At 40.2% G+C, this 1,153,433-nt stretch overlaps 3 protein-coding genes, 6 long non-coding RNA genes and 1 pseudogene across 16 annotated transcripts in view; 4 read left to right on the top strand and 6 right to left on the bottom strand.

Annotated features, from left to right (window-relative positions):
* LOC309643925 (small ribosomal subunit protein uS5 pseudogene) overlaps positions 1-5,434 on the bottom strand; it is a 6,465-nt pseudogene extending 1,031 nt beyond the window's left edge. Inside the window, exons 1-2 of the transcript in view lie at positions 5,414-5,434; positions 1-306 (exon numbers count right to left, since the gene is read on the bottom strand). The exon at positions 1-306 is cut by the window's left edge and continues 1,031 nt beyond it. The product of the transcript in view is annotated as a small ribosomal subunit protein uS5 pseudogene (transcript). The remainder of the gene's footprint in view (positions 307-5,413) is intronic.
* Positions 5,435-44,248: 38,814 nt separating this feature from the next.
* Positions 44,249-81,943, top strand: LOC309643635. The gene is made up of 2 exons (XR_014253918.1): positions 44,249-49,115; positions 49,485-81,943. It is a non-coding gene; the product is annotated as an uncharacterized lncRNA (long non-coding RNA).
* A 145,482-nt stretch (positions 81,944-227,425) lies between these two features.
* RDH14 (retinol dehydrogenase 14) lies at positions 227,426-232,514 on the bottom strand. Of its 2 annotated transcripts, none has more exons than XM_082426442.1 (2): positions 232,002-232,514; positions 227,426-228,662 (listed from the first exon to the last, which is right to left on the bottom strand). In XM_082426442.1, exons 1-2 carry the CDS (start codon positions 232,383-232,385, stop codon positions 228,045-228,047), a joined length of 1,002 nt encoding a protein of 333 aa, XP_082282568.1. In that variant the 5' UTR covers positions 232,386-232,514; the 3' UTR covers positions 227,426-228,044. The 2 variants fall into 2 exon arrangements, with proteins under 2 accessions (XP_082282568.1, XP_082282567.1); XM_082426441.1 differs by having other exon boundaries at positions 231,993-232,513.
* Positions 232,515-232,633: 119 nt separating this feature from the next.
* Positions 232,634-269,979, bottom strand: LOC309643624 (cytosolic 5'-nucleotidase 1B-like). Its single transcript, XM_082426458.1, is given in 10 exon segments — positions 232,634-235,731; positions 246,481-246,665; positions 247,073-247,195; positions 249,156-249,285; positions 250,416-250,583; positions 250,855-251,334; positions 252,654-252,791; positions 253,401-253,583; positions 253,897-253,902; positions 253,905-269,979. Coding segments are annotated over 10 exon segments (1,881 nt in total). The 5' UTR covers positions 254,040-269,979; the 3' UTR covers positions 232,634-235,398.
* Positions 235,511-633,328, top strand: LOC309643626. 2 transcript variants are annotated; one of them, XR_014253908.1, is made up of 3 exons: positions 235,511-235,638; positions 472,736-472,838; positions 627,314-633,328. It is a non-coding gene; the product is annotated as an uncharacterized lncRNA (long non-coding RNA). The 2 variants fall into 2 exon arrangements; XR_014253909.1 differs by lacking the exon at positions 235,511-235,638 and having other exon boundaries at positions 468,949-472,838.
* Positions 587,584-941,478, bottom strand: LOC309643628. The gene is made up of 4 exons (XR_014253911.1): positions 940,296-941,478; positions 930,402-930,562; positions 891,161-891,267; positions 587,584-605,585 (listed from the first exon to the last, which is right to left on the bottom strand). It is a non-coding gene; the product is annotated as an uncharacterized lncRNA (long non-coding RNA).
* LOC309643631 lies at positions 746,299-768,157 on the top strand. The gene is made up of 2 exons (XR_014253914.1): positions 746,299-754,850; positions 755,169-768,157. It is a non-coding gene; the product is annotated as an uncharacterized lncRNA (long non-coding RNA).
* Positions 800,387-806,181, bottom strand: LOC309643913. The gene is made up of 2 exons (XR_014254153.1): positions 805,293-806,181; positions 800,387-804,954 (listed from the first exon to the last, which is right to left on the bottom strand). It is a non-coding gene; the product is annotated as an uncharacterized lncRNA (long non-coding RNA).
* Positions 941,479-941,503: 25 nt separating the features above from the next.
* LOC309643625 lies at positions 941,504-945,202 on the top strand. Of its 2 annotated transcripts, XR_014253906.1 has the most exons (4): positions 941,504-942,016; positions 942,586-943,805; positions 944,456-944,538; positions 944,788-945,202. It is a non-coding gene; the product is annotated as an uncharacterized lncRNA (long non-coding RNA). The 2 variants fall into 2 exon arrangements; XR_014253907.1 differs by having other exon boundaries at positions 941,504-943,805.
* OSR1 (odd-skipped related transcription factor 1) lies at positions 944,744-956,773 on the bottom strand. Of its 4 annotated transcripts, none has more exons than XM_082426452.1 (4): positions 956,172-956,769; positions 951,650-951,883; positions 946,435-947,134; positions 944,744-945,683 (listed from the first exon to the last, which is right to left on the bottom strand). In XM_082426452.1, the coding sequence occupies exons 3-4, from the start codon at positions 947,100-947,102 to the stop codon at positions 945,548-945,550; spliced, it is 804 nt and encodes a 267-aa protein (XP_082282578.1). In that variant the 5' UTR covers positions 947,103-947,134; positions 951,650-951,883; positions 956,172-956,769; the 3' UTR covers positions 944,744-945,547. The 4 variants fall into 4 exon arrangements, with proteins under 4 accessions (XP_082282578.1, XP_082282577.1, XP_082282579.1 ...); XM_082426451.1 differs by lacking the exon at positions 956,172-956,769 and adding an exon at positions 952,095-952,238; XM_082426453.1 differs by lacking the exon at positions 956,172-956,769 and adding an exon at positions 951,174-951,306 and having other exon boundaries at positions 951,650-951,937.
* Positions 956,774-1,153,433: the final 196,660 nt, after the last annotated feature.

Here is a 1,153,433-nt window from a genome sequence, read left to right as displayed (position 1 = left end):
CTGGAGCACTTGACACCCAAATGATGTCCACTGTAATTCTCAATGGCGACAAATGCCTAGAACCTGGTCCTGCTGGCCAGCACGGGTCTGATTTTGCCCAGGCATTATCTTCAAAACCTTGTCCTTGAGGGATGCTCCCAGCAAAAAGTCGATGATCTCAGATTCCTTGATGGGCAGAGAGAAGAGATAGATCTCCTCCAGGGACTTGATCTTCATGTCCTTGACCAGGCTGCCCAGCTTGGTGACAGGGAGCCACTCCTTGTCCTCGGCCCCAGCCCCGGGATGCTGCGGAAGCCTCCACGGAAACTACCTCAGCCTCCTATCTGGGGGCCCCCTCGGCCTCCGGGCCCTCCAGCAGCACCTGTATCATCCGCAATTTGGTGTTTTTATGGAGAAGAATCTTATTTCCCCACTTTAATCTTCTTGTTTCTTACCTGTCTTTCCAGATCATTATCTCTATTCAGTATCAGATCACAATGGGACTCTAAGTTATATGTATTTATTTAGTATTTACTGTTTATTCAGTATTTATTTGCTATTTCTTGGAATAAAGATTTATCTTTTTCTAACTGAAAGAAAGTCATTTAATGTATTAAAATTAATATATGTAATTTAAAATATTCTATACAATCTAATTAAATATTTAATATATTTAAGTACCAAAGTTAAATATATTTATGTAGGGAAGATAATATAACTTTTTATTCATCTCCAGCTCATGATTAATTTTGCTTTTCTTGTGGATTAAAGGCTGTTAATACGGAAAAAAATCCTCATCCCTCTTGTAAACATGGGTCTCTGATGTCTTTTATTAAGTTAGTGCTAAAGCCACAAACAGTGAATGTGACAAGCAGGTCTGATGACAGCAATGTTGATTAATCTCCATAAGCTGGCGCATCTGGTTTTAGGAAACTGAACAGGAAACACACAGCCCTAGCTCAGCATCTAGAGTATTCATTGGCTGGTGAGTATTGACTATGCATATTAGTCAGTCAGAATTGTCCAAAAGGAAGAGCACACCATGGCCAGTGATCTAGCTGAGCTGACAGATCTATTCTTTGGTTAAAGAATGATTCTTTATTCAGCTCATTCTCCAGACCTCAATTCTGCCCCAGTCAATTCTGCTCTGCTATAGAGCTGGCCCCAGTAGAAAAGAAAGAGGGAGGTAGCAGTCCCTGTGTCTCTGCCTGAGGGATGGCAGGAAGCATGGCTACACTCATACTTCCTGGCCACTAGCTCTGCAGCTCGAGCTGATCTCTTTTGCTATATGTCTTCTCTAAGCCTTTCCTCCCCTCTGCTCACCTATCCCAAGCGGTGCTTAGTGCTCTGTTCTCCATCTCTACATCATAGGCTCAGCAGAAGAATTTTTTTTCTTATTGTGAATCAATACAGTAATCTCTCCTGGTGGAGGATTTTCAACCTTGAACCTTGGCTCTCATTGCGAATGAACATTGGAAATGAACCTGTTCCCTGGGGTCCTGAAATGCTCAAGGCTCTCAATTTCTGCTCCCACCTCCACTCCCATGTCCTTGATAATATGTGCCCAGGACCCACAAACATTTAATTGGAGAGCTTAGTTGAGTGTTTTTCTCCTCCTTAGATTACCCTATAAATATTGAAATTGAACAAGATCTTTCAAAGTACTAAGTGACATTTTGTTGGTATACACATGGGATGAATACATTTACATCTATTAGATAATTATTTATCAAGCTAATTGGCCCCAAACTATCAACTTATTTTTGTTTTTATTTTTTTAGATAAAGCCTAACGCTTGCAGGGAAGATGTATTTTTTTCATACTTGGGTTCTCCTGGGACATCTTGCTGGATTCACAGACTGCAAAAACTGGATTCACAGACTGCAAATGTGCTTCGCGTGCTTTCGCAGTGAAGCAGAGAAAACTGAGATCTCTAGCATTAAACAACCATTTTATTCCACAAAACCTGTGTGTGAATTATTGACATTCCATTCCCCCATTTACTCAATTAATGAAACCAATTAGTGCACATTGTGCTTTGTAGTAGCATCAGCAGGAACTAAATGAGCCTTTTGGGATGTTTATGGATTTAGTTGATTTCAGGAAAAAGAGCTGACTGATAGAAGCAGCTGCTAGTGGGAAACAGCTTGTACCCAAATAGAAATGAACCATAAGATTGAGCAGATGTTGTTCTGTCTTCTTAGTGCCTGGGTTATGGTGCAATGTTATCAATTAATTTCCTACCAGGAAAGTCTAAAATATAGTCAAAGGAAACAGTCAGAGGCCTGCCACAGCATTCTACAGCAGCAGGGCAGTGTTTATTCTCCAGGAGGTTTGTAGTCATTGGCTTCCCAGTTGTCTCACTAATCAGTTAAAAAAACAAACAATAAAATGACCAACAATTTTAAAAAATCGACTTGGAAATAATATATAAACTTAGAGAATGAGTTGAAATCCCTTTGAATACATTTTATAATATTCCAGTTAATTTTGGTAATGATGGTTAATTTTATGCATCAACTTGACTGAGCTAAGGGATACCCAGATGGCTGGTAAACAGTTTTTCTGGATGTGTCTTTCAGGGTGCTTCTGGAAGAAATTATCAGTTGAATCAATAGACTGAGTAAAGCAGATGACCCTTACCAATGCAGGTGGGCATTGTCCAATTTATTGAGGACCTGAATAGAACAGAAAGGTGGAGGAAGGACAAATTTGCTCTCTTTGCTTGAACTGGGATGTCTATCTCTCCTGCTCTCAGACATCAGCACTCTTGGTTCCCAGACCTTTGGACCTGGACAGAATTATACCACAGATTTTCCTGGGTCTCTAGTTTGTGGATGGCATCATGGGACTTCTCAGCCTCCATCATTGTGTGAGTCAGTTCCTATAATTTATCTCCTCTTTATCTATCTATCTATCGATCTATCTATCTATCTATCTATCTATCATCTCCTATTTCTCTGGAGAACTGTGACTTATACATGAGGAAAACAAAGAAAAGGGGTAGAGAACAGGACCTCTTATTTCCAGAGGGTAGACTTCCCAGCTGCAGTCTTTCTGGAAGAAATCTATTCTATAGCTGTCTCCACATTATAATGCAGGAGATCTGCAACAGGTGTCAGACAAAAGTAGCTTTCCATCAGGTATGCCCCCACATAGGTTGTATGACCTTGGGTAATTTACCAGTACCTTGTGTGAGTTATCAATACCTTGGGTAAGTTACTAAAGCATGGTATATCTTGGTTTCTCCTCTATAAAATGAAGATACATATACTTGCTTCACAGGGTTAAATAAAATAACATATGTGATAATTTTTGTGGTAATGCACATTTTCTATATTAGGTCTCATAGATTATATATACAATCAATTTATTAATTTGCAAGGAGATGAAGGAAGTGAAAGAAGGACTTTAAATGAATAGGTTGGCTGTAAAGATGCTTTCTGATTTTAGGAACATGTTAATGTGAAAAAGAAAGAAACTTGCACCCTGGGTTTAAGAAAATATCATAGTATATGCTAAAGAAATATTTACTTTTCTTCTCCTCATGTATTAAGAAAGCAGATATCAGAGAGCAGCTCACCAAACATTCAGGGAGACTGGAACTTCTTGATATCTATTTATAAGATACTTTATTTCTAGTATGAGTATATAAAATCCAATGTACAAGAATCAAAGAATCCTAGTTTGAGACATGTGAACATCTCATGTGGCCTTTATTTCTTATGTTAAGCTCACAAATAAAACAAGATGGCTTCTGTTTCATAATCCACACTTAATTAGTCCTGTTTTTTGGTGGGACCAATAAAGAGGGGGGTGCAAAGATTGTATTTGTTTGACTACTGAAAGAGCATTTCTAACACAATGAATAAAGCACAAACCCAAGACGCTTTACTCTGTATAATTATTGTGAAGCCTAGTTTTGTTTTCACCGAAGTGAGGCATGAGGTTTTGTATGTGCTTGTGTTGTTTTTAATTTTGGCAGGAGATGGGGCAGTAGAGAAAGCTGTGAGGGAAAAGTGTTGCTGTCTTGTAAAATTATTTTTACATAGTTGTGCTAATTTATTTCACTCATACCCATTGATTGCAGACAAAGAAATCAGCCAGATCAGAGACCGGACTTGGAAACATTGGAGACAGATAGAAATATTGGATTTTTTGAAGATAGAGAAAGGGGAAATTATATATTTATGTACTAATAAATATTTGATAGAATATATATAATATATATCAATATATTTATATATTAGTATAATATATATAATAGTATATGTCATGTGTGTATATATTTACACACATACTGAAGGACAGAAGAGATACAACTGATAGACAATACAAAAATATTCCCTTTGGGGAGCCTAAAAACTTGACCCTGCAGGGGGTTATTCTTCCCCCCTTCTCTTCCTCTACCTGTGTGTCTCTATGAATCAAGGTTCAGGGGTGCTTGACATGCTGCTTGAATCGGAGCCACATGGAACCACTTGCCTCATGCGCGTCCATCCATAATAGGGCTGGTGCTGCTTTTGTGTCCCTCTTTTGTAATCCAGGTCTTCTGTCTTCAATTTCAGAGTTCCTGGTCAATTTAAAGTATCTCTTCTTTCCAAATGGTTAGAAAAGTCTCTGCCACAACTTTTTAAAACAAGATTTTAATTCTCTGTATCATCAACATATAAGTGTAAGTGCTGAAACCTGCCATTTTATTGAATACTTGCTATGTTCTAGGCAGTCACCTTAGTTAATTACCGAATTTAGTTCTCACCCCAGTCTTATGAGACAGATATTGTTATGGTCATTTCAGTTGAGCACACTGAGATTAACTGAATAATGTAAGAGCTAAGATGGTCAGTCAATGAACATTATTTTTGCTTGGTGAAGCCTGAGGGAGCCGGTAGAGAGAGAGATCATTAGGGATGGTTTAATTCATTGTTCATTTTACAGAGCAGGAAAAATGAGTCTCAGAGGCAGAAAGTGATTGACCAAGGTCTCACTGGGGTGTATACCAGAGCTGAGAACCAAGCTCAGGACTTCCGACTTCAGCAGCCCATCTTTTCTGTGGAGCCAGGCTGCTTCATGGAACAGAATGACAACAGGCTGATTGAAGCGTGGCCGGTTGTGGGTCCCCAAACTGCTGACGTTGTGCCAGTGTTAACGAGGCTCCCTGCAATCTGGACCAAGAAGAGGAGAGCGGATTTGGGGAGCCCCTCATCTTCTTTCCGGATTACAAATCCTTGTCACTCAGGCCCCATCACCCCCTTTGGCCCCTCCGTCCGAGAGATGCCTGACGATACTTCCCAGAGTAAGACGTGATTAGTTTAGCTAGAGGCTAAGAAATAGGATCGTTGTAAAAGCACATTAAAGGAAGGAGCTAGAAAGAGGAAGCCCTTGAGGAGAACAGGGACATAGTCTCCTCTTCAGCTCCAATCACACCTCTTACCTTCCACAGCCCAACAGCCATCCCTTTTGCCTACCTTAACTTTAAACACCAAATGAGAAGATGCAAAGGCTGGATGCTGGATACCATGACCCCACCCACTTCCCAGGAGCTCAGAACTCTACTCTGTGAGGCCTCCTTTAACAGGGGCAAGAGGGTCTGCTCTCTGTTCCCTTGCTCAGCTTGGGCATCCACACTGACTCACAATCCCTTCCAGAACCTTCTAGTTGATGGAGCATGTGTGACAAGCAGAGGAGAGACTTTGATCTCTTCAGTGTTCAAGGATTAGATGTGAGTTTAGGAGGGACAAAGGTAAGAGCTCTGGATGTGGTAAGGTAGAGGGGCGAGGTGAGAGCTGCCACACAAGATGAGGAGAATCAAGCAGCACAGACATGCCTAAGTAGAACTAGAGAAGATTCTGCACTTTAATCATTTCCTCTTTGTGCCTCCATGCCCAGTTTGGATGGATTTATTAGTTCTCTTTCAATTCACTAACCCTATCTTTGTGTTTAGTCTATAGTTTATCCCATTTCCTGAGTTTAATTTACACACATATTTTTCATTTTCACACTTTCTATTTGGTTATTTATCCACATGTTCTTGTTTTATTTCTGTCTGTTTTTCTTTTATACATTTTGTTCTATTTAAGAGAACATTCTACGTACTTGTTTCATAGTATTATTTAGATTGTTCTATAAAGTTTACTACCTCTGGAGTAAACTAATGTTCCAATTGTTGACGTTGTTGGCTATCTTTCTTATATTTAAACTTCACTTGTTTTAGAATTTTGATTTATGAGCTGATTTTGAGAAGGATTATTTTTTCCCCCTCTCTTCCTCCATGCTCATCACTCACCTTGCAATTTATGTTTGCTTCTCCTGAGTCCCTGGGCCTTTGTCCAGAGCTAACTCTTTTAATGCCATGTTGGTGACACTGAGAATATCAGAGGCTAAGAAAAGCTGGGTTCATTCCTGGTCACCGGGCAGCTTGCATAGGGTATAGCCTCACCTTTGTTTGGCAGCAGTTTTTCTTACTCACTCAGTTCCTGGTTTCAAGCAGTGAGACTAGCTCAGGTCCCACATCTTGAGTGGACCACTTAAGGACATTGATATCATTGGTTCTGAACCCACACCAGCCTTTGTGGCCAGGTCTATCTCCCAGGTTATGTAAAGGCTACAATTTTACCTCTTGTTATGTAAAATGAAAATAGTATCTACTTTTTAGAGTCAGGGAGTCATGATTAGAATAATTCTGCAGGGTTTCTCTAGTTTCCATGATTTTTACTTTTTTATTCTAAACAGTGCTGCCTAATACTGTCACGTGATTATGTCAACAGAGAATTTTTTAAAAATAAAATTAGACACAAATCCTGAATTTATTATATATTTATTTACTAATATGAATATGTAATATATCTGCACACAAGTGTACACATACTATTCCTTTATTTTTTTAATAGAATGAATCTTTGAGAATTATATACATGAATAATACTTTTCCAAAATCCTTATAATTGGAATCGCCTAAAGAAGTTTACATTTAAATATTCAATATGTTAGAATCATTTTGCAACATTTTTTATGCTAAAGTTGTAATTTCAGTAACTTCCCATTACTGTGAAACCTTTGCTTACTGTCCCTTTAAAATGACTATCACAGAAAGTAATGTTATGGTTTTTGAGAGAAATTTGCCTAAAGTAAGATTTTTTCCATAAATAATTTTGTTGAGCAGGAGATTTCTTTGCAGGAGTGTAACAATTCTCCTTAGGGGGGGAATGTCTCTTTAATATACCATTTGGGATATGATAGTCCTTGGATTTATTTAACAATTATTATAAACACATTTGCAAAATACAGGTGCTCAGAAAGATCACTTATTAATTTCTACCATATTCCACTGAGCACAGAGATTTACATACAATTATATTGCATTTCCTATTTCAATAATATTCTTTTTGAGTCTCTTAAAAAGTATAGTCTGTGCTGGGATAAATGATCTGTCTAAGGATTTCTAGTCTAACATACAATCAATGCCAAATAAACTACTTGCTTTTGTAGAGATCCAAATGTGTTGTCTTAAAAGACCTTGATGGTTGGGTTGCTGGACTCAAAGATAGAGACTGTACTCGTGAGGATTTGGGTCATAAAACCCTAGAGAGGTTGCTGGTGGGGGCAGCAGCCATTGTTGCCTTTTCCCATGGGGGTGGGCAGTGTCAAAGCTTTAACATAAAGAAGATGTTAAAGAAAAAATTACTTATGACACTTGTTAGAACAGTAAAGCAGATTTTATTCAAGACTACTGCAATAGGTATAGGGACTCCTGTGATGGGGTTTTGCAGTAGGGGAGAGAGATTAGGCTCAACTCTGAATAGAAAAAGGAAAAGTGGAAACTTATAACGAAGGAGCAGAGAGGGGGCCTGTGGATGGAAAACTACTAGTGGGAAACATCAGGGGTAAGGGAAAGATTCTGGCTAAACTGACTTAATAGGATTCTTTCTGAAGGCAGGTCAGTGTTATCAGATACTGAGGGTGGGGTATTCTGGCTAAAGCGACTTGACAGGATTCTGGCTAAAATTGAGTAACGCAAAGAAGGACATGGAAGTCCAAAAGTTGAGGTCTAGTTGGGAAGAGGATTCAGAGAAGTCTGACTTAAGTGTGGGCAAGAAGAGACTCTTTGTCAGGGACATGCCAAGAATACTGCAATCAGAAATTATGAGAGTTAAAGAGAAAAGGGGGTGTTTCAGATTATCAGGCAGTGGTGTTGGAAGCTGGGATGTCACCCCTCCCTCTCTGTGAGCTGGTCTTGTCCCAACATGCCAGGTTTAAGTTGAAGCTTTCTGTCAAGTTCACTGACTGAGTGGCTACACATAATCCCCTCCTCCTGTTTTCAGAAACCCAGTGAAGGCAGGCACCCACCGGAGAGTTCTGGAGGGGCCAGACCAAAAGCAGTTGTGGTTTGTAATGTTCCTATAGCTTATGAAGTTCAACATGCTGTGCCCCATGTTCCTCCTCACTGGCTCCCAAAATGAAAATTTAATCTTTTCTACAAGGGTGATGAGTTCAGCTTTGAGAATCACCACATGGCACTGCTGATCTCTAGGAAGCCCTTATGCAGTTTGTGTGTAGGAGTTTTAATTTTCTCTTGAGTCAGTAGGAAGACATTTTCCTTGCTATTTTCTATTTCTTTCATCACACTACATATCTTGGCTTAGTGGCTTTATCTGTACCTCATGATGGTTCCTCTTGGATCTGGGGGAGGAAAATATGTCATTTATATGTTTTCATAATTGAGAGAGGAAGAGAGAGAGAAGGAGAGAGAGAGAGACCCATCTGCTGCATATACTGACCTTTTCTGCCTTGATCCTTTGCCTTGTTACACTGTTTCTGGGACCCTTCCTCATTGTGGCCACTCCACAACTGGCCCATTTCCTCTCAATACACAGCTCTTGCTCAACTTGATTCCCTTTCAACCAACTGACCTTACGGGTGTATTTAATTTTGCAGATGGACACATATCGAATAACTCTTGTCAGTAGTTGCTGAATGTATATTCAACATTTTCTCCTTTTATAGATTATATTATTTGCGTTCTCAAATCCTTTGTATGGCATATAAGGAATCGCAAGTGTCATGGGAGAGAAGAAATAGCTCAGGTTTCATATCTTTTTGGATTTTCTTCACTTGAAACTGGTAGATTTATAAGAACAAATATCAGTTATCAAATAAATAAAAATATGTAATTACTAGTAAAACAGACAGCAGATGGGCTTTACAATGCATTCGCTTTACTTTGCAGTTCTACAGAACATGTGGTGCTTTCATGGGCACTGATTCTTATCAAGGAGTTAGGATCTGACCACTGTGAAGCAGTACATGATTCTTATTAGGAGTTGTCACAGCCTTGCCAGTGATGGAAGGTCAGTAATCACCAGTTATAGAAAAGCCACTAATGTGTAAGCACTTATGCGAGAGTCAATTATCATAAAGGGAACTAGAGGAATAGGCTGGAGAGATGCAGGAAGATTTTTCAGGTTGGCTCCTGGAGTTCATATTTCTTCCAGTTAACTGTAAATAATCTCACCACTGAGGATCTCACTTAAGTGATGCAATTTTTTTCTTTTAGGAAAGATGTATTATTATAATTAACATACCCTCATAGAAACCTAGATGAGTACACTTAAAATGGGTCACTTATTCTGACTTTCTTGATTTAATGTCATTTCTCATTTTAAAAAAAAGAATGTGCACACTAATTTGCTATTTCCCTTCACCATCTGTTACCACAAGCTCATAGACAAATATAGCTATAAATCATAGTTACTAAAATTTTACTCTTCTTGTCTCATGGGATGTATTCATTCATAGGGTGTGTATATGTTTGTGTTTATAAATTCACATTATCTTTACTTTCTGTGTGTTTCCTCTAGATAGGAGTAATCTCTGCGGACATTAATTGCAAGATCAAACCTTAGAGGACAGTGACTTTGAACTTCTAAGATAGTTAACAATCTTTAACCATCACCAGTCATTTTTTAAGCAACTTCTCTGTGGGTTGAATAAAAGTGGATTCATTTATCTGACTTTGCTTTCCTCTTTTTGGTGGCAGATTAGTCATTACAGGTCGGTCTTTGAATAGAGTCCAAATTGGTACATCTGGATCTGTTTAGTGACTCTACAGAGGAGCTCAGGCATCAGCTGATTTGTCTTGTTAGCACGTAAATGTCTTTGTTATCAGTCTCTCCATAATGCTTCTGACCACGTGTTTGCATTACATGGTATAATGCAAAAACAAAACAAATGAACAAAATAGAAAAAATTGTGTCCAGACCATTCTCTCAAGGAAAATAACTAAGTTTTACTCTCTAAGATATCACATAGATGGAGCATCAAAGAAATAAACTTTGTAAACATATCATAATGACCTGAACCCAAGCCAATAACTTAAACATTAAAGCAGGATAGATAATTCAAATCATTTGTTCCAGAATGATTTATACCGTGCTAATTATCTTTAGTCTCTCTTTCTAGTTTGGCTATCAGCAACAGTACTGTGTGCTAGATTTGGAGAACCATATAATTCAGCATGGATAATAACTTTATTTTACTTGCTGAAGAGGAGTGATAAGCCCTCTCAATTTGCCACAGAGCTGTTTGCTCACTTTCTTTCTAAATTCTGCATGGTCAAAGGAATTTTTTTTTTCTCACACCTGTAACATTCCACTATCACCTTGGCCGTGTTGTAGTATTAACAAATTTAAATACCTCTGGTGAATAGCCAACTGTGCCCTTTCTTTTTATGGAAGATGTATTCTACTTCAATTTTACATGGGCTGCTGCAGTCTCCAGTGCAAATAAGTGCCTGTCTTCTAAAATGTCACCAATAAACTCCCTGTCATTTGGTGTTTGAGAAAGATGTCACACAAGAAATCACTTTCATGTTTCCACAAAAATCATCAAATGAAAAACTAGATCAAATTAACTAATTTATTTTATTACATTCCTATATTAAAGTAAAATGCATATGTGTGTGATGAATTAAACTGCTGAGTCCAGAGCCATTTTGTTTTTTCACTTTGGGAAGATGGCTATTACACTAATCTTTGTTTTTCTGCATACAGACAAGACTAAGAAAGGTAGATATTAAGCCAGAAAATTAGGCCTTATAGTGTAAATAAAGAAGTCCTATATTGGAGTCCAGAGATCTAGGTTTTAGCCCTATCCCGGCCTTTTGTTACCTGTATGACCTTGAACAAATCACCCTTTCTGAGCCCTTATTTACTTGTCTATAACTTAGAGATATCAATACCTGCTCTATTTCCTTGTTTTTTCATGTGAGGTAATGTTATTAGAATCTGTGAACTACTGCACAAATGTGAGGTGAAATTATTTTAAAGTTGAACTAGAGTATTTTTGATCAAAGGCTGAGCCAATAATGAAATCACTGTTTGTACCAAAATATCCCTTTGTCAATGGGCTCTACCATCTATTTGTATTTTTATTAACCATGCCACTTTAAGAATAAAAACAGCAGATAAGGATTATTTGAGGCACACATTTTGCTGACTCTGAGGTTGGTTGCTGGCAGCAAATAAAAATAAGGGCTCCTAATCACTGTCTCGTAAGTGTCAAGCATTGTCCCTGGGGCTTCACACACATTATTTGTTTTTCACCAAATCTCTGCAAGCAACTCCTACTATGCAGTTAACAGATATGCAGATAAGTCAATGAAGGCTCAGAGATGATGTCTTGCTCAGGTCATAGAGTTGGCACCAAGCAGAGTCAGAATTCATACCTGGACAGGACAGCACTCCCGTTAATGTTTCAAGCATTCAACAACAACCGTAACAACAGAATTCTGCTGCTAAACTACCAAAAATTGCTAGGTCCTAGGAGAGATCTACCAACAGGCCACCATCTTGAGGGTGAGGAAAGGTGTCTTTTTCTAGGAGAATTGCTGTTGGCAGCTGTGAGAAATGATAATTTTCCTTCATGTTTTCTTAACTTTTATTTGAGCTTTGTTTCTCAAGAGTCGATATCATCTAGACATTTCCCTTTTGGGCCCATGCCTCCACTTACATTTCAGTTTTAGGGAAATTGATCCCATTATGTATTCAAAAGAGAAATTCATATTTCTATGAAAACTAATTATTTTGCACAAAGTTGTCTATTTAGACTCAGTTCTTAGCAATTCATTGCCACAAGTAATGATAGAAGTGGACTGCACATAAAGGCAAACTTGCTGTCAGCATAATGCATATTGGGTATGATTTCTAACTCACATATTATTAGAATTGTAAGGTGACTTGAGCACCATCTAGGCAACTTCCTTTTTTGTTTGTTTGTTTGTTAGTTTGTTTTAGGTTTGGAGAAAGAGGCCCAAAGAAAGTGACCTGCCTATGGTCACATCACCCAGTCTATTATAAACTTTCCAGAGGTACTAAGATTTTTAAACAAATTATCTTTTGCACGTTCTCATGCTCTTATTTCCTTTGCTTTAACAGAAACTTCCAGCATAGAGCAGCTGTTCTACTTACTACATAGTGAATAATAACTTAACTTCAATCCCCATCTACCATTGCTTATAAACTGGGGAGCCTATACTAGTGCCTCTCACAACACATAGGCGTTTTTAATTCCTAGAGGACCACCAAAGGCTCCTCCATGGACTTCTTGTGCTCATGATAAAGACTTCATATATTAGTTTAAGCTGATTTTTCCCCCACACATCTACCCACTATAGTTTAAGGCTAATTGGTGCTGCTTTTGAAAAGTGTGCTTCTGTGAGACTCATGAAACCTTGAGATGACAGAGCAAGTCTATAGACAACAGAATTTGATTTACCCAAAACATTTTAGGACCCTCAGATATATTAAACACTGTACTTTCTTCAAAATATTTTGTCTTCCACATCAATCTTAAGTTCAGCTTTTCCTCAATATTCTATTTTACAAACTATTGTGTGTAGAATGAGAATGACATACAGGAGCAGAATTTGTGTATAATTTAATAAATTGATTATTAATATATGGAATAAAAAAATAAGAATGCATGTAATTTTGTCCTGTTTTCTTATCTGCCTCATCAGAATGACTGTCCCCTGATGTATACACAGTCTTTTAAAGCTATGGTATTGGAAGTAAGGATAGCTGTCTATGTGACACACAAGGAAATTTTGCAATTAGAAGTAATCAACTCATAAATGTAAGCAGAGTGCCATGCTAGGAAGAGAAAGAAGGAAACAATTTTAATATGAGCATCCTGGTCTTTCTAAAATATAATTTATTGCTCAAATGTACCATTTTCCATTAAAAATGGAATTATTATAATTTTCCCTTTGTTTCTATTATTGTTTCTCTTTCCTTGAGTGACTCATTATAATTCTTTTTCACTTCTATTTATCTCTTCATGAATAAAATAGTAAGACATTTGAAATGTATTAATATATTAGGATATTTTTCTTTTCATTCTATTTAGTGTTTGAAGTTTGGATATACATGTATATATACATATGCCTGTATATGTATATCCATACACATATTGGAGATTATCTATCTATCATCTGTCTATCTATCTATCTATCTCTCTATCTACCTGTCTATCCTTCAGTGTGTTAGAAGTAAAAAGCAAACAGAGACTTCTTGGCAAATACAGAGAGATTTTGTGACAAATATTCAAGGAAGAAAAAAATATATTCAGCCCAGATATCAGTTAAGAACTAGACACCCATTCAACACTGACACTGAAAACCTGGAAAGGCATAGAACTCATGGGAAAACTTAAAAACACTTTGAAGCATTTAAGAGAAACAAAATTATGTTGTATGGGCAAATTTAATCAAATCCCGGGAGGAGAAAAGAAATATGCAAGTCCTGGTCTTTCTGCAATAGAATTTGTTGCTTAATTGTGCATTTTTCCATTTTATAAAGTGATATCATTATAATATTTCTTTTGTTGTAGAAGTTTCAATTAATGGCATGGCTTAGACCCAAGAAATTTATTGAGGAATTTGGATAGAAACATTTAATGATTATATTTGTGTCCAGTCCTGCACATGTTAGAATCAAAAGGGCCAGAGAGGACATGCATCCAATCTCCCTCTTTAGATGTGAATCCTTCTCTGGCATTCCTAGCCTGTGGAATATATATGATGATGGATAGGCTTCTCCTTGTCTATACTGAAAATTCTTTCTCTGGAACTCTAATTCATTCATTCAGCCAACACTGAGTCCCTACTATATGCCAGGCATGTTGGTACACTGGAACATATACAACAGAAAAAGTAAGACAACACCTCTGTCCTGGAGACGATCACAGTCTAGTGAAAGGGAGAGAAATATAAATAGCTTATTAGAATATCAGGTAATAAGCACATGGTAGGAAAATCTTAAAAATTCGGAAGGAAATCAGAAGAGAGAGTGATAGACACTAGACTAAAGAATTAACATATGAAAATTGTTTTGATTCATTACAAATTTCTATTAAGTTCCCTATTCTCTGTCTCTGTCTGTCGCTCTTTCTCTCTCACACATATGGTAAAATTATGTAGCCCTTTTTAAATCTTCACAGTCATAATTTCATGTCTCATTTTTCTGCATCTGCCTTTCTTGTGTTCTTATCAATAAACCTAGTAATGAATTTTACCAAAAACATGTTCAGATGACCTAATGAAGCATGAATTGAGTTTGTGTGCCTCCAAAGGACACAATAATGACTTCTGGGTAAGATTATAGGGCTCAGTGAAAAGAAATATTTCTAATAATCAGAGCTCTTCATCAATGTAATGGGCTGCTGTGGTGACTAGTAAGTTCTCAAGTCTCAGAACTTAAGTAATTGTATATTTCTATTGATGCGGAATCTTATTCTATTGACTTTTGAGTTGACAAAGTTACAGAATTGTGAGTTGGGTTCATAAGAAAACCTTTAAATATGTACATTTAATGATCTTAATTTTCTGTTCTCTCTTTAGATACAATTCTACAATTCCTGTTATTGATGATAATGTTTGAAATTCAGGACCAAGGACAGCAATTTCCATCCAGGATAACAGGGATGATGGTTTGATACTAAATAGCAACAATAACAAAAATCTTACTAGTAACGATATTATATAATATATCCATTTGATCAATAAATGTAATTTCTGAGTTGAAAAGGAGGAAAATTAACAGTTATTGGGCAAACCACCATATTACCTCTTTTAATCCTCCCAAAAAATGTGTGTGATAAATATTGTTATTCATAGATATTTATGTGCGTATGTATAAGTATGTATAAACACATATATGTATAATATGTTTACAAGCTGTCAAGATATGTTCATGAATGAGGGAAGTGAAGGCTTAAAACAACTTTCTTAAGGTTACATTATTAGTAAGAGATTCAGTCCCATTTATGATTTCAAATCTCATTGCCTTTCTACCCATAGGAGAGGAAATATGCAAAAAAGGGGAAATTTGCATCTGCATAGCCAAAAATAATCATGCAATTTGACCAAATTCAAAGAGAAGGAAAGTGCATTTTTTATAGAGAATGGAGGAGAGACATTACTGAGGAAAGTAGGTTATTACCAGCTATATTTAGGTGTTTAAAACACTTTGCTTTATAACATGTATATTTGCATGTATATTAAACATTTTATTTTCTCAAGATGACCCTGATCCAGTTTAGATACACTGCTTCAGCGTGCTCTTCCCCCAGATTTCTTTGCCTGTGGAAAACCCCACTCATCCTTCAAAGTCTCAGACACAGCTTTGTGTGGTTGGCAATCAAGGATTATTACTGATTTAAATAGAATAATTAAAAATTAAAATTTTATAGCATTCTAGTGCTATTGATGAAGACTCAGCTTTTGGATTATCCAATTTTATAAATTACAACAGGTCTCTTCAATATTAACAAAAAGTAGCCATCTTTAAAAGATATACTGAGTACTAACTCTGTGTGGAGTAGTGGAAAGAGCACTAGCCTAGCAGTTAGGAGATACGGGTCCTTCCTGTGACTCATCACTGACACCGTGCCCCTTGTGGTTAAGTGTGTTACCTTTCTGAGTCACACAATAGAAATTTAGTTAATTAGTTACTATACAATACACTTAGTTACTTGTCTTTCCAACTAAACTCTTGTTGCAGGCATCATTGTGCTTGTTTTACATCCAGCAGTGTACCCAGAAGGTACTAAGATATCTTATTTTAATTGATTTAAATGAATTGAATTTAATTTTTCCTCATGTGTGGAGCATGAATAACAATCCTTTCTCTGCATACTGCACACTTTGTCCTGTGGTGAATCATTGCATATGAAGGTTTTTTAGGGAAAAACTCCCATAAAGCATTATGCAAATAGAGAGGGTTAGATCAGTTTATCTCCAAAGAAGCAGATCTGACTTACATGGCCTAAATGTGACTTCAAGAAACAGAGGGAAAATAAATCCATTGTAAGTTGAATCACATAACCAGAATACCTATTCCAGAATCTGAATGTTGAAACCTCACATGTGACAAGAATTTCCCTGAAACAATATTAGAGAAGGACGTTCCCGTCTATTTCTCTATTAATCAACAAGTGACTACAGTTGATTTGTAAATATGGAAAATAGATGCCCTCATTTAGAATCAAGACTGTCATCTTTCTAAGTCATACAGTGATGTATCACAGGGCCTCAATACTTTCACCCACATTGTTGTTCGAGCTTCACAAAAGGTTAGAGATTCAAGCAAGAACGCGTCCCACTTTTTTGGAAGACTGAGACCCAGTAAGATGAATTGACATGTCAGTATCAAAGAGCTTCTTGGTATCAGCCAAGATAAAAAATCAGGTGGCTTAATTCTTAGCCTCCATCATGATTCCTTCCCCCTGTAGTGCCAGGGACATGAGAGGATACTGAAAGGTCTGGCTCAAGTCACATAGACCCTCAAGATCAATCAGAGCCCATCTCTGGTATCCATGTTTGACTTCACTTCACTGACCTATGGCTAAAGATGTATAATCAAGTTCTCTGTCTCCTGAGTTTCTGTTTGGTGTCTTAGTTTAGTTCCAGAAAAGCACACAAAATAGATAATCAGCCAATAAGGGAATATGTTCTTCCAACCCCAGGGGCAGCTGTTCAATGTGAAGTTAAACTGTCTTTCAGCAAGGTCACTGGCATATGATTATCACGCTAAAAGCTTTTAAAGATCTTTATTCTCAGGACCATTCTTAACTGGAATGTTTGGTATTCTGCATCTTTGAGAAATGTAGGCTTATTTTATGTGGGTTGGGTTGGGATATTTAAGAAAGCCATTTCGAAAATATTTTCCTATGGAGTTCTCTAGCCATTATAGTCTCCATTCTGACATTTTTTCATCTTTCCATAAAGTCTTAAAGTGATTATGCTAGTATCAGCAATAAAGTTCCTTCCCCATCCCTTCCCACAAAATAGCAGATGGTGAATAAATATTTTAAATACTTTTACATTCTGTGACTCATTTTCAGGCTAAGTATAGCTTTACCCAGATGTTCACAACTCTGATCTAGAATAAAGGGCAAGTGGCATTTATCAAGCCATTCACTGCCATTCTAACCACCAGTTCTTGCATAGGACCATGGCATGAATAAAAACTATTAAATAAATTAAAATATACAAAATAGTTTATTTGCATGCATTCATTGCAGGTATTGGTTGATGTGTGATCTAGATGTAAAAAATGATATCTTGCATAACACTGGTTTATCAGTATTTTAAAAAACAGATATTTTTAATAAACCTATTCAGAAATATACTTATAAAACTCAGAGAATGTATGAAACAAAAGCCATCTGCTTTGTAGAAGTTAAGATTGTATCACTTTTGTGAGAATCAATAAATAAATTTATTGAGGTATGGCTATGATTTTTCTTACTCCTTCCTATTTCTTAGTAGTGTCATATGCACAAAGGAATTCTGATGTTTCATAATGTTTTTTAATAAATAAATATGTAATACCAAATATAAGTAAAGGGGTATTCTAGGTTCCTCATAAGCAGGTATCAATAGTATAGAATGTATTTAATTTTATAAATAATTCAATATGCAGATGTCATTATGCGCAATGTTTATGATGTGTTATGTGATTCAGTTACTGCCATTTTACTTTAACTACAAAATCGTAACGAATTATGTGTTAGAAGCTGAGTGCTCATTGGTATTCTATGTTCCAGGACCAGCACAAGTAGAATAAGATTCAGTGCTTACTTTTGAGGTACTTATCATTTCTATGGGGTGATTAGACAAAGAACAGATCAATGCCCTTTGGCATTTCAGGCCTCATACCAAACGGAGCACTATGCAAGGGGGCTTTCACCTTCTAAGCCTCCAGGATCCTGCTCCTGGCCCAGGGAAGCCTCTTTATCATCAGCCAACATAGAGGGAAGGTTGAGGGAGAGCAGCCTTGCTCCTGAGTTGGGTCGGCTAACAGGAAAACCAACAATCTGTCCTGGACTATTTGGCCACCAGACTTCATTGACCCTCTTGGAAGGCCATGATGACTGACTGGATAATATTATCCAGTCTGATTATCTAGACTGGATAATAGAAGTCTGAAAGTTGGGGTGAGGGAAGGGGAGCATGGTAGTTGCCTTCAAATAATGGCAGAGCCGTCTTGGACAAAAGGGTTGCTCTCAGTGGCACAAAGGACCTGAACTAGGGCCAGTGATTAAAAAGAGCTGGGAAATTTTGTTTCTGCTTCATGTAACGAAGAACTTTCTGATAATCAGAGCTGCTGACTTTGGAATTGACTCTAGCACGATGTGGTGAGCTTCATCTCTGGAAGAGGGATGATCACTTATTGGGACAATGTGAAGGGCATATGGGTGTCAACGGAGCCCCAAGACATTCTTAACCTGCTTGGGCTGTGTGTTCTACAACTTTTTTGGCTTGTATTTTCAGAACTACAGGGCCTGAGTGGTAAACTACTGAACCTCATATCTAATTTCTCACCTATTATTCGTAGCCAATTTTATTCACCTTAAAGTCTACCTTTTGAAAGCGGCACTTTCATTAAGCAATGTAAAAACATTTCTGGAAATGAGTTTTCTTCTTAAACCTATTTGTCCAGTCTCCCTTTGGTGAACAACCTTGTTTCTTCTGGCTTTTCAATATTCAGCCTTTGTTTTGACTCAGTGTATTTTACAACGTTCTAATCATTATTTCTTTGCTACTTTTAAATCACCCCCAAATCCCAAGACTTTGCTAGATAGAACAGATTGAAAAATATTTTTTATTGAAAAGCTATATTCTCTAAACTTCAATGACTTTGTAAAGCAGATTTCATCAGAAGTGGGACTTAAAAATTTTTAGTAAATATGAATGCTCACTCCTTCTCACTGCTGCTTAGAATTTTACTGATTACACTTTGGAAATGCATAATTGTGTAATTAATCTTGAGGATGTCAGAATGCGTATTTTTAAAAGTAATTTTCTTAGGGAAATAATACATATCTCATTTTTTTTTTTTACTGTAACTGGTATTCATGGTCTCTTCATTTATAGGTATAAACCCTGCCAGAGATGGTCAATATCAGTGCCATATATTATTAAAGTGAATTAATTTTTCAAACACATCTTCCATTCAATTTCTCATTAAACGAGGTATTGTAAATTCTGCTGTCAAGGAATACAAATAACATGATTATACAATACTTGCATTATACAGAGTCCTCTTGGCTAGGATGGTTATCTACCATAAACACTGATTCATTCTTTATGGAAAAGAACTTTAAAACACAGTTGTTAAAACTGACAGAGAGCCAGGTGCAATCCAAACCTTTGATGCTCTTATAGCTTTTACCAGTAAAGAGTTTGTAATCATTGCATACCGGGAGGAACCCGAAGATAGATACATATTTACTTAACCTATAGCTTTTGAAAAAATGTACAATTTATTCAAGGACCACCAACCTTGGCATTACACAAATGTAAGCAAATAAATGGATGAATTAATGTATCAGAATGAGTAAGAGGGGCTTCCCTGGTAGCACAGTGGTTAAGAATCCGCCTGCCAATGCAGGGGACACGGGTTCGAGCCCTGGTCCGGGAAGATCCCACGTGCCGCGGAGCAACGTGAAGCCCTTGCACCACAACTACTGAGCCTGCGCTCTAGAGCCCGCGTGCCACAACTACTGAAGCCTGCAAGCCTAGAGCCCATGGTCCGCAACAAGAGAAGCCACCACAATGAGAAGCCCACACACTGCAACCAAGAGCAGCCCCAGCTCCATGCAACTAGAAAAAGTCCACGCAAGCCACGAAGACACAATGCAGCCAAGAATAAAAACAAATTAAATAAATAAATTAAAAAAAAAAAAAGAATGAGTAAGGGAAGAGTGATATATACCAGCACTGACATGGGTAAACTGCAAGAAAAAGATGCATGTAGACATGGGATTGTTATGCTACTCATGTACTCACACCACATAGACAATGGTCTGCCGTCTATACTTAAGGATACTGCTGTGTATGAAGGCATTCAGATTCTCAATGATAAAAAAGGTTTAAAGGAAATCGTGAGGTATTAGCCCTAAATAAATGCCAGGCATTTGTCTATGTAAAGTTGAGTAAGACAGGATCTTGCTGTTAAGGAGCTCAGGATCTTATGATAGGCACATAACTGAACATAATAATTTCAGTACAATGTTCTTGCAAGTGCCAGCAAAATGCTTTATCCAGCTAAGGAATACATCACCTCACTCTGCAGAGTATGATAGGTTAGAAGGGGAAGATTCCCAGAGGAAGGGAGATATGAGCTTTGGCTTGACACATAGAGAGGGCTGTGTCAGTAGGAGGAGGGAAAGGCACTCGGACTGAGAGACCAGTAGGTTCAGAAGCATGAGGTTGGAATGGGCCTGGCATTTGCAAGGATTAGTATTAAGCTTCATAAGTCTGGAACAAAGGGTTGGTGGGCATCAAGGACCTACCCTGGACCCCGTTCTGTAAGCAGTGGAATATGCGTAGAGATTATGATGTGGGGAGGAGCTTAATGAGACTGCTTTTTGGAAGCCCTCTCTGGAGGCAAAGTGGAGGGCAGATGGGAGGATGAAAGGGCTAGAGGAAAGAATCCCTTTAGTATATTGCCAGGAAAATGGAAGTAAGGGGGCTGATTTGAAAGAGGTATACAAAATTGAATTCAATAGAATATTGGGACTAATAGATTTGAGGGATAAAGGAGGAAAAGTGAAAAGCTAATTTTGGACTTTAGATAGATTATTAGGTCATTAATAAAATCCAGAAATGTAGAGGGAGCAAGACCGGTGAGTGGTGGTGTTTTAGATGATACCTTTAGTTTGGGGCATGTTGCAGTTGAATATCTTATGACATTCAGGCAGAGATATTGAGCTGAAATTACAGAGTTCCCATATATCCCAGCCCCACACGTGCCCAGCCTCCCCATTATCAACATCACCCACTAGAGTGGTACATTTGCTATGACTGAAGAACCTACATTGATACATTATCACAAAACACTTTACATAAGGGTTCACTCTTGGTGTTTTACAGTCTGTAGATTTTGAAAAACCTGTAAAGACATGTATTCACCATTAGTCTCACACAGAATAGATTCACTGCCCTGAAAATCCTCTGTGCTCTGCCTATTCATCCCTCCCTTCCCCAACCCTGGCAACCACTGATCTTTAGGGTTTTTCCCTTTCTGGAATGCCATATAGTTGGAATCATACAGTATGTAGCCTTTATAGATTGGCTTCTTTCACTTAGTAATATGCACTTAAGATTCTTCCTTGTCTTTTCATGTCTTAATAGCTCATTTCTTTTTAGCACTGGGTAATATTCCATTGTATGGATGTACCATAGTTTATCTATCCATTCACTAACTGAGTAATGTGTTGGTCGCTACCAACTTTTAGTAATTATGAATAAAGCTGCTGTAAACATCTGTATGCAGGTTTTTATGTAGACATAAGTTTTCAACTCATTTGGATAAATATAAAGGAGCATGACTTCTGGATCATGTGGTAAGAGTATGTTTTTGTAAGTTTTGTAACTTCAAAATGGCCAGACCGTCTTCCAAAGTGGTTATAACATTTAGCATTCCCACCAGCAATGAATGAAAGTTCCTTTTGCTCCACATCTTTGTTAACTTTTGGTGTTGTCAGAATTTTGGATTTGGGCCATTCTAATATGTGTGCTGTTGTATCTCATTGTTTTAACTTGCAATTCTCTAATGATATACGACGTTGAGCATCTTCTCATACACTTATTTGTCGTCCATGTATCTTTTTTGGTGAGGTTTCTGTTCGGATCTTTCATCCATTGTTTTAACTGGATTGTTCATTTTCTTATTGTTGAGGTTTATGAGTTCTTTTTATATTTGGGGTACTAGTCCTTTATCAGATATATTTTTTAAATATTTCCTCTCAGTCTGTGTCTTATCTTCTTATTTTCTTTAACAAGGAGTTTTCCTATATCTGATAAAATGGGTAAAATATTCTCAATTACCTACCACAACATAGTTAAACTTTTAATTTTGAAATAATTTTAGGTTTAGAGAAAAGTTAGTGCAGAGAGTAGTTCAGAGATACCATGTGTACCCTTTACCTAGCTTCACTTAATGTTACCATCATATATAAGCAAGATGCATTCATAAAATCTAAGAAATTAATATTGGCACAATGATGTTAACTAAACTACAGACTTCATCAGATGCCTTTTCTTTTAGGAACCAAGGATTCCATGTTGCATATGATCACCACGTCTCCACATTCTCCACCAATTCAACAGTTTCTTGGCCTTATTTTTCATGATCTTGGCACTTTTGAAGAGTACTCAGCAGGTATTTTGTAGAATGTCTTTCAATTGTGTTTGTCTGATATTTACTCCTGATTTTACTGGAGTTGTGATTTTAGGGAAGAATAGTACAGTGGTGAGGTGCCCTTCTCATCATACTATATCACATCAGCAAGTACATGATATCAGCATAACTTATCACCGGTGATGGTAACTGATTACTCGCTTAAGATGGGACATGGCAGGTTTCACAGTAACTGTAACTACAGTAACTGTAAATTTGTTACTTTTCCCTTTTTATACTCTATTCATTAGGCACAAGCCACTAAGTCCTGCCCCCATCAAGGGAGAAAAATTAAGCCCCACTCACCATGATTTTTTGAAGCTCTAAATACTAAAGTTTAGTACAGTTGTTAATAATAATACTAACAATAAGTACAATGATTCTACTTATTGTTTTTATTATTACTATTACTTCTTTTCAGTGAAGATCTAGCAGAAGTTATTGGTCACTTAGAAGGCACTGTAGAGAAGAAACATCTTAAAGAATTGAGGAACTCAGACCAAGATATACTCTTCTGCCAGTTGCTTGAAGCTTCCTAGAAAGAACCTTTCCTTGGACATTTGTCGGTATTTTGTAGACTACATCAATTATGGGATATTCTACAAAAGATGATTTTATATTCAGTTATGTGAACTCAATCCAAAGCTAGACATTTTGGCTGTGTTGACTACTTTTTAAAATCGCCAGTCAGAAGTCAAAATGTTTGCTGAAGGGTTATCCTAGATTACATACCTGGAGCAGCACATTAACTGGGAGATGCCAAAACCTAGTAATAAATGAATGCAAACAAATAAAACCAACTCTCTGGTGAGGATTGCTTACATTAACTGGATTCTGTTTCGAATGTTTATTCACTTCCACAAGGTTACTATATATTCATAGAATAAATATTTTATGATCCGTGGCATATGTTCAGACCAAGAATTAGAGTAATAAAAACTTAATTTCAAGCTGGATGTAAATACAACTATGCACAAGTTTCTAAAAAGAATAAACATCCATATGGCTTTTAGGCACTATATATGATTTATAATGTTAAATATCTGAAATGTCCTGTATTTATAGGTTCTGGCTTTTTTTCCCCTAGTCTCTCCTTCCCTTCCTTCCTTAACAATATTTACCATAGTGTGATGTGCTGGAATTCCTTCTAAATAAACCTGAACATGCTGTGTTTGGTGGAAAGGGACAAATTTCACCTATGACTCATGACTCCTCTACTCACAAGGATCAATGGGAGAAGCAGTAGGAAAGATGCTGTGGGAAAGCCTATGGAGCTGGGACAGCACTCAGCTACTTTTTTTTTTTTAAGACTTTTTATTTTTAATTAATTAATTCATTCATTTATTTTTGGCTGTGTTGGGTCTTCGTTGCTGCGCACGGGCTTTCTTTAGTTTTGGCGAGCAGGGGCTACTCTTCATTGTGGTACGTGGGCTTCTCATTGTGGTGGCTTCTCTCGTTGCAGAGCACGGGCTCTAGACGCGCAGGCTTCAGTAGTTGTGGCACACGGGCTCAGTAGTTGTGGCACACGGGCTCAGTAGTTGTGGCACACGGGCTTAGTCGCTCTGCAGGATGTGGGATCTTCCTGGGCCAGGGATCCAACCCATGTCCCCTGCATTGGCAGGCAGATTGTTAACCACTGTGCCACCAGGGAATTCCCTCAGCTACTTTTTCTACGTCCTGCTTTGCTCACGAAGCCACATCCTCTATGACCAAGAATAAGGAGTGATCTTGTCAGAGAGTCACATGCCCAGGGAAGAAGTTGGTTGAGCCATCAATCCTTCTCTCCCAGAGCGTCTATGGTGGCCAGCAGCTCCTCATATAAAAACACAATCCAATCTGAGTTGAAAAGCCACAATTCAAAGGCAACCCCCCCTCAGCTTGCTTTCTCTTATCCACAACCACCTAACGTAGAACAGGCAGTTCCTCTTACCTCACTTTGCTGATTACACCTTTTGCTAAATAGTAATAAATGTTTCTCTCTAAACACAAGAATTCAGTCATAAGTATGGCATCCACTAATCTGATCAACTTTAAAAAAATAAATACTTCTTTAGAAAAAGATGTATTTCTTTTCTGAAGTGAAGTTCTTTAATTGAATTTCTTTACTAAGATGCACGTTTTACTATCAAAGTCATTGCTCAGAAATCACTGTGGAATTGTACCAAAAATACAGGATTTTGAAATTCAATAACCTTGGCTGAGTAGTGGCTTCTCAATTTGCAAACTGCATGAAGATTTAAAATGAAACAAAATAAGAGGTGGTCCTGGACTTAGAAGGATAAGCTGGGTTACCAGCTGGGGAAGGAACAGAACATGCAAAGGTATGAGGTATGAAAATACTGGCAAGTGCCTGTAGAGGGAAATGGTAAGAGATAAATAAAAAATAAGGTTATTGCCAGGTTTGGAAGAATGCTACGTGCCATGTTAGCTACAGGGCATGGGAGGTCATTAGGGGTTTCTGAGTAGACTAAGGTCTGATCACATTTCTGTTTTAGGACGGTCATCTTGGGGAAACGTGAGGCTAGATCAGAAGAGGCAAGACTCAAGGCAAGGAGACCTGTCTGAAGGCTGTTTCAATAGTCCTATGAGGGAGGGTGCACAGAGGGAATGGAAAGGACATTTGTGAGGTCAAATCAACAGACCTTCCCATTGCTTCCTGGATGTAGTAGAGTGACAGTAGGTTGCAGAGTTATGGGAAACAAGAGAGACAATGAAGGGGAAGAATAATTAAAGCTGATGATGAAGACAATGTGAGGTAGAAGAAGAAGGAAGGTTCTAAGACCTCCTGGTCTCCGACTGGAGCAACAGGAGTGTGAGTTTGAGTGGAAAGTGTGAGTGGAAAATAGGAAAATTTGTCAGTTTGGAGAGAAAGAGGAAAAAACAAAAATCAGTTGCAAATGAAGTGTTTAAATTTTTGCCATTTATAAGAAGGTTTGGAAGGGTTTTTGCTCTTTCCTCATTCATCTGTGGGAGGAAGAGGCTGGTCCAGATCGTCTCTTAGGACCTTTCTGGTTTTAGTATTCAAATCCCATGTTTTACAGAGAGGTTCTCTGAACTCACATTGTTCTCTGAGGCACTCGGGGACTGCAAGAACCTTCTGTTCCTGTTAGGTGATTTCAACCTCAGTTACAAGCTCCCGCAAGTGTTTGTTGAGGCCAGAGATTTTCGTGCATTGGAAAAAAAAAATGCTACACGAGGGGAAAACAACCTCTCACTTTGGAAAATGTAATGAGAAAAATTGAACATTTCCAGCTAACAGCTTTTTATGGGCTATGAATAAGTAAACACAGGGTGAAATGGGAGAGAAAAAGCATGCTCTTCACTGGAGAAATACTTGTTTATTGAGCCAGTCGGTACTGCCCCAATTTAGCCTTCAGAAGGGCAAAGATGCGTGAGTTCACCTCTAGACTCAAGTCTGACACAGACCTGCTGTGATCCAGATTACATCTCAGGATCGTTCATTCATTTCCGTGTTCACATATCAACATTTATTGAATATCTACATTATGCTGGACTCACTGCTGGGTCCTAGGACACAGATATGCACAGCTTATAACTTTTAAAAATTCCCAGTTTAGTGGGTCAAATAGGCTTCTATGCAATTAATTAAAGTGTCATTTTGTAGGTCTGATATTGGAGACACCAGTGTTTACTTCATTTCCTCAGCTCTTGCTTCCCGACGTTATCATATATATGAGTAAGCACTTCTGTTTCGTGGGCATTTTCCTGGGCTAGAGAACAATACAAATATCTGAAATATTTTGTACACCCACAATGCGTTTGTCTTTGCGATTCTGCAACTAATCCTTTTTCAGCTGAGTGACTGAGACAGAGATAGGCAAGATGACTTTCCTCAGATCACAATGGTAAGTTGAAAAACCTTGGTATGACTTTGGTGTCTGACTCCGAAGGCCAAGTATTTTTCTCCTTTGCTGCATGGCTTGAAGATGTGCTCTGGGAATCCTGCTCTACCCAGCCCAGGGAGCAGGTGTGGGTTCAGGGCTCCAACATGGATGAAGAGCTGCACAGACATCTGTTTATCCCTTGGCTTCAACCGTGCCTTTTCTTGTCCACTGGTAAACTAGTCATCCATAGTCACAATAATGCCACTCCATGCAAAGTAATCCTAACTGGGCAGTGTGTGTGTCAGGACTGTTTCACTGGATGACTTGGCTCCCTGAAGACTTTTTCAGGATCAGGGACCTAAGAAAATTCAACCTGAAGGGATCACCAAGCCAAAGAAGACACTCAAGAGCAGCTTCCCTGCTTTTTCTAACCGTTCCTGTCAATCTGGGTACCTTGTGATAGAGCAGGACATGTCTCTGTGCCCTAACTGGAGATGCTTCATTGGCACAGGCTCATAAAGGAACCGCTGGGAATGGGGAGAGCCTGGATGTAGAGTACTTCCACAGTAACACTGGGAACTCAATATAATTTTGATTCAAAATCCCAACTCCTGTGTCAGAGTCTTCTCCCTCCACTGCCAGTACCCCACTCCATCTGCCACTGCTTCCTATGGGTCAGTGGCTTTGTGTTCTCTTTTCCTCTTGTCTCAAAACTCTTCACAGAAGCTTCTGCATAGTATCTTGTGGCATGGTTCAATGGAAAGAGCATGGCCTTTGGGTGGGCAGGCCTGCACTTGTAGTGTGACTTAAGCAGGGAGGTGAATCTCTCTGAGCCTCATTTCCTCGCCTGTTAAAATGGGGTCAGGATCTCTATCTTGAGGAATAGGGTGTTATTTAATAAGACTAGGTTGGTAAGTCACCTGGCACAGTCCTGTGATATTATTGTTTGGTCTATAGATGGCAATTCTTCCAGCAAATATTGCTACTTACTATAAATTTGTAAGCAATTGCATTGCTTCTCACATTATATATTCAAATTTACTTTTCATCTTTGTAAAGAATGTTTTATTCTCAGTAAGGACAATTTTAATCATCATGAAAAGGCCCAAGAACAGTCACTGTGGACCAGGTGTCCCTTCCTCTTGTTCCTGAAATACACAGATACTCAAGGAAGTCCTTGGTTTTTCCCAGACCAGTACCCCTCCAGTGAAATACCTGCAGCTCATCTCCTGAGTAGCCTAAGAACAATACTGGACTCTTAAGCTATTTCTTTTTCTACTCTTCACCTCTACTTCCCCTCAGTAGCAAGATTATTTCTTGTTGTCTCGTTCTCTCTCTTTTTTAAATTGAAGTAGTTGATTTATAATATTATATTAGTTTCAGGTGTACAGCATAGTGATTCAATGTTTTTATAGATTGTACTCCGTTTAAAGTTATTACAAATTAATGCTCTTTTTCCCTGTGCTGTACAATATATCCTTGTAGCTTTTGTATTTCATACATAATAGTTTGTGTATCTTAATTCCATAGCCCTATCTTGACCCTCCTCCCTTCCCTCTCCTCACTTGTAACAACTATTTTGTTCTCTATACCTGTGAGTCTCTTTCTGTTTTGTTATATACATTTGTTTGCTTTTTTTGTTTTTTTTAGATTCCACAAATAAGTGAGGATGCAGAGAAAAGGGGACATTTGTACACTGTTGGTGAGAATGTAAATTGGTGCAGCCACTATGGAAAACAGTAAGGAAGATTCTAAGAAAATAAAAATAGAACTACTATATGATCTAGCAATTCCACCTCTGGGTAGACATCCAAAGAAAACAAAAACATTAATTTGAAAATATACGTGCACCCTAATGTTCATAGCAGCATTATTTACAATAGCCAAGATATGGAGGCAACCTAAATGTCCATCAGCAGATGAATAAAGATGCAGATAAAGAAGATGCGAGATCTATATGTATATATCTACACACACATGTGCACGCACACACACACACACGCAGGAATATTACTCAGCCATAAAAAATGAAATTCTGCCATTTGCAACAATGTGGATGGACCTACAGAGTATTATATTTAGTGAAATAAGTCAGACAGAGAGAGACAAATACTCTATGCCTGGTTCTATTCTGATGGGCAGCCCTCTAGTGGGCATAGGTGGAGAGTGGGGACGCTGAGAAAAGTTCCCTTTAAAAACTTCATCACAACCATGTGATATTAAAGATGGTGTGGTTTCTGGAGTATTGAGTGATTTGAAGGGAGACATACAAAAACCATCATCTTCATTCATACAATAAGCACTTCTTGGGAATCTTTTAGTGCCAGGCACTAAGCCAGGAACTGGGATAGAGAAGCAAGTCAAATATGGTCCTGCCCCTGAGAAGCTCATAGTCTTTTGCAGGCAGTAGATAAGTAAAAGGACATTTGCAATACACTGTAGTAAATGTTAGGATAAAGTCATGCATAGCGTGTCTGAATGTTCAGAAGATGACATTCTATTCGACTCCCCCCAAAGAGGCAAGACCTATGCCAAGTCAGGTGGGCGTTAGCCAGGCTGTCACAAGGGCATTCCAGGAAGAAGAATAGCACTGAAAAACGTATGAAGGCAAGATGTGTGTCTGGGGCTCAAGGTCCATGTTGATGCGTGACAAGAACTGATGCTAGAGGCAAGCAAAGCTAGTTTTCACAGAATCATGTTAGTCATGATGAGCAGTTTGGATTTTATTCTGAATATTATAGGATGCTATTGAAGGATTTTAATTCATTTATGTATTCCCTACTTCATTCCTTCATTTAGCAATATCTTTTGAGCACCTACTATGTAGAATAGGCAGAGTAGAAGTTAATAGCAAGAACTCTGGATTCAAACTGCTTGGGTTCAAATCCTGTTTCTGCTAGTTGCATGTGCTCTGGCAACCTCTCATTGCCTACTTTCCTCATTAATAAATTGGGGATAATAACAGCATCCACTTGACAGGATTATTGCAAAGATTAATTTAAGGTAACAAATGTAAAACATTTAGAACAATTCCAGACTCATGGTAAACATTCACTAACTGTTAGGTATAATTACATGTCTGATAGGTTCTAGTGAAAGCACAGAGAAAGATATCATCCCTGCTCTCCACGAGCCTAGAATCCATGGAAAATGGAGACACAGCTGGGAGAGTAGATCTAACCGATTTATGTGCCATGATTGGAGTGCCATGATAAAGAAGCACACGGGAGAGGGCTTAGACTTGGGGTGACCAGAAGAGGCTTTTGAAATAAGTATGTTTCAGTTGGACCCAAGAATGAGTAGCATTTAACTGGACAAGAAGAGCAGAAAAAACTCCCAGAGAAAGTCATGGTCGGATATGTTTTTGGAATGTTTTTTCTGGCGGCAAGTGTGAGCTAGACCAGAAGGGGAGGAATCCACAGTCAAGGAGGACCATACAGAGGTTCTCCTTTGGGGGTTGCCTACAGCTCACGGAATAGTAAGGCCAGCGGTTGTTATCCCCTTTCACAAATGAAAAAGACAAACTCCAGTGGCGTTGCGTGGTGCCCAGTAAGAAACTGAACCAGGTTAGATGCTCCCTCTCCTCATTACTTTCCCACTGGTTCTCAAGTCCCCCAAAGAGATTTTACTCCCACATGTCTTACAGTAGAATCCCACAGACTTACACAATCAGGAGGGCATTGATAACTGTGCACAGAAAGACCCCGATGCTTGAATTATTCTCCTTCACATGCCACGTGCATGTGATCATGCTTTACATAACACCTCAAGCAAGCATACATTATGTGCGTTTAAGTTCTAAAATCTCACAGCCCAAAACAGCAGAATGAAACCCATTGTTGGCCAAAGGACTATAGCATTTTAGAAATAGAGACTTACTCTTTCCCTTAATTATGCCTTTGAAGATTTCTCTTCTCCCTAGACAAAAAGTTTTCTGCTTGGACTTCCATAAAGTCATGTTTGACATTATGACCTTGATAGTTAGGTAAAGGCTGAGGCTAACATAAGTGTCCAATAAAAGCCAAGAAGGTCAGTGAGCTACATTGCAAACATGCCCCTGGAGTTAGCAAGTTAATGTAAATCAAAGCCACAATGTCTGCATGTTTATAAAGGTCTCTATAGAAATAGTCTAGACTCAGTCTTAGGACTCCTAGTCTGCTGTCCTTTCTGCCATAATATTCTTCTGCCTTAATCTACAAACTATCACACAAGGCTATCTGCACCGTCAGCCCAATGAGGGGTGGACATGCCATTTTTGTGTCTCTCCTATTGTCAAGCACAGTTGATATTCAGAACTTTCTTGGTTAACTTGTTTAAAAACATAGAAACTGCCTTTTGGCAACAAAGATGAAGAAAACACATTTGTTTTGACTCATCAGGAAATGTTAATTTTCTCATATTTATAATGTTTCCCTTAAAGGTATGAGCTACTCAAGAGTAAAGTGATTAAATTTGAATTTACGTTCCAATGTCTGGAAATATTTCATGGACTCTCCCAGAAACCATAAAATAATTTAATTTTTCTCAATTCTGGCTAGTTTGGTTAGAATTTATAAATTAGTAATGCTCCTAAGAAACCAATAACCTCCCAAAGGAAATAGAAGTTAGACTTTAAAATGTCATCATTAAAAAATAATAATTTTCCTCCTGACATCTGGACTATAGCCCAGGGAAGTTGGTGAGTTACTTGCCCTGCCAGTTTCACAGTGTGAAAGTTGTAGAAGAATAAGGTGAATAAAATCCCCTCAAGACAGCCCAAACTGTTGTGCTTTGTGTCATGGCTCTCACATAAGCCAATATGCCATTGGACAGGTCTATTAGCAAAGTGGTCAATAATAATTGCTCACATGCCCAGCTTGTTTTGGTCTGTAAAGTTATCAAGTATAAGTGGGGAGGGAAAAGGAGTTGGCTAAGAGTACAGACCTTCCAGTTAAGCAGCCTAGGATCAAAGTACAACCCAGCCACTCACTTAGCCAGGAAAACATAGGTAAGTAATGTGTTTTCTCTCAGCCTCAGTTTACTTATCTGTGAAATGATGATGATAATGGCTGTTATATGGATTAACTGAGATACATTTAACTATTTAGTTTCTGGAACATAGGATGCACTCAACAAATGCTAGCTATTATATAAATACAATCTTAAATTGTGTGAGTATGAGAGCTATTGTAGCTTAGGTCTCCCATTTCACAGATGAGGAAATTGAGGCATAGGAAAGGGAAGCAACTTATTTAATGTAACAGAATAAATTGATGTTCAGTGGCAACTCTGCTGACTGATTCTTATTATAGAACTATTTTTACTTTGTGAGATTTCCCTCCACTTATTCAGAATAGGAATACAGAGTAAAGGAAAAACAAGTTAATATAAGAGTCTTTGATCTTTAGATTTTGGGAACATTTTTTGAAAAATGAATTTCATTGTTTTTTAAAATTACCATCTCTTATTCCAGATAGGTGAGTTAAAAAATTAAATGAATTGTCAAGCTTATTGCTTTGGAACTCACCAAAAGTGTATTTCAATTAATCTTGTTCTATTTAAGGCCCTGGAGCAACAAGCTTTTTGTGCTGTTTCTGTTGAACCATCTGCCAGCTTGAAAACTGATCCTGTTCTGTGTAGGGACCTTTGCTCCTGCAGGTGAAGCGCCCTTCTGAGGGGTGAAATGTAAACTGTGCCATACTTGGGCAGGGGCGGCAGTGCTGCCTGGTGAGTGGCTCCAGCTAACAGTTCCTTTGTCAGCAATCCATCAGTGCCAGTCTGTCTTTGGGGTCTGAATAGCATCTGTGCTGAGGACTGGCTTCCTCACAGAGCAGAAATCAGCATGTGGAAGCTCTGGCTTAGGGTAAGAAAATTCAGGCTTTTGAAATTTTCTATCTATATTGTATATTCCTCTCTGCATACAAATTCCCTGGTGTTTATATAGTTTAAGCTTTCGGAAACTCCTCTAGTTTCTGTCTTGTCAAGCTGTTCATCTTTCAGATGGATGTAGGTATTTATCTTAGAAATCGTCCCAATTTGGTGGAGGCGAAAGAACCACATGGTAGAGGAAAAAACACTGGAATTCAAGAGATAAACCTGAATTTCCATCTTTGATTAGTGAGATAATTTAATAAACATTTATCAAACACCTGAGATGAGCCAAGCAACTCTCTGTAAAAGGAGATACAAAAATGAAAGTAAAACAGTCCTTGACCTCAGGAAGTTCACAACTTAGTGACAGCAACAGGCATATAAATAGTGATAAAGACAAAAGCAGTGATGGAGCCCGTGGTCCTCTGGGAACCTGAGGTGGAATGTCTGACTCAGAGTGGATGAGAAGCAAAGGGAAGGATTCCTGGGGGAAGTGGTGCCTGAGTTGGCTTCTGAAGGGTGAGTAGAAGTTTCCTTGACAAACCAAAGATGGGGAGGCACAGCGTAAAAGAGCAAGAGAAAATAGAACAAAAACAGAAAAATCGGAAAAGCCGTTCAATATTTCTGAAGCCCAGAGTATATGCAGTGTGGGGAAAGAGGAAGTTAGAGAATGAGGACCTTGTTTGTCACATCAGGAAGCTTGGGCTTTATCTAGAAGGTAATTGAGATCCTCCAATCAATAGTGAACAGAGGAGTGTCATGATCATATTTATATTTTAGAAAGATTCCTAGTATCAGTGTGGGGAATTGATTATAGAGTGAGCATGGTGGTAGGAAGAATATTTAGGATATTATTATCTTCAGGGCCTGAAGTTAAGCAGAACAATAGTGATAAAAGTAAGTAAAGGAACTTCCCTGGTGGCCCAGTGGTTGAGAATCCGCCTGCAAATGCAGGGGACACAGGTTCGAGCCCTGGTCTGGGAAGATCCCACATGCCGCAGAGCAACTAAGCCCGTGGGCTACAACTACTGAGCCTGTGCTCTAGAGCCTGCAAGCCACGACTACTGAAGCCTGCACACCTAGAGCCGGTGCTCCACAACAAGAGAAGTCACCACGATGAGAAGCCCACGCACCGCAACGAAGAGTAGTCCCCACTCACCACAACTAGAGAAAGCCCACGTGCAGCAACGAAGACCCAACACAGCCAAAAATAAAATAAATAAATAAAAATTTTTAAAAAGTAAGCATAATAATTCAAAGGTATTTAGTTGATAGAATCATTGGTGTTAGATTACCTATTGCTTAAAGAGAGTGAGAGAGAGGAAAAAGACAGGGAAGCCTTCAGGGGCCTGATATACAACAAGGTGGATGGTAGTTCTGGGTCCTGAATGGGAAACATAGATAAGGAGGAGAAGGAGGAGGCAGGGGAGGGGGAAGACTTGAAGGTGATGAAGGAAGAGGAGGAGGAGGCATGAGTTTGGGGAAAAACAATGAGCTCAATTTTAGACGTGATGAATTTGATAAGTGTGAGGTGATATCTAGTAGGCATTTGGGGTATGAGAGGCCTTGGGGGGAGATAACTATTTGAGAGTCATTGACATGGAAGTGATGAATAAGAAGGAAGTCACGCAGAGAGAGTAGAGGGAGAGGGAAGAAATGCTGACAAGCCTGGGCTGTTTACAGTTGGGTGTCAAGGATGATGAAGGCCCTGGAAACTATTTAGCACAAAGAAATTTTGAAATAAGTGAGGTTTCCATTTAAGAAAAGAAGAATCAGGATGATTATAAAAATATCCAAATAATTATTTTTAAAAACATCTGAATGCTTTCACAGAATGAGGTAGAGGCTTTCTTCATGGATCTGAAACCAGGCTGCTGAGGAAAAATTGCAAAATTTGGTCCTATATATGGAAACACTTTTTTAACAGCTTTATTGAGATATAATTGATATACAAAGAACTACACATATTTAATGTATACAATTTGGTGAGTATGAATGTATGCAATCACTTGTGATAGTATCACCAAGATTAAGGTAAGAGACAGTTCCAATACCTCCCGAAGTTCCCTTGTGTCTCTTTGCTTTTGTTCTTGTGGTAAGAATACTGAACATGAGGTCTATTCTTTTAATAAATGTTGAGGTGCACAACACCGTCAAGTTAGCTGTAGGTACTCTGTTGTACAGCAGCTCTCTAAAAGTTACTCATCTAACGTAGCTGGAGCCTTATACCCAGCGAACAACAGCTCCCATTTCCTTCACCTCCCTGCCCCTGGCAGTCACCATGGTTTTCTCTGCCTCTCTCAGTTTGCTGGGATAGATACCTCATATAAGTGGAGTCATGTAGCCCTGTCCTTCTGTGACTGGCTTGTTTCACACTCTTTGATGAATCCAAAGTGGTCCAACAAAACTACCTTGTGCAGTAATGAACTTTCCACTAATAGAATCATTTGCACAGAGAAGGATGACTGTCTACCATGGAAGAGGTAGAGCAGTGAATCCTTTACTTTCCCACTTCCAAACCATTTCAGGATATTCAATAAAAAGCACAAATTCCCAAAGCACCACTCTACAGCTACTGGACCAGAAACCTTCATGTATGTACTTTTTTAATAATTTTCCCTGGTGGCATTTATATTCCCAGATTACCACCAATTCATGGAACAGTAAATCACTATTGTAAATTACTATTTGAAGACATTCTTGCATTTTGGGTGTGTATTTGTGAATTTGTATGTGTGCACATGTGAGTGAATCATGAAAAAAAACAATTCCAAATTGTCTTCTAACCCTTCCAAAGAAAAACAATATTTTATCCTGAGTTTTAAACTTGCTTTCTTTGTATTCTCACACAGTGAATAAACAGTTTTTTTAAGTTAAGCAATGGCATACCCTGACTACACCAAAGTGGGTACACCATGCTGCTAAGGCCTATTTTGGGGTAAGATTCCTAAGATGGATACCCTCACGTCTCTGGAGATGCTGTCACTCTGCATCCTGTGATTTATAGATAATTAAACACCTGTTTCCATGTTAACTGTCCCTACCCAGGGAGACCATGGGACTCAAATTCCTCTTCTGAAGTCTTCACCTTTCTCCATGTGGCTTCTCTAGCCAAGATTCTCTTACATCACAGCATCTTCTCCAAAAAGATCATTTCATATTGAAGTCCCTTTTCTGGGCTTCTAAAGTCGTGTTTACTATAGCACAGGGCTCATACCTTAACTTGCGTCTTCTCTTGTCATCTAAAGCACAACCTCCTGAAGGAAATAAAGACTCTCATCCATCTTTTTCTGCAGTACTCACAACTTCTGACATGGAACCAAATTCAGAGTAACCGACAGGAATTACTTATTAACTGATTCCCAAGACTAGTATACCAGCAAATAACATATTGAAGCAGGTTTCTTTCTCTTCTAAAATTGATAGAACATACTATTACTCCTTGATCTTGCAAACTTAAGGATGTTTGCCTGCATTTCCAATGGGAGATTGGGCCCGACAAAATAAATTGGAAATCACATATAAAAATGAATCATCTATTTTTTATTGAATACACATTTTCATGTTAAACATCTTTAATACTTTACATGCATCCATGTTAGCTTTAGAAATCAAACATGGTTTATGTATTCAATTTAAAATCTTTCACTGAAAAGAAATCTATTTTTAATTTTCCTTTTAATCATTTAAATATTTAAAGATGTTGCCTTTGTTCTCCAAACTTCTTTTTATCATATTGGGTACGTCTACATAGGGAGTTTTGAGACAATGGGTATTTTTATTAACAGGTTATTCCAAAACAGATGCATTTTTCAACCTGGCAAATGGATTTTCTGACCTCTAGTTTTGCTTTTGAATTCCGTCAAGTGTGTAAGCAAGTCCTGTGTTAATATGTGCATGAGGAATCCCTGTTATTACTACAATAGATAGTGATTCAAAATTGACTTAATATTTAACATTCTGTAATATGAGTGGGGCTTCTATGTCAGATGCTTGCTTTTGCTCAACCTACCTCCATTGTCTGGCATTCACCACTCTAATAAGTGATTAAATTAATGTGTAAGAATTCCCTATATGTATATTGGGCTCTGGAGGTCTATCAATGGAGTCTATCAAGTAGCTTCACTTCTGATGAGGAGTCTAAGTTGGCTTGGCATGGACTTCAAACGGACTTGGGTTCTAAATTCATCTCTTTCATTTATTAGTTTTGTGACTTGAGCAGTTTATTTCTTTGAGATTCAATTTCCTCATCTAAAATAATGTTTATTCTGCAGGGTTGATGTGCAGATCAGGGATAATATATGCCTGGCTCATAGAGGGTCCTTGGTAAATGGTCACTCTTGGAAATGTCGATTTCCCATGAGAATGAGAACCCTGAAGTAAAGAGATGCTGTGTGGACACCAAGAGGAACCTCATGTTATCCTTCATCTATCTCCTTTTCTTGTTTTTAAGCATAAGTGCCTATCTTGTACCCAAGGGAACAGCTCTGTGGCCCCCTGTGTGCCTAAAGCATATATTGGTATTCTGAAAGCAAAGGATGCTGATTTACCTGTGAACAATGAGTGAGAAAACCACACTCTGTTTTACTAATGTGGATTCACTTTTGCTTCCAACAAAGAAGATCCTGTGCAAAGACACATCCTGGGCTGTGGATGTTGCTGTGGCCTCTTTCCAGCCCATGGATGGACCAGATACAGCCTGTACTGTTTCTACAGCCTGATCAGCTTTCTGTTTGGGGATGAGGTGGAGATGAGACATATAGGCAGATGGTGATTTCAAGGGTGCTGGGAAAGGTCCTCTGTCACATTTAAAACTACTCTATATCCTCTTCCATTACTTGAAATAGGGAGACCATGCCTTTCCTTTCCTGGTTAGAGGGATGCAAATGGTTCCATCCAATAGGGAATTTAGCTCTACCACGTCTTGTTCCTGTTATGCTCATTGTTCTTCTAAGGAGCAAAATCATTATTTAGAAGACATTTCTTCCACCACCTTCGGCAGCATTCCTCCTGGTGCAAATCATCTACAATAGTCTCTTATTTTGTAAATTGACCCCATTCACCGAAGGAACATTTATTAAATGTCCACTATACCTGCATTACATACCTGATCTTATTCATTCCCCACCACAATTCTCTTGGATGAGGGGCATGAGCTTTATTTTTACACATGAGAAAATGTTCTCTCTAAGGTTCACTATGAGGTTTTGAGAAACATTGCCCACACTATACAATGAGAGAAGGACAAAGCTGTGATTTAAAACCAAGTTTGTGATTTCAAAGTCCATGTTCTTTACATTACATAATGATGCTCTTTGCTTTAAGAAAAAATGAGATTCTCTGCATGTTCACCCCTCTGACCCAACTTTATAATGATTTGCACTATTGAAATTTAGCTAAGTGATCAGAATATCTCAAAATATAATCTTTATTCATTGTATACCTTTTAAGCTGAAGCATTGGAATTATTAATTTTGACCATATGCCCAGCTTATATTTTTTATTTATCAATATCCACAGAAAGTTTGGAAATACAGCATTAAGAAAGAGATCTCAGAAACATAGTGCAGTGGAAAGAGTTAAGACTTTGGAATTAAATATGCATCCATTCCAGTCTTTAGCTGTTTGACCATAATCAGAATTCTTGATCCATCTAAGGCTCAGGTTCTTCATATACAAAATGGGGTCAGTGGTAAATATCTCACATGGTTATTAAAAGAATTAAGCAAGGTATGAAACATAATGTCACAGGATCTGACACATTGAGACATGCATTAAATGATAAACCTTATTAAGGTCATTGCCATCCTGTTATCAATATAGTAGCTTAAACATGTGTAATGTTTATAGATAAATAATATTCAAATACTGTCCAAAATTTCCCTAATTCTCACTATGCTGTGTCTTGTCTACCACTATATTCTTAGCCCTTAGCACAGTACCCAGGATATAGTAAATACTGAACAAATATCAGTTATATTCAGTTGAGGATAAGGCAGTAATTTAAGAGATCTAAATTTATGACCTAGGATTTTATGAGGCTGTCATCAATTTCAAATGTGTGAAAGAAAAATTAGGGACTAGAAAATCTGTAAGGTCCTTACAAATGGTAAAACCAGTTCTTCTTCCTTTGATCAACTTACCTAATGGCAAGGGAAACATGATGACTTTTCAAGAGTGAATTTAAGGTCACCAACTCTGTTAATATAAAAAACCTACCATCTGATGGATGTATAGTGAAATATGGATAATGTATGCTGCTGAAACAGTCATCCAAGATGCTGAAGAATGTTCTGATTCATTAACCATCTCCAGTGACATGTGGAGAGAATGAGCTCGTTGGTGACACAGCTGAACAGAGTGCAGACCATGCTTGCCGGACAGGTCTGAACTGGGGTTTTGGTGACTCAAGAATGAATAAAGATCTATGGTATTTTCATATTTATTGTCCTCCAGTTATATTTTGTGCTCCAGGATTTTATCCTTGATTATACTTTGTAATGGACCTACGTGTACATACCATCTTTTCCTTAGTATATTGTATGTTCTTTGAGATAAGCAATTTTATATATTCCTCACACTTTTAGTGGAGTTATATAATGAGACCGAAAACTTTAAAACAGGTATAATCTTTCCTATCTTATAGAATTTTTCTGAGGTCTGAATAAGCCTGAAATGTAAAACAGCCCAATGTCTGGCAGTTCATCAAATCAACAGTGTTGTTATTATTATTATTGCAATTATGAGTGTGCTAGCTAGATATTGAAGGTTTGACCCCTTCACTAAGTCATCCTTATTAAAGATCTTAACAGAAGAGCAGAAATTAGGGAGGCATAAAATGAGGGTAATCATAAAGCGTTATCTCCACTAATGATGTTCTCATATTTTCTGTACTCCCAAAGGAATTTTTTCCTTTCTGATTTGAATCACTGAAATAGTTGATAAGGAGGATGTTTTCTAGTAAATGAAGGCTCTGTTAAAGCAGAAGGGTAATTGCCACTCTCTCATCTTACTCGAATCCCTCATGTGCATGAAATGTGACTGAAATGACTACCTTCTGATCAGGAGATGTTCCCTGGAATCTAAGCTTCCTGGATTGTCTTACCTGTGCATATTTGAGACTTAGGTATGTACCAAAAGAACTTTGCCATGGAAAGCAATATATTTAGTATCAGCATGCTTGTAACTCACTTTAATTAAAATTTAACTCAACTCTAATAGAGAATGTGGTAAGGGAAATTTGTGGACCTTGTTTTATTTTAGAATCTACATATTTAAGCACTTCAATGGAACTATCTAAAGGAGATGAACATAAAAAAGAGAGTTATAAAAATAGACCTGCAAACAGACCATTTTGTTGAAAAAATACATATGGAGAAATAAAAAAAATTATGGGAGGAGAATACTTTTTCTTCTATTACTTTTCCTCAGTTTATAGTAACTTGGTGCTCAAGTTACACAAAGGATTTTGGGAAATTTCCTTGCTGCGTAGGTGTTATTTATATCCATCACAAAGCACTTATTCCTTTCTTTCTATAGTGTTTTTGATACCATGGCAACAGGGGGTCCTTCTCTAGCCCAGACTATCACGGGAGAATGCATTGCTCTTTTAATATAGTGAAATTCTCTTTAGGGACTGGTCCAGTCTCAAGAAAACCAATCCATGTTTTATCCAGACAATCTCTGTGTTATAGCAGAGCACTCAGCTGTCAAACACTCCCCCGCCTCTTTCACTAGCATATGCCTGGGAAGCAAGGACATTTTCAAGTAACGCTTCCCTGGGGCGAGTATCTGTAAATGGAAAGGAGAAAGAAATAAAAGACTCACTGAACTCTAATGGAAAGGTTTCCCCTTACAGAACCTAGACTAGAGACTGTGGTATACAAATGATTCGGCTGAAGTTAATAACCTGAGGAACTGATGTCTCTTGGAGCTGGAGTCCCTCTGGGATAAGTCTGATCCCACCCCTCCACAGGGTCCCTCTCTGAGTGATTTCAGCTTGTTCTTTGGCACAGTCTCACACTTAATGTGCATCCGGTAAAACCCCAGTGAAAAGCAGAATCTGGGGGGGTGTGGGCATTCAGGAAGTTTGGTGTTTTTGATTTACTGATGGAATAATACCCTCCAAGCCTTGTTATTGAAAAAATTTTAGGTTCATTTTGTACTTTCTAGAGTCTGGTATACATTTCCCAAATTAAGATGTAGTAGAACATTGTTATGGACATTAATTCTCATCACATAGGACCACGGAAGGCAGTGTTTGGGAGATTGCTGCAACGCACAAATTACAAATTTTAGGTTCGTTTTCTACTTATAGAGTCTGGTATACCTTTCCCAAATTAAGATGTAGTAGAGCATTGTTATGGACATTAATTCTCATCACATAGGACCACTGAAGGCAATGTTTGGAAGGTTTTTGCAACTCACAAATTACTTGTCTGGCTCTCTTTCCTGGCTGCTTCCAGAGCTAAGACACCCTACTTTGCATCTATATGCTTAGCCCAGAGCAGATTCTGCTATCAATACTATTCTCTGTAATAGGTAGTTAGGGGCAGGGAGATGGGGGCAGGGTGGGGGGAGGCTTTTCCACACAGCGTAAAGGCAAAATCTGTGTTAGTTTCACTATAATTTGTTTTTCCCATGTCCAATGTTCCATCTTGTAGCCCAGAGCCCTAATCAAGTTTGCTTAGTTGTAAAGAACAATGATCTCATTCAAACACCCCAAATTGTAAAAATAAGAGTGAATTATGTAAAAATAAGAGTGAATTATCCAAAAACAGCATTCATCAGAAACCCCAGCCACTTCAGGGGCCTGTTACCCCCCTCACATCTTCGCCACACAGCTTTCTCTTCCTAATGGCGTCTCTGCTTCTCTTTTTGAATCTATTTAGTTCTCTTCTCTTTACTGACTAGTGTCCTCCACTCATATTTTTTGCTTCCTTATAACTTCTCCCTGAAAATGGCTTGCCTTCTTCTTTACTCTTGGCATCCTTTCTGCTTCTGATTTCACCACGAGCTAAATACTCTTCAACAATTTCATTGTATAAATTTCTGATGATGATCTCACTTATACTTTTTGTGTCGGGCCTCAAATTTCTAAGTAGTTGATGAACTTCCATTCCTGAGTTAAGTGTCTGTCCTTGATTCAATCAGTCATGGTTGGGTGGTAGAGCAAAGGTCTGAGGTACTAGTACTACCCATGGTGATTCAATCCCTTTCTCTCCTTTGTCAGGGATGCCAGTGGCCAGTCCCCTTAGAAGGACCAATATATTGTCAGCAACATGAAGCACAATGAACCATTCAGCGCAGGCTTGACATACTTACTGCTGTGAACCTGGCCTCTTGAGTGTTAGTTTCCTCATCTGTAGGTAGGGTACTGACAATAGCTCAGGGCTTCTGTAAGGATTACAGATATAAGTGAGTAGGACAATGTTTTCTATTTTTAAATCAAGGATACAAGTAGTTACAGTAGTAGTATAATTAGTAATAACAGTTGTATAATCTCAGCAGTAATGGCTGTAATGATAACAGTAGTGTTTTGGTAGTAATAGTTGTAGTATTAGAAATAAGAAATAATAGGAAGAGTAAGAGTAGGTGAAACGTATTTGTTTAATTGTGGAGTTCTGTCCAGGAAGAGAAGCTGTGTCTTCTTTAGCCTTTGCTGAGCCCCTGCCTTAAAGACCTGGCCAGAACTTCATTTCTTGAGACCAGGTATGCAAGAAACAAAAATAAAGCTTACCAGAACTAAGAGGGGGCAGAGAATTAATTTATTTGTTTAAATAACTGAAGAGTCAGGGCACGGTCCTGGGTATAAACTTTATACCCATTAAACAGTCACTCCCCATTCCTTCTTCCCCTCAGCTCCAGGAATCTACTAATCTGCCTTCTGTTTCTGTGGATTTCCTCATTCTGGATATTTCATGTAAATGGAAACATACAATACGAGACCTTTTGTGTCTGGTTTCTTTCATTAGCATGATGTTTTCAAGGGTTGACCACGTTGTAGCATGTGTCAGAACTTCATTCCTTTTGATGACTGAATTGTATGCATGTAATACATTGTGTTTATTCATTCATTCATTTTGTAGGCTCTCATTTTATTACTCTAATTTGGATTATAGCTAGAATATCCTGCCAGGTCTGCTGCATTGCTCAACCACACGAAACAATATTCACTTTTTATTCTGTATGAATAGCACCCTTCCCCCACCCCCAGAGTTACACAACACAGGGTATCTGCTCCTAAGCAGAAGCTTTATCATATCTTATCTCAAATGCGCACTGATTATGCTGGCCACCTACATTCCTAAAGCCCATCTTTGACCATATCATCCCCTATTCAAAACCCTCTGATGATTCTCTTTCACTTACATGTTAATTAAAATAACAATAGCTATAATGTATTAAATTCTGGATATATGCCAGGCATTTTTTCTATACTCCTTATGTGAATTATCTCATAATTCTCATAACAAACATATAAAGTAAGTAATCTTCTTCCCATTCTATAAGTGAGGGAACTGAGTCACAGCACAATTAAGATCTTTTCCAGGGTCACACAGCAGGAAAGTGTTGGCAGAACTCCAATGGCAGAAAGACCCTAAGGTAATTTCCTATTGTCCCCACCTTCTCCTTGAGTGCTGATTGGACCTGTGACTTGTTTTTAACAAATAGAATAAAGCAAAAAGTGATGGGATGTCATGTTCATGATCACCTCATATTGTGTAAGTCTCTGCTTAGGATACTGGAGCTAGAGACTCTCCTTGATGAAGTAATTGGTCATGTTGGAGAAGCACATATGGCAAAGAACACTAGACAGCCTCTAGGACCTAAGGGTGGCCTCTTTCCTCAAGTCAGCAAAAACCTGGGACCCTTAGTTATACAGCCACAAGGAAATGCTTCTGCCAACAACTAAATGAACTTTAGAAGTAAATTCTTCCTCAATCAAGTTTTCAGATGAGAACACAGCCTGGAGGACAACTTGATTATAGCTCTGTGAGACCCTGCAGAAGACTCAAGTAAGTCATGCCCAGACTCCAGACCCATGGAAACTTGAGATAACAAATGTGTGTTGTTTTAAGCCACTTGGTTCATGGCAATTTATGACACAGCAATAAAAAACGAACACAGATTTTAGTACCTGCAAGTGGGGTGCTGCTGTAACAAATACCTGAAAATGTGGAAGTGGTTTTGGAACTGGGTAGTGGGTAGAGGCTGGAGGAATGTTAATAAGTATGATAGAAAAAGACTCAAGTGCTTTGAACAGACTGTTAGTAGAAATGTACACTTGGAGAACACTGCTGGTTAGGACTCAGAAGGAATGAGGAGCATGATTTTGGAAACTGGAGGAAGAAGTATACTTGTTTTGCAGTGGGAGAAAGCATAGCAAAATTGTCTTTTTATTTATGTATATGCAGAACTCATAAGCGATGAACCTGGATATACACCTTAGGAGACTTATGACTCTTGCAAGTTTATCTTGAACTATTGAACTAAATTTTCCACAGTGAGGGTCCTGTCATTTACCAGCCCAGTGTGTTCCAGACACATGCAAAACTTTCAGGTTCCTGAATTGCATCTGCACATCCCTGCCTCTGCACCTTGGAATATTTTTATTTATTTTTTCCCATTAGAATTCTCTTCCCTTTCCCCATAATTCCCCATCCTTCAAAGTCCAGTGCAAATGCTCTCTCAATACCGAATTGTCTGGCCGGAATTATTTTTATCTGTTCTGTATAATTTGGTCTCAGTAACTCTGCTGGGGGTCAGAGTTCAATGCTTACATGTTGATTATGCCTGCTAGATCATAACCTTCTTTTGTGTGTGTTCCCTTCTTTTTAAAAAAATTTAAACTGCTTTATTGAAGTATAATTACATACATATTTTTAAATTAATTTTTATTGCAATATTGTTTATTTACAATGTTGTGTTACTTTCAGGTGTACAGCAAAGTCAATCAGTTATACATATACATACACTCTTTTTCAGATTCTTTTCCAATATAGGTCATTACAGAGTATTGAGTAGAGTTCCCTGTGCTATACAGTAAGTCCTTATTAGTTATCTTTTTATATATAGTAGTGTGTATATGTCAATCCCAATCTCCCAATTTATTCCTCCCCCACCTTCTCCCTGGTAACCATAAGTTTGTTTTCTACATCTGTGACATACATATTTAAAGTATACAATATGACGAGTTTTGACAAATGTATATATATGTGAAATCAACATCATAATGAAGATAATGAACATATCCATCACTCAAAAATTTCCTCATGTCCCTTGGTAATGGCACCCTCCTCCGACTTCCCATCCCTCCTTTCAAGGGAAATCAAAGAATGATTTTTTTGCCACTAGATTAGTTTGAATTTTCCAGAATTTTATAAAAATGCAATAATATAGTCTGTACTTTTCCTCCTCAGCATGATTATTTTGAGATTCATCCATGTTGTTGTGTGTACCAATAGCTTATTCTTTTTGTTGCTGTGCAGTGTGATACTGTCTGGTTTTGTCACTAACTGTTTATGTGTTTAACTATTGATTCATATTTGGGTTGTTTCTAGTTTTAGGCTATTACAAATGAAGCTGTTATGAATTTTCATGTACAAGTTTTTGTATGAACGTATGTTTTTATTTCTTTTGAGTAATTTCCTAGGAGTGGAATGTTTACATCATATGGTAGGTGTATGTTTAATTTTTAAGAAAGTATAAGACTATTTTCCAAACTGACTGTTCCCTTTTTACATTCCTGCCATTAGTGCATGAGTACTCCATTTCCTCCATATTCTCGTCAACCCTTAATCTCAGCCATTCTAATAGGTGTGAGGTAGAACCTCATTTTGGTTTTAATTTGCATTTCCCCAATGGCTAATGAAGTTGAGCATCTTTTAATGTGCTATTTTTCCCAGTAAAGTGACCATTCAAATCTTTTGCTTACTGTTTTAATTGGGCTGTTTTCTTATTATTAAATTTTGAAAGTTCTTTATATATTCTGGGTACAAGTCCTTTGTCAGATATATGCTTTGCACATATTTTCTCAGTCTGTGGCTTGCCTATTCATCTTCTTAACAGTGTCTTTTCCAAAGCAGATTGTTTATTTTATTTTGTAAATTTTAAACTGTCCTTCATTGCTTATGGCCACTATCCAAAACTCCATTGCTTCATATATTATTTTGGTCTTTTGGTTGTTTCAGGAAAGAAGGTGGATTCAGTCTGTGTGTTATTGCATCTTGGTCAGAAGTAAAAGTTCTCAATCATAAGCTTGCTGAGCGTAGAGAATAGATCTTTGATTATCTGTGTCCTCCTCCATATGTAGTAAATTATCTTGTACATAGTAAAAGTTCAAAATAAATGTTTGTTAAATAGTTGGAATTAGTTTAAAAAGTAAAAACAAATGTAAATCTCCTGTCTCAGGTTGTTTTTGTATCTATAACAGCTTTCTCTTGAAAGTAGAGTGCAGGAAAATGAAAATTCAGTTTAGTTCAAAACACAGAGCAGTCTTTTATAGCTGCAGAGGAGTTTATATTTTTGCTTGTAATTAATGAATAAATATTATTATTTCACTGCATAAAAATCAATGACAAACTGAACAGCCTTCATGGAACTTTGTATTGCTAGTGATAAACAAATAGCTCTTAAATAAGTCTGAATATTCTTTATAATTTTCTTTTGTCAGCAGTTTTTTTCTAATTTACTAACTTTTCAGTACGAGAAATACAATAAGAGTTTTAAACTTTTTATTCTTTAAAATTTATAAATATTGACTATTTCTTGAATTGAATTGGTTTGTTGTCATATGACACGTTTAAGATCCTGGAGAGCATATTACAAACCAATCTTTTATTTTTATTATTGGAATTAAAGATGGAAGTTTTAACTCTGACTTTTCTTTTTGTAATATTTTTTGGAAGAGATGTAATGAAATATAGGGTAATACTTAAACTGTACATTACCTTTCAGGTAAGTCTATTCAATAAATGACATGTATTTCAAGTACTCAACATTGATCTAGCACATGGAAGATACACAAAGATGGTAGTAGTATTTATTATCGTTGTTGTTGTCATTTTTATTGTTATGCTGACTTGAGCTGTTGTAATTCTATTAAACTTAAGCACACATTTTGCATTCACTTTGTGCTGTGACTGGGCTGGCACTGTTGATCTCACCCAAGCTGTTTCCTCTTTCTGAAAAATTTGTCCCTTTCTTCTGGTTAATTTCAATACTTCCTTCAGCTCTCAGATTAAGTGTTGCTTCTGGAGGATACCTTCCTAATCACTTAGCCTATGTCAGATTCCTTTATTTAAGCAAATAATCATGTTCTTTAACTTACTTGGTAATAATAGATTTATTAATATGATCATCTGATTAACAGCTCTCTTGTCCACTAAACTGCAAGCTTCAGGAGCGCACAAGTCTGTTTTTCACATACTACAGTGCTTAGCACATAGTAGATAATCACTAAATATGTTCTGATGTGAAAGTAATGAAAGTAAATAATAAAAGGTTTATGATAAAATTCCACAGCCCCCAAAAGCTACTCACAGAAAGCAGGCTTATCTTTGTCAGTTATTTTGTGTAGCTTCTGTAAGATGACTTGCTGGGGATGATTAGCTTGACTAGCTTGAAGCCAAGGTTGGAGTGCATGGGCAGCTTTGCTTAGATTTGGGCTTCTTTGCAAAATTCTCCTTAACTGGGCTCTTTGATAGCTTTTCTTCATTTCCTATTCCCTTCATTAACACTGTATTTCCCCCTTTTCTCTTTGCAGCTTTCTGGGCTTGGAAATTTGTTTGGATCAATGGACTGCTGAATGTCCAGGAAAACTGGTTCTCTCAAAATATATTACAAAGCAACAGTAATCAAAACACGATGTTACTGGCATAAATACAGACAGGTAGACCAATGGAACAGTATAGATAACCCAGAAATAAATTGACAAATTTATAGTTAGCTGATCCTTGACAAGAGTGCCCATAACACAATTGGCAAAGGATAGTCTCTTCAATAAATGGTGCAGGGAAAACTGGATAGCCACATGCAGAGGGATAAAATTGGATCTTTATCTCATACTACATTCATAAATCAGTTCAGAATGGATTAAAAGCATAAATGTAAAACTTGAAAATATAAAACTACTAGGGAAAAGTATAGGGAAAAATCTTCTTGACACTGATTGTTTTTAAAAAACGTGATTCCCCAAAGCACAGCAAACAAAAATAAACAGACAAGCGGGATTGCATCAAACTGAAAAGCTTCTGTGCTGCAAAAGAAATACTCAACAGAGTGGAGACAACCTACAGAATGAGAAAAAAATATTTAAAAACCATACATCTGATAAGGAGTTAATATCTGAAATTTATAATGAACTCAAGTAACTCAACAGCAAAGAATTAAAAATCCAATTTAAAAATTGGCAAAGGACCTGTTTAGACATTTGTCAAAAGAAGACATATGAGTGGTCAACAGGTACATGACAAGGTACTCAAAGTCACTAATCATAAGCAAAATGCAAATTAAAACCACTAATCCAAAAAAATATATGCACCCTGATGTTCATTGCAGCATTAGTTACAATAGTCAAGATATGGAAGCTACCTAAGTGCCCATCGATAGACGAATGGATAAAGAAGATGTGGTATAATATATACAATGGAATATTACTCAGCCATAAAATGAAATCTTGTCATTTATGACAACATGAATGGACCTAGAGGGTACTGCGCTAAGAGTAATGTCAGACAAAGACAAATACTGTATGATTTCAGCTATATGTGAAATTTTTTTTAAAAAAAGTACAAATATAACAAAACAGAAAGAGAGTCATAGGTACAGAGGAAAAACTGGAGGTTGCCAGAGGGGAGTATGGTGAGGGGAGGAGAGAAGTAGGTGATGAAGAGTGAGAGGTACAAACTTCCAGTTACAAAATAAATGAGTCATGGGTATGAAATGTATAGTGTGGTAATATAGTCAAGAATTATGTAATAACTTTGTATGGTGACAGATGGTAGCTAGACTTACTTTGGAGATCATTTTCAAATGTATAGAAATATCAGATCACTGTATTATATATGAGAAACTAACATAGTGTTGTAGGTCAATTATACTTCAAAAACGAAACAGGCAAAAAAAAAAAAAAACACTCATAGAAAAAGAGATCAGATTTATGGTTACCAGAGGTGGGGAGTAGGGAGAGGGGGAATTGGATGGAGGTAGTGAAAAGTACAAACTTCTGGTTTTAAGAGAAATAAGTACTAGTGATGTAATGCAGAACATGATAAATAGAATTAACAGTGCTCTATGTTATATATGAAAGCTGTTTAGAGAATAAATCCTAAGAGTTCTCATCAGAAAAAAATACTTTTTTTCTTTTTCTTTTATTTTGTATCTATATGAGATTATGAATGGTCACTAAACTTATTGTGGTCATCATTTTTTGATGTATGTAACTCACATCTTTATGCTGTACACCTTAAACTTATACAGTGCTGTATGTCAATATATCGCAATAAAACTGGAAGAAAAAAAGAAATTAAAATGTATATAAAAATATCATGTGCACTTTAAATATATACAATATTTATTTGTCAGTTATACATCAATAAAGCTGGAAAAAAAAGAAAAACTGAGGCTGGAGAGGTAGACAGTGGATACATGTCATTTAAGACTAGATAGATCATGCTGAAAGCCATTAAGAAGAGTTTTTTTTTTTTTTAATTTATTTATTTTTTATTTATATATTTTTGGCTGTATTGGGTCTCCGTTGCTGCGCGCGGGCTTTTTCTAGTTGTGGCGAGAGGGGGCTACTCTTCGTTGCGGTGCGCGGGCTTCTCATTGCAGTGGCTTCTCTCGTTGTGGAGCACGGGCTCTAGGCACATGAGCTTCAGTAGTTGTGGCACGTGGGCTCAGTAGTTGTGGCTCGTGGGCTCTAGAGCACAGTCTCAGGAGTTGTGGCGCACGGGCTTAGTTGCTCCGCGGCATGTGGGATCTTCCCGGACCAGGGCTTGAACCCGTGTCCCCTGCATTGGCAGGCAGATTCTTAACCACTGCGCCACCAGGGAAGCCCGAGTTTTTTTTTTTTTAATTTATTTTTATTTATGGCTGTGTTGGGTCTTCGTTTCTGTGCAAGGGCTTTCTCTAGTTGTGGCAAGCGGGGGCCACTCTTCATCGCGGTGCGCAGGCCTCTCACTATCGCGGCCTCACTTGTTGCGGAGCACAGGCTCCAGACGCGCAGGCTCAGTAATTGTGGCTCACGGGCCTAGTTGCTCCGTGGCATGTGGGATCTTCCCAGACCAGGGCGCGAACCCGTGTCCCCTGCGTTGACAAGCAGATTCTCAACCACTGCACCACTAGGGAAGCCCCAAGAATAGTTTATGTTATAGGTGGTAGAGAGTCAATTGTAGGATGATTCAAATAATGGTTTTATTAAAAATTAGAATAATAATGATAATAACTGAGATTTAGTAAGCTTGTACAATGTGCAAAGTTTTATTCTGGAAGATTTACTTGCACATCTGTAATTCATCAACATCCCTATATTCATGTAAAGCTAATTTTCATAATTATCCATATTTCACAAATGAAGAAACTGAAGTTTCAAAATATTGTAATTTTCTTAAGTCACATAGCCAGTTAATGGCAGACCCAGAGACATGAATGCAATGTTACACAGTCCAAAAACCAGTCACTTTAACCCCGCCCTCTAGGATGCAGTGTGACAAAAAGAGGGAATACATTTCCCTAATACTCTGATAATCTAAATAACTTGGCACTTCCAGAGTAGCAGTTACTTTAAATGTCTTGATTTTATTTTTATTTTTTGGAAGAAAGTACAGATGGAAATTTCCATGGACATGTAACACAAGTCCTCACAAAATCAACAGAGACAATTATGTGATGAACAGTCACATGAAGTTAATAAAATTTTTTTGATCATTTTGGTGATCACTTAAGATGTCAGAATTGGTTATGAGCAAATAAATGTAGACATTAGAGTTTGTGTTCCCTTGCCCACTCGTTCAGCAAAATCAACCATAATTTTTGAAAATTAAAAAATGGGGCCAGCATTATTTATGTTAAAACAAAACTGGAAAACATCCTGAGGTTCTTTAAAAGGAATTGATTAAATAAGTTGTAGTATTGCTATGCAATGAAATAATCTACAACCATTAAAAGACTGTTGTAAATCTTTAAATGTTGGCTTTTAAAAAGTTAAAATTATATTAAAGGAAAAAGCAAATCATAACATGGATGCAAACATGTTTATATATTAGTGTTTCATACACAATGTCTGGATAGTGGCTACCTTTAGTGGGATTGAGAGTGGGAACAGGGTGAAAGAACTGTATTAATTCCATACCATTCTCTGCTACTTGATTTGATTTTTTTTTATAACAAGCACATATTACTTTTGTAATAACAATTTAGAAACTTAATTTTCCTCTTAGAGAAAAACTATGCAAGTTCCTCTATCATTTTCTGCATCCTAAGACAAAGTATAGAAAGAAGCTGAGATCTCTTTAATACCCTGCCAAAGTGTTTACAGATTTTATTAAAGACAGAAGCAATATAAATATTTACAAGCAAAACTCTTATAGCCATGTTATGGAGAAAAGACTATTTTTTGTATGACTCATATTGAATTATCTAAAGCATAAAATAAAAATGCAGGCTTTCTATACAACCCACAAAGTAATGAAAAAGCCACGGGAATGTATCTTTATTGTAATTTTGAAAAAAGTGGTATTATAGTGGGAAATGAGAATATTCTACAGCAGCAGTTTAATTTAGTTTCCTTAAGGTAGTGATAAAGTTCTTTAAGAAACTTTGTAGATGTTTTAAGTTTAAACCTCATGTAGAATTCTACTGATGTATTGATGTAGACATAAGGTTCACTCAAAACGAGAAAAAAGCTTTTTCTATGTTTTTATGGTAATTCATTCTGGTTACAATTACTGAAACAGTGTTTGTGAATAACCATTTCCTTCAATTAAAAAGAATTGTTCTAACTTTGAGTCTGGCTAATTAACTAAAACTTTGGAATCTGTTTTGGAGGAAAATTTGACTCATTGCTCTTAATGTTTTTTTGGCCAAGCCATGCGGCTCGTGGGATCTAAGTTCCCTGACCAAGGATCGAACCTGGGCGCTTGGCAGTGGAAGCTCAGAGTCCTAACCACTGGACTGCCAGGGACTTCCCAATGCTGTTAATGTCTACATAGCACCTTCCATTATCCCTGGTTTACCACAACGTTGAAGGGATTCAGTTTTCTCAGATTTCATTGGAACATATGATTCTTCCTTTCAAGGATCAAATAAAAAGTTCATAGTCAATGATGACTCTAGAAAATTATGATTAAGCTTGCTTTCTCGAATAGCTCTATTTTAATAATACAAATAAATGAATCACATGGCTTATTGCCTGCAATTATTTAGCTTCTTTCTTAAGATTCATCTAGGTTTCAGATGTAAAGAAAGCATTCTCTCTAGGTAAACCCTAGCCCTGGGTACACTGCCTGGCAAGCAGAGCAGAGACTGGATTTCTGCCTTCACTCTCTTTTTCACCTTAGCACGTTAGGGCAGTGCACAACCTGCACAATCTTCCTCAGTGGCCCTGGGTTAAATAACAAGTGAAATCTTGGGAGCGAAAGAGATTGCCTAAAAAGAGTAGTCAGAATGAGAAGGGTTGTCTGCTGAATGAGGGCTAAGGAAAACCAAAGTTTAAGTGGTGGGAAAAAGGAGGTGCTGCCCACAAAAAGATTTAGAAAGACCAGTCAGGGAGATTAGGGGGAAAGTGTTACGGAACTCGAGAAACACCAATATTCAAGGAAGAGTTTCAAATAGTGTCAAAAGCTGCAGAGCAGGCAAGTAAAATGAGATGGAAAAGTTCCCATTGAATTTATCAACATTATACTAATTAATTACATTAGCACTAAAACCCTTTTGATCACCATTTATTACTTGTAGATTAAGAATGCTGTTAGGGTCTTAAAAAGCTAGTGTCTGAGTCATCAATATGAATACCACTGCTCTTCTTGGACACTGGCTGTGTTGAAATGTACAGTCTAATAAAGACTTATGAACATAAACTACACAAATATTGGATGATTAAGTCTGAAAAATAGCTACCTTTTATCTGGCTTCCTCTGTATGCTAGATACTCTACATGTTACCATATTTCAACCTCACAACAACATTATGAGGTAGATATCATTATATAAATTTTACAGATAAGGAAATGGAGATTCAGAGTTGAGTTACTTGTTCAAGAATGAATAGAGATAAGTGAGTGAATTAAAATTTTGTCCCAGGTCTGATGATTCCACAGTCCACGCCTTTTCCTCTGTCACTGTGCCTGCAGAATTCTAAGCTTCTGTTTAAACACTCCTTGCCTCTGGTATTCACTCCTGACTATTAAGCAGCTACCAGCTAACTGCAGGGTTTTTTGAGAAATTATATGACCTCTTGCTCTGGTAACCTGGAATGACTCTTGGTAGATGAACGCCACATCATCCCAAATTCAATATAAACAAAACTGGGGCTTGTTTTACAATGTAGACCCTGTAAGGCAGTCTAAGTGGTGGTGCTTATTTTCACAACTGCAACGATTATTGTCCTTAAATCAAGAATGTGTCATTGGTTTATAAATCAAAGATCAGATGTTAAACTACTGATCTACCAAGTTAGAAGACAAGAACAGACATCGCTTTAAAAAGCTGTAAATTTTCCACTACTACCAAATTATCCATGAACACTGGACTTTATCTTTCCTCTATATTCTAGAGACAAGTCCTAAATTATATATTACAAGTCCTATGTATGGGAAGAGTATTTAAGTCTCCAGATCCTGAAAGAAGATTCTAGCATTGAACTGACACTTGATTACATGAACAAATAAATTCTTTTATTGCTTAAGCTAATTCAAAATAGACATTTGACAAAATAACAATATCCTTTCATGATAGAAATGCTCAACAAACTGTGTATAGAAGTAACAAATCTTAATTGAATAAAGGCCATATATGATAAATCCACAGCTAGTATCATACTCAATGGTGAAAGTTTGAAAGCTCTTTTTCAAGTATTAGGAATAAGGCAAGGTTGCTTGCTCCCACCACCGGAAGCCTTAGCCAGAGAAATCAAGCAAGAAAAATAAATAAAAGGCATCCAAATCAGAAAGGAAGAAATAAAACTGTCTCTGTTTGCAGAAGGTATTATCTTATATGTAAGAAATCCTAAAGATCCACTAAAAAGCTGTTGGAACTAATCAATGTATTCAGTAAAGTTGCAGAAAACAAAATCAAAATGCTAGAAGGGAGTTGGAGTGGATATTGATTTAGCTAATCTGTAGTAACCATTACATTATAATGAAAGTTTGATCACAATTTTCCTTTTCTCCCTGGCTATATTTTTCTGATGAAAGTACTTTATATACTGTGTATTCTCCATTTCTTTCATTCTTTTGTTGTTGTTATTTGTTTGATTCTTCTAATGTCTATATAATGCTTATTCTGGTTCCTTTTTGATTATTTATCTTAAGTAGTTGACTTTTTCCTGGACCAGCTGTTTGGAGAACCTGCTTGTGGTGAAGGAACAGAGAAGTACTTAAGGCTAGTAGGAATTTTCCTACCTCCCAGTGTGGTGTGTGTGAATTCATTTAGCCTTTATTTCTTTCCACACACCAGAGACAGGCATCTACAGGCATCTGCAGGACTGTTCAAAATGTAAAGTTCCTCTTCTTCCCTATGCTTCTTAGGTGATTTTTTCATTCAGTCCTCCCCACTATGTTTCTTGAACAAACAGCCTCCAGGGAGGCACCCATTGTTGGATGTGCACCCAGGGACCCCATGTGAACCTCAGCATGTCCCCTCCCTGAGAAGGTCATTTAGATGGCACTTTCTGAGATACCCAGCCATGGCTTTCACATTTCTGCTTTTTTCCCCACAGCCCTGTTCAATACTCCTCTGCTTTGGGCACCTCTGGCCTGCTTTGTGGTTATAGCTTTCTTCTGGCTCCTTTAAAGATGTGGTTTACACCTTCCTTTCCATTCCCCTTGTTGGTTTTACATGATTTATAAGAGGTGAGGGAAAAGGCTATTTTCACAGTAACATTTTAAAAACCTACCCTCTTCTTGAAACTTTCTTCACTCTCCTCCGTGGCCACCTCTGTTACTTGTTGCTTCTTCTTGGTCGCCTTTGCTCGATTTTCTTCCTTTTTTTTTCCAATCTATAACTGTTGGGATAGTACAGGATTCAATCTTTAGAACTTCTCTTCTCGTTCTGTGCTCACCTCCAGTCCTAAGACTTGATATTGCTGATGATTCCCAAATTTGATTTGTCTTCCTAACCTCGCCAAATGAGCCTCAAATTCATATGCCCGTCTGCCTATTTATCACTGTCATTTAGGTATCTACCAGGCATCTCAAATTTATCACGTCCAAAACTCAGCTCCTTTTTACATTTCCCTGTCAGTCGTAGAGCATCACCGTTTTTACCCAGTTGTTTCCCATCACATTAAAGTAATAAATCCAAGCCACTGGTCAATAAGGTCCTTCATGATCTGGCTCTTACCTCATTGACTCATCTCCTGCTACCCTCTACCCCACGCCTTCTGTTCCAGCAGTGCCGGCCTCCTTGCTGATCCCTGAGAAGCATCATGAGCTCCTGCTTCAACCCCTTTACACCTGCTGTTTCTCCATCTTGGGACACTTTTCTCCCAACATTTGCTTGGTTGCCTCTCTCACTTCAGTTAAGATCACATTTTTTTTCTGACAGGGGACTTCCCTCTCCATCCTATAAAAATTTGCCACTCTGATCAAACTCTATCCTCTTAACTTACTTTATCTTTTTTACAGCATGTGTACTTGATATAATAATTTGCATTCACGTGTTTATTATGTGCAACTAATGTGGACTCCAAGAGGGCAGGAACTTGGTCTGTCTTGCTTGCTAACATGCTCATTTCACCCAGTGCTAGACACTTAGTAAGCTTTCAGTACAAGTGCAATGAATCAATCAATGAATTAATAAATAGGTAGACCTCATGTTCCTTATCTATTGAACCTGATGGTAGACTAGTGCACAGATCCCTGATTCTTTGTTTCTCTATATTAAAGAGTTGACCACCTGGACAAAAAACCTATATCTGTGAGGCATGTTCAAGTGCTAAAATATTTGGCTGGGAATGTAGGACGTTGGCAGTCACATTTTTTCTTGGCATCTGTGAATGGCAGAATCAGGATTAGGACCCAGCGATTCAGCACAGCATACACACTTCACTACTGAACCATCTTGCTAATATCCTCTTCAAGTATCAGCATCTCTTGTTTGGACCATTTCAATAGCATCGCTTAACACTCTATAACCAGCTAAACTTTTTCTCTCCATCCTACACACAGAAATAGTGATCTAACATGCAAATCTGTTCATGTCAACTTCTTCCTTAAAACCTCGACTTAGAATCCATCCCACAGAGATACAACCCAACCTAGTATAGAATGCCCGACTTACCTCCTCCCCTGACAATCCCATTTTACGTTTGTGGGATCCCAAACCTGAATGAACTTCATACCTTTTTCACCATCCATGCATATGCTTTTCTTCTTTTTCTTTCTCCTCAGGGATCCCACATTTAATGCTCCTTCTGACTGCTGCTTTCTACTCCATCTGTATTCCCCCCACTCCTCCATTCTTTATCTAAATCCTTCTCTGCCTTGAAGACTCAGCTTGAGCACCACGTCTTCTAAGAAGACTTTGCCAAATAGTCCTCTACTTCCTTGTATAGCTTGTACCCAAAGAGAAAAAAAGGAGAAATGGGAGGAAAAGGAGAGAACGAAACCCCAGACACAGTAAAGAAGGTTAAGAGAAGAAAGGAGGGGAGATCAGAAAGTAAAATGATACATTGAGGAACGATCTAGAATAAAGAAAAAGAAAAGAGAGGAAAAACTATAGACATAGCTGATGTGGTCTCAGAGGCTGTCCCTGGGTTTTACACAGTTTGAGAAATGACTGATGTCTGAGTGAAAAACCTCCTCTGTGCTGCCATGCTGCCTTACTGTAGCACTTGCAATGTCTTCCTAGACCGTGAGCAATTTGGGGACAGTGGCTTCTTCCCTGACAGCTCTGTCTTAGCAGTGCCTGGCACACCCTCAGCTCTATAAATGTGTCTTGACTGAATGGGTAAACAAAGTGCCACCAGAGGGATCAGAGAAAGGAAAATATCAACTCTGTTTAGAAAGAGGCAGGGGACGGTTGTGAAAGGCTTCTTAGAGGACAAAACTTTTCAGCTGAAATTTGAAGATTAGTAAGAATTTGCTAAGTGTGCATTGGATACTTTGGAATGGAGGTGGGTTTATAATGATAACAAACACTAATATTTTTGAGCACCACCACCATGCAGGTGCTCTTCAAAGAACTGTAGGTAAATATGCTCATGACGTCCTTACAACATACAAGGGAGGTGTATTTAATGATGGTTGTCATTGTATAGATTAGGGAGCAGTAACAAGTTAAGATTCCCTCGTGTGCTCAAGATCACACAGCTGGAAAGTGATGGAAGGAGGCTTTTAATCCCGACTGTGAGCAATGTGACTGATATTATTTACTCTAAATAGATTAAAGCATGCCCTAGGAAAAACAATCCACGAAGACAACAAGAGCCATTATATAAAGCTATGTTGAGCCTTGCAGATAGTAAAATGGATGTCATAAATTATTTCTGCCTCCGTGAAGAGGGAAGTCTCTTGTCAATTTAGTGAGCTTAGGAAACAACGGAATCACGTGTCATCTTATCAGATTACATTTACCTGGTTCCAGCTCTTAATGCCCCTCCCAACACCATCCCTAAGTGCTTTTCTTCCATGGGTCACTGAACCAAGCATAAATTGAAGATCTTTGGGGAAATATATGGAAAACAGAGGCTAAGCTACCTTTCCTAATGCTTACAGAACCCCTTATGGAAAGAACCATTATAGGAATTTGACATTAATCACCAAGTTTCTCCTTAGGGTCACAACTGTCAAATTCTTGCAACAGCTCTCCCAGTAACTCTCACCCTAGTGGTCCAATCCACTTCCATTTCCTTCACCCACTGCCAAACCACCATAGCCAAACCCAAGCTTTCTTGCCCACTAAAGCATAATTGCATATATGTATATTTCCATTGACCTTAGAATAGTATCTTCCCTCTCCCTCCCAAGTTAGACGTCACTGTTTTTGACGATACAGCACTAAACTCTCCAATCATTCACTGGGGTGAGGACAAGGACATGGTCTGTGGTGACAAATAGACCTGGGCTCCAAGTTCAAATTTCCCCTAACTATGTTACCTTGGACAAGTCAGTTCACTTCTCTGATCCTCAATTTTCTCACCTGCCAAAAGAAGATTATCATAAGGATTAAATAAGACTTCTCATTTATGGACCAACATATGGTAGAAATGCAATCAATATTAATTATCTTCATTCCTTTAAGATACGTGTGTGCAGCTTTCAGCTAACAAATCGTGTATTTAATATTGTTTTAGTGAGGAAAGTGATATGAAAGGAGATGGTAAAGTTTAGTGCAAACCTGAGTAACAACTGCTATAAATCTGGGTTCTATCTTTTTAAGTTTTATTCAAAGTATCCAAAAGGAAGAAAATTCATCAGGAGGAACTTTATTACCCATTAGTAAGGCAAAAGGGGATTATCCTATTTGCCAGTGACTCTAACAATTATTCCCCAAATCATTAAATTATATTGCTGAAAGTCACAATGAAATGATCCTTAACTCTGAAACATAGAACACTACAACATTCTCACAAAAAATTAAAGGGACCTATTCTCTCCTGAAAAGGCATGCATCACTACAACATGCCTGCAAATGTGCTTTTCTGGAAGCTGCAGCTGTCCTCACTGTGGGAAGGAGACATGTCTGAATTAGGACCACTAAGAGCAGTCCTGGGGGGTGGGAATAAGTGGCCCCTTTCGCCACCCAGACAAAACCTTAAAATGTGATGCTCCGGTTAGTGGTTTCAACAGCATACACAGTTAGGTCCTCAGCACCTCAAGTTCGGTAGTCCAGAGATGACCTGGTTTGGGGAAGCTGACTCACTCTAACAAAGCTTATGAGACTGATGCATAAAACCAAAATGACCGTTTTGTGGCATCCTGAGAAATGTGGTTGTCAGTTGTAGAAGACATTTTTTTAGTCCTGGCCAGGTTAAAATTTCCCAGTAATCAAATGAAGTAGGAAATCAGATAAAAATCAGATGGTTGCTTAGTATGTAGGAAACTAATTCTCTTAGTCAGCAAATATTTATTGACTCCTACTTGACATACAGTATATTATATTCTAAAGTTACAACAGGAAAGAGTATAATAATAATAATAACTACAGTAATAATTGCAATCACAATATATAAGTATTTACTCATATGGTGCTTACTCTGCATCAGAAACTGTTATAAGTGCTTTATATATATTAGCTCTTTTGATCCTCATAATGGCCTAATAGGTCATGGCTATAATCACCTCCAGTTTTCAGACAAAGAACCTGGAACACAGGAGGTGAAGCTATGATTTCCGCATGTAAAGAGATTACAGTCTAGTTGACAGTGTGTAAAGTAAGCAAGAGATTCAATCTAATATAGTAACTGCAGAGGTAAGGTAGGTGCTGGTGCTCTGGGGAGACATGACGGGACATCCAGGCCAGGGCTGAGGGATCAGGGAAAATGGTACCCACGTGGAGATTGAGGAACACATGAGAGACTGCCAGGGAAGAGAGGGAAGAAGGGGCACCGTAGAGGAAACAAGCATTTGTGCGGTGTGGCAGGAGATTATCTCAGGAGGGGAGAGCAGATCTGAAATGACACTGCAGGACTTGGCAGGAGCCAGCTTATGAGGCTTTTTGAGCCATGTCAAGTCATTTGAATTTTATACTGAATATAATAAGAAATCATTGAAGGGTTATAAGCAGGAAAGTAACATAAAATTTATGATTTAGAAAGATCTTTCTGGCCGTAGTATATAGAATGATTGGAAGGGAGATCGTGGTGGAGTGGGCCTGGGGGCAGGGAGATGTTGGGAAGCTGCTGCATGAGAAATACTGGGGCTTGCACTGTGGCCATGGCCAAGGGGAGGGTGGAGGTGGTCACATTTGTGTCATTCATATGGCGGAACTGATGGAAGATCAGATCAGTGAACTCAAAATGTGGAAGCTTTGGCAAGTTATCAGGAAATGCAGGGGCATCAAGCTCTGAAGTGTTTGTGTCTGTGTTGGGGATTTATCTTCCTGATAGAGTAGAGATACCCACATCCCCATCAGCCACAGGGACCCCTCTCCTAGAGGCATCTCCTCAGTGACTTCACTTTTGTTGTGCTTTGGAGGCTACCGTGCCTTTCTGATGAGAGGTGGATACCTTCAGTTAGCCAGGTCCTTCACCTGGGAAGCATTCCACTTCCTCAAGGTGGTGCTGCATGTCTCGGCCAATTCCCATTTTGTGTTGGTTTCACAGTGTAAGTCCCAGAAGACAAACCTATTCTCCTTATTTCCAAGTTACTAGGTGTACCCGAGCAGGTGTCTCCTGCACACCCACTCTCATTGTCTTGGTTTCACAAAGTAACCTCCAGAATCTTCACAGTATGATCCCTGCAACAAGATGGTGAGTGGGGAAGTTGGATGGGACAGGGGTAATCTGAAAAATGAAATTTCACAAGTGATGTGAATGGTTAGTGGCAGGGCCAGTGCTCAAATTCCAAAGCCTTTGCTCATTTCACCACTCTGTAGTATTACGTTGCTTGAGTGAAGTCTTTAGAATCATCTCCCAACACATCAGTTGAATGAGAGCTATGCACTTAGCAAGATCACATTTATTTGTGTAATAAGCATTTATTGTGTGTGTAAATGTATATATGTATACACACACACACACCCCTAAGTAAACTCTATGACAGTGGAGACCATATCTGCATATTTGTCTCATTCATTGTTGCTCATGTCATTTTTTTCATGAAGAATCGTCCCTATTCTAAAGGAGATCACATGACAGACAAGCGCCATGGCCAAGGTCTGTACCTATGCTGTTGTCCCTTTGCTTGGACGGTGAACTCTTCAAGGAAAGGTGTATGCCTTCCCATCTCATTCTCTCTGTGGTGCCAGCTTAAGGTAGGTCTCAAATCGGTGCCCCACGAATCCACCTGACTTAATTCATCTTCCTCTCCAAGTCCATGGACTCCAAGTCCTGACCTCCCTGCTCTGAATACAGATAATCTGGTATGCTCCAGGCACGTAGTTTTCTTTTCTGTCTCCTTATTTGACAGGAAAATATTACAGGCCCTCAGCTGTCACTCATCCTATGACAACTCCCTGGCAGTCTCCTACCTGTCTGTCACCTCCCACAGCCAGTGACATTTATCAGATTGGATTCCTAAACGGTTACAGAGACAAGTAATAGGAAATGTCTGTTTGCTTCAGCCATAGTGAGACTGTGTCTGCTGCAGTTAAAATTTGGGGACGTGCCACAGTCCAACCCACAGAGATCCTGAGTTATCTCAAAGAGCACTTCAAGCTAGAACTAAATGAAAGGGAGCCATCTATATGGGGCAGGGGTCTTCTTGGAAGGCTCCCTGGATAAGGTTCATAGACCCCAGTTTATGGTCATGTGGTCTTTCAAATGTCAGGGAGAGTAGGTACAGCATCTGCCTAGAGGTCAGCATGATTGGTTCGTGTCTGATACTCACCTTTATGTGTGTTCAGCAAGGCCCTTACTCCTCTGCGCCTCCGATTCCCTTTATATTGGGTTGGCCAAGAAGTTTGTTTGGGTTTTTCCATAAGATTTTACAGAAAAACCCAAACATTTTGGCCAACCCAATGAAATGGGGGTGTTGTACTAGAGCTCTAAAGCCTCATCCAAGTCTCACATCTTATTTTTGCTTCCGAAGGAACTACACGTGTGATGAGAAGGAAAGCAGCCCCTCTGTGGATCATCAGACCCCAATTGTGGTGAATGTAGAGAGGCTGAGAAGACGGGTTTAGGCTGAGATCAGGGGCTCGATTTAGCTGCAAGTTCTGAGACAGTCCATCACATGGGGTGCTACGCACTAGAATATCTGGATGGAAGACTGGTTCCCCACGGCCCAAGTCCTGCAGCAGAAGGATCACATGAAAGCCACATGTGACGTCTGTCTCCCAGGATGTGGGGCAGCCGTTGGCTTTGGTGAGAGCTGCCAGCACAGGATGATAGATTGCTGCTCTCCTGTCCAAGGTTCTGGGGACAGTCAATCACTCTTGTTCCAGAGTAAAGGCCAGAGCCAGGGGAGGATGTGTAAAGCGTTCATGAGCAGATCCTTTGGACACAGAAACCCGCCCAGGCTGTGACATTTGGGATTCTAGTGTGTGGGGGGTTGGGGGGTGGTAATCAGGCCTTAACCAATCAGCTCCAGCAATGTCCTGCTGGTGGTCTTAGCCCCCTCTGGTCCCACCCCTGTGGCCCTGCTTGAAACCTCATGGCGCCACAGTTGGAGAATGTTTCCTGGAACGTCATACAAAAACGTTATGAAAATTTTTTTTTTTTTTCAGTTTAGAGATATTAGGAACTTCATATTCCCAGAACATAGGTTCAATTCTGTAACCCAAGTAAGACGTATTAGGAGGTCTCATAATCTCTGCCAACTCAACACCTAGATTATATTTTGGTCCAAGTGTCCCAGAAATAGGGTTGACATTTTCTTAGACCCTTATTGCTACTTCCAAGCTTTTACTCCTCCACTTTGTCCAAGCGCCCTGCTTTTTGAGGTTGTTGCCCACCTCATCGCTAACATCTACCACACAGCCATTTTCATCCTGCCTTGAGAATGTAGTCACTGGGAATTCGCTATTTGTCCCATCTGTTCTTTGTTCCATTGTCCCTCTTTTTCTGCCTTTTTAGGTTTAGTATGTTTTATGATTTTATTTTCTTTGTTGGATATTAGCTATAACTCTTTGTTGTGTTATTTTAAAGGTTGTTTTAGGGTATAGAATACACATCTTTAACTTATAACCACATTCAAATGATATTATATCACTTATAGTATGAGAACTTTACAACAGTATACTTTTTTTTCTCCCCTTCTGGTCTGAAGAGAAGGAGCTGAAAGGCTCCAGAGTAGTTGACCAGTCACACCAGGCATCTCTGTCTTTGTTCAATGTTTGCTTAACTTTGAACTAAAGTAAAGCACATCTCTTTCTCAATTATCTTTTTTTAAGGGCAGATATAAAATACTGATGGAAGAACTCACAGCATATTCTGGATTTTAGGTGTTAATCCTTGTAATTACAGGTAGAAGGATAACATTTAACATCCTATTCATGCTGTCTAACAGGAAGGGAATGAATTTTCAGATCACTCAGAGAAATTTCTCTCTTAGTTTGGATTTCCCATAATGAAGCAATTGTAAGAATGCATTTGTAATTGACCACACTAAACCAGGCTGCTCTGATTTCATTTTACCTTCCCTACCTAATCAGGTATATTCTATCCTGGCGAAAATCACATTTCTCTGGAATGTGCTCTTAATTGCACTGTGCTGTGGGCCCTGTTAAATATTGCATGAGATAGTGTGCGCTCTTATGATGAACGTCACAAACATTTGCATTTTAATGTGCACAATGAATCTCAATTAAATGTCTCCAGTCTGTGTAAGGACTATTTCTCCCCACATTACAGTCTCTTTGGAAGTACCAACATTACAACAATCATAACCTCGAAAGGACTGCTGGCGAATAATCATGTGGACTTAATTACAGAAAAAGACAAGTTACACCAGAGGAACCCAGAACCAAAGACTTGGGGAGGGAAAAGAAGTGTTCTGTGTCCCACCTTGCTGCAGTGATGGGAGACGGAATGGAAGAATTTGCTCCTTTTTTTTTTTTTTTGAGAATTTTGGAAGGCTTTACTTTTGTCCAGCAAATGTGGTAAAGTAACTGTATACTTACCTAAAGCTCTGCCATCCATCACACTGAAATGATACAGAAAATTTCAGCTATGCTACATCTAAGAAAGGTCCCTAACCTCATACTACAATCTGAAAAATATCTGTCAATGCAATTTTATTTTTATCAAATTGAGATGGATCTGAAGTTGACAAAGAACAATGCTTCTTAAGATCAAAGTTCAGTGGAAAAAAGGATAAGAATTTCTGAAGGCCCCAACGAATATCTCTGTGCTTGGTTAATAAGACTGGAGCATAAATAGGACACATATAAAGCAGGGAAGACAAATTCATGGTTTATTCCAGTTCTATAGATTAGCAGAGATAGTAGGGTAAGAAGAGAAGCTGCATGAACCTACTTTAACACTGTCTTTTCTGGTCCAGCTTCCAAAAAGGAGAGGTGTTATATGGACATGAACCAACTTGTCAGCAATAGGCCCAATTCAGTAGAAATTATACATCACCCACCAAACAGTATCAGGAGATGGTTCACTGTTACACAACTTTTCACCAAAGTGGGTAACTGACTCATGGCTATATGATGAAACCCAAAACCTAGGTGCTAGCCATCCTTGAAAGATTAAAACATATACTAAAATCAGTGAAGATACTCCTACATTTACAGAGAAACTCAGAAACAGAATTCCAGGGTTGGATATACCCCAAGTTCTGGTAATCTCCCCTCAGATACACTTTTCACCCAACAGCAACGTTCCACCCAGTATCTAGAGAAAGAGGTTCTAGTGACTTTTTGAATGAATATGGAAGAGAGTCAAGAATATCCATCCTGTTCTATTTTGGGGAAATAGCAAGCTGAGATGAAACTGCCTCATCAAAGATAATTAAGGAGAAATATAACAGCCTGTGGTCTATGCATGATTCTAAAACAAATATACACATATATATTGAAAGGGACCAGAATACAATGCAATAATGCTATGAGTGGAAACAGATTTACCTTCCTGCCGTAAACAACAAGGTATTTGAAAATACCATTACTATTAGATATGGGGAACAGGCAGTGCAGGAATGTAATCTTTAGAGAGGATTATACTTTCTGGATGATAGTCTAGGGAGGAGATCACAAGTGGAATATGCGTTCTCACTGAGTGAATGAGACAAAAAAAAAAGAAGAAGTATTGGAGAAAGTACTGGAGAAGAGGAACATATGTAGATAAAGAATTCCAGAAGTTTACAAAGGGGTCCCCTGGAGTCTTTAGCTGAATAATAACCATTGCTTGTGTAAGCTGAAACTCCAAGTGGGATATAAAAGATTGATTCAAAATAGAAAATCTATTAATGTGATTTGCCATATGTATTAGTTTTCCATTCTTGATGTAATATATCACCACAAAGTTAATGGATTAAATAATAGGAGTTTACCATTCAGAAGGTCAGAAGTCTGACGCAGATCTCACTGGGCTAAAAGGAAGGTACTGGTGAGGCTGTATTACTTTCTGGAGGCTGCAGGAGGGAATCACTTTCCTTGCTTATTTGGGTTGTTGGCAGAACCCAGAGCCCTGTGATTGCAGAATTGAGCTATCTTATTTCTCGCTGGCTGTAAACCGAGTGCTGACGCAGCTTCTAGAGGCCATTGCATTCTTTGGCTCATGGTTGCCTTTCTACATCTTCAAAGCCAGCAACAGTGGGTCGAGTCCTTCTAATACCATATCTCTCTGACCCACTCTCTTTCATTTTTAAGAATCATGCAATTAAACCGGACCCACCCATACATATAATCCAGGATCGTCTCTCCATCTCAAGATTTTTAGGCTTAACCCCCCTCTGCAGAGTGCTTTTTACCATGTAGGCTACCAGCCACAGGTTCCAGGGATTCGGATGTAAACAGCTTTGTGCCTGCCACATCATGTGAAGAGACTGATGGAGAAAAACTATGGAATCATTTCAATAAATGCTAAAGGAATATTTGATGACATTAAACATTTGATCACTACTAACGTCTCTTAACAAACTAGAAATAGATTTTTTTTTTTAACCTGACAAATGTAGCATCATAGGAGAAATATCCACAATATATAATGGGCTACTACAAATCAATAAGACGAAAAGCAGAACAATGGGGAAAGGACAATAAGTGTTTACAGAGAAAGAAACATTTTTAGTACTTAAACTATACGCTCAGTCTCTTTAGTAATCAGGGAAATCCAATTAAAACCATGATGAAACACCAACCAGACTGACAAAATTATGAAGTTACACAATTCCAAAAATTAGAAAGTTGCTAAGGATACGGAACAATGGGAATATTAGCCCACCGCTTGTTGGAATGTAAATTATGTCCACCACTTTGGGAAAACAGTATGGCATTATCTAGAAAACTTGCAAATTTGTGTACTCTACAGTCCAGCTATCCTCTTTTAGATAATTGCCCTAGAGAAACTTTTCCCTGTGAGTGCCAGAAAATATGCATAAGGACACACATAACACATTGCTTACAACAGTAAAACACTGAACACAAACCGAGTGTGTTAATAAATCATTATCTATGTGAACAAGAGAATACACTATAGCAATGCAAATAAATTAACTACGCATCTGAATAAACCCGGCAACTGCTGGTTTCTTGTTCTCTTTTTCGATGATTCACCCTTTGATTCCCTGAGTCTTGTTGCCTTATTTGCAAAATTAGAAAGTTTGGATGAGATGATCTCAAGGAACCTTCTAACTGTAATGTTCATGATTTTCTTTATTTGCTTTTTTTCCTTAGAACATTAGAAAGAGTTTCATATGCTATTACTCCTAGATTGTGTCCACTCTCCTAGTTCATATTCTGAGAACATACTTTTGTTTTATGTGATTAATCTGCTGGGCTCCATGCAAAATAGATATAGACATCCTTGATCACCAGTGAGCAATAAGGCAAGATATATGCTTCTAATTTCTCTTCTAAGATTATTACACATTCTGTGGTACCTAAGTCAATGAGCCTAGACTGTGGACACCAGCTGTCAATGGAGGGAAAAGCCTACTATCCTTTCCTTTCCATCTGGAGGCCATCTGGGGTCATGACTGTGATTGGTCCTATTTGCTTCCTAGTGACCTTTGTCCAGTAAGTGGAAGAGGAGCAAAGCTGAACTGAATGGGAGGGTGACCAGAGGAGTTTATGGAGGCATTTGACTCATTGGCTCAGAGATTTCAGAAAATGAGGCACTGAGGTGAGACAGCTAAAATGCAGCCCGGGTCTGAGCCTCCTCTTGTGCTTTGGGTTTATTCCAGGAGTCAGTTTTCTCAATATTTGTGAATTTTGCTTTTGTTAGTTTTTTATACTCTTCACTCTAGACTGATAGTTTGATTTTAGTCTTCAGCACCAAAGTTCTCTGAAATTAAGTGCCCTAAGGCTGTGGGAATCTGTGTGTCTCTGGGATCAGAATATGGGCTTGGGTGCCCTCTGCTGTTGGATGGGGGCAACGCTTTACCTGAGAAGATGGCAAAGAGGAGCCAGGAAAAGGCCAGGACGGGAGAGTCAGGAGGAAGAGAAGCCTCCTGTTCTGGACACTGCCGTAAGTGATGGAGTCTTGCCTGTTCCTATTATGGCATGAGGAGGCATTTCTGAAAACTTACAGGGACATCATGGACGTTAGGTAAGGAGTTGTACTTGATATAAAGGCATATTCCCTATTAGAAAATGCAACACAATTTTTAAAATGTTATACCGATATGCTCAGCAACAGTTTTTTATAACAAAAACTGTCCGTGTCCCTCCCATTTCTCCTTGGACCACTTCTTAGATCCACTCTGACACAAACTGCTCTTGATTAAATACCCAGCAACCACTCTGAGACAAAATGTCACAGGCAGGTTTATTAGTGGTTACTTTCAGGAGATACACCTATAAAGAAGTGAAATAGGCGGAACTGGGCAGAAAAAGAAGGTGACCAATGATGCAGATTATTACAATTGAGGCCTCAGCTAATCCTATGAGGAGCTCTGGAGCTGAGATAGCCTTTTAGAATGTTCCAAATGGAGACAAGAGGGGCTGGGTCTTATGTGTGTGCATATGTGTAGTGAGACATTTATTGCTCTGCTCTAGCACTAAGGTTATCACCTTTTGGGGTTCCAGCTTTCTGTGGGTCACTGATTTAATTTTCATTGAAACTATATGAGGAAGTTTGTATTATTATTCCCCATTTGCATAGGAAAATAAAATGAGTCTCTCAGAAATTAAGTAACACACCGAATGCCACACAGCTAGCCAGCCATAGAACCGGGACGAGAACAATCTCCAAGAGTAATTTTATATTTATTTGATTTGGCTTACTCTTAACGACCTTACAGCTTGCTGTTCCCCTTTACAATAGTTGTCTGCATATCCAGAATCCTGCTCTGGCAGAGATTGTTCTGCATGTTCTGTCTCTGCCCCTCATGTCACTACCCCTTCTTCTTGTTTCTTTTCCTCGCCAGTATCCCCTTGTGCAAAGATCTCCATTTCTCCAGGCTCAGCTCAGACAACACCAAACCTATGCAAGGGATATTCAAACCTCACCTTAGAAGGAGGGCATCCTCCAACTAGAGATTACATAATTCTAAGATTCTATAATCCCCCCACCAGGAAATCCTCAGTGAGTGGATATTGTGTTATGCCACCCAGATCCCCTTCCAAGAGCCCAGGTACCTTGGTCTCAGCATCTGGAACTATCAGCTGCTGATAATTTATAATTATGACTCTCACAGAGAATGGCCCTTTGCTTGGGGAACTGCCATATCCAAGGTCATGTTCCTCGTAAGCGGTGGCCCACGGCCAATGACTGGCTGATACAAGGACGTAAGACCCAGCCCCTCTTGTCTCCACTTGGAACTTTCTAAAAGGCTATCTCAGCTCCAGAGCTCCCCATAGGATTAGCTGAGGCCTCAGTTGTAATAATCTGCATTTTTGCTCACCTTCTCTTTCTGCCCAGTTCCGCCTACTTCACTTCTTTATAGGTGCCTCTCCTGAAAGTAACTCAAACGGCACAAAACAAAATGGTAGATAAAGCTCATTATAATATTAATTACCACAAATGTAAATAGACCTTACTCATTTGAATTAAAAGAAAATGACTTTCAGCCTATGTTTTTAAAATTCCAACTACGTGCTGTTAAAAAAAAAAAAAGCCAAAAATTTAAGGACAGAGTAAAACTTAAATTAAAAAGTCAGAAAAAGATAGTCTCGACACCTAATAACCTATGGAGATCTAGTATGGCTATATTAATATCAGGCAACTGGGGACTTCAACTCTGGACTCTGATGGTGTAACAGATTCCAGACTTGCAATCAGACAACTGAACTAAACATATGAAACAACTATTTTCACATATTAGACAAGGGGCAGAACAGGACTGGGATCACTGAGAGAAGGAAAATAAATAAGGTAAGCCTGCTGGACGCTGCCTTTCTGTGTACAGGCACTTTCTGGCAGTCACACAAGGAGGGGGAGCCCAAGCAAAGCACCACAGTGTCACTGAGAAGAAGAGACAGCTCTTTGAGGTCTGGGAGACTGAGCTGGTGGGAGTGTGCAAGGCAAAGCACAGAAAGGAAAGAACCAGATCAAGAGATCCAGAAATCTGCATAAGGTTTCCCTTGTTTTTGTTTTGTTTTGTTTTTTGCTAAATATCAAGCCATGAACACATAGGGTCACATCCCATGAAGCAGGACAAAGAAGGGAGACACCAGGTTACTGTAAGCTGAACAAACAACCTCACGTGGCTCGTAGATGTTTGAGGTTCCACCCCCTTGGTGGAACAAGTAGATAGAAAGTTCTATCAGGAATGTTCTAGAAGACCTGAAAAACACTATCAAACGTCTTGTTTTTATCGATATTTATAGGACAATACACCAACAATAGTGAAATATGCATTCTTTTTAAGAGCATATGAAACATTAACCAAGAAAGATCGTATTCAAGGATCAATACATTTTAAAGGGTTAAAATCATAGGAAGTATTTCTCTGCCTTCAATGGCTGCGTGGGGAGTTACCAGGGTTGGGAGGGTGAGGGAAAATTGTGTCCTAAACTGCAGCCTCAGAGTTTCCCAGGGGTGAGTTCTGAGAGGTAGTACATGCAGTGACTAACAAGTGCCACCAGGGGGAAGTATTTGCTTATGAAACCAGCAAACTGAACAATCAGTAACAGACTCAGATCCCGGATATACTTCTGGATTATCTGGAGAAATGGGAATTGAAATCTTCCAATGAAGTATAAAGGGAAAGACGCTGTTGCTGAATCTCTCCATGGCACGGTTCCAGCTCAGCAACAGCGGGACCACAACAGTCCGCCCTCCCCTGCGGTTTACCCAGGAGCTGTGACATTTCCTGGTGACTTGATCACAGATCTCCAGCAAGGGCTCAGAGGTCTAAATCATCTTCTTCATTAACATCCTTAACCTCCTTCCATCCCATCTTGTGGGCAACACCATCCAGCTGGGGTTTGAGAAATGTCAAAGGAGACAGACATAGGGTCCAACTGCTTCTTTTTGGACAGTTTTAAAAAGGAATCTGCATGACAAACTTCAGACTTTTTGGATTTAGCCTTATCTCAACTCTTAGAAAGCAGGGCAGACTGAAGTTCAAATTTCAGCTCTTCTATTTACTAACTGCATGAACTTGGATAAATGTCTTAACTCTCAGATGTCTGGTTTATTCATTTAAACATGGAGCTGCTGTGAAGATGAAATCAGAACATATATGCAAAGCACCCAGCACATAGTAAGGGCCCCAGAAATGAGTTCCCTTTGTCCTTTTAGCTATTTTCTTAACCTACCAGCCTTATTTTACTGTGCCCAGCCTACTGTTAATGCTTCTGGGGATAGAAAGGATTATAAGCTGTTTGTTCATTCCTGAAGCCACCCACGTGGCAAAGGCCACTGTATTTTGCATTCTCAAATGCATTCTCAAATATGCTTCTCCAACAGCAGATATCCCAATACCAAGGGTCTGGGGTGTTTCCTCTACCATAGTAGTTCTCAACTGGGGTTGTTGACTTTGCCCCCCAGAGGACATTGGGCAATGTCTAAAGACATGTTGATTGTCATAACTGGAAAGTTGTTGTTCACCTAAGGGGTAGAGACCAGGGATGCTGTTAAGTGCACAGGACGCCCAAAATAATGTGCAGGTATTGCCAAGGTTGAGAAACTCAAGTCTGCTCTACCAGAATATAGAAGAAGTATGGTGAAGAAACCTTCAAGCCATTAAAACACCACAGCACTCTTATTACGTTCAATGCTTGATTTCAATTCATCCACAGGGGCCCTTGGAGCGTCCCAAGTGAGGACCCTGTCCAAAATCTGTGGAGTGAGAGAGAGCCAATGAATGAGTAGTGAGTGTATCCTAATAAATAAATATTCCTTTTCAAGTGTTCTTTTTTGAGGCCTGTAGCCAGTGGCAGGAATCTAGTGAGGAACAGGCAGGGTTAAGGGTGAGAGTGGTAGTGGAGGTGAGGAAAGAAGGAAATTTGGTTAGAAATAACATTTCCTTTTATTTATTTATTTGTTTATTTATTTGTTCGATATTATATAATCCCGAAGAGATGTTGGAACACCAGATGAATCTTAGCAAGTCTTTTTTTTTTTTTAAATGCTTTTTCTTCCATCAACTTCTTGTCTTCCCAGCTGTCACCTTCCTCTGCACCTTGCTTGCCCTCACCTGAGAGCCACGCCCTGCCCACCCTCCCCCCTGCTCCCCGATGGAAGGTTGGGTATAAGCCCTTAGTAAATCTTATTCCCACTATGCATTCATTAAGATCTTTACTGCCTCATAGCTTTCACGCAGATGAGACAGGATTTGTAAAATTCCTTCCATGTTTTTCCAAGCCTCACACTTCCACAAATTTTCTAATCAACCTGCAGAATATTCAAAGTGGGTGATGTCATTCTGATGTTTGATTATTGCATTTTTTGAAGGTGAAGGGATGGAGGTCCATAATGGTCTGATTGATCCCGTAACTGAAAGTTAATAAGCCACCTTCCATCAAGACACTAGTTTGGCTTTATGTCCATTTTTACTCAATGGAGAGTTGAGTTGAAAGAAGTACATTTTTTTAATTTAAAATTTTATTCTGAAATAATTGTAAGTTCACATGCAGTTGTAAGAGGTAGTACAGAGCGGTCCCGTATACGTTTCATGCATCTGGTGCATTTGTTTTAACATTTTGAAAACCATTGCCTGTTACCCCAGGGCAATTGGAGAACAGACCTCTTTCATTAATTGGATATTGAGAGCTGCCTGCTTTTAGAATATAGATCTCAAAGACCCGAATAGAAGAACACACTAAATTATATATACATTGAGACTAGTATGCGAGGTCTTTTTTTAAAAAAATAAAGCTGTCTTTTTTGGATGATTCAGAACATTGGGTTTTCATCAAGGCATAGAAAGGTGTAGAACTTTAGGAGAAGAGTATGCTTATCCTGTGATGTGACACATTGTGAAACATCTTTGGAAATATTTTTGAAAATGAATGAATGAGGAAACAAATCTATGATCACGAGGGAAGGACCAGAGGACTCCAATGCCCAACTGCAAATAACCTGAACTGGGGAGAAGCCTGGGTACTCCTCTCTGGAGAACCCAACTCACGTCAGTCAGACTTGTAGAGAGGGAACTTTATTTCATGTAGTATGTAGGAAATATTTGGTTTTCAATCCATCTTAATTTCATCCAAAAGGGTCTTCTAGGAAAAGCCCATAATTCAATTGTGCTAAAACCAACTAATAGTTGACTCTGAGTGGGAAATATAAGCCATATAGAATGTGTTACCCTAAATCAAAATTCATCCTTCTGAAGCCTACAGATTATAAATCAAGAATTAAACTCGGGTCAGTAAATCCAAGCAAATGCACACCAACCTGAGAGTGAGCACAACTAAAACAGAAGCTTGCAAGGTAAACCTGCATAAATCAAATCTCGAAATCAAAGGGGGAAGCAATGATTTTTCTTGTCCTACAGAGCAAGAGAAATGAACTCTCTAAATCCCTCTATGCAGATAAAAGTTCTGGTTTTTAGGTAGCTTGATATATTTATGTATGGAGGAAGCACTGCCTGAAATTAAGCAAGAAGAATGAAATATTGTAACGACCATGCCAGAGAGGCAGGCAGCCCAGCCAGCACTTTCACCATTGGGTCATTAGCAAGAATGTTTGCGAAAAGACCCCTTTAGCATTCAGCTGCTCTTTTTTTTAATATTTATTTATTTGGTTGCTTGGGGTCTTAGTTGTGGCAGGTGGGCTCCTTAGCTGCAGCTCCAGGGCCCCTTAGTTGCTGCATGTGAACTCTTAGTTGCGGCACACATGTGGGATCTAGTTCCCAGACCAGGGATGGAACCCAGGCCCCCTGCATTGGAAGCGCGGAGTCTTATCCACTGCGCCACCAGGGAGGTTCCCATTCAGCTGCTCTTTGCCAGGAGATGGCAGGGGGTGAAATGAGTTCAGAATCTGTCAAAGGTGTTAGTCAGAGCAGCTGCCCAGTGGTCGAGAAAAGTTTCCTGCAGCTTCGGAATGAAGCCACTATTCCTGACAGATTTTACCTTCCACATCCCAAGAGTGATCTGAGTATGTGTCATGCTTTGCATAGATCCGTCCCCACACGGCTCAGGGACCCTAACGTCCCCAGGTTTTAGTCCTTTGGAATGTTAATGTCACCTTTATAACGTAATTTTCCCTCATTTTAGAAAATTCCTTAAATCTAACTTACTGCTCTGTGTTTACACATCCCCTTACTAAGACAGCCAGACCTTCAAATCATTCCGGTTTATTGATTAAATGTTAAAAAGCACATGCATAGAGAACTCTATTTTGTTTTGGTCAGAGGGCACTGGTGTAGCCAACAATATGGCCTAACTTATTTGCTTTAATTGGAATGGCATTAAGGAAAAGGCTTTGGCATTTTCATGTAATGCACAGTAGAAAGCTGGGTCCCTCACAATGCTTCCCAGGTTGCATTAACTTTCTGATTCAGAACGGATCTGTGCACAGAAGGGTTTCTAATTTAAAATAGAAAGCCTTGTGTAACAGCATTCGGGTGGACCCATGTACCACACAGACCATGCCAGTGGAGGTAGGGTTCTTTGCTCAACTATCCAAAGGAGATAGCTTACACGTAACAGGTAGGAATCCTTTGCAGAGCCTGAAAACCAATTGCAACTTGTTAATGATTCTTCTTTAATAAGTGGCTTGTTTTGAGGCAAAGTATTCAAGTACTATAGGAACTTTGCCCAACTGCCTGCACTTACACCCATTCTAGAGACCTCTAAATTACCCAGAGTATATGAAGGAAATCTTTATTTGTTAAATTCATTCATTCATTCCACAAATATTTAGTGGATGCCTTCTAGTGTGTTCCAGGAGCTGGAGATATAGAAATGAATAAAACAGACAAAAAGTTGAACCCCAAATTAATTTTATCTCCTCATTGAATTACTTTGGGCTGAATGTCGCCTTAATACCCTCTATTCTTGTACAAGTGTTAAATAATTCTTACAAGGGTTCTTAGGGTACCTTCTCATCTCAAACTCCAACAGGTCATTTTATTTAGTGAAGTTTTATCTTAGAGTTATATTAACCTATAAGTTCATATCATGGGCTGGGGATAGACACTTTATAATTCAGAAAAAAGAATTTAAATGGACAAATTCCACATACACTATGATAATAGCTATATAAAAAGATGGCATTATGTAGACAAAGCCTTGGGAAGAATGAACAAAAAGATGAAAGTGTTAGGATGGAGCTGTGGTCTCACAGTGTGACCAGAAGCATCTGTATCACCTGGAGACGCATTAGAAATACAAATTCTCCAGCCCCACCTCAGACTTACTGTGTCAGAAACTCTGGGGGTGAAGCCCAAGCCCTGGGCTTGAACAAGTCAGCCAGGTGATTCGGATTCACCCTAGAGTTTGAGAACCACTGGTGTAAAGAGACATTCAAGGTTCTTTTACTTACAATCCTTTTAATGGTGTAGTTCTAAGTACAATTATTTTACAAACTTGCAAGGTTCCAGAGATGAGAGAGACCCATCTATTATGTAGGGCAGATGTGCACAAGCAAAATTGAATTGGTGACTAAGCCAGCCATTTGAATATATTTTTGGTTCAGAAATTTGTTCTCCCTGAATCAGAAATGCCTGACTCATGGAGTCACTGGTCAACATTGGCCCAGGAGTCCAGACACAACTGTTCCTGTGCCTGTTCTTGGGCTAGTAAAACCTAGCCTCATCTTAGGCTGACCAAGCCGTAAGCTATGAAAAGCTTGGTCCCCTGCCTGCTTGCTGATGGAATTAGAGCACATTAGAGAGGACCACTGAGAGAATCAATGAGCTAACTAGATTTTGTGCAGCAATTTCCATGCACTGGGCACTCGGCCTGGTGTGGTTAGAGAGGAGGGGAGGACAAAGTGTCTCTGACCCAGAAATCACGGGAATTTCAGACTTTCATCTGTGAACAAAAACACTCAGCACCTCAGGCTTTGTGCAGCTGGTGCTGAATGACCATTCAAAGGACAGGAGATTGCAGTGGCCTGGGGCCATCAGGGACAGCTTTGCAGCGCCCACACGGTTGGGGCAAGGGGGTGGTAGGAACAGACCGTGTGAATATGGTGTGGATATAGGAAAATCCACGGCATGTTCGAGTGAGGTTCTGCATAGTTTAGTTGTGCGAGAGAAGGTTGGGATTGTTGTCTGAGCCAGATGGAAATAGATCTTGGATAATATCCCGTGGATCAGACAGAATCATTATAGGTTTTTCAGCAGGGGCATGCCCAGATGAAGATGGAGGTTTAAGATGTCAAATTAAGAGTAATGGTCTTTATTTTCCTCCTTTGCCACATTGAGCTAATCTAGCCTTCCTAAAGCGGTCATGAGTCACTCAGGCTGCGAAATGGGTTCATTTGTCAGGAGAGGGGAAAAGGTGACAACAGCTAAGCAAACAGAGAACAGCAGGCGCCCCAGTCAGAACCTGGCCCCAGAGCGAGAATGCACACGTGTACCGCTTGGAGATGAAAAATGCTTTCCTTGGGCCGTCCATCATCATCGCCCTCCACAGAGACAACTCCCCCATCTAGGACACATTTCTCCAGAAGGGAGAGGCTGGGCCCTGGGGATTCAGTGTTGCCCAGGCTTCTTTGAACAGCCTCTCCTGACTGATGGCCTCGGGCTCCATGCCTCTCCAGGATGATCGTGCAGCACGGCTGGGAGGCGTGGAGGGCAGGGAGCCCTCGATTCTCAGTGGGCAGCAGAGGAGTGCACGTGAAGACTCCAGGTCACGATGAAAACGCTTGCTGATCTCCCTCGTTTCACTGTGAGCTCCTTGAAGGTAGAATCAGCTTCCCAACCTTGTTATCTTTAGGGTCAGCCACAAGCCCACCGCACGTTTGGCTCTCAGTTAATGTTGAACAAATGTATGTGTCTAAGAGTTGGCACAGAGAATTTTTTCCCCTTCTCTCTGTGCTTAAATCAGAACCTTTAAGAAGCAGAAGTGTCCTCAGACACCATCCAGTCCAAACACTTCATGTGAAAGTGGGGAAACTGAGGACCAGAGAGGGTTAATGGCTTGCATAAAGTCTTCAGTAATTCATACAGGTTATAAATTAGTATTACACTAATTTTGTCTTGTCTGCTACAACACATGGACTTCAGAAGACTTTTTCAAATGGAAGATCCAGTAAGAATTGCCTATTTCAAGCTATAGGTAAGTTCTAAGATCATCTTATTTAAATTAATACTCCCTCTCCCACTCCCCAAATCCCACCTCACAACCTGGCATTCCTTACCTCCCTCCCCCTACCCGCTCTACTCCATTTTTTTCTCTATAGCATTTATTACTATCTGATATTCCAGACATTGTATGTGTTTATATTTCTCTTGTCTGCCCCAGTCCCCAAGAATGTGATCTCCATGAGGGTGGAGGCTTTGGCCATTATAATCAGTTTTGTCTCTACGACATATAACATGCCTGGTACAGAGCAGACATTCACTACACATTTGCTGAATGAATGAAGAAATTAAATTTTCTAGAACGCAAACCCTTCCTTGAGAATCTTGGTCAATTAGGATTTGTTTCTTTACGTGATGTAGTGATTATACCATGACATTGATTCCTAGAGAGGCAGGAGGTTCTGCCCAAGATCTCTCCAACTGCAGGTACCCAGGATGGCACCAGGACCCATGTCCGACCAGGCTCTATGCAGTGGAGCTGAACAAGTCCAAGTATGACACCGCACTCTAATTCTGTTTGTATGTCTGTCTCTCCTATTTGGCTGAGAGACCCATGAGGACAGAACTGTGTTGTTTTCCTTGCTAACCCCCTAGCACATAGTACAAGTCCTGGTAAATGGTGGGCCAGCAGAACTTCTGCAGTGATAGAAATGCTAATATGGGTGCTGACTGAAATGGTAACCACTGGCCACATGTGGTTAATAAGCACTTGAAGTGTGACCAATGCAACTTGTGAGCTGAATTCTAAATTTTTTAAATTTCCAGTAGTTTTAAGCGTGAATTGTCAGAGGTGACTAAAGGCTACTGTTGTATTGAACAGAGTGGTTTTAGATTTTTCAATACATTTACTGAATGAATAACTACAACTGATTTAGTTGAAGAAGTCCATTGTCTATAAGGTAAAAGCCTCAGTAATTTGGACTATATGAGTGAAAGACAGAAATTAGTCAAAAGTGGAAATTGTTGATCATTTAAAATAATTGCTTTTAGCCAATTCCAAGAATATATATTTGATGCCTTTCCTTCTGGCATAGTCAATGCACGGGAATCAAAACGATTTTTGTATTGTTCAATGTTATACAGTAAGGTGTTTCCCATGGCCTTATGTATTCTTCTGGATTATGATTATGAATATTGCATTTTTAGAATGTACCACCACTTATTTAGTCACTCGGTTGTATATTATTAGATGTATATGTTGATTTCAGTGTTTTTGCTAATACAAGTAAGAGTGTAATATGTACTCTTTTACATAAATCTTGGTGTACACCTTTGCTTATTTTGGCTAAAATAATACAAGTGGAGCAAAGCTGTCGAAAATTTAGAAACATAGGTTTGACAATATCCTCTATAACCTCCTTTGATGGAATTATCAGATGGACTAGTCGTGCAGAATCCTTAACTGATGGCTCCTGTGTGCACTGGCACTTGGAAGCTATTGCAGGAACCCTTCTTACCACTGCCCGTTCAGGATTGGTACATTCTTTCCTCCATGTCTGGAGTTGAATTAATGCTACACTGTTACAAGGAAATCTAAAACTTCACTGGCTTAAATAAGATAGAGGCATATTTCCTTCTCATATAAAACTCTGAAAATAGAAGGGGAGTTGTCATCCTGTAAATGTGGCTTCTAAGGTTGCCTTAATCATAGACAGCTACTAAAATCAGAGACAGCAGAAAGGGAGAGAAAACCCAGGGTAAGAATTCCTAGGAGATGACCTGAAAGTTGCTCCCATCACTTCCGCTTTCTTTTCATTGGCCTGGCATCAGTCTGTGACCACACCTGACAACAGGGAAGATAGTTATCAAGTCTTGTGGATCATACGACCTTAATATGATTATACCTGTTCGCTAGACCTCAAATCTGTCCACTTACCTCCATCCTTATGGCCATTGCCTTCTTTCCAGCCCCCAACATGTCTTATTTACATTAGCATAACATCTTCTACCTGGTCCTTATTCTCAATCTTTTCTTCTTCTGATCTGCGTATGTAGCCAAAGTCATCCTTTTGAAATGCATATCTAATCACATCATTCTCTGCTTAAAATTTTAAAGGTGAAACAGTGACTTGGGAGAAAAGAACTTTCAAAAGCCAAACACCTTCTAATGACATCCAAGGCCTTTCTTTTTGGCCCTACCCAATTCTCCAGCCTCGTAATGCTCAAATGTCTGGGGTGCAGCCACGTTGGCACATATTTGGTCTTTTAAGGGTGGAAGAAATGGGAGCTAAAAGCTAAGCCTTTAACAGCTAACTTCTCTGGGATATGAAGTGAGAAAACACATGTGTTTTCTATCATTCTAGCGAAGTTCAGCATTTGTCCTCTCTTCAAACAAATGTGGAAACTACCTGTTTGAGGCCTATGGTTTCCCCAGGCTTCCAGAAACTCAGCTCTTTACTCTGCAGGACTTCTTGGGATTTTAGAGATTATCTGTTGGAGGACATATGTCCCATCAGAGCTCCCTCCTGAAACCAGCCTGCAGAGCTGACCTGTCCTGTGATGTGTTCTCACAGAAAGGAGAGTAGGGTTTGAAGTATATTGAATTTTTTACATGCAGGCCTCTGGTATTCAAACAAAAGAAGCTTCTAAGGGGCCAATGCTGAAGATATTTCTTACTACCAACTTAAATGATTCTGAGTGAATAACTATTCCTCTCTGGGCCTCAGTTTTCTCATTGGTATAATGAGGATTTTCAACCAGGATGATCGCAAAGGTCTATTTCAATAATATGATGAGATTAATTCATTCATTCAATACGAGTTTTTGAGCCTCCACTATGTGCTCAGAACTATTCTATGTGATGAGGATATTGGGTTGAAAAAGATGGACAAAAAAAATCTTCTCTAGTGAAGATTATATCCTAGTTTGGAGTGGAGTGGTCAGATAGACACACATAAAGACAAATGATAAGGAATTAATTAGACAACAATGGCTGCTGTGTAGAGAATTATTAGAGGATGGTGTGATAAACATGAAAGGCTGTCTCTGAGTGACATTTAGACTAAGGGGCAGCCATGACAAGATCAGGCAGAAAGTGTTCCATGCAGAGAAACCATCAAGAACACTGAGCTTGATGTGTTTAATGAAATTAAAGAGACCTAGAGGGAGAAGTAAGGTTGAAAGTGGTCCTAGAGGAGGTGAAGAAGTTGGTCTGGTGCCAGCTTATGTAGGATATTTACAACAGGGTAACAGATTTATCCTAAGTGCTATTGAAAGTCCCTGGAGAACTTTAAGCTTGGGATAGAAAAATCTTTATTTAAGTATTGAAAATATCACTCCTGGAATTATATGGAGAATGGGTTATGAGGGATTGGGAGTAGAAGGTAAGGCTACATAGGAGGTTATTATAGTACTCCAGGAGAGAGATGGTAGGGGCATGGATTAGAATTGTAGTAGTGGATGGAGAAAAATGAAAAAATATGAAACATGCTCATGGAGTGTTTGCAGAGAATGAGAAAAATAAAGGTCAAAGATATCAACTAGATATGGTGGGGTCATTTTCTATGACGGTAAAGACTGGGTTTAAGAGAATGAAAGAGTTTTTGTTTTGTTTTTGTTTTTGGAACATGTAAACTTTGAGGTACCCATTACACCTGTAGTATAGATGTCATGTAGGCAGTTGAGAAAGGTCATTGCTGGAGATGTATCTTTGGAAGCCATTAGCAAATGTGTAGTTTTCCAAGCTGTGGACTGGGTGAGATTATCTAGGGAGACAGTTTAGACAGAGAAGAGAGCAGGTCCCTTAACATTGGAGTACTCCTTCATTTAAAGATCTAGCGGAGGAGAATAATCCAACAAAAGACACTGACAAAGAGCAAAGAATGAGGTAGGAGAAAAATTAGGAAAGTGGTTTCACTAAGCAAGAGAGAGTCCAAATCTGAGTTCATTCATTCTGAATGCTTGTGAGAGGTCAACTAAGACAAAAACTGTAAAGGAACGATTGGATTCGACAACATGGAGGTCATCAGTAACTTTGTCAAAAGTGACCTCAGTGGTAGGGTGGGGCAGGATCCCAATCAGAGGAGATTAGGGATAGAAAAGGAGGTGAAGGAGAAAGTGGAGGAAGCAGTGAAGCAAAACTATTGTTTGAGTTGGAGCAGAAATATGAATATATGGGGATGAAAGCAGCTTGGATTTTTTGAAGATAAGAGAAATTACAGCATGATTATAATATGATGGAAGTGATGTTGTAGGGAAAGAGAAATTGATGGTGCAAGAGAGAGAATAATTACAGAAGAAAATTCTCAATTAGCCATGTGCAGATGAAATGAGATCCATATACAAGTCAGGGTGTTGCCCTTGGATGGGATCAGGCACATTTCTTCCAAGGTGACAGGAGGGAGACAGAGAGTATGGGCACTAATAAAGGAGGATGGAAAGTTGTGGGAAGATAAATGAGTTCATCTCTAATAACTTTCATTTTTCAGTGAGTCATGGGGCAGGTCATCAACCCCATGGTGTGATTCAGTGAATCACGGAGGAAAAGTAGGTGGAGAAACAGGGATACTAGAGATAGAGAGTTGAGGAGAGTCCATCTGAGAAACAGGGGGATGAAAGGGAATGGTCACATTTCTCATAATTTATTTATAAATTAAACCAACAATGTATTCAGGATCTAAAAACCTGCCAGTTTGTTTTCATATATTATATCTAATTATCCCAATCACAATCCAAAAAGGCAGATGTTACCTCTGCTTTGCAGGCTCAGCATGATTAAATAACTACAAGATCTTTGAAGGGAGACTTTCTTCAAAATCCTTGCTTTTTTGAAGCCTCACTACCAAATGAGGAAGCTGGCAAGGTAAGGGCTTTCAATTCATGTATCAATTCACTTCAGCAGACATTTCTGACCACTTATTATGTGTTAGGTTTCTGACTTCCACAGTACAATTTATGTCTATACCTCCTATGATACCTACCCTCCACCTGTTTCTAATCACTCTCCTTGAAGAATCTAGAATCTGGAAGCATAACAGTGACTAAGGTACAGTCCCTCTTTTCAGAGAGCACTACTGAAGTAGGCAGAAACATGTGCTTTTATTGTCATGAGCCCAGGGAGTGGTGGACGCAGCCTTGTGGAGGTCAGCGAGAGCTCCCAGAGGAGAGGCATCTAAGCTCCAGGTCCTGTGAATGCTTTTGCCTCACTAACTTCCCCCTCTTCTATGCAGCCCATATATAGAGGCTGAGCAGCAACCTTCATTGGTCTTTCCCACCAGCATCCCTACCCCACCCGCCAGGGACTAACCTCCCTGAAAAGCTAACCCAATCACCATCCTCCAGTGGAACTCCAAACCCAAACTCTTTAACTTAGCATGACATTCAAGGCCCTCCTTTCACCCCTTCTCACCTCTCTCATCTATTTCCTTCATCTCCACACCTCCCCTCCTGCCCACTGCTACCCTACTATCCCTTCTTACATAATCCCAACTCCAGTCAGGACTTCTCGTAATTTTTGCACCCACCAAATTTTCTCTAGCTTTCAGCCATCTCCTTATATTGCTCCTCAACCTGGAACGCCCTTTCATCACAATTCCTGTATTGCTACCTTCTCTTGGTTCTTCAGGATTCACTTAAGGTGTTACATTTTCCTTGGAAGTCTTTCCTTGCTGATACGACCCACCCTCTCCTCCCACCCTGCAGCACACACCCTTTCTTCTCCTCTGCACTGCTGAGCTTCCACAGAACTCATTACTACGTCTGCCTAAACCTTAACGCACTGTATTACAATCATTTGCGTGTCCATCTTCCTGACTGTACTGCCAATCGTTTGATACCACAGATGTGTCTTATTATTAACTACCCATAACGGTACCCAGCCTATAGTATGAGCTCCATGTATACTTACAAAACAACGAATAAATGAACAAATAAATAAATAAACAAATGCTTCTAGCTCTTCCAAACTTGCATTGTGTTCTTAGCTTCCATGTCTCAGAATATGCTATTCCATCTATTAAAGTACTCTTTTCCCTTCTCCATCTTTTGCCAAGTCCACCTGACAAACTCCCATTCTTCCTGAGACCCAGAGAATTTGTGATGCGCCAATACAAAGACTTCTCAGCAAAACAGGTTTCTTAAAGCAAGCATCACTTTATTATAAACTAATTATCCCAGGATCATTTGGTTTGGGATCCTTGGAGAAAGTAGACTTTATTAAAGCGGTTTTGAAAACTGAGTTTCAGTTCTTTTGGGCTACTGTTGCAGAAGTTTAGATGTGCATTCCAGAAGGTCAGGGATCTTTTAAGTGTCGGTACATACTTCCCTTCCCCCACCAATCACTCCCTTGAGAATATTCTATTTTAAAAAGCATTTTTTTTTAAAACAAACGTACACTTCTGGACCAATTCATCTGCAATTTGCTATACTTCATAGAGCTCAAAGCCCCCGCGTGCCTAAACTACTAGGAAAGATTTCTGGACACGTCAATAAAAGTATCTTAATGAACAACAGCTGCAAAGAACATGTCTTTAAATAAATTGATTCCAAATTTCCCTGCATGTTTCTGTGATTTTGCTTTTTAAATGGGCACCACTGACTTTAAACTTGGCTATCTAAAAAAAGCTGAAGGAAAAAAGTCATATATGGTTTCAAAAAATTTTCATTGTCTTGCTTTTCTTCACCGTTCTTTGTTTGGGGAGGTTAGTGTGCGTTCGCACTGATTACCTCACTCCCGCTTGTAATAGCTGTTTGGAGCAAAAGAAGGCAAGTTAGATATCTTCTCCATCTTGAATGTGATACAGAACGTTTACAGAGTTCTCCAGATTGAGGATTGGGATTAGAACTCACATTCTGAGTTTTTGGATTATGATTTTGAGGATTATGTTCAGACCCTGGGCTCCATTGTCTGTTAAAACAAAACCAGAAACAGCCTTCTTGTCAGCAGAGAACACGTATGATGAGAATGTCTGCACTGTATTCTGTTGAGGTTCCATGAGCTTTGTATCTAACATAGGTATTTGGTTCAAAGTTTGTGTTCAGTTATAAAATGAAATGAGAGCTAGCATTTTTCCTCCAAGGAGTAAAACTTACCAATCTACTTTATACTCAAAAAACCTTTTCTAGGGACTTCCCTGGTGGTCCAGTGGTTAAGACTCCGAGAGCTTCCACTGCAGGGGACGCGGGTTTAATCCCTGGTCAGGGAACTAAGATCCTGCATGCCGCACAGCCAAAACAAACAAACAAACAAAAAACTTTTCTATCAATTACTTACTACCTGAAATCATATTTAAACTATCAATTATATTTAAACTTTATAAAGAATGAACTTGTTTTACTAATCATCAGTAAATAAAGAAGTGGCACTTAGAAGAAGAGTGTGATAGATGTTTCCATTTGGGGTTTTAATAGCAGAGCAGATGGTCTTTTTTCTTTTTCTTTTTTTTTCCTTACACAGGACGCTAGAAATCAAAATTTGGCTCTACAGCCGCATCATTTCCCTTCTCTGATCTACTACTCTGGACATCTGGGTTTCCTGTAGATTGTGTTCAATCAGCAGTGTTGAGGTAGTACATATTTCACCATCCAGCTCCCCTCTTTTATTCTTACTGAATATAAGGAGAGAGCACGGTAGATTCCTACCTTGGAAGTCCTCCTCTGTCACCTTGCACACATTGTCATTGAAAAAGCAGCTTGTGACATTGTTTAGCTAGAGCAAAGACAAATGCACAGTAGTGGGAGGTAGGATGGAGGGAGGGAAGGGTTGAATTAGGACCCAGAAATTGTTGAATAGAACAAAATGAAAAGCTGTTCCCAATTTGAAAAGTGAGTTGACGTCTGTTACTCTGGTATGCGGTAAAACATGTTTTTCATCTAAGACATAATAAAAGCTACAAGCATTTTACACTGTGCATTAAGAGCTGCATCTTTAAAGGAACATCTTTTCATAGAGAGCACATACGGGGTTCTCTATTTGATGATACTTTTGAACATTTTATTATTACAGTAGATGAAATATCCTCCAGTCATGGCAAATCCTAAATGAATTCAAAAGACACCTTTGTAGAAATGACTGTTAGGGGTATATTGACATTGCATTTTTTCATCTGTTTCTATAAATATAAAATTTATGTTCAGACTGACTGTGAGCCTAGACTACATCATTGGGATGGCATCAATAAAGAAGATAGCTTCCATGACATGCAAATAATCCAAAGGAACCCTAGGGTCAAGGTGGGTGAGGATTTTGAGGAGACAGTAAAAGAAGGTAGGAGCAAGGAACTCATTTTTCATATTTTTTGTGGATTAAAAAAATGTTTATGTGCTGAGCCTGAGGTCAGCTGGAAAAGGGACTTGGGGAGCCACACCATTGCAGGACTGCACAGCTCCCGAAAAGTCCATTGACATTGTATATTACATAAATGGTATCCCCTAGAGTTGTACAAATGTAGTGTCCCTGTCAAGAAGAATGACAGCAATTTTAAGCATCTGTCATGTGGAATAAGAAAGATAAGTGACTAGGAATCTTTCTTTCTTTTGTCTCTGCTGTTACTTCTTCCTTAAATTCCTTCTCCATCTCTTTCTCTGACAATTCTTTCTTCACCTGTCCCTTTTCGCTCCAGTTTTATCGAGGTATAATTTGTACCTGTTCCTTAAATATTGTTGTTCTCTTGGATCCCTTAATAGACTCACTTCTTTTGTTTCCTGCATACTCTTTCTGCATAACCTTATTTACATGCAGAGTTTTAACTACTACCTATATAATGATAGCTTCAGATCTTTATCTCCAGACTTGCCTCTCCAAAGAGCTTCAGTTCTGTTTAGCCACCTGCCTCCTGGATATGGAGCTCTATCTGGATATCTCCTTGGTCCTCTCTTCAATATTTCCTAAATGCAACTAATGGTCAATCCATTAACTCTGATCTTTCACCTGCACCTCCCAGTAAATTGCCCTGTCATTAGATGAGCATAGTCTAGAGCCCCAGAACTAAAACTTTGAGGTCATCCTAAACTGTTTTACTGCTCTGTACTTTGAATATCTGATCACTCATCAGGCCTAGGAAATTCCTTGTGCCCAAGTCCTCTTCTCCACACCCTTGGTTGCTGCCTTACTTCAGGGCTGCATTATATCTTGTACAGTCTAACTGCCTGGAGGTCTCCAATTTACTGATGGTTTATACATTGAAGCACCTTACGCTTAACAGCAGGCACATCAGGGCATTCAGTCACTGCTGTTTGAGCCAATGACTAAGTTGATGGTGTCTGCACTGAGTGCTGTGCTTTTGATGTTTTCACAATCAAGAATATTTACCAATAATTCGATAGTATTAGTTAAACAACTGTTTATCGAGCACCTGAGTAAATATACTCCCTCTTGGCCCTCAGTGTTATATGCCTCAATGTAGAGGATGCCAAATACATAAAAAATATATTTCATGTTAATATAGAAGTCATGTGAAAAATACAAAATGAAAAGTTGTAATAATGACTAATCAAAAATAATTTGAATGAAAAATTAAAGTGTTGGTACTAATAGGACCAAACCAATCCAGAGATAAGAGATTCTTGAGGTTTAAAGTAGCAGAAGGCAGGTTCCGGGGAGGACGCAGGACTTAAAGAAAAGACGGGATTTTTAGAAGAGCGATAACAGGAACACAAGGGTACTTTGCAAGACGTTAGCTTGAGCAGGAACATGAAGATAAACAGGATTTATTGTTGACATCATAAGGAAAATAGGGCAGTGGAAACGTATGTTGAGATTATAAAACTAATGGCTTGTTCATACTTGGGGAGAGGCAGTATGGTACACTCAAAGGGCTCTGGTGAAAAAAAAAAAAAAAAAAAAAGGGCTCTGATGTTGGAGAGATTTGGCTTCAAATCCAAGCCCAGTACTTGTTAACTGGGTGACTGAAAAACCTTTCTAAACTCTCTGAGCTTTCGTTTTCTTATCTGTAAAACGAGGGTAATAATATATATGCCATGTTATTTTGTGGGGATTAAATGTGAGGATGTAGACATCATAAAATACTTGTCATCTAAGTCCTCTGAGCTCCAGCAAAGGCCCAGCCCAATAGGAATATTCTAGCTCCTGGGTATGGATGCTTCAAGGCCAACAGACTGGAAGCAAACGTTATTTGAAGATCAACTCTCGTTACAATATGGTACTGACAGCTTTCATGGATTTTGAATAGAGATTACATGCTCCAGCTTCATCTTTCTCAAAGCATAGAATCCTAGAATGTCAGTGGTCACCAAGGCTAGCCCTCAGGGTCTCCTTTTTCTTCTTCCAGCCATTGTAGCTTTGCTGATTGCTGCTCCACATATTGGGTGTACAAAGTGTTCCACAGCTCCCACAAGTGTGAAAACCACTGATCTGATCAAAATCCACCATTGTATCGATAGGTAAATCAAGATCCATGTCAAATTTATTATGTTATTGCAATTGATTGTAAATGACATTTATAAATTACCTATTAGTCTGTACTCTTCAAATTAATAAAATGATTTCATGCACGTCGGTACATACATATAATGGTGTTCTGAACTGTTAAAATTATTCGTGAAAAACTCTGTTCTAATCAAAGTTGTGTTGGCAATAGTATTTTTAATGCACTGTAAGATTTGGTTATTTAAAGAAAACCTACAGTGAATATTCTATGAAGTAAAGAATTATTTTAAGGTGAATAATTTACTGATCAGAATTTTGACTTTTTTTTTTTTTTAACTTAGGTGATTTTCTTTTTTTCCTAAAGAACCTCTTAAGAAAGAATCTTTCTGTATTTGAGTATACTTCCATCTACATGGCAATGTGTAATTACTCAGCCAAAAGGAAAAATTTCAACCCTTTTCTTTGGAATTAAATAAAAGTAAAATTTGAGATTCTTTAGCCTAAGAGGAAGAATGGTATGGTACAGAGAGAATAGGCCTGGGGTTCTAACAAGACTGCATTGAAATCCATGTTCAGTACTTTCAAGTTTTGTGACCCTGGATGAATTTTTTTTTGTATCTCAGTCTCTTCATTTATAAGATAGCCATAATATTGTCATTCTCATGTTATTAATAGCATGAGGAATAAATGAGGCAACACATGGAACAGTGCTTTACACAGTGCCTGGCCCTCAGCAGGCCCTCCTGCAGTGTTCCTTGTCCTGCCTTCTGAACACATGGGCCCCGCCCAAGCCCAGACTCCTGGAAGATCATCAGTCTCGCTTACCCCAAAGCTAGCCAGACGTTCACTTGCCATTGAGACACCCCCCTCTGGGGAACTCACTGACAGCCTGCAGAAATGATCTGATGTTGGTGGCAAAGAGAATGGATCTCTTTAATATGCTACCTTTGTAAGTTTGCTTCTTCTTCTTAAATACGAGGGAGATCAGAAACCTGCAGGTGCCGAGTGACTTTCATTGAACTGTTGTAAAACAAAGGTTAAATAGCTTTTTCTCTAGAGTTATCTTTGGCTAACAAAAAATAAAAAATCTACCAATGCAGATCTTTTCCAACATAAAAGTGGAAAAAAGATGACAGTGTTTTATGTAATTGAACATTAAAAATTATGAACATTATGAAAACCATATTTTATAAGGGAAATAATAAATTGATTCCAACAGACAATTTTCTATGTTAAACCCATGAAAAGGTAAATTTCAGAAGAGTTACAGTGTCTGACCAGGGCCTGTTACTAGTAGAAAGGATGTAATGGGCTCATGCATTAAGCTTGTGTGTTTATCTTCAGCAAATTTTTAATTCCAGAAGGAAGACCAAACAAAAGAAGAAACTCTATGGGCTAATCGGAAGGGCAGCAAAGTGTAGGCTGGCAGAGGATTGTTTCCTTGCTATTTTAAGACTTCAGAGTCTTCATTTATTTGCATTTTTCTTTTTAGGTTATTCTTGGCATATTTCCAGGAGAAATGTACATGGAAAATATACATGAGAAAACCACATTCCGTGGGTTCTGAGGAGTCAGAAACAAAGTTTGAATTCTCTCTTTCACTGTTTTCTTTCATAATGTTAGTACTTATAATGAAAAAACAAACGGACAAATCAACATAAGACAACAGCAACAAACCAAAATAGGAATTCAGGTTTAAAAGACAATGTCTTTCCTTTTTGCCAACAAGCGCAAAAAATCTATGTTCCATCACTTATCACTGATTCATTTTAATATTTATTCTATATAATAACTATAACAACAGTAATCACTGAGATTAATTCTGTACTCTATTCGCCAGGGAATAAGTGCTGCTGCATGGTGTTCTGGAGTTGATTCTCACCAGCTCATGAGAACGGATAGCACATATATTTTTACAACTGGGCACTCAGTAATGTCACATTGGTAACTTGAAACTGACCGTGGTGGGAGTACCATGGGAGTACTCACACCTTGAAAACTGGCAAACACTACAAATCAAGGCTTGCTTTTCAGAATGCTGGTTGATAAACATTTACCACTACTGAAAACTCAAGAGATAACAAGGTTACTATAGAAACTGATTCTTGGAAAATGGGCAAATGTTAGCAGTGATGCATAAGGAAAGAGTCATACACTTCAGAGCCTACAGATCCAGGTCATAGTATTATTCTGTCCTGTTCCACCACCACTACTACTACTACTTGCTTGTGTTTATTGAGCAAGTGTAATATGCCAAGCATGATTTTAAGTATTTTGTACCATGTATTATCTAATTTAATCCTCACAACAATTTTATGAGGTCAATTCTGTACTAAAGAGGAAACTGAGGCATCCAAAGATTATGTAACTTTCCAAAAGTTACACAGTGTATAAATGGAAGATTAATTCATATACAATATTAAACATACGGTCAGTAACTGAGTAATCTTGACCAAGCTAGTTAGCTTCTATTAAATCGGGATAAAATACCTATATTCTTTAAAGTTAGAATAAAATGAGACATGAAAAGTACCTACAACAGTGCCTGACACATCATAGGAGGATGATAGATGTATATTGTCTTCTCCCTTTGTTAGAATAAATCCAGTCAGAATGAGATTTTTTCAGCAGCAGTCATTGAACATGTTACTCCTGATAAAGGTCTTGTCATTTACGTGAAAAGAACATAGAAGCAGCAGAGGGAAGTCATAATAATAACTCAATGGCACAGGGAGAAGAAGAGAGCCTCAAAGCATCAACTACTGAAGCTCCCTCCAAGCTGTACACACACTGCCTCCTTCAAGCCAGCATCTCCCTACCCATGGCAGCCTGGCTCTCAGCATCAGAAGGTGTATCCTCTCTGAGTTCTGGTCAATTTATTGCCTATCAGCTCCAGATTTACCTTCCATTGTCTCCTTGTGAAAATATGGAGAAACAAAGTTTCTCTTGCTAGCTACAGTGATGTTAGGCTTGTCAGATTGCAGGATGAAGGAGTTTCCCTTCTCCGCCCGCAGACTCCGGCAACATGCCAAGCTCCTGCAGTCCACACATTTCCCCCGTGCTGGATCCTCCAGTACTAGGGGCCCAGAGCACGCACAGCTTCTCCAGTACCTGACTCCTGAGCCAGTGGCCAGCAGCTGTCCGCTGCCAATCGCCTTCCCAAGCAATCCCTTCAAGTGATTTTGTAGCCCATTGCCTCCAGCAAGTCACATTCCCTGGCACTCTAGAGAGCAGATTGGCATGCGCCACAGAAACTTCTCTGCCACCCTGAGAGCCGTGACCACGCCCTCCAACAAGGACTGGCTCTCAGCCCTGGGGAATGTGGGTGGGAGGTTCTTTCTCCCCCCATTTCTGTCCTGAGGATAATGGTTGCTTCTTGTATCTACAGTTCCTGTATCCTTTAAAGTTCTCTTTATCTGCTGTTAGCCAATCCTTCATGACTTCAATCCCCTGTTTTAGCTACTAATCCTTATATTAAATGTTCCCTGTTCATATAACTGTGTGACTTCTTTCTTGTGACTGGACCCTGACTGATAAAGGCTCTCACTATTGGCCTTACACAGATGGTGTTTACAGAGGGCTTAGGACCAAATCCTAGGCCAGTAGCAAAGGCTAGGCTCAAAGCAAAGCCACAAAGCAAGTTAATTGAAGACATTACTAGAAGTTTCTATGACTCCCTAGGTCCTCTGATATTTCATGTTCTTAAAGAGAAAGAGTGAATTGAGTTCTGTTTCTCTGGATACTTAGAATATTCTTCCCCTAGTTTATGTTTCAACACTAACTTAGCTTGAACTTCTTCCTTGTTAGAAGGGAGGAAGTTAGTTTTACAGGCCAGGAAACTTTCTAAATCAAAAACTCAGTGGCCTAAGGGTATTAGGCTGTCCTCTCTGGGTTCTATAACTCCAGCTGGCCATGTCTTTTGGCCATTGAGAAAATCTGGCTTTTCATTTCAGTAAAATGTTGAAATTAAATTGCTTTTAGCTAAGCTTGAAGTTGGAAAATTTTATCACACAGAGTAAGTAAATCATTGTAAAATGCTCTAAGTACCTCCTAGTTTTCATTTCTATGTCACGAAAATAATCCATATAGGTTTCCCTGGCTCCAGCAGAAGTATACCAATGTACTGTGATTAAATCATTGGAAAATATAGGAAAAATTCCTCTTTCTGGAAACAATTTTATTGGGTCAGAGTCTCATCATAAGAAAGCTATAGGGATTTTATATTTAGAAAAGCAAAACAAAAAATTTGAGAAATTGTTTTAGTCTCTCTTTAACATATAAATATATCATCCTGTGTAGTCTCAAGGAACGATTACTTAGAAAATATAGAAAAATTATTTTTCAGATAAAAACTTCATAGGGCTAGATAGGAAAAGGACTTAGCGTATTATTTCTAAATATGCATATCAATGTAAAGTATTGAGCCACTTTTGGAGGAGTATTATGGTAAATCAATTAGGGCAATTACCATTTGATGGTCATCTTTTCAAATTGCAAGATTGGAGTGTAATTTAAACTTTAGAAAGTTTAAATTCCAATTTTCTGTCATTATATGTTTCCCTCAAAAATATTTTTAATTAGAAAAATTCCAAAATTCACTATTTAACATCCAGGTTTTTTCCTGTGTCTACTTTATTCTTTCAATGCAAGATTTTCTGCTTTAGAAATTAAAAAAAGGACTCTTTCAGCCCACATTACCACTAATAAGAACATTTTTAAGCAATATAAAGCAAACACAGCCTAAATTTCAGTGTGTTATTTAGTACAAAAGCATGGTCTTGCAAACCTCAAAAAGGCTTACAAAGTAACAGAATCTAATAATTCTGTTTTAAAGAAACTTAGATCATACTATCTTCTGCTTGAGAAAAAATAAAAGTGTGTAAAGCATTTTTGGAGAGATTTAAATTTTAAATAATAATTATTTTTTAAAGTTTGAATGCTAAAAGGGTAAACCCTCAGCTATTCAACACAACTCATTCCCTAATGGGTTTCTGGTACTTGAGATTTTTATAATTAGTTTAAAATATGCCATTGTACCCCATTCACAGGGTTAATATATCAAAATAGCTTCTGTTTATTGAATATTTACTTTACAATAATGTCTTTTAGAGACCTTCAAGATGGTGGAGGAGTAAGACGTGGAGATCACCTTCCTCCCCACAAATACATCAGAAATACATCTATATGTGGAACAACTCCTACAGAACACCTACTGAACGCTGGCAGAAGAACTCAGACTTCCCAAAAGGCAAGAAACTCCCCCCGTACCTGGGTAGGGTAAAAGAAAAAAGAAATAACAGAGACAAAAGAATAGGAACAGGACCTGCACCAGTGGAAGGGAGCTGTGAAGGAGGAAACGTCTCCACACACTAGGAGCCCCTTCGCGGGCGGAGACTGCCGGGGGCGGAGGGGGGAAGCTTCGGAGCCACGGAGGAGAGCGCAGCCACAGGGGTGCGGAGGGCAAAGCGGAGAGACTCCCACACGGAGGCTCGGCGCCGAGCAGCGCTCACCAGCCCGAGAGGTGTGTCTGCTCACCCGCCGGGGCGGGCAGGGCTGGGAGCTGAGGCTCGGGCTTCGGAGGTCAGATCGCAGGGAGGGGACTGGGGGTGGCTGCGTGAACACAGCCTGAAGGGGTTAGTGCGCCACGGCTAGCCGGGAGGGAGTCCGGGAAAAGATCTGCAGCTGCCGAAGAGGCAAGAGACTTTTTCTTCCCTCTTTGTTTCCTGGTGCGCGAGGAGACGGGATTAAGAGCACTGCTTAAACGAGCTCCAGAGACAGGTGCGAGCCGCGGCGATCAGCGCGGATCCCAGAGGCGGGCATGAGATGCTAAGGCTGCTGCTGCCGCCACCAAGAAGCCTGTGTGCGAGCACAGGTCACTCTCCACACCGCCCCTCCCGGGAGCCTGTGCAGCCCACCATTGCCAGGCTCCCGTGATCCAGGGACAACTTCCCCGGGAGAACGCACGGCGCGCCTCAGGCTGGTGCAACGTCACGCCGGCCTCTGCCGCCGCAGGCTCGCCCCGCCTCCTCCGTACCACTCCCTCCCCGTGGCCTGAGTGAGCCAGAGCCCCCGAAGCAGCTGATCCTTTAACCCCGTCCTGTCTGAGCGAAGAACAGATGCCCTCAGGTGACCTACACGCAGAGGCGGGTCCAAATCCAAAGCTGAACCCCGGGAGCTGTGCGAACAAAGAAGAGAAAGGGAAATTTCTCCCAGCAGACTCAGAAGCAATGGATTAAATCCCCACAATCAACTTGATGTACCCTGCATCTGTGGAATACCTGAATAGACAACGAATCATCCCAAATTGAGGAGGTGGACTTTGGGAGCAACTGTAGACTTGGAGTTTGCTTTCTGCATCTAATTTGTTTCTGGTTTTATGTTTATCTTAGTTTCATATTTAGAATTTATTATCAGTGGTAGATTTGTTTATTGATTTGGTTGCTCTCTTCCTTTTTTCTTTTATATATAGATATATATATATTTTTCCTTTTTCTCTTTTTGTGAGTGTGTATGTGTATGCTTCTTTGTGTGATTTTGTCTGTATAGCTTTGCTTTTACCATTTGTCCTCGGGTTCTGTCTGTCCGTTTTTTTGGGTTTTTGTTAGTATACTTTTTAGCACTTGTTATCATTGATGGATTTGTTTTTTGGTTTGATTGCTCTCTTCTTTCTTTCTTTCTTCTTTTAATTACTTTTCAATTTTTAAAATTTTATTTGTAATTTTTTTTATTTTAATAGCTTTATTTTATTTTATTTTATTTTTTCTTTCTTTCTTTTTTTCTCACTTTTCTTCTGAGCCATGTGGTTGACAGGGTTTGGTGCTCAGGCCGGGTGTCAGGCCTGTGCCTCAGAGGTGGGAGAGCCAAGTTCAGGACATTGGTCCACCAGAAACCTCGCAGCTCCACATAATATCAAATGGTGAAAGCTACCCCAGAGATCTCCATCTCAACGCTAAGACCCAGCTTCACTCAACAACCAGCAAGCTCCAGTGCTGGACATCCTATGCCAAACAACTAGCAAGACAGGAACACAACCCCACCCATTAGCAGAGAGGCTGCCTAAAATCATAGTAAGTTCACAGACACCCCAAAATTCACCACCAGATGCGGTCCTGTCCACCAGAAGGACAAGATGCAGCCTCATCCACCAGAACACAGGAACCAGTCCCCTCCACCAGGAAGCATACACAGCCCATTGAACCAAATTTAGCCACTGGGGGCAGACACCAAAAACAATGGGAACTACAGACCTGCAGCCTGAGAAAAACAGACCCCAAACACAGTAAGTTAAGCAAAATGAGAAGACAGAGAAACACACAGCAGATGAAGGAGCAAGGTAAAAACCCACCAGACCAAATAAATGAAGAGGAAATAGGCAGTCTACCTGAAAAAGAATTCAGAGTAATGAGAGTAAAGATGTTCCAAAATTTTGGAAATAGAATGGAGAAAATACAAGAAAAGTTTAACAAGGACCTAGAAGAACTAAAGAGCAAATAAACAGTGATGAACAACACAATAAATGAAACTAAATATTCTCTAGAAGGAATCAATAGAAGAATAACCGAGGCAGAAGAATGGATAAGTGACCTGGAAGATAAAATAGTGGAAATAAATACCACAGAGCAGAATAAAGAAAAAAAAAATGAAAATAATTGAAGACAGTCTCAGAGACCTCTGGGACAATATTAAACACACCAACATTCGAATTATAGGGGTCCCAGAAGAAGAAGAGAAAAAGAAAGGGACTGAGAAAATATTTGAAGAGATTATAGTTGAAAACTTCCCTAATATGGGAAAGGAAGTAGTCAATCAAGTCCAGGAAGCGCAGAGAGTCCCATACAGGATAAATCTAAAGAGAAACACGCCAAGACACATATTAATCAAACTATCAAAAATTAAATACAAAAAAAAATTAAAAGCAGCAAGGGAAAAATAACAACTAATATACAAGGGAATCCCCATAAAATTAACAGATGATCTTTCAGCAGAAACTCTGCAGGCCAGAAGGGAGTGGCAGGACATATTTAAAGTGATGAAAGGGAAAAACCTACAACCAAGATTACTCTACCCAGCAAGGATCTCATTCAGATTCAACGGAGAAATTAAAACCTTTACAGACAAGCAAAAATTAAGAGAATACAGCACCACCAAACCAGCTTTACAACAAATGCTAACGGAACTTCTCTAGGCAGGAAACACAAGAGAAGGAAAAGACCTATAATAACAAACACAAAACAGTTAAGAAAATGGTAATAGGAACATACATATGGATAACTACCTTAAATGTAAATGGGTTAAATGCTCCCAGCAAAAGACATAGACTGGCTGAATGGATACAAAAACAAGCCCTGTATATATGCGGTCTACAAGAGACCCACTTCAGACCTAGGGACACATACAGACTGAAAGTGAGGGGATGGAAAATGATATTCCATGCAAAAGGAAATCAAAAGAAAGCTGGAGTAACAATTCTCATATCAGACAAAATAGACTTTAAAATAAAGACTATTACAAGAGACAAAGAAGGACACTACATAATGATCAAGGGATCCATCCAAGAAGAAGATATAACAGTTGAAAATGTTTATGCCCACAACATAGGAGCACCTCAATACATAAGACAAATGCTAACAGCCATAAAATGGGAAATCGAGAGTAACACAATAAAAGTAAGGGACTTTAACACCCCACTTTCACCAATGGACAGACCATCCAAAATGAAAATAAATAAGGAAACACAAGCTTTAAATGATACATTAAACAAGAGGGACTTAATTGATATTTATAGGACATTCCATCCAAAAACAACAGAATACACTTTCTTCTCAAGTGCTCATGGAACATTCTCCAGGATAGATCATATCTTGGTCACAAATCAAGCCTTGATAAATTTAAGAAAATTGAAATCTTATCAAGTATCTTTTCCAACCACAATGCTATGGGACTAGATATCAATTACAGGAAAAAATCTGTAAAAAATACAAACACATGGAGGCTAAACAATACACTAACAAATAACCAAGAGATCACTGAAGAAATCAAAGAGGAAATCAAAATATACCTAGAAACAAATGACAATGAAAACATGATGACCCAAAACCTATGGGATGCAGTAAAAGCAGTTCTGAGAGGGAAGTTTAGAGCAATACAATCCTATCTCAAGTAACAAGAAACATCTCAAATAAAAACTGAACCTTACACCTAAAGCAATTAGAGAAAGAAGAACAAAAAAAGCCCAAAGTTAGCAGAAGGAAAGAAATCATGAAGATCAGATCAGAAATAAATGAAAAAGAAATGAAGGAAACAATAGCAAAGATCAATAAAACTAAAAGCTGGTTCTTTGACAAGATAAACACATTTGATAAACCATTAGCCAGACTCATCAAGAAAAAAAGGGAGAAGACTCAAATCAATAGAATAAGAAATGAAAAAGGAGAAGTAACAACTGACACTGCAGAGATAAAAAGGATCATGAGAAATTACTACAAGCAACTATATGCCAATAAAATGGACAACCTGGAAGAAATGGACACATTCTTAGAAAAGCACAACCTTCTGATACTGAACCAGGAAGAAATAGAAAATATAAACAGACCAATCGGAAGCACTGAAATTGAGACTGTGATTAAAAATCTTCCAACAAACAAGCCCAGGACCAGAAGGCTTCACAGGCAAATTCTATCAAACATTTAGAGAAGAGTTAACACCTATCCTTCTAAAGCTCTTCCAAAATATAGCAGAAGGAGGAACACTCCCAAACTCATTCTACGAGGCCACCATCACCCTGATACCAAAACCAGACAAAGATGTCACAAAGAAAGAATACTACAGGCCAATATCACTTATGAACATAGATGCAAAAATCCTCAACAAAATACTAGCAAACAGAATCCCACAGCACATTAAAAGGATCATACACCATGATCAAGTGGGGTTTATCCCCCAAGGATTCTTCAATATATGCAAATCAATCAATGTGATACACCATATTAACAAATTGAAGGAGAAAAACCATATGATCATCTCAACAGATGCAGAAAAAGCTTTTGACAAAATTCCACACCCATTTGTGATAAAAACCCTTCAGAAAGTAGGCATAGAGGGAACTTACCTCAACATAATAAAGGCCATATATGACAAACCCACAGCCAACATCATTCTCAATGATGAAAAACTGAAACCATTTCCTCTAAGATCAGGAAGAAGACAAGGCTGTCCACTCTCACGACTATTTTTCAACATAGTTTTGGAAGTTTTAGCCACAGCAATCAGAGAAGAAAAAGATATAAGAGGAATCCAAAACGGAAAAGAGGAAGTAAAGCTGTCACTGCAGATGACATGATACTATACATACAGAATCCTAAAGATGCTACCAGAAAACTACTAGAGCTTATCAATGAATTTGGTAAAGTAGAAGGATACAAAATTAATGCACAGAAATCTCTTGCATTACTATACACTAATGATGAAAAATCTGAAAGAAAAGTTAAGGAAACACTCCCATTTACCATTGCAGCAAAAGGAATAAAATACCTAGGAATAAACCTACCTTAGGGGACAAAAGACCTGTATGCAGAAAACTATAAGACACTGATGAAAGAAATTAAAGATGATACCAACAGATGGAGAGATATACCATGTTCTTGGATTGGAAGAATCAACATTGTGAAAATGACTATACTACCCAAAGCAATCTACAGATTCAATGCAATCCCAATCAAACTACTAATGGCATTTTTCACAGAACTAGAACAAAAAATTCACAATTTGTATGGAAACACAAAAGACCCTGAATAGCCAAGGCAATCTTGAGAAAGAAAAACGGAGCTGGAGGAATCAGGCTCCTGGATTTCAGACTATACTACAAAGCTACAGTAATCAAGACAGTATGGTACTGGCACAAAAACAGAAACATAGATCAATGGAACAGGATAGAAAGCCCAGAGATAAACCCACACACATACGGTCACCTTATTTTTGATAAAGGAGGCAAGAATATACAATAGAGAAAAGACAGACTCTTCAATAAGTGGTGCTGGAAAAACTGGACAGCTACATGTAAAAGAAGGAAATTAGAACACTCCTTAACACCATACACAAAAATAAAGTCAAAATGGGTTAATGATCTAAATATAAGGCCAGACACTATAAAACTCTTAGAGAAAAACATAGGCAGAACACACTATGACATAAATCACAGCAAGATCCTTTTTGACCCACTTCCTAGAGAAATGGAAATAAAAACAAAAATAAACAAATGGGACTTAATGAAACTGAAAAGCTTTTGCACAGCAAAGGAAACCATAAACAAGATGAAAAGACAACCCTCAGAATGGGAGAAAATATTTGCAAATGAAGCAACTGACAGAGGATTAATCTCCAAAATTTACAAACAGCTCATGCAGCTCAATATCAAAAAACAAACAACCCAATCCAAAAATGGGCAGAAGACCTAAAGAGACATTTCTCCAAAGAAGATATACAGATTGCCAACAAACACATGAAAGGATGCTCAACATCACTAATCATTAGAGAAATGCAAATCAAAACTACAATGAGGTATCACCTCACACCGGTCAGAATGGCCATCATCAAAAATCTACAAACAATAAATGCTGGAGAGGGTGTGGAGAAAAGGGAACCCTCTTGCACTGTTGGTGGGAATGTAAATTGGTACAGCCTCTATGGAGGTTTTTTATAAAACTAAAAATAGAACTACCATACAACCCTCAACCCCACTACTGGGCATAAACCCTGAGAAAACCATAAGTCAAAAAGAGTCATGTACCACAATGTTCATTGCAGCACTATTTACAATAGCTAGGACATGGAAGCAACCTATGTCCATCGACAGATGAATGGATAAAGAAGATGTGTCACATATATACAATGGAATATTACTTGGCCATAGAAAGAAACAAGAGTTATTTGTAGTCAGGTGGATGGACCTAGAGTCTGTCACACAGAGTGAAGTAAGTCAGAAAGAGAAAAACAAATACCATATGCTAACACATATATATGGAATCTAAAAAAAAAAAAAAAGGTTCTGAAGAACCTAGGGGCAGGACAGGAAAAAAGACGGATACCTAGAGAATGGACTTGAGGACATGGGGAGGGGGAAGGGTAAGCTGGGACGAAGTGAGAGAGTAGCACTGACATATATACACTACCAAATGTAAAATAGGTAGCTAGTGGGAAGCAGCCACATAGCACAGGGAGATCAGCTCGGTGCTTTGTGACCACCTAAAGGGGTGGGATAGGGAGGGTGGGAGGGAGGGAGACGCAAGAGGGAAGAGATATGGGGATATATGTATATGTATAGCTGATTCACTTTGTTATAAAGCAGAAACTAACACACCATTGTAAAGCAATTATACTCCAATAAAGATGTTTTTTATGAAAAGTCTTTTACACCTATTATCACACTAAATGCAATTTCTATTTTACTGGCTTAGAAGCTGGTATCCCAGACAGGTTAAGAAATTTCCCCAAAAGCGTATCATTTGTAAGTGGTAAAAATGGAATTTGACCCAGAAATTCCTAAAAAATATTATGCACATTTCCATTATTCCACATTGCTTTTCCTTGATTTCAAGGTTAATATGGGTCATTTAGGAACATAGTGAGTGACTTGGAACTATGGAAGATTTTGCTTGTTTTTAAAAATGGTATTTAAATTCCAATGCAATGAAATTAGAATAGAAAGAGTTTTAATTACTCCCACCTCCCTCTTTTTTAGCTGCTTCTTCAGTTATCTTGCCCAGTTTGGTAATCATACAAATATCTCATCCATACTAGGAAAATGTAGCAAATTCTCTATATCTCTTTTTTTTAAAGAGCATTTCCAGTTCATCATTTGAAAAACTTAATATGTGTTTTCTTTTCAAGTCAAAAAATATCCCTATTTCAAGATGTATTAACTTTTCTAATGTAGCTTTGAGCCCTTCTTGAAACAGTCACTGCCTGGAAGCCTGAAGAAATGTTAATGCAACTTCCAAATGGATCTCACCCTAAGAGGGAGGGAGGGAGTAACTTTGGCACTGGGAGAATTTGGCTCAGCAGATATCAGGAGAGTCCCAGTTCAGGAAGTCAATTCCTTGGAAAGATGAAACATCCGAACACGTAAATTACTAGTTCAGTTGCAACTCTATGTGTTACATGTGTAGAAATGCAAAAACCCATTTGTTCAACGGATTTATCATGAGCTGCCACATTGGACAGTATGAAAGCTTAGATATCCTTACATAAACATGAGTCACCTTTTATAAAATACAATTTTCCATATAAGCAGCTATTGATGATTGTGGAGTCGAAGACATTTTCTCTTTGGCTGTTGTAAAATTTTCTACAAATGATAAGAAAGAACATATTTAAATGCAATAAGTTCAAGAGGATAGCTTGTCACTGTTGGGGGCAGTGGTCGGAGGGTAGGGAAGCCAAGGGGTCCCAACATCTCTGACTCCCAGATCCTAATGAGAGCACGTTAGCCAAAAACCTTTCACCCTCTGAAGTGAGTCATGGGTCTCGAGAGCTGCCTCCTGTTTAGTAGGTAAAGAGAGGCACTGCTTCCTCCTAATGTCTTCTGAGGTTGGCGCTGCTTAAGTGTCTTTTATCTTAGAATTTGGAGGGTTTGGGGGGTTTTGCGGGGTTTTTTTCCATTTTTTGTTTCTTTTTTCGATAATGAGAATGCAAAGTGGCTGCCGTTTGGGGGATGTCAACTTGGTAGATCTTACTCCAGGTGACTCATGTTTCTGTTTCTCTCAAAACACATGATTCGCTGTGTTAGTGAAATTAAGAAAGATGAGAAAAGTCTTACTCTCTTCCAACTTTTTTTTTACATAGTCCATTATGGGACCAAAGACGTCCAACAAATACCACCCCGGTTGCAACTTTAACCAAAAGCACTCCAGCCCCACCCTAACGTCTGCCCCCATCCCCCTAATTGCTCTTTGCCTCCCCCAAGTTTTACCCACCTTCTTCTTTGTTGCCTCTCTATTTAGGACGTATTTGCATTTGACCATACTAGCTTGTAATTATTTGTCCATTTGTCTGCCCTTCTCTTTCACTGGACTATGAGACCTCTGAAGACATGGACTTTGTCTTAATGCATTTTTATAAATCCAGTCCCTAGTACTGGGACTGCCACAGAGATGGTGCTTAGAATTAATTAACTAATTAGGCATTTGTCAATAAAGACAGGATAATTTATGATACTAATTTGATGATTCTAGACTTCCGGTTGCTAATTCTGGATTTTGTTTGGGTAGCATATTTATAATAAAGATTATCTTTAGGCTAAATGTGATTACCTTTTTAAATATTATCATTTTCCTATTCTAATAAAATTCGACTCATTATAAATATTATGGCAACATATAATAAGATTTTTAAAATAGAGAAAAAAAAATCATGTAATTCAACACCCTAACAGCATTTCTGCCAGTATCCTTGTGGAATACATCCCTGCATTGTGTCCTATGACTATTTCTATTGAATTACTACAGATACAAACAATTATAACCATGATTGAATTAATGATGGGAAAAATGCTGAACAGTAACTGATAACATTGCCAAAAATGCCCTTTACTGTATGGAAAATAACAGTTAAATGTAGACCTTAATTGATGTGTGTACTTGATGTACATAGAAACATCTCAGTTTTTTGTGTGTTGTATTTTTCTCATTATAAAAAAAATTCATCATTGGAGAATATGAAAAATTCGTATAAAATAATATACTAAAAAAAAGACACAGACTTGAGTCAGCAGGTAAACAGAGACAATTACTATTAATATTGGATATATTTTCTTCCAAACATTACATATTTTAAACAAAAATTAGAATTATATTGCCTATAAAACAAATCTTTTTTGTCAATTAACATTAAATACTGAAGTTTTTACCATGAACTGAACAGCTTTAAGAAAAATTATAGTTTCATACTCTTCATTTATTTATAGATATCACTGGTAATTTAACCACCTTCCTAGTTTAGACTTTTTGGTCAGATCTGATTTTTTACTGTATGTAACTAGTTTTGCAGTACATTTATTATTCTACATAAATTCTTGAATGGATTTGTGATTATTTCCTTTAATTGGATACTTGAGAAGACTTTCAGTGTCTATCACTAAATTGAATTTCAAGAAAATGGAGAAAGGCTTGCATTCCCACCAGCAGTGAAAGCATTTCTTTTTTTTTGTCCCTTTACCGATATTAAACATTATGATATATAGTTTGTTTAAAGATTTTTCAGGTTTACAGGTATAAAGATATACATAGTATTTTCTTCCAAAATCTTTCCTAACTATGGCTGCAAATAGACTCTTGGTTCCCATATTGTTTATTTGTATCTTTTCTATTTTTTTCCCTAAAAATTAGTTTACTAAAAATGCATAACATGGTAACAAAAAACATGTATGCACACTAGAAAATGCATTCATAAAAAGAAAACATCTTCCTTTTTTATCAGCCACCACTGTTTCCTCTTCCCAAAGGTAATCACTATTAACAATTTCTCAAATATCCTTCCAGAAAAAGAAAAAGAATATACCTGCATATATATGGAGATCGCTTTTTAAAAAGTACATAAATATGTCCTTATGATACAAACTGTTCTACATTTTGATTGATTCATGTAATGTCTTGGACATCTTTTCACATCAACACATACATAAATATGCCCCACCGTTTTTAATAGCTACCAGGAATATCATAAATTTAAAAAACTGATTAACTTAACGGACAAGAGTGGTATCTTACTTCTTTAAGATTTATATTACTTTGATTGTGATTAAATATTATTTTTCAGATACTTAGTTCCCATTTGTACTTCATTGTTTCATGACCTTTATCCATTATCTATCTGGTGCAAGTGACTTTAAAATCCATTTTGGACAAATTGTCTCACAGAGATTCTGGGAGGATACCTTGCCAGTCTTCTAATCCCAACTCCAGCCTGATTTCTTCTACATCCTGAACAGCTCTCAGAGGGGCAGCCAGCCAAGACCCTGGAGGCTGTGAGTCAGAAGACTGCAGTGGTTCTCTTTACTCTCTGAATCTGGGGACCTGCAGGCAAAATCTCAGCCATGGGGTCTGAAAGAGGTAGCTCTTTGGAGATATAGATGCCTAATCTCTCTATGACCCCCAGGATGCTAAGGAAATTCTGAACAGTGGATCCTCTCTACTTCCAAAGCAAGAAGAGTTTAAAGATACCAAGGTACAAAATAATCTTCCCCTGGGTATCTCCACAGAGAGCAGGCAATCTGCCTGATTCTCCACAAGTAGCCCAAAGTTTCAGAGACAGATGTTTTTAGTGTTTTTTGATACCAGAGTCTCTTCCCTGTCTGGGCACGTGGAGGTCTGGATTTCTCTGCCCCCTTGCAGTTGCATGGAGCCATGTGACCATTTCTAACCAATTAAATGTATGCTTAATGTTTGAATTACCTTTGCATAATTCTCTATTGCCCTTTCACTCTGCTGTGGCAAATCTTGTAGCCTTGTCTTAAAGGAGGGACACTTAAAGAGGATGGAGCCTCTGTTATTCTTTTTTTTTTCTTTCTAGAGTATCTCAACTTTATTTTTTCCTGTTTTATTGAGAAAAATTTGACATACATCACGGCATGAGTTGAAGGCATACAGCATGATGGTTTGATTTACCTGTATTCTGAAATGATTACCACAATAGATTCAGCTAACTTCCATCTTCTCATATAGGTTCAGTAAAAAGAAAAGAAGAAAAGAAAAAAGGAAAAATTGTCCTTGTGATGAAAGGAGAAATCTCTTAGGATTTTCTCTGTTAATAATTTTTCCTATATATAGTACAGTAGGTTTAGCTGTAGCCATCGTGTTGTGCATTACATTCCTGGTACTTATTTATCTTATAACTGGAAGTTTGTACCCTTTGACCACTTTCCTCCAATTCTTCCTCTCCCCTACCTTTCACCTCTGGTAACCACAAGTCTTATCTCTTTTTTCATGAATTTGGTTTGTCTTTTTTTGGTTTTTATAGATTTCATATATACGTGAGATCATACAGTATTTGTCTTTCCCTGTTTGACTTATTTCACTTAGCATAATGCCCTCAAGGTCCATCCATGTTGTTGCAAATTATAGGATTTCCTTTTTTTTATGGACAAATAACATTCCATTGTATATATATACTACAACTTCTTTATCCATTCATCCATCAATGGACACTTGGATTGTATCCATCTTGGCTATTGTAAATAATGCTGCTATGAACATGAGGGTGCACATACATTTCTGAATTAATGTTTTTGTTTCCTTTGAATATATTCCCAGAAGTGGAAATGCTGGATCACATGATTGTCCTATTTTTAATTTTTTAGGATTCTCCACACTGTTTTTCCATAGTGGCTGTACCAATTTACAATCCCACCAATAGTGCACAAGTGTTCCCTTTTCTCCACATCTACACTAGCATTTGTTATTTCTCTTTTTTTTTGATGATGACCATTCTAACAGGTATGAGAGGATATCTCATTGTAGTTTTAATTTGCTTTTCCCTAATGACTAGTAAGGTTGAACATCTTTTCATGTACGTGTAGGCATTTTGTATATCTTCTTTGGAAGGTATATTCAGGTCCTTTACCCATTTTTTAATTGGGTTTTTGGGGGGGTTGTTTGTTTCTTTGCTTTTGAGTTGTATAAATATTTTTATATACTGTGGATATTAACCCTTTATCCGATATATGGTATGCAAATATTTTTCCCAATCTGTCAGTTTTCTTTTCACTTTGTTTATGGTTTCACCTCTGTTATACTTGTTCCTGAATCAGTGTAAGAAGCAGAGCCCTTCACTAAATCGTATTAGACATATGATATCAAAGAAAAATATACTGGCATTTTTGCTGTAACATAATTTAGTCTATACTGATTAATAGAATACCCTAGCTAGAAGCCAAAAGGAAGCTTAACAACCAAAAAGAGTAACAATAGCTCATAAAGATAAAGCTGTTGGATAAAATAAATAATAATTTGAAAAATGTTAAAGAACCTAAGGTGACTAAAATTTTTAAAAATGTTGTAGAATGTCTTGAAAGCATAAACACAGTGATTGTTGAAGACTGATTTTATGAAGTGGAGAAATATCTCAAATACAAAGCAAAAATACAGAGAGAATGAAAATCATGAAGAAAAAGATATGAATTTTGAAAACTAGATTCAAGAGAACTAATGTGTGATTATTAGAAATCCCAGAAGGTAATAAAAGATGGATAGAAGAAAATAATAATTAAACAAAAAACAGGAAAAAATTTTAAAGTAAAAAAAAACAAATGAACAAAAACAGGTAAGTTACAGACTAAAAAGATGGAGGGAAAAACATACACCTTCACAAATAACAAGGTATATTTTGGCAAAACTGTTGAATTCCAAAACAATGATAGTTCCTCAAAAAAATAAAAATAACATTACTGTATGATCCAGCAATTCCACTTCTGGGTATATACTCAAAGAATTGAAAGCAGCATCTCAAAGAGATATTTGTACACCCATGTTCATAGCAGCATTATTCACAAACACCAAAATGTAGAAGCCACCCAAGTTTCCAACTATGAATTAATGGAAAAGCAAACATGGTATATACATGCAGTGGAATATTATTCACCCTTAAAAAGAAAGGAGATTTTGACACATGTTACGACATTAATGAACCTTCAGAACATTATGCTAAATGAAATAAGCCAGTCACAAAAAGACAAATACTTATGCTTTCACTTACATGAGGTATTTAGAATAATCAAAATCACAGAGACAAGAAGTAACATGGTGATTTCCAGAGACTAGCAGGAGGGGGAAAAGGGGAATTATTGTTTGATGGGTATAGGCTTTTGATTCTATAATATGAAAATAGTTTGCAGATGGATGATGGCTATGGTTATACAACACTGTAACCATACACTTAATGCCACTAAACTGTGCACTTAGAAAATAGTGATAGTAAATTGTATGTTTTATATGTACATATTTTATCACAGTAAATAGAATGAAATGAAAAAAAAAGTCAGCTCGTATTTGGTACTATTTATATAAAATGCATGTATATGTACAACAGTTTAGAAAACAATAGAAGTTCCATATTACCTGTAGGAGTGATTTGTATGAATATCTATAATTTATTGACAAGAAGACAAAGTAATTTGCTGACTAATATGTATGGTATAATTATATTTTAATAAAAAGCAACCAGGAACACTTTAATATGTTTGTAAATATGAGGGTGGTAGAGGAATGATTTCTGTTGCCTTTGTATACATACAGTATCATTTGTTTCAACACCACAAATTACTCTTATAATATGAAAAACTAAATATAGAAAATGTAAAAAGTATAATTTTAGTAAAGCCACATTATATGGTAAGGGCTGTAAACCACTGTCTTTCACATTTGGTGAATGTATTTTCCCAGTTTGAATTATGCCTTTTAATTGGGTGTTAGTATAAAAGTAATTTAAGATAATAACATGTAACATATTATATGTTACTACATTATTATTATATATTATTATATTGATATTAAGATTATTATAATCTTAAATTATTTATATATTGTTGATAATTACATTGTATATACTTATTATATATATTATTTTAAAGTATATATACATATATAATTTTAAAATATTTTGAATATATATATCTCCCTGGTATTCTCTGTCATCTATGGATTTATCCCCATTTATGGAAGGCTTGCTGTAGTAGAGGCAGAATACAAATATGGTAGACAAACGCTATACAATAAAGATCAGTAGTTGTTTAATCAAAACAATGTATATTTTAGGGAGGGCTCACACACACATGTATGGTTTTTCTTGCATGAACTATTCCCATATTGTCTGTGATATTGGTTTTGTTTTTGTTTTTCTGTTTTTGGGGGGGGGTTTAGGTTTCTTTAAAATGGAACAAGTAATTAAAGACACACGTACAGTGACTTAAGTGAAGAACCCCTGTAATTATCCCTTTCATGGTCGACTGATTGCAGTTATAACCCAAATTTATTCTCCTTTTTTTTCAATATTTATGCCTTTGGGTAGTGCTCTCATACTGACAACAGGCCAGGACCATATGATTTGTTTGGCTAATGGTACAGTAAGTAGCAAACTTGCAAACAGTTTTGAAAGGCACTTGTGCATGAGGGCTTATTGTCTTACTGTTTTTGGAAACTTGCAACCTCATGTAAAAGCTTGGGCTGGACTGTGAAGGATAAGAGACCATGCGGAGAGAAGCCCCAGTTACCTAAACTGTCCACAGGCAACCCACTAGCTGATTGCAGACACATAAACAAGCCCACCCAAGATCAGCCAAACCTGATCCAGCCAGGGGAATTTCTACTTAGTCCAACCCAAATTTTTGACTTGCAGAATAATTAAGTAAATAAAGGGTTGTTGTTTTTTGTTTTTTTGGGTTTTTTTTTTTAATATTTTAAACTGTCAATCATACAGTATGTCTTAATTTATAAATCACTTTCACATACGTGGTCTTATTATTATTTTTTCTTTAAAGTATTTGTTTATTTATTTATTTATGGCTGTGTTGGGTCTCCGTTTCTGTGTGAGGGCTTTCTCTAGTTGCGGCAAGCTGGGGCCACTCTTCATCGTGGTGCTCGGGCCTCTCACTATCGCGGCCTCTCTTGTTGGGAGCACAGGCTCCAGACGCGCAGGCTCAGTAATTGTGGCTCACGGGCCCAGCCGCTCCGCGGCACGTGGGCTCTTCCCAGACCAGGGCTCGAACCCGTGTCCCCTGCATTGGCAGGTAGATTCTCAACCACTGCGCCACCAGGGAAGCCCCATGGTTGTTGTTTTAAGGCATAAAAACTGTTGTTTGTTTGTGGCACAGGGAACATACACCCAACACATACACCTACACACAATCTTTTATATTTGCCTTGACCATACCCAATGCAACCATTTTTTTATAGTATAGCTCCTTTATCTAGTTTTCATAAAAACAATAACTTTCTTTTTTCATTCATATTTTATCACATTATATAACATTTAATTATATTTTATAAATATAATGGCAAGTACGACTACTATACGCAGGTTTGAGAAGAAAAACAGTTGATTGCTGGTAATTGTAGAACTCAATGTATTGGTAGAACAGAAGTGTATGGGTAAAACTACAGAGTGACCTACAGTCATGCCCATTCATCATGTTGTTGGCATTAAGAAAGTGAATTTATCCTGGGCTCTGACAACACTGTAGGAGGTCTTTTAGGCTGGGACAGCATTTCCTGTCTGGCTTCACTGTCCTGTTAACTTTTTAAAATCTTAACATCACTGTCACTCCTGCTTCAGCCAGGAAATGAGTTTTCTTAATGACTTTAAGATGATCAGGATTCCCACTCATCATTTATGTAAAATTACATACGCATTTATAAATGCAAATATGTTTAAAATATTAAAATTTTGAGAGATACATAATTATATTCTAAAACATTTATCACCATGGTTCATTACGTTGTTATTGCTCATGATAGGAATATACTTGCATTCAATCTTGCCATTTATTCTTAATATATACTGAAATAAAACCATTCATAATCCAAACAGTGAACAGAGTCAACCCAAGAAATGCTGTTCAAGTAACTTTATTAATAAGAACAAGTGTCTCAAAGGTGCTATAACAAACAATACCCCAAGTCTCAGTGGCTTAAGATAGTAGAAGTGTCTTCCTTGCTGATGTATGGCTTGTTGGCCATAGTTTCTCTTCCATGAAGTCATTTTGGGATCAAGTATCTCTCATCTTATGGAACTGCTACCATCCATACCTGGCTTCTAAAATCCTCATGGAAAAAAAACAAATGAGAAATAAGATATTGTAAAACTCTCAACTTCCTCAGTCTAGAGGTGACACATGCCACTTCTACTCACATTCCATGATCAAAAGTGAATAATATGCCCTCATCCTTTCTTCATTTAAGCTGAGAAATATGATTTAGCTGTGTTACCAAGAAGAGGAACAGGACTTGTGACCATATATCCAGTCTTTGCCATAGTCATTAAGTCTACTTAATCATTCCAGAAACCTGAGTGTCTTAAATTTATGTTTGAATATTATAGAGAATTGAAACAAAAGATTGAGGTCAGTAGCAAAGAAATGGTTCTATGGAAGTTAAAGTGGCCTGGGCATTTAGATACAGCCAAAGGGTCAGCACATGTTCTTACCTTCAATCTGGGACTGTAAGAAACTTGAACATATCAATGGCCTTCTCTAGCATTCAGATTCCTTTTTTGTACTGGAAATAAGGAATTAATTAATTTCCAGTTTTAAAGAGTGATCAGCAAATTGTTCTAGGAATGTTCTGGGATGATGTTGGTGACTGGGAAAGGGCTGAGACAGGACCTCAGTTTGGCTCCATGACCTTCCAGATCACTGTCTCACATATCTACTGACACCTTGGGTGAGAATTCAATATTCTGGTTTATTAAGAACAGATTTTTTCCTTTCTGTACATAATTCTTCCTAAATTCAAAGCCATAAAAGAGAAGACTTTAAGCATGCCATATATATTTATTCATTCGGCATTCACACAGTGTTTTTTAGTGATTCTGTTTAATTTATATGGCTTTGATTGAGAATTTAGTTTGTGACAGGCTCTATACGGGAAATGGGAGTACAGATAAATAAGCTGTAAATATGCCTTTGAAGAACTTCGGGTCTAATCCAAAAAAAAAAAAATAATAATCTATTCATTCATTCAACAAAGATTTAATGAGCTTCTACTTATGAATCCGGCGCTGCTCTTGTGAAACTGCTTAGAGGAGCCAGTTAAGCAAATAAATTCATCAAAAAAGTGAAGAGGCTAAGGAGGCTGGACATTCATGGTTGAGGGAAGCTGGGATGGAAGATGGATGTGTTAGCACCTAAGCATTGCACCCCACCCTCTCAGCCTAGGTCCTCAGGGAGACCTGAACACCACTGGTTAAAGCTAGGAAAGCATTTTTCAGACTGTATTAGTTTGCAAGGGCTGTGTGATGGTTAATTTCATAGGTCAACTTGACTGGGCTAAGGGATGCCCAGATAGCTGGTCAAACAATTATTTCTGAGTGTGTCTGTAAAAGTATCTCAGGAAGAGAATAACATTTGAATCAGTAGACTGGGTAACTAAACTCTTTCCTCACCAATGCAGGCGGGAATCATCCAATCCCTTGAGAGACTGAATACAACAAAAATGTGGAAGAAGAGTGAATTCACTCTCTCAGTTTGAGCAGAAACATCCATTTTCTCCTGCCCTCAGACATCTCTGCTCGTGGCTCTCAGGCTTTCAGACTCAGACAGGAACTTATATCATCGGCCACTCCCCTAATCCCCCCATTCTCATACCTTCAGACTTGGACTGAATTATACCACTGGCTTTCCTGGGTCTCCAGCTTGCTGACGGCAGACTGTGGGACTTCTCAGCCTCCAAAACCACGTGAGCCGATTCCTATAATAAATCTCCTCTTATGTCTGTCTGTCTGTCTATCTATCTATCTATCTATCTATCTATCTATCTATCTCCTATTGGGTCTGTTTCTTTAGAGAACCCTGACTAATATAGGTTGCCATTACCAAGTACCACAGACTGGGGGTGGTGGGGGGAGGGGCTTAAACAACAGAAATTTATTTTCTCACAGTTCTGGAGGCTGCAAGTCCAAGACTGAGGTGTTGGCAGGCTTGGTTATCTCACTGTCTGTGTTCTCTGTGTCCTGATCCCCTCTTCATATAGTGACACCAGACATATCGGATTATGCAACACAAGTACGGCCTCATTTTACCTTAATTATCCAGTTAAAGGCTTTACCTCCAAATACAGTCACATTCTGAGGTCCAGGATGATAGGACTTCAACATAAGAATTTGGGGCACAGGGCACAATTTAGCCCATAAAACACACCTTAAATAAAATGTGCACATTGAGAGTGGGAGGATTATTTTCTATTTCAATGTGTGACACTTAGGCAAGGGTGGATCACCAGGGTATAGTAGGCTACAAGACGAACTGTGGATTTTAAGAGAAATGAGAAACCATTGGAGGTTTGTCATGGTAAGATTTTTTAAAAAGATCATTCTGGTTTCTTTTAGAGAATGAATTCTCTGACTATATCAAGAAATATGGGTGAATTGCAGTAGGATCATAACAGAGAAGATGGTATGACATCCTCAGATTTGGGATCTATTTTGAGGCCAAACCAGCAGAATTTTCTAATGGATTAGATATAGACATTAGTAGGGAAAAAAGCATCAAAAAGGACACAAATGGCATGAACCACTGTGCAGAGTCGATGGATGGATCCCAGGACAAACTCCTTCTTTTTTTTTTTTTTTTTTTTTGATTTCCCGCCTTTTATTTTTTATTTTTATTATTTTTTAAACATCTTTATTGGAGTATAATTGCTTTACAATGGTGTGTTAGTTTCTGCTTTATAACAAAGTGAATCAGCTATACATATACATATATCCCCATATCCCCTCCCTCTTGCATCTCCCTCCCACCCTCCGTATCCCACCCCTCTAGGTGGTCACAAAACACCGAGCTGATCTCCCTGTGCTATGCGGCTGCTTCCCACTAGCTAGCTATTTCACATTTGGTAGTGTATATATGTCCATGCCACTCTCTCACTTTGGCCCAGCTTACCCTTCCCCCTCCCCGTGTCCTCAAGTCCATTCTCCAGTAGGTCTGTGTCTTTATTCCCATCCTGCCCCTAGGTTCTTCATGACTTTTTTTTTTTTTTAGATTCCATATATATGTGTTAGCATACTGTATTTGTTCTTCTCTTTCTGACTTACTTCACTCTGTATGACAGACTCTAGGTCCATCCACCTCACTACAAATAACTCAGTTTTGTTTCTTTTTATGGTCAAGTAATATTCTATTGCATATATGTGCCACATCTTCTTTATCCATTCCCCTGTCGATGGACACTTAGGTTGCTTCCACGTCCTGGCTATTGTAAATAGAGCTGCAATGAACATTGTGGTACATGACTCTTTTTGAATTATGGTTTTCTCAGGGTATATGCCCAGTAGTGGGATGGGTCGTATGGTAGTTCTATTTCTAGTTTTTTAAGGAACCTCCGTACTGTTCTCCATAGTGGCTGTATCAATTTACATTCCCACCAACAGTGAAAGAGGGTTCCCTTTTCTCCACACCCTCTCCAGCATTTATTGTTTGTAAATATTTTGATGATGGCCATTCTGACTGGTGTGAAATGATATCTCGTAGTTTTGATTTGCATTTCTCTAATGATTAATGATGTTGAGCATTCTTTCATGTGTTTTTTGGCAATCTGTATATCTTCTTTGGAGAAATGTCTATTTCGATAGAAAGATCATTCAAACTTAGATCATTAAGTTTGAAAATTTCAATGTTAATTCAAAAGATAGTAAAATAAAGTGGCAAATTGGTATTTCTAAAGTAAATCATACTTTTAAAAATGTCATTCATTTCTTATAGCGTTGCTAATAATTCATTTCAAATTTTGAAACTATTTTAAAAGATCCAGAAAAAGATGACCATATTTACTCCCAACAAATATCACATCGTTGTGTCTGATGGGCTTTGCCTATGATTTTAACTGTTGAATAATTACCTAGCCTCCTGGAAACCATGACTGGAAATGGTATACTATTAATCACAAATACTTAAGGAAATATAATAATGAAGTAATTGAATAAGGATCCACAATTGTGAAAGAATTAAATTTTACCTACTACACACACCAACCAGCCGACTACTTTGTTACTTTGTTTCTTCAAAAAATGATTTGATTTTAGCATCTCTAGACAACTCTCAAACTTGAGAATCTGTGAGTGTTAGTCTACTCTCTCCAAATGCTAACCTGGACCAGGTTTCCTTTTCCTCACCTGCCCTTGGCTTGGTGATAGTATCAGCCTCTGAAGGCAGATCTATGGCTTCTAAACTCCAAGTCCACAGCAGGGGTCCCCCTCCATTCAGTTTCCCTGATCCGGGGCCAAGTGTGAGCTGGAGTTTCTGGGCACCTGGGTGAGGCAGAAACATGCAAGTAACATGAGCCAGACTAGAGGTCAAGTCTTACTTTCCTCTGACTACACGCTTGCTGCTCCTCTGGAAACTGCTGTAGGGAGGACTCTCTCCCTCACCTAATCATTGCCCCCACCCCTCTTAGCCCAGGTCCCTGTGGAGACCTGAAAGCTCCTGCCTGAAGCTAGGAAAGCATTTTTCACACCTTAAAATAAAATGTGCAGATTGAGGGTGGAAGGATTATTTTCCACTACAATATGAAACATTCTGGCCCTTTTCCCAGAGTTTATAATAGTCCTTGGAAAAGGCCATCTCCTCTGAAGTATAGTCCTAGAAACCAGCTAGAAATGAGCTGGGAAGTCTGGACCAGACTTGCTAGGGAGGGAGAGACATTGTTGATGGGAATGTTGGAGCACTGGCCTTGTTACTGCCTCAGCCAGGCTCACAAAAGGCTGTTCACATCTGCAGAGTCCACTCATACCTATATCCTCACCCTCAGAGCCCCACAGGTAATGATATGTTAACTGGGGTTTAACTCCAGGGTACTGGGGATCTCAAAGACAGCTAAACACAACACTGAGAAAGGTCTCCATCCACTGAGCCAATCCTCTTAATTATCTTTGATACCATTTAAAATTAAAGTCCCCTATAGACTAACTGCAGTAATAAAAACCCAAATCCCAGTGGATTAACACTATAAATATTTATTTCTTGCTCAACCCATGGTAAGATTCATTGTGTGATGGGCATCCTTTCACAGCATGGTTTAGGGACCCAGGATCTTTCCATCATCCAGGGTCTTGGAATCTTCCACCACGTCCTCTCATTCTGCCTAGACATTCTGTCTGAAGGACCTGGTAGGGGACTTTAGGAGCCAGGCATGGAAGTGGTACAGCTTACCAGACCAGCACCATTGGCCAGCACTCAGTCATATGGTCCATCCAACTTTGGGGCAAAATTGACTATACCACCCGCCAAAGAAGGAGAAGAAACACATAGATATTGATGTGCACATTCTCTGCTATTTCTCACTAAAAATCATAGTGTTAGTTTGGGTTGTCATCTGTCCTCACACATCAGTGGGAATGAAAGATCTAAGAGAATGTTGAGATACGGAGAGAGGAGTCTTTGGGGTCTGGGGTCACTGTTGGAAGACTTCCATACATTATCTTTCCTATTCACTGACATAAACTTTTCTTTACAAAAGGCTAGAGAATGTATTACCCTGCATTGGAATTGTATTATATTTACCTATCTCTCCTAACCCTCAACTTGAGGGTAGAGACGGTTTCCTACTAAACCTTGAATCTCTAGCACCTACCACAGGACCTGAGTTACAACAGATGAAGTATTAATTTTCTATGCTGAGTAACAAATTATCACAAACTTAGTGGCTTAGAACAATGCCCATTTATTATTTCACCACTTTTGTAGGTCAAGTTAAGATATGGCTTAACTGGATTCTCTGCTTCAGGGTCTCACAAGGCTTCAATTAATATGTAAGTCAGGCTGTATTCTCATCTGAAGTATCAACTGGAGAAGAATCTGATTCCAAACTCACTCATGTTGTTGGCAGAATTTATCTTCTATGATTATAGGACTGTGATTCTGTGACTGCTTCTTGCTGGCTGTTGGCCAGGGACCACTCTCAGCTCCTCGAGGCTACCTGGCATCCTGGTCATGTGGTCTTCTTCATAGACCCTCTCACAACATGGCAGTTCACCTCACTAAGGGAGAAAATTTCCAGAGTCAGTCTTCTAGCAAGACAGTATCCTATATAATATGGCTTACTCATGTGACTGGCATCCCATCACTTTTACCATAGTCCATTGGTTAGAGGCAAGTCACCGTTCCCATCCACATTCAAGAGAAGAACATTACACAAGTGTGTGAAACCAGGAGGCAGGAATCACGGGGACCTTCTCAAAGACTGTTTTCCACACAAGCTGTTTTCTAATTTGATGAGTAGATGGAGAGATGAGGAAGAAAGAAACACAAAGAAAGAGACTGGCTGCTAAGCAACATATACTGTGCTCTGAATCTTATTCTTATCACTTATAAAATGACAATAATGATACTCACTTCCTAGGACTATCAGGCTACTTAAGATAGAAAACATAGATAAAATATCTAATAAAATGCTAGCAAAAGGAGGTGTCCAATACGTTTTCCTCTTCTCTAAATTACTGATGGCCTTGACACGTGATTTCCTTATACTGGGGCTCGCTTGCCTCCTCTATAAATGAGCAATTTAATTTCAGGAGCCCTTCTGGGGGGTCAGTGCCAACTTGAAAACTCACATCACTGGACAAAGATGATTTGACCCAACAGTGACTTGTACACATTCTCCTCATAAAATAAGAACTTGTAAAAATAAACTGAAGGCAAAAGATAAGGGACTTCCCTCCTCTCAGTTAATCATGGAATTAAGGCCAAAGAATGTATCTCTTCTTGATCATCCAGTCGAAGGAATTTTGGAAGTTGACTATGAAAAGTTTAGCCATTTAACATTCTGTATGAAATAATCAGAGATTAGATCATCTAGTTCACTTCATGTATTACTGTCTTTCTAACTGGTTGCAGCCTTCAGGGAGAGAACTTGACCTTTTTTTTTTTTTTTTGAGTAGCTGTTAATAAAACACAAGTTGGTTCAACAACAACAACTCTAGCTCCATTGAAAACTATAGAGAGAGAAATTTCTAACTTTTAAAAAATCTAGAACTAGAAGCTGACTTGTCTAGTTAATTTGCTTAAATAGGAATCAGCTACCATGCACATTTCATTAGGGAGCAGATACAGGGAAAGAACAAGTCAGAATCGAGTCACCACTTGGATTGATAGCCACACCGGCTGGGATTGCTCTGTATTTGCTGGGCTCTCATCTATGAATTTCTCTCTATCCAACTCTTGTCTGGTCTCATCTTTCTCACACTCAGAAATTCCTGCTCTTCCCCCAACTCTTCTCCTTGCCATCTACGTCTGGCACACCCGGACAATCAAGAGGAATGTTAACAGAATCACCATTCAGCCTAAGATTGTTTCCTTTATCCCCTTTCTCCAAATGAGGTGTCTGAATGTTCAGAAAATTTAGCCAAGCCTCTGAATGGGTTCCCCTTGGTGCTTGTTGCCTCTAATGAGGTCACTATTCACACTTCTGGGGAGGTCTCTGAGGTGTTCTGACTCCAATTAGAATGCCTTAAGTCTCTGAAATTGAAAATATACCTGTAGGCATGACTTTGTCTTGAATTCTGAAAGCTTACTCCCTCTGGGGACTAGTGTGGCTAATCCCTGAGTCTGCAGGGGTGGGAGACAGATGCATGCTTGAGTGAACACCCCCTTAAATTCTGTGCCCTGGGTACCTCACTCATCTCACCCTAGGCCCAGTCCTGCTGGATGTGGGTAGGGCAGGAAGGTCCTCACTGAGAGCTCAGTTGATCTGGGTACAAAGATTGTATTAGTTTCCCAGGGTTGCCAGAATAAATTACCATAAACTTGGTGGCTTAAAACAAAAGAAACTTTTTGTCTCACAGTTCGGGAGTCCAGAAGTTCAAAACCGAGGTGTCGGCAAGGCCATGCTCCAAAGATTTTAGGAGAGAATGCTTCCTTGTTTCTTCCTGCTTCTAGGTGGCTTCTGGTGACCCCAGGTGTTCCTTGGTTTGTGGCAATGTAAGTCCAACCTCTGTTTCTGTCTTCACGTGAACTTTTTTGTCTGTGTCTTCTCCTCTTCTTATAAGGACACTTGTCTTTGGATTTGGGACTCATCCATATAATCCAGGATGATGCCGTCTTGAGATCCTGAATTTAATCACATCTGTAAGACCCTTTTTACAAATAAGGTCACACTGACAGGTTATGGGTGGGTATATATTTTGAGAAGTCACCATTCAACCCTCTACAGATTGGAATCAAGAGGTTGAAATCCAGAACTAGACCATGAGACATTCTGTATAGAGTTATTTGTTCAACCAGCCTTTGCTGAGTGCTTACTTTATCTCTGGCTCCAAATTTGACAAAGATGAAGATGGCACAGATGACACCCACATGGGTCTGTGCCACACCTCCCCAAAACAATAGCAAAATAAACAAAAAATATTTTTACCTCTCTCTATCAAGTAACTTATTATCCATTGGGGAAGATGAAGATAATTAAACAGACTGTTTGGTTCAGGGGGGTGAATTCTAATAAAGGCACCCAGCACTGGTTTTAAGGATAGAGTGGCTGATGGAGTTCACATAACTCAATCCAGCATTCAAGGAGCTCCATCCCATCAATTCCCTGGTACAGTGTTTATTTTCAAAAATACTATTACTTAAGAAAAAAATAGGAGATTCAATCAAAGGGGGAAAATTACATAAAAGTACACTTCGTGTGGCAAAAAAAAAAACCTCAAAAAACCCACCAATGAATGGTGAAGCAATGAAGTAATGAAAAAATTTTCAAGTCACGCTATAAAATCAACCTCAACACTCATCCTTAGTGTTCTACATATTCAAGTTGTGCTTATTTTTAGAGGTCTGGCTCAGGCTCACCTTTTCTAGGAAACTTTTCTAAGCCACCTGAACCCAGAGGTCACACAATTCTCAGTTCACATTGCCTCCTTAAAATATGTTGGTATTTCCCCACCAGTTCCTTCCTGCCTCTTCTGTCTCAGTACATGGCACCACTACCCGAGTCTACAGCAAGTTCTGCAGGCTCCCCTGCCTAATGTATCCAGATTCTGTCCAGGTCACTATTAGCATCTAGTCCAGAACACTATGGTTTCTTGCCTGAAGCATTGTGATACCTTCTGAATTTGTCTCCCTTCTTCTACCCTTTTCCCTCTACCAACCATTCTCTGCAAAGCAAGTATTATGATGTCTTGAAACATAAACTATGTCACTCCCAATCTCTCCAATGGCTTTCTATTGCACCTGAAATAAAATTCCAACTCCCTACCCTGGCTTAAAGGGCTCTGATATGACCTTGCCTCTTCCATCCTCTCTGAAATAATCTTCCTTGTCTCTCCTCTTTGCAATCGAAGCCCCAGACACATTATTTCCATTTCTTGAACAGTTAGTCCTTGACTGAGCACTTTTGCATCTAGTTTCCTTGCCTTTAAACCCTCTCCTGTTTACTGTCACAAGTCTGTCCAAACAGTCCCAGCTCAAGCATCTCTTCCTTAGCGAGACCTTCCTTACCACTCAGTCTAAATCACCACACTGCCACTCACCCTCAATCAGACCACTCTGCTCTAGTTTCTCCATTGCTCTTGAGGAACTAAAATCATCTTCAGTTTGTTGCTACTTGTATTGTCTATCTCCTCTGACTAGAATATAAATTTCAGGGTAACTGGGACCTTATCTGTGTTTTCCCCATTGCATCTCCACATCTAGATCAGCCTTAAACACATAGGAGATGCCCAACAAAATATTTGCTCAATGACTGAATAATGAGTGCAAGGTTGTCTATTATTCTTGATGCTTAAATATATTAACTGTGTCTTTTAACAACATAAACTCTATGAGAGGAGGCATCCATGTACTGTTCTTCACACGCACCTTAACACAATTTTTAACAAACATAAATACATATTTAGCTGTTTTGGCAAGGGGAAGAAGGAACAGTGTTCTAGTTTTTCTGCTGAATACACTTTGGGTCTCACTCATGTTTTAGAGACTCTATCCCTGGTCTACTGTCCTTTGCTGTTTATTCATTGAGATAAGGCAATTTTGTGTGAAGAGGGTCTGTTTGTCCTTCAGTGAACTAAGACTTGGTCCCTACCTAAGACATCAAGTATGAGGTCTCCCTCTTTCTTCTCTCTCTCTGATTTCCTGGCTCTACCTCTTCCACTTCTAAGCATCTTACCTATCCCAGAGAAATCCATCCCACAAATAGCTCTCAAGCTCTTACCTATAGAAATAAGGAACAAACCAACAACAACAACAACAAATGTGCTACCAATGACTATTATTTGGAAAAGCATGATGTGCTTTACTGAAAGACACCAAAGCAGAACACTTCAACCTTGACCTTCTAGAAGCACTTGCCAATTTTAATGGCCATAATCGTTGCATTTGCATGGTACTTTTATAAGTACTGTCTACGTATGGCCAAAGAAGGTCCTCTCAGTATCTCTTTTTTGCTGTTAGTGCATCACTGAAACTAGCAAGATTTGTGAACGACGTACTTCAGGGGACTGTGTTGGGGTAGCCTGGGTCAGACAGACTCCGCTCTCTGTGTGAAGTAATCCTATCTGTGTGTGCTTGGATTTTAAAGTTGACCCTCATTAATCATAGCTCCAGGTCCCTTAGACACTCCAGAGCTGATCTATCCCCCCTTTCCCCTGAGCAACCATCCACATAGACCCCCAAATAAGTTATTTATTCCTGAAATGACTTGATCTGGCATCACCCAACCTTCTATAACCTCCTGTGTATGAAAGAGAGAAATGAATGACTTGGGCTACATCAAAGTGTTGTTTTACTTTCCATATAGTCATTAACTTTAAATGTTCCCAAACTAATAGTCTAAGACATTGTAAAGAGGTAATAAGTTCAAAGGAACAGAAAACATAAAGCAGAACTCCAGAGTCATTTGAAAGTATTTTCTCTAAATGTGTGCAAGCTTTCAAGGCTGCTAGGCAAAGGGACCTGGATCGGCATTTTGGCTGGTGCTGAAAAGAAGTTTCCCCAAGTGGAGTGTGTAAGCGAGTTGCCAGGCCAACCTCTGTGAGAGCAGAAGCATGTCTTTAGAGGATCTGCTATTTCAGAGAAGGCTACACTGAGCTGGCTCATTCTTCCTTCAATTAAAGGCCAATTTGTCTCTTTCTTTAAATCTCTCTTCCCTTGTTTGGATCCATGTGCTCCAGGTCACTTAGGGAGGGCTGGTCTACCGCTCGATAAAATAGGGTGTCTCTGTATAAGAAAAAATTACGAAAGGATTAAGTTATATAAACTGAAGATCCAAGTTCCTGTTGTAAAACCTCTAGTCATTGAGTTAAATAGAGTGTGAGGTAGAAGGTCAGAGCCCTATATGTTTCTCTGAAACATCAGAGCTAAAAAGCTGCTGCTTTTTTTTTTTTTTTTTTTTTTTTTTTTTCCAGGAGAGCACATCCTTTGAGAAAGCCACCAGAGTAATGGAGTTTTCCATGAGCAGGCTTGCCTAGCAAGCTGTTTGTGGAGATGAAGTGCTGCTGCTATTCCTCACACCTTCAGATTCTCACAGTTTTCCATCACACTGGACCACTGTGGATTTTGCATTCTAGCCTCACATCCTGGGAAGAGGTTTACAACCTAAAAAGAACATGGATTACTTCTATTTTGAATAAAAGGCAATGAAATTCAAGGCTCTTTTAATTGTTCTACATTTCTTTACATATTTTCTTCTACTCTTTCATGACATACAGACTTATTTTTGAATATTCAAAATCACAAGAAGCCAACTATGTCTTATTCTACTTATTTTTCACTTAATATTTATGCCTTGGGCATTTAAATCCTGCTATGTAATTTTCAAAAGAGTTACTGAAAGTTTCATTGAATGCATACCCTAGAATTCACTTAACCATCTATCTATATTATTGGATATTTAAATTGTTTTCAAACGTTTCACTATTAACGATAACTCAGTAATAAACATTTTGAGCATGAATAGTTTTCTTCTTTCGAGGGAAGTATGCCATTTGGATGGGACCTTTATAATGGGATTACCAGGTTTCAGCATGTAACATTTTTATGGCTCTTGATAGTGGTGGGTAAGATTCTTTACAGAACAGTTTGTTCAGTTACAGTATTTACCTGGCATTGTTCAGGAACCATTTCACCACACCCTCACCCACACTGGGCCTGGTAGAGAGGGAGTTATTAGGCATCCCAGAGACATCGAACTGTAGTAGGCACTGACCAAAACTAAAAATTATGACAAGCTGAATTTAGTCAAATTAGAAACTATGCATGATACAACCCAATATGAATCTTGCTTTCATTAGGTTCTTATCATTTTCTTTTTTAAAAATATAATATTGTAAAAGGAAATATATAACTTATTATAACACATTTTGAAATTTGGGGAAAATAAATAAATAAAAATCACTCATACTTCTGCCACCAGGATCATCATCATCATTATTATTATTTATTTTAACTTTATTACTAATAATCATTAACATTTTGGAGTGATTATGTGATTATTATTCTATGAATTATGAATTATTCATAATAATCATGAATTATTCATAATATGAATTATTATGTGATTATTGTTCTATGAACATATTTTAAAAAGAAAAATAGAATCAAACGAATATGCTAAGTTTCAATCTTCTATTTTTTACTAAATAATATATGAACAATACATCTATAACAAACAATTTCATCACAATATCGATTGTAGTGAATATTTAAATTTATCATATGAATATAACAAATCTCCTACGGTTAGCCATGTAATTTATTTCAACCTTTTATCTGTTGCAATTAATGCTGCAGTGATAATCACCCTTCTAGTGGATGTATCCTAGGAAAAAACTGTGATAATATCCTAAAGATAATTTTTAATATAGAATTCCTGGATTAAAGTGTAAGCACATTCTAAGGCTTGTGATGAACATTCACAAATTGCCCTTCAGAAATGCTACCCTGCAAAAGCCTATGAGATGATTTATTTTCTAGACAGGGTACATCATCATTTTAAAAACGATCATTTCAAATTTGATGGACAAACATAATATTGCTTGACTTTAATTTGCGTTCTTTATCATTTGTGAATTTATGCATCTGCTTTCCGATATTTACTTTAATTTGTGTATTTTGTGTGTGTGTTCATGTCCTGTTTTCCTATTGCTAACTTTTCTCCTATTTAAACTTCTAAATAACTACAGAGAAACAGTCTTCAGGTTGCTTTGAGCATTGGGTGTCCCACATAATGTGGGTATTGTGGCACCTGGTACCTTCTGGCTTTATTCCTGCCGAGATTCTCCTCTGGCTTATGCACTGAGTTAATTCTGGGCTTGAGAATGAGGAGGCAGAAAATTTTGAACTTATCCTGAGGAGTGGCACCAGCGTACCCATGCAGGAAGTATCAGGAGATGAGACCTGAAAATAAACTTGTGCGAGATCACAAAATGCGTTGAACGCCAGGGATTTCAGACGCTTTTCGGTCAGCATTAGGGAGCCATTGAGAAGTTTTGAGTGGGAGAAAGACGTGACGAGAAGATGTGTTTCAGAGAGTATCCAGCAGGTGACGCCATTGTAACACGTCTTCTTCCTAAGGGCTTCTTCCAGCCCCTTGAGCTGTGCAGGTAAAATCCACGTGCGAAAATGTACCTCTTCCAAAACATTCAGACTAGACGGTCTAGGTCATTCTAGTGGACTATACTGGGATAGATTTTCCTAAAAACTGAAAGAACTTTTACACAGAAGCTCTGGCTTTTTTTTTTTTTTTTAATAATATTCATGCTTTCCTCCAGAGCCTGTTTTTTGTTCATGTGTATCTCATTCTTCCTGAGTTTTATTTTAGTTCAGTGCCTTTGTGTGCATTAGGTTATTTCTTCAAATATCAAATGCTGTTTTTGACAAATTATCATTGGCCTTTTTAATGAAGGCTAGAGTAGTAACTTTCAACTCTGAAAAGTTGTGAAAATATCAGTACAGGAGAAGAGCTGTACACTGAACGATTCACTAAATTAGGGTCTATGACTTCATTCTTACCAGATACAGAGCAGTGAGTCCAAATGATTATTCATTTTCTTCCATGAAATTCTTCATATCTATTAAATGGTAATGACAGAATACTGAGTATTGGGTATCTTGAGATGTATGAGAAAATTCAAGAATTCCTCCATGATTCTAATAGCTATTTTAAGATTTGTATCATCTTGTGTCCTTTGATTCAATTCATTTGAAACATCTCCACTTACATTTACAAAAAAAAAGATTCAGTACAAACTATTAGAGTCCAAATGTTTTTCCCTGAAACCTCAGTGGATCCCATCTGAATGACAACAAGGCACATGTTTGTAGTTGGGAATCTGGCAGCAAGGAGTGTGAGTGCTGATGGTCAAGATGTTCTGGTTCAGAAGTTAGAAAATAAATAATTCCTGAGAGGAAGGATTCTTCAGCTCTGGGCAGCTGATACGGCAATAAAATAAATAGGCAGTAAAATACACTTCCTGTTTTGAGCATTCACATTTCATATTGGCCAAGCACATCTCTTAAATTCAATCTCATGCTTCCATAAATAAACCTGGCACCTTTTTAAACACTTTTCCATCTGCTGCAGCATGAGGAGTGCATTATTGCATACACCTCAGGGAGTCCCAGAAATGGGAAAAGACTACTTGTGAGGAACACACCATTGTCGTTGGCCTTGGCCCAGAGAAGCCATCAGGAGATTGTTTGCGTTCAAACCGTTGTAACAAGACCCTGATGGTGTTTCCCCACAGCCTTCGCTTCTATGTGAAGTTGTCATGGTCAGGGCTTCGCACCAGGAGGAGCCAGGAATGGTCTCAGGTAGAGTCAGGATTAGACATGTTTGCAGGATTCTTTTCTATAATACCTGGGATTGGTCTCCTCCAGCTCCTGACACCTTTTCCAACATACTAATCCAGTTTCCTAGGACGGATAGAAAAGTCTATCATTCACCTACACTAGAATCTGGAGGAAGAGGTCTGGTATCCAGACTACAGAGAATGCAGGGGGCTCCTTGGGTTCGCAGTAGTCAACTCTGAGCTCATCTACTTGGTGGTGGAAAGCATAGGATGGTATCACAGAGAGACGATGCAAGTCCTAGCTTTGCTGTGTGATTTTCGACAGGTAGGGAGATCACTGTATCCTCAGAGTGTTTAAGTGAAGTAAAACCCAAGAAATCAATTGTCACAGGGCCTGAACAAATAAGCAATCCATAGGTACTAGCTATGTTTATCATTCAATTTTCCCAGGTCATCTTGTTTGTGAACAGGGGACTGGGGACAGCCTGGCTCAGGTGACCAGGAGACGGAGTTATCATTCAACACCTACATTTCCCATTTGAGACCATTATTAAATATGGGATACTTCCCTAAAATTTTTTTTTTTTACATCATCTAATTTAATCCTTGCTCTAAACTTCAAAGCAGGTTTTAATATTTCCACCTTACAGATAAATAACCAGAAGATCAGAAATACTACTAAATGTTATCAAACCTAAAATACCGTCGGTTGGAAGACACGTCATTATCTTATGTAGTAGCACCACCAAAGGAAATCAAAAGCTCTGATAATTATAACTGTAAGACCTCATCAGTAGCACGGCAAGTCAAAATCTCAGAGAATTTAAAATATAGGAAAAAACCTGCCTTTAAAACCAATGAAAAATAGTAAGAAACTTGCCCGACCTCACACAGTTAGTGGCAGAAGCAGAATTTTAATGCAGGGGACTCCAATGGACTCTCAGTCTTTCTCTAAATCAAGGCCCAGGAGCTTTTGTCAGCCGCTCTTCCTGCCCAGCGCCAGGCTTAGGGCGGCTCTGTCCTCCTCTGGCTGTCCTGCTTCGCTGCTCAGGGTGGCCTTATCTTCCCCCAGCTTGTATGACAGCTCACCCCACACAGCTCCAGCTCAGAGCCTCCTTGAACAGGGACAGACAGACAGAGTGAAGCGTGGCTCAGGAGCACCGGTGGATGGCATTTCACAGGTGAATAGAAGGCACAAGCTGCCGAGGGCCTAACTGGCGCTGACTGGAGTCTTTGAGGGGCGGCTTGTGCTCGGCAAATGATCTTACTCTTGGATTCTTGCTACACGTTTGCAATTGGATCGGCTTGTGATTAGAGTTGTTCTGAGACTGTAGGAGTCCCTCGTCCTCTAACTGACACAGGCCTGATTTCTCCCTGAATATCTGGAGTTAAGGGCTTTGGAATTCAACTTGACTCTTAGTACCCCATCTCAGCTCAAGGTTCTTGTCTTGACTTCTGTTCTTCTATAAATAAGTTGCCTCAACTGCCTCATTGCTTCTGATGAAATGGCGCAGAGAGAATTAGAACTTGGGCTGCAGGTTCCAAAATAAGGTGTCTTAAGGTAAAGAAAGTAAGACCTTTATTACTACAAAACGCTGTCATTAAAGAAACAGAACAAGTGGTACACTTGCATTTCCTCTAACTCTGACAGATTTTACTAAAATTGAAAGGTGAGTAGGAAGTGATGTTGCCTCTCAGAGGAACCATGACTAGATTAGCTCTAACTTCCTGTTCTGCCACCAGCCAGCACTGTGACCTTGGAAAGGCAGCTCTCCTGGTTGAGCCTCTGCTTCCCCATCTATAATTGAAAGAACTGAATTGGATCCTCTTGGCCCTGACACTCGGATTCTCAGACATTTCTCATCTTACTTGATTAAGCACCACCATTATTTATTGCATTTTGTCTCTGCCCCCCAAAAGCAAAATACCCTGGGAATCACAACATTTTTAAACCTTTCACAGCATCATGGGACTCTTGAACCAGTCCAGGGTCTTTTCACAGGCAACATGCCCTCACATTTGCTTCAGGGAACCTGGTCACTGTGCTTTATCCAGATGGCCATAGAATGATTTTCCATCAGGATTATCATGGCTTTGATAAGCTTCCCCATCTAGCAGCCTGAGAGCAAGAACCATAAATTAACTCCTCACCATAGCTCTCCAGACTGGCTGGGCCTCTGGGGCAATAGGGCATCTTCCCAGCATCTTCATGCAAAGCTAGACCCTGTGCCCAATGTTCACCTCTCCTCTGGGGTCTCACCACGCCTTTGTACACAGTTCTACCCCAGGGTGTGTGCTCATTTATTTGCACGCAGGTTTCCCCAAATAGGCTGACAGCTGCTTGCAAGTCCAGAACGTGCTTGATGTATCTGTGTCCACAGAATCTGACACAGTGGACACAGGGCCTGGCATTGCCAAGCAGGAATGCAGTGAAGGCCTGAACATGAGATTTCCTTTGTGGGCAGGAGTGGGGAAAGGGGGCTTCCTCGGGAGAGGTATCATGGGGCACCACTGGGGTAGAAGGAAGGGGACCTTAGAAGCAGTTCCCAGCCTACTGTCTACCTTTCTCCTACCTGCTACTGGAGCCTGTGTGTGTGTGTGTGTGTGTGTGTGTGTGTGTGTGTGTGTGTTGTGTGTGTGTGGGTGTTGTGTGTGGGTGTTGTGTGTGTGTGTTGTGTGTGTTGTGTGTGTGTGTGTTGTGTGTGTGTGTTGTGTGTGTGTGGGTGTTGTGTGTGGGTGTTGTGTGTGGGTGTTGTGTGTGTGTTGTGTGTGTGTCTGTGTGTTGTGTGTGTGTGTTGTGTGTGTGTGTGTTGTGTGTGTGTTGTGTGTGTGTGTTGTGTGTGTGTCTGTGTGTTGTGTGTGTGTGTCTGTGTGCGCGTGTGTGCGCGTGTGTGTGTTGTGTGTGTGTGTTGTGTGTGTGTTGTGTGTGTGTTGTGTGTTGTGTGTTGTGTGTTGTGTGTGTGTGTTGTGTGTGTGTGTGTTGTGTGTGTGTGTTGTTTGTGTGTGTGTGTGTGTGTGTGTGTTGTGTGTGTGTGTGTGTGTGAATTTGACTGTGAGGTTCACCTGTCACGGTTGCCTCCAGGATTCCCTGAGTCCGTGTCATGTCCTCCTCTAGAATTCATTATCCTTTGTGGTGTTTATGTTGCTGCTCAGCATTTGCCATTTATTTTACTAAGTATTGACATCATGCTTCCTAGGAAGGAATTATCACTCTCTTTGAGATGTTGCAGCAACAGTTCCTTTTTTATACCCCTTGGATCCCCCTTTATCTCCCTTCAATTCACTTCTGGAACCATGTTTGGATGATCCCATTTCCTTCTTTGACCTTTGTTTAGTTTCTCCCTTAGATTTTTCTCTGAGGCTAGGGAATCACCTTATCATTATTATCACAATTTTCTTTAGATCTTTTTTGATTAACTTGGTTATTTCAATATTTGAGTCATCTTGGCAATTTTCATCATTTATCCATGTTGTAAGTAAGTTCTTCTGATTTATTACCAGGCTTCATCAAGCACATTTTTCCCTGCTCCCCACCTCAGTAGATGAATCCAAACTCATCTGCAAAGCTTGTTCTGAGAAGCCCAAATTGTTCCTAGTTATTTGCTCCCCTTTGGGGCCGTAGAGATAAAGCTCTGGTATCTCGCCAGCCACATCCAGTATGGCTGGTCCACCTACTTTCACCTTCCTGGGATGTTCAAACTGCCAGGTGTGACATGTATGAAGGGTGGAAAAAGTGAGCCTCCTGGAGAACATTCAGATTCTCCAAGACCCAGAGTTTGGGCAAGTTTTGGGGGGTCAGAGGCACGCCTCAGGCCACTGGATGTGTTATGCCAGCGTCTGTCCGGCTCTCTGAGCAAACACTGTACATGGCCTGTAACATACAGAGAACATTAGCCCTTTTGATCCAAGAGCTGCATCAAATCATTTTGACCCTTTGAGGAAGATATGTAACCTGGGCCAAGTGGAGCCAGATGACTTTTTTTTATTACCAGAGCATAAAGCAATATTAAATGTTTCACGAGTTGTAGCCAGAACATCTGTTACTAAACATTAGAAATCTGGTTTATTCAATTCTAACAAACTGGCACTCAGCCTTCTCTAAAGTAATGCCTTGCCTTTGGGGCAAGAAGGTGTTACTGACCAGTTTTCTTTTTGAACATACCATCTGTTCCACATGTCACATGACTGCCCCTCTCCTCTCTGAGAGATGATGTCCCTATTGGGAACAAGGACTTCCCTGGGCAGAGGGGTGGCAGGGGTATGTAACAGGGTGTGCTGTTTCAAGGGCAGTCTAGCAGACCCTGAAGCGTAACCACCCAGAGGCAACCGGGTTGTCACAGGTGGGGAGGGTGACATAAAGGAAAGGTTATTTTATTTATTTATTTTTGGTTGCGTTGAGTCTTCGCTGCTGCACGCGGGCTTTCTCTAGTTGCGGTGAGTGGGGGCTTCTCATTGCGGTGGCTTCTCTTGTTGCGGAGCTCGGGCTCTAGGCGCGCGGGCTTCAGTAGTTGTGGTGCACGGGCTCAGTAGTTGTGGCTTGCGGGCTCTAGAGCGTAGGTTCGGGAGGGAGATGCAAGAGGGAAGAATATGGGAACATATGTATATGTATAACTGATTCACTTTGTTATAAAGCAGAAACTAACACACCATTGTAAAGCAATTATACTCCAATAAAGATGTTAAAAAAAAAAAAAAAAGGAAAGGTTAATAAGTAGAACTCTGAGGGCTGTAAACCAACCCACAGAATTGAAAAACAGGTAAGTCCTTGTGCCAATAGCCAATGCCTCCAAATTGGCCAAATTTTTCCTTCAGCTCCACTTCTACAGTGCTTATGGGGCACACTGTTCTGTTCCGTATGCAACCATCCCCAGGCTTTGGGACAAATTCCCCTTCTCAAATCTTTCATTCATCATAGATGATGGAGCGTTTCTCTGAGAAATGTGAGTCTCTGATCTTTAGGACATCAACATTTTGCACAGATCAAAATAATAAGTGGAAATCAGGGCATTCTACTGGTGGGCTTTCAGACTTAAGTCACTGTATGTGTTGGTGGGCATTGGGGCAGGCAAAAGAAATAAAAGGAGAAAGTCTTTCCCAATATAGAGGCGTCCCAAAATAATCCAAAGTCACCCACTCATTTTAATCACTGTGTTCCATCATTTCTTCATTTATACACTCATTCACCGATTACTTTATTTTTCAAAAGTTTAAATGTGCTAGTCACTGTTCTAAGCATTGGGAGATGGGTGATAAAATTTAAAGAAGAGGCAATCCATTAACTCAAGAAGTTGACAGTCTGATAAGAAAATTAAGACACTGGCACAGACTATAAAGTAGAAAATTGTGAGTCATGAGAGAGTCACTGATAAAGGATTGTGGGAAGTTAAAGGGGAAAAAGAAGAAATGTCCACTGCAAGGTTCCAGGAAGGGTTTCATGAAGCCTATGGAATTTAGGCTGGGTCTTAAGGAAGAAGGGTTTCATGAAGCCTATGGAATTTAGGCTGGGTCTTAAGGAAGGAGAGAAAGGAGAAACAGTGGTTACTGTAAGAGGAAGGCATGGATATAGGGCAGCATGAGGCATGCTTGAGTATTGGCAAATCCTTAGTGTCCCTGAAACCCACAGTCCATGGAGAAGAATCAATGTAGACGATGGGCTGAGGCCATATCTTGTAGGTCTTTATGTACCTGGCAAAGACCTACTCAGTTAGTTGAAGGATTCTGAGCAGGCAAACAAAACTACAGTTTAGGAAGATTAATCTAAACCATGAGTATATTGACAAGCAGGGTGGGGTGGGGTGGTACCTGAAAAAACGCAGGTGAGAGATAATAAAAACGCCAGTTAGAGTATTTGGAAGGGAAAAGAGAGGATACATAGGGCAGATTTACAACAGAGGAATCGATAAGTTTTCAGAGTTTACCTGCTGTTATAAAAGGAATATGGGTTTTGGAATCAGACAGGCTTTAGGATGAACTTCATTTTTTCCTCACTCTTGGAACTCCCTGGAGGAAGTCACAACTTCTCCAGGCTTCCCTTTCTTCCTCCTCAGCAATGTACCTGAACATGTGTTATTAAAGGCATAATGGGGAGGAGAGCTCGCCTAATCCCTCCCAAGTTGTGGAGAAGCTCAGATGAGGTCATATATGTGGAAACATTTCGTAAAGTCTGAAAAACCCTCAGAAGTTCATTGTGGTTATCTACATTACTACCCAGATATGTGAGACAAACAGAAGGGAAGGTCCTGGATGAACCTCGGGGTTTTGAATCAGAATGCCTCAGAAGGTAGAAAATGAAGGGAAGGAGGATGGGAAAGGACGTCACCACTCACTCCATGGCTCAAAATAAACTCCAGGTGGATCAAAGGTGTAACTGTAAGCTTGAAAACACTGAGGACATTTTATAATGTAGCAGCTGAGAAATTTTATCTAAGAATTCCAAGGAAGCTAGAAACCAAAAGAGGAAAATATCAATAAAATTGACTGCATTAGAAGTTACAACTTCCATATAACAGAAAATAATAATAGTAAGGTGGGAAGAAAAATAGCAAACAGGGAAACTTGCTTGCCAATTATATAACTTGACACTGAGTTGATTTCTAAATACGGGAAGAGCTTTACAGAACGATTAAGAATACGAATGAGTAGCTAAATCAAAAAATAGGCAAAAAATGTGAGTAATTTATTAAAAAATACAAGTCGATATACATTACACAAAAGAAACCTAATTTAATCTTAATCAAAGATACTCAAATAAAATAAGGTCTTTTTTTTCACCTACTAGCTTGGTGATTCAATTAGAGAGACTGAAAATACTGTTTTTATGAAGGATTGAGAAATGTTTACTCTCATACACTGTTGGGGTGGGGAGGAAATGTAAATAATGACAGTCTTTCTGATGTTCGATTTGGTATGAAAAAGTGACGTATCCTTTGACCTGTCACACCCACTTCTGGAAATTTACCCTAAGAAGATAAATATGCAAATGTAAAAACATAAGTGAGTAAAGATGTTTACTTCACTATTGTTTAAATCGGCAAAAAAAATAGGAACAGTGAAATATATAATAGATAAGGTAAATAAATTGTTATATACCTAAAAAAATTTTTAGTTACTAAAATTGATGACATAGACCTTTATTTATTGAAATGTAAAGCTGTTTAGCATAGTATTAAATGAAGAAGTGTAGTACTATCCCATTTATTTAAAATATTACATATATCTAAAATACCTAAATATACATACATATATATGAATATTTATTAATTTATTCATACAAGATATGTCTAGAGTACTCTTCATTAAAATGTTACCAGTATTTTTCTCTGGATCATAAGATTTCCGGTGCATTGTTCTGTATTGCTTCAATTTTTAAACTTTTAAAAACATTTCTGCCAAAACAATCACATTTTGAAATGAACTATATAAAATAAATTAAGAGAAGTAAGCAAAGATGGAGAGAAAAAAGAAAGATGGGCGTGAGAGAGAAGCGTATTAAAATGAAAACATGGGATTTTAATTTATGGAGGTGACTGAGTGATAACACAGAGAGGTCAATGTCATTGAAAAAACAGAAAAAGGTTATTACTTACAATTTTCAAGACAAGAAGGCACACCATGCCATCCATGCAGGGCAACGTGAGGAAGAACCAGGCTTGGGCCGGAGGCAGTGAGGAGAAAGCATAGCCAAGAGCTTTTACTGGGTTTTCTGTGGACAGGGCAAAGCAGGGAAAACAGTTTAGGATTGGTTGGTTGGAATAATGTTGGTGGGCTGTGGGATATAGCGGTGGTTATCTGGTACCTGGCCCTGGGTTTATTTAGAGCAGGGGGAATATTAGCTTGGTGTGTGAGAATTTAATAAAGGAGGTGGCTGGGGGTATGGGCATGGGATTTGTAGGTTTGCGTGTGAAAGATGTGTTTGCAGACAAGTTGTTTATTATCTTTATGAATTGGCTAACCCCAGGAGGAGCAGTCAAACATCACAAAATTAAAACCATGATTAACACAGGAGGGAGTGAATGGAGGAAAGGAGAGAAGGAATAGATTTTGGGGCAAAGTCCTGAGAAAGTGGAGGTGATAGAGTGTGAGGGTAAGTGGAGGGTCTTGCTATGGTCTGAAGGAGGAACAGTGCTTCCTCCAAGGATGAAGTGATGTGTGAGAAGCTACACAAATGTCTGCTATATATATAGAGAGAGGCAAAAGGAACTCACCCTCAGATGGCCTCAGCCTTGGAGAAAAGTGGTCTAAGTTATTCTTAGAAAATTATCGACATAGAGTTTGGTAAAGAATTTTAAAAGAATTGGAGCAGTTTTAAACAACAGTTGGAGAAAATTCAGCATGTGACTTTCTATGTGTGAGTAAAAGAATAGCCATTGGGGTCCTACTATGATTATAGTCAGGCACAGAAGAAAGGGTAAGTTTGACTCAGGATATTTGCTAATGGAATAGACTCTTAGACTTTTTCAGCCTAATTCTTAAAGTTCAAATCCTTGAACAAACCAGTTTCTGCACCAGGAAGTGGCTTCCTTGGCAGGCCAGCAAGATGATACAAGAGCCTATGTTGGCTGCAATATAGACCACTGTCCACCATCATGGTTGGCTCTTGAATCATGTGAGAAGCATCCTGGGATGCTCCTTTCCCTCCCCTTCCTTGTTGGCTGGAAGACTCACCCCTCTACATACCAACCCTTCCCCTTACATATTCACATTAGGAAACGATTAATAATAACCCTCATTCCAACCCCTGACATGGCATGAGAAAGGGGTGAGAAAAACCATAACACATTGTCTTATGACTTTTCCCAAGATTCCATATCTTGAACAGTCACAGATCTCTCTGTTTAAATCTTTCTCCTTAACAACTCGTGACTTGCCCCACATGAGACTCACATGAGGTGGGAAATAAATTTGTTAATGAATGAATGAATTATGTCATCCTTTATTTCAATAGAGCTTTACCATGTGCAGTACGGTATAGAAGATGACCTAATTATCATTGCTTTGTCTCTTCATGCTTGGTTGAGTAACTGATGTCTCCAAATGCTTGAGTGAGGGCAGATGAAGGAGAGAAACATGAAACAGCTCCCAGATGTCAACTGATTCCACATGACGGAGGCTGGCTGTGGGAGGTGATAAGCGTGTTCTGTGGACATCAGGCTGGGCTGTGCCAACATGGACATATTCAGAAAAACAACAACCAACGTGGTCATTTCTCTGGGCCTTGTCTTCCTTTCTTCCAACCAAGCTGCATTCTTTACTCCTGATTTGGAGGCTATTTACAGTGCATCCCAGGGAGCCAGCCCATGGCACCGACTCTACTTTCCTTTGGAAATATTAGAATTTGTCTCCTGAGGGAGTCAGAAGGATTGTTTGTTAGTTTAAAAATAAGTCATACGTTTGATCGTGATTGTGCAAGACTCTCTCCTCCTCAATAAAGTGTCCATTTCAGGGCTGGTGGAAAAAGGAAGCTATGTCTATAGGGAGACTGAAGGCAGGACTATTGTTTAAGGGGGTATACTGTCTCTTATCTGGAGATAAGAGAGCCAAGAAGAGAAGTAATATCACTGCAGGGACTGCCTGCAGTGTAACTGATGCTTTTTACCAGGAAATGGAAGTCAAAAGGGAAAAGAATTACCCATTCGTGGGATTAATACCCAGGCCAACTTTTCCCATTGCATCTCTAGTGGATTCTTTGAAATAAAAAGGTCAGAAAAAACAAGCAGGAGTTGTACAATATCTGTGACATCTAAAACAGAGCTTTTGAAAGTCCCAGCCGACTTCAATAACTGTCCCATTCTTTGTCATGTCAGCTAAGCTCCAGCCTGGACCTTCACTCTATACGAAAAACAATTCTTATTTGAATCACACAGAAAACTCCCTTTTTTTATCCAAACACACATTTTCTCTGGGCAATCTTTTTCATTCTCATAGCCCAACACAACACGTAGGATGATAAAACCTAGCATGTAGACTTTAGACTCAGTCTTTTTTCTGAGCTCTTATCCTTTCTGCAAAGTTGTATCTGATTATCTCAGAGATGCGTTAAGTACAATGTTTCCAAAACCAAAACCATCATGTTCTCTCAAAGCCAGTATCTCCTCCTTCCTGATGTGTTAGTCAATGGTCGCCCGTATCCAGTCTTTTGAACTCAAAAAATACCTGCAGCGCTACCAGAGCTCCTGTCCTAAAGGCTTGGTCATATCAGGCCTCTTTGAAAACGAATAAGATACACATCTCAGCCTGGAATGATCAGCTTACTGAAGTCACAGATCTGTGCACTGTCTTTATTATCTTATTTGCTCTCTCTGAGGCGTACAATGCCTTTGGCCACTGCCTCTTTCTTGAAACTCCGTCTTTCATTCCTGTAACCACCTTTTCCTTTATTCATTCCGTTTGAAAGTTTCTTGCTTTGGCTCTTCCTCCTTCTTCCCTATAGTGATATTATTCCTTAATAAAGATATTATTTAATCTTCCTTATTATCTATATTAGAGTGCCTAAAAAGTCATCCTGAGAGCTTCTTATTCAGTAAATCGAGGATTTATATATTTTACAAGCTCTCAAGGTGACTCTAAGTGGTCTAACACCATTCTGTATATAATTTGTGAGATACCAAATGCAAGGTGGCACTGTCTTTACAAACAGTATGTGTACTATCATATGTCTGTAACCTATACTTCTCCTAGCAGGACCAGACTGGCTAGATATTCATCAGACCAATTTCCTCTACTCTCTCGCAGTTCCGTGTGGCCATATGTCTGAGTTCTAGCCTGTGAGTGGAAGTAATATGCCCATAAAAACTTTCCATTTGTACTTCTCCATGCTCTTTTCCTCTTCCAGTTGGCTGAGTCAATATCATGGAAAACTGGCAAGTCATGTGCTAAAATGGCAGAGGCTCTATCATTCTAAATCATTAACATACTGCACAGAGAAGGATTTCCATGCTGATTTTTTTACTCTTTCCAGTACTGTTACATCCAAGAAACAAACTTACATTGTTCCAAGCCATTGAAACTTGGGGGCTATTTGTTAGAGCAGCTGACATTTCACTAATACAGTTAGGTGAAAGGTAACAGTAAATCAGCCATTTCCATGGTATAGCTCAAGAATATCTGACTACTCTGCCTCCTGGGTTCCGGTAAAATTGCTTAGTCCGGGGGTTATTAACTTTTCTTGTGCCACGGATACCTTTGGCAACCTGGTGAATCCTATGAATACCTTTTAGAAGAAAAAAAATTTTAATGCTTAAAATAAAGCATATAAAAAAGACACATACCACAAAAGAAACTAACTTAATTTAAATAGTTAAATAATCTTTAAAACTTAAAATATATGGTATTGTTATTAACATGTTCAAGAGCAAAACAACACATTTAAAATGTAAGCAAGTTAGAAGTGGATTTTATTTTTTACAAACATATTAGTACGAAGTCTGGTTCAAGGCCATTGTTTCTTGCCTTGAATAAGGATATTGAACTGTGGGGTGGTCTTCGTCAAGGCAACACACATGTCATGTTGGGCATTTAGTCAATGTTGATTTTTTGTTTTGATGGTTACAAGTGTAGAAATCCCAATTCACAAAGATATATTGAGGTATTTGGAATAAAAACTTCCATAGATGGTATTATAAGCCCAAGATAGTCTTTCAAGGAATACCAGAAATCTCCATGGATTTTTGAGTTACACTCCAATGTTTTGCGATTTTAGTTTTGCGATCAATGAGCTCATATTTGGCTAGATCAACATCTTTGATACAATTTATATCAGAAACTGTTCAGTAACACATAGTGAAAATGACTCATCCCTTTCCACATATTGATCAACAAACAATTGTAGAGAGAATGTATTGCAGATGTCTGGGTAACCGGTCTTTGGTGGCTGATGATACCCGGCTTTGGGTTGCCTGAAAGTCATCTGGAAACATTACACAAGAAGAGTGTGATCATGTGTGATCTACGTTTAGGATAATAACTACCGTAGTTTAAAAGAATTCTGAAATATCTGTAATAACGCTCATGCAATAGGGCAATATCCTATTTCTATTGGTGAATAGTCACAAATACTGCTAAAACTCCTGTTGCTTATTTTCTACATTTATAATGAAAAGAAATGCTAAATTTCCTGTTAAAGTTATTGGAAAAAAAAGTGTAATTTTTTCTCAACCAAGTTCAAAAACCCGTTGAATTCTGCCCATGGAAATCTTGGGGAGAACTGTGGACTCAGGTAGAAACCCCTGCTCTAGCCCTTTGAGATACTTTTGTGTTGGAATAGAATGCTCCCTTCTTGCCAGAAGTGTTGACTCTGCATGTGCACGTGGCCTTAATGCGGCCAAGTGTATGTCCTGAAGTGAGGAAATAACTCACTCCTTCCTTTCTTCCAGCTCAAATGGCTTCTTACTTTTTCCCTGCCCTTTATTCTGTGGCAGAAACGCCCACCAGAGGGACATCTCATGCTCTAGACCAGGTCACACACACTCTAGTTTTCAGACATGTAACGAGTACCAGCCTTTCCATGCTCTCATCGGCTTTCTATCCTATTTCTTCCCTGAAAGCAGTCTTGTTTTCTCATAATTTTATGAGTACCATATAAAATATAGGGCACCATATAAAAGTGAAATGGAATTAACCTATATAGACACAAAAACACAAATAAGCACATGTGTTCACCATGTTTACCCTTCCTTAGGATAATTACCCTAAACATTAGAGTTACTGCACACACACAGACACACACGCACACATACAGATTAATTTGGTATTATCAGTGAGTCAGATTGCTCATGGAAGGCATCCACTAGATTATGAGCTTCAAGAGGAATGGAGTTGAGTCTTAGACATCTACAAACCTCTGGTTCCGGTCTCAGTGAATGACACAGAGCATGTACTCTGTAAATGTTTATTAAAGTGAACCAAAGCCTGCTAGTTTAGGAATGATTTCAAAATATCTTGAGTAGATTTACATCTGAAATAATTGCCACAGTTTTTTTTAACTGAAGTAGAGTTAGTTGAATGTAATACAGCCTTTCAGTAATCCTGTAACCTTGGGAAAGTTACTTAAACTCTCTGCAGCTCACTTAACTCATGGATAAAATAAGGATAATAATAACTACTCCGTAGAATTATGAGGATTAGCACATAGCAAGTATTTAGAGAATAATGCTTGGCACATAGTAGGCACTCTGTAAACATCAGCTCTGTAATTATTACTAGAAGTTGTAGTATTCATAATGGTCATTTCGTCACTATTAGAAGTGCCAGGGAGTATTGAAATGCTCAGAAATTAATGTTCTACAATAAATACTAGATCTTATTGCTTATTAAGATCTTGTGCTTGTTTTTTATTAAAGTATCATTGATATACATCATATTAGTTGTAGGTGTACATCATAGTTATTTGATATTTATACCCATTTTGAGATGGTCACTGTGATGTCTAGTGACCATCTCTCACCATACAAAATTATTATATTATTGCCTATATTCCCTAGGCTGTACATTATATCCCCATGACTAATTTATTTTATAACTGGAAGTTTGCAGCTATTAAGAATTTTTTACCTATTTTGACCATCTCCCAACACCCCTCCCCTCTGGCAACCACCAGTTTGTTCTTTGTATCTATGAGTCTGTTGCTGTTTTGTTTTGTTTGTTCATTTGTTTTGTTTTTTAGATTCTACATTGAAGTGAAATCATACAGTAATTGTTTTCTCTAACTTATTTCCCTCTAGGTCTACCCACATTATCATAAATGACAAGATTTATTTTATGGTTGAATAATATTCCATTATATATATATACCACACCTTCTTTATCCATTCATCTATCAACGAACACTTAGGTTCCTTCCATATTTTGGCTATTGTAAATAATGCTGAAATGAATATGGGGGGTACATATAATGAACTATCACCTCACACCTGAATGGCAATTATCAAAAAGACAAAAATAACAAGTTTTGGTGAGGCTAAGGGGAAAGGAGAATCCTTCTGCATTGCTGGTGGGAATGTAAATTAGCACAGCAACTATGGAAAACAGTATGGAGCTTCCTCAAAACAATGAAAATAGACCTACCATGCGATCCAGTAATTCCACTTCTGGGTGTTTAGCTGAAGAAAACAAAACCAATAACTCGTGTGTCTGCTTTGAAGTTTGCTTTGTCCTTCTGCTTTTTTACCAGCCAGTCAACTATCACTCTGAGTTACTCCCTACCCTGAAAGTTCCCCTCTAAATTTTATTTTGTAATTGACTCTGAACTTGGAATCAGGATAATGCACGACTATTTGTATTAAATAGTATTAAATAGATGTGTCTGTGTGTCCCATAAATGCATCCATTTTCCTGACTTTTATGATAACTATATCTAGATGTCTAGAAGGATTCATTTTCCAGATAAATGGCTGTATCCACCTAATAAGTAAGGTATTGCTGTATGTTTGCCTGTGTACTAGCATCACCTTTCTTCTATTTCCTTTATCATGATTAACTTCTCCATCCTCACCCCTGGTCATAAGGCAACAAATTCTTTCAAAGCACCACAAGGTCATGGTTGGAAAATGGTAAACTGCCTGATTTCAGGGTCAGTGACTACTTCAACAGTCTATGATTTATGTACTTGACCAATTCCAGGCCTTAGGTATATTTAGAGTTGAGTGGGATTGGCTAGACACCACAAAGGCATTTCTTCTCATGCTTTGGATTCCAACTAATAAAACAAAGGATGATATTTCTTCCTGTCAACACATGCACTTGCCCGATGTGATTTCCGGCCCCTGCTGATGCGCTGGGGCAGGGCTGTGGCTCTGCCACACTGGTGGACATGAATACTGTTCTGGTTTTAGCGGCGGAGCAAATACTAGAATGTCTAGCTCTGTAGGTGGTGGTGTCATTCTTGATGTGTTTCTTGCTGTCTAACAAGTTGGTAATATAAAGTTTATAAATCTAATGCTATGGTGGAGACAAGATGGATGGAAGATTTTGTATTTAGGAAGAATATGCCCATGGGGCTTTTAAACAGAACAGTATTGAGTTATTTGTGTCACTGTTTTATGGTTCTGGGTAGTCTGTTCTAGCTGGACAAAATGTCAAAATTTATGGTAACATCAGGCTAAGGAATGGTGTATTTTTAACATGCTCACATGTCCCCTTCCAGCTGAGGGAGACTTAGCATGGTTCCTACTGCTTTGGCTGGACCAGTTTCCCTTCTGGCTTCTTGAATGGGTTTGTGTCTTGGGAAAAAGAACCTTCCCAGGACAGGACTTGGCCGACTTAATGCGCATCAGCAGTATAACCAGATAAGAAGCAGACCCCGTAGCAACAGGAGCATCTTCTTTGGGGAAGGATGGTGCAGTGGGAAGTTCAGGCGATGCAGAGGGAAAATGTTGATTTCAGGTCTCAGCTCCATCACTGCACAAACCAAGCTATCCACCTTGAGCAGGTACCGGGACCTCTCTGGGCAATCAGCGTGGCTACCATGGAAGTACACACTCAGATTTCCCTCAAAAAGGAAACTTCCGGTGGGGACGGTGATTTGCTGACACATGCAGCTGCGCTCTCAGGATCCACCACAGCCTTCTCGCCAGTGCCACCCTCTTCCAGGGACGCTCCCAGACGGCAACTGAACACAGCAGGGTCTTCCTGCCCAACACAGGACTTCTCTCATGGGCAGCAGGTGCCCTGGGGCTCCCATCACCGGCCAGCACACTCAGCTGCACCGGAGTCTGAGGCGCTTCCTACTCAACCCTCTTTCATCTTGTCTCTCCTCTCGGAGGTGTCAGAACAGCATTGCACTCTGCAGAAGCCCCTGCCTGCTCCCGTTCCTTCTCCCCTATTTCTTCACGGGAATGTTCCCCCATAAAGCTCTTGCACACCAATTTCCATCTTAGTTGCTGCTTCTCAGAGGACCTGAACTGACATGGTCAGTGTGTGGACGTGTGTTATGTTTTGCCTACACCCTACATTTTCCCTCTTCTTATAGGAATGCAATCCCCACATAAACCCAACCACCTTATTGGAGAACTGCTCTTCTTCAACCCCAAGCATGGGGTTATGGTAGACTGTGAAGAAGATAGCCTGCCTCCCTGTTTTGCTGCCACTGGGGTGGGCACATAAGTCAGGTTAGATCACTGTTCTCAAGGCCCTGTTTGCAGTGGTTCAGGTGGGCTTGTGACCAAATCGGTTGAGTCAGTCCTCCCCTGGGATATGTCACACTGACACTTAGAGAGAAAGTTCCTCTCCTTCCTATTAGAGATGAGCTAAGGGTGTGAACCTAACTCCTGATAACCATGCATGTTATCAAAGGAAAGAATCTAAAACAAGGAAGCCAACAGTCAGAGAAGAGCGGAAGTAAGAGTCTCAGGGTCCAGAGTCTCCAGGCTGGAGGCTCTCAGAGCTGCCCTTCTTCCTGCCGCTTTTCCTCTGGGTCTGAAATCTACTTCAGAAATCTTCTACTCTATCTCCTGCCTTTTTATTTTTCAACTTAAGTTGAAAATTAAATTGAAATTGAAAATTAAGTTGAAATTGAATTAGGTTCTCTCACTTACACTTGAAATAGTTTTCATTAATAGATTCAGTTTCTAATAAACTGATTCTATAAACCTGTTCTATAAACTGAGGTTGCTCCTGCCTTAGAAATGGAGAGAAATCCAGAATAGTAGGAAATATCAGTAAAGTGCCCAACACAGAACAGGCATTCATCAATATTTTTTGAATGAAACTGCAAAAACATAAGAAAATTAGAGTTCAGGTCCAGGAATAAGGGCATCGTTCTCAAAAAGTCCTAGTAGTGCCTGGCACATTGTCAGCACTCTGTTACTATCCTGTGGAACTAAACTAAGAATATGCAAGGACTTGGATTTCCTGCAAGTTTGTTTACAAGTCAGGGTCCCTGGGACTAGCATCCTTTCTGAGACTGTGGTCCACCTTCTGCTTCCAAGTCAGAACTCATCAGCTGGAGAGGAATGGCAGAAGGAAGGGTAGTGGGGAAAGGGGCCTAGAGATATTTAGAGGGAGTGACAGAGGCGAAGAGAAATAATCATATGGGAGGTAAAGAGCAGGGCAACCAGGGACGGCCAGTGACCTATGGTTTTTTTCATTGTTTCAATGAAAGGAGCCTCTATCCAAGGCCAGACTGAGACCCACGGGTTTTCCCAGTAGACCAACAGTTTGGCTCCCCATTAAACCAATATTCTTTTTTTTTTTTTAATTTTCTTTCTTTCTCTTTCTTTCTTTCTTTCTTTCTTTCTTTCTTTCTTTCTTTCTTTCTTTCTTTCTTTCTGGCTGTGTTGGGTCCTCGTTTCTGTGTGAGGGCTTTCTCTAGTTGTGGCAAGTGGGGACCACTCTTCATCGCGGCGCGCAGGCCTCTCACTATCGTGGCCTCTCTTGTTGCGGAGCACAGGCTCCAGACGCGCAGGCTCAGTAGTTGTGGCTCACGGGCCTAGTTGCTCCGCGGCATGTGGGATCCTCCCAGACCGGGGCTCGAACCCGTGTTCCCTGCATTGGCAGGCAGATTCTCAACCACTGCGCCACCAGGGAAGCCCAACCAATATTCTTTAAATATTTGTTCAACATTTGTTTAGTGGAGGTGAGTTGGAGTCAGCAAGGAATTCTGTTGCTAGTGATCGTTTCCATGCCAGGCCACTGCCTGTTTTGACAAACAAGATTTATTTACACATGATCAGGACTATTAAAGGTCACATGGGGAGGGTAAACTGCCACCATTTGTCACTTTGCTGGTGTTAGCGTGTTTTCTGGGTGGGAAATATGATCCTAATCTGTGGGTTAATCAGGTTCTGCTCATCCCAAGGAGTAATCATTGGAGAGAAGGCTTGAAGGACACATTTCCCAGATTGATGCCAGAAGACGGCCTAGTGCAGAGGAAGGGAGAGAGCATGGTCGGTCGGTAGAGTCAATTTCTTGGTATATATATGATGGATCTGTCTGTATTTGTATCTCTATCACATATCATTCAGCCTCTTATCCACTTTACATGGGAAGATCCACAGAAAACTGCCTTTACTTCTGATTGGGAAAGAAACAGACATCACACAAAACTTAGTCCTGAACCTATAAGTACTCTAAGTATTTTTTAAGTGTATGGAAGCGTATCATTAAAATATCCAGTGGTCAACTTACCGTAGTAAATAATAATGAACAGGACGAGATGGGAAGGCATGTGAGTGTGGTGACAAATCCGAGCATGCGTGACCGGGCAGGTCACACGGGCGAGATGGATCCCAGAGATTTCCTCATGGGTGCCAGGTGTGTGTGGGGGGGGGGTTGGGCAGGGACTCCTCAGAAGCAGCAGGAAGTGTCCTCTGGGTGAGAAGCAAGGGTAGGGCGGCAACCCCTGAGCTGAGCACACTGAGCGTTCTGGGACCTCATCTCAGAACCCACAGGCTCATTTGCCTCAAAAGCATATTTTTGCATCAGTTTTCAGTGAATAGAAAATGGGTAACTTGCTCAGGGAAATGGCATTGTTTTGTCACAGTGTTATAAGAGGACTGTCTACAGGGAGGGGCCTTTTGAGAACATTTAGTCCCCACTGCTTTCCCACTGTGTTCCAGAGTCAAATGCTTGATGGCCACCTTTGTCACTGTTGCTTTTGACTTGCCTGGAGCCACCAGTGTCAGATCTGAGACCTTCCCTTTCCTATCCCAACACCTGCTTCTTATTTACACTTTCATCTTGGTGAAAATGTGACCCACTCCACCTTTGAGACTGTCATGCCTTCATAACCACTTTTGTCTTACCTCTCATGACTAATTCACCCAAGAGCCTTAGCTAACCCCAAGCCCTTTGTCTCCCTTCCTCTCTGCAAAGAAAACAATTCCCATCCTTGTTTTATATTAAATGCAATCAACAGTCATTAACTGAGCTCTGATAGCAGCACTTGGGACACAAAAAATGATATATACAGGCCCCAGGGGTTCTTCTCCATAGGAGTTCACATTCTAGCAGGATTAAACAGAAACACACAAAACTGGTAAAAGGTAGAAGGATGCAGGAAAAGGATCAGAGAATTCTGACTAAGGAGATGAAGGAAATTGACATGGAAGAGGTGCCATGGAGCTGAGCAATGAATGACAAGTGAGGTTACAATACCTGGAATATAGTGGCGAATGCGGTCCATGCCAGGCAACCAGCATGTGCGCACGCAGCAGAGGTGTGGCCTAAGCACAGAGGAATTAAAATCAATGGGCTGTAGTTATGGAAATAGGAACTGTTCTAGCAGACATCTCACTTATTGCTACATTATTTTACAATGGTCCCTGGAAGTTGTTTATAAATTTTCTCCGCTTTGCTAGTGCACTTCTCCACTACCTGGAGCAGAGACAGGACCCCATCAGGTGGTCAGCGGAGGCCAGATCTGTGAGTGGGTGTTCGTTCAGTCTACAGAAAAAATAAGCAGCAGTGGCTTCATGCCCCAGGCATGCAACCATTCTAAGCAGTCTGTTTTCCTAGGATGAGGTCCCAGTCTCAGAAGGGGTGGGCCACTATGTGGTACACACGTTGGGGAACAGCCTCACAGCTCCCCTGTGTCTATCAGTCCATTGATTTTGATGGAGTGAGCCTCTACTTTTCAGTTTATTTTTAAGGCCGTGGATATGGAACCAGAGCTTAGTTGGTGGAATCACCACATTTTCACACCAGCGTTTGCCAGTTGAGTGATTACTGAGTGAAGCAATCCAGACTTCTGCTAATGCATCGAACATGAATGGAACCTGATTCCTTTGCTCTTTTCTTATTAGTAAGCGCTTGAAGTAAATTTCAGAATTTCCCGTTGCTTGAGTTTTAAGCTTGGAAGGAAACTGTCTCATTTATTTATTTATTTATTTGGAGAAATTTGCAGTTCTTTGAATAAATAATCAAGGAGGTCTTTGCAGACCATTTTGTCCTCTGCTTGAAAATGGCCTCCAACTCAGTTTGAAAAAAATCCTTGCAACTTTACATCATGTTTGTTTTTGTCAGTTGATATTGTTAATACTGACATAAACATATGTTTATGTTTATAAGTAATAAACATATGTTGACTAGGTGATTGCTTAACTGAGGGATGATGGAGTTGTCCTGGGGCTTGCTTCCCTTTATTTTCAAAACCACTCTTTCATTCCAAGTACCTCAGACACCCACCCTGATAACAGGGTCACTCCAATGTCCTCTGAGGTCCCACTGTCCGTCATCCATGTCCCCTCGATTTCCAGGGAGAGGAGATACTGTATTCTTTCTTGTCCACTCTGATCTCAGTGGTATTTGCTTTGTCCCTGCCGAAGAGTTATGTTTCAGTCAGCTGGCTTTCTTGGTTTTGGCAAATCCTGTTTGATATTTCTCAATTACAAACTAATGATTCATATTTCAGCCTCCTCTGATTTAACATGAGCACAGCAGATTGGAGTTGTTAAATCAAAGAGAGCTGGAAAAGCAAAGCCAATCCTTCAGAGTCAGTGACAATCTCTGTAGTTTTTGGTGCCATTGGGAAATCTGAAAGGAAAGGCAGAGGGACCTAGAAGAAAAGAGTTTTTAATCCATTTAGAATTGAGTGGCTTAGCTTGAGTTGAGTGAGTAATTATACTTTGTAAACATTCTGTGGAATTGGTCACTGTGCTTGTCAGCGTATTTTTATATTAGGCAGTAGTAACAAAATCCCGGAAATCTCAGGTCCGCTGCTCTGCTCACCAGGCTTGTCCAACCCAAGTCAGAGAGGGACTCTCTCCAGCCAGGGCCCAGGTGGACAGAGCCTCCCTTTGCTGGCCTTTGTGGCAGCAAAGAAGAGAGACTAGATACTTTTACATGGGCTTTGTCACTGCTTCAGCCAAGAAATGACAGTTGTTAGTCCTGCCCATATTTCTTTGGTCAGATCAAGTCACAGTTGAAAGGAGGATAATGCAACTCCCTGTGGGCTTGGAAGGAGAAAAGGATCAAATATTGGCCAATACTAACAACGTCGACAACATCTGCCCTTCTGCTCATCAAATGATTGCTTCACCTTTGTTTCCACATAGAAAGCACTTCTCCTCTCGCCCACAGTAGAAAACCCAGGGTGTCCTTCACTCATCACAAGTATGTCAACATTCAGGACACAGGGGCATGGATGGTAGTCTCTACATTAGGTTTGGACAATTTTTTTCTCTTGATTCAAAGACTCATGTACTAAAAAGGCAATATGCCATCGTGAAATGGGGGCAGGATTTCCATAGTAAACACTGCCATGTGGAAAGGGGAAGAATGAGGACACGTATCCACCACTGAACTGACAATCCTGAAATCTAACTGGGGATGAAATATCCTGGGGCCCCCTAACCTGAAAAAGGAGAATATTCCTTAATTAAGCCCTGATTCTGCTCCTTGCAGGGGCCACTCCTTAGTTCTTTCTTCTCTGACCCCTGGATCTGCCCTGTAGGAGGGTCTTTCTTTTCCATTTTTATACTTCTTGGCCACTTTGGATAGGGGCATTGGGCGACATACACGCTTTGTGGACTGAGTTCTCTTCCTATTGTTTTTGCATTTAAACTAGTCAATCCTTTCCTGAGCTCCTCTCTTTCTGGTAACACTTTGCCAAATGCTGCCACTATTAAGACACTATTAACAGCCTTATTTACCTCCTGTCTCCTAGAGCCATAACTTCATTAAGTTCACGATCTGCTTCTCACACCATTATTGGTAATTATTTTACCAATACTCAGAGTCATAGAGTCAGAATTTGAACCCATCTCCTCTTGATTGTATACCTTTTCTATTTCCTTTTATTCTACTGAATTTCTACAACTGCATTTCTGTAATGTTTAGCACAGGAAAGAGGGTGCTTTACTGAAGTGCTCCTAAAACTGTTATATGCACATCAATCACCTGGGAGTCTTACTAAAATGCAAGTTCTAGTGAGGATAGGCCTGAGATTCTGTCTGTCTAAGATCTCAGATGAAGCTGATACTACGAGTCTATGGATCACTCTTTGAGCAGCAAGGTTCTAGAGGATGTTTGTAATAATCAAGGACATCTTGCGGGAGACCTTTGCAGACATGAACACTTATCCAGAACAATGTCTTTTCTGATCATCCGGAAAGGCAACGTTTTAAATGACACATTAAACAAGTGATAATTTTAAAATATGAAAGTTTTATCCTCTGGGCCTCCTTGTAAGGGATTCAGCTGGGTGAATGACACCTCTGGAGTCGTCCATTGTAAAATTTGCATGGCCTCTTTGCCTGAAGGGCAAACTAAAGTTGCACTCTGCATAATATTTGACCAATATTTTCTAGTGGAGTAGCTGATAAAAAAAATATGATTTTTCTTTGGACATTGATAAGTTATTGGGAAGAGTGTCTGGATAGCTGCAGAAAATATAACAACCTATGGCTCCCTTCCATCATTTAACGTCCTCCTGCTAATTTCCACTGCCATGATGCCATGATCAAACTGGTGTTTGTGGTATGGTACTTGCTCCTTATGCTCTGATCCAAATATTGAAACAAGAAAAGATACTTTGGAAGAGTCATGTCTTATTTTTATGATCCAGAATTTGCTCCTCCTTAGTCTGAATCATCCCTCTGCTTTTCCTTTGGGAACCATCCCTGCCCCACTCTGTGTGGACTGGTGGGACATTTGTGGTTCCCTATCCTACCCCTCGCCTATGTGAGTGACCCAGGGTGGCCAATCAGAGTATACTGGCCCTTGGCAATGGTGATTTGTTCAAGGATAAACACATCACTCAAATAGAATAAACCAAGGTCAGCCCTGAGAGATGATTTATTTCCCCTGGGATAGAAACTCACTCTTTTATTCAGAAATCACAAGCAATAAAAATTATGAAAGCCTGGAGCTTCCTAGAACTCTTATCTTCAGCCATATGAAGAAACATTGCTAGATAAAGTAAAGGTAAATTAAATAAACAAATATATAAATATAAAATTAAAAAAAAAAGAAATCAAACCCTGAGGTAAGGGGGTAGAAATGACTTTATTAAAGACTCTGGATCCAGCCTTGCCTTCAGCCCAATCCCTGGATTTTCCTTTGTGGTGAGTTGGATTTCTGTCACATTTCCAGAAGGGTCATGACTAACAACCTCCATTATTTCCCAATAGCACAGCTGATATTCAACTGGAAGATTTAAACAAGGTTTTGCTAAGGGTTCAAGGATAACAGTAGGGAAATAAGCAAAGAGCAATAGCAAATTAGACAGTCTGGCTTACATCTCACAAGCCCCTCGTATTTACCCTGCAATCAACTGCAGTTCCTTGACTAGGATCTACATCAGAGGAGAGCAGTCATCCCTCCATCAAAAAACCCCAAAGAGCTTTCCAGAAACTAAACCTGAACTACCTCTGTGGCCTCATATCCTGCCCCAACCTACCTCTACTCCATGCACCTAATTGTCCTGGATCACCTGCAAATCCTCCACACTCACTGAGAACTTCCAAACTCTGTATCTCAGCTCATGTTGGTCCTTGACAAAGATTCTCTCCTTGACCAAACACTAGCCAGGCTTCTCTGAACCCTTTCTTGACTAGGCTTCAACCCTGGCCTATAAAAACTTGAACAAAACACTAACATAGTTTCTTACAGCCCAAGGTCACATCTCTAGGATGACCCTAGCCCCCATTAAGGTATCCGCCTGAGAAAACTCAAGACTGTCAAAAGAATTTCGTTTGTTCAAGGCAACACCTGAAGACAGGGCCCTTGTCTTCCAGTCCCTGTGGGAGGGTAGGAGCCTCACTCTGATAAGCTGATAAGAGTCAGTTGACAAACACAGATGGGTTTCCCACGGACCAACCCCTCCTCCCAGTGTTTTGTAATTCTCACTTCCCTGACACTACTGAGCCTCTGGTCACCCCCTTCTCTATTCCCTTATTCTCCCTTTAAAATGCCCAGTTTCCTCTGTACAGATGGGAATTGAGTTCAGTTCACACTGGACTCTTTTCTCCATTGCAATAGTATATCACTGGTGAAAATCTGTCTTTAGCACATTAAATAGTGTCAATCTGGCTTTGTTTATCTTTGACAACTTCATCCTGGAAATCTCTTCCTTCACCCACCCCTTTCCTAACTTGAAAATCCTACTCAACCTTCAGGCACAGCTTAAAAATTTCACGTCACATTCCCTAAGTCTCCAGCCTGTGTCTTTCTCTGTATTCCTACAGGATGGAGCTTGTATCTCATCTCAGCCCTTAATTACACTTCTGTGTTTTTTTGTTTGTTTGTTTGTTTTTTGTCTCCTTCACTGGTCAGTAAGCTCTTTGGAAGAAGGAACTATGTGTAATTATCTTTGGGTCCAAAAGCAAAGCTTCAATATGTCTTTTTGTTGTTAGTGCTTGAATTGCTGCCTTAGCGCTGTTTTCCACAGATTTAAAACTAAGTAATTTGGCCAGATCTCTAGACCCTGCCTCTGGGCCTCTGATTTTAGTAGAAATATAAAATAATTTATACCTTAGTGTGGCAAGAAGTTATGATACCTCCCTTTCCAAAGCTGATCGTTTCCCCAATGGTCTTCCTGTCTTTTTTTTAAACATTCCCTGAAATTTTTATTATTCTATGAACTTTTTGATAGAAAAATATTGTAACTCATAAATCTATATGAATGTATTCTTTATATTCTTTTTTAATTTATTTTTTGTTGGGGTAACATTGGTTTATAACATTATGTAAGTTTCATGTGTATAACATTATATTACTACTTCTACATACACTACACCGTGCTCACCGCAAAAAATTTAATTTCCATCCATCACCACACAGTTGATCTCCTTCACCAATTTTGCCCTCCTCCCACCTGCCCCTTCTTCTCTGGTCACTACTTCTCTGTTCTCGGTATCTACATGTTTGTTTTTGTTTGTTTTAGTTTGTTCATTTATTTTGTTTGTTTCCTACATTCCATATATGAGTGAAATCATATGGCATTTGTCCTCCTTCATCTGACTTATTTCCCTTGACATAATACCCTCAAGTTCCAGCCATGAAAGAAGATGAAATCTTGCCATTTGTAACAACACAGATGGACCAACAGTGTTTCAATAAAGGAAGGCTGTCTGAGAAGGCATATGTGGTAGCTGGGGTCTCTCTCTCATAGGCTGTGCTGCCCTAGAAGGCCCACTGGGTGGGGCTCAATGACATGGACAATTTTGCCCCATTTCTGCCTAGCTCAGCTAAGGCCCCTCCCCATAAAATATATATATATATATATATATATATATGTCTCCAAACTCAACACACACATACCACATGTTACATCATCACATCCCTCCATGCCCCCTCATGTACACATCACACACCAAACACTTGCCATCCACGCACAGATACTCATACACAGTGTATTTTGTACACACATTAAACAGTGGGGGTAGATTAAATTGTGATATTTTTAAAACACATTTCAATAATTATAAAGAAGGATGTTGGACTACTCTAGTCAATGAGTTAATTTAAATAGAAATATTGAAGTAGAATGCAATCAGCAAATCTGCTTTTACAGCCTTAATTCCTTGTAATCCACTCTTAATTCTTACCCTCCAGCCCACTTTGTCTCCTTTTTGTGCTTGAAAGTGGCTTGAATTCTTCCACCTCTATTATTTTATTCACATTGTACTCAAATGCCTTCTTCAATTCTAAATTCCTAATAAACATATCCAATATTCAGGGCCCTGCCCAAAATACCCTAAATTCAGAAGTTTCTGGGACTCTCAGTCTACTAGGAACTGAATCCTTATGATGTAAACTAAATACCCATTTAAATGATTCACGATGCTTTCATGTCACAGCTATTTGATTATGTCCTTGAGGTTAGGACCATGCCTTGTATGTATACACTCAGTGCTTAATGCAGTACTGCACACAGTTGCTCAGGACATCTGTAAGGACAAGCCATCTATGGGAGAGGAATGTGTGGCTCTCCCTCTACCATGGTTACTGGCTCTTAGCCATAGGGCTTTCCTCCTTCAGACACCCTCCTGGATAATAGGTTATTAAAGGCACAAACCCAAGATCATAAATTACTTACCCGAGTCCCAGTAAATCTGTATTTCATAGGAAGCATGTTATTTTTGACAACAGGCCCAATTCCTTTGGAAATCACGTAGTAAGTAATATGGGAGGTATCTTCCACAGAATCACATGATGGTTTCACATAGGGCTTTTGTCAATCCTCACTCAAAATATAACACATTAGCCAATCAGATACCATAGTCTTGGTGGCTTCAGCCCTCACAACAGAAAGCTCATTTTCTGCCTCTCTCTTGGGGCTGGAATTTCCACTGCCCAGAATCCATTTGTCTTGAAGATTTCATTTTCAACATCAGTGTAGGAATTTAAAAAACTGTCTTTTTAGCTCTGCACAAGATTAAGATAAATCAGGCTTTTTTTTTCCTCTTTGGGACTTCCTGGCCCTGGTGACCCTATAATGTTGGGTGTGCGGGGGAGGGCAGCTGTTAAAAGGTGCTGGGCTTCCCATGACTGAGGAATTTAGGACATTTAATGTGTCTAGGATACAAGCACATTGATGTCCAAAACCTAGAGAATTGTGCTAAGTCTAGGAGAGGGCATGGGCTTTCTGAATGGACCAATTGGTACCAACATTGTCAATAGTCCACTTAAGTCTGAGAGCAATTCACTGAACTCTGACACTGGAGTGAGTTTTATACAGTTTGTCTATGGAGAATGACTGCTAATTAATGCCAACTCCATAATCAGCAAAAAATTTTAATGTTCTTAATTTAATTTATTTTTAAATATCACAGACCTTTTATCCATTCATTCTTTGCTTTAACAAGTGTTTACTGAACAGATACATTGTGCCTGGGAGCTACAGATACATCAGTCAAGACTGCCTTCTCAATATGCAGGGTTCTGGGCAAATAATTTTCTAAATAAACATTTTAAGTCACCAATATCAGCATGTCAGCAGCATCTGGCAACACAATCTCATGCCATTCCATGAAAGAAATGCTATGCCAGCCAATGGGAGCTATTCCTCCCCAGACTCTCAGAAATCTAGAACCAGGGCCTGACCACATAACCCCAGGATATCTCCATCTGCCCCAATGGATTTGTTGGCCTCAAGTGAACTTGTATTTAGCACTGGAAGAGGACTTAGAAAATTTCCAGGAAGTCACTCCAAAGTACGAGGCTGCCTGATGAAAAAGCTGGGGCAGCACCCCCTGCCTGGGTTACCTGAGAATGGTGTTGACATTGGTGACTAAGTTGTGATTCCTGCTCTTAAGGAGATCTCCTATTGTGTGGAATGTTCTTCTAACTCTGCCTGTCATGTAATAAAGTAAGTGCATTCAAGTGTTACAGATGCCACAATAATGGCATATGTATGGTGTAGTGGAAAGTCAAAAGAATAAGTGGTTATAATTTGATAGAGCTAAAGAGAAATATATTTATGTGATTATAGAGTTGTACATTTATAGTCTTGGGATATCACCGAAAGATGATTTGGAAAATTATTTTGTTTGATTTGTCATGCTTTTCAGATGTCTATAGAAACTTCAGCATTCTGAATTGACAATCTGAAACAGATCACACTGGTAATAGGATATTTGGATGTAGAAAAAGTTGCATTTGTATTCCAGGTATGCCCACCACTTATTAGCTGTATGATTCTGGAGGAAGTAATTCCTCTAAGCCACCGTTTATTCATCTGTAAAATGGGAGCCATAATACTTATTTCACTGGGTTACTTTGAGTTTTAAATTACAGATTTATCTGTAAAACCATGCTCATGGCATACAAGTTTATTTTTCTCTTGGAGCAAGAGTAATTTTGGAAAATATATGGAAAGGAAAATGCTTTTTAAAAGAAGATGATCATCTCAGTCTAGGATAGGAGCATTTCCTAGGAGTTTACTACCTGTAGGCACAGCCCCCAAAATGGCAGGTTCTAGGCCCTGCAGTAAAGGTCAGGCAATACCAACCAGGATGGCTGGGCTTCCAGGCTGAGATATACATTCCCTAAAAACATATTGGGGTATAAATGTCTATCTGAGCCTCCAGACTTCCTCAGTGTCTTAGTCAGTTCAGGCTGTGTTCTAGACTGAATATTTGTGTCCTACTCCCAAAATTTACACATTAAAATCCTAACCCCCAAAGTGATGGTATTAGGAGTTGGGGCTTTGGGAGATAATTAGGTCGTAAGGATGGAGCCTTCATGACCAAATTAGTGCCCTTATAAGAAGAGACACAAGAGCTTGCTCTTTCTCTTTGCTCTCTGCCATGTGAGAAGACAGCTAAAAGATGGCCATCTAAAACCAGGAAGTGAGTTCTCGCCAGACACTGAATCTGCTGGCACCTTGACCTTAAACTTCTCAGCCTCCAAAAAATATGACAAATTAATGTTTGTTGTTTAACCCACCCAGCCTTCCGTAATTTGTTATAGCAATCTGAACTAAAACCTCATAATCTCATCTAATCCCAATTACTTCTCAAATGCCCCACCTCCTAACACCATCACACTGGGGGTTAGGGCTTCAACATATGGATTGGGGGAGGAGGACAGAAACATTCAGTCTATAGCATTCAGTTACTAAATGCAGACTCAGACCCACAGGAATGAAGGTTCTTGGGAAACAATGAGGCTGAAGGAAAGCTGGGCCCGTTAGAGTTTTTCAGATGTCTGCAAAGCTTCCTCAGTGTCTGCCTCTGCTTGTGGATAAGGCTCTGCTTCCCCGCTGAGTAGAATGCTCAAAGCCTCAGTCCATCCGGACTAGCCTCGTCACCTTACCTGCCGCCATCCCCAGCTCTTGGAGCACAGCACAGACTGAGCTTGAGGAGGGGTGGGGGTGAGGGCTGGGAGCTACAGATGATGAAGATAGGAATCAGGGCCCTGGGTGGGAGCTGAAGTTCAGACAAGGAGCAGGAGGTACAGACCAAAACCATCAAGATGGGAAAAGAGACTGTGTTTGGGGAACAGGGAAGATGTTAATCTGGCTCAAACCAAGCATGCTCAGGGAGGGTTGGAAGGATACTGGGAGACTTGGGGAATGCAGGAGGTCTCTGGAGATAACATTCCCCAGCCCAGAGCTTGCCTCAAGGCCCCACTCTCCCCAGGAGCAGCAGAGAAGTCAGGGAGAAGCCGTCTTTTTAGCACTTGTTGATTTTACAGTGGGAAGCTTGAGAACAAAGCACTAGGAAATTAAGAGAAATGTTCTGCACACTTGTATAGAAGGCACCACTGTTTTGGAGTAGACACATCCTGTTATAATAAGTCTGCACAGAGAAACAGATGGAAGGAGATAAGTATCAGGCTCTGGCCTCCAACTCTGTCAGCCAAGAGAGAAGGAAATTTGAGATGTTAGTTATGGAGGCTTCCTCAAATCCAGGCTGGCACCAAGATTTTGTGGTTGCGTTACTTCCCCTTTTATCAGAGACCCTCCATTTCCTAGGATGCAAATATTTTGGAAGAGAAAACCCCTTTAAAGGAAAAGAAAGGAAACTATCATTTTATTGAATGGCTCTGCCAGACTTATTTGCATTTAGTGTTCATAAAAACCTTGAGGCAGGGATTATTACCATCTCTGTTTTTATAAGAAACAGTCTCAACACTGAAGAGACTCAGCTTATATCGCACAACTTTATAAGGGCCTAGCTTAGAGTCGCCGAACACCTGGATTCACGTTTAGCACTTGTACAATATAACTTTTCAGGCTGGAGGCTCACTCTCTCCAAGTAGAAAAACACAGTAGCAAGAAATGGAGAAAGGATATAAATCTGTAGATAAAGCCTCAAGTTGGACCAGATCATTTCAAAGCCCATGACCATAATCAAGTCTAGTGTAAAGTCAGCAGATGTGATGAGTGCCAGGGCCCACAGGAGGGGACCTCAGATCCTTCCCCTGTCACTCAGCCTCCTCGGAAGTAACTTTCGTGTCCTAATAGCCAAATTCATGGTCAAGCTTGATTTTCAACAAACTAAAAGCTCTGAGGAATGGCTGGACTCCGATTCCTTTATGAAGTCTTTGTGCTTTAAATTTCCGTGGCCCCTACATATAATTCAACACGTGTCTGTGTGTGTGCATCTGTGTGTGTTGAGAGGTGGGAGAAGGATGGGTTCAAATACAGCAAAAATTCTTCCATACAGTGATGATGGACAATGAGACCTGATGGGTCCAACTACATTCTCTAGTACAATATGAAGCTCCACATTCAGAATATGGCATTGAAGGAACACTGAATTTGGAAGAATGAATGAATAAATGCTGATAAAGACAAGTATGAAAGAACACACTTATGAATTCCTAGGACTATCAAGTAGCATGAGGCCCACTGAGTTTGTTGCTCATGCTTACACTGTAATATGAAGAGGTGATGGTTGGAGCTCTATTAGCCATTTTGCATCATGAGGATAAAGGCCACACCTGGGTACTGTTGAGCAATCTTTGAGATGAAGTCTGGTTCCTACAGGATCGTGGTACTATAAGTTCAGCCCTGGACTGCTGTAGACTCTCCTCCCACCCACCACCCACCTTCCAACTAGGTTCAATGCAGGCCCATCCAGCGCTTGCCTTCCATCTGGCCCATCACACTAAATCAAAATTATTTGTTGACTTGCCTTGTTAGCCCACCCAGCTGTGTGCTCCCAGAAGACTGAGACCTTCAAGGCTAGACACACCTCAGGTCTAGCAAGGTGCCTGCTACCCAATAACGTTTGTTGAACACGTGAGTCAGTGAGCGAATAACTGGTGGAGTTAATGAAAGTTTTGTTATGAGAACAGTAAGGGGGCAATAACATGAGAGATATTCTAGCTATTAGAATCCTTAGAGAGATATTCTAGCTATTAGAATCCTGTGGGTGCGGACAGCTGCAAAGGACAGAGCAGTTTGGGTGCATTTGGGGCCAAATTCATGTGTTAAGGGGCCTTCTCTGTTCCAGCCAGATCCCTCCCCTTCAGCCCTGTGAATACACAGCAGGGATCGATGATGACACTGACTCATTAGGAATGTGAGGCGTAGGGGAGGCCCGTGAGGGGCTGAGGGCTAGCGATTGATGAGAAGACATCTGCCCCAGCTGTTGCATGTTCCCTCTGCTTCCCACCACTCCTGTCCCGGGGCTGCTCCATCCCAACCTGCATCTTGCCCTCTCTGGCCAAGACCGATGGTCTCTTAGGCACCCTCCTTCCTTCTCACCTCTGTAAGTCCTGGGTGAGAGCCTATTTGTGCCTCCTTTCCATGTGGCCAAGTCCCCGAGGCATTAGTCAGCCTGCGTGGGTGTTGTTTATCCCCTCATCCATCTCCCAATTCAGGACACAGTCTATTAAGTGAAACACGATGGCGTAGAGGTTGCCGCTGCAGACAGTGTGTTTTCTTTCCTTCACACCTCTTTCCCCTTAACCTCTGGCCTCTTTGGCCTTTTCCTCCAAATTTCTTGCCATAGACCTCTCATCATGTGTCTTTCTTTCCCTGGCCTCTCCCTGAGGGTTCTGAGCTGTGAATATGTCTCTGGTGGAATGACCGTGCATCCCTTCCTTTTGTTATGACAACTGAGGGGCAGGACCCTTCTTTCTCCTTCTGAGCTATGTGACTCCAGAGGCTCCTAAACCTTTCTGAGCCTCAGTGTACTAATTCAGAAAATGGGATTGCAAAGGCTGCCTTTAGAGCAGGCTGATTGTGAGTGACGTAGTGTAGAGAAAGTAGATCGAAAGGTCTTAGTAACTGTACGTCATGCTAAGAAGGTAGTGAAGATATTTTCACTATTTACAGCTCCAGGAAAGAAGAGGCAGAGAAGGCTGAGGTACACAGAAGCCTGTTCTCTACCACTCACCACTATAGACGCCACTTCCATCCCTTCTCCCTTCTCTCCTTCCGTTCCCTTTCCTGTTTGTCTATTCCTTTCCCTTTCTAGCCATCCACCAGGGGTTCTATGAGGTCGGCCACTGCATCCTCTGCGTTGGGTGCATTGCACTCTCCTCCTCTCTTCCACGAGCCGGGCTGCCTGCAGTGACAGGTGAGACCCAGAGACCAGGAGCGGCCACCCATCCCACTCCCACTCCCACAGGCACCGCGGTGACCCTGAGGGCGAATGTCCCTCTGGGGTGGAAGCCAATCAGAGGCAGCGGAATGAACTGCTGACCTCAAAATTCTTCTAGCTGCAGTGATTTGATCACTCTATATTTTTTCCTTAACAATTCTTCGATCCTTCTTTTTCTCCCTTCCTCGGGTGGTTCACAGAGGAGTCTCCTGACCTGTATACCCAACAAGATTGAGGAAGTGAGCAGATGCTCTACCCAGTGGTGCCCCCTGGGCCCCTGTGCTTTGTCCAGTCTGGGCTCCAGCACAGAGTGGACTTGGAAAACTTTTCTGAATGGCAGACTCTGTGACCCATGGACCATCAAGGTCAAGTGATATCAACAGATGACAGAGTTGGGGGTAAGTGGGCAGGGGACAAATCTCTACTGGGAGTCAAGCTGGCTGTCAGTCATGCTATTTCTCTTTCCCAGTGTGGCTCTAGCTTTCCAGAATACCCAAGTACTCCCTGTTGCCCAGATAGGCCACACGCTTGGGAACATCGTCCAGCATTGTCCTTCAAGGCCATTCAAATTAGGACAAAGCTTCGTCTACAACATTCCTGTCCTCACTTTTCCACCAATAAAATGGTAACCTCTGACTGAAAACACATCCAGGATTTTCTGAAGCCAAGTACCAGGGCATCTCTTTTCTGTGGTTCCTGAAATCCAAGTCCTCTGCCATCTCAGACTGAAGAGGGTGCGGGTAGGGAAGAAGAGCTCTTGGATAAGGAAGTCCCTGGCTTGTAGCCCCTAAAATTCTAACAGTATGCCTTTATGCTGGACATCTTTTTTCCTGTTTGGCACATTGCCAATTCCTCAAGGTATTTCCTTCAAATAAATTATGAAAAAAAATTCATTTCGCAAACGTTAACAACTAGATATTGAATCCTTAGTGTGTTTGAAAACAAATGTTTTAAATCAAGGCTTTGAATGGATAATGGTTTTGTAGACTCACCTTTTCCCCACTTGCCTTTCACAAAAGCATCTTCGATTTCCTCTGAAAAGTTGGGAAGGTAAACATCAGCACATTCATTCAATCTCCCTTTGGCTCACCAGACCTTGTTTCTAGAAATGTCTTTGATGTCCTCTGACTACTCTGCTATCTTTCTATTTCCCTAACCTGACATCATCCCCAAATGTTCCCTCATAGCCATCTCAGTTTACATAATTATATTTTCAACTTGTCTCTACCAGTGTTGTAACTCCTCTTCTGATAGTTTTTCCTGATAGTTCGGGTAAGATGAGGATGATGATGGTGATGATGTGGGGGTGAGGAGAGGGGGGCGTCAGAGGAGAAAAGTTGAATTTTGTCCTTTTGAAATTCTGCCTTCAACTTAGGAGCAACCGTGAACCTGTTCATTCAGTTGGCAGGCTCACTCACTACTACATAAATTTACACGACTCATAAGTAAATCTATGAGTTGCTATATGTTGGATATTTACGCAGCCTCCAGATTCTTCCTCAAGATCCTCCTTCTCTTCCTCCATTTATCTTTTCAGAAAGTAGAGGCTTCTTACATTCCTAGTAGGAGCAGTTCTGTTTTCTATGTCACTTCTGGAAGTCAACTTTCCTCTCAGATCCTCATCTGTAAGTTGAAGGGTTGGATATGACGGTCTCTGAAGTCCCGTGTATAAACTTGTGAAAGATTAATTGAGCTTGTTACAGATTGACTGAGCTGATGTCAGGGGATGCCAAGGAGAAATGAAGATCTAACAGAGCTGTGCTTTAGAGTCACGGATGGTTTGGGGGAAGAAACATTAAAGAAAAGAGAAAGAGGGTTAGAATTTTAAGCGAAGCATTAAAATTACTTCTCAAGATGTTGTCCCTCCATTTCTCAATGCTCTTGATTGTGTCCTTGGAATCTAGGGTGGTGTGGCCTGTGTTCACTGATGTCAATTGTACAGTGTGAGTTGACTACAGCACCACTACTGGGAGTCATCACATATCTTGATAGCAGCCCTTGTTGATGGTCATGTGACAATTCTACTGGAATTTAGTACCCATGGCTTTTGAGGATCTGGCCTCTCTGAAGAGGATAAAGAATTAACCAGTAAGTGGCACGGTACCACTTTTGCAATGTGGGCAAATGTCCACCTGGATATAGGGAAAAAATACACTCCCCTCTGCTAATAACATCCTGCCCTCATTCAAGCAAGGTTTGGATTGAAGAACTCCAAAGCAAGTCTCTAGATACCCTAAGTCTGCCATCAGCCTTACCCATTAGTCTGGAATCCTCCCATGTTCATGTTGGATCTGCTGTAGACTCGTGATGAAAGAGGCAAACGTTGACCTTCCTATGCTAGGTCGCTAGCTACAGGTGGCTATGGATGGAGTAGGGGCTGCAGTCTGTGTTATTTGGCACGTTTGTATCCTAGGCATAAGCCAACATCTCCACACTATCCTATGACTTTCCGGTGGCATAAAGTCACAGATTTGCTCTCTTTTATGAATCTGAAAATTGAAAATATTTACATTTAGAGTATGGCAAATATAGGACCATATTTTAAGCATTTCTGTACCCCACGGTGACGAGCACAGAACTTTGCAGGAAGCAGGAATTTTGCAGGAAATCATGTGTTAGTTTTGGTGATGAGGATGACAAAGATAATGATCATGGTAAATGATACAAAATAGTAAGATGTTTTCAAATGGATTCTATAAATAGACAGTTATATGACGCTAACTATCTTGCTGTATTTGAACCTTAGAACCATGTTAGAGAATAAAACGTTTCAATGCCAGAGTATGAGCCTTACGGAGAGTGGAGACTGTGTTTATTCATCTCTGCATTTCCAGGCCTTATCACAGGCCCTGGCAAGAAATATAAGCTTAATCTTATTGTTGTACACTTACTTGGTGCACAAAAAATTTATTAAGCGTTCATTGCAAAGCAGCAGGGCTGCCACTTGTATGACCGAAAAGACTGCAACGTACAAGATAAGGGGCTGCTCTTATTTAACACAATGTGAACAGTGTCCGCTGAGTGGGTGTTTAACCGTATCTTGGTGTCCTTGAGAAGCAGTAAAGAGTCAAGTTTCTACTCTCTTGCAACCTGCAGTTTTAAAAAGAAAGATAAACAATAAACTCATTAACAAATAAATAAATTATATAAATTCATGTAATGAAAAGTTCTCCAAAAAAAAAAGAAAAGAAAATAGGATGGTGGCATTAAAAGCAATGGATGCTGAGGGAGAGGCTATTTAGCTACCAGAGTCTGGAAAGGTCTCTCTTGAGGAGGGAAACTTAGAGTTGAGACCCAAATGATTAGACAGAGGCAAGCCTACATTAGCTAGTTTCATCCTTACATCACTCCTGTTAGGTAGATATTAGCCCCATTTTATATGGGAAGAGATCAAAATCCAGAGAGACGTTTATCTAAGGTCACACAGCTAGTAAGTGGCCCAACAAATATTTGTTCCAGATAGTTTCAACTCCAAAATCTTTGTGTATACACATATGACACTGTCTCTTGTAGAGACGAAAGTGAATGGAACCAGAATCTTATGCATCTGTAGTCAGTTTCATAAACATATTTCTAGATGCAGGTACCAGCTACATACTGCGTACTTGGATACAGTTTTGTGAGATGTCTGCGATGAAATTCTTAACAGTATTGATGCATGCCCCCAAATTATCTTAGGCAATTAAGCCCAAATAAAGTGACGATTTTAAGAATAATGCACAGTCCCAGGGTGCACTCTGCCACCAGGAATCTACAGGACCTCGGGTAAATCACTTTTTCTATTTGAACTTCAGTTTCTGTATCTAAAGATAAATATGATAATTACTCAGCTTACTTCTGGACAATTGTAAGACTCTAAAGTGATAACAAATGTGATAAGTGTTTTGAAAAAATGTAAATATAAGTAATTTTGACTGTATTATTTTGGCAATCATTAAGCAAATACAAATATCAGACTTCATATTCTTTTTCTTACCAAAGCCAAGATTTTATGGGGTAGAAGTTGAAAAATGTCAGAAACATATCAACATAGCTAGGTCTACTTTCCAAAACTATGCCGTCCAAGTAACTTTTCAATTTAATTATCATTCATGCCCAAGAAACACTTGCCTTAATTATCCAAGTTGTTATTTGGTTGTAAGCAGCTGAATTCCTTCCATAAATTTCCCATTTATTGTCCTAGTATAGATCTGTTATGAGTCTTGACTTGGAGATAAGTATCTTATCTCCATTAAGGTATTTGCCCTAGAAGAGAGTTTTGTATTGGCTCTATTGCTGAGACCTTGGTATTTCCTTTTCATATGCTTCTCCCCCAGAACTTCCCGCTGTAAAAGCCACTCCACTTTTCCATGTCCCTTAGTAAATATTATTAATGATACAAATCACAACAACCCTACTCTTCCATGTTCATAATACTTTTGCAGCATAAGAACTGCCTTCCCACATACCTTTTTCATTAATCTTTACCACAAATCGATGATGTTGGATTTAATCCTCATTTTAAAGATAATGAAAAGCAGCTCAGAGAGGTTAAGATGCGGTTAAGGTGGCACAGCCAAGATGGGTGGCGCATGGCCTCAGACCCAAGACCCTCCTATTGTCTGAATCCTGCATCCTACCCCCGCACACACCAATGTTGAAAGAGCTGGGCCCTCGCTGGATTTTAAACAGGCATTATTACATTAATATCTTTAAGTATCTTAATTAGGTCTTACAGGAAGGAAAAGAATTATCTGGTCACCAAAACAGCCCAAGGATTCCAACTTGAAAGAGTGAGTCTGTTTCAGATCACCAGATAGGGTGGTGGCTCTGTTTGGCCAGAAAACTTCAACATAAACGATGAACCATGTGTAGCAGGGGATGCTTGCCTGAAGCCCCTGGTCTGGGAGGAAATGGGGCGTATGTGGTATGTGGACCCAACACCTACAGCAAACACTCCCACGGCCACCAGTGTTGGATTCAATTAAACATTAAATTCATCATCTTTAGTAAGGAAAGAGAACAGCAAACAGTTGCTCTCTCATGGCTAAACACCCCTTGGATTTGCTGGCCTTTGATTTATTGGAAGAAACCTGCTGGGAAGAACATACTGTGTAGCTGATTAATGTCAGCTTCTGTCATCAGTTTCCACTTAGATTCTTGGCCAGCCCTGACATCTCCTCCCTGAAGGATCCAGAAGAATTTGAGGGCTGATCCAAGAGCTTTACTGGCATGGGATTTGCAGAATGTGGTGTTTGCAAAATAAGGAAGATGAATGGAAGTGGAATCCCATGTTCTCCACTGGACTTGTTTCTTTAATTCATTTCTCCAGAGGCCCCGCTCCATGCCAGGACCACACCAGCAAGGGGACCGGGGAAAGTGTGTTCCCAGGCTCCAGTACAGATGTCTTGCATTTCCTGTACTGCTTTATGTGCTGCCTCCTCAGAGCTTGTCAAACTGGGAAGGGGTCCGAGGAGGAATGCAGTGCACATTCACCATTGGAACCTCACTGGGACACTTGGACAAAGCCCGTGGATGCGGGGGCACATGAGGAGCAGGTCCCGCCAGCTGCCCAGCCAAGGCCAGGTCAGGCACACACGTGACTTAGGTTTCACAGGGTCCTACAGCACAGTTTTGTTTTTTTTTTTTTCCTCAATGATAAACCGTGATTCAATGGCATTAAAGCAAGCAGAATTTTCTGTATTTTTTTTTCTGTTGGAGGAAAAGCCCACTGTTTGAATTCTTATAAATAGGGCTACCCTATTTATAACAGGGTTTAGGGCTACTCTAAACCCTCTCCTTTCTGAACTCATTCCTGTGTGCAGAAAAAAAAGAGAGAGAGAGAGAGAGAGAGAAAAGAAAGATTCCAACTGAGAAGTAAAAATCTGTTCTGGTTATCTATTCGTGTTTAACAAATCATCACAAAACCTAGTAGCATAAAATAACAACACTCATTTTATTATATCTCACAGTTTTCAAAGGTCAGGAATATGGGGAGAGATGGGCTAGACAGTTCTGGCGGGGAAAGTTACAGGCAGGAGCTGGGAAAGCAGGGCATGAACCAAAGCCAGTGGGGCCTTGCTGGAGCATCTCTGTCTGTTTCTGTCTCTGTCTCTCTGTCTCTGTCTCTGTCTCTCTCTGTCTCTGTCTCCCTTTCTCTCTCTGTTCCTTACTCCTTTCTTCCCTCCCTCTCTTTCTCCATATAATTTCAGGACCTTTCAATGTGGTCTCTCCACCTGGGCTAATCTGGGCTTCCTTAGAGCACAGCAGCCTCTGTAAAGTCAAAGTGCTTACATGGTGACCAAGGGCTTCAAGAGTAAGTATTCTAGTGAGTCCAATCGTGCTTTTTGTAAGCTGATATTTGAAGATGCACGAAGGATTTTTAAGATTTTGAAAAGCTTAGGGTTACTTCCTTATCTTTTTACCAATCAGTCATAAAGATTATATAAAAGATGGGATCAAATTACTTCCATGTTCTTCATCACATCTATTCGTCTAGAATTCTATGGGGTACTATTGCTAAGTGTCTCATCCTTAAAAGTAGGACAATAATAATAACGTTGTTGGTGCTTACTGAAGTGTCAGGAGTTCTTCTATATACTTTTCATGCATTGAATAATTTAATTATTGCAAATATGCTAGAGGTAGGTACTATTTTTCCCCCTGTACAGATGAGAAAGTAAAGGTACGGAAGGGTTGAGCAACGTGCCGAAAGACATACGGTTGGTAGGTGGCAGAGCCAGGATTTGAGCCAGGCAGTCTGATTCAAGAGGTCACCCTCTTAAGCTTTATACTAACCTGCCTCCCCCAAAGAGAGCACAGTCCAGTGGCTTCCCACTGAAGTCACAGAGAATTTTCTGTGTATTTGTTCTCTGCATGTGTAAGGGACAAGACCCCTGAGACATGCGTCTGTCAGTCTTCCTGCCGAAGCAGCATGTGGCAGATCTCAATGAGGACCACAGGTAAAGGCTAGGAGTGAGCTCGGTGTTAGGAAAAGCTTCCTGTCGGAGGGAGGAGCCTAAATGGGGTCTTGGAACAGATAGAAGTTAGAGCACCAGAAAGATGGAGCTGACATTCTCGATGGTAGGAGGAATTTGCTTTGCCTCACAGCTAATAATATTGCCAGTTCCAGCCCTAAAAGAAGAGGTTCCTCTTTTAGCGTGACTGCATTGGCTTTCTTTGGGTGCTGACCATTAGGTGATCACCTTGGGGGAGAATAAAAGACAGGGCTTCTCCTTAGGGAGCCAGACGCCTTACAGATGAGTCAGGGAGGAGGGGGATCTGGCACTCCGGGGAACACAGGTTTTTCTCATCCCAAGAGTCCCCTGAGGCCCTGTAGAACTCCCTAGAACCTGCGAGATCCGGCTTTCCCTGGGAAGAGTGGTCATGGCAGCAGGGGAAAAAAAAAAAAAAAGACAAGGCAAGAGAATTAGCTGCCATGCCACTAATCCTCTGTCCTCATCCACAGAAGACCCTCTTTGCCCAATTTAGAGCCCAGTTCCGGTTTGGAGACAAGAGTGCGGGCAGGGATTGTGATAACAGAGGCAGGATGCAAAAGGACCCCCACTATTGCAGATCCGCAGTATCCTCCAGCTGCCTTGAGGTGTTCCGTAAACGCCTGGGGGTGGGGGTGTGCCCGCCTTAATCACTAATGAGCCCTCAGCAAGCGAGGTGAAATCCATGGTCGGTAAATATTTGCTAAATAAGCAAATGAGTGAATGAATTGACGAACAGATGAATACGTGAATTTGTATTGGTGCTTTTGGAAACCAACAATAGGATTCCCGAGCACCGAGAATGGAATGAGGTGGTCCTTCCCACCTACCTAAAAGGCAGAGAGTCTGAGGTGAGAAAGAGTCCTGTGTCCAGAGACCTGGCTTTTTCCCGGGTGCTAAAATTCATACTTCCCTGAGGAGACATTGAATAAGTTGCGTTGGGACATTTAAACGACCAACCAATGTAAAATTTAATACGCTTAATTCTTCAACTTCTTTTCTCAGCTACACAGACCTCATGGGAATCTATTTTGTGGTAAGCTGAACTTGAGAATGATCACAGGCATACAGCTACAGATGCTTATATTTGAAGCATTCTTACATGTCACCAAGATCAACTGAATGTGATGTTATCTTTGCCAGCAGGTGGCTTAATTTGAATGACCCAATAAACAGAAAGCTCATTTTCCTTGTGATAAACTGCTGTCTTGTTATATCATAGTATTTACTGCAAGAAAGGATTTCCCCCAAATGAGGTGAGCTGCGATCTCCTGCTGAGAAAATTAAAGCAAACTTTGGCCACCTTGAATAACTATTCAAAGTGCACTAAGATCCTGGATAAGAAACTAATTTGCTCCAACCATCTGTAAGTAATATATATTTTGCTGAGTTAGGGAAATCAGAAAATTTGAATGTGTTCTGGATGTCAGATTTACTGAAAGTTTAGCAAAATGAAAAAAGGGAAATAATTACCAGGAAAAACAAAACAAAACATTTCCAAAACAGAATATATAGTATACACAGCAGAATCTTGTTTTTATGAATATAATATAGTTAATGTAATATTAAATAATAATAAATACATATACTTAATAATAAATATGCCATATGTATATAACATAATAAAATATATCAGGGTACCTACATATAAAATATATACATATAATGTTATACACATGTTACAAATTTATTATTGTTGATGGTAGAGCTCTCTAGGGTGATAGACATGTAATGATTCTATTTGTTTATTTTATCTACCTCACTGACGGGGGAGCCTGCCCATCTGTACACAACTTCATGCCCCAGGATGCAGTCAGGTCTCCTAACACTTTTATTGTGCCAGCAATAACATTATGCCATGGTCCACTCTATACCCCCAGGCAGAAAACTCCTTCCTTATTTTTTCTACCATCCCATTCAAGGCCCATGAAGCCTTCCTAGATCCTCCCTGTTAACCCCTGCACTGTTCCTGGCTCTCTTTGTCAAGCTTCTTCTGGCCCACATTTCACTCTGCCTAACAGGTTGCTTCCAGAACCCTGGTATGGCTGGGAGAAAGCGGTGTGAATCAGGATAGCCAGGCTGAAAGTCAAAACTGTGCTTCCACTTAACAGCTGTATTTTAGGGAAGCTGTATAGTCTCTACAGACTCCACAAATTCCAAATAATGATAATGATACCAATTTGACCCAATTTATGAAGTCGTTGCAAGAAAATGGATGCACAAAATGTTTTGAGATGCTAATGTATCATGTGTGTATATGTGAGAGATGATCACTGCAAAATGTTGACTGACAGCTGAAAGTGTATTCAGACTTACCTGGGTGACCTTGAACACGTCACTCTGCCTCTGCACCTCAGTTTCTGACTTAGAACCTAGGTTCTTAGCCTGGGATCCTCAGAGGGGCTTCAGAAGAGCCCAGATGCCCCTGGCGTTGTATGCGGAATTGTGCCTGTTAATGCATTTTTATGGGTTGAGCCTTCATAGTTTTCATCAGATTCTTAAACAAATCTGAGCCCCAAAGGAAAGCTGAGAAACCCGAGCCAAATACTAATGAAGATTTTTATCTGGGCCTGACAGTTTGTCTCTCTAAGAACTTTAGTCCAACATGTTCTTGTAAAAGGTACAGAAGTACATTTTGCAAGACCAGAAAGGAACTATCACAGATGAGGAAACTGCCTCCTGGAAGGGTGAGGTTAGGTGCCAGATGTGAGGAGCTGGCAGATGACTGACTCTGGAAGCCTACCAGGGACCCAGTGAGATGGGTAATCACAGAGTCACAGATCATTTCCTCCTTAGATTTTAAAGTCAGGGTGGGGTGGTCAATAGCAAATCCTGAGAAACAGCCTGCCTTGTAAATAGAAGGCATTTAGCTTTTAGGAAATCTTGACTTGGATTGCAATTTTGTAATTTTCTACTGTGCTAGAAGTCAAGGACGCAGAGACACATAAACTTTTGAAGAGTCTCCACACTAATGAAGAGACAACCTTGCCATCAACTGACGACAAAACCGGTGAGAATTTAGAGGACCTAGAGTCAGATTTGGCTGGCTATTCTATTTGGTACTTAAGTGTTGAACAGCATGGGTTGAATGAAGGCCCACCGATGACTCTGGAATATCATCAAGGCATGTAGTGTCCATGAGAGCAGACTCCCTGCTGAGTAGTTTGCCTACATGATCTTATTTAATTCTTACAATGTTCTTGCAAAGTAGGTTATAATCCCTACTTAAAGTTGAGGAATCAGTGGCTCAGAGAAGTAGAGAATCCGCTTTTGGTTACAAAGGGATAGAAACGTTTCCAAGTGGCTCACTTCTACAGGTCTGGTACCTCCGTGTCCTCTTTTCTTGTCCATCCCAACTCACCCCCTGCTGCTCAACAAGACTGTCCAGTACTTCCTTCCAGGTGCAGTCAACACTTGCTACAATCTGACTGCAGCCCACATGTGTACCCCCTCACCTGTTCCTCTCCACCTCATAACAAGGGCTACGCTTGCCTGGACTAACTGTCTTTTGCCCCTGCCAGTCTCTTCGCCCAGCAGAGCTCCATCCCCACTCTCCACCACCTCCAACTTGCCAAATGCTACTCAGCCTTCAGGACCAGCATCAAGCACTCCTATTACAAAGGGCGCCAGAGCCCTGCAGAAAGCCTCAGCAAGCAGCCCTCCCTCCCCAGGCCCTCCTGAGATGACAGGGAGGGACAGGCCAGGGCTGCAGACCCCTGTCCCTGTGCTGCGTCGGGTCGGGGACTCACTGGGTGTGCAGGCTGAGGCAGCTCAGGGGCCTCCGACAGAAGTTCACTGAACCACAAGAGAACCGTGAGCAGCTGCAAAGGTGTCCAAATCCGTGGCAGAGATAAGAAGGGAGCCAAGAGGTGCTGGGGTGCTGACCCCCCCAGTGCGGGGCTCTGCCCACTTCCCCGGAAACCTCTGGCCAACACAGGGGAAGTGAGAACAAAGGGCAGAAGCATGCGTCCTTACTTGGGGCAGATCCTGGGGACAAGATCAGTTTCTGTTGTTAATTACCGATCGTGCTCACTGGCACTGGGAGAACATTTTGTCCAGGTTTACTCAGGTTGCTGTTAAAAGCATGTGGAATGCCTTACATGCTCTTTAAGTCCTAGGGTAGAGGTGACGCTAGGCACAGCCAGAACTGGAGCGGAGCCTCCCCGCTCTCTCCAGAGGCTGTCTTGAAGCAGCCAAGCAGGCAGCGGGGAAGCTCTCAAAGGGCACGGCTGAGAAGGGTTCTGGGCTCTCTAGCAATCCTACACTTTAACCCTTCGTTCTGCTGCTTGGAAGTGGGCTTCAATTTCCCTAGATCTCCAGACTGGGGTACAGAATTGAGTTAGACAGATTGTAAATCCTGCAACATTCTTCTAACCCGGAATGGAGACTCTGAGAAATAATGAGTTCGTTCCTTTGGCATCAACCTCCAAAGGGCCAATTTTCTCACTAAAACCAGAGAATGGACAATTTTAAAGAGATTATTTCCCCTAAAGATACTAATCTGCAATTTGATATTACAATATCATTTCTTGAAGCCAGTGGTTAGAACAGCTGCTCGGAGAAGTTATTAATTTCCTTCAGTGGGCTGTGATCAGGAACTCGCTGGCCAGAATGTCATTATTTTTTAAGACACACATTATGCATAGAGGTATTGCCTAGAAACTCAAGTGCATTTTAAGTGGTAGTGCTTAACTACGGACCATGTTGAAGAGGAGTGATTTAGTGGAGTGAGATTTTACTGTGTTGCAGAAACACATGGAAATTGATCAGAGGTGAGTCTGAGACACACATAGTGAAATGCATATTGCATCTTAGGTCAGGTATTAGTGTGGTCACTTCCTCAGCTGACTCTGCCCTATTAAAACTGGAAAATAATAGATATGAGCATTAGGGTCACTTTGAGAGTCTACAGCCTACTAATTACATCAAGAGAAGAAGCTTCCTGGTTTTTCTTTCCACGAGGCAAAGTATCTCAGCCTTGGCACTCCTTTTTTTTTCATTAATTAAAGTTTTAATTCATCTTCTCGATAGACATCAAAAGACATAAATTACTCTGTTAGAATTATTTAATACAACTAATATGAAGTGGGTAGCTTTATTTTAAACATATAAGATTATTTAACATATTTCTTTTTTAAACCTCTCTTTCTTATTGAAGTATAGTTGATTTACAATGTTGTGTTAGCTTCAAGTGTACAGCAAAGTGATTCAGTTATACATAAACATATATTCTTTTTCAGTTTCTTTCTATTATAGGTTATTACAAGATATTGAATATAGTTCCCTGTACATTATAGTAAGTCCTTGTTGTTTATGTGTTCTGTATACATTGGTGTATATCTGTTAATCCCAAACTCCTAATTTATCCGCCCGCCCCCCCCCCCCACTTTGCACTTTGGTAACCATAAGTTTGTTTTCTTTTTTTTAACATCTTTATTAGAGTATAATTGCTTTACAATGGTGTGTTAGTTTCTGCTTTATAACAAAGTGAATCAGTTATACATATACATATGTCTCCATATCTCTTCCCTCTTGCATCTCCCTCCCTCCCACCCTCCCTATCCCACCCCTCTAGGTGGTCACAAAGCACCCAGCTGATCTCCCTGTGCTATGTGGCTGCTTCCCACTAGCTATCTATTTTACGTTTGGTACTGTATATATGTCCATGCCACTCTCTCACTTTGTCCCAGCTTACCCGTCCCCCTCCTGTATCCTCAAGTCCATTCTCTAGTAGGTCTGCATCTTTATTCCCATCTTGCCCCTAGGTTTTTCTGACCATTTTTTTTTCTTTTTTTAGATTCCATATATATGTGTTAGCATATGGTATTTGTTTTTCTCTTTCTGACTTACTTCACTCTGTATGACAGTCTCTAGGTCCATTCACCTCACTACAACATGTTTGTTTTCTATGTCTGAGCCTATTTCTGTTTTGTAAATAAGTTCATTTATATCCTTTTTTAAAATTCCACATATAGGTGATACCATATGATATTTGTCTTTCTCTGTCTGACTTACTTCCCTTAGTATGATCATCTCTATGTCCATCCATGTTGCTGCAAATGGCTTTATTTCATTCTTTTTTTATGGCTGAGTAATATTCCATTGTATATATGTACCATATCTTCTTTACCCATTCATCTGTTGATGGACACTTAGGTGGCTTCCATGTCTTGGCTATTGTAAATAGTGCTGCTATGAACATTAGGGTGCATGTATCCCTGGCGATGTTGATATTTGGATCCAGATCATTCTTTGTTGTGGAGACTGTCCATTGTGAGATGTGTGGCAGCATCCCTGACCCTATCCACCAGATGACAGTAGCACACTTCAGTTGTGCCAAATAAAAATGTCTTCAGAACTTTCTTGCCAAATATTCCCTGAGGGTTAGTGGGTGGGAAAAATTGGTCCCTAGTTGAGAACTGTTGCAGGAAGGGAGAGCTGCACCTGTTTAACTGAAGGTCCTCTTGGAGTCAGGTGATAGACCTCATGACCTCCCACCTGTGTTCCAGCTCTAACATCCCAAAGTTAATCTAAATGAAATGTATTTCACTGTTTATTCATTTTAGTTCCAAGCTAATTTCCAAATGAAATATTGCTGCATGCCTTTCCTTTTTGCAATTTACAATGAGTAATGAACAATTTTTAAACTTTCTCGTAACTTATGGGAACCAGAAAATGTACTAAATTTCATTCCTACAGGGTGACTATTTAGCTTCAATAAGATAACGTTTAACAAATCTGCCTAAAAGTGTGTTGTGAAGCAATAGATACCAGTCACAATTACCTTTGATGTAACTATAAAATAACTGTTTTAGCCATTTTCCCTGGATACGCTCACCATGATATTCAACTTTTCCATCTCTTCCAGCTCCACCCCGGCTTCACTAAACCTAAAAAGTTATGCTCAGATGAAAACCGTTCTCCCAACAGAGACGCTAGGTCTTTGCTCAACAGTACCCTAATCATAATTCTGTATTGCTTCCCACTCAACTCCTAATGAGTAGACTGAATATGAGCTTCAGATTTAGACAGACCTGATTTCTAATGATGCCTCCATCATTTACAAATTATGTGTCCTCCAGCAAGACACTTAGCCTTCCTGGGTCTGGTTTGTGGTGAGTGATGGTGCTTAATAGGCTAAGGTCAAAGCCTTCCCTGTATGAGAATGTCCAAAAGGTTATTCACTTTTAGAGTTCATGACCACCTGGCTTAGTATCTGTCCAGATTCTAGAGGAACACCTGGAGAGGCTTTTTAGATGCCTTAGATGATAATAAAACATTGGGAAGCATCGAGCCCTCCCAGTAGGTGAGACTAGGTGTTAACTCACAAACTTGATCTTAGGTAATAACACACATGTCACAATCGGACCAAAACTCCAGGAATTCTAATATGAGCTTTGAGATTCTGCTTATTGTCGTTCTTCTAGGAACCCCTAGCCAGAGAGTTAGAGGAACTAGAACTTGTCTGTTTTGGATGCTCCTCCTTACTTAACTTAGGTTCTGCTCATCTGTCTTCTTTGTGACTTTATTATTTCCTTTTTACTGTTTGCAAAAAATCTTGTTTTTACTCACGGAGTTAAACCCATTCTTTTTCCCTGAGAACTGTCTTTATTGATTGATTTCCATAGCAATTTGTTTCTTTCAAACAATTCTACAGGAGGTCGCTGTTACCTTTTTTGGATTAGCTTCAGAATGACCTCTTTTTATTTGCTAGTTCTGCAACTTGCAAATTTGACTACTTTGCTCTAAAACTGGGTTTTCTCTCTCTCTCTCTCTCTCTCTCTCCTTCCATTCCTCGCTTTTCTTCTGTCCCTTTTTAATTTGGTAAACAATTTTAAGATACAGAAAACTATATAAAAGTCATCCATGAACTCAGGACTTGGAGTCAATCAGTGTTAACCTTATATCATGTTTGCTTTTCTTTTTAATAAGAAAAAAAAATCACTGAGTAACATTAAAACTTAAATTTATATCTTTCTAACAAAACCTAAAATTAATATCTTATTCTCCTCCAAAATAAGACAAGAACTTTAGAAAGCTTTAATTTCCCTCTCACTTTCCTTCTCTAGCCCTCTGCGTTTTTTACTGTCTTGTAATTATTGATATATCACACTCTGCTCTTAACTTCCCCAAATACTACTGATATTTGTGGTTGATAAGATTTTGACATATTGCCATATTTTTATCCTCATCTTTTCTTGTATGACTTCTTGTTTCAGACCATTCTTTCCTTCTGGGTTTATTTTTCTTCTTGCTTTAAGAACATGATTTAGTATTTCTTTCAGAGAGAATCTCTGAGTAGTAAACTTGGTCTTTATTTCACAGTTTCCTTTTTAACCATTTAATTCCTCCCCACTTTCATGTGAGTAAGGTCACATTTTCCATAGTATTTTTCTGTGAGCCCCAAAGTTAAAAGAGTGCTCTCTGCAGATCAGTGATAACTAACTATCCCTGTGCCTCTTTCCCTCTGTATCATCTTAAGGATTTATGGCCTGGTTGGAATTCGACCTCCTTTGATTCCAATAACATTTTAGGCAACATGCTTAAAATGGAACAAAGTCACGTTACATTACAGAAAGAGTCCTACTAAGTGGGATGTATCTCAGCAAGATTCCCAGACCCCTCTTGTGTCCCTGCCCCGAAAGGGCTGGAACAGAACATTCTGCTTCCCCAACAGCCTCCACCGCCCTCCTCACTCTCTCCTGTTATTGCTTTGCTTCGAGACTACTCCCTGTCCCAAAGGAGGTTGATCATTTGAGTTAGTTTGTCTCTTTCTTCTGCTGTCCTTGGAAAGCCTCTTCCCTCTGCTAACAGTTTCAGGGATCAATTGTTCTTTGGCAGAGAAGGAGGCTCGATGACAATGAAGAGTTTCCATTTCTTCTTCCTGCAGCTGCTGACCCGAGAGAGCAAGCCAGACGATGCACCTCCTCACAGGAGAGGAAGCAGCGTGAGCCCCAGAGGTTAAATGGATTAACTCCCTCAATCACCTGAGCAAAAGAAGACAGAGGCCAGGGATGCCTTCTTCCAAGCGGGCCCATCTGATGAAAACAGGGTTTCCTCGCGCGTGTACAGATATTATGCAGCACAATTCTCTGTGTCTGGATACAAATATGGGAAGGTTAACCCCTTTACTGATAGACCAAACGTTCTGTACATTTCTGGGCAAGAGCTGATGACATACAGAAGAAAGTATATCTTTTCGTTTAAAAGACAATAAAGTTAAAAGAAAGAGAATACAAGCTCTTTATTGATTTTATGGCCAATATTTTTCTTCTATTTAAGCAGAAATGGAAGAGTTTTGCAACATCTCTTTTTTTCCAGGTATTTTGTTGATTTTTCTTTCCTTCAAACAGTAACCTCAGTACCAGCTGAATGAAAACCAAATACTTTTCCTGGTTCCCAAGTACTGCATCTGCCTCTCTTCTTCTCACTGTGTCTTTTCCAGAACATTCTGGATGGAAGGTATGGAGAGTATGCAATCCAGTGTACTGCCAACTAAGTGCTGAGGTACAAGCAATTAGATGGGCCTACAGCAGCTCTCTCTGGAATGCCTTCTTCCCTTAGGGCGAAGGTGCTTAAGACTAACTTGAAACTGAAAAGAAAAGGAAATCCTAACATAAATATCACTTCTCAGTTACAATTCATTTTTCTTTCCCTACTTCTTTCTCATAAACACATGCATATTCACTTAAAGCAGCCTTATGTTGCAGAAGTGAAGACATCCTTAGGAAAGTTTGAAAAGTCAACATCCAGTGACCTCTGCCCTGATTGCTGTGTAACTGCTGGCGAGTCATTGTTCTTTAAAAATGGGGGTGAGCATCTCAGTGATTAATGAAGGTTTTCTTGACTGGCAGGGGGCCTTACCCAGATGCTAATGTAATTTTCCACCTACATCTTCATTTTAGAATGAAAATAGTAGAGAAAGGAAAAAATATGCAAGTGCATGCAGATTTTTTTAAGCTCACTGCTTTTGGACATGTTCAGGATTTGTGTAATCATGGTGATTACCAGTATTCACTTGACTGTTTTTCAATGACTAAATCAAACTTTTCCTTTTGAACTTGGATTTGACCTCTTTGCAATTCACAAATGAGTTGCAAAGTAGAAATCATATCTTTCAGAGTGCCATAAGTCATATTTTCAAACAGCGCTTTGTTGAGTACCAATCTCACACTGATAAATTGCAGACTACCGACACCCGTGGAAATACTCTGGTTCTGCAACTAATGTCCTATCTCATGGGTCCCAGCATGGCAAAGATTGCCTAAATGTCCATTACAACTTTGGTTTCTCATCTTATCGCAAGTAAGACACCAAATTACATGGTCCTCTTAGAGGAAGAAAAGAGTTGCCTTCATGGCAATCACGAGACCCCTAGAGACTGTGTTTGCCTCCCAGCTGACAGCCAAAGGTGGCAAAGCTGGTCTTTCCCACCATCTCACTTTCTCTTTCAGTCACCCATTCCTATCTACCTCACCCGCTCTAACCCCTAGACGCATTTTACTGTTTCTCATTTTCCTGGAGAAACCAGTGCTTGTCTGGAAATCAACCAATTGTCTTTCACCCTTAAAAGAAATTGTTTATTGTGGTGGATGCCACTAGCTGTACACTCATATCTCTTCTCCCATTTTTCCTAAGCACAGAACTAGACTGCATTTCCTGGACTCCTTTGCATTCGTTGTGACCATGTGACTGAGCGCTAACCAATGAAATTATGAGGGCTACTTTCTCTCTTTTTTTTGCTCCTTTAAGGCTGACTGGAGTTGGGATCCCCTCAGGGTAACTTTGTAAGTACCAGGTCTACAGTTGCAGAGCTGCTCTCATCCTGGAATCCTTGAATGACCTCATGGAGCAGAGCCCCCTCCCTCACTATTCACAGACCTGAAACCATCCTGGAACATTAAGTAATTTAGGCATATACTGCTATTATGTTGAGTGATTCATAGGTGGGCTTTTTTGGTTACATAAATCTAGTCTACACAAAAAATTTATGCTTTAGTGCTCCCTTCAGATGAATTTGTATTTTATTTTGGGGCCATCTGAAAGCCTTCAAGATACAATAAAACTAGCTGTCCAAGGTGGGGCTCTGATGATTGGTGAAAGGGAGGCTCTGGGCTTGAAGGCTTGGGCTCAGCAATGAACAACCACAAACAAAATACCAGCTGTATGGAGATAGCACATCTATTTTTCAGTTCACAGCCACTTTTAGCCTCCTTTCATAGGTGAATCGGTTGAAAATTAGGGGAGTTGGATAATTTTCTGTCTGTGCTGGCTTCAGGTGTGGCTTGATGTAGAAATGACCTGCCAGCATTTCATAGGTCTTGCCTGATGAGGGGCCTGGTTTGAAACATTACTTTCTGATTCCCTTTCCAAGGAGCAGGTGTCTGGGAACATGGGCTTGGCAACACCCAGTGTGCACCCCTGATGCCCAGGGAGAGGAGTAAGTACCTGGGCTATTATCAGGCATAGTGTCTTTTGGGGTTTCCTTTCAGATTACATATACAGCATCCAGGGCTGGATCATCACATTCAAATGGGGACAACGAAATGGGACACCAACACACATGTGTAAATGGGTGAATGGGTAAGGAAGTGAGAGGAGCTGGCTGGTGAGGATGCCTGGAGAGCTAGGTGGGTGGGAAGGTGAGTCAAGAAAGATGAGGCTTCTGATGATGCAGAGGCAGGTCCTGGGCAATTCTTACAGAATTAGAGTCTGTTTTATGCTTTGTCATGAAGAGACACTTAATTGAAACAATAACCATTTACCCAATGAACTTCATTAGACTGAAGAATCTTATTTTGTTGTTGTTAGCCTAAGATCAAACTTTGGCAAGGACCTCTCTGAGTCTTCCTCCCTTCCCTCCTTCTTTCGTTTCTTCCTTCTTTCCTTCCAACCTTCCTTCTTTCCCCCCATCCTTCCTTCGTTCCTCCTTTCTTATTCATTAGACACAATCGCCATACTAGACATTACATACAAAGCACTGTTATTAAAAGAATAAACAAGATTCAATCCCTGTCCCCAAGAGGTTCACAATCTCATGGGGAAGAGTGGCATGAAAATGGGCAATAACTCAGTATGGTAAGTTGCAAAAAAAAAAGTGATACGGAAGCAAGGAAGAAAGACGTCTAAATCTGCCTTCAGTTTGCTCTTTCTAGATCCATAACACGTGTCTCTCCGTTTCAGGCATCAAACCCCTTCTTGTTCTGGGTGTTCTGTAACTCTGACGTGGACCGGAAACGGAAGAATCTTGAAATGTATCAGACCCTCATGTAAACCTCAGCACTAAGAAAACTTTAAAGAATCCAGCCTCAAAGCGTTTTGCCCTGGAAACCCTCCTCAGCCCGCTGGAAGAGGACCGCCTTCCCACTCAGAGTGGTGTCCTATTTGAGTTTGGTAACACAGCGCCAAGGACAGTCTGGTGTTTCTCCCTTGACAAATTCTCGTCTGTCAAGAGATGCTAAAGGCTACACTTGCAATCAAATGTACCCCAAGGCCATCAACTTTTAAAAACTGGCCATTGTTTACCAAGTTCTGTCAACCAGAATTGGGTATTTCTTGCATTTGTTTGTTTGAGGAAGAAGTTATTTTGCTCTCTGTAACCACCCGCCCTGCAAAAAAGGAGAAAGTGTTTCAACAAACAAATTTCACAAAAGAGTCCTCCTCCAGTTGAGGGAGGACAGGCGCTCTATGCGATGGTACCTAAAGTTGACTTGGCCAATAGAATGAATAAACTAGAAACACAGATAGCTGCTTTGACAGAACACATATTCTCTCAAACCCGTTTTGCAAATAGTCTGTGAGGACCTTAATCTATGTTAAGGGTGCTTTGTAAACTGTGAAACCATTTTTAAGATATTTTATCATATTTCATTCTTACCACAACTCTGTGAGGTGGGTAAAATTATTTGCATTTTATGGATGATAAGTGGGTTCAGAGGAGTTTAAAAACTGCCCAAGGGCACAGAGCCAGGGATAGATGAGAGAAGATTGAATTTGGGTTAGCGTGACTCCAAGCTCCATGAATTTCCTACTGATCCAGTGTCGTGTAGCTACAACTCCTCTTTCCCCCAGATTTAGACAGCCAGGGCCATCTAGAGAGGCAGCGTGAGGCTCAGGAGAAGGGGCGAATGCAAGTGGGGGAGACTTGGAATCTCAGCCTAACTCCATGTTCTTTCATGTGTGGCCTTTGGGACTAAATTATCCAAAATTAAGACACACTTGGATTAGAATTGTAGTGCACAGAATAGTCCACATATGAAACCAATGCAAGTGTTGCCACAAAGAAGGAAATGCAACCATCAGGAAACACAGAAAGGACAACTCTGAAAAGACTGGCCTTGATTTCTAAAGATGGGGTGGAACCCTTAGGAGGGGCCAGTTTCCGAAAGACCCCAGTTCACCCCTCCTGCATGCTCTAGCAAACCCTATAAAGGAATTTTGGTTTTGTGACTACTACTAAGAATATAGAACTCATTGCTCGTGGAAGCCCCCAAACCTCCATTTTTCAGCTCTCTGTGCAGTATAACAACTTAAAATTAAGAGAAAAAGCATTAAACCCCCAACAGATTATTTTAATTTGGGGTTTCTCAGCCTCAGCACTGTTGGCATTGGGGGAGTGGATAGTTCTTCGCTGTGGAGGCTGCCCTGTGCCGTGTAGGATGCTTAACATCCTTGGCTTCTACGCACTAGATTCCAGTAGCACCCCCAGCTGTGACAACCAAGACTGTCTCCAGACATTACCAAGTGTCCCTCTGGGTAGAAAATCACCCCTTGTGGAGAACCATTGCTTTAATGATTCTCATGAGAGGACACTTCTTTGCTTTTTTGTTTCTTTTAATGGTCTGGAAGACATTAAAAATATCACATGCTTTATTCATTGTTCAAGAAACAGATTTTGGATTCTTTGTAGCTTTTGTGTGATCCCGCCCCTCGGTTAGGATAATCAATCAAGAGTCAAATTCTTTAATTGTTAGAGGATGTCAAGGTTGTTTTTATTTGCAGATCTTGAGAAAATACACTATGGCCATAGACTATGGAGCAGACATATATGAATGTGAGTCCTGAGGTTACCGTTTTTTAATCATGTGGTCCTGAAGTTAATCTCTATGGACATGCATTACCTTATCTAATCATTTGAAGAGCTGTCGTAAGAATTAAATGAAGCAATACGTGTATCTGTCACATATAGGTTTGCCAGATTTAGCAAACAAAAGTACAGGACGTTCAGTTCAATTATAATTTAAGATAAACAACCTTTTTTAGTACAAATATGTCCCATGCAATCCTTAGTGACCTTAGTTATATAGCCTGTGTTCAATCGTAGCTATTATTACTGTGGACTTAGAACTAGAGAGAATCAGTTGAAAAAATCATGAGCATCTCCAGTCTTTAAAGCAAATAGATATTCAAACCAACCAACACAAAGAGACATCTGGAATCTTCCTAAAGAGTCATTTACGAACACCTCAAAACTTTCACAGCTTCTTATCTTTTGTTTGATTTCTTCCTCTTTATTCAGAAATTCTACAAGTCAAGTGATATAGTTCCAACTTTATTTTGTTCCTATGTTATTGCTCATAGCTGTAAGGATATACGGATAAAAAGAAATCACGAAACAACCTTCCAAATATTTGGGGATATGAATAAAACCAAAGTTCAGGTTGGAAATCAGACAGGGCTACATTCAAATCCCCATCTGTCACCTACCAACAGGGTGAGCTTACTGGAATTTCATAACCTCTCTGATCTCAGTTTCCTCATCTGCAGAATAATATTACCTACCCCACAGAGCTGATGTGAGGGTAAAATGAGAGCATGCATTTGAAAAGATCTTTGTAAATAATGCTTGCAAGAGTTAGTTTCCTTTCCTTCTTTGCTTTCCGTTCCTTCCTCTCTCGACCCTAGATTAAATAATTCTGATTTTTAAACTCCTTTGAAAAGAAATTGTTGACTACAACTGAAGAATGGAATAAATGGAAAATCATAACTCACTAGTTAAAAAATAATTAGAGAGAACTGACAGCTTGTTAATCAATTTTCAGATAAAAGGACATGGGCTTTGGAGTCACTGAGATCTGGTTTAAATCTTGTTGCATCATCTTACTAACTGGTTAGCCTTGGGCAAGGTACTAAGCTTTTCTGAGCTCATTTCATTCTTTGATAATGACCACAAAATATTTACTTCTGTTCATTGCTGTGAGAAGCAAATAGATGATATACATGATGATTTTTTGTAAGCCATAAATCAGTATACAGATGTTGGCCAGAAATGCTGCTTTTTGTAAAAATAAAAGAAATTGCATCTCTGACTTCAGGGAATTGATCACATCAACCAGTTCAGTTGATCGTGAATTATGAAGCACAACTGTTCAGAGACTTAGTTGCTGTGTGATAGTCATTCTCCCTCTCGGTTTTACTAGCAAACACCTGACTCTATTCAGTGCAGAAACACACACAGCAAGAGGCTTAGGCTTCCCAGCCTCCTCTGCAGCTGTAAGTGGCCAATGAGATATAAATCAAGGCAAGTCAAGGCATTGGTAGTGGGGTGGGGGCGATCTTCCGTGAAGGCTCTGGGGCTGACTCAGCTGAGGGATGTGAGAATCTGAGTTTCTTTTTCTTCCTGCCTGGAATGTGGATGTGATGGTTAGAACTGCAGCTGGCATCTTATGACCATGAGGTAAGCTTGAGGATAAAAGCTATATGCTAAAGAAAGTGGGAAATAAAAAGAATTAGATTAAGTTTCTGATGACCTCAGAGCTATCATACCGACCCCAAACTACTTTTTCTATGTAATAGATAAACAAACAAACAACATTTACATCTTGCTAAAGATTTCAGAATTTGTTGTTGTTATTATATGAAGGCAAACTGTTTCTTAGACAGTGCACTAAGACATGTAAAGTGCTGTTATATGCATTCCCTTAACTTCAAGCAGAGTTTACCCAAAGGAGTTGAAAACTTATGCTCCCAAAAAAACCTGCACATGGATGTTTATAGCAGCGTTATTCATAATCGCCTAAACCTGGAAGCAAGCAAGATGTCTTCTAGTAGGTGAATGGATAAACAGTGGTACATCCAGACCATGGGATTATTATTCAGTTCACGATCAAGACATGAAAAGACCTGGAGGGATCTTAAATGCATTTTGTTAGGTGAAAGAAGCCAATCTGAAAAGGCTACATACAGTATGGGTCCAACGATATGACATTCTGGGAAAGGCAAAACTATGGAGACAGCAAAAAAGCAAAAAGATCAGTGGTTGCCAGGGGTTGGGATGAGGGAGGGATGAATGTGCAGAGCACAGAGGGTTTTTAGGGTAATGAGATTACTCTGTGTAATACTATAATAATGAGTACATGTCATTATACATAGGTCCAAACCCATAGAATGAACAGTACAAAGAGTGACAAACAATACAAAAAGTTATCACTAATGTAAACTTTGGACTTCATGTGATTATAATGTGTCAATGAATGTTCATCAGTTGTAACAAATGTACCCTCTGAGGTGAGGGATGTTGATAATAGGGAAGGCAATATATGTGTGGCAGTAGGGGAGATATGAGAAATCTCTACCTTCCCCTCAATTTTGCTGTGAACCTAAAACTGCTATTAAAAAATAAATCTTAAACATATTTAAAGCAAAGACCCTAGAAAGAAATACTTTCTTCTTCAATGTGGATTCTATAAACCAAAGCATACACCTGAATCCTCATGGGTCATATGACAGCCATTTTCCATCTCTTCTTTCATATTTGTTTCTCAACTCTGAGCAACAACTGTTCTACTACATGTGAGTGTCACGTACATAACTGAATCTGTTGCTTGTATTCTGACTTATGCAAGGGGCAGATGAAAGTTCTCCTTCCCGGGCCATGCGTGACATGCCACTTTGAATACATAATTCGGGGTGTGTGGCAATAATTTCTAATGGTACTGGGGACTCCCTGGTAGATTGTGGTTCCCTCTGCTTTCTGGGAACACCTGTGTAGATGCTTAAAGAATCCTTCTTGAACTCTGAGTGGTTTATCCAAAGTTGATCATCATGAATTTTTGTCTACTAAATTTCTTGTATTTTATGTGGGTAGAATATTATTTCATATATTCAGATTTTGAACTCCTCTTGCAGTTTTGTAGAAAATGTTTCTATAGTTGATTTGTTGTCATAATATATCTTGTTTCCTACTTCTGGCTTATAATCAAGCACTTATTAATCCAAAATGTGCTTACCAAGCTTTTGTATAATCACAATAGCACTTAGTGGTCAGCTTTAAACAATTAAAAAAATTTTAGGAACCTGCCAAAACTAGATTAAATTACTTATAAGAAATCTGTCTTGGTTTGGTTTGGTTTTTCTACCTATTTCAGGAGTTTATTTAACTATCCCATCATTAGACAAAGCAGAGAACCATGAAATAACTATGGCATGAAACCCTTAATCACACTATTACAATACAACAGCAATGTTCATTGATCCTCTAACTACAGACCAGGCACTGTGCTAAGTGCTTTGCAAATGGAAGCTCAATTAAGGGTCCTCAGCACAACTCTATCAATTAGTATAAATTCCCTTCATTTTACAAAAGAAACTAAAACTTAAAGATTTGAATAGCTTTCCCATAGTTACAAAGCAAGGAAGTTGTACGTGCTTAGGAGCAAGGGTGAGAGGCAGAAAGCAAAAAGCTTATATGGGCTCAGCTTCCTCCCCACAAAACCCTAGTCACACTTCTTGTTCATGTAGGAAGGTGCTTAAAGGAACCCATGTGAAGTAAGTCAGAAAGAGAAAAACAAATACTGTATGCTGACGCATATATATGGAATCTAAAAAACAAACAAACCAACAAAAAATGGTACTGATGAACCTAGTGGCAGGGTAGGCATAAAGAGGTAGACGTAGAGAGTGGACCTGAAGACACAGAGTGGGAGGGCGAAGCTGGAACGAAGTGAGAGTAGCACCGACATATATACACTACCAAATGTAAAATAGTTGGCTGGTGGGAAGCAGCAGCATAGCACAGGGAGATTGGCTTGGTGCTTTGCGATGACCTAGAGGGGTGGGAGGGAGGCTCATGAGGGAGGGGATATGGGGACATGTGTATGCATACGGCGGATTCGCTTTATTGTGCAACAGAAACTAACACGGTATTGTGAAGCAATTATACTCCAATAAAGATCTATTTTTTAAAAAAAGGAACCCATGAATAAATGGCTTCAGATGCAGGAACACGACATCGTTTTTTCACGAGGACAGCGCGACCCAGGAGAAAGGGTTGTGTTAGGGGTCAGGGCGTGTTCAGAACCGAGGACGAGGGATCTCACTGTGAACTTGGACGAGCCACTTTTTTACCGAGCCTTTGTTTCTTCCTCAGGAAACGGCCACAGGTTGGTCGAGGTGATCTCTTCTATTGCTAAAATCCATTGAGTTCACACTCAAGACATGAGGGGAAGTTTGAGATGAAGCCACCTGCAGAGGAGAGGCAACCTCTGGGTGTAGAGTCCTTTGCATGGTTTTTAATCTGTTGGAAGTGGTCCTTTCCTTTCCAGCTAATGCTCTGGAGAATGCTACAGGAGTAAAGAATTCTGAATCTGAGACAAAAATAATATTCCCTCTTATATATTTATAACGCTTAACAATTAGCCAGGTGCCATCATGTGCATTTTCCTTACTACGATGACTATAGTGATAGCATCAGTATTCTAACTCTACAGAGGAGAACTTAGTCCTCCGAGGAAACGCCTGACTTTTCAGAATTAGAGAACCAGGTACTGGAGGTGCTGGATTTAGACCTCGTCATGTTCTTTGATCCAGGTCTCTTTCCCCACAGCATTAACCTCCATTTCTGTAATCGGAGATCAAGAAATGAAAACTGAACTCCTGCTATTTAAGCCAGAGTTTCATTTTTATACTAGGGGTGGATATTTGTGAACCGTGGTTCACAATAACAAGTTCTGCCATGTAAAGGTGCAAGCGTTATTACTATTCATAAAAATAAAGGAAATTGTATCTCTGACTTCCCGAAAAAGTCGTATCAACCTGAAGTTCTCTCTTTCTCTCTCTCTCTCAACATATTTATGTAGGTACATAGGAGAGAATTTGGAGAGGTGTATATTTTTATTTACTTCATTTATTCATGCGATTGTTTTTGTGATTACTCCTCTCACAGAGCATCTGTTAACGGCTAGACACTGTGTTAGGTGCTGGGGATACCAACATAGATAAAGCCTGCATCACCTCCTCCTGGCTCACAGAACTCACAGTCCGGTGGGGGATTCAAATGTGTACTGAAATAATTAACACAGGAATGAAGTATCATTACATAATAATATAGGCAAAATAGAGTGGGAACTTTGAAGAGGAATTGATCCCTTTACTCTTCCTTTTGGAGATAAGAAAAACACTGATCGAAAAAGGATAACAAAAGGGGAAGTCTTATCAACAGAAGTCACTCAAATATCTATTCCTGTCCTGACAGCATGATGCCTGAAATGACACCATCCATTGGAAATCTCTTAAGAAAGGATTTCTGAGGACCGGCCAGAAAGAACAAGAAGTAGTTTGTTTGGACCCTGGATGTATTATCATTTTAGTTGTGGAAAGGAAAAAAAAAAAGTCCCAGATCTCAGCAGCTTCTTTGTTGGAGACCAATTACTGGTAACTCTTTCTGGAATCCACTGGTTCTCTTGACTATATAGGTGGAGAGAGAAAATATTAAGTGACAAATATTCACATAATTGATTATTGCACATTTACCAGCATAAACTCAGCACCGTCTATGAATCTACACACTCAAGTTCACTAAAGATATTTAGGCTGTGGCCCCTGCTCTCATATTCTTCTCTCAATTCTCTCATATACCCCCGCCTCCTTTACGCACCTCTTCAGCCCTACTGTGAGACCTAACCTAAGTCCCAGCTTTCTTTGAGGCCTTTCCTATGGTGGTCCCAGAACCATCCCCTTCTCTCTCTGTTTCTCTCCTGTTTATATCACTCAATTGCCAATTATCTTTTAAAAATTATACCATAATTTATCTTGTTCTGAAGCGACTGGCTACCTCAACCATATTCTTGAGTTCTTTGAAGGCAAGCGACGTATTTTCAAGAACTGTTCATAAAGGGAAGTCTATTTGCCTTTCTTCAAGTGATCCGTACTTACTTTATTCATCTGAATAAAAGAAAAATGAAGTGCAATGTTTGCATGCTGGACAGGGCTGTTCTAAGATTTTACTCTAAGAGGTCGAAGCCATGTTATAACAAATATATTAAAATGTACCCACATTAAATATTGTTTACATAGGCATATTTATGCATGGCTGGCTCTACATATACATATATATGTACATGGATTTGTATTCATTTATATACATATGAATTGGGTTCTACATCACTAGGTAACATAATGTTCTGTTTTGTAGACGTTTAATTGACCATATTGATTTCAATTTTCCATTATCTGGAAAATACTTCTTTTGGCCACTATCCTCATGGGATCTTGAGCATATTATGCATATTATAGACTGTAGGCACTGGGCCATGCATGCCTAGGGGACAGAGTAGACTATGTCAGGTGATGATGGCTGCAGGGCTGATTCATGACAATCACTGTTGATGGAGGTGAGTTCCTCTTTTGCCCCAGTAGCCCAGCTCCACTGGAGAGAGGACAGCTTTGGGAAACGTTGGCTGTGTTGACACAGACATTAGGTTACATCCCTCACTGCTGTTTCCACTTGTCCTGATTTTTCCTAACGTCCTCTTTTGCTCTGAGATTTTCCAGGATTTTTCACACCACTTAGGAGACTTGGAGATGGAAATTTTGAGTAAAATGTATTCACTTGCTTTCATGTTATGCAAGAGTGAAAAAAAAAAAAGCCTCAAACTCAATTTAGGGTGAAGTGGGATGGGGTGGAGTGTTGCCCATGCACGAAAAAAACTCCAAACGGCTAAATTGCAAAAAGTGAATCTTTCCTTGAGTTTAATTTTTGGTGTGGGAGATTCTCTGGAGGGATTTTGGAAAAAATGATGGAATTGTAAACAAACAAGAAACACCATTGGCATGCATCTCTGCTGGCATGGTTTTAAATAATATACCCATTTCCATGTTTAAGTTGACAAGTGAAGGAAGTTACTGGGACTGGAAGTTACAGGTGGTGGTTTCCTAGGGTAATATGTAGTTGTTTTAGGAATTTTATCTCCAAGTTTTCCACTCCCAGAGCCCATCCTCTTCAATCCCCTGTAACTTATGCAATTCTATATTTCACATTTTGATTTTTTTAGATGGTTTTCTTTTCTTTAAATTTTTATTTTATATTGGAGCATAGTTGATTAACAATGTTGTGTTAGTTTCAGGTGTACAGCTAAGTGATTCAGTTATACATATACATGTATCTATTCTTTTTCAAATTCTTTTCCCATTTAGGTTATTGAGAATATTAAGCAGAGTTCCCTGTGCTATACAGTAGGTCCTTGTTGGTTATCTATTTTAAATATAGTTGTGTGTACATGTCAACGTTCAAAATAATATTTCAGACTTGGTTAAACCTCTAAGACACTATAACAAAAGTTCCTATTTGAGGGAAAAGAATCTTGAATGTTCACCACATAGAGGACAGTTCAGGATGGCCTTGTGAGCACTGCTAAGTGTCCATGTATAAATTAGACACAGCTTGAGCTCTATGGGAATTTTCCTCATCCTACCCATCTTCCTTCACATCTGCTGATAGATGCTTAGGAAATTATCTCGTGCTTTCAGTCATGACCCTTTCATACTTGCTTTTGTTCATTCACATATCCATCCTATTTCTCATCAAATGTCTGCTGCTTCTCTGTTTTGTGGTCATTTTGAGTTAAATGATGAGAAGAAACAGAGGCTGGAAATGTGACTATACGGTCTCTTATTCAGTCAGGTTGGGGAATCCATGTAAATATCCATGAAAACATGACTGATGATAAAGCAGTAGGAGGTATTGTAAGACCAGGTTGATGAAGAGTCAGACGAACTCTTGGTATGGACAATGTGAGCTTTCTTTTCAGAGGTCAGAGAGCCTATGGGCCAGCATGGCCAGAGAAGTCTCCTGGAGTTGAGACATGGGAGAAACTCGAGCTAGTTCTTGAAGGAGCAGCAGTCTTTGTACCACAATCTCAGTTCACTTCAGTTCTTTGAGCCTCAGTTTCCTCATCTGCAAAGAGACAATAAATCCATGTAGAACTACTGAAGATTAAGTTGAATAGTGTGTATCAAGCAACTAGTGCAGTGCCTGATATATACTATGGGCTTCATAATTAGTGGGATTATTATTATTATTTTCACTTTAGCTGGAGTAAATCCTAAGAATCAAATGCATCTATGTATAAATCAGAATGTTCTTAAATTACTTTTATACTATCTGTGTGTTAGGAACATGGACACTTATTCACTCAATCCACTAATACAGTCAATTGAGAACTGGCTATGAGTGTTTGGCCCACTAATTGTCACCCCCCAATGCTGGAAGCTCCAGAAAAAACAAAGAACTCACATTCCTCACATTTGTGTAATATCAGTTCATTTATGTTTGTGAGAAAGTGGGTGCTATTAAAGTTAGGTTAAAGTGTGTATAAAATTATTTCAGTTCTCTGGAGGGGGGCCCACTAGAAAATAAATCCCCACATGACTTGAAATCCTGGAAGATAATGGTATTTCTCCCCTGACAGTAAAGGAGGGATTGAAGCAGTAGAATGGCTGTGACACTTCATATCCAAATTAAGTGTCGTCTCACTGAACAGTATCACAAAGTAGGACAGTCAAAATGATTCAATGTTTAGATGAACAACAAGGTCCTACTGTATAGCACAGGGAACTATATTCAATATCCTGTAATAAACCATCATAGAAAAGAATATGGAAAAGAATATATATGTATATATGTATAACTGAATCACTTTGCTGTACACCTGGAACGAACCCAACGTTGTAAATCAACTATATTTCGATAAAAAAAATTTCACTGAAACAATACTCACTTTGACTAAAAAAAAAAATGATTCAATGTTGTAAAAAGAAAGGAGAGAGGGCGAGAGGAAGGGAGAGGAGAGACAGGCAGAGAGCGAGACAGAGATGAGATGTGACTGAATAGGTTCTTAATTAGCAAAGGCAGCAGGGGAAAGATCATAACTTCTGGAACTGGACATTCTGAGATTTGGTCAGGGGAAAGAGATCTGGGTTCCTCTTTGCCTGAGGGCAAAACTTTGGCAGTTCCTCACAGAAGCAGAGTGCAGACTCAGGGTCTTAAAATCCAAGGCAATGTTGGCTTGGAGTTTATCTAGATCAGAGGTGGAAGGTTGAAGTCAGCGTGGAGTCTGGCATTTGAAATTTTCATTGCATTGGCAATTTGGAGTGATGGTTCCTCCAAAGTTCCAGAGAAAGGTATCCAGAATAATTATGACATCTCCAATCATCTAAACAATAAGCAAATTCTAACAGCTTGGGTAACAGCTCTAGGGAAGTTTGGGATCTGGCATTTGCATCTGTTCAGTCTGTCTGGCTCCCCTCCTCTCTTTCTTCCTCCCTCCCTCTCTCCTTCCTTCTCTCCCTTCCTTCCCTCCTTGTTCATACATTTTCATACTGTAAGATATACATGTAAATGTGCATAAAATATTGGGTTGGCCAAAAAGTTCGCTTGGGTTTCTCCATAACCTCCTACAGAAAAACCCGAACTCACTTTTTGGCCAGTCCAATATATATGCAAAGTTTAATAAACGACTACAAAGGTAAAATCTTGTGAAAACAGCCCCCAGGTCAAGAAATAGAACACCTATAGAACCTCAGAAGTCTGCATCTGCCTCTCCCCAATCACTACCTTCTTCTCATTGATTGAGGGTAACCAGTATATTAACTATAGTCATAATTATTTCTTTGCTTTCCCAAGAAGCTTTAATGACTTCTTCATTTTTCATTATATTTGGAGATTTATCTATGTTATTGCATGTAGCTGATGCTCATTTATTTTATTTTCTGTATGGCATCCCTTGGTATGACTATACCACAATTAACCATTCTACTGCTGGTGGACAGTGGGTGTTTTCAGTTTGCATTATTGTGGATATGCTTACACATGCCCCATGGTGCATGTGCACATGAGTTTCTCTAACATATATAGCTAGGAGCAGAAAGATTGGATCATAGGGTACATGAATCTTCAACTTCAGGAGATAATACCAAACTTTTTTTCCCAAGTGATTGTACCATTTTATACTCCAACCAACAGTGAATGAGAGTTCCCACTGTTTCACATCTTACCAAAGTTGATATCGTTCAACTTTAAAAATTTTTGGCAATCTGATTCATATCATTGTTTCAATATTCATTTTTCTGATTACCACCAAGATGTAGCATGTTTTCATAAGCTTAATGCTAGTTTGGAAGGACCTGTTCATATCTTTTGATCATTTTTTGTGTTAGGTTGTCTGTCATCTTCTTGAGGATTTATATAATTCTTTACATATTTTATTTGACAGTTACATGTGCTTTTTCTATCCTATAGCTCGAATTTTCATTCTTTTTATGTTGTCTTTTTAAATATTATATCTTTGACACATAGAAGTTCTTAGTTTTAATATAGTTCAATTACTGGTCTTTTCTTTCATTACTAAATAAATGTTTTCTTTATTCTAAGACCCTGAAGATATTCTCTTATATTATAATCTAAAAAAGTTATATAGTTTTGTCTCTCTCATGTTGGTCCTTAAACAACGTGCAATCTTTTTTGTATATAAAGTGAGGTGGCGATATGATTTCATTTTTTCATATGGTTAGTCAATTATTTCAGCACAATTTTTTGAAAAGACCATATTTACCTAAATGAGATAATATGATACCTCTATAGTAGTTCAAGAGTTTATGTGTACATGATTCTGTTTCTGATTTCTTTTTTTTTGCTGTTGGTTTATTGGTTCACCCTGCATCAACATCCAATCGTCTTTATTACCATGGCTTCACAAAAAATACTGATTTCCTTTAAAGCAAATACTCTCAATCTAGAATGTCTGTGTTACTCTTATTCCTTTGCTTTTCCACATACACTCTTGAAACAGTTTGTCAATTTACACACAGTAGCAAACACTCACACATCCTTCTTTTAGAATTTTGTTTGATATTGCATTAAATCTATAAACCAATTTGGGAAAAATCGACATCTTTGAAAGATTAAGTCTTCCAAATATCGTAAACAAAGCCTAACCTTCCAATTACTTAGGTTTTCTGCAATAACTCTTCCCTAAGTTTAATAATTTTTTCCATAAAATCTTGCACAACTTTTGCAAGATTCATTTCCAGATAGTTCATATTTTCTTACGTTATTATAAATTATATGATGTAAAACTTTCATTTTCTAATGGTTTATTGTGGGTAAATATATATGTACTTATATATAGTATATATATGATAAAAACCATACAACAGTTTACAGGTAAACATTTATATTTGATTCCAGCAACTTTTATTTGTTATAATTTATCTGAAGATTCTTTTAGATTTTCACATACGTAATTATTTCATCAGAAAATAATGAGAATTTTGTTTCTTATCTAATGTTTAACATTCACATGTCTTTTTATTGCTCTGTCATGCTGTTTATGATATTCGTACAACGCTGAAAAATAGTGGTAACAGCAGCCATCCTTGTCTTGGTGAGAAACTCTGAGAAGATAATTAATGGTAAGAAAATCAACCATTAATTATATTTCTAGCAGGGTTCTTATTAATATAAACCCTCTTATTAATGATATCTTCTTCGATTTCTACTGATAAGATTTTTTTAATAATAAATTGTTCTCATTAAATTGTATCCAATGTTTGTTTGCTGTGTGCTTGTGTGTGCGTGTGTGTGTGTTTGAGGTTGGCAATGGGTTTATCGATTACTGAAAAAGGTATGTTCAAATATACCTTTAGGATTATGAATTCGTTTATTCTGGTAATTTTGTCAATTTTAGCAAAATATATTTTGAAGTTATATTATTGAAAACTTACAAATTTAGAATTGTTATATTTTCTCAGTAAATGAAAAATTTCTCATTATGAAGTAACCCTATTTATATTTTGTATATATTGTCTTACAGTTTACTTTGTCAAATATTAGTAGAGCTACACCAGCTTCTTTGGTCAGTATTTCTTTTCTATCTTTTTTCTTTAAGTCATTTGTATCATTATGGTTTAGATATGTCTCTTGTAAATAGCTTGCACTTTGAGACTTCAATACTGTCCAATAATCTTTATTTTTTAAATTAGAACATTTATTTCATTTATATATCATATTACATATTTGGATTTATATATTTTATCTACTTTTGACCTTTTTATTTGTTCTGTCTTAATTATTATGGGCAGATGTGTGATTTTTTAAAATAATTTTCTTTTTTTAACTTCTGTAAATGTACACTCTGTTTCTATGATTTTAGAATTACCACCGAAATTAATGCATAAATACTGAACTTATAAAAGTATAAAATTAATTACTATTTTAACCCTCCGTCTGCACAATGCACAGACCTCAGATCACATTGACTCCAGTACCTTCTTCATAACTTATACCTTTATTTTTGTCTTGTAAACTCCACAGACATTATTATAATTTTATACAGGCAGTGTTTGTTTAAATATTTTCACACATTTCCACTTGTTCTGTTTTCATTCCATCTTAAATCTCAGACCTTCCACCTGGCATCAGTTTCTTTCTTCCTAAAATAACATTTTTTCAGAATTTCCTTTAGTGACATTCACCTGATTTGAAATCTATTTTAATTTGCCTGATAATGTCTTCATTTTTTCCTCTTGGATCTATAGATCAGTGTCTTTTGTCAGTTCTGGAAAGTTCTAAGCTGTTATATCTTCAGATATTTCCTATCGTATATTCTATACTTACTCTTTCTGGGAGTCTGATTGGAAATAGGTTAAGACCATTTCACTTAATCGTCTTATGTCTCATAACTTCTCCATCACACTTTCTCTTTGTCTCTCTATGTTACATCTGGATATGTTCTTCTGAACCCATCTTACAGTTAACTAATTATCTTTTCAGCAGTTTCTAATCTGATGTTAAACCTGATCATTGAGTTTTTCATTTCAAGTACTGTCTCTTTATTTCCAGAATTTTTACTTTTTGTTGTTAAATCTGCTATGTCATATTTAGACTTCTTATTCTATAGGTATTTTCAAGATTTTCTTTTAATTTATTTAAACAAAATAGGGATAATTATTTTGGCATCTCAGGTCTTTGTGAAACTATTTCTATTACCTTTTTATCTCCCCCTGGTTTTTACTTACGGGTCATCGTCTCTTTGCTATTTTTTAAATTTATTTTTTTCAATTGAAGCATAGTTGCTTTACAATGTTTCAGGTGCGCAGCAAAGTGATTCAGTTATATACATATATATGTAACTGAATAAATATATATATATATTCATTTTCAGATTCTTTTCCATTATAGGTTATTATAAGATATTGAATATAGTTCCCTGTGCTATACAGTAGTTCCTTGTTTTTTTCTTGTTATTTTTGACTATGAGCTGCTCTGTTTACTTGGGAAATTATCTGTGGGCCTTTTTCAAGGCTAGGATGGTGGTACATTCCTCCATAAAGTGTTGACATTTGCTTCTGCGATTTTAACCTACATTGTTTGAAGACTTTTTTTAACAGAGTACATGTGAATTTGAATTGCCAGTATGTACTAGATATCATGGGTGGTTACAACTTCTCAGAGACTTTCTTTCCTCAGTACCAACGCAGCTTTCTCTATGACCCCTTCAGGGAAGGAAGGACACAGGTTTATTTGGGGGATTAGGCAAAGCAGTTTTATTTCTGGTTGGATCCCAGCTTTATGGGCATGTGTTGCCTATTAGACTCTCCTCTTATAAGCTTGGACTATGTCTTCTGTCCTCTGCATACTGTGTTTTAATCTGGTTTTCCCAATACCCTCATGAAAAAAATCAGCTGTGGGGTCTCCTTACCTCTCTGGGTTCCTGCATTTAGATTTTGGCCAGATAATGTGTCACATATTATCAGTTCTTTAGTGTTTATAATACAAAAGTGTATTTTCTATACCATTTTAGGTATTTGCAGAACAAGAATATATTCCAATAACCTACTTCTTAATCAGAAATTTTATTTCTTGACATCTTAGATGTGCTGGCGTAACCTCAGTGTTGGGCTCTAGTGATATAGGAGGGCCTGGGAGGAAAGGATGGCTGTTTTACCTGAATTCCATAGTTTCTAACAATTGCGACCAGAAAGTGATTCATTCCCTTGATTTGCAAGATGTTTTATAGTTTTTTTTTTGTGATAATGAAAACAGTATGAATTTATTTCTGATAAAAATATAGAAAACAAAACAAAATAAATGAGAAAATTGTTAATCATCCAGAGAGATGATCACTAATTCACTCTTATTATTTTGGAATTATATATACACACATAAATGTGAATGTGTATAAACTAGAGAAAGCCCTCACGCAGAAACAAAGACCCAACACAGCCAAAAATAAAAATAAATTAAATTAATTTAAAAAAAAAAGATAGGTTTAAAAAAAATGTGAATGTGCATATATATATATATACATATAAATTGTATATATATGTGTGTGTGCTTATATTTATAGTATTAGACAACATTAATTATACCTTCACATCTGTTTCTTCCTGATTTAGATATGCGTATTATGTACCATCAATCTACCATGACTTATTTAACCTTTCCCCTATTTCTGTTTTTCTTAAATTTCTTACTATAATAAATCAGTATTTGGTATATGAATCTTTGCTCCCATTTATTACTATTTTCTCCAGAAAATTTGTTAGAAGAGGGATTGTTGATAAATTGCTTTTACATATCTTGGAGGTTCTCAATATATTCTCGCACACTAATATTTATTCCAAAGCTAAATGGTAATCTTTTTTTAACATGGGAATAAGAATACCTCCATCCCACTGATGTGAGGCTGTAAGAATTAAATGTGACAATCTTGTAAAAACCGGGCACTTCCTAGATACCAAAAACTGCCCCCATAGTATTGCTATTGCTCCAATTCCTGATAACATAATTGTGCAATTGTAATCAAGTTAAGTCCAAAATGATGAGATTTCCAAAAGTCTAAATGGTCTCTTTTCCTGCCTCACCCTTTGCCTCCCCCCGCGTCCCCACCCGTCATTCATTCCTCATCCTCACTAATGTTTTACATGACTAGTACAATTTTTTTTTAATCGTGATTTTGCAAATTGTTCTTCCTTCCTGGAGCTCAGAGCCCTATCTTTAGCTTTAAATTAAATAGTATTCTTTGTTTTGTTTAGGATCTTCATAAGTGAAAAACTGCATTGCAGATTGCAAAGAATGATGAAGTAGCCAGACCACCTGGGTTCTTAGACACAGCGGCATCATAACCTGCTTGATGACTCTGGACAAATCATTCCATTGTATCATCTGTATTGCAGGAGGATAATAACACCTGTCCTGGTGGTGCCTTGGGGCTGTTATGAGAATCCGACTCGATCTGGTTGAGAACGTGCTCTAAGTGTCCACAGACAGGGTGTGCACATGAAGGCGCCCTCCATAGGAGCCAGAGTCTAAACTTCTGGGAATAAGTTTCTTGGCTGTATTCCCAGCTGCGTTTCCCTTGGTTTGGTGATTGTGAGCAGAGCCCTTGAGGTCTGAGAAGCTCTGTTAGCACATGAGTGCAAGAAGATGAGAGAGAAATGATAATATTTCTTTCTCCATAGGGAACTTCCAGCATCTCTGAGGAAACAGAATTTCTTTTGATCACAGAAGAGCAGAAAAGGATATTAACTGTGGAGTGTCCACCAGTAAGAGGGTTTCCGTGTATCTGCCCTCGCGGGGACAAGGAGCCTTGATCAGGGAGAACAGGCTGAAAGTAATTTGCTGTGCTTGTGTGCAGGTTACTGCCTGCACGGATTTGGGGTCCAGCACCAGATCTCCTGTCTTTAGTGGGCTGCACCATGTCTCCCAATTTCTTCCCAGAGGTAAAGGGAGAACAGACGAGTCTTGAAGCTATAAAACAAAGTAAATAATCAGGGCCACTGACAAAGTCCAGTGCCTACAGGACCAGGCAGGTAACTGTGTGTGAGCCTGGCAAATAGGAGAGCACATATTGTTCAATGGAGACTAGCCGCTGTTCAGCTGCAGCCTCTTGTCGCCATAGTGGATGGTGAGAAAGTGTGTGTGTGTGTGTGTGTGTGTGTGTGCACACGTGCGTGCACGCACGCGCAGTGGAAGCTTGGCAGTGGGGAAGGGCTTGGACAAACCGTGCAACTATGGCAATAGGTAAGCAGGAGCAGCAACACCGGTGATGAATAATCTCGCACCCACGTGACTCTGCCCTGGATCCCTCCAGGAGCTGCCTCAGTCTAAGCAGGCCCACTACAGTGCCACCAAGGGTTAATATCCTCCCCAGGCCTAAATGTGTCTCCCTCTGGGTGTTAGAGGGCAAATTTGTAGAAATAATACGTTTCCCAGAGCCAAATATATGCCTCTGCTTCAAAGGGACTCCCCAGGCCAACCGTGATGGGGCCAAACAAAACACTCCGGAGAGCGGGGTGTGATCTGGGGCTGCCAGTTTGAATCTCCTCTTCTTAAGAAAAGGAAATCTGTTCAAAATCAGCTTCTAGGACAATACTGCACCCTTATTTCAAACAGTCATTTTGCTTCCTTCCTTTCTCTCTCTCTTTTTCTTGTCCTCCTCTTCTCCTTCTCTGTCTTCTTTTTTTTTTTCTTTTTTTAGAAAACAAGAGTTTTCTTTCTCATGTCTCTCCTAATCCTGAATTCATAGCCACAGACCCAGAGAACCTGAGTGGAACTGGGTAGAAGGAGGACGTAGAAGCTGCCACTCTTGGAGAGGGTGGGATAGGAAGGAAAGTTCAAGCTGGAAATGATTTGCTCTGGGCAACTCTAAGTGTCAATGTCTCTCACATACTTCGGAAACGATAACCAAACGCTTCTCAGATTTGCTTTTGGACCTTCCAGTTTGAAGAGATAGCTACTGACAGCAGTATTTGGAAGCCTGGGACCACAGACGATGCCTCGGCCACTGGACTTTTGTCATTTCCTGGAAGAAGGGGAGAGAATCATTCCCGTGACTCCCCTACAGAGGTGGCCAGAGATAAACACTAGCCCAACGCGACTGCACGCAAGGGTGTAGATCAAAGGTCAAAACATCATCTGAGACTTCACCCTCCGACCACGGAAAAAATGTCTCTGGTTAGTGCCAAAGACAGACCCATCTAGCTTTGTGGAAGTAGAACTAGTGAAGCATAAACACACCTCCTTCTACCAGATGCTCGGGGCTCTGTTTACAGATTAAATCTCAGGATGTATATATTTGATGTTCTTATTCCAGGATATTAATGGCAAAATGAACTTGTCTGGTGATGGCTCCGTCACATTAATGTCTGATGGACGGTTCAGATGTGAAAGGTGCACGGGACGTGCTGAGGGCTCTGCGTGTGCTGGTCGGAGGCTGCAAGGCTGGAATGTGATTTTGTTTAGAGTGAACCCAAATGGAGTCGATTTAACCCTGCAGGAGTGGAGTCATCTGAAATACCACAGCCCCAGAAGGCAGGGTCTTGGTAAATAGAATAAAATGTGCAAAATATTTACCTTGTGATTAGCAATCTGCCTAATGCAGTCTGGCAGCATTTTTAGGAAGCTTTGTGGGTTTTAACCATTAATTCAAAATTTATAGCTGGTTCAGAGTTCAACTAGCGATGGGGCTCTGCGGGTTCCTAAAGCCTGTTTCAATCCTCCAGAGGTACCTGGGTCATCTCCTGCCTGGAGAAATCTGAAGAGAACTCTCACAGAAGGTGAGGGGCATGCCAGGCTAAGCGGTGCTCACTCGGGTTTACTGAACACTTGGTGAACATGGGTTTGGGTTCTGGGGGTTGTGCACAGTCTGACTGGGAGGCGAATCCAGTCCAACAGGAAACAAATGCAGAGCCAAATGGAACAGTTAGACCTAATGTGCAGGGGTATGGTAGAAGATCTAGCCAGACACTGAGGCACCCGCTAAGATCTGCCAACTTTCTCTTCCAACACAGGGTGTGTTGGCAGCTTCAAGATATGAGTTAGAGGTGACCCGGATTGAGAACATAGCAAGAGCCGTATTATAGCATGTGAAAGCATTTGGTGTCTCTTCACGGTATCCTGAGTTAGTGTGTGTGGTGACAGGGGTCATGGGAAAAAGAGAGGGTGAGGGGCCATGGATTCCCTTTTCCCTCTCCACCCTGTACCTTCCAGGAAGTGTCTCCTCTTTTCCCTTCCATCCTTGCCATGCATCCTACCCACAGCCCTTTAGAGATGACAGAAGCCACAAGCTAAGACAAGAAGAACAGCCCTGGGATTCCCCCATAACTTTTGCTACCCGAGTCACGCTTGCACATTGAGAAACCTCATTTTCTAGTGCCTTCGTAAGGACATGGGAAACCCTCTCTGTCTCACTGAGGACACTCCAGGTCCAAAAGGCAACCAATCCAGAGCCCTAAAACTGGTAGTAAAGAACAATTCTGAGAAAAAGCTTTATTTTAAGTCAAAACAATTGTTATAAAAAGCAACTTTAATTTTTTCCTGGATCTTGCTTTGTAATAATTAGTTGAAAACCAACATCAGAGGCAGATGGATATTTACACAATTTTTGTTATTTCCAGAATATTTAACTAACTATAGAACTGATCTAAAAAGGATGAACACTTTTTTTTTTTTTCCTGTAAGTTTCTTTGTCTCATGGACATAAAAGTAAAAGACAAAAATATTTCAGCCCTTTAAAAACCCATTCCAGTAAAAGCCATGCCAGTAAGAACGGGGGCACTTGTTTCACACCCTTTTCTGTGGCCGTTAATCCAGTGGCCCCGTGTGCCAAATGCCCTGTCAAGTACAAAGGACAGAGATGTGACTCAGACATGGCTGTTGCCCTTGGAAACCACCTTGTTCTTCAAGAGGCTGTAGCTGAGGAGCGCTCTGTATGGGAATCTCTTTTGTAGGACGAAGTGTCCCCCAAGAAACTCTATCCAGCATCTTCCATCCCTGCTCATTCATGACTCATACTAAAAACGTCCAGGCTGGAGTGAGCTTGAGGAAAAAAAAAAAGAAAGAAAAATGAGAAGTAAATACATTTGACAATAAATTTGAGATCATAAACCTTGGGATTCTTTTTATAATACCATGTACTTCAAAATCAGGCAGTATTTTTCATTCGACATGGATTTAAAGGTAGCTCAAAGAAAACATAGGATTAACTGTAAGTAGTGGCATAGCAAGTGTGAGCCAAGCTTCCAAATAAACACATCAGAGGCTCAGTCTAAAAGAAGGCAGAACACAAATAACCTCTTCTTGATGTGCCTACAGTTTCGTCTAACTCTTCCCAGGTCATGAACTAATTTGCCAAAAAAGAGGTTAATTCCAGTGCAGCAAGGCAGCATTTCGGGAAACAGGTTTTGTGCATGTGGCCTGTGGAGGCTGGGTCACTCGAGGTCCTGCTGGTAGAGTGGCTCTCGGAAGAGCACTTCGAAAAACCCTGTAGTGTAAGTTAGTGAATCGGCAATACATTCAGACGTTGGAGAATACGGGCATTTGCAAACACGGCCTTGGCTTATACCCAACTGTTGATGTCTCCTTCACCTAAATACATTTGTTTTGAGAGACTGGGTGACCTTGGGCAGCCTACTTCCATTCCTAGGCTAGGTGTCCTCCTTATGAAACAAGGAGCTTGGATGAGTTGCCCTTTCAAATCCCTCCCTTCCCCAAGGACTCAACACAGGAAGGCTGGCCTCTGCCCCCAGAAGCTTCCAACTGAAGGAGAACAGTCAAGTAGCCAAAGTCCTGGGAGTTCAGCTGCAGGGTGATTTCCATTCACGTTCATCTTTCAGAGCCCTGGGATGGGAGGATGAGCAAAGCATGATATCATTTTCAGGCAGAGACCTAAGTTCTCTTTTCAGGTCACGTGATTTTTCCTCAAATTTTACACTTCATCATTGGCTGCCCCATCTGACCTAACTCAGTGAGTCTCCTGATTTTCATGTGTGTAGAAGTTACCTGGGGATGTTGTGAAACATGCAGATTCCTGAGCCTTCCTTGCTTCCAACAGCTCTCATTCGGCAGGTCTTGGCCGGGACCAGGAAATGGCATGCTTAACAAGCACCCCAAGTATTCCCATGGACCAGGATTTGAGGAACACTGTTCTAACTGTTCTGAATTTGGGGTTCCTCTCCTCCACATCCTTAGTCTCCGGGGGCCAGGCCCCCATCTGACATTGTAACATAACAGAGAGCAAAGTGAACGGGACATGCCAGGTATTCAATCAAAATTCAAGGAGGAAGTGAATCAATGAATGAGTCAAGCGCACATAATAGGGAAAGTCATTATCACCATGAACTACCAAACAAAGCCATGCAGAACTCTTCAGGCAATGCTTGAGAAGCTAGGGTGAGTGGGAGAGGGGGTACAAGGCAAACTCCCAAGGTGGGTCCCCATCAGGCCACCAGAAACAGTAGGCTGCTGGCAAAGGGATGTTTCTTCTAACAAGCAAACACGTTGGTCCAGAGGGAGTCCCTAAGCCCCCACTATATTTTAAGCTGCATCCCTCAAAATGTCAAAAGTGGGATTAAAGTATAAATGATTGTCAATTCACTCCTGTCCTCCTGGTCCTGTGCTGAGCATTATAGGCCTTTTGGGGATGTAGGGCAGCAGGGGAGGGGAGGAGTTGAGGACGGTCTTTAAATGTAACCGAATAGAGTGAGCTCCACTGTGTCTTGGGGGGATAAAGCAGTTCACAGGCTGCTACTTTTTTGTGACATAGCTTTTACGGGGGGAGAGCCAGAATATTAAGCTCATTGCTTCCAGATGGGAAGGTTGGACAAGACAGAGAGGCCTTGGCTCTGCAAGCCTGGACGCCGCGGTGCGATAGGGATGTGACATATTGAAGTAATCGAGATAGAAGATCTGGCTTTAGCCAAGGCTGTCAGATAGATACTTTTTAAAACATTACATGGTTTGTAACAAGGTATTGTGTATCCTCTCAGAAACCCTGCCGCCTCAGTCTCTGGGAAGATGGTGGGGGGAAAAGTGTGCTTATTTTGCTTGAGTTACTAAAGCTCCTTTTATATATGAGGAATTTGGCATCTCCTGGCTGGGAGCGGCTGAGCCAACAGTCCGATGCACTTGTAATGTAGATCATGCTAGTGACTCGCTAAGTAAGTCCAGGTGCTTGCAAAAGAGGCAGAATCCTAAGCACTCCCTTCTTTGAGCCCTGAAGCAATCATGGCCCAGCGCCTCAAATGAGCCTCAAATCTGTTTAATAAATCATCTGTCTATTTATAGAGTTAATTCCACGGAGAAATTCTTCAGGCTGTCTGGTGGGACCTCTTCCACTAGAGGGCGCCAATGCCCACCTCATTCATTCTAGGCTGTTCTTGTTTCACCAGGAATGTCGGCTCCCCTGGAAGCCCTTTGTCCAGTCCTTTCTCTCATGTGACCTTTAGGCCCTAGATGCACGCAGGGTGGGGATGCTCAAGAAAACCCAGGCTTCACTGAAGAGTCTCCTCCTCCAGTGTCAGTGAGAGTTTTGTTCTGGGGTGGAAAGGGAGAGTAGGTCCAGCTGCCTTTGGAAATCTCCAGTTTGCACCGTACTAGTTTACTTGGAATTCTCTTCGTCAGGGGACAGATGGCTCCTTCCTTGGTGAAATTCACACCTGAGAGCAGGTTGGGACGTCCCTATGGACCCGGTGTCTGCTTTGCATTTCAAAGGCTGGGGACTGTTGGGCTCATATTTTGATTAAAATTTTGTATTAACTTCTCCCCCCCTTTCAATGTAATTCCAGGATATTTAATTTCAACCAATCATCTGAGGGGAGGGGGGAGGAGGAACTTGATGTGAAACAGCACACAGGGAAAGCCAGCCAAGTAAGGAAAGAGAGCGGCTCAGGGCTGTGTAGATGTGACAACTGAAATCTCTTTTGTTCTCCCAGGCAGGCTCTGAAACCAAAGTCCCTCAAGGACAGGAGATCTAGCTCTGAGCTTGGGATCAAGACGGCCAGTTGTCCAGGCTGGCCTCCCTGCTGGGGCAAGTCCTTGAAAGTTTCCTGGCTTCGGTCACCTGATTGGACTCTGGGGAGAGGAACGCCTACCATTTGCCACTGGCTGTGGGGATATGGAGAGAAAATTAGAAAGTCTTCAGAAAAGCCACTCTCTGGAGACTGTGGTGGACATTAGTTATAATGTCCTAACCTCAAAATGACTGAAACTTCAGGTTACAATGGTTACACTGAGATGAACAAAGGAACATTAGTCATACGTTAGTCCCCCTTGGCCTTGCTGTAGGGTGGTGGTCACTTGTTCAAATGTCTGCAGGGTCCAGGCGGGTAATGCAAATGTAATTGTGAAAGCATTCCTGCCACAGAGCAAGTGCACGATAAATATTTGTTGACGGAATGAGTGAATAAAAGTGGGTACGGTAGGAGGCATTAGGGAATGGTGGGCACATGGAAGGGCATGTGCCTTCCATGTTAAACTGGAAAGCACATGCCCTGTTTTTGGTGTTTAAAAATTTTTTAAAACACGACTTTAAATATCTTCTGACCCAAGGGCTACTGATTTGTAATTCTACATTCACTTTTATATATATTTAGGCCTACTTAAAAGACTAAGAAAGGAGGAAAATAAATTTGGTAATATGGGAAGTCCCAAATCTGCCCAATTGAGCTTGACTTTAATATCTTATCTTTGTTCATAAATACAGTCCTATTTTCCCTTCTACTTACCCACTTTGGATTAGGTAAACTCAGTCACTTTGGAAATATTATGTACAGATGGTACTATATTGAATGAAGGATCATAGCAACATTCTCTACTGCAGATCTCTATAAGGAGGGCAGGCCGATGAGCTAATGATCAATCCCTCAAGAAAAGTCCCCATCAACAAAACCACAAGGTTATGATGGAGCCAGAGGGAAACCTGGCCTGATTTTAGACCCGGTCATGGAACTGGGCTCTCCTTAATTCACAGGACTCTTTGTGAGGACCCATGAGTTAATATCACGAGAAAGGGCTTTATAAATTGCAATGTGCTGAGTGAGTATAAAGGATTCACACTATCATTTTGGGGGAGAAACTGGAGGAACGGTTCTCATACGGGTTTGTTACCTTAGATTATTGGCATGGTTCTCTATGCCTGAATAACATGCCTCTATTTATGGGGTCAACCTTTGTTTTTCCCCTGAAGCTATCTCTGACTTGAGTTAACGACCCCATAGCTCATGTCTGCCCGTTACCTCTGACCCTCAGTCAGTGCTCACCTGCAGCTCTGCCCCATCCTTAGAGTGGATGTGGGGGAATGAGCCATGGGGCCGGACACTGCATAGCCTTCTCTCTGTGCTCTGCCTCCTCCAAACCCCAGCAGTGGGCCCCACTCTCAGTCATTCATTGTTTGCACTTCTTTACTTTCCACATCTATCTCAACAATACTTAGTTGCCTATTTCCTACATTATATTTTAGGTAAATGTGCAATATTATTTCATCCTGGAGCTGACGGGGATGCACCTAGCATTGCTCATAAGCAGATAAAGTGGACAGGGTAGCCGAGGCCAGCTCTTACTGCCAGAACCCAGCCCTGCTTCCTAGTCTGGTGAAGGCAGATGCTTGGAGTTATGTTTCTAATAAGACGCATGGATTTGCACTGCCTAATGATCAAAGTCAACCTCCTAAGCCTGGAATTCGAGGCTCTCCAAATCTGGCAATATCTTTCTTATCCTCCCCCACTTCCTTATAAGCACCCCCAGCTTCAGGCACCTCGGAGCATCCCCCCTTCCACATACACATCCCACATTTTCTCATGTCAAACCTTTATCCATACAATTTCTTCTGTCTGAAATGTTTTTTCTGCAATGTCTGCCTGCTATAATCATGAGCATTTTCAGAGAGAAATGTTTATACACCCCTGTATTTCCATAAAGAGGGAGAGGCAAAGTGGAGGGTTTCACCATCGTCCCTGGGAAAAGAAAGGAGAGAGAACACTTCCAGCTCTTCTCTCCAAGTTTCACCCATTCTTCTTAGAGAAGAGGAGTGACTGGGGCCAGGACCTCAGCACACTGGGCTCTGCCCCACCCCTCTCCCCTTTGTAGGATTCTACTCGCTCCCTTGGGCCAGGGCCCAGAGGCCATCAGGAGGCCCTGCTGTCAGTGTGTGTTCCTCCATCGAGGCAGGACTGACCCGAAGCAGCAATGCCCCCTGCAGTAGGAGGGTAAGCCCATCGCTCTGCAGACCCAGGCCTGCCCCCACCAGGCTCTCCCAAGCTTTAGGCCAAAAGGTGTATTCTCCTTCATTCTGGTTCTACCTCTCTTGCTTTAATTGGCTCTGAATACTGGTGGAGGTAGGGTGCAGTGGGTGGGGAACAAGTTATTAGGTATATCCTCCAATCTCCAAATCCAATATCACATCTTCACAGAAGTCTCCTCTGTCTCCCCTCACCTGATGCCCTCAGGCCCTCTCTTCTTCCTCTCTGGGTAACTCCCACAGAATTTCAGAATTGTACTTCATTTGCTCATCCTGTTGTTTAACACAAATTTACAGGTGTTTGGCGAGCTGGGATTCTCCTGACTTTTGATGTGATAAGTCACATTTCAAGTTAAGATTTCCTCTGAAAATCTAGTTCTTGGCATTCGTGTGGTATAATGAGAATGAGATTGGACAGAAGGCCAATTTCATCGGCCTTCTCAGATTGAGGCCTATAAAATATTGAGAGCCTTTTAGGAGCCAGCAATGGTACTAGGTGCTTTTTGAGGCATAATCTTGAGAGAGTTGAGTAAATGATCTCCTTTTTATGACGATGGTAGCTGAAGCTCAAAGACAAAACAAACAACACCAGAAACAACAATAAGGAAACTGTGCTCTGCTCACGTAGCCTATGGTTGGTAGACCCAGGGCTGAGACCCAAGACCCTTGACCATGCATGCTCTGATCCTGTGTCTCATCCCACACATTCTCTCTGTGCCTCTTGCAGTCCCTCCTCAGCCACAGAGTAACCTATAAAACATATCTGTAGCAACACAAGGCCATTCAGGGTGCAAGTGTGCTAAAGATTCCACGCAGGGCTGATCCCCGTGGCCTTGTATATTCACGGCAGGGTTAACAGAAGGAGCAGGATTGATTGGAGCCCTGGAAGGAGAATTCTTAACTAGGCAGAGAGGACTGGGAGGGGCATTCTAGGCAGAGGGTCCCACAGTAACCAAGGAGCAGAGGCCAGATAGATTGAGGGAAATCCAGAACACAGTGAATTGACCAGCCTAGCCTGACCCAAGGTTGATGTTGGGACAAGATGGGAGGTGGAGCTAGAAAGGACAGTTAGGTCTTTACCTAATTGGTTTTTCAACTTGGGATGAACCATGGTATCACTGTTTTGAAAATACATATCCCCAGTCCCTAGACCTATTGAATCAGAATCTCAAGGAACGGGTTGGGGCAATTATTATCATCTTTTTAATCTTCCACAGATAGTTCTGATGCTGAGTAGAGGCTGAAAAACACTGAGAAGGAAAGCCATAAAGCAGACACAGAGCCCTGGGTTTAGATTCATTTCAGTTCTTGTCTTGGCATCTATAGTGCTCTGAGTTGGGGCAAACCACCTCAGTTTTCTAATTTTTGAGATAGGAGCAATCATAGGAGTGTCTACCTCCCTCAAAAGGTCATTATGGTGAGAAAGCAAAATATTGTATTTGAAAGCCCTAGCGCAGCACACGCCCAGAGGAAAACAGAAGTAAAGGTGAGCTGATTCTCTGAATTGGGACGTGCTGCAGGGTGCTGGTGTTTGAGGCCGGTAGGGCACACAGGGAGGAATGAGAGTTGCGGATCAGAGGGTCCTGGAGAAGGGCTAATGCAATGATTCAGGTGTGAGCTGATAAAGTACAGAGATGGTGAGGCCCTGAGGACATCTGTGTGGCCACAGGCCAAAAGGATTCCAGTTCTCCGTGGTGAAAAGGAAGGCAGTATCCACATCTAAAAATAAATCAAGCTTCTCCCAGCACTGGCCTGGGTGCCCTGAAATGACTGGAGGGCAATGAGATGCAATTCTAGTTTTAGAAAGTTGGCTCTTTTAATACAAATTCACAAGCAGCTTTACTGGGGGAAAATGCCCATGTAGCGTGTCTTCCACAATATTGCTAGTGAGAGGACTGTCCAGGCAGGAGGCCCTGGGGGCTCTGATTCTGGCATCTTCCATCAGATGCGGGGGAAGGACAGGGGACCAAAACCCTGGAGGTTTAACAAAAGCTGAACTGCCGTTCCATACTCCCGATGCTCCCAACTTGATCTCTGGAGCAATTCCCTCTGATCCTGAAAGAGTTACTACACCTCAAGGTGGGGTGGGGCTGCCTGCCCCCCTTCCTCCCCTCCTGGAAGCTGCAGGACCCATTATCTCACGAACTTTCCCCATATCCCTTGGAAATAAGTATTTCCTTATGGTAATGATTGTTATTCTCATTTTACAGCTGAGCACATGGAGACAGAGAGATGGTCCTGAAAAGAGGGGGACATTTTCTTCCTTTTCTCTGGACTCTGTCAAGTTCAAATCATAAAACGGAAAGCACAGGGAAGATCTCTGAGTATTTCCAAGCCCGAGGTAGCAGGGCGCAGCGTTAGAAGAAGGAATGTTTATTGTGGGTTTTGTGTGCTGCAAAATTTATGTTCAATTTTTGGGGGACGGTGGATAGCTCCTTTTTATTTTCATATGCCCATAAAGAAAGATGGGGTTTCTGAAATAATCTTGTGAATCCTGTATTTTGCATATGAGGAAATCAAGGCCAAAAGAGGGAAACTGTTAAACAGGCTCTGAGGGGAAAAACTGAGCTCCCAACTCCTAGTTGCATTTATGTCCTGCTGCCCCCCGGCCTAAACCGTTTCACATGCGCTGGGGGCTGACTCTCCAAGTAAAGGCACATCCAAGGGTAATTCTGCCTTTCCTCAAGGTCATCGTGAGAGCCTGGCTAGAAGCTGGACTTATCTGCAAACTTTGAGAAACATACTGAAATTATCAAGACTTGGAACATGGCCTTCATTTGCACTGAGCTTTCACTGCCTTATCGAGGAGATCCTAGGCTTGAACTTCTCAAGGTTTAGCCAGTCAGTTTTACTTACCTCATCAGGAGCCCTGCAGTCTTAGGCTGGTCCCCCAGGCCTGGGCTGAGGATTCGGGGAGGTATGGGAGACATGCTGGTTCCACAGTCCTCCAGCGACTGACCAGGGATAGGAGTTCTGGGAAACCTCCCTAGCCTGAGAGCAGCCTGGGCCCTGGGCCTGGTACAAGGAGGGGCACAGATGGGGCAGCCTGGATGGCTGCCGTCTGGGTGTCTTCCCAGGTGGAAGATAGGCCATCAACATAGAGCCTTGGGTCTGAGATACAAGAACCAACATAGCGGTCGGTACAGGGCGACCCCTTTCCATACAAGTGATCTGTTACTGGAGACTTCCCACAATTACAGATGTGAGTAGTCCAAACTAATTTTCTTATAGGCAAAAAGAAGAAAGGATACGTTTTTGAGACTTACAAATTTATCCATACCGTAAAATAACTAATTTGTCTTTGCTTTTGAATTTACTTTTAAAACAATAAATGCATAATATATAAATAAAGATTTTCAGGAAACTAAGAGAAGTTTGTTAATTTTTTTTTCCTTGAGGTTATCTCTAATGTTTTCCTAAATCAACTCTAAGTCAACTGCTTGAGTTATCCTGGCAGATATTTGACAAGTTTCATAGTATTTTATCACATCTAAATCTATTTTGTTATGTTTTTATTCTCAGGAATGTTTCTCAGCAAAAGCACTATCCTTGCCACTTAATGTACCCTTGGATAGCATTGACATAAGATATAGAAAAAATGCTTATATTATAAGAGCACTGAGTAATGAAAGAAATAGCAGGAAGAGTGTTCCACCCTACTTGCTTGGGTGAACAACAGAATGGACAGGTTAAGGATTTGTGTGTGCTGACGAATAGAGCATTGTCATGGAACAATAGTGAAAATTTAGCACTATTGATCATTAGGCAATTCTCAGTTTTTATAAATTTTGGAGATTTGAGTAATTTTGAATTTTTGTCATTTTGTGTACTATGTTTGAATTCATCTACCTTTCTACTGTACTATAAAATATACAAAATACTGTGGAAGTTCAGAGAAGGGAGTGGAGGAAAAATGCTAGAATCAGGATTAAAACTCACAACTCTAACTTCTGGACAATTTTATATATGATTTACTCAGCAACATATCGTCTAAAGATCCACCAGACTTATATTCTTAGCACATTTGACACACCCCATTACCTCTTTCGGGGAAGATCATTGCCAAGAAGTCATCATGTTAGGCACATTTATTTTATTCTGTTCCCATGACAATACTACAATGTCAGTTTCTTTATGGTCAAGTTCCTATTGAATATTGTGTCATTTCCCTGTGTCTCTAGTCTCTCTAGAATTGTGGGCCCTTGAGTCCTGGCTGCTTTGGCAGTTCTGAACTCCAGTGTTTATCTCCCCAGCCTCTTAGCAACTATTCTTTGCCAGGCTTTGCAGACTCTCTCAATTGGCAAATGCACCAGATCAAAGCAGTGTCAAAAACTGTGCACACAACCTAGGCCCATAAATCTTGGCTGTTACAGTAGCTTTCTACTGCCTTTTATTTTATCTACTTGTCTTATTGTTCTCAGCTAGAACAATGATTTGCTAGAGCTACTGTGCATAACCAGAAGTGGAAGATAACATATGTTTTTGAGATTTGTATATATAGATCTGGGCCCTGCCTTTTAGCAGATGAATAGAATTTACATACACAGTACATTGTATTTATTTATAGATGGATATTTGGGTGTTTTCCAATTTTCACTGTTAAAAACAACGCTGCAATGAATATTCTTGGATGTGTTTTCTTGTGCACATCTTTCAGAATTCCTCTAGAACATACATCTGGAAGTGGAATTGCAGAGCCAGAGAGAATGCTCATTTGTAATTTCATTACTTATTGCCAATTTTCTTTCCACAGTAGATGATCCACCTTTACGTTTCCCCCAGCAGTGTATGAGTGTTTCTGTTTACCCCTATCTTTGATAATTGTGAAGCCATTTAATTTCTGCTCATCACATGGAAATGGGTTTGTATCTTCTTATTTTATTAGTGGGGTTCTCAAGTTCATTTCATTTCAGGGTTCTACTTCTGGAAACGCCTGTTCACATCCCTGGTCAATTTTTTGAATGAGTTTTTGTCTCTTCCTTATGAATCTATTTTTTTCTTCTGGTTTTATTGACGTATAATTGACATATAGCACTGTAACATTTAAGGTGTACAGCATAATGATTTGACTTACATACATCATGAAAGGATTGCCATTATAACTTTAGTAAATGTCCATCAACTCATATAGATATTCAATTAAAGAAATATAAAAATGTTTTTTCCTTGTGATGACAACTCTTATTTACGCTCTTATCAACTTTCATATATAACATCCAGCAGTGTTCATTATATTTGTCATGCTGTACATGACACCCCTAGTACTTATTTATCTTATAACTGGAACTTTGTACCTTTTGACTGCCTTCATCCAATTGCCCTTCCCCACACCCTCTGCCTATGGTAACCGCAAATCTGATCTCTTTTTTTTTGAGGTTTTTTTCTATTCATTTGTTTTTGAAGTATAATTGACCTACAACATTATGTTAGAGATATCACCTCACACCTGTCATAATGGCTGTTTTCAAAGGGACAACAAATAACAAAAGTTGACAAGGGCCTGGAGAAAAGACAACCCTCATGCACTGTTGGTGCAAATGTAAATTGGTGCAGCCTCTATGTAAAACAGGATGGGAGTTCCTCAAAAAATTAAAAACAGAACTACCGTACAATCTAACAGTCCCACTCCTGGGTATTTATCCAAAGAAAATTAAAACACTAATTAGAAAAGATGGACACTCTTATGTTCATTGCAGCATTATTTACAATAGCCAAGATATGGAAGTAATCTAAGTGTCCATCAAATGATGAATGGATAAAGAAGAAGTACACACACAATGGAACATTGCTCAGCCATAAAAATAATGAAATCTCATCATTTGCAACATCATGAAAGGACCTAGAGGGTATTACGCTAAGTGAAATAAGTCAGACAGAGAAAGGCAAACACCGTATGATTTTACTATGTGGAATCTAAAAAACAAAACAAATGAACAAATATAACGAAACAGAAGCAGAATCATAGATACAGAGAACAAACGGGTGTTGCCAGAGGGGAGGGGTGTGGGTGGAGAAGAGAAATAGGTGAGAGAGAAAGAGGTACAAACTTACAGCTGCAAAATAAATGAGTCATGGGTATGAAATGTACAGTGTGGGAATATAGCCAATAATTATGTAATATCTTTGTATGGTGACAGATCATAACTAGACCTATTATGGTGAACATTTTGAAATGTATAGAAATATCAAATCACTATGCTGTGTAGCCTGAATCTATTTATACCACCTGGATACCAATTAATCCTTGGTTTGCTATATATGTGACAAATCTATCTGCAAGCATTTATTGAGTGCCTTCTACATGTAGTGCTAGGGACATGGGGGTGAATAAGACAGACTGGGTCTCCATTTTCATGGATCATATGTTCTGGATGGGGGAACAGATTATCAACAAAATTAATCAATATTTATTTATTTATTAAACTAATAAAATGATTCTGGATCAGAAGAAATACTATAAAAATAAAACAGGAAAATGAGATGAAGAGTGATGGGTGTGGAATGTGCTACTGCAGGATGGAGAGGTCACAGAAAGCCTCAAGCTAAGGCTGGATGAGAGGAAAGAGGTCTATGAAGCTAAAGGGAGAGTGTTCTGCCATAGGGGTAAGAAGTAGTCCCCGGTCCTGAGACAGCATCAACCGGGCACTTAGTGTTTTCTTTGCTATGCACCCATCCTCCAAAGGCCACCATCCTCTGCTCCAGCAGGGCCACGAGTATTGCTGATCCGAGTCTGGGTTGCAGCAGGCAAGATGTACAGATTATTCTCTGTTACAATAAGATGCGTTTAGCTCACCTCCCTCCCCTGCCAATGATAATAACTGAAGACGAGGGAAGTCTGTCTTTCACAGAGCACAGCTCATGCCATCTGGACAGCATCTTGACTAACACAGTGAGCATCCTGGATTCAGATCACCCAGGTTCACATCCTCCTTCCGTCATCTTAGCTGAGACCCTAGAGGGAGTTCTCTAAACACTCTGTGCTTCCGTTTTGCCTTGTGTGGAATGAGGGTCATGTTGTCGTAGGCAGGTCTCTCAGATGTCCCCCGGTGATCTTTGTCTCTTGGGTTCCATGTCCTTGTGTAATTCTCTCTGAATAATGTAGGCTGGACCAAATGACTCACTTCTAATGACTAGAATATGGTAAACCTGATAGGATGCCACTTCTGAGATCAGGGTTTTGTTTTGTTTTGTTTTAAAGATTAGACTTTTACTGAATTAAACTGAGATGTAAATTCATGACTGATTCATATCTTGAAAAATAAGGAAGGCTATGTTGCATTAGGAGGATTGATAACAAAGGAAACACTGAAATGTAACATAAATCAAATAATTTGCATTATCCAGAGCTGAGAAATAAATAGTATAGAATAACTATTGTTCCCAATATCCAATACAATTTAAGCCATCACTGAGGAAACAAACAGCTTATATAATCTTTATTTTTGGAGATTCCACATATAAGCTATATCATGCGATATTTGTATTCCTCTGGTTTACTTCACTTAGTATGATAATCTCTAGGTCCATCAATTTTGGTGCAAATGGCATTATTTCATTCTTTCTTATGGTTGAGTAATATTCCACTGTATATATGTACCACATCTTCTTTATCCATTCGTCTGTCGATGGACATTTAGGTTGCTTCCATGTCTTGGCTATTGTAAATAGCGCTGCAGTGAACATTGGGGTGCATATGTTTTTTTGAATTATGGTTTTCTCAGGGTATATGCCCAGGAGTGGGATTGTTGGGATCATATGGTAGCTCTATTTTTAGTTTTTTAAGGAAACATCATACTGTTCTCCATCGCGGCTGCACCAATTTACATTCCCGCCAGAAGTGTAGGAGGGTTCCCTTTTCTCCACACCCTCTCCAGCATTTATTATTTATAGACTTTTTGATGATGGCCTTTCTGACCGGTATGAGGTGATACCTCATTGTAGTTTTGATCTGTATTTCTCTACTAACTAGCGATGTTGAGCATTTTTTCATGTGACTGTTGGCCTTCTGCATGTGAGATTAGGTTTTAAAGGTCTGTGACTTCCACCTTGCTGACTCTCTCTCACTCTTTCTTGCTCACTCTCTTTAGGAGCCAGATACATATCAAGGGGCCTAAAGGACGAGGAACTAAGGATGCCTTCCGGCCAATGTCCACCGAGGAACTGACTCCTACCAACACCCACTGAGCGAGCCTGAAGTGGACCCCGCTCAACTGAATGAGATAATGCGACCCTGGCTGAGAATGGATGGCAGCCTTGTGAGAGACCCTGAGCTGGAGGACCCAGCTAAGCTGGGCCTTGATTCTTAACCCACAGAACAAATAAACGCATGTTATTTTAAGACATGACGATCTGGGGTAATTTGTTATACGGCGACAGATAACAAATATAATAAATGACCTTATCAGGAGGTGCCTGTGAGGATGACATTATATAATACAAGCAAAGTGCTGTGAACACTGTGTAACACTTGATAAGGACTCCTTAAATGTTGCGAGTGTTATCCTACTTATTGCCAAGGTTAGGCAACGTGTGCATTATCCAATATCGAGGCTGACAACGAGTCTTGTCTCCCACAGATCTCCCTCAAGCCCTTTGGACCGCAGATCCGACCCAGGGAGCAGTCTTGCAGTTACAAAGCTCAAGGGTGACTTCTTCAAACAGGTGAACACTCCAGCCAAGCTCAGTTCTGACTTTCTCCAGGAAGGCTTTACACACAGACCCCATCCACAAAGCACTCTCCTTTACTCTGGAAACCCCACAAAGCACTCTCCTTTACTCTGGAAATCTTCCCCCACTATTTTCAGTGTCTGATGCATATGGTATGGTCTAGAACTGTATTCTGTCTTCTCATGTCCCCTTCCCCACCCCCAGATCAACTTGAAGCCCACTGAAGCCCAGCAGTGGAACGTTACAGAGCTCGAAGTAGACTGATCAGGTGTGTGTGATCTTGGACAAGCCACACAACCTCTCTGTGCCCATTTCCTCATTTGTAAAGTGAAGACAGCAATACCAACCTCAGAGATTAATACTTTCACACCTTTAGCAGAATGCCTGACCTAATATTCACTGAACAAATCTTAGCCATTTCCATTATTATCATGACTTTGTATTTCCCTCCACCCCTGTGCAACACTAGGTACCTGAAGGGGATTCTACATATGCTACAGTTTTTTTTCCTTATCACCTTCTTAGTAGATAATTGATTTCTTAATGTTACTCTTTACTCATGTCCTCTCTCAGTGGAATTCAAGCTTCATTAGTGGGGGGTCTTTGCTTGCATTGTTCATGAATTGATTCCAAGGACCTAGCACAGTGCTTAACATACAGTAAGTGTTCAGGATATTATGACTGAATGAATGAATGAGTGAATGATGCTCACAAGCCACTTAGCCTCTCCGAGCCTGCCTTCTCTAAAGAGGAATAACACCACTACTGCAAGGAGCAGCTGCTGCTTTTGCCTCCCTGGTGTTTCTTCTACTTCTAACCACACAGCTCCTCCTTCCTGCGTCAAAGACATTCCATGAGATTCAGGTGGCACTGACCGGAGGGGTGGTACTGTCACCCAAGCTGGCCTGGCCAGTTGAGAAATACCACTTCTCTGGCTATGGGGGTGCCCAGATGGGTATATGCTCCAAGCAGGCCCAATCCATAAGATTCGATCGGTGTGCTGTGAGTGAGGGGTGGCTTGGGGGGGCCCAGGTTGGCTGGGCCATGTGTGCTGGAGGTTGCCAGCAGCCATCTTGCAAAACGTGAAGGCAGTTTGCCCAAGGATGAAGCCGGGCAGGGGTAGGCAGAGCAGAGCCAGCAGCCTCAAGAAAGAGTGGACCTTGTGCTCTTTCTGTTCATAAGGACTGGCTGAGAGTCAGCTGAGACAAACAAGATTTCAGGAATGGATCAGGGGACTAATATGGAGAGAAGGACTGAGGTGCCAGAAAGAAGGAATTCTCTGTCTGAAATGCCATCCTTCCATGTTTGTTTGTAAAACTCCTACTCATCCTTCAAAAGCTCATTTGAGGAGGTTTTTCCTCTTCTAATTCTCCCAGGCTGAATTGATCATGATTCCCTCGTGATTTCCATGGTACCAGGTTTAGACTTGATCACACTCTTACCACTACAAATTGCAGTTACCTGCTGTGTTAGTCATCCAGGGCTGCCATCACAAAATATCACAGATGGTGTGGCTCACACAATAGGAATTGACCTTCTCATGGTTCTGCAGGCTAGAAGTCCAAGATCAAGGTGTCAGCAGGCTTGGTTTCTGCTGAGGCCTCTCTCCTTGGCTTGTAGACAGCCGCCTTCTTACTGGGTGTTCACGAGGTCTTTCCTCTGTGGATGTTGTCTGTGTTCTGACTTCCTCTTCTTATAAGGACTCCAATCATATTGGATTAGGGAACACCCATATAGCCTTATCTCACTTTAATCACCTCTTTAAAGGCCCTGTCTCCAAATACAGTTACATTCCACAGTATTGCATGGGGCTAGGGCTTCAACATATGAATTTAGGGGGGCAAAATTCAGCACAAACCCCTTTTTACCTGCCTATTTCCTCCCCCAATTTTCTTGAGGTCACATGAAGCTGCTTTGAAAACGTTTGATGAATGAAAGAAAGAAAGAATGAGTAAGTGAAAGGAAAACATTGTCCTGCACCAGGGCAAGACAGAGCTTTCATTTGTCCACAATGGCCACGTCCCTATTTGGCCTGTTCTGATGGGTATAGAAGACCCTCGTGAGCTGGCTAAAGTCTAGCAGGGTTATTGGAGCTCCTTTGGCCCTGTTTTGGGTGAGAGAATGTGCCAAGGGGATGCCTACATTCAAATGGCAAAGAATCAGATTAATTATTTTAATCTTACTTAAGGTCTTCCTTGCCTCTACTCTCTTGCTCTCTTCCCACATGCAATAAATCTCCCAGAGCTGTCAATTTTTCCAAAGTAGCTATCACTTGATGAGCTCTTGATTGGACTAGAAAACCAGCTTCCCAACTGGCTTGTTTCCCACCACTGTCCCCACTTTAACGTTACCCTCGCCCTTGTGATTGTAATCTATCTGGAATACAGGGCTAATCTTGCCATTCATCTGCTAAAAAAAAACTCCAAGGACATCCCACTGTCTAAAAGACTAGGTCACATTAACCTGCCCTTCATACCTTTCCTGGCTGTTGTCTCATCCATCCATCCAGTGTATTCTTTACTCTCCACTCTCCTGCCCCACCAGGACCACGTCCCCGAGCCTCAGCCTGTGCTTCTCCCACTGCAGTGCCTGTAGCACTCTTCTCTCTCTTCTTCCCCAGGGAACCCACCCTTCCCAGGCCACGCTTCCCAAACCACATGCTCTGCCAAAGCCTTCCCACCCTCCACCATTAGTTGTCCTTTGAGCTCTTCATCATAGACTCAACCCTTTTGTATTATAGCTATTTGTATACATATATTTAACTACACCTGCTAGACTGGGAGTAGCCTGATGGTCTTATTAATCAGTGTATCCCCAGCTCCCAGCACAGTAACTGGAATATAACAGATACTCAAAAACAGTTAGTAGAATTTCTCTGGATGCCTAATATGTCCCAGGCATAGAGACATGCGTGGATCTGACGTAGACACAGACACTACTTATAGTAATATGCAGTAATATGTTAAGGGCTTGAATGAAGGTGAGGGTGGGAAAGGCTTCCTGTAGAAGCAGCTCTTGATCTTGGGCTGGTCACATGGGTAGCGACGTCATGAAGGAAGTGAAAAACAATCCATTGCCCATGCAGGGTAAAAACAAGGGGAAGCATTCCCAGTAGAAGTAAGTTGCCCAATTCAAGGAAAATTAGAAGCAGCCAAAAAAACTTCAAGAATATTGAGTGGCGGAAATTAGTGGAGAAGTAAGAATCATTTGCTGAAAGTCTTCACGTTGAAGTGATGGTCCTTGTCTTGCAGCACTGGTCACCTGCTTTCATGAACTTCCAGATAGCAAAAGAAAGGGCGAGAGCCCACATATGGGATGACTTAAATTGGTGCAAGGGAATATGCGTGTCACTCTGATCGGGGGTGGTACATGCTGCATTATTAGGCCCAGGCTGAGGCCACGGTACAGTCATAAATCAAGAAGCGGGGGTTTAAAAAACAGTGGAAGTGTTAAGGAAACATGAAGTGGCTGACCTGTGGGGCTGGGCTCTTACTCCCGACAAGAATTTCGATGACTAATGATGTGGATACAGAAGTACTTAACTTTCTCATAACCGCATGTGTAATTTATTTAATTCTGGGGGTATCATGCAGTTCTGGGAGCCCTTTAAGATGACGATCAGTTGAAAAAGGTTTCCCACTATTCAGAAGAGGCTGGAAACTTATGCTTTCAAAGAAGATTTTTTTTTCCCCTGGTAACTGGGGTTCATGGATAGAAAGGTGGGATTGAGGAGAAGCCACCCACCTTTCTAGTTTAATTTATAGTTTTTGAAGTTCTACCAGTAGATAATCATTCAACTGGGTCTTTGGGAGCCTTTAAAAAAATAAAAATAACTGGGAAGGAGGTGGATCTCATTTCAGGATTTAGTGGATCGTGTTCACAGAGATTAGTGGCAATCTGCTGAGAGAAGGGCCTAAATGCTTGTGGGGCGTTGAAGGATGACAAGTCACATAAGCCTGAGCCTGCCTACCTGCCTGCCCACCTGCCGTTCTGTTAATCACCTGCTGCCTCATGTCTCTGAGCCTCAACTTCCTCATCTCTAGAAGGAGACTAAGAATACCCACCTCACAAATTGTGGAGAAGATTAGAAGGCAAAGTTAGACGCATGTGTCCATACATGATATGCTTCTTAGATGTGTGTGAAAGTCAGATATATTTAACTTGAACAAGCATTATAAATTTATAGGCATATTATAAGAAAAGATTGGTCCCAGCTAATTATAAACTACATAATCCCTAACTGGACATTATTGGTTTGGTGCAGTCTTAGAAATAATATTTTTAGTATGTCTTTTTTTTTTTTTTTACTAGTTTCTTTCTTTTTCTTCTTATTTTACTTTATTTTATTTATTTATTTTTTTTTTTAAATTTATTTATTTTATTTTTGGCTGTGTTGGGTCTTCGTTTCTGTGCGAGGGCTTTCTCTAGTTGCGGCAAGTGGGGGCCACTCTTCATCGCGGTGCGCGGGCCTCTCACTATCGCGGCTTCTCTTGTTGCGGGGCACAGGCTCCAGATGCGCAGGCTCAGTAATTGTGGCTCACGGGCCCAGCTGCCCCACGGCATGTGGGATCTTCCCAGACCAGGGCTCGAACCCGTGTCCCCTGCATTGGCAGGCAGACTCTCAACCACTGCGCCACCAGGGAAGCCCCTATTTTTATTTTTTTACTTTACAACTGAACACAGAGATAGTGAGCATAAGCCAAGTGAATGATATTGTTTACTTGTTTATTTGTGTCTTCTTTACAAGCGTAGGCCAGTTTTATAAATCTTTTCAAAGAATTAATATTGCTGATCCTCTCTATTGTATGTTTGCTTTCTATTTCATTAGCATCTGCTCTTATATTTTAAATTCCTTATTTGTTTATTTTTTTATTTACTTGAGTTAATTTTTCCTGTACTTTTTTTAACTTCTGAAAATGAATGCATAGCTGATTGATTTCCAATTATTCTCTATTTCTAATATGTTCATTCAAGGCTATTATTTCACTATCATTTTCTAAAAATATTTTTAAATTCCTATTTTGATTTCTTACTTGATCCATCACTAATCTAGAAGTGTATTTCTTGATTCTCAAACATACAAGAGTTTCCCAACTATGTTTAGTTACTGACGTTTATCTTAACTCTGTTGTGATTAGGGAACACTATGTACTCTCAGATTCATGAGATATGTTGAAACTTGCTTCATACCCCACTATAAAATCACTTTTTGACATTCTTCTGCCTGTCCTTGAGAGTTGATATATTCTTCTTTTGTTGGGTACAGTGCTGCATATATGTCCATTAAATCAACTCAGTTAACCAAATTGCTGTTCGAATTTTCGACAGGCTCACTCACATCTGGCCAGCTTTGTCAATCAATTACAGAGATAGATGTGTTAAAAAAAAAAATCCCACTATGACAGTAGATATGCCCATTCCCCTTGTAGACATGCTTTTTTGCTTTTGGCTTTGTATGTTTTGAGGCTCCCTAACTTTGAATTTCATAGTTAGGTTTATGAAATTTTTTTAAAAATCTGTTATATCTTCCTGGTGAATTAAAAACATTTATCATCATGAAGTGACCTTCTTTATCTACATAGTGCTTTTCAGCTTAAGTGTTAGTTTGTTTTAACAGAGTTATGCCAGTTTTAACTTGGTGACTTTTCGTGATGCATATTTTTCCTTTCTTTTGTCTTTAATATCTTCATACTTACTTTGAAGATATATTTCTATAACACTGGGCTTTTAAAATAGTATAAAAAGCTCCGTCTTTTTTACAGAAGTATTTATTCACTTTTATTTATTATAACTACACATTTTGTTTTACATCTACCACGTTATTTTGTATCCTGTATTTGTTCCACATTTTCTACATTTTTCCTTATTTCTTATTTTCTTTCAGAAACATTACTTTTATCATTCTGTTTTTTCTGCTATACTAGTTTAGAGATTACACCTTTTAAAAATTATTTCAATGGTTAGTCTATATTACATCATTCATCCTTAACAATAAGTTTGAATACCAAACTTTACCTTTATCTCACTCCTGCACAATAGAAAATCTTCAGAACAGTTTAACTCAATTCACCCCTTCCTGATTTCTATCTAAATATTATCAGGTATAAGTCTATTACCTTACATTGTTATTTTATTTACATTATTATTTATAAATAATAAATGTTTCTACAATTATTATTTTCTAACATGATTATCAGCTTTATACTTACACAATATTTTCTTTGTTCTTGCTTCTTTCCTGTACCTCAGAACTTCTGTTTGGAATTACTTTCCATGTGTCTGAAGTGAATCATTTAAAATGCCCTTTGGGGAGGGTTGGATTGGGAGTTTGCGATTAACAGATGCAAACTATTATATATAACATGGATAAACAACAAGGTCCTATTGTATAGCACAGGGAACTATATTCAATATCCTGCAATAAACCATAATGGAAAAGAATAGGAAAAAGAATATATATATATATATATATATATATATATATATATATATATAAATATATATATATATATATAAAACTGAATCACTTTGCTGTACACCAGAAACTAACACAATGTAAATCAACTATTCTTCAATGATATATATGTGTGTGTGTGTGTGTGTGTGTGTGTATATATATATATATATATATATATATATATATATATATATACAATATGAAATATTCTGAAAAAAATCTATGAGCATCCACCATTTATATAGCTATATTTTAACTTAGTGTTAGGTATTAACTGTAATTATGGTATTAAAATCAATTGCAAAAATAAAGTGAAGCAATAAATAGGAAAAAAAAATAAGACGCCCTTTGATGTGGTTCAATAGTGGCCAGTTCTCTCCGTTTTGGTATGTTTGTTAAGATTTTTATTTTACATCCATCCTGGATATATATTTTGATTGGGTATAGAATTCTGGGTTGGCAGTTATTTCCATTTAGCGTATTACTGTCTTCTGGCTTACATACACTACTTCTGGTGATAAGTCAGCTGTCCATCAGTCTTGCTTTTAAAGGCAATTTCACTGTAGCTTTTAAGATCCTCTCTTTGACTTCTGTTTTCTGCAGTTTCTTTATGATGTATCTAGTTACAAATGCTTTTTTATTAAAGTATAGGGTTCACTCAGTATTGTACATTCTATGGATATTGACAAATGTACAGTGACATATATCCACCATTATAGTATCATACAGAATAGTTTCACTGCCCTAAAAATCCTCTGTGCTCTCCTTATTCATCCCTCCCTTCTCTCTTAACCCTGTTAACCCCTAATCTCTACTGTCTTCATAGTTTTGCCTTTTCCAGAATGTCATATAGTTGGAATCATACAACATGTAGCCTTTTAAGACTGGCTTATTTAACTTAGCAATATGCATTTAAGATTCTTCCGTGTGTTCTCATGGCTTGATAGCTCATTTCTTTTTAGTGATGAATAATATTCCATTGTCTGGATATACCACAGTTTATTTTTGTTTACCTAACTGAGGTACATATTGGTTGTTTCCAAGTTTTGCACTTATGAATAAAGCTGCTATAAATATCCGTGCAGTTTTTTTGCATGGACATATGTTTTCAATGTTTACCTTTTTAATATTCCTGCTTAAAATTAGGCTTGTTGGAGATGTGGATTATTGTTTTTCATCAGTTCTGGAAAATTCCCTCTCATTTTCTCTTCAAATATTGCCTCTGTCCCTATTCTCTCTTTGTTTTCTTTCTATAACTCCAAAAATATATATTATATATTTTTATTCTATCTACCACATTTATTAATTTCTCACCTAAAATTTCCATTTTTGCATCTCTCTTCACAGCATTCTAGATGGTTTCTTCTTATTGTCCCTTTGGCTCATTACTTCCCTCTTCTGTCATGTTCAATCTGCAGCCAAATGCACACTCTGAACTTTTAATTTCAGTTATAGTAATTTCCATCTCTAGAAGTCCAAGTCCCATATCATTCTAAAATCTGTTGCTTTTATATTTTTTTGCTCCCTGCCGAAATTTTCAAACTCATTTTTATTTCTTTATACACAGTAAGTATAGTGGGTCTATCATCCAAGTCTGATAATTTCCATATCTGATATTTTGGCATCAGTGCTGATGACTCTCACTCATGGTACCTGCACTTGCAACTTTAGCGCTAATCATTACCCTTGAAAAAATTATTTATGGAGGTTGTCCAAGCCCTTTTATGAAGGTAACTTCCTCTAAAGAGGATTTGAAAAATTTTTTTTTTCCTGCTGGTCATCTAGGGTATTACCAGTCCCTAACAATTTTAGACCAAATTGATGGTTTGAGTTTTCTTGTATTGTCCTGGTGAAATCAATTTTCACTTATGCATGGGGGCCAGGGGTTAGTTTATAGCCTTCCAGGGATAGGTTTTCTCTTCTTTTATATGTTCCCTCTTCTTCTCAATCTTAAGACAACTCCCCTGTTACATGGGATAGTTGGGAATATAATATACGTTAATTCTTGCTCACCCTTACCTTGAGTGTGTAGTCGTTCAGAATCCCAGCTTAATGTGAGTTTGTGTGGGTGCCTATCAATCCCAGATTTTGTTCAGGCTTTCATTTCTAGCCTCCTTCAGTTTCTAGGCTTCTAAGTAGTAAAAAAAAATTTTTATACTCGCTGTTTCTTGTAGGGAGACAAATGTTCTCTATGACAAAGTAATTTTGCCTCTCACTTAACTTTTAGGATTCTTACCTTCATGTTTGCATGATCTTGATCAAGAATTTCTCACCATCTTGTCAGCATTTTGGTGTTTTTAAGAAAATTTATTTTTTTCTATTTTCATCAGAATTGTTAGATGTCCTTAAATAAAAATTGGTCCAAATAACCTAGCCTGCCAATTCCAGAAACCAATGTTCCCTGAAATAATTATTTTGAAAAAGAAACACACAAAAAATCTTTTCTCTGTCACCTCCCATTTTATTTAGAAAATTTTACATGAAATAATGTTGATGTATCATGTGTGTTATCAGTTACATAGTGGGAAAACTATCCTAAGTATTAGGAATCTTTAATTAGTGGGTTTTCACTAATAGGATATGTGTAATCTCTCTGAATTCTCAACAGATGTTGGAGAGTTAAAACTGTTGTATTTCAAAAGAAATGGATGCATTTACTATAAAGTACAGTAATATGGTTCTTTTGATCATTGTACTATGATTTAAGTCAGACATCTTCATTGTTTGTGCAATTTCTCAAAACCCATGAAAGATGATATATTTCCCTCTGGCAGAAAACCAACACTCTGGATTGGGCACTGGGTTATTTAACCACCCTGATAAATAATTTACACTTGGGGATATTATGCAGAAACCTTTTCAATTAACTGGTGTTGACAGAGAAACTAAATATAGTAGTCAATGAAAAAATTTTTTTCAACACATTCTTGACCTAACAGGCAAAAAAAAATCTTATTTCAAATATTATCTCCTCTAGAAAATGAATATACTAAAGGGAAAATTGTGAATAATAATTATAAATATGAGAATTAAATATCTACTTTTTTTTATTTTAGAGAAGATTTTAACTTTTTCTGTGTACATTATTTTAGTTCACTAAAAGAAGTGTACACTGGTACAATGGAAGGAGTCAGAGGCTCTAAAATCTGAAAAATTTTGGTTCAAATGATGAGCTCATCAGGCTTCAGGCAAGTCACTAGGCTTAGGAATAGAAATACCCTGCAGTGTTGTTACAAGGATCAGAGATAATACACGTAAAATATCTCACAAAAATAGTAGTTATTATTATTCTAGAAAGAACTTTCTCCTAATTTGTCCTATTAATTTATGACCCATGGTCTTAGGAATTTGCAAAAATGTGGCATTCTTTAAAAAAAAAAATAAGCCCTTTAATTTTTTTATACATATATACTTATTTGAAAATTGATTATGGGGCAGAGTAAATACATACTGGTTATGGCAGAATTAATTGTGTTTTCTCTGGAAGATCATATCTAATCAACTGAAGGCAGATTGTTTACTAGAATACACAGGACTGCAGAAAAAACTGGAAGGCAGTAGTCAATAATTTAAACTCTATAGAACCTTCCAGGGGAAGTTGTGGCAAGATTAATTCTTTTTCATCTGTGAGCCTTCTTTGTTGATATTCTAGCTTCTCTCCTATTAATTCCAAATTACCACTGACTACAGTTGTCAAAAATGATGACACACTTACTCAGGGCTTTCATGCTTATCATTCCGTGTTTTGCATAAGAGTATGTAGGAAAATCCAGCGTTACTTTCACAAGCCAGAAGGGCCTTCTTTTCCCTGTCAAGGTTGAAGTCATTCTCTAAGGTGTAGGAAGAGACCATCCTCCAGGCCGGTTAAGTCAGCTCCATCTACCCTGGCTATCAATAGTGTGGTAGACTGCTTAGTTTTTAGGTCATTAATTAACTAATTAAATAATCAACCTAATATCTTGTGAATAATAGATATAATACAGCCCTGTACCAGATGTTAGCAGGAAGTGGGAATGTTCAAACATGTCCCTGCCTTCAATGCAGTATAGTCTGGTTCTTGAAAACTCACATCTAGCCTTTGAATCCCCTCTCACCTTTACTTCTCTGATTTGATTTGCAGCAGATAAATAGAAATAAATATTCCTAGGGTAGCCAGGGTTTCAGTTATGAATGTCTTTTTAATCAGTTCACACTATCCCAAACACTTATGCAGGATTATCCATTACAAGTCATTCTACAATCTTAATCAAATTGCCTGCTAAAGGAAGCCCAGTATTTATTACTTTTTTCTTAAATGGAAAACAGCTGTGATAAATTAATCCGTTCACCTGAAATCTCCTATTAGGAATGATTCTCAGATATTCTCTTAACTGACAGTCTTTCCAACTATGAATAATATATTCCTCTACCCCCATCTGTGTCTTTGAATGTGGCTAATTCACTTGGTCCCTTTTCTACCTCTCTGTGAGGTACACTAGAGGCAAAAGTGTCTCCTGAGCCTGACTGGCAATATTTAGATGATAAACAGATATTTAAAAAAGGAAAAAAAAAATGTCACTCGGAAGGCAGCATGGTCAGCAACAACAGAACACATGCTTACAAGGCCCACATTAAGATCCACGTCGGGCTTCCCTGGTGGCGCAGTGGTTGAGAATCTGCCTGCCAATGCAGGGGACACGGTTTCGAGCCCTGGTCTGGGAAGATCCCACGTGCCGCGGAGCAACTGGGCCCGTGAGCCACAACTACTGAGCCTGCGCGTCTGGAGCCTGTGCTCCGCAACAAGAGAGGCCGCGATAGTGAGAGGCCCGCGCACCGCAATGAAGAGTGGCCCCCGCTCTCCACAACTAGAGAGGGCCCGCGCACAGAAACGAAGACCCAACACAGCCAAAAATAAATAAATTAATTAATTTAAAAAAAAAAAAAATTAAAAAAAAAAAAAAGATCCACGTCCATCCAGAGCATAAATCTTCTGCTTATGCAGGTACCACTGCTAACGTCACCAAATATTCAGCCTCAGAATTAACTTCCCCTCCTCTGATTCTATAATAATAAATCAAGATTCTGATTATAATTTGGCTCCCCAAATGGATTTCCTCACTTGGGTACAAAATGCTACCCAAAGGAAAGAGATTTCCAGTTCCTTTGGTGGTTTTTCATTATCAACTGACATTTTGACAAATTCAAATATCTGAGGCTGCTAAGCTAAGGCCCAAACAAACATCGTACCATTGATTTCACCAAAGGCATGCCATGTTGGCTGCCTCTCTTTCATCAGCCCCGTCCCTTTCAAGCTGTAATATTCAATTTCTTCATGTCTTCTATACATGCCTTCACGTGCTCATTTGCAAAGTGATTTTTATTTACAAATTTATGTTTCTTCTCTCTGGTCAGTAATCCTGTTGGTCTGTTTTCTTTATAGGAAACAAAATCCATCCCAGATACGGTATTTTAAGGAGAACAAGATAGATTATAGTAAACTAGGTGTCTACAAAATAATGGGAAGGGCTGGAAAAGTGGGATAGGTTATATTCACAGGAATGACTCCAGAAATACAACAGAACTGACCTGCAAGGGGAAGTGACTGCCTTTGCCGCGATCAGGAAGGTGGGAATCTGGAGGGTGCGATGGAAACACTGAGTTACAACACACAGCGCCACAGCTATGAGTCAGGGGTCAGGAAACGGGGATTAGGAGGCTACCACCATTGTAGCCTCCTCTCAACACCCACTAAGAAGTGGATGGACACAGAATTGTCAGGTCCACCCCAATTGCCTCTTGTTATCAAAAACCAAAAGAAAACCAAAAAAAAAGAAAAAAAAAAAAACCCCACCAAACTAAACAAAAAGAAACCACTCTGTACCCACAACCTTTCTTGCCAGCAGAAAATAGTCAGAAACACTAGGAAGAAGTCTTCCTTTTCAATTCCCTCTTCAAAATCTCACTCTAGGGCATCTACATGTTGGAAACCGGTTTTCATCCAGAACATAGGCAATGTAGATTTTTGTTTATTGTTTTTTTTTTTTTTTTTAATTTATTTATTTATTTTTGGCTGTGTTGGGTCTTCGTTTCTGTGCGAGGGCTTTCTCCAGTTGCGGCGAGCAGGGGTCACTCTTCATCGCGGTGCGCGGGCCTCTCACTGTCGCAGCCTCTCCTGTTGCAGAGCACAGGCTCCAGACGCGCAGGCTCAGTAATTGTGGCTCACGGGCCTAGTTGCTCCGCGGCATGTGGGATCTTCCCAGACCAGGGCTTGAACCCGTGTCCCCTGCACTGGCAGGCAGACTCTCAACCACTGCGCCACCAGGGAAGCCCTGTTTATTGTTTTAAAACTCTCCAGCCTATGCAAGGTAAAAAGGGTGCTCCAGATGTAGGTAGCAAAGAAAACTGAATGGCAATTGACCACATCCAAAATATTATTGGTTCTATTTGTCTTATGTTCCTACAAACTTAATATGTTATATTGAAGGTATCTTATCTTGCACACAGCCCACTACTCGTACATAATCTCTTGATGCTTGTGTATGCACTTGTGGGTATGATCAAAATTGTGCTCTGGAGTTAGCTGTAAGCTATACTTGGCATGATGTCCTGTGTGAGATCCTGTATAGTTTCATACCCATGGAGGCTACAACTAATGGTTAACTATGTAATGTGTGGGTATCATTGAATGTCCCCGCATCACACATAGTGTGGAAAACTAGAAAGGTAAATCCCCATTGAAAAGAACACTCTCATTTGACTTCTTGCATCCCACATTTACTTTAATGAGATACAGACCTCTCCCCCAAATCTGCTGTTCCTTTCCTTTCCACTTTGCCATAATTTTCTAATTTAAGTATAGTCACTTTTTTGCAACTTCAATTATTTTTTCAAAATATTCAAATATAGTTATCCTCTTTTCCAGTTCACAGGGAACTATAGAGTAAAAAATGTGGGCTCAGAGGAAAATGAAAAGTATACAGTGACTTTTGTAACACCCCCAGCTTCATTTATCTATAGGATGGCTCTTGATAGCTTTGTGTGAGCTTTTGAAAGTTCAGCCAAGCCAGCTGCATGATCAACACAGAGACAATAGCTCCCACACACGGGGCTGCATGGATTAAAGAACCTGATCCATCAGTAAATCTGCCAGATGGCAGTGGAAGAAAGCTTGTAACTCTCTCACTTTCATTTCAACAGCAGCAAACAATGTTCAGTGTTTAAAATAAACTCTTCCAGATGAGCTAAAGATAAACTCTGAGGTGGGTGGACTTGAGCTTGCTAGGCTGCAGCTCTGAAGTGTTTGATTACATTAACACAAAATCCCTGGGTAGAACCCACTTCTGTCAACAGAATGCTTAGACTCGAACACCTACTACATGAAGCCATTTCCTGTGCTTTCATGGGTTGGTGGCAGACACTTGCTTTGCTTTTTTCACAAACTAATAATGATTATACATTTCTCCCTGCTCAGCATTTCCTCAAACCATGTGTATAACTTCCAGATATACCTAAAATGCCAACACTGTGTGTAGGTCTGCACAGATAAAAATCTGTTGAGTATATTTACAATTGAAACTTCTATTTACTAACTCAACTTACAGCTCACATAGTAGCAAAAAAGATGCCATTAGGATTTAGAGCCATTCTGCTAATAACTGGATAACTATCCAGATCTATGAAGTATACAAAACAAACAAACAAATAAACAAATAAATAAATAAATAAATAAAGGTACAAGTATTTTAAGTTAGAATTTATAAAGGAAGTTTGAAAATAGACTTTAAGACCTGCAACTTAGGACAGATCAAGCTGTAATACATCATATGTAACATGGAAACTTCTAATGATAAAATGACATACTGAAAAATAACTCTGCTAAGTGTTCAAGAATTTATCTGTTTAACACGAGTAGGAGCTTTAAATGAGAGACTGAAGCAGAGTTGATGAAAATAAGTCTTAAGGTGAAAAAACATTCAGGACAAAATACATCAAATAATAAATATATTGGGACATTAAAAAAAATAAAACATATTCCCAAATTTAGATTAGAAGGCTTTGGGTGAGTGTGATTCACTACACAGATACATTTATTGCCAGTTCCTCCAAACTGAAACTTTTCTGATATGTCAGTGATAGCTCTACTTTATACAATAGAAGCCCTCTTATTGGAAATTGGTGGGTCACATGAAAAGTTGATTGAAGAAAGAAATTGTAAAGATGAATCATATGCACCACAACATTATTATTTGAACTTAAAACATATAACATGTCCATTCATTTCCCAACTTCTGATATAAAGCTAAGGACTTGTCTTTTTTGTTTTTCTGAGTCTTTAAAATGGGGTCAAAATTTAAAGCCACTTGTAAAGCACTTAATACAGACAACTTTTAGATTTTTATAATATTTATTTTTAGTATTTGACAGTTGTTTTGAAACGTTATTCAACAGTAAGTTTCTAGTGATTCACCTTCATTTAGCTTTTACAAAGCACTCAGCTTACTTTTCATAGAAATCCATTTTCTCTTTGTATTCATATTTCATTGGTTTGCATTATGATTAATAACTTCTAGTATGATTAATAACGAGCACAACTAACATACACATACAGGTTTGGTTTGGTTTCCTTTGTTGCCTCCCAAATCCTGCGAGCCTGGAATAATGCCTGGCACATACTGGGCATTCAATAAATATTTATTAAATGAGTAAATGAATGGTACGAAACTCACTCTTCCTAAGTATATAACAGAATAGGTGGGGGCAGAAGTGCCAGAGGTACGCTAGGGGGGAGCCTGCCAGCCTAGTGCATTCGCATGCTGTGGGCATCGGTCACCATGTTTTACAAACAGAATGGAGAATCAGTTATTGCAGCCGGTCTGTTAGATGATGGCTAGTAAGAGGGCTTCTACTGTACTTTGATTAAACATCTAGTGTGGCAAAAACTCTTCCTCATGTCTGTGCAAAACTGAGGGCTCCATTTAACTTTCCTCTAGGAGTAGACGCCCTTCCTCCATGGTAACCTGTAACTAATTTAACTCCCTATTATCCAGAGAAGGTTTGGGAAACATCTGAAGCTGTTTCTGTAGGGGCCAAGCTCCTGAAGAGTGATTAGTAACATGTCTTCTCTGCAGCGTTCCTTAGCACATTTGGAATCAATTAAATATTCAAATATAGGTTCTCTTAGATCTCTGGCCAGGCGCAGCAGGTTTGTGAGAGAGGAAGCTGAAGGCAGATAACTGCTATTCCTCACACCAGAATCTATAGCTGGAGAGAGATTTGAAGAATACACTCTTTACACTTCCTGGGTCCACAAGCAAATAGTCACAGGAGATTAGAAATGATTAGGAGAAACAACAGGAGACTTATTAATAGGAGTAACAGTGTACATGAGAACTGCACCTTACATGGTGTCTTAAAGACAAATGAGTGGGAACTTCCCTGGTGGTCCAGTGGTTAAGACTCTACCTTCCAATGCAGGGGTTGTGGGTTCGATCCCTGATTGGAGAACTAAGACCCCACATGCCTCGTGACCAAAAAGCCAAAACATAAAACAAGCAATATTATAACAAGTTCAATAAAGACTTTAAAAATGGTCCACATAAAAAAAAATCTAAAAAAAAAAGACAAATTATTGAATACATTGGGGTGTTGCATAGGAAAATAGTATGGCCTTTGTGATCCAAGAATTTTTTATATTTTTAACAGATTGTTAAAAAAGAATATGTAACAGAAAAACAATATGTGCATATGGCTTAATAACCTTAAGTATTTACAATCTAGCCTTTTTAAAAAAAGGTTCCTGACTCTTAGTTTAGAGGTTTTTTTCCCCATTATGTGTACTCACCTAATTACTATTACTAATAATAGTATAATGATAAGGTACATAGGGAAGAGGAAATGAACATGTGGCAGGTATTTGGTTAAACTCTTTACTCTGTTGGCCTCTTCACTGATCAATCCATTAAAGTTAGCATTCGTGTCTCAATGATAGAGCCAAGAAAACAGAAGCTCAGAGCGGTTAAATAACTTGCCAAGGTCACAGAGAGAATTAAGCAGTAGATTTGTTCATCAAACCCAATGTGGTGGTATATTTAAGCAGTGAGATCACTTTCCCAATGCTACTTAGAACCCCACTATATAAAATAGTTACTCTGAGTGAAGTTGAGGCAGAGGACCCAGAAATCTCACTCATTTTCAGAAAAACCTGCTTGAAATAGAAGTCAGTATTTCAAAAGATTAAGTCAGTAACCAACATGAAAATGGGTTTCCAACTCAACTGTTCTATTATCTGGCACATTACAGGCTTCTTTCTTAACAATATTTTGCTAAAGGCGAGAGTATCAAAGTAACAGAATTGTCTTTTTCTTATTTCCTTGCCCAGTGAAATAGAAGTCAGCAGAAAGGGGAAAGGAGAGAGAAGCAAAGGGTTTAAATAATCTTCAAAATCTAACTAGTTATACTACAGCGATTAGCCCTTGATTCCACCAAACACCGAGTGGGAAGGACATCTTCCAAATGGCAGCTCGTTTTACCTTAATAGGTAGTGTTTCCAGATGAGTTTCTAGTTTTCTAGTTTTACATCATGATAAATTAATATATCCTATTTTATTATGGTGCCACAAACAAGAACTCTGAAAGGCTCAACTCTTACAAAAGGCCCAAATCCCCTGAAAAGCATCAGGTATCAAAATGCATCCAGAAAAGATGGTATTAAATGAAAAAAAAAAAAAAAAGGCTCCTTTTTAATGAAGTCGAGGTGTAGGACAGATTTATTAGCTTCCATTTTTCCAGGTTGCATTCTGATGTATTTCCTGCCCATATTTCTAAATTCAGCAGGTCTCTTTGCAGGATTATTTTTTAAAGATAAGTTTCAAAGAATATGATGCAGCTATAATGACTACACCTGCAAAGACACACCTGTGATGATACAAACACTAAGTGTTTCTCATATTCACAACCCAATGCTCTAACAGAAAACAGACCTTCTATACCATCTGCCAAGATCCTGCCATTCTTAGAAAGAGCTGATACTGGTAACCAGATATTACAGTCTTAAAAATAATAACCAATCAAGGACTAGTCCTGACCAAAATGGCCATTAAATTCTGTGTAGTTCAGTCTATCCTTTACAGTCATAATTCCTTTTGCCAATATTATGAGATGGTTAAAACAAATAGTTAAAATTACTATTGATGCCTACAATATTCCTACTTACTCAATTATTTTTATGTATACCACCATTGACTTATTATTTACTCACACATTAGTCAGTATTTACTGTGTCAGGTACTATACCTGACTCTTGAGGAAGGAAAACTAGTTAAGAATATAATCTTTCCTTGGATAATTCCTATTGCAATTGTTTAGCTAGAGTTGTGAACAAATAATTAGTGCACTAAATTCCTAGTAAATCTGCCAAGATCAATGAAAAAAAAGTAGAGTGAGAATTGGATCCTCCTACAGATATTAAGGAAAGGAACACACTTGAAGGGAATGTTAAAGGCTAAGTAGTATTCCCAGTCAAAAAGAGAAGGATATTCCAGATTGAAAGAACAATATAAGGAAAGGCCCAGAGACAAGTGGGTGATTGGTCCATATGGAGGAGTGGGTTATACAATGAAAGGAGTAGAGATGTACTGTCTAAGACGTTAGTAACTAGGCCTATTTAAATTTAAATTGACCTTAAGTAATATTAGAAAATCAGTTCTCAGTCACATTTCAAGTACTCAATAAACACATGTGTCTAGAGTCTACCATATTGGACAGTGCAGACAGAATTATTTCCATCATTGCAGAAAGTTCTACTGGACAGCACTGAGTGTAAGAGTACAAGGTAAGCATGTGGCCAGTTCATGGGGAGTCTCAAAAGTATACTAAAATGTTTAAATGGAAATGGTTTATAAACTACTGAATTGCACAGAGTCCCTTCAGAAATAGCCTTGGAAGACTCCATCCTCACAGCATTGCCATGATCTATTATACCCATCCAGCTTCTACATTTGAATAAGATTTCTCTTGAAGGAAAACATTTTGCAGCTTAAAAAAGAAAGAAAAAAGGCTGGAAACCCAGTTATGGGCAACTGGAAACCACCACAAGTTTTTAAGCAGGGACATGACACTGTGACACAGATTTGGGTTTTAGAAATATTACTTCTTAAAGCAGTGTGCAAGATATGTGGGAAGAAAAGGCACTGGGCATACCAAGATGAGTAGAGGCTAATGAGATGATAAAGGACTAATTTCAGAGAAACTTCTAAAGGAATACACAATTAAGAATTTGCATCAGTAAATTTATTCCAAGTAAGAATTGTGCATTCACACCATGCATATTATTTCCCCACAACAGCCAGTATTGTCATTAAAACATTTAACACTTTAAACATACCATAAAACTCAAAGATATTTGAAAACTTCTCAAAGTATCTATTTCAAGTACCTGAATTCTTTAATATTTGTAATCCATGCTTGTTCAATTATAATTTTAAAATATACTATAACCATATCACTCATTATAATCATTGATATGCTTATTATATATATTTAAAACATCTTTTCTGAAATTTTATGTTCTCCAAAAAATAACATTTTAGTAACTTCAAAATATCTCTATGTACCTCTTAGCAGTACTATGATAAAACCAAAATTGCGTTTTCAAGTAGCAAGTGCCCAAGCCACACCATTCCCGATCAAAGATAGAGCTGACATCCAGGGAATTCCCTGGCGGTCCAGTGGTTAGGACTCCATGCTTCCACTGCTGGGAGCCCGGGTTAGATCTCTGGTTGGGGAACTAAGATCCCGCAAGCCACGTGGAGTAGCCAAAACAAAACAAAACAAAACAAAACGATAGAGCTGACATCCAGTCTTACAAACAGCTCTCTTCCATTCCTTGTTCCTACTTTAATATGCCAACCATTACTTCACTGACATCCCAGAGTTTTCCTGCAACAGATTCATCCATAGCTTTGGGCAATAGTTCTTCCTCTTTACAGTCCCCAAAGTACTTTCCTGACACACCTTCTACCTCAGGGGAAGAGGCTAAATAAATCGAAGTCTGGGCACCTTCTAGTGGAGTTTTGAAAAAAGCCCATGACACCAAATTGAAAAGTGGTTTGACTAACAGTGGGATGTGTATGTGCCTGCCAAGGTTGGTCCGCACCACGCCAGGGTGTAACACATTGACAGTGACGTTTGTGCCTTCTAAGCGGCGGGCTAGTTCTCTGGTAAAAAGGATGTTAGCCAGTTTGCTCCGACTATAACAGAAGCTTTTATTATAGTTTTGTTCACTGTTCAAATCTTCAAAGTTGATGTCTCCGTATTTATAAAGTTTGGAGGAAACTACCACAATCCTGCTGGGAGCTGAACTTTTAAGGAGTCCAAGGAGAAGATTGGTGAGTAGGAAGTGCCCCAGATGGTTCACTCCAAACTGCATCTCAAACCCATCTTCAGTCTTCATATACGGGCACTGGAAGATGCCTGCATTGTTGATCAAAACATCCAGTCTAGGCTCTTCCTTCAAATGGCAAAAAGAGAATGGCAGAGTTATGAACACAGGTCTTAAATGTGCCTAAAATAAAATTTTAAACAATTCCTGCAAACTACAAAAATTCTAAAAAACACCTCTATGAGTTTTCAACAATTGAGAGAAAAGAAGACGACAACAATGACTTGCATGCCTGACCTGGTGCTTTTCATGTTATCTCATCTACTCTCAACAACTCTATAAGCAAACTGAAGCACCAGAGTTAGGTGATTTGTCCAGAATCACAGGGCTCCTAAGTGGCAAACAAAAACCTGAAGTTGAAATCTGACACCAATGGCCCTATTCTTAATTAGTAAGCTAGACTGCTTTTCTAATTGGGATTTTCAAACCATAGCTAGACAGTCAATGTGAGCTAGAGAGTGGAACTACAGCAGAAGACAGGTCAGCATTGTTTATTCCCAGAGCTACTAGTATCAACACCAGGGGCAAGTTAGGATTGTTTTATTCTGTAATTTTCTAAGAATAAATGTCACCATGGGAATGGAGCAACTCCAAGTTGTTTCCTTAAAAATGGGATAAGCAATAGAGAGGGTGAGGGATGCAAATTAAGACTGGAGAGAACATCATGAATAAATCAAAGAAACATTAAGAAAAATATTAAACAGGTAGTATAAACATATCAAAAACAAAACCATGAATCATACATACTAAGTCTCACAATAATCAGCAAAGGAGACTTAACAGAGGAGGTCTGCCCAGCAAACACCTTTAACCTCTATTACGACTCTAGAATTCACAGTTCTTTTTTCCCTATATGAAATCTACCTCTTTCAAGCTTCGAGGAGCCCCCAGCTTAGAGATCTATACAGTCAGAATTTTCGCACTTTGACCATATCCTCCTGCATCTTCCCAGATTAAAGTCCTAAAATTTAGACTGTCCTCAAAGGGAAGTCTTTTCATTCTTTACTTCATGTAAGTTGGCTTTCCCTTGTCCCTTTCTGGCTCCTCTGTCTCTTTTGATGGGCAGAGAAAAAGAAATGTACAACGTGTTCCAGGTGTAAAGACACAGTGATGACCCACAATTAAATAAATCTGAGGTCAAATTTCAAATATCACTGGCCCTTTTGCCAAATGTAGGTGAAAAGAAAAATGTGTTAAATTTCACAACTGTTATCAAAGCCTACCTGTCAGTGGATTAACTATTTCTCATTCTGTCTGTCTCAGCACCTTTTGCTTTTCCAATAGTCAACTTCAAAAAGAAGGCAAAAGTTCACCCGTGGGGGAAAGAAAGGAGTGTTCTTTTCAGTAATCCTTTGGAAGAGTTTCCTGTATTAATCATTTCTGAGCCATCATTCTTTGTTGGGCTTGTGTTATTTTAAGACTGTATCATTTACTGTTTTTTAAATTCTAGAAGATAAATGACATAAATACCAAGAATACCAACCTGTGGGAAATTTACACTTCCTTTTTTTTTTTTTTTTAAATTCTGGTTATAGTCACTGAACTACTGAACTTCAGAGCCAGGAAGGAACTTAATACATACTTAGAAGCAAGGACAACTTAGTTATCTCTTTATCTCCTTAACTTTTAATTGGTTCTGTCAAGTGGCCAAAGTAGTGAGAAACCATAGGTATCAAGGAATAAGTATACCCAGCCCCATCTACATTTTTAATGAATAGGAAGATCCACTTTTGATTCTCCCAACACCTCTTGTACACTATTACTTCTTATTTCTAAACCTGATAATGAAATACTGGTCATAAAGGCAAAGCAAACCAAAACTCTCTGGATCTGCAATAGCTCCCCAACTGTGCATCGAGTTGTCCTAGAGAGTCATAAGGAAACTCTCAGGGTGATTTGGAGTATTTTAAATTTTCAAGGGAAACAAAATGATACTCTGCTCAACATCTCGAAAACTACCAAGCTCCAAGTGGTTTACATCTTCAACATTTTATTGTGCTATATTCCTTTTGATGATGTCCTACCTTTGCAAAGCTGAGTGTTTAGTAGTTGCTGCAATAAAGTGCAAGTACAATGTTAAAAATCAACATAGAACAGAAATGAGGGTGGCAATGTTCAGTCTGATTCCAAGTTTGACAAGCTGGTCCAGTGAACAACAGATGCACATTTCCCATTAGTATACTTATGGTTATAATAATTATGGTTATTGAAAAATGAAATAAAAATATTTTTTTCTTTCATCTATGCTGTGTATTTTTTTTTTCAAACAGCTACTAAGTTGTTACATAAATACTTATTAAGTTGTTTGGATCTAATTACTTAATGAGTAAGCTGTTAGATATTTGTTTTGGCCTAAGGGCATCATGAAAAAATTAGAAAGTTTGGGAACTTCTGCTCTAGACTCAGGAAACTCCTTTTCATATAGGCTCCTTTTCTATGCCAGCTAATTTTAAACATCACTCTTCTGAATGCCCTCTTGCAAGTCACCTCTGCAGGGAACCCTTCTACCTCAATTTCAGCAGAGGACATCCATTTCAGTGTAATATCTACTATCTAAACAAAGAAATCCTCTACCTCACTGCAGGCAGCAGAAGTACTGTATAGGGGTTAAAAGCAAGGGCTCTAGAGACAGATCGTGGGCAAATTACTTAGCCTACCTATGCCTTAGTGGCCTTACGTTGTAAAATGGGGATAACAGTGCCTACCTCACAGGGTTACTGTGAAGACTGGATGACAAGAGCAGTCAAAGTCACTTTAATTTCATTAAAAATTAAAAAAAATATATCTGAAATGCTTGGAACAGCTCCCGGCACACAGGAAACTTTCAATAAGTGCTAGGTATTATATGATTTTTATTTCTGTCCCCATTTAGAGCACATGACCACTAGCATTCCAAGCTCCAGTCTATTTGGAAGTTAGGCCAGAGTATGGTTAAGGATACTGCTCATGAGTTCACTGGTGGCAGAAAGCTAAACTTCCTACCCTAGCAGAGGGGGAAAAATTGCTCCAAGGTCCTTGTCTAGCAACTTCCCCTATGTGCTCTCAGGCTCTTAGAGAGATGGCTTGGTGCACATTCACTTTGGACACAGGAAAAACAATCCAGGAACCTGGCGGATCTCCTCCTGAGCTGTTCTCACACGGCAAGAGGAAATGTTCAGAAACTCGCTTATTTTCCTCTTGGGCCCATTTTCTTTCTCAACATTCTTGGAAGACAGAAGACTGCCCTACCAATTTTTCCAGCCTTCAATTCCCAAGCCGCCCGAATCATTCCCAAGGTCACACCCCCTCGACTGTGGGCGGTTCCCTCCCTGGCTCAGCCCCCGACCCTCCAGGCCCCGCCTCGCCCGCCGAAGCCCCTAGCCAGTCCCCGATCTCCGGCAGGTTCCCAGAGCCCCACACCTGGAGCACCTCCTGACAGAAGGAGCGCACGGAGCGCAGCGAGGCGAGGTCCAACTCCTTGACGACAAGCTCGCCGGCCCCGCCGGAGTCAGGCCCCAATTCGGGGCCCCCAGCCTGGCAGATCTCGCTGCGGAGCTGACCCGCCGCCTCCTCGGCGCGCGTGCGGTCCCGGCAGCCCATGATCACTCGCGCCCCCAAGCGCAGCAGCTCGGCGGCTGTGGCGCGGCCCAGGCCGCTGTTCGCACCCGTTATCAGCACTGTCTTCCCGTGCATGAGGCCGGAGTCCCCGCCTCGGTGCAGCCGCTGGACGCTGGGCCCCACGAAACGCCGGGCCGCCAGCCACAGGGCCCCACCCAGTGCGGCCAGTAACGCCGCCACGGTAGCCACTGCCATGGCCGCCCGGGCCCAGGGCCCACCTGCCCCTGCGCGGGACTTCCGGGGTCGCCGGGCGCCGGGTCTGAGCGCGCCACCTGTACGCAAAGAACGCTGGGGCGCGGCCTGTCGTCCCCTGACGGCGGCGTGGGGCATGCTGGGGCTTGTAGTCCCCCTTCCGAGGGCACCTGATTGGTTATTAGAGGACAGCGCTCTGCGTGGCTCCTCGGCGGAGCCGGCTCCCAGCCTGAGAGAGAGAAGGGTGAGCACGGCCCCGGGTTTTCAGGCTCCTGAGGTCCCTACCCATGGAAACCCCAGAGCGGTGGTGGCCTTCCCCGTGGAAATGCCTAATGACTACTTTGAATTTACAAGTCTCTTTATAGGCTGCTTTACAAATCCCACACTTCGGGGCTGGCTTAGTGTGTTTTCCGTTAAGGGCGCCTGGGACTTGTTAACCCTCAGTTCAGTTTACCTTCATCCTCTGGACAATGGTTCCTGCCGAACTGAAGTCTGAGGAGAGGCTCTTTTTTCCCACAGCTGACGCTAAGAACTTAGCAACATGAATCAGTTAGAAATAGAGTGGGCCAGTGGTTCTCAGACTTTAGCGTCGCATTGGAATCAGCTGCAGGACCTGTAAAAACAGAAATTTCAGGGCCCAGTTTCAAGTTCATTAGAGTCCAAAATGTAACCTGAGAATGTGCATTTCTAACAAGTTCCCAGGTGATTCTGATGCAGGTGATCTGGGGACCCCGGTTTGAGAATGTTAGACCATTGTGGCCTTGACCCATATATAAAAAGGCATTCTCAAACGGTCTTATTTGACAGTGGTAGAGATACACTGGGAAAAGCGTGCACTTACTGTACACATAGACTTCTGAGCAGGCTCATTCACAAGTGTCTTCCCCATTCCCTCCCGGAGAATATTAAATGTAACAAGGAAGGGAAAGTGCTTTTTACACTGTAAAATGCTTCAGAAATGTCAGGGGTTATTGCCACAGGGATCCATCTTCAAGCTGCAAACTTCAAACTTTAGACCAAGCTACTCTTAAGTCGTCATACGTTCATCTACTCACCCATCCAATATATGCCAGGCCCTGTGCCCTGTGAGAGTCACGAAGAAATAGGGCACCATTTCTGCCCTCAGGGTGCTTACTGTCTGGTCCAGAGACCTCTCCTGCCCCAGCCCCCATTCTAGAATCTTCAGGACAAGAGAAGAGACACACAACTTCTGTAGTTTGAAATAAACTCCCTAGATGATTTTGATAAACTCTCCTCCACTCCCTTGTATTTGGGAAGGATATAACATGCAACAAAAAGGCATAGTACAAAGAGCCAAGGGGTAGAATGCCAGAAGAAGGTTTCTTATGAGTGCTGAGAATGGAGCTCAGAGGTGGGACGAGCACTGTCCCTGAGGATTAGGCAAGGCACCAGGAACAGAAATCATGAGGGGGTGGGCCTTTATGCCATCCTATCTGTAACTTGAAGCTGCCTCTCACACTCACTGAGCCGGGAGCACGTTTCCTCTCTCTTCCTTTCTATCTGTGCACATCTTTCCTGTCCTGCAAAGCCCACCTCCGTTCCCTACATTTCCTGACCACTTCCAGCCCATACAGATTTCTGCTTCAGCCTTGTGTGTGACCCTCACTTGGCACTGAGGACAAACAGCCCTCTCGTGTTGGCTATTTGAGCTTGCACATTTGACTTCTTCTAAGGGATTGTTAAAGGATGGGATTATGTCTGAGTCTCTCATGTGGCCTTTATCTTGGGGAATGCGTAGAAAACAGTAGGTACTCAGTAAGTGTCATGACTGATATATTTTGGACTGCCTTACATCAAATTAGGAAGCAGATCAAAAGATGTGTGTCAGCAGTGGTATGCTTTAACTAGAACTGGGGTGGAATATGTATATGTGGGTGGGGTAGAGATGGAGATGAGGCTAGAAGGAGCAAGAGAGGGTGTGAGGAAGAGAAGATAGACAGCATATAGCTTTTGAAGTGAGATCTAAATTTGAATCTTAGTCCTACCATTTATTACCTGCACATCCTTGGACAAGCTACTTAATCTTTTTGAATTTTAGGTTCTTCATTGATTAAAAAAAAGGAAGGTAATAATATTGATATTATGTCACGAAAGTTTGGTTTGATGAGAAAATGAGGTAACATCTGAAAATAACCAGCTTGTTGTTCCTAATGTGGTAGATTATGGTTAATAACCAATCAATGTTTTTTTTGAAAACAAAACAAAAATCACAACAGAATGATAACAATGAAGGCTAGGATACTACACTTAATTCATGTCACATTTTGAAGTGGTAGCCAAGGCTTTTTTTCCCCATATAAACATTGGACCTACCTGCTGGGCCCAAAGCCAGAGACTTCAAATATGAAGCCTTGTAGTCCAGAGGCAATGAACCCAGGAAATAAGCTTCAAAGAACCCTTCCAGGAGGTTCTGTCTGGAGCTCATCTTAGATGAAAGTAACCTGTACGAATAACTGCTTTATTTCTGAATAAGCAATGTCAAAATTGGTATACTCATGCAGGTAGAGTGGTATTTTCATTTTTGCATTGATTAAAAGGCTGTTCACAGAGGCAACAGACTAAAAAGCTCCAGTTTTCAAGAGTGTACTTAACCCTTCTCTTTTCACTTGTGAAGAAGACCCACTATTCTATAATGATGATGGGTAATGATTCATTCTAGCTACCAACATCCATAAATGAGCAATGCTTTGTACAACTAAGTAGGCTTCTGACAAAGTCCTTTAAGCATTCAAGGATTCAAGTTCTAAACTTATTCTAAAGAGTCATCATTATGACTTACACACAGAGGTAGTTGCAATGTCATCAACAGCATTGACAGCTCCAAGAGAAGTAGCTTGAAGGTAACTTGAGAGTTCAAAATGTTTTTAAAAACTCAAGAGAAAACCTTTCCAAATGAACAAAGTTCTGAGGTCTAATCTACTCTAATTGCCCTAGAGATCCACAAGATGTGGCTTCTGTAATACCAGACTCACTGCTTTATTTCCCCTTCCCATCCCTAATTGTTCTCTTTTTGATTAATTCCATAAGGTACATGAGCTGTGATGGTGCCAAATTTCTGTGCCCCTTCAATGTGGAACATGTGGTCATCAAAGAAGATGTGGGGCCTTATCTTCACCAAGATGGGACCTTTGGGGGCTCCAGCAAGGAAAAGAGCTTCGTCTATCTCTAGACCCCAGCGGCGAAGGGTTTTCAGCACGCGGGCGCCTGAACTGGCTGCACTCCTAGCTGTAACCAGGTAGGTCCTGATAGGGCAACATAACCGTTCGTCTTTGGCATAAAACTTCTTTTGCAGTCTGCCTAAATCTTCCAGAAAGCCTTTCAAGGGACCCTGTAAAAGGAACATATGTCACAGCTGTCATCCAGTGAGCCAAAGGAAGTGAACGCTAAAAAAGCAGATGTTTATAAGAACTTACAATACTGCATGAAACATGCAGTATAGACCAGTGATACAATGCTGAAACTCCTTGCATTTATGTGACTATATTTCCTTGTATGGAACCATCCTTGCATTCCTAGAGTAAAACATAGGATGGCCATATAATTTATCATCTAAACACAGATATTTTAAGAGTGAAAGAAGCTTCCATAAAAAGTTGAACCAGGGCAACAGACGTAAACTATCCATGGCAAATGGGATACTCTGAAAGCTCAGTTAATCAGCAAAAGCACTACTCTTTTGATGTACTTTTTGTGAATTGCACATTTTAACATTATAAAGTGTACTTTTTTATCTTGTTCAATTCCTTCTTGGCTTGAATCCAGTCTTCTCTATATTTACAATTACTTTATATATCTTCACACTTTTATCTTCAACCTTTCTGAACACTTACTTTTAGCTGTACCTCTAGTATAGAACATAGAATTGGATTTTGCTAAGTGATACAATCTGAAAGTCTTAATTTTTAACACAAAAGCTGAGTTTTAGGCCATTTCTATTTATCGATATCACAAATATATGTGATAATGGTTCTGTATTACAATTTGTATTTCATTTTTCGTGTTTAAAGATTTCAAAAGATTGTTCACTGAGTGTCTTTTTTATTTGAACATGTGTGTATGTGTGTTTCTTCTAACATTTAGGAAGGTTTGTATTATTTCCTTCTATTGGTTACCTTTATAACTTTTTATAGTACCCTCAGTCCTCTACTTTTTTAAATCCAGGATCTATTATTTTTTATAATGAAAAATAATGAAATTAGGGTACTTTTTCACCTCTCTCTTATCCTCTATTTTTTCTTCAATCATTTGATTTTAACTGTTTCATCTTTCTCAGTGTTTGCATTTGAATTATTAAAGATTCTTACATTTCTATCTCTCAGCTTTACATTTTATCTTTTGATCAGCTATTGTAACTGAAGATATCAGTATACCTACTCTTCCTTATAACTTTTTCTTCCATATTTTTCCAGTTTTTAATAGTTAAATAATTTCTACATTGTTAGGGCATATAATATGTGCGTTCTTTTCTGTCACTCTAATCCCTGCAGTTGTTTTAGTTTTAGATCTATGGTTAAATATATTCTATGCCCACTTGTGCCTTTGTGTGTTTGTAGTCACCTACATATTGGCCAAAATGTGTCCTCTTGTATTAGTTTTCTCAAGAATATCTTATGGAAATAATAATCCCTGAGAATATACTATGTTCTTAACTGTTGATCTGTTTCCTTTTTACTTGAATGAGCTTTTGACTGGATATAGAATCTGTGATTTATATTTCCTCTCCACGTGATCTTATAAGTAGGGCTCCACTGTGTTTTGCTACTGAGTGCTGCTGTGGAGAAGACTCAGGACAGCTTGATTTTCTTTTCCCCACTTGTGTGTGCAGGGTGCCCAAAGAATTATTTCTTTATTTTTGAAGTCAAATAATATTACTAGGGCATGTCTCAGTGATGATCATTCTCTTCTATTTCCCTACAGTATAATGTGGCCTTTAGTTTTTAACCTTTAATAGTTTAATGTATCCATTAAAATATTCTGATAATTCAGGATGTTTTCTTGCCTTATATTTTGATACAAGTTTGCATCTTTATATTTACCACACACAACCCTATCCTCCTCCCCCCATAACATAATTTCAGTGTTTTCTTCAGGTATTCTAATTTTGCATATGTTGGATTTTCTTTACCTATGACCTATTTCTGTCATTTTTCTCTCTAAAATATTGTTTTTCTATTTGCTCATTTCCAGAGTTCTACCATTTAACATTTTATCATCTCTTCCCTGATTTTGGGGATTTCCACTTTATGACCCAACTTTCTTTTAAGTAAATGATTAGTCACAGTTTTTACCTATACTTTGGCAACTGTTTCTAGTGAGAGTTCTTCGTCTGTTATTAGATTTTGCTCTTCTGTGTCTGCCTTTTTCTCATAGTATCTTTGCATATGTTCTGTGCTAGTTCTCTTTTTATTACTTATCTCTGAAGAAGATTAGTTTTCCTCGGAAAAATTAGAGAGATTCTGGGGAAAGGTCATGGATAGTATTTTAATATTGACTTGTTTTCACAATTCAGAAGCTCCTTTCTTCTCTGCTGTCATGGAAACCATTTTCCACAAACATGGCTTATCTATGTGATCATTTGTTTAATGTTGCTTTGTCTAAGGCTGCACATATTAGAAAAAAACAAAAAGTCACATAGGTAAAAAAACTATAACATATTATATTATTGTTATTATTTTTTTGGCCACAGAAACAAAGTGTGGGGTAGTGACTGTTGGCAGAAGCTACCCTGCTCACAGTTTAATTTTGAAACACAGAGGAACACGGCTCTCCCTGATGCTTTTGAGTAATTTTCAAAGAGAATAAATAGGGCTTGGTCAGTTTATATGCCATGTTCAAACCAGGTACCCATATCATTCTTTCTTTCTTCTATTTTGGGGTATGTTTAACAGTTTATATATTTGTACAGCAGTGTAAGTATGTAATTTATCAAGAAAAAATATAGAAACATGAAGGAAAGTTACTTGAAAATACCTTTTTGAGGAGTTCTATGATTTAGAACATTTGGATTGCCTTGGATATAGAAAGCTGGAAAGACTGTTACTCCTATCCTAACAACAAGAAAAAGCCAGATAATCTGAAATATCATAATTTTTCTTGAGCCCATGAAAGAGCTGAGGTAGCAGGGCAACTAACTAACATGAAACCTAAGGGAAAAAATTACGGAAAAATCTTCAAGGACAGATGGAATTCAAGAACTGGCACATCTTTGGCAGAGCACTAAAGGAAGATATACCAGATGCCATAGAAGCAGGTATGAAAAATTCAGGTAATTTTTAAAAACAAATTGGAAAAGGACAGGTATGGGCTAAGGAGAGAACATAGAAGCCCTGGAAGCCACAGACACAAGAAATGCACACTGTTTTCCAGGCTTATTTTTTCCCTATGGATTTCACTAGTTTCTTATGAGAAGGACTGCAGACAGGGTGGAAAAGGAAAGAATACAGTCCTTGGTGATGCAGACGTGGAGGAGAGGAGCAGCTGCCACTGTGAGAAAAGACTAAAGATCTACCTTGTCCCATACTTCCTAGGGGACAAAAGTATTAAACTGTTGGAAGAACGGCTTCAAACACTGTTACCCCCAGGGAACAGGTAAAGATCTACTGCTATGGGGGAAGGGGAAGGAAAAATCCTCCACCCTTGGGAGAGGGGCAGGAGACCCAGACCATTAGATACCACTCCTATCACTGGGAGAAAGGTGAGATCAATGATATAACTTCATCCCTAAAACCTAGGCGGGTACACACTTAGATTTAGACTAATCTGGGACAACAGAGAATGTCTCTTCCTCTCACATCACCACCTGATCTGGCAGAAACAAACAATAACAGTTGGGAGAAGGGTAACAATGTGGAGGCCACCCATGAGGCATGGACACAAAGAGAAGGCCTACAGCTGAAAATGGAAAAGGAATGTTATGAAAAACCCTTCAGTATCCTACCAGAGGAATGTGAAGCCTGTGATGAAATGAAGGTAACAGTAGCAGCAACAAAATGCTTACCTAGTTGAATGCCTGATTTGGTGATTCAATCAATCACACTAATTGCTAGCGGAAGAGGAGCCATGCCTATTACCAGGCAAAAATACTATTAACCAGAGCCTATACTCTCTACAAACTATGATTAGAAATTAATCAAAGATTTATGAGACTACAATAAAAATAAATTAAAAGAGCAATTAACTTTCAAGAGAAAGTAATTAACAGAAGACTCAGTGATGATCTAGATGTCATAAATGTAAGAGAGGAAATTGAAAATAACTCTGATTAATATCTTAACAACTATTAAAAGGTGGATGGACATACATGAGTAGACTAGTAATTTCAACAAAGAGATGGAAAAGATAAAGGTTGAATGGAAATGTTAGAAATAAAAATTGTGGTACAGAAATGAAGAATGCTTCTAATGGGTTCATTAATAGAGCCAACATAGCTGAGAAAAGAATCAGTGAACTTGAAGATAGGTCAGTAGAAATTACTCAAGCTGAAAATAAAGGGAAAAAATAGTGGGGAAAAAAAGAACAGGGCATTGAAATACTGTGGAATACATATACACACACCATATTCAAACTGCTGAAACACAAAGAAATATAGAAAATCTTAAAGGCAGCCAGAGAAAAATAGACACATTATTTACAAAGGACCAAAGATAAGAATCTCAAACAATTTGTTTTCAGGATTTATGCAAGTCAGAAGACAATGAATGGGTAGCTTTAAAGTGCTGAAATAAAAATAGGGTAAATGCAGAAAGCTATAGCCAGTCAAAATAAAATATTTTTCAAAAAAGAAGGAGAGTAAAGAGTTTTTCAGGCAAAAAAAAAAACAAACAAACTAAGAGCCTTTGGTAACAGCATATCGATTCTATGTGAAATGTAAAAAGATGGTCTTCTGTCACAAGGAATAAGATACCAGGGAGAAACCTAGATCTACACAAAGAAATGAAGATTCTTGGAATGGTTAAAATGAAGATGAATGCAAAAGACATATTTTTGTTTTTTCCTTATTCACTTTAAAGATAATTGACTACCCAAATAAACAATAGTAGCAAGGTATTATGAGTTTATAGTATAGGTGAAAGTAAAATGTATGCCAATATCACAAAACATGGGAGGGAGGAATTGAGAGTATACTGTTGTAAGGTTCTTACACTGTACATGATGTGGCATAATATTGTTGAAAGTAGACTGTGATTAATTAATGTTGTATATTGTAAATCCTATGGTAACCACTGTAAAATCTAAAATGAGTAATAAATCAATAGTAGAGATAAAATGGAATCCTAAAAGCATACAATCTACACAATAAATTCAAAAGCAAAAATAATAAAAGGAAAAAGAAACTAAAGTTAATTAAAGATGAAACAAATAGAAAAAGAAGATGGTAGATTTTAATCCAACCAAAGTAATAATCACATTAAAGATAAATGATCTATACTATGTATAAAATAGACAACTGATGGGAACATACTGGATAGCACAGGGAACTCTACTTAATGCACTGTAGTGTCCTAAATGGAGGGGATGTATGTATGTATGGCTGATTCATTTCGCTGTGCAGTAGAAGGTAACACAACATTGTAAAGCAACTAGACTCCAATAAAAATTAATTAAAAGAGTAAACCAATTGTAAAGAAAGAATTTGATTATAATAAAACTTAGTCAACTTGCAAATAAATAAATAAATAGATAAATAAGATCTAAAAACAGCAATTAAAACACAGCGATCGTCAGATTGTACAGAAAAACAACAGAAACTATGTAATATCTACAAGAAAACCAATTTAAATATGGAGATATTTTATATGTAAAAACATAAATGGTTAAAAGTAAAAACATAGAAAAGTTGTACCATACAAACATCAGTCCAAAAAAGAAAAAAAAGCTAGAATGGCTGTATGAATATCAGAGAGAGGGGCATTGCATAATGAAAAGGTATTAATTTGCCAAGAAGATATAATAATCTTAAATATTTGGGCACCAAACAACAGAAATTAGAAATACATGACGCAAAAATTATATAATTGAAAGGAGTAACAGATTAATCCTCAATTATACTTGAAGTCTTCAATGCTGCCTCAATAGTGGATAGAAGAAATAGAAAGAAAATCACTGACAATATTAAACACCTAGGCAATATGACCTGAATAATATACTATTAACTTACCTAATCTAATTGACATTTATTGAATATTCAACCCCAAAACAGCAGGATAAACATTCTTTTCAAGTAGACAAGAAACATTTACCAAGATAGACCATTTATTCTGGGTATAAAATAATCCTCAACAAATTTCAACAGTTGAAATCATAGAAAACATATTATCTGACTACAGTAGAATTCTACTTGGAATTAATAACAGAAAGGTATCCAAAATTCCAAATTTAATTTCACAATTAAATAACCCACTTATAAATAACTCATAACTCATAGATAAAGTTACAGGGAATTAAAAAGTACTTTGAATTGAATAAAAATTACAAACCACCTATCTAAATTTATAGGATGCAACTATAGTAGCATTTAGAGGAAATTTTACAGTGTTAAATGTTTATTATAGAAAAGAAGCCTCAAATCACCTTTAAAAACTTAGGAAGAGCTGGATATTAAAAAGATAAATAAAATTGTTAAAGCCTAGCATGATTGACCACAAGGGGGGAAGAAAAGAGAGAAGGCAAATATTACTAATAACAGGAATGAAAAGGGATACATCACTAAAGTTCCTAAAAATAGTAAAATCATAATAGTAAAATATGAGAAAATATTTATGCTCGTTAATTCAGTGACTTAACTGAAATGGACAGATTCCTTGAAAGACACAAACTCATAAACTGCCAGAAGAGGAAAGAGAAGAAAGGGAAAATCTGCATAGTAGTTCTGTATCTATCAAAAATAATTGAACTCTTAGTTAAAAGCATTCTAAATAGAAAAGTCCAAGCCCAGATGGCTTCTCTGGAGAATTCTACCATATATTTAAAGAAGAAATAATACCAACTCTACACAAAGTCTTCCAGAAAATAGACAGGGAGAAAATACTACCCACCTCATTTTATAAGGTCAGCATTACTCTATAATATATTACAAAAAAAGAACACTCAAGAACATAATGGCAAAAAAAATTTTTTAACTAAATTTTAACAGATTGGATCCAGCAATATATAATATAAAAAGGATAATACAACATAACCAAGTTGAATTTATACCAGCAATGCAATTCATCAATATAATTTATATTTCAACAGACTAGAGAAGCCACATGTTTTTCTCAATAGATACAGGAAAGACATATGACAAAATTCAACATGGATTTATTATAAAACTCTAAAACAAAACAGGAATAGAAGGTAACTCCCTTAACCTGACAAAGGACATCTTGCAAAAAACCTGTAGATAATATACTTAAGAGTCAAAGACTGAATGATCTCCCTCTAAGATCAGGGAATAAGGCAAGGAAGTCCAGTCTCATAATGCTTATTGAACATTGTACTGAATGTACCAGCAAGGGTAATAAAGCAGGAAAGATAAAGGACATACAGAATGGAAACAAGTTTTTATTCACAGTCCACACTGTCTATGTAGAAAACCTTAAATCATCTACAAAAATGTTATTATGACTAACAAGTAATTTTAACAAAGTTGCAGGATACAAAGTCAATATACAAAAATAAATTGTGGTTCTGTGTATTTGCAATAAACAAATTAGAAATTAAAAATTTTAAAGTATCACTTATAATAGCATCAAAAGTTATGAAATATTTAGGTATGAATCTAATAAACTTTGTGTGATAGCTATATGCTGAAACCTACAAAACACTGATGAAAGAAATTAAATATAACCTAAATAAATGGAGAGATATACTATGGCCATAGGCTGAAAAACTTGATATTGTTAAAATATCTATTCTGCCAAGATTAAGCTATAAATTCAACATAATCACAATAAAAATTTCAGCAGGATTTTTTTCCAGAAATGGACAAGCTAAGTTTTAAACTTATATGCAAATGCAAAGGAATCAGAATGTCAAAAGAATTTTGAAAAATCACAAATTTGGAGGACTCCTGCCACCAGATCTCAAGTCTGACTATAAAACTATGATAATCAAGACAGTGTGATATTGGCAAAAGGATAGATACCTATGTTAAAGGAAAAGAAAGCCAGTCTTTTCCACAAATCGTGCTGAAACAATTAAGATATATCCATAAGTAGTAAAAATGAACCTTAATACTTTGCACAAATGCATCAACTCAAACAGGTAATAATTCTAAAAAAAAAAAACCCCATAAAATTCTAAAAACTTCGATTCAGAAACATAGGAGGAAATTTTTGCCTTGGGTTCGCAAAGATTTCTTAGATATGACATAACAAGCACAATTCATGGAAGAACAAATAGATAAATTGAATTTCATTAAAATTATAAGTTTCTGCTCACTGAAGGACACTGAAAAATATTAAAAGAGTGAAAAGACAAGGACACACTGAGAGAAAATATTTGGAAAACAAATATATGATAAAGGACTTGTATCCAGAATTGTAATACAAAGAACTTTCAAATCTCAATAATGAAATAAAAAACAACCCAATTCACATGAGCAAGAGATTTGAACAGATATTTTTGCCAAAAAATACATATGATGGCAAATAAGCACTTGATAAAGTGTTCAATATCATCTGTCATTAGGGTAATGCAAATTAAAACCACAATGAGATACAATTATGTAACCACCAGAACAGCTTAAAACAAACAAACAAATGAAAAACAACTGACATTACCAAATACTGGCAAGGATGCAGAGCAAAAAATCTTTCATTGGAAATGCAAAGTGGTGTGACCACTTTGGGAAATAGTTTGGCACTATCTGTAAAGTTAAACGTATACTTATCCTGTGACCTAGCAATCCTACTCCGAGGTATTTACCCATGAGAAATGAGATTTTTGTGTTTACACAGAACCCTGTATGCAAATGCTTAAAGTAGTTTTATTTATAAATGCCAAAAACTAGAAATGACCTAAATATCCTCCAATAGGTAAATGTATAAAATAATGTGGTACATCCATAGAACAGACTACCACTCAGCAGTAAGAAGGAATGCACTACTGATACAGGGAATGACACGGATGAATCTCAAATGCATCATTCTAAGTAAAATAAGGCAGATTCAAAAGATTGCATCCTATGAGGTTCCATTTATATGACACCTGGAAAAGGCAAAACTATAGGGACAGAAATCAGATTAGTGTTTGACAGATCCTGAGGATAGGGGGCTAGGATGATGACAAAGAAACACAAGGGAATTTTGTGAGTATTTTGAGTTTGATCGTGGTTTCACGACTGTACATGTATGTTTGTCAAAACTCTCAGAACTGTGCACTAAAAATGATGAATTATACTACATATAAAGTATACCTCAACAATTCTGATTAAAACACACACACACACACACACACACACACACACGGAGATCACTATCCCAGAATGGTGAAATGAGAGAGATCAAATCAGGAGACGTCCATTACTTGTCATGGTACCACATTGGAGGCTTTATAAGCTACAATGAGAGTGGCTAAATTAATCCCGTCCAGCTGTCCCATTTGCTGGTGACTCTCAGATCTCCTCCACTGGAGACAGTTGGGATATTGTCATGATGAAACCATAAGCCCCATGACCAACATAGTTGAAAGCCTTGGTTAGGAATCATATCTCATAACTTCCTTCTCTTCAGTGGAAACATCTGGCAAAGCCTGGTCTTTATAGGAAAGCTACCCTTTCTATGTGAAAAATACCATATTTTTCCACTGTCAGAAGGACCACATGAGGAAAACAAGTATGCTTAGTAAAAATTCATTGGGTATTCCTGCAATAACTAGTGTTGAACTTCACAATTTCAGTTGTTTAATGGGAAAAATGATTTAAAATATGGAGAAAAGAACTGATAAGTACAGAATCTAAAAGAAATTTGGATTCTTTCCCTGAGATGAAAAAAATGGTATTTTAAGATTATCTTGAAATAATTCTTGTTTTGAAGTTTTTTTTTTTTTTTTAAGTGCTCTTTTTTAGAGATCTTGAACATTTTAATAATGCTTAAAGGCTAATGTACAATGGGCTCTAAATTTCAGCAAAGCAGACTTATGTAAAATATAACAAGGGTTTTCCTCTCAATAGTAAACTTTGTTAACACTGAACAACTTTTTGACATGAGCTCAAGGCTTCTAAAGAAGCTATTTAGGAAGGGGCTGTGAAGTTAAACATACTCACACAAAAACACACAGAATTTAAATATCACTTGCTGTAATGTGAGGTAAGTTAGTGAAACTTTCATCTTTCAATTAGTCTCTTCCTACTTTTATAAATGTAATAAAACTAACAATATTTAAGATCTTAAGTTCAAGAAGAGCTGAGAAAAAAAGGCCAATTTAAAAAAAAGGCCTAGGTAAGATTCATAGATTAAAACTGAATTATCCATTATTTCATATTCATTTTGGAGAATACTTTGATGTTCAAATCTCCTTTGGTTCAGAAGTGCAGGTTTTGTTCATTTCAGACCATGACTTTTAACACTTCGGTTCATGGATTGATTCCAACAAACCTAAAATTTTAATTGTTCATACTTTGTACTTGCTTGGGGCTCATTATTCGATTTAGTTTAAACTCTCAGTTTTGCAGATTTTTCTCAATTAAGTGCTACCTTTATGGAGTTTAAGGGTATGGACAGAGAGGTTCAACAAATGTTTACTGACCTATTGGAAATAACCTTACTATTTTGAGAACTATTATGTAGAAATGGCTAGTTGGTAAGCCGTATTACCTCTGTTACTCATAATTTGGAGGAGATGAACTTTTTCTCATGAGAAGATCATAGAAACATTTCCAAAAGGATAGATAAAAGAACGCTAAAATTAAAAAAAAAGTTGGCAGCAGATGCTTTAAAATAAGGAGTTCATGAAACAAGGGGAGAAAACTATGAAGGATAAGAAGTGAGGAGTGGCCTGCCTAAAAAAATTTAAAAGTCATCACAATGAAGAAATATTTATATTGGTATGTTGGAAAATAAGTAGATCAAAATTAATTAGAGCTCATTGAACCTACCTGAGCAAGAGGCTTATTCTCAAATAGTGCTTCATGTTGAAAGAATTTGTCCAGCCCGTGCTCCTTGGTAATATGGTCAGACTCGTCAGAAAAGAGGACGGCATCCCCATCAAAGGCCACACGGAGCTGTGTGTCACAGTAAGCCATGTCTTTGGCTCCATCAAACATTGTTGCAGAGGCGATCCCTGGAAGACCGTTGGAATTAATTAATACTCTTCTTAGGACCATATGTTTTTGTGTCTATTTAAAAAAAAAGAAAAATTCTTCCCAGACCTCGAATTTCCTCTCTCGCTATTACCTGACGACACAACTCTTCTTCACAACCACACATCTCAAAACAGTTGTCTTTGTACTGCCTCCATTTCTATAAGGGATGGGAAAATGTAAAATGGGTGTAGGATAATCACTGAAGATGTCCACCTCCATGAAGGTGAAAACTCTAAAAGACAAACTTAAGGGCTGCCACTTGTGGAAACACCTTAGCAGAAAACCCCAACAACGACGTAAACCACATAATCATATGTGAAGGCCAATGGAATGAAACACTAGTGCGGACCTCTTTATCAACTAGAGAGAGGAAACCAAGTAATACCTTCTTGTATTGCTTCTTGTACTTTTTCAGAATCCGCAGAAAGATACAAGTTGGTAAGATATGCCTTCAAATAGCCAATGGGGCTTTTTCCACCAGTCAGACAGAAGCGGTCAATTAGTAATCCTATTATCAGGCAAGAAAGACTTTGTTATGTCAGAGACTAAAGACACTATACTTACTGGAAATGCAAGTGAAAGTTACCTTAGGAATAAATGAGTGCCTACTGAAGTTTTAGAACTACCTTTGTAGTACCAATATTGAAACATGTCTCAGCTATTTTATATAATGGTGCATGATAGTTTATGAAGTATATCCAGATAGGCCATGCCAGTTTACTCTCACACAGCTGTTACGGCAGGCATTATTATCCTCATTACAGAAAAGGAAACTGAGACATAAAGACTGTCTAAGCCCAGTGCTTCACATTGACTCTTGTCTAGACTAGAACAGTGCACTTTTCCTTTAGCTACAGCATCCTCATTTGTTGAGAGGGCCAGTTAAGATGTGGCCCTGTTTTTACGTACCATTTTAGTATTTCTTTAGTAACAATACAATAGTAATAGCAAGTAGTGATAGCATTTAAACTGTTTCCCCAAAACAACAACAAAAGGTCTGAAATTGTCTCTCTTGACTTGAAATGTTAAATGCAATCATTAGCAGACTAACATTAATATACCATTAAATGCCTTTCAAATCAACAACAGTTAAAAAACCCCACTAGATGTTGGTGAGAGGTTTGTAAAATAGGCACTTACATACACTATGGATGAAAGTATAAATTGGTACAAGCTGTCTAGAAAGTAATTTGATTTTTATTGATAAAAGTATCGATAGCTTTTAAGCAGCTTATACCTTTTGACCTAGGATTCCTTTAGGAAATCACAATTCACTAAGGAGCCAGGCATGTAAACAGATAATTATAATATAGAAAAGACCATAGCAAAGGGAGATACAAATTGCCTTCAGCACCGAGAGAAGGTAAATAACTAACTCTTCAGGTGAAAAGTTGTTATTCCATGAGCAAGGCTGCGCAAGATTGGGCTTTATCTGTTCCTTAACAGAATTAGTATGTAAATAACTAGAATTCCTCATGCTACTAAGCTCAATAGGCTTAGTGTGGTGAGGGACAGATAGACTTAAATCACCTACTAAATCAAATAAGGCTGTTTTATAAAAATAATAGCTGTCCTTTATTGAGTGATTACACCACTCATCTCCGCTAAAGCTTTTATATACATTCTCTCTTTTCATAGCATAATACTATGAAGACTGCGTTTTTGAAAGGTAAACATATTTTCAGCTGTGTATCAGTAAGATGTTGGCCTTATAATTAGGATAATATAATATAAAACTTATAACTTGTAATAGATAGTGATTATTTGTAAATATGCTAATTTAAGCCTAGAAGTTAAATATGCCAAATTTAAACCTTATTTTGACTTGACATACCCTTAAGACTGGATATGTCACTTAGAAAGTGGGCTAAAGGTCCCCACATAAGAAGGCAGGTAAATTCATAAGAGGAAAAATGAGGACCTCCCCTTAAAGTCACCAACACACTAATGGAAATGCTATGAAGAGACTAGTGTCAAACCAATTTTCCCTGTAAAGGAATAAAGACAGTTTTGCTGGCATGAGTATGAATTTGATGTGTGGAGAGAGCAGCCGGGGAGAGTCAGATGTTAAGAGTGGAAAGGAAAGGTAAAAACCTTTAAACCTTTAACATGCATCTGTGGTGAGCAAGAAGTCTGATCGCACAGAGAAAGCCCTGGGTTGACGGCTCCTTGAAGTCAAGTTCAGAAGTGAAAAACATAAAACAGAGAAATATATTGCAGGACCTGGGATTAAGACTTTGAAATTCACACTTGACAAGTTAAGTCCAGAGCTTTGGGCCCAACTCTGTGCTGAAGTTAAAAATGAACATGGCCTCTCTTGTTCTGACATAGGCAAATAAACATTCCTCATGCAGAAGGGGGTGTCACTATCAGACACTGCATTAGTTAGGCCACAGTGAGCAAAATAACATGGCTTCTCTCTTCCAGAGCAGCGAGCTGTTCTTCCACACGGTATTTATTTTACTTACCATAGTGATTGACGCTGTTTATAAGCCGCACTCCCACTTGGGCATGGTTATTAGTCATCAGAACAATATCAAATAAGTCCTGTTCATCAGGATACAGCTCACGGAGTCTAGCATTGACATGCTGCAGTGCCTGAAGGTTACAAACACAAATGTGTGTAAAGAGGGCCAGGCAAAGTGGGCATTGGGGGTCTGGAGAGAAGGGATCCCATAGGTGTCCGATTCAAGCCCTGAAGACTCTTCACTGAGAGACTGTGGCTCATCTAAGGCAGGGTTATGCCATTCATGTCAGTATTTTCAGCCTCGCATACATAGGACTTCAGTTAATGTTTACTGAAAGATGGGTAATGTTTGTTGAAAATTGTTACAACATTTGGTTTACTAGAATTATTTCTGTGAAGTACATAGATAGGCTCAGGCTAACCGTTTTATGGTTTGTCTATTTTTGTTTTTGATTCATAAAACCTGCCTTTCTTGATCATCTGATGATTATTTTTTATTGTGAAAAGTATAGGCTGCTTCAAGAATTTTCATGTTATCCTTGTGCAGAGGCCATGCTAATAGTCCCTGTGTTGTTCCAATTTTAGCACATGTGCTGCCAAAGTGAGCATTTTGTATATTTTTTAAAACATGAGTCTCTAGAATAGGTTTGTGGTTTCCTCTCATGCTTCCACTATGCCTCATAACTACTTTCTACTTACAACACGTGGTGTCATTTGTTTCTGCCTGGTTATGATGTTATTGTGTAATATTTGTATAAGTTATATAGGGGGTCAGAGCTATAAGTGCTGTACATTTCACTGTAAGTTCCAAGAACCTTACTTTCTCTATTAAAGTCATGCCCCTAAGTGCCAAGAGCATCTTGACTTTCTTAATATGCTGTGTTTGGGGCAAGAGCAGCTAAAGTGAATTTAAGGTCATTTGAATGGGGTGTTTTATTTCTACTGCTTGGATTGTAAACTCATTATTGCTTCTGGTTACTGCTCCTTCTATGGAGAGAACAAAAGTTTCTGTTACAGGTCTCAGGATTTGGACTCCACTTAGGGAAGCTCAACATGCCAAATCTAGGGCTGCAGTCCCTCCCTCAACAGTGTGGAAGCTTCTGTTAAAATATAAACTGACCTGGGGTAGACTTAAAAAAGGCAAGAATGACAAGTGTGGACTAGGAATTATAAGGAAAGCTGGATGAGATCCCAGGGATTAGCATGAGTCCTTCCCTGCCATCCAGAGTCCGGGAGGGCCAAAGACAGCTTTGCAGAGTACCTTGACAAAGCGGAAGGCCGGCCCTGGGGCCAGGACGACATTCTCATTGGAAAGCTGATACTCCATGTACTTTTCCAGACCCTCTTCCTTGTAGATTTTCCGGCCGTCCACCATGTTGAAGAGCGCACGGGATGACACAGCGATGGTGATGGCATGCTTGGGTTTGGGCTGCAGAGAGGGGCACCGACAGGAGGACGAGTCACACAGACCTGAAGGGATCAGGAATGGGCCTCATCCCAGGGCAGGGTGGGAAGGAAACAGTTGGGTCCCGGCTTGGAGGACTGGGTGCTGGAGACAGCCAAGGGTAGGTTTAGGGAGGAGAAGCAGGGGGCGGGGTGAACTTCCCTGTACCATGGAGAGGAGGGAGGCTGAGAGAGGTTCGGCCGCCGGGCTGCGTGGAGCGGCAACCCGGGTACCAGGGGAGGCGGGCCCTGCTCACCGGCCTGGGGCGCGAGCAGCTCGGTGTCTTCTCGTACAGTGTTCTCACGGATGCCCAGTAGGCATCGTCCTCGTCCTCCTCTTCCTCTCGCTGCCTGACCAGGTCAGGCATACAGTCTTGATCCAGCTGTGACGGGTAGAGAGCCCTGCGCTGGGCATAGGATTTCCATTCAGTGGGGGGCGTGCGCGGATATTCCCGCTGGTGCGTATCCCTGGAATCTCGCGAGTCTCGCGACTCTCGTGGGTACCGGGACTCTCGGATTTCCCGCCCCAGGCCGGGAGACCAGGCGTCGGAATTCTCAGCCATCTTGGTGCTGCGCCAGGACCCGGTCTGGAGCTGGACCTCCGGGGTCGTGGAAGAACGTGAGTCGAGCGCAATGGTTGGTGTGGGTGGCGAGGGCTGCGCTGACAGCGGCTTTGGCGACTCTTGATGGCTAGGGGAGGTGGATGAAGTCCGGGAGGTCGTGGAGGTACTGGGGGGCTGGAGCAAGAAAGTGGGCTTCTGAGTTAGATGCCCGCCTAGGGTCCCCGTCCTCATCCCTGCCCAGCTGGAGTCGAGGAGCTGTCCCCCTTCTCTGTGTTCCATTCCTAGCTCTTAGGTGGATCCTGGTTCATCTCAGCTCCTTTAAGTAGGGCTTAAAGGGGCTCAGAGGTTTCAAGGCTCCATATATTAGACATTTATGTTACATGGACACAGAGACAGACTGCTTTCATTTCCCCCCAGTTGTTCCATCAGCACCTCGCACTTTTTTTTTTCTTTTGGAGTAGATAGGGTAGAGGTCCTTTTCCTTGCCCCTAGGTAGCTGGCACATAGTTTGCAAAGTTCTGTCACTTTCTTCACATATACCTGCTCAGTCAGAGACCTTCAGATAGGACAGAGGGCTTGAGGAAGGGACCTTGCTTGCCACTGCCTCCATCTGTGACCTCCAGTTAACTTGATGAGCAGCTAGACCAGAAGTTCTCACCAGAAGGCTCTGCAAAGCACCTCAGGGGCATCTGTCTCCACATTTGCTCTGTGATTAATGCAGTGAGTGCTGGGAAGGTCAGTAGGCTGGAGAATCAAGTGTCTCCCCATCACCTTCAGAGCTTCTTGTGCCAGTGAAGCTCAATTGGAGAGAATCATCTTCCTAAATAGGAACTGGTTCTAGTCATTCTAGAGAAAGGACTCCTTCACTAAGGTATGAGATAGATTATTAAGCATCCATATGTTGTTCCAGTTTTTGTGATTATTTCACGTGTTTCAAAGGACATGCTCTTGGTTAGGTTATTGAGCCAGTCCTCACAGAGACAGATGGATTGGTTCTCCCGGTGTCTGGGCCTGTGTCACACTCTGCGTCCAAAAACTAATTCTCACAACAAACTTTTTCTTCTTATGTGACTAGGCCTAGTTAAGGGCTCAAAGCGTCACACAACCTAATACTCTTCAACAATTTATCTGCTTTGTTGACATTTTCACCCCCTCTTCTGAGTCTTGGGTACTCAATGAATAGTTTTTGAATGTGTGAAGGAAGGAAGGAGAAACCATGGAGTTTAATCATTCAATGTGCAGTTTATAGACCTAGAGATCCTAGGTTTTAATCTAGCTCTATGAGCATTACTAGTATGAAATCTTAGGCAAGTTACTCTGTGTTTTGGTTTTCTTACTCTGGGGATTGATGGGGGTGGGGGTCTGTGAGGGCTAAGTTAGCTAAAAGATATAAAGTACATGGAACAGGGCCTGGCACATGGAAAGCATCAATCTATGTTATTATTATTATTATTATTCTGGCATGTACTCCTCCCTTTCATTCCCATCTCTACCTTAAGACTTGTGTTCTTGCTTCTGGACTCATCTACTGATGGAGCTCTGGTGGATGGGCTCCGTGAAGTTCGAGACCACTGATTTCTCACTAGGTACCCTCGAGAGTCTGTCTTCGGCAAGGTTAATTCTTGTGATCCCTTCCAAGGAGAGAAGAGACCCAGGAGTGTAATACCCCACCACCGAGTCCTCCCACACAAATGCTTACGAAACAGCCATGGCAAGCTAAATATAACAGTGATCAATGAGAAGGCCCCTGCCCTCTAGGACGTGTAATTCAGTCTTGGCCCTTGTGTATTATTCTAGCTCTGGCCCAATCCTAACTTCTGTGAGGAGCAATAAAGTGGGAATCTACCCGGAAGAGCATCCAAAACCAAGAAACAAGTCTGATATCTCATAGTTTTTCACCTGTGACTCCTCTTATGCGGAACTTAGTAGAGTTGAGCATTTTTCCTCCCTTTTCCCCACTTCCGCCCTTAAGGATAAGCTTGTTAGCAGATGCTGAAAAGACATACCCAACATTTTTGACCAGATTACAAAGATGAAGGCCGCTGGTACCTCAACAAGGCTGTAGCGGGACTCCCAGGCAGCTGCAGAAGAGGGAATAGCGCCCTCTAGCACTGCCTTTGGGAGGAACAGGATGGAGGAGACCATGGAGAGGCAAGTGGAAGTTTCCATCCCCGTATCCTTCCCCTCACCCAGATTGCCTCTGGCTCCCCTCCAAAGTCAGTAGTTTAGTCTCTGCTCACCCTGATCATGGTGATCTGCCAGCCCTGCTCCCACAACAGGCACATGTGAATATAAATACGTATCGTGCTGCAGGGGCCAAGAAGCACTTTTCCCTCAGCTGCACAAAGGCAGCGTCTACACGACGAGTGACCCCGCATGGGGCAGCATCTCAGCGAGTGATGCGGTATGACTGCATGCCTCATCTGAAAGATGGTGCAGAAGGTGGTCAATGCGATGGCCGGACTCCCCTTCCCTCCCTGATTTGCACAAAGGCCAGTCTCCTCCCACAGGCTGAGCAGAGGTTTCTACGCCATTTATTCTGCATGAACATTGGGATGTGTGCTGGATTGGTAGGCAGGGGCCAGCTTCTTCTAGTATTTTCTTAACCTCGCCACGAGGACGTTAGGTGTCCCTTAATACAAACCTTGATAGCTCAGTCTTTTCTCCCCAGACTCCCCTGCCCGCTAATATTTTTTTATTATGCTGTCGGCTCTTTAATTCTCTCACCAACTCTGAAGAGGTCAGCTCAGACGAACTCCTGATTTCTCAGAATCCTTTCTAGATTTGTCTGCTTCTAGGCTGTCTTTTGAGTACCTCGGTCCAGTCTCATTCTTAATATGGAAACAAAGAATGTTTATTAATTTTTCATCTTGGGGCATTAGAAACCTTGGGTTTGGGGAATCAAAGGATAAATGAAAGTTAGAATTTGTCTCTTTGGCACTATCAAAAATATAAATTATAGATATTATTTTTCCTCTGTTCTAACAAGAATGAGTAAAAAGAACACATATCAGACAACTATACAAACAGATTTTTAATATAGAAATTTGTTGGTTTATAGATTTGAGACATGAAGCATTTATCATTTACAAAATGGTAACATGGGAAATGCTGTGGGAGAATTTCCCAGGGGTCAGCAGGACTTGGATTTATATGTGAAGCTACTCACACAGAACAACTTTTTTTCTCTGTTACTCTGAAGGTTGCTACTTATGGAACTTTTTCATTTGCCATGTAGAACTGAAACTTCTCTTGTTTGTTTTATTCATAAACCAATTTTCTGTGGATCTGAGCCTCATCAATAATAGATTTTTTAAATCAAGGACTTTAATCCTGTACAGATCAGTCAACAGGCATGTCTTCTATTCATATTCTCTAACTATTCATAGCATCAAGAGTGAAAAGAGGTCTCTTATTAACAAACTAAAAGGGAAGACCATGTAGGGGAGCATAAGAAAATGGCTTATTTCATGGACATCTATTCAAATATTTGTTTTCATTTTCAACTGCAGGAAATACTGTTGTATTGGAACAGTGTTTCTATTGTTTCCTGCCAATTCAGTAGCTGTAATGCAATCAAGATTAGTGTTATTTATCTGTTTAAGGAGCTCAACTTCTAGCATAGACCAGAGTGCTCAGGGGCAGTCTGTTAATCTCTTGAGGCTCTGTGCCTTGCACCCAGGAAAAATCTTGTGGATGTTAGTTGAATGACTGAGTCTATGTCTGAAGAGAATGGCATAGCTGCATAATCCTAGAACTAATCCTAAAATCTTTCCATCAACCCCCTCAACACTATCACCATGAAGTCCTGTCACTTACTCCAAAAGGTATTTTAAATCTAGTCCCTCTTCTCCATTCCTGTTCCAGGCCTCAGATCGTTGTGGGTCTGCATTCTTAGAATATAGCTTTTGACCAGATTTCATGGCCTTAAATCCTCTCAACTTCTAGATCCATCTACCCCATTTATTTAGGGTGATATTTATAAAATGTAAATCTGCTTACGCTTCATTTCTGGATACACTCTTCATTCGCTTGGTTAGAGAGACCAGGAGTCTCATGATGTATCCTGTCTACCTCCAACTTGTGTGCCCTCCACTCTACACTCTGTCTCTATGTTCTGTTTTTGCCAAATGACTTGTATTTGTCTATGTACCACCCTTATATCTTATAACCTCCTTTTCCCTTCAGTGTTCTTCAGAACCAAGCTCAGCACGACCTGGGAGAAGTTCCCAGTATTAAACATTCCTCTGTGTTGCCTGTGTCTTTTGTACATACTTTTACTGAGTACTGAATTGTACTTTGTTTATGTATTCTCTTTCCTACTAGGTTGTGCATTCTTCAAAGATAGCAACTGTGTTTTCGCCTCTTACCACTAACATATGAGCGTTTGCTCAATAAGTGCTGACTTATTGGATGGACTTACACCACGTGATTTAATCTCCTTTTTCTCCACTCTTCATGTTCTTTACTTCTCCTTTTGTCTCTACGTGTGGTCATCATCTGAAATTTGATTGCTGCAGAGCATTTCCAGAGGCAAATGATGGACTGATATCTACACTTCCTCAGTTCTTTGGCAAGATTCTAGGACATTCAATTCACTGACCTTCTTTTTCTGTTTCAGAGATGTTTGACTCATTTCTTTAACTATTGAAATTCTTTTGTTGTTATGCAGGTTTTCCTCTCCCCAGCTCCATTTCCTGTTGTTTCTGTTGCTCAGTCTAGGTTTGCATTTAGAATGTCAAATTTATGACATCACATGTGATTCCATAGTAACTAACTGACTCTCTGAATATGTGACTTAAAAAATAAAAAGAAATAGTATTATTTGAGTGCATCCACTCATAACCATTGTCTGGGTTTTTAGGAATCAATGTCTAAACAATGTTCAAATGTTTAATAGGTAGCAATATCAGTATTACTGCTTCCTTCTTTTTAAATCTCTTTAACATTAGTAAGTTACTCATTGTATCAATCCCATTTGTGGCTGTACATTTTCTGGTACTGCCAAAATGAATGGCAAACTCATTTGTGGACCTGAGCATTTATTATTGTTTATCCTGACAGATTTTGGAGAACTTTCTGAAAATCTGGAGACTTTTTAACAGCTGAGATCTTGTTCTAGACACAGAGTTTAGACTTGAGTTTAGCTTTAGTGTTTGGTGTTTCTTTCACAATGGGAAGGCCATTTCCATTTATTAAGTCAAAGCACTTAATGTGGCTAAACATAGTGTGGCAGAATGATACTTGCACTGTTTTTCCTGGTGTTTGCCCCATCTTTAAACGTTCTTAAACACAATCTGTCCCTCTTGTATACACACAGAGAAGAATATGTAAAATCCAGTCCCTGACTCTGGTTTATAACGTCCAATAATGTTCTTCACTTATGGTTCTGATTTTAGGTAAGACACATGTGCCATGCCAGCCTGATTTTGTCAAACCATCATGGACTGAGACAGATTTCTGGCCTCTCTTCATGGGAGTTGATGACTTAGTTTGAATATCAGAAGTTTTTGACAGCTTTAATGAAAGTTCTCCAAAGGATCTTCTAGATAGTTAAATACATATGCTCCAGGTTAGACTGCTTGGGTTTGAATCCTTCACCCCCTCGTGTCTCACTGTGATCCCAGACAAGTTGTTTAATTGTCCTAAATGTCAATTTCCTCATTTAGAAAATGGAAATAATGATGGTATCAACATCAAATGGTAGTTGTGATGGTTGCAATAAAAGTATTTAAGACAGTGATTGGCATTCATAAGTGATTAACGAACATTAGTTATTACTTTTACTGATAATTTTGCTACAGCTATACTACAAAGTTAAAATTGAAAAAAATCTTTAACTGATTTAATCTACACTGCAATCTAGTTGTAGGAACAGAAGTTTAGAAATATTTCTTATTCATGTCCATGTATAACCAATCAAATGTCAGTGTGGTGATTCTTCCCATTTCCTAAACTCTATAGTCTTAGTGGCACAGACAGAACAGGGAGGGCAGGCTGAGAAGGGGCAGGCATTAGAATAGCAGTTAGGAACAAAAGCTGTGTGTCTCAGCTTGTGTTCTGCAAAACACAGGAGGAGGATTTTGCAGAGAGGAGGGATTGGAAAAGTCTTTGGGTTTTGACCAGTCCTCTAGCCTATACCTAAGATCTGCTTTTGCTTCTGGTCCCTTCCATGTCTCTTCTGTGTAACTCTGCATCCATATATTCAATAAGTTCCTTGATTATTGTTCTTTTCCCATAGCATACCACCCAGAATAGAATATGAGCCTAATGAGTGTTTTAAATTATTTTATGTATCAATGTGTAAATATCTTGTTTTGTTCTGAGTGCTAAGGGTGATGTAAAAAATTATTTGTTTTTCTTTCAGATTTTCTCATTTGTTTTCCTTTATTATATTCTGATTCTTAGCTCTGTTATTGAGCCTGGAAAACTACACATATATGTAGGCAGCTGTGTTAGTCAGCGTGCTCCAGAGAAATAGAACCAATAGGATATATATAGAGATATATACGGGGAGATTTATTATGGGAACTGGCTTATGTGATCGTGGAGGCTGAGAAGTCCCACAGTACACTGTCTGCAAGCTGGAGAACCAGGAAAGCCAATGGTGTAGTTTACTCTGAGTCTGAAGGCCTGAAAACGAGGGGGGCTGGTGGTGTAACTCCCAGTCCACTTGGTTTGAGTAATCATACATTTAATGACTCCACAATGTTCTAGAGTGTGTACACTACAATTTGTGTATTTCCCTACTATTGAATGCTTGGGGGACCTCCAAGTTTTTGCTATTATAAATAATATTTTCTCGAGTATCTCCTTTCGTTAGCTAAAGTACAAGTTCCTTAGTACAAACTTTTTCTGTCCATAATGATTAGTACATTAAAAAATATAGTTGGGTGATCAGTAGCATCTCCAAATTGGCATATCCAAATCAGAACTCTTGATTTCAATCCTAAAACCTGCTTTCTGCTCAGTGTTTGTCGCCTCAATAAATGATACCGCATTCACTCAAATTCTGCCTCTGCTAATCAATGTATTTGGACCACTTACTCCATTCAAATTTCAGTTTTGTTGCCCTCAAAATCGGAATAGTGGGCTTCCCTGGTGGCGCAGTGGTTGAGAATCTGCCTGCCAATGCAGGGGACACGGGTTCGAGCCCTGGTCTGGGAAGATCCCACATGCCGTGGAGCAACTAGGCCCGTGAGCCACAACTACTGAGCCTGCGCATCTGGAGCCTGTGCTCCGCAACAAGAGAGGCTGCGATAGTGAGAGGCCCGCGCACCATGATGAAAAGTGGCCCCCGCTTGCCACAACTAGAGAAAGCCCTCGCACAGAAATGAAGACCCAACACAGCCAAAAATAAATAATAAATAAATAATAAATAAATTAAAAAAAAAATTAGAATAGTAACATCTACCTGTCAGGAAGGCTGTAAGGATTATAGGTAGTATAATAACGGGCATAGCAATAATAGATATGTTCATTATCATTTTGTTTTAGTGAATTATGAACAAAGAATTTTGCAAAAAGCATTGCTGTGATGTTATCATCGATGCCTTACCAAGTAGATATGCTATTATGGCATAACTAGACTGTCAGATTGAAAATGAGAATATGTGGTCTAATGATATTTCCAATCAAGACTAATTTGGAAAATTTAATACAGTTAGCAATGGACACCGTCCGTGTCATAGAATGGATAGTTTGGGGCATGTTGGGCCTAATATTAGTCAACACAGCTTCACCTTTCCTGAGACAACGGAATGGGTTGTGGAAAAGGAGAAAGAGTCAGGATTTCCTTTTGTCCCCATCTGTCACTTGAATTGGCTTGCTGTGTTCATTTTCTACCTCTTTGTAACAGATCACCATTCATTTAGCAGCTTAAAACAAGTGTATTTATTATATCATAGTTCCTCAGGCTAGAAGTCTAGGTGGGCTTAACTGAGTTCTCTGCTCAGGATCTCCTAAGGCTGAAAACAAGGTGTAAACCAGGATGGGCTCTTACTTGGAAGCCCTGGGGAGGAATCTGCTTCCAAGTCCATTCGTGCTGTTGGCACAATCCAGTCTCTTGTGACTGTAGGACTGAGGTCCAAGTTGCTGGATGTTGGCCAAGGTTTACTCTCAGCTCCTAGAGGCCATTCTCAGATTCTTGCCCCAGGACCTCCCTCTCATTAACGGAGAACCTCCCTTGTGTTGAATTCCTCTCCTGCTTTGAATCTCTGCCTTTCTCTTTTGTTAACAGACAGAGGCAATGCTTTGTTCTGGAAGAAATCACATGATTAGGTTATGTCCACTTGGAAAAAAATCTCCTTTTAAATTAACCTGGAGTCAGCTGATGAGTAAGCTGAATTATAGCTACAGAATCCCTTTTGCGATGTACAAAACCTACTCATGGGGGTGATGTCCCACTATATTCACAAGGGAGGGAATCATTTAAGGATAAAAGTCTTTTGTGGGGACATGATTGTAGAATTTTGCCTACCACACTCATTTAACTGACTTTACCTTAGTGAGCTTTCAAAACACAGAGCTAAATGAGTAAAACCCAGGCTTGGAAATTATTGACCACCACCATCTACCTCAAGGAATACAGGCTAACTGGGGTTTCTTCGGGCACTTGATTTATATACATTTCCTATTTTTTGAGAGTATGGGCTGGGAAAGTTAATAGATGGAGAGGTGTCTGAGCTTATTCTTAAGTCTCTTAGATTCATGTGTTTGGATATTTTTGGAGGAGTGGTGGACATATGCCTGTAGCCCTCGGAGAGTCTGTGACTGAGGCAGGTGTGGAACAGACCTGGGAGCACCTTGACCCCTGCATAGAGTGTTTATGCGCTCACAGTGTTTCTTTTGGAATAGTACTGAAAATAAATGTGGGGATAAAGTGATTTATCCTTCTTAGCTCCTTTCTGTAGAAATGGCATCTCTCATGATTGGCCTTCAAAATATATCAGGTATCAATGTTGGCTTTTGAGTCAAATAAACCTGCATTTAAAAGCCAGCCCTGCTACTAACACGTAGTTAATCACGGTAAGTCCCTTAACATCTCTGCACCTTGTTTTTCATCTCTATAAGGTGGGTGTTATGATACCTAGTTTGAGTCTTTTAGGGAGGAATATATATGTAATGCTTGTAATGTGCTTGGCCCAGAGTTCCTGTTTCTGTGGCTGACGGGGTCATACACAGTATCTTGCAGCCACTCTCATCAGGAAGTAGAGATTTCCCACCCCTTGAATCCAGGCCTGCCTGTGACTTGCTTTATTTCATGTGGTGCTGGGAAGTAACATTGTGTGAGTTCTAGAGCCTAGGCCCTCAAAGGCTTGCAGTGACTGCTTTTTCCCTTTTGAAATGCATAGGGATGGTGTGAAATCTTTATGAGTGAAAAAATATGGACAATGAGAGCTCATGATTTTAATCATAGGACACTTTTCATATTTCAGACTATTTACTACTTTTTAACTACCAAACTGAGTGAGGCAACTTGTCCAAAGTCACAAAATTGGCAGTTGGTAGAATCAAGTTTCTAACTCAGTCCTACCTGCCTCTAAAGCTTAAAACGATTGTTTGTTTGTTTAATCACACTTCCTCTTCAGGGAGCTTCTCCAGTGGCCCATTCTTCTATCCCCAGCTTAACAGCAGGTCAGTCTGAAACCCTATGCAGTTAATTGAATTGTCTAAATAATTAGATCAGACAAGTCTTCATAGTTTCTAAATATGAGCCCTATCCAACAAGGCTGTGTCTCTATAAGTCTCAGAGCCTGATTAAGGAGTAGCTTCTCATATCAGTCCTGTTTATGGTGTGTATGCACAGTTCTCTTGCCAAAAGCTGGTAAGTGGAAATTCCTTGTCCAAAATATTGACTGGAGGCCAATGTGCATATACCAGGCCCTGCCCAGATGGCAGTTATGTCAGCGTTCTGCTTACATAGGTCAAGGCTGCAAAGTACAAGTTCTGGGAAGGTTTTCCAGAGAGGAGAGTATACCATTCAGAATTCACCAGTGAAGAATAAGTTGTTTTTGAAGTTCACGTTTCTTGAGTCTGTCCATCTTGATTATCCACATGACTCAGTAGATACCAGGGATTCAGGGAGCCAGAGAACTCTGTCTGTGGCACAATGTGATGGGATGTGATTGATGGATTGGGAAAGAGTAAAAAAAATGTAAAACACTTGTACTTTAGAAAATATTTTTAAAAAGTTATCCTGAGGGAAGTCGTAAAGTTAAAGATGCTCTTTAAACTATAAGTCCTTCAAAAATAAAAGTGTTACTTAATTGCTGTGTAGGTTAGCGTTCTGAGCTTCAATCTTCTCATCTGTAAAATAGGAATTAAATGTTTATATACGTCTCACCATTTTGTTGTAAAACTTGAATGAAATCATACAAGTAAAAGCACGTAGCACAGTTCACAGTAAGTTCTTAATAACACACACCTCCAAGACAACTTCCATTTAAAAAAAGTCTGCATGTTTGAACAGGGAGAAAAGGTCAATTAGAAGATGGCCACAGGGCTTAAAAATCAGGCAGGCCAAGTAGAAATTGGTGACCACTTTCTCATAAAGGCAAGGGAACTTGGTGCCAGTGTGAAATCGGGGTCTTGATCTTTTTAAGAAAATCATGAGGAGTTTTTTCCACTTCTCATTTGGCTTAGCCAAAATGGTCCATGTTCACCTTTTTTTCTCCATCCTGCCTTCAACACTTACTTTTGTAAGTAAAGTTAACAAATGATCCCATTTCTCCCATTAGTAACAGCCATTAGCAAGAATGTTCGACACTCACCAGCATTAACCAAACCCTAATTAGCCAAACACGGCCTGCCACCCCTTACAATGCACACCTTTCTTTCCCCACGCCTGCTATGGCTCACCTAAAAGAAACATTTGTAGAACTCCCCTCCTTAGCCCACTCTCCCTCACATCATTAATCAGCTTGCTATGCCTCATCCAAAGAAACAAATTATTCAGTTTCCTGTTGCATGCCGGCCAGATGAGCAAGTGCTAAGTAGAACTTCAGTACGTACCCTCATGTTCATGGCATATAAGCGGCTGCACCTGGAGCTACGGTGTGTTAAGGAGGACATGTCCTGGATTTCACAGAGGCTGCCTTTAAGCTGTCTGGTTCTGTATGATGCTGTGATGCTTCCGCTTTCCAGAGCCAAGCCTGAATAGAACAAAGCAGAGAAATACCTCCTAGCCTGGGACCTGGTGGTAGTTATCAGCTTGCTCGGAGGACCCATGATCTGAGAGGGGCTGTGAGGACTCAGGGGCTTTCTCTGTTAGGTTGTTTTAAAATAAGAAAAAAAAAAACACACAACAAAAAAGAAAGAGAGGGTTGAGGCATCTACCTATATTCGTGCTCATTATGCTGCCCCTGCATTGTCACTAAGCTCTTTCCTGTGTGGCGGTGGCAGTGGTAGGAGCTTCACTTCCATGCATCAGGAGCTCTCAGGCAGCTCTCTTTGGACAGACAGTATATTGTGGAGAAAAGCAACGTGGTCTGCAGGCTTGGCTTTGAGCATCAGTGCTGCCACTTCCTATGGGTCTCTGCAAGTTGCTTAACCTCACAGCCTGTTTCCTCATTTGTAAGATAGGAATGATAATAATACTGACCTCATAGAGAGAAAGGAAACAAGAAATGTGAAGGATGAAGCACAATGCCTGGCACAGAACAGGCACTCAGTAACCATCCTTATCCCAGGTCCCCTGCCTCCTGATTCACCTGCAAAAACAAATTTCAGGGACTCTGGGGAGGATTTTATCTGGACCCTGTGACCACCTAAGGAGGGCCTTGCCCTGAACTTCAGTGCCCCATGAACAGGAGACTAGGAGTCTTTTCTCTTTGTTTTCCTTTGGCCTGTTTTTTATTTGGGGTCTGTGTGATTTCCTGGCAACAGCTCCGTTGGTGGTGAGAAAATATGTGTGTTTGCTATTTGAGAAACAAGCAGCTTGTTTCTAGAGGTTCCTCCCCCCAATATTGTTGTAAAATGTAGTTCAGCAGTGAATGTCCCTCAGTGCGGCATAGCTCAGACTCCAAGTCTAGTCCAGCTTGGATTCTGTGTTTCTGGGGATGCATATGGGCCAAATTGACTTTCATGACATTTTTCAGTCTTTTGAAGTTTGACTTCAAGATTGGTAGCGTTTTCTGGTTAGACTCCTTGGCAGCCCACTTTCTCCTCCCCAGTAAAATAACAAAGCTTGCTTCCACGCCTGTGTTCCCATTTCTGTGGACGGCACTACTATCCTCCCAGTAGCTCAGGTAAAATCCTGGATTTATCCTAGACCCTGCATCTTCCTCCTTGTCACATCCTGTTACTCATTAGCATCTTTTGGCTTGACCTCCTTAGTATCCTTCAAAACCAGCCGTGTCCTCCCATCACATGTCCATTGTCGTATGGTGGTCCCTTCCACAGCACCCCCTGCAGCCTCTATCCTAAGCACTAAGCACATGATTTACACTTTCTTGTTCTCGTATTTTTCCTTTCCATTAGTCTGTGGAAACCTTGGGGGACAGGGCCTATGAATTAATCATCTCTGCATCTCCAGTGCCTCATACAGTAGTTGAAATAAATGTTTCCTGGATTAATTAAAAAAGAATATAAGACATTGTTTCCCCTATTGGAAAGACTTTCTATATCAGAGGACAGACTAGGGTTTGAAGAGGTGATTTCTGTGACCTGAAAATGACTCCCAATCCTATCTCCATTAATCCTGGGCTTGAATGAGATTGTACCCATTTGCGTTTTTCCAACTATCAGCCAAAATGTTCTCAGTAATTAATTAGTCTACTCAATAGCTCAACAGAGACTATTCTAAGAAAACATAGGTATCGGTGCTGCCTGATGACCCACAGACATCTAAAACTTGACATGTCCAAAATTAGACTTATCCACTCCTTCCAAAATCTTTTCCCTGTCCTATGTTTCTTACCCCTGTGAGCCTTGTTGCCTGAGCAGGAACACAAGAGTTATGCAAAGCCTCTCCTAGCTCTGCCATCCTGCCATTCATTTGGGCACTGAGTTCTTCAGCATCAACATCATGACATCTCTTGAATCTGTACCATCCTCACCATCATTGTCTAGTTCCCACCCTCATCACTTCTGATAGGAACCTTCTGAACTAGGGGTTAATGGAGTGGATGATATTTCAGATACCATCAAGAAAAATGGACTCATTTTACAGATGAGGAAACCAAGGTCTAGAAAGAAAAAAGAACTTAACCTAAGATCATAAAGCCAGTTGATGATGCAACCAGGAATAGAAACCAGATCTTTGCAGGCTGTCTCTTCTTACCATATCTAGCTGCTTTATTTTATTTTCTCTTAGTCTATCTTTCTCATTTGCTTCAGTTCAACAACAAAACACTTATTGAGAATCAGCTTTGTAACAAGCTTTATACCAGGCATTGGAGGTCCAAAGGCAGGAGAACAGAATCTGGGGTTAGTAAAACTCTTGTCTCTTTCTCTCTCTCTGTCTCTCTGTTTTTCTCAACAATGGATGGCCTCCTCCCTGAGTGCAGACAGAAGTCAGAATGTACATGAATGTGGCCCTTCGGGTTTTGTTCTCTCTTTACTGTGCATATGTTCCGAGGCTCGGTGTCACATTATGCAGTGCCCACTGATAAATAGTAGGCAGAGAATGGACGAGAATGATTTTGAAGAGGGAGAAAATGTCCAGATGTTAGTAGCTCATAATGTTTTAATTTTCCCCAACGCCATCACCAAAGGTTTGTCTTTGGTTTATTTGTGTTATCACAACAGTGATGATGGAGTTAAATTCAGCCTTTGAAAAGAGGATTTTTGCTTGTTTCATTTATATTCTACTGTTCTTTCATTAAACATTTCTAAATATCCACGGGGCCCAATTCTTACAAAAATAAATCAGATAAACCTAGGGTTCTTGCCAAGTCAAATATCTACAGTTTCTGGCAATTATGTAATTTCCAATTCTGCTGCAGTAACTATTGCTGATAAGTCAATCGTCATAAAGAGAAATGTTCCAGACCAATCTTTATTAGTGTGTCCTTCACTGATATATGCAAAGTCTTATTTTAAAAGCAGAGTTCTAACTTTTTTTTCTGTCCCTAGTGAATAGCTTCTCATCATAACAATTTATATCTGGATAATGTCATTGTAAAATATAAAAATGGTAAATTAAAACCCATGAAATTAGGTTCTGCTGTTATTAATAAAAACTGCTCTGGTTTTCACCATTTTGTTATGATGGCACTGTCTTATAATGCAACTTTGCAGTAATGTATTTCTGGCATTGCAAGATGATTTGGCCCAGACAAAAGCAATATTTAGAAAGTTACTCTGTGGAACTGCTCTGGGAAGAAAGAACTTGAGAATCATGTGCTAATTTAAATACCTCCTTAAAGTTGAGGTTAAACACATTATTGATTAGGAAAGGATTTTAGAGAGAGAGAAAAACTGTGCTATTCTGTAAGTGGTCTAAAATAAACAAACTGAAACTACCAGCATGCTATTTTTTTTTTCCAGGGTTACATATCTGTTTGGTGCAGATATACATTGTTTAAAACACATATATTAAAATAAAAGCATTATTTTTAAATCATGATTTCTGCCTGTGCGTTGAGAGGAATCCTCTAGAGACATTCTCCTCTGTAGCTACAACTCACATGCTATGAACTTGCTTTTATCAGGGTCGTTACAATTTGTAGAATTTTAAAAAATTTTTATTGGCGTATAGTTGATTTACCATGTTGTGTTAGTTTCAGGTGTACAACAAAGTGAATCAGTTATACGTATACATATATACACTCTTTTTAAGATTATTTTCCCATATAGGCCATTACAGAGTATTGAATAGAGTTCCCTGTGCTATATAGTAGGTCCTTATTAGTTATCTATTTTATATATAGTAGTGTGTATATGTCAATCCCAATCTTCCAATTTATCCCTCCCCCCCCCCACTTACCCCCTGGTAACCAGAAGTTTATTTTCTACATCTGTACCTCTATTTCTGTTTTGTAGGTAAGTTCATTTGTACCGTTTTTTAGATTCCACGTGTAAGCTATATCAAATGATATTTGTCTTTCTCTGTCTGACTTACTTCACTCAGTGTGACAATCTCTAGGTCCATCCATGTTGTAGAATATTTTTGCTCAAATTATCTTATTCATTTCCTACAATAGGCCTAGGAGGCAGGGTTTCATTCCTATGTTATAGGTGAGGAAGCTGGCGCTGACACCAGGCCTTATGCACTGTTCCTTATAGTACTTCTAGCAAACAGAAGCCTTGGCCCTCAACCAGACTTTCTGCCTCTTGACAACTCCCCATCCCAACATTGTATCAAAGTGGGGAGGTGGTCCTTTTTTTTCTTTTTTTCTTTTTTATTATTTATTTATTTATTTTTGGCTGTGTTGGGTCTTCGTTTCCGCGCGAGGGCTTCCTCTAGTTGCGGCAAGCGGGGGCCACTCTTCATCACAGTGCGCGGGCCTCTCACTGTCGCGGCCTCTCTTGTTGCGGAACACAGGCTCCAGACGCGCAGGCTCAGTAACTGTGGTTCACGGGCCTAGTTGCTCCGCAGCATGTGGGATCTTCCCAGACCAGGGCTCGAACCCGTGTCCCCTGCATTGGCAGGCAGATTCTCAACCACTGTGCCACCAGGGAAGCCCGAGGTGGTCCTTTTTGATGCACAGCAATTGAGTTTTACTCTCCTGATGAAGATACCCAGGAGATAAACCCAGTTTTTATTTCTGTGAGGGGAAAGCAGCCTGACAGAGTCATCTTAGTTTAGATGCTCTCCTCTCATAAGACAGAGTGGTAGCCAAGATGTATTAAAAATCCTTTCCCACTTCACACCCTCATGGATTCAGCGAGGAAGGAGCACACTGTTGGATGCCCGTGTCAGTGGAGAGCCCAGACTTTTAGGTTCTCTAACAGCAGACTCGCTTTGCAAACAGTTATCAGAAGTATTTTGTTGATGAAGACAGTGCATTTCAATTTTTGGAATATTTTCAGATGCCTTTCATTACCAGTATCAGTTAAAAAAAAGCTTGGAAAAATGGGAATAGAACTTATTCCTAATGACTAGGAGTCATTTCTTTCAGGTCTCTGCTGCTTTGTGTATACTACAGGGCTGGCTGAATGAAAACTTCCAGCCACAGTGCATGTGGAGACAATCAGCCTAGGTAGGTAAGGAAACTTCAATTGAGAAGCTAGGCTGGGTGAAGAGGACTAGAAGCAGGGTTCCTCAGGCTCTTAAGGCAAGTGACACATAACTAAAGTATTTAGTGTCGCAAAGGGTGGGGCTAAAAGAAAATACGCTCACCGCACACCAGGAAAGCATTGGCTTTTCAGCAAAATGCAGACAAAAAATAAATACTGGAATAGTTTTGAAAGCAAATGACATTTAAGTTGCAAAAATTAGAATACAAAAGGCATCATTTCTGTTTCGGTTTGTATCCAGTCAGCGTTGGGCTAATCGTATAGGTTTCAAACTGTTGGACAATGGTGCTTGTCCTCACTTTGTGTGTGCAGGACCATGGCAGGTGAAGAGGACAGTTGCAGGATTAGTAAATGTATGATTGCAGGGTGATGAATGTATAATTCATCAGCTTGAGTCTTAGGGCCATTTTTGTGATTGAACAACAGGCGTTAACCCTGATGCTATCTAATTGTCACTTTCTCTACTAGGTTATAAAACCTCTTTGCTGGGATGGGCATGTCTTGATGAATTGCGGGGGGAGGGGAGGTTATTCCGGGAGGAACCTGGACCTGCCCTTGCGAGTCCCTTTTGGCATGGTGGGTCACCTGGTTAAAAGGTCAGACAGTGAACATGTCCTCTTTTTGAGGCCCTCTGCTGGATTCCTTCTTATTCCCACTGATCTGATTTTCAGACTTCAGTATTGTTGCTGATCTTCCTTTTAAACAACTGCACCAAACAGTGAGTAGGTATCTTTTGAGGCTTGAGCTCAGTACTTAATGAAGGATCCAGAGAGCCATCTGGCTACCAAAATCTTCTGGAGGATGAGGTCTCACCTAAACGTGAGCCAGGGTTTGTTTTTTTTTTTTTCAAAAAATTTATTTATTTTATTTATTTATTTTTGGCTGTGTTGGGTCTTCGTTGCAGCGTGTGGGCTTTCTCTAGTTGCGGCGAGCTGGGGCTACTCTTCGTTGCGGTGTGCGGGCTTCTCATTGTGGTGGCTTCTCTTGTTGCAGAGCACGGGCTGTAGGCTCGCGGGCTTCAGTAATTGTGGCACGCGGGCTCAGTAGTTGTGGCTCGTGGGCTCTACAGTGCAGGCTCAGTAGTTGTGGCACATGGGCTTAATTGCTCCGTGGCATGTGGGATCCTCCCGGACCAGGGCTCGAGCCCGAGTCCCCTGCATTGGCAGGCGGATTCTTAACCACTGCGCCACTAGGGAAACCCTGAACCAGGGGGTTTGAATCCTGCATCTTTTGGTCTATAGCTTTATTGTTCATACAACAATGGAATAATGGCCATTGGATAATAGCCGCAGGATAATGACAGCAGTTGTCCAAGTGTCCTTCTTGTCCTTGCCCAGCCTTCATCTTTCTGTGATCACAGTGTGAGATAAACATCTTAGGGGTAAGAAGAAAGAAGCCAGACAACTTCTTCCTTGTTTCTTCCCGTGGTAACAGGTATTCCAGTGGCGATCCCTGGCTTCCTGCTTTCGGGGCGTCAGAGAGGACCCACCACTGGTGCAGCCCCACGCTCCCTCCCGCAGCTGTCGTGCTCTTCAGCCGTGTGGCTGGGTGGCTCTGAGAGTCAGGGAAGGATTGCTGGGCTCCCACATATTTCACTTAGAATTCGTTTGGAAATGAGGGCACTTGGATTCCCTGCTGCTCTTGTTTTTCCTGGGGCCGTTCATCAGGGATGGGGAGAGAGAGAGGTGTGCAAAGGCAGTTACCGAGTGGCGTACACAGCAGCATTCACGAGCTTGGAATCTCTTCAGGTGTCCGCCTTGGGGAGTGTTTCCCTCTGAATTAGAAAGCTCTAGCTTTAGCTTGATGAATTGTTTTCCAGTTAATTCAGTTGTTTAGCCCCTGCTGGAGCTAGAGTAATGAATATTCAGAGCAGAGAATGTGGCTTTCTGAAATGATATCATAAATAGGGTTGCCAGATTGAGCAAATAAAAATTCAGGGTGGCCAATTAAATTGGTATTTCAGATAAACAGTTAATGATTTCTTAGTATAAATATGTTCCAAATATTGCATGGACCCTCTCAAATATTGCAAAGGACATACTTAGAATAAAAAATTGTTTATCATAAATTCAAATTTGATTGAACATACTATATTTTATCTGGCAACCCTGGTCATGAATAATTAAAAGATGATATTGCTGTTGTTCACAGAAACTAATTTATTTGTTCATGGATTAGTTTCACTAAAATCAATAAGTATATTAGATATTTGTCCCCATTTTTTAGGTAAATTACAGCAGTAGGATAAAATATGTATTTTCTGTTTTATATTGTGGAAATAATGGGGATATCCACACAGATAGGAATTTTCATTTGTTCCCTATATGGTAATATGCTATACAGGTTTAAGTTTGTTTTTGTTTAACTCATGAGAAGAGTGATACCTAAATATAAAATTCTTTTTTTATGAAATTAGTATACATAGTAAATCATGGATTGGATATGCTGGGAAGATTGAAACAAATAATCTTATCCTGATTTTATTAATAATATATGCTCCTTGTAGAACATTTAGAAAATACATAATAAGAAAAAAATATACCTGTAATGTTTCTTATCTATTTTAGATTTTTGTGGAAATAATTAGAAAAAACATTTTGGGATTTTGTTGTAATAAAATTTTGCTGCCTTTTTAAAATTCCCTGTTATAACACGAATACCTTTTGATTTCATTAAAAGCATTTAGAAAACATTTAGTAGAGACATACTATTCTTTTTCCTTATTGCCTTGATTTCTTTTCCTGCTCTACTGTTAAAATGAGGATATTGATACATAACTGCTTATTTGTATCACTGATTATTTTCTTTGGACATATTTCTGGAAATGCCTTTACTGGATCTTTAGATCAAAACATTTTCAAGACTTGAGCTATTTGTTGCCAGTGCTGTTAGATGGAAACCCACACTCCCTGAGCTTTATGTTTCAGTGTTCTGGCCAGAGGGACATCTCCTGGAATTTTTTGCCCTCCTACCTCTACGTACTCCTTTCCACAGGGATAGGCATGACTTATCTAATGGGTGAGTTTCGAAGCAAGCGGTTTGGTTCAGCTTCTCCTAGATTCACTTTCTTTCAGATGTGGCTGCGGCATAGACGGTACCTCTGGGTCTTCTCTTCACCATGAGGTCAGATTACCAGGGAACTCTGGCCAGCTGGGCATGTCTCCAGTCGTCCGCTCTGCTTTTGGGTAAACTGAAGTTTGGAGGAAATATTAGAAAGTTCCCTGTGAGTTTTCATTTAATTCATATCCTCTTATCTAGTTATTTTAAGTAACACATCTGATGTTTGGTCTCTCTGATAGCCATGTCTAATTCTCAACTAGTCCCAAACTCAAACTGGGGACAAAAGTATTACTATCACAAATTAAAACTCCAAATATAAGCTCATTGGCCAGAAAGAGTTGAGCCATAGTTAGAGGGACTGGAATTTAGAGCTGAAAATAACACGAGGAGAATGAGGTTTTGAGTACCGCTAGCACTGGCATAAGGCGTTACAACTTTCTTTGCATAGGTCTCGCAGTTTTGGGCCTTTAAGCTTGGCAGCTGGCATGGGACATGTTGTAGCTGTGTGGCTGGGATTATTAGTTGGTACGGGACATAAAAACTCCGGTAAACATGAATTGTGTGGTCCTCAGTATGTCACCTTGATCTGATTACAAGGACATGGTTTTGGGTGAGACGGGAATTAGGTTGCTGGGAAAAGGAACCTCTTAGTTCTGTTAAAGATGATTTTAGAATTAGTATATAGACTTTCTAACTATTTGCCGATGAAAGCCTTTTTCTCTTTCTCTACTGTGGAATTTTTTAGCATGGGTAGCAGTCCAAGACTGAAACCTTCAAAGATAGCTAAGTCTCATGAAGAGTAGACAGTAGCAGTGTGTGGGTTCTGTCAGCTCTGTCTCAATCTTGTGGAATTCCAGAGACAATTTCAATGTCTGAGCTGTGTGAAAGAATTTCATGTTTCAAATCTTCCACGGGGCAGCTCTAGTTTTTGGGGGGAGTCTGAAGCTTAAGAGAAAAAAAACACAAAAATTTGAATATAAAATTAGGTGTGAAAGTAAACATTTATTAAGAACATGAAACAAAATCACAACAAATTACTGGTGGCTTGGCGATCCAGATGTCTTTTTTTGAAATCTCTTTGCCAATTTATCTGGAATGCTTATCTAGAAATCCTTCCTGGTTGTGGCCTTGCTTTTCCTTTCCTACCAGAACACTATGACTCCCAGAACTTACAATAGCAGGCCCTGATGTGTGAGCTTTATTAAACTTCATCAGTCTGTCTCTGCCTTCTTCGGAGCTTGTCCTTCCAGGCCCCATTAGTCATCTGAGAGAACATTCACCTCTTACGAAGGGATGATAGCATACTTCAGGGAGATGATTCTCCCCACTTAGAATTCTGAGATTCCTCATGAACAGAAAAATGTGGTCTAACAGGACAAAAGTGCTCATTTACAGGGTGCTAGGCTGAATTGTGTCCTGTGCTCCATTCATATGTTAAAGTCCTAACCTCCAGTACCTCAGCATGTGAAATAGGGCCTGTATTTGGAGATAGGGCCTTTAAAGAGGTAATTAATGTAAAATGAGGTCATATTGGTGGGCCCTAACTGAGTATGACTGGTGTCCTTATAAGAAGCAGAGATTGGGACATAGACACAGAGGGAAGACGATGTGAAGACACAGGGAGAAGATGACCATCCAAAAGCCAAGGAGAGAGGCCTCAGAAGGAACCAACACTGCCAACACCTTGATCTTGGGCAATCAGCTTCCAGAACTGTGAGAAAATGAGTTTCCAAAGAGGAAGTACCTAACCCACCCGGGTATCAGATGTGGGAAAGCAGTGGATTTTCAGGTATAGTAATCATAGATCTTGGGCCAGAAGCCTGGGCCTCCCCACTCCCTTTTAGAGGTGACTGCTAACACACAGGCCTAAACTGTTGATCTTAGTTCTCCCAGCAATGTTTATTTGAACAACTCAACATTTCACTGAGTAGCAGGTGATTAAGCATGAATTTACAGAGAAGAGATCAGTAGGTGACATAGTTAGAAAACAGGCACCTCCTGTAGTCAGTGGTTACCCCTACTAGGAATGAGATCTGAAAAGGCAGCAGGAGGGATGGTTACAATGCATTTGCAACAGATTGGAATGCAAGTCAAAAAAGTGCGAGACAGAGGACAAGGAGGTGTCACTGGGAGCTGCTCACAGGGAACCGACTCACTTCTTCAGAGAGGACTCCTCAGGACACAGCGTTCTGCAGGCTCCTGACACTCAGGATAGCCCATTCTTCCCTCACGCTTGTGGTCCTGAAAGCTGTCCGGTGTAGCATGCCATCCGACTGGAAAACAGTGGCCCCTCCTTCTGCCTCTATCCCACTGTATTAGTTTGCTGGGGCTGCTGTGCTTTCTCATCTTTTTACGTAGTGCAGCTGAATATGTAAATACTAAGAAAATATTCACTGAATGCATTCAGACATTTCTGAATGAAATGTGAGGTTTCTTAGACACTAGAAGGAAACTTAGTCTAGTGGAAAGGGCACATTGGACATACTGCAGTTGGACAGTCTTGGTTTATGCTCCACCATTTATACCAGTAAATGGGAAGGGCCACTTCTTTTAAACTTTAGTTTCCTCCTTTGTTGAATGAGGCTAGTAGCAGCCTCTAGTAGAAATTACTTAATCGATCATGATGACAGAAGGATAAAACACAGGGTTACCATGAAGTATCTTGCCAGGCTGTTCTAGACCAATACTCTAGTCATGCATCAGATTTGTCTGAGGATGATTCACATTTAGAAGGATCCAGGCCCAGCTCCAAGATCTAACTCAGTAAGCCTAGGGTGAGCCCTGATAATCTGCATTTTTATAAATACCCCTCAGTGATGTTACTGTGCAAACAAATTTGGGAGCCAGTGCTCTAGACTATCCTTATTGATTTCAGAATCATTTATAAGTAGTGGGCATTACAGATCTCTGGTAGAGACTTAGAGTTTATACCCTTTTTGATCACCCCACAGAACTCTGTAATCACAGATTGCCTCATGAGGTTTATGTCTTATAAACATGCTTTAGAACGGCTATATGAAATACTTCAAGTTTCAATAAAATTATAGTTGATTACTTTTCCACACTCAACTGTATCAAACAAAATAAAATGGGTTGATTATTAGGAAACAAAAATATAGTTATATTTTAAAAAATAGAAAAAAATCTATAAGTTTTTCACTAATTTCAACCTCAATTGTAACAATTCTATAACCATTTACATTTCAGTAATTCTTTTTGCTAAAATGTGAACCTATTATTTACTTTTTTAGCCTGTATTTCTTGTTTTCCTGTAGATACAACTGTTTATATGACTTGCTGATTCCTTAATTTCAACAAAATTCCTTGCCTTATTTCCATCCCTCTTTTCCTGATACTTCCCTCCAAAACAAAAGGACAATGGTCCCCTAAGGAATGACGGTTTCTTTTTTGTGGTTGCATCCCTTTTGGTGGATCTCCCCAAAACTGAAAACTTTGCTTCAGTTTGTATTGCTCCGTCATCTTCAATATCCAAGTAAGCATCAGGCCCTTGCAATTATTCCTTCATAGATTTTCCAGGCTGCATCCTTTTTCCTCTTTTTCCACTGTCACCCATTTATGCCTCTGCCATCTGCTTTACCTATTTGTTATGGATTGAACTGTGTTCCCCCAAAATTCATCTGTTGAAGCCCTAACTCCTTCCCCCATTACTGTATTTGGAGAAGGAGCCTTTAAAAGGGTAATTAAGATTAGACGAAGTCATAAAGATGCGACCCTACTCTGATAGGACTGGTTTCCTTCTAAGAAGAGGAAGAAACACCAGAGCACATGCAATCTCTATTTCTCTCTCTCCCCTCATGTGTGTGGAGGGAAGACCATGCAAGGACATAAGAGAGTAGGTAACAATTTGCAAGCTGAGCGAGGCCTCACCAGAAACCAACCCTGCTGGAACCTTGATCTTGGACTTCCAGCCTCCAGAAAAGTGAGAAAATATACGTCTATTGTTTAAGTCACCCAGCCTGTGGTATTTTGTTATGGCAGCCCAGGCTGACTGATACACTCGCTATTTGTCACTTTGTGCTTGGAGGAAGCAGCTTCCCTCTTTCCAGACCCTCTTGCACAAGTAGCACAGTCAGCACAGATAATTACATTAGTCTTCTATTGCTGCACACCAAAGCACCACGAACTTAGTGGCTTAAAACAACACCCATTTATTATCTTGGTTTTTATGACTCAGTAGTGTGGGCATAGTTTAGCTGGGTCCCCTGCTCAGAGCCTCACAAGCTGCAGTTAGGGTGCTGGTTGAAACAGCAGTCTCATCTGAGGTTAAGAGTTCTCTTCCAAGCTCATGATTTTTGGCAGAATTCATTTCCTTGCAGGTGTAGAATTTGTGGTGGCCCCTTCAAACTCAGCAGGAGAATCTCTGAAATTTCTAGTCTTTTGTAAAGAGCTAATCTGATTAGGTCAGGGCTATCCAGTACAATCTTCCTTTTGGTTGATTCAAAGTCAACTGATTAAGGTTCTTAATTATCTGTAAAAATTCTCTTCTCCCATCACATGCAATGGTTCTGTCCAACGTGGTGTGTATACGAGAGGGTGAGAATCTTAGAGGGCTATTTTAGATTTCTGCCTACCATACATGTGATTCCTAGATTCCTGTTTAGTACTAAAGGTTATGCACAATGCTTTGATTTGTAGTTTCTGTTGTACTCAAGCTTGAAAGAATGTACAAATGAAAAGATGGAAATGCGCATAATAAGCATTAGTGCAGTAGGAGTGGAGCAGATAGTCCAATGTGCCAGGAGTTCTGAGGAGCTCCCTGTGGCCTGACAAAGGCTTCTTAGAGAACATAAAATATCAGTTGAGCCTTAAAGATGAGCTGAATTGAAATTGCCAGAAGGAATACTTGTGTTGTCAGTGTATAATAACGTTGTTTTACCTCATACTGTTTATTTTTACTTATAATATTTTCAATGAGTTGAATTAAATGTTGCTAAAGATTCGTTTACCGTAAAAATTTTAATTGCTTACCTACTGGGTACCTGTCTGTATAATGCAGTCTTTTTAACCTGTTACTTGTTTTGGAAAGTTCCATTTGGAGAGTAGGTGGGAAGATAGAGAGATAAGTGTATATAGTTAGCCATTACCCTTTTAGTCTTTCATTCATGGGGCAAACAGGTCATTTCCTCTTTCCAGCTCAAAACGCTTTTATTTGTAAATTGAGGGTTTAGATGGAATAATTTATAAGGACCTTTTCCTGACTTCCTCCCAGATTTCTTTGACATCTCAGAATAAGCTAGGCCTCCTTATTTTTATACATTTAAAATGTATAAAAATATATTTTATAAAATAAAATAAAGTAGCACCTCTACTTTATTACTTTCATCTCCCTTAAAATTACTTGTCAAAAGTTTATCCCCACTAGATTTTAAAGTATCCATGGTCATGGAATATATCTCGTTTACCATTGGATTCCAGTGCCTGGCACAGTGCTTGATATATAACAGGTGCTTACTAATTATTTATTGATCAAGTGAACAATCATTTCTGATTCTTCCAAATGAATAAGCTCTTATTTCTATATGCTCAGTCACCTATTAAAATATTATAGAAATGTTGGTCGTGTTTTCCTCTGATGGGCGGGGCAGAGTTAATGGTGGCCCTGTCGGTAGAGTACAGTGGAGCAGGAGGTCTTGGGGCCAAGTGGACTTCTTATGGATGCTTGTTCAAGGTGGCCAGAGGAATCATATAAAGAGAGCAGTTGAAAGAAACCAAGGTTGAAGCTAGGAAAGTGGTGGTAAGTGACAGATTCAGCAGGTAAGGTAAGGATGATGAAAATGGGCAGCAAGTTTAGTAGACAGATGTTGGAAGGCAGTATGAAATCAGCTGCAAGAAAGGGACTGAGAGAGTGATTTAGAACTAAAACAGTGAACAAAACGGAAGTGCAGGCTCCCCTGTTTTATGTTGTACCTGGTGTGCCGGTAGGTGAAGGGGGAAGTGTGAGACTGGTAATCTAAGGAATTACACAGGATAAGGGAGTTTGTTATGCCCTAGGTGAATCCTTTCTGTGGATTTATAGGATACCACTATTCTCTGATATTTAGAGCGTTCAACTTAAAAATGGGCCATAAGCAGATAATTTGCTCTAAGTTCTGTTTTATTTAGAAACTAAAATGTTTTCCCATGAATTCAGTGTTACATGAAGGTTGATTAGATTTTCAAGGCAATCCAAGAACACTATTTAATGTGCATTTTACTAAGAACGTTATGGAAATGCTTAAATGGTTCGTTTTTTTGGAAATCAAACATATGTTATATTTTCAGATTGCTTTATAAGAAAATATAAAAATCTAATTCTAATATATGTAATATGAAATTCGAATATATGTATTATGCTTACCAGTTTCTTAGTCATAAATAACAAAAATACTTCTGTGATTTACTTACTACTGTTTTGCTTGAAATTATAATTTTTTAAATTTCTTAATCTTGTGGGAGTAAGTACATTAATTTCCATTTTAAGCCTCCATTTGATATTAAAATTAGAACAACTTGTTCAAATCCTGTAGTTTTTTCTTGAATAAATATTGCTGAATTTTCATTGAACAACTTGGCTTAGGTTTAGTTTTGGAAAGTCACCAAAATCTTTTCCTTCCTCATTTATTTCTTCAGCTCCAAAGTCATTTTCATTTTCTTCCCTGGTAAAGTTACTTCATTAGGCATCTCTTTGCCTAGCTTATAAAAATTAAATCTTTTTTGTAGTGGTTCATTTTAAGTAGCACACATTCTGTGCTTTTATATTCAGGAACATAGTATTTGTTCATTGTATAAATTTGGTCCCATATTAAATTATTACCACACTTTTTTCACTGCTAGGGCTGTGAATAACTTTTTGAGGTTATCCTATACTAACCCTTTCAACCTACCAATGGGGAAAAAGAGGCCCAGAAAAGGGGAATAGTGTGTCCAACATCTCATGACAAGTTAAAGGTGAGACATAACCAGAACTCTGATGTCTTAACTCCTTGTTTAGTGACTCTTTTGCAACATCTTGCCTGTAGTATTTGTTTTCATTTTAGACTCTGGGCTGGATTACTTTCTAAAAAAGTGTCTTAGGTATAGTTTTATGCAAATTTCACAGGTAAAAAATAGTCAACCAAATAATGCAAAGGGCTTAGCAGAATCTTTAGACTGAAAGGGGCATAAGATCATGTATTCCCTGTCAAACTTTAATCAGGTTGCTTTGTAGTGATGATAAGAAGGATTAAATATTGAGCCCAAGGGCACTGAGACCACTAGCAGCACAGAAGTTGGTTCTACAGCCTCCCACCCTGCACAAGTGGAAAAGATTCATGACCACATTGTTTAGTTGTTTACACTCCTAGAAAAAAAAAAACAACAACAATAAGGCTTAGCCATGTTAACTTGTAGAACATGATAATTATGAAATTTAAGGAGGAAGAAAATACAGAGTTGTAGATATAGGAACTTCTACACTTCAGAGATCACTCAGATTTCAATCATTCACGGAACAAGAGTTTACTGAGTTTCTGTGGTTAGACAGGTGTTCCCCACCCTCCAGACACTTATATATTTGAGGTATAAAAGGAAAGGTGACAGGAAGAAGGTTGGAAGGGAGAATGTGGAAATAACCAGGCCCTTTCTGGGATGAGAGGAAAAGTCAGTACCACTAGCCTGATTTCCTCGTTCTGCCTCCGCACGTCTGCGTTTACTGTTCCCATGCAATTCTCCCTTTGCTGCACATTGTCCTTATTGTTCTCTGATTGTTCCCCTTCTCGCCAAACTTGTGGGAGCCTCACAAGTATTTATTATAATTGTTCCTTGGAAGAACTTGAGGTACTGTGCTGAGAACCTTCATGTTTTCCAAGGAAAGTACTGTAAAAATCGCACATAAACAAGAATTATTGTTTTAGACAAGCTCTTCCAAGACAAATCATCCATGCTACTAGTTTCTGGCACAACCCTATCGCTAACCATCCATCTTGATCATATTTGAGGCTGAAGCACTTTTCTTACCTCAGGCTCTTCCTTCCCTCCTGATTTGCTGACATTTCCAGTTCTTGCCAAGTATTTATTGTTGATTAGAGGTTGCATAGGTTACTACCTGGTCTGTGATGATGTCGTTAGTCAGGCTGAGATTTATATTGAATACTGAAGCTCTGCAATAGGGGCTTGGTACTAGTATGTTTGCTGGTCTTTTCTTAAAGATTTTGCTGTTAAGGCAAATGATACTCAGACCAAGAGTGGCTGGTTTTGAACTAGGCACACAATTTGTCTTTAGTGAAATGCAAGTTCTTTACAATGGCAGTGGGGGTGGGGAAGAAAGGCTGGGAGCTTTGAAGATCAGAGTTAAGTAATGGCTGTGGTTTTATGTTCTTCCCTGTAGTTCATTGAGAAATAAGAATTATAACCCACTTTAATGTATGTGTCTGGTACTGTGCTAAGCAGTTTAACATGGATTATCCCATTTCATCTTTATAGTACCATGATGAAGTAGATACTGTATTCCTAATTCATGGATGTGGAGACTGAGGCTTATTGAGTTTCAAGTACCTTGCCTTGTCATATATCCATTAAGTGTCAGAGTCAGGATTGAACCCAGGCCAGTCAGTTTTCAAGGCTTGAGCTCCTAATCACTGTGTTAAACTGTTAAACTTGGGTTTTCCTTCATTGTGGTGGATCTTACCTGTTTTCTTTTCTTTTCTTTCTTTTTTTATCTTCTAGTGTGTTTTATGCCCTTCTCTCTTTTCATCCAAACCACGGGAGACTTATTCAAACCTATGTCGAGGAAAAAAGATCCTAAATTACTTCACAGGAATCAGCAGCCCAATGTTAACTTAATTTTAGACAGAACATTAGACTATGTGACCTCCAAAACCCCTTTAACTCCTGACAGTCTGTGATTCCAGAGAGGGATCTGGGTCTGAGTCACTGTTGTAACCCTTACTAACTACATAACCTGAGACAAGAAACATTACCTCACAGGGCCTCAGTTTTCTTTTTCTGTAAAATAAGAATAAAGTGACATATCTCAGAATTGATATGGCATTTGTGAAAGCATTGAGCACAACATCTAGAGTTTCACATCTTTATAGCTAGACTGTTCAGATGGTTAATTTTCTCAGCAGTAACAATTTTTTAAGATGAAGCTCACTTCTTAAGATCCCATTAATTAGAAAAAGCATGGTCATTGCAGTTGAGATAAAGTGTATCTTTTCACAAAGACAAGGCTTTAACAACCAGTGGACAGCTATAGAAACTCAAAATAGTAAGTGACCCTAAAGATGATATAATCCAATTCTGTTATTTTGTAGATCTCAACACTGAAACCCAAAGAGGTTAAATGGGTTTCCCCAAATCACACATTAAGTTGGTGGTAATTTCAAAGCCAGAACTTATTTCATCTGATTCCAGGCGCAGTGTTTTTGCTGCAGAATTCTAATAAACTCAAGATGAAGGATGAGGTTAGAAGGAAAATTATTTTAATTACATTATTAAAAAAACTGTTATATCCAATTTATTTCTATTTCTATGTTAATAATTGTTTATGGGCTTCCCTGGTGGCGCAGTGGTTGAGAATCTGCCTGCCAATGCAGGGGACACGGGTTCGAGCCCTGGTCTGGGAGGATCCCACATGCCGCGGAGCAACTGGGCCCGTGAGCCACAATTACTGAGCCTGTGCGTCTGGAGCCTGTGCTCCGCAACAAGAGAGGCCGCGACAGTGAGAGGCCTGCGCACCGTGATGAAGAGTGGCCCCCACTTGCAGCAACTAGAGAAAGCCCTTGCACAGAAACAAAGACCCAACACAGCCATAAATAAATAAGTAAAAATAAATAAATAAACCCAAAGTTAAAAAACAAAAAACAAAAAAAACCCCAAAAAAACCCAAACATACAGCGCTTTATTCATTCATTCATTCAACAAAACCAACATTTAAAAAAAAAATTGTTTATGTAGTAAATCTTATTTACAGTAAAGAACTAGGGGGAAAATTAGACTGTAGAATTCAATAGATGTGGATTTAAGATGCAGCTCTGTTACTTATTAGGTATTTGACCTTGAAGCTTAAAACTCTGTCTGTTTCCTTATCAGTAAAATGGGGATAATGGTTATAATTTTCTAGTGGTTGGAAGATTAAGTGAGATAGTACATGTGAGGTGCTTAGTGAAGTCATCATTTCATAAATGGTAACACTTAATGGTAACAATATGCCCACAAAGTCAATGGGCACAACTTCAGTTACCACTACAACTACACCATCCACGGGTGAATTGCCAGTGGAACCAAATATGCCTGATTTCTAGTGAAAATCAATAAATGTCAGGACCAAATAGTTAGCCAAGATGTCCCTTGACTACAGGCTGCTCACACCACTGACTGATTTAGGGAATTCTCCTGAAGCACCGACATGGTGCTTAGTAGTGAGCCAGTCCATAAAGTTCTAGTGCATGAGCTTTTACTGAGAAGAGCTGCTTACTGTCACGAAAAAGCCATTTATATTTCCCTTGCCTTTGGTAAGTAAATATGAGTAAATACATTATACAGTTAGTTATGGACACTGGAGACTTCCAGGAAGAGATAGATGTCAATAATAGCAATACTCTAAATGTTTAAATAAACCTAAAACTAGATACAATTCCTGTTTGTTAATTCTTCTATTTAAAGGGGTCTACTGTGAAACTCTGACTGATGGAGATAGTAGAATATATATGCAAGAGTGTCATTTGTTTTTAAGAAAGAGTATGGCTGAATGAGCTGGTTTTGTGGAATGATAAACACCATTAAGAGAAATGCTCTCTTATTTTTCTATCTTTTACTTGAATAATAAAATGCAGTAGTACATTTTTTCTCCTACTAATAATTTCTTAAATCATAGAACTGTGGGAGAAATATTAAATAATCCATATTTATTGAACTCAAGGCAATTGATACCTGGCATCCTAGAAATGTAGGCTATGCTATTTCAAATTGGAAGCGTTTTTATTTTTATTTTTACTTTTATTTTTTATTTATTTATTTTTTATTTCTATTTATTTATTTATTTAGTTTTGGCTGCGTCGGGTCTTCATTGCTACACACGGGCTTTCTCTAGTTGCGGTGAGCCGGAGCTACTCATCGTTGCAGTGTGCAGGCTTCTCATTGCGGTGGCTTCTCTTGTTGTGAGCACAGGCTCTTAGCGCACAGGCTTCAGTAGCTGTGACATGCGGGCTCAGCAGTTGTGGCTCATGGGTTTAGTTGCTCCACAGCATGTGGGATCTTCCCGGACCAGGGATCAAACCCATGTCCCCTGTATTGGCAGGCGGATTCTTAACAACTGCGCCACCAGGGAAGTCCCGGAAGCATTTTTAAAATAATAAATTCCACAGTTCATCTTATACCAAAGAAAATCCAGTATCTTCTGTGCTAGATTTTATACAAATAACAGCCTCCTGACATCTGTTTGCAAATGTTCTCTTTCTGTTTACTTATATTAACTGTGTTGGTAAGAAATTAGGATTATTATTACAAAATAGTAGTTTGATTACTTTAGTCCAGTGATAATGGAATCTAGAAGGAAGAGGAAGTTGAGTCAGTGCAGATTTTGTAAATTAATTCGATGTGGAACCTTGGAACCAGTTCCTAGAGTATAAATTGATTAGACACTGCAACAATGCATTGTTCAAATATAATAATGGTTATGTAGACATTGTCATGGATTTGTCTATTTATTACTGCTATGCTTGACAGTATTTTCAAGGAATCCCTGAATATATACTAATAATATAATTTTTCATCCTTGAATCATGAAAGCTACAAGTTCAGGAAAAATCTAAAGAGGCAGACAGATGGACAGAAAGTAGAAGAGAGATAGAGGTAGAGATAATGAAAGAGAGAGAGGAAGAAGAAGGTAGAGGAGAAGAGGAGGAAGGGGGAAGAGGAGGATACAGGAAAGGAGGGAGGGAGAGAGAAAGAGAAATGCATTAAGTGAAACTTGGCCAATGTCCAGAGCAGCTATTTCTCACTTTAGCTTTTATCCTGTAATCCAAAACTGAGAGGAAATATCATTTGACAGCTGCATCTCAGAAATAGGAAAGGGCTCTAAATCAGTCACTCCTATAGAAGACTTGATGTCTTAGGCTCTTATGAAGGACCCATATATCTGTTCATCTTTGAGCACACATTTCTCATATCTGTTTTTCTGTCCAGAGCAATGCTGTCTCTACTTGCCTGTTGCGTCTTAACTGTTTTCATTGCTGTGTAAATATTGCATGATTTGGAATATTGCCACTTGCGATCATGTCATCTTTAAGAAATTTGAACATGCTAAGAGTACACGTTATCTTCAGTTGTGATGAGTTGATTCATTACTGGATACTAGTTAGCCAAAGATAGAAGTAATTTTTATGCTATTAATCATATGTTTCCTGCAAGCTCTATGGTAGGTGTCAAAAAAGGAAAATTGTACAAACATTTTATCCATTAATATCATCTTAATTTTTGAAGAATGTCTCATGCTTCTTCAGGGAAGGTGTGGCATAATTTAAGAACAATGTAGATCTATTAGTGGGTAGTTTTTAGAAAGGAAATAGAAGTTGCATGTGAAACTCAAAGGGAAATCATTTGACATTAGTAAGGAGATCTATATAAGATTTGAGTATTTTGGAACCAGAAAATAATCTACTTAGATATGTGCCTTGTCTTACATAAATAATAAGCGTGGAATTAAGGATAAGAGTCTGTGTAGGTTGGAATCTGAACTAGAATACAGCCAGGTTTTGAGCCTTATACTGATTGCCCTTACATCAATCTTGCACAAGTTAATGTCGCATGATTCAGATATCTTCTGTGAAGGAGGAAGATGAATTACATTCATTCACCAACCATTTATGGGATGTCTACCATGAGTCACAAACTATGTTAGGCATTGAGGATATAAGTATAAATAAGATAAATTCACACCCTTCAGGAGCACAGATGATAAATGAAGATAAACAGGGTTCTAAACATGGTAAAGGCAAAGGGCAGCCCTGGGGGGCCAGTCCAGACTCCTTCTTCTCTGTCCAGACTGCAGCTGAATGACGCTGGACAAAAAGTACTATGCCTTTCAGGGCCTTTTTTCCTCAGCTAAAAACTGAGGATGACAATGGCAAAACTTAAAAACTCCTCTCATCCATAAATAAAAAATAATAATAATAATAAATAAATAAACAAACAAACAAAACCTCTCAGAAAGTTGTCAGTAAGTCCAAGTAAGAATAGAATAGCAACATCTTATAAATGGTAAAGTGTTAAACTTATGGGAGTTATTTTAGAAAGGAAATATAGTAGAGTGGAATGGGCATGGATTTGGAATTGTTAAACTCAGTTCAGATCTCAGCTCTACAACTTAAAAATTATATGGAATTGAGATGTCATGAAGATTAAATAAAGTCATTCATTCATCCATCCAACAAAGTTCTTAAGTACCTATCTTTTGCTAGGCATAAGATTGAAAAACTGCAAAGGGCCAGATAGTAAGTATTTTACTTACTGCCTGTGGGCTATATGGTGTTCACTGCAACTACTAAACTCAGTTGTTGTAGAGTGAAAACAGCCAAAAAGAATTCATAAACAAATAGGTTTTCTTGTGTTCTGATACAAATTTATTACTTCATAACTTTATTACTCCTACTCCTGCCTGTTATGGATTAAACATGGTCTTTGATCTTGTGGTGGTTTTATTCTAGTGGGCAATATAGGCAAATCAAAAGAAAACAAAAAAAGCAAGATCATGCAGATAACCTTTCTCTAATCACCTGTGGAAATGAGTGCTATGTCTTTCAGTGCATGATAATGAGTAGGAGCTTGATGACTGCTTGTTGAGTTACATATGCAGAAGTATTTTCTACTTGTTCTCTGTTTTCTGTAACTATGTTTTCTTCAGTGTTGAAAACACGGTTGGTAATCCACAAAAGACACTGAATGAATTTATAAATTCTCACTTATAAATTGTGTGTCTCAACAAGATTCTGAGGCCAAACATACTACTAAATGCTAATCTGTTGAGGGTCATTTATATTATTATTTTACAAAATTTCAAGTAGGCAGTGGTATTCATTAGCTTTAAGGTGAATTCTGACTCTGCCTCAGTTCTGGGACTCTGGGAACAGAGTAAGGTTGTCAGTGCTAGACTTTTGAGAGGTGCCCTCAATGTCTCCTGCACAGGTTCAAAAAGTCTTGGCAGAAAGGCACAAAGGATTGTCTGTGCCCTTGATCCAACATCTACTAGGGTCACTATGTAAGGAAGAAATAGAAAATGGATTAAAATTAACTTTCAAACTGTATTTTTATAGCATAATCTGCTATTGAGCTTTCTATGAGTTTGAAAATCTGTAGGAACAAGGGTAACCATGGGATCTCAAATTTTGTAAACTGTCTCATTTTCAAACTGTGCTGGATCTTTTAAGACCACAAAACTCAGCCCTTCCCTTATTCTCCTCCTCAAAGATACATGGGGCATGTGGACATACAGGGATAGCCTAAACTCTCCACAGATTCCCTCAATCCCCCAAATCATATGAATAAAGGGGATAGGGATATCTTGATTGGTCACTGAAATTATAAAATTGTTGACTTAAGAGTACTTAGATTTCATTCATTCAAACTATTCATTTATGGGTAGAGAAACAGTCTCCTAGAGAAGATGATGATTGTATTTAGTTTTGGGGTTAGGAAATTTAGAAGTAGGTAAAATGGAATTAGTTTCAATTTGAAAATAAATGACTAGGTTATTTTTAATTTTTATAAGATACTACTTTTAGAATTCAATATACAATCATATATTATTATAAAAATTAATAATACCAGACATGTATGTAATGCTGACTATGATCCAGGCTTATTAAAGCGACCTTCCAAGTCACCCAATGCTATTATTAGTATTCCCTTTCTACAGATGACACAACTACAGAAGAAAGAATGTGAAGCTTACCTAAGAATATGAAGCAAGGAGGTCACAGAGGTGGGATTTGAATTCAGGTGTTCTGCTTACAGAGTGAGATTTCCTCTATGATGTACAAAATTATTATCTCTTTCAGTTCGTATGACTACACAATGAGACAGCGATCAGACCCTCAGCAGGATTAACATTTGAATGCGGAATTGCTTAAATATAAATAGACTATCAATATTAATGATAGTCTATTTTAGGCAATAACAATCAGTGTATACTAGGATTTTTTCTAGGAGATTTCCTTAATGCCAGTCACAGAATAGCCTCATTGATACCTGAATTATACTTCATGGAAATAAGTTTTTGTTTGTTTGTTTGTTTTTATTGAAATATAATTGACCCTCAACACTATGTTAGTTCCTGCTGCACTAAATACTGATTGGATATTTCTATACATTCCACAGTGATTACCATGATAAGTCTAGTTACCGTCTGTCACCATGCAGTTATTACAGTATTATTGACTATATTCCCCATGCTGTACATTTCATCCCTGTGACTCATTTATTTTGTAACTGGAGGTTTGTGCCCCTTAATTCCGCTCAGCTATTTCACTCATCTCACCACACCTATCCCCTCTGGCGACCACCAGATTCTTTTCTGTATCAATGAGTCTGTTTCTGTTTTGTTATGTCTGTTCATTTGTTTTGTTTTATAGATTTCACATATAAGTAAAATCACACGTTTTTTGTCTTTCTCTGTCTGACTTAACTTCATTTAGCGTAATACCACCTAGGGCTGATCTGCCTTGACTAGATTTTGACCTCTTTTCTGTCACTCTCCCTAGTCTCCTTCCTCCAGCTCTCCAGCCACACTGATCACTTGTTGTATCTACCACATACCCCAGGGCTCTGGTGTCTTTCCCTTTGCCCAGGAATAGTGCTGCTGACTCATTCTCACACTTACTTCAGGTCTCTGCTCAGTTGTCACCAATCAGAGCAGCCTTCTCTGACCACCCACATTTGGACTGTCCCCACGCACCCTCACTGTGCTTTTTTGTGCTTCTTAGTCCTTATTATCATCTGACATATATTGTGTGCTTACTCGCTTATTGTCTATTTCCACCACTAGAGAGTGGGCTTAATGAAAAAGGGGACGTTTTTGACTCACTGACATATTCAGTGCTAGAATAGTGCCTGGGATTTAATAAATATTTGTTGAATGAATGAATAAGTGATGAAAGGGGAGGAACACAAATGCAGGGCATTTCCACTGTACTTGCTGAGGCTTTACTGAGAATGGTAACAATGACCACTGGGTGGCCACAGCTACCTTCACCATCCACATGGGCCACACTCCTTGCTGAGCATACCATGCCAGAGAGCTTTGTATGCTATCATTCTTCTGAGGGGAGGGCTGCAGGCTGTTTGTCTTGGTTCTAATTGTCTAAGGGAAATGAGCCTTTAAAAGACCTGGTCAGAAAATTTTTACCAGGCTGCTTTGCAATCCGCACTCATTCACCTGTTGATTTATCCGCTGAGCACCTATTGTATGCCAAGTGCTTAAGAGAGAGAGATGAATGTGCTAGGGTCCCTGCTTCCAAGGAGCTGGCCCAGCTGTATTGGAGGAGGCAAAGGAAGAAGAGGTCACAGTCCTTCCTCATAAGAGCTCTGTCACAGGGACAAGAGGTTGTGGAGATGCAGTAGGGGCGTCCAAAACATGCAGCATGTAGGGAGCAGATTTAGAGAACAGGCTTCTCAGACAAGATGGCAAATAAACAGAGCTTTGACGAAAACTAAGGCTTTTCCAGGTGGAGGTGGTGGAAGTCTTTCCAGGAAAAGGGAGACGGCATGCAAAAAGGTCAGGAGCTGAGAGGACTTGCACAGCTGAAACTTAAGCAGATTATTTTGCCTGGAGAGTGAGCTACCAGGTGGGAGAAGAAAGAGATGAGGCTGGAGAAAGAGCGCTTAATGATGCATAAAAAAGTTAAGCTTATTTTAAAAAGCAAATTCCAGAAATGCATATCTCTATACCTCTGGGTGGGTTTTCAAGGGAACTATAACTTTAGGTGACAGGAGCCCATCATTTTTTCTGTGTGATTCAGGAAACAAAATATACAAAACTTCCACATGCAGTCATTTATTCATTTTATGTTCATCCTACTAATTTTGGTTTGAACACCTGCTATGTGCCAGGTACTATGTTAGGTTCTAGTAGTGCAGAATTAAAATAAATCCTTGGTGTTAGAAGCACATAATTAAATATTATCCACGTCTGTCAATTTAGATCCAGGAAGCTAGAAATGCAATTAAGATAGAAATACACAACTGGCTGGCTTCATGGTCATGTGAGCTGTGCAGTCCCATAGGATCTTGTGCCCAGGCGGGCGCTACACTTAGTTTAATGCTCAGCTGTAGCTGTCTTGAAATTCTTAATTTTTGAACATCCCACATTTTCATTTTGCATTAGGTCTTGCAAATTATGTAACTTATCCTTATAGTGAGATGGAATTGTGAAGTTGATCTAGAGCAGGGGTATGCAAACAACATCCCATGGACCCAATCCAGCTGACATTCTATTTTTTGTATGGTCTTTGAGCTATGAATATTTTTTACATTTCAAATGGTTGAAAAAAATCAAAAGAAGAACAATATTTCATAATATGGAAATTACATGAAATACAAACTTCAGTGTCTGTAAAAATATTTTATTTCTGCACAGCGGTGCTCTTTGTTTTTGTGTTGTCTGTGGCTGCTTTTGTGGTACTATGCCATAATTGAGTAATTGCAGTAGAAATCTTATGGCCTATAAAGCCTAAAATATTTACTACCTGAACATTTCTAGAAAACGTGTGCTAACCTTGATCTAGAGGATCTTCTACTATTTTAATTATTAGACTCCTTATTTTCAGTCATTTTCTATTTGCTGTCAGAGTTGTAACTTTATTTTCATTGCTTTCTGGCTCTAAACAGAATAAGCTTTGAGCTCACTGTTGTATCCCCAGATCTAAGAGGGTACCTGATGTACACTAGGCACTCCAAAATACTTAACAAAGGTCCAGTGTTGTAGGATTATTGTTAGGTGTATCTTCTCTTTCCCATTATGTGTCATGCCCTGAAGGCGGTGATAGTATGGGAGAGAACTCCATTCCCAAAGACACCTTGTAGAGTGCTTTTCACTTAGAATGCGCTCCTGCTCCGCAAGGGTTTACAGCAATCAGTAGGGGCCCAGTAGTGTTAGTATAGTGTTGCTGCTGGCTTCTGAACTCCTTGAGAAGGAGAAAGTTTATGAGCAGATGAATTCTTAAAGTATGTTTGGAAGCTTCAAGATCAAAGACTGAAGATAAAAAGCAATACTTAATCTTAAGGCTCAAGGCAAAAACAAATATGCAAAGCACATGAAATGTCTTCTTGTGGTGACTAGAAGAACCTGGTACATCAAGGATGCTGGCGCATGGTAAGGAGCAGTGTCTTGCTTACACGCCTGTAACTTCCAAATCTATGTTTTTCAGTCCTGACTTCCAAACTTATATATCTCCACTTGGTGCTGACTAGACAATTCAAACTGAATAAATCCAAAACTGAAGCCTTTGATTTTTCCCTCCAAATATACTTCTTCCCCCGTATTTCCTGTGTCAATAATACTATCCCAACAGCTACTCAAGGTGAAAACCAGGAGTCATTCTTGACTTTTATCTTTTTCTCACCATTCTCTTTCCCCATATAATTCATGACCGAGTCCTTTCACTCTACCTCCGAATTGTATCCAGTATCTCCTTTTCTCTCCATCTTGCATACTGCTTCCTGGATCCTGGACCTCCACTGCGTCTCTTCTGAACCACTGCTAAGGCCTCTTGTGGGCTCCCTGCTTTCACCTATATCTGCACATATTCTCCACGTGGCAAGAAGAATATTAGGAAATATTTTGAACATACAAAAGTTATGGAGAATAATATAATGAAGATATATGTATCAATCACACAGTTTTAGGAATAAACAATGAAAAACAGTGAAATCTCCTGAATCCCCTGGCCATTATTTCTTTCTCCTCTGTCCTCACAGATAACCACTATTTTCAGTTTAAGGAATGCCATTTCCATGAATGTGTTTATATTTTTGCAATATATGTATTGCTAAACAAGATGTAGAATTTTTCTTGCATGTTGTTAATTATATAAATTGTATTGGGTTGTCCAAAAAGTTTGTTTGAGTTTTTCCGTAAGATGTTATGGAAAAACCCAAACGAACTTTTTGGCCAACCCAATATTACACTGTTTGAATCAAGTAGCTTTTTTCTCGCAGACATTTTCTGTTTTTTGGGTTTTTTTTTTTTTTTTTGAAACAGTTGATTTACAATGTTGTGTTAGTTTCTGGTGTACAACAAAGTGATTCAGTTATCTGTCTATCTATCTATATGTATATATATTCTTTTTCAGATTCTTTTCCATTATAGTTTATTACAAGATATTGAATATAGCTCCCTGTGCTATGCAGTAGGACCTTGTTGTTTATCTGTTTTATATATAGTAGTGTGTATCTGCTAATCCCAAACTTCTAATTTATTCCCTGCCCCGTCCCCCCCGACCCGCTTTCCCCTTTGGTAACCAGAAGTGTATTTTCTATGTCCATGAGTCTGTTTCTGTATTGTAAATAAGTTCATTTGTTATCATTTTTTTTAAGATTCCACATATAAGTGATATTATATGATATTTGCCTTTTTCTGTCTGACTTACTTCACTTAGTATGATCATCTCAAGGTCCGTCCATGTTGCTGCAGAAGGTATTATTTCATACTTTTTTATGGCTGAGTAGTATTCCATTGTATATATATACCACAATTTTTTTATGCATTCATCTGTTGATGGACACCTAAGTTGCTTCCATGTCTTGGCTATTATAAACAGTGCTGCTGTGAACACTGGGAGTCATGCATCTTTTCAAATTATAGTTTTCTCCAGATATGTGCCCAAGAGTGGGATTGCTGGATCATATGGTAACTATTTTTAGTTTTTTAAGGAACCTCCATACTGTTCTCCATAGTGGCTATACCAATTTGCATTCCCACCAACAGTGTAGGAGGGTTCCCTTTTCTCCACACCCTCTCCAGCATTTATTATTTGTAGACTTTCTGATGATGGCCATTCTGACCAGTGAAAGGTGATAGCTCATTGCAGTTTTGATTTGCATTTCTCTAATAATTAGTGATGTTAAGCATCTTTTCATGTGACTGTTGGCCATCTGTATGTCTTCTTTGGAAGAAATGTCTATTTAGGTATTCTGCCTGTTTTTTGATTGGGTTGTTTGTTTTTTTGATATTGAGCTGTAAGGGCTGTTTGTATATTTTGAAAATTAATTCCTTGTCAGTTGCATCATTTGCAAATATTTTCTCCCATTCTGTAGGTTGTATTTTTATTTTGTTTATGGTTTCCTTTGCTTCAAAAGCTTGTAAGTTTGATTCGGTCACGTTTGTTTACTTTAGCTTTAATTTCTTTTGCCTTAGAAGACTGGCCTAATAAGACATTGCAGTGATTTATGTTAGAAAAGGTTTTGCTTATGTTCTCTTCTAGGAGTTTTATGGTGTCATGTCTTATATTTAAGTCTTTAAGCCATTTTGGGTTTATTTTTGTATGTGGTGTGAGGGAGTGTTCTAACTTCATTGATTTATGTGTAGCTGTCCAGCTTTCCCAGCACCACTTGATGAAGAGACTGTCTTTTCTCCAGTGTATATTCTTGCCTCCTTTGTCAAAAATTAATTGACCATAGGTGTGTGGGTTTATTTCTGGGCTCTTTATTCTGTTCCATTGATCCATATGTCTGTTTTTGTGCCAATACCATGCTGTTTTGATTACTGTAGCTTTGTAGTATTATCTGAAGTCTGGGAGGGTTATTCCTCCAGCTTTGTTCTTTTTCTTCAGAATTACTTTGGCAATCTTGCAGACTTGTTTTTGAGATTTATCTATTTGGCTGTGGTTTTTAAGTTTCATTGCCATTATATGGTTATATTATAATTTTATTCATTCCTTTCATTGTTGATGAACATTGAGATGGTTTTCAGATTTTTACTGTATACAAAAAAAAAATGTAATTAACCTTTTTGGACACTCCCTGTGCACACGTATAAGAATTTCTCTAGGGCAGTGATTTTCAAACATTTTTTAATGTAACCAGAGTAAGACAGACTTTTTTTTTTTTTAATTTTATTTATTTATTTATTTATTTATTTTTGGCTGTGTTGGGTCTTCGTTTCTGTGCGAGGGCTTTCTCTAGTTGTGGCGAGCGGGGGCCGCTCTTCATCGCGGTGCACGGGCCTCTCACTGTCGCAGCCTCTCTTGTTGTGGAGCACAGGCTCCAGACGCGCGGGCTCAGTAGTTGTGGCTCAAGGGCCCAGTTGCTCCGCGGCATGTGGGATCCTCCCAGACCAGGGCTCGAACCCGTGTCCCCGGCATCGGCAGGCAGGTTCCCAACCACTGCGCCACCAGGGAAGCCCTAAGACAGACTTTTAACATTATAACCTTTCTGTTTTGGTTTATATATATATTTATATGATTGAAACTGAAATTTCATGAAATAAAACTTGCCTTGATTAGTTTCAGCGTGTTCAGATAATTTCCTATTCTTTGTTATTCTTTGTTCCATAATATTGTTATTCTCTGCTATGTGATTCTGATTTATAAAAGTGTTATTCCAGATCTACAACACTGCTTTCATGTTCCATTAGTGGGTCAACACCCGCTATTTGAGAAACATTATTCTTTTTCATACACTGAGAGCAGAGTTGCTGGGTATACATGTCCTTATTAGTTATTGCCAAATCACTCCCCAAAGTGATTGTAATGACTTGCACGTCTACGTACTCACACATACTTGCTATTGTCCAACTTTTAAATATGTGTCAATATGACGGTTATAAAATGGTATCTTGTTTTAACACACATTTACCTGATTAATAGTGAGTTTGAGCATATTTTATATGTCCTATTTAAAACCCTTCTGTGGCATCCAAGAACATTTGAATAAAATTCTGCTTCCATACTATGTCTGATAGGTTCTTTATGATCTAACTCCCTCTCCTTTGCTCTCATCTTGAACCATTTTTCTCTTTCTCTTCCTCAGCTTTACCAAGCTTATTTCTGTTTCACTTTTTGTGTTGCCTAAAATGATGCCTTCCATATTTTTGCATCTGGTTTAAGGTTAAATGTGACCCCCTACAGAAAGACTTTCCTCACCTTCAAGAAGAAAAGCCTTTCCCGCCCATTCTCTCTACTCATAGTTATATTTATACTCTTTTAACAGATTTCTGATATCTATTGCATTATGATCTGAGCTGAAATTTCCATTTTAGCAATTCAGATATTTACAATAACATAATTCATGTTGAATGGTCAAAAGATTACCTGTACTTGGAATATGGCAGTCAAAGGAAGTGATACTTGAGGGGCGACTATCTTAAAACATGGTTAGTAGGTTCAGTAGGTATAAAAAAGGCCTGAAAAATGAAAGCATATAATGTGTGGTCAATGCAGGTAAACATGAAAAGAGTAGACTGTGACTTAATATGGCTGATGAATGAGACCCATGGTGTTCTGGGAGGATAGGTTTCTGAGGAAAGTTAAAGCTGAGACCAAGCCATGGATTTTATCCAGTAGGGAAGAGTGTCATTGATTAGTTTATTTTTGACCCCCTAAAATTGTCCAATTATTTTTAATGCATTCTGTCAAATCAGTGACCTAACTTAGAACACCTAATGTTCAATATTCTTAATTCTATTCTGTATTATAAGTAGAGGTTACATTAAAAGACTATGAGAGTAGGGATTTTGTCTGCTGTGTTCACCTTTGTATACCCAGTGCCTAGGACAGTGCCTCCTGGCAGGCATTAAAATATTTTAGGGATGAAAGTATGATGTTTTTCCTCTTTTGATTCATTATTTTAGTAATAAATACACAATGAACCTGCATGTAATAGGAGTCAGTCACTAGTCTAGATGGAAGTCTCTTTGAATAAAATAGAGGAACATAATTAGATGAGTCCATCGTAGATAGTATGGCTAAAGTATAAGCATAGTGCTGTGGGTGTGAAAGCACAGAAAAGGAGCACCTAAACTTCCTCAAGGGATGGGACAGGGGGTGGTTTGTCAGGAATTTTTCCTGGTAAAGGTTGTGCCTGATCCAAGTATTAAGCAATGATTAGAAGTTAAAGAAATTGAAGACAACACAAACAAATGGAAAGATATACCATGTTCATAGATTGGAAGAATTAATATTGTTGAAATGACTTTACTATCCAAGATAATCTACAGATTCAATGCAATCCCTATCAAAATACCTGTGACATTTTTCACAGAACTGGAACAAATTATTTTAAAATTTGTATGGAAACACACAGGGCCCCAAATAGCCAAAACAATCTTGAGAAAGAAGAACAGAGCTGGAAGTATCATGCTCCCTGACTTCAGGGACTACAAAGCTACAGTCATCAAAACAGTATGAGACTGGCACAAAAACAGACACAAATCAGTGGAACAGAATAGAGAGCCCAGAAATAAACCTATACACTAATGGTCAATTAACCTATGACAAAGGAGGCAAGAATATACAATAAAGGAAAAAACAGTCTCTTCAATAAGTGGTGCTTGGAAAACTGGACAGCTGCATGTAAAAGAATGAAATCAGAACATTTTCTGACATTATATGCAAAAATAGACTCAGAATGGATTAAAGACCTAAATATAAGACCAGAAACCATAAAACTCATAGAAGAAAACATAGGCAGAATACTCTTTGATATAAACTGTAGCAAGGTGTTTTTGGATCTGTCTCCTAAGACAAAGGAAACAAAAGCAAAAATGAACAAATGGGACGTAATTAAACTTAAGAGCTTTTGCATAACAAAGGGCACCATTGGCAAAATGAAAAGGCAATACTGGATGGGAGAAAACATTTGCAAATGATATGACCAATAAGGGGTTAATAGACAAAATATATAAACAGCTCATACAACTCAACATAAAAAAAAAACCAAAAACTGAAAATGGCCATAATACTCGAATACATTTTTCCAAAGAAGACATACAGATGGCCAATTGGCAGATGAAAATATGTGCAACATTGTTAATCATCAAATAAATGCAAATCACAACCACAATGAGATATCACCTCACACCTGTCAGGATGGCTATCATCAAAAAGACCACAAATAACAAATGTTGGAGAGGATACAGAGAAAAGGGAACACTGTTGGTGGGAATGTAAATTGGTGTAGCCACTGCGGAAAACAGTATGGAGGTTCCTCAAAAAACTAAAAATAGAACTACCACATGATTCAGCAATTCCACTCCTGGGTGTATATCCTAAGAAAATGAAAATAGTAATTCTAAAAGATACATTCACCCCAATGTTCATAGCAGCATTATTTACAATAGCCAAAATATGGAAGCAACCTAAGTGTCCATCAACAGATGAGTGGATAAAGAAGATGTATACACACACACACACACACACACACACACACACACACACACTGGAATATTACCCAGCGATAAAAAAGAATGAAATTCTGCCACTTACAACAAAATGGGTGGACCTAGAGATTATGCTTAGTGAAATGTCAGACAGAGAAAGACAAATACTGTATAATAGCACTTGTATGTGGAATCTAAAAAATAAAACAAACGAGTGAATCTAACAAAAAAAGAAACACAGATATAGAGGACAAACTAGTGGTTACCAGTAGGGAGAGGGAAAAGGGGAGGGGGAGGGGCAAGTAGGGGTAGGGGATTAAGAGGTATAAACCACTATGTATTAAAAAAAAATAGGCTACAGGTATATATTGTACAGAACAAGGAATGTAGCCAATATTTTATAATAACTATAAATGAAATATAACCTTTAAAATTGTGAACCTCTATGTTGCACACCTGAAACTTATATAATACTATAAATCAACTACACATCAATAAAAAATATAATTAACCCAGCAAAGAATATGGGAAAGGATATTCCAAGCATAGAAAGAATATGGTGAACAAATGGATTCTAGAAATAGTTCAGTATTATTGGAATATAAAATGTAAGTAAGTAAATAAAGTATAAGAGAAGAGCAAAATTTTATTTATGGAAGGTCTTGACAACCATGCTAAGAGAGCTTGCGAACAATAAGGAGCTACTGAAAGGTTTAATAAGGACATAACATGATCAAGTGCATTTTAAAAGATCACTTCTGGGGATGTATGAATGTTGAGTTTTAGGAGTCCAATATTAATGGAGGAGACATTCACTTATGGTTAGGATGCAGAAATTTTCAAGAGACAACCACATTTACCCTAACAACAAGAAAAAGCCAAAGAAGCCACAAAAATAATCACTATTTTAAAGACCAAAAAAGAGCTAAGCGTGCAAAGAAACTTAAATGAGCTAAATTCCAGAAAGAGGTAAGCCTTTCCTAGGAGAGAAGAGATTCATGAATGTTTTCAACCCTGGGGGAATGATACAAGGAACTATGAAGACATCATACGTAGGTGTAAGAGAAACAACCTGAAATTTGGAATAGTTAGGACCCAGTTTACAGAAGATAATAGGTAGAGTAGATGAACTGTGAGGTTCATCCAGAGCACACAGAGCTTTATATGAGTACAAAGCAAAGACTTAGTTATAACTTAGTTATATTTTTTTATAACCCACTGAAAACTGGGTGGAAAAGGAGAGCTGAGAGAAATCCTTCTGTTGTGCATCATGCCTTCATAGAAGGCACCACAGAAGTCTGCCCACTGAAGGCTGGGGGAAGGGAATCAGAGGAGAAGGGGATACTGAGACAGTGAAACCCAGAGCAGGAGCCCAGCACATAGAGATCCTCAGTGATTTAGAGGGCTGGAGGCTAGGCTATAAAATAGGGAGAGACCTCCCTGGTTTAGAAATCTGTAGGCTGAGCTATAAAGCTTAAAGTGTCCTCCAGAGAAACTTAAGGACATTTTCAGATAGGCAAATGCTGTTTTCCTGCAGACCTATGTAAGAAATACTAAAGGAAATTCTTCAGACTGAAACAAAATTATAGTTGAAGATCACCTGGGTCTATAGGAGGGAATACAGATGTAAATAGAAAAAGACTTTTTAAAAATCGTCTTTCACCCAACTGTGTTCACTTTAAATATAAAGACAGTTTCTTAGTCTGTTTGGGCTGCTTTAACAAAATACCACAGACCAGGTGGCTTACTAACAACAGACATTTATTTCTCACAGTTCTGGAGTCTGAAAAGTCCAAGATCAAGGCACTGATGGGTTCACTGTCTGGTGAGAGCCCACTTTCTTGTTCATAGATGGCCTTCTTTTCACTGTGTCCTCACATGGCAGAAGGATCGAGGGATCACTCTGAGACCTCTTTTGTAAGGGTGCTAATCCTATTCAGGAGGGCTCCACCCTCATGACCTAATCACCTCCCAAAGGCCCCACCTCCAAATATCGTCACATTGGGTGTTAGAATTTAACATATGAATTTTGGGGAGACACAAATATTAAATCTAGAGCAGACAGGTTGAAAGAAATAGGGTAGAAAAAATAACGTGCAAACAATAAACATAAGGTAGCTGCTGAAACTGTACCAATCATAAGAAAATGGGTCCCAAGAGTGGAGTGTTACAGATAAAGAGATAGTGCATCAGGAAGGTTATACAGTTCTGAATGAGTATGACTTAATAATAGAGCTTTGGTCAGTCACAGTTGACCTAACTTATTAGAGTTGGAGATTTTGAAGATATTGACAGTACGAATTTAAATAAAAATCAGTAAGAATGTAGAGGATTTGAGCAATATTAGTTACCAGTTTGACCATAGTTGACATTTATAGAATTCTACATCCAACTTCTAAAGTTATTCTAAAGTTCACATGGAACATTCACCATCTGCAGGGTCACAGAACAAATTCCAATAAATTTTAAGGAACTGAAATCATACAGAATATGTTTCTAGGCACAAAAGTAATAAATTAAAGTCAATAACATTAGATGTCTAGAAAAGCCCCAAAACAACCAAAAGGGAAAGAGAGAGAAAGAGAAGAGAAGGGAGGGAGGGGGGAAAGGAGGGAGAAAGTGAGGGAGGGAGGGAAGAAAGAAGAAGGAGAACGGAAATTTGAAGGGCTTACCTTAACTGACTGCACTATGAAGCTATAGTAATCAAGAGAATGTGTGGTATCAGCATAAGTACAATAAATATATCAATGAAACAGAGTAAACAAAACAGAAATACACACATACATATATAATCAATTGATTTTGACAAGTTAATCCAAGGGGAGAGAGTAAAGTATTTCAACAAGTGGTTCTGGAAAAACTGAATATCCATATGGAAAAAATGAGGCTCAACCCTTTCCTCACACCATAACATAACAAAAATTTGAGGTGAATCATAATTCTACAGGAAAATTTAAAGATGTATAGCTTCCTAATTAAAGCACAAGAGGATATCTATGCAAACTTAGGGTAACCAACAATTTTTAGGACACAAAAATCTTAAACATAAAGGAAAAATGTTAATAAATTGCATTTCATCAAAATGAAATTTTCCTGGCAAAGACAAACTGGAAGAACATATTTGTATTACATATATTTGACACATAACTTGTATCCAAAATATATAAAGAATTCTTACAAATATCTATAATTAAGACAAACAACCCAATAAAAAAGTGGAACAGGTATTTTTTTTTAACATTTATGTATGTATTTGGCTGCACTAGGTCTTAGTTGTGGCACATGGGATCATCGTTGCTGCGTGCGGGATCTTCTTTGTGGCATGCGGGGTCTTTTTAGTTGTGGCATGTGGGATCTTTAGTTGCAGCATGCAGGATCTTTAGTTGCGGCATGTCACCTCTTAGTTGTGGCACATGGGATCTAGTTTCCTGACCAGGGATCGAACCCGGGCCCCTTGCATTGGGATTGCAGAGTCTTAGCCACTGGACCACCAGGGAAGTCCCAGGAACAGGTATTTTTAAAAAAGAAGATCCACTCAAAAGCCTGAAAATATCAAGCATTGATATGAATGTGGAGTACTCAGAACTCTCACACATTTTTGATGGGATTATAAATTGACTCTATCACTTAGTTAAACAGACAGTTTCTTGTAAACCTAAACACATATTTATCCTATGAATCAACATTCCATTTTTTTTTGGTATTTAATCAAAAGAACTGAAAATATATCTTCACACGAGACCTGTACAAAAATCTTTATAGCAATCCTAATCATGGGGCCCCAAACTGGAAGCAACCTAAATGCCCATCAACAGGTGAATACATAAACAAACGTGGTCCCTTCATACACTGGAATACTACTCAGCCCATAAAAAGGAACAGTGCTGTTACACACAATAGCCACATAGGAATCTCAAAAACATTATGTTGTATGAAGCAAATTCGACACAAAAGGATACGTAACTGTGTGATTCATTTATGTGAAGCTCTCAAACTAGCAAAACAAATCAATGGTGATACAAATCTTAAGTTGTTGCCTCTGGGAAATAGAGGGAGCTTATTAGAAAGGGAATAAGGAAGCTTTCTGGGGTGATGGAAATATTTTATATCTTGCTTTGGATTGTATTAATAGGGACATAAGCAGTTATCAAAATTCATTGAACTGAATACTTAATTTCTGTATGTTTTCCTATACATTATATATATATAATATCTCAATAAAACAATGTAAAACAATTGAATGGATCCAATCAGGCTTCTGGGGAAGCTGTTGCAATAATTGAGACCAAAGCTAATGAGTTCCTGGACTCAGGCAGTGGATGCTAAGAGAGAGGAGATGGAAGCAGGAGTTCATTCTGAAGGCTCTCCCTGGAGTCTGGGACTTCTCAGACCACAGTCAGTCTAGGTCATTTGGGGACCACTGATGGAAGAGCAGAAGTTAAAACCTAATCTTTGAATCTGCTAAGTATATTCTGGCTCCTTTTTGGAGATTTAGATGATTGTGTATAGTGAAGTATTGCTGAATCCTTTCCAAGGTCCTACTATGGTTTGCACAGATTCAACAACCTATACTAGTCTTTCCTTGCAAGTCACTAAACCAGGGAAGCCACCAAGTATCAGCCCTCCCCATCAGGATACCATGTGCCCAGGGGTAAATACAGGTGACTGTGTGACATGAGGCAGTTTAACTGGTCACTCAAGATAAGGAGAGCAGAGGGCTATTTTATTCGCTTGTCACCTTTGGAGAGATTGAACCAAAAGCCTTAAAAAATAAAGAAGAATAAAGATGGTAATGGGCTGGGGGGAAGTAACGAGAGTGTGCAGGTTGAATGCAAGTGTTTCTTCTAAAAAACAGCAGTTTAATAGAACTGAAACTTCTGAAGATGTCTTGCTGGTATGATTGATGACTGTTCAGTTCATCCAGATGATTGGCAATAGGCTGCTTGAAGCGAAAATCCCAAGTTTGATACAAGCAGTGAGCGGACTTGTGTGGGGTGATGATGGGTATCTTGGAGTGCACGCAGATGAGGTCTGGGTTTCCTAAGCAGCCGAGGCCCCTAAAACATATCGGGTGGTGGATTCCAGGAAGGGGTTCCATACCAAGAAAAGAGTAATTTGAATGGGGCAGCAGGTGTTGGTGATGCTTGGATGAAACCCTGGTAGCACAGCACTTAGGAAATGGTGGGGTGGGGAGTGAAGATGGTGAATGTGAGATGAGTAAAGGCACAGAGTTTTGTGCGTTAAGTACAGAGAAGGATGACTTCTGAAGGACTACTGGAGAAAGAGAGTGCCTCTCTTCACTGTATCCTGAGTTCTCTGACAATATCACTGAACACATAAGACTTTTGTGATGATTCGATAACATATAAAATGCTCAGCTGGGAAGGAAGGATAGAGTTTCCCTCTATTTTGTATCTGCTCTTTGGCAAAGTCTGGTCAACATAATACAGGGAAAGCCTTACCTTCCTTTCTAGTTGAGCATTTTACATGTTATCTCATTTAACACGCACATCAATCTTACATAGTCAGTGATTGTAGTCACAGGGTATAGAAAAAGGAACTAAGTCACACGGCATTTAAATAAGTTGCCCAAGGTCACACAAGAGCTCCCTGAAAGAGCTGAGATTTGAATGCAGTCTTGTCTGACTCCAATACTGCTCTTTTGCCCCTTCACATCCTCCAGATGAGTTCTTGGCTTGTTTGCTGGTTCTGTAACCTGCTCTCTGTTCCTGACAGCCCCTTTGCCTTCGCTTTCTCTCAGCATTTAAGTGCCAGCTTTCTTGTTGCTGATTCCTCTGAAGTGGAGCTAATCTCTTTTAGCACCACTCTATTGCTTGCTTGCCAACCACTAATGACTCCCCATTATCTTCAGGGATGAATTTCGATTTTTAACGTTCATTGCTCTTTAAATCTGACCTTGGATTGCATTTTCAGTATTTTTTTCCAATGGACTTCTCCTCAGAATTGATGCTACATCAACAACCAGTCACTTGAAAGTACCCAAATGCCCCATGCTTCCTCTGGTCTACACCCATGCTGTCCCTGCTGCCTGGTGAATTCCCAGATGGTCCTTTATAGGACCTCTTACAGGAAGCCTTCATTGGCAACCCAAGGCTAGGCTTGTGCGATTTCTTTACATTCCTGTAATATTACATACTTTATTTACTCTGTCAGAATACTTTTTATTCTCTTTCGAAAATTTCTGTTTATTCATCTGATTTTCTAATTTAATTGAGAGCATCTTGAAGGCAGAAACTATGACCAATAAGTTTGTTGTTCTCAGTGCTTTGCATAGGACCTGGCTCATAATAGGTATACAGTAAATGCTCATGAAAAAATAACTTGACTTTATTCATTCCTTTAACAAAATTCGTAGGGTACTTATGATGTTTCCAGCCCTATGCTAGACTTTGAGAATGGTAAGATAAAAAATATGATAAAATATTGTCGTTATTCTTAAGTAGCTCATAGACTAGGTGGAGAAACTGATATTTAAGCAAATAATTGTAGTAATATGCTATTGATTAATGTGGGTCAATGTGTAGTACTGTGGGAGTGCAGAGGAAAATACCTGTGGGATCAGGGAAAGTTTTTCCCTGTGTAATACCGAGGACATTCTTTTGCACTTGGAGATCAGCACGTGATTCCATAGCGGTTGATACCGTTGGTTCTTGCACCAATCTGCTCGAGTACAAATCTTGGTATGTGCACTTGGGCAAATTATTTACTCTCTCTGTGCTTCAATTTTTTCATGTGCAAAATGTGAGTAATAAATGCACCTACCTACCTCATAGGATTTTGTGAAGATGAAATGTGGCAATGTGTTAGAACAATGTCTTGCAGTCAATAAATGCTAGTTATTTTTATTACAGTTATTATTGTGGTCCTCAGGAAACCAGTTATCTCTATAACCCTAGGATGGACCTTTTCGAAGATACTAGAATACAAACTTGCTGCTCCAGTTCTTCATCGCTGTCTATGCTCGTGGCTTAAAGGTTTGTGATCAGGGCACACGATGTGCAAAAGAGATAGGAACCTCTCTTTGGGTTGTCTGGGAGAACATCCGTTTTAAGGATCTGAAAAGTGAGAAAATAAACAACAAAGATATCCTAGAATTTGTTGCTGAAAGTACTGGAGAGACTTCCTGATTTCCTCTCTCCTGAGCTGGAGAGAGGAAAGAAATATTTATTCTCCTCAACATAATAGCAGGAGAACTGTCATGCTACAATTCAGCTTTTTCAACTAGATGAGAAAAACAGAATCAAAACCTTCCATTGCCTTGAATGTTTAGTGAAAGATGTGAATCTGATGGAGTCCCCTGGTCCCAGTTTGTAGCCTCATTATGCTTTCTCCTGGAATTTTCCGAATTCCTCTTGTACTCACAGAGACTGGTGAATATAGTCCTGGCTCATCACAGCCAACTCCGCCATATGTTTCCTTCTGGGAATTTTCACCAACTCCTGAATAAATGGTACAACTCTTCAGCTGTAATTTCACAACCACTCATGTCATCCCCCCTCACCCAACCATTCTCAAGTCTTGAAAGTTGCATTTTCTACTCTTCAATCAATTCCCAAATTTAGAATTACTATATATATATATATATTTGCTTTATATCTCCCACGTTTGCAAATGTATTTCATTCCAGCGATGGAACAATCTGACATAACTAACCTATCTTGCCTGGAGAGAGGACTCTTGATAGCAATCTCCCTGTGGGCTGTCCGAGTATTTCTAGTGTCTTCTTGATTTAGAGTCTGACACTGTGCATGTGGACCCATTGTCCTCAGAAAGAAATGTGATATTCTCAAGCAGCCCCAAACACCTTCACTGTCTGCCTCCCCATTTCTCTTTCCCTGTTCTCACCCCACAGCCTCCTAGGACTAACTCCACACATTTCCCCTACACTTCTTGGCCTATCACTTGCTCTACTCCTCCATCCTGGCCTCCCCTTGTCCCCCTCCTGGTGACCTCAGGCTGTAAAATGCTACAGTATCTCTGGCTTGGGTTCCTTATCTGGCCCCAAATTCTTTTCTTCTCCCTGTAAGACACTGAGGAAGAAGGAATGTTCATTTATAATGTTTTACTTCTCTATCTTTTTCCTCCAGCCTCCTTTAGATGACATTTTTGCTCAGCCTGCCATAAACTTGAAATGTCCTTTTCTCACTTGCCCTAGGAGATGTGGCATTTCCCCAGAAAAAGTTGGGATCTGATCCTTAGGTTGTTGTATATGATGAGAAATAGTTTAAACAAAGTTGGTGATGGGCTGTATATCAAAGCAGAGAGGAGTGGGAGGCACTGGCTCCTTTGAAGACAGTATCCTCCTTCCAAAATGGAATTTCTGGCACGATTTTCAAGATCTTGAGTTCCCTCTTCTCTTTTATTCCCAGGACTGTAGGAAAGAGTGATTTCAAATTATTTGGGCTTCTTACTACCGCTTTATTGTCCTGCCATGCTTTGTAACATGCTGTAAGTGAAACCCGAACATCACCCAAGGCTTGAGAGTCAGGAAGGTGTGTTCAGTGATTATTCTAATTCCTCTGAACCAGGTATGAAATCATGTTAATGATAGTATCTTCCACTGGATGTGCTTTTATATATTTCCAGAGCACTTTCACACATACTTTGATTTGAATTTAAAAACTGGTTTACTTACTTTCTATCCAGGTGCTAGCCTCTGACTGAGTGGCTACAATGTGGTTAAGGGAAGATCCACTTCCACCTATTAAAGTAAAAATTTGAAACCAACAGACCTGGAAGACTTGGCTATATAATTCTTTCTGGAATACAGAGGTGCTGGTACCTGCAGGAAAAAATGCTAGAGGAGTTAGCGGTTAAATGATAGAGATTGCTCTGCATATACTTGGCACTCAATAAATGGCAGAAGACTTTCACATGTTTCCTCATTTGGTTCTCACAGCCACACATTGAGGATCACTGTTGTGTTATGACAGAAGGTCAGGTTCAGAGAATCCTAGGTGGTGGCCTGCCCAGTTTATGTATCCAGGAGGTATTGGAAGTTGGGACTCACGTCTAGGACACCTAACTTCACTCTTCCCATCATACCACATTGACTCGTATAGAGTTTATTTTTGCTTTGTTTATTAAGCTTACAGATATTTATTGAGCACCAACTGTGTGCCAAGAACTGGACTAAGTATTAGAGATACAGACCTACATAGACCTAGAACCTTCCCTCTGTGCTTTCCTCAGAATGCTTCAGGCCCACTTCTGATGAGTTTGTGGAAATATGTGTGTTTGCAATACTTTGAAACCTGTATTTTTGTAAGATGTGTAGCTTATGTTTCTTCCTTTTATAATAACATAAGCCAAGTACTTTATAAGGCACTAAATATTTTATGAACGGTTTATGAAACCAAACATAAATGTGATCATTCATTTTACAATAGAGTTCACGTGTAGGTTGCGAGGAATTAAGAAACTGCTGACAGTCTGAATGTTGGGAGGTGGATATATGCAAAATATACAGCCAAATACATATATATGTATAGATGTATATAAATATACATGTATACGTAGATATATTTCAAAGCTGACATGGTTTAGTAATCAATTTTGTCTGAATATTTTGCTTTCTTTGTGGATAAATAAATAAATTTTGTTTATTCTTATAAATGGTACTTCCCAAACAGGCTGCTATTCAAGAAACTCTTGGTTTATTGCAGTGATGGGGAGCCTAGTGATTTTGACTTGGAGAAGTGGTGTGTCTACTGTCATCACTTGTCACAAAGACTTTGGTGTAGAATGTGCCCCTTGGGGTAGGCTCATAGGGAGAGAAGTTTTTTGTAATGGAGTCACCCAGATGTTTGAACAGCTGTATTAGCAGAGTTGTTTGGACAATTTTACACAATAATATTTTGTGATAAAACCTTGGTATGTGAAATGACCATTGTTTCTCAAAGTTATTTTTACTCAGAAACAGAACATGAATTCGAGGGGGCTCACAATTTAATTGAGAAAATGAAATATATCCTCTTGAAATGTTATGGTAAAACATAAATGGCTTTTGCTTCATCCCAGACATTCATTTGAAACAAGGCATTCTGCTGGAGAAGAAACCCATAAGGGCTTCTTTAAATAGGATACACTTTGATTGTGATCCAAGAAAGAACTGATAGTGAGAGATTAAAACATTTCCAGGGTAATTTACAGCTTCCTGCATTTTTTAAGGTTACTTTATTTTATGCCTAATGGTCAGGGATAATTTATATATGCCATGGCAGAAAGAAGCATGGCCAGAGGTTTTCTCTGCAGCTCAGAGTCTTGGTTGATTTAAGAGAGGAGATGCTATCTCATGCTGTACCAAATGGAGCCAAAACCTACAGACATTATACAGCAGCCAAGTCTGTCCATATGTGTTGACAGGTTTTACGGGCAATATATTTCTGAGCTCTTGATCAAGATAATAATAATAATAACTATAGTTATTATTATTATTACTACAAAAATAACAATAAGGATAGAAGGAGAAGAAGAGGAGGAGGAGGAAGTAGAATTGCTACTGTACCAGAAATGCTAAGATTAGCATCAGCAGTTAATAATACTAAGACTTCTATAATTCTAGTGTGTACATTAACTAGATTGAACTCAGTAAATGCTTTTTGAGAGTGTACCATGTGCCAACCACTGTGCTATACACTGAAAGGTGAGAAAGATGAATGAGATTCAGCCCTGCATGGTCTAGCTGGGAAATGCTCCTGTGGAAATTATTTCCACCAAAAATGAAACAAAGCGATATCAAATGTGTCATAGGAGCACAAGAAAAATACTGTAGGAACAAAACATAGATACTATATTAGATTTAGAGACTGGGAAAGCCACATGGAAGAAGACTTTACAGGAAGTGTGGATTTTGATAAATGGGTATGGAAAAGGGAAAAGTCATTCTAGCAAAATATGACAGGAACAAAGGTGTGGAGAAGGGAGTGTATATAGACTGTCTGTAGAATGAGGAGCAGTTTGAGTAGCTGGAATGAAGGGTGCTTTGGGTGGAGTGTGGCAAGGGAAGACTGGATCATCGTTAATAGAATGTTTGCTCTCAGAGAGCTAGGTTTGCTCTAATGCCAACTTAGAATATACCACACTCTGAAGGCTGATGTGGGTAAACACTGGTTTGGTCCCTACCTCCTATTCTGTGCCAACTCTACAAGCTGCCATTCCATGACCCATTTTGCTATGAACTTAGAGTCTATGGAAACTACTAAGACCACGACTGAAAAAGAAGGATTCTCTACCAGTAAAAAAATCAGACCATCTGCCAGGCTGGAGAGGGTGCCTGGCTTTTCTTAAGTTCTGTTCCAGAAGGGCCATCCTTGGGATACATTTGTCCTCTCCCTGCCTACATCCTCCGGAGACTTTTCATTTAATGTCTAGACATAATGACTCCTTTGTACCAAGGGGAGTGAAATCACGGACATTACAGATTGTACATGGTCCTGAGAGGTGCTGGGGAAAGAAGTTGTAGATGGAGACCCTGACTCTGTATTCTGCTGACTGGCTGCAGAGGAACCCTGGAAGGACACTGTGTTAGAATTGTAAATAAGTCATTGTGCTCTGGTGCCCATTAACATAATTGGACTGAGAGTCATTAACTTGTTTTTTTGTCCTGGCTCGACTCAGATCTGACCGTATGACCCTGGGACAGTTACTTAACCTATTTGAACTCCAGTTTTATCATTTATGAAATGATATAGTTCTATTTGATCTCTAAGTTTTCTTCTATCTCTAATTTTTCTCGTTGTTGTTCTACAAAGACTTTTTAGGTGTAGTTTTTAAAAACACGAAGAATGAGTGGGTGAAGTTTCACATTTCATCTTGATTTTTGATTAAAATGTGGATATTATTCAAAGTTGATATGAAATGGCAGACATATCAAGCCACTTCTTTCTTGCATGTATAATTTTAATGTATGTCTTCAATCCTTCCAAGGAGAAAAAAAAGTCAAATATTTTTGTCAATAAACAGCTGATAGAAATGCTGGGTTTATTTAAGTTTTGAAAATCTGTGTAGAGGAAGTGGTATCCTGTAGTTATTAAATCAAACAGCTACATTAGGAATTCCTTACCCAAATCAGGTATTTACAGTAAATTTTTCTGTGGAATGTTGTTTGGTTTCTATACAGTTGTGAGGTAATTTTACTTCATCTTGAAAAGAGTAGAGCATTAAAACAGAGAGTACCATGAATGTTTTACCCTAAATCCTACATGCCTTTTATTTTAGGGAAGAAAAGGTAAAAACTTTGGAATCCAGTAGAATAACATAGCATAATGTAGTGTAAAAAGGAATGCCCACCTGTTTAATGCCTCACAAATGGAACTTCAGAAAACCACAGTAGCTCTTAAATGGTGCATTGCAAGAATAAAAACATGATCCAATCCTGAAAGCATTCCTGCTGGGTGGCTAGGCCTTACTTTTCTCAGGACTAAACCAGATCTTTTACAACCTTTTATAGAGTAAGGCCTAGATTATGCCATTATGCTTATGAAAATATGGAGAAGGAGCTAAGTGTTTCAGCAAATTTTTAAGCTAATTGAATCAATAAGGCAGAAGCGAGGAAGGGAGAAATTCTAATTCTAGGCCTTTGCTTTGGGCAGTGATATTAGAGACTAATACATAAAGCATGAATTATAAATGCCTGTCTGCTTGTCTGTCTTCTTGACTAAACTGAGTTCCTTGAAGCAAGGGACTTTGGCTTATATATATTGCTGTCTGTGGTGACCAATTTATGCATGGGATGGGATGTAGTGGGCCACTAATAATTATAGGATTGAATAGAAGGAAAAAAACACCTCTTTGGAGCAAAAGAAAATAACGATAGCGATAAATAAGTGAGAAGAATAAACCAAAATGCTCAAGATGAAATAAAAGGAAATCTTAGCCTTGTGAAATGAAGCATTCTTCAGTGTTTGTTAGCTTTCATAATATTCTGTTTAAAATGCATTCAAATTAGTAAGCTCCTGTCTTTGTACTGGGGTGAAGTTTTGTGAAATAGCAGTTTTTAAATTTCAGTGAACAAAGAAATAGATCCTGGAAATAAAATACAGATTATCACAAAGTTTGTTCTTTGGGGAGCAGTGTGCTAGATGACGTTGTCTCCTGGGACCTTTAGATGCTGGAGTTTGGCCCATTACACAAATACAACTTTTTACTACCCCTTTATCGACTGCTATTAAGTTGACATTTTCATACTAGCTTCCTGGTCATCCATCCTGGGGACAAACAGCCTGATGTAGTGTGGGGAGAGAATGGTAGATTCCTAGAAACTATTATGTTTGGCATTTTGGAGTGGTGGGTGGTTTCATATATCAGAGTATATTTTCTTGTGTGTGTATGTGCGTGTGTGTGTGTGTGTGTGTGTTTATGCATGTGTCTTTGCCTATTTGACCAAGTCCTTAACTACCCAAAGGGAAAGATAATTAAGGAAAAGGTGTTGTATTCTCCTCTTCCTGAAAGCGGTTTGTAACATCAAAGCAAAGACGCAGAGACTGATGAAATATTTAGCGATCAATTTTCTGTCTCTGCTTTTAAGTATGCTGCTGGTTTATAATAGTGCCTTGAAAAAGATTCTGTGGTTTAAACACAGATTTTTACACTTTAAATTGAGACCATAATCTCAGTGGAGTGGGGCATTCCTGAGATAACTTTGTTTTGTAAAAAATGAGGTTGCTCAAATGGTAGACAATTAATCCAAGTGCTTTAATTGTCATCTAAAAACATAAAGAATAAAGTGTGCCATTTCCTTTTTATCTTCTTCCTTTGGCTTTGTTTTAGAAAAAATAATTTCCTTATCAATTCTGCAGACATAGTGCTAGCTTATATCTTAAGAGTGACTGCTATCAGTTTTAGTACATTCACTGAAGTTAAACTATCTATATTGAGAAAGGGAAGGGAACTTTCTTGGCATCAAACCCAAACAGAATCTTAGTAAAATTTATAAGAAATCTGCTTGATTATTGCATTATGTAAATGCTCTTACTCCTACAAATTTCCGTCAATGTAGTATCCTTTTTATAGTTTGATACCACAAATGTAGAATGTGACACAAACTTCAGTGAAAAATGAGATTCCTTCATTTGAATGTATTTGGTTGTTTTTTGTTTTTGTTTTCATTTTTCCTAGCTATGCTAGAGATTATAGTTAATGAAATTTCTCTAATTTTTATATTCTTTAGGCGTGATATAAATATGTTTCTTTTTAGTGGAGATTATGTGGAAACACATCATACTAAATATTTAGTTGTGAGATTAGTCAGGAAGTTTGGAAATTATTACCTAAATATGGAGGAAGTTACTGTCCAGATTTTAAAACTGGATGTGTCCCTGATTCAGAACAAAAAATAATAAGAAAGTAATTCTGGGTCACCCAATATACTTTTAAAATTTCATTCCACAAGAGTTATGGATTGAGTCTTACAAGGAATGGACTGGACTCTGGGGTACTGACTCTGCCTTCAGCTAAGGCATAATCTGTGCCCTTTTTAAACCACCCTCCATCTTCAGGCTAAGGTCTCTGGATGTCATTCTTCTGGGCTCCCATAGCATCCTGCTTATACTTCCAGACCTGGGTTGATTCTACTATTTTGAACTTATTTACATATACATCCTCTCAACCAAATTCTGAGATTTTCAAGTGCAAGAGTAATGCTTTTTAAAATCTTTTATGTCTCAAGCGAAAATACATGGGTTCTGGTACAAAATATTATCAACTAATTCCCTGTGTTGGGCCATTAGATTGCTTCCTGTTTCTCCCATTTTGCCATATATAACACTGCAGTGAATATTTTTTCATATAAAGCTTTGTTTGCTTTATCAAATTCCCTTAGTATCATCATCATCATATTTATATTTATATAAATTAAAACATAAAATATAATTGTATTTTGGGTATATTGCTAAGCACTTTACATGGGTTATCTTAATTAATCTTCATAGTAACCCTCTGAACTGATTACTATCCCCATTTTACAAATGAGCAAACTGATGTTTAGGGAGATTAGCAGCTATATTTTTACTTATTTCTTAGAAGATGAATTAATAAGTCAGAATTAACAACGTTTTTAAAATTCTTGAAATACTGAATGTGCTATGGGAAAGAAAACAAGTTATTTTGTCAAAGTTTTGCCTCACTAGTTTCCTTAGCACTTGGCATATGTGCGTTACTATTTCTCCCAAGGAGAGTTCTGGACATGTGCTGAGCAGGAACACCACTGCAACTCAGCAATGTAGGTCATCCTGGTCTCCAGGTTGTTTTAACACATCTCCTTGATAGGAAATATGTCACAGAAGAATGTGGCCAATCTGAGTAAGTCACACTAATAACACTTGATGGGCCAAGAGCACCACACTCTTGCGTCATTAAAGCTAGGTTTGCTCCATGCGTTGACTCTCCCTGGTTTGTTTGTGACTCCTCTGATAAGCACGGGAGACTGTTGTTTCATGCCAGCCATGGATACAACTTTGAAGCACAGAGAGCAACAGAAAGCAAGGGAAGAACTACCGGCCCAGGGAAACTAGCTGACCAGTGGAGACTTTCCAGAATTAATCATTAAATGCCCTATGTCTGGCTCTGTCTGAGAAGCATGGGCCCAAAATTCCTATATTGGTGTCTCTTTACATTTGCCCTAGTTTTCCAATAAATGTAGCATGCATAAAATAGAATAGAGATGCACTGAAGAGTGTTAATGGTGTAGGAAGAGAGTGTCCTTGGCATGATAGAGTGGAACAAGAAAGGCACCAAAGACCTGTGTTAGCATCATGGAGTAGCTTGTGCGTTCCTAAGTAAAATTCACCTACTGTACAAAGGTTTTGTTTTTTTATCTATAAAATGAGGAGGCTGGGATAAAATAATGTGCTAAATTTTCTTCTCACTTTTGAGTTGGTGTAACGGAGTGTTCTAAAATAATGTTTAAGAACTGATGGTTCTGACCTAGACAAAAAGTATGTTCAAATTCTGGCTCTACAACTTACTAGGGTTATGAACTTGGCCACATTACTGAACTTTTCTAGGTCTCATTTTCAATTTCTATAAAATGGAGCTGATAATACCTTTCTTATTTGGTTGTGGTAAGGATTAGTTTGAAAATATGCAGAGCTGAATGCCTAGCACACATTCTACAGAAAGGAAGGCATGGTAATGATGATGAAATCGGTGATTCTCTTTACCCCACACGTTTGCCGAAATAAGTCATGTCATATGTTCAGTGTCAGGATGCTTCCTATCTATGCGTTAGTTCCCTAGAGATGCTGTAATAAAGTACCACAAATTGGATAGTTTAAGACAATAGAAATTTATTCTCATAGTACTAAATGCTAAAAGTCTTAAATTCAGGTGTTGGTAGGGCTGGTTTCTTTTGAAGATTCTGCGGTATCTCCTGGCTTCTGAGGGTTGCTGGCAAACCTTGACATTTCTTGGTTTTTAGTGGCATCATTCAAATTCTGCTTGTCTTTGAATCTTCCCTCTGATGAGTTCTTGTATCTTCAGATGAGTTTATAGGACAGCGGTCATTAGATTCAGGAGCTACCCTAATAAAGTATGACTCTATTTTAACTTGATTACCTTTTTAGAGACCCTATTTCCAAATAAATTCACATTCTGAGGTACTGAGGGTTAGGATTTTAGTGTATTTTTTTTGGAAACACAATTCTACTCACATTAGTCTACATATATAAATATAAAGTAGTGAAGTTATTATTTCTGACAGTGATGACCAGGGATTATGCAAAGTCAGAATATAAATGAGTGATTTAATCAGATTCACCCTGATTTCTATATATGTCAGTTGCTTCTAGAAATTAACAGTCAGAGAGGATACTCTCAAAGTCCTGGATTACCAAAGTCATCTGACTTTCCCTATTTGGGAGCATCGTCTGTGTTCCTAAATGAGTGTTGATTTCCACAGAAATTTTGATTTTGTCTGTCTTTGGGGATGGTGACTGCTGAGGGTAATTAAAGTATCCTAGAATTCCAGGGAACTTGAAAATGATCCATTTTCTGAATGGCTGCTAATCATATGTGCATCAGGTTGTGGAGCAGGTAATCAGATAAGAGTGACTTGTTATTATTCTAGTGATCTGGCTTTGTTGTGGGCCCTCCAGACAGCTCAGAACTGTTTCACCTGCAGTCTAGCCCCACTGGCAGTCTTAAGGCTGCATGACAAATCCCAGCACCAACACCACTTCTTTCTGAACTACTGAGCAGAAATCCTTTGATTTAAAACCCATCAGCATCAAGCCTTAAATTGCCGTTTCCTCAGCAAGTGTGAATTTTGGGGGAGTAGTTCTCAAAGTCCCCAAGATATATAATCTCCACAAGGATGCCAAAGAACTGTGACATTTAGGAAGGGCTCTGGGCTAAGAAAAACATCTTTCCTAAGAATCTCTAAGTTTTCTCTCTCCACAAAACACATGAATTAATGATCCCATGTGTGAGTTTCAGAGCCAGTCTAAGATGATGTCTGACAAGCTATCTTCAATTTATTTTCTCTTGTGTCCAGTATTCTTGGAAAATAATATTTTGTTGTTGGCTAATTTGTAATTTCAGCCCTACTGATGTATGTCTAAGTTTGCCAAATACCTACTGTTTTCTTCCTTCATAAACATATCTGAAATGTTGTCTGTGGATCTGACTTCCAGGGTCACCACTCTTCCAAGGTCAAAGTGTGACACTGAAGCTGCCTTATTTCCATTGATGATTCATGTAACTTTGGCTGTTTTCCTCTATTCACTTCTGAAATCTTGTGACTATAATAAAGCCCTTTCTAGGCTCTAAAATCTATATTTATATCTATCTGCAATAGTATGTTATTTCTTTGAATATATACAAGTATTTTAATGAGCTAAAATATTTAATGAACACATTAGAAAGACTAGAAATAAGAATAATGATAGATTCTTTTCCAGAAATAATAAGCCATGTTTTTTTTTTCCAAGAGCTTCAATTTCTCCATTTTTTTTTCCTCTAAGACCTCATTATTCTTGAACTTTTGCATTTGATTAACACTTGTATACTCTGCTAGATTTTAATAGTTTTGATTTTTTAATGTATTTTTTCCATCATGGTGTTTTTTAGGTTTCCATCTCATTTTACCTCCCTGTTTTCTTTTCTCCCTCCTTCCTTCCTGTTCCTCCTACTTCTCTTCCTTTTCCACCTCTTTCACAAATGCACACACAAAAAAGGTACATCTCAAGATTAAAAAGAAGGAAAAGTGAAGGAGGAGGAGGAGGAAGTGGGGGGGAAGGGAGAAGAGGAAAGAGAGAGGGAGAAGAGGAAGAGCAAGAAGAAAGAAAAGGAAGAAGAAAAAGGAAGAAGCGGAAGAGGAAGAGGAAGAGAGAGAGAGAGAAAGAATGAGAAAAACAGACATAAGGGGAAGGAAAAAGGAGCATTAAGTGAGAAGTTGGGAAGAAGGAAACAGGGAAGAGTATAGTACCAGAAATCCAAGCCCTAATATTAGTGGGCGATATATTTAGCTTTGAATTTTGGTCCAGTGAACACTAAAAGGGAAATATAACTATCTGCAAAATGTACATTGTACCTGACATAAAATCACCATTTGCTTAACAAAATGGGAATAAAATGAAGGTTGGAATTAATGTAAAGTAAGGATTTCTTAATTAAATAACTGCCCCTAAATTGGCTTTCAACTAACCAAAAATTTAAATGTATTAATTTCAATTCATTGGAAAATATTGAGGCAGATTATGCTCTCAGCATTGACCACTCAGTGTCAAGCAGGGACGACCAGATGTGAGAGCAGAGGGTCCAGAGTCCCGAGACCAGGGTCCAAGTGTTTCTGTCACTTACATGTTGTGTGACTTCAGGCAAGTCTCATCTCTTTGCTCCTCAAGAGGATAATGAAGAATAAAGTCCTTATATACATGCAAGTATTATTAGTTATTAATTATTGTCACTCACAATTATTGTGTTACAAGTGTATCATAAGTCTCAGATAACACCATTCTGCAGGCCATGCAACATTGTTAAAATACGTGATTCCCTCTATTGAGTTAATTTAGTATATTTAGGTTTTCAAAAAACTTTCAAAACTTTCTTTTTTTAAAAAAAATAATCAAAGGCTTTTATTTTCTGGTTTTCAGGTCACATTTGCTGTTGAAACATTTTAAAAGAAGTAAATGCATATGGAGGGCATCCACTGGAAAAGCTCAATATTCTTTCAGATTACTTTTTAAGAAAAAAAAAAGAAAAAGAACAAAAAACTTATAACAACACCTGCTATTCAGCAGAATTTGACCTGACCCCTTTCTCCTTTTCTTGTTATTATAAACATCAAGCTCTTTAAGTGAGAGCTGTTTAAAGGATCGAGGGCTGTGAGTGTTCCTTCCTAGATCCCAGATGCACTGGGAGACGGATGGGCTTTTTGATCTTTATTTTATGAGCGTCTGATAAATTGCCTCTGGCACCTGGCAACTGAAATTTCACTATCTGAAAACTAACCCTTGTGTCAAACAATGTGGCCAGCCTCGGCCTCTCCGCCGAGGACCTGTGTAGCTGGGCGGAGGATGCCTTCCACTTCCTGGACAGGTCCACCGCCATGCTCAGGGATTTACATACTTTTAATTTTAGAGGGAAGGAAGGATTATTAAAGGCTTTATATGCTATTCAAAAATGTGTTTTTTGAAGGATTTCATCATAACTTTTATTTTGGGATTTTTGAACAAGTCAAATAAAGGCTCAGCACACTGCCTAGCCTGAAAAAAAATGCTGGTAACAGGATAAAGATTTGCAGTTCTGGGTCATGGGCCTCCCCACACTAGGCTCAGTCTGTGTGTTGATACAAGAGAAATGCAGGTGGTCTTTTTCTAGGGACAGAAGAGTTATAAACAAAGTCATCAGCTGAGGCTATTACCGCCTTTCTTTTACTGTCTTATCCAGAGCAAGATTAACTGAAGCCCAAGAAAGAGCTTATATATTCTCTATTTTTAGAGATTCAAATATATGCAGATTTTTAATTTTTAGGAAGAGAGAAAAAGAATGAGAATGATACAAACATTTCCACATCAGGCTTCTACTTAAATGAAAATGAGAGAAATGGTAAACAAAACATGAGACACCCCGAATCTTCCGAGTGTGTCATCTTAAGAGAGCTGGGCACAGGCCCACCAGCTGAGGCATCTATGGATGCAATACTGCCATCTGTCACTCTTTCCTTCTTCCTCTGCTTTCTAAACTTGTCAGTTGAAAAATTGTTGTCACCCAGGGAAGATGATAGGCTTAGATTCGTCTCTTCTCCCTAACTCAGAGGAGATTGTCCTTAATCTTTCAAAGTTTCCTTGTAGGTTGCCACTTTATTTGCTTTCCCGGGTATCTTGCAGAGATCTAATACTGTTGGCTGGATGTATTTGGGTTTCCACAGGCTGAAATTTTGTTTAAACTTTTTTGTTTTTTTTGCAGCCAATAAGAGATTTCTATATTTGGCTTGACTGTACAGATACAGTAAATCTGCTGTAAAAACAGAAACACTCTAGGTCAATCATTTGTTTATCTAGCAGCATTTATTTATTATTAGCAAGCAAAATTTATTATGCTTAGCTCTGAGTATACAGAAGTAAACTGGTGATATATCTTGCCCTCAAGGTGCTCATAGTCTCACAAGAGAGGCAAATACATACACAGAAAAGTAAAATACCGTTTTTGTCGTTGCTTTCTTAGAAGTCCATATTTGAAAGAATGAGGCTACAGAGGAAGGGAGGGGAAGTTTAGAGGTAATGTCTGTGCTAAGTCTTGAAAACTGGGTTGATATTCTTCAGGTAGGCAAAGCAAGTAAGGCAATACGAACAAAGAGAGCCGCCAGAGCAAAGCATTCATTCCATGGGTATAATGGGCAACAAATAGGTTATGGTATATAAGGTGTTTAAAGCAGCGTCTGGCACATAGGAGGTGCCAATACATGATTATTCTTATTTATAACAATTCCCCCAAATATACTTTAGCATATTGCATATATTCTTGTTACAAATATGCACTATCCCATTGATTTAACTTTTAATCTGAATTCTGGCCACAAGATTTTGAAATTCACCTGATTATTGTGACCTGAGACCCTTTTATGGATCTGCCACTTCTGGGCTGAGAGATTGGAAACATCATTAACGTCTACGGATTCAGCACGGTAAAATGACTTCTCCAAAATCTCCTGGCCACTCGATGATCAAGACAGGCTAAACTCCAGGTCACCTGTTCCCAAACAAGACCAAGAGCAGAGGAATCAATTTTCATGTATCCCAAGGTGCTGGTGGTGCTTCAGCCCCCAACACTTTAAACAAGGTTTCCCGTCTGCTGAATACATTATTTGAACACATATGTGTTGAGCATCCGGTCTTAGTCATTTCACGGGGATACAAAGTGGAATGGAAATCGGTCTTTCACTTCAGGGAACTTTCAGGCTATTGATGGGTGGGGAATGAGAGTGGGAATGGGAGTGAGTGACAGACAGGAAAGCCAGCTGTAACAGTGTAACAAGTGGGAAGAAAGGAAAAGTGAATGTATTTTAAATTTCTTTTCTGCACTTTCCCCTCCTTTTTTTCCCCTCCTGTGACTTTTGGAGCTTAGGCATATGGATATCTGTTTCCAATGCACCAGGTTTTGCTTGACTTACGACTTAAAGTCACAGGTTTCTTTTCTTTTCTGTTTTTCTTTTTTCTTTTTTGGAAAATACTGCGCTATCCTCCATGGACCATAGACTGAAACATGTCATTCTCTTGTCTCTGGACTCTGAGAGGGTGGGAGGAAGGTGGGCTCTCTCCACAGGCACTAAGAAACTTGGACTTGTAGATTTAGAGGGAAATTTCTGAGGCTACTTGGGGTGGTCCTGCAGTGACCTTACAAGTCTCCCTGCAGAGGAGAACAGTACATGCTGCCAGCTCCCAGACTGTCACCGTGGGAGATCACAAGACAGGGCCCCATGGCACACTTTTGTCCCCTCATGTGCTGCCAATACACATGCAGATGTGAACTCTCCATTAAGCCTGGGCTCACCTCAGCATTGGAACAACCAAACCAAACCCATGTTTCCTCTGAATATAATTTAATTTACTAAAATCAAGATGCAAGAAATATTTCCTCATTAATTGTTGCTCCCGATGATCTGAAGCCACGTGGGATTTAAAGTATTGAGTGAATTGACTTTGTCAACACACATAACAATACTTGAGTTATGGGACTTCCCTGGTGGTGCAGTGGTTATGAATCCGCCTGCCAACGCAGGGGACACGGATTCAAGCCCTGATCCGGGAAGATACCACATGCCGCGGAGCAGCTAAGCCCGTGTGCCACAATTACTGAGCCTGCGCTCTAGAGCCTGCGTGCTGCAACTACTGAGCCCGCGTGCCACAGCTACTGAAGCCCACGCGCCTAGAGCCCGTGCTCCTCAGCAAGAGAAGCCACCACAATGAGAAGCCCGCGCACCGCAACGCAGAGTAGCCCCCGCTCGCTGCAACTAGAGAAAGCCCGCGCACAGCAGTGAAGACCCAACGCAGCCAATAAATAAATAAATAAATTTATTAAAAAAAAATACTTGAGTTATTTTTTTCAATGAGGATGAAGAAAATTAATGAAAAACATAGGCATGTATCACTGCACATGCGTATCTGATACATGTAATACAAATACTTGGCTTGAAAAACTTTGATCCATAGGATATATTTTGGACCCTTCTGAATATATGATAGATTTCACAAAGATAAGGAACCCACAGAGTCAGTTATTAGCATTGGCATTTAGAGTGTTGACGAGGAACTGCCGTTTAACAGCTATGATTTTCATGTTCATAGAAAAAAATAATGTTTGTAAAAGTAAAAAGAGGGAATTAAAAGGGTTAAAAAAAAAATAAAGTCACTGCCCCCAGCCATCAGGCTTTCTTTTCTGTCTTTGGGTCAGAAAAACTGAAGCTGCTAGTAGTAAGCTGATTCCTATTGTGCGGAATGGAAAGAGTGTGTTGGTTTTGTTTGTGGGGGTGCATCCCCTTTTCACTGGGGATGCAGTGATAGTTAGCCTGGGCCTTGAAGCCTGGAGTGCTTCAAAAAATATTTGCTGAATGGCTGGAATGTCTACATCGTCTGCTGATATGTGGGGTATTTGGCTAGGTTATGGGGAAATTAGACCCTGTCGGCTTGATTCGTCCGATGCATGATTTAAAAACTTAGCTCCCTGGTGAAGAATCAGGCCTACCCTCACAAAGGTAGAGGCCTGTGTCTACAACCAACTTAATCACTCCACAGTCACGGGAAGGGTGTAATAAGATCACACACACAGCATGTGGTTCATATGTTTGAGTGTATATGTGATGTGGGTGATTAGATGCACACACACGTGTAACATGCAGACAGCTTACTGTGGGTAGAAAAGACTTGAACATCCAGCACTTCTTTGTATTGCCCCTTTCCCTCAAAAACCAGAAGCATGGACATCTGCAGTGTGTCAGGGAATGGAGACATTTGGATGTGTCTGGTTTTGATATCATTAAATGACCAATGAATTAAAGTAAGGGAAGGGATCAGAGTATGGCTCTCTCTGCTTTACAGATAAGCTGAGATTGGAGTGTGAGATGGAACAGTCTAGCCAGGTTCGGAGTGAATGATCTGCTGCTGATGAGAGGTAGTTGAAAAATAGTTCCACTTTAATTGTTTTATTGTCTACTTTATATTATCAGGGCTTGTGGGAGAGAAGGGTTATAGATAACAAAAGTGACATAACCCATGTGCCTAAGAAGCCCCTGTCAAAAGGCATGAGATGCTTCTCTGGGTATATCGCATTTCATTTGGCAAGAATCTCTCCTAGAGTGTCTGGAAAAAGACACAGGAAGGCCCTGTATGTACTCTTAACACGAGACCCATAGAGAGTAGCTTTGTCAATGTTATAGCAAACAGAAATATTTAGAAATGAAAAAGATCACCAAAGCCCAGTCTTTTCAGTGTCCTTTGGACCATTCCCAGCCACTAGGGGGACCCATGTTGTCTTAGCTCTGGAACTTCTTTAGATAGATGACAAATGTACTCTTCCAGTGACCGATGCATCCATGTAGTACGGTCGTGAGGGATGGACCCAGTCAGGAGAGATGCCTGGGTTAACATTCTGGCTTAATCCTTTCACAGATGGGTGGTGAAAATGGATTTCATCTATACCCTCATATAGGGTCATTGTGAAGTTTAAAGGAGATAATAAAAGCAAGAAGCAATACAATGCCTGGTTCGTACCCAATAATTATTCACTTTTATAGTTTTAATCATATGTCATCAAATCTATGATACCAACAATAATAAATTGATCACCAGATTTAATGATGACATTTTGGAGGGGGGGAAATGGCTTCAATGTGCTATTTTAATTATTTTTTAACTAATCTTCATTAGCATACATTAATCCGTATAGTACATACTACTTTTCTCTTAGGTTCAACATCAATATTTGAGACTAATCCTGAAAATATAGAATCTAAATAGTGTTTTTTGTTTTGTTTTGTTTTGTTTCTGAATCAATTTGGCATTAGGGATTACAGAGAACATCATGGTGACAGTCTACCTTTCTTCAGCTCATGTTTGTTATCTTGACGTAGCACCTTTAAGACTGATTGTATAATTTGAAGTTTGTCAGAGTTTTGTCAGAGAAGACCAGAGTTTCCTTTTTTGCTCCCTTAATTGAATTACTTCTCACTGGAGGTTCAGTAACTTCTTTTGAGAGAAGCCAGGATCTTTCTGACAATATTTTTGATATCTGAAAGACAGTATGTTGTGTTTGGGAGGATAGAGAAGATATTGGTATTTAGTTTGTTTATCTCTCCATTATCATGGCTTGGGCCCTAATTGCTGCTATGTCACTGCTGCCTTTCTAGCTTGAAAAAATTCATTAATTTTGAGAAATTCTCAACTTTTCTTGACATTAATTGAATTGCCTGGTATGTGGCAAGCAATCTGCTTATATGAAACACCTTTATTTTCAATATTGCTTCATAGTACAATCTTCTTGAGACATTTTAAGCAATTATTGGTGTTATAATCTCAAATCTGAGTTTGAAACTAACTGGGTGTGATGTTACCAGTGAGAATTACTAAACAAAGTGATGCTTGATGAGCAGGTGCCTTGTGTATGAGCTGTGGTCGGAGGTGAGTGATCCATGACAAGGACCTCACTATTACCTCTCTGCCTGGCTGCTGACAAGTTGCTTTAGACAAACTGTTACAAGCTGTGTCCCAGTTTTGGAAAACAACAAACAAACAATTTAAAGTGCATCTTCTAAATTGAAAAGAATCAAGGAAATATGGTTATCTATGGCGTGTCCTAGCTTGTTCTAATTATTATATATGACGTTTTCTCAAATGCTCATCTCCATAAGAAAAAGGCACTTGGATATATTTTTCTTCTTTGTTGTTGTTGTTGTCGCCATTGTTGTTTCTTTCTCCACCATGTCTCTGCAGTGGCTCGCTCTACTTGGTTTCTTCTCTGTGAGCACACTTTACATCCCCTGGAGACAGATCCAGTAACCTCTGAGAATTTGAGCTTTAGAAACAGTGTATCTCATTGGTATAGAGTCAAGACAGAGTGACTCTTGTGCAAGCAGATTGCAGCTGACATTTCAGCTCTTTCCACTTGGGAGCTGTGTGACTTTGGTCAAGTCACTTGATCTCCGTGATCCTCAGTTTCCTCATCTGTAAAATAACTATAGTACGCACTTTTTGGTTTATATTAGGCCTACATGCTCCACTATTACATCCAAATATCCAAATCCAATAAATTGCGATTTAAGATTATTACTATAGATGATTACAATGATGGCATATATGCTTGCTGCTTTGTAGTTTACAAAATATCTTCTTGAACACCAGCTTAAGTTTTATAACAGTATGATGAGAGGGACAGAGCAGTAATAGCTTTCGGAAATGAGAGAGAAAAGGGACTAAAAAGCAAATCTTTTTACTTTTAGTGCAATCATCTTTTACATCCTCCTCTGCCTCTCTTAGTGCAAAATCGTCTACCTTTTTGGGTCATCAAAAATCAGATTTAATACAGATATCTATTTATGTTTTATTCTTTCACTATTAGTAATTTCTGAGGAAACAGCTTGCTATTAAACAGGAGGTTGAAGGTATATGTTGGTGTTATTTAGGCCCAAGAAACATTCAAGGAGCCTCTTTTGTAGTGACTAAGTATATTAGGGGAAGGCTACCAGACCAGAACAGTGCAAGGTAGAAGGCAGAAGGTGGAAGGATTGAGGATGGGGTTGTAGGTGAGAAGAGCTTGTGCAGAGAGAGCTTTCTTAGCCTTACACTTAAGACCACCAGAATGGTACCCTGTGAATTTAAAAATTTTTAAATCTCTGTGAGATAATGTTGCACCTAGACATTTTTTTCCATGCTGTCTCCTAACCCTAAACTTCTGGTACCCCATGATCCAAGCATGATCTCAGGCCTTGAGGCTGGATGAGTCTCAGCTCTAGAGTCAGTGGTTGAGTTTCTGTATGCCAAGTTCAAGCAGAGTGCAGGGTTTTTGGAATCCAGCTTTGGTGCATCCCATTCTGTAACTATGATATATGATAAAAGGAAAAATTGCAGCCAAACTTGACTGTGTTCAAAGCAAGGTGCTAGTGAAGAGATGGGATGGAAAATAAGTCCTAATGGATTAATGTCTCATGATAAATGTTTTATTATAAGAGCTTGTAAATGATTAGATAATTCTTACTTCCAAGAGTAGAATTTAAATATTTTTGCCTGGCCTGCTACCAAAGTAAATAAATCACTTAAGTGTCTAGTTAATAGTTAAATCTTTATGTGCAAATATTAAAAAAATAGAAAAAGTAATTTTTCTTGTAAATAATCAATATCTTATTTACTCACTGCTTATTGCTTTTTATAATATTTACTGCTGGTTGAACCAACCTACCAGAAAAAAATAAGAACACTTTCAGTAGACCATGAAAGATTTGCTACCTATCCATTCAGCAAAGTAAAAATAAAGTGAAATGAAGATTTTTCTGGGCAGCTGTCGTTGTTGGTAGAAACTAAACATTTAATGATATATTTTACTCAAGTTCGTAAAAGTCTCTCTAATTATTCCAGGCCAATTCCCCCCCTCACTGACACCCACGCAGTTCCCACTGAGTGCAGCACGTGCCTGTTTGAAGCCCGAAACCAAATGTGCTATCTATATACCTATTGATTTAAGCTTGGGATAAAAAATAAATTTTAACATAATTTAAAAGTTTGGTTCAAATGCTTCTATCTGGATCAGTAATTTAGTTTTACTGGTTTTTACTTAACTCTTTCTTGTCATTTTCAGATACAGCTCTTATAAAGAATGACTGTTTTGTTCTGACCACATTTTTACATACATTATGCTGTTTTCCTTTTTTTAAAAAAAATTTTTATTGGAGTATAGTTGATTTACAGTTTTCTGCTGTACAGCAAAGCAAATCAGTTATACATATACATATACATATACATATATACACTCTTTTTAAGATTCTTTTCCCATATAGCTCACTGAAGAGTATTGAGAAGAGTTCCCTGTGCTAGACATTTCAGAGCTTTAAAATGATCATGGAAAAGCTCTGTGTAGGCCACATCTGGGAACAAAGCAGAATCCTTCATCTTTTTTGTCTTTTGGATCCACCAAATCAATCCATTACATAACCCTTGCTATAGAGACTTTAAATGAACTGGTAGGAAAAAAAATAAATGAACTAGTAGGTTGTGAATAGATAACAAATGATAGTATTCCTTTGTGCTTTCCCATTATTGAAATAATTAATAGGATGGCTGACATTATGTTGTTCAGCACAGCGCATAGCACATAGTAGGTGCTTATGCATTTCTTTTTTTTTTAACAGACAACTCTTTGTTGTTTTGTTCACATCAGCAAAACCCCTGTAACAAATGCTTCCAGTTTGTGCAAAAGTTAAAATTTGATGTTCTTACTTTCTGTTAGACAGAAATGTGATAAAAGAATCTGGATTTGTCTGAAATCTGCAGCTGTGTTCCAACCTCAAGGCTAAAGTATCTATAGGAAAGTTCTAATTTATTCTTGAGTGCAGAGATTTGCACAGTTAATTTGGCTGTCATTTATTTAAAAACCAAAATGTGTCTTGGGGACTGCGTATTTTTATCCTAATTTAGTATCTATATAAAGGGGAATGAAAACCCAACCAAGTAAAAAACAGACTTGTCTTTTCCATTCTTTCCAGTTTGGCTTTTTATATAAAATTAGCTTGAAAACAATTTGAATTATATACGGTTCTTAACAGTAGGACACTATTATGGTTACAAAGCGCATTATCAAGTGCTTATTTTATTTTCTTAGAAGAATTGGATATCTGATATCTTAACCACTCTTTGATGAGACAGATAGGTGGAAATGGAAATGTGCATTTATTTAAATGTATAGTTCTTGGATCTAGAAGTTCTATCCCAAAGCAATCAATTTCCCCTTTTTGGAGTCTTCTCTGTGGGACATTGTGAGAAATGAATAATTGGAAAAAATACATGGACCATTCTCTATTTCCCTATGACAGATGAGGTGAGTTGGGTGGAGGTCCCTGTTGGTATAATGAGGGGAGAGATGGAGAAGGGGGGGATACCTGATGGGACTGAAGCTGGTTGCTGAGAGTGAGGGTTTATAAGAGGAGTGTGTGGTATGGGATGAGGTTGGTGAGATATACTGGTAGGTTTGTAGGTGGCCTTGGCTGAAGAGTTAATTTGTTTTTCTATCTTACCCACAGATCATGATAGAAATACTTTAGATTGTAAAATTGGTCAACTATTCTATTTGCAAGGGACTAGCTGAAGTTACCAGTCAGTATGAAAGAAGATCAGGTGAGAGGGAACAAATTCATAACATTTTAGAACAAGATTAAAATCCATTGGAGATTCCGTAGAAGTGTAATCAAGTTTAAAGAATTGAGTACTTAACAAATGCACAATAAAACATTTCATTTCTTCACTGGAGAGCAAGTACCACATTACACATTCCAGTTTTAGTGGGATTCACTTGACAAGATTGATACTGAACTGCAGTACATATAAGGAGGGGCATATATGCTATATACTAAGCACTGTGCCAGCCACTTTACCAATGTCATCTTATTCCATCCTCACAGTGGCCTTGTGGTTTATGGGGGCAGCAGGGGGTGCTCAATTTTGTGAAGAAAGGGTATGAGGTTCTAACAGTTAAGAATGTTGTTCAGGGTCATACTGCTGGTGGTTCGCAGATCCATGATTTGAATCCAAGACTGTTTGAATCCAGAACTCGGGGTACTAAAAAAGTGGGTGTATATTTGAAAAAGCACTTCAGTGCTTCTAAGAAGCCTCAAAACTGCTGCCCTTGTTTCTAAAATCTGCTCTTGGCATGGTCACATTTCACCTCCCTTTATACGGGGGTTTCAATAGTACCACTTTAAAAGGTATTAAGTGTATTGTCTCATTTTGCAACGTCAGTACTAGGAGTAGAATATTAATCTAGAAGATAATTCTTATGGAAATGAGAGAAGAGTTGGAAATTAGGTGTGTTCATATGTGCATGCATGTGTATATATAAGATCTAATGCTGTCACCAAATGCACATTGTCCCATCTGGTCCTGTTTTTCTAAAGCTTACTCTGGCATGGTTGGAGTCTTTCATAGGCTTGTGATTGGGAGCAGTATCTAGTGCCACTAAGAGGAGAATCTTGACCACACACCTTGCTCAAAGAAAATTGATTTCTCTAAAATAAATTCTTATCACAGATTCCCTACACAGGAAGATGATTGTCCACATACATGATAACACTTATTTACTTTGCTACAAATCTGCTTTCTCATCCAGTGGGTTAATCAACTAAGCATATACCAACAGACCACCATTCCCTGCACCCTCCTTCTTTTACCTTTTTTATTTCTTCTCTGAGACAGTCGTACATGTGTGTATGTAAATGCATGTGTAAACAAAGAAAATTGTAATTAGTTAAGGTTTCCCTTAGTTTGTAGAATTTTCTGCTCTCCTATCATCCTTACTGAAATGTCTTCCAAAATTTAGATGTTGAAAAATCTACCTTATTTTTTACTTTGCAAAGTAAAGAATACTGTAAATGATCTGTAAGTTATTGCTTCTCTAGTTACTGGTAGAATGTTTTTTTCTACTGGGTAAGGAATGTGTAATAAACTCAATTTAATTTCATATTTTCTATAGTCCTTTATAGATCTAATATTCTTTGATGTGTTGATTTAATGATTTCACATATATTTCAGTACTGCTGCATGAATCATACTGTTTTAGACAGTGAACAGCATATGTTCTCCCTCATTAAGCTTGCATACTAGTAACGGAAGATGGATAATAAGCATTCAAACAAATAAACAGGTAATAGAAATAGTAGACCAGAAAGAGTGTGACAAGCACTGTGAAGGAAAAAGAAATACAGTCTGAAGCATAGAGAGTTGAGGGTTCTTTTTTAGATAGGATAGTCACAGAAAACTTTCCTTATAAGATGACATTTGAGTGGATAGTCTGGAGAACGTGAAGTAGTAAGTTATGCATGTATTCAAAAGAGAAGCATTACAGAAGAGGGGAGGCAAAGATGAGGTTTAAGAAACAGCAAGGCATGCAATGTGTTGGAGCAGAGCATGGAGTGGAGAGAGGTGGTTGGTGGTCAGACTGCATACTTTTTTTTTTTATTTTATAAATTTATTTATTTTTTTATATATTTATTTTTGGCTGCGTTGTGTCTTCGTTGCACGCAGGCTTCCTCTAGTTGTGGCGATCGGGGGCTACTCTTTGTTGCAGTGTGCGGGTTTCTTGTGGTGGCTTCTCTTGTTGCGGACCACGGGCTCTAGGCACGCGGGCTTCAGTAGTTGTGGCTCGTGGGCTCTAGAGCGCAGGCTCCGTAGTTGTGGTGCATGGGCTTCGATGCTCCGTGACATGAGGGATCTTCCCAGACCAGGGCTTGAACCTGTGTCCCCTGCACTGGCAAGTGAACTCTTAACCACTGAGCCACCAGGGAAGCCCCTGGACTTCATATGGTTTTGAGGGCCTCAATGATGACTTCAGGAAGCCATTGGAGGATTTGATCCCAGGATTATCAGGGTCACGGTACTGTACACCAAATAATCTATTTTACTGTATGATAATTTAAAAGATATTATTTAAATGTATATTTTAAAAGATCTCTTTGGCCACTTTGTATAGAATATAAATTTGGGCTCAAGGGTGGAAGCAAGAAATTCTGATGGGTGGCTTTGGCAAAAACTGGGTGCATGATGATAGTAGCTTGAACTAGGTGGTGCAAAGTAGTTAGATTCTAGAGATGAAATAATTTGCTGACAGATTGGACATGAGGCATGAAGAAAAGGGAGGAGCCAAGGAGAAGTTTAATTTTAAGTGGGGAGGAATGCAGTGAACCAGCACATTTTGAAGAATGGAATTGTCATTTACTATGAGAAGGACAGAAATATGATGGTAGGTAGCTAGAGGCGGATGTGGGTCAAAGGAGGTGTTTTGATTCTTTTTTTTTTTTTTTTAATTTTAATATGGGAGGTGCTTTGACATGTTATATGGTGATTGGAAAGGTCCAGTAGAGAGTGGCAGCAGGTAGAGATTTATAATTGTGCTCTTTGATAAAACATTCCTGTTGAATGTCCATAAAACAGATGTATTTTGACATTTGGGCAACTCCTGGTCCACGGGTGGATGGGAATTCCCTTTCCACTTTGTAACAGAGTCAGCACCATGACAGAAGCTCACCCATCACTCCACTTGCTAAGCTAATAAAGAGGCAATCAAAGGCCTGTGTGTTCACAGGGTAGGTTGGTATGATCAGAAGAGGAGATTTATGGACCAAAGTGAGATATTAAAAGGTCACAAGTAACATTTCCCTGTTGTGTCTGCTCTCACAGATCCTGTGGCCTTCTATTTCTGGCTTCTTTTCGGGAATTCATTTGGGCACAGTTGTGTTAACCTGTGATTGCTAACCCATGTGGTAGCAGACTCCCAGGTATGTGGAATGAAGTAGGACGGTTGGAAGTTTGTACTGAGAACTAGCATTGAACGCTCCTGAGTAAGGCAGAACAGGAATCCCTGCCAGACTGGTCAGGACAAGACAGTGCCCCTTTCTGCTGGAATATTCTATGACTTCCTTCTAGCACTGGCAACCTCTGTTTTTGTGACTGCAGAATAGATTTTCAACAACAGTGAGAAATCACTCTTTCCCCTGCTAATAATCAGAGCTGTGCTTTCTTCTACTTTGGGTGTATTGTGGCTGTCAAATTGCTCCTCAGGAAATTTAGCCACGATTGACTTTTATCTTCTTTCAACGTCACCTTTGCTTCAGATATCATGCCCAAGAGAATGTTCAAGTGCCTTCAGTCATATGGTTTTCTACTGATTAAAGGCATTTGTAATCTGTTGTTATCAATAAAGGCTAAACCAAAGTTTACTTTTGCCCAATCTATAGAAGAAAACAGGTTTTTTAATGTGTGTGTGTGTGTGTGTGTGTGTGTGTGTGTGTGTATTTTGGGGGAGATGTTGAAGTTGTGTTTGGATTGATAAAAATTGTCTTTGAAAATATTAGAAGCACCTGTTTATTTGGAAACAACCATTTATCATTAAAGTAGGTTGAACGGGGTCACCACTGGGCAATATTCTGGTAGTTAAGTGATTCATATGCACATAAGTAAATAAAAAATAAACTGCATTTCCTTACACCCTTAATTCACTTCTGCACTGGACGTAAGTAAGTGTGACTATGAAAAATGGTTTCAAGTGAATCAGTGATCAGTAGCACTAAAAGAATTTCTGTCCACTCTAGGCTGCCAGGTGGATATAGCAATCAGGGATACAGAGATAGTGTTCGTTTTGCCTGTCCTGATTTGTCAAAACTTTAAAAATAATAATTCACATTCTTATCTTAAAAAATAAAATAACAAGAGACTATTTTCATTATCAATTAGGAAGCACTAAGATGTAAGGCGTAATCATAGAGATATTTAGGGAACTAGAAATCTCCATAAAAGTGGGCCTTTGTAGCATTCAGGCTAATCCCTGTGTTTGCCTTTGATTACTTTGGGTACCATTTAGCCCACTTACTGTATCATCTTGTAATTGCCCTGAACAGTTTTTCATCATGAAAGTAGTTACGTTCTCTCATTGTTTGACACAAAGTATAAAGAAAAAGTATTTAAAACGTCAGGCTACTTTAGTATGTTACACCACAAAGGATGGAGCAGATGTTTTTAAATAAACATCAGCCCTGGTTGTGCATTGTTATGACACTGAGGAGCCTTTTTCAGAAGCAGGGGAAGCTCATGAATTTAGAGGAGGCTTAAATACTGTACTTTCACATAAAACCATAAAAAGTTGGCAGAAGTATCAGGGGCCAATGAATGGGCATAGAGCTGAACATGTTATAACTCAGATTACCAATAAAAATGTCAGCCTCAAATCTGAAGTGAATAGTTTTGTAATTCTGAACTGAAAGCATTTTTAATTGCTTTCAAACGGAAAAACTTCATATAATTTAATAAAATTTATCTACTTTATTATCAAAAAGGCTATTATTGCAGCAAAGGGAAATGGAGGATTTAAATGTCATTCCTAGCATCTAATTTCCCAGCTCTTTTATTGGGATGTTATTAAAACAAGACCAAATGGACTTTGCTACATCCATAAAAGCCAGTCCAGCAAAATTATTAATCTGAGCACTGTAGATTCATTAAACATGGCCCGTGGTCGTAGTCTGGCTGGTGTTGTGTGAGATGTGCCCTGGGAAGCAGGTGTGATGTGTCAGAAGCAGTGTTTTGGCATTCTGTAGCTTGCGGAGCCTAAAGCACAGCTGGATTCAGGGAGAAGCAAGCCAGGGACAATGGCTATCTTTGTACCCAAGGGATCGATTTCATTCATTAATGTTCCCTGTGAATCAACTAAAGGCTTTGAAACAAATGGTGGCAAGGAAGGGCTAGGGTCCTAGGCAGTGCTGGTAGGGAGGTCTTCTTCTCTGCTGGAAAGCAGTTCCATTAACTTGCTAAGTGGTTACTTGGGTTTAGTGTGCTTTCTATGGACATGTTGAGAAACATTCTAGGGTTTGTAGGAGGGTGGAACTATTTATAGTAAAGATACAAAGGAGATAAGGAAGTATCAAGATATCCCCGTCTGTGAGGAGGGAGCTGTAGTTAGTTACTAGGAAAGTGTAGAAAGGGAGATAAACATTTATCTAGATATTGCATTTTCATAGTAGTTGTAGTCATAGTAATAAATAACATGTGCTGAATGCTTGCATGCTTTATTTCATTTGCAGTCATCTTCCGAGGTATTCTTCCCATTTCACAGATGATTCTAAAGCCCAAGTTTGTTCTGTCCTTTCTTTTTTAAATAAAAACCACAGGCATAACTTGTTTGATTGTGCTTCACTTGACTGTGCTTCACAGATATTGCATTTTTTACAAATTGGAGATCTGTGGCGACCACCCCTGCAGTGAGCAAGTGCATCCGTGACATTTTTAAAGTAGCCTTTGTTCTTGCGTCTCTGTGTCACATTTTGGTAATTCTCTCAACATTTCAAACTTTTTTTTTTATTATCATTATATTTGTAATGGTGATCTGTGATCAGTGATCTTGATGTTACTATTGTAATTGTTTTGGAGTGCCATAAACTGTGCCGATGTAAGACAGTGAACTTAATCAATAAATGTTGTGTGTGTTCTGACTGCTCCAGGGACTGGGTGTTTTCCCATCTCTCTTCCTCTCCTCAGGCCTCCCTCTTTCCTGAGACACTACAATATTGAAACTACAGCAATTAATAACCCTACAATGGCCTCTAAGTGTTCAAGTGACAGGAAGAGTCACACCATCTCTCACTTTAAATCGAAAGCTAGAAATGACTAAGATTGGTGTGGAAGACATGTCAAAAGCCCAGACAGGTCAAAATCTAGGTCTCTTGCACCAAACAGTTAGCCAAGTTGTGAATGAAAAGGAAAAGTTCTTGAAGGAAATTAAAAGTGCTACTTCAGTGAACACACAAATGATAAGAAAGTGAAACAGCCTTATTGCTGATAGGGAGAAAGTTTTAATGCTCTGGATAGAAGATCAAACCAGTCAAAACATTCCCTTAAGCCAAAACCTAATCCAGAGCAAGGCTCTAACTCTTCAATTCTATGAAGCCTGAGAGAAGTGAGGAAGCTGCAGAATAAAATGTTTGAAGCTAGAGGAGGTTGGTTCACGAGGATTAAGGAAAGAAGCCATCTCCATAACATAGAAGTGCACGGTAAAGAAGCAAGTGCTGATGTAGAGGCTGCAGCAAGTTATCCAAAACATCTAGCTGAGATCGTTAATGAAGGTGGCTACACTAAATAACAGACTTTCAAGGTAGACGAAACAGCCTTCTATTGGAAAAAGATGCCATCTAAGACTTTCATAGATTGAGAGGGGAAGTCAGTGCCTGATTTCAAAGCTTTAAAGGACAAGCTGTCTTCTTAGGGGCTAATGCAGCTGGTGGCATTGAATTGAAGCCAGTGCTCATTTACCATTCTGAAAATCCTAGGGTCTTTAAGAATTATGCTAAATCTACTCTGCCTGTGTTCTATAAATGGAACAACAAAGCCCGGATGACAGCACATCTCTACAGCATGGTTTACTAAATATTTTAAGTCTGCTGTTGAGACGTACTGCTCAGAAAAAAGGTTCCTTTCAAAATATTCCTACTCATTGACAATGCACCTGGTAACCCAAAAGCTCTGATGGAGATGTGCAATGAGATTAATGTTGTTTTCATGCCTGCTAACACAGCATTCATTCTTCACCCCATGGATCAAGGAGTCATTTCGACTTTCAAGACTTAATATTTAAGAAATACATTTTGTAACACTATAGCTGCCATAGATAGTGATTCCTCTGATGGATCTGGGCAAAGTCAATTGAAAACCTTCTAGAAAGAATTCACTAGTCTAGATGTCCTTAAGAATATCCATGATTTATGGGAAGAGATCAAAATAGCAAGATTAACAGAAGTTTGGAAGAAGTTGATTCCAACCCTCGTGGATGACTCTTGAGGGGTTTAAGACTGCAGGGGAGGAAATAACTGCAGATGTGGTGGAAATACCAAAAGAACTATAATTAGAAGTGGAGCCTAAAGATGTGACTGCATTGCTGCAATCTTATGATAAAACTTTAAGAGATGAGGATTTGCTTCTTATGGATGTGCAGAAAAGTGGTTTCTTAAGTTGGAATCTACTCCTGGTGAAGGTGCTGTGACAATTGTTGAAATGACATCAAAGGATTTAGAACATGACATAAACTTAGTTGATAAAGCAGTGGTAGGGTTTGAGAGAATGGACTCCAATTTTGAAAGAAGTTCTACTGTGGGTAAAATGATATCAAACAGCATTGCATGCTACAGAGAAATCATTTGTGAAAGGAAGGGCCAATTGATGTGGCAAACTTCATTGTTGTCTTGCTTTAAGATATTGCCACCCCACCTTTCAGCAACCACTGCTCTGATTCATTAGCAGCCATCAACACCAAGGTAAGATCTTCTATCAGCAAAAAGATTATAACTAACTGAGGGCTCAGATGATAGGTAGCATTTGATAGGTAGCCTAAGTGTCCTTTGATGGACACTTAAGCTGTTTTTATATCTTGGCTATTGTGAGTAATGCTGCAATGAACATAGGAGCATCTCTTCAAGGTATTGATTTAATTTCCTTTGAGTGTATACCCAGAAAAGGGATTGCTGGATCATATGGTAGTTCTATTTTCAGTTTTTTTAGGAACCTCCATACTGTTTTCCATTATAGCTGTACCAATTTATATTCCCACCAACAGTGTACAAGGTTTCCTTTTTTCCATATCCTCATCAACATTTATCTTTTATTTTTTTGATAATAGCCATCCAACAGCTGTGAGACAACATCTCACTGTGGTTTTGCTTTCTATTTCCTGGATGACTAAAGATATTGAGCACCTTTTCATATACCTGTTAGCCATTTGTATGTCTTCTTTGGAATAAGTCCATTGTCTATTTTTTAATTGGGTTGTTTTGTTGCTATTTAGTTGTGTGAGTTCCCTATATATTTTGGGTATTAACTCCTTATCAGATATATGGCTTGCAAATATTTTTCCCAATCCATAGGTTGTCTTTCAATTTTTTGATTGTTTCTTTAGCTGCACAGTGTTCTATTCTTTCTATTCCTTGTTCCACACTCTCTTTCATCATGCCATGGGTGTCATGGAGCATGCAATGCCAACTAAACTTGATGTTAAAAGAAACAACATTACTCCCCAGTTTCAAAATACTATGGATATATGTTACAACCTTTGTTAAATAATCACGAACATACAATTCTATATGCAAATTGCTATTCTAGGCACAGAAGTTGAGTAATGAGTTCAAAGATGAAAGTAACATCCTTGTTGCTTGATGGAGTATCTTATACACCAACCAGACTTGACCTAACAATTATACCATCCTCTTCTGAGTGTCCTGCCATGTGTTCCATGTTCCATATTTCGAAACAAAAGAAGATAGATGCAGCTGTGAATCTATCAGATCCTCGAAACAACATTATAGAATTACTAAAAGAAAGTTAAGAAATTATTAAACCAGCCCCCTCATTTACTGAAGAGGAAACTGAGACTTAGACAGGAGCTATAACTAGATTGTGAGCTTTTAAAGGTAGAGGCTATCTTTTAGTCTTCTTTGCAGGCCTAATAGGTACATAGTGCCTGACATGAAGTATATGCTTAGGTACATGCCCCTTGGTGTGATACGTGTCTATTATTTAAGGAAAGTGATGAGATGAATATATACTCAAAAGCCCCACACAAAATATAGTCACAGGAAGAAACTACAATCCTCTAGCAAGTCTTGCTCACCTATGGAATCCTACAAAAGGAACCTAGCATTCCACTTGGGTTACAAATGCCCAGAAATGCCCAGCCCCTCTGGCTGGTACTCTTTTAATGAGCCCATAATGTGTGTTGGGGAAATTTAATCACACTGACCTCTACTTCTGGGACCAGGAGGGCTTGTGGAATTTTCTAACAAAGTTTTATTTAGCATATTAATATGGATTTGTTTGTTTGTTTATTCTAGTGGGCCTCCAGGAAAACCAATATCTTTGGAAAGATTGTCTGTCCAAAATATAGCAAGCTTTTCTTGCTTTTTCTTGTGAGACATCTGGAATCTAGCTGGAAATTTTGGACCCCCTAGGATCTTATTTTTTTCTTTTGGGGTGAAAGCCAAATTATAACAATTTGGGGTTTCTGGAAATAATATTATTTTACAGTAGGAGTTTTGTGCCCATTTCAGACTATAATTTCCAATTCTCTTTTCACACTCAAGGGTACAGTGATGAACGGTACCAGCTGTGTAATTGTAGTTTTCGAGTTCCTCAGTAGACGGCCATGTAATAATGTGAAGCCTCAGTGCTAATGGTGGTCAAGAAGCCTTGGCAACGTTCAGCTCCTGCATGTGCTTTTGTTCATCACAATATTGCAGCAGCCCTGAGCTGCATGCAAACTCTCTATTTCAAGACAGAAGGTGGGAAGGTCCCACTCCTGTGTGACTCAAAGATCTAGGCTGGGAGTTTCAGGCAGTTTGAGGAACTCCCCAGTCTTCCACTACTGTGGACAGAGATTGACCTGACTGTTTCTGCATGGAGACTCTTATCCTTCCTCACCCAGTTGATCCTTTCCTGCCCCCTTCAGAGAAGAATAATAAGGATTTGATGTGAGGAGAAGAGATGCTCTAGTTGAAGGGCTTTCAGATAAGTTGTTGCCAAGACCTTTTCAGGAAAATGGCCCTACTGAGACAACGTCTGCAGCTTAGGAATCAACACACAAGCTGTTGGCACACACCTGCATATTAGAAACAGCCGAGGTGGCAGCAAGGGGGTGATATAGCAGAAATATGCAAGTGCCCATCCTAGATCCTTATCCAGAGGTAGCCAACTGGCAGCCTCTTGGCTGGACCTGGCCTCAGAGTGTTTAGTTTGGCACTCATAACATTGGCCCACACAGTGTTTTATATTTGAATTATTTAATAACAAAAAAGGGGGAGGAATTTCACATAAATCTCTAAATATCCAAACTCCCTTGAAAAACACTTGGGCAACACTTGGCCCCGATCCCCCATATCTGCAAAAAGCCTATACAAAAGTGGTCTTCACACTCTTTCAGAAAAGCCCAGTGACTCCCAGTTTTCCATAATCCCTTATACTCCCTATTTTCCCCCAAACTGATGTCTTACCACCTGTTCCCAGATAGCATTTTATATACCAGTTTCACTCATTTAAGTTCCATACATGAGTCCTATAAACACTTGAGTTTCTTGAACAGGACTGTACCTTCTGACCTTCTTTGTAGGGAATAGGGCTGAAAAGACCTTCCTAAGGGAATAGGTAGGTGGTCTTTCTCTTCTAGGTTCTGGTGACTTTGGGAGTCACCTGATTAAATACCACAATCATAACTTATCTCAGTGAAGAGCACTGTGTTGTTTAAATGTTTAAGCAACATTGTAGGCTGTCAGGAAAAATAATGAAGACGAAAATCTCTGTTTTATACTTGGTTAATGCATTCATTAACTCATTCAACAAACATTCATTGTATGTAACTAAAGATTTTCCAACATCCAGGTCAAGAAGTAGAACTTTGCCAGCCACTTCAGAAGTCTCTCTTGGTTGTATCCCAATGTGAAATTCTTCTCTTCTCCCCCCAACAAAGTAAATACAAATTTGAATTTTATAGTAATCCTTTTTTTGCATTACTTTATAGTTTATCACTCACATGTGTATCTATTAGATATTGTCCTTTAGTCTTTTCCTTTAAAAGTTTTTGATATATCTGTTAAGTTTATTTTGATCTAAATGCTCTCCCTCCAACACTTTCTTTTCTCACAGTTTATCTATTGCAGAACCTGGAGTATCTGACCTTTTACTCTCCCACAGTCTGGATTTTTGCATTTGCACAGCCATGGTGCAGTTTAGCATCTTCCTCTATCCTCTGTTTTCCTGCAAATTGATTCCTGAATCCAGAGGCTTATTCAGATGTTATTTGATCTCTGTGTTTTGTTTTTTTGTTTGTTTGTTTTATTCCTTTATATTTTGTGTTCTACATATTTTGATTTTGTGTTTTTTCATCAGGAGGCACATAATGTCTGGTTTCTCTCTTTATGAGACATAAGCATCTGTTGATGCTTGTATTTGCTCCTCTTGCTGCATAAGACATTACCACAAACTTAGTAACTTAAGGCAATGCCCATCTATTAGCTCACAGCTCTGCAGGTTAGAAGTTCAGCTCACTGTGGTTGGGTTCTCTACTCAGAATATCATAAGACTGAAATCAGGGTGTCTGGTAAGGCGAGTTCTCTTCTGTTCGCTCTGGGGAAGAATCAGTTATCAAGCTCATTCAGGTGATTGGTAGAATTCAGCTCCTTGTGTTTGTAGGACTGAGGTCTCTGTCTTCTTGCTGGCTGTTGGCCAGGGATTGCTCCTAGTTCCTAGAGTTCACTCTGAGATCCTTCCATGTGGCCCTAACCTTCTCAGCATCAGGAACCTCCCTTGTGTTGAATCCCTTTCATGTTTCAGATTTCTCTGACTTCCTCTTCTGACACCAGCTGAAGAAAACTCTTTACTCTCAAAGAACTCATTTGATTGGGTTTGGACCACTTAGATAAGCTCCCTACTTTATAATTTAATTCAGGTTTTCTGACTCAGCTGGAGACTCAGTGTGAACAACTCTGAGAGTTAAAAACTCCAGAGGGATCCAGACATAGGGGGTCCCACAATATTGTGAGATATATCTCTAGGAGCTCAAATAGATTCCTACAGTGAACATCGGAAAAATTCCCTAGGGCTTCCAAAATGGGGAGGGGAAAAGGAACCACTTTGAAATAGGCTAGAGAACTCTGTTCTTCTTAACAAACATGCCCACAGAGAAACTAGCTAATGAGAGCCTAACCCAAAGGGGTTTTATCACAGCCTAACTGACCTGGGGAAGGGAAATACCCAACTCCAGCTCACTCTAGCCATCCTGTCCCACCTAAAGGGGGAGGAAAAAACAAAAACACTTGTGTAGTTTACAGTCCAGAAACATATGCTCAGGAAAACACTGAGATTTAATCATAGGACTATAGAATGCTTCTCTTCCTCCCGCACCTCGACACCGCATTACTAAAGCCTTATTTACAGCAGCTCCTTTTACTTAGTACATCATATCTGGCTATCAAGGAAAAATTACAAGGTATATCAAAGGCAAAAACCACAATTTTAAGAGACAGAATGAGCAGCAGAGTCATACGTGGCAGGAATGTTTGAATTATCAGATAGAAATGAAAACATCTATGATTAATATGCTAAGGGCTCTAATGGCCAAAGTAGACAGTGTGCAAGAATATACGGGCAGTGTAAGCCTAGAGATGGAAACCTAAGATAGAACCAAAAAGAAATGCTAGAAATAAAAAAAACACTGCAGCAAAAATGAAGAATGCCTTTAAATGGGCTTATCAGCAGACGGGACACTGCTGAGGAAAGAATCTCTGAGCTAGAGGATTTCTCAATAGAATCTCAAAAACTTTAGAAGAAAGACTGAAAAAAAAAAAAAGCCAGAACACAATACCCAAGGACTGAGGGATGCCTGCAAGAAGCATAATATACATATAATGGGAATATCAGAAGTAGAAGAAAGAGGTAAAGGAACAGAAGAAATATTTAAAACAATGACTGAGAATTCCCCCCAAATTAATGTCAGGAACCAAACCACAAATCCAAGAAGCTCCTAGAATACCAAGCAGGATAAATACCAACAACCTATACCTAAGCATATAGTTTTCAAACTACAGAAAATCAAAGAAAGAGAAAAAAAATGTGAAAGATGCTAGAGGAAAATAAAAACTTAACCTATAAAAGGACAAATATAAGAATTACATCCAATTTCTTCTCAGAAGCCAAGCAAACAAAAAGAGAGTGGAATGAAATATTTGAAGTGTTGAGCAAAAAAATAATCAATTTAGAATTCTGTGCCCTGAAAAATTATCCTTCAAAAGTGCAATAGAAATAAAGACTTTCTCAGACAAAGAAAAATTGAGAGAATTTGTTGCCAGTACACCTGCCTTGCATGAAATTTTACAAGAAGTTTTTTAGAGAGGAGAAAAATAGTATAGGTCAGAAACTCAGATCTACAGAAAGAAGAGGATCAAAGAAGGAATAAGTGGAGGTAAAATAAAAACTTTTATTTATGTTATTCTTACTTGATCTATATAAGAGTTTGTTCAATATAGTAATAGCACCAGTGTATTCAGTTATGTATGTTTATGTATATATGCTTATGTATGCTTGTATGTAAGTGAAATGAATGACAGCATTGATTCAAGGGACAGGGGGAGGAATTAGGATGATTTTGTTACTATAAAATACACTACCCATGAACTGGTAACATGTTATTTGAAAGTGGACTTGGATTATTTGTAAACGTGTATGGCAAATTCTAGGGCAACCACTAAAAAAAAGCTTAAAAAAAAGTAGTATAAATGTTATGCTAATGAAGGAGAGAAAATGGAATCACTAAATGCTCAATTAAAGCCACACAGAGAAGAAAAAGAGTGGAAGACAAAAATAGGAGCAAAGAACAAGGGCAACAAATAGAAAACACTAACAAATATGGTAGGTATTAATCCAGCTATAGCAATGATTATGAATGCCAATGCTCTAAATGTACCAATTAAAGACAGATTGTTAAAGTGGATCAAAAAACTCAACCCAGTATATTTTGTCTACAAGACACCCATTTAACGTATAAAGGACATATAGATTAAAAGTTAAATAGGTGAAGGAAAATACACCATGATAACACTTATCAAAAGATGGCAGGAGTACCTGTATTAATTTCAAACAGAGCAGACTTCAAAATAAGGAAAATTATCATGGATAAAAATGGGCATATGATGAAAAGGTCAATTCTCCAAGAAGACATAACAATTCTTAACATGTATATGCCTAGCAACAGAGCATCAAACTACATGAGACAAAAACTGATAAAACTGAAAGAAGAAATAGATGAATCCACTATCACAGTTGGAGACTTTAGCATCCCTCTCACAGAAATGGTCAGATCCAGCCAGCAGAAAATCTGTAAGCGCATAGCTTAACTCAACAGCACCATCAGTCAACAGGATGTAATTGACATTTATTGACTACTTCATCCAACAACAGCGAAATACTAATCTTTTCTCAAGTTCACAAGGAACATTCACCAAGATAGCCCACATTCTGGGCCATAAAACACAACCTAAAGTATTTAAAAGAATAGAAATCACACAGTGTCTGCTCTCAGACTACAATGGAGTTAAACTAGAAATCAGGAATAAATAACTAGAAAATCCCCAAATATGTGGAGATTAAGCAGCACACATCTAAACAACACATGGATTAAAGAAGAAATCTCAAGAGAAATTTAAAATATTTAGAGCTAAATGAAATGAAAACACAAATTTTCAAAATTTGTGCTCTGCAGTAAAAGTAGTGCTTAGAGGGAAATTTATAGCATTGAATTTATAGCATTGAAAAGAAAGATCTAAAATTAATCATCTATGTTTCCCCCTTGAAAAACTAGAAAAAGAAGAGCAAATTAAATCCAAAGTAAGCAGAAGAAGAGAAATAATTAGAATTATAGCAGAAATCAATGAAATTGAAAATAGAAAATCAATAAGAGAAACTTAATGAAACCAAAAGCTAGAAACGATCAATAAAACTGATAAGCCTCTTCTAGTCAGGTCAACTCGGAAAAAGAGAGAGGACACAAATTACTAACATCAAAAATAAAAGAGGGGACATCATGACAGATCCTATGGACATTAAAATGATAATAAGGGAATATTATGAACAACTCTATGCATACACATTAGATATCCCAGATGAAACACACTGATTTCTTGAAAGACACAATCTGCCAAAACTCACACAAGAAGAAACAGAAGATCTGAATAGTCCTATGTGTATTTAAGAAATTGAACCCATAATTAATATTCTTCATAAACAGAAATCACCAGGCCCAGATATATGCACTGGTGAATTCTAACAAACATTTAAGGAAGAAATTATACCAATTCTCTACAATTTCTTTCAAAAGATAGAAGCAGAGGGAGTCTTTCCTAACTCACTTCATGAGGCCAACATTACTCTAATACCAAAATCATACGAAGACATTACAAGAAAAGGAAACTATAGACCAATATCCCTTATGAAATTAGATGTAAAGATTCTCAATAAAATATTAGCAAGTTAAATCCAAAAAAGTATAAAAAGAATTAGAAGGCATGACTAAGGGGATTTATTCCCAGTATACAAGGCTAGTTCAACATTTGAAAATCAATTAATGTAACCTGTCATATCAACAGACCAAAAAAGAAAAATCATATGATCGTATCAATAGGTATAGAAAAAGAATTTGACAAAACCAGACACCGTTTCATAATAAAACTCTCAGTAAACTAAGAATAGAGGGAAAATTCCTCAAGTTAATAAAGATTATCTATAAAAAGCCCCAGCTAACATCATACTTAATAGTGAGAAACTCCAAGCTTTCCCACTTTGATCAGGTACAAGGCAAGGATGTCCCCTCTCATCACTCCTTTTCAACAATATACCAGAAGTCTTTACTAATTCAATAAGGCAAAAAAGGAAACAAAGTCACAGGAGTAATACTGGAGTCAGAGAGCATGGGGACCATATTAGAATTCTGCCTATCACCAAATTCAGTTTCTAGTTCTACTCATTTACTGGGGATTACAAAATAATGATCTCCTAATTCTATAATTTCTCTTTCATTTGTTAGTTGGGATACATTTAAAAATAGGTATTTCCCCTCAACTACTAATTTGTTACTCAGTTGTACAATTAATGTAGGAAAGGCAGAATAAATGCTTGATTCTTTGTCTTTATTTACCAGTTTTTTAAGATAATAAATTGGCTCCTTAAAATCCTCTGAAGGTGAACAGTTAGTTCTTTAAAACGTTATCATTACCTTATGGATTTAAGCGTATTTGACGTGTTTCAGTTAAGCATAGTTATACTCTGAAGTTCAAATTGTTGCATCTTTAACTCAGTAAGAGCTTCTTCAAGTTTGCTTCCAAATATTATTGATGTATCCTATAGTCTTTGATTGCTTCCTTGCTATGTGTCATGACATGATGCTTAAAGCTTAACTTGTTCATTTCTTCTGAGAGATACGTGAAGAGTTATTTTTAATATCAGAGTATTTTGTGCACTTATATTTAAGAGCACTTAACACTTTTAGTTCCTGTTGATTGGACTACATGCTGAAAAAAAATTCTGCTGTGATATTGTGAATTATTTAAAATGGACTAAATTTTTAAAACACAATCACATCTGCATATTTAAAAATAGCTTTCCAAATATGTTCAATACATATTATTTATTCAGCCAACAGACAGTGATTGATATATATTTGTATAAACACTGAACTACAAAGAGACCATCTTCCAAATCATTCAATCCCTATAACCACTGACTGAAATATAAATGAAGGAAACTTAAGTTCAGGAAACAGTGGCTCACTCTTATTCAAAGTTATTTCTCATCACTTTCCTTATCTGGGTCCTGCAAGGTGAAGTCAGTGGACCCCTACTGGGTGATAGATTATGAAACAAGAATATATACAGTGTTTTAAATAATATTTTTCTTATGATTAAATAATTAATCCATGGATTAATTTTTAGAAAACTTGGAGAGTATATAGAGGAAAAATCACCCACAAATCTATATAATCTATACCACCTCAAAACAACCATATTGTCAATAATTTGAGATACTTTTTTCCATTGTTGGAGTTGTGTGAGTGTGTGTATAAACTGGATCATAAGGTGTTTATCATTTTATAATTGTTTCTAACTTACTATGAATATTTCCCATATTTGTGTCATTTAGCATTGATTAAAAACATGAGCCATTAAGGCTAGTCTAATATAATATTATATAGATGTACTATTGTCCTACTATTGGGCATTAAGATTGAGTCCAATTGGTTGGGTATTTTAAGTAACATGGCAATGAACATGTTTGTGAAAAATGTTTTGTCCAAATCTCTGGTTGTTTTCTTAGAATAGATTCCCGTAAGTAAATGTATAGATCAATGGTATGAAAAATTAAATTGCTTTTTATACAAATTGACTTTTAGAAAGTTTATTCTAGAAGTATATTGTATTCCCACCAATGGTATAACAATATGTAGTATATAAATGCTTTTCTATTTTATTGATGTTTATTCCATGTTTTTAAGTTCATAGAATGCCCTAGTATATCTTACCTCATTTACTCCTCTATGGAAATCAATGAAGTTTAATATCACCCCCCATTTTATATAAAAGGAATCTAAGGCATGAGGAAATTGAATTATTTACCCAGGGCTTCTGCTAATAGGTAATATTGCAGGGACTGGCTCAGAAGAGTGTCATTTTCCCTAAACCACACAGAAGAGATCTGGTTAGATATCTGGGCCTCTCTCTGTCTCTCTGTCTCCCTCTGTCTCTGTCTCGCCTTCCCTCCCTCTCCCTCTCATTCTCTCTCATTCATTTCTATCTCCTTTGGATTTATCGATTATCATTGGTATACTATGACTGATATTCTATCAACTGAGTTATATCATAAAATAACTCCCTGTATGTGTATATGCGTGTGTCCCTATGTCGTGTGTGTGTGTGTGTGTGTGTGTGTGTGTGTGTGTGTTTAGTGTAGAAGGTCAGTTTTAAGACTGAAATCTTAAAACTCAAACTATTTATATTTGTTCTAAAGCATTACTGGTCTAGAATCATTAGGGTATTTCCTTGTAGTTGACATTAGTTTGATTATTATTTATTCAGACTTTTCCAAAAATTGACTCATGCACACACTTCTTTCTCCTTCCTCACTACCCCTCTCCCCCTACAACCTCCCCCTACTAGTCTTTCCTGAGGTATAAATCACATTATTTGTTGGCAATTGTCTTGTAAGGGGAATTTAGCACAACATTCAGATCTACTCTGTTTAAAATTAGCTGGCCCTAACTCTTATTTAATTGCACCATATGGCTATGTTACTTTACCTAGACAATACCAGAAATACCTGTGCAGGCTCTGTTGTAGAAGCTGAGGAAAAATGACAGGGGCAAGGAAAACCCAGTTTCATTAGGCTTGGGGCTTTATTATTTAATCAAGCAGACTAGTTTCCCCTTGTGTAAAAAACAATCACCCACAAACATATTTAAATGGTTTTATCTTCTCTTCTAATTGGGTAAACATGCCTAAGCAGGAGCAAAAGGCAGAGGAAAGGTCTTGAGATGCTCATTTCCTGAAAAGGAATACTGTGTAGATTTGGCCTCTAAGTCTGGGGGTAATTGGGATATGTATTATTCTTGGACATGAATGCCAAAGGGAAGGAATTCAGAGACCCTGAAATGGAAAGGTTGGGTGTTACTCATCCTCTGATGACTGCCTTCAAAGTCAACAAAGTCAAACAGCTGGAGTTGAGAGAAGTCATATTTGTGGTGAGGAAAGACCAGAACACTCTTAACTGTCCCCTTGATTTTTACTTTAGCTGCTTTATTTTAACTTTGTTATTACAAAGATCACCTATTTTAATGAGTCTTAGTCCTTCAAACATTTGCAAACGCCTCTTTGAGAATCTCTTTTCTGGTGGGAGTGGGAGTGGTTGGGGTGGGCTGAGAATCCTGTCTCTGCCTGGTCTCTTTTCTTAACAAACATTTGGATTCCATTTTATTTTTGGACCCTAAATTCCTAATTTGAGAGACTATCTTATTTTTGGTATGTGCTTTTGACTGCAAAAAAAGTAGCTTAGTCCAAAATTTCCCACCCTAAATCAAGTTTTTGAGAACCATAAATAGGCCATTAAAAACTTTATACTTTTCCAGTGAGATTAGGAGGGGAATGTTCCAATAAGTTCACACCATTGTTTTAATGTCTCTGAGTGATCATAAGAGTAAGCCAAAAATCACACAATCAACCTCTAAGATGAACAAGACCTAGAATAAGAAACAAAGCAGTTTAAAACTGATGCACAATTCTTTTATAAATAATTGAATTATCTTCCCCAGGAGTGCCATGTATAGGGTAATTCTATTATTTCTCGTACTTCTTTCCATAGTTGTTATTGATCTTTCTTGCCACTCCCTCAACTATAAAATATGTAGGTTATTCCCTCATGTAACCAGCAGTCCTTCTGGCCCATACATTTGGCTACTCTAATAGCTACAGATAATAAATTTTATTATTGAAGAACCATTTGAAAAGTATAGCAACTACTTGGTTTCATAAACATAGTTATGTTAGGTATAGCTCAAGATGCTTATTTAATTAATATTTATTTGCCAGATATGATGAGACTAGAATTGTAGTAAAAGTAGATTAAATATTTTTCCTGGATAAATTTATATGGGAGAAAAAATCAGTTTTGAATGTGTAAGTATTACTTATTCATGGTAACAGATAATTGTATTCAGAACTAAAGAGCAGAGTAGGTCATTTTGTAATCCATCTCAGCAATAAGGAAGGTCTGATAAGGGGAAAAATAGTTAGTAATGTACATAAAGGAGAATCCCAGATTAGAAGATCAGAAGTGGCACTACACAGCCCTTGTTTTCCTGGTAAATTACAAAGCTGATTCCCTTTTTAATCTTTAATATGATAAAGAAATGTTACTGAGATTGCTAACGTTCATGTCTGACAAAATATCTGAAGCAGTAAATGTCACTGAGCTTCAAAGGGGCAGAAATCTAAGTGAGATACACATGGCTTAAGGAGGTATGTGTGTGGCTATATGTGTCTCTCTGTGTGTTTCTGGTTGGAGAAGATTAGGCTGAAGAGATGGGTCATGTTCCGTGGTAAATTGTCAACCCAGGAGATTTTTAATCTTGTATGCCTGGAATAGAAACAATCTTGGCTGACATATAGTAGAAGAGGGATGATTAATGTAATTGGAACTAATTTTAAGGACATGTCTATCTTTTAAAACAACAACAAAAAAGTCTGCGTATGGTATTATTGGCAAGTTGCTTGCATGATGAGTCTTAACAGAGTTTTTTCCATATGGGTTACCTGAATAAATGAAGCAATAAGGAGAAAGAACTAGCTTGTACTGAGCAATTATTGCATGTGATAATGTATTTTAGCATAGCAAAAATTTATACATTATGAACCTGGTGTAAAAATGGATCAGCTGGATAGAATATAAAATATAATTAACTTGCTATATGCCAAATAAATACTCACAACAAGGAGAACATCAGGATTATTCATTAAATGGTGCTCTGATAGGATACCAACTTGGAAAATGAAGTTATATTAAGGCTTATTGAGTTGAAGATCAATGGTTGAACACTTTTACCTCCACTCTTTCTTGAAACCCCAGTAAAGGATTTTCTAAACAAATATACAAAGCACAGAGAAACTGAGAAATGGCAATAGCAGCAAGATGGGTGCTTAAAACACTTAGCAGATCTGAAAAAAAAAACTGAATTCTAAGTCAGCAGTCGAGAAAGCTGAGCAGGTCCTCAATCTGTACCATAGATCTCCCAAGACGCTCAGAAATTGTCAGCACCAGTTACCTCTGGAAGTGGGGAGGATGAGGTGTATGAAGAAGTTGTTGAAAACAGGAGGTTGGATTAAATTCTGCCTTAAGATGCAGTTAAGGCACCAGATTCCCTCCCTCCTCTACTCAGCTGGAAGACTTCTCCTCTCTCACCCTGATAGAAGAGGAGGTTTATTCTCTGGAGAGGTTGCATATCTCTGGACTGGGAATATTAGATGAATTTAATGGAAGGGAAATCTTACTGCAATTTGACAGATTTAATAAAAGTTTGTGCACTGAATGTTGGATGCCTCATACCACTCTTTTCCCACTTTGCTCTCAGAATATTAGGAACCTGGCTTATACTTTCCTTAATAGACTGGATGGTGCATCTGTGCAGAATTTGAATGGTCAACAAGAAAAGACATTAAGGCACACTTCAGGACTTTCTTCAGTGATATAGCCCAGTCACACCATTCCTTAAAGTGAAGCCCAAAGTTGACAAGTAAACACAGTGCTCAGCAGTTCCCATCAGTCTGCAGAGATCCACTCTTAAACATGAGCAGACAGCCAAAGATCCCCAGGTATTTGAGCAAAGCTCCTAATTGAAAAGATAGAGACTAAAATAAATAAGTAGAAAACATCAGCATGGACAGAACTGATTATACAGGGATATAGATATGTTAAAAATACCATTGTATTCCAAATGGCTGAGAAGATTTTGCATCAATGAAACAAGAACAGTATGCCACAAAAAGGGATAATATGACTCTAAGAAAAAGGTCTTGAAAATTAAAACTATAATATATGATAAAAAAGATTAGAAGTTTTAGAAGCTAATAATGAGGAATTCTCTCAGTTAAATAGAACTGGAAAATAGGAAAGAAAAAATAAGAATATTAGAGAATCATCTCATGAGTAACCATATCCAAAATTATAGTTCTAAATAGATAAAACAGAGAAAACAGAAGAGAAAATCATCAAGAAACACTGTTATATAATTAAAAGTTAGCCAGTACCCAGAAAAATGGATCAGAATAGAACAACACCCTGCCAATTCAAAATGTCAATGGCCAAGAGAAGATCTTGAAGCTCCGAGAGAGAGAAAAAAATCAGGTATACTAAAGATTATGCATAAAATGGCTTTGGACTCTGTAGAAATAGAGCAATACCTTAAAAACTTTTACAGAAAGACCTTCAAATTTTTAAAGGAAAGTGTTTTCTAACCTAGAATTCTGTACTCAGTCTAACTGGCAAATATGAGAGTAGAATAAAGATATTTTTGGACAGACAATATCACTAAAAATTTACCTCCTACTCACCCTTTCTCAGAAAGCTACTTTAGGGTGTGTTCCACCAACCAAGAAAGTAAAAGTAAGAAAGAGGAAGACAGGATCTAGGAAACAGGAGATCCCACTCAAGCAAGTGGCAGAAGGAATGCCCTTGATGATGGTGTGGCAGAGATTTCTAGTAGTCAGTAGAAATTCCTTTCCTTTTCCTGTTAAGTACATGGTTAGATGATATCCCCCGAACTCCCTTGCCTTTAATGTGGCCTCACTACTGAGTTCTGTGGATAGAACTAATTGTGCTACTTCCAGGCTACTCTTTTCAAGAAGTGAGAGTGCCTCTTCTAACTCCCCATGAGGTAACTGGATACAGAAGATGACAGATGGTAAATTTATAAGATGAAAGAAACCTGGATCCCAAATTTACCATAGTGGGATGAGAGACATCCACTAACCAAGGACCACCATCTTAGATTGTTACTTGAACAAGAAATAAGTTTCTGTTCTGGGAGTCTATCTGTCATTGCAGCCTACCCTAACTACTAGGGATGCTGAAAAGAAATACTACAATAAAAGCTGTATAACAGGCCAAGAGAGTAACCTAACCAGTCCAGAACTGGAGCAGGTCAGAGGCTCTGGGACAAAAGTTTTCCAAGAAGATGAAACTGATAGAAAACTGGATGTGTTTGAACACTGGGGAAAAGTTGGGGGTGAATTAGTCATAATGACACAGGCAACAAAGGAAACAAAAGTAAATAACACATTCATTGACTCCAGGGAGGACAAAGTTTATGCAAGATAAGAAAAGTAATTATAACTAGCTGCATGCTTAGTTATAAATAACATTTAGATAACTTTAATAGATTGATCTGAGCAACATAAAAATAAAACTTTATTGGGGGATGGAAGTATGGAAGCGTTCCTGTGTATAGTAATGTGGGATAGAGAAAGAGAGTTAAGTCCATATCTCCCATCTTGAGAAGTCAATATCTGATGCCTAAAATTGAAAAATCAAAAATTAACAATATAAGCACTCTATATATATGTATATATTTCTCTAGAAGTGTAGAGGGGGATAACACTGAAGAAGGGAAATATCAAGGGGGTAGCAATAAGGGATTCATATTTTACAATAAGCCTCTTAGATTTATTTTACCATTTAAATTATATGTATGTATAAAATGTATAAAAACAAAGAAAAATTAAAAAAAAATTATATCCACCTTTCTTACAAAAGTATTTCATATGGATCAAAACCAGAGCTATAACATTTTAGTAAAGTTCAATCAGAGTGAAACAGAAAACAAATTTGATATTAGAGTGAGGGGGAAAACTTCCTCTGTTTGAAGCTACAGAAGCAACTAAAGAGGAAAACATCTGTGTAATAAAAAAACTAAAATTAAAGAAAAACAAACCTGAAAAACACTTTATCAATTACAAGAAAGGGTTAATTTTTATTATAAATTAACTCATTCAAATATATAAGAAAAATATCAAGACCTCAGTTAGATGAATGAAAAAAAATAAATGATAGGGAATGGAAATGGCTAATCGTTGAAAAGATCCAATTTGCTGTTGATTTAAGTAAGTTAGTAAATGAAAAGTTACCTTTATACCTATTTTAGCTTAAAAATGGTAACTCTGAGTGCTCTTGGAATTGTGTTAAGCTTGTATATGCAGACATAGCTACTCAATGCAAATTTTTATGATCTACTTGAGAGTATGATAATTAATAGCACTAATTATGTGGAATCTTCAAACTTTTTGACAGAGGCTCAGAGGCCTAAACATTATCCTAAGTAAATAATTAACCAAAGAAAATAAAGTCATGCATAGTAAAAAGATGATGAAATAAATTATAATTCCCCACATCCTGGAATAGCAACATATTTATAAAAACTATGCCACAAGTTGACCAGATTATTATATACTTATACTATGAAAATGCAGAATGCAATACTATAATTGTGATTGTTATGTAGAATACAGATACATAAGGGCACAACCTTAAACATTCAGAAAATTTAGATCAGTTCCTTTAGGCTGCTGGCATGTGAAGTTATGTTTTTATGTTTAAAAATTTCTTTAATGTTACAAATGAGGTTTGATGTTCAAGTGGTTTCTTCAACACTTGCTGGTCAATTAATTTAGACAAGGCACATATATTTTTGAGCCTCATTTTTCCATCTGAGAATAATAAATGTAGTATTTACTCACCTACCTCAGAACATTTTCATAAGAATCCAATGCTATAATGTATATGAAAACACTCGGTAGATGTGAAGCACTTTATTAATATGTGGAGTTATTGTTGTCATTATTATCATCAGTGCTATTGGGAACACTGCTTTGGCAGAATTATTCTTTCTCAACCACAGACAGAGATTTATCTCCCTGCTTCCATATGTAACACATTAGAAGTTACTTGAGCTCAAGGTCAGTTTTTAACTTCAGCTTCTTAGAGAAGCAATGGAATAAACCAAAGATCAATGTGAATATTTTCCAAGAAAATCATCCAAGAGGAATACCCAGGGAATGATGGAAAGCATTCCAAGGACCCCACAGGAAGAACAAGTCTTTGTCTGAGAGCTCTGGGCTGCTTTAATAACTTCGTCTTAGCCATTGTTCAACTCCTCATTGGGAAAGATTGGCTCCTTGGTCAACTCTTATTACATTTCAGTGTCTATGAGGGGCTCAGTGTCTTTGAGGGCCTCGATCAGAGGGGCTTAATCATATGACTGAAACGTTTAAAAAGAGTAATATTTATGCCCAATCATTACAGTTGCATTCAAGATCAAATCTGAATTCTTTTCATGCAATTAAAAAATCTATATTGGTAATTTTTCAACTTGGGAAGCTCCCTGAGTCCAACAATTAAAGTTTAGGGATAATCGTTTGGGAATACTCCTATGAGAGTTCTTCTTTTGTTTTTGACTATTGAAATGAACATGGAGAGATCAGAGATAACCTCAGTTGCTGTTTTCATGTTTTGTTGTGTTGGGAACAGGAAAAGTAAAGTGAATGTACCTACTGAAATTGCTCAGTCATTATTTCTGAGTAATAATACTGTAAAATGAGTTTTGCTAATGGCTTTTTTATTTGCTATCTCTATGTCTTTTGCAGTAAAATGTCCATTCATGTATTTTTCCCATTGTTTGATACTTTACTACTGAGTATATATGGGATCTTTCAGAGATCAAAAGTTTTAAATTTTGATTAGATCCAGTTTATTAATATCTCCTTTTATATATTATGCTTTTGGGGTCAAGTTTAAGAACTCTTTGTCTAGCTCTTTATACCGAAGGTTTTCTCCTATGGTATTGTTTTGTTTTTCCTAAAAGTTGCATAGATTTACACTTTACATTTAAGTCCATGATCCATTTTGTGGTAATTTTTGTATCAGGTGTGAGGTTTTTTGTTTGCTTGTTTGTTTCACATCTTTATTGGAGTATAATTGCTTTACAATGTTGTGTTAGTTTCTGCTGTACAACAAACTGAATCAGCTATATGTATACATATAGCTCCCTCCAAGGGATCTCCATATCCCTTCCCTCTTGAGCCTCCCTCCCACCCTCTGTATCCCGTCCCTCTAGGTCATCACAAAGCATCGAGTTGATCTCCCTGTGCTATGCAGCAGCTTCCCAGTAGCCATCCATTTTATATTTGGTAGTGTATATATGTCAGTGTTACTCTCTCACTTCGTCCCAGTTCACCCTTCCCCCTCTCCATGTCCTTAAGTCCATTCTCTATGTCTGTGTCTTTATTCCTGTCCTGCCCCTAGGTTCATCAGAACCATTTTCTTTCTTTTTTTTTTTTTAGATTCTGTATATACGTGTTAGCATATGGTATTTGTTTCTCTCTTTCTGACTTTCTTCACTCTGTACGACAGACTCTAGGTCCATCTACCTCACTACAAATACCTCAATTTCGTTTCTTTTTATGGCTGAGTAATATTCCATTGTATATATGTGCCACATCTTCTTTATCCATTCATCTGTTGATGGACAATTAGGTTGCTTCCATGTCCTGGCTATTGTAACTAGTGCTGCAGTGAACATTGTGGTATGTGACTCTTTTTGAATTATGGTTTTCTCAGGGTATATGCCCAGTAGTGGGATTGCTGGGTCGTATGGTAGTTCTGTTTTTAGTTTTTTAAGGAACCTCCATACTGTTCTCCATAGTGGCTGTATCAATTTACATTCCCACCAACAGTGCAGGAGGGTTCCCTTTTCTCCACACCCTCTCCAGCATTTATTGTTTCTAGATTTTTTGATGATGGCCATTCTGACCGGTGTGAGGTGATACCTCTTTGTGGTTTTGACTTGCATTTCTCTAATGATTAATGATGTTGAGCATCTTTTCATGTGCCTCTTGGCCATCTGTATGTCTTTGGAGAAATGTCTGTTTAGGTCTTCTTCCCATTTTTGGATTGGGTTGTTTGTTTTTTTGATATTGAGCTGCATGAGCTGCTTGTATATTTTGGAGATTAATCTTTTGTCAGTTGCTTTGTTTGTGAATATTTTCTCCCATTCTGAGGGTTGTCTTTTTGTCTTGATTATGGTTTCCTTTGCTGTGCAAAAGCTTGTAAGTTTCCTTAGGTCCCATTTGTTTACTTTTGTTTTTATTTCCATTACTCTAGGAGGTGGGTCAAAAACGGTCTTGCTGTGATTTATGTCATAGAGTGTTCTGCCTATGTTTTCCTCTAAGAGTTTTACAGTGTCTGGCCTTACATTTAGGTCTTTAATCCATTTTGAGCTTATTTTCATGTATGGTGTAAGGGAGTGTTCTAATTTCATTCTTTTACATGTAGCTGTCCAGTTTTCCCAGCACCACTTATTGAAGAGGCTGTCTTTTCTCCATTGTATATCCTTGCTTCCTTTGTCAAAGAGAAGGTGACCATATGTGCATGGGTTTATCTCTGGGCTTACTATCCTGTTCCACTGACCTATATCTCTGTTTGTGTGCCAGTACCATACTGTCTTGATTACTGGAGCTTTGTAGTATAGTCTGAAGTCAGGGAGCCTGATTCCTCAGCTCCATTTTTCTTTCTCAAGATTGCTTTGGTTGTTCGGGGTCTTTGTGTTTCCATACAAATTGTAAAGTTTTTTGTTCTAGTTCTGTGAAAAAATGCCACTGGTAATTTGATAGGGATTGCATTGAACCAGTAGATTGCTTCGGGTAGTATAGTCATTTTCACAATATTGATTCTTCCAATCCAAGAGCATGGTATAGCTCTCCATCAGTTTATGTCATCTTTGCTTTCTTTCATCAGTGTTTTATAGTTTTCTGAGTACAGGTCCTTTGCCTCCTTAGGTAGGTTTATTCATAGGTATTTTATTCTTTTTGTTGCAATGGTAAATGGTATTGTTTCCTTAATTTCTCTTTCTGATCTTTCATTATTAGTGTATAGGAATGCAAGAGATTTCTGTGCATTAATTTTGTATCCTGCAACCTTAACCAAATTAATTGACTAGTTCTAGTACTTTTCTGGTGGCATCTTTAGGATTTTGCATGTATAGTATCATGTCATTGGCAAACAGTGACAGTTTTACTTCTTCTTTTCCAATTTGTATTCCTTTTATTTCTTTTTCTTCTCTGATTGCCATGGCTAGGACTTCCAATACTATGTTGAATGATAGCAGCAAGCATGGACATCCTTATCTTGTTCTTGATCTTAAAGGAAATGCCTTCAGTTTTTCACCATTGAGAATGATGTTTGCTGTGGGTATATCGTATATGGCTTTTATTATATTGAGGTAGGTTCCCTCTATGACCACTTTCTGGAGAGTTTTCATCATAAATTGTGTTGAATTTTGTCAAAAGCGTTTTCTGCATCTATTGAGATGATCATATGGTTTTTATTCTTCAATTTGTTAATATGGTGTATCACATTGATTGTTTTGCATATATTGAAGAATCCTTGCATCTCTGGGATAAATCCCAATTGATCATGTTGTATGATCTGTTGTTGGATTCTGTTTGCTAGTATTTTGTTGAGGATTTTTGCGTATATGTTCATCAGTGATATTGGTCTGTAATTTTCTTTTTTTGTGATATCTTTGTCTGGTTTTGGTATCAGGGTGATGGTGGCCTCATAGAACGAGTTTGGGAGTGTTCCTCCCTCTGCAGTTTTTTGGAAGAGTTTGAGAAAGATAGGTGTTAACTCTTCTCTAAATGTTTGATAGAATTCGCCTGTGAAGCCACCTGGTCCTGGACTTTTGTTTGTTGGAAGATTTTTAATTACAGTTTCAATTTCATTACCTGTGATTGGTCTGTTTATATTTTCTAATTCTTCCTGGTTCAGTCTTGGAAAGTTGTACCTTTCCAAGAATTTGTCCGTTTCTTCCAGGTTGCCCATTTTATTGGCATAGAGTTGCTTGTAGTAGTCTCTTATGATCCTTTGTACTTCTACAGTGTCAGTTGTAATCTCTCCTTTTTCATTTCCAATTTTATTGATTTGAGTCCTCTCCCTTTTTTTCTTGATGAGTCTGGCTAAAGGTTTATCAATTTTGTTTATCTTCTCAAAGAACCAACTTTTAGTTTTATTGATCTTTGCTGTTGTTTTCTTCATTTTTATTTCATTTATTTCTGCTCTGATATTTATGATTTCTTTCCTTCTACTAACTTGGGGTTTTCTTTGTTCACCTTTTTCTAGTTGCTTTACATGTAAGTTTAGATTGTTTATTTGAGATTTTTCTTGTTTCTTAAGGTGAGCTTGAATTGCTATAAACGTCCCTCTTAGAACGGCTTTGGCTGCGTCCTATAGGTTTTGGATCATCATGTTTTTGTTGTCATTTGTTTCTAGGTATTTTTGAAATTTCTTCTTTGATTTCTTCAGTGATCTCTTGGTTATTTAGCAGCGCACTGTTTAGCCTCCATGTATTTGTGTGTTTTACAGTTTTTTACTGTAATTGATTTCTAATCTCATAGTGTTGTGGTCGGAAAAGGTGCTTGATCCGATTTCAATTTTCTTAAATTTTCCAAGGCTTGATTTGTGACCCAACATGTGATCTATTCTGGAGAAAGTTCTGTGTGCACTTGAGAAGAAAGTGTATTCTTCCACTTTTGGGTGGAATGTCTTATAAATGTCAATTAAATCTATCTGGTCTCTTGTGTCATTTAAAGTTTGTGTTTCCTTATTTATTTTCTGTCTGGATGATCTGTCTATTGGTGTAAGTGGGGTGTTAAAGTCCCCCTCTATTACTGTGTTACTGTCAATTTCTCCTTTTATGGCTGTTAGCATTTGCCTTATGTATTGAGGTGCTCCTATGTTGGGTGCATAAATACTTATAATTGTTATTTTTTCTTTTTGGATTGATCCCTTGATCACTATGTCGTGTCTTTCCTTGTCTCTTGTAGTAGTCTTTATTTTAAAGTCTATTTTGTCTGACATGAGCATTGCTACTCCAGCTTTCTTTTAATTTCCATTTGCATGGAATATCTTTTTTCATCCCCTCACTTTCAGTCTGTATGTGTCCCTAGGTCTGAAGTGGGTTTCTTGTAGACAGCATATGTAAGGGTCTTATTTTTGTGTCCATTCAACCAGTCTGTGTCTTCTGGTTGGAGCATTTAATCCATTTACATTCAAGGTGATTATCAATACATATGTTCCTATTACCATTTTCTTAATTGATTTGGGTTTGTTTTTGTGGGTCTTTTTCTTCTCTTGTGTTTCCTGCTTAGAGAAGTTCCTTTAGCATTTGTTAGAAAGGTGGTTCGGTGGTGCTGAATTCTTGTAGCTTTTGCTTGTCTGTAAAGCTTTTGATTTCTCTGTCAAATCTGAATGAGATCCTTGCTGGGTAGAGTAATCTTGGTTTTAGGGATTTTGCTTTCATCACTTGAAATATATCCTGCCACTCCCTTCTGGCCTATAGAGTTTCTGCTGAGAAATCAGCTGATAACCTTATGGGGATTCCCTTGTATGTTTTTTTGCTTTTCCCTTGCTGCTTTTAATATTTTTTTCTTTGAATTTAATTTTTTGTTAGTTTGATTAATATGTGTCTTGGTGTGTTTCTCCTAGGGTTTATCTTGTATGGGACTCTCTGCGCTTCCTGGACTTGAGTGGTTATTTCCTTTCCCATGTTAGGGAATTTTTCAACTGTAATCTCTTCAAATATTTTCTCAGACCCTTTCTCTTTCTCTTCTTCTTCTGGGACCCCTGTAATTTGAATGTTTGTGCATTTAATGTTGTCCCAGAGGTCTCTGAGACTGTCCTCAATTCTTTTCATTCTTTTTTCTTTATTCTGCTCTACGGCAGTTATTTCCACCATTTTATCTTCCAGCTCACTCGTCTGTTCTTCTGCCTCAGTTATTCTGCTATTGATTCCTTCCAGAGCATTTTTAATTTCACTTATTGTGCTGTTCATCACTGTGTGTTTGCTTTTTAGTTCTTCTAGGTCCTTGTTAAACGTTTCTTGTATTTTCTCCATTCTGTTTCCGAGATTTTGGATCATCTTTAGTATCATTACTCTGAATTCTTTTTCAGGTAGGTTGCCTATTTTGTCTTCATTTATTTGGTCTTGTAGGTTTTTACCTTGCTCCTTCATTTGTAAAATATTTTTTTGTTGTTTCTTTTTTTTTTTTTTTGATGAGTGGGGCTGTATTCCTGTCTTACTGGTTGTTTGGCCTGAGGTGTGCAGCACTGGAGTTTGCAGGCAGTTGGGTAGAGCCAGGTCTTGGTGCCGAGATGAGGACCTCTGGGAGACTTCACTCCAATTAATATTCCCTGGGGTCTGAGGTTCTCTGTCAGTGCAGAGGTTTGGACTCAGCCTTCCGACCACAGGAGCTCAGGCCTGACTCCCAGCCTGGGAACCAAGATGCTGCAAGCCGAATGGTGTGGCAAAAGAAAAGAAAAAAAGGAGCAGTATAATAACAAAGAATAAGTAATAAAACACAACTAGAAAGACAAACAATATATTAGGAAAAATAAAAATATATTTGAAACAACTGCAACAAGGTAAAACAAAATGACAACAGAAAATAGAAAGAAGAAAAAAAGAAATAAAAAGCAACAAACCAAGAGGAGCAGAACAATAAAGTATAAAGAATAAAATACAATTAGAAAAATAAAAGATTTATTAGAAAAAATAAAAACATACATGAATCAACAACAACAAGGTAAAACTGAACCCCAACCTAAAAGAAGAAAAGGAAGAAAAAAAAAAAAAAGGCCAGAAAAAGCCTTGGCTATGGGGGGACAGAGCCTAGGTGGGAGTGGAACTTAGGCAGGGGTGGGGTTTAGGGTGGGGCGGGGTGTAAGCAGGCGTGACGTTTAAGCATGGGGCAGGGCCTAGGCTCAGGGCCCAAGCTGCCGGTAAAGGACTTGGGGGCAGGGCCTATGTGGAGCGAAGTTCAGGTGTGGAGTGGGGCCTAGGCTTAGGACCTGCAGAGAAGGGGAGAGGCAGCACATCCAGAGGAGTGCCTCTGGAGTGTGGAGTTCTGGAGTTTGGAGGTAAGACCCTGGGTGAGGGTGTGTGGGTGGGGTTTAGGCCCATTGCGGTTGGAGGGGTTCTCAGAGGGTGTCTCCGAGTGCCAAGTGTAGAGGTCAGGCCCTGGGTGGGGATGCAGGGCCAGGGCTTGGCTTCTGCGCAGCAGGAGGGAGACTCTGAGGGTAGAGGATTAGGCCGAGGAGCCCAACAGGCTACCAGGTGCACAAGTGGTCAGGGAAAGCCCTAGCCACGCTCCCTTCTGTTCCTCCCCCTGCCTCCTTTGTTGCTGCTGGACCCCTAGCCGTGGGTGTGTCCCACCAGGTGTAGGAACTCCTCTCCTCCCCCAGCTGCCCCTCAGGGGTGCTGGTCCCGTCCTGCCTCCACTTCTCTACCCCTCACTCCCCCCAACATCCTACCTGGTCGCTGGGGGTTCCTCCCATCCCCTTAGGTGTCTGTGGTTCCCCACTGGTGCCTGGTAGGTGCCCTAGTTGTGTGGAGGTGCAAATTCCACATCCTCCTAGTCTGCCATCTTGACTCTGCCCCCTCCAAGTGTGAGGTTTTTAGTTTTGGGTTTGTTTATTTTTTTTCACTTGAATGTCCAATTATTCCAACCTTATTTCATGCAAAGACCATCCATTCTGCATTGAATTGCTTTTGCAAATTTATCAGAAATCAGTTGGGTATATTTGTGTGGGTCTATTTCTGGGTTCTGTTTTGTTCCATTGATCTATGTGACTATTATTCCACCAGTACCACACTGTCTTGCATATTGCAGCTGTATAGAGTCACTGATCCCACATTCTTCTTTTTATAAAGATTATTTTAGCTATTACAGTAACTGTACCATTCCAAATAAATTTTAGAATAAGCTTGTATATGTCTACAAAACACCTTGATGGGGTTTTTGATAGGAATGATATTAAATTTTAGCTAAATTTAGGAGACTTACCATCTTTACTATTTTGAGTCTTTCAGTTCATGTACATATTATGCCTTTTCATTTATTTAAGCTTTTTAAAAATGTCTTTCATCAGCATTTAAAATTTTTCAGCATATAAATCCTATACAGGTATTGTTAAATTGTTACCTAAATATTTTATTTTCTTTAGAGTGATAGTAAATATAATTGTGTTTTTTATTTGTTTCCATGTATTCATTCTTAATAGAGAGATGTTGTAAACGTGTATTCTATAACTTTGCTAAACTCACTGATTATAAGAATTTTTTTTTTGTTTGGTAAATTTCTTATGATTTTCTAAATGCACAGTCATGTCATCTGCAAATATTAACAGTTTTGTTTTTTTCTTTCAAATCTGTATGCCTTTTATTTCTTTTTCTGGCCTCATTGCACTGGGTAGGAATTCTAGTACTAATTATGTTGAATTAGAGTGGTGATAACAGACATCCTTGCCTTGTTCTTGTTCTTGGTCATAGAGGAAAGCATTGTCTTTCTCCATTTAAATATGATGTTAGCTATAGGATTTTTTGCAGATGCTTTCTTATCAAGTAAAGTTGTTTTCTTCTATTCTTAACTTGCTGAGAGTTGTGATGTTTTTCATTTGTTTGTTTGTTTTACCATGAATGGTTATTGAATATTATCTTTTTTTTTTTAATTTTATTTATTTATTTATTTATTTTACTTATGGCTGTGTTGGGTCTTCGTTTCTGTGCGAGGGCTTTCTCTAGTTGCGGCAAGTGGGGGCCACTCTTCATCGCGGTGCGCAGGCCTCTCACAATATCTCAGCCTCTCTTGTTGTGGAGCACAGGCTCCAGACGCGCAGGCTCAGCAACTGTGGCTCACGGGCCCAGTCACTCCGTGGCATGTGGGATCTTCCCAGACCAGGGCTCGAACCCATGTCCCCTGCACTAGCAGGCAGATTCTCAACCACTGCGCCACCAGGGAAACCCTATCTTTTTTTTTTACATTAATTGTTATGATCATATAATTTGACTTTTCTTGTTTAGATTGTTGATGTGCTATATTACACTGACTGATTTTTAAATATTGAACCATCCTTGCATACCTGGTATGGATATCAGTTGATCATAGTGTATAATTCTTTTGATTCATTGTTGGATTTAATTTGCTAGTATTTTGTTGAGGATTTTTGTATCTAAATTTGTAAGAGATATGACCATGTTTTTCTGATGAATTAATTTATGTCTTTATTTTTCTACTTAACCATGACCATACCATTATATAACCTTCTGATATCATTTCAATATAAATCTTTCCACGTTACTGTAAATTCTTCAGAATTGTTACTTTTTATGGCTGCTCATTTTAGAGCTGTGCCATCATTCTCGTATCGTTAGACATTTAACTTGTTTTCTTGATTCCAGCTTTTTTCTCTTGTAATATTGATATAATAAATCACTTAGTGAATACAATTAGTTTTATGTTTTGCTTTATTTAAATATAAAAGAGCCACAGAGCAGGATAACCATAAGAGACAAAGATATAAAGAAACAGAGGCTTTAGTGTCAGAAAGACAACAGTTCAGTCTCTCACTCTACTGCTTTCTAGCTGATCACTTAGTGTTCCTGAGTCTCCATTCTCCTCCTCTTAAGATGGAAACTCACCAAGTTAACGTATGTAAAATGCTTAGTCCACGCTGGGTATTCATACGTCTTACACAGCAGTTCTTTTCCTCCTTCTCCTGCTTCCTCTACTACCCTGTGTCACACTCTTACTGAGTATAATTATGATGTGTTAACTAGCATGGCTTTTTAGAAGGATTTTTAAAATACTGGATTAAAAAATAATAATTGATACTATTATTTTAAACAATCTGCATTTTGCCTCTGTAAAATTGCAATCTTTTTAATAGAAGTAAATTAATTGGAAATGGGATAAAGAGATTGTAGGATTTATTACATGTGAATGTGTGTGGGTGAAACAGAGAGGGAGAGAGAGAGTTGTTAATTTTGTTGGTGAGATACAAGGTTAAATAAAAATAAATTAATAAGAGAAGCAATGTTAGTAAACATTAAATGATCAACACAACATGGCATGATGATCAAGTGCCCTACGATTTCCAGAAGTCTCTTTATCCCACAGCAACCATATTTGGATGTTTCACAAATGGTGATTTCCTTATAAAGAGACCCAGGGGATTTCTGCCTGCTCTGTATTACTGATGATGATGATGATGATGATGATGATAATGATTATGAGGTTTATAGTGATAATGGAGGAGAAATAGGCAGGTGGGAGAAAAGAAAGAGGGAAAGGAGGTGATGGTGGGCGGAAAAAGATTAATATAAATCAGCTGTTGAGTGCCTTTTGTTTGGGCTTTTTTTTTTGGTGACAGAGAATCTTAGGGTCATTTATTACTTCTACTTTCTATTATCTTCTATTTACTTTCATCTTATATGTGCATCCTAACAGGAAGTAGCACAATATAAGAGATGACCCATTTCTCTGTATTTGATCTCATTGCCTACTCTTCTTTTTAAATCATTTGCTAACTTACATAAGGGCAACAAGCCATATTGTTAATTTATTAATATATCATTGTTAGTGAGTTCTTCTTTCTAAATAAATTATGTTTAGGATTAGAATAAATCAGAATTGGGCATTAAGTTATTGTGAATAGAGAGTGCTTTCCTCATTTTTTTAACATTTATTTCAGTTGGTTTTTGCTGGAGTTTTGAATACGTTTATGGGATGATGAATTTTTTTATCTACGTTTGTTTTTTCCACTCAAACAGGAAATCTGAGGTGCTGGATCATGCACCTTTGGTTTTGGGACTCGGGTGGTTTTATTTTGAGAACTCATGTGGTTCACCATTTTTGGGACTAATTGTATCCATGCACAAAGCCCTGCCTTGCCTTCACCTTTGAATCTGGGTTCCTCGAAGACCAGATTTACTATTCATTTACGCTCATCTCATGATCCCCAGTGGGAGAGTGAGTCACTGTTCAGCCAAGTTGGCTTAGCCTGGAAGAGCCCATCTTGCCCCAAACAGAATCCAATCATGAGTTTCCTGGAAGAGAGAGCTATTTTGACTGTTTTGTCAGAAAAATGCCATGGTGAGGTAAATTTGTCTGACTGTACTTGGTCCTTAAGGCCTAAATTTTTTTATATGGGAAACATCACAGAGAAGATTTCATGTCATGAACTCTAATGGGTGCCAATTGGCTTGTGAGGAGAGGAGGAGATTGGTTGGAAGGAATGCTTTTAGAATGTATGACATAACAGGTGGATATTTAACATAATGCAATATTTCTGTAATTTCAGTAATAGCTATCCTACATCTGAATATATTTTTCATTAAATGCATCAGCTTAAGAACTCTACCATGATCATAGCCAAATAACATGTCACCCCATATATAACCATGACAATCTTGAGATTAACCAGCCACTGGGTGCTATTTTAATGATGCTTTTGCTAGCAGATTTCTACTTAGAAATGTGAACATTTGGATGATATTGTCATATTTAATTTTGTATTGTAAAAAGGTCTTAAACCTGAAAAATTAGCCAGATTCTCACTTAGTAGTTCTTGAATCTTTACTTTTTTCATGCACCAAACAAGTTTTGAATTGCTAAATGCTATATCCTTCGTTAGTCATTGTACTTAGAAAATAGATTTCAAAAAGACATTTATTTGTTCACTCATTCATTTGAAAGACATTTTTGAGCATACATTGTGTCCCAGGCATCATGCTAGGTTCCATGAGGTGATGTAGAAATGGATATAGTAAATCTATTCATTCATTCAGTTAGTCAGTCAATGAACATTATTTAGAAGCTGTGATTTGACAGGTTAATAAAATATGGTTCCCATCTTGGATAAACTCAGTGTAGTTGCAGGAACCCCACTAATAAAATTATGGAGATTCTTTTAGATTAATTATGAAATGACTGTAAGAGATCATAGATGCTAGGGAAATAAAGCTTTATTCTTGAAGGCATTTGTTCAGCAGCAAACTAGTCAGCCTGTACTTTCTCCTGAGCATACAAGGTACTAGGAACACATTAATTTAGGTTAATTGACTAAAAAAATTCACCATATGCCTACAGTGTTCCAGGTCCTATGCCAGGCACTGGGAATAATAAGATGAAAGAAGCATGGTTCCTGCTTTTGAAGAACTTAATAGTAACAAACATAAGGATGCTGAGAAATTGTGTAATAGTATGAGTGGTGTGAGCACTGAGGAAGGAGGAGAGTAGTTTCCCGACAATAGTGGTACATGGACTGAGTTTCAAAACACTGAAAGAGATGGGGCACCAGTGTTCCAGGCACAAATGAAAGGAATCAGAGGTCTTAGAGAGCTTGCTGTGTTGGAGGGATTACATGTCATGTGTTATTATTGGAGTGTGAAGTCTATGGAGGAGAGTTGGGAGAGGTCTTGGATGCTAAGAGAGAGCATTTGATATTCTTCTGAAAGGGATGGTGAGTCAGTGATCTGATTTCCATCTGACCTGCCAGAATTTCCCAATTCCCCTTCCTTGGACTTCCTACGGGTTTGTTGAATTTTACTTAAAATAGTAATAGTATTGTTTGTGCTCTTCAGTGGCAGAAAGCAAAGAACAACCATGAGGATAGGTAGGTTAGAAGAACATGGAGCAGCTTCAGTGTCAAGGCTCTTTCATCACTGATGCTACCTCCCGGGTGGGTTATATGAAGCATCTCCACTTGTAGTTATCTCCTCTGGTCCTCCTACCAGACTTATGGGGTAAAGTGGAATATCCTGTGTTTGATAGGTGAGGAAATGGAAGCCCTAGGGTATGAATTGGCTTTTGCCAAGCCACCCAGAGAACCAGTGGTGGTCCATCTCCATATCCCAGGCCTCCTGGTTCTAGTGAGTGTTCCTGCCATGAGTCATGTGGACTCTCTGTTCTGCTGTGATTCCATTGGGCACAGACTTACCCTCAGGCTGTACAATTTAGAGTGTGAAGTGGATGGATCCCTTACTATCATGCTGCAACCCATCTCATATTTCTAGACAAATTCAGTTATTTATTAACCACCTACTGTTGCATTTTGATGCTCAGGAGTGAGTAGGAGGTCAGACCTGCGATTTGAATTCCACTCCCAGGTATTCTACATACCTCATAATTTTGAGTAAGTTACTCAAATTTTAGTTTTTATTTGGTCATCTGTAAAAATGGGCATGGTAATAGTACCCAAAACATGAGATCTTTATCTTTAGCAGAGGGCCTGGAAAATGTTAATCTCTCAAAATTATTATCCAGTGGCTGAAGTGATAGGAAGATCCTAGCCCTGAATTCCCTATGCTTTAGCCCAGTGAGAACACCAAAATTCAGAAGAGAGATTTTAGAAGTTTCAGTAGGGCAAGAGGGCAGGAAATCCAAGGCACTGCAGACCCCTTCTTAGTACAATGGAATCAAGCATCTTTGGCTATTCACTCTCTTTCTGTGGCTTCTGGCAATGCTGACCAAAATGCATGGCTGTTTAAGAAAAATGCCTATGGTGAGGGACGTGGATTTACTCAGTCTTGGGAACACCATCCTCTTCTTTTTCCTCTATTCCCTCCTGCACCACTTACTGCTCTTAAAGTTCCTCTGTCCTTCCTTCCTCTAGCTGTTTTTCTTGGCCTGCTGAAACTTTTTTTTCTGATTGGATATCTCATGGAATTGAGTTACTCCATTAGTTCTGACAGTACTCATAGGCCTGTCACAGATAAACATCGAGTCATGGATAAATATGAGTTAGGTCCCGACTGCACACATCCACACATACCGTACACACACCACACACACACATACATACACATACATACCACATACACAAACACACACCATATATACAAACACACACCGAAAATGCCTGTTTCCATTTAGTTTTGTTTCTTGGATAAAATAGTTTATGTAAGTAAGACCATAGGTTAAGTATGCCCATGTTGAAAGATTTGGCAAATGAGTCTGGCTAGAGAGGCATTTTTGATATCAGAGGGCTTAAACAGCATCATTTTCAGGGGTCAAGCCCTGCTGGGCCTGGCTCAGAATTCTTTGCCAGTTTTAAGGGTGTGGTATGGAGAATCTGATGTTTGCTTTAATGACTGTGAGAAGTCTCTTAAACAGATTGGCTGCCTAGAAAAACATTGCAGATGCTTCTCAGTCCTGAACTTTGGCTTCTCCAGTCATGACCAAAGGAACATTAGTATAAGTTTAAAAGCTTCTAGAGTCATTCCATAAAGCTTGTGGTTTCCCTCCTCTATCAAATTAGCTAGTCTCATTTAACCATGACCACTGCTTATACACAATCAAACTGTAGACAGAAAATTCTGACTTTGCTTTACCAGAACCTAAACTGAGGCTCACACACTGATGAGTGAAGCCCTACCAGGGCTGAGGTCTGTGTAGTACAAGCTCCACAAGGACAGGTGCCTCTCTGGTATCCCCCCAGCCCCTGGAACAGAGACTTCATTTCCAACAGAGTATGAGTTCTTTCAGGGAGTTTTACCAATCTTTTCATCTCTGAGGTGGATTCCTTGCATAGAATGGACTTATCGATAAGTATTTAAGTGGGCAAATACTGGAATTCTATCTTCTGACTTTCATTAGTCTAGATTCAGACTTTGTTTTTTATTAAGACAACTACTTTCTGGAGAGGTGACTCACAAAGTTGGTCTTCATGCCTGCTGCCCCTGTATGAATAAAGGATGGAGAGGTGAGAGAGTGCTGAGGTTAGAGTATGTGGATGCAACCATGGCACAGGTTAGGAACAGCTAAGACTTTTTCCTCCTTCACCTCTAAATTTCAGCCAGCCATCAACCAGCCCCATCCCCATGCATACACCACATCCCTCAGGACTCTGTCACACTGCCTGTTGCACAGGGAGCACAGCTACTGCCATCTCTTTAGGAATAACAGGTTACTCTCCTGACTGAACAATGAGATCCATGAATGAGTATTTTTCCATGGATTCGGCCTTTTGTTAACAACTCCAGTGACTACGATATATAGATATTTTTTCTTGAATATGCATTTTTACTATAAGAGCACTATGTACTCATTTGAAGAAAATTGGTGCTATACATAATGTATAAATAAATAGGATAAAATTACTCATTAACATTTAGCTATATTTCATTCCAGTTATTTTTATGTCTAGTTTTTCTTTTGTTGCACAATTAAGATTACATTGTATGAAAAAAATTTATCTTGACTTTTCACCTAATATAATTACTATAAGCACTTTCCTGTATCAAGTGATATTACAAATGCTATTTCAAAAAACTACAAACTTTTTTACTGTGCAAGTACACCATAATTTACCTAGACTTTCCTCCATTGTTTGGCAGTGATTGATAAATAGCAGAATGGAGGCTCTCTCTAGGAATAGAGACCAATGTTAAGTCTTGCTTGGGACTGTCTAAGCCAGTCTTATGGTTTGAGGTAGTTGTTTTGTGTTTTCTAAATCTAGCCTTTGTTAACTAGCCATGTTATTAAAGTAGAAGCTTCACTGGGTATGGATGCAACAAGATGTCTCTAGAAACAAGAATATCCCTATTTTATGCTTTCTAACTTTTATAATTTTGAAACAATAAAAATGATACCCAAACTGATGGATGGCTATTGGCAAGCAAGTCACAAACACCAGTGCAGATTTTTAACCTTTAAGCCTTACTGAATAGTTTTAAAAAAAGCATAGTTGGTACATTTCAAACTTTATTTAAATGACTAATGGTTTGGCTTGATAAAATTAAATGAACATTGACTAAGCCTCAGTCAGCGCTAAGCACCATTCAGAAAGCTCTGGAAGAATATAAAATGGTGCAACCACTTTGAAAAACAATATGGCCAGTTCCAAAAAAAAAAAAAGAATTAAAAATAGAATTACCAGAGCCAGGAATTCCTCTTCTGGGTATATACCCAAAATAATTGAAAGCAGGGACTTGAACAGATATTTGTATGCTTATGTTCATGGCAGCATTTTTCACAATAGCCAAAAGGTAGAAGCAACCTACTTGTCCATTGATGAATGAAGAGATAAACTAAATGTGGTATGTACATATGGTGGAATATTTTTGAGCCGTGAAAGGAAGGAAATTCTGACACATGCTACAGTGTGACTGAACCTTGAAGACATTATGCTAAGGGAAATAAACTAAAAACAAAAAGACAAATACTGTATGATTCCACTTAAATGAGGCACCTAGAGTAGTCAAATTCATAGAAACAGAAAGTAGACTGGTAGTTGTAAGGGGTTTGTGGGATGAGGGATGGGAAGTTGTTGTTTAGTGGATGTAAAGTCACAGTTTTGAATAGAAAGAGTTCTGGAGGAGGATCGTGGTGATGGTTTCACAATATTAATGTACTTAATACCACTGAACTGTACACTTAAAAATGGATGAGGTGGTAAATCTGATGTATATTTTACCACAACTTTGTTTTAAAAGTTTCTGGAAAACCAAAGTAAGTAATGCAAGAAATACTTTATGTTAGGGAAATCTCAGGGGTATATGAGTATGTAAATGCAGGAGTACTGGGGGAAAATAGACCAGTTTATAAATTATACCAAATGGAAGGAGTGAAATGGGCATGAAATTTACAAAAGACACTAAAAATGTTAAGTGAGAGTGCATATATGGGTCAGTTGGTAGGTGGAGACTGAAAATCAAGGAAGACTTCATGAAGTAAGTGGCCAGGACTTCCACAGAAGCATGTGGAGGATGGATGGGGTAGTCATCATGGAGAGAAGAGGGGAAACTGGAAGGAAAAAGCATGTAGATTAGAAGTTCAGCATGCTAAGTTTACAGTGATAAATGCCAACATAAAAAAATAAGAAAGATCTCAAATAAACAACCTAACTTTACACCTCAAGGAACTAGAAAAATAAGAAAAAACTAAAACCAAAGTTAGCAGAAGGAAGGAAATAATAAAGATCAAAGCAAAAATAAATCAAGTAGAGAATAAAAACAATTTTTGAAAATCAACAAAACTGAGTTGTTGTTTGGAAAAAATATAATCAGCAGACACATAGCTAGACTAAGAAAAAAAGAGAGAAGACTCAAATAAATACAATCAAAGTTGAAAGAGGAGACATTACAACAGATGCCTCAGAAGTAAAAAGAATCATAAGGGAGTACTATGAGCTGTTATATGTGAACAAATTGGATAACCTAGAAGAAATGGATAAAATCCTAGGGACACACAACTTATGAAGACTGAATTAAGAAGAAATAGAAAGTCTGAACAGATCAATAACAAATAAGGAGATTGCAGTAGTAATCAAAAACCTCCCAACAAAGAAAAGCCCAGGACCAGATGGTTTCATGGCTAAATTCCATTAAATAGAGTAATTAATACTAACCCTTCTCAAACTCTTCCAAAAAACATTAGTAGAGAGAATATTTCCAAAATCATTTTGTGAAGCCAGAGTCACTCTGACTCCAAAGCCAGACAAAGATACCACAAGGAAAGAAAACTACAAGAAAATATCTCAGATGAATATAGATGCAAAAGTCCTCAATAAAATACTAGCAATCTGAATTCAACAACACATGCACCGTGACCAAGTGGGGTTTATTCCTGGGATGTAAGGTTGGTGCAACATAAACAAATAAATCAATGTGATACACCACATTAAGAGAATGAATGATAAAAACCACATGATCATCTCAGTAGATGCACTAAAAGCATTTGACAAAGTTCAACATCTATTCATGATGAAAACTCTCAACAAAATCGGTATACAAAGACATTTCCTCAACACACCAAAGGCCATTTATGAAAAGTCCACAGCTAACATCGTAATCAATGGGGGAAAACTGAAAGCTTTTCCTCTAAGATCCAGTACAAGGTAAGAATGTCCACTCTCACTATTTCTACATGACACAGTACTAGAAGTACTAGCAAGAGCAGTAAGACAAGAAATAAGACAATAAATAAAAATAATCCAAATCAGAAAGGAAGAAGTAAAATTAAATTCTTAGGAGTAAATTTAACTCGGAGGTGAAAGATCTGTACACTAAAAACTATAATACATCAATGAAAGAAAATGAAGAAGACACAAATAAGTGGAAAACTATCCCATATTCATGGATTGGAGAAACTAAAAATTTTTAAATGCCCATACTACCAAAAGTGATTTACAGATTCAGTGCAATCCTTATCAAAATTCCAATGGCATTCTTCACAGAAATAGAAAAAAACAATTCTAAAATTTATATGGAACCACAAAACACCCCGAAAAGCTAAAGCAGTCTTGAGAGAGAACAGAGTTGGAAGCATCATACTTCTTGATTTCAAATCGTATTACAAACTGTAAAAATCAGTGCAGTGCTGGCATAAAAATTGACACATGGGACAATGGAACATAATAGAGAGCCCAGAAATAAGCCTATGCCTATACAGTCAGCTAATTTTTTACAAGGGAGCCAGGAATACCCAATAGGGAAATAATAGTAACTTTATTAAATGATGCTAGAAAAATTGGATATCCACCTAAAAAAAAAGAAATTTGACCCTTATCTTACATCATACACAAAAATTAACTCAAAATGGATGAAATATTTAAATATAAGACCTGAAACCATAAAATCCCTAGGAAAAAAAGGGGAAAAGAGCTCCTTGAAATTGACTTTGGCAATGATTTTTTGCATATGACTGCAAAAGTTCAGGCAACAAAAGCAAAAATAAATAGTAGGGACTACATCAAACTGAAAAGCTTCTGCATGGCAAAGGAAACCATCAAGAAAATGAAAAGGCAACATAACAGATTCAGAGAAAATATATGCAAACCATATATCTCATAAGAAGTTAATATCCAAAATATATAAGCAACACACAACTCAATAGCAAGAAAACAAGCAACCTGTTTAAAACATGAGCAAGGAAGACAAAGAAGACATACAAATGGCCAACAGTTATAGGCCCAAAGTGCTTAACGTCACTAATCATCAGGGAAAGGCAAATCAAAACCACAATGAGATATCACCTCACACCTGTTAGAATGACTATAATCAAAAAAAAGAAAAAAAAAGCTAACAAGCGTTGGTGAGGATGTGGAGAAAAGCAAACCTTTGAAATGTTGTTGGAAATGTAAACTGGTGCAACCATTATGGAAAACGGCATGGAGGTTCTTCCAAAAACTAAAAGTAGAACTACCATATGATTCAGCAATCCCTTTTCTGGGTATATATTCAGAGGAAATTAAATCAGTATCTTGAAGAGATACCTGTGCTCCCATTTTCATTATAGCATTATTCACAATAGCCAATATATGGAAACAGTCTAAGTATCCATCAATAAATGAATGGATAGAGAAATTGTGGTATTTGCGTATACAATGAAATACTGTTTAGCCTTAATAAAAGGACATTCTGCCATCTTCAACAACATGAATGAAATTATGCTAAGTAGAATAAGCTGGATACAGAAAATAAATATATAATCTCACTTATATGTGGAATCTGTGGTTGCCAGGAGTGGGGAGGTGTTGGTGAAAGAGTACAAGGTTACAGTTATGCAGGATGATTAAGTCTAGAGATTTAACATGCAGCATGATTACTGTAGTTAATACCATATGGAATACTGGAAATGAGCTAAGAGGTAGATTTCAGGTGCTCTCATAACACAAATGCACACACACACACATACACACATAAGTGAACTGTATGAGATGTGTTAATTAGCTTGACTCTAGTAATTATTTCACTATGTGATTTGATTAAATTTCAAATCATCATGTGTATACCTTAAGTATATATGATTTTTATTTTAAAAATAATAAAATGTTTAAAAAAGAAAAATAAGGATGGAAATTAGCTTAGGGCAAGTTTGGGGCGTAAGAAAACAGTGGCATGGAATAAGAAGCTCAGGATGCCCTTTTGAGTTGTGTCAGCATCTGGGACAGCAAGTTCTGTTACTAATGATTTGATGTAAGACTTGGGGTATCCTGGTCTTACATTCATCTATCTAGGAAGTGCCTGTCTAGGAAGAGACAGAGTTAGAGTTTTGGAAGCATTTAATTCAAAGTGAAAACAGATCTGTTTTGTTGGAGATTCAGTAGATCTGGAAATGAAATCTCACAAATTGTTTGTCAAATAGGATTTGTGGGAATAGACTGAATTAAGTATTATTCAGTTGAAGATATAAGTTAGAAATACATTGATATATTTGAGATACATTGGTATAATTTTTAAAGGTTCCTTAATTTTTTTTTTTTTTTTTAGTTTTAATATACCTAGTACCTCCTGGATGAATAAGACTATGTTAGAAGAGAAGAGAGCAGGAGAGGAAAATTTAAACCAAATTAGATATAGTTCCTCACTCTATGGAAATTATGGTTCAGCAGGATATACAGACATTACATGGTTAATATAAGGTGGGGTGGGGTAGGGCCTGACCATGTGAAGTGGGACTGAAGATGAACATGACACCAGGTTAGAATTTTGATGTTAAGAAAACAGAGAGACCTCATAAAACCCTGAATTTCAGCCTAGTGGCTTTGGCAGTGAGTTCTTTAGGGTTTGGTGGGAGAATAGAATGAGACAGGTTGGGTGACTTAAATATTCAATTTAGCAGAGGTAGAGGTAAAGATAAGGTCCTACTGGGCAGGATTTTTCAAACTGCAGGTTGTTACCAGCATTTTAAAAAAATAAAAATTAAAAAAAAAAAGTAGACTGGAATGGAATGGAATAGAAAATAATCAGAGCGATATCACAAAGAGCAAAGAGAGGTATGATTTCATAAAAGTTTGGTTTTAGTTTTGAGCAGAGTAAAGTAGAAAGTATATTTCTCACTGTGATTCCAGGTCCAAAATGTTGAAAGCAGTGCACTAAAGGTCTGCAGGAAGCAAATTAGGAAGACATTTGAATTTGTTTACCTTTATAGGATAAGGAAAAGTTTTCATTATAGCATGTTCCTTATTTTATAATAAAGCTTTAATTAAACCCATTTTGGTGTTTTTTAAAAAAATGAATCTTGTCCAAGATATTTCTTAAAAATATGTTTCAAAGAACCAAGAGTTAAAACAAAAACAACAGAACAAACACTACTAGGGCTAAATATTAGTCAAGGAAGAAAGCAGCTATAATGAGATTATTAGTTTATGTGTATATGTTCCTGTGTTTGTGTCTGTTCATAAAATATTACTCAACCTAAAAGAAGAATTAGATTGTCCCTCATAAATAGCAACCTGACACTGACTGTATGGACAGGGCAAAGTAAATGGTCTGTAATTTGGTCTCAGGGCTCTATGAGTCTCATTGGACATTTTTTAGAACTGATAAGGTGCCCAGGATCTTCTTAACCAATAGTCTAGTTATATTTTCTTCAGAATATGAAAAATATATACTTTTCAGGGACGAAAACCTATACCTTTAGGGGAAGTTGGCCTCAGATACATGGCTTTGTTAGCCTTACAAAGGCAGTTACTCTCATTGTGAAAAAATAAATTACTTAAAATTTACAAGCCTACAATTTTTGTTACCAACAATGTTAAAGGTTTTGTTATAAGATCCAAGCATATAGGTTGAGGTAGTGTATGAAAAGAATTAGTTTCTAAGTGAAAATGGTAATATGTGGAAAAAAGTTTTGGCAATTAGCAAAATGATGTTGATTATTTTGAAGTCTTGTCTATTGAGTAGATTTCATGAGCATGTTATCATGTCTCCCATTCTTAATGCTAGTTTAAAAAAAATACTCCATTTTTTTTTTAAGAGTGTGCACTGCCAGCTGGGTAGAATTCCTTTTACAAAGACCCAACTGAACGGATTGGAGAGGACTCTTTATTTATCTATGATTTCAACTCCACCTGTTTACCATTTTCTTGTTAAAAGGAATTAGTGAGTGTTGGGTATGTGGCTATGAAGCAATTGAACAAATCTCCACTGCAACTATAATACAAATCCATCTTCAATCCCAGAGCAAATTGTTCTCATTTTGGGAGGGGAAAAGGTATTTTCTCAGCTAAAAACAAAAATTAACAAATATTTTGCAGAAGGTGAACTCTAGGGTCCCAACCAAATCCTGAACAAATTAGAGTGAAGCAGAAACAGCTGTTGGGTAAAAAGCACATCCTAGAGTAGGTTCTGGGCTGTCAGGCGAGATTGCTTGGAGCCGACCCGTCCCAGCTTTACCATTTCTCAGCACCTTGGCAAAGAGTGGGAAAAGTGCAAAGAGGAGCACATGTTCAAGAAAAACAACAGAGCTCCAAGTTCTCTTTGCTTTGGGACCTAAGGGATACCAAGATAGTTGTTGCTTTTTTGTTTTTCTTTTTTCCCCTGGGAAATAGCCCATGAAAATGAAGACTTGCTTTTGTGACAGGAGGGTGCAATGAAATTGTGGCTGAGGTGTGAAAACTCAGCAAGCTTCTCAAGAGGATTGTCATCTCTTTGCAAGTGCTCTCCCCAGTCCAAACAGGATTCAGTGTGGTAATCCTGGGACCTTTACCTGGGAAAGTTAAACTTTGCATAACAGTGAGTGAGACATCTTCTGCATTTCATCCAATCATAATTTAAGTCAAGGGATATGGAATGACTAAAAAGGATTGAAATACAAGCTTTATCATTTTTCAAATTCCAGATTTACATTCATTCCATCTAGAACTGTTGTATTTGAGTCCAAGAAAAATATCAAATGTTTCTGAGCATGCTGTGATGTTTCAGGTATGCTGAGGAATTGTAAAATGATTCAACGCTGTTCCTCTCTTCAGCTTTAGGCTTCATTATTTCTCTTGTTAAATGTGTTAGAGTGTGCCAAGGGACTCATATAGAATGCACACCTCTTTTCAACCAAGTTGTAAACCAATTATAAATAAGAACAAAAAGAGTGAAAATTTCAAGACCAAAACATAATCTTGATCATGGATAAAGCAGATATGGTTTAATATGGCTTATTTCTCAGGGCATGTGGGCTTTGTAACACTGGACTAGAATTAGAAAGACTCATGTAACCTCTTTCTCAGGTGGCACCAGCCAACCACAGGCTTTCTCCAGGGGGACGGCTATTACTATTGTTTGCCATGTGACCAAGAGCAATCAAGAATATATGCTCTCAATGGAATATAACCCCCCCAACATTTTTATAGTATAGTTTCTCTCTTTATATATAGCTAAGTTTCTATTTGTGATGCATACAAATTGTGAGAACAAATGAGCATGATATATTGATAAAATGAAAAGATAAAATCTTTCACCTCTTTTCCCCCTCTTCTCCCCAATCCCACACTCCAGAGGCAAACGCTGTTAAATAGCTGCTGTTTTTACATTCCCTGGTTGTTTTTATTATCATTTTAAATGACATGCTTGTATTTCTGCTTCTAAAATTATTTTAAAACAGTACCTATTGAGTCTCTTCCATAAAATATGAGGAACTTAGCACACTTAACACCACCTTCCACTTCCTCTCTTCCCTTCACTTTCTAATTTTATTGAGCATTTTATTGTTTTTGCTTCTTTTGTGGGAGGGAGCCTAGTTAAAAGTAAGCTCCTAGAGTTCAAACTCCATTCATCACTTATTCACTTATTAGCTACGAAATCTTGAAAAAGATACTTTACCTGTCAAAACGTGAAATTTCTCATCTGTAATTAGGGATAATAATGGTATCTCTTTCATAAGTAACTGTAACTGTGCCTAATAGAAAACACCAAACAAATGTTGCATATGGCTCTGTGACAATAATATGTTACTGTCAGGAGGTTTTGATTCTAAAATCTGAACTCTAACCAACAAAATCAGTAATACTGTGATTATTTAAATATGTTTAATGATAGAATCAATAGCATGATTGGACTGAGAAAAAGAGATATAATTTTTTGTCACTAGAACTTTGTTTTATAAAAAAGGTCCTTCCGAGTGTTAATGTTTAATAGATCAACTTAATTTCTTCTAGGTTTCCTTATTTCTTCTGGTCATACTAATTTCTTTATATCTCTTGGATTGAGAAGCCGTACATTACTGGTATTCAGCTTACAGGTTCCACTGTGTATATGACATTGTACAACTTACTTAGACTTTATATGCCTTGTTTTTCTCATCATCAGATAGGGATAATTATAGTATCTTCCTCATAGTATTATTATGAATAATAAATGAAATAATACACGTACAGCATGTATAAAAGCACTTGACACCCTACATTATTTTGCTGGGTTTTTTCCCTTTTGTAATTTTGCTGAAGTACTTTATTCATTTATTTATTCTTACAAAATGTTGGAGCACTAAATGTTCTGTGTCTGTATATACAAAATACATTTTTATGTTCCTCTCTTCCTCCCATAACTGAGTGCTTATAAGACTTGGAATTTGGAGCTCTGTTTCTAATAATGATGGAGTAGCTTATTGCAGACCAACACTTCCACCAGAACATCTAGAGAAGCTGGAAAAAATATCCATGTAGGCACCAGAGAGCCAGTATGGCAGCCAGGACTACCCAGATTGGACAGAACTCAGAAAGAAGGTAGTGCATCAAGGTGAAACCAACATTTTGCAGTGTTTTTCCACTCAAGATGTTTGTTATTCTTGGCATGGGGTCCAAGAGCCTAAAAAGTTGAGCAGGAAGTAGCAGCTAATTGAGCAGAGTATTTGGAGATCTCAAAGGACTGAGGAGATAAAAATTGGATTCAGCCTATCAAGGAAATAGCCCTCTGGTGAAAGCTTCATATTTCCAGTTAGGACCCCTGAAGGAGTACACACTAGGAGTAAAGGCAAATGGGAAAGAGATGATCCCTCACAAAAGAATAGTCTTGTGCTTTTTCAGTTTCAAACTGGATAATGGTGACCTGTACCTACTCTAAATGCTACTGGAGAATTAAATTCTCTTCTCATTCTCTTCTCATCAGCCAAATCTCAACTTACTTCTATAGTTTTTTATTTACAATGTCTGACATTTGAGTAAAAACATGTTAGGAAATAGATCTAAATGACCAAAACCAAGAAGAAATACAGACAATGAAATCATACCAACAGGTGATTCATTTATTGTTTGAGATTTACTTTAAAATGACTATGATTACTATGTTAAAAAATGTCCAAGAGTAAGAATTTTAACGTGGAACTAGAATATATAAAATAATCTAATGATAATTCTAGAACTGAGGACTACATAAAAGAAAATTAAGAACTGAAAACACGGGTTTAATAGCAGATTAATCACAGCAGAAGAGAAGATTAGTAAATTAAAGATGGATTACTATCAAATATCCAAACCAATGCACACAGAGAAAAAAAAGATGTGAGATAGATAAAAAATACATTAAAGGTATATGGGGCATGGTGAAAAGATCTGACATGTTGCACAGTTCAAGTGTTAGAAGAAGAGGGAAAAAATTATGGTGGAAACAAGATTTGAAGAGATACTGGTCAAGAAATACCTCAAACTGATAAAAACCATTAAGACACAAAATTCAAGAAAAATGACAAACTCTAAATTGGAAGAAAAAAAAAAAACTCTAGGTACAATATAATAAAACTACTGAAAACAAAAGACATAAAGGAAATTTCCAAAGCAGCCTGGGGAAAAAAGACATTTTACCGTCAAATGAGCAACAAGACTAGCAGCTAAATTCTCATGAGAAATAATTATGGAAACTAGAAGATGATGGATTGACATATTTAAAGTGCTAAAAAAACCCTGAAAACCTATAATTGTGTATCCAACTAAATATACTCTAAAAATGAAGGCAAAATATGAAATAAGAAAATTAAAAAGACAATTTGTTGTCAACAGACCCATGCTAAGAGAAATAATCAGAACACAAATGGTCAGATTATTGATTTAAATCAAAATCCTTAAAGAATCACTTCTATCTGGTTCCCTGGGTTCCCTCTTTAATTTACAAAGAATGGTCAGTGTAAATGAAAAGTTACCCCTTGTTGTTTTAAGCCTATGATATATGAGGATCTTTGGTATTGAATAACCAGACTGTAATGACGGATATATTGATTCAAGATTTTTTTCCTAATTTCTTCATTTTTCTCTCTACTATTTGTAAGTTATGCTGCATGTCTGTGCTTTTAGTGGTTACTCTAGGTAACTTTCTTTAAACATGCATAATTAAGAACTTCTAAGTATTTGAATAGCTTCTCAACATTAAATATATATTCAGAATACCTGTGGATTTGTTAAAATGCAGGTTATGATTCAGGAGGCCTGAGGTGGGGCCTGAGATTCTACACTTCTAGCAAACGTATGGGTAATGACAATCCTACTGATGTCTGGACCACACTTTTTGAGTAGCAAAGCCTAAAAATACTTATCTTGGCTTACCCCATATTCAAACTTATACTTTACTGCTGTTCCATATTTTAGCTTTATTTCCCCATGAATTAAACATTAACATTTTTACATAGTCAATATTTATTTAAATTAACCCACTTGCCAATTTCTTTGTTTACCATTCCTTCTTGTATCTCATTTTACTTCTTTTAGTGTTTCCTTCAGTGAAGTCATATTTGTGATAAACTCTACTTTTCATTATGCAAAACATGTTTTTAATTTACCCTCCTTCTTGAAAGATAATCTTTCTGGGCAAAGCATTTCAGGATAGTGCATTGTCTTCTGATCTCCATACATACTAATATGAAATGAGTCATTCATTTGATATTCAGGTAATTTATCCTCTCTCTCTTCTTGCTCTAAGGACTAATTTCCTTTGATGTTCATAGTTTAACTATGATATGTCTTTATGTGAAGTTATTTTTCATTTATTCTTTTTGGAATATACTGAGCTCTTTGGATCTGAGAATTGGTGTCCTTCAGTGGGTCTGGAAAATTCTCAAATGTAGTGTCATTAAATATTGGCTTATTCTATCTTCTATAATTGTAATCAGCCATTTGTTGGCTCTCCTCACTCTATGCTCTGGCTCTTAGTTTCTCTACTTTATTTTTTATCTTTATGTTTAATATTATCTTTTTATCTATATTCTAGGTCACTGATTCTTGTCAAATTTAATCTTCTGTTTAACTTATCCATTTATTTTTATTTTAGTTATTATAGCTTTTCATTTCTAATATGTTATTTGCATCTATTAAAACACTCTTACATTTAAAATATTTATTATTTGTTCATATTTTCATGCTTCTCCTTTATTTCTTCACAGTAAATATAGTTGTATATTCTCTGGGAATTACAGTATCTGATATATTTAGCAACCTGATTCTCCTGTATTTAACTCAAGGTACCTGGTCTCTTTGTGTTTTTCTTTTTTCCAGTGAGTTGTTCATTTTCTTTGGAACTTTATCTGTGGGAATTCTCTGAGGCCTGGGTTGAATTAGTGTTCCTCCAGAAATGATTTGTGTTTGCTTCTGCCAGTTTCCTGGGGGCACCACTGACCTAGGACCACTTTAAATTAAATTGTCCATTTGAGATCTTTCAGACCTCACAGGTGGCATAAATTTGGATGGCGAACCTGTGAAGGGTCTGTTGTGATTGTAAAGTCTCAAGGGAGATTTTTTTCCTTCCACTAGTGCCAATGTGGAGACTGGAAAGTTTCCTTGACCTTCTATTTTTGGCAGTGAGTTTATTTCTCATTCAACCTTCTAAAAGAGTACAGCCCATTGGGATTCTAGCTTTATGCAGGGGTCTCCTGATAGACTTCCCACCTGGGAGCAAGCCCTCACCATTTTCTCCTACCCCCTCAACCCTATGGAGTTTTTATGATGGGATCTCAAGCTGTCTAGGGTAAAAGAACTCTTTGTATTCTGGAGGTTGAAGTTTGTCTTCTTCCTTCTCTTCCTTCAGGTACCTTGTGCAAGTCAAAGTGGGCGAATGAGGGAGGTGAATTGTATGTTAAGAACACTTAGATACTTTCTACCCATTTCACGTTCATATAACACTACTTAATGCTTCTGGCCCACGATGATTATGGGAACACTACCACATAGTGAAATTCATTTGTCTGTTCTTAATTAGATTGAAACTTCCATTAAAATAGGGGCAGTGTCTTAAGTGTGTTTTGCCTCAACCTACCTGCATAGTTCATACTTCTTTGCACATAGCAGCTTCTCACTGAGGGTCCAACGAGATATTCAACTAACAACAATAATACTAACATTATTACTAACCTAATATGTTAAAATGTAAAAATAAGTCAATAGAAGTTTTGAATTTAGCTAATAGTTGGTATGTGTTAGCTTGATCTTTTCTCTATTTGGGCACCTCCAATTAACTTCAGAGAAATTAAATTCAGTTTCGTGACTGTGCTTTAGAATGTTAAACTTCCCAAAATCAAACCTCCCTCTGACTTCTTATTCTCAGCCATCTGTACTACATGGACAGTAGATGGAATTAAAACTAGCTAATCAAGTGGAAAAGATTTAAGATGTATGTTTTGAGAATGTTCTCAGACCTGTCCCTGTGGTTGACACCCACAGATATTGTTCATACCCAAAATCATACTGGGAGAATGATGGAGGCCCTCCTCAGGGCATGAGACGAAGCCCAGTGAAGGGGCTGTGGTCCGTTCCAGTGTGATTCTTCATCATTCCAAGGTCAGACCTGTCAAGCTTTCCATAAGTCATGGGTTAGTCATGTCCTTGGGACCTAGGCAGCCCTCCAGCCTCCCCCCTCTGAGAAGCACTGTGGCTCAGTCCCTCTGTCACTTTTCTTCAGCATACAGTCAGTGGAGTTCCCTCTACCCCTGCTAACTCTTCTCCAGCTTGATTTCAGGCCCCAGTGGATGGCTTGAACCCTGTGTTGACCCCCTTCCTCTATCCTGACAACTTTTATAACTGCCAAATTTCTCAGGGTGAGCCTAAAAATAAAAGCTATAGATTTAAAGAAACAACATTTTGGAGTCATTGTAGATAATGTCTATGGTATTACTCACAATTCATGTTATTTCAGAAGGAAGGGAGGAAATGGACACTCAAAGACTACTTCTAACACTGTTTCTTTTTATTGGCTGCTAGCTCTGAAAGCTCTGATTTATTAATAGTCCCCCTACTCATCTATTTAGTATCCTCAGGGATGATGTTGTTTTCTTCTTTCCAGCCTTCCTGGGAGGTGAATTTTTCTTTTTCTTTTCAATCTTTATTTCTTGTTGAATCTGGGAAACTTCTTTTTCACTCAGTCCAAACCACTGCATCCCATTCTATTTCATTGCATGCTGGTAAAATGAGAATAAATGTTTCTTCTGGCCAGTGAAGCATTCCAATGGCTTCTTCGAAGACAGACCCCAGTATAGAAATCAATTCCTGGGCAGTTATTTTCAAGTCCCTTAGTCTCTTTGTCATACCCCCAATCTCTGCTTTTTGTTTAAACTCAATGTGATTAAATGGAATTAGCCTGGGTTTGGGAACCTGTGCTCTATGTCTAATTTCCTATTCTGCCATTAATCCAACTGTGTAGCCTTGGCCAGATTTTTTTTTTTTAATAAATTTATTTACTTATTTATTTATTTTTGGCTGCATTGGGTCTTTGTTGCTGCGTGCGGGCTTTCTCTAGTTGTGGCGAGCGGGGGCTACTCTTCATTGCGGTGCACAGGCTTCTCATTGCAGTGGCTTCTCTTGTTGCGGAGCACGGGCTCTAGGGAGGCGGGCTGCAGTAGTTGTGGCATGTGGGCTCGGTAGTTGTGGCTCACGGGCTCTAGAGTGGCAGGCTCAGTAGTTGTGGCTCACGGACTTAGTTGCTCCACGGCATGTGGGATTTTCCCGGACCAGGGCTCGAACCCGTGTCCCCTGCATTGGCACACAGGTTCTTAACCACTGTGCTACCAGTGGTTAAGATTGGCCAGATTATCTGTCTATTTCCTTGGTTAAGTTATTTCACTTTCTTATCTGTTAAGTGTGTAAATTAGTACCTACCGTATGTAGTAGTTGTGAGCAATAGAGACTAATGGTCTAATATAGACCAGTGCCTTAAGTATGGGAGAGACTAAATAAAGGTTAAATATTATTATTATTATTGTTATTCATTTATTCATTCAAGAAACATTAATTGTGTGATTGCAATTGTGGCAATGGTGATAACTCATGATTACAGTAACTTGGATTTACCCCAGGGTTCTGGCTAAAAGTACTCATTGCTCTGAAGGGAAGGTGGGTTTCTAATGTAGTCAAACGCCTTGAAGTTCAGAGCTAAGTGACCATGAAGCTTATCTTGTTTAAAACACTGTGACCCCGCAACCCTCAGACCCAGTAAGGAATTCCTGTGTGGTTAGTCCCCCTCATGCATGGCTTCTGAGGCCCTTAGGCCAGTGTGTCTGGGAAAGTTTCAGGCTGGAGGCATCAAGGAGTATTAATGTGCAGATGTAGGATCTGTCAAGAATATGAGCTGTGGTGCAACAAAAACCACCTGCATGGCTTGTGATGTTTTTGAAACAGAGTGGCGGAAAGAAGGGGCCCAGGGCCAAGAAAGGAAAACGGAGCTGTGGATTTGTGTAAAGCTCAGAGCACAGGCCAAAGAGCAAGAGGAGGAGGAGCATTGCTGCTGTGCTGCCGCTGTCCCGCCCCCACTGCTGATTTTGGTGTCACGTTTTTATGACTGATGGGCCATGTCAGACTGAGGCATGCTGGGTTTACTTCTGTGCATGCAGAGAAAGGTCTAGAAAAGGTCAGCGTCTCCCTTAAAACCTTGAGAATGGTTTATCCCAGGAGTGAGTCCCCATACCCTTTACATCCGAATATAATAGGAAGTTTCCAGATGGTAACACAAAGTCATCTCATGAGTTGCCAGGACCTGGGCTGCATGCCCCTCAGACCTCAGAACAGTAAATCTGGAAGGAAGGCAGTTAGTCTCCAATTAGAATGCTAGCATTCACCATCTCCTACTACTTTTCTGAGCTTGCCAAAAACACAGCAGGGACGCTGCCATAGGTTGGGAGCAGAGCCACTGCAAACAGGCAGCCATGTGCCTACCAGTGGCCCTGCTTCTGTAGGAGAGAGAAGGCACAGCTGACTGATTGGCTGGGCTGTCCTGTTTCCCGGCTGAGAGAGAGCCTTTGCCAAAGCAGGCCTCACGGCTCTACTGATTGTTTTTCAGAGCCATGAGTTAAAACTGGTTTTTCTGTTCCTAATTTATGCCATGAGAGCCTTGACTACAACTTAATTGGGAGTTCCAGACTGGTAGAGAAATAGCTACTGAGGTACGCAGTGCTGGCAGAAACCTGGAGTCAGAAACTGCAATTCAAAAAACTTCAGAAAAGAGATTTGCTGAATGAAGAGTGATCCTAACTCAACTGTTCCCCACCAAGTGGCATAAAAACAAGTCCAGCAAGGTCAGGAGCGCAGAGATGGTGTGGACATTATCCAGGCTGAGGGGAACAATCTCCAGACCAGCTTTCCCACCTATAGTGCTATCAACATGCCTTCGCCCGGCACTCCCACATTTCCGTCACATCCCTCCTGGCCTCCCTGAGACTCTCTGCAGCCCTCCGTGCTCTGTCCACAGCCAGGGCAATCCCACCTGACTTCCCACATTGGTTGATGAAAACCCATATGGGCGGGAAAGAAGGAGCAAGGTCAGAGGTGTAGACAACACCTGGAGGAGAAGCGAAAACTCCAAAACTTGTGATTGGAGTGACGAATTGAAGATTGCTCCGCCTCTGGAGTATATAGCTTAGAAGTTAAGTGCATTGATGGAGAGATGTATTACATTTTTATTTATTTATTTTTCTTGAGATGAGCAATTAGCAAATGTAGAACTCCTGAGAGAATACAAAATGCTGCTATGAAGAAAAACTGTTGGTTGCCCTAAGTGGAATATTTGCTTTTATTAGGAGAGATAACAAAAGCTAGGATTTTTTTTTTTTCCCCTAGAATATACTAGTTTTAAATAATATTGATTGTAATAGAATTTCATTTGTATCTCACAACAATTCTGTAAAGTAAGCAGAAAGGATGATATTATGTCTATTTTGGGGGGGATTGGAATGCTCAAGACTATACAGAGGATCAGCAGAGATGGATTCTCACCCCCATTTTCTGAACACAAATCTAATGTTCTTTGGGGTTTTTTTTTTCCATTTGAGCCCACTTTTATTTTTATTTACTTAGATGCCTAAGCCCAAGACTTTTCTAAAATAAAATAAAATAAAATGCTTATTGTATGAATATGTTTATTTAAAATAACACAAAATATTGCCTGTGCATATACGTGTGTGCATGTGTGTGTATGCGTGTTTAGGGTTCCATGTAACCTGACTTGGCTTTCAGTTAAGTTGTGTATAATCAGGAAGACCTCTATCATCATTTTTGAGTAAAGAGGTACTAAATAGGTTTGTAAATATCTAATCTGCTTGAAAGGAAATAGAATTTAAAAGACTATCTGATTTCTAAACAATGTTCCTTTCAGGTATGATCTCATTATTTCTATAAATGGAGATTAAAAGCTAACGTAAAAATGGTCTTACATATTAGTGTTATCTGTTACTGTTGAGAGTAATTTTTCTCTTGAATAACTATCATTATTCAGTGTAAGTCCTTGCTTCACACTGACTAGCTGTGGCCAAAGCAAATGTCAGTTCAATAGGCATTTACTGCAAGCCTGCTGGGTTTGTTTCAGGCAGCATGTAAAATCCTGGAGTTGTGGCGATATTTACTTATCCCTTTCTCTGGTTGGTTTCCATGGGATTGGATTCTAACCTACAAAATATTTTTATATGCTCTCTGCTTGTATTAGTCAGGATAGCCTCAGTTACAGTGTGATAACAAACAGCCCCCATGTCTCAACAGCTTATCACGAGGAAGTTTGTTTTGTCCTCACAGAAAATTCACTAAAGGTCCAGGTGATTCAACAAAAGCTTTCTTCTGGGGACTTTCCTGGAGGTGCTGTGGTTAAGAATCTGCCTGCCAATGCAGGGGACACGGGTTTGAGCCTTGGTCAAGGAAGGTCCCACATGCCACGGAGCAACTGAGCCCGTGCACAACAACTACTGAGCCCATTTACCACAACTACTGAAGCCTACGTGCCTAGAGCCCATGTTCCACAATGAGAAGCCACCGCAATGAGAAGCCCACGCACCGCAACAGAGTAGCCTCCACTCGCTGCAACTAGAGAAAGCCCGCATGCAACAATGAAGACCCAATGCAGCCAAAAATAAATAAATTAATTAATTAATTAAAAAAAAACCAAACAGCTTTCTTCTGAATGGTACCTTCATGATTCAGTATATTCCAGTCTTTATCATCTTAATATGACACTTCACATTAGGAACTAGAGAAACAAATTCATTGATATTTCAGGCTTTCTCTTCTAAGCTTTGTCTACAAGCAAAACACATCAATTCTGACAGCCCCAGGCCATTGTCACATGGTTCCACTTAACTGCAAAGGCATCTAGGAAGTAAAGTCTACCTTCTATCCAGGAACAAGAAGACAAATTGATATCAGTAGCCGCTAGTAAGGTTTACCACACTGTATCTATATTTGAGAGACCAAAGAAGAGGCTGTAGACAATCACGAACAATAGCATTTGGTAAGAACCAAATGAAGAGAAAACAGAGCTGGAGCAGTTTATAGACTTACACGGGCTGAGGTTGTCAGGGAGGCAGAGCTAAGCTGGACCTTGAACCATGAAGAGGAGCTGGAGAGAGGAAAAGGAGCTCCTGATAGGAGGGAGGCTCAGAGGGGTTCTCAGAGAAAGAAACAAGGCAGGTGAGCTGTCCTCAGGCCCACTCCAGGTGAGTGACGCAGCATGGACTGTGTTTTAATAGTGCTAAATTATGTAAGCAAAATAAGTTGAGAAAAAGCTGGAGAATAGCAAAAACCCTATGTGGAGAGGCATGGGTGTAAGACTTGAGTATGCATGGTTTTCCTGGGAAAACCTTGAGGCACCATCTCTAGGACATTGACACTTTCCTGAAAAGTATTCCCAGTAAGCCAAGGGAGATGGTAAGGGCCGCATCATCCATCAATCTGTTTAGCCAACTCTTAGAGAATCTCAGCTTCCTTTTTTAAAAAAGTTTAAGGCAGTTTTATTGGAGTATAAGTTATATCCAATAAAGTTTACCCTTTTTCTGAGTAGAGCACTATGATTTTTAATAAATGTGCTGCTATAAACATGTGTGTACGTAAAAAATAAATAAATAAATAAATAAATAAATAAATAAATAAATAAATAAATAAATGCATACAGTTGTGTAACCACCAGCACAATGAAGATAGTGAACATTTATATCACCTGAAAAAGTTTCCTCATGCTCCTCTATAGTCAATATATTGTAGTTTCTACACCCAGGCTCTGACTACCTCTTCTCTTTTTTTTTTTTTTTTTTGTCCTTATAGTTTTGCCTTTTCTGGAATGCTGTGTAATAGAAACATGCAGTCTGAAGCTTTTTGAATGTGGCTTATTTCATTTAGCATAATGCATTTGTGATCCATCCATGTTGTTACATGCATCAGTAATTCATTTCATTTTATCGCTGAATACTGTTTTCAATCCATGGATGTCCCAGTTTGTTTATTCATTAACCACTTGAAGGACATTTGGGCTGTTTCCACTTTTGGGCAATTATGAATAAAGCTGCGATAAACTTTCCCATCTAGATTTGTATATGAACATATATTTTCATTTCTCTTGGGTAAATATCTAGGAGGGGGATCACTAGGTCAAACGGTAAGTGTATGTTTAACTTTATAAGAAATTGCCAAACTCATTTACAAAGCGTCTCAGCTGCCCTCTTAATCCCAGCTGCTCCTTGCTCTCATGATGCACTAGGGAAGTTTCTAAAGGTAATAATGATACTTAATCCTCATGTATTCATGAATTTCACAATTTACAAAGCACTTTCTACCCATTGTTTTATGTGATCCTTGTAGCTTCCAAGGTAGGAATGATGCCAAATCTAGAGGCAGGAGGTCTGAGCTAGGCTCTTCCAAAATTAGATAAATCCTTTAGCTACCCAGGGCCTCAGTTCCTTGATCTGAATAATGGGAATGATATTCAGAGGGGACATTATGGGGATAATTGTGATTAAGAGCTTGGATTTTAATGTCAGTCTTGTGTTTGAATCCTAGCATGGCTACTTACTTTCTGTGATATCAGCAAGTTACTTAGCCTACCTGAGCTTCATGTAAAATGGGAATAATAATAGCTACTTCATGGAGCTGTCTGACTGATTAAATGAGATATATGTAAAGCCCTTAATAGAATGTTCACTGCAGAGTAAAGTGCTTCATAAACAACAGTTATTGTTGCTATTGACAGTATTATTGCTATGGAGAGAGTATGCCTGAAAGTGACACATACATTGCACAGAGCTTTATGAAAGTGAGCCATTTAGAAATTAATAACATTAGAATTCAAGGTATCCAATATGACTGATAGTCTTGGTCATAACACTTCTAATGTGCTTGAATCTTAAGGCCAGAACTCTATCTGGCTCACAATGTGGTCTCTTTAAAATCTTTAAAGAGGTTGTTAAAATGATGTCTCCTGTGAATCCAGGCTGCAAATCTGTAGCGCCATGCCCTTTTTTGTCTTTGCTCTTTCTGGCCTCAGAATGCATTCATTAAGGTAGAGTCTGATGACCACAGAAAAAGAGGATTCGCTCTTACGGACACAAGGCATTTAGAAGGAAGCTGTCTAGGGATCTCCTGGCCTAAGGCATTTTGGGGAGTTATTATTGGAGCCCTGTCCTTCAAGATGTCTGAGCTGCTTTTGGTGCTGCCAAGGCCCTGCAGGGAGTGTGGCATTATAGTTATGAAGGCCACCTGGGGGACCCTTATAGAGCTGAATAAAGATAGATTTTAGGAGGTACACAGACTGTTTTATATACTTTCCTAGAAGTGGCTCTAAACGTGTGTCCGCATTCGGTGCTCAGGTGCTACTCGGGCCTGTTGGGTTGGTCGCTGCATGGTTACTTAAAGTAACAGCGGAGCACGTTGTGCACATCATCATTCGGCCACGAGTAGCTCTGTCTGTTTAACTTTTCATTTTGAAATAACTTCAAGCTAACAGAAAACTTGCTAAAATAGTACTAAAAACTTCAGTATACAGTTTATGAAGATTCATCAATTTTTAACGTTTTGTTTTACCATAATCTCTCTCTCCACCCCCCTTCTCTCTGTCTCCCCATATGTGTGTGTGTGTGTGTGTGTGTGTGTGTGTGTGGTGTGTATGCACATGTGTGCATATTTTGTAATTTTTCTGAACCATTTGAGAATAGTTTACATACATCATGCTCCATTACCTCTTAAGACTTTTGTATGCATTTTCTAAGAAAAATGATATTCTCATATGTAACCACTGTACAGTTATCAAATTTAGGAAATGTACCATTGATACAAAATTTGTATTAAACCTGTATTGCATATTCTGGTTTTGTCAATTGTCTGAATCATGCCCTTAATAGCATTTTTCCCTCCATTTATAGGATCAAGTATAGGGTCACATCTTACCTTTAGCTGTCATGTCTCTTTAGTTTCCCATAATCTGTAAGTTTCTCAGCCTTGCTACATCTTTCATGTGATTGATATTTTTGAAGACTACAGAATAATTATTTTATAGAATATTCCTCAATCAGGGTTTGTCTGGATATTTCCTCATGATTATATTTTGATTATGCATCCCTGGTGGGAATACTACAAAGGTGAGGTTGTGTCCTTGTCAGAATATCACATCCAGAAGCCCATCTGCTCTCATTGTTGACGCTAATTTTGATCGCTGGTCAAGTAGTTGTTCAGTTTTTTTCCTTACAGTTATGATGTTCCCCTTGCAATTAATAAGCTTTCTCTCCTATATTTAGCACTCATTTGTGATTCCAAACCAATATTTACTATGATGATTATATCACTTCATTCACATTTATAGGTGGGCATTCTACTATAAGGAAAAACCCACTTTCTTATTTATCTGTCTATCCTCTATCATCTGTCAATCTAAGCATATATTCATGAATTAATATTTTAATCAATGGGTTATAATCCATTACCCTCCTTATTTATTTTGATACCAGTAGGAGCCCCTTCAAGCTGGCTCCTGTGTCTTTTTGACATTCTCTCTGTGTTCTTTTTAGAGATCCATTGCTTTCTGGTACAGTAAGATATTCCAGGTTTATCTTGTACTTTTGTCACTCCATTCTTGAATCAGTTATTTCTCCAAGGATCTTTTTTCCTTCTACTAAGGAATGGTATGGAGAAGCCAAGATCCAGGTGCTAGATGTGCTCATTGCTACTGGAGTGTCACTGCTTCTAAGCACTTTCGGTAGACAGAGCTGGGGGGAAAACTATGTGTATATCTTTAGAAGTCACTAATTGCTACCAATACCTTCAAATTCCAGTCCACCTCCACGTGATTTTTCCTTGCCTTCACTCTTTCCATATTTCCACCTTCCTTCCTCCACAGTGAGAACCTTGACACCAATTACATTAATTGGTTCCACAGTCATTAGTATTAGTTCTGTTTTTTTCCTTCAGTATGGTTATTTTATTCATTTTAAATACAGTGGATTTATTTTTTTCTTTCTTGAGTTTAGTTTGAGTTTTTCCCACCATCTTTGTTAATTTTATTTTTGAATGCATAGAGCATCACTATGCTTCCATAAATTCAAACTCTACAGAATTCTACACTCAGAGGAGTGCCCCCCCTTATCCCTGCTATTGTAGTAAAACAAGTTTATTGTCTATATTAATCCTTCCCGTGTTTCCTTATGCAAAATAGTCAGATTTATATGTATTTTCTTATTTATTTTCCTTTTTAACACAAAAGGTAGCATGATATATATTCTTTTAACTACTTTTTACAAAGATCCAATATGGCAATAGATGAAAATCCTACCCTCTGCCTTGTTCTTGCTGTGGATTCATAACACTTTCATATTGTGGCAAAGAAGATGCTTCTGAAGTACCCCAAGGTTTAGCATAGAATTGGTACCCTGTACAGATTGTTGGTTAGATATTTAATTGACCTGGTCATTGACAGTAATGAAGGGACAGCACTGAAATATAACTGAGTGTGTGTACTGGACTGTTTAACAACTTTTCTGTGACTCCTGTCACCTTCAGACTGAAGTCTAAACTCCTCAGTGTGGCATGTATTGGCCTTTAGAATGTTCCCCAGTTCCATCTTCTTTTACTTGTGCACATAGATCTCATGCAGCTAAAAATCATGAAGTACTTGATCCTCATTCTAACTCTTCAAACTTTGAAGAATTTGAAATTCCATCTTAGTTGTGTAGGACTCTCTTTCTACCATTTATGCCTGGTCAACATGTAACCATCATGTCTTACCTAACTTACCTGCAGCCTTCTCTAGGAAGCCCTCCTTCAACTACTCTGAAAAACCTATTATTTCTCTAACAGCACTTGGTATACATCACAAATATAGCACTTAATGACCTGTATTGTAGTCCTTGGTTTACTTTTATGTGTCCCCTATGAGATTTTAAATTAGGACCCTTGCTTATCTCCAATGATTAACACAGTGCCTGCTGAAAATATTTTTAACTGATTCATGAAATTGATAAGAGACTTCCCTTGCCTGGATACCAATCTATTTTACATGTCTGATGGATGGTCTACATAAAATTATCTCTACAGGATTGTTACAAATCAAACATTTTAAGATGCTGTAAGACAATGTGATTTTTTTTTTTCTCCTTGACCAAATTCATCACTGACAGGAAGGGGGCGCCGTTTAACAGCTTGTGGAGAAAGAAAGTCAGCTTTTGTAAGTGTTCTTACTTTTATAGAAAGAGACGGCATTGCTATTCTAGATGAAATTGGAATAGATTTCATATTCCTCTCTGAGATGTCAATTCACTTAAACTTTGACATTTGAATTGAGAATGAAGGCAAGGATCCCTTATCTAAGTTCCATTGTAAATGTGTGCATAGCATTAATTATTCTTATAAATTCTGGGTTGATTTATGAAAGGTAAGAATGTTGATAAGGAAAAGGAATAATGGTTAATAACCCCTTATGTTATTAAACTTACTAATACAAATTATACGTATGAATGTGTATTGTGTATATTAGAATACAACATCTGGAATTGGAGGAGGTGTTTCTTTGAAAAAAAGTTGACACCAAAGTGTATTTTATAATGCCTGTTTCCATCAGGATAAGCAGCAACAGGAGAAAAAACATTTCTGTCTCTTTCTTGCGTCACCAACAGTAGATGCTTTGTATCAAGGTTATGCACACATTTCAGGGAACTTCGTGCCTGAAACAATGCAGAACCCATAGTCCTTGGAGGTCCCTTTGGACCATGCGTAGCTCTGCGATCCGAACGATTGAAATGCTCAAGCTGTCTTATTTAAAGGAGGGATAGTCTTGGTAGGAGCCTCTCCATGCGATCTGCTCCTACTTTCCCGGTGCCTGTTTCGATCTAAGTTGCTGTAAATGCCTGGGCCCAGCCCCACAAGGCATAAATGGAGCTTGTTATTGTAAGAGGCAACCTCAAGCCACTCTCTAGTGCAGTTACATAAATAAGACCAGGGCCGGCTTGGAAGGGGTGTAAATCTCTGGCTAAAATGAGAGAAGAGGGAGCCATTCACTTTAAACCACAGTTAACATGCTGACTGAGTTTCCAAATAAACTTTTATCTTTTAAGACTGATTGCTAGTAATGGTTATAAAAATGAGCCTGAGAATGTGGCCAAGGAAGAAGTGACCACACCTTTTCAGATTCTTCAAGGCTGCCTTCATGGGCATTTTCCTGGGAGCAAGGCAGAGGCAGCTCTGGGTCCTGAGTGTAACTCAGCTTTCTTGCAGACCCAAAGCGGGGCATTCCCCACCACTCGGCTTCTCTTGTGTCCACTGCATCCCCCGCCCTGCCACCGCTTTTTCTTGCCAATCACAGAACCCAGAGCTAAACAGGAGAGATGGCCCAGAAGACATGTTTTTAGCCAACCATTTCCTCCTGCATAAGGGATGCAAAGCCATCCTGCCTTTGCCTTCGGTGTATTACACAGAAAAGCTCCAGGAAGGTGAAGGAAAATGCCTCATCTTTGAGTGCCTGCCTTGTGGGTATTGCAACAGGAGTTACACAGATTGCACTGCCTGCACTTTTGGAACATTTTGCAAGCCAGAAAACGTTGCTGGTAGATTACAGTTGTCAGTTCTCTTACAAAAGTGACGAAGGCAGCATTTCTTTGAGGTGTTAGCTTCATCTAGCTTTCTGGATTGTTTTCACTCGATTTAGAATTGTATTTTTCCTTAAGAACGATCTCTTCTGCTGCCAATGTACACAATGCAAAATAGCAAAAATGTGTTTTGTGTTTGAGCTTATTTGATTTTTCGCTCGTAATTAAACTAAACTTTTCTGCTTTAGGTTAGACCTTTGCTGTAAAGATCCATGATTATGAATTACTGCTTTTCTCCCACTTTTTAGAATCTGCACATCTTAAAGTAGTTTTCAGCACTTTCAAGGAATTTGGTTCAGTTTATTTTGGGATGACTCGTATTTTTTCCTCCCTCTGAAATGGATTTTTTTCTTTTCTCCCTCCTTTTGTGTAAGTCATAATACTAATCAAAGAAAGCTTTTTTGAACAAACAAACAAAAAGCCTTTGATAATTGAAATATAAGTAGCCAAATATGATGTCCTGGGAAATCTTTATAAATATGAGATGCAGATTTCCTCTGACACCCTCAAATGCTGGTCATCTTAGGGCACGGTAAAGAATTACGACTCAATGAACTGCATGCTGACATATAACTAAATAAGTAAATAACTGGAGTGAAGGCAGACTGCTGTTTAACAGCTTCCCCAGTTACGTATACACTTTCAAACGAGCATGAAATGTGGGTCTCTGGACATCACTTAAAAGAACCACAAATAAACAGAGTGTGAGCCCACACTCCTCTTCCTCCTGGACAGTGAGAAAGCTTGGCTGGGAATTGGGGTGGTTTTTGTTGCTCTCCTGCCCCGCGCGCTGTAAACACAGACCCTGCCGCTCAGAAAACTCAGGGTCCTGCTGCTGCTAACAGGCCCGCTGAGCTCAGAAAAGTGAGGAGGCAAAGAGTCTGTGACCCGTGGGCCATCGCCTCACCTTTTACTTTGCAAAGAATCCCACTCCGGACCCAGATATTTCCATTCTAACATCTGGGCTAAGTCAGCCTAGGGGACTGGGAGCCAGATTTACAAATTCTCAAGTGTAACTCTCTTTTTTCACCTGCAAGATATATGTTAAGCTCAAGCCCTGCAGTCTGAGGTCGAACAGATGCCAAAATAATAGTACATATATGTGGAACACATTTCTTTTGCTTTAAACGCAACATTAGAGTGAGAAGGCCCATCAGACAGTATCTATTCTAACCTCCTCTTTCTACATGTGAGGAAACTGAGGCAGAGAACAGCGCTCGAAATCGAGGTCACGTGTCCTTATTCTTGGCCTGCTGCTTTTTACCTTGATATTTAACTGTCTGTATCAGTTATCTGTTATTGTGCAGCAAACTACCCCAAAACTGAGTGACTTAAAATAATGATGATTTATTAATTGTCACGATTCTGTGTCTGCTTGAACAGTTCTGCTACACTCACATGGGCTCACTTATGCAGTGACATTCATCTGACCAGTTGGCTGGAGGCTGGGTTCACCTGTCCAGCTGACCGGGCTCGGTCTTTCACCCCCGACTTATTTGCCGCGTGAGGATCTCCGGGTAGAGATCCAGGAAGGCAAGTCCCCTGGTGTGTGCGCCCTTATCAAGCCTCTGCTTGTTCTCTTTGCTGATGTCCTGCTGGCCAAGGCTGATCGCATGGCCCAAGTCAGAACGCAGGGGGAAGAGGAACGCACAAAGGTATGGGTATTAAGAGCGTGGCACACAGGGGCCGTTGCTGTGAACACCCGCTGAATAGCTTACGGCAGCGTTGCCCCAGCAGTGCTCCACGTAAGAAGCGGGTCCCGAAGAAGACTGTAATGCGCTAATGTGCATCGTGCCCCAGTCCACAATAGAAGAGAACAGGAAGAGGAGCAAATGGCAGTTCCAAATGTATTTGACCTAGATTTCCTTTTCCTTGGGAAATAGCTATTAACACCCCAGAAAACAGCTTTTAAAGCACTGGCCTAGGGCATTAAGAATGGTCCCTCCTACCCTGCTGCCCTTCCCCTTCCAGATACTCAGTCACAGAGCTTCAGGATCAAATGCTGACTTGTTGCATTTGCACAGTGGCCAGGCAGGGGTGCGCCTTCTCAGGGGGTAAACAAAGGCTGAAGTGCCTGAAGCTCGTGGACTGCAGTGCCTTGGCATAGCCCTGGGACTCTGAGACATAAAAGAGCTATTCTAAGTCAGAACACATGGTATTTCCCTAGGAGTTACAGCACCCCAAAGAACATTGCTCTGCATTAGAAAGCTAGTTCCTGAGTATGTCAGATACTGCAGAAAAAAGTGTCTGATATTTTCTGCCCGTCTGTTCTGGGTTTTTATTTTAAAACACTTACTCTGGGTAAGCATAGAATTATCATTTTCTTCAAAATATCCTATTTTTCATAATTGAATCCCATTTTCCATGTGTGACTCATGCACAGTGCAAAAATTAAAGCAGTGCCAATGGTTACGCAGTGAAAATTAATCTTCTTCTAGTTCCTAGTTCTCCCCAGAGGCAGTCACCAGTACCTGTTTCTCATATGTCTTTTCAGAGATACTGTATGTTTATACAGGAATATAGATATACAAATAACACCATAATACATGTGCTACTCTGCCTTATTCTACTTGTTTCTTTTTTTAAAAAAAAAAAACTTCATCAGAGATAGTCTTTACAAATAGACAGATATTTAGCTGAAGGAACACCTAGAATTTTCCACAGAATTTTCAAATTGACCGTTATATATGAACTTCACTGATGCCTTGAAACTCTTCTGGTTTTCAGATTCACGTCTTTTCATTTTTTACTAAATTGTATTATAGGTCATAAATTTCAGTCAACTGCAACCAGCCATTCTGTTTATATTATCTGTTTATATTGTCTGTTCCAGGCTGTTGATGTGAGCACAAGTACCTTCCCTTGGTCCTGGCACAGTAGGCTGGTAACAAAGTAGTGGCAGAATGAACCTGGAGACAGCCCCGAGACTTCACTTTATTTTTCTGAGTCTTAGTTTCTTCTTTCACAAAAATGCAGATAATCACAGTGGCCTTGTAGTGAGTTATGATAATAAAATGTGAAAATACGTTTGGAAGTATTTCGTAATCTCCAGGTGTTACACAGCTATTATCCAACTCTTTAAATACTGATAGAATAGCTATAATCAAGCCACCCTTGCGTTTTAGAGTATAGATCTCCCAAGCACCCAACTGATGCCAAGAATGAGTGAAATTCTAAAAATGCAAATCTGATCATGTTACTGCCCTTTAAAAAACCCTCCAATGAATTATCAGTACCAAAGTGAGCTTACAAGGCTTTACGTGATTGACCTTGCCCATGCCTTCAGCTTCATGTCTCATCACCTAACTCCAACCCACCCCCTTTTTTTTCTATGCTTCAGGAGAATAATCTTTTATTTCCTAAATATTGTCTGTGACTCTGGTCCTTTGCACTATCAAGTCTCTCTGCCTAGAAGATTCTTCTTCCTTGGCAAGTGGAGACTCCTCCATACACGCACACACCTGTCCTGTCCTCCACCACCCTGCGCTCCCTCCTACATGTCTGGATCCGGTGCCCCTCTCCTCCAGGAGTATCCAGAGCATCAAGTCTTCCAAGGTTGAGCCCTGATCCCAGTAGGGGCAATGCTTCATTTCTTGACTCTTCCAAACACTACTGAATTCAGTAGATACACATGACACATTTTTTTGATTGAAGGGACTAATATATTAGTTAATACATTTATAAGGCAGTCGGTGCCCTGGACAACATTTTCTGTGTCCTGGGAAGGGGGAAGTGTGCCTTATGGAGCAAGTTAAACTGAGGGGACCAATATATTTAAATAATAAGATGCTTTTATTGAAGAAAAGGAAACCAAATGATTGTCTTTACTATCAAGAAAAGGCAGTTATCTTATAATCTTCCCTTCCAGACTCTTTTCTAGAGAAAAGGGCATCTTTGATGTAAAAACTGAGGAAGAATCCTGGGTCCAGTGGGTGGTGGAGAGTGTGGAGGAATTGGGAGGGAGAAGGCAGCTGGGGAGTTGTTTGAGGTGGGCAGCTCCAAATCCAGCCACACAGTATGAAATTGGACCAGCCTAATCCCTGGCTCTGGAATGAGGCGTGGTTCTGAGAGGGAAGCTAGGTCTTGGACAACGATGATATCCTGATATTATCAGGGCCATGTGTGAGCGTGTGCATGTGTGTACGTGGGGGTGTGGGATTAGTATGGGGAATCTGGAAGACCTTGGGAAGAAGATCTGTGGTATAAAAGTCTGCATGTCTGGTTTGCCAGCAGGAGAGTGACGGAAAAACAGTGAGAAGAAATAACCATATCCAGTCATTGAATTCCGTTGATCTATTTAATGTAAATTATCTAATAGGTCCCTATGATAAAATACTACTTCAATTAAAGATCAGCACAGCTCTTCATTATTGTTCTCTTAAAATTTCTTCTCTTCTTTCTCCTGCTCTCTTTGTCTTTCTCTGTTTTTTTGGTCTGTGTGTGTGCATGTGTGTGTGCGTGTGTGTGTGTTTGTGTTTGTGTGTGTATTGAAGCTTTTCTGGATGTAAATATTCAGAATAACTTTAAAATGTTTTAAATGCCAGGAAACCTCCTAACAGTATTGGTTGCTAAAATGGAGGTCACTTTTTGTATGAATTTACGTGTTAATCAACAATTTTTTTTTTTTAAATCTTTTATTTATTTATTTATTTATTTATTTTTGCTGTGTTGGGTCTTCGTTTCTGTGCGAGGGCTTTCTCCAGTTGCGGCAAGCGGGGGCCACTCTTCAGTTGCAGCAAGCGGGGGCCACTCTTCATCGCGGTGCGCGGGCCTCTCACTATCGCGGCCTCTCTTGCTGTGGAGCACAGGCTCCAGACGCGCAGGCTCAGCAATTGTGGCTCACGGGCCCAGTTGCTCCGTGGCATGTGGGATCTTCCCAGACCAGGGCTCGAACCCATGTCCCCCGCATTGGCAGGCAGACTCTCAACCGCTGCGCCACCAGGGAAGCCCAATCAACATTTTTAAAGTTTGATTTTCTTTTTATTTTCTAAATTTTGGATTGGAACATGCTGCTTTGCATATACCTGAAAGAAGTTTATGAGAAACCAGAGTCCATATTAGAAAATATTAACCCATTGTGACCTTGTTAAAATAATTAAATGGTGATGTCCTAAACAATATTAAACATCCAGTGAGGTTTCCTCCTGCATTTCAGCCTTCGTGTTAAGTCATCAGAGTAGTGCAGCGCTGTGGAAGCGCAGCAGTAACCTCTCAAAGAGCAGGAAGCTTGCTTGAGTGGACAGCCAGGGCTGTGCAGCATCCTTTCCATACAGTGTGGGGGGGGGGTGATGAGATTCTCCCTGGGGAAGTGTCTGCAGGAGAGTTGGGGAGATGATGGAGCTGGGTTTTTAATACTCTGGTTTTTAGACTTGAGCACATTGATATGGCCCATATTCCTGATACGTGAAAATTTTTGAAAGATACCATTTCCCAAAGTGCCTCAGAAGACTTCATCTAGATTGATAGACAAGACCCTTCAGAAAGTGGCGCCACCAACACTGACCTCACCTGAGGGACAGCACAGCGGGTGGGCAAGAGCTTGGGCTCTGATACATGGCAGAGGCCTATTTGGATTTCAGTCTTGTCATTTATTAGTTGTAGGAACATGGGCAATGTACTTAATTTCTCTTACCTTATGTTTCTTCATATTTGAAATGTGTATAATAGCGCAATCGTTAATTGTCGCTTGGTTGTCCTAGGGTCAAATGGGGAAATTAATGTATGCACGGCATGTAAAAAGTGCTCAAGAAATGTTAGCATCATATTTAGTTCATGTATCACTTTCATAGTATAGTTCAGGTTTTTGTTTATTTTATTTTTAAAGTAGTATGCGCACATGGTTTAAAGATTCAATTAGTTCTACAAGATTTATTATGAAATACGGTTGGTCTCTGCCCCCTGCCTGTCTCTCTCCTCTCACCCTCCCTTCCCATCTCCGCCCCCCAGAGAAATCACTTTCAATTCATTTAGCTTGTTCTTCTGGTATTTACCTTGCTATCTCTAAATCAGAGCTTCTCAAACAGTAAGCAGCAAATGCATTACAGGTGTCAGGAGATATTGATCCTTTCTGCCCACAGGGTGGTCAGGTGGAACCTGGGGTGGCCTGATCCCCTGTCTCATTGCCTCCAATCTCAATTGTCTTTTCCATTTGTTCCTGTGTGCCTTATAAATGTGTGTGTGTGTGTGCTGTCTTGAACAAGATTGGGAAGCTTTGCTAAATATAGTGCTACTTACAGATGTTTCTGTTTAGGCATTAAGCATTGACTTCACACACACACATACACATTTCCTGTTCCCCCCACCCTTCCAATTTAGTTCTCATAATTTTGGTTATATGAATATTTATTGTTTCCTGTATTATGACTAGGTAAATCCTGAATCATGTACTAAATCATAATTTCTTCTCCTTTTCTGCACAATTTTCTCTTTAGTGAATACTTGTCTTGATTTTTTTCTTTGTTGAGTTTCCTATATACTTACCACGAATTCAGCCCAAATTCCTTACCCATTGTCAAAATCTTCAGGTATTCTTTAAATTTTATATTCTAAGAAAAATCTCAACCAAATCCTAAGTATCTGCTTCTAGTGGATTTGGTTGTGTTGTCTTCTCCTCTTGGTGTACATCTTTCATTATCTTCGGGTCTTTTCCTATTTCCAGAGTTGGATTCCCTCTTACAATAGTTACAACTTCTATTTTGATCACTTTTTTGTTTTACTGGACCACATTATCCAGTAGCTCTAGAAAAAAGAGGTATGAGAAGTTATACTCTTTAAAGAGCATGGCATGCCTTAAAATGTCATTATTCTGGTGTCACCCTTGATTGAAAGTATGGTTGGGTGTAGAATTTTAGGTTGTAAATCATTTTCCCTCAGAATTTGAAGGCTCTGGTTCATTGTTGTCTACCTTCCAGCTCTGTTATTGCGAAGTCCAATGCTATTTTTGATTCCTCATCTTTTGTATGTGACTACTCATTTCTCTCTCTGAAAATGTGTATGGTCTTTGAACTTCAAGATGATATATATTGGTATGAGTCTACTTGCATTCGCTGTGCCAGGCATTTGGCAATTCATATTGTTCTGAATATTTTTGATACAGTTTTTCACTGATCACTTCCTTTCTTCCTTTTTATCAGTGTTTACTTTCTGGAACTCCTATTATTTGGATATAAAAAATTCTAGGCTGATTGTAAGTTTTTGTAGTCTTCTCTCCTACTTTCCATCTCCTAGACATTTCGTCCTGCTTTTTGGGAAATTTCCCTAATTTAGTCTTGCAATTCTACTGACTTTTTCATTCCTGTTATTATATTTACTTCCAAGACCCTTTTAATATCGTCAGAATATTTGTTTTTATAAAGTACATCCAGTTCCTACTTTATGAATGTAATACATAAATAATGGTTTTCGTTGAAGTTTTTTCTTGCCTTTTTTTTTTTTTTAAATCTCCAAGTTGCTTTTTTCTTCATTTGCATTTAGGCCCCTATCTTTCATGTTAGCATCTTTTCTAAATGGTCTGATTGTATTTTAGAGTGATTCTCTTCAGGGCTGATGTGAAATTCTGAGCGCTTTGGTGGAATTTGTCAACCAGAGTCTTCAACGTAGAGAGGTGATCTGGATGGGCTGTCTTGTGGAAACTCTTAATGCCAGTACCTTTGTATCTGGGCTAGTCAGATTCCCAGAGGTAATTTTCCAGTCTTTTCCCCACAGGATATCGAGTTGATTTTCAGTGTTCTACAAGTCCATCAGTGATGGAAGACTAGGAATGAGGTAGTTCGGTGGATCTCAGCACCTAGCATGTAAATGTGCATGTAATCTCGTTAACTGCAGTAAGGTAATACCATCCTCAACTATGTTTGTGTTTCCCTGTCCAAAGGCCTTCTGATTATTTGCACCTGGGGAGAGAATGTAGGGATTTAAGTGTTTCTTAAGCAAACTTTCAGGGGTTCCCTACTTTTTAAGCCTTACCCTCACTTCCACTCTTGGAGGTAACTGGTGCTGGACATTCCTGAATTGGGGATGGGAGCATTCTGCCATAAGTGTGGTCACATTTGAGCTTTTCCTACTGCCAACTTGGAATTCATATTACTCAGGTTTCCTCATTTAGCACTAGTTTCCGAAGTTTTGTTGCTGTTTTCTCTTCCATTATTTTTTTCATATGGTTTTATGCCTTAAACATATTTCCTTCATGTCATTTTCTTAGTGCTTCAGGAAGGCGCAAGAGTACATGCATGTGTTTATTTTGCTGGCTTCACCTGGAAATCTCACTTGGGTTTTTCCCTTCCATCTCTTTGATTATTCTGTCCTCTCCAGTTGTAATGTCTTTCTGTTGACCTTTTTTCCCTTCACTGATGCCCAACCCTAGCCATGGCTGCATCCTCAAGCCTTCATTAATAGCTGTAGCCCACAGGAATACTTTATTTTCTTGGCCCTTAAAGCAACTTGACTTTTCTCTACGTAGTACCTGGATTTCCACATGCCTCTGCTGTTGAAACTGCTAATACTACTATTTCTAGTAATAATAATGAAAATAATAATAATGTAAAAGAACACTAAGATTTACTAAATGCTAAGCACTATTCTAACTGCTATACATATGGTGTCTAACCTCATCCTTACAACAGTTCTTTCAATTAGGTGCTGTGTTTCTCTCCATTTTACAGACTGGAAAATTGAGGCACTCAGAAGTTAAGCAAGCTGCCCCTAAATCACACGACTCATAATTGGTGAAGCCAGATTTTAAACTGCAACTATCTGATTCCTGTGTCTGTGTTCTTAATTATTTGGAACAGTTATGAGAAGAAAATACTATTATGCCTATTTCACACATGAGGAAATAGTGGTCCAGAGAGTCTATATGATCTTCCCAGAGTTTCTTTACGGCCTGTAGGAGACAGAACCGAAGTTTTGTGATAACAAGTCCAGGACTCTACCAAGATATCACATTATCGAAATCAGTAATGCCCTTTCCTCATTAGCGAAATGTTGTGTCTCACTGTTTCAGTTTTTCACTAAATTGTTGATGAACTGATTAAACACTTACCATGTGCTGCATGCAAATGCAATATGTGGTGTTAAAAATACATTTCTAGCATTTCAGCATCGAATTACAGTTTGAGAACATTTAATCCAGCTGCCTTGTCTGGCATATACAGGTGATACTCAAAGAAGCTGAGTAACTTGTCCAAGCTTACTTTGCTAATTACTAAAGAGGCAGTGTTAAAACCCAGTCATCCAATGTACTCTTACTTGTACACAATAAAACACCTTTTAAATGTCTTATATTGTTAGCAACTTAAAAAATAAACAACACTTTTTTCTAGAGCGTTTGTTTAATTTAGCTGAAAATCACATTATAGAATATATTTTTTTCTTACAAATAAAGTTTCTTTGTGTCAGATATTATTTTCCATAATAAACTAGAGTTGTTTTCCAGCTGATGTATTTTGGCTCCTCAAGCATGATAAAAATCACACAACATAGCAAACTCACAAATACCTATATTGTTTTAAAATGTTTTGTTTTTTCCTGCTAAAGCATGCGTGACTCGGAAAAAGAGGTCACGGTACTAATGCAGCCCTGAAACTTAAAATACCACAAATCAGAAACAGGGTTTCTTCTCTTCTTGATCCGCAGAAGAGGGCCTGTGTTCTATGGGCTATCTCTTTAAACTCAGTCTTGGGTTTTATCTCAGTTCCAAGGTAAATATTCTTTAAAAGTCCAAATCTCTTAGCTGTTCCTTTAAAAGGTTTATCTTGTGCACGTATTGCTTGTTTATTTAGCAACCCTATGAAGCTATTGAAGTGTTTGTTTAGTAGTCTTTCTAAATTATTTATGGTGAGAGCCAACTAATCTTTGGTCACAGTGAATTTCACGTTCTGGGAATCACTAGTCTGATTGATTATATTTCCAATTGGGAATTTCTACAAAGTGATGAAGCTTACATTAGTGTCACATCTTCAAGCACCTTTCTGCAGAGAGAAGTGAGCTAGTCTTTGCACACTTGATCTTATTCCCAAAGGAGAGAGTTTGGGAAACCAGTGTGCCTGCGGATATTGGGAAGGTATTAATGACCTCCATATTCGTTCATTTCTCTCTTCCTTTCTTTTTTTTTAATTGTTGAGGTGGAAGTAGAGAACTGAGGGGAACTTAGGCACTCCGAAAAAACTGGAAAAGTAATGAAGACAGGAAGCAAAATATAAAAATTCACAGCAAATATGTTTCGTAAGAAATGTCAACAATACAGGGGAAATGCAAGCTTTGGCTCCTGGTCCTATCTTAAGTCTTGGCAGTTTTACAATTCAAGGCAAATGACCAGCATACCCTGAGCTATCCTTCCCTGGTTCATGAAAGGGCCTCAGTACTTTTAAGAAAAGGGAGTGTTCAGCTTCATCATTGAGGGCAAAGATTAGAATCATAGAATGTTAGCACTCAAAGGGAATTCATAGATCATCTACTTTCTAGTTCAAGCTTTTTGTTTCACAGTTGAGGTCGCTCTGAGGCCAAGAGAAAGGATATAAGTTTCCCGGAGTCATACAGTAAGTTAATGGCAGGGCATTGATCAAAACCCACCCAAATCTTGATTCCCAGACAACAATGTCAGCAATAATGCATTAAAATGCAACTAAAATCCCAGCTACTTAACTTGGCTGACCTCATCTTCTGTCGCTCTGCTCTTTCCTCCCTCTGCTTCTGCCACATTGGCCCTCTTGATCCTGGGACATACCAACACATTTCCTGTCTCCAGGTTTTGGCAATGGTTGTTCTCTGGGCCTCGAATGCTGCCTTCTACCCTTGCCCATCTTGTCTCATCATGGATGTTCTTCTGTCAGTCAGATCTGAGTCTCAGTCTTAATGCCATGTCCTCAGTGAGCTCTTCCCTGACTAGGTAATGCTAAGTAGCTTCCCAGGATCTCTTTATCATATTATCATATTTTATTTCTTATCATAGTGCCTACCAGAATCAATTTTTGGTTGTGGTTGTTCCCCAAATGGAATGGAAGCTCCATGAGTGTATTGATTTTGTTTACTGCATTCATCAATGTCTGGGATATGCCAAGGATATACAATAAACACATATTAAATAAATAAACAAATAAATAATTTGAAGATACACATAGTCAAAAAATCTCATGTGGTACAGACATTTGTTTTACACATTTCAACTTCATCAAGCTCTGTGGTTTATTCTTAATCAACCTTTATAAATGTACATATTTCAAAATAATGTATAATACATAAATTTACATATGAAAATGCATGCACATATATATGTATATACATACATAAGCTTCAGCTATTGGATCCTATCTAATTAACAAAATATTGACATAAAAAGGGAAGAGTGATGCACATTTTATGATTTCTCATTGCATGGAAAATTGTTTTCCTGGGGGCCTCTTTGAATTGTGCAGGAACCCCAGTTCTTGGAAAATTTGAGCCTCCTGTGGTGTTAGTAAGAGAACAGTCACTGACTGTTGGAGGTGCAGAGATCGGTAATGTCTACTGAGTTCATCAGCAGCTTCACACCTGAGGCAGCTTGGAGACACAGAGGACTCTAATGCGGATGATACCTACCACTTCCACGGAGCCAAACAGGCGACAGTGTTCCTTGTCTTCTTGCCTGGAACTTCATTGATGTGAGAGTGATGTTCACGTTTCTAGTTTCACTCCTAACTTGACAGGCTTAGGATGGCCTGCGTGGGAATAGAAAAAACACAAAAGGAGTGGTAAAGGCCCATTTTCACTGTTCCTGCCTCCCAGTCCCCACACACACTCAGACGAGAGTTGCTCTCCCTATCTGAAACTGTAAAGACACTGTTAGCTGTATAAGTACTTTCTTGTCAAATACTAAATGTCGCATTTTAAACATCTAATATTTGCTCTAATCTGGATAGCTTATTCTTGGCTCTTAAGGATAGAGGACTGGAGTACAAAGGAGACTGTGACTCCTCTGACTTTCATCAACAGGGAAGCAGAGTCGATCTTTCTTTGTCCATCTGGGCACTTGTTCTAGAAAAAAAAAGGAGGAGACCCCTCTTTTGTAGGCACATGAATTAATTTGCTCCTAAAGTGTCATGAAAGCAATAGAATCATAAATCTCTAAGTGAAATTCACATCTCTTAAATGTCACTGGGGCAAAACTTTATTTGTCCCATGTTACCAAAATGCTCTGGTTTCTCCCCAACACCAGAGAGGTATTCATTAAATCATGATCTAGTGACAAAACACCTATTAGCTCTATAAAGATAACGATGCACTCTTCTCACAACACCACTGCCACCATTAGGATACAATTGGGGTCAGACTAGTATTTCAGTATCGTGTCCATAAACAGGAGGGAAACATCAGAATCAGACTCTTGGTTTTCCTTTTAAAAAGAATAGGTGCATGACGCCAAAAACACAAGTGACAAAAGACAGATAAATGGGCTTCATAAAAGTTTAAAACTTTTGTGTTTCAAAGGACACCATCAAGAAAATGAAAAGACATCCACAGAATGAGAGAAATTTGCAAATCACTAATCTGATGATACTTGTATCTAGAATACATAAAGAACACTTATAACTCAAGAATAAAAAGACTACCCAGTTAAAAGTGGACAAAGGATCTGAATAGACATTTTTCCAAAGAAGATATACAAATGGTCAGTAAGTACATAAAAAGATGCTCAATATCATTAATTCCCTGTCCTACCCCCTACCTCCTCCAGGCCTTAAGAAACTGCTAATCTACTTTCTGTCTCTGTAAATTTTCCTATTCTAGGCATGTCATGTAAATGGAATCATTCAAATATGTTCTTTTGTGACTGATTTCTTTCATGTAGCTTAAAGTTTTCAAGGTTCATCCATATTGTAGCATGTATTGACACTTCATTTCGTTTTATGGCCAATTGATATGCTTTTGTATGGCTATATTATATTTTATTTATCCATTTATCAATTGACGAACATAAGGGTTGTTTCCACTCCGGTTATTATAAGTAATGCTGCTATGAACATTTATTTACAAGCTTTTGTGTGGATATATGTTTTCACTTGTCTTGGGTATATACCTTGGAGTAGAATTGCTGGGTCATGTTATCACTCTATGTTTAACCCTTTGGGGAACTCCCAAACTGTTTTTTAAAAGTGCTTGCAACATTTTACCTTCCAGTCTGCAATGCATGAGGACTCTGTTTTTTCCTCATCATCTCCAACACCTGTTATTATCTGACTTTACATCCTAGTGGGTGGGAAATGGCATCTCACCTTGTAGTTATTATTTGCATTTCCCTAATAACTGATGATGTTGAGCATCTTTTCCAGAGCTTTTTGGCCACTTGTATATCTTCACTGGTGAAATGTCTATTCAGATCCTTTGCCCATGAAAAAAATTAGCTTATTTGTCTTTATGTCATTGAATTAAAGGGTTCTTTATATATTCTGGATACAAATCCATTTTCATATATGAGATTTGCAAACATTTGCTCCCATCATGTGGCTTGTCTTTTCATATTCTGGATGGTAGTTTGTACCATAAAACTTTTACACTTGTCTGTTTAAAATCTGTCTATTTGTCAATTTTCTCTATTATTTTGTCTACTTGCCAATTTCTCTATTTTTTCTTTGTTACTTGTGCTTTGGTGACATGTTTAAGAAACCATTTGCCTAATTCAAGGTCACAGAATTATTTCTATGGTTTATTATAAGCATTTTATAGTTGTGGCTCTGACATTAAGGTTGGTAATCCATTTTGAGCTATTTTTATATGATTTGAGGTAGAAGTCCAGATCATTGATATGGTTGGATTTACATGTACCAATTTGCTTTATTTTTTCCCCTATGTATTTCATGTCTTTTGTTGTTGTTTCTCTCTCACTCTTTCATTGCCATTTTTTATCAAGTGAATATTTCCTAGAGTAACATTTTAATTCCTTTAATGATTTTTAATTATAGTTTTGAGTTATTTCCTTAGTGGTTGCTCTAGAGCTTACAACACACATCTTAACTTATCAGAATATATTTCAGGTTTATACACTTAGGCCTAGTGAAATATAGAAAGTTTCCTCCTATGTAACACCATTTCCTCCCCACCTTTTTAAACTATTACTGTTATACATATTATGTCAGTGTATATATACTATAAATGCAGCAATACATTTTTATAATTATATATATATTATATATACTTTATATATTATATATTTTAAATAACCTGAGAGAAAACAAAGTATAGCAAGTATATATTTACAGAGTTTGTTATATTGATCATCTTACTTACCCTTTCTTGTTCTTCTCAATTCTTCCTGTGGGTTTGCTTTAGCATCTGGTATCATTTCCTTACTTCAAAACAGCTTTGTTATTGTCAGATATTTGTTGCATTTCAGTATATTATGACCCCAACAATGCAGTATGTGCAACAATGCACATATTGTTTTACATAATTGCTTTTTGAATCAGTCAAGAGAAGAAAGGAGAAGAAATATGTAATTATACTGTCTTTTCCAGTTACCTGCATAATCATCATTATCAGCGTTCTTTTGCTTTTCATGTGGATTCGAATTACTGGCTGGTGTCACTTGCTTTCAGCCTGAAGAACTTTTAGTATTCCTTATATAAAAGGTCTACTAGCAACAAATTCTTTCAATTTTTGTTTATCTGGGAATAACTTTATTTTGCCTTTATTTTTGAAAGATAGCTGTGCAGGATGTAAGATTCTTGATTGATATTTCAACTTCCAGCTCTTTTAATATGTCATCCCACTGCCTCTGGCCACCTTGATTATGAGGCGATGTCAGCTATTAATCTCACTGTGGTTTCCTTTTGTGTGGTGAATCATTCTTCTCTTGCCGCTTTAAGATTTTTTCTTATTTTAGATTTCAGTATTTTTATTACGACATGTCTGGGTGGATCTTTGGTATAGAGGTGCTTCTACCCTGAGGGGAAGCAGACCATGAGGGAAAAGCTCCATAGCTTGCCTGAGGGTATCACTGTACTGAAGGTATGGGTGGGGACCTCTGTTGTTCGAGCACTCCCACTCTGTGAGTAAGCATGTGGGAGGGCAGATAGGCAGCCCCTGGTCTTCTGGACTGTTCTTGATGTGACGCCTCCAACCTATGAGTGAGCTGAGATAGGGGCAATCAGGATCCCAGTATTCTTGACCTACTGGGCCTGGGGGAGAGCTTCTGCTTTATGAGTGGGGGCTGGCCAAAGAAAAAAGACATGGTTCTCTCCACGGTGCCTGCCTGGAATAGAACTTATGCTACGTGGTTCTGGAGAGATAAGAAATGCCAGCATCTTACTCCTCCTGCGGTGGAACTGTAACCCCACACGGGGAGCTGGAGGCTTCTATAACACCAAGTTATGGGGGCAGAGAGGACTAATGATGTAGACGGTGGCTAAATGCCACAGACTCTCAGTATTCTTACCAAATTTGGTAGATTTTCTTGAATGAATGTTTCTCCATTTCCTGTATGCCATTAGAAAATTTCTGAAGACTTGATAAGTTTTCTTAAAAATAATTTTTAACCAGTTAATTGTTTTGATAGTGGCAGGGTCTGATGATCTCATTCTGTCATTCTAGAAGTCCTACTAGAACTCATTTTTAAAGTTAAAGCTACATAGGAGAAATCAGTTCTGTGTACCTTTTATTTTAATCCCATCTCTCTCCTACTCAAATGCTGCCAAGGATTCCCCACTGCCTGGAATCCACAGTATTTATTCTGGGAGACAAGGCTCTTCACAATCTGGCCTCTGCATCTTTTCCTTATTTATCTGCAATATTCCACAATTTATAGCACCTTCCTTTCATACAGGCTCATACAGGTTGGTTCACTTATCTTCTGTTATTATTCATACATTCTAGTATTTGTTTATGTCTTTCTATATTTTTGTCCAAAGTAGAGAAACTTGTCCTTCATAGCTCATTCCAGATATTCACAGATCGTTATACATAAAAATATATCCTATTCATTGAAGTAACAGGACCCTTCTAGTAGATCGTTCTGTGCTGCTCTTCAGTTTGTTACATGCATGCATTTCTACCCAGCTCAGTTTTAAGCACCTGAAGCAGAAATTGTTTCTTATGCTTTTTTACTGCTTTTTAGCACTTGGCCCAGGGCAGATCATACACTGTGTATTTAGTGAATTTTGTAGAGTGAATTCTTTGCGCATATTTAATTCCAGCTTATGGGAACCTCCTCTCTTCAGAGGAGCAAGCATGGCCCTTATAGATGAGCTCTGATCATTTTATGGTTCTTAATATATAATGTATCTCAAGTGCTTGCTCATTAATGCCCTATTTGTAGTTACAGTGTGTGAATATACCCAGTTTTAGTTGTCTGAAACAAACCTTATGTTACAGCAATTGTTCTAAAGGCCCAAGGACTAAAGATTACTAGGAAAGATAGTCTCTGTTTTACAAAGGCATAATATTTCATTCAATAAATGTTTATTTTTTAAAAAACTAGATACCACGTGGGATGTCATGGATTTACAAATTCGAATCAGATACAGCATTACCTTTAGAAAATTAGAATCCAATGCAAAGATTCTAGTAAGAAATAAGAAAAAAAACAAAAAATAGCACAAATATAGGGCAAACTGCGTCACTGGCACACTATATTGTGGGTCTGTGAAATCCCTCAGTTGAGGGACCCTGGACAGGTACTCATTTGATGAGATGGAACTTTAGAGCCTCCTGAGCCTTGAAAAGTAGAAGATGGACATAATAAGCTGGGGGCCTACGGAAAAGAGGTTGAACAAAGTCCCCAGAGGGGAAATCTAAAGGGCTTTTAAAAACTATGAGCGTTCCAATATATTTGTATCATTAGGGTTCATGATAAGTTGGAGTGGGATACAAGAATGGACACTTAGGTTGAACCAGATCCTGAAGAATCTCAAGTGGTACCTTGATGAGTTTTCAGTTTATTTCATTCTCACCATTAGGATAAAACTGAGTTACTGAATGTTTCTAAAGGACTGAATTATTAGATCTAGAGCTACACTGTCCAATATGGTAGCCACATGTAGTTATTTAAGATGAAATTAATTAAATAAATTAAGACTCGTTCCCCAGTTGCACTAGCCATATTCCAAGTGCTCAATAACCTTATGTGGCTAGTATCTACCATATTAGATAGTGCAAAACATTTCTATCCATGCCAGAATTTCTACTGGACAATATTGTACTAGATTTTAGGCTCTGACATCAGTAGAAAGAAGAGTTTGTGACGTATGGAAGTAGAGAGGGGGGGATGGGAAAGTAGAAGTGTAACTGGTATATGTTTTCAAAGTAGGTATGAAAGGTATCTGAAGGCTCAACTAGAGTAATGACAATATAGGGAGAGCTGAGGACACCACTGTGATACACATGTTAGATATTGACAAAGGATTCTATAATTAATTACCTGTTAAGAATGAAGTGGGGAAGATAGATACAATAAAACAGAAAGCTGGCATACTTTTGAGTGACTGGGTAGGCAGTGGTGCCATTCATTGAGATAAGTGGGGTATAAAAGGAGTTAGTTAACAGAGATTATTGAAATAATGCGTACAGTGTATTAATGCTGGGTTTGAGTTTCCTGTAGAAGAGCAGGTAAAGATTTCCAGGAGACTGAGAAGAATATTCTAGAGCTTAAGAATATATTCATACTTAATATTTCTTACTTAGAGGTAATGGTTAAAACCATAAAGAAAAGAGAATAGAGTCAAAGTAAACACCTAGAGGTATTTCACTATTTATTTCCCTTTTGTTCAATTCTTGATTAAAGCAATCTAGGTCAAAATTTCAAAGTTCTTCCATTGTTTCCAATTATTCTAATATTATCTTGGTTTCTGAAGCATGGTGACTTAGCATGCCCAGTGACCCAAAGGCTAGTATATTTCTTCGAGGCACCACATATACATTTTTCCAGATACCATCAAATGATTTGAAGTATTGAACTCTTCTTGTGTAGTACAAATGACTAAACTTGACCCAAGACATGGAGTGATATTTGTGGTGCATTAAATTATGTTTTTAGATTAAGATATAAATATTGACATAGCACGTTACTCATCTCTAGTTGCTAAATTTGTATCCCTATATCCTTAAAGGATTTTATTCATTTAATTCATTTAGCTAGCATTTACTGATTATGTACAAGATTAACAAATGCAGGAGATACACAGACTTCTACAGCTCAGATCCTTGCTCACAAGGATTACTTTTCAGTAAGAGAACAAATATAAACACAAATAATCACAATACAGTGTGATTAACGCTAGAGAAGTATAAATGGAGAAATGCATTACGATCTAAGAATGCACAGAGGAAGGAAACATTCTCTGGGGGAGTCAAGAAAAGTTTTCCAGAGAAAGTAACTTCTGAGGTAGTTGTTGAAGAATGAAGAGGAGAGTGTGTGCTGAGCCCGCATGTGTGGAAGACCTTGGGTGACTTACTATAATGCAGAGGCCAGAGAAGGCAGGTGAGGCTAGATTCTGATCAGCTTTTTATGCCATTCTGATGAGTTTGGGTTTATTTTGGAAGAAATATAACCAACGGGAATTGTTTGAGGGTTTAAACATATGAGATGGTATTGTGGGGTTCCAATTTAGGAAGTTACCTAGCAGCAGTGGGGCACATGGAATGTATAGAGGTGATATTGGTGGAAACACCAGTTAGACACTTGCTGGTATAAACCATACTTGAAGGAGGTTGGTAAGAAATTGATTCCAAAGATATTTAGGGTGTACTACCTTGTACATACTACATTGGACATTCATGAGACTTAGGTATAAGTTAGAAATAGCATCTGGACTGATACCCAGACATTTGGCTTTAGAGCCTAGGCGTAAGGAGGTACCAGTTCTTGAAGGAGGTGTGGGGCATGAAGATGAATTCTAGTTTGGTAATATTGAAGTTGAAGTTCCTTTGGCTTATTCAGGGGAGATGTGCACTTGGAGTTATGATTCAAATATGGTTCAAGTATTATCTCTTATCTGTACTGAATGACTGTTTATTAATCCTATACATATTGATAATTTAGGGTCCCTATTTAGTTTTCATTCCATGGGTAATGGCATGGAATTGGCCTCCAGATCTGATGTAGTTAACAGGAGGTGAGATGCTGTTTTCTGAGCTGCCGCAGAGTAGGAATGGGCATGAGACTTCATGTCACTTCACTTCGTGTCACCTTAGTTTGCCACATGGACTTAAATCTCATATACATGCTTTCCACTTTCTCACCCTGGAACATCCCTGAGCATTTTACTACTGCTTCCCTCCCATAAAATATTCTTTCTTTGATGTCTCTTTCTCTCTCCCTCCTTTCCTGTTTCCTCCCCCACCCCATCCCTCTAATTTTTCTCTGTGTTTAGACCCTTTCTTTTTGAATATTTTTACCTGCTGGAAAGCTAATTTCTTTCCTGGACATATCCCTCAGACCCCTTTTACTCCCCCACTTTCATCTGTTGCATGACAACCCTTCAAAAACCAGCATTTTGGAGCTAGATGGAAACTTAGCTAATATCTTATGTAACGCCTTGATTTTGCTGATTTTGAGTTGGCAGAGAGGAAAGAACTTGTTCAAAGTCACATCACTAGACAGTGCCTTGCATGCACTTTTGATTATCTAAATCCCTATTCAATTCTTTTAAAGTGCTTTCTATTTATAGTATAAATATATACATCATGGATTTTTAAAACATGAAACATGGGTTATTGGTTACAAATGCATTTACCTTGTACATTAAGAAACACATTCTGAGACTTGTTTTAAAATGTTTCCTCTAGCCCATTTGAACTTTATCATATTTGTTTATTAATTTAATGAAATTGCATTTAGATTTTCTAATGAGTATTTTTTTAGTTTGTTGCATAAATACAATTCTTTTCAAATTTGACCAGTATATTTAATATGGTTTATAAGTGTTAATTTGTTGAATTACAAATGTATTCTTAAAATTTTTCCCTTTAAAACACATTTAGAGTTTTTCTGGTTGAATTAATACATATTCATTACACAAAATTTAGAAAATATTAAAAATTAGAGATTTAAAAAGCCATGCGTGGTCTCATTAAATTATACAACACATTTTTTTTAGTGTAGATCTTCATTTATTTTTTTTCTCTACATGTTAACATGACTCTTCCATAAGATAATTTTTATTCTTCTTTTTCTAACCTAACACTTATATGTAGTTCCATGATATATATCCTTATTAACAATTTTGATGGATTTGTAATATTCCACCATGCTTCTATACCATATATATGAATCCATCAGTGCCCTTATATTTGGATATTTAGCTTATTTTCTACTTTTTTGTAGTATGTATAATGCTATAAAGAATATCGTTGGATTGAGAGTTTTGTCAAATTTGGGGGATTATTATAGTTATCCCATGGTAGAGGCACTGAGTGAAAGGGAATAAATATTTGTATATGAGGGTAATGCTGTTGACCTGGATTCAGCACAAATACGTGCCACAGGTGACTCCTGAATAGTCTTGATGAATATGGTCTGAGAACTCGCACTCTTGAGCTCCCCTGGGACCAGTAGAATAGTTATGAATAGCTAGTTGTCTTAGTTGGGTTAAACCTTAGTGGTTTTTACTACATTAAAAAAAACTTATTTGCCTCCAATTTCATTGACTCCAAGAAGCAAATTATCCTGGGTGAAGATAGACCTTGATTATAGATTATTTGGGAGCAAAGATACTAGAAAACAATTTCTTCTAATGGCGTGTCTCTTCATCCAATTCCTATAATTGGATTCCCATAGATGAACAAATTACAGGAGAGATTGATATTCTCTATTATAGTAATGTAATACATGTAAACTGCAGTACACTCACAGAGAAGCATATGTTGCAGATATAGCCAGGGAAGGCTTTGCACAGCAGTGATTCTTAAGCTGGATCTTGCGGATGAGGAGTAATTTGCCTCATAGACAAACAAGTAAAGGAATTCCAAATGAAGGAGCAGTCTGTGCAGAAGTACAAAGGCAGGAAACTCATTGCCTTCATCAGAAGTGGACATGGCTGAGAGGATGGCAGTGAGCGTAAGAGTAAGGCAGCTACAGAAGATGGTCAGGAAGCCAGGTCAGTACGGCCTGTAGGCTCAAAGGGGAACTTTATTCCATAGAGGTTGGTAAACCAGTGAATATTTTTAACCAGGGAAGAAAGCACATTTTGCATCTAGAATAGTAAAATGTAGTTAAAATTGTTTAACTTGCCACTGAACAAACTGCATGTTTTTCATCTCAATACATTATCAAGTTGGCATGTGCTGTAGTTTCGTTAATCAAAGAGGAGTTTGCTGAGACGGTATTCAGTGACATGTAATTCATTCTTTTCTCCATGTCTATGAACAGTAATATTTTTAGAAATTACACCCAATTGTTTCATGAGTGAAGTAGCCACAAGAACTACTAAAAGTAGTGCTTTAGTGAAATCCTTCTCTAAATGATCTTATGTCTGACCTTCTGTACTTTATCTTCCAAAGATCAGCTTGTGGTGTTAATTATGGGGTAAGTAAGCAGTTACTTCCTACAGCAAATCAGCCAAAGTCCAGGTTAGCTCTGGAGGTCCCCCGGATCAGAGCTCTGTGTTTCTTCAGGTTTCAATTTACCAGCCTCAAACCACTTAAAAGCAGGAGGAGGAAAGACTGGGGAGTGATCAGTTTACAAGTGACCTGGGAGTTCACAGCTTTCATCCCTGGAAATCGCAGTCCATATAATAGGCCTTGTGCAGATACAATTGGGACAAATTGACTCAGGCTTCTTGCTTTCAGAAATGAAAACCCTTCTTTTCCCTTATCGGTGTCCCCAGGCCTGAATTGTTGGAATCAAGCATTTGAGGGAGGATGGTAGTTGTTCTAAGGTCAAATAGAGGATGTAGGTCCTCAGTAAGAGTGTAGGCTGTTAAGTGGCACCCAACTGTGTTAATTGGTTAATAGGGCTCTAGCTAGTTTAGGGACTTAAAAGTCATATGAGAGGAAACCATGCCTAGCTGGCTTTTTCCTTTCTAGGCGAGCGAGAGATGTAACTGTGGAAGAGTGTACTGTTGGCACATCTTCGAACTAGGCTATTGTTGTACCAGATGTTTTTGGAATGCATTTTTAGATATGATTTCAAAAATTTTGAATGTTTTCAGGAAAGGCATTATTTCCAACTTGGTACCTTAAGTTGACTTCCTAGAGGCAGTTTGACTTACCAGGAACCCAGGCTAGTGGGTATGGTGATAATTGTTGCCGAATAATCATTCTCAGCAAAAAGCACAACTTCAAAAAAAAAAAAAAAAAAAAAAGGAGAATCTGAGAGGATTACTTTCTACATTCATCTGGATATAGGAGATCTGGCTATTTATTAGGAATTCAATAGTCTTGCTTTAAAGTCATTCGTCAAGCAATTGGATCAAAAGTCTCTTAGCATTTCCTTACCATATGAACAAGTACTTCAACAAAGTCACAAGTATTATGAGGCCACAGCACTATCATGTTATGAGAAAGTGCACATGGATGGATGATATAGTGACTGTACTGACATTGTTCAGTGCTTTAGTACTGAGAAGGGCCATTGCTATTAGTTCTCATCACTTACTGATTAATGGTAATTATTCTCTAATTCGTTGTCCATTATATGCCTAGGATATTTTTAAAAATTTAATTCTAAACTTGACATTTGCCTAAATCCTTTCAGTGGCTCCCAAGTGTCCTAGAGAACAATATCCAATTGTCTCAGTCTTCCATATTCAAAGATTAGAATGATCTGCCCTGATTTAGCCCATTCAACATTCTTCAAGGAATGCCATTTTTAAACCACATCAGACACCTACTAACCATGCATGACCCCCTATCTTAGCTCTTACCTCTGCCAGAAGTTTCTGCTGTTTTTTCTCCACTCATTCTTCAAATGCAACTTGGTTAGTGAGGTTTCCCTATCCTTTTAAAATGCCCCCTTTTACCAAATTCCCCTCCAACTACCTCCTTTCTCATCATCTCAGTGAAACTGTTCCCATTAAAATTACCATCAATCTCCTTGCTATTAAATCCAATGAACACTTTTTAGTGTTTATTTCTCTTGACTTCTCAGTAACATTTGATACAGTTAACTCACCCTCTTCTTAAAATATCTCTTTTTCCTTGGCTTCTGTGACACGACATTCTCCCAATTTTCCTCTGGGTTGCCTCATTCTTCTTTGTGGGAATCTCTTCCTCTATTCATCCACTAAATTGTATTTCTCAAATGACCATTTCCACTGTCAAAGACTTAATTACTTCCCACATGTTGATGATTCCTAAATTTATATTTTCAGGCTATCTCTCCATTGTATACTTGAGATCCATATTTTCAACTGTCTAATGCACAGAAACAATTAAACATCCCATAAACATCTTAAAGTCAGTATGTCCCACTTGAAGTCATTATTTTTACTCTTAAGTCTGCCCTTTTCTTTCCCAATGGGAAAATCAATTTTTCCCATTTTTGAAAAATTGAGATGTAACATAGGATAAATATAATCTTAGACGTACAGCTTGATGTTTATAACCTCACTCCCACCCTAATCAAAATATAGACTCTTTTTCACTCCCCGGAAGGATCCCTCATCCCGTCTCTCCCACTACAGGCCCATCCCCACCTCTGCAGAAGGGTGACAGAAATTATTACTTTTTTAATGAAAGTAATTGAATATTTTAATTTTTATTATCTATTTTTTCTTTTTTTTTTGTCATTGCAGAATTGCTTTAACTTTAAAATTCCTCTTTCAGATTATTCCCCTGAAAGATAGGGTAGAAAATGGCTGCTAAACATTGTGAGTTTTGTTACTTCTTAGTTCTTGCTGGATGTATCTCCAGGGCTGAATATTTCTTGTTGTCCCTTATTACGTTATTCACAGAGAGGTAGAAGATTTTTTTAATCTTTTTTAAGGATTCCTAAAAGTATTGCTTATATGTATAAAAGGATAGCATAGTTTTCCATTCTTCTATCAGTGGAGATTTTCCTCATTCACACAGAGGAGAATCGTACTCCTCCAAATTTCCCCTTAGATCCTCATTTTGTTTGCAGGCAGAAACATTAAGTTTTTAAGGTCCACTCAGGAGAGAATGAAACAAGGGACATAAAACTGATCATATTGAGTCCATAGAAACTCAATTATTTGTTTAAAGCAGCACAGAAATGTCTTATATTTCCAAGAAAAGAAAAGAGGTGCTAGAAATCTACGACGTGATAACCTTTGATTTCGAACAACATAATTGAAGGAACTATTCAATTTATTTGATCAAACCCATACAAAAATGTTTAATTATTGAGCTGATGTGTTTGTCTTTTGCTATAACAATCAATTGAAATTTTGGCCCTTTTTCTTCTCCAGAAATACATTTTTAAAAAATCTGCCCCTTTTATGTCTGCTAGACTTGGACAATGGTACTATCATATTTGGCTTCTCAAATGTTTCCATATCCAGTCAGACATACAAACTAAACAAATATCTAAATTTAAAAAAAACTATATAAAATTGTTTATATCTATCTATCTATCTATCTATCCATCCATCTAGCTACCTATCTAGATATAGATATAGGTAGCTATGATGTCCTCTTCTGTTTACCTTTGTTCTTATGGTTCTAGTTTAGTCTATTATAATCACTCACAGGGATTTTTACCAGTAGTCTCTTAACTGTTTTTTATGCTTCCTGTCTGGACCCCTTCCATCTATTCTTCTCAATGCAAACAAAATAATTTTTATGAAATACAAGCTGATCATGCCATTCTCTTACTAAAAGCTTTTCAATTGACTTCTCATTGTCTTCTGGATGAGGTCCAAACCCCCTAACTTATAAGACCCTGAATTTAGTTTCATCTCTTACTATCTCTCCCCTGGTGTCTTGCTCTAGCCATAGTGAGACAGTCTTTTTTCCTCCCCTTAATTTATTAAAATATCTCTCACTACTCATCACAAGGCCTTCCCCTTGCTTAGCGTCTTCTTGCTCCCTGCCTTTGCCTTACTCTGGGTAAAGTTCAGAGAACCCAACTCCCCAAGCCACAGTATGATACCCTCCTTTGTGTTCCCATGGAACCCTCTGTTTTCTCAGTGAAGCACTTTGATTATACTATGTTGTGTTGTTTAATGTTATTTTATCTATTCCCTACTAGACTGTAAGTCTTTTATTTTAATCCTTTAATCCCCAGAACCTAGTATATACCTTACCTAATAAAAAATAAGAATTTATGAATAATTTTGTCCTCCTGATTCCATTGCCCACCTTTGAATAACCTCCTCATCAGTCTGGGTGCTGCCTGTTCCATTATTGCATAGGTTTCATCCTGCAGTTTATAACAATTTATTATCGATCACTTATTGTGTTTTATTTTGCTCCAGACATTGTAATAGTCATTTATATGAAGTCTCAATTGCTTTTCCTTAAATGAAAGGACCAGAGTGTCCTCCATACAGTGGAGTGTCTAGGTGATATTTGCCAAAGGATTCTATAACTAAAGGGATTCCATAATCTAATTTTGAGAAAATAAAGTGTAGATATTGAAACTTCTTTGGACGAATGAAATCTTAGAGAAATAACCTAGGATAGCTCAGTAAGGGCTATTTACCACAAAGTAAGTTTCCAATAAAATATTTTTAATAACTTGAAAATAATCTTGAATGCATTGTTTTAGGAAATCTGCCTCTTAAAGTGACACTTTCAAAATTTCCACAACTGTATGAGCTGCTAAGTGTTCACTGAATATATTTCCTGTCTCCTATCCTATTCTGGAAGATGCAGAGATTAGAAAAGACAGAGGGGGTGTCTTCTCTGTCCTCTGAGAGCACCAAGTCTTCCTAGGGAGGTAAAAATATGTCCTTATCAACTAGTGAAGATATAAGGCAGCTAAAATTATAATTCTTGCTTAAATCCCTGGTTTCAAGTTACCCAGAATGTGGACCAAAAGAGGTGTTAGAAAAGGTGAGCATGTGATAAGTTCCAAATCTAAAGTGGAAAATATTATTATTGGGGTCCATAATAAGAGTAATTGGTCAACCTATATATCATTAGCAGCTTAGAAGCTGTATATATTCTCTTGTTTTATCCTCACAGCAAGCCTGTAATACCAATGTAATTATTAGCATTGCTATTTTAATGATAAACTGAGGGTAAGTGGAGTGCAGAGTACATCTGCTTCCTCACTAAAGCCTACTTAGGAAATATCTATATGCCAGTAAATATTTCCTTGTGATAATCTGAACTGATAAAAGTGAGGAAATGGCTCATTAAATGCATTTTGTTTTAAAATTATTATAGGAATATATATCCTTTTAGCATGTGATACTCTCTTTATGAAAAGTACCTCGCACACTGTTTAGCACAGTGACTAGTACTCAAAACATAAAAGCTATTATTATTATTATCTGTATGCTTGAAAATTAATTTTTTGTTACATGCACAAACACACTCTACAGAATACTTTTCTATTATATGATGTCAAGTACTACTTTAGTGCCTCGCTTTCCTATAGAAGTTTATGATGACAGAGATCTTTATTAATAGCAGAAGACTGATACGTCCTTAAGAGGATTTTGTGGTTTCTCATCTGTGTACATATGATGGAAAATGAATACTATGTTTATGGAAACACTATTTGAGGAAATTATCTAAATTTGTCTAACTGTGTCTATAGTGTGAATGTTAGAAGAAAAGATAAAGTCATTTCCAGTCCTAAGAGTTTAAGAATTTTCCTTTCCTCATTCAATCTTCATGAAATACAAGGATTAAGAGCATAATCCCCTTTATGCTATTTATCACTCTTCAGTTTTTGTTTTTTTTAAAAATTTATTTATTTATGGCTGTGTTGGGTCTTCATTTCTGTGTGAGGGCTTTCCCTAGTTGTGGCAAGCGGGGGCCACTCTTCATCGCGGTGCGCGGGCCTTTCACTGTCGCGGCCTCTCTTGTTGCGGAGCACAGGCTCCAGACGCGCAGGCTCAGTAGTTGTGGCTCACAGGCCTAGTTGCTCCGCGGCATGTGGGATCTTCCCGGACCAGGGCTCGAACCCGTCTCCTGCACTAGCAGGCAGATTCTCAACCACTGGGCCACCAGGGAAGCCCTACTCTTCAGTTTTAACATCTACACAGAAGCATATAAATTTTCTCTAAATATCAAATGTTTTGGCCAAAGCCACATTTCAAACTAAACTATTTATTATTAATTTCACCTATAATTATTAATTTAGAAAATGTGTCTAAGTTTGACAAAACAATTACTTCAAGGAAAAGACATCTTGTAAAAATCTGAACCTACCAAAAATTGTTGTGCTTATTCACAACGGTTGATTCACTATACAAAATAATTCAGCATTTTGGGGAGTGTTAAATTAGACAATGTTGGTAACTTGATAAACATTTTCAGAGAGTTTCTCAGAAACCAAATTTTAGGAGTATACCTATATATACATGACCCTATGTCAAAACTCTGTAAATCTGAGAGAATGGCCAGTGGAAAAACCTCATCTGGTCCAATGGTATAAGGTATTATAAATATGGTTTTTGCCTCTCATTTTTTTCAGGATATTCACAAATATTTAATTTTCAATGAGCCAATAATATATCATTTTCATTTCTATGTGCAATTCTTTTGTCATATGGTGTGACTTAAGTGTACAATTTGGCATATTTATTCTATATTTTCAATTCCTAACAATCATTACCTATTGAAAAGTCTCCTAGAAATCCCCACTAGAGGACTTAGGAGAATCAAGTGTCCTTGCAAGTGACTTGGCATTTTCTAGAGTCCCTCTTTCCTTCCTTCTTTCCTTTCTCACTATTTTTAGATAAGTCACTTGACCACATGCCTTTTGTTAAACCCTATTTTATTCTGTTTTATTTAACATATTTTAGTTGTGTCCCCTAAAAGTGTGATACATGTTTCTTTTTCTGTGTCAGGACCTACCAAACCCAAGGAAACTTTCTGAAATTCTACCTTCTTGTGCGGCGCTCCGTCGGGCGGTAATTAGATCATTATGTAGTACACTAACAGATTTAGTGTTTTCATTCCCACAGCAGCCTGCAGGCCCCACCTGTCAGCTGGGGAGAGACAATCTCATAAACCTGCCAATACTATGATTTAGCTGAATACATGTTTGTTAATAAATCTTTCATCATATTATAATCAAAGAGCCCTTTCAGTTTATGACCCACCTAATGAAGGATTTGGGGTGTCTGCTCATCAATTTGATGTTTGTAAAGACAAAGCTAACGGGTGTCATTAGCGTGTATTTACCCCCTTGGCTCAGGTGAAAAGTGGAGCAGGAGATGGGGTAAAGGAAATGAGAGAAAATGCTAATTAAAAATAAACGCGTGGTGTGAGCCACCTACCCGTTACCTTGAAGAGTAATGTCTTGTGAGAAAAATCAAATGTTTTGACATCTTTTAAAGTCTGCTAAGCCAGTAGGATCTACAGCAGTTCTTTATCAAATGCCTTTTTCAAAGGTTTAACTGCCACCATTATCATACAAAGAATTTGATGTGGTTTTCTCCGTATGGGAATGTAATTATTAATATGGTGTGAGTAAAGTTTAGGACTTGCTAGAGCTTGCAATCCATGCCAGGGAACAATAACGCAAATTTGTACTGCCTTTTTTGACATCAATACTATGTGTTCAGATTTCAATTTTATGGTTTATTTGTGGTTAAAATTAAAGTCAGTTAAAATATTCTCTTATCTTCCTTAAGACATTAAGAGAGTAGACACAGTGATTTTAAGTCCTGGTATCTCTTAAATAGAACAATGCATACCCCCCATACTGAAATATACCAAAGATTTTAATGAATGGAAAACAAATATAAAAGAATATATACTTTGTTAAAGCTATTAAGTAGTTCGAAAGTTCTGCTGAAAAATCTTTAAAATTGAACCCACCAACTGCATGATTAATTTCTAACAGTGTTCTCTGCCCTGTCAAAGCTTTTCTCTGCTGTCCACTTCTCAGCTGCCTTTGACTGAGATTCAGACAAATAAATCTAGGAAAAGAGACAGTACACTGACCTTGGTTTCCTATGTGTTTCCTTCCAACTCTAGAGCAAGTTATATTTCAGCTCCACAATCAACAAATAGCTCTGAAAACCAAATAGACCACACTGTTGGAAGTCAGAGAGAGTGAGGTCAAAATAGAAGCCCCAAATGTGTGGATATAAAGTCTTCTCATGTCCTTTGTGGAAATTTCCAGGCTTCACATTCATTTATCAGGATATCCTCTTTGTGCACTGTTACCATCGAAATCTTTGTGCTGCTCCAAACTCCACCTGAAGATGACACAGCTGTACCAGGCTGGATGACCTTTTATGTCCTATCTGCATTCATTGCTTTCTCTATGTCCTTTCCTTTGTGATATTTTCAGCACCAGGAAGTTTCACTCACCTTCACCATTGTTTTCATACATTTGGGCTACAGACATGGGGTTGTTGTTTAATTTGAATCCAAAAGGATGGACAGGAAGGAAAGCAGACAGTAGAGATATCATCCATTTCCTAACTGAATCATAACACTCTATTTTCATGACTCTGTCCTGCAGAAAAATGCAGGGCATTCGTTTGAAGAAGCATAAACAGTGAGACTGTGACATGCTCTCTTGTTGAGCATCTCTATACTAAATGTAGACCAACCTTGGTTTTGGAGAGGATTATTAGCTTCTCTGATGATACATTCCCCTAATAAACTCCAGATTTGGCTCAAAACATATGTGTGATTTCCTACTGCTAAAATTATGAGTTCTTAAATAAAGAGAGCTGTTTTTACTATGTTTATAATGGGTCTGCCGAAACAAGGCTGCCTGATTGATGCATTAACATTGATAGTGAAACTTGAGCATGTGTATGTGTTGGATTTTGTTTTGTTTTGATTTTGAGCAAAATCATTGATGCTGGACACATCTGGTTATAAATATTGGTTTGGCCACATACTACTGTGTAGCTTTGGGCAAATAATGAACTTTCCTAAGCCTTAGTTTCCTCACTATTAAATTGGAGGTGAATAAACTTGATTTGTTTTAATGATTAAATGAAGAAAAAGTACATAAAATGCTTAACTCAATGCAAAGCACATAGTACATATTTGTTTAAGATAGTGTCTGATTAGTGTCTGTATTGGTGTTGGGTTTTCTAGATTTCACATAACTTCTGGGAAGCTTAGAACCCAATTTTGAACATAATGGGTTCTCAATATATACTTGTTGAATTAATTGATAAGTGTCTTTCCCAAATATCCCAGAAATTCACACTTTAGAAGTTTTCCAGTTCCACTGTAGGTTCCAGTATTACTCACTAGTAGGCATCAAGTCTTTCATTATGCTCAACAAAGGGAATTCAGTACCTTCTAATGCTTTCTTTTTTTTTTTTTTTTCTGAGCAATTCTCACAACTGGAAAATTCTTTCTTATGATTAGCGAAGATCAGTCATCAAACTTAACAATTGTGTTTCTTCATGAAAAGAGCCTTTAGGTATTTGTGTAAATGGATATGGGCATGGATGTCCTCACAGAGTTTTCTCTTTTCCAACCAAGTGGGACTAGTGTTATATAAACTTAGTTCAGGTCAACAACAATCATTAAATTGGATACAAACACTAGAGGTATTAAAAAAAATAAGCATGGCAGATTGAAAACACACTTTTTGTGTTTTCTTCCAAAACCCCACTAAAATGAAAATAGAGGGATAAAGTAGGAATAAACCATTGAGGACATGGAGAAGTGAGATGCTGACAAAGAGATGTTAACAAAAATTTGGAAGGTGGAAAGAAGACAAGTGAGTAGTAATTGATTTAAAAGACCAGAGAAAGCAAAATTTAATTATTTGTGTTCTTGGTGGAGGTGGATATTAGTAGGGTTAATTATTTCTCACTGCGGATCCGTATAAAGGCTCAAGAATTTGGTGCCCTAGTGCTATTGATAGTAGAGTGTTGCTGTGACTAAAAACAAGAGGATTGATTGAAAACATTTTCAATATTTAGTTACTAAGGATAGTTGGACGTAGGGTTAGAGCCAAAATACCATGTCCCACTTCATCCAGCCAAATGGCTGACTCTTCTTTCCTTGCAGATGATGGATAAACTTTGGTGGTTCATTCTATTCATACTTTCTTTCATTAGATTTTATTTGTTTTAATTTTTTATTTTGAAATAATTTTCAATTAAAAAAAATCTTCATGATGAGTTTCATGGTATATACATCATCCAACTTCCCTACGTTTTGCTAATTGTCCCACTAGTATTCTTTTCCTGATCTTGGGATCCAGTATTGTGTTAATTGATGTATCTCCTTAGTCTCCTCCAATCTGAGAGAGTTAGTCAGTCTTACTTTTGTTTTATTGAAGTATTGTTGATTTACAACATTACATTAGTTTCAGGTGTACAGAATAGAGATTCACTATTTTTATAGATTATATTCCATTTAAAGTTATCACAAAATAATGGCTATATTTCCCTGTGTGGTACAATATATCCTTGTTGCTTATCTATTGTATATGTAGTAGTTTGTATCTCTTAATCCTATATCCCTATCTATCCTGTCCCCCTTCTCTCTCCCATGTATATCCACTAGTTTGTTTATATATCTGAGAGTTTTTCTGTTTTGTTATATACATCTATTTGTTTTATTTTTTAGATTCCACATATGTGATAATATATGGTATTTGTCTTTCTCTGTCTGACTTATTTCATTAAGCATAATACTTTCCAGGCCCAAACACATTGTTGCAAATGAAAGAGCTTCATTCATTTTTAAGGCTGAGTAATATTCCATTGTGTGTGTGTGTGTGTGTGTGTATGTGTGTGTGTGTGTGTGTGTATCTCACATCTTCTTTATCCATTCATCTCTTGATGGGCACTTGGGTTGTTTTCATATCTTGGCTATTGTAAATAATACTGCTGTGAACACTGGGGTGCATGTATCTTTTTGAATTAGTATTTCCATTTTCTTCAGAAATATACTCAGGGGTGGAATTGCTGGATCATATGATAGTTCTATTTTTAGTTGTTTGAGGAAACCTCATACTGTGTTCCACAGTTGCTACACCAATTTATATTCCCACCAAAAATGTACAAGGGTTCCCTTTTCTTCACATCCTTGCTGACATTTGTTATTTGTGGTCATTTTGACAGGTGTGAGGTGATATCTCATTGTGGTTTTGATTTGCATTTCACTGATGACTAGTGATATTGAGCATATTTTCATGTGCCTGTTGGCCGTTTGTATGTCTCCTTTGGAAAAATGTCTATTCAGGTCTTCTGCCCAGTTTTAAATTAGGTGTTTTTTTGTGTGGTTTTTTTTTTTTTTTGATATTGAGTTGTATGAGCTGTTTATATATTTTGAATATCAACCCCTTATTGGCCATATCATTTACAAATATTTTCACCCATTCAGTAGGTTGTCTTTTTGTTTTGTCAATGGTTTCCTTGGCTGTAGAAAAGCTTTTAAGTTTAATTAGGTCCCATTTGTTTATTTTTGCTTTTGTTTCCTTTCCTTTAGGATACAGATCCAAAAAATATTGTTATGATTTATGTCAGAGTGTTCTGCCTATGTTCTTTTCTAGGATTTTTATGGTTTCAGGTCTTACATTTAGGTCTGTAATCCATTTTGAGTTAATTTTGTTTATGGCGTGAGGAAATGTTCTAATCTCATTCTCTTACATGTTACTGTCCAGTTTTCCCAGCACTGCTTATTGAAGAGACTGTCTTTTCTCCATAGTATATGCTTGCCTCCGTTGTTGTGATTAATTGATCATATCCATGTGGGTTTATTTCTGGGCTCTCTATTCTGTTCCATTGATCTATGTGTCTGTTTTTGTGCCAGTATCATGCTGTTTTGATGACTGTAGCTTTGTAGTATAGTCTGAAGTTAGGGAGCATGATACCTCCAGCTTTTTTCTTTTTTTCTCAAGACTTCATTGGCAATTTGGGTCTATATTCGTTCCACATACATTTTAGGATTATTTGTTCTAGTTCTGTGAAAAATGTTATGGGTATATTGATAGGGATTACATTATATCTGTAGATTCCTTTTGGTAGAGTGGATATTTTAACAATATTAATTCATCCAATCCAAGAACATGGGATATCTTTCTATTTCTTTCTATCATATTCAATTTTCTTCATCAGTGTTTTATAGTTTTGGGAGTATAGGTCTTTCACCTTCTTGGTTAAGTTTATTCCTGGGTATTTTATTCTTATTGATGCAATTTTAAATGGTATTTTTTTTTTTTTGCTTTATTCTTCTGATAGTTCATTATTAGTGTACAGAAAAGTAAGAGGTTTCTGTATATTGACTTTGTATGCTGCAGCTTTACTTAATTCATCTATAGTTCTAATAGTTTTTTGGTGGAGGCTTTGGGGTTTCTATGTATAGTATCATGTCCTCTGCAAAGAATGACAGTTTTGGTTTTGATGTCATATTTTACATCTTCATGTCTATTCCTTAACTATATATTATAGTTATAGTTGCTTTTTACAATGTGTCGTCTTTTAATCTTCATACAAGCTTAAGTGGTTGATCTGCAGCCTTTACAATATATTTGCCTTTACTAGAGAGATTTTTCCTTTCCTATAGATTCTTATTTCTTATTGTAACCTTTTCCTTTCCACTCAGAGAAGAACCTTTAACGTTTCTTTTAGGGTAGATTTAGCATTGATGAACTTTTTTTGTTTTTTGCTTATCTGAGAAGTTCTTTATTTCTCCTTCACTTCTAAATGATAATCTTACTGGGTAAAGTATCCTAGGTTGCTGGTTTTTCCCGTTCAGCACTTTAAATACATCATGCTACTCCCTTCTGGCCTGATAGCCTTATGACGGTTTGTTTTCCTCTTGTTGCCTTTAGAACTCTCTCTTTATCTTTATCTTTTGCCATTTTGAATTATGATATGTCTTGGTGTGGTTCTGTTTGGATTCATCCTGTTTGGGACCCTTTGTTCTTCCTGTACCTGGATATATGTTTCCTTCTTCAGGTTTGGGAATTTTTCAGCTATAATTTCATCAAATACAATTTTTACCCCCTTCTCTCTCTCTTCTCCTTCTGTGACCCGCTATAATGCAAATGTAGGTATGCTTGATGTTACCTAGAAATCTCTTAAACTGTTCTCATTTTTTAAAATTTGTTTTTCTTTTTGCTGTTCTTATTGGGTGATTTCTATTATTCTATTTCCAGATCATTTATGTGTTCTTCTGTATCGCTTAGTCTACTACTCATCCCTTCTAGTGTGTTTTTCATTTCATTTAATGTATTATTTAGTTCTGACTGGTTCCTTTTATATTTTTTTATTTCTTTGTTAAATTTTTTATGGTGTTCGTCTATTCCTCTCCCTAATTCAGATAGCATTATTATTACTACTGCCTTGAATTCTTTATCTGAAATTGTTTATTTCTGTTTTATTATTTATTTTTTTCATGGTTTTTCTCTTGCTTTTTCAATTGAGACCAGTTCCTCTGTCTTTTCATTTTGCTTAACTTTCTCTGTCTCTATAAATTTAAGTAAAACAGTTACCTATTGCAGTCTTGAAAGGGTGTTCTTATGTGGGTGTCCTTAGGTTTCTATACAGTGTGTGTGTGCCCAGTGCCTTTGGGGAGAGGTGAATTTCACATGAACACAATTCATGCTTTTCCTGAGGGTGTGCTGACAGCCATCACATTGGTAGGAGGTGGGACTGGAGATGGAGGGGCTAGGGCCTGGGCCAAGTGTGAGGCGGGACTTCTCCTCTGCTTATTGGCCATCACAACCCTATCGGGGTGGGGTTGGATCCCAAGTTGATGGAGCAGAATCCCTGAGGGTCAGGTCTGAGTTGCCTCTGTCCCCTTTAAGTGTGTGGTTTGTCCTCTCCCAGAACCAGCACCCTTGCACCAGAGGGGAGCAGTGCTGGAGCAAGAGGGGGCCCAAGTAGGCTCTTGGCTTGTGACCGGATAACAATAGACACTCCTACTGTGCTCAGATGCTGCCCAGGGTCTGAGTCACCTATGTGTCCTGCAGCCAAGCTCTCTCCCTGGTTGTGGAAGCCCTCACCCCAGTGTGGACTTGGGAGGTGAAGTCAGCAATGCTGGAGCATTTGCTCGGCTCACACAGGGATCTTGCTGAGGTGGTTGTGAAAAACTGGGCAGCCACTGGAACAGTCCTCATTCTGCCCTCTGCGCCCTGCCTTGGGAGCAAGCCAGCTCTCATGAGCTCCTCAGGAGTGGAGCCCAGCCTTCCCACAGCCCTCCTGTTAATCCCAGTGGCCCTCCAACCAGCAAAGGGGGCTCATCTGCTCTGTGTCAGATTCCAGGGCCGGGGCACTCAATATGTGACTAGAACCTCTCATTCCCTAGGGTGGATCTCTGCCTGTGTATTCTCCCTTTTCCTCTGAGTCCCGACTAGGGGCACAGGTCCCAACCTGATCACTTCTCTTTCCTTCCTACCTGATTCCACGTGGATCTTTCTTACATCTTTGGTTGTACAGGAGTCTTTCTGCCAGTCTACATTTAGTTTTCAGTGAGAATTTTTCCACATGTAGATGTATTTTCAATGTGTTCCTGGGGGAAGTTGAGTTCCATGTCCTCCTACTCCACCATCTTGATTGATCCCCCTAGTCAGTCTTTCTTAGTCTTTCAAGACACTGACATTTTTAAAGAGTGCTGGTCAGTGGAATATCCCTCAATTTGAGTTTGTTTAATGTTTTTCTCATTATTACATCAAGGTTATGAATTTTTTTGTAAGAATAATGGAAATATTTTTTGCTTTCCTCAGTGCATCTATCAGGAGGTAATTATGTCAATATATTTTATTGCTGGCAATGTTAATTTTGATCACCTGATTAAGGTGATGTCTGCTACATTTCTCTACTATAAAATCACTATTTTTTTCCTTTTTAATGAAAAAGTGTCTTGAATTTTGTACCTTCATACTTTTAGAATATGCTAATATCCTATATCTAATCATGCCTTCACCTATTTCTTTTAGCATCCATTGATGATTCTTTTTTATTTAACAATGATGACTTTTAAATTTTTTTTTTTTTTAATCAATAGCCCAGTTTGCTTTTTTTTTTTTTTTTTTAAAAGAAATTCACGTTCTTTTATTTATTTATTTTATGACTGTGTTGAGTCTTCGTTTCTGTGTGAGGGCTTTCTCTAGTTGCGGCAAGTGGGGACCACTTTTCATCGCGGTGCGCGGGCCTCTCACCATCGCGGCCTCTCTTGTTGCGGAGCACAGGCTCCAGACGCGCAGGCTCAGTAATTGTGGCTCACGGGCCCAGTTGCTCCGTGGCATGTGGGATCTTCCCAGACCAGGGCTCAAACCCGTGTCCCCTGCATTGGCAGGCAGATTCTCAACCACTGCGCCACCAGGGAAGCCCTAAATTTTTTTTTTAATTTAATTTTATTTATTTTTTATATAGCAGGTTCTTTTTAGTTATCTATTTTATACGTATTAGTGTATATATGTCAATCCCAATCTCCCAATTCATCCCATTACCACCACCATCCCCCCCACTTCCCTGCTTGGTGTCCATACGTTTGTTCTCTACATCTGTGTCTCTGTTTCTGCCTTGCAAACTGGTCCATCTGTACCATTTTTCTAGATTCCACATATATGCGTTAATATACGATATTTGTTTTTCTCTTTCTGACTTACTTCACTCTGTATGACAATCTCTACATCCATCCATGTCTCTACAAATGACCCAGTTTCATTCCTTTTTATGGCTGAGTAATATTCCGTTGTATATATGTACCACATCTTCTTTATGCATTCATCTGTCAATGAGCATTTAGGTTGCTTCCATGACCTGGCTATTGCAAATAGTGCTGGAATGAACATTGGGGTGCATGTGCCTTTCAGAATTATGGTTTTCTCTGGGTATATGCCCAGTAGTGGGATTGCTGGGTCATATGGTAATTCTAATTTTAGTTTTTTAAGGAACCTCCATACTGTTCTCTAGAGTGGCTGTATCAATTTACATTCCCACCAACAGTGCAAAAAGGTTCCCTTTTCTCCACACCCTCTCCAGCATTTGTTGTTTGTAGATTTTCTGATGATGTCCATTCTAACTGGTGTGAGGTGATACCTCATTGTAGTTTTGATTTGCATTTCTCTAATAATTAGTGAGGTTGAGCAGCTTTTCATGTGCCTCTAGGCCATCTGTATGTCTTCTTTGGAGAGATGTCTGTTTAGGTCTTCTGCCCACTTTTTGATTGGGTTGTTTGTTTTTTTAATATTGAGCTGCATGAACTGTTTATATATTTTGGAGATTAATCCTTTGTTAGTTGCTTCATTTGCAAATATTTTCTCCCATTCTGAGGGTTGTCTTTTCGTCTTGTTTATGTTTTCCTTTGCTGTGCAAAAGCTTTAAGTTTCCTCCTTTGACAAAGTTTACCACCTATGATAAAGTTTGCCTCCTTTTTCATAGATTAGTTGACCATAGGTGTGTGGGTTTATCTCTGGGCTTTCTATCCTGTTCCATTGGTCTATATTTCTGTTTTTCTGCCAGTGCCATATTGCTTTGATTACTGTAGCTTTGTAGTATAGTCTGAAGTCAGGGAGTCTGATTCCTCCAGCTCTGTTTTTTTCCCTCAAGACTGCTTTGGCCATTTGGAGTCTTTTGTGTCTCCATACAAATTTTAAGATTTTTTTTGTTCTAATTCTGTAAAAAATGCCATTAGTAATTTGATAGGGATTGCATTAAATCTGTAGATTACTTTGGGTAGTATAGTCATTTTCACAATATTGATTGTTCCAATCCAAGAGCATGGTATATCTCTCCATCTGTTTGTGTCATCTTTGATTTTTTTCATCAGTGTCTTATAGTTTTCTGAGTACAGGTCTTTTACCTCCTTAGGTATGTTTATTCCTAGGTATTTTATTCTTTTTGTTGCAATGGTGAAAGGGATTGTTTCCTTAATTTCTCTTTCTGATCTTTTGTTCTTAGCATATAGGAATGCAAGAGATTTCTGTGCATTAATTTTGTAGCCTGCAACTTTACGAAATTCACTGGTTAGCTCTAGTAGCTTTCTGGTGACATCTTTAGTATAGTATCATGTCATCCACAAACAATGACAGTTTTACTTCTTTTCCAATTTGTATTCCTTTTATTTCTTTTTCTTCTCTGATTGCCATGGCTAGGACTTCCAAAACTATGTTGAATAATAGTGGTGAGAGTGGACATCCTTGTCTTGTTCCTGGCCTTAGAGGAAATGCTTTCAGTTTTTCACCATTGAGAATGATGTTTGCTGTGGTTTGTCCTATATGGCCTTTATTATGTCGAGGTAGGTTCCCTCTAGGCCCACTTTCTGGAGAGTTTTTATCATAAATGGGTGTTGAATTTTGTCAAAAGCTTTTCCTGCATCTATTGAGATGATCATATGGTTTTTATTCTTCAATTCGTTAATATGGTGTATCATATTGATTGATTTGCGTATATTGAAGAATCCTTGCATCCCTGGGATAAACCCCAATTGATCATGGTGTGTGATCCTTTTAATGTGTTGTTGGATTCTGTTTGCTAGTATTTTGTTGAGGATTTTTGCATCTATATTCATCAGTGATATTGGTCTGTAATTTTCTTTTTTTGTAGTATCTTTGTCTGGTTTTGGTATCAGGGTGATGGTAGCTTTGTAGGATGAGTTTGGGAGTGTTCCTTCCTCTGCAATTTTTTGGAAGAGTTTGAGAAGGATGGGTATTAGCTCTTCTCTAAATATTTGATAGAATTCACCTGTGAAGCCATCTGTCCTGGACTTTTGTTTTTTGGAAGATTTTTAATCATAGTTTCAATTTCACTACTTGTGATTGGTCTGTTCATATTTTCTATTTCTTCCTGGTTCAGTCTTGGAAGGTTATATCTTTCTAAGAATTTGTCCATTTCTTCCAGGTTGTCCATTTTATTGGCATAGAGTTGCTTGTAGTAGTCTCTTATGATGCTTTGTATTTCTGCGGTGTCTGTTGTAACTTCTTTTTCATTTCTAATTTTATTTATTTGAGTCCTCTCCCTCTTTTTCCTGATGAGTCTGGCTAATGGTTTATCAATTTTGTTTATCTTCTCAAAGAACCAGCTTTTAGTTTTCTTGATCTTTGCTATTGCTATTTCATTTATTTCTGATCTGATCTTTATGATTTCTTTCCTTCTACTAACTTTGGGTTTTCTTTGTTCTTCTTTCTCTAGTTCCTTTAGGTGTAAGGTTAGACTGTTTATTTGAGATTTTTCTTGTTTCCTGTGGTAAGATTGTATTGAATAACCTTCCATCTTAGAACTGATTTTGCTGCATCCCATAGGTTTTGGATTGTCATGTTTTCATTGTCATTTGTCTCTAGGTGTTTTTTGATTTCCTCTTTGATTTCTTCAGTGATCTCTTGGTTATTTAGTAACGTAGTGTTTAGCCTCCATGTGTTTGTGTTTTTTATGGGTTTTTTCCCCTGTAATTGATTTCTAATCTCATAGCGTTGTGATTGGAAAACGTGCTTGATATGATTTCAATTTTCTTAAATTTACTGAGGCTTGATTTGTGACCCAAGATGTGATCTATCCTAGGGAATATTCCATTTGCACTTGAGAAGAAAGTGTAATCTGCTGTTTTCGGATGGAGTGTCCTATAAATATCAATTAAGTCTGTCTGGTCTATTTTGTCATTTAAAGCTTGTATTTCCTCATTAATTTTCTGTCTGGATGATCTGTCCATGGGTGTAAGTGAGGTGTTAAAGTCTCCCATTATTATTGTGTTACTGTCGATTTCCTCTTTTATAGCTGTTAGCATTTGCCTTATGTATTGAAGTGCTCCTATGTTGGGTGCATATATATTTATAATTGTTACATCTTCTTCTTGGATTGATACCTTGATCATTATGTAGTGTCCTTCCTTGTCTCTTGTAGCATTCTTTATTTTAAAGTCTATTTTATCTGATATGAGTATTGCTACTCCAGCTTTCTTTTGATTTCCATTTACATGGAATATCTTTTCCATCTCCTCACTTTCAGTCTGTATGTGTCCCTAGGTCTGAAGTGGGTCTCTTGTAGACAGCATATATATGGGTCTGGTTTCTGTATCCATTCAGCAAGCCTGTGTCTTTTGGTTGGAACATTTAATCCATTCACATCTAAGGTAATTATCGATATGTATATTCCTATGACCATTTTCTTAATTTTGGGGGGTTTGTTTTTGTAGGTCCTTTTCTTCTCTTGTGTTTCCCAGTTAGAGAAGTTCCTTTAACGTTTGTTGTAGAGCTGGTTTGGTGGTGCTGAATTCTCTTAGCTTTTGCTCGTCTGTGAAGCTTTTAATTTCTCCGTCGAATCTGAATGAGATCCTTGCCAGGTAGAGTAATCTTGGTTGTAGGGTCTTCCATTCATCACTTTAAATATACTGTGCCACTCCCTTCTGGCTTGTAGAGTTTCTGCTGAGAAATCAGCGGTTAACCTGATGGGAGTTCCCTTGTATGTTATTTGTCATTTTTGCATTGTTGCTTTTAATAATTTTTCTTTGTCTTTAATTTTTATCAATTTGATTACTCAGCATGTTTCTCCTTGGGTTTATCCTGCCTGGGACTCTCTGCGCTTCCTGGACTTGGGTGGCTATTTCCTTCCCCATGTTAGGGAAGTTTTTGACTATAATTTCTTCAAATATTTTCTCAGGTCCTTTCTCTCTCTCTTCTCCTTCTGGGACCCCTATAGTGCCAATGCTGGTGCGTTTAATGTTGTCCCAGAGGTCTCTTAAGCTGTCTTCATTTCGTTTCATTCTTTTTTCTTTATTCTTTTCTGCAGCAGTGAATTCCAACATTCTGTCTTCCAGTTCACTTACCTGTTCTTCTGCCTCAGTTATTCTGCTATTGATTCCTTCTAGTGTATTTTTCATTTCAGTTATTGTATTGTTCTTCTCTGTTTGTTTGTTCTTAATTCTTCTAGGTGTTTGTTCTTTAATTCTTCTAGGTCTTTGTTAAACATTTCTTGCATCTTCTCGATCTTTGCCTCCATTCTTTTTCCAAGGTCCTGGATCATCTTTACAATCATTATTCTGAATTCTTTTTCTGGAGGGTTGCCTATCTCCACTTCATTTAGTTGTTTTTCTGGGGTTTTATCTTGTTCCTTCATCTGGTACATAGTCCTGTGCCTTTTCATTTTGTCTATCTGTGAATGTGGTTTTTGTTCCACAGGCTGCAGGATTGTAGTTCTTCTTGCTTCTGCTATCTGCCCTCTGGTGGATGAGGCTATCTAAGAGGCTTGTGCAAGCTTCCTGATTGGAGGGACTGGTGGTGGGTAGAGCTGGGTGTTGCTTTGGTGGGCAGAGTTCAGTAAAACTTTAATCTGCTTGTCTGCTGAAGGGTGGGGCTGGGTTCCCTTCCTGTTGGTTGTTTGGCCTGAGGTGACCCAGCACTGGAGCCTACCTGGCTCTTTGGTGGGGTTAATGGCAGACTCTGGGAGGGCTCATACCAAGGAGTACTTCCCAGATCTTCTGCTGCCAGTGTCCTTGTCCCTGTGGTGAGCCACGGCCACCCCCGTCTCTGCAGGAGACCCTCCAACACTAGCACGTAGGTCTGGTTCAGTCTCCTATGGGGTCACTGCTCCTTCCCCTTCGGTCCTGATGCACACACTATTTTGTGTGTGCCCTCCAAGAGTGGAGTCTCTGTTTCCCCTAGTCCTGTTGAAGTCCTGCAATCAAATCCCGCTAGCCGTCAAATTCTTATTCTCTAGGAATTCCTCCTCCCATTGCCGGACCCCCAGGTTGGGAAGCCTGGCGTGGGTCTCAGAACCTTCACTCCAGTGGGTGGACTTCTGTGGTATAAGTGTTCTCCAGTTTGTGAGTCACCCACCCAGCGGTTATGGGATTTGATTTTATTGTGATTACACCCCCTCCTAGCATCTCATTGCAGCTTCTCCTTTGTCTTTGGATGTGGGGTATCTTTTCTGGTGAGTTCCAGTGTCTTCCTGTCGATGATTTTTCAGCAGTTAGTTGTGATTCCAGTGCTCTCGCAGAGGGAGTGAACACATGTCCTTCTTCTCTGCCATCTTGAACCAATCTCACCCATTGATTATTCTTGCCTGCAACAATTACCTTTTATTTGCTAAATGCTTATTTTTTTATTTCCATCATTCTCTCTACATTTATTAATTAGGGCTCTACAAAATGTCCCTTTCCCCCATTTACTTATTTTGTTCTTTTTTATTTATGTAAGAATGGGGTCTGGAATATTTATTTTATCCTATAAGTTGTGGTCTATTACTATCATTATTTTATTGTTCAAATTATAGAGATTTGGCCATTGTGATCCTCTTTATGTTGGCTAATATGATCTTTTGACAAGACCTTATCAACTTTTGAGCATTTACTTAATTTCTAGCACCATAACATCTTCCAGATCATCATGTACTTTCCCTGTTCCAGTTCTAGAATCAGCCATTTTTCTGACTTCCTGGTTCCTTTTATTTATGAATAGAATTTAGAAATTAAGATCCAGGTTCTGTGTACTCACTGTTACTGGGGTGTCGTTGCTTCTAGTCCCTCTTAACATTAAGAGCTAGGAAATATATGAATGCATATGAACGCATGCATACCTACACATTTATATTTACTTCTGTATAAAAGCTATGAGACCATATTGGTACTTTTGATTCCAGAAAAACACCATGAGTTTTATTTTATCTTTCTCTCTTTATTTATTTGTAATATCTCTAACAGTGAGAAACATGGCTTTTGTTTTCCTTAATATATTCACTTATTTTTCAATTATTGTATATACATAAAGTAGTTTTAGTAGTTTCATCTATACCTCTGTGGAAAACAAAGTATATTTGTGAACACTTTTCTTTCCCATCTCTAACCTTACATTATATAACCAAAATAGTGCAGGATTTCTGTTGCATAAGTAGTTATTTTCTTCCTCACACACTTCACTGCGATTATTTTATTTCTTTATAATATAGCTAGGTCTATTTGTTACTGTTTTGATTCTACCTTGAATCACCTCCCCCCACCCCATATACACATATCTCTGTTGATTGTAATTATTCATTTGTTTGGGAGGTAGGCCAAACATTACAGTGGTTCTAAGAGTCCAAATTATACAAATGATAAGCTCAGGTAAGTACCACTTCCTTTTCATCCCTTCTACTCCTTTTTAATCCTTCTGTTCTTTCTACCTTATTTCTAACCACCCTTTACAGGCAGTTAATCTCACTAGTTTCTGGTTGAACTTTCCTGTATTTCTTTTTGCACAGATTAGCAAATATGTATATACTTTATTATCTCCTTTTCTTTCTTACTTGAAAGATAGCATACTGTAGATACTCTTTGCAATTTTCTCAATGATTTATTATGAAATTAATGTCATATAATTTCATAGAAATCTTCCCCAGTTTTTCTTACAGTTGCATAAGACTCCATTCTGTGATGTGTCATGGTTCAACCAGTCTCCTATAGGATGTATGTGTTGATTTCAGTATTTTGCAATTATGAGTAATGTTGCTATGAATAAGTTTGTGCATATATGTTTAAATTATAATTAAATTGATCTATAAGTTTCAAAGACAGGAAAAAGAACTTTTTTTAACCATCTGAGAGTAAGTTGCTGACATGATGCACCATTATTCTCTAAACATGTTATTATAAATATATTCAAGCTTCACCAAGTAGCCAAATTCATTCCTTTCAGAAAAAGTATACTGTTTAGAACCACATATTGATTTTAGTCTTCTTCAGTGTGGGCTTGTTCTTCAACCTTTCCTTGACTTTCATGACTTCGATTCTTTTGAAGATTACAAGTCAATTATTTTGTAGAATGCCTCTGAAGTTGAGTTTGTTTGATATTAACTCATGAGTAGATTCAGACCATGTATCTTTGGCAGAAATATCAAAGAAGGGATGTTACATTCTTCTTTTGTATCTTATCAGGTGCCATATGATTAAAATAATTTCTTATGATATTGTTTTGATCACTTGATAGAAGTTTACCTTCCAATTTTCTTCTTACTTTACACGTATTACCTGTGTAACCTTGGCTAACAAGTCAAATCAAGATAACAGTTTAAGATTTCCACTGCAAGGTTTAGGAAAGCTCTGTTTAATAGGGGAGTTTTATATTGAGTTCTAAACAAAGATACCATTTTTTAAACTTTTTACTCTGGAAAAAATTAGATTTACAATAGAGATACTATATTTTTCATTTCAGTATTTTGTCTCTATATTAATGAAGGACATTTTTCTGTAGCTTTCTTTTCTTGTAATTCCTTTGTTTCGTTTTCATAGTAGGATAATCCTGGCCTCATAAAATGAGCTGGGTAGTATTTTTTCTGCTTTTATATTGTGGAAGAAGCTGTATAGAATGGGCATTTTTTTCCTTCCTTAAATGTTTGGTAGAACTTACCAGTGGAACTCTCTGCACCTACCTCTGTGAATGTTCCACCTGCTCTAGAAAAGAAAATACATTCTACTGTTTCTGAGTGCTACTATTTTTGATTTAGTTTTTTGCAGTGCACCACATTCTTCCCATTCCTCTAGAGATACTTTGTGCTAGAGTAGTGTGTGGCTAATCAGAGGAATATCTGTATGATTCTGAGTTTTAGGTCTTCCATTTGGACTGTACCTCAGAGAGTGTCTCTTTGGAAGCTCTGTTCCTCTTCCGCCCTTCTCTAGTAGTATTCTTCTTTTACTTGTTATTCCAAGTTTCTTATCTCAGTGGTGGTGAAGTGGGGTCTCTGTTACTCTAATTAAAGCTCAGTCTTAGGTATATACCATGTCCCTGGACCTCATCATGGTGGCCTTCTCTGTTCTCTGTCCCTCCCCTGGCTGCAGCTGTGGGCTCAGCACATAACTATTCTTCTCTCAAGACTAGGATTTTTCTGACACTGTTCCTTGTTTACATATACAATGTATGTTCACCTGTGCCCTAGGGCCAGCACTATTGCTCTTCCGCCTCAGATAATGTCTCTGTTCCATGGTGGAAATAAAGGGGAAGGATCCAGCAGAGGTTCTTGTCCTTCTTGCATGACTTCTGTTCCTCTCATTCAGATCTGAACCATGATAGACCCTTCTGATCTTTTATATGAACACCCAGGGTGTTCACAGGGGTCCATGGAGAACAAACCTGAAAGATACTGTGGACTTACCTAGTTTCTGTGACCTCCCCAGACGTTTCCTCTGTCCTACCACTCCCACTTGGCCTTCACCAATTTGTCGGCTATTCTAGCTGAACTTTTTGTTGACATCTGGTTCTATCTATCCCAGGTGAGTACATGTTCATGTATTCTCTCCCTCTCTTCAGTCACCATCTCTACTTAGATTCTGAACCAGTTCCCTGCAACCTCCATTCTCTGATGGGTTTGAAAAATATGTGAATTTGAAGTTAGTTTGGCTCTTTTTCATTATTAAGGTGAGAATGCTGCTTTTTTCCTAGATCTTTATATCCTGGAGGTGAAGTTTTATGCAATTCACTGACCCTATATTTTTATAAAGATTAATTATTACCTGTTGTTTATTTCTTTATTCACCCATTTGTTTATTCAAACACTTACTAAGTAGTTACCATTTGGATTCTGGGGACATAAAGATAAATAGAATAACATTCTTATACTCATGATCCTTACTATCTGGTGGGGGAAAAAAAAAAACCCAATCAGACAAAGAGCAAGCAGTTATCCCTAGAATGAAATCTGAGGGACATGTGTTCCAGGGACCAAGGGAACAGAGACCAATAATGTTTGACTTCTATTTTTAAGAATGTGTGAGAATATGCCAGGTAGGCAAAAGTTGGGGAAGTGCATTACAATCAAAGGGAACAGAATATGCAAAATACAAAGCATGAAACCAGCATGAACTTTTGGAACTTTAAACGGAATAGCGTTTCCTTTCTTTTTTTACATATTAAGAATTGTGTCTTTATTTACACTAGTATATTTTATCATACCATAAGTTTCTCAGAATAAAAATGAAAAGTTAACCAAAGTTATAGAGCTAGCATTAAACCTGTTAGGCATAAACACACAATTTATACAGACTTTTCTCCCTCCACATATATCTTAGGATTAGATTGTATCTATTTAAAAAGCTTGTGGGGTTTTGATAGCAATTGCATGAAACCTGTAAAACCAATTTGGGAAGACTTGACATCTTTACCATGTTAAATCTTCCAGTCCATGAACATAGCATGTCTCTACATTTATCTATGTCTTCTTTGATTTCTTTCCTGAGCATTTAATAATTTTCACTATAGAGATCCTGCACAAGTTTAATAGACAAGTACTTTCTTGGGAAGAATTGTAAATGATGTTATGTGCTTTTGTTTTTGTTTTTTTACCTTTTGACCTCCTTCACCCATTGCCCCCCACTACCCAGGGATAGTGCATGTACATTTCTATAGAGTATAGCTTTGGTTGAAGCAAATTAAATACTGCTGTAACATATCAAACTCTCAAAAACTTTATCCCATCCCCTCCTTTTCCCTTGCACCACTCTCAAAATTCTAGAACTCTCAGCATTATTCCATTTAGTCTCTATCCAATTGACTCTTTATTTAGGTGCATAAAAACAACATAGGTTTGCTCATTCTCTGCCATTAACGAGCTGTGCAACTTTGTCTATATTTCTTGTGCCCTGGTGTCCTCATCTGTCAGTTGAGGTAATGTTCCTCTCCCTGGCTCCATCACAGGGATGGAGTGGTGATATTATGAGAGAAAAGACAAGAACATGCTACAAAAAAACAAAAAAGCACAGAAAATACAACATGAATAGATTTCATTCCTGCCAAGAAGTATTTTCTGAATTCCTAGATTGGCTAAATTGTCCCTTCTCTCTGCTCTCACAATACCCTTACTTACATCTGTTTTATCACTTAGAACATTTTACTGAAATTATCTGTTTATGTGAATATTTCCACTAGTAGACAAGGGACTCCTTAAATCCAAGAGGCATGGAGTATTTCCCTTCAGAGCTCCTGCTTTTAGGTTCACAGTAGTTTCTGTTTCACTGCACTTACATTCATCAGTAGAAGAGCTGTGTCTTTTAAGAAGCAGGCTCAGTTTCTTGGGGCCTCCTCTTGGCCTGGACATCCTTCTGTTATATACGAGGAGACCTTGTCAGGCTCCCTGGTCAGGCTCCATGATGCTGCCTGTTTCCATGAAGACATCCACCATAAAAACTGCTTAGGTAGGGAAGCCCCTACCTCCCCTCCCAAATGACCCTAACATTTCTGAAACTCCTTAATACCAGAGCTTCATCTCATGAAAAGAAATTGGATGAAATTCAAATAGAACCATAAAACGTCAGGGTTTTAAGGGCCTTTAGAGACTGTGAATAAATTGTGTTCTGAAAGCAGTTGTTTCCAGTAGGAAGAAGAAGGCTATGAGAGAAGTAGAAATGATACTTTGAGGAGGGCCGGGTATGAAAAGGGAGGATAGTCTCTTCGTCTTTTAGGTGTTTGTTTGTTTGTTTTTTTCCATTTTGCCTAAAGCCAACCTTTAGCCCTTCTGTCCTCTGAGCTTAAGAATATCCTGTCTATCCCAAGGCATGGTATATCTGGGCCCTTCTGGGATAACTAGAGGTCAGTAAGTGGGCACTTCCTCAGAAGATGACCCCTAGGATTCATATGCATGTGCATAAAAATTGAGTCCTTGTTTGGATGCTAATAACCTGGTTTGACTTATATCAGGTCAAGGATATAACTGTATTTTGTAAACCTTGAAGGGCCTTTTCAGTGTGAGAGAAGATTAGTAAAGATGGCTGTGGAAGAGCAGGTGGGTCTCTCTCTGTCCTCCAAGGGTCACTTTGTAAGGTACTGGTGCGTCAGGACATAGTTGGCTGGGATTATTGAGAAACAAATCTGGGGAGTCCAGTCTTGGGCCTGGGTAAACCTTTCATGCTTCAGAATTCAATGCCTCGCTCTAGCAAGGCCATGGTAGGCCTCCCCCGACTCCCACAACCAGTGACACAGGAAATGGGGCACGCCCCAGGGGTCACGGCAGAATACTACAAGGCCCCCAAGTGCTTGGCAGGATGCCCAGCATGCATTTCTTTTAACCAGAGAGAGAAGACAGATCTTTGTGGGAACGAGACTCAGAAACTCAGGAATATATTGGAACTGAGCCAAATGTTGAATCCTGAAAGAAAAAGAGAAACTCCAGGCATTGGACCGATGTCCCTGGTTGGAACAATTGAGTTACGTATATACATGCATGTCTATATATACTCACATGTGTTTATGTATATGTGCATGTATTTATTTCGTATTTCATAATTTGTAATGTTCAGACATATAACAGTTACACTCCAGGAGGTGGATTTAAACAAGGTCTTCGGGAATCTGAAGATTTTGCCCAATGAGCTTTAAACTCTGTCCTTGGAAATCTAAACCGGAAGAGACCTTGGCCCTTCCACTCCTGTTTTATAGAAGGAAAATAAGGCCTGGAGAAGTGATGTGACTTGCTCAGCATCACATATAAAGAACTATTGGGAGTTTTTTTTCCTAAATTCAAGCCAGAAAAAGCCTGACCTCCCCCTTTCATTTCAGTGTGTGGGCCCCTCTGGATCACATGATTGAGTGCCCTGGTAAGCCTAGCTATGTACTGTGTGTAAGGGCTTTCTCAAAAGTTGTCTCTATTTAAGCCTTACCTTCACTTTTGTGGGGAGATAACTGTTACTTTCTGCATATTTCACAAGAGGAGCTGGGGTCTGGAGAGGTTAAGTGACTTGTCCAAGGTCATGGCTCTAAGTGCCTCAAACCGAGGACCATCTGCCTCTCAGTCCGCTACAGCTTCTGATGGGGAAAGGAAAGCAATAAAGAGGTTAGGAAGCCGTGAGTGCTCTTGTCAAGGATTCTTGCCCGGCTCTCACCACAGCCCCCTGTGATGCAGCCACACGGGACTAGGCAGCATTGTGCAGACATCACCTGTACCCTCTGTGCTCTCCTCATGGAATCTTTCCCCCCACCCACCTGTTGCAGCTGGCAGGCTCCTGACTTTCTACTTTCCTTGCCAGGTTCCTTGTCTTAGTCGGTTCAGGCTGCTGTTCTGGAGGCTGGAAATCCAAGATCAGGTCACCAGCCTGGTCAGGCTGTAGTGAAGGCCCTCTTCTGGGTTGCAGATGGCCACCTTCTCACTGTGTCCTCATGTGGTGAAAGGAGTGAGGGATCTCTCTGGAGCCTTTATTGTAAGATTACCAATCCCATTCAAGAGAGCTCTGCCTCCATAACCTAATCACCTTCCAAAGACACCCATATCCTAATACTATCACCTTAGAGGGGAGGATTTCAACATGTGAACTTGGCGGGGGACATAAACATTCAGACCATAGCAACCTTATTTCTTGGAAGAGCAATTGCTTCTGTCTTTTGGTTATTCTAGGGGCTTGTTTGTACCTCTGTTCAGCAGATATGAACCAGGCTGTGCTCGGATCACATTCCTCTGGACTAAGGCAGGAAGAGCGTACAAGTCTTCACGGATGCTCTGCAGAAGGCCTGGCACGTCACAGGTGTTCAAAGTACACTAGATGAGCAAATATAATGTGAATATTAGCCCAGGAATACTAGTTCATTGGAGTCTGTGAGACACTGCTGCATAGTACCTTTACACAGTGAATGTTGCCAGAATGTGCCATCATCCAAGGCCTTGATTCATGTCCTCTTTCTTACTGTGTCGTCCCCAGCAGGTTACATCTGTCACTCTGGAACACTGCCCTCCGGGTCCTCAGTCACTCCGCTCCTCTACTGACTCTGCTGGCTGGGACTATCAGAGGGGAAAAATATTTTGATAGAAAATGTGTCAAATGGATGGAATAGAAAAATGTTTCAACAAGGAGAAATCAAGACAGATAGGATAACTGGTGTCTTGAGAGCTCATATAAAGGTCCCTTCACAGCTAAAACCCTGAGAATAAACCTCACGTGTGTGGCAAAGGGTCTGGATGGAGGGAAAACCACGGTGTGGGGCTGTTTTTGTTGGTTTTTGTGGCCGTGTTCACACGTAAGGCTATAAATCTGACAACGTGCAGCACTCTGGAGTGAGAGTGAAAGCTGAGGGCTGGAGGTGGAGAGATCTTTCTTCCAGCTCCACTTAACTGCCCTTTGATCTGGGAGTGGAGATTCGGCTTTCAGGGAGGGAGTGTGCAGGTGGCAAGATGTAAACAAAACAACATCCTGGAGCCTTTGTCAGGCCTTCTGAAAACAAAGTGGAAACATGGTTGGCTCCTGAGCTGACCAGACCTTAAAGAATGAGTCTGACACATAACTGAGTGGTTCACACCCTCACCCATTCACGGGGGTCCATGGCAGCCGACAGTGAGGCCTCTGCAAGCAGACGGGGTGATCGCCAGGCCCCGTGGACTTCTGAAGGCTTCCGCTGGATTTCCCTTGAACAATCCTGTGGGAGAATCACAATTATTCTCACACACGAGACTTTGGTAACTAAAGAGAAAATGTGCATCTCTCCTGGCTTTACCACTGTGCATTTCCTGTGTATTCACACGCTTTGGAGTGAGTTCCACGGGATGGCTGTAGGTGGGGGATTAAGAAAGAAAAAGTGGTTGACTTGGGATCTCTTTCAGAAGGAAACGAGAGCACAGGGCAGGAAATGGGTTCGGACACTTTCACAGTCTCTCTCCATTCTATCACCACTGAGGGACTGAGGCTGGTACTGTTTATGGAGAACCTGCCCTGCCTGGGCTGTGAGCCTAAGTGTTTTCCTGGAGCCTCTACCTGGGGCTCCCAGGGCCTGGCAGCCGCTGAAAGGGGCAGCTCTGTGCGGAGAACAGGCAGCCTTGTTAGACATTGGTTCTGATGGGGCCAAGTGGTCAGAGGGGGGAGCCGGGGCTCATTCACTTGGGGACCAGAAGCGGTTCACTTACTTGGGGACCCACTCTGCTCCTCTCTCCTGGCCTCACCCCGTGTTCTCTCATGAATTCCTCTGGAGCAAGAAATGGCATTTGTGTATTTTGAAAAGTCAAAGGCCGGTGTTAAATGTTCCTACCTCTGAGAGAAAGCACATTGCCTTCCCCATTGTCATGCAGGGGAAGAAAGCCCAGCTCCGCTGTGTGCTCCTGACTCCAGCCAGGCCGCTTGGGTGCCAGGTTCTGGTCTACGCGAAACCCCTGTGAAGGAACAGCGGGGCTTCAGCTGCAGTTAATTTTCATTTGCTGTTTGTATATAAATGCTTTTAGTACTTAAACTAAATTCAGATCAATTAAACTAATGTTGTTTGACATAATATTCCTTGTTCCAAAATCAATATCCCTTCATTTGACAGACTTATTCTTGAATGCAGGATGTTTATTGTTCTTAAAGCTTACCTATAGACCTGGTTTTTGTCTTTAATGATATAAAACAGTTCTTCCTCGCATACTGTACGCCAGCGTGTAATGGGGTTCAAATTTCGCTGGTGAATATCTTTAATTGTACCATCATGCCTTTTAATCTAGCAGCACAGGACCACTTTCTCTGTCTCCATTTGTCTCCTTAGTTTTAAAGACATTCCTTTAAGGGTGTCCGTTTAGAAGGATTTGGGGTGAATGAAGGAGCCAGATCAGGATTTCAGGGCCAGTGCTCCCTGCTTTCCCAAGAGCTGGGCCAGCTGTGAAGAAGGCCCCGGCCGCCCAGACTCTCCAGGCTGGCTGTTTGACTGTGGCCACTTTACCCTCCACCAGCAGCCCAGCGCCCCTTCTGCGCCCACCCCGTCATCATAAAGTACCATGCAGCTACTAAAACGCACCACGTTTTCTCATGTGGGCTTTTCCCGCATGCCCTCCAGCTCGTCTTCACTCTGCCTTTGGCTCTTATAAATCTTGTTCTGTTTTCCCTGGCCTTTATCCAGAGACAGGCCTCACTCGGCTCTGGGGAGAGCAGGCTGGGGGTCATTTATCACTTGAACAGTGGGAATGGGGGACTGAACAGTAGTTTTTTTGCCATCACCATGGCAAAGGTCTGTGCGCCCTCACCTAATTGGAAGAATCTGGCCCGTGTTCCTCTAATTGCTCCACCTGGATAACTTCGCCCAGGTCAGACTTGCCCACTTCAAGATGAAGAAAAGAATTGTCTGAGAAGAAGGACCCCTTGGTGATAAAACAGGAATGGTTTGCAATGTTTTTCTTTTTTTCCAGGCAAATATTTTCTTTAAATTAATAGTCATTGAAATGATGTAAGCTGGCATTTGTGAGAGCTTTAATCAGCCTCTGAAATGAAACCCGAGCTGGGCTTGCCGTCTCAGCCATCCTACTGGAAAGGCTCTGCAGCAAAATGTGCCCAGGCGCTGGGAAGGGAGCAGCTCTGCCCCAGTTCCAGCACACACACGCGCGTGCGCGCACACACACACACACGCTTACTTTTTCTATGTTATTTTTCAAAGGAGCATAGACTGAGATCATAGAGACTTGGTTGAAATCAGGAGTCCTTAACTTCAGATATTGCTGAGGTTGGGGGAAAGGGAAATTGGGGGAATAAGTGGTTTGTGCTACCACATTTCATTTTCTGTGAATGATGGACAGAGCTTAAAGTTTGTTCTGGACAAAAAGTGTGACTTCATCCTTCTAGGGATCAGTTGCCCTCTCTATTCCGTTTTTGTCTTGTTTCCCTATGCTCTCAAGTTTTCTCTTTCTCCTCTCTTCCTTCTCTTCTCACCTTGCCCCTCTCCTCTGCTTCTCCACAGTATCCCATCTGGAATCATATCCTGGATGGTCTAAACATGGTTATAGTAAATCTTCCAAACTTGTAAGTTGCATAAAACAGCGTTGGTTAATACAGCTTGCAGGGAAAAGCTTTCCCACTGTCCCTCTCTTCAGTGAGCCATGTTTCTTCTCGTGGCACACCTTTGATCACTGCCTTGGCCACACCTGGCTGCATTTCATTTCCGTTCCTCCAGATTCCTGCTGCCTCTGGCTAATTGCTCTGTCCATTTGCTGAGTCCTGTTCTCATGAGGATCTAGCCAGGCCGGGAGAGGAGACAATGCCCTGTTGCTCCTTGGAGAGAGTTTTCTAAAGGACCATCAGCCTCTTTCTCAGCAACATCCTCAGCAGAGGCCAGAGATAGAGGCCTGAGCAGAGTCAAGAAAGGTCGCCAGGGCCCAGGGCTGTCGCGGTAAAGTCCTAGAAAATATCAGGAAGAGGAAAGCCTGTGCAGAGTTTTCTCTAGAGATGCCTCACCTCCACCACCCTTGGAGGGAGCACAGTGGCTGCACCCCTGGTATATCACAGAAGGTCGGTGATAACATCTACCTGATTCTCGGTAGATTCTCTGCACATAAGCAATTTTTCAGGTAGTATTTTTAAATGTTATTTCACTTCCACCATTTCTATGTGAGGTGGGAAGGGCTGGAATGATCATCCCTGTTTCACAGATGAGGAGAATGAGGCCCAGAATAGGGACTTGGGCAAGGTCCCTTAGCTTGGTACATGGGAGGAGTGGGGGGCTGAGATTTGTATCTAGGCCAGTGCCTGCTCCACAGCTCACTGCACCGGGCTGTGCTGTACCTCTTCTCAAAGGAGCAGCCCACTTCCTGTTCGCTGCCATCCCGTTTGCCTCTCTCGGCCTGAAATCATGAAACGGACTTATATCTCAGAAGGCTTAACCTTACCCAAAGCCAGGCCTTCCCAGAGAACTGACCAGAGTGGTCCACATGGCCGCGCAAGGAGGAACATTGCTTTGATGGCCAGCTCCATCAGCTGTGCCAACGTGCAGCCTTCAGGTCCCCCGGCAGCAGATAGGGGCCTACCAGGTGGCCCTTGCTTCCTGATCCATGTAATACTTGATTTATTTCTGGTTTTAAAATTAAGCAGGTCTCCATGGCCCCTCAAAACCCCTGGTTTAACATGTGTCCGGTGGAGATAAAATGAAACGAGATGGCCCATACAAGGTGGCCTAGTTCAGTGCAGGACACACGGGAGACTCTTGGTAAATGAAAGATTGAGTCCTTTCTAAGAGGAGCTTTGAGTCTGATTCTAAAACACAAGGTGACAGACTAGAAAATTGAGGGTGGAGATGTCCAATTCTGGTTTAGATAATTTTAGAGAAGGGTCACTTTATTTGGCTATCTCTAAGAACTGGCTAGACGGTTTACAAACTCTCAGAAGGTCCAACATTTGAAAAAGGTAGAATTCTTAAAGGAATTCTTCTTGGGCATTTGGGCTACAAGTACACCAAGTGGACACTTGGTTTATCCAGTTTTTTCTCTCTTTGAGGAAAAATAATGTTCCAAAATGGTGTAGAGAATCTACAGGAAATCATAATGAAATTAAAATATGGAGCATGTCTAAGACAGCCTTTTAAATATTTAAAGGCCAGAGGTGGTAAAAATAATGTTTTCAAAATTAATTTGACTATAACTTACAAAACAATTTTTAATCTATTATCTTATTTCATTCTTACCACAGACCCCTGATATCACCTTAATGTCAGTCCCACTTTGTGGATGTAAAAACCTGAGACTGAAGAAAATGAAGTGTCTTCTCCAAGGCAGATTGTAACTGAGAGGTTGTAACTCAGCTGTGTGGGATCCCCTTCTGTTTCTCTCACATAAACACACGCTGAACACACAGACCCGATAAAGGTGGCAGACATGATGATAACGCTTATAAGCCAACATCAAGCCCCCAAGGATTTTCAACGAGATTGATATTAAGATTGCTTAATTATGAGGTTAATGAAAATATAATCCCAGGACTAGGCTTTGGTCACACACGCTATAATTGAGCATCTCCCTTCAATTCATGTAGGTCTTAGCATATAGAGGCTTCTAAGCAAATGTAGAATTAACTTTAATAAGAAGGAAGATCTTAGTAAAGGAACCAGAAGTGGTAGGTGTGGGGTAGGGGGTAGGAGGAAGTAGGCAACGAAACAGAGAATAAAATAAATAAGGAGAAAGAGTGAAAATGGAATGCTCTCTTAGCAATTTCCCTGAAGGGCTTGGTGTCCTCCCTGGTAGCCCAGGATTGAAAAATTCAAGGCCAAGTGGGCCTTTCTTTTGCATTCATGGATCATCCTCTATCCCACTCAACCTTTGCCTTTCAACAGCTTCTCAAAGCATACTTTGCCTGTAGCACTGTTCTCATTTAATTATACATAAAAAAAAAAAAAACCAAAGCATTATTAAGAGAAATGCATGCCATATGTTTCTGATTCATTTAGACCTAAATACTCTGCCCACTGTTAGCTAAGAGAAAGGCAATATTCAAGAACTCATCTTAGTAAGCAATGTTAGCCAGGACCTTCGTAAGAAACAAGTTTTGATTTTGCTGGGAAAACTGGGAGTAAAAATCTTGAGCGGTTTGGGTAGGATTTGGAACTCAACCACTGAGAACTGCAAAGTGAGGAGTGCATGGTGAGAAGCATGCCTTCCTCAGTCTCGACTGAGGATCAATCTTTGTCAAGCTGGAGTTAGTTAGGTCTCCAGGGAGCAAGGGGAAGTAGTAATTTAGGAGAAAAAGAGCTGTTACCTAAGGGCTGCTGTTTACCTTACCGTAAATATGAGGGAATAGTTGTTAATAAAATAGTTTTATATTTTTCCTTTAAGAAAATAGTCATAATGTATGAAATATATCAGTATTCAGGCTTTAAAACAAAACAATAGACCTTGTGATTTAATTTTTTAAAAAAAGAAAGAAAAAACCCTATTTCCCCTTTCAGTGTCTGCAAGCTTATACCATCTAGCTATTAATTGGGTCTAATTTTTTTTTAAAGAGGAGTATTTATCTTTACTGTGAACTTTTCCCCCCTTGGGCTCATTATGTTAAACGTTGCATTTAACCCACACTTTAGGGGGAAGAAAGTAATATTTCTGTTGGTTTAAACTGTCAGATTGACTCACATAATGGAAAATGGGCTAACTGGAAGTGGGAGAAAATATTTCACTAAAAGCAAACATGCCAGGGAAAGGGATAGCTCCACCTTATTCACAGCAGCAAAGTTGGGTTGCATTGGTGGCTCCTGTCCTGTCCCAGGGGAAGAGCCTGGGGAGGAGACACAAGGAAAAGAAGAGGTTGGCTTGCTGCAAGTTATTGCCAGGAAGCTGCCCTTTCTGTTTTCTAACCTAATACCAGTTCTTATAGGAGAAACCGTGGGCAAAATGACAAGGAACAGAGCAGTTGGTTCCACGCCCCAGCTTTCCTCTTGCTTCATTATGCTGCAAATCCACTGTTTTCTGTAACTTACTAAAAGTGTGCTGTGTTACTGTGTATTCTTTCTCCCGAGTGACCGTGCAAATCTAATTCTCCATGTGGAATAAGCCTTCATGCCTTTTTTTGGAAATGTTCGACTTTAAACCTTATCAGTACCTGGCATATGGTCAGAGCTCAGTAATAGCCACTGAATATTGTTGAAAGAATCTTTAGAGGGTGGAAAAAATGGTTAGAGGCAGGATCATGCGGTAGGTAGTAGTATTTATTTAAGAGTCAGACAGTTGGGTTCAAATCCTGGTTTTGCCACTGAGAAATTAGGTTAGGCCCCAGCCCATTTGTATGGTAGGCATAAGAATGACTACTTCAATTTTTTGTGTAAGAATTAATGACTTCTGTGTATGTCATTCCAGGCACACGGCAGGATTCAATGGAGAGCTGCTGTTTGCTCTTTTAGGGTGTCGTGGAACACTGTACATAGCCCTGAGACTGCTTGGGTCTACTTGGGTTTAACTACTAACTTAGATAAGTCATTTAACTTTTCTAAACCTTAATTTCTTCATGGTAAAATAGAGCTATGGTACCCGCACAAACGGTTGTTGGAAGGATTAAGATTTTTTTAAGTGTATATGGTGATGGGTAAGGCCATCAACCTCAGCCTTGTTTCTGAAAATATTCTTCAAACATTCTTCATCTTGAAAGCATCTTCTTCAAGCAAGTCCAAAGGTTTTGGTATATGAGATGCCTTCAGTGACTGTATCTTCAGGGAAGACGAAGAGAAGATCAATATTTACTTGAATCAGTTACAATTTAAGGGAAAGGAAAACTCAATAACATGGGAGCAACATTCAGCAGTGCCTCATGTTGGCAAAGCAGACCTCAAACTAACTTGCTCCTCCAATGACCTTGGCTGAAAATGAGCATCTCTTTATTGCTGCAATTGTACAGTATGGTCAACCGCCAGAATAATCGGCAACTGATTTTTCCTACACTATATATTTTTTTTCCTATACTATATCAATCTTTTAAAATTTGAGTATAAAATGTCGAAGATAAAGTTGCAATAATATTTATTTTGTGATAAAACTTCAGATTAATCCTTGTATCTCAAAAGAGCAGTCTGTGATAGTGATACTCAGTCTCTGCCTCGGCTTCCAGCCAAATATTGACTTTAATAATCAGCCATTCAGCACTCGGCCAAAATTTGTGCACCTTGATGAATGTGTAGTACCTAGCCAATTGCCTGAAAATAGCAAGCACTCCGTGGATGAATATTTTCCTATTTTTGGTTATGAGGATGAAGGGAGGTTTCCCTGGCATCCAAACATCACAGCATACAGGACCACTGACGTATTGTGGTTCTTGAGCAAGTTTATTCCTCCTCTGTCATGATTTGCCCAAATGTAAGACAAGGGGAAGGTTTAGACTCCACAACCGCTAACTCTGAACTCTCTTCATTCTCACTGAGCACTCTCAGTGTTTTCTCCACTAATCACTGTGGATTCAGGAAGCAGGCATCCCAGGTACCCTTCTGGACTACTAGCTCTTGATTATTCACCAAAACTCTAAGAGCTAGATTCTCAGCTGAGTAACAAAGCTGAAGCCATTAGAGAGAGGAAAGATGAGCCCCTTCCTAATGTTGAAGCATTGGCATTGATATTTGTTTCCAAAGGCCAGCCCAAATCTAAGGTAATAGCATGTCAGCAAAATATAAATTTAAAATGAAGCTCATTTTGAAGAGAACCTAGATGGAAAAATATGTGAGGCAATGAGCAGTGCCAAGAAGTGGCCCAGATAATCAGTGCTGCATATATTTCTATTATCAAAGAAAAGGATAGAGAAGAATTAGCCATTTATTGATCTCTATGTTCCAAGGCATTACTAAGTATCTGACATGAATTTTCTATTGACTGCTCATCACAACGTTGTCAGATGCGTATTAAAATATGTCTTTTACTGATGAGAAAGCCAAGGATCAGAGAGATTCAAATGCATGCTAAGGTCACATAGCAGCAGGGCTTGGTGGCTGAGCCCACCCACCCTGGAGTCGGACTCCCTGGATGTGTGTTCTGGATTCACCATTTATTCATCCTGTGTCTCAGGCAGCTTTCTCATCTGCAAAATGTAGAGGGTGATAGTGCGTATACCTGGGAGTTCAACTTAGTTTTACCTTGGGTTGATTTTGGAAAAATCCCTGTGCACAAGTTGGCTGGTAAACCAAAATATTCTGAATAGATGTATATTGGAGAGGTTGGTCTGGGACCCTTAACATCTCGTGATCTCAGGAGTGAAGACCACGGGCGATGGGACTTAGCCCCTTCCCACCCCAAGCTCATAAAAGCCTTTGATGTGGGGGTCTTGAGTCTGTGATGCAAAGGCTTAAAGAAATTCTGTGACAGCATCACTCCTAAGAGCCATAAACTTTGCCTCGTGTGTCTCCTGGTGCTGGATGAAGGGAACCTTCCATGTTACAAGTTCAGCAGTAGCAGTCTTTCCCTTACAGAGGACCCCGCTCTTGATGGTTCTCTGATTGCATCAGGCATTCAGGACACAGGTGGCATAGGGGGCAGTCCATTGGCTGCTTTCTCCCTCCGCGAAGAGCTCCTGCTGGCTGAACTAGAAGTAGGAGGGAAAAAAATGTGTGCAAACAGCAATCTGTCATGAGTCCGGAGAAGAAAGGGATCTGATTAGGAGAAACAAGTGGTGGCTTTTGTGTGTGCCTCCTACGTCAGCACTTCTTCCGAGTCGGGGAGAATTGCAGCCAGGGAAATGAATAATGTTGAATTTACTACAAGTTTACCTGAGATTAAGGGCGAGTTGGATACAGCCAGGTATCTTTTGGTCCAGTGTTGACTTAGTCTTGTTGTCACAAATCAGCTATTGATTTTTGGGGTCCCCATTAGTCTTAGGGAAGAGAGCTAATCCTTCTTTCATGTGTGTTTATATACCATATTTGGCCGGAGCTCGGGGTGCACTTTTCACCTTGATCTGCAAGTAGAAAGGTAAACACATGACCTCAGTACTAGAAGCCACCCTGGCTGGTCACTCTCCACTGTTTGTTTAATTTCACTCTGACTTCTGCCTGCCTCCCAATCCCAGGTATTCGGACATGTTACAAAAAGAAAGAGACCTGACATCAAAGCACTGGTCATGATTTTACTAGGGGGCACCTCTGAAAGCATTTGTAAGGCCTGTGTGAATGGCTGGTGCTGTGACCTCTAGAAAATACTTTACTCTCCAAATTGGGGCTAACAGATTTATCACTTGCTGGGCCCCGACCTTCCAGGTCAGCCTAGGGTTATTTTTGTTTATTATGGGCGAAGACATGGTAGTCTTATTACAGAAGCCTAAAGAGCAAATATTGAGAACATGATTTAGGGATTAAAGAGAATTCTGAAAGCATATTTTTGATTTTAAAATTTCCTATAAAAATGTTAACTTTGTCAACATCTGCTTGAGATCGTTGCCCTTAGACAGATGTCTCTGTCAGCCACCAGCATTGTAACAGTTCAGGATAATGGATGCTTTTGTCTCCTTCTCTGTGGAATTTCAGTTTCTACTCTGTGGAAGGCTAATTCTGATTACAAAGGAATTCTGAGCACAGTTTGGTTGTTTTTGTTTTATTAGTCGTATGAAGTGTGTTTCAATAAAGGGAGTTATCAACATATGCGATATAAAATCACCTTGTTCTATTCTGAGTTTATTGAAAAGATAGTGATTTTAATACAGTTTGAGACATTCCTTCTTCAAATCTGCAGAGCAGGGCATTGACAGGCAATATAGTTCAGCAGTGTAGAGCACAGAATTTGGTAGACTTAAGTTCAAATCTTGACTTACTATCTGTGTGACCTTGGGCGAGTTATTCCAACTCTTTAAACCTTCATTTCTTAATCTGTAAGTGGGGGTAATGTTGGCATTGACCTCACAGTGTTATTGGAAGAATAACATAAATGTATGTAAGATACTTAACATTATGCCTTACACACAGTAAACAATCAGTAATAGGGTAGCTGCTATTATTATAATTATTCGGTCTCCAAGACCTCCATTTTACTCATTACAGATGACCATGACTTTTACTTTACAAAGCAGACTGGACTGTCTTTTCACCTCAAAACATTTTTGGATATCCACCAATTAATTTTTTTAAATGTCAAAAATTTAAAGGGTGCTTCCTTTGTGCCAGGCTCTGCTTTATGCGTGTGGCTCACTTACTTCCCACAACCACCATTTGCCGTCTCCATTTTACTTATAAGAGCACTGAGACTCTGCAAGTTTCATGATTTCCCCAATGTCATATTGCTAGTATGTGAGCAAAAATCATCTAGCTCCAGAGCCTATCTCCCTAACCACTGTAGTATACATACTGCCTCTCTTTAATATCTTAGAATTTTAGTTCTATACATGATCCTCTGCCATGTTGATTTTTTTTCTCCCTTTCTATTTGTACTTTGACAGCTTTCTAAAACTGCCTAGGTGTCTCTCAAATTAAATGAATTAATAAAGGAATAAATGAACAGATACAAAACCTTTATTACTCACTTCTGAACACCTTATGATCTGGTTTTTGTCCCGCTGCCCCTGAAACTTCCCTCTCCAAGGTCACAACTGCGTAGAAAAATGACTGCACGTGAATAAGAAAGTAGGGAATTGTTTAGAAAGCTGTGGCAATAGTCCAAGTGAGAGCTGTTGGTAGCTAGGACTAGAGGAATAGCAGTGAAGATAGAGAGTATTAGATTACGGGGGTATATTTTTGAGATAAAGTCATAAGGATACACTGGTTGATCTGATGTAGGAGGTAAGGGAAAGAGAGAAATAATGGGTGACTCCATTTGATTTGAATAATCAATCGGTGGATGATGTTGCTGTTTACAGAGAACAATGGATTTGGAGCAGGTTTAGGAAAAAGATATGTGGGTTTTTTTGTGTTTGTATTTGTGGGGTTTTTTTGTTTTGTTTTGTTTTTCTGGGAGAGTGTTGGAGGATGGAGATATCAAAGGATTTAAAAGTCTGGAGCTCAGAGAAGGATCTCTGGTATGAAAATGACACGTGAAACCCTAGGTATGATCACTTATGGAGAGAACATAGACAGAAGAGAGAAGCAGCCCAGGAAAGAGTGCTGCCATTTAGAAGCTGAGCAAAGGAAGTAACAAAGGATAATAAGAAAAATGGACAGTGAGATAAGAATAAAATGAGGAACCTGGTGTTACTGGAGGCTATATATGTACTCCTCAAGCTTTTCTGAGCTTGGTATGCTGGTGAAAGCCTCTACATTTTACATACCCTGTCTCCAGTGCCTACAGGGCCTTCCTCAATTTCTCTGTCCGGCAAACTCCTACTCTTTCTTCAAGACTTAGTTCAGTTCCTTGGAAGCCTACTCTGACTCCTCACCTCTTGTTTCCACAGCACTGTGTCCCTAACTCTATTTTAGCCCAAATAACTGGGCACTTAGGATTGTATAATCTGTCTTATAAACTCTCTGGCTCCACTGAGGTCAGCTCCTTGAGGGAATCATTGTCTTTTATTTCTGAATCTCCAGTAACTAGCACAGTGAATGTGGAAAAATAAGTATCTGACTATCATTGATTGAATAAAATGTATGCATGACTAGATTCCCTTTTGACCTCCAATATTTAATGTCAAACCATTTAATTCCTACTATAGGACTCCACCTAGAAGCCCAATAGTGAGTTCCACCTAGAGATCAAATTCTGCATTTCTCAACTTGAAGTTATTCACTTCCCTTAAGACCTCCTTCTATTTCTATTTATGGTACAACTATTCTCAAGTCCTTCAAGATTGGAAGCAAAAATCACTTTTGACTCTTCCCTATATATAGCCAGTCAGCCACTATTCCTGTCCATTTTCCCTCCATATATCTTGAATCTGAATCTTCTTTCTTTTCCGTAGTTAGCAACTTGCCCAAGGTCACTGAGCTACTCAGATACAGAGCCAGGGCTGGAATCCATTCTGTCTGACTCACTAAGTAATATCACCTTTCTGGCTTATCCTTGGGTAACTGGGATCCTTTGATAATATGGCAGGCAATTCCAAAGAATATAGCTTGTAATTTTCTGGAACATTTTGGGAAGGAAAATACTCCATGGACTTTTGTTTTTTCTTATGTCTGAGACGTAAACCAACTATTTTATGAGGCATTGACAGAGAAATAGATGGATAGACTGATTTATTTCCCTCAATAGGATGTAATCTGATGACTGTCTAAGGATATAAAAGTTTATAAATATAGTAAAGTATTTGTATCTAGAATATTTCTGTTAAAAATCATCAACTGCATTAACTAGGACATCTTACTTCCACTCCCAAAGTTCTATTCTACTCAATTTTTATGTCTTCTCCCAAGATTAAATTGCTCCTTAGGATCTCATCCTAGCCACAGGGTCAACGTTATAATCCTGAATTTCCATACATTTTTGTCTTAGCCCTGGGTGATATCCAGAGAATGTTTGGGGACCAGAATGAATAAATAATTGAATGTCCATATTGCTTAGTAAGTGAATATGTAAATGTATATGCACAGTAGTACCAAATAGCTGACTGGTGTTTTTTTCCCCTTTCTTACCATTTAGCTGTAAAGGAAAGATGGAGAGGAAGTAAGCCTCTCACACTGTGACACTGTGTCATCACTAATAACTGCTCCATCTCTAAAATCATGAATTCTCACATCCTTCTTTCTGATTTCTGCTCTACCTAAATTTTACACTATACCATTCCTCAAACTCATTGGTTCCACCAGTTTGATTCCCTACTTTCAAAAATCCATAGTTTTGGCTTCTAATTCCTGCCTGATTAATATAACTGGATGTGAACTCTTGCTATAAATGCTATAAAAACTAAACAAAATATATGAAATGACTGTTTTCAGACAGTACATAACAGGAAGTGCAGTGCTGTGATTCACATATGATTGTTTGATAGTAGAACACGATGCAGGGAGGGGAATCTCAAGCAGAGCATAGTGGTCTCACTGAGATGAAGAGGGAAAATAAAAGAGCTGGGAAAGACTAAGGGAGCCAAAATTTGTGGAGCAGGGATGAAGCTAAACAAACAAACTGCTATGGACTGAATTATGTCACCAAAAATTCATACGTTGAAGCCTAAACTCACAACATGATGGTATTGGAGGTGGGGACTTTGGGAGGTAATTAGGTGTAGTAAATCTATGAAAAACTTATAGTTAACATTATGTTTAAACATGAATCATTGAACTCTTTCCTCCTAAATCAGGAACGAGGCAATGATGTCTTCTCTGACCACATCTATTCAAAATTTTACTGGAGACTGTAGCTGGTATAATTAAGGCAAGAGAGAAAAATAAAAGGCAAATATAAGGGAAAGAAAAATGTAAAACTGTATTTCTTTCACAGAAAATATGATCATGTATTTAAAAGAATTTAAAGAATCTAAACTACTCAAACAAATAAATCAGATCTCAGGATACAAAGTCAGCATGTAAAAATAGTTTTATTTCTATATACTAGCAAATAAATTTTGGAAAATGAAAACTTTTAAATACTACTCACAATATCAAAAACATGAAATACTTAGGATAAATGTAACAAAATATGTGCAAGACCTGTACCCTGAAAACTATAAATCATTACTGAAAGAAAGAAGACCTAAATAAATGGCAAGATATAACATTATACTGAATTGGAAGATTCAATTTTGTTAAGATGTCCATTTTCCTCAAGATGATCTATAGAATCAATGCAGTCCCAACCAAAATTCCTGCAAACGTTTCTTTATTTGAAGACATTGAGAAAGTGATTCTAAAATTCATGAATATGGAAGGATATAGAATATTCAAAATGAGTTTTAAAAAGGAGAACAAAGTGGAGGTACTTACAATATCTGTGCTGTCAAGGCTCACTGTAAAGCTATAGTAATCAGCACAGAGTGAGATTGGAGCAAGGATAGACAAATAGAACAATGGAACTTGATACTTATCTTCGATTCAGGCCTCTCCCTTGAGCTCCACAACATTTTTTAATAACTATTTTATGTCTCTTCTTGAATGTCTTAAAGACATCCTAAGTTCCATATATCTTAAACCCAACCCATTATCTTTTTTCTCCTAAACCCAGTCCTTCATTTACATTCCCCTGCTAGTTGTACAAACCAGAAACTTAAGAATAATCCTCAACCCCCTCCCTCTCTTTGATTCCTTACTGATTCCTTACTAGGAACCTTCAGTCTTATCTCCTAAATATCCCTTGAGTTCATCCACATTTCTCTACTTCCGTCACCCTATTCTAATATCTGCTGCCTGGACTTCTGAAAAAGTTTCCTAAACTAGTTAACCCACATCTACTCTTAACTACCCCCAGAGTATATTTTTGAAATGAAAATTGTATCATGTTAAACCTTGCTTAAAATACTTCAATGTCTTCACGTTTGTTGTAGGAGAAAGATAAATTGTAATACGGCTTTCAAGGTTCTACCTGGTCTAGTCCCTGCTTGCCTCCCTAACATCACCTTACACCATTCTGTCTCTTGCTTTCTCAGAGAGCAGTGCTTATGTTTTTGTTTTTGTTTTTTATGCAGAGGAATACTAGCTCTCATAATGTATTTGTCAACTGAATGAATTAATGAAGCCATTACATATCCTAACATTACTACAGCAAAGATACAATGATCTTTCTATTTCCTATTGGAACTTGACAATAAGTTGATATTACATGTGAAGTTCTAATGTTTAGACCATAGGCATAGTCAAGTTACTGATGCATGCACATTCTCCAAAATCATAGGAGCTTCATAGCTTTCTTCCAAAGTCAATGCATCATTTTTGTGTTTTTGATATATGTTAAGTGCTTATATTTAGATGCCTTCCTGTGAAATTGAGAACTGAAAGATTTAATTTAAAAGTATGTTCCAGCATGTGTGCCTCTGTTCATCATGTGTAGTTCAAAGGTGATGCAAATGTAGAGGGTTGCATTATAAAAGGCAAACAGTGTGTCACTTCATACTCAGTGTTTTAGAAGAGAGTTCTCAATTTCCTGGTCATAACACACTTAGCAAAAGACATGCATCACATACTCCCATGGGGTGCACCAGAGGTTACATGCAATTTGCTGAGTGCTAACTAAAACTCCACCTTACTGTCTCTCTTTAAGAAAGCGTATTGTAAAGCAAGTGGGTGAGAGTGACATTATTTGGGGGATAATCTTGAATCTGATTCATAGTGCTCTAAAATTACATCATTCACAAATTTCAGACTTTACCTACCTTTAATAACAAATTACTTGTGGTGCAGCTCACCAGTAAACTGGGCATAGGAGTGCATTATGACACTGAAGTATACAAACTACTTGTTTCGAAGGTAGTAATTCAGTGGTCTTGAACCATCATTGTGTTCTAGCCTGAATGAATATAGCAACCTCCGTGCTGAACACCAGAGGGGAAATTATGCACACACGTACCAGTATTAAAATATGCCTTTATGTAAAAACATTTCTCTATTGAATGTGTCCATAAACCCAAATGTTCATGCATATTCCCAATAATGCTGCTTATAAATTTTCTTACCCACAAATATTGGAGAGCAGAGAGCATGGAAATCTTGTTAGTAATATACATTTCTTAAACAGTTATAAAACTAAAGAAAGTAATATCCTCTAGACTTTTGTGAAGCTGGCTGTACTGTGATTAATTTTACTAGTGACTCTATACATGAAGAAGTTATTAGGAGTTCATAGATTCCAGTGGGTTTAGCTGGTTTCCTCTCCACTCCATTGCTGTCCCATTTTTCTAAGCCATCCCCTGATGGTCAATGTCTATGAGAAAAGCTGAGCATTTGTCCTAACCCCTGCAGCAATCTCTTCTGGGGCATCATCTGGTCTTTTCTCGAAACCTGGAGCCCTGTGTTTTCTACGGGGGTATTTGTTCTCATGTTATAAATCTTTACTCTTAAGAAAAACTTCCCTAAAATTCTGTTAAATCTGACTTGATACTACTTCCACCCACAGATCCTAGGTCTGACTTCTGGGTCACACTCAACAAACTTCCTCAATAGTCTGCTTCTTCCCCTAATATTTCTTTGTCAGTTTTCTTGCCTTTGAGTTCCATTTTTTTCCTGCTTAATCTCCTCAGTCCCTTCAACTCTTTCTCATGTGAAATATTTCTCTAACCTCTCAAGCAGTGCCCCTCTAAAAGTATAGTTTCCAAGGTGGAAGGTGGTGTTCAAATGGGTACCATTCACTAATTTTTTTAATATTAAGGGGATTCCATAGGAAGTGGCATTGAAGCTGAGGCAGATGGTGAAGGGAAGGTATGCAGTTAGAGGGAGAGCTTGTGGAACAGCACAGAATCGTGAAAGCTTGTGACATCACAAGAAAGTCAGTATGGCTGGCAAGTAGAGTGTGTTATGCTAAGGAGTTTGGTCATTTTCATTCAGGTTGTCCAGAGCTTTCAGACTTTCTGAACAAAGCCATTGCATGGTAAATTTCACGTTTTAGAAAATCCCCTTTGGTATTAGTGTTGCAAAGGTTTTACAAGGAATGAAATTAGTGCGGGAAAGCTAGTTAGGATATTTGACTAAGTGAAAAGGACAGGATAGAAACAGAGATGGATCCTAGGCACATTTTTTTTTAAATCCGCAAGAGTAGATAAATAATTAAAGGATGTTTCTAAAATACAGGCATTTAAGAACACACTTGGAGTCTATGTCTCTAGTAATCCTGCAGAAAACATACCCATTTCTGTCATAACATTCCAGAAGCAAATTTGTTCCACTCAATGGGGCCATGTCCAGTCAAAGAAAACCCACTAAGATATGAAGCCTCAGGAACCTGGAAATTGCTGAGGACAGTTGAATATGTCATCTCTGGAGAGTGCTGCAGTCCCCCAGTCCTAGTTTTGTTCTCTGAGAGTATTATAGCCTTTCCTGCAGTGATATCCTTATTCAGGATAAGGATGATCCAGAGTATGTTTATTCCAATGAAATGCTAATAAATTGTCGTTGCTTCAGTTATGAATTTGTTACATCTCCAAGTCACATTGGAAAGTGGAGGGGGTGTGGGAGATGTCAAATCTCGGAACCAGCGTTTCACAGAAGTGTTATCTGGCTTCTCGCCAAACACCAGTGCCTGCTGACTTACGAGTGACACTTTTATCTTGAATCTGATGGAAAGATTGTGTTACATTCAGCCCCGGAATGTTTTAAAGCCTAAATAATCTGGAGAATCCCTTTTGCTTCATCTTGGTGCTAGCTCAGCAGCTTGATTTCTACCTCTGCTGTCACCTGGTCTTTCTGTTCTTTTGGGAGAAACTGTGGGGGAAGACATGGCTTCCTGAATCCTAGGCTGCATTATGTTAGCAGGTTGTCAATGTCTCACCACCTTCCTTGCAAAGCAGGTGCTGTTACAGAATTAGCAGACCGCACCACCATTTCAGGGATCGTTGCTACCCTCGGCAAAGCCTGGTTTTCTTTTACACTCTCACATAAAGGGCAGACCGGAGAAGCCACCTAGGGAAGGGCCATACAGGGTAGATGGAGAGTTTGGACGGCTGAAAGGCAACTACTCATGTCTTGAGCCCCTCTTCTGTATCACTGCGACCGTCAGTGCTGGGGACAGGGAACACGGGAGACTTCAACTGCCTTCAGTGCTATGAAGCACACTCAGGAGATATTTAGCACATCAGTGAATGAATGGACGATGGCCCCTGGGTAAACACCCGGATCTCTCCACTCATCCAGGATTCTGCTCTGACACTTGTGTATGAGGACCCCTCTTGGAAGCGGATCTGCCTGCTGAGCCTCTCTGATATTCACTTCAAACGACAGGGGTTTACGACTATATCCGCGTGGATTGATTCTTCACGACCATGACACCATTCTTGAGGAAACAACCTCCATATTTTACAAGCTCATAAATCAGTATTTGTTTTTATTTTGTCTAAAAGATACCTTCTTCCAGTTCTAAAATGTATCCCCATATCCCGTGGTGGCTTATTGACCAAATATGTGTTCACTATTTCCAACTCTCATAACTACATTTGTTAATTCATTCAGGCAGTGAGTGATTTTTAAGTGCCTATTAGCGCTCAGGCTTATATCAGTTAACGTGGAGGATACCAAGGAAAATATGATAATGTGTTTGTCTATCTCCCTAACCCCTAGAATGTAAGTGCCTTGAAATCAGTGGATTTTTTCTAATTTCTTCCTATATGCCTAATTCATTCCTTTATACCATGTAATACCATGTAATAAGTACTGAATAAATGATTTTTGAAGGGTAAGTGGATAAATGAAAGAATGATCTTGCTAAAAGAACAGAGAACGCATTTTTCTCTTTTAAACGGACAGTAATTCAATGGGCCTTGAGGAATAGGCTAAAAAATTCTCTGAAGTCTACACGTTCTTAATAGTGAAAGAATTTGTCAACCCAGAATACAAGTCTCTTCTGCATAATTCTCCAAAGAAGTAGTTTTAGGATACAAATGAAATAGTAGTCTTATGTATCTGGAGTTGGCTACATACATTCAGTAGTCATGTACGTAAGATTCAGAAGGCCGTTCAAGTAAATGAACCATGAATTCCACAAAATTATATTAATGAGCAAAGATGGAAAGTTTTCTTGTTCATGTAAACACCCGACATTTTCAAGCCAACTATTAAATAAATAAATAAATGCAGATAAGTTTGGATTACCCAGAGATCTCTGGAACTGTCAAGTCACCACAAAACTCCTATAGGGATTTATGAACCCTTAGAAAAGTATACAAAATGAATACTTTGTGAAGAAACTTACATTAATAATATAATATAATGTTTGATGCTGTAACTTTCAACTGAGCAGAGTGTTTGATAGCAGTGGAACGAACCAAACATTTACTGAGCCCCTGCTGTATAACAGGCCCTATCTTTGGGGATAAAGTAATTAACGAGGTCCTCAAAGAGCTAATATTTCAGCTAGTGAGACAAGACAGAGGCATCTGCAAAGGTATCTGACACTAAAAGACTTGAGAGACCATATAATACCACAGTACTAGTTATCGCAATTACTTTCTAAAAGCATGATAATAAAAACACATGAATGATTCTTTGGGGCAGTCATATACCCTCATCTCTCCTGCCTACCTTGACCTTGAAATTTAAAGCTGATCTGCTCTTGATCCATGGTGCTGAACAGATCCTAATAAAAAGGAGCTTAGCGGTGCTTTGAGACCAACCACCTAGAGGGGTGGGATAGGGAGGGTGGAAGGGAGATGCAAGAGGAAGCGGATATGGGGATATACGTATACGTATAGCTGATTCACTTTGTTATACAGCAGAAACTAACACAACAATGTAAAGCAATTATACTCCAATAAAGATGTTAAAAAAAAAGGAGCTTGAGCCCTTTGGTCTTTCCAGAAATGGCCTTACACTCTCTACTTTGTTTCTATTTGCTTCTTGTTCTTCCTTCTACCTGCCATTTACTATTTTTAGCTCCAGAGTACTCCTTAAACATACGGAAATGTTCAGGTACTCTTGCTTTTACTCTCGGCATTTCTTCTCAGACATAGGTCCACCAACTGGGTCCAGGCCCCAGGACTGCCCTGTAGATAAGTTTCACAGCTGGGACACAGTGTAGCTTCTTCCCAAGTCCCTCCTTTGGGAAATATGCAGGGATATTTAATTTTGTGATGCTGAAAACCCCATCTTTGTTTTAGATGGATATCTTATTTCTACTATAATTTGAATTTGTATTTTTTTCTGACAGAAAAATGACATTATTCCTACATGAGAGAACATGAAACTGGATTTGTTAGATTCAAAAGGAGTCCCATTACTGCACTTACTTGAAACAACCAAATATTTCACTGGCATCTGGGAGTGAAGCCAACAAACACAACTGGTCAGTTTCTTTACAAGTAGGATGAGGGGATTTGGGTTAAAATATTTCTCAGTTTCTTTATAGTTTTAATTTCCAAAGAAAGACTCTTTGACACTGATTCCTAAGGAGGTTGGAACTATATTGATCTGAATTTCAAAATAAACACGTTATTTTCAGCCATGCAATGTTATAATTAGGAGGAACTTAGGGATCATGCATGATAGTCCTCGTATTTTACAGACATGGAAAAGTAGGTCCAAAGGGAAATTACTTGCTCAGAATCACGCATCAGTTGAGTGCAGAACTGAACTTGGACTCTTGACTTTATTCTGCTGACCTTCCATTGTCTTGGGGAATACAACCTGGAGGACTACTTCTGGAAGCAAGTGCTTAAAATCTTCCACAAAAAATCTGGCACATTCACACATGGTAAATGTGGGGTTTTGATTTAAATACTCAGCTGCTGTAGAGCCACTGAGATTGGCAGTTGATCCCTTAGCTGATATTGGTCCACAACCCAGTAAACTACCTAGGCTTGATCCCGAGCCTGAGGTGCTCATTTTTGTTCTTGCTTCCCAGTGAGCATTTAGTCCTTGCTGGAAAAATATTCCTAAACCATCATGAAGGTGCAATGAATTTAACTTCCTGAATCTGTTCTTTTCCATATGTGCCTTCTAACTGAAGCACCATATTCAGTATTTCTAACTTAGAAAACATTTTATTTCATACTCCATAATTAAGCTTTTTAGAATTCAGGAATGACATCCAAAACTTTTTAAAGAATCTTAGGAAATGTCTGACACTCTCTAGGCAAGACCTATGAGTTTAATCAAGGAATGCTTACTGGATGTTGCAGGGACTTCTTCAAACTCATTTTATTAGTTGCTCCTGAATTTTCAAATGATCATAATTTGCTTCCATGTCTTCTAAAAACTTGAAGAAATAACACATTTCTTAATGAGAGCATTCTGAAGAATTATGGGAAAAAAAGAAACTGTGAGTATTTTAAGATATATTCAGTTTTCCTCAGAGTCATGAAAGCTGTAGCCGTACCCATTTTTGCAGAACCATTACTTCCTCTCTAGCTACCATTTCTAGATTTAAAACCCTGGAAAAGGTACAATTTCACCAGCCACCACTAGTACCTAGTGTCAGCAGCTCATATAAAACCTGGGAAAATATAGTAGGGATTAAAGAACTCTGTAAAACTGTGAAGTAAGGCCATAGCATGTAAAATGCAATTCCTTTTACTGAGTACATAATTTATTAGGAAAGCTCTTTATTTATAGGAAATATACTTGATACCTTATCCTTGGCAACTGCCTGATATTTTTTTTAGAAGAACAAAAATGGATAAAATGTTTCCCAGTATAGGAATTCATTCATTTCTCAAGAAATATATCTATGTCTTTGCTTCATACTCACTCCTCTATCCCCAAGCACAATTCTCCTTTCTTACCTGTCTTCATCGGTCCTAAAATAAGTCACCTTCCCGTAAGCAATCTCAGGGCTAGAACTAACAAGCGATCATCCCTACCCTTACCCAGCTCCCTACTATCTCCTCCTTCCCCCAGGCTCCACCATGTTCACTCTTAAATTCAAGTAATGAACATTTGGCTTTTGGACGCCCATTGCTATTGTTTTACTTCTCGGCTGGTTCTGTGAGCCATGGCTAAATTTGTAGTGAGGGGGATTTGGTCTTTTTCCATGGTTATTTTCTCAGGAAAACATCAATTACCCACAATTGAACAGCTTTGCAAGTAGAAGGAGGCCTTCATTTTCAGACCCCTTTTCTCGAAATACAGTTGAGAGAAATCAATGTCACAGGTAATTTCTCTTGACCAGAGGTCCCCCGTTCTTCCAGGTACATATTGCACTTGTATATTTAAGCTGCCTGACACCCTCAGGTCACCTTCACAGGGTCTTTAGCTACATGTTGAGGGGGGCCATGTGAGCATCAGGACTTAGGTGTAGAGATTAGTTTTTGATCCTCTTAATTTGCTGTCCTTTGCAGTTTCTAAAGCTCAGTTTAGTTTCTGGAAAGGGAATGTCTTGATTTATTTTCTCAAAGTAAAGCTCTGAGATATTCTATCTAATTATCATCTTTAAGACTTCTTTCTATTCTATGTAAAGGATGAGAGAAGCCTCACTTATTCATTTTGGAGACAAAACTACTTTTGGGGGGTGATGCAGGAAAGTGGGTGGGGACAGCATAATATGTGGCCATTGATCAATGAAGGGCAAGGTGGAGAGGAAATAGAGGGAAGGCTCTACCCTGAGCCCTACACACACAAGTTCTAGGCCAGCTGGCACTATGATGCTGCCTTTGGTTTTCCAACTCTATTCATACCCACAGCTCCATTGGTTGTCAAGGAGCTTGCTCAGGCCAAGAATAAACTTATCCCATGGCTGCTGAGAAGAGTTTATTTGTAGAATGTGGGGGCTGGGGTATAGACGTTGCTTAATAAAGTTCATCATCTCATGAATTCCTTATTTAAAACTTTGCACCCAAGGCAATGCGTCTCAGAGCAAAACCTAGGTTGTTAACTTCTGAATTTATTTGTGGAGACTTCATGTTGAAAACAATCAAAATTCAAGTTTTAAAAAATTATTTCAATAAAATATCAAGTTTAAGAAAAAAAGAACTCTTGCTTTAGGATTTGCATTTTCATCAATTGTCTCAAATACTAATAGCAGTTCAATGAGGCAAATCCTTTGTTACAACCCAAGTGAATTTACACCTGGGCTAGAGTAATAAGAGAAGATGTTTAAGGTTAAAAGGGGGAGTGAGTTAGAAAGAGCTACCAGTCTTCCTTGGCACATCTTTACATCTGAACGAAAGCCAGATCAATGTGGTGTTTTATTTCGGTTTCTTGTTCATTTACCGTGCAAAAGAGATTATGTATCTCTTCAGATACCACAGTCCTGAATGTAGAAGAAAGCATAGAGCACAGGCTGGTTACAGCCTTAATTATTACCATCATCATTATTACCATTAGCCATCCTATATAGAACACTTATCATGAGCTAAATACAGTACTAGGTATTTTATATGTCATTTAATAACAGCTCTATGAACTATTATTTCCACCTAAACTCAATGAAGTTGAGTACTTCATTCAACATTATACAGCTCACAATCAACTGAACTGCAATCCAAAGGTTCAGGCTATCGATCTGCATGAAACCTATTTTGTAATGAAAATATGTCCTAAGATGCATTTTCTTCTAACAACATGGACCAAAAAAAAAAACTTCCAATTTTGGTTAAATTTGTATTGAATTCAGTAGTTCTGGACCACCAGTGCTTTTTTGGACTCACAGAAATTTCCATGAATCAGTATTGATTCTTCCATACAAGGAGCAGAGTAAAGGAGACCATGGGGCAGGGACTAGGAGGTAATTTGATCATCCACCAGCTGAAAAAGTAATTATTATGTTAAAAATAACTCTGAAGCGTTTCATTTCTTTAAAAACCATCACATCTCAAATAAAGAAATTCTATGGATAATTATTTTGATTTCATGGTTTTTTTTGTCGTCACTGCTTTTTGTTTTCTTTTTTTCCGGTTAGAAACCACCTGCTTCCTCCCCAAATTGTTCTTTTTTAATCATGAAATATTTTAAATATAACGTTAAAAATAGGGAATAATACCAAAAAATCTATGTCTATTCTCCAATCATGTTCTCTCTCTCTCCTTCCTCAGAGATAACCGTATCACACATTTAACATTCATCATTCCCATGAATGGTTGTATACTTCTATGTCTGTAGATATTCATACACTTTATAAAGTACCATTTTTCAAGCTTTTAAACTTGATGTGAATAGAGTGGGAGAGATCAAGATGGCAGAGTAGGAGGACGTGGAACGTACCTCCCCCATGAACACATCAAAAATACATCTACCGGTGAAATGATTCTCATTGAAAACTAACTGGAAACTGGCAAAAAGAATACTGTACAAAAAGGCTATAAGAAAGATACACACAAAATCAGTTAGGAAGGGAAGAAAAGCAATCAGATCTGGACCTGTGCCCCGGGAGGGGACTCAGAGGAAAAGGGAGATTACAGGGGCAGAGATCCTCCCTGGGTAGTGAGTGGTTCAAGCCACACATTGGATGTCCGTCCTAGCCCTGAGGTTCCTGAGGTTCGGCACAGGGAAGACGAGCCCCCTTGGCTGACTGAGGGGTCAGTGGGACTAACAAGAGGGCTGTGGGAAGCCTGGACTCCGTTTGTGAGGAATACGTGCACCCGAGGCAGGATGAAATAACTAAATATGTCCTTACTTCGAGCACAGTAATATGTTAGTGCTACCTTAACCTTTTTTTTCAACTTCAGTGAGATGTAATTGATATACAACACTTTGTAAGTTTAAGGTGCACAATGTGGTGATTTGATACACATATATATTGCAAAATTATTACCACAGTAAGGCTAATTAACACCTCCATCACCTCAGACAATTACCATTTGTGTGGTGTGTGTATGTGGTATGTGTGATGAGAATATTTAAGATTTGCTCTCTTGGCAAATTTCAAGTATATAATACAGTATTGTTAACTATATATATATATACCGAGAACTTATCTTCTAACTGGAAGTTTGTACCGTTTGACTTACATCTCATCTCCTGCCCTTCCTTCCCTTCACACCACCCCTGGCAACCATCATTCTACTCTCTGTTCCTATGAGCTTGGCTTTTTTAGATTCCACGTGTAAGCGAGATCATACAGGATTAGCACTTCTGTGTCTGACTTTTTTACACTTAGCATAATACCCTCAAGGTCCGTTCATGTTGTGTCAAATGGCAGGATTTCCTTCTTTTTTAGGGCTGGATAATAGTCTATTATACAAATTTCTTTATTCATTCATCTGTTCATGGACACTTAGGGTGTTTGCATGTCTTAGCTATTGGGAGTTATTTCATTTTCTTTGAATATATACCCAGAAGTGGGATTGCTAACTCATAGAGTAGTTCTATTGTTAATTCATCTGAAGAACCTCCATACTGTTTTCTGTAGTGGCTGCATCAATGTACATTCCCACCAACAATGTACAAAGGTTCCCTTTTTCCACACCCTCACCCACACTTGTTATATCTTGTCTTTTTTATAATAGACATTCTAACAAGTGTGAGTTGACATCTCATTATGGTTTTGATTTGCATTCCCTTGATTAGTGATGTTGAGCATCTTTTCATTTACCTATTGACTATTTATATGTCTTCTTGGGGAAAATGTCTATTCAGGTTTTCTGCCCACTTTTAAATCAATTTTTTTCTCTTGAGTTGTATGAGTTTCTTGAACTCCTTATAGGATACATGGTTTACAAATATTTTCTCCCATTCTAGGCTACCTTTTCATTTTATTGATTTTTTTTCTGTGCATAAGCCTTTTAGTTTGATGTAGTCCCACTTATTTAATTTTGCCTTTATTGCTTGGTCTTTTGGTGTCATATCTGAATAATTGTTGCCGAAACCAATGTCAAGGAACTTCCCCCCCTGTTTTCTTCTAGGAGTTTTATAGTTTTATGTCTTATGTTTAAGTCTTTAATCCTTTTTGAGATAATTTTTGTGAGTTGCTTAAGAAAGGGGTCAATTTCATACTTTTGTATGTGAATATCCAGTTTTCTCTACAATATTTATTAAAAAGACTGTCCTTTCTCTTTGAATATTCTTGGTTCCCTTGTTAAATATTAGTTGACTACATATGTGGGTTTATTTCTGGACTCTCATTGCTGTTCCATTAGTCTATGTGCCTGTTTTTATGCCAGTATCATACTGTTTTGATTAATATAGCTTTGTACTATAGTTTGAAATCAAGATGTATGATGTCTCCAGCTTTGTTCTTCTTCCTCAAGACTGCTTGGTCTATTCAGGGTCTTGTGGCTCCCTATGAAATTCAGGATTGTTTTTTCTGTTTCTGTAAAAATTGCCATTGGAATTTTGATAGAGATGGCATTGAGTGTACATATGGCTTTGGGTACTATGGGCATTTTAACAATATTCATTCTTCCAATCCATGAACATAGGATATTTTTCCATTAGTTTGTGTCTTCTTCAGTTTCTTTCATCAATGTCTTATAGTTTTCTGTGTACAGATCTTTCACCTCCTTGGTTAAATCTATCCCTAAGTATTTTATTGTTTTTGATGCTATTTTTAATAGGATTGTTTCCTTGATTTCCTTTTTGGATAGATCACTGTTGGTATAAAGAACTGATTTTTGTATGTTGATTTTGTATCCTGCAGCTTTACTAAATCCGTTTATTAGTTCTAATAGCTTTCTTGTGGAGTTCATGTTTTCTACAAGTAGGATCATGTCATCTGCAAATGCAGATATTTTACTTCTTCCTTTCATATTTGTATGCTATTTATTTATTTATTTATTTATTTATTTTCTGAATTGCTCTGCCTGGGACTTCCAGTACTATGTTGAATATGAGTGATGAGAGTAGGCACCCTTGTTTTTGTCCTGATATAGAAGAAAGGTTTCAATCTTTCACCATTGAGTTGTAAGGTTTCCTCTGTCATTTCCAATTTTATTTATTTAAGTTTTCTCTCTTTCTTTCTTAGTCTAGCTAAAGGCTTGTCAATTTTTTGTTTATCTTTTCAAATAACCAGCTCTTAGTTTTGTTGACCTAGCTATTGATTTCCTGGGCTATATTTCATTTATTTCTGCTCTGATCATGTTATTTCCTTCATTCTGCTAAAGTTAAGGATAGTTTGTTCTTCTTTTTCTAATTCCTTGAGATAAAAAGTGGTTTATCTTTTTTTTTTCTTAATCTAGGTGTTTATCACTGTAAACTTCCTTCTTAGAACTGCTTTTGCTGCATCCCATAAGTTTTGATATGTTGTTTCCATGTTAATTTGTCTCAACATATTTTTTTATTTCCCTTTAACTCATTAATTGTTCAGGAGTGCGTTTAATTCCCACATATTTGTGAATTTTCCAGTTTTTCTCCTGTTTTGATTTCTAGTTTTCTACCATTGTTTCAAAAATATACTTGGTATGATTTTAATCTTCTTAAATTTTCTAAGACTTGTTTTGTGACTTAGCATATCACCTATCCTGAAGAATGTGCCATTTGCATTTGAGAAGAAAGTGTATTTTGTTGCTGTTGGATGGAATATTCTATATTTGTCTGTTAGGTTCATTTGGTCTAAAATATAGTTCAAGTCCAATGTTTCCATACTGATTTTCTGTCTGGATGATTTTATCCATTGTTGAAAGTGGGGTATTAAATTCTCCTACTATTACTGTATTGTTGTCTTTTTCTTCCTTCAGATCCGTTAGTATTTGCTTACTATATTTAAGTGCTCTTATGTTGGGTGTATATATTTTTAAAATTGTTATGTCCTTTTGATGAATTGACACCTTCATCATTATACAATGGCCTTCTTTATCTCTTGTTAAAGTTTTTGACTTAAAATCTATTTTGTCTGAGATAAGTAAACCTATCTTTGTTCTCTTATGGTTTCCATTTGTATGGAATATCTTTTTCCATCCCTTCATTTTGAGCCTCTGTTGTGTCCTTGAAACTGAAGTGAATCTCTTGTAGGCACACATGTAGTTGAGTTTTGACTTGTTTTGTTTTGTTTTATCCATTCAGTTACTCTATGCCTTTTGTTTGGAGAAATTAGTCCACTTATATTTAAAGTAATTATTGATAGGTAAGGACATATCAATGCCATCTTATTATTTTCTGGCTATTTTGCAGTTCCCTTGTTATTTTCTTCCTCTCTTGATGTCTTCCTTTGTGAATTGATGATTTTCTGGAGTGGTGTGCTTTGGTTCCTTTCTGTTTATCTTGTGTGTATCTATTATAGTTTTTTCTTTATGATTACTATGGGGCTTACATAAAACATCTTATAGATATAATAGTCTATTTTAAGCTGATAACATCTTAACTTTGATTCCATACCAAAACTCTACCCTTTTACTCTCCTTCCCACATGTTATGTTTTTTATGTCATAATTTACCTTTTTTTATGTCATATATCCATTAACAGAATATTGTAGATATAATTATTTTTAGTACTTCTGTCCCTAATCTTTATAATAGAGGTAAATGATTAAACACACCACCATATCACAGTATTAGAGTATTCTGAATTTGACTCTTTAGTTACCTTTACCAGTGTGTTTTATATTTTCATATATGTTCATGTTACTAATTAGTGTCCTTTCATTTCATCTTTAAAAACTTTCAGCATTTCTTGTAAGGCAGGTCTAGTGGTGATGAACTCCCTCAGCTTTTGTTTGGGAAAGTTTTTATCTATCTTTCATTACTTAAGAACAACTTTGCCAGATAACGTAATTTTGGTAAGCAATTTTTTTTTCTTTCAGCTCTTTGAATGTATCATCCATTACCTCTTGACCTGCAATATTTCTGTTGAGAAATCTGCTGATAGCCTTAGGGAATTGCCTGTATGTGAGGATTTTTTTTTTCTCTTGATGCTTTACAAATCTTTCTCTGTCTTTGATTTTAGACAATTTTGTAATAATATGGCTTTGACAAGGTCATTTTGGATTTAAATTATGTGGGGATTTATGATCCTCATAAACTCCCCAGATGTGAGAAGTTCTCAGGCATTATTTCTTTAAATAAGTTTTCTTCCCCCCTCTTTCTCTCTTCTCCTTCTGGGACTCCAATAATGCATAGATTACTTAATTATATACCATATTTTCACATAGGCTTTCTTCAGTCTATTTTGTTCTTTTTTCTTTGTTCTCCTCTGACTGGATAATTTCAAATGATCTGTCTTCTACTTGACAGATTCTTTCTTCTGCATGATCCAGTCTGTTGTCGATGCTCTCTTTTGCATTTTTCATTTCATTGATTGTATTCTTCAGTTTCAGAATTTATGTTTCGTTCTTTTTTATGATTTCTATCTCTCCATTAAACTTCTCATTTTGTTCATGTATTGTTTTTCTGATTTCGTTGAATTGTTCTTCTGTGTTTTCTTGTAGATCATTGAGCTTCCTTAAAACAACTATTTTGAATTCCTTACTGGGCAAATCACAGATCTCCCTTTCTTTGGAGTCAGTTACCAGAAAATTATTGTTTTCTTTTGTGGTGTCATGTCTCTTTGATTTTCATGTTTCTTGAAGTCTTTCATTGCTATCTTCATGTGTAAAGAAGCATTCACCTCCTCCAGTCTTTGGAAGAGACATACCTTCCTTCAGGCTTGTTAAGAATTCTGAGGTTTTCTCAGATCTTTTCTATGTATACACCTGACCCACACTTCTTGTTCCCTCAGGGGGAATTCTTAAGATTATATGACTGCAAAGCCAGGCTGGGTGCTGATAGCCTCCCTTTTGTTTTCCTTGCCCAATGTTGAATGCTTAACTTTATGTGCTTTCTCTGAAAACCTGCAGAGTTGGGACAGCTTCCTGCACATGCTCACTAGCCATTTGCAAAGGCTTGTTCTCACTGTCCTCTGGGGCATAAACAGAGAGACGTCCATGGGGTGTGGGGTGTGTGTATGGGTGAGGCATGCATAGCATTAGGGGTGGCCCTGGGTCAGTCTCCATGGGCAAGGTGTTCCTAGCAGATCAAGGATGGACTTTCTGATGGGGTCTGAAAAGCAGTTAGTAAGATATGTATCACTTTGATACTTTCCTTTCTGAGCCCTGATTTCTGTTCTCCCAGCTGCTCACCACCCTATAGTCATGCAGTTCATGATTCAGTGTTCTGTAAGCAGGGGGAAAGAAATGGGTCTCTTTGGCGGTACTCCCCATATCTGGGGAAGCCAGGAGCTCACTCATACACTCCACTTTCCCTAAAAAAAGAAATCACGGGCTAAGAAGGTCTCTCTTAGCACTGAGCTGTGCCACCTTGGCAAAGGGGCAATGGGGGGTAAAGTGAAACTGTTCCTCTTTTCATGGTCAATGCGTCCAATCTTAGATTCTTTTTCCCAACAGTGTCCTGAAACTTCTCTGCTAAACTCCTGGACTTTCACAAAAGCCCTCTCATCTGTGAGTAATTGTCAGAATCATTGTTCTTTGGGGGGAAGATGGTAGAAAACTTTTATTTCTCCATGTTTATGATGTCATATCTACATTAACTCATGAGGCTCTGCATCACATTAGGAGAGAAGTCTGATTTTTAGGTGCCAAGTAATACTTCGAAATGAAATTATTGAATGATTAAATATGTAAATATAAAAATAAAAGCATAAAAGAAGTACAGAAAAATACAAGGAAAGATTTATCTGTTCTTATAAAGAGAAAAACCTTTCTAAATACAAAAGCAAAAAGAATAAAGGAAATATCAAAAGATTTAAATATATAAAAATTTAAATATTGAGATTAAAAAATACTACAAATAATTTTTTTAATTTAATGTTGGAAAAACTGCAAAATATGGCACATTATTTTTTAAAGTTTCATGAATTAAACTGTTATAAATCATAAGGAGAACATGAAAACTGTGGTAAAAATGTACAGGTAATATGCATAGACAGTTTGCAATAGAAGAAATACAAATGGATAGGAAATGTGAAAACTTTAATCTTATTATACTTAAAAAAAGTAAAATTAAACCAAAAATAAAATTCAGTTGCCATCTATTAAATTGGCAGCAGCTTTTAGTTGCCCTCCTCGTCTTCTGTTTTTCTCTCTGTTCCTTTACCCCTTACCGGCCTTGTGAAGCATTTTGTTCCTATGTGATTTATTTCATCCCCATTATCAACTGTCCCCATCAAAGCTTATCCTCTGAGAAGAATCTAATCTCAAAACAAGGAAATGTGATTTCTTTTACACCTTGTGTTTTCTCTTATTCTCTTTTATTTTAGAACAATAAAAGGTATTTTAATTTTAATCCCAGGTGAGAGGTAAAATTTTGGTGGACTTGTATACTTCCCAAAAGACTCAAACACATTGTTATGGTAACATACCATCTTGCCAGGGTCAGTTGGGCAATCAGGATGGACTGAAATACCCGGATCAGAGTCTCAAAAGAAGAGCCAGAGTGTGGGCAGTCTAGGAGAGAGAGGATGTGGAAATAGGTTTGGAGAAGGAAGATGAGCAGGGGAGGAAAAGAAGGAGAGGAGGCAATTGCACCCCAGCATCCTTGCATGGAGGACCTTTGGTAGAAAGACAGTCCCTCAGGGACTATTGTTTATGTCCCTGGTCTTCATGGTGCAAAATGCCATATAGGATGTATCAATATCATGATTGAGAGCTTTGAGGACAGTATAGGGCCTGTTTACGAGGGGATTGGAATGTTGTTCCCGTGCTCTTTGGTATTTAACAAGGCATATTGAATCAGTACAAAGCAGAGTGGGCACTAATGGTCAACATATGTTTGTTCTCTACATCTGTGTCTCTATTTCCACCTTGCAAACTGGTTCATCTGTACCGTTTTTCTTGATTCCAAATATATGTGTTAATATACTATATTTGTTTTTCTCTTTCTGACTTACTTCACTCTGTATGACAGTCTCTAGATCCATCCACGTCTCTACAAATGACCCAATTTCGTTCCTTTTTATGGCTGAGTAATATTCCATTGTATATATGTACCACATCTTCTTTATCCATTCGTCTGTCAATGGGCATTTAGGTTGCTTCCATGACCTGGCTATTGTAAATAGTGCTGCAATGAACACTGGGGTGCATGTGTCTTTTTGAGTTACGGTTTTCTCAGGATATATGCCCAGTAGTGGGATTGCTGTGTCATATGGTAATTCTATTTTTAGTTTTCTAAGGAACCTCCATACTGTTCTCCATAGTGGCTGTATCAATTTACATTCCCACCAACAGTGCAGGAGGGTTCCCTTTTCTCCACACCCTCTCCAGCATTTGTTGTTTGTAGATTTTCTGATGATGCCCATTCTAACTGGTGTGAGGTGATACCTCATTGTAGTTTTGATTTGCATTTCTCTAATAATTAGTGATGTTGAGCAGCTTTTCATGTGCTTCTTGGCCATCTGTATGTCCTCTTTGGAGAAATGTCTATTTAGGTTTTCTGCTCATTTTTTGATTGGGTTGTTTGTTTTTTTTAATATTGAGCTGCATGAGGTGTTTATATATTTTGGAAATTAATCCTTTGTCCGTTGATTCGTTTGCAAGTATTTTTTCCCATTCTGAGGGTTATCTTTTCGTCTTGTTTGTAGTTTCCTTTGCTTTGCAAAAGCTTTTAAGTTTCATTAGGTCCCATTTGTTTATTTTTGTTTTTATTTCCATTACTGTAGGAGGTGGGTCAAAAAAGATCTTGCTGTGATTTATGTCAGAGTGTTCTTCCTATGTTTTCCTCTAAGAGTTTTATAGTGTCTGGTCTTACATTTAGGTCTCTAATCCATTTTGAGTTTATTTTTGTGTATGGTGTTTGGGAGTGTTCTAATTTCATTTTTTACATGTAGTTGTCCAGTTTTCCCAGCACCACTTATTGAAGAGACTGTCTTTTCTCCACTGTATATCCTTGCCTCCTTTGTCGTAGATTAGTTGACCATAGGTGTGTGGGTTTATCTCTGGGCTTTCTATCCTATTCCATTGATCTAGATTTCTGTTTTTGTGCCAGTACCATATTGTCTTGATTACTGTAGCTTTGTGGTATAGTCTGAAGTCAGGGAGGCTGATTCCTCCAGCTCCATTTTTTTCCCTCAAGACTGCTTTAGCTATTCGGGGTCTTTTGTGTCTCCATACAAATTTTAAGATTTTTTTGTTCTAGCTCCGTAAAAAATGCCACTGGTAATTTGATAGGGCATGTGTCTTTTTGAATTATGGTTTCCTCTGGGTATATGCCCAGTAGTGGGATTGCTGGGTCATATGGTAATGCTATTTTTAGTTTTTTAAGGAACCTCCATACTGTTCTCTATAGTGGCTGTATCAATTTACATTCCCACCAACAGTGCAAGAGGGTTCCCTTTTCTCCACACCCTCTCCAGCATTTGTTGTTTGTAGATCTTCTGATGATGCCTATTCTAACTGGTGTCTCACACCTTCATTTTTTTCTTCATAAAAAGCCATCCCTTTGCTCTACCCTCAGCTCTGTGTCCATGCTCTGCCCACCATGTGTCTTTGCCTTACTTTATAACACGTGATCCCATTCCCCAGTGATCTCTGTCATGTAGAAGCCACAAGATGCTGTGGAAGAGAATGAGCTTTGCAGTCAGACGGACCAGCAGCTCTGCCTCATCACAGTTTTGATGTGGGACTTTGGAAAAATTACTTAAACTCTCCAAGTCCTAGTTTCTTTAGCAAGAAATGGGGAATAGAAATATATCCTTTGCATAGAAAATTATGTAAAGCATCTAGTGTAGTGTTTGGTACCCAGTTGGCATTACATCTATGCCATTTATATTATTTTAAGATCCTATGTAACTGAACATTGCTTTTAATTTATATTTTAGCAGTTGGAATAGAGCTAAAACATTAAAACATGGTGTGTATAAAAACTGAAGTAATCTAGCTTTGCTGCTTTCTAATTGTGTCATTTGATGAAATTCCTTAACTCAGTCTAAGTTTTATTATCTAAAATTTAGTAGAGTAACAGTAAGTATTCCACAGAGTTTTGTGAAGATTAAATGTGATAATGTACTAAGGTAATTAACAAAGAACCCCACCCAGTAAATATTCAACAAATATTAAGAACTGCTCTTCAGGAAATACGAAGTGAGATCAGGCAGCAGTAATTCTTTCTATAAGTTGGATTGGCCCCTCTCCCCAGAGTTCACTGTCTCCTGGGTAAGATGTCAGGGTGGGGGAGGTGGAGGCCTTCAGGGATTCTCTGGGCCATGGACCTCATGTAAAAAAGTAGAAACTGAAGCTTAGGGAGCTTTGGGGCCTGTCCCAGGCCACACAGGGAGCTAATGGCCAAGTCTACTGGAGTCCTGGCTGTTTCCACAGTTCCCCAGGGTCTGACCTCTCTACCACCCCTCATTTCTGTGCCTTTTGACCTACAGGAGTGCACATCAAGGCCTTTGACAAATAAACAGTGGCCTAGAGATTAAACTGCACCTGAAGCTGGTTATGCAGGTTCACTTAGCATTTGAACCAAGGGCGGAAACTCAGTTATACCCAGACTGCAAAGGGATTAACCCATTCTCAGACTCAGCCTGTGAATTATTGCCCACTTAGTAAATACAAAGAGGAGGGAAGAACCAAATCTCATTAAAAGAAACAAATCTGTATACATTTTTTAACCGGCAAATAGAAAGTAAAAACAGCAATGAAGAAAACAATTGGAAATAATCTAAATATATTTAGATGCATGGGAAAAAATCCAGATGAACTTTCTTCTGGCTATCTCATGCATCGTGGACAAGAAAGGGAATATGAAGGAATACAGTGGAAAAGATTACTTTCTGTGAGAAATCTTGGGGGCCATCTTAGAATTCTGCCTACAGCCATCATGTTTCAAACATCTCAATCTTTGAAGCCAAATTGGACTTTTTTCTGTGCCCTGAACAAGATAACTTTTCTCCTACCTCAGGGTCTTTGCATTTGCTATTTCTTCTGTTTGGATAAAGGATTTGCTTAGAAGTTACATCCACAATGAGATCATTCTAGTTAGAGAGGTCCCTTCTGTTTCCTCATGGAAATACCTTCTTTATCTTCCAAATACTTATTGCCACTTAAATACCATTCACTTACCTACTGGTTTATGTGTTTATTGTCTTTCACTGTGCCTCTTTCCCAATATAAGCTCCTTAAGAGAAAGGACTTTAGCTTTGAGCATAACACTTAGAGCCAGGTAACCTGACACACCTTCCACTACCCACTGTGCTCTGACTCCCTTGGGGTTCTAGAACAAACCTACCTTTCCACTTTACCTTGTCCAAGGGAATGATAGATAAATTGTAAGCTTAGGTACGTAAATACTGGCTCAAAGGAGAAGAAGCATGTACTTGGCTTATCAGTTATTCAATGTTAATTTCCAGATACCTTTACAGGTCCAGCAAAGCAAGTATGAAGCCATCAGAATTGCCTTCTTTTCTCTCAAGTCTCAGGATGTGCCTCATTCCAAACCTTAAGCTGGACACAGTGGATGTGGATGTAAGTCTCCAAATCTGTTAAGTTCGTTAAGCCCTTCCTTCGGTACAATATTATTTTTAAAAATCCCTGACAGTTTGTTGTGACGGAAGAGAGTCCACCATGTGACACATATTGGGTACATGTGTGTAATAAACTTTGGGATTTTAGCATCCCTTGACAATTACATTTCTTTCTGTATCAGCTGTTTTAATACATTTTCTTCTTAGTTATTTGTGTTTTAATTGTATTTATGCCCAGCCATTAGCATATGGTATTAGGTTCCAAATTTTAAGTAAAACTTGTTTGTACCATTTATTGTGAGATGCTGTTTTCCCTCATTTCCTACTAAATTTCCCAATAATTGTATTGAACATTTATTGATGGAAGGGATGTATTAAGGTACTTTTAGCATTCCGAACCTAGGACCCTTGCTTAGACAATATCACACTCTAGTAGGTGGCGTGGTTTTGTGTGTCTAGATATAGATACAGATATAGATACCTAGATATGTGTATGCATTGTATATATATGTAAATATTTATATATATAATTCAGTGATGCCTTTTATTTAAGTTCAATTGATGAATAACCTCAGCTGTGCATATTTTCATGCACAGAATTAATCCTGTGATACAGCAGACATGTGATCTTGTGGAAAAATTTGAGCTGACTGAGCCCAGATCAAAGTAAATGAAAGTGGTATCTGTTTAGGAGTTTTAATGGTCAACCGGGAATTTCCTCTCTAGTTACTTCCTAGTAAACAGAGATTTCGCTGATGTGAAATGACAGGAATTGCAGGGTTTGGTCTGGCTTACCAGATTTTGCCAAGAGAGCCTACATCCCCTGGGCTTGAGACCAAAGTACATAATTAATTTTTTGCCCACGCCTGTGGGAGTCACGCAACTTGTCATAAAACAGGCTACCAGCATCCTTACACTTTGAGGGTATTTGTTTCACGAAAGACAGAGGAAGAAGCTATTACTACAACTATGTTGATCTTCTTTCAGAGGAGGGAAAATTGAGCCTTAGGGTGAAAAGGAGAAGGTTCAGAAGGTATATCTGATGTGTCTGTGATAATTATGTTTACATGGGTAAGAGGTGTCAGAGTGACATTACTCATGAGGCTGATCTGAACAGAATGTTGCAAATCACTTTCAAGATTTTTTTTGGACTTCCCCATATTTTTGGAGGTTGGAGTCAGGATTACTGGCTTTGGTAATTAATCCTCCCCAGCCTGCATTCTTTGCTACTGAGCATAGCAGTGATTCAGGGGCCCAACCTGCTAAATCAAGATAATGCTTGACCTCTGGAAGCAGAAGCCTTTTCCTCATTTAGCCAGAGAAACTAAACCCAGGAGCACACTTGGTAAAATCAAAAGAATTCATATTTGAAGAGCTGTAGAGGGAACTTAGAATATCCATTTTGGGCATTTTGAGGGTATTTTAAGTATATAATATAAAAAATTATAAATTCAAAGGACAAAGTCAATTGAGTTCTATGTATGAGTACAGACATAGGGCCCTTAAAGAGCTGTGATATTTTCAAGGGAACCATTGATTTCAACAAAAGTTTATCACAGCTGATCTGTCATGGCTGCTGTATTTGTAGGTTTATTTGCCTATTGTTCGTTTCACAAGAGCATTATATTAATATCACAGCTATGCATAAAGGAATTCCATTGATTTTGTTTGACCAGAGTTAATTTGTTTGAAATCATTCTGTCCAATAGACCATCATTATCTTTGTGTTACTTTGCAATTAGTCATAATGCCTTTAGACAACTTCTCTGACTCTAGTGAGATTGTATAGATAAAATTATCACTTTGCTTTTTATCAAGAAAGGGAAATAGGATCACTTTTTCACGATGAAAACAATTAAGCTTTATAAGAAATTAACGCCAGATTGGCCCCTTTTGAAAGAGTTAAGACAAAGGTGCTGAACTCTCTGGCATGGGCGCCAGAATCAGCACTTTAAAAAACATTTGAGTGAGTAAATGAAATTTCAATGGTGATTTTCTTATTCTTTTAAAAATAATTTTACCAGTCATTCAAACAGCTTAAACTTGAGATTTTTGAGACCAGAGAGAAGAAACATTCTGATCAATAGTGCTATTGTATTTTTCTAGCTCCACAAACAAATATTAAAGCCTTAGTATTTCTTTGAGTTTAAAGATCAGTCTGAGGTGGGATGAGCCAAGAAAGGGAGAAACATCTTTTGTTTTGAAAAACAAATGACACATTAGGTATTTTCTCTGTTCACTGCCACCCTGTGTCTGGTGCCACAGGGCAATCTGAATTTGCTTTTATGGTGGCCCTTATCACTCTGTCCTATAAATGTGTCCTACAGTTGTATGTCTGTCTATTTCAGTAGATTGCACAATCTTTGAGAACAAGGTTTAAATGTATCACCTGACTTTATGTTCCTAAGGTCCACTTAGTGCCTAGAACATACTAGGAGCTCAAAAATAGGGAACAGAATGAATGATTAAAATGCTAGAATTCTGAAAGCTTTTTGGAGGCTACTGCATCCCTTCAGTTCTTATGTGTATGTGTGTGTGTACGTCTCACCCAAGATGTTACTAGCCTCATCTAATTATGTTTTTTCCTGACTATGTTTAGTCTAAATTTAATTTTACACTCACACCCACACACAATCTCATATACCCACCAGACACATGCCTATCACAACAGCTATACACAATACTTATAATCTTTCACTTTTAGACTTTAAAAGCAAAAAGAACAATCTCCGTATTTCTTTCATTCCCAGCAGCCAAACCTTTCTGTCATCAGACACCTGAACCCTCTGTCAGTGAAGTTGTAGGCCATCCTCAGATATTTTGTTTTTTAAGATTCAACTTGAACAACAGTTGTACACATGGAAAGATATTGGTCCTTATCCTCAAATTCTTTGCCCAAACATCCTTTGCATGGCAGTTTCATCTTAGGGCAACTCTCAGAAGCCTGACCTCTATAGCCTAAAATTTGTGGAGACTCAGAGAAAGCGGGTGAAACTCATGAATCAAAACCAAAGCACAGTTTTCCTTTAGATCAACTTTTCAGTCTTGGCTCATTTTGACATCAAAAGCCCTAGATTCATTCAGTGGAGACAAAATGTGAGATGAGTGTACTTCCCTCTGTGCTACAGCACAACATGAACTTTAGAGGGATTTGCAAGTTGTTTAAGGTCTAAAGTATTTGTTCCCTGCTTTTCTAGTACACGTGTTTGAGGCTGAGAATCTTATCAGTAGATAAGAGCAGAGAGACTGCCATCCCACATTCCATGAACTCACTTCCAGATGGTTTAGAGACTAAAGGGTGAAAAACTCAAGCTCTTCAATCAAGCCAAACAGCCCACACCTTTATTGCCCCATTTGTTTAGCAGCCTGTCATGGGCCTCCTAACATCTCAGAATCAGCCATGGGGGCAGCTGTTTAATTAACTCCTCAAGGCTGCATTTTGGTGGGGGCAATTCATTTATTATGAAAAACAAATTGAAAGCCCCGAGGGTTTTTTGTTCTTTTTTTTCTTTAGTGGTTTCTGTTATCTGGAGCTTCTGGCTCAGTCCAAATAGCAAAGATGATGGGTTTTTTTTTAAAGGAGCCACTTGATCTTTTGTGTTGTTACTTTTTCTTTCTTTCCTTTTTATTTTCCTAAATCAGTCTGGCTATCTGACTTGAACGTGGAAAGATTTCTTTTCCTTGGTGCCAGGAAACGATGGCATTTTTCTGGAGTTTTTTTTGGTTTTAGTTGTAGAAATACCACAATTGCAATACTAACTTCTTATAACAGTGACAAGGTTATACGTTGCTCTATTCCAGGTTAAAATTTGGTTGTGAATAATTTTTGGCCAACTTGATTTCAATAAGAATTTGAGAACTTACTGCCGTATACCTCTATGCTAGGTGCTAAATAACATACAGAAAGAGAAAAGAAGACCCCTGGCCTTGAGAAATTTACAGTCCCACTTTCTGGGAAAATATATACTCATGTTTTTAATTATCTTTAATTTTTTATATGGCGATAATTTTTTATTTAAAAAAGATTTGCAAGACATAGAATGTTTCCATATACCCTTTACCCAATTTCCTCTAATGCTAACATCTTACATAACTATGATATCAAAACATAAATTGACACTGTCACAATACTATTAACTATAGACTTACACACTTCCCCAGTTTTTCCACTAACATCCCTTTTCTGTTCCAGGATCCCATCAGGCTCCCACACATTACATTTAGATGTCGTGCCTCCTTGGTCTCCTCAAATCTGTGACAGTTTCTTGGTCCTTCTTGTCTTCCATGACCTTGATACATTTGAAGAGTAGTGGTCAGGTGTTTCATCAAATGTCCCTCTGTACTCATCCTTTTAGTGCCTACTGAGAATCAGCCTCTTTCAGAATGTTCCCTGGAGACAATGTGCAAAGATTTAGAATCATACAGACTTAGAGTAAGACCCATAGGGTCTCCTCATTTTTAAAGTGTAGAAAATGAGTTCCAGAGAAGAAAACCAGGATTTGCTCAAAGTGAGACAGCTGACTGAGGTCAGATTAGAAGGATCCCAGGCCTCCTGACTTCCAAGGCAGTGTGGAATTATCCTCCATTCCTATTTGGAATCCTGGGGAAATTTAATTCGTGGGCAAGGCTGACGTCCAGGTGTACTCCCGTGATGCCCGGAGATGGGCTCCACATTCTTCCCTGCATCCCCAGCACAGAGCCTGCTCAGCAAGCACTGTTGAACTGAATTAAATCATGCTCAAAATGTTAGGAATGGCTAAAGATGCTTCTCCAAGACATGAGGTAAAACTACATGGGAAAATAAAAACTGGGAGAGTGTGAGTGAGGTCAAGAAAAAAAAAAGCCTGATTCCCTGTAGCAACCTAAGATGCTTGTAGCAGAGTCATGGTGTGGTTGTTGACAGGAGGCCTAAAGAAGCTCTTCAAATGGTGGGTAATGTTCCCCACCTGTGGCAAATAGTGTTCTTCACCCACAGTTCTGCAGGAAAGGACCTGTCTGTCCCTGATCTCAGAGCACTTCCTGCCCATCTTAATTCCTGAGGCCTGATGTCAGAGAACTTGGCAGTCACAAATTCTCTTTTACTGTATCTCAGTTGCCTCCCTGATTTCACACCCCATTTGCTGAGGTCCAGACAAGACCTAGTAAAGCACTATGATCCTCAAACCTCAAGATTTTAATACGTGGAGTTAGTAATGGGGTCAAGTAGGCAGGCAATCCTTAGCCATCTAGAATCCTTGAAGAAAGTGCAACTCTGAATCATGGAGTGTTCTAGAAAGCAAGCTCATGCTTCATCATTAGTGATCAGAAATTTGCACTTTTTTGTGTAGTCCTCTTGGATGTAGAAGGGCTTTTTCCTGGCATCCTCTGTTGGCATCATCCCAACGTGTGCCAGATGCAGAGTGGATTCACCTTATGCTTTGGAACAAATACAGAGTAAGCAGGGAAATGTCCTGGAAGTTGAGTCCTGGGTTCTAGTTCCAAGTATCCCATGATTATGTGACTTGAGAAAAGTGCTTGCACATCTGTATTTCAAAGATGCTCTTAGCTGTGCTAAAGTGGGTTAGTCAAATTTTTTGTTGCAAAACATTAAAAAAAAAAGGTTGGACTAACCCAAGTGATGTATTTCACAATATTAAAAAGTGAAGATTTTGCCATCAGTCAAACAAATCTGATTTCATATGCCAGCTCTGCCACTTACTAGCTGTGTTCCTGGGACAATATGATTAACTTTTCTGAGTCTTAATTTCTTCCTCTGTAAAGCAGAAGTAATAACTGTAACTCCCTCTGAAGTTATTGATGAGGATTAAATGAGTTCTGGAGTGAAAATGCGTTGCACAGTGCCTGGTGCATTTTAAGGGTACTATTCATTATAAAGGCTCTTCTACCTGTAATGTTCTGTGGTTCTGAGACCCGAACCTAGAGGTCCCACTGGAGCATTGTCACCATGGTCACCATCTTCTACAAGGTTAAGATAGTTTCTAAACCTGAGATGTCAGATGCTGACAGGACAGGGTGTCAACCCAACCTGGGAAGTAGGAGAAAGTCCATGAAGGTGGTCCCTGCCAAGCCATCAGAGCTTGAGAGTTTGTGGGAAGGTGACAGAACTTTCCTCTAGCTCTTACACAGGGTGGGAGACAGGGTTTCTGTTCTTGGTCCCCTCATTCTTTTCTTACCCCAACTGCACAAGGCTATTCTGGGTCTGTGTATTTTGGGAGCCATAATGAGGTGCTTCTCATATACCTTGCCATTTTCAGGCAGCTTTTACTAGCCGCCTGGACATGGGGACAACCTAGCAATTTAAGAGCTATAGTGGATGAGGCTGGAAATAGAGCAGCCCGAGCTGCAGCTTGGTGAGATGGGAGTGGGGGATTTGTGTTCTCCCCCTTAGTAAAAGAGGAAAGTTAAAATGGCTTACAATCACAGACAGAAATGTTCACAGAGGATGAGAAATCAAACGTTCTTGTGCCTGGAGAATACAAAAGAACGGATGATATCTTTAGTAGCAAAGACCCAACTTCAGCGGATGTGGAGTGGAACGATGGGCTTTCTTCATTTGCCAAAGCGTCGGAGCCGTCCAAGTTGCCTAATCGTGATTCATTTCAAGCTCAAGTTCTACTGACATGGGAATAAATTCGAGGAAAGTAAAGCTGTCAGTCACATCAGCCTCTGAGGCAAAATGCTACCCATATAAATGTCTTCAAATTCCAACCGACCAATCATCCCTTCTTTTCCTACAGCACACAACACTCTAGAATTTCAAAGCCTGTCTTCCTGGACACGATTTTCCAAAGCTGGAGCACTTTCCATTTTTAGCTCTGAAGCTATGAAAGAATTCCATGGTGCAAATATTCCTGGACCTACAGTCTCGCACCCAAAAAGGATGTATTCTCTGACACCACAATGCAGAATCTTTGTAAAAATATAAGTACAGATTGATGTCTAATTCAAAGGACCCCACGTTTCCTCTTCTCTCATGGCTAGGGGAAAAAGGAGAAAAATGCTGCACACATTAACATTTAACTCAAGTTTTCAAACACAAAATGTTGTCCCAGCTTCAAACTCAGGATGAAGGAAATGCTTGTCTCCAGGAGCTGACACTCCCCTGGTCATATTTCAGATACAATTAGCCTCCATTGATGGTGGTAGCTGATCTATCAAATGAGCAGCTAATCTTATCTGCGGTTCACAAATGGCTCAGATGGTAGCTGTGACTTTGATTACTGGAAGACTGGACCCCATCAGACGGCTTTGCTCCAAACAGTGGTCCTTTCAGCCTCCTGCTCCTGGAGATCAAAGCACTCTCCCCTCTCCCTATCTGCAGGGAAGCTCATTAGAGGGAGGCTGTCAGGGTTATAATCATGCAACAGTTTTACTTCTGGGTTATAACGCTTTCCCCTTCTTATCAGCCTGTGAGGTCCAAAGTGAGAAGGATAAAGGAGGTACCGATGACATCTGATACATTTAATAGGCTCACTGGTGACTGCCGGGGCCCCAGCTCTCTGCCACTGCTGCCTCACTGACTGCTGAAGGACTCCTCCCCCTGCCTCCAGACCTGCAGAGATTGTACTTTATTCCTGGGGGTGGGGGGAATGAGGGGGTGGGCTCCATCATCCCCTAACAGTTGCTTTACTACAAGAACTGTAGAAGCACAGAATCGAATAAAATAGGAGTTTCTAAGTCCAAAGATCTGCCTTTAAATTTCATCTCTTTCACTCAGTAGTTGTGTGAACCTGGACGTTTTGCTGTGATCTTCCGTTTCCCCTGTGAAATATGTAAATTAATACTTTTCGCATTGGACTTAATATGCAGAAAATTCCCCTCTCCCAGAAGCCTTCTCTTTATTACCTGAGTTCTTCCCTCCCTCTCCCTTCCCCATCCCCTACCTGAGTTAAAGCTCCTCCATTCTGAGTCACTGCTCCCTCTTCTGTCTTTCCCTAGCCCCTGGGATTACCACAATACTGCACTTATCATGCCTGGTTTTCTGTTGACTTGCCTTTTTCTTCTCAGGAGACAGTGAACTTCTCAAGGCATAGGGGCTGAGGCTCTATGTATCAAAGGATGCCTCCACTAGACACATAGTTAATGCTAAATGAGTGTTTGTTGTTCACAATGAATAGTGTATACTAAAATGATGTGCAAAGTGCAATGGGAAGGGGTTGCATTTATTATTGGACATAGAACCTTTTAGAACTTCACGCGGACCCATGTAGATGACCTACTGTAGTGGTTCTAGGATGTGGCCCAAGAAGCTACATTTCTAACAAGTTCCCACTTTGAGACCCACAGATGTAATCCAATCTTCCTACTTATAGATGAGGAAACTGAGGCTCAGAAGTGGTTTGTGCAAGGTCACATAACCAGTGAGAGGCACTCAATGTGTTCTTATTTCTAAATAGTTTATCAAAGTAAACTCTATCTCGTATAGGGATCAGTGTGTGTGTGTGTGTGTGTGTGTGTGTGTGTGTGTGTGTGAGTGTGTGTTGAAATTTATAGGAAACAGGTCTTTTGTTTGTTGGTAATTTATGTCTAGCTTCTCACGACTTAAAACTTGGGTCTTTTAATTCTAAATCTCATGGTCATTTTAAAACATGGTCATTTCACAACATGCTGTTTTCATGTTAAGAAGCACTATAGTCCTCCTGTCAAAATACTGGCTCAGTTATTATCTTATTTGTCTCATATTCCTTTATATTCATTGATGCTTTCAGAAATGTCTGAGAAGAAATGCATAGGGGAACTCAGCTTACAGAAAACTCAGAGAGGGACTCTAAGTACCACAGGGCAGACCTAGTCTCCGGATCACTTACGCCAGCAGCATCTAGGTCAGGCCTTTACCCATCATGCGGGTGGGAATGTGGAGCTCTTGCCAGCAGCTGTCATTACCCAGAAGAATGAGAAGCAACAACCGCTGTCTATGGGGGTGGGAGGTTTGGAGCTGGACAAGCCTAGGTTTAATTTTCACTTCCTCGTACCCTGAGGGAGTGAAATTGCCTACGGGATTCAACCTCTAGGAGACTCTTTTTGCTACTCTGTAAAGTAGGAAACATGTCTACTTCAGGGTTATTTTAAGAATTGGAAGAAGCAATGTTTAATCATCTTGCACTGTGTCTGAAACATACCTAGTACCTAGCCAGCATGAGGTCCCATTTTCTCTTTCTTTCTCTCTTCACCTCCTCCCCATCCCTCTCCCACTATCACCTAAAAACCCATACTGGCAGAACATGAGTGAAAAATGTAATCCAGCTGGAAAAATAAGCAAAATATATGTCTTTTTTTTCAACTTATGTCTTTCTGATTTACTTACTGTTCTTTCTGCAACATTAATTTAACTATGATTTTTTTTCTTGGAAATCCATTTAGAACTTTTAAGAAAGAAATTATTTGTAGCTAAAATGATGACCTTTCCATTAAATATAATTTGGGAGGCATTAGTACTAATTGTAACTGTAATGGAATTTATGTCTGACACATTATAGTTCAAGTGATGAAAGAAAGCCAGGCATTCTTCAGAAATCAGTGACAAGCTTATCAGAATATTAATCTCCTTCAGTTACTCTTTAAGAGAATAAATAACTAATCAGTCACTGACTGCTAATATAACATATAACCCTTTTGCTAAGATGGATGATAATTTAAGCTTCAACAGAATATATTTATTTAACTGACAGAAATCAAGACTCAGTTTTATTTGTTTTAAACGCAGTGAAAGCCAGGCTAGCTATAATGCTTGGAAAATGGAAAATTTTTGAGTAATTAGTAATTAATTCTTTAAATTAACCTTGGTTATAAATAATAAATTCCATACATTTCATATTAAGCATTGAGCATATATGTGAAACATTTGTTAATTATCCAGTCTTAGTAAGTGGTTTCTAAGAAACATCCTTAAGTCTGTGTTAGGTCCATTCTTACAGTACAATTATTTTAATTATCATATCTCATGGCATATAATTTTAGCTGCAGAAGTTCTGAGAAATTAGGCAAACGTTTGTTGGCCCAGACCAGCAATAGCTGTTATGATTCTGAGTAAATTTCAGGTATTAATCAACTCTGTTGTGATTACTTTTTTTCTCCTGTAGGGGAATAAGAGTACAAGGTCCCACTGAGAGAGGAGAACACTCGCCTGAATTTTGGTTAATTTGGTTTTTGTGGCTTTTCTCCAATAGCAAGTGGAATCTCCATGGACTGTTACTTCATCATGATTATGCTGAAGTCTGACTAACGGAGTAGGACTAGCTCTTCTCTTCCTGGGGGAGCATCAGGCCACAGAGAAGCTACGTGTGAGCATTAGTCATATCAAAAGAGGGGAGTTCCTATGTTTCTGTACAGAGGGACTTTTAACCAGTGTAACACTCCAGCCCTCTCTACCCTTCACTCCTTTGGAGGAGGAGGGAGTTACCCAATGGGTGAGCTGGGAAAAGAAATTGAAGTCAGCATCACCTGTCTCTTTAGAAACCAGCCTGCCTGCAGAGGGAGTACCATCTGGTTTGCTCTCAGTTGTTTTGAGAGCAATCTTGGACCAGAAGATTCTGCCCCTTCAGGGACTTAAAGAATTGTTGAGCACTGCAAATTACTGGAGAGTAAGTTTGTCTAAAATGGGGTAAAATACTCGCAAACCCATTGAGTCAAAAATCTAAAGTTATACTAAGTATCTTGTGAATTAACTTAGGATGAAAGGGGGCATTTACTTACTTGTTGGGCCCTCTGTCAATCCCCAGCAGAGCGTGTGGGGATCCTGATTCTCCAGGACCTGATGAAAGCAGCTCCATAGCCGTGCGTGGACACTCAAACCACTTCGGGCTCAGTAAAGGTTTGATAGAGGAAAGATCGAACAGAGGTCTGAAGACTTCTTGTGATTCTCCATTTCCTGATGTTTATTTGTCTAACAAGGCAAAAATAGCTTCTGTGATTGAAATGGCTGTGATATTTCATGTCCTCTGTTCTTACCCACTCCCGTTTTCGACCCACACCTCCAACGTAGGTGTGTGTCTTCCCAGACTTCCATTTCTTGTTGATCAGGGCTGCCCTCAGAGATGGAGTGAGCGTTTAATATAATGTGAACAAGAGAAGAGGACAGCCTGGTCTGTTACTGAGCTCTCCTGAGACCAGAAGGAAGATGATATGGATGTCTCTGTGGAGACACCAGCCATAGTTGTCATTTGGGTGTGTGCTTCTTGCTGCCTCCAAGTATAGATGGACCTTGATGTTTCTTCTGAAAAATTGTCTTCTTGGGAATGTAACTGGGCCAACAAATGCAAGGGTGGCTCTGACTCATGCTTTCGTCTGAGACAGAAGCAGCCTGTGAAAGTCCCAAGTAAATGATGCTGGAAACATTTAAACAAAGGAGGAAGACACCTGCTCCAGTGAGGAAGCTCTGGCTGCTAAACAATTTCAATTCACCCACCCTCGAGGCAGCGAGCTCCTCTCTGAGTCTGACAGTGGTTTTCACGACTCCGTGGTTCCACAGATAGACGTTTACCCAGAGAAAAGGAGCTCAGAAACTATAGTTTCTTTGAGTTGTGGTTTACTAAGGGTTTCCCTGCCTGTGTTTTCATGGTTAGTGACAAGACTGGGGAAACCTGTTCATGACTCAGAAATCTGTCTGAACTTTTAGCTCGGAGATGAGGGAAATAGTTATTCATTTAACCCTATTCACTTATTCATCTATTCATACACTCATTCATTCATCAGTTATGTTGGAAATGCTTATTCTGTATCACTCTATCTTAGCCAGGCGGTGAGGGGAGGATACAGAGATAAATAAGACGTGATTCCCAGGGAGCTCACAGGCTGGTGGAGGAAACAGACAAGGATACATGAAATCATAATGAAGTGCAACATGTTCTGTGACACTGGGAGTACAGAAGAGGCTCACAAAGCTTTCTGTCCTAGAGAATCAGTGAAGGCTTCTCAGAGGAGGTGGTGTAGGAGGTGGACCTGAGGAACTAAACTGAGGGAACCAGATCCTTCTGCAGCCCCTGGGGCTGTCAAGGGTAGGAGAAATGTCAGTGGAGTCCTGTTTGTTAGGTATCTGGTAGGGCTTCATCTTGCATGTTTTTAAGATGATTATTTCTTTAAGGGGCCATCATGCATCTTGAGTCAGCTGCCTATTGGTGGCATCCCAGTTTATATCAGACACTGTGCTTGGCAATTTTATATGTTACAGTACTTTGATTTCTTACAGCAACCCTGTAAGTTGAAGACCATTATTCAAATTTTCATAAAAGAACTGGAAGGTCAGGGTGGATAAATAATTCACCCCAATGTGAATACACCCAGGGCCAGGATGTAAAATCAGGGCTTCCCAACTTCAATGTCTGGGCTCTTTCCAGTACCCGTGCTACGTCTCCCCAAGGAGCAGAAAGCGAGCAGGAACAGAAAGCCCGTGAGCAAGGAAGTGTGCTGCCTGCTGGAGCCCGGCTGGCGCTCCCACTCTCAGGCTGGCAGCGCTCCATGGGGAGCGAGGTCTCTTATCTCCAGAACTCTGTTGACACCTGCTTATCTATAGATTCACTAGCCCCTTTCCCTGCAGCCCCACCCCTACCAATTTTATTTTTAATTTTAACTATTTGTTCCACACCAATGGAACATGTTGCCAAAAATCATGGCCCCCAGGAAGCTACACTCCTCTGCCTCTAACATGCCAAAGAATCTTGATGTCTCCCTCCTATGAAACACTTTTCAAAATATTTGGGAAAGCGTAGCTCTATTCTCCTCACTCACCTCTTTCCCCACGTTTGCCACACTTAACCATCTTTTAGAGACAGTGCAGCGGGCCACTGGGAGTGGGGGCCAGACAGCTGAGAAGTTTGCTTCCCTGGTTGTTTCTTTGAGTTTCAAATGAAGCTATGTTTAATTGGCCTCCTGATTCTAAAAGATGGAGTGGATATTGTTTGTGGCTCATTTTCTCCACGCAGTTTTAACAAAGTATGCCTTCAGAGATATCACATAACTGAAAGACAGAATTAAGCCAGAATGGCAGAACTCTGGCAGCAAGTCACCCTATCCTGGTGTTTTTCATTGAAAAAGCATATAGGATTACCTTATTGTTCCAGATATTAGCTTTCCATACCCAGCGTATACATATTTAAACAGCATAACAAATGGGCTACATTACAAAGCACCTATATGTCACCAAGGCCCAGAAAGCCTGTTTTGTGCCAAGGCCTAGAGACATCCTTCCAAGTTTCCTTCCCAGCGTAGAGGCAGATTGTCTCAGTGCTTGGGGTGGGCCAGCCAGCCTGAATTTAATAGCAAACATTCTCGAGTTTTTTCAGATCCCTTGTGTAAAACAACTTTCATTTGAATGTGACATCTGCCTGCAAAGGAGCAAATCCCCAGTACCACCATCATGTCATGCCCCAAGCCAGAGAGGCTCTATTTAGGGTTTTCTTCCAAATGCCAGGGCTCAAGCTCCAGACCATACCCTTGCTTGTTCTGGAGAATGTTATCAACCTCATGGTTCAGGGTTAAGGGTTGGGGTGGGGTATTGTTAGTGTTTTCATCACTAGCAGAAATGTACAGTCTGACAATTACCATGCCCGCAGATCAAAGGCAGAGGGAGGCGTTATCTTCTGCCAGCTGCACTGCCACTCCAAGCACATTTCTGGTGGGCTGACCCCAAGGTGAGCTGGGGTGGGAAAGAGTTCTCCAGTGGATGGCTGTCTGGGCGTGAGCTCTTGCAGGGTGGCATTCTAAGAGCAAAGGCTCTATCTCTTCCTTTTGGGTAGCCCCAGCACGGGTTTGGGTAGCCTTAAAAGCATTGAATACTTTGAAACTGGTTTCTGATTGACATGGAAAGAAACATCAGTTTATAGAAAGATTATCCCGGTGGAAGTAAGATGCTCTGAATTATTATCCTAAGTTTGCCACCGGTCTGCTTTTTGACTCGGCATGAGACCCAAGCTCCAGTCACACAGAGCACAGCCCCTCCCAATTCTGATTACACATGATGCCCTCGTGGATGGGGATATTCTTTTCTGTCTTCCCTGCAGGACAAACTGAAACTTTGTCCCCAAGGCTCGGTTTATATGTGCCTCCTTTCTGAGGCGGTGAGCATTTTCTTAGTCCCTTAAAAGAGTAACCCCTCCCTTCCTCCGTGCTCCCACTGTTACACATTTCTGTTGGAGTGTTCACCTCCAGGGATTGTTTATGTGTCACTGCTAGATGTGAGCACCTCAAGGGCCACCTAGTCACTCCGTTCACCAGGTGACTATTATGGCAGGCATCGCTGAATAGATGTTGGATGAATGAATGAATGCAGGAGAGAACAGGTAGATGAAGGGGATAAAGAATGCTCTGCATCTTTGGAGGGGAAATCATTTCCTTTGGCTACAGGGCTATTTCTGCAGGAGGAAATGTCTCCTGGTCTTCTGTCTGCCCCCATTCTTTCCATCATGTATACAGTTGGAGGAAGAAATCTGCTCTTTTCATTGTTAAGTTTCCTTCCCTCTCAGATTTATATGTTCTCCAGTCAGTGCTTGTGGTTCAAGCCCTGTTCGCCTCAACCTTTGTGAGAGCATGAAATTTCTTACTAGTAAGTGCTCTGTTCCCTCTCAACTCATGATGCCTGCCAGCTTCTGACAATCTGTACTAAGCCCTTTCGTTCCTTTCTCTACAGGTGCAGCTCTTAACTCCCCTAGATCTGTGCAGCTCCGCCACCCCTCCCTCTCAGTCTTGGCCGTTTGTACTTTCTAGACTAAAAAGCCTGAGCCAGAGGTTGAGCTAGTCCTTTAGTTTTGGCGCCATGTTGTTGTAGCTGGTGGTCTCCACTATAGCCTGAGGAACCTTGTGCGCTATGCCAACTGACCAGAACGGGTTGACTGGCCCCTGGGGGCTCTGGCCCAGGGAACCAGATGGTACCATCCAAGAGTTAATTGACTTTTACCAGTGGGAGATGGAAGACAGAAGAAAGTCATTAGAAAAATCATTCTCCCTTCCTCCGCAACCCCATGTATTGTTCTGAGAAGAGGCAGTTCATGTGGTCTTTCTCAGAATGATGTGAGAAAAAGAACAACCAACCATGTTTGTCATGAAGCTGTGGCCGCATGGGCAGTGCACCCCTCATCTTTTGTTTCTCCCCCGACTTTCCATTTTACTTCTGTCCTGGTTCTCTGTGTTGCACTCCCAAGTGTTAGCAGGTAAGCTTTTGCCCAAGTCTCTGTTTTTGATGAAACCTGGGCTAAGCCACCTCCCTTGCCGACCCAGGTTAGACGGACCCCCTTCGTGCTCTCAGAATACCGTGGGCACATCTCTCTCGCTTTCCACACTGTATCGCGATCATATACTTATATGTGTCCTTCTCCTTCTGGATTACATACCTCTTGAAGGCAGAGACCACTGTGCACTTATCTTTGAATCTCTGGCCCCTAGCACAGTGCCTGGCATAAATTAGAAATCTGAAAATAGTAACTATTTGCTGGATAACTGACTAAGGAAGAGATCTAGATTTCCTCTGATCAGAAAGAGATTCCAACAGACCTACAAAATATTTTCAATGGTTTGCTGTTTCAGTGTGTGGTCTCTTTTGGCTACGCCCAAATTGAGTCAGAGATTATGCTAGCAATTGCATCACACTACACGATTATAATTATATCCAATAATTATGATAATAATTACTATAATGTGCTTGGCACCTGTATGTTACCAGGCTATTAGATATTTCACATATATCATCTCATTATTGCAGCACACATATTAGGTTGTTATTATATACTTTGGGCTTTTTGGAAATGTAGCTGGACCACTGGCCTTGACTGAAGACATTCTTGAGCATATATTAAAGGTTGTTGTAATTAGTTTTTCAAAGGGGGTTTTCCTTAGTGGTTAATACTGCATCTACCAACATTTACCAATCAGCACATAAATGTCCAAGGGCAGGACAGCTTTAAAAAAAACCTCACTTCATCCTTAATTAACATTAATGGGACTTTATACCCCAACTCCCTTACTCCACTTTTTGTCCGTATAAGTGGGCAGGTTATATTGTGACGTATGCTCAGGACCATAGAACTAGTCACCTCACTCACCCTGTTTCTCCCTGTTTCCACTGAGGTTATGGAAGTTAGCAAGATGTAACAGAGGGGTCTATTACCAGGGCACAGTGAAAAATTTGGGATTCAAAGTTGGTTTTAACCTGTTGCAGAAACCCTTAGAAATCGTACAAATATTTTGCATGTATATTTCAAAGGTGCAATTTTCTATAGTGAGGCTTATATCAAATTCTCAAATGAGTTAAGAATCACTGTTTCTAGTTCTATGTGAACCTCCAGTTTGGGATAGGCTATCAAGAGTGGGGCAGAGCTCTCTGCCTCAGAGGTCACTGCTGGTCAGTTGAATTCTGAATGACCAGGGGCCCCAGGATAAACTTGCCTAATCACACTCCCTTTAGGCACCTGAGTTGAAGCTTAGGCATGAAGGAGATCACGGTATTTGCTTTTCTCTCTTAAAAGCTGTGAGATTCTATAGGACCTAACCTTTACTCTTAGCTTGTCCTCCCTGTAGTGTGGCTCTGTTGTCAGAATTTCATATTATGATGTAACCCAGCACAACTTGTCCAAAACAATATTAGATTTATTCCATTTGTTAAAAGGAAGATATCACTAGTATGTGGCCCTTTTGGCAAAATCTCAACTCCTAGTTCTAGGCATGGGTTCAATCACCTGTTGCTAAGATACTGCAAAAAATATTATCTGTTTTTAAATGTTTCTTTTTAATTGAATAAACTGTTGCTTTGAAAAATCAGTGCAAAGGTTAAATAGGTCTTTGAAATCATATATTTTTAAACTAGCCGAGATATTTCTGAACATTTTAAATGGAACAGCTGCTGTCTCAGTGGATTTCCTTGATGGAGTTTTAAAATTGCATATAAAGGAGCGCTCACAGCACAACTGAATTAGGGAAATAGAGAAAGAGACTCAATCATATCGGTACATACTGAAAACGTTGGCCACAGTCATTGATTCTACATCATAGGCATGAGGGAAAATGCAGACAGAGGTCTACAATCCTGATTAGCAGCCCCATTAGCCAAATTCAGAGATTTGGGGTTTTCAGAATGGTGATACAGAGCGTATACCCCCAGAAGGGTCTGGGCCGACACTACATAATCAAACTCACTGATATTTGTGTGACAGAACATTTTAGTATTTACACTAAGTTCTCACATCAATTCACATTCAGCTCTGTGGTCAAGTGAATTTGCTCAAACTTGCGAAAACGCTTGGGTTTGAAGAGCATCTTTGATTTTTTTGTATTACAAATAAGTGATTGTGAACCGTTAAAACTGAGAGAAACTCCAAGATATACATGATTCAGAATAGATTCAGGATCAACTTAGACCCCAAATGGCCCCAGCTCTAACAAGGTTGGGAGCCAGAAGTCCAAGTGGGTGGAGAAGGCTGGAAGGAATGGATTGAACACCAGCATCTCTGGTCATCATGGTTACCGTTGTCTCTACCTTTAGAAGAGACACCACTTGCTTCTTCACATGGCCAATGCCTACCTGTTCTGCAAGATTTAACATTAGTTAACTTCTGTGCCAGGCCCCAGGCTGACCTAAGTGCCTCCACAGTTATCCCATACCTATGTCAGTACAGTTAGCATTTTTCATAAAAGTGTTTGTTTTATTTGTGCACTTTCCTCTTCCATGTGACTATGAGCTTCTTGAGTGAAAAGTCCATTTCTCTTCTATCATATTACCTCTCAGTGTTTAGCACAGTGTTTGGGACATGGCTTATGCTCAGTAGAAAGGTAATAAACTGTGGGTGGAATGCCAAGGCAGGCAAAATTATGGAACCCAGGCAGTCAGGGAACGAGAAGAAGCAGCACTTGTGAACAAAAAAACCTCTGAAGTGGCATAAGTAAAGATGAGTATAGTGTCCTAGAGGTTTTAGAAGTGTTATGAGATAGTAAATGTAGATCCTCTAAGTTATTCTGTCGTTGATAATATGAGCTGTCATTTCTTCTGCCTCTGAGGATATGGCAAGAGGAAGCAGAGTTACTTTAACCAAATGGAAGAAGTTTCCCTTATGGTGAGGTTGGGTGGGTAGTGAGATGGCTTTAGAAGAGCACTTTTGACAATAGACCCTGAGCATATATGACCTTTCACATCTAAAGTGTGGAGTAACCAGGGAAAGATGAGGTAAATCAGCTTGTCATGGTGCCTAAAATGCGATCACTTTTGTTTGTAGTTTCTTGCTGCACTCCCCACTCTGTGGAGTAAGCTGGACTGTCTCACACAGGAGTCACGTTGTCATGATGACCTCAGGATTTTAAGCAGAATCCACAGAAGTCAACTCTGATGGAGTGGATTAAGCACTGGTCCAGGAAACAGAAGTCCATCCAAATCCTAGGTCTGAGATTTACTGTGCCCTTAGGAAATTAGTTACCATCGCTTTGCCTTTGGTTCTTCTTCTCTAAAACGGAGATGACACCAACCTTAAAGAGCTCTTTTAAGTACTGAATGAAAAATATGAGTGAAAGCATCTGTCAGATAATATGCACTCAAATATGTGTGGATGCTTTAGAACTTTTGTTACCAGGGTAGTCAATATAATAAGAGATTTTAAAAATCATCCTATTATACACTTGGTTTTTAATGTTATTGTAGGGAAATACATTACTTATGTTTTCTTTTCGGTTTTATTGAGATATAATTGACACACAGCACTGTATAAATTTAAGGTACGTGCATAATGATTTGATCCACATCCATCATGAAATGATGACCACTATAAGTTTAGTGAGCATCCATCATCTCACAGAGTTAAAAAATAAAAGAAAAATAAAACATTTTTTTCCTTGTGATGAGAATTCTTAGGATTTACTCTCTTAACATATATATATATATAAAACATGCAGCAGTGTTCATTATATTTATCATGTTGTACATTACATCTCTGGTACTCATTTATCTTACAACTGGAAATTTGTATCTTTCGACTACCTTTATCCAATTCCCCCTCCTCTCACCCCCTGCCTCTGGTAACCACAAACCTGATCTCTTCTTCTATGTTTTATTGTTTGTTTGTTGTTGAACTGTAATTGACCTTCAATACTATGTTAGTTTCTAGTGCACAACAAAGTAAATCGATATTTTTATATATAACAAAATAATCACCATGATAAGTCTAGTTACCATCTATCACCATACAAAGATATTACATTATTATTATTTTTTTTTATTAATTTATTTGGCTGCATTGGGTCTTTGTTGCTGCATGCAGGCTTTCTCTAGTTGCGGCGAGTGGGGTCTACTCTTGGTTGCGGCGCACAGGCTTCTCATTGTGGTGGCTTCTCTTGCTGTGGAGCACAGGCTCTAGGCACGCGGGCTTCAGTAGTTGTGGCACGTGGGCTCAGTAGTTGTGGCGCACAGGCTCAGTAGTTGTGGCACACGGGCTTAGTTGCTCCGCGGCATGTGGAATCTTCCCAGACCAGGGCTCGGACCTGTGTCCCCTGCATTGGCAGGTGGATTCTTAACCATTGCGCCACCAGGGAAGTCCTACATTCCGCATGCTGTGCATTTCATACTTGTGACTCACTTATTTTGTAACTGAAAATTTGTATTTCTTAATATCCTTCACCTATTTCTTTCCTCCCTGCACTCCCTTTCTTCTGGCAACCACCAGTTTATTCTCTGTATCTATGACTCTGTGTCTGTTTTGTTATGTTTGTTCATTTGTTTTGTTTTTTGGATTCCACATGTAAGTGGAATCATACTGTATTTGTCTTTCTCTGTCTGACCTATTTCACTTAGCATAATATTCTCTAAGTCCATGTTGTTTCATATTGTTGCAAATGGCAAAATTTCATTCCTTTTGATGGCTGAGTAATATTCCATTGTATTTATATACTATATCTTCTTTATACATTCATCTATCAATGGGCATTTTAGTTGCTTCTATATTTTGGCTATTGTACATAATGCTGCAATGAACATAGAGGTGCCTGTATCTTTTTAATTAGTGTCATCATTTCTTTCTTTGGATAAATATAGGAGTGGAATTGCAAAACTGGAAAAAACACATTAACGTGTGGAGGCTAAACAATATGCTACTAAATAACCAATGGGTCACTGAAGAAATCAAAGAGGAAATTGAAAAATTACCTGGAGACAAATGAAAACAAAAACACAGTTATCCAAAATCTGTGGAACCACAGCAAAAACAGATCCATAGGGGAAGTTTATAGCAATACAAGCCTACAACAAGAAACAAGAAAAATATCAAACAACCATCCTTATAACTAAAGGAACTAGAATAAGAACAAATAAAACCCAAATTAAGTAGAAGGAAATAATAAAAATCTGAACAGAAATAAATTAAATAGAGACTAAAAACAATAGAAATAAATAAATGAACCGAAGAGCTGGTTCTCTGAAAAGAAAAACAAAATTGATAAATCTTTAGCCATACTTATCAAGAAAAAAAGACAGAGGAACCAAATAAATAAAATCAGAATGAAAAAGGAGAAGTTACAGCTGATACCGCAGAAATACAGAGGATCATAAAAAATTACTATGAACAATTATTTGCCAATAAAATGGACAACCTAGAAGAAATGGGTCGATTGGCTCCCAACAAAAAAAATTCCAGGAATTTTGCTTCACAGGTGAATTCAAACATTTAAAGAAGAGTCAACACCTATCCTTCTCAAACTGTTTCAGAAAATTGAAGAGGAAAAATCATTTCTGAACACATTCTATGAGGCCAGCTTCACCCTGATACCAAAACCAAAGATACCACCAGAAAAGATCAGGCTTATGCCACTGATGAACATAGATGCAAAAATCTTCAACAAAATATTAACAAACCGAATTTGGCAATACATTAAAAGTATCATACACCAAGATCAAGTGAAATTTTTCCCAGGGATTGCAAGGATGATTCAATATCCACAAATCAATCAATCTGATACATCACATTAACAAACTGGAGAATAAAAATCATATGAGTATCTTGATAGGTACACAAAAAAGCTTTTGACAAAATTCAGCATTCATTTATGATAAAAACTCTCAACAAAGTTGGTATAGAGGGAGCATACCTCAATATAATAATGCCATATATGAAAAGGCCACAGCTAACATCATATTGAATGGAGAAAAGCTGAAAGCATTTCTTTTAAGATCAGGAATAAGAAAAGAATGCCTACTCTCACAACTTTTATTCAACATAGTTTGGAAGTCCTAGCCACAGAAATCAGACAATAAAAAGAAATCCAAATTGGAAAGGAAGAATTAAACAGTCACCGTTTGCAGATTATATGATACTAAGTATAGAAGACACCACAAGAAACTATTAGAACTCATCAATGAATTCAGTAAAGTTGTAGGATACAAAATTAGCATACAGAAATCTGATTTGTTTCTATAAACTAAAAACAAACTATCCATGTTAAGAAAACAATTTCTTTTAAAATTGCATCTAAAAGAATAAAATCCTTAGGAATAAATCTAAGGAGGTAAAATATCTATACTGAGAAAACTATAAAACACTGATGAAATAAATTGAAGACAACACAAAGAAATGCTCATGGATTGGAAGAATTAATATTGTTAAAATGACCATACTTCCCAAGGCAATCTACACATTCATTGCAATCTCTACCAAAGTACCAACAGAATTTTTCACAAAACTAGAGCAAATAATTCTAAAATTTGTATGGAAAAACAAAAGACCCCTAATAGCCAAAACAATCTTGAGGTATCATGCTCCCTGATTTCAAACTATGCCACAAAGCTACAGTAATCAAAACAATAGGGTATTGGTACAAAAACAGACCCATAGATCAATGGAACAGAATAGAAGGCCCAGAAATGAACTCACACTTATATGGGCAATTAATCTACAACAAAAGAGGCAAGGATATACACGGAGGAAAAGACAGCCTGTTCAATAAATGGTGCTGGGAGAACTGAACAGCTACATGCAAAAACATCAAACTGGACTACTTTTCACCACATGTATAAAAATAAACTCATAATGGATTAAGGACTTAAATGTAAACCTGAAACCATAAAACTTACAAGAGAAAATATAGGCAGTACCCTCTTTGACATTTGTCTTAGCACTATTTTTTGGATATTTCTCCTCAGGCAAGGGGGAAAAAAGCAAAAATAAACAAGTGGAATTACATCAAACTAAAATGCTTTTGAACAGCAAAAGAAACTATCAACAAAACAAAACAGCAGCCTACTTAATGGGAAAAGATATTCTCAAATGATATATCTGATAAGGGGCTAATATCCAAAATATACAAAGAAGTTATACAAGTCGACATCAAAAGAACAAACAACCCAATTAAAAAATGGGCAGAGGACCTAAACAGACATTTTTCCAAAGAAGACATACAGATTTCCAACAGGCATAATAAAATATGCTCAACATCATTAATCATCAGGGAAATTCAAATTAAAACCACAATGAAATATTACCTCAAACTGTCAGAATGGCTGTTATCAAAAAGACAGCAAATAACAAGTGTTGGTGAGGTTATGGAGAAAAGGGAACCCTTGTGCACTGCTGGTTGAAATGTAAATTGGTACAGAAACTATGGAAAACAGTATGGAGGTTTCTCAAAAAATTAAAAATAGAAGTGCCATATGATCCAGCAATGTTACTGCAATCATTTGCAAAATGGTTAGATCAAGAGTGACTTTGTCCACCTGGAATATAACAGTGAAAAAAAATTCTAAAAACCTCAATATATATTTATTAATAAATACATTCATGCTGTTTTTGCCTTTTTATTTTATGTATGATTACAAAATACAGTGTCGTTTACACCCTCTGTGACTAGGAACAACATGAAGTCAAATCTATTCAAAGTAACTCCACACAATTAACTATCAGAGTAAGTCAATCTATGTATAAGCCCTGCAAGTATTCACAGACAATATGTGAACCAGGGACTTAAGAGACAATAATTAAGTCAATAAGTACAACCCTAAGGTTACAATTTAACAAGGGAGTGGGAATGGGGAGGGAGGAGTAAGAGAGCTAAAATTCTCCTCATGCATGACAAGAAGATGAGCGATAATATTTATGACAGATGAGTCAAGAGACCAATTATATGTATGTTGTTAAACATGTGAGGTAAATGCCTGAAGGAACAGTTCTAAGTTTGAAAGTGAGACGGCCCAGGGAGAGGGTGAGTTGTGGACTGAGGAAGGAAATGTAGATTACCAAGTCTATATATATACAAATGTAAGTGTATATTTATATACATACATATATATCTACATTACATATATAGATAGCATATATATACACACATCACAATACACATACATTTTATACTTTTCACATTATAAACTCTATGTGTGTGAGTGTGTGTATATTTATATATATATATAATTTTATAAACATAAACATGTTTAAAAAGGTCACCAAGCAAGTTTTAAACATAATTGTAGTACATACACCCATACATTTCTAGTAGCAAAGAAGAGACCACACTATATCCTTTAGGATCCAGGACTCTCATTTTTTTAGTGTTTATTGAATTTGGAAGAATCTTTCATTGTAGAATAATTTAAATCCCTCAAAAAGACATATTTCCTTTAATTAATTTTTGTAATTCAAGTCTGTATATTCTTAGCAGGAAAAAGTATTTGGGTATGCATACACATTTACAGCTCAGTGTCAATAACATGGCAAGGTTATTGTTTAATACTATCAAACACCTGCTGTGCCCCAGACATATTATATATGATGTTTAATTTAATCCTCTAATCATCTGAGGTTGGTTTAATTTAATCCTCTAATCATCTGAGGTTATCTCCATTTTTTACCTTTACTGAAATATAATTAATGTACAAAAAATTGCACACATTTAACATATACATCTTGATGAGTTTGGACATAGGCATACACCTGTGACACCATCACCACAACCAAGGTACTAAATATATCCATCACCTCTAAAACTTTATTTGTGTCCTTTTGTGGGTTTGTTTTTGTTGTTGTTGTTGTTGTTGTTTTGGTAAGACACTTAATATGAGATCTATCCTTTTAACGTGTTTAAATGTACAGTGTCATATTAATTATAGGTGCTATGTTGTATAGCAGATCTCTAGAACTTACTCATCTTGCATAACAGAAACTTTTTACACATTGAAAAACAATTTCCCATTTCCCTTTCTCTCCAGCCCCTGGCAAACACAATTCTATTGTCTGTTTCTATGAATTTAACTGTTTTAGATATCTCATATAAGTGGAATCACACACTATTTGTCCTTATGTGACTGGCTTATTTCACTTAGCATTATGTCTAGTTTCATCCATGTCACAAATGGCAGGACTTTCTTGTTTAAGGCTTTTTCTTCCATTGTATGTATATAACACATTTTCTTTATCCATGTATCTGTCAGTGGATATTTGGGTTGTTTCCATGTCTTAACTATTGTGAAATGCCGCAATGAACATAGAGGTGAAGTCTCTTGGAGGTCTTGATTTCATTTCTTTTGGATGTAAATCCAGAAGTAGGATTGCTGGATCATATAGTAGTTCTATTTTTAATTTTGGGGAACGTCAATACTGTTTTCCGTAGTGGATGCACCAGTCAACATTCCCACCAATAGTGTATAAAGGCTCCAATTTTTTTTACATCCGCACTGATACTTACCTTTTGTTTTATGATAGTAGTCATCTCAACAGGTGTGAGGTGATAATTTGTGGTTTTGATTTGAATTTCCCTGATGATTAGTGCCATTGAGCACCTTTTCATATGCCTTTAGCCATTTGTATGTTTTCTTTGGAGAAATGTCTATTCAAGTCCTTTGCCTGTTTTTAACTGAGTTACCTGTTGTTGGTGGGGTTTTTTGCTACTGATTTGTAAGAGATTCTTACATATTTTATTTATTAACTCCTTATTAGACAGATTGTTTGCAAATATTTTTTCTCATTCTATAGGAAGCCTTTTCACTCTGTTGATTGTTCCTTTGCTGTGCAGAAGCTTTCTAGTTTTATGTAGTCACACTTGTCTATTTTTGGTTTTGTTTACCTGTGATTTTGATGTCAAATCCAAGAAATCAGTATCGAGGACAATGTCAAGTTTTCTCATTATGTTTTATATACATGCTAAATATAAAGAAACCTATACAGCAAATAATAGGGCATGAATTTAACTGAGGTTTGCTTGAAGATTCAACCTATGCTTTCTGAAAGTAAACTGAATAGACCTGAGAGAAACAAATCAAGACAGTAATATATCCGTTATCAAAGGAAACAGTGATCATATGGCAAGTTCAGAGTGTCCTGGAACCCAGGGGCTTCAGATCCCATGCTCTTAATTCCTATGCCATACTTCATCTTCTCTCATCCAGAAGGAAGAGTAGACCCTGAGATTCTCACATACCTTGAGAATGTTGTTATTTTTATGATATGTATCATGGAATTGACCATATAATCATTTCCAAAATTATCGTTGCTCTTAGAAATCTTTTAAGTCAGTTTCTGATATCCAGTCATTACCTTACTTATGAATGTAAAGCTTTTATTCCTACCTCTGTCTTCACTTTGCCATAAGAAGCTCTGGTCCTGCCATTTGTAAAGCAGATATAAAAGGTGTAAAAGTTGTTTTGTTAGGGAAGGATGTTCTTATTTCTTTATCTAGCATCTCCAAAATAGGATATTATCATAAAAGCAAGGAAGGAACCTACGTGACTGCTAAGGAAGAAACTTACGTGTCTGTTAAGGTGTACTGGCCAGAATAACTTTTATTAGAGTCATCCATTTATTCATTCACGTAGTGCTGTTGTTTTTGAATGCCTAGTATGAGCCTGGCACTGTTCCATGCAGGGGAAATCCAGCAAGGAATAAAATAAAGTCCCTAACCTTTTGGAGTTTACTAGGTATAGGATGTGGGCTGATGTAGTTCTTTGTGTTTGTTGTTCTTCTATAGGAGGCAGTGTAGATTACAGGAAAGTGGGGGCAGACAAACAGTAAATGGCTGCCAGAGTCCAAAGCGGGGCTCCGGTAGCTGTCTCCACACATATACAGGGAGCCCAAAGCTCAGCATTTCATAAGGTCACCTCAGGGGCCTAAAGAACTAGATTGTAAGATTTTAGTCTGAGAACACCTCTGTTGAGTACATTGACAGCTGTTAGTCCTCTATGTTCTTATTTGAACGCCAGCATGGCATAGAAGTGGATTTTGGTGTCCAAATTTCTGAATTTGAAATTCATCTGTTCTGAGTGCCCTAAGGCAGATTTTCTCAATTTTCTCATGTGAAAATGACAACCGTATATAACTTGTATAGTTGTAGTAGAGACTTAAAGCGTATGAAACTTAGAGCCCAGTGTCTGGGCCATAGTAACTGTAACATAAAGGTAGGTAATATGCTTATAGTTAGGTATTAACAATAATAATAATAACAATAATAACAACAATATATTACTATCACAACTCACCTCCATAATAAGAATGTTTTCCTCGGTCTTCGGTATTATATGTCTCATGGGGTTGAATATATAAGCATTTTCCATAGTTATCATTGCTCTTAACCTTTTAAGTCATTTTCTCAATTCAGCCGTTACCTTACTTATGAATTTAAAGCTGTTACTCCTACCTCTGTCTTTACTGAGTAACCTCTCGATCTGAGCGCTTGACATGAAATGAAAAAGCTGCAGTGCTTCTTCCAGTATTCATTTCTGCAGACTAAACATGTCCAAGTTGTCTGATTTTTTTTAACCATATGAAATAATATGTACGTATACGGTAGAGTTATTGAATTTTAAAGCTTGAGAGGACTTTAAATCCAAGGCCACGCAGCTAGTCAGCAGCTGAAGTTGGTCTAGAACCCAGGTCCCCAGATTCTGACTGAGAACTAAACAATAAAATGCATGTGACAGTTACAAGCAGAAAATGAAAATATAAAAGAGCGCTTGGGTAATCAAAAATATCTCCCTCTAGTGGGCACAACATGTGGGCTTTGATTTGGGGTTAATTTTGATCTATCACTGTCAGATTCCCTGAAGTTCATATTAGTGCAAGATACTGACATGTGCCCAATGGGACTTCACAAGCACGACCTTCCTGCAGATGGAGAACTTTTCCATGAAGTCATTTCACATACTCTCCCCTGCCCCCAGCTGCCAGAAGGGCTCATGCAGGCTGCAGTGACACTCAGCTCAAAGTGCCATTTTCTCAGAGGATGGTTAGTCCGACAACCATGAGAGCCCATGGAACAAATCTATGTCACTAGGGAGAAATATGAAATGCATGATTTTTAATACAACTTTTTGCATTCCTAGCATTTTTTAATGGAGTCACCATTTTTTACTCTCAATTTCTTTGGTGTGAGGTATTGAGTGCTAATGTCTCTCCTTGTCCAATGGCCCTGGCCCTTTCTGAGTAGTGCTCTGGAACCCTAGAGCACTGGGATGTTAGGGGTGGTGGGTGGCTCATAGCCTGAATGTACAGGCAAGACTTCTCACCTGGCCCTGAGTGGAAGTCAGAAAAAAAGAAACTGATTCTTTTGGAGTCTGAACAGGAACTCTTTAGTGAAATGGGCCCCTTGATTTCCTTTTTCTAATCTGAAATGTATATAAATCTATTACAAACAGGGAACCATCCTAGGCACTGTGAGGGGATATAAAGAGGCATTGTTTCTCATTCAATTTCAGAAGACAGTTGAAGCATATGCATATAAGTAGTGATATGAATGACATTTCAGACAGTAAATAATTGTTGGAAACTATGTTGAACAAGTCTCCTCTTCCCAGATTACCAGACAGAACAATTCAGGCATATTGTACTAGTTAGGAAGGTATTCTACTGCAAGTAAAGAGCCTATGAACAACAGCAGCTTAAATCAAACGGAGTTTATTTTTCTAATGAACCAAGAAGCCTGAGATAGGCAACCATTGGCCTTAGTTCAGTGTTTTGATAATGTTAGGGGCAATTTCTCTTTGATTCCCTTGTCCCACAGAGATAAAGTGTTAGGGTCTGCATTTCAAAAGAGATCAAGAAAGAACCTGTATGCTTTTGAGAAGATACTCCTCCCCTGGGATGACATTAGAGTGACAGTCAACTGAGGAATGGTGAAATGGATCACTTATGAGATGATCACATATGCCACATGCCGATGGATGTTTGATTTCAGCCAAATAGCCCCATATCTCATGTCTACATTGTAGCTGCTCCACCGTCAGACTTGTGCTGAAAAAGGATGAAAGGAGAAAGGACCTGTGCCAACCAAATCTTTGAAAGACACAGACTTTCTCTTTGGGCTCACTGGTTGCATCTGGATTACATAGGAAGTCTTCCAAACAAGGCTTGGAAACAAGGAAACAGGAATATCATAACTGGCCTAAATCAATCATAACCCATCACTTGGGTCTCAGCACATTACTGCTCTGAACAAATGTGGGCATCTGCTATCAAAGAATAAAGGTAGCATGGCTGTTGTGCAGCCATTATCAATATGTGTCACACTCTTGTGTGTCCTTCTAAGTCATTTGCTTTAAGTAGCTGAGTAGATACCCCATAGATTTATAATCAATTGCTTACGTGTTTTTCTCTTCCAATTAACTAGTAGCTCCTGGAGGGCAGGAACTGTGTCTTATTTTCTTCTTCTATTATAAAATTTACCACAGGGCCTAAAACATAAATGTTGTTGAATGTTCCATTGAATAGCATTAAATTAAGTGCCTTGAGTGAAACATATTGAATTATAGAATTACAGGAATACAGTACTAGAGTAGTATCTTAGTTTAGAGGTATGAGTGACCACATTAGGTTTGGGTGGAAAAAAGGGGTTTAAAGTATATCTTGAGGAATGGGTAAGGTCCATGTCTGATTTAGTTTTGTATAGCACCCATGGCACCTAGGACAGTGTTTTTCAATATGTTTTTTGAACTGGATTGAATTTGAGTAGAGGGGGAATCCAGGGAAGGAATCTTTGCAAATAAAAGTTTATAGGTAGAAACACAAAGAGGCATCTCTCCTTCCTTCTCTTTGCTTTCTCCTTCCCTCCTCACCTATGAGCCTAAGGTCCCAAGTGTTATCTGATATTCATCCCTCAGGCACTCTGAGGCTTTGGGTCTTCGTAGAATGTATTGTTGATTCTTTGGGCTGAAAATAAGGCTGTTTTTCACCTGCATCTGCTCAGAGATCTGGTACGCCTCTAGTATTAGTTTGAGGCATACAGATAACAGAGCTGACAAATATAAGAGCAGTTACTTTTGGACAAACTGCGCTGAACTATAGACCTTTGCTGAGAATGCCTGTTATCCAGAGGTTGAATGGAGCTCTGGTTTTAAAGTCTTTGAGAAGACTCTCCACTCCCAGCAGTGATGCCATGTCAGCCTCTGCTTTATATCATTGAGGTCATGTCAGCTGGGTTAAATTTACTGGGGCATTCAGATGGAGCTGTAGACCACATGGCAGACACATTACTAGTAGTTACCTATCGATTTGGAACCAAATGGCAAAACGTCTTACTGGGTTAATTTCCTTTGTGTGAACAGAGGTTCAAATCATCAAGGTTTTATGATTCTTAAAAAGCAAAAATGAAAAAAAAAAAACCCCACATTGTCTTAGAATTGATCTGCTTCTAAAATGTTTCAGCAGTACTAAAATTGCTGACACATTTCCATCACAGAGATGTTTCTTTTGCTAGAGCAGGGATTGGGTGGGTAGAAAAAGGAAGAAAATGAAGGTTGTAGAAAATCTGAGGTTAACACAGAAGAGTATGGCTAACCCTCACCTCTAGCCAAGGGATCTTGGTTGTGTCCAAGAAAGCTTTCTTCATTGCACTTGTCAGTCAGGGCTCAGTAGTTCTCAAGTGGGGCCCTCCTCACATACTGGAACTTATCATTTGGAAATCTGTTTCTGTAAAATATTACTACTCCATTTATTCAACATGGTTTTCTAAAAATATGTTCCATGTGCCAAGCACTGCATTCCATATAAAAGTTTCTTTGCTTTTAAAGCAAAGAGCTTTTTAATAATTATTACATAAATGTGGCCTGGTAAAATGAGTCTGTCACTTCCCATCATAACATATTCTACAATAGAGAAGACTGTATGAGTTAAAACTTTCATCTGACTGTTGATAAGAACGATGTGAAATAACAGTGTCTTAAGCCAATTGGGAGATTACTTTTCTCTTGAGTAAAAGAAATCAGGAGGGAGACAGTCCAGAGAGAGTGTGATGGATGTATGCTATCATCAATGTTTTGGGTCCCTTTTATCTTTCTGCCCCATTATCCTTAACACATGGTATCCATCCTCAAGATCACAAGATGGCAGCTGGGAAGTCTTGCTGTTACATCCATGTTGCAGGAAGAAAAAAGAAGGAAGGGGGAGTGAACAAAACAGTACATCTCCCAACTGAGTCAAACCCCTTAAAGAGCTTTTCTGCAAGCCCCACCCAACAACTTCTGGTTGACTATCCTCTAGGTGCAAGAAGACTTGGGAAATGTCCCATAGCTGGTCACATTGCTACAGCCAATAATATAGAAATTCTGCTACTAAGAAAGATGGAAGGGCTTCCCTGGTGGCGCAGTGGTTGAGAATCCGCCTGCCAATGCAGGGGACACGGGTTCCAGCCCTGGTCTGGGAGGATCCCACATGCTGCGGAGCAACTGGGCCCGTGAGCCACAATTACTGAGCCTGCACGTCTGGAGCCTGTGCTCCGCAACAAGAGAGGCCGCGATAGTGAGAGGCCCGCGCACCGCTATGAAGAGTGGCCCCCGCTTGCCACAACTAGAGAAAGCCCTAGCACAGAAACGAAGACCCAACACAGCCATAAATAAATAAATAAATAAATAAATAAATAAATAAATAAATAAATAAATAAATAAATAAATGAAAGATGGAAGAAGATGAATATTAAGGATATAGTTAGCAGTCCCTGCCACAAGGCAGTCTGGGATAAAGAGAAAAATATAGACTTAGCTGTCAGATAAATGCCAGCATTTACTAAGTTAAACTATGGAATTATTCGACCAATGTTGGATGATTCATTTAACAGTTCTGCTTCTCAGTTTTCTCACCTGTAAAACTGGAGTTTATGGTGACAATCTTGCAGAATTGTCTTCAGGATTAAATAAGATGCCTCACAGTTTAATGTAGTGTTTGGTGAGCAACTCCTGTTGCTGGTTGTTTTGTTTTTCTGACTTTCTAACAAAATACTGCAAAGACATGTACAATGATAAAGAGTAAGGACATTGACAAAAATGTCAAAATCTGAAGGGGCTTTCCACTAATTGTAAAGCATATATGATATTAAGGAAAGAAAAAAACAAACAAAAAAATACTTTGCCATTCTTTTGAAAAAAAAAGGCTACATGGAAAAAGATAAGAAAATACTTAATCCCATCATTCTTTTCTCCTGATGCAAACACCCAAGGTCTGTATCAACAGGAAAAAAACAGACATCCCTCTCCCATTCCAAGGTTGATGTCTGCAGCCATCAAAAGACACTCATCGTGTACTTCTGCCAAATATTTCATAACTTATCTCTTTCAATCTTTGTACAAATGTCACCTTCTTAAGGAGACCTACCCAAGGTGTCCCCACCTTAACACTCCCTATGACCTTGCCTTATCTTACTTTTTTCCTTAGCACTCATTATCATCTAATATACCATATATTTTACTTATTTATCTATTTTTTGTCTCCTAGTAGAACATAAGCTCTTTAACAATTTGGATTTCTGTCCATTTTTCTTTGCTTTATTCAATATTGTATGAGCAGCCTAGAAGAGCATGTAGCATACAGTAAGTGTTCAATGAACATTTGAAATTGAACTATTGAACTTCTCATGCACTCACTATACCTCTTTTCTGCTTTATTTTTTTCTCATAGCCCTTGCCACCATCTTACTATCTATCTGTCTATCTATCTATCTATCTTTCTATCTTCTTGTCTCATTCTCTCCAGTAGACTATAATTCCCATGAAGGCAAGGATGTTGTCTATTTTGTTTTCTACTCTTTGCCCGGCACCTGTAACAGAGCCTGGCATATTGTAAATGTTTAATATATATCTGTTGATCTCTTGACAATTCCACCAGAAACAGCAACTCGCTGAAGACATCTGGTCAGGAAATGTGGGGTGAGAAAAACCATGATGCATTGCATCCTGAGGATATCATCCTTTAGTTGGCAGGTGGGACAGAAACAGGAAGAACACTGGTGGTAGCTTTGCTGGAATTCTCAATTTTCACACACTCCATAAGTTTAGAATGTCAAAAAAAAATGATATTTCAGTAGTACAAAGACTAAATACCTATACGACTGATAGAATATTGTAATTTCTTAAGGGCTGTGCAATCAATGTACAGATTGTAAGCATTCAATAAATGTGTATTAATATTTATATTTCTTAATCACCCTCCTCCCCTTGAAATAAATCCCTTGTGGGCAGGAATTGTATCATATCCTGTGTTCTGACTTATATATGACACCTGAAACACTGCTTATTGGACATCTGAAGAAAAAAAAAAATCTTACTGGTTAATGTTTATGGACTTGGTAGAAATCCACAGAGAGCAAAAAGAGAGATTTGGAAATCTGAACTGCATTAGACTTTAACCCAGTGTCAAAAAACAGAGAAGGGGAGGGGACGTTTGACCAATGTTGGATCAAGCAAATCTCATGGTGAGTTCTGCTTTAATTCTGTTACAGTGAGGAGAGTTCATCTATTACCTGATGACCAATCATAAACTGGAAGCAACTGGAGGGTATATTTGTGGCTTGGTGGGACACAGTGGCCGCCACCCCCAGTCCAGTGCTGACAGACCTCAGGATAAATGGAGATCTGCCTCAGCCTCGTATACAGTGGAGGAAACACAAAGGCTCTCAGATTTGTTTAGCTTGAAATAGGAAAAAATGGTGTTAAATCAGCTTTTCCTTGACTCGCATTCTGTGAATCAGAATGTTGTGGGTGGGTAAGAGGATTAAGTCTTCAAGCTTGAGTTTCTTAAGCATGTGAATGATGTCTGTGTGTTCCAGGAAGTAGAGTGTGAGCCTTGATGTGTTCAGTCCAGCGACCCCGGTTGCTGTGTACGAGGTTTGACTCCTATGTCCCCATTTGTTAAGTTCACCTTTCTGATTTCATGCAACTTACTCTTATCACCGCCACATCCTTCTTAACCCAGCATTTCTTTTGAAATGTCCATCTTTCCCTAAGCATGGCTTTGTAAACTCCTAATCATATTTGTTTGTTTTAATTGAACAAATATGTTCTGTGTCCTGGGTACAAGTGCTGGCTCCTAATTGGTTACATGCTAGCTTGGCTCACAGTTTCAGAGGATGGGGTTTTTCTGGTTTAGGCTGGGCGTGTAAAGGGGGAGATAACTTTAAAGCTTGATTAAAGCAAGTTTCTCTAACGTCAGGGTTCCCTCTAAAGACATAGACATAATCCTGTAGCAACAATGGAGGCTTGCTTGCATTTAGAAAGTTAGAACAGAAGTTTATAAAAACAACCCTTGGTCCAATTTTCAGCAGGATTGTATAATGTTCAAAAAATGAAAAAAATCCCCCCCACTTGTAACCACAGGAAGCCAAGCATTAAAGTCAGAAAAAAGAAACCCCCAATCCCACCCCCAGAATGAACTGCACCATATTGTTTTCCTTTTGTGCTTGCCGATTTCAGATTTTCATTTTCTGTACATTAAAAAGCAAAGGAGACTTTAAAAAAAATATATTCGTTAGCGGTTTCTGTCTAAATCTCATCATCTAATTATTTTCGCAGTGAACATTTGAAATGGCAGAAGCAATTCTGCCAAGAGCCTTCTCTCTCTGGATTCCAGGAGATGTTTCACAATAATTAGAAACCCCAATGGGTCTCTTAAGAACCCTTAAAGGGTTCCATATGCAGAATTCCATATGAAGTGGTACAATGTGTAGTTCTTCATTTCCCACAATAGGGCCTGACAGGTCTTAATGTATATTATTACATTAAATGAGATGCACATTAGTTGGTCAGACTGCTGGGTAGCTGGCCCCAATTCACTGAGAAATACAAACCAACCTGGTAACCCCATTATTTGACCCAGCCCACCCCATGCACACGCATACAAAGTACTGTTAGTCATTGTGCAAGTACTCAAGTACTAATTGGCTTCTTGGACCTTGTCCTCGAGTGTGGAGCACTGGTTTCATTGATTTTACGGGAATTATAAGATGAATTAATGTATCTTAGTCAGGAAATGTTTGGGCTAAGATAAATATCTCTTTTCCATTGAACTGCTAGAGGATTTTTATTTGTTTTTCAGGAGGTGAAATACAGTGGTTACAAAAGGCCCAAGGATCAGGGTGTCCTCTATTTAAAATACATGGTTTGGCTAGATTTTAGCATTCCCTTATCCATTGCTGCTCTGGCATTCTATACTCAGGTAGCAGGAAACAATTATATGTAGACAACATTAGATACCTTGTCATATATGTTTATTTACAACGTTCTGCTAAGCAAGTAGCACTGATTACCAGCCATATCAGGACCGAGAAGTTGAACTGGTATACTTTTGTTGACAGTAAAATGCTGTTTTTTACTTAAAGGTTGTGCATGGTTCATTGGGTGGGCAGACTTTGATTCCTGTTGTTTTGTGCATCCTAATGAGGCCATACTGTGTAACTCAACCAGACTTCCAAAGAGCAAGGAAACTGGTAGAGCAAAAGAAAAAAAGAGCTTCACTCCTCGAGGATTTTATGTTCTCAGTAGACTAGATGGCTGTATCTCACTTGAAAAAAATCTGTGAGCTTTTCTAAAAAACAAAAATGTCTTGCCCCTATTTTTATATTGATAAACTGTCAACCTACCTCCCACCTTCATCCTTAGGAATTGCCTCCTCTTTGCCATTGTTATTTTAGTGTAATGACCAATGTGAGTGCCATTTGCAGCTTTCGGGGGGAGTTGAGGCATAAAATGTGAACAAAGAATAACAGACCATTTCTCATAACTGTGTAAAAGAAATGTGGCTCTGGCCAGCATTTGATATATGATTATTTGTTTTTCTCCCTTCTCCCTGCAAATAAGATAGAAATGCTGTTTTTGGAGGTGATATATATCAATATTATTTTGAAAATGTGAAATGGCACCCTTTCATGATGGAAAGAAGGCAGCAAGTGGACTGATTTCTTAAGAATATTTAAATTCCTCTTGATGTCTGATAGTAACTGGGTACAAAGTGAGGAATCCAACTAAAAAAAAAAAAAAAAGAAGATTTTGTATTACTTTTAGGAATCAGAGCATCAACAGTCCATGTGCTGATAAATTTTTTTTAATAAACAGATTATTTCTTTCCAGTAACATGAGCTAATTAAAAGTAAGAGAGTATAGGAAATTGCCTCTTCATAGCTCTTGAGGCCCTCTAGTTCTTTAACTTAAATTGTCATGTAGTGACATATAAAGGCTAAAATTTCTTCACCAAAAGCCATTAATTAAACAGCGCTTAGCAGATCTGTTGCCTCTCTTGGCCCTATCACACAGAAATTAAGTTCTGCAACTGAAGATAATTTGAATTAAGAATAAATAGAAACAGGCCCCAGAGAAAACCATAATTCAAAAAGACACATGCACCCCAGTGTTCATTGCAGCACTATTTACAATAGCAAGGTCATGGAAGCAACCTAAATGCCCATCAACAGATGAATGGATAAAGAAGATGTGGTACATATATACAGTGGAATATTACTCAGCCATAAAAAGGAATGAAATTGGGTCATTTGCAGAGACGTGGATGGACCTAGAGACTATCATACAGAGTGAAATAAGTCAGAAAGAGAAAAACAAATATAGTATATTAGCACATATATTTGGAATCAAGAAAAATGGTACAGATGAACCAGTTTGCAAGGCAGAAATAGAGACACATATGTAGAGAACAAACGTATGGACACCAAGAGGGGAAAGCGGGGGTGGGTGGTGGTGGTGGGATGAACTGGGAGCTTGGGATTGACATATATACACTAATATGTATAAAACAGATAACTAATAAAAAAATAAAATATAAATAAATAGAAACAGGAGGTAGAGTGTGAAGGAGGTATAGTAAAGGGCAAAATCTAAGAATCACACTCTATCGATGTTCTCATCCAATAAAGGGAACACAATAAAGTATTGGATCAGGTCTTCTGAGAGATACAGAGGTGCAAAAGTATTTGGAAAGAAAGAGAACTGGGGGCACCCTAGATCTCTGATTATGAAACAGGGGAGAGTCTACAGGTTCTTGCAGAGGGACTCACAAGAGAAAAGGAGAGAGGAAAGGTGTAAGGAAATTAGGTTACAGGGCTGCAAAGTATCCCCCCAAAGACATTCATAAACATTCATATACACACGAGCATGTATGTACCCCCGCCGATACACACACACACACACACACACACAATATATACACAACACAATAACAGATTTCTGGGAAAAAATCTGATTGCAATTTTGAACTCCAGCTGTTCACACTTAGCATAGAGTTATTTTCAGGGTGGCCAAATCATGTAACCAGTACTGATTCCCACTCGGGTATCCGGAGATCTGGAAATCAATGCTGACAAGATAATCTACTGCAGTGACCAGAGAAGGGAATCTTGTGACTGGGACAACAAATAGAAGAGAGAGCCTGCATCCAGCTCTAAAGTTTCTACATGTCTTTGTGGTGCTCTGTTAGTGTATGGAACAAGGGAAAGTAGGAAGGTAAACTTTATTTTGTGATAGCCTTATGAGGTCACTATTGGTTCCAATTTTCAGATAAAAATATACTGCGTCACAAAAGCATTGCCACAATTCTCATATACTTATCAATGAGCAGGGAGACTTGAGAGAATCCATTTCATCTAAACTCAGAACAGCAGCTTACAGTATAGATGCTGCTTACATGTACATATGCTAACGCAGGGCTACTCAAAGTGTGAACTGGTGCCAGTAAGAAAATGCTTTGTTTCTGGTTTGCAATGACAGAAGCCTAGAAATTGAGAGTCTGAGTTTAGAAAATTTGATAGCAATTTAACAGAGTAATTTTATATCTGTTCAATCTACTAAGAAAAAAAAAGTGTTGTAGTGTCGTATTTTATGTCTTTGTTTTCTCATTTTTCTGAGTGCTATGTTATTATTGCATTTTATGAAAGTTTGAATCAACATGAATTAGTAACTTAAACAAAACAAACAAAACTGGTCTTCTGTCACAGATAGTTTGAGAAACAGTGGCCTAATTGAAATGTTACAGCAATCCACGGAATGGACTAAGACTTTGCCTAACATTTGGGCTCATTTTCTATATTTTAATCTCAGATCTCTAGCTTCTTTGATAGCTGAATGCTTAATACACATAGCATAAAGTGTCATCATTGGAACACTAGTCCCTTAAAGCTGTTCTGCCAACATATCCAGGGACAGATACGTTTGAGAAACAGTGCATATGCTGTGCTCTGAGAGATTCACAATGCATGTTAATGCCCTAAAGATTCTGAGGAGTGTTGCAATAAACAAAAAGTGTCAGTTTAACAGAGTTTTTCAAACTTAAACTTGTTCACAGAGCTCCTTGAATTCTGTAGCACCTTAGCACATATTAACTTCCTATGAAAATCATGTTCCATGGACATGAATTCTGTTTATAAATAACTGGACACCTGAGTGAGAGCTGAAAAGAAAAAGAATCATGTGGCAGTAGATGATGTTAAAGGAAAGAAATGGATAGTGTACATACTTTATAATCATACCCGAGTAATATGTTGATTCCATTCAGACTGGTATTCTAACATGAAACCTTGCCTTCCCCCAGCCCTCTTTCATCCTTCCACCTGCCTTTCCAAACAATCCTACCTTCTCAGCAAGCCCTTTCTTCAGATACTTAGAGGTAGATTTCTGCTGTCCTTGAGTCTCCACAGTTGAGTCAGAAATTATATAGAAATTAGGGTTTTGCTAGTTTCCTGACTTTTAGACGTCTGGTCCTTTCTATACATTTCTAGGCGTTTAGTCAAACCCCGCTGATTTGGACTAACAAAGGAAAAAGTCAATCTAATTTGGTAAGAAGCCTGTTTTATAGGATATTTTAAAAGTAATGTAGTTTTAGTTTCATTATTTTCTAAAGCCCATTATGCCAGAAACTGATTATGGACATATACAGAGTAATTATTTTATAGAATGACGTCAATGATTTGTATTAATTGAACTTAAAATAAGGTTTTGTATTAAGTTTAAGTGTCCCTTCCTCCCCCCGCTTTACAATGATTATAAAACCACTTTAATTTGCTTTAAAATGTATTTCTAGATAAGCATATACTTTATTACAAGTCCTGCCTCAAAAACAACCGTCCAAGTTAGTGGACCTCAGAGAATGAAGGTTGCCTGCATTTGGTTTCTATCTTCACTAGTGTAGGAAATATATGAAACATTGACAAAAGCAAAGAATTCAGAATCTCCATGCTCTTTCTATCCAAATATTTACTCTGAAAATGAATCTTTATTTTTCAAAGCAAAAAGTACACTACCTCTCACTGTCTCTCCTCATAATTATCACCCTATTTTATTTCTCTAATAGTAGTAATCACTGTTTGAAATTACAGCGCTTATTGACCTCATGTATTTTCTGCCTCTCCACACTAGCATGTAAGCTCACAGAAAGAGGTAAATCCAATCTACATGGGATAATATAGGAGAGGGTCTACTTAGAATTAGCGTGTACAAAATAGGGGCCCAAAACAGAGGAACTAATTAAAGATGGTCTGGACATCAGTAGCCCTGTTGGATCTCCTCATCCTCACCTCCACCTTCATACAAAGACTGCCTGGCAAACAAAAGAGGGAAAAACAAAAAGAGTGTTCTCCTTTGACAGTATTCAATTTACCTCCTGAGAAAGACTAAGGCTTCTAAAGGCTGTATCACTTCTAGTCTAATGGCTGTCTTAACTTTACCACCAGACTTTAAAGTAAAACCCTCCAGTTGACAATTTTTACACCAGACATAGAGTTCCCAGTAAGCTCATCAAAAGGAAGGACTATAAGAAGAATGTTATTCCAACTACTTAAAAAAATCAAGTGTCCTTCATGCTTAAATATTATGGATAACCAAGATTTTACCAGAAGTATAAGGAAAATAAATACTACTAATGAAGAAAAAATTAACATCCAATCAACTAAACATAAAACAATAGATAATTCGTGGAATACAAGTGAACTTCTAAAACTCCACAAATACGAGAAAGATTCAGAAAGATATTCTTGCCTCTATAAAACAAGAATAGACTGTGATAACAAAAAGAAAAATTGAAAAGTAACTGTGAAAGTCCTATTGGAAATTAAAGATTATTTGTCTAAATTTGAAGTCCGATAGAAGGGCTAGGAGCAAAAATTGAAAACCTTTCCCAGAAAAGAGTAAAAAAAGATAAACATGATAGAAGAGATAAGCTATATGGAATACTGAAAAAAAATGACATTTAATAAAATTCTAGAAAGAGAGGAAAAATGGAGGGAATTTAAGCAAATAAATGATAGAACACACACACGCACGTGCATGCACTTGAATTATTTCATTCTTTCTCCAACATTTCAGAACACAAAAGATGAAGAGAAAATCCTTAAAAGGCAACATTGCATAACTTCAGAGAGTGGAAATCATACTGGCATCAGAATTCTCAACAACAATAATGGATGCTTGAAGACAATGAAATTATCTTCCTTCCAAACACTAAGAATAAATTAGTTTGAATCTAGAATTCTATACACAACTAAGTTATAAGAATATGTGAGAAAAAAATAAAAACATCTATAGAAATTTCCCATGTACTAGTCTCAGGAAGTTTCTAGTTGGCATATAAAAAAAAAAAAGTTAAAAAAAATTGAGTGGTAAATAGAAAACATGAGGTACAAGATACATTGGAATTAGCTGAGAAATACAATGAAAATAAATCCCATGATGACAGCTGGCCTGCTACAGGAAGTTGGTAGGCTTCAAAAAAAATTTTTTTCAAGAAAACAAGAATAGATTCTTTTAAATTGACAGATGGAATAAGCAAGAAGATTTTAGATATATGGCAAAAACAGTCATATATTTTTCTCAGCAAGGATAAAAAATATAATTAGCAATCCCTTATAAAAATGTATATACTAATCATGGTAAAGGTATGAAGCAAATAAATATGTCTTTTTTAATTAATTTTTATTGGAGTATAGTTGCTTTACCATGTTGTGTTAGTTTCTGCTGAACAGCAAAGTGAATCAGCTATATGTATACATATATCCCCTCTTTTTTGGATTTCCTTCCCATTTAGATTACCACAGAGCACTGAGTAGAGTTCCTTGTGCTATACAGTAGGTTCTCATTAGTTATCTATTTTATACATATCAACAGTAGTGTATATATGTCAATCAGGGTTGGGTGAAATGGGAGAATGGGAAAAATGTGTCATTGTTTAAAGAAATTTCATGGAATGTAAAAAATCTGCCATGATTTCATTTATGTTTTCTGGTTTCCTGTTTGGCTGAAAAGGCATTCCCTACCTTGAAGTTATATCAATATCCTCCTAAATGATTTAGTTTAAAAATTTGTATTTTTATGTCCTTTACATTTAGATTTCTAACCCATATGAAATTTTATTTTACATGGAGCGTAAATAGGGATTAATTTTATATTTTTCCCAGTGAGAAGATAATTATGCCAATGTGACTTATTAAGCACACCATTCTTTCCTTACTAAATTGAAATGCCACTTTTATTGTTGTATTCTAGATACTTTAGAAAATGGCTTATGCAATAGGTCAAAGAAACCTGAAAGAATGTGAGAGACTTGTCTTTTTAATGGAGAGAAAACAGATTTTTTATAAGTTGAAACAATGAAAAGGCATAATAACACATATGTATCCATAAATACCATAATTTAAGTCCAATAACAATAAGAATAAAATTACAATGTAGTTTTTTTTAAATCAGAAAAACAATTTTAATTATCCACTGGAATTCAGAAAAAAATTAAAAAGAAAATACAGAAATTTAGAAATCTGAAATAATGTGGAAAAAAATATTTACTGAGAGAATAGGATGTACACTAATTGTAAATTGGTTAATCTCACTAAATGAAAGACTAAATGAAAGACAGACTGGGCTAAAAATATACACATACATACACATATACACTCTACCACCTAGTGCTCTGTATAAGATCATGGACTTGACATCTTGAAACAGGGATTTTGTTTACTGAATGAAGATCATTCGGGGAAAGCTTTTGACAAAACCCAACATCCATTCCTGACTAAAAAATAAAAAAACAAAAAACACTGTCAGCCACCAGTGACAAAATGGAACTTCTTCAACCTAATAAAGGGCTCTGAGAAAAACCTACAGCTATCGTCATTCTTAACGGTGAAAGGCTCAACGTTCTTTCACCAGTATCAAGAACAAGACAAGAATGTCTGTTCTTATTCTTTCTATTCAATTGGAGGTTCTAGCCAGTACAATAAAGTAATAAGAAAGAAGACATCCAGATTAGGAAAGAAGAAGTAAAATCATTTTTATTTGTAGACGTGATTATCTCTGTAGAAAATCCTATGGCTTCCACAAACAGCTACTAGAACGAATATGTGGGTTCAACAAAGTTGTGAGATGCAAGCTCAATATACAACTATTAGTTGTATTTCTATATACTAGCAATGGACAATAAAAATAAAAATTAAAAATAATACCATTTACAAAAGCCTCACAAATGTGAAATACTTAGAGATAAGTCTTACAAAAGCCATGTAAACTAAAAACTACAAACACTGCTAATTGAAATTAAGATCTAATAAATGGCATGATACACTGTGTTGGTGGGTCAGAAGACAAATTTATTAAAATTTCAGGCTTCCCCAAATTAATCTACAATTTCAAGGCAAACCCATTTAAAATCTCGGTGCCATTTTTGTAACATTGATAAGCTGATCCTGAAATTCAAGTAAGCCCAAAGGACCTAGAGCAATGAAAACCTTTGAAAAAGAAGAACCTAAGTTGGAAGAATAACACTGCCTGATTTTAAGACTTATTAAAAGCTATATTAATCAAGGTTCAGTGGTATTAGCATAAAGATAAACAAATAGATCAATTGAAAAGAATAGAGTCCAGAAATAGAATGACATATGTATGAACAACTTATTTTTCATAAAAGTGCAAAGGCATTCAGTGTGAAAGTAATAGTCTCTCTTTTTTTAAACAAATGGTGCTGGATTAATTGGGTATACTTATACAAAAAACAAAATGAACTTCAATTAATATTTTCCACCACATAAAAACAATTAACTTAAAATGTATTTTAAATCTACATGTAAAACCTAAAACTATAAACCTTCTAGTAGAAAACAGAAAAGGAAATCTTTATAACCTTGGGTTAGACAAAGAGTTCCTAGATACAGCAGTAAAAGCATGGTCTATAAATGAAAAAAATATGATAAATTAAATTTCCTCAAAATTTTAAACATCTGCCCTTTGAAAGACAAAGATTGAAAAGATAGACTGCAAACTGGGAGAAAATATTTGCCAGTCATATGTCAGATAAAAATCTGTATCCAGAATATATGTTTAAAAATTCTCAAAACTGATAAGAAAACAACTAATTTTTTTGAAAATATGAAAAATATTTGAACAGATAAGATATACAAATACCAATATGAAAATAAAAGGATTATTAACATCCTTAATCATTAGGTACATGCTCATTGAAACCACAATGAAATACATTTACATGCCTATTAGAATGCTTAAAATTAGAAAGAATGACTATATCAAGTGTTGTTTAGAATATACAGAAACTGAAACTCTCATACTCTCTTGGTAAGAATGTACAGTGGTACAACCATTGGTAAATAGTTTGGCATTTCCTGGAATGTTAGCTATATACTTGCTATATGATCCACTCATTCCACTCTTAGGTATTAGCCTATGAGAATTGAAATAATATGACCGTATAAAGACTGGTATATAAATATTCACAGCAATTTAAATTTTAATAGCTAAACTCAGTAAATAACCCAAATGTCCATCAATAGATTAATGGATAATCAAATTGCAGCATATCATGTAGTGGATTATTACTCATGAATATAATAAATGAATACATACAATAACATGGATCAATTTCAAAATAATTATGCTTTCTGGAAAAAGTCAGACAAAAGAGTACATACAGTGTGTTTCCATGTAGTATACAAAATTTAGAAAATACAAACTTAATTTATAATTCTAGAAATTATATCAGTGGCTGTCTGCCAATGGGAGCAGGGGTTGGGAAAAATGTTACTTATAGAATAAAGGGAAGTTTGGGAGATAAAGGGGAAAATGCAAAATTAAAACAAGAGAGTTACCATATTTGAACCGATCACAATAGAGCAAATAAACTGAGGTGCATAATTATCTCAACTCTCTGTACCTGAAGACCAAAAATAACAACAAATTAAGACAAACAGAAAAATAAACTTTTTGCTGCTACCAAGCACTAGACACTACAGTTTTCATCACTGATACTTCTAGACTTCATTCAAGCATCAGTGGCAGAAACTTGACCTTCCAGCCACCACTTACTGTCAATGCCAAGGATAGAGAGTTCCCTCACCTCTCCCCACTTACATTACTAGCTCCTGGGTCAAAATATGACATAACTGTGACTGATTGGTGAATCCCACGTCACAACCCTGTACCCTAAATACCAGGAAGGCTGGGAAAGGGAGTATCCAGCATTTTCATTACTAAAATTAGGGTTGGTCACTACAATTTACAAAGGCTGATAATTTGGGGAAGAATTGCCTAGATGTGGTGAAGTATTCAGAAGATGGATGGCCAAAATGAATGCCAAATATTCATTTTTATCTATTTAAGAATTATTTGATTATTTTGTTGGACATGTCTCAGATTATTTTTTATATACTCTGTCTATTAACATACTAGAATATATTGATATATTGATGTTGATCGATCTATATTATTTTTCTTCTGAAACATGATGTGCCTATTAAATGTGAAGATTAAAGTATTTCTAAATGTCAGAAAAGCTTTCCATAAGTATATATTTGAATATTTTATTCCTGTCCTGTATTTGTTCTTTTCTTCAGGGACACCAGTTATGCATATATTGGCACTCCTTCATATGTTTTCTGCATCCATCATCTTTCCATTAATCCTTTAAACTCTTTAAAAATGTGTCCTTTTATTCAAGGTTTTCGAGCCTGCCTTTCTTATTCCTAATTTTTTAGTAATGTTTTTCTATATATTTTTTTTCTGCTTCCCTCTGACGGTTTTTATTTACCCTTACACTTCTTTCCTGAGCTTTGCCATTTTGATGTTCTAATCTTTTATTCATTGACCCTCTCTTGCTCCATATTGGGTTTTCCTGTAAGGGCCACATTCCCTTTAAATTCTTCGATGTTGTGAGCAATATTTGGTAAAACATTCTGCTGCTTTACAGTATACTTTTTCTGGTGTGGTTCTTTATCTGCTTTATTTGTATTGTTCAATTTCTCAGTTTTTGGTTAAAAATTATGTTCCATAGATTTGGTGTTAAGTTTTACTATTATTTTATTTTTCTTGCTACAAAAACCATGATTTAGTAGTAGTAATATTCTTATTGTTTTGTTATCTTTGAGTGGAGGGATTTCTTCCTGGACAAGACATTTATGAACAGATTTTGCAGACATGGGACCAGGGGAGAAAGCTGCGGTTGGGAGCAATTTGAGTGGCCGGGAAACAGGGAATTTGAGAGTCTGTCTACAAAAACTTGATAAAATAAGAGCCAGGAGAACAGAAAAACTCTTTTGCTTACCATAAAACTACATGATGCCATACGATGAAGGTGTGTGAGAGTATGAGTGAGTTTGTGTGTGTGTGTGTGAAAGAGAAAGGGGGGGTGATGTCATCTTATTTAAGTTTCAAGGCTGTTTGATTCCCAGTCTTTCTCTACCATCATCTGCTTCTTCAAAAGTGCTGCTTATTTGCTATTCCCTGCCATTCCATAGAGGCAAACTGGATTCAAAGAGGCTCATACAGTGAGTCTACACATACTCTTGTATCATCCAAAACAAGAAGGCACTGTATTCATGTGGCTCTGGCCCAAGATCTTTAAAGACAGGTGCCTTTTCTTGGTGTCCTCTCTTACCCCACTCATTTCATTTCTCCCAATGGCCTTTCTTTATATATTGTAGCTTTAAATTATATATCCCATAGACTCATCAAAGATAGCATATTCCTTTCCTATTTCATGTTCTCCTTTTTTTTTTTTTTAGTTCATTTTAGAGAGAAGAAGTTATTTTTACTTTTCCACCTGAAAACTGAAAGAACCTAAGAAATTTTCTAAATGGTGATGTCAAGTTCTATGGCTGTGAACAGCTGAGTGCCATGATGCAGGGTAGCCCATTTAAGAGCAAAGCCAACTTCAGGTCCCTGACTCAAGGCCCTGTCTTCCAACTGTTGAGAAACATTAAATGGAGATAAATGTTACACCAAAGAGCTCTTTAAACCATGTTCCTCACTCAGTGCAATTATTCATGTATCTTTTACCCAAGAACCACATTCGTAAATTAAACACAAATCATGAAGATATACACATTTGAAAATGTTAGTTTACTTGCCTTTCCATTGAAGATACTAGACCAAGTCAGATGGTGAGCTTGAGCAACATTTTGATATACTGGCCTCTCTTTTGCTTCGGCATTCTTATTATTCCAGTATAATCTTTATTAGTTATTTAGAGTAGACATGATCACCATACCTCCAAGTATTCTGGGATATGTGGCTCTCCTGTGGACAGTTGTTCCACATGCATTGACTTAGGACTCACTAGGGACTGAGGTTGAAGAATATGGTGATTAAATAAGCTCAGACCCCTCTGTCAAGAAGGTTCCATGTGAAAATACCTCAGTTGGACACATAACTAAAATATAAAATACGTCTCTAATCACCACCTCACAGGATTTTTATGTGGTTTAAAAAAGAATATTACATGGCATATAGTAAATTTTCAATACATATTAGCTATTTTATTGCTGTTGCTTTTATCATCATCATTATCAGTAAGGAAGGGCTAATGACAAAATTCTATGAAGGAAGGAGATGGAACAATTCTAGATTGACTCCATGGATATTGACAAGGACTGCATTTGTGGTCTTTGGATAAAGAATAGCCTATTTGGAAAAGCAGCAGTGGACATAAAGGCAAAAGGGAAAGAGGAGAACAGGGCTGTTTTTGATGCTGCCATATCAGGGTGCATTGTAACAAAACCTGCTTCGATGTTGGGTCCCATGCCTTGACCTTTTGGTTCTGTTTCATTCTCTCTAACTAACTCACTTCAACTTGGTGTGTTTTCTTTAGCAGAGCATTTGGCATCAGCCTGGTGCCTGTATAACAATTTTGAGAGGATGAGAGACGTGGATGGAAATAACCCCTCTAAAGTTACGATGACCTTCTCCCATAATGTATTGTGATGTGGTGGTAATGATAGATGCACTAGCTTCTGTATTTGAAGTTAAAAGAAAATTCAGTTGTGTTTTCTTTTCACCATCCACAAACTGTTATTTTGTAATAACAGAGGGAAGAGTTTTCTATAGCAGCCTCGTCAGTGGTTCCAAACTGGAAATAACATCCAACCACTAACTGCTGTTTAATTTTTTTTGTTTTTACTTTATTTCATGCGTAACTATGTTTGCACAGCAGGGCAGCAAACATCTGAGGAAATGTCACTTGGAATAGCAAACAAGCTAGCAAAGACATCCTTTCTGCCTGAGATTTTGCCTTTAGTGGGTCTACACAGTCCCAATTCACCAGGAAGATATTATTTAAATAAAATGAAATCTGTGGGAAGATAAAGGATAGCAAATGACACTACTTGCCAAAATATGAATTTTGTACTTGTGGTGATTTATTTCCCTAGAATAGAAAGAGCTCCCAAGAGACAACTCATGAAGAGCATTTCTGGCTTCTGAATGACTCAGGAGGCAGAAAGAGGGGAGGCTTGGTGAAAATTCAGCACGGGGGCAAAACCAGCAGAAGCCTAGATGCTCATTGTATAATCTTTACATGTAACTAAACGCCAGACAGACTTCTTGTGTTTCTGAGGGATGCTTCTGGTTTTTTTCAAGGGTTTCTATTTTGGGGGCTTGGCACAAAGAGACATCACTGGATGTTGGCAGGAGCCATGTCTCTCCCCAGCTGCACCAATGGAAATCATCACATTACAGTGACTCATATTTTTTCCTTGGCCAGTGGGATTTTGTATACCATCTTTTCTGCTCAAAGCCATGCCTGGTGACTAGGAGCAGGAGGAATCCTAGGGCCCCTGGGAGCTTATGATTTTGAGTTTGAGGGACCCCAACTCAAAGGAAAAGCTATGGGAACTAAATCCTTAGAGGTTAAGACCGGATCATACCATGGTCCTCTGTGATCAAAGCAGTTCTCTTACATCAGGGACAGGATAGTGGGGTAGGTAACGGTTTGGAGTTTTGTTTTCCACACTTTCTGTGATATAATTTACCCTGTTCCTTTCAGCTTAACTCTTTTAAGGAAAAAAAAAGTATAGCATTGAAATTCATGAGTTCTGATAGAGCCCCAAGTCAGCATTTTAACTACTTTGCGTTTCAGTTTACAGATCTGTAACATGTGAATAGTAACCACTTCCTCAGGCTTGTTGAGAAGATGAAATTAGATAATTGAGTTTAGTGCATGAAAAATTTTCCCACCAAAGTTCTTCTGGAGGTAAGACTTGGATCCAAGATTTTCAATCTAAGGATTACCTCCAGCAGAACTTTGGTGGGAAAATTTTACATGTACTGAACTTGACTGCTATATCCATGATAGTAATATTTTCTCTTTTGTATAGTATCTTGCTCCAAAGATAGATCTCTGTATCTAACAAAAATTCTACCTAGAGTTATTTCTTTACTCATCTTTCCTTATGCAAGCATGCAACAACTTCCCATGACATACCCGGGGTAGATATCATGATGTTTCAAAACTATGCTCTAGATACTGCGATGCCTACAAGACTGGACTATGGAGCAGTTAATTAGGCACAACCCTTGCCTTTCAGCAGCTCACAGTTTACTAATATGATATACTAAAACAATGTGCAATTCCCTATAAACTAACCTAGAGTTAGGTGGAGGGAAAAGGTGAAGCGGCATAGAATAGACTCCCTGGAGAAGGTAATCTTTAGGATGGGCCTTGAATTATATTCAGTACATTATGTATAACGATATGGATTAGGGGGCTTCCCTGGTGGCGCAGTGGTTGAGAATCTGCCTGCCAATGCAGGGGACACGGGTTCGAGCCCTGTTCTGGGAAGATCCCACCTGCCGTGGAGCAACTAGGCCCGTGAGCCACAACTACTGAGTCTGTGCGTCTGGAGCCTGTGCTCCGCAACAAGAGAGGCCGCGATGGTGAGAGGCCCGCGCACCGCGATGAAGAGCAGCCCCTGCTTGCCACAACTAGAGAAAGCCCTCGCACAGAAACGAAGACCCAACACAGCCATAAATAAATAAATAAATAAATAAATAAATTTAAAGCTATGGATTAGGAAGGATCATGCACTATTCAGGGAATTGGTAACTGGCTGGATACACAGAGCATCTACCCTTTTGGCTTTTATTTTTAAATTTCAATGGCCATTCTCGAATTTGACGTAGAGACCCATGAATTGTGACTAAATCTGGGTTTTGAGATGGAAGGAAACAGTGAAAGTGACAAATCTCTATCAGTTATTCTGAGTTATTTTTTCAATCACCGGTGCTTGGACCAGCACAGAGGATACAGATTAGTTTATGTCCTAGACAAGAAGGTTTTGCTACCCTTATACAAGTTTATTACACACGATCTAAGTGGGTACATTTGGAGAATACACAAATTCACACTACAAGGAATTTTATTGATGTTCAGAAGATGGTTTAGACAGCTCTGAAAGAGTCCTCAAAAGAAACCAGACCAATGCCTCTTCTCCTAGAAGTATTCAGAAATCTAAGAAAAGAGCTAATAAGACAGTTCTTTTCTGAAAAATGTAGAAAAGGGCCATGCATTCTTTGGTCATGTGCTCCAGAAAAATGTTAACAAAAAGATGGTTTTTACTATTAAACCATCAACTGACTTTGGCCTGCAAAACACCAGCTGGCTTACATTACTTGTAATGTGCTTTGGTGTGTCTCTGATGATAAATATGAAGGGTCCTTTAAGATATACAGAAATATTAAGCAACTAAATATGCTTTTCCCCCTCCTTTTGAAAATATAAGGAGTTGAAAGAAACATGGAGGCCTTTTAAACAGAGGGAATATTACGTGTGGCTAACTTAGCTTTGTTCCCACTACAATGAGGCCACCTCCTTCTTAGGGGGGAGAATCATTGACTTTGAGTTCCAAAAGTCAGGACTTTAGCCCTGCTTTAAAAATACAAACAAATGCCTGGCACTCAATTATACCCTTTAAATGAGCAAATTACATGGTCCGTGAATTATTAAAAAACAAACAACAAACAAACAAAAACAAAAAAGCAGAAAACAAACAGGAAAAAACCTACCTTTCACAATCCAGCTTCAATCATATCCCAAATAGTATCTCACAATTTTGTTTTGTTTTTTTCCACCAGAACTTATTATATAGGCAAGACAGGTCTTCTTATCCTGGTATGTACAAAGCATATTCCTACCACCAAGTCTGTGTACATTCTTTCTGAGAGTAAAGCCTTCCCTAGCCTCTCTAGTTAACATTGATCTCCACTGCCACTAGCCTCCTAATTGCAAGTCTTATTTTTTTTTTGTCCACTGCCTCTCCTCCGGGACCAAGTGCACTACTTCTGACGTTGGTGGTTTTTAGGTACAATCCAATCTCCTAACCAATGATGTATGTGCCCTGTAAGTTCCTTATTTGTTTGGTTGGATGACTGTTGGACTACACTTGGAAATTATGATATTTTTCTACTCAAACTTATGTCACATGACAAATAGTTTTCCAGTGTGCTTTCCAAATTCAATTCCCCTTATAATTTTATCATTGGTATAGAAACTTAAAAGAATTCATCCTTCCATTCATTCATTTATTAATTGAACAAGAGTTTTATTCCAGGCTCTGTCCTAGATTTTGTCGATAAACTTGTAGGCACATGTGAGTGACAGACATAATGAAATAATCATACAGTCAATGTAAAAATGGATATAAAGAGAAATAAAATGATTCCTGTTACCTGTATGGTGTTTCTTCAGATTTCTTGAAGCATGCTCTACTTTTAGTAGAGCAGCCGGAAGGTGACTTGGGGAAAGAACTAGGTAGAGCACTGTGTAAGCCCAGAAAAGTCATCCTAAGGGAAGTCTGTGGTCTGTGATGTGGATAGTAGCCAGAAAAGTAGAAGGGCTTTCCTTTCAGGGACAGAGACCTCATAGACTAGGGGAGTGGGTCAGTTGATCTGAGCATTCAAAAGCGCTCCTCAGAATGGAGAGAGGTTCTCAAAGTCAAAGTATAATCAATCTAATTACGAAGTAGAACAAAATGCCTGGCAAGGTGAAAAAGATGAAAGTCTTTGTCTTGCCCTTTCTCCTTCGAAGCTTCCATTTTCTTGGAAACCTCGGGAGATAGACTGATTTGGTAGAACAGTTTCAGGATTCAGGGCTACATAGTCCCTGGCTGCAAATCCCAGATCTGCTACTTACTAGTGGTGGAGCTTGAATGTGTTACTTATCATGGAGGCTCTTTTTTCTCATACAACATTTAACTTGCAGAATGGTTGTTGTCTGACGGTCTATTCCAAGAAACCAGAATCTTAGCACCTGTGTCTGGAATGAGATTCTGAGTATCCCTTGAAAGAGAGAGGGATGATCTTTTTTTGCAGGATGCAGAGTGAAGAGAGGGGAATGTGGGCATAACCAAGCTAAGTACCATATCCAAGGAGGGAAACAGAGCATAAGAACTAGATCCAAAAGTTAGCAATCAAAGAAAGGTAAACTAGAGCTAATGGGTGGTAATGGGGCACCTGAAAGGCTGGCAGATGCAACAGGGAGAAAGTTTTGTACCTGACTGGTCCAGGCAACCATACAAATTGATGGTTGAGAAGGGAAAGTAACAAAGGACAGTGCCTGATACGGAGCAGACACTCAAAATCCGTCTCTTACCTACAGAGTTGTTCTGGAGTCAGCTAAAGTTGAGGACTATGTAAACAACTCTAGAGTTTAACACCCTTATTGCACATGATCTTAAGTGAATTGTGATCCCGTGGGGTGGCCAAGGCATCACTGAGGTTTGATTTCCCCTCAATCTATGGGATGGAATATGAAGCTCAGAAATTTTACTTGATTTGCCCAAGCTTCCACAACTAATGAGATAACAAAGCTCAGAGTTGGACAGAATATCGGGTACAAATAAAACACCGTTTACATGATTGATGGTTCTACATGGCTGAACAACAGAATCATTGGAGGGAGCTTCAAACAAAATAAAGATTTCTGAGCCACTCCAAACTTACTGAATCAAAGTTCTCTGAGGCTGGGGAGCAGCAACCTGTGTTTAAAAATTCACCTTCAGTAATTTTGAGACAGTTGCTTTGCAGTGGGGGCCAAGTCATCTGGGTACCATTGCTTTATTCCACACAGGCATCTACACAGTAAGACCATGTTATCGACCCTAATTATTCACCCAGTTAGAGCTAAGCTTGGCTATAAAAACTTTTGAGTTTCCCCTTTAATAGGCTATAGAAGTGACCCTGCTCTCACTCCTGTTTTCTCTGACAATTTTTTTTTTGCAATTACTATCCAAAATTTACTTTTAACAATTTAAAAAAATCTTTCTTTTAAGAATAATTAGGAGATTTAATTAATCTAGCCAATCACTTGATATAGATTTTGGGAACCTGATAAATAAATACAATTTTATATTTAAATTTCTCACTTAAGACATCTCATAAATGGAAACGGCCTCTTGAATTCTATAGCATAAAAGAGCAAATGGCAAAGTAGTTTTATACAAGACATTTTATTAAATGTATTACAAGAAACTTTGAGAATTTGGGTAGTATAAATTCTTCTGTCTTACTAAGTGTAATAACATATAGTGAAACTTTTGCCTTGACGTCAGGAGATTAACTGCATGACTCAGGATGAGATATTTACCTTCTCTGAGCTTCTCTGTCCTCATATGTTAAATATGAAACATTGTATCTGCCTCATAGTATCCAAGAAAGGATTAGGAGAGATTATATGGATGTAGGTGTCTGCAACTAAATCAACTACATAAATGGCACTCAATAAAATTTAGCTGTGTCTGATCTACTTTTTTTTTTTTTTTTTTTTTAACACAGGGCAGCCTGGGACACTCTCACCTTCCCACCAGGCTGCTGACCTTTTTTTAATATTTTATTTATTTATTTATTTATTTATTTATTTATGACAGTGTTGGGTCTTCGTTTCTGTGCTAGGGCTTTCTCTAGTTGTGGCAAGCGGGGGCCATTCTTCATCGCGGTGCACGAGCCTCTCACTATCGCGGCCTCTCTTGCTGCGGAGCACAGGCTCCAGACGCGCAGGCTCAACAACTGTGGCTCATGGGCCTAGTCACTCCGCGGCTTGTGGGATCTTCCCAGACCAGGGCTCGAACCCGTGTCCCCTGCATTGGCAGGCAGATTCTCAACCACTGCGCCACCAGGGAAGCCCTGATCTACTTTCTAAAAAGGGTTTGCAGTGAAATGGTTCTTCAGTTAATTGTTTCTCTTCATTTTCTTATCCATAAATAGAGGTTTGTTTGGACAGAATGATTCTAGAATCACTTACAAAACTGGAGTTCTGTATTTTTATTATTCTAGAAATGTTTTCTGTGTGACTCTAGTTAGCCGGAACTAATTCTGAGAAATTGTATTGGTTATTGAGAAGTCGGTGAGAATCCCTAAATAATCAATAACACAATAAAAGATTTATTAGCTATAGTACATGGGACTTACTTGTGTTTAGGGAATTACAATGTTAATAAAAATACATTAAACTGAAAAGTGGTGTATGCCATTCTTTCTTTGATATAAAAGGAACTTCAAGATCTTGTATGGCCTTTTGTTTATTCTTGTAAGACTAGGATTATCGTGCTATTGGCATGTTGACACATCAAGGTAATAGAAATTTTCAGAGAAAAAATTTGAAAACTAGAGTTCTCTATTTAACTATTCAGTGTTAGATGGATTCTGGCTTCATTATTATAAAAGTTTAATTTTGCCCCAGTCCGAATCACAGTGTCTGGTATATAGTTGGTGCTCAACAAATCAAAGGAATTAACAAGTGCATTTTCTATTGAGTTCCATTAATTGGTGTGATGTAGTGGAAAAAGCATTAATTTGAAGTTCTCCTGCTCCAATTCTTTTCTTCCTTTTCATTTTCTTTTCTGTCCTTTTCCTCCTATTTCTCTCCCACCTCTTTCTTTTCCTCCCCCAGTCATCAGCTTGTCCAGCACATCTCTTTTCTGCCATGTTGTAGGAACCACCAGCAGTGGCCTCAGGAAGCAGCAGAATATCAACAGGCAGAAGAGAATACGGAAGGCAGCAAGGCCCCAGAATCATATTCTCATCATTGACAATGGAACATGACATATCCTGAGCCAGTGTCTAATTTAGGCATTCAGTAAATGGAAATTCTGCATGAAGAGTTATCTGCAAAAAACATTCCTACAGTGAATTAAATCATCAAGCAATTTAGTTTATAAATATTCCCATCCCATCATTTTTGCAAGAATGTAAGCCACACCTAAAAGCACATGCCTTATCTTGTAGGGAAATATATGGCGATGCACACTTTGTCCCACTGTGCCAAGACTTATCCTTAAATTTAATTTCAACCTTCTTGTTTTCCCCCCTGTGCTGTAGTATGATTTCACAGTACATCCTCCCATCTGTTGAAACAGAGAAGTGCTTGCATTTTAGACTGAGATGACTAATATTCATGAGGAATGAATCCAAATTCAAACTAAATGCACATTTTTGCATTTGTCCAAGCCTAGCCATGAATTATCTCAGGCTATCAATAGAAGAAGAGGAAAGTTACTATCTGTAAATCCCTATTTGTTTTCCCAAATTGCACCCTTGGCAATGGGTGTGACAGAAAAATGTTCAGTATTCCTAGTAACTTAACCTGCCAAGAGAGATAAAGCCACTTTGATGTCTTGGGACCAGAGACTACACAGATTTTTACCCGAAATGGACCTCAATCCCTTTTCAGAGAGAATTGGGCTCAAATGACCTGCCTGCTTCCCAGACCTTCTGAATCCAGGAGATAGACTCGTGGCCCTGCTGTCTCCAGGAGGGGGCAGATCTGAAGTTAATAAAGGTAATGCTCTTTCAACTACTCTGGCCAATAATGATGATAGTGATGATGATAATAGGAACACTCATAGTAAAAGTTAATGCAGTAATAGTTACTATTATCAATGCTTACATTTATTGTGTGATTCCTACTTGTCAGCACTGTGCCCAGTAATTTGCCTACATTATTCCATGTGCTCCTTAATGGAATCCCTGTAATGAAGCAAGTGAAGCTCAGGGTGGTTAACTTCCAAAGGTCACATTGCGAGTAGCAGGACTGAGACCCGTACCCACCTCTGCCTTCCTCTGAGACCCCCTCGCATTACCTTTTCTGTATGTGGCAAAGGCTGCTGCCTTTCTCAGGTGAGGCCCAACCTTGACCTCCTTCTGGGACAGCTTCCACATGGTCCAAAGTTGCACCCCCTACATACACCACACATAAGAAAATGATCTTTTCTGGATGCCAGGTGAAAAGAACACCCCAGAAGAGACCTGGCTGTGTTCCAAAATCAATTGGTATTTGCAACTTTCTTTGGCTTTAACTAAGTGTTCTCATGCTCCTGCCCTCATTTGGAGTCTCTGTCGCTGCCCACCTGGCTTAGGGGCAGCTGGTTCCCAGTAACAAGGTCAGAGGAGCTGACCTTGGGCAGCACTTCTCCCCAAGGATTCTCATTTATTTTCTTTCGTGGGCAAGAATGTGTTCACTCAGCCATATTTTGTGAGCTCCTACCTTACACCAGCACTAGACTAGATACTGTACATGTAATATTTCCTTTAATCCTCGTAAAATATTTAAAACATTTTTTAGTGTTTGTTTTTATGTTGGTTTGTTTTGGTTGGTGAGGAAAATTAGATCGGAAGCATTATGTAACTGCCCAAGGTGCTAAGTGCTGTTAAACCAGTGGTCTCAATCGAAAGAGATTTTTCACTCCCTTTCTCCCAAGGGGATTTGGCTGAGGAATGGCCACAAAGCTGGCTCCTTTACACTGGCTCTTGGCTCAAGGGAAAGAGGACAGGGGACTACCCAGTTCTTTTCCAGAATATAGGCCAATTTCAGTGAGGCAGAAAAGGACTCAGGATTCAGGGCAGCTGCTCTGTCTGAGAAGAAAAATGGAAAGTTTGACTTCATTTCTGCACCATCAGGTGATCTAACAGTTTTAAACAGAGAGATGGTATTTATGGCTATTCAGCATAAATAGATATTTGTTGGGGCAAAACTTAATCTGAAGATGTAAAGACCTGGGCTTGAGGCCTTTGGTGAGACTTAATCCATTCACTTATTCACTGAAAAAATATGCTATTGAGCACTTATTATATGCGTGTCAGACCCTGAGTGAAGCTTGGACTATGTAGAGTCCAGTCTTGTGGGAGGGAAATCTTACAGAAAGCAACATTAAAATCAGACAGTAAGATAAGTAAAGGGACGGCAAAGGAAAATGGGAGTGAGTGGGGGAGGGGACTGGAAAGGCATTCCAGAAGAGGGAATGGCCTGTAGAAAGACCCTAAGGCAAGAGAGAGCATGGGAATTTGAGAGCAAAGAAGTTCAGTGTGGCTGGAGCACAGGAAGCAAAGGAAAGAGACTTGGTGAGGAGAGTGAGAGCACAGGCTGAGGGGGGAGTCAGGTCAAGTCTGAGAGTCCGGATTTACACTGACGTCCGTGCCGCACTGCTGAGGACTCCAGGTCAGATCTGAGTGTCAGCAGGGAAGAGCACAGAGAGATCAGTGAGGACTTTGCTGCAAAGGTTCAGACAAGGGTGCATGGTGGTTTGACTAGACATGTGGTGGAGGATATGCAGAGAAGTGGACGGATTTGATGTTTACTTGGGTGGAGGGAAGACCAGCAATTGGTGATGAATGAGCTATGACAAATGAGGGAGATGGAGTGAAAGGACTCCATCCAGCTTCCCTTCCCAGGCAACTGAGTAGATGCTATTTACCAAGACCGTGCCATTCTCACTTTCCTCATCTGTAAAGCGGGAACAAAATTTTTACCTTTCCTACCTCACAAACCTGTTCTGATGACCAAGTAATGCAATAAATATAAAAGGGTTTTGGAGACTGTAAAGTATGATCAATATCTGGGCTACAAAGTGATTGTTCATAGTTATTATTATGACATGTTCATATCTACGGCTTTGTCATCAATCCCTATGTGTTGTAAGACACCAACCTTAGCTCTGTGATAATATCACTTGGGTGCCTTACAGCTTGCTGATTCGCGGTTACAGAAAGAGTTTACAGAACATATAAAATGACAAGGGAAAAGGTGTGGCTACTTGTTCTCTAGCATGAACTTGGCTTTTAAATCTCAAAATTGACTCTGATTGCCATGAGAAAACCTGAACCAGCCCAGCTTGGTTGCTGACATGATTGGGGAATTGGGAGTAGACAATGGAAACTGTTTCTCCTGTATCATTTTACTGAGTTGCCAAAGAATGGCAGGGTCTTACCAGTCTCAGCCTGGTAATTATCCAAGTGACTCTGGGTCATGAAAACCACAGGAAAGAGCCTACTGGCTTGCAGCTGCTCCATGGCTACAAAGCTATGATCCTTTTTTTTTTTTTTTTTTTTTAATCCCCCTGCAGAGAATAGAATGGTGGCTGGATGAGCCCAGCCATGTTACAAGGAAAATATTTTGGGACGAGTAGACTCGAACTCAGCCCCAGCTTTGTCACTTATCAGTTTGGTCACCTTGAGGAATTCACCTTGAGAAGTATCAGTTTCTTTGAGCTTTATTTGGGGACATAGATAATTGATCCATTTCAGGCAGAAGAGATAATGAATACACTTTGTAAATTGCAAGATGCTGAGAAAATTAGATGAATGGATGGGTGGGCTGAGTAATAGTAATATCTTTCTGTTGAAGAAAAAGACTATATTAAACAGATATAGACATAGTTATAGACACAGATATAGATATATCTTTAAATCTAACAATCTATATCTATGTCTCTCTCTCTCTCTCCCTCCCACCCGATCTAGATATATATATTCCTCACTTGAGACAGGGGATTATGTTTGTTGGAAGAATTATATTACACTAGAAAATGAGTAACCCACATTTATCCATTCATACAAGTTTTAAAACTATATTCATCTGTAGAGATACAAATATTAAAACCTGACTATATTTTAGAATGTTTCAGAGCTGGAGGTTATCTCAAAGACTCTCTAACCCCACATAATTTTTAGGAGGGGTCACTGAGGGAGGCTGCTTTCTGTGTAAATCCTGACTTGTTCCTGATGATACGTCCAGGCAGCAGTGGTTTGGGGATGAAGCCCAGGCCTCTGACTTCTTATCCAGGACTCTTTTTACTCAACCACATGCCCTCTCAGGAGTCTTTCTATTTCCTGACAAACATCACAACCCTCCTTGAGCAGGAGAGGGAGGGTCAAAGTCCCAGTCTGCTGGTGGTAGTGGTATTGGTAGGTCTGATGGGGTGGCGTTTCACATTTATTGTGTTCACTCCTCAGGCCAGGCAACATTACCAATTCAATTCACATAACTGGAATTATTTTTTTCCCTTTAAAAATATGATTTCAGTGTTTAAGGTCATCACTTTGCACCATTCATAGTTACTCAGTTTTATTTTGTTTCATTTTAAAATAAAGCAAACAAGCTCTATTACTTTACAACAGAACAAAGACGCTAGTGAGTATTAAAATAAGAACTATGGGTTATTCCATTTGATGGGCAAAAGCCTTTCCTGGGAAACTAACTAATCTCTACCCCCTGGACACCCTGATTCTGCTTTTCCTTTGGCAGATCAAGAGTGATGTCAGGAGAAAGGGAAGAACATAGGGGCACTCTCTGTTTGTCAAAACATCTTGAACAATTTTTCAAACATTTTGAGTTTGTTAAAATCCAGACTGCGTAGTGCCAAGCAGTTTTGCTTAATTTCTAAGCCCCTGGGTATTTAAAGGGAAATTTAATCGGTATTTTTCTGAATCGTTTCATTTAATTCATCAGTGTGCTGTTTCATAAGAGTGATTTGATGCCAAAGAAGTCCTTCTGTGCCAATTTAGAAATTTTACTCTGGAAGACTCTGAAGGACTGAGAGCAGAAAAAAGAGCAGGGGCCCAGGGGTTCTAGAATCTCACAGATCACGATCTAGAAACAGCTACGGAGGGGTCTTGCTCAAGATCACTCAAGCCACCAGCAGGAGAGGTGGAATGTCAAGCCCAAAGCACATAAATGTGCCCCGGGCACTGCTCTCTTCATGTTCAGATGACTTAAAATTCTGTGCTGGACAAACGTGAATTTCTGTTTAGCAGACTAGCCTGTTTGTATGAATGTAGCATTTTCATGATTCTAATTCATAGCAAGGACTATTTCTAAAATGTTCTGCAGTAATTGGCATGCTTGTGCACCTTTGCTATGAGAAAAAGCTTTTGCTTCCTCAGGGTCAGGGCAAAAGCCTCTCAGGGGTCAGCAGTGTCCCAGAGATAAAACGTTACTGAAGTTGTATCTCTTTCACTACCTCCTCGCCTCCCCACTTACTCAGTGGAAGCACTCAGAGCCAGTTTCCACTTCTGTGCATTCAACAGTGCAACACACACACACACATACACACACACAGATATTTAAATGCCATTTGTACAAGGATGTTCTGGATTTGGGGAATAAGCCAATGCCCAGTAATAATGGACATATCAAACCGATAGTGGTGTGGCAACATAAACGCAGAGACTGCTGATGCAAAGGCGGTTTAGTGCCTATTCTGTCCCAGTCTTGGTGCCCAGTGGTTTATGTCTCTTCAGTCATTTCATCTTCTTAATTATCCTGACAGTTTAACAGTATTCAGCTGATTTTATAGTCATGATACTGGTATTTAGTGAGATGAAACAACTCGTCCAAAGTCACCAGCTAGTAAGTGGCAGAGCTGGATTTGAGCACAGATCAGAAAACAGGGAGCCTTCAAAGTGCATGCTATTTCCTTTTGTCATTCTGCTTGCTGCAAGCACTATTCGGTTATTGGGCATAAGTCAATAAAAGTGATGCAGCTACATGAATGATATTCAGACCTGGTTAAAGGGAGCTTAATTAGATACAGTTTTCAGGCAAAAATGTAAGTCCTATAGCCCTTGCCTAACCTGTGGATGGTTATGCTCTAGAAGTTTATTATAATTCAGGTAGGTGTCAATAGCAGTGCATTCTTTCCATAGAAATAACATGGAAATGATAGGCTTCTGGGCTAATCCATAAAACCTTGTAAATTGGGAATGGGGAATAATTCTGGAATTAGGGGCAGGGCCGGTAGCTGGTCACTTCATGGGGCAGTGCCATGGGAATAACTGGGAACATGAACGGTGTATGACAGTGGCTTCTGCGGATTACACGGCTCTACCATAGGCATGGGAGCTCTTCAGCCAGAACTAGAGCCAATTCATTGAGCCCCAGACTTTCCATTGCTTCAGTTTGCAATGAAAAACTTCGGGGTAGCATCTGTTGTTCATCAGGAATTTGGGGAGACTGAAGATTTGTTCTCTTCCTTTAGGCCTTGGGATCTGAAAAGCATCACCTCTCTGGACAGATTCACAAGCCTAGCTCATAAGTAGTTTTTCACATGAACACTTCCATTCTTCATCTATGGTCCTGTAAGCACCAAAAAGGCAGAGGCTTCATATGTTTTACCCACCTTTGCAGGTTTGATAGCCAGCATATATGCTGGTATATCATAGGTCCTTAATATACATTCATCAAATGAATAAATCTTCAACGAATCCCCCATTCAGTTGCCATTAGCCTTAGATTTCATCAGCCAAATTATAGAGGAAGGAAAGTTGCCATATTTGGGTTACATTAGGGATGTGGGTGACTAGAATGTCATCCTCTTCCCCTACCAAATGGCTATTAATCCATCAGGAACTAAGCTCAGGCATCTCCTTCTCCAGAAAACCTTCTACTATGCCACAGAGGCTAGGATAGATACTCTAATATTAGCCTCTGGTTGTATGATTAGTATTCTATGATTATTTATCACTGCCCCACTTTATTTTATTATTTTTTGCCTGTCTCCTAGACTGGGAAACTCTTGAGATTTATTCCTCTTTGTAAACGCAAGAGCTAATCCAATGGCTGACTCTTTGTGCTTAAGTGCTTAAGTAGTGCAAGCAGAATAATATCGACCTTCACCCTTGGGTCCCTAAAGATGCCCATGTCTTCATCCCTGGAAGCTGTGAATATGTTAGGTTACATAACAAAGGGTAATTAATGTTGCTAATCAGCTGACCCTAAATTAGCAAGATTACCACGCATTATCTGGGAGGGCCCAGTGTAATCACAAGGGTCTTAAAAGTGGAAGAGGGGGCAGAAGAGGAGGTCAGAGTTATGCAGTGTGAGAAGGACTTGACCCTCCATTGCTGACTCGGAAGATGGAGGAAGGGGGCCATGAGCTGAGGAATGCAGGCAGCCTCTAGAAGCTGGAAAAGGCAAGGAAATGGATTCTCCCCTAGAGCCTCCAGAAGAGAACACAGCACTGCAGGCATATTGATCTTAGCACAATGAGACTCATGCCAGACTTCTGACCTATAGCACTAAAAGGTAACAACTTTGTGTTATTTTAAGAGGCTAATTTGTGATCATTTGTTATACAATAAATACATCTGGGACCTCCAAATTTACCATTTGGGGTATGAATACTGGGCCTGTGCAATGACATCCCAGAGAGAAATCCTCAAGCTCACACATGTCCAGATGAGCGTAAAGTCCAGTCTCCCAGGTCCCTCTCACTTATTTGTCCAGGAATTCACAAGTGGTTACCAGTGTCTGAACAACGAGTCCTGCTGTATCTCTTTGATTTTGCAGTGGTCAGAATTTAATGGCATGCATTTTGGGACTGGACGATGATACAATTGCCATCAGAAAGAGTATTAATGCCACCAGGTGCCATAATGTCTTTGCAAAAGGCTGCACCTGTTCTTTTATGGTTGACCTCAATAAAGAAATGTTCTATGGAAGAAAGAGTCAAAGGCAGAACCACTGTGTCTGCAAGGATGTGGCCAGGCTGACATTTTGCTCCGGCTACTACCACACATGTCAGGGTGGACAGCTGCCCAAGCCACTGATTCTTTTAGAGGAATTTCCTGGGTCACACCTAACCAAAGTCAGGGACTCTCGAGTAATAGTGCTGTCAGGTTCCTGTCCTGAGGCAGTGTCATCAGCAAGGGTCCCATTTGAAGCCCTACAGCTAAGGCTCCTGGGTGTTGGTAAAGTTTCTGCAGATCCCAGCCCCCCACTCTAGTGGTTGCCCAAGGGGCGGGGGTCATTCCACAAGCCTAGAGTGGGGTCAGATCACTGAACCCCACTCTCATCAGCCTCCTGAGGCTCCACTCACACAGCTGTTTCTCCCAGATACCAGCCGGCACACAAAGGGCTGTACCAGAACGGGCTCCAGTATCCTGGGCTTCAAGACCCATACCTAACATTCCAGGTCAGCATTCCATTTTTCCTCCCCCAAAGTCAGTGCAGGGACTAGTCAGACATCCTCAGAGTAACTTTATTTTCCAAGGAAAATAAAGTTCTTTATTTTATTTATATAATTTTATAAATAATTTTATTTATAAATAAATAAAATTTATTTATTTATAAATTTATTTATAAATTTTATTTATAAATTTTATTTATAAATTTTATTTATAAAATAATTTTATTATTTTATAAATAATTTATTTATAAATAAAGTTCTTTATTTATTTCCAAGGAAAATAAAGCTCACTGTTCTTTCTTGATCTACCCCACACTGTCTCCCTAAGTTTGAATCTGAAATAAAGCTAAGGTCTCCATTTCCTCCTTCCCGCAAGACCCTGAGTTCCTTATGCACAATCCTCCCCAGACTCTGCCCTCTAATGCACACTTGAGGAAACAGACTGCCCCCCATCCCCCTGCCTCACAGGCGCGCGCGCGCGCGCACACACACGCAGGCGCACGCGCGCATCAACACCTGACAGAAAAATTCTCGTGCAACCTTGTATTTATATTTATGTAACTTGCGAGCTATTTCATAATGAGAAACATTTTTCAATATGTGGAGATAAGTGGAATTTTTAAATGGCAGATTCTTTTTGTGAAAAAGTCCTCCTTATCAAATAGCCATCAATACATGTGTTGCTTGACTGACTGACTGATGAATGTGTGGATGAAAAGAGGAAACCCCTAAGGATTTTTAGGGTAACTGGAAGAAAGCAGAGCTCATATACTGGGGACTCACTGGAGGAAGATGGTTTGGGTTACAAAGGGGTAGGTCGAGGAATTTGTTTCCATCTCTACTGAGAGACAGAATGTGAGGAATTCAAGAAAATGAGCTATGTTTGTTACTCAGGAAAGGGGACAGTCCATTAGGGTGGAAGGACCAGGAATGGTGACCTAACTGATTCCAGAGGAGTCCTGGAAGGGTTAATAACTTGCCAAATGGTTCACCTTCTTTGGCACTCTCCCCTCCCCCAAGTTAGAAGGTATAAATCATTGACTATCAGGATAATGAGAAGCAGATTGGCCTCTGCTAATTTCTGGGATGTGGAAGGTCTTTAGAAAAAGCCTCATAAGACATTGCTGAGTGTTATGAGCCCTACCGCCTTGATAGAGGGCACATGTGGGATGCAGACCGGGAAGTCTGTGTTCCAGCCTGGCGGATGCTGCAGGGGGGGGGTGTAGCTGCACAGATAATACCTGTAAACCATCACATGTTCGGGGAGATGAGGACCCTCCTGCCTTTATTTTGAATATCAGAGCCAGGGACGAGGAAAATGTAGTCCACCCTCCTGTGCACTCTAAGTGTATATATCCTTCCCTAAGATTGAGGCTGAGGTCTCTTTCGGATACCTGTCTCCCTGTGTTGTGAATAGAGGCTGATCAGAAGCCAAAATCTTCACTGAATAAGTAGCCGAGTTGAAATTGCTGAGGATGCATAGAAACAAAAAGTGAATACAAAAATCTGCTTCATGAGAAATTAAGTTAGTATAAACCGGGAGGAAAGAGGCAAGGAGAAAGAAAGCTCTTTCTGAAAAGAGACCTGCCCATAGGTCCTGAAGCAGGAAATCCTGACTGGCAGGACAGAGCGCAGCAACAGAAGCAAGGTGTCTGGAACCTGGCTTCCTCTTACTGGCCTCAGAAACTCTTTGTCCAGAGGTGGCATCTGCCTGCCAACCTGGCAAAGACCCTCTGCAGGGGCTGGCCTCCCTCGGGAGTGGCTGAACGGCTTGTCCACCTCTGGTGCAGAGTTGGGCAAGGCCAATGTGGGAGGCGCTTCTCCCTGATGGATACTGCATGGGACCCCAAGACAACAATGGTTGTCTTGTGATGCCAGGTAAGTACAGGCACCTCCCTCATTTATCAGGAACCTCTGACACAGGAGCCTTTAAATTTCATGGCCCTTCCATGCAATAGCAAAGTTTGAGTGAAAATGAATGCTTTCTTTACAGCATACAGAGGAATGGATGATAGAGTGAAACAGAAGGTCGGGATTGGGAGGGAGCTTAAAGATGGTGTCCTCCAAATCTTTCACTCTACCTGTGGAGAAACTGAGCTTCAGAGGGGAGAAGACTTAAGCCGCCCATTTGTTGACGTTGGTGGAATATTTTGGACTTTCTGAACAGTATTTGCCAATTCCTTTAGGTAGGCTTACCTTCAAAGCATATTTTTGAAATGTATTTTATCCCTCAGAAACTGATTCCTCATTGCAATGCCACAGGCAAGCCAAAGGCCAAGGGATGGAAAAGAAGCTGAGATATTTTACACCAACAAGTTGCTTACAGTATAATGGAACAATTAACTCTGACATGGAATAATAAATGCTATAGAAGGACATGCATGTAATTACTTTATTCTTAAAAGAAATTTACCAGGTGCCTGCATTTCCCAAGGCAAAAACATGGCCATATTCCATAAAGTCAGAGTTGTCAGTTAAGTGATTTCGGATGAGTAGGTGTTAGTATTTATACTTGATATATTACAATAAGAAAAGTATAATAGGATGAGAAAGAAAAGAGAGACAAAATAATTTTAAGCAACTTTAGCTTTTATTAACACAATGAGAGAAACAGTATTATGAAAATTTTAAAGATATTATGAATATTATTGGTTTGATACATCGGCTTAGTTTTCTTTGAATAGAAAAACTCACAGTACCTACATTAATCATATTGGATACTATCGTTACCCTCTATGAATTTTTACCTGCCAGAAAACGTTTTGGAAGTAATTAAGTTAATATGATGAGGGTAATTTACAGTTGGTTAATTATTCAATAAATCACATCAACAAATGTTTTTTGTAACCCGGTGTGTGTGTGAGTGTGTGTGTATGTGAGTGTGTGTTGATTCAGGGACTGAGTGAGGGGAAGGGTGAGGTGAGCCTAGATCAGAATAAGAACCAGAGTGTTGATGAATATATATGTGAATATCATGAGGCAACTTTGGTGACACATTCTATCACCTGTGAGTGCTAACAGATATAACTCATGGCCAACACCACCTCAAGTTCTCAAGATGAGAGGGAATAATGTGTTACTTAAGGTCCTCACATCTTTGACCTCCGCTTTCTTTGCTCTGCCAAAGGCGATATGAAATGGTCCCTGCATCTTGGGGAAAGCCTCAACCCTCATCCTCAAAAGCTCCCCCTTCATCATGTGTGCAGCAAACTCTTTGACCTCACCTTGTCAGCTGGCATGACCCTCAAGTGGAGGGAAATAATAAGATGAGGAAACAGGTTATTACCTCCCAACACTGGCTTCATGTTTTGCTGAGACAAGACTGTGCCCTAATGGGGTTAAGGGAGCATTATTAATGTCAGCAGAAGAATAGGACGTGGAAATTGTGTTTGGACATGGGCTGAGAAGATGAAGGATAAGGCAACACTCATCCACAATCTGGTAGGGCCCTTACAGGCTCCCCAAAACTTATCCTAATAGAAGCAAAGAGGGGCTGGAGATGGATATATTTTTAAAACTTCTCCAAAGTTGCTCTCCCAAGCAAATTCAAAGAATGAATAATTTTATGCTCAGTTTCCTCCCAAATTTCAGAATTTGACTTAATCATTAGTTCTTAAATTATGTGGTTTCAGAAAACTAACATTGACCTGCATTGTGCTGGCCCTAAGAGGCTGCCACTTACTTGGTTTATTTCTGGTACATGATTTTTCTTATATCTTTGGGGATGGCTAATATATATATATATATATATATATATATATATATATATAAAATATATATATATATATAATCATTCTATAATATTTCACAGAAGGCAGTGATTGCCAGGTATTCTGCTACTGAAACAAGTTTGAGAACCACTGAATTAATTGAATCCTGGTTCAAATAGTTATCCCATCAAATATCCTCTTTCGTTCTGGCCCAACCTAGGCCAAGACATGGGTGGAATGGGCATGTTTACTGCCCACATAGCAATTTCTTTCAATGCTAGAGTGAGTCTCAGCCACTGTCTTTCTACACGTGCATGCCTAGTTTTCTTTTTAGACTAGGCCAAAAGAGGAAACTCTGCTTTAAACTTCCTTCAAGTATGGCCAACATAGACTGAGTTTTTGGTTGACTTGTTGGTTCATGAATTTAGAATTTATATGGGGTGATATAGAACCTAAAGCTGGTGGAGAAAGTAGACTCTTGGAACCAGGATAGACTTTAAAAGATGCCCTGACTTAGAAGACTGAGCACTCTACAGCCAGAAACTCCACAGCACCTCATGACAGAAATAGCAGGGCACACAGCTTCTAATCCTGCTCACCCATGAGTCACCTCCACACTGGCTGCTATTCCAGCTCTCCTGGCAGTTCTTCTAGCCTCTTGGCAATTTTTCTTATTCACTCCTTAATTCTTATCTGTACCATTGCCCTGATTTTGACTGTGACCGTTAGATTTTTGCAGAGGAATCCCCAGGGTAGTGTCAAAAACCATTTGAGACTCTGTAGAACTGCCCTATAATTGTTTTTCCTTTTCACCAGAACAGGTGAGGTTATGATTGCTATGCTACTCTTAAGGAAGAGACGGACTGCACTTAATATGTTCAAATCTGTCTTTGAGGCTCCCCACATAGATGAGGGAAATGTGTCCCTTTGCAACTCTCAAAAAGCAAAATTATACTATAAAGAGAGTTGCACAGTGAATGGAATTCATCATTGAATTTCTTCAGGAGAAGTCATAATTAAGTTGTAGTTCTCGGGATTGTGATAGAACAGACGAGTGTCCTTGACAGGATGGTAGCCTCTACATCCTCCACCAGAATTTGGCTCCCCTCTGTTTTGACCCGCCCCCCAGACACCAAGTGACAAATGCCATCTTGATGACCCAGGACTATTTGGATCACTCCAAGCTGAGGCTAAAAGTAGCTCAGGGACCATCTGTAATTGTAAGAATATTACATTTCTAAAGAAATGAAGGACACACAAAGCTGATCTGTCAGTCAATAGGTCAGTCAGTTCCTTGGTGTCTCGAAGCTTCCTCTACTTGCTATCAATTAATTAAGGTATAGAGTAGCCTAGAGGGAGGAAGCACCCATCATTTTGACAGATAAAACATATTTTGATGATAAAACCGGCAGCAATTCACCAACCTGATTGAGCAAATGTCTCAGTATTCCTAGTAGATTTATTTTTAAGTCTCACAAATAGTCAAGGCAAAATTTCTTAAGATTAATCTGAATTTGCAAAAATAAATATCCTGTTTGTCTACTTTCTCTTTACACAAATTTAAAAAGCTGGCCTTGGAGTGAAAACAAACTTAGGATCCTCAGGGAATGTGCCGCCTAACTCAAGGAAGGCTTCTGTTTGGGAAACAAGATACTGGCTTGCCTGGGATCTCCTGAAACACAACCGAGGCAGGAAAGAATTGTGGGTTGTGAGGATCATTGAAGCGTTTCACCCAGGGCTGGAAAGGGTCTGAAACACCACCGATTGGATTCTCTCTTATCCAATTTCTGCATAGTTCATTTTTTTTTGGACCATTGTTTTAGAAAGTTCTTCCTCATACTGACCTAAACTCTGCCTCCCTATCACTCTGTCCCTTTGCTTCTCTTCTAAACTTCCTGGGGTCTCTTCTATTTAACAGTCTTTTAGGGACATGCAGACACTGCCTTCTCCCTTTTCCACCCCTCAGCTCTCATCTTCTCTAGGCCAGGCACGCCCAGTCCTCACAACTGTTCCATGTCAGATCTGTCTTCACTCTCCTGGTCTCCCTTCTTTAGACCAATTATAATTTGCCTAGAGAAATGTTTTCCCTCAAATAGAAAAAACACAATACTCCAGGTGAGTTGAACACATCCCTTATTCTAAAAACTGGATATTCAACAACTACAAAGTCTAAATATGAATGTTTAAAAATGGCAAAAAGAGTAGGATTTCACTGATCATTAGACAACTTCAGAAATTTCTTTAACAGACCTTAAGATACAATACCAAACGAGTAAAAGTGATAAATTGCAAATGTACATATACAGATGTAGACATATGTGTACACACAGGGTGGTCCACTTGAGTCAGGTCCTTACAAACCACATTAGGTTCAGAAGCTTCCAGAATGCCTTGAGTTCAATTTATGAGTAGTCTTTCTTTAGGAGTCTATAATGCATAAATAACTATTGATTAGCTTCCTAGAGACAGGTTTTTAGTAGAACTCTGAACAAGGGCATTAGAGAAATGCCCCCAATGGGGTCATTTTTGTTGACCTGGGACTACATAAAAATGGGAGTATTGAATGCTTAATGTCACATTTTATTGCTTGGTTCAGCTAATTTGTCTTGTGGGAAGCAAATGTTTTTGAAAGCATTCCAGAGCCTTTGTAGTGTTAAAGCTCATTACCTTGGATTTCATATGAGCCAAAAAATATACAACCAACTAAGTGCTCTGAACCTCAGGAAAATTTCATGACTAGACAGAAGCAAAGCTGCGAGTAACATGTCATGCAAAAATAAGGTGAACTGAGCAATTTGCATTCTTATTAATAAAATGCAGTATAATAAATTTGGGGGGATTCTTTTGTTATTCTTTTCTTTAAAGTGCTAAAAATAATTTAATGAATGGATTAAAGACAGTATATGTTCTTTAGAGAAATTATATTACTTTTCTGTTACTCTTTAACCCTCATATTAGTGTATGAGCTTGGGGAAAAAATGTACATATTTTACCTAGACAGAGTCCTTTTATACACCAGAATACATTTTTCAGTTATCTACAATACACCCTGTCCTATGCAGGTCCATTCATGTACATAATTCAGTTCTAACTCTTGAAGCATTGTTTATCCCATTTTACAGATAAGGAAACTAAAGCCCCAATGTATCTATTCTGATTTTCTTTGAATAAGTGATTCACAAGAGCCAGAAGAATTTTATTGAATATTATTGTTCCATCTAGTCCTCAAGATACCCACAATCTCACCTTATCTACCTATTTAGACCTATTTCCCACGCCTGTCTTTAAGTCCTTCTACTACTAAATCAATGGATCAGGTAACAGTCATCAGTTTGTGTATTCAGAATCCCACAATTTTGTTCCCTCAGAAATATTCTCTCTCTCTCTTATCTGCTCTGTCTGTTGAATTGATCCAACTTCCAGTCATCTGAATGATTCCTTCTATAGGAAATACTCTTAGCTGGCCCATGGCATGAGAACCCTCTCTGTGTCCTCTTCACTCCTTCCCCATAAATACTGAGGGGAGAGTTCCATATTTTACTACTAATGGGGCGAAACAAATCAAAGTATACAACAAAAAAAAAATTAAATGTTCTTTTTATTCCATAGATAAGCTAAACTATGTATTATATTATAGGACTCTTTACCAAGAGATATAAAGTGTGGTCCAAATTATTCACAGAATTATTCTTATAATTTCCAGTCATTTATTGATATTAACACATTGTTGGCATGGGCATCCCTTTCATACAAGTGTCACTAATTAAATAAGGACACTGTTTGCAATTTTGACAGGGATATGCACAGGTTTCCAATAAATTTTCATTAGATAGACAGTCATTAGGTGGTTCGGTTCAATACATAGAGAATTTCTCTTAACATCAATTTTATTATTCATAGTACTAAATCCTTTACCATCTTTAGGTAAGTTTATGTAATTACATTAAATTATTTTCAGTCCATATATTTCTGTCTGAGATACTAACATAATAAATATCTCTACTATGAAGGAGGTCATAAAATCTAAAATCATTTCTTAGAATAGTATACTTGTAAACTTGACCTTATTATGTTTTGTTCACCTTTATTCCTCAGAGATTTGCAAGCTTTCTCTGGTCAAGTTTAATCATACATACAAATTCATTATATTTTTCAATTTTTTGTCACCAAATCACGATTACATTTTCATCTATTAAACAATTTAATAGCTATTTCTCTTGGAATAATACATTGGTTTTTTTCAAATATTTTATCATCTTTATTTCTGTATCTTTCACTTCTCTTATATAGTTACTTTGTCAGTTTCTTTAAATAATAACAAAGATTCAAGTTCTGTAAAGCTAAAGAAAGAATTGAAATTAGGATTCCATTCATTAAATTGCCATTTTCAAATTGTGTAATTTTTCCAATTCAGAATTTTTATTAGAGTGACTATTCAAGGTTTAGTTAAATATCAAAGTCTTTTGCAGCTCTAGCACTATAGGCCACATTTGAGGTTTAAATATTCCTTCAAAAGGCATGATTTCAATTCTATCCATATCTCTCTGATGTTTATTTGATGCATAATCGATAAGATTTATTGACTTGTATCTTTCTTATATTTTATCTACATCCAGATAAATGACTTAGATTGTACCAAACTAAGACATCCAGAAATATTTCTCAAACTGTGTATGCCTCTCCAGCCTTTCTCCCTAGCCATGACACCATCTATATAGCCTAACTCTTTGATCTTTAATTTCTTCATTAATGCATGGGGGAAGTACCTTCTCATGTGTATTTGTTATGAGAACTACCTGAAATGCAACTGTATGTAAAAACATGACACACATCGAGCTTTTCACAAATTATGCTATAATCATTATTATCTGCGATACACAATTATTACTTCTATATGCCTAGCATCTGTGTGCCCTTATTTTAAAAATAGAAATACTTTCTTTGGGGACCTGCTCCTCTCCTACTCAAACTGTGGGTTTCTGCATGCTGCCAATCCCATGACCCCATGTCCAAGACACAGCATGAGCACATGGCCCAGATCCAGATAATAATAATGTCCCAGCCTCTGGTGACAGTGACTGATCTGAGAATGGGAATGTGACCCAAGCTACAGCAATCCGAGTTTTCCCCATGATCCTCTTAAGTGAAGCAAGTAGAGAAAATGCCTTCTCCTCTCTGAGAAAGGAGCATCATGGACGTGATGACTGCCGACCTAGTGGTGACCTTGTCCTCTACACTATCAAGATGCCAGAGAGAGTAAAACCGACACCTAAGGACAAATTGCAGAAGCATCATCCTGGAAAGGGTGAGTCCCTTGTTCCAGAGGTTTCCAGTTACTGCAACTCTTCCATTAACTTTATGAGCTTTCATCTATTCTTACAACGAACAAGCAAGTTGGAATCCAGTTTTCGTCATTCGTACCCAAGAGCTTTTCTGACGAGCACATCAGTTTGCATAAAGAAAAGCAGTGCTGTCAGAAAAAGCAGCAGAGAAGACTCATTTCAAATAACCTTGGTGGTGTCAGTGACTTTTAGATGTGGCCATCTCTCTACGACACGAAGAGGAACTACAGAGCCCAGGCTTTCCAAAACATAACAGTGTAGTTGAAAAGGAAGGAGGTAAGATGGAACACAGGTGCAGATCCTTGAAAGAGATAAACTCCCCCAGATGCTCGCCTCGAGGCATCCTGAGGAAGGTTGTACAAAACAAGCCACTCGGGGCTTGGAGATAGTGCCTGGCAGAAAGGGTAATCTGTAAGCAGGACATTGCACTGCACCTTTCCCTGACCTAAGGTGTCCCCTGTGTGATGCAGATCTCTGAAGGTGCTTGGTTACAATCAATAAATGTTACTGTCCTTTCAGCTATTTGGTCTTGTACGAGACGTCTACATTTTCTGGGAATCGTCCCCATATCTGCTCAGTTCCAAAGACCAAGCTCTTCCTGGTATTGAATCAGTCCTGTTTGGGGTAAGGGAGGGCTGAGCAGTTAGGCATTTCTGCATCCGTTTGGCTGTAACATGCCCTCTTGCAGGGGGCAGACCAAATCTCCTAGAGTCTGGAATTACGGGAGGCAGATCCCTAGATAGGGTCTGGTGTGACTCTCTAGGCTTGAAGTGTCTCCCTTCAGTTGACTTCAGAAGAGTTCTGACATTTCTCACATTTTCCTCCTGGATGTTATTCTCACCATAATTGTCCCCTCACCTGTGTGTGTGTGGGGGGGTCTCTCTTGCAAGGGTGTGTTTCCTAAATTCCCACACACTGAAATACCCTAAGGCACTCATAGCTCAGGGTGAAAGCTTGGGGTTTCTTGTGTGGATTTTCCTGCTACTCTCCATCTCCAAGGAGCAGGGAGCCTCCTGTCTGGTCTAGGGTGTGACCATGGGATGTTAGAGTGCAATGAGGCTAAAGGCACCATCTTCGGCACAGTTTCATCTTACTGCTTTTGGGCATCAAGGGAGTGTGTCCCCCACACGGTTAGTGGCAGGGCTGGGGCTGACAACCCAAACGTCGTGATGCCGGTTTCTCTCCACGTACCACACACCGACCACCTGAGGACGTCTGAGCTCGGTGGAATTTTGCTCCACACTGAAGCCCATCCTGAGACTGGGGTAAGGTCTTGGTCATGTAGTGCCTTGTCTGTACTTGGAACTGTAGTGAGAGGCTGGGTTTAGTGAGACCCCCGTGCCTGAGACCACAGAGTCCTAGCTGGCTGAGGCTGCAGCTGCACAGGTTCATGGAGGGCACCGTCTGTGGGAGGCCAGGCCTGCGTGCGGTGCAGTGGGTGTCACTCTAGGGCCACAGTGTGATTAAAGAGACAGAGCTTCTGCCAGTGTTGAGTTTTCTCATCTAAGTCTGGCCTTTGCTCCTTAGACACACTTACGTCGAGCACTTTCTATGTACCAGGCCCTGTGCTGAAACTGGGCATACGATACAAAAGAAATGACCCCATCCTCACTAAGCTCCTCGTGACAAAAGGATAAGTTTTCCCTGTAAAACAGGGAATCCCTCCGTGCTGTGAAAACGTGTACTTCTCAATTCTTAGGCTTCAGATACTTTAACTCTCATCTTTATTTGCTGGAGAAATAAAAAAGCACATAGCATCCATTTCTACAAGAACTGATCATGGCTACCAGCCATTTTATTACATTTTAACCTAAAGACTGGGGAGCAGGAGATTTGGGTAACAGGCGTTTTACAGGTGCCAGCGTCCTTCCTCCACCTCCTGCAGCCCATGGCGCTTATCCAAGGAAAAGTCCTTTTCACACTGAGCTGCCACTGCCAGTTCTCCTGGCTACCTCCTAACCTCCACTGTTAACCCAGGAGAACATGGATCTTATATTTGTTCTTTTCATTTCCTGGAGCAAACATGGTCCTGCACAAAAAAATAAAGGACTCTCAGAATATCTGCGGAACAAAGACAGTTGCCTTTCATGTCTTCTTTAACCTTCCATCAGTCCCTGGACCTCAGTGTACTTAGCAGTAAAATGAGGGGGTTGAGTCTTATGATGTCTCCAGTTTGCACTCCACGCTGACGTTCAGTGGTTTAATGAGGTACGAGAGATTAGCATGGACCGGGGCATCGGTGCGTGTGTGTGTGTGTGTGTGTGTGTGTGTGTGTGTGCGCACCTGTATGTGCCAGGGTGAGGGCTGAAGTAATCATCCAGTGCCTTTGAAAACGCAGCTTCCAAGGGTTTCAAGGTTAAGGCCAGGGGGTTACTTCTAGATCACGTGCAGAAAGCACCATGGGATAGAACGATACACGAGAAGGTGAGTGTGGGGCTTTCAAGCATTCAGAAGGGAGGGGCAGAGGAGGGCACTGCAACCTAGGAAAAAAGTCACACCATTGTCAGCACGAGATCATTTGTTCAATCCTCAGCATTTTCACTGTAGGGAAGAAAGATAGGTTATCGCACATTTTCTTTAATGAAAAAGTCTGGATTTTGAGTCCCGAATTTGCCATGTTTGGGAAAATTCATTCAGTTTTTGTATGTGCAAAGTGGGGGGAAGAATACCTATTTCATAAAATGGTGGAGAGGAATCAGGAAGGATGTCATCAGTAAACCGGTAAAAAGGATGTTATCAGTAAACCAGCTATTACAGTGCCTGTTACATAGTAAGTACTCAGTAATATTATTGTTGTTGTTGTTATTATTATGTTCACTGTGGAAATTCTTTTAGAGAACAGTGCTCAAGGCCAAGGCATGCCCTTGGGAACAGGATCCAAGAATGGTGAGTTTGCCTTGTCTCCTCACTAGACCTGGACCCTGAGCTACCAGACCTGAGGTCTGTAGCCTAAGCCAACCTAGGTGTGGAAAGAGAGGTGGCGGCCTTTAACATACGCACACAAGGAAGCCAGCTCCTGCCACTAACTGCCCGGCCTGGACCTTTGCTGGCGACCTGTGTGTTCTTGAGGAGAGGGGGCTTATCACCAACACTGTTGAACCCTTCCCCCTTCTGAAAGCCACACTCCAGCTTCATGTGCCTCCCACACAGAAATCTGGCCTTGTGCTTTTCATTTTGTGTCTTCTACACATGTGCTCCATTACGTAGCATCTTTCTCCTGAGGTTTCTGACTTGGCATCTTAAGCAAAGCCTGGTAAATGGCATTATCTACAAAATTGTCTATGCATATGTGTGTGTTATGTACACGTTTGTTTCCATGGATGTATGCATGGTATAAAACACTCTTTGATCTGCCTGGGATGGTTCCAGAGCCTTTGCTAGGGCAGGCCAGTGTCTGATTCTGAAAACTTTCTTGTGTCTCTGGTCTGTGGGGCAGGAGGAAGGTTCTTCTACCCACCCCCTCCCATCTCTAGATTCAGTATCAGTCACATTACCCCCTGGAGAAGCAAATTGGATGGAAAGTTAAATCACTTCGCACATGCAGAAGCAGCAGTGCACTAAACGCTAACATGAATTAAATAAATGCATAAAGATATGAAGCATATTATCACGTTTAGATGAAACTGTAGCTATTACCAGGCATCTAGACCAGAGGTTTTTAAAAGTTGTTATTCTTGAAAAACATGATTGATTTTGGACTTTTTTTTTTAACTTCAGTGTCGTAAACCAGACATCCATAATTATATTATTTGTCTTATACAAATGAAAAAGAATAAATTAAAACTGGACATGTTGCAAAAGGACTGTTGACATTATATACAAAGCCTGCTTATTGTCATAAGATACTCTTAACCTTCAAGCCAAAATCTTTCAAAACTATTAGTGTTAAATCTAGCAGCTGTTGTCAGAGTTCTCCTGTTCTCTGTTTTATGCACTGTGCTTTATTTGAAATGTTTGTTATATTTGTGTATATAACTTTCTGTGAGCTGTTCCTTGAAAGCTCCAAGGATTAAACATGAAGGTTGAGCCAGTTCAAAAGGAACAAAGTTAAGAAAATTAAAGAAAACTTGCTAAAATGAATGTTTAAACCATTAAAATATTTAGCAAGGTTTGCCTGGAGCTGTTTCCTTTATGTAAAACATGATGCATTTCTCTTTCATTCTTTCTCCTTTAAAACAAATGAGGTTAAGGAAAACATTCTTCTGCTCTGAAGGTTCTTTTTAAGCATTAGAAATTTAATATCTAAATATTTTATGCAAATATATATTCTCGGTTGAGGCAGAACTATCTCAAACATCCTAAGTATTTAGGCTAGTGGATTATGGACATAGTAGATAGGTGAAGGGGATGCAGAACCTAAGGGATTGTCCTCTTTGAACTTGAATCAGCCTATGACTTTACTAAGTCATTAGGAATTAACTGTATGGTAAGAGAGAACATAGTCTTTCAAAATGCAAACGAAAAGATGAATTTGCAGGACTCAGTGTAGATTTATCTGGAATTCTGGGTTTATTTATTGTCTCTAATGAAGAGTGATTAATTGATATATTTGATTGCACACAAGAACTTATGCTGTCCAGCTCTCTTCACCATCCCATGGCATTTGGAGTTTCCTCCCTGTCCCCCCCTGTTTAGAAATGTTAGATCTTTGATTTGTCCAGGCATCCACCCATCCGTCCATCTATCCAGTTAGGGGAAGTGTGGTGTGGTGGAAAGAGCACGAGCTTCAAATCAAACCATTCTGGGTTCAGATAACATATACTAGCTGTGTGACTTACAAACTTAACTTCTCTGAGCTTTGGTTTCCTCATCTGTAAAATACAATAATAGAATGCCCACTTCATTGGGGCGTCATCAGAATTATATAAGATAATATACTTAAAATGATTTTTTAGTTTGTTTGGGTTTTTTTGTTGTTGTTTTGTTTTGTTTTTACTGCCTAGCTCAGTAAATGTTAGGAGAAAATATTCATCAACAAATATTGAGTGGGTGCTTACTGGAATAAGTTACCTCCTCCATCCCCTCAGGTCTATAAGCCTAAGCTAGAATAGGAAGCCTGTGGGTTGTATTGTACTTTCGCAAAATCTCCAACCATCTTTGCCTAGGGCAGAGGGTTCCAAACTTTCTTGAATCACAGTACCCTTAGTGACTCAATAATTTTTTCAGGGTATCCCTAAACCAAAAGAAATACCCATTATCTCCATTTATTAAGTAAGTAGGTCCAAATAACTTAATATACATTTTATGTCCTAACAATTTAATAGCCATTTGAAAATATATTACATATTGTACTGTATAAAACTTAACAGAAAGAAGGAAAAACATTTTATTCATTTAAAAAGCACAGTTACTCACTAGTGAGGTATGTGTACTTGTTGAGCCCTGTGCAACCTCACAAAACCTGGCATCAGATTGGCTGCCACGACTCTCATTTCCTGCTCCACGCTGATTTTCATGCAGTGCTCATTTTTTATCTACAAGCACCAAAAACCTAGCTTTGCAAAAATGACATTATTAAAAGGAATGTGGTACAATCTAATGTTGAGGCAGTAGTTCTCATGCTGTGTGACAGATGTCCAGTGTCACTATGCCTCCCTTGACATTAATTTTTTAATTAAAAACTGTAAAAACCCATGGCACCCCTGTGCATTTGCTGCAGCATGCTAGGGCACCTCAGCACACAGTTTGGGAACTGTGGGCCTAGAATATCCTCAGAAGAGTTTTGTCTTGCTTCTGCAAAGAAATTATCTTGCTTCCAGCCCCAAATATGGATTCCAAGGAAGACACAGGAGCCTGTGAAAAAAATGAAATAGTAAACTCCGGAGTTTCTGCACATTTGCATCTGTCCAGTAGTTCAGGGCACAAGTTCCAGCCTCAGCTGTGTGTATTGTGAGCCCTCTGACTAGGGTGCTAAAGACAGAAGTCAAATGGAAATATAGGAGCTAAAGAAATACAGCCACCCACCAACCTGCTTGGCTGTCTGGATTAGCCATCACTAAGTGGCTTTCCAACAGAATGGCCAATTATTCCACTTCCATCTTCAGAATGTTCATCATATTTCTCATCAGTAGCATGAAGAGTCACAGGGTGCCATTTGCAGTCACCAACCAAATATCTACTTGCTCGGTGCTTGGCATTATGTTAACTGTCTAGGTCTAAGTTTCCTGTTTCTAAACCTTACTGGGCACATAATCAAGATCATATCTTTTCCATCCCTCACTCCATTCTGCCCTTCACAGACCCAGCCCTTAAATTGTGGTTCAGTGTCTTTACAGTGTTATTTCAATTAGCAACTTTCAGAGGTGCCGCAGAGACGTGCTCTGGGCTATAGTCTGTTTATTTTCACACAATTGAACATACTTTTTTTGTATTTCAATTTAGAAACTTCCAGATGCCTGGAACTGTAGTATATTCTGTGGCTGTGAGACGAAAAGCCTCTGACATTTTCTTTTGCCCTTAGATAAAGAAAAATATACTACAGTTTCTGTTTAGCTGCTCATTCAGCTAAAGTCTTACCTTCTTTGACAAATACAAGTCCTGGCCTTTATTTTGAGGCTCTGGGGCCTTTAAGGCATGAAGAGGTCTATGGGTAGAGTCAGAGGGAGAGGAGTTGCTACAACTCTGGGGAAGCTAACTTCTCCTTCAACTCTGACTCTGACCTCTGACCTCTGAACTGAGCACAGTAGAGGCCAGAAGACCAGGAGTTGCGTGCATCTCTATCTGCTGACATAGATGCCCTGTCGACTTGCCAAGAAGAAATGAGCTCCTGAGTTCCCAAAGCTTTGACTTTGCCTCTGACTTACCAAGAAGACCAGTCCAGAACTCCTCTTCCTGCTGGCGAATAGCTGGAAAGCCCTCCCCCAACACAAATGTACCAGAATAATTTTCCTCCTATCTCGAAGTTTAAAAATGTCTGTTTTATACTTTAAGAATGCATCTTAAATATTGAAAATAAGAGAAATTGTTAAATGTTAAGGGAGAAAACAGAAATCCTACCAAGAATCTTGTCAAGATATCATCTTTCCTTCCATTTTTTTTTTTTTGGCTGTGTTGGGTCTTCGTTTCTGTGCGAGGGCTTTCTCTAGTTGTGGCAAGCGGGGGCCACTCTTCATCGCGGTGCGCGGGCCTCTCACTATCGCGGCCTCTCTTGTTGCGGAGCACAGGCTCCAGACGCGCAGGCTCAGTAGCTGTGGCTCACGGGCCTAGTTGCTCCGCGGCATGTGGGATCTTCCCAGACCAGGGCTCGAACCCGTGTCCCCTGCATTAGCAGGCAGATTCTCAACCACTGCGCCACCAGGGAAGCCCCTCATTTTTTGTTTAAGATAAATTCTGAAAAAAAAAAAAAAATAGTTGAACTCCCTGCATATATGGCATCCCAGTTCCCAGGTCCATCTTGAGTTCAGTTTAGATCCCTACACTTCCAGGGCCTCCAGGTCCAATGATAACATTGGACCTTATCTTATCCACCCCTTATCTCACTCTCTGCCCCTTTCTGCCCACACGACCATCTCCATTCATACTCGTGAACAGTCCTTGCCAACTGTGTGAGGGGAGTTGCAATCTCCAAATGGTTTCAGAGAGGGAAAGCCTAATAAAGGTGGTGGAGAAGAGGTGGAGAGAGTATGAAAGGGCTCTAAAAACAGACACCATTTTAGGAGAGGGACAGGGTTTATATTCTCCAGAACTTTCATCTCTGAACCAAGTTACAAATACAGGTGAAGGGACAAAAGAGCATTCTACTTTTTTTTCATGCCAGGAAGCTCACTCTACTCCAGAAGCATAGCAAGAATAGATCCCAAATTATCTTTCTCAAAACATTTTTGCAAGACTTAATGTAAGTGGAAATTCCTCCCAGATTTTGGCAATAGCTTCAGTTCTAGTTTTTGAAGCTGATGTGGGGGGGTGAAACTTACTGGGGATGGCACACCGAACTCACACCTTGGAGACAACGAGAATTCAATGATATTCAGGGACTGCTAACCAGATGCCATTTGAAACCTGAATTTCATATAATTCTTTAGTTAAAGAATTTATCTACTTAAAAGTAGATAATGAGATATACCCCATGCAATTTGATTCATATTTATAAGGGTCTTAAAATTACTGAGGATGGCACTGAAACTTACAAATGGAAGAAAGTTAGATTACGTGACCTATAGGAAGGATTCAGGCTGCTCTTTAGCCCTCCTTTTACTCACCCATTTTACTCAGTCACTTATTTCTAGATAAGTATTGGGTTAAAAAAATTAATTCAAACTTCTTGTAATTTGTATATGTGATGTGATTTATGCATGTTAACACTTTCCCATCTATATCACCTTGTTATTCTCCTTACAGGTAGGTAGAATGTGATAGCCTCATGTTACGGATGAAATTTGTTGTGAAAGGATTGGAGAGATTAAGTGGATTCTTGTCCCTCCACTTGTTAGTTTATTGATTCATTATCTAGATCATTCATTCATAGATTTAGTCATTCAGATTTTTTTGTAGAGACTATATCTCAGAGCCTGTGCTAGGTTTTGAGGATGAATACAAACAGTGGTATGCTAATAAATGTTTAGCAAGTAGCTCTGAGTCGGGGGAGGGGGTAATTTGTAGTGTTTGACAATTTTGTGGTATAAATACTCCCACCATGACTGATTTCTAACTACCACTATAACATCATTGAACTCAGATGTGGGGAAAGATGTGTACAATTTGCTCTTACAAGCAGTATGGCTGGCTCCAGTACACCACAGGACAACTGTCTTAGTCTATTTGGGCTGCTGTAACAAAGTACCACAGACTGGGTGGCTTATAAACAACAGAAGTTTATTTCTCATAGTTTTGGAGACTGGAAACTCCAAGATTAAGGTGCTGGAAGATTCAGTGTCTTGTGAGGGTCCACTTCCTAGTCCATAGATAGCCATCTTCATGCTGTAATCTCACATGGCAGTAGGGGCAGGGGAAAGGCTGTCTGGGGTCCCTTACAAGGGGACTAATTTCATTCATGAGGGCTCCACACACATGACCTAATCATCTCCCAAAGGCCTCACCACCAAATACTATCACATTGGGCATTAGGATTTAACATACGAATTTTGAGAGGGCACAAATATTCAGTCTATAACAATAAGGTATAGAAGAGAGTTTCTATATTTGAGCTGTTCATAGTATTAGGCAAGGGGCAGAATTGTAAATAAATATTTACAACATGAAATTTTATAAATGATGTAATAAAGGTATATACAAGGACCTGTAGGAGTCCTAATTTTCCTAGAATGGTTATCAGACAGACTTAACGGAGAAGATGATGTCTGAATTGAGTCTTGAAGAATGAGTATTAATTCCGCAAGTAGTCAATGTGAGGTAAGGGCTTCACAGGCTGGGAGAAGGTCATGGGCAAGGGCAAGTGTCCGTGAGCATGGTGTGTGCCAAGAGCTGTGAGTAGTTTGTTGAGACATAAAGTGGATGTGTCCTGAGAGTGTCTCAGGAGATGAGAAGCAACATCACAAAGGAAACTTCGAACTGTGTTAAGAAAGTTGGACTTGCTTTATCATGAGGGAACTGAAAGAGGGGTTTTATATACATTTTTGGCTTCATTGACATATAATTGACAAATAGGAATTGTGTAAATTGAAGATATACAGTTTGATGTTTCCATATATGTATCCATTGTGAAATGATCACCACGATCAAGTTAGTTAACATACCCATCACCTCACATAGTTATCAGTTTCTTTCTTGTGTGTGAGTGTGTGTGTGTGTGTGTGTGTGTGTGTGTGTGGTAAGAACACATAAGATCTACGCTTTTAGCAAATTTCAAGTGTAAAATACAGTATTGTTAACTATAGTCACCACACTGTGCATTAAATCTCCAGAACTTACTCATCTTACATAACTGAAAGTAGTTTTGTTTGTTTTGATTTTTTTAATACATCACTTTGCCTGCAGAATGGTGAATAGATTTAAAGGTGACGAGACTTGCGGTGATAAGACAATCAGAGGATGCCATAGGAATTCAGCTGAGAATAAAAAGGGCTAGAAATGAAGAGGAAAGAAGGGTTTGATAATCAAGATGTAGAATCAACTGGGCAGACTGGTAGAACAGATACTGGAGCCCAATCCTCTGGGTCCATCCCATTAAGCCCTCGTCTCTCTTAGTGTACCGTTCTCTGCATACAGTGGCCATTTCTGGGGTGGCTCTGGCCAGCTCGGCAGCGCTTCTTGGCCTCAGGTCAACCCAGGTTGGGGACTGTGAAGGCAGAGCCCGCCCCCCACCCCACCCCCAGCTGCCAACCTTGGCAGACGGTATCTTTGTAACTGAGTGCTGCAAAGGTGGTTTGCTCCCTGCTTCGAAAGGCCGCGCAGACCCAGGGCCGTGCTACAGAGAACATGTGGTTGCTATTTCATTTATGCTTTATCATTTTTCATTCTGACATTAAAGCTTCTCTGCAGCAGGGTGAGAGCGCTGTACATTGTAAGGCGTAATGTGAACCGAGGGCTCCTGCTTCGCGCCAGAGGAAACGTGATTCAGAAACAATTTGAGGGCAACTGCAAGGTGATGTGGCCCAGAGAACCAGAAGCTATTGAAACTTTAAACATCATTTCTGGACAGTATAATATGTTTTGCAGAGCAGCTTGGAAAAACAGGAAAACCCTCCTTGGACAATCCTTGGAGAATTAGAAGCCTTTAAATATCATCTGGAGCAAATGTTTCTTAAAGAGCCCCACGCCCTTGCAATCAAAGACCACAACGTTGAGCTGGAAGCACCTTCATCCCATGGCCCCCCAAGAAAGCTGGGGTCACGGGAGTGGATGGACTTACCCAGGGTCTCACATACCCTTAGTACAGACGTGAGCCTCCTGACTTTCCCCACCCCATAGCGGGCTTTCTCTGCGAATGGCCAACTCGTGCCAATCTCTCCTTGCTAATCTTGAGCCATTGAAAGGTGAATTTTCCAGGGGACAAACCTGTCAAGATCTTCTGAAAAAGAGAAAGACAGCTGCCTATTTATTCTTGCATAGAAAATTCAGTCTGTGACATTTGCACATATCTCTTCCACTAGGGGGTGTGTTACTTGGCTGTGCCTCAGCATAGCGTCTGGAACAGAGTGGATGCTCGATAAATGTGGAAGGAAGGGTGGGAGAAAGGGGAGGAGGAATGATGGGACGGGAGGAAGAGAGAGTGAGAGGACCATGGGGAAAGGCGATTTCCAGTTTTGAGTTTTTACATAAGGAAAAGGAGAGTAATAAAGCATTCTGCAAACCGATGTGGTCAGAGATTAAAAAATAAAGACATTTTATATTTATTGAATGGCTCCTTTTAAAATCTCAAATTCTGTTCATCAGTTCATCACTGAGAAATTATGTTTTAGCCATGCACCATGATCAATTAATAGCAAAATACATCAAGAGTATTGGTAAATTCAGTCTTCAAATACCAATGACTCTAACCAAATGCAATTGCTACTCCTTTGTGGGGTCCAGAACACCTCTCCCATATTTTTCTGTTTTTTATAATATCCAATCCTTCTGACTGTGATGATTCAGCAGGAATGGGCACAATATTCATTGTGATACGTAAAATGAAATTTCATAAAGAATGCCTCATTCTAGTTAAGTAAACTTTAAAAAATTTAGAATGGTTTTAGATTTACAGGAAGTTTGAAAGATAGTACAGTGAGTTCCCATATACCCTTGCCTACTCTTCCCCATTATTAACATTTTATGTTGGCATGGTTACAATCAATTGACAATGTTGACACACTAGTGTTAACCAATGTCCATACTATACTCAGATTTCCTTAGTTTTTGACTCATTATCAGTTTTTTATCCCAGGATCCCACTGAGGAAACCACATGTCATTTAATTGTCATGTCTCCGTAGGCTCCTCTTGGCTGTGACAATTCTCATCCCACATTTTAATAGGAGTGAATAAAAATTTGCATTCGATGCTTAAAAGTGGTAAATAGCCTTTTCTTGCCAACATGGGCTTGTACCTGTAAACACATTTTCCACAAATGTAAAGGTTTAAACATGTTTACTCTGTTACGGGTAAGTTAATGGCTGTTTCTTTTAAATGAGATAAACACTTACTATACCCCAATGTTATAAACATATTTTAGAATGTACAGAAATTGATGAACGTGTTGATAAGGAGTGGTAAGCAGCATATATACCCAATGATGTAACAGTTAATGTACCCTTGGTTGTCAGCAATCAAAATAAGAGGGTTTCCACTGCCAGTCATTGGAACGTGAGGCACCCAGTGTACCCAGGCTCCTAATTAGCACACGTGCCCAGCTCCCAGCAGACCAGCGGGAGCATGAGCCCCTGCACTGCTCCACAGCTGCCATCAGCTTTGCACACACTGACCATAAGGCAACAGAGACCAAGGAACATTGGCCGGGAGTGAGTAGAGGCCAAAGCAATGAGAGACTAACCGATTCCTGCACAGATGGGATGTACCTTATAGCTCTATCCTTTCTTGCTTGCTCACAGTTGCTACTTAGCTTGTTGAAGGAAATACATAAGTGAAAGCTGTTTAAGCTAAGTGGTGGCTGTGTGCATTTCCTCTAGTATCGTCCACCCCTCGAATAAAACACTCGTGCTGGGCTAACTGGAGTATATCCTAGGGACCTTTTCTACCAAGGAACCAGAACTAACAAGGAAGGCCCTTTCCTGCACTACTTCCAATCTGTAAAGATGGAAACCCAGAAGTACCAGAATGGAGAAAGGAAGTTTATAATAGAAGCAAAAGAAGTTGGCACACAGAGTTCTTTCTAAAATCCCGCCCCTTTCCCCTATGTTATTGTTGTGTTTTCCCCCTTGTGAAAGATTTCTCTCATTTATAACTAAAGGGGTTCTGACTAATACATTTAGTAAAAATATTAATTACTTAGGCATCTGGCTTAATACTACTCTTTCTTATAGCACTCAGGGGTTTTTTTTCCTTCTAATATCTTTCAGAATTTGTAATTATGTATTTATTAAATGTTATTTCCCCATTAGACTGTGTATAATATGAAAGTGGGGACCATGTCTGTTTGGCTCACTACTGAATACACAGCACCTAGCATCATGCTTAGAACAGAGTAAGCATTTAATAAATATCAGTGAATGAGTGAGTATAAAAACTACACTAGATATCCAAGTTATTTTAATTATTGAAAGCAATAATGAACTTTCAATAACGTCCATAAAAATTAAATTAGGTAAGGGTATGGGAGTAGTTCTTAAAGCCCAAGGATTTAGACTACTGGTGCTTATGGATAAGTCATTCAAATTTAACATACTGGGTTATGTCACTGGGTTACTGTGTTGTATAATTTTTAGGGTTTGTGTTTTATGGTTTGTTTTTGAAAATCAAACCTTCAGTCTTGGTCATTGTAGCCAATTAAAATGAGGATGCCTGCAATTTGGATATAATATGACAATGATAAGATTCTTTCTATCTCACAGGGTAGTTGGGTAACCAAGTTAAAAATAAGATAGTTACTTACATAGTACCTTATACAAATACACTATAACAGTGTGAGAGAATAGAACTTTTACATGAAAAACACCACCACCTCTAAGAGCTGAACTGGTAAAATTAAATCTCAGTGGATAAGATAGGATTTCTGCAGAGGTCCCTTTAGGTTACAGAGTATCTTCCAAACCAAAGCAGAAAGAATAGAAATCTAACTGATGTTAGATTTGTGTGGTCTAGGGCATGGAAAGAAAAATTAGACATACAAATTGCACAAACATCATGGAAGAAAATATGTGTATTAATTTCCTAGGGATGTACTAACAAAGTACTACAAACTGGGTGACTGATACAACAGAAATTTATTGTCTCATGGTTCTGGAGACTAGAAGTCTGAGATTAGTGTGTCAGCAGGATTGGTTCTTCTTGAGGGCTCTAGGGCAGAATCTACCATGACTCTCTCCTAGTTTCTAGTGGCATGCTCAAAACCTTTGGTGTTCTTTGGCTTGTAGAAGCATCACCTAGATTTCTGCCTTCTTCTTCAATGGTGTTCTCCCTATGTATGTGTCATACTGGGTTAGGGCCTGCCCTGATGACCTCATCTTAACTTGATAATCTGCAAAGACCCTAGAATAAAGTCATATTCTAAAGTACTGGGGTTAGGAGTTCAACATAGGAATTTTGAGAGGACACAATTCAACCCATAACAAGACGAACCCACAGAGAAAGGAAGCTTCACTTGGAGATTTGAAAAAGGGGAACAAAAGGACGTGTCTGTTACTCCTGCACAGTCCAGGGGAAAGAATGCTCAGATGGACTTGGCTTAGCATTGATAGGTCGATTTCTAAGGTAGAGATGAAGGACGATCTTTCTCCTGCTCCCAGTTCTGACCCTATGCTTATGAAACAAAATTCTGGAAACTATTTTAGTGTTCCCAGTAGCGGAGAGCACAGCTGACTGATGGCATAAGCATTCTTATCCATTCTGGAATGTTAATTCTCAGTGTAAGTTAATGTCATTGTCTAGCCTGTGAACTTGAGTTAAGGTAAAACAATCCTTCTGAGCTCAGTATCTCTAAGGGGCAATGGCTGGAACAATTTTCTGGGTGTGTCACATCCCCCCATACGACTCGGATGGTATAGTCACCTTGTTTCCTCAATGCTAAGGATAATGGAGCACAACTTTTAATGCAGTTTAAATAATATTTACTAATATCTTCTTATTATGTGTACATATCATCGTTCCTAGATATATGTCTCATTCATATCTATATTTCCAAAGCTTATAAAAAGGCTCAGTACATAATAGGAGCTGAGATTTTTTTCTGTTGATAATAACAATAAATGTGCTAAAAAGAATATGGTTTCTCTACCTTACTGGTTACATAACTTTCGTTAAATCTGAAAAAATATATGCTGCATTGCTTCTTCTAGATTCTTCTGAGTTATCTCCCATCATTGCACTGGCATTTGGTTTCCTTGCTGTGAATTCCTTGTTTTTCAAAAATCCCCCAAGATCATATCTGGCCTTATCAGTCTAGACAGATGCCCTAGGAAGGAACCTAGAGGATGTGGCTACATCCTATGATCCCATAGCACCCTGACCTTCCCACTTATTAAGACTCATCACACCTACAAACTATTTTTTTTTAAGATTTATTGATTGATTGATTGATTGATTGCTATGTTGGGTCTTCGTTTCTGTGCTAGGGCTTCCTCTAGTTGCGGCAAGTGGGGGCCACTCTTCATCACGGTGCGCGGGCCTCTCACTATCGCGGCCTCTCTTGTTGTGGAGCACAGGCTCCAGATGCGCAGGCTCAGTAGTTGTGGCACACGGGCCTAGTTGCTCCGCGGCATGTGGGATCTTCCCAGACCAGGGCTCAAACCCGTGTCCCCTGCATTAGCAGGCAGATTCTCAACCACTGCACCACCAGGGAAGCCCACCTACAAACTATTTTAACAGCTTCGTTGAGGTATAATTGACATAAATAACCTGGACATAAATAGTATAATTTGATATCTTTGACATATGTATATACTCATGGAAACATCACCACAATCAAGATAAAGACATATCCATCGCCTACAAAAATTTGTTTGTACTCCTTTGTAATCTATCTCTCCTGCTCCCATCCCCAGGCAAATCCTGGTAGGCTTTCTGTCACTATAGGTTAGTTTGCATATTCTAATATTTTATATACATGAAATCATACAGTATGTGCTCTTTTTGGTCTGTCTTTTTACATTTAGAATATTTTGAGAGTGTATCTATGTTGTTAAGTATATCAATAGTTCATTCTTTTGTTTGTAAGTAGTACTTCATTTACTTCATTGCATGGATATGCTACAACTTGCGTGTGTATTCATTTACCTGTTGATGGGCATCTGGGTTGTTTCCTACATTTGGCTTCTACAAATAAGGTTTCTGTGAATACTTGTGTACAAGTCTTTTTATGGACATATGGTTTCACTTCTATTCAGTAAATACATGAGTAGAATAGCTGAATTATGCAATAACTGCATATTTAACTAAGAACCTGCCGAACTCTTTTACAAAGTAATTGTCCCATTTTACATTCACACCAGCTTTGCAGGAGAGTTCAAGTTACCCCATATCCTTTCCAACACTCGATATGACTAGTCTTTTTCAATTTAGTCATTCCACTGTGGTTTTAATTTCCATTTCCCTAATGACTATTGATATTGAGCATCTTTTCATGGGCTAACTTGGATTCATACATCTTCTTTGGTAAAATGTCTGTTCAAATAATTTGTCCAGATTTTTTATTGAGTTGCTTATTCCCCTTTATATATTTTGGATATAAGCCCTTTATTAGATATATGATTTGCAAATATTTTCTTCCAGTTTGTAACTTTTTAAAATTATTTTAATAGTGTCTCAAAAAGAGAAGATTCTGATTTTGATGAAGCCCATTTTATTGATTTTTTTTTCCTTTTAGGAATCATGCTTTTGTTGTAATGTTTAAGAAGTTTTTAATCAACCTATGAACATAAAGACATTCTCCTGTTTTAATCTAAAAGTTTTTTAGTTTTAGTTTTTAAATTTAAGGTATAAAATACATTTTGAGTTAATTTTTATACATGGTGAGATGTATTGGTTGAAGCTTAGTTTTTTTGTTTGTAGTTTTCCAATTTCTTGAAAAAATATTCTTTTTCCACTGAATTGCTTTTGTACCTTTGTGGAAAAATTAGTTATCCATATATGCATGGGTCTATTATTGGACCCTCTCTTCTACTCTGTTAATCTATTTGTCTGTCTTTACATCGATATTACACTGTTTTGATAACTTTAGTTTTATAATAAGTTTTTACATTGGATATTGTTAGTCCTACTTTGTTAATTTTTTGAAGTTGTTTTGGCTCTCCTAGGTCCTTTGCATTTTTACTGAACTTTAGAATCATCTTCTCCATTTAAAAACCAAGAAAAAAGTTAAAAACAAACAAATAAATAAACAAACAAACAAACAAAACCCCTGGCTGTTTTAAATCGAGATTGCATTGAATCTATAGATCAACTTGTTGAAAACTGACATTTTAAGAATATTCAGTTTTCCAATTATGAACTCAATATATCTCTGTATTTTTTTTGGTCTTTTAATTTCTCTAAACTCTCTCTCAGCAAAGTTTTGAAGCTTCGGTATACAGAACTTGCAAACCTTTTGTCAGATGTATCCCTAAGTTTTTTATATTTTGAGGGTATTGTGTGCTTTTACTTCAGTTTCTGTTTGTTCATTGCTTGTGCATAGAAACACAAAGAATATTTGTACACTGATCTTCAATCTTGAAACTTTACTAATCTCACTCATTCTAGTAGCTTTTTTGGGGGTATATTTCATCAAATGTTTTACATAGATGGTCATGATGTCTATGAATTTTAAAAGTTTTACTTCTTTTCCAATCTGGATGCCTTTTATTTCTTTCTGTTGCCTGACTTCACTGGATAGAATTTTTAGTACAGTATTGGATAAAAGTGATGAAAGTTCTGAGTAACACTGAGAGCTCTTTCAGTGATCTCATCAACTTAGCTTTTATAAAGTCTCCCGGTTCCTACTTTCTAAGTATTCCTTCTAAGGCCCAGGTTCTGTATTTGTCAATAAGGTGAACATAATAGCTCTCATTAAGTGCCTGCTTCTGTGCCAGGTTTTCGGTTAGGCAACCTATGCATATTATGCCATGTCATCTTCAAAACAGCTATATAGGGAGACAACTTACACTGTGCCTACCACCGAGCATGGTGCCTAAAGCCTCTTCATTACTCTTAAAATATTCACTTAAGAGATGAATGAATATTTGTGTTACTATCTCTATTTCCCAAATGAGAAAATAGGTCACTACAGAGGTTAAGTATTAACAGACTCAATAGCAGTGATGGAACCAGGATTTAGATGAAACCTCTGAATTCAAAACTTGTAATGGAAGACCTTTCCTCAGTTTCCATCAACACCTATATGACTCTGTGGTTGAGTCATCTGTTGCCCATAGCCCCATGCTCTCAATGATGGCATCAGAACTCTATAAGGATAATATGGAAGTCACTGTTTACACCCATCTCTTTTAGCCGGGGGTTGTGCCCATATTGCAACGAACAAGTTGAAGTTAAAGAAAGGTTTACATCAGATGAGTGTATATTTGTATGAGTATGCTTAGATTTTTATTTATCCTTTAAGAGGCTAGATAAATATTCCTTGAAGGTTACTCAGTTACCATTAGAAGGCTTGAAAAGGTGCAAGAGAGTGAAAATCTGTGACTCTACCCCTACTTCAATCAATGCAACATTTATATCTATAGTATATATTGAAATGATACTTCAGATTTTACTTTGAAGGTGATAGATTGATAGAGATAGGTAGACAGTAGATAGATGATAGATAGGTAGATAGATAACCGAAACAATAAAACCTTTACCAAAATTCTGCCTTAAATAAAACCCTAGATTTCGATTTTCAGAAAGTCTTCAAAATGAAATGTAGAAATATGTCATTCTACAGCTGACTCAGTAGAAATAAAACCAGCATTGTGTGCAATTACTTGTCAATTGAACGCCTCTTTTAAAAAAATCTTTGTAACAAACCCTACCCAACCTCTCAGCCTGCCCTGGCCCAGTCCACAAGGAATAGCTTTCACTTGTCGTCACCACAGTAAGGCAAGTGAGAAACTATGCTGAGAAAGCACTGTCCCTGCCCTTCCTCCAAGGGCATGACTACCTTAAATAAATTGTCCCATGCTTGATACACACTTGTCAACCATATCTTTAAGCTTCTGAAGGACTGTCAACAAATGCATGAATTGAGGTCAGGTTTACACATCTGCTGTCAACAGTCAGCAAATTGTTGAGACTGAATTTTTATTGCTAGTTATTAAATCATTAAGTGTCAAAGGTTTATTCATCCAAACTGTGCTCAGTACAATTCAATTTTATTTTTCCAAGGATGAATAAAATGTCTGGAAACCACAAGATCTTACAAAGCTAACAAATTATCACTCTTCTGAAAGGAACTCACAGCAGAGGCATGATTTATAACTTTAAGAATAATTATTTGTTTACAGATACCAAACTTCTTTGCTAACTAATACATACTTACTGACTTTACATTAACTTAATGACCCCATGTCCATCAATGAGGAAACAGAGGTAAACTGAAATTTACCATGTCTTATGGTAAGGTATATAAGTTAAATTGCTTTCAGCTGCAAGTTTCAGAAAATCACACCTCTAATTACCTTAAATAATAAGGAAATATATTCTTCCTCATGAGAAGAAATCCAGAATACAGTGTATACATTATCTCCCTCATCATACAGTCTTTCTCAACTGGATCTCCAGAGAATTTAGCCCTAATGCCCTAAGTCATCTACTGAGTATAATGAATCAACTTTTCTCCTATGCATCTAGAATGGTACTATTAGAACCACCCTTGAGAGAATTAAGAAAATCGCCACCTATATCATTTTCTTTGTTCAGTGGTTCCAAAGAAGAACCCCAGTTGAGGAAAGCTGACAACTTCAGGGGGAAAAAGAATTTTTTCCTTTGACCCTTTTTTAGGAGTAAGAAAACAAGAAGCCCCTGCACATTTTTCTCCACATGTTATTTGTCCAGTGGTAAATCCATTAAATTCAAAATATTTTTGCCTAATGAGCTTCCACAGAGAATCAAACATCTCTTGCATCTTGCAGTTCTTAAATCCACAGTTGCCAATCATTTTCTCAGAATGGTATAGATTATAAAACAAGTGCTATGATATAAAAATATGCCACAACTATTATTTCTGATTCTATAAGGAAGAAACATGCATCTGAATACAAACTCTAGTGCTCCATTAAAAGATGATACCATTTGTGGATATTTTAGAATACTTTTTCTGATAGGTAGCTGTTTTGCAGGTACATATCACATAAGCCACAAGAACTTCAATATATTGAAAGATTTAAGCACAACTAAAAAAAAAATTCCCAAATTTGTCATTAAGAGTCATCTCTAAAAGTTGGCAACAGTGACTCAATTGCATATACTTCAGTAAACCATAGGAGTATATTACTAGAGATTCATATTTGATAACTTCCATCCATGTATTTCATAGTTGTTTATATATATATATATATATATATATATATATAAATATCTAAATATATCCATCTCTCCACTTATTTATCTGACAACACCTCAAATGAATTAAGGTGCAGATAAGCTAACCCACTCTCCCAAGTTTAAAGAGAAGAGGATTTATTGCAAAATATCATCTGACCTACAGGATGCTTTGCAGAATTAAAGAGAAAGACTTGGGCTAAAGTAGAGCGAGACCAGTTCATAGATTCTTTTATTATCCGAGAGCCACTTATTGAATTGGGAAATTACTGCTACTACTGCCAGCTTCAGAATAGGCAAAGTGGCATATATGTGTGGACTTTCTTAATACTACATTGTTTTGCCTGCCTTAATGTTTAGACATTAAGGCACAGTCCCATTCCTTTATTCCTCAGCTGTAATGGCTGTAAATCAAAAGGTGATCCAGTCCCAGCTTTTTCCTTTAAATTCCTTAAATTAATTATCTCCTAATATATCCCATTCTGGAATCAAATTCAAAATGAGGTTATATGGATTTCTCTCCCTCAGGATCAATTTGTACTTAAACATTTTCCAGTTTTTCTTTCAACACTTAGTGACTTTTCTCTTAAAGACATGAAATTTCTTGTTGTATCTTTCCATAATTCTTATTATCTCCCCCTCCACCCTTCCTGTTTGACAGAAAAATATTGCAGAGTTACAGTGTCAGGTGAAGGAAGAAAAATGACAATGTTTACTTTGCAAAACTCTTCACAATTCTTAATTTCCTTGGCTTATATAAACATGACAATAGGAAAAAGTTAATAAACTAAAGGATTTTCCTCTGTACCAAGAGCATGGCACTTTAATAGAGTTTCCATTTAGAAGGCAGCAATTCTATAGTATCTTAAAGATAGTAAAAGTATTTCCAACTTCCAAAGCTATTTCCAATTGCTCATGATTGGGCTATGGATTGCAAGACACTTAAAAATAGCACTTTATTTAACAACTAAGGTTGTTCCTAGAAATACACATATTTTATTGCCTGTCTTCTGAAAACTTGGGATAATGCAACAACACTTATCAAATAATAAGTTTTTTAGAGAGACATATAAAAGAATTCTATCCTGGCTGAGAAATCTGCTACTGCTGACTGTGGGCAAATCTTGTTCTAGAGATGCCACGATAATTAAAGTATTATGTTGACATACCCTTGGAGACTTGCACAGTTTAGGATTAGCTAACTCCAGAGAACGGGGGATTAGTAGATATTCTAAAATGTAGCCAGTATTGCTACTGCTCTAATGTTTAAAATTGCTTTACAGCAGCAATGTAGGAAGTCTACTGGATTTATTGACTAGATAACAAATAACTTGTCTTATCATCTCTGTGCAACTGAACACTTTTGGTATGTCTGACTAGCCTTGAAATGTCTGCCATTAAATACTTAACCCAGTTTTGTGCTATTTTGTATTGAATTTGTACTCTCATATATATGGATCAGGAGTTATAGAAGAAAAAAGTAGGCTTTTGTTCATGTCATAGATGAACACAAACAGCAGAGGTTATCTCTCTTTTGGTACATCAGGGTCTAGAAAATATGTTTCTCAAATACCCTTCTTTTAAAATAGACCAAAAGATCATTAAAATTTAATAATTCAAGATTGGAGATAATATAGTATTAAGGTAATGATATTAAGTGTTGGAAGCTGAAGCGCATATCACCTAAATAATAATTGTAAATTTGGTGACAATACAGAAAGCGAATACCCAGATTTACTCTTGAGAGTACATACAACACACACACACACACACACACACACACACACACACACACCAATAATCTAGGTTTACAGCTGCCAAAATATTAACAAAAACTCAGGAGTTAATCAACTAAATTTTTCTTATAATTAATAACTTAAAATTAGGTTATTGGAACAACAAAAAAAACAAAATCAGTAGTTTCTTCATGTAGATACACAACTCAGTTTGAAGGTGATCTGGGATATACTCTATTCATACTGATAATAAAAATATCCATAAAATATCCAGCCCAACAAGAATGTTCAAAGCACACGTAAGAACATAAGAAAACTTTAATAAGAAATTTTAAAATGAAAAAAAGGAAAGTCATCTCTGTCCCTAGATGGGAATATTGGGTTTTATGGATGTCCATTCTTTTTATAATTTTTATTCACCAGGAATAATAAACATGATAACTAGTTTGAAAAAATATACATAGTTAAAATCCTGACTCATTTTATATGCCACAATTAATTCTAAATTAATATAAAATTAAATATAAAAAGAGAAACTCTGAAGGAATCATAAAAAGAAATAAGTTCATAGGTACCTGATCTTGAGGTACATGAGGGCTTATGTGTAAAAAAATAAACAAAATATAATGGCACCCAAAGAGTCAGTAAACAACAATAAGATAAAGAAAAGAATAATAATGAAATTGAAATATTTTATCACAAAAATTATGTTCATCAACATATCTTATAGACAAAATCTACAAGCAAAAAATCTGGGAAAATGTTTGGAACAAATATTAAGGTTAATAACTTAATATTTTATATATCCTTAGAACTAAATGTTAAAAGTTTCTTGGATCACAATGGGGAAAAAAATGGAAATTAAGAACAAGTTTTAAAATATCCAAAATACTTATGAAAACAAATTTAATTCCACACAAAAAGTGTAAAAAATTTAAAGATACCATTCTTTGCCTGTCATATTAGTAGCGATTAAAAACACCTGGTGGGGTGAACATGTGAGCAAATAAAGACTCTTGTAAGTCACCTAAATAAGTCGAAAATAGTTTATTTGGGGGCAAATTGGCAGAGTTCATATAAAGCCTTAAGCTTTTTTAGAATTGCCCTAGAAATTCCACTGGAAAAAAATGTGTACTGACAAATAATCAGAAATATATAGATATATGTTTGATTATTACCTGAAAAGCAAGCAAAAATCTAAATGCCCAAGAAGAAAACAATAGTTAAATAAATTGTGAAATATCATAAAATGTAATATACTCCTGGTTTTAAGAATCGTGGAACAAAAGAGCTTTGTACAATTTTATTAAAGCACTCTACAACGCAGGATGTCTGCATTAGATGGAAACAACATTTAGGAAAACAATAGCAACTTTCATTGCTGTGAGATGGGATTATGAGGGATTTTTATTTTTTATACTATCCGTATGTTCTCAATATTTGTCTAGAACATATACTTCTTAAGAAAAGAAAACCTGAAAAGTTAACAGATAAAATGTAACTGTTGCCTCTACGTCCTAAAATTAGACTGGATTTTTATATCTTTATATAGTGAAATAATAGGATCCCTATATGGCAGAATTGGGCTCAAGATCATTTTAAAATAGTTTCTAACAACTTGGAGGGTCTGTATTTTTCTGTAAGAATTAAATATATCTCACCCATTAGTCAGCTGTGCGAGGATATTTTATTCATATTGATTTTCCCTTTTTCTTGCACTATCTCAGATCTCTCAGTGCTCTACCTTATAGCAGAGGCAGGGAGCTGGCCTTTGGACTGAAACAAACTGGGCTGAAACCTTGTCCCTGCCAGGTACCATTTCATTGCCCATAGGAAAATTACTTATTCTCACCAAGCTTTTGTTTTCTCATAAGCAGAACTGGGATAATAACACCTACCACATGGGATTATTTTAAGGATAAGGTGAGATAATATATGTGAAGAACAGATTGCAAGTGTTCAACAAATATTAACCATTATTTTCACTTTTAAGGGTACTATGAAAACTGAACAGCTCAAAACTGTGTAATTACACTACATTCAGCTTCGGTTATAATTACTACATCGTATAAATTTATTCATTGAGCCTTTGGCTACGCCCCAGCATTAGGTGCCGCAGCTGTTTGGGCTGCATGAGTTTCATAGTTTATGGCACCACCTCAGTTGGAAACTTTTTTTGGTTTTTCTTCAAGATATTTGAAGTGAGCCCAGTCCAAGCTGGTGGGAATCATGGATGGCGCAGGGCACCTTATCCCGTAGACCACACATTGGATGTGGAATCTTGGGAACTTCATGTTGCAGATGGGGTGCTGATGAGTTGGGCCATTACTATTGGGAGGAAAAAATATTGTAGTGAGCAATACTGTGCGAGATCAAGTACTTTTGAAAAAACAGCTTTATTGAAGTATAATTGATATACAAAGAACTGCACACGTTTAGTGTATACAATCTGATGAGTTTGGATACATGCAAACACCCATGATACCATCACCACAATCAAGGGAGTAGACATATCAAAAATAATTGAAATCAAGATCTAGAAGAAATAGCTGAACTCCCATGTTCATTGCAGCATTATTCACAATAGCCAAGATATGGAAACAATCCAAGTGTCCATTGACAGATGAATGGATAAAGGATGGATAAATATATACATAATGGAATATTAAGCAGCCTTTAAAAAAAAAAAGAAGGAAGTCCTGTCATTTGTGACAACATGATGGAAGCTGGAGGACGTAATGCTAAGTGAAACAAGCTGGTCACAGAAGGATAAATGCTGCCTGATTCCACTTATATGAGGCATCTAAACCAGTCAGACCCACAGAAGCAGAGAGTCCAAGAGTGGTTGCCAGGGCCTGGGAGATGAGAGAAATGTGGAGTTCTTCACTGGGGTTAAGGCTCCAGCTATGCTAGATGAGTAAGTTCTAGAGAGCTGCTGTACAACAGAGTACCTACAGCTAACAACACCCTATCACATGGTGTGGTGAACTTCAAGATCAAGTACTTTCTAAGAGCAAAACTCCATTGCTTAAAGAAGAGGATTTCTTGGTGCCCTTGAATGCTGGGTTCAAAGGAAAACTCTAAGGGGGGGGGGGGAGTAGGAGCACGAGTTCCCTCCACAGTGAGGCAGCCCATAGAGCGCTGTGCTTGGGGCAGCGGAAAAGAGAAGGGGAAAAGGAACCTCAGGGAAAGAGGAGTTGCTGTCTTTCTTTAAGACGGAGTGTAACTGGAAACAGCCTCCAGCCAAGGTCAGGGTCAAGAGTAATAGAATCCTGGCAAAATGTGCTAGTTTATCTTCCCCCAATGAACGCCTGCCAAACAATATACACAGTGTCGCACAGCGCCGGAGAGTGTCTGATGCATCTCCAGAGTATTTATGGGGACTTCTGTTTTGAAGATAGTTTCTTAGGTAACAGAGTGAAAACATGTATGGATGAGCTCTCATTTATCAGTGCCGTGGCTTCCTGTAAAAATTAAACAGCAAGAATTGTGACATTTTCTCCTGAGCAAAGCAAGTTCTTCAAAGGGACGAATGGGTTGGGGGTCCTTTGAAGATGGTGGATGCCTGACCCGACTCAGCAAAAAGCCTGGCATCTGCATAAGCTACTCAGAGGTCCTGACCCCATGCTTCTAAGAGAGAAGGGACAACAGCAGCCGTAGGCCTGGGTGAAGCTGCTTGCTATGGTACTTGGAGCCCCTCTTGCTGGGGAGAGCGCTGTTTTACTTTGCTTATTCCAATCACCTACCAATGTCCCTGTGTTTCTCAGTCTCATTCAGCTGCTCTGATAGCTGGAAGCTGTTAGACTAGAAATTCTAGATGGTAGTGAGGCTTGAAATCAGGTGCTTCTTAAAACAATCCCTTTAGTTCTATAGCATGAGCTGGTCCGCTGTTTCCAGAAACTGATTTTTGTCAGCAGAGAACAATCAATAAATGACCTAGGCACCAAGGAGAATGCTGACGGAGAACAATCCAGAACACAGGGGACTCTGACGTAGGCATGCAGGAGGCAGAACCAGGATATGCCAAAGGAGGCACTTCCTGGGTAATTTAAAATAATTATTTAATACAACAAAATGTTTTCTCTTCCATTAGAATGCCCCCCTCAAAATATTGATGAGCAATATTCCATTGTTTGGATATACAAATAGTTTGTTATCCATTCACCATGAAGGACATTTGGGCTGTTTCCAGCTTTCTGGGATGATGAAGAGAACTACTGTAAACATTATATGCAGGTCTTTGTGTGACATAAGTTGTTGGTTGTCTAGTGTGAATGCCCTGGATTAAGATTGCTAGTTTGTACAAGTGCCTGTTCATAAGAAACTGCCAAACTGTTGTCCAGAGTACGTGAACAATTTTGTGTTCCCATGAGCAAGATATAAAATTCTAGCTACTCCCCATACTTGCCACCACTTTGGTGGCACTTTTTACTATTCCAGACACTCTCATAGATATGTATCTCATCTCAGTTTTAATTTGCATTTTATCAATACTAATGGCTGGTGATGATAAGTAGCTTTTCATTCACATGTTTATTTCCCATTGATATAATCTACTTTGTGAAGTGTTTTGCCCATTTTTTAGTTGGATTGTTTGTTAGTATTGAGTTTTGAGAGTTCTTTATGTAATCTGGATATAAGTCATTGATTGGATATATGATTTCCAAGTATTTTCTCCTAGTCTGTAGCTTCATATTTCATTCTCCTAACAGTCTTTCCCAGAACAAAAGTTTTAATTATTATGAAGTCCAATTTGATCAATTGTTTATTTTCTTGATTTTTTTTTTAATCATGTCTAAAAGATCTTCACCCAACTTCAGGTCTCTAAGATTTTTGCTTATATTTTATCTAAAAGTTTCATAGCTGCATATTTTATATTTATCCATGGTTCATTTTGAGTTAATTTTTATATAAAAATGATGTTGAGGTTTTTTTTTTTTTGCATATGGATGTTAATTGTTCCAACACCATTTGCTGAAAAGATAATCTTGTTCCATTTAATTGAGCTTTTATTGTTTTCTCTTGGGCAAAAATTGACTAAACATTATTGGTGTGGGTCTATTTCTGGACTCTTTATTCTAGTCTATTGATTTATAAGTCTATACTTTTACAAGTTTAGATTATTATAGCATTAGAGTCAATCTTATAATTGAATAACATGAATACTCCAAATTTCTTCTTCTTTTTTTGTTTTGGCTATTCTAATTATTGTGCCTTATCATATAAATTTTAGAATCAGCTTGTCTATACAAAAAAAATCTTTCTCATTTGTTTGAAATAGTTGTAAAACTATTGCTAAATTTGAGGAGAATTGACATCTTAACAATACTGAGTCTTACAACCCATGAATACTTAAGTCTTCCAATTATTTTGATCTTTGATTTCTTTCAGTAGTGTTCTGCAATTCTCAGCATGTAGATCATATACATGTTAAAGTTCTGTTAAAGTTATACCTACTTTTTTTGGAGGGGGGCTATTAAAAATGGTATTATATTTTTGATGTTGAATCCCAATTATCCACTGCTAGTATATAGAAACAAGATTGATTTTTGTGTGCTGTCCTTTGCTCCATGACTTGTCATATCAACCTATTAGTTCTAGAAACCAGTATTTTTTTTGGTATATTCCTTGGGTTTTTCTTTGTGGAAAATTTTATTTCTTTTTTCTTGACTTATTACATCAGCTAAGACTTCCAGGACTATTTTCAATACAAATGGTGAGAGTAAGCATCCTTGACTTGCTTCCTTTCAATTTTAGTGGGGAAATCTTTCAATCTTTCACACTAAGTGAGTTTTGTTGCTAGCACCATTTTGTTATAAGGAGATTATATAAGAATTTCAAGCAACAACCAGGATTTTTATTTCTTCTGAATGTTGTCCTTAAATGGTTTCATGAGTAAAAAAATGAGGAGTGGCAGTTGTCCAGACATTTCAATAGGAATAACAGCTAAGTTCATACATGAGCCAGTAAGGACAACTGCCGTCACTGCTACCCAACCTACAACAATTATAAGACACCATAAATTTTAAGATGCATTCTGATTTTACAAATGTTAAAAGGTGAAAAATATGTATCTTGGAGCTGGTAACATGTAACTTTTTTTATAACAGGCTTTTACAAAATTAATCCTATTTCATGAGCAATTTCCCAGGTCATAAAAAATATTTATAGGCATATTATTTTAAAGGTGTCTAATATTTCATCATAAGGGTCTATCAAAACTTATTTAATCAGTATTGTCTATTAAAATTTTATTTTGCTTTCAATTTTTACTATTATATATGATACACTGATAAGCATTTTTAGCATTGGATTTTGCATTTATAATTATATGCTTAGAAGTGGACTTGATCAAAAGATAATTTGTCTAATTTTTAAGCTAATTGTCCTTCCAAGGGTATGATTTTATACCGGGAGAAAGCCAAATGATTCCTGAGTAAATGCATCAGTGCTGATAATATAAACTTGTATTCTAAGGAGAACTTTGGTTACCAGGTAATGAAATATGAAATAAAATTTAAATGATCAGATTTTTCTTGTTCATCTGCACAAGAGTAGAGTACAGGCAGGGGATTATTCTTTGTTTTCTCATAAAATTTACTGGTAAGATGAGAAAAAATCAATTTCATAACAATCCTCTTTTAACATATTTCCATGGAGGAACTGTTGGTGCAAATTGTAGGTTAAAATGGAATGTTTACTGGATGAAGCATAAGGATTTTTATATCTGACACGGAGCAAAGTAATTTAATAGGAAAAAATGCAAATTTTGAGTTGTAAAAAAATTGTAAAAATTTTATTTCTACTCAAATTTGTGAACCAAAATACTCCATTAACTCCATTCCATCACTATATGGGTAACTATGGGAAAGTTTGTTAACATGTCTTGGATAAGAATATCAGTTGTATTGGAGTTAAAACAAATATGTGTTGCAATACAATTTGCTCCAATGTTTAGCTTAGCTTAGAAACGGAAAATGTTAACACAGTAATTTCAAACTGTTGATACTGGTTTGTATTTTGGGGGCCAGCACTGAAATTGATATAAACAAAAAGTACTTACACTGGATTTTTAATTCATTCTATCTTGTGGTTCAAGCTGCTGGCTGTTTAAATGAGGAAATAAGAGGGAAGAGATTAGGAATAAGTGACAGCCACATGTATGCATTTCTTAGTAAGTGTAATTATAAATTACATAGAAATTGAATAAAGAGAGGTACACATTTTTAGAAAGGGAAACATATACAGATGCAACATGCTATTGTAGAGAAAACCTTGGACTGAGTTAGGAATCTGACACTTACAAACTGTATGACCTCACATGGTTTCATCTGTGATGCAGGGATCTCTGACTGATTTACAAATTTGTACAAATCAGTAGATAGTTGATGGGAAAGTCTCTACTTTGAAATTTTTTATAACATCATAGACAAGTATTATTATTAATGAAGGGCAAAATACTCATCTTTACTACTTAACAGTGTGACCTTGAGCAAATAATTTAACCTTTATAAGTTTTGTTCTTTTACCTGGAATATTAATATTTAACCACCCTAAAGTTATTTTAAGGGTGAAATGAAATAATTTTGTGACAGGTGTGACATAAGGAAACAAGATTAGGACACTTTCAAATGCATTTTCATTAAAGGTTCCCTTTATTTTGTTGACTTGCAAATATTGGCCAAGCTCCTCTCCATAACATTTATCAGCTTAGACTTTCCAAAGATCACCAAATGATGGTTCGTGAAGATCCAGAACCCTGTTGTGGAATGTGTCCCAAGAATCATGGGAGCAATCTCTATAGGAAAAAAAGGTGTATATACCACACTTAGAGATATTATTCAGCTATCTCTAGGCCACGGGGTGATGTTAAGAACCAACCCCTCACACCATACAGAAATGAAGTTTTTAGGAAAAAAGGCTTCAGTTGTGTTAGTGTCCTAATTCTCATGCAGATTTTCATTTTCTATTACTGAGTACTTCTTTAACACCTAGAGATATTAATACTTTTCCATGCTAGTTACTTTATTGTTCATGACTATTCCTATCAATCTGGATGATTTTATTTGAACTAATTGATCAATTAGCCTTTGTCCATAATTTTGTTTGTAATCGCGCCGCGTCGATTCTTTCAAGTGTAGCCTCATTACCTATATTTCTAAAAATATTTTTGTTCCCTTTCTGGTACATTACCCTCATAGAACCTACAAATGCAGGTTTGTAGTGCTAGGGTTAAGGTTACAGTTAGGGTTATACTTCACTCATGCAGCAGTGCTGCAGTGGTATTTGAATGGGCAGCCTGGCTCATGGGGCCGGGGTTTTATTGGCCTCCATGCATTTTGATTAGAAGGAAAGAAGAGGTCTCAGGAACCCCTAGGACCCTCTCAACTCAAAAGCCTTCCATTCTAGAGTTGCATCTAATGTCATAGAATCAGATGAATGCTCCTTCCATTATATCTCCTTGTTGCCTCATTTAACCTTTTAACCTCCATGTGTACTTAGCCTTCAAAAGCACATTGTAGGTTAAAATTCAGTAGACAAGTATGAACTGCATTGTTAGTATAATTTAAAATTAGACCCTGTCTCTGTTGCATCCAAGACCTTAAGACAAAAGGCGCCACCCCCATTCTGAAGGATGGTGTGAAGCAACCTAAACAGGACTCCCTGTGGGGTACATGAGTGTTACCCTGGCCTTAAGTCCGGCCCCAAGAGGCCACCTGGGGAGTGAGAGGCTCAGCCCACAGAGACAGGTGCCCTCAGGCCGAAGGGCATTCTTAGTGACCAGCCAGAGTGAACTGCAAGGAGAGATCACCAATGATGGGGGATGGTTCTCCAAAGAACCCACAGAAGCATCCAGAAGAGAAAGAACCCAGAGAGTACTGACAGCGCATGCAAGGGGGCCAATCAAATAAGGCCTTCCCTGCCATTTACCTCACGTCCCTCTCCACTCTCCATTTCTGAAGGGATCAAAAGCCTTGCTCAAGCTGGGGGAGGAGCGGTGCAAACGCAAAATAGAGAAGTAGAGGAGGAGCCCACCATACCTCCCTTTTTTCACTGCAAGGCCCTGCCTGGAACAGGCCCAAGCTGGGGAAGGGAGAGATTTAATTTCAAGTGAAATGAAAGGAAGAGTTTTGACTACTATATATGATTGGACATTTTAATTAATGAAATATTACAGTTTTGTGACTAGCAGAAAACTAAGGAAATTTCACTCATAGCAAGTGACCAGAAAAGTCATGAGCTGTGTCATATTTCACAAAGGTATGAGGAAGAATTAACCCTGCAGAGCAGGTGTGACAAGGCAGTGAGAAACAGGGTGGTTTTCTGATTGTACGCTGCCGTCCCACTGGTGCAAAGCAATGCTTTAAGCACCGAGCGCTGTAAATGGCAAGCAGCACCAAGGATATTGACGCAAATGCTCCTGTCTTATTTCTCCCCCGTGGCGCAGCTCTCACAACCCGAAGCACAATGGTTCACAGCAAGCAAGGTCGGTTCGCAGCATCGTGAAGAAGGTATCTGCTGACTCTCCTTCAGCAAATGCGCGGCAGGCAATAAACCCATCGCAGGCACCTTCAGGAATGCCTCCTTTACACGGCTGTTCTCATGTGATTTTTTAAAAAACTATGTGTTGGTCTCAGAGAAATGATTTCTTTTGAAATGATTTCACAAATACCAAGGGCAAGACCTCATTTAGACAGAGCAAAAACTTCCCAAAGCCCAGCGGAACATTCCTCCCAGGGCTGTGATTTCTGCTGAAGAAAAGGAGGTGTCTGAGATAAGCAGGGCAGACTGTGCTGGAAGAAAACAAACGTGTTTGTTGCTCTCCTGGTGCATATATTTCCTAATATAGTCCTGGACCTTGAGAACTCTGGCTGCCCCTGCCCTGGCAGAGAAACTCAGAGCGCTGTCCTGTGGAACCCAGCGGCCTGTGCCCAGTGAGAACTCTGAGCGGCCACAAGTCCTCCCTAAGGATGCTCCCGGGTGGCCTGGAACAGAGGAGGCGCTTCTCGGGGTCTAGCGGGTGAGGGCTGTACCCGCTCACATCCCTGCAGAGGTTGAACTGAATCATCGACGACCATCTCACTTCTGACCCCACCTCCTGGGCCTCTAAAGAGGAAAAGTTCACTGCATTGAGATGCATTCCTAAAGACTGCTCTCCACGTAAATTCGCTGTAAGCAGTGGGATGTATTCAACATTCATGGACCACCTGCCAAATAGGAGGCTCTGCTGGGCACTGGGAATAAAAGACGAGTCAAAACGACCAGTGGTGTAACAAGAGCAGGGAGGTGACGGCAATGAAAGTGGGCATTGTCTGTAGAGAATTAGTTTTTATTGAAGTATACTTCCTTTACAGTGTCGTGTTAGTTTCTGGTATACAGCAAACTGATTCAGTTATGCGTGTATATATATATACATATTCTTTGTATATTCTTTTCCATTAGTTTATTACAAAATATTGAATATGGTTCCCTGTGCTATACAGCAAGACCTTGTTGCTTATCTATTGTAGAGAATTTAAATACAATAGTAAAATAGATTAAAAATGGGTCCACTTTTTATTATCACCATGTACCAGTAATTCTAAGTAACATTGGTGACAAAATACCCTTCCCTGAAAAAATCTTTTGTTGCTTTAAATTTCAAACAATTTTTGCAACTACTATAGGATTTTAATTATATCTTTATATGGTACATATGAAAGTATATATTTATAGTGATTTATGATTTATTTATTCATAAATATATTATTGTATTTATATAATATATTTATATAATTCTATATACTTATGTAACTGTTTATATTATATATAATATATTCTATAAATAAATGTTTATTATAACAAATTTTAAGTATATAGTTAATATATAATATAAAATATTATATTTAATATATAAAATATATATAATATGAAATCCCACATATGTGAGCTTCAGATGTGTACATCTTTATTACTTTTCCTTTAATAAACATTCTACATAGTTAATTCAGAGGAAACCCTTGACACACATACATTCACCTACACGTCTATATTTTGAAAACACATGCCATGCTTAGTGGTTCAGAATTGTTGGAGCTCATTTGTGTCCAGCCTCTGTGATAATAGATATTCTTGTGTTTAACAGTAGATTTGAAATAAACAATGATTACATCATGATTTTTGAAGACAAAGAAAGAGAATTTGAGTGATTTCTGTGACTCCAAGTTTTATTTATTTTAAAAATGTACATCAGAATATCAGAGTGCAGACTATAAGGTGAGGTATGATCTTTTCATTAGGTAAGTGCACATTTTGGTTCACTCGTGAATATTTTACTGAATCTGAATAATTCAGATTGAGATTTATTTTTTAAAATAGTTAATTCTTTCAAAACTAAAGAATAAATCAATAAAATAAAACATTACAACAGTGGTATGACATAGTAATTATGCCTTTTGAGATCTTTTTTGTTAAAATTCATTTACTAGTTACTGGACAGTTATTTACACAAATTTGTTTCTCATGCTATAATCAAAGAATCAAAATTCAAACGGTTAGCTAAATTTAATAACTAGTAAGTAGTTGCATTTTTCATTTTTGAACTATATTATTAACTTTATTTTTCTGAATATGATTATATACATGAATAAGATTTGTCGCTGGTATTTTTCGGTCCTTATTATTATTTGTTTTATTATCTGGCTATAAATGAAAATAATTTTGTCATGTAGAGAAAATGGGTGTAAAAAGTTATCTTCTGTATCAAATACAGAAGGCATGCCACTGACCACAATAATCTTGACAACGACAAATGGTAAGCAGCTACTATGTACCAGGCATTGTTTTAGGGCTACAGATACAGCAGTGAGCAAAACAGACAAAATGTCTGTCTTAGTTAAGCTTATTATTTAGCAAAGAAAAGTAAACAATAAATAAAATAGCAAAGCAAATTATATAATATGTTAGGAAGTGATAACTGCTCTGGAAAATGAATAAAGCAGAGAAAGTGAATCAGAAACTGCTTTGGGAGGGGCTATGATTTTAAATAAGGTGATCGGAGTAGACCTCAATGAGAAGCTGTCATTTGAGCAAAGACTTGAAGGACGTGAAATACGTTCTTACCCTCAAGGATCTCATAGGACAGAGTCATATGTCAGATCATTTAACAATCTCACCACTGTTTGCAGTGAAAACAAAGTAATCGAGGTCCATGGACGTGACTTAGTTGAACAAAATTTAGTCCTATTTAGTATCATTTAGCTTTTTTTAACTGGAAAATAAAAATGTTTATATTTGAGAAAGTTTCAATAATCTGGATCTGTAGTGATGAATAACAATAGATATTTTATTAGAAAAATCTTCAGTGAATACCTACTCTATACAATACATTTGGATAAGTATTGTTTGCATCTAATATGAACAAAATTCAATCTTTATTTCCAAACAGTCAAGCAAAGGGATAAACTTATTATGCTGAGAAGGAAGTGCTATAAACTGTACAAAAGCGTTAAAGTACTGTGAGAAGTTGAGGGAAAGTGGGAAATCCTTGGCGGTCCAGCAGTTAGGACTCTGTGCTCTCACTGCTGAGGGCCCAGGTTCAATCCTTGATGGGGGAACTAAGACCCCACAAGCCATGTGGTACAGCTAATACAAAAAAAAAAAAAAGAAGAAGAAGTTGAGGGAAGGCAAGGTTAAACCTGGCAGCATGATGTCAGAGAAGGCTTTACAAAGCAATGACATTTAAATTGATTTTGAAACACACATTGATCTCTTTTCCCCACCTCCTGCATTAAGACGTGCCACATAAGTGTATTGTTCTCAGCAGAAGCAAAAATGGTTTTGGATATCTAATAGGGTGCCTCAAAACCTTTTCAACATTTTTGCTCTTTGATGTTGGGATTAACACTCCAAATATTAGAGGTGTAACATTTTCACTAATGCTAGTTCAGAATTCAGAACAAACAGCAAGAACAAGTTCCCTAGAGCAGTCCTAAAGATCCATTTTTGGAAGAGAATGTCTGTGTTTATATTTCCAGTTTATAAAACATGTACCAATCACTTGGCTTCAGGTCGTGTTTACAGAGGAGAAAAACACCCACAAAACAAATAAACTGCTGCTTGCAGTTTGGACAGACAATCCTTGGCTCTCCCCATTGCAGCGGCACTAGTTTTCCTTGCCTGATCGAAACCCCCATCAAGGGGCTTCTGTGGAACATCCATTCTTATAACCAAAGTTTAGTTCAGATTCCCTCCTGTCTGATGTGCTGACAACTGGTTGAAATTAGACCAAAAAAAGGTTCTCACTGAGTAGGTCCACTCACTAACTAACAAACCCCAGGTACTTCACCCTGGGGCAGCATTCTGCATCCTGGGCAGTGAGAAAAATTTCTTGAGTCTGTCCGCCAGAGGGAGGTTCAGATTAATGGAGACTTGAAATAGCAGTTCCTATTCTGATGCAGTTTCTCAAGAGGAGCGTGGCCTTTGGAAACCAGTTTGTCTATTTTGTCAATAAATCAAGTCTTGCTCTGTGAGTCCTAGGAAACAGATCATTGGGAGAGGCATTAGCTGGTTCCTTTCAGCAGTTAGTTTGTTCATGAAAAACAAAACAAAACAAAACAAATTGAAGTCGTGAATATTGGCATTAAATCTGGGGAGAAGGAGATCAGGAGCTAGCGATACTGAAAGTAGAAATGTAAGAAAGGAAGTTTGAAGGAAGAAGTGTGAGAACTAACTGCAGAGGTCTCTGAGTCAGACACAGGAAAAGATGAGGAAGCCTGTTCCCTGGGTAGCTCCTGAGTCTTTAATGTCAGACCGAGCAGCTCTGACCTTTTCATTAACAAGAGTTAGCTTTTTGAGCTCCTAAAATGCAGCCATCAGCAACTCCCCAAATAAATTTCAAGGAGTCATGCTTTGTGAAAACCTGTCACCTTCATGAGTCATTACGAAAATGTTGTGTGTCGATTGTGCCAGCTGTAGAGTTTCATGTGAACCCACAGTTCTGCAGCATTCGAGAACAAATCTCTGCTCTAGTCATTGCTGCTGGGCATGTAGTTAATTCTGAGTAATGGCCATTTATGACCATTCAGAATCAAGCACAAGTGATTCACATACATTGGGGATCCAAGAAGTATTAATTGAATGAATTCATCAATTAAAATAATTTTCTTGTGCTAGAAGAGGAGCCATGTGTAAGTGTTGTACGGTAGTCACTAGTGTCTTTATGTATTTTTCTTTCTACTTTCTTCCTATAATGGCCCTAAAATGGTTGGGCCTCCTACACTCAGGTGTCTGTGAATTTATAATCATTACTGACAACTTGGACTTGCATTATAGATGGTCCTTCTCAACTTACAAGTTACCTACAGGAAGAAATTCTGGAAGTCTCTTCCTTTCCATTTCCATGGATGAGTCATCTTTCTAATTCAGATGGAAAAAGATTCTAAATCTTGGTCTCTAGGACTCTTCTCCCATTAGAATGTAAGGCCTATGAAAGCAAGAGTTATGCCTGTGTTTTCCATTATTCTGTCATGTACTTATCCTAGTGTTTTGCACCAAATAAGTACTTGATAATTTTTATAATTTAACAGCAATTCATATATTTAATATAATTTGTTGAATGAATAAGGAATAAATGAATCAACACCTTTGTCAAGCACATCTCAATTGAGTATTTGAGACTACTTCCCTACACATTAAGAAATTGTCATCCTATTGTGGTACATATATACAATGGAATATTACTCAGCCATAAAAAGGAACGAAATTGAGTCATTTGTTGAGACATGGATGGATCTAGAGACTGTCATATAGAGTGAAGTAAGTCAGAAAGAGAAAAACAAATATCGTATATTAACGCATGTATGTGGAACCTAGAAAAATGGTACAGATGATCCGGTTTGCAGGGCAGAAGTTGAGACACAGATGTAGAGAACAGACATATGGACACCAAGGGGGGAAAACTGCGGTGGGGTGGGGATGGTGGTGTGCTGAATTGGGCGATTGGGATTGACATGTATACACTGATGTGTATAAAATTGATGACTAATAAGAACCTGCAGTATAAAACAAACAAACAAACAAACAAAACAACTAATACTAAACTTTCATTGGGTTATTTGTATGGAAATATGTTAATATAAATGTTTTAGACATTACATGAAATTTCTAAAAATCTTATATGTTCTGGTATAATGTTATAAGTCATAATTCTAGTTATTACTTTAAAATGTATATCTCAGTAATAACTAAATTTCCTTGTCAATTGCATTATTATGAACTTTCATCAAATCTTTAAACATGGTCATTTTTAAGTCTTTTAGAGATTTACAGACAGACAGATTTAGAGATTTACATTACAGACAGATTTACAGTCTTTAAGTCATTTACAGACAGTTCTGGGTGTACTCTGATGCTTTTGCAAATATGTTCCTATAAAAGGGTTTCATCTTCAAGGAATTCATGGAAAAGACTCTGACAAGTACAGGTTTCTGGTAACTGACTGTAGTGCTGAACCGAATGAATAAGCATTTTCAGAACTCTAATGAAAAACTGATGAACTCATAAAAGTGCTAACAAAAGATCAAGATGAAAAAAAAAATTAATTACATGGGACTGAGTGAACTCATGAGGATGATTATAATTTTCGTGACTTTCTGTTTGAATTTAAAAAAAAAAATCCCACAAGGACTCAGAGGCAAAGAATATACAAATCAATTTTCACTGCAAAGTAAAGGAGCTGTTACAGTGGAGGATTACTGGACTGAATGTCAATAGTATGACATAGTATGAGTGTGTTTCGTGTTTGGTAATTGCAATCATTGTTGCTTTTGTTGTGGTCATCCATTTACAATGCTTGGTGTCAGTCTACTTATCTCTTGTAAAAATAAAATACAGTGTGTGTGTGTGTGTGTGTGTGAAAAAACTAACTAACCAAATAAATAAATAATTTTAAAAAAAAAGAAAAAGAAATTGTCATCCTATATCCTATGTTCATCATTTCCTTACTATATTTTTATGGTATCTCTATATATTCTTTGAAAGTATTTATTTAGTTTAATAATTTTTAACTTTAAATAAATGTGTCACTATATATAAAATAGATAAACAGTAAGGATCTACTGTATAGCACAGGGAACTATATTCAATATCTTGCAATAAACTACAATGGAAAAGAATCTGAAAAAGAATATATATATATATATATATATATATATAAAATATATATGTCTAATCACATTGCTGTATACCCCAACATATATAACATTGTAAATTAGCTATACTTTATTTGTATTTATTTATTTATTTATTTATTTATTTATTTATTTATTTTCGATTTTTTTTTTTTTTTTGGAGTATAGTTGTTTTACAGTGTTGTGTTAGTTTCTACTGTACAGCCACCCAGAAGGCTTTTTTTTTTCTTTAAAGTACTTTATTTATTTATTTATTTATTTATTCATGGCTGCGTTGGGTCTTCGTTTCTGTGCGAGGGCCTTCCCTACTCGCGGCAAGCGGGGGCCACTCTTCATCACGGTGCGTGGGCCTCTCACCATCGCGGCCTCTCCCGTTGCAGAGCACAGGCTCCAGACGTGCAGGCTCAGCAATTGTGGCTCACAGGCCTAGTTGCTCCGCGGCACGTGGGATCCTCCCAGACCAGGGCTCGAACCCGTGTCCCCTGCATTGGCAGGCAGACTCTCAACCACTGCGCCACCAGGGAAGCCCCTATTTATTTTTTTTAACATCTTTACTGGACTATAATTGCTTTACAATGGTGCGTTAGTTTCTGCTGTATCACAAAGTGAATCAGCTAATATATACATACATCCCCATATCCCCTCCCTCTTGCATCTGCCTCCCACCCTCCCTATCCAACGCCTGTAGGTGGTCACAAAGCACCGAGCTGATCTCCCTGTGCTATGTGGCTGCTTCCCAATAGCTATCTATTTTATATTTGGTAGTGTATATAAGTCCATGCCACTCTCTCACTTTGCCCCAGCTTACCCTTCCCACTCCCTGTGTCCTCAAGTCCATTCTCTACATCTGCGTCTTTATTCCTGTCTTGCCCCTAGGTTCATCAGAACCAATTTTTTTTTAGATTCCATATATATGTGTCAGCATACAGTATTTGTTTTTCTCTTTCTGACTTACTTCACTCGGTATGACAGACTCTAGGTCCAACCACCTCACTACAAATAACTCAATTTCGTTTCTTTTTACGGCTAATATTCCATTGTATGTATGTGCCACATCCTCTTTATGCATTAATCTGTCGATGGACACTTAGGTTGCTTCCATGTCTTGGCTATTGTAAATAGAGCTGCAATGGACATTGTGGTACACGACTCTTTTTGAATTATGGTTTTCTCAGGGTATATGCCCAGTAGTGGGATTGCTGGGTTGTATGGTAGTTCTATTTTTAGTTTTTTAAGGGACCTCCGTACTGTTCTCCATAGTGGCTGTATCAGTTTACATTCCCACCAACAGTGCAAGAGAGTTCCCTTTTCTCCACACCCTCTCCAGCATTTATTGTTTGTAGATTTTTTGATGATGGCCATTCTGACCGGTGTGAGGTAATACCTCATCGTAGTTTTGATTTGCATTTCTGTAATGATTAGTGATGTTAAGCATCCTTTCATGTGTTTGTTGGCAATCTGTATATCTTCTTTGGAGAAATGCATATTTAGGTCTTCTGCCCATTTTTAGATTGGGTTGTTTGTTTTTTTGATATTGAGCTGTATGAGCTGCTTGTATATTATGGAGATTTATCTTTTGTCAGTTGCTTCATTTGCAAATATTTTCTCCCATTCTGAGGGCTGTCTTTTCATCTTGTTTATGGTTTCCTTTGCTATGCAAAAGCTTTTAAGTTTCATTAGGTCCCATTTGTTTATTTTTGTTTTTATTTCCATTTCTCTAGGAGGTGGGTCAAAAAGGATCTTGCTGTAATTTATGTCATAGAGTGTTCTGCCTATGTTTGCCTCTAAGAGTTTTATAGTGTCTGGCCTTACATTTAGGTCTTTAATCCATTCTGAGTATACTTTTATGTATGGTGTTAGGAAGTGTACTAATTTCATTCTTTTACATGTAGCTGTCCAGTTTTCCCAGCACCACTTATTGAAGAGGCTGTCTTTTCTCCATTGTATACTCTTGCCTCCTTTATCAAAGATAAGGTGACCATATGTGCGTGGGTTTATCTCTGGGCTTTCTATCCTGTTGCATTGATCTATATCTGTTTTTGTGTCAGTACCTTACTGTCTTGGTTACTGTAGCTTTGTTGTATAGTCTGAAGTCCAGGAGCCTGATTCCTCCAGCTCTGTTTTTCTTTCTCAAGAATGCTTTGGCTATTCGGGTTCGTTTGTGTTTCCATACAAATTGTGAAATTTTTTGTTCTAGTTCTGTGAAAAATGCCATTGGTAGTTTGATAGGAATTGCACTGAATCTATAGATTGCTTTGAGCAGTATAGTCATTTTCACAGTGTTGATTCTTCCAATTCAAGAACATGGTATGTCTCTCCATCTGTCTGTATCATCTGTATTTTCTTTCATCAGTGCCTTATAGTTTTCTGCATACAGATATTTTTTCTCCTTAGGTAGGTTTATTCCTAGTTATTTTATTCTTTGTGTTGCAATGGTAAATGGGAGTGTTTCCTGAATTTCACTTTCAGATTTTTCATCATTAGTGTATAGGAATGCAAGAGATTTCTGTGCATTAATTTTGTATCCTGCTACTCTACCAAATTCATTGATTAGCTCTAGTAGTTTTCTGGTAGCGTCATTAGGATTCTCTATGTATAGTACCATGTCATCAGCAAACAGTGACAGTTTTACTTCCTTTCTGATTTGAATTCCTTTTATTTCTTTTTCTTCTCTGATTGCTGTGGCTAAAACTTCCAAAACTATGTTGAATAATAGTGGTGAGAGCGGACAACCTTGTCTTGTTCCTGATCTTAGTGGAAATGGTTTCAGTTTTTCACCATTGAGAACGATGTTGGCTGTGGGTTTGTCATATATGGCCTTTATTATGTTGAGGTAAGTTCTCTCTATGCCTACTTTCTGGAGAGTTTTTATCATAAATGGGTGTTGAATTTTCTTGATAGCTTTTTCTGCATCTATTGAGATAATCATATAGTTTTTCTCCTTCAGTTTGTTAATATGGTGTATCACATTGATTGATTTGCATATATTGAAGAATCCTTGCATTCCTGGGATAAACCCCACTTGATCATGGTGTATGATCCTTTTAATGTGCTGTTGGATTCTGTTTGCTAGTATTTTGTTGAGGATTTTTGCATCTATGTTCATCAGTGATATTGGCCTGTAGTTTTCTTTCTTTGTGGCATCTTTTTCTAGTTTTGGTATCAGGGTGATGGTGGCCTCATAGAATGAGTGTGAGAGTGTTCCTCCCTCTGCTATATTTTGGAAGAGTATGAGAAGGATAGGTGTTAGTTCTTCTCTAAATTTTTCATAGAATTTGCCTGTGAAGCCATCTGGTCCTGGGCTTTTGTTTGTTGGAAGATTTTTAATCACAGTTTCAATTTCAGTGCTTGTGACTGGTCTTTTTATATTTTCTATTTCTTCTTGGTTCAGTCTTGGAAGGTTGTGCTTTTTGAAGAATCTGTCCATTTCTTCCAGGTTGTCCATTTTACTGGTATACAGTTCCTTGTAGTAATCTCTCATGATCCTTTGTATTTCTGCAGGGTCAGTTGTTATTTCTCCTTTTTCATTTCTAATTCTGTTAATTTGAGTCTTCTCCCTTTTTTTCTTCATCAATCTGGCTAATGGTTTATTTTTTTATGTCAAAGAACCAGCTTTTAGTTTCATTGATCTTTGCTATCATTTTCTTCATTTCTTTTTCATTTATTTCTGATCTAATCTTTATGATTTTTTTCCTTCTGCTAACTTTGGGGGTTTTTGTGTTCTTCTTTCTCTAACTGCTTTAGGTGTAAGGTTAGGTTGTTTATTTGAGATTTTTCTTGTTTCTTGAGGTAGGATTGTATTGCTATAAACTTCCCTCTTAGAACTGCTTTGCTACATCCCATAGGTTTGGGTCGTTGTGTTTTCACTGTCATTTGTTTCTAGGTATTTTTTAATTTCCTCTTTGATTTCTTCAGTCACCTCTTGGTTATTTGGTAGTGTATTGTTTAGCCTCCATATGTTTGTATTTTTTTACAGTTTTTTTCTTGTAATTGATATCTAGTCTCATAGTGTTGTGGTCAGAAAAGATACTTGATATGATTTCAATTTTCTTAAATTTACCAAGGCTTGTGACCCAAGATATGGTCTATCCTCGAGAATATTTCAGGAGCACTTGAGAAGAAAGTGCATTCTGTTGTTTTTGGATGGAATGTCCTATAAATATCAATTAAGTCCATCTTGTTTAATGTGTCATTTAAAGCTGTGTTTCCTTATTTATTTTCATTTTGGATAATCTGTCCATTGGTGAAAGTGGGGTGTTAAAGTCCCCTACTCTTATTGTGTTATTTTCAATTTCCCCTTTTATGGTTGTTAGCATTTGCCTTATGTATTGAGGTGCTCCTATGTTGAGTGCATAAATATTTACAATTGTTATATCTTCTTCTTAGATTGATCCCTTGATCATTATGTAGAGTCCTTCTTTGTCTCTCGTAATAGTCTTTATTTTAAAGTGTATTTTGTCTGATATGAGAATTGCTACTCCAGATTCTTTAGATTTCTATTCGCATGGAATATCTTTTTCCATCCCCTCACTTTCAGTCTGTATGTGTCCCTAGGTCTGAAGTGGGTCTCTTGTAGACAGCATATATATGGATCCTGTTTTTGTATCCATTCAGCCAGTCTATGTCTTTTGGTTGGAGCATTTAATCCATTTACATTTAAGGTAATTATCAATATGTATGTTCCTATTACCATTTTCTTAATTGTTTTGGGCTTGTTTTTGTAGGTCTTTTCCTTCTCTTGTGTTTCCTGCCTAGAGAAGTTCCTTTAGCATTTGTTGTAAAGCTGGTTTGGTGGTGCTGAATTGTCTTAGTTTTGCTTGTCTGTAAAGGTTTTAATTTCTCCATGGAATCTGAATGAGATCCCTGCTGGGTAGAGTAATCTTGGTTGTAGGTTTTTCCCTTTCATCACTTTAAATATGTCCTGCCGCTTCCTTCTGGCTTGCAGAGTTTCTGCTGAAAGATCAGCTGTTAACCTTATGGGCATTCCCTTGTATGTTAGTTGTTATTTTTCCCTTGCTGCTTTTAATATTTTTTGTTTGTATTTAATTTTTGATAGTTTGATTAATATGTGTCTTGGCGTGTTTCTCCTTGGATTTATCTTGTATGGGACTCCCTGTGCTTCCTGGACTTGATTGACTATTTCCTTTCCCATATTAGGGAAGTTTTCAACTATAATCTCTTCAAATATTTTCTCAGTCCCTTTCTTTTTCTCTTCTTCTTCTGGGACCCATATAATTCAAATGTTGGTGCATTGAATGTTGTCCCAGAGGTCTCTGAGACTGTCCTCAATTCTTTTCATTCGTTTTTCTTTATTGTGCTCTGCAGTAGTTATTTCCACTATTTTATCTTCCACAGCACTTATCCGTTCTTCTGCCTCAGTTATTCTGCTATTTATTCCTTCTAGAGAATTTTTAATTTCATTTATTGTGTTGTTCATCATTCTTTGTTTGCTCTTTAGTTCTTCTCGGTCCTTGTTAAACGTTTCTTGTATTTTCTCCATTCTATTTCCAAGATTTTGGATCATCTTTACTATCATTACTCTGAACTCTTTTTCAAGTAGACTGCCTATTTCCTCTTCATTTGTTTGGTCTGGTGGGGTTTTACTTTGCTCCTTAATCTGCTGCATATCTCTCTGTCTTCTCATTTTGCTTACTTACTATGTTTGGGGTCTCTTTTTCGCAGGCTGCAAGTTCATAGTTCCCATTGTTTTTGTTGTCTGCCCCCAGTGGGTAAGGTTGGTTCAGTGGGTTGTGTAAGCTTCCTGGTGTAGGGGACTGGTGCCTGTTTTCTGGTGGATGAGGCTGGATCTTGTCTTTCTGGTGGGCAGGACTGTGTCCGGTGATGTGTTGTGGGGTGTCTGTGACCCTATTATGATTTTATGCAGCCTCTCTGCTGATGCGTGGTGTTGTGTTCCTGTCTTGCTAGTTGTTTTGCATAGCGTGTCCAGCACTGTAGCTTGCTGGTCATTAAATGGAGCTGGGTCTTAGCGTTGAGATGGAGACCTCTGGGAGAGCTTTTGCTGTTTGAGATTACATGGAGCCAGGAGATCTCTGGTGGACCAATGTCCTGAACTCAGCTATCCCACCTCAGAGGCTCAGGCCTGACACCCGGCCAGAGCACCAAGACCCTGTCAGCCACATGGCTTACATGTAAATGGGTTAAATTCTCCAATCCAAAGGCACAGGGTGGCCGGCCTTCTGCGCTCCGCTCGGTCTTCCAGCCAGGCATTGTCCTCCAGGCCTTGTCGAAATGGAAAGCCTGCTTTGGATCCAGGTCCAGCTGCATTCCCTAGCATCTAGAAGAAACAAGCTACACTTTAATTTTAAAAAATGGTCAAGGGACTTGCCTGGTGGCACAGTGGTTAAGAATCCACCTGCCAATGCAGGGGACACAGGTTTCTAGCCCTGGTCCAGGAAGATCCCACATGTCGTGGAGCAACTAAGCCCGTGCGCCACAACTACTGAGCCCACATGCCACAACTACTGAAGCCCACATGCCTAGAGCCTGTGCTCCACAACAAAAGAAGCCACAGCAATAAGAAGCCCGCACATCGCAATGAAGAGTAGCCCCCGCTCACTGAAACTAGAGAAAGCCCGTGCACAGCAACAAAGACCCAACACAGCCAAAAAAAAAAAAAGTCAAAAAAAGAAATGTATCATGCCATACTATATGGAATATGCAGTGACTTCTTTTGTTCTTACTTAGTATTATATTATATTACCAAGGTGAATCCCTATTGTATTTTGTTGTAGCTCACCTTTTTGGACTATTGTAGAAAAGTGCTTTGTTCACTCTTTGTTAATTCTTCTGTTGATGGGTATCATTATTCTTCTGTTGATGGCTTTCACTATTAAAAATAAGGCTTCTGTGAGCATTCACGTACACATCACCTTTTGTATGTGTGCAAGAGTGTTGTTGGGTGCACATTTAAGACTGCCTTTGTTGGGTCATAGGATATATGAAGGCACAAATTTAGAAAGAAATGAAAAGCTGTTTTCCAAAGTGGTTTCATCAATTTATAATCCCATCAGCAAAGTTAAGAAAATTCTATCGAGTCATCCTTTCAAACACTTGGAAATGTCATATTTTTAAAAAAGTACCAATTATAAAATGTATCTGGTTGTTAAATGATACCTCATGCAGCCTTGAATTGCATTCCCCTAATCACTAATGACATTGGTTACCTCTTCATACATTTATTGGTCAGGAGATCCATTTTTGTGTTAACACTTCCTCTCAAGATTCCCACCATTTTCAGGGATTTCAGATGTTTGGTGATTTCTTTTCAAAAGTTGTCCTGGCCTTGTTGGTCGTTTATGACAGTGAACAGACTCCTTTTAGTTCCTTTTCGTATGTAACAGTCCTTTCAAGTTCTGGTTTGTGGTCTCAGTCCTGCCACTTCTGGCTTGATATTCTAAGACAAATGAACAAGCATTTGATGCCTTACATTCCTCATCTGTAAAATGGGCATGATAATAAAACAATCATAGTGTATATCCAATGGCGTTTCTATAAGTACTTTGTCTGCTTTGTCGTTTGCTTCTCCCTCAATGTCAGGTTCTTAGATTATGCTCCTCCCATCCCTGTGCCTGCCTCTAACGTGGTCTGCATCAAATTCATGCTGGCTTGCTATTTACTATTTTTGACTGTTAGAAAATAATTCTAATATTATGATAATGATAATAATACCTAACAATTACTAGACAATGTGCCAAAGACTGTGATAAGCATGTTACAAATGTTACCTCATTACCTCATTTAATCCTCATAACCATTTTATACTATTACTATTATTATTACTATTATTATTATTATTTATGTGTGTCCTCTAGAAGAGTGATCAGCAAACTTTACCTGTAAAGAGCCAAACAGTAAATATTTCAGGTCTTAAGAATTATCAGTCTCTGCAATTACTCAACTCTTTGCCATTGTAGAGTGCAAGCAGAAAGAAAATATGAGCATGAATAGTCCAATAAAGCTATTTACAAAAACAGGTCATGGCACAGATTTGGCTTGTGGGCTGTAGAGTGCCTACCCTAGAGCATGGCCACATATGCAAGAGTGGGAGCCACATCTCAAAATGCCATCATGTCTATAGGTTTACCATAAGAATTGACATGATTTTCTAGAACCTCTTACTGCAACACATGCTCTTCATTTAAATTTAGCAAATATTTATTGAGTACCCAGGGTATGCTAAGCACTACCCCAGGTGCCAAGGACTCAGAAATAAATTAGGTCATATCCTCTGCCCTCTAGGCTCAAAGACTAGCAATAGGAAGATCAGGTAGACAAACAGGGAACTAGCAAATGCTGTGATGGAATTATACAGCCAGTGCCACGAGACACAGACAGGTGACTCCATCAGTTCACAGATATCACCAGCACCAGGCACTTACTATGTTAGACTCAGGGATGGATATACGATACAACGGAACAGACAACAACCCTCACCCTCATGTACTGACAGCCAAATGGGAAAACTCTCGTTTCAACAAATAATTTAGTAAATATTTACAGTTGTGCAAACTGCTGAGAAATACCAAGTAGGAGGAGAGCATATGAACATGTGGAATCTGGGAACAGGGAATTTGACTGGATTATGAGGTGGGGGGACATGAACTGAAAGGTGAATTAAGGCCAGACCAGAAGAGCTTGAACACCAAGTTAAGGAATTTGGACTTTATTCTGGAGACACCTGGTAGGCATCAAAGATTATTGAACAGGTGAATGACAAGGCTAGTCCTTTTGAAAGAAAACTCTGGCAACCATATGTAGAGTAAATTGAAAGTAGAGAGAACCGAGGCCAACAGCCTTAGCCTCTTCATGGCCTTAGTGGGAAACCATTTAATGAATGCATGAAGATGGCAGGATGGGAGACTATTGAATAAACCCAAAATGAGATGCAGATACTCCCCGTACAGGCTTTAAATATTTTTAATTAATAGCATATTAACTTTCAGTATAATTTTTGATATGGCAGTGGGATGTCAGCTATCTGTAAATTACATCATCGTTTGCTAAAATGCACTGGGCTAAACCTTGAGTCTTTCAAGTATTTAAACACAATACCTGCTATTTATTTGCCTGTTAATTTTCTTAGAATCTGCTTTCTACATGTATAGTTCAAAAGCAAAATGATCATTATCAGTCAGTGTGATTACAGACTGCAAGGTCGTGGCATTCACATAGGTGAGATTTCTCCCATGACCTGCTTATGTTGCTCTGGACCAACTACTTTACAAAAAGTATGCCAATCATGTATTCCCCCTGCTCTGTAAGAATTTATAATCCAGGAGATTTCTAAAGGCAGTTTTCTCATTCAGTGGCTTCACCATAGAATGGATCCCTCAGATTCAACTCTAGGAGTTGACATTGGGCTCTTCTCTTTCTATATCTAGTTACCAAGTCCAGTTGAGGCTCTGTTCAAACTGTATCTCAGATTTAGTCTTTCTTTTTCATTGTCACTTCTGCCATGCCAAAGGATTAATAAATGTTGTTTGTCAGAAAAAAGAGATGGTGAGAGACAATGAGAGTGTTGACAAGGGCAGTGGATAAAAGGTCTTGGCCCAAGCAGCGCCAAAGCTGGCATCTTCCTGGTGGCACCAAAGGCTTCATTGCTGGTCTGTAGCAAAGCAGGAATCCCCTTTGGGAGTCAAAATATCTCAAAGGCAGAAAAACAAGACACAGGAGCTGTGAATAATGGCAAGTCTTGCAGGGCTGAATCCAGAAAAGAGATGATGCCTGTGAGTGAGGAAAGGGCTACAGGTCCCCTGGGGCTCTCTTCATGCACACATACGTGAACTGGGTATCCGCAGAAACACCCTCCTAACTGGAGGGCAGCTGATCACTTCTGCAGCAGTCGTTGCCTTTAATATCTATGTCCTAATTTATTGGACATCTGCAGAACATCCAAAGAAAATATTCAAGTACGGGATGGGCAATCTGGCTGCTTTCTGAGTTCATCAAATATCTCACACTCCTTTTTCAAATGTTTTCAGTTTTGCAAAACTCAAAATGCATTTTGCCAAACATGTTCTCTGTTAATGTTTATTTAGAAGGGAATTTAATCCGTATGCTGCTGATGCATTTACACTTAACTCATCAAAATGTTTTACTAGAGTCATTTGATGTCCAAGAAACCTTTTGAGTCTTTTTTATAAGCCTCTTCAAGCCCATTTTGCTTCGAAACAGGAAGTCGCCTGTTACTAACCATAAACGAATGCAATCCCCAGAGGATTTGGTTTCATTTAAGACACCGAGAGACCACAAGTTCTCAGCCTACCCTGAACTCCACAGAAAAGATTTTCTCCTGAATCTACTGAGAATGGGTCACGCACAGATGAGGTGCTGTTATTATTTTCCAAAACAAAATCCTTTACGAAGAGGCATCTTTCATACAACTCCTGGGAAAGACAGTTACCAAAGCAGAGCGCTAAATCATTGGCTTTGCGGGCTGCACCTGGTCAATGTAACTGTCTCCCATGATCCACTTACCATTCAGAGCTCGTTTGCTAGTATTAATAGAACAAATACAATGGAATGGGAGATAAAGATACCAGGATAGTGATTTCTTGCTTCAGGAAAACCGTCCTGGGTTACAGACCAATGCAATGTTCCCAGCCATGAGCCAGGGAACCAAAGCTGATATAAACACAGCATCCAAGCCACAGAACATGACTTGTTTAAGGCTTAATTCTGTGAAGTAAGGCAGGAAACAAGATTTATCCTTCTGGGAAACTTTTGGCATTTGCCTCGAGCTGGGCCTGATTACTCTCTGCCGTCCTCACCACCCATTACAGCTATCTGAAGGAAATCAATTTTTTGCCCAAACTAAGGCAAAAGAGAAACATCTCCATCTGAGTCCCATAGAAATCCTTCTGTTTGACGTGGCATTAAACAATGGAGAGCGAGCGGCCCTGTTCTGTGAGGATGGCCGTTGCTATCTTAGGCCTTTTGGCTGTGAAGGGGAGTGAAACGAGTTGGGCGAAAGCCATTTTACAAACATAGTAAAAATAAATTTACTACGCTCAATAATTGAATCTTAAACTTGTCACTATGGCAGACTCTAAATTATTCCAAGAGGCTTCACTGGAACTTGGCAAAAGCCGTGGGTGCTGGAGGTCAGTTTTCATGTATGAAATCCAGCTTAGGTTATAACTGCACAGGGCTACAGAGTAAACGTTCAAAGGATGAATGGGCCATTGAGAAGTAAATCTGACTCCCCAGACACTTAAATAAGTCCTGGAAGGGTTTAAGCCATCAGTTTGGTGGGCTACCAACAGAATTGGGCTATTAATACAAGAGAATTTGAGGTTGTTAATACCAGGTTTTTTTTTTTCTGTGTGTGTGTGTGTGTCTATAAGAGTTTGTTTTTTAACGTGTCTTTATTTTCATGTTGCTTTAGTTGTATTAAGTGCACTCTGATTGGGCAGTGAAAGCTGTGTGACTTGGTCGTTGGCCCAGGCTCTGACTCCTGGGCACAGGACTGGAGTGTTTACACTGGAGGGGAATGTTCAGACTCTGACCCAACCGGGAGACATTTCGGTTAACATCTGGCTTTGCTTACTTGTCCTAAATATTAAATTATTAATGGACTATTAATATTAGACCGTTTCATTGGTTCATTTTTTTTCTCCTTAAAATCATATTTAGAGACCACTTCCCTTAGAATAGGGTTTAAAACTCTCTCCTAGTTTCTTTCGGAATTTGGCATATGTAAAAATCTTCAGGGGACTCAAGCAAAAGAATTACCAAAGTAACAAAGACCCAAAACTAACCCATTCTTTTTAAGTTAGGTTGGGAAAAATGAATTTGTTCATTACTCAAACTGAAGTGGTAAAAAAACTTTTGTATTCAAATACTAGCATTACTGTTGATAGTTCATAAGGCCCTGAGAAGCCACCTGATTTGGTAGCATATGTACCTGAATATGCTGCCCAGAAATAAATGTTTTACATTTTTATTCATTTTAGTATCATGAATTATTTTTTGAACAAGGTCTAGACAGTCACAATTGCCTAATTAGTTTAGGTAAGATCACCTGTGCTTCAGAGCAAGACATATATGTAGTCGTTGATTCAATGCCAGTCTTCTCTTGCCAGAGTAAGTCATGGAAACATCATGCCTAATGATAGAAATGGCCTCAACTGGGAGACCATTTTACTGAATTTACCCAGTTCATCACCAAACACATGCTTATAATATTTAAATGGAACAGTTTCAGAAAGTACATAAGTGCTTTGTATCATAGCATATTTGGTATATATTTCACTACTTGGGTATAAATACTTAGGAAATGGTCCCCTTAGTTTTGAAGTGCTTTCTGTTTTCCAGAGGAATCCACAGTCTCCCATGGGTTCCACTAGGAATTCAAACTTGAATGGGTCATTTTGTCCCCATATCCGCCGTTCCTCCTGAGTCCTCAGTTTTTTGTTAACGGTACAAAGATACTACTAACTTCCATATTTCCCAATTTGAAAGTGAATAAATCGTCTCTATTGCCTTGAATCCAAATATACTTTCAATATTCCGCTTTCCTTATTAGCTGGAACAACTGAGGAGGAATTAATCTCTCACTAGCATTATGAGGTAAGCAATGCATGTGCAGGAACTTTAACATATATTATGATTGTATGTGTACATATAGAGATATACATGTATGGAATTCTATACTTTAACAATTGCTGTGAATTATAAACACACTCATAAAAGCAAACCAAGATCATTATTAACAAAAAAAGTAAAAATAATGACTAAGTTGTATTTATTTAGGGCTTTGTGTTTTTACATATTTATTTCCAATCAGTTCTCATGAAATATTTAAGATTATTCTCCCTTTTTCTTCCCTTCTCCTTCTCCTTTTCTTCCTTTTTCTTCTCCTCTTTCTTCTCATTCTTATTATCTTACAATTTTGCCAAATAATATTTAGAGGTTAAAATTACTTAGGTGGTGAAGAGTGAATTTAGGCCTTGAATCAGGTAGGTCTGATTCACTCAAGCTCTTTTCACCAAAACCATACATCTCTGAGGTTTAACCCATAATGTTTTTGTAGCTATTGTAGGGAAGCCATTCTGGTGGAATTAACCCCTTTGTATGCATACAAACATGTGGGTCCTGTTTATGAAGATCTATGAGGAAAAAGAAAGTCAGTATCTACTTTTACTATATAAAGACAGATCCTGCAAAAATACTTCATAATACCATACAATCAGGGCAGCTTCTAGGATGAGGCAAGAAAAGCATCTAGGGCACAAAGTTTAAGGAGGCATGCACTCTTGGGGTGCTACAAGTGCAAGACTCACACCTGAGAGTAAACGCCTCCTTAAAGTTTTCCCCCCAGCACCTCACTTGCTTCCTCCGAGTCCTGCCCCTGCGGGCAGCAATTGTCATATGCTGGTCACCTTACTCTAGTTCCACAGAAATTAAAACCAATCAATGAGTGGTTTATTAAATATTTATTATGTGCTATAGATTGAGGAAAAAGTGAAAACTTTTCCAATTATATTGGATCAGCTTGTACTGGAAGAAAATGTTATCCAACTAGAAAGATAAGACTTACACAAGGGAAACAGTCAAATCAGATATGTTGTTGACTCTGTAAAATACCATGGTCCCGTGTGAGGTCACAGATGTCAGATTCAGGACGGTGGAAAATGGGAGACGTTACTGATGATGCTCTCAAGGATAAGCCCTTGTGCTGTAACTCACATATGGGTAGGTGAGGCAGGACCCTGCTGGGGAGACTATGGGACTCCAAGAAAGGCTGATTGATGTTGGCCGTAGGAAGCCATTTATGTGTTTGAACAGGGGAACAATGTGCAGAAAGCCCTGTGATGGATTATGCATCCTTTTGCTGGAGTGGGCCAGGGTGATGGATGGATGGTAGGTCCACCCAAAATAAGAATATTGTTTTAAAGTGGGGGCATATTAGTTTAAAATTTATTTTAAAGTGATTACTGCTACAAAGTGGGTTTGATCTGTTACAGGGAAATTGGAGTTGGAAGAAAGGAAACAGTAGAGGTTGAAATGTCCAAATCAGGCATCTTATTTATACTATTTTGTCACATTCCCATTTCTCCTGCAGTTGGTTCCACAATGCACTTAGCCATTGCTGTTGGCTCTGAACTCCTTATTGTCTGACCCACATGGCTGGCTACTGGATCATGGGCTGCCTAATTCACCGAGCAGTTTGTGGGGGTGACTCTGGTATTCCAGACTAGATCACCAAGCCCTTCAAGGTCAGGGCTCAGAGCTCATTCTGGAATGTTCTATCTCTGTAGACTCTAGCAGCAACTGGGTCCATGAAAAACAGTTAATAAGGGTTTCACAGCTGTCTGCTTGGGAGAAAAGACATGGAGAGAAATTGAACTTGATTACCCAATGAGGAAAGGTCTGCATTTGTTGTACTTTGCAATGTTTGGATTGATCTGAATGAAATTTCCAATGGCTAATTTCATTTCTAATCCTTACATGAGCCAGAAAACTCCACCTGCAAGGGAACCGTTTTTCATTGTCTTTCTTTTGAAAAGGCATTTCCTGTCAACAGGAGCTGCAGTAACAGGCAGGAACTGGTTACTTCTATGACACTGGTGGTTGCTTGGGAAGGAGGCCCAGGACTCAGGCTTCTGCAAAAGTTTTTGGCTTAGGGTCAAACCAGAATGAACAATTCAAGACCCACATGTCTCCTGATAGACAGATATCTGAGCTGGGGGCGCTGAGGCCCAAGACAGTTTACCAAGAAGGTAGAATTATGTAACCCTGTCACTCAACAGGGCTTCTTTCCAGTTCAAGGTATCCTGGGACTAAACAGTACACATAGCAACAAAACAAACTGAATGTGTACACTCTTTGCATTGCTCAATGGAGCACGCTCCCCGTGTCGATGCATAAATCAACAAAAGCGCGATGGAGCGATGCCTCATTTATTTACCAGCGCTGGGGAATGGACTATTTATTATAGATAAATATTCCAAATAACTAAAGCCTATGACTTTAAGTGCCAAAACTTTTTAAAATGTTAACCAAGTATGATGAAAATCCTCTAAACATTCCCTACTGTCTTAAAGACTGTACTCAGAATATAGTTTGACCTTAGAAATGTTTGGAGAAAAAAAAAAATGGAAGAAGGAATGGACAGACACACCATTAGATCTAATGTTTTAATGCTGATGACTAATCAGGGAGAAACAAAGGGCTTCTAAACTTCGTCTTCTTTGCATTTTGAGAGGAGTCATTGGTGGACTGAAGGGGTAGTTTGGACACTGCTGGGGAGAAACTGCAGCCTTATTGTGGAGGGGGCAGCAGCTGGAGAATGCCGGTGCTGCTGAATATATATACACATCACCTCACCTGATTCAGATCAGTTATGTCTCCTAGTAATAAAACAATATGAAACTGAGATGTCTTTAAGGAGATTGTGGAAGTCAAAAGGAGTACCAAAATACTAGAAATAGAGCAAGTGAGCTAAATATCAATCTAAAGTAAAATTCTAGAAAAAGATATTTCTGGGCACATGGATAAGGAATGTCATCCTCAAGGTCTCCTTGTCTCTCTGACCTCATGTCTGATACACTTACAAATCCTGTGAGCTTTATGTGCACAATTTATGCACAACTTGACCACTCCCTGCCTCTTCTCTGTTCCTTTCGTAGCCCAAGCCAACTGATACAGTAGATGAAATCACTGGCCCCAAGTCGTCACTTCTCTCTGTGTACACACTTTCGTCATGGTGTTCTGATGGGCAAGGTCTACTTCCCTGCCCCTTGACTTTGAGCTCCATTGTGTGCCCTCCAAGAAAGAAAGCACGAGCTTGAAATGAGCCTGTCAGTGGAGCTTTCTTTCTGGTCTTTGCTGCCACATCAAGAAGAGTTTCCTCAGGCTCATTGGTACACTCTTACCTGAGGTGCAGAACAGCATCATGGAGCAGACCTGAGGGAGATGCCCATCACAGTCAGACCCTGCAGCTTGAACGGAGCAGTCAAGCCCAGCCCAGCTTGGGTCAGCAAACTCCTAGATGACCTGCAAGTCCTTAAGAACCAACGCTATTGTTTCAAGCCATTGCACTTTTGAATCGTTTATTATACAGCCATAGCTTACTGACTCAAGGGGATTATTATTGCACTATCCCTCAGCATCTCACCTTCCTTGTCCTGCTCTGCTGCAGAGACCCCTGGTCTCATTGCTCTTCCTCCAGCGTGCCAGGCTTTAGCAGAGACCATCTCCACCGTAATGCTATAATTCAGTTTTTCTAGACTATTGTTAGTGCAGCCAAATTGAAAAACAAATAACAAAAAAGTATGGGATATTAACTTAGAACAAAGATTAAAAATATCTTAGCAACATAAAGGCAATTTTAGTAACTCCTTAGAAGGGACAAATTCATCCTATGAAGACTTTTGAGGCAGCTTAATGATCTTTAGAAGCAAGGGTTCTGAAGCTATGTGGCCTGAAGTCAAAACATGGTTCCATCAACTTACTGCTGAGTGATCATGGGCAATTATGTAACTTTTCTTTGCCTCAACTGGATTCTCTGTAAAATGGCCATAAAAATAGCACATGCCTCATAAGGTTGTTATATGGATTAAATTAATGTGAACAGTAAATGCAAGACCTGGCAGATAGCAGGCACTTGAAGAGCTGTAAGTAGAGTTTTGTTTGTCATTATGACTGCTACTGATGTTGTTACAACAATTATTCCAAACTTTGTGTATACACTTTATACAGTCCTATGCAAAGCTCTAGCAGGATTTTTCAAGAAATATTACTGAAAATTTTATAAAATATCTACTTAAATTCTGAAATCATTGACTACATCATAATCATTGACTGACAAAAGAGTAGATAATCAAACTATAAAAATTTAAATGAAAATGAGTTAAATAGTAGTCCCTAAATATTAATAATTGTGTACTTAGAACACAGAATTTACAATAAATGTACAACTAGGAAAAATATTTGCAATCAAATATGACAGATAAATAATTAAATTTCTTTATAAAGAACTCATTCAGCTTATCTTAAAATGTAAAAATATAATTCACAGAAGAAAAAATACAAGTGACCGAAGAGTATTTTTAATTGTATCAGTTTTACGAACAAGCAAAGAAATGTAAATTAACAAATAATCCTATTTCCTTTCTTGCAAATCAAAATAATTGTAATACTAATAACAATAATAATAGTGAATAAGAGGAGAAATATGAGGGGACTCAGTGTAGACGAGGGTGTGATAAATTAGAGGCACTCGTGTCCTTCTACGAACAGATATTGGAGCAATAGTAAATTTTTAACAACGTATAATTTTTATATGTTTATTATTTTATATAATTTTTAAACAATTTTAAAATATTTTTAAATGTCCACTCTACTAATTTTACTTCTGAGACTCTAAGGGAAGAATCAGAAATGTAGATGACAAGGAATGTACAAAAATAGAAGAGAAAGCATTATTTACAGACATGGAAAGAATATGAATGAGGGATATTGTTAAATAAACTGTGGTTTATTTATATAAACGGATATTATGCAGCCTTTCAAATGGTATTGAGAGAGTTTTAGAAATACGTTTGTCATATTTTGTTGTAATAATAAGGTGCCATATCATTTAGACAATACTGTTTTAAGCATATAACTATTATAGAAAAAAACAACTAAATGTGTTAACCTTAACACCTCTTCTGCTGTTATATATATTTAAAAATTCTGTTTCTGGAATTTTCTGGCAGTCCAGTGATTAGGACTCCACACTTCCACTGCAGGGGGGCACGGGTTCATTCCCTGGTTGGGGAACTAAGATCCCCGCATGCCACGCAGTGTGGCCAAAATAATAAATAAATAAATAAAAATTCTGTTTTTATGTATTTTTAAATTTTTAACTGTGACCAAAAAACCCATGTAACATGAAATTTATCAGCTTAAGCATTTTTACATGAACAGGTCAAAAATGTTAAGCATATTTACATTGTTGTGTAGCAGATCACCAGAACTAATTCATTTTTCAAAACTGAAACGCTATACCCATTTAACAACTCCTCACTTCCCTCTCCTCCCAGCCTCTGATAACCAGCATTCTGCTTTCTGATTGACTATTTTAGATACCTCATTTAAGTGGAATCATACAGTATTTGTCTTTTTGTGACTGACTTATTTCACTTATATAATGTCCTCAAGGTCCATCCATGTTGAGTATGTGACAGGATTTCCTTCCTTTATAAGGTTGAATATTATTGCATTGTACTTATAGACCACGTTTTATTTGTCCATCCATCAAGGGACATTTGGGTTGCTTCTACTTATTGGCTACTGTGAATAATGCTTTCATGAACATGGGTGTTCAAGTATCTCTTCAAGATTCTGCTTTCAATTCTTTTGGCTATATACACCCAGAAGTGGGATTGATGGATCACATGGTAGTTCTATTTTTAATTTTTTTAAGGAACCATGATACTGCTTTCCATACCAGTTGTACCATTTCACAGTCCCACCAACAATGCACAAGGGTTCAGATTTCTCCACATCTTTGCCAACACTTGTTCTTTTCTTTTCTCTCATCCTAACAGATGTGAGGTGGCATCTCATTGTGGTCTTGATTTGCATTTCTCTAACAACTTTTGATGTTAAGTATCTTTTCATACACTTGTTGACTCTTTATGTATTTCTGAACATGTCGAAGTGTTTATCATTAACATGTATTACTTTTGTATCAAACAAACAAAACACTATGAACACAATTAGGATCAGTTTTGCCTCCAGTTTTGTGACATTAGCAAGAGCAAAAAAGCTTTCTTTTCCTAGGTCCCCAAATCCCCATTTGTGAAATAAGGAGACTAGACTAGCTAATCCCACATGACTTCTTTTTATAGATTTTTTTTTAAATTTTATTTATTTATTTATTTTTGGCTGTGTTGGGTCTTCGTTTCTGTGCGAGGGCTTTCTCTTGTTGCGGCGAGCGGGGGCCACTCTTCATCGCGGTGCGCGGGCCTCTCACTGTGGCGGCCTCTCTTGTTGCGGAGCACAGGCTCCAGACGCGCAGGCTCAGTAGTTGTGGCTCACGGGCCTAGTTGCTCCGCGGCATGTGGGATCTTCCCAGACCAGGGCTCGAACCCGTGTCCCCTGAATTGGCAAGCAGATTCTCAACCGCTGCGCCACCAGGGAAGCCCATGACTTCTTTTTAATAAAGGAAATAATCTTTCCTCATTTTCTTCAGTGTTGTGTAAGTAGTTACATTTATAAATCTCCTAAATTTTGGAATGATTCTGAGAACAGGTGAATGGGTAAACTGATGATTTGGTAGTAGTTTTTTCAGAATTTCTTCTTCATTTAACATTTTCAGTGCTCCAGCTCTGTAGAAAGCATTAGACCAGGGGCCAAGAATACAAAGATAATGCAGTCTGGACCCTGCCTTGTTAAGTTACAAGTCTATTTGGAGAGGCAAGCTTATAAGTAAATAATTACAATGCAACTTGAAGCTGATATAATACATGTAAAAATAAGGTTCATTGGTGTTACAAAGAAGCAGACATCTGCTTCTAAGATGCTAAAAATGTGAAGACTCATCTAATAGTGGGAAAAAGCTCATAATAGTTGTCCCCCAGACCTTGGTGTTTACAAAATCCATGGCATTCAATTTAGTGAAAAGAAATGTAATATTTACCCAGCAAAGACAAAGCAGAATTTCCATGAGTATTTAACCATTACATTTTTTTTAAACTAACAAATGGCTAAAATGTTTTCCATTCAATCAAATGGTATTTTAGAAATTGTGGTCTACACAAAGGATGTCTCTTGCTGGGCAGAGTAATATAATACATTCTGTGTGGAGTAGGAAACTTTAATGATATATGCAGTTTTGTTATTAAAACTGAGTTATATATTTTGCTCTGCTCTGGAAAATTGTGACCCAGTATAACATATCTTCACATTGTTTATAACTTGAGGAAAATCAACATTTTGGGTTCCCAGTTCACACAGTAGGAATTACATTTGTTTTGGCCAAATATAATTTATATAACTGCAAGGAACAATAAAACATGAACTCTACAGTGTTTTCTTACCTAAAAATAATATAGACCTTGTAAAATTGAAGAGATTATTATTATAAAGGAAAAGACAGTAACTTAAAAGGCCGAAGCTCATTTTACAACACTCTTTAATGCCTGTGCAAATAGGCAGACACCTGTGTCCTCATTTTCCTTGACCCTAGCCACAGGACTGAGATTCCACATAGTAATAAATAACCTTGCAAATAAAACTTTGAAATATAATTTGCTTGAACAAGCCCAGTTCTTCTATGTTGAAAAGTCATTTTCAAAGTGACTTCTTAAAATGACTCAGTATTCTTTATTCCCATGCCTACAAAGATCTTTTGTATGTGATGAAACGTCTGGTCCATCTTGTTAATAAGGCCTCAGGTAGTAAAGGGACCATTCTGAATTTAGAGTTGGGAATTGAATGAATGAATGAAAGAATTGATTAATCAGTCATCCAATCAATAATTAAGCATTTATCTTTAAGGTCAACTAGGCTGTGCAAGAATTGACTCCCCTACTTCAGTATCGTAATATAAAATGTGATCCTATTCTCAAAAACGTGGGAGTGATAAGGGAGAAGAGTGAAACTTCCTTTGAGGGGATATGTGCAAGAGTCATACTGAACACATATTGTAAAACTGCTGAATACAAAATCGATCAGACAACTAGAAAAAATATTGACATTTTGTTGGCAAGTACTGTGTTCAAGGAACCGGTCAGTGGTATCTTATTTAATCTGTAAAGTCTAGACAATTCCACGAAGTTGGCAGAATTATCTTACATGTGAAGAAACTAGGGTCATAAATTTTAAGTGACATGTTCCAAATCACATAGCCAAGTATGTGGTAGAGTTGACCCTGGACCACAAGTCTTCTGATTCTACATACTGCACTCTTGCCACTACACCACTTGAGAATCTGCTGAGTGAAGACTATAGGCTAGTACAGTCACAGCATAATCAGATGGCAGATGGGCCTAGCATTCCTACTAGATGACAGCTATCTATTCATGCAGTTCTTACCTTTCCTCGGGCTCAAAACTTTTTCACTTACAGAGCAGATTTTTCTGCTCTGTGATTTATTTAGATTTCAAATTCTTCAGATTCCCAGTGTAATTTTTGACTTGGTCTTTTAAGTCTTAATGTCTATTTTAAACTGGGATTTGAATTATATTTAATAATATTAGGGTTTCTAACTGCATTGATTTTTTTCTGAAGCAATCGATTCTTAATACTTTTTTAGAGAGAGAATCCTAAGGAATCGTAAATGGTGCAGACTTGTTTTTCAGGAGCCAACATGAGAGTCCATTTTCCTTTAAAAAAAAAAAAAAGTTTGCAGCCTCTCCAGGCATTGAATCATCTGGCTTGGGGCCAGGCACTAGAGGGTGCTTTAGAAATATTATTTGATGATGAACTCGGATGTTGTCCACTTGCTTTTCAGAAATCATTCCTGTAAATCACGGCTTTGAAAACTTGTCAGCATTTTGCTCTTTCTTTTGTGGATTTCTTCAAAGGGAGAAGGAATGCCTGAAAAGTAAACATTCAACAGCCATAACTGCATCCCAAGGAGTGTGGAATAAAAAAAATTATAGATACTTATAGATATATAAATATTTCTGTGAGATTAAAAGGGAACCCTGTGGATAACTCACGAAGAGCCTACTGGAACTTTATCAGTTGACTGGGCTTTGTCAGAGTAAAGCAGGTTTGTGAGGGGGCCAGGGCAACATGTGTTTCTCCCTATTCCATACTTTTCTGGAAGCTTGCTGTAAGCATAACACCTCACATTTGTATGAGACTTCTCTCTTTTTTTTTAAGTCACACTTTTACATATATTGTCTCTCAAGTGATATTCACAAAACCTGTATAGTAAGCATTACTATTCCTATTCTCTAGATGAAAAAAAAAAAAAAACAGGTTTAATGAGGATAACTATTTCACTCAGATCTATAAGGTTAAGTGGCAGAATCAGATTTTAATTATAAGACTTTTTCCTAGTATATAGGGCAGCAACCCCATTCTTTTTCTTTTATACAGTTAACATGACCATATTTCTTCCCTTCTTCCTTCAGACTTTGTCACCACATGTATCTTTCCTTGTTAATGTCTTCAAATTTTAAATAAAAATAAAACCCATAAACAACAAAAACCAGAGGGCATGAAATATAAAATAAGGACACACACACCTCCTTTGCTGTTGGAAAAAGAAAAAGCATAACCTGGTAGGGGAGCTAAAAATGTCCTGTGGAGACGATAGTATGAAGCACCATGAAGTAGAGCCATGAGTAAGGTGTGGTGTGTGGAAGAACCTTTCCAATTAGGAAGAACTCTAATTGGAAAGATAAGGAAGGGTTTCTTAGGAAAACAATGCCTTTCTTTAGGTCTTGAAAGACAGCAAGATTCCAAAAGGGCACCCTAAGCTTTGGAAATAGTAAAGACAAAGTCGGCAAAGCTCAGGGCATTTGCAGAAAACAATGAATATTCAGTTTATTGGAGGATCGCTTCCTGAGCAGGACCACAGGGAGAACAGGCTGGCAAACAAGCTTTTAACCAGGTCTAGAGCGGCTCTGTCCGAGATCAGGGAAATGTTTTCTCTACCTTTTTTTTTTTTAAAGTCTTTATTGAATTTGTTACAATACTGCTTCTGTTTTATGTTTTGTCTTTTTGGCTGTAAGGCATGTGGGATCTTAGCTCCCCGACCGGGGATTGAACCCGTGCCTCCTGAATTGGAAGGTGAAGTCTTAACCACTGGACCTCCAAGGAAGTCCCAGGGAAATGTTTTCTAATAGGCATTGTCCGAAGCAGTAGCCATGGGCCACATGTGGCTACTGAGCACTTGAAAAGTGGTTGGTGTGACTAAGAAACTGAAAACTTTGTTTAATTTACTTTTATTTTTAATGTAAAATCGCATGTGACTAGAGCCCACCATTTTAGAGCGATTCTAGGGGCCTTGGATGATAGACTGAGGTAATCACAGAATTCTACGGTTACCCGGGGGGAAAGAGATACTTGCTGACTGAGGAGAGAAATGAACTGAGAGACTTTGGAGAGGCTGAGATAAGAAAAATAAGGGCTGGAAGAATGGGAAGTTGGGATGAAAGGAGACATCCGGTTATAATCGCTCAATCTGTGAACCACGGGATTCAAAATGCAACTGCTTGCACTCATTTGTGTAAGAAAAGTTTGTTCTTCACCAAATTTATGAACTCCTCCAATGTCAGAATGATGTCCATTCTTTCATCTCTCAATATCTAGTAGCCAGCCCCATGTCTTCCACAAAATATGTTGTGCATATGACTATTTTGACAAATTCAACCACAGTTGTGCATTTATGTGTTACATTAAAATGTCCATTATCTAAACCGGATGGAACTAATGAGTGGAGCTAGTTAATTTTCAGTCATTTAAACACAACATATATAACCAGGTAAGTCTTTAAAAATGTATTCGCTTGTGAGTGTGTGTGTGTGTGTTAGTTTGTTTCACCCAAATCTTTCTCTATCTCTAAAGTACTTGGAATTTAAAAACTCCAGTATGGTTTATCAGACACATTATCTGTATTCTTTTAAACCCAGAAGAAATAATATTCTTGTTTCAGCTTTATTAGATTCTTAAATTATGGATAAGGTATTCTGTAAAACTAGCTAGTGCCCACTCCTCATTCTAAGGCTGAAAGGATTATTAAAACCAAAACAGAAAATTGGGTTCCCCCAGACTGTAAGGAATTGATCTCCCAAGGTTTAAGATCATGGTATCAAAACCACAAGTAAACACTGGTACTGAACTCAGTAAATGGTTTTCCTGCAATACTTTGCAGAAAAGAATAAAACCACAGCAGCAACAGCAGTGCAAACACCTTGGCCCCATTCCCACAAGCTCAACCGCTAATTATTTTTTTTTACCTGCAAATGGACTCATCATTTGGATACCTTCTCAAATAAGTCTTAAACATTTTTGTACTGGTGAATTCTCATGTGTGGATGTCTTGGGGATGAATGGGCACCAAATAGCCTTCCATGCACTGTGTTACAGGCCAACGTTTACCAGATGACCTGGCCTCTCTTCTTCTATCTAAGGATATGAGAAAAATATGTAGGATTTAGGAAAGAAGGATTGGGAAGTCAGTTAGTTTTTCCTTAACATTTATTCAAATTGTACCTTGGCTAACCACACCTAATGCAGATGGAGTGGGTTATCCATTTCTCCAAGCAAAAGCTATCTGTGTTCTAACTCCCCAAAAGTCTTACTTTGGAGATATTTTTTGCAATTCATCAATAACCTCTGTGGCTATTGCCAAAATCATCCCCCCTCCCCGTTTTTTAGACTTGAAGGGAAAGTGAAGATAAGCTCAACAGCCACTGGAGTATCTTGGAGATGGAACTCTAGAGATTTGTACTCCTATGTCTTCTTTGCTCACAACAGTGAAAATCTTCAAATTTCTAGGGATACTGTTTTCTAGCATCTTAATCTCATCCAAATTGTATAACATTTCTTTGAAATAATGGCAGCAGGACATTGAAAGGGTTTTAGTTCTGAATCCTCAGTTATGATTTTATTGTTTGAGTTTCCTTACCAAAAAATAAATAAATAAATAAAAGCCATGATGTGGAATTGTATCTTTTTCTATGTATTACCTGAATTTAGGCAACTGACTATATAAACCTAAGGAAAACAGTGAAGTTATCAATAGCAATGTTAGTCAATGCTGAAATTGTTGAGATCTTAAAAATGCTGAGATCTTAAAACTGAAATTGACTGTAAAGAAGCCACTTTAAATCATTCTTACAAATGACTGTACTATTGCAGGTATTAAATGCCTGGGAGCAGAAATGGGAAGAATGCTCGTTCATGTTCTGCTCTTTATTTTTTTCTTTCTTTCCAAATGTCCAAGTAGCCAAGTCTCTGGTATGTATCAGAGGAACAGGCAATTTTCAGAGTGAAGTCAACTGAAAAGTATGTAGATGGCAGTGTAAATGTTAGGAGAGTTTGGAGGAAAGTATGCCAACTATGTGCTGTTTTTTGCTACAGTAAGTATAGAACCATCTCTTCAATGCCATGGGCAAGATCCTTGCCAACTGGAATACCCTATTTATAACCCTATCAAGAAGAGGAAATAGTGCCAGGAACAAGATAAAACTATTAGCTGTATTAACAAAAATACTTAAAAGCATGTTGTATTTGAAAATAAATGTTAGTGGTTAAGCAAAAAAATATAAGTAGTTGTAGATCTGGGTGTTGAAACCTGTTGCAAGACCATTAATTAGTCATCATCTTATCTTCACTGCCATATCTCTGCCAACTTGCCTGTTTGAAGTCATAAATGGAGCTCATAAATGGACTCTTTGGGAGATATGGGGAAATACACAATTCCCCCTATTTGGTAAATAGTTAAGAAATCTCCCTGGGCTCACATGTGTTTTTTTCCTCTTGTTGGCACTGCTGATTCAGTGCCCATCTGGGACATCCTCCCAATCTGACTTGAAGCTGCCAACCTTTCCAATGCCAAGTATGTAGGCTGCAATCCCAGAAGTGGGAAAAATAGACCAAGTCCAAGGGCGTGCCATCGAGTGTGCAGACTCTGGTCACAAGGGTGTCACACTGGGAGGGGCCTGGCAACTAGCCTGCGCCTGCCAGCATCAAGACACGGTCCATGAGCTGCCACCCCAATGTCCTTCCCTCCTCCCCAGTACCCTGGGGAGCAGCGTGTTGAATAAGCAAGTGTCTGAGGGAATGGCTGGATTGATGCCAGGGTCAGCTTCTTCGGCCTTCCTATTGTATCAGTGAAACTTGGCATATGCCATACTGTCCTCCCCTATAAGGACTGCGCAAGCATCAAGACACAGTTTCCTTTTCCTTCCTTTGTTTTGTCACTTTCTCTTCTCCACCTACTCATCTAACCTGGTAGAGTGCAAAGACCATAGGATATGGAATCAGACAAAATCAGGGTTACATCTAGCTTTTTACTAGCTCTGTGTCTCTGAAGGTAAAATAAAACAAAACATTTAACTCATCTAAGCCTCAACTTATTTTCCACTAATGGCGCCTACCTTGCTTGTTTTCTGTGAGGTTTAGCAAAGGTGATATAAGAGCCTAGCACCGGTTCTAGAACATGATAGGCAATAAATATTAACTTGCCATAGCTAGAGGCACTACATTAGACTATGGCTATGCCAATTGATTAATGATTTATTCATCTTGTTATTTACTAATCTAATTCATTTTTCATTATATTAGATAGTGATATAGAATTCTACCCTATGTGTCTACTTATTAAAATAATTATTCATCCTCTATCAAGTTATATAATAATTTTATAAACAATTATATGTACTTATTTAAGATATAATTGCCGGACTTCCCTGGTGGCACAGCAGTTAAGAATCTGCCTGCCAGTACAGGCGACACGGGTTCGAGCCCTGGTCTGGGAAGGTCCCACATGCCACAGGGAAACTAAGCCTGTGCGCCACAACTACTGAGCCTGCACTCTAGAGCCCGTGCTCTGCAGCAAGAGAAGCCACTGCAATGAGAAGCCCTCACACCGCAACGAAGAGCAGCCCCCACTTGCCGCAACTAGAGAAAACCCACGTACAGCAACAAAGACCCAATGCAGCCAAAAAGAAAAAAAAAAGATATAATTGCCACACTTATGTATTATGTATTATTATATTTTATATTTTATATTATATATTACAATATATAATACATTATATATTATGTATTATTATATAAGTCTGTATCATGTATATCATTACATGATATATAAATATATATATTTATATAAACATTACATATATCACACATATTATGTATTATTTTATGTTTTATAGATCATTACATATTATTATATTATGGTTCATATTATATGAGTCTGTATCATTTATATGCCCTGTATCACGTTTTATATATCATATTAATACATATTAATTATTTGTTTATATAAATTGTATATATTTATATGTAATTTTATCATTTTATCATTTCATTAAATAAGTAATATAAGAATGATACAATAATTATATGATTAGTATATTATACATAGTATAATGTATATTATGTTGTAATATAGATAATTTGATTATATGATTATTAACATTTAAAAAACAAATTTTAATAATATTCTATTTATATATGCTATTACATAAGCATAAATGTAAACATACATACACGAATGTAATTATTTAATAACCTCTAGTGTACTTGGGCCAGAGTTTTCATGGTTAAGAATTGCCACAAGGAGAGGTAGTAAAATACCAGGGAAAGACCATGTGTCTCAGACTAAAAAAAGCTTAAATCCAGTCCATACCAGGTGTGGGAATCTGGGCATGCCAATTAACCTCCCTGAGTCCCTATTTCCTTACTCTATTAGAAAGAAGGGGGGGGGGGAAACTTGCAGACTTAAATCGAAATAATATATGAACAGTGAACAACACAACTACCAGCACATAAGTAATCAATAAATGAAGGATATCATTATTCATATTATTGTTCAAGTTAATTATTATTAAAAGCTAATTATCATTGTTTTCAATGTAAGTCTTAGAAATACACTCAAGAAGCAGCCCGTTACCTATGAGGACTTCTCCCTGCAGAGCTGGCTACTGCGATGTCTGTTTTGCTTGGGCCTCATTTGGAGAGCAGGGCCAGTTATCCTTACTTTCTAGTCGTTGGAGAATATTCAAACTGATATCCCTCGAGGGATAAGATCTTGGGGACAAATATTTCTTCTATTTCAAGGTTTCTTAAATTTCACATGTGATTTAAAAAGCAAATAAGCCCCTTAATTGCTTCGTTAAGCTAGTCAACACTAATTAAGAAAAGTCACGAGGAAAAATATTAGAAACTGCTGTGCTTGATTTTTAGCCTTCTCTCTTTCTTCCAGAATATGTCTTGCTCTGCTGAGGAAGGGGAGTTGATGATTTTCCGTGATAGGACCCACTCTGACCTCCTCAGTTCTGAGTTTGAAATTAAGCTCTAGTCTTTTGGGCTTCAACTCTGTTTATTACTGGTGAAACATGATTTCCCAACCCCATGAAAAAATGCCTAAAATGCCTTGTAAAGTAGCGCAGGGGGTAATCCGAACTATTTTCATGAGTTAGACTTCACCAAGCTTGAAACATCAGTTTCTTCTCCTTCGGCACAGTCCAGGAGCTTAAGAACAGGGGCGCAGGGGTCACAGGAGGGGGCTTTGGCTTAGAGTGGGAGATGCTTTGCATGTGAATATGTGAGTGTGTGCACGTGTCCTCATGCATGTGTGCATTAGCAAGCACTGTGCACCTTCGTGCACATATGTGGTGGGGATGGGTGGGAAGGAGATTTACTTGTCTGCAAGACAACTAGAACCTGAATTCAGCCTTTTGCTCTTGTTCAAACTTTGGGAGAGTTATTCCTCTTAGCTCTGCTGAAGTTTATGAGAAAAGTAAGTTTTTGTTGTAGATTTTCCTAGAGCTAACTAGGCCATCTCCCTGGTTACATCAGCTCCCTTGGAATCTCTCAGACCCAGAGAGAATGATAAAGTAAATCCGGCAACCTGCCTTAACTCTCCTTTATGGTAGTGAATAGCTTCTATGTATTGAGCACTTCCTGTGTACCAGACTCTGTTTAGGTATTTTATAACCATGGCCATAATTCTCTCAGTAACTCCTTGAGGTACATTTGTTATTCCCATTTAATTGATGAAGCTACCAGGGGTAAGAGAAATAAAGGGCTCATGGCCTCAGAGTTGGTAGATGGCTGCACAGGAATTAGAACCCTAAGCTGCCTACTGCAAAACCAATGTGATTTACTCCCTACCCGGTCATTCAAAAGGCTCTATTATCGTGATCCTCTGAGTTAAACCAGCAATTCTTCTGGTCCCAAATGAGAAGAATCAGAGTCTCTCCTTGTTCTGAAAATGCTACTTAGAACAGTGCCTCTGCTCAGTGTATGAACAGCCCCTGCAGCTCCAAAGCTGGCTTTCCCCAAAGCCTTCAGGACCTTGGTGCATGTGGAACCCTTCAGAGGAATTTGGGCTGCTTATGGGAATCTTCTAGAAGAGCAGAAAGTGTGAAGGACTCAGGGATTAGAAGCAGAAAGAATTTTGCCCACATTCTCACTTGCATGAGGGAGATCAGGCCTGAATTATTTAGGGTTGTAGGTGATTTCCCCTAGATGCATCAGCTCTCATGGACAGCCTCTCTCATTGGACTGCGAAGGAATGGGAAGGATAAGAACCCCACCTTGATCATAACAAACTCAACAAGAAACCCAAAACTGTAAGACTCAATCAGCTATTTTGCAGGCACTGAAAGCATTCTAGGACACTGTTGCACGGGCCCACTGGAGGAACAAAAGCAGGTGTGTCTTGAGTGAAGATATAATGTGGAGGCCCTCAATGGGTGTGGTCCGGACTCCAGTTCATAGGTTTCAAAGGGGTTCCATTAACTCAGTACTGACTAGTTCAGTGATATTAAGAGTATCCATTTTGCTTGGCAAGGCATGGCAGCTGGCCTCTGCCTGTGACTGGCACAATTCTGGGGGTTGAAAGGCCTACCATTCAATAGACTCCTAGATACTTAAGATCTACTGCAGTTTCCTTGGGGCCCGGGACTTGTAGGCAAGGATAGATTCCAGGTTCCATGCATGGTGGGTCTGAGCCAGCTGACAGTTCCCTTGCCTTGGACTGAGAAGGACAAAGTCTGCAGGGTGTGGGGGGTTTGGGGGGAGAGGAAGGGCATAGCCTGTAGCTCTGATGCTTCAGACACATGGACATTCTCTTTAGAAAACAAATTACCTCTGGCCAGGGACTGTATGTAGATAAACTAAGGCACAAAGTGTGCACAATTCAAAAGACTACATTTGTGCAAATAGTGACTTTAATTAAAACAAGCATCTAAAGGGACAAACAAACCTTACATATTTCCTTTCATTTCTCAGTGTTCTGAAGATCCACAGCAACTGATTATAAGCCTAAAAAATTTTATCAGCTGGTTATCAAATAATTCCCATAAAGAACATGAGTTAGCATCAGAAGATTCTTTCTCAAGAAGATCTTTAACGAGAGTAAAATGAGGTCTTAATAATAACAAACAGTTTCTGGTGTTTCTGTGTGGCCACTATTGCTGTAACCCTTTGCAAATCAAGGGCCAGAAATCAAGTTCAAGCAGGAAGAATGTGTGATGAATTCTGCGGGGGAGAGGAGGCTGCAACATGAGTGGACCTAAGGAAATAGGTGTGAGAGGCTGTCTGAGAGCCTTGGTCGTCATTCAGAAGGTGATCTCTGCTACAGCATCTATCAGTCAGGCAAAGAATCCAGGCTCTGTAAACGTAACACAGGATATACCCAGATAAATGGGCTGAATTCTTCACAGAGCTGTGATCCTGTGGGTGCCCTGGACACTGAACGAAGTAGGGGTTCATGACTAAGAAATATGTAAGGGTAGACCTCTGTCCTCTGAACAAGACCGGGGGTGTAGAGATATCAGCAGGGTCACCTGGGGAGCACCAAGCCTCAGCCCTCTTTGTGGCCTAAGTGATTAGAAGCTAATGAGAGTGTCTGGCCGTCAAACCCGGTCAATGCATCTCAACAAGGATGTGTGATATTCTAAGCTCCACTGGCCGGAAGACAGAAGTGGTTCAAGGCTCCTGATAACCTTTGTCGTGAGCAGGACCGCTTTGGGTCCTGGGTACTCTTAAGCCCCCTAGAGGTTCAGAGGATTGAGCCCTAATGATCTGAAGAGGGGAGCCAACTAGGAGGTGAAAGACTTCCTACACCAGCACCCTGGAAAGTCAGCAATCCCAGATCCTTTCATTGGAGGCTCTCCCGAAAGGAGAATGACCCCATTCTGCAAGCAGAAGGTGAGCATCACACGGGCCTGTGAAGGAGCTAGAGTGAAAAGAACTAACGTAAGGACGTGGGCCAATGGAGTGAGAGGGTCAAATCTCAGTTCTAATGCACTCGTGGGCAGGCAAGACTGATGGGCCCCTCGTCAGAAAGGGTCTAGACCAGCCATGCATTTTGACCTTCCAAGTCCACAAAGGCTTCCACACACTACACGGAAGCATGTCCCTGCAGTTGCCCCCAGAGACAGCCTCAGAAGACCCCTCCCTTCCCACACGAAGTCCTGGGAAAGCCATGGTGGTTCTCTTCTTGTGTTTCAGTCTGCTCCAACTACTTAACTCTCCCCACTGACTCAACTCAGGGGCCGTTTCTCCACACTCCAGGCCTTTACCCAGAGCCTTCTCTTTGCCTGAAATGCCCTCTTTCCTCTGTAGTCATTCTACTCCTCTTGGGGCTTTGAACTAAAGCCCACCTTCCTCCCTATCAGCCTTACTTTAGTTTACATTGACTTTTTCTGGCTCTAATATCTGAATTATGTATTAAGTAATCATTATTTAGTAGGTTTTCCTAGAAAGCCCATGGAAAAAGGTCAGATTCACATTAAACAATAGATTAGGGTAGGAAGAGCCCCTACAGACCACCTAGCCCCACGATTTCCCTGTTCAGGTGAGCAGGCAGAGGTCCAGAAGGGAGAAGTGACGTTCTCAAGGTCACAGGAGAATCAACAGCAGGGGAAAGAAAAATTCCTATACCCTGACTCTCAACCCAAGATGTTTTCCATGACTTTCTTTTGCCTCAGCAATTCAACTGTAGAGCCAGACTCAGCACATTTATAATTTATATTTCACCTTTTCAGAGAATGTATAAGGGATGGGTCAGAGCTCTCTCCTGATGTTCCAGTAGCTATGAGTTTTGTGAAGGTCCCTGCTTTTGTAGCTCTGGCTGAATCATGAGGTTCTTGAATAAGCAGGAAGATACCAGGCCTGGGTGAGGCCACCTCTAAGGTACTGCACCCCTCCCAGGAGGGAAGAGAAGGAGATCCATTACGTTAGGCTTGAGATTTCCCCCTATGTTCCCTTTATGGCCTCCTCCTTCACCTCCCGTCAAGTTCTGGGATATGAATGTGCTCAGGGGTAGGGAAGGCTGTAATCCCCAGGGCCTTGCACTATAAACTTCATTTCCTCCCTTTATTGCAGTTAACTGCCCATGAACTCTATTAATATCTTGCAAATTGAGATCCCTAAAACACATGTTATAGTTAATTTTAACTTCATGCTAACTAGGAGGTGGTCAAATTTTCACAACAAATTCCAAGGATATTTTGATATGCCTTGGAAAAATGCATTTAAAGGTGGCTATGGGGTGTATTTTTTTTTCTGAATCCACACATTTCCTTGCAACTCCTATTTTTAAGGATCAGGCAGGAGTAAACTGTTTTAGAAGAGGAGGAGCCAAAATACTAAGTGCCTCAATTGTGATGCAAGAGTGGCAGAAGGAGGCATCTACCAGACTCAGAGAGGCAGTCAGAGAATTCCCTTTTTCTGAACTTGCCATAGTAAGTCTTATTCCCCTTAGTCAACAAATGGGTGCATGCTTTTGCACATGGGATCATTTTTCCTTAGAAACACTTTACCATTCCATAAACATAACTTGTAAGGTAAATGCTTTGGGTTTTATAAGTTTAGTGGGAAAAATAGATTTTTCTTATCTCCAGTTAGGCCAGACACTTTTTCATGGAATAGCATCACAAGTATAACTTCTAAAACCGATCAGTCAGAATGAAGAAACGCTTCCTTCCTCCCTTCCTTCCTTCCTTCTTTCCTTTCTTCCTTCCCTCCTTCCTTCCCTTCTTTCCTGCTTTCCACTCGACAAGTATTTTCTGAGTACCTACATGTGCCAGGAATTGCTCTAGCCTATGCAGATACGGTGGTAAATATATCTCTGGAAAACACTAACCACATGATTCCAAATTTAATCATTTAATTATCCTTCTAAGTATGCAGCCATTGAGGTGCATACTCTTCCCCAAGATCATCAATCTATTCAAGGGATTCATCTCAACAGAAAGATTTGAGAAAATGTTCAGCTACAGAAAAAAATTTTAAAAACACCCCTTCTATTAATCAGTGGGTCAAATCACTTTTCTTTTCTTAAAGGGTTTTTGTTTCCCCAAATGATTCCCTGTTTTCTCTCAACCGTGATCTTGCGTTGAGGTTCACCTAAATCTTGGTTACTTTAAACGAGGAGATGGTGTGGTGTAGTGACAGCATTTTTCCCCCACAACTAATTCTGAGACAGATGAGGGGAGCAGGGCTATTCCGGAGAAGAATGTCCAGCTTCCTCTGCTTCCTGCCCTTAGAGTAGCCAAGGTCACCCCTGGGCCAATGGGGGAGAGACCCTCCTTGTCCGTATGTAGCCCATTGAGTTCACTGTCCAACCTCTCCTCCTCTCACTCCTATTTTCCCCCAAAGTCTGATTCCAGTACAGCAGGTAGCATCCTTAACATGTACGTGCCAACTTCCCTTGATACCTTCAATAAGTATTTAGTCATTTAGGGACGAGGGCATCTCCAGAGGCAAAAGGAAATATTATTTGTGAAGGACCAGTGACCAGTGAGATAATTAATAAACAGGACAAAACTGTAGTTACATTTGACCCAGCACCAGTGAACATGCCACAGATTTTATTCATCAAATTTCATTTTGCCAAGATGAAAGCGCGGGAGGTATTCTGGATTAAAGAATGGAATCAATTAAAGGTTCTCAAGCTTTTTGGTGTCAGAACCCGTTTACACTCTGAGAACTATAGAGAAACTCAGAACTTTATGTACAGATTATATCTTTCAATATTTAGCATATTAGAGCCTAAACTAAGGACAATTTTTAAATATTTATTAGTTCATTTAAAAATAACAGGAATGAACTCATTATATTTTGATATAAATAACAATTTTATGAAAGTAACTATAATTTTTTAAAAAGCATATATGTGGAATCTAAAAAAAAGGGTACAAATGAACTTACCTACAAAACAGAAATAGAGTTACAGATGCAGAAAACAAACTTATGGTTACCAGGGGGTAAGAGGGGGAGAGGGATAAATTGGAAGATTGGGACTGACATATACACACTACTAAGTATAAAATAGATAACTAATAAGGACCTACTGTCAAGCACAGGGAACTCTACTCAATACTCTGTAATGGCCTATATGGGAAAAGAATCTAAAAAAGAGTGGATATAGGTATATGTATAACTGATTCACTTTGCTGTACACCTGAAACTAACACAGCATGGTAAAGCAACTCTACTCCTATTCAAATTTTTAAAAAAACTAACAGAAAAAAACAATTAAACGTTAATAAAAAATAAAAAGCAGTTAGAAAAAATAAATTCATTTAATGTTTGGTTTAACAGAAGAAGGCTGATTCTCATGTCTGCTTCTGCATTCAATCTATTATAATATCACACATCATGTAGCCTCTGGAAAACTCTACTGTACATTCATGAAAGACCATGCATCACTAACCTATCTGTGCCTCAGTTTCTTCACTGTTAAAATGGATATAATAATAGTAACTACTTATTTGAGAGAAGAATTCAATGAGTTTGTCACGTAAGGTGCTTGGAAAAATACCTGGCATCTGGTAGTAAGAACGTTATTCTCATCAACACCATGGTTACTAGCATTTACTCTGCTGAGCCACCCCCTGAATGAGGCAGGACTTGTGGGGTCACCCTCCAAGTCTAGATGGAAGGACACTCAACACCTATATGCACTGCACCTAAAGGGAAGCCACATTCCTCTCCCTCTGTCTTCTGTGATCTCCCACTGAGACAGAACACTTGGGGCCTTTCATTTGTAAATGCTGGCCTAGGTTTGGACAAGTTGTCCTAGGGTTACTCAGACTCAAGGCTGTCAGACCAATACATATGGGGTTAAGCAATATAGGCATAGCCATAGAATTCTTCTCATGATCATCAAGGTGTTGGGTCGGATAGAAACTCAAGGATCATTTTGTGCTACTCGCCTCCAGCTGTAGCAACTTTCCGTGCTCCGTCTTGATGTTTACGCTCCGGCCTCGGTGTGGGCACTTTCAGGGATTAGGAGGTTACCTAACTGAGATGTTCTCTTAATTGAGAGCATATCAGGGGTTTACAGACCTTAGTCTTGCCTCTCTGGAGCTTCTCCAGAGCCTTTTCTTCTCTAAATCTCCTTATCCAATTTCCTTATCCAGGCCATTCCCTCAGTGACAGGGTTTACTACTATTTCTATAATATTAAACTATACTATTTCTATTTCTTCTTCAGGAAAGAATAAGGGTGAGAGCCAGGGGCTTTGGTGATAGACTCAGACTTGAATATGAACTGTGCAACTTTAACCAAGTTATTTCACTACTCTGAGCCTTGGTTTCCTCAGCTTAATAATAAATGGGAATATTATCTCATAGGTTTAGCTGAAGACCATGTGAGATAATGCACATAAAGGGCCTTCCAGGATGCTCAGCCTGGCAAGTATGGGGTTGACCTAAGGCTGGTACCTAGAAACAGAGACTGAAATGGGGATTAGATTCCTTTTAGGAGAAAAGGAATGAGGTGAAAGGGATTTGAGAAGAGAGGAGCTAAGCCAGTCTGTGGTCTCAGCTGGAGCCCACCTTCAGCCTGATCCCACAGTGGACTCTGGAGCGTGAATCACACCCTTAATTCCTACCTTAACAGTGGAGCTCGATGCTTTTACAATTCTGTATCAGGGAGTCATTGACTGAGGTACGACAAGTGGAGGAAAGGGGATGGGGTAGGGGAGAGGGCGGCTGGGGGAGGTGCATAACGTCCTTGATGCGGTTCTCAATCAATAGAACATAATTCTCTAGGGAAGGGAGAGGCTGTGAGAAACGGGACAGGCCCAGGAAAGAGGAGGCTGGGGGCACTGACAGCATCTGTAACCTGCACACTGTGTCCTGCTCAGACGCCCAGGCTTCTCACCAGGTCAGTTCATCCAAGCACAGCTTCTCCGAGATTCTGGTTGATCACAACTCCTGGGGAAACATACTAGAGCGGTTCTGTGGGACTCACTCCGGGTCTGACACTGCAATTGGCCCTGAAAGTATGAGACTCATCATCTCCTGGTCCTCCACGCTTCCAGGTCCATCTCCCCCTTCTCTTGTCAGCATCTCACTAGATGGCTTGCTTTGTGTGTTAACCCATCTCTGAGGGTCTGAGGCCCGGGTCACCACACCTTTAAGCTTGTACATTTAGTAAGCGCTGGGCAGAGCAGAAGAGGTTAGTGGATGACCTGAGGCCACACACACTCTGCGTCTTCGCTGGGAAACAGCAGCCCTTCCTCCTTGCGATCAGAGTTAATTACAGCTGCTGGTGCGGTAACTCCTTTCTTTGCCTGATGGTCTAGTGGTGCAGTGGGCCCCAAGTGACCTGGGACCTGTCATAGCTTTAAGTTATTACAAGTCCTATGTTTCCTGGTAGAAACAGCACCCAGAATCTAAAGTTTCAGGGACTACCGGGCTGGTCAACAAGGTGCACGGGGCTCTACTCCCAGCTGAGAGAGCCCGCGTCCGTGCTGGCATCTGGGCCCTGGGCCCCCTCAGCTCAAGTCGGCAGCCCCCGAGCGTCCCAAACCTGCTGCTGGCCTCAAAGTTCAACCCGCTTGGCTCAGGCCCTACATCACTGGAGGACACCCGGGGCTTCAAAGGAGCGCCCCTCACAGCGGCCTCCTCCTCCAAACACTCCTTGCCAAAGCCCAGCTGAGGCAGGCTCGAAGCTAAATATTTGGATTGAATGGGAGGGAGAGTCCAGTCCCTCTGAGGGGTATTTTACCCAGGCCATGAGGAGAGAAGCAGCTCGCAGCACGGGCATGCTGGGCCCTACGGCACTGGAGAGCAACGGCATTGCTGTGCGACCAGCTGGCTGGCAGAAGGAGCAGCCTGGCGTGTGCCCAGAGCTTCCCAGCCTGCCTCCCCCATCTCCATTCGTCCCCTTCACCAGCCTGTGAACCTCCAGGATGGGATGGCTCTCCCCTTGTGCGTGCCGAGGCTGAGCACCTCCCCCGAAAAGGGGAGACGGCCTTCTCGCGTTTGTGCACCACAGAGAGCTTGAGCCTCTAACTCAGGCCTTCTGCAGGCCGGTTCCACCCGCTTCCTTAGCGATCGAGGGTTTCTGCCTAATAATGACCAGGCCCAGCGTAAGCACACGATGCTGTAGGGGGGTAGGAACAGCATGGATTCTGGAGACAAGAGAACTCGCCCTTTGTCAGTTCTGTGACTTCAGACCTGTCACAGCCGGCCTTTTGGAGGCTCAGTGTCATCTGAAAACTACAGGCAATAATGGAATCCCTCCCCCAGCCTCACCATTGGACTATACTGAGGACCAACTGGGTCAACGTGTATTTCAAAAGCGCTTTCCACGCTGCATGCACCCTGCACCAGGCAGAGGACAGTGGTGATTGTGCTGAAGAATCGATCATCACAGCCTGAAAGAAACGGAAGGTGGCTGTGATCTTAGTCCGCCTCTTGTCTATCGCCTGCATTTTGTAACAAACTAGCTTGCTTAAGCTGACCTAGTAAAATAGTAGCAAAGCCAGGCTGAGATCTCCCAGGCCGGAGCTGTTCCATTACCCATCTCTTTCTCTGAATGTTCCCAAACACTTAACAAGCACAACATTTGTTCTCTGTGAAGTAGATGGGATAGATTAGTTTTAGATGGAGAAATGTGACACAGGGTTACAGGAATTACCTCAAACAGCATGGTGAGTAAGAGGTGGCCTGCGGTCTCACTATCCATTTGCCCAATTTCATTTTAAAATTTAAAGGAAAACAAAAGCTAAACCTGCTCACCCCAAATACTTGCCATCCAAATGTTAGAATGTCCCTCTTTGTACAGATCTCCCATCCACTGCAGATTCCCCTTTATAACATCCCTGTCTGGTAGGCGGCCCACCTCTGCCCAACGAGCTCCCGTGTAGCCCTCATCAGACAAATAATTCTGTTGTTAAACATCTCTGACTTTAATATTTAGGAACAGCCTACTGTGTGCAGGGCACTAGGTGTATTGATTGTTGGGAAGCTCTCCCATGGTTTGGAACACGATCTGACTCCCTGTGGCTGGTGGCCATCTTGCAGTCAGACTTGACTCCAACTGCCCAGTGTGATTTCTTTGCTAAGGAATTTGGCAAAGTGAACCATTCCCTTCTTCTTCTTGGTACTCTGACTTCCCTGTCTCCTGGCAATCAGGCTCCAGGTTCTTCTCCTATACCTCTGGCTGATTCTTTTCAGTCTCTTTCACTGGCTAGTCTTCTTCTTTCCCACCCCTTAAATATTACTATTCAGGACAGTGTTGATTCACAGCAGAGAAATGATTCCCAAATAATAAATCAGCCCAGACCTCTCTACTGAGCTTCACATCAAACAGCACAAAGACGTCTCCATTTGGATGTCCCACAGGCATCTCAAATTTGCCATATCTAAAGCTGAATTTCTCTTCTCTAATCCCCTGGAAGCCTCCTCTCTATCCTGTACGCTTATTATTCTGCATCCAACCCCAAAACTTGGACATCATCTTCTCCCCCCTTTCATTTGTACATAGTCTAATTCCTCACTTCTGCACCCACACAACCTCTTGAAGCTTCCCTTACCCCCAGCCCCATTCCTACTGGTTTAGTTCTGACCCTATATTAGTTTCCCTAGAGTATGTACCAGACTTCCAGCTTGCATCCTGGCCTCCTCATTCTTAAGACAATAATACAGGAGTGATCTTTCTAAAATGTGATAAGTTTGGTCATTCTTTCCCTGCTAAAACCATTCAGTGACTTGCATCTTCAAAGAATAATGTCCCGGGACTTCCCTGGCAGTCCAGTGGTGAAGACTCTGGCTTCCACTGCAGGGGGCACGGGTTTGACCCCTGGTCGAGACACTAAGATCCCACGTGCCACATGGTGCGGCCAAAAAACAAAAATGTCCAAATTTTATATCACGAGCTAAGGAGGCTTGTGATCTGGCCCCTGCCTGCTTTCAGACTCATTCTTATTTTCTCTGCCCAAGTCCTCTGAAGTCCTCTTACACTTAAGTCTGGTTATTTCTTAAACATGCTGTGCTTTCTCTGGCTTCTGGTCCTTATCAAACTCTGTTTTCATTTTCTGGGATGCTCTTCCTTTCAAAGGATACATTTGATGATCTCTTGATTCCTGAAGAAGCATCTCCTTTGTGAAGCCACCCCCAACCTCCCCAGGTAAAGCTGGTCTTCTCCCACGATACGTCTCAGCCGTGGCGCCAACCTGTATAATATGGCTAGTCACCATGCATCTCCTCTACCTCACGGTGACATCCTGATGTCATATACTGATTTTTATTCATCTCTCTGCATTCTGTTGCTTAGCACAGGCCTCAAACAATGTAGAGGCTCAAAAATTATTTGCCACATGAATTAGTCAGTAAACTGAGTAAATGAATGATTGTATCTCATGCCTCTGCACTATTTCAGTCTCTCTAAGCTTACTGCAAAATGCTTAGACATGAAATTGTTCATAACTCCTCAGCCAATGGAACCAGCTCTTTATCATTTGAATTTTTGGGGGGGGGGTACTGAAAGCAAATTAACTAGAATGACGTTTCCATTTACAGCAAACAGTTCAATGCAAACATGAGTGACATGGAGAAAATTAAAGATGACAACATCCTAAAATAGACTTGCATCTCCTCTTCACTGACTCACAGCTCCCCAAGGCATCGTGTGCAGAAGGGGTTGTCACTCCTGCTCCGTCCATCCCTACTGCAAACCTGGAAACTGGTGGCCGCATATTTCCCATCTCTTCCCTTCTGCCTCCTGATGGTTCCTTCTCTCTGGGTTGCCTAATTCATTATTAGCACATACTGCCTGCCTGCTTGAGCGGGTTTTGTCCTTTCTTGCTATTGAAGGCTTCAGAGTTTGCCCAACCTGGATAATGATCAGCTCCAGGTTAGGAAAATACGTCTTTCTACACTACTCTGCCCTCTGACCTACAGCAATTTTCAGAAGTTACACTAAGAAAAAAAAAAATAAAACAAGAGCTTGAATTAGATTTGATTTAGTTTGGGCTGATTTTCCAGCTGAATTCTTTTTATGCTGCCTCTGCTATACCTGCTGACTTATCCTAATGCAAGATACTCACCAACATATTTTTTCTTCCTATCCCCTCTTGCACCATCCACTTGCCCAGTTAAAGCTATTTGCCACAGGGCCTATTTGTCAGATTAGAATCAGAGACTAGAGGAGCTAATTCTGAACAGTTAAATTTAACAATCTTGATGTTATGATTAAGACAGAAAGATTTAGAAACCAAATGTGTTTACAGCTTTTGGGATCTCCTGTCCTCCACACTTAACCTCAGACAATCTGGAAACCCACCAGTTGGGAGAGGAAAGGAGAGTTAGGGGAAGTCAACAGTTCAGATATTGGTCTGTGGCTGGGCCCCGTCCACTCCCCGTGGGTTAGCTCTTAAGGGAGGATTATTAGGGAGACTAGAGCTTCCCATATAAGTCTGAGCATCAAAGCTATCTTCTTCACCTTCCTCCCAGAGATGTGGGCATGCCTTGCTACCAAGAGGCTGACGGGGCTCAGGCTGCCTCTTAGTGGGCCTCCAGTGGGAAAGTTCTGTGCTGTGATTACTGTTTGTACTAGTAATACTTTTAGGCATTGGAAAAAATCCTGAAGATATTTATTTTTTAGATAATCCATTAAAAAAGTAAAGGAGAGCAATTTTTGAGAAATAGATGCGGGGAGAGACAGAGAGATAACTAACAAAGGAGACAGATGGAGAGACAGAAAAAGAGATACAGCGGCAAAAATGGGTGAGAGAGCTTCTCTGCAATTCAGCTTCCCCAGAAATACATCCTGAGCAGGATCCCTGGGTGAGTGATTTAATAAGGAAGGGCTCCTGGGGGGACTGGTAAAGGAGAAGGGGGATATTTTTACATTTACAAAAATGGTAAAGAGGAAATCTGAAGGGATTTGAATGCAGGGTTGCCAGATTTAGCAGCTAAAATACAAGACGCCCAGCTGACTCAGAATTTCAGATGAACTAGGAATAATTTTTTAATGTAAGTATATCCCATGCAATATTCGTTGTTTATCTAAGCTTCGAATTTAACTGGGTGTCCTGTATTTTATCTGACAGTCCTATATGGGTGGAGCCCTGACACTGTCCACTACAAGACAGAGTGTGGAGGGGAAGACCCCGCTGCTCTCACTCCCTGGGTGCTGAGTTCTGAAATGCAATTTGGGGGCCAAAGCATTGGGATCAAAATGGATAGTAGAAACACCCCATTTTAAGGCCATTGCCCTTCTCCCAAGTCTTCAAATCCAACTCTAGCTGGAGGTGATGCTTGGACACATTTGATCTTAAAAAAAAAAAAAAATACACACACACACACACGGGATGACAATCTATTCCCTCTGATTTCAACAGTAATGAACTCCCATTTTAGAAAATTTGGAAAATATATAGGGTATTTAGAAGAAGAGATGAAAGATAATCCATTATTAGTAGAATGACACATTTCTTCCAGCTCTTTTTCTGGGTATACATAATTATGAGGTTTTGTTTTCTTCTCACATGTTTTTTTTAAAATTGAGACTATACTCTGCTTTTTAAACATGAGCATTATTAAATTAATGCACAGAAATCTCTTGCATTCCTATACACTAATGATGAAAAATCTGAAAGTGGAATTAAGAAAACACTCCCATTTACCATTGCAACAAAAAGAATAAAATACCTAGGAATAAACCTACCTAAGGAGAAAAAATATCTGTATGCAGAAAACTATAAGGCACTGATGAAAGAAATTACAGATGATATGAATAGATGGAGAGATATACCATGTTCTTGGACTGGAAGAATCAACATTGTGAAAATGACTATACTACCCAAAGCAATCTACAGATTCAATGCAATCACTATCCAACTACCACTGGCATTTTTCACAGACCTAGAACAAAAAAATTCACAATTTGTATGGAAACACAAAAGACCCTGAATAGCCAAAGCAGTATTGAGAAAGAAAAATGGAGCTGGAGGAAACAGGCTCCTGGACTTCAGACTATACTACAAAGCTACAGTAATCAAGACAGTATGGTACTGGCACAAAAACAGAAATATAGATCAATGGAACAGGATAGAAAGCCCAGAGATAAGCCCATGCACATATGGCCACCTTATCTTTGATAAAGGAGGCAAGAATATACAATGGAGAAAAGACAGCCTCTTCAATAAGTGGTGCTGGGAAAACTGGACAGCTACATGTAAAAGAATGAAATTAGAACACTCCCTAACACCATACACAAAAATAAACTCAAAATGGATTAAAAACCTAAATGTAAGGCCAGACACCATAAAACTCTTAGAGGAAAACATAGGCAGAACACTCTATGACATAAGTCACAGCAAGATCCTTTTTGACCCAGCTCCTAGAGAAATGGAAATAAAAACAAAAATAAACAAATGGGACCTAATGAAACTTAAAAGCTTTTGCACAGCAAAGGAAACCATAAACAAGACGAAGACAGCCCTCAGAATGGGAGAAAATATTTGCAAATGAGACAACTGACAAAGGATTAATCTCCAAAATTTACAAGCAGCTCATGCAGCTCAATAACAAAAAAACAAACAACCCAGTCCAAAAATGGGCAGAAGACCTAAATGGACATTTCTCCAAAGAAGATATACAGATTGCCAACAAACACATGAAAGAATGCTCAACATCATTAATCATTAGAGAAATGCAAATCAAAACTACAATGAGGTATCACCTCACACCGGTCAGAATGGCCATCATCAAAAACTCTACAAACAATAAATGCTGGAGAGGGTGTGGAGAAAAGGGAACCCTCATACACTGTTGGTGGGAATGTAAATTGATACAGCTCCTATGGAGAACAGTGTGGAGGTTCCTTAAAAAACTAAAAATAGAACTACCATATGACCCAGCAATCCCACTACTGGGCATATACCCTGAGAAAACCATAACTCAAAAATAGTCATGTACCACAATGTTCATTGCAGCTCTATTTACAATAGCCAGGACATGGAAGCAACCTAAGTGTCCATTGACAGATGAATGGATAAAGAAGATGTGGCACATATATGCAGTGGAATATTACTCAGCCATAAAAAGAAACTAAATTGAGTTATTTGTAGTGAGGTGGATGGACCTAGACTCTGTCATACAGAGTGAAGTAAGTCAGTAAGAGAAAAACAAATATCATATGCTAACACATATATATGGAATCTAAAAAAAAAATGGTCATGAAGAACCTAGGGGCAAGACGGGAATAAAGATGCAGACCTACTACAGAATGGACTTGAGGATATGGGGAGGGGGAAGGGTAAGCTGGGACGAAGTGAGAGAGTGGCATGGACATATATACACTACCAAATGTAATATCGATAGCTAGTGGGAAGCAACCGCATAGCACAGGGAGATCAGCTCGGTGCTTTGTGACCACCTAGAAGGGTGGGATAGGGAGGGTGGGAGGGAGGGAGACGCAAGAGGGAAGAGATATGGGGAAATATGTATATGTATAACTGATTCACTTTGTTATAAAGCAGAAACTAACACACCATTGTAAAGCAATTATACTCCGATAAAAATGTTAAAAAAAAAAACTAACTCAAACAATAAAAACTGTCAGTAAAGTAGCAGAATAAAAAGACTAAAATACAGAAATGAAACGTCTTCATAAACACAAACATAACCAGTTAGAAGAAAAATCCCATTTTCAACACTAACGAAGATACAATCCTTGGGGAAAATTTAACAAATTTAACAAAACCTAAAAAAAAAAAAAAAAAAAAAAAAGCATTATTATGAGAATTTCCTATCCTTATTATTTGAAAACATTACTTTTAATGAATGCATGTCATGTCACCTGGTTAATTTATACTTCATTAATTCCCTTATCTTAGACTCTTAGGTTATTTCTAATTTGTGGATACTATAAATGCCACTGGATAGCTACATAAATATAAATATTTGTCAGCATATCTTACTATTTCCTTGAGATTGTTCCTAATGCTCTTTATACCCAACTTTAGACTTACTTATGCTTTCTACTAGAGCCTGGAGAGGTGGAGAGTTATTTAATTATCCAATGCTACAGTTTTTCTATTAGGATAGGATTGCTTCTGCTCACCATGAAGATAATATTCAGGTGCAGTGGATAGGATCAAATGATGGCTTCAATTCTCTGGAGGCTATTAGGAGAAAAAAAGGATACAAAACCATGTTCTGGATGGCTCTGGAGGTGGAAAGAAGATTAAAGTAAGGGGTGAGGGACAGACAGATTTAGCTCCACATGAGGAAAAGTGTCCTGAGGTCTAGGAGGAAACAGAAATAGCTCTCTTGAATAACAGTGAGCGCTGGCTTGCCGAGGGCATTTGTGGGGAGCAGGGTGACCACCTATCCTGGGAGAAGGGGCAGAGCACAGCAGCTGAGAGCGGGGGCTCTGCAGTCAGAGGGTTGGGGTTTTAATCCCAGCTTTGCCATGTTCTGGTTGTATGATCTGGGGCAAGTGGTACAACCTCTCTGTGCTTCAGCATTCTCATCTGAAAAATGGAACAGGTCCTAATGGCTGTTGTGAGAATTAGATTAAAAACTCATGTACAGCACTAGAACCACACTAAACATCTACTACATGTTTGATAAATGTTAGCACTTGTTTCCCCTGTTGTTACTTACTGTAGACAGGCTTGATTATGCAATATAATTGGCCAATAACTCTTAGCACTTGGGAATCTATACTTGGTCTCTGAAGGTCACTGTTCCGTTACAGTGACACCAGTCCAATGGACACCACTAGCATTCTGCGGGGTACACTCTGGTTCTGTTTGTTTTCATTTCTGTGTGTCATTGATTACCTTTTTATGAGCAAAACTAACTTTAGCCCTCTGTCCCTTTGCAGCCGTGATGGAGGCCAACTGTAGCTTTGTAGCTTATCCATTTTGGAATCAAATAGCTGCCTTGTAAAAGTAGTGTTGCAATCTTTAAATGCCCATAAAGAGGGATTTGAACATTTATCTCACATCATGTGATTTGGTAAAAGTAAACAGAAAGTCTTTCAGTTGAAGAGTGGAAGTGATGACTGAGTGAAATGATAGAAAACAGGAGAGTTAGGTTGAGAAAGTGTGTTCACTGTAAATACATGAAGGAGCAGAGTGGGGCTGGTACAAGAGAAGTCAGACTTTTGTATGGCAAGCAAGACAAGGAGAGGGGCAAGTAGGCGTTGCCAGCAGAAGGTGAGAGCCCCTCTTCCCTGTTTATTTCTCATTTCTTGCCTCCCTCCCATAAATATCCGGGAGGATATACTACCACAGAAGGTATCTTCTCCTTGGAAAACCAAAGCACCATCATTTCTAGGATTGAAGTCCATGAAATCCTGCAGACCACAGCGAGTATGATCACACGCTAACTCACTAAGGCTGGATTAGGGAAAGCCAAACACTACAACCAGTCATCCCTTTAAACTGCCTAAGACTGAAGCCAGCTAGAGGACCCACTTCGTATAGTAGAGAGTGAATGTTAGGAAACCATTTTAAAGGACAGCTCGTTGTGAGAAGTAAAAATGAAATTGTTAAAATTAAAAGCTTAGAGGATGCATTAAACAGCAAATTATTGTAGCGGGAAAGGGATGAGAATTGGAGAGACTGAGGGGATGGGGGTGGTAAAGACGGGGAGAAGACGCATCGGCGTGATGGGTTCTCTCCTCATGCACCATGTACCCAGTAACGCTTAGAATCAAGAAAAAAAGGGTCAAATTTGCTTCCAGTGACTCACAACCCACCGGAGCTTCTGGAATTCAGACCTCTTTTGTCCCAAATCCTAGAAATATCCAGCCCGATAATAAGGCATGTTCACAAGGAAACTTGTAGCCTCTCACTTTGTTAGTGTTTAAAATATTGAAATGTCTGAGGATTTACAGCTGAGTTTTCTTCTGTTCAGAATGTCCCCCATGGATAGATTGGCATGACGGCTAGAGAGGAGACACCATCCCTGGACGCTTAGACCATCGGCTCCCATGACCTAGCACCAACTCACGACAAAGACTCTAAAAGTTTATTTTACCCTATATTGTGGTCACAAACATTTGTTATTTGAAAGGGCTTGTAAATTTTTTTAAAATGTCAACTCTGGAACAACGTGGGAATTTTAAGCCTAAAATCCAAGCTGCTTTTAGAGAATGGCTCCTGGGGGACACCTAAGGGTTAGACTGTGGACTCTGATGTCCTCAGTTAAGGACAGTCCCCAATTCCAGGGGAGACAGAGAAAGCCCAGCGGGCATGGATACCCATGGAGGGACTGAGAGGTGGGCGGCAGGAAACCCCGCAGAGAGGGTCTTGGTGGAGGGGACCAGGTCAACGGAGTGGTTGAAGAGCTGCTTGCTGGGGTTGGTATAAATGTAGGGAAGATGTAAGTGGTTTTCTTGGTGATATGTGGGCGTTCCCGGAGAAGAGGAGGAAGAAGTGGCAGTAGTAGCCGCGTGTTTGCTGTCGGTGGGAGCGGTGGTGGTGGTTTTAACCTCAGATTCCCAGCCTGCCGAGCCAGGCTTGTCTAAAGCACGTCAATAACTGCACTCACTCTCCTCTTCTTGATAAGGCTGATTTTACACCTCTGATAGGCCCTGTTAGCCCCGCTCCAACCCCCCAAAATATCAGGGAGACATTTCGTGGATACCTTTCTTCTTTAGAGGTGACTCTGAGAACTTCACCCACCGGCTGGAGGATGTTGGCAATAAATGTTAGCGGGGACAGAGAAGGTTCCTAGAGGGTGAGGATATTAGGCTTAGGCTGTGCCACTAGTATAAACCCTCTTCAATTTAATTCAACCATCACTCACTCATACCCACCAGTATCCCCAGACCGTGCCAGCCTTAAGATGATTCTGACATGAATAACAAGAACAGTCTTTCCTTCCGTGCCTCCATGCTCCGAAAAGTTCCTGGAACACCTGTCCTTCCAAGTATCCTCACTTTCGAGAGGCATCAGGGTGTGGCAGGAAGACCATGGGCTTCGGAGGCAAATCCGGATTCTGCTACTACCTAGCAGCATAACTATGAGAAAGCTACCCCATCACTCTGAGCCTCAGTGTTTACATTTGCAAAATGTGGATGGGATCTATTTTAGATCATAGCTGTGAAGGTTAACTATCGTGCAGATAAAGCAACTGGCAACCTGCCAGGTTCAGAGTAGGTGCTCAATCAATGGTGCCTATTATTGTCATCAGTTTCCCTGTGGGCCCCCAACCCTGCTTCTCACTGCTCTCGCTGTCCCTGAAACTGTCCTTGTCATCAGGACTACCATTATTCCTGTTCCTTTTGCCACCATCCAAAGGTCCCCCAATTATGGGAATAGTTTCCCCAGTAATTATAGCTGTTCACAAGACTTTTCAAAAACTAATCTGGACTTTGGGGTATTGTCATCCCATAAGAGAAAAACTTGAAACGAGTTACCAGGAAGCTACTTGAAAGGCAGTCAAGTAAAATTGCTTTGTTTCATCTCAAGCATATTTCTTCCAAAAATAGGGCCTCTGGAACTTAATTCTCTTCCTGTTCAAAGCCAGTATATTATTTACCCAAGATTTTTTTCTCACTTTTTATATTTCTTTTATTACTCCCAATAAGCCTAGTACAATGCCAAGCACGTAGTAAGCACTCAGGTACTTGATGGAACATGTAACAAACCTTACACACTGGACATACTTAAGATAAAATACAAAATGAAACTAAGAATTACATGTATTCATTTCTCTCTTTATTTTCATATAGCACCCTGTTCAGATGCCCTTACAAGCCCTTAACCACACTTTATTTGGATTGCCAATTGGGATTAGGCCTTTAATAGTTGTTCCAGGAACAAAATGATATATTGCAACTTAGAAAATGAAAAAAATAAGATAAAATATGATGAAATATCTAAAAATGAAGACAGCTCTGACAAAATTTTGACAATTCACCAACATAAGGATATTTTTTTTTTATCATTTGCCTGGAAATGCAACTCAATATTATATTCAGTTTATTTTAAAATAGCTATCTTTACCTGAGAGTCAATACTCAAATGTCACCAAATTATTAATGTTTTAAAATTAATTTTTTCTCAATCAAATTTGCATATATGAAGAGAAGTAACACACTGGACACCAAGTTATAGAATGTAGTCTGAGGCTTATGTGGAATTATAATTGCTTTCAACTGTTACTGAAATCTCTTTTCAAAGACCCTAAAGCAGACTTTATCTCTTTTATGTTTCAGGCGACCTCGATTTCCAACCTTCAATCCTCAGACACCTCCATTTCTTCCACAGGACTTAAATCTTAATAAAGACTCTAGCAGCATGCAGTGTGTCCCAGTGTCCTTCTGGCTTAAACAGAATATTCCCTCTTCCCTGCTACTATGACCCTCAGTGCTTGTGGGAGGTGCTAGATGTAGAAACACAAGTCATCCTCAGGCTCTGTCTTTCTGCTCACTATTTGGTCGGGGCATCAAATACTCACCAAACTATAGTACAATTGGCTGGTGACACGTACCATAGCACAGGTTATTACAGGTTCTCAAGAGGTACTGGGATGAGAAAGGCCAATCATGGTTCAGGAAAGACCTCACAGGATAGAAGACATTTGAGAAGGCTTCAGGTGAGATTTTGATTGGCCAAAGAGGTGTGCAGATATTTTCAGGCTTAGTGGTCCGCGTGATGTGAAACTGAATAGTCTGTTCTAGGATGCGGCAAGTGGTCCTTATAATGAAAGAACACAGGATGTTTGCAGAGAAGTTAATGGGATGAGCCTACAAAGCATCACTGAAGACACACTGAAGAGCCTTGAAAGCCTTGAATGTGTAATAATGAGGGAGTCTTTTTCTTATAAGCAGTAGGAAATTAATCAATAGGTTTTAAGCAAGACAGCGGACATAAGGAATGTGTAATTGAGAAGGGCATTTTGTAGAGGCTAACAACGATTGTTGAGGATGAAATGAGAGAGCATTTGGATGGGACAAATAGAAGAAAGATTCTTAGATAAAGCAGTTTTGAGCTTGCTCTGGAAGGAAGATAAAAAGTTTGAATTCAAGAGAAAGGAGGGATCGGGAAAGGGAAGTTTTGCTGTGGCAGGAATAATAATCACAGCTAGCATTTTAAGTGGCTACGCTGTGCCAGCACTCTGCGATCTCGACGCATGCCCTGTGCAAGCCTAGGGCATGGGAGTGTGCACTCTGTGCCCCAAGTTCCCAGTTTGCATACCTGGCTCGTGGAGGTCCATGCAATTATCACAAGAAATTACCAAAGGAAAATCTCTTCCAGAATTGCGGGAGAAATCATCTTCAAAACCATCTTAAGAACCATCCAAGACAGCACATAGCCTTCCTTCATAGTCATTCCTGGCTTTCGAACACAAACAAGGTATCTTGTGTTTTATATCTTGACCATGGTGACCGAAGCAGATCGGTGCATGTGATAAAATTGCAGAGAACCTAACACACACACACACACACACACACACACACACACACACACACACACGTAAACCTGAGAAATCTGAATAAGACCAGAGGATTGTACTAACATCTATAAAACCTAGTTGCGATGTTCTACTATGGTTTTGCAAGACATTGCCATTTGGGGAAACTGAGTAAAGAGTGCATAGGGTCTCTGTTTTATTTCTTACAACTGAATGTGAATCTACAATGATTTCAAAATGTTTCATTTTTTAAAAAAAATGGGTCCATGGATCATGACTGAAAAATGTCTGAAAGCTATCTTTCTCACATGCTTTCCTATACAGTAGAGACTGGACAGTGAAAGGCCTAGTCCCTTGAGACTAGGGCTCCAAATGTGATATAGGTTGTAGATGCACTCCGGGGATGTTAAGAAGGTATTGAATAGAATATGGTGAATATGGTCATGGAGGCGTCTGGTTAGGCCCTCCGCGCCCCCCGCCCCCGCCCCTGGTTAGGGCAGGTATTCCGGTACCCAATCACTAGCTTTGCAGTATCAAGAGGCACTGCATGAGCATCAGTCATTTTTGTCAGCGCACAGGGAGCAGACATGGTGTCACTCTAAATGTAGCAGTTCTGAAGATAGTTTCTGGATTCTTGAATTATGATTAAGACTGGGTGTTCCTAGGGCCATACTCCAGTGTATTTTGCCAATTCTCTGTTTTCTCGATGGTGAGAGAGGTGGCAATGACCCTGATGGCCCACTTCAGTGGTGTCGCTCTGGGATCCATGCCTGGAGACCTACCTGAAGACTTCCAAGGGTTCCCTCAGCATGCACTTCTCTTCAGGACATCTCTTATGTTTAGAGAAGCTAGAGGTGGGGTTTTGGTTTGCCTTTTTTGTTTTTGTTTTTAACCTTCAGCTGAACTCTGACGCTGATGCCCTGGGACTTTATAAGCCCATCATTCTGCCACTGGATTCCCTTCCAAATGACATAGCCTCAGTCTACCAGTCTAAAAATGTATACAGACAGTTAGCTAAAGTCATAGAACAGTCAATGGGACTTTCTAACAGCTAGAATTCTCTGGGGTGTTATCTGAAAGTGAGAGGAAAAAGCAGGAGGAAACAATGGGGTCTTGGTTCTGGGAAATTTTTGATGTTTTCACCTCTATGGAGATGGGGGTATCGTGGATGGTAGCACAGGTGAAAAGTCCCAGAGAGACCTTAGGGAATACTGGATGCTGTTTCAATAAAATTACAATAATGTAGAATGAATAAATCTTCATACCTAATGTACAGCATGATGACTACAGTTAGTAACACGGTATTATACACAGGGAATATGCTTAGATAGTAGATTTTAGGTGCTCTTACCCACAAAAAAAAAAAAAGATAAAAGTGAGAGGAGATATGTTAATTAGCTTGACTGTAGCAATCATTTCACTGTGTATCTCAAACCATGATGCTTTACTTCTTCAATATATAATACAATTATTATTAAAAATATAAATTTAAAAATTTTTGAATACATTCAAACTCTTCAGAGTTTCAGAAATTTGTTTGTTCTCTTGGTGAAAATCTTAGTGCAATTGTGTCGTGCATCCCACAGGAAATTAAAAGCAGCTGAGAGGGTTTTTTAAGCTCCTATCTATGGCCCTTGTGATAGTCCTTCTCTCCATCCCTTAAAATTTTAAGAATCTCCCCTCCACAGTAAATAGAACAAAATGGACGTGTGCTTGCAGGCCAGGTGAATGGACCACCTGGAATGAATGAGATTGGGCGCTATTGCTGCGGCTTCAGTGGGGCTCCGTGGCTTTCATGTTTAGAAAGGGGAGGCTGCGAGCGGCTGGGCCCTGGAGGAGGGCCGCCTCCTCTATGGCCTTAGCTTCCCCGTGTGTTTCCTCCTTTCCCCTTTCTCCCCACCCACCTTTCATCATCCTCAGAAGCCCATGTGTGTGAAAAGCAACAGAGGAATGTGGGTGGGTTGACTTGTATAATTAAATCCATGTTGTATCGTGTTCTTTAGAATTAATAAGGAATTCATCCCATTGAAACTCACCATGACATCTTCCCTCTGACTCAGATTTCTTTTGCTTTTCTCTCCTTTCCTTGGCTAAAAGCATTAGACATGGGGCTATGGTTCAAATTAGTATCTTACATTTCTCTGCTCCTTTTTTTTTTAATTGAACTTTTCTGTTCAGTGAAGAGTTTAGTTTGTTTAGATTTCATTTTTCTTCTATTCTACTCATCTGCCATTGTCTTTTTTTCTTCCTTCCCTTGGAAAACTTACTCAGCAAAGGAGCAAACGTGAGAGCTCTTCATTCCGCTTTTGACTGCAGAGTTGGAGAAAGTGCACTGCTGGCCAAAGCTTGATAATCCAGGCACTGTCCTTGGAGGCTCTTCATTCCCTGGACTTTCATATCCTGACACCATGAAAAGCATGCTCTCACGGATGTCCACTGAGGCCAGAGGGAGCTGTTTCTGTGAGGCCATGAGACAGGGAGAAACAGGGAATAAAGCATACTTCTAAATTCCTGGGTCATGTTGTGAAACACCTTTTTATTGGGGGTAGTAATCTGACTTCATTCCCTTATAAAAGTGGATTTATGTGATGGATACGTGATATATATTTTTCTGCCACTGTTCTTGTGGGATGGTGGTTGTATCAGTTAGGATTAGATTCAACTGTGAGTAACATAAACCCGAAATAACAGTGGCTTAAACCTGATAAAAGTTTCTCCTTGTTCACGTAGAAGACCGGCTATAGCCGTCCAGGGCTGGGATGCTGGCTCAGTTCCATGAAGTCTTCCTCGCAATCCCGGCCCCTGTACAGCTGAGGGTGTGGCCCTCAGCTTCATGGTCCAAGTAGGTAGTTATATTGTCATCTCAAGAACATTAGCATGAACCATCCAAAAGAGCTCATCTGCCTCCTTTATAAGCTTCTGATCACAACAGGGGGCCTCAGTTCAACTGCAGACAGGAGATCTGGGGCTCTGGGGTGAGACCAACACAGGCTTGAGTCTGGCTGTGCTTGCCTACCGGATGTGCACATGTGAACAAATCCCTTAACCTCTATGAGGTTATGTATAATGTATGTATGTTTTCTCATATGCATAATGGAAATTATATATCTTAGAGCAGTGTGAGTATAAAAGAAGATAACATATGTAAAAGAACTGGCCCACCGATTAGCATGATAACAGATACCATTTTACAGAGCTTTTAAATTTCTTGCTGAGAGGTTTTTCTGTTTTCGAAGAAAACTAGTCCCATGTTTAGAGACTGGTGATTTTGTCCTAGTGAGACCGTCCCCCAAAGTGGGCTGCACGTTCTTTACAAGCCCTTCTCCCAACTAGAGAAGAAAGAGAACTCGAAGTGGGCAACCCCACTGGCCATTCTGCCTCCAATGAAACAGGTTTCACTCCCCCTGTACTTTTCCTCTGCGGGGGATACTGTGGATTAGTGGTAAATATCCATTTCCCATTCCCTTCTACTGCCGTATGTTTTTAACCTGCAAGTTGAGAGAGCCATTGGTGGGTTGTGAAATCAATTTAGTGGGTCATGACCAGCACATTTTAATGAAAGGATAAAATAGAATAGGTTAGGGAAAATCAGGGTGCATCACAAATAATTAATATGTATTTTCATGAAATGGATTTCATATATGTGGGTGTGTTCATGTATGTGTATTCTATGTTATAAAGTAAAATATATTTCTTAAAATGGGTTGTGAATCGTGAAAAGGAAGAATAACGCAGGAGGAATCACTCTACCTGGCATTAAAGCTTACTATGTAGATACAGTAATTAATACAGCATGGTATTTGCAGACAGTTAGATGCATGTATCAGTGGAACAAAATAGAGACTACTGAAACGGACCTCCATAAGTGTGCCCAACCGATTTTTTTTACAACAGTGGGGAAGCAATTCAAATGGAGGAAAATCCAATTGGCCTTTTCAATTCAAATGACCTTTTTAAAAAATGGCCCAAGAAGCTTGTCATCACATCAACATTCTAAGCAGCAGCAAGAAGACATGTGAAGCTACCATGTGTGCCCACTGTCTTTTAAGAAAAATATCTAGGCGCTTCCCTTGGGTCTTCATCTATGCCCCACTGGCCAGAACTTAGTCACATGGCCATACGAACTGTAAGGAAACTCGAGAAATATCATCTTCATTCTGAGCGTCACACACCCAGTTAACATTTCTATTATTCTGTAGAAGTAGAGAAAAATAGATATTGGTCAGCAATTTACTATCTGTCTGTGCTACACAGAGACACTGTGCAAGTATGGGATTCCATCTCTCTTGGGCATCAAAATGAAATTTCCACAACACATATTTGACCTCTGATTAAAAACTTCAGATGTCTCCTTAACGCACAAAGTCCAAACTCCTTCATAAGGATATTTAGGTTCTTGAACATTTGGCCCAAGCCCAGATTTCCATCCATTCTCTGCCCACCGCATTCTCCCAAATGCTAAGACTCTACCACCTCAGTGTTCCTGCTCAAACTCTCCCCTCACCCAGATTGTACCCCTGCAGCCACTCCCTCGTGTATCTGACAAACAATGCCTCATCCTTGTAGACCTAGTGAAGTCGTCATTTCCTCTCGCTGATGCCCTTCCTGTGACTCCTCCAGCCCAGCAGAAATAACTGTTCCCTTCTCTAAGCTTTCATTAACCTGCATGTATGTCGATCATGGCACTTAACCTCATGTCTTAACTGAGACTTATCTGGTTTTTGTTGGTGTTGTTTTGGTTTTCTTTTGCTTTGTTTTTGCTAGGGACTGGAAGCCCCTCCAAAACAGGGTCTATTTTCCTGATATTCTGTTTTCACAGATCTTGGACTCTCTCCACAACCTTAAAATTATTTGTTGAATTATTGAGAGGTTTCTCAGGGCCAAAAAGTAGAAAGAAAGAAAAAGTATCTATATACAACAGGTGCGCTTTGAATGGACAAAGCTGGCATTTCACAGGTTCAGTTGTGAAGAAATAACCTGTGCTTAGAGAGTGGCAGGGACATATATACACTACCAAATGTAAAATAGATAGCTAGTGGGAAGCAGCCGCATAGAATAGGGAGATCAGCTCGGTGCTTTGTAACCACCTAGAGGGGTGGGATAGGGAGGGTGGGAGGGGGACGCAAGAGGGAGGAGCTATGGGGATATATGTAAATGTACAGCTGATTCACTATGTTATAAAGCAGAAACTAACACACCATTGTAAAGCAATTATACTCCAATAAAGATGTTAAGAAAAGAAAAAAGACTAAGGTGAAAAGGATGATTCTTTGACATCTTGAGATTCCTATTTTACTGCAGTGAGCAAGTCAGGTTCAAAGTGGATCACAGGAAAGTCCTCCTGGACCTCATGTTCCCTTCGTGGGCACACTTGTCTGCTTGAGGGAAGGGGGTTTTCTTCAGATTCAGCATGTAAGGACCGAGCAGCAAGGACAGCTTCAAAAAGAATCATTTCTCTAGGTATATATTTGGAAGAAAATGCTCTTCTCTCTAAGGGAAAACATAAGTCTTATTCTTGGAACTCATGCTTTTTTTGCATAGAAGAGTATTTTGTTTGTAAATTTGTGCTTGACATCCTTTACATCAGTAAAATTAATTTTATGGGTTTTTTGGGGGGGCATTTAAATAGAAAAACTTTATACCCATTGAATAACACCTCCCAATATCCCCCTTCCCCCAGCCCCTGGCAACTACCATTCTACTCTCTTCTATGAGTGTGACTATTTTAGATTCCTCATATAAGTGGAATCACGCACTATTTGTTCTACTGTGACTGGCTTATTTCATGTAGCATAATGCCCTCTAGGTTCCTCCATGCAGTCACATATGGCAAGATTTCCTTTTATTTTTTTTAAGGCTGAATAATATCCATTGTATGTATATACCACATTTTCTTTATTGAGGGACATTTAGGTTGTTGCCACATCTTGGCTGTTGTGAATAATGCATGCCTCCTTTTCCTGAATGAAATACCAGGTGACGTTCTTCATCAGTGACGTTCTTCAAATGCAACTCCCCTGTTGCTTGGCCTTCATGAGCCTCAGTCTCTTAAAGTTGTAACATTTAGATCCCCTACTATGGCAGAGAGTGTTTTATTTATTAGACCTGTGTGTGCTCCTTTATATTTCTGTCTTCTAATTAGATCAGCACCATGTGACTTATTTTAACCAATAGGCTGTGTACAGAAGCGACATGAGTCACCTCCTGTCATGATAGATAAGATACAGTGTCTCATATCTTTGTCTTCCCATGAGGGACACCTGTTCCAGATGACATAGTTACAAAATGGAGGAAGATTTTACATGAGTGTGAAATAAAACTTCAATGGGTTAAGCCACTGAGATTGGGGAGTTTGTTGTAGCCAGTAGGATTAATAACCATGTCTAATACGCTGACAGTGTAAGGCTACTAGGGGGATTAAACAGAACATTTAAACACAAGCTTGAGCACAGTGTTTGAGAGAAATATACATTAGCCATATGGTAAAGTAAGGTTGCCATTATGTAATAAAATAGTTACATTGCAAGAAACATCTCTGGAGGACAGGAAACCTTGGTTCCAGAGTTGTAGAACTTTAGACCTGGACTTCGAAGTCATTTAATCTAGTGCTTTTCAAACTTGTTTGATTATAAACCTCAGGTTCTTAGGAGAAACACAGATTTCTAGGTCTTGCCCCCGGTTATAATGAATCACAATCTCTAGGGGAGGTTTTGATCGCGATTGTTTTGTTGGTTTTTATATGGAAGGAAAGTGAGTCACAAGAGATTAATGACATTCCTAAAGCCACAGAACTGATTATTCAGCATGTTGGGACTAGAACCCAGCTTCCACCAAGTCGAATGCTTTACTTCTGGGCTCACATAATAATGTTCTAATAGAGTGAGGCCGAGACCGACCTTTTGTCCCCCTTTTTCTGATAAATCGTGTCAAGACCTGCAAATGATTTTCCCCCTTAACAATGAAAAGAAGATGTAATTTTAAAATTACCTTGGATGTACAGTAAAAGCAGCATTCCCATAATCAATCATCTAAAATCATGGGGTTATTTGGAGCTATTTGAAGGAAAGTAAATTGAAAACATGTTTTTAAACAATGCACCAAAGAGTTATCAAATCATAAACATCTAGATTACTTTAACATGTTGATTATTCCACATTTAGGGTCTCCTTACAATGTAACTCTGGCCATGAAGAGACTTGGAAAATTCAATGAATCCCTTCCTAAGTTGTTAACTGTATTGGGTTCAATCACTTGGCCATGTGGGAACATATGTTAAACTTAAAAAAAAAAATATGTTTATATATATATATATATATATATATATATATATATATATACACACACACACACACACACACACACACACACACACACTCACATACATACGAACATACTTAATTTTTGGAGCTATTATTCACACTTTTCACTAAGCAGAAGACACAGAGGCCTGTTATTAGGACATGTCTCCGAGGATATAGAAATAACTTAGGGAATGCAGTGGTATAACATTGAACACATTAAAACCTATCTGGAACTTTAGAAATCAAATACACAGACATTCCATAATAACCCTTGGGTTTTAGCATAATTCCTGAACCTGAAAATTCATAACTAAATAATGGCAGCACGTTTATGGCATAAAATGCCTTAAACCATTTGTTTATTATTATATGTGGATTTTAAGTTTTATGTTTAAGAAAATTGAAAGCCTACACTTTTTTCCCCCTTTGAGGGGTGATACACCAAGTACCTTTGAGAGTCTTTGTTTTTCTCACTGGAAGAGAGCTAAACCAAGACTGAAATTTATGTTAAGACATCTGTTTGGTTATCAAATCTATGATCATACACTCTTGTTAGACCAAATTAAATTAATCTTTGTTGAAAAATAAATGATGTAATTCCTGGAAGATCCTGTTTTACTCCCAGGATGGTGTCCTGGTTTTTCTAAGTAGCTTATAAGAAAGCAAAGTCTGAAATTGTTCTTGAAACTGAAAAGAGGAAATTGCCTCGAGTGTGGCAGGTGTCTAGAAGGAGCCACTACCCATGAGTGATCTGTGATCTAAGGGGTCGTCATTATAAGGCTAAATTATATGAGCATTCTTCCTGAGACCGGATTCAAAGGCTGAACTCTAAAATTAATCTAGATGTTATTTCTTCTTTGAGTTCTAAAACAAGCCCAGGGAAGATTAGAAGTCATTCATCTGACTGAGAATAACAGTGCATCCTCTGACTTTTCTTGGAATGGATTCCTTATGTGGATGCAATGTGAGTTGAATTGCATCTGGTTATTGTTTTTAGAGAACTTTGCTGAAATTCAAACTGAGCCTGTGTACTGTGAGCTGATTTAGCAGCGCCTGCCCATATGAGAACCTGGATGGAACTGGGAGCCGTGACAACTAAGAATTTGCGCTGCAGGCCAGGTACATATTAAAGTGGCATGGCTCCGGGGCCAGAAGGGGCGAATGCAATGCACTCCTGGACAGAGAAGCCTTCTCTTAGGGCCCTGACAACAGCCAGGAGGGAGACAGAATGATAGCAGCATGGTGGAAAGAAGACGGAATTTGAAATCATAGCTGAATCTTAATCATGGCTCCACTGTGGAGGAGATAGATGATTTCTGAGTAAGTTTTGTGACCACTCGGAGCCTCAGTTTTCCTCCTGGTAAAATAGTAACAATAGTGCTTGCGTTATGGAGTTGTGAGAAATAATGGGAGACTTTATGCGTAGGACCTGGCATTTGGTAGGTCAACGAGAAGTAGAAAAATGGTAAGTCTTCAATAATCTCATCAGCCACTAACACATATTGAACATTTACGATGTGTCCAGCGCTTTACCACTACTGATGCCAAGCACACACCTGGCATCAGTGGATACTCAGTAAGTCAGCTGTGGAATGACAAAATGATGACTGAATCTCTTTCAACGTTGACTGTCCTTGGCCATGAAAAGAAAGACGGCAAGAACAGAGGGGAAGCGCCCACACGCTGGTGCTGGGGGTCCCCGGTGCAGGCCAAGCTGTGGGTTTCTAGGGGGAAGGCCTCTCATCACCTCGGTCCCCTGCCCTTCTGCGGATGGCCATACCCCGGCTGCTGGGGAGGTAGGCCTCATTGAGTGTTTTGTGGTCTTGCTTCTTCTGAGTCCAGAGGGTAAAAACTGAAACACAAACTAAAAATGTCAAGTTCGATTCTGCTCCAAGAGCTCCCGAGGGCTGGGCAGAGGGTTTGCAGTTTCACCACAAGCATTTACAAGGGCCGCGCACTTTGGCAGGACTGAGTCTCCAGATAGCCTAACCTCTACAGACCCAGAGTGCCGCTGAATTTCAGGGGTCGTGAAAGGGGGAGGTTCTGGGGGGTCCTGGAAAAGACTCATTTCACCTCGGTTCATCATTCTGCTATACTCAAACCCCCGTAGCCAGGGCACACTTGGTTTCTGGTTTCAAAATGAAATTTTCACACGGCCCAAATCTCAACCCACCCTAATTTAAAGAAACAGGCACTTGGCATGTGATCCAGATAGATCAGCAGTTGCTCACATACAGCTGTGCACATCTGGCACACAGGTATGTGATTCTGCATGAAGATAAATTGTGTGGGGACCAAATGCACGGTTGTTAAACTAAAAATGAATCGCTTCTTGGAAGCAATCTTCCTGCACAGCAGGGCCTCTGCATAAGCTTGATCTTTTTCATTAGGCCCTTCTCAGAAACCATAGCTTTCCCCAGAAGGTCTGTGGGTGAAGGAAGGGCCATGCCCACACCTGCAGTTGGCTGTCTGCTGCTCCCTCAGATCAGAACTTGGACACCACCTCTGACAGCCCTGGTCAGGCAGGCTTCCCAGGGGAGTTACTCCGAGCCCAGGATCCAGGAAGAGGCCAGGTCCTTCCTTGGTATTGCTTCGCTTTCCATAAGTTATATATTGCCCAGGGGCTGCTTCTTCAGGGGCAGTCCTTTTATGGACAGTTGCTGACAGACTAGGGTCCTTCACCAAACTGCATGGACCATGAAGTTCACCTCCCTTGGGAACCTTATGGAGTTAATGGCATCCACCCCTGAGGGAGCATCTTGTAACTCTGGGAAAAACATGATGCTCAAATGATCTTCAGATCAGAGGGCTACACTTCAAGATGCTTCATTGGCCTGGAGGCAATAAAAGAATGAATCCTGAGCTAAGCAGTCTGCTGGATTCCATAAAGCACTGTTCTTCTGATTCAGTGGGCTCAGTGACTAAGGTGTGGTGTAGAATGTTCCATTCCTGGCTCAATTTCACAATTTCAGCAATAGGAAGTTACTAGTTATTGGCACAAATGAATCAATAATTTTGAAAGAGATTCTTCCCATCTTTTTTCCATGTGATGCTAATACAAGCAATGGTTTACCAAATTGGCCTTTATTCTTGTTTCTCAATATCTTCCTCTCTTCCTCTCTCTCCCTCTCTCCCCACACCCCCATATTTATTTATTTCTCTCTCATAGAGGGAAATACAATCTACATCTTATCGTGTTTGAGTCAGAGTATCAGATTAGCCACAATATCCATTTCTGCAATGTTGTATATGCTGTATTTTGTCTAAAGTTTTGTATCCCTTTCCCATCTTGGTGAACCCTGGATCATTCTTTGTAGGTCAGCTCAAGGTCTCACCTGTTTTATGACTCCTTCTCACACAGGAATGACTTTATTCTCTGTGCTACCATTATACTTCCCGCTTAACTATCTATTAACACACATCAGCCTTACGGTTATCTGTTTATATGTCTGCTTTCCCACCACACTGTGGGCCTCTCCACAGGAAGGACTGTCTAGTTCTTTCTATTTCCAACACCTACCCCTATTCCAGTAAACAAATAGTTGGCCAATGAATACCAATACAGTTCCTCCTTTCCTTGACATGACTTTGTTGGAACCCAGGCATTCCCAGTTTGTGAACTCCACAATAGCCCAGGATGAAGACGCAAAGTGTCCTCCATAAAGATGACCCAGTGGTGACCCAGAAACCAAACAGAAAACAGCCACATTCTGAGGTAGGCTGCAATGGTCAGAACTATCTGGACGCCTTGACAAGGGATCAAATAAGAAGGAACACGTGAGTGAGTGAGAGCAGGACAGATTTTCTTTGTTCTGATTGTAGAGAGTCCTAGAAAATGTGAGTATTTTTAGACCTCACTGCTGGGACCAGGGTGAGTGCTGAGATGTAAGTCATTGTGGGAGCCGCTGAGGGTATTCAAGACCAACTGCTGCCAGAGCTCCCTGAAGGGCTTCCAATCCGAGAACCAGCCACAGCAACGCCTCCCAACACATTGTCTGTATTAGCGCATTCCATTTTGCCCGTTTGTCCAGGCTGGCCTTGGATTGGTAGTTTATAGCTCTATTAAACCTCAGAGTGAGCAAAATCCTTGAGGGGGAAGGTCTGTCTTTTGCAGAGCTCAACATAAATTCTACACTGATGTGGGGACAGAAAACGGAGAAGAATTGGCAGCATATATCAGTCTGCTGATTAAAAAAAAAAAATCTATCTATCTATCTATCTATCTGTCATCGATCTACCTATCTGCCCACTTACCAGCTGTTTTTCCATTCAGTTTTTAGGAATACAACCCAAAAGTACTCACCAAAATTAATGACTGATAAATTTGTCAATCTCTCTCTTCCTGAGAGAAGAGTTTTTTCTCAGGGTCCAACATGATAATAAAATCCCATGACTCTGACAGCTCAGGAAAGAGGGTTACGAAGAGGAGTGTCCCATGATTTCTCAGCCTGACACCGAAAACCCTGGCACAGCCCAAGGTTGCCCCTTTATCCCTGCCCTTCACCTTGCACTTCCTGGTCTCTTCTGCCAAGCCTCTCTCCCAGGATTCCCTGAGGCAGCATGGCCTCTCTGCCTGGGCACCAGGTACCAGCACATCACAGGGTGCCCTCTCTTTGAAAGGGCATGTCAGGAGACATGCGTGTCAGGAGAGACGTGTCAGGAGAGATGTAGCCACCTGGAGTGGGGGGAGATCAAACCGCAGCTCTCTTATTGCTTCTGCGGAAGAATCCACGTTGGAAATGTAACCCTCAGAGGAGGTGACCAGATTCGACCAGAAGTCTTTAGTCATCTAGAAACTCTTTGTTCTTGCTATCATGCATACCACCCAATCAATAACAGCCCGCATTTCCAGCTGAGGGAATAAGAAGCCAGGTTGCCTAAGTGCAGCCAAATGATGACTTCCTGTATGACTTTTATCCTGGCCTCTTCAGAGGTTTTTCACAATAAATTAAAAATTGTTAAGGGTCGCTCTGGAATGTGATGGGAAGGAAGCGAAGTTTGTAGGGGAAGCGAAGAAGCACTAGACTTAGAATTAAGAAGTTGGGAACTCACCCAATTTTTCACTCTGCTACTTCAAAAAAGTCCCTTACCTTCTCTGAGCCTACATTTCTTTCATTACAAAATAAAGAAAATCAAGCATACAAATCCAGTTTGGTTTATTTTTTCTTTTCTCACCTTCTTGGATCTTTACAAAAATGATTTCTTTATAGAAGCTAAAATTTGTGTTTCCATCGTTCATATTCTGGCTTATTTCCTCTTATTTCTTTTCAGGGATTTTGTTCAGAAGGATACTGTTGTGCTGGATTTCCTTTCAGTCCAATTACCAGTTTTGCTCTCTAGAAGCCATTGAGCCTGGGTGGGCCTGGCCCTCAAAGCTAAGTCTGTTTTCGTGTTTGGGTTACTGATCCGTTTAGAGTAGGTATTCATTAAACACTTGCTAACTAAAATAATCGCCCTTCTCTTAAAACCAACATTGAGCAATGTTCTCTCCAAAAGTTCAGTCTATACTGAAAACTCCTCCGTATCCTGTGGTTAAAAGCAACTGGTCCACTATGAACTGTTTTCTGAATTAGTTCCAGGAGGACCTCCACTGTTGATAAGGAGATACCAGTTATCAACGAGCTTTGCTGGGCTGGGAGATCTTTAGGGTATCGATGGTAAAAGTCTCATCTTCCATGTATTCCCGGCATTTGTGATATTCTTCAATCACATCTTTTCATCCAAACCACATCATTCCAGACCTCCGAGACCAGTCTCTTTCTTAGGAAATTGGGTAAATCTTGTAAGCTCCTTTCCTCTGTCTCTGGGAGTGCAGTGATCCCAGGAGTGTATCACATACAGGGTATATTTGAAATCAAGGTATTGTGAAATCCAGCCTTAGAAAGGAGTGGAGTCAGTTCCTAATGCCTCTGATTAGCAGCTAAAAGGGCAAGACACCTTCCCAGAGACGCCCATGTTGTGAAGTGCTATTGGCTTGCAGCACTCATTTCCAACTCCAGTCGTGTATGTGTGGGCCTAGTATCTTCTCACACCGGGAACTCAACTCCCAACAGACAAGTAGGGAGCCCTGTTTACAACTTTTAAAGTAGGCTGATGCAGAGAGAGTTCTTCTTCATTTCCCATTGTTCTGCCTCACCTCGGCAGGATAACCTTCTCTCTCTTCTCATCAGCAAATACACAAGATGATGCCCCACAAAGCATTGTCAAAACTACTTTCTGGAAAAACATTCTGTAAACCCAGTTATGAGAAATGACGGATGACTGAAGGCATCTTAAAATGAGATACGAGATTGGGTGGCACCAGAGTAGAGAAAACAGCCTTCAGCTAAAGGGACCGTGAAGTTACAGATGGTGGCCTTCGGCAGAGGGAAGGGCAGAGAGCACGCAGCCTACAGTAACTCTGGGAGGACGTGAACCACTGGGGGATCAGACTGTGCCAAGCTTGGCTGAGGAGGAGGGCCGGTGTACCTGAGCCATTCGGTTCTGTTAACAAGCCCTCAGCAAAGTCTCAATGTGTTCCTCCAGTGAGGTTACTCTCTTGCAACAGAGCACAATCAAAGAGCTCCTGCCGGTGCCGGCTTCCAGAGGGACAATCCTTCCGGCAAGCCAGCCCACAGCCTTCACGAGGAGATGTGATGTGTTCCTCCTAGGGGAGGACTAGGGCCGCGGGTCCATCTGCCCCTGAGATACTCAGGCAGAAGGAGGCCCTCAGCGGTCTGCATGCTGACCGGGGTGCCTTTCTGTAGATGTCTAAACAAACAGCACTGAGTGGAAAGGTCTTGGGGGCGGGGCAGGGGGTGTTCCTTAAGAATCTGGCTGCTCATGGGAGCACAATTCATCATCTCCTAAAACACAGTTTAAAGTACAGTGTGTGGTCCCGTTCCCTTGGGTCTTTCTTGGCCTAGAATTTAATCAAGGTCTTTAGGAAGAAAACCAGGAAGTGAAACAACTGGTGTGTCCCAAAGCATACGTTTTAAACGTTCATAACTGTACAATCCCAAGTTAGTTTTTATTTATGAAAAGCCCCAATGAAAATAAACTGAGCAGAGGGCATAATAAATGGGAGCTTCATTTTAAGTAAACCAGGCCAACTGCACTGGCTCTTTGTTTCCTTCTGGGACCTTGGATGAGATGGCGTGTCTGCCGCTCTGATCCAATCAACCCCTGGACACCTTCCCATCAGAGTACATAGTTTTACCAATTGTCCCCAATTTCGATGAAGGTACTGTAACCCTAGCCCATCTGCCCAATGATGAGCCCGATATTCCTAGGAAAGTCCGTACCTACACCCTGCCATCCTAAAAGTCAGAAACCCAGGTGCTTCCTAAGTAGCAGCGGCCTCAGTTGAAGGTGCCGGGCAGAATCAGAGATCCTCATTGTCGGCTGGGGTGCCTTCACTTGAGAAATGGCAATAGCTTACCTTGATTTGGGGAATAGAGAAAGCATCTGAAGCAATATTTTTAATAAAGACATATCAATTTGAACTTATTTCATTTCTCAGGATTGCCAAACCAGGTAAATGCAGCAGAGGTGCTTCAATCGTTCATACTTTCGTGACTGTGAGGAGGGCTCCTTGTAGCATCAAAATATTTCAAAGCTTACGACCTCAATCGCAGTTGTTGTACTTTTTGTGTTTTGCTTCCAATGAATGAATTTTAGATAAATTGGCATTTTGTTTAGCCCAAGAGTGTCTACACGTATTTTAAGGTGCTCGTACATACGTGGAAAACATAATTTATTTAGTCTACAGAGGATGTTTGGTTCGTGTGAGAATGCACAGACATCCGTGTTAATTCTACAGTTCCTAGTGGCCACTGGGAATCATGAAGACCAGACGTTAGCTCTGGTCTTCAATCAGGCATAACAAGGTGTCTCATGATACATTGTGAAGACCGGAGAAATAAAGGTTGATTTTGACATGACAGGTGACTCTTAGGCGAACCAACGACTTCCAAAGGTGCTGATCATAACTGGGGCAAACGGGATAGGGTCTCTAATGAGTAACCGTAAGCTCTACCCTGGTTTCCTTCTCTTCCATCCTTGATCTGCCACTGACTCAAGGCATGACCAAGGAAATGTCTTTTTTTCCAGTTTTATTAAGAAATATTCGGCATACATCACTGTGTAAGTTTAGGAGGTACAGCATGATGGTTTGATCTATATTTATTGTGAAATGATTACCACAGTATCTTCAGCTAACACGCATCTTCTCATACGGATACAATAAAAAAAGAAAGAGAGAAAAAAGGAAAAAAATTCTCCTTATGATGAGAGCTCTTAGGATTTATCCTCCTGACAACTTTCCTATGTATCATACAGCAGCGTTAGTTATAGTCATCATGTTGTAAGTTCCAACCCTAGTACTTATTTGTCTTGTAACTGGAAATTTGTACATTTTGACCATCTTCTTCCAATTCCCTCTCCCCCTGCCCTCTACCTCTAGTAACCACAAGTCTGATCTCTTTTCCTGTGAGTTTGGGTTTTTTTTGTTGTTTGTTTTCTGTTTTGCTTTGTTTTGTTCTTAGATTCCACATATGAGATCATACAGTATTTGTCTTGCTCTGTCTGTCTTATTTCACTTAGCATAAAATTCTCTTAGCATAATGCCTTCAAGGTCCATCCATGTTGTTGTAAATGGTAGGATTTCCTTGTTTTTTTTTATGGCTGAACAATATTCCATTTGTATATATACCACAACTGCTTTATCCATTCATCCACTGGACACTTAGGTTGTTTCTCTGTCTTGGCTATTATTAATAAAGCTGCTGTGAACATGGGGGTGCAGATATCTTTTCAAGTTAGTGTTTTCATTTCCTTTGGATATGTTTCCAGAAGTGGAATTGCTGGATCATATGGTAGTTCTATTTTCAATTTTTTGAGGCTCTTCCACTCTGCTTTCCACAGTGGCTGTACCAGTTTACAACTTCACCAGCAGGACAAGGGTTCAGTTTTCTCCACATCCACACCAACTTTTGTTACCTCTTATCTTTTTGATGATAACCTTTCTAACAGGTGTGAGGCGATATCTTATTGTGGTTTTAATTTGCATGGGAAATGCCACTTTTGCTCTCTGAGCGTCGGGTTCTTCATACGGGACATGGTAGAGGAGATGTGAAATAGAACAGCAGTTTGGAATCCTTTTTGATTTATACACATCATTGAAATTTTTATGAACGCTAAGAGCCGTCTTTCTGGAAAATACTTATATGCACAATGTTTACCTATAATTCAGGGGACACGTAGATCTTCTGGAGACTGGAGTACCCCCCTCCACAGGGACACTGCAGTTCTAGAGAGTCCTGGCTACACGGTCATGGAGCTGTGATGATCTCACTTTTATTTCAAGCACCTCCTTTGCAGAGATACAATAGGAACCGGTTCCAGGGAGGCATCTGGAAAGCATGTAGCATGACCTCCAGCTGTGTTCGGTTTCAGTTTGTTCCAACCGGTGACCCTGCGGTGCTCTTTTTTCTCCCTGACCCAGACATGCTCTGTCTCCATGGCTGCCCTGTACCTTCCCTGGCCTTATAAAAATGATTGTGCCAAAGGCAAAGATGACTCCACCCAGGAGAGGGGCCTTACAGCATTGTCTCCTACTAGGACAGCTCCTTCAGCTGACTCTAAGACGTCCCTTCCCTCCTCCTGGATTTGATTCTCTTCCTAAAGGACTCTTCATACTTTTGAGAAAGGATTCTTTTTACGGGCATGGGTCAACCAGTCAGGTGGGGAGGCAAGTCAGAGAGAGAACGCATCGCTTATGGATGCTGTGCCTTCAAGCTTCCAAGCTGGTTATGGAACTATATGACCAACGTTGTGTAACAGGAGATTGCGGGTATGGGGCAAGATGTCCTTTCTCATCCCAAGTCTCACTCCTTCAGGTTTATAGCAGCTCCCTCAGCATGGAACCTGAGGACTTTTTCTTAGAATCACTTGTGGCCATTCTCCCACCATTATGTATATCTGTGCGTCCAATGCAGCAGCCACTATCCACATTCACTGCTTAAATTAAAAATAGAGCTCCTCAGTGGCACTAGCCACCTTTCAGGTGCTCAGTCACTACATACAGCTCATAGCTATTGGACTGTATGGCACAGATATAGAACATGTCCATCATCACAGAAAGTCCTATCGGACACCAGCGATCTATACAATGTGTTCAGTAGATACACACTCTGTGCCAGCACATGTGTGAGTTTTGAAAATGTAGAAATGAACAAGTTCTTGCTCTCAAGGGGCTCACAGGTTGTGGAAGAGGCAAGCATAGAATGATACCATCACAGTAGTCTGAGCTCCTGAGGTGGAGACAGGGGGAGCTATTCCAAGCAGAGACAACAGCATGGAAAAAGGCAAAGAGACCTAAAAACACTGCACGTTAAGAGAAGGGGGAAACTTTATGTTGTTCACATATAGAGTAAATGTGTCCAGTGAGTAAAAAAAAATGGTGAGAATGACTGGTCAACTAAAGAGAGAAGATAGGCAAGGGCAAGACTGGATGGGCTCTTGTATGCCATGCTTATTTGGTAGCTGTTTTAGAAAGGATAATTCTTCTACAACTTGATCTTTAACTAGTTTTGATTTCCTCATATGTTTTTTCTTGAAATCAAGTACCATTTTGCCCTATCTTTCTCAACCTTATTATACAGTCTCATTATAAAATTTAGAATCCAGAGTTGCCGTCCTCTCTGTAGCTTAGCTTGTCATTCTTCCAGGCACTTCCCCTGGGGTTCACATCTCCCATCGTCACGTCGTCTGGTTGCTGGAAGACGCAATATATGGTTCATGTTTGGGTTTAGCTAAGCATCTGGTAGCTCAGAGATGTACCTTAAATTGACAATGAGGATGATGATCACAGGCGAGATGAAACAGGGCAATGTCCAAAGAGAAACCCTTAGCTGGTCATGATAAGAGGATCAAGGAAAACCAGTGGGAGAGCAAGTAGAAAAAGACACTTGGAGAGGACTCTGCAAGAGGCATTCCAGCTGCTCTTCATCTCAAAGACTGGGCACTTCCTTTCAAACTACTTAAATCCCCCCATTTGTGGTTGAGATGCATTTCTGTGTGCCTGTCCTAAAGGCATCATGATGACCATTAGAGATGCACCCCATGAAACCACGGTCGCATTCCAGCAAACATTTATTGAGCATCTTGATGTGTCCAGACCTTGCTGCATTCAGTGGAGACAAACCTCATGGGTCCAGGGAGAGAAGAAAGCTGCTGTCATCATGATCCTGACGTCTGGAATATTCATTACAGATTTCAAAACCCTTCCGCCGCTGTCATCTCCTGTGGTTTCAAAATATCTCTGCTAGGTAGATAAGATCAGGTTTGTTATCCCAGTTTTACAGATGGCAAAACTAAGGTCCAGAGATATGAAGTCACTTCCTGATATCACTTCAAACTAGGGAGTTAGAGCCAGTTCTCTTATTCCCAAATCTAAGCTTTGAAACTGTTCTCAGAAAGCAAGTTATGTAATTATAGCAAATTCCCCTAAAATCAAATTTTCCTAGTTCATTGGGATGAAACATCCAGTCTGAGGAAAGAATACCATGAGATCCTTGACAACTGCAGGTGGTTAAAAACAGACATACACTGCAGCTCATAAACCCTAAACAAGCCTCTTAATTATCAACAGAATTTGGAAACTGATTTCTTCTGAAAGTTATCAAGATTAAAATGTTCAGGTGGCCATACCATCAATGACCTTCCTGTTACATAAGAGTAACGAAGAGTTTGCTGAGTCTAAAAATATTCTTTTAAAATAATGCAAATAAAAGTACATCTGTATTCCTACTCACCATTTCAGGGAATCTGAAAAGTTCGTGACAAAAATCAAAGTGGCCCATGTTGAGCTGGGTTTGCAGAGCAAACACTAAATAAAGAAGTCTGTTTTGAGCCTTCATCAAATTGCAACTTCATAATTGCAAATAAATCCCAACACATGCAGTTTTACTTAATGGAAAATAATATGATAACAGTCACAGGCATGAGGCTTAACCAACCATACAGTTAAGCATACATTTGTTTCCAATTACAGTTAAAATGTATTCAGCTGAATACAGCTTAAGCGGTAATTGCATTCTTTACAAGTTGCTAATAACCCCTGGAATGGTCACTCTAATAAAAATTTGCCTCTAATGGGTACATGTCCTGCTTACTCACATGTCAAGGCCAGTGAAGTCATTAGGAGCACTTGCAGTCCAATAGCCTATCTGAGCTTTAGACTTCTGTCCAAAGCCCACACATGAACCACTCACTGTGTACTTAACGTGGGACGCGGCGTGGTCATTTGGTTGTGGTTTTATGCTCTTTCCCAGGAATGCTTCTCAGGGGCAATTCTTCTATTGCAGAGTGGCTGTTAATCATTTCCTATCAGATGAGGCCTCCAACAGACACTATAGTAGGATGCAAAGGGCTTTGCTCAGCCATCCTGGCTAAGGGACTTCATTCTGAGATAGTCACTGACCTCCACCCAAATTTCCAGGACACTAATCTGTGTTTAATAGGTGGGTGGTTGTAGGGCTGGTCTTTTTGCCACAGCATTCCAATCCAGGAAGATATGTCTGGGGGTGCACACACAGTCTGAGAAATTGTTTTAATGTGCTGAGTCAGGGGAAAATGTTAGGTCTGACATTATATGTTCCCTTTCTAGTCTCTTCTCCTGACACTCCTTCTGTTCTTTTTCTTCCAGTTTTATTGAGTTGTAATTGACATACTGCACTATATAAGTTTAAAGTGTACAACATAATGGTTTGACTTACATACGTCATGAAAGGATGACCATAGTAAGTTTAGTGCACATCCATCATTTCACATAGATACAAAATTAAAGAAATCGAAAAAAATTTTTCCTCGTGATGAGGACTCTTAGGATTTGCTCTCTTAACTTTCACATGTAGCTTTCAGCAGTGCTGATTATATTTACCGTGCTGTGCATTACATCCCTGGTATTTATCTTATAACTGGAAGTTTGTACCTTTTGAATGCCTTCACCTCTTCCTTCTGTTGATTAATTTATGTTCCCTTTTATCAGGAAGAAGGAAATTTAGAATGGAACAGGGTGCTAGGGTGGAAGCAGATATCTATCACCAGAGATGACTCTCCAAAACTAAAATTGGGGGGTTCCATATGTGTGGAAGTAAAACTACAAGCTATAGGTTCAATATTGTCTTTCTTCCATGTCTTTGTGAAAGCATTCAACTATATTTGTGGATCTGCAGTGCTATACCTAATGTCTGGCCCAACTTTTGCATCTTAGAGAGTAGAGTCAGTCACTAAATATAAAATTTTCATTCTTCTTCTACCAATACTTTTATCATCTGTGTCTCTCTTCCTCAATGTCTCCTTTTCTATCATGCTTCTCTTTCTTCTCTCCTCCTTCTCCCTTCCTCCCTGTTCTCCCTATGGAAGAATTTCAGAGCAAGTTACAGAGAGAGCTTGTCTTAGAGTTAGTGCCTATGTGTCATTTCCACAATTGCCATCTCAAATATTTGTCACTCTAGCAATATTGCTCTGCATTTCTGGCTCCGGAGAGCTATTATAATCCAGGTGCTTGGAAGATTATTGTTTCTAACATCTACTTGAAATTGAGAGGAAGACCACAGGAGCTACGTATGCTCAGACAGAAGAGAGTAGGCTTGATGGAGAAAAAGGGATGGCACCTCCCAATTTTAACAGAGTCCAACCCCTAGAAAGAAATTTGAGCCGGTAGTTAGCAATGCTTTTCTAAAGGGAAAGGTACAAAGTTATGTAATAAACTCACATTAAACAAACAAATGGGAGTAGAAGTAGTCAAGAAGCAGAGATGGCAGATAAATGACTGTACATACTATACACGAGGGGAATCTCTAGCAGCCAAGGCAATGTTTGGGCAATTATTAGGTTTGTTTATAAATTCAAAAGGCACTCAGCCACTCTACATTCTTAATAGTTGACACCTTTAAACGAATCCTTCCTCCTTTGTTTGTCTGTCCCAGACCTGAGAGGCTGTGGTAGAAGGGGTGCAGGTCCTACCTGGCCGGTCATGGTGTGACTATGGGAGCTTGAACAGTGACCTTCCCGTCAAGGGGTCTTTGTTTTCTCATCTTTTAAAATGATAATTTTAAAGGTACTTCTCATCTCTGACAATTGTGATTCCACGAAATTCCAGCTCATACTAAGAAAGTCTTCTCATGGTTGACAAGGTCTGAACAACCAGTCTTTCCATGGTAGTGAACCATCTATTAGTAGAGTTAGGAGAATGCACACTACTACCTCCTACTTCCAGGATTCCGTGGCAGTTCTGTCTTGTGCCTTCTAATAACACTTGCCCAGCCTTTAACAACTTTGATGGGAGTGGCGTAGCCCCAGAGGTAACCATCACAATAGCTGCAAACTGGCAGCCACTATTCTAGGCAAGTGCTAGAAAGGTAGTATGGTGCTGATGGCTATGGTGCTGATTCTGTAGAGTCACTCCTTCTCTTAATCCCCAAACCGCACCCCTGCCATTACCACAGAACATGGCAGCTCTTGTGGTGTCCCCCAATATTGTCCCACCCGCTGGAATTTTATTTAGTTCTAATATGAACCAGACTCCATTCATTACATAGATTTTACATTGGATGGGACTAAGTCGTCTCACCCCAAACAATATTTTGAGCCTTATCTCCCACTGACCTTCAACATGTACTCAGAGCTTCAGCCAGACTTGATAGCTTGTAGTATTAGTCTTCTATTGCAGTGTAACAAATTACCACACACTTAGTAGCTTAAAAATCATCCCTTCATTATCTCATTGTTTTTGTTGGTCTGGAGTGCAGGCATGCCTTAGCTGGACCCTCTGCTCAGGGTCTCATAAGACTACAGTCTGGGTGTCCTCCACACTACTCTCATTTCTGGGTCCTTTCCCAAGCTCACCTGTTTGTTGGTGGGATGCAGTCTCTTGCCGTTGTAGGACTGAGGTCCTGGTTTCTTACTGGCTGTCAGCTGGGGAATGCTCTCAGCTCCTAGAGGCCCCACAGTTCCCTGCCAAGTAGAATGGCAACTCACTTCTTCTAATGCACTGTGATCACGTTACCTTTACCATCTAACATAAGCTAATCAGTGGAGTGGCTTCCACCACCTCTGACATCGTCTATCAGCTAGAAAAAGTCACAGGTCCCACTTGCACTCAAGGAGGGGGAGTTATACAAGGGCGTGAATCACTGGGGATCATCTTAGAATTCTGCCTCCAAAATTATCATTCTCAGAGCACTTTTCTTACCCGTTTTTGACATTCCTCTGCCTAGTAAGGGTCATCATCTTTCTCTGCCTACCCCTAAACCCATCACATTCCTAGATGACTTTTAAGCATGCCCACCCTCCCTTCTAGGCTTCCATTGCATGTATAATTCTCTAGAGTCATTTACTCGTTCTGGAATGCATTCGAATTTGCAAGATCTTCCTCCCAGGATGCACAGATCTTCGGAGCAGGGAACTAGATGATATCCAAATACACACCCCCTTCCCACCCCCGCACTCCACCACAGCACCCTGCATCATGTTTTCTACATAGGTGGTAGTGGGCAAATAAATGCTCCTAGTGGAATTCAATACATTGAACCAGAGCAGAGAATTACAGAATCTGCAAGGTTGGAACAAAGCTTCAAAGGTCATCTAGAACAAACTTTCCCTTATTGCTCTTGGCTAGAGACTATTGGCATCTCTTCACATTTCTATGTCCCATCTGCTATCAAACATTTTTATGACATTTATTTCCTCATTATAGTCCTTATTGTGCTTTATTTATATATCTGTGAGGCACATGAGAGTTGGAAGTTCTCCCTTCCCTTGCAATCTTTTCTTCCCCGAAGCCCCAGCCAGCCAGACTCCCTGTGCCCGTGACAGGCCTCCAGGGCTCCCGTGACAGCATTACTCCTCACTTCCCTGTATGTCTCTCTTGTCTCCTCCATGCCTCCACCATCAATTTCAAACTTCCTGTCCTGACATTCAAGGCCTCCTTACACTTTGAGTCTGTCTTTATCGCCTCCCTTATTTGCCCTGTGTCTCCCTCCCTAGCTCCCACTCCAAATTCTGGGCATTCCTCCAAGTTTCTCCATATTCCTGGAACCATCATCCCTCACTCTCCCCTTCCCCCATTTCCCCCATCATCTGTCAAGCTTTCTCTTATTCCTCTTATCTTCCCTAACCCTAAAAAAATTTTGAAGAAACTCTCCTTTGACACAATCAACAGATGTATATTTAATCTTCTGTTAGCAAATGCTGGCCCGTGGCTGTTTGACCAGTGAAATACACACAGGACAGATGTGCTAATACCTTGATCTTTACCGCAGCAAAAATCAAAGTCAGCTTCCATTGTTGGACATGGTGATGTGGGAAGAAAGCCTTCAGTGGAACAGAATTAAGTTGTCTTGATTTGCCCATGTATAGGACTAAGTCAGGAGGATAAGAATTATTGGGGGCTTGATCTAATCACCCTAATAGGTCTTCCATCATTTCAAGTAAAGGGCGGGCTAGGCAATGGAGATATTTTAGGGTTAGTTCTCATAGCGGAGTGATTTTGGATAAATTATGTAAATTCTCTGACATTCAGTTTCTTCCAAATGGAGATGATCCTATTGATAATACCTAACAATGTCAATTAAATAAGTTTAAAAAAATGCAGGTAAAAATGCAAACAAATTGTAAAATGGGTGTAAATGACACTTAGAATCTTTCACAGCAACATTTCTGACTGCAGCTGTGTCAGATCAGTAGCTGTCACTAACTGAGGGAGAGCTACTTCATTCGCGCAGGACCTCGACTTCTTCATCTTTAACACCGGGGTAATAAATTCCTGTCGTGTATATCCCAACAAGCTGTTTAAAGATACCTTAAGAGAAGAGATATGAACATTGTAACTATGAAATGTGTGAAAATGTAAGGTATCGTTTTCGTCGTAGTTCCCGGAACGCTCTCTTCCCCCGCACTTTCCCACCTCACCTAAGTCACTAGTATTCATATTTCAGGTCTCAGTTACTGCTCTCATCCCCTCCCTGAGCCCCTCCGCTCAGGTCATGAGCTGAGTCCATGTCCGCCTTCTCCCTCGCTCTCATTCATTGGAAACCCCATGAATTGACATGAAACTGACACAGCCCACCTGGGGACGCCTAGCCAGAGATTTCCTTTAGGATGAGTTCAGGAGCAGTCACAACTTGACTTTGCCCAATAGCAGGGAACTTCGGGAAATTTTTGAACACGATCTTCCTGCTCTCTCACAGTCTGAGATTTTCAAGTCCCTGGTTTCTGATATGGCTTCTACTCTTCTTGGTATTTGCTAGACATGGGCCACAGATATTGCTAGACTAGCACATTATTATATTTTTATTTCTATAAAAACAAGTTTGTTTACATAATGACAAGTTTGGATAGGCAAGTGATATGCAATTCTGAGACCTATAGAAATGAAAACACTTAGGTAAAGATCTCCAAATTGCTAAATTTAAATCTTGATTGCTGACATCTTTAGATCTTCTTTTTCACAGAAGATGCTTCCCGAATTGAATATTTTCAACTTTATTCATAAACGGGGATTTTGAACTTATATTTTATTGACTTCTTTTAAGGTGAAATCCCTTTTGAGAGTTTCAAAGCTTCAGAGCCATTTGCTGTGGAATTCTCTTACAACTATCTTTAATCTTATTCTTCTGTTAACTTGCATTTAATATTCACAGATTCATATTATCAGAGTAAAAATACAATTTTCCTACAGTTCTACAGTTCCTTAGTTGATTCTTTACTTTGTAGTGAGGCAGAAAGAAAAGACACAACTAAGAAGAGGCCTGGAGTTTGCCTAAATATTTAGTTTTTTTTCTCTCACACGCAATTTCCCTCACCTCTACAAGCAACGGTTATTTTGTAAGTAGTTTGATCAATTCTCAGAATTTACCCATCAACTTGTCTACAATATTTTTGATTCCATTCTAATCTAGTCTCTTTCTACCTTTGCAAATTGTTCTTACTCTTTTTTTATTTACTTTTAAAATCGCATTAACTCACGTTTTTCACGTGATTGGTCCAATATCATTCACACCCACTTTCCATACTCCCCCCACTGTCCGCCCCCTACTGTGTCATTGAATTGAGGGTATAATTTGCTAGTTCAGAGATTTCAGCTGCTGGTACCTGAGTAGGGGTGACTGTGCCAGGCTATTCCCAGTTCTCTTCAAATAAAGCAATACTGCAATTCTAAATTAGATTTATTTAAAACGTTAGCTGGAAGCTTCTCCTAACCTCAGTATTTGGGAGATCCTGTGATCCAAAAGGACTTTAACTCAATGAACCCAGAGATCCCACTTCTGTAGGTACCGAATCCAGAGGCAGGAGGACAGAAGCACCAAAAGAGCACAATAGCTGGGAATATTAGTTTCTTACAGTTGTGTAACAAAACACCACAAACTTACCAGCTTGAAAGAAGACTAAAGTATTATGTCACAGTTTCAGCAGGTCAGAGACCTGAGCCCCGTGTAATTGGGTTCTCTGCCTAGGGTCCCACAGGACAAAGTCAAGGTGAGGCTCATATCTGCAGGCTCTGGGGAAGAATCTGAACTCATTCAGACTGTTGACTAAATTTACTTTCTCCTGACTGGTTGCTGGATGAAGGTCCCCATTTCCTTGTTGGTTGTTGGCCAGAGGTTGCTGTCTGTCCTATGGCCACCCTCATTCCTCCTCCTGCTTTCCAAACGGACCCCTCCATCTTCACAGCAGCAGCGGTGTGTCCAGTTCTCATGCTTCAAATCTCTCTGACTTCCCCTTTGGCTTTTACGTGATTATGTCAAGCCCACCTGGATCACCTTCCTATTTTAAGGGCAACTGTGCCATATAGCAAAACACAAAATCACAAGTGTGACACACCATCATATTCACAAGCTTGGAGAATTAGGTCAGAACATCTCAAGGAGGAGGAGGTCATTTTAGAAATTCTGCTTACCACACCAAGGCATTTATTTTTCCATTTTATGAGGAAGCTTCAGAAACAAAGAGATATGATATAGACGATGACACCTCCTGAGAATAAGAAGACCTCGAGTAGGAAGGAAGTTTCCAGTAAACAAATGCGAAAATTTTTAAACTGCATTGATAAATTCTCTGCAGTTGCCAGTGGAATGAAACTGTGGGACAGATGATCTAACAAGGAGAGAAGGAAGAAAGGAAAAAATAAACAGAGTTTTGTTAGAAAGGAGCCAGAAATACCAGGCCTGAGCTTCAATATACTGACATGAACAACATGAAACAAATGAAAACAGATGAGCCATGAAGGGAAACCGTGCAATCGAATAATCAGCGAGGAGGCCGAGAACGCAGAGACCAGGGAGCCACTGAACACAGAACAGAGAGTCCCCAATGAGAATTCCCAGATGATGAAAAACACCAAGTAAACAGATACCCAGCTCAGAGCCAACAAGCTGCTTCAAGGCTGAGAATTTCCAAGATTTAGAAAACGGAGATGGTGGTGGTAGAGAGGAATCCGGACATTTCACTGTAGGTGGATCCAGTAGATTGTAAGAAGGGGATCATATATCAGCTATGAGTAGTACAGTCAAACGATCCATTAAAAGGAAATAGAGGCAGCAGGCTGAACATTAGAAAATATATAGGCTAGGTATCTTTTACTCTTCAGAGATTCCGGTACTATTACAACAATTATATGTCTTTACCTTCTACCTAATTCTAGGAAAATGAATTGTAAACTATTAAAGATCACGCGAATCCTTAGGGATCGTCCAGTCTAACCTTTTTTTTACAACCTGGTAAATCTAGGACAAGAGAGGAAACTAAACATGTCTGGGTGAAAGAATGAACCTCAAGAAGAGTTCATTCTAGGGATACTGGCCCTCTGCTTCCCAGCCCATTGTGCTGGCACAGGGAGCTGTTGTTCTCTCTTTTAATAGATAAGCTAGCATCCAAAGATAAATATTATGCTGTTTAGTAAATAGCAGCGAAAATGTAGGTTTTGCCCAAGGTTGGATACTCTAAATAATCATTGTGGGTCTCCTTTCAGGACTTTTTAAAAAGCCTTTATATACTTCTTTGTTCCATGCAACCCCCATTTGTCCTTAAGAATAGCATGTATTTTTTCATGCAAGGAATTGGGAAATTAAATTTTGATTTTACTTCTACTGTCAATGGCTTCTTTTTAAACATTTTTATTGGAGTATAATTGCTTTACAATGGTGTGTTAGTTTCTGCTTTATAACAAAGTGAATCAGTTATACATATACATATGTCCCCATATCTCTTCCCTCTTGCGTCTCCCTCCCTCCCACCCTCCCTATCGCACCCTTCTAGCTGGTCACAAAGCACCGAGCTGATCTCCCTGTGCCATGCGACTGCCTCCCACCAGCTATCCATCCCACATTTGGTAGTGTATATATGTCCACATATACACTACCACTCTCTCACTTTGTCCCAGCTTCCCCTTCCCCCTCCCCATGTCCTCAAGTCCGTTCCCTAGTATGTCTGCGTCTTTATTCCCGTCTTGCCCCTAGGTTCTTCAATTGATGAAGATTTCTGTGTTGGTCAAGGTAGGTCTCATAATTTTATCAAACAAACAAAAGTACTTTATATAATTTTACATGTTAAAGAAAAGTTTCTTTTCCATCAAGTGCTATTGGCATGAAATGTGGATAATAGGAAGGAGATGTGGGTTCTTTACATGAATTCACACAGCCGCTCAATGAACACCTAGCCATATGAAAATACCTAAGACCTTTCATTGTTGGACCTCAGTTCCTCATCTGTGAAAGGCAGAAGTAGGAGTAGATTATTTATACTCTCCCTTTTAGTGTGAATAGAAAATGAGTCTAAGCATCTAAGTGCCACAGGGATGGTTGCTGGGCTGTGCATGGCAAACTTTAGGAAGTGCCAATCTCACCCCATTCTGTTTGAACGGCGCCCCCTGCAATTTCAGAAATCTGTGATGTTACAGAGGGTGCTATACAGGAAGAATGCATCTCAAAAGGGAACATTATAAAAAATGGAAGATAGTATTAGTATTAGTGCACGCAGCCTGATAAAGAATCATCTCACTTTTGGCTACGACTCTCCATTAATCTCGTAGGGTTGGCTGAGAAGGCTAGAAGATCCTCATTTTGTTCTGACTGAGAAGAACCCGCTTGCTATTGAGATACCATCTTAATTTAGTGAGAATACTGCTGGATAACTGTCCAGCTTGCAGTCAGGGGCATGGGAAAGAGCCCAACAACAGTTGGGGAAAGCAGAATTTAGTGATGAGCTCAGATGTCTAAACATAGATAGAAGAGAAGCCAAAAATTGAGGAGGAGATTACGCAGGGAGCAGGCCAGTGGAAAGGCTGTATATCCTGTAGGCATGGTGACAAAAACCAAGAATTAAAAATGCTCAAAATTAATCCAGCCAATTTTATTAAGAATAACATTTTCCAACTGAAAAGAACTTGAGTTAAAGGCACATCCCCACACGTGCATGTCCTTTAATATTGATTCCTATAATGACTAACACTGCTTTGAGTTATAATCTCTGAGACAGATTTTTTTTTCAATTTTTGAACTTACCTTGGGCAATCAAGATAGTAGTGGCAGATATTTGAGGTCTCTATTTCAAGACAGGAAAGGATATTAATACAGAGAGTATGGATTAAGAGAAAGAAAGAGAAAGAGAAATCCAGATCAAACGTTTCAAGAATCTTTTTGCAGATTTATTTTTTAATATTCTCTAGTTTTAGAAGAAATAATCAAATAGGAAACTTAAGTGATTGTCAAGTTAGGGAATCAGCTTTAGCTTGACTCTCAGACCAAGATGATCCATCCATTTCAGCCCCTGGAGCTCCACAGATGTCAAAACTCTGCCTAGACAAGTTCTAACCTGGGCCACCAGAGGGGAAGGCATCATTCCCACTCTAAAACTACTGACCACTGACCAACAAAAATGGCCCCCATTGCATTCCTGTACATGGGTGTAAAGGAGAACACAGTACAGCTACCAGATGTAAGTAGGAAGATCTTGATTTGGTCTTGAGAGAGAGCCTTTCTATGGCTCTTTGAGATCATAAAACCATTATCAGAAATTAAGCTGAATTTATACATTTTTTTCTTTTAAGTTTCTCAGAATCTCTAAAGGGACAACGAGTCCTTCATTCATTATCATTTACTCATCCAAAAGTGAATATAATCAAAAATGCATATATTATGAGCTAGTTGCTGGGAATGAACACAATATTAGAGAATAGAACCATTCTGCTCATAAAAGTGTTAAAACAAAGGATGAAAAAACAAAGGATGAAATCTAGTGATGTTTTTAGGAACCTCAATAAATGAGAAACGATACAAGATCTCTGATGCCATGGATCCCTGCCTACTACAGTGGGAATGATGTTTTTGTGAAATAAGAGTACAAGGTGCATAGCACGGTGGCTCTCGCGATCAAATGGGTGTGCTTTGGCACACCACAAATGCCTGATGATATTAGTCCATTAATTCATGGACTCACGTATTTCAATTGCCCGATCCCTTTCCTTTACGATTATTTCCTTTACGATTATTCTTACATGAGTCATATTTGCTTATGTCAAGCTATGTATTTTGGGGATGCACATGAAATGCCCTGAAACAGATCTCATTTCATTGAGGATACCCTTTCCCTGCTTCAGCCACCAAGATCTAAATCCAGAAGATGACGCCTAAAGTCACAATGCCGGGACCAGACAAACAGCACCAGCATCCGAGCAACAAGTCAGTCATTAAGTGTCTGCTGTTGTTTTCTCACCCAGTTATCTTGCCTGTGCTTCCCTGCCCAAGTCCTCCACCACTGCCCCTATGTGGTTAAAAATGTCAGCGTTCGGGGGCATATTTACTTAGCCACATACTTCCTGGCTCTGGGATTCTGTTTTGTTAGCTTCTGTCGTCACTACCAGGCTAGAGGCCAATGTTTGTACTGGGTGGGAGTTACGGGGAGGCATAAACAGAATCAACCCTCTTGTGCTTTAAAAAATCAGGCTAGGATTATATACATATTTCATGTCAGAAAAATGAAATGTGTCTTGGCGGTGGATGGGAAGTTGGAGCGCTCGGAGGGGGAGTGGAGATCTGGCAGAATTGCTCCCCTGTTCCTTGGCCCCCTGCCTGACAATCATTCAACCTTTTACTCTTGGAGTCAGCTTCTTCCCTCTCTTCTGAGGCCTTCCAAGTGCTACAACTTCCTTGCCGTCATCCCTAGCATGTTGTCAGGACCCAGAATGGCTTGAAAAGGAAGAGCACTTTGACAAAAAGGGGTATATTCTCGAAATTAGGCAAGGCTTGGGTTTGAGTCGCTGGCGTGAACCTCCTCAACTTTGCTTTGAGGTTCACATGGCAGGACCGATTCACCCAAGGATTAATGATCTAAACGAGGACATATGTAAGAATCTACCTCTTCATCAGAAATGGGAATCTCACTTCTCGGGTTTGTACAGCACTAAGATTATTACCTGCTAACAGTGTTCGCTAAATTTCTCTAAATTCCGTTGTTTCTGTCTGGCTCCCATGGTTCTGCTTCTCTAATTCCTGGTGTTTTCTAGCACCACTCAGAGCTGCAGTCCCTTCTGAATTGTTATCTGCTCAGAATGTGGACCTTGCCAGACTCCTTTAGACTCACCCTTTCACTAACTAGCTCCCAATACCTCCCCCTGTGTTCCCAGGAAAGACCACTCCATTTTATTCTGTCTTCCCCCGAAGTCCTCAAACTCCTCACAAAGTGTCCTTCCTGCCACCCGTGGTCTCAGAAACCCTGAAGACCCCCTGGTGATGGTTGTGTGCGTGGTTGCTGCTTGTGTGCATGTGGCCCCTCGATACTGGTTCTAGGGGGTCTAGATACATTTTTATAGACCTACACGACAGCTTTTGGCCACTGCTTTCCCACCCTCCTTGAGAAAACCCTCTCCTTTGAGACTCAGGCCACTAGCCTGCTCTCCTCATATGTCTGTCTGTCATCTGCCAGCCTCTGCGTAGGTCATTGCTTCACATTTAGCACCTCTTCGTAAGCAGGCAGGACATTTTCCTGTCCACCTTACACACCGAAATGCAGTGGTGACTTCACTAGCCACAGTCCTAAACCTCTGCTAATTTGAATGGCCTCAAACTGTCCTCACCATCTAACCAATTCACTGCAAATGCCACAAGCAAGACCCTGGAACTCTTCATCTTTTTAAGTGCCCTGACTCCCACCAAAATATCACCTTTGGAACCCGCCACCCTTCTAGTTTTGTTCAAAAATACGGTTTAATAGAGAATGAGATCTTCCAAATTCAGGTGGTGTATCCAGACTTCAAAATGGACACAAACACTGTAGTTAGCTCCAAACAAAACTTTCTGGGAAGGACAGAAGAAAAAAAAAAAAAGAGTGTTGATGACCTTTCCTCTTATAAGAAATGCCTACACCCTCTGTACTGGGGAGACTAATTCAGCACTTAAGGGCAAATAAATTGGATACATTTCACTTCTTCTTCAGGAGAAGATAGCATTTTTGCTAGCCCTCCATAAAGTTGCAAGGATGGAGAAAATGAAATATTCCTATGTCATGATTTCTTGGTTCGTTCGTGGTGAAGAACCCACCTTGTACCAGGCTGTCAGGGACTAGTCTACTCAGCCCCTGCTTCATGGCCGCCCACCAAAGGCCAACTAAAGGTGAAGTGTTCCATCCTACTGAAAATGTGTGTGCACTGTTCCAGATTCTGACATGTCTAAAATAGGAGGCTGGGAAACTTGCCTTATCTAGAGTCGAGCCCCAGATCTTGGCATTGTCCAAAGCAATCCAGGAATTCAAGTTACACTAATGTAATCTTCCTTCCTGTGCCAAAAACAACTTTTGATTGGGTCTTCTACACGTACTTTGTAGGTCATACATTCTCCTCCAAATGTGAACATTGATGAACTAGCATCAACTGATTTCCGAGAATTTTCAAGGCGAGGGACTAACCCCCAAACCCTTCTGAATTTTGCTGACTTTTTGTTGAATGGCTATGCCTCCCTCAACTCTGTGTTGTCAGCAGAATTAACCAGTCTATACCATTTTTTTTCTTATAGATTTTGAACAGAGAGGACCTCAAATCTGACCCCTGTCGGGCCCCAGTAAATCTCACAGTGCACAATTAAAGCCACTCCTCGGGCTTTGTTTTTCTATCAGTCCATCATCTCCTCCCATGCACTCTGGATACTAGCAAAATTTCTTTTCATCTGAAATTCACAGTGGGATTTTTTTTAACATCTGCTCAAGATCCAAATAGGTTATTACATAGGGTCCAATTTGTCATGTGACCTCCAGGAACATCTCACGGTCCTCCATTAAAATAGGGTTCTTTTCTCATGTGAAAGACTCTCATTTCTTTCCTGCATATGCCCCTTAGCATCTTCCTTCTTAAACACTAATCCTCTGGGACTGCTTCTCCTAGAATACTTCTTTCCATGGAAAGTGCACATACTTCACTTGTTCTTTTATTTCAGTTTAAAATAAAGTCATTCAAGGTAGGAAATAATGCAATTGCCAGTTCTGCCTTTATTTGAGGACCGCTTAATTTTGTTACCACTTGGGTTTAGAGACTCTCAGATTATTAACTTGGAAATCTTTTGAGATCTTTGTTTCTTAAAGTGGTCTGTTTCCAGGGTCCGCACAACAGTATTATTCTTATATTAAGACCAATATTAATCTTAGAGAATAGAATAAGTTCACATTCATTTTGCAGCTAGACCAAGACTTCAAAAATATCTTCGAGATGTAGATTATCTACTCCAGTCTCTCACCCCAGAAGCTCTGGAGTTGTTTGCTCTGTCTTCTCTTTAGGAAACAAAGTAGGAGAAGTGCCCTTTTCCAAGTCCCTCACAGCAAAGATGTGGAAGACAAGGAGACAGAAAGGGCCTTGGCAACAATCATATGGTAGTCGGGGGCCCCTTGGACTTAAGCTCAGAGCTCCTCCCCCTTATGGTAGAAAACACAACAGAGTGGAAAACATTAGAAAATATAGAGAAAATGATAATGGTAACTCATAATTCACACCATGGATAAGTATTGTTCATGTCTTGGGGAATGTCAATTTTTATTATGAAAAATTTATTTTACATAATTTGAATCATATATCATTTGGTATTCCTTCTTTTTTACACATAACAATACAACACAAGTATTTTCCAGCATGAGTAAAAACTCTAGTATATTTTTGAAGGTCATCTGATGTATTAACAAATATATCATATTTCAACTAACTGCCTAGATTTTCTAGAGTTTTTAATACTTTAAACAATGTAACAGTGAGTATCTCTCTACAAATGTTTTTCCCCTCTATTTCATGATTAACTCTTAGGATAAATTCCCAAAGGTCTGGATTAAGAGTAAGGATATTCTAAGGCCTTGGTATTTATTGACAATTATTTTACTGATAGCTTGTGCCAATTTATATTTCCTCCAGGGACACATGAAAGCAACTAGCTCATTAGACAGGCATGAGCATTAGTTATTCTAATTTTTTAGAATTTTCATGATGAAAAAATTCAGATCTACAGAAAAGATACAAGAACAGCACAATAAACTCCTATTTGTTCTTTGTCTATATTCACCAATTATTATTTTGTCATGTTTGTGTGCATGAATAATCTCACTAACTATATATTCTTATTATCAATACTAACTATACATTATTGTTATTAATACAATCATTATTATTATTTGCTGAATGATTTAAGAATAAGTTGCAGACCCTTTATCCCTATATATTTCAATTTTTATACTCTAAGAACACTCTCTTATGTTATCATATTTTCAAATTAAGCACATTTAACATTGATAAAACATTATTATTCAATGCACGGTCCTATACTTAAATTGTCCTAATACTGTCCTTCATAGCATTTTGTTTTCTGATCTAGAATCCAATCCAAGATGACATATCGTGTTTTGTTGTTATGTCTTTTTAATCTCTTTAATCTGAAACAGTTTCTCCATCTTTATTTTTCATGACATTGACACATTTAAAGAATACAGACAGGTTGTTTTGTAAAATGTCCCTCCATCTGGGTTTTTCTGAGTTTCTTCATAATTAGATTCAGGTTATACATTTTTGAAAAGAATGTCACAGAAGCGATGCTGTGTTGTTCTCAGTGGGTTACATCATGATGTAATTTTGTCCTATTTTTGGTGACCTTAACTTTGATCACTTGGTTAAAGTGGTCCTACCATGTTTCTCTGCTGTAAAGGTAACTTTTCCCTTTTGTAAGTAATAAGTAATCTACGGGAAGATACTTGAGACTGTGTAAATATTCTGTCCCTCAACAAACTATCCCTCTTGGGTTTTAGCATCCATTTTGATATGTGTCTGAAATCACTATTACTATGATTGTTGCAAAATAATGATTTTTCTAACTCTACAATTCCTTCTGCATTTATTGTCATTTTACTGTTACAAAAAGCTTTCTCTTTTTCTTGCTATTTTGTATGTATGAATGTATTTGTAACATTCAGTTATTTGTTCATTTGTATTTTTTTATAACAGTATAGATACATGGATTCTTTTTACATTCAGTATGTTATAATCCATTACAGATATTATTCATTTTGATACTGTAACAGTCCCTGATTTGGTTAATAGAATCTCATGAAAGATTGTCTCTGAATTCTTTAAACATATCTCCAACATATTCTTTTAGTCCTTCCTTATATTCTGTACTTCCTCCCCCCAAAAAGACATTCCAGAGTTGCTCTCACTGTTACCCTGCTCTCATTCTGGGACTGGCCATTTAAACACTTGAATTCTTTCAGTGGAAAATAGAAATAATTCTAATTTTTTAATGTAAATGTTTTGTTTTTAATTTATGCTTCTCTGGTTATTAATGAAGTTGTTTTTCCAAATATTTATTTTTTGCTTTATGTTTCCTCTTTTAGTATGCTCTTTTTAATTTGTATAGTGTTTTCTTTAGGATACCTAGAATACACACTTACAAATAACTTGTATTCTAACATTTAGAATTAAACCACTTGTTTCTAAGGGTGAAATACGTTTTTAATATTATTGTTTTAAATGATGGTTAAAGCCCCCCAAAGACTTCATAAAACTATGACAGACAGGTTATAGAATTCAGTCATGCTTTAGAACACGTCTCTATAGTCATATTCAGAACTTCAGCTTATGGGAGCTGAAACCAATCTCCTGTGTTTTCTGCACGACAATGGCCAGAGCAAGATTTCCTAGGTGGTGGGGTATGTAAAATCTTTATGGGTAAAAGCACCAAGGAAGTTTGGGAAGAGGAAAAGATGTTTGAAGACAAAAGAACCTGTGACAGTGGAAAGAGGCAACTATGAAAAGGAAAAGGAAGAGTTATTCCAGGAGCAGTTTTATAGAGAAAGGAAATGTTTTCTCTCAAGTGGTACCAGTTAAAAAAGAAATCATAAAGCAGAGTGGAAATTTATTAAAAACTTTACTTTTATGAAGAACTATCATGAGTTTGAAACACTCTATAAACATATGGAAGGAGGAGATTATCCCTCTGCTTGTTATAAAATAAGCAGACATGCCTAGAAATATCTAAATTACACAGGGATCACTCTTAAAATGAAATTATAATGAGAAAATTAAATAGCAGATTCTATTTTGGGACAAGTATATCAACCACAAATTCACATATTGAACTGTAGATGTCAGATCTGAGATGGTTTTGATGTCAGAAACTCTTTCATCTCACCCACAAACATTGCTGGCCTTTCAGGATGCCACTGCTTGCCCTGAGATGCAGAAGTGATAGGAAAACCCTGTGTTCCGTCTCAGTCGACCTGTCATCTGGGCTTTCCAGCACCACTGGCCCTTCCATGGCTGCTGAAACGGCAGTCTCTTGACTTTCCATTTCCCGTGAGATCACAGGGTTTGTTGTCCATTTAGGCAACTCGCAGCCAGAGACACACATGCCATCCAAACACTCACCACAGTTTTCAGAGGGGAAGGAAATTACTTGATGCTGTCACTGTCACTACCTTGCTTCTCATTTTCTCTCTGGCGCTTTTCCTTTCCTGACTAGAGTCGCTTCCTATTGCTCACTGGAGCCTCCAGGGGTCTTTCTTCTCACAGCCTCCTCTGGAGGACATTTCCATGCTAGAGTCTCTTTTCAACAAAATGATAAAACTAATTTGGCTTTTTTTCTTGCTAGTACAATTATTTTAGAAACTTTGGAAGTGCAAAAAAAGTAAAAAGGAAAATAAAAGCTACATATAATTCTAGCATCCAGAATTGACCACTGTCTACTTTTTAAGGTGCATCTTTCCATTCATTCTCTCTCATTCATGTGTCTTCTTTACATGTCTTTATATAATTCTCTCTCTCTCTGTGTCTCTCTCTGTATCTCTCTCTCTCTCTCAGTATACATATATATAATATACAATATATATACGTATATATTGAGAGAAACAGAGAAACAGAACGAGAGAGACAGTGAGGTAGTCCCTGCAATGCGCGCGCGCACACACACACACACACACACACACACACACACACACAGAGACACACACACAAACAAGAAATAAACTTATTTTTCGTTAAGCCACTGAGATTTCAGGTTTATGAGATAAACAGAGATACCCTAACTAATGCAGATATTCCAGATAAGGTAGTTGATGACAGATGGGTGCAGGCAACTGTAAATGGAGGGATGGAGGGTGAAGGAGAAGACAATAAGATGTAATTAAATAAGAGGGGGCCATGGACACACCTGTGATAAGCAGGCATGCTTCAGATCCAAATATATTTAAAATAATTAGCCGAGGATTGAGAAATCTAGGTCAGCCTGTTGGTCCTTTCATTCATTCAAAAAGCATTTGTTAATTGCCTGCCAGGTGTTAGACGACAGGATGGGTACCAGAGATCTATCAGGGATTAAGATGCGGTCCCTTCTTTCAGGGTTGCAGTGTCAGGAGAAAGATCAGCTGCTTTATAACTTGGTCAGCAAAAAGAGCTATTTTCTATATAGACCTTCTGGGAAAAAGAAAGAATTAGATGACAGACTTGAATAGTCTCACATTTCATTAAAACCTAGTCTGGTTGTTTTTCTCTTTCCCTGATAAACCGAGATTTTAAATGGACTGGCCTCAGGCTTTTGCCATCTGTTTACTTCTGGCTTCTAAGAATATTCTAAGATCCATAAACTTATCAAAGTTCTCAGGTAGGGGGAAAAAAAGAAAGTTAAGAGCCCTGATAAAACAGTGATGGGAAAATCTACACTTGCTTGGCTCGTCTTGGCTGATTGTAGTTAATTAGAAAAGATTCTTTAGAATTTGGAGGAAATTGGGATTTGAATCTCAGAAGCTCCAGGTCATTTACTGTGTGACTGGTCTCGGTGTGTCTCCCTGAGCTGCTGAGGCAGGCTAGTGTGTGTGGTGCAAAGACGAACGAGGACATCTCAGGAGGGAGCTCAGCATCTTATGAGAGACAGGACTGAAGGGGCTTCCTCTGTGCTGCACCACAGAGGGATGTAGAGCAGGGATGCAGAGCAGAGCTGCCCGCCTGAACAAGAGGAGCCATGTTCACTGTAGGACTGAACGAAGAGTAGTGATTGATGGATAATCTTCCTCTTCATGGTTCCTGGGAGTGTCTCCTCCATTTCCTATGGGATGGAAATGATCCTTCTGTATAAATTCCAGTATGTGGAACAGGAAACCCTGCTTCCTTTTTTAAATTTTTAAAAAAAATTATTTTCCATTATGGTTTATTACAGGGTATTGAATATATTTCCCTGTGCTATACAGTAGGACATTGTTGTTTATCCATTCTATATGTAATAGTTGGCATATGCTAATGCCAATCTCCCAATCCATCCCTCCCCTGCCCCTCTCTACCTTGGCAACCGCAAGTCTGTTCTCTATGTCTATGAGTCTGTTTCTCTTTTGTAAATGAGTATATTTGTGTCATATTTTAGATTCCACATGTAAGGGATATCATATGGTATTTGTCTTTTTCTGACTTACTTTGCTAAGTATGATAATCTTTAGATCCATCCATGTTGCTGCAAATGGCATTATTTCATTCTTTTTTTATGGCTGAGTAATATTCCATTGTATATATGTACCATATCTTCTTTATCCATCTGTCGATGGACATTTAGGTTGTTCAGGAAACCCTGCTTCTGCCCCTCTAAAACAGGCCACATAAGACACATCCCTGACCATGTCATCACTCAGAAAGCCTGACCCTTATGTCACTTTTTGCAGTTTTGGTCTCTTTGCTCTGGAATCTTGTATCATAGCTGAGCACTTCCCAACTGTATCATTATCTTCCTATGATTCAACTTTCATCTGTATTGGAAAGTTAAAGAAGATAAGGTTCAGAAAATAATTATTTATTGCCTTCAAATCTAGAAAACTTTCAGATGGCTGTATCCTCAAAAGGAAAGTGATGTTTTAGAAAGAGGGGTGAAGTGTTGGTAATATTAAATGGTATCCTCCTGGGGAAAGGGTGCCGGGAACATTTGAATCCTGCCCAAATCTCACAGCTCCTTTCCTAAAGTCCCCAAAGGGATCATAAAAACAAGGGGCTAGAGCAAATGGGAAATTAAAGTACACTTTATTATTAGCCTGGCCAATGCCAAATAAACAAATGCAGAACTTTCTGGTAACATGCATAGGACACATGGCATACTCTTAGATCCCAATCCAGATCCCCAAACTCTAAGCTGAATATTTTATCTTGGAATCTTAACATCCTTGGGCTGCTCACATGGAACAGGAGACACAAGTCATAAATAAGGAAAGTACTGCATGGAAAAAGAAATAAAATTAACCTGGAGAAGTTTCAGAAACAGAATCTTTTATTAAACAAAACAACAAACAAATGAAAAGTACTCAACCATAAAAAACAGCTCTATCTTAAAAAGCAAGTTCTCATCATCAGGCAGATAGGTATCCTGGATCTAATTCCTAAGTTATAGACATAGAGGGATTGTGGGTCATTTCAACATCAACCCCGAGAAGAAGAAAAAGAGAAGAGACGGGTGACCTCAGCCCCCTTCACTAATCCCGCTATGTGACTGGAGGAGAAAGAAAATTTTAGTATATCATGACCTGTCTGCTAGTGAATATGGCCCAAATAGCAGCAGGGCATCTGGCAGAGTTAGTTTAGTACCTTCTTCTGTTAGAAACAGTGAGAATTGGGACAAGAGAATGAAGGGACAGCTTTGCCAAGCACCCGCAACTCTGGGATTGGTTAGGAAAGAAAAAAAGAAGGGCTGTTACTTATGTTAAGGTTGTTGTTTTATTGTTATGGTCAATACTGCCATTATGAGCCTCTCGCTCTTTGCAGGGGGATTTATGTAGGAACTCCTGTAAACTCAGTTACCTACCGACGAAGCTAGATAATCCAATCCTCACTATGTAGATGAGGAAAATGGGCCTCCGAAAGATTATTTTGACCAAGATCTCATAGCTAGTAAGTGTGATATTTAGTTATCTGAATCCAGAGCCTATGCTATCATTATTTTCTTTTAATCTGAGGTTATTATGCATGATTTGCAGTATTAACAGGTTTTGGAAATCACTTGATTTTTTTTTTCTTATTAGTCATTGCAATTTGGCCTGTATGAAAATATTCCATGTAGATACTGAGTTATATTTTCTGTGCACAAGGGACACAAAGCAGGCATCGCTCACCATGCCCTTTCAGTGTTCTCTAAATGGGGTCTTGATATTGTCAAGAACAGACTGACTGTGCTTCTTCACACTGAGCACTTCTACGTCCTTCAAAAGAAAACATTCTTTCTTCAAAGTATTCATAATCACTTATTCCTATGCTATTCACACCCAAGTATCTAGAAACCTGAGTTAGAACAATTACATAGTGGAAACAATTGTAGGAATATGTACACATATATTGCATTAAATGTATAACATCTTTACTTCCCACTAAGGGAGGTATGACTGGCTTCATGAACAGGTTGCAGAGACATGAGAGTTTCCTGATCTATGCACAAATGTATATGAACATCCTTTCTAGCTTTTACATAATTTCACCATCTAAATATTCACATATATAAGTGCGTATCTATACATCCACATTCACATAGCACACACAATATGGATATTATTGTATTTATTATTGAGAAACAGGTAGAGACATCTGGTTTCTGCTTGGAATGTAAAGAGCTGTAAGAAATGTCACTTCCATCCTTACAACAACAAAAAAGGCCAGACAATCTCCCAGTTCACAACTTTTCTTGACTGCATCAGAGAACTGAGGTTGCAGGGAGAGATGGGACAGGAACTGTGGCTTAGCTGGGGCAGACGCAGTCAGACCCCAGTTAGGAAATGCCATGCAGTATAGTCAGGGAATTGGTGGCAGCAAGTGTGAGATGGCAAGAGAGTGTGGCGCTTTTTAGACCTGCACAGACAAACAGAGTATTGGCAAAATGATTGGGCAGTATCCTGAGAAAGCATCCCTCATGGTGCAGCCTGGACCCTTTTCTCTTCCTGCTGACAAAGGGACACAATCCTTAATCTGTAAGGCAGGAAGGGCAGTTGTGCAACAAACACTATCCCCCTTAGGGCCCTGATGAAAACCCATTGCATCTGGACAAAAGAAATCAGAAGAAAACCTCTGCTCCTGGGGCAGGAGCAAATATTACTTTCAGGGCCCAGAACTACAGCTGAGGGAGGATCAGGAGCACCGATGTACAAAGGATGACTGGCCCTCTCCACCATGTGAGAACGCAGCAAGGTGGCCATCTGCATGCCAGGAAGAGAGCTTTCATCAGAAACCGACCCCGATGGCCCCTTGATTTGGGAATTGCAGCCTCCACAACTGATCCCTTCCAGGAGTCCACATTGCAGTGCATTATCCTGTCCCCTTGGGCTTCTCTTGGCTGTGACAGTTTCTCAGGCTTTCCTTGTTTATCGAGACCTTGACAATTTGGAGGACGACTGGTCAGAAATTCTGCTTGACAAGCAACCAGAGATCATCACCAAACACTTCAAACCCGCAGTTCTTCGGGAATGCGTTAAAAAAAAAAACGAACGCGAGAGAGAGCTTCAAGATGGCGGAGGAGTAAGATGCGGAGATCACCTTCCTCCCCACAAACACAGCAGAAATACATCTACATGTGGAACTGCTCCTAGAGAACACCTACTGAATGCTGGCAGAAGACCTCAGACCTCCCCAAAAGGCAAGAAACTCCCCTGGGTAGGGCAAAAGAAAAAAGAAACAACAGAGACAAAAGAATAGGGACAGTACTTACACCTCTGAGAGGGAGCCGTGAAGGAGGAAAGGTTTCCACACACTAGGAAGGCCCTTCGCGGGTGGAGACTGCGGGTGGCGGAGGGGGAAGCTTCGGAACCACGGAGGAGAGCGCAGCAACAGGGGTGCGGAGGGCAACGCGGAGAGACTCCTGCACAGAGGATCGGCGCCGAGCAGCACTCAGCAGCCCGAGAGGCTTGTCTGATCACCCGCCGGAGTGGGCGGGGGCTGGGAGCTGAGGCTCGGGCTTCGGTTGGATCGCAGGGAGAGGACTGGGGTTGGCGGCATGAACACAGCCTGAAGGGGCTAGTGCACCACAGCTAGCCGGGAGGGAGTCCGGGAAAAAGTCTGCAGCTGCCGAAGAGGCAAGAGACCATTGTTCCCAGGTGCGCGAGGAGAAGGGATTCAGAGCGCCGCTTAAAGGAGCTCCAGAGACGGGGCGAGCCGCGGCTATCAGCGTGGACCCCAGAGATGGGCATGAGACGCTAAGGCTGCTGCTGCCGCCACCAAGAAGCCTGTGTGCGAGCACAGGTCAGTCTCCACACCGCCCCTCCCGGGAGCCGGTGCAGCCCGCCACGGCCAGGCTCCCGTGACCCAGGGACAACTTCCCCGGGAGAACGCACGGCGTGCTCAGGCTGGTGCAACATCACACTGGCCTCTGTCGCCAAAGGCTCGCCCCACATCCGCACCCCTCCCTCCCCCCAGCCTGAGTGAGCCAGAGCCCCCGAATCACCTGATCCTTTAACCCCGTCCTGTCTGGGTGGGGAACAGACGCTCTCAGGTGACCTACACACAGAGGTGGGGCTAAATCCAAAGCTGAAGCCCGGGAGCTGTGCGAACAAAGAAGAGAAAGGGAAATCTCTCCCAGCAGCCCCAGGAGCAGCGGATTAAATCTCCACAATCAACTTGATGTACCTGCATCTGTGGAATACCTGAATAGACAACGAATCATCCCAAATTGAGGAGGTGGACTTTGGGAGCAACTGTAAACTTGGGGTTTGCTTTCTGAATCTAATTGGTTTCTGGTCTCATGTTTAGCTTAGTTTAGTATTTAGACTTTATTATCACTGGTAGATTTGTTTATTGATTTGGTTGCTCTCTTCCTTTGTTTATATGTAGTTTTTTTTTTTTTTCCTTTTTCTCTTTTTGTGAGTGTGTATGTGTATGTTTCTTTGTGTGATGTTGTCTGTATAGCTTTGCTTTTACCATTTGTCCTACGGTACTTTTTTTTTTTTTTTTAGTATAGTTTTAAGTGCTTGTTGTCATTGGAGGATTTGTTTGTTGGTTTGGTTGCTCTCTGTTTTCTTTTTTCTTATTTTAAATACTTTTTAATTTTTTTATTCTTAATAATTTTTTTTATTTTTTATTTTTAAAACTTTATTTTATTTTATTTTTTCTTTCTTTCTTTTCTTCTCCCTCTTCTTCTGAGCCATGTGGCTGACAGGGTCTTGGTGCTCCAGCCAGGTGTCAGGCCTGTGCCTCTGAGGTGGGATAGCCGAGTTCAGGACATTGGTCCACCAGGGATCTCCTGGCTTCATGTAATATCAAACAGCAAAAGCTCTCCCAGAGGTCTCCATCTCAACGCTAAGGCCCAGCTCCACTTAATGACCAGCAAGCTACAGTGCTGGACACACTATGCAAAACACTAGCAAGACAGGAACACAACACCACCCATCAGCAGAGAGGCTGCATAAAATCATAATAGTGTCACAGACACCCTACAACACATCACTGGACATGGTCCTGCCCACCAGAAAGACAAGATCCAGCCTCATCCACCAGAATACAGGCAGCAGTCCCCTACACCAGGAAGCCTACACAACCCACTGAACCAACCTTAGCCACTGGGGGCAGACACCAAAAACAATGGGAACTACGAAACTGCACCTTTGAAAAGGAGACCCCAAAAACAGTAAGTTAAGGAAAATGAGAAGACAGAGAAACACACAGCAGTTGAAGGAGCAAGGTAAAAACCCACCAGACCAAATAAATGATGAGGAAATAGGCAGTCTACCCGAAAAAGAATTCAGAGTAATGATAGTAAAGGTGTTCCAAAATCTTGGAAATAGAATGGAGAAAATACAAGAAATGTTTAACAGGGACCTAGAAGAACTAAAGAGCAAACAAACAATGATGAACAACACAATAAATGAAATTAAAAATTCTCTACAAGGACTCAATAGCAGAATAACTAAGGCAGAAGAATGGATAAGTGACCTGGAAGATAAAACAGTGGAAATAACTACCACAGAGCAGAATAAAGAAAAAAGAATGAAAAGAATTGAGGACAGTCTCAGAGACCTCTGGGACAACATTAAACACACCAACATTCGAACTATAGGGGTCCCAGAAGAAGAAGAATATGAGAAAATATTTGAAGAGATTATAGTTGAAAACTTCCCTAATATGGGAAAGGAAATAGTCAATCAAGTCCAGGAAGCACAGAGAGTCCCACACAGGATAAATCCAAGGAGAAACATTCCAAGACACATATTAATCAAACTATCAAAAATTAAATACAAAGAAAAAATATTAAAAGCTGCAAGGGAAAAATAACAACTAACATACAAGGGAATCCCCATAAGGTTAACAGCTGATCTTTCAGTAGAAACTCTGCAAGCCAGAAGGGAGTGGCAGGACATATTTAAAGGGATGAAAGGGAAAAAACTACAACGAAGATTACTCTTATGCAGCAAGGATCTCATTCAGATTCGATGGAGAACTTAAAACCTTTACAGACAAGCAAAAGCTAAGAGAATTCAGCACCACCAAACCAGCTTTACAACAAATGCTAAAGGAACTTCTCTAGGCAGGAAACACAAGAGAAGGAAAAGACCTACAATAACAAACCCAAAACAATTAAGAAAATGGTAATAGGAACATACATATCAATAACTACCTTAAATGTAAATGGATTAAATGCTCCAACCAAAAGACATAGAGTGGCTGAATGGATACAAAAACAAGACCCATATATGTGCTGTCTACAAGAGACCCACTTCAGACCTAGGGACACATACAGACTGAAAGTGAGGGGATGGAAAAAGTTATTCCATGCAAATGGAAATCAAAAGAAAGCTGGAGTAGCAATTCTCATATCAGACAAAATAGACTTTAAACTAAATACTATTACAAGAGACAAAGAAGGACACTACATAATGATCAAGGGATCAATCCAAGAAGATGTAACAATTGTAAATATTTATGCACCCAACATAGGAGCACCTCAATACATAAGGCAAATGCTAACAGCCAGAAAAGGGGAAATCAAGAATGACACAATAATAGTAGGGGATTTTAACACCCCACTTTCACCAATAGACAGATCATCCAAAATGAAAATAAATAAGGAAACACAAGCTTTAAATGATACATTAAACAAGATGGACGTAATTGATATTTATAGGACATTCCATCCAAAAACAACAGAATACAATTTCTTCTCAAGTGCTCATGGAACATTCTCCAGGATAGATCATATCTTGGGTCAGAAATCAAGCCTTGGTAAATTTAAGAAAATTGAAATCATATCAAGTATCTTTTCCGACCACAACGCTATGAGACTAGATATCAATTACAGGAAAAGATCTGTAAAAAATACAAACACATGGAGGCTACACAATACACTACTTAATAACGAAGTGATCCCTGAAGAAATCAAAGGGGAAATCAAAAAATACCTAGAAACAAATGACAATGGAGACACGACGACCCAAAACCTATGGGACGCAGCAAAAGCAGTGCTAAGAGGGAAGTTTATAGCAATACAAGCCTACCTCAAGAAACAGGAAACATCTCGAATAAACAACCTAACCTTGCACCTGAAGCAGTTAGAGAAAGAAGAGCAAAAAACCCCCAAAGCTAGCAGAAGTAAAGAAATCATAAAGATCAGATCAGAAATAAATGAAAAAGAAATGAAGGAAACAATAGCAAACATCAATAAAACTAAAAGCTGGGTCTTTGAGAAGATAAACAAAATTGATAAACCATTAGCCAGACTCATGAAGAAAAAAAGGGAGAAGACTCAAAACAACAGAATTAGAAATGAAAAATGAGAAGAAATTACTGACACTGCAGAAATACAAAGGATCATGAGAGATTACTTCAAGGAACTGTATGCCAATAAAATGGACAACCTGGAAGAAATGGACAAATTCTTCAAAAAGCACAACATTCCGAGACTGAACCAGAAAGAAATAGAAAATATAAACAGACCAGTCACAAGCACTGAAATTGAAACTGTGATTAAAAATCTTCCAACAAACAAAAGCCCAGGACCAGATGGCTTCACAGGATCAAACATTTAGAGAAGAGCTAACATCTATCCTTCTCAAATTCTTCTAAAATATAGCAGAGGGAGGAATACTCCCAAACTCATTCTACAAGGCCACCATCACCCTGATACCAAAACCAGACAAAGATGTCACAAAGAAAGAAAACTACAGGCCAATATCGCTGATGAACATAGATGCAAAAATCCTCAACAAAATACTAGCAATCAGAATCCAACAGCACATTAAAAGGATCATACACCATGATCAAGTGAGGTTTATCCCAGGAATGCAAGGATTCTTCAGTATACACAAATCAATCAATGTGATACACCATATTAACAAATTGAAGGAGAAAAACCATATGATCATCTCAACAGATGCAGAAAAAGCTTTTGACAAAATTCAACACCCATTTATGATAAAAACCCTCCAGAAAATAGGCATAGAGTGAACTTAACCTAACATAATAAAGGCCATATATGACAAACCCACAGTCAACATCATTCTCAATGGTGAAAAACTGAAAACATTTCTTCTAAGATCAGAAAGAAGACAAGGTTGTCCACTCTCACCACTATTTTTTAACATAGTTTTGGAAGTTCTAGCCACAGCAATCAGAGAAGAAAAAGAAATAAAAGGAATCCAAATTGGAAAAGAAGAAGTAAAGCTGTGTCTCTTGCAGAAGACATAATACTATACATAGAGAATCCTAAAGATGCTACCAGAAAACTAATAGAGCTAATCAATGAATTTGGTAAAGTAGCAGGATACAAAATTAATGTACAGAAATCTCTTGTGTTCCTATACATTAATGATGAAAACTCTGAAAGAGAAATTAAGGAAACACTCCCATTCACCACTGCAACACAAAGAATAAAATACCTAGGAATAAACCTACCTAAGGAGACAAAAGACCTGTATGCAGAAAACTATAAGACACTGATGAAAGAAATTAAACATGATACAAACAGATGGAGAGATATACAATGTTTGTGGATTGGAAGAATCAACATTGTGAAAATGACTATACTACCCAAAGCAATCTACAGATTCAATACAATCCCTATCAAACTACCAATGGCATTTTTCATGAACTAGAACAAAAAATTTCACAATTTGTATAGAAACACAAAAGTCCCCAAATAGCCAAAGCAGTCCTGAGAAAGAAAAACGGAGGTGGAGGAATCAGGCTCTCTGACTTCAGACTATACTACAAAGCTACAGTAATCAAGACAGTATGGTAGTAATACAAAAACAGAAATATAGATCAATGGAACAGGATAGAAATCCCAGAGATAAATTCACGCACATATGGTCACCTTATCTTTGATAAAGGAGGCAAGAATATACAATGGAGAAAAGACAGCCTCTTCAATAAGTGGTGCTGGGAAAACTGGACAGCTCCATGTAAAAGAATGAAATTAGAACACTCCCTAGCACCATACAAAAAAAAAAAAAAAAACTGAAAATGGATTAAAGACCTAAATGTAAGGCCAGACACTATAAAACTCTTAGAGGAAACTATAGGCAGAACATGCTATGACATAAATCATAGCAAGATCCTTTTGACCCACCTCCTAGAGAAATGGAACTAAAAACATAAATAAACAAATGGGACCTAATGAAACTTAAAAGCTTTTGCACAGCAAAGGAAAACATAAACAAGATGTAAAGACAACCCTCAGAATGGGAGAAAATATTTGCAAATGAAGCAACTGACAAAGGATTAATCTCCAAAATTTACACGCAGCTCATGCAGCTCAATATCAAAAAAACAAATGACCCTATCCAAAAATGGGCAGAAGACCTAAAGAGACATTTCTCCAAAGAAGATATACAGATTGCCAACAAGCACATGAAAAGGATGCTCAACATTACTAATCATTAGAGAAATGCAAATCAAAACTACGATGAGATATCACCTCACACCAGTCAGAATGGCCATCATAAAAAAAACTACACACAATAAATACTGGAGAGGGTGTGGAGAAAAGGGAACCCTCTTGCATTGTTGGTGGGAATGTAATTTGATACAGCTACTATGGAGAACAGTATGGAGGTTCCTTAAAAAAGTAAAAATAGAACGACCATATGACCCAGCAATCCTACTACTGGGCATATACCCTGAGAATACTATAATTCAAAAAGAGTCATATACCACAATGTTCATTGCAGCTCTATTTACAATAGCCAGGACATGGAAACAACCTAAGTGTCCATCGACAGATCAATGGATAAAGAAGATGTGCCACGTATATACAATGGAATATTACTCAGCAATAAAAAGAAATGAAATTGAGTTATTTGTAGTGAGGTGGATGGACCTAGAGTCTGTCATGCAGAGTGAAGTAAGTCAGAAAGAGAAAAATGAATAACGTATGCTAACACCTATACATGGAATCTAGAAAAAAAAAAAAAGTTTCTGACAAACCTCGGGGCAGGATGGGAAAAAAGACGAAGACGTAGAGAATGGATTTGAGGACCTGGGGAGGGGAAGGGAAAGCTGGGACGAAGTGAGAGAGTGGCATGGACATATATACACTACCAATTGTTAAATAGATAGCTAGTGGGAAGCAGCCACATAGCACAGGGAGATCAGCTCGGTGCTTTGTGACCACATAGAGGGATGGGATAGAGAGGGTGCGAGGGAGATGCAAGAGGGAAGAAATATGGGGATATATATATATGTATAGCTGATTCACTTTGTTATAAAGCAGAAAGTAACACACTATTGTAAAGCAGTTATACTCCAATAAAGATGTTTAAAAAAAATGACTGAAGGAATTTGAAGTCTCTGGTGCACTGATGGTAACCATAGCAACAATAAATCTCAGACCCAGCCTTACTCCTGACTGGATTAACTCAAACTCCCACATTAAAAACTTGGCAGAGGGAGGGAAGGGTAAGCTGGGACAAAGTAAGAGAGTAGCAATGACATATATACATTACCAAATGTAAAACATATAGCTAGCAGGAAGCTGCTGCATAGCACAGGGAGATCAGTTCAGTGCTTTGTGATGACGGATAGGGAGGGTGGGAGGGAGACACAAGATGGAGGGGGTATGGGGATATATGTATGCATACAGCTGATTCACTTTGTTGTACAGCAGAAAGTAACACAACATTGTAAAGCAATTATACTCTAATGAAGATGTAAAAAAAATTAAAAATAAAAAAAAGCCTTTATTGAGATGACCAAAAAAAAAAAAAAGGGTGGAAAGAAACGTACATTCACTCCTATGATTAAAAATAAAATTAGTTACCTCAGTATCTACTGTCCTACACAAGGTGTTTGGTTTTAAACAAAAACTTACAAAGTATTTGAAAAAGTAAGAGAAAACAACATGATGCTAAGAGATAAATCAGTCAATAGAAGCAGACTCAGATATGACGCAGATGTTGAGACCATCTGAAAGGGAATTTAAGAAATAGCTAGAGGTCCCTATTGATGATTTTCAAGCTGCCAAACTGTGATGTTTCTATAGGATATTGCAGTCTGTAAAACTAGGAAAGTCCAAGTTAAACTAAAGCATCCTTTACTCAATAAAGTTCCTAAAAACTATTAAGGGTCTTCCAGGAATACCAGTATCCATTTATTTCACATGTACTTACTCATTATTTATTGTAAACCCAATCCCAAGTGTTTTCTTAAAGACAAGGACTGTCTTCTTAAAATGAATAAAATTATATGTTAGATCCCACTATTCCAAACCCTTTTGGACCGCAGGATTATATTGGGTTATATCATAACTCTTCTTGGCTTCCTAGCATCATTTGATGGCCTTTCTTGGCCGTCTGCTCATGCACCTTGATTCCATTTAGTATGTGCAGTAGGACATGCTGTCACCACAGCATCATTTGCACACTTAGAAATGTGCATCTGGACCCGTGAATGTTTCCTGTTGAAACAACTCCTTTATTTGAGACCAATGTGAGGTGAAGACCATCACTGTCTGTTGACATTTAATTTGGTCTAGAGTTTAGTTGCTGAGTTATCATCTGTTCTGCTCTTACAATTCTGTATAAGCACAGATTTCAGTCATTCCCTCATTCATTCAATAAACCAGTCTCTAGGGCAAAAAAACAAACAATGCCTGTATCATCAAATGTGCAAACAATAACTTTTCCAACATCCAATATTGTCAGGAACTGTTCCATCCATTTTCCCATGTATCATGTATACTACTCACAACAACGCTCTAAGTATTATTAAACTCATTTTACACTTGAGGAAAATAGACAGAGTTTGAACAACATTACCCAAGTTATTATGTCATTACCCATGGCTAATGACAGAGCTGGCTTTTTAATAGCCTTTTCAAGTTAGTATCCAGTAGGTCACAGCTGAGTTCATATTGATTTTCAACAAATCTCCATAGAGAGACATTTCATATTGGGATGACTTCTAAGGATGGTCATCTTACTCTTTCTGCCTCCTCTGTTGTACTTTTGGAGTACTTTTGGAAATGGATCATAATGTAAATGGCAAGTGCTACAAAATAAGAAGTTAGAATATCTGGTCTCAATAACAGCTTCCATCTGTGACAAACTTTTGAACTTTTGAAAGCTCCTAAATTTAAGAAGCTTTACTTTTTATCATCGTAGCCAGGCATCCTGGCTCATGGAACACAAATCCATCTCTTAAATGAGCACAAAATCTCATGAGGGACTGAAAAAAAGACCAGTGGGAATAAGTCTGCATAGAATCACAACTTCTAAAAGCTGTGAAATTAAACACCAGAAGAAAATCTTCCTCCTTTACATTCCCATCGGTACCTTTCTTGTGATACTTGTTATTCTAATGTGTAATATCATCATCCTGCTAATCCAGGAAACATTATTCATCTTCCCCTGTCCTGTCAGGTGCTAGATCCTGTATCTTTACCCATCAACCTTTTCAGTTTCTTCACAGCACTAATCATATTCCCTGATGTTTTCCCTTTGTTTCCTCCTGGTGTTTCTTCCCCCACTAGAACATAAATTCCACAAGAGCAGAAAGGTTGTCTATCTCGTTCGTTGTTGTCAGCATCCAATAAATATTTGCTGAACGCCTGAATCATGTCTAGTACGTGGTTAAGTATGCTTTTTGCAATGTCTATTCCATTAGGATCAAACCGTCACTTGTGAGTGGGGAGAAGGATTTCCCCTGGGGAAGCAGCCCCACACATCAACCTGGAATAGGACTGAGAAGGAGGGTGGATGCTTCCATATAGAGCCAGGGAAGGGTTTGGCTTACAGTCTTGGATGTGAAGATTCAATCCTGCCTCAGGGAGGCCTATCAGGACGAGGTTTGGGTTTGGGCACAGACATTACTCTGTGGGTTCCCCTCAGGCCTTTGGTAAAGTCTTGCTAAAGTCTTAGCCTGCTATCAACTGCAAGAATCAGAGGAGGACTCACTCTCTGAGCCTGGAGTGGAGGAGGGGTCTTCACAGGTGGACATGCAAGAAGACAACAGTGCCAGCAGAACAAAGATCTCATTGGGGGATTCCTAGCAGGAAAGACACTAAGAGTCTATCAGCAAGACAGAGGGTTGGAGCGGAAGGAAGAAAAGTGTTTTAGAGAAGGTGAAAGTCTGAGAAATGCCTGGGGCTATTTGGAGGGGAGGGGGCAGTTTCTGACAGATGGGCCAGTCAGGGGGTCATGCTTTAATAACATGAGTACTGAGGAAATATTACCCTATTTTGCATCCATGTTTTGTGAGGCTGCTGCCATATGACCCACAGCACATCTGTTTAAATCCACCCTACAGTGTCTCCTCCATGTTAACAAGTGCCAACTACTAAACTGTTTTTTGAAATGGATAATCATTCCTTTCTTTTTTGAAGCACATGCTTTGAAAGTCCACGTCACATGGTTTCCTTGGACAGCTACATCGCACACATATGCCCTCCATCAAGAATGAACTGATTTTGGTAATTGCCTGGTGGTCCACTGGGTAGGGCTCCACACTTCCAATGCATGGGGCATGGGTTCGATTCGTGCCCCCTGGTTGGAGCATAAGCTCCCACAAGCCTCTGATTTTGATTCCTGATGAAGCACTTATTTGAGTTCTACAGACTCTACAATCTAAAATCCTTTCAGGTTTATTGTCGTAAAATCAATTTTCATTCGAAAAGTACCAAATAGCCAGGCATGGACTGGAGAGTCATCTTATGCAGCTCAGAACCTCTGGAGTGCCATTACTCTGGGCTGTTTCATGGATATTTCCAGTCTATCTTAAATTCTCCCCCATCAGTCAGACATCCTACTCTCATGCCCTTTCCCTTCTTCCCATCTATCTTAGGCTGCTTCAAAGCTGATTCCGTAGTCCAGCACCATACTAGTTTTCTGGGGCCGCGTAACAAAGTACTACAAACTGAGTGGGTTAAACAACAGAAATTTATTCTCTCCCAGTTCTGGAGGCCAGACATGTGAAATCAAGGTGTCAGCATACTTGGTTCTGAGGGCTGTGAAAGAGAATCTGTCCCTTGCCTTTCTCCTAGCTTCTAGTGGTTGCTGGCAATCTTTGGCATTCTTTGGTTTGTAGACACATCACCCCAATCTCTGCCTTCATGTTCACATGGTGTTCTCACTGTGTGCGTATCTGTTTAGAAATTTTCCCTTTTTATGTCAAGGTCATATTGGACTAGGGAACATCCTAACGACCTCATCTTAACTTCATCATCTGTAAAGACTCTATTTCCAAATACGGTCACATCCACAGGTTCTGGAGGTTAGGACTATAATATCTTTTGGAGGGATACAATTCAACCCATAAGAGGTGGAGTGAGGGGAATGAGGAGCGTGGGGAGAAGATTATGCCTGAATGTACCACTGCCCCTTCCTACCACCCTCATAATGGTTTCTGAAGTTAATTTCTCAGGCTACTGGTCATGCCTGAGACGTCCTCTTTCCTTCTCAAACTCTCTCTCTCCTACCTCAAAACCCAGAATTTTAACTGCGTGGATAAAACACCTCAGATAATCTTAGTTTGACTTTCCTCTGAAAATGAAATCAACCTTCTCTCAACAAACATTCCGTTAGAAATTCTGGGTGATTTTGTCTCTTTCAAAAACTTTCAACAAAAGGCAGTGTTAAAGCACAGATGAAAGACTAAGGTAGGAATTTATTTTGTTTTCAATGTTGCTGCTTTGTTTTTTCTTTTACCAATTACAGTAAGTCCCCTACGTACGAACGAGTTCCGTTCCGAGAGCGTGTTTGTAGTCCAATTTGTCCATAAGTCCAACAAAGTTAGCCTAGGTACCCAACTAACACAATTGGCTATATAGTACTGTACTGTAATAGGTTTATAATACTTTTCACACAAATAAAAAAACAAATAAAAAATAAAGAAAACATTTTAAATCTTACAGTACAGTACCTTGAAAAGTACAGTAGAACATTACAACAGCTGGCGTACAGGGGCTGGCATCGAGTAAACAGGCAAGAAGAGTTACTGACGGGACAAGGGAAGAGGAGGTGGGAGATGGCAGAGCTGAAGGATCGTCAGCAATAGGAGACAGAAGGCAAGCTGCAATTTCACTCTTGCCTGACGTTGATGGAAAGCACGTTCGCATCTTTGAAAGTTCAAAACTTGAAGGTTTGTATGTACGGGACTTATCCCATCTTTATAAAATTTACAATCATCCTATTCAACCTTCAGCTACCATCCCTTGTAAATCATGCTTAGCCACACAGAGCTACTCAGCAATTCTCCAACCAGGACATGCTTTGTCTTTTAACCTGCTGTTTCCTCTGCGTAGAGTAACCTGGCCCCGCTTGCTCATCTGGAAAACTCCTACTGAACGTTCAAGACCTGGATTAAGTGTCATCTTCTCCAACTTCCTCAGGGATTTGAACTCTATCCTTTCTTTCCCCTTCTCAATAATTTATACAAGCTTCCATCCCCACAGTTTGGCCATTTTCTGAGGTGAATTGTTGACATAACAGTCCTTCCTAATTACACCATACCGCTGCCAGTATGGTCACACTTGCCATTGTATCTGGACCCTGGCTGGCACTTCATAAATATTTGAGAGACATAAACAGAGAAGGGATGCATAAGTCACAGAAGAGCTCTTCACAGATCTTCACAAGCCTTGTGTGCAAGAATGGAACGTATTCATTCTCTGAAACTTGCCCTCAATGCAGTCACTCTTGCCATGCGTGAGCTCCAGGGCGGAGGAAGACATTGCAGTTCAGTAAAATAAACACTGAAGACTCACAAGAGCTAATTTTTTAAATGGATACACATTCAGAGAGGAGTTTGGGGAGAAACTGTTAAGGACATTGGTTACCCTCAAAGGTTTCTGGTCTTTTGTTCATGTGAACCAAGCTCTAAGCTGCCATTTAAAAGTCAACACCCAAGCAAAGTTATCTTGCTTTCTTGAAAAGCAAAGAACCCAGCTCATTTATCCATTTGGCCCTTCAGTATAATACTCTATTGTGCCTTGTCATGTGACAAAAGTGTCATAAGTCTCAGCTGATCCAAGGGCTGAGTCTTGAAGGGTGTTCTGAGTCGGTGGTGCCTGTTCACTGGGCAGAGACTCACTCAGAATGGGCTTCATGCCTTCACGGTTCCCGGTCTGGGTGGCTGCTATCTCTTGCCTCAAACACTGACATCTAAACAACCAGCAACTTCTACCAATAACGCTTTAACAAACTCCTTCACATTCTAAATGTAGCATCTGAAACTCCATAAACAGGAGGGAACTAGTAGCAGTCTGAAGTTGTCATCATTGACAGCTTATGATTTATCTTAACTCTCCCTCGCCATTTGGCCACGACTTTAAGTAAACACTTTCTGTCTTCCTCGTGTTCTCGTTACTGCCACCTCCCACTAATAAGAGAGACTGCCAAGAAAAGCATCCAGACAGTTCATTTACCTCCCAAACTTGCCTGAAAGTAGCCGCCCCAGTTTAGACAAGGGGCAAAGCAACTACTGCACATTTTCAACAGATGGAACAATGCTTCCCCAATTATTTACATTAACGTTATTGGCTTTCAGGATGTGCGTAACGAATGGGTCGTTGAATGAAATATTATGGCACAGACTGAAGACACTAGCCGTTCAGGCCAGCCATTTGTGGTGATAGATGGAGATGGGCGCTTTGCTGTCTAAGAAGCTAGAGAACTTCACGCAGTCCGTCTTTGCTAAGTTCTTGGCACCATCTTGTTCCGTCCGGTGGCTGGTGGCTTGGTCCATATTCTCAGGGAAGTTCCTGTGTAAAGCATGGTGGCCAGAGGACCCCAAGACTGTCTCTGCCTCACTCATCAGGTAGTGAATGAGATTGGTCAAGTGAGTTGGTTGCTATGCAGCTGATCCCAAGAGTAAGTGTTCCCTGGATTTTCTGCGAGTGTCATGTAGCAATCCCTAGTAAATGAGAGACCTTTCCTCACCAAACCGATGGAGCCCACATGAGATTCAGTCTTCCTGAAATGTTTAATGGCCTGCCCACGCCAAATCCAAGGTGGCACTGGATATCATAAGACCCTCACGAGGACCCTATGTCCAGCTGTATTCCCTTCATACCTTTTAAACCAAACTGGGAGTAGAATAGAATGGCCTCAGGCAGATGACCAACTACGCTGTGGGAAAGGGTGAGCAGAGTTCCTCTGTTTCTTCAGGCACCCATTCCCTAAACACACACCCTGAAGCTTATATCAGGTACGTTAGTGACGTGATAGTCAGAAGGATGCCAGGGTGAGACCCCCACCATGCCAGAGTCAATCTCGTGGCAAAACCTTCTGAGTTTTATTGGAGACTCACATAACAATTCCCCATGTGGAATGACTTAAGTGGCCAGGTACTTGTTAAGTATTTATTGAGTACATTCAATAGCCAAGGCTCTGTGTCTGGTAGGGAACCCCAGCAGGGGGATACCTTCTCCAGAAGCTCTCTCATCAGTGGCAAGGTGAAATGCCAGCAAAATGCTAAGTGGTAGACCTGGAGGGCGTTTCTCAAATTTTCTTGACCTGGCAGCTAAGCTCATAGGCACAGGCCTGACATTGGTATTTGTCAGAGGACAGCAGAGGGTGCGTGGGCGCAGGCTGGGGCTGCCCCATTGCTGCATTTACGTTAGTGGGTTGTGTGTTATACAAGGGATGAACCACCATGGGTTGTGAAAGCCGATTTTGTCAAGGAGCCCACAGAGCAACTTGAAATGCGAGAAGAAGCTCCAAGCATCGTCTCTGGATTTGTCATCAGGGTGTTTATCTCCTGTTTTGTTCTCTCCCTCTCCCTCCCTCTTCTTTCTCTCCCTCTCCCTTCCTCCCTCTTTTTCTCTTCTCTTTAAGGAACCCTCACAAATGTCTCATTTTTTCCTCTAGTGTCCTGTTAAATCCTCAGACACTCCCAGCCTCAGAGTCCTGGGTTTCTCATTCACAGTTGAGTTGCTTTCTCTGAAATGGAATGTCCCCCTTTTCCAGACCAGTGATGGTTTAGCCCAACTGGATTCCCTTTGCAGCATCTCGGCCTGACTCCATGGCACCTTTAGTCCAAGCTCCATGATCAGACACCAGCAATCATCACCTCACGAGGAGGAGGAGACCCCAGGTTGGGCTATGGTGACCATGGCTGGACTTCCAATCTCTGTTGGGAGTCTGGAGGGTTCTGGAGAAACGAAGCCAGAAAGTGGCATTTTGCCCTTATCATTTTGATAAATAGTTCGAATTTTGAAATCATGAAAAAAAAAGACACAAAGTTTCTGTATTTATCTGAGGGGTGAAATGCTTGAAAAAAGTGACAAGCCCTGCCACACAACTCTTATGCACCCCGCACCTGCCCGATGCCGAGGTCTCAGGCCACCATGCTGCAGGGACCACGGTGCCTCTGCGCCTGTCCCAGGCGCCCCGCAAATACTCCTGGGCCGCGAGCTCGGCTCTCACGGGAAAGCGTGTTCCCCTGGCTGACCACACACTCCCTGCGTTTAAAGGCTGGTTCTCTTCAGTGTCCTAAATCCCTTCAGCCCGTAGCACGAGGCCTTGCACAGAAGGGGAATTTTTTAAACCCCTAAGGATCGCTGCTCTTTGACCAACCAAATTTTACAACAAAGTCAATTATGTTTTCATTTTCCAGGGACAACATCCCAAGACACACGAGCCAACGAAACACACAGGCATTAACACAGACGTATAGGTGCCCAGGGCATAGTGTTCAGACACACCCAAGGCAGCCGATCACACTCAGACGCGGGGATGCAGGAGCAGATGCTGCCTGGGGCTGGGCCCGCACCACACCCACCCTCTCTGACATCACTGCCCTTGCTCAGGGCTCCTGGCTCTGCGGTTGGGGCTCAATTCCTTTGGGCTGGAACCCAGCGGGGCCTGGCCTGGCTGGGCTGAGCCGGGCTGGACAAGGCAGGGCAGGGCAGGGCCAGCCAGGGCGAGGCCGCAGGTGGGTTCAGGTGTCGGTCCCCACCTGAGAGGGAGCTCCCCGAGTTCAGGGTGACTCCGGCCCGGCCACACTTGGGTTCCTTCAGCTTAGCTGCCCTGAAGTGGCCTTGCACCCCTGCTGACCACACCTGCCTGCCCCCCTCCCCACCAGCAGGCGCAGGCATCTGCACTTCCCTCTGGGCTTCAGAGAAGGGGCCTCGGTGTTCCTGCCTTGGACAGAGGCTCCTGGGAATATACCTCAAGGTTGTGTCAGGCCTGACCCTGAGGGCAGGCTCCGTCTGCTTCACTTCCCGGAGCCCCGGAAGCTGGGGCTGCTCACTTCCGAGCAGGTGCTCCGGGGACGATTGTGGGTCCTGGTTACTTTAGCACCATTTGTCTCGTCGGCAAACAGATCAGCTTCCACCCGTGTAAATCCCGGTAACACCCTCAGGCATCCGCGTCTTGGCTCCGGCAGGTTATTCATCAATGGTGTGAGCTATTTTTCACAGGTTCACGTCACAAGCACTCAGAGGCCCCTTGCCACGTGGCTGGCTCCGTGCTAGGTGCTGGCGGCACCAGAAGAGTCAAAGCGGGACTTCTTCCTGGGGTTCACGGTTGGCTTGGGGAGTCCAGAAGTCAGAGTAGTAAAACAGCAAAAATAACAAGCAGTCCTAGCCTGGACTTCAAACAGACTAGGCATCAACTTGTGTCTCCATCTCTGACTAGATGAGGCACTTTGGAAAGTTACCCTAAGGCTCGCTAAGCCTGTTTTTTTCTCAGCTCTAAAATGGGAAAGTCTATTTAACACAGGTTCTGTGAGAACCGTACTAGATTCTGTACATGATAGCAATATGGCTAATGATGAAAATAGTGCCGGTTACTTACAGCTTAAAACGTGAAGAAACTGGATGAAACTTTAATCTCATTTAGGCCTTACAACTGCCTTCTTATTTTTATCCTGCTTTATTTACTATAGCTAAATTATAAAATTTGCCAATAAAGTGTGGGAAGATAAATACAGAACCCCCATGAGGTATTAAATTTTAAGAGGGGCTCTTGAACATGAAAATGCTTATAAATCCCAAGGAATGGATCTCATATGCTGGAATTTTACACAAGTGGCAGGCAGTAGGAACAACAATTTTTGATAAGAGATCTTGCTAGTTCTCATTATTTATAGCACAGAGGCAGCTTTCCCTAACACTTTTCTTTAACTTCGGCCAAGATCAAAGGATTAGATAATGTGATGGTTGACTGTATCTGTCAGATACAATGGTGCCCAAATATTTAATCAAACATTATTCTGGCTGTTACTGCATGAGTAGTTTTTGGATGAGATTAACATTTAAATTGGTAGGCTTTGATTAAAGCAGATTACCCTCCGTAGTGTGGTGGGCCTCATCCAATCAGTTGAAGGCCTGCCGAGAACAAAGACTGACCTAGCCTTGAGCAAGAAGGAATCCCGTTTGCAGACAGCCTTCAAACTTGAACTGCAACAGGGACTATTTCCTAAGTCACCAGCTGGGTGATCCACCCTGCAGATTTTGAACTTACCCGCCTCCATAATCACATGAGCCAATTCATTAAAATGAATCTCCTCTCTGTCTCTCTCTACACACACACACACACACACACACACACACACACACACACACACACATCCCACTGGTTCTGTTTCTCTGGAGAACACTGACTGATACACACAAGGTGATTTCTGTTGGCTCTGTCCCCGACAGAACTCCAGAGCAAACGGGAAGTGTTTGGGGATCCTAGACTAGGACAGGGTTCTGCAGATTGACTTGAAGAGGAAGAGCCCTTCTTATGGGTCCTGGCCAGAATACTCTTGGGAGTCCCAGGACCTGAAGGTGGCTAATCCCAGCCTGTCACTAGCAGTTTCACAGAGATTCAGTCACAGGAAGAAGGAATGGGGGCTTCAGCCATGATGGCTGCACTGTGTGCCCACCTTAATATTTATTGTCCTTCACTTCTTAATGCTCTGTACCTTTCTGTGAACCCCTCACACCCAGGTTCATTGGCTTTTCCGAGGTGTTAAGCTCCCTTTCTGCTCCGCTGCGCCATCTTTTCAGGATCACAGTGTCTCTCCTTATCCAGCCATCTACTTCTGTCTCCCCACTTCCTTCCTGTCACCTCAGGAAGCTCCAACAGACTAGCTGTTTAACGTTGCCCCGTTTTACCAAGCTTCCTCCCAGGGGAGAAAAGAGGGCACTAGACATGTGGTCAGAAGACTTAGCCCTGACCTAGCGGTCACTTGCCACCTCCATGATATAGGACAAGATGCCTGGATTCACTCATCCACTCAAATTATTCACAGGGCATCACCTCCGTGTCATCATTGTGATCGTCACTGGGGGCACAATGGTGAGTAAAACAGACCATGCCATTGTGAGCTTCAGCTTTGCATTGGCCACCCATTTTCACTTACAATTACAATCGGTGGTCAGGGATTTGAAAATATAGAGCAGAAGAAACTTACATATAGCAGGGGATCAGGAAAGTCTTCCCCCAAAAACATGACATATGAACTGATTCCTTACACTAACAGGAGAAAGCATGGAGAAATAGCATTTCAGATTGATAAAACAATAGCTTATTGAGGCCCAGAGAGAGAAGAGGTACAGTTCATAGAAGGTGGCCATGCGTTAGCAGTGGGAGACAGGAAGCACAAGGGAGGTGTCAAGGATGACTCCTGGGTTTCAGGCTGTGGAAAGGATGGATCATGGAAAGGGAAAAGTGGGGAAAAGACCAGGTTTAAGAAGAACAGTGTTATTTACTGTAGTGGTAACGTGTTGCTTTACCATCCAGAGTCAATTCAACCTTCCTCTAGTAACACGATAACCTGCATTTTCTTTGGGGAAATGGATTTCTTCCCCTCCGGTGCATGTGTTTTGGGAAATTGCCTCAAATACTCCAGCAGCAGGTACCAATTGGTTGAAGCTGAACAGAATAACTGATCTCACTGGGAAAAGTGATTGGTTCTGGACTTGGATCCATCCTCCTGCCTGGAAATTAGGCCCTGGACTATGGATGGTTATGAGGGACACTTTGTCCTTGTGCTGGACTTAAAAGTGACAGTGTGTACATTTAGAAGATACTGATCTTACAATCACTAGAGGAGAGTCTAACCCACAGCTCATAGGCAGTTATGCTGAATGGGGCAAAAGAAACTGAGTCATAGAGACATCAATCAAGCCCATGGTCCAACCATGCCTGAAGTTGGACTTTTCAGTTACCTTAAGCAATAAATTCTCTTCGCGATTTTGGATCAGGTTTTCTATTCCTTGAAACCCCAAATTTCCAACTGATACAATTCTTGGAGGTTTAACATGGACTAAAACTTATCTTGACTTGTCATACAGATTAGATGGATGGATGGATGAATAAAAAAGTGAATGAATGAATAGAAGGCAGGTATTTTTATTGAACACTTTCTATATGATAAGTGCCACGCTAGATCTTTCATATAAAATTGCCATTAGATCAAAAACATACCTAGATAGTTATTAGCATAATTATCAAGGATAAAGAAATTGCAGTTTGAAGAGGATGAAAGAAAAAGTCAAACGTCCGGTGCATGGACCACCTAGGGTTGGTACAAGATCTGCCTCATTTTGAAGCCCATGAACTCCCTACAGCGCTTCCTGCCTTCTCTGAGCCTCAGCTTTCAAATCTATAAAAATGGAAATAATAATACTTCTTTCCCAAGATTGTTGATTGAACAAAAGGAGGTGTGTGTGTGTGTGTGTGTGTGTGCACGCACACTTGTGTGTGGGTGTGCGTGGGTGTGGTATATGTCTAATTCCTTGGCCTATGTCTCTAGCAATATCAAGTGATGTGAACTTAGCATTCAAGACAGATGGTTTTGGTTTTTCTGCCCTTGAAAAACTATTTTTTCAGCTTTCCTGATGTCACAAGATTATATGCACACTTAAATCTCATGTATCCAAAACTGATTTCACTTTTCACTTTGCATGTTAAGTCTGCACCATTGTTCAAGGCTTACTCACCTAGAAAATTAAAGAAAATCTGTTTTCAGTTAGGCTATGCTAACTGAAATCTGTTGTCAAACTCTCCCTGGAAGTTTGGGGTTCCTCTATGTGTGACTTAGGGACTTCAAAACCACTACCGCTCTGCTAACACCACCACCTCGATCACTTTCACCGTCACTACCACAAACAAGTTCACCACCAACACCTCCACCCTCACCTCCACCACCACCATCACCTGCACCATCACCAATCCACCAACTGTAACTACCAATAATACCTCCATCTTCACTTTCTCCATCCCATCTTCACCATGCCCACAACCTCCACCATCACCATCACCACCAGTTACCAACAACTCCATTAACACCATCTCTAATGACAATTCCACCACCATAACCACCAGGGCTATGACTACAACAGCACCTACAGTAAACAAGACACCTGACACCCTCATCTTCACTAGAACCCTATGAAGAAGGTATTTTAATCTTGTTTTGCCTATGTGGAGCCTAAGTCCCAGAAAAATTAAATCACCTCTCCAAAGTCTCACAACTTCTAAATAGTTGAGCAAGGATTTGACACCAGGACCAGTTGAATGGGAAAACGTGTCACCTTTTCACTGTAGTAATGTTTCCTTCTCCCATGCATTCATCTTCATTCTGAAAGGCCAGACTCTGTTTTTCTTTTCTGGAACATAGAATGGGATTTCCTCTTTCAGCCTTTGTTGAGTGCAGATATGGTGAAGTAATCTTGCCTGGGAGCAATTGTCTTAATTACCGAAATGATAACAGGAAGTCAAAGTCTCTACAGAAAGGTAGAGAAGGGAAGCTTGGCGTGGCGGGGGGCACGGGGAGGGTTGGTAAATGTGTAAGAATCATATGTGAGATTTAAAATGTCACAACCATGGGCTCTGACTATTGTCTGAAAGATAACAAAGTCTTTCCAGCTGGGGTGAGGGAGGAAGAGGGATCCGGCAGTGAGGCCATCTCCCTGTCAAGATTGGGGTGTAGGGTGGCTGTCACATCGGAAATGAGGGCAGGCTGAAGACTGAGGTTAGCATTCGATGGGAGGATTGAAAGGAGACTTTGAAGTCTAGATAGCATTTCTAAAGAATGCCTGACGAGAATTCCAGACTTTTATAGAGGGATATGGAGATTGGATATGTTTTGCTTTTGAACGCTTTTTATTTGCAACTTTATAGTTCTTTCTGCCATAAATTTGAACCGAAATGGATATTAAATTGCAAAAACAACACTGTGCATGCCTATTTTTCACACACACAAAAGAAGACTTGGAGTAAACTTTGTCTTGACGAGCACATAGAAGGGAGTTTGGATAATGCCTTTACCCAGGTTTTACTACTCCACCGGAACGATTACCTCCTCAATCCCTTTAAAGAGAAAATTGATTTATTAACTGTTGATATTTGCACTTGGGAAATTCATCAGGCCCCTTGATCAGTAGAACTAGGAATCCTGGACAGCACCCCTATAGTATAGGAGAAGGTACCAATAAGATACAGGCGATGTACCTAAAGTTAAGAGTGTTTTTGTGTTTGAAATGTTAACACCTCTACCTTGGCTGTTCATCATGGAAAGCATCTTATTTTCTAAACCAAGCATGAGCACACTATTTCACTCTAAATATTGTAAGCCATATATTGGCATTTTTATCAGGGCTCCTATAAGACTGTTTTACAAGTGCCCTGCAAACTTACTGTCAGTAAAAAGACATGCAGCAAATGCAGATATTTGCATGTTGTTTTTATATGATTGTCCACAGAAAGGTGCTCATAAACTTTGTCCCATAAGAATAATTGGGTGAGAAATCCTGATTAGCTACCTCATTTGATCGACTAAGATAACACTAGGAATGGTGGGATTTGCACGCTCTTAAAACTCTTCCAAGCATTTGTTCTTCCTCACATTTTTTAAAATAAACAAATAAATAGCTTCATCAGAGAGTTAATAGATCTCTTTGAACCTATCATACAAATATGTCCTCTACAAGAGCTTCCATTTGAGTCTATTTAACATTTAAACTGTACATATATAGATAGGGCTCACAAACTAGTCCCTGGGAAATAGTTCTAGTGGCGCTGATAACTGCTAAGTCTGATGTTTTAGAAATCACATTCTGCTGATGAATGAGATAAATTGTCTTATGTGAATACTGCGAAGGCCCCGAAGTGCTGATAGGAAACCTCCTGGCTGGGTGAGGGTCTCTATGAAGGGAGAAGGCTGGCCCTTCCTCCATGGAACGCAAGCCTCCTGCTGCAGCCTGAGCTACACAGTGGGCATTTGTGGCTATACTGGCTGCTTTTAATCCCTCTGGGTAATAATCTGAAGGTTGCATTCATAGTGTTAATGATTATTAATGCCAGTGCCCATAGTTGGCACCAAATATGGCATGTTGATAATTATCTTTGGTCCTAAAGAATAAGGAGCACAGGAGGCCTGTGTCCCACTCTATATGAGGCCTTCTCTCCCCTGCAGAGTCAGTTGGCATCTTTCTCTGGCTTATTGCAGAGAATAGGTTTCCAAGCCAGCCATCAACAGCCTCTGGAGCACTTTCTGAGCCAGCTTCTGGTGGGGTATCGGGCTCTGGTGTATTCTGAAAAAAGCAGTTGGCATACTCAAAGAATGAGTATATTTGTAAATCACAATCACATCAATGTGAAGGAAAACACAATGTCTGCCAGCAGTGTCTCTGGCCTGTGTATGGAATAGACTAGCAAGCAATGGAATAGACTAAGCTGTGGGTGTCAGAGCTGGAAGGGACTTCAGCATCACAAGGGCAAAGCCACAAGGATGACAGAGAATAAGCAACTTTTCCAAGACCACTCAACCATTAAGTGGCAAATCTGGGACTAAGGACCTGGCCTACTAGCTCTGGCCCAAGGGTTCTTCTATTGCACCAAGGTCCCTTGGCTTCCTCATTTATAAAAAAAAGGAACAGCAATACTTGTCTGGCCAAATACCTGTCATGATTAAATGGGTCAACAACTATGTAACAGAGATTGGCCAACAGAGATTGGCCCCCAATAAATGTTTAGTAATTTCCTTCTTACCAGGTTATTACCCCTTGGAGCCATATCTCTAAGCATCATTCATTCTTGCCATGCTCGATGCTGATGCTACACCACCTTCCCATATATGTAAAACCTGGTGTGATATTGAATGGTCACACATGCCAGGTATGAGTTTCTGCCACAGAACTTACCTCTTGGCAGTATAAAAGATGAATTAACCCATATAGAAAATGGTAACCTTTAAAAAAAATGACTTTATATAAAAGTAATTTTCCAATTCCACAGTATAGAAGCACCACAGACAACTAAGGTAGGTCAAGCCTAGAGCCTTTTATTTGGTTTCCTTGAGATTTAGAGCTTATCTTCTCAAACCAAACACTCATGAATTCCTACTCTTCTCAGGAGTATATTGTTGTCCATTTTCTCTTTAGTTAAATGAGAAACACTTTCCAAGCTCAAGAATTTCATTTCCACACCCAAGAAAAATAATCATGCCCTTTTACCGTTAATAGCATCAATAACTAACAAAAACGTATCCCAAAGTTTATCATACAGATGAAGCTTCTGAAATGTCTCCCAACTTTATAATTCCAAATGTGAGAAAAAAGGATATGCCTGTTTGGGGTTTGGGGTTTGGTGTCCTTGTAAGAGTCTACAGGTAATTTTAACAATAGCACAGCAATGTTGGTGTATAGAAAATGCAGGCAATTTTCTTGAGCCTGGTTTCCTTTGAACATACATTTTAGGCATGTGCAGAGTCTTGCCATTAAGTATTTAGTATTTTTATGCAACAGAGAAAATCTCTGCTAGTAACAGGGTATCCCTTCACATAAATCAGCCAAAGACAACTATCATAGAATCCATATCACACAAAAATTACAGACAAACCATACTTTATAATATTTCACATCATGAGAGTTTAAATTTCTTTTTATCAGCAAATTACAAAACCTTGAAAAATCAAACTCCAAAACCAAATCCCCACCTGCCTTTCCAAAGAGCTCCATACTCAGCCCACTCTGGTAGCCTGGTGTACTATGGAAAGCAATGCTTGATAAGTTGCATTAAAATCAAAGCTATTGATTCGAAAGTTGCAAGCAGAAAAGGGGAGTTATAAGAATGAAATCCCCTATACATGAAAAGATCATACAGATAAGGAGAAATCTCCTTCTGAAGCAAAAATCACTGAAAAAAACAATGATCAGACTCCCTGTGTGTTTGGTGAGGTACAAGAGCACACAGCTTCTGAAATCAAATACTGCTCCGAGGGGGAGAGTCTTACGTGACAAAACAGATGGAGAAGAAAAGAGATGGCCTGGAGGTGTTGTTTTTTAATGTGATGACCATATTACACACACACACACACACACGCACACACACACACCATGCACACACACATCATAATCAAACGGAATTAATACCACAAAAGGCAAAACTGAAAAGTGGCATCACATGGAGAAGAGGAAGAGAAGTAAATAAGAAGAATCGTAATGACATATATGGGGAAAGAGGCTAAAAAGACAATGTATGAATTCAAGCTCAAAGAAACACGGACGAAACAAACCACCATTTACTGAGTGTCTGCCATGTGCCCATTCCTCTGTGAGGTTCTTTTCTGCTGTTGTTTAAGAACTCAAAATGTGACAGAATTTAGGATAAGAAAATATTTGAAATACAAATAGCAAGTACTCCTTTAAGCATTTTCCTGTCACACTTTTCTGTTGCATTGTTAATGAGGGAGTACGATTTATTAATGTAGTACAGGGCTGGACTCATTACATACTTTATCATGACTAATTCTCAGAACAATCCTATGAGGTAGGTATTCTTTTTCTCATTTTATAGATGAGGAAACGGGCTTACAGAAATTAAGAAAATATGGTAAGTAGGCAGCGTCTTAGTCAGCTTGGGGTGCTATAACAAATCACCATAGATTGGGTAGCTTAAACAAAGATTTATTTCCCACAGTTTTGTAGCCTGGCAAGTCCAAGATCAAGGTGCTGGCAGATCCTGGGTCTGGTGACAACCCACTTCCTGGTGTGCAGATGTTGGTCTTGTCTTTTCTTTGTATCCTCACAAGGCAGAGAGAGAGAGAAAGAGAGCAAGCTCTCTCCAGTGTCTTCTTACAAAGGCAGTGGGCTCTACCATCATGACTTAATTACCCATTTCCAGATACCATTACATTGGGGATTAATCTTCAATATATGAATTCTGAGGGGACACAAATGTCCCCCCAAAAGTACATAACAAAAAGAAACTTTCCTTATTTGAAAAAGACCTAAGTTAAGACAGTGGGAGATGTTAATAAGGAAAATTCATGAAAAGAAATCCTTACCTAGATTTTTTTTTCAGGACAATGAAAGTATTCTAACTATTGGGGAAAAGTAAATAAGCAAACAAGTGTTACATACCAAAGAATACAAATCAGCCTTTTGTAAAGCTGACAGGAAATAATGAAAAGGCCTCTGAAGAGGGTGAGGGGAAATGATGTGAGCCCCCAAATCTGTACCTACTTGAATTTTTGTTCATATGCAATGGAAAATAAATATAATTTATCATACTCAAAGCATCTGAAAAGTGATTTACATACGTAGTTTTCCTCCATATCTGTGAGGCATTGGTTCCAGGACCCACCAGGATACCAATCCGCAGATGCTCAAGTCCCATAGTTGGCCCTATATAGCCGTGGTTCCACATGCACAGATTCAGTCGACCACGGATCATGTAGTACTGTATGTAGTTATTGAAAAAGAATCCATGTATAAGTGGACACATGCAGGTCAGATCCGTGGTGTTCAAGGGTCAACTGTATTAACTTTTTTCATCATGACAGCAACTCCTTGAGGAAGAAACTATTATCTCTATTTTACAAATGAGGAAACTGAAGCACACATAACTGACTTATCCAAGCTCACACAACGGTAGAATCGTAATTTAATTAAGGCAATCCGATTTCTGAGTCCTCGCTCTTCACCAACACCCTGAGAGTAAATCAGCAGACAAAACAAATGTGATAATTCACACCCCAGAATCTATATATAACAAATAAGTCAGAAAGAGACATTGAAATTAGAATGTTCAGAATACTAGAAAAGATAAAAGAAGAAATAGAATTCCTGAGAGAAGTATTGGATGTTTTAGGCGGGAAAAGAGTAAGCAGAATTGAAAAGAAACAAATATAAATTCTAAATCGGAAAATTATACTCCGTCACCGAATTTTTAAAAAAAATCTCAATCGACAGGTATAATGGTATACTCAGAAAAAACTGAATTTGACACTGCATCACTGCATTTGAATTTGAAATTGAACTTAAAAATAGAATCTACCTGGGGGGAGGGATAAATTAGGAGCTTGGGATTAACAGATACACACTACTATATATAAAATAGATAAACAACGAGGTCCTACTGTACAGCACAGGGAACTATATTCAATATCTTATAATAAGCTATAATGGAAAAGAATCTGAATATATATAAATATATATATATAAATGTACCTGAATCACTTTACTGTACACCAGAAACTAACACAACATTGTAAACCAACTACACTTTAAAAAAAAAAAGAAAGAATCTAGATCTGAGGAAACCTCTCAGAATGCCACCAAAAAACTACTAGAGCTCATCAATAAATTGGGTAAAGTTGCAGGATACAAAACTAATATACAGAAATGTGTTGCATCTCTATACAGTAACAACGAACTAACAGAAATAAAAATTAGGAAAAGAATTCCATTTACCCATCACAGTGAGACACAAGAAGCAAAGGTGAGAAAAATGAAAAAGTAATTCTCTCAATACTGTGTTAGGAATAAATCTAATTAAGGAGGTAAAGACCTGTACTTGGAAAATAAAGTTAACCATAAAATGTACAAATTAAAAACAAAGAAAGAGTTAATAATACAATAGACAGTTCTCTGAAACTAACCAATTAATTGTATAAACTTTCAGAAAATTAGGCAAATATGACAAAATTAGAAATAAGATGGAGAGACGAAGGACGAAATTATAAAAAATAGTAAGTATATATACATATTTTTCTAATACATATGAAATCCTGATGAAAAACAAACACTGTTTATTAACAAGATAAGCTCAACTTGGAATAGAGTGCCTAAGGAGAAAAATTTACACTACCCCAAAACATGCAAATAATCATAACAAACTCTAAGCTTGAATGGTTTTATTGGAAAAGTATTTCATGTATTTAGAGAGAAAGATTACGTCTCATACTGCATAAGCTATTCCAGCAACATACTCCAAGACTTTAGTCTAAACTATTATTTTCTCTCCATACTTCATAGGTTGGAAAGAGACCTTGACGTCCTCTCAACTTGTGAGGAAACTCTTGCAGAGTGAAACAGAAGTCCTGCCCAGGACCAGGGCTGGAAGACACCTCTCCTTTTCCAAGCAGATTTGGGAAAACCAAACAGATTTTCCCTGCTCCAGCTTCAATTTTGCTTTGTCCTTGAAAGGTCTTTTCCCAGTGTGATCCCTTTCCTCTACCCCCTGTCAGTACTGCCAGGCCAGCCCAACTCTGAGAATACGTGGACAATCTTTGTTTATAGGAACTCTGTCCTTACAAGTGGGAGATAATGGACGTTTTACCAGAATGATTATTCAAAACAAAATCCAGGCTTCTGGTTTAAATGAAAAAACAAATTCACATTTATCTCTGCTGCATCTTGAAAATACATCTAAACCCAATAAAAAGTACAGCATAAGAATAAGTGCATAAATAAACTGGTAATTTAGAAAAGGAAACATCAGCAGATCAAAGGTATTGTTCTTTTAGATTTTCCTCTATTTTCTCTGCACCGCAAAATAACACAAACTCATTGTAACTGACAGAAAAAAATGAGATAACCAGCTTCCTTCCTCCTCCTTAAATCTTTCTTATAAACTTAAGGTAACCAATATCAACCCGTTAGGTAGAATCCTTTTAGGATTATATACCTCTTAAATATAATCTTTTAGGTATAATCTTCATCCTTTCTTATGGCCAAGGAAGACAAATATAGACCATTCATTCACACATAAAAGGATTCAGAATTGTCGTTACGGTGTCTTTGACTTTTATAAAAAAATTTACGATATTACTGGGCAACTTGCTTATTTCATTAAACAATGCATTACAGGCATCCCTTCAGGACTATGGTACCTAACTCATTCTTTTGGATAACCGCATAATGTTCTACATGATCGGTATTACATAATTTGTGCAAGCGTAACTACTGATGGGTGTTAATTTCATTTCCAATATTTTGCTACTAAAACAATGCGGCAATGAACCTCCTTCAATATGATGCTTCTATTTTTATAGAAGACAGTGTCAAAGTAGGATTGCTAAATCAAAAAAATATGATTTTTTAATAGCTGTTACCAGATTACTTTATAAAAAGCTACAGCAATTCACTTGCTGAGCAGCTACATACGAAAGTGTCAGTTTCTCATAAATACCACCACTGGGTATTATCACTTAATTTTTGACAATTTAATTTTTGACAATCTAATGGGTGAAAAGTATGATCTTTGTTACTGCATTCATCTGCCTTTCTCTGAATACTAGTGAGGTGGACATCGTTTAATATGAGTATGATCTGCTTAGATTTCTCTTCTTTGGCTTTTTTGTTCGCATCTGCCCATTTTTCTGTGAGTTTGTGTTCTTTCCTGATCAATTTGTAAAACTCTAAGGATTGTAGGGGTATTAAATCCTCCCATTCTTGAGGTTGAGAAATCTTTTCCCTATCTATCATCTATCTATTTTTTAAACACACACATTCATATGTAAACTATATGTTATAAATATTATATATGTACATCAAGTTTATATATAACTAAGTATATATACTATATATATTATATACTATATAACATATTACATATATGTGTGTATACTTAATGTATACTGTCACCATATAATAGTTATTGCATGTATCTCTCATGATATATATTTAACCTATTGTGGTTAGAAGTATCTGCTATTGTTTTTACTTCTGAGTTTTTCTTTCCTTGAATAATAAGATATTTCCCCCAGCTTTTCTAAGCATCCTCTTGATTTCTTTTCTGATATACTTAATCTACCAGCTATGGATATGTATGTGAGGTAAAGGGCCTAGATTTGCTTCAATGTTGCCTGTACATCAGAATCATTTCCAAAGTGAATGTTCTTTATCCACTGAAACAAAATACCATATTAACGTCTCATATTTACTTGGATCTATTTCCTAAGGCTTTTAATTCTGCTCCACTGATTCATTTTCCTATTTCTGGGTCAAGATCACATTCTTTTATTTAAGGATGACTTTTTTTTTTTTCAGTTTTACTATCTGGGAAGATATTCTTTATTGTAATTTTCCTAGCTATTTTTAGACATTGATTCTTCCATGCAAGCTTTAAAAACATCTATTTAGTTTAAAAAGTACATTAGGAGTATGATCATTATTATGTTACATTATACATTACTTTTAGAAATACTGATATTTGATGCCATTCTTCCTTCTAGTATTCTTCACAGATTCCCTCCATATCTTTCTTGTTTAAATGATTCCTATATAATTAAAATTTTTATTGCTATTGTGAATATAATTTACCCTTATTTCTAATTGGTTATTGCTATTACAGAAAAAATTTTTTTGTGTATATGTACTTTATTTAAGAATGTGCAAGGTTTAGAGTATTTTTTAAATTGAGATAGAATCCACACAACATAACATTTACCATTTTAAGATGTACAAACAATTCAGTGGTTTTTAGCATTTTCACTACATTGTACAACCACCAACACTACTTCCAGAACATTCCCATCACCCCAAAAAGAAACTCCATACTTATTAGCAGTCAGGAAAATTCCCCCTATCCCTCTTGACTGCTAATATAGTTCCCATCTCTATGGGTTTGCCTATTCTGGACATTTCATAGAAATGGGCTCATACAATATATGGCCTTTTGTGATTGGATTCTTAGCATAATGTTTTTAAGGTTCATTTGTGTATGTAACAGTATACTTCAAACTTTTTTTAGGTTGAATACTATTTCAATTGTATAGACATACCACATTTTGTTTGTCTAATCATCAGATAATGGACATTGCAGTACCTCCACATTTGGCCAATTTGAATAATGCTGCTGTGAATATTCACTTCCAAGTTTTTATTTGGATATATTTTTTCTTATGATAGACATAGCTGGCATCTCTGTTTTGTTTTTGATTTTATAGAAAATAACTTTAGCATTTCAATATTTGATAAGTTATGACTAATTAATATATAGTTTATATATAACTATAACTGTATATATTTACATATATAACTTTATCTGTAGCTAATCTTCATCCTTTATTCCTACTTTACTTAGAATTCTTATTAGGAATTGCTGCTCCTAAATTTTACAAAGGACTTTTCTGCACCTATAGATATAATCCCGGGCATTTTCTCTTTTAATTTTTTGATATGAGGTAATATGCTAATAGATATCCTGATGTTGAACTATCCCTACATCTCTCTAGATGAACTCTACTTTGAAATGGTGCAAAATGCTTTTGATGCCCTGTTGACTTTGTCTTCCTAAAACTTATCGAAATCTGGACAGAGATTAAAATTACATCAACTTGAGAGTGTTTCCCTGATTCCCAATCTCTCCCACCATCCTCTCCGGAGGATGGAGGGACAGCTAGATGTAGAGGTTGCCAATTTCCCCGGGATGGGAGCAGGCCTGACTGGTCCTCCCTCCTCAGGAATGACTCTGTTGGTCTGAGACTGGCTTTCGGGAGATTGCCCGGCATGGGCACAGGATTAAACACTATTGTGCCCTTCATCCCTCCCTTGCTCTCCGCTGTTCTACAGACCTTCTGCCTGACAGACACCTTTGCTGAAGTTACAAAAAAAAGGAGAAGCAGGCAAAATACCTATAACAACACACTTCAGAATTCTCAGAGAGAAGGATATGCATCTAGAAGAAACAACTTCTGTTGATATTGAATAGATGAAAGAGCTCGAAGAGAACTATAAAAATAAGAAATACTATAGTAAGTAAGTCGTTAAGAGACCAATAAAAGGCTTTCTGGAACTGAAAAAAAATACATGATTTAAGCTTTTGAGTAGATAAACTGAAAAGGACACAGGCATAGCTAAGTACCAGTTTAGATCTGAAAGATCCAATGGAAGAATTAGTCACAATACAGAGCAAACACTCAAAGAGATTGAAAACCTTAACTCAATTTGCCAATCTCTGTATTATTGCTGCTTGTAAAACTGAAGCAACCATGACTAAGATTCACAACCCCATGTCATGTCTCAAAGGATATCAAACCCCATGTAAGATTCTAGAGGTACATCCCAGCTTCAGATGCCTAATAAGGTATTCACAAATAACATACTTTAGTCAAATATTTTATTTTAAAATCCATTAATGTGATATGAAATGACAAAAATGAACATTGAAGTATGAGTTAGTAGTTTGTTGGTGGTTGTTTGTGTATGGATGTGTGTGTGTGTGTGTGTGTGTGTGTTCCCCCTAGTTTGGATTCCTCCTACTGGGAGAAATGACAACTGTCTTCTCCAAAGACCATAAGCACAAACAGAACTTTCTGCCACTTCTTTGTTGTTCGTCATACAAAGGAGATGCTTTGGTATTTTTTGCAATTGAATTTTTAAGGCTGAATTTCCTTCAAAGTAAATATCTAACTCAAAGGAATGAATAGTTCCATGCTGCAAGCAGGGTTAAACCACTATTTTCAAAAGCTCTGGTCAACATAGAGGGGGAATCTTGGAGGTAAGGCTAACAAGATAACCTAGGAATGCTTGGGGCAAACCCCCTGAGAAGATCATGATGGACAATGGCTTCAGGAGTTGGGGCAGAAGCCGCAGCAATGACACTGGAAGTTCGTCTTTTTGCTCCATCAAAGTGCATCCTACATCTCTCCAGAAAGGCTGTGAAGCAACTGGGCTGAGATATACGAAGACCACGGAAAGAAAGCAGAGAAACTGAAACAGAAAACCAGGTCCAACCAAGAAGCAGACTGAGCATCACGTGTGGCTCTGAGATTTCTGGCAATTCAAGTAAAAAGTGAAACATAGTGAATTATGTGGTTCTTATTATTTGAAAGGAACAAGTGGGCCTATGTTTTTCTTGATACTTAACCATAATCTAAATCTCTCAAATGAGTCCTTATACAGGGAGCAATGAACAGCAAGCATATCAACATGCAGAAATAAGTTATTTAAAGTGGTACTTCTGAAGAGCTGGAATCACAGTTTTCATCAAAGCTTTGAAGATTCTTTTATTCTTGAGTTTTTAAAGAAAATTAAATTTACAAGAACTCCTTTCCTCCTGGTTTTGGAAATCAGGTTGTTTTTGGTTAAACTGTACCCTCCCCTGCCAAATTCATGTATTGAAGTGCTAATCCTCAGGACTTCAGAATGTGACCTTATTTGGAGATAGGGTTTTTCCAGAGTTAATCGCGTTAAAATAAGGTCATTACTGTGGGCCTTAATCCAACATGACAGCGTCCTGAGAAGAAGGAGAAATTGAACATAGGCACACACAGGGAGAATGCCACGTGAAGATGAAGCCAGAGACCAGAATGATACTCCTATAAGCCAAGGAATGGATGCCAAAGACGGCCAGCAAACCACCAGAAGAGAACAGATTCTCCCTGATACCCCTCAGGAGGAACCAAGCCTAGTGACACCTTGATCTCAGACTTCCAGCATCCAGACCTGTTAGATGATAAATTTCTGTTGTTTAAGCCACTCAGCTTGTGGCCCTTTGTTAAGGCAGCCCCAGCAAATTAATACACCTGTTGTTATATTTTTTCAGGCCAGGGGATCCTCCAATTCAACTTCACCTGGTGATGAACATTTCTGATCAGGGCCTGCATAGAAGATTCTAGTGATTTAATTAAAAATAAAATCGTTGAGAGAAGAATGCAGTCAGGATGATTCCAAGCATAGACCATGACTGGGAACATTTTCTCAGTAACCAGCTTCCCCAGCAGCAACATGGGTCACATCAGGCCTCCTTCTCCCTTAAAAAGTCCACATTTCTACAATAAAAAGTTCACATGTTTTCTCTGGTCTTGTCCTACTTTATATTGGTTCCCCTTTATGACAAGAGTCCCGAGACCAGGAAGAACTGGCCTAGGACCAAATGTAAATAAAACTCAAAATCTCTGTCGCTTACCTGATCCCTAATTAGGAGTGGTGAAGCGCTGCACCCTAGCTTTTGGCAGCACAGGTAACAGTGCTGCATGGTCCCAGAAACTCCGTTTATGATTTAGCTGAATTTTGCCAAGTATTTGCTTGGTGTCACATTTATGAGCTGACTTGAGAATCTTTTGTGCAAACTTTCTGAAGGCTTACTTTATGGACTTGCTCCAGAACTCGATTCCTGGGGCCCACTGCACAGTATTTTGAGGAGGCCAAAAGGTAAACTTTGCCTCCTGGTTATTTTCTCCTATCTTTTCTCCTGCCCCTCCTCCGCCTGCTGAGATGTCTCCTTTCCTCCAGGGGTTCCCGCTTTTCTAACACACAAGTCAGCTACTTACCTATAAGCAAAATTCTCTTGAGCACCTACCATTGTCCTCTACTTTCTTGAGCATGGTCCTGATCTCTATGGGGACGCTTGCAGTTTTAGAACACCTATGAATGCTTGTGTATGTGTGTGTGTGTGTGTGTGCATGTGTGTGTGCGTTCAGGGAGAACTACTTCACTGGCCATGGATTTATAGAATCCAAATATCTTAGCATTGCAAGCAACTTTCTAAATGTCTGATCCAACTCTACTCCACCAATCTCTACCCCGATGAAAATTTACATTTGCCAGCTGGTCATATAGTTCTGATTGAATTCTCCCAATGGAAAAGTGAGCTCTGCCTTTCATGTAGCCCATGAAATTTCACAGAGTTCTCATTGTTGGTGGTTCTTTCACCTTCAAGATAAAGCTTCTTTCTTGGCTCCATCCCACTGTATCTCCTCTCCTAGATGCTCTCACTCACATGGGCAGGCACTTACAACAAAGTGAAAGAGAGGGCCAGTAGAAATTCAGATATAAAACACTTTGTGATTCTCAGTCATTCAGACAGAAAACACTCCTGATTCTTTTGTCAGATGCACAGGCTACCTTGGTCAAAGTACACCCTCAGATATCTGTAGAACTTGTGGCAGGATGTCATCTTCTCCTTAACTCTCCAGATTAGTATGAAATCCCCTGGCACACAGCAGAACTGGGCTGGGCAGCTCCTACCCAGTCATACGGCTGTGAAGGGTAGAGTCAGAGGAAACAAAAAGTCTATCATCTTTGTGATACAAAATATAAACACTACCTGCAGATCCCAGAAGTTCTAGATACGGTGTCCACTTGTGAGGCTTTGGAAGACCCAAGTCAAGATCATCAGGCATGAAGGCATGCCACACAGGAAGAGGAAAAACTTAGCGAAGAAGACTCCCGTGTCAACCCCGGGAGTGACACAGGAAGAGGGACCTTCAGAGACTGGTCTTTTGGTACATCGGGGGAATTTCATGTGACTTATTGACTATAAATATTCTTGTATTCCATTTTCAGTTATTTTAACTTATGTACCCATAACATTCTGAGAGAGTTCCTGGTAAGAGGTGCCTGTGCCTTAAATGTGTTAGACATGGCAAGAGCGGCTGGGAGAGGAGCTGTGGACAGAGTTAAGACAGCAAAGGTAGTGCTTTGTGATCCCAACTGCAGAGGAATTGTGGGAAAGGTCTGCTGACTCAGGGAGAGGCTCCAGAGACATCGGGCCCGGAGTCTGAGAACGCTCTGCAGAACTCTGGTTGTCCACAGAACGCACACTGTCTTACACAATTCCATCACTTTGCAAAGTGTTTCATTGCTCCCTTGAACTTTAACAGAATCATTTTATTTGAAAAACTTGGAGGAAAACAATATTGGGTGTCCTAAGCTTTTTGATAGATGAGAGAATTGAGAAGTTAAGTGATTTCTTCCAAGCTACATAGGGAGTTAATAGTGGAGGGAAGAATTTAACCCCTGATCCCTTGATCTTTCTGTTTTTGCTTATACACGTGAATGAGGGTGGTAGTTTAACCTCCTGAATTGTCCTGGCAACTGTGCCATTTACCCCCTTTGCTCAATACCATGTGGCTGTGACCAAGGGGACCGCATGCAGGACAACGTGACCTGCCAGTTCTTGTCCAAAGTGCCTTCGTTTCCCAGCCCCATTCTAGGCCTTTTGAAAGACTGAACCAGAGTTCCATTCATTGAATAATTTGGTCAGGATATTTTTATATTCTCTTCATGAGAGTGAAAATAGACTTTAGATGTTAGAAAATAAAATAAAATTGACTTTAGACGTTAGAGAATAGTATCTTGTATTCATGCAAGGGTAAAGGCAGTGTCCAGAGTAAGAGTTGAATCCTCCTTGTTCTATTTATATGGGTAAATTATTTAACCACACAGGTTACATTACCAGTTGGGAATGCCTCCACCTGACTAAATATATATTAGTACACGTTGGCATCAATCACCATCAACATAATATTAGCCATTATGGGAGCATTACAACATCATCCTACTCACAAATGTGACACAGAGCAGAGTGTCAGACACCTCAATGCGCTGGGCCCTTAAGTCAAAATGGAAAGTTAAAAACATCTTCTGCAGGCAGCCACTGGCATTACTTCATATTTACATTAGTTTTGCTAATCTAGTCGAATGAACTTTTTCCCTAAGAAAATGTAATAGGAATATTTTATTTGAAAATTTCATGTGGTCAGCAGCTGTCTAAAGTCTTAATTCTTGTTTTCAGTAGGGTAAGTGGCAAATGCAACCAGGAAGAAAAAATAGCAGTCTCCCAAGTGCTAGTGAGGGCAGTAGGCAGTGGAAAATCCGTGCAAACCTTTTCCAGGAAAACGTTCCTACAGATCACTGTGTAAGTACTTAAAGGTTGGTGTAAAAAAATAGATCCATACATTTCTTGGTGAGATTGAGCAAAGGAGCTGGAAAAGCCTCCCAGAAATCAGGAAACAGAGGCAGAGAGAGGGAAAGCAACTTGAGAAAGTTACACAGCAGGAAGGTGATGACATTCAAGGCGCCAGGTCCTGCATCCACTGTCTACCCACCGCCCTACCTGGTACTGCTCCCTGGGGGCCACTGCATCCACGGAGGTGGGGAGAGCTCCATTATTCCCCTGCTACTTGCTGCCCCCGCAGAGATTCATCACAAGCCGAATGACATCCTCTCTTGACCTGCGGTTCCTCTCACCGATACCCGTCTGACCCATCACGAAAGCAAACGTAGGGCCATGTCGCAGCTTCTGCCTTTTTTAGTCATAGAAATTCAAGCAGAAGCAGAAGCATAATTTGTATTTACATCCTCCATGATTTAAAGAAGGTGAACTGGCGTAGTAGGAAGAGAAAGTTTGGGGGATGGTTGAATGAGGGTTCCTGTCTTCATTCAGCTATAACTTGGAAAAATCACCCAATCCTTGAGCCTCTTAAACCAGGATGATGATATTTTTCTGACATTTTTTGTAAGAACTAAATGGTATACTGTATGGAAAGTTTATCCTGACAGAGTTACTCAGTAAATTGGAGCCAGCAGTATATACAGCAGTATATAACATTAGGCAATAATTCCTTTGGTTGCCATGTTTTGAGGCAACATGCACTTTGAGCCAGAAGAAGTGATGGCTCCAGGAGCAGATATAGGACTTAAAAAGAAGTACAACACGCATAGAACCCCCATGTCATCAGTGGGCAGCAGTGCCCGCCCTCCATCTTTGTTGCAGCTGGGTGAAGGATCTAGCTGAGTCTGGTACAGAAGAGTCTAGAACCCACTTCATTGGAGGGCTTTAATTTCCTGCTCCCTAGTTTACTCCTTTTTAAAAATATGTGTAAGACCAACGCTTACCTCAAAGGAGCATTTCCTGTATTAAACAGAATAACGTATGTAAAAGTTCTCTAAATGTCAGGTAGCGCTACTCATAATAAACAGATGGTGTATGACCATTTGATGGATAAGATGGCACCTGAAGGCGATGAAAGAGCAGTAAAAAGAGAATAATGTTGAGGGAGATGACTCTAGAGAGAATGTACTAATAAAATGGTTCCAGAAAATTACTAAAATCAAATCGTTGTTAAAGTATGACTGCGGAAGTCAGAAAGCCAACTACAGGGGTGTGTTCTCAAAACTAGTCCAGCTGTCCGCCTGGAGCTGGATGGAAGGGATCGTAGAGGATGGCATGTGATGGGCTCCTCAGCCCCCTTAACAGAGCAACTGGAAGATACCCACATCGGCCAGAACATACTTAGGGTGCCAGCATAAATTGGTGTTGGGAGGCTACATGGAGAACTGACGTGAAGTGTGGGAAGGCCCTGGTTTTCCCAGACCATGTCCCTACAGCACCACGCAGCAGAGAGAAAGCCGTCAGGAAGTCCCCCACCAGGCAGATCATGGTTTGGTTTTGTGTTTTGCAGGACAGTTTTTTGTCTGTTTTAAGATGCAAGTGTAGGTTAATCTCTTGGGAGGAGAGGAGTAAGAGAGGTCGAATATTTGGGGATGTATTGTATTCTTCAAGAGGTGGTTTGTCAGCCACAAGAGGGGTCGCAGGAGAGGCGCGTGAAAACAAAGTTCATCGTTACTCACGGGCCCTAGAGAGACAGAGTCACCGCAAGCCGCGGGGGAAACAGACAGCAGGGAACATCAAGGGAGGGGGCTTAGCCAAGCAGGTGGGGAGCTGAGAGAGAGAGTGAGGGCCATGGATCAGTGCCTTTACGGGGGTCAGGGTGGAGCACACCAGTAAAAGGCATGAGGGGACTTTACTTGTGTATATGATTGTCACTAGGTCACCGTCGGGGGGGGCAAGAAGGGGACGTGTGGCAAGGACCAGCCTTATCACACTGGTGCACCTGGTCACCTGAGCGGTTGTGGGGGCATTGGGGTAGCAGGAAAATATGAAGTGGTAACATTTACGATGCAGGGGGTTAGTGGTTTAATCAACATTGTGGTTCCAGCAGCAAGAGAAGTGTGCACAACCTCCACTGAAACATCCAAGTTAGAGGACAGAAGAGGTGAGCCTGAAAGGAAAAGTCCTTCCCAGGTTAAACTGTATTGTGGGCAGATCGTGGGAAAGTTGTAGAGAAATCTGGAACCAAAGATATCCTTAGGAATTGTTTTTCTTTTACACCTTTGTTTGGTCTAAGAGGCATCAAAACTGAGAATTTTCGTATATGAATTATAGTAGTGATATAGGTGGTTCAGTTCACAATATGCATTCACATACACATCTGCACATACCCACCCCTGACACACACACACACACACACACACACACCCCACACACCCGAGCAGTGGGTCTTTTGCTTACTGATGAATGCCTAAGGGACTGCTACAGCACTTGGCACAGAACTGTACTCAATACATACTCAGAAAACTCATGGAATAAGTTAATAGATGAATGAATCAGTGGGAGAAAGAGAGAAAGAGAGACAGAGGGAAGGAGGAAAAGACAGAGAGAGACACACACACGGAGACACAGAGAGAGAAACGTTGATCACTGACTCTAGAACTAGGAGTCAGAGGTGTGGAATGTGAGCCAAGCTTCCCCTTCAATGGGTCTTTAGTTTGGCTCAAGAGGAAACTTCAATTCTTTGGAGAAACGGCGATGTGTATATATGAAAGGAGCAACCTGGAGTCAGCATGGCCTTAAACTAGCAACTCCAAGTAAAATCAAAAGGCTACAGAGCCAAAGTGTCTATAACATCTTTGTGATGCATTCAATTTTCCTTTAAAAGAAAAAAAAAAAAGCTCTCTTTTGCAAAGCCTACATGTAACAAATGTACCAAGAAATCTGCCTGTGGAGCTATGGAATGTTGCATGTGGTTTTAAGCAAGTCATTTTATGTCCCTATGACACAATCTAGCCATCTGTAAAATACAGTAAAATCCCCCACTCACACTCCTTACGCATATCCTTGCAATGTTGAGAACCGCAGGCAGTAGCTCTGAAGGAAACGTGCATTGGGAGAAACCTGCAGGACTGTCACCGGGCTACACGTGGTAATAAGGGGCTTTCTCATCATAGACACAATCCAGATATGCCAGTTAGTGGGTTGAACCCACCTCTCCTCCGAGGAATATTTTAATGAGATAAACAAAAACCACCACTAACTCATCATTAAATCGGGGGCCCACCTATTAACCCCAAATGAGCTAAATGCCAATAACAAGGGGAGTGGAAAGTGTAGCTCATTGGTAAAGTCTGTGACTGTGAGTCAGAAGACCTGGGTTTAAGCCCAAGTTGTGTCACTTAGAAGTTGTATGATCCTGGTCAAGTTAATCTCACTTCCCAGTTAATCGGACAAGCACAGTACATCACATACTAGGCCGTTAATGAATGAGAAAATGAAGGGTATCATGCAGATCAAACAAGATAGTGCATGTGCATATTCTCTGTAACACTTAAAGCACTACATAAATGTATGATTATTACAATTACTAATAATGGACATCCCATAACTTGATTTGTATCCTTGAAGATGGACTGATTGTTTTAATAGGGCCATGTGGGCAGAGATTGAAATTTAACTTGGGGTGCAAGTGGGCTTTTCCTGTTATGTAGATCTGCCCAGCTAGGGGCTCTGGTAATTGAAGCCAAAGGGACAATTGCTTGGAGTCCTTCTGTTGTATACCTGTGCGTGTGTCTGTGTGTGAGATGAATCTGACGTGGGGTTATCCATGGGACATAATGGTAGCACAACCCTTCCCACTGCTCAAGTACATTAAAAAATGAAATCTTTCTTCTTAATGCCTGCTTGGTTTTAACTTTTCCCCCAACCAACTCACTGAGCCAAAAGAAAGGCAGGCATTTTCCACCTTGCTGCCTGATTGGCAGTCTCACATTGGCCTCTTGCAACTTCTCACAAGTTTGGCCACAATGACTAGCCTTCTTCACGCCAAGCAACATTAGTGCTGTTAACACCAGGCAGCAACACAAGCAAAAAGTCTCCTTGTGGTTACAATGTGACTTCATTTTGCTGACATCTGAGCAAAGAAAACACCAGAGAAGTCTGGACAGTTTCTTTATGAGCAAACAGGAAGCAAAGCGAGAGCTGTGGCATGGTCTAGTTTAAGAAGAAGTTGGTGAGTCGCTGTGGATGCCTCGCTGATAGAATTTGCAGAGACCGTAAGGATGTACACAAGGTAAAAATATCAACAGAGCGAGTGTGGGAGGGGGCGTGTGGTGTCGGTTGATGGGGGAAAGATAAAGCCTGCAAAATAATGTACCACCCTTTCAACACTTTCCCTCCATGTCTCACAGTCTCGATTTCCACAGCTTCACTAATATCTTTTATCCTAGTCTAATAAAAAGCTGTCAGGTGAAGCTTTTGTTGAAAATTATTGAATATGCACCTCTTTTGGAGACTGTGCTTGGGGACACGGCTGCTCTCCATGCTTTGCCCACCGTCACTTTTTGGAGAGGCCTGTCTGTGAACTTATGAGGGTTTCGAACCTATCATCCACAAACCAGGAAGGAGAGGGACCAACTGCTTTCTGCTGGTTTGAAATTTCACATACAACTGACTCCATAATCCTGATAATTGTGTTTGCCACAAAGACAGAAAACCCAACTGATCAGGGGAAGCAGCTTAGCGTGTCCACCTTTCTCCATGGAATCTGCCAGAGCCCCCCTGAGGTCGGTGCAGGCTGTTCACCTGGGTCCCACGTTCTGTCTTCTAGGGAGTCTCCTCTTTTCATGTTCTTTCCACCAACCAAGAGTAAGGCCTGAGGACACTCTACTTCTTTGTTGCATTTTATCCTTTCTGAGCTTTTAACAAAACAAAATCCTGGGAACCATGCTTTTCTAGCATTCAGGGCTAACCCTCAACAAAATAAGAAGGAGTTTTCCATTACATGGCCTTCTCTGTGCTTATGGTTCCTAACTTCCCACACGAGGGGCCAGATTGTCCACACTGCTTCCTCTCCCACTTTAGTTAAGCCCCTTTTATTCACACCAGGACAGGGTTTCTCCATCCCGGCACTATTGACATTTGGGGCTGGATAATTCTTGTTGTGGGAGGTTGCCCTGGGCACTGTAAGGTGCTTAGCAACATCCCTGGCCTCAACCATTAGATGCCAGAAGCACCTTCTCTTTCTATATAACAACTAAAAATATCTTCAGACTTTGACAAATGTCCCTTTGGAGACTCCATCACCCTAGGTTGATAACTGCTGCCCTCAGAGGGACTTCAGCAATGATCCCTTCCCAGAGAATTGTCGATATGCTACAGAGACTGTCTAATAATGATGGAAGTTCAGGCCTTCACCAGCTTGATGATCTTCTTGGTTGACCCTGAAGTCACTTAATGAAGGCAGCCCCTTCCTGCTATTAAAGTAGCCCATATAGTCATTAGCTGGTTTATCAGAATTATATAATCGAGACCTGTAATAAACCAATCACAAGCTTTTGGCCCCAAGCAGTAGCAGTTTCAGGTGTAAAACCTCCTATTCATTGGACTTCTGGGCCAGTGCACTCCCTTAAGATCCTGGAATGACACTCAGCAAGGCAGAAGGGATGCTCTCCATTCCTCAAATGATGTATTTTCAAGCTCAGAATATACAGCTATAAAACCCAGCACTTGGGAGCCAGTATCTGTATGCACGGTCTCACACAATTTACAGCCCTAAGCAGAAGGGGATGTCATCAACCGAGGCACATATTCCACACGTCGTTTTCCTGTGGTAGGATTTACACTTTCTTGGAGAATGTTGAGTTGGCAGCGAGTGTCGAAAGTAAAGCAACAAAGACCCGGGGCAGAGGCACAAACTATTCTTTAAGAGTAAAGCCCTATTCCTGTGTGGTTTGTGATCCGCCAAAATGTGAATGCTTCAGCACATTTTGTGCAGTGTAAAATCATTTACCACGGTATGAGGGAGAGTTGCTTTAAATAGAATGAGAAAAAATTACTATTGCAGCAGGGAAGCTGGCTAATGAGCGTTAGCTTGTGGCAGAGTCCTTTTGGCGATCTGGCAAACTCAGGCAATTGACTGAAACTTAATATTAGATCTACCGATTGGGTTGGGTGACTCCAATCACAGCAAACCAGCGAGGTGAGGAGAGACCCTGCATCGAGGAACTCTTGTGGAGTTAAGTCAAAGATTCTACCTTCTTTTCTCAAAAAAAAAAAAAAAAAAAAAAAAAAATTGCCTTCTAATGAAAATGAGAAGGACTTTACCACAAATTTTTAAGGAGAATTAAATTTATATATTTGGCCAATTGTTTGTGTTAATAGAACATTTATAATCCATTCATTTGGAAGTTTTAATGTCCAAGTCTATTAAATTTGTATAGCAAATCTCCTGATATTTACATTGGTTCCATTGCTACTGATGAAACTTAAAATGTTGAATGATGTGTTCTAAACCTTCAGAGGTTATTAATTTCCAATATGGATTTTAATTTTTTTAACTCAACAGTACCCACCACCACTTATTAATATCTGCAAAGACTGATTTTTTTTCCCCACTTTGAAGACAGCTCATAGAATCACAAAACTAATCTTGAACCTGGCACTTGACAACTGCAAAGGCACTTCATTCTTCTGGCAACGTGATCCTCCTTCTAAAAATAATTAACTCGTGGTACAATTTTTGCAAATCTATGGCTTTGGGATTAGTGCCTAGGCAACTGAGGTAAAGGCAGCACATTCTTTCTTGGCCATGTGAGCTGCATATTAATCATACAGACTGGAGTTTACAAGACCCAAACATGATGCCAAAGCCCAACACTTCTTACCAAGAAGGAGAGAAGTACATCATGGAAGACGTAACATCATATGATGTTGCTTGAATTAAAAAAAAAAAATAGAGGCTTCCCTGGTGGTGCAGTGGTTGAGAATATGCCTGCTAATGCAGGGGACACGGGTTCGAGCCCTGGTCTGGGAAGATCCCACATGCCGCGGAGCAACTAGGCCCGTGAGCCACAACTACTGAGCCTGCGCGTCTGGAGCCTGTGCTCCGCAACAAGAGAGGCTGCAATAGTGAGAGGCCTGTGCACCGCGATGAAGAGTGGCCCCCACTTGCCGCAACTAGAGAAAGCCCTCGCACAGAAACGAAGACCCAATACAGCCAAAAATTAAAAAAAAAAAAAAGTAATGTGTTATGTCTGAGAGGAAGTGGGTCTCTGATTTGAGTCTCTGAGGCACAACCACCAGACAGTCCTGCATGTACCCAGCACACAGCACTATGCTTCCATTCGCTCTTCTCTCAGCAACCCAACTGTGTCAGAGCCTCAATGAATGCAAATGGAAGAAGGTTTGGTCCATAAAACTCCCTCTCAAAATTTCAACAAGTCATGTATTTAGGGCATTTTTTCTTTTAGAGTGTAATCACCAGTGTCATAAATTCTTAACTGGTTTGTGGGTGAGGTAGTCTGATCAACTTTGTTCTGAGCCTCTCAAATTTTCTTTGCTGCTCAAACATACCCTCCATTTTTGTTCACTGCTATGTCATTACTATACTTTTCTCTCCATTAGTAATCTCCTTCCATGCTAACTCCTTGAGGGATCCCTGTCAGGACTGGAATCCAGCATCAGCTCCACCGGGAACCCATCCATAGCTTCCCAGACAGTGATTATGGTTCTCCCTCCTCTTGCCCCACCACATTGAACATATCTCTGTGACAATGCTTCCCATGTTGTCCTGTGATTATTGCCTGTGGACATTTTTGTCTCCCCCTTTGATCCACAAGTTCCTCTGGGGTAGCACTGTGTCTTACCCATCTCTGTGTCTGCAGGGCCAGGAACATAGTGATCATCTATACATTTCTAATAAAAGGATGAATGAATGAGTGACAAATGAATGGGCATAATTATCTCACTGACTACTTTCTGTCTGAAGTTGACAAGAATTCCAGGAACATTGGTAAGATTCTTCCACCTGCTACGTCAGAGGGCAACGGAAAGCACTTGGTTTTCTTTGTCTTGTGAAAAAAGGAGCATAATAAGGAGAAGGAGCTCAGTCAGTTAAGAAATGTAATATCTTGGAGCAGGACCTTATGTCCCCACCTCCTCAACTGTAGTTCAACTCTTTTATTTTTCTAGTTTTAAGAAGTTATTATTTTTGGTAATTTTCCAGGAACACTTTGAATCAAGCATCACATATCAGAGAAATGATTATCTAACTAGGGAGACAATAGGCAAATACCCTCAGAAGGTCACTAAAATGAAAACTCAAGGCAAATACTAGACATGGTGCCTCTTGATTTAAAGCAGCCTATTTCATTACTGTCCTGACCATTTTATAGATGTCATGGGAATAGTAGTAATTAAATTACAGTGCTCTCTCTTTGAGAGAATCTCAGGAAGATGATTTTGTATCAGACACGCATTTGATTTTGCTTTTCTTGAAGACACAGTATATCATATAACCATCAGCTTTTCTTCTGCCATTGGCTCCTGTCAGGTTTGGAATCCAACAAGCAGCTCATTTCCAGCAAGTCTTTTGACTAACAATTTACACTTCTGTTTTGGTCTCAGTCCTGCCCAAATTTATCTTTCTACCCTTGTATTTCTTTTTGCTTTTTTACCTACTTCTAATAGATGTTATTTTATTAGTTTGTGGCATTTTTTATAAACTGCCATACATGATTTGAAGTAATGGGGAGAGAGCTTCAAGATGGCAGAGGAGTAAGACGTGGAGATCACCTTCCTCCCCACAAATACATCAGAAATACATCTACACGTGGAACAACAGCTAGCCGGGAGGGAGTCCAGGAAAAAGTCGGACCTTCCTAAGAGGCAAAGGACCATTGTTTCGGGGTGTGCGAGGAGAGGGGATTCAGAGCACCACCTAAACCAGCTCCACAGAAGGGCGCGAGCTGCGGCTATCAGTGCGGACCTCAGAGATGGGCATGAAATGCTAAGGCTGCTGCTGCAGCCACCAAGATGCCTGTGTGCAAGCACAGGTCACTATCCACACCTCCCCTCCCGGGAGCCTGTGCAGCCCGTCACTGCCAGGGTCCCGTGATCCAGGGACAACTTCCCCGGGAGAATGCACGGCGCGCCTCAGGCTGCTTCAACGTCACGCTGGCCTCTGCCGCCACAGGCTCGCCCCACCTCCTCCATACCGCTCCCTCCCCCCGCCTGAGTGAGCCAGAGCCCCCGAAGCAGCTGCTCCTTTAACCCCGTCCTGTCTGGGTGGGGAACAGACGCCCTCAGGCGACCTACACGCAGAGGCGGGTCCAAATCCAAAGCTGAACCTCAGGAGCTGTGCGAACAAAGAAGAGAAACGGAGATTTCTCCCAGCAGCCTCAGGAGCAGCAGATTAAAGCTCCACAATCAACTTGATGCATCCTGCATCTGTGGAATACCTGAATAGACAACGAAACATCCCAAAATTGAGGTGGTGGACATTGGGAGCAACTGTAGACTTGGGGTTTGCTTTCTGCATCTAATTTGTTTCTGGTTTTATGTTTATCTTAGTTTAGTACTTAAAGTTTATTATCATTGGTAATTTGTTTATTGATTTGTTGCTCTCTTCCTTTTTTTTTATATATATAGATATATATATATATTTTTTCCTTTTTCTCTTTTTGTGACTGTGTATATGTATGCTTCTTTGTGTGATTTTGTCTGTATAGCTTTGCTTTTACCATTTGTCCTAGGGTTCTGTCTGTCTGTTTTGTTTTGTTTTTTTATTTTTAGTATAGTTTTTAGCACTTGTTATCATTGGTGGATTTGTTTTTTGGTTTGGTTGCTTTCTTCTTTCTTTCTTTCTTTTTTTTATAACTTTTTAATTTTTTATTTTTAATAATTTTTTATTTTAATAACTTTTATTTTATTCTTTCTTTCTTTCTTTCTTTTTCTCTCCCTTTTCTTCTGAGCCATGTGGCTGACAGGGCCTTGGTGCTCTGGCCAGGTGTCAGGCCTGTGCCTCTGAGGTGGGAGAGCCAAATTCAGGACATTGGTCCACTGGAGACCTCCTGGCTCCACATAATATCAAACGGCGAAAGCTCTCCCGGAGATCTCCATCTCAACGCTAAGACCCAGCTCCACTCAACAACCAGCAAGCTCCAGTGCTGGACACCCTATGCCAAACAACTAGTAAGACAGGTACACAACCCCACCCATTAGCAGAGAGGCTGCCTAAAATCATAATAAGTTCACAGACACACCAAAACACACCACCGGACGCAGTCCTGCCCACCAGAAAGACAAGATCCAACCTCATCCACCAGAACACAGGCACCAGTCCCCTCCACCAAGAAGTCTATACAACCCATTGAACCAATCTTAGCCACTGGGGTCAGACACCAAAAACAACAGGAACTACGAACCTGCAACCTGCGAAAAGGAGACCCCAAACACAGTAAGTTAAGCAAAATGAGAAGACAGAGAAACACACAGCAGATGAAGGAGCAAAGTAAAAACCCACCAGACCAAACAAATGAAGAGGAAATAGGCAGTCTTCCTGAAAAAGCATTCAGAGTAATGACAGTAAAGGTGATCCAAAATCTTGGAAATAGAATGGAGAAAATACAAGAAACGTTTAACAAGGACCTAGAAGAACTAAAGAGCACACAAACAATGATGAACAGCACAATAAATGAAATTAAAAATTCTCTAGAAGGGATCAATAGCAGAATAACTGAGGCAGAAGAACGGATAAGTGACCTGGAAGATAAAACAGTGGAAATAACTACCACAGAGCAGAATAAAGAAAAAAGAATGAAAAGAATTGCGGACAGTCTCAGAGACCTCTGGGACAACATTAAACACACACATTAAACATTCGAATTATAGGGGTCCCAGAAGAAGAAGAGAAAAAGAAAGGGACTGAGAAAATATTTGAAGAGATTATAGTTGAAAACTTCCCTAATATGGGAAAGGAAATGGTTAATCAAGTCCAGGAAGCACAGAGAGTCCCATACAGGATAAATCCAAGGAGAAACATTCCAAGACACATATTAATCAAACTATCAAAAATTAAATACAAAAAAAAAATATTAAAAGCTGCAAGGGAAAAATAACAACTAACATACAAGGGAATCCCCATAAGGTTAACAGCTGATCTTTCAGCAGAAACTCTAAAGCCACAAGGGAGTGGCAGGACATACTTAAAGTGAAGAAAGGGAAAAACCTAGAACCACGATTACTTTACCTAGCAAGGATCTCATTCAGATTCGACAGAGAAATTAAAACCTTTACAGACAAGCAAAAGCTAAGAGAATTCAGCACCACTGAACCAGCTTTACAACAAATGCTAAAGGAACTTCTCTAGGCAGGAAACACAAGAGAAGGGAAAGACCTACAATAACAAACCCAAAACAATTAAGAAAATGGGAATAGGAACATACATATCGATAACTACCTTAAATGTAAATGGATTAAAAGCTCCCACCAAAAGACATAGACTGGCTGAATGGATACAAAAACAAGACCTGTATATATGCTGTCTACAAGAGACCCACTTCAGACCTAGGGACACATACAGACTGAAAGTGAGGGGATGGAAAAAGATATTCCATGCAAATGGAAATCAAAAGAAAGCTGGAGTAGCAATTCTCATATCAGACAAAATAGACATCAAAATAAAGACTATTACAAGAGACAAAGAAGGACACTACATAATGATCAAGGGATCCATCCAAGAAGAAGATATAACAATTGTAAATATTTATGCACCCAACATAGGAGCACCTCAATACATAAGGCAAATGCTAATAGCCATAAAAGAGGAAGTCGACAGTAACACAATCATAGTAGGGGATTTTAACACCCCACTTTCACCAATGGACAGATCATCCAAAATGAAAATAAATGAAGTAATGTAGCAGCAATATTAAATATTTATATAAAAACAGAAGCAATAATCAAAATATTTAAAAACTACTATGGAAGGGTGATTGACCAGTCAGAAAAGTGCTATCCATTAACAAAAAAAAAAATGCCAAACTGGTGCAAGCAAGTTTTATCACCTTTGTTGGCAAATAAATTAAATAGCATAGGCTCAGGTGGAAGAGAGAACACTTGACTGTGATTCAGGGAACCAGGAAAAGCAGCATTAATGAGGATAAGAAGTACTGAAACAAAAGTCAAAAAGATCCGAGTTGGAAAGCTCGGCTCTGCCTCTTATTCACTCTCTAAGTTTCGGGTTTCTCATATGCAAAAATGTAAAAGAATACTTGCCTCGTTCATGGGGCTGGTAGAAAAAAAGAAGGCATATGAGTTTTCTGCACAAAATACGTTACTGTATTGAGGTGGAAATGCCGCACCTCATGTGATTTTTTGGGCCTTTCAGTGAAAATTTTCAGTGAGTCACACCATTTTCTTCCAGTTCTTTTCACAGCAAGGAAACATGGTCACACATTATAAATGTCTCTACCTTGGTCTCCTTGGATGATCTTGCAGATTGCTACTGAAATTGTTGAGTTCCTCCATGGAGCAAAGTAGATACACAGGGCTGCCAGGAGCTACAACCCTGTGCACAGAAGCCTACTCTACAGCGGTCTTGGGATCGGGCCACATGGCCACAGGAGCAGCCGGAAAGGAGGAAAGGGTGGGTGAGGCCAAAATTCAAGCCAGGCATTTCAACTTCAGCCCTTAGCCGGTGAGGTCATTTTCCATGTATTCTTTGTTTCCACTAGATTCAATGTCTCAAAAATGCTGAGCACACAAAATCTGAACCCATATGATGAGCCGTCCAGGCCCATGCAATGGCGCTTGCCATCCTGGCAGGGTCATCTGGAGCTGGAACTATTGTGTGTGAGTCCAAGAATCAAGGCTGGCTTGAGATTATACTTTGCCCTCTACGTCCATGAGCTGTTTGTCCTCAGAGAGAGTAGCCCCATTCTCCAGAGAGATCACTCTGTCACGTCTCTGGTGGCTCAGAGACTATCTGGCCTACAGTCCCAGTTCTGACCTGGACCATCCGTGTGCCTTTGGACTTCAGTTTCTTGATATATCAGCTGGGAATAATAAGAGTACCGAACTCAGAGCGGTAGCAAAGATTTAATGAGATCATTCACTAAAGCACTAAGTTGCTGCTCATAGAAGCTTCTACATGTGTAAAGTATAATTATTATCTGGGCTCCCACATGAGAATAATACAGTTTCAAACTTGTTAATGTTTCAAGGCTGCTACTGGTTGTTCAGGCTTATTCCCACCTTCTCACAAAAATTCTTTGTTACAGGCACACCTCAGACTTCTTTTTTCATACTTGCTCTGCTTTAATTGCTCTGTTTCCTCTGTGTGGAACGCTGTGATGTTGTGACATTACTAAGAAATAAGAAATATACTTCATTCCCAGTTCCTGGCACAGAGCTTCCAAAACCCTAGGAATTTCCCAGGTTATAGGGGTGAGAGGAGCATCTTTTATTATTCATAAGTCGTTTTCAAACATACTATTTATACTATTGAGGTGATTTTTGGGAAGTTCCTAAGGATGAAGAGCTGGTTTCAAGGAAACCAACCACGGGATTGGAGGATTGTATCTTCCAGCCTCACCTCCCCCAGCTTCCTCAGGAAAGGGAGAGGGCCTGGAAACTGGGTTCAATCACCACTGTATGGCCAATGACTTAATCAATCATGCCTATGTAATGAAGCCTCCATAAATACCCTAAACAACAGGGTTTGGAGAGGTTTTGGCTTGATGAACACATCGAGGTGCTGGGAGGGTGGTGAGCCCAGAGAAGGCATGGAAGTTCCGAGGCCCTCCCCACCTTGTCCTGTGCATCTCTTCCATCTGGTTGTTCCTGAGTTGTATCCTTTTATAATAAACTGGTAATCTAGTAAGTAAACTGTTTTCTTGAGTTGTATGACCTATTTTAGCAAATTATCCAACCAGACGATGGGTTGTGGGAACCCCCAATTTATAGCCAGTCAGTCAGAAGTACAAGCAACAATGTAAGTCTTAAAATTGGCATCTGAAGTGGGGGGCAGTCTCGTGGGACTGAGCCCTTAACCTGCCTAGTCTGCTCTAACCCAGGCAGTTAGTGTCAGAACTGAGTTAAACTGCAGGACACCCAGTTGCTCTCTGCTGAGAATTGAAGAATCACTTGCTGTGGAAAACCCCACACATCTTGTATCAGAAGTACTGGTGTGAGTGTACAGAAAAGCAGCGTGTTTTCTTTTAAAGGTCTTTCCCAATTTTTACTTCTTACTAGATTCTTCAAGTACCAATTCAAGGCCATCTCATCCAGGAAATCTTCTCAGGTGTATTTCTCAGAATGAGATAGGTGTCCATTCCTTTCTGTCTCATTTTTTACATGAAAATCAAGTCTGTCTCCCACCTGTACTGTGAGCCCTTTGAGGGTAGGGCCTAAGCTCCTCCACTTTACTATCTCCCCCAGCATAACCTAACAGAGAGTTGGTGCTCAGTAATTACTGAATGAAATTATAGATAAAAAATGAATTTAACGTAGTGGGATACTGGCATTGTGCACAAGCTTATGAGGTGTCTGCTAACATGGTATGATTTCACAGATGCAAGGAAAAATGTCTGATATTCTCAAAAGCTCTTCCACCAGTGAGCTAATACCTTACAGCTCCACTCATCTATTTGTCTATGTATGAGGCCGACTCTATGCTGGATTCCGGGATTTTAAAACAAATCAGACCTGACCCCTAATCTGCAACAGCCTTCCTCTGGCTGATGGTTCTAAACCCCTGCTGAGCTCACACAGGGCATGCACAGGAGACCCTTCTCTAAGTATCCTTATGCCTTTATAACATGAATGAAAGACCTCAGATACTTCTTGGCTGGGGAACTGAGAGAGAAAAGAGGAAAGACCGGGAGCATCTGTGGAGGGCAGAGGAAATGATACGTCACCCACAAGGAAAGGAAACTGCTAGAGGAGGTCAAATCAGAATGAGTCTGCCCAAGACACATGTCTCAAGGAGCCGACCAAAGGAGAAGGCTTATCAATAATTGGACTCAGTGGGAAAGGGATGTGAAAATAAGCATGCTCTGAAAGCAAGAGCCCAGCTTGGGGTCAAATAGACATGAGTTTGAATCTCATCTCTCCACTTAGTAGCTATGAATACGTGGGCAAATCCTCAAAGCCTCTGATCTTCAGTTTTCTCCTTTATACAATGGAGATGGCCTCATAGTATTTTTTGTGATGATTAAATGAAATATCAAATAACCAGTTAGATTGCATGTACTTGATAAATGTTGTCACCCTTCTCTCCTAAGGTACAAAGCAATCCCAGGGTTCAGATGCACTTCTAATCCACATGTCTCTGTAGGTGGATACTTGTTCAGGAAGCTATGCACATACAAATCAGGAGAACAGGAGCTACTGGCAAGGCAGAGTCAATCTGCATATCTGCCTCCGGGCAGGACATGACTGGGGCTACTTGGGTCTACACTAGGTAAAGCGGCCTCTTTTGTGAACATGCCTTCTGGAACCAGGATGCAGAGGAGACTTGGATGGATTCTCTTCAACATGAGCCCAGCCTCTCCTTGCAGACAGAGCTCCTGGAAGCACCGGCCTGGGCAGCTGTGGGAGGACTGAATGGTGGGGCTGTGCCAGCCCCCTCACTCCAGCAACTACCACTTGGTAGCCAGAAGCTGGTCCCGTTGCTCTCCTGGAGCCTGGGCTGATGCTGTGGGTAGGCACAGGGGGCAAGAGGCGTGCGTGGGGCAACTGTGCAACTTCAAAGTCTCTGAGAATGTCGTTTGGCATAGAGGAGAGTCAGGGGCAACTGGAACTGTGGGATTTCCAGTTATAAATGGTCCCATTCAGAGCTGTGTGCCCTGTTGCACAACAAGGGAACAAGGAGACATTTGATGGCATTAAAAGGCCTTGAGCTCAGAACAAAGGGACACAACTTTCCCTGCCTTGTCTTCTAAACTTTAAGGCCTCTCCTTTGTGACGGCGGGTTATGAAAACACGCCACAGCTTATCCCACTCTGCCTTGGCAGAAGGCTTGCTTCTGGACACAGACCCGGAGGCAGTGGCCTCCGACCTGGGTTTTCTTAAAGGCTCAAGCATACATTTAATCTGCACAGTGAAGGATCTGGATTAAAGACCCAGTGGCCCTAGAGGGGTGGGATAGGGAGGGTGGGAGGGAGGGAGGCACAAGAGGGAGGAGATATGGGGATGTATGTATATGTATAGCTGATTCACTTTATGATACAGCAGAAACTAACACACCATTGTAAAGCAATTATACTCCAATAAAGATGTTAAAAAAATAAATTAATTAAAAAAAGACCCAGTGGCCCAACACAAACATAAGAACTTTCCGAGACTGATCTCTCTCCCTCGTTCTGATATCCAATCCATTAAAAAATGCCCAGTTACTTTTTACACCACTTCCATCTCCATCCCCACTGAGCTGTCTGTCAGTTTACACCTTGGGTTCTGAAGGGACCTGAGAGGCACAGTCACTGAGACCATGTCTGGAAGAATTTCACAACGGCCGAAATCAGAATGCCATCCTGAACTGAATTTATATTTAACAAGTTATTCCGGGGGCTTCCCTGGTGGCGCAGTGGTTGAGAATCTGCCTGCCAATGCAGGGGACACTGGTTCGAGCCCTGGTCTGGGAGGATCCCACATGCCGCGGAGCAACTGGGCCCGTGAGCCACAACTGCTGAGCCTGCGCGTCTGGAGCCTGTGCTCCACAACAAGAGAGGCCACGACAGTGAGAGGCCCGCGCATCGCAATGAAGAGTGGCCCCCGCTCGCCACAACTAGAGAAAGCCCTCACACAGAAACGAAGACCCAACACAGCCAAAAATAAAAATAAATAAATAAATACATTTATTAAAAAAAAACAAAAAGAAACAAAAAACAAGTTATTCCAAGAAGCTGGATGAGCAAGAGCGTCTTATGTGTACACCTTAGGATTTCTTTCTCAAACTTACCTGCATAAGGAAACAGAAACTCAGAGAAATTGTTTAAGGTCAAGTACCAGGAAGTGGCGGAGCTGTGGATTCTGGTCCATCGGCACCATCATGCTATCCTGCTTCAGCCCTTCCCATAGGGTGCTTGCCTTTGGGATAGCCTTTCATGAAAGCCCTCCTCCTCCAGTGGTGACCACGTGGAAGGCAGGAGCTGTGGTGGCTGTTGTTAGAATCTCCTGGCGTGGATTTAAAATATCTTAAAACAGAGCCTTTGAAAAATTGATTCTAAAAATAACTCATTTATTGATACCAAATATATACATACTGATCAATATCTGAATGTGTTAATTTCTCCAGGCACCAGTTGCTCAATCTCCCATTTCTAACTGAGAAATGTCATAAAGCTCAGGAAGTGCACACCTTCAGAAGTACAAGTCTAAGCTGCCACAAAATATATTTTAAAGTGTGAAACGTATAAGTTGCAGGAACACAGTATCCCTGTGCAGAGAGAAAAGGTAGTTACTTGAATGCCAACCCAAAACTGGGAAAATGAAACTTTCACAATGGAAATCTTGTGTGGCTGGTGCACATGTTTGGTCAGAGACGTGAAATTTTAAGGAATCTTCGTCTACAGGAATGATGCCAGCTCCTCTCTCCTGCACATCCTCTCGGTGGATTAATCACCAGGCCCCCGGGAACCACAACGTGACCACTATGTGAAGCGCCTTCTTCCCTGAAACAATGAAGTTCTGTCCGATCGTCTCTGGGAGGCATTCACAGCTTCAGGACATTACTCTGTTTTATTGAAAGTACTCAGCGCTGGCTTCTTGGGACATGGCTGGAAGGGGTGTTGAGCTGGATTGGGCAATAACAGATGTTCCAGTGGGACAATGAGACATCCTTAGTGTGGGGGACACCCAGCAGGGACACATTTTGAAAGGTGAAGAAGGCATGAGTGTGCTTCACAAAGCCGAGTGTAAGTGAGCTGACCCGTTGCTCTGAGGAAGCTGTGTGTCCCGATCTCAAGTTCTTAGTGGGGCCTTCCCCACCTACAGGCTACATGACAGAGAGGAACACAACTGCCAAAGCCGAGACTCTTTGTGTTAATAATGATGAGATGAAATCGTTTCTATTCATCTGGCTGGGTAGAGGCTGGAATGCAGTAGCTGTGCCCGGGGCACCATGTGGAGAATACAGAGCAACGCTGTCATTCCCAGAAGAACGTGGCAGCCGCCTTGCACAGTAGGCTGGCTCCTCTCCACCCCCAATGTCTAAGGGCAGCAACCGAGAGCTCTTAAAATAATAAACAGCTGGCCGTGGGCTCCCTACACAATCCCCAGAATTCCAGTACAATTAGACTTGACTGAACAGGTTTTAGACCGCAGCACCGGAAACCCAGAGTCTGAAGGTCTCCCACCCGCACCCACTGGCTTGGGCACCCATTTAGAATGATTGCCCTGAAGCTTTGTGTCTGGGGGAGGATCTCCTACAAAGCAGACAAGGGCAGGGGGATTCAAAGGTCTTGAGTTGAGAAATCTTGTTTTCCATCTTTGGAATATGCAAATGCAAAGGTGACTGCGGCTCTGAATCCCGTGTGGACATGATTTCATTTCCCCATGTCAGAGGGGACCCCTCTACCTAGGAGGTGACTCACCAACCTCGCTCCCCTACCTCAGACCTGGAAGTGGGGAGAGCATAGGGTGGAAGATGAGGAAAGGCAAGAATCTCGATGAGGTTCATAGCAAAGACATTTTTAGCAACCCCGTTCTGAACTTCCAGAGTGACTATGGCGCAGTGGTGACAGTTGTAACTTATCTGCAGCCTGGAAAAGTGGACACAACTGAGGACTGGGAATCAAAGAGACTGAGTTTTGTTTCTGGTTCTGCTACCTGCGGGTCGTGTGACCCTGATATATTATTTAACTTTTCTGGGCCTCACTTTCCCCATCTCTAAAATGGGGAGAATAAGAAACCTGTCCTGGAGTCATGCCCATAGTAGGTAACTCATAATTACTAATTTTTAACTGACTACTGGTGCACGACTAGTACCTACCTCCAAGTTGCTGTGAGGATTCACTGAAATGATATCTGTGACCCTTGCCTCATAAATGATAAACATGCACAATTTATGGTGGTGGTGGGATGAATTGGGAGATTGGGATTGACATATATACAATAATATGTATAAAATAATAAGAACCTGCTGTATAAAAATAAATTAAAAACAAACAAACAAACAAACAAAAACATTCACAGTCTACACCTCTCCAAGGAGCCCTGAGAAGGCTCCACAAAAATGTGAGGCTTCACAGTACACGAGATGCAGAATACTGATTATGTGACATGGTAACAAGTATTCTGTGAGGAAAAGTTTTCATGGGGAAATATTCAGGAAATTGAGTTAAACTAATTTAAATAGGTTTCTGTCCTGTGGGATCTCTCAGGGTGTGTTGTAAATTTCCGAGAGACATAAAAGGCAGCTCTTTTTAAGCTCACCTGACCATTGAACCCCTTTTCACAAGGTTCCCCAAAATCTTGAGCTCTCAAGTGATATATTAAAGAATGCAGTTGGGGAAATAGCTGCTTTAGACATGTCCCCAGGAAGAAGGAGCTTTCATGGACCCCATTCCCCCTCACCCCCACCAAAAAATAAACTCTTTGGTTTCAGGAGCTGTACACATGTTTTCTTCCCTTTGCCAGGCATTTCAAAAGCCTGCAACCACTGCGAATTATTTTTATGCTGAATTGTTTTTTATCTGTAAAATGGAAATAAATATCTGTAAAGAGGACATACCAACGCAAGATTTGAGCTCCTAACTCACCAATATCTAGAGTAGCTTCTGGTGATGGAGATTAGCCATACACTTTACCCCGAGTAGGAGCTACATCCACAGAGGTGAAGGGAAGGATCTGGGGGACAAAAACAGCCCCCCAACCTCCAGACCAAAGGGATGAGGAGAATGAGCCCTATCGTTTTCTCAGGGTCTGAGAAACTCTGGGAGCCACGAAAGGCCCCTGCAGGAGTCATGGGTATGGACCACAGCAGAAAACAGGAGAGTCCAGAAAACAAAGGACTATCTTCTCCAAAACAGCCCATACCTCCAGGTCAATCCAATGGTACCGAGAACCAGGAGCTGGTGAGAGAACTTCATTCATGCTTATCTTCAATTTGAACGACCAGAGATTTGCATGAGCCCAGGACAGATTTTTGGAACCACTCTATGAGTGTCAAATGATATCTGGCATTGGTGTTTCCTCAGCATCCTGGAAAATGAAAACTGGGGAGATGAACTGACTTGTCTGGGTGTTGGGGGGATGTCAGAAAATGGGTCCACTACCTCAAGGAGTGGAGCTTCTTTGCCAGGTTGCTAGGGCAACTCAGTGACAGGTTCATGGAAAACCCCAGCGTATTCCCAGCCACACCTGCTTCTGCTCATGGCTCTGCAGCCACCTAACCTGGAAGAGATGCCAGGAAGTTGACCCATCTACACGTGGAGCAAAGAGAAGTCAAAAGATGATCCCCTTTCTTGCTGTCTTAAAAATCCTGTTCTAAAAGTCCTCCGGTCTCTAGGATAAATGACCTTTTTCTATATTATAATCCAGTTCATTTTTAATTACTCCCCCACCAAATTAACTTGAGTTAGTTAAAATCCTACACAAATCATTAGAGTAAAAGTGAGAATAAATTAAAACTTAAGGTGCAAAACGAGACTGAGTTAGCAATTTTTTTCACTGGAAAGATGCCTAATTTCCATCGGTCATGGGGGGATGATTAAATGCGAGAGAGAAATACAGCTTGGTGAGGAAACGTAGAAATAAAAACCCTTAAGTGAGGGTCTGAGACTTTGGATGCAAAAGTTGGCCCTTACGTTATATAGTCACTGTAAGTCCCTCTCTTTTCACTTTCTTGGTTCTTCTTCTGCAAAAGAGGTATTGGGTTGGGGCCCTTTGGGTTCAGCATTCCAGAACCAGGATGGGGGGATGGGGGAGAATGTTTCCTAACAGTGATTTTTGGATGCGTTTTTCTTTCTGTTTCTGTAGGTCAGGAAGAAACCAGTGATGTGAACTCCCCAGCGAACTCCTGAGAAATAGTGTCTGCATCCACACGAGTCTAAGATGCAATCAGTATAGAACTTTCCACCTTTACTGACATTTCTTATCTTCTGTCATCTGCATGGTGACTGTGAAAAATGCTCTCAGTGGGTGTCTCTGATTCATTTCTGTGATGGTCCCACGATGTCTGAAGAAGTTAAAGTTTAAACTCTCTCCCTTCCCATTGGCCTTTATAGCTCTGTGGATTCTGCCAGTAACCGGGCTGATTCCTAAGGCTTGAGCTTTCTAGAAAGGAAGATGCCCTGACCAGGGTAAACGGCTGTATTTGCTGAGGAGAAAACTCACCGAGCTTTTAAATGGTTCTCTTATACAGCAGCAATAAATGCGAACCAGTCTATCAATGCCTCCATTTTCAGAGGGTGTTATGAAGATCTCTATCTAGGAATAAACTTCCTCAAAGATAAAACAACAGGCTCAAGCTTCGGGAGACAATAGTAATACTGTCTTGGGAGTTTGAGAAGCTGCTCCTAAAGGCACTTAGAGAACTCTTCCCATTGATCTGACAATTTATGTATTGTTCAGGAACTAGCCCCGAGCAAAGTCAGAGAAGAGTCAGTATTTGAGGGCTTTTAAAACATTAAAGTCGAACTGCAGCCTCCAGAGGATAGAGTGAATTTTTTTTTTGTATGTGATGCGTTGTGACTGTCACACAGGCCAGGGTGCGGGGTGCTTCCTGACTCTCAGTCCCAGTTTCAAAGGTATCTGGAGCGCATGTAAGTGTGTGTTTGTGCGAAGCACGCATGTGTATAGGCGCTGTCCTGTAGTGGCTCATGTGTCTGTGCCGGTGTGTGTGTCTGTGTGCAGCGTGCCTGGCTGTGAGCTTGGATTGGTGGTGGTGGGGGGGGTGCAGCAGTGCTAGTTTTTGGTGCAAAAGAGGTGAATGTCAGCACTTAAGGGTACTGGGATGCACACGCAGGCACAGCTGTGGGTGTGCAGGTACCTGCGTGCAAGCTCACTTACAGCAAATGTGTCTTGTGGGTGATGAAGTGGGCTTTTGTAGAAATGTGTGACTGTGGCCTAGCCCACAGAATCATCATCAGCCTTCACATTCGACTCAGTGAAGACACCTCTGGTCCAGCCCAAACCCCAGTGGCTCTCAGACTTGTCCATTCACTGCAGAGTTTTCCCAAATGCCTACTGTACGCCAAGTCCTACGTCAGACACTGTAATAAAGGTGACAAAAAGGAGAGAACACGAGGCTTATGTCCTCAAAGAAGTCACCACATAATATGAAAGATGAGGTGTGTATCCCTGAGAGGTAGAACACCCCTGAGCAGAAGGGAGCCTGGTCCAGTCAGTGTTACCTGATTGGTGCTCAAATACCTGTCTGGTACCTCATCCAAGGGTGTCTCTATTTTTTTAAAATTTTTATTGGAGTAGAGTTGCTTTACAATGTTGTGTTAGTTTCCACTCTACAGCAAAGTGAGTCAGCTATACGTATACATATATCCCCCTTTTTTTTGGATTTCCTTCCCATTTTGGTCACCACAGATCACTGAGTACGGTTCCCTGTGCTATACAGTAGGTTCTCATTAGTTACCTATTTTATACATAGTATCAATAGTGTATGTATGTCAATCCCAATCTCCCAATTGTCTTTAACTATAAAATTTATGAAGGCAACAAACAGGAATATTTCCAACACACCGAGTGAATTCTCTGAAAGGTAACTGAGGTTCTTTTTTATGTACAGTTACTTTAGACTTTGTCTTGTAAGACAAACTATAAATAATACATTTACCAGTTAGAAGCGTGAGAGGGGCTTTTGATTTTTTCTCAGTAAGGAACTGACAAGGATGTTGTAAGGATTAAATAAATGATGACGGGGATGATGATGATGATGAAGTTAGTACAACAAGATTAACGAGAGATGCTAAGTTCTTAAATAATCTGGGTGTTGTGGGAAGTGATTTACGTAGATTTACAAGATGAATTTGGATCCCATCTAAGTGCAGCGGGGAACTCTGACAAGAGCTCGGATGAAGGAGAAGTCTGAAAGGAGACCCAGCGGAGACCTGGCAGAAAGAGCAGTGGGTGTGCGGACCCGGCTTTTTCCCACAGGAACTTGGAGCCCTCCGGGGGGTCTAAGCCTTCCCTTGAGCCTCAGGGCTCTGTTCTTAATTGTGTGAGACTGAAGAGGAGGTCACTCCTCAAGGATTGTTCGTCAGCCTTGTGGCCAAGATAGCTATTCAATCACCAGCCATCCTACTCCCAGACCACTGCTTCAGAAAAACTCGTCCCGAAACACACACCCCACTGTCTTATAAAGGCTTCCCTAGGGGGCAGCTTTCAGAGGAAGCACAGATGATAAGCCGGCCACAGCACCTTCATCCGTATCCACACTGACAACCACACTAATGTCCACACTATGTTTCCTCAGATTTGTAGGGGTCTCTCTAGTTGACGTGGAGCGCTTTCACATCCACAGTTTGATTAATCTAAACAACAATCACCCCTGGGAGTAGGCAGAATTAGTCAAGCCAAGAGCATCACAGGGCAGATCAACCTAGGTGAAAAGAGTAAAATTACTTGCTAGTAATTGCCAAAACATCTACGTATTAGAAGTCATCTACTGCTTAGGACTGGCCCAAAAGCCAACACGTGATAACACACTGTTATCATCTACATTACGGGATCAATCAGTCCCTTGACGGTTGGGCACGTAGCCTCCGGAGCAGACCATCACTCTGACTGCCTTGCTCAAGCAGAGGGTAGCTAAGCTGGGGGCTAGGGATGCTTGTGCCAAGAGCCAAGGCCACGGGAGGGCCCATTCTAATACTCAATTAAGGGAGCGGTCACTAAGAACCGAACTGTAATAACAGTAACCTTTGGTTACTTTCATCAGATATGTATATATCGTTAATGTCCTGAAATTACTAGACTTATTTTTATATCACTTCTGGATAAAATGAGGCGAAAAGAGTTCTGTTTGTTGTTTGTTTGTTTGTTTGTTTGTTTTTAACAATTCCAGGTTTTCCTGTATCCCAGGGACATGTTTCTGAGTATGAGTGTGAATGCTCAAGGACCTAAACTTGTGACCCTAGAAAGGAATTTAAGATGAATCCAGAGTGTCCCAGGTAGACTAAGCTGCATTTCTGAGGTTGTCAATGATGCTGTGCAGGCCTCTGGACTGAAGGTGCTGCTGGCTGTTGTGTGTTATACGTGGTTGGTTTCTAGTGAGTTGAAATTGTGCTAGGCAAATAAATCAAGTTGATGCTCACTTCTTTGACTATCTAGATACTTATAAAAAATGTAATCCTGGCTGATTTCTTAGGGAATGTCATATAGGGAAAAATAATTAAGCCACTTCCATTTCTACCCACTAAATATTAATACATTTCCCTTCCTTCGGAGGTCATAGCTCGGTCTATTTCTTCTTTGCAACCCTCTCACCATCTTCCTGGCACAAGCTGATTTTCAGCTTGTCCTTTGTTTTGGCCAGCCAAGGACAAGATTATCCTCATCCCAAATTGCTTGATCTCCTCTGCAGTGGAAAGCCACTGGATTTTTTTTGAGCAAGCGAGGGGCATGGAGAAGGAGATATTTAACTCTGTAACTCTAAGCTGCTGGGTGCAGAATGAGAATATTACCTATTAAAAAATACCTCTAAATAATAATTATGGAGGGGGGAGGGTGATGTGTACAAAGAACTTTGGCTAAGAGTCAGCAGATAAAGAATATCTGATCTTCTAAATCTCATTTCTCTGGCACCGATTCACTGAGTTACTTTGGGCAGGTTACAACCTCACTCTGGGCCTCTAAGTTTTCCATCTATAAAATAAAGCTTTCTAAATATCCATCCAGGCTTCGAATACTATGGTGTTCACATTCTATTCCCAATTTGTAGTGTATGATAAAATGACTTTTCTGTTTCATGGTTTCTTCCACTGTCTATTGTCAAAGAAGAGACAAGGCATTGTGGGAAGCCCCAGGAAGGTCGTGGAACTTTTCGCTAAAAGAAGAAGCAACATCCAATGCAAACAGAAATCTGCATCTTAGTATCTTTCATGTTAAATGGGATGAGAGAACCTGACCAAAGTAGGAAGGGAGGTCATTGAGTCCATGGTCAGGAGGAAAACAATGAAGCAGTTAGAAATATATCCACTCTCTACCACAACCCTCTCCCTAAAATCAATCATTGAACTAAGGCGATACACATGCAACTTTTAAAACTTAGGCATCATAAATGATGCCCATAACTTAAAGGATACATCATATATATTCCATTTGGGACATTAGAAATCATTAAGATAAATCTTCTTGTTTTATAAGGTTTTGAATATCCTTAAGGGGAAACTTCTTGTTTGCTTTGGTGAAGCACTGCAGAGGTTTATTCACGGCTCAGAGATGAGGAAGGATATCTCTATCCCATCCAATGATTTACAAGGCTGACTTGAACATTTCCAAATGAGATTTTTTTTTAAAGAAATGTTGCCAGTTTATTTTTTTTTCATCTCCCTCTTGGTAGCAACCGAGGTTCTGAATTCAGTAAATATATGTTAGACACTGTTTACTTGAACTTTCTAAAACAAACTGTTCATCTTGGGTGTAACAGAAATGCTCTCTTTTTTATATTACTGTTCCCATGCCTTTCTGCAGAGACTCGCCAATACAAACACCCACTTACAGGGCTGCGCTCCACCACTGTACGCTCTTTGGTGAGTCTGCCATTGGACTTCAGTCAATAAATTTGCATTTAGTGCTTAATTTGTTCAGTATGCCTTACTAATTTGGCAATATTTATTTTGGCCCAGAAAGCATAAGGCAGCTAAATTCTTTTGGTTTGTTTGGTGTGGGTTTTTTTTTTCATTTTCATAAAAGGATTTGAGATATGAAAAAGTTCCAATGTCATGGACAGGACTGGTTTCCTGTTTATGAGTCACCATAAATATGAAAGGTGCTGGGTGACATTTCTCAGCTGAGAGAGTCCATACAGCCCTGTGTGGAGAGCAAATCCTCAAGCAGGGTGGTCTTGAGGTGACTTGCTGACCTTGTATAATGTCAAGAGGAATTACTGTTAAACTACAGTAGCCAGATCACACACACACACACACACACACACACACACACACAGAACTTTAATGGTTTTCTCACCCTTATTATTACAGGGACAAGAGTTTTATTGTAGTATCTTGTGTTCTCAAAATCAACCTTCATCTTTCAGAAAAAACTGGCAGAAAGTGCATTCATGTCTGTCTCTTTTTTGTTTGTTTGTTTGGTCGGTGTGTCCTTTCACAAGGCTCCTCCACAGAAACGAATCCTCCTACACAGCACCGTGCCCAGAAAATTCTTCCATTAGATATGGGGCTGCAGCCCTGTGGCCCCTGCTTTTTCCCTCACAGGAATGCTGCAGCTTGCTGGGCCCTCACACAGGCCTTGAAGCGTCCATATTAAATAATCTCTGAGGACGCAGTAGTTAGCAGACTCTGACCTTCCTGAGATCAATGCGATCGGGGAGAACTGGCCCCCACGGTCTGAGTTTGACATTGTTTGCTGGAACACAGTGGGCAAATGGAATGCTCCCTAGAGAGGGGGCTGTGCTCGCTCAAAGAGACTTTGGCCTTAATGACTGACATCTCGTGAACGTCTCCGAAGAACTGGGCTTACGGCAGCAGACTACGTATCCATCCATCTCAGCTCTGGTCTCTTCCAACTCCCAACCCACAAACACTCAGAAGTTGGTCTGAGATATTAAGACTGTACTTTTTGCAAAATGAATCAACTTGAGTCACGAATAGCAGTGCTACCAAGGCTGATATTTCTCTTCACACAAATAAGACACTGCCCATGAAATTCTGAAACCCTTTCCAGATCGTTCAACCCACTTCCTGAACACGTCATGGTTTTTGTTTTTAGTATAGCTGATACGTTTGCCAAGCTATTCCATCAGCTCTGAATGCCCTCTCTAGCCTTCACATAAAAAACTCATACATACCCTCCAGGAGTCAGTTTCAATGTAACCACTTCGTTGATGGTTTTGCCAACTTCCCAGGCAGAAAGTTCTTTCCTCTCTTTCCCTTGGTCTTTGTACTTTCATTTGTTCTTTTTCTCCTGCATGCCTTATTTCATTTATTCAATAGTATAAATTTTAATGCCACCTGTATGCCAAACACCATGCAAGCCACTTTTCCCAGAATATTGCAATGTTTGTTTATGAAAATTGTCTCTCTAACAAAACAGTAGGGCTTATGAAGTCAGGAAATTTGTCATTTAGATCTTAAAACCCCAACTGCCCAAAGCAGGTTAAATGGTTACTTTGCTCAGAAATTATATTTACAATAAACAAATTAATACACTGTACTCCGTAGGTTCAACCCAAACTGATCATTGTTTATTTGATAATTGTTTACCTACCTACTAGATAACCAGCCATAGTAAGCCTAAGTAGTTGTGCTTCCAAGTACCAGCCTTGAATGCAGGAAGCATTGGATATTTCAAGTTATATGCCTGGGAAAAGTCAGTGTCTCAGTTTCTTTATTTATAAATAGAAAAAAATGCTTACACTGTTAATATGAGAAGTAAATAAAATAAAATGTGAAATGTATTTTGCACTTATGCCAATGTTCTATGAGTAGTAGCCATCAGTCTTAATGATCAGGATAGTCAGGAATCATGTCAAAAATAGCATTATTAACTTTTAGAACAACACATAGGGAAAAATGTAGAAACATTGCCAAGGCTGAGTTGAGTGTCTCAAATGTAACACGTGATGTCCACCCTGTGTGTCAACAAAGACGACTGTAGGGTCAGCTCAAAGAATCAAGAGGATGTCACTATCATTCAGTTACACAGATACAAAGTCTCTTGCAAATGTGAGGCTGAAAAGTGACCAAGATACCCAAAAGGAGTTCTAGGGTATACAGTGCCCCAATCAACTCTAATCCACTCATGTCAATAACAAGCACATGTGAGGTGGCCAAGTCCTTGCAGTTTTTAAGGCACTGTTTTAGGATGACTTCAGGGACAGGGCATCTTCTCCCAAAGCATGGACTGGCATCTTGGCAGTAGGAGTGAGATTTTTGCTGGGACAATAGGCAAAAATAGAACTGTCCTAGGCAAAGTGAAATGTATGTTTACCCCCTTATAAATTAATTTAAAGATATATATTTTATTAAAGAAGTATTTTAAACATAGTGGTGAAGTGATGTGGTGTAAGCTTCTAGAATTTCACTCTAACTGCCGTGTAGGGAATGGATTGCAGGGATTCAGGGAAAGCACTAAGGGGCAGGTCTATTGCAATAGACCAGGTAAGCAAGGGTGATGTTGTAGACTAGGATGACTGCATCAGTTGAGAGATTCTATAGACTAGTGGGGAAAACTGAGCTACACTGACATTTTAAGTATAATTTAATGAAAGCCTTGCTTCATAGTAGATACTTATAAATGTTTATATATTCATCAATTTCTTTATTCAACAAATATTTGAGCTGTATTATGAACCAAGAATTGTCTTGAATACTAAAACACCTACCTTCCCCAATCTTCACGCCTAACCATGAACAGTATAATATAAAGAAGGCAGATATAAAGATTTACATATATATGTATATATATGTATATATATATACACACACACACACACACACACACACACACACACACATAATATTGTGAGAGCTTATTATGGGAATATTTAATGAATGAATGAAGTAAGTATTAACCATAATAAATGAAAGAACTGTAAGATAATGCTGTTTGAGGAGTCAGGAATTACATGAGAAGATAACTGAAGAGGATCTTAAAGAATGCTTTAGAGTTTTTGAAGTGAGGAATGGAATTGGTGAGACAACATGCTTCCCATGCCAGAGGAGAGTATTAGCAAACAACAGAGGCATGCATAACCTGGTGTGTCTGCAGAATAAAAAAGAGTTTACTCTTGCTAAGTTCTTAGATACTGAGTAGAAAAATTAAAATCAGTAGAGTAAAAAATTGTTAGTCCATCTTGTGGATGATGAAATCTTAAATGACCCTACTTTCCTAAGTCTTAAAGTTCACTACTTGAATTACACAATTTTTACAAATGTCAACCTATTAATGAACACTGATCTGGATGCATTGAAACCTAAACAATTAGTAAAGATATGGTAGATCTGAAGAATCTGAAGAGCCTAATTAGTAAGTTTAATCAAACAGGGATATATAGAATACTGAACACACCAAACAATAATATATATTCTTTTCAAGCACATATACTTAACAGGTATATGTGGTAGGCAGACTTTTAAGATGGCTCCCAAGAGCCTGGCACCTGGTATACACACTGCTTCTCCCAGTTATTCAATCAAACACTGATCTATGTACTACTGTAAAAGGATTTTACGGATGTAATTAAGATCTCAAATCAGTTGACCTTAAGATAGGGAAATTATCCAATTGGATTTAACCTAATTCCATGAGTCTAGAGGTCAGAGACAAAGAAAATCAGAGATTCAAAAGCATGAGGAAGATTTGATCCAAGAGATATTTTCTGTTGCTGGCTTTGAAGATGGAGGAAGTACCAAGTACAGGTGGCATCTAGGAGCTGAGAGCTGGCAAACTAATGGGAACCTCAGTCCTATACCCACAAGAAACTGAATGCTACCAACAAGAAGAATGACCTCAGAAGCATATTCTGCCCCAGTTCCTCCAGACAAGAACTCAACTCAGCTATTTTGAGTTCTTTCTACATTGTGAGAACCTGAGCAGAGTACCCAGACTTCTGAGCTACAGAACTATGGGTTAACAAATGGCTGCCATTTTAAGTCTCTAAATTTAAGATGACTTGCTATGAAGCAATGGAAAACTAATACAGTATCAGTCCATCAGGAAATCCCAACAGATCTCAAATAATTTATAAAACATAGACCACTATCTCTGACTAAAATTTAATAAAATTAGAAATGATAAAATATGCTCCTCAAAGTCCCATAAATTTGGAATTTTTTTCAAAAGCAATTCTAAATAGTCCATGATTCTAAGGACAAGTCATAATAGATATTACAAATATTGAGAAATAAATAATAAAGCTATACTGTGTCCATGGATAAGAAAACTCAATAAAATATACGTCAATTCTCTGTAAATTGAATCCAATGATTACATACAATTCCTTTAATACATTCAAAAAGATTTTGGTGAAAAAAAGCAAGTCAACTCAAATATTCCCATAGAAAATTGTTTTTCAGGTTTCTTTTAAAAAACAAGTTGCAATAAACAATCTTGTCCATAGCAATTTTAGACCTTTTATGAGAACATTAAAAGACAAATGACAAGTGAGATGCTGGAGTAGGAGGACCCTGAGCTCACCTACTCCCATGGGCACAACAAAACTACAACTATTTACAGAGCAACTATCTATGAGAACAACCCGAAGACTAGCAGAGAAGATTTTTCACAACTAAGAGTATAAAGAAGGAACCACAGTGAGATGAGTAGGAGGAGCAGAGACACAATATAGTGAAGACCCACACCACCAAGTCGGTGACCCACAAACAGGAGGATAATCACAGTTCCAGAGGTCCTCCCTAAGGAGTGAAGGGTCCAAGCCCCACACTGGGCTCCCCAGCCCAGGGGTCCTGCACTAGGAAGATGAGCTCCAGAACATCTGGCTTTGAAGGCCAGTGAGGCTTGCTTGCATACAGTAGAGCTGGAGAGACTCTGCTCTCAAAGGGTGCACATAAAATTTCAGATTCTCCAAGACACTGCACGGAAACAGTCATTTGAAAGAAGCTTGGGTCACATCCACTTGATGATCTTGGAGAGCCTCCTGGAGAGGCAAGAGGCAACTGGGACTCCGCTGGGGACACAGACAGTGGTGGCAGCCGTTTCGGGGAGCTCACTGTACCACGAGGCCACTGGTGCTGGAAAGTGCCATTTTGGATCCTCCCTCTCACCTGTTAGTGTTGGAGGCTTACCAGCCCACCAGCAGGCAGGCAGCAGTCCCAGGACCACCCATCAGCCACCCCAGGACCTGGCCTTGCCCACCAGCAGGCCAGTGAGGCCAGACTGAGGTCCCCACAGGCCCTGCAGACAGGTGCCCTGGGACCTGGCCCCATCCACGAGTGGGCCAGCACCAGCCCCAGGCCATAAAACAAGTTTCAATAAATTTAAGAAGACTGAAATTATATCAAGTATTTTTTTCTGACAATAACTGTATGAGACTAGAGATCAACTACAAAAAGGAAACTGGAAAAAACACAAACAAGTGGAGGTTAAACAATATGCTACTAAACAACAGTTGTGTCATTGAAGAAATCAAAGAGGAAATAAAAAACACCCAGACATATGAAAATGGAAGCACAACAATCGAAAATCTTTGGGACACAACAAAAGCTGTTCTAGGAGGGAAGTTGATAGTGATACAATCCTACATTAGGAAACAAACAAAAAAAATCTCAAATAAACAATTTAACTTTACACCTAAAGGAACTAGAAAAATAAGAACAAACAAAACCTAAAATTAGTAGAAGGAAAGAAATAATAAAGATCAGACCAGAAATAAATGATATAGAGACTAAAAAAAACACAATAGAAAAGATAAATGAAAGTAGAGCTGGTTCTTTGGAAAGATAAACAAAATCAATAAACCTTTAGCCAGACTCATCAAGAAAAAGAAAAAAGAGAGAGAGAGAGAGGGCCCAAGTTAACAAAATCAGAAATTCAGAAATGAAAGTGGAGAAGTTACAAATGACACAACAGAAATACAAAGAGTCATAAAAAATTACAAACAATTATACATCAATAAAATGGACAACCTAGAAGAAATGAATAAACCAGAAACATAAAATCTCCCAACACTGAATCAGGAAGAAATACAAAATATGAACAGACCAATTACCAGTAATGAAATTGAATCAGTTATTTTAAAAATCTCCCAACAAACAAAACTCCAGGACCAGATGGGGTGGGGGAGGTGCAAAATAGGTGAAGGGGATTAAGAGGTACAAACTTCCAGTTATATAATAAATGTCACAGGGATGTAACATACAGCATAAGGAATATGGTCAATAATAGTGTAATAACTTTTTAAGGGGACAGATAGTTACTAGACTTATCATGATGAACATTTCATAACGTCTGCAAATGTCAAATCTTTATGTGGTACACCTGAAACTAACATATTGTACATGAACTATGTTTCAATAAAAAAAGTATGAGATTATTAATTCAGCCAACACGAAAAAGTTTTAAAATATCTACTTAGTAAATATATGGAGGAATAGAGTCTCATAAAAAACTTGAATTCCCTGGAGGTCCAGTGGTTAGGACTCTGTGCTTTCATTGCGGAGGGTGCAGGTTCAATCCCTGGTTGGGAACTAAGATCCCGCAAACCAGGCAGCACGGCTCAAAAATAAAAATTAAAAAAAAAACTGTTGATGAGTAATTTCTGTAACCATTATAATTTAAAATGGCATAACTTTTAACACAGCAAGTCAACTTCCAGAAATGTGTATTATTTAATGCATGACGAGAAATTTTCCCCTGATATTCCTCTACTTTTCTATGTTTTCTTAATAATTTTGCCTGCTTACACTTTCAGGTAATTTAAAAAATATTTTCTCCTAATTTACTTAGATTTATTTTATTATTATATATTTTAATTCTTCAATTCAAATTTTTATGTTCATAATTATTTTTAACAATTATGAAAAATGAAACTTATGTAGTTTTCCATGAGTGTAGATTTTGATATGTAATAATCTAAATTTCTTTATTTTCCAAAGTTATTTTAGAGTAAACTATTATCTGATAAGTGTTTTATTTTTGTTTTAATTGAAAAAATTATTTGCAATTAAATAATTATTTGCAATTAAATAATTAATTAAATAATTAACAATTGATTACAGTTTTATTGCACGGTCTGAGAATTACCCCTATAAAATTTCTTTTGTATGTTTTGGAATTTACTGAGACTTTTTTTTGATTAGCTAGTTTATGATTACGTGTGTCCTTTTGCACTCCTTTTTTTCTTTGTATTTCTAATTGATTGTCCTTTATATATCCAATATTATATTATTGAATAAAGATTAGCAACTATTACTACATATATTGTGGATTTTTTTTTTGTAAGGATCATATTATATTAGTCATGTTTCTTATTTTTTGTATATTATGATGTTTTGACAGCTTATGGCTGGGAAGAGACCGCCCCTCCTGGGTGCTAGTCAAATTTTTAGAGATTGCAAAGAACTCAGCCAGAAACATGCCTTTTGTTTTTTTGCTTTTTCCCAAACACTAACCTTGGAGGTAATGTAAAACATGATGACTATAGTTAACACTGCTGTACAGTATATTTGAAAGTCGTTAAGAGAGTAGATCCTAAGAGTTCTGTTCACAAGAAAAAAAATACATTTTTTCTATGTTTTTTGTATCTATATGAGATGATGGATATTAACTAAACTTATTGAGGTCATCATTTTACAATATATTTGTCAAGTCACTATGCTGTACACCTTAAACTTAGTGCAGTCTGTCAATTATATCTCAATAAAACTGAAAGGAAAAAAAAAATCCTGTAAAGCAAAGGAGCCTGAGTCCTCCTAAAAATTTGACAATTCTGAATTGACTGGTAGATAGTGGAAGAAGGAAATACAATTTCTCCTTGATTTAGTGGGAGCAGGTTTCCGCTGTTCTTGGCGACATCACATGAGCAGGGCTAGATGAGGTTTCTCCATACAGACTAATGGTTTCGTGGTTGTTGAGTGACTCTCAGTTTTAGATAAAGTATGGATGTTAGTCCTAAATGTTGGTGGAGGTGTGAGATTTCATCTTCTATTGTGTCTCTGTGGGAATTTTAGAGGAAATTTGAAAGATCCAATTGGATCTTGATTTTGAGATGCTTGGCGTTAAAAAAAAAAAAAAAAAGTTTCTAGCTAAATCCATTGAGTCAAATCTAGGCTCTAAGGCCATAAAACTGAAAAGGTTAAAATTATGTCGGTCACTTTTACAGAGGCAGAACGTTAATAGTCTAATAGCAAGAGCAAACGTATTGGCCCCCCAAACACATGGGTTTGAATGCTGGCTTCACCAACGAGTAAGTAGGAGGGCTTGGGCACATCACTCTACCTTTCTGTACCTCACTTAACTCATCTGTAAAACAGGAACAACAAGGCCAAGTATAATAAAGACGATCAAAAGTTACCAGCACATTACAAATATCCAAAGAATGGTAGTTGCTACTGGGATAAGATATCGGTTTTTTTGTTATCACTCTCATATGATTTGCTTTTCCTTCTGGGTAACTGTGGTGACTGGTTAGCAAAAGCAAACTCATATCAAGTCCCATGACATTGGTCAGCATGAGCTCTGTTAACTGTATAAATAGATTATGAAGTACTTAGTTGATTTACACATTTCTGCAGCTGAAGAAAATATTTACTGGGCAGATTCAACTGAATTTAAATAATCAGATTAAAAGCAGCCTAGAGGCTGCCCCTCAACTCAACAAAGGACAAGTTGCCTTGCTCTGGGTAGCAAACTAATGCCAGCTGCTTGGCTAATTTAGCAGTAACCTGGGGAGGTGTGATTAGAACTGCAAAAGGGACAGAAATGCTTGAGAAGGAGGGCTTTTCTCTTCACACTATATTCACATCACAGCTCTGAGGATGGACTCTAATTCACTAATTCAAAGCAACACAAATAAGGATTGAAAAGTCTGAATGAGAGAACATGGGCTTAAACTTGGATGAGGTAGGAAGTTTAAGTTTCCACGACAGGTTAGTGTCATCTAATAAATAAGTCATTCTTTCAAAGGTGAAGTGGTAAGTTAGCCCTTTATAATTCAGAGCAGATTTCCTTATAAATGTAAATTTATATTCAGTGATCAGGTGATCAGCTTCCCAGGTGGGCCACACAAGTATTTCTAATCCAAAGAGCATAGTGTGACAAGTGCCACAGGCAGACAACATTAAACCCAATGAAGCCATGTTCTATAGCCTGACTGTTCTTTTTTTTTTTTTTTGCTTGCTTGCTTGCTTTTTAGATAGTCCATATAAAGTTGAATTCTCTTCAGGTAACTGTTTTTAAAACAGTACTTAATGGCCATAAAGAATATTATTAAAACAACATAGGTTGCTTCTATGGATATCCTGGTACCTTCTAGTTTATATTGGCTGCATTTGCTTAGTTATATCACAGGAAATACTGCTTAACCCCAAATTTACCAAACTGTGTTCCATAGCTCCAAATTTACCAAACTGTGTTCCATAGCTCAGTAAATAGCAAAATAAAGAAAAGGTACTTTGTAAAATAAATTTGGGCAATGTAGTACACTAACCCCCCCCCCTTGAAGATTCACCATGCACGTTCAGTTATTAAACATTCTAAGCTAAGGAAACCTTTTAAACTTCATGTCATCAGCTGTCATTGAACTTAATTTCAATAAATAACAAGTTTTTGTTTTATATTACCCCAATTAAAATCCTGAGAATAGTGTTCAGTAAGACACTAGCTTGGAAAATACCAATCTACTTATTTCCACCCAATAGTGTATGTGTTGCATAAAACTCACAGGAGAATAACAGCCCATTGCATACACGGTCAGTTACATTCAGTACTGTCATATTGAAAACAATATACTATAGCTGTATCACAGTGAACTTGAATTTTTACAGACTGTCTGTCTTTAGAAGGTAATGATTATATCTAACAGAATATTCAGGGGAAAATAAAATTCACTGTTCTGTGGAAAGAGACCGTAACCCTTCTTCCTTCTATCTCTGAAGTTTAAACCATGACTTTCAGGATAACATCTTCCCCAGTGACTAGGTACCCCCAGGAGAATTTGCTCACAGGGGAGCTTGGGCTCAGTGTTCGCTTGTAAGCAGGGGTGTTATCGATTTATACTGACAGTCTTGCTGCTGAAAAATAGTTTCTCCAATACATAGATAAATTGTCTGCTTCCAGGGTTTTCAATATTATTTTCTTCTTCTTTCCCCAAGGAAATAATTGGTCCAGGTTCTTCACAGTCTTCCTTATCCTGAAAATGTATATAAAAAGCCCTGTCCCTGTGTAAGAGTATAAAAATAAACTTGAGTTAGGGTCCCAAGCTCTGAGGGAGCGGGTCCTGAATTGAGATTTCATAGTCTGCTGATGGTAGAACACATTAGGCAGTGAAAAGTCCCATCCCTTCTGGTGCTGGAAATTTGTATTCTGGCTGAGCAAGGCCAGGAAATTTTGGGGGGATTTCAGTAACATGGATTTCAGCAGGCACTGCTGATCTGACCCAGAAAGGCCCAGGCCCAGCTCCCATTTGCAGTTCTGGCAGCCCTGCTGGAGACCAGCAGCTTGCTTTGGCTAATTTAACTACCTCCCTAGCTGGTGACATTCGTGCTGCTTTATATGGCACTTGAGAACTGCCGACACCGAAGGGTTTGGTTTCATGTACTTGAACTTGGATGACACAAATATTTCAGTGGTGAATCAGTCCTGAAAATGGGAGGTGGGTAAGGTAGGGAGTGTTTATAGAAGACATTTCATCACTACTAGTCAAACATGTCTCATTGTTGGTTCAGGAGGGCCTGGTATTTTCCTCTTTGAAGGGGATACTCAGGGAGCCAAGAGCTTCCAGCTTGGAGCTCAACTCCAGGGTAGGGTAATAGCCATTTGCACACAGGAAACCTGCAGGACTAGTTGCTTTGGAATGTTGACAGTCTTAGGGAAATGGTTTTATGTCTTTCCTCAGGGGAGAAAAAAATACTTCGTAGATCTATGTAAAGAAAGCCTGGGCTGCTGCAGAGAAACTGTCCTTCCGCCTGACATTTTTTTCTTTTTAATTGAAGTATTTCTTTTAAAGGTTTCCCAGTTGCAGAACCCCAAAGATGAGGTCAAGAAACTTGTAATTTCAGAAAAGCAGTACTGCTGATATCAATGGTATAAAAGCTTGGTTGGCAGATGAGAATATGGGATTTCTTTGGCTTGGGTACATGACTTGGACCATAAGTGATAGAAACCCAGACCCTACACAGCAGTCTCATGAGTCCTCAGCCTTCAGGTGAAGCAGAACTGGCACCAAGGTCCTGAGTGCCCTGCCAGCCTCGGGAGGTGGAGGTCACCTAAACAGCTTGCCGTCCTTCTGGGGATGTGGCACTGTGCATGGCAAAGGGGTCTGAAGAGGATTGCGTTTAGAAAAACCATAGCCAAGCCATGCCAAGAAACACAAACCAAAAGGAAATATTTTAAGAAAATAAACAAAGCTACTGAGTCAAACATACAAAGCAGGCAAGCGGAACAAAAGATTATTTGAGGCCTGAGTTTTGAACATGTTGAAGCCACACATGTAATGGGCCAGCCCAAGAACGTGAGGAGACTTACAGCTGTGTAAGCGTTGAGGCAGTCTGCTCCCACCAGGGGCTCCCCAGCCGGTGAGGCTCCGAGCAAGCCCACCGAGCTAGCCGACTGTGCACTTGAGCTCAGCCTTGAGCTATGCAGAAACAGAGCTCCACCATCGCGTGGGCCACACAGGACTGATCCCACGGCCTGAGTAGCTCTTGTTATATGCATTTAAGTGTCCTCCAGGCCCAAATTTGTTGTTCAGGAACCCCAAAGAATACCTGTGTTATAATATAAAACAATACTAACGATGTATGCATGTTGAGTTTTACAAGTTTGGGTCTCAGAGTTTCTAACCAAGTACTTGTCACATCAATATGACACTGTCCTCAGAATCCCAAAATTCTGGAACTGAATTTGTTGGGCTGAATCATCTCACGGCCCAAGGATTTAAACTTTGTAAAATAAGCCACAAGTTGGATATACTTCAGGGTCAAGTGTACGTTCTAGTGAATAGAATGAGGCTTCAGTGCCCAACAGCCTTGATCAGAGAGTAATGTCTCAGTGGTACTAAATCTGAATCCATGTTCACCTTCTTTGGTGTATCCAGAGGGCTTTTTGAACCAATAACCTTAGACACAACAGAATACCTTTCACCAAGATGTGCTATAATGCCATGCCTTTGGCTTTCATGAGGGGTTCAATAAAGCACAAGCTATACGAAAACCACTCTGAATTTGTTGTAAAACTATTGTCAAGAACATAACCATATCTGATTGCAAGTTATTTTTGTGAATAAAGGCCAGAATGAGTGTATTTCCTCTATTCTGTTGAGGAGGTATATCAAGTTTTCCTTACTGTTGTGGTTGCCAGGAAACTCATGTATAAATGTCATGATTGTAACTCCATAACTTCTCACAATCAGTATAGGAAAGAAAGAGGAGGTCAAAACTGTACTGATCATGAGAAATTATGGAGTTACGATTAAGACATTTACATTTACATATATACATATATGTATACATACACGTATATGTATATACACACACGCGTGTACACACACATATATGTGTATATATGTGTGTGTATATATATATACACACATATATATACACCTGGAATTAGGACACGAAGATCAGGAAGTGTCGCTCCAGTACGCGAAGCAAGAACTCTCATAAATATATGGTCCTGACCATCTGCAGATACTATTGCAGAAGGAACATCCACTTTCTGCCCATCTCCCAGTTTGGGAGAGAGACTCTGTTTTGCTGAAGGAGAAGCAGCATAGTTCATATTGTGGCGGCAATAACCCTTCGCTCTGGTCCTTGCCCCTGGAAGAGATTGGTCAGGAACGGAGAAAAAGCATAACCCTTATAGATGTAGAGCTGAGCACGTGAATGCTCAGTACAGAGAGGCCAGGAACTGAGGCTAGGTGGCAGGCAGAGGAATGCCGAATGGGCCCTAAATGATGGAGGGGAAAGTGTTTGGAGAGGTGCTGGAGGGTTGTGATGGTAGGGAAGGGGTGGAGAAAGGACAGAAGAATTTAGCAGGAAGCTGGAGTCTAAGTTGGCAGAAATGATCAAGGGAAATGTTTTGGAATAGGACTGTTTATATTCCTTTGAAATTATCTAATCAACAAAAGTGTAAGAAAATCTAGTTCATCATTATATTATTACCAAAATCATGTCTTTCAGTTTGTATATAAGGAGGATGCTGATGGAGAGGCAGACAGGTGACAGGATTTAGGGAATGTTATCAGGGGGAAAAGATTGGGGTCCCTGTTTAGTTGAATATTAACATGAAATAAAAAGAAAAAAACAGGGCAAAAAGGTAAAATGTGGAAAATGAGAATTGAATATTAGCAGGTAACTGGAGTGAGAGGTCATTGGCAGAAACATGAGGGCTTGAGCACCTGCAAACCCATGTGGACAGGCCATTCCCCATGGGACACGGAATTCAGGAAGAAGGCTCATAGCGACAGCGTCTAAGTCTCAGAGACAGTAGGGAGATCTTGCTAGTCTATATTTGCAAATATATTGATATTTCAGGTCTCTCAGGGAGGCCTCAACCTGAGATTTTCAAGCTTCCTTTTTACCAGTCGATGTGGGTCACAGCACATGAGTGTGGAGATTGCCTAGTAATACAGGAAAGGGCATAGGATGGATGTGCTCAGTGTCAAGGAGACACATCAGGTATCAAAAGAGAGGTTTCTGTAAGTTAGACTGTCCAGAACAGGCTTTATGTAGGATGCAGATTAGACACAGACTTTGAAGGATAACAACTTCTCTATGCTTATTTGTTGACCTACTGGATGAATGCATGAATATTTAGACTGCTGGTACTCTAAAAATGTACTTTGTATATCTCTTAATAAAAGCTATGAAGCCACGAGAAATGCCGTCTGAAGTCCTTAATAACTTGGGCCCAGATCTAGGAACAGAGTAGAATAAATAGATATTTAATTTTATTCTATATATGTGATTTATTTGTGAGTTACTGTCAAGGAAGCAAATTACCAGTGTATTACTATATTGGAAATGGTAAGTCCACATCTGACTTTGGAGAGAATAAATTCTAAGCAACAAAAAAGACTAATTAGCTGTCATAACTTGGATCACCCATGTGAAAGGAATTCAGTTTTAAGATGCTTTATCACTAGAACTTTGAACTCAAAAAGCAAAGTTATAATTTAGAATATGGTTAAAACACCTAATATCTGGTGATATGTTTCTCAGTTTAAGAAGAAAAAACTTTAAAGTCTACATTCTATTATTCTATGTGTATATATGTTGGGTTTTATTAAAAATTTTATGAATCATTTATAACCTGCCTATTTCCAAGGAAAACAATTATTTGATATAATAGTTAAAAAGACAATAAATTGAATACCAGAAAGCACATACAAAGAAGGGTGTGGTAGAGTCTTTAAAAAGTGGTGCCTTGAAACAATACTTAGATAGAAGGGATAAGATTGAAATTTCATAGCTGCCTTTCACTCACCAAGCTCTTTATTCCCTTCTACCTGAATGCATTCACAGGTATTTACCCTTTTTGTCACCTAACTGAGTATTTGATTTGCTCAGCACATGTTATAAATGTGTTAATTTAGATTATAAAAGCCTAGAGGATTTATATAGTTTTCCTATAAATAAGTACTTAAAAATAATAGTGATGTGTATGTAGTGCTGTAAGGTCTACAAAACACATTCACATACATCCCATGATATCAGTCTCCAAACACTTGGGAACTAGAACTTTCATATGCTGTGTTCTAACACCGTGTCTACTTTGTAAAGTGTTTCCCCCACTATTCTCATTTTACCCTCAGACTGTGAAGTAGTAAAGACTTTCTTATTCTCAGTTTATAGATGAAGAAACTAAAATGCTACCACCAAGTTGAATTATTACTTAGAATGATCCTTAAGAAAACGTATACATACCCCTGCTTATAAATTCATTTACTTCTACTCTTTGACTTACAGATCTTATTTTTACTTTTTCAGAAACTTCAATATTAGTGTTGCATTATTTCCCCCATCTTAGTAAAAAACAAAAAATCATTATCAGCTCCAAGAGGTATATTTGTCTTCCAATTCCAGCAACATGGTAGACTGACCTAAAGTGGAGTCCCTTTTTCCACAAATAAAATATTACCAACAGAAAAGTTTTTAAAGTACATAAAAGGGCTCACAAGAGAAATGCCCAGCTGTCAGAAATAAAAAGCTAATTGAAAGACAGAGGCTGAAATAATAACGTATAAAACTTGCAGAAGGCAACTACACCAGTACTTACAGGGGTATATACATCGGCAAACATATATACATATGGAAACCTATAAGCTAAATGTGTAACTTAAGGTACTCTAAAGAAAGTTGGAGGAAGGAAATAGTATTAAAGAGCAAAATAAAATAGAGAAAAACAAATTCAAAACTTATTCTTTGAAAGGCTAATAAAATAGTCAAATTCATCACAAAACTAGTCAAGAAAAAAATTTTAAATGGGATATAACTACAGGTACAGTGGAGACTTCTTCCATTCTTTATAGAATGTTGGAAATCGTTTTATGTCAGTAAATTTGAAAACTAGGATGCGACAAAAAATTTTACAGAAAAAAAGTGGTAAATTATCAATACTGATCTAAGAAAAATAGATAAACTGAGTATCTATTAAAGAAATTAAATTGAGAGTTTAAAAAAATTCATCTCATTACCCCCACCTTTTCATAACCCTTGTCTTCCCACAAACCCAAACATCAACACCATCAGACTCAGACAGTTTTACAGACAACTTTTATTAAACCTTCAAGGAACACAAAAGCTCTGTCTTATACAAACTGTTCCAGAGAATAATAAAAGAAAGAATTCTCCCAAACTCATTTTATGAGGCTAGGATGACCTTGATTCCAATACATGAAAACGGAGGAAAATTATAGACAGATTTCACATACTAACATAAATGCTAATATCCTCCACATAAAATAAACAAAATCTTTCCACCTTCTTCTTCCCACAGTTATCAGAGACCAAGAGGAGATACTTACAATAGACGTAAACCAGCCTTCCCCAGTCATCCTTTATCATCAGTCAAGAATGTGGAGTACTGGCTACTCTCCCCCGAAGAGATGAAGTGGGAGCCCCTCGCTGGATCTATGACCACACCCTCCACCCTCAGGGCTTCAACCTCCTCCTGTACCATCAGGAATCAGGAGAGGGCTTACCAGCACTGAAGAAGGATTCCTAGTGGAACTAAGTCTATGCCCCCCAGACCTTTGGGCCTCTTTGAACAGGGTCAAAAGGAAACCCATAGGGTTCTACATGTAATGAGCTCAGAAGTCACCACTCCATCTTAACAAAAAGTAAAAACTGAACAGACTGAATCAACATTTCTTGGATCCATAAGAGAGAGAAGGACACAGGGCAGAGTATGGCCCCCAAAACTGGAGAGAGAGACAGGAAAATGCAAGAGGTCATGGCTCAGCAGAAGAGAGACTCATGAGCAGAAACTGCAGTGGGAACCAATGTAAGGTAGGAAAACTTGAACCGTAACTGATGAACCGCTGTAAGCTCAGTGTAGACAACTCTGAGAGTTAAAAACTCCACAGAGGACCACTCACTGGGGGGTCCAAGAATTTTTTGAGATTTACCTTCAGGAGCTCGACCAGGTTTTCACAGTAAATGTTGGAGAAAAAGCCCCTGTGCTTCTGGCAGGAGAAGGGAAAAGAAACCATTTTGAAATACACCAGATCACTCTGTTCTTAATAAAACCTGTCCACAGGAAAAATCAGTTAACCAGAGGTAACCTGATGAGGTATTATCAGAGCCTAACTGATCTGCGGGAAGGGAAATACCTAACTCCAGTCCTCTTTAGCCTTCCACGTGGGAGAAGCGAACTACCCAACTCCAGCTCACTCTAGCCATCCTGTACCATATAAGAGGGGAGAGAAAAACTGAGAGACAGTTGTGAAGTTCACAGCCCAGAGTCTTTTGTTAAAAGACTGAGACCTAATTGTAGGACTATGGAACACTTCCCCTCCTCCCACATCCTACCACCATACTGTTAAAGGCCTATTAACAGTAGTTCCTTTGACCTGCTATATCATGTCTGGTTATCAAGAAAAAAAAAAAAAAAAAATTACATGGCATACCAAACAGCAAAAAAACACAGTTTGAAGAGACAGAACAAGTATCAGAAATAGACATGGTAGAAATGTTGAAATTGTCAGTCTGGGGATTTAAAAAGACTGTGATTAATATGCTAAGGGCTCTAATGGATAAACTAGACAACATGCAAGAACAGATAGGCAATCTAAGTAGAGAAATGGAAATCCTAAGAAAGAAATTTTAAAAAAATGCTAGAGATCAAGAACAGTATATCATAAATGAAGAATGCCTTTGATGGGCTTATTAGTAGACTAGACAAGTCTGAGGAAAGAATTTCTAAGTTAGAGGCTATATCAATAGAAACCTTCAACTCTGAAAAGCAAAGAAACAAAGACTGAAAAAATAGAACAGAATATTCAAGGACTATGGGACAACTACAAAAGGTATAACATATACATAATGGGAATGCCAGAAGGAAAGAAAGAAAGGAACAGAAGAAATATTTGAAACAATAAAGACTAAGAATTTCCTCCCAAATAATGTCAGACATCAAGTCACAGATCTAGGAACCTCAGAAAACACCAAGCAGGATGCCAAGAAAAAAATTCACCTAGGGACTTCCTTGGTGGTCCAGTGGTTAAGACTTCACCTTCCAATGCAGAGGGTGCAGGTTCAATCCCTGGTCGGGGAGCTAAGATCCCACATGCCTCAGGGCCAAAAAACCAAATCACAAAACAGAAGTAATACTTTAACAAATTCAATAAAGACTTTAAAAATGGTCCACATCAAAAAATATCTTAAAAAAAAAATTCACCTAGCCATATCATTTTCAAATAACAAAGAAGCAAAGAGAAAGAAAAAGATGTTGAAAGAAGCCAGAGGAGGAAAACACCTTAGAGGTACAAAGATAAGAATCCCATCTGCCTTCTCCTCAGAAACCACGCATGCAAGAAGAGAGTGGTGTGGAATATTTAAAGTGTTGAAAAGAAAAAAAAAAACAAAAGAAAGCACCAACCTAGAATTCTGAGAAATTATCTTTTTAAAATAAAGGAGAAATACTTTCTCAGACAAACAAAAATTGAGGGAGTTTGCTTCTTGTAGACCTGTCTTGCAAGAAACGTTAAAAGAATATTTTTTAGAGAGAAGAAAAATAACATGGATAAGCTACTCAGATCTACATAAAGAAAGAAAAAGCATTAAAGAAGGAATAAGTGAAGGTAAAATTAAAATTTTTTTTTCTTATTCTTAATTGATCTAACAGATATAACAGATATTACTTGTTCCAAATAATAGAAACAATGTATTCAATTATATATGCTTATGTATCAATATATATCATGCATCTATACATATATGTATATATACTTGTGTATACACATATGTATATGTATACATATATATGCACATGCATACTAAATATATGTGCTTAAGTATGCTTATATATGTGTAAAACAAATGACAGCAATGATACAAGGGACAGGAGAGGGAGGAATTAGGATTATTTTGTTATTATAAGGCAGTCACACTACCCATGAAATAATGTAGTATTACTTGAAAGTGGAAGTGGACTTGGATTTGTTGTAAATGTATATTGTAAACTCTAGGGCAAACATTTAAAAAGTAATAAAAGAAGTATAACTGATATGCTAAGAGAGAAGATAGAATTATACGAAATGCTAAAGTAAAACCACAAAAGGCAGAATAAGAGTGGAAGGCAAAAATAGGACAAAAAACAAAGGCAACATAAAGAAAAAGCTAACAAATATGGTATATATTAATCTGATTATCAGTAATCACTTTGAATATCAATATTCTAACTGCACCAATTAAAAAACAGAAATTGACAGAGGGAACCAAAAAATTAGGTCCAACTCTATGCTGTCCACAAGAATGTCATTTTAGATATAAAGACACATATACATTAGAAATAAGTGGAAGGGGGCAGGATCAAGATGGCAGGGTAGGAAGACCCCGAGCTCACCTCCCCCCATAAACACATCAAAACTACAACTACATATAGAGCAGCTCTTACTGAGAACAACCTGAAGACTAGTAGGACGGCTCTTTTTCAACCGAAGCTATAAAGAAAGAACCACACAGAGTCTGGTAGGAGGGGAGGAGAAGTAGGGATTCACACCCCTAGTGGGTCACCCAAAAGAGGATTAGGATACCACAGGCTTGGGAATACTTCCTAAGGAGAGAAGAGTTAAAGTCCCCCCCCCACACACACACACACATGCACACAGTGAAGAAAAAGAAGAGACAGCTCAAAAGTGTGGCTCCAACGCCTTGGGCCAGATCCTGCCTCTAACCAAGGCAGATACCATTCATAGAAGCATTATTTACAGTAGTCAAGGTATGGAAGCAACCTAAGTGTCCACCAACAGATGAATAGATAAAGAAGATATGGTGTATATATATATATATATATATATATATATATATATATATATATATATACCATATATATAAATATAATTATATATATATATTTAATGGAATATCAGCCATAAAAAGAATGAAATTTTGCCATTTGCAACAACATGGATGGACCTGGAGGGAACTATGCTTAGTGAAATAAGTCAGACAGAAAAAGACAAATACTGTATGCTTTTACTTATATGTGATATCTAAAAAATAAAACAAACTAATGAATCTAACAAAACAGAAACAGAGAACAAACTAGTGGTTACCAGTGGACAGCCAGGGAATTCCTTAAACAACACACTTGTAAACAAAGAAGGAATCTTAAGATAAATTTTAAAATATTTTGAACTAAATAAAGGTGAAAACACAACTTGTAAAAATTTGTGAGATAGAGCCAAAGCAGTGCTTAGCAGGAAACTTATAACGTTGAATGCATATATTAGAAACGAAAAAGATCTAAAATCACTAATCTAAGTTTTCACCTTGGGAAACTAAAAACAGAGGGGCAAATTAAATACAAAATAAGTAGAAGAAAGGAAATAATAAGAATTAGAACAAAAATCAATAAAATTAAAAACAGGAAATCAATAAAGAAAATAAAGAAACCAAAAGCTGGTTCTCTGAAGAAAAAATCAATATAATTAATAAGTTCCTAGACAAGCTAAGAAAAAAAAAGAGAGGACACAAATTACTAATATCAGAAATGAAAGAGGGCACATCAGTACAGATACCAAGAACATTAAAAGAATAATTAAGGAATACTATGAACAATTCCATGCCCACAAATTTGGTCACCTAGATGAAATGGACCAATTCTTTGAAGACACAATTTCCCAAAACTTACACAAGAAGAAATAGACAATGTGAATAAGCCTATTAAAGAAACTGAATCAGTAATTAATGGTCTTCTAAAACATAAAGCATCGGGCCCAGATGGGTTCACTGGTGAATTCTACCAAACATTAAAAGTATAAATTATGACAATTCTTTACAATCTCTTTCAGAGGATAGAAGCAGAAGGAATACTTCTTAACTTGTTCTATGAGGCTAATATTAACTTTTATACCAAAACCAGGCAAAGATAGTACAGGTAAAGAAAAACACAGATCAATCTTTCTTATGAACATAGATGTAAAACTCCTCAACAAAATATTAAAACCTCAAATCCAACAATGTATAAAGTGAATTATATACCATGACCAAGTGGGCTATATCCCAGGTATAGAAGGTTGTTTCAACATTTGAAAATCAATTAATATAAATCATCACATCAACAAGCTAAAAAAGAAAAATCCACATGATCATATCAATAGATTAAAAAAAAGGGATTTGACAAAATCCAACATCCATTCATGATAAAAAGAAAAATTCTCAGTAAACTAGGAATAAAGGGAGACCTCCTCAAACTGATAAGAAATATGTACCAAAAAACCTGAAACAAACAAAAACCCCTACAGCTAACATCATAATTAATGACGTATGAAACTCTACTTTTCTAGTAGAAAACTAGAAGCTCTCCTACTAAGATCAGAAACAAGGCAAGGGTGATCCTCTCACCGCTCCTTTTCAACATCATACTGGAAGTACTAGCTAACGTAACACGACAAATCAAGGAAATAAAAGGTATACAGGGGCTTCCCTGGTGGCGCAGTGGTTGAGAGTCTGCCTGCCAATGCAGGGGACACGGGTTCGAGCCCTGGTCTGGGAAGATCCCACATGCCGCGGAGCAACTGGGCCCGTGAGCCACAACTACTGAGCCTGCGCTCTAGAGCCTGTGCTCCGCAACAAGAGAGGCCGCGATAGTGAGAGGCCCACGCACCGCGATGAGTGGCCCCCACTTGCCGCAACTAGAGAAAGCCCTCGCACAGAAACGAAGACCCAACACAGCCATAAATAAAATAAATAAATAAATTAATTAATTAATTAAAAAAAAAAAAAAAGGTATACAAATTGGGAAGGAAGAAATAAAACTGTCTTTTCACAGGTGAAATGGTCATCTATGTATAAAATCCAAAAGAAATGACAGAAAACTCCTGGAACTAATAAGTGATTATCACAAGGCTGCAGGATACAAGATTAGTTTATAAAAATTAAGTGCTTTCTTACATTCAGCAATGAACAAAAGGGGATTTGAAATTAAAAACACAGTATTATTTATATTAGCACCTAGGTATAAATCTAACAAAATATGTACATGACCTATATGAAGAAAATTGCAAGATTCTGATGAATGAAATTAAAGAAATAAATAGATGGAGAGAGATTTCATGTTCATGGATAAAAAGACTCAATATTGTCAAGTTGTCATTTCTTCTCAACATGATCTATAGATTCAGTGAAATTCCAATCAAAATCTCAGCATGTTATTTGGTGGATATTGACAAACTGATTCTGAGGTTTATATGGCGAGGCAAAAGTTTCAAAATACCCAAAAAAATATTGCAAGTAGGAAAATAAAGTTGAATAACTGACATTACCAGACATCAAGACTTACTGTAAATCTCCAGTAATCAAGACAGTGTGGCATTGTCAAAAAAACAGACAAATAGATCAGTGGAACAGACTAGAGAGCCCAGAAATAGACCCATATAAATACAGTCAACTGACCTTTGACAAAGGAGCAAAGGCAATACAATGGAGAAGCTGGTAATTCATATGCAAAAAAAAAGTATCTAGATACAGACCTTAACACATTTCACAAAAATTAACTCAAAATGGACCATAGTTTTAAATGTAAGACACAAAACTATAAGACTCTTAGAAAATAACATAGGAGAAAACATAAACAACCTTGTATATGGCAATGACCTTTAGAGGCAAAACAAAAGCACAATCCACTAAAAAAAAAAAATAATGGACAACCTGGACTTCATTAAAATTAGAAACTTCTGCTCTGTAAAAACAGTGCCAAGAGAATGAAAAGGCAAGCCACAGACCGGGAGAAAATATTTGCAAACAATACATCTGATAAAGGAATGTTATTCAAAATATACAAAGAACTCTTAAAACTCAACAGTAGAAAAGCAAACAACTTGATTTTAAAATGGGCATAAGACCTTAACAGACAACTTAGCAAAGAAGATATATAAATGGCAGATAGTATGTGAAAAAATGCTCCACATCACATGTCATCAGGGCAATGCAAATTATAAAAACAATGAGATATCACTACACACCTATTAGAATGGCCAAAATCTGACAACACCAAATTCTGGAGAGCATGTGGAGTAACTAGAACTCTTGCTCATCGCTGGTGGGAATGCAAAATGGCACAGTCATTTTGGAAGACAGTATGATGGTTTCTTACAAAACTTGTTATTTATCCAAAGGAGCTGAAAACTTAGGTCCACATAAAAATCTGCACACAGATGTTTATAGCAGCTTTCTTTTTCCATAATTGCCAAAACTTGGAAGCAACCAAGATTTCCTTCAGTAGGTGAATAAACTGTGGTATATACAGACAATGGAATATTAATCAGCAATAAAAATAAATGATCTATCAAGCCATAAAAATACAAGGAGGAACTTTAATGCACATTACTAAGTGAAAGAAGTTAATCTGAAAAGGTTACACACTGTATGATTCTAATTATATGACATTCTGAAAAAGGCAAAACTAGGAAGACAGTAATAAGATCAATGGTTGCTAGGGGCTGGATGGGGTGAAGAGGGACAAATAGGTAGAGCACAGAGGATTTTAGGGCAGTGAAACTACTCTGTATGGTACTATAATGATGGATACATGTCATTATACATCTGTCCAAACTCATAGAATGTACTACACCAAGAGTGAATCATAATGTGAAATATGGACTTTGGGTGATTATGGTATTTCAATATAGGTTTAGCAAATGTAACTAATATACCACTCTGATGGGGGATGTTGATAATTAGGGAGGCTATGCATGTGTGGGGTCAGGAGGTATATAGGAAATCTGTACCTTCTTTCAATGTTGTCGTGTACCTAAAACTGCTCTAAAAAATTAACTCTTAAAAAAATAGAACCCAGACATCCCCTCCCTACCCCACTAGTTCACACAGCCTCATCCCTATTACCCACGCTGTATCTATGGAGCCTAATTTTACTATGTTCATTATACCCAGTTATCACTACAAGACAGACTTTTGAGTTACCTCTCAACTCCATCATTCTAACCTTAAATTTCTATGAATATGCTTTATTCCATTCTCATCTCCTAACACCACCTCAATTTTTAAATTCGGTCTACCATGATCTCTGGAGCTCGTTGTCAATTAATTGTAATATTTACTGTGTACTCAAAATCATCTCTAAACATCCTTTATCCTCTTGTTCTTACAGCAATGTGACTCTCCTCTGAAACGTTGCTTCTACACAGCTAGCCCTCTTAATTGCAAAAGGGGCAAGTATCCTCTGTGCCCCTAATTGCCACTTCTAAATCATTCTCCCTTACTCCTCACTTAAAACCCCAGCTTTAAATTTCATGGCATCAGATTATATCACTGCTACCATTACTTGCTGGTATCATCCACCTGTTCCCCTTCAAGTCTCAATGTTCATAGCTCTTGGCTCACTGCTTGTACCATTATTCCTATCTTCATTCTTGGTGATTTCACAGTGCATAAAGATGATTCTTCCAACACCTATTAATTTCTCGAACACCTCTCTTCAGATAATCTTGTTCTAGGCACTCATTCTCATGGTTATATACCAGAACTTACATTTCTATAACATTTCTATAACTTGCAGTCTCTATATAATTTCAGTTGCATGCATTCCATTCTCTGACCATCACTTCTGTTTTCCTAGTTCTTTCTTCCTAATACCGTGATTCCAACCATAGACACTCAATGTTTATGGACAATTTGAATGTAATCCATTTCATTATCAGGTAAAAAGATTACTGATTACTGCAACACATGCAAAAAATAAGTATTTGAAAAGTTAACACCTGATTTTTAGTACAAATGTTTTAGCGAACTAGGAACAGAACAAATTACCTTAATTTGATCAGTGTTTCTAACAAAATCTATGAAACTAGTACATTTTAGAAGTACTCTTTTTTATCAAGAGAAAAAGGCTTGTTGTCACTCCTTCTATCCAACATTGTACTGGTGGTCCTAGCAAACACTACATTTAAAAAATAAAGATTATTGAATAAAAAATCTCATTGTTGACCGATATTATGATTGCATAGAGAAATGTAGAGTATTAGAACTGACTGAGGAAAGAGTAAATCAAGTTAGCTAGTTATAAGAGAAATACATAAAAATTGATTTATTTCTTGTATGCCAGAAACAATTAATTTAGAAGTGACATTAAAAATATATAGATACCATTCATAACAGCAACAAGCTTTATCAGATACCCAGGAATCGACTTAACAAAGTACATGCTAAATTTCACAGAAAGAAAAAAAAAACGTTATTAAGGAATATTAAAATTTCAAAATACATGGGTAGATATACCAAATTTATCGGCAATAATATTCAAAATCTAAAATATGGCAATTCTACCCAAATTAATTTATAGATTCAATGCAATTCTAAAAACATTCTAACATGTTTTTTAATGGAATTTGATAAGCAAAAATCAATATGGGATTTTAAAATACCAAGAAGAGCTAAGACAAATTTGAAGAAAAATAAGCAGAAATTCACCCTACTGAGCTTTCAAAATTTGAATTTAATATAAACACAAGGTTAGTTTATTGGTGAAAGGATAGACAAATAGACCAAAGAAACAGGAAAGAAATCCTAGTCAAACACATATAGAGGAACTTCATATACGTCAGAGATGACAAAATAAATCAGTAAGAAAGTCAGGAACTAGGCAATAAATGCTTCGGGGACAAATGCTTACTCATACGGAAAAAAAATTGAACTGTATCTCTGTCTCATATTTAGAAATAAATTTATGTGTAATAATATTCTAAATTTAAGTTCAAATATTTAAATTTAGGAGATAATAGAATAAAATATATATATAAATATATATTTTTTTCTCAAAATAGGAAAGAATTTTACAAACAAAATAAAAGTCTAACCATAATGGAAAAGATTGATAGTTTGTCAGCCCAAAAATTAAACTTCATTTTTTGTGTGTGTGTGCAGGGTTACCATGTTCAATAAAATGCAATGTGAATGTCTGAAGTTATGTATATGAATAGTACTGTGGTAATGTATATATTCAATAAAGAAACCAAGAAAAAACTTCAAAGCAAGCCACAGACCATAGGTTGGGAGAATATATTTATAAAATATGCAACTGATAAAAGAACAATACTGAGAATATATCAAGAACTCTCTCATTCGACAATATGAAGTCAAATAACTCAATAGAAAAGTGGAAAAATGGATGGCTTTTTAAAAATCACAGAGCAGAGACTTCCCTGGTGGTCCAGTGGTTAAGAATCTGCCTTCCAATGCAGGGGATGTGGGTTCAATCCCTGGTTGGGGAACTAAGATCCCACAAGAAGAGGGGCAACTAAGCCCACATGCTCTAGAGCCCATGCCACAACTAGAGAGAAGCCTGCATGATGCAATGAAAGATCCCACATGCCACAACAAAGATCCCGCGTGTGGCAACTGAGACCCGATGCAGCCAAATAAATAAATAATTTTTAAAAAATCACAGAGCAAGAAAAGAATACATAAATCTAGACACACATCTTACACTTTACACAAAAATTAACTCAAAATTGATCATTGGCCAAATGTAAAAATGCAAAACTATAAAACTTCTAAAAGAAAACATTTTAGAAAATCTGTGCCTTTGGGTTCAGTGATGAGATACAACACCAAAATCATAATTCATGAAAGAAAAAACAGATGTTCAACTTTATTAAAATTAAAACCTACTCTGCAAAAGATGATGTTAAAAGAATCAAAAGCCACACAATGGAAGAAAATATCACGTATCTGATAAAAGACTTGCACCTAAAATATACAAAGAACTCTTAAACTTCAACAATTAAAAAACAATTTTAATTTTTAAAAATAAGCAGAAGAGGGGCTTCCCTGGTGGCGCAGTGGTTAAGAATCCGCCTGCCAATGCAGGGGACCTGGGTTCAAGCCCTGGTCCAGGAAGATCCCACATGCAACTAAGCAACTAAGCCCGTTGCTCCACAACTACTGAGCCTGCACTCTAGAGCCTGTGTGCCACAACTACTGAGCCCATGTGTCACAACTACTGAAGCCCGTGCGCCTGGAGCCCGTGGTCTGCAACAAGAGAAGCCACAGCAATGAGAAGCCCGCACACCACAACAAAGAGTAGCCCCTGCTCAACGCAACTAAAGAAAACCCATGTGCAGCATTGAAGACCCAACGCAGCCAAAAAGAAATTAATTAATTAATTAATTTTAAAAAAATAAGCAAAATATTTGAACAGACAGCTCACAGAAGAAAATAGTATATATATCAAATAAACGTGAAAAGATGCTCAACATAATTTGTTATCAGTGAAATTGAAAAAAAAATTAAAACAGTGAGTAACTCTACACATCTATTGGACGACTACAACACAAAAATTGACAACACTAATTTCTGGTGAGCATTCAGAACAATACAAACTCTTATTCATTGCTAGTGGGAATGAAAATGATAAGACACTTTGGAAAAGAGTTTGACAGTTTCTCACAAAGCTAAGCATAGTCTTTCCATACAATCCAGCAATCAAGGTCCCAGGTATTTACCAAAGTGATTTAAAACTTATGTCTACACAAAAAAGTCTTCATATAAATGGTTACAGCAGCTTTATTCATAATCATCAAACCTGGAAGTAACCAAGACATCCTTCAGTAGGTGAATGTACAAACCGCACATCCAAGCAGTGGAATGCTCTTCAGCGATGAAAGAGAATGAGATATCAAGCAATGCAAAAGCACAGATGCATACTGCTAAGTGAAAGAAACCAATCTGAAGATTACTTACTGTATGATTCCAATTATATGACATTCTGGAAAAGACAAACCTATAAAGATGGTAAACAGATCAGTGGTGGCCAGGTGTTTGGGAAGCAACAGCATAAGAGATTTTTTTAGAGCAGTGAAACTAATCTGTATGATAGTTGCAATGGTGGATACATGCCATTATGCATTTTTCAAAACCCACAGAAATTTACAGCACAAATAGTGGCCTGAATGCATGTAAATTAAAAAACATTTACTGGGGGGTCAGAGGCGATACCAGGTCAGGATGCAGACTGAGACAAAAGATGTAACTTTATCTCACTGAAGAGAGTGTGAGAAAAAAAGGTGCTAACCTCAGTAACTATGGAAATGAGTGGCATCTATAGGATTAAAGCAAAAAGAACTGCACACAAGCACTGTACTCTAGCTGCCAAACTTGTTTCCCACAGGAATATGAGTTAACAACTCTGACACCACTATACATCTATACTGGAACTGAACAACTAAGTAATGGATGGCAATGGTGGGAACCAGACTTCTCACTTCTGGAGTGGGAGGTTACAGACGAGCAAGGGGAGAGGGTTGGAATGATTCACATAGTAATGGATTAGAGTTGGAAAGATCTTGGGTTAATATAGATGTAGATGGACACATATGGAAATATTTACAGATATGTTTATATATGTGGGTTAGTAGTCCTTCATATATTTTCTTGCTCTGTCAGCTGAAAGGGCCTAGAAGCAATGACACCCTAGTAGCAATGAGCACATCTAGCACCTAGATCTTGGTTTCTAATACCCTTCTGCAATAAAAGGAACCAGGGTCCCTTGGAGAAATGGCTGGGCATTCCAGGGAAGGGATGGAGAAATATAAAATATGAGCCTGGAACATCTTGTACTGTCAGAAAGTGAGGAAGTACTAAAAATCAAACACACAAACAAAAAAACCGATAATGATGAGAGTATGTCAAAGAGGCACAGGATCTAACTGAAAGAGTCCCCAGTGCCAAAGCTGGAACAATTTGAGCAGCAAAAAAATAAAGTGGTTTTGGCTATAACCCAAAGTACAAAATTAGTAAATGAATAAATTAATAAATAAAATAAATAGGGGGAATAGAAAAATATCCCATGAAGAAGAACTCCAAATAATTTATTTATGTAGATATTCTGTCTTCAAGGAGGTGAGGCATAACTCCTCACTCCTGTGTCTAGTCACTTAATTCCAAAAAGTACAGAATGGAAAGAGGAAAAAAGAGTACAGTGAGAGAACCTAACAAACACCACCTCAACCAGGTGATCAACATGAACCTCAACTGTGCTGAGTCATGTTCATAGTATGTGCCCTTGATCTGATGCGATGAGAATGGCAATTACCTCTGTGGGTCTTCCTCCTCAAAGTCCATAAATAGTCTAACCATGAGAAACACATCAGACAAATCCCAGTTGAGGACATTCCACAAAAACCTGACCAGGACTCCCTAAAACTCAAGGCAATAAAAACTAAGTAAAACCTGAAACTGTCATAGCCAAGAGGACCATAAGAAGACGTGATGAAAGTCTGATGTAGTATCCTGGGTAGGATTCTAGAACAGGAGAAAAGTACATTAGGTAAAAACTAAGGAAATCTGAATGAAGTGTGGACTTTAGTTAATAATAATGTATCAATGCTGATTTATTTATTGTGACGTATGTACCATATTAATATAAAATGTTAATTATAGGGATAACTGTATACAGGTATATATGGGAACTCTCTGTACTACATTCATAAATTTTTTGCAAATTTAATACTACTCTAAAATTAATAGTTTATTTTTAAAATCAGAAAAGTAAATAGACTGTCCAGTAAATTATTAATAAAAATTAATTCAACTTCACTAATAAACATGAATATAAATTTAAAAGGGAAAAATGAAGACATGTTTCTGATGGATTATCTTATATCAAACTAATCCTGCCAAGAACACCTATAAAAGATGAATAAATTGTTTAAACCTATTACAACAAGAGCATTCATTCTACCTCTACCTATTTGAAGGCAGCCAAGGACTTGTGGAACTTTGGTCAACATCCCTGTTCAATAAATTTTGACAAAAGTATACAGTTGTGTGACTACCCACAAACTATATGGAACATTTCCATCAAGTCAGCAAGTTTTCGCAATCCCCTTTATAGGTAATCCTCCTCTCACACCTAGAAAGGCAATTGCTCTCTTTCTGTCACTATACTTGCCTTTTCTGGCACTTCATACAAATAGACTACAGTACGTAGTATTTTGTGTCTGTCTTTTGTCACTAAGCTTAATGCTTCTGAGATTCAATCATGAATACATGGAGCAACATTTTGTTCCTTTTAATTGATAAGTAGTTTTCCTTTATATGTATATACCACAAAAATTTTAATCTATTCACCAGTTGATGGATATTTGGGTTGTTTCCCATTTAGTTTGATTATGAGTAAAGGTACTATAAGCATTCCCAAACAAAATTGTGTATGCATATGTTTTCATTTCTCTTGGATACATTTTAGAGTAGGAATATTGGGACATATGGTACGTGTATGATAACTTTATAAGAAAATACCAAAATGTTTTCCAAAGTGCCTACAACATTTTCATTTCCACTTGCAATATATGACAGTTCGAGTTTCAATGCCGCTTGGTATTTTTTTTAATTTAGCCATTCTAATAGGTGTGCAGTATATTTCATTGTGGTTTTAATTTGCATTCCTTTGATAACAATGACATTGAACATGTTTTCAGGTGTTACTGGCCATTCATACATCTTCTTTGATGTAATGTCTGCTTAGATTCTTTGTCATTTTAAAAAAAATTTTAGATTTTCTTTTCCTTCTTCTTTTTTTTGTTGTATGAGTTCTTTGTATCTTACAGGTACAAGTTCTCTCTCAAATTTTTTCTCCCAGTCTGTGGCTTATCGTTTAATTTTCTTAACAGTGTCTTTTCTTACAGTATATTTTGAAGAACAGAGGTTTTTATTTTATCTGTGCTTTTGGTGTATTAAGAAATGCTTGCCTAAGAAGGAGCAGTCCTAATGCTAATGAAATACACATCATCTCTTTTCAAAAGGAGACAGTCTGGGTGGCTGAGTAGTAGGAAGGCAGCAAGTTAGGCTGGGTGATAAATGGAGTGTGTAGGTGTCTAGGGGTTCAGGACTTCTGGACAAATACACTGTTCTCACCATAGGCCTTTGCAGTGAAACCAGACCCTACACTGTAACCTACACTGATCTGAGTCTTCATGCTCTCTGCTCTTCTGCTAGATAGAATCTTTTCTGTCCTTAAGTCCTCTATGGCCCTTTGGATATTACAGAGTGTTTTTAAATATTTTAATGTATTTGATCGCTACAGCCCTGTGAAGTAGGAATTAAATGTCTATTGCTTTGTTTTGTTTTGTTTTGTTTTGTTTGATGCACAAACTTCTACTATCCCATATTCATAGTTGAGAATTTAAGTGACTTGCCTAACGCCACATAAATATTGAGCAACAAAGTTAGGACTGGAGCCCAAGTCTCCTGACACAAAACATGGTATCTCCTGCTTTCCTTACTTAAATGCTTGAGCAACTATGGCTAAACCCAAGTCCTCTCTGTGGATATGGTAGAGCCACGGTAGAGAGGTTGGGTTAGGGAAAGAGGCTATTCATAAAGAAGGTTTGGGAGAACCTGATAACACATTACCATCCCATGTCAAAACAAAAGGCATTGTGGTACAGTAGGAAATTAGATAAATGTGAGTTCTGAATCCAGTTTAGCTAGCTTTAAAAAATTTTGTCTTCTGAGTCAATGTGTTCGCCTAAAGTATTTGAGAAGATTAGTCTCTCACTCATTGGCTATGTATTTCTTAACTCTGATTAATCAGTGTCCTTTTAATAATATGAGCTAAAGTTTTTTGAGCATCTATGTATCAGATCCTGAAATCCATTTTATTTACTGCATTTAAACCTCAAAACATCTCTATGAAGTAGATAATCTCATCCCAATTTATCAAAAAATGAAACAGAGACTATGTCTTGCCTGAGCCCCCATAAAGCACATGCTAGAGATTTAAGATTTTCTGACTCCAAACCCATGCTCTCAGGCACTTAATCTATAATGCCTCTTGTATTTAAAATGAGCACATTCATTCTTACTGCATACAGTTGCTTTGCAAATTTGGAACAATTCATGTTAAAGTAGATTGTAAATACTTGTCGTTATTCAATTCCCTCCCTTTCTCATTGTATGAGAGGATTAAATTTCTTAACCCAACTTGCAGTTGCAGGGTGGGGGGTGTCTTATGATTAGTCCTTTCTGATGGGTTATGGACAGAACAGGCTTGTGCCGCATGGGGGATGGAAAATTTAATTGTCAGTATAAGATCATTCGGTTCTCATTCTGCCTGGGAGATTATGGAAGTGTGTGTATGGAAGTGCCATAATTTTCAAATACCCTGGAATGCTGAGCCAACACATGGAGGACAGCTGCCTTGGAAAGTTTTGCAGAGTGAACTTTGTATGAGAGAGATAAACTTGTCTTCAACCACTGATAGTTGGGGGTTGTTTGTTACCATAGCAAAACCTAATGCATCCTCATCTACACAACATAGCATCTAGGGTTGTAGTGAGAGCGGTCATATTTTAGTGGTGGTTGGTCTTGATGTTACTGTCCGTAAAGACCATCAGGCCATTTCCCAAAACAACCCCTTTATGGTCCTTGGCCTCTCTTTCATAGACAGGCAAAATATTCTCATTATCAAAGTAGCAAAATTAAAATGATGTCTTTGTAAAACATAATTCAATGACATAGACAAGGAATGGATATATTGTCTGCAGTGTTCAGCAGAAGTTTAAGCATCAGATAAACAGTCTTTTCCCTTGAGTTGATGCTCTCAATCTACTTACAAGTAATTATAAAGGCATTAAACTCACAAGCATGAATGGATTACAAACCATTCCACCACTAAGTGAATTTAAGCAGTCTTCTTGATCTCTATCAGGAAGGCCTTCCCCCCTTAACAAGTTCCACATTGCAGACAAACCTTTCTGCCATCTGCTCGAAGGGAAACATGTGGCAGGATCTTGCACTTGAACATTTTGCCCTTGGTAAGGAAAAAGACCTTAGGGACTTTTTTTTGGAAAACCACCCTCTTGGCACACAATTTGTAGCCAAGGTTTTCCCTGTGTCCCTTGTGCGAAATGATCTATTTTGATATGAATGTCACTTTGAATAAATGTGTATGAGGTCATATTTACATATGCTAACCGCTCGTGTGGTTTCTGGTGGTGACGGTGATGGTGGATCCCCATACGGCCAGACTGAGGATTTGAACTGGGTGATGATATCAATGTCTCCTAAGCCACAGAAGGAAATGAGCCATCTTTTAAAAGCTCCATAGCCGTTCTCCACTGTAGTTGCTGCATGTTGCACTGCCTTCCTCCTCTTTCTTCTTCATCGAGCTCATGCTTACTGACTCTTCTTAGATGCTTTCTTTGGCCATGCCATGTGGGTTAAGTAACTCTTCCCTTTGTTCCTTTTACCCTGTTCTTATCCCTCTCCTAGTATAATATGAAGGATATTCAGATATGATGTGGCTAGAGCTTTCTTGCTGACTGGAGGAAGTGTAATGATGTTTCAAAGCTGTATCATCACGTGTATTTTTTCCCCGCCATGGGCATCAATTTTCATATGAAACTTCAAGCAAGAATTGGAACATCCCACGATAGGTGATTTGAAGCATTCTCCTTCCCAAGACAGCACACATGAGATCAATTCTCCAGAAGCCACCAAAGAGAATTCAAATAGTTTCAAGAACTCTGAGATTAGAGAGGAGAAAAGATAGAGAGGATCATAGTCATCGAACTAAGAAAGAAGGCAACTGGCATTTCGCAGAGCATACTTGATGTAATCAAAGCCATCTGTATGGATGACTGCTACATACTCAGACTCTACAATCTGATCAAGTGTATTGGCCAAAGCTAAGGATTCAGTGTGACTAGTAACAAGGGTCCCAAGATGAGGCAAGAAGTAGACATCCAAACACACATTTAACTGGAACGAGAGCAAACATAGCAAATACCAAAGATGATCCAGTTTGGATCATAATCAGTTGCAGCTTTGTAATTCAAACATTGCAGTTTTATAATTCACACTAGAATCCTAGTGGGAGGTAAGGGTGAGGATTTTCAAACTCACACACAAAAAATTGACACATAAAATTTGTTTTATAATCAGCTGTATATGACTCATTCTTAACAACTTCTTCTATGGTCTTCAAATATTATTATAGATAAATGAGACTAGATGTTCCTGCCTGTTTCAATCAATTTTTAAGGGTAGATGTGAACAAAACTATGTAAGTTTTCCACTTTACAGAATCCTGTTTTAAGGAAGTGTTTTTCTGCCCAAGTGTACTAAATGTTGTAGTAGCACTTACCATGTTCTACATATCTGTCCATGGGCTTATTTCTTGTGAGGACAGTACCTCACACATTTTTTATGGCTCACGTGTGTAACATAACAATTAATGAATTAAGACATTAGTTAATATAACTGGCATGGCAGAAAACTATCATTCTAATCATTGGGTAGACAAGGGTTTCTTAAAATGACAAAGGAACTAGTAATACAAAAACTGAAAACTTGTTCATACTAAAATCAAAATATCTGTTATGATAAAACACTCTTAAAAAATCAAATTGTTAAGGTAGAGGTTGTGTGATATGTTATCACATATGTAACTGACATCAGCAAAAGCATAAAAAATATAATACTTCTACAAATCAAAAAGAAGACAAATAGACAAAAGACATAAATAGTTATTTTATAAAAGAGGAATTATAGGGACTTCCCTGGTGGCCCAGTGGGTAAGACTCCACTCCCCCAATGCAGGGGGCCCGGGTTCCATCCCTGGTTGGGGAACTAGATCCCGCATGCATGCCGCAACTAAGAGTTCGCATGCTGCAACTAAAGATCCCGCATGCCGCAATGAAGATCCTGCGTGCTGCAATGAAGACCCAGCACAGCCAAAATAAATAAATAAATAAATATTATTAATAAGTAAATAAAAGAAAAAAAGAGGAATTACATATGACCAATTAATATATGAAAAACCATTTGATTTCATTAGAGATGAGAGAAATGCAAATCAAGATCACAGTGAGATAACATTTTAGAACCATTCGATGGCAAAAACCAATGATAAGTTAGAAGGACCATGTTTTGTCTCTCAAAACTGGCATAATTTCACTGTGTACAGTACAAATAGGAAGACTTACTTACACATGAAATTCATTATTAACTCTGTACTCTTTAACCCTTGCTAGTTACCACAGTTCTCGATGACAAATGACATAGTGTTCTTATTTGACAGAAGGTTCCTCATGTAATATGTAGAACTGCTTTTAGAGTGTCATAAAATTTGATTTGTGCTATTCCTTGTCGAACATTAAATTGTAGTATTTAAACAAAAAAACAAGGACTAACATCTCCAATCTGAGTTTTGTTTTACATTACACTGAATGTTTCTGAAAGAATCACATGTTCCTAAGAGATAGAGACTGATTTCCTAACCTCTTTGTGTAAGTTCAAAAAAAAATGAAGGTTTAATAAATTTTTAGAAAAGTATAGTAAACACAGTATTAAGGATGATTGCCACCTTAACTGGGGAGAGAAAAGGAGATATAATGGGAAAATCACATAGCATGTTTTTGTCAATACTCTAGTTTCCACATTGGATGATGGGTGCATTGGTAGAAAAAAATTCTAGTTTAATTCCTAAAAGGTTTCTCTAAAACCAAACTAAAATCCTTAAACTATGAAGTTGGAAAGTAATGAGATTTGTAAATGCTTCTTCAATTTGAAGAAACTGCTTTTTGATCATATAAAAACAGCTGTGAAAAATACATTTAAAAATTTTCTGATATCACTCATCTTTTCAAAAAGAAGAGCAAAACTACCCAAGGAGAAAAAAAAATGTCCATTATAAAGGACTGAATAAGAAAAATCAAAAATATGATGAGTAGTTTCTTAGGGATAAACATCAACACTTTGGATCATGTTTCCATTTTATCACTGTAGTGTGAGATAATGGGGATTATTCAGCCAATTTAGAAATATATCTTTTCAACTGTGAACCTCATTTTTAGTGCAACCTATAAGAACTGGGTCAAGGATTTTAGTGTGCTTCTTTTCCCTGCCCGAAGCCCACTCAGATCCAACCACCATGAACCTGAACTTCACAAATTGCCTTTACCATTTAAGGCACCTAAAGTACATCAGTCAATGTCCTGCCCCTTAATTATGAGCACTATTTACATAAGGTTACCGAAGGTCTAATTAATAAAATATATAAGAGCATAAAGTAAATATTAAGTGTGTACTCAAGGTCATTACTCATGGTTAAGGGCATAACATGGTATATTTCTTTCCTGGTTCTTCATCCCAAGTCCTTCCATGTGTGTCACATCCAACCTCCAAGTGCCACACTCTTCTGCTCTTCAGCAACTCAGCTCAAATAGGAACACCTATCATGCAAACATCCAGTGCATGTGAATGTCTGACCCGTCCCCTGCCGAGGTGAAAGGTACTTTCCCTCAAACCCTGATGAGCAAGAAATTTGACCTGAGCTAGGTCATGGAAGCAATCTAAATGCCCATCAACAGACGAATGGATAAAGAAGTTGTGGTACATATATACAATGGAATATTACTCAGCCATAAAAAGGAACGAAATTGAGTCATTTGTTGAGATGTGGATGGATCTAGAGACTGTCATACAGAGTGAAGTAAGTCAGAAAGAGAAAAACAAATATCGTATATTAACGCATGTATGTGGAACCTAGAAAAATGGTACAGATGAGCCGGTTTGCAGGGCAGAAGTTGAGACACAGATGTAGAGAACAGACATATGGACACCAAGGGGGGAAAACTGCGGTGGGGTGGGGATGGTGGTATGCTGAATTGGGCGATTGGGATTGACATGATGTGTATAAAATTGATGACTAATAAGAACCTGCAGTATAAAAAAAAAAAAAGAAATTTGACCTGAGCTAATAGCTACTGTATTCATAGCATGGAAACTGAGATATATTTCTCCTCCTGAGTTCTATTAGGTTGGAAGCAAGAATCATCACAGAGAAACACCGAGGCTATATCAAGGATGTCCATGGATGTCAACTTGACTCATTATATTCCTGAAATGTCACCCTAAAATCTGTCTTAATAACAGAGCTGGTTAACAAGATTAATTTTTCAACTGGGGACTGCTTATATAAGTTAACTTCTAAGTCAAGTTATCAAGAGAAGACCTTTTCCCCAGATTATTACTACCTCTATCCCTCAACATAAGAAGATGAGTTCAGGGAAAAAGCAAATTCGGCAAGTGTTTCTTACATGTTTACTCCGCTAAGCGTTACCATAGAAGCTACAGAATAAAAGCCACAAACTATTGAATCCCAACTACATGCCAGATATTTTGCATCCATTTTCACTAAAGTTCACAACTCTCCACATTAGTTGTGAAATTCTACATCTTACAGATGAGGAAACTAAGTTGCCCAAGGTCACAGAACTAGTAAACCCTGAGGCTGGCATTTGAATTAAGATCCGTCTCAATCTGAAGCCTGCAGGCTTTTATTATAAGATGGATGATTTTAAAGAAATTTACCAGCATACTGGATAGTTTGAAAAGCCACAAGTTCTCTACAACTAAAGGTACACTGCCTGTCATGAACATTTGGAAACTATAGAAGGTCAAATCAAGCACCTCTTCACCCCCTTCTGTTTATTATAACAATGTTACATTACAAACTAAAATCCTCAACCAAGACCCCCTAATGGCCTGATAGGTTTGTTCATTTTTCCCATATTCCCCTTTTCCCAGTGTACAGACCAGCTCACCTCAGCCTACTGTATGTTACACTTTGCTGTGCAGGGGTCTGCGGGGGGAGTGAGTGGAGGAGACTCCTATTCTAATCTTTTTGGTTACAAACTAACTCACCAACAGACCCATAGGTGTTTTGTGGCCAGCCTAATATCACAAATATTAGCATTGATGGTGTTTGGGAAGGTGCTTTCTTCACATCAAAGATCGAAACTATAATTTTATCTAACACATTCAACTTCAAGAAGACATGCAAACGATTCTTTAACAACTTATAGCTTCAGGAAATCAGAAACTGATTGTCTTTAAGAAAATAAAAACAAGCCACGTGTATCCTATGTGGAATTAAGTGGACAGAGAAATTAAACTGACCTGAAGCTATTTCCTTTTTCCTCTCTCTTTGAATACACACAGCCTTGACAGGCTCATCTCCAGGTAGTAAAGCAGCAGCTGTCAGCAGTGGGCCTGGAAAAGCCATCTCTCAGATGGAAAAAAAAAGAAAGTTTGATGACCAGATGTAGGAACGTAATTTGAGACAGAATAAGCTGAATTTAGGAGACTAGAATGTCCCTTATAAAGAAGCAGACCAGTGAAGGGTGTTATAGGGCAGTGCTTCCAAATTGTAAAGTGCATATAAATCACTGGGGAATCTTGTTAAATTCAAATTCTGACTTGTGAGTTCTGGGTGAAGCCTGAGATTCCCAGGTGACACCAGGCCGCTGGTCCTCAGACCACACTTGGAAAACCAAGGTTATAGGGCAGTGGGTTGTTTAATGGAGTCAACTGATATTCTGTGATGGTAAAAGACAATGATTAGGGGAGAACAGTCATGCCAGATGAGACTAACGCAGGAAGACAGGCTGGTAGCGTCTAAATGTGTATGGCCCACCTGCCAGGAGGCCATGGGAAGAACCTGAGTCCTGGGTCTCACCCTCGTGTGCTCCTGACTTGCAGTATACAGTGGATAGATATCCTCCAGGGCTAACATTATGAATTCAGCCATCCATTCCATTCTCGTATAGCCAAAGGGACAAATACATTTTGGAGGGCCATAATTTCTACCATCATTTATAAATTTATTCAAGAATAGTGTTGTGTTGCCATACATCTGTTCTGCTATGATCTGAATGTTTATGTTTCCCCAAAATGCATACGTTGAAATCCTAATCCCCAAGGTGATAGTATTAGAAGGTGGGGCCTTTGAGATGTGATTAGATCATGAAGGCAAAGCCCTCACACACGGAATCGGTACCCTTATAATAGAGACTTGAGAAAGCTTCTTTGCCCTTTTCAACATGTGAGGACACAGCAAAAAGACTACCATCTTAGAAGTGGGCCCTCACCAGGCGCCATGGTCTTGGACTTCCCTGCCTCCAGAACTGTGAGAAATAAATTTATGTTGTTTATAAGCCACCGGTTTGTGGTATTTTATTATAGCAGCTCACACAGACTAAGACACTCTATGCCCCTCCTCCATCTCCCAAATCACTTTTCCCACCACTTCTGGAAATATCTGAATATGGGATAGGAACACTGGAATCAAAAGTCTGCAAAGAGCTTTAAATGACAGTAAGCACAAATACGAGGCTCCTGATTAGACATCGCTTGTAAAAGTCGTCCTCATTCACACCCGTCATTACATTATTTCTCTCAGGAGGGCATGTGTTGCTCATGCTTCTCCGTTCTGCTTTCTAACAACTCTCAGTTCTCCACCGTGTGCACTAAATTCAAAGGGACGGGAAATTCCATTTCTACTCTATGGTTATATCATCTCTCTAATCACTTTATTATGAAGCCTGGGGGTAATTGTGCCATTTGACACACTTTCCATCAAAGGCATGGAAATCCTGGAGGCAGGACAGGCACGGAATGTTCACTGTTGATCAGATGAGAGGAGCACTTGTCTCTTCTTGTAGGCAATTACCATCTAGTTGTCCCTTTGCCACCCATGATCCCTTCTCAGAAAGACCTCCAAAGACTCCTCTTCTTCCCAGCTCTCAATGGCCCTCAACAAATGGCCCTATATCCAAGTCTAATAGCATGTTGTACCAAAGCATAGAGCTACTTTAAAACACATCCCCATATAAAATATCAAATACAGAATAGCTCACTCTAATAATGTGTTTGTAAAGAAAATAAGTTGAGGGGCTTCCCTGGTGGCGCAGTGGTTGAGAGTCTGCCTGCCAATGCAGGGGACACGGGTTCGAGCCCTGGTCTGGGAAGATCCCACATGCCGCGGAGCAACTAGGCCCGTGAGCCACAATTACTGAGCCTGCGCGTCTGGAGCCTGTGCTCCGCAACAAGAGAGGCCGCGATAGTGAGAGGCGCGGCGCGCGCACCGCGATGAAGAGTGGCCCCTGCTTGCCACAACTAGAGAAAGCCCTCGCACAGAAACGAAGACCCAACACAGCCATAAATAAATTAATTAATTAATTAAAAAAAAAAAAAAGAAAAGAAGTTGAGCTCGTTGGTAATTCTATCAAATATCCAAACTCTCCATCATCATCCCCACGCATCCATCCAACCTTCCACAGATAACAAATGAGCCTGAGTCATGGGCACGAAGGAAACACAAGGGCAGGGATAGCACATACTGTCCTCAAAATATTGACAGTCTCTTAAGGTAAAACGCACCAATTTTCTTTCATTTAAACATTCATTGACTTACTGAATCCTCAGTGAGCCCTAATCATATGCCAGGCACTACGCTAAATTCTGGGAATAAGCCATAAACAAGATGGACATGAGTCCTACTTTCTCAAACCTCATGGTGTAGCAGAGGAGACAGAAGAGAGTGACAGAGCACATAATGAGCAGCTAAGGACAAAGCAGGGGATAAAGGCAGATGCTGCAGCTGCAACTCAGTGAAGTGAGACCCAGTGTCCTGCCTGCCTGGGCAGAGATGGTGCAAGGAAGCAGTGAAATTTGAATACAGCTGCAATAAGTACAAGGACTTCAGATACATAGGATCTTCTGAAAGACTAAGTAGTTCCTAGGGGCCAGAGAAAGTTGAGAAAAATTTCCTAACTGAAGTAGAAGGTTTCTGTTGTATAGTTTTTTCTTAAACTGAGGAATATTTACCCTTGGGAGTACTCGGTGGAGGCGCCAGGAGTATAAGAACCCACGGTAAAATAATAAAACATCTTCCTGGGGTAACAATTTTACGAAATGGTGATTTAAGACATACGAGTGTGTGTGTGTGTGTGTGTGTGTGTGTGTGTGTGTGTGTGTGTGTGGAATAGAAAGTAAAATTTATATGAATATTTTCTAACAGAAAACTTCAAAGACATGCCTTGTCTGTGTCGGATCACTTAGGCCTCTACAGCCACACCTTTTCCATGACTGCCACCACATCACATTCTCATTTCTGTATGTTGAAGAATGTGTTTACAGGAAGGAAGAAACCCTGCTCTGCCGAGAAAAAGAGATATGCATCAGGAAAGTCGGTTTGAGTCATTACATGAAAGATTAAATGCCAGGCTGAGGATATTAGGTTTCACTGATGATACTGGAGGAGGAGGTATGGGACTGAGTATCTGTGAGCTGAGCAGGGACCCATGGGACCAGGCAGATGGCTGCATTTCTGAGTCTCACTTGTGGATGACAGTATGTGGATCTCTACCTGAAGGCCAGGGGTGAATATGACAACATAACAAAGTCCACCTTGGAACAGGTATGGGCAAGATATATGCACAGGGTGCTGTCCCTGTAGTAAGTCAGAGCTACCAGGTGTATTGTCTTGGAGACTGCACAGCGGAGGTGCTCGGAGAAAAAGGTCAAAAAATGTCAGAGTCCGAGGGGCAGTAGGAACAAGTTGGGGCTCAGGCTCAATCCCCCCTGAGGAGGGAGGGTTTCCTCTCCACCCTGGTGTCAGTCTTGCATCAAGAGGACATGGTGATCACCTGTCACGGTTTTCTTGCTGCCACGTAACAGGGCAGGATGAGGTTGGGAGATGCTGTCACCTGGGTCAGGTCCAGATTTAAATCGCTAATCACTGCTCGAAGGCAGAGGAAGAGAGAAGCTATTAGGGATCTCTCTGGTCTTGGGGAAGGAGTGACCCCTAATACCTGGGCTTTTCATATAGATATTATGAGGAATTTCAAGCAGGGTTTTTGCTTGGATGTATCTCCCCAGGTTACACCCACAAGGGGTTGGTGTAAATGACTCCTAGAAAGACGCAGGTTGTGTGGAGATGACCCCAGGAATCTTGCCTGACTCCTCTGCCTTGCTCTACCCAACCTGCATCCTGGAGTGGGGCATGTATCTGTGTGGGCAGGGACTATTTTCTCGGTCAAGTTTACATGGTTCTGAACACAAAGCATCCGGTGAAGCTCAAGACCAGTACTGCCCAATAGATATATAGTGCGAGCCACATATGTAATCTTAAATTTTCTAGTTGCCACATTAAAAAAATGTAAAATGAAACAGGTGAAATTCAAATACATAATCAGTATAAAAATTATTAATACTATTTTACATTCTTTATTTCCTAAGTCTTTTGTAGTCAATTTTACACAAACCGCACATCTCAGTTTGGGCTAATCACACTTCTAGTGGGTAACAGGCACGATTGTTGAATGGCTAACATATCGGACAGCACACTTCTGGATTGATCTCAAGCCTGTGCATCACAGTAATGCCTCCTGGGCATTCCTGCAGTAATCAAGGTCCAGGAATACCAAGTCACTTGCCAGAGGTCACACGACGTGCTGGAGTCAGAGCCAAGACTAAATCAGAAGTCTCTCAGAGCTAATCAAGTCTTCTTTCCAGCACAATCGATGCTGATTTCTCTCTTCATCGTCACAGCTAAATCATCAGCGGGCTCTCTTCCTTCAGCGCACTCTCACACTCTTTCTCTCTGCTCTGGCTGCCACCCGACTCTGGCCTTGCTTGTAGTAACCTCCTAATTAATGTGCTGGCTTTTGGTCTCCCCTTCCAGCCTCTGGCAAAACCTGAACTTAGCACAGCTCTGATTAAGACAAGTCCACTGCTGAAAACAATGAGTCCCTATCTTTTTAAATAGATTTTAATTTTTAGAGCAGTTTTAGGTTACAGAAAAAACTAAGTAGAAAGTACAAAGAGTTCCCATATACCCTCTCCACCCACCTCTTGGTTACCCCCATTAACACCTTGCATTGGTGGGGCACATCTGTTACAATTATGAGCCACTATTGATATTGCAATATTATATAGTTTACATAAGGGCTCACTCTTTGTGTTGTACAGTTCTACAGGTTTCGGCAAATGCATAATGCAATGTATCTACCATTACGGTATCATAGAGAATAATTTCACTACCCTAAAATCACTTGTTCTCTACCTATTTATTCCAACCTCTCTTTTCCCCGAAACGCTTGGCAACCACTTATCTATTTACTGTCTCTATAGTTGTGCTTTTTCCAGAATGTCAAATGGTTGGATTCATACAGTATGCAGTCTTTTCACACTTGCTTCATTCACTTAATAATATGCATTTAAGGTTCTTCCATGTATTATTGGCTTGATAGCTAATTTCTTTTTATCATTAAATGGTATTTTGTTGTCTGCATGTACTTCAATTTGTTTATCCATTCATCTACTGAAGGACATCTTGGTTGCTTCCAAGGTTTGATAATTATGAATAAAGCTGCTACAAACATTTGTGTGCAAGTTTTTGCATTGATTTCCTATTTTTAAATGATTCAAATATAATTCAAGACTTTCCATGGTCTGGTATTAACACATATCTCTATATTTTTTCTATAAAAAATGCTTTCTCCCTCAAACTTTGTTCTTCTTTTTCAAAACCTGTTTTGGCTATTTGAAGTCCTTTGCACTGTCACATAAATTTTAGAAGCTACTTGTCAATTTCTACAGAAACACCTGATATTTTGATTGAGATTGCATTAAATCAGTAGATCAATTCACAGATAATTTGTATCTTAACAATATTGAGTTTTCTGACCAATCAACGGATATTTCCATTTATTGAGGTCTTCTCTAATTTTTCTCAGCAGTGTTTTATAGTTTTCAGTGTATAGATCTTGCACATGTTTTGTCAGATTTATCCCTATGCATTTCATATTTTTATGCTCTTATAGATTTTTAATTAAATTTATGATTGTTTGCTGCTAGGATATAGAAATACAACTGACTTTTGTATATTGATCTCTTCTCCTGCAAACTTAGTAAACTCAATTAGTTCTACTAGTTTTTTTGTAGATTACATCAAATTTTCTACATAGATGATCATGTCATCTGAGAATAATAACAGAATTGCTTTTTCCTTTCTAATCTGTATGACATACATACATACATACATACATACATTTATCTCTCTCTATATATTTATTTATTTATGCCTTATTGCATTGACTAGAATCTCTAGTACAGAGTTTAATTGAAATGATTAGAGCAGTCATCCTTATCTTCTTCCTGATGTTAAAGAGAAAGCATTCAGTCTTTCACAAGTATGATGTTAGCTGTAGGTTATTTCATTAATGCCCTTTATCAAACTGAAAAAGTTCCTTCCTGTTCCTAGTTTACTAAGAGAGTTTTTAATCAGGAATGGATGTTGAGTTTCATTTTTAAATGCTTTTTCGGTTTTTATTGAGATTATCATGTTTTTATCTTTTCTAGTTTGTTAATGAGATAAATTACACTGATTTTTTTTTATTGTTAAGCCAACCCTACATTTCTTGGGTAAATTAATTTAGTCATGATGTATTCAATCAATTATGCTTTTGTTTAGAATTCTTACACATGTTTATGATTGGTCTCTAGTTTTATTTTCTTGTAATGTCTCTGTCTAGCTGTGATATCAAGGTAATGCTGGCTCATAGAATGAGTTGGGTAATAGTCTCACCTTTTCAATTTTCTAGAAGAGTATATGCCGAATTGGTAATACTTTTTTCCCTAAATGTTTGGTAGAATTCACAAGTGAAACCAACTTGTCCTGGAGTTTTCTCTGAGGGAATATTTTTAACTATGAATTCAATTTTAAAAAATAGATACAGGGCTACTTAGGTATCAAATCTTCCTCGAGTGAGCTATGGTAGTTTGTGTCTTTATAAGAATTTGTTCATTTCATTGAAGTTGTTGAATTTATTGACATAAACCTGTTCATATTACTCCCTAATTATCTTTTTAATATCTGTAGAATCTATAGTGATACCACTTTTTTCATTCCTTATATTTGTAATTTGTGTCTTTTTTTCCTCCCTTATCAGTCTGACTGGAGGTTTATTTATTTAATTAACCTTCACAAAGAATCAATTTTTGGTCTTACTGATTTTCTCTATTTTTTTTTTCTGATATTAATATCATTGACTTCTGCTCTTTACTATTTCCTTTGTTCTACTTACTTGGATTTAATTTTTTCTTCTTTTTCTAATTTCTTAGAAACTGAGGTAATTCGAGACCCTTCTTCTCTTTGATATAGGCACTTACTGCTATAAATTTCCCCCTAATTACTGCTTACACAGCCTCTCACAAATTTTAATGTGTTTTGTATACATTTTGATTCAGTTCAAAATACTTCCTTTTCCCTTTTGATTGTTTCTTTGATTCACAAGTTATTTATAAATCTGTTGTTTAATTTCCAAATATTTTGGGATTTTCCTGAGATCTTTTCATTACTGATCTCTAATTTAATTCCACTGTGGAATCATTTACTCTTGCTTTTTATTACTGACCCTGGCATTTATTTTTAAAAACTGTGATTTCTTACTTGCAACTTTATACTTCTTCCCACTTCTCTAGCCAGCAAACTCCTATGCATTCTTCAACGTCCAACTCAGATATGATGTCCTCTGTAAAACCTTCCCAAACTCTGCCAGATGAAGTCTCCAGCTTTCTCTTTTGCGCCTGCAAAGTCCTTTCCATGAACTCTTCTAAGAGTTCTTGTCATACTGGGTTGTAATTATGAGTTAACAAATTTGTCTCCCTCCACCAGACTTCGAGGTCTTCAAGTACAGTGGTAAAGTTCTCTGCAGGTTTGTCTCCACAGATCCTGGCACACAGCAGTTTCTTGAATGAATGAATGAAAGAAATCAGTGACAGAGCCACTAAGTTTTGAGTCCTCCTCAGCTCATGCCTTCAGTTTCCAGAATGACTCAGCTACTGAAAACAAAGATGTGAATATCAAGAAAGAGACAGGGAAGCATAAATAAGTATCTGTGTGAAAGAACCAGGGACACGAAACAGGCCCCCTCAGGTATGGCAGGATGCCTGCTTTATGTCCAGGTTTACGCTATGCCTGCAGGAGCTGGGCTGGTGGCTCACGCTAGGCAGGCCCCTTACCTATGCAGATGGTAACCAGGCCTGCCTGTGAGTGAGTGCAACAGACACAAAGCAGAGCCACACAGGTGCTCCCCACTCCAGCTGTGGGAAACCTCTGGGCAGGACACGGGGAAACAATGTCTGCACCAGGCTTGGGCCCAAGTGTGCACAGCAGTGTGTGTGCACATGTGTGTGTGGAGGTGGGGGCGGGAGAAGGGGGGATGGATGGAGGTGAATGACTACTAAATCTGTACTCACCAGGAAAGGAGAACAAGCAGAATCCTTATTTCCATCCCTGGCTGAACTCAAATCGTATACTTTCTCAGTGATCTCATCTAAAAATGTCTCACCTTCCCTAAAACCAATCTGTGCCTGTCAGTGACTAATACTATTCTAGAAATTGGTACTTTTATAGCATTCCATAGCAGCAAAGGAGGCTTCCCCTGTAATATTACATGCCCGTCTAGGAAATTTTCTTTGTAAAAAGAGATCAGAATACCAGTTTTCACTGGGAGATTTCGGACATCAGCCAGTATATAGGGCAGATATACAATAGCCTTTCCACAGAAATGAATAACTTGGCTGGGGAGTAACTTTTGTATGCCTCTCTCTGCAGCCCTGTGCCCTGTTGTTTCTACATAAGCCCCCTATGTTCCTAAAATACTGGACCTCTTAGCAATCGGGAAAAACAAACAAACAAAAAACAAGCTCTCTGTATTCCCAAGTCTTTGATCAATATGTAAGGCATTCAGGCAGCATTCTGCAAAAAGAGCTGCTTACGTGGCTTGGTGTCCCCAGTAAACTGATGGACTCCATTCCGTCCATATCTGGAAAAGCTTTTAGCTCTTTAATTCAAGGATCAGTTGAGAATAATTGGGCCTATGCTTTTACGTGAGAACTTGATAATTTACCCTGGGTCCTTATGGGTGACAGAGGGTGAAAGTCACACTGTACATACAGCCTCAGTCCCTAGTGGCCCCTCTCCAAGGAGCTGGTGAGAACTTTTAACCAGGGTGGCTGGAGGTCCAGGTGTGTGCAGTCCTCTTGTGTGTGGTCTGTGCTGGAGTTTCACAAAGTCAGCCTGGAGTTGTCTGCTCCTTTCTCCGAGCTCAGTATTTGAAAACTCAGACTACATCTGTTGATTCCATAGGGGTATAGCTTTCCTCCAACGTGTTCTGCAAAGTTATGGCTGTAGTTCTAAGAGAGCACGCCAAGACCAGATCTGTTGCCTGGTCCTCTCCCAGAAAAAAATGAGACCTAGATTTGGAAACAGCCCTAACCCAGCCAGTGGGCAGCAATCATTTACCCTCAGAGGTGGCTGTTAGTTTGCATTGAAAGAGCTCACTCTAGGCTCTGACACATGAGAGAAGCAAGCCTTTTTGAGTTTGACCCTAGTGGACGGACTACCTGTTCTTTAAGATCCTAACCTTGAACTTGCACCCTCCTTCTGCATCACTATTCCCGAAGAGAACCTTCTGTTTTCTTCTGCTGACACTTTTATTTCTTGACTGTTTTACAAGAAAACGGATTTGACATCTACATCTAACGACAGATTCAAATCCTATTATGCGACACGTTTTTCCACACAGGGGCAGAAATTACCAGGAAAGCAACAATAAAGGGTCTTTGGCAAAGCAGCTCCTTATTAAATGTTTGTTTCATTTACTTATTCATTTGTTCATCATACATTTCCTGTGTTCTTACTTTGTACCAGATACCGTGCTAGGCACTGGGGATACAGAGATGAACAGACTCCGGCCTTCTTGGAGTTCACAGCCCAGTGGGGTGACAGACAGCTAAGCAAGGAAGCGTATTATGTCAGATGAGCTATGCTAATCGTCTGTGCAGGGTGCCTTGGGATCCTGGGAGAGTGGCCGGGTTAGAGCTGAGCATGGGAGGCGGGAAGAAGGACTGAAGAGAAGGCATTGTCATCAGAAACAACTAAGCTTGAATCATAGCCCTGCCTCTGCCCTTTATTAGCTGTGAGATGTTAAGAAAATTACTTAACCTGTCTGAGCTTTAGCTTTATTATCTGTGAAATCAAAATAATTTTAATGGACTGTTTCAGAGGATGAAATAAGATCATATTTATAAAGCACTTAGCGCAGTTGCTGGCATCTGGTAAGCGTTCAATAAATGTGACCTCTTCGTTCATTTCATCATTATTATTTTCTCTGCAGTCCGAGTCAACTTCTGACATACCAGGAGAGGATCGGTGCTAAAGACAAGATACGGGGAATCAGACAGCGACTTCCTATCCAGTTCACAGAGAATACCTATGTTCTGTTTATTGGGAGCTGTCAGCCTGCCTCAATTTGCTATAAAACCCACTTCTTTTCCAGTTGCTGGTTGGGAAATTCTACCCCAAGTTATCAGTTTACGAGGTGTGTGGCAAAGGCAAGGTTGGGAACGGTCCTGCCACCTTATCTGGTTCTCTGCCTTGGCAATGTCCTCTTCCTCTATCCCCTTTTCATTACGCATTCAGAGTTTAAAGCAGAGAGGACTGCATTTCCTCTTGTCACTGGCATGACTGTGTCTGTCTCCTGGACATGTGCCCGCTGTAAATGGCTCCTACTTTTCTCCCATTAATACTGCGTCTGCATGTACAGCTGTCTAGGCCTTTGTTTAAATATTAAGAATGAGTGCGTTCAGACAGTCAGCACACAGAAATGTAGACGCATGGCCAAGAAAAAGAGTGTGGCTGACATAAAATACAGTGGTGAATAAATACGCAGAATCTGAGAAATTGTAAAGATTGAATCAATTTTTTTCATCCACAGGTTTATTCAATGTAATGGGGTGGGAAATGGCATGTGATGCCCAGACACAGAAGTAATGAGAGGTTTTTTTACATATATTCTGTTTATAAATTCATTCGACAAGCAAATTTGCCACCAACCTTTCTTTTACTTGACTAATCCTAGCAAGGATGGAGAGAATGGGAAGGCAGGTGCCTTCAGAGATCTGCTCTGGGTCACCTGTGATGCTGGGAACCACCTGCAGTAATTGTCCCACAAGCACACCTTCCATCATCCCTAGATCCTGAGACAAAGTACCAGGGTTACAAAGGACAAGAGTGCCCATTCATTCATTCACCTAATGGCATTCCCATTGCCTAGAAAACCCTGTGTAAGATTCTGTAAGAAATACAGAAATGAATAAAATCAATCCTTGTCTCCAGGGAGCTCATGATCTAAAGGGGGACACATATTACTCTAACATCAGATACAAAGGGATGTAAAAGATGAGTCAAGGTTATTAAAAGAGCCCAATGTTTATTATGTAATCTGTATTAAATGCACTATCAATGGGTCATTTTTGAAGGAGCAGCCAGAGTATTCATTATATAACTGTACCAATTTTACAAAAATGGCAACTTGAATGAAAAACTGAAAGTTTAAATCAGATATTTTGCCTGATGTTCAACAGAAATATTATCACATGACCATATATGCTCAGATCATCATAACTAATATTTCTAGAACATTTTGCAGTAAAGTGCTTTTCTGTGTTAATTTCTGTGTATAGAGCTAGCATTAAACCCATGGTCCTATACATTAACATATATACTTAGATTTGGAGATGTATTGAATTATAAGGCCACCACTTCCAAATTATTCAGATATTGGAGTGTCAGTAAAACCCATTGTTGTAAAAATCAAACTTCAGAATGTTTCTCTTTTTCCTCAAATTAGAGGTACAACATATCTGAAGCACAGTATATTAAAAGAACTGCCCAATATTGAGGGAAATAGAGATGCCTAATACTAAAAAAAAAAAAAAAAATTAACATGGCTGATGTATTAGGTTTGAATGTGAAAAATACTAAAATCCTCAAATTTATTGCCAGCTTATACCACACATCAAATCTGATCCTGAAAACTGAAAAACCCCAATGTCTGCGGCAAGAGTCAACAGGAAAAAAAGCTTCAAACAATTTAGAAGCAGCATGTTTACTCAGTGTATAGTATTTGCATATCATTCTTCTTAATTCTGTTAAATCCTGAGGCTTCTACTGGCAGACATTTGATGTCACACCAGGAGCAAAAGAAGGGGGCATGAGCACTTGAAAGGTAACAGAATGATATTTCTTTCCTAAATGGAATGTAATTCTGATGGACTTTTTCAAAGTTACTTGGGATTTTTGAGGTTTGACACTGATTGAGCAGATATAAGACAAACACATGTTTTGTAAGCTAACTTGCCCCACTGCATTCTGTGTGATAAAAGTAGTTTTAAAAGGAATGTGTATATGTATAGCTGATTCATTTTGCTGTACAGTAGAAACTAACACAACATTGTAAAGCAACTATACTCCAATAAAAATTAATTAAAAAAAAAATAAAAGGAATATCAAGTACAAGTGTAAAATTCTGCACACTCCTCCAGAAATCAACCTTGTAACCTTATTTGATGTGATATATTTAAAACAGCTGGTATAAAATCAGTGGAGGAGAAAGGACAAACAATTTTGATAAATTTAAATTAGCATTAACTGTTAAAAATACCAAAAAATAATAATAATCTATTTGGGGAATTATTTAAAATCAAGTAGATTAAATGACTAAATACTGATAACAAGAAAGATGTTCAGAAGGAAGACAAGGATACTGAGTTGACGTGGACTATGTTGACTGAAGCATGGATGGTAAAAAAAAAATAAATTAGAGTAACCACTAAAAGAATAATGTATAATTTTCAACATACTAGAGGAAGAAATAGAAAAAAATAAAATAACCTATCCAATAAAAGCAGAAAAGGAAGAAAATGTGAACAGAAAATAGCATGGCAAATTGAAAACACAATATTGATGAAAAATATCAAATTAGAAGTTTACATATTTAGGACCAAATTACAATAAAAGCAATTTATTTCTACATATACCACACATTGTCGTTATGGTTATAGTCATGATTATATGACTGTTTCTATTGGACATCTGGCATCTAAAGAGTTCTCAAAGGAAAATTTAAGGTCTTGCATTTATACATCAGAAAAAACTAAAGACTGTAAATTAATAAAATAGGGTTTTTAAGCTGAAAAAGAAAGTAGTAAATCGAGAGATAGTGTTGGGAAGTCAATAATAGAGATAAGAGAAAAATGCATAAAATAAAACAAAGAAAATCATAGGGATAATAGACAAACCTAAAAGATAATTAATTGCAATAGCAGTAAGAAGGAAAGATAGAAAGAAGGAATGAGTGAATAAACGAACAAATGAATGAACCTCTGGCATGGTTAAGAGTGTCCCAGGAAGGTTGAAAGTAGAGGATCTTGTTTCTCAGACAGGGATAACACATGCCAACTGTGAATTTTCCTGCCACATCAGAGAAGAGACCCCTGACACAAGGACCAGAATCCTTCCACCCTGGATTCTTTCTCTAATTGGGACCCCAAGAAGCCCATCTGGAGGAAAACTGAATTAAGGCTAGATCCCTGAACATAACAGCTTCCTTCTTAACATATAATGGACGCATAGTCTCTGAATCAATTCAAAACTCTTTTGAACTCAGCTCTATAACACCAGTTTTTCAAACTTTATTCCCCGTTATGTGAGGTAGTACCTCTTTGTCTGCCACAATACTCTCTTTGACCTTTAAACTTCAAGGTTTTCAAGCTCTGGGATGTGGAAACTAGGTTGAACACAGAGCATCAAGGCTCCTAATTATCTGATCATCTCTTCCTACTTACAGGCCTGGTCTCTAAGTTCTAGCATGTTCCATGCCTAGGAATCCCATCATTCTATGGTACCCGCCTAATTGTGGCAGAGCATCCCAGCTGTAGCTGAGCACCTGTTTCTGAGGGTAAGCATAAGAGATAAGTCTCACTCTGTGATCTGGCAGCGCTAGGACATGTCCCATGGTTACTTTAGCCGGAAAAACATGAAGGAGGGGAGGGTTGGTGGAGACCTTGAACAAAGCCAGGATCCAAGCCTGCAGTTCAGGATTTCTTGCAGGTGTGTTTGATCACTTTGTACCTATTATCAGGAACTGTGAAACATGGCTACCAATTTGTTTTCATTCTTTGTTTGGCTGTGTCTAATGATGTCAAAACAACCTGTCAGTTCAACACAAAGATGTGAGCTGGTTCATTGGAGACACTCACTTACTGCTTGACACTGTGGAGGTAGAAAAACTGGGAGCTGGACTGCCCTCTCCCATCCCTGGCCTCCCTCCAGCCACTTCTAATGCATTTGCTGTTCTATGTTACTTGATTGCAAGGTGTGAGAGAGGTAGCCAATGTGAGACCTGATGAATGAGAAGAGTGGCTTTATCCTTAATGGTTATTTGATCAGCATTATCACTCACAATGAGCCTTACTGCAGTTGAAGCACGTACAATACTTCATGAAATTCAATGTACTCAAATAGACCTACTGTTGGTTTATGGTTGGATGAGGATAATTATTAAAGTAATTATTAGATCATTTCCAATAATAGGAATTTGCTCATTGTCTTCACCTTTTATCTTCAAAGCATTAGACAAACACTGACTTGATCCTTTAAACACCCTCTGCTTGGCCTATTTACATCGGCCAATTGCTATACATGTTAATCTTAGAACATAGCAAGGGAAATACCCCCTTCCTGTAGGTATGATCAGTAATGACAATCTTCTGAGGCTGTGGCTGCCCTTTATCTACAGCTACCTTCCTTCCGGCATTCCGCCTACTGAATAACAATTTATAGCACTGCTGGGTGGTGAGAGATGATGAAGGGTCATATGCACAGAGCTTAACAAATCATCTTCCAATGCAAATTTTGTGCAAGTTAAAGTACCTTGCTGAGTGTATATTTTTTCATTTGGAACTTTGAATTACAGAGATTAGGGCAAAAGTGGTCACATGGATACAGAACAAGCCACATAGCTGCAGAAGTAAGAGAGGCCTCAGTGCATTAAGGTAGCCCAGCTGGAGCATGAAGAAAATCTAACATCATTATCAGCCTGCAGTGTGTTTGCTATGGCTAGAGAGAAAAGTATTTTTAGCTACTTTTTTTAAGTAATCAAAAGGGAGAAAAATATCTACCTTCACAGTTTAGTTTTTTAAATCTTGATTTATTTCAATCAGCAATTTGCTTTATCTTTACAGACTTTTAAGCAATTAAATAGTTTAGTCTGATAGCCCTTAATTGCATAGTTATGCAATATTATGAGTAATGGATGTTTGATCAGATGACAGTTCTCAGCAACCAGAAATTGTTAAAAATTGTTTTCTTGCACATCCACATACCACATGGAACATTTTTTCCTTAAGCTGAGTGACATTTCTTGACAATTGTATCAGACTTATTTGTACAACATACAATGGAATGTTTGCCTATTTCAAATTGAAAATCAATTTTCCTCCTTTATCTCTTCTTTATAAGGAAGCTACATTACCTCCAAAGGGTAATGCTTCTAGAGCTTCAATTGTTGTGGTGAACGTAAAGGTCATTGGCTGCATGTGGCACCATACACTGTGGGGTGAGGTGCTTCACTCAGACTGCGACAGCTTGCTGAAAGAAAGGATTTTGAATCAGACATGAATTTGGCAGTGATGAAATCTGTTAAACATCTCCTCTACCTTATCAGGAAACATCAGGTGATTCTCCCCAGCAGCTGTCTCTGTCTCCTAGTTCATTCCTGCAAGAAAGCAGGAAGCAGCTCAATGCTGAGACCTGCCCTTCGGGTCAGTTTCTGAGCACCTGGGGACAATGAAAAATCCCAAGGCTTAGAGTCTGGAGACCTGAGTATCTGCTCAGGCTCTGATATAAGCTCACTCTAAGGCCTTAGACAAGACACTTCTACTTTCTGAGCCTCAGTTCACCATTTACAAAATGAGAAGAGTCTGGTAAAGATGACATGTTAAGTTTGTGTCTGGTACAGTCTGTCAGCTTTAAACATATAGCAATGATAAATTAAATATAAAAAGAGAAATCCAAAAGACAGAGTTGGGCACAAAGTCATAACAAATATCACCATAGACTGAAGTATAAGTTAAATGCAAAGCAGTGAATAGAGCTGAAGCCACAAGGTTTCTGGGTCACAGTCCAAACCAAAGCAGTGGTAGCCAGTAACCCAGTTCCCATGGGGTAAAATGGACAAAAAGTCCTCCCTGAAAACTGGCAGATTAAAGCTAGGTTCAGTACCTGAATTAAAGTGCTGTAGGGGAAATTCCCAACTGTGACACAAGGCCAAAAGAAGCTGTTGTTGCTTCTAACTAGAGTTTTTGCTATGGGAGATTGTGGTCAAAGGGGAGCAGGAGAGCACAGAAATCAGAAATAGAACCAAGCTACCTGCTGGTCTAGTAACAGGATTTGACATTTCCACAAAACTGCCACAGGAAAGAAGAGCTAAAATGCCATTAGAAGATGTGGGCTAGCCTACAAGTTCAGGAGAGTTACAAGGTGGCATCTACAAACTTTATAAAATAAGAAGGATACATACAGAGGGGAAAATGTGGAAAAGAAACTTTAAAATCAATGAGAATAAAATTGAAAATGCACACATAAGTCTTAGGGTAAAGAAGGCAGACAAAAATTATTAATAGATTGAAAAGCTGCTCTTTTCAGATGAAATTAATTTTACAGGACAGTGTGAGAAAAACTACAAAATAAATTTGTGTAGGAACATCTGAGAGATAAAGAATTTCTATGAAAATGAAGAAAAAATATGAAACAAAAGTTGGCAGAAATTGGACAAGAACAGGAATTGGAAAATAGAGTCACTAAAAGGAGAAAAAATATAAGAACATCCAGACAGGACACAGTAGAAGAGGAATTAGTGGATTGGAAAATAGTGCAGAGGAGTTTAATTAGGATATCAGTTAAGAGATATAAAAGCTAGAGTTAGAAAAAAATTTATCAAGTATGTATTTTTAAATAAAGAGAATGGAAAAGTAAGAAAATGGAAAGAACCAACAATTTTACAGAATTGGAGGAAGACATGAGTTTGCAGGTAGAAATACACATCAACTACTGAATAATAAAAATATAGTCATGTGTGAGTATCATATAAAGTAAGAATAAGGAGAAAAATTATAAAAACAGCTGGAGAAAGAAGATAGGCTACCACAAAGTTTTAACAATAGGACTTAAAGCAGACTTCTCAATAGAAAGCAGAAAATAATGGGTTAATATATTCAAAGTGCTGCAGGAAAATATCCAAAATCTAGAATTTTACATACAGCTCAAAAATTTGGGGGAATAGGAACAAAATAAAGACATGTACACATATACCAAAAATAGAAGAGTTTAACATCCATGGGCCCTCACTATGAGAATTTTTGAAGGATTAAATTATACACAGAGAGAGAGAGCAAAAATTGATGAAATGTTAATGTCACAAAAACAAAGCAATGCAGATTATCAATGAAATCAAAGTCTGCTTTGTTGAAATAATCAAATTCAAAAATCTCTAGCCAGATTAAACAAGGAAAAAAACCAAATTACCAATGTCAGTAATGAAAGAGAGACATCACTAAAGAGTCTATAGATTAAAAGGATAAAAAGATAATAATATAGATAATTATATGTATGTATTATTTATATACATATGAATTCCACACACTATATAAAGGGGACAGATTCCTTGAAAAATATCTACTACTAAATAGATAGAAAAATAAATAATATTTAAAAATCACTTAGGAATATTATAGTAAGATTGATAAAACCAAAGAAGAAATGTTAAAAATACCTGGGTGAAAAAAATGCAATAAATACAGTAGAACAGTAATAAGAATGACAACAGGTTACACAACAGAAACCATGGAAGTCAAATGACAAAGTAACAATATCTTGAAAGTACTGAAATTTTTAAAAGATATCCTTTTAATCAACATATATATAATAAAAATATCCTTCCAAAATGAAAGTAGGGTTTTTGCTGTCAGTATAGTTTAGTATCTCCTAGTACACTGGTCTCTCATGCAAATAAAAACTATAAATTCTGGGCAACACACACAGCAACAATAACAACAACAACCTAACATTACCGGAGCCAAGCAAAAGTAGTAAGATTCTGGAGACAGATTAACACTTAGAAGAAGGAATGACACTGTGCACATTCCCTGTTATTACAGCTTTTAGCCACAGGGTAAACCCTAACAAAAAATCTGAAGTCTTCCTGGCCTGAAGAACTAGAGGAAAGAATTTGGGCAACTATAGAGTTAAGAAGTAAAGGGAAATTTCCAAAAAGGAAATAACCAAAGAGGAGGTATATTATCATTTTAACAAAGGATGAACAAGACAGCTACATTGAAAGCAGTAAAGAAAATGCTTAAATAAATTGAAGAGAATCTAAATAAATGAAAAAGCATATCATATATGTCTCAGTCCATTTGGGCTGCTGTAACAAAATACCATAAACTGAGTAGCTTATAAACACCAGAAATTTATTTTTCACAGTTCTGGAAGCTGGAAGTCCAAGATCAGGGTACCAGCATGGTCAGGAGAGGTTCCCTCCTCTGGATTGCATTTCTAGTTCTGTCCTTACACAGTGGAAGGGAGCAAGCAAATTCTCTGGGGTCTGTTTCATAAAGGCACTAATTGTATTCATGAGGGTTCCAATATTATAACCTAATCATTTCCCAAAGGCCCTATCTCTTAATAACATCACCTTGAGTGTTAGGATTTCAACACGTGAATTTGAGGAGGATACAAATATTCAGCTCATAGCAATATTCATGGATTGAAAGACTCAATATTGTCAAAATATCAGTCTTTCCCAAACTTATCTATATATTTAATGCACTCCAATCAAGATCTCAAGAAATTGACTAGATGATTCTAAAACTTTTATTAAAGTGCAAAGAATTTTGAATATCCAAAGCAATCTTGAAACAAAGGCCAAAGGTTCAGTAATTGAGGTATGTGGTACTGACAGAGGAATCAAAAAATAGACCAGAATAGATCCAGAAAAAAAATTCCCAATTACAGAGTTACTTGATTTTTGACAAAAGTGCCAAAACAATTGAATAGGAGAGGAGATCCTTTCAATAAATGATGTTGGAATAATTAAATATTCACACAGGGAAAAATTAACTTTGAACTCTACCTCACACTATATACAAAAATTAATTTAATATAGATCATTGACCTCAATATAAAAGCAAAAACCATAAACTTTCAGAAAAAATCATAGGAGAATATATTATTCACTTTGGGCTAGGCAAAGAGTTCTTAGGTCACAGAAAGCAGTAAACCATAAAGAAAAAAATAAATGATGATTTAACTACAAACAAACTTTAAAACTTCAGTTCATTGAAAGACACCACCATGAAGAAAATAAATAAGCAAGCACAGACTTGAAAACATTTACAGAACTTACGTCTGACTAAAGACTTGTCTCCAGAATATATAAAGTAATCCAACAATTCAACAATGAAAAGAAACAACCCAAAGAAAAATAGGCAAAAGATTGATAAAAACAAAATTTGGGGACGTTATAAAACTGAAATTCTCACGTTGTTAGTGAGGATATGAAATGGTTCAAACACTTTGGAAAACAATCTTAGCAGTTTCTTTTAAAATTAAACATACACCACGCTATGAAACAGAAATTCCACTCCTAAGTATTTACCAAGATATCTGAAAACATAAATTCACAAATAAAACTTGTAAAATGTCAACATTATTATATTATTATATTCATAATAGTACAAACTGTGAATAAACAAAAGATTCATTAATAAAAGAATGGATGAACAAACTACCGTATATTCATACAATGGAATACTATTCCACAAGAAAACGACTGAACTACTGATACATGTAACAGCATTGATGAATCTGAAAAAATTTATACTGAGTAAAAAGAAGCCTTACACAAAAGAATGCACAATGTATAATCCCATTTGTATGAATACTAAAATGAGCAAAATTACTCTGTGGTGGAAAAAAAATGAGAAGAGTGATTGCTTCTGGAAAATTTGTAAAAAGGTTGTATGTGAAGGAAACAAGAGAATTTTTTGGAATAATGATCGTGTTTCATAACTTGACAGAGGTTTTGTTTATATATGCTTGTGAATTAAACTCAAAAAAATTTATTCTTATGATTTGTGCATTTTATTGAATTTACATTTCACATCAAAATAAAATATTTTAAATAAACATTGAACTTTAGTTAGGAACATGGAGGCTAAAGTATTTGGTGGGAGGTATATTGATCTTTTTATTTTTAACATCTTTATTGGAGTATACTTGCTTTACAACGTTGTGTTAGTTTTTGCTGTATAACAAAGTGAATCAGCTATGTGCATACTTATATCCCCATATCCCCTCCCTCTTCCGTCTCCCTCCCCCATCCCTATCCCACGCTTCTAGGTGGTCACAAGGCACCTAGCTGACCTCCCTGTGAGATTCAGCTGCTTCCCATTAGCTATCTATTTTACATTTGGTAGTGTATATATGTCAATGCTACTGTCTCACTTCGTCCCAGCTTACCCTTCCTCATCCCAGTCTCCTCAAGTCCATTCTCTACGTCTGCAATCTTTATTCCTGTCCTTCCCCTAGGATCATCAAAACATTTTTTTTTCATATTCCATATATATGTGATAGCATACGGTATTTGTTTTTCTCTTTCTGACTTACTTCACTCTGTATGACAGACTCTGTGTCCATCCACCTCACTACAAATAGTTCAATTTCGTTTCTTTTTATGGCTGAGTAATATTCCACTGTATATATGTGCCACATCTTCTTTATCCATTCATCTGTTGATGGACACTTAGTTTGCTTCCATGTTCTGGCTATTGTAAATAGAGCTGCAGTGAACATTGTGGTACATGACTCTTTTTGAATTATGGTTTTCTCAGGATATATGCCCAGTAGTGGGACTGCTGAGTCGTATGGTAGTTCTATTTTTAGGTTTTTAAGGAATCGCCATACTGTTCTCCATAGTGGCTATATCAATTTACATTCCCACCAACAGGGCAAGAGGGTTCCCTTTTCTCCACACCCTCTCCAGCATTTATTGTTTGTAGATTTTTTGATGATGGCCATTCTGACTGGTGTGACATGATATCTCATTGTAGTTTTTTTTTTTTTTTTAAACATCTTTATTGAAGTATAATTGCCTTACAATGGTGTGTTAGCTTCTGCCCCACAACAAAGTGAATCAGTTATACATATACCATATGTTCCCATTTCTCTTCCCTCTTGCATCTCCCTCCCTCCCACCCTCCCCATCCCACCCCTCTAGGTAGTCACAAAGCACCGAGCTGATCTCCCTGTGCTATGCGGCTGCTTCCCACTAGTTATCTATTTTACATTTGGTAGTGTATATATGTCCATGACACTCTCTTACCCTGTCACATCTCACCCCACCCCCTCCCCATATCCTCAAGTCCATTCTCTAGTAGGTCTGTGTCTTTATTCCCGTCTTGCCACTAGGTTCTTCATGGCCTTTTTTTTTTTTCCCTTAGATTCCGTATATATGTGTTAGCATACTGTATTTGCTTTTCTCTTTCTGACTTACTTCACTCTGTGTGACAGACTCTAACTCCATCCACCTCATTACAAACACCTCCATTTCATTTCTTTTTATGGCTGAGTAATATTCCATTGTATATATGTGCCACATCTTCTTTATCCATTCATCTGTTGATGGACATTTAGGTTGCTTCCATGTCCTGGCTATTGTAAATAGAGCTGCAATGAACATTTTGGTACATGACTCTTTTTGACCTATGGTTTTCTCAGGGTATATGCCCAGTAGTGGGATTGCTGGGTCGTATGGTAGTTCTATTTGTAGTTTTTTAAGGAACCTCCATACTGTTCTCCATAGTGGCTGTATCAATTTACATTCCCACCAACAGTGCAAGAGTGTTCCCTTTCCTCCACACCCTCTCCAGCATTTATTGTTTCTAGATTTTTTGATGATGGCCATTCTGACCGGTGTGAGATGATATCTCATCGTAGTTTTGATTTGCATTTCTCTAATGATTAATGATGTTGAGCATTCTTTCATGTGTCTGTAGGCCATCTGTATATCTTCTTTGGAGAAATGTCTATTTAGGTCTTCTGCCCATTTTTGGATTGGGTTGTTCGTTTTTTTGTTATTGAGCTGCATGAGCTGCCTGTAAATCTTGGAGATTAATCCTTTGTCAGTTGCTTCATTTGCAAATATTTTCTCCCATTCTGATGGTTGTCTTTTGGTCTTGTTTATGGTTTCCTTTGCTGTGCAAAAGCTTTTAAGTTTCATTAGGTCCCATTTGTTTATTTGTGTTCTTATTTCCATTTCTCTGGGAGCTGGGTCAAAAAGAATCTTGCTGTGATGTATGTCATAGAGTGTTCTGCCTATGTTTTCCTCTAAGAGTTTGATAGTGTCTGCCCTTACACTTAGGTGTTTAATCCATTTTGAGTTTATTTTTGTGCATGGTGTCAGGGAGTGTTCTAATTTCATACTTTTACATGTACCTGTCCAATTTTCCCAGCACCACTTATTGAAGAGGCTGTCTTTTCTCCACTGTATATGCTTGCCTCCTTTATCAAAGATAAGGTGACCATATGTGTGTCGGTTTATCTCTGGGCTTTCTATCCTGTTCCATTGATCTATATTTCAGTTTTTGTGCCAGTACCAAACTGTCTTGATTACTGAAGCTTTGTAATATAGTCTGAAGTCAGGGAGCCTGATTCCCCCAGCTCCATTTTTCGTTCTCAAGATTGCTTTGGCTATTCGGGGTCTTTTGTGTTTCCATACAAATAGTGAAATTTTTTGTTCTAGTTCTGTGAAAAATGCCAGTGGTAGTTTGATAGGGATTGCATTGAATCTGTAGATTGCTTTGGGTAGTAGAGTCATTTTCACAATGTTGATTCTTCCAATCCAGGAACATGGTATATCTCTCCATCTATTTGTATCATCTTTAATTTCTTTCATCAGTGTCTTATAATTTTCTGCATACAGGTCTTTTGTCTCCTTAGGTAGGTTTATTCCTAGATATTTTATTCTTTTTGTTGCAATGGTAAACGGGAGTGTTTTCTTAATTTCACTTTCAGATTTTTCGTCATTAGTGTATAGGAATGCAAGAGATTTCTGTGCATTAATTTTGTATCCTGCTACTTTACCAAATTCATTGATTGGCTCTAGGAGTTTTCTGGTAGCATCTTTAGGATTCTCTATGTATAGTATCATGTCATCTGCAAACAGTGACAGCTTTACTTCTTCTTTTCCAATTTGGATTCCTTTTATTTCTTTGTCTTCTCTGATTGCTGTGGCTAACACTTCCAAAACTATGTTGAATAATAGTGGTGAGAGTGGGCAACCTTGTCTTGTTCCTGATCTTAGTGGAAATGGTTTCAGTTTTTCACCATTGAGGACAATGTTGGCTGTGGGTTTGTCATATATGGCCTTTATTATGTTGAGGAAAGTTCCCTCTATGCCTACTTTCATTGTAGTTTTGACTTGCATTTCTCTAATGATTACTGATGTTGAGTATCTTTTCATGTGTTTATTGGCAATCTGTATATCTTCTTTGGAGAAAAGTCTGTTTAGGTCTTCAGCCCATTTTTGGATTGGGTTGTTTGTTTTTTTGATATTGAGTTGCTTGTATATTTTGGAGATTAATCCTTTGTAAGTTGCTTTGTTTGCAAATATTTTCTCCCATTTGGAGGGTTGTCATTTTGTCTTGTTTATGGTTTCCTTTGCTGTGCAAAAGCTTTTAAGTTTCATTAGGTCCCACTTGTTTATTTTTGTTTTTATTTCCATTTCTCTAGGAGGTGGGTCAAAAAGGATCTAGCTGTGATTTATGTCATAGCATGTTCTGCCTACGTTTTCCTCTAAGAGTTTTATAGTGTCTGCCCTTAGTTTTAGGTCTATAATCCATTCTGAGTTTATTTTTCTGCATGGTGTTAGGAAGTGTTCTAATTTCATTCTTTTACATGTAGTTGGCCAGTTTTCCCAGCACCACTTATTGAAGAGGCTGTCTTTTCTCCATTGTATACTCTTGCCTCCTTTATCAAAGATAAGGCGACCATATGTGCATGGGTTTATTTCTGGGCTTTCTATCCTGTTCCATTGATCTATATTTCTGTTTTTGTGCCAGTACTCTACTGTCTTGATTACTGTAGCTTTGTAGTATAGTCTGAAGTCAGAGAGCCTGATTCCTACAGCTCTGGTATTCTTTCTCAAGATTGCTTTGGCTATTTGGGGTTGTTTGTGTTTCCATACAAATTGTGAAATTTTTTGTTCTAGGTCTACGAAAAATGCCGTTGGTAGTTTGGTAGGGTTTGCACTGAATATGTAGATTGCTTTGGGTAGTATAGTCATTTTCACAATGTTGATTCTTCCAGTCCAAGGACATGGTATATCTCGCCATCTGTTTGTATCATCTTTAATTTCTTTCATCAGTGTCTTATAGTTTTCTGCATACAGGTCTTTTATCACCTTAGGTAGGTTTATTCCTAGGTATTTTATTCTTTTTGTTGCAAGGGTAAATGGGACTGTGTCCTTAATTTCTCTTTCAGATTTTTCATCATTAGTCTATAGGAATGCAAGAGATTTCTGTGCATTGATTTTGTATCCTGCTACTCTCCCAAATTCAATGATTAGCTCTAGTAGTTTTCTGGTAGCATCATTAGGATTATCTATGTATAGTATCATGTCATCTGCAAACAGTGACAGTTTTACTTCTTTTCCAATTTGGATTCCTTTTATTTCTTTTTCTTCTCTTATTGTTGTGGCTAAAACTTCCAAAACTATGTTGAATAATAGTGGTGAGAGTGGGCAACCTTGTCTTCTTCCTGATCTTAGAGGAAGTGGTTTCAGTTTTTCACCATTGAGAACGATGTTGGCTGTGGGTTTGTCATATATGGCCTTGATTATGTTGAGGTAGGTTCACTCTATGCCTACTTTCTGGGGAGATTTTATTATAAATGGGTGTTGAATTTTGTCAAAAGCTTTTTCTGCATCTATGGAGATGATCATATGGATTTTATCCTTCGGTTTGTTCATATGGTGTACCACACTGATTGCTTTGAATATATTGAAGAATCCTTGCATTCCCGGCATAAACCCCACTTGATCATGATGTATGATCCTTTTAATGTGCTGTTGGATTCTGTTTGCTAGTATTTTGTTGAGAATTTTTGCATCTATGTTCATCAGAGATATTGGCCTGTAGTTTTCTTTTTTTGTTACATCTTTGCCTGGTTTCAGTATCAGGGTGATAATGGCCTAGTAGAATGAGTTTGGGAGTGTCCCACCTTCTGCTATATTTTGGAAGAGTTTGAGAAGGATAGGTGTTAGCTCTTCTCTAAATGTTTGATAGAATTCACCGATGAAGCCATCTGGTCCTGGGCTTTCGTTTGTTGGAAGATTTTTAATCACGGTTTCAATTTCAGTGCTTGTGATTGCTCTGTTTATATTTTCTATATCTTCCTGGTTCAGTCTCAGAAGGTTGTGCATTTCTAAGAATCTGTCCATTTCTTCCAGGTTGTCCATTTTATTGGCATATAGTTGCTTGTAGTAGTCTCTCATAATCTTTTGTATTTCTGCAATGTCAGTTGTTATTTCTCCTTTTCCATTTCTAATTCTGTTGATTTGAGTCTTCTCCCTTTTTTTCTTGATGAGTCTGGCTAATAGTTTATCAATTTTGTTTATCTTCTCAAAGAACCCGCTTTTAGTTTTATTAATCTTTGCTATCATTTCCTTCAGTTTTCATTTATTTCTGATCTGATCTTTATGATTTCTTTCCTTCTGCTAACTTTGGGTTTTGTTTGTTCTTTCTCTAGTTCCTTTAGGTGTAAGATTAGATTGTTTGAGTTTTTTTTGTTTCTTAAGGTAGGATTGTATTGCTATAAACTTCCCTCTTAGAACTGCTTTTGCTAAATCCTATAGGTTTTGGGTCACCGTGTTTTCATTGTCATTTGTTTCTAGGTATTTTTTGATTTCCTCTTTGATTTCTTTGGTGATCTCTTGGTTCTTTAGTAGCGTATTGTTTAACCTCCATGTGTTTGTATTTTTTACAGTGTTTTTTCCTGTAATTGATATCTAGTCTCATAACGCTGTGGTCGGAAAAGATACTTGATACGATTTCAATTTTCTTAAATTTACCAAGGCTTGATTTGTGAAAGAAGATATGGTCTATCTTGGAGAATTCCATGAGCACGTGAGAAGAAAGTGTATTCTGTTGTTTTTGGATGGAATGTCCTATAAATATCAATGAAGTCCATTTCTTTAATGTGTCATTTAAAGTTTGTGTTTCCTTATTTATTTTCATTTTGGATGATCTGTCCATTGGTGAAAGTGGAGTGTTAAACTCCCCTACTGTTATTGTGTTGCTGTCGATTTCCCCTTTTATGGCTGTTAGCATGTGCCTTATGTATTGAGGTGTTCCTGTGTTGGGTGCATAAATGTTTACAATTGTTATATCTTCTTCTTGGATTGATCTCTTGATCGTTATGTAGTGTCCTTCCTTGTCTCTTGTAATAGTCTGTATTTTAAAGTGTGTTTTGTCTGATATGAGAATTCCTACTCCAGATTCTTTAGATTTCCATTCATATGGAACATCTTTTTCCATCCCCTCACTTTCAGTCTGTATGTGTCCCTAGGTCTTAAGTAGGTGTCTTGCAGACAGAATATATGTGGGTCTTGTTTTTGTATCCATTCAGTCAGTCTATGTCTTTTGGTTGGAGCATTTAACCCATTTACATTTAAGGTAATTATAGATATGTATGTTCCTATTGCCATTGTCTTAATTGTTTTGGGTTTGTTATTGTAGGTCTTTTCCTTCTCTTGTGTTTCTTGCCTAGAGAAGTTCCTTTAGCATTTGTTGTAAAGCTGGTTTTGTGGTGCTGAATTCCCTTAACTTTTGCTTGTCTGTAAAGATTTTAATTTCTCTGTCGAATCTGAATGAGATCCTTGCTGGGTAGAGTAATCTTGGTTGTAAGTTCTTCCCTTTCATCACTTTAAATATGTCCTGCCACTCCCTTCTGGCTTGCAGAGTTTCTGCCGCAACGTTATGAGGATTCCCTTTTGTTATTTGTTGCTTTTCCCTTGCTGCTTTTAATATTTTTTCTTTGTATTTAATTTTTGATAGTTTGATTAATATGGGTCTCGGCATGTTTTCCTTTGGGTTTATCCTGTATGGGACTCTCTGTGCTTCCTGGACTTGATTGACCATTTCCTTTCCCACGTTAGGGAAGTTTTTGACTATAATCTCTTCAAATATTTTCTCAGACCGTTTCTTTTTCTCTTCTTCTTCTGGGGCCCCTATAATTCGAATGTTGGTGTGTTTAATGTTGTCCCAGAGGTCTCTGAGACTGTCCTCAATTCTTTTCATTCTTTTTTCTTTATTCTGCTCCCTCGCAGTTATTTCCACCTTTTTATCTTCCAGCTCACTTATACGTTCTTCTGCCTCAGTTATTCTGCTATTGATTCCTTCTAGACTATTTTTAATTTCAGTTATTATGTTGACATCACTGTTTGTTTGCTCTTTAGTTCTCCTAGATCCTTGTTAAATGTTTCTTGTATTTTCTTCATTCTGTTTCTGAGATTTTGGATCATCTTTACTATCATTACTCTGAATTCTTTTTCAGGTAAGTTGCCTATTCGTCTTCATTTACATGGTCTTGCAGGTTTTTACCTTGCTTCTTCATCTGTAACATTTTTTTGTTATTTCGTTTTTTTTTTGAGGGGTGAAGCTGTATTCCTGTCTTACTAGTTGTTTGGCCTGAGGCGTCCAGCACTGGAGTTTGCAGGCAGTTGGATAAAGCCGGGTCTTGGTGCTGAGATTAGGACCTCCAGGAGGCCTCACTCCGATTAATATTCCCTGGGGTCTGAGGTTCTCTGTTAGTCCAGTGGTTTGGACTCAGAGCTCCCACCACACAAACTTGGGCCTGCCCTCCAGCCTGGGGACCAAGATCCCACAAGCTGCATGGCATGGCAAAAAAAAAAGAAAAAAAGAAGAAAAGGAGCAGTACAATATCAAAGAATAAAAAACAAAATACAATTAGAAAGGTCAAAAATATACTAGGAAAAATAAAAATATAATTGAAACAATCGGTCGCTGGGGGTTCCTCCCTTCCCCTTAGGTGTCCGTGGTCCCCCACCAGTGCCTGGTAGGTGCCCTAGTTGTGCGGAGACACGAATTCCGTGTCCTCCTAGTCCGCCATCTTGACTCCGCCCACTGTATCAGTCTTGATATCTGTAATTTACCTTGCTTTTCATTAAACAAGTGGGATAGCTCACGAATGGATAGAGATAGATAGATGTATAGATAATAAAGCCAGAATAGTAAAATGTGAATAATAAAATCTAGTTAGTGAGTATATTGGTAGGTGTAGACTGATCTATAACCCTCAGATTCCTTGGAGTTTCACTCTGGAACATGATGAAGCAGAGAAAGTCAGTCCCTGGCTCTAGACCTGCATCCCATGGCCTACTCCCTTCTTCTACAACCCCTTCTTGTTTCACACACAGATTTATATCACATTCTCCTTCTTGTTTCACACCCTTTCTTATACCACACTGAGAAGATCTTCATGTTGATAGACATCCAAGCTATGTTCAATACCCCACCATTCCGTCACATCTCCAGCTTAGGGATGTACAGTCTAGTGTGCATGTAGCAGTGGTGCCATCCCACCCACAAGAGACCTGACTCAGGGAAGAGTCCCATACTATCTTTCGATGTAGGTTCATTACTATCTTTTTGAATAGGTAATTTGAGTCCTGAGTACTAAGCATATGCTCTAGAAGTGGAGGTAGAGAGACCACATGTTCTAGGCTGCACACTCTTCACATTATGGTAAGAAACATGGCAGCAGTAAGCCCAGAGCAGGGCTCTCTAGAAACATGGGACTGAGGACAGGGACTTTGTAACAGGTTGTACATATATATTTTAAGAAGCTACAATAATATCTCCCATCCACATATTTTTATTATGTGACTGACAATTCTCCCATCTTTCACTGGGGTTTATATCCCCTTCCCTTGAAATTGGGAAAGTCCTCTGACAGCTTTGATTAATAAAGTACATTGGAAGAAATTATGCAACTTGCAAGGCTAGGTCATAAAAATGTCCTTCACTTTTGCCTTATTCTCTGGTGATGCTCATGCTTGAAACCCAGCAACCATGCTGTAAGGAAGCCCAAGCAGCCTGTGGAGAGGTCCACAGTGAAGAAACAAGGATCCCAGCTTACAGCCATGGCTGAGCTCTTAACCAACAGTCACCACCAAACTGTCATCCATATGGGTGAACCATCTTGGAAATGGATCCTCCAGCTCCTAGTTGAGGTTTCCCAGCTGATGGCATATGGAACAGAGATGAGCCACCCCTGCTGAGTCCTGTCCAATTTGCAGATTCGTTATCAAAATAAATGATTACTGTTGTTTTCAGAAGAATTAAGCCATTAAGTTTGAGGGTGGTTTGATTACTGATACTCCATAATAGTATCTGAGACAGGCTCTGCATGCCCAGAACTCTGGATAGTACATTTTACTCATTTTCCTTCCTGACCAATGTAAATTTTTCCTTTAACACCTTATCCTTTGGGAAGTTGTACCAAAACCCCATTTGGTTTAACTATATTCTGTGCTTCCATAACACATTGTGTATTCTCTATCCTAGCATACACGACACATATTCAATTTATACATTTACATATTTGTCCTACTAGACTGTTAGGACAAAGACTACACCTTATTCCTTCTGGAGCTTCAGTATCTAGCACTAGATCTTACATACAGGAAGGATTCCAAAATATTCACTGAACTAAAATAAAAGTTACAGCCTGCTTCAGAGTTTTCCATTAATGATTTAACTAATAAGGGTATTGTAGATATGGCCATAAACAAAAACTGATTGCTAACAGAGAGCAATGTCAGGGAGAAGGAAAATCAAAGTCTGCCACTCAAGGGAAGACCAAGGAGGGCCAAGAAGATTTAGTGCTAGTGTTACCTGCTGCCTGCAAAGGAGTAAACATTACCCTCAGATGTGGTAATGGTGTTTTTATAGGACAACCACAAAAGGTTTTCTTCCAATATATTTGCCTCCTTTCTTGAGAGCCGAGTCCACTGTGAGCATTTTCACTCCTCAAGAAATTTCGGGCTTCCCTGGTGGTGCAGTGGTTAAGAATCTGCCTGCCAATGCAGGGGACATGGGTTTGAGCCCTGGCCCAGGAAGATCCCACATGCCGCGGAGCAACTAAGCCCATGTGCCACAACTACTGAGCTGCACTCTAGAGCCCATGAGCCACAACTACGGAGCCCACATGCCACAACTACTGAAGCCCACTCACCTAGAGCCTGTGCTCCAAAACAAGAGAAACCACTGCAATGAGAAGCCCACACATCACAATGAAGAGTAGCCCCCGCTCACCTCAACTAGAGAAAACCCACGCGCAGCTAAGAAGACCCAACACAGTCAAAATTAAATAAATAAATAAATATATTTTTTTTAAAAAATGAAAGAAAGAAATTTGGATGGACTAGAATGAGTCCAGAATAACCATTACTCTGAAAATCAGAAGTTTCAAGAGTGCATTTTCTTTGACAATTGTAAAGAAAATGGACACAATGAAGTATTCCAGTCTTTGGTATTTTGAGAACTACTCCAAACAAAGAAAGGAAATGATCAACTATCACCATTATTACAAGAAGAGAATGTGAGAAAAATAAACTGTACCATGGTCTATTTCAACCCAGATAAGATTTACAATTTTGAAAATACATTAAGGTTTCAGCACTACAAAAGTTTTTTGATCGGTTTCCTCTTACAAGAAAATTCTTTTCTATTTCCTAGGAAATTGCTCAGGAGAATTCTAGGCAGGAGTTTAAAAAGAATTTTGCCTGGGGGAGACAACCTTTTTTTTTTCTTTTAATGATTCTGGGCCTCTCCTTCCCATTCCCAGGTTAACAGCTGATTTGTACTGCATTTGACATTATTCCCAGCCCTAATATCTCTGTCTGGGCATAGGCTGGAAGTGTCAACAATCTGTGAGATACCCCAATTCTCACAGTACTCAAAAGGCTCACCTTAGAACTTGAACTTACCAAGGGAAAATAAATTAACCCAGTCCCTCTAGGAGGTAACCAAAGACCAATTCATTTCTCATCCCTGTTCACCCTTCCAAAGATTGAGTTTTATCCTAAGGCTGGTTCCTTTTGCTATCATAGGATACCTACCAATAGGTATCTTTCTTCATTCTTGCCAACAGGCGAGACAGACCATCTCTTGAGGTTTTTCTTCTAATCAAATAAATTTTACCAAAAACCTGTAAAAAAAAGAACTGGAACTCCTGGCTTGGGATCCCTCCCCTCCGCCATCACCAAGCTGCCCCAGAGATTCAGGGCAGAGCGGCCCCACACCTGGCGCCCAGAACGGAGCCCGCGTTTGGGTAGAGCTGGAACTCCTGGCTTGGGGTCCCTCCCATCCGCCATCACTGAGCTGTCCTGCAGCCCCAGGGCAGGGTGGCCTCACTGTGCTGCCGGCTCTGGAGGGGCCCCACCGGCTGAAGCTGTGACCCTCTTGGGGACCACGGGCCAGTTGTTTCAATAAGTAGCTTAAAGACAAAACAGAAACACAAGGTTTGTGCCTGAGATCATGTTGATGTGAAACCAGGGATGGCCACCTTGGGCCAGCTTTTGGGATCTTGGTTCCCAGGTTGGAGGTGGGGTCTGAGCTCCTGTGGTGGGAGCTCTGAGTCCAAACCACTGGACTAACAGAGAACCTCAGACCCCAGGGAATATCAATTGCAGTAAGGCCCGCCGGAGGGCCACATCTCAGCACCAAGACCCAGCTCGATCCAACTACCTGCAAACTCCAGTGTTGGATAACTCAGGCCAAACAACCAGTAAGACAGGAATATAGCACCACCAGTCAAAAAAAAAAAATGAAACGACAAAGAAATATGTTACAGACGAAGGAGCAAGGTAAAAACCTACAAGACCAAATAAATGAAGACAAAAGAGGCAATCTACCTGAAAAAGAATTCAGAGTAATGATAGTAAAGATGATCCAAAATCATGGAAACAGAAGGGCGAAAATACAAGAAACATTTAACAAGGATCTAGAAGAACTAAAGAGCAAACAAAAAGTGATGAACAACACAATAACTGAAATTAAAAATAGTCTAGAAGGAATCAATAGCAGAATAACTGAGGCAGAAGAACGTATAAGTGAGCTGGAAGATAAAAAGGTGGAAATAACTGCGAGGGAGCAGAATAAAGAAAAAAGAATGAAAAGAATTGAGGACAGTCTCAGAGACCACTGAGACACCATTAAATGCACCAGCATTTGAATTATAGGGGTTCCAGCAGAAGAAGAGAAAAAGAAGGGTCTGAGAAAATATTTGAAGAGATTATAGTCAAAAACTTCTCTAACATGGGAAAGGAAATAGTCAATTAAGTCCAGGAAGCACAGAGAGTACCATCAAGGATAAACCCAAAGAGAAACATGCCAAGACACATATTAATCAAACTATCAAAAATTAAATACAAACAAAAAATATTAAAAGCAGCAAGGGAAAAGCAACAAATAACATACAAGGGAATCCCCATAAGGTTAACAGCTGATCTTTCAGCAGAAACTCTGCAAGCCAGAAGGGAGTGGCAGGACATATTTAAAGTGATGAAAGGGAAAAACCTACAACCAAGATTACTTTACCCAGCAAGGATCTCATTCAGATTCAACAGAGAAATTAAAAACTTTACAGACAAGTGAAAGTTAAGGGAATTCAGCACCACTGAACCAGCTTTACAACAAATGCTAAAGGAACTTCTCTAGGCAGGAAACACAAGAGAAGGAAAAGACCTACAATAACAAACCCAAAACAATTAAGACAATGGTAACAGGAACATACATATCGATAATTACCTTAAATGTAAATGGATTAAATGCTCCAACCAAAAGACATAGACTGACTGAATGCATACAAAAACAAGACCTGTACATATGCTGTCTACAAGAGACACACTTCAGACCTAGGGACACATACAGATTGAAAGTGAGGGGATGGAAAAAGAGATTCCATGCAAATGGAAATCAAAAGAAAGCTGGAGTAGCAATTCTCATATCAGACAAAATAGATTAAAATAAACACTATTACAAGAGACAAAGAAGGATACTACATAATGATCAAGAGATCAATCCAAGAAGAAGATATAACAATTGTAAATATTTATGCACCCAACACAGGAGCACCTCAATACATAAGGCAAATGCTAACAGCCATAAAAGGGGAAATCGACAGTAACACAATAATAGTAAGGGAGCTTAACACCCCACTTTCACCAATGGACGGATCATCCAAAGTGAAAATAAATACGGAAACACAAGCTTTAAATGACACATTAAACAAGACAGACTTCATTGATATTTATAGGACATTCCATCCAAAAGCAACAGAATACAATTTCTTCTCAAGTGCTCATGGAACACTCTCCAGGATAGACCATATCTTGTGTCACAAATCAAGCCTGGTAAATTTAAGAAAATTGAAATCATATCAAGTATCTTTTCCGACCACAATGCTATGAGACTACATATCAATTACAGGAAAAAAATTGTAAAAAATACAAAAACATGGAGACTAAACAATACACTACTAAATAACCAAGAGATCACCAAAGAAATCAAAGAGGAAATAAAAAAATACCTAGAAACAAATGACAATGAAAACACGACGAACCCAAACCTATGGGATGCAGCAAAAGCAGTTCTAAGAGGGAAGTATATAGCAATACAACCCTACCTCAAGAAACAAGAAAAATCTCAAATAAACAACCTAACCGGGCTTCCCTGGTGGCGCAGTGGTTGGGAATCTGCCTGCCAATGCAGGGGACACGGGTTCGAGCCATGGTCTGGGAAGATCCCACATGCCGCAGAGCAACTAGGCCCGTGAGCCACAATTACTGAGCCTGCGCGTCTGGAGCCTGTGCTCCACAACAAGAGAGGTCGCGATAGTGAGAGGCCTGCGCACTGTGATGAAGAGTGGTCCCCACTTGCCACAACTAGAGAAAGCCCTCGCACAGAAACGAAGACCCAACACAGCCATAAATAAATTAAAAATAAATAAATAAATAAAAATAAAAAAAATAAAAAAATTAAAAAAAACCCAACAACCTAACCTTATACCTAAAGCAATTACAGAAAGAAGAATAAAAAAAACCCCAACGTTAGCAGAAGGAAAGAAATCATAAAGATAAGATCAGAAATAATTGAAGGAAATGATGGCAGAGATCAATAAAACTAAAAGCTGGTTCTTTGAGAAGATAAAATTGATAAACCATTAGCCAGACTCATCAAGAAAAAATGGGAGAAGACTCAAATCAACAGAATTATAAATGAAAAATGAGAAGTAACAACTGACACTGCAGAAATACAAAGGATCATGAGAGATTACTACAAGTAACTATATGTCAATAAAATGGACAACCTGGAAGAAATGGACAAATTCTTAGAAAAGCACAACCTTCTGAGACTGAACCAGGAAGATATACAAAATATAAACAGAGCAATCACAAGCACTGAAATTGAAACCGTGATTAAAACCTTCCAACAAACAAAAGCCCAGGACCAGATGGCTTCACCGGTGAATTCTATCAAACATTTAGAGAAGAGCTAACACCTATCCTTCTCAATCTCTTCCAAAACATAGCAGAGGGAGGAACACTCCCAAACTCATTCTAGGAGGCCACCACCAAACTGATACCAAAACCAGACAAAGATACCATAAAAAAAGAAAACTACAGGGCAATATCTCTCATGAACATAGATGCAAAAAACCTCAACAAAATACTAGCAAACAGAATCCAACAGCACATTAAAAGGATCATACATCATGATCAAGTGGGGTTTATCCCAGGAACGCAAGGATTCTTCAATATATGCAAAGCAATCAATGTGATACACCATATTAACAAATTGAAGGATAAAAACCATATGATCATCTCAATAGATGCAGAAACAGCTTTTGACAAAATTCAACACCCATTTATGATAAACACTCTCCAGAAAGTAGGCATAGAGTGAACCTACCTCAACATAATCAATGTCATATAAGACAAACACACAGCCAACATCGTTCTCAATGGTGAAAAACTGAAACCATTTCCTCTAAGATCAGGAAGAAGACAAGGTTGCCCACTCTCACCACTATTATTCAACATAGTTTTGGAAGTTTTAGCCACAACAATCAGAGAAGAAAAAGAAATAAAAGGAATCCAAATTGGAAAAGAAGTAAAGCTGTCACTGTTTGCAGATGACATGATACTATACATAAAGAATCCTAATGATGCTACCAGAAAAATACTAGAGCTAATCAATGAATTTGGTAGAGTAGCAGGATACAAAACTAATGCACAGAAATCTCTTGCATTCCTATACATTAATGATGAAAAATCTGAAAGAGAAATTAAGGACACAGTCCCATTTACCTTTGCAACAAAAAGAATAAAATACCTAGGAATAAACCTACCTAAGATGACAAAAGACCTATATGCAGAAAACTATAAGACACTGATGAAAGAAATTAAAGATGATACAAACAGATGGAGAGATATACCCTGTTCTTGGATTGGAAGTATCAACATTGTGAAAATGACTATGCTAACCAAAGCAATCTACATATTCAGTGCAATCCCTACCAAACTACCAATGGCATTTTTCACAGACCTAGAACAAAAAATTTCACAATTTGTATGGAAACACAAAAGACCCCAAGTAACCAAAACAATCTTGAGAAAGAAAAGCGGAGCTGGAAGAATCAGACTTTCTGACTTCAGACTATACTACAAAGCTACACTAATCAAGAGAGTAGGGTACTGGCACAAGAACAGAAATATAAATCAATGGAACAGGATAGGAAGTCCAGAAATAAACCCATGCACATATGGTCACCTTATCTTTGATAAAGGAGGCAAGAGTATACAATGGAGAAAAGACAGCCTCTTCAATAAGTGGTGCTGGGAAAACTGGCCAACTACATGTAAAAGAATGAAATTAGAACACTTCCTAACACCATGCACACAAAAAAACTCAGAATGGATTAAAGACCTAAATGTAAGGCCAGGTACTATAAAACTCTTAGAGGAAAACATAGGCAGAACATGCTATGACATAAATCACAGCAAGATCCTTTTTGACCCACCTCCTAGAGAAATGGAAATAAAAACAAAAATAAACAAGTGGCACCTAATGAAACTTAAAAGCTTTTTGCATAGCAAAGGAAACCATAAACAAGACGAAAAGACAACCCTCAGAATGGGAGAAAATTTTTGCAAATGAAGCAACTGACAAAGGATTAATCTCCAAAATATACAAGCAGCTCGTGCAGCTCAATATCAAAAAAACAAACAACCCAACCCCAAAATGGGCAGAAGACCTAAATAGATATTTCTCCAAAGATATACAGATTGCCAACAAACACATGCAAAGATGCTCAACATCACTAATCATCAGAGAAATGCAAATCGAAACTACAGTGAGGTATCACGTCACACCAGTCAGAATGGTCATCATCAAAAATCTACAAACAATAAATGCTGGAGAGGGTGTGGAGAAAAGGGAACCCTCTTGCCCTGTTGGTGGGAATGTAAATTGATACAGCCACGATGGAGAACAGTATGGAGGTTCCTTAAAAAACTAAAAATAGAACTACCATACGACTCAGCAATCCCACTACCGGGCATGTACCCTGAGAAAACCATAATTCAAAAAGAGTCATGTACCACAGTGTTCATTGTAGCACTAGTTACAATAGCCAGGACATGGAAGCAACGTAAATGTCCGTCGAAGATGAATGTATCAAGAAGATGTGGCACATATATGCAATGGAATATTACTCAGCCATAATAAGAAATGAAACTGAACTATTTGTAGTGAGTTGGATGGACCTAGAGTCTGTCATACAGAGTGAAGTAAGTCATAAAGAGAAAAACAAACACCGTATGCTAACACATATATATGGAATCTAAAAAAAAAAAAATGTTCTGATGAACCTATGGGCAGGACAGGGATAAAGACACAGACGTAGAGAATGGACTTGAGGACACGGGGAGGGGGAAGGGTAAGCTGGGACAAAGTGAGAGAGTAACACTGACATATATACACTACCAAATGTAAAATAGCTAGCTAGTGGGAAGCAGCCACATAGCACAGGGAGAACAGCTCGGTGCTTTGTGACCACCTAGAGGGGTGGGATAGGGAGGGGGTAGGGAGACGGAAGAGGGAGGGGATATGGGGATATATGTATATGTATAGCTGATTCACTTTGTTACACAGCAGAAACTAATACAACATTGTAAAGCAATTATACTCCAAAAAAGATGTTTAAAAAAAAAACCTAAAAAATATCATCTTATATCTCATTTCTTGAATGTATAATTCCTGCTCATTTATAAACAATTGTTTTTTTTTCCCAAACAGGGAATGCCACATGGTGATTAGCTTAGGCCTGAGCTCCCACATTATTCTTTGGCAACAAGAGAAGGAATGGCCATGATTGATTTAATGTCACCAAGAGCCCAAACCTGGAGCAGAGAAGCTCCACAAAGGAAGCGCTAGAATGCTTGCTGGAGAAACAAACAGTGCTCACGGAGTAGTGCTGTCTACACTAAAAGAAATGTTGTCAAGCATTTGCTGGGCTGGTTAGTTTTTTGACGTGTGCCTTCCATTTTATAGTTTGTTTTCCACTGGTGTCTTGCAAGGATTTTTTCGTAGCAACAAAACTAACCAGAAGCAGAAAGTGGCACTGGCCTATCCTGTCTTTCAAGGGAAGACAACGTGGCAGGGACATTTGCTTTCGAAGGTGAATAAATGAAGCACGGAGCTTCAGAATCTGAGAGGAAATTCCAGATTCAGATCTTCTTAAGGAATGTGATACCTCAGAATCTGTCAGATTCTCTGAGGGGTTGGGAAAGAGCCCTGGGGACTTCTGTGCCCTTGTTGCCCTTGGCCAAGATCAGGAGAACCCAGGTGTTTGAAGAGCTGGGGAGGAAGGTTGTGTGGCACTGACTGACTCAGCAAAAGGACTTCTAAAGACATGTTCTCAGCTTTATCCTCTCAGAGTACAGCCTACATAGCACTTTAAAAACTTCTGCCTCTGTGGCCCAATGAGATTGGGAAATACATTTTCTGTTCCAGATATTTATTTAAAAGTTTCACTTTCACTTAATAAATCCATAGCCATGGCATACATGGAAGGTTTCCCCAAATGGTAATTTATGCTTATTGAAGAATTACTTTTCAAAGTGCATGGGCTACCTGTCACTGAGGGCAATTGCGGCCACTCCATTTTTAGACTTATTGGCTGTTATAGATTTGGGAGTTGATATATTTTTGAAATGTTTATGCTTTCTTTTTCTTGTTAATTATCGATCTAAACCTTTATGGATTCTGAGAGATTTGTGAACAAGGCTTTCATTAATCCCCAAGGCTGCTGAGGAGTCCAGGCAATAGAATTCCCAGGTCACAGATATGCAGGAAACTTGGGAACCAACAGGCTAATTCCCAGGGTCACACAGTGGGTCAGTGCTGGCCAAACTCACAGAGTTTATAACAGGGATACCAGTCATCCAGATGCTCACCGAAGACGACCCTTCAGCTGTGCCTAGAGCGCATGGTCAAGGGTGGCCCAGGAGCAATGGGATGTAGACATGTCCCTTCCCAACCCTCGTGGGACCTCCCCTACCACCAGGACGCCTATCCTGTGCCGTGTGCCTACCCCCACCTGAGTGTACTCTACCTTCCAGTGGATTTGTCCCCTTAGTCTAAAGCATGTATGGAAGACTTCCAGATGCTAAATCCCTCCTCTTATCTAACACTCTTCCCCTTCTCTTCCCTCCTATCTCTTACCTTCCCACCATCTAAGGCAACGGAAGGTCTTAAAAGTAGAAACATTGGCTAGAGTCTCTCAGAACATGATGCTCTCCAGCGCATCAGAGCGTGGGGAGTCCAAGGTGATGGGGTTTCTTGATTCTCCTCATTGGTGCGAGCCATTGGGGGGCCTTAGACCAGCCACAAGCCCTGCCACAGACGGGGCAGGTACAGGAGCCACAGAGCCCACGCAAGGATGCCACCTCCTCGGGCCCACAGAAGGAAGAAGGGAGGAGGGTGGCGCTTGGTTTTCCCATTGTGTGTCCTTAAGGGACCTGAGGGGAGCCTCCAGCGCCTTGCTCACTCCCAGTGATTTCCTCAGAGGATATTTGCTAAAGAGAAAACTCAGAACCTTTTTTCTTTCTGTATAAAAGCGTGCCTTCACCTGTCCAGCCTTCCAGAAGTATTTTAGTATCGATAACCCTGAGTTCTGGCACGTGCCTCCGTGGCACTTTCTTACCTCTTATTTCCTTGGAAGTTCTGGCTTTGAAGTAAACACAATGCAGTTTGATGGGGATAATGGAAAAGCAGACCTCAGATCCTGGAGACCTTAAATGCTAAGGTGAAGGTCAGATGTTACCCAGTGGGCTGGAGAGAGCCCTTTTCCAAAGTGTCCGCTTCACCCTTTGGGAGCTAGAGAAGACCCAGCCTCCTTCCTTCTTGGGCCAGAGACACCACGCATCCTACTCCGCTCCAAGCCTGCATGAGAACTGGCGGGCTCCCACAGCTAGACTGCCGACCCTGTCGCTGCTGGACACAGGATGTCCATGCTGGGAAGGCCCTGAGAACCCTCCCTGCCCAAGCCCCTCGTATGTCAGAAACGAGGACACAACACGGAGGCCCTCTGGGTAGATATAAAGGCACCAATCCTTCAATCACATGCTCCTGATTACAAATTCAAGAATGAGGGGGTCCGGATGGGGTGCTTGCCTCCAGGAGGCCTGTGGTTTTATGTGTGTGAGCAAACACGTTTTGTTTAAGTAGACCTTCCTCCTGCCCCCGCCTCCAGCCCTGCCTCCGCCACCCCGTCTTTATTCATTGCTAACAGATGCGGCCAGGACACAGCCGGGCAAGTGCAGGAGCACATGGGCTCCCTCGCGGGCGAGAAGAGGGAAAACTGATGAGGTGCCGCAGAGCAGTGTGTGTAGGGCCTTGGCTTTGAATTTTGATTCCTCCCACCTCCTCCCCCTCACCGCCCACCACCCCAGCTCACCAGGCTTTCCAACAACTTCTGTTCTGTGTCCTTCACATCTGAGAATGGCCAGATGAAAGGAGCCTAGGCGAGCAGCTAAGGAGTCGGTGCTCATCCTGACAACTGCACCGAGGCCCAGGAACTGGTCGATAGCCTCCTCTCAAGGTACCCAGCTGGGAGGCCCGTGCTGAGAGTCCTGGAAGGAGCAGTTCCCTATCGAGCTCACAGCCACCTCTGCTGACGCTGAAAATGTGTCTTGTCTGCAGCACAAACCACCTCAAGCCAGAGACAGAGCAGGCCAAGGCTGCGAAGGAGGCTGAGAAGGGGGCTAAGAAGGGGCATGGGTGAGACTTGAGTAGGAGCCTCATGACCACAACTCTCTTGAACCCCCTTCTCATCCATCTGAACATCTTAGCCTGCTGGCATCTTACAGTGTCACATGAAAGATGCCCCTGTAGTAACGAGCTTGCCTAAATGTCCTGCTAGGTAATAACCACTACGACCATCCTCAGGGTGTGGGTCCAGGGACGCCTCTCCTTTGAAGCCTACTCTGATACCCACTGCAAGGTGGTCACCGCTGCCTCTGGGCTCCACAGCTGGGCTTGCACGCATGGTACCCCGTGGCTGAGGAACTCGTGAATGCCTCTGCATCCCCCTCAGGGATCCTCTCTCCCGTGCCCCAGCCCAGGGCCCACAGCACAGTAGTTGCTCAATAAATGTGAGCCTGATCAATCACAAACTAGAAGCATTAATGGGCTTGGTGTCAGAGACCTGAATTGGAACCCTGGCTCTGCCATTCACACCAGCTGTGTAACCTTGACTGTGTCCCACAGCCACAGGAAAACTTGGCCTCCTCACTGAAAAATGGAATCGCTGGTCTCATTCCTGCCCTCTACACCATCACTTTTATGGGCTCAAATAAGAAATCAGATGTTAAAGCGCTGTATCAGTTGTACAACCCAGTACGCAAGTAAACTGACATTATAATCGCTGTGCTTTTACTACTTCCATTATTATTACTCCAAGGTTTATTACTATTAATAATGGATACTGGAAGGAGGACCCTTCTGAAGAAGTTCAATTACTCAATAATTTTTTCTAAAAGGAATTAATTTCATTTATTCTCCTCTTGAGGTCAGTTTCAGCACAGAGTAGAGGAGGGGATAGGAGATCCCTCAGGTGGAAAACTGAGGAGTCTGGGTCAACCCCTCCCCACCCATCCACCCCAAATGTATTGACACACTGGTCTGATCTGTGTGCTCTCATAACCTCAGGAGTTCCTGATCTCTCAAAGTGGGCAGAGACCACCTTCCTGGGATCTAACATGGTACGCACAAAAGTTTAAAAACTGAATGTGGGGCTTCCCTGGTGACGCAGTGGTTAAGAATCCACCTGCCAACGCAGGGGACATGGGTTCGAGCCCTGGTCCGGGAAGATCCCACATGCCGTGGAGCAACTAAGCCCATGCTCCACAACTACCGAGCCTGAGCTCTAGAGCCCACGAGCCACAACTACTGAGCCCACGTGCCACATCTACTGATGCCCGCGGGCCTAGAGCCCATGTTCTGCAACAAGAGAAGCCACCGCAGTGAGAAGCCCACGCACCGCAATGAAGAGTAGCCCCCCGCTCGCCGCAACTAGAGAAAGCCCACGCACGGCAACGAAGACCCAACACAGCCAAAAATAATAAGTAAATAAAAATAAATAAATTTATAAAAAAAAATGTAAGCCTAAATTAAAAAACAAAAAAACAAAAAAACAACTGAATGTGCTGTGAACAGACATGGGGGAAACATGAATGCATATTATCACCAAGTGAAGGAAGGCAGCCTGAAAAGGCTACATACTCTATGATCCCAACATTATGACATCCTGGAAAAGGCAGAACTATGGAGACAGTAAAAAGATCAGTGGTTGCCAGGGCTTAAGGGGGAGGGATGAAGAGCCAGAGCGCAGAGGGTTTTTAGAGCAGTGGAAATACTGTGTATGATACCATAATGATAGATACATGTCATTATACATATGTCCAGATCCATAGACTGTACAACACCACGACTGAACGGTCATGTAGACTGTGGACTTTGGGTGATTATGATGTGTCAACATAGGCTTATCCGCTGTAACAAATGGACCACTCTGGTGTGGGATGTTGGTGATGAGGGAGGCTGTGCCTGTGTGGGGACAAGGGATTTAAGGGGAAATTCTGTACATTTCAACTTTGCTGTGAACCTAACACTGCTCTAAAAGAATCTTTTTTAAAAAGGGAATATGTGCCTCATAAAAGAAACTAATATTTGCTTCTTTGGGAATCCTGAAAGCTGACCTAGCTGTTTGGCTTTTCATAAGATTTGGGGCCACTTTCAGGGCTTCCTGAGGGAGAGCAAAGCGGGACAGGAAATTAGCAAGGACGTTAAGGACCAGAGGAGGACACACTAGGAGGGAATGGACATGAGAAATGCAGCCCAGGGCGTGCCCAGATCCCAGCTCAGCCACGGGCCCTCCAGTAATGGAGGGCCATGGACTTTCTGTATCTTTGGTTATCACTTCCCGCCCAGTGCTTTGTGAACTTTCTTGCCTCATCACCTTGGCATGAGCCTTGCCGTTCTGTCTCTCCATGGCTGGAAGCAAGAGCAGCAGATGGACATTAGGGACGAGGGTGGTCTTGGCCTCTTTCCCTTGTGAGTCTTCCTGTGAGCACTGCCTCTGCGTTTATGAGTGTGCTTCCTGGCCCTGCCTGGCTAGGTTTACCTCAAGCCACCCTGGGGACACCACTGTTGCGGGGGCCGGCAGGGGAGACCTACTACAGAAAACCCTGAGGAGGGCGTGGGAATAGGCACAGGTGCTCAGAAAGTGCTGCTCTGGGGTCAAGGGGACAAAGAAGGTTCTGCTTCTGCCCCCTGGGGATGAAACTCCCCCAGAAGTCCCAACCCACTGTGTTGCCTTTCAAGCGGGGTCTAGTGGCAGAATTTAGACGTTTTGGTTACTAGCTGTGGGCCGTGATGCTTCAAGGACACAGATGTGAGTAGTAATTCTCAGGTCGTGAGAACTGAGGACACTTGTCCTTGAACATGCAGTTGCTGAGCTGTCCCAGCCGTGGTCCCTGGCCACCCTCCCCCCAGCCCCACAGCAGGGCCTACTCCTACTCCCACGTCACTCCAGGTTGACCTCTGCCCCTGCGTTTCCTACACGATATTGAAATGATGTGCCTACTTCTGTGGCCTCCTCAACAAACCATACGCTGTTAGAGGCCAGGGGTGCTGCCTGTACGACCAGTTTCGGTGACCCAACCTGCCTTGGTGACCCACGGACTTGGCAAACTATCTGGCAATTAGCAGGTGCTCGGTAAATGTTTCTGGAATGAATGAAGGGATAGCCAAACTTTAAGGATCCAGGAGGTCACAACAGAGGTGGAGAGGGGCAACTGGATTTCCAGAATCCAAGAGGTTTCAAGCCAAGAAAATAAACAGTAATGACAAAATAAATTCATAGATAGATATCGATAGACAGATAGATGATAGACAGAAGATAGATAGATAGATAGATAATAACATTGCCTGACATATATGAGTCAATAAAGATGTGTTAAGCATTTTTCAGACATTATCTCATTTAATTCCCCTATGACCATATGAAGTCCACAGTATAACCCAGCCGCTTCAATGCAGGAATGTGGTCCTGAGAAGGAAATCTTCATCAAAGACACTCTCTACAGATCCCCTGCCCCTGCCTGGAGTGATTCCCAGACTGGTGTTTCCGATCACTTGGAGAAAGCGGAGGAGGACAAGACACTGTGTTTACTGTGTGCCCACCACACGCCAGGCAGCAGGCTACGTGCGCTACACAAACATTCTTATTTAAGCTCACAGGAATCCACAGGGAACGGTATTATCATCTATAACAATTTAACAAATGAAGAAACCAAGACTTAGAAAGGGGATGAGAAAAGGTAGAAATGAGCCCAGGCTCCAGGGGGGTCCACAGAACCTGGTTTATAATTGACACTCAATGACTATGGATTGAATTAAATGGAATTCAGTTGAATATTGTCTGTCCACAAAGGCAAATTTTATTTTAGGGTGCCTCCTTTCAGCAGACCGGGAAGACTGCCACCCTCAATCTCTCTTTAAAAGGCTGCAGGGAGCCCCCTGGAGCCATTTGGAAAAGTGAGAGCAAGGAGTGGCACCTCCCACATTCACAAAAGTGTGCGATGGATTTGAGCTGAGGCTGTGGCTTGTGGGCCACAGAATCTCATCAGCCTTGTAAAGGGAGGTGTAGTTACGCAGAAGCCTTGCCAGTTGGACTGCACAGGGCTCCTTCTCCCAGAATACCTTAGGAAGGCAGCTCTGGTGGTAGCAAGGGTGACTGTGAGCCAATTGGAGCTGTGTGCAGCCCTCCTAGAACACAATTACAATGCTATTTATTATATTTGACATAGAAGCCTATGGCGCTTGGATGCCTGGGTCCCCAGCAGTGATCCAGAGAGGAACAGGGTGATCATTTTAAATAACTGCAAATAATTTGCTTTAAAAAAACGTGTGTATTGGTTGTCTCTTACCTAGAAATATCTCTCGGTGAGGGAATGTTAATTTTATTTCTGCAGCTCGCTTGAAAACTAGTACTTACAACATATTCAGTTGGTGGCACCAAAAGTCTATGTAGTTTAATATCACCAGATTTAATATTTTAATTGGAATGTGAGCTAGACATTCCAGCACACGAATCCTCCTGAGAACCTCACCATCCCCTTGTTCACACAAGTCATCCAGTCATGGAGTTGGTTGATGGTCAACAAGAAGGTCAGCTGGAGGCCCCATCCTTTGGACTGTTTTTTTCTTTTCTCTTGAATATGTCAAAATATTAGAAATGTCAGTTACTCCCAGCCTCGTGGCTCAGATGGGCTCAATAATCAGTTACTTCCCCAGCTGCACAACAAAGGCTGGGGGAGGCGGATGCAGGGAAAAAGGAGAGCTGAAGAATTTGAAAGCAATTACAGTCAAAACAGGTCATCTCTTTTGTTTCTGCAACTCTAGTGCAAAAAGTCCTTCCCTGCTACTGTTCCTCGGGCGCCGGAGTCTGTTTCCCCCTTAGAAAGCAAGCAACAGCTTGCAGCAAGCTTTTGTTGACATGAATTCCATGTTGCCTGGTGCTTTTGTTTGTTTCACACATAATTCACATTTTTCCATCTTACATGCATTTTTCATAGTCTGTCCTAAAGCAATGTCCTGACTTCCATCCGGGACTCCCCATCTGGGGTCAAAGTCCCTGCAGATAACTGGGTTAAGGGTGTTGATGGAACACTCTGCGGGATGGAGCTGACATATTAGGAATTAAATTCCTACAATACAGAGATTAAAAATCACTTTGGATCAGATCCTAAACCAAGTACGAAAATGAGCAATGGCTCAGGTACCACAGTCCTAAGGACAAAGAGTCAAATTTACTTCTCTTCTATTCTTTTCTGAAGGAGTTTTCACAAAAATTCACATGGGCAACAGGAGAAAAGGGTCAGCTTTGAAAGAGCCTCACGTGGGGCCCCAAAGGGAGAAGAAAGGGGGGGAGAGAGAGAAGTAGGGGACGCATTGGGCATCATCGGTGTGACCAATGGCATTCATAAGCTATGTGACTTGTCACAACTCCTTAAACCGTCAAGGAAATGTCCTGAAAGTGAAGATCACTTTTCTATCTCCCAGCTCCAGGACACGTGTATGGAGCTTCTAAACATGACTTCTCTACTTATGGCAAATTCCACGGTAAGCACTGACTTCATGGAACTTTAAAAGACCAAGACTAGAAGAGTCCTCAGAAGCTACCATTCCAACTTCCTACATAACGCAGGACGCTGCTCTGAGGCACCTCCAACAACCTAGGCACCGATTAATGCGGTGCCCACTGCTTGACAAGGTTACCCATTTCCTTATTCAAAACTCCTCTGTGACCAAGTTCCTCCTTCCATTGATATGGAGCACAAGACCCTCTGTCTTCCATTGACACGTGTCAGTTCTGCCTCAGAGTCATAAAGAACAATTCCCTTCCTTTAGCCATGGCTGGATTACGTGATGGTTATCAGCATGGGTTTTGCACTCACCTGAGGCAGTTCCACCTCCACCACTTACTTAACTTTGGGTAAGTTACATAAGTTCTCCAGCCCTCAATTCATCTGAAATATGAGCATGGTAGCAGGTTCTCTCCTAAAAGTCAGGTTTGCCTTTAGGAGGTACAGTGGTGGTGGGATCACACAGCAGAGAAGGAGTACTGAGCCATATGTCAGAAGACTCGGTGCTTTGTCCTGGCTTTGCCATGGTGAGTGTGAATCATATAAGTCACTAAACCTCCCTGCAGCTCACTCCTCCCTTTGGTAAACGTCACAGCACATGCCCCGCCTATTAGCATCCAGGTGCTGTTGTAGAGATCAAACGCCAACACGTGACTTTCACATCTGTGCACCTGTAGGTCTATGGCGCGGTCCCAGTGCAGGCCTAGGCAAACACTCGGTGCTCAATAAAAGCCTGTGGACTAAATTGCGTCTGTGCTTTCTGAGAGGAAGATTAGGAATTGTGGGCTGAGAAGGGAAGAGGCTTCTTAGATGAGGTTTACAATTTGGCAGGCTCCCTGGGAGGAGAAAGTCCACAGAAGGCAGAAGGTGTGTGTTTGGGCTACCGCAGAAAGATCTGGGATCTAGGAAGGGCTTTAGGTGTTATCTGTTGCAAAAGAGGTGGAGGAGCAGGAGTGATGAAAAAAGCAGACCTCTGGGCTCTGGAAGGTGCTCAGTGGTTGTCTCTGCGGTGCTGATTAAAGGGAGCTTCAAGGAGAGGTGAGCAAAGAGGGGCCTGATATGCAGAGGGGATCGTGAGCGGATACCAGCTGGGCTGATGAGGGGCCGAGGGTGGGGAGACGGGCATGGTCCCCACCCAGGAGGTTTCTCAGCTGAGCAGTTGTCAGTGGAAACTCCGTGCTGCAGCGTTTAGGAAAACAAGCCGGGGAGGGGGTTGCCCGAGGGTGGAATGCAGCGCCTGGCAGCCAGCTTTCTCTCTAATTCTCCAAGTCTCACTCCTCTTTCAAGACCAAGTTCAAATTTAACCTTTCCCGGAAAGCCTTTCCTCAACTCTGGAACAATGAGAAACCTACCCCCTTTCTAAAATTTCTATAAGAATTTTGGTCTGTATAAATCATATAGTAATTATGAGTATAAAAATACGACTTCCGGATGATTTATCTATTGCTGTCTTAAAATAAGGTTACTTAACATTTCACAAGTAAAATATATTACGTTCTCCATTCAGCCACCTAGCATCCCCCTGGAACATACATCAAACATGACACAAAAGGGATTTCTAGCTCATTTCGTCCTTGCCTTCGCACTCCGGAGCTTGTTGCCAGGTCCTCCTCTCTTGGTCTTGCTTCCATGTCTGAAATAGTGGCCAGCATTCTTTTTCTGGCCATGACTTTGCCTCTTCTCTTGTCTTCTTTTCCAGTTTCCTCCTTGGTAGCCCCTCTGCCCTGACTCCACCTCATGGAACAACGTGTTTCCACGAAGCTGGCTCAGAAAGGGCCCAGACGCCTGCAGGGAGACCCCGGGGTCCCGAGGAGGAAGCTGAGCTCAGCTCGGGGCCTCCTCTTCACCCCCGACCCTGCTGATTGCAGAGCCGTCCACAAGCTGGCCACGTAATAAAAGAGGGTAAGACTCATTAGCCTCTAAAGAAAGTGGCAGAATGATCAGGGGAAGGAGTAGCGTGTGTGAGAACCGGTGTCAGAAATGAACAATAATGGATGGACTTCCCTCCGTTAGAACCATGGGTCTTGCACACAGAAGGTGCTCAATAAATACCTGTTGAATAAAATCTATAGACCCAAGGCAAAAGGAATAAATACTGAACCCCCCAACTGGAAAAGCGGGTAGGGCGGAACCAGGAAAAGAAGCACTTACTGACAAGGGAAAGGCTGGCATGAGGCAGAGCCCCTGTTCTTAAATATCGGCCTCAGCTCACAGGGCAACACAGAGCAGGTGCTGCTCTCCTCCGACCCCCGTGGGCCTCAGTCGTACAGGACAAAGGTGCTCCTGGCGCTGTGCTGTGCAGGGCAGGTTAGGAAGGTTACTAACGAGAGGCCAGGAAGGGAGACTGGCTGCCCGTCACGTCCACACCACCTTTCCACCTTCCCTTTGCCTATGTCCAGACACCCCCATGCTAATACTTGCAAAACAACTGACTCCAACCCCACTGAAAAGTCGTTCTGCTTGAACTCAGGTATGTGCTGGCTTTGGAAGACTCCTCCGCAATGAGGTGGGGTGATTCACCTGTTTATCACAATGGGGACGGGGATGGAGGAACAGCCCATAAGGACAAGAGGACAAGGAGCAGTCGTTGTAATCTCCACCCTCAGAAGCTACAGCCGTAGCAATTATACTCCAATAAAGATGCTAAGAAATAAATAAATAAATAAATAAATGAAAACTACAGCCCTTCTGAGAAGCCAAGTGCCTCGTTTACCTTCAGCCATTATTGTGCCTACATTCCCAACCCTAACATGCCTCTTTCAAATCTGTTCTTTTATCATTTGTGTGTACGTAGCACATATGTACCTCATATGTAAATGCCAAGTGCACGTTGTTGTTCCTTCATATAACAATCATTTATTAAGTGCCTTCTATGTGCCTGGCACAGTGCTAAATGCTTTCTCATATTTTGTATCATTTAGCACTATCTTTATCTTTATAAAGATAACTATCTTTATCGCCATAAAGATAACTATCTCTACCTCCATTTTTACCCTGAAGAAACTTAAACACAGAGAAGTTAAGTCACTTACCCAAGTCACACAGCAAATAACAAAGTTAGATTAAAATCCATACTTACTGAAGCTAAGATCAGTGTTCCTTTCATTGGACCATACTTGCCTTTAACAAGTGTGTAATAATGCTTATGAATTCAAAGTTATGAATAATACTTGTGAACTATAAATCCCACGGGAGGGAAGACCTCTATGGTTTTATGTATTACATTTAATTTATTAATATATGTGTAATGACTTTAGTGTTTAGAGTACATATGGAACTTTGCTGTTGTTTCCGTTTTGTACTTTGCCAGTTACTCGTTTGTCCTAGCAGCATCTCTGACGTTGCTTCTTCTTAGACATCTAGAGTCAGGTGCTTTCCATGCTTTCCATGCGTTGTAACCCCTCCTCCCACGGCAGGTATGGACCCTACCATTTCCTCCTCTCAGTTGCAGCCCACGGGACAGGTGTGCAGCCTCAGCGGTGGTGAGTCACACATATTCGGGGTGCAGTGGGATATCTTTTTTTAAGTTCTAAATAACACAAATTTGGGACTTAGTCAAAATGGAGCCTATAGTCATAAGCAACCGTCGTCATCTTGGGACAGAGTGGAGTTTCTGGGGAGTTAAGAGTGAAGATGACGCAGGTGGAATGTCTGGATCTCCACTTCAATCAGTTTTGACATAAATCTGAGAAGAAGTGGCTATTCCCTAGCCCAGTCATCTGGCCTACAATCTAGTGGGTTTTGGACATGTGCAATTTGGGCTGAAAAATCCGGTGTCCAATAAAAACAAGAGCTTAAAATGGGAGACATTGACATAAAGTAGTGTGAAAACATGCTCTGTTCCAATAAAGACAGCTGAAAGAATTCCCCCTTTTGTAACACTGAGGAAAAGTGATGACATATTTGGTCTCACGCTGAATTCATGAAACCAGAGACTTTTTTTGCAGAGGGTGAAAACATATTATTTGGTGTCCTCTTCCCACAATAAATTCTAGCATTTCACAACAGGTGAACTTTGGAAATCGGAGAGAGAAGCCGGAAAGGGCAGCCTTTCTAAGAACAGGGCTTTGGGTTCCTTCCCGATGTTCACACCAGAAATTTCTGGAGGCCAGTTTATTCTTCTACATTGTTTCTGCCTGTTGTGAATTAAGTTTGAAATACCTTCTCCTGACATGTGGCATTTCACCTTGGTGCTCTTTCTCCATGGAAAATCTTGCCCATCTGTTTTGAGGCAACTTGGCATCAGAATCTGATTCCTTGGAAACTTTAGGATAGGACTGGTCATCAAAGCACATTAATCTCAACTAAACCTGCAGCTGGACACATGCATCAAAAGCCCCACTGCCTGGTGTGCAAGTGTTCTCACCCCGCACACTGCAGTCCTACAACTTACTCCACTCCACAGGGCTCCCCCTTTCCTGCACACCCCAAGCTCCCCATCCTGCTGCTGGGATAAGATCCCTAGGCTTGTTTGCATATTTCAGCCTGCTCAGGCTTCTGTTTAGCTTTTGTTTTTCTTGGCATTTCAAAGCATTATGTCCATTTTTATTATACCCTTGACAGACCACGATGAAACAAACACTTATAATTTATAGAAAAAATTCAGAATATATTTTCCATGGAGCCTAGAAGTTTCGTCACCTGGTAAAATACTGCAGGCAGGACAGTGGGCTTCTACTGCACTTATGTGAACTTCAGAACTGCCTCTGATATTTGAATCTCTCTCTCTCTCTCTCTCTCTCTCTCTCCCCCCCCCCCCACAACACACACATAACTAATTAAGTAAATTCTGGTATAGATGTCTATTAACTTTCATAATGCAGCCACAGCCTAGCTGAACTTTTTAGCATGGAAAAACAGCTGTTATTTTTAAACAATTATGAAAGACTCAGAGTCCCAATTATTTCAACTCTGTCTATACGAGATAGAGCTTAAGCTGGCTACTCTCAGCTCTTTCTTTACCGATAAACAATTTTTCCCTAAAGACTAAAGGCTACAAAGAATGCTTGGGCTCAACTAGTCATGTACTTTCTCATCCAAACATCTTACCTCTTGACAAGTTCCATCTGGGTGTTGAGGCTGCTCCTATTGTCTACTTGTCAAATAGCCAGAAGTGGGTACCATCATAGCAACTATGAGGTGATCATTCCTGGGCTTAAAGCTATACGTCCCCAAGAGGAGTGTAAGACAAGACCCCTGCTCTTAAGAGAATTAATCTAGTTGAGAAGGAAAATCTTAATATACCTTGAGCAATCAGTACATATTCTGTGTTCCGCTGATATTCATAATTATAAGTTTAGTTAACATTTTCCAAATTTCTTTGATTATGGAATATATAATAAAAACTTACGGAGGATAGAGAGTTATGACCCAGTGGGGCCCCACTGGGATTTCAGGGATGCCAGTACTGTGCTCTTTTGTAATCTAGGTGGGCACCACATGGGTATTTGCTCTCTAACAATTGGTTACAATGTACATGTAATTAACTGATCCCAAATCCTCAAAATTATCTACCACGGCTGGAGAGCTGAGATCTAACTAAATTTATAACTGAAAGGAGAACTGAGTGACCTGAATCTTGTCACTCCTCAGATAGTGTCCAACAGGGCTGGGGAAACTCTTCTTAGAGTAGTCATAGGCCCATAGCTCCTCAGATGCTGGGGTCAGAGGCTTCACCCCACCATGTCAGACTTTCCCAAAATGCTACTTCTTTCATACTACATCCTGCTAAAGAGCTCTCTCTTGCCCATGATATTGATTCTAACTTTTTAAAAAGGCATCTTTAAGATGTGGCTTCACATCTGTGATGGTTAATTTTCTGTGTCAACTTAAGAGGTGCCTACCCCACCCATCCAACCTGCCTTCTCTGTTTTTCCAACATGAACACTCAGTGCAGCCTTGAGGTCTCTTAACTGGCACCCAACATAACTTGTACCTCTGCCAGACTGTTGTCCTACCTACAGGGATCTTCCTTGTTTCTGCTCCCTGTCAAATTCTACCCACAACTCTGGATGTGTGTTTCAAAAGCTGTCAGTTATCGTATACATGTAAACACTTTAACTTGGGGTGGGGGGTAGAATTTATATCTAGAGTTGTGCTATTTAACCTCAGGAGATGTATAGGTTCAGTCTGAACAAGCCATCATTTGTGTCACTAGAAGAAATGAACCTAATTTTATTAGAGAATTACTACTCAGAACTTGGGCAGTTTGCTTGGGAAGCATCCTGGTCTTCTGGACCATCTGGAAACAGAGAAATGGCCATCCTTATCAAGTTTCCATTGCTAAAAACCATAATGGTAGAAACACAAGTCTAACTTAATTTGAAGGGAAACAGTTTCAACCCTCAAGAGAATGACTGGTTTTAGATCCTCGATTCTGTTTCAGGGAGGCATTTTTTGTTTTCTTATTGCCTTCCTTCTACTCCACGGAGGTCAGTTCCATTTCAAAGAGAACAGTATTTAAGGTTGGTTTTCTGTATGGTAAAGGATTTGCATGCCACCTCATCACAAAGGTATTTATCTTTCTGAGTAAAGTAAAAAATAAAATGATACCAACGTACACTTGCCAAACAAAGCTTAAAAATCCAAATGAAGGGTCAGATATATATGATTGCTATAATCAACAGGTTTCTCTCAATCCAATAGAGAGAGAGAGAGAGAGAGGAATATACAGAGAGAGGTAAATTTTTACATTCCCAATCATAGGCTTTTAAAATTAGTCCAGGGATTTAACAGTTTAATATGGGAAAGTTAATTTTATTACTGTTATTCATAACATCCTCCTACCCTTTGTTTTCTCAGGTGTATCTATTGGTCTACTGTTACTTCATTTTTCCAGACCAATAGTGGTTACAAAAAATAGCATTAGCAATCACTTTGAATAAAAAGCTTGAACACCAGATTCCAAATGAATATGAGGATGAAATGGCACACGTGTGGGTACACACAGAATTTTTCAACATGAAGGTATAAAGGTATGTATGGAGGAGTGAGAAGGATTCATGAATGCTGACAGAATTAAGAAAGCTGCTGAGGTGGTTTCTTTGGCTTCAGCAAAGTCTAAGACGAATTTTTTTGGCAAGAATTACATCTTTAGGGAGGCTAAGAAAACAGTAAGATCGCTACAGGAAGAATTAACTCTTCCAGTGCTTTGGAAGCCTTCTCTGAGTGGTGGACTAATACGGCACATCACAGGATTAGGAATGGAGGGAGACTGCAGAGGTGAGGAAACCAGCTCCTCCAGTCGATGAGGAGAAAGGCATGGTGTTAAGTCACCAGTGTAAATAAGGCCCCATGATGGCCATTTGCAGCAGTGGCAATAGTGACAATTGTTCTTTATTCTCTCTCTCTCTCAAATGGAGACCACTCGGATTTAGACTGGGGAAGCCAACTAGATAAGAAGAGCAGTGGAGAACAATTTGGTGACAGTCTACAATGTAAATAGACTTGTTGAAAAATCATTTGTCTTAGTTTTAAAGCCTTGTTAGTTCTAGTATATTGAAATTTTTATAACCCCAATGGGTAACCAAGTAGGACTTCTGCATGTAATCTTGTCTTAACTATAGCTATGAAGGGATTATTTTTTTTTTTTTAGATTTTTTTTTTTTTGATGTGGACCATTTTTAAAGTCTTTATTGAATTTGTTACAATGTTGCTTCTTAAGTTTTGGTTTTTTGGCCCTGAGGCATGTGGGATCTTAGCTCCAGAATCAGGGATCGAACCCGGACCCCCTGCATTGGAAGGCGAAGTCTCAACTACTGGACCGCCAAGGAGTCTCCAAAGGGACTATTTAATGAAAATTATGAATTAAAAAGGTATAGCTTCAATGACAATTGGTAGAAGGGGTTAAATGGAGCTACTTCCTACCAGATCCCTTAGTAGCAGCTTCACACAAACCAAAGTCATCACATTATTCTGTTATGTTTCTTTGTCTCTTTTTCCTGAGAAATTTAAGAATAAGATCATTTTTCAGGGAGAAATGGAGTCTTTTCTTTGCAAAGTTATAAGTGGTTCTTTATATATTAGTTTTTGGAGGAAGGAGTAGCGGGTACTGGTCACAAAAGCTGGTAGCAAAAGAAAGACAAGTAAATTAATTCCCGCCAAAGTTCCTAGGGTATCAGACAAGCCTTAGGAAACTACTTATCCCAAGATAAAATATCCAGGATAGGTAAGTGGTACCCAAAGAACCAAGATTTTAAGTTATGGAAGTACTGATATAGTTGAACACCAGCGAGAAAAGTTACATGATTCTGTGAGAATATCTGTGAGAAAGTTCTACAATTATAACTACATGTTCTCATTTTCATGAAATGTGGCTATAATTTCCTACTTGTTTTATTGTTATGCTTTTCCTAATACAATTCAATCAGAGTTAAAACAAAAAGAGGTCTGTGGCATTTCCTACTCAACCCAGCGGTGGAAAGGGGTGTGTGCAAAAAACAGCGTTTTTAAAAAATACTAAACCAACCATCCAGTAATCAACTGTCTTATATTGAGTACTTACTATGAGCCTGGCATAGCATCAAGCACTTTACATAAAGTTATTTCATTTAATACTCACAAAAATATAACGAAAAGTGTTACTACTGTGTCATTTTACAGACGGGAAACTCAAGTTTGGCCAAGTAAATGGTCTAATCAAGGATTCCCAGCTGGTGACTTCAGTGCCGAGGTAAGAACCATGTTCCCTGAGGGTCAACTCCTCCTACCCGCAGTCCAGATAAGGCCAGAGCCAGGTCTCTAAGCCTCGATGTTACGCCACTAAACTAGAGATGCATGCAGTCTTTGCTATTTTAACAAATTAAATACGGGACCCACTGGGGCCAGATTTTTCAGATAATATTTCACTGTTTTACTTGAACTCATCTGCAGGTAAGATGTGTCTGGAAAGCAGATTCACACTGAAGGCTATGTAAAGCCATAAACAAGGAGCTGTTTCCCTCCCTGCCACTAGCGTAAACCCTCTCCAGGCCAGAGATTCCTGAATCCCACCACAGGGAGCATTGCCCCTCTTGACGAAGTCTTCATCAGTCAGCAGCAATGTTAAGAACCAGTACAATAAATTAGGCACATAGAATATCAACATAAGATGGCCATTCCTTTAGTCTGAGATTTTTATTCTTCCTATACTTTTTGGTGGTAAACCATGCTATTTATACATACAGAATAATGAGGATGGCATTTGGTTTTAAATGTTATTTATTACAATCAAAAATTGCCAATTTTTGAATATTTATGTGTACTTCCCAAACTATTTAATATTATTTTTTTAACTGGTTCATGAAATCCAAAAGTCTTAGCATCACTGATTCATGGAACACATAGTGTTCTAACTAACAAGAGTTAATCACTATAGCAGATTGCAAAAATGGCTAAAATTGTCCATTCATCTCTGTATCCATGTCACTTTGACTTTGCACTGTGATTTTGCAACTCCTCCCATAGAGGGACAGAGGCTATTGCCCCTCCCCCATGAACCTGCTTGGCCTTATGACTTGGCAATACAATGCCATGGAAATAACGGTGTGCCAGTTCCAAGTCTAAGCCTCAAGGGATTTGATCACTTCTACTCAGTCTCTTGGAACCTGCAACCACCATATGAACAATCCAGGCTAGCCTGTAGGGAAAGAGGAACCATGTACCCCGATGTTCCTAGCACGCCAGCAACCAACAGCCAGTTAACCCCGAAAGCAGTCATCCAACATACATATGAGGGGACCGAACCCAAATCACCAACCCCAAGAGTCTCTGGCTAGATAGATGGATATTGCTTTAAGCCTCTAAGTTTTGGGGTGGTTTGTTACACAGGAAGACCTAACTAATACAGTCACATCTATAGGCATTGGATAGAATTTGGAACAGATATTGGCAAATCTTGTCACTTAAAGCTCTGAAACCAATCTTGGAATAATTCCTTAACATATTCTTTTATCTAAAAGGAAGCTTCGATATCACAGTTTCTGATTTTATTTTAAAGTTGAAGAGGTTACAAAGACATAGCTGTTGTGAGAATACGCAAGCTCACATACCTAATTACTAGAAGAAATAAGTCTAGAAACCTAGAATGGTAGAATTATTTCTCTCTGTGCCCTGAGTGCACCAAAATTACCTTTGTTTACTATTTCATAGAGATTAAGTGGTGTTTTTATGACACTGTATGTGGCGCTATCAATTACCTCTGTGGAATAAATGAGACTCTAGGAGATGTTTTTTGATGATCTGATTAAAGGAACAGAAACCCCACTCCTCACATGCCAAGCTGCCCCTATTTTAAGTTAGAAATATATTCAATGCCTGTCAGTCTACTGGAGTAGGTAGGAGTCAGGAGACCTAAGTCCAGGAGACATGGGTCCTAGTGCCGTCTGTGCTGGTTACTGGCCCTTGGACAAGTCCCCATCCCATTCTTCTCTTCAGATTCTTCTTCTGTGAGGTAAGGGGGCTGGACTCAGTGAACTTTATGGCCCTCACCATTCCCACAGCACCTCAAGGCCTTAATCTGGTCACTCATATTCTTGGAAACAAGGTCCCAAAGATAAATGCATTAAAACTCTCTGGAGACTGAAAACCTGGTACCTACTTTAGTAGAGTCCACCCTGCTGATTTTCCAAGATCCAAACAAAAGAAAATTTGGTTTACAGGTGTTATCGTTACGGGTGATTGTAGGGTTATTTTTCGGAGGCTGCTTTTGTGCACATTAAGATTGTGCTTTTCCATGGTCATTAAACGTACTCCGTGACTTGAGTTAAAGTATATGCAAGGATCCACATGAAAATAAAACCAGGCACACTGCAGCCTCTCTTGTGATATTTATCACTGATGGCGCTCATGTGACTGCAGAGCTCCATAAAACTCTGGAGGGGTTACCTTCCCTTAATGGCGTCCTTCCCTTTCACTCACCAGCCACTTCTTATTGCAAACAGCTGCTTGGAAACGAGAAAACATTTTCTATTTCCAAGGGACACTGTTGGCGCTCAAAGTACTTTGCCCATTTTATTTAACAAATGTTTAAGTTTAATCAAATTTCTAATTCCAAAAAAGAGCCAACCTTGCATTTTGAATCACTAGCTTGTGAGACTTCTACATTTAAAAGAATATAAAAGGAATCAAATTCAAGAGCCAAAAAAAGAGTGAAGTATGTGGCTCCCATGGCTTCAGCTTACTCCTATGATGTTCTGCCACTCCTTGACCAGCTGGCTTCTGCCCATGCCGTGATTCTAAGGGGACCGACCATCTCAGCTCATAATGAAGGCTTCCTTGAGTTCTGATAGAAAGCTCGTTCCCAATAACCCAGTGAAACTGCATCAGCACCAAAGTAAGGGGGGAAAACAAGCATCATATAAACTTTATTAGCACTTTATTATGAAATAAACTAGGCTTACACTTCTTTTGGAGGGGAAAAGGATGAATACAAAAAAATACCGTATTTTTACTTACTAACGTGCACTTGTAAAATGCATGGCGTGCTGTTTTACAGGCAGTAGCATATAAAATACTTTTTCCAGATGTGGATTCATAATTCTCGAAAGGCTATAATAGTTATCATAAGATTTATGGAGGATAATTTATTAATCACATTTTTTTTCTTTTAGAGATCTGTTTAGTAAGATGAAAGAGAACTTTAAAATGTCATTTTAACCAAATGTAGATGGCCTAATATCAAGTTACTCCTTTTGTTCACATTATTTTTAATGACTTTATTTGTTTTATTGCCTCCACAAGTCAGTGCCAACTTGGTGGTAATGATCTATTTAGGAAATCTCTTAAGATTTTTAAAGTAAAACAGCGTGGAGCTCTTTTAAAAACTAAATGAACTGAACTATGTGAGTTGATTAGTGCTCATTTATTTGAGAGACACAGGAGCTACTAAAGCTTATTTTTTATAAGATTTGGAGGAGACAAATCTTGTGAAAACTGTTGCTCCCTGAACATTTGTGTGGCTTCTTCGACAGAAACTTAGAAGCCCACGTGTGTCTGAAGTGCTACAAGTAACACACTGTTAAATAACACACACATTTGTAACATGGATGCCTTTAATCTGGCTTAGATCATTAAAAACACAGCTGTGTCAAATCCATATTGTGGACCCAAGTCACATGATGAGTAAAAAAGCCCAAATGACCCTCTTTTTGTCAGTCACTTGATTTGAAGTAAGTTTTGTCTAAAGCATAACACTGACAAAGTAAAAAAAGATAACTCTGCAATTCAGGGGGACTCATCAGTCCTAAGATTACTGTCTTCTCACACTCACACACCATCCCCTCTTCTCCAATCCACGGCTTCACGGGCAGAGGAGTTAACACACTACAATGGGTAGAGATCGCTACTGAATTAAAGGTCAGCACAGAGACTCACCATCCTTCTTCCCTCCAGACTCCTACAACAGTCATCAGAGTTCCCTCATCTCTAACACAAGCATAACAACATTTACTTTGCAAAGTTATCACGAGGATTAAAATAAAATGATGCATACAAATCATCTACAGCCTGGTGCACAGCCCGTACTCAATAAATAGAAGCACTATAGTTATCATGTGCACAAGTGCGTGAGAAATTGTTTTTTACTTTTGAAAGAGCAATACAGTCAAGTAGTATTTATTGACAGGTTTGAAAAAAAAAGTATGAAAGACAGAAACATACTGAATAACTACCATGTATAATCCACTATTCTAGGTTTTGTAAGGGACAACAGAGGGAATCTATGATCCAAAGCATTTATAATCAATGAGGGAGCTCCAAAGCATGTGTTGACAATCCCAGCATCATTTTAAATCAATGGCCATATGAAAGCACAACACCAGAGCTACACCTGGAGTGCAAGTGTCAGTTTCCACGTGAAGGGTGTTGGCAGTGACTCCTGAAAGTCAAGAAAAGGTTGAGAATGGTTGGGTAGGTTATGAAGACTTCGTGCAAGTTGGGATTGAGTGACTATAAGAAAGTGGGGTGGGCGGGTCAGGAGAAGGAAACTCAGGAGCATCTGATATTTAAGTCAACCAGGTAGTTGACGCTGCTGAACAGCTTGAGGAATGAGGCCGTGATGCCAGAAGAAAGGACCAGAGAAATTGAGAACGAGGCTCAGTTTCTGTATAGAGACACAAGGCCTCTCCAAAGCTCTCTGAAAGTCTGAGAGAATGCTGTGATTAATATCAGTATTAGTCCCCAAAGGAGAAAATGTTCTACCCGTGATGAAGATCTGTGTCCAACGTGGCCCTGACCGTGGCTGTTTTCCATGAGAAAGGAAGAATGCACGAAGCAGCTATCAAGGACACAGCCCTCCAGCCGCACACCTCATATATCCCTTCACGGCCACAGCCTCTGCACTGCTGGCAATTCTCTCTTGATCTACAGACCTGCTGCCCCAAGGCTATGAGCTCCTTGAGCACAGGAATTATTTTCTCTCTGCTTCCCTAAGGTCATGGACAGAGTCAGCAGTCCAGGGATGTCTGTTGAATGATCTGTTCTTGGCTGAGAGGCCAGTGGTAACGACAGTTGTCAAAATGAAGTGTTTACAAGATTCTCATCTGTGTTGAAAGTGCCATTTGAAAAGAGGAAAAGAAGGAGGACTGAAAGGGAGTCCTAAAGTCCACTTGGGATGATGAATTAAAGTCTCCCACACCTCCTTCAATAGTCTAAGAGTGCAGCCTGGTGTTTTTTTTCCCCCCAAAAGATTTTCTTTAATTTCGTAAAATATTTTCATGGACACATGAGCTAGCAAATACACACGCATCTGTGTGTATTTTGACAAGATTATCCCCTGTCCCTACCCCCCCACTCCCACATCAAGGTGGACATAAGACTGGAGAAATGAATACAGAAGATGGAACAGATAGAAAAAAAATGATTAAAAGGGGCTTCCCTGGTGGCGCAGTGGTTGAGAGTCCGCCTGCCAATGCAGGGGACACGGGTTCGAGCCCTGGTCTGGGAAGATCCCACATGCCGCGGAGCAACTGGACCCGTGAGCCACAACTACTGAGCCTGCGCGTCTGGAGCCTGTGCTCCGCAACAAGAGAGGCCGCGATAGTGAGAGGCCCGCGCGCCGCGATGAAGAGTGGCCCCTGCCCGCCGCGACTAGAGAAAGCCCTCGCGCAGAAACGAAGACCCAACACAGCCAAAAATAAATAAATAAATTAATTAATTAATTAAAAAAAAATGATTAAAAGGATGGAATATAATATTGTGCTTGGTTATTTTCCTATGTCACAACCAAACAAAACATTTCGGTGCAAATAGTTGATTTTTCCTCTTTTCCATTTAAGTCTGGTGGAGAGAAAAATACTTTTTATATAATAAAATATGTGGAGTTTTGTCCTCTCTAGGGATACTTTTAACCAGTAGCCAACTAGCGACCTACTTAATATCAGAGCAGACTCCATCTGGGTCGTTTGTCCTCTGAAGGAGGGACCGGACAGGACCAGGTCATGAGCAAGAGGCAAAGGGCCTTGAGTACCCCACCCAGGAGCCCCGTGCCCCGAGAGTGAGCGGAGGCCCCATCTCTGCCGAAGCTCGCAGCCCCGCAGCAGGAAGCAAAGCAGCGTCCTCGGACCATGGGGAAATGCGCTTGCCTACTAGCTCAGCTGTCACCAATCTGGAAAGCAAAGGCGTGTTCTGTCCACATGAGATAACACACCTTGCCTTGCCTGTATGGGGAAGCTCTCCCCAGGGCTACTGTTCTACTCACCTGGCCGGTGTTCTGCTCACCTGGAAGGCACTGTCTGACGTCTGGGGGAGATGCCCTGCAATGAACTCCACTTCTCTTCCAAGCCATGGTGACTCTTAACCTTTACTAATGCTTCTTGGCTGGGACCGTGAACACAAACCAGAGGTTGACAGATGTGCACAACAACAGAGGAGCCATGTGGGTAGCAGTAAAGAGAGTCTCACAGAATAAGTCCAGAACACACCACCTTTGTCATCAGTCAGGACCAAGTTCCATAGCCCAGAACACATGCATTGGAGCATTTCAGAGAGAGCGATGATTGGGTAGATCTTCTCTCGGAAGTGGCTTTTCCAGAGTAAAGTAGCCAAGAATGAGAACCACTGGACATATCTCCTTTTGCTAAGTTGGGGCCGGATCAAGGTAGGCCTTGAATGGCTGCCAGAGGAGTTTATACTAGACGGTAGGTGGTTATTGACTGAAAAGTCAGCATACAGACTCACTTTCCCTTTTCCAGCCTCCTCCATATCTGTTTCTTCAGGGAAACAACAGCTCATACATCTATAACAGTTTGTCTCAGGCAATATTCTTAGTGCTTTGCACATAGGAACTCAATTATTGCTCACAACCACCCTATGGGTTATATACTGTCTTTATCCCCACTGTTACAAGTTGAAGCATAAGTGGAAGGTTGACAGACACCCTGGTAGGGAAGTTGGAATCTCAAATGGTGTTTAATCTTCTAATGGGCACATGTTTTTCAGGTCCCAGAGTCTATAAAAAAGCAAAGTCTCCACTCATCTCTGTTGAAATCCAGAAGTCGATAAAGTTTGAGAGAATAAGTGGCATTTAACTCATTAGTCTGCAAATAACACCACTGTATGTTCTCTTCACCAGTTTAGAGAACAGAAGTCAAACCAAAGGTGGGAGCTCAGGGCATAAATTTACCATCTGCGACGAAATGTAATCAGATCCGAAGAGTTTCCACTTTGAAGTCTTCCTGAATCTGTGTGGGTTACAGGTCTGAACACATCACCAGCTTTGACAGGTGGCTTTATTTTTCATTTCAAAGAGGGAGAAAGAAAGCCAGGAAACCAAGCGAACACATGCACAGTGGAGCTTTGAACGCTGCCCCCTCCGAGCATTCACAGAGGCGCTTTTCTAAGTTCAGGGTCACACGTTCAGAGGAGTGAAAGCAGCTGGGCTTCGGTCCACCCTGGACTCCGTCCTCCCAGTCACAGCTCTGTGAAAGCTGCCTTTCTCCAGCTTCGGTGTCCACCGTCTTCTCAGCTCCCACACTAGCTGCAAACTGGGCCTGAGCTTCAACCAGCGCTGCTGAGGCCGGGTGATGACTCCAGGCTAGAAAGGGCTCAGCTAGGGGAGCAGCACTTGCCATGTCCCAGTGGAACGACAGCGCTTCTACAGGCTGAAACCCGGCTGCCCTTCAAAATTATTCAGCCCCTAGCCTGCTTGGCAACGCTGAACCCGTCTAACGGATACCTTTAACATCCTGAGCAAAGCAGGGCAGAGAGCAGTGAGGTGGCCAACAGCTCACTCAGGCTATGAGGTCATTAACGTGTGATTTGAATCCAAAAGGATCACCTGCTATTTATTCATGAAAATGGCGCAGTTTGAGCTGGTGTTACCCAGCACAAACCCAGACAAGCGCAAGCATGTCACAGCCTGCTGGGAGCCTCCTGCGTGAGGTCCCAAGGAAGAAGCCCCTGGAAAGGCCAGTGACGACATTCACCACACCCCACTGCATGAGAGCCCCTCAGCCTGGACACCCCTCCAGAAGGCAGTACACTGGGCGGGGGAAGAACTTTCTTCAGGAGGAAGGAAGGGGTCTGGTGTGTGAGATCAGGTCAGGCACTTGGCCTTGTAGGGAAGAGTAACTACACGTATCCTGGCGAGGTGACACTCATTGTTTTCCAGCCCAGCTTCTTCTGGGCCAGTACTAGTGTCCTCGGGAGAGGGGCTGAGAGTTAGTCCCTTAAACAGGTATATGGCCAGAGCTCCTGGATGAGACTGAGGGCACAAAAGCAGCATAACTCACGGGCATCCTGGGCTGAGTACTGGACGGCAGGATTTGTCTTTTTATTTTTAATAAATAACATTTATTAGACTTTTTTTTCTGATTATAAAAGTAATACAGGCTCATTATAGAATGACTAGAAAAAATGGAGAAGCACAAAGAGGAAAACGTTACCTGTAATCCCACCATTCTGGTCATTGTGAACATTTTCTTTACTCAAGTCTTTTTCATACTGTGAATATACTTTTTAAAACTAAAAATAAATACTGCTTTGTAAGCTGCCTTTTCCCTTAGTAATACTGCAAGAAACCTTTCCCCCATCAGTATATATTCTTCCACCACACAGATTTAGTGGCTAAGGTCCTGTAATCTACTCAAACTTCTTGCTGACCATTAGTTTAATTCCATCATTTTTATATAATATATAACCCTAAAGTGAACATCTTGCAGGTACAACTTTGTGTACATCTCTGATTGTATCCCTAGGATACATTTTTAAAAATATGACCATGGAAATGAAAGCTTTGTATTTCCTATTATTAAGATTTTTGTTATGTATTCTAACCTTGCATTCTAAGCGACTGCAAAATCCATTCAGGATTGTTCAGTGGATGCCCTTGGCTTCGTGCTTACTGGAGGTGATTCTGTCCCCTGTGTTCTGATGGCAGCACTTCAGGTTGCTCTTCAGTCGCTGTCATGAAGTAAATGATGGATGATGCCATCACGGGGAGCAGCCCCTTATCACATAATTGACCTTCACCAATGCTCTTCTCCACTTAATAGTATTGCAAAGTGTTTCCAAGATTGGATTTGGGGGTCAGGTAAGCCTGGCTTTGGATCTCTGCTTCTCTTCTTATTATTTTGTGACCTTGGCCAAGTTACTTAATCTCTTTCAGTTTCCTCTTAAACTTGTTGCTATTGCTATGGTCACCTACCCACTACAACCATTCCAAACCCTGCCCCGGATTTAGCTTATGATGATGGTCTTATTTTCTGATTGAGTTAAAAGATGTGAGAAAAATTTACTATATCAGAATTTGCTGGGTGTCAATAAAGCAGAAAGCAATTAAAAGTCATGAGGAGTTATAGAAAGCACCTTAGGAATCAATTAACCCCACTCTCCCATGCCGCTTTTCAATTAGAAAAAAGGCGAGGATCAGCCCTGCTTGCGAGTTTCCAGTATAGTCTTTGTACTCCAGCTTTTTTCTCACTGCCTCCCTCTCCACTATCACCACTATTAAGTCTCTGAAGCAACAGAGGGGAACAGAGAAGGTAAATCGCATTCCCTGCAGAACTTTTGGCATGGAAGAATTGGAGGTATTTGACCTGCCAAAGGTCTTATAGAAATGGTGGGAGAATGTGAACTCTCCCCCTGGGACAAGAGGGATGCAGTCCAAGTCCTGCCACTGGCTAGAACTGGCATTTTGTGAACCCTACCTTCAAACAAACACAGAGATGGGGTTGCAGTGGCAAACGGTGAGCATGAGCTAGACAGCGACTCTTTGGTATCTCTTGCTTCAACTTTACTGGTCACTACAGGCTTGTGTGTCCTGGGAATTGCCAAATAAATTAAAACTAGTTAAACCTGGTTTAACTCTGTGAAATTTGTGAACAATCATATTTCCCTTGGAGGAAAAATCTATGCCCTCTCTCCTCAGAAACCGAAATACAAAGAAATTGTTGAAAATACATAGAAGTTTCATGAAAAACTGTCCTATGATCCCAAGATAGAGATAGAAAGTTAGAACAAGAATGGAATTATCAGGCACTGAGGCGGGTGTAGCAAAAATGTTGGACTCTATTTAAGTTTTAAGCACTCTGATTGCCAAGAGTAAAGGGGAAGTACGTTGGTTTAATAATGGTTATTAGTTACAAAGCCAAAGCATTTAAATCCATCTTTAGAGGCACATTTATTTCTAAACTTAAATTCAAGGGAAAAATTATCACATGGATCTTGATAGCACACAACCCAAAGTCTTCAACTTTGATCCCCTTCAAGGATCTAGGAAACTGAGATCATCCTTCCAATAATCTAATTAACTACCTTTCAAGGATAAGTAAGGACCCATGGTGCCCACAACCCCTTCTCCCGGGGTAAGAAGGACCCTGTGGCTTGTCATCATTAAGAATCCCTTTCCTAGGACACCATGGCTAGGACATGCCTCAAGGCCCAGTATACTTACCCATTCATTCATTCACAGACATTTTTTCTAAGGGCCTGTTTTTTGCCAGAAGTTGGATTAGGCATTGGCCAACAGGAACTAATAGATAACAGATGAGAGAATGAGCTACAGCCAGAAAGAGGCAATTTAATGAGATGTAATCATTTTCACCTGTGAATCTCCATATGCCTAGCAGCAATTCTGAGTTATAGAAGTGAGTTCCCCTCTCCTGTAAGCAATACTGTCTTTTACACTAGCTAGAAGCTCCCTTAGGGTCAGGGGCTCTACGTTGTATCTGCGTCACCTGCAGTTTTGATGGTGCCACTGGGTGTTCAGTAAATACTTGCAGAGAGATGGGCTCATATCCTCTCCTGAGCCCTTAGGACTCTCCCTAAGCCTATGGATGTCTGCCTCATTAGGTTTTCCCTAAGCCTGCGTATAATCTGTCTGACCCCTTCTGGGGCCTGGAAAGTTGTCCTCCCCTTAGTACCAAACCTGTTCCTCCTAGTGGGGCTAAGACAACACTTCTTTTCCAAGCCTGACTCTCAGGGCCCCATGTGGCTTTCCTGTCCTTGTGTACCATCCATGCCCTGCATAAAAGACTCCCAGACCAGCCCCATTCATGCCTCAAGCTTCTGGCACTAGAAGCAAGAAAGAGGCAGCAAAATTTGCCTTTTTTTTTTTTTACTTTTAGCTTCACAAGAGAGTTAACAAAAGTCATCTTTGGTCTCACTGAACAAAGCAGAAAGCTGGCCTGTGGTAGTCAGGAGTCAGGTCATGGTGATGCCACACTCTTAGTGCTTTTTAAAATAAATACTGAAATTACCAATTTAAAATAATATTTAAGGTAGACAGTGAAATCACTAAAATAAGAAGATAAAAACCTGACTCCATTAATGTTTCTAGGTCCTAATTTTGAGAAAAAGTTCAAATCTTTAGTTTTGGGCACTTAACACCAGAGCTATAATTCTGGAGAAACTTAGGAAAGAAGGAAACAATGTTTAGTGTCAGTATTTCTAAAAGTAAGCCTGTAGGAAAAGACCTCCCTGTGATTTCGAGTTGTGTAATATGATATCAGCTAAGAAAACTGGAAAAGGCGAAGGATCGCAGGAGACACTCTGGTCTGTAGCGTCAACCGTTTTGCTGCTGCCCCCCCGTGTAACAAAAGCAGTTCACCTCTACGCCATGCTCTCTATGCGCCTGCAATATGCTGAGCGTGTAACACACATTATCTCATTTAATCCTCAATAACAACCCTATGAATCTGTTATTATTCCCTTTTTACAAATAAGGAAACTGAGACTTCAGAGGTGAGCTTAGACATTTGTAGGTGACAGCTGGGATTAAAATCCAAGTGTGCCTGAGTCCACAGAATCTTGCTATACTGAACTACTGTGTTATAAGTCTGTTTTGATTATGGTTATTAGTAATGTCATTGTGGTTAATGAGAAAGATCATAAACAATCATTATTATTGCTATTGATAAAACCAACATGTATTTATATGTCATTTATAGCTTATAAGTCACTTTTGCAATTATATTAATTTTGATTAATTTTTCAACAACTCTGCGAGGTGGGCATGTCCCTGTTTTACAGACAGGAAACTGAAGCTCAGAGAGTTTAAATGATTGGTACAAATCTGTTAACCTGTCAATGTTAGGTAGACCCCACTGGCCCAACCCTGAGAGGCATGCCTCCTTAAATCCTGTGCCCCAGGCATCCCCCTAGGTCCCGTCCTGAGACCAAGCCTCAACTTGAACTCAATTCTCTTAGTTATGCCTGTGATCAGTTTCTGTCAGCTTGTAAGATACTGATGTTCCTGATCTATTGGAAAAGATTGACGCGGTAAGTTAACGATGAGTAAGGCAGACTAAATACAAATGAATCAAGATTTCTAAGACTCTTGGCGAGATGCAGCTTCTTCTTGGGCCCTTTGACTGGGGAGCCTCTGGGAGACAGCAATTTTGAATCATTTATCTCTGCACCTCCAGCCTTGGCCTTGGGCTTGATGCACAGTGGATACTTAATACTTCTGGAATGATGAAAGAATGAGTGAACCAGTCAACAGATACTTCTGAGTTTGAAGTTCTCCAGTGTCTTCTTAACCTAGTGCTTCCTCTTTTGACTTGTTCTTAGGATTTGGAGAAGATGGAAGGAAAAGCAGGAGGCTTGCTGAGCCCCAGGCTAGGTAGGACATAAGGGAAGGGGGTCGTGCCGTAAAAGCCTGTTGTGTCTTCCTGCTTCTCACTGACTCCGATCCCTGACCCCCAGATACCTCCCTCTGTGGTCTTGGAGGTGGCAGGGGAGTCCTTACCCTTATGGGAGGAGAACTTTCACCTCAATTTCCCTGTTCCAGATTATTCTCTAGGAAAACTGGGCTCTTTTCATATGCAATCCAGAAGCTGTCACCACTTAGTAGAATGTTAAGATGCAATTTTATATAAAGAAGGGATTCTTTCTTTCTATTTTAGCAAGAAAGAGAAGCAAGACATCCCAGTTTTTAACATGGATTGAAAATGGAGTTTTGCCAGTTTTCTGGGTTTTACCCTGCCATGCTCTGTCAGCCAAGGTGGGAGAGGAACAAGCAGTCTGTGTTCCTAGAGCATTTTTCTCAGAATAGGAAAATGTCAGTGATTCAGATAATTGAGTGTCTGGATGAAAATTTACCTGTGCCATAACTTTACATAAAAAGGGTTTTGATTAAATAATATCAGCAAAACAAACAGGATGAGAAAATAGAATTTCTGTCTGATTTAATGAAATAACTATTTTTATTGACTGTATATATCAGTAATGGTAATTGTGATCCAATTCAATCTACTTATTAAAACATATTCCATAAGGCCGTCTACTCATCAGGAAACATTTATTAGTCTAGTTTGGTTACATAAATGCCTTTCTTGGGTTTTGTTACTGTTGACAACAGATTTCAGCCTCCCTCTTGCCAGAGATTATCTGTGTCCGTGAGGTTTTACCTGGGAAAATGTCTCAGGGGAAGGGCCTGTTGGAGAAGTGTTTGTGAAGACCAACCCTGGCCTGAGAAAGGTGATAAAACTGTGCAAGGAAAAAAAAAAAAAAAAAAAAACTGTGCAAGGAAATGGAATGTATACAGAAAGGTCTTTGGATGCAATTCCAAAAGCGGATGAATCTCCACTCTGGTGCTACGATATTCAGTAGCGTTGAGATCTTTCAGCATGCTCCTTTACATGATAAAACTGTTAAAAGAGGTGAAGAAATTGGCCTGTGAGGCAGTAATTCCATCTGTGCCCAAATATCTTGTAAATAAGGAGAGGTTTTAAGTGCAGAGTGACTCCCTGCTTTCAGGAGCTTCCAGGGTGAGGCGGTGCTGAAGAAAGATGTTGACAAAGAGCAGAGGGAGACTGACAAGGGCCCTTTTCCTTCCTGGCCTGGGAAACAAGCCTGGTCTCAGAGCTGAAAGGATCTCCAGACGTTACCTGGGCAACACCAGTACCATTGGTATAAATATAAATATCTGCCTAATAAGACGTTCACTGATGAGACCAGCAGAAAGTTAGTGATGTTGGGAAGATGAGAACTCAGGTTTTCTGCCACTTCAGCCAAAGGAATCTGTGTCACTCTGCTCTGCTTTCCGTGGCCTGGCCAGCCCTCCACGTTTGTGGAAGAAACATCAGCACAGAGCATCACAATCTATCATGAATCTTTACACATCACAAATAGGAGTTGTACCATGATGTAGCAAAGCACCAGCCTCTGAGTGCCTGGGGGACTCTCCTCTCATCTCCTCTCTCCTCCTTACACACACACACACACACACACACACACACACACACACACACACACACACACACACACACACGCAAGTTTGTATTGTCCGAACTCTTCTTCAAAACCTTCCTGGACCAAGCCCACCATAGCGGTCCCTCCATCAACTAAAATACCAAGGAACTCATTATCAACTAAAATACCAAGGAACTCATTATTTCCTCTGCCAGAGATTTCTTGTCACTCCCAAAAGAATTAGCAGCTCTCAATCAAACATTTCACTGTCTTTCACAATGCCTGTACTTAGCCGGCACTTAGTTAAGATTTTCTGGTCAAGTGTATAATTTCAGTTCAATACATAAACACCCAGAAGTTACTCCTCCTTCCCTCTCATCTCCACGTTTGTCCCCCATCCTGTAGCCCTTCAGGACCCCTGGGTAGCACCAGGCCTGCTGGGTCAGTCGTGTGATTAGGAATCAGTGCCCTTCCTGTAAGCTGAAGGGGCTGGGCTTATAGTCTGTAGGAGCCTTTCTGGTTTAATCTGATGGACTGATGTGATACTAGACTTTTCAAATGGTCATTCGTTCGTGCCTTAGGCAGCAGTTTCATAATTTCACTTTCGACCTTTGAATGAAGATTTAAAATTAAGTTTTTTCGGTCTTAGGCTCTGTGGCTTCTTATTTTCCTCTTGATTATCCAAGTTCATTTCTGTCCCTGGAAAAATGTAGACTACTGTCCTAAGTGCTATCCTGTGGTCCACTAGGAACCACTCCCCCACTCCCCATCCTGCCCCAACCCTCTCTGCCATGATTGATGCAGAGCTCCCTTCTCCCTGGCCTTCTCCCCAGCCAAGCCCTCTGCCCTTCGTCTTACCTGACCTTCTCCAGGGCGCCCTCCCCCCCCCTCTCCCCCACCTACCGCACTGACAGCTGTGGGATGAAGGCTGTGAGTGCCTTCCTCCCAAATAGGCCCTGCTGTCCCATCCCCTCAAGACTGGGACCTTTCGTTTGAAAGTCTTACGGTCCTTGCTATTTGATTTTGTTTGTTTGTTTTCTATTGGTGGGCTTCTATTACCTTCCTCTCCACACACTACCTACCCATCCCCTGATCTCCCTGACATGCCCCGCTGGCTCCCCCTTGCCCTCCAGATCTTGGGAGACCCTCGTGCAGAGACAAGGAACCACAGCTGCCTTCCAGGCTTCCACTCACTCACAAACCCAAACAACCAAGCGTGCAATTATAACTGCATCCTCCCTCCTAAATCAAATTTCCTTCTGACCGAGAGCTGGAAAGTCAGCTGGCGTGGCAGCTAGAGCCCCGTCAACCTAGCCAAGAAGGCCCGGTGTCCTCCAAAGGGGAGGAGCACCTGCCCAGACACACCTGCCCTGCTCCTACCCCAGGCCACGCCTTCTGTGTTACCAAGCCCAGAGCGTTACCATCGTGTGCCCGGGCTTCCTAGACTACAGCTCTCAGAAAATCAAAACTATATCTCAGTCACTTTACGGCGCCCCCCCCACCGCACATTCAGGCCTGGCACATAGCTGTGGTCAGCAAGTCTTGTTGAATGAACAAAGGAATGAGTAGCCATTTGGCCACGCTCCTTCCTCTACACGCAGATTTCTCATTCTGGTGAGCCCTCCAAACTCATGCTCTGCGTCCCGTGACTGGCTCTGTGTCTCCTCCTCCACGCTCTGTTCTCACTACCTACTGTACCAAGGTTTGTGAACTGCAAGTTACCCCTCTAGGATTTAAACTAAGCGGGACCAATTCTTTTGCCTTTCTTCACAAAACTTGCCTTTTCACCATTATCTTCCTTGGATTTGGACTCTCTCCAAATGGTCCGCCTCCCTCCTGAGTTGTAAAGCTGAGAAAGAGGTTAGGTTTGTAAGGCCAAACCATTAGGTTTTATCTATTCAGATGGGAGTCTCTGAGAAGTTTGGCTTTTTGCTCTCGGAGAGGATCCTAAGTTTCAATGAGCCAGAATGACAAAATGAGGCCAAAAGCAGCCACTTCTCCTATGCGCTGGTCATAGCTGCGGTGGGGGGTGACCACTGCTCGTCACCTTGTGAGCACATTTTAGGAGGTCTGTAACGCAGAGAAGACAGTCTTTACAATCAAGGTGGGAATTAATTGGCAAGCACATGGTGATCCAGGATACTACTGTGGTCTCTGCACTTCCACTGGGAGGCTTATCAACCTCTTCTGTTTACCAAGGTCTTTTAAAAACTATTATTGTTAAACACCTAGGACTGTAGGGTTCATGAGCTGCATGATAGGAAGGCTTAAGCTCAAGTCGTCTGAGTCCTGGAAGAGGATCGAAACCCAAGCTGCAGCTCCTTCCCGCCTGACTCACAAGGCCATTGTTATTGTGTTTAGCTTTGGATAAACTTTCCTATGGAAGGTGACTGCTCACAGCGGTGCATTTTAAACGTGCAGGCTTAGCTCTGGCTTCATGTGTGAGCGTGGGCCTGTCATCATGCATTCCAGGTCACTCTCTGAAATGAATTTGTCTTTCCTCAGTGTTTCTCTGAGCCGGGGAGCAGACATTCCTCCGGCTCTGCATTAATCCAATTACTAAACACCTGCAGACATGCAATAACAGTTTGGGTGCCAAGAGCCTTAGAAATGGTTTTAGAGCCGAATGTAATCTGCTGTCCTGCTATCAGGAGTCACGTTACACACCTGCCAAGACCCAAGCCAAAAAAATAACATTCCCGGTTCTCGCTCCAGGCAGGAATGCTCCGTGCACATTACAGAGACAGAGTGACAGGCACTTCAGCTTGACTGCCACACAGCCCATTAAACGTTTTGAACTGCTCAGTAATTGTATCCAAAGTCACTTCAGCACGAAAATATTTACAAGAAAAGTGTGACAAAACAGGATTTTTCTTCCAGGGACAGGTAAGGCAAAATCCTCCCCCACCAAAAGCAACTCAGTGAACACGATGACTCACGCTGATCCCCTGTGCTTCAGAACATGTCAGAGGGGGCTTCTTACGGGATAATCTCCAGGATGCCTCATGGCCACAAGGATGCCTGAAGGGAGAAAATAATCCCACCCCATCGCCTCGTTCTACCTCACTGCAGAGTGTCTAAGTAATTTAGAAATTCAGAAGCCAAAGACACTTGATTTTCCTAAAGATCCTGCACTCAAGCCTAAGACCAGTGATGCGTGGAGGACGGTAATGCTACCTTTTTCCAACACGGCCACCTCTAAAAGAAATGAAAGAAGGCCTCGGCGAGTCTGTCGAACAGCCTTGATTGAGAACTGTTCTTTTTTTTTTTTTTTTTTTCCTAGGCTGGTTTTGGAAAAATTCTACTGCCGCTTATGGTAAGAGTTAAATAAATCATTCACAGAAATCCCTTACTTCCATGCTTTTCACAAGAAGTTTCTCTACGACCGGAGATGCCATGTTATTTCATCTTCACCGACTTGAGCTCTTAAGGCTGGGCACAGTGTCTGCTCATTTCCACAGACTCGGGACCTGCAGGGAGCGGGCGTGGATTACAGTGGGAAATGTTCGCTGAACGTACTCTTGGGTCAAGGGTCCTTTCCCATGATATGCACCACCCTGGGCTGAGCAGGCATCCAAGTGAACATGAGGACGTCCTTTCCTTCCCTCGGTCACTTAGTCTCCATAAAGAAACCACTGGAAAGATCAGCGACCAGGATATAAGAGAGTAGTAAGTATCCAGGGGAAGGAGGCAGAAAAGGGCGCATCCTTTACACGGCCTCCTTTGAGTTCCCCGCCCTCGCCTCTGAACAAACCTCACTCTGAACCAAGATTTGCAAACTCCCTCAGGCAGCCTGCCACTTCCCACCTCAGAGCACTTAAGAGTCCGTACCCCTCATCCGGCACTCCTGCAGCACTAAAATATGACATGTGATTGGTCGCTGCATGTGTGAGTCTTGTCTTCCCAAAGTGGGCATGAGCCCCCGAGGGCAGGAAGGGACACGTTTCTCACCTCTCTGGTTTGGCCTATCCTAGCTCCAACAGCCCAGGCACTTAGCAAAGAGAGGGCCCCTCACGGTTTACTCTCCTTGGATTTTCTTTCTAAAAAAGTACACAGCTGAGACCCTCAGCTAACTTGGTTTCCAGCTATAGTCTAAGTCTTTGCCAGTCAAAGTGTGGTCCATAGACCAGCAGCAACGGAACCACCTGGAAGCTTGTTAAAAATACAGACTCTTAAGCCCCACACTAAACCCACTGTATCAGCCCCTGCATTTCAGCAAGAGTCTCAGGAGATTCAGATGCATGTGAAAGGCTGGGGAGCCTAGTTAAGCTGTGACCCCTAGCTAAGGGTCTCAGAACGGGACCCTGCTGAACCCTGGGGATTCACTCTCTCTGGTAGAGTCCTGTGTGCTCCACGAGCTGCACGGCTCGATACGGCTCCCATGGCGGAGAAACACACTGAGGGTCCAAGAGGTCTGAGCTGGAAGAGAAGAAGCAGCAGCAAACAACAGCATCTCCATCGTGGGCCTGAGAGGACCATTCGGTGTCCAGAGAGCACGAGTGCACAGCCAGAGGCAAGGAGGCCAGAAGCTGGCTCCCGAGGAGCATTCCGAGACGAGACGGGGGGGGGGGGGGGGCTCGATCTGCCAGCCCCTCCCATGCAGCCCAGCGTTCCCAGCCCACATGTAACCTTCAGCCCCTGCCCAGAGCAGTCAGCGTGACAGTAATAATAGTAGTCACAAGAAAATGCAACCTCGATCATGCTAACAACTTTTGAAAAGTAAAATGCTCGGGATATGATTTCAATTAAAACTCGCATTGTCTGACTTGTCTCTCTGCATAGCCAGAGTTCACCTCCTCTTGCCCCCTTACCTCCTCTTTTCAAAACGAAGGCGGACAGGAGGAACTGTGTCGATGCCTGCTCCCACCTTGAGGTGTGGGGCTCTGGGTGCCCCACATCGCTTCCTATGCCCTGTCTGCTGAGCCCCCAAGGCAAAAAGAAATGGCCTTCATGCTGACCTCACCCCAAATAAACCCCCCAAGCTGTGGGCAGAGTCAGAGTGCCTTTCTCTCTACCCCGCACCACTCCCCTTTCTGTGTGTGTGTGTGTGTGTGTGTGTGTGTGTGTCTCAGTTTATGAATAAACAATTCTGAACTTAAAAGGAACTGCTCTTGCACAAATGGAAAGAGGCTAAACTCCTTGCCAGGGCTTGTCTCATGCAGACAGCCCCAGTGAGCTCCAGTGATCTACCTCATTTGTGTTGAAGGTGGCTTTTTCTAAATCAATTCTGATCACCCAGCAGGTGAGTGCCAGACAGCCAGACGGGGATGGGGAGGCACAGGCCTCGTCAGAATCCTGGTACATACTCTCCCCAAGGAAACAGACTTGCTGTCACCCTGGAGATCTCTAATGCCCCCTTTCAACAAGATGCTAAACAGAATACAATATACAAGGCCGGCATCAAAGCCATTAGGTTACGTGTAAACAATCATCTTAGGCTTCCTAAGAAATTTATGAACTAATGCCGCAGATACTTGTTGAGTGTTTGACCCTCTTTCTGAACCTTCTCATCCTTTCTTACCCAAGTAATGCCTATTCGTTCTTTACAATTAGCTCAAATGTTATCTACAACAAAACTTTTCTACATTTGGTAGTCTACAATAAAGATGTCAAATAATAAATAAATAAATATTATTGCTTAAGTGGGAAATTCCAAAAAAAAAAACTTTTCTAAATGCTCCCAAATTTCCCAAATGCTCTCCCATTCTGCTTGGGTAAGTATCCTCCTTTGATGGGGATTTTCAGGAAAAACAAAATTAGCAATTGTTGCTCAGATGGTTTCTGTCTATTACTGTGAGGGGAATTAACTGTGACTTTGAAATTCAAATGAAGTAACTTCTGTTATAATGTCACATATATGTTCCTGATAAACTTCACATTTTGTAAAACCACACATTAAAAGCAGCAGGGCTTTGGGGAAAATAAAGTTAAGAACAGACCCCCTCAAAATTTTAACCAGAGCACTAACAAATATAGTAACAATTAGTAATACAAATAACAAAGTAGTTAAATCACCACGGATCTTTACTCCCGGCATCAAAGCCACCCCATTCTTTACATCTTTAAGTTCTTTAATTTTTAATTTAATTCCTTTAATTTCTGCCTTTGAGACACAGGTTTCTAATAGAGATCAGTTTCATCAAGATGAAACATATAATCCAAGGTGTAAACCCTCTTCATCAGTTAATTTTTGTAACACTAAGGGAAATGTATTTGCAGCACCTTCCTTTGCATTTATAGCTTCCCCAAATAGTTTAAAACAGAAGAACGTGTACTGGTACTTAAACCCATCATATTAGTCACTTCTCGCTCTAAAGTAAAGTACGTGCAGGATTTTCAGCTTTTTTCTTAAGGTCTTTATATATCACAGAGGCTTTCTCTTTACTTGCGAACAAACGTGCCCTCCTTTCTAAAAACATTAAAATGTTTTATGAAAAATCACCATTATACTGATACCATTTTTCCTATTAAAAGAAACATGTAACAGAATGGACCGTATAGGCACTTGCAACTAATACTATGTGAGTGTTTCAAATATCAATTGTGTGGTAGACAGAATAGGAAAGAGCAAAAGGGACTTAACCTTGAAGGGGTGATTAAGCTAAGGATATTAAGATGGGAAGACTATCTTGGATTATCTAGGTGGGTTCAACCTAATCACAAGGGTCCTTATAAGAGGGAGGCAGAGTGCCAGAGTCATAGAGAGAGACACGGTGACAGCATCAGATGTGGGAGTCACATGGGGCCACAAAGGGATGCAGGCAGACTCTACCAGCTGGAAAAGCCAAAGAAACGGATTCTTCTCGAGGGCCTCCAATGGAAAGCTGGAACACAACTGCTGGCCCACTTTAGACATCTGACCTCCAGAATTGTACAAGAATAAATCTGTGTTGTTTTAAGCCACGAACTTAGTGGTAATTTGTTACAGAAGCAATAAGAAACTAATACAGACAGTAAAACCACCACAGTAAGGTCAACATCAGTCTTTATTACCTCATCTATCCTATTTACCATCACCACCTCCCAGTTTTCAACTGAAGAAGCATTATAAAACTTTTTCACTGTGGGCACGCCACCTTAAGGGTTTTCCCAGTATGGTCTCATAGCAGATGCTCATGTACTCAAAGACTGAGACAATAGAGTGATAAATACAATCAAAAAGGACTTTGTTAAATATTTAACATAAACTGAATAAATCCTTATACTTACTATATAAAGCCCCAAGTGAAATAATTCCTCAAGGTACTGCACTGAGTAGTATTTAGATCAAAGGAGTCCATCTAGATATTGACTTAAGGTCTTAGCATCAATTATGTGCATAAGAGGTATAACGGGGCCCCAAACTCAGTTTTATCCAATCTGGGAGAACTACTCATTACACGTGCAAAACTGTGCATTGCTACTACCCCCAAAGACCGCCAAGCAGGCAGCAGATAGAGCCTCGTCCCCAGACTGAGTAAACAGGGAGAACCCATGCCTGGAGCCACCACCCAGGGGGCAGGGCCTCAACCTCGCCTCCTTACTCCAAGCTAAGCCCACAGCTTCAGATGCCTTTTCTTTCCAGGATCAGAAGCAAGCAGCTTGAAGAAGTATGTAAAACACAATACACACTACAAAATATTACTCTCAAGCCAACTCTATCGACTTTCTACTGAACCTCTTTCCAACGAAAAAGAGAAAACAGAAAGAGAAATGGCCAGAGACCTTTAGCACCTCCTCAAGAAAGCTTCCGAGGCCATTCTGACTGATCTCAGATTTCATGTAATTCACTGTCATGCTGCTGCAGGGGTGTTTTAATGCGGGGTTTCCTCTCCTATTTTTCTACCACTCTTTCCAGGTAAAGTATCGTGTCCATATTCTCGCCTTTCAGTATGAGACAGCAAAGCCTCAATGATTCACTTCTCCTGTGTTGGGTAACCAACAGATTTCCAGATCAAAAATAGATTTAGTGAGATGATGTAAAGTAGTCACTCAACAAACAAAGAAAGCAGGCCTGGGGGGTTTATGCAAAGTCCAAACAGAAACAGGAACTTGGCTTACTTGATAGATCTGAGCTGTGGTTGGCAGAGCTCAAAATACACATCCCTTTCTTATCTCACTCCAATTTCTCACCATGACTGCTCCTCTCACCCCCTAATATTTTCAGATGAGTCTAAGAGGGAAATTCAATTCTTTCCTCAAAAGTAGGAAAAGTGAGTTCTTTTCTCTTGGGACTCAGGAGCACCCCCAACCATGCCGCCAACTCATTGGGTCACTCAGTGTTGCGGGGGCCCAACTGCAGCTCTCTGAAAAACATGGAGTGTGGTGGATCGTCTGCAAAGATGGTTGAAGAACATGGAGTGTGGTGGGTCGTCTGCAAAGATGGTTGAAGAACATGGAGTGTGGTGGGTCGTCTGCAAAGATGGTTGAAGAACATGGAGTGTGGTGGGTCGTCTGCAAAGATGGTTGAAGAACATGGAGTGTGGTGGGTCGTCTGCAAAGATGGTTGAAGAACATGGAGTGTGGTGGATCGTCTGCAAAGATGGTTGAAGAACATGGAGTGTGGTGGGTCGTCTGCAAAGATGGTTGAAGAACATGGAGTGTGGTGGGTCGTCTGCAAAGATGGTTGAAGAACATGGAGTGTGGTGGGTCGTCTGCAAAGATGGTTGAAGAACATGGAGTGTGGTGGGTCGTCTGCAAAGATGGTTGAAGAACATGGAGTGTGGTGGGTCGTCTGCAAAGATGGTTGAAGAACATGGAGTGTGGTGGGTCGTCTGCAAAGATGGTTGAAGAACATGGAGTGTGGTGGATCGTCTGCAAAGATGGTTGAAGAACATAGAGTGTGGTGGGTCGTCTGCAAAGATGGTTGAAGAACATGGAGTGTGGTGGATCGTCTGCAAAGATGGTGCCAAAAGTCCTTCCCAGTCCTGGGAGCTCACGCCACTCTTCCTTCTACTTCTTCTCCTGTAAATGCCGGGCTGCCCTGTGACTTGCTTTGACCAATGGAATGTGGTGGAAACCAGTTCTGGGCCAGGCCCTAGGAGGCCAGGTAGCTTCTGCTTTCTATCTCTCAGAAGCCAATTTCCGAGTGAAGACACTCAGGGTGACAACTGAATGATGAGTGGCTGCATGGAGAGAAAATGGCCACACAGAGGAGAACCAGAAAGAGATGACTCTGCCAGCTCCCGCATCATGACACCATCGCAGAGTCAGAAGCAAAGAAATGGTGGTGGTTGTTTAGCCAGTACATTTTGGGGAGATTTGTCATGTGACAATAGAAAAACGAAACAGAGAGGCTGTAGTGGGTGATTGCTAAGACCACTTCTTGTCCTAAAATTCTTTTTTTTATTTAATTTATTTTTTTAATTTATTTATTTTTGGCTCTGTTGGTTCTTCGTTGCTGTGCGTGGGCTTACTCTAGTTGCGGCAAGTGGGGGCTACTCTTCGTTGCGGTGTGCAGGCTTCTTATTGCGGTGGCTTCTCTTGTTGTGGAGCACAGGCTCTAGGCACACAGGCTTCAGTAGTTGTGGCATGTGGACTCAGTAGTTGCGGCATGTGGGCTCTAGAGCACAGGCTCTGTAGTTGTGGTGCACTGGCTTAGTTGCTCCACAGCACGTGGGATCTTCCCGGACCAGGGCTCGAACCCGTGTCCCCAGCATTAGCAGGTGGATTCTTAACCACTGCGCCACCAAGGAAGCCCTTGTCCTAAAATTCTTGGCTTCTCATTGTTTCTCAACAAAAAGTGCTCATCTGAAAGTGTAAAACTAAGATGTGATAAGTTGAGAGGACATTATTTCCAGAGACACCCTCCTACCTCCCCCCAGGGGGGCTCTGCCCTTATTCCACCAGGCATGACGGAGAGTTCAGAGGCTGAGCCGGCTTCCACCAAGCTTCGGTCCCTGGCATCCTCCCAGGAAGAGAGGGTCAGGAGGTGGGTATCCCAAACCTCAATGCCCAGAGCCCCTAGCAGGGAAAGGAAGGAAGAAGTAAAATGGTTACAGAAAAATTGGGTGGATAACTGAAAGCGGATTATGCTGTAATAACAATGAGGATTGGATTTCATAAAATCCTCGGTTCATAAGTTCATGGCCGGAAACAAGGTCCCCCCGAAGCAGCAAGTTCAGCAGTCTTGAAAAGCCAGAGCAACTTTCACATCTCTGCTTTCTCCGCCCTGTGAATAAGACTTGATGTGCGACTGCAGCCCAGCCAGACAACAGTCGAGAACACACAACTTGGCCCAGCGATGTGGGAAAGCAGTGCCCACCTGGTGTGACTTAGAGACGCCATCCAAAGAAAGGAGGCACAGGGTGCGCCCCATCCCAGGCGCCAGTGATGGAGGAGAGATGGGGGGAGACCAGCCACATCCTGGGGAAAAATACAAACAAACTGAGCCTCGACAAAAAGAGGTCAGAAGGGCGTTCCAGAAAACACCCCCCAGCGCACGTTTACAGTTCAGTGATTTCAGCGTTTAATGATGTCAGAGGTTGTTTCACAGGTTACCTGGCAGAGGTGGAAAGCCTGTGGTTTGGGTAATGACAACCACATTGCCTAGGCTCTCCTTGCAGAGGAGTAGACCCTGGCTGCCAAGGAGTCCCCGGAGAGCAGCCGGCCTCTGCTCTGCCAGGCAAATGAGCCCACCGCAATCTTTCAAATCTGGACACCAGCTCATGATCCAAATGTGCAATGTAGGCACCGGTTCTTGATTCAGGATAAAGTCCTAGAGCAGCGGAAAGGCATGGAGCTGGGACCCCACCAGGAGACGCGGGCACCAGCCAGATTTTGTCTGCTACATGACCTGGGACAAATCCTCTCTCCTCCATTGGTCTTCATCCCTTCCTCTGTAAGATGAGAGCGTCGGGCAGAATGACGGCTTAAGGAACCTTTCTAACACCATCATTCTGTTTCTTTAAAATCATTTGATATATTTCTTTCTTTTCAAAAACTAACATGAGGTTGCCTGCAGTAAATTTCTACGCTCCCCTCCTGGGGGAGATTATTTCATACTGTTCCCCTTGTTGTGAACATTATAACAGCACAGAGTACAAAATACCTGTCCTTAAAGGCAGGACCGTGATGGTTGAAACAGAGGGACCAGGAATTCACGTAGGGCCTCACTAATGACTGAATGCGTTAGTAGTTACTTTGTATTAAGGCTTTTTGGTCAGACACTGTGGTCAGTGCACTTTCTGTTCGGGACCTGGGAGGTGTTTTTTATTGAGATGTTCTTTGTGGCATAGAATATGAATAATTCAATGTTGTAAGTGTCCCAAGGACACTTGAAAAGAAGGAAGCTTATCCGTAAGGACATATAGTGGATCACTAATGTAAAAATTCAACCTTGTTTACGCCAGAACTCTAGGTCCTTATTCATGTTTTTCCTGTTTCATTCTTATTATTGCCTACTTAAACTATTATACATTATATAGTATTAGAATTCAACTATGTTAAAATTTAGCACAATGGTACTGTTGATGATTTTTCCTCAGACTCCTAAGTTTTAGCACTACCTGTGCAGATGCTATATTATTCATAACATACAGATTTATCCCATATTTTCATTATTAATCCATTCTTTGATCAATATAGAATGACCCTTTGAGCCCCCTTACTGCATTAATTTCTGCTTTATCTGATATCAGTGTCGGCCACCTGATTTCTTCTGTTTTTTTCTTCCCCCTAATACACTATTGCTCATCATTTTATTTGTAATCCTTCGGTGTTATTTTGCCTCGACTGGTCTCTTATTACCATTCAATTTAATTTAAACCAATCTGAGTGCTTTTTTTTCCCTTGCAATATAAATCTGTTATATTTGATCTTGCTTCTGTCATGTAACTTATTTTGTACTTTTTTTTTCTGTTTTCTTGACATTTCTTTCAACCGGGAAATTTCTTCTATTGGTCGTTTATTTTTATCTTGCTGCATCTTTACTGTTTCCTCTTTTAGAAATTCTCACTGTGTGTTGTTTGGTCTCCAAGATCTATTTCCCACACCTCTTCGTCAATCTCTTGTCATTTCCCTTTTAATTTTTCCTTAGAGTTCAGGAAGACTTTTTCACGCTCTTGTCTCCTCATTTCTTCTACAATATCCAGCCAGCCATTCACTGTTCCAAACAGGATTTTAAATTTTTTAATAAAATACTTCTTCCGGATAAGGTATGGACTCAGCTTAATTTTCTCCTTGTCAATGATGTGGTCCACAGGCCCTGCTCCCTACGGAGTTTACGAATATGCATCAAATACTTTCTCAGATGTTCTTGTGTTCTGACAGCAAAGTGATTCCAGAGAAGTGGTTCTGAATTGTCAGGGTCTTTGGCAGCCAAGCCGCTTGCTGACGTGGAGGACGCTCTCGGGGGCCTGCAGTGCTGCCCTGTCTGGTTGCCTCACAGCATCTCCCCTCTTCCTGCAGCGAGCACTTAGTCTCCTACGTAAGTACTCGCAGAGATCTTCTAGGGTCTCCTCCTACTCACTCCTTAGTCAAGACTTCTTGGTTGAAAGTGGAAAGTGGCCAAAAATCCAGCTCAAACCAGATTAAGGAGGGTCATGGGGGATGCCGCAGAACGACCAGGTTAGAACGGAGACTTCTGTGATCACTAGGCTCCAGAACCAGGGCTCTCTCGGGACCACAGTCTAGTCCTTTATCCCTAGGGTGGCACACAGTTAGGAGTCGGACTGCCTGGGTTCAAATTATTTCTCCACCACTTGTTAGCTCTGTGACCTTTGCTTACCTTGGTTTCTCTACCTATAGAATAGTTGGAATACAGTAACTACCTCATAAAATTGTTGTATGGATTTAATGAGGCAACGTAAGCCTAGTACAGCATCTAGCACAGAATAAGCGTGATAATGTCACCTCACATTGGCTCACATTCAGGTGGGATTGAAGGTGGGATTTGGGAGAACCCCGTACGCATCCTCCTGGTGGAAACTTTAACAAAAGACGCTCCACGCACATTAAAGACACCAAAACAGGGAAAACGACTCAACCCGACAATGGAGTGACGATTGGGAGAACTAGCATCCTGAGCAGATGGTGTCAGGAAGCAGAAAGAGTGACACCCGAGTGACAGCTGGGAGCTTCATCTCAGCACAGACGGGGACACAGGGCCCCTTGGCTGGGACGCAGGTGGGTGTTACCACTTCTACCGGGAACTAAGCTCTGGGCCTCCTTCTGTTGCTGATGGGGAACAGCGCCGCTGTGCCCCCTCCACCTGGATTAGCTCTCATTTACATCTTGTCTTAATCAAGGCTCTTTGGTTGAAAGGAACAATGATCCAAATCACACTCTATGCAGGAGACAGTGAAGAGCGGAAAGGATGGGAATAGACTGCGGGCTTCGTAAGCAATTAGACCTCGCGACTCAGTATCCTGAGGACTTCCATAGCATCTGTCTCTCTGCTCCTCTTGAGTGCGTCTTTCTTCTCTTAGACAAGCTCCCCCAGGTGGCAGAGGCATTGTTGTGGCAACATCGTCTACTCTGTAACCTAAGAGTGGCAGCTCCCATTAAAAAATAATAAACAGACTTTTTTTTTTACTTTTTGGCCATGCCACGCGGCATGTGGGATCTTAGTTCCCCAACCAGGGATCGAATCCGTGCACCCTGCAGTGGAAGGGTGAAGTCTTAACCACTGGACCACCCGGGAAGACCACTTTTTTTTTTTTTTACTTAGAAGGACCTACTATATAACACAGGCAACTCTGCTCAATATTATGTAACAACCTAAATGGGAAAAGAATTTGAAAAAGAATAGATACAAGTATATGCATAACTGAATCACTTTGCTGTACACCTGAAACTATTGTAACATTGTTAATCAACTATTCTCCAATATAAAATAAAAAGTTAAAAAAAAATAAAAATGATGACAATAAACAGAGGGGCCTTCTGTGCTGGCCCTTCCCGCCTCCTGCGGGCCCATGCTTGGAGACCAGGCCTCCAAATACGGGTGCCTCAAGTGCTCCCAACCTGGCTGACTGGCGCTGCTACTAAGCTGGGACAGTCGTCTTCCCACCCACTCTCTCTGTCTGCTCCCTCTAGGGCTTGTCACCATTCTCCCAGGGTGCTTGGACAGAGCCCCGGGGCCAGCCTGCAGTGACAGCAGGGTCCTGGTCTCCCCAGTCCCTTCTGATCTGAACCCTGATGCCTGGCTCATCTGCCTCCTGCATTTATTATAAAGATAATAATAACAAACAGAGGAAATAAGAGGTACTAACTACCAGTTATAAAATAAATAACAGGAATGTAATATACAGCAGAGTAAATATAGTCAATATTTCATAATAACTTTATATGGTAGATAATCTATAAAACTATCAAATCGCTATGTTGTATACCTGAAACTAATATTGTAAGTCAACTATATGTCAATAAATTTAAAAAATAATAAAGATGATAATAATAATAAACAAATGAGCTGACTGACCTTGAACCAACCACAATAGTCAAGGCAATGGGGAGCTGTGTTTGTCATCCCCCCTTCAGAATCACAGGTTTGGTGTAAGGAAGAAGCAGTTCCACCAAGAAGGGGATGCTCTTTTAAGAAGATAAACAGTAAACAACAATGCCTCCCTCATACTCCAATTCAGCAGGTGAATCAACAGCACTAACATTCAAAATATTTAACAAGTAATACGGCTTGGCCGATCACAGTGGCCACTGACACCAGATTCTGGAGACCTCTCTATATTGTACCACGTATTAGCCTGTTATTTGCTGGATTGCAGGGAGACTAAAGGGTTTCCAGAGGAGGGAACCATCTAGATGACAAGGACAGCACGAGAGCACTCAAGAGGCTCTGGGAAGTGGCTGTCTACAAATCAATATGAAAGTATTTCATCATTTCACAATCAGTGGTCATTTCACCATATACTGGCTACATGTGGTTCCACAGACATCGCCTCTAACCAAATTCCCCCAAGTGTCTAGCATGTGGATGGCACCGGTCACTGTTCACTCATGTCGATAAAGATTTCTTTTCCCTTTTTGGCACATTCTGTTGATTGTTCCAAGGTGAATCTGAGAGGGAATAAACACTGGCTTCTCATGTTAACAGCTTGCCTAGAAATCTCTGGAATTTTTAAGATAAACTTTTTCATTAAAAACCAAACTTCATGGATGCCTAGAAACTCAGGAAGCTGGTCTGGTCCCTGAATCTGAACGTGCATCTGCTCTCAGGATGCCCAGGGACAGTGGGAAGAAATCTGAAGTCAGTATTTCAGAGCGAGTGTTCTTTGCACCATTGTTCGTCCAGAGAAGTGAGTCCCAACCATGTGAGGTCACTGCCTCTAAAATCTAATGAAAACACAGATATGGGTCTTTTAAGGTTTTGCTGTGTTTATTTTGTCATTATTATTTCATTATTTTGCTTGAGATTTACCAAAACTAAAAAGCAGAACTGAGTATTCCTCATAACCCACTAATTGTTCTACAGACAAACCTTTCTGTTCCTTCTTAATCTCAACTGGACTCAGCCCAACTGGAATGAAGTAATGAACTTTATCAAGCTGATTAAACTTTCCTGCCACACACATCCATTCCCTCCTCATTCCCCAAATGACCACATACTTTACAGAAAAAAAGACCACAACTGATATCTCTAAGATATTTCAACTTATTTAAAAAAATACAATGTCTTTCCAGGGGCCATTATTTCTCTGTTTTTCTGTCTCTTTCAGAACTATCAGAATTCTCTGAATTTTTTCCCATAAAGACACCTTCAGCATGAATGGGCTATTTTATTTTTACTGTGTTATAGGCTATAGAATCAGTCGATTTTAAAAACAATAAAAAGTTTTATTTGTTAGCAAAACATTGAAGTGCTTGGAGGTTATTTCAGGCATATGTAAAATTCCTATTTAAAAATAGAGGAAGCCCAGATGCTTTAGAAAGTGCACGGAATAAAGTGGAAAAGAATACCACAGCTTCTGAGAAGCATTACCCAGCTTTTCCTTTGTCCATGATGCATTGGCCATCCTCTGTTAATGATGTCCGCGGGGCCCTCACCAAATCCATCTTTCCTGTAGCCATCAAAAGCCTGGGTTCAAGGTCTTTCCTTCATAAACCTCAGATGAAAGTTCTGCTGCAGACCATGCGATTCCAGAGAGCACTTTCCAGGGTTTTGGAGGACAGATGCACGCACCACAAGACCATCCTGCTTAGCCTAATGGGGTCAGCTTCCCACACAAGTATCCAGAGAAAGCTAGGTATGACTCATGTAATTCACAGAGTATTAGGAGCTTTTTGCTGATCTGGTCACTATTCCTCTTCCAATCTTATTTCATCTTACACCCTCCATGTTGGACCTTGAACACATCAAATGTCTATTTCACACACACCAACACACCACATGTTTCTCCTCATTCTCTTTTGTCTTCTGAAATCCCCTTCTTCCACTTTACCTTTTGAAACATTAACACAGAATCCGTTCAGTAAATAATATAGAGCTGGTAAATGATTACCATCCAATTGATTAGCAGTCGCTCTCTTCAGCCTCATCGCCACCACCACGACCCACCATAATGCTCACAATCATCATCCTCAAAGGTGCAGTTCAAATGCCCCACCTTCTGCGAAGACTTTCCTGATCTTCTAGTTAGAATTAACTGTACCACCCACCCATACCCAGTGCTTCTTTGTCTCATGGCATCAGTGACTTCACTTGCATTTTAGTCATTTTATTGTTGTCATTGCAATTGTTGTTATCGTTGTTATAAATAAGCTCCCCCACTTGTGTCTACTCTCCCTGAGAACAGGAACCACATCTGACTTTTTAGAATGCCCACCCACATCCTGCTCATGCTTTATTCTTTCCCCTAATAGGCACTTGATAAACATCAGTTGAATTGGATTGGTTGTCAATAAGACTTTATCATTTTGTTGATGTTTTAATACTTGATCTGGGTTCTTGGTTTTGCTGTACTGCATCTCATATTCTGTGACTACTTTTGCAAAGTTAAACATGCTTATCCTTTATTTTTATTTCAGAAATTTTCATTTCTTTTTATTTCAGATTTTTGTTTCAGAAATTGATTCTGAGGTTGATACATTAATGTTCTCAATCCATAGCAGAATGTGGCTAGTCTGAAATGAACTTCTTGCTGTTCAAATGTGCTTTCCTTTTGGATCCACATAGAAATAAAAGGCTAGGTTGCTCTTGATACTTTCACCGGATATCCTCTGACCCCTAAATTAATTTTAGTTTACTGTAGGAAGCAGTGGAAGGTTTGTTTGGGCTTCAAGTCCCAAAACCTGACCCCCTAACTCTCAGCCCCAAACTACACAGGAAATTTCTAACAGTGAATCAAGAGCCAAAAGTACATTTATGACAGAGCCAAAGAAAAGAAAAGACTGGGAATGACCAATAGGATCATTTTTATTATAATTTAAAGATAATCTGTCAACACAGCAAAAACCTAGTTATTGGCTGCACACTGTAATGGTGTAATTCTTTACAAGAAAACTCAGTTGTCCCATCTTTCTTCTCAGCTACTTCAGCAAGAGCTATACTCCCTGGAATTGGAGGTATAGAGAACACACTGACCTCCCTGGGCCAATTTCTAAACCACAGGATTCGTTACCCAAGGTTCAGCTTAAATCATTTGCCTTTATCTACTCTCTACCAATCCTCACGTTCAGATCTTACCTCTATACAGTTGATTCAAATTTGTAATTTAAATCCAGCTTCATCAAGCTCAAGACCACATACCGACTCAACATCTCCAACTGCATAATCCACAAGGACTCACAATCAAATGTCCAAAACCACGTCCAAAACTCAGTCTTCAAAGTAGTTCCCCCACACCAGACTGCCCTTATTATGATTATTCCATGTCTCCCAGGCTGGAAGTCTCAGAGGCCCTCTCAAGACTTTTTTTTTCTTCTTCACATCCAGTCAACTGTCATAGTTTATAATTACTGAACCATACTCTTCATTCAAACTATACAGCAGTTCCCTAACTATCTCTTCAAATTACTACTTGTATGGCTACTCTTAAAAGATAGCTCTGGTCATGTTAGCCCCCTGCTCAAAAACTTTCCATGGCTCCTCATTACCCCCTCAGTTTAGCATCCAAGGCTGGCCAAATCACCCTCATCTCCCATTGCTTCTATGCTAATCACAGATGCCTTATATTACAGTTATATATATTCTCTGTGAAGGCATGGTCTATGTTTTCTTCATTTCTGCACCCCTCATAGTCTGACACTGAGCTGTCAGTAAGTATTTGATTTGAATCTCATATGCTTATCTTGATTCCAGAGCCCTATGTCTGAACCCACTCAAATGAAACCCTCCTTTCTTCATATACCATATTGTACTTGATCCAGAGTCCCCTAACAGGAATTTCTGATAATTTGGACAGAAGCCAGCCTAGAGTTTATCTTTAAATTAGCTATCTGTAAAGTAAATTAATAGTATAAGTTAGCTAGTAGGACATATGTTTTATCTACTTAAAAATAGACATTTTAAAGCAATGAGAAGGACTTTTTACACTCAATTAGTTTACTTTTTAATATATACTTTTCTTATATCTATCCAACCCTGAATGCATCTTAAGTGAATCAAGATGCACTTCTTGTTAAACATTTTATAATCAGACCAATCCCACTCTATGGATTCAAATCAGTGAGCTTTAGTGTGTGTATAATGGTTATCTAACAATTCCTCTTTCTTTGACCTTCTACTTTTCAGTGATAAATGCAAAGTGAGTCTCCTCTGCTTGACATCGAAATCGACTACCCTTTTCTACTTTAAATTCATGTAAAACTATCACTGCACAACTGAGATGTCCTCCTAGAGGCAAGAGCAGCAGCTGCAGGTCTTGGCCCCGATGCTTAGACACCTGGTATCACGTCCCCGTGCCTTGTGGGTTCCCGGTCTCTGGAAGAGAAGTGATGATTGGTGCTGTTGGCTCTAGGCTCCCGCACCGCAGGGCCATATGAACGCAGAAGCATTCGTTTGTCCAAACCATGAGGACTGGTTAGCTGAGTTGCAAACAGTAAATTCTTACTCCCTGGTTATTGCCAGGTAGGCTCTGCAACCAGCCTGGGATCAGAGTTTACCTTTTTACCTCAATCTGCTGTCCTCAGCTGACTGATGAGGTTCCTATTACCCCAACTGCCCCCAGGAAACAGTCCTCAATCTAGCACAACATGGGAGTAATTTGGAGAATTCTAGGCTACAATGCCTACAGACATCATCGAACTGGGGGTGAATGCTGTGGGCAGATGCTTGATGTGGCATTAATTAAAAACAACCTGCGCTTTTACAGATGCAGCTGTTCCGCCCCCTTACACTCCTCTACACTTCCAGTTAACAACCATGAATAACAGTCTCTATCCCTTTAACTTCATAGAAACCACCCACAATTCACTCTAAGGCACAGGATTCCAAGGGATTGGTTCTTAATTAATCTGTGCAGGGGAGACATTTTCCCATGCAAGTTACCAAGTGAGTGATAACCCAGTGTTGCAATATCCACTCAATTTGCCTTAATATTCACGCAAGTAAGGAACTTGAGACGTAGGGAAACCAGCAACTCCTTGGAAGACTGCCATCTGCTATCGAGTTACTTCAGCCTCGAGGCTGCCCTTCAGGATATATCACATTAGGAAGTGCTTCTTGGGAAGGGGGTGCTTCAGGACAAATTATTCAGTGAGTGAATCATGCCTACAACTGATATATAGGCAAGACCTTGATGTGTTCATTTAACCCTCTAAGCCTCTCTTTTCTCATCTGTTCAAGATGGATAATGATCTCTACTCACTGTACAAGATAGTTGTAAAATAAATGGACATCATTGGCAAATAGCAACTCAATATGTGATACAAAGGAAGCAAACGCAATGCCTTCTTTGCAAACATGAGCACCACACTGACCATATCTCCCATCAGACCCAAATTCCCCTTTCTCCCTTCCTCAGACACAAGCATGCAACATAAAATGACAGGTGAAGACCACTAGATACTGCCATAAAAAGAAGAAAAATAATTAAAAGTGATTGTTAGCCATGTACCCAATATGCTTGGCACCTTTTAAGAGAGGGATAAAGTGGGTCAACCCACGGCCGGCAAGCATATTGCTCTTTCTAAATCATACCATTGAGAGGGAAATGATATTATACTTGAACAAACACAATTCAACATTGCCTAGAAAAAAGAGATATAGAGATAGGAAGACACATACACCCACAATGGTAAATTGTTATTACTAAGAAAAAATTGGCTGTAGCAAAGACCCTTGGAAACTAAAACAATCAGAAAATGGCAACCTGAAGGCTGGGCATGAAAGAGCATGGCACAACTCAGTCTTTGTGGTTTGGCATGGGAGTTATCAGAGGATATAGGATTACTGTAGGGATAGAGTTTTTGTTATTTTTAGTACCTTAATTACAAGGCCACCTCTTTGGCTCACAATCAGAAGCCTCTCTGTGTCCTGTCCAGAATCCTGACTGTCACTTTTGGTGGCTTGGGCATTAGTGGTTTCATGATTAAAATGACCCTTGACTGATCCAGATGAGGGAAGGGAACACAGTCAAACAAGGTTACGTCTTGGGGGAGTATTTTGGGATCTATGGTGCATAGTTGTATTTGAACTCAGAAATGGTATGCATGGTGCAAATCCTTCACTCCTAATTGTTAGATACAGGCATTAGAGTTCAGAAAGCCCAAGGTCAAAGTAAGTGAAGGAGAAAGCTGGTAGGAGTTCACTGAGTCAGGCTGGCCTCACATCTCATGTGAGCAGAAGAAATCACAGCTATTTTCCCGAAGACTGACTGATGCGTAGGAGGTGTAACATCACTGTTACTCCCTTGAGTGGTTACTCAGTACTTCCACTGAAAATTACTAATAATTTAATTGAAAATAAGTAGTTCAAAAGGAAAACTGGTAGAAAATAACAACCCTTATCACTAGTTTTTCCCCTCTTGGAAGTTTTTGTACATCATATAGGCAATTTCCCCAAATTTCAACTTTTTAACACAGTATTATATATTTTACATGTAATATATTTGGTTTGAGGTGATAAGGTTGTCCTACTTTTTTCCTTTTATTTTCTAAAATTTTTAAACATTTATTCCTACTCTTCTTGCTTAGCATTGTTTGCATACTTTTTTTAAAATTTAGCTTCCCTCTCCAAATGAATCATCTAAAACAAATTTGTCAAAAATGAATGTTTGCAATCATCACTTCACGTTCTTTAAACCTGTGTGAAATCATGAGTAAAGTGCCAATTCTGTCATAAATATCAGGCAATTTTATTTACTCCCTCAGTAATTTTGCCTTTTTCCTAAATTTAAATTAATTTCTATCAGTACTGCCTACTCTCTATCTTTAGCTGTTTTACCACCCTTTCAATTGCATATTGCTTTTATGCTTTAGAAACTCTGTGTAACCCCTCTACAACATTATATTGCCATCATTTAATGATATACTGGTGTTTTGGTTTTTTTTTTTCTGAAACTCAAGGCTATGGCGAAAATTATGAAAAGCATCAGTAAAGATTCAGGGACAATCTATGCCTGAGCTTTTAGATTTTGGCATTAAGGGCACAAATGCAGAGTAGTGAGATGTGATGCAAGGTGTGGCCTGTGGCCTGTCCCTGAGTGAAGGACAGGCCAACAGCTGGGTACCCTAGAGATGGCATTGCTGCCAGCCTGGGCACAGATACCTACATCAGACATTTGTGGAAGAGTCAGGAGTTGAAATTTGAGTATAAATCCTGATCTATATAAATCCTGGGATGGCAGAGGTAAATTCCATATATGTAAATTCCAGTATATGTTTAATGTAATAAAAAAATAAGCTCCTCTATACAAAAACAAGCACACAGATGTTTATAGCATCTTAATGCATAATTATCAAAACATGGAAGAAACCAAGATGTCTGTCAGTAAGTGAATGGATAAATAAACTGTGGTACATACAGACAATGGAATATAATTTAGCAATAAAAAGAAATGAGCTATCACGCCATGGAAGGACATGGAGGAAACTTAAATGCATTTACTAAATGTGAAAAGCCAATATGAAAAGGCTATACACTGCTTGATTCTAACTATATGACATCCTGGAAAAGGCAAGTAACATGGATACAGTAAAAGGATGGGTAGTTGCCAGGGGTTAGGGGAAAGGAGAGGGGCTTCCCTGGAGGTCCAGTGGTTAAGACTCTGCACTTGCACTGCAGGGGGGGCGCAGGTTTGATCCCTGGTTGGGGAACTAAGAGGTCCTTGCATGCTGTGCAGGGTGGCAAAACAAACAAACAAACAAACAAAAACTAATGTTGAGGGGAAAGGAGAGATGAGTAGGCAAAGCACAGAGGATTTTTAGGGCAGTGAAACTACTCTGTATGATACTATAAGCGTGGATAGCTGTCATTACACATTTGTCCAAATGTACAGAATATACAATGCCAAGAGTGAACCCTAACATATAGACTTTGGGTGACAATGGTGTGTCAGTGCAGCTTCATCGGTTGTAACAAAAGCACCACTGTGCTGTGGGACGTTGATTGGAGGAGGCTGTGCATGGGTGGAGTCACGGGTATGTGAGAAATCTCTGTACCTCCCCCTCAATTTTCCTGTGAACCTAGAACGTCTCTTAAAAAAAACTAAAACCTAGTAAAAAGACCTTGAACATCTTTATTAATAATAACAACAGCCAATGCTGAGTGTTTAATCAGTGCCAGACCTTACTCTAAGTCCTTTATATGTATCGATTCACTTAACCCTCAAAAGAGCCCTATAAGGTAAGCACTAGTACGACCTGCACTTCACCGTTGAAGAGGTGAAGATGCAGAACAGCTTAGCGACTGGCATAAAGCCGCGTGGCTGGAGCTTTCACATGCAGGCCGTCAGGCTCCAGACTTCAGTTTCTTCCATTGTCTCCAAGGCTCTACGCTGAACCCTCCCATCTCAATGGCAGTCGTAATATGAAAGGGAAGGAGGGAATCATTCAAAGCCCGGATCGTGAAGAGTGTTTCCTCAGCAAAGATGAGGAGACGTCCCAGTTGTAGCTGCACTCTGACCTGCGCTGGGGCCCTGACCCCTCACCCCACATCAGCACGGCCACGGCAGGGGGCCTGTGCGAGTGCGATGCCCGAGGGGCTCTGCCCCGCTGCCCAGGCTGTGCTCGGGATGGGTGTGCAGGTCCTCACCCCTGCAGAAGGATCTGATTGAAGCCGTGCCGCGCATGGGAAGCTCACGGGGATTTCACAGCCTCCTCTTCCGACTTGGGCAAAGGGCACCGTTGTTTGTTTTTATGAGAACTGAGCTGGAGGAGTAGAAGATGTTTCCAATGAAGGCCCACCTGTATCATGTTAGGGACACACAGGAACCATGGCTTTGAACTTCAGCACTAATGACTGTCTTTCATGCAATAATGGAAAAGCAGCCTGTGAGTATCTATAGGGTTCACAGCGGGCTGAGGATCTCTGCCCTGCCCCGCGGACACTGCACACATACCCACCGCGCTGGCTCTGGGCTGACCTTGCCATGCCGCGGGTCCGTCACTTCAGCACGGGAGGCTGCCCTGTTTCCAAAATCAAAAGCCCGTGACTGCTTCCCACAAAGTAACCACGCACCATGCAGCCCAGCTTCCTTCTCTCCAGAACGTGCCCAGGCTGGATGCCCTCGCCTGCCTGCCACCCTCCTCACCCTTCTCAGGAGGGTGAACAGGAAGGAAGTCCCCTGCTTTGCTGCCTCCCAGGGCAGCCTCAGAAATGTGGAGGTGATGTCTGAGGGATGCCCCGAGGCACAGCTGCCCAGGACCAGAGGGAATTCACACCTCCTGGCCAGGAACACAAGGATCTAAGAGGGAGAAGCTCCTCTGTGCCCTCCCCACACCTTCTCCCCGCAATGTGGCCCACTGATCTACTCTCCTGAATCACACAGTAGGCTCCAAAGTCCTCCTAAAACAAGCAAGCAAACACAACAAATTTACATCACTTTAGGGTTGGGTCCTTTCCCAAGTAATGGATAACCCAAGTAATTGATAAACCAGCCGACACTGCAGTGATATTCATTGATGGCTTCAACCTCGTATCTTCCTCTCCTACAGGCATCTCTGGTTTAAACAGAAGATTGAGGCGAGCCACGTTTAACCCAACAGACGGCTTTTGCTAATAGTGGGATTTCTGGCACTGTGACCCCAGACTGGTATGCGGTGTCAGGGCCATCCGTCCCTTCCGGAGCCCCTCAAACTGCAGTGAAGCCTATAGCTCCCCTGAGATCACAGGCTGAGTCCTGCAAGTTTAAGGGGCTCTGTACTGAATCAGGGCCTCACTGGAGATGTAGTTTCATGTGTAAATGTTCACTCACAATTTTGTTTTTACTCCTCTGGTCAGCAGCACTGCATTTACATTAATGCCTCCGAGGCCTGAGTTTGGAGCCGGGTGTGAGCCGCTCCGAAGGCTGCCCTGCCTGCCCCCAGGCGGTTTCCAGGTCCCAGCCCACTGCCCTGGGTGGCTCAGCGGACAGGTGCTGGGTGGTGGTCCTCCCACCAGCACCCTCGACAAAACCTGGGATCCCACCTCCACCCCACCCCCAGTTCCTCAGGCCCGCCCAGACCATCCACCTGAGATGTTCACTGAGTGCCTACTGCGTGCCAGACACGTTCCAGTTGCTGGGAAGCCAGCAGTGACAAAATAGACAGAAACCCTGTCCGCAGAAAGTTTACACATGGAAGGGGAAGACACCTCATATATGAGTAAAATGTATAGTATTTCCGATTGTGAGAAATGCTACAGAGAAAATTAGAGGATAAGGGGGATCGAGAGGGCAGAGTAGGGGGGCATTTTTTTTGAGAGGATGTCCTGGGAGAGCCTCTCTGAGGAGGTGACATTTGAGTACAGACCAAATCTGGCTCACCACCTCTTAGCCGAGAACAGTTTTTGCAGAAGAGCATTTGCAATCATTTCCAAGATAGGGAACACTAATTTTGACGTCATCCCCCTAAAAGAATTCCATTCTTCTCAGTAGACCTGTGTTACCCAAAACCAAAACCAAAACCAAAATCACAGTACTCAGTTCTTCTGATTATATTTTGAATTTCATCAATAAACATTTTGTGGTAATTCATTTTCTATCTTGTTATAAAAACAAATAAAATAAAATAAAAATAAATGAATGCCTCCGTGACCAGCCTTGCGTTTTGTGCACAGGTAAAGCATAAGAAACGTGAGGCACAGTTGTGCCCTCTGTGCATTTATAGTCTGGTCTGAAGGCCAGGTCACACATGTTAAGGAACCACACAAGCAAGGCATCATCCTTATTACCGGTGCCTCAGTTACAAATACAGACTTGTAAACAACTCACACGCAACAGCCGTTGCGCATCCGACCAACCTCTTTCACCTTCACAGCTGTCCGAGATCCCTTGGGCAGGACCGCCTCCATTGCCCCGCCCACTGCAGGAGAGCCCCACTATTTCTGTCCCCACTCCCCCTGCCCCCGTGCCAGAGCTCCTGCCCACACGGAGCCGGGGGCAGACATGTGGGTTTTGAATCATCCCAAAGTGGGATGGAGAACATGCTCTTCCAGACACGCAGTGAGCTCAGGGGTCTTCACAGGGTCTGCTCCCTCCAGGCTGGTCTAGATGCCCCTCTCTGTTCTCCTCTGATAGCACGAACTCCCTGAGGTCAGGGTCTGTATCCAGTTCACGTTTCTATCTGCAATGCCCAGCACAGGACTTCGCATAGCATTACCCCCCCAAAAAAAAAAAAAAAAAAAAAGAAAACAAACAAAAAAAACACGATTGTGGGAAAAACAAATGAAGAAATAAACCATATCATAGACTACCTGTGTTTGAGGAGGCTAGCCTGAGAACGAAACCCCTTAGCATAGGCTACCCTGGGAACTATTGTTAAACCAGAAGTAGAAAGAAAGGAGGGTTAAAAATGACACAAAAAAAATGAAAATATGTATGTGTTTGTATATAGGTACGCAAGCATGCAAGAAAATGGGAAAGAAAACACGCTAGGCTGTTAACATAGATTGGTGGGGGGCAAAGGGTGAGGGGCAGAGAAGAGACAAGAAGAGAAAGCCAAAGATAAAAAGGGAGAAATACAAGAAAAAACTCTAGTATTTATAATAGAACCACGTATATGTATCTAAGTAAAACTAGAAAAAAGGAATGATAATTCTTTGAAGTAATCCTAATAAGAAATCAGGTCTAACCCAGGGGAGGAGCTGAATGCTCCCAAACACATGCAAAGAAATGAGGCCTGAGGCCAGGAGCCCGAACGGCACCTTCACAGCAGCAATTCCTGGGCCTGGGCGCTCCCTAAACAAGCCCAGGCCCCCAGACTGTGGGTTCTCCAGACTCCAGGCTTCCCACCAGCACGTCCAACTCCAGCTGAGGATGGGTCCAAATAAAATGGTTCACACAGCTCTGCCTGCATCATATGAGCTGAACTAACATCAACAATTACATCAGGAAAAATGTGTTTACCTTGGTTTCCTGCCACAGAAAACGAGTCCAAAATGATGTTGAACATACGCCTTTCATTCCCGCTTCTATTGGAAGGACAAATAATTTAACAGGTGGAACTCAGAAGTCCATGATTCTTTTTTTTTTTCTTTTTTTTAAAATTTTACTGTGGAGTATGAAACAGTCCACGTTTGGTCAAAAGAATCTGGAACCCTTCTTAGCCGACCTCAGCGAGCTCTATTCATTTTGCAAAAGCCCTTCTAGCGCTCACAAGAGCAGTGAGTTGGAAAGACCTGGGCAGCCCAACCAGACTGTGCTCTTGCCTGTTATCAGTACAATATGTTGCTTCAACTGAGAGACCAAATTCTCTGACTAACTCCTCCAAGAATTGATCCAGACAGCAAAAAGAGAGGAAATCCATTCGACTTTAGCAAGGCAATTGGTCCAGACTTCATACAATATCGTTTCAGTCTAGAATTTTCATCATCACTGCCAAAAACATCAAACAGAAACATTACAGGACTTTCACTCAGTTTTCACTCTGCAAAGAATAGCCATCTTGTTCCAGGCCTGAGCAGCAAGAAAGGAATTAGAGGGAGCTGGGGCGGGGGATCGTCACATGGAGCATTTAACTGTTTCTCACTGTCTCATTTCTAAGCTTCATGACAATTATCAATGAAAAGTTAATGAAGTTTTGAAATTAAGGACAATCGGAAGTTTCCCCATATGTCAAATGCTCCACCTTGCAAAGACTCTCCAACCATAATCATCAGGTTATGGCACTTACCTTTTCTCTTTTACTTATTTGTCCTATGTAATCATTAATGTTTATGCTAGATATTGATTGAAAAGTATCTCAATGATCTACGTGAATTAGAGTGCATTAGTACAGGTAACTCCAACTACTACTATGAACAAGCCCCATAATATATTATGTGTCAAACACCATAAATAAATAACCTGCTCACATAAAGTTCAAAACAGATGGTACAGATTGGTGGCAGGCCTTCCACATGAGGTTCAGGAACCCATGATCTCTCTGTCATATGCTCAGCTCTCTGCTAGGACCATGGAATCCCCTGTGTTCAGCCAGCAGACAGGACATCAGAGTGTGGAAAAGCTAAATCCACTTCTTAAAAACCTCCACCCAGAATGACACAGGTGATTCCCACTCATGATACACTAATCACCTAACTGCAAAGAATGCAGTCAGAGTATTGTCTAGCTGCGTCTTCAGAAGAAGAGAAAGCACTTCTAATAAAAAGCTAGCCACTGCCTGCCATAGGCAGCCAACTGGAAAAATCCATACTCTAATAATCCAGACTTTATTGTACTGTATTTGTGTTATATTCTACATATACTGTATTCTAATTATCATGGTAATTTAGGAACTATATCTTGGCTCAGGGTGTGTGTGTGTGTGTGCGCGCACACACACGTGTGTGACCCAGATAACTGGACTATGATGACCTAGCCAAATTCAAAACCTGACACTTGCCACAGATAAACATTCAGGGACTCCTAACATGGTTCCCTACTGAAAAATTGAAGTCCAAAGTGATTCAGATACACTTATGATGATCCAAACTCTAAGGCAGAGAGTTTGTCTAAGTAAGAATTTGGGGAGCGATACAAAACTTTGCCGAGGGGGGCAGAGTCAAGATGGCGTACTACGAGGACACGGAATTCGCGGCTCTGCACAACTAGGGCACCTACCAGGCACCGGTGGGGGACCACGGACACCTAAGGGGATGGGAGGAACCTCCAGTGACCGGGTAGGATGTGGGGCATGGGGGGAGTGAAGGGGGAGGAGAAGTGGAGGTGGGACGGGACTGGCGTCCCTGAGGGGTGGCTGGGGGAGGGGAAGGGATCCCACGCCCGAAGGGGGAAATTGGGGAACCACTGGGAGGGCAGAGGATCAAAAGGGAGTGTAGCCAGGTTTCCCCTGCCCACTTGGGCCCCCAGGAACCTGCTGAGATCCCGGGCCTGATCCTCTGCCCACCAAGGCCCCCTCCAGCCATGCGGGTCCTAAGGGACTGAGAGGGAAGGGGGAGCAAAAGTAAAGGCTGGACCTAGGGGACCGGCACCCCTGAGGGGCGGCTGGGGGAGGGGAGGAGTTCCTACACCCAGTGGGACCCACCCATGGTTAGGGGTCCAGCGGGGACAGGGGAGGCCCTGGGGGAGACGGTGGGGGAGGGCCACGAAAGAACAGAAGGGAACGTGGCCAGCCTTTCCCTGTCCCGTTAGGCACTGGGAAGCCTGTTGGGCTCCTGGGCCTAATCCTCTGCCCTCAGAGCCTCCCTCCTGCTGCGCAGAGGCCAAGCCCCGCCCCTACACCCCTACCCAGGGCCCCACCTCTACACTCGGAGACACTCCCCAACGTGCTGGGCCTAAACCCCACCCACACGCCCTCACGCAGAGCCCTACCTACCAACTCCAGAATTCCATGCTCCAGAGGGCCTCCTTTCCACATACTGCCTCCCCACTTCTGTGCAGGACCTAAGCAGAGGCCCTGCCCCATGCTTGAACGTCCCACCTAGGCCAACCCCCCCAGGGCCTTTTCTGGCTACATGGGTTCAAAGCCTAGGCCCCGCCCCACCCTAAAGTCCACCCCTGCCTAAGTTCCACCTGTGCCTAAACTCCACCCCCACAGCCAAGGCTTTTTTTTTTTTTTCTTTTTTCCTCTTTTAGATTGGGATTCTGTTTTACCTTCTTGATTCGTTGTTAATTCTTTTATATTTTTACTTTTCCTAATAAATCTTTTTATTTTCTAATTTTATTCTTTATACTTTGTTATTGTTCTCTTCTTTTGGCTTGTTGCCCACCCCCCCTTTTTTCTTTCTTTTTTCTGTTGTGGTTTTATTTTACCTTGTTGCAGTTGTTTCAAATATAGTTTTATTTTTCGTAATACATTTTTTATCTTTCAGATTTTATTTTGTTTTTTATTCTTTGATATTGTACTGCTCCTTTTTTTCTTTCCTTTTTTCCTTTCGTTCTCTTTTTTTTTTTTTTTTTTTACCATGCCACGAAGCTTTCAGGATTTGGTTCCCAGGCCAGAATCCGGCCTAAGCTCCTGTGGTGGGAGCTCCAAGTCCAAACCACTGGACTAATAGAGAACCTCAGATCCCAGGTAATATTAATCAGAGTGAGGCATCCCAGAGGTCCTCATCTCAGCACCAAGACCCGGCCCTAAACAACTGCCTGCAAATTCCAGTGCTGGATGCCACAGACCAAGCAACCAGTGAGACAAGAATACAGCACCATGCATCAAAAAAAATAAATAAAAATTGAAATGACAAAAAAATGTTACAGATGAAGGAGCAACGTAAACACTTACAAGACCAAATAAATGAAGATGAAATAGGCAACCTACCTGAAAAAGAATTTAGAGTAATGATAGTAAAGATGATCCAAAATCTTGGAAACAGAATGGAGAAAACACAAGAAACATTTAACAAGGATCCAGAAGAAGTAAAGAGCAAACAAAAAGTGATGAACAACACAATAACTGAAATTAAAAATACTCTAGAAGGAATCAATAGCAGAATAACTGAGGCAGAAGAACGGATAAGTGAGCTGGAAGATAAAATGGTGGAAATAACTGCCGGGGAGCAGAATAAAGAAAAAAGAATGAAAAGAATTGAGGACAGTCTCAGAGACCTCTGGGAAGACACTAAACGCACCAACATTCGAATTATAGGCTTCCCAGAAGAAGAAGAGAAAAAGAAAGGGTCTGAGACAATATTTGAAGAGATTATTGTCGAAAACTTCCCTAACATGGGAAAGGAAATAGTCAATCAAGTCCAGGAAGCACAGAGATTCCCATACAGGATAAACCCAAAGAGAAACACACCAAGATACATATTAATCAAACTATCAAAAATTAAATACAATGAAAAAATATTAAAAGCAGCAAGGGAAAAGCAACAAATAACATAAAAGGGAATCCCCATACGGTTAACAGCTGATCTTTCAGCAGAAACTCTGCAAGCCAGAAGGGAGTGGCAGGACATATTTAAAGAGATGAAAGGGAAAAACCTACAACCAAGATTACTCTACCCAGCAAGGATCTCATTCAGATTCCATGGAGAAATTAAAACCTTTACAGATAAGCAAAAGATAAGAGACTTCAGCACCAACAAACCAGCTTTACAACAAACGCTAAAGGAACTTCTCTAGGCAGGAAACACAAGAGAAGGAAAAGACCTACAATAACAAACCCAAAACAATTAAGAAAATGGTAATAGGAATATATATATCGATAATTACCTTGAATGTAAATGGATTAAATGCTCCAACCAAAAGACATAGACTGGCTGAAAGGATACAAAAACAAGACCTGTACATATGCTGTCTACAAGAGACCCACTTCAGACCTAGGGACACATACAGATTGAAAGTGAGGGGATGGAAAAAGAGATTCCATGCAAATGGAAATCAAAAGAAAGCTGGAGTAGCAATTCTCATATCAGAAAAAATAGACTTCAAAATAAAGACTATTAAAGAGACAAAGAGGGACACTACATAACGATCAAGGGATCCATCCAAGAAGAAGATATAACAATTGTAACCCAACACAGGAGCACCTCAATACATAAGGCAAATTGCTAACAGCCATAAAAGGGGAAATTGACAGTAACACAATAATAGTAAAGGACTTTAACACCCCACTTTCACCAATGGATAGATCATCCAAAATGAAAATAAATAAGGAAACACAAGCTTTAAATGACATATTAAACAAGATGGACTTAATTGAAATTTATAGGACATTCCATCCAAAAACAACAGAATACATTTTCTTCTCAAGTGTTCATGGAACATTCTCCAGGATAGACCATATCTTGGGTCACAAATCAAGCTTTGGTAAATTTAAGAAAATTGAAATCGTGTCACGTATCTTTTCTGACCACAGTGCTATGAGACTAGATATCAATTACAGGAAAAAAACTGTCAAAAAATACAAACACACAGAGGCTAAACAATATGCTACTAAATAACCAAGAGATCACTGAGGAAATCAAAAAATACCTAGAAATAAAGGACAATGGAAACATGATGACGCAGGATCTATGGTACGCAGCAAAAGCATTTTTAACAAGGAAGTTTATAGCAATACAATCCTACCTCAAGAAACAAGAAAAATCTCAAATAAACAACCTAACCTTACACCTAAAGCAATTAGAGAATGAAGAATTAAAGAAAAACCCAAAGTTAGCAGAGGGAAAGAAATCATAAAGATCAGATCAGAATAAAGGAAAAAGAAATGAAGGAAACAAAAAATAAAACTAAAAGCTGGTTCTTTGAGAATATAACAAAATTGATAAACCATTAGCCAGACTCATCAAGAAAAAAAGGGAGAAGACTCAAATCATCAGTAGTAGAAATGAAAAAGGAGAAGTAACAACTGACACAGCAGAAATACAAAGGATCATGAGAGAATACTACAAGTAACTATATGCCAATAAAATGGACAACCTGGAAGAAATGGACAAATTCTTCCAAAGCACAACCTTCCAAGGCTGAACCAGAAAGAAATAGAAAATATAAATAGTCCAGTCACAAGCACTGAAATTGAAACTGTGATTAAAAAGCTTCCAACAAACAAAAGCCCAGGACCAGATGGCTTCACAGGATCAAACATTTAGAGAAGAGCTAACATCTATCCTTCTCAAACTCTTCCAAAATATAGCACAGGGAGGAACACTCCCAAACTCATTCCACAAGGCCACCATCACCCTGATACCAAAACCAGACAAAGATGTCACAAAGAAAAAAAACTACAGGCCAATATCACTGATGAACATAGATGCAAAAATCCTCAACAAAATACTAGCAAACAGAATCCAACAGCACTTTAAAAGGATCATACACCACGATCAAGTGGGGTTTATCCCAGGAATGCAAGGTTTCTTCCATATACGCAAATCAATGTGATACACCATGTTAACAAATTGAAGGATAAAAACCATATGATCATCTCAATAGATGCAGAAAAAGCTTTTGACAAAATTCAACACCTATTTATGATAAAAACTCTCCAGAAAGTAGGCATAGAGGGAACCTACCTCAACATAATAAAGGCCATATATGACAAACCCACAGCCAACATCGTTCTCAATGGTGAAAAACTGAAACCATTTCCTCTAAGACCAGGAACAAGACAGGGTTGCCCACTCTCACCTCTATTATTCAACATAGTTTTGGAAGTTTTAGCCACAGCAATCAGAGAAGAAAAAGAAATAAAAGGAATCCAAATCTGAAAAGAAGAAGTAAAGCTGTCTCTCTTGCAGAAGACATGATACCATACATAGATAATCCTAATGATGCTACCAGAAAACTACTAGAGCTAATCAATAAATTTGGTAGAGTAGCAGGATACAAAATTCATGCACAGAAATCTCTTGCATTCCTATAGACTAATGATGAAAAATCTGAAAGAGAAATCAAGGAAACACTCCCATTTACCACTGCAACAAAAAGAATAAAATACCTAGGAATAAACCTACCTAAGGAGACAAAAGACCTGTATGCAGAAAACTATAAGACACTGATGAAAGAAATTATAGGTGATACAAACAGATGGAGAGATATACCATGTTCTTGAGTTGGAAGAATCAACATTATGGAAATGACTATACTACCCAAAGCAATCTACATATTCAGTGCAATCCCTTCCAAACTACCAATGGCGTTTTTCACAGACCTAGAACCAAAAAATTCACAATTTGTATGGAAACACAAAAGACCCCAAGTAGCCAAAGCAATCTTGAGAAAGAAAAGCGGGAGCTGGGAGAATCAGGCTCTCTGGCTTCAGACTATACTACAAAGCTACAGTAATCAAGACAGTATGGTACTGGCCCCAAAACAGAAATACAGATCAATGGAACAGGATAGAAAGCCCAGAGATAAACCCATGCACATATGGTCACCTTATCTTTGATAAAAGAGGCAAGAGTATACAATGGAGAAAAGACAGCCTCTTCAATAAGTGGTGCTGGGAAAACTGGACAGCTCCATGTAAAAGAATGAAATTTGAACACTTCTTAACACCATACAGAAAAATAAACTCAAAATGGATTAAAGACCTAAATATAAGGCCATACACTATAAAACTCTTAGAGGAAAACATAGGCAGAACATGCTATGACATAAATCACAGCAAGATCCTTTTTGACCAACCTCCTAGAGAAAGGGAAACAAAAATAAACAAATGGGACCTAATGAAACTTAAAAGCTTTTGCACAGCAAAGGAAACCATAAAAAAAGACAGCCCTCAGAATGGGAGAAAATATTTGCAAACGAAGCAACTGACAGAGGATTAATCTCCGAAATATACAAGCAGCTCATGCAGCTCAATATCAAAAAAACAAACAACCCAACCCAAAAATGGGCAGACGACCTAAAAAGACATTTCTCCAAAGAAGAAATACAGATTGCCAACAAACACATGAAAGGATGATCAACATCACTAATCATTAGAGAAATGCACATCAAAACTACAATGAGATATCACCTCACACCAGTCAGAATGGCCATCATCAAAAAACTACAAACAATAAATGCTGGAGAGGGTGTGGAGAAAAGGGAACCCTCTTGCACTGTTGGTGGGAATGTAAATTGATACAGCCACCATGGAGAACAGTATGGAGGTTCCTTAAAAAACTAAAAATAGAACTACCATACGACCCAGCAATCCCACTACTGGGCATATACACTGAGAAAACCATAATTCAAATAGAGTCATGGACCACAATGTTCATTGCAGCTCTATTTACAATAGCCAGGACATGGAAGCAACCTAAGTGTCCATCGACAGATGAATGGGTAAAGAAGTTATGGCATATGTATACAATAGAATATTACTCAGCCATAAAAAGAAATGAAATTGAGTTATTTGTAGTGAGGTGGATGGACCTAGAGTCTGTCATACAGAGTGAAGTAAGTCAGAAAGAGAAAAACAAACACCATATGCTAACACATATATATGGAATCTTAAAAAAGAAAAATCGTTCTGATGAACCTAGGGGCAGGACAGGAATAAAGACACAGACGTAGAGAATGGACTTGAGGACACAGGGAGAGGGAAGAGTAAGCTGGGAGGAAGTGAGAGAGTAACACTGACATATATACACTACCAAATGTAAAATAGGTAGCTAGTGGGAAGCAGCTGCATAGCACAGGGAGAACAGCTCGGTGCTTTGCGACCACCTAGAGGGGTGGGATAGGGAGGGGTGAGGGAGACCCAAGAGGGAGGGGATATGGGGATATACGTATGTATATAGCTGATTCACTTTGTTATACAGCAGAAACTAACACAACGTTGTAAAGCAATTATACTCCAATAAAGATGTTAAAAAAAAAAACAACAAAAAAACTTTGTCAAGCACTCTGCCTTCACTGTAGACACTGGCCAGACTAGATGCTCATGTGCTCCCAGAGGCTTTGCCTGGACAGGTACCATGCCTACTACGTTCTAGCTTCTTACAGGTCACAAAGCATATCAATATTTCTCCTTTGAACTTCAAAAAATCTCTGTATAATAATCTGAGCAGGGATTACTGTCTTTTTTAATTCTCAATGTAGAATCGGAAAGCCAACTTGCCTACAGGTAAGTAGAGGTGGGCCTTAAAGGCCAACCTCCCACCACGTCAGCACCCATCAGCTCCCTAGAAAGGCTACGACGCCAATCATTTCCACAATTACAGTTGCCTTTTTCCGCACTGATCATTTTCATTAGATCATTCCTGGTGCTTTTATTTAACAAAAGAAAAACCTAGCACACATTGTTCCTTGAGTATGATGGACTCTTACCCCCCCCCAAATAAAACCTCATAAACCCAAAGACTTTGTTACTCAAAGTATGGTATGTGGACCAGCAGCATTGGAAGCCCCTGGGAGTTGGTTAGGAATGCACATTCTCAGGTCAATTCACTGACCCTCTGAATCAGACTCTATTTAAGCAAGATCCCTAAGTGATGCTTCAGCACACTAAACTTTGAGCAACATTGCTCTAGAATACACTTTAACATGTTAACTTGAGTGCTTAGTAGGGGAGAAAAAGACCTAATATAAAGAGTTCCTACAAATCAGTATGAAAAAGAAAAACAGGTTAAAAAAAAGACAAAATATAAGAACAGTGAATTCACAGATGAAATGCAAATAAACATAAACATAAAATGCTCATCTTCTCCAGCAATTTAGGAAATGCAAATTAAAACAGCAACATATTATTATTTTTCATCTATCCGATTGTTGAAATTTGTAACGTGTGATAATCTTCAAATCGAAAACACTTTGGAAAAGGGGCATTTTCTTACCCTATGGGAGCTTAAATTGTAATACAGGCACACCTCGTTTTATTGCATTTTGCTTTACTGCATTTCACAAATACTGCATTCTTTTACAAATTGAAGGTTTGTGGCAACCCTGCATCGAACAAGTCTATAGGTGCCATTTTTCCAAACAGCATTTGCTCGCTTCATGTCTCTGTGTCACATTTTGGTAATTCTCACAATATTTCAAACTTTTTCATTATTATAATTGTTATGGTGACTTGTGATCACTGATCTTTGACGTTATTGTTGCAAAAAGATTACAATTCACTGAAGGCTAAGATGATAGTATTTTTTAGCAATAAAGTATTTTTTAATTAAGATATTACTTTTTTAGACATAATGCTATAGTCTACTTAATAGACTATATTTTAAACATAACTTTTACATGCACTAGGAAGCCAAAAAGTTTGCGTGACTCACTTTATTGTAATATTTGCTATAGTGCAGTGGTCTGGAACTGAACCCTCAATATCTCCAAGGATGCTTGCAATCTCTCTCTCTTTTTTTTTTTTTTTTTTTTTTTTCCAGTTTTAAAGATTTTGCCCCAAAATTTCCACTTCTAGGAATCCGGTCTATAGAAATACCTGTTAATGTATCAAAGACAAGTGTAAAAGGATTTCATTACTCCATTTGAATTGTGAAATATGAAGGGAATATAAATATCAATCTATAAGGAAATAGTTCAATGAGTTAAAGGTATCCATACCAGAGAACTGTGCAATAATTTAAAAAGAAGTCAGTGTCATGAAAAAAATGTTCATGACACTGTTGAATGCCTAAACAAGTTACAGGATAGTATGTACAGTATGATCTCATTCATATAGAACAGAGGTATATATATTTGTTAAAACTCATAAGAAACACTAACCTTAAATTTGGTACATTTTATTTTATGGAAATTATACCTCAATAAAATTTATTAAAAGGACTATATGTATATATCATAGTGGATGTTATGTACTTTCAGGCCAACGAAATGGTCCATAAGGAACACAAGAAGGCTCTGAAAGTGGCAGAAGCCTAGAAGAAGAGAGCATGAGTGGGAACTTTCTGTAGTGTTAGTATTTTTTCAACCAGCATGTACACTTCTTGTATTCTAGAAAGCACAAGATAAAAATCTAAATGAAATAAACGGAGTCATTTGCAGTGAGCCCGAATCAATGTGGAAACACAAATCCAACTTGGCCTCTTAGTTCCTTCCATTGGCTGAGTTTGGTCATTTGGTGTCTGGTGTGAAGGTCTACATTTGAAAGGGTTGTCAACATCACACACATCTTTGCCAAACTGACTTTCCATAGACACCTGTTTATTACTTCGCAGATAACTACTGAGCATCCTTAAACATCAAGCCCTTTGCTAAAAATCTCATGGAAATTTGATACAAAAAAGAAGACAGTTCCAGCCTCCAGTCCTAATCACTCTTGTACTGAAAAAGCTTACAGCATTCTGTGCCAGGTAGTGCAATAGATCTAAATGTGTTAACTTCTCTTGCTGCCTCACCCACTGAGCACTGTTTATCATTATTTTCCTTATTTCCTATCTACTCTGGTCAGGTTAGTCTTTACGCTGTCCTGCAAACATCTCAGCCTTTGCTTCTGCTGTCCCTCTCACCTGGAATCCCTGTCTCCCTCATTATCTCATGCTCTCATCCACCCAACAAGATCTATCTCCACCTTGTCCATGAAGTTCTTGCTAAGCCCAGAAACCCTCAATCACCTCCCCTCCCCACACCCTGCCTTGTTTGTTGGATAGTCTTGTCTCTCTAAGGAGAAAGGGGACCATGTCGCCCTGTTTCCTACCCCTCCTATTGTCTTGTACAATGTCAAGTACCTAGGAATAATTAACTGGCAACTATCAATGATTTGTCACTTCATAGTTTTTAAATGTTAGACAAAGGAGAGGAAATTCATAGGAAATAAATGCTTTTCCAAAAGCCTAATGAGGTAGGTATTTTCCCCATTTTATAGATGGGTAAACTGAGGCTTAGTGAGGTCGGGTGATTTGGTCAGGCTTATATAGCTCATAAAATATAGGGCCAGTCTTCAGACCTACTTCTGAATGTCTCTAAAGCCCATGTCTTTGCTCTGCACCATGCTACCCACCTAACTTGTCACTTAGGTGATCTCATTGAATTCTCACATTGCTGTCTCAAGAAATACTTGTTGATTGATTGATGACACGTTCAGTAGCAATGTGGTCCAGTTCAAGGGTTTCCTGTAGCTGAATTTGATGAAAAGCCCCTGCTGTGCTCAGAGAGGTTTAACCTGCTTCAAACTCTGGCTTTCCCACAATATCATCAGTCTCAGTCCCAAGACCTGTGCAATACATAGCACAGTGTTTTATGTACTTACAGAGCTTAAAAGTAACGTCTGAGATGACAGAGTTCAAACTTAAGCCCTGACATCTGGGGCCAGGGTTCAATGCTGGGGACCCCCATCCTCTGCTTCCCAAGGTTCTCCCTGATGGTCGCTTGGCCATGGGTGGGTTGGGCTTAGATAAGCTGCTTTGACTTTACCTCCTGAGACGTGTACTGTTGGCACATCAATATAGAACGCTTGGAGTCCCCAGGAGCCCGGCCACAGTGATGGCACAAAGCCAGAAATGGACACTCAAAGAGTCAACAAGGTATGTACAGTTCTCCATTAACTTGGGAAAAATACTCAACATTTCTAAGCCTGTTCTCTCAGATATACTATGGGAATTTTAGAACATTTCCTGCCTACCCTTCAGGAGATTAAGAGAATCAGAGAGATCCTGTTATGGAAAAACTGTATATACCACAAATCCCTGCCTGTACTATATTACCATATGGTGAAGAGTCATTGTCACTAGAGGAGGTGGCAGCCGCCATGGACAAAGCACTGGGAAAAAGTCAGGAGACCTGGGGTCCACTCCCGGTTGAGCTGCCAAATCTCTTCACGTCATAACAGCCAAGAGGCTCTGGACTCACCAGTTCTGTGGGTCAGAAAGATAGATTTCCGAGTCTGCTTCATTTGAAAATGACATACACTTACTAGCAGAATGCTCTGGAGGAGAAACTTAAGAAGCCGGGATGTATGCGGATAAGCCACGGTCTCCTGGGTTAATTTCAGCAGCAACATCCTTGGATTATGGGACTTCCAGACATAACACTGACCCTCAGTGACTCACTCAGTCTCGGTGCCTGAAGCACCTCTTTTGCATCGCTTTTTACTATTTTCAATTCTCTTGTTATTTTTCACCATCCTGGTTTAAGTGCATTTTAATCCCATAAGCCACCTCAACTCCTTTTGTGAACCGTGTCATCTATAAAACACATCAATTAACAAGCAACTTGCTTTGATCTTAGTAAGTCATAGAATTTCAGAAACGGAAAAGAACTCAGAAATCATATTTAGCCTCATATATAATAAGTGGTAAGAGGAGACCCAGAGGGAGAAAAGGACATGCCCAAGGTCACACATCAAGGTGGCGGCAGAGTCAAGAAGGGACCTGGGTGCTCGCAGTGCATTGCTGCCCATATCATTGTAGAACATGAGCCTGGGTCTCTGTTTCTCCAGCTATAAAACGTAAATAATAACACTGTGGTCTTGCAACATTGTACATTAAAGCTGTGTAAGAGAAAACTTTGCTATAATTATTATCTGTGGGTTTTCAAAACTTTAATAATAAACATTAAAAATAATGTTCTTCCTAAAAACTCATGGAAAGATTCTTGGAAATCTAAGAACACTGAGTAATCTTTACTTGTGCCACTGAACCAGAGTACTTTGAACTGGGCTGTTCAGACACACAGTTTGTTCCCGCATAAGGCTGTCCAGTTCGGGGGCCAGAGAAAGCCGGTATATTGGCTTGGAAGCCTTTTCGGTGGAGACTGCTGTGGCATCGTGAATACTCAGTCATAAGTAATGCAAAAACTTATTCCTGTTGTTTTTTTGAAGCAGACAGAAATACTTGAGGCTCTGCGATGGAAGGTCCTCAGAAAACAAACCACATCTCATGGATGTAGCAGTGGTGATACTGAAAAAGAGAGGCTCTATAGCTCCCTGGTCAAGAATACGGGCTGAGCGGTCAAAACACTGAGATTTAAATTCTGTTGTGGCCACTGACTGACTCTGATCTTGAGCGAGTCGCATGACCTCTGAGCTCAGCCTCCTTATCTAAAACTAGGAATAAAAAGAGTATCTACCTCATCGGGTGTTCATAAAAACTAAATTAGTTAATAACGTAAATTGCTTGAAACAATGACCCGTGCGTGGTAAGTACCCATTACATGTTAGCTCTTATTTCAGTGTTGCAAGCAAAGAATCCTAGTTTGGTGGCAGAGTTTATAAACCTCGCAGCAGCATGACTAACAAGGCATGAATCTCAGGCCCTCGTGTCCCAAGCTCTGCACATTTTAAGGGTTTAAAAACTGTATCATTTTCCAACACCAATTTCTAAACTATACGAGAGAAACTTTCTGTTCTTTCTGAGTATTCACAGAGAAGGATACAGGCAAAGGAAGGCCTCAAGAACCTGTGAGAATAGCACAAGCAACTGCTTTGGTTGCTTGCGTTAGGGAAGCCTCACCTGCCAGTAAGAATGTCCCAGGAAGACGGGCAGGGCACCAAGAGGATGCCGCTGAGCCTTTGGCCGTGGCCAGCCTGCTTCTCAGCTGTGCCTGACCCGCCCCCTTGTATCCCTGTCTCTGTCCCTGTCTTCATGGTATGACCCTGAGTACAACCCCAGCCCTCTGGGGTCCTCAGTTTCTCCACCTATAAAAAGAGACAGTGGTTGAAATAATCCCTTTGTCTCTTCCAGCTTAACCTTTTTTTTGATTCTCCTACTTGGCTAATCTCTCTCCAATGTGAAGAAATCTTCACCAATTACTACAGAAACTTATGCCCAGCAATGGAGAAATGTTAAGCAGTTTGTGTGAAATACCCAGTAACTGCATCAAAATTATTTAACCTAAAATGACAAGCACCCAAAGCAGACTCACACGATATGGGACATGGAATCTTCAAAATTCTCAGTCAGTTCCTTGGAGCTGGTCAAGCAACTCCACCCAGGCCACGGGTGGGCTTAGGAACATTCTAGCCAGACCTCTCCCCAGCTCTCCACTAACCCAATTTTGTGTCACAGAAATTACACATGATTCCCCAGTTAGAGAATAGAGGTCTCTACAGATAACCAAAGACTGGCCCAACTGAGTGCAAATACAGCCAGTACTCAAGACCCAGTTGGATGTAGCAAGACTTCGGTCACTCACCAAAACAACGCTCAGATCTGGCCCAAGCTGAGGTGTAGGAAGAAGTTAAAAAACAGTCCTCAAACCTGGGGCCAGACTTTTTAAAAGAAATCCCAGAAGACTCACTGACTCTTATTTTTGTAAATTATCCAGGGTAGCTCTGTAGGGAAGTACCTCACTTGAAGAAAACTCAAAGTAAAATCACCAGCACCAAATATAGAGCTTAACCACAGAAGGCATTTGATGCATGTTTCTTGAATGAAGACATTTATCTATTTAGATATTTGGGACTCTTCACTTTAGAAAAGAACTCACTGCCAGATTCTGGGAAGAAGAACCTTCTGGGTTCATTTACGTCTGTTTATGTTCTATGCTGATTAGCCTGTTTGCCACCATCTTCCAATAGTCTTCTGCCCTTCCCTCTGCTCTATGCCTTGCAGCTTCCATTTTATTTTGGTCAATGGGAGGCACCAGCAGGAAAGCAAAGGGCAGGAAGAAAGAGAGGTTGGGGTGTGTACTTACTCCCCATCGGATTCCCAGCTGCATCCCATCTCAGTCCTGGCTTTAGCTGCTTTCTAGTTAGTCCCAGCTGTTGTGCTGCAGCCTGACTCTCAGGGACCCAGGTCTCACCAGGGTCCAGTAACACTCTTGGCCCCCTGCCTTGCCTTGCCCCTCAGGCCTAACGGCTTCTAGACCCTGGGTGCACAGTCCCTGTTGCTCACCTCTCCCACCCCTGCTCTGTCATCTCCTCGCTAAACTCCTCCTGGGACTGATGCACGAGCCATCAGCTATTTGGCCAGACTGAAGTGGAGTCAATATTAGGCTCTACTAGCTGACTTTAAGAGTCATTAGGGCCAGAGAAAATGCATCTCTGGCACTTTTGAATAAAAACGTCCGTGGAAAAATGAGGGTTCAGTTAACAGGTGTTGCAGGAATATGGTTGTTATAAAAGGCATGTATAGTCTGAATCTGGTGCTCTCAACGAGAGTACGTGCAACCAACTTTCTCAGAGCAGTAAAGATGTCAAACGCTTCCTCTTCTTATCTCATCACTACTTGACAATTTAGGAGGAGTCAGAGATCATAAATGGCCTCATGATTTCTTCAGAAAATCTTTTCTCAAGGGACACATAAAAGTGACAGTAGCAGCTACTGTGAATGATCATGGAAATGAGCTTAATTGGGTTGCATTTTATAAAGCCACATTAACCCAATACATCACGTATTTTACAGGGTGGCAGAGTATCCGAGGGGGTGTCAAACCTCAGAACGTACCAGGAGCCCAAAGCAGACATCTATCCTATGACCAAGATCATAAAGACTTCTGCATCTGTGGCAGAAACGTGGAGGCGGCATATCCCTTCTTGCTATTCTTGAGCTTCTCTGAGTTGGCCGCTGCCTCTTTCTGCCTCTCTTCTCTGCAGAAACCAGAAGAGGCACAGACACTCATTCCGTCCTTCCCAAATACATGGGAAGCATGTTCAGTTTCCCAGCCTCAGAGGACTTTGCCGCACAGAAGGTGACCTCTTCCTTCCTCATCCACAAAATCGACCACGTCTCTTAGGGCATCTCTTAGATTCTGTGATGCAGGCTGCTGCTAATTCTGTCTTCAGATGCATTGAATCATTTGCTGCTTACTCATCTTTTGAAAAAATATTTATTGTGTCTAGTTTACTCCAACTATATGTATCAACACTGAAGATAGAGTAGTTAAGAATTTAAATTAAATTAAAAGTTAAATTTTAAAGTGGACAAATAATTACAGGTAGTGAGAACTGCTCTGAAGAACAGAAAGCAGAGGAGTGGGCTAGAGAGCGGCCGAGGGCAGGACCACAGCACTATTTCAGAACAGCCAGTCGTGAGAGATGCCACTAAGAAGACACTCGTTCCATCCAAAGCGTCAGACCTGACTCCACGGGGTGGATCTCGTCAGCAGGCTCTCTCCGCTCAGCCAGCCCGCCCCCGACGCATGCCACAGGCTTCAGTCCCACCCAATCGTGACTCCCAGGAGCCCACGGGCCGCCTCCACATTTCCGTGCCTTCGCTCAGACAGAATCATCTATTTTAGGCTGCCCTTGCCCCACCCACTCATGCTTCCCTGGCTCCCACCCTCCAGTCTCAGGTCAAATATCCAGTCACACAGCTCTTCCTGACCCATTACCTCTGCCTCCACTGCCCTTTTCTCTCAGCCTTCATTGACCTCTGCACACACATATACTTATTACCTCGCTTTTAACACGTTGTCACACTTTTCATGTCATATTAGAATTATTGCTTTGATCATCTGTCTTCGTATTAAGCTGCAAGCCCTACATTATACGCCCAGCATCTCTCACTGCACTCGGCCTGCAATACTCTCCCATAAAGCAAATAAGCCTCCCCAAACCTATGTGATTTTAGAATGGAATTGTCCTGATTTTACAAATAAGGCTCAGAGAGGTGAACTCACTTACCTAAAGTCACACAGCCAGTAAATGGTTGAAGCTGGAATTTAAAACTCGGCGCCCTGAAGCCAAATCCTACACATAGAGGGTTAGCATCCAGATAATTAGGGGAAAAGAAGGAAATCTGGGCCTGAAATACCAGAGTCACTGGCAGCCCCTGCACAGGTGTCATTTTGAGCCTCCACAGATCTCTGCATGAGCCCCTTTCCTCCTAGCCAGAAACTGAAGCTTATCTGTGGTATTTAAAGGTCCAAGAAATTGGGCAAAGTTTCACGGTGGGGATGGAAAACGTCGTCTGCTTCTGTCAAATTTCAAAATCTTGCAGTAGTTGTCTTATTTTTTTAAATGCCCTTCATTCTAAAAATATCTCCCCAATCCCCCTCCAAGAAATTCCCTTTTGTCACTTAAATGGTCAGAGAAAACCCTGAGGAGATCAAAAAGTGGCCATTCAGGGCGAGCAGTCCAGAGTGGCCCCTGTGTCTTAGATCTCCGAGAATCCTCTAGGCCCAGCGGCAGAGCACCCAGCACCCAGCACCCAGTTTACTTTAAACTCTATCCTTCTGCCACTGCAGGGAGGTAGCCTTGAGCTGAACACTCTCCCTGGAAAATCTGGGTGCCTGTGGGGATTGCAGGTGAGAAGCCCAGCCCCCCTGCATGCCCCTTCATCACCTGTCCACACGGGAAGGCGGGAACCACCACCCTTATTTCATATCTTCACCACCCGCAGACCCAGTTGCCGCCTGAAACCTCCTCTGACAACTGCTGTCTCCACTGACCATGCCGTCATTCGCCACGTCTCTGCTTCACTTGTGTCTTCTCCAGACGGATCCATTGGAGGGCAGACCCGGGCCTCACACCTATGTGCCCCCCACAGTGTCTCACACACTGCTCTGTGCACGGTAGGTGGTGAATAAGTGAGGTCAGTGAGGTCACCCTCCACGCCTGCCAGTCCAGAGCTATGAGCGCTTTCCACGCGGCACACCCTGCTCTGACCCCAAGAAGATCAACTGCGCAGATGCAGCGCTTTCTGCTTCCTAACGTCACAGTCCAAGGGAAGAGAAGATGTACTTCCCCAAAACTCCTGCTGGGGTCAGGAGTGAGGAAGGGCCCAGTTATTTGGAACGTGAGTCCACAAGGCATCCCCCGTGCACGTGTGTGTGGGTGTGTGTTAACACTGACACAGCCGCAGCCTTCACTCCTGCCCCCCCCTTTTCAACCAGTGCACACGGTAGACTCAGCTCTGGTGGAATGGGTAGGGCGGGGCTGGGTCCCATGAGAACTGGGCCCCATTCCTCCCCCGCGGGTACCTGGGCAGAAGACGGGCAAGGATGGTCCTTTTCCTAAGCACAACTTTGTTCACATGAGAAGTTGACCTATAATTTGGACGTTGACTTCCTGAAGCTTGGCCTGTATATCAGGCAGTATCTGTTCAAAAGGGAAAGAACACTTGAACAATGAACGAGGCAACCATGCTAGAAGAGCTTGCCCATGATATACGCAAAAGATTCTTTCAAGAAAAACTATAAACTATACACTGGGCCACTGGCAGTCTCTAGTGGGTCTTAATCATGCCAACTGTGACAGCAAATGCAGAATGGAGAGGTTCCAGAACTGCAATTAAACTATAAAAGTGGACTTTCCACTTTACCCTCTTGAGTCTTCCTACATAATATGCCCAAGAAGATCACAGGTAGGTCAGGAAAGAAGGGGGAAAAGAGTTAGTTCACACACCTGTGTCATCCAAAGTGGCCTAGTGTCCACTGGTCCCTTCTCATTCTCCCCAGTGGATTACAAAGGACCGTGGACATAAAAGTCGAGAAGCCCAGGCCTCCTAATACTAAGATAACACTACCCTTCCCATTGCCTTTAGAGTGAGCACTGAGAGCTATGTCTTCAGGGCTGGGGTTCATCACACTGGTTCACCATGCTTTTTCAGGGACTTCCTGCCCAGCCAGCACTGCCTGCTGAGTCTCAGCTGAGGAGCTAAGTGACCTACTGGACCCCATGTGAACACAATTGTACTAATGAGGCAGATTAATTGGGATTTAACAGTTAAAGGCAAAATGTGCCCTCAGGGTGACAAGAAACTTTCAGACCTTCTTTTTGGGCTACCTAGTGATGGAGGCCCCAAGAGTACAAACTGATGACATCCATGCATGTGTATGTGCACAGATGCCCAGGAGACAAACTGGGGTTGCCTGTGAGGCCACAGCTCTTCTAGACAATGCCTTACCTCTGCTTCCTCATAATGTTCTTTCCTTCTCCTGTGGCCTCAGCTAAGCCAGATGGTAAGCTACTTAAAAACACACACAAACACAGACAGAGAGAGCAAGGGCGAGAGCACACATACATCTAGTACAAGCAGATCCTGAGAGCCTTCATTCTGAATGTGTGTGATTTACAGGCCTGTCGGGGAGATAGATGGGGAGGAGGAGGCAATGGATTCCTAGCAGGATCTATGAGGTCGTATCAGAAAGAATGGGCCCAAAGCCTTCAGGGGATTCCCCTGTGCTAAGATTCTGGGCAATGGGAACACCTATTAACGAGGGGGCTTCCATATGACAAGTGTAATTCTTAAGTAACGCCATTGTCAATGTGGCTTGCGCTCTTGGATCAAGCCCAGGCTGGAAAACAGTATGAAGGATACCCATGGGTGCACCCTGGTCTCAAAAGGATGTGGGCATGATTGCTATTTTTTAGAAGACGATAAAAATGTATAATCAGCTACAGAAGAATGGCTGCAAAGTAATTCATACTGAAAAGGTCTGAGCTAAGGACATTTACTCTTTAGTGCACAGCATGTGATTTAGTTTGGAAAAATGAGGAAAGTTTATTATACATATATATCAAGCCGTTGTAGTGAGGCATGGCCGACACTATTCCATCATCCACTGTACCCCTAGAAGGCCTGGCCCAGGCTAAGTCAACGCATATTCCATGATCATGAGCCACCCTTCAACCTCTTCTCCAGGGCACCCAGCTTTGGACTGTAGAACTGCGTTGACTAGGGACACATGCCACGCCAACTTCTCATCTGTCCCCTATTCCTTCTTCAGTGCCAACAGCCAACTGCATCCTTGTGCAAATCTCTACTATCTATTAGTTCTTTCCACCAACCTCAGTTCAGTGCAGCCATTAGACCACTACCCTCTTGTCTCCTGGAAAAACCGGACCTTCAGTGACTGCCCCATCAACAAGAAATGTTTCATCTTTAAAATGCTGCTTTGTTGTGCATTTTATGGAAGATTTTGGCAAGAAGCTGGTCGTGTTTGGGTGATGTCATTTTCTCAACCCAAGACAATGCCTGAGAGCATGTCCACGATGCTGAGTAACATTTGGAAAAGCAGAAGCCAGAGGCCTGCTTCTTAGGCAGACTTCCGTTCTGTCCTCCACATAAAGAGGTCTAATTCACACAGGATACCTAGGAGAATCAAACACTAACTAGCACCATATCTTGCTAAAGAGTGAACTAGTTCTGGCAGTATGAGAACTAAGGCCTCTTATCCCAGGAAAAATCAAGGCAAAGTTAGACCCTGGAAGCAGACTTGCTCACTTCACTGATAGAAGTTGCCAACGGACCTGGGCTCCATTTTGGTAGGTATTAATCTGCAGTGCTTGCCAAAACCTTAGCAACTGGACTGATAAAGTCATGTATGTTGAATTATTCCTTTGGGAGACGTGATTGGAGAAACTAAGTCTTCACACCCTCCCCATATCTTCTAATAATCATATGATTAGCTTTGGCAGCTGGCATTACGTGGCAGCCATAGGCAAAGAAGAATCCCCTTTTCTTTCCTGTGAAAGTGATTGATGTCTAACGGAATCAGAACAGCAGCCCAGTATCATTGGCCCTAGACTCCCATCAACTGAGTTACTTTCTCCAGATCCATGGGCAACCCTACTACAGAATGAAGTGTAACCACTTTGTTTTATCTTGCCAAAAGAATGCTATGATAAGTTCTGTTGCCAGTGGTGGAATCTGCAATATTATAGTAAAATAAAAATCAATGCCTCTTGGTCCTACACACAACCACAATACCTTTATGGGTCCAAATTCTGAAAGCTATGATAGTGAACATCTTGTTCGTGTTGATTTTAGCAACTTCCAAAGATGTTATGTGGATCTCTCTGCCACCCACTAAATCTCCCACTCTCGCCACTTCATCAATGACTACAAATTTATAAAGGAAATCTGCCTAAGAAAAATCCCCACTCCTCATAAAACTACAATCTCTACACACAAGGATGCTTTATGGAAAAAGCACTTTCAAATTAAAGTTCTAAAACGTATTTAAACAAGGATTGTCTCATTGTTTGGGTACCACATGAAGAATAAAGGTGTATCACAGTGAATAATTTTCAAGCTCTGTGCTCCACATACTTCAGTGAAAGAGTTCCAACTCCAATGTGAGCACCTTGAGGGAACAGGGTTTAATTAACTGTGTACCCCCAGAAACTATCAGAGTTCCTGGAACATGGGAGATAATAAATACTTGTTGAAAGACTAAATGTCAGACTTAGCCACGTTGGGGGCTACATAATAAATCCTGTGTGCCAACTTTCGAATAGAATTAAACCCCATACCCCACGCTCTCTCTCCCTCTCTCAATATCCACACACACACAAACACACACACGTACACTTAGACACACTTGTGATCAGCTCATCTAGGCTAATATACGCAAAGATAAAGAAATAAAAGATACGGTATTATATCTGGAAATTATAATTTAGAAAGGTCAGGAAAGATCCAAGTTTCTGATTCTGTTTTTCACTGCTCCTGAGAGATTATACCTCTGGGATAGGTACAAGTGAAAGTACATAGTGCTATGATGCATCCTTTGGTTACAACTTAAAACTTCAAATAAACTTTAAAAATTGGGGATTAGAAACATACATTCGATTCTCTGCTTTTGCTCTACCTATTTTTTGTTTGCTTGTTTACTTGCTGTAGTTGTTGTTTAGCATACAAAAACATAAAATAAACCTGTTTAAACACTCATGTTTTTCCATAGAGAAAGCATACAGAAAGACAAGATGCCTTCAGGAGAAATCCTGCTCACCTCCGGCACCACGCACTCTCAACTCGAAAGCCCTAGTTGCTCGTATTTGTTTCCCAAACTGATTAGCAGACACTGGCTTGTTGAAGACTAGACCCAGGGATCATTTTCGAATATATGGCTCATTGGTTTTATGAGTTCTTGGTAATCATAAAGGTCTTGCATTCCTTTGCAAACAGCAAAAACATATTTCCTCTTTGTGGGGTACCAAGAGTTCATACCAAAGGCTACAGTGACATATTCTTGGTCTGTGCCTCTGCGTAACCAAAGGCCACCACTCCACTGGCATGAGGACAATCAGGCATTAATAAAAATAGTTTCTCCTTTAAAGAGAGAGACATGTGGTTTGAACCTGGCTGATCTTGGATAGCACTGTTTGCTAATGAATCACCTCAGTGACCAAAAACGCCAGTCAATATTACTAAAGATTCAGCAAATTTATTTTAAAGGATAGAAACATGATTTATCTACTCATTTGGATTTTCTGATTTACATTAAAAAGGATAATGTTAAGAGTAATGCCCAACATTTCTACAGCATATTAGAGTTTGCAAAACTTCTTTCTTTCCATGACCACTTTTGAAATCCCTCAAACCTGCCCTCAAGGCAGACAAGGCAGGTTCCAATGTGATTTGCCTGCACCGCAGGTGGAAGGGTAACAGGAGTTAAAATGAGATTCTTCCTAATAACACACTATAAAATGAGACGCTAACCCACCAATGCAGGGCTTGCGAAGGAAATGTTTCAGAAATCACATCTGCAATCCTTAGTCCAAAATCCACTCTGAAAAACTTTGAGGTTGAAGAGACCAAGAAGAAAGGATTTCTTTGGCAAGAATGCTAAGAATTAAACCACCCCTACACACATTCCACGAGGAAAAGAAAGGGAAAGCTTCCCTTTTACCTGTGGGAGGCTTCAGGATTACAGTTTGGAGAGCTCGACCAGGGGTCTAAAGGCACAGAGACTAGTGCTGGCTCCAAGCTTGGAGAAAGCCACAAGAGGGGGCAGTGATGGGCCACCCTAAAAGCAGACGGAGGAGACAGGCTGCACTGCAAACAGCCTGGGTTTGGAGTTTCCCTTGGGTTCCATAAAGATCCTGTATAAAGATACCAGAATATATCACGCTATGAAAAATTCTGCCCAGGAATCCTCCTGGGAGCTGGGCAGCTAGATAACCCCAAGCAGGGCTAGATACTGATATCTAGAGTCGGAAGTGGCCACTCTGAAGGGGCACTGATTGTGTTAAAGGAACAGCAGTCGATCCCCAGTATGAGCGTTGAGCTACCACCGAACCCACAGGGCAACAATAACTGATCATGATAGGCCCCATCAAGCCGCACATATCTTGCTCCCTAACTCTCTCCCACAAACCCTCTGCAGCCCTAAAGACCCAGAGCTGACTAGGGACAGGTATCAGGGGAGGAAGCGTAGCACAAGATGGGAAACAGAGACGTTTCCCACCTCCAATGGAAGGCTTCCCTGCCTGAGGTATTAGTGAGTTGAGGAAGGGGAGAAGCTTCCGTGTAAAGTGAAATTTAAAGAATCAAAATTTCAAAATATCTAATGGCTACCCCGTAAAAGCTTGACTGCCCGGTATCTGTTGATTACATTTCATGGGATGTCTGAATCTGGGACTCTTGGGCTGGGGCTGGCCTACCCCACAATCCATTATGAAGAACAAAATCTGGGGTGAAAGGAAGGGCAATCAACAGAAGATTGTCCCACCTTTGCTCTTCAGAGGCCTTGCTATTGTGGAAGAAGACATAATATGTACACTAGCCCTCCTGGGCTAGGACCCTCACCTAGAAAGCTGGTCCTTCCTCATGTGCTGACCTGATCTTAGGCACACTCCCTTCTCCCAAACAAAGAGGTAAGGCATGGATCTGCCTACAAGTGACCAGGTGACCAGCTGTGTGCTGAGAGTCCCCAAACCTTACAGTCATGTGTGAGTTTAGAAGATGGAAAAAGGAAACGTGAAGAGTGTTATTCCCTAAGGGGACAGAGCTTATAATGATTGGGAGACAAAGCCATGAAAGGCAGGATGGCTTCACCATTGCTTCTCTTGACACCCCACCTGATTCTCCTTGAATTTCCTTGCTTCATAACACCCGAAGTTGTTTCATTTGAACTTAACCATTATTGATTATGTGGCTTCTCTAGAAGAGATGGTGTTTTTAAAGAAGCATCTAAAGGGAAACGGATCTCCTAGTTCCAGCTTCAGCCCTGGCAGTAACATACCATATTATGTTGGGGGCAAGTCCCTTTCTCTCTGCCTCTCTCCTTCAGTTTCCTATATGTAAAATCAGAGCACTCAAGCGATCTCTAAGACCATCATTACTCTAACACGTTATACCACATATGGAGTCTGGAAGGATTTAAATGTGGCTAAATTATGCAGAATGAATTAGCCCTTGAATTTGTACAGCATGTTGTAATCTTTGCAAAATTCTTGTATAATTCATTACCTAGATGGTTTATATCTTCTTCACCTTTGATTCTAAGGAACTGGTGTTATTAGCCTTACAAAACAAATGAGGAACCAGACTGAGAGAATTATCCCAAGTCACACAACAGCAGGACCAGGAGCTCGGCATCCCGACCCCCAGGCTGGTCTCCTTTCTTTGCCCTACAAACTCTGGTGTTCGCAGTTAATAACAACACAGGCAGCTCCTGGGAACTAGTGAGGGCCCTTTCTCACTAATGTCAGGTAACAACATTACACTGGTCTTTCTCAAAGTCCCAAAGGCTGGTCTGATGAAGTGGGCTCTTCCCAGAGGGTCTTGTGAACCTTAAATAACCTTCTTTCTAAGTTTCCTTCAGTAACTCTGACCATTTGGAGAGAAAACAAAGCCATACACAGAGGAATTTAAGGTGTTATTTTAACTTTGTATACCATGCATAAAAAGTCACCCTTTCACTTGAATTTTTGAATATAAGTTGGGGAAAAAGAAAAGTTTTGGCACATGTTCTCCAGGTGAATGCCCCAGGGCCTGAAGTTTAACTCCAGGACAGCCAACAAAACACCACAGTAACCCCTTCCCTACTCCCTCCCCTTCTCCCACGAACTCCCCTCCCCTTCACTGTATCTCACCAGCCACCTGTGAGGTTCCAGACTTTCTTCAGGCACTCTGAATTTAAAGCAAGAACTTGGCCCCGACACTCAGAATCTCTCCTGAATTACTGTCTTTGTCTCGTTCACTGAAAGAAAATTATTACTATATTATTTAAAGAGAAATAAAAATCAAGAACATATTCAGTCATTACAAGAGCACAGAACATCCTTATGATACAAAGACCCAACACACACACACACAAGTGGCCATAAACATGAATTACTGGATAGTTATTCAGAATGTCAGGAATCCCAAACCATCCAGGGCACAGCTATTAATCTAACAGAGGAAAGTTCTCCTGAAAAAGGCCTTAAAATATCAAATGCCCAGTTGCACCAGGCATTTTTCTGGGTGCCTAACCTGCAAAATATAGACCTCACAAAACTTTCATTATACGCATTGTTATTCCTACTTTACAGGATAGAAATATAAGCTCAGGAATGTTAAGCAATACTGCCGGGGGACACATAACTTATAAAAGATGGACCTAGGATTTGAACTCAGGATTCTCTGGATAAAAATTCCATGCTCTTTTCTCTGTTTCATGCAATGTCTCCAGTGACAGGCAGCGGCCTAAAATCTGTATAAATCACTCTGATTGGAGTCCTCAAGTCTTCCCCTAAATTGTGTAGCATAAAATAAGCAACCAGCTACGGGTAGCAGCCAAAGCATCTGCATAGAAGCAACTAAAATACACGAGACAGAAAATAAATATATAGCTAGTGTTGCATATTATATTCTTTAATTTATTTTCACATGCATTGTGTCTGTTAATCATCACGACACCACGAAGCAGTTATAACTGCCCCAGCTTTGCATTTAAGAAATGAAGCGATGGTCATTATGTTTCAGTGCATGGGCAAAAGAGCCAGGAGTCTTTCAGTAATTTCTGCATGTTTCGGTATATTACAGCATGGAATCATCAGGACTGCTCAGGCACAGTCAATTTGTATTCAATATCTGCGGAGGAATGAGAACAAGTTTTAAAGATTTCTACCAAAAATGTTTAAAATATAAAAAGTTTTTTTCTTTGAGAAATAATCATCCGTATATGGGAAGAGTCACTTTTGAGGAAGAGTTCACTCCTTGACAATGTGTATCTCCCCATATTTCTTTCCTCCCATACAAAGATTCAACTCTCATTTTTGTTCATTAAACTTGTACAAGGATACTTCTACCTCTTCCACTTGACATAAAATAACTGGCTATAACCATATAAAGAGAGAGAAGAATTATCCAGAAGCATTAAGACGATCATGTTTCCTAAACAGTTATTAAGAAAACTAATTTAAGGACTCCAAAATGTATTGTCACAATGACCCACTGGCTCCCTGCTCAGAATTCTCTTCTACTTTGCCTAGTCCTGGAACCCTGCTACCTAGAAACAAATGCAGGTCTTCTGGGAGCTTTGACTACCACCCCAAGTAACCCTTGGATGGCCTGCAAATGGTACTGATAACATCTGATAATTCTTTCACTAATCAATCCCCTAAATTTGCCACTGCAGAAGGACGGAGCGTTACTGGCAAGTAAGTAGAATCCCACAGGGCGGAGGGTGTGCCCTGCTCAACGTCAGGCTTTTCAGCTGAGTGGACAATCTGGTGTAACAGTGGGATGCTGGGAGCGGGGACACCGGACACCAAAGCCCTCCCGGTCCTGTTGGTAACTTCATTTCCCAAACGTTCATAATTAAACAGCTTTTATTGAAGTAATCAGCATGAGCTCCTTAGCTTTGTTTTTGCAACCGGTATCGTGTTTATGGAGCCAAATATTAGAGACTTTGATACTGAATACCTCCTCGGATGTGTTAACGTTGGCAGGGTCTCTAGATTCTGAAGATGCCGGGCTGCCTCAGCTCAGCCTCCGCTCCAGCCTCCAGCTCATCAGCCCCCCTCCCAGACCACAAAGCAGCGGTTCTCCTGTAAGACTCACGTACAGTATTTCTCCTGAAAGTCCCAGGGAATGGTGTGCAATTGAAACAGGGTGAAATATGATCTCAAAGTGTCTGTCCGACCAGAAGTTTTCAAAGAAAACATTTCTTAAATCTTGTGTTCACTGCTGTTTCAGCAGGCCAATTAGATTGGATGGGACTTGGGGGGGAGCTGTCGCCAGTCACTGCAGCAGGAATAGCAAACAAGACTTAGAGCAAATAAACGAGTCCCAAACTGGCATCCCAGGGGCCCCTGGCCAATGACCTCCTTCATTCCCCAGGCGGGATGACCAGCCCACCCTCTGGGACCCCGGGCCAAACTACAGGTTAATCAGATGAGACATTAGTTAGCAGCCTCGATTACTAGAAAGTAATTCATCAGGGAAAGTCTCCAACCAGGAGGAGGAAAAATAAACAGCAGGCACATGCGGTCCCATTTCGGCTCTAGATAAGGCTGCCATCCAGGTGTCCCGCTGGGGTAGAGCCCATCTATCTTGTTCCATTCCTCTTAGGAAATGTGGTGACATTTCTCACATCTGCCTAGAAAATGCAAAGCCAAGAGGGCTCTGAATGGGAAGAAGATGAGGGACTTTGGAAAAACTATTAGAGGAAAGGCTCCCGGGGACGGGGCGGGGGACAGGGCTGGTTGTGGTGAGCTTTGCCCTCCCTGTACATCCTTTTTCATTGTATGTAAATTCTACCTTATTTCCACATTTTAAAAAAAAAAGAAGAAGAAGAAAAGGTTCTCTGTGGGTTTCCAAACTCCTATTCATTTGGAGAAAGCCAGGGGCTCAAGTGCTTTTCTTATGTCTGGGCATGAGAAGCCCACTGGGCCATGAGCCCCCGAGACTCTGTTCAGCTTCACGGACTGTCGGTACAATCCATGAAGGATTCAGACCATCCGAAATTACTGGTTTCTTCTTCAGTATTGATTTGGGGATGAGGAAGATTAGAAAGGATGGGAAGAAAACGTAGTTCAATGCAAGTGGAAAGTATCAACCATTGGTCCAGCTTGACCTGACGCATTACATCAAATAAGGTCATTTGTTTATGTTGCATCTTTTTCCTTCTGGAGGAACAAAAAATGTCAGCAACTAGAGAATGTGTGTAATGTAAACACGGCTGTGTTAGCTCAGCTTCAGGGAAAGCACACCCAAACGTAAGTCAGTGCAGGACATCCTCTGCTCAGAGGACAAGCACAATGATTTTAACCTAATGACCCACTCTTAAACGGCTCTACAGCAAATCGCAATTAAATAAATACCACTTAACAGCAGAGATTTGTTTTACAGCTAGACTATTTGTGGGGAGAGAAAGAGAAGGCTGAATGAGCCACTTAATCTTTAATTATAAAATTAAGGTAGTTTCCAGATATTGTTATGAATTCAACCTCAAGCTAAATTTATAAAATGTCACAGCGATGAGTTACAGGCATTCTGGAACAAAACAGAGAGATGGGAGGTGTGGAGGTCGACCAAAAACTGAGGTTGCTTTAGTTTGTTGTCTTAAACTAAAGTTGGGTCTAGTGGCCTTTCTTTGGCCCAATGATTAGGAAGACCTGATTAGAGCTGTATAAAATCACGGCATAGACACCAGTGAATGAGTGAAAACTGCAGCCACGTGTGTTGCTGTGGGAAGCTACAGGGCTGAGGGTCAGGAGAGCTGAAGTCAAGGCCTGGCTCTGCTGGTCTCTGGAGCACCAGGGAGGAATTAGCTGGAATGCAGGAGGGAGAGCGATTACGGCTTGTAGCTGACACTGAGAAATCATGACAGCACGTGTGGGACCCAGTGACCTGGTCAGCCTTCCCCACGGAGGGCCGACAGGCGGCATTGGCACCTCCTTCACTCAAGGGCTGATCCTCCCTCCCTCTTTCCTCCCTTCTCTGCAAAGTCTCACCCTCTATGCTTTTCCTGTCTCATTATTTAATTCTGATATTTTGGACGTGTTTTAATTTTTCACGTGTTTTTAATTTTTTTCACATAGGCGCCCACACAAATATCTTCGAGCAGGTGACCTGGACCAGGCTTTGTGGCCTCCAAGAAAGACCAATCACACTTTCACCTTGTGCCCCACAGACCTTTACAACCTCAAAAAACTGATAATGGTGTCCCTAGGAACACTGGGGTTCAATCAAAAGCTGAGTCCTGCAAAGGCTTTTCCTCTTACAGCCTCGAATGATCCCTAAAAATCCGGACTTTCCAGAAACAGCTACAAGTTTGCCTCCCCTGCTTGTGTGTCATTGTTGAGATCAAAAAGTGCACTCACGCTGCTGAGAAGCCAAAGCCTTCCACTGGGGCACAGCAAACCCCATGAGACGGTGAGCCTACTCAGAGCACGGTCTCCCGCAAAGGCAGCTCCTCAAAAGGCACCACTGAGTCGGCCACTGATTATGTCAGAGCCTCTGTGAGAGCAGAAGCCATGTTTTCTCTGTCAGGACACCTAGCATGAGGCCTGAGCACAGCACCTGTCATCTGTTCCACTCTACCAAGCAGCTGCCTGGGCCCAGCACTCTGCTGTCTCTACAGATGCAGAGAAATAAAATGTAGCCCCTCCTACAAAGAAACTAATAAGGGAGACAAATATATGAATAGATAATTAAAATCCTAAATGGCACGTGTTACGTTAGATGTGGCGGAAAAATAGATATCTCTTTCTTTAATCCATGTCAAATGATCTCCTAGTCTTATTGACCTCTAGAAATCACTCGCTAAAGCAAAATCTTCAGCAAATAGCTCTTCCTGAGTTCAAAGTCCAAACTGCAGGTGATAGTCCTAAATCACTCTGACACGATCAGGCTATACCTGGAGGCCCCCGCACTGGCAGAAGGACCCTGACAGATGAGAACGTATTCAGGAGACGAAGAACAAGGTGGCAGATAAACTCAAAGTCATGATTAAGAGGGAATCACTGAAAGAAAGCCAAGGAGGGTCATCTGGGCAAAGAGGACTTGGCAGATCCCTGTGAGGGTCTCAAGGGCAAGAAGCATGCAGTGCCCATGCAGGACAGCCCGCTATGACCGTGCAGGTGATGGCGGACTGCGTGCATGGAGCTCCCTGGAGCTGCGCGGGTCACGGCTGCACAATCGTACGTGGAAGCCCCACGCTCATCTCTCCTCTACGGTGCCCAGAAGAGCAGCCTCGTGATAAATGTTTGGTGAATGAGACCCATTGCTATCTACAGATGTAGCATTTTTTGGTGAAAAACTGCTGTGTAGAAGACGGAGCAGATCTTTTTACTTATTTATTTGTTGCCCCAAATGGCAGAAGATCAATGGATGCAAAAAATAAGAGGTTAGGTGAAACGTTTTTTTAAGTTTTGAAGATCTTTCTATGAAGCAAAGTAGTCAAACTATGATAGGGGTGACAGGAGGCAGCCGTGGGGCCCCCTGCCTCACAGACGCTCTACCAGCAAGAGGGCAGATGAGCGGCTTTCAGGACTTGGGGAGAATGTTCCGTTCTTGCAAGAGGAAGTGGAATTTGGGCTCAAGCTGGGGGCTGCCGCAGGGTCCCAGTAAAGAGCAAAGTGCGGTGAGCGCACCCCCTGGGAGGTCCCAGAGCCTGGCAGGAGGTTGCATCAGCGGGGCCCCAAAGAGTTAAATTTCTCTTCAGCTCCAGAACATTTTTAAAGTTATTTCTTGTCAAATCAAAATGTTTCCAAATGACTCCTCAGGTCGGAAAATGCCAAGCATTACCGCGTGGGTTTGCTCGGCAGGCAGAGAGGGGCCTGCAATGCCGTCCAACCGCATTCTGCACGCAGTGGGAGAAGGCCCGTGTCCCCCGTCCCTCCTAATCTGATGAATCCTCGTCATAAATTCTGCCCAGGCCGTCGGCAGGGCGGCCGCTGGCACGGGGCGAAGGGGAGGGGGCTGCTTTACGAGGGCCAGAGGAGACAGCAGGCCGCCAAGCCCTCTGCAAGAAGCTAGTAAATCAGCAGCCAGGGGACGCTCCGCGCTCAAGGGACGGCCCCGCCCCCAGAGTCTCAGGGAGCACAGGTGAACCGGGCGGGAGAGGAGGGAGGGCTCTGAGTCGCTTGTAGCCCTGGGATCCTGAGCACCAAGGTAACGAGGTGCAGTGAAGCAGGATTCCACCAACTTCCCAGAGCCTCCAGCGGGCCGCGCTTTCCCTCGGTAAGCGCCAGACCAGATGCTGGGAATGCAGAGACACTGACAGAGAGGACCCCTGCCAATTAGTAGCTTGCTTTCCAGAAGGGAGACCCAATCAGGGAAGAAAGCTTCTATTAGTTTGCTCGAGGTACCATAACAAAATACCTACCATACACTGGAGGCTTAAACAACAGAAATGAATTTCCCCACAGTTCTGGAGGCTGGAAGGCTCAGATCAAGATCCCACAGGGGCACTTTCTTATAAGGGCTCTTGTGGAGAACTGAGCTAAGCTACTCCATGGAATTGCTGCCTTGGCATCCGTTTTGCTTGGCCAAGCAGACCTCGGGGACCTTAAACTGACACTAGCCCTCTCATGCAAGCACACGCCCTAGATAGCAGCCCAGAGTCACAAGCAAATGTAAGTTCCCAGTAGGACTTCCCCAGCAACCCTTGTGATCTACAGTCCCCCTGCCTCCCAGTGCCTGTTTGCCTTATTGCACCCCCGTGGGGCTCACCGAAACCTTGCTCTTTCCACTTGAATCAGCCAATCCAGCCCTAGCCTGGGAATCCCAAAGCCCTGTACCCCACAGTCCCTAATAAAGGCAGGTGCCCAAGGTGGTCCTGCCCCCGCCCTCTGTCTGCATTCTGCTTCACCTCCCCATATGGCCACTTGAGGTGTACGGGGTGCTTCCTCCAGGACCGATAAGGAATGAATTTCTCCATTTCACTTCCCCTTGTGGATGACTGCTGAACTGTGGTTCACCATCCAGGACTCTGTGCTCCACTTAACAAGAGTTAAGTTAACAAAGTCATAACAATTCTCATCCTGGCTTGCAGATGGCTGCCTTCTCGTTGTATCCTCACATGGCAGAGAGAAAGAGAGTGAGCTCTCTGGTGTCTCTTCTTCTAAGGACACTAATCCTACGGGATCAGGGCCCCCCCCCCCCTTATGAGCTCATTTAAGCTTAATTACCTGCATAAAGGCCCTATCTCCAAATACAGTCACATTGAGGGTTGGGGCTTCAACGTATGAATTTTGGGAGGGACACAAACATTCAGTCCATCACAGAGCTCTAAAAAATAACTCTAATAAGAGGTGATAAATGCTGTTATAGAACTGTAGAGTGACTCATCTGACAGAGGGGGTTTGGAGTGAGGGAGTAATAAAGGAAAATGTCATAGAAGAGGCATCTGATCTGATCCAGGTAGAATAAGAAAGAATCCACACAGTGAAAAGATAGAGGAGGGAGACCATATAAGATGGTGGGAAGAGTAGAAGCTGCCAGATTGACATCCTGCCTCTGATCCTACTAGTTCTATGACCCTGGACAAGCATTTTAACCTCTCTGAATCTCAGTTTACTCATCTGTAGAATGGAAGTAAGAGTCTACTTGACAGGGTTGCCGTGGAGGCTAACAAACGAGCTCCTGTTAAGGAGCTGAGCAGACAATGCTAGCTAGTAAGAGATGGCATTCCAGGCAGAACAGGGGTGAGAGCCTGTCAATCACATGGAGTCTTCAAAACAGATGGGCTGGGCTTCCCTGGTGGCGCAGTGGTTGAGAATCTGCCTGCCAATGCAGGGGACGCGGGTTCGAGCCCTGGTCTGGGAAGATCCCACATGCCACAGAGCAACTGGGCCCGTGAGCCACAATTGCTGAGCCTGCGCGTCTGGAGCCTGTGCTCCGCAACGAGAGAGGCCACGATAGTGAGAGGCCCGTGCACCGCGATGAAGAGTGGCCCCCGCTTGCCGCAACTAGAGAAAGCCCTCGCACAGAAACAAAGACCCAACACAGCCAAAAGTAAATAAATAAATTAAAAAAAAAATACAACAAGAGGAAAAAAGCTTTAAAAAAAAAACCAAAAAAACAGATGGGCTGTTTAGGGAAGGGTGAGCAGTTCAATGTAGCAGCTTCAGGAACATCAAGAAGAGGACAAGGATGTGGGATGAGTCCAGACTGGGAGTTTACTGAATGATGGACTAAGGAGTTGAACTTTCTTCTGAGAGCTCCATGGAGCCATTGGAGGATGTAGAGCAAAAAGTGACAGGAAGAGGCCTAGATGTTAGGAAGATCACTTTGGTGTCCATGTGAAGCAGGAACTAAAGAGAGAAGGAAAGCAGGACCGAGGAACAAGGCTTGGGTATCCAAGATGGAAGACAAGAAAATGTCCCAATAACCATGCTGCTTGGCAGTTAAGTCCCTTTCCACTTCAAAGAGCATCTGCTGATCTTCCACAACATGCAAGGCTAGGGCCAACGGCTGCAACTGAGATTCTGGTCCCGACCCCCATCTACTCAGTATTCAGGACCTGCCACAGTCTTTTCCCAACACACCTTTCCAGTCTTTCCCCAACACTCCCCAGCAGGCACGCTGAACTCCAGCCAAACAGACTGAAGGGCCTTTCCTGACAGAATGAGCTTAAACTATTTCTTCCCCTTGTGCCCTTGTTCTTGTTGTGGGAACCTCCATGCCTGGGTCTGAATCACTCCTTTTCCAATGCTTTTACGAGCACTGTGTGACCTACAGCAGATCACTTAAACTGTCTGCACATCTGTTCTTAATATGTGTAATTTAAATAGTGATAGTACTTGTAGGAACACTGTAAAGACTAACTAAAGCATTTAGCACCAGATCTGGCATATCTGCTACCATTTGCCTGCACGACTCCCAAAGTCCTCACCCAGGATCACTTTTCTCACCACTGACCTCCACAGCCTGTCCCCTCACTCTGCTCTCAGAAGCTGACATACATTACAGTCTTCTGGGCACTTTAGTTTTCTTCACCCCCCAACCACGCTCCAGTGGGGAGATCTCACAAGGACTATATATTCCTCATCTGTGTGTCCTCTCAACACTGAGCATACGAGATTGTGTATAGATCTGAACGGGACAGATATCTGTACAGAGTTAGGCTCTGCAGCGTAAACAGCACAACGCCAAGACCCACCCACCCAACATGCCATGTCCATACTCCCTTCTAGGTATGTTTTCTTCCTGCCAATAGTCCCTGATGATTGGACCAGAAGAGGACACAGACTTAATGGAAGCCTGCTAATAAAATGGCCAGGCACACATGACATGGCCCAACCAAAAACAGGAGCGAAGACAGTCCGAGTCTCTGTTAAGAACATTGCTGGAAACAAGAAAATCCAGCAAGGCCAATAAGAGGCGAAATTGAAAGGAGTTTGAAAGTCCTGAAATCAAGACAGAGTGATTGAGGGGAATATAGAATTGGAGCACGGGAGCCCACAGCAAATAAAAGTTCTGAGAGGCCAGAAATTATTAGTGATCATAAAAATTACATATATTGAAGATCTACTAAGTGCCACCCTCTGAGCTAAGCAATACATAGATTATTTATTTTTTTATAGAAACCCAACGAGTGGTCACTATTAAAGTCCCATTAAAAGAAACTGAGTCACAGAACGGTTAAATGCTATAAGCTCCCATTGCCTCTTGGCCCCTCAATTCCTTATAAGAAACCCTCATTCTAACCCCTATGCCCACCGCCCATTACTTGAAGTAACACAGGTAGATCTCCTCTCTGTGTAAGTACAGGAGCAGAAAATACCGTGGAGACAAAGACTGCACATGAGACATGGAAAAGGAGAGGACGTGAAGAAGCATCCCATCAAACGTGGCCCAGATCAGCCTAGTCCCACGTGGCTGCCTAGACCCCTGGGCTGTCGGAATCACTCATTCTCCTGGGCCCTGAAGGTTTGGGTCATGCATGACTACATGCTGTTAATATCTTTAATGACTTTGTACATATCATGCCTTTTCTTCCCAGCCAGCTCATGAGCTCCTTGAAAACAAAGATCATGCCTTCCCATGCTGTTTGTCCTTTGGCAAATGAGGGCCCTGAACATTTTCAGAAATCATCCCTCTGGCTCTGTTCAAAGTGCCAATGCTCCCACTCATGTACACAGGATCCTTCGGTGCTCTCCAAAGGCATTGGAGCCCTTAGGTGTAATCTGAGAACCACCAGCAGAATAAATAAATCCCTGCCCTGGTGGCAAATACTTCCCTTTACTTCTTCCCCTATAAAGCCAAACTTCTCCAATCCAACCTCACAGTGCTCTCTAATGGGCTCTTTGTTTTGTTTATTCCACTTAGTTCAAGCCAGAAGCAAACAACAGAGAATGCACAAGGAACCGCCTAGCATATTGCGTGCCATGGACTCAGGAACTCTGTGTTTCCTCCAATGCTGCTTAATTGGAAGTGTGCAAACTTTTGTGTTTTAAATGGCCCCCAAAATGATTGCGCAGTGAGTGGTAGGTCCCATTGCCAAGAATCCTGCTTCTCAGCCCATGTGCAGACTTGCCGTGTGGGCAGGGACAATGTACACTTCAGGCTCTCATCTCTGGGACTCCCAGATGGCCCCTCTGATAGTAATGAGCAGAGAGCTAGACTAGTCTACACCTCCAAATGGGGGTCCAGCTCGGGATCCATGTGTAGGAATCGGCCTCGGAAGAAGCTGCTTCTGCAGGGCTGGACTGAAAAGCAGAGTCCTGACCTGGGAAAACGGCAGATGCTGAGACTTGCAAAGTTGAAAACCTCATGCAAGTTTCAAAATAGCAAGAAGGGAATCAAAGAAATCCCCAAACCCAGGGCTCAAAGCTAAACTATGAAGACTGGGGCACACGCAAGCAGGTAGGGGGTGTCTACAAAGATGGGCTTGGTGAAAGTGAAGTAGAAATGAGGGCTAGCAGAGCAACTGTCTATGCAGTGGTTTTCAAACATTTTTAATAGATGAACTCTCTTTTTAAAATGAAAGCTATGCAACCCTAACACATAAACAATTTTTTAAAAAACAGTTATTAGTAAATTAATACATTTACTAATTATAAGAATTGATAAGAACAATGGAATTAATTTTATTAGAGTGAAAATTTGAAACAGAGGATGACAGTGGCAGTTTTATTTCACCTGCAGCATCTAATTTATTTCAGTATTTTGTCTTGGTTCTACAGTTTCCAAGGAAAATATAAATCCCTGTCACAGAGACAAGTTGTTGGAAGTGATAAATAGTTCTTTTTTAACCAATTGCATTGCAACAGGATAATCTTCAATTAGGCAGAAAAAGGAAAAGCTTTATTCTGAAATTTGCAAAAAAATGCCCAAACATCTTGAAGAACAACTCAAATTTGCATAATCACTAAAGGTGAGGTTCCCTTGGTTTAAAAATCCCCAGCCAAGAACATCTACTAACATTGGCCACTTGATTTCGTGGATTGGCGTGGGCTGGAAACATGGCCCGGCTGGTCTGTTTTAAAAGTTTCTTTCTGTGTGGAGTGGACATAGAAGCCAAAGAGGCCCCTGGTGGGGAACTGGTGAACAACCCAAGAATGCAAGAAGAAGGAAACTACCTAGTCCATAGCATCAAATAGCTTAGAAGCAGAAAAAATAAAAATAAAAAAGAGTTTGACAGGCTCAAGACAAAACCCCAGATGTATCATTTATTAGCTGTGTGACTTTGGGGAAATTATTTAAAACTTCTGAGCCTAAATGTTCTTATCTATACAACTGGGATACTAATTTTCTTTCACTGGATTGTTACAAATATTAAATGAGATGCCGTGTGTACAAGCCTGGCCATTTAGTCACGCAGTCACTAGGAACGAGGATGGAGCAAGAGTGACCTGAGGGAGGGGGACCCAGAAGCCTGGTGGTTGTCTTGGGAACCTGACCCAGACCTGGGGGGGTCTCAGGAGCAGGCCTTCATCAGGGGGAGAGGGGAGGGAGGCAAGGGGGGCTCACTTGGTTCCTCCCGCCTCCATGGGGATTGTTACAGGGGACAGAATAGAGCCCAAATGAAGAGCTGTAGAAGGTAGAGGCTGAGGGCCACAAAGACCAGGAGATGCTAGCTATAAACACGGCAAATGCAAGGAGGACCCTTGTGCCCCAGTGATCGCTCTTCTGGGATTCCTCTGCATGCAGATTCCTGCAAATAGATATCCCCTACTCCCTTTCCTCCCAAAAGTCTGTAGAGGAGAGATGGCAGCACCCATACCAGACTCTACAGCAGATCAGGCAGAAAGGGGGCACACCAGGGCAATGCCACCTGGAGATGCCAACGCCAACCCGGTGCCCTGAATACACATATACTGTGAGCTCACCACTTCATTAATGGAAGCTCTGGGCATCAAAGTCCCGAGTTCTTTGATCCCTTCCCAAAATAGCTGCCTGCCCCCATTCACAAATATAATTTCTAGAGAACTTTCTTCCTATATTCAACCCCACTGGGGTCTCTTTAAACAGGATCCTAATGTCTCCTTTGCCCTGGGTGATTTACCACCACCATAGCTAGCCAACTCCCTTAGTCACCCTACAGCTCTGTCAGTCTATCTAATCCTTGATTAGATATGGGCCAAGATGAGATAAGAGGGTAGATTCTTCAGGAAGAGGAAGAAAGTAAAGCCCCAAACACTGCAGCCTTCCCCACAACGTGCAAGAAAGCAACACCCTTAAACGCAGGCTGATACCTTCTCTTAGGCAGAATTTGTTGAATCCCAAAGGTCCTCTTAATTCCCACACTGCCAATCTATGACTCAAAGGTTCAAGCCCTGTGAGTGAAGGGCCTCACAGGCATGTGGCTTCTTGTTGGAACAATATATCAAAGGGGAGAGAGAGTCCACACCCCCTCCTAATGGATCTCTTAACAAGCTTACGTAAAGATCACCGATTCACAGAGATCATTGTCCTGGTGACAGGGAGCTGTAATTGATTATTGTGACTTAGATGCTTAGAGAGTGATTCATTAGGGCCCCATCATCTCTGTCATTTTTAATGGAAAGGGTTGGGTGGTACGTAAACATGGTTATGACAGACAAGGAGAGAACAAACAGACCAGAGAGAAAAAGAACCACAGAGGTCTCTGCGAGGTGAAGCCTTTCTTTCCCAGAAGGTTAAGATAATTCTGTCAGAGATGTTCTTCCAACAACTGCCCTGACCCAGTGCTACAGCAGGACCTAAGCAGTGCCAGGCCACATGACCTTCCTAGGCATCTCAGAACATCAAGCACAGAGCTCCACAATAGACACAATTAAATGAGAGGCTGGGGAATAATGGTTGTACTATTTCTAAAGTGTACTTGATTTGCCTATAGGATATCCACAGCGCAATGTATGGTCATGCTAACCCTTCTTGAGGGTCAATAAACTACAGGTAAATACACTCCTTATCCTTACTTGGCAAATAACATCACAATGAACCCCAAGGAGCTTGATTGCTTGCTATATGAAAAAAAATCATTTCATTATGATCTCAAGGAAAGTCATGTGTGAGTCATAGTGAAACCATCTCATTTTCTAGGATAAAGCCTGGTGCATAATGGGTATTCTAAATTGTTTACTGAAGTACTAGAATCTGGTTGTGTAACTGTGTAACTGGTATTACCCACTTCACCAAAACACTGCCACCTTTCTTCCTAACATTCAAATTAACCATTTAAATCTCTATCCAAATTATCAGGATATCCAGTTTCTCTTTCTTGGGATTTCCTTGGCCTAGAATTGCCTGTGAGTCCAATGTTTATTCAAACCAAAGGGGCTAGTCTAACTTTCAAACTCCAAGTAAAGTGAGAAGTAGAGAATCAGGTTTGTCCACAACTAAAATCCCAGGTCTTTGCCACATCGATTTCTGTCAGAAACAGATATATTTGGGTACACAGCAGTGATAACACACTTCCTGGTCCAGATCCCTATGCTAACAGTAGCGTTTTCTTCCAGAGAAACAACCCCACATAACATACTCAAGAGTTGGGTTTGGCCAAGGATGTCCCCAGCTTGACTTCCCAGGGTCTTTGCTTTCCCCTCACATGCTCAGCTATTGTTCCCCGGACAGAAGGGGCTGGTTAAGGGAAGGAGCTCCTAGCCTTATCCACCAGTTCTGGGAGAGACTGACTTGGTGCAGCCACGAGGCTGGCCTTGCATTTATGTAAAGTCATCACTCAAATGCTATTTTTTATTGTATTGTTTTTTCTGAAAAGAATAAGATCTGCTCCAAAATGTTTTCTTGATATCACCTAGAAAGACAGAAAAGCAGAGAAGTTGGCATCTTTAAATGGAAACTTTTTAACTTTTTCCTTCTTCATTTTTTAAGATCGAAACTTTTAAATTAATCAACCTTCTCAGTTTAGGGCACATTATCGTCATTATTCTGTACACCCTCTCCTTTTATTGTTTTTCCCCTTGAAAGCCCATTTCTGACTCATTGTCCTTCTAATGCTAACCCTGACCCTAATCATTCTCACGTGTTTAATCCACATCTTTTTCTCTCTGTCCCTGTAAAATATGCATTGTTTTGTGTAATCTCATTCTATTTCCTGATTTTTAATTATGCACTGTATTTTGAGGTCCATCATATGTAGTCCATTGCTTCTCAGTTACAGCGCAGTACCCCACAAGATGCTGCCCCACATTTTAACGATCCGCTCCCCAAGGGACGGGCACTGGCTTGCGTCCAATGCCTTTGACCATAAATAGCACTGCAATGTCCGCCCTCATTCAGGTTGCCTATGGACCTATGTGAGCATTTTTGTGCTGAATCATAGAGTATGAGTATACTTAATTTAGCCAAATACTGCCAGATTGCCCTCCGGAATGTCTGCACCGGTCTACACTACCCCAGCAGAGCATGAGACTTATACAAATATCACTCTTTGTAACATGTCTTAATAGCTGGCAAGAAAAATATTCCCTCTTTATTTTTTTAAAATTCACTTAGCTATTCGTGGATCTTAATCCTTCCATATGTTTTTAGAATATTTTTATCAAGTCCTTCAAGATATCTCACTGGAATTTTAAATGAAATTGTATTGAATTTGTAAATTAATTTGGGTAGAAAGAGCTTGATAAGATTGACTCATTCCATACAAGAACAAGGAATGTCTCTCCATTTAAATAAACCACCTTCCATGCACTCCAATAAAATTTAACATTTTCCCATAGAAATCTTGTGTACTCTTAACTCCTAGATACCTTATAGTTTTTATTGACATTATGAAGGTTACCTTCTTTTCTTACTATGTTTTTAGTTGATAGTTGATTATTGCTGATGAAAAATAATGTCATATATATGTAAGCTGATCTGACAGCAAACTTACTGAACTTTCTTATTACTTCTAATGGTTTTTTTTTTTTTTCTTTTTACAGAAGCTTCTTTTAATTTTATCTTACCAATTACCTCACTGAGCTACAGTTACAGCAAATATTCCTGCTTGGAATCTTTTTGTTTGTTTGTTTTAGCTATATGGAGACTATAGTTTTAAAAAGCTGAACAAGTTACTTTTTTAAAGAAATAACAACATGGTGAATAATGGGAACCAAGAAGAAAGATCTAACTCTATTTTAATATGGAACATGTTCTACATAAAAGTTAGAACTGGAAGTAAATACTCCTCTTGGTTCTTAGAAGATTTGAGAATACTGTTTAGGGTAAACTTGTTTTTTTTAACAGTTGTATAGATAATGTGATAAATTAAGACATAAAGGTTATACGAGGGTTTACAAAAACACGTCTTTCAACAGCTGTGTTAAGAAAGTGTCTTGTGAAAAGAAACGGAAGAACATTTGTTACATAGCAACACTGACAGTTGTAAGCACAAGGATAGTCACTTAGCCTGAGTTACCAGGGCAGGAGGTTAACTACTGCATGTGATCCTCCCAAGAAATGTCTCTTTCCTCTTCCTAGGTCTCCAGTTCTACATCCTTCATCCCCTGTCCTCTTTACACTTTTGGCTACAGTATGCGGAGGTTAAAGTTATCCCAACTGGAAACATTCGTGAAGAATGCTCCCAGTTCATTGAACTTTTGTCAGTTTTGCTGGGTACATTTCAAGCAGTGGCAGATGTTTCCCCTGTGTTATTCATAGCCTTCTTCATGTTTCCAGAAGCAGGAAGAACCCTGAAGCAAATGAGAGCTATCTCTAATTAAAAGCAGGAATACTATATGCTAAAAGCAAATTCAGTTTGGAAGGAATATGTCACAAGTTTCAAAATCCTTCTGTGGATTTTAAAATGATGGAAGTGATCCTGATCACAGCGTGGTCGTTTGGAACAGTCATATTCCTCCATGCCGTCAAAGCCTTTTCCTGATTCTTTTCTTACAGCCTATCAAAGAGCAGCTGGAAGGCCTCTGGGGCTCCACCCAACAGCAAACATGAGATTCCACTCCCATCTTGGACAAGGGACTGAGAACCACCCCGCTTTGGAGTGAGCAGAGAGGACTGCCATGACCAAAGCCAGCTCCCTGAGGAATGAGCTGGGGCGAGAGGGAAGGAGTCACTAGGATTGGGACATGAATCTTGCTCAGCTCTTTTAAGACAGATACATGCTGCCACCTGGTTCCCATTACAGCCTCCATACAGTGAGACTCGCCTACTGAGGCACCCAGGTGGAAGAACGAAGCTGAGGCCCTGTGTGCCTGGAGCCCGGAGAACGTTCCCAGCATATCACAATTACAGAAACATCTGTGCCCAACAGCTTCCAGCCGAACTGCTGTGAAAATTTACAGTGTTCGATGCTTTCAGAATTTCTCACTTCTCAGCCTGAGGCAGGGTGGTCTCGGGGCTGCCAGTGAGTTGCTGCAGGAAGTGAGAGAGATCACAGTTTCCAGGGTCTGGATGAAATGCAGTGTAAGCGTGTGAGGGGTGAGCCTGGAGCCCTGCGTGCTGTGGACTTCCAACAACTGATCATTTCTTCCTTCCCTTTCAATTCAATCAACATATACTTGTTGAGCATGGTATGAACTGACTTTACAATGGATCAAAATCTGAGTAAGACTTGGTCTTCAAAGAGCCAACAACTTAGTGAGAAGTAACCAATGATTAGAAATGATTCAAATAATAAAAAATTATGTATTTGGAAACCAAAAGACACCAGTGAAACGGCTATCATGCATTACACTAAATGTAAACAATTTTGTTGGTTTTGCAAGTACCATCTGGAACAGCACCACCATAATTAAGGTCCTCAAACTAGCAACAATAGCATCACCTGGTATCTTGCTAGAAATGTAAATTCTATGACCCCTGTGCCTGATCTATCATCTGGGAATACGGCCCAGGAGTCCGTGTATTAAAAGCTTTCCAGGTGATACCTTAAGAAGCAATGATCTAACATATAGAGAAAACCAAAAACCAATTCTAGGCAAATAAATTCCCCAAAACAACTCAACCTGATTTTTCCATGGGGCCAGGGAAGAAAGGCAAAAAGGACAGACTTGCCAGTGCAGTTTAGCAAAGTGTCATGACATTCAGTGGTAGAAGTGGGGTAGGATTTGTGAGTAGTAGTAAAAACCAGCAAAGGGAAGAATTGATATAATGTCTTGGAAAATCACAGAGATTATGCGTGAGGATATTTTCCTAAAACATTAGACATTGTTAATATATAAAGTTATGCAAAGACCTCTCACCAATTAGAGGGTAAACTATCACTGTGTGGTTGGGAAAATTGCCCAACAAGGCCTCGGTCACAATTTACACAACATCCGCACAACCTTCACTACCATCTGACTATGCTGCGAACCATGGATTTTCACTTTTTCTTGCTTTTAAATGCTGGAATGCTTTTGTGATGTTTAATTTTATATGTCAACTTGATTGCATCACAGGGCACCCAGATATTTGGTTAAACATTATTCTAGATATATCTATAAGGGTATTTCTGGATACTTCTGGAGAAGATTAACAGTTGAATTGGTAGGCTGAGTAAAGCATATGGCCCTCCCCAATGTGGCGGAGTCTCATCCAATCTGTTGAAGGCCTGAACAGAAAAAAAAGGCAGAGTAAGATATAATTCTCTCTCTCTGCCTGTCTTTGAGCTAGAATATCAGTGTCTTCTGCTGCTTTCAGACTCAGACTCAGAACTTAAACCATCAGTTCTCCTGGGTCCCCAGCTTGCAGACTGCAAATCTTGGGACTTCTCAGCCTCCATAATCACTTAAGCCAATTACCTATAATAAGTCTCTTCTTATACGTAAATACACACACACACACACACACACACACACACACACCCTATTGGTTCTGCTTCTCTGCAGAACCCAGACTAATATAACTTTGTTAAGAAAAATGCATAGTAGACAGGTAAGCAAGCTGCTTGAGAAATGCCCTGGGCCTCCAAACCCTTCTATTTCCAGCTTTGACAGGATTCAACAAAACTTTCAGGGATTTTAAACAATGAAGTTAAAGAAACCTGTGCATGCTCTTCAAACATTCTAGTTCACTGTCTTCAACCAACTGACACACACTCCCTGCCCATCCCAGCTCCATGCTGCTCAGCCCTGTGGAAATAAAATAGAGGCTACTAGTTCCAAAGTCATTTTAACCATCTCTTATAACTTCCTTAGGAAAGCCAGGTACCCTCACAAGTACTGCCACCATTTTCAGTGCATTCACATCCCTCCTTGGGACAGAGAGCTCAATAATCCAGTCATCTGAAGATTGGGCCCAATTTTCTGCTCTGATCCTGAGCTCTGTTCCAAGGCCTACAAGAGGCAGAGGCAAGACACTCCACACCATGGACCTGATGTCGGATGGGAACTCCAGGAAGGCAATATGCTTTCAAGAGACTTCTGTAACTACCACCACCTGCCACCCGATCAGGCAATAGTCTCTATTATTCACCTATGATGCAAAAGTTCTCATCCCAGCCACTTGGCAATTTTATACTGAGTTGAGCCTCTGATAATATGAGAGCAATGGTGATGCTTAATAAGTGGCCAAACGCTGAACCTTCTGGTTTCCCATGACATCACATTTTTCCTTCTTGGTTTTTTTCCCCAGCTCTATTGAGGTATAATTATTATAATGTAAAATAATTTTATTTTACAAATAAAATTGTATATATTTAAAGTGCACAATGTAATAGGTGATATATATATATCACATTGTGCAATGATCACCACAAATAAGCTAATTAACACAGCCATCATTTCACATAGTTACCATGTTTTATATATGGTGAGAACACGTAAGATCTATTCTCTTACCAAATTTAATTACAATAGAGTATAATTAACTATAGACACCATGCTGATTTCAAATGACTTGTCTTCAGGTTAGCTAATTCTACATTCTGCATAATCAAGTATGTGCTTGAAGCTCTCTACTGAATTTTTCAGTTCAGTCATTGTATTCTTCAGCTTTAGGATTTGTTTGATTCTTTTTTATGGTTTCTATTTACTGAATTTCTCATTTTGTTCATATATTGTTTTCTTGATTCTCTTCCATGTTGTTGAGCTTCGTTAAGATGATTATTTTTAATTTTTTAAGGCAATCTGTAGATTTACATTTCGGTTACTGGAGCTTTATTAGTTTCCTTTGATGGTGTCATATTTACCTGTTTTTTCTTAATCCATGTAGCCTTGCATTGATGTCTTTGTGTATTTTAAGGAGCAAACACCTCTTCCAGTCTTTACAGACTGGTTTTGGCAGATAAAGATCTTCTCCTTTCAGATCTCTGGGTGATGGGATTGTGTTTTGTTTTGCAGTTGAGCAGGACTGGAGCTGCATCATTTGGCTGCTGCTGGGTCCACACTGGGGTCTGCAGTTGGTAGACTAGTTACCAGGAGCCTAGGCAGGTGTGTGTGGATCCTGCCTGGTCCCTAGGAAAACAGGACTGCCTCCAGGACCTTGGTCAGTAGGGCTGGCACTGGGACAGGGTCCACTTCAGGGTCTGCAGTTGGGTCTTCAGACAGTGAGCCTATTACCAGGTGTGTGTGGAAAGGTATGGTTCCCATTGTGCCCCCAGGACGGCTCCTGCTGCATCACAGGGTGGGTCCCTGAGTGGGCAGAACTGACCCTAGACTATGATTGGGTTCAGCTCAAACCAAGTCACACAGCTATCTCAGGGTACACAGCCAGGACCCTTGCTGTTGGGGGAATAAAAGCAGGGAAGCTCCTATTGTATCACCTTGCTGACATCCCATTTTTCTGCTTTGGTTCAGAGATCCCTGATTTGGTCAAAGATAAGGGGAGGTAGGAGCAGACATTGGCAATTGTGCAAGAAATTTTAGCTGCTCCTGTACAGTTCCTGATCTAAACCAAAGGGTAATTTCAGATTTGATAATGCCTGTTGGGTTTCTTTTGTGGTGGTTTGGGTTTAAGTTTCTGTTGGTTAGTTAGTTCACTGGTTTGAGGGGACTGTTTTGTTTTGATTTTTTGTTGCTTTTAAAACTACTGATCTGTAGGAAAACATGAGTTAGAAACAGCCAATGAAGAGGCATGCAATAAATTATCTTAAAAGTAAGCTATGATTATGTATTTAACTTTGTAGAAACAGGAAGACTTTATCTCATAGGCTTTAATTTTTTTTCTTAATTCTACCACCATGGAAGAATAGCAGGAAAAGAGAAGAGAAAGCCATCCCCACTATGTCTGTGACAGAAAAATCTGGATTCTGGCCAGTCATACATATGTGCCCAAGTTATAATATTTGAGGGAATATAAACAAGGAAAAAATAAATCTTATTTTTAATTGTCAATGGGAATTTTAAAATAATCAGTGAAAGAAAAGTCTCTTGGGCTATTATACAGAAGACTTTTTCTATACTGTCCTTGACTTAGGAGACAGGGCCATGAGCTGGCATCAATCCCTAAGACATACAATACAAGCATGTTTCAAAGAGGAGAGTGCAACATGTGAAAACAGAGAGTTAGCAGCAACAAAATATCAGTCTTTGAATCACAGCAGAGAGCTGTAAGGGCTATTAAAGAGCTTCCAGAATAGTCCTCCCATTAAATAAATGGGGAAGATGAGACTAAGAGGACAAATGGGCAAAAAACACAAACAAATAAACAAGCAAACATAAACAGGCACTTTACCTAAGAGAAAATGCAAATAATTATAAATATATGTAAAGTTGCTCCATTTCATTGGAAATGAAAGTTGCTAGTTAAAACAACATTAAGATATATTTTGCACTCATCATATTGGCAAAAGATTTAAAATCTGACAATACCAAGAGCTGCTGAAGAAGTAGAGAAATGGAAAATCTCTACTCTGTGAGTCAGTAAATGGCTTTAGAATAAATGTAGAAAGCAGTTGAGTAGAACGTTGAACATACATAACTTTGGTCATCCCGTTCTTAGCTTTACACCCAGATGTGCCCCAGAAAAAAAGTCTAATAATGTGCATAACAGAATTGTTTGTAATACCGAAAAGCTGCAACAACCCAAATACCCGCTGAGAAGAGAATGACTCAATAGACATGAAGTCGCATAACAGCTTTCCACTTAGGACTGAAAATAAATGAACTATAACTACATGATTAAATCTCATAAATATAGTTAAAAGTGTAAAAAGCAAGTCAAAGAAAAATACATTACAGTATTTCTCAGTTTAATGAAGTACAAAAACAAGCAACGCTAATCAATATATTGTTTATTGACTGGGGCATGTGTGTGTGTATGTATATAGTACCTGTAGAGAAAAAAGTAAAATCCAAGATCATGGTTAGCTCTGGAGGTTAAGTGAGGATGCGGGTTGCATAGGGGAGGAACACATGTAAGACTTCAGAAGTATGAATGACGCTCTATTTCTTAATCTAGTTGAAAGGTATTCAGGTATTTGTTTTATTGGCCTATAAACTATACATATGCCCTTTTGTATGTTTAACTGTCATCATTAAAAATAAAATTAAACTTGTAACTTTAAGACAATCAACATAAACTCGTAGTTAAAAGGTTAAGTAATTTTCCCAAGTAACTACAAATAAACAGCCAAGCCTGGATTTGAACCCAGAGGATGTAATTTCAGTATCCGAGCTTGTAATGACTATGTTATTCAGCCTATCATCCTACCACACCATATATTCCAGACTCCTTACTTAACCTTGCTGAGTCTCAGTTTCTTCATCTGTAAAATAGAAATTGAATACATGTTTGTAAAGCTCTAAGCACATTGCTTAGCCCACGCTAAGTGTTCAAAGATAACTCTAAGAAGGAGGAGAAGGAACAGAAGGGAGAGAGGAAGGAAGGAAGGATGGGAAGAGAAAAAAGAAGACAGAGAGAGAGAAACGGAGAAAGGGGAAAAAATGAGAAAGAAAGAAAGAAAAAGAAGGAAAGAAAAAAAGAAAAGAAAAGAAAAGAAAAGAAAGAAAGAAAGCAAGCCCAGCGAGGAGGGGCACCCTTAAGGGAACTGCACATGCCCAATTTAGAAAAGGCTCAGAGTGGAAGTGTAAACTAGAAAGTGTGTTTTCTCTTCATGGCTGCAGGCCCCAGAGCATCTGGTCTCATTAAAGGTGCAAAAGTCGAATATCCTATTGAAAATTCTCTTTGGTGTAGGAAATTAAGTTAAATTAAAAACACGACCTTTCTCTCAAACTGGCACAAGTGATCTCCTTTTCTGAGCATGATCGTATCCATCAGCAACACATCAAAACCAGACGTCGCTGGGGGACTTCTACGGCTGAGCCATCAACCTCCTCGGAGACTCCCGTTTATTTGGCTCCATCCAGGCAAAGAGGATCAGGTTCTTCACAAAATCCGAAGGAAGAAGGTGATATCCACCCAGGGAGGAGGGTTTCAGTTCTTCTCTAACATTTCACAAGCCACTCACTCAAAGGCAGAGCTGCGAGCAGCCTGGAGGCTTTTCCCCCACGCCCCTCACTTTGGATACCACATTGTGAGGGTGAGGGGTTGCTGCAGACAGAATTGCTCTCTCTGGCAGAGACTGAGCTGTGAATTCAGTTGTAATCCTATAAAGCCCAGCTGGGAGAGCTTTGGGGACCCAACAGGGGCTCTAGGCAGGAACATGCACCCACGGCCTGACCTGATGTGCCCTCACTCTCCCTGTTCTCTGCGGTGCCCACCGTGTCGTCAGGCAGAGCCTACTGTTCCCCAGCACCAAGATCACCCAGCGTACAGGGGCATCGTTAGTCCAGCCTCGGCATCCAACAACCACAAAGCCCATCCTTTTGCAACCCCACTCTTGTCCAGGCCTTTCTGGAGTCGCTCCTAGGATCCAGAGAGAACACAAGGGAAAGGGAACTCTCCAAAGAGCAGAGCAGCAGTGTTGACAAGACAGAAGACCAGAGCAATGGCGGCCCTGCGAGAAAATGACTAGCCTTCTGCAGCCAAACTCCAAAGCAATATTCAGAAGTGGAGATAAATAATTCGTGCATAAGCATGGCAAATGTAATGTTCTTTATAGGCCCAAATAGTATGAAACAATTTAATTGCCCAATTTAGAAGATGGTTATGTAAACTGCGGTCTAACTATACCATACCACTTAAAATAGTCTGTGTCATGGTAAAAAAAAACTCTAGTCTTCAACTCTAGTCCCTAATTTTTTCCAATTAAATTATTACTATTGGGGCTTCCCTGGTGGCACAGTGGTTAAGAATCCGCCTGCCAATGCAGGGGACACGGGTTCAATCCCTGGGCTGGGAAGATCCCACATGCCGCGGAGCAACTAAGCCCGTGCGCCACAACTACTGAGCCTGTGCTCTAGAGTCCGCAAGCCACAACTACTGAGCCCATGTGCCGCAACTACTGAAGCTTGTGTACCTAGAGCCGGTGCTCCACAACAAGAGAAGCCACCACAATGAGAAGCCCACGCACCGCAACGAAGAGTAGCCCCCGCTTGCTGCAACTAGAGAAAGTCGATGCATAGCAACAAAGACCCAATGCAACCAAAAATAAATAATAAATTAATTTTAAAAAAATTATTACTATTACTAATTTATATATTAATATTAAATAGAACTCCACAGTTTACAATGAGCTTTTTTCTCCTGTCAAATTTATCCCATTTAATCAGCACAAATATATGAGGTAGATATTATTATCCCCATTTTATAGATAAGGAAATAGATGCTCAGAAAGATTAAATGATTTACCCAAGTTCAAATAGTTAATAAGTAGCAGAGAAGAGATTCAAATCCACGTTCCTAATGGAACTGGGCAGGGAGACACACACACACACCCACACACAGACACACACACAAAATAGTAAGCCTTACTTGAAGGGGCTTCAGGGAGTTGTGAAATGCAGTGGAAAATGTGTTTGATCAATATCAAGGGCCAAAAAAGACTTCTGACACTAATGTGCTGAAAGAGCGAAGACATTCACAACTCTGGAGAGACTTTCACCCAAGATCCTTTGAAGTCAGGGGCCTGCTAAATAAATCTTAAAAAGTGGGACAGCTGTATCTAAAATAAGTTAATTAAATAATAATGATGATGCTGATGATGAAGAGGAGGAGAAAGAAGAGGAAAAGGAAAAGAAGAGGAGAAAAGAATGAGGAGTAGAAAATAATGGTGCTAAAATAAAATGTATTTCATAATTTTCATAACAAACATCTAACAACCCCTGAAAATCCCTTAAGGATTACGTAATGGGGAACCAGAATCACACAGAGCTTATTTATTTCCTTGATGCTTTTCATTGTTTTAATCTCCAAAAACTTCAAAGTGAAAGAAAGTAAAGAAAATCCTCCTTAAATATCTTACTTAACTTCCGATTTGTTCCTATGGGGTTAGTAAGGGTTGTGCAGTCTGAGAAGATCATTTGGAGGAGTGTTAACACACAATAGCATTCATTATTCACAATAGCCAAGATATGCAAACAGTCTAAGTGTCCATAAACAGATGAATAGATAAAGAATGTGGTATGTGTGAAATGTGATATGTGTGACAACATACATATATATACACACAATACACATATATATATATATATATATATATACACACTACGCACACATACAATGGAATACTATTCAGCCATAAAAAGAAGGAAATCCTACCATTTGCAACAACATGGATGAGACTGTAATACATTATACTGAAATAAGCCAGACACAGAAAGACAAACACTGTTTGGGCTCACTTATATGTGGAATCTAAAAAAGCCGAACTCATAGAAGCAGAGGGTAGAATGGTGGTTACCAGAGGCTGGGGGGTAGGTAAATGGGGAGATGTTAGTCAAAGGGTACAAACTTTCAGTTATAAGACTAATAAATCCTGGAGATCTAATGTACAGCATGACTATAGTTATTGCATATTTGAAATCTGCTAAAAGAGTAGATCTTAAGTGTTCTTACAGCAAAAAAACAAAAACGTAACTAAGTGAGGTAATGGATGTGTTAATTAGCTGGAACGTGATAATCATTTCACGATGTATATGTATATCAAATCATCACATTGTACACTTTAAATATATACACTTTGTCAGTTATACCTCAGTAAAGCTGGGGAAAAATGTACAATATCTACAAATGCATTTCCATTAATAATAATATTATTAATATATAATAGTATATATTAATAATATATTTATATATAATTATAATACATAAATATAATATCAATATATTATTATTATCACAGGAGAAAAACATGCAAACAAAAACATACATTGAAATATGAGTAAAGAGAAAATTATACTTTGGGAATACAATATGAAATTGTGTAATTGTGTGTGCAAGTAAACCAAGGAGAACGAGGTAGTAAAAAAGAAAAAGGAAAAACTGAGTACTTAATTCTATCCAAGGAGAAAAAGATTAAAGCTACTGTACAAAACTCTGTTACACTAATAGGTTCCTAACAGACTCCTAATTTCTGGAGGTCACGGTCAATTCATATTTGTTCATGGAAACCTACAAGTGCTGTTAATGAATCTAATGTTCTCTAAGTTTTTCATAAAAGGCTCTTTTAAATAAATGGAACTTGAGTAGCTACACTGTTTTTAAAAAAATAGACCATAGATTGTGCAACGTTACTTTCCCCACGCTCCACCATGCACTGAAATCTTAATTAGAGCCGTAGCTATCTGAACTATTCTGGCCTTTAATTTTATAGCACAACATTTAATTCCTATCGGTATAGTAAACCAGTAACTTCAGTATTTGTTAAAACTAAATAAAGTTTATAAGCCTATCAAAATACCTCTTGTTTCTTGTAAATGTTTAGGAAACATTTCTGAAATGTTTCTGAAAGTTAAGGTCTTAGGAGTTAGCAGGAACCAGTGACCTCACTTTGCACTCTGCTTCCTTCTGAGTGAAGCAAATCCCTCACTCTACATGGGGCGAGGAGAGGCACAGGCATCAGAGAGGGGGAATCAGAGAGGAGATGGACCAGAGCAAGAAGGACAGGCCGCTTTCACAGCCACACAAGGCCCCTGAAGACGGCACGCTTTGTCTATCAATGGCCGGGCAGCATCCATTAAAAAAGGCACCTTTGGGGCTTCCCTGGTAGCGCAGTGGTTGAGAATCTGCCTGCTAATGCAGGGGACACGGGTTCGAGCCCTGGTCTGGGAAGATCCCACATGCCGCGGAGCAACTAGGCCCGTGAGCCACAACTACTGAGCCTGCGCGTCTGGAGCCTGTGCTCCACAACAAGAGAGGCCGCGATAGTGAGAGGCCCGCGCACCGCGATGAAGAGTGGCCCCCGCTTGCCGCAACTAGAGAAAGCCCTCGCACAGAAATGAAGACCCAACATAGCAATCAATCAATCAATCAATAAAAAAAAAAAAAAGGTACCTTTATTTCCAAAAGACGTGAGTAAGAAATGAAGTAGGAATCCACATAGTAGTCTTTGAGGAATACAGTCTTGACTTATTCCCTACATCGCTTCTGAAAAAATCATTTCACATCATCACTCTTTGGCAAAGTCTTAAAATAATGCCTATATTTTAAAAAGTAATAAAAATCAGGGTCTTACTAAATATTCCAAAGGAGTACAGCTCTGCCTATAAGCCACTAAGTCTGTGAGAGAGAAATGACAGCAATACCAACCTCATTGGGTTGTGAGCATTAAACGAGATAATCCATGACACATACTTAGTATAATGCTTAGCACAGAGAAAGAACTCTAACGTACTGTTACAAGTTGGCGCTATAATTGCTGGTGCTGTTGTTATTGTCTTAAGTGACTCTGTATGACAAGCCTTGAGTGGCTTCTAGAGAAGCTATAGGTGGTGCAGCCTTTTGCTGACTCAGCACTTTCCCAGCTAGTTTTCAGAGATACTCACACCTTGATGCTTCCTCACTTTAGACCAATGCAGTGTTTGGAAACGTTAGTACAACACAGCAATGACAAAGCTACTCAAGGTTGATTCATGTTTAGCCCTTTGAAAATCATGAGATACCTTGACATATTTCAAGTTATTTTAAAAAGAGTTGTCATTACTTTTTCTCATGTCCTCTCTTCTTATTCTCTTGTGAACACAACTTAGTCAGGCTTTTTACTCCACTATTCCTCCAAAACAGCTCTTATCAAGACCTCCTGTGATTTCCAGAAGTCAATTTTTAGCCCTCACCCCACCCTCCTTATTGAAGTATATTTTCCCTTGATACAACTCACTTCCAAATTGAGTTTCCTTCCAAATTCTTTACCTTTCCCTACTCAGTCTCCATCCTGTCTCTCCTCATCTTCCCAACTTCTAAATGATGAGTGCTCCAGAACTCAGTCCTGTGAACTTTTCTCTATACTGTGAGTCTCACGTAGACTTGTGCCTTTAAATGCCCTTTACATGCTAATGGCTCCAGAATATGTATCTCCAGCTTGAACTCCATCCAGACTTCTATACCCAACTGCATGCTCATTCTCCATTTAAACGTCAAATAGGTACATCAAACTTCCCGTGTCCAAAACATGATTTGGAATTTTCACTTCCAAATCTGCTCCGGTCAGTCTTCTCTAGCTCAGTAACGGGTAGCTCTGTCTTCCCATTTGCTAAGGATGGAGATGTTCTTAACTTCACTCTTCGGCTCATACCCAACTTCTGATCTGTCAGTGAGTCCTATAGGCTCTGCCTTCAAAACAGAGAGAGAGAATACAAATTCTTCTCATCACCTCTACCACTACCCCCCAGCTAAGTGAGATGAGAAGCTATTGGGAGACTCTGAGTGGAGAAATGATGACAAAAGTTAGGTTTAAAAGGACCTCTGGCTGTACTGACAGTGAACTGCAGGAGGTCGATGGCAAAAATGGAATCAGTCAAAAGCCTATATCAGTAATCCAGTCCCTGGATCACACTATTGTTTGCTGTATCCCCACTACCTAGAACAGTAGCTAGCTAATAATAAGTGCTTAGTGAGTGTTGTTGAATGAAAGAATAAATACAATACCAGTGGATTCTGGAGGGGCTGGGTCCAAGGTTAGGGTTTGTCATGATAACAAGCAGAGTAGTTGAGCTACTTTCTTGGTGCGAAATACACAACAAAGCGCCAGCATATGTAATATGCAGCAGATGTTCAGTAGTTGCATATTTGACTATCTGGCGGTGGATGGATGAATGAAAGGATAAACTGACCAGCGGGTAGACATTAGGAGGCAGGTTAACCAAGCTCCAGCAGCTTGGACTGCTGTGAGAAGCGGAGGGAAATGGAGAAAGAGGCCCCAGAGAAAACAATACACCCAGAATCATCACCAGAGTACCCCAGGAAAGGAATGTGAGGGAGACACCTGCCCTTCAAAACCTCCCACTCTCCAAAAAAATGTACTACACCCAGAAGTGTGCTTAAATTTTCAACGTTACATGAAATTGACAAGGTACATTATAAAATATTGGTTTTATTTGTTCTGTGACATTGTGGAAATTACAAATATTTTATTAAGCCAAAATTTTTAAATGTCTATTAAAATGTTGTGTTAACCTAGTTGTTAATGATGCCTCACTTAAACAATCTCCATCCCTCTCGGATTCTGCTAACTACCCAAACTCACCATTCACACTAACACGTGCACAGCTTTCCATCACCTAGTATGCATGTCTTACTAGTATCAGCATTTTCAGCTATATCAGTTTAGGGTGATGGGTTTTTTTTTTTTTTTTTTTTTTTGGTCCTATAAGTATCTGAAAGGGATTAAAATGTCTCTTTTTCTCTCCATAGAAGTTTCTCAGTGACTTATCCAAAAGCCACTGCTAGTTTGCTTCTCTACCATCTGGGTCTCTCCATTCAGCGCTCCTGGCTCCGAATTCCTGGGAGAGACGGAGCAGCATCCGCAGTGGCCTGGGTTTGGGAGCCACAGCCATGCCCTAGGCGAGGATGCTTCAGCACTATGGACAGCAATGTGTCTGCCTGTGCCCACACCCCCACCAAAACGACTGTTAAGTCTGCTCTAACGATACCCAGAATGTACCCATATTATAGCACCTTGTACCCCCAAAACAGCAATAGCAACAGGTGAGGTTTACTGAGTACCTAATATGTGCCACGCATTGTACTAACCTATTTGATTTGTTACTATATTTAGTCCTCTCAAGAACTCGGCAAGATAGGTATTATTATTTCCATTTACTGAGGAAGAATCTAAGATTCAGAAAGCTTAGGTAACTTTCCAGATGTCAACAATAGGTCTCCAGAGTGGGTCCTTCATCCCTTTGTTTTATACACACACACACACACACACACACACACACACACAGATTTCCTCCTGAGAGTCTGATGAAGCCCGAGTTTAGTGGGTTATCAGTTCACTTCCTGGTAACAATCAGTGAGAGGAAGGTCCTACCTCAGAAAAGAAACTATGATAGACATTCAGGTGCCATCCAAGGAGAGCCATCAGTGTACAAGGGAGAAAGAAGGGGCCTCCAAAGACATGTTTTCCCCAGCCATATCTACAGGTTGCTCACAAGGTCTTTGGGCACGTAAACCACAAAGATAGGCACATTCCACTTACAACTGCTTGTATGTTTTCATTTTCATGTCTCTGATGTCTACATTTTTTTCCCGAGCATAGCAGTTTTCTAATCAGTCCCGCATGTCTGTTCTCAACCATGTTGCTGAGAGCCAGCCAGACAAGCTGCAAAGTCCTTGGCCACAGAAGCACCTGGCTCCCCAAGGATGTGTGCCTCATTGTCTTAAATCTAGTAAAGGCTCTTTGAGCTCCCTGCTTAGACAAGACGGCAGCCAGGCCTTCTTACAGCATCCTTCCAGACCTAGCACTCCCTCTTCTCCCAGAGCCCTTTGACACTCACTGACACTAAACTCTCTCCCTCTCCTTCCTCATCTCCCATAGCTCTGAGGAGCCATGGGTCCCTCTGGGTCCTCCTCTTGCCTCTATGACACATCTCACCGAGCTGCACTCCCTTTTATCCAGGGATGTGCACGTGACTGTCTCTCTAACTAGACTGTATATTTATTGAGAACAAGAACTACCTCTTAAGGAGGCAGCCTTATTCTGGGACTACTTCAACTTTAAGCCTTATTCCTTTGACTTTCTATGGACCTATGTTCTTATCAGACGATGGATCCTAATTGTGACATATAAACATGGTCCCCACACTCACAACTTTGAATCTCTCACATTGAGTGTTTCCCCTTACTTTAGAACACTACCTCCCAAAATACACCCCCCACACACACACAAGCACATATGTATATGTACGCATGAGTGTGTTCCTGTGTGTATATCTGTCTGTCTGTATAGTACTTTCTCTGCTACTTAATCATTGACTTCCTAAGGGTAAGGGATGTCTAGTTCTTCCCTGAATTTTCAAACTCTGGTACTGTTCCAGGCGCATAGAATGTGACCAGGTAGTTGAAAGGCAGATTTAAAGGCAGGGCATATGTATTACATAGCTCAAATATGGAGACATATGGAGACAGGAATAACTCTCCCATGAGCTTTACCTGGAAAGAGCCTAACCAGCTAAGTCTAACCTGTCTGTGTGGGCTGCTCAAGAGCTGGGAGACAGTACGGAATCTCCAAACCCTCCCCCACTGCTGCCAACAAGGGACCTGGACAGGAAACACCTTTATACCAAATACCACAAACGACTCACCCCACAAACTCCCACTGATCCCTTCTGTGTGCCAGATCCTCCAGCTAGGAATAAGAAATTAATGTGGTTTAATTTATAACTGCTTTGAAAAAATACAGAAGGAAACTGAATTCATAAAGCAGAAGATTAAATAAAAGGAGAGTAAACTGTTTTTGCTGAACGCCCACAGTGGATGAGGTTTATTGTACATACTATCTCATATAAGCATCACAACCAACCTGAGAGACAGACATCACTTTCTCCCTCTCAGGGGGCTCTAGAAAGACCTGAGCCCTGCTCTGTGGGCCCGACATGCATGCTGCAGACCTATAACCCTTGTGGGATGCAACCCTTGTGGGTTGATCGTGCAAGCATCTCCTCTCCACTCACTATCTGTTTCCACTTTGTCTACAGTTCACTAGAGATGGCAAGCCAGTTTGAGCACATAATACAGTAGACTCTAGTAATGTTTCTTTATCATAGAAAAACAGTAAAGATTTCCTGTTGTAATATTAAATGCTACTTAAAGGAATACAGATGCTGAATCTGAGCAGATTAGCTAAATTACAGTATAAACTCCAACTCTCAGAGTTGTATCCCCAAGGCAAAGTAAAATGTCCGGTAGTGGTTACCCCATTCCTCAACAAAAAACAGCTTTTTAAAATGTGATGCATATAAAATATTACATTTCTTAAACTATGTTAGCTTTGGGCAGGTTGCATGTTTTCTACTGGAGTTAATACCACATACTGAGGTGCAGGAACTTAAGACAGGCATCTAATACAGTGGGCCACTTAGGCAAAACAAAATGTAAAACCAGCAACGCACTCCACACAATGTGACTGGTGTTGCATCGCTTTTGGTCTTCACTGATTCTTCCTTTGCAGTGTGGAATCCTTCACCTCTGGCCACAGCTCTGGGCAACTGGGGCGGAGAAGCATATGTTGAATGAGTAGATGAACTTGGTGCGTGTCCTCCAAACCTTGCTCTTCGGAAGGCCCTGCCACTGCCCTCACAACAACACTGTATTCCAGCTTTGTGTTTCAATCCTAGATCTGGAAAAGGCGTGCTTTCCAAGGATCCAAACTTCCACCTTCCCCCAGATTATTCAGTGTGCCCACCCCATGTGCACTGAAGTCCCCAAAGAGTCAAGACTTAGACCCACCTCCCACTGTGTGTGATCTCTATATAAATAGCTGACACTTACTGAAAATTATGATGTGCCTGGCACTGGGCTAAACTCATTACATGAATGATTTTCTTCACAACTTAATTAGGCATATAATTGCTTTTACCCCCACTTTCCAAATAATGAAACTGATGCAATTCTAGAAGACAAACTCCTCAAGCGTTTTATCTTATGTTGCTATAATTCCAGGGCCTAGAATAGAGCCTGGCACATAAGTGCTCAAGAAATAAATGTTAAGAAGAGTGACAGCATCATGACAGCATCAGTACAGTGGAATAAGAGTTTTCTACCATTTTCCTCTCAAAGAATACTATTTAAATAATCACCTACAGATGAGGGTGCCTTTGTGGAAGTCCAGAAGTCTAGAAGAGGAGTTCCACCACATGGCTGGAGGAAAAAATATTCTAAGATTGGATGCAATCAAGACGGTAAGAGGATCAGTTTCATTTTACCTACATCACCCCTCCCCAAGACAGCACAGCTCAGCGCCAAGAGAGACCTCCCCAGCCTGTGATTTTTCTGATGAGGGAAAATGTGAGCATGTGAGTGACCACCCAGCTTCCCCAGCTATGTGGGACACCACCAAAGACACCCAGTTCTTCCCCACCCCACCCAGAATACTGAGGTGTGCTGCATGACTGGGGAGTGGGCTTGGAGAACAGCAGCTAGGGGTCTTGGGCAGCATCAAAAGAACATGGACCCTACTAACTGTGTTGTACATTCCATCAGGAAGCCCACCAGTGAGCCACTGGGCTCACCCGCAGATCCTCCCAACTGGTACAGACACCCCCAAAGCTCCAGAGCCTTGCCCCACCCTGTGGTCAGCTCCCGGAGCATGCCCCCTGTGGCAGCAAGAGCAAGCCCTTGCAGAAAGCTAGTGCACACATGCAGAAAGCCAGCCCAAATCTGCAGAACTGTGAGAAAACACACAAATGGGAGCACTCAGTAGGGTCCTACGGAAAGCAAAATGGAGGATGCTGACACCAAGTGTGGCTTTTCAGGATTGAGAGAAGGTGTACAGTCTTCAGAACTCCCCCACCGAGAGGGCACAAGAATTATGCAACAGGAGTATCAACAGAAAAGAGCTGAGAAAAGCTCAGAACTCCTCACGTGGATGATGTTTAGAGAAACGGAAGGTATTTCTCTCTGAAAGTCAGTCAGTGAAGAGTGGAGGAGGTGACTGCTTCTTCAAATATAGCAATACAAAACCTCAAGGAAAATTTAAAATTAAGGAAACATGACACCACCAAAGAAACACAATAATTTTCCAGTAACCAACCTCAAAGAAATGAAGATCTGAGATCTGCCCAATAAAAAATACGAAATAGTCATTTTAAGGAAGCTCAGTGACTACAAGAAAACACAGACAATTCAATGAAATCAGGAAAACGCTTTAAAAATGAGAAGTCTATCAGGGAGACACAAATCATTATCAAAACAACAACAACAACAACACGGAAATTCTGGAGTTGAAGAATACAATGAATGAAATGAAAAATGTAATCGAGAGCATCAGCGTCAGGCTGGATCGAGTAGAAGAAAGAATCTGTGAGGTAGAAGACAGATCTTTTTACATTATCCAGGAAGGGGAGAACAAAGAAAACAGAATGAAAAGATTGAAGAAAGCCTATATGAACTATAAGATAAAAAATCATGTATTATTGGAGTCCCAGAAGTAGAAGAGAGGGAGAAAGGGGCAAAAGCTTATTTAGAGAAATAATGGCTGAAACTTCCCAACACTGGGGAGAGATTTGGACATCCAAGTTCATGAAGTTCATACATCGCCAAATAATTTCAACCCCGAAGACCTTCTCTAAGACACATTATAATGAAACTGTCTAAAATCAAAGACAAAGAAAGAATTTTAAAAGAAGCAAGAGAAAAAAAATTCTTCACATACAAGGGAACCCCCATAAGGCTAATCAGAGGATTTCTCAGCAGAAACTTTGCCCGTCAGGAGAGAGTGAGACTATTGCTAAAATAATTTGTTAATGGACACACAGTATAAAAAGATGTAGGGCTTCCCTGGTGGTGCAGTGGTTGAGAATCCGCCTGCCAACGCAGGGGACACGGGTTCGAGCCCTGGTCTGGGAAGATCCCACATGCCACGGAGCAACTGGGCCCGTGAGCCACAACTACTGAGCCTGCGCGTCTGGAGCCTGTGCTCCGCAACAAGAGAGGCCACGATAGTGAGAGGCCCGCGCACCGCGATGAAGAGTGGCCCCCACTCGCCGCAACTAGAGAAAGCCCTCGCACAGAAATGAAGACCCAACACAACCAAAAATAAATAAATAAATAAATAAATTTATTGAAAAAAAAAAAAAGATGTAAATTGTGACATCAAAAACAAAAAATGTCAGGGATGAAGGGGAGTAACTCATACAACTCAGTAGCCGAAAAACAAATAGTCTGATTAAAAATATGGGCAGAGGACCTGAATAGACATTTTTCCAAAGACATACAAATTGCCAACAAGTTCATGAAAAGGCGCTCAACACCACTAATCATCAGGGAAATGCAAATCAAAACCACAATGAGATATCACCTCACACCTGTTAGAACAGCTATTATCAAAAGGACAAGAGATAACAATTGTAGGTTAGGATGTGGAGAAAAGGGAACCCTTGTGCACTGTTAGTGAAAATGTAAATTGGTACAACCGCTATGGAAAAGAGTAGGAGTTTCCTTGAAAAATTAAAAATAGAACTACCATATGATCCAGCAATCCCACTTCTGGATATGTATCTGAAGGAAATGAAATTACTATCTTGAAGAGATACCTACACTTCCATGTTCATTGCAACATTATACACAACAATCAAATATGGAAACAACCAAAGTGATCATCAATGGATGAATGGATAAATAAAATGTCATTTTATATATACATACATTAGATAGATAAAAATGTAAATATATGAATATTATTTAGCCATTATAAAAAGGAAACCTTGGGACTTCCCTGGTGGCGCAGTGGTTGGGAATCCACCTGCCAATGCAGGGGACACGGGTTCAAGCCCTGGTCCGGGAAGATCCCACATGCCACGGAGCAACTAAGCCCGTGTGCCACAACTGCTGAGCCTGTGCTCTGTAGCCTGTGAGCCACAACTACTGAGCCCGCATGCCATGGCTGCTGAGGCCCACATGCCTAGAGCCCATGCTCCACAGCAAGAGAGGCCACCACAATGAGAAGCCCGCGCACTGCAACGAAGAGTAGCCCCCGCTCGCTGCAACTGGAGAAGGCCCGCATGCAGCAACGAAGACCCAACGCAGCCAAAAATAAATAAACAAATTTATAAATTAAAAAAAAAGGAAATCTTGCCATTTGTAAAAACATACATGGAACTTGAGAGCATTACGCTAAGTGAAATAAGAAAAGAATACTGTATGATCTAACTTATTTGTGGAATCTAAAAAAAGCTGAACTCGTAGAAACAGAGTAGAATGGTTGTTGCTAGGAGCTGGGGGTGGGGGAAGTGGGGAGATGTTGGTCAGAGGTACAAACTTTAGTTCTATGATAAATAAGTCCTGGGGACCTAACGCACAGCATGGTGACTATAGTTAACAATACTGTACTGTATATTTGAAAGATGCCAAAAGAGTGAGTTAAATCTTCTTACCACACACACACAAAAGGTAATTATGTCAGTTCATGGAGGAGTTAACCAATCTTTCTGTAGTAATCATTTTCACAATATATACACGTGTCAAATAATCACATTGCACACCTTAAACTTACAAAATGTTATATGTTGATTTTATCTCAATAAAGCTGGAAAGAAAAAGAAACTGTAAGAAAAAATTGTTGAGTGAATGAATGAATGAATGAATGAATGAAGCCAAGGAAAATTAACCTAAGTTTCCAAGGTCACACAGTGTTGAGTCCAGAGAATACTTTTGCAAGTGGGACTTCTGGCATCCCTGTGCTATGCTGGTGCTGACATTCTCCAGGCAGGTCCAAGTTAGTGGTCAGCTTGGTAGCACAGTGCGGGAACAATGCACAAGACTAGGAAGAACACAGACATGAGTCCCGGTCCCAGTTCTACAGCTTACAAGTGCCACGGGACAAGTCCCTTAACCTTTCTTAGCTTCTCATCTGTAAAATTAAACAGTAGTATCTACTTTTCATTGTGTTGGCAGTTATTGTATAATAATACTTAATTTCACTGTACCTAAAAGGAAATAGCCATTTCAACTTCACAGGGTGGATGTGAAAATTACAAAAGATAATAAACTGTGAAATCACTTTCCAAACTAAAAAGATCTGTGCAAACTTAAGTCAACAGCAAAAGCAAAAGAGAGGTGGAAATACATTTTCCAACATTATACATAGTCACTGCTTCCAGGACCACTTCTCAGAGAAGCCTTAGCTGTATCTGCCCTTTGTCTACAGCACTCAGCTCACTGAACCTCGGGGCCACTAGCCAAAGCTTGGGCAAAGGATTTTACAACAGGAAATTTCAGGCATGGCCTTAACCCCAGGATATTGGTATCACTATATTCCTATCTGCAGGAATTAGTAGTCAAACCTGGCCCAGCACCACCTGCTAGCATGCTACCCCACAGCCCAGCCAGCTTGCCCAATCTTTGCTGAAATAACTACACCTGTGGCATCTGCTTCTGATTCAAGACCTACCACTCTAGGTGTCCATTCAGTTTCCACTAAGCTAGTCACCTAACATTCTATACCAATTGTTAAATGTTGAATTGTATCCACCCCCCCAAAAATATACTCAAGTCCTAATACCCGAAGCCTCAGAATGTGAGCTTATCTTAAAATAGGATTGTTACACATGTAATTAGTTAAAATGAGATTATACTGGTGTAGGGCGGGTCCCTAATCCAATGTGACTGGTGTCCCTATATGAAGATGTCCACGTGGAGACACAGACACACAGAAACAATGGCACTGATGGGGAAGGCAGACACTGCAGTTACGCAGCTACAAAGCAAGGAAACCCAAGGATTGCCGGCTAACAACCAGGGACCAAGAAGAGGCAAGAAGGAATTCTTCTGCAGATTTCAGAGAGACTATAGCTCTACTGACACCTTGACTTCAGGCTTCTAGCCTCCAGAACGGTGAAACAATAAACTTCTATTGTTTTAAGCCACTCAGTTCATGATACTTTGTTACGGCAATCCTAGAAAACTAATACACCAACTATACTACAATGCAGCAAAAGACTGCAATAGCCCCACTCTCACACCTGATTCACCAAAAGCAGGATTCCCAAACAAAGCTCCAAAGAGGCAATATATCTCATGTATCCAGGAAGCAGTGCTTTGGCAGACTTACCTATGAAATTGTGGCCATATGACTCAGTTTTTTAAAACAGGGAGGCTATTAAATAAATTATAATATTGTGGTAAGTAGAGACACATGCCCCGCATAATCCTGGCGATTATCAATATGATGAAGTTGACTCCCCTGATTAGGTCTTGTTATAGGACACAGCCAACCTTGAGATAGAGTATTCCGGTGGGCCTGACCTAATCAGATGGGTCCTTTAAAAGCAAAGCATTTTCTCAGTTGATCAGAGAAGAAGCCAGAGATTCAGAACACAATAAGGAGTCAATGCGCCATTGCTGGCTTGCAGATCAAGGCAGCCACATGTCAAAGGAAGACAGGTGGCCTCCAGCTGTGAAAAGCAGTCCCCAGCTAACAAGCAGCAAGGACATGAGGACCTCAGCCGCACCGTCTCGAGGAACTGAAACCTGCTGACAAGGATGAGCTTGTAAGTGATTCTCCCCAGAGCCTCCAGAGGAGAACTTAGCCCAGCTGACACTTTGATTTTGACCTTCTGAGACCTGTGCAGACACCCCAACTTCTGATCTATGGAACTGTGTGCTAATAAACGGGTATTACTTTAAGTTGCTGAGTTTGTGGTAATTTGTTACACGTCAATAGAGAACTGCAAATATAGTCACATAAAATATTTCACAGGTGTTTTCATTAAAAGTGTAAGAAAACTGGCAAAAGTTGATGATATAATATTTGGTTTTTTTAAAAAAGGAAACCAAATCCAATATACAATATAATTGCAATTTTGTTTAATATCTATGCATAGATGAAAAACTGCATGAAAACACAAGATGGCATCAGAGGTAATATCTGGTGAAAGGACTGAATATTTAAAATTTCTCCCTTATACTTTTCTGATCCAATTTTTCCACAATGAGGGTATATTACTTTCACCAGCAAAAATAAAATCAGTCATACTTCAATCCCTGCCAAGAACAAAGCATCTGGTTTTGCGGGGCTGCTAAAGTATTTCAGCTGGTTTATCAGTAAGAAGGAAAAGAAATCTCAGATAGCATTCTATACCAATATTATAAATTAAACTCTGTTGTGGAATGAAAAGACAGAAACGCTGAGCAGGCCAGTCTCAGAGGCTGTGAATGAACCTTGCAAAGGCTGAAATATTCGCCTTCACCACTAATCCTGCTAATGCACTCACAATCTATTTGACAGGCTGCCCATCACATCCCCTCTGTCAGGGTGAGCAGCCTTTGGAGGTGCGGTGACAAGGGGATTACTGAGAGGACAGACAGGCCTCCCTCCCCTGCATTCTGACTAGCTTTGTAGACAGGCTGCGTGCCTCAGAGGGCACCGGACAGAGGCTTGTCTTCAGTGCGGACGCCTTGGCTCAGAGGTACCAGAGGGAGCCATTCACCAACCCAGAGAGATGAAGGGTTTTCTGACAGCCATGTCACGCCTCCCATCTCATCGTGGAGAGAGAAAACAAGGCAAGTGGAAGGGAAAATTCACAGGGCTGAGGTTTCCGGATGGTTCCTTCATAGCAGAGCTCCCCACGCCCCCTTCAGAGACCCTACGTGCTAAAAGAAAACTAGAAAAAAGTCCTGGCCTCGTGGGATGAGTCACAGCACACCCCTGCTCCTCCTTCCCTCGGGCTGCCAGGTCCCTCGGTGAGTGATGGCACTCTTACAGCTTCTTCTTCATTAAATTGGCAGGATTGCTTTATTTGCCTTCTGAAATTTCAAGGGTTTCTTTTTAAATACCAGGTAAAATGGAAATAATAGGTACAGCCTTCGTGCTAGCAGATTACACTTAGCTGCAAAAGCGCTATAGGGTTTGTCCCAGAGCAAGGATGCTGTTCCCCTTTCTGGGAGGTCCCTCTAGCCAGCCCCACCTCCCGGGCTGGAGCCAGGGTCCAGGCAGCCGCGGTCCGTGCCTCCTACTCCAGTTTACACTCACGGTTCTCATTCAGAGCCCCACTGAGCAGACGGAGACTTCTTCCAGAAATACAGTTAACCAGTTACCTTCTTTTCCCCATTCCCCATGAAACTGTCCTCATTCCTGTAATTGGGCCAAAGCTGTGGTCCAGTTCCAGCTTAGCTAGGAACATCTCCTCACGTTCAGGTGTCACAAAAGACATGGGGCGTGCTGAGACCAGCACAACTGGCCTCTGTCTTCAAGGCACCTGCCATCAATAAGTAAACAGATAATCACGATACAGTGTTAGAAGGTTGAGGTTTGTACAGCAGCACGTGGGAGGGATCCCCGGACCAGACGGTGAAGGTGAGGAGTCTAGTCTGAGCGACCTAAGTTACTCTGACTGCCTTCCCCAGCTGTGTCAGCCACACTGATCATCAGTGCCTCAACTACAAGATGAACCTCTGAAGGGCAGTGGAAAGCTGCAGGCGTGTCCCAACAAGACAGCACCAAAGACCCCTCTGGGGCCTCATACTCCACTCTGCCCTCAGCCCTTGACAAGCCCATCTTCGGTGCTCCACCATTACTCAGGCTCACAGCTTATACCCTAGCTAGTGAAATGAACAGAAACCCACAGGAACCTGGTGAAATGAACAGAATGCACAGGAAGCTGGTGAAATGAACAGAATGCACAGGAACCTGGTGAAATGAACAGAATGCACAGGAATCTGGTGAAAAGAACAGAAACGCACAGGAACCTGGTGAAATGAACAGAAACTCACAGGAAGCTGGTGAAATGAACAGACCGCACAGGAACCTGGTGAAATGAACAGAACGCACAGGAAGCTGGTGAAATGAACAGAAACGCACAGGAAGCTGGTGAAATGAACAGAACGCGCAGGAACCTGGTGAAATGAACAGAACGCGCAGGAACCTGGTGAAATGAACAGAATGCACAGGAACCTAGTGAAATGAACAGAAACTCACAGGAACCTGGTGAAATGAACAGAATGCGCAGGAACCTGGTGAAATGAACAGAAACGCGCAGGAACCTGGTAAAATGAACAGAAACGCGCAGGAACCTGGTGAAATGAACAGAAACGCGCAGGAACCTGGTGAAATGAACAGAATGCACAGGAAGCTGGTGAAATGAACAGAATGCACAGGAAGCTGGTGAAATGAACAGAAACGCACAGGAACCTGGTGAAATGAACAGAAACGCGCAGGAACCTGGTGAAATGAACAGAAACGCGCAGGAACCTGGTGAAATGAACAGAAACGCGCAGGAACCTGGTGAAATGAACAGAAATGCGCAGAAACCTGGTGAAATGAACAGAATGCACAGGAACCTGGATAAAACCAACAGAACGCACAGGAACCTTTTATGCCCACACTGCCCTCTCAAGCAAGCTGCAGCCCTGCTGATGGAACAGGGGCGTGAGAGACCCGGTGCAGGCAGCAGTCAGCCACACACACCCGCTCCCCCTTTTCCCACAAGGGGCTCCAGCCTGAATGAGACACCTCGGCAGGTCGCCCTGTGGAGTAGGAGGAGGGTCTCTGCCTTGTGCCTGGAGGTCAAAGCTAGGACCCCAGCCTTCATCATTTCTGGGCCTGGACTCGGCACACCGTGGGAGGCCCAAAGCGTTCTCAGCCCACAAATCTTAGCCGCTCTCTCCCTCTCCAGGAGGGGTTAAAGCCCAGCACTCTGTGTCCTTCTAGGCAAGGTGAATCGGAATCTGGGAACTTCAGTAAATCTCAGTTCCAGGGAGACAGGAGAGGGCCCAGAGAGTGCAGGGACGTTGGAGTCTGAAGAATCTGTGTTTGAAGGTTGGTTCTATGACATACGTTGTCACCTTGTGCAAAGGTACACTTCTGAGCCTCTGTTTCTTCATCTAAAAAAATAAGAGCCTCTGTTTCTTCATCTAAAAAAATAAGAATAACATCTCTGGATGCCAATCTCCTGGCACAGGGTTTTCTATATGATAAGGCCTCAAGCAATCGCAGCACCTTCCCCTGGGCCTGCGTTCTAAACATGAGCTCTAAGGAATGAAGGGTTTTCATGAGAAAGTGAGGGATTCTAGGTCCCAGGGGAGAAGGGAAGGGAAGCAGGTGAGGGGGTCTGTTTGTTTTCAAAGGGAGGGAGACTCTCACAGGTGTCTCTGAAATCACCCTGCCCCTGGGAATGCTTTCAAGTAAGGCAGCTTCTTTGCACAACCTAGAGGCAAGCCTCCTGGGCCAGAGGGGAGCATGCCCCGAGGGCTGCATGAGGCACAAAGTCAGCTGTACACCCAACTGTCTAGCTGTGCATTTACATGGGGGTTTTCTGGACACCTCAAAGAGCCTGGCGTTGGCCAAGCAGGCAGATGATCACCCCATTGTGTAAAACAATGAAACCTACAAGCTGGGAAGGGCAGAATGATCTCACCCGGCTTCCTCAGCGGCTACACCAGCAGAGCCTCGCGGATCCTCCCTCCCCATGGCCTCCTGGCCCGTACCTACTGCACTCCTCAAGAGTGATCTACACGGCAGGGAAGTAAACCACTATTAGACACGTAAAAAAACCTCTAAACATTGCTTTGCATTTTTTCTACCAGTCAAAAATGTGCTTTGCAGCCAATTGTGAAATGACCTTAACATCCACAGCTAAAGTCCATGTAACACCTAGCTTTGGCTCACTCCCTAATTCCAGACTCTGAAGTTATGAATAGAAGATGAAATCTGCAAGGTCGTTTCGTGAGTTCCTTGTCACATCTAAGAACCAGTGCAGAGATGCAGGGAGAGAGATCCTGTCCACCACGAGGGTGGCGACAGGGCTTCTTGCCCCCTACAAATGGCCTCATGCAGAAAATCCCATTTCGACACAGCAATACTGTTGGTATGGTCCAACTACCACCGAGCCCTCTTCCTCTGAAACAGGAAATGAGTTTGCCTTTATTGTTTCCCTAGAAATAAATATTTATGATTCAAACCTTTGTGTTCATTATTTCAAATTTCGTATTTTCATAATTGTTCTTATTTGGAGAGCATTTGGTTTACTTTTATTGTGCTTCTGGGACAAGTCAGAATATCCACATGTTTCAGCATATTTCCTAAAGGTGAGATATTGATTTTCTAATTACAACTATTTCAACCCACGTATGTCTGCTACACAGTTCTACAAACCATGTGCAAGGCTTCTGCCTTAATCCGCATGGGTGACATAATTAGATGCCCAACAGCTGAAGAATCAGAGTATCCAGGAGAGAGAAATAAATTTGGTCTCACTCCTAGCAAAAATGGACATAGTCAACCCTGTAGATGAAGTCTGAAAATTTTTTAATCTATCCTAGCAGTTTTCTGATTCCCTTTGCTCTAAGACATTTTCGAGACCAGAAGCAGCTGAGAAGCTAGGTGCATTTGCAGATACTTTTTTAGGAAAAAATAAAAAGAGGTAGATAATCTTTAGCAATATTATCTATATTTAAGGCACAAATTTAAATTTTCTCTGACAAAAACTGTAGAAGTTAGAAGCGATAAGTATTTTTATTCTCATTGACAGGTAAGGAAATTGAGACCATGGGATGCTACGGGATTTGACTAAGGTAACGCAGCAAAGTTCAGCAATAAACTTGTGCTGAGACTAAGGTCTCCTGCTTCCCAGTTCCTTTTATGTGGGTTATCTCCCAGACTTACTGAAGTGAACGTCAGGTTGTAACACATATATCTGGAAAAAGCACAGACTGTTGATCTCATTTTGTATAATGTCCACACTTAGCCTATTCTCTAGTGCAAGTCATAGACTTTAATCAATAAATAATATTAACTGAAGAGAAGTGTTTGCTTTAATAATTATTTTTCTTCCTGACCAAGGCAACAGTAAGAAATCTATAAGGCACAATTTTGGAAGAGAAAAAAAAAAAAAATCCTATCCCTTTAGGACATACTTTGACAGTGAAGAAAACTAACCTAATATTTTAGAAAAATTTGGATTCCTGAAATTCCATTGGCAAAAATTAAATGAGGCTTAAAATTCTATGGACAAATGTATATTTAAAATTATGATCTGAAATCCAGACAAGGGAGCAGGGCAAAAAATAAATCCATGCTCCCAGCCACTATATACATTAGATATTTTTCTTTTCATAAACAATGTAATAAAACACTCAGTCTTACTGGATCAAAACTCAAGAGGTTACAGCTAATCTAAAAATATCAGTTGTTCTTTTTATCCACAGAGACCCTACATACCAACATTTGAGAGCAGGCAAAAGTTTTGTAATTTTATAATAAAGTACCACTCCAGAGCATTTTATGTCAAGACATAGGGTGATAATTTTGCATTAGGAAGTGTAAAACAACACAGTATATTAGAGTGGCAACCCAGGATCATCTTAGAGTAAATGGAGAAGCAATGCCAGGAAGTGGAAATTTGTGGAGAAATCTGTCACTTAGTGTATACTTCTGTAAGGCCAATGTTGGTTCACTTAAACAACACGATATCCAAAAAGCCACCGATTACCAGCCAGCAAAGACTGAGTGGGGAGCCTGGACTTCCGTCTTTGTCTGGCTGTAAAAAGGTGCTCCTCCCTGCCCCACCCGGGTGTATCAGAGAAGGCTGAGAGGGAAGCCAAACTTACACCATTACCCAGAGGTAACAAGGCCTTCTACCTACCCCCAGCAGAAGCAACACAAAGGGACTTGGACCTCGCTCCTCCCAGCCTAGGAGGCGTCAGTGGAGGCCTAGCAGGGAGCCTGGAAGCCCACCTCCACCAAGTAGTAAGGAAGCACCCCTGTCCTCCCAGGGTGCCAAGGGAGCCCAAGTGGGGAGCCTGGACCTTCACCCCCACGTGATGGTAGCAAAGCATAACCTCCCTCTTCCCCAACCAGCGCAGCAAGTCAGAGGAGACTTGCTAAAATAGATTTTGATAAGATCCAGTCTCATGACATAATACCAGAAATTTCAAGGGTACAATTGGAAATTACATGTCAGACCAAGAACCAGGAAAATCTTCACTTGAAAGAGAAAAGATAATCGACAGACATCAACATCAAGGTGACACAGATGTTGGAATTAGGCAAGAATTTTAAAGCAGCCATCATAAAAATACTTCAGTGGGCAATTATGAACCCCTGAAACAACTGAAAGTCTCAGTAAAGTAATAGAATATATGAAGAAAACCCACATGGAAATTTTAGAATTTTTAAAAATATAATCATTGAACGTTTTAAAAACAGCATAACATAGGGGACACAGGAAAGAATCAGTGAAGTGGAAGAGACAATAGGAACTACCTGAGCTGAACAACAGAGAGAAAATGGCTGAAAAAAAGTGAACAGAACCACAAAAAGCTGTGAGATGATAACAAAAGATGTAATATTTGTGTCACTGGAGTGTAAGAAATAGAGGAGAAAGAGAACGGTGTTGAAAAAAGTATTTGGAGAAATTATGGCTGAACATTTTTCAAATATGGAAAAGAAAGAATAACTGAAATTCTTTCAAATATGGAAAAAGATGTAAACCTATAGATTTAAAAATCTGGGCAAAACCCCGAATGGATAAACCCAAAGAAATCCATACCATGAACCATCTTAATCAAACTTCAGACAATTAAAGAATTAAAGACCAAGAAAATATCTTGAAAGCAGCAAGAGAGAAATGACACCTTACATAAAGGGCAGAAATAATTCAGTTGACAGCAGATTTCTCATCAGAACCATGGAAGCTGGATGGTTCTAGCACAACCTTTTTCAAGTGCTGAAAAGAAAGAACTGTTAACCCAGAATTCTGTACCTTGCGAAATTATTTTTCAGGAATGAAGGAGAAATAAAAAAATTCTCAGATACAGGAAAAGTAAGAGGATTTTCCACCACCAGACCTACTCCAAAATAATGGCTTTAAAACGTTCTCAAAACAGAATGGAAATGATTTAAAAAAGAAAACTTGGAACATCAGGAAGAAAGAAAGAACAATGGTGAAAGCAAAAATGTGGCTACATAGAATAGACCGTCCCTCTCCTCTTGAGTTGTCTAAATTATGCTTGATGGTCAAAGCAAAAAGCATAGCATTGTTTGGCCTGCATCTCAATGTATATAGAGTAAATATTTAAGACTATTATGACATAAACAGGGAGCCTAAAAGGAGGTGTCTTAGTTTGGGCTGCTGTAACAGAATACCATCGACTTGTTGGCTTAAACAACAGGCTGGAGGTCCAAGATCAAGGTGCCAGCAAATTCAGTGTCTGGTGACAGTTGTCTTCCTGTTTTACAGATGGCCGTCTTGTCTTCTTGCTGTGTCATCACACGGTGGAGAACAGGGAGGAAGGAAGCAAGCTCTCTCATGACTCTTCTTGAAAGGGCACCAATACCATTCATGAGGGCTCTAGCCTCATGACCTAATTACCTCCCAAAGGCCCCATTTCCTAATACCATCTCACTGGGGATTAGGATTTCAACCCAGGGATTTTGGGGTGTCACAAACATTCAGTCCATAACAGGGTGTAAGGTTTCTACATTCACTCAACATGGTAAAATGATGACATCAGTAGATATTTGTGGTGATGATATAAATCTATATCTTGATTGTGGTGGTGGTTACAGGAATCTACCCATTACTATTGCTATGTCTGTGAAAAAACAGCATAAGAATATACACATATTGTACCAACATTGATTTTTCTGATTATGATATTGTATTAATCATTACACAAGACGTAACCATTGAGAGAAAAAGGGTGAAGGATGTATGGAACCTCTCTGTACTATCTTTGCAATACCTGTATATCTATAATTATTTCAAAATAAAAAGTGCTTTTAAAATGGGAAATGGTTCTAGATTAAAAGATGCTAAAGATGGGCTTCCCTGGTGGCGCAGTGGTTAAGAATCCGCCTGCCAATGCAGGAGATACAGGTTCGAGCCCTGGTCAGGGAAGATTCCACATGCCGCAGAGCAACTAAGCCTGTGCGCCACAACTACTGAGCCTGCGCTCTAGAGCCCGTGAGCCACAACTACTGAAGCCCAGGCGCCTGGAGCCCGTGCTCCACAAGAAGAGAAGCCACCGCAATGAGAAGCCCACGCACCGCAACGAAGAGTAGCCCCGGCTCACCGCAACTAGAGAAAGCCCGCGCGCAGCAACGAAGACCCAACACAGCCAAAAATAAATTAATTAATTAATTAATTAAAAAAAAAAAAGATGCTAAAGACATATATGCAACAAAAATCTACTTTGATTGGATTATGATTTTTTTTTAGTTCAAAAGGTTGGAAAGTTTGGGGAAATTTTAATATAGATGGGATATTTTATGATTTTAGATAAAATTATTGTTAGTTTTCTTCAGTGTGATAGTAATGTTGTGGTTATACAGAATAATGCTTTTATTCCTAAAAGATGTGTGCTGAAGTATTTAGGGATGAAATATAATCAAACTAACTTCCAAATGGTTCAAGGAGAAAGACAGTGAGAAACAAATAAAACATTGTCAATTGTTGACTCTATGAGGAAGGCATGAGCGTGTTCCTTGTACTGTTCTTTCAATTATTTGGTATGTTTGTAGATTTTCATTTTTAAAAAGTTGGAGGGATGGATTGACGGATAGATATGTGAAAGAGCAAGTATAGTAAAATGTTAACTGTGAAGTTTAGGTGATGAGAAACTGGGTGCTCATTATAAATGTATTTCCGTTTTTCTGTATGCCTGGAAATGTTTAAATTAAAATACTGCCGGGGGCGGGGGAAGCTGAGGGAACATGTCAAAACCCAGTGCCCTCCCCCAGCACGCCCAATCCTCCCTGGCCCAGTTAAATACATACTTATCATAATGAAAATAAAACTTATCATTTGTCATGGGAAAAAGCTTGCCTGGCTTCCTGGCTGGAGAAACCCCACCAATGCCTTACACTTTTCCCATAGTGGTAAAGTCCCAGGCAGTGCCACGGTCCACACCATCAAACTGAGAAGTCTCCTCTGAGTATTGCTGATTGTCAAGGAGAGACAAACCTGGACAAGACCAGGCTGGGCTTATAGATAATCTGGTTTTCCCAGAAGGTGCCCAAAATTTAAAGGCGTTAATGCCCCTTATGTGAGCAGCTGAGGCCCAGGAGTAGTGAGGAGCATGTCGGTGGTGGTGAAGAGGCAAACGAATTTTGGGTTATATATGTATGTTGAAAATATATTTGGGGTATATTTACTTTTAGGGGAAATATATATATTAGAACTACAATAAGAAAACAATTCCCATCATGGTGGGAGTTTATAACACATTAAGTACCAGAGTTAGGAATTAATAGATAAAGAAATGGAAAAATTAAAAAGAATATAGAAGATATGAACCTTATCATCAAAAAAGATGGATTTTATGATACATAGATTGCTATAACAGTTGACAAGAACCCTTCAAGCCGTCCCACCCGCCTTAGAGTAACTGGTCAAGTATTTCAGTGTCACCTGAAACTAACACAACATTGTAAATACCCCAATAAAAATTAAAAAAAAAAAAATCAGTGTCAGCTGATCTCTCCAATGACAAGACCATGGAGACTGTTCCTGATAGCTACAGCATCACACCTGCTCTGGTCCTTGGCCTACTGCAGACCTACAGAAGGAGCTACGTATGCTGTGAGATACTGAAGATATTCTGAACTCTGACGGCACAAAGACGCTCAGCTTCTGACCCAGGTCAATAAGAAGTGAACCAATCTTCCAAGTTAATCTCATTATTTAAGGTAAGGCCCGTGTTCTCTGGAAGCTCATTTTCCCTCTCTGGTCCTTGGAGTGGCAAAGAATCTAGCCATTCCTGCCCCATTTCCTCTAGTTTTCTTTCATGTCCCCTGTAAAGTTTCTCATCTCATGCCACCACCTACCTACAGGCTCCAAGTGGTACCCACTGCTGTGAATGACAAAAAGCAATCCATCCCTGCACCTGTCATGACAAAACTCCTTATCTTATCTCCCCAGCAAAAGAGTTCAATCAAACCAATCATTAAAAATAAATTAATTATGCTTTATACCTCCCGAGAGATTGCTGAGCTAAATGAGCCAGCTAAGTGTTTGGAAAGGAAAAACAAAACTCTCAGCCGATTCATCCCATCTTTCATCCATCTCAAACCATCCCACTTTTCTGGGTTAGTCCTTCTATATTCTTGTTGCTGGAGCTGGAACCAGCACTGGCCAGGAAAAATGGCCAAGAATGGAAGAACAGATGAATGGATGAAGATGTGGCACATATATACAACGGAATACTACTCAGCCATAAAAAAAGAAAGAATGTCATTTGCAGCAACATGGATGCAACTAGAGATTATCATACTATGTGAAGTAAGTCAGAAAGAGAAACGCAAATACCATATGATATCAAGCATACGTGGAATCTAAAATATGACACAAAACGAACCTATCTACGAAACAGAAACAGACTCACGTATATAGAGAACAGACTTGCGGTTGCCAAGGGGGAGGGGGTTGGGGGAAGGATGGAGTGGGAAGTTGGGGGCAGCAGATGTAAGCTATTATATACAGGATGGATAAACAACAGGGTCCTACTGTATAGCACAGGGAACTATATTCAATATCTTATGACAAACCATAGTGGAAAAGAATATTTTTTAAAATGTATACATATGTATAACTGAATCACTTTGCTGTACAGCAAAAGTTAACACAACATTGTAAATCAACTATAGTTCAATTTTTTAAAATGTAAAAAAAAAAAAAAAATTGGCAGCAGATGCCAGGGCTTAGGCGGCTGGGGGGTGACAGAAACATTCCTGCAAATATGTCCATGTGATAGTATTGTGTGACCAGCTTTTCTGTGGGCTAGGACACTCTAGCACAAGTCAGAGGAAGCACAGATCCAAAGGAGACTACAGAGGGAGGTGTCTGCAGAGTGAAAGACCCCCTGCTACTTAGTCAGTGACACCTGCCACATACATATGCCCCTGCCCTGCTCCACACCTCAGTCTGCCCCTGGGGTGATTTTTTTTCTCCCTAAGCATATGCCTCAAAGGAGTGGTGTGAATGGGGCACTTACATTTTGTCACCAGACTTCCTCTCTCAACCAAACATAATGATAATCTGTGAACTGATTAATCCATTTGTCTCCATGGAGTTTAAAAAAAAAAAGTCTTCTTTCCAGTTTTCCAGGTTTGAAGACCACCAGTCCAGGTCAGATACCCTTCTTCCATCCCATTTCAGGATCCCTGGGCTATGATAAAGTGAAGATGAAGATTCTCCTAGGAATAAGGCAGCTTGGGAGGCAGGTTACTTCAGGAGGCTGAGAGAAGCTTTTCTAATAATACTTTTACACGGTGCTTCAAAAATGCCCAAGTTGTTCTGCAACACATTAGGGTCCAGTTTTTGGTTCAAGCAGTTAATAAATGACTGAGAAAACATGTATGACTTTGACCTCTACATTAACTGAATGAGGTAAGTGGGAAGAGTATTATCACCATTATGAGGCTCAGAGACGCGTAGGTACTTTGCCCAAAGCTTGTGAACAGCAGAAAACCTAGAACTGGATCTTCAGGTCTCAAAGGAAACACAGCTTCTAATTCCTCCTGTGCCACTGCCATGAGGTTTGATAACCATGAGATAGTAATCTCATGTCCCTTGTGAATTTGTCATCTGAAACACGCAAACTGGGCCCAGCCATCAGTGTGGCCCTAGAGGTGGCCCCAAAAGCCGGGCTGGACGCGTAGGGTGGGTGACCAAGCCTGCGCCTCTAAGAGCTCCGCCCCGCCGGGGGCTCGAGACCTCTGCCTCAGAGACCCTGCCCGAAAAGGCTGGGGACGCACGGGACTTTCTGATCTAGGGCAGGGTCCGGCCGCACCATCCCTGCCGGCTCGAATCCCAGGGATCTCCGTCGGACCACGGCTGCGCTGGATTCGAGACGTCATAGGAACTCCAAGGGTCTCCAGCCCGCGTTAAACCCGGAGCTGCCCTCTTCTCGTCGGCATCTCTGGTGCTCACATACGCCAACAGCTGGATGTGCCCGCCAGGCCAGTGTTACCCCAAGTTTGTGATCCCTGAAGGTGGGACACAGAAGTCGGAAGCGGCAGCCCGCGACCGCCTGGAGTCACCGCGCCCCCGCGCCCACTGCTCGGGGTGGTGAGCTCCGGCTGCGCCTGCGCGCCGGGCCTGCGCAATGGGTGGGGAGGCGGACGGGTGGGACCGCGCCAGGTGGGCGGGGCGAGTACCCCACGGCAGCTGGTGCTTTGAAACCTTAGGGCAGGGAGACTGTTCTAAACCACCAGATCCCGGAGGCGGAAGCTGCTGGGCACCCTCCTTCACTAAGGGCACCTGCCAAAGCTTCGGTTCTGCGGATTCTGTCGGTGGGGAGGAACCGATTCTTGGCGCACCTGTGGGCAGGATTTGAGGGGCGGGACCGGGAAATGGGGGAGCAATAGTGTCACTGCTCCAGGCGTGGCCCATTTGTGACGTCATGGAAGTACGTAAATGAGATACCGACGTAGACGTCGCGGATCCCTTGCGCTCTTGCCAGAGGCCTGTGTGACATCACTGTGTCACCGGGAGGATGCCCTGACGTCACGGTGTCATAAAGTTCTGGGAGGTGGGATGGGACGCCTTTGAGCCGGTTCTACGGACGCCAAGGTTCCAGGGGAGGGGGTGGGGATGATATCACAGGTCCCACGTTCTTGCAGATGAGGTGCCGTCCAGGAGCCCTAGACCATCTTACTGCGTTTCTCCCTCCCCCCAGGACCCTATACTAGCCCTGAATCCCGAGACAAGGAGGTAAGCGGGAAAAAGGCCCTTCTTGCGCCCCAAACCCCTAGCTACATTCCGGAAGGAGGGGGTGGAACCTGAACTCTTCCTCTAGGAAGAAGCCCCTGCGGGCTGTTCTTTCCCCCAGGGCGCTCCTGTTCTCCTCCCAGAACTAGCGCTAGGAAGCTCCAGGCTGCGCCGAGGGTCTCTCGCGCCTTCTACCCGCCCAGCAGAGAAGTCCAGCCGGGTAGCTGCCCCACCTCCTGCGTTAGAGACGAATCGCAGGCCTAGCAACTTTGGGAAAGGCCCCAGCCGAACTCTCATCTCCTTCCCTCCCGAAAACCGGCCTGAGCCACGCTGGGCATGTGAGGCCAAAGGAAACTTAATGTCTGAAAACGGGGGGTGGGGGGTGGTTCAGAATCTTCCAGAGGTGTGGCAGGAAAAAATTGGCCACCTATAGAGTGGACAGGCAAGAAAACCCACCCAGCATTTCTGACCGTCTCGTTGCCTTTTCATGCGACCCACAGAGTAGGATCAGGGAATTGTAGTCTGTGTGGGGTCTGGTGGTCCGCGACCCAGGCTTGCCCTTCCATTTGCAGTCGCTGTTACTGCACAGTCTATGAAATCACTGCCATGAGGATAGACTGCAGCCAGCTACGCCGATAAGTGGCTTCTGCGTCCACCAAGATGATAGAGGCATTGAGAACAGGCTGGAGGTCTCTGGGCAGCACCCTGTCCCACTCCCACCCCATCCCCCAAACCTCTGCGCTTAGGAATTCATTCTTCCAAGGACGCACACTTGGTACTGAAAGTCTCTCCGTGGCAGGGCCTGGGGTTGGAGGGGCGGGGATTCATGGTATCAGAGGAGGGTGGGCCAGAAAGGAAAACCCTCCTTGGCAAACCTCCCCATTTCACAGTCTTTACTAAGTCCTTGAGTTGGGGTAGAGGTTCTTTGTGTCCTGGGGAGGTGGGAGGTGGTGCAATGTGAGGGACGGGGCAGCAGCAGTCAATCCCTGAGAAAAATGGACCCCCAAAAAGAGTAAAGGAACCGAGTGAGGCACTGTCTCAGGTCCTCAGAGGTGATCAAAGCGCTCAGTAGTGGAGCGTGTGTGTGTGTGTGTACCCACGCCCTGTCCTCATCTTGGAATAATCACTTAAACGGGCGCGTAAAGGAACAGATGTGGCTTCTCCCCTGGGACGCTAACACAAGTCGCGGCGAAGCGCGACCCATACCACAGCCTGCGCTGCCTGGGCCCAAGCCGTCGAAGCCCAAAAGCCACTGACTAACCCTCCCTCCAGATGCCCAGAGGTCACAGTTCTATGGGATACGGGCTCCTCTCTCTCCTGGGGCGAGTCCTTCTGGACCCGAGGGGTAAGAAGGCTTGGGCTCTTGCTTGACTAGCGGAGATCCCATAGGCCGGTCCAGAACCGGCAGCGCCCCGCCCCTCGTTCTCAGTGGGTCCTGGGACCAGTCAAGAAGGTTTGGAGGGCAAGACCAGATGCAGACAGAACCTGTGGCGTAAGTTACTCTGGGTTGCGGGCGGGACACAGCGAGGTGCCCCGATTCCTGGGCCGCCCCTCCAGGCCTGTCCAGCAGGGGGCAGCGTGGCTCCGAATGCTGAGGGCAGGACTCGTCCACGCCGTCCCGGCCAAGGCCACAGAGATAAGTTGGGTTCCCGCACCGCCGAGTTCAAGCCCGCCGAGGGCGGGGAGGCATTCCCAGAGGAGGTGGGGATGGCGCAGCGAAAAGCTAGAGCGTTTTAACTCCTGCAGCCCCGGCACACTTTTTCAGACCGAGGGTTTGTGGTCCCTGTTGCAGGTAAGCTCAGCCCAGCTGTCTCCGCGGTCGCTGAGCGCCGGGCACAGAAGCCCGAGAGGCTGCGCTCGGCTCGGGAAGGGCCGCGGGCGCCACCGCCTGAGCCGCCGCGCGGTCAAGATGCTGGGGCTGGGGGAGCCCCGCCCCGCCCCAAGCTGGAGAGCCCCCTGCGGCCTGGCCTCTAATTGTGGGAAAACTAGGCGCCCCAGGGAAGGTTCAACTTGTGGAGGGCGGACTCAGATTTCTCCTCCGAAACTCCCCGGGCCTCCCAGGGCGCCCGCCCCCGCCATTCCTGACAAGGCTTTAAAACGGCAGGAATCTTTGCGGGCGTGGAGCCGGGATCCGGGCAGGGGACAGGCCCCAGCCAGAGAATTGTGTCAGGGGGCTCCTAACGGAGGGAGGGATGTAGTTTTGGGGCTTTGGGGAGGCAGCGGTGATTATGTATTTGTAGCCGCGTATTGGGGCCCGGGGGACGGTACTGGTCTGAGGCAGCCCGTGAGGGCGCTTCCTTCCCTCCCCAGTGCAGCAGCAAGAGAGCAGGAGGGAGGCTTTTCGTTGGGGAGGTGGGTGACGTTCTCTTCCCTTGGTGGACCTTAAGCGACCCCGACACCCGGAGATGTTGGGATTTCTCACGGCCGATGTATTGGCCGCAGGCTCGGCTTCTTTGTAAACTCGGAGCCCTTCGGAGATGAGGACTGGGGAGACTGAGACCCTAAGACCAAAGTGGAGGAGAAAAGTAAGAAAATAAATCTGGGCGGGGTCCGAGGTTGACCAACACCGGGAGAGAGGAGGGCTGCTCCACCCATCCCAAACCGCTGACGCTAATTAGGGGAAAGTTGCTGAAGTGGGGCAGGTCGGCTTGGGCAGCGAAACCCCGCTCCTCTCAAAGAAAGGAGCCGCCCAGTTCCCTGCGTTTGGGAGGGAAATTACCCATCCTGCAATGCCTGTAAAATAACCGTTTATTTAATATTTTTAAAAACTCCAGTGATAAATGTCCGTTACCGATGGTCAGCATAAAGTGCCAATCGCAATACATCGTCCTGCTCCTGGCCTTCTCGCTCGCGGTGTTGGGGCAGCGGAGCAGGGGAGCCGGAGGCCGGGTCCCCTCCAGCCCCAGGGCCCGAGGCCCTCGCCCCGCCGTCGGAGTTCGGGAGCCCACCGCCCGCTGAGCGGCAGGAGCTGGGAGGGGCGCTCCCCGGCCCCGCGATCCTGGGGCCCGGCGGCTGAAGCAGATACAGGGATTACACTTTTGCAGGCTCCCAGGGTTGGGGTTGGAGGCGGGAGGAGGGGTTGGAGGCTGCGAGAGAGCACAGAACTTCTTTTCCTCTCCCCTCTCTCTCCGCAGTCAGAGTTACAAGCTTATATGGTCAAAGAAAAAAAAAAAAAAAGAATAAAGAAAACGTATAAAATAACAATAGAAAAAGTAATACTTCTGGGAGAGGCGCCGCTGCGGCTCCGCGAAGCTTTCGTTCTTTTTTTTTAATGCAGTTTCCCTTCCGCCACGTGAGTACCTCCTTTTGGCCAAGAGTTTAGCCGCGTCCTGGGGGAGCCGCCCGGGCGGCCGGGGTCACGGCCCGGGGCGGGGCTCTGGAGTTCCGCGTGCGCCCGGGCCCCGGGGGACGCGTTTGGGATGGGGGAAGGTCCCGGGAGGCCCTCCCGCTGCCCGCCAGAGTCGCCTTCGGCTTCTGGTCCCTCTGGAGGAGGGGGCGGCGTGACCCAGGGTCCGGGTGCCCCGGAGGCTCTATTTAGCATTTGATCTTGGAGGTTTTGAGCTCCTTCACCTGTGAGTGTAGCGTCTTGTGGACAGCGAGAGTCCTGGACTGGCAGAATCCTTTCCCGCACTCTTGACACTTGAAAGGCTTCTCTTTGGAGTGAATATATCTGAGGGCAAAAACAGACCGAGAATTAATCCTTGCAAAATGACGCAATGTTATAAATATTATAAAGAGTTATCCAAGGTCCCCTCCCACTGCAATGAGGAGATTGCCCTCGGAAGAAAGGAGGTTTGGGGGTACCTAGTGTGGGGCAGGGCAGTGCCGAGTTTGGGGATGGAGTTAGGGAGGTGAAGGAGACACCTCCGTCTGAGCCGTGCACAGGCCCAGCTAGGCCGACCCCTGCCTTCCTGACCAGGGGCCGGCATGGCCTCCTTATAAGGCCTGAGTCAACACCGAAGGTGAGCGAGGGGACCTGGGTGGGACAATTTGCTGGAGCTGTGCTGTCGCAAACTGGTAATCACCAGCCACATGTGGTTAGTAAAATTCAAATTAGGTAAAGCTGAAAAGTTAGTTTCTCAGCTACACTAGTTGCCATTTCAAGTGCTTGATTGTCATTTGTGCCACGTATCACTTTTCATCATCGCAGGAACTTCTATTGCACAGCGCTGCAGACGGAGGAAGCTGTGCGTGCCTGTCAGGAGCTTGGGTCCTATTCCTCGCATGTTCTCGCCACGCATGCTCCAGGAACCCATCCCTGAGCTTTGTTGGTTTCCTTCCCGATTTGGGGGAATCCCGGAAACTTAGGAGGCTTGGAGTTGGTAGGGGGTGGGTCTCGTGAAACTCGGCATTAGGGAGGAGGCTGGTGAGGACAGAAGCAGACAGCCAAGCTCTCTTCTGGGCCACCCGCAGTACCGCACCTGTGGTCTCGTAGGTGGTCTTGCCTCCGGAAGGCTTTGTGGCAGATGTCGCAGGTGTAGGGCCGCTCGTCCGTGTGCGTCCGCTCATGGATGAGGAGGTTGTAGGACTTAGTGAAGTGGCGGCCACAGAATTTGCAGACGAACTCCTTCTTGGTTTTGGAAGGCAGGCGTCCCCTCGTGGGCTTCTTTTCTGGGGACAGCTTGGTCACATCCAGGAGGGCGCCCAGCCCACCGGCGGGGGACCCGGGACCCTCTCCCCGGCCAAGCTTGGACGGATCTTCTTGCGTGGCCGCCAAGGCCAGGTTGGCAAAATCAAAGCGCGGCTTGGTCTTGAGCACCGCGGGGCCGCTGCCTCCAGCGGTGATCTCGGGCTTGGGCTGGATGACGTGAGGGAACCAGGGGAAGGCGGGCAGCTGGAAGCGCGCGTCCACCAGGCTGGACACGGCGCCGGGCACTTTGGAGAAAGAGGACCGCGGCAAGTGCATCGCGGGGTAGCCCAGCGTCCACTGGTGCAGGTGCACGGCATGCAGCGCACTGAAACCATACAAATTGGGCAGGTGGTCCGAGGGCACCGTGGGCAGGCCGTTCACTGCCTGAAGAAAGGAGTAGTTGGTGAGCTGCAGAGATGGGTGGATGGGCACCGGTGCTGGCAAGGTTTTGCTGCCCATGGCTGTAGTTGCAGTATGTTCTCAATCTCAATCTGCAAGGAAAAGAAGAGGGGAGGGGAGAGGAACAGACAAGTTCAGGGTAAGTGCCCTCCTTCTGAGTTCCAGCCCAGCCACACCTTCTCTGTCCCCCAGAGCCAGAGCTGGGAACCTAAAAGACCCCACCCATGGAGCTCACTGCCCTCACCGAGAAGACAGGAACCCTCAAAATTGCAGGACTCCTTCCCAATGGCCTCCAGCAGAGACACACAACTTGATACAGAAACCAAACTAAATCCTATGCAATGTGACCAACTTAAAATGAGTCTACAGTGTACATGACACTGAGAAAGGCATAAGCACAGGGAAACTGTCGTGTAAAGACTTACATCCAGGCAAGCCTGAGTCAACAGAGAATTACACTCTCCTGTAAAGATAACAGAAACTTGGAAGCACACTTACACATTCATGTGCAGATAAACAAATACAGAAATGCACACTGACAGATAAACACAGACTCACACATTCTGAAGCAGAGTTGACAACAAGGTGCAAAGATAAACTGCGACAAGCGGTATTGTGCTACTAAACAAAATGCAGGGAGGAGCGCTCGCGCACACACACACGGGATCACACCGCGCCTACAGAGCTCCACAGACAGACAGCACACATACAAACGCCCACAAATCTGCACATCTCCCAGCTCCTGTGCGTTAAGCTCTACTAGCTGATCGTCAATTCGGCTTCTAGAAGCCATGTCATCTTTCTCCTTACAACTCTCAACATTGACCTCAAATTTGCTTTTCTGTATCACTATTAACGAGCCCTTTTGACACCACCCTCTCTGCAGCTCCTTGCGGACTGACTCCCTTCCATAGCCCTTGGGGATCACCTTTGTTTCAGCAAGGACGCTAACAGCCACATTTATTTACTCACTCAAACATCTGCGGTCATGTACAAGGGGGCTTCAGTGCCCTCCCTACCCCATAGGAAAGGGGGGCAGGGTCTTGGGGCTCTCAGGATGTTTGTGCGTGTGGTGAACACCCTCTCCCCGGCAGGTGGGTTTGCCTATGAGCAAGAGCATTGAGGCTGGGCCTCAGCTGCTGTGGGCTACGCACCCTCCAAATGCAAGGCCAGGGAGCTTGAGCAAAGCCAGAGCGGAGTCATGCTGATGTGACAAGCAGTCTCCTGGCCTTCTTGACTCTTGGTCAGGGTCCCTAGCCTCCGTGGACAGGTCTAGACTTGGCAGACAGACCTTTTATGTCTGTGCCTCCCAGACACTCCTAACTGGGGTCTGTCCAGTGGAAGCAAAAACAGGGGGAAAGAAAGGTGAAATTACACAGAAGACCCTGGGAGGCTCAAGTGCCGAACTCCATCTCAAGAAGTCACTGGGGAGCAAGGTGCTTGGGACTCACTTCTCCTTGCCTGTCTCAATCCCCTGCCTCCCACTTCTCCCTTTACTCCTTATTTCCCCTCTCCTCTTCCTCAGATCTTTCTTCCAACCTGCAGCAGGTCCCCATCCCTGGGCTTCCCAGGCCCCTGCTCTGTTCCCTCCTTCACAGCACACAGACACCACCCAGACAGCTTCTGAAGACTAGCTTACCCTCAGCCCAGGCCCCTCGGGCTCAGGCTGCCTTTCACTACAGGGAAGCTTTTAATGTGAGGGCAGTGCCATGCTGTTCCCAGGAGGACTGAGGACAATATTGACCTAGAAGCCCTTCCCCCTGGAAGCTGTTGGGAAGGTCACTCTCTGTGTGGTGGGCCCTAAGGAAAGAGGCTCTGCTGGGGGTGGAGGGAGCAAAACACCGAGAGCCGGCAGAGATGTCCTCTCGCGCAGGTTAAATCGAATGAAAACCAAGTCGGACCGCAGCAATTAATTCGGCCTGGGGCTCAGGGAGGCACAAATCTGGGTGGGAGCGCGGAGCAAGGACCCCGGCGGCGGAGCCGTGGCCTCCGCAGCAGTGTTCTCCGTTGCGTCGATCACGGGTCGCGCCAGGGACAACCCGAGACCCTCCTACAGCGTTGAGACACGGCGAAGCAAAATACGAATTGGGCCAGAGAGAAAGCTGGAGCCTGTTTGGGTTGGGAAGGGGGAGGGGGGAGAAAGAGGAGACGACTCGCCGACTTCAAAGGTCTGCCCAGAGTTAGGCGAGGTGAGCGCTCTTTGATTTGCTGTCACCTCTCCTTCCCCTCCATGCGCTGGAAATCAGATCCTTATCTCTGGCTTCCCCGGGGCCCGCAGGGCGCCGCCGGGGCCTCCGCTTGCTCCCCTAGTGCTCGGCCTATCCCCGGCGATGGCGACAGAGCGCTGGGCTGCACGCGAGCCCGGACCGGCTCCGTGCAGGGTCGGGGATCCCACCAATCCCTCGTGTACCAACCCGGCCTTTCCTCGCCCACCCCCAGAAGCAGAGACCTTGGGCTCGGTAAGGGGAGCGGGCGCCTGCAGCCAACACTGCTCTTGGGAGCCAGCCTTAACGGGCTATCTGCCCAATCTTGTTTCCCCCAACACTCAATTTCTTTTCCTCAGTGGCGCAGCCAGTTTATTTTCTGCCACATTCCGAGGGCAGGGCTCCCCAGGCCCTCGTCAACGATTTTCCCGGGGACGAAATTCGTTCGAAACGTGGCTCTCCACACTAGTAGTCCCGAGAATGGGCCGAATTCACTATCCGGTTTCAGGCAGTCAGCTAAGAGAAAAACACAGTCTCACACTCGCCCGTCCCGCCAGAGAGGATGAGCAAACGCCCGGCCCCGCTGGCTCCCGTTGCCCTGACACCGGAACCCCAGCGTGAACGCTTTAGATCTTTAAAATCGAGAGGAAACACCTCTCCCCAGGCCCCAGGCCAGGCATCCACTCGGCGAGGAGCTAGGACCTCGGGACCTGGAAGGTGCGGGTAAGGGTGCTGACCACGCGCATCAAACGCCTTTCGTGCTTCCCAGCCCGGATCCCCGCGCTGTGCAGACACTGTTCCCCTCGTGCGGTAGAGCGCCAGTGCCGGGTCTGCAGCCAACCCTATGCTGGGCATTAATGAAGTGTGCAGAGTCTATTAAAGTAGTTTATTCGGGGCTAATTGAGCGTGAGCGAGTTAACTGCTTGCATTAATGAGGACAGAGCGAGCTCCATGAGCCTGCGCCTGGAGGAGTCTAGCATCAGTCCCAGAAAATCATCCTTGACACAGAATCCCCATCACGTGTGGTGACCGGCGTCCGGACCCCTGGCGAAAGGACTGACCAGCACGGGACACTTCTGTTTAATTCTCCCAACGAACGAGATCGAACGAACCCTTCGGCTACGCGGCCCTCACCCCTGCATTTAAACGCCTGCTGTGTCCTCAGCGATCTGCTCCCCAGTCTTATTGAAATCGCAGTTACTTCTTGGAGCCTCGGATAGAACATCTACCCACTGGTCGCCCACCATCCGTTCCCCCCGCCCCCAGCGTCCTTGCCAGCCTCTCTCTTCTCTAGGAGGCCATGAACCTGAGAGATTAACTAGCCTTGCACGTGGTTTCTGTTCCCAAGAGCCAGCGCGCAGCTCTTAACCCCGGTGAAATTTACCAAATTGTGGCAACAAAGAAACCCTCGCAGCTACACTATACTCCAAGAGCCTACCCCGCTACTGGCCGAGCTGCTGAAAGACGACTGGATGTGGGTTTTCATTCCTCTTATCAGAGAAATTTTCGGGGAGAAATTAGTTCAGCAGGCAGTCCGTCACATCTTTCCCTCTCTCCTCCGGCTCCCACCTTCTCTCCTGAAGGGAGACAGGCACGGGAGCAAACGAATCCTTCCCTTCCAAGCCCGAAACTGAGGACACCCGCGGCGCCACAGTGTTTCCGCTACTGCGGCGTGCGGGTCTCTGATTGGGAAGTAGTGTGCGCGCCCCCTGCGTGCTCCCCTGCACCGGGACAGTCGCGGGCTACGCTCCAGGCCTTGACCACACAGAGCAATCATCGGATAGAGAACACCCCGAAGGCAGAGCTCAAGTGCGAGGCGGCGTCAGGCACGCGGCCCTGCGCTCTCGGGTCGGGCCGGCCTCGTACCTGAGAGCAACTCGGCAAAAGACGAACGCTCACGAAAGCGCGACCCGGCGGGGGCATGCACCTGTCCCTGGCGCGGGCGGCTGCGCCTGTAGCCATCCATCCACTCCCTCTTCCTCTTCGTCATTTAAGGTAGGTCAGGTTGGGCTAGGCGCGCGTCTCGGGAAAGTCTGTGCCCGCTGAAGTTGCTTCGTTTTCTTAGAGGGGGGGCCACAGGCTGACTTCCGAAGTCCGCGGGCACCTCGCCTGGGATTCCGCGAAGCCCGGCCGCGCTGGGGGCAGTAGTGGGGACCCGCCCCCTCATTCCCCCGGGATCAGAGGCCGAGGACCCCTCACGCGAAGCCCCTGAGCCAGCACCCTCAACCGCCCAGGGCTGCAGCTGCTCTCGCTTTCACAATGGTCCTGTGGCCTTCGTTTGGCGAGAGGAGCTTCTTTCTGGGACATAGAGAGAGAGGAGACACCCGCCGATCGGTGACAGGGGACCCGGGAGTCCTGCCCGCATTCCCCTCGCCGAGCCCGGGCGCCCAGGGCTGCAGTTACCTTATTCCTCGGCGGTCCCGGCAATGCGCGCGTCTCTGGGGCTCCCGCTGCGGGGGACCCGGGAAGCCAGAGGCGCTAGATTCCACAGCGTCCTGGCCCCTCTCCGGCTGCGGGGACTCCGAGCGCCCGACACGCGGGAGCGCTCAGCGGCCCCGGAGTCCTGTCCGCCCAGGGATGGTGAACTTCTCGCGGGGCTCCTACGTTGGGTCTGAACCCGGTGCGGCTGAGAACGTACTGGGGAGAGACCGAGCTCCGACTCACTCACCCCTTAGCACCGAGCCGCCTACTTATTTTAATCCACCACCCTCCCTCCTCCCTCCCTCCCCCCTCCTCCTCCCCCTCTCCCCCTCCCCCCTCCCCTTGCCTCAGGATTCCTCCCCTCCCTCCCCTGCCCCCCAACCATCCTGCCCTGCGCATGCGCCCTGAGAGAGAAAGTTTTGCTGACCCGGGCAGCCGACTGTGGCAGCGGCGCTCGCTTGGCCCCGGCCTCCCGGGAGCTGCGTCCCCTGTTCTTCAGTCCTGTGCGACCCTTTCTGCGTTGTTAGGCCTATGAGGGCCCCCCCAGGCGCGCTAGAGGAAAAACAACCTCTAGCAAATGAAACCGGGCTGAAACCGCGCATTTCGCAGTCCCCTGCCTTGGAACCTAGGACACAGCCTGTGCAAGGTCGGGGTAGGCGGGGGCGGCGCGTCGGGATCCTGGCGCCTTAGTTTGGGCTCTAGCGCACCTTGGCCCCTGCTGACTAGCCTCTTCTCCCAGAATCCCTTCTGGCTTGGAGCATCTCCTGGACATCCGAGAGTGCTCAGCGCCAGGGCGGTAACCCAGACCCCAATGCCTATGGGTGACCCCAAACCCTGTGTTACGGAGTTCGCTAGAAAGATTAGAGGCGGAGGATGGCGCAAGAAGTCAAGAAAGTTATTTCCCTAGGACCCGAAACCTTCTGGGCTTCACACCCTCTAATCATGTATTCATTTATTTTAGGAGGATGGATGAGAGTTTGGAGGATAAGCTGCACAGGCACGCGATTCAAGCTGAAAAGTTCTTCAGCTCCAGGACCTTTGAGTCCAAGGGATTGGTTCAGGTGGAGTTTGTGATCTCAGTGAGGGTCAGGGTTCTGGCTGCAAGAAATTCTGTCTTCACTGCTTATGCTTTGAAAAGGAGAGTACTTGTACCTTCTTCACTGCCTGGCTCTAAGAGCTGACCTCCAGCTGACCCCAGCCCAGATCCCTCCCCGCCATCTCTCTGGAACAGCCAGCCCTGGGTCCGGAGGAGGGGCTGGTTTCTGGGGCTTGGGTGAGTTCAGATTCACACCACTGCACTCCTGGGGTTTGCCCCAAGACTGCTGCTGAATGACCCCTCTGAGGTCTGGAGACTGGATCCTGGCCTCAGTGGGTCTCTGGTATATTGGTATTGTGTCTCTGGAAGAAGCTGCCACTTTGTCCAGATTCAGTCTGCAAGTCTGAGCTGACTTTTTTTTTTTTTAAAGGCTCTTGGTTCCCTGACCTAAGAAAACGGTAGTGGAAATGCCCCCCAAAAAGGAATAATTGGAGGACACCCTGGTCTTACCCCCAGGCCTTTAGAACAGAACCTGGCCTCCAGCCCCTAGGTAACTTTGTCTTGGGCAGGGAGGAGGAAAAAGCGGTGCAGTCTTTGCCCCGGGGGACTGCATTCACCCCCTGCAGGTTAGTGCTAGAGTAAGGGATCCATGGAAGTTTGTCTGTGCAGCTGGAATCCTAGCAACTTCCAGCATGGAGCGACATTCTGGCCCTTGGGGGGCCCCCTGGGAGGCCCCTTGGGAACAGAAGGAGCTGAGATCACTCCCTCCCCTGAGATTCCAAGGCAGCAAGTGCCAAGAGCAAGGAAGGCTGGGAGGGCAAGTCCAGCAGGGCATTCCTGGACTGTACCGGCTTCCACCTTGGGCCAGGGAATCTGTGTGCACAAGGCTCAGGCTCTCCTAGGAGACCAAGCTTGGCACCTTTTATCACCAGCAGTGAAAGAAACCACAGAGGCCTCCACAGTGGGCCATCTGGCTGTCCAGACCACTTAGGAAATGTCCCCTAGGAAGAGGACATTCAGGTAGGATGGAGCCTCCGGGGGTGTACATCTCTCGCTCAGAACGCCACCCAGTGCAACGGTGCTGCCTCCATCTTTCACTTGCCTTTTTCTCCTGAATCAGGGCCCCTGGCCAACCTGCCTCAAAGACTTCTAGAAAATCTCCAGGTAGTAGGATCCCTAGAGAGCTCTTGAAGGAAGTTTTTAGGGATCCTAAAGAAAGGGCCATGCAACCCGGTTGTTTAATGCTGCTTTTGCCAGGTTATCTGGAAAATTGACCCCCACTCAGGTCAAATCCTGTAACTTAGCTGGTGTGGGGCAAGATGGGGCTGCAAGGCCGGAGCTGGTCCCTCCTGGCCCAGCATCTCAGGCTTTGCCTCTCCAGCTGCCTCCTCTGGAGCTGGTCTGCAAGGTAGGACAGGACAAGGCAAGAGAGATGTGCAGAACACTGGCATTGCCCAGCCTCGGACCTGTTTCAGACACCTGGCTTCAATGCCGTTCTTTCTAGGTCTTGGACAATGAACACCCCAGAAAGCTGGAATAATGAAATTCAAGATCGGCTAGCTGCCATAGAGTCCTCCATCTCAATCCGAGCACCCAAGGGGATGGCCCCCAGACCCTGGCCTCAGTCTCCAGTGGGGACCAACCAGATCCTAGTTCCCTCTGGACCCACCGCAGGAAGAGATCCTGGAAGCTAAGAACCCCTCGGCTTCTCTGTGCAACGGGAACAAAGGGGGGCTCCCCCCCCCCATTTAAGAGAAATTGATCGGACTAAACTAGGTCTAGGTCGCCACGCTGTGCCTGGACTGCAGCTTGGATAGATTGAGCAGAGCAGGACTCAGGACACGTAAGGGCTACCAAGTTACTTTACAGCGAAGGCAAATTCGTTTAAAACTTGCAAGGACATCATGGTTCAAATATGGTCAACGGCCTCGCTATAGGGGACCCAACCACCCTATGGCCCCAGAGCTCAGTGAAGGTGGAGAAACTCCTGTCTGGACGCCCATGCCATTCCTGGGCGTCCCGCACACTCCGCCCCCGTGGATGCAGCGTCTGCTCGCTTAGAGCCCGCAGGCACCAGCCAGGGACCAGACCCCGTGCAAACTCCGCCGCTGCTCCTCTGCTTCGCCCACCCACCGCCCGCCCGGCGCAACCGCGGGCGCCCGAGTCTGGGACGGAGCAGTCTCTCGGGGAAATGGTCCCACAGTAGCGACCAGGCCTCCAGGTCCGGGTTACTCCCCGCCAGTGCCGGTGGGGTCCAGCAGGAAGCGATACCCAAGCCAGCCCGTGGCGCCGGGTCGTGGACCGCCCTGAGCTCAGTCCCGCAGAGAGCCCCCGCCCGCCGCCGCCTTTCCTGGGCACGATGGGGTGGTGACGGCCTCTGCTGGTCTCCCCACCCCATCCTCAGACCCTCTCCGGACCCCTGCTCACTTGGAAGGAATACTGCCCCAGCCTGCCTTCGGAGTGAAAATTGAGCAGCTTCCAGAAAATTAACTAGAACGTGGCTTACTTTGCTTTGGGGGGTTTGGGATAAAAAATGAACCCCACCTCGCCTCACTTCACAACCACACAAAAGTGACCTCATTTTTTTAGAAAATTAAATTTACTTAGTACTAGGTGAGCTTTTTCTTCCAACGCAAGCTTTCCTGTAACTACTTTGTGGACAATTGGGGGTCTGCTCATTTGACCCCCCTTTAAGCATGTACAGAGCTTTCAAATAACCGGGAGATTTAGGTATCCCTCTGTAATCATTTAGATGATGGATTGTAATGGCTCAATAGTTCCTCTGGAACCATTACGATCAATCAGGTCAAAATCCAGCTTTGGGGAAAAGTTTTTAAGCACGGGAGGTAGGCAACACGACATCCACACACACTTGCGCAGATAACAGGCTCTGATAAGGTACAAGCAACGCCCGGGTCTTAGGAGAATAGATCACAGGTGAACCCAAGAGCCGGTGTTTATTGTGACAGCGACAGGCAAGTTACAGTATCAAAACTGAAAGGGAAACTGAACTGTTTTTCCAGGCAGTTCCCGTTTCCTAAGTGCTTTATGAGCACAGAAGTATCTTGTAACTATTTGTCACCTTAATAAATAAAACAATTCATGCATGCATATATCTATCCTTGGTTTATGAGATGTATGAAGCACGAATATCATGTGGAATTGCATGAACTCTGGGCATACTAGCACCGGTAAAACGGAACGAAAATCACGCCTTAAATTGTGAAGATAAAATGTAAAATGTGCGCAGAAATTGTGGGGAGTTTTTACTTTTTGTACAACTATGAGTTGTCAAAATTATTTTCGACGGATCTACGTTCTAAAATTACTGAATTTTCCTTTTATTCAAAGGTGGAAATAAATGTATTAGAAACGACGCAGTGTCTAATCAAACTGTGGATGATGAAAAAAAAAGTTATTTTAACTGAATCGCGTATAGTCAGGGGGAAGCCCTGCGGACAGAGTTACCTTACTACACCCGCGGCGCTACGTCGTTGACGGGCTACACAGGCGGCGGTCGGCGCTGGAGGAATGAGCGTTGGCGGTAATTAACTTCCAGACACTGGAGGGTTATTATCTGCATAGCGATTTCCGGCGAGGGAACTCGGAGCAAGTCTGGCTGCGATGTTTTATCGACGTACTTGGGGACGCAATCCTAAAGAAAACGCGCCACCTGCTGGTGAGCAAGTGACATCTCCCGGTGCCCCTTCCTCGAAAAGTCTCACATCCAGTTGTCTCCGGGGAGGTTTTTTTTTTTTTTCCTTTAAATGTTCTTTTCTGAGTCACGAAATTCGCCTTTACTCATGTAAAACTACACACTTCCCTTCCAAAGAACAAACACGGATTCTGTTTTCCCTGCTCCAGATTTGTGAGGGTAGTTTTGGTTTTGTTTTGTTTTTAAGAATCCGAAATCCTTGGCAACTTTCTACCACCATTAGTTTCTGGTCCTGGGAAAAACGATGAACCAGGATCTACTGTGAAAGTTTTCTGCACTCTCCGAGCTGGGTTAGCACTACCTCCTAGGTGGCTCCTTGGAGATGCGGAGGCTCTGGCTCTCGCGTCCACTTCCTCCCTCCCTCCCTCCCCAGCTTGGAGGAGCATCTGGACCCGGGCCCCTCCCAGGATTCCCAGTCCGGCTTTCTGAAGAACCAAAGGAATGGAGAGGGAGAGCCTGCTTCTTCGAATCGGATTCCCTGAAACACGCCATGCCTCCTCCTACCCTCACCTTCCTCCCAGGCAGGCCACTGGATTCCAGGCCCTTTGCTGCTCCCTTTCCTTCCTGGAATTCCCTACAGGATATTTTAGCTGGACCCTCTCTACTCCTTGGCATCAAAGCTGCAACTTAAAAAAGAAAAAAAAAAGTTGTTTTAAATTTTATTGAGATGTAATTGACATATAACATCGTGTAAGTTTAAGGTGTACAACCACTTGGTTTGATACATTTATATATTGCAATATAATTTCTTTTTCTGTGGTGAGAACAATTATCATCTACTTTCTTAGCAACTCTGGAGTTTATAATACAGTATTGTTGACTATATAATCACTATGCTGTGCATCTAGAACTTACCTACTAGTTGCACGTTTGTTTGTACCCTCACCATCTCCACAATTCCCCCAATCCCCAGCGCCCAGCCCCTGGTAACCACCATTCTACTTTCCGTTTTACAAGTTCAGCAAAGCTGCGTCTTTGATGCTCTCTTTTCCTTGTTATCAAAGCTCCAGCTTTCGGGATAGAGACCGGAAGGGAGAAGTCCTAAATATATACCTGTTAACATGCTCTTTGGTCTGTCTTTTGCATACAGAAGAAAACAGGGTGTAGGAGATCCTTGGGGGCTTCGGCTGTCCTGCTCTCACAGGCCTCTATCCAACTTCCTTACAAAACTCCTTGCAGGCACCCTGGGAAGTTTAGAGCTGAAATTGCACAATTTCTAATAAGGAAGAAAACAGAGGCTGAAATTGCTTTCCAAGACCAATTATTCCAAGACTCTTACAGCACTCTTTGGAGCAAAGGCTTGAGATCATGTGCAGGGAAAACAAGCTAGGGACCGAGGGGAAGACAGGCTCCTGCCCCTGCTCCAGGCTGTCGGAGGAGGGCTCTGCTTCCTGCCACCCATCACTCTCTGCTCCAGTAAGAGGTAGCGTTTCCCAGTTCCTTATTCTGTGCTTGCAATGAGGAGTGGAAAGGGAAGGGACTTGACTTAGACATTCCAGAGAACTACTAAGGCCACCAAAGCTCCCTATGGGATGTGAAGCCCTGGGGTGCCTCCCCCATGCATGAGTAACGATACTGACCGGATGGAAGGGGATGGGGGCTTCTGCCTCTTTAGTGTTTATGATTGGGGTCTTCCTGCATTCAGACTGTCACACTGATGAAGTCCTAGGTCCCCAAAGTGGTGGCCCAACTGGGAGAGAAGCAACCACCCTTGGAACTTGGAAGGCATCCACATGCAGCTCTAAGAGTGGTGTCCACCCAGCAGGTGTGACTGCGACCCAAGCACTGGCTTTGAGGAGGTGTGAGGTGGGCTGAGAGACTGGAATTGAGGATGCGCCATAATATTTGCCCCTTGGGAAAATCCAGAGTAACCAGAAAGCTAGGAGAGGACCAACCCCTCTGCTAGAAGAACCTTCGTTTCTCTGATTTCTATGAAGTTCGGCTCGGGAGGAGAAGGAGTGGTATTCGTGGATCTGAGCCATGTCATAGTATAGCTGAACATCTGCACAGAGCAGGAAACCACACTCCCTATTTCAGCCACCATCAAGGGCCAGGTGCCCTTCCTCCCTGGTCTCAGCTGGCACTTAAGATGCCAGCTCTCACCATAGCTCCCTTATTCCCAGGTGACTCCAGGCAAATCCATTTGCTGGTCATGTCTCCAATCCCCTACATGAGAACCTTTCCTCTGAAGAGAAAAGCATTTGCTGAAACACTCTGAGCAAATCCAAAATACAAAAAAGGGACATATATTAGCACATGATTTTTCACTTCAAAATGACTAATGGTTGGGTCCTTGCAGTATATTTCGGTATTCGTTTGCATATCACATGTCAACGATAAGGGAATGGAGAGAAAACTTAAAACTAGAGCATGACTATCAATGTCTTCCAGATAAAGAATTTCTGGAATCATGGCTTGGTTTGCCAAAAATTCTGTCTGTCACAAACATTTCAGGAGATTTATCTTAAAAAGGATAAGCCATGTAGGGTAGGGGGGCTTGTGCTTTCTTAATATTCTGAGAAGATAGCCAGGGGGAGCTGCAGAAGGCCACGGGGCCCGTATGAATGGAAAAAGCTGGGTCCTCAATGCCCAGGGTCCTGCCTGGGCAGCAAAGTGCAGGGGAGCGTGGAGAACCTCAGGGCATTTCCATCTCAAGCCACTGGGTACAAAGGCCACCCGCTGAAGAAAGGGAGGACCCACAAACACCCCTCACCTCAGCTTAAGAGTTGGTCCTCAGCTAGTTCTTGCTGGAGTCGTAACTGACAGTTAGCAGGTTAATGGTTTAAGAAAGTGCTTTCCAAAATCCCAGCCACAGCATGACCCCGAGAGTTTTCACAATGCAGATTCCCAGGCCCTGTCCTCAGAGTTTCTGATTTAGGAGGCTGGCAGGGGGCCCTGAGAGTCTGCTTGTTTTAAAAGCTCCACAGATGATTCAGATGCCGGTGGTCTTTCGAGCCCATGCAGAGTGAGAACTGTTGGTAAAGAATGATTCTGCCCCGTGGTATCTGGGTTTTGCTAAGGAGAATTCTGAGGATTGAACAGTTATCCAGAGTCAAAGAAAAGGCTCTTCATTAAAGCAGTTTATACACTTGAGTAGGTGTTTCTTCTTTATCTTTTCTTTTTCTGTAAGAGACGAGGTCTGGACTGGATAATCATCAAAAGCCTCTCAGTTCCAAAACTGTAGGATCCACTTTGTGCCGTGGGATGATGAGTGATCTGGGGGCGGGGCTTGAGTTTCCCTCCACCCACATCATGTAGGAGGCTGCCAACACGTAGGGTTTATCCAACTGAGCGAGTCAGCCTGGGTCTTGAGAAAAATACCCCTCTCAGCCGGCAGAGGAAAAAAAGTCATTTCTGCAGGACTCCCTTGGGAATACAGAGGCCCTGGAGGGGACCAGCCAGCAAAGCTGCCCTCGGAAGTTAGGTCAAACAGAGGCCACAGGGATGTGTAGGTTCAGGCACATGGGAATTAGCTTCTGTGCTGGGAAGCTGATCACATTTGGGGTAAAGGGAGGGAACAGAGGCCTCTAACATCACCTGGTGGGCCTCTCTTGTTTTTCAATCCATAGTTCATTATATGAGTGTTACTGGAAGCTTCGAGAAGGAGGAAGGTGCTAAATGGGCTACATGGTGAGTTTGGGCTTGCCCACACACCCTGCACATTCCGGATCTTGTAATAGGTCTGACGGGTGGTTATTCACACAGAAGCAGTGTAGACAGCTGAACGGAAACCTCAGGATGGTTGATTATTCCCCCGCGTTACTGGGGTCATGACATTTGGTGCCGGCCAATAGGGAATTTTTTATGTTTTTATTTTGACAGCGCTTTCCAATTTTGTCTTGGTAAAAACATGTCTATTTACATGCCTCTTAATAAACATGCCACTTTACATGTCTTATTAATTTTAAAAGCAGTGTAAAGGGTTCCAGATGAGTACGATCAATTTTAGTCACCTATGGTGTATAGATGAGGTAACGGAAACATCTCTTTGAAAGTGTCTATACTGATTTCCTTGCGTCAGGTGCACCCAGGGCCCCTGGCTTGATGGAAAGGACGGTGATTTCAATCACTAACACCCTCGGAGTGATTTAAGGAGCTGTTGTGTGACGCCTCCGGGAGAGCGGCATTATTCCTGTCACCCCTGTTTTATTAACAGAGACGTGAGGTCAGGGGCCTCCCTGTGGCTGGGCCGAGGCTCACGAGTGCAGTCCTGGGAGTGGAAATGGGCTGAAACCTCCGAGGGCAGAGCCACACACAGTTCTTCCCGGGGTCGTCTCCTCTCCTGAGCGTGCGGGCCCTGCACTCCTGCCTGATCGGCCTGAATCCTCACACCAAACCCAAGAGGTCAGCAAGACGATTATTCTCACTTTCTGTCTGAGCAGATTTGGCTTAGAAATACCACATTACTTGTCCCAAAGTCACGTAGCTAGCTAAGTCTGGAGCCACGACTTAACCCCACATGCATTTGATTCCAAAGCCCAAGTTCATGATGAAGGCAGCCTCCCTCGGCAGTACTCAAAGTGTGTCTGCTGGTGGCATCGGCCTCACCTGGAACTTGTTAGAAATGCAGAAGCTCAGGCCCTGCCTCAGACCTACTGACTTGGAAGCTGCAGACCCCATTCTGATCCCCAGGCCCAGGCTCTAGCCCTGCTCAGGGTCTTAGCCCTAAACACAGGATTTAATCTCAGCTTCTAGAATAGACAGGAAAAGCTGCTAGATGTACAAAATCAAAGGCCCACAGACTAAAGCTTAGAAAAACTGCATCACCCAACTATAATGTGCCCCAGGGACCCACAAACCCTGCTTTGGCCCAAGAGTGAGCAGTGTGGACTGGCCAGCAACCTGACTCTGGCCTTTCCTTTCTTCTCCTCTCCCGGCTCCAGAGGTTAGACTGACTGAGCAGAGAATCCACTGAGAAGAGTAAGCAGGGCACAGCCTCTCCATAAGAAAGGGTAGGCTTCAGAGTCCGCTTTAGGAGATGGGGGATGAGGGATGCAGAAGAGCCTAACGGTGTTTGGGGAGCGGTAGTACCTGCCTCCCTCCTCCTAGTAGAAGAGAAAATAAGAAGGGGCTCCTGGGATCTTCTCTGGTGAGGCACGAACTTACACAATGGCGTACATATTAATCAGGATATTTATACATTAATACTGCATTGCTCTTGGGTCAGTTTGGCACAGGTCACATTTTTGAATTCAAAAGGCATCCGTAATAAGTGACTGCATGTTAAAATTATGCAAAGGGCTGACTGCTCACAAATCATCAAGTTCTTAAATACGCCTTCTTGTTTGATTATCCCGATCTCTGCCAAACTCAGTGTAGTTATTGTACCATCTTCATCAACGCTCTGCCAACAAAAAGGAACTCAGTCTCAGCAAGTGTGCTTCATCTTCTCTTCAACTCCCCTCTTTGAAATCCAACACAGACGATGCCGGAGTCGAGGCACAGTGGCCCGGGGCCAGCTGTGCTGCAAGCATCCGCAGGGCCACGTGCGGACGTCGGGCCGTGCCGGCGGTCTGGTCTCCCACTCCACGTGTTGTCTTCTTCTCCAGGAGCCCAGGGCTTTCACACTGGCCCTGTTTGACTTTCTCTCTTCTTCTGAGATTGGAGGGGTTGCAAGAATCACCACATCAAGGGAACTGTGCATTTTAAGAGCAGGGTCTGGAAAGAATCATGTTTAACCTACGGGATTGGCATAGAAATGGTAGAATTGCCTCTATTCCAAAAAGCACAGAGTATAAACTCTTGGAGGAACCTTAAACATATCATCTTTGACACCTCCATTTCACAGACGAGAAATCTGAACCTCCAAATACGATTTACCCGGTGACACAACGGCAACCCGGAGCTAGATTTCCTGACATCTGGCGGGGGGCTTCTTACACTTTGCTCCCTGCTCCCCCTTCCTGTGAGTTAGGTCTTGAAAGGAGGGGGTCTTACGAGGGTCTCCCTTTGTCCTATGTCTTCAGAGGACAAAGCCCGTATGGGGGAATGATGTTCTGGGTAAGAGGCCCTCTACAAACCCCGCAGGCACACTGCGGTATAAAGATGCCCCCATGGATGCCTGGGCCTGGGGTTTGGATGATCGCTGCTCATGATGTAGCAGCTTTATGAAAACATTAAATGTCATTACTTATTTCTTCATGTCCAAAATGTATACTTCAACATTTTCTCTCTGTAGACAAGTGTCACTTTTACTGCAATCTTCAGGCCAGATGTTCCTGGTATAAGTGGTAACAGCTGCCCTGCTGGCAGACGTGTGGCTCCAGCTAAGTCACTTTCCAAAAGACCCCAAAGCCCTCTCTGCACAAACATTGGCGTGACAGGAGAAACCCATACCTGGCCCTCCTGAGCTGCTCAGGAAAGCACAGTGGAGGTTGGCACCGGGGCGTTCGGGCAGGCGGGGTGCCAAACCGCCGCTGCACTTCCCTCCTCCTCCGGACGAGCTGGAGTCCCGGGTGGGGAGAGCTGACTCTGCCTCCTTCCCTTCCGGCTTCCTTTCAAAGCAGCGTTTGTAGTGCCATCACCCATTATCCACGTCCTCGTTTGTCTCAGGACCAAGTCGTTTCCCCTGCTTTCTGTCACCCTCGCCATAGCCTTCTATGATCTTAAGTTGACATGCTATTGTTTTTGAATTTCGCTCAAGTTGCAGCCGCCTGGTAGCATTTATCTCCTCAGTTCCCTTGGGCCTTGGTGAATTCCTCAATAAGGTCCCATCTCGGCATCAGCGTTTCCAGAAAATACAGGCCCAATTTGCTTCCATCTTGAGCAAAGACTGGGGACTTGACTAAGCCAAAAAAATAACGCTTGCCTTTGCAATTTTTGGCTCTCGAGCTGAATAGCCTATTATCCAAGAATGTCATCCTGTTGGGTAAAGTTGAATTTATAAGACAGGCACATACGTGGACAGGCACACAGACACTCTCCGGGCATCACACAAGGGAGCTAAGGGTGGCTGCAGCGTGATGCTTCCTCCAAGAGGTGGCGAGCGCATTCAAAGTTCTGGCTCCTCCGGATGGGAGTGAGGCCAGCTCTGGGCAAGACGAAATCATGTTGGTGTTGCTAGAATCCGGCGAGATGTGAACTCAAAGGATGGACGACCTCCTGGGCCTGAGCTTTCAGGAGGTCAGTGGTGGCAGAGTTCATCTGGTCCACAGTCTCCAGGAGTGGTCCAGCCACTGGCCCCCCAGCCAGGATCCTGGGCCTCAGCCCTGTGAAGGAACAGCTCCCACCATAGAAAGAACTGGGCTTTGGGATCACATAGAAGTGATTTCTAGTCCTGACCTTGCCTCTTACTAGTTATTTGTTCTGGGCAAAACTGCTTAATCGCTTGACACTTCATCTGTAAAAACAGGATGAACGCCTGTTCTATGGGATTGTTGTAATTAATGAACCAATATTTGTAAAGCTCCTGACACAAAGGGAATAACGAATGTTATCTCCTTCTTCTGCTGGGACCAGATTATGATTTCATCACTTCTTGAGCTGAGATGTCTTTTAGGAGAATTCCCACCTCAAAAATTGGGACTGTTTCCAAGCCTGTGCCAGTTATTACACCACTTGTGCTCAGTTCCAGCCCACCTTTCCACACTCTGCTCTGTGAAGCTGGGGCTGGGACCTGTGAACTGCATCTTCCCTCTCGCAGCTGTTAGATGCTGTGAATAGGTAGGGGCGGGGCGAGGCTGGGTACTGGAAGGCAGTCTGCTCTCTGCTCTCAGTGCTGCTCTAGTGCTGCACCTCCCTCAGCATCATGGGTGGTTCCAGTTGCCAGCTTCATCCAGCGCTCCCAGCACCAGCCTCATCAGGCCCCGTGAAGTGCCCTCCCCTCAGATAGCTGAGCCCCTGCCCCATGGACTTCCTCTTCTGAGCTCCTGAGCCTTCCAGAAGCAGAAGGGAAGTGCTCCTTCCCCAGAGGGCTGAGCCCCAGCTCTACAGGGTCCATCCTCCCGACTGTAGGTCCTGAGAACCCCAACCTTTGCCTTTGTTTCTTCCCCCCTATTCCCTTGGCGTTCCTGCGCTGCTCCCACTGTGCTTTCTTAGACACCCCTGCCCACTGAACCCATTTTCTCTATTAAATTCTCTCTGTTGAAATGCCTCACGTGATTTCTGTTTTCCCTGCAAGACTGATCGATACAGGGACCTCATGTCCCAGTTTGCCTAGACTATCCTGATTTATACTAGTTTTCCTGCCATCTTGTCTTGTTTAGCATTTGTCCCAAACACAATTGTCTTGGTTTCCATGAGATCACTGGAGATATAGTTGTCCCCTTTAACAGGCCACATGGCAAGGGCTTGAAGCACATGCATATATTAGGCTTCTTGTTGCAGATTTCTATTGTTTCTCTTTGATCTAGAGCCATATTTGTCATCTCTACTTTGGAACAGAGCATTCCCATTGCCTGATTAAAAAGGGGGGCTTCTGGAACACAGCTTAGTATTGGAGCTACAAAAGCATTGCTCATGCTACCTCTATCTTGTAATTCTACAAATTAGCCCATGAGTGGCTATCTCCATGCTCCCTTCCCAGCCCAATCTAGGGAAGTGACCTGTCCCCACTTAAAAGGCTTTATATACAAAGACTTTATTTTGAAATTTTTTTCACACCGTGGTCTCATTTCCTATGCAATCCTAAAATGACTGGAATCAGTGCTGTTTCTGAGTCTTTGATGAAGGTATTCTCTTCGCTTGGAATAACACTCTCCTTCTTTTCAAACTCCTCATGGACTATCCTCTCTTCTGCTCAAGTATCACCATCTCCTTGAACCCTTCCCCCCAGCGAGTGTCTTTGCTCTCTTACAAACCCATTCCGTGTAATTCTCTGACTCACTTTTGGCACTTTATCACTTCTTCTTGGGCTTGGTATCTCTTACAATGGGATCTTATATTGCTATAACTTTAAATGCATCCTTAACATGTCAATTTGATCAAATGCTAAGTTCCTTGATAGAACTGCCTATACTTCATCTTTGAATCCCTCACAGCACAGATCAGTCTTTTTATTTCCACTCTAGTAGCATGAAACTTCTTCTACCTAGTCCCTTTACATCCATCCCTCGCGCCTTCCAAACTCAGACATGTCACCGGATATTTCTGTTCACGTCTTCCTCTGCTTGGAGTTCTTGCCCCCTTCACCCAACTTATCCCTCCAGATTCCTCCTGCAGAAGCTTCCTGTAATACTGCAGGCTGAGCTAAGTCCCCTCCTTCTCTACTACCATCGCACCCTGTTACAGCCCCTAGCGCTGCACTTACCACATTATACTGAAATCACTTCTTAGATGCCTGTCTCTTCTGATGGACTTCTCTATAAGCTCCAAGGATAAATGATGTGTCTTGTGCACCTCTGTACTCACAGGACGTAACATAATGCCTGTCACATAGGAGGGACTTGATAAATGTGTGTTGACCTAAACTTAATACATTTTTGCTGAATGATTGAATGACATCGATGCAGCAAATCCGTGAGCTGCCATTTTTCTCCCCTGGACACATGTTTATCTCCTTCTTCCCCTGCCAAAACCCCAACGATTGCTTCACTGTGCTGTATAATCTTTCTGTCAGGTCTCTGACACACAAAACACATGTAATCATTCCATTATGAGGCCTGGCACTAAGTTTAAGCTGAGTGTACAGATTTATTAGATCTTGTACCAGGAAACCAGTGAGGCAGAGAGTTTAGGAGGATTTCCAAAGGGGATGTAAAATGTTCATGAGCCCTTGTACTTCGAGGCAATTCTATGCTCCCGTGGGGGCCTCAACTGTCCTTGCAGATTGCGTTTCTCCATCTTCCTTTAAAATATGCAGGCAGGCGACTGCTGTGGACTGACATGTAAAGGAAAGCAAGGGTCAAGGGCAACGAGCAACCTGCATATTCATCGCTCGTCATAGCCCCACTTCATGACCAGCATGCCCTGCACTATTACTCACTGTTTCTCTGCAAAGACAAGTCGCACACAGTTCAGACAACCTGTTACTCCAAAGTGCACTTTGCACACTGGCTGGTTTGCTCTGCTGATATGATTGTGAGCTCTGGGTGCAGACGACACCCAGTGGGCGTTGTGACGTTCCCCAAGTGTTTGCTGTCCCTGCTTCCCCAGGAATGTGTCCTTTGCAGACCCTCTCCAAACTTTAAGGCTCAATTTAAATCCCACCTCCTCTAAAAAGCTTCATCAACCATTTTGGCCTCCAGGACTCTCTCTTAAAGCTCCAAAGATGAATGGCTCCCAGTGTAGTGCTTCACGGCATTGTCTTAAAAAAGAGTTTAGTGTAAAGAGCCCTGGACTGGGGTTTATAAAGCTCACACACTGGGTCCAGGTCCCTTTGTGCTGTTGGCTAAATCTCTTCACATTTCTGAGTTTTTCTCCCCTAACCTCCTCCTCCTCCTCCTCTCGTCTCCCTCCTCCCCTTCTTCTCCTTCTTCTTTCTCCTCCTTCTATATTTTCTTTCCCTCATCCTTTTCCTTCTCCCCTGTATTCTTTTCCTCCTCCTGCTTCCTCCTCTTCTAGGAGATGGGACAAAATAACCCCTGTCATGCCGTGTCTCCAGTTTCATGGGGAGGATCTCTTGACATGTATGTGAACACATGGTGGAGACTACAGAGTGTATAAGAGCGAAGGGTGGTGATCGGAAAGGAGGGGATGTAGATGCTTTGATTTCATAGACCCTGGCTGCCTTCAGGAGGAAGGCGGCAGCAGGAGGCAAAGTCCGGTTGCGAAAGGCCAAACAAATTTGGGAAGAATGAATTCCAGAGACGGAGGCCAAGTTTGAACTGAATGAGTAGTCACTGACAAAGCATTCATTAAGGGGGCCTGAAACCAAAGGACGGATCATCTATACGGTGGCCAAACCCTAGGAACAACCACAGCAATTGCTGATTCCAATAGAGTTAACTTAACAAGCATCACTGAGTACCATATACTGTGAAAGGCACCAGAGAGGCGGTGGTGGAGAAGGCACAGCCCTTGTCCTCACTAGAGTTTCCAGTCTACTGGGGAAGACAGACTAGTGGACAGGCCTGGAAATGCAGAGTGGTAGGTATTATAAAAAGGGGGAGTACAGGGTGCTACTGGAGGACACAGGGGGAGCACCAGGCTTGGTCTTGGGAGTTCAAGGAGGTGACATCAGACTCAGGGATGCAGATGGCAAATAAGGAATAAATAATAAGAAGCCTGAGAGCAAGGACCTGAGGCCTCACTTCACTGGACTGTCCAGGGAGGGCTTTGCTGTGAAACTGACAAAGCTAAGCTTCAGGTCCCCTCACTTGTCCGGGACATTTCCAACATCCTGGCGGGCCTCTAACAATGCACGATATTGTTATGTGATTTTGTACATTTTTGAAAAAGTAAGATATTAACTGAGATTACTTAAGACTGCCTTTTCTTTCTACTCTGACTTTCCTTCAGTCATCCTTTCCTTCATGTAAGCATGGCTTCCAGGAAGATTCCTACAACCACCTTGCAAAATGACCTTGAAGGTGAAGATCGGAGGTGATGTAGGGATATGCACGTGTTCCGAGGTGCCCCACCAGAAGTATGTGAGTAGACGGGGGAGAAAAAAACATGGGTGGAGCTAGCAGGTAGTCTATGGGAAATTCTTTCAACTTTACTCACTCTTATATGAGACACCTGATAGAGGTTTTCCTAAATCTTAAAAAATTTACATTACCAATAACAAATTATAAAACTGAAATAAAGTTCCCGAAACTAAAAATGGTAAGAAATAAATTTTGATCAATCATACTGGAGGAAAGACTAAGTTATCTTTTCATTCTCTCTATACCAAATTTTATTTTTACATGAAATGGTCATCCAAGACATTATAGCCAAAAATGTAGGGACAATCCATTACAGAGGTGTATTAGGCAATTAATTATTAAAAATATTAAGTTATGATTTAGGATTTTGTGATGTACATGATATTTGTCAGTTCTTTAAAATATATGATTTTTTTTGTGATTTCTTTTCTCTTTCTAAATAGATATTCACTTTCATACCTAATTTTGTTTTTGTAATTTTGAATTCTTCCTTTTAAGGAGGGCAACCCAAATCCCATAAGCTTCAGGCTTTTCCAAACCTAGATCCACCCTGGTTGACCGGGTATATTCCTGGAACTGGTGGGACTCATTTCTGTTGTAATTGACAGTTTCTCCATAAGTGGTTGTACTTCTTGATCGTTGTGCAAAACCAGTGCCCGAGGCTCACATCTCTTCTGGAGGCTGTACCCCACTGGCTGAGAGCCCCTGGCTTCCTGAACCCATGAACTGAGCCCTGAGGGAAATCCTCAAAGGCCTGAGGAGCCTAAGGTCCCCAGGAAGGATGTTATCTACTGGGAGGGGTTTGTTGGTGAAGATACCAAAAGGCTGGTTGGGGTGCCAGCTGGTGTGGCCAGGAGAACTGTTTGGGCAAAGTGTCTCAAGTGAAGTGGAGAACATAGAGGGAACCTAGCATAGAATGGGGACAGTATGGGACCTCAAAGGGTGGGAGAAGAGCAAATGCTTGTCAAAATCAGGCAGAGGATGCCTTTGAAGAACTTCAGACCATGCCCAGATGGCAGAGAAATGGGGTCTGAGCAGCACCTGGAGAGGCTGCAGACAACACCTGACACCAGCCTGTGGGCTCACAGCGGGAGGAACAGTCACATTCTCTGGGAGATTAGAGTTGGAGACCCAGGGTAGCAACAGCTCAGGAAAGAATGAGGGAGACAGAGCCAGTAAAGCTCAGTTCACACTGGGATTGGCTGGCTGTTTGCAAAGAAAGTACTCTTCTGTCTCTCTAATTTTGTTCTTTTTGGGCAAATACCTAAAATGAGCTTTGGACATTAATAAACTAAAGGGTAAGACCCCTGTGTTAGGGTTCTCCAGATTATCTATCTATCTCCATCTATCTATGTACCTATGTATCTGTCTCTATGTATCTACGTATGTATCTATCTACCTAGCTATCTATCATCATCTTTACCATCTATTTATCTGAAAAGAGGTTTATTATAAGAAATTGACTCACAGGATTATGGAGGCTGAGAAGTCCCAAGATCTGCAGTTGGCAAGGTGAAGACTCAAGACACCTGATGTATAGTTTCAGTCCAAAGGTCTGAGAACCAGAGCACACATGGCATAAGTGCCAGTCTGAAAGCGGGCAGGCTGGAGACCCAAGAAGAGTCAACGTTTCAGTTCAAGTTTGAAGGCAGGAAAAGACCAATGTCCCAACTCAAATAGTCAAAGCAGGAGGAGTTCCTTCTTACTCAGCCTTTCTCTTCCAGTCAAGTCTTCACCTAACCGGATGAGGCCTACCCACACCGGGGAGGGCACTCTGCTTTACTCAGCCTAAGGATTCAAACATTAATCTCATCCAGAAACAGCCTCACAGATACACCAGAATATTGTTTGATCAAATGTCTGGGCATCCTGTAGCCCAGTCACATTCACACATAAAATTAACTATCACAACTCCATCCCCTGTTTGTTTTATCTCCTGGAAAGTGTTAACAGGTAGAAGAAAATGAGGGAAAATGTAAAACTGGTCTTTTAGGGCCTGGAGAAACAGAGAATACCCTGTCTCACCCTTTAACAAGAATGGTATCAATCAGTGTAGGTATAGTGAAGACTGGGTAGGAGCAGGGGTTACTTCCGGGGATGTTTTGTATCCCAAACACAAGTAATTCTTCTAATTTTTACTATTTCTTGATTGATTCTTATTTTCTCAATTGGACTTAAAGTCCTCTTAGGGCAAGAACTCCCCCTCCAACCATACCTCCCCCGCCCAACACACACACACCCCATCCACCCAAGGCTGAGCTGACTAAATGCTGAATAATTCACAGACAATGCCCCTAGGTCTCAGGAGCACTGTTACCTGAAACATCTGTTGTGCTCTTTAAGGAAGAATAGTTTCCTTCTTTTAGAATAGTCTAGAACTCTATTCTATAGAGGGTGTACAAAATATTTAAAGGCCCTAAAACAGCTGATTTCCACAATAAGGAATAAAATTAAACAAATCCACAAACCCATCGCAAAAGCAATCCTTCCTTAAATGAGGTCTCACATCTCATCACAGTGATTCATACAGAATAGTGTCTAAACCTGGATCGCTACACCAGGAGCAGAAATTCAAACAAGCTCATAAGAAATTCAAATACATAATTTGTGAGATAAGTATTACCTATTTTAGCAAAGGAAGAAGAGTTTAACCAAAATACATGATTACACTTGATTATACTGAATATTAATCTAAACAAACCCTAATTTTAATAATTTTACATTTTTCCTGCTGAAGTAAGGAAAAATGTGTAGATGCATGGCATATATGCCATTTTAAAAATTATCATGACCATATATCTTTAATTTTTTCATCTTATTTCTGACATGGCTGTATTTTTAAATCCCTAAACAAAACAAGGACATTGAGATGAGACTTCTATTCCATGCCTTTTAGATATTATACATTCAAAAAATGAAGTATTGAAGCTACTCTACAGGTGACTCTGCTCTGTATTTAGCAGAAGAAAAATTATTTGGAAAAATGACGTTGAGGGCCCTCAGCTTGGGAAGTTACCAACTGAAATCTTTATGTTCATGTTCAAAACAGAAAATCAAAGACTTTGGATTTTGTGTGAAGCATGAGTCTCAGAGTAACTCAGTGCCTCCAAAATCACATCTGGGCACTTAAATTTTAAGAGCTTAAAAGGAAGTCATGTGGAAATTCTTCTGAATGGAGTCATAGACACTTGGTTTCCAAGGAGTGTTCTTTGTCCAGCGCAGGTAGACATTACTAAGAACTTGGAACGATGGGATATAAACATCACGTTCTGACCCCCTTCTGGGAGCAGGATCATGTCTACACTGTATCACTGGGCAATGGATGACATGCATGGGGAAGAATGGGACTCTGATCCCAAATGGCCAATGTTAGAAAGTGTCCCCCTCTTCTGACTCAGGCTGTCCCTTGACCATCAGCCCTGACTGGTCTCCTACAGTCCTAACCTCACTCTCTATTGGCCGCCCTCTGTCCACCCAGAGCTGACCTCAGTGAGTCCACCCTGAAGCTGGCCTGCATACACTCTTCTTGCTGGACGGTCTGCTCTTAGGAGGCTCTGATGACCTCAGCAGCGGTCCTCTGCTGGAGGGTCCTAGCCCTTCCTGACAGTGCAGTGCCCCCCTGTGGATGGGAATTTGGAGTACTGTTTTGTCAAGAAAAAGCTGAATTAAAGGCCTTCCTTGCTTCCCTATTTTCCCCGCACAATGACATGGATACTGCCCACAGCAGGCTGAGATTGCCCACATCAGTGCACTTGGGCATTTCCTGGCCCCTTCTTGATGTGGCTGAGTTTGTGGTCACAGGAAAACAAAAAGAAATGAAATAACACTCTACAGCACTCCCTGTGGTTGGTGCCCTTCTTGCTGCTCACATCCAAAGAGCTTTGCTAAATGAAAAATCCCAGAACATTAGGCTTTGATGGGACTCTTGAGATTTTATTAACTCTCCAAGTTTATAATTTAGAATACTGAAACCAAGAGAGATAAATTTTCTAAAGTTGGAATGCTAGAGACTGGCTGAGCTGGCCCTGGAATCCTGGTCTGGGTGACACCCTGCCCAGTGTTCTCTCTACTCCAAAGGCTGCACCTTCAAAGAGTTGTTGCCTTAAAAGCATCATCAAACCAACTGTGAACATTCACATTCTTAATGAGCAAGGTACTGGCCGAAATGTCCCTTTGCTCAAGGACTTGAGAACTGTTCTGTGGCCTCTCCACTAGGTAATTTGCTCAGAGGGATGCTCTGTCTTCCAACAGATGGAGAGATGGATGACTGACCTCCAGGATGGGGGCGAAGCATCTACAGGTATTGCTTATGCAAAACCACGGTAGGCAGAAACCTCTAGCTTATTTTTCCCCTCCTCCCCCTTTTAAATAACTGTATTTATATTTCTAATACATGAAACGGTTAACTCTGTAGAAGGAGAGTTAGAGACGGTACCTAATCCCAGCTTGATGCAATTACTTTAACATGAATTTAAAATAAAATTAAAGTTAACAGTTTAAACTGATGTTTGAGGGTTTTAAAAAGATTTAGTTTCCTTTGGAACCACTGTGTTATTTGATCCAGTACAATCTTTTTGAGCATAACATCTTTACCCAAGTACCATTACTACTAGATTATGCCCATAGGTTGAGTTACAAATGTCTAAAAATCTTAAAATTATTAAGCTCAGATTAGAGTGTTCAAAGACTACAGTGTTATTTTAGTCTCCTGCCATATCCTCCATTTACTATAAACTTGTTATATTGGCATTCAAATAAAATGTCATAAAGCAAGTATGTAAGGAGGTGTTTGGGGTTTGTTTCAGGCTTCTGCGAGCCAAGTTTGCATGGCAACCAAGATGTATAACAGAAACATTCAAATGGTCTTCATAAAAAGAAATGCTGAGCAGAGCTCAAGAGTGGGGCAACTTCTAAGTTGGGGCAGACTATCAAAGCTGGTCAGAGCAATGACTGAGGGTCTAGGTAGGGACAGCATGTCACCCAATATTGTCTCAACAGTAGGTATCCTGAGTCCCTCTTTGCTGTAGCTGCCAAGTGCTAATGCATTGGAGCCCAAGCCTCTAGAGATGCAGCTGCATGGAATTTGCAGATGTTACAGTTGAAAGGACCCTTAGACGCCATGTCAACCAAACCCCTTGCTTTATAGGAGATAAATGGAGATGCACAGCTGTGATTTGTTCCCAGTCACAGAGGTCTGCTTGTCTACTTGTAGCAGAGGCACATAAATATGCTCTTACCCATTTTCTCTGTTTTAGTGAATTCTCTTTTGTTTTCCTTATAACTGAATTTGCATTAAAAAAGCAAGTGTGGGGACTTCCCTGGTGGCGCAGTGGTTAACAATCCGCCTGCCAGTGCAGGGGACACAGGTTCACGCCCTGGCTGGGAAGATCCCACGTGCTGAGGAGCAACTAAGCCTGTGCTCCACAACTACTGAGCCTGCGCTCTAGGGCCCGTGAGCCACGACTACTGAAGCCCGCGCACCTAGAGCCCGTGCTCCGCAACAACAGAAGCCACCGCAATGAGAAGCCCGCGCACCGCAATGAAGAGTAGCCCCCGCTCGCCGCAACTAGAGAAAAGCCCGCGAGCAGCAACGAAGACCCAATGCAGCCAAAAAATAAATTTAAAAATTTAAAAAGCCAGTGTGGATGCCAAAGGCTTGCATTTGGACATTGCCTAGATGGTTTTGGTGACAGAACCAGCAGGATCTCTTCTACCCACCAAACTGGCCTGCCCCTTCTTCAACTGCAGACGCTGATATCCACCACCCTAGTTTCCATTCCAGTAATCAGAAGTACATATTGGCCTCCCTCTTTACTCTTAGCTTGTTAAGAACCCTGGCAAAGTATATTTGTCATGAAGCTGCAAATCCAGATGGCTCTGCAGTACAATGGAGTGGAAGGTCTCTTAACTGACGTCCTTTTAACCAATTGACCAGTTTAATGAACACCCTTCGTTTCCTGTTTTCAATTGTAATTTTCACCAACCTTTAATTATGGAAAATATTAAACGCATTCAAAAGCAAACCGAAAAGTATAATGAACTCCCAAGTGTCCCTAGAAGTAGGATTGCTGAATCAAAGGTTTCATGCACATGTAATCATGCTGGATATCACCAATTCCTCCTCTCCGCGGGGCTAATTTACATCCCCATCAACAACATGAGAGTGCCAATCTCCCCAGCCTCAACAACTGCGTATGTTTTCAGTAATTGGGATTTTTGCCAATATAGTAGGTGAGAAATGGCATATCTCCCTGTAGCTTGAGTATGCATTTTCTTACAATGAGTGAGGTTAAACATTTTTCCGTATGGGTTACGAACCATTTGTATTTTTTTTCTATGAACTGTGTGCTCATAATTCTAGATGATTTTTCTATAGGGTTGTTAAAATTTTTATTTTCTCTTTCAGCTGTTCTTCCTATATTATGTTAATCAATATAAAATTGCCATTTTTGAATATTGACAAGTGAAGAGTTTTGCATGGTTGAACCCAAGCATTAGGTATATTATCCTTGTGTAATATGTGGCCAGTATTTGTTTACTGTCTTTTTTACTTTTCTTATTATTTTTGTCAAGCAAATTATTTTTAAAAATTTTAAGTAATCAAACTAATCTTTTTCCTTATTGCTTATTGCTGTTGGATTTTGAGTCATCACTAGCAAAGTTTTCCCCATGGACCTAGCATAAGGAATTTACCCTCTCTCCTTTTAGTGCTTATCATGGTTTCATTTAAAAAATTTTTACATTTTAAATACCTGGTCATTTTAAATATTATCCTGATAATTTATCCTAGCATACGGGGTAAGGAATGTATCCAATTTTATCTCTAACCATGTCGCTATCCAGTTATCTTACCACCACTTATTAAAGAGTCCATCCTTCCCCTCCCCAATTTGAGATGCCACCTCTATCATATACTAATTTTTAAAAAAAATATTTCTGGAGTTTTAATGTCTTTCCACTGGTCTGCCTATTCATGCACCAGAGTTATACTGCATAATATGTTTCAAATATTTAGTAGGCTAACTTCCTGCATTGCTTCTTTTTTTTAGGGGTTTCCTTACATTCTTCCCTATTTATTCCCCCAAGTGAATTTTATAATCAACTCATCCAGTTCTAGGAAAAAAATTTAGTGATTCTCATTTTTCCAGGTTTATTGAGGAATAATTGACAAATAAAATTGTATAAAGTGTATAACAGGATGATGTGATATACACATACATTGTGGAATGATTTCCACAATCAAGCTAATTGACACATCCATCATCTAACACAGTTAACTCTTTTGCCTAAGTTGAAATCTTAGGCCATGCATTGGCATGGTTTATCTAAGTGAAACAATAGGAATTCCAATTAGTGAACCCATATTTTAACTAAAAAGATTTGGCCTTCTGTTAAAAGACTGATGACTAAATATACTGTGTCAGCTTGTGTTTTCCAAAGATGACCACAAAAGTATCTCCCATCCCACATGCTCTTTTGTACAATAGGACCTTGTCACTTCTCCATCAAGAAGTGGAGCCTGTGTCCCCTCCCCTTGAACTTGGTTGGACCTTTGCAACTGCCTCATGGACCTCCACTGAAGGATTTTCATTCTGTAATTGAAGTATCACTGCAATTGTTCCCTACTTCATGCATAAAGATTGCTAATTTGGGGACTTCCCTGGTGGCGCAGTGGTTAAGAATCTGCCTGCCAATGCAAGGGACATGGGTTCTATCTCTGGTCTGGAAGGATCCCACATGCTGCGGAGCAACTAGGCCCGTGCGCCACAATTACTGAGCCTGCGAGCCACAACTACTGAGCCCATGTGCCGCAACTACTGAAGCCCACGCGCCTAGAGCCCATGCTCTGCAACAAGAGAAGCCACTGCAATGAGAAGCCCACACACCGCAACAAAGAGTAGCCCCCGCTTGCCGCAACTAGAGAAAGCCCGTGCACAGCAACGAAGACACAACGCAGCCAAAAATAAATAAATAAATTTATTTAAAAAAAAAAAGATTGCTAATTTTATAGAAAGGAAGTTTTCTTGAGAAAATATTCTGATTGATAGTAACTAGTCACTTTTTGTAAGTTAACTGCACATTTTCTCTAACATAATTGTTTTTAGCCCTATATACAGTCACACTGAGGAAGATGGAAATGCAAAAAAAAAGATGAGTATGCTTAAACCAGATATTTTCAGAGAATTACGACAATCACAGAAAGGAAGACTAGAGGCCACTGAAAGATTAAGGTGTAAGTTTCCAAGCGTCTACATGGTTTTGTTTGGTGCAGCTAAGAGCCTGACATTTAAAAAAAAAACATAAAACTAAGTAAAACATTTTCTGGGGTTTGCCATTCTTGTGATCCTTACCTGAAGTGGAGAGGAAAGCAAGGACATCATCAACACCTACAATAGGTTTGCCACAGAAAATACAGGACACCAGTTAAATGGGAATTTCTGATAAACAGGAAATATTTTTAGGGTATTCCAAATCTTATATAGGACATACTAAAAATATATTTTGTTTATCTGAAATTCAACTTTAACTAGGTGCCTTAAATGTTTTTATTTTTTATTGAGTAATAATTCATATGACATGAAATTCACCCAATTAAAGTATAAAATTTAAGGGTTTTTAGTATATTCACAGAATTATACAATTATTACCATAGTCCCTTTTTAGACCACTGTCATCGCTCCAAAAGGAAACAGGTACCTATTAGCAGTTACTTGACATCCGTGCGCCCAGCCCGAGGCAAAAACTCATCTACATTTTGTACCATTGATCTATGTTTTGTCTCTATACACTTGCTTAGCTGGACATTTCATATAATTGAATCATATAATCCACGGTGCATCCTGTATTTTTATTTTCTACATCTGACAGCCCTCGCCCACATCCAATTGCCTAGAGCAATGAAAAGTAATTTTAACCGAAGAGAATACAAAGGGAAAGTAGATTCGCGGCAGGAGATAGGGAAAATGGCACATGGAGAACCTGGAGGTGCTTCTCCTCACCACACTGGGTCTCTTATCATAGGCACCAAAGCCAAGTGCAGCCAGTCACTCTGGCTAGTTTAAGGACAAACATTCTTTCCTAAAGGAAACCCATAGCAACTCTAGGAGAGCCAGAGAATCAGACCAGCTGCTTTGTAGCCTAGAACGACACCCAAGCACATCAAAGAACAGCTTGCAACGGGAATCTCATCACCTCTGTGTCCAGGTGCTGTGGGGCACCCCACAGACCCTGCACCAGGGATGCTGTTGCTAGGACCTCTGCCATCACTGCATCTGAAAGCCTTGTGTCTCCACTGGGCTCTACTAGCCTCCCAGCCCAGGAAGAGATTCCACACTGAACTTCCTCTTCATCAGCATGCAAAAGATGGGGCAAAAACAGATTTCAAGAAGTCCATCTCTAATTCTTGCAGCCTGGGTGGTGAGTACAATCGACGGCAACTGGGGTCCCATTCCTGTGCCCTGGCTGCATGAAGACTAGAAAAATTAGTTTCTAGCTCCTACCTTGCGGAGGCAGGACCCGTAATGTGGGAAAAATACCAAACTACAAGAGAGACTTTCAAAAGATTCAGGACCACCATAAATATGACATGGATCCACCACAACCACATTGACCATCTCTTTTCCCTGCTTTGCTTGGGAAGATGTTGAAATGACTGCTGGCACCAGAAAGGTGAAGTTGGGTAAGAGAATGATGCCAGGCAACTCTCTGAAGCAGAGGATCCAGGGCCCTTGGAAGTGAGAAAACATCTGCGGCCCAAGAATACTGGGACATTTATGATGCCTATAGTTCCTAGACACTCTTATTTTTGGAGTCTCCACTTCAGTATAACAAATGTATTAAAATTCACCCGCATCCCCTATTAAATTTAAGTGTTGCCCATACATTTTTTGGAAATTCCTTCATAATTTTCCTTTTAAAACTATTTTTGTTTCAGGTAGTTTATTACATTTAAAAATTATACTGATTAATTCACAAGCATCACGCAAGCTCAGGAATTCTTACAAAATAAGAAAATTGAACATACATTTCCTTTCAAGGATTATTTTTACTAATATCAAATTTAACGATGAAAACATTTGGCATCATGTGACATTTTCCAGACATCCATTAACAAACCATTACTTTTGATCTTTCAGTTTTCTATTTGTCCTTTGGATACAAATAATAATTTCATGCTTCAACCTTTTACAAGGAGCATTGAAACGCTTAATGGCTAAAACAACACTGGGGGGATATTCCTATATAAAATTATCTGTGGGATTTGTTGGATAGTTTAACAAAATCCAAGATGAGAGAATAGCATCAACTGCAAAAACCAAGGCTACAGATAGTCCTGGCTGAGGCTTTTCTCAAACGGCTGATCCCCTTTCTCCCTCCTCTGCTCTTTGGGATACAAAAAACCCCATCTGGACTGTACCTTCAAGGGCAAAGACAATTCTCAGCCAAGATGGAAAGGGACTTGAAGTGAGTTTACTCACATTGCATCAATACAAAGGAAAAAAAGGGCTAGAAAGAGATGCCCACTTTAAGCCTGAGAAAGGTTGGAAGAAGCTTGCAAATACACTGTAGAAATAGATGAGGATAAGTTGATGATAATAGATGAGAGACAAAAGTGACACCATATGCAAAAGAAAGACAAAAGATACAGTCAAGATGATCTCAGAGATGAGATGTTCAAACAACAGAATGAGATGAAAAGGGAGTTTTTAGAGCTAAAACAAACCAAGGACCAAAACATTACTTAACACCAATTAATTATATATTCTATATCACAGAAAATATAATTAATTAGAAACAGATTGTAACAGAGTTGACTACTTAAAACTGAATTGCTGGCACATAGGAAAGGATTGAAATAATCTTAATGAATATGGAGGGGGAAAAAGGATTAAGATACTAAAGCAATTAGTAATGGGGTGGTATGGTCTGACTTAAAGATGACTGGAGTCTCTGAAATGAAGAATCCCATAAATAAAACAATATACTGAAGTCCTAATACATAAAAAATTCAAAGGATTGAGGAAATATTGAGTCTATGGACTGAAGTCACATTATCTGTGAAGAAAAACAGATACAGAACAACTGAATCTATGCCATAGCCAACTGAGGTAATGGATATCATGGAAGCATTAAAAACTAGAAACATAAGATAACAGAATTAAAACAAACAAATATATGTGTGTGTATGTATATTATATTTATATTATACTAATACATGTAAATAAAACAATCTATTAAAGTTTTATAGATTGGGTCACAAAAACTAAATCCAAACATAGATTGCATACAAAAGAAGCCTCTAAAACAGATTACAGAAATATTAAAAGTAAAAGGATAAATAAAAGCACAGTATAGAAACACTACACCCAAGTTATAAAGGAATTCTCCCATGTTTTTGTCTATACTTGTATAGTTTCATTTTTTTACATTTAGGTTTCTGATTCATTTGAAACTACTTGTGTATATGGTGAAAATGGATCTCGTTTTATGTTTTTATAAATGACTCTCCAATTTTCCCAACAACATGATATAAAAAGTTCATCTTTGCCCCAGTGATTCCAGGAACCACCATTATTATATTCTAGATTACAATACGTAGCATACGTAGTTCCATTTATTTCTGGACTTTCTATTCTTGCCATTGATTTTTATGTCTAGTCATGCACAATTACCATACTGTTTTAATTATCAAGGTTTTGTAATATGTTTAGATATCTGGAGGGCTAGTCCCCTCTCATAACTCTTCCTTTTCACTGCTTTCCTAGTTATTTTGCATGTGTGTTTTTTCACACAAATTTTGGTATCAACTTGCCTAGTTCTAGACAAGGCTGATTGGGATTACATCCATTTTATAGATTAATTTAGAAAGAACTAAAATCTTGATGGAGTCGAGATGTTATGAGCAAAAACAAGCAATATCTTTCCATTTACTCAAGACTACTTTTGTATCTTTCAGAAACTATTCCAGCTTTTTAAATACATGATTTGAACACTTCTTCCCAAATCTATTTCTAAGTATTTCATATTTTTTGCTGTTATTATAAATGGGTTTTCTCCTTCATTATATCTTGTAGCTGGTTATTATTTATACATGTGAAATTTACTGAATTCACATTTACTGAATAGATAATAAAGCATCTCAGGACACAGTGTGCTGAGATCTATCCTACACCATCCCCATTACGTCATGAGTTGGTAATTATCATCACTGAGTCCATGTGGGGAAAGAGTTGATTGAGCTAGAGCTCCAGGTTAGGGCACAGGACTGGCTCAGTAGTCATTTATTTGTCCTGGTCACATCAATCTCTACAACCCAGAGGAAGGCACATGTGGCGATGGTAAGCTATGATCTTTGATTGTATACTATCTGACCTGCTTCTCAGAGGATATGAAGTCCAAGAGTATTCTTCTCAATGCATCAGTACTAAAATGTCATTAGCATAAACTTAGCCTGCACTTTGTTCTATGGAACTCTTTGACATTTTACCATCAGTGAAGCTTCCTGTATTGGCTTCCTATTGCTGGTATAACTACCATCAATTTAGAGGTTTACAGCCACACACATTCATTCCTGTATTCTATATATAGATTAGAAAGTTCAACATGGGTCTCACTGGGCTAAGATCAAGGTGTCCATAGGGCTGCATTCCTTCTGGAGGTTTCAGGAGAGAACCCACTTCTTTCCCTTTTTCAGATCCTAGAGGCCACCTATATTCCTTGGCTCATGGCCCCTTACTCTGTCTTCAAAGCCATCACTCCAGCCATTGGTTTTGTGTTTACATTTCCTATTTCTGACTTTGAAGCTTTTGCTTCCCTGTTATAAAGACCCTGGTGATTACACTGGGTCCACCCGGATAATCCAGCATAATCTCCTCATATCAAGATCCTTAATTTAGTTACACCTGCAAAGTTCCTTTTGCCATGTAAGGAAACATATTCACAGGTTCTGGGAATTAGAATGTGGATATCTTTGGGGGCCATCATTCTGTCTACCATATTTTTTGTATGAATTTATTCTATAATTTCATGGTTGTTGGACTATCTAGGTAAGGTGTTTAGATCCCTACTGGGAAGCAAAGGAGTGTAGGAAACAACTCAGACTTGAGTCTGATAGACCTAGATTTGAGCCCTGACTCTGCCTGACTAGCTGTGTGACCTTGTGGAAGTTAATTTTTTTAAGCCTCATTTTCTTCATCTACAAAATTAAGTACATAATAACAGTGTCTACTTCTTAAGGTTGATGAAAGAAATAAATGAATTGAAAATGTAAAACATTTAACTCAATGCCTGGCACATAGTAAGCACTCAAAATCTGTTAGCTGTGGGCTACTGACACTTCAAGAAACAAAATGAGTTTTAATGGTGCTGCATTGATAGCCTATTTAAGTTATTTGGGCATTTTTGGATTTCAAATAAGTAAACCAATTTTTCGATAACCCAAACTGGTCCCTGGCTTTACCAGTCAAAAAAGGGCATACCATCCAAGAATCCGTTTATCAACGCCGGCACACACGCATCCCCCCACCTCCCTGCCCTCAGGAGTGTCATAAATTATTCCAGCAGGTTGATGAGCTCTGCTGTCCTAAGGCAGCACATGAATAACTAAGCTGCATGACACTGACTTATTGACATTGCTGTACTCAGCATTTCAAGTATTTGTTATGCACTCCTTTAACTATACAAGGAATCATTTAATCATTACATCTAACCATATTCTAATCTGTTCTAGACCCTGTCCACCTCCCAATAACTATTCTCCTGGGGCAGCACGCTATCAAATAGAGAGACTTTTCATGGTGTGGTCCCAGCTTTTGTTACTCTGTTTTGCAAGTTGAGCTTAGCAAGTCTGTCTGCCAAGGTACCGACTCCTACATCTGCAATTATAATTGAATCCACACAGTTAGATTTAATCACACAACCCCATATAATACATTGGTTGTCATAGCTTTCCGCTACTTTAAGCATATTTAGTTTACAAGCTACTGTATTTCTAGTGACTATTTGGGGCAGAGGATTTTATTGGTATCTACTACAATGTCTTCTTTCCAATTTGATTTAGTTGATGTGCATGCACATTTGCAAACCCAAGCAAAAGAGACAAGTTAGAGTTGTTTTATCTTCATAGCGTTTAAACTCTTCCTGGTTCAATTTTTTTAATTCAGTAAGAGACTTTGAAGGGATTGGCCATAACCTAATCCCTTCTTGACTTACACATAAGACAGACTTGTCCATTATCCAACTCTTAGTGATTCCAGAATTAAAGGTCTTTGAACTCTATTAATATAGATGACATATTAGATAGAAGATCTGTTATTCTGTGTGCCATCATAATTATTATAAATTCTTTTTAGACATACATTTTTGTCCTGATCAGCATTCTCCCAGGATATTTTATTTGGTTAGAACTTAGTAATGGAGTAAAACTCAATTAAGCAAATAGTTATTGAAGGCCATTTCATGGTACCATGATCCTCTAGTTTGCCTAAGGATTCCCAACAAACCATCCTGATAATTTTTCTCATTGAGTTGGGCTGGCATACAGTAAAGATGCTAGCTTGGTACAATGGACTCAATTGGTCAGAAGACCATTTCAGTGTAGCAGCAGAGCTATTTCCTAGCCTGCCTCACTCATCATCCTGAGCCATAGCCCCCACTGTGTATCTCATCTCCCTTCTCATCTCCCGTAAGCCATTCAGTTTAGTGGTTTGGACCTGCTTCCTGGATGAGCCTCCAGTTCTGCATCCTGCTCCCGTTCGGATCCAATGTCCACTCGTCCAGTAAGGGCTTTCCTCCACTGGAACAGGAACTCCCAGCTCAGAGGTGTTACTATTTGCTCCCTCTCCCTCATTTGGATTGTTTTACATGCATCCAGTCAGCAAGTTTGACAGCGGCATTTATTCTGATGTCCCCAGAAACCCAATAAAACTCAGATAACATCCTGTGCAGACTGCAAACCTGGTCTTATTTCCAGTGAGGACAGATGAACCCTGCAGAGACGCTTATGAGCAGTAGGGACTTAAAGTGACCCCAGAGCCTCCAACAGCTCAGTACAGACCTTGAATATATTCTTTTATTTTTATCTTGTTTTTTCTACATTCTGTATCCTGACTTGGAGGCAGCAAGATGCTATACATTCCCTTAATAGGACTTCAAAACTGACTTAACCTTTCAGTATGACTCAATAGAGGAAATACTTAAAGCATCTGTGTTAAAGTGTTAATGCTAAAGATATTTTAAAAATACAAAAATAAAGGAAGGTTGTATTCATACCTGATTTCAATTGAAATGGAAAGTGTAAAAGTTACTATGGATACTATTTAGGTAAAAAGAGAAAAATAGTAATCATGCCATATACAAATACAGAACATTGAAAGATGAAAATCATCATTCAAATTCAATAGCAAATATAACTGGGACAAGACTTCTGTAAGAAAAAGGAAGTTGCTGGTTGTATTTAAAACGCACAAGCAACCATCTATTGCTTATGTGAGATACAGTTAGAGTTCTGGGACCTATAAAGAATCCAAGTGAATGTGTGGTCAGAGATCAGTTATAACTATGTGCATGTAGATGATGTCGATCTGGTAGGTGTGGAAGTAGATACAGTTACACATAAAGATCCAGCTATTCACACAGACAGAGAAGCTGATGGTTTTCTCTGGGAATGAATAAAATCCATAGCAAAATACTTGCAGAGAGACAATCATGGCCAAAGACATGGTAAGAACATGCGCACTAAGAGTTTGTCCTCTTATTGCCACAAGGAAATGAAACTGAGGAGGAATGTGACAAGTAAGCCTTCCTGAAGTTTGTTGTCAGGCAAGAGTGATGCCTGTTCACCAGTAACTACGGTCCTAATCTATGCACTTTGGGTTAACATAGGTAACAAGAAGCAGAGACCTGCTAGTAATTTCCCAGTGGTTCAGATTCCAGGATTTTCTGTGATGGAAAGAGATGTTTGGTGATCCGGGGTATCAAGCAAAGATACACAAACAGCCTCTGATGGCAAGATATAGCCACCAGAACTTCCCTAAATCGTTACTAAACAGTATTTTAAAGATTTCACAGAAAACATCGTAAACGCTACTACTAACTTCTGTAACACTGACTACATTGTCAAAAATACAGGATTGTTTTTCCAGCAGGTAATAAATCACACAACAAAATTATAAAACTTCACTCTTTAAAAAATTCATTTTGGTTTGACAAAGCAATTAGTATTCTTTCTGAAGTTGAGGTCAACATGTGAAAATGTTGTCTGATTCTGTAAACCAAGATGACAGATTGAATATACTGTGCATACCTTACAAAATCCTAAAAAAGAGAGAGGGCACATCACGTGGAGTTGCTCAGAGGTTGTTCAGAATGGACTGCCAGCCTCTATTGTAGTCATAGGTGGGGATTCGTTTTCAAAGGAATTAAAGGATGGTTTGCTGACATGACTATCTTCAATATTTTAACTGGAGACGCTTTCTTATGGGTCTAGACATGTAACTATGTCTTCATTGTCTACTAAAGCCAGTTTTGCTTTAGTGCAGCTAGGATATTGAAGAGATGTCTTTGAATCAATAAAAGTGTCTAAAAGTGAGAATGGGGAAAATGAAACCATTCGCACCAGTTAACAAAAATACTTTATCCAACTGCCAACCTCTCACTTAGCATTAAGCATTTGGACCACGAAGGCTTTGCCCATTGTTTCTTTTTCCGGCATTCTTCCCCAAGGTCTGCGCAGGCTCTCTGATATGTCATCTGCATGCCTACACAGGTCCCTGGGTGAGCTATCATGAGGAATTTGGGGTATGGGTACAAAGTGGACAAATTCTGCCTGTCCATCAGCTGAGACCCAATGTGATGGTTTGTCATTTTCACACGTGTTGAATGTAGCATTTCTGACAGCTGAAGAAACCTTGGTACCTGTGCAACTGTAATATCCTAGCAATTCCATAATGAAATTCACATGGAATCTCCCAACCCAGCCAGATTTGTGTCAGCTTTCTTAACATGTTCCAGTTGCATGAAATACTAATTAAAGGCACTCATTGTTAACTGATATAAATAGTCCCCACTTAGCCCATTATAGGTATGGGCTGTAAAACAAACAATTACGTGACAGATGATACATGTGAACATAGAGAAATTCTGTAATGACATTTCTATAACACTGTAACCTCTTCAACCACCAGATGGTCCACATTAGAAGCTAAAAGGGTGCTGATTGCGAAGGTGACGCACCCTCCAGCTTGTGACTTTTCTTCTAAGAATAGAAAGCACCTCTGAAGGATTTACATTACAAATGGAGTTGAGGCAATGAAATCATTAATGGGAGTTGGTTTTTAACTGTTCCATGTGTTTGGGATTCTGTACCCTGGTGCCAAGCAATAGCATCAGGCTACTTACAAAACTGTGATCTGAGGAGGGGACAAATCAAGGGAAGGAAGCAATTGTGTACCATAGAGCATGTCTCTCTTCAGAAGTAGATAATTTGTCCCTGTGCACCCAGGTTTGAAAGAGGTTTTGACACAGTGGGAAATTAAGTTTGAAATGTATTCTCTTTCTCCAAAAGGTAAGTCAACTACATGTCAAAATAATCAATTAATATAATCAGTGATGAATGGCCATGAAAACAATCCTCCTGGCAATCAAATAAATACACAAATTAATTAAACTGTGCCATGGAAAACCATCTCCTACTCTCCTGTCTCTATCTTATTCTCCTAACACAAATTACAGGTATTTCTTCTGAAACACTGACCAAAGAAAGAGTGTGTGACAGCTGAGCCTATCAAACAAGAGACATTGAAATACACGTTTTAGTTGAAGGGCAACTTTGAGTAAGAGATTGTAAACATTCTATTAAATTACAAATTGTTCATGTACAAAAGGAAATGATATCTACATATTCAACCTCTAGTAATTCTGGAAAATGGCATTTTTTTCTGAATTACTAAATTCATTATCATGAATTTCTGTTCCTTGCCTCTTTTGGTTTGCCAAGTACTGAGTTAAAGGCTTTATAGGATTTATCTTATTTGTTGCTTAAAAGCCTGTAATGCAAATATTGTTATTATTATTATTATTCACGTTTTACAGGCAAAGTAATTTAGGCATAGAGAGAGTAAAAACTTGCTCATATTTTTGATTAGCTACTATGAGCTAAGCTCAGGGCTGAATGTTGAGGTTACAAAGGTAATGAGCTAGGAACAGCCCTGGTCGAATATACAGTCTGGTGAGGGAGATAGTCGTGAAATCATTAGTAACATACAATTAAATGAAACTGTGCTAAGTGCCATTGAGGGGAACTTCTGAGGTTTCTAAGAACACATTAAAAGGAAGGTGTATCCTCATTTGGTGGGTCAAAAAGGATTTGTCTGAAGAAGTACTATTTAATTTGGGACCCAAAGTATGAATAGAATCCAAGCAGGCAAAGGGTGGTAAGAGTTTTCTAGGCAGAGAAATGAGGTTTGGTTTAGTGAGGATGGAAGGACATGGGCATTTGCAAAAAAAGAGAGAGGAAGCCAGAGGGTCTGGAAAAGAATAAACAGGAAGAGAGGGGAACAAGGCCAGGGTGGGGGGTTGGGATGGGGGAGGAAGAAGGCCTGAGCCAGGTCACTGTGGGTTCTGCAGACTTCACCAAGTTTTGAGGACTTCCTCTTGAGAGAAATTGGGAACCCCTGGAGCAAGAGTGCTGCAGATGGAATTTGCATTAAAAAATCATCCCCGTGAGGAAACAGGAAAATCTAGAATGTGGAACATTATACTACACAACTGGTCTATTTTCTTTAGAAATTCAACATCACAAAAAAGGTGTATGTGCTGGGAGGAATGGGGGAAAGCATTCTAGATTTTTTTAGAATGTTAAGAGACATAATCAAATGCAAAGTATGAGCCTTGATTTGTTCCTTGGCTTCATAAGGAGCAGCTATAAAAGAAATTTTAGAGACCATACGGGAAATTTTACTATAGACTTGTGACTAAATTATATTAGGGTATTATTTTTAATTTTCTTAGGTGTGGAAATAGCATTGTGGTTATGTAAGAGCATATCCTTATTTTTTTGGAGATGTTATGTGGAGATGTAATTAGAGACCAAACAGCATGATGTCTGTAATTTTTCTTCTGGAAATTTCAAAGTAACACATACATATACACCTATGTGTTGTATATATGTTTTTTTTTTTTAAGTATTTGTTTATTTATTTATTTATTTATGGCTGTGTGGGGTCTTCGTTTCTGTGCGAGGGCTTTCTCTAGTTGCGGCAAGCGGGGCCACTCTTCATCGCGGTGCGCGGGCCGCTCACTATCGCGGCCTCTCTTGTTGCGGAGCACAGGCTCCAGACGCGCAGGCTCAGTAATTGTGGCTCACGGGCCCAGTTGGTCCGCGGCATGTGGGATCTTCCCAGACCATGGCTCGAACCCGTGTCCCCTGCATTGGCAGGCAGATTCTCAACTACTGCGCCACCAGGGAAGCCCCTGTATATATGGTTTTAATTTTATTTTCTTATTCTTTTTGATTTTCTCCATATTTAATTTTTTGGTAGTAAGAAGTTAAGGAAAACCACCTAGGTTCTGCGTAAATAGTGGTTGCAGTTGGGTGGCAAGAGGGGACACTGAGATATGAAATAGTGGCTACAGCAGAAATATGGGCAAAGGATGTGGAAATCTTCGACTAAAGGTTTTGCAATAAGGAGGGGAATATATGGATACGTGCAAAAGACAATTAGCAAGTAGAATCAACAGCATTTGGTGAACTGATTAGTTATGGAGGAAAAGGGAGGTGTCAAGGTAACTAACTCCCAGGTGTCTAGATAAACAATTGGGTGGACGGTTGTACCAGTTACTAATATAGGAAACAGTAGCAGAGAAGCAGGTCTGTGGAATACAGATTCAAATTCAATTTGGGCATTTTGAGTATGAGTTACCTGGAGACATCGAAGTGGAGATGCTACAGTGGTAGATAGATATGCAGCTCTGGACCACAGAAATGGACACACACACACACACACACACACCCCACACCCCGATCTGTTAAGGTATGATTTTTTTCTCTAGCTATGTTCTGGAGCCCCAGATCAAACAGAGGAGTTTGGACTCAGCAATGGTTGGGGTTTTACCAAGGAATAACAAAGAAAATAATGGCAAAAAGTTAAGATATTGTGAGGTGATTAAGAAGTCTGTATGTTGAAGTAAAGCTGTACAGAAAGGGAAGTAAAGAAAGAAGAGGCCTGTGGATGGGGGAAAAGTTAATTATTCAGTGGATTGGAAGTCACATTGTAGTTGAATAACAGGTGTAGTGTCGTAAGTTGAATAGACAAAACTGGAATAACATGAGAGTGCATGAAGAGCGAAGTTTTTGAGAGTTTGAATGTAAGACGATGACTGTAGAGTCGGTGATACAGCAGGCTGGATTGGAGGAGGGGCCACTGTTCAGTTAGGATTAGCTTTAGTTGTTTGACACAGAGTATCCTAAATGCCCGTGGCTCAAAACAGTTAGAAGATGATTTCTCTCTCCTGTAAAAGAAGTCCAGGGTTAGGTGGTCTAGGGAAGACTGTCATCAGGGTCCTGGGCTCCTATCTTACTGTAATGGCCTCCTATTGCTGCCTTAACACATTATCAAACACTTAGTGGCAATAGAAGAGTACAGTTCTTATTCTACAGTTCTTGCTGTATCTTGGAAGTCAAGCAAGGGCTTACTGGGATAAAATCGAGGTGTCAGCAGGGCTGTGTTCCTTTCTGAAGGATTTAGGGAAGAATCTGTTTCTTCCAGAGGCCACCTGCATTTCTTAGCTCATGGCCCTCTTCCTCATCTTCAAAGCCAACAATGGTGGGTTGAGTATGTCTCAGATCTTATCACCCCGACCTCCTCTTCTGCCTCCCTCTTCCACGATTAAGGATACTTGTGATTACACTGGACCCACTCCAGTAATCTAGAATAATCTCCCATCTCGAGGTACTTAATCACATCTGCAAACTCTCTTGCCATGTAACTTAATACGTACACAGGTTGCAGGGATAGGGATAACGGTTTTGCTTATGGGGAGGGGTGACAGTCTTTTGCCTCCCACACTTTCTATTTTTCCAAGCTCATCATATGATTTCCATTCTCAAAGCCACTTAAAATGCAAGACAGGGGGCTTGCACTCTAGGTTAGTATGTAGAAAGCAGTGACAGATCATTGCTCACCTCATAAAAGCAAGGAAAATCAGATAAATTACAAAAGTGACATCCTTAAAAGACATAAAAGAGGGATTTCCCTGGTGGCCTAGTGGCCTGGGTTCAATTCCTGGTCAGAAAACTGAGATCCCACAAGCTGCGTGGCATGGCCAAAAAAAAAAAAAGGACATAAAAGAGTTGTGAAAGCAAAGACGTTTACAAAAATTAAATTCCAGTGAGGGTTTCTTAGGTGAGCAGAGATTGGGGGATGTTTTCCACCTTGGGGAAATTTACTGAGTCTGAGCACAGGGTGAAGATCACGCTTGATAGACAGAAGAATTCTGCTGGATAAAAAGAGACCAGCAGAGCTTCTTATGTCTGCATGGGCTGGACATATGAGCTGGAATCTGCAGGAGTTTCAAACATAGAGCCACTTTCACCCATGAAAATCTTTCTAAGTGCTAGGCTAGTGAGGAAGGTTGAAGGACTGAACTGAAAAGGCAAAATAAAATTTTCTATAGTCTCTTGAAGCTTAGAAGCCCAAATCATGGAAGATGCCCGAAGTAAACTCTGACACGTCTAACACTCATGAAATTTGAAATGAAAAAAAAAAAAAATCGATTCTAATTAAAACTCCAAACCAGCCCTGACCCAGATCAATTATTTATTAAATAATCAGTTCCCCACTTTATCTGCATAACAAAGAATGGGTAAGCCCTCTCTGAGACAAAAATAACACTAACTCAGTTTTCATAGTTCTTTCATACACATGTCCAAAATATGCTTAAAAATTGAGAGATATGAAGGATCAAAATGTGACAAATAAAAATGTGACCGATAATCAAGGAAAAAAATAAATAACAGAAGTAGACCTACAGATGATTCACTTGTTGGAACTAGCAGACATGGATTTGAAAATAACTGCTATAAATATGCATATAAATTAGAGGATTAATAAAAATTAGCAGCCAGTGAAATAATGTAAAGAGCTAAAAGACTGCCAACCTAGAATTCAACAATTAGCAGGAAGAAATCCTTCAAAAATAAATGAGAAATCAGATATTTTCAGTCAAACGGAGGTCACAGAATTTTCTGCCAACAGACCCAAAATATAAGACATTAAAGGAAGCTCTTATGGCAGCAGGAAAAATGATCCTAGAAGGCAGCACAGAATGGTAAGAAGCAATGAAAATCTCCACAAGGGGTCCCTACCTGGGTATAAATAAAGGACTTTTAACTCTTCAATGCCACAAGGTGAACAATGTCTTGTGGTTTTTAAAGTATATGTACAAATACAGTATTTGACCGCCACAGGACAAAAGTGAAGAAAGGGGTAAGTAGAGTTGCATTGTTGCAAAGTTTTTGTGTTGTGTAGGAAGCAATAAAGAACAAATTTAAATTATAATGGATTAAGTTAAGGAGGTAAATTGTAAACTCCAAAGTTGCTATTAAATAACACAATGATACACTGAAAGTGTTAATAAAGAAAATAAAGTGGAACATCAGGCAAAAAAATAGGAACAAAGAACAGATGGAAAAAGGGGGAAAATGGCAAGGTGGTAGACTTGAACCCAACTATATCAGTAGTTACATTAAAAGTAAATGTATTAATAAACACTCTAATTCAATGGCAATATTGTCATACTGAATAAAAATTTAAAAGACCCAACTATATACTGTTACATATATATGGAGACATACTGTAGATATAAGAATACAGATAGATTGAACACAAAAGAATGGAAAAAGATGTTCTCTGCAGACACTAGCCAAAAGCAAGCTAGAATGCCTAAAAAGATTTAAATGCAAGAAGCATTAATAGGGTTACAAATGGCTTTTATATAATGATAAAAGGGTTGATTTAAGACAGAGGCCTAACTATTCTAAATATACATTCATTTAACATATGGCTTCATACTATATAAGACAAAATTGCCAGAACAAAAAAGAGAAAATTCACAATCATAATTTCAGATGTAAACATACTTCTCTAAGTAAATGATAGAATAAGCCCACAAAAATAAGTGAGGGTCTGGAAGATTTGAACAACACTATTAATCAATGGGACCCAGATGACATTTATAGAACACTGCACTCAAGCACTAGGAAATAAACATTCTCCAAACTATGCAAGTCTCACCAAGAAATACACAGAACGCACTCTCACATTGAAATTAAATTAGAAATAAATAACCAAAAAAATCCAGAAAATATACAAATGTTTGGAAATTAATTAAGACAATTCTAAACAGTCCATGGGTTGAAGAAGATTAGGAAATATGTTGACCCAGTAAGGTTGAAAATACAATATATTCAAATTTGTGGGACACATCTAAGGCAGTGCTTAGGAAGACTTATAGTTTTAATGCATATATTAGAAAAGAAGAAAGGTTTATAATTAATGATCTAATATTTCATCTCAAGAAGCTAGAAAAAGGTGAACAAATGTAATCCCCAAAAGTATAAAAAGTGAAATGATAAAGATAAGTGCAGAAATCGATGAAATAGAAAATAACAATGGAGAAAATCAACCAATCAAGATATCAGGTCTTTTGAAAAGACTGATACAATTGGAAAGCCCTAGCAAGACATTTTAAAAAGATAAAATGTGAATACTCTATGTCAGAAATGAAAAGGGAAATATTACTACAGATCCTAAGTTATTAAAAGGATAATCAGAGGATACTATGAAAAACTTCATACTGTAAAATAGCTTCAATAGTCCCAAACATCATTAGTTCATTGCAGGATAGCAGAAGTAGGAAGGAAAGGAAGGTGTACTTCACCATTTCATGGAGACTTTCTGGCTGACCACACGTGTACTTCTGCTCACCATTTTTTGGACAGAATGCAGTCAAATGGCACATGTTTTCTGCTATTCTTCACAAAAATAGAGAGGATACACTGGTCCAGCATATCCTGTGACTGGATGGGTAAATCATTAGCAAATCCAATGGAGTCTCACACTAAATCGTATCTTTCCACTTAATTTCTCTCTTTTTTTTAAATAGATCTTTATTGGAGTATAATTGCTTCACAATACTGTGTTAGTTTCTGTTGTACAACAAAGCGAATCAGCCATATGCATACACAGGTCCCCATATCCCCTCCCTCTTGAGCCTCCCTCCCACCCTCCCTATCCCACCCCTCTAGGTCATCGCAAAGCACAGAGCTCATCTCCCTGTGCTATGCTGCTGCTTCCCACTAGCTATTTTACATATTTATGTATTATTGTATTATGTGTATTTATGTCGATGCTACTCTCACTTCGCCCCAGCTTCCCCCTCCCAGCCCTGTCCTCAAGTCCATTTTCTATGTCTACATCCTTATTCCTGCCCTGCAACTAGGTTCATCAGTACCACTTTTTTTTTTTTTTTTTTAGATTCCATATATATGCGTTACCATGCGGTATTTGTTTTTCTCTTTCTCACTTACTTCACTCTGTATGACAGACTCTAGGTCCATCCACGTCCACTTAATCTTTATTAGTTTTACAGGTAATGTTTTGTTTCTATAGCTGCTGATTCTTTTTGTTTCACTTTGTTTTCTTGATTCTTTTGTTTCACTTAAATCTGGACATGGAAGAAAGGCGTCTACTGGTTGCCCCCACAGAGGACTCCCCATCTGTATGCCAGAGAACAGATTCAGAGGCTATTCAATCTAAGCCTTGAATCTGGTCCTCAGCCACCAAGTTCATACACTGAGACTGACAAAACTAGAGTCAAAAATCGAACTCAGGCTACCTAATGCCACATGTCGTGCTTTATCCAGTACCTATTCCTGGCTCTTTGGCACTTTTATGAGAAGGAGAGGAGAAGAAAACAAAAGGGAAGGGGAAGAGGAAGGGAAGAGGGTTAGGGAAGAAGGGAAGAAGAAAGCTGAAACCAAGGCACAGAGAGGTTAATTAATTTTCCCAAGGCCACACAGAGCCAGAAATTGCCAACATTTGGCAGTTAGTCTCCAAAGCTCATACTTAGCCCAAAATGCTATGTTCTGAACAGTTATACCAAGAATCATCTCTCAATGGAAATTCATTGGAATTTTTAATAGGTGCTTCTATTTCTTAACCACAAAGAAGTATTTTTTTAACTTTATATTATGGAAATTTTCAAACAGAAACAAAAGTACAGAGAATTAGTATACTGGATTTTCTGTAATCATCATCCAGCTTAGACAATTACCAACATTTTTCTAAGGGAGAAAATAAGAGAGTCTAATGGAGCAACGTCAGTATAAGGAAGAAATTACTGAGAAGGAAAATTGAATTTTTTCACATAGAAGTAGTGTCTTCTGCCAAGGATTGTCACCTCTAAGTACCATATTGAAGGATCACAAATAAATCCTCTTGATAAATCACAAAAGCAGTGAATTGACATGGGGACAGTCTTTTCTTCCATTCAGTTAGGTATGACAGTGAAGTGTTTGGAGGTATCCTCTGCAAGTTAAAATGACTTAGGCGTCACCTCTCTGGTGCATAATTGACATTTAGAAGTTGAATGTCATAAGCTGAATTTCCAAAAATTGAAAGCAAATCTGCCTTTGTGTATGAACTCCTTCATGATTTTAAAGAAAGTCTCTTGGGCTTATCTGAGGAAAAGTTTTTGACATTTGGAGAATGTATTTTACCTTAAAGTTGGTTTTGCCATAAATACTGGAAAGTCCTGTATAGTCTTCAATGATGATAGCAACACAAATGGCTTTTTAAAATTATAACTATACACAAACACACACGCAGTCGAGTCATATCATAAACCTATCTAATTGACATGAATTTGATTATATCTACTTAGAGGGGAAATTCCTCTTACCATCTCTCTATGAATGTATAGCCTTAGGGGAGCCCAAGATGAGAGCTGTAAATATGTTCTACTTTCACATGATCTCAAAGTTGCATGCCATTCAAAATATAAGCATCATGTTTAAAATCTAACATACAAGGAACCAAAAAAATGGAATACATTCTCAAGAGAAAAGAAAATCAATTGAGTCCTACTCTGAGATAAACCAGATGTTGGAACTAAAAAACAAGGATTTTAATGTCGTTATTATAACTATGCTCAATGAAGTAAAAAAAAAAAAAAAAATGCTTTCCATGAATAAAAATCTCAGCAGAGAAATAAGAATCACAAAACAAAAAAGGAAATTCTAGGCCTGAAAAATACGGTTTCAGAAATTAAGAAAAAAAATCACTAGATGGATTTAACAGCTGAAAGGACAGGGCAAGGAAGTGTAAGTAAACTTGAAGACAGGGCAATAGAAATTATCCAAGGTGAAGAACAGAGAGAAAAAAAAAAATTTAAAGAACAGGGCCCTGGGGATCTCCTAGATAATATCAAACAGTGCAACATACAAACTTGATGAAAGACAGAAATGTGCAGAAACAAGAGGCTAAATGAACACCAAGAATCATAAACCCGAAGAAGCCCATGTTAAGGCACACCAATGTCAAACCATCTAAATTGTTCAGAACAGCTGATTTTAACATATCTCCTTCAGACTCAGACAAATCAATTGGATACAAGATTAGTGAAAACATAGGAAATGTAAACAATAAAATGAAAAACTTCATCTGATAGGTACATATAGAATCCTGCATAACAGCAAATAAAGAATAGACATTCTTATCGTCTTCATCTTTCTTTCTCAATATCTAGCATAACGCCTAGCTCATACTAAGTAATTTATCTTTCTCAAGAAGAGTAAGAGAAAGAACTTGCACAGAAATAATGTTTTCTAAAGAAACAGAATAGACATTATTTTTATGTACACTCAAAATATTTATAAAGATTGAGCACATAGTATGCCAAAAGGACTCCAATACATACAAATTTAAGATCATAAAGGATCACATTCTCTATTCATAATTCTGTTGAATTTGAAACTATTTAAAAGATAATTCTAAAATTTATATGCATTAAAATTTTAAAAACACACTATTAAATAATTCATGGGTTTAAGGGGAAAATAATAGTGTAAATAATGAAATATTTGGAACTAAATAACTAAAAAGCACACCATATCAAAACTTGTGGGTTGCAGTAAAGTTTTACTTAGATGTAAATTTATACAGTCAAATGAGTTATTAAAACAAGAAAATAAAAATTATAGATGCTCAAAAGTGGAAGCTATAAAAAAGAACAGAAAACTGAAAGAAACTAGAAATAAAGAAATATTAAAATAAGAGAGAATTTAACAAATAGAAAGCAAATTCAGTATAACAGAAATAATCAACAAGAGAAAATGCTTTCATCTTTAAAAGACAAAGATGGCACGTGTCTAACAAAATGGAATATGGAAAAAAGAAAGAAGGGACAAAGAAACAGTATTTAGAACAAAAAAAAAGAACATTTCTACAGAATCAGGAGAGATATAATAGTCAGGGAATTTGTAGGAATAACTTTGTAACATTAATTTGAAAATTTAGATGAAATTAACAACTTTCTGAAAAAATATGAATGAAAATAATTTACTAAAGACACAACAAACATTTCAATAGACTAATAACTACTAAAGAAAATGAACCAGTAGTAAGAAATCTCTCTTCCACTGAAACATCAATCTAAGGCTATTTTAAAAGTGAGACCACCAAATAGTCAAGAAAAGGATAATTATTATATTATACAAATTGTTTCAGAATATAGAAAAAGAAAGATATTTCCCCAAGACCTGTTTTGAGCCTAGCATAACCAAGACACAAAAATCTGACAAGAACAGTACCAGAAAATGAAATTATAGACCAGTCTAACTTATGAATTTGAATGTAATGGTCCTGAATCAAATATTAAGTCAAATGCACCAATATGAAAAAATAATACATTATAAACAAATAGAGTTTTTCCCAGAAATACAAGATGATTCAGCATTAGAAAATCCACTGATATAAATGATCCCATTAAGGGATTAAAGAGAAAAATTACATGACCGTCTCAAAAGTATAGACAAATCATTTGATAAAGTTTAATATTCAAGAAAATATTGGTCTAACAGAATGTGAAATTAGATCTTTCCTCTTGTCCCTGGATTAGGGATGAGGTCTCAAAGGCATAGAAAAAAGCTATGTTTTAAGTAGCTTCACATCCTAAAGCAAGTTGCTCAATCGACCACTCACAAAGGACTTAGAAAGGGGATAGTCGAATTCCTATTCTGTCAGCATTAGCATCACCTATCTCAAGGCAATATAAAAGAACATTAAAATTTCACTGAGAAGGCTGAAACATCAGAGAGTTGTACAGGGAAATCTCATACACATGCACTGGGGAGAGGATGAAGGTGATCATCTCCACCTCAAACCAAATGAGGGGGCCTTCAAAAGAGCCACTTGGAAATTCTAATGTGTCCCTAGATTTGGGGAGTTAGGATTGGTACCTGTCTCGGGAGCTTGTCTTGGGAAATGTAAAAGCAAGGAGCTTTATCTGGAGGCACCCTGGGGAAGCAGAGACAGCACTCCATAGGGGGAGGTCCTGCTCCCCCAGTTCGGTGACAGTAGGGATGAGTGTGTGTTTCTTATGGGCCATCTCACAGTTCCACAGAAGGAAACCCAGCATGGGCCATCTTAAAAGGAACCCTGTCCAGAAGGACCAATGGAAATGATGAGGAAACCTCTCCCGAGTGGTGGGTCACTGCAAGCCGGCATCCTGAGGGTGGAGTCATAAAAGACTGGGTGGAGAAGGCCTTGCCTGAGTGAAGGAAACTAAATGCAAGAAATCCCACTGACAGTGCCACGTCAAAGAGTCACAAAAGCACCCCAAGAAAGTGTAGTCAGCTTTTCAACATCCATCATATCCAGAGATTAGCAATGACAAGGAAGACATTTCCTACCATTACCTCTTCTTTCTCCCACCCCACACTAATCCTGGAAAGGCTAAAACACCAACTAGTGAGTCTGAGGAAAGGAGCAATGAGGAAATAGTGAGGAAGCAGCTATGTCCCTTTCTCTCGCTGCAATGTTTGCAGCCTGAGATGGTCCCCATGTGGAGCAGGAGAGTTTTAAATTGGATTAAAGTCTGGAGTTTTATTATGGAACTGGACTTGAATATTTATAACCTTAAAGTAGCTGCAGAACATTTTATTACCTGAGGCAACTGGCAAAACTAAGGATTCTGACCATGAATTCATCCCAGGTAGGAAAGAACTATTTAACAGAGCTAAATTAATCAAGAGTGATGAGGGGAGAAAAAAGAAAATTTATTTCTCTGCCTGCATAGTGTTGAATCCAGCCTGTTCAATAAACTGGTTACCCTAGGAAAAGAAGGTAACTGCCTTAACTTGATGAAAAGTATCTATTCCAAAGCACAGTGAACACATTTAATGTGAGACTTTAGAATTGCCCTTATGAAAGCCAAAGAAAAGATCAAGATGATCACCTTCACTGGTTCTATTCATCACTGCCCTGGAACATGTAGCGAATGCAATGAGGCTAGAAACTTTTTTACATAAGGAATAATAAGTGGAAAGGAAGAGAGAAAGTGTTATTTTCAGACAATGTGATGGTCCATTTAAAAAGCTAACAGAAATACAAACTAAATTTTAATAAGAGAGGCTAACATACAGAAATAAATAATAATCTTTGTTATGTTATGGGCTGATTCCATGTTTATATAACAGGCATTAGGCGTATAGCTTTTTCTCTACTACTAGAAAGTACTGTTATAGCTGAATTGTATCTACCTACCCCCCAACTCAGGCATTGAAGCTTGAACCTCCAGTAACCCAGAATGTGACTGTATTTGGAGGTAGGACCTTTAAAGAGGTAATTAAGTTAAAATGAGGCTGTTATAATGCACCCTACTCCAACAGGACCAGTGTCCTAAGAAAAAGAGGAGATTAGAACACACACAAAGAGACACTGGGGAGATGCACACACAGATCAAAGACCACATAAGGACACAGGGAAAGATGACCATCTCTAAGCCAGGGAGAGAGGCCTCAGAAGAAAGCAACCCTGCCAACGCTTTGTTCTTGGACTTCCAGCCTCCAGAACTGTGAGAAAATAAATTTCTGTTGTTTAATCCACCCAGTATGTGGTTTTTTGTTATGGCAGCCCTAGCAAACTCATAGAGTTTTGTATATTAGCACTGTCTAATTAAAATATAACAGGAAATAAAATACCCCATTTAGAGTTGCAACAAAATTACAAAGCACTTAAGAATAAATCTTACAGTACACATTTAAGAAATTTATGGGGGAAATTGCAAAGCTTCTTGAAAGAAATAAATACCTGAATAAATGGAAAAATACATAATTTCAGTCATAGGAAGATAATATAAATATTTCCATTCTTCCCCAAATTAATCTATACATTTAGTGCAATAACATCAAATTCAACTCAAATAGAGTTTTCATGAAAGAGGAAAGACAATAATAACCAAAAAAAAAGCATGGAGAAAGAACACGGAAGAAGGTACATGACTTACTATATAGCTATAATTTAAATGCCTTAGTAATTAAGACATGGTGGTAATTATGAGTTTAAGATGCATTATTTTAATTTTCATTATAAAATATAGTAATTCCTATTGTTTTTAGACCTCTAAAAATCGTGTTAAGGAAGCACTCTACCATTCAGTTCTCTAAAAGATTTCTTCTTATAGAAATAGAAATTTTGACAAATGCCTTTTCAACATCTCAAGAAATGATCACATGGCTTTTCTTCTTTCACCTAATAACAAATTGTATTATATCAATTGATTTCTTATGTGCAAACATCCTTTCATTTCTGGAATAAATTTAACCTAGTGATGGTAGGTAGTTCTTTTAACATGTAGTTGAATTTAATTAGCTAATATTGTATTTGTTATTTGTGAGTCTACATTCACAAGTAAGGTTGATCTATAGCTTTTTTTTTTTCTATTTGGATTTTAGTATCAAGGTTTTCTGTCTTTAAAAATGTGTTAAGAACTTCATTTTTATCCTTTGGAACAGTTTAGATAGGCTATGAAAAATCTATTCTTGAAGGTTTGATATTAGAATTCACTCGGGACCTCTGGCCATTTTCCTTTTAGGTGGTATAGTTTGTTAACAACTTTTTATGCTAATTACAATGCTACTGCCTATTTCGGTTTTCTACTTCATCTGGAGTTAGTTTTGATAAATTAATTTAAAAATATTTTCAAGTGTTTCTGCAAGGAGCTATATATTAAAACACCAAGAACAACAAAACGACTTCGTATATCAGGTTCAGGTAGGGGAAGAACAGTTGCCCCTTAAATCATTAGCACAAACCTCAGTCTCTGAGTCTGGGAACAGAGCAAGGTTATAATAGAAAATCTCTCTTTAACTTTCATCTGTAAATTTTTTCATGAAGTGAATTGAGAATGTCATATGCTGAGGACTAAGCACATTTTCTCTGTCTAGCTTAGGAGGATACAGGGGGACTACAGCTCTAGCCCTTTCTCTGAAAGGGCTCACCTTCTGGTTACAATTTTCTTATATAATAAAGGACACAATGCACAAAAGTATCCAACAACTGAGTAGCGAGTACTGTGGGTACACAGAGTGCCCCTACCAGGATGAATTCTTCATCATCTATCTCCACTAATGCAGCATATCAGCCACACCAGACCACTCAGACCTCTGGCTAATTCTGGTACATTCAACTCTGTTTCAGGAAGCTCTAGTTAATTTCCATTTCTCTGCACACCTGTCACCACAACCCCTGCCACCCCATGCCATCTCCAACCTACCATCGACATCAGAAATGTGTGTGTTTTAAATTCCTAGCTCTAGATCCCCAAAGAGAATTCTGTTTCTGCTCCTGAAGAATAGCACAGAAGCTGCTGCCAGGTTTAAATTATGGCAGGGCCCTTAGTTTGGGTGCAGACACTCTTGGGTCAATGTCATTATTAGGACACTCAGCAGCCAAGAACCTGGGCTTCTTGGGGGGCTGGCATCTTGGGACCGAGATCTAAATGCAGTGCTCTTTTTTTTTTTAATCAACTTTGCGCCCTCTTTCCATTCCTTCTTTAAAGAATTTCACATCCCTGAATGCAGGTAACGCTTGAGCGAGAGAAAAGAGAGAGGTAGAAATAGAGATGATAGAGATACAGGACAGGGGAGGAGAAATTATATGCGTGAAAAACTTTTTTGCTTCTAAGTGGAAAAAAAAATGGTTTGCAATTTTTTTAGCCTTTGAATTTAAAAACAGAGCAGAGAAGGATACCTTTGAAGCCCATGGGAAAAGTTCCAAAGCAGAACTGCTAGGAAACAGCAGTTGTGAGAGGAAAGTTCAAGGGCCATCTGTATGTCACCAGTGCCCTCTGAAGGCCCTAGGAGGGGCTGAAGGGAGGTGGCATCCTGAGGCAGTTTATTTTATGGTGAGTCTAAAAATGTCAGAGAGAGGACCCTGGAGACCACATTTCATCACAGCCTTAAGCGGCCCTGCAGTCTGTTGGCTGCTGGCCACCAGGAGGTGGAAGGCCAGTGAACAACTGTGGCTGCTCTGGCCTGTGCCTGGTGTTTTGGGTATTACAGTAACTTTATTTTTGGAAACAGCCCCAGAAGTGGAAGAGGCTTTGCCTGTGGGACCCTCATTTCCTCCTTCAGTACAAATAGAAGTCAGACAGGAAGTTGGTCAGTGGCCATCTAGGTGGACACAGCCAGGATTGGATGGAGCCAAATACGAGCCTTGAGGGGTTAGTGTGTAAAGGTAGACACGGGCAGCACCCCATCCCTGGGGGAGAAACAGGTCCCAGCCCCTCCCTGTTGACAGAGGAAGAGAAAAGCAACTTTCTAAGTCAAGAAATTTGCTGACTAGCTTAAAAAATAGCCAACTGACTATGCTTCCTCAACTGTCCATTTCGAGGATTGGAGACTGAAAGGCCAGGACTAGCATTGCCAGAAAATTAGGTGGGATTATAGGGCATCACACATTTGTTTTCCTTTTGTAATGGAGAATCCACTATCACACTCCAGAGCCTCATCTGAGACGGCAGAGAAAGTAGAACATACAAGGTAAAGAGAATGTCAATCTGGGGGTAAAAGTAGGATGTGGGGTTGGAAGAGTCATTGGTATCTGATTTTGAGATCTATAATGCAGGACTAACAGAACTAACATGGAGAAAGAAAGGATTCTTAGAGATTATTTGGGTTTAAACAAAAAAGCTCAAAAAGATGAGAAGATTGCCGGAGCTCACACGTTAAGTTAGTGGTACAGATGACAGCAAAGGCAGGTCCTCTTGTTCTTGGCTTAGTATCCCTCCAGTCTCATCATGCCATCTCTAAATAGTCCATCAGTACCCACACTTTTATTGAGCATCCTCTCTGTGCCTAGTGCCATCATGGGTGTGGGGGAATGCAGAGGGGTGAGGGGAAAATGCTGTCGGGGGATGCAGAATATAATAATATCTTACACTTTCATAATCCTTTACAGATTTTCAAAGCACTGAACATACACTAGCTCATTTAAATTTAGGTTCTCAAACAAATCTGAGAAGTATATATCCTCAGTATATAAGTGAGAAAACCAAACATTGCTCAGAGGGGACACAGGAGTGACAAAGCCAGGATACAACCCAGGTATGTGACTTCAAAATTTTTCAGTGTAGCTAGAGAGATAAAACATAAACATATGAAACAATTAGTAAATTATATAAAATAGCACTGTAGTTAATGTAATTCATTCTTGCATGGTTTAATGTGTTCCATCCATTTGAAATGCTCCTTAGCAAAGATGTCCAAGAGATACTTGAATCTGGGTGGTAGGAATACAAGATTTGGGAACCATCACATATAGATGACAACAGAGGTCAGAGGAGTGGAAGTATTTGAAATTGGCCCTTTCACCAATGGTCACCATTTTATTAACAGTATACAAGAACAAAGGAGAGGTAGTGGAACCTTGGTAGTTATGCAAGTTGTAAGTGTAGGCTACTTTATTTAAAGTTATTATTGAAACAAAAATATACTGAGGAGTTGGGTTATCAGTCTGATCTCTCCTCTCTGGCTGGATGAAACTTGAAATTCTCCCAAATCCAAATCCATGTGAGCTCTGGGAATTACTCAACCAACACCTCTCCAATAGTTGCTCTTTGCCTGTCCTCATGGCATCTTACTCTATCTATGCAGCTTAGTATGTTGAGGAAAATATTTAAGAGAACCCCTATGCAGATTTCTGCAACTCTTCCCATCTGTGGTTTCATCTTCTGCTGTACTCTTCCCATTAAATTCCAGCTGCATCACCTTGCAGTACTCCAATCCCCATGTCCTCGATTCAGTAAAACCACCATGTTCTGCTTGGGTTCCTCTCCTGTGCCTCAGGACAGAAAATGTCTCCAGAGAGAAAGCCAAGATGCTCATTGGTTTCATTTTGTTTCTTTCGTTTCTCTCAGGGAACACAGTCCTGTTCTGAAAGCAGTTATTTCATGTAGGTTATCCAGTTTTCTAGTTATTTATGATGTGAGGGAAAGTTTGCTACCACTTAAACTTCCAACATGGCTGGAGGGGTAAGTGTTCCCATGTATCTTTGAAGTGATGCAAATCTTCTATGGATGTAGAGATGACACTACTTGGATTTCAAAATTAATCATGTATGTTAAAAATTTAAGTATAACCATCTCAAAAATAAAAATGTAATATAAAACTTCTAACCCAAGGGAGCATGAGACACTGTTAAAGAAAACTTGATCATTCCAATAGTAGATGGGAAGGGAGGAAAAATGAAGAAAAGTATATGAGGATTCCAGTGCCAAGAAAGGAAGTCAAGAGAACCAACAGATGGGACTGTTTACTCCTGACAATGTAGAGATGATTGAGGTATTTGGAAAAGACTTTAAAATAAATACTGGATGTTTAAAATTCTCAAAGAGCCAAAGGAGGAACTAACATCATGGAAGAATTAGAAGCATCGAAAGATTAAAGGTAGACATTAAAAACCATTAGAAAATTTGAACTGAAATAAAAGAATTAGAAAAATAATAGGATATTCTGAAGAAAGAATAGTTTCTTGGAAGATAGAACTGAGAAAATCTACCAGGGCATGACACAGAGGGATAAAGAAATGCACAATTATGAACTAATACATTCTTATCCAAAGATCTCCAAAATATATAAAACTCAATATGACCTAATTATAAAGAATACCAAAAACACTATCAGAGAGGGTGATTTTAATATACTTCTTTCACAAACTATTTTGATCAAAAAAGCAAGCATCTAGGATTCTTGAATAACATGATTTTCGAGCTTGATCTAACAAACACATTTAGAATCTTGGATAGAACAAAACAACGGGTCACGTATCACGTGACCGTATGTAAAAGTCTAGAATATTCTAGAATATTCTCCAGTCTGTTTCATTGTTGAATGTGACTTTGCTTATGCTAATGACACAGTCTTAATCATGATAGATTTATAATCCTTTTCATCCTCTACTCTGAAAGACAAAAGGTTAATCTGTAGCTTCCTTCCCCCACTCTACGCTTCAAAATTTTACAAATATATTGAAGCGTGACGAACCATGTGCTGAAAGCTCGTCTCCAAATTTTGACACTCCAACAGCAGGTGACCACCAAAAGCTTTGTTGCCTTTTCTGTCCCCTGTAGCAGCCTTCTGCCAGAAGCCAAGCCTGGATTTCAAACCTCTCTTTAGGCCCAGAATTGACAACAGTTACCAAGAAAAAAGCACCTATGGATGCTTAATTTACTACTCCTTCTAGGGGGTTCACTCTTGCTGATTTTGTTTTCCAGCGAACTCCGTTTAGTAGCTCTTTGCTTTTAAGAACTAGAGATTGCAATTCATTTCTTTCTAATTTCCAGAATCTTTAAAAATTAAAAAAAAAACTTTCCACATGGCCTGAAATTCATCCAGTGTGTTATGGGGGAAAATGGCCATATATTTAAAGCCTCTAAAGACGTCACTTTAGCCCCATGAGACCACTAAAAGCTATGCTGGTTTTTCTTTGCCCCAGAAGTGGTACCCTGATCCTTAGCCTCTAGCCAACACCAAGAATGGATACATTCTCCATGGGAACAAAGCAACCACTGAACCTCAGCTCCCCCTGAATGGTTCTCCACTGCCTGAAAATTCAGTCCATCTAGTCCTCATTGCTTCCAGAGCTTTCCAATGTCTTCAAAATATGATGTTTGTATTTTATCTGGCTTTTCTCAGTGTTGTCAGTCAGAGCATAGGCCTGCCATGACCGATTACATCCCCCTTCAAATGACAGTTTGTGAAAAAGTATCATAATAGAAGAAAACATAGTGACATTTAGTAGTTATTAATTTGGGGTTGAACGGAGTTGCCAGTCTTTTTATTTTTCTGATTTTGTAAATTCCTAAAAAGGAATGAACTAAAGATAAAAAAATAGATCAATGAAATTGTTAAAAATCAAAGCAACCTGAGCCATTTAAGTGGACAAAAAGAGACAATGCAAGTAGTCAAATATGTGTATAAGACTAGAATCTACTTATCACAAGAAAAAAGTGGCATTTTTCACTCTGATTAAAAAAGTGTAAGTAGGTTTGCAAAGACCTACCATATCTTAAAAAGAAAAATGAGAAAAATTGTATGGTACTTCTACGTGACTAGATTGTGAGTTACATGGTGTAACTGGAGAAACCCAAGGAGTTTCTGACCCTGATACCCTTCTCCCCTTGTCTGCCATGAGAGTGATCTCTTTTACTACTTCCAAATCTTTTACCTATAGAGTCAGTACTCTGGGTTATGGACCATAAGCATGTTTATTTGCTCTGATAAAACAGGGAGACCGCTAATAAAACACCCGTCACTTCCTTGGTTTAGCACAAAGGCCTCAGTTGGTAGGGAAAGCAGCCTTTTCCAGTTTGATCTAATTAACACAGGATATAAAAAATTGGCAATATCATCTACTACACTGTGAAAAACATGAGAAGTCTATTAACAAGGATCACAGACTAGAAGTTTATAAATGCAAGTGGGTGTGGGATACACTCAGTTAATACGTCGCTACCAATCTCTGTGTATCCAGTCTTATGGAACAAACTGGATATCTGGTAGACATGTCTAGTAGGCTACTGAGTATTCATTCTCCACCTCCTTATTTACAGAACCCAAATTTTGTTTGGGGAGGTGGCAAACAATAAACACAGAAAAAATGCTTTGCTTCTCAGGCTCACTTGCAGCTAGGGGTTGACCAAGTGACACAACTGTGGTTGAAATTTATAGGGAAGAGATAGCCACAGCTGACACATGCCTTTTTTCCTTCCTTCTTTACCCTTCTTCCACCTAGAACACAGTTCTGATGTCTGGAGGTGAAATAGCCATTTTGAAAAATTACTGTAAGGATGGGAAAGACAGGGATATTTCCTTGAGAAGCTGAACTGTCCCCAAACCATCAATCTTCAGACTGCCTGTTATGTGGGAAAAAAATAAACCCACTGAAGATTATTATCATGCAGTTATCATGATTATCATTATTACATGCAGCCAAATGCAATCCTAATTGATGGGAATGGGAAATTGTTACAGATTTTCATGAACTTGCAATCTAGTAGAGTTTCTGGAAATCCAAGGACAGATAATTCAAAAATGAGGACTGATCAATGATGCCATAGGAAAACATGGAAAGAAAAGGGTTTCATAAGAAAAACAAGAAAGAATAGTGCTTGGTTATTGTGGGTTCACTGGAAGCACTGAGCGAGTCTTTCTAAAACCAATTTATAACGCGCTGCAGAATTATTTATAATCCCCTTGGCTGTCTATACCTCAAGGTCTTTCTCATCCTAGCATGACTTCTTCCAGTCTTTCTCCTTCTCTTTCAAAATACACCCCCAAAACTGTCCCCAAATTTGTCCTGAGCTAGACCTTGTCATTCTTGCCCACCTCCTCATACCTTCCCAATCTATTCATTTTTGCAAGTCCTTCTTTGTCCTTTCCGAAGCAAATCAGACAAATTGGTTTGGTCCTTTTACTTCTCCTTCTCACACATTTATCCATATCTGTGCCAGGAATAGTACTGGCAAAGACAAAATTATCCTTAGTGTGAAAAGGAAGATGGAAGCCATTAACATCACCTTCTATTATTTTTTAATTACACACAGATATGCATGATAAAAATACACTCATAGACACATACTCGCATCCATCTGCCTTCATTAACACCCAGAATCCAGAAGAATCTTGCTCAAACAAAGCCTGTTATAATAAGGATCAAATGTCAACTGCCTCCTTGGCCCACCATTTTAACTTGGCTAAACTATTGCTTGTGTCATTCAGTCCCCTAAACAGGAGCTTAATCAGTACCTTTCATGACATTCAAAGCAATTCAGAAAACTACTTTTGAAAAACAACATAAAGCACCACACACTCCATAAAGCATCACTCCTCCCTGCAAATCCAGAAGATGGGAATGCCTTTTCCTCTCCCTGGCATGTCCAGCTCTCTGACACAGGAAGTCCCAATCTCCATCTCCTCCAAGCTTTGAAGGCCACATCCCAAGAAACATTTCTGTCTCATAAATAGTGCCCTTGCTTCTCCAGCCGTATCTCACATTTTATTTTTGGTTTTTGATGCTCTTTTTATTGTCATCTGTCTCTCATCAATCTCCCATGGAGAATTCCAGCTACCAGTACTAACGACATTATACACAGTACCACCATTGATGCCAACATGAAATGGAAATACATATTTTTTTTGTTAGGGTGTATAAACTTCCTGGTTTAATAAAGCAGAGCTACACTGAAAGTTTATCTAAGTCACTTTATAATAAGAAAAGGCCTTGGTGAGTGTGTTTGCATTATAAAGAAAAGCTAAAATTAACACTTTTAAGACCACCTCCAACACAGAGTAAACCTTGTTATAGGCACAAAAGAAAATCAAGGTAAAAGTTGATTAAAACACCAAACCAAATTAAATTTGATCTAATGGTGTTTACTTGTCTTAACATCTGGAAAAGTTTGGGCATACACTGCAAACATTTTTAACCTAATTTTAAAATATATTATGCTTAGTTTCCACAGATGTATTTAAGTTGGGTCCTTTTAAAAACACAATTCTTTCGATTTTTTTTTTTTTTTTTTTTGCATTTAACAGGCAAGAATTTGGATCATAAGGTGCCAGTGGAAAGAATATCTAAATATCTCCCCTAATGGGTCCTCAAAAGGACACCCTAGTATTTAAAAAACAATTTAAAAAGATCTTGTATCCTTCATGGGTGAAAAACAAATATGGAGGAACTCCTAAATAGGGGTTGCATGGGAGTGTTTTCACTTGCAGAGAAAAGAAAGAGAGGTAGCTGATGGGGACCAGTCCCAATTCCACGGACATGCAGTAAACTCCAAAAAAGTCAAGACTCCTGCACGGTTGAGGGATTTAGTGATACCCGTGACTACTCTAAGCTAAATTCTGCTTCTCCTGTAGTCCTTATAGGCTCTGCCCTTCCCCTCCCCATCCAACATACGTTTTTTTTTTTCCAGTGGCTGCATGGGTGGGGCCGGCTAAGGTGTAGAGACCATTCTCCCAAACAAAGCCCATGGCTGCTTGGTGTTAAAGCTTGCAGCCCTTTTCCACCCCATCTTATGCTACCACTGGGTAGGAAAGGGTGGGATAGATATTTACGGGGATTAGCTTGGGAAGAAAAAAACAGGAAAGGGAATTTGAAGACTCAGTCCAACCTTGTAAAATCCTGAGATTTTACAAGAACTCTAGAGTTACTAGAACTCTCAAGATTTATCTGATTTTCCGGTTGGCGTCAACTTAACTGTTTACTCTGCACAGGAATCAGATTCCCCAACACCCTACTTCTCTCGCCTCCTCTCCCTTAGTGTTGTATTAGCATTTGGTTTGTCAGCTCTGTCTTTCCTGAATTCACGAAATAGTCTGTAGCTTCTTGATGGATAGGGTCAACTCTTGGACGTATTTTTTATTTTCTCCATCACAGCCTAACACAGGACTTCCTGAGTACACAGCAGGTGATGAGTTCTGTGGGGGTACTGAGAAAACACAGGGTTGATTAATCTTTTGTCTTTGGGCTTTTTCAGTATCCATTTAATATCCTAAAAGAGAGTTATGACTTGACACAAACAGCAGAAAAAAATGTAAATTTAAATCAGAGAAACAACAACTTATTTTTTTCTTCTCTGTTCTCCCTTCTTATCACTGTACTGATCCTTCTAGAGGCAGTTAAAAGCTTGCCCTGCTAGAGATTCAGGCAAAGGCTGTGAGCTTTGTGTGTTTGGCAAGTGTCGTGGTCAGCAAAGTTGGTTTTCTTGTTAGAATAGTCTATTTTCTACTGTGATAGAGCTTCACACTTATGATTTAAAAAAAAAAAATTTCTGTGGCGGAGACATAACCTCCCTCTAAATTCTCATCTTATGGTGTAACTTCATCCACATACTGATAACTCAGAGCAGCCTGTTATTGGAATTATGTACACATTTCCTCCTTATTTCTTGTTGCTAGAGGATAACATAGGTTAGCCACAGAATAATACTTAAAACATCAAGAATCACAGCCATTCCCCTCTCTTCTTGGCCTTTATAAAAGAATTTATAACCTTAATCCATATCACTGGAAAAACCTAATCAATTCTATTCTTTTCAACTCCCTTTATGATTACCTTTTTGGTTGTCTACCTCGAACAGTGGTTCTCAAAGTATGGTCCCCAGACCAGAGGCACTGCTAGCACCTGGGAATTTAGGAGTGTTAATTCTACAGGTTTTATCCCAAACCTACTGAATCAGAAACTCTGGGGTTGGAGCCCAGTAATGTGTGTTTCAACCAGCCCTCCAGGTGATTCTGCTCAAATCTGAGAACCACTGACCTAGTACCGGCAGCCTCACTTTGTAGGAGCTAAGCAACCTGGCATCTCAGAGAAACAGCGCTCACCTTAGCCATTACGCTTGTAAAGACAGGGCAGGGAGCCACTCAGGAGAGCCTGGGGCGTGCCTCCAGAGAACACCACTGCATAAAAGGGGTAGCCTAGCCAATCCACATGTTAGCACCTCAGACCTGATTGAGGCAAACACCCCCAGGAGACGACTGACTTGGAATTTGAGAGGAAGCGATTGCACATCATAATCAGTAAATTGCACGGAGGGATGAACAGAAGCATCTGCTACTAACATTTTCAGAGCTACGTTTTTCACAGGTACATTCCAGAGTGTAACAAACCATTTCCACATGTGGGGCTGACCTCTCAGCTATATATCTTACCTGCCTTTTGTGTCATCGCAGATTTCTTTTGGAAGTTAAAGTTCACTTCAAAGTCATAGTGAAGCCAAAAACTTTTCCAGGTGCACTGATGAGCCTTCAGAGATGTTGGTGATCAAGGCCTAGGCGAAACTGTGGATTAGGGAGGGCTGCCCTGCCTTCTGTGATACCCCTGCCCACATCAGTCACACGGATGCACCTTAGAAGAGCTGAAGGAATGCTCAACATCGCTAATTATCAGAGAAATGCAAATCAAAACTACAATGCGGTACCACCTCACACTGGTCAGAATGGCCATCATTGAAAAATTTACAAATAACAAATGCTAGAGACGGTGTGGAGAAAAGGGAACCCTCCTACACTGTTGGTGGGAATGCAAATGGATGCAGCCACTATGGAGAACAGTATGGAGGTTCCTTAAATAAACTAAAAATAGAGTTGTCATAAGATCCAGCAAACCCACTCCTGGGCATATATCCAGAGAAAACTATAATTCAAAAAGATATATGCACCCCTATGTGCACAGCAGCACTATTTACAATAGCCAAGACATGGAAACAACCTAAATGTCTATAGACAGATGAATGGATAAAGAAGATGTGGTACATATATACAGTGGAATACTATTCAGCCATAAAAAGAATGAAATCATGCCATTTGCAGCAACACGGATGGACCTAGAGATTATCATACTAAGTGAAGTAAGTCAGAAAGAGAAAGACAAATACCATATGATATCACTTATATGTGGAATCTAAAATATGGCACAAGTGAATTTATCTATGAAACAGAACCAGACTCAGACATAGAGAACAGACTTGTGGTTGCCAAGGAGGGTGAGGGGAGGGATGGATTGGGAGTTTGGGATTAGCAGATGCAAACTATTATATATAGAGAATGGATAAACAACAAGGTCCTACTGTATAGCACAGGGAACTATATTCAATATCCTGTAATAAACCATAATGGAAAAGAATATGAAAAAGAATGTATATATACATATATAACTGAATCACTTTGCTGTAGAGCAGAAATTACCACAACATTGTAAATCAACTATGCTTCAATAAAATAAATTTTTTAGAAAAAGAATAGCTGGAGGAAACTTATTAGCATATCAGTGCTTGGACCTCACTCCTCAAAGTTCTGATTTCATTACTCTGGGTGGGGTCTATGAATTTTTTAAAAACACCCCATGTTCTTCTATGCATTCCAATTCTAGAACCACGGAGTTAAACAAATGTTTCTTGAGTACTTACATGTGTGAGTCTCTTGGTAAGGCAACGGAAGATTCAAAAGAGCAAAAGGTAGAAGGGTATGTCTTCAAGAAGCATGGAATGTGGAGCAAGACATACACACCTATCTGGAGCCCGCATCAGACTATAAGTGCTACGTTAGGGCTACACACAATTTATCTCTGCCAAAAACAGGGTAGAGTTAATTCCAAATAGGGACAAATGGATGTACCTCTACAGAGGAAACTGGCTTTGAATTTGGTTTTGGAGGATTTTTAACAGACAAGTGAGAAAGAATGTCTGGGGCAGAGAAAATAAAGATGAACAAACGTGTAGAGGCAAGAAAGTTCTAGCATGGTGGAGGGATCAGTAAATACTCTACAGTCACTGTATATAGGAAATGATGTTGGCAAGGTCATCAGGGCTAAATGTTAAAGGATTTTTGAATGCCCTGGTAACAATTTGGATCTATTCTCAATGAAAAGTAACATTATGATACATATTTAGAAAGATGTATCATTTGGAAGCCAGCTACTATTTCTACTAATGAAAGTGTTGTGAACTGTATTTAGCCAAATAAATAAACAGTTATTGATCATTTAATTTACTTTGTTATACAGTCCTGTGCTAGACACCATGAGGAATTTTAAAATACCCAAGGCAACAATTTATAATGAACAGATTGTTGAACCTTACACTACTCTCTTATAATTCTATGAAATGAAATAGAATTCTGTGGGTTAAGTGACCAACTTCTGTTGTTACTGTTAATAATTCTTGTTTTTGTTTTTGTTTTTTTAAAGTAGTTTACATATGGTAAAAGTAGCTTACTGGAGCCACTTAGAACTTTAGCCCAGTAGCTGGCTATATGAAACATGCACTAACACACTCTGGACTTGGAGGAGATGCTTATGCCCTGAAGACCATTCTAAAGCAGGGCTGCAATCCAGGGCAAGTGCCCTACTCAGAAGGGCTTCTGCCTTTCAGCCATCTTCCAGTGACTGTAAATGGGATGCATGTCACCATGTGTGAGTGTTTTGTATGCAGGCATATTTGTTTGGTTTTCTTTTATCCAGGAAAGAAGGCTCATTCACTCTTCCTGTGCCATTAACATAAGCAATAACTCCACCTCTCTCCAAAATGCACTGAGTATTCTAATTGTTGACATCTCTTATGGTGGTGAAGGGGAGCCCTGGCACTGACATGACTCTGAGATCTGAGAGCACCACTCAGGCAAGCCTCAGCACCACTAATTGCTTGCACAGTGACCTTGGGTAGGTCATTTTCCCTCTCTAAGTCTAAATTTCTTCATCTGTGAAGCAGAAAAAGTAATAGTACCTGAGACACAGGAATTTGGGGGGATTAAATGAAATGCCATGCTAAAAATGTGAGCTACAATTACTAAAATAGCATGCAGGGCCTTGTGCCAGATGCCAGGGATGGAGAGGCAAATGAGACAGGACATCTGCTCTCTTTGGCAAACCAGCAGCATCCTGTGTCAGTACTTGCCTTCCTCAACCTTGTCCACGTAGGAGACCTCCAACCTGCAGGCTCGGATCTGCTGAGTCCTGAACCAAAGAGTATGAACCAAACTTGCCCCTTCCCAGCAGCAAGTTTTGTCTGGATGTGATCTTGCCAGAGACTCAGGGCATCCATGCAACCCCTGAGCTGGAGGAAGGGGCCACAAGCCAAGGAATATATGGGGCCTCTCGAAGCTGGAAAAGGAAGGAAACAGATTCTTCCCTAGAGCCTCCAGAAGAACCCAGCCCTGCTGACACCTTGACATTAGCTCAGTGAAACTGATTTTAGACTTCAGACTTCCAGAACCATAAGAGAATAAATTTGTACTGTTTTAAGCAACCAAGTTTGTGGTAGTTTGCTATAGCAGCCATGGGGAATGAACACAAGAAGATTAGAAAAAGAAATTAGAACTAGTCCTTGAATACCCAGTTGGGAACTTTGTCTGTATTCCCTGTGTCCTCTGAAAAGATGTAACAGAGATGGGTGGGTTCCTGCTTCAACCTGGACAGTCACCTCCAAGCAAGGCAGTCATCATAATTAAAAACTCCCTCTTCCATACTCCTGCTGCCATATCATTCCTACATGCCACCACCTTCCTTCCCCAGAGGGAACCCCCTGCAATATGGATATCAGACCAGATGGGATTCATGTTCATTACACCCATTCAGATCCTGTGATGGGCTACTGGCTGCCTCTGGGCAGCCCCACAGCCAGGAAGTTTGACTTACCCTCTTCTTCCTGCACCTCTGATACACCTGGTGGCCAAGACCAAGCCTGTTGTAACTGCAGGTTTACACAGTCAGCTTCCTGGGCTTCACACATGTAAGCATAAGAAGGTAACATGCCCCCGAGGATGACTGAACCCATCTCCGCCTGCCCCGGCGACCCTTACACAAAGTCACCGCCAATTTGGAATGGCTCTGGAGAAGCCAACAATGCTACCAAAAATCCAGGGCAGGAACATTTCTGGTACTTGAGCTAATTTCAAAGATGAGAACTAATTCATTTAAAGAAATGAAACCCTTTAGGCTGAAACATCCTCACCTGAAAGAACCAAAACAAGTAGCTCATTACCTTTCTTGGATACTTCTAACACAATCTGATCTTATGAGGATGCCAGTCTAACTTTGGAGAGAGAAGACTGTGTCTGCTGAAGGAGTGAGTAAGGAGACTGTGATAGACATTTCACATGGGGAGCGGCAGTTACCTGTACCCTGTATCACCGCGGTCACTTTCTGCATCACAACTGGCTCACAGAGAGCAAAAGCAAGATCCAAAGTAAGGATAATTCATTTTAACTAAGTTCTTTTCCTTTTTCCCATTTAATTTTAATTATATGTGTAATAAATGAATACATGTGCTTTATTTGCAAAACAAATAACTATGTATAATAATAGCGAAAAACCCATTAGTTGTTCCTCTCCAAAATCTCATTCCCCTCCTCTAGAACTAACCTAGACAATAATTTAATGTTCATTTTTCAAATGTTTCTAACTGTCTATATCAACATGTATTATATACAGTACGTGCAGAGTTTGAAATTAGTTTAACATAAGGGCAGGAACAATAAATCTTTTTCTGTGACTTGCTTTTTTAAAAAAATATATACTTTTTTGCTTTAAAACACTTTTAGATTTACAGGAAAACTGAAAAAATGGTAATAGCGTTCCCATATACCCCACATCCAGTTTTCTTATTAACATCTTACATTACTATGGTACATTTGTTACAATTAATGAACCAATACTGATAAATCATTATAAACTAAAGTCTATACTTTATTCATGTCTCCTTAGTTTTCACCTACTGCCCTTTGTCTGTTCCAGGACCCCATCCAGGACACTACATTGTATTCAGTTGTCACGTTTCCTTAGGCTCCTCTTGGTTGTGACAGTTCCTCAGACTTTCCTTGTTTTGATGATCTTGACAATTTGGGGATACTGGTTAGATACTTTGTAAGAGGTCCCTCTATGGGGATTTGTCTGATGTCCTTTTTCAAGATTAAACTGAGTTCTGGGTTGTTGGGAGGAAGATCACAGAAGTAAAGTGCCAATTTCACCATGTCATATCAAGGGTATATACTATAACATGCTTTATTACTGTCGATGTTGTCCTTGACCACCTGGCTGAGGCAGTGTTTGTCAGGTCTCTCCACTATAAAGTTACCCTTTTTCCCCCTTTCTGTTCTATGCTCTTTGAAAGGAAGTGACTATACATACCCCCTTGAAGGCAGAGTATCTACATAAATTATTTGGAATTCTTCATGGGAGGTTTGTCTACTCTCCCCTATGTGTTTTATTCAATCATTAATTTCTATCTGTATAAACTCATGGATATTTATTGTATATTTTGCATTAGGATCTAATGCTACATTACTGTGACTTCCTTTTTTTACCTATCTGGGCAATTTTCCATTCCTTTAAACCGTAATTCTGAAACCATGGTTGTATAATTATGTACTTAGAATGTTATTTTTTAATTGAGCTCTTGCTACATGAACTATGGTGTAGAGATATCTGTGATTGCCAAGAACATAGCTGACATCATTTCCATACTTCAAAACTGATTTGGGTGGGAGGGAGCAGTGAAATAGGGGCACTAATGCCTGCCATTACAAGCAGTTATTTGGAAATCCAGGAGAATCTGGACCTGCTAGAAAATTAGACATTCAGAAAATGATCCTCTTCACCCAGTCCACTCCACCTCGCAAATGTTCTTGGGATGCCTTGAACAAGAAAAGAGCACCCAGTCTCTCTCCTTTTGCCATTAATATAAACATTAATTACACCCTCCTCCAAAGTATGTGGAATATTTAAACTGTTAATAACTCACGATTACAAGGGGAGTCCTGTCACTGACGTGGTGAAATCTGAGATGTTGGGCAGGATAAGTTCTAGGGTTTCAGGCTGAGTTTTGGGAGGGATCACAGATAAATGCAGGTATCTGGTCTACCAAGTGCAACCAGAACTTTCTTCCTTGATTTTCAGCAAACCTCTGCAAAGAAAGCAACTTGCTCAAAGTTGTAGTCTGAGAAGATGAAAAATAATACAACTCTTGGGACTCCCCTGGTGGCACAGTGGTTAAGAGTCTGCCTGCCAGCGCAGGGGACACGGGTTCGATCCCTGGTCCGGATAGATCCCACATGCCGCAGAGCAGCTAAGCCTGTGTGCCACAACTACTGAGCCTGCTCTCTAGAGCCCACAAGCCACAACTATTGAGCCCTCCTGCCACAACTACTGAAGCCCGCGTGCCTAGAGCCCGTGCTCCACAACAAGAGAAGCCACTGCAATGAGAGGCCTGCGCACCTCAACGAAGAGTAGCCCCTGTTCGCCACAACTAGAGAAAGCCCATGTGCGGCAACAAAGGCCCAAAGCAGCCAAAAATAAATATATTAATTAATTAATTTTAACAAAAAACAACAAAACTCTTAAGGCATACATTGCCAAACTATCATCATACCAACAAGTCAGTGAGGGCACAGAAGAGCATCTCATCCTCTCTGACCGACACCTGTACTGCCCATTGATCTTTCAGTCCTACTAGGCTTCCCTTCACTCAGTCTCTCCAGAGCCCACAAAGGGCCCCTCTTCTCACCTCCAGTAGGAGTCCCCCCACGTCACTGGATTTTGCTGACAAGTGACCTTCCTCTCCTGGGATAAGCCCATGACAATGAACCCACCTCGGTCCATCCAGAAAGGCCAACAGGAAGTTACAGCAGCTGGGGCAACTGCTTCTTCTTGACTCCAGCCTTTTGACGGAATTACTGAAATCTCCCAACTTCTGGAGTTGAAGCAGTGAGAAAATGTAAGTAGCTCCTTCACCTCCTTACCAAACTGAAAAGACCACGCCTCTAAACTTAAGTCTATACTTGCTCTTCTGGCATAAAAGCTTCTTTGCCATCTGTTTTGAATTGTTTTTTCTTGTCTTATCTTCCCAAGCAGGCTCACAAGAGACCTCTGCTCTAGCCAGGCTGACCTCCTCCCTACTTCTTCCCTATTGTAGTGTGAATTCTTGCCCTAAGTGTTTGCTGAGCTCTCCTACCCCTTACAATACTCTATTCACCTCTTAACCTACAAACCCCATCTTTAACTTCAGGCTATGTCTCAAAATCTATCTACTCTGTGACCCCTCATCACCTCTCATCCTAGAACTTTCCCCTTTCCTGCCCATGTGGTGTGTCTTCTAATCTTCTGTTCTGCAAGAGTGGTCCTGCAGGTCTGATCTTCCTCCACCGAGGGCAGAAACTGGGTCCTATACATGCTTTACAACACCCAAAGCTCTGAACATCAGGGATTCTTTTCCAATGAACACGTGCATGAGTCACCACAGTGAATCACAGAAATGATCCCCCACGGGAAATGGAGCTGACATTTTCAGCCATTTTAGAAGTAGCAACAAGTAGATGGAGAGACTTGCTAAAAGTCAAGTAGGTACTTATCTTCATTCCCTCATCCAACATCATTAAAATAAAGGACTATAAAAGATATGAACCCCAAATGACAAGGAGAGGATTACAGCAGATGAGAGATGCTCAACAAAATTTAGGAAACAAAAAGCAGGCAAACAAGTGGTAATGAAGATCTAACTGCTGCTAAAGGGACTGAGGAGCCAAAGAGATACAATCACTTCACCCAGTACAACTCTGGAAAGGCACAGAGACTGGCTGCTGTCAGGTATCTGTAAAGGCCAGAGTGTGGCTTAAGCCTGAAAGCAGGAGGAGTGGTTTGGCTTATATAAGAAGTAGACCCCAGAACCTTCCCTCAGCCCATGCAACCAAACATTTGCCCTTCCTCCACCCAGGCACAATGACCAGGTGTACTCTCTGGAGAGACTTTGGACTTGAGGACTCCAGGCCCAGTTGAAGGTAGGGGTGAGGCACAAAAAAAGAAGGAGGGGAATGTAAGTAAGCAACTGCACGAGAAATGGTGAAACCCACCATCTCTCCCTGCTCAGCAGCAGCCATAATACCAGGAGCCAGATGTGCTCCCCAGATGCGGGGGTGGCAGGGTGGAGAACTCCTCTCCAGGGACACTAATCAGCCCCAAGGGAAGAGAGACTTACTTATCGTGGGAACCCAGTGAAAAGCCAGGTCTTTGCCCAATAATCCCTTTCCTCACTCCCACCACAGCTACCAAACATATATACAGTTTCAAATCAGCTTTTTAGGGTCTCAACTTAAAAATGAATCTCCACGCCATTGAATTGCACTAAGACATTTGCACTATTTCTAATATCAGCCTAAACAAACAAACAAACAAAGGAAAAAGTAACTGAGAGGAAGCAGAAGAATTGAAGAATCAGAAAATATTATTTTAAAGAATGAATGCTCTCAGATATAAGAAAAGATATTAAGACATATCAAATCTAGGGTCTTCCCTGGTGGCACAGTGGTTAAGAATCCGCTTGCCAATGCAGGAGACACGGGTTCGAGCCCTGGTCTGGGAAGATCCCACATGCCGCACAGCAACTAAGCCCATGTGCCACAACTACTGAGCCTGTGCTCTAGAGCCTGCGAGCCACAACTACTGAGCCCGCGTGCTGAAACTACTGAAGCCCGTGTGCCTAGAGCCCGTGCTCCACAAGCCCCCGCTTGCCGCAACTAGAGAAAGCCCGCGCACAGCAATGAAGACCCAACGCAGCCAAAAAATTAATAAATTAATAAATAAATTAATTTAAAAAAAAGATATCAAATCTATGCAGAAAAGAATAAGTGCTAATAAAAGAACAGTGAATAAGAAAAACCCTTAAATACTGAAAATATTATAGCACTTAAAATTAGCATTTAAAAATTCAATAGATGACTAAATTGAAGGAACTCTCCTGGAAAGTATAACAAAAAAATGGATAGAAAGGGAAAACAATAAAATTAGAAAATTAAAAGGTAAATTCATGAAAACTGGCATTCAACTGATGAGATGACCTGAAGAAATGATCAGAGAAAGAAACTGTAAAAAAAAAATAATATAAGAAAATATTTTTGAGCCAAGGGATATGGCTTTCTAGATCAAAAGAGAATATCGCATGCCCAGCATGTTGAATTCAAAGAAGACCCATCAAGGCTTGTCATCATGAAATCTGGGATAAAGAGAAGCTCCTAAAAGTTTCCCGAGAGAAAAATCATCAAATTTTTCTCACGAAAAGAATTAGGAATATAAAGAATTGCTTCATACTCTTCAAAAAGTAGCATTGGGAGCCACTTGACAATAGAGAAATGCCTTAAAATTCTAACAGAAAACTATATCCAGACTACAAATCTATACCCAAACTACTATCAAATAGGAGAGTAGAATAAAGATATTTTCAGACATGCTAGGTCTTACAAACTTTTTCTTCCTTGTAGTTTTTCTTAGGAAGCTTTTGGAAAATATGATCTCCCAATATGAGGGTCTAAGCTCAGAAAGAAGACGTGAAGTCCAGGAAACCAGGGATCTAACTTAGGAGACAGATGAAGGAAATTCCCAGGATGATGATCAAGACAAATCCTAGGATACCAGGATGCATCAGCCCGAGATCATCAACAATCTTGACTGGCAGAGAAGGACAGGACAGATGGCTCTAGGAGGAATAGCTCTAAGAAAAAAACAAAACCTGAAAGATTGCCTGAAGTTTCCGTTCATATTGAGAAGTGCTTTACAGCTCTGTTGGAAAAGCTGGCGAAGAATTAGTTATACAAATAACAATATGAAACAAAAGAAGGAATATTGACTACAAAAAGTTGGAGAGAAAGAGAGTAATGGTATAATTGCATGGCTCATCTTTGAATAATATTTACGTAATTACACAATGCCTGACACTAAATATTGATTTGCGTAAAAATGGCACCCTAACTACAAAGTGGGGATGGGGAGATGAGATTTGTATGTGTCTGGGACAGGGGCAGAGGGGTGGTGTAAAGAGAATGAAATCCACATCTTCCACAGAATAAAGTCAATAGATAATGTCTAAAACTGAAAAGTGGAGAAAAAGTGTAAACATGACATTTAGAAATGTAGAAGTAAATGCCAGAGGAAACAACAGTAAGGATTAAAAGCGGCTACTTCTGAAGAATAAAAATCAGGGATAGAAGAGGGTAGAACAAGAAACTGCTGTTTTATATCATAAGATTTATGATGTCATTTGACTTTTGCTTTTCAGAGAAGCAGTGTGGTACAGTGCTCACAAGCCCAGACCTGGGTTTGGATTTCAGCTCCGACACTTGCTGTGTAAACTTGGACAAGATCCTTAAGCTCTCTGTGCCTCGATGTCCCCTTTCAAACTGGAATAATAATGCTTGCCTCATGTTATTGTAAGGCTTGAGTCAGTTCATAAAGCACTTAGAAAAGTAGTACTTAGTGTTTTCAACCATTTACTATTACTGTTATTACTAGATTATATATATATATTATTTTTTTAATTAAAATTAAAACAGAAAAAAGGAAGGAGTATGCAATTACGCCTTAAGCTCTGCTTCTGAAGGCTCTGTCTTTTCTTTCTTCATAGACAGTAACGGTCAGCATTTTATATTCAGTTTTGTCCTAAATATAACAATTTCTGTCCCCTCCTTTCCCTACAGAAAATGTCAGTGAACACAGGAACTCCTGAGAGGGCGTGTGACCTCAGCACTCCTCCCCATGCCCCCGAGTGGGTGTCTAGGGAGTGGTCTACACCAGTGGTCCCCAGCCTTTTTGGCACCAGGGACCGGTTTCAGGGAAGACAATTTTTCCACGGCCAGGGGGCATGGTTCAGGGGGTAATGCGAGTGATGGGCAGTGGCAGATGAAGCTTTGCTCCCTTGCCTGCCGCTCACCTCCTGCTGTGCGGCCCGCTTCCTAACAGGTACCCGGGGACCCCTGGTCTACACCATCGCTTAAGCCCTCCCTAGGATGGAGACCATGCTATCAGAGTCCAGGATGCACCCAGCCTGACTCTGCACGTGTGCTTTTCAAGGCAACAAGTCGTAAAGCATCCTAGATCACTGTGGTTATTGTGAAAAGACTTGCTGTCCTGCCAGGGTCCCAGACAGAGCTCTCTGTGATTCAAAAGTGAATGAAAGAAGCGTGCAGACACATTCTAGGAATGAACATTCACTGGCTCTTCAAGGGCAAAAGAAGACTCCCTCTTACCGTCCCCTCTGCTCTGCCCTGTGCCTTCTCCTGACCATAACCCTGCGATACAGTACACGGTGGAAACGCTAGAAGGCTGCTGCTTTATTCCCCAGTACTTCTCTGTCCTGTTCAGCTATAGCCCAGCCTCAACTCAGCATCCTCATGAGAGGGGAAACCATGGTGACCTGTGACCTTGGTGTGACCACTCCCACTGCCCCACGGCAGAGCGCACCTGCATGCCATGGTGGACTGAAGTGCTTTCATTACAAAATGTGGGGAATGAGCTTGCTCACAGCTCTGACATCTACTGACCGTGAGGCCTGTATGGTCAGTTCTCCAGGCCTCGCACTGTAAAATCTGAGAGTCAGAATGACGGGAAGGACCAGCGCCCTCATTTCACGCAGGGTGAGCAAGGCCTGAGGAAGTGAAGGGATCTGAACGAGGTAACACTGAATTAGAACAGGGGCTCGAACCCCAGTCTACTCAGCCCGGGACGTTGCTCTTTCCACGGTGCCTGATCACTGCCAGCTGTCTAAATTATCACCTCCCCATCACAGACTCCTCCACGTGCACCCCCAGAACACCACCCAGAAATCCACAGGAAGACAGCATCATTCTTTCACAATATGGTCATCCCCTTCCAAGGCTTTAGCGCTGGATATTCATCTTACCAAGAAATTCCCAACTAAAATAACAAATGGAAGCTGAAAAGCCCCAAATCAGTTTAAACAACCTTTACCTGCATATGCAGTCAAATCGGCATATCTGACAGCAAGTTCTCATACAAAGTCAAAGACTCACCCTGCTGTATGTAGACCAGCGGTAACGGAGCCTCGCGGGAAGGGAGCTGCTTCTGAACCAGTCCTTAAGATAAGCCAACTGTTCCCTTCCCTTCCCCCTCCCCTGCCCACACCCACCCAAAGGCCAGTCTCTCCCAAGCTGTTTGGCAACTCTGTTGAAGACAGCTTAAGGTCCAGGAGTGGATTGGGAACAGCTAACACTCTGGCAATCATTTTCCTTTTCCTTGAGCCCAGACTTCAGTGGGCGTACAATGTGGCATTTTGCTTCTGATTTCAACCATTTCCCCAGCAATTCAGCATGAGAAAAATAAGAGCTTGTACCAGCTCAGGAGCAGCCAGCTCCCAGGTTCCCTGCCTCCTTGGAGTGGACTCGGTGACCCAGGCCATTCCCCTGGACCTAAGAAGCCGGCCACAAATTGCCTGTAGGACAACGCAGGAAGGTTCATCGTGCATTGCTCTCTTCTTCTCTTTAAGCCAAAGAAGCAGATGGGCCTCCAATCCTCCAGAAATGAGCCTGGAAAATCTACGAGGATGGACAAGCAATTTTACTTTTAAGCCGTTTATGGCAGTTGTTGGAAATTAACATAATTTATTCTGGTATCTATGTCATTGCGAGAGGTGGGATGTCTAGAACACAAGCTAAGGAAACACTGGGGCATATTTTCTTCATCCTCTGGTTCCCCCTGGTTTGTTGGGCTAGCCTCCTTCACCCATCTTCCACTTGACTGACAAGTGACATAAAACACGTCTCTGAGCCTATCATGCCCTTACAAAGACTTATCCAGGGCTCCTGGGAATCTTCAGTATAAAGGTCCCCGCGGACTTTCAGAAGGCCCCACCAGCTTCTTCCTGCCCCTTCCCCACTCCATCCTCTGCTTCAGCCGTGCAAAGCCATGCACAACCCAGGTTCTCTCTCACCTCTGCATTATTGAACACACATTTCCCTGTTCTCAGAAAACCTCTTCCCCCTTTCAAATAGCCTACATCTCAGCAGAAATGCTGCGTCCTTCAGAAAACCCTCCTAGGCTCCTCCAAACCCTGAGTATTGAATGTCCCTCCACGGAAGATCCACTGGGTTCTTAAAATGACCTCTATCAACATACTTTTTTTTTTTTTTTTTAAATCTGTCTCTCCGGCTAGTTAGTGAGCAGTTTGTCAGGAACAGTAACTTTCCACTCTTGAGTCCCTCCACCCTGCACCTAGTGAATAGAATGTGTTCAGTGACGCAATGTATTCAATTGATTCAATGGTTCTTACGGGCAGGAAATATGCTATATTCTTTTTTTTCAATCCTCCAGGTAATAGATGCTCAAAAGCAGTTTGTGAAGGAAAGAATAAATTAAAAAAGCTGTATTTCCCCAATTCACAGAACTTGTACTTTGTCCTCAGACATATGCGCGTCGGAAGGACAATGATGTCAACCTGGGGTTTGGTCTTTAAGCAGCCCATCATGCCCTGCGTCCCCAGGCAGCATCTGCTACTTGAGTCCCCTCCCTCCTGGCCTAAGGCACTGCTGCCGCCTGTTGCACCTCCTCCTCGGCCTCCTGCAGGCTTCCTCTGCTCCATCCGTCCCACCTTGCCTGCTCCAAGTGCTTGACACCGCCTCTCCTCCCCTGGACCTACAGATCGGAGGCACTTGCTTACGGTTTCAGCTGGACAGCTGCACCCGCCACCCACGGACAGAAAGTGCAGGCCTCTGGAGGCCCTGCGTGTTTTTCACACAGTTCTGTGAAAACCCGTCCTCGTTTCTCTGATCAAGGCGGCCCCGGCAGTGAGGGGGAGAAAACGAGGTCTGACGGTGGGGTTTAAAAAGAATTGTGACTTCACTGTCTTATTCCAGTTTCGCCTCCTCCGACCCAGAACATTCACTCTGCGATAGACAGGATAGGCTGATATGCATATAGGCTTGGGGATCTGAGCCTGAGGTTTCTCTGAAATGATCAATAATCACCTTCCAGAAAGCAGTGGGCTCTAGCCAGATGTGACACGGCCTCCAAATTCTGTATCAGCCGTTTCCGAGGAAGTCTGTTTTTGTCAAGGAGCCACCGGTACACCCAGTAGACACTCTCTGGCAAGTTCGTGAATTGCTACAACATAAAAAGGCAGGCCCGGTTTGAATTACCAGGCTCCGATTCCTCTGTGGCGCTCTGGTCACACTCACTACGCAAACCATCTGGAGCCTCACTCTGGCACTTTGTTATTTACTCACAGTCCCAGGTGGAGTTAGAGCCCATAACTCAGCCACGTCCGGCCCTCTTCCCCATGGACAGCATCATACCTCATCTCAGCAGTCGCTCCCTCACCATCCATCAGCCATTTCAATTTGGGAATCACTTGCCAAAGTGGATGTTTTTCTTCGGGGATTATCATTCTAAATTAACGTTTTAAATTCGGGGTCTAGTCCGCCATTTTGCAGAGCGTTTTGCCTTTTTTTCTCTTAATCTCACATGCCTCAAATGTACAAAGGGCCCACTAATTCCTCCCCAGTTTTTCCTTCCTCCTTTTGTAAAGAATTCTGGTAACCAACAGACCATACGCTCTAACCCCTTTTATTTCTCTGGGAAGTCATCGCCAAACAAACCAGCCAGCATTGGAAAACTCCCAACAGCTCAAGGTCTTCAGTGAGAAAGACCACCTCCCATCAGTTAAGAGTGAGTGTGCTACTGAATCTCTCTGTGCTTCAGTTTATCAGAGGATGAGGCATGAAGAAGTTCAGCCATAAAACATGGACTGGGCGACATCGGGCTGTCGCAAAGAAAGGACCCTCTAGGTGCACAAAGATCAAAAGAGAGGGAGAGGTATGACGTGTCAGAGAAGAACTATAAGGAATCTGCTTGTGGATAAAATCTAGGGAACACGTGGAGGAGCAGAAAAGGATGAAACTGAACTGGCACGAAGAGTCAGATGACCAGAGCCTGTGAATACCATGTAAAAGAAGTTTGGATATTTTTTTCAAAGTAACAGGAAGTCATTGAAGGTTTTCAGAAGGGAAGTCACGTGTTTAGGTCCTGTTTTTAGAGAGATCATTGTCAGAAATGTGGAGATTGGTTTGAAGAGATGCAGAAATAAAGAGAAAGAATCCGGCTGGGGACTGCATCCTTAGGGCAGCTAAGAATGTTTGCTAAGGCAGCAAAGTGGAGAGAGGAGAGGAGAGGATAGATTAAGGGATCTTTAACGCCGTCACAGGGTGTGAGGGAAGCAATGACCAGAGTAAACTCTCAAGATTCTGGCTCAGACAACTGGATGAATGGCAATTCTGTTCACCAAGGTAGGAGCTAGAGGGAGTTCTACAGAGAAGTGGAATGAGAAAAAAGAATTTAGTCTGGGGATACTTTGAGTGAGTACCTGTGGGACAGTAGTAGGAGTTTCTAATAAGCAGGAGAATGTTCAAGAAAAAGGAGAGCCACTGGTATACACAGTGTGTGGAAACTGAAGACACGGGGAAGGTAAGATCTCACAGGGAGCAGGGGTAGGATGAGCAGACAGGAGGGTCGGCCATGAGACCCTAGGGACTCACCAACCAAAGGAGGACAGAGCTTCATGGGGAGAAAGTGGTCAGCTGTGCCAACTATGCCACAGAGAGTGGCATCCTGTAGAGCAGAACCAGAAAGAAGAGGGCTGGGGAGGGACAGTACATGTGAATGTGGTATTTCAGGAGGCTCAGCTAGGAAAGGAGAGAGAGAGGGCCAAAAGACATTACTGGCTGGTGGGTGGGTCATTGTTTTATTTTTAATAACCTTATTGTTTTGCGACAATTTTAGATTTACAGAGAAGTCGCAAAACCAGTCCAGTTCTCCACATTGCTAACATCTTCCATTACCATGGTACGTTCCTCAAAACTCAGAAACCAACATTGGTGTATTACTATTACCTAGCTTCCAGAATTTATTTGGACTTCATCAGCTTTTCCACCAAAGTCCTTTTCAATCCCAAGATTCAACCCAGGGTACCACATTGCATTTAGTTGCCATATCTTCCCGGTATCTTCTGGTCAGTCCTTGTTTTTTTAATGACCTTGACACTGTTGAGGAGTAGGCCACGTAACCTGTAGAATGTCTGCCGGTCTGAGTTTTTCTCATGCTTAGACTGGGGTTATGTAATCCGGGGAAATAATACCACAGAGGTACTCTCCTCATCACTTCATATCAGGGGGTACACGAAATCCGTATGGCAACACTGATGATATTAACTTTGATCACCTGGTTAATGTAGCATCTCCACTGTAAAGCTTCTGCTTTTCCCTTACCTGACTCTATTCTTTAGAAGTGACTCACTAAGTCCAGCCCACACTGGGGTGTGAGGGTGGGAGTGTAGGGTGGGAATTATGCCCCATCTCTTGTTTTCCTTTTACAGTGAGAAAGATCTTCCCAGTTCAGCCTCAAATCCTCCTTATTATCTCCTTTATCTTAAAACTACAACATTTCTAGTCTCTGGCACACAATAGAGAACTTAATCCTATGAGATTTTATTTTGTTCACTTGTTATTTCAGACGTCTTATTCAAGACTTAGGCAAAAGGCCTCAATGTCTAATCTGGGATGCACACTGTACTTCTCCCTTTCCTCAACTCATTCAGTTACTATGTCCTGTCATTTTTACCTACTAAACATCTCTTAAATTCGGTCACAGGTGATCACTGACAAAACTTTGTCAGATCAACTGACTCCTAAGTTCCTTACCTTTCCCTCCAGGTAGTAACCCATCCGCATCCCTGACACCTGATATAAACAGAAGGGCAGCAAAGGGAACAACACTTTCTCTGTACCACTGCCAGATTCTAGAGTGTTAAACAGGAATGTAGGGTGAAAGCACAATGCAGCACATGGACCTACGGTACGCCTTCCTCAACTGCTGTTCAACCTTGGGGCCCAGAAGCCTCTGCTTTGGCTTGAAAGCTTAGAGCTCAGCCTGAAGAAATGGCTCATAAAAAGTCCCTTTCCTGACATTTATCCAGAAACTCCCCAGGAAGATGTGTTCAAACAAGAATCCTCTCTTTCCTCTATGACTCTGCTTGTAGGATGCTTGCAGATGGGTCCAGTTTCAGGAAAGGACAAGCAAGAGATCTGGACTTTGGGATCTGCTCCACCACTAATGGAGTGAACCGTTCTGACTTCCATACCCTGAGTTCACATTGGTGAAACGAAGGGCTTGGGCTGATGAGAACGGATTCAGTTCAACCCCAGCTGCCCCAGGAAGTAGCTACCACTCGATCTCATTTCTGGGGCTTCTCTGTTACAGTCACAGAACAGTGTGACTGGCTTTCGGAATGTTATGTGGGAGCCCTATCTCCAAAGAGTCACATGGAAAAGGAATTAGGACAGCACAGGTCAAATTCTAGCTTGGTGAGTAGTGTGAGATAAATGTGGGGAAGTCCAGTGGAAAGAAGAGGCTCCCAACCGCTCTAGAGACAGCGCATACTTCCTCCCCAGGAGGCTGGAGACTTGGCAGCCCTCAGTTGCCTCCAGCCCCATCCTATCAAGTGGAGTTAGCTTGCTGTTGAGCTCACATGACAGATGGCTCTTTGGGCCTCCAGAGGGCTCTCCAGCCGTCACTGGGTTGTCAACTGCAAACAGAAGCCATTCATTGTCCTCACCTCCTCTCCTGAATTTTTCCTGGCTTCATAACCTCCAAGGCACAAGACGTGCCCTTAACCAACTGAGGGCTCCCCACTCCCTGCCTATCTATGGGAATCGTATTTTTCGGAAACCAAAACAATCAGGGCACATAACCTGACGTAGAGTATTTTTGCTATTCCTGACTGTAAAGACAGTTCAGGAAATGCAGTTTTGGTACTAAGATATTATCATTTCTACAGTGTTATATCTCTTGATACTTAAAATCCAGCCAGCAGAAATTCATAACTTTGACTCAAATTTATATCCATAATTAAAGGAAATCCCCAAGAGTGTCTAGACACAACCATTGTTGTTTTCAGTCATTGACACCTTTAGGAGAAGGGTTTGATGTCAGGAGAGAGCTTGCTGGAAGGTGGCAAATCATCGTGCATCTGAGATGAGAGAGTGGGCATAGGACCCTTGCTTGCGGCCTGCCACACGTTCTTTAAGAAATGGCCAGCTGCTCCCTAGAGCCTCTGGCTTCCCATGATCCCAGACAGAGAGCAAGAGACACAAGGGGAACATGGCCAGTGTCAGGGTGGCAGCATCTTTGTTCACAGCAGTGGGAGTAACTGGGCACCTCCACCATTATTCAGAGGATCCTGGCCTGGGAATCCAGGGACCTGAGTTCTAAGCTTGGAATTTCCCAGTGTAACATTAGAAGGCAGAGAGCATCATCTATAACACCCTGCCCAGCTTGAAGGGCCTATGGTTAGTTTAGATTAGGCAAATATTTCTCCAGAGTGACAGGAAACATAGGACAGACACGGTAGCATAAGTGTCTGGGATGTGAGAAAAATGAGGAGGAAAAAGGAATCGAAGACATGTAGGGCTGGTGAGACTATCCATATGCGATCCGTACAACTTCTCGAAATGGTTTCAGGAAAAATCTCTTTCCTCTGGGCCTTATACTTCTGATACAGTAGCTCACGTTCTACTTCATCTTAGACCCTCTGAATGACTTTAATTTAATAGCAGAATAATTTAAAATTCATCACTTTATTTGTTTCCCCACTTCCATCAAAAAAAAAAAAAAAAAACAACAAAAAACTATGAACCTGGCAGGAATTCCCATCCCTATTTCCCAGGAAAAAATCCCGGGTCTCAGGAACTTACAAAAGATTCACACACAAAAACCTTTACAGGGTCAGCTGGGACCAGAACCCTGGTCTCCACCAGTTCTTTGGAGCTTAAAGCTTTCTTGAAGGTATCTTCAAGCAAAGCCTGCTAAACACTTATTTTACCTCCTGTGATCAACTGGCCAAACTTCTGCCCCAAAATGAACATATCAAAATAAAGCTTAGAGTTAGGTTACCTGTTATTATCATTGGCAGGACAGTAGTTTTCCAACTATGCTCCTCACAGCCTTGGAGATTCCACCAGGCCTCTCGCGGGCTTCTGAGTATCTTTGAGCTGAGTCAGGTGGACGCTCTAGGCTCTCCCACTAATTCAATCTGAGCAGCTCCACTTTTATCTGCTTTATTTATTGGTCTCTCTGTAGGTATTAAAAAGTGTTTGGGAACCATGGTAGGGCAAGTTCTAGTCTGTAGTGTCATTTCCAGCCTGAAGCCAAGTTCCAGTTTCTTTACAGGACATGCAAATAAATCTCTGCTTCAGCCTCCCAATAGAAGAAGAGGAACAGAAAGCAGCCCATTGGTCTTCAAGACACACTGTCATCTGTCACATGAGGACACCTCCAGGTGGTCTTAAATCCAGAGAAACACAAGAGCAGTCATTTCAGTTCTTAAGACACCTCTGATGAGAGAAGCCTCATTACCACGCGTGCACGGTAGCTAGTATTTCACGCGGACTAACTGATCTGTTGTCATTCCTTTGAAATACCCAAAGGTATCCTACCTACATGAGGAGCTGAAGGCCTACAGACCATGGTCGTAAGACTGTTTGCACACTACGCAAGTGCTGAAGAGCACCTGAAACCACTTTGCTTCTATTTGTTTTGCCCCCTAACATGCACACTGGTATATTAGTGTTTCTTTTGAATCCCCCTGGGTTTGGATATTATACACCCAAGTTTTAGTTCAAACTGAGTTTTCACAGCTGGATTATAAACCAATGGAAATGTTGACCCAGCACCAACTATATCATTCCAAACAGGTGTTGCTTTAATTAGCCTTATCGTAAAACAAAAATTAAAAATTAAAGGAAAACATCTTAATGGACCCGAAGAGTTTCTTAAGGTCTTAAAGGGAGCAGGCAAATTGGTGGAGACTTTTAAGCCTTATCTCCTTTTCTCAGAGGTTCTCTTAAAAATTCAGCCACACTTCCAAAACTGCAATAATATCCCAATGTCTTAAGAGGAAAAGGAAAGCTGGCTTCGCCGGCGTGTTTGCCAGTGAAGGAGAGAATTTTTAAGTGTTGGGAGAGAGGCCTCCAAGGTCCATTCACTGAGGGCTTAGATGTCCACATCTCAGGCAGGAAGAAGACGAAAGGCCAGTCTGTCTTGGGATGTTACTCCTGACTTTAAAGGGGATTATCGTTGTTTTCCACGCAAAGATAAAGGAGTTTTGTGTGATTTCAATTCAGTGCAGAAAATTACTGTATATTTACTAGAGGGGTGGAATCGAGGTTTCAAAAATCCTACCCTCAGGGAACATTCCCGCTCATTGTCTCACCTGCATGAAACCATTTAGAGAACAACTTAAAACTGGATATGAACTAGCTTCGGTGTGTTGGTATTTCCACAAGACAGCACAACTTACTTTGGCCTTTGGGAAGTTTAGGATGACTTCCTAGAGAAAGCAGAGTGAGAGGCTGGCTTCAGACACTGAATATGGAGAGAGAAGCCAGTGGAGCATCTCAAACTGGGGAAATTGCATTAGTAAAGGGATTGAGCAGTGGTTCCCCAGCTTGAGTGTACACCAGTGACCTGCAGGGCTGGTTAGAACTGATTCCTGGGCTGCCAGGGATGCTAATTCAATGAGTCTGGGATGAGGTTCCAAGAATTTTCATCTCTGACAAGTTCCCAGTTGATGTACATCCTGCTGGTCCACGGACCACACTTTGAGAACCACTGATGTAGAGGAAGGATTGTGCGTGGCTATCAGGAGTGCAGTGCAGGCGCTGACTTAGCTGTAATAGAGGATTTGTACCAAAGAGTGGAGAATGCAGTTCCTTAAAAAGATGCCCGTTTTTTGATTGTGTGAACTGTATCACTTTTTAAGCTAGAAAATAAAAATTACTCATTCTCAATTTAACCCTTTCTAGCCAACTTATGAGTCTTGTTCACCTTCTTTCTCAAAGGAAAGAGGAAAAGAAATCTCCAGTGAATATCATGCATAGTGCTGTACCTGTGTTAACTCATTCAGTCCTCATAAAAAATAAATGCAATAAAAGTATTAAAACACTACAGGGACTTCCCTGGTGGCACAGTGGATAAGACTCTGTGCTCCCAGTGCAGGGGGCCCGGGTTCAATCCCTGGTCAGGAAACTAAATCCCACATGCATGCTGCAACTAAGAGTTTGCATGCCACAACTAAGGAGCCCGCAGGCTGCAACTAAGGAGCCAGCGTGCCACAACTAAGAATTCCTGGAGCCGCAACTAAGGAGCCTGCTTGCTGCAACTAAGGAGCCCACCTGCCACAACAAAGACCTGGGGCAACAAACAAACAAACAAATAAATAAATATTTTTTTAAAGAACCCAGTACAGATGATGATGGCCACTGTGTACTTTATATTAACTCACATGCCTCTGAAGGTACCCTCCCAGGCATGGGTGGCATCCTTAACATGACAGAGAGGCTCTGCTGATCTTAAAACCTCCATCTTCTCACAGAGATAGAATCTTCTTTCCTCCTCCTTCCCAGGAAAATACCAACTTCACTAGTCCTTTCCATTACTTGGCTTAAGGGTTAAGCTCTTTTGAGGTACAAGATGACCTCAAATGACAGAAATTTATCATAAGACATTGTAGAGAAGAAATAAAATATGGGAAACCACACGATGGGACCCCTTGAAAACAGAATGGCATTGATAGTTTAAGAGCAGTTCTGATGATTCTTTCAACCTGTTTCCTCAAGCGCAGCCATCCACTCTATCTTTCCATCTGTTTGTGTCATCTTTGATTTCTTTCATCGGCATCCTTATAGTTATCGGAGTATAGGTCTTTTGCCTCCTTAGGTAGGTTTTCCCCCCCGTCCTGTGGATCTCCTGCAATCAAGCTCCACTTGCCTTCAAAGCCAAATGCTCAGGGGGTTCCTCCTCCCAATGCCAGACCCCCAGGCTGAGGAGCCTAATGTGGGGTTCAGAATTCTCACTCTTGTGGGAGAATTTCTTGAGAGTAAGGACAAGGTTATCTTTCTCCTCTTGGTATAATCAGCACCTGGACCAGGGAATGATGCAAACTGGCTTTCAATAAATGTTGACTTACTATGAAGACACTCATGAGTAGCCATTACCCATATCAAGTATCCAAAATTTCTTTTGCTGAACAGTTAAAGGTGGGTAGGGTGATGGCCTCTATTTGGGAAACCTTTGCTTCAGACTTTAAAAAGTCTGAAGTGGGCTTCCCTGGTGGCACAGTGGTTGAGAATCTGCCTGCTGATGCAGGGGACACGGGTTCGAGCCCTGGCCTGGGAAGATCCCACATGCCGCAGAGCAACTAGGCCCGTGAGCCACAACTACTGAGCCTGCGCGTCTGGAGCCTGTGCTCCACAACAAGAGAGGCCGCGATAGTGAGAGGCCCACGCACTGCGATGAGGAGTGGCCCCCGCTTGCCGCAACTAGAGAAGGCCCTCGCACAGAGACGAAGACCCAACACAGCCAAAAATAAATAAATAATAATTAGAAGAAAAAAAATAAACATCTTTCCACATTAGTTAAGTATTCATAAAACTTACCCTTTAAAAAAAAAATCTGAAGATTACAGATGAGAAGTTCTAATACCTCCATTCCATGTCATAAGGGTAGCAGAGGCAGGCAATTCTTCCAATAGATTCAGAATTTATTGAGAAAGATGTACTGATATCTTCCATCATGATTGTGAATCTGCATATGTCTCCTTTAAATTCTGTTAATTTTTGTTATTTATTTTTTGAAGATATGTTATTAGGTATAAGCAAATTTGAAATTGTTATATTACCTTCCTAGTGGCTTAATCATTTTATAATTAAGAAATGAATTTCTTTATCTTGATAATGTTTCTTGCCTTGGAGAAGACTATTAGCATAGCCAAATCAGCTTTCCTGTGATTAAGGTTGGATCAGTGGTGTCCTGGCTCTCTGAGAAGTGAAAATCCCTGATTTGCAGCATTTGCAGATTTCCAGGGATGAATGCTCTTACCACAGCCAATCTCAAGCGACCAAAGCAAACAACTGACTTTCAAAATTCCTGAATGTTTAACAATCTTCTCTTGTAAATCCTCATGAGATGGCTCCAATGTGCCACTGGTTTGCCCAATACATCTTTTTCATGCTTTTACTTTGATCTATTTTGTCTCCTTATATATAAAGTGTATCTCCCTTAAGCAGTGTATAGTTGGACTTCTAATAAAATCTAGTCTGATACATCTTTTAGTTTGAATATATAGGCCATTTACATTTAACATAATTGCTAATATATTTGGGTTTACATTTGCCATATTAATGTTTGTTTTTTCATCTGCCCCATTCATTATATTCTTTTTTTCTCCTTCTTTGCCTTTCTTTGGCTTAATTATTTGTTATTATCCCATCTCCCACCTCCATTAGCTCATTAAGTAAACATTTATTTACTCTTTTTCAGTGGTTATCTTGAAGACTACAACGCACATTCTTATTTTATTAGAAACTAATACAAATTTGTACATTTACAATCTCCCTACCATTGAAAGAGCCTTGGAAATCTTGAAACTTTGAAACTTGACGGTTAATAGATCCTCTATCTGGGGGTCCCTAAGCCATCCTCAGTTTTAGTGATTCACCAGGAGGACTCACAGGACTCCACATATTGTTATACTCATAGCTTTGATTGATAGAGAGAAAGGATACAAAACAAAATCAGCAAGGGAAAAGGCACATGTCGCAGAGTTTGGAACGAACCAGGTGCAAACTTCCAAGAGTCCTCTCCTAGTGGCATCACACAGGATTTGCTGAATTCCCACAGCAACGAGTTGTGACGACATGTATCAAATGCTTGTCTACTCAGGAAGTTCATTAGAGACTCAGCATCCATGATATTGATTGGGTACTAGCCATATAGACACCCTCTGTCTCATACATACCAACAATCCAGACTTCCAGAAGGAAAGCAGGTGTTCAGCACAAACCATATTGCTTGCACAAACAGTCTGGGCACAGAGAGCCACTCTTCTCAGTTCAGGGAATGGGGGGAAACTTCAGGAAATTCAAGTTCCCAGATGGGTGGTCAATCTTGCAAGCAGGCCTTTCTAATGAGAGCAGTTTCAGGCCTGCTCTGTTAGTTCTTTTCTGTACAACCCCTCCTTATCTTGAGTTACTGTTACCATATATATTTATTTATACATAACCTTTAAATCTCATAAGACATAATTGTTAGTTCTTTAGAGTCAATATTCATATAGATTTACCCACATATTTAACCTTTCCACTGTTCTTTCTTGCTTCCTACATTTCCCTTTAGTATTTTCTGTCAGTTATTCTCTGCTGGAAATGAGATCTCTTATCTTTTGTCAGAAATGTCTTTATTTCTTCTTCATTTTTGAATGATATTTTTGCTGACTATAGAATTCGAAGTTGACATTTTTTTTTTCAGCACTTTAGAGATACCATTCTATTGTCACATAGTTTTCTTCATTTCTTTTGAGCAGTGAGCTGATAGTCTTAAGGTTACTCTTTCAAAAGTAATGGATCTTTTTTCCTCTGGCTACTTTTATGATTTTCTCCTTATTTTTGGTTGTGAGCAGTTTTATTGTGATATGCCTAGGTGTTCGATTTGTAGCACTTCTTCAATTAATTCTCTGCCATTTCTCTCCAAGTATTGCCTCTGCCTCATTCTCTCTCTGACATTATACTTATGTTAGACCAGTGACTCTCAACTGGGGACAATTTACTTATTTGCCCCAAGGCAAATATGCCCCACAACAAGTAATTATTTGACTCAAAATGTCAATCGTGCAGAAGTTTAGAAACCCTGTATTAGACTTTTTTACCGTATCTGTGTCTTCTATATTCTTCCCTATAATTCTTACCTCTTTTTGTCTCCATGCCTCACTCTAAATATTTTTTTACTAACCTACCTTCAAGCTTACTGAGCTCTTCTTCAACTCTGTCTAGTCTGCTGCTAAATTCATCTATTCACTTTTCAATATCAGATATTAGAATTTTCAGTTCTAGATTTTCCATCTGATTATTTTATATGGATCCAAGTTCTATGATAAAATTCTCTACATTGCCATCTATTGTTTTGAACATATTAATCACAATTATTTTAAAACCATATCTAATAATTCTAATATCTGGGTTACCTGTTTCTCTTGTCTATTTATTTATTGATTCTGTTTCTCTACATGCTTGATCATTTTTAACTGAATGTCAGTTATTGTGTATTAAAAGTGTTCATGCTTTGGATGATGTCATTTTTCAGAGAGGATTCAACCTCTCTTTTGGAAAGCAGGAGACAGATGGTCTCAATCCAATCTGAGACTGAAATGATTTGAGACTGGATTGTATCATTGAAAGTCTTGGTCTACCTCTGGTTGGCCTCCACTTGTAGAATATCACCCTCCAGTGGTCCCGACTGAGAGCCTGGGTGTCTGCAACGGGTCCCTCCTCTTTTCCAAGTTCTAAACTCTATTTTTTTATTTCTTGGCATCATATAATCTGTTCTTCTTTTCAGTTGCTTTCTGTTTAGCCTAGCAGTCTCTTGCCTCACACGGCTTAATTGTCAAATGCCTGGAGGAAAAACTGGAAGTTTTTCAGTGAGCCAGACATCAGGCTCACTTCTCCACACCTTCCCTCTCTTCTTGGCCCTCAAGCTGTAGCTGCCTTGAAGGTCCAGAGTTCCAATTTTTTGCTCTCTGTGCCTTAATATTTCCTAACACTCTCACCTCCCTATCCATGAGAACTGGTTCTCTGACTGGCTTCTCAAGCTCTTACCCCACACCCAAGACTGCCAAGTGCCCTGAGTAGGAAATCAGTGTGTTCACCTCACTGAACTTCCTTCCCCTCGAGGATCTGTTCCCTCAACTCCTTGTTGTGTCAGAAGCTCCCTCATGCCTTTGGAGACGTTTTTAAAATCAAGCTTGTAGTTGTTCTCACAGGAGGTTAAGTGCATCACAAGCTACAGCATCATGGCCAGAAGCAGGAATCTGTACTTAGAAATTAGGTTAGACATAAGGAAAATACTTCTGTATCTTTCTGTATTATTGGATTCTCTACTGGGTCATCAAAAGCAAGAGTAGTCTCCTGTCCCCTGTAAAAGCCAGAAGAAATTTCCAAGGAACTTCAACAATTAAAGAGGCATAACAGGGAGGGGGTGCAGGAGGAGAGGCAATTATACAAAATGACTTTTCATGATTTCCTGTGACTCCCTCAATCTCTAATTCCTGCCAATACTCGAACACTCAGAACTTGAACAAAGCCATGCATTTTCTTCCCACAGTCCTCACTTTGGTTTACACATAACTCAGAGATGGAAGATTGCAATTTAAACCAGAAGAACTAAAATATAGGAGCTACATGTTTACATGATGTTTCCAGTTTGATTATAGTCAGGAAATATAGTACATTTGTACTTTTTCTTTCAAATTCCATGAGTGAAGCTCTTCTCGCTGAACCTAGAAAACAAATTTTTAGGAATAGGAAGAAGATTTTGAAAAGATTTCACGTAGTCTAGGAATTTCGAGCTACAGTTTTCCAGCCACATTACATTCACGTCATCTCAAGCCTTTGCCAACCTGTTATAAGAAGGAAAATGGAATCCTAAGTATCATCACATGTAGTCACTGAAAGAGCCTTACGCTTACTTCCTGCCTAATGCTGAGTGTGCATATTAAGCAGAGGTGAATGTTACAGGTGTGAAATCTCAGTTTAACAGCCAGGGAGATTATGAACATAATTTTGCAGGCCCCTTGTAAGACAGACAGGGGTGGCCATTTCCTAAAGATGGATTCATCAAGTGGAGGAAGCCTTCCCAGCAGGAGGCCCACACACTGTATCCTGCAGCAGCTTGCTTCCTGCCTGCAGCAGCTTACTGCTTTTGGCATAGGGGAGGGTCCCGGTGGACAACACAACAGGCACTTCTGTCACGTGGTTCCAGTGTGTGGCAAGACTATTTTCTCTCCATCACCCAGCTCTCTGGGGCATCTCTTTTAGAAGAGTCCTGAGCTTGTGTGTCTTTATGAGGATCCTTTGCAGGAAAGCATGATGTGGTCCCAAGAACACTGAACTGTGGGATCAGATGCCTCTAGCTTATTATTTGTCCTTGGGTCAGTCCTTCAAAGCCAGTTTGTGCCTGAATGTTCTCTATATGAAATGAGGGGATAGGCGTAGATGATCCCAACAATCTCATCCAGTTGGAACAGACCAGGGGTTCAGGACTCCCTGTAGACAGTTAAAGATGCAGCGCAGCAGAAAAGGTGTCTGATTACTTGTGTAGAGGGTCTGCACTGTGATGAGGAACTTAGTGAAGTAAGTCAGAAAGAGAAAAACAAATACCATATGCTAACACATATATATGGAACCAAAAAAAAACCAGTACTGATGAACCTAGTGGCAGGGCAGGAATAAAGATGCAGAGGTAGAGAATGGACTTGAGGACATGGGGAGGGGGAAGGGTAAGCTGGGACGAAGTGAGAGAGTGGCATGGACATATATACACTACCAAATGTAAAATAGATAGCTAGTGGGAAGCAGCCGCATAGCACAGGGAGATCAGCTGCGTGCTTTGTGACCACCTAGAGGGGTGGGATAGGGAGGGTGGGAGGAAGGCTCAAGAGGGAGAGGATATAGGGATATACGTATGCATATAGCTGACTCACTTTGTTGTACAGCAGAAGCTAACACAACATTGTAAAGCAATTATACTCCAATAAAGATATTTAAAAAAATAAAGCTGTATGTATCCCTCTAAAAAAAAATTTTTTTTTAAGTCTATTGCCATCCAATATATGAGGCACAAGGGTAAGAAAGAAAAAGAAAGAACTTCTCAATAGACCTGAGTTTTTGGCTTTCTCTCAGTCTTCTGTCATTCCACATTTTGCTATGAAGATACAGATAGATTCATACATGTCTTGTGCACTTGTTTTTCCTCACTTTACCACATATTCCTCAACAAAATATGCCAGAATCTTTTCATAACTGAAAATATAACTTATTATCTATTCAGCATCAAAATAAATGTTAAAATTCTTATAATGGTCATTTTTAAATTATCCTTATGTAACCCACATAAAGCTGAGCTACCTAGTGTTCCAGCTCAACATAAAATTGAATTCAAAAGAGATCTAAGACTGGCATTCAAGAGGAATTGCAAAGAACTTTATTTCCTTAAGTCTGAGAAAAGGGCAAAGTGGGGGGTGGCAATGCACAATGTACAGGAAAAAAAATCTTCAAAACCGTTTCTTTAAACCGTTATCTTTCCAAAATATCACTCATCACAGCACGGCAGTCTTCACGAAATCTCTTTTCTTACTATCTCAGAACTGCCCCAAGTGTTCCAAAACTCAACTCCCAAAGGCTCTCACCTTTTTCTAATGTCACCTTCCTCCCACGTTTCCAGATCTCTGCCTTTCCTCTGGCTTTTCTATAAGGCAAGTCAAGTCAGCTTTTTGGCTCATTTCGGTCCTCTTCTCACCAGGTATCCCAATCAGCACCATGAACCCCAGGGCCCAGGGGAGACCACAGAAACCCCCTTTAGAAGTCTGCACTTGTCGGCAGCAGTGGAAAGGGGGGTGGAGGCAGGAAAGGGGTGCAAACACCAATATTTTAAAACTCTTTAAAGATAATGTGTCATATCTGTACTACGAAAGCTAAGTTTAAAAAAAAAAGTACAAGCACATATTCCATCAATTTACCTTTGATTCTCCAACCCTCAAAAGAAATTTAAATATCTGCAGTGTCTTTACTAGGAGAAAACCCAAAAGAGGTTACCTAAAGTTGAAGTGCTCTGCTCAGATTCCAATCTCCAGATATGTGTGAACCATATTTATGTTGACACATCTGATAGAGTTATACTTACGTGTGAGATTTTTAGCAGCAGGAAATTCTTTCTCATAATAATGGCCAATATTTAGTTAGCGATATACCATATGCAAGGCTTTTTCACACAAAGTACCTCATTTGATCCTGACAGCTACCTGTGGGATAAGTGTGGCTTTAAGCATCATCCCTATTTTACACATGAGGGAACAGAGGCTCAGAAAGGTGAAGTGACTTGCCCAGGTACTTACAGGGTTAGGGTGGTAACTGATTCTAGGTATTGTGATTTCAAATTCCACCTCACTGAACTTTTCCTAACTTTATTTTTTTTGTTTGTTTTCACATGCATGTGCATGCACAAATACATAACACACGGAAGCTAATTGAAACATGGCCAAATATTACATATGTGCAGAATGTTCTGTATATATATACACAATCATGTATTAAATCAACAAAATCCACATAGCCACTCAGTTTCTGTTTCCAGAAGAAGCCCTGACCTTGTAACAGAATAAACACTACTGCTGGGCCAGAGCTATGGAGCCATTCTCATGCTTCCTCCTGCACTGATGTGCTTTGTTTTCAAAAGCACTTGCCATTTACATTACTATTATTTTCATTTTCTTGATCATCCAAACCTCAAAGGAAAGAGGCTAATGATATTCCCCAAGCCTCTCCCTCACCACACTCATGCTGGGAATGGAAGCAGCTCAGATTGATTGAATGGCCTCTGCAAACCCTTCAGGAACATTGATGGAGTTGCTACTATAAGCAGCTGGAGTTGCCATTTGCATCTCACCCTGTCTTACTTCTTTTCCTCAAAAAAAAATAAAAATAAAAAAGCACCCACAATGCCCTGGGGGAATTTTCCAGGACAAGCTGCAGGTGCTATGGATATTTTCATTTAATAATCATTCTTGCAATTCAGCACATTTGTAATCCATGTGGTAAACTATGACTTACATTTCTCCCAGTGGACGCTGGCCAGATGCAGAAACCAAAGAGCTCAGTGCCGGCACTGCCTCTTCCTTCTTTTATAGTTCATGCATTTGGATGTGTTTAGCCTGATCTGCTAGTGCAGGGGAAGGAATGTGCTGTGTTTAAAAGACCCTTTTGTTGACATTAAGTAATCATAAATATACTCAGAAATTATACTCCTTGCATTTATTGTCGAGTGCTTTAATTGGATGGTCTCCTCATGTGATATCATAAAGAACATATGCATATTTTTGGCAGTCCCACCGGATTCTGAAGTGGAGAGGCACATACAAAGCAGCACATTCCTAACATCTATGGACTGTCTCATATATGTCACCACATCTTCCCACCAGGATTGTTTTCCCCACACACTCCAAGATGGTAACTTCCCAATCTGTCCAAATTCTATTTGGTATTCTCCTGGATTGTGTAAATGTCAAGGCCAGTTTCCTCTGCATGTGAAGAGCTTTGAAAGGAGAACAGCATGCCTAACTCCCTCATAAATACAAGCCAGAGCGTCATCTTCTTTTTTTTTTTTTTCAGGTGTGTGTATTGGAGGGGAGGGAGGGAAGGAGTGCTTGGCCCAAAGTAAAAAAAGAAATCCCTTTTCAAGAATGACGTTCTCCTTATTTTCATCACATAAACAAAATGTTTAAGTCTGCACAGAGCCAGGTTCCAAAAGGTGGATTCTTCTGGCTCAGACTTTGTGCTGCTGCATGGAGACACGGTCTCTTAGGCAGCAAACTACATCAGGGGGCAAACACCACCACCTGCAGGCCTGGGAGAGGGCACCACTCAGGGCCCTGGAAGAAAACCAAAGGCACACTTAAAGGAGTAGCTCAGAAGATTGTAACAAAGGGACTGTGTTCTTATACCTTTGAACACAGTATAAGCAGAGGTAAAGAAACCCACCAAGAATGGGAGCTCTCAGGGACTAAATGTAGTAGGAAGCCATTACGACTTCTAGACCAGAAGGGATCCAGCCATAGCGGAAGGGGAAGGATTCCAGGGGAATAAGAACCCAAACTTCCATTTCCTCCCTGACCCCAATCCTTCACTTATGCCTCCCATCGGCCAAAACCAACCTGCAGCTAGAGGTCGAGGAAGATAGCCTGGGTGATGCAGAATGAAGAAGTCAAAACTTCTGGGAGGTGCAGTGGGCGGAGAAGAGGGGAGGGTCTAGAGTGGGAAACAGAGACAAGCCAGAAACAAGAGTGCGGCCCACCCAAAGTCCTGAGGACTCTTGAGCTTTTACGTACAATCAATCACATGTATTCCTCACAACTCTGATGCACGCAGCTATAATTCCATCCTACACAAAGGGCAAGTAAGGGTTGGGAAAGCACAGTAACTTACTCAAGGTTGCATGGTTAGACCACGGAGCTTTCCAGTGACAGAACTGCCAGTCTCCTTTATTGGAAGGTGATGGGTTGAGCTTAAATAAGCACAGTCCTAAACAGAAGCTTGGCAATTCTGTCACTGGAAAGTTCCATTTAGGTTTGGAAATTTGTAATCTCATTGTGAAACTCAGTATCTAAATCAGAGTATTCCTGGGTCTCTGATAGACAGGAATGAGAGTTGAGATATTAAGAGATGTCGGACCATCTCAAAAAAAAAAGAAAAAAAAAAAAGAAGTATCTGCATCTATCCAGTCCCTGTGTTTAGACAGCAAGAGTTCAGATAATGAGAATTTGGGCAGCAAAGGCCATCAGACAACCTAAAACAAAGAAATGTCATTCAGGGACTTCCCTGGTGGTCCAGTGGTAAAGAATCCACCTTCCAATGCAAGGGACACGGGTTCAATCCCTGGTCCGGGAACTAAGATCCCACATGCTGCACCACAACTACTGAGCCCGAGCCCAGGCGCCTCAACTAGAGAGCCCATGTGCCATAACTACAGAGCACATGTGCTCTGGAGCCTGCACACCACAACTAGAGAGAGAAAAACCCACACGCCAAAACTAGGGAGAGAAAAACCCGCATGCCACAACTAGAGAGAAGCCCTCACGCTGCAATGAAGATCCCACATGCCGCAACTAAGACCCAACACAGCCAAAAATAAAAAATAAATTAAGTAAATAAATACTTTAAAAAAGAAAATGTCATTCAGGAAAAAAGTAGAGCCTCTGGAAACAGTCTCATACACAATAATTACAAGTTTAGATATTCATGAAAATCCCTGGGACAGAAATCACCGTTAAATTCATGGCTTCATTACCACATCCTGGGAAACTACATGTGGTAATTAGTTGTAGATTTCAATGCTAGCTTAGGAAAATTTACTTATTTCTTGAGGAGTAGAGAAAAAATACTGCAAATTAAAAAATCACAGCAGAAAATCATATGTCTGCAAAACGACTTGGATGAGAATATTCATTGTGGCCTTATTCATGATAGCAACAGATAGAAAACCACCCAAACGTTCATCAGTAGGAGAAAAGAGAAACAAATAGTGCTATATTCATGGAACAGAATCATACTCAGCAATAAAAATGAATGAACTACTAATATGTGCCAGACAGGAATGAATTTCAAAAGCACGTTAAGCAAAAGGGTTCAGACACAAAAGACCACACAATGATTCCACTTATGTGAAGTTCAATATTAGACAAAATTAATCTATGGTGATAGAAATCAGGAAGTGGTTACTGGCAGGGAGGAGGGCTGTTAATTAATTGGAAAGGGACACAGGGGACTTTCTGAGTGATGGAATTACTCTAAATTTTGTTTAATGTGGTTGTTACATGACTATACACAATTGTCAAATACTTAAGATTTGTGCCTTTTACTGTCTATTATACCAAACAAACAACAACAACAAACACAAGGGAATGTGCCTCCTTTTGCCTCCAAGGGGGAGTACCATAATTTCTTTTTGGGGCAAATATATTGACAAGCTGCTTTAGATTTTAAAAAAGGCATGAACTCCCTGAAGCAGACAGGGAGTTAAAGAGAGAGCAAGATTGGAGGGTGTATAAGAACAGAGGAGAGGAGAGGAGTTGAAGAGAAAATGGAACTAATGGATGAGGGATATAATAAGGAAATATCAGCTGGAAGGAAATTCTTTGTGTTACGAGACAAAAGACTTTGCAGTTCTGCAATATTCACCACCTCTGTTGCCACAAACCTCCAATAAAATTGGATATACACAAATAAAATGCAAGAAACATTTTAAAATATGGAGGAGAAGAGGCCGTGGTCAGTTTGGGACACAGAAAAGAGAATAGCTATGGGGCATGAGATGCAAATGGGAAGCAGAAGAACAGGGAGGGCAGTCAGCATGGGGATGGAAGTACTCCTGAAGTCCCAGAAATTTGGAGGAGAACATTAAACATCCTGGCCCTTATCCATACCCCTACACTTGGAGTATGAGTGAATGTATTATAAACTTAAAGGGCAGCGTGATTTCAGCAGATCTCAGGTGGTTACCACGCTTTGCAATATGTTTTTTTTAAAAGTTCGATCATTATTTTAAGTGATGTCATTTTCGTGCTTATATCTCTCATGTCATTCACTTTAAGACAAAACATTTTTTTGACTTTTGAACTACTCTGTAATTTAAGGCATCTTACAGTTGATAGTGTGTTAGAGTTTATTTGTCAGTATTTAATCTTTTTTATTGGTATATAAAATAATATTGTGTGTTCCAATTGATGGCGTCCTAGATTTGATGGAATATGGTATTACTGGTGCAAGTTAACTAACTAGAGCTCTGCTCCCCTTTGCGATGAAATCCTGGTGAATTGAACCAATGGGGCAGTGTCTGCGCTGGGGTTCACCCCCGTTTCCTCTCCCCGACTCAGGCAGACCCGGAGCCCTGGCCTATCCTGGGGTTCAGTAAGTGGGAGTTGGCTGTGGGAGCAGCTGGAATTGGCTCACAGCTATGGTGTCAGGGGAAGGTCGGTTTGGGGATCAAAGGGACATTCTGAAACACAAGATATGGTGGAGGTGGAAACAGGCAGTGATTGAATAGGGCAGAGTGATAAAAGCTAAATGCAGGATGAAGGGACCACATCTAAGGTCAAGTGGCGGGGCGTAAGAGCAAGAACGCTGATTGAGGGAGACCCCCCAGAATGCAAGCAGAGGGGGAGGAACCACAGTCTGCTATGACCTGGATGAGTGTTCCTTTTTAACAATCTCCATTTCATCTCAACTTTGATACAAGTGTTCAAATGGAAAGAGACTGAAAACATCTTCTCCTTTTGGTCTTTTCAATCTCTAGTGTATCACCACTGACTCCTCTGATAAAAGTGAGAGAGACCCTGGAAATCCCTATGCCTGTAGGTTTTCGCTGGTGGGTCTGGGATGCTGTCAGCGATGAAGGTGGTGGCTCCATTCACGCCACAAGTACTACTGCTTAGGTCTTGTGCTGCCCATGGTGGTATGAGACCTGACTGAGCCCTTAGACTTCCCCTTGGCCTGGGGCACTGGACTAGTCTGCTAGGACTGCCCTAATAAAGTACCACAGGCTGGGTGGCTTACACAACAGAAATCACAATTATCACAATTCTGGAGGCTGGAAGTCCAAGACCAAGGTGTCAGCAGGTTTGATTTCCCCTGAGATCTCTCTCCTTGGCCTGCAGACAGCTACCTTCTCCCTGTGTCCTCTCATGGTCATTCCTCTCTCTGCATGCATCCCTGGTGTTTCTCTGTGTGTCTACATTTCTTCTTCTTATACATTCTTCTCCTATTATATTGGATTATAACCCACCCTAACAGACTCACTTTAACTTAATCATCTCTGTAAAGGTCCTACCTCCCATATAGTCATATTCTGAGGTACTGGGGGTGAGAGTTTCAACATATGAATTTTGGGGAAACACAGTTCAGCCCATAACTGGCACTGTAGAGATCACAGTAGGTAAATTTAAGTTCTTCTCAAGATTAATTTGCATTTTAGTCTTTTTTTCTTTTTTTGGTTAAGTTTAATGTGAATTTATTAAACCAATATATTTTTGAGACAGGTAATCATTTTTCTTCCTCTGATGTTTTTCATTTAAAAGGACACAGCATTTCCTTTCTCTTCTTTTAATTTATGTCCCTTTATACAGAAGAGCTAAGAATACCTGTTTCTACCTATGCAAGGATTCACATGAAAGGCCAGTAACATGCCAAACATTTGAGCCTTTTCCCAAATAGGGGTAATGTGTTCAAAAGCGAGGTGATTCCAATGAAACGTCACCAGGCTTCTTCTTGCTCCTCTAAAGGGACTCCTTTGTGAGACCTGGAGACCTGGATAATCAGAGTCCATTAAGTCTATGAGAATAGGCTGTGGGGCAGTGGGAGGGGTCTGCACAGAAAAGATTATCAGAGAGGAAATGTATCAGAAAAACATTCCCTGACTTCTCAAGAGACTCAAGGAACAGAATCCAAAGTTTCAGAAACTGGAATTGGAGCTCAAATCAATAATCAAAAATTTTTAAGTAATTACTATATGCCTGCTTTCATGCAGTGTACTGGGCAGACACAAAAATTCAACAGCTTCCACCATTCCTGGCAAAGAATCAGTTGCATCCAGAGTTGAGACATTCTTAAGTATCCTGCAGTCCAGAGGACTCAACGGTCTTAACATACTTTTTTTCTTAAAATAATGGCAGCAAATACTATCCCATACATTGAAACACAGTGTATTTTAACCAAAAGGCAAAAACTTGGCTCAGGAGTGTTTAAGGGTTTACTGAGACTGTCTTCAGTGGGAGGCAAGATCAAAGTAAGACACGTTACAAGAACTAAAGTAAAAAAGACAAGAGTGAGTGAGATTAGAAGTTCACCCATGCTTTCCTTTCCAGCCCTGCCGTAGCTACTCCTAAAGTTTATGCTTTAATTACTTTGTAATTAAATTACAGAAATGGGAAATTATAGGTAGCACCTAATTATTTTCTCTGCCTCTGATCTTTTCCTTCCCAATCCATCTTCTACACACCACAGATCACTGTTCTTGAAGCACCACAATGATCTGTTACTTCATTACTCAAGGGTCTCTCCTGGCATCCCACTAACTAATGAATAAAGCCCACATGCATTCTGGAAGTCAATGCCCTTCGGTATTTGGCACCAACCAACCTTCCCAACTTCATCTCCAACATTCCCCATTGCGAACCCTGCGCTTCAGCCCAGAGATCCCCAAATCCAGTCACAAGGACAGTCCCAAGAGGAACCTGTTAAAAACATGACTGCCCAGGTCTGCCCCTATGGAGGCTGGGTCTCTAAGTCTGGTGAAAGGTCCAGGGATCTCCTCTTTTAGAAGATCCTCACTGGTATATGTCTAGTTTGGATGCTCCAGCCAAACTGAAGCTTCAGTGTTCACTCGAACAAATCCTTTGTGGGCTTTTAAAGCCTACCTCCACCATGAAACCACCTTTCTCTGACTCCTCTTTCCTTTACCCCACCATCCTGCTTCCTCACCACCAACCGCAAAACTTCTCTCCCTCTTCCTAACTCTCACTCAGTATGTCTCTGCCTTCCATATGGTCCATCTCACTTTCTACCTTACATTTGAATTGTTTTGTATAAACAGCCCACCTCCCTATTAGACGGTAAGCTTTCTGAAGGCACATTCCATGTCTTATTAGCTTGACTTTGTCTCTCCAGAACCAATCAAAAGGCCTAGCAAAAAATGACATACAGTAAGTATTTTCTGAATCGATAGGGTTTTGCCAGTGATTCGGTAACCCTAAATCTCTTTGGGAGGAGAGACACTGATAAAGATTTCTTATTCCTATAAATATTTGGAATCCTATTTTTATAACAAGCACAAGCTGGAAACAGTATTCTTTCAAATGAAAAATGTCACATCAGACGAGTGAGCCATGGAACTTCAGAATCTCTTTCACACCTTTTATAAGCTACGTAAGCATGGTTTTACCTTTCTGCCGTTCATTTGGAGGAAAGACATCTATTTTCCTTACTCACAAGGAAATTTTTGTTCTCACCTGATGAAAATAATCGATATGATGGTTGCAGGATACGCTGTCATTCATCATAAGGATAGAAGGTAATAAATTAACAATCACATGGAATTAACATATTTTAGAAAATCACTTAATCTTTGGGGGTTAATCTTCCATTTCTGAATTTCTAAGATTAACTACTCCATAGAGCCTAAGATCTATTTTAAGACAAAAACAGAGCTGACTGAAGAGCGACCCCTCAGAGAAGGAATCCTCAGATTTCTCGCACCTGTGGTTTTTCATTGCTCCTATGGAGAGCTTAGGTTGGTGGACACTGGGAGCTTGAAGTGCTCCTTGGGGAGGTTTTGTTGGAACAGCAGAGTTATTAAATAGCTAAAATGTCATGGGTAATAGATCTAGGTTACAAAGACAATACAAAGAGAGGTTTCCAAAATAATGTCCCCACCTGTAACTGAATGCAGCAGTGATGAATATAATCCTAAACAGCAGGCAATATGAATAAAGTTGCTGAGCTCTGGAATGTATTATAAGTAGTCTTTGAATTCCTATCCAGCCTATCCAAAACTTTCTCTTCATTTTACAAAATCCTGAAACTTATTATTCTTGTAATGAGTTCATGTCTCATCCTCTATGATTTTTTTTTTAATCAAAGAGAAAAGAAAATAGTTTAAAATTCCACAAAAGCTTTTAAGAGAATTATGGATCTTACGGAGTACTGTACCCATCTACTGTCCATCATAATCTGATCTCCCTGCTCCTCACATACACACACAAACGCAATTCTTTTAAATTCCAAGATGGCAAATTGCTTCTTCTAAGGATCTTGAAATGTTTAGGGAAGACGACCGCCAAAATAATTAAAGTTTAAACTGTTGAGTTAATGCTTATTCCAGTTACTAATGACTTTATAACAAATTAGTCCAAAGCGTAGTGATCTAAAACAGCCATTCGTTATGTTCATGGATTCTGCGGGTCAGGAATTCAGACAGAGCAGAGCAAGGTTGGCCTTTCTGCTTCACACTGACAGAGGCCTCAGCGGAAAGGTTCCAAGGCCGGGGGCTGGAATCTATCACTCACGAGTCTTGCGGTTGATGTTAGCTTTTGGCTGAGGGCCTCATCCTCTTCAGTGGGCCTCTCCACATAGGCTAGTTTGGTCTTCCTCACAGCATGATGGCAAGGTTCTCAGGGCAAGAACCCAGACAAAGGGCCAGGCAGAAGCTGTGTCACCTTTTACGACCTAGCCTAAAAAATCGTACAACACAGTCCATTTATTGAAGGAGTCACAAAATCTCACCCAGTCTCCAGAAGAGGAGAAATAGATACTGCCTGTTAGTGGGGGGTTGCAAGGTTCTGGAATTGCCTGTGGGACTGGGAATCTTGTTGTAGCCATCTGTGAAGAGGCTTTATGACTTTGAGCTTCCACGTAGGGTGACCGGCTTGGCTGTATTGTGGGGAAGCCTTGGTTTTGGTCTTTCCATTTGGGATAATCAGATTCCTTAAAGTATATTCTTTGGATTTCCTGTTTGGGACAATTGTATCCTAAGGGACTTGGTCTGGAGGTTAATAGGACTGGAGAACCCAGCATTGGACATTTAATACATACAGAGTTTGATTATCTCCTTGTTTTCAGTAGGATACCTTCATCTTCAATTACACCAACGTCTGTGCCAGCCAACACCCAACCCAAAGTTATGTTTTACACTCTTTAGAGGATAAACCTCTAGTCTTATGTGGAGTTGGGAGGGTCAGTTACCCAGTGGCATAGATTTTGGAAGATCCAGAGATCTGACTGCTTTGCCAGCAGCTTTTACCCAGCTTTTACCCTATTTATTTTTGTTGCCACCTCTGTGACCAGTTTTGAGAGAAACTAGTTCTGTCCATCTGTGCGTTCTGAGGAGTCTGCGATGGGTAACATGTTGACACCCAGCTTTCTTGCTCCCCTTTGGCTTTGGATTCAGCTGTTTGGTTTCCACTAACTCATTTACCGTTGGTCTGCAGGCTTTCCAGCTTCGCAACAGGACTGCTGTCTTCTCTCTTTATTTCCCAGTCCTTTGAAACTCTTTCCCGTGGCTTTCATGGGGCTTTGACAGGGAGTGAGTTGAGATGTGTGTATGTGAGCTGCCATCTTAGCCTGGGAGGCTCTCTAGTCTCTTTCAACCATTGTTCAGGTGAGACGATTGCAAACCCATAAAGACCCTATCTGCTTTTCTTTCAACATGCTCCAGGTTTTTCAGCAACTCTCTTAAAGTGCAATAGCACCTCAAGCTGAATTTCAGGTGTGTTCTAATCAGTACAGATTATAATTGTTACTTCTTTTTTTTAGACACTCAACTCAGCACTTTCCAAACTGGGTTAGACAGGGAGTAGTGTCTCTCAGGTGGTCAATAGATATTCTGAAAAAATAGATGGAAAATACCACGTATCCTCCTCTCAAACATTTATACTGCTATAAATCAAAAATGAAATGTGTTTCATTTTTAAAACCCAGTTTTTCCAAAACATTTGACTACTTAATGCTTTTTTTGGAGAATATCTTACAAGACTTTAGCACAGTGTTATTACTCAAAGTGGGGTTCATGAACAGCCTGTGCCAGAATCATTTGGGGTTCTTTTATGTATTTGGATACCTTTGACCCAATCCCAGATCTTGAATCAGACTGAGCCTTGGGAATCTGCATTTTAAAACAAACAACTAATTCTTATGCAACCTAACATTACTGGAGAGCCTATTCCCCACAATTTGAACTTCCATATAGAGGAACTCTTCTCTTGGTCCCTCCTCCCATGCCTTATACATTCCCTCTGTAAGGAGGAATAACTTTCCTGAGTGATGGACTTGGAAAAGTAAAATAGGTGTGTTTGCTTCAGACCCTGCATCTCTCTCCTCTCTTTGGGAACTGCCTGTCTGCCAAGAGAGTCCATTTGACTCTGTCCAGTGGGCTCTACCCTGAGGAAGGAAGCTTGTGACTATCCAACTGTTCCAGAGACTGGATGGAAAGAGTATCTAGTACAGGATTAAAACAACAGAAAACCCCCTTACTCAAAGGGTTAAAGGTGATGGTTTATTCTTCATGTCCCTATGCCCTTTCTCAATTGGTTCTAAATTCAGGCATGTTACATATTGAAAGGAATATTATATATTGAGCCACCTCAAATCCCAAGTTTATATTTAAGGATAACTGACTTAGAGGCAAGCTTCAAAAAAAATAGGATATAATATAAGTATACCATATAAAGCAGTAGAAAACACATGGCTATTCATTTTACCGTTGTTTTTGTTTGTTTGTTTTTTGTTTTAATTTGCAATCGTGGGAAGAACAGATGAGGTAGAGAGGCAGTAACTGCAATTCATATATTAGGAAGTAATTCCCAAGGATTTGAAAATAGCCAGAGCCATCCTTCATATTTCTTTTAAGATCCCTCTTAAGACAAGCAGGCAGATAGGAGATCAGCATGGGTAACATCTGGTTTGTTTAGAGATAGAAGGGGTGTAGAGTAGAGGAGTTCTGGGAAACATTCTTAAAAGATTTGGTAGGAGAACACCTGGGAAAGCCCACTTTATTGAAGGAAGGCTGCAAGGACCCAGGCCGAGGAAGTCATGTTCAACAAATCGGATGGAGTTCTTGAAGATATCCCTGTCATGAAAGATGAAGGAGATTTAGTGGCTGTATAAAGAGGACTTTGATTTTAAATAAGATTTGACAAGATTCCACATCCGAGATTAATGGTCAAGGAGAAGAGCCATTGAACGTGGGTGATGTAGCACAGAAGATAAAAAAACTGGCTAGAGAAAGGGAGATGGATGAAAGGCAGGGAAGGGATTTGCAACTTGGAAAGGGATTACCTGAATGGACGAAGGGACAGTAGTAAGAGAAAATGGTCAGCCAGCTTTGGGATAGTCTTTTTTTTTTAAATAATAAGCATTGAAGTGGAGCCAAACAACAGAACAAATGAACCAAGTCTTGAGATGATTCAGAAACTTGGACCCAGCAATTCTAGCAAATCATATTGCCCAGGGGGTAGACGTGCTTGGCTATGACATGGTGGATTGAGCAGAGAGATGGAAACCAATAATACAAACCGAAGAGACCAGGATTAATAAACCAAAGAATGGAACAGGTAGCCCAGTGATACTTCCTGAGGCCAGAGCTATAGATGATTGTGAAGTCAGCCAATCATGTCTTTGGTGATTCTAGCCCTTCTTTTTGAGTCTTCTCCCTCAAATCTTCCCTTCCGCACCACCAAAAACTAGCTGCAACATCAACCCTAGCTTCCTGAGTTTTGGGCACCCCAGTGTTCTCACCCTCTCCCTCCTACAGAAACCTCAGGTCAGTTAAGTGTCTATCTCCCCCTAAGGGAGAAATACTTAGAGTTTAGGGCACTACTCTTCCTCCGGGCATTTACATTTTAATGGGAGACAAAAATGTTAAGTCTAAGTATTGTAACTGTTGTGATGGAATTTCAAGGAAGGGTTTGGGGAGGATGCAGCAGGGTTATTATGTGTCCCAGAGGTCACTCATGGTGGCGGTCTCCTGCACCTGGTGGTAAAATCAATGTTGGTCCTGACAAACGGTATTCTAGTCTGGTGTTTCCGAAAAAATAAAATCAGTGGAAACACAGCTTTAAAAACTAGGTTTGCCCAGGAAAAAAAAAAAAACAAAACAGTATTGACAAGCTCTGGCCAAAGGACCCCATAGTATGACAACATAGTACAAGAATATGAGGGAGAAAAGCACGACAAAGAAGTAACCAAGGCCCAGAAACATTCAGCATCAGACTAGGGATGTGTGCCTTTAGCCTTTAACACCTCCTTCATCATCCTGATTGAAAACCTGCCCTGTTCAAATGTTAACTTCTTGCATAGAGATAGGAGCGCAAGTGATTTTGTTCGTCTTCTTGTCACCAACAACAGTAGAAGGAGTAGGGAGAAAAGATGCTATCTATAACTAATTCTCATATGAACTCACGGAGAAAAAGAGGAGAGGCAAGTCAAAAAACATGGACTGGCCAGTGTTGGGCCGTAGCAAAGGAAGAGTGAAATGTACATTAAATTCTGCCTTCGGTCACCATGGTCTTTCCTGCTGATTTGGAAGTCTGGAAAGGCACAATTATTAGAAAGTGACCAGTATTTTCCTTTAGAAATCTACTAGATTTCTTTCTAAAGATACAGGATGTGGAGATAAGATGATAAAGGAAGGAGACTCTTCCTAGAGCATCTCCACTCTCTTCCAGAAGTCGGCCATGAAGCAGCCTCCACTAGCAAGACACAGCTGAGAGTTCAGTATGAAAAAGGCATGTGAGCTTTTAAAAGGCTATAAAACAGCCCATGCATTTTATCACAGAAGAGTCTTTTGTGTCCTCATTTGGCATTCAACTGGATCGTATACGTTAAGGTTTTTTTTCTTTTTTTTACAAGGCTAAGTCTTCCAGTCTATGAACACAGATGTCTTTCTAATTGACGCATTTTTTTTTTTTTTTTTTTTTTTTTTTTTGGCCGTGCTGCCCAGCTTGCGGGATCTTAGTTCCCCAACCAGGGATTGAACCCGAGCCCCCACAGTAAAAGCGCCAAGTCCTAACTACTGGACCACCAGGGAATTCCCTACATTAAATTTTAATAAGAGTAATTATCTAGTTTCTCATCCCAGAGAGCAGAAGCAGAGCATTAAAAGAGTGGGCAAAAGCTAAGAACACTTAAGAGAAAAGGAAAGGACAAAAATCATGTTAAAATGGGACCTAGTTAAACTTAAAAGCTTTTGCACAGCAAAGGAAACCGTAAACAAGACGGAAAGACAACCCTCAGAATGGGAGAAAATATGTGCCAATGAAGCAACTGACAAAGGATTAATCTCCAAGATATACAAACAGCTCTTGGAGCTCAGTATCAAAAAAACAAACAACCCTATCAAAAAATGGGCAGAAGACCTAAATAGACACTTCTCCAAAGAAGACACACAGATGGCCAAGAGGCACATGAAATGATGCTCAACATCAGTAATTATTAGAGAAATGCAAATCAAAACTACAATGAGGTATCACCTCACACCAGTCAGAACGGCCATCATTAAAAAAATCTACAAACAGTAAATGCTGGAGAGGGTGTGGAGAAAAGGGAACCCTCCTGCACTGTTGGTGGGAATGTAAATTGATACAGCCACTATGGAGGACAGTATGGAGGTTCCTTAAAAAACTAAAAATAGAACTACCATATGACCCAGCAATCCCACTACTGGGCATATACACTGAGAAAACCATAATTCAAAAAGACACATGTACCCCAGTGTTCACTGCAGCACTATTTACAATAGCCAGGACATGGAAACAACGTAAATGTCCAGCAACAGATGAATGGATAAAGAAGATGTGGTACATATATACAATGGAATATTACTCAGCCATAAAAAGGAAAGAATTTGGGTCATTTGTAGAGATGAGGATGGACCTAGAGTCTGTCATACAGAGTGAAGTAAGTCAAAGAGAAAAATAAATATCATATATTAACGCATATATGTGGAATCTAGAAAAAAGGTGCAGATGAACCTCTTTGCAGGGCAGGAATAGAGACGCAGACATAGAGAACAGACGTGTGGACACAGTGTGGGAAGGGGAGGGTGGGATGAATTGCGAGATTAGGTTTGACATAAATACACTACCGTGTGTAAAATAAATAGCTAGTGGGAACCTGCTGTATAGCACTGAGACCTCAGCTTGGTGCTCTGTGATGACCTAGATGGGTGGGATGGGGGAGGGGGGTGGGAGGGAGGTCAAAGAGGGATGGGATATATGTATACATATAGCTGATTCACTTCGTTGTACAGCAGAAACTAACACAACATTGTAAAGCAATTATACTCCAACTTAAAAAAAAAAAAAAAAGACATAAGAACTTTAAAGAGTGCAGCAGCGTGAGGCTATTTGGATCTGGGACAAAGAGTCTTATACTACTCAGCGTGTCCCAGGCCCTCACTGTCTCCTAGAGAATTTCCAACCTCATTTTCTACTGCTCCCCACCCCTACCCCCAGTTCATTCCACTCCGGCCCCACTGGCCCTGCTGTAGTGTGACCACACCAAGTCTATTCTCACCGCAGAGCCTCTGCCTCGCTCTAGTCTCTGCCCGTAATACTCCAAGGCAGCTCATCACACGCCCCTTCTCTGTTCAAATCCCTTCTCCATTTCTTAAATAGCCATCCTCAATCTGCATCCCATTACCCTGTTTTATTTTCTTTATAAATGATAATTACTATTTGAGACGATATGATTTATATACCTTTCTACTTGTTTATTTTCTGTCTTCTCCCCCTTAAATGAAAGCTCCATGAGAAAAGGAATCTTGCCTTGCCTGGTTACCATTCTACCTTCAGTCCTTGAAAGGTGCAAAACAGCCACTCTAAAAATACTACTGCAGAGCACAGGGAACTCTGCTCAATAATCTGTAATCACCTAAATGGGAAAAGAATTTGAAAAAGAATAGATACGTGTACATGTATAACTGAATCACTTTGCTGTACGCCTGAAACTAACACAATATTGTTAATCAACTGCACTCCAGTATAAAATAGAAATTAAAAAAAAAAAGAAAAAAGAAAGAACTAACAGGAGAGGGGTCCCCAGTGATACCACTGAGTCCTCACTAGAAAGTTGCAGTATCGTCAGTCTCCTCCCTGTGAAAGAAAGACGGGAGTGATTACGTACATTTAGTGTATCTCCTACCCACCATGGATTGTTTGTATTTGCTGGAGATTCTCAGTCATCTAGAAAGATCTGATATTGTGAAAGAGCCCTTTCTCCAACAGGGATACCGAGAAGGTTGTGGAAAGAGAGGTGGTTGCTTGCTTGCCCTCGCTGGATGAAAGGGGGCCACGAGTCTTTCTGCAGTTCCACTAAAGAGCCAATAAAATAGAAACAAGACACACATGTGCCAAGAGCTAAACAACAAGGCGGAAGTGGCTTAGGTTTGTGGTCTGTTACCACATGACAACACTGAGTTGAAGCCAAGGCATTTTCTCTTCTCTCCAGTCTCTGGATGCTGGAAGGCTCTACTTTGGAACAGAGGGGATCCGCGTGTCAGAAAGGGGAACTCTGTGCCCGGCGCACGGGTGTGAAAGTACCAGGGAAGATAAGTTTTAGAAAATTTAAAGTTTCCTCTATGTAAAGGTAAGCAAATTATGGCCCAGGGCTAAATCCAGCCAGTGGTCTTTTTTGAGGGGTGGGGGTGGGGAGCAGTTTTTAAAGTTTTTATTTTCCCAAACGGACTTTTTTTCTCATTAAAAAAAAAAGAAAAAGAAAAAAACTTCTACTATGTACTTAGAGACTTCCCAGTGACTAGGAAATAAAATTAGCATGGCAAAGAGGAAAGGACATTAGTTTGGAAGTCAGGGGACTTGAATTATTGCCCTGAGTCTGCTACTAACACATCTGCTGCCTGTTTTTGTAAATAAAGTTTTATTTAAACACTCATTTGTTTACATATTTTCTATAAATGTTTTCCCACTACAATAGCAGAGTTGAGTAGCTATGAAGGAGACCACATAGCCCACAAATCCTAAAACATTTACCATCTGGCTCTTTATAGAAAAATCTGCCAGCCCCTGCCCTATACCAGAAGTAGGAAAAGAAATAGGTTGTTATACAACATGAAATCGCTGATATTTGACTGTTTTGATTTTAAAAATCACAATTTCATAATTCAATTTAAATAGTTCATTCTTTGAAATCTTCAATATCCATCTCAAAACCATTTCATCATAAAAGTTTCCCCAGTTCTTGCAAACAGATGTAAATATTACTCTCTTCTCTCAAACCTGATTCATGGAACTTTGCTCCTACATTTGGCTGATTCTATGTTTGTATAATAGTCATTATGTGTATAGCTTCTCCTCTACTATTGAAAAGTACTGTTATAGGCTAAATTGTGTCCCCTCCCAAAAGCCATATGTTGAAGCCTAACCCCCAGTACCTCAGAATGTGACTGTATTTGGAGATAGGGCCTTTAAAGAGGTAAGTAAGTCCATTGGGTGGGTCCTAATCCAACATGACTGGTGTCTTTATAAGAGGAGGTGATGGGGACAAACAGAGGGACACCAGAGACAAACCTGCACAAAGGAAAGACCAGAGGACACAGCGAGAAGTGATCTGCAAGCCAAGGAAAGAGGCTTAGAAAAAAACTAACCAACCCAGCCAACACCTTGATCTTGGACTTGTAGCCTCCAAAACTGCAAGAAAATAAATTTCTGTTGTTTAAGCTAACCAATCTGTGGTATTTTCTTATGGCAGCCCTAGCAAATGCTACAATTACTCAAGTAGAAGGTATTCCTTCTTTTTCTTTGTATTCTCAATAGCATCTGGAGACATATGTAGTATTGGTTGATTAAACTTCACAGATTTGAGTGCAACAAGGTGCATAACATGATGTGTTTGGGGTTTACAGTGTTTGATTCTCTAAAATTCCTAGAGTGTAATCAGAATTTTTCTACAAAGATATGTTCTAGAAGCCTCTAGAATGGCTCATTCAACAAACATTTATGAACTGCTCAGCACAAATATCAACTTACAGAGCTCTGATGATTTACTGTTTTCAATGAAAATTGAAGAAGTGCACTATCCCTTTCTTGGTCTACTTAGAGAGAGACAGGAATAACCAGAATGCTGGATTAGAACTCTGTCAAATAGAATAGCAGACCCTGGGCAGCCAATTCTGAATAACAATCTTCAGGGAAGACCGATAATGAACGTTAAACAGAAATATTAAATGTGTAGTTCTAATTTACCTTCCAGATGTCAGAATCTGCAGAACTGGGCAATGCAACAAAGATCAAACAATTTGAGGAGCCCAGCTCTCTTGGTTTACTCAAAATCTTTTGAGTAAGAAGTGTGACTGCTTCACACAGGACCATAGCCAAACCCAACCTGAAAGAACTTGTTTTGCAAATATCCCCCAAATGCAGACGCTTTCCTGATTGTTCATTTCTAATGAACAAATAAAAGGTTTCAGTATGAACGATGTCCAGATGCCCCAGAAGCCTGCTCTGTTTGCCAATTCCATTGACCAAATAAACATTCCTTTGATTCTATGAACCAAATACAATTCCATTGACCAAATACACATTCCTTTCAGATTTCAATGACAGCCCATAGTGAGAAGCATTGTTTTATCTACTAAGAACTTTACCAACTTAAAGCTTGATGAGGAGCTATCCAGCACAGACCACTGGGCATTCTGATGGGTTAGGAAATCAGAAGTCATTGAGCATTGTCAGTTCTGATCTTTTCCAGACCCATACATTTCACCCAGGGCATTTTCATACAATTATGGGAAAACCTGAACTGCATTATCCCTAACCAAGTCCTAGACTTAGTGGCATAAGGAAATCTCCTTCCTGAATAAAGTAAAGGCTTATAAAACACGTGGCTGCTGTGGTCTAAATTCTCAATAGAAGGCTGATTAGTTTTTCAACGATAAGTTTCTTAATCATCTCTGGAAAATAATGTCTGGTCACCAATTTGCCCTTGGCCACTGGATCAAGAAAAAGAAGTATTCCTAATCAATACCATAAGCCCTTTTTCTCTGTGTGTGGTAGCACTGCTCCGAAGAAGTTGAAATTCCTATTGTTAGTTCCTGATGTTTCACAGAAACATGACTTGGTAACTCCAAGAAAACAAATCATAAATCATTTCATTAAATCCACATCAATTGCCCATATATAAATGTCATGCAGGTGGATGTACAAAGCTACATGTACATGTACAAACTAGACAGAGACTAACACAATATGATGTGCTACTTAATTAAATAATCTGGATTTTAGGGGATTTTTTAATCCAGACTTATCACCATTATACGAATAAACAATTGTCCTGGTAATTTCCAATCCTCCTCATGGTGTGTAGATCTTTGGAAATGAAAACTCATGCTCCATCCTCTCTGTGGCCTGAATCTTGAGTGCACCAAACCCACACCCTTTAAAAACAATGTTCATCATATCACACACCCTTACATCCCCAACCCCTACTGCTGCCCCACCCAAAATTTCCCATGGCCCTTAACTCCCAATCCGATTGAAACTAAACTCCTTTGTCTAGTCGTCACGGTCTTCCACATTTCTGCTCTAGTCAAATTTCCCAATTCTCTCCAAAATACACGTGCCATTCAAGTCAAGCAAGACCCCTCCATGTCTACAAAATAACCATGTTTACTCTTGAGTCTTTTCCTTTTATTTCTTCCTTGTCTACCATTTGATGGATTTCTTCCAAACTTCAAACTTCAGCTCAAAATGTAATTCCTTGAAGTTTGCATTCTGCAAACAACACCCTGACATTCATTCCTACAGCATTAATCTTCTGGACCACATGACCTAGCAATTAATTATATTGCAAAATACTCTTGTTTTATGCATTTTGGTCAAGTTTCACTAGAATGCAAGCCCCAGTTTTTTGTTGTTGTTGTTTTTTGTTGTTCAGTGCTATAATCTTAGCACTTAGGATAGTGCCTGGCACATGAGAGGACTGGATCAATATTTGTTAGATGAATAAATGTTGAACAGTGTTCAACAAAACTGAACAACGTTTCTCCAGTAGAACTTGGAATCTCTCAAGGGCAGGGACTATATTATTATCCTTTTTTTTCACTCGCCACAAACCACTGTGGGGTACATACTATTTACCAAGTACTCACACTTCTCCACTGCCCAGTGACTGGTAAGTCACCCCAAAGTCCAACCACAGACTACAGTTCTGTGTTGAATTTTGAGGCAAATACAGTGAAATGACTATGCTACAGTAGGCACTGCCTAAATTCTTCCTGGGAAAAGAAGGAAAGGAAGAAAGAGAAAGGAAAAGATCTATTATTAAGTTTGGAAAGAATATAACTATCCTTAAATTTGAAAATGAGATCACCTATCACTTAAGGAACATGGGTCTTCCTTAATCATCATGTTTTATAAACCACTGTTAGGCATAGTTATGTCTGCTCTACAGAGAATAGAGCTTATTAAAAATAATGTCTCTTGTTAAAAAAATTAATTTAAAAAAATGGGGAAAAAAATAATGTCTCTTCAGATTTCTATGTGGACACATACCTCTAAAGTAGACAAGGCAGGTATTATTATACTTATTTCATGGATGAAGAAACCAGTAAGTTCGTCTTGTCAAATGTTATATGGCTACTAAATGGTAGAGTTCAGACTAAAAGGAATTTATTTTTTAGTTTTCCTCCCATTTGTTTTCATAATGCCTTTTACAAAGGTGCATAGTGGTAAAGATAAATTCAACGTCTTCTCACTTTTCATTTTCTGGAACATTACTTTTTTGTCTCCTTGGTATTCCTAATGGGCTCTACCTTCTTTCCCCTGATTGTCATATGAATCTGATCATTGCAAAATAGGCAAAGCAAATTGTAATAATTCTGTGTATAGCAGGGTAATTCTCTGAAATAATAATTAATGCACTGTTTTATGTTTCTTCATAGCACTGTTGCCTAAACACCTATATTTTTGTTTTTGGACTGGGCTTACCACTTTAGGGAAAGGATAGAATGCAGAAAATAGAAGAATCAAATCTTGACTTTTTATTTCTAAAATATACTCTAGAAATGCAGAGCATACCTTCAAGAGCCAAGGCTTTCATGGTGAGAGCCAGGCTTTTATTATAGAGAAAAGGATTTTTGAGTCTTCAACAACTTGGATGGAATCAGAACACAAATCTTATACTATAAATAGTAGTGTTAGGCAGAAGGCAGATTTTCCTCCAAAAATTACGCAAATTCAATCTGCTGGAGAAAGAAGAGAGCTGAGATGGAAAAGGGGGCAAGATTTAGTAGTTGCTACATAGGTCCCAGAGAAGGGACCTCATGCCCCCATCTTCCCTTCATCTACAGTCAGGCCCAGCCCGAGAGGAAGGTGACACAAACTGTAGTGGGGGGGAATCAGTTCCTGGAAGAAAGAGGGCTGGCATCTCACTTCCTGTCCAGCAGGCGAGCCGAGAGCCTCTCAGATGTGCTCTGCATCTCAGCACAGTGAACTGGGAGAGGAAGCTGGGACTGATTAGGAAGAAAGAGACTGAGACAATCTTCTGAGTGTCCTACAGCCCTAGGGATACAGGAGCGCATCCAAACATACCCTACAGCCTTGAGGGAGGTTTTGGATCAGAAGAGGCCTGACAAGAGGCTACTATCAGCAGTGATAGCACAAGTGGGACTAACCTGAGGCCGTGAATGGACCTGGACACCAGCAGGAGAGACACAGGTCAGTGTCACTATGAATGAGGTAAACCCCGTTGGGGGCAAGGACAACGACACCAGTCCTTTGCCCTAAAGCCATCACATGCATACCAACCCCCTAAAAAACATTTAGATGCCACTCCGGGCTGAAGAAGGGTGAGGGGAAGAACACTGATCGACTGGGTTTCCATTTAAGCCTGCCTAGAAGTAGCTAAAGTTCCTGCTATCAGGCAGAAAGGGGCTCAAGAGAGTAAGTGTTTAGTTGTAGAAAACTAGAGAACATCACAGCTTTGCATACCTGCGTTTCTCCAAGTGAAAGCTGTAGACAATACACATGCAAAAGGTGATGGGCTGAGAAGCACGCAGACTACTGTAGGACACTGAGCCAGCAAGGGGATGCCAGATCCATTTCAGAAGCTGGGTCTGTCTTCAAAGGGTTTTGACTCGCCGACCTCTGGCTGGCCTGCACCCTCTTCTCAGACACACCAGGCAGACGAGTAAACACAGATCACAAGTGGACCACATGTTCTTATTCTTCTTCCAAGTGCTCTGTGGCTGCGGGCCTCCCCCATTCCAGACTTTTCAAATAGGCCCTCCTGACGGATGCTCAGGCCCCATAGAAGCTTCCTCCCTCTTCTCTCAGCTAAGCAATGGCTTACAAGACTATGATCAAACTGATGGGTGAGTCCCAACATTGGTGAACATCTTCACCTGCAGCTTTTCTCAGGTTCATGGGCTGCAGCGCCTAAAACCCTGATTTTATTTACTCCTTTGAACAAAACATTTCCCTCACTGGTTTATTCCTTTAAATGCCAATGTTTCTGGGTAAGGACCCTGGTAAGCCCCTAACACTTCACTATGAAGAAATTATTGTATTCTTTCCCTCTACGACATGGGTGACCTTGAGAAGCTGAAAAACAGCGAGGTAAGAAAGAAGGTGAGGACCGTAAAAGGAGGAAAGAGGGTCCAGAAGGGGGAGTTTGGAGGAGCTGAAGAACATTTTTCCCATCATATTTCTTGAGGGAGGCCCAAGTGTGCAGTGAACTATCTCTCCATGCTGCTAAAAGAAACGGAAATCCATGTCACAGACAAGGACGCCTGACGGAGGACAGAGGGAGGGGAATGTTGACATAAATGCTTTCTGATACACTGGCATTCCGTGGTTCCAAGTCATCCAAGCTACACATCCATTGTTTTGAAATGATAGCCCAGCAATCTCCATCTTACATTGAGTTTCCTAGCTTTCAGCTCTTTAGCTGAAGCTTAAACTCTTCTGCAAATAAGGAACTGACGCCCTTACACCAGTGCAGCACAGAAGCTAACACAGAACTCTCGTAACTATCTCTTCTGATCTTTTCTGCATCACAACCCAATAAAGGAGCCCACGTATCCCAGTCTCAGCCTCCAGAAATTCACTTTTTATTTTTACTTATGGTGGAGAAAGAGAGGGTGGGGATCGTGAAGGAGATCCCTGAAAAATCCCTAGAAGCAACATCAGATGCAATGGTGAGAATGGGCAGCAACTGACATGAGTGCCCCAGGCGCTGGGAGTCGCTGATGAAGAAAGCTCAGCCTCCTTCCTGAGAACATCCTTGGAGACCATTTTAGTTCTCCTTTCACACCTGCCATGTATTTATATGGTACCAGAGAAGGAATTTTTATTTTTAAATTACGCATGTGGATTTGCACCTTTATTCCATCAGAATCAAACTAAATGTTATTCCACAACACTCCATAAAGTTAATGATACAACGTGACTAGAGCTCTTTCCTGAAATAGGACATTCTTCAGGGACCCTGACAGTATTAAAGTGACTGGATGCCAGGGCCAAATCATACCCCTGGAGTCACACCGAAGTTCCACAAGCACTTATGTACCATGACATCCATATTCCTGGGTTTCTGTGAATTCAATCAGAAGGTTTATATGCAAAGCCTCTGAAAAACCAGAGGTACCAGGGCACAGGGTCTGGGAGCCGCCCAGATCCGGACAGAGCAGTCCAGAGCCACACTTGACTGCAGGGAACTGATGACCTGGTCAAAGAAGAGAGAAAAAGGAAAGACTTAAAATGAGAAGGGAAGTTAAACTTCTACCACTGTGATTCCAAAACGCGGCACAATTTATGAAATGTAAAAATCTATTTTGTGTTGCTCTCAAGGAATATTTTAAGATCACCATTGATCAACAGCTATTTTTAAAAATGAATTGTATCTTCTTGACCCAGTGTAAGAGATCTGCAAAAGGACCTTAATTCAGAATTGTGAAAATTACAAATATTTTCTCTTCATTTCCCAGATTTAATTCACATTTGGTCTGATCATGATATAACTGCGTTCATTTGGGGCATAACTCTCTAAACAGAAACAGTAAATATGTCTGTATTTCCATGTGTATCTGTAGAATATTTTGGAGAAGGCATTGAAGTAGAATTCTATAGGCCTGGCTGGCTCTACCACTTATGATGGCATGCCAGATGCCACTGGTAGTCTATGTGGCCTTGGATAAATTATCCAGCCTCTCTGGGCCTCACTTTATAAATTTATTAAATAGGCATACTCCACTCTCTCAGTATAATGGTAAGCAGTAAATGATACAGCAAATATGAGAGCAGTTCATTCTTACACACTTATTTATTTTATATATTGATAACACAGAGGCATATATCCTGCTTGTTTGCCTTTTTTTAAAAATTTTTTTAAAGAATCTGAGTCCTTCAGAGCTGGGATGGATTCTATGTGATTTAGTTACTCAAACTTTTGGGGGCTCCTATGGAAAATCAGTAACTAGCACCTGGCAGAAGTTCACCACATTCAATCCTTACTTAATAAACATTTCTAATGGTCCAGCAGCACTGTTCCTTAGCACCTTCTGTGATGATGGAAAGGTTCTCTATTTTTCACTCACCAAAATGGTAGCCACTAGACACAAGGGTCTACTGAGCTTTTGAAATGAGATTGGTGCAACTAACAAATGAATTTTCAATTTTATTTCATTTTAATTAATTCAAATTTAAATAGCCACATGTGGGTAGTGGCTACCACACTGCACAGTGCCGGCAGGCAGGCAGGCTAGAAGTTTGAAAGAGCTGTATTTTAGAGCTTATATTTCCCTAAGTACCTCACGGCAGCAGCAACATGCAGTGTCTGTCTCCACAGTGACTTCCAACCCTATAAAGGAGGGAAGTGTGTAATGATCTGAAGAACACCGAGACATCGCAAACATCCAGTGCAGCCCCGCACGGCAGCCTCTCACTCCCAAAGAGGAGCCTTGAGAAGGCAACCTTAATCAAAAAGAGTGAGGCCAGTGGTGGGAATTCCAGAACTGAGGCAAGCGCATGGTATTAGCGAAAGGATCCTCCTCAAAGGATTCCCTACAGACCACTGCCCTCTCCACCTGCCTTCATGGCTCTAACATCCTCCTACCTCCCACCCCTCCCCCTCACCACATACTCAATGTCCTGCTTACACAGGGCAGGAGAGGCACCGCTGTGGCAGAGATCTGGGCCACTTTGAAGATGTGGATTTCTCCAAAGAAGGAGCAGAAATTGCAGTAGCTGCAGAATATTCTGGGTTGTGTGTGTGTGTGTGTGTGTGTGTGTGTGTGTGTGTGTGTGTTTCTTCCCCCCCTTTTTTAACAACTCTAATTCCAGCATTGAACTTGAGACTGATCATTATTTCCTCCTCTCATCATCTCACAATATATTCATACCAGCACAGACAAGACTCCCAATGTCAACATTGTTTGCTTTCCTTTCAGAGCAAGACACGTTCATTCCTACACTATCACACATTTAGAGCAGATGTTCCTAAAAAGGATAAACCAGGTGCTTAACATATTTTATTCCAAGGGGTAATTTTAGAAATTATTGCAATCAATGAGCTAATAATAATGGTGGTAATGATGAGGCCAAGTTATTATTACCTATTACCTTTAATCATCGACAGCAATTCAATTGGACATAATTAGAGGCATCATCATAAATAACGTGGAGCAGATGGAAGATGCTGGGCTTTGCGTTTCCAGGACTGAGTGGGAGGGTTAATGATGGAGCAATGGGCATTAAAAATCGGCCACTTATGTCCAAAATTCACCCTGCACTTGAATCTTCCCTGTGCAATACCCACAAAAACAGAGCTGAAATTGACAGAAGATATAAGGAGCCAACCCCACCGCTTTCAAAGTCTACTCACTAATTGTGCAAGAGCCTTCCCCATATCACTCATGGCAAGACCCCAGTTCTGCCCCATTTCCATCCTTATGGGTTAAACAGTGGCCTTGTTTTGTTTTTTTTTTTTCCTTTCAATTTCACTGGCACAAGAAAAATAGAGCAAGAGTCTGTCTTGACCTTCTCCCAACCTCACTCATCCCAGAAAAGCATGCCTCCAGGGTGATTTTTACCTTTTGAAAACATGCAAATGCTTTAGTGAGTCATTTAGTATTAATTTAATATTTGGCATGAAATACAGTGAGAAACGACATCACCTCCTATTCAGTAACACCACAGAACAACCATTTCCTATGTGCTGATGACTGTCTTATATGGGCACAGTACACAAACATGTAAGACACAGATGTGTAAAGGGGGTAAGCTGATATAAAGAAAGAAGCCTGGGACCTGGGGTTTTAGAATTGGGGTTCAGTTCCTGCAATGGCCATTTACTGTGCCATTACATGGGGCAAGTTACTCTGTGAGGCTCTGTTCCACCAACTATCAACAGTCAGCTTGTGTCAGCAGCCTTCCTTCTGCAAGCCAACGACACGCTACGCTTTTCTCCATAAAAGCACTCTTCCCACCCCACCCCCAGACTGCAGGCATGGATTTACCTTCCTGTGTTGGCCACAGACTTTGAGAAGGTACTGTACTGGGTTATTCCTTTCTCTATCCCTGGTACCTGGCACATACTAAGTGCTCAATAAACGTGAGTTTTCATACCCCTAAAAAAGAACTTGTAGTCTAGATAGATAGGCAAGACCAACACCCACAAAACAGACAGTGACACAGAGCCATAGATGCAATACAGTTTAGAGGATCAATGTGGCTCAGAATGGCCAGACTAACACATTGGGAGGCTGAAGTAGGCTTGGAAGGCTGTGCTAAAATCTTTACAAAGACAGTCCCCAGACCACCTGAAGCAATGAGCTTCACCTCTTCATCCTTTGGTATCATATAAGTTAAGCGGCAATAACATCCATCCTCAAGAACCATGTAGAGATGAAAGGCTTCTTTTTTATTTTTCTAATAGATATACTCATTGCTGCTCAAAGACAAACACCATATAAATATTATAATGATAATCATACTGAGAAGTAAAATAGTAATGATGCAAATATTCATGTAATGTTTCATGTCTGTGGTCTTTGAGGGGAGTTTTTACTCAAATATCCCTAAATGAATAAATACATATGGTCCATAAAGATGTCCAAAAGCACTTTTTTCTACTTGTATCCACACATACCTCACTATAGAACTAAAAACAAATTCACTTAGAACTTTTATGGAATCATAGTCCTTAAAAAAGAAGAAAATCAGAGTTCTCATTAAAGCCAATAGGAATTTGTTATAAAAATTAATAACAGGATATAAGCTTATAGGATCTTATCAATAATATCTTTACAATCTGTTGGTCTCTTTGAGATGTGCCAAACATAACCAAGGTTTATTGATGGAACTGATGTTTGAGGGCACAAAACTTTACATGTGTTTTCCTTTGCTCAATTAGTAAATCTCGTCTAAGTTAACATTGTCATGAGATTTCACTGAGCCATGGCCAAATATCATGCTCAAAGTAGATATTTTCATTTGGATTATCTGCCTAAATGTTCTAATTCTTCACTTTACTTCATGTAATTAGGGAAATTCAGCCAAAGTAAAAATCTTTAACTTGAAAAAATTTACTTTGTAACTACAGCAGACAATGATATGTGAGGTATGAAAGGGGATTAAAAACACGAATAAGAGAATCTCAGATTATATCTCAGTCGATAAGGGAAGTGGAAGGGAGGGAAGACTAGCAAACAAATACAAAGGACTATAGAAATAAGGGAAATGAGAGAAATAAACTGAGGGTCCTTTGAAATCTCTGAGAGGGGAGAGACTCGATTCAATCGGGGAGATGACAAAGGAGCATGGATTCGTTGGCCCATTGGCCTTGGACCAGAGGAGTTCAAAGGGTTGTCAGCGCAGACAGAAAAGCTTGAGCAATGACAGGGAATCAAGAAGACACAGGGAAAGCAATTAGCATTCCCCTACTTTTTCTCCCAGCAGAGGAATATTGGGAAGTTAAGTCAGAAAGATAGATTGGACCCAGATTCTTGAGGGTGTTGAATATCAGACTGAAAATTTTCAGCTTAATTTGGTAAGTCATGAGAGACCACTGTAGTGTTTTCTTTTTTAAGGCAAGTTAATGGCCTACATTAATTTATTGTTTATCGTTATTCATCCTCTCACATCCACGGCTCCCCAATCCCCATCGGCTCTACCTTGTACTCTCACTGCAGCACTTTCTTCCCAGAGTCCATGTTCCTGTCTAGCCATTCCAGGACAGCCCCCGTCACGCCCCCCATCTCCTCCCCTACCCTCAAGTCGTCCATCCTAAGTAGAAGTATGACTGCATCATCCCCCAGCTTAAAATCTATCAGTAGGCTCCTCTTTCCTGGAGGATGACATCCAAACCTTCAGCATGGTATACAAGGCCTGTCGTCCTCTAAACTTCACCTACCTGTCTATCTAGTATCCCCCTCAAACACACATGTCCTATGCCCCCCATGCTTTGGCCTGGAATTTGTCACTGTTCCATTAAACACCATGATTTCTCACACCTCCATACCTCTGTGTGAGTAACCTCCCTGTCTGTCTGGGAAAATACTACTGATCCTTGGAAATTCAGCTCAAATGTTACCTCCTCCAAGAAGCCTTCCCTGATAATCCCCAGCCTCGCCCCTTCTTTCCTTCTTCTCCATAGCACCACGTAAGAGCTCTGTGACTCCACTTCTCACATTTCACTGTATTCATTTACATGACCATCTTCCCGCTACACTGGGCACCACCATTTCTTATTGCTCTCTGCAGTCTTAAGGCAGGCATTCAATACATAATGGTTGGATAAACTAATTCATATATTTTTATCACACCAACTTCCTAAAAATATCTAAGGCAGTCGAGAGTAAAGAGCTTTAGAAGAATGACTATGACAGTGATGTATTAGGTAAATTGGATGAGAGACTACAGGTTTGGAAGGACGGGGAGAGATGATGGATTCTTCTTTGAACGTGGAAAATATGCCTTTGGCGTCCACCGCAATCAGGACCTGCTTTTGAGGCAGCGAGTGATCCTGATTAGACAGGAACAGAGAATTAAGTCGTTCTGTTCACTTCCCAAGCCTAACACTACCATCTCTTTTGAAAACTTCCTCCAAGATGATCTGAATTTCTTTAGTCCTGTCTCTCTTATCCAACTATTTCCTTGAACAAGAACTCACATGGGCACGTTTTCAGATCCTGTGTCTCTGAATGTGTGTGAGCTCAGGGAGAAGGAAACAGAAAGTGATTTGCAACCTGGCTCTGGAAGGAGAGCAACTGTCAAGGGGACCGGGATTGTTTTTGTTATTACTGCCTCGCTTTCAACCCATGTCTGTTTATTGTTATTGTCTTGTCCCATTACCGATGCTCAATCCATTTCCTCATCGCAAGTGTGAAAGGAAACCTGGCAAAAGTTACCATAGCGAGAGTTCCGAATCAATAATGGATTCGTACTGAGATACAGCACGACATCTGTTAGATATTTGGAGACGCTGTCCATCCTGCCTTGAGGGATACTTAAGCAGTCAGGCTCCTTTCTCCCTGGAAGGCTATAAAACACGGAGAGTTGCGAAGTGGCGGGAAAGTGCTAGTGACGCCCGCTTACAAGAGCAAGTGTTGGGATACACAGTTTGCAGAGGGGAGACTGGCGTTTAAATTTAGCACATGTGCTTGAATTCACATTTACACAGAACTTGAATCGACAACAGAGAGAAGTAACATGTATTACACTGCAATTAGTTGTGTAATGGAAACTTTCATTTGCATAAGCAATTTTTACATGCTTCTGTTAAGAATTTCAGATTCTTCTCTTTTATTGTAAAGGGGTTTTTTTAAGCCCTATTACATGAATTTTAAAAGAAGCTTCATAGAAACCCTTATTGCTTCTAGAAATAGCTGGTCTAATGGAGGTTCCAAGGAAATATCAGAACCTTTTTTTCCTCCCATAATATTAAAGCTTACCAATGAGAAAATCAATACCAGAGAGAGAGGAAGGGAAGTTGGAGAGAAGCAGAAGAGAAAGGGGAGGGCAGGGGAAGCTGCTGGATAAATGAGATGTAGTACAGGGAAAGGGGTGAGAGAAGTGAAAAGAAAGCTTAGGAAAGGAAAAAAGGATGAATAAGAAGGAGCAAATGGATTTTAAAAACAGCCTTAAAGAAAAAAATTACAAAGTATAAAATCCCCTTTAACTCGATGATAAAAGCAATCCTGAAGCAAAGCCACAACAGTTGCAACCAAGACAAGTCATTTTTTTTTTAAATCCCATTTGGAAATACAAAGAGGTTATCAAAGTAGAAATTAGCAAACTGTATACTTGGAACAACATTTTAAAAATCAAAACCAAACTTAGAACTATGCAGGGAGTTTGAGAAAAGACAGATCCAAGAAGAGGAGAAAGAAAAATTAGGAGAAAGAACAAGAGAAGGGAAGAGAATAAGAGAATAAGTTCCTGGCTAGGAACTTAAACAAAAGTTGGAATATTTGCTTTATGAAGTATTAATAACTTGCAAAGGGTTATTTGTCATTGCTGAATTTAGAAATTTATTATCCTACAGGAACAAGAGACCAAACCGTCTAGAGTCATTGGCTCGGAGTGTTCTTAAAACGCACCTTCATCCAGAGGACAGTGACCCAAGTTGACAGGCGGTCTCATTCTGAAAGGGGAGAGGACAGGACCCTGAGTTGGCCAGTTCCCAGACTCACTTCCCTGCTCACGGCCAGAGAACTCCTCTGGGGGCCGAGGGAGACTTTGAAGTCCAGAGGAGTTTGGGATGGGGAAAGGGGATGACTGTGGAAAAGAGAATGAGAATTTATTATCAGGACCTTCGGGGGGTTTCATATAAAAGCCCTAAATTAACTCTTAATACTTATGAAATTCTGTGCTGTCACCCACTTTCTTAACTTTATTGCTTTGGTGTTTGCTGAGCCCTTTCCATATCATGAGGGACTAACCTTTGATCTTTGCAATTTCATTAAAATAACACGGGGCGGTGGCGGGTGGCGGTGGGAATATGTGCTTCAAACTTCAGGATGAGCCTTAAGGAGGCAGGAGAGAGGGCACCATCACCCACTCTCCATGCAGTGAAGAGAGAGAGAATATAGAATTGTTTGGGAATTTTGTGAACCATCTAGAATGCCCACTGTTAAGGAGATTCCCTACCTTCAGAGATGCCCCTCCCAAATGTCCTCTCCCTAGTCTTGGCGTCACAGTGAGCTCCCCTGCCCTGCCCATTCTATCCCCCCAACTGGCACCATGAGCTCCCCTGCCCTGCCCGTTCTATCCCCGCAACTGGCACCATGAGCTCCCCTGCCCTGCCCATTCTATCCCCCCAACTGGCACCATCAGCCATGCCTCCCGATGCACCCCAGTCCCACTGAACTGCTCTTCAACTGACCTCCTCCACTGGGTCTCAGTTTAGCCCTCACTTTCCCAGGAAGCCTTCCGGACCACCCAGATGAGGTCAGGTATCCTCCCAACACTGTATCCCCGGAGCACCCCTTGCTTACCCTTCTCATAACACATGTCCAGTGTTTCACAACTGCCTGCTCACCTGTTCCTCCCTCACCAGAATATCAAGTTCTTGAAGACAGAAACAATTTGAGACAGTTTGTTGCAGTCTCTTCAGCATCCAGTATAGTGTCTGGAACTCAAAATACTTTTTGAATGAATAAATGAATGGGATTTAAAATCAGGTCTTGACTCCAAGACACACATTCTCTCCACTTTACCACGGCACCCAAGGTACTGTCTGCCAGTATGGTCCAAAATGTGAGTAATGTTAAAAAGGCAGACTCCTAGACTCCAAACTCAAACTCTCTCCCAGTCATCTCTTTGAGCACTAATGTTTGAGTTGCTCCAGGTTCCAGGAGTAAAATATACTATTTAAGAAACCTATGAGCTTTTCATTCACTATGGAGTATACAAATCATAGCATTTGTCACAGGGGATACAATGGTGAAAATGACAGAAAAGAAAGTTCCAGCCTTCAAGGAGCTTACCTTCCAGCAGGTTGGCAAACATTAAACCATTAATTACACAGGTGCTATGAGAGTGTGCAGTGGGGGAATAAGGGCAGTTGGAGCTGAACTTTAGAAAATTAATAGAAATTAGTACGGCAAAGAGCAAAGGTGAGAGGGAATTTAAGGAGAGAGGGAAGGGAGAAGCATGTGCAAGAGCCCTGGGGCAGGGAGGAGTGTGACATGTTTGAGGGACTGGAAGAATGTCAGTGTGACTAAAGTCCAAAGAGAGGGGAAGAGAATGGCATGCGACGAGGCTGGGGAGAAGTGCTGAGGATTCTATGCTCAGGCCTCCCATCCCCACTGCTTTAAGACACCCACAGAATGGTTTTCTTTATGTCTAGTTAAGAAATATATAGATACATAAAGCTATGTCTTTATTTTCAACAGGAGTATAGTAGACATAATGTGCATATGCTTTTATTTATTTAAGATTATGTAATGGGTTTTGTTTGTTTGGTTTTGGTTTTGCTATTATTTTTTAAAATGCTGTAATGCTCTTCTTTATCAACAGTGGTACATCCTTGAGTTGTTGGTTGAATTTAACTGGAGGGTAGCAAATCACTGGGGTAAAGAAATCAGCATAACATAGAAATAAACAATAAGCTGATGGTAAAGGGGGAAAGTAACTTATGAGATGAATGAATTAGAACAATTAAGGATTTATGAATAATGTGTGTCTGTACTACAGATTGGTGTTTGCTACTTTCTAAATCATATTTTCCAGCCCTAGTCCAGGGGGCGGATTTCAAATTACAGCAAGTCTCCTTCTCCAACCCTGGATATAGCCCTGTGTTCTACCTTGATATGGCAGTTGGAAGGAGGAAGCAGTTGATGGAGGTTGAAAACTCCTACTCTGATGTCCAGAGAGTGGCTTTAGTTTCCAGATCTGTCACTTACTGGCCATATGCTTTGCAGCAAGTTTCTTAAGCCTTGGTCTCCTTGTCTACAAAAGAGATAAAAGTACTACCTCCCATGCAGGGTTGTAAGGGTTGATTGAGATGATGCAGGTAAAGCATGTAGTACCTGCCTAGATGGGGGGCACTCAGTAAACTTTAGCTGTTGTTGTTGTCAAAGTGAAGAGAAGGCTGATATGCAATACTAGCTTTCATATTTAATGCTTTCTACGTCCCACACCCGGATCTCAGTGTTTCGTCTGTGTTAACTTATTTAAGCTCATAACTCTATGAGGTAGGTTCTATTATTGCATTTTTATATATAAAGAAACTGAAGCCAATGAGACTAAATCATTTAGAGCTCATAGGTAGCAGAGCCAGAGCCGGAAACCAGGCAGTCTCATTGTGCTTGTGTGCCAGAAATAGCCACAAGGCCAGAACCACATAATGTCATGGTGAGGAAGGAACACAGAGATGATCTAGTAAACCCCAGTCTACAGATGAGAACACTGAGGCTCAGAGACTTAAAACGACTTGCTTCCAGATCACACATTTAATTTGAGAAAGTCCATGATCATTAAGAATTTACATAGTGCTTGAACATTTTGGAGTTGTGTCTTACAAGTGAACTTTCATTTAGAAGACCAAAGGCATGCAGACACTTGGACATCAAGCAGCTCTTATGCAATCCTGTTTCCTGATTTAAACGCTGTTAATCTCAAAGCATATAGATTAGATTTTTCTTTAAATGTTCATAAGTTTAGAAATGAAGGGAATAGAGAAGAATCCTGCAGAAGGAAGTTTGAGGTTTTTGGAAATCCAAAAGGATTTCTTTTTTTTTTTTTGAATTTTATTTTATTTACTTTTTTATACAGCAGGTTCTTACTAGTCATCAATTTTATACACATCAGTGTATACATGTCAATCCCAATCACCCAATTCATCACACCACCATCCCCACCACCCCGTGGTTTTCCCCCCTTGGTGTCCATACGTTTGTTCTCTACATCTGTGTCTCTACTTCTGCCCTGCAAATCGGTTCATCTGTAGCATTTTTCTAGGTTGCACATATATGCATTAATATACGATATTTGTTTTTCTCTTTCTGACTTACTTCACTCTGTATGACAGTCTCTAGATCCATCCACATCTCAACAAATGACCCAATTTTGTTCCTTTTTATGGTTGAGTAATATTCCATTGTATTTATGTACCACATCTTCTTTATCCATTCGTCTGTCGATGGGCATTTAGGTTGCTTCCATGACCTGGCTATTGTAAATAGTGCTGCAATGAACATTGGGGTGCACGTGTCTTTTTGAATTATGGTTTTCTCTGGGTATATGCCCAGTAGTGGGATTGCTGGATCATATGGTAGTTCTATTTTTAGTTTTTTAAGGAACCTCCATACTGTTCTCCATAGTGGCTGTATCAATTTACATTCCCACCAACAGTGCAAGGGGTTCCCTTTTCTCCACACCCTCTCCAGCATTTGTTGTTTGTAGATTTTCTGATGATGCCCATTCTAACCGGTGTGAGGTGATACCTTATTGTAGTTTTGATTTGCATTTCTCTAATAATTAGTGATGTTGAGCAGCCTTCATGTGCTTCTTGGCTATCTGCATGTCTTTTGTGGAGAAATGTCTATTTAGGTCTTCTGCCCATTTTTGGATTGGGTTGTTTGTTTGTTTAATATTGAGCTGCATGAGCTGTTTATATATTTTGGAAATTAATCCTTTGTCCGTTGCTTCATTGGCAAATATTTTCTCCCATTCTGAGGCTTGTCTTTTCATCTTGTTTATGGTCTCCTTTGCTGTGCAAAAGCTTTTAAGTTTCATTAGGTCACATTTGTGTATTTCTGGTTTTATTTCCATTACTCTAAGAGATGGATCAAAAAAGATCTTGCTGTGATTTATGTCAAAGAGTGTTCTTCCTATGTTTTCCTCTAAGAGTTTTATAGTGTCCGGTCTTACATTTAGGTCTCTAATCCATTTTGAGTTTATTTTTGTGTTTGGTGTTAGGGAGTGTTCTAATTTCATTCTTTTACATGTAACTGTCCAGTTTTCCCAGCACCACTTATTGAAAAGACTGTCTTTTCTCCATTGTATATCCTTGCCTCCTTTGTCACAGATTAGTTGACCATAGGTGCGTGGGTTTATCTCTGGGCTTTCTATCTTGTTCCACTGAGCTATGTTTCTGTCTTTGTGCCAGTACCATATTGTCTTGATTACTGTAGCTTTGTAGTATAGTCTGAAGTCAGGGAATCTGATTCCTCCACCTCCTTTTTTTTCCCTCAAGACTGCTTTGGCTATTCGGGGTCTTTTGTGTCTCCATACAAATTTTAAGATTTTTTGTTCTAGTTCTGTGAAAAATGCCATTGGTAATTTGATAGGGATTGCATTGAACCTGTAGATTGCTTTGGGTACTATAGTCATTTTCACAGTATTGATTCTTCCAATCCAAGAACATGGTATATCTCTCCATCTGTTTGTATCATCTTTAATTTCTTTCATCAGTGTCTTATAGTTTTCTGCATACAGGTCTTTTGTCTCCTTAGGTAGGTTTATTCCTAGGTATTTTATTCTTTTTGTTGCAATGGTAAACGGGAGTGTTTCCTTAATTTCTCTTTAAGAGTTTTCATCATTAGTGTATAGGAATGCAAGAGATTTTTGTGCATTAATTTTGTATCCTGCAACTTTACCAAATTCATTGATTAGCTCTAGTAGTTTTCTGGTGGCATTTTTAGGATTCTCTATGTATAGTATCATGTCATCTGCACTGACAGTTTTACTTCTTCTTTTCCAATTTGTATTCCTTTTATTTCTTTCTCTTCTCTGATTGCCATGGCTAAAACTTCCAAAACTATGTTGAATAATAGTGGTGAGAGTGGACATCCTTGTCTTGTTCCTGATCTTAGAGGAAATGCTTTCAGTTTTTCACCATTGAGAATGATGTTTGCTGTAGGTTTGTCGTATATGGCCTTAATTATGTTGAGGTAGGTTCCCTCTATGCCCACTTTCTGGAGAGTTTTTATCATAAATGGGTGTTGAATTTTGTCAAAAGCTTTTTCAGCATCTATTGAGATGATCATATGGTTTTTATTCTTCAATTTGTTAATATGGTGTATCACACTGCTTGATTTGCGTATATTGAAGAATCTTGGCATCCCTGGGATAAACCCCACTTGATCATGGTGTATGATCCTTTTAATGCGTTGTTGGATTCTGTTTGCTCGTATTTTGTTGAGGATTTTTGCATCTATATTCATCAGTGATATTGGTCTGTAATTTTCTTTTTTTGTAGTATCTTTGTCTGGTTTTGGTATCAGGGTGACGGTGGCCTCATAGAATGAGTTTGGGAGTGTTCCTTCCTCTGCAATTTTTTGGAAGAGTTTGAGAAGGATGGGTGTTAGCTCTTCTCTAAATGTTTGATAGAATTCACCTGTGAAGCCATCTGGTCCTGGACTTTTGTTTGTTAGAAGATTTTTAATCACAGTTTCAATTTCATTACTTGTGATTGGTCTGTTCATATTTTCTATTTCTTCCTGGTACAGTCTTGGGAGGTTAAACCTTTCTAAGAATTTGTCCATTTCCTCCAGGTTATCCATTTTATTGGCACAGAGTTGCTTGTAGTAGTCTCTTAGGATGCTTTGTATTTCTGCAGTGTCTGTTGTAACTTCTCCTTTTTCATTTCTAATTTTATTGATTTGAGTCCTCTCCCTCTTTTTCTTGATGAGTCTGGCTAAAGGTTTATCAATTTTGTTTATCTTCTCAAACAACCAGCTCTTAGTTTTATTGATCTTTGCTATTGTTTTCTTTGTTTCTATTTCATTTATTTCTGATCTGATCTTTATGATTTCTTTCCTTCTGCTAACTTTGGGTTTTGTTTGTTCTTCTTTCTCTAGTTCCTTTAGGTGTAAGGTTAGATTGTTTATTTGAGATTTTTCTTGTTTCTTGAGGTAGGCTTGTATAGCTATAAACTTCCCTCTTAGAACTGCTTTTGCTGCATCCCATACGTTTTGGATCATCGTGTTTTCATTGTCATTTGTCCCTAGGTATTTTTTGATTTCCTCTTTGATTTCTTCAGTGATCTCTTGGTTATTTAGTAACGTATTGTTTAGCCTCCATGTGTTTGTGTTTTTTACGTTTTTTTCCCTGTGATTCATTTCTAATCTCATAGCATTGGGTCAGAAAAGATGTTTGATATGATTTCAATTTTCTTAAATTTACTGAGGCTTGATTTGTGACCCAAGATGTGATCTACCCTGGAGAATGTTCCGTGCGCACTTGAGAAGAACGTGTAATCTGCTGTTTTGGGATGGAATGTCTTATAAATATCAATTAAGTCCATCTTGTTTAATGTATCATTTAAAGCTTGTGTTTTTCCTTATTTATTTTCATTTTGGATGATCTGTCCATTGGTATAAGTGAGGTGTTAAAGTCCCCCACTATTATTGTGTTCCTGTCGATTTCCTCTTTTATAGCTGTTAGCAGTTGCCTTATGTATTGAGGTGCTCCTATGTTGGGTGCATATATATTTATAATTCTTATATCTTCTTCTTGGATTGATCCCTTGATCATTATGTAGTGTCCTTCCTTGTCTCTGGTAACATTCTTTATTTTAAAGTCTATTTTATCTGATATGAGTATAGCTACTCCAGCTTTCTTTTGATTTCCGTTTGCATGGAATATCTTTTTCCATCCCCTCACTTTCAGTCTGTATGTGTCCCTAGGTCTGAAGTGGGTCTCTTGTAGACAGCATATAGATGGGTTTTGTTTTTGTATCCACTCAGCAAGCCTGTGTCTTTTGGTTGGAGCATTTAATCCATTTACATTCAATGTAATTATCGGTATGTATGTTCCTATGACCATTTTCTTTACTGTTTTGGGTTTGTTTTTGTAGGTCCTTTTCTTCTCTTGTGTTTCCCACTTAGAAAAGTTCCTTTAGCATTTGATGTAGAGCTGGTTTTGTGGTGCTGAATTCTCTTAGCTTTTGCTTGTCTGTAAAGCTTTTGATTTCTCCATCGAATCTGAATGAGACCCTTGCTGGGTAGAGTAATCTTGGTTGTAGGTTCTTCCCTTTCATCACTTTAAGTATATCATGCCACTCCCTTCTGGCTTGTAGAGTTTCTGCTGAGAAATCAGCGGTTAACCTGATGGGAGTTCCCTTGTATGTTATTTGTCATTTTTCCCTTGCTGCTTTCAATAATTTTTCTTTGTCTTTAATTTTTGCCAATTTGATTACTATGTGTCTCGGTGTGTTTCTCCTTGGGTTTATCCTGTATGGGACTCGCTGCGTTTCCTGAACTTGGGTGGCTATTTCCTTTCCCACGTTAGGGAAGTTTTCCAGTATAATCTCTTCAAATATTTTCTCTGGTCCTTTCTCTCTCTCCTCCTTCTGGGACCCCTATGATGCGAATGTTGCTGCATTTAATGTTGTCCCAGAGGTCTCTTAGGCTGTCTTCATTTCTTTTCATTCTTTTTTCTTTATTCTGTTCTACAGCAGTGAATTCCACCATTCTGTCTTCCAGGTCACTTATCCGTTCTTCTGCCTCAGTTATTCTGCTATTGATTCCTTCTAGTGTAGTTTTCATTTCAGTTTTTGTATTGTTCGTCTCTGTTTGTTCTTTAATTCTTCTAGGTCTTTGTTAAACATTTCTTGCATCTTCTTGATCTTTGCTTCCATTCTTTTTCCGAGGTCCTGGATCATCTTCACTATCATTATTCTGAATTCTTTTTCTGGAAGCTTGCCTATCTCCACTTCATTTAGTTGTTTTTCTGGGGTTTTTCTTGTTCCTTCATCTGGTACATAGCCCTCTGCCTTTTCATCTTGTCTGTCTTTCTGTGAATGTGGTTTTTGTTCCACAGGCTGCAGGATTGTAGTTCTTCTTGCTTCTCAACTTAATCTCTTTTAAGGCTAAATGCGCATATGCCAACATTAGCAGCCTGAATCTTACAATACCTGCTAGTGTTGGAGGGTCTCCTGCAGAGGCGGGGGGTAGCTGTGGCTCACCGTGGGGACAAGGACACTGGCAGCAGAAGTTCTGGGAAGTACTCCTTGGCATGAGCCCTCCGAGAGTGTGCCATTAGCCCCACCAAAAGGGGATTTCTTTTTTTTAAGTGTCAAATATTGGACAACAATTGGTAGATTGAGATCTGCTCTCTATACCCACTCAGCTTGTTAATGTCAGTGTGAACTGGACTCTTTTGTCTTTACTACCCTTGAGGTCTACATTGTAAGCAATGGATTCCTTTTGTTTGTAAATAAAACACCAGCTACCAAATAAATCTCTCCATTCCAAACTTTGATAAACAGTTCATTTTTCTACCCAGTTTATAATGACTTCCGGAAACTCCTTCAGATTCACTGTTAGGTGCACTCAAAGGAACCATTTGGGATGCAGAGTTGAAGTTTTCCCACTAGCACATAAAGCAGTGTGTTCTAGTGTAAAGAGCAAAAAAAAAAAAAGTTAAGAGAATTCTAATTCTGCCTTTCCCTCCAACCTGTGTGTGACTTTAGTCAAGTCCTTTTAGTCATTTGGGGTTTGGTTTCCTGATATATGAATGTGGCCCTAAGGATTACCCCATTCACATCTGAATTTCTGTGAGAATTGAGACAATGGACGCCAAAGCACCTTGAAATATTTAAGCATCTTCAGCATGTAACATTACAGAGTCTTCCAAACCATCATTTCCTCTGTTCTTCCCCTGGCCTCATTCTCCTTCAAGATGCAGTTCAAGTGTCATCTTCCCAAAGAAGCCTTCTCTGAAGCCTCTATTCTCACACGTAGCATATCACTTAGTAATGATCTGGTCACAGCTCTGTCACTCTGCAAAACCGGAAACCTTGTCTTAGCCATCATTTTCTTTTCTTTTTCTTTTTAGTCCTCCAAATAGTCACAAAAGCTTTTTTTTTTTTTTTTTTTTTTTTCTTTTCTGAGCATATACTCTGCACTTGCAGGTCTCAAGAGCTGGAAATTAAAAGATGACCAGAAGTCATCCCTACCCTCAAGGAATTCACAGCCAATTAGGAGGAGCAGAAAAGGAAGCCAACCATCACAATAAAGAATGGCAAAGTCAGACCTGCATGGGTGCTTTGGGAGTGGAGTAGACCCTTTGCTGCAGGCTGTGAGTCGTTCTTCTCCACGGCTGTTGAATGCATGCTGTAACTTTCACTCATTCACTTTCAGTAGGTTCTCTGATAGATATTAGCATCAAATCTACCCTCCTAGTCCTTCAGAAGGAAGTTTACTGTCACCATCCACCAAGCACTAGTGATATGCTCCAGGCATTTCTCTGAAATTCCTGTGACCATATAACTTTGGCACTGCTGACCACACACCCAGGTGGTGCTACATATATAGGCCTCATAGCTACAACTCATGAATCATTCCATTTGGCTACATAAAGAGCAAAGCCAAAGTTGCCTCTGGCACCCACTGTGAGTTATAGGTCCAGCTCAGAGGAGCTGCTAGTTAAAATCTTAGCTACTTCAGCCCGTGTTTCTTTGCATATTCATATTTAGACATCTGTAGAATACTTCACATTATACCAAATACTTCCACACCTGTTTGATTTTAGCAAATACTCATTGCAATGGATAAACAGAGATTATTTTCTACATTTTATAAATGAGCAAACTGAAACTAGGTGACTCAGACTAAAACCCAAGTTTGCTGATCCCATGGTCCAGCAAATACTCTGGCAAGTACTGCTCTGGCAAATACACCACACTGCAGGACACGTGTACAGACCAAGAGAAGAGGAAAACTCCAGCCCTTACTTTGCCCCTACTTTTCATGAGTCAGTTGAAGTCAGCAAACATTACATTAGACTGGGCCACCACAAGACACTGTGCTGGGTGCCGGAAGAGGGCAAGAGCAAGACCACCCAACTTCTCAGAAACACCTGTCTAGTAAGAGACAGGCATACAATTAACTACAAGAAAGGGAAAAATGATGCAAGAGTCATAAAAACACCTGAATGTTGTGTGTGTGTGTTTGTATACATAAATGGACATAAGGATAAAGTATAGGTACAAGTCAAAGGCTTAGGGAGCACAGAGCAATGGGAGATTACATCCCTCCAGCAGAGTATGAAACGCTTTCAGAGGACAAGGGCTCTAAAGCTGACAGTTCATTGCCACCACTTGGCTTGCCTTCAAGGCACTAGTCAGCGAAGATACAGTTCATGCACTCATGGCATGTGCAGTAAACTGGAGCAGGGATTACCAAGGCAAGACCAGAGAGCTGACCATCAATGAAGGTCCTAGGAGCTTAGAGGAGAATAAGAGCCTTACACTCTGGTTATCAACAAAGATGACTTCGGCTAGGAGGAGGAATGACACTGGTCCTTTACTGATGTGTCTGACTTCATTACCTAGAGAGGTTCAAGACCAGATTCAACTGTGGTTATATAAGAATGTCTTAGTATCCCTGAATTTCCTTTTATACTATACATTTTACAGTCACTCATTCATTCATTCATTCATTTCTCAAATATTTATTGATTGCTCAATATGTGTCAGTCATGGGGTTAAGTGATAGGAATCCAGTAATGAACAAAAAAAGACACAATCAGGTACCTACATGAGGCTTACAGTCTGGTGAAAGAGATAGATGTGACCTAAATAGCTTCTTCCCAGTAAACACCAAATCACAATTATAATAAAGTCTGTAAAGGAGGGGTGCTTATTGCTATAAAAAAGTAAAACAGGGATATTCAAACTAGTCATGGTTCAGGGTAATATGAAGTTGTGATCTGCATGCTGAGTTGAATTAAATTAAATCAAGTGAAGGGAAGGGAAGGATATGGGAAGACATTAGAGGCAGAGAAAACAGCATGCAAAAAGCCTTGTGGTGAACAAGGGCATGGAACATTAAAGGAACGTGAAGAAGACTATGAAGGAGCAAAGGCAGCAAGTGCAAGGCAGTGTATGAGAGAAGAGGCTGAAAGACTTGTGGAGATCAGTATGAGGGGTTTTAAAAGGGTGGGCAGAGTGGCAACATTAGACCTAGAATTGTCCCCAGATTAGACCCCACAGTGGTTAAAATATGGAGAACAGATTAGAAAGAGGGAGGTGTGCACGTGGGGAGTACAGTTTGGAGTTTATTGCATAATCTAGTCAAGAGTTAATAGGAAACTAGACTAGAGTGGTGGAGGGAGACAGGATAACAGGTGGATGAATTGGAGAGATTTAGGGTGTATGCTCAACAGAGTTTTGCAATATATCTGGGGGGTGAGGTGAGGGTGCCATTAAGGATGGTTTTTGTTATATTCACTCACTCACTATATATACAGTGAGCTTTTGATAAGTTTCCATCAAAAGCTCACAATATTTAGATCACTTTATACAGATCACTAGCTACAACTCTTATTACATTCACTCAATGAAGTGAGTAACTAGATGGATGTTGAAGACAATTCCCAAGGCAGAGAACACTGAAGGAAGACTTGGTCAGTCTGGAGCATGCTGAGTTTGAGACGCATTTGAGATCTCCAAGTGGAGACATAAAGTAAACAAGCCCAGGAGAGAGATCTGACTGGGAATGATGACTAGGCCTTTTGAATACAGAGCCATGGAAGAACTTAAATAAAGACAGAATCCATTTATTTGATATGTACTGTGCCAACCCAAATAATGTATGCAGAAAACATAAAAATGGACTTCCCTGGTGGTGCAGTGGTTGAGAATCTGCCTGCCAATGCAGGGGACACGGGTTTGAGCCCTGGTCTGGGAAGATCCCACATGCCACGGAGCGACTAGGCCCGTGAGCCACAACTACTGAGCCTGCGCGTCTGGAGCTTGTGCTCCGCAACAAGAGAGGCCGCGATAGTGAGGCCCGCGCACCGCGATGAAGAGTGGCCCTTGCTTGCCGCAACTAGAGAAAGCCCTCGCACAGAAACGAAGACCCAACACAGCCAAAAATAAATTAAAATAATAATTAAAAAATAAAAATAAATAAAATAAATAAAATAAAATATTAAAAAAAAAAAGAAAACATAAAAATGGTGTGGCTTTCTGTCAATTATGTTAAAGCACTGGCCTCTAATCACTCTTGGAAGAAAATGTATATCACTTCTGCAGCATTTATTACACACTATGGTTATTTTCATGCCTGCCTCATCCACTAGAGAGAAAGCTACCTGAGGTAGATGTTGTGTATTTTAAATCAGTCCAGCATCTCCTATAATGCCTAAGAGTCTTTCTGGTTTGGTGTCCCAGCCCTTCTGTAGTTCATTTCCATGCCTGGATTTTCAAGATCTGATGTGGTTCAGTGACTCACAGCTGACAGAGGCCTTAAAGATCTTATCATCCAATCACCTTACTTTAAAAGTGCATAAGCGTAGCAAATAGTAATTATTTTCCCCACTGCCGCACAACTAGTTAATGGAAAAATTGGAATTCCTAACCTCACCACTCCTCAAATGACCACTGCCCAATATTATCCCACTACCCTGGGATATTTGGGTCCAGCACCATATTTCTCCATATGTAATGTGGAAAATGTTGAAGGAAGAATAATAGGACAAAAACCTCCTAGTAAATGTTATACTTTAAAAAATACTATATATTTAGCTATTTCACTCTGCATAATTATGTTCTGCTTCATTTACATTGTTGTGTGTTTCAATGGTTTATTATTATTGTTAAATAGTATTCCATTATATAGATATACTACATTTTATTTACTCATATCACCTATTGATGGACACTTGGTATGTTTCCAGTTTTCAGATAATTTTATTATTCAATTCTATTTCGTTAGTTCATTAGCTATAACTTTTTTTTTTAATTTCATTGGTTGCTTTAGGTTTTAAAGCATGCATATCATCTTATCACAGTTTATCTTCAAGAGTTATTATACCATTTCACATACACTATAAGAACCTTATGATACTATTCTTCCTTTTCTGCCTTCCTGGTCTTTGTGCTATTGTTGTCATGCATTTTACTTTTACACATATTATAAATGCCACATTAAATTTTTATTATTTTTTAACAGTTAGTTATCATTTAAAGATATTTAAATAATAGGAAAATTTTTTTAGTTATTAGTTTATAGGCTTTTCATTCCTCTGTGCAGTCTCCTACTTCTATCTAGTACCACTTTCCTTAGGTCTGAATTATTTTGTTCAACATTTCTTGTAGTGCAAATCTTCTGATAATTAAGTGTTTTGGCTTTTGTATATTTGAAAAAGGGTGTTTTTGCCTTTATTTTTAAAGATATTTTTACTGGATATAAAATTCTAGGTTAAGAGTTTTTATTTTTCTTCTATATTGTTTTCAATATGTTTCTCCATTGACTTCTTTCTTGTATAGTTTCTGATGAGAAATCTGCTGTCATCTTTGACTTTGTTCTTATGTTTCTCCTTTTCTCTGGATGACTTTAAAATTTTTTCTTTATCATTGCTTTTGAAAAATACTATTATAGTGTGCCTTCCTATAGTTTTCTTTATGCTTCTCATGCTTGGAGCTTTTTGAGCTTCTTAGATCTATAGCTTTAGAGTTTGCATCAAATTTAGGAATTATTTAGCCTTTATTTTTTCAAATATGTGTATGCTCCCTTCTAGTTCAGAGCTCCTATTACATTTATTACATTAAGTTGCTTGAAGTTGTCTCACAGCTCACTGATAATCCTTTTTTTTGCTGTTTGTTTCCTGTGTATTTGATTTTGGATCATTTCTATTACTATGTCTTTGAGTTCATTAATCTATTTTTCTGCAATGTCTAATCTGACATTAACTAAATACAGTGTATTTTTATCACAGACATTACAGTTTTAACTTCTAAAAGTCTAATTTGTTTTGTTTTGTTTTTTATAATTTTCATGTCCAAGTAACATGAGTACTCTATCCTCTAGCTTTTTTGAGAACATGAAATACAACTATAATAACTTTTTAATGTGTTTGGTGATTCTAACATCTGTGTCAGTCTGGGTCAATTTCAATTGATTTATTTTTCTCCTCATTATGAGTGCTCTTTATATGGTTTTGTTTTTTTCTGTTTGTTTCATTGTGTTTTTTATTAGATGCCACACATTGTGACTTTTACTTTGTTAGGTACTAGATTATTCCTATAAATATTTTGATCATTGTTCTGAGATTCGGTTGATAATTTGTAAACACCATGAGTCTTTTAGGTCTGCTTTTGAGGTTGTTAGGTGGGACCAGAGCTGCATCTAACTTAAGGCTAATGAATCCCCACTTCTGAGGCAAGACTCTTCTGAGAATTTTAGTTAATCCCCTATGAATTATGAGGTTTTTCCAGTCTTGCTGATGAGAACAGGCTCAGTACCCTGCTTAATATTCAAGGAGGACCCTCTGCAAATTGGTCGGTTCTCTCTCCACGCAGTTTTCCTTTCCTTGGTACTCTGCTCTGTGAACTCTAACTGCACTGGTGTCTCACCTCTGTCTCTTCAACTCGGGGAGACCAACAAGCTCTGCCTGGGTCCTGCCTCCCTTCACTGTGGCTAATCATAAGGCTTACCCCATTTATTTCCCATATCTAAGAGATCACTGCCTTTCATTACCTGGTACCTAATTTCTTGAAAATTGTTTTTTCCTTTATTTTGTCTGTTTTTTAAATTTTTTTAAAAAATTTTTCGTTGTTTCAAGTGGAATGGCAAATCCACTCCTTGTTTTTCCACCTTACCCAGAAACAGATGACCTTTGGTAGATGTTTAAGTCTATTCCTTTCCTTTGTTTTTGATCAATTCAGCATTGAAAATCCTAGTTTATACACTGTATGTCATTGTGATTGTGAATGGTAATTATAAATATATACTTTTTCTATTAAGCAATAGAAATTCTCCTGTAATTGTAACCGACCATAATGGTAAATTCTATGTTATAAATAGTCTTTGGTATAAATGAAGAGTTGAGATAACAATAAAAGTTTTTGGTTGACCAAGTTTAAATAAATCATCAATTCAAGATTTGCAAAGAAAACATTTTTCTTTAATGTTTTAACTTTCTCTTCTGGAAAGTAATGATTAAAAGTTTGAGACACAGAAGTGAAAAGTAACAATACCTCTAAATTTATTTCACTCATATTGGCTTCTTTTCAATATGTTACAGCAATGTTGGGAAAACATAGCAACTACAGTGACTATTTTTGAGTTTTGCTTGCCATAACAACATCTTTTGGAATGTCTCAGATACATTTGACATGTTGAAATACAGCATTGGTTTTCCATGCAGTTTTAAATTAAATTTGTTAAGAATGCTAAAAATATCAGTTAAGTAGCCAAACTTGTTACCCATATGACATCTGTAGAAATATTTTCCAAGAGAGATTCTTTTATAACTGAAAATGTGAATCTCATTTGTGAGTTTCTCTGCCCTGCTTAGTACTTTCTCTTCCAAAATCTAGGAATTTCAGAATGATATAGTAAATGTCAATGGTTAACTACAATCTCTGAGCAAAATATTTCCCCAAACCAGTTGCCTAGTAAAATTATTTCAATAAATTAAAAATAATTCAAAGTATTTTAAAATATATTCATGATAATTAGCAGAAATTATTGAGATTCCCAAGATTTATGAATTTAAGTGTTTTGAAATGGAACCATTATTAATAGACTGTAACCATTTTATTAACTCCTATACACTTTCCAATAAATTTTCAGCCTTATCACCTGCAATTATTTTTTATAACTTTTTCATGTTAATTTACATTGACTAACAACTTTTCTTCCTGAGTCTAGAAAGAAATTAAAATCTAGGTTAAATTAATCTAATCTAGGTAAAATTAATAAAACTGAACAAATCCTCTATAAAATTGTCTTGCCACAATTATCTCACATAAATTATAAGTGTTACAAATATCAGGACATTCATCAGATTGGACTGCAGAATCCAAACTTGAGTATAATAGTGTAATAAACATTGCTGTGGAATATTCGTCAACAATAAAGTTCATATAAGATAAAATAAAGGTACACACATCATCAATATATAATGGAAAAAACTATTTTTCTAGCAACTATATGAGCAATTTTCTCTTTGCCACACTATATATCAATACTATAGACTATTAAATATAATAATAACAAGGCTTACTCAATGGTTGCAAAATGTTGTAGAAAATGTTGCAATAACTTTGTTTCTTTTTCTTTTTCCAATGAAAATATTTGAGAATTTTTATCAACAAATTTGGCAGGCATACTATGTTGCCAAGTAGACTTTTATCTCATTTCAGAATGCAAATCGGTTGGTTCTCTCTCCACGCAGTTCTCCTTTCCTTGGTACTCTGCTCTGTGAACTGTAACTGCACTGGTGTCTCACCTCTGTCTCTTCAACTCAGGAAGACCAACAAGCTACCCAAAGATATGAGTTTTTGGGTAAAAACTCATTTCTACCCAATGTGTATATTTGTCATGTCTCCTTCAAACAAATGTATCTCCCACACGGCTCATAGCAGCTGGCTTAATATTCCTTGCTATATGTGCAGTTCCTACTTAGAATCCTTGCAGTGAACTCATATTTTCTATCTTACTCTTTTCTGTTATACATTTCCCTGTAAGTACTGCCATAGCTGCATCACACACATTTTTATATACTGTTTTCATTTTCGTTTAATTTAAAATATTTTCTAATTTCCCTTGTGATTTCTTGACACACTGATTGCTTAGAGGTATGTTATTTTATTTTAGAATATTTGAGTATTTTAAAATACTCTCTCCAATAACTTTCTGTTATTGATTCTAGTTTAAATCCAATTGAAATTGAGTAATTTCAATTCTTTGAAATTTGTTGAGTTTTGTTTTATGGCCCAGAAGGTAGTGCATCTTAGTGAATGTTCCACGTGCACTTGAAAAGAATGTGTATTCTGTTACTGGTGGGTGAAGTGTTGTAAGCATCAGTCTGCTGAAGCTGGTTGATGATACAGTTCAGGTCTTCTATATCCTCACTAATTGAGAGTATTAAGTTCTCTACCTGTAACTGTGGACTTGTTTATTTCTCCATTAAGTTTTTGCTTCATGTACTTCAAAATTCTGCTAAGTGTATACACATTATGAACTATTACGTCTTTTTGATAAATTGACTACCTTATAATAATGTAATGTCCCTCTGAAGTCAATTTTATCTGATATAAATAAAGCTACTTTGTCTTTCTTTTGATTAAAGTTTGAGTAGTATATCTTTTTCCATCCTTACATTCTTACCTAACTATATCTCTATTTAAAGTAGATTTCTTATAAACAGTATATAGATTTATCTTGCTTTTTTCCAAACTGACAATCGCTGCTTTTCTTTTTATTCCCCCAGCATTATTGAAATATAATTGATATACAACATTGTGTAAGTTTAAGGTATACAACATGATGATTTGGCATACATATATGTTGAACCATTGCTTTTCACTTGGAGTGTGTAGACCATTTACATTTGATCTAATTATTCTCATGGTTGGACACAAATCTATCATCATGCTAGTTGTTTCCTATTTGTCTCCTCTGTTCTTTTTGGTGGCGGGGGGGCGGTGGGCAGGGGGGCCTGTGCTGCACGGCTTGTGGGATACTAGTTCCCTGACCAGGGATTGAATCCAGGTCCTTGGCAGTGAAAGCGTGGAGTCCTAACCACTGAACCACTAGGGAATTCCCAGTCTCCTCTGTTCTTGTTCGCTTTTCCCCCTTTTCTTGGTTCCTTTTTGATTAATTACTTTTGTGCTCATTTTATCTCCACTATTGAGTCATCAGTTATACCTCTGTTTTAATTTTACTTTTAGTGGTTGTTTTATGGCTTATGACATCTTCAACTTATAAAAGTGTATTCTTTCTCTAGCTGCCTTCAAGATATTCTCTTCACCTTTTGTTTTCAGCAATTTGAATATGATGTGTCTAGGTGTGTTAGGGAGGGATTAATCCTGCTTAGGGATTTGCTAATTAAGCTTTTGGGATCTTTGGTTTATTACGTTTTCATTAATCTTAAAAAGTCTGGGCCATGATCTTCTCAAATACTTCATCCACCCTGTTCATTTCTTCTCCATCTGGGTCTCCAGTTATACATATGTCAGACTTTTGATACTGTCCCACAATTCTCAGATGCTCTTTTCTCCTCCCACTTCTGCCCCTGCTTGTTTTCCTTCTTTGTGTTTCAGTTTGGATGATTTCTATTGTCCAAATCTCAAGTTCACTCATTTTATTTCTTTAGCTATATCCAATCTGCTTATAAACTCCTTTTTCGTATATAGTTTTCAACACTTTACTCAAAGTCTCAATCTATTCTTGCACACTGTCTACATTCTCCAGTGGCTAATATAATTAATAAATATTAACCACAGCTATTTTAAAATACATGTTTGATGATTCCAACATCTAAATCATCTCTATTGATTGTTTCATCTCCTCACAAGTTATTTTTTTCCCTGCTTTTCGGGGTTTTCAAAATTTTTTAATCATTTAGAAGAATAATATAGGTGGAGTTTTAAAATATTTGCATGCAGAAATGGGCATGTTTCTTCCTCCGTCAGGCTGTTAGGATGGGGAGCTGATTCAATCTAATTTATTTGGGTTATCTTACTGCATAGTTACCTTTGGTGTACCACAGACTCAAATTCCTCTGGCAATGGGCTGCTGTTACCTTGTGCTTAGTGTGGGTATGGAGTACTGAGGAGTTTTCCTGAAAGTTCTTGTTCCACTCTCAGCTTTCAGCAGCCCCTGCCACTCTACACCACAGAAGCATCTGTCTTCATGCTCCTGACCAACTCCAGCAGAAGACAGCTATTGCTTCTTATTTGAGGCTAGACTCATAGTGGGGGTTCTTGGTTCTCCTGATCCAGATTTGGTCTTAGGCAGGTCCTGTGCACCAGAGCCTTGGGGATTGAGCATTTTTGGTGCTCCTTTCCTTCTCCTCAGCATGGTAGCCAAACTCTGCCTTGTATCCGTGTAGTGGTGGTGAGAGGCAGGGCACTGGTGGTAGAGAGTTTCTTGTCTCCCTCTCAGTGATAGAAGACATCTGCTTTGTATCAGTGCAGAATCCTGGATCCAAGAAGTTTTCAAGCCCTTTGTCCAACGTCTTGAGACCTTTGCTTAGGTATGAGAAAGATCTAGGGGGCTTCCCTGGTGGCACAGTGGTTAAGAATCCGCCTGTCAATGCAGGGGAAACGGGTTCGAGCCCTGGTCTGGGAAGATCCCACATGCCGCGGTGCAACTAATCCCGTGTGCCACAACTACTGAGCCTGCACTCTACAGCCCGCGAGCCACAACTACTGAAGCCCACGAGCCACAACTACTGAAGCCCATGCACCTAGAGCCCGTGCTCTGCCACAAGAGAAGCCACTGCAATGAGAAGCCCGCGCACCGCAAGGAAGAGTAGCCCCCGCTGGCCGCAACTAGAGAAAGCCCGTGCGCAGCAACAAACACCCAACGCAGCCAAAAATAATAAATAAATAAAATAAACAAATTTATAAAAAAAAGATCTAGGGAAGTTAGCGGTGCTTTATTTCTGTGTACCAGCAGCAGCTGATCCCTCCCATTTAGCACCCATCCCCTGGCTCCTGCCCTGTCCCCAGTCTTTCTTTTGAGGACCCACTGGAGACCAGTAGAAAAGAGCCTGTGAATGAGTGCAAATTCTCTTGTGTCCGGGGCTCCCAGTTATTCTAAGCTATCATAGGAATCCATGCTCAGCCTATAAGAATTCATCAAAATGTCAGCTGCCTTCATCTTCTCGCCTTTTACAGCAGCCACTTCTTCCCATGTTATGCCAAAGATGAAAGAGTCCATGTGCTTCTTCTTCTCCTTGGAGAGACCAGCACTTCTGAAATTCAGGTTACCTAGTTCCTCTGTTACCTCAATTCTGTTATGGATCTAAGAAAATTATTACTTTGTTGATTATTCAGTCATTAATAGAGTAGGAGCAATGTTATCTTGTAGCTTTCATCATCCTAAGCAGAAGCAGAATCCTATTCTATTCAATACTATTCTACTCTCTTCTATTTCAATTATATCTCAGTAATGCTGGAAAAAATATTATGTACATTCTCTTCTATTTTATTCCATGCCATTAAAAACAAACAATCACAGAAAGTGGCCACCAAATTCAAAATTTCACAATCCATGAATTAGTCCTGACCTGACAAAAACATAAAAATGGATATAATGGATTGTTAGAATCAAGGAATCAAAAATTTCCTCCACACCAAGCATTTATTTCAATAACATTATCTGTGTATCATTCATCTCAACAGCAACTCTTCTGTAGTTCTGAAAACCAAGTAGCCACTCAATTATACAAAGGAACAAATTGCATAAGAAAATAAATTTTAGCTGGATAGAAGTAAGATTTGTATAAGGGCTAGAACTATCTAAATCTGTAAGGGCGAATTTACCACCAGATTTACTGAATCTAAACCAGATAACTTTGACTCTTTTAAAAAATCAGATTCTAAAGTCAAAGGACAAATTTACCACGAATGAGGACTACACACAGAAGTTCCAAGAGTGTTTTGAGAAGTACATGCAAAATGAGTATTTCCCCAAAGTTTCTATTTTGATTGGAATGACACTTTACAGAGATTGTTTTATGGAACAATCTCTCTCTTTTGCAACCAGGTCTCATAACACAGGAATTTCTGCTAAAGACTAAACTTTTACAAAGTAAGTGTAACCATAAAGCTAAGGAGAAAGCAACCGGACACAAGGCAAAGAGTTAGGATAAAAGTTAGGGTGGGATCTACAGATTCGGAAATCACCTGCACACAGAACCAACTGGTGTAGCTGACCTCCCTGAGAAAATGGCTACTTAGGGAAGCAAGCAGGGGATCCGATGAAAAGCTTCAAGGGAGGGTCCAGACCACTCTGTTCGCGCATGGAGTTAAAACTAACAAAGAAGGGGAGGGAAATGGAAAGATAATGAGAAGACTAGAAAGAAAAAGGAAGAAGGGAAATACATGAGATCTGAGGGAAAGGTTCAAATAAACTAGTGTGAGTTCTTGCAAGGCGCTGATAATTTTATGTATTATCTGTAGCCTTATATTTTAAACACTCTCTGGCTCTACAAAAGTCACAGACCATGGAGTGGGGCTGACAAATATACCAGGTATCAGGGGTTATGTAAACAATCTTTGGTGCATTCCATAGCCTAATTTACTGTCATAAACACTGTGGGAAGCAGGAATCGCAATGGCAGCTGGGTGTGGACATTCTCACTGTCAGCAGGGAAGATTCATTGCCTCCTCACGATGCTGGGATCCCAATAGCGTTTACCAAGACAGATGACTTGGTGACAGACACTTCAGGCTGAAAGTTAATATTCAGCCCAGGAAGATGAAACTTGAGAACATCAGAAATGAGCCTCTGGGCCAGTCCCTTGGTTCCTGCAGTCTGGGAGAGTGTCTGTAATGACGGCTCCAGGAGTGAGTCCTGGAGGGCTGGGGTGTCACATTCGACAACAGCCTGGCTGGTCAGGGAAGGGACCAGTCACCCTGGCCTCCCTGAATAATTGTACTATACCTGTCATCCACGAATGAACCGAACCTCTTGGCAGTCTACTTGTATTTTTGCCAGTACCACCTCTTAGGCTAATGGGTTCCAGAAGTGTATTCACTTCCCTCTGTTGAAATTATAATTCCCTTTTATTTATTCTAAACGTTCCACTTTTGAATATCTAGTATTTGTGTTTGTTAAACAAGCCTCAGCTTATCCTCTCTATCCCATCACGACTTAACTTTGATTTTATCCAAACACAGCCTTACCTTTCCAAATGAAAGGTCTTTTTGTTTGAGACTGAGTTTTTACAGCTATCTCTTCTCCCACCACTTCCTCAACCTGTTAAACTGTCTGTCTGGATAAAAAAAAAAAAAAGAGGGGGGAAAGATTTTAACGACATAAGCTAATATTCTCTTGACAGCCACAGCTACCCTACCCTTTTCTATTTCTCTCTGGAATTGAATTGTGCTCACCTTCAGACCAGAAGGTATCTGATGACAAAAATGACTTTCTCCTAAACTGAGAGGGAGCAAAACTGTTACTCTCTTATCAAATTAAATCCTCCTTTAATCTCTGATAACAAGATTCAGATTGAACCAATGCCTTCAGTGAGATCTAGTGCTTGAAGAAAGTAGTATTACCTCATGATATTTAGGTAACAAAACTAGCAGGTCCAATGAGTATTATCTTTCAGAGTAGTCCCTCTGAAGGAGGCCACATGCTTATGCCAAGTGACCTTGCCTTAGTACAGAACACATCTGTAATCACACTTTTGGAAATCCCTTTAGAGCCATTGTGTAAATTAAGCTAGCAGGAAATCTCATTGCCCCATCATTGTACTTCACTTTTGACTAAGAAGTAGAAAGCACTTAGACGTCAGAATTCATTTTTCATCTGGTTTCCAAATGAATTGGACATTTTTTTAAAAATCCATCTTCAGAGTAGGTCACCACTGAGGACTAGCCCTTCTTAGCAAGCTCACCACCACCATGTCCATCAGCAGCCACCCCTGGGAACCTATAGTAAATAGGCTCTGCACTGCCAGGGATGTAGTGATCTGGAGGATACGGTCCCTACTCTTAAAGAGCTTGTAGCCCACGTAGAAGCAAAACCCAGGTACAATATTAAAAGTGCCAGATGAATAATAAGATATATGTGAGTCGGGATGAGTCTGGGCTGAAGCTGTCTGAGAAGTTGTAACACAAAGAATGGGACTTAGGCTCAGCCCAGAGGAACTGGTAGAGCTGAACGTGTGTGCATACTCTTCACAGGCTAAGTATTCGCACAAAGTGCAAAGACCATTTTGGCTAAAAGTAATGGAAGTGGTAGACAGGTTCCACTACTGACTTCCATTGCTTTTGAAAAGTCATTTAACCTCTTGATTTCTCCTTTTGATCATAGTACCTATGCTTCCGGTTCAAAATGGCAGCCTAAACACATGGGCTTACCGCCTCCTTTCCTCTAACCCCGTGAGATGACATAAAACACAGGCATGCACAGTGTTATTTGACACCTGGAATGGGTTGTCTTTTCATACTCCCTTTTCCTTTATGACAAAATTACTTTCAGCAACAATCACTATTTCCTGGGCTTGTTCCATAGCTTAAAACAAAGAATTAATTTATAAACAAGAAACTTCCATTTCAAGATACTATTGTAATTTCATAAAAGATTTCATGCATAAACTACAATTTGCACTTACCATAAAAGATGTTATGCCTCACAGTTTGTGTATCATTGTTTTATATTTAAGCACAAGTAAAACTCTGAACGGTCACATAGAATGAGACAACGGAGGTTACTCAAGTTCTGTTTCTTTATCTTCACAATACTGTCCTGTCAATGCTTATTTCCAATCTACTGTTTAAATGCAGGAATATGTAGTACCACAGGAATTGGAAACACAAATGACGCCAAAATCAAGCCTGAATGATTCCAAAACTTTACAAACTTAGTCTTGAAACAAACATGTGTAGCAGAGTCCATTTGTGTTGGAACCAACTGTATAATTGGGAGGTTTCCAAATTAACTTCCCTGTAGAATCTAATGTTTGTTAGACAATAGTAGTAAAAATGTGCTTATTTGAAACATACATATATTTTATTAAAACTCTACAGTAACCAAAGCAATTGTTTAGAACTTATAATTTTTAAAAAGATACTTTTGGGGGAGGTGGGTAGGGAGAACATTTTATCATTGATCTTGGTGATAATAAAAACCAGACTTTCTTTTGGTTGGTTTTATTATTGTTTATAAATTCTCTACGGCAATGTACCCACTATTGCCTATACCCTGAATGGAGCTTTCCAACTGCCCCATCTTTAGTGTGCCACTGCAGTAAATTACAAAAGGGAAGATGTCATTAAAAGCACTGATAATGGAGTAACAGTCATTAAAAAAAAATCCTAGACAATAGGATCATACTGCCCAACAAACTAGGATAGGATGTAGGAGCACACAGCTCAGAGCACGTATAAGAGGAAGGCTGCCGCATGGGTAATTCTTCACTGTAGTGTTTTGGAATGAGCAAGCGTGGAGGGAATGAAAGAGGGGGAAGAAGGCAGTGAATGAAGAACCTGTGGAATTCTGCTGAGTCAGTATGATCCCACTCCCTCTCCAATCACCCTGCCCCACACGGCAACAGTGTCTTCCCCTGGGACGAAGACCTAAGGAAAGGTCCCAAAGGAATTCAGCAATCTGCCTGGGAGGACTTTGTGTGCCCACATGAGAGTGGGTACCCCAAAGCTGACTCTCTTCATCTAGGTCCACCAGAGGTGGAGGTAAGAAGCTTGACAGTCAACACCCCCAGAATTTGAATTGCCATCTCCTTCTGGAGGGGTGCCCAAAGCCACAGAGGAAATCACAGATCTGCTTTTATTAACCAGCCTGGTTATGCCTTCTTAAATATGAATTGCAGTCAAGGCTTCTGGGAAACTTGCAAAGATCCAGCTCTTCAAAAGACAAGGAATAGAATGGAAGCAAAAACTGAGAAACAAACAGAAGGTAATCTAGAAAAGAGAAACAGACGCCCAAAGAACTCTAATGAATCGAATCAGAGAGGCTTAAGAAAAGAGAGCATTCATAAAACAAGAGCAGTTATTATTTTTTAAAAAAGACATCATCAGAGAACAAGAATGAGTTCTTGGAAATAAAAACACATTATTTAACACACAGCTGAAAGTTCAAAACAACTTTCAGAACATAAGTTTTTTAAAAAGACAGAGAAAATATAAATGAAAATTGTATGTTTAACATGTCAATGTTCCATTTTTCTAAAAATAGTTGTTATTCAACCAGTGAAAATATTAATTTTGATGAATGGCATATAAGAACTTAAGAAATAAGGCATTGCAATACGATTCTCTAGATGGCTGTACTTTATCATAGAATCAGAGAAGATAAGTGCTTTTAAAAAAAAGGTGAAAATCACCTAAGTCAGTAGTTTTTAAACAGTATTCCACTGCGGACTAGAATTTGACAACGTTTTCTCAGCAGGTTTAAAGGGAAGCTGAGTGAACAAAGTGCCATGTCTCTACATCTAATTTAAACAGGATGGGTTCTCTTTCATTTTCTTTTCATGTACTGGGGTTCTATGTAAAATTTCATTTGTAAAGGAGTTATTTGCTGCAGAGCTAGGTAAGGCATGCAGCATTAATACTTGTGTGTCCCATTCAGACTATATTTTTAAAATATTTGTTCATTTATGTAGAAATACTAAACACTACGTGAAGGGGGCAGGAAAACAGGACTACTGGTGGTGAGGTTCAACCTCCTCTGTCATCCCAGGCATCTTGGCTGGGGCCCAAGCTTGCAGTGTAACAGAACAAAAGCCCTGTGGCAAACCAGATTCCCCCTCATTACAAGGGTTTATCCTCTATCTGTTGTTTCTTAAGCATGCTCCTTGGGAATCTCACCCAATATCCCAAATGGCTTACTCTAAAATCACATATGGTACTCTTCCCGAGAGGAGTTTTGATAATTCCGTTTTCTCCATTTTATTTTATTTCCATTGCTGATTTAACACCTCATATAGATGGAGATCCTGGGCAGCTACTCAGCTGGCCAGCTCTATTATGTGGCTCAGTGCATTTAACATAAATGTTTGATAACCACTAATCAAAATCAAACCTCTCATTTGCAACCGAGGAAACTGAGATCTGGAAGTCAGAATCACTTAATCAAGGTTACATGTGTCCCCATTATAGTCAACATTACTGTCATGATTTTTAATAGTTTCACTCAGGTATGTTTTTTCTTCTCAAATGGATGTCAGCTACCTTGGTTAAAGATCATAGCTTAGATTCTTTTTCTAACTCCTTCAGCACAATGTTAAGAATAAAACAGGTGTCCAATAAGTACTTGTTGGCAATTTTTAAAATAGCTTTTAGAGAGAAAACAGACTTCCACTTTCAAGTAGTGTACAGCAGGATGTGGTAGCCCAACATTTTTGTTACAACAATTAGGGAAAAAATAGAAAAATAATTTAAAATAATGTTTTTGAAGACATTAAATAACAAAAAACCAAAAATGGCTAAATCATCTAAATTCCCGGAGAAGAAAATATCCTTTCTGGGGCTAGCTGACAAATGCTGGCTATTTTCTATGCTGGTGGCATTTGCCAATCATGTATTCTAGGAGAGGCAGAGGTATTTTACTACGGGAAAGACAAACCAGATGAATTTTGATAGTCACACAGACTATGCTGAAGGACTGAAATCTAGTTAAGCCCCAAATTTCCCACCACTTTTCCCAATAAGACATCTGATGAGATTTGGGGTAGCACAAAGGCTGGTAACAGAAATCAAAAAGTAGTCACCTCTGCTGGAAGGTATTGAGGGAGGGGGTTGGTTGAAAACAGACTTAAGGGAACTTTTGGGGGTGAAGAATATATTCTAGAACTTGTTTTGAGGGTGATTACACAGATGTGTCTGTGCAGATGAAGCCAGCAGTTCTCCTACTGTAAAGGGAAAGACCCAGTTCTTTCCACCTGCTGTGAGTCTTTCCTCTGCAAGTCTCCTTTATCGCTCTCACAAAACACTCACATGGGACACTTCACTTCCGACACAGAAGACAGAGTAATGAGGGGCAGAGGGGCCAGAGGAGATTACTCTCGGCATGTGGCATTTGAGTCGAGTCATTAAAGATAAGAATGGAGAAGCTGGAACTTCCCTGGTGGTCCAGTGGTTAAGAATCCACCTTCCAACGTAGGGGACATGGGTTCAATCCCTGGTCAGGCAGACAAAGATGTCACAAAGAAAGGAAACTACAGGCCAATATCACTGATGAACATAGATGCAAAAATCCTTAACAAAATACTAGCAAACAGAATCCAACAGCACATTAAAAGGATCATACACCATGATCAAGTGGGGTTTATCCCAGGAATGCAAGGATTCTTCAATATATGCAAATCAATCAATGTGATACACCATATTAACAAACTGAAGGAGAAAAACCATATGATCATCTCAATACACGCAGGAAAAGCTTTCAACAAAATTCAACACCCATTTATAATAAAAACCCTCAGGAAAGTAGGCAGACAGAGAACTTAACTCAACATAATAAAGGCCATATATGACAAACTCACAGCCAACATCATACTCAATGGTGAAAAACTGAAACCATTTCCTCTAAGACCAGGAACAAAACAAGGTTGTCCACTCTCACCACTATTATTCAACATAGTTTTGGAAGTTCTAGCCATAGCAATCAGAGAAGAAAAAGAAATAAAAGGAATCCAAATCAGAAAAGAAGAAGTAAAACTGTCACTGTTTGCAGATGACATGATACTATACATAAAGAATCCTAAAAATGCCACCAAAAAATACTAGAGCTAATCAATGAATTTGGTAAAGTAGCAGGATACAAAATTAATGCACAGAAATCTCTTGCATTCTTATACACTAATGATGAAAACTCTGAAAGAGAAATTAAGGAAACACTCCCACTTACCATTGCAACAAAAAGAATAAAATACCTAGGAATAAACCTACCTAAGGAGACAAAAGACCTGTATGCAAAAAACTATAAGACACTGATGAAAGAAATTAAAGATGATACACACAGATGGAGAGATATACCATGTTCTTGGACTGGAAGAATCAACATTGTGAAAATGACTATACTACCCAAAGCAATCTACAGATTCAATGCAATCCCTATCAAGCTACCAATGGCATTTTTCACAGAACTAGAACAAAAAATTTCACAATTTGTATGGAAACACAAAAGACCCCGAATAGCCAAAGCAACCTTGAGAAAGAAAAACAGAGCTGGAGGAATCAGGCTCCCGGACCTCAGACTATACTACAAAGCTACAGTAATCAAGACAGTATGGTACTGGCACAAAAACAGAAATATAGATCAATGGAACAGCATAGAAAGCCCAGAGATAAACCCATGCACATATGGTCACCTTATCTTTGATAAAGGAGGCAAGAGTACACAATGACGAAAAGACAGCCTCTTCAATAAGTGGTGCTGGGAAAACTGGACAGTTACATGTAAAAGAATGAAATTAGAACACTTCCTAACACCATACACAAAAATAAACTCAAAATGGATTAAAGACCTAAATGTAAGGCCAGACACTATCAAACTCTTAGAGGAAAACATAGGCAAAACACTCTATGACATAAATCACAGCAAGATCCTTTTTGACCCACCTCCTAGAGAAATGGAAATAAAAACAAAAATAAACAAATGGGACCTAATGAAACTTAAAAGCTTTTGCACTGCAAAAGAAGCCATAAACAAGACAAAAAGACAACCTTCAGAATGGGAGAAAATTTTTGCAAATGAAGCAATAACAAAGGATTAATCTCCAAAATATACAAGGAGCCCACGCAGCTCAATATCAAAAAAACAAACAACCGGGGCTTCCCTGGTGGCGCAGTGGTTGAGAGTCTGCCTGCCAGTGCAGGAGACACGGGTTCGAGCCCTGGTCTGGGAGGATCTCACATGCCGCGGAGCAACTAGGCCCGTGAGCCACAATTACTGAGCCTGAGCGTCTGGAGCCTGTGCTCCACAACAAGAGAGGCCGCGATAGTGAGAGGCCCACGCATCACGATGAAGAGTGGCCCCCACTTGCTGCAACTAGAGAAAGCCCTCGCACAGAAACGAAGACCCAACACAGCCATAGATAAATTAATTAATTAATTAATTAATTACTTTAAAACAAAAACAACCTAATCCAAAAATGGGCAGAAGACCTAAATAGACATTTCTCCAAGGAAGATATACAGATTGCCAGCACACACGTGAAAGGATGCTCAACATCACTAATCATTAGAGAAATGCAAATCAAAACTACAATGAGGTATCACCTCACACCAGTCAGAATGGCCATCATCAAAAAATCTACAAACAATAAATGCTGGAGAGGGTGTGGAGAAAAGGGAACCCTCGTGCACTGTTGGTGGGAATGTAAATTGATACAGCCACTATGGAGAACAGTATGGAGGTTCCTTAAAGAACTAAAAATAGAACTACCATACGACCCAGCAATCCCACTACTGGGCACATACCCTGAGAAAACCATAATTCAAAAAGAGTCATGTACCACAATGTTCATTGCAGCTCTATTTACAATACCCAGGACATGGAAGCAACCTAAGTGTCTATCAACAGATGAATGGATAAAGAAGATGTGGCACATATATACAATGGAATATTACTCAGCCATAAAAAGAAACGAAATTGAGTTGTTTGTAGTGAAGTGGATGGAGCTAGAGACTGTCACACAGACTGAAGTAAGTCAGAAAGAGAAAAACAAATACCATATGCTAACACATATATATGGAATCTAAAAAGAAAAAAGGTTCTGAAGAACCAAGGGCAGGACAGGAATAAAGACACAGACATAGAGAAGGGACTTGAGGACACGGGGAGGGGGAAGGGTAAGCTGGGACGAAGTGAGAGAGTGGCATGGACATATATACACTACCAAATGTAAAATAGATAGCTAGTGGGAAGCGGCCACATAGCACAGGGAGATCAGCTCGGTGCTTTGTGACCACCTATATGGGTGGGATAGTGAGGGTGAGGGGTAGATGCAAGAGGGAGGAGATATGGGTATATATATATATATATATATGTATAGCTAATTCACTTTGTTATAAAGCAAAAACTAACATACCATTGTAAAGCAATTATACTCCAATAAAGATGTTAAAAAAAAATGAATGAAGTAAAAATTATAAAACTGAAAACCAAAAAAAAAAAATCCCTGGTCAGGGAACTAAGATCCCACGTGCCACGGAGCCTGTTGTAGAGCCCACGCACCACAACTAGAGAGAAGCCTGCGCACCGCAGCGAAAGATCCCGCGTGATCCCGCGTATCACAACTAGGACCTGATGCAGCCAAATAAATAAATAAATATATTTTGTAAAAAACTGTTTTAAAATAACAGAATGGAGAAGCCACACTAACATCTGGGGAAAGAAAAGGTGGAGGGGCAGGGATTTGTCGCCTCTTAGGAACAGAATGGAGATCAATGGAGGTCAAGGGAGGAAGTGGCAGAAGATGGGTTGGAGACACCAGCAGGGGGCAGATTTTGCAGGTGCTTGCAGTCCATGGTAAAGTAGGAATTTCTTTTCTATTTATAAAGGGAAGTGATTGAAGGTTTATAAGCAGAGAAGCGACATGATACAATTTATGTTTTAAATAAAGTACTCTGGTTAAATGTAAGATTAGAGTGGCGGCGAGAGGACAGTTAAGAGGGGATCACAGTGGAGAACGGATGGTGGCAGGGGCTTGGCTGACAGTGATGGCGCTGGGGAACAGTGGAGATGTGAGCGTCAGGAATGTCATCTGCAGGGCTTGCTAATGGATAGATGTGCATAACGCGAGAACGCCTTTCCCTCCTCATTCATCTAGTACTTAATTCCCTAGACTTCCAATACACCACCTTCTCCTAGTTTTCCTTCTATTTTGCAGATTTCTTCTCTTCCTCTCATTCTTCTATTATATCCTAAATACCTTCTTTTACTCCTTCTTTCCTTTACACATTCCCTCCTATTTTCCGAAATGTTTGGTCCTTTTTTCTCTTCCTTCTACATTTTTTTCCCTGAGTTTCTGAAACAGGGACAGCAGCTCTTCCACTGCCTCAATTCCCAAATTTGTATCTCTAGCTCAGATCACTTTCCTGAAAACAGACCTAATTACCTACTAGATATCACTGCTTGAATGGCTCCACGAGTGCTTCAAATTCAACATGTACTAAGCTGAACTAAGTCTACTCCTTCATTTTCTCCTAAATTCCCTCCTTTGTTTAACAACATGACTTTTCATCCAATCATCCAAGCCAGAAACTTGGGGGCTAATCTAAATTTTTTTTCTCTCACCTCATAATATCTAATCAGTCACAATGTCTTATCATTTTTCCCCCTTAATACCTTCCACATCTTTTCCCAGCATCCATCCTCATTGCCCCTTCCTTAATTCAGACACTTGTCTTCTCTTATATAGGTTGTTCCAAATATTCCACCTAATTTTTCTCTCTCAGTTCTATCTCTTCAAATCCAGTCTGTACCTTGCCTCCTGAGTGGTCTATTACTCAATCCATTCTTTTCTTTTCTCTGCTTAAAAGTTCCATTAGTTCCATTTCCTCTGGGATCAAATACAAGTTGCTTACATGGTGTACCAGACGATATGTGATCTCCACCCTGCTTGTAGCACTCACCTCATCTCCTGCAACTTTTCAATGCATATTGTATGCTACAGTTATGCTGAATTATTGACGTTCTCCAAACTGTCTGTATTGTTCTATGCCTGAAGAGCCAGCCCAAGTATTTCCTTCTCTGAGAAGTCTCCATCCATCCTCACAGATTTGATCAATTTCTTCATTTCGAAATTTTACTTTGGACACTTCTCCTACATACCACTAGTTTTACACTTCACAATAACTAATTGTTGACTGTTGTCTTTATTCTCTTTTATTCCCATTTCCCAGCTCCTAACCTTCTTGCATGCTTCCCATAGACAACCATGTGTTAACTCTATGTCTTTACAGTGCATCCATGTCTCACGTGTTGCAGTGAGCATGTTGCTTCTAACAGTTTACTCATCATACGCCAAGGCGAACACACCCACCACATTTTATCCGTGTATTCTCCAAGTGATGCACAACCAGAATGCCTTCAGCTCTTCGCTACCATACTAAGGCAGCAATGAATATACCTGTCAATGTTTCTCTCTTCTGTAAATTGACTGTAATTTGGCCTGCTAAGGATACATACACTCCAGAGAGACTGATTTTTTTAAAAGTCTCATTTTTCAAATCAGACATGCCACCTTTTTCTTCATTCTGATTAATAAATCGTTACCTGCTTGATGCACCCATCTTTTTTAGGTTTGTTATTATGCTAAATCTCCCAAGCTGATTAACTGGTTAACTCAAGTTTTTGCACCTGCAGAGCAGTGACCCCTGCAAGATATCTGTTCTCTGTTTGACATCTCTTTAATTTTATTAGTGGCTTATGGACAAAATCACTTGACTGAAACTTTTTTCAAGTTTAAGTTATTTGGATTCACAAGAGCATTTTTCTCCCTGTTATAAATCAGTGAACCTAGTCAAGATTAACTGCCTACACGTGAGCTTCAAAAGATCCTCTGTGGCCAGACAGAGTTGAAAGAAACACATAATTCCGTAACACACTAAATATAAGCTGATCAAAGTTATTGGACCTGGTTACTTAATGCTGTACTTCCTCATTGTCATACAATCTGATTTCAAGTAGTTTGAATATAAAACATATATTACTAGATCCCGAAAACTCTTCCTTTGGAAAAAAATCGTCATTTCTGTATCCTGACTGGTCAACATGTGTATTTAGACAACTCTAAACTAAACTCTGGGCTAAAAATTTCTAAACCTAATTTGTAAAACTCCATATGTTTTAGGAATTAAAGCAAAAAGAAGAGAAACATAGCTAACGAACCATTTCAAACAAGAACAATTTATATACAGCATAATCATGGAATCCTGGAAGCAAAAGGAGTCATAAATCCTTAGATATTATGGAGTGAGGAGGGGGTGTTGAAGCCCTTGGAATTCAGAGGAGATGCCAAGGGGCAGTTATGTGAGAGTTGAGGAGACCGAGAGGGTGGGACTCGGCGAAGCAGCCCACTTATTTCGTTGTTTATTTTTAAATCTTCTGCTTTTATGTAAGAGATGATTCGAAAAAAAGTTCCAATCCTTGAAAAGACGTTGAAAGTCGCTGATCTAGCCCAGTCTTTCACACAAATCAGTTCCTTCTACGACATCCTTGACAGGCAGTAATCCAATACCTGCTTGAACACTGCTGCCATTGTGAGCTCACTAACCTGAAGCCGCTCATTTCCATGTTGGATAGCTCAAGTTCTTGGGAAGTTCCTCCCTTGCAGAGTGCCAGGTTTTACCTCTCTATAAATTCTAAGCCTGGGTTATGTCCTCCGGGATAACACAGAATGCCTATTGGCTACCTTCACCCCCCACGTCCCTTCAGAACTTGAAGTATGCTATTTTCTTTTCACATTACACAGTTTATTTATTTGAGACTCACTTCCATCTCAGAATCACATATCCATGCATCTATTTCCTTTTTGTTGATTTCACTTCATCTTAAATGCCTGTTTCATTAAACAAAGACTGTAAACAAATATTTACCATGTATGTTACACATGTAACACACATGAACAGCTTTTAACAGAAATTCATCCACCCCTGCCTCCAGATATTTATTATAAATACAGGCATCAATATAAGCGAAAATCGTCTGAAAAAGAATATATATACATCTGTATATTTATAAATGAATCGCTGTACCGTACACCTGAAACTAACACAATATTGTAAATCAACTACACTCCAATTTAAAAAAATCTTTAGGGCTTCCCTGGTGGCGCAGTGGTTGAGAATCTGCCTGCCAATGCAGGGGACACGGGTTCGAGCCCTGGTCTGGGAAGATCCCACATGCCGCGGAGCAACTGGGCCCGTGAGCCACAACTACTGAGACTGCGCGTCTGGAGCCTGTGCTCCGCAACAAGAGAGGCCGCGATAGTGAGAGGCCCGCGCACCGCGATGAAGAGTGGCCCCCGCTTGCCGCAACTAGAGAAAGCCCTCGCACAGAAACGAAGACCCAACACAGCCAAAAATAAATAATAAATAAAAATAAATAAATTTTTAAAAAAAGAATTTCTAAAAAAAATCTTTAAAAAAAACCCTAGTTTTTAGAACAACAACCACAAAAAGTACAGGTATCAAAAACAATCCTGGATATATTTTGATACAACTTGTAGCCGGCATCCACACTATTTCAAGAATTAACACCATTTGTGACAGCATACACTGTACCTGCTACTTTTGACAACTTAAGCTGAGCTCTTTCACTAAGCAAGATGGATAGAGCAAGCCATCTCTGCTTTTCCTTCTTGAGATTTCTACTCTTCAGAGACACACGTTTTCCACAGCCATCTGACATTTCTCGCCATGCTTTCATCTTGTAAACCTAAATTCTATTTCAAGTACTCCAGGTTTAAGCTTAAACGACAGTGCCTTAACAAGAGGAAAAAACTGTAGTGCATTTTTCTCCTGTTATCTGAAAACATAATGGGTGTACAAATATTGAGTATATTCTTACAAATATCTGGGTCATGTTTACCAGCTAGGATTTTTCTATTTAATGTAGGGGTAGATTTCATTATGATATTTAATGAAGACATGAACATGAGTAAAAGGTTGTTAATTTAAGACAGGTCTGAGATCCACCAAAATTAATTGTTGTATGTTTGTCCTCTGGTGGCTGTGGAAGCCTCATATTTCCTTTAGATATTAATCATTAGACAGCTCTGGAAGTCCAACTTCAATGCTGTACTAATTTTGCCATTTTGCTAACACTGGTGTGTTCTGTGCATCCATCATCCTCTGGAATTACTTATTCCATTAATATTAATTTTTGTTACAAATCTAACTGGCAAAGAAGCTTCTGCATATTTAAGTCCACATTCTACCTTCACGATATATAAATACTCTGTTGTCATCATTTGTCTGGGAGACTGCCATCTTTTCCTGTGAGGTGAACTATTAATATGCCTGTCTTTTGCAGGCTAACCAGATCCACTTCCTTTAAACACATAGCTTTTAAAATCACCAGTGGAATATTTTATTCTCTCCATGTTAGCTGCTTTGTCATCATAACCAGCTTTTAGAGTTTGGTCATTTTCTCTCTGTCCCCTCTACTATACAAATATGCATCTTGAGGGTGTGGATTATGGCTTATCTTTCTTATTTTGGCATTCCCCAGGGCATGAGTCCAGCAGATTATACTACACACTCACCCCGAATTCATTGGCAATTAAATTCAAAGCAAGAGATATGTTTTTCCACACTAGAACTAAAAGATGATAGGCAATAAAAACAGACTATTAAATCTTAGCCTTACATAAGCCTATCAGCCACAAGCAGAAACCCTCACCTTTCCAAAATCCACACTCTGGCCCCTTCAAAACTACCTTTTCTTCAAGACATGTAGAGCAGTCAGGAAGGCCACCTGATTGTTTTTAAAATGTGTTCCCCATCAATACAAAGCAAACCGAGGAACTAAAGGTCAATGAAAATCCGGCCATACAATTCCACTGGCAAGATCGAGACCTCTGACAGAGCCCTCTCAGAGGAACGGAATGTTTGGGCACCTGTGGGGACGGAGAGCCAGCACCACGTAGTGCTGTAACCAGTAGATTAATTTGAGGAATCAGGTTCAGATGCCAAGACAGGTGGGAAAATAAAGAGTAGGTGTTCGACTCCTAGTAAACCTTGCTGGATGAAGGAAAAGTATAGCTATCCAGTTAATTGTGGGTGGTGAAATTATGAGAAAATTAGAAACCAGATCAGACTGCTTAAAGTCTCAAGCAGCAGGGAATCTTGGAGAAAGAAGGTGTGAGCTCCATAAAAAGCCAAAGGTAAGCGAAATAAATTATACCCCGGAAAAAGCCACTCTACTCCTTCCATTTTGAAAACGTTGGCAGACTAGAGTGTTAGAGAATGAAACTCAAACACAGTCCATGGTAACTTTCCAACCCCAGATCCACAGAACAGACCTTCACCTACACACCCATACACACACACACACACATACACACACTCCTGTTTAATTCGAAAAGAAGCCTGCCAAAACTGGATGAAAAGCATCCTCCATGGCCTCGAGGAGGCAGCTCTCAGAGTGCGATGGGGACCTAGCACTTGGTAGCAGATGTTGAGCAAGACTATCAACAGCAGCATCACCCTTCACTTCACTGAAGGTCATTCATGTCTATGGCTTCAGTTCCCACCAGTGTAGCAATGACTATCAAGGTCACATGTTCAGCCATGACCTCTCCTGTGAGCTTTAGTCTCATGTATCCCAATGCTTACTCTATCTATGTCCACACAGAAATGGCACAAGGGTACCTCAATATCCACATGTGCAAAATGAGCCTGTAATCTTTCCTTACACCTGGTCCTCTTCCAGGAGTCCTTATCTCAGGAAATGGTACCCACATCTGTTCGATCGTACAAGCAAAAAATCCAAGAGTTACTTTGGATGCGTCCTATTATCACACAAATATCGAATCTAGCGTCAAGCTTGGTTAGTCCTCACTGAGTTCTCCATTCTGTCCACTTATCTTCATTCTTCTTCCACTACCACCTTAGTCTCTCTCAGCTACCATCTTGTTTCATCTTGACTACTATTCTAGCCTCCTAACAGGTGTCCCACACTCACTCTTACCACTCTGAACTGTCCCTTATACTGAGCTTTTCAAATCCTTTCATGTTTTCCCATGGTTTTTAGGCTGAGGATCAGAATACTTAGCCTGACCACAAAGCCTATAATAGTCTGGTCCCTACTACCCAACATCAGCAGGTAACACTCTACTTTTTAGTCTAAATTCACACCGCGTAATTTCTATCAACTCTCAGAACACATTGCTTTCCTCCTGGAACAGAATCTTTGCTGGAGCAACTGCTTCTTCTTGGAATTATTTTCTGAGCCGACTCATTCTCACTCTTCAAATATCACCTCAACTAGCACTTCCTTAGGGAAGCTTTCATGATACTCAGACTGGATTGGATCCCCCTTTTTACACCGTCATAGCACTTGGTATATTTCCTTCCTTGCACTTATCACGGTGGTGGTTTTATATTGGAACATGTGTCCTTTTGTTTCAAGTTTATCTCCCCTTCCAGACAGACTATAACAAGTTCCATAGGTGCATGAACCATTGTGCTTCTGTCCCCATTGTGTCCCCAAGACCCAGCTATTGCCCAAGTCACAGGCATTCAATCAACATTTTTCTACTGTGTTAAGGAATAAATGGAAACTGATATCCAAGGGCTCAGTGTGTAACAAAGCCAGTGGGTTGCTATCCCCTTGTTCATTCATGTAGCAGCTCTTGTTTGAATACTGAACACCGACAGACTACTTGATTATTTGTAGACTGAGACTATACTTGGTGGACTGAGCAGCAGTTTGATCTGTGCACATCAATTCTATATGCCACCCATTTAGGCCAGGGGCTACACCAGCTAGGTGGTTAATAACCTAACTTTCTTCCGCTTACTCTTCTTAAAAGCATCTGCGTCAATGCAGTCAAGCTGCAGAGTGAGACAGACTGACCCAGCTCCTCATGCCTAGGCTCAGGGAGGTCATGGTGGCCTTGGCCTGGAGGAAAGGAAGGGGGACTCGAGCTCCACACCTGCCTCAACAGCCAGGTCGATTGCACCTGAGCCTTGGAGTGTCCATGCTTGCAAAGACGTGAGGGAGAGACCTGGTCATGTGAGTCAGAAATCAGCCTTGAGAGGGCACAAGAGCTAGCTGAGCCAATAAGGGCAGGACTGACAACTGCTCGCTTGGCGTCTCACAGGATGAGCCACCTGCCCAGTGAGGTTTTCCCCCTTCCACACCATGATAGGAAGCTACCTGAACAACCCTGGCCACCACCTTGCCATTATAAAGGAGTCCGGACTAGTACAGACTCAAGCTACTTCTTAAGTTGAATATAAAGTAGGTTCCCCTGATAACTACATCATCTTGTACATGAGGAATATTTAAAGACTCAAGTATCTAGGCTGGGCTGAGATAAGAACCCACAAAATGCATGAAAAGATCCAAGTGACTAGTGTCTGCAAATGAATCCCAAAAATATTTTTTACACTCTTTTGGTATGTCTAGGTCTGATTGAATCAGGAAAACCAGATGTTAAGAGAGAGAAAAAAGAAAGAAAGAAACACAAAACAAATTGTCTGACGATTTTACAAAAACAAAAATGAAATTAGATCATTCATTTTTCAAAATTCCAGAGTGCCAATTCTGATCTAAGTGGGGCTGCTTATCTGAAATTATACAATGATCATGGTTAATGCCAAATCCCCTTTCTGCAGAAGATATGGAGAACTTTGTTTCATCTTTGTTATAATAATAACTAATATACTGGAGAACTTCAGAATTTATAAATCATGGTCACATGCATTATATCACTGGAGTCGTTCAAAATCCTGAGAGGTTGTGTGGGTATAATTTATTGCCATATTAATAGTGCAGTTGAGGAAACTAGGACTCAGAGAAGTTTACAAAGGATAGTGTATTATTTTCATACCTGAGACTTAAAAGCCAAATCCAGTCCTCTTTCCATTACTCTGCACCATTGTTTTCTATCTTTTTTTGCACCATTTAAAAATAGTAATTTCCTGATACAAAAAAGATTTGTCAAATATGTACATTTGTGTTGTGAAGATAAATAATGGTTTATCAAAGTCATCACCAAATAAAGGTTATCAATTTTCTGCATTTTTCACTGTTTTATAATTTAGTGTTGATTTGGTCTACATAGAGCTTATAATAAAAACAACTCTTGATAAACAAATGTGAACTATGAAACCTAAATCTGGTATGTTTCTACTTCTGTGTGTTTGGGAGATAAGTTAATCGTTCCTGGCCAGTAAGTTTCCATTTTGGTACGTTCAAAAAGGTTACATCACTGTTTTCTTTTTAAGCTGAGTTTTTGCATTTTCATTTTTTAAAATATTTTTATTTATCAAGCAACTGATCAAAAAATATTTACTCTCAGTCCTATGCTGGTATCTGAGACAGACATGGGTGGATAAGACCCATTGTACTCACCAGTTGTTTAGAATGGCATGGGAGGCTGGGTACACCAGAAGCCAGCAGCACAAAGCAGGTCCCGGGTACCAACATTTCAGGCCATCAGTGCTGAGTACAGGGAAGGGAGAGGAAGAGTGGAGAGTCAGCAAAAGCTGCAGGAGAGAGGAACTAAGGGCTATTTATGGAAGTCAGAATCTCAGCTACTTGCTGACAGAGAACAGAAGTGCACAGCAAGTACATAACCCTGACACTGGAACTTGGGCCATCAGGGCAGTTTTGTCCTTGTTGTTATTTCTGTTGTTTTCCTTTCCTATCTGGAGGACCGCTGTGGGCTACAGAAAATGTCCTTGGACGTGATTCTTTTTAATTGGCTGATTATAAAACATTTTATTTTACAACACTTCTACTTCCAAAATACATAGATATTTATCTTCTCATTCCTTCTCCCCATCAAGCCCAAAAAGTGAGGCAAAGCAGGCTGAGTGCTCCCTCTCTTCATATGGGGAAACTGACCTCCTGGGGGGTATGCACCTGCATGTTGTCACTGGGGGAACAAGTCCCCATTTTGCTTTCTTTCTACTCTGGGCTTCTGCTCCATTGCCCAGTGGGGTGTGTGTGTGTGTGTGTACGCACGCATACGTGTGCGCACACACCTGTGGGTTTTGTTTTGGCTTATTTTGTTAAAATGTTCTGTTACTCATTCATTATAATGTTCTTTTACACACTTTTAAATGGCAGAAATAGAAGACAGGGACCTGGACAAATGTCACAGAAAACTGACTGTAGAATCTTAAGATTCAGTGCAAAAGCCTAGCAGTTTCTCCCAGGTTCATGTGCAAAATCAAAAATCTTTGCTCTTAATTACGTGACACCTTATCCAAAATCTTAATTCCAGAGCAGTTTCAACACAGCTGGACTGTTTCAAGGCTGCAAAGAATTCCTAATAGCACCTCTCACTGCTAGATTTGGGTCATCTCTTAGGGGTAAGGTAAGTGCAAGTTGATATGTGAAGTGGAGACCTTCCCTCAGAGCCACCCAGTTTCATAGGCTATCTGGATCCCAATTTAGCTTAAGGCTAAATCCCTGCAATATCTTTTATTCTCCTCTTTTCTCCAGCAAACATCTTCCAGGGTCATGCCTGGGGGAGAAAATTATGAACCTAGCTCATCAGGGATTCCACCCCAAGAAACAACCCCTGGTTAAAGGCCAGCCTGAGTGGGAGGGCACTAGCTCCTACCTGGATCCCCTTTATTTCCACCGAACCCATTAATCTGAATCTTTTTCCACCACCAGAAGTTTGGATTTCCGGTAAATGGTCCCATATACCCCAGGCAATTGTCTTCATTCAGTTGGCCTCTTAGCTGGTTACCCAATGATTTCTGCCTCTAACCAGCACAAACCCTCTCCTCTACCCCATGAAATTCTGCCCACCTCCCACGAGGCAACTGATGAAGGTCTCTACAACATAGCCTTGCTTCTCTCTGTCTAAGCATTTGGGGGAAAATCACTCTAAGAGTTTTGCATTTCTTGCTCCACAGTAAAGTACAGCTGCTGACCCCTCTCTGCTTTCTGCCCTCTTAGCTCCCGATGCTTACCAGATGAGACAGCAACGCTTCGTGTGCAGATTTCACTTACTTCCACGGGGAATATGACACCCCCCCCCCGCCCCCGCCGAAGGAACTTTCTGTGGGAATTGGCAATGACACCAATTGGGTGTCATTTTCCTCATTTTAAGCCTAGACTAGCACTCTTCATCTTCTCGTCTAAGAACTGCCCTCTAGGTCAAGGAAATCACCACCACAATCTAGAATACTCACTCTCCTTTTAAAGGAGATCCTGATTCCATGTTTTCTCAACCAGCTCCTGAAGTACATGTGTAAATAACCTCCCATTACCCTTTCCTCCCAGATGGCAGAGTCAAACACACAATTTAAACTTAATGTGCATAATGAGTTTTGTGTGCTCAAGGGACTATCAAACTGTGCCTTTATAATGGGTAAAACAACTTCCCTGAATCTATATATCTATAAGTGTGTGTGTGCGTGTGTGTGTGTATGTGTATATGTGCACTCATTTGTAAGACAGGCTATTAACTGGCTCAGTCCTCCCTATTGCTAAAGTCCAAATATCTTATCCCTGCTAACAGGTCCTACAGGATCCAGTTTCTGCTTATCATCTCCATGCTCAAATTCCCACTCTCCCTCCCCAACTGTGATTCTCAATCCCAACCATATTGAACAACCAATCATTTCTTGATACCCTTAATACCTGGATCGTTGCACATGTTATTTATCCACCCAGAATGCTCCCTACCCCCATTCCACCCAACCGCATCTGCCTCATCTGCCTTATAATCATCCCTTAGCTCTCAGCTGGAAATAACAGATCTCTGATCTCTGGATCAGCCACTGGCCTCTCCTCTGTTCTCCTGTAACTCCTGGACTGAGCTCCAAAGAAGTACTTATCACGTTCTATTAACACAGTGTGTTTACTTGCCTGTCTCTCCTTGAGGGAAGGAACTATGACTTGCTATTACTATATCTGCAGTGTCTTGCCCAGTTCCTGCCTGGCACATAGCAAAAATTCAATAAATGTTTATTGAATGAAGGAATAACTGAATCGAATAATTAACCAACAGGTTTTATGCAGAGAATCTGAATAGAGAGCACTGTTCTTACTCATCTGTTATAATGTCTATATTACATTTTAATCCCTGCTGGGATCATGCTATTTTTGCAAAGAATGAAGATCAGAAGTGCTCACCTAAGCATTGCCTGTTTCCTTAGGAGCAGGACAACAATCTTCCTTTTATTTCTCTCATTTTCTACTTTAAAACTTTTTGAATTTAACATGTATGGCATGTAATGAGCATGAGAATAAAGGCTGACCCCAAAGCCACAGACTTGCCCTTTCAAATACTCCAAGTTTTCCACTGCACTTTCCTCCATTCTTCTTTTTCCCAGGATGAAAACCATACTATCGTCTTCATCTTTGCTCCTTCACCCAGTTCAGCTATGTTTTTCCTCTTCAGATATCTAGTAACCTCTCCTCCCTGCATTCTTCTAAAGCCACCATTCTAGATATATTCCTAATCGGTTTTTAATTGGACATCCACAATTAATTAATTGATTCAGTCATTCCTTCTTTAAATATTTACTGAATATCTGCTATATCCCAGGAAGTCATTGTGCAAGCACTCCACTTGCTTCCAATCTTGGTCCTTCCACACATCTGACACACACTATGAGACCAAGCTACCAAAATGCCAATCTCATAATATCCAACCCCTTCTAAAGAGCTTAAGTTGCCCACAATTAATATAATAATATTAATTATCCTATATAATTAATTATATAGGATAATATTTATAAGCCAAAATAAAAGTTTGATTAATTACTTAAAAGAAACCAGAGAGGGGTAATTAGTTAAATGGTATGGGCTATTTTTTGAGGTGATTAAATGTTCTAAAACTGACTGTGGTGATGGTTGTACATATATATGAATATATTAAAAATTACTGAATTGCACACTTTAAATGGGTAAATTGAATGGTATGTGAACTGTATCTCAATAAAACTTTAAATAATGAAGAAGAAATTAAGACATTCCCAGGTAAATGAAAATTGAGAGGTTTCATTTTCAGTAGATGTGCTCTACAAGAAATGCTGAAGGGAGTCCTTCAGGCTGAAATGAAAAGACAATAGACAGTAACTTGAATCCTCATGGAGAAATAAAGAACAGAACAGTAGTAAAGTAACTACATAGGAAAATATAAAAGTTAGTACTAATGTACTTTTGGTACTCTTTTTTACTTGTGTGATTTAAAATACAATTGCATAAGACAATAATTATAAATCTACATTGGTGGGCACACAGTGTACACAGATGTAATTAAATAGGGGTAACCAAGTGACATGAGAGCAAAGTTTTTATATACTACTGAAATTACACCGATACTTATTTGAACTAGATTGTTGTAAATTAAGATATTAATTGTAATCCTGGTGGCAACCACTAAGACAACAACTAAAAAATACATAGTAAAAGACATAAAGAGGCAATCAAAATGGTATGCTGGTAAATAACAATTTAATACAAAAGAAGGCAGGAGGACGTAAGAAATAAATAAGATAAATGATATAAAGAAAAAATATAGTGACTTGGCTGAAGTCCTACATTTACAATAATCACATTAAATGTAAATGACTCAAATCCTCTTATTAAAAGGCAGAGATTGGCAGGATGGATTTTAAAAACATTATCCAACATTATGCTATCTACAAGAGCCTCACTTTAGATCCAAAGCACAAATAATTTGAAAGTAAAAGGGCAGGAAAAGATATTTCATGCAAACAAGAACTAAAAGAAAGCCTGAGAGGCTATATGAATATCAAACAAAATAGACTTCAAGCCAAAACTTAGAAAGACATTAGAAAATAACAAAAGGGTCAGTATACTATGAAGATATAAAAATAATAAACACATACACACCTAACTACAGAGCCCCAAAATATATAAAGCAAGCATTCAGAGAACTGAAGAAGAAAAATAGACAATCCTACAATGATAGTTGGAAACTTCAATACTGTGTTTTCAATAATAAATAAAACAACTAGACAGAAAATCTGTTAATGAATAGAGGACTTGAATTACATTATAAATGAACTAGATCTAACAGATATGTACAGAACACTCCACCCAACCACAATAGAATACACATTTTATTAAATGCACATGAAATATTCTCCAGGATAGACCATATGTTTAGTCACAAAACAGGTCTCAGTAAACTTAAAATACTGTAATCATACAAACTGTCTTCTCTGGCTGCACTGGAATGAAACTAGAAATCAATAACAGAAGGAAAAATGGAAATTCCAAAAATATGTGGAAATTAAACAACATATCTTTAAACAACTAATGGATGAAAAAAGAAATCACAAGAGAAATTATAAAATACTTTCATACAAATGTATATGAAAATGCAACATATCAAAACTGATGGGATACAGTAAATGTATTGTGGAGAGGGAAATGTATACCTGCAAATGTGTACATTTAAAAAGAAAGAAGATCTCAAGTCAATGACTTAACTTTACACCTTAAAGAACTAGAGAAAAAAAAAAAAAGAGCAATCTAAACCCAAAGCTAGCAAAAGGAAGGAAATTATAAAGACAAGAGTGAAGATATATGAAATAGAGAACAAAAAGAAAAAGAATTGATGAAAACAAAAGTTGGTTCTTAAAAAAAAAAAAGGCAAACCTTTAGTTTGATAAACCAAGAAAAAAGAGAGAAGACTCAAATTATTAAAATCAGGAGTGAAAGTAGGGACTTTACTACCAACCATATAGAAATAAGAATTATGAGAAAATACTATGAAGAGTTGTATGACAGCAAATAAAATAACCTAGATGAAGTGAATAAATTCCTAGAAACACACAAATTACCAAAACTGACTCAAGCAGACACAGAAAATTTCAACAGACTTAAAGAGATTGCATCAGCAATCAAAAAACTTTCAAAAAGAAAATCCTGGGACCAAATGGTTTCATTGGTGGATTCTACCAAAGATTTAAAAAAGAATGAACACCAATCCTACTCAAAGTCTTCCAAAAATTAGAAGAGGATGGAACACTTCTTAACTCATTCTATGAGGCCAGTATTACCCTGATTCCAAAACCAAACAAAGACATTACAAGAAGAGAAAACTACAGACCAAAATCCTTTATGAATATAGGTGCAAAAACCCTCAGCAAATGCTAGCAAACTGAATCCACTGAAAGGATTTTACACCATGACCAAGTAGTATTTATTCTAGGAATGCAAGAGTGGTTCAACATATGAAAAGCAATTAAGTTAATCCACCATATTAATAGAAAGAAGAAGCAGGGAAACCCACATGATTATCCTAAGGATGCAGGAAAAGCATTCTATGAAATCCAGCACCCTTCCATGATAAAAATCACTCGACAAACTAGGAATACAAGGGAACTTCGCCAACATAATAAGAGGCATTGATCAAAAACCCACAGCTAACATCATGTTTAATAGTAAAAGAGTAGAAGCCTTTCCTCTAAGATTAGAAACAAGAAAAGGATTTCTGCTTTCACAACTTCTGTTCAACAATATACTGGAGGTTCTAGCAGGGGTAATTAGGTAAGAAAAAGAAAAGTCATCCCAACTGGAAAGACAAACGTAAAACTGTCTCTATTCACAGATGACATGACCTTATATATAGAACAACCTAAACACACACACACACACACACAATCAGGCCTAATAAATAAGTTTAGCACAGTTGTAGAATATATAATCAGCATACAAAAATCAGTTGTATTTCTATATACCAGAAATGAACAATCCAAAATTGAAATGAAGAAAACAATCCCATTTATAATATTACAAAAAACAATAAAATGCTCACAAATAAATTGAACCAAGGAGGTACAAGACTTGCACACTGAAAAAAACTGAAACATTGCTGAAAGAAATTTATTTAAAAGACCTAAAAATAAATGGAAAGACATCCTGTGTTCCTGGATTAAAAAGACTTGATATTGTTAAGATGGCAATATTTCCCAAATCTATCTACAGATTCAGTGCAATCTCTACCAAAATTCCAATGACCTTTCATGCAGAAATGGACAAGCTAATTCCAAAATTCACAGAAGTTGCAAGAGACCCTGAATAGCCAAAATGATCTTTAAAAAGAAGAATAAAGTTAGAGGACTCACATTTTTCAATTTCAAAATTACTATCAAGCTTTAGTAATTAAACAATGTGGCACTGGAATAAGGGATACAGATCAATAGAATAGAATTGAGAGTCCAGAAGTAAACTCATAAACCTATGATTAATTAATTTTTGACAAACGTAAGAAAAAAACCCAACATTCAGTGGCGAAAGTATAGTGTTTTCAACAAATGGTGCAGGGACAACTGGCCACATGGAAAAGAATGAATTTTGACCACTATCTTACACCATATGTAAAAAATTTATTCAAAGTGAATGAAAGGCCCAAAAGAGCTAAAGCTATTAATATCTTTTAGAAGAATATATAGCTGTAAATCTTTATGACCTTGAATTAGACAATAGTTTCTTAAATATAACACCAAAATCACAAGGAACGAAAGAAAAAAATAAACTGAACTTAAAATTTAAAACTTTTGTGCAAAGGACACCATCAAGAAAGTGAAAAGACATCCCACAGAATAGGAGAAAATATGTGCAAATAATATATCTGGTAAGGATCTAGTATCCAGAATATGTAAAGAAATCTTACAACTGAACAACAAAAAGAAAAGAACCCAATCAAGAAATGGTCAAATGGTTTGAACAGACATTCCTCTAAAGAAGACATAAAAATGGCCAATAAGCAAATGAAAAGATGCTCAACATCATTAGTCATTAGGGAAATACAAATCAAAACCACAATGAGATATTACTTTACACCCAGTAGAATGGATCTAATAAAAAAACAAACAAACAAACAAAAAAAAACAGAAGTTACCAAGTGCCTATGCGAATGTGGAGAAACTGGAACCTTCATACATTGCTGGTAAGAATGTAAAATGGTGCAGCAGCTCTGGAAAACAGTTTGGTGGATCCTCAGAAAGTTAAACATAAAATTTCTGTATGATCCAGAAATTCTACTCCTGAGTAAATCCAAAAGAACTGAAAACAAACAAACAAAAACTTGTACATGAGTGTTCATAGCAGCATTATTCATTAATAGCCAAAAACTGGAAAGCCCAATATCCATCAACTGACGAAATAAAACATAGTATATACAGACAATGGGATATGATTCAAACATAAAAAGAAATTAAGTACTGATACATACTATAACGTGGATGAGCTTTGAAAACAATATGCTAAGTAAAAGCAGCCAGTCACAAAAGACCTCACTGTGTAAGATTTGTTGATAGGAAATATCTACAATAGACAAATCCAAAGAGACAGAAAGCAGATTACTGGTTGCCAGGGACTCAGAGAAGAAGAGAATAGGGAGTGAATGCTTGATGGGTACAGGGTTTCTTTTCAAGGTGACAAACATGTTCTGGAATTAAATAGTGGTCACAGTACACAACACTGTAAATGTATTAAAAGCCGCTGAATTGTACACTTTACAATGGTTAAAATGACGCATTTTATCTAATCTCAATAAATGTATTTTTAAAGAAAGAATCCCAAAGGAGTACAATAAAAATCAGATAGACTAAAAGTGCTTACTCATTCTCCTACTTGTTTTCATAGAAACCACCATATGTAGGGAAAACTATGCTTTGATTGCAAATTCAGGCATGTGATGAGCTGAAAAAAAAAAAAAACCCCAGAGATTTCAGAGTTAGGTCTAGCTGTGGCTATTTAAGAGCCGTATCACCCCGGGGAAGTCTCTTCATCTCTCTGGGCTCTGGTTACCTCAGATGACATGCTGGTATCCACCTGCCCAATGTACGGGTGAGGCCTCGTCTGGATCCAAGGACTACATAGAAAGGCCATGAGTCAGTCCCGAGGCTGACTCACCACGAGATGGGTTAATGGTAAAGTGCGAGCAGAGGGGAAACGATTCACAGTTTTTCCTCAGATTTCCCCTGAATGATCCTCATTTGTGGGCAACATGCTCAAGAATGCTATTTTTAAAGGGTGACGATATTTGGTTAAAATGTCCTCAGAGGAAGGGGAGGTAAGGACTGGGAGAAGTTTGCCCAAACCACAGGGCCTCTGCACTACAGTGCACATCAGCAGCAACAGCCCTAATGAGCTCTGCGCTGGACTCTCCAAATTGAATTACATAATACATTTCCGTTTCATTTCATGAATCACAACTTGGGATACAATGTCCCTGGGTCGCAGTTGATATAGTTCAGAGATTACCAAAGATTTCAGAGAGAAAAATCTATTTTATTAAATTCATATGTAAAATGTCTGTATGTCAGCCAACTTATTTATTTCAAATTTGGGATTTTCTTAAATGCCGTAGTTAGAGCTCAATGTCAAGAGAGTTCGCGATAAACTCGCTTATGAACGGTAAGACGGCAGTTGCCCCTGGATTTTTCATTTCTTTTGACAGCTCAGTTCCTGGCTGATGACGATAGGTTTCATTTCAGCTGCCCCTGTTGGAGTCCCTTTGTGGTTGAGAGTGAGAATGAGCAGTTAAAGCCTCAGAACATGGACGAGGGGAAGTGAAATTCATATGGAGAACTAGGTAACAGCGAGTTTAGTTCACTATGACCCTAAGCCCCATATCAAACATTAACTCCTTTGTGAATGGCAGTGTCGATGGCAGTGTCACTGGCATCTGTGGTGCCTACTCCCCTTTTCTCAGTACAACATAGGAGTTAGAGCACAGGTTCTGGAATCAGAAAGACACGTCCAAATCCTAACTCAGCCATCATTAGCTCTGCAGCCTTGGGAAGGTTATTTAATCTCTCTAAGATTCAGTGTATTAAGCTGTAACATGGGAAAAATAACAGCACATATGTCAGAGAGCTGTTGCAAGGACTAATGACATAAGGAACGTGGGGCGACTAGCACAGTGCCCAGCACATAGTAAGTAGTCAATGAACATCAGTCGTGTATTAATGTTATTTTCCTACTTTAGAAGCAGCAATTTTGAATTGTAAGTTGAGTTTTGGCTCATCCAGCATCTCCTGAGTCGCCACTCGTTTTCAAAACTTATGATCAAGTTCACTTTTGCAAAAGCTCATACATACTCTTTGAGCTGTGACCTGATGTACATCATTAATTCATGTATTCATTCATCATTTATTTAATATTTACTGACTATCTTCCATATGCCAGACAGAAAGTTATACATTAGGGGAACAAAGCTGAGAAGAACAAAAGTTTCTTCCCTCCAGGTTCTAACTGGGGAGAAAGGATTGAGATGAACACAAGCTGGTCTGGAGAGTGCTGAATGTGATGAAGTTGCTGCACAGCAGAGGGGAAGGCCATCTGAGACGGAGCGGGTGCTGGGCGAGCAACGTCTTCCCTACCAGGCTGCTGTGTGGGGGAAACAAGAGCCAGGGTGGAAACGGAAAAGGACTGTAAGTGGGGGAGACAGACTCGTTGGGCAGATGGAGACTAATTACCATGAAACAGCTGAGATCGGGTGGAGGGAACTTCAGTTTTAAACGTCACTCCAACAATTGTAACCCCATTTTACAGATGAGGAAACGGAGGCCCAGAAAGATTTTGTACCTGGTCCAAGGTCATACAGCCAGTAGTTAATGGCAGAGACATGACTCAAGCCCAAAGCTGTCTGACTCTTTCCACAGGACCACACCCCACCCTTCTCTATCACACATTCTATAAAGAATCCTAAGTGACTGGTATTGATTAGGAGTCCAAAGAGGCTTCTTGGTCTTCTGGACTAACATACACTACACCAATCATCATTGAATAGTATATGGATGGTCTAATCCCAATTTCTTCCAGAGCAATAATGAGCAGGTGATAAGTCACTTGAACTGTACCGGCAATTCCTTTTGGCCTACGTTCTCACACCCCAGCTTGATTTTCTCTAACACAACACAGGTGTGGTGGGCTCGTTGCCAACTCTTACTACGAGAGACAAAAAGCAATCCTTAGTTTATGAAAATAATCCTATAGCTCTATTAGAATGCTTGGCTTTTTCTCTGCTTAACCCCTAAACACCTACCAATAGAGTAAGATCTTTTATTTATCCACACACACTGTTATTAACAACCATGATGATGGATCTTGCCAAAGACAGAGTTCACAGTGCTGAGGGGTTGGTGTGTGTGTGCCTTGTACTCTCTGCCCCTCAGGGTGACACCCTGCTTTACACTGGCATTGCATTTGTAGTTTATAAAGCCCTGTGCTTCCGCTTCCTTCTTTGATGCTCATAGCAACTCTGGAAGGAAAACAGGATCATTTTTTTCCACCTCCACTGCATTGAATGCTTAAGGGACATTCACAGTGTGACAAGGGCCAGCACTGATCCCCATGGCGTGCATTCCAGCCCAGGTCTGCTCCCTACACTGTGCTCTCTCCTAATTGCTCTGTTCATTTTGTATCTGTGAGGGTTAACTGGGAACACAGGAGTTCTGTTAAATATCACAGTAGTTAGTACATTTTAATCCTGATCCCCTAGCCTACTGTAGTTGCTATAAAATATATGGCAATAATTTCCTGAGGCAGGGTAATGTATAAGGAATGTCAGGCCAGCCTCTGGGCATATTTGCCTTAGCTCAGTTTTATTAAAGTGAAACTTTTATTAAGGCATGTGGTGAATTGAGCAATCAGCAATGATTCATGCTGTTATAAACCCATTGCTACACTCACAATAAATCAATGAGCCATTGTCGTACATTTGCTGTGGAGTTTGTAGAAACGAGGAAAAAATCAATATGGGGATATTATTCAGACCATATGAAAGTATTAAAGTGTATTCTGTGTGTATTAAACCTGGCCAAACCGTATTTCATATGTACTTCTTTTTTCTGTAAATATCTCTGTTAGTATCCTCTACCTTATACTATTTGCTAATCCATGTACTATTGTGAAACAATTATAGGAAATATTTAAAATTCCACAGAAGTCTTTATGATTTTTCAAGTGCATTTCATAATGATTAATTTGCATAATAAAACTGTCCTGAGGACAAAGCATTCACAATACTAACAATGAGACTCGTCCTTTACAAACACACTATAGCCGTAACTGTATAATTAAAAAAAGAAAAAAAAAAAATCAACCAACAGGAGGAAGTGATTTGAGCCAGAGAAAGGGCACTTTTCATGATCTCCTAGCTTGATGGGGACAATCACGGAGCCAGCAGCAATCTCCACGTATCTGGAAACGATTACCGTATCTCCGTTTACCTGGAACCTTCTCCGATTGTTGAAATACGTATTGGTGACAGACATCTCCCTTTAGGGCTGCAGTGTGTGATCACCTGCATTTCTGTATTAGGAAGTTTCAGGTTCCTCTGGAGGCTGAGGTGAGTTGGTCACAAAAAAAGGTGTAGCCACATCTGGCTTCAAACTCAAGCTGCAATACCACTGAGATCATTCTGTGGTCCAGGTGGTGAGGAGCTGACTTATTCAGGGCCATCTTACTTACTTACAGCGGTTTCTGTGGTGCTCTAACGCTCTCTGAAGCAAAGGCTGGATTTCACGAAACACCTAGGCCAGTACCCATGGGGTTCAAGGCCCTCTCTTAGGAGTGAAGGGAAAGGCGTGTTCAGTAGGTCTGGGCCATCTCTGACAAGTGCTCTAAGTAGAGAGGACCGTGAGAACCGAGGGGAGACAGAGACAGTTCCGAGTGGCGAGTCTGAGGTTCTGGAGGAGGTTCTGAAGGATGCTTTTAACTTCAATAGGTTTAACACATGAACCAATAATATTTTCCTTGTCCTTGAGTTGTTGGCTGTTGGCAGTTTGCTACCCAAGGGCTATCTTTGGGAGAAAGAAAATCAGTAACTCTACATAGTTGCAAGTCAGTTGGGAATCTCCTTATTGACCTCACTTTACATTTTCCAGTAGAAGAAGAGATCCAAATGCATAACCCAGGCATCAGGGACATCAGGGGAATTTTGTGACAAGCCTCCTAATCTAAAGGATTATGCTCATTCTCCGGTGGAAACCTTTCTGCCCCACTTTGTTCTGTTTTGTTTTTTATGTATGACAGGTTTAATAAAAATAATATTCCTTATTTATCTAAAACTCGTTAAAACTAAGTGATTTAATTTTGCTTGATTTCAAAGGAAATAGGAGATAGAGCAAAGATAAGCAGGAAAGCTGAGTAAGAGTCAACCCCACAGAAAGCACAGGTCAAGGAGGTGGGAACTAAGCATCCCTTTGCCAACTCACTCCTGGCCCTGCTGACTAGCGCAGTTAACTCCACTGCTCCCAGTACAGAGGCTGAACGTGCTGGTTTTCTGCTGCCTTCCATGCTTTCATCTGGAGCCCAAGCTATTGATGACAGGAGCTCCAATGAAGAGACCAGAGTGCATGTGACATCATCTTTGGCTTTACTATGGTATGTGTGTCTTTCAGAGCATATGGTCGGAGATGATCCGTCATGGCCTGTGATGTCAGATGATCCACTGAGACTGAGGTCTCTTTGCAGAAATGCAATTATATGCAGATAATGGTGTTTCCAGTTGTCGTGACAGACCAGACTGACGCTGAGAAGGAGCGACTTGCTGCACACTGGACGATACATGCTCGGGCAAGCACAGGAGTGAGGCACCACGAATGCAGCGGTCAGTGAGTTTTTCAGTTCTTTCCTTTCCTATACATTTTTCAGCAGTCAGCATTGGTCACCATCCAAAACCCCACGGTCAGCCACTCCACAGAGCTCAGCCCCGTAGCCCGGTGAGTCCCAGGCCACCGCCGTGATTCCCGGGGCCTCCACCTGCTCCTCCAGCCGTGCATCCTCTTCTTGCTACACCCCCGCTCTCTCCGTAAACCAAAGGACCACTTAGAGGGCTGCCTTCAGCTCTGCTGTCTCCACGTTAATTCCCCCAATCATTTTACTCTTCCTCTAAATCTTTATTTCATTTCACTTTTTCTACCTTTCACTCATTCTCTTTTAATTTTTTTTCCCCCAGACTCTTCCTCTGAATCATCTATATTCTGCTTGGACTCTTCTGGCCGCCAGCACTGGGTTGAGGACACACAGGAACCTAACACTGTGGGAAATTCCCTCAGTCATTTAACCAGCATTTGCTGAGAATCCATGTGCCCCTGACCCTGGCTAGGTACTGGGTGTACAGAGAAGCAGTACGGCACAATAGAAAGATGGTCTTCAAAACCAAACGCATGTGAGTTCAAATAGCTGCTTCGCCACTTACTAAGCTGTGTGGCCTTTGTTTCTCCATCTGCACTAAAACCAAGTATGAAGCACTTAGCACAGTGCCTGACACATAGGCACCCAATGCATATCTACTATTATTTCTAAGCTGTAATCAAGACCCTCACAGAGTACATGTTTCTTGGCCTCAGGATCTTTCTGTGAATACTGGCTCCATATTGCTGAATTATCTTGAAATTTGTTTAAATAATTGAAAGAAGATTTTTGAAGGGATTTTGAGAGCCCAAAGCCATGGGTACAACAGACAGACTCAGTGTGGATTAAAAATCGGTGAAGTTCTCTTTGTCCTTAGACCTTGTCTCTCAGAGACCACCCCGACCTTGATCTTATTCCCAGTCCCACCCCGGTTCCCCTTCTCTGCCCTGCGCCAGCGGTGAAGGACTAAAGGCTGAGGGTGCTGGTCAGTAAGCCTCGGTGATTGTTTGAATGGACATTCTCCTCCCAATTGCATGCGTATTTTAATAGAGGACATTATAAGACCACACTGACCTTCAGACACTAAGGAAGGAAGGTTGTGGCCCACCCTAGGCCAAGTGAATCAGAATCTCCAGGGAGAGGCACAGGAATCTGCTTTTAACAAGTTGTAAATCTGATCTAAATCATTTACAAAACAATGACTGTGCATCCCCGTGTCTTTAAAAAGTGTTGTTTGGGGCAAAAGAAATGTGAAGTGTATGTATATGTGTGTATATATATGCACATGGGTGCGTACACACAGGTACATAAAAAGATGTCACCAAGCAAGGTTGCCATTAAAAGTGAGATCAGCGTGAGTAAAATGCACAGAAACGATATGCCCAAAAAGACAGGACTAGGGTAGCGTCCTGAAAGAAGGATATGCAGGAATTTTCCACTCTTGTTATCATGGAAATAGTCAAATACCCACCCAGGTAAAATAAATATAGTGTGGTGAACCCCTCTGGACCTATCACTGACTTTCAATCATTTTGCCCAACTTTTCGTCTATCCTCCTCACCGTTTCTCCCCACTCTCCTTCCCCCGCAGAGCACTCAAGCCCTGTCCAGGGCCCTGAACTGACTGCCCCCATGGTGACAAGATCACAGTCATGTTTACTCTATTGCTACACCTCTTCTGTGGAGAACAAGTCCGCAGACCACGCTTGGAGCCGCAGTGCTTTAAAGCACACGCCAGACATCAGCTCACACGACTTCACAAAGAGAAGAGTGCAAGGACTCCAGGCAAGGGTAGTTTGCAGATGGGACTGAACCATAACATTTATCATTATGCAAGATTAAATTTTTAGATATTAGGAAAATAACGTACGGCTGTTGCATAAATTTTGGATAATAGAAAAAGAATCCCATACAACAGTTATTTGAATTTTGTTAGTGTCTTTTTGCCCCATGTGTATTTCTCAGATCGCTGTCACCACACTCTACATATATTTTTATATCCTCCTTTTTTATTTAACATTATATCTTATGGCTCATGTTATTTCACAGTTTTTATTTCATAACATAACATTTAGTAAATATATCACGATTTATTCAAAAACCCCTTTAATGGTAAACATTTAGGTTCTCTCCAGTTTTGTGTTATTATAAATAATGCTGCGATGAATATCTTTATGCGTACAGGTTTTTCTGTACTAAGTGATATTCCCTTAGGAAGGGGTATAGAAATAGAATTACCGGCCAACGAGCATGTTTATGGTTCTTGATGTATACTGCTAACCGCTTTCCAAAAGGTTTATGCCAATTTACATTATCACCAACAATGCAGGCGCGTGCCGGCCACCAGGGGATTCTGAGTGGGGAAAGAGGGTCACGTTGTGGATGACTGCTGTACACATAAGAAATTTAACCTTGCTCTTAGGGGTAGGGAGCCACTGAAGGTTCCTGGATAGGAGAGCGAAGTGGGAAAAGCTTTATAAGATTCACCTGAGGTTAGCACTTGTGATACCTAAGGAGTACACTGGACGAGTAGTCAGGGCCTGGTTCTTGTCTTTCTACTGCTGAAACCAACCGTGGCCCCTTGAACAAGTCACTTGTCTTTAGGCCTTGGTTTTTGCTAAGTTAAATGAGGGTATGTAGCAGATGCTTCTCTATAGTTTCATAGCACTAAAGTTGTAATGACTCATCTGAATTCTGAACATTTATTTATAGAAACAAATTCCACTTTAATTGTTCATTCCTCTAAGTTACAGTGTCGAGTAAAATCCTAGTTCTTTTGGGAACAAATAATGCCTGGCACCTATGTCACTATTTCGTCTCCTGAAGTAATGGCGCATATAGCCCACTGATCATGGCTCTCTTTCTGGCTCAGAATCACTGCCCTCCACAGTGCTCAGGCAGCCCCTCACGAATGATCAGCGGTAAGTGACACACAGGGGAGAGCCACCCACCATCCAGGTCCTGGGCTGATCTCATCCCTGACTCCTCAGTGCCTGAAAGGGCCGGAGAACAGATGTAGAGAAAGAAAAGTGAGAAGGAACAAAGAGACATGTGATGTGAACTCTCAGATCGTGCTCACTCTGACCCATTACTGTTCTAAGAGCTTCACAGAGAGCCACCTCATTTCACCCTCAAGCAACTCTATTAGGGAGGTTATTACACCCGCTTCACAACGAGGACAGCAAGGTGCAGAGGCTCAGGGGCATGCCCCCGGGTACACAGTGCGGGGAGATGCCAGAGCCTGGCTTCAAACCCTGGCAGCCTGGCTTCAAAGACTACGGACTCTGCTCTCTCCACCCTGTCCTGCATGAGGGGAGGAAGGCGGCTTGTGGGAGGAGCAGGCAGGAATGATAAGGAGACAAAAAGAGGAGGCCAGGATGCTGGGAGACAGACTACTGGTTCTATAATTTCGCCACAAGAGTGTCCTACACTTACTATGTATTTATTCCTTCAGTTGTTAATTCTATAAAAACCAGGTGACTTTAAATACAAGGAGTTGGGTTGGGGGACCACTCAGAGCTATGGTGCCATGGGGATAACAAAGGGAAAAGAAACGTGATCTCCCCCACTTCCCAAGAACTATTATAAGTTAGCAGGGAAATGAGATACATAAACCACTGACTGAAATACATAGCGAAGAGAGATGAGCGCAACAGGAGAGGAACAGATAAAGGATCTGAGGCCCAAGTGAGGGAGCTCCCCCTGCGGTGGCCAAGGGAAGCTGAGTGGAGCGGGGGCGTTTCCCCTGCATCCTGAGCCATGGGCAGGATGACACGTGGATCCAGACGGGTGAGGATAAAGGCACCCAAGCAGGGAAGGTAGGTGCGCACAGGTGCGTACGAGGAACAGCAAGTTTGGTCTCAAGTTGAGGGGATAAATGAAAGTAATGGAAAATCAAGTTGGAAAGGCGATCGAAGCCTGTAACAGTCAAGAGAGCATTAGCTGAAACAAAAATAAACCCCAAACATCCAATGGCTTAAGACAATATGTGGCTATCTTTACCCCACAAAACAGACCAAATGGTTGACTCCAAATGGCGTGTCTGGGGCCCACGCTCCTTCCCTCGTGTGGTTTCTCGACCCCCAAGGGCATAAAACCCTGTTTCTACTGAGAACGAGAAAGCGAGGGTAGGACGGGAGTACCCTCTTCCGAACAACCTGGGCCCTGACGCGACACACGCATCACTTCTGCCTACATTTCACTTGAAAACGTAGATTCAGGGCTGGGGCGGGGGCGGGGGAGCAGTGGGCGGAGCGGGTGGGAAATGTCCCCGCAGTCTGGGCAGCCAATTCCCGGAAGCATCTGTACACCAGGGGTGGGGAGCTTAAGTTGTAGTTGACCGACTCAGCCACGGGGCCTTGAGCAGAGGCGGCCTTAACGCCAGGCTAATGTATCAGGGCATCAAGGGGTAGGGGAGCCGGCCTCGGAAGGGTCTTGAGCAGGGGCATTATGTCACTAAAGGTTTATACTTTGGAAAGAAAAATTTGGCAGCATCACGCTTCTGAAGGAGGGGAACAGCAGGAGGGGAGAACAGTAGGAGACTATTGAAATAACGCAGCAAGAAGTGGGGACCTGAAGGAGGGTGACAGCAGTGGGATGACAAGCAGGCAGGTTCAGATACAGAGAGGATAGGGAGACTGGTAAGATGGAGGAGTGAGGGGGAGGGGCCGCACTCTGAACAGGGGGTCCCCATACGGGAAGAAGCGGAGATTGAGAACCCCCACGAGGCCCTGCAGCTAGGAGAGCCTTTCTCTTACTGCATGATTGCAGAGCTATGAGCCTGTGCCTGCAATAAAGGGACAGGCCGGGGCGCAGATATTCAGCTCCATCTGGTTTGGATGGAGCCAGAAGAAAAACACTGAGTCCACGAGTTCCCGGGCAGATCTTTCCTGGATGTGTCTCAAAGACAGTGTCCATCCAGGCTTCGTGTGCATCCGGAGCGGAGAGCGTCTGGGACTCGGGAGCCTGCTGGTGGACCGTGGACCGTGGACGTGGGCAGTTGCCAAATGTGGCCGAAGCTGCCACCAGAGATCTGTTTTCACAGGTTTTGTTTGGAAACTCAGTGTGGGGCTTGGGAGCAGCTGGGAGTTTCTGAGTAATTGCATACCCTGGGGGTGGAGGGAGGCCAAGTACAACAGCCTTTCCCAGGGACCCAAGTAAGGGCAAGGCAGGAAGTCAGGTGAGGCCACCCGAGGCCCGGTCCAAGGCCCGAGGTCAGCTCCAGCGCCTGAGGATGAAGTTCCACCCAGACGCAGACCCGGCAGCTCTGATACAAAGAAGCTGGACATCCCGGATCCCTGCTCTCAACCCCAGGGGTCACTTTCCCTATCAGGGAAGTTTGGGTGCTTTGCGTACAAACTAGCCCCTCGTCACCCACCTGCCAAAGTATCAGATCTATACCCTGAAACTTAAATAGATTAAGTGGATGATCATTTGCTCTGCAATGTGTTTTCCTTTAAGGCTCAGATCAAATATCAGCTTTGAAGCTTTTCTTGAACTTGTTCTTTTCCACACCCCAGGAAGATTGATCATCCCCTCTTTTCCACAGTCAGGGCAATCCTACCACCAACTTAACATTTAACCATCCACATTCAATCACCGAATGTTGTTTAAATGCTTCCTGGGTGTTAGGGACCGTGGATATAAAGATGAGACGCTCCAATCCTTGCCATCTCTTTGGATCATGAGCCACCTGGGATCATGTCCCTCACTTTTGAACATCTGTCTAGTTCAGTGGTGCTTGTTTAAAGCTGGCGGAATCAAACTGGATTCACCCAAGTATTTTGCACGCCCCAGTGAAATCGCCAAGAGTTGGCTCAAAACGCAAGCTCTACTAGTACCTTTGAAAATCCGTGATTTGATTCACCTGCCCAGGAGAAGGCCCTGGAACAGAGATCTTGTCTTCAGTCGGGTGCCAATGGCAGAGGGCTATGCCTGCTTCATTGCATGAGTGAGGTGTCACTGCCCAATCATTTAATTACTCAGAGTCATTACTGCCACGAGTGTGGGAATGCTGGACTCAGGGTAGCCTTAAGACGATATCTTTGTTATCAAGGAACGATTTGTTCTCAAACAAGATAGGAGGAGTCTTGGTGTCAAAAAGTCGTGTGTTCTAGTCTAGCCTTGACGACAGAAGCCCTATAACCTGGGGTAAGCTACACAACCCTCCCCGATCTTAATTTTGTCACTTCCTCCCCAGTAAAATGAACTCTTGCCTTTCAGTTCAAAAGCTCTCCTAGGAATTCCTTAGTATTACTAGGAGAATAGTATTCCTATTCCTATTAGGGAATACTAAGATCTTATCCCTGGGTCTGACTTTTTAGTTTGATTTAACATTAAGCTCTTCCACAATTTAGACCCTCTGTGCTTATTTTTTATCATATTTTTTAATTAAGGAACAAAAAAGACAGCCTTTTTGACCAGACAGCCAACAGTCCCAGGTGGGCCCCTCTCCGAGGGAGGCACATATGTCTGTCAAGATTCTGAAAAATGTATCCTCTTCAATTCTTGTGTTTTTCTTTAAGAGAAAATATAGAGAAACCACAAACATATTTGTATCGTTCCCATATGATGCCTTCATACTTGAAGGAAGTGTTGGATTTTCTTCTTCTTTGGCTCAAAAAGCAATGGGTGACATCAGTGAGCTAAAACTGCAAGTTCTACTGCCCTTTCCCTATTAAACTTCAATGTTTACTTCTCAGGGGATTGGCCAAGAAAAGTCCATTTAGGCTGGAACGCAGCATATTTAGTCTCAGAATTAAGGTAATTTCTTTGGAAGAGTTTCAACCAAATCAATTTATTTCAGAGATGTTGGTGTTGGTTCCCTTTTAAAAATTCCAAAGCCCCAGGCTTTTTAACTGTACCTGCTCTGCTAACACAATTCCAAGCTGGCTCTCACTCTGAAAGCCACATACTCTAGGTGTATGGGATTCCATGATGCAGGCCTTGGGTGCACTAGGAAAAGAATGCGCTTTTATAGGGTGAGGGCAGATGCACAGCTACACGGTTCTCCGAAAACTAAAGGCCCAAGGGCTTGGTCCAGACAAGAACCACGCCTCATCTCTATAAACTTCCTTCGATAGTAAAACACATTCATAATTTTTTTTTACTTGATTCTTACAACAACTCTGTGATGCAGACAGAGTAGGTATCACTGTATCTATTTTCATAAAAACATACAAGGGCAGGTGCTATTAATTGCCTTGGTCAAGGCCCCCTGGCTGGTGGGTGGCAGACCTGAAATGTGGTCTTCTCCTGAGTAATGCTCCATCCACAAGGCTAGCCTGTCTACCAATCAGGAAGAATCCTGAGTGAACAGCTGTCATAAGATGCCTAGCCTTCAAAACGCCCCAGTGAGAAGCCAGAAGAGAGATGTGTAAGTATGAACTGAAGACCATCTAGAAGGCTTCTGCCTAAACTTATTTCTTCCACTTGCTTGTCCACACTGCCAAAAATTCTACCATTAAAGAGCCACTTCTGTCAGAAAAGAACCGGGGCTCTCATAATTCCCTGAGTTTAAAAGGGGCCCCAAAACGAGAGACCTCCAAGAGCTAATGGCATTGTCGGGTACTTCTAGAGCAACAGTTAATCATGGCAACATGAGTGAGTATTCTGCCTTTGTTCCTGATAGGCATATTTTATCATGTTAAGAAAGTAACTGTTATCTCTATTTTACTCAAAAGTTGCCAACGTAAGTCATTCGTCTTAGTCAAACCTGGACTCTTTGCTGTCCCCAAAACAGCTAATACCATTACTCCAAGCGTTACTGCATTATTCCAACCATCACTCCCTCGTTACTGCAAGTCTGTGCTCAGTCTGGTCACTGCACCGAGATCTTGTCTTCCCAGCTCTAGAGGTGGAAAGTCTATAAATTTGCTTAGAGATTACCTATTCTTGTTTTTTGTTTAACAAATGAGCAAGGAGGTTATGTGAGTTGCCAAGACCATATAACGGACTTATGTCTGAATGCTAGAGCCCAAGACTCAATCTGTCAAATGCTATTTTTCTGATGCCACTTCCATGTGTGATACTGAAGTAGGAGCAGCAGCAGCAACAACAAGAACAACAGCAACTAGAGACTATTCCATGGCTTCCTCCCCATTCCTTATTCCATCCTCTTTGTATCAAAAACCCTCCAGTGCCTTAGAAAAGATTTATGAGAATTTATGCGGCTGGAAAGTGTCCAGCTCTGTGTAGATCAATTTCTCAGGAAGAGGAAATAATATCTGGCTCAAACTTTGCTTGTTTAAAGATCTAGTGATTTAAATTTGAATCCCAACTCTGCCACTAACTCGTTGTATAACATGACAGGCCATCACTTCTTTCTGGGTCTTAGTTTTTCACCAACGAAATAAGAAGTATCAACAGTACTTCCAGGGACCATTTCAGTTTTCAAATACTCCTCCTCAACAGTCTGAGAATCTTAGGCTCTCTGAGCAGGTATTAAGAGCAGAAAGTAGCAGGCAGGATCCAAGGGGCCTTGGGAAAGTTTTTATAACCTACTTGCTGATGACCAGGATCCCTTTTTCCATGAATGAAGCTTTTCTTTTCCTAGAAAAAGATCAGACTTGCCCAATAACTGACATTCACGCTGAAATGTAAATAACTGGTAGCTGGTTCTTTCTTGAAAGTCAGGTATGGAAGGGAACAGCTGATGACAAGTGGGCATCAGGTACCTGAAGGGAGGGGAAGAGCAGAACTAAGGTCCAAGAAGAAGAAGTGGAGAACTCTAAAGGTGGTCTTTGCTAGGGGGTGGCCCTGGCAGGTTAGAGGGCAAAGGCAAGCCTAAGTTTAACCTTTCAAAGCTTAAAATGAAACACCAGGGCGTCTGGCCTTCCTCTCTATGTCAAAACAGCCTCCCCTCTGGAGTGCAGTGCTGCTTGAGATCCATCAGTCTCGGAGGTCAGGAGGTTAATGTCCCACCCTGACTTAGGTCACCCCTCTACTCCCCTCTCTGAAACTCCAGCTCTACATTTTTAAGATGCAGATAATAAAACTTGACCCTGAGGTCCACCCCATTAAAGGATAAAACAGTAATCCAGATACATACAACATTTCAGATACACGGAAACTCCATTTGCCTCTGTTCTGAAATGGAATGCCGACAGATTTACGATAATTTGGATATTGTCTTTCTTCATGTATTAAACTTACTGTGGAAAGTGGAAAAGCACCTCAACTGTTCCAGTAAAAATATATGGTAATGCTATTGAACTCAAGATAAGAGGGGGCTTTAATTTCCACCCATGACACACATTCTTATAGAGCCTTTAGGAATAGGTTACGGCCCTATTTAAAACGTGGTCGGTTAACCCCTCTTGAATGTCACGCGAGGCATAGGTTATAGATTATTTGAAGGAAAAGGGATGATTTCTTAGTCATCTTTCAATCCACCAAAATACCCAGCACGGTTCCTGGCATGTAGTACATGCCCAATAATACTGTGGTTGATGAATGAACTTGGAAATAGCCAATGGGAAACAGCGTGTTACAGAATGAACATAGCACAAGATGAGGGGAATTAAGATACTTGCGTTTATCAATGCATGGAAGGCGACCTTATCAATGGATGTGTGACTTCTGAGCCTAGTCCTTCAGAGGCCTTCCCCCTCTGAGGACACTGCCCTAAGGTTTCCCTATAAGGAAGCTGGTCTAATCTTCTAGAGGATAAGAGGTCACTTGGAAAACAAGGACCCCCAACCAACACTCAACACCAACTTCCAGACATGTGAATGAGGCCATCTTGGACCTTCCAGCCCAGCTGACCTGCTAGCTGAAAGCAGTCATGAGTGAGCCCCGAGAAAGCAGAAGAGAGACTGCTTGGCCACCCCACAGGATGATGAGAAACAATACATTTTTGTTTGTTTGAAGCCACAAAATTTTTGCATGGTTTGGTACACAGCAAAGGCTAACTGAGCCAAGAAGTTAGACAAGATGACTTCTAAGGTGCTTTCAGCTTTATGATTCCAAAACCCTAGTATAGAACTAATCATAGTGAGAATACAACGATATTGCTAGAAGCATCTCCATTCTACGCCATTGATTTTGCAGAGGCAACTGACACACGAAAGGTGATTGCCCCAGGTTTGTCTTTAAAAAATGCTCGACTGTGCCACATAGATTCTTACAGGAAAGAAATCAAAGGCTGGCGCATGGTCCATGCCTTCATCGACCGTCCTCCACATACTTAGGAAGACGGTGCTTCTGCTCTGTTTCGCAGATCAAGGAACACTCCTATCTGAAGAGCAGCCAGTCCATTAATGGACAAAGCCCCCTGAAACAGCCCAACCAGTAGACCATCCTTTGCTTTGAAAGACCCTGAATCTTTCTATCTTTATCTTAAGACCAAACTCAAATGCAATTACAGAGTTCAGCTTAAATTTGGAGATGCTCAGGCTTTCTAACACAAACTTCTAATATTCATTTTGTATTCGAATAATGAACTTCTCCTCTCTCCACCATATCTTTCCTACCTGTCTTAAGCAATGATCGCTATAGCCCAAGTGTGGGCTTTCTGCTGCTTTTATCTGCATCTCTGAAAATACTCATGAAAATTCTTCTCCCTGAAGTATGAGCCATTACTAACATACCGTACAGTCTGGCATTGATTTAGGGCCAACCTGGGAATTTCAGGGTTGGGCTTGGATTTATCTGAGAGGAGTTAAATATTTGGGGCAGGGGTGGAGTACTGTTCCAACAAAATGGCAAAAGTAAGCTTCAAGATGAGTGTCAGCATAGAAAATTAGAAGAGACGATTAAATAAATACCTGGATGGAAATTCTGGGTCTAGTGCCATCAGCAGAGCACACAACACCCATTTCAGACACATTCTAAAGACAATTTCAATAAGTCATCTGAGAAGATGAATCAAATAAATCCCAAATCTTAAGAACAGATTGGTTGCTATGTGGCTTCTTGCAAGTGGACCATTAAATCAACTTTTTAAAAAACTAACAGTTTCTCCTGTCATCACCAAGTGAAGAAGTGGAAGGAAAAAAAATTGGTTAGCCAAAGGAATGACATTCAGATGTTGAAAGGGTGAAACCTGAGGAACACTACCAAACCGTTGCTAAAAAACAACAAGAAGCTGGTGTTGAAAATGAAGACACAAAGCAAAGCGTTCTCCAAGGCTTAGCACATAGTCTGTGCCCACAACGTGCTGATTGGCATCAGTGATTTGCCTAAGAAAACACAGTAGCTGTATTCCCTCTAGCACCTTCTCACCTAGTGCTCTAACTCCAAGTGACAAGGGTGAAGTTGGAAGAGGGACAACGGCCTGCATCTTCTCACACATTGCTGCCTCGCATTTCTGGAACCACCAGTCATCTGAACCTCAAGGTTTTTTCCCAACCTGTTGCCCTCTTATCGTACAATGCTGTTGACTCTCACACCTTGGCACACAGGTTCACTGGTCCAGGAGGTCCCAAACACACCAAAGATGATGCAACTAATGAGAGTAAATGCCAGCATCCCCAATGGGTCCAAGCACATAGATTTGATAGCTAAGGGTATTTAGTCCCAGGATAAGTTATGTGACTGTAGCCAGTGTCAGAATTATGGAGAGAACATTGGAATAAGAAGGAGACTTGGAGATTAGCCCAGCTGTGCTAATAACTGCCTGAGAGACCGTGGGTGTCACTTAACTACTCTGGGCTCAGTTTCCTGATTCTGAAACAAGATGGTTACACGAGATGATCTTTCAGAAATCCTTAATAGATCTACTGAAGGTGAAATAGAAGCCTTCTCTCACCCAAAACCACAATTCCTCATCTGTGAAATAATAGGGTTGTGAAAATAAAATGAGTTTAGTTTAAATATGTTGAGAGTGTAGGACACTATCTGGCACGTATAAATTTTCAATGTACGTTAGCATAAATTAATTAATTAATTAAAACTCTACTGTTCTGGTAACTTAGAAGAAAAGGAAGAACAAACTAGTCCTCTGATAGCATGAATGCACTTGAGGTGGTACTAAGAAGCTGCCATACTTCCCCTTTTTCCCCATAATGTGTCTGCTCATCTTTCAAGTGCTTTGTCACTTTTATAGAATATTTTTATTATAGATTAGTTTTTTTCTATTAATCTTTATTGCAGAGTAATAAAAATCAGTATAAATATTTTTTACTTCATTAGAGAAAAATTAAGTTTTGCTTGCTTGTTTTTTTAGACTGAAGTGGTGTCTTCTGACCTTTGACTAAGTTTTACTACTACCCAGACATTGAAAGTCATGCTCATCAAAGATGTGTTAAAAAAACACATGAACACCAACTTCTTAATGTTTATCTGCTTAGGAAAAGTGAGCAAGAGCAAGAAATAATTTAGAAATTAGTGTCTCTCACACTGAAAAAACATCATCAGAAACTAAATAATTTTGGGAGTTCCCTGGTGGTCCAGTGGTTAAGAATCCGCCTTCCAATGCAGGGGACACAGGTTCGATCCCTGGTCGGGGAACTAAGATCCCACATGCCGCGGGGCAACTAAGCCCGCACGCTGCAACTTCTGAGCCCGCACGCCACAACTAGAGAGCCCACATGCTCTGGAGCCCAGGAGCCACACTAGAGAGAAGCCCACGTGCCGCAACGAAAGATCCCACGTGCTGCAACTAAGACCTGCTGCAGCCAAAAATTAAATAAATAAATAAATGAAACTAAGTAATTTCTTCAATTTCCTTTTATCCTGATAAATTCAAAGAAAATTAAAATTCCCTAATGTAAAATAGTGCTTTGGTGGGAAGATTAAGGAAAGGGTTTTTTTTTTAATTTCTTTCTTTATAATATTTTGCAGTTTCCAAATTTCCTAATATAGGCTTGTGTTACTTTTATGATAAGAAAAAATAATGTTATGTTTTTAAAGTACTCATTGGTCCAACAGTCAGCCAGACCTGTTCCAGTTGCTCCATCCATTAAGCTTAAAGGCATGTCTTCAGGGGTCAGGAAAACTGCCAAGATAGAAGGTAGTGTCCCCTCCCTTGGGACCTCACAGTTTATGGAAGAGACAAGACATACAGATAAAGTGAACTGAGATACTTTTAACACCAAATGGGATTTTCAGAGTAAATAAACTTAGAGCAAGAGAAGGAGCTGGGGCTTCAGAGCTTCTTTGTAATAGCATCACCTCTATCCTGCATTCACTAATTTTACAACCATGACCTTGGAGCCTACTACTTGCCAGGCCCTGACATAGGCTCCAGGGGTACAATGATGAATAAGCTGCCCTCCCTGCCCTCATCAAAATTATACGATAGCAGGAGATACAGAGACACAAAAAGATCATTTAAAATGAGGTATTTAGGGCTTGTAGTGCTCTTTCATAAGCCCATTCATTCACTCAACAAAAATCCAGTGAACAGTTGTATATCAAGCACAGAGAGGGATAAATAAGAATTGAACCATGCCCTCAGCAAAGCTTCTATATGAATTGTCAAGTACAACTTACACCCCCCAATGAGGTCAACTTGATAAATATTATTAACTGCATTCTACATAAAACTGAAGCTTGAGCTAATATGCCCAAATCCACACAACTGGTAGGGGCAAATCAGGGCTGGAGCTCAGAATTTCTGATGCCCAGTCTCTGTTGAGCTTACACCTCTGCATCTTTGGTTTTCACAGAAGTTTGTTTTTGTTTTTGTTTTTGTTTTAACCTACTCTCATCATCATAGGAGATTAAGACTTCTCTTATAACTGAATGAGAATAAAAAACTGAGTCTGCTAAGGAATCAAGACAGGCTTTTGTGCAGCTGTGGACTCCTTCATTCGTCTACCCAGACATTCACCTGTCGACGTTTCCTGATGCCTCCTGGCTGCTGTGGGCCAGACCCATCCAGAGAAGTTCACTTCCACGTCAGCGCACTTCCTGCCTCGCTGGGCAGGGGGAGATTGTCAGCCACCAAAGTGGGAAAAATAATATGATTCGTTTATGTGAAGGAAGGGTGCTCAACACTCTAAGACCCACAGATTTAATCTCACCACATTCTTCAAGCTTGAACTTCGGTCTTGGTGATGAAAGGTCCGAGCCATCCCTGCTGGGAGAACAAACCTACAGCACCAGCCCCCTTGGGGAGGCCACCATGCAGACAGGGATTTGTGTTCTGCATACCAGCCTCTGCTTCCTGCTGGAGGTTGGCTGCAAGTGGACAAGACTGGGTGGGGGTCCGTGCAGCACTCTCTGCCATCTGTTCATTAGCTGCGCCCACTAAGGTGTAAAGTGTTAGAAGATTCTGGCCCCCAAGTCACTCTGAGGGTCAGGGCTGTGGTCAGGAAGCATGAGTGCTCATCTTCGGGCTTACAGGCAGTTTAGCTTGTGCTGGACATCAAATCTATTTCTGTTATTTCATGTTTCAATTCTAACAAGTCCAGGTTTAAGCGGCAGGGTGGTAGAGTGAGAAATGCACTGAACGGACTCCCAAAGCCAGAGTCAACAACCATTAACTCAGGTGCTCTGGTTCAAGTCCACACTCTCTCTGAGCGACTTCTTCATCTGTGCACGAGCGAGAATTTCAGAAAGCTGACTTTTGCAAGTGCTAACTAATGGACCTTGCACTCTGCTCAGCATCGCCTATGCATCACCTCGCTTAATCCTCACAGCCCATGCGGTCGATGCTATCACTATCCCCATTCTAGAGCTCAGAAAACAGGACAGAGAAGTACTGTGCCAGTGATTAAATAGCTAGTTAGTGGAGGAATGAAGGCCACCACCCAGGGCCTCTGAACTCCAGGACCTGAGCTTGGAGCTAGGCTGTCAAAGTTAAACTGTAATGATGATTGTGGCCATCTTTGTCTTGTTACTGATTTTATTGGTAGTGATTCTCTTGTTTCTCTGTTAAGAAAGTTGTTAGATATGGATGATATTTGAATCCTTTAAAACATTTTCTAAAAAAGGACCCTTCTAGTTAATTTTAATGTTATTGTTTGCTTTGACTCGGTATGAACCTATGATTCCATGCTACAAATGTTTTACTAAGTACATCAAATTTACTAAATAAAGCCAAATGATAAGGTCTCAAAGTCCCAATGCTGAAACTGTAGTGTTTCTCAAATTTCTTTAATAACAATAATCACCTTGGATATTTGTTTTCGAAAGAATCACCAGGCTTCTCTCCTGGAAATTCTGGCTCAGCAGTATAGAGGAGTGAGGCTCAGGAAGCTGTATTTTTAGTATAGTTACTAGGTTCTTCTAAGGAAGAAGACATATGTGCACAAGTCATATGAACAAAACAAATTTTGAAGGATATTTGAAAATTTTAATAAGCTAAATAGACTAAAATCTGTATCTTATCTTCATTTTTATTTTTTTTTTAGTAAATTTATTTATTTTACTTATTTATTTTTGGCTGCATTGGGTCTTCATTGCTGTGCACAGGCTTTCCCTAGTTGTGACGAGCGGGGGCTACTCTTCGTTGCAGTGCGCAGGCTTCTCATTGCAGTGGCTTCTCTTGTTGCGGAGCATGGGCTCTAGGCGCACGGGCTTCAGTAGTTGTGGTACGCAGGCTCAGTAGTTGTGGCTCACAGGCTCTAAAGCACAGGCTCAGTAGTTGTGGTACACGGGCTTAGTTGCTCTGTGTCATGTGGGATCTCCCTGGACCAGGGATCAAACCCGTGTCCCCTGCACTGGCAGACAGATTCTTAACCACTGCGCCACCAGGGAAGCGCTTATCTTCATTTTTAAAATGTTTTCTCAGTAATGAGTGCTGAATGAATACTTTTCTGAGCCTCTATTGATATGATAAGTAATAGTAAAATTACTGAATATGTGCCAGACGCTGTGTTAAGAACATTAGAGTTATTATCTCACTTAGTCCTCATTAAAGCTCTAATAAGTGAAAGCGTAACAGATTAATGGAATAAAAGCAATTTATATCAGTAAACATAAGTAGGTTAAACTGTCTTAGTAAAAAGAAACAGAAAACTTGGAAAATTAAGTTAGAAAACATAATGATTTATCGCCTATTAGTGAAACAAAGTAAATGACATAGAAAGGTTAAAAGCAAAAGATTTAAATTAGATGTATCCGGCAAATGCAAATAAAATTACAGAAGGAACAGAAATAACATCAGAAAAAGGTAAAAAATATTAAATGAATAAAGCAATACTTTTTATATTGATTAAGTCATAAATACTTAGGTGACAAATACTTTAATATTTGGCAAAAAAAAATTTAATGATTTTAATTGCAAAAAATAGAAATGAAACTAAGAAAACTTAATAAGGCACTATTAATCTATGAGAAATCAAAAAGAAAGCTACAGAAGATTTGAATCATATAATTAATAAGGATATAATAAGAGATATATAGATGTGAAAGAGGAAGGGAAGGAGGGAGGGAGGGGAAGAGAGAAAGGGGAAGAGATAGAGATTTAACTTGGTATTCAGCCAAGAATATATCAATATATGCCTATGAAGTATTTCATACTAGGCAATAAACAAAGCTTTAATAAATTCAAAATTCATAAATTCTATAGCCACATTGCCCGACCACAACTCAATAAAAATAGGAATAACAATATTATCCCTAAATTGTTAGAGTTAGGAAGGAAAGCTAGAAGAAGTTAAAAAAAAATGTCACTGAAATAACCTTAGGGTCTATGAGTAAATCCAACTGACAATTGTAAAGGCAAAAAAACATTAGGGGGAAAATACTGAAATAATAAGGATAAAGCCAACATGGCACTCAAAGGTAAATTCTTAGCCACAAACACTGATCTATGAAACACCAGTGAAATCAATCCCATCCTACCATATAGCATATCTGTCTCCGCTGGGTATAACTCTGGCATCAAGATGAATTCTCCATAATAGCAGGTCTGTGCCTGGTGCTACTGCCTGTTTCAGGAGTAAACTCTAGAATTTACCATGTAATTTTGGGGGAACTAAGCCTACACTTTCACAGAAGAGCAATTCAAATCACATGCACTGAAGACCTCTGCAGCCTGATTTGACCTCCAGTCTTCATCTCTCCAGGTCAGCATTGTCACTGAGATCCTGTCCGTGTCGCTTCAATATAATTCCCTAGACTCTGCTTTCTCTGAGACAGGATTCTCCACATCGCTTTTTTATCAGTTCAAACCCCGTCATCTCTATTTCAGAAATTCTTTGGTGTTGCAGCATGTGATTGGCATCAATCCTTGGTTTCTAGTATGAATACAGGTTTTTATAAATGTGTATATTTCATTGGTCAGTTCAATGGAAATGGGGGACACAAATACCTTACCATCTTGTCCAGAAGGCTCTGTCTGAAGTACTCTATAAACATCATGAGTAAAATATTTTTAAATAAAATCAAAAGAAATAGCTTCTCTGATGCCTGCTTGCTGCAGACAGAGAAAAGGTCAAGGCTGAACTCAGTACAGACTCCAGATACAGAGGGCAGACTACATTATTTAATGTCTAAGAGGACATGGCTATTTCAGATCGCTGTGTGTGTGATATTTAGAAGGGCAATCATCAGCTTGATATCACTTGCAGCTCCATGAATATTAAACTGAGCGGGTGACATGACCCCCTAGGTCATTACCACTGTGTGAAACAGTAGCTCCATTCCCAACAGCACTTTGCCCACCTACAATGAGAAGGAGCCAGGTCCTGTCCGCCTTTCCTATGTTCCACCAGGATTAGGGTCCTAGCACTGGCTGGGCACTCTTCTTGGTGACCCTGTGAAAGCCTCTTCCCTTCCAAGTTAAGTTCAGGAGGCTGGCAGGGATGATCTCCAACACTAACCCTCCAGGACCACTGTTCTTTCCCATTGTGACGGTCACCGTATTGTGAAGCTAACTTCCCAGAGGCAGGGGAAGAACCACCTCAGTAAGAAGGAGCCATATCTCTGGAACTCAATGGGCCTCTCAATCCATAAGTCTGCACATTTCTATTTCCTTCTCCTTGTCCACCTCCATCTTATCCTCAAATGTTGTTTGATTAGATGAATCACAAATAAGTGCATTTGGAGAATCTCAGTACAGTTCCTTGCGAACACTGAAGACAAACTAGGGCATTTAAAGGCAAGGGTGCAATTTGTTGCCAAAAAAAAAATCACAAGAGAAACTGTTATGATATTAGAGATGTCCAAGTGTAAGGTACAGGTGACTACTGAGGCTGGAGAAGCAGGCTCTGAGGTCTGTCCTGACCAGGGGCAGAACAGCAGACACCCCTGTACAGTGAGCTGTGAAACAACTAAAACCAACAAGATGTTCTCAGGTCAGGAGAGGGAAATCTTGAATAGCAGCTGAAGTGTCCAAAAATTATTGAGCTCTCCAAAACAAATTAAGCTCACTTCAGTTCCGTTTGACCAGAAGTTCGTAAATAACACTGTATATAAATTGGAGCTGAGTGAATATTACAGCTCTCCTTTCCATGTCTCCCTCATTGGGAGAGCTGGAAGAACCCCAGAAAAACAGCCTGGTCCAGTGACTGTGCTAGAAATTAATTTTAGAGACTGAAAGGTTGTCGTGACTTCAGTGGAGACACTAATCTAAAAGGCTGGGGGTGAGGGGTTGGCTAAGAAGTAGGTGAAATGCTCAAGGCCACAGGTTCATTCATTCATCCATCCATCCAGAAACACATGCTGAGTTGACTACTGGATGCCAGGCACAGGGGTGGAGGGCAGCATGAGAGAGGATGCAAAGTGCAAACTACAGAGCCGGGAGAGAGGAACCAGCAGCGCTTTGAGGGAGCATCAAGGGAGAGGGCATTTCTGGCTAGCAGCGTCATCCTAAGAGCTGGGCTTGGGAACGTGGACAATGTCTTGATGAGCAGAGAAGAGGAAAAACCAGTCCATCCAGGCTGAGCAGGCCTTCTGGGTGGGAAACCATCAAGGGCCAATGCACTGGGCTTGTTGGTGGCTGTTCGGGGGCCAGAACCCAGGTTTCCTTAAGGGCCCTCAGTCTCATTTCACCATTTCAGATGCTTATGGTTAATGGTTTTTGAACTTGACTACACATTGGAATCACCTGAGGAGCTTTACAATTTACTGGTGCCCGAGTCCCACCCGAGTCGAGTTAAATGATTGGACTGGGGGTGTGGCTGAGGCATCAGGTTGTTTACAAGCTCCCCAGGACCTTCTTATTTCAACCAGGGATGAGAACACTTGCTTTAGGTGATCCTCATGGTTCCAGGTACCAACAGCAAGCATGTGGGCTTCACTCAGCCTCCTCTGCACACCTGAGCAGTCCAATAGGTGACAAGCGTTTCTAGGGAATGTGAAGACTTGTCTCCCACAGTGGAGGGGCAGGACGGTAATGGTGGCTCACAGCCCTCACTCAGCCTGTCTTGGTTTGCCTCCAGTTCACATTACTTAGTGACTTTAGAAAGTACATAACCGGGCTTCCCTGGTGGCGCAGTGGTTGAGAGTCTGCCTGCAAATGCAGGGGACATGGGTTCGAGCCCTGGTCTGGGAAGATCCCACATGCCGCGGAGCAACTGGGCCTGTGAGCCACAACTACTGAGCCTGCGCGTCTGGAGCCTGTGCTCCACAACAAGAGAGGCCGCGATAGTGAGAGGCCCACGCACCGCGAAGAAGAGTGGCCCCCACTTGCCGCAACTAGAGAAAGCCCTTGCACAGAAACGAAGACCCAACACAGCCATAAATAAATTAATTAATTAATTTTTTTTTTTAAAAAGTACATAACCTAAAGTACATAAGCTTCAGCTTCCTCGCAGTAACAACAGGATTGCTACAGATAACCACATAGAAAGATTTGTGATGGTGGATTTTAACCCCTTTTGGGTCCCAGATCACTTAGAGAATTTCATAAAACTTCAGATCCTATCAGCCAAAGAATATACATGCCCATACACGAATCTGAATCACATACTGGGGGTCAACAGACTCCACAAAGATTGTACACAGATCGAGGTTAGGAACGCCTCCACCAAAAGGGTGTGACAGACTCCCGTCTCCCTGGCTACAGAAATTTTGCATTGGGTAAGGCTTAATTCATACCCAGGCTTTTCTCAACCTGTCCAACTCTCTTCAGATTCCCATTGGATGCTACTTTTATTACAGGGGGCAAGACCAGTTAGGAGCTCTGAGTTTCAAACCAGCAGTGTAATATATACGAAAACAGAGCAAGGTGAAAGTGGAGACCAGTGCATCAAGAGGAGAATGAGAACCAGATGCCTCCGCTCAGGGAAGAGTGGAAAGAAAGGCCGCTGCCCGAGGGGACCGCTCTGTGGCTTACCTCTAATCAAGGCTCACGAGGAACAAAACGAGAGGAAGGCGAGACGGGAAATTGCAGCCTCAGAAAGACTGGGAGTGGGCAGGTGGAGGTGAGGGAGCGCTGAGGTCAGAAAGAGAAGAAGGGCGGTCTTTTCAGAAGCCTTAAAGAAGGCCTTGGGGAAGAGGAAAAATCCTGTCAGTCAATAAGTATTACTGATTTCCTAGCGGAGCATCAGGCACTGTGGATCAACTGAGCAGGAAAGCACCCTCCCTGAGGAGTCATTTTATAAACTCCTGCTGTGTCCATAAATGCAGGGCATGGGGCACTAATTCAAAAAGAAAATATGTCTTATGAATTTATCAGCAGTGGTGGCAAGGTTATTGTCTCTCCTCCAAGTTCCAGTGATAGCCTGGTACCCAGGGCTCTCCACCCCGGCTGGGCTCAAGCCCTATGGGTCCCCAACTACATCCTGTTCTTGCTGCCCCCATGTCCACCTCCCAAGCTCTTGCTCATCTTGTTCAGCCAAGAGCTGACCACCTCAAAGTTTAGTTTCACCATCTCTCAGGAAGCTGTCTCAGATTCTTTTCATGCACTCTGGGAACACAATGGTTTCTCCATCCTCTGAACTCTTATGATATTGACTTGTCCATAACACTCCTTTGATATTATTCATACACTTCTTTGTCTTATGAATATAACAAAATGAAGGGGGGTCATTAACCACAGCTGAGTTTTATAGAAGGAACACTGTATGGAACTAGAGTCTTTGGCTCTGCTGAACACCTCTGGATATGCCCATCTGAGAACAAGACATGAGGCAAATTATGCTGCCTTATATCAGTGTTTGCAAAGGTGTGATCCACAGATACCAGCATAAGAATCACCCTAATGGCTTATAAAAAAAATGCAAAGTTTTCATACAAGGAAGCAAAAGTCCAGAAAGTAGAGTAGGCCAAATGTCCCTGGGAGTTCACAGAAAAGCTGGAGAAGTGTTTGGACTTTCACAAGCTAGAATTCCTAAAATGGGAGTGGGAGGCTGTATCAAGCTTCGATCTCAAGGGGCACAAACCTCCCAGCTGACCCCCAAGTGTGCACTGCATTTCCCACACTGGGAGGTAAGCATGTAGGGGTCTACAACTTTTGTAGAACACACAGTGAACCCCTAGTTCCAAACCTTTCACCTGAAAGGTGAAGCTATGGGAATTGACAAACAGCTCAAGAGTGTAAAATAATAGAGAATTGGTTCAAATACAAGCTATACAGAACCCAGCATGTTGGAAAAGAAAGAAAGAAGAAAAAAGCAAAATATTCTAAGGCGACTGATTGAATTTTAGGAATCAGTATCTCAGCTTTAAAAAGTTATCTATCGAATATCAGCATATAGATAGATAGATATAGATATATCAGCTTTTTATATCTATATATATCCCCAGAGGACAAGTGAAAGTGACCTACTAGAGTATCTCAAAAGTTATTTCCCGTAGATTTTTTAAGTTCCTTTTTTGATTACCGTGACCCATCTTTCTGTAAACACTTTAATTTGGAAGTGCTTACTCATCCTTAAATATGGAGGTGATTAATTTACTACTGGATACTTTGACTTTATCAAGTGTCTCAAAGTGCTATCCAATATTTATGTGGTCTCAGATCACAGTGAACCAAAATCTGATGTTGTAAGGTCTGGGCTACATTCTAGACATGGCAGAATATCAACCCTGCTCAATTCCAGAATTTTCATCATGGTCAAGGGCCTGTGAGTGTTGGTGTGCTGGAAGAGTTTTTTCCACTGATGAGTCAGTGCTAGGTAGTGAAGCTGCTAAACTCCATGGAGACGCTCCAGCTGTTCAGTACACAGTGCAGGGTTCCCGGCATGACCTGGTGAACCAGATTCAAAGAACCCCCTTTGAAGTCCCACCATACTACCTCCCCCATCCCCGTGACCTACTTCCTGAAAGGATACTGTCAAACCACTGGTTGAAGTCTCTGATACTGTTTGCGTATCAACCACCCCTTCATCTGTCACTTCACAGGTTTGTTTGGATGTCATATTAACACTCCAACTCTTTTAATTCAGAAAAAAAAAATGTAGGACTAGAATTGAATTTTGTCATGAAAATACTCTCAACTGCCTAAATGAAATGAAATAGACACAAAAGGCATAGTCATAATTCCTTAAACCTTACTTCAAGGTAATACCAACATGTTTCTATATAATTCAACTTTCCCAGTTTATCTTTATTGTCTAAACACCTATAATGAAAAGCGCTTTTGAGCCATCAAGAGGATAGGTTCCATACGTGGAAAATTCACTCTGAACTTCTTACCCCCAGGCAGCACTCCAATCTGGCTCCCAAGCCTTTCACTGCAGAGCTTGGGACATCCACTCCAGTGTCCCTGTGATCATCTCCTGTAAGCCCTTAGAGTGACTCCTTCATGCCACCCTGGCCTTGGTGACCATGGTGTTCATGAGTATTCTGTCATCGATCGCGGGGGTGCTATTCATTTGTTCAACTAGAGATCCTAGCCCTAAGATATTCCAGGCATGCATGGTAGTGTGCGTTGACGTCTCAGACAAAAACCAGTAACACAAGGTGTTAAATGCTACAACGGATAAAAGCACAAGATGCCATGGCTCTCATTTTGCCTCAGCAAAAGGGGTAAAGTCAGGCTGGGTGTTGAAGGATGGCTGATGAAGGCACAGCACATGCAGAGGATGAGAGGCACAGAGTGTCACTGAAAAGCACAGAGAGAGGAAGAGGGAAGAGACGGAGAAATGGTGGGGCATGAAGCTGGAGAGATTAAGCCCTAGATACTAAGGACCTCAAATGCTAGGCTAACCAATTTGGGCTTAACTTGTAAACAGTGGGGACACAATGAAGGGTTCTGAGTTAGGAAGTTACACGGTCCAACATGGGTTTTAAAAAGATAACACTGATCTCACTAAGGGGGTGGGTAGTTTGGGGAGGCATGCAGTTAGTGGTAAGAACACTGTAAGGGGATTTTATTTAAATAGGCCAGGAGAAAAGCTATGAGAACAGTTTGGTTTTGAAAAATATGTACAAGTCAATTAAATTCTGTTGACTAATTGAATTGTGAGTGTGTGTGTGTGTGTGTGTGTGTGTGTGTCTGTGCATGTGTGTATGTGGAGAGAGTCAGACAGACAGACAGGGAAGACAAAGACTCTAAAGGTTCAATGTTTGTGATCTTACTAAACTAAAAACACATGGTGTCCAAGAGAGCAGTGAAGAATGGAAATGGAGCGGACATGGGCTGGGAGCTTTGGGCAGCCCTGTGGATGCCACGGATGAGGATGAGATCGGCCTTGGAAACAGAGACGAACATCATGGGCAGCGACCATGACCTTCAACAGAGGAGCCGAAGGTCCTCTGTGGGGGATACGGCCCTGGGAGGAGACGCTGGGAGAGGGTCAGAGAAGTAGAAGGTGGCCCAGGAGAGCAGAGGCGTAGAAACCCAGGGTGAAGGAGGAGGCAACAACGTGAAAGGCACTGAGGTCACCACTGTAGGCCACGTCTGCCCTTAGGCTGGACAATGACATCTACTTCACTTTGGATGATGACTCTGCATGTCCCCAAGGCGGAAAAGAAACAAACATTTTTTAACAAGTAATATATGTCAACCATAGCACTAAGCTTTTATAAACAGTATCTCTTAAGAGGCAAGAATTACTATCCCCATTTGACAGACAAGGAAACTGAGATGTGAAGAGGTTAAATACCTCCCACGGGTGAAACTGTAGTTGATCATGAATCCAGAACTAGAAGCACTCTTAGCCTTGGTGCTGTGTTCTGTCCCTTGTGCCATGCTGCCCTCCTGGCTTCCTAGGCAGGTCGCCAGTAACCACGCCCTGGGCATTCTGGGGAACAAGGCTGTGGAGGCAAAGGGAGGGCTCAGGCTTTGGAGGTTCAGGTATCTGTACTTCCTTGGCACAGGGAGGGTATGAACACCCTGAAGCAAGACTCAACTGTCATGATCTGCCAGCAGTGTGGCGGGTCTTCCAGGTGTCAGGGCTGCCCAAGAAGCCAGCTCTAAACAGGTTCTCAGCTGTGGCAGCCCCAGGAGAGGGTGGGAAGGTGACCACCACCTCTCTAATAAGGTAGATTGACATAAAGCCAGGAACATGCTTCAACTAGGATGACCAACTGTCCCAGCTCACCCAGGACCCAGGAACCAGGACAGTCCAGAAGGAGCAGCTCTTTCTGAGCCAGTGGTGAGCCCAGGTAACTATGGAAACCAGAGCCCAAGGGCTGATGGAGGATCAGCTACCACATGTTGTCTGGATGCCATGTAGGGGGAGCCTTATTTTTCTGGGATGACAGGACCTCTTAATTTGAAGGATCCTGATTCTGACTTTCCCAAGGTCAGGCAAGGACTCTTCAGGAATTCCCTGGGGCAAATGCTGGGAGCTGACACCTCTCCCAGCAGTGGAGATGGGAGAACAAGATGGCCTCTGCCACTTTCACATCAGCCTCCTGATGACTCCCCCCGCACTGTGTAGGCAACACAGCCTGGGGGTAGTGGGGACATTTCTGCCGTTCCCTCCCAGCTGCACAAAGGAGTTGGGGAGGCTCCCAGGGAGCAGCAAGCACACCACACTGCCTTCCAGGCTCAGACCTCGCTTCTCACCTGCAGAACCTCCATCCTGCTCAGAGCAAGTGCTTAGCAGATGCTGGCTGAGCTCATGTGGACTCAAAGAAGAGGGCTGGTGCAGTGGTTAAGAATCCACCTGCCAATGCAGGGGACACGGGTTCGAGCCCTGGTCCAGGAAGATCCCACATGCCGCGGAGCAACTAGACCCGTGAGCCACAACTACTGAGCCTGCGCTCTAGAGCCCGTGCTCCACAACAAGAGAAGCCACTGCAATGAGAAGCCCGCGCACCGCAACGAAGAGTAGCCCCCGCTCGCCACAACTAGAGAAAGCCCGCGTGCAGCAACAAAGGCCCAACGCAGCCAAAAATAAATAAATAAATACATACATACATAAATTTATAGAAAAAAAAAGAAATCTCTTCTCTGAATCACTAAAAGGGAAAAGTTTTAACATTTCAATCTTCAGCAGGCTTAATAAGAACAAAGTTGAAAAGGCACAAACAGCTCTACTCATACTCAACAAAACAAAAACAACAACAAAAAAAGAAGAGGGCTGCTCTCCCCAATTCCAGACAGCAACCTTACAAGACTTCTCCTCAAAGACAGAGTTCCTCATATCACTCCTCCCAAGCCTACAAGAACAACTGCATTCCTCTGCGTGATGCTCCCCAACCTGTATCCCCTCATACAGGTCTCACGCAGCCCACCTCCCACTGGTCCCCACCTCTGTGCCATACCAGCCAATCTAGACACATCACCATCACCCACGTGCACCCCATCATGCCCACTCCCATCCTTTCCTCGGGCTGTTTTCCTTGCCAGTATGCACTCCCCACTCCCCAAAAGTAACTTGTAACACACAAGATTGCTTCAACAAAGATTTGTTTGTTTGTTTGCACTAGATCTTTGTTGCTGCGTGCCAGCTTTCTCTAGTTGCGGTGAGCGGGGACTACTCTTCGTTGCAGTGCGCGGGTTTCTCATCGCGGTGGCTTCTCTGGTTGCGGAGCACAGGCTCTAGGCACACGGGCTTCAGTAGTTGTGGCTCATGGGCTCTACAGCGCAGGCTCAGTAGTTGTGACACACGGGCTTAGTTGCTCCACAGTATGTGGGATCTTCCCGGCCCAGGGCTCGAACCCATTTCCCCTGCACGGGCAGGTGGATTCTTAACCACTGCGCCACCAGGGAAGCCCTCAACAAGGATTTTTGTTCAGGGGAGGTTCTCATCACGTCTGGTTTCTTGTTAAGGAGGTGGATCCCCATTCACCTGTCTCCCCACGTGATGAAAATAGCTCAGGTTGTAAAACCCCATGGCTCCCTGAAGCACTGCTCATTTCCATTCTGGCCCATGACCACATCTTCCCTTCTCCCCCTCTTCCTCGTCGCCATCCTCTGCCCTGGTCCTGAGAAGGAGACCTGTCACTAGCCAGGACTCGCAAGAAGCTGGTTCTATGAATAGAGGCCCATCTCCTGCCCGAACTGCTACGGGCTGTTACATCTCCCTGGGCTGGGTGCTATCGGAAGGGCCCAGGTCTAGAAGGTGAGAGGGAAGGAGGACAGGGAGGAGAGAAAGATCAAGGAGCAGGGACCTGGAACCCGTGCTTTCCTAAATTTCTCTCCGGTTGAGGAGCACTTGCAGTTTGAAAGAAGAAGGGCCTGCCTCATGTTGGCGGGTCTCCTGTCTCGCACTCCACCCAGTAGCCGGCAGCCAGCCGGGATTGAGGGGGGAGAGGCAGCGGGATTCTCTTCTCTGTAGAGTATAACTTGGGAATGGGAAAGAGGGCAGCCCTCTCCTGATGCAGGCAATGCTTCCAGGGCTCAGTCTCCCAATGTTTATTCTTCTTTCTGACCCAACAGAGAAAAAAAAAATCAATTTTAAAATACCAATTAAAAATCCCTTCTCCCAGTGCATATTTGGTTACAGTAGTCTACATCATACTCCCCTCCTTACAGATGTGTAATTGCCCTGAAAGCAGAGTTGTCCAGAAGTGAAATATTAAACAATTCAAACCTAAAATGTTCCAGAGGTAGAGCAAAGAGAGCTGGGCATGTCTAAGTAACATACTACGTAGAACCAGGAAACACACACACACACACACACACACACACACAAACACACACCCTCACTGCGTGTAGTGCACTTTTGTGACTGTTAAAACCATAACATCTGGAATGCCATTCTGGAAAACTTCCAGATGTTTTCCATGAGGAACACTTTGTAAAAATTGTTAGCCTTCTAGGCATTTGTGAATTTTGTAAGGAGAGTACACTCCCAGGCCCACATAGGAGCAAATATGGGATTATAAAGTGCTAAATGCTTTTCACAACTGTATAAGCAATAATGCGCTTTGGGTAAATATTCAGGGAAAATTATTTTTACAGACTAAGCAAATGGATGTGTTCCAATCTGCAATTAGATTTGTATTTCAGAGAAATCAAGGAATGCAGGACAGCTAGTCTTAGGGCAGCTTGCCTGGGAGCCAAAGCCCCTAACCTGGGCAACATCACACATCCTGGTCATTAATTTCCTCGTCTGTAGTTATTCCAATACTGGAAGAGGCTAACGTAGTTTCATAGCTTGTTATATTTATCTTCCTTCCTGAGGATTTTTATATTGCATTTTATAAATCCAGCTTCAATTTATGTGTAAGCCCTGTAATCATTAGCATTATGTTAAAGAAGAAAGAAAGAAAGAAAAAGAGAGAGAGAGAGGGAGAGAGAGAGGGAGAGAGAGGGAGGGAAGGAGGGAGGGAGTGGGGAGGGAGGGAGGGAAGGAAGGAAGGAAGGAAGGAAGGAAGGAAGGAAGGAAGGAAGGAAGGAAAAGCTTGGGAAGAAAAAAGACCACTCCAACAACAATGCCTGGGAAGCCCTTGGAAGAATTGCTAGTTTTTAAGATGCATAATATATAAACATCTTAAAGGAATACCCAGAGTCTCTTTTGAAATCAGAAATTATGTGAAGCAAGGAAAGAATCATAAAAGCTTATTGATTTCCCGAACCCACTGAGTAAAAGTATTTTTAAACCATGATTCACATAAGGGATACATTTGACACATCAAGAGAAACTGGAAACCAGGCTCCTGCAGCCACATCAGATACTGCTCTATGTCGAGCTTGTTTACCATTACAAAGTGAAAAGAAATTTGCTTTTCCTCCCCTGCTCCCTTTCCCTTGAGGATGGTGATTTTTTATTGATTTTGTCCTTCTTTATACAAAAGTTGAACTTAAAATGTCCATGATAAACTAATCAGAAGTCTTGGCATTTTCATTAGGCCCATCACTGCCCTCCTTGCTATGTGGGGCTTGACCCCCAATCTAGCGAAAGCCAGGGCTCTTGAAGCATCTTTGTTTTGAGGCTCTAAGGCTCTCTACTTCCTTAAAAAAAAAACATCCTTCAACTGGGATCTGCAGGATACTCCCAGGCAAGATCTGGAAAGGCAGAGCACCTGGAGCCTTCTTGGTAAATAGGTGAGATGTCCAACCTGGAGACCACGCTGGACCCCAAGGAGCCAGGCCCGTAGGCTGCTGAGGGCTGTGGGGACCTTAGCCAGATGACCGGCATCCTGTTCCTGCCTGTCACTTCCTTATCGCTTTCTTCATCTGCACTCACCATCGTCACCCTCATGCCATCTCCACCAGGAGGGCTTTCCTTGGGTAAAAATGAGTCAGTAGTAAAACTGATGTAGAGCCCAGCATGGTGACGGAAGAGAAGTCTGAGACTCTCCCTTTTTTTTATTCCCTAGAGTCCTGGTGAGCCAGCGCTGGGATCTCAGTGACTCACTGGGACTCCCTTGTTTCTAAGACCATTGAAACTCAATGAAGAAAGAGACACACTATTCGTCACGTTTGGCTGTGGTGCTCCTGGCCCACCAGCTACACAGACATTTCCTCAGGTGGTTGGTTTCCAAATACCATGCCTAGCACAGGTTTCTCTAAGCTCTTGGTTGTTAAGGCATGAAAAGAACAGAAAGCTAAGGATATCCCAATTCTACCCCAGGGCTGCTTCAAAGACAAAGGGAAAGAAATGGGAACTAGGCAAATGCCCAAGGAATCAGAAAATATCGCAAGGTCAACCCACCTGGTATAAATCAGTGTGCACAGTTCCAGAGGGTCGCATGGAAACCTCACGCTCAGGTGTAATTTGCCCATCCCAGAGTATTTTTCCTAGTAGTGCCAAATGCCATAATGCTCTCTGTCAGTGATTTGAAATTATTCTATAAGCTACATATCGGGTACACTATTGTTAATGAAATGCACACAAGATGATGAACAACTTCCTTTTCCTGCTGGAGCCCCAGCTGCAACCAGTGCCTGGATCCTTCATGCTGTAAATCAGCCCTTTGTACTCCAGGAGGATTCAATGAGCTGCAGGTGTGGGCTTGTGGAAGGCCGCCTGGGATTAGGTAGCAGCATTTGATATGAGATCCCAAACAGCACTAGCAATCTACACGCCACATGCGGCCACGGGCTTTGGAGAAAGCAAAGGAAAAACGCTGATGAAATGTGGCACGGGACCATGGAATGCAATGTCAAACTTTCACATCTGCAGGAAAAGAAAGAGAGTTCCTAATTTTACAGTGATGATGTCATGGAGAATTCATGACAGTGGAAATGATGGGCCAAGGTTTGCAAACTTAACCACTTAGGAGGTTGCTAACCGAATGCTAAGATTTTCAAGGGACAGTACAGGTTTAAACGTGATGCTGATTTGCCTTCTCGGCCTGAGACATCCTTGGGTGTGTGTGTGTGTGTGTGTGTGTGTGTGTGTGTACACATTTGCACACAAGCTCTGGAGAGAGACAGGGACAGGAAAAGAAGTTGTATTTGAGAGGTTATGCTTTTGCACAGGCATATAAAGCTGATACTTTGCGTGCCAAAAGTGTCCTTAAAAACATACCGTCTCTGTGTAATTCAGCGTAAAGCATTGCTAACTGTCCTCAACAACAGTATGTTTTTTAAAGACTGATTTCAGACACTCTAAAAATTCACCGGCCAAGAAAAACTATCATAATTGTTCACTTTCTCCTCAATGTTAACTACTGAGAAGAGCTTCTTTTTTAAATATTTTTTTTCTTCCTTGGGGCTGAAGAGACATGAAAACAAGTCTGGTTTTGTTATTAGCATACTGATACAATATATACTGAAGAAAACATATCCGTAATTTTTTAAGAGTCTGTTTTTCATTAGCTTATCTTGATAGTTTAAATTAATCATTATTTTCAACCATATATGATTTAGATATTATGTCATTAATTCATGTACAGTCCATCTGAGTAATGATTGTGGTTTTCTACTTTACAAATTCATCTACTTCACCAAGAAACCAAGAGTCAAATTCCATGCAACATCTGGTTTCCATTGAATGTAATTGCCATTTGCAGAGTTATAATCATGTGTTATTGTAAGGACCACGGTGTCAATCACTTCCCTAATGGGGAAAATTCAATGCCTAAATACCTGCGAGAACAAGAAGCTGACTTCAACAGGTGCATTCAGACACTGGGTTTTAAGCAGAATTCTAGCCTACCCATTTAAATAAATCATTTTAAGGAGAAACAATATTCTTTCCATCCCCTGTAGCAAGGGAAAGCATAATACCCAGGGCCTCAATCTCCCATGCTCAGTTCCAGTACTATATCACGTTTAATCTTTTTAAAAAATGTATGAATGTGCCTATATCACACTGATTCTTTATATTGCCTACACTCGTGGGAACCCCCAAAGGCCAGGCAGGATTTTTTCAGACTTTCTGGGGAAGAGGCCATCTTCTGATTCTTCCCGCCTTCCATGAAGTCAGTCATCTCCTTCATAATGAAAATAGGCCAAACTTGAAGTAAAGAAAATATTAAACAGCTCAAAACTACCAAGGTCATTATAGTCCTTTCTACCCCGTGGGGTTTTGCAGGGGATAATCACTTAAGAGTTTGAAAAAAAATCATGAAGCACTGTGTTTGAGTGTTCACTAGGTAAGCACTTTATGGCCGAAGGGAACCACATTCCCCTGACCTCAATCCCTCCTGTGTTTACAAGCCAAAACCTGTTTGAACTGGTAAATGTTTGGCCATTCATTCAGAAAACATTTCCTAAGGCAAAAATAACACACCAGGAATTGCACTGGACATTCAGGATGCAGAGATGAATGAGACAGAATCTGGAGTGGGAGAGCGCCGGCACGATACGTGCAGTAGAAATAAGCTCAGGTGTTTCAGCAGCAGAGAAGGGCCATTTTATCCAGCCTGGTTGAGGAGGACGGATGAGTCCGAAAAGGCCTCCTGGAGGAGGTGACTGCTGAGCTGAGTTTTAATGATGAGTAGGAGTGGAAGGCTTTCTACATGTTCGTCTAAAAGACTTGTCATTTTAGTCCCCTCCAAGGAAATGTTTACGGAAGTAAACTTTTGGATTCATTAGAAATACTGTAAAAGGGTAAATTACAATTCCTGTCAGTTCATTCACTCACGTATTTATACACAGGCTGTTTACCATTCCATTCACTGAACTCATTCTTGTCATCTATGAGGGTCTTAGGACGCATGACAGAAGTAGCAATTCCCCCGAAGCGGCTTTATTATCATTATCATTACCATAACACCATCTTACATTTGAGGAACACTCTGCAATCTGCAAAAGGCTCTCACACATATTTTATTTTCTTGTCATAATAAGGTGGAAAGTGCAAGTATTAGATGAGCCCTTTTGCAATTCACAGATCCTAAAAGGTCACAGTGAAGAAAGGCCTAGAATTCAAGTCGGTAACCTCCATCCTAAGACTGACTGACCTAAAACATGCAGCCTCTGGCCTTGGCGAGGAGGGAGGAAGGGAAGCCTTAGCCCCTGGTCCAGAGTTGACGCTCACCGTAACTGAAGGCATGAATATATTTTCAGCTGTTAATTAGAAATGCATATGGAAAAGACTTTTCTCCAGAAAATTTCAAGCAGAGTTAACATTTAGCACTGTTGGCCTTTATCATGCATTTTGTGATCATATTGGTAGCACATTTATTCTCACAATTTTCCTTCTTTTCAAGCAAGTGGTTAAGGGATTCCACATCCCAGGAGCACTTCCAGACTCACAGCTGGTGAGATAACCCAGAAATGGTTGAAAGAATGGCTGGATGAGGCAGGATGGATTGAATAAGCGGGAAATAAACATGTGGATAATTAATAAGTAGCAATGTCAAAAAAAATAAAATAACCTCCAAAATAGGAAGGTAAGAATTGGAGAGACAGTGTAAGTAAGCAGCCCTGGATCAAGACCCAGGGGCCCTGGCTCACGGGTTGTTTGTTTAGCCTCTAGAAGCCCCTAGTTTTATCATCTACTCAATAGGAACTGCAGCCTCTTCGCCACCCACCCCATCACTTGTTGAGAGAATCGATAGAAATATCTAGCACAAAGCTGCAAAGCTGTGCAAATCATAAAGCAGTGAGCAAATGCAGGGAAGTTATTATCATCCCTGACAAATTGAGAGATGCTTCCCTTTCCACCCGAGGCTGCCAGAGATCGGTTTATAGTAATAACATCTGTCGGGTTGAGGCCCCATTGAAGATCATAAGACCCACGGAGGCAGGAATCCGGTTTCTGGGTTCTCTGAAGTGCAGAGGAGACTGTTTCTCAGAAAACTCCTGTTGCTTTTTTGTTTTTAGTTTTTTTTGTTTTTTGTTTTTTTTTTAAGAGATGATGATTGAATTCTAAGGGACTTTAAGGCTCCTTCCAAACAGAACCTACGGTTTCCAGAATGCCCAGGCGCTGGTTACAACTCATACAAGCACATACTGGGACAGCGGCAGAGCACGTGGCATTCAGACGAAGATTCCCCCGACACTGTATCCCAAGCCCCTCAGAAGGTAGCATGCACGTCCCCCTGCCTGGGGGAGGGAGGTCCTTTCTCATCCTCAGGATTAGCGGCTAGCTGCCCCTTTGCTGGAATCTGGTTCAAGGAACCAGTCAGTAATTGCTGGGAGATCCATGCTCCCACTCACATACACACGATGGTTTTTGACAGTGGATGATGACACGGATGATGGAAGTCCCCTTGCGTGCACTTTGTCCCAGGAAATTCCTCACTCACAGAGTACAAAAGAGGGCAAAGTGACAATAGTGACATTGGCAGCACCTGCAGAAAAGAATTTCCGCTAGTTGTCAGGACACCTGGGACCAGCGCCAGATTGTGCCAATTATCAGCTGAGGGGGCCTTAAGTAAGTTTCTTGGCTTCTCTTCGCCTCAGTTTACAGATCTATACAATGAGGGCAATAGCTCTTGCTATTCTACTTTATGGGATTGTTGTAATAATTAAATATGTGAGTTATTTAAAAACTCTAAAGTGCTATGTTCCTATGGTCAGTAGGTCAGCTGATGTGTATGTACTACATGCCCTATAACTAAATACTCATTAGTGATAACATACGGCTCCACATTGTAGAATAAGAGCTGCCATTACTGCACATTTCGCATGGTGCCATGTGTTTGCACAGTTCTAAGCTTGTCACAAGTTATAACTGATTTAATTCAACCAACCAACTAATGTAGACACCGTTACCATCCCACATGACTCAGGCTCAGATTGCCAAAGTAAAAAGTAACACAGCTCACAAGCGGTACCACCAGGATTTGAACCCAGGAACGCCTACTCCAGAGCCTGCATCCTTAACCACTCTGCTATCCTGCTTCTCATACATGCGTTGAAGATACACACCTACATACGTATTTTTAAATTCTTTATTTTGAAACAGACTTAGAAGAGCTGCAAAAATAGTATGAAGAATTCCTGTATATTTTCACCTAGAGTCCCCAAACGTTATCACTTTAGCAGATTTGCTTTATCATTCCCTCCTCTCTCTCTACACACACACTCATGTTTGCATATTTCTGAACCCTTTGAGAGTAAGTTGCTGATATGAGGCCCCATCATGTCTAAATACCTCTGTACATTTCCTTTAAACAAGGACATTCTCTTATATAACCACAGTACAATTACT

This window comes from Balaenoptera physalus (genome assembly GCF_965194825.1).
Source record: "Balaenoptera physalus genome assembly, chromosome: 15".
Taxonomy (NCBI): Eukaryota; Metazoa; Chordata; class Mammalia; order Artiodactyla; family Balaenopteridae; genus Balaenoptera; species Balaenoptera physalus.
The sequence above is the reverse complement of the archived record's forward strand: the minus strand, read 5'-3'. Positions and strand labels throughout refer to the sequence as shown.

What these genes read in the sequence shown, in the direction of transcription:
- RDH14 (XM_082426441.1), bottom strand. Translation starts at nt 232,385, where the DNA reads ATGGCAGTGGCTACCGTGGCGGCGTTACTGGCCGCACTGGGTGGGGCC. An exon ending in TCTGTCAGGAGGTGCTCCAG is followed by an intron (nt 228,663 to 231,992) that starts GTGTGGGGCTCT and finishes TGCCATTTGAAG; the next exon opens with GAAGAGCCTAGACTGGATGT.
- OSR1 (XM_082426454.1), bottom strand. Translation starts at nt 947,102, where the DNA reads ATGGGCAGCAAAACCTTGCCAGCACCGGTGCCCATCCACCCATCTCTG. An exon ending in GACCACCTACGAGACCACAG is followed by an intron (nt 945,684 to 946,434) that starts GTGCGGTACTGC and finishes TTTTGCCCTCAG; the next exon opens with ATATATTCACTCCAAAGAGA.